This window comes from Triturus cristatus, chromosome 7, assembly GCF_964204655.1.
Source record: "Triturus cristatus chromosome 7, aTriCri1.1, whole genome shotgun sequence".
In the NCBI taxonomy this organism is placed as follows: domain Eukaryota; kingdom Metazoa; phylum Chordata; class Amphibia; order Caudata; family Salamandridae; genus Triturus; species Triturus cristatus.
The window spans coordinates 653370107-654523539 of record NC_140590.1 but is presented as its reverse complement, the minus strand read 5'-3'; the positions used below and the strand labels follow the sequence as shown (position 1 = coordinate 654523539).

The following is a 1153433-nucleotide window of genomic DNA, read 5'->3' as shown; positions in this document are numbered from 1 at the left end:
CTCATGCCTCGGCTCTGCCCCTCCCTACATCACTTGCTCAGAGCAGACAAATACAAAATGTAATGATGCAAGAACCTAATTTTATTGAACATTTTCTGCCTCTGAACCAGGCAGTGAGGCGACGCTCCTCCGCCATTGTGGAGGAGCCGCCCCTTATCATCTCCATTCTATGTAACATTGCCCTCTGGGCCCGAGAATCCAATCCTAAGAACATCACTCAACACACTTCAGTTATGATCTGGAAGTGACCCCAAATTTTCAAGAGTCAAAGTCTCCCCACTGGTGACGAGAAGTCTTTTTGCTCACGTGTTACACCATCTGCTTAGCTCTCCTGCATAGGTGTTCGCCACAGTTTCCTGCGCTATATTATGTCATCCTCTGAGGAAGAAAGGCCGGAAATCAAGAAGGAGACAAGTATCTCTACTTTCTCCATGGTGGAACCTGTTACCTATGATGCCCCAGCCGCCACAGACTCACAGTTTCTGAGTTCTCTGTCATGTACTAGGTTTAAAGGCACTCACAATCTGGGTCCCAGGTGGTGCAGCTGGATAAAATACTTTGACATTTATACAAGCATATTCCGCATTGAAAACTCAATGCACCAGATCTGTTGCCTCAAAGAGTCACTGATCGAACTGGGCAGATTCTCTTGGGATCGGTGTTCACATAGTTTTTTGATTTAGCATAATCCATCTCCATACTGTTTAAAAATCAAAAATTGTTCCAGGATACAGGATGGCATTGGCATTTCTATGGTTCAGATTGCTCCCTAAACAAAGGATTCCGCCATTAATATGATATCAATCTGGACATCTACAGCCCATTTCGCTTACCTGACGTTTGGCTGCAGCCCAGCTGGGATGTCATACGGGTGCGGGGGGGGGGGGGGGGGAGAGGGTTGTCAGGAAGCAGCTGCTATTAAATAGTCAGAATAGGACAGAGACAAACAAGAATCAACATACATACCCACATATACGAGTTTATACAAAGAGAAAAAAAGGATCAAGAAACGTAACAACAAAGAGATAAGGACATAAAAAGGCAGAGGCAGAGGCAGAGGCAGACAGGTCAAAGGTAGAACACACATAGATAGGATAGCAACTTTGGTCAGGAGGGCAACTAGAGCCAAATTTCGGGGGGTGCCTAAGTCTTCCAGCCATAGGCAGAGTGGCTGTAAGAAGGGATGAAAACACAACAATAGCCTCATTAACGAGTAAATGGTCTTTTAAAGACATGTGAAGTACTCGGGTCCGGCTGCAATTAGACGGACGCCAGCCCGCGAGGCTGTCTCAGCCGAGCTGAAACACATGATGGGAGGGGGTGGGGGGCTGAAGCCCGGAGAGCCCAATGGGTGTTGCGCGCCTGACTGTGGTGGCAGATATACATTGGACACATGCAGGAGGGCTGACGAGCAGCGACACCAGGAGAACCTGTGACGGAGAGGGCGGAGGACACGGAGCCGTCGAGCATCGTGGAGGAAACGGTGGAGGGCACGGAGTGGTCGACCGACGTGAAGGAGAAGGCGGAGGACGGACGAAAGACGGGGAAGCCGACATCGGACCAGCGGCCGTCGTTTCCCCTGAGGAAAGTGCTACGGGCGAGGCGGCCATGGCTCTGTCAGGGAGCCACGGCTTCAGGCTAGAGCTCATAGAAGTGGGTGACTGATGGGCGGTGCCGGGTGGACCTTTACCCACGCTTACTTCACGGGCCTATAGAGTGGTCCACGTTAAAGGCAGAACAGAGGCAGAACCAGACCCAGGTCCTGGGATAGAGAGGACCCCGGGGCGGGAATGGGAGCCTGGGGGGCAGCCGAGCACCGCGAGGTCTGCCGCCCGGGCAGGTTGGGAGGGGGGAGAGGGGGGCGTGGCCGAACGGCCATTTTGTAGTAATTGGGCTACATTTGGGGGATAGCCCAAATGTAGCCCAAATCCAGGCATAGTAGCCCAAGGGATATATATGCAAAACGCGCGCTTCCCCAGCCACCATTTTAGGCTTGGTGACCTGGTGGCTGGGTGCGCTAGCTTAAAGTTTTTTGTGGTTTTGTAGCAGAGAATAGGCAGTAAAAAGGTACCTGGAGGCATGTCTGGCGGCGACTACCGTGTCCTGGAGGCCATCCGTTTGTTGAGCGAGGCGGGGAGGATGGACTTGCTGGTCCAAGAGGCTAATTGGACGAGGCGCCCGGTGAGGCGCGCGTCCGCGGGGGTGGCGGCCGCCGTCGCGGCTTGTTCGCCACCCGGGAGTCCGTCGCGGGGAGCGGTGAGTGTCCGAGGCGGCGCGTATGCCAGGAGCGCCGCCTCTGGGTCTGCGGCGGTAGCGGAGGGGAGTGCGAAGGGCTTGGAGGCGGGGAGGGGGCGGGGACGAGGGGCGCGACGGGGGAAGGCTCCGGACGCCTCACGTGAGAGGCCCAGGTCGTACGCGGGCCGCTCCTCGAGCCGGGGAGCGGCCGTTGCCTTGGTAACGGCAGGGGCGCGGAGACGCTCAACTGAGGGCCGGGCAGGCCCGACGAAAGGATCGCGGAGCGCGCGGGGGCAGGCGGAGCGAGAGGAGGAGGATGAGAGGTTTGGGGAAGGGCCTGGGGAGAGTGCAGCAGGGGATGATATTTATGGGGCCGGCACAGCGTGGAGGCGCGAGGCCCCGCGGTTGGCAGCAACGGAGTGGGGGAGGGTGGGGGGGCGGGGGGGGCGGGCGGCCCGGAGCTGGATGTGAGAGGCGTAGATAGGCGGCAGGCGGGGGGTCAGGGGAGGGGGGGGAGCGCGGCCTTCAGTGGGGTGGCGATCGCGTTGGGACAGGAGGCGGACGAGGTGGAGCCGGGGAGGGGCGGGGGGGGCGTGAAGCGGGCGCATTGGGGGGGAGCGTAGGGGTCAGGGGTTTGGCGGAGCGTGACGACGGAGGGTGGGGTCAAGTAGGGGGGGACCTGGGGGGGGAGCAGCAGGGGGGAATCCCCAGTGCTATTCGAGTCAGAGGGCAGTGAGAGGGACTGGGAAGGCCTGGATATTTTTGAGTCATGGGCGGAGGGTTTAGTGGGGGCGTCGGGGGTCGGGGCCAGGGGCTCAGGTACAGGGGAGTCGGAAGGGGGGGGGAGAGGTGTGTGGGGGGTGGCGCGGACGGGGGGGGCCAAGCGGGCAGGGGGTAGGGTGGAGTGGGCAGGGGGTGTGGAGCGACGGGGACGACGGAGAGGGGGAGGACGACAAAGTGGCGGATTTGAGCGCGGTGGGTAAGGCGTGGGTCGCGGATTCGTCGGGGGCTGGCAAGCGGGGATGGGATGGCAGAAGGAAAGTAGGTAGGCCCAGCACACCAGACCCTTCCTTTTCCTTGCAGGTAGCGGAGCGACAGCGAGAACAGCGCGGGGTACCGGACTTGGCAGGGCTGGGAGCGGCCTGGCGACGCCAAGGAGAAGGGAGGGTGGAGCCTCGGGCGGCGTGCCCAGTACCTGCGAGGGATCCCGCCGCGGCTGGCACAAGTAGGCCCGTGACGGGCTCGCCAGCCCCAACACCCACGGGGTCACAGCGCCCCGGGGGACAGCGCCGGAGGAACGCCAAAGAGGAAGCTTTGTTTGTATCGCGGAGGCAGGTGGCACCACCAGCGGGCAGCGCTGAGGGTGCAGGGCAGGAGACTTTGGACTATGAGGAGGAGAGTATGGAGGAAGGAGAGTTGCGTGAGGTGGGAGACGGTAGGGACGGGGGGCCGAGTAATGTTGTGGCTAGTTTCTTACAGGTGTCACGACGCCAGGCGCAGCCCACGGGTCGGACATCGAGGTGGGAAAGCAGCTCGGCCCCCAGGAAAGGACGCCGGGAGGAGCGACGGAAGGAGACATTGGCGCCAGGTAATGCACATTTGCTCGGGCGGCCAAGGATGGTGTCGAGAGGGGTGGGGGGGGCGGGGGTGGAGGCGGGGGTGGGGGAAAGATTGCGAAAAGGTACTGTAATAATTGAAGTATGGAGATAAAACCGGTTAGATTTACATGTATGTTTATTGAAGAGTTGGTAAATCAGGAATCACAGGATAACAACAGATGTATGATAGATCTCCAATTCAGAGCCCCACCAGGAGCAGCTCCCTTGCTGCTCAGCCCATCCTCTCAACTGCCACTCCACACACAGTCATACCAGCATTCTATGATCTCACCACGCATACCAACATTCCAAGAACATCCACACTGGCTGAGCAGCAAGGTAGGGAATCAGGAAAGGTGCAATACACAATACCTGCATACTACACACCTTCCCCCTTTAATAAAGAAAAACAAAAGAATTATAAAAACAGTAAGCATAGTAAAAGCATATCCAAATATAGTAGTAAAACATTACATTAACGAACAAAACAAAACTAGAATATGCAATCCCTCCAAAAAGGAAAAATATGCGATCAATCCCAATAGTGAACGCATTAAATCAATTAACTACTCCACCTCTTCCTCCTTTACAAGCAAACTAAGAAAGGACGTAATGCCCATTCCGCATAACAAACCAAAAACATGGGAACACTGCCCATTATGGACTTAAAAAAAAAATAAAATAATGTATGGACACACTGCCCATTGCGCATTGAAATTAAATATGGGTCCAGTGCCCATTGCGCATAAACCAAATATGGGTCCACAGCCCACTGCGCATAAACCAAAAATGGATCAACTGCCCATTGCGCCTAAACCAAAGATGGGTCCACCGCCCATTGTGCATAAACCAAATATGGGTCCACTGCCCACTGCACATAAACCAAAGATGGGTCCACTGCCCATTGCACATAAACCAAAGATGGGTCCACTGCCCATTGCGCATAAACAAATATGGGTCAACTGCCCATTGCACATAAACTAAAGATGGGTCCACTGCCCATTGCGCATAAACTACATATGGGAATCACAGGATAGCATAACAAACCAAAAACATGGGAACACTGAGAACATCCACACTGGCTGAGCAGCAAGGTAGGGAATCAGGAAAGGTGCAATACACAATACCTGCATACTACAGGTACGTATGTGGTGGATGTGGCTGTGGGCACGGACGGCTTAGGACAGGGTGACAGTGGGCAGACCAAGAAGGAGGGGACAAGCGAGAAGGGGACAGGGGACGCAAAGGCGGAGGAGACAAAACTGGAAAGTAAGGAATTGAAGATAAAACGGTTACCATATATGGGAGTGACCAAGCCCTTGGGGGCGCACTTGATGTTGGCGACTAAGGAAAGGATCTGGAAAGGGGAGTATGCGGAGATGCTCAAACTCCTGCACAGAGAGGTCAGGGCAAAAGAGGGTTCTAAGGAGGAGGAATTTGAGCTCGCAAAGAGGCCTAAGGTGCCGCTGACAATTGAAAACTGGACAGCGGCTTTTCTAATATATGCCAGCGTGTATTGCGAGAAGTTTCCGGAGAGGTCAGTGGCCATGTTTAAGTACATGGACGTCATTCGCAAGGCTCAGATTACGGGGGTTGGATATGCCTGGGCTCAGTATGATGAGGAATTCCGGGCACGCATGGCGAGGGATGCGGAGGCGAAGTGGGGAGAGTTGGATACGGATCTGTGGCAGCACACCATGGGCCTGGCTGGGTCGGGGAAGACTATATTTACGGCCAGCGGGCTACCGCTGGTATACCAGCCCTTTCGAGGGGGGTCCCACCCATGGGGGGCTGGGGGGAGCCGGCAGAGGGACGACAGGAGACAAGGGAGCTTGCTGGGATTTTGATAAAGGCTTATGCACGAGAGAGTACTGTAAGTTTCGGCACGAATGCTCGGGCTGCGGCAAGCGACATCCGCTGGTCAAGTGTTGGGGGACGCAAGGTCCGGGCCAGAGCGGGCAGCAATGGCAGTCGGGAGCCCCTCAGGCTGGAGCCCAGCAGCAGTCACAGCAGGGAGGAGGAGGGAGGGGGGCGAGGGGGACTGGGGCAAAGGGCTCATACTCCGGTTAGGGTAGAGCAGTTGGTGGGGGCGCTGGGGTCCTATCCGGACAGGGCGGCGGCGGAAACACTGAGATTGGGGTTTCAAGAGGGGTTCAGGTTGGGGTACGAGGGGCTGAGGGTCCGGAGATGGGCAGACAATTTGCGATCAGCGAGGGAGCATTCACAGGTGGTACAGGCAAAACTAGACAAGGAGGTACAGGAGGGCCGCATGGCGGGACCCTTTCGCGAGTGGCCTTTGCCCAATCTGATTGTGTCACCCATTGGTGTGGTACCTAAAAAGGAGGTGGGCCAGTTTCGCCTTATTCAGCATTTGTCATGGCCAGAAGGTGGGTCGGTCAATGACTTTATTGCGGACAGCGCGGCCACTGTGTCCTATTCATCGGTTGACGTGGCCATGGCACTGGTGCTGTCCGCGGGCGCAACGGCACAGATGGCAAAGTGCGACATCAAGTCAGCTTTCCAGTTGCTGCCAGTGCATCCAGATGACTGGGATCTGTTAGGCATACAATTCGGCGGTCACTGGTACGTGGACAAGGCATTGCCGATGGGCTGCTCCATGTCCTGCGCACTTTTCGAATGTTTCAGCACGTTCCTACAATGGTTGTTTACGGAACGAACGGGTCACCAAGGTGTGACACATTACTTGGATGACTTCTTCTTTGTCGGCACCTCAGACTCCGCGGACTGCCAGCAGGGTCTGGACAGCTTCCATGAGATCATGGGGGACATGGGCGTGCCGCTGGCCCCGGAAAAAACGCAGGGCCCCAGTACGGCACTGGCCTTCCTTGGTATTGAATTGGATTCGGTCCGCATGGAGGCGCGCCTCCCGGAGGAAAAGAAGCAAAACATGTTGAGCTTGCTGACCAGTGTGTTGGCACGACAGAAGGTGACGGTCAGGGACATACAGGTGTTGCTGGGACATCTCAATTTTGCTTGTAGGGTGGTCAGAGTAGGGCGGACTTTCTGTAGGCGACTGGGGCGCGCACTGGAGGGGCAGAGGCCTCCACACCATCATGTGAGGTTGTCAGCAGGGGTGAGAGAGGACTTGCGCATGTGGCAGTTTTTCCTGCACCAGTTCAATGGGGTGCCTTTGATGAGGGAAGTGGACATGGTATGGGACGTACAGATTTTCTCGGATGCAGCGGGGAGCAAGGGATTTGGTCTGTATTGGCAGGGGAGATGGTGTGCGGAGCCCTGGCCCGAGGACTGGTTAGAGGGAGGCAGGAGCATCGCGTTTTTGGAATTCTTTCCCTTAGTGGTGGCAGTCACGCTGTGGGGGGTTTTGCTGGCCCACAAAAAAGTCACGTTCAGGATCGACAACATGGCAGTGGTCCAGGTGGTGAACAGGCAGTCGGCGGGGGATGCGCAGGTGCTTAAGCTGTTGCGGGTTTTTGTGCTGGGGTGTTTGAGGCATGATATTGCGTTTCGCGCGGTGCATGTGCCAGGAGTGGACAATGACATTGCGGATGCCTTGTCTCGTTCACAGTGGGGGAGATTCCGTGGGCTCGCCAAGGACGCGGACGTGAACCCAACCAGGATGCCGAACCAACTCTGGGAAGTAGGCAATACCGGATGCTACAATTGGTTCTAGGTTCATTGGCGCGGTCAACGAAACTAGCATACAGGGCGGCATGGGAAGAGTTTGTTCGCGCAGGGGCGAGATGGCGGGCTTCCGAGGCGGAGAGACGGGAGGACGTTGTGCAATTTATTCTGGATTTGGTGGAGAGGGGTTTGACGAGGGTGACTATAGTGGGCAAGTTGGCGGGGGTTGCGTTCATCGGCAAACTGTTGTGGGGTTATGCGCCATCCGCGGGGGAGCTGGGGGCGCGGATTTTGGAAGGCTGGGCGCGGGAATGTGGGAGAGTGGCCAGGGTGCGGAGGCCTCTGTCCTGGGAGCTCTTAGGTAGGGTGATGGGGGTTCTGCCAGCGGTGTGCTGGGACAGTGGGGAGGCCTTGCTGTTCGCCACGCTCATGTCTTGGATGTTTTTTGGGGCGTTTCGTGTGTCAGAGCTGCTGGGGTCGAAAGGGGAACGGGGTTTGACCTGGGATGAGGTATCATTTGGGGAACGGGTAGTGAGCATTTGGCTGCGAAAGGCAAAGACAGACCAGAAGAGTCGGGGGAAGTGGGTTACGTTGAGGAAAGGGCGATCCCCGAGAGTTTGTCCGTTCCGCTGGGGTATGCGGTGGAGGGCGTGCTCTGGGGGACTGGGGGGACTGGTCTTCTCCCATCAGCAGGGGCGAGGCGTTAAAGCTTCACAATTGCTGGCAGTACTGAGGAAAGCACTTAGGAATCTGGGGGTCGAAGAAAAGGGTTTTGGCACGCACTCTTTTCGCATTGGGGCAGCGTCGGAGGCGCATGCGAGGGGTTGGGACAGGGAAGAAATCATGAAGTTGGGAAGGTGGTCTTCGAATTGCTACCAGCGTTATGTGCGCAGCGAGCCGGGGGGTGGGGCGACACTATAAAAAAAAAAAAAACAACAGGCGAAAGGGGGACTTCACACAGTACAGCGGAGTTTTTCAGAGGGCGTGGATAGGTTTTCATTCTTGTTTTTCTTTTCAGGTTCGGTTATGGGACCCCTGGCTCGAGAAATGTCTATCTGGATTGTGGGGCACTCGTTCGTGAGGAGGGCCCAATTGCAGGCGCAGGAGAGCTATTTTGGGGAACAGTTGGGTTTCAATAAAGATGTGTTCTCTATGGGGTGGAGGGGTAGGGGGGGATGCGTTGGAAGGAACTGGTGCCGGTGTTGAACGGGATCTTAAGGGCAGGTCGGTGCCCAGATGTATTGGTTCTTCATTTGGGGGAGAACGACATGGTAAGGGAGACAGGTTTGGCCCTAATGCGGGCAATGAAGAAGGACCTGGCTTTGATTAAAGAGAGATGGGCGGGTTGTTCCATTGTGTGGACGGAATTTGTCCCCCGGAGGAGTTGGAGGGGGGCGGTGAACCCAGGTGCGGTGGATAAGGCGCGGCGAAAACTTAATACGGAGATGGTGAGGTTTTGTCGGCATTTGGGGATTGACCGCGTGGCACACGGGGACATTCGATACGATGCGCGGGAGATGTTCAGGGATGATGGGGTGCACTTGTCCAGGATGGGAATGGACCTGTACCTTTTGGAGTTGAGAGAAGTGTTGGCGCGTCTGTTGGGAGTTTATAGGCGTTAGGTCATGCGGGGTCGTGGCGCGTGGGGGGGGCAGAAAAAGGGGAGGAAGAGGCGCAGTCGCCGACACTTCCCCCCTTTTCCTGGGTGGCGGGGTGGTTGACAGTTGGCCGGGATTGGCTAGAGTTTGTTGTTAGAGGTTTGGTAATGTGGGTCCAGGGACAGGTAAAGGGTAGACAGGTTGGATAAGTTTAGATTAGAGGTTGGTTAGTTACAGTTGCACTAAAGGCAGGTAGGGGTTACGGTCAGGGGAGTTTGGGAGTTGGGAAAGGTTACATGGTGTAGGATTGGGTTATATGTTGGTTATGGAATGTTATGTTGTATTTTGGGGGGATGGGGGAAATGATGTGGGGATCGTAGGGGTGGGGGGAAAACACAAGGGGTCAGGAGGTTATTGTATAGCGAGGCGTTAGTTTTGTAAGGCAGTGGCCAAGGAGTTAAATTGTGATATGCACCTGTTTCAATAAAGCGGCCTTTTTCACACACAATAAAGTGGTTTGGTGTCGGCTTGCCCCCCTCTCCCCCCTTAATCTCCCAAGGGGTGCATGTGACGTTGAAAAATACCCACATTTTCCCACACCCCACTGTCCTGTAGTTTGCCTGTATTTCTGCCTTTTCTTTCACCCACATCCCCTGTGTTATCGTATGAAACAACACGTAGCGCCCCAACCGAGCACCCCCTGAGTCCTTATGGAATACTGTTAATGTGTTAGTGGCCAGCGGCGACCATAAGAGAACTAATAGCCTCTTCCTTTGTTTTCTTTTCTACTGAGGGGAAATCAACGCCAGGGAAAAGACCAGGCTGGAGCCATCCCAGGAAGGAACTCTGAGACCCTGGGACCAGGACTCGTACAGAGACCGACGTCGGGATCCCATTCAGCCTTGTGGATCGTTGTATCTAACAGTCTGCCAATAAAACACCCTTTGCGCATCTACCGCTGTCTCACATGGTTTGTTGCCCTGTGACAGATACATTGCATTCATTTATTCACACTCAATCAATCAATCCATCAGGGATTTGTAAAGCCAACTACTCACCCGTTAGGGTGTCAAGGCGCTGGGGGTGGGGAGGGGCATGGGGCGCAGCTCGTGGGCGTTCACGGTTATTCGCCAAAGAGCCAGGTCTTGAGGTCCTTCAGAAACTTAGAGAGTGTTGGTGTCTGGCGGAGGTGGAGAGGGAGAGGGAGGGTGTTCCATGCCTTGGCCACGAGGAAGGAGAAGGAGCGGTCTCCTGTTCTGGTCTTCTTGATGCGCAACATCGTCACAAGGAAGAGCTAGACTGAGCGGAGGGATCTTTGGGGCGGGTGGAACGAGAGGCAGTGGTTCATGTAGGCGGGGCCGGTGTTGTGGAGGGTTTTGTGTGTGTGGGTGAGAAGCTTGAAGTTGATTTTCTTCTCGACAGGGAGCCAGTGTAGTGCTCGCATGTTTTAGGTGATGTGGCAGTGGTGCAGTAAGTTGAGGACTAGTCTGGCGGTGGCGTTCAGGACGTTCTGGTGTTTGTGGGTGTGGTTCTTGTTGATACCGGCTTAGAGTGTGTTGCTGTAGTCCAGTCTGCTGCTGATGAGGGCATGGCTGACGGTTTTCCTGTGTTCAAGGGGAATCCAGTTGAAGGTCTTTCGTAGGAGAGGGAGGGTGTGGAAACAGGATGAGGTGACGGCGTTGATTTGGCGGTCAATTTTCAGTTCGGATTTTAGGATGAGTCCCAGGTTGAGTGCATGGTCCGTGGGTGGGTTCCCCAGGGCAGGGGGCTATCAGGTGTCGTTCCAGGCGTCAAGGTGTGGGCCTATGATGAGTACTTCGGTTTTGTCCGTGTTAAGTTGTAGGCAGCTTTTCTTCATCAACCTGGCGACTGCTTCCATTCCTTCTTGAAAGTTGTGATTGGAGATGTTGGGTTCGTTGGATAGGGACAGGATGAGTTGAGTGTCGTCTGCGTAGGATACGATGTTGAGTCTGTGTGATCTGACGATGGATGCAATATATTTGTATGGAGTTGCTTGATACAGTAATTCAGCCATTGTGGTACCCTACACAGCACATGCCCACCACATCTGCATGTCATTTCAAATGCTCCCTTTCATTTTATTCTGAAATGTTGCTGCACAATTTATACTAATTTAAAGTTGGTCATAAGGGTATTCTCAGAAGTGACCTTGGTATTTCCAGGAGGACCTTCTTAAGGTTGCTGTTCTCTTTCTCTCTCTTGATTAGCTGCTCCCTCTTCCTCACTTAGCTTGCTGCTCCCGTTTCCTCTTCTGACTGCTTTCTGAGATCTTAAACAGGAAAGCCTGCCAACCGAGCAGAAGGGCGAGGATATGGGTGACAAATGAGGGTAGGTGGTCATGATCCAGGGGAAGAAAGATAAGAATACATATGTGGAATGGGCAGAAGTGAGCGGAAAAGTAGAGCTAGAGAACCAGAGAGAGGATAAGAAGTATGAGGAGGAAGAGAAGACGGTAAGGCATAGGTTGGAGTGCACAACTAACAGCAGGTTAAGGTGAACCTCAGGTTGCACTGTATGGTGTGTTTGTGTCAAGTTGACAAGGCTGTTTGAAAGGCCAACCTCATACTATAAATGTGGATACTGTTCCCCTTATAACCACACCTTCTCGCCACTGACTCCGCACCACTGACCTACCCCCCCAGGTCTGCAACTTAGATCACAGTTCCCATAATTTTATTTTGACCACTGCATGTATTGTTTTGGCCCGGACCACTGAGATATTATTTTTTAATTTGAGAGGAGAGAGATGGACACTTAATCTTATCAGTGGACTGCACCCGTCCGGCACAGCTCCACCTGGTAGCTGCTGCCCCTGAGCTCCCTGCTGCTGACCATCTGATACTCAGGTCAGTGGTTCAAGGCCCTCCTCCACCCACAGGCACCCGCCTGCACCTCATCCCTGGTGCTCTAGTGGTAAAGGCCCACCCGCCCATCAGTCACCCACTTGTATGAGCTCTAGCCTGAAGCCGTGGCTCCCTTTTTTGTACTTTCACCTCTTCACCTTTTTTTGCACTTTTGTCCTTTTTGCACCTTTTGCCACTTTCCCGCTACCCGCGTTTCCCGCCTCCCAGCCGTCCAGCCACCGGCACTCTACTTAATGGCACCTGCTGGGAGGTGAAGGTGCAAACTACCGATCTTATCAGTGGACTGCACCATTCCCTGCACAGCTCTGCCTGGTAGCTGCTGCCCCCGAACTCCCTGCTGCTGACCATCTGTCTCTCTCTTCTGCCTTTCTTTGAATCTTTTCTGTCCTTTCACCTCATCACCTTTTTTTGCACTTTTTCCCTTTTTGCACCTTTTGCTACTTTGCCGCTTTGCCCTGCGATTCCCCACGGTCCTGCCCCCCTTCAGTGCCACTTTCCCACTACCTACATTTCCCAGCTGCCCAGCCCCCCTGCATGCTACTTAATTTGGGCTGCTGCACGGCCACGCCGCTGGTGTGCCAAAGGAGCGCCAAAGGCAAGCCTGTCTGTGCCTGGACCACACCCAGCGCCACGAACCCTGGCCACCGGTATGACGCCTGCACCCTCCACTCCCTCAATGCCGAACGACACCAATGGCCCCTTCTCTTGCTGCCACTACACCCTCACCCACCTCTGCACTCCAGCTCCACACACCGCTGGATCGACCCACAGCCTACATGATCGTCTCCGCTGCATCCTCCTCAACACACACTCCCTCCACAAACACACCGCAGAAATCTGGGGCCTCCTTGACTTCGTCTCTTCCGACATCACCTTCCTCGTGGAAACTTGGATTGACCCCAGCGCAGCCCAGTGCATCGCTGCCGCCATCCTCGACGGATACAAGATCACCCGCTAGGACTGCATCAACCAACCAGGAGGAGGCATCACCATAGTCTGCAAAAACACCCTCTATCTGACCACCCACTCAGACGACCCAACAATAAGCATGGAACACCTCCACTTTTAGGTCCAGACCGACCCCAACACCCTCCTCTGTGGTACCCTCAACTACAGTCCTTCTGGCCCCCACCCGCCTTTCACTGATGCCATCATCGACTTCATTGCACCCCAGGTTCTCGCATCCACCAACTACATTCTACTCGGCTACCTCAATTTTCACCTGGACATCCCCAAAGAACAGAACACTGCATCCCTTCTGGAAAACCTCACCAGCGCAGGACTCAAGAAGCTAGTCACCTCTCCAACCCCCTCAGCAGGACACACGGTCGACCCTGTCTTCTCTGCTAGTGAAAACATCGCCTTAAGCCACACCTCTGAACTCCTCTGGACCAATCACCACTGCGTCATTTTTTGCTTTCACCAAACCCACCGTACACCACCGCGCCCACCGCTACCCCGACAAAGCTGGAACAAGGTCACCGAGGAACATCTCACTGCCTCCCTCAGCACAACCCCACCTGCTGGCATCCACAGATGGCAACACCTCAACACGTAATCTCCACCAATGGATCTCCAACTGTACTGACACTCTGGCACCCCTCAAGAAAGCCCCCAGCAAGAAACACTCCAAGAAAGCCAGCTGGTTCACTCCTGCCCTTCAGGAGTCCAGACGAACCTGTAGATGGCGTGAGAAGAAATGGAGGAACACACAAACCCCAGAACCCCACACAGCCTTCAAAGCCGCCGTCATCGTACACCATCTCCTCCTCAAAACTGCAAAGAAAATGGCCCTCCATGACAGAATCAACGCCAACACACTCAGCACTTTTTTCCACCACAAGATCAGACAGATCTACGACAGCTTTGATAACCAAGACCCTCACACCATGGCTGCCACCACTTCACGCACCCAACAATGCTGCCTCCCAACAGATACTGCTTAGCTGGACCCTGCTCACCATGGACGACACGCTCAAGCCCATGAACAGCATCCACTCCGGGGCCCCGTCAAACTCCTGCCCACTTCACATCTTCCGCAGAGCCACCACCTACCTCCATTGCCCCCGAGCTACGCTGCACCATAACTGCTTCCCTGACAACTGAAAACACCCTGAGATCAACCTCCTGCTGAATCCACCGACCCGAAAGACCTCCAGAACTTCAGGCCCATCTACCTGCTCCCCTTTCAAGCCAAGGTAATCGAGAAGGCCATCAATGCCCAACTCTCCGAGTTCATTGAAGCCAACAACGTCCTGGACATCTCCCAATCCGACTTCCGAAGCAATCACAGCACCGAGACCACCCTCCTCACTGCCACCCATGACACCAGCTACCTTCTCGACTGGGGCGAAACAGCAGCCCTCATTCTCCTGAACCTCTCAACCACCAAAGATCTGCTGCAGAGTGCCCCAGGGCTCCTCCCCGAGCCCCACCCTCTTTAACATCTACATGGCCCCACTCGCAAACATCGTCAGGAATCACGGACTCAACATTGTCTCCTACGCCGATGACAACCAGCTGATCCTCTCCCTCACCATTGAACCCACAGCCACAAGAAATAGCTTCCACAACGAAATGAAGGCTGCCGCCACATGGATGAGAGACAGCTGCCTCAAACTGAACTTGGACAAGACCTGAAGTCCTCATCCTGGGACCCACCCCCTTAACTTGGGACGACTCCTGGTGGCCCTTACCCACAGACCACGCACAAAACTTCGGCCTCATACTGGACTCCTCGCTCACAATGACCTGCTAGATCAACAAAGTCTTCTCATCATGCTTCCACATGCTTGGCCTGCTTCAAAAGACCTTCAGATGGATTCCCACCGAATCCAGAAAGACGGTCACCCACGCATTCATCAGCAACAGACTCGACTATGGCAACATACTCTATGTATGGCTTAACCCAGAAACTCCTCAGGAAACTACAGAACGTTCAGAACACCACAGCCAGACTGGTCCTCAACATCCCCCATAACAGCCACATCACCAAACACCTGCGAAAACTCCACTGGCTCCCAGTCAACAAAAGAGTCACTTTCAAGCTCCTCACACACGCCTACAAAGCCCTCAATGATGAATGACCAGCATATCTGAACCACCGTTTCTCATTCCACATACCCATCAGACACCTCTGCTCCACCCAACTGGCCCTGGCCACCGTCCCACGGATCCGCAACACCATGACTGGAGGAAGATCCTTCTCCTACCTCACCGCCAAGATCTGGAACACCCTGCCTCTCCACCTCAGGCAAGCCTCCGTCACTGACCCAATTCAGGAAAGATCTCAAGACCTGTCTCTACGACTGAACCCAGCACCCAGACGGATCAGCAGCCCCCCATACCCACCTCAGCACCCTGAGCCCCTCACGGGTGAGTACTTACGCTATATAAACCTCAATTGATTGAACCTTGATTGGTTGATTGACACTTACGAAAACTTGAAGAAATGCCTGATGTCTTATTTCCTTCCAAAGAAAAATGTAGACTACAAATGCTATATTTTTAAGTCCATTGTATAGAACCTGGGAGAAACCACAGATTTATTTTGCACACAATTGAAGGAACAAATATAACAATGTGTTTTTGAAAAGTCAAATTCTGGGAAGCAGTGCAATTGCAAATCATTGCTAGTTGTGAATCTGCCACATTCCACCAAACGTTGGTTCTGAAACTGCACAAATTGTAAGATACCCTTCTTATGACCAGGGCATTTTGCATTTCTGAATATCAAGCTGAAATAATTAACAGACACAAGCTTCAAGCTAAACTTTATGAATCTGTCTGCAATGTCAAAGATGTCAGGTCTGTTGGGAGCGACTCAATGTGCAAGTACTACTGCTGTGGTTTCTGCCTCCCACGCTCTGGTGTGTGTTCTAGTGTTTAAAGTACATGTCATAGTTATGACAAAATGTGTCATTTTCAGAATGTCTGCAGAGCTGTGGGGAAGCACTCTTGAAAATCCCCTTCACCATGTAGATTGATCGAACATGCCATGCACATTTCCAAGTATGTGTCACGATCACAACACAAGGTCTGAGATGTTGGTGTCCTTCTTTCTCTGAATCAATATCATGAGAAAATTGATTATTTCGTAAACCAAAGTCTTTCCAGTCAATGGAATGCCCTCACCAATGATGATAATAAACTGTCTGAACTCATCCCTGACAATGATGTGAACAGTCTGAAAATCCCATTCATGGTAGATACCAGCACTATCAAAGTCATTAAATAAGGAGTTTGAGAAGCCACCTGACAAACCCGTCTTGATGCCTGCAAATGTGTCCATTTATTCTTATTCATGAAAAAGCCCCTCAAGCGCCGAGGACAGTTTAAACTTGGGCTCACTCACGCCTCTGCCTTAATTGCTTTAAATAGCTACATACTTGAGGCTTTTGCCTGTACCCAGGAGTGGTCCGGGCAGGCAAAAGTGGTGGGGCGGGGTAGGGTGTGGTGGCTCGACGGACGACAAGGGAAAATTAATTATTTATTTCATTTTCCCTCGTCATTTGTTGAGTTCCCCCCACCCCACCCCACTGCTCCTACCTGAACGGGCCGCTCCTGCCTGCACCGAATGTCTTCTATGTGAGAATGCTAAGATTCCTAAACCTTATATCTACCCTCTTTCCTCATAACTGGCCTGGAGAGCAACATGTTCAGTACACAAAAGTGTTTTTTTTTTAGTATAAGCAAACTTTCAACTTATACTGGAAGAACATATTCATGATATTAAACTTTATTTACGGGCTAATTCAATAAACCCATTTCTGAAAATTCCGAAATCCACTTATATGAGGTTGCCCCCTTGATATGAAGAGATTTGTTTCTGATTTTATAAATATGCCAACAACTTCAAACATCTTTGAAAGTTGTAGATTTCCATGTGTATGCCAAACCATAATGTGTCACAGAAAATCTTTTGTTTTTGAGTTAGTTTAGAGGTGCAAATTCTCCTTAAAAAAATCCTTTCTTTTATCCAGCAGGATTTTATTTCTTTACTTTCCTTACACATTACACCATGGAACAATTTTGCCGAATTATGGCAGGCTTTCTTCACACACTGCATTATTTAAGTTGTGTCATAAAGCTGGAGCAGAAGCCTCTGCCACAACCTGGTCTCCAGATTTAATAGGTGTCTGCTACGTACAAATGCAAGACCATATGTCTGTTAGGATAAAGTGTGTAGAAATTGTGGGTGTGCGAGTCACTTTGCAGTTTTTGTAGGTGTATACTCTACATGAAACTATGGAGGTGGAAGAGAATATGCTCAACATGTTTATTAACAGTTCATGATCACAATATAGATTTGTCCCAATAATGCTCTTGCACCCCTGGAGTGAGTCATTTCAAGACAGAGGGCGGGATGTAATGGCAGATACTCAAGGCCATTCATGTAGGGCAGATTTAGCTTCACTTACTTTAAGGACCCAGCCACCACCGCACCGGCAGTCTGATTGCCCGATTACGACTTGGGCAATTGGACTGCCCTAGGATCACCGGCTCTGCCAGGGAGCCGCTTTTCCCTGGCGTAAGAGTGGCAGTCGGAGGCCGAAATATGCTTGGCAGGACCACCACCATTAAAAGCCTGGCGGAGAGGAAACCCCCTGTGCCTCAAACATATGTGGATGCGCACAGGGTGGCATAACATTTGCCCCGTGTGTATGCACATAAGTTCCTGCACGTCGTGGACTTTCGAGTCCATGTTGTTCAGGGAACTTGTGAGGCTTTCACATTGCAGTGCCTTTTTTAAAAGCACAGCAACCTTTGAAAGGGCACCGCAGGGGGAACCGCCACGCTGCCCCCCCACCAGAACACTGAAAAGTACTTGTGGGTTGGTGGATATGCCCCGCCGTGCCACCTGGTCGTAGTTATTTAGTAACTTCATCCCTAGGTATAGGGCAGGTTCTGCTCCGTACTCATTTTGTATTTGTCTTAATACATCTGGTATTACTGCTAATGAAGGAATACCATGAGTCCTGTTATATATGGCAGCAAAGACTGTACCCCAAGAGGGACAATCCTCTACTTGTGGTGTTATTTCCATGGGGAAGCAGATTGTTAGCATTCTGTGTTTTTCATAGGGGTAGTATTCAGGAATACGGCCTCGAGCTGAGTGATTTTCTGAGCTACCCAGAATGGCATTTATTCACGTTTTTGTGGGCATCTTGCCCATTATCGCGTGTTATGTTTGTGGAGTAATTTTAGTTGCTTTACCCTGAGAGTGAGTACCATTTGGTGCAACTGTTGTCGGTTGGACTGTGAAAGACCTCATGACTAATTGCGTCAGGTTTCTGTAGATTTTAATTCAATTTTTGTGTTGTATGAGTAAGTCTGGCTGTGGCGTTGAATCAATGTCGGGATACAGTGTGCAAGCCACTAATATTGGTCATGTTGCCCCATCTCCTCCGAGCGGGCCTAATCTTACTCTCTTATGTGGGGAAGGGCACCTTTAAACGAGTAAAAATGTTCCTGGTACGTGAGTGGAATCTCTATATCATCGAACGGACCATATTCCACTGGTGCATCTCCCTCTGTGTAAGAGTGAAATGTGTGTGTTCTTGCATCTGCTGCTGGGAATGTAACCCACAAATAAAATACCTGTGTTTTGATTGATTTGTGTGCCTCAATCACAAAAGATAGTAAGCCACCCCTAGAAGTTAAAAAAATTTCTAACAGTTTCAGGGTGATAATATGTCTGAATTTTGGTGCAATTATAATTGCATTTAAATCTTCTCCAGCTGAGACGTGTAGATCTACTAAGTTATTCTCACCCTCAGTCATTTTTGTAAAGAAGAAGTTTGCTCAAGGGAACTAAGATTAGGTTTGTTATTTGCCCAATTATAGGAACACTGTGTCCTTCAAGCTTGAAATAATCAACAGCCAATAAATAGGATTTTTAGGATACTCAGCTGTGGCGGAGTTTGTGCCCACCCACTCCAGACGTCTCTGGTGTTTTGTGAGTAGGGGTATCTGAGAATAGCACGACTGAACTACTCAGATTCTACTGTTAAATAAGTACCCAACCAACGTTGGCGGCGCCATGTCGTGTAGTCCCTATATGCCCTATACAGAATCTGCACGTTTGGATAACATAAACTGTAGGGTTGGTGACAGACTGATTTTGAACACCCCCACCGAGAATACTAGCCTGTTTTGTATTAGCTAGCTCACAGTGTCACTAGAGTCTCCTCTTATTGGGGAGAGAATAGTTTCTGGCAACCTTAGAACATGACAACCCTGATCTCTCAGGATCGTGGGAACAATATACTACTTTTCGCTCAGTCTCTCGTGCTCACTTAGTTCATCTCAGAGATACACAGAATAAACAGTCTGGGAGTTTACAATAAGGATTTATTGAACAGTTGCTATTCTTGTGTAGACTATATGAGCTGCAAAACCATTAGACAGTAGCAGAGATATATGATTAGCAGTACTGTGAATATAAAAGGATGGTACAGTTCTACCATCTTGCATTACGTGAATATAAAATGAACCATAAAAGTGCGCATACTCCTACGATGCCTATCTAGATGTACCTAAGTGTACCTAGCATGTGAGTAGGTATTTAGCCAAGAATCCCTCTAGGTTTGGTCTAACCCCATTACCTGAAGTGAGAGAATGTAGGACCTCGTCCTGGTCTCAAGTTGGACACCCTGCAAGGGATGTGTCAGCTGGAGCGTCTGCATGCAGGAGCCTCAGCTCTCTGGTCAGTGTGTCGGCCTGGAAGTCTTGGCTTCCTCTGCCTTATCCAGGCAAGATGTGGTGTATTTATACCCAAAAGTATCTAGGGCTTCTTTGTCCCTTGTATGGTTGGTATGGGCCATTGTTGGACTGAGGAAAACGTAAGGGATGACCTTGTACATAGATATTATGCAGGTGATGTAGTTTCTGCTTCGTTTCCAAGAACCCTCATGAATGCTCATACATAATGTATGGGCCCATCGGAGATGTTATAGGAGGCCTTTGTTAGGGAAAAACCCTCCTTCTGCACCCAGAACTGAAACTAGATAAAGGTTCAATCCTTAGAGCCCGTTATTGTGTAGTGTAGGGAACTAATGTAGGTGAAGGATCATGCCTATATTAGGGCATCTAGAAGCATGCCTATATTAGGGCATCTATACGAAACATAACACTGCTGCAAGGTCATAATGAGACCCTAAGTAGTTCTCCTAAGTGCAGGGATTACTAAGGCAATGTGTGTTCTTTGAGCTCCAAAGCTACTTTTGTCTTTATCCAATGGTTTTTTATAAGCTAGATGAGGGCCTAGCAGTTTCCCCAACAATGAAGGTTTGCAAAAACTATGACAAAACAAGCACTGACACAGCCAAAAGGCTAGGGACCAACACCTAACCTATTGACTGTGCCAATGTTTTTTATGACCACAGACTGCCCCCTCAATTCCCCTCCCACCCCCCAAGGCACAGCTCTGTCTTTAGAAATAAATGGACAATTTCTCCTACAAAAAGAGATGAGTTCCTCTCCAGCGCATTGGGAGACATTTTAGGAAATTTTCTGCCCAGTACTGCTGTGAATGACATAGCTGTCCAAAACAAAATGGAAGCAAGCAGGAATGGATTTTAAGGGGCAGAAATTAATAAGGCAGTCCTTTCTGTACAATTCCTGTTGGCATCTGTTCTGCTGCAAAGGATTTTCTGACAGCAGAGCCAGCAACTAAACCCAACATTGGGAATACTGTATTCCACCAACCAATAAATGAGACAGGGAAACTCATAAGAGGCCAGAGAGGACATCTGTCAATTTTTGTCTGATGTCCTGCTACAGTCACTCTTCAAAATGATGTCTAAGTGTAGATGCACCAATTGTGTGTAGAAACACTTAGAAGCTTATTACAAATCTGGTGGTCCACAGACCGCCTGACCCGTGGGTGCGTGGCGGTGGCAGTCTTCTGACCGCCCTATTATTACCAGGGCAGTTGGGCTGCCCTGGGACTACTGCAACCACCAGGGATCCTTAGCAGTGGCGCAGCGGTCTTGAGGCCGCAATATGCTTGGCAGGCCGCTGCGGCCCTGCCAAGCACATTACCACTTCCCTCACTGCCACACTTTTCATAGCGGTGTGACTGCCATGAAAAGTGTGGCGCTCAGGAAACAAAGGGGGCCCTGTAGGGCCCCCCGGTGCCTCTGTGCCATGGGGTGCATGCAGGGGGGCACATGGTGTGCTCCCCTGTCTGCATGCACCCTCATGTTCTTGCACAAAACGAAATGCACAACATTGTGCATTTTGGTCCATGAAGGAACATGCTTTGACGTTCCCATTGCAGTGCCTATTTTAAAGGGACCGCCGTGGGAACACCAAAGAACTGCCTGCCAGTGACCTAAAAAGTCAAAATCTGGCGGGCGGTCTATTGTGGCTTTGGCGGTGTGGGAGCAAGGCAGCAGCGTGTTAGCCCCACTGCCACACCTCCAGAGTAATAATAAGGCCCTAAGTAAGTTTTAAGACTAACCTTGAAGTTATGCATTTGTAGTTTTTCCTACTTTCCCACTGCTCACACCTTACCTCACACCATATCTCAGTAGAAAAAGAACTGTAATGCAGATTTGCTTTTGTGTTAACTTCAATCAGGGAGTGAAAATGTCTTCAGCCCTGGATTATGAGAATCTGAACTTTTGAACCACTCCTCCAGATGGTATTTTTGCACCTATGTTGAACTTGGGCTTGCTAAGAACCTTGTGAACCGGGTGTCATTATCTCCCGACTCTGTCTCTCCTTGACATCATTAAGTCATCACTCTTTCCAATCCCCAATTTTGAGCAATATAGTATTTCATTTGGTTTGATTTGCCTGTACATTTCAGTTCAATCTTGAATATCATTCATGTTTAGGACACAAACTATATAACTGTTATTCAATTCTTCCCGATGGGATTATTTTAGTAGTTCATACGGTACCATGTGAAGAACTGAGTTGTTTTCTGACTTCTTAAGAAACTGCCCCGGCTGAGGTTGTGTCGGTTTTTCCTTGTTTATTGGATCCCTCTTGGAGCCTTGAGGTTGGGGAGTCCTTGGAGAGGGGCAATCGTTCAATAGGAAAATCTGGTTAAGCTCCAACCCCCAATATTTCTGAATAACGTCAGCTGGGGATCCATTTAGTAAGGTAATGGGGTGTTAATGAAACTGTTTTTGCTGCATACATGTGTTATAATTAGGGCTCCGGGTTTATGGTATTTATTTGTTGGACATTTCCGTCTGTATTTATCCATATTTATTTTTTGCTAATTTTATCTGTATTTATACATATTCATTTGGATGTTGTGAAAAAATTAGGCTGAAATTAGTATATTTTCACATTTATTTAACGAATAAATATGCACTCATGCTCGAATGCCTGCCAGGTTTCAGTGATATGAACACCCGCAAAGCACTTATATGAAAACATGCAAATTTCAGTATCAACCTTGTGTATATTTACTGTTGTTAAAACCTCTTTACTAAAATCATTTTCTTTTTTACCCCCTTTCCTATCAACCCACACAGCTATTGGCTTGGCAGTCATGGCAGACAGAATTTAGAATTACTAAAAAACACAACCCAGTTTCCGTTTTGATCCACATTTAAAAATAAATACAGACACGAAAAGAAATGTTTTCTGTCTGTATTTATCTGTAAAAATCAGTAAAAATGGAAAACAGGGAGCCCTAGTTATAATCTACCGGCTCTGCCTTCACCAGGGGGTCGAGCAAAGGGGGATTGATGGCCTGGTTTATGGTCGATATTGACAGTACAATCTCATCAGTTGCTTCTAATATGAATGTGGCCCAGGTGTTCCATCTGTGCTGGATGAGTAACTTTAGGGTGTTTATGGTGAATTTTTATAATGATGACTTGTCCACCAAAAACAACTTGAACTTTCATGGCCTGTTTTCCCTGATTCATCCTCGAGAGGAGGAATCAGTAGAGTCAGGTAACTCCTTCAGTCTCTTACTGGAGGGTGATTTTAATGCTAAATTAGGACACTTGCCCTCCTTGACTGAAGCTATTTTTGACCCACTTTCTAGGGAAGATGATTTGAATGCCAGGGATGCAAGGAGGAGTCAATTTTATACCATGCTGTTGGATTACGATCTTCAGAATGTGGTTTCCAAGTTTCTCCGTCAGTAAGTGGAAATCGTAGATAATCTGTAAGCATGAGCTGAAGCCATCTTGGTTGTGGCATTCATTTTTGTTAGCCATGTGATTCTGCCGTCTTCACTGTTGCTTGCTATTCTATTCTGCTTGAGTCATCAACTGTAGTTAACTCCTTCAGTACTGAGCCAGAGCACTGTGTAAGCTAAGAAAGGCCTGTAGCTGATAGAAAGCACATGTTTTAGAATGTAACTGTCAGGCTATCTCAACTGGTGTAAGCAGTTCTGTCTTCCCTCCCACTTTGCTGACTAAGTAATATTTGTCCGACCATGTTAGTCGATAGCTATTCCAGTGTATGCTTCTGCCTTCTATTTGAGTCTCCATGCTTACTCTGCAACAAAGTCTGTATGAAAGGCCCATGGCCTCTGTATTCTATGGAATGCCTCCTACAGTCCCTGAGGGTGCTGTATTGATTTAGTCCCACTCATGAGTAATTAATAAACATGGTTTTGTTTTTTGAATTTCAGCTTCAGTACCAATCTCTTCTTTGTTGGTTTGAGGACCTGTGGACAGATAAGGGTGAACCCCTGCACCGGTGAGCCGCTAAAAAGGCTCATTTCCACAAAATTGGCGCCCGACTCATGAGGCTCATCGGAGATGCAGCCGTCCGAAAGAGTGGTCTTGACGGAGGACAGGAATCTACTGAGGTACCCTGCACGAGGAGACCCTTTGTCTTTGCAGACCGACGTGTTTTTCAGTTTTTCCCGATCTGACCCTCCAGGTGATGGCCGGTCCCGACTGAGATCTCCTTTGGCTTAAGTTTTTCTTAGGCCAACCAAGAGATTGGTAGGTGGAGGTTGGAGACTTTTGTTTGGTAAGGTCGCTGAAGTGGCACTCTTGTTTTGGATTTGCTTGGCCAAGATTGTGGTTTTGTTTGTTTGTTTATTCATTGCAATAAATAAAGGCAGGTAATGTGGGGATTTTTCTCCTTGTTATATTTGTTTGAATGGGTATACTTGGAAGAACAAGCCTGCATTTAGTAAAATTCATAAGTGGTGATACGAAGCGCTCTTGACTGTTCCGCCAGGCCAATTGATAATTCGGTCTCTTCTTGCAAGGGCTTGGGGGTTTTACCCTATCTTGTTTTGGGTGGGTCTGAGGACCCCTGTAATAGGCATGCCTTCTGGAATAAGTATGATTTGGTAAAGACACAGAGTGTTTGCGAAAACTCTTCCAGACCAACTGGTAATTTGGCGTATTTTGGAAAAGGTCTGGGGCTAGAGCCTGTCTTCTTGAGCATGGAACCTTCTTTGGGCTGTTTACTTGTCTTGGTGCAGTATCTGGACTGCTTTTGAGAGCTCTTTTATTTGTAAATATGATTTACAATTGGTTTAGTTTGAGTACAGTCTGTGGGCTGCCTCTTGTTGTTGTCCTGGTGTTGATTTGTGGTTTGATTGTGTGTTTGAGTGTCTATGAGGTTTGTGGACTGACACCGGTGGTAATGCTTGTGAAGTACTTGTTTGAGTGAGTAGGGACTGTGCTCTTTGTGTAAGGATGGCTTGCCTCAGCAAGCTGTGTTGTGTGTTATGAGTGTGTGGCCCCTTCTTGAAAATGTGTGGAATGAGCTCAATTTGGTTTGTTGTCATCATTGTGTTCTGCAGATGCCATTGGAAGAATTACACTTTAAATTTCAAGGAATTAATTATATAAAATATGTTAAGTTGCTACACGCTACTATGGAAAGTAAAGCAGTAACAAAGTATAGATGTGTGAACATTCAATTATTGTATTGCCACAATGGTAAAAAAAAATAGAATTAAAATTGTTAGCAGAATTGCCTAGCATTCCATATAAAAGGAGAATGGACCTTGCATACATTGTTCTGTGCTTCATAGAAGATATTTTGTGTTTGTTTCTGTACATAATTGATGTATTAAGGATTGTTTATGTTTTATGTACCACTTGTAAATGTTATCTCACAACACATAATGCGCTCTGAGACCTTTGGGTATAGCTAGTGCTATATAATGTTAAAACTAACTTTACCTAGAAAAAGGCACTAAATAGGAAAGAGTAGGTCTCACAGAGAAAAAATAAATAATTGGTGTGTTTTACACAACTAGGACTTAACAAAATTAAAAATAGATGCCCAACATTTTGTTAGTACTACTATCAGCTGTGCAAAATGTTCCTGCACTATTCTTAGATACATCATCTTAAATATTAAAAGGCATTCACATTATATGAGTAATTGGTTGCTGCTAAAATAAAAGCCTCCTCCTTTTACCACTCTGCAAACAATAGATTTTGACTGGCTTGGAATGCCTGATTTTTAATAGAATGAACTGAGCCTCATTCCCAGCACTAGAAAGAGAGCTTTTAACAGTTGCTCAAGCTGTCTGTCCGAAGGAAGCTGTCTGTCAGAGCAGAGGGAGGTAATGAGTGGTTTATCAACTTTTTTGGATTTCTGTGAGGACATTAGAATACAGCACATTGCTGTCATATTGGAAACAGATAGCATCATAAGGGGCCCTGTGTCAATAATTGTCAGACAGGGTTTATCAGTCCTAGAATACAATGCCTTCTCTTCTGAAAAAAATGTAGAAGCTAACGCCTGCTAAATAAATAAGACAGGCCTTACCCAGGCACAAGCTATAAATAAACACTGTGGCAACTAGGTTTTAAGTTAGTACAAAATGGCGTAAAAGCACGTGCATTAAAGATTACTAATTTTGAAAGTTAGAAATACAGCTTCATTATTTTGGATAAAAGAGAAAGGATAAAAGTAAGGACTTTCTTTCCTGTTGCTTTCCTTAGAAGCACATCTGTGGATCTGATGGTAAATAATGACTACTTTCTAAAGAGTGAAACAAACTTTCTATGTTTCAGTAAAGCTCCTGTGATTAGTTTCCTTTGACTCTTAAGCCATTAACATTCCAGCTTAAAAGTTCAAGGTGTTGATTCCCTCCCTGAGTAGGCCTATCCCCCACCTTAATCCAGACTCCACCCTCTGCTGTAGCTACTGAAGGTTATTATGTCACTTGAGTTTAATAATACTTTTTAAAAATGTTCTCCCAATGCTCCCCACCAAAAAACGTGAAAACCCCTACTACCCCCACCTCTCCCCACCTCCCCCCCAACCTGCGGGAACCCTCCCAACCTACCCATCAGCAATAGGTATTGCCTTTTGAGCCCAAGTCCCCTAACATCCTATGTGAATAATGAAATCAAAATAACATTAGATGCTGAATACCCTTACATCATACACTACACACTAGAATTGCCTTGTGCCAGAAAACTGTCTACCTCCTCCGGAAACATAAAGTTGTACATTTTATTTGCCAGGACCACTTTCAAGAAGGCAGGAAATTGCAGCTGGACTTGGGCTCCTAGGTCTCTTAAAGCATCTATCCGCTTACCCAATTCCCATCTCCTGTCTTCCGTGACCCGAGAGATATCGGACCGGATTCTAAAGCTGGCATCTTGGTTTTAAGTTGGTTTTAAGTTTAAGGGCCGCCCCCAATAATTGCTCCTCAAGAGTATAAGAATGAATATAAACTAAGATCTTTCTAGGTTTTTTCCGGGCAGGATTCAACTTAAAAGGATAACTATGAATCCACTGAATTTCAGCTTCCCAGACCGGTACCAATGCGATCTGGGGAAAAGCTTTAGTCAGGATGTTGATAACATAGGATTTTAGGTTATCACCTTTCAACCCTTCTTTTGAATCCATTATCCTGATGTTATTCCTTCTTGAAGTATTTTCAAGCCTCTCCAATCTCTCTGCCAAGTCCCGCTCTATCTTTTAGTCTGATCACTTCTTGGGCGTTATCTTTGACCTCCAGCCCCAGTTCCCCCTCCTTATGTTCCAGAGCTTCCATCCTGTTTGTCAGTGCCATTAGGTTTTCCTCTAAACCATTACAGGTATCTTGTATTTTTTTTTGGTTTGCTTCAGAGGTAGAGAAACAAGCTCCAATTGCTATTGTCAACTGCTTTAGCATCCCATGTACTGTTTCCGGGCTCTGAGTAACAACCTCTGATAGCATTGCCTCCCCTCGTTCTCCTTGTCCGCCCCCCCCCTGTCGTAGAGGTCATTATGCTCAGGGGAGCGAAACGATTAAAGAGTGTAATCGAGGGAGCTACTTCCAGGCTTTCCTCTCCTACAACTACTGTCCCGCCCTGTTTTACAAGATCCATGTTGCCCTGTGAATTGCCCAAAAAATAGGACCTAAGGGAGGGGGTCACCTTTACCGGGACCAAGATCTTATTTCTCTTCCGGCTCTTTGCTGGAGTAAGCTTCGCCGGTTTATTAGAAGGATGCCTTTGCTTATGCTTCTGCCTACTTTCACTAGTCTCAACAGCTTGACATGGCTGCGTCACAGGAGATTCCCCCCCAAAAAGGTACGCAATCTTAATTTATATCTCTTGCCCAATAGTGTCTCAGTGATAGGGGCGATAGTAGCGGCCCCAACTCCAGAGTGTCTGGGTTTGACTGACCCTCCTTAATGGCCTCGGTATGTCCAGATTGCTGAATAGCTACCTCCATGGAGTAGAGGGCAGGCACATATCTCAGCTTCGTATCCTGATTTAACTGTGCACAAGGTGTGACAAGCCTAACCTCTAAAAGACTCTTTCTTACTGCCCCTTTTGACTCTATACCAAGCGTAAACTCAGTCTCAAGCTTAATCTCAGGATTAATCTCAGGGTTGATCTCAAAGTAGCCCTTGCCTAAGATGGGGGTAGCACTGGCTCTACACTGATTTGACCTATAGTCAAAATGACAATCATGTAAGGTGTACCGGGAGCGACGGCGCTCTGCTAGCACCCCGGCTGCCCTAAAAAGAGTAACACCAGCAAAGTCGCGCATCTAGTGCCAGAGAAGAGAAAAAACCCCACAAAAACTGTCTCCTCTTCCTTCTCAATCCGCTTTTTTTACAACCTTTTCTCCGGGCTCTCTGGGCTCTCCACGCCAAACACTCCTCTCCACTCTATACCTCGCCTACCCCGCCTCCTGCACCATGGGAAGCCAGAGGGATCAGACCACTATCCGATGCCAGCGCTTGATCAACAGTGGGGAGCGTGAATTTCCGCTCTCCGCCCTCAGCGCTCTCCAGAGCAGAGACGCCGCCCAGCACAGCCGCGGCCCTCAGCAATCCCGCTCAACCATCCAGTCAAGACAACCGCAGCTTCCAGCCGGGAGAAGCAAGGAAACAGAATCAGCAGTCCAGCACAAGGTACGAGGTATGATAAGCCCTAAGATCAGCCGAAACTCCACATATTCAACAGAAATTCAGCATCTAAGCCGGCAAAAACTGAGGTTATCCGGAGCGCTCGGCTCGTGACCGGCTTCCTAGCTGGCCGCCATGTTCCCGCCCCCCAGTGTACTCTTCTTGAGTCTCTCTTCCTCCTGTGTTTAGTTTCAAAAGAAGTTTTGTAAGTGTTATAAATAAATGCATTTAAAGACAAAAGGAAAGGAATGAGGCTTGCTTTTCATATGTAGAAACAGCAAAAGGGTTAGTGATCATTATTCAAAAAGGACTCATGTTAAATTTTATTAAAAGTCATTGCACTGAAATCGTTTTTGCATTATTATGTTCTTTAAAATGTCTAATAACACTATTGTGAAAATTCAATAATGTTTAGCAATGTAAAAAATTACCCTGTGCAAAGTGTGCGTTAAGATTTCAATGTCTAAATGGTTAAATATGTTATGCATCAAAATTAAAAAGGTGAATATTAGTTTCTCTAACAATGACAATACCACTGTACCTAAGTGACAAACTTAAAATATGATTTCTAGTATGGCCTAATGGCTGCAGTCTCAAATACAATTAAAAGGTATACAAAAAGAGTAGCTCTAGAGGTATACACGCCTTAATACACAATAGTTCTGGGCGCATTATGGCATTCTGAAACCTAACATTTTGAGCCAGTTCTTTAGGTGTTAGAAAGCACAGTGCGCAAGAATAAAAAATAAAGAACAAAAGTTACATCCTACCTTTAAAATGTCAGCACACAGGCACAGAGCAGGGATGCCCCTAGTCATGTTTCTCGAATAGTTACTTTGAATTGTGATGGCCACATGGGAATAACTCTGCTCAGACAAGGGACAGCAGGTTTAAGGGTCAGAGGCCAAGTTCTGTATTTAGCAAACTAGCACTGCTTAAAGCAAAATGCCCACGAAGGAGGGTTTATTTCTGGCAGGCTTGCTCTGGCACTTCGACCTTGGAAGACATTCCAAAGGAGGGTGCCAAGTGTAGAGCGAGAGCGGAGGCTCTGCTTATTATTTTTGGCAAAAGACCTGGCAGGTTCTATGAAGCCACAAGAGAAAAGGAGGGGCAGTAGCGTCAGCTTCTGACACAGAGAGTAGCTCTGCCATGCATATATAATAATGGTTTTAATTTAAGGTTGCTGTGCCAGGGCCAGATGAGGAGGCAATAATTTAAAGTTTGCATTAATGAGCCATCATGTTAAACAGCACAATAAGCTAAAGGAATTGGTAGTTGGTCATTGGATTAATGTTTTCTAGTTAGCTCAATGTGCTTGTACAGCAAAATTTACAAAGCGGCACAGTCCAATAGTATTGGACATGGCCGTCTTGGTGTGGTTTCCCCTAGTTATTTACCTCCTACAAGTCTGTCCGTGCCCAGCTGCCAAAAGGGGTAAGTATTGTCGACAGGAGGTCACCTGCTTAGGTTACCTATTGTCGAAGGGGGGTTGGAGACTAGCTCCTGGGCAAATTAAGGGTAAGCAAAATTAAGTAACACTGTTTTATTTGGGTTTTCGTGCGTGGTATATGTATTATTGTGTCCTTTTTTCTTGGTTTATGTGCCTATTATGTGTATTATTGTGAGTTATTCTGCGTGGAAAGTATGCAGGGCAGCTTGTTGTTGTGTTCTCTTTCTCTCTCTCTTTCTCTCTCTCTCTCTTTCGAGCCTGTCTAAGCTGTCTAGGAATGGCCATGAGACAATCGGTTGGGCTCGCTTTAGTCATTAATTTCACAGGATGCTGTGGATATGTTCTTGAATAAATAGAGACAAAGCACCTCACCAGTGCACGTCTAATTGAGTATTAAGTAATACTGTTTGAACAAATTGTTAGAATTAACAAAATGAATAAATAAATACGCCATGTTACTGCCCCTTTCTGTCTGTAAACTGATAACATTGGAATTTGATGAGGATGAAAGGATGGGCAGAATAGACTGATGTTCCCTTATTTGACCTTTAAGGAGAACTATATATTGGTGATTTTTGTTCCAAATTCCCAGGTGGCAATACCATTATTGTTTATGTTATTACAGAACTACATAAGTGGCAGAGGCATCACAAGTCTCTCATTAGTTAGTGTATGTAATTAAGCTGACAGCCCTTGCTAGAGTTGGTGAATAGGTTTCTCCCCTGAATATGATGTTACATGGCCTGGATCATGAAAAGTATGATGCATATGGTCCACAATGCTAGGAAAGATGCCCATATGCCCTTAGCACACATTTTTAAGAACAAAATGTTCTTTACTTGTTTTCTTGTCTGCCACAAACAAGTTCTACTGGAAAATTCATGTACCTATTAGGTTATATTTAATTTATCAATTATTCATGTAATATGGATCTCTGTTTCATTTACAGTTTTAGAGTTTCCCGCTACACCTATAATATGAGAGCATGGTCATAAGCGCAAAACATGGTTGTTCTTATGCAAGGACATTTTTTTAGAGGTGTCTGCAGTTTTGCACAATAGTGAAGGTTCACAAAGTAGAAGCTGTATTGTGATTTCTATGATTTATAAGTACAAGTTTGTTAAACGAATAGTTGTTTTGAAATTCCTTTTTTTTTAGGTTCGTCAGAAGAATACTATAGGGGCATTTCTGAAATTGAATATCCTCTTTTGATTGATTATTTGTATGATTTGTCTAAAGATTTCTGTTCTGTTCACTAACAGATATCTGCTGCCCTACAACCATTGCCAGAGGGGCCCGGACATCAGATCCAGCCTGGGTATTCAGCGCAAGTCTAATTTGGAGCCGAGGTGACCAGTCTAGGTGTTGCTGACCACTATAATAGCGGTGAAGGTGGAAGGCCAGAAGGATTGTGCACCCCTACCACTATCGGATAATTCTTGGGTGAAAGACGAGATCACAAATCGGGATGGAGAGCTGCTTCCTCGCTTTGTTCCTTTTTTCCTGATGCTCAGCTGAGAGAGGCACAAACCGACAAGGATGGCAAGGAGGCTTTGCTTGAGGTGACCCCCTCTGAAACAAGGGTTGCTTCAGATACTCCAGTTTCTGTGCATCAGGCCTCTGAGTCCCGGTCCCCAAGTGAATGCAAGTCTGAACCTTTGTTGCTGATAGAGAGGTGCCTGGGCACACTAGGTACAATCGGCGGCCTGACGAAAGGACAGTGCGCCAGCAGGGCAATACAGGAGTTAGAAAAGGACTTGAGTTCAGGGTACAGGTGCTGTGCCTCTGGTGCCTGTTAGATTAGAGTGTAGAATACTGGTGCACTGCCTGAGACACTGGACAGGATTGTTGAGGGTATTTTCACTGGAGGGTGATTGCCCTATCCTGAAAGAAAGGCTTTTTCCTTAGCCGGGGCCGTGATTGTTTTACTAGGTTGTAAGTTGTGCAACTCCACTGTGGGAGAAGTGAACACTTGATAAACAATAAGAGCCTGCCTGTGAGGCTCAGACGGACACAGGGAGAAGACTCCCCTCTGGCTGGTTGTACAGTGGATTCAATTCCCCAAGTACTGTTTTGTTAGCAATGTACCCCTTTGGTCGTCCCATTTTTGAGGAGGAGCAGCCATTTGCAGCTCATCGTCCTAATTCCCATGGCCCCGTTTGGTCCTCTTGGTCCCCCAAAACAAATATTGTTTTTGTGACAATTATTGTGCTTGTTTTAATATTCATATTTGGAATACTGTTTTTTCTGCAAGAAAAATATCTTGTGCACACTTTGATAAGTACTACTCTGCCCTCCCCCTGAACATATCATTGGTACACTAGCCATCATAAAGAAGAACACCGGAAGGTCTATCAAGATAATGTTTTTATTTAGACATCACATCAGACATGTGCTGTTGGCTATTTCCAAACGGCATAAGATAGCCACTGAAATACATTAGAGCCCTGGAACTTGGAATTGGACTGGGTGGTTTTGGGATTTACTTTCTGCTTGGGGTTGGAAAATATTGACAGTTCTGTTAGTGATAATAGCCATTATTTTCTTCCTGCTATCTGTGTGTTCATTATGGCCTGATGCTCTGTTCCCTTTGTGCTTCTACCTGTACCTCATGTATACCAGCCAAACAAAATGCCAAGAAAGTAAATGCCCGACTAGTAACTGACCAAGAAATAAGAAAACTGATGTTAATAGATATAGGTGATAACTTCCATGTTTCTTCTATTGCATAGCGAATGTCTTCAGCTAATGCTAAAAGGGGCGTCTGTGGAAATCGCAGATAATCGGTTAGCATGCATCCATTTTTGGTAGCCATGTGATTCTTCCGTCTTCACTGTTGCTTGCTTTTCTATTCTGCTTGAGTCATCAACTGTAGTTAAGTCCTTCAGTACCGAGCCAGAGCATATGCTCAGAAAGGCATGTAGCTGCTAGAATGCACCTGTTTTAGAATGTAACTGTCAGGCTATCTCAACTGATGTAAGCAGTTCTGTCTTCCTTCCCACTTTGCTGACTAAGTAATATTTGTCTGACCATGTTAGTCGATAGCTATTCCCGTGTATGCTTCTGCCTTCTATTTTAGTCTCCATGCTTACTCTGCAACAAAGTCTGTATACAAGGCCCATGGCCTCTGTATTCTATGGACTACCTCCTACAGTGCCTGAGGGTGCTGTATTGATGTAGTCCCACACATGAGTAATTAATAAACTTGTTATTTTGAATTCCAGCTTCAGTGCCAATCTCTTCTTTGTTGGTTTGAGGACCTGTGGACAGATAAGGGTGAACGCCTGCACCGGTGAGCCCCTAAAAAGGCTCATTTCCACAAGTAACTTTGACTTTTACTGGGAAGGGCAATGGTTCCATAATTTATTATATTTTTTGCTCTAGGAACTTTTTGATGACAGGGACAGAGGTCCTTGTGTCAGCCTTCAGTGATCACAATCCGTTAGTTGCCAGGATTGCGGTACCTTTAAAGCGTCATAGGGCTGTTGTTTAGGAGTAAGCAGGTTTTAGTTACCAGTGATGCTGGGTGCAGGCTTGTCTGGAGATCAGCTTACATGAATTTGTTTATGAACCAGGTGGTTAGTTCTAGTTCTAGTATGGACCTGGTGAACTCCTGTATCTTGAATTCCTCAAGCCCCCTAACTGTATTAGATTGTTTCACTGAGTTCTTATCACAATGTAAACGTACACTATCTAGACCAGCGGATAAGTTTAGTTTCTGAAGAAATCTTGGTTTGATAAAGATTGTAGGGTAGATAATGAAAGCTTGCGTAGCCCGTTAAAGCAAGTCCCTAGAGAAAAGAGTTCTATCCGAGCCTGTAGAAAGGCATATGCTTTGGTACTAAAAAAGAGAAAAGTACCTATTAGAGATGAGAAATGGGAAGCTATTGCTGTCGCTTGTCAAGAAAAAGATACACAGGCTTCCTGGAGGGCAGTGCGAGCCGGCTTATCCTCCCCATCATCCTCTTATAAAATTATTGTCCATATTACAGCTGAGGCATGGATAGACACACTTTTCCACAGTCTATTCAACTATTGACAATGTGTCACCGAAGAAAGTCAGAATGGCTACTCCTTATGTGGTAATCTTACATTGTATGCTGAAGAAATCGCTAAAGCTATTCAAAATGGCCCCTGGAAAAAGGCGACAGGTCCAGATGGTGTACCTCCTGACTTGTTTCAAGTGGATCCTGTACTGCATTCGCCATTTTACACGTGCTAAACTGCATGTTGACCTCGATTCCATGTGATGCTCTGATCTTCCATTTTGTTGCACTGCATTTCCATCTTGTACTGCTTTGCCCTGTAGTTACACTTCAGCAGTAACATAAACATGTTTTTCACGTAAACCAGTACAAGCTGGTGCGAGACATATCTCGTGAGGTTATTTTGTACCTTGAGCTTGTTTTTGTGCATTCTATGCTTATCTCTAGGACAGAGAGAGGATGCGCTGTGCAAGGCTCTCCAGAGATAGGGAAAGGAATGTCTTTTGCCTCGGCGCACCCAGACAGAATCTGGCCAGGTCTGTAAGGGTGGATCTGACGCAGAGATGCGGCCAGCACCTATGATGGATAGATGGGAAAGAACGCCTGCTAGAGGGTTCTCAAACGTGTTGATTTAACTATAAAAAGCGGTGTCTGTGGGGTGGAGCTCAGGAACTCAGTCTTGGAGTGGACGCACTCGCGGGACGACTTTGGTACCCGGAAAGAATACTTCCTGTGCCCCAGTCTCTACAGGGTTCCCGACTTGGTGTTTTCGGTGCTTGGCCAGGGATGTTGAAGACTCCGGTGCAGACGCATCTGATGAGGTGCTTTGTACATTAACTGTTTATATATCTATATTCAAGATCTCATATTTGTATGTATTATATAGTGTGGTTGTATGTATTACAATATCTATATATAATATATATATATATATATATATATAGATATATATGTATAGTATGGTGTATTAATTGTTTCACTTGATGCCTAAGAGCTTACTAGCTTCAGTAACTTATTGCCCTTGTCTACGATACTAGTAAAGCTCATTTTACCTCCAGAGGAGTGTCGAAGTTTCTGTGTAAGTAAGTGGTGTGCGTAAGTTTAGATTACGCAAGTGTGCAAGGCAATACATTTTGGCGTAGTCGGCAGGATACGTAAGTAACGCGGGTAGGAACATGTTTAAAAAGACGAAAGGTAGTTTTGGTTCTTTGGCACCAAGTGAAATCCCTTTCGCCCCCATGCAAATTCCCGGATGGCGCGTGAGTACTCTAAAAGCTCAGGATTAAGTGAGAGCTGGTTTGACTGTTTGCGCGAAGCAACGCCAGAAGATGTTTTAAATTGTTTACGGAAGGTTCCTGTGGAGAAAGGTAAAGAATTATGGACAGCGAACCCTCGAGGTTGGGCTCTGTTGCATCCCTACCGTCAAGTTTTTGACAAATGTTTATCTCTGCAGCAGGAACAGTTGAGTTTAGAAAAACAACTCATTGAAGCTAAGAATATGTCTACGATGCTTTCTTGTCAGAATAAGTTATTACAAGACAAATTAAAAACATATCAAACTATAGCAGAACGGGCTGCAGTCCGTGTCGCTGAATACAGATACAGGAAAAGGAGGGGTAGAGTGAGTAAGCGAAAAGTCCATTTAGCGATTGCCAAAGAAGGCTTAGATTTTGATCCGTCTACCTGGGACTCTAACATCTGGGAATCATCAGAGTTCTCCTCAGAAGGAGAGCAGCCTTTGTAGGAGGGAGAGAGACAGGAGGAGGAGGTAAAGAATAGTAAGAGAGTGGAAGCGCAGCCCATTCTAAGACGGAAACTTCAAACCAGTCCAGCGAACCCAGATGGAGTTATGTTAAATAGTCTGGAGGATTTTACTCAACAGGAGATCAGTGATATTTTAGAGAGATTTAGACAGAAGCCTGGCGAGGCACTATTAACTTGGATGGTGCGCCTCTATGATCAAGGCGCTTCTGGGGTCATGTTAGACGGTGGGGATGCTGCCAAATTTTGTACTCTCAGTACTGATCCCACTGTGCAGGGACACTTCCGGATATTCTGCGGTGATAACCAAACTACTCTGTTGCAGCTAGCCGCACAGGGATGTGGTCATAAGTACCCCACAGATTCAGATTGGCCTGGGAATGAAAAACCATGGTTTACCCTAAGAGATGCCTCGCAGAGAATTAAGGAGGAGGGGATGAAGCTGGCTATCCTTATAAGTGAGATGCATAATTTGATGGGTCAGATAATGACTGTGTCCATGCGGAAAAAAACTTATTTGTTTGGCACCCCCTGCATACAAAGTGGTGGTAATGACTCTGTTAATTAATCAAATTGGTAATACCATAGGAGAAGTAGTCGAGGCAGTCCGTGAGCTGGGAGAGCTTGGGGCATGGAACAAGCCAGACAGGGCTTTGTGCTCAGAGTCCCACACTGACAACAACCGAGTAACCCGACGCGATATGTTTTTGGCGCTGTTAAAGGATAGGGTGTTGAGGAGTGAGATTGATGGTATTGAGACCAAAAGCATGTGGGAAATGTACCGTAAGCGAGGACTGGATAGGAAGGAGGGGAGTAGGCATGTGAATAGAAAAGATAACAAGAAAGTAAGTCGCAGGGAAACGGAGCCTGAGGAGAAGCACGACAAAGCAGGTCAGGAGAGAGAGAGAGAGAGAGAGAGAGGGAATCTCATGTGAAAATGACAAAAGAGAAAGGTTGGGACCGAGATTGCACAGATTCAGATGGGGACCGTGAAGAGGAGGAGTTGTTCCCTAAGGATTACCCGACATTGTATTTAGATCTGCACCGGGACCTGCGCCGGGTAGATGCAGAGCTGCGCAGGCGAAAATTAGATTAGGAAATGGGCCAAGCTCCGGTGCAGGGATGGGCTCGCAAAGATAATAGACTGCATGTGAGGGTTGAGATCTACTGGAAAAATAGAAACGTTCAGGAGGTGCGGGCTTTAGTAGACACCGGAGCGGAGGCCACGTTGATACATGGCAATCCACGAAAATTTAAAGGACAGTATTTTACTATCACGGGTTTGGGTGGACAGGAGACACCAGCAGTGCAAACGGTAATTCATATGAAAATAGGCAGACTTCCCAAGAGAGCATACACTGTTTTGATTGTGCCCATTCCCGAGTACATCATTGGTATTGACATTCTGAAAGGTATGACCCTATATTTAGATGACGGATGCTATCAGTTTGGGTCAAAGCAGTACCTCTCGGTGGCTGCTGTGAGGGTGGGACGCTTGAAGATTCCCCCAGTGAAGGTGCCCGAGCCACAAAAGTGGTTCACATGAAGCAGAACAGGATCCCAGGGGGACATGATGATATTACCGCAACCATACAGGACTTGGTGGAGGCGGGGGTGGTGAGACCGGTTACCACGGCGTGGAATAACCCTGTGTGGCCCATGCGCAAACCAGATGGGAGCTGGCGCATGACTGTGGATTACCGTGAGCTGAATAAGCATACGTCCCAGTTGACAGCCGCAGTCCCCGACACCATCACTTCGATTGATAAAATTCAGAAACACAATGGGACATAGTATGCGGCACTTGATATTGCCAATGCTTTTTTCATGATTCCAATTGCCCCCGAGTCCCAGCAACAATTCTCCTTCTCATGGAGCGGTAGGCAGTTCACGTTTACATCTTTACCACAGGGGTATTTACATAGCCCTATGATCTGTCACCGGTTGGTGGCAGAGCATTTGGATGAGGTGTCAGTTATTTCTGGGGTACAACTTTGCCATTACATTGATGATGTGTTGATTCAAGGAGAGACCCAAGAACAGGTGCAGGCTCAGCTAGACGGAATTGTGGAGCACTTGCAAAGCAAAGGGTGGGTGATTAACCTAGAGAAGGTGCAGGGACCCTCCCAGAGTGTGACGTTTTTAGGTATTCAGTGGCATCAGGGGCATAGAGAGGTGCTGCCACAAGTAAGGCAAAAGATCAAGGAGTTGGCAGTGCCGCGAAACAGGAAGGAGGCGCAGCGTTTCATTGGATTGTTTGGTTTTTGGAGACAGCACATTCCCCATTTGAGTCAGATTTTGGCCCCTCTGTACAAGGTTACGCGGAAGAAGCATGAGTTTGAGTGGGGGGAGGCCCAGCAACAGGCATTTGAGTCAGCGAAGGAGGCTATACAGTGTGCCCTGGATCTATGGCCCATACGAGAGGGAAGCATTGATTTGAATGTAACGGTCCAGGATCAGTATGCAACCTGGAGCCTGTGGCAAAAACAGGGGAGACAGAAAGGGCCCCTAGGGTTTTGGACAAAGAAATTACCTGATGCTGGAGAGCGCTACACTCCTTTCGAAAAGCAGTTGTTGACATGTTATTGGGCTCTGGTGGATACCGAGCAATTGACCCTGGGGCACAATGTGTTTTTGAGACCTGAAATTCCTAAAATGCAATGGGTGATGAGCTCACCCAAGACACACAGGATTGGGCATGCACAGGAGGCTAGTGTCATAAAGTGGAAGTGGTACATACAAGACAGAGCACGATTGGGTCCTAAAGGTACCGCAGTGCTGCATGAGCAAGTGGCGCAGACTCCAGTAGCAGATGCAGAAATGTTGCAAGATGTACCCAAAGTACGAGAGTCCCCAGTGAAATGGGGCGGGCCATTCTTATAGTTGTCCGCGGAGGACAAAAAGCATGTGTGGTTTACAGATGGCTCAGCCAGATATGTGGGGACCAAGAGATATTGGAAGGCGGTATCATACAATCCTGTGACCAAAAAGTTGTTGTCGACTACTGGAGAGGGAAGAAGTAGTCAGTTCGCAGAATTGTACGCGGTTTACCAGGCTTTAAAGCAAGAGCTCCCTGGTACATGGCACATTTATACTGATTCATGGTCTACGCCCAATGGGTTAGCCACTTGGCTTCCCACATGGCATGCTCATAATTGGATGATTCACAATAGGGAGGTTTGGGGAAAGGAGTTGTGGCAGGAGATTTGTGAATTGTTGTCCCAGAGTACAGTCACAGTTTATCATGTTGATGCTCATTGCCCGACGGACTCACTAGAGCGTTGGAGCAATTCCTTTGCAGATCAAGAAGCGAAAATTCGTGAAGCTGAGGTGGCGACGCAGGATTCTGACTTGGTGGGCATGGCTAAATGGGCGCATCAAAAAAGCAGACATTTGATCGAGCGAGCCACTAGCAGGTGGGCAGAAAGTAGAGGGATGTATATTCCCCTAGATTTGATTAAAACTGCGATCATTCACTGTCCCGTTTGTCAGCATACCCAACACAGACCAGTTCCACAGGTAGTGAGAGGCCAGCTAGGCAGAGGGAAGTTGCCAGGGCAAATATGGCAAATTGATTTCATCAGGCCAATGCCAATGAGTCGAGAATGTCAGTATGCATGCACGGTGGTGGATACCTATTCTCGCTACCTCATCGCCTTTCCATGGACGAGAGCAACCCAGTCTAACACTCTGAAAACTTTGAATTTGTTGATTTTGTATTATGGAATTCCTTTGCAGGTTCAAGGTGACAATGGGTCACACTTTAAAGGAAAGGCAGTGCAAGATTTTTGTGTGCAGCATAACATTGAGTGGATCTATCACATACCCTATTACCCACAGCCAGCGGGTTTGATTGAGAGGATGAATGGTTTATTGAAAGAGCAGTTGAAAAAGTTGTCTGATGGGTCGTTGAAGGGGTGGAGGGATCATTTGCCTGATGCATTGCAAATTTTGAACAACCGACCCCTTGCCAATGCAGAGACTCCTTTGATGCGCATGTTGACCCCGGCTTTGCAGATCAAGCCCCATGTGGCCACAAACACGATTTTGTATTGGGAGACAGCTCCCGGAGCTTTAGCTCCATATCGTGCCACACCAGAGGCTGCTGGTCTTGATTTACATGCCTTGAAATTCTATCGATTGCAACCACGTGACATTACCTTGATTGAGACGGGAATTGGAGTTCAAATTCCCCCAGAGCATTTCGGACAGATCGCACCTCGATCTGGGCTTGCCCTTAAAGGCATCCAGGTTTTGGGAGGGGTGGTCGATGCCGATTACCAGGGGGAGATCAAAGTTATTCTATTGAACAGTGGAGACAATGATCTGATTGTGCAACCCGGTGACCGAGTTGCCCAAATGGTCATCATACCGGTTTATGGAGGAAATGTCATGAAGGGGACAGCCCCAGCCCTTCTAACTGTGGGAGGAAAGGGCGGGTTCAGATCTACTGACAAGAACCCAGGGGCGAAAGTATGGGTAGAGTCCCCAAACAAACCTCCTGAACCTGCAGAACTAATCGCTAAGGCAAAGGATAATATCCTAGTCATTATGAGACCCGGACAAGAAAAATTGGAAAATGTACCTGCTAAAAAAATGTTATTTACGAGAGTGATTATACCAGTTTGTTTTCTGTTTCTAGATCACAGTATGGCTTGCCGCTGCGATGCTTGCGCTGTGTGGTCTGTGTTTGGGCGTGTCCGGAGGGGTCCGGGAGGGCCCTGGGATGCAGAAGGGGATCAACCGCCCGAGTCGGATGACAGCATTGTTGCAGCAACCAGATAACATCTGGACCTACTTGGCCGGGAATGTGCTGAACACTTCCCACTTCTGTATGAGAAATCTTCAGAGTACAGCTGATATGATATCCACTTGTCTTGTTGCCGTACCTCCCCTGCACATGTGCTTCTGCACATCTTCAACCAAACCAACTTTGATGGGGTAGTGGAGGAAACTGATGTTCAACCAACACATCTGAGTCTTTATGAATACTGTTGTTTTTGCCTGGAGGTTACAGATAAGCTCTGGAGAAACATGACGAGTATTGTTACCTACAACATCACTACTGGAGACGTTTGCTGTCAGCTAACTTGTGAACCTGCCAAAATTGGCAAGTGTAGCCAATTGAAACTAGAGAAAAGCACACAATTGACCACTGATCAACAAACATTATGTCAGTCACGACGAATGACAGTTTTTGCAGTAATGTTACCAATTATATGATCTGTAATCATACAGTATTAATGGCTAGCCATGTTAACCATGTGAAATTATCTAAGGGATGGCTGTTCTTGTGTGGCAATATTTCATACACTTACATACCAGCTAATATAACTGGAGGACCTTGTGCCTTATCACGATTAAGTCTTATTCTTTTTCCCATGCATTCTGTCATACATATTCGCTCTTCTAGAGCCGCTGTTCAATTACCTGAGGATTATGACTCCAATATTGACTTGCTTTCTAGAGCAGAGTATACTAGTCTGGCTATTTCCATTGTAGGAGTGCAAGGACTGTCCATTTATAATGCAAGGACTATTGCTAAGCTTGCCTGTTTAATTGTGAAGAATCTCAATCATACTTCTGCTGCTTTAGCTGAATTGTTATTAGATGTTCAAGGAACGAGAAAAGCTGTTTTGCAGAATAGGGCAGCTGTGGACTATTTGTTGTTAAAACACAACCACGGTTGCGAGGACTATGATGGACTCTGTTGTTTCAATTTATCTGATCATTCTACATCCTTCCATGCGCATATTAATGCTTTAAAAGATTTCGTGAAAGGGGTTACCCAAAACGTTGATCAAGGATGGTGGGATTGGTTGTTTGGGTGGCTACCTAATTTTGGACAGCTTTGTTACACCTTGGGTGTTATTGTAGTGATTATTTGCGTTTCTTTCTCATTATGTTGTTGTATTCAATGCATTCCTAATCTTCTCTCCCTTCTTCGTCCCAGATTCATGGTATTTAGGCCAATGGGATATGATGGGTGAATCGAGGGTCAAAGGGTGGAATGTACTGCATTCGCCATTTCACACGTGCTAAACTGCATGTTGACCTCAATTCCATGTGATGCTCTGATCTTCCATTTTGTTGCACTGCATTTCCATGTTGTACTGCTTTGCCCTGTAGTTACACTTCAGCAGTAACATAAACATGTTTTTCACGTAAACCAGTACAAGCTGGTGCGAGACATATCTTGTGAGGTTATTTTGTACCTTGAGCTTGTTTTTGTGCATTCTATGCTTATCTCTAGGACAGAGGGAGGATGCGCTGTGCAAGGCTCTCCAAGGCCGGAGATAGGGAAAGGAATGTCTTTTGCCTCAGCGCACCCAGACAGAATCTGGCCAGGTCTGTATGGGTGGATCTGACGCAGAGATGCGGCCAGCACCTATGATGGATAGATGGGCAAGAACGCCTGCTAGAGGGATCTCGAACGTGTTGAATTAACTATAAAAAGCGGTGTCTGTGGGGTGGAGCTCAGGAACTCAGTCTTGGAGTGGACGCACTCGCGGGACGACTTTGGTGCCCGGAGAGATTACTTCCTGTGCCCCAGTCTCTACAGGGTTCCCGACTTGGTGTTTTCGGTGCTTGGCCAGGGATGTTGAAGACTCCGGTGCAGACGCATCTGGTGAGGTGCTTTGTACATTAACTGTTTATATATCTATATTCAAGATCTCATATTTGTATGTATTATATAGTGTGGTTGCATGTATTACAATATATATATATATATATATTAGGGGTGGGCGGAATTTGCGGAATTAACCTTCGCAAATTATCGCGAGAATGTTTAAAATTATCGCAAACAAGCAGAAATATCGCGAAGATGCGGAAGTTTTTTTCCGGCATGTTCGCGCGATTTTCTGCATGGTTGCGGGTCGCCAACTTACCCATGTGGCTGCTTGCGGGCGCGGCCATCTTGTTTTGAGTTGTTCTCGCGGTGCATGATCGCGAGAAGAAAGACGTGATCGCGCGACGCATGACGTCACTGCGGGCGCGAACTGTCGCGAGACAGCGCAAATGGCTAAAAACAATACAACATCTCATGGAGAACGCGACCGGATCAAGAAAACTTGTCGGCGAACGCAGGGATTCAGGTAAGGCGATCGCGCGCGCGCGAGAATGTATCATTTTACAGCGCGAGCAAGAAACAAATTATCGCCAAGCTGCGGAAACCGGAATTTTTGACATTTTCGCGCTCTCCGCGGAACGCAAAAATGTCAAATTATCGCAATTTCCGCGACCGGAACGAAATTTTTGCCCAGGCCTAATATATATATATATATATATATATATATATATATATATATATATATATATATATATATATATATATATATATATATATATATTCACTGAAAAAACCATAGGTTTCACACATGTTATAGTTAGCGGAAATTTTACTGATAAAAAACCAATGAAATTCCCCCGTTATAGTTAGTGCAGGCAACTATAACTCACGCGACCGCAATCCTCTGCTGATGCTAATACTGTATTTAGACACTTATTTGCCCATGTCTTCTTCCATACATTTTTAGCTATACATATATTACAAATATTTTTTTTTCATAAAGACACATATGTCATCAGCAGAAGATTGCGGTCGCGTGAGTTATAATTGCCTGCACTAACTATAACGGGGGAATTTCATTGGTTTTTTATCAGTAAAATTTCCGCTAACTATAACATGTGTGAAACCTATGGTTTTTTCAGTGAATTTGCAAGGTTTTTTAAATGCTAATTCCTAACTATAACGTATGTGAAACCTATGGTTTTTTCAGTGAATTTGTACGGTTTTTTAAATGCTAAGTTACTTTACGCCATTCGTGGCGTGCGCGCCCACTTAACGCAGTTCGTTCCGTGCGCGCACCGTGCGCGCACAGTGAGCACGCGGTGCGCTTCGCGCACCGCGCGCCCACTTTACGCAGTTAGTGCCGTGCACGCACGGTGGGCACGCGGTGCGCTATGCGCACCGCGTGCCCACGTTACGCTAGATGGGCCATGTACGCACGATGCGCTTCGCGCACCGTGCGCACATGGAGGACATATGATGCACTTCGTTTTGAAAGGTAATATTTTAATTTTTCGTATATGTTATAAGCCATGCACAAATGGTGCCCTTCGGGCACCATTTGCACACGGGGTGGAGAGAGTGTGGATAATTTTTTTTTTATTATTTTTTTTTTAAATATTTTAGTTTAACTCATCTATAATCAGCCATGCACAATTTGTGCCCTTCGGGCACCAATTTTACACGGGGTGGGGAGAGTGTGGATAATTTATTTATTTTTATAATTTTTTACCGTACGCGTACGGTAAGCGTAATCGGCGAAATTAGCGAAAAAATAAAAATTCCGTTTTTGGCCTTGGGGGATCTTTGGGGACTCCCTCAACATTGCTATGAGTGTGGGAGCTGTCTAAACAGCCACTTTACATGTTTTTGTGCTTTATATTTTAAACATCACTCTCAGTGCGAGAGAGAAAATGGCGGCCGCCGCTTCCTGGTTTCGGCCGATTCAAATGTTTACTTAAATCTAAGAGCCAATCAGAATCGCGCTCGCGCACGCCACCGTACGCGTACGGTAAGCGTACCGTAAGCGCACCGTAAGCTGGCTCAGATATATATATTGATTTAAAGGCTATTTTCTCAGAATCTACTGAACAGATTTACACCAAACCTACAAAAGGCACTTCCTTGACCTGAGGACTACCTCTCTGCCAAATTTCTAGTAATTCTGTTCAGCCGTTCGGGCTGTAGCCCTGTCTAAAGGTCCTATGGAAAAATGCATGGGAAAAACGCGTTTTGGGACCCCCCTTTTATCTCAGCCCCCGCTTGACGAATCCCCCCCGAGACTTTCAGGGTAGGAGCGGAGCGTAGCGCCCCACCTATTTTGAAAAATTCGCGAGGATTCGTCGACCGGCGCCAAAGTTATTCAAAATAGAATGTTGCGGATTTCCTATGGAAACGTGGTCCTAACTATAACTACCTACTGGCGACCGCCAGTAGGTAATATATATATATATATGTATGTATATATATATATATATATATCCAAAACGAGCCTCCGAGCAAGGGAGCCCCCGACCCTTCAGGGCGGCCTCTGATAATGGGCACGGAGCAGCCCATCAACAAACCTTCAGTTACACACCACAAAGAGGCCCAATACTGGAGTTTCAGGTATTTAATCTCAGGCTCAGCAGCGCAAAACATTCCCCATGTCCTTACGCGTTTCGGCGTCATTTGCCTTGATCACAGGTGGGGTCCATTAGGTGCACAGTGCATTCATGCGCGCCTTTTGAATCACGAGTCACATGACAGTCACTTAAAAAATACATTCCCCATGGTGCATTTCACTGGTAGTTAAAGCACATTGCATGGCTTCTTAATGAATTTTTGTTCGTTTTCAATATTTAAAGTTCATTTTTCAGTGCATGCATCCAATGTTACAGTGGGTTTGTTTGCTCACAAAGTCATGTGATAATATTCCCTGCATGGTGCTCACATATCATTTCAGCCTTGTGATAACGCCTTGGCCCCAGCACGATCAGAGTGAAAGTTCGTCCCACTCTGAATCCCTTCCTCAGCCAATTCCACTTTCGCTAAAATAGCATTTCCTTGTTAGGCTTGAAATGGCGAGTGGGTCATGCGCCCATCTAATAAATCCAAAACGAGCCTCCGAGCAAGGGAGCCCCGACCCTTCAGGGCGGACTCTGATAATGGGCACGGAGCAGCCCATCAACAAACCTTCAGTTACACACCACAAAGAGGCCCAATACTGGAGTTTCAGGTATTTAATCTCAGGCTCAGCAGCGCAAAACATTCCCCATGTCCTTACGCGTTTCGGCGTCATTTGCCTTGATCACAGGTGGGGTCCATTAGGTGCACAGTGCATTCATGCGCGCCTTTTGAATCACGAGTCACATGACAGTCACTTAAAAAATACATTCCCCATGGTGCATTTCACTGGTAGTTAAAGCACATTGCATGGCATCTTAATGAATTTTTGTTCGTTTTCAATATTTAAAGTTCATTTTTCAGTGCATGCATCCAATGTTACAGTGGGTTTGTTTGCTCACAAAGTCATGTGATAATATTCCCTGCATGGTGCTCACATATCATTTCAGCCTTGTGATAACGCCTTGGCCCCAGCACGATCAGAGTGAAAGTTCGTCCCACTCTGAATCCCTTCCTCAGCCAATTCCACTTTCGCTAAAATAGCATTTCCTTGTTAGGCTTGAAATGGCGAGTGGGTCATGCTCCCATCTAATAAATCCAAAACGAGCCTCCGAGCAAGGGAGCCCCCGACCCTTCAGGGCGGCCTCTGATAATGGGCACGGAGCAGCCCATCAACAAACCTTCAGTTACACACCACAAAGAGGCCCAATACTGGAGTTTCAGGTATTTAATCTCAGGCTCAGCAGCGCAAAACATTCCCCATGTCCTTACGCGTTTCGGCGTCATTTGCCTTGATCACAGGTGGGGTCCATTAGGTGCACAGTGCATTCATGCGCACCTTTTTTTTGTGCATTCTATGCTTATCTCTAGGACAGAGGGAGGATGCGCTGTGCAAGGCTCTCCAAGGCCGGAGATAGGGAAAGGAATGTCTTTTGCCTCAGCGCACCCAGACAGAATCTGGCCAGGTCTGTATGGGTGGATCTGACGCAGAGATGCGGCCAGCACCTATGATGGATAGATGGGCAAGAACGCCTGCTAGAGGGATCTCGAACGTGTTGATTTAACTATAAAAAGTGGTGTCTGTGGGGTGGAGCTCAGGAACTCAGTCTTGGAGTGGACGCACTCGCGGGACGACTTTGGTGCCCGGAGAGATTACTTCCTGTGCCCCAGTCTCTACAGGGTTCCCGACTTGGTGTTTTCGGTGCTTGGCCAGGGATGTTGAAGACTCCGGTGCAGACGCATCTGGTGAGGTGCTTTGTACATTAACTGTTTATATATCTATATTCAAGATCTCATATTTGTATGTATTATATAGTGTGGTTGTATGTATTACAATATATATATATATATATATATAGTATGGTGTATTAATTGTTTCACTTGATGCCCTACAGCTATCCAGATCATTTTATTATAATAAATCAGTCTTTTTAGGATGTTTAGAGCCTTAAGCATGATATTGGCATTTTTTTGCATATTATATTGCGGATTTGCACATTCTTTGCTGTATTTGCACAAATATTAACAATTTGCGTTTTTTGCACAAAATATGCGTTATTTGCACATACCCAGAGGGGAATGTTCCTATTAAAGGGGCCAATTTTGACCTACAGCAAGAGGCAATACGTTACAGTGCAGGCACGTTATTTCAGCTTGAGCTATGTCTATGGTCTAGCAATAATTAAACAGCATTATGCATATTAATGTGGAGTATTTATATTATGTGTCTGGATTTGCCCTGCAATTATGCATATTGGATTTGTCCGTGTAAAGTTTTGCAGGTTTGTAACAACAGTGGAATGAGTATGTTTTCTATGTCCATAGGAAATCATGTAATTGGGGATTCTGCACCTTTAAATAGTCACGTTCAGTGAAGGAAAGTCATGTGATCAAGACCGCTGTGACGGTCGAAACGCGTCTGGACTGAACCGTGTCTACGATACTAATAAAGCTCATTTTACCTCCAGAGGAGTGTCGGAGTTTCTGTGTAAATAAGTGGTGTGCGTAAGTTTAGATTTCGCTAGTGGGCAAGGCAATACAGATCCTTAGTTTTGGTCTCCTATACTTACTAAGGTTTTAAGTGGTTTGTCAGGAGGGGTTTTTGCCTTCATGGCGTACATCAACAGCGGTTCCAATTTTTAAAAAGGGCAATGTTAACAACCCTAGATGCTTCCGCCCTATATCTCTTCTAGATTCTACAACTAAGATAATAAGTAGAGTAATTTTAGAATAGCTTCTTTCATGGGTAAAGGAAAGAAATGCTTTATCTCAGTTCCAATATAGGTTTAGGTAAGGCCTCGGGACTATTGAGCAGTGTATTCATTTACATCTTATAGTGGCCAAATATAAATTTGCAAATGGTGCCCCTATTCATCTTGCATTTATGGACCTGTTGAGTTCATTCGAGTGTGGTCACAGGTCCAAATTATGAGCTATTTTGGTGGGTATGGGCCTCAAGGAGGGGCTTGTCTGCCTCCTTAGACTTCATCAGGATCTTTCGGCCTCTGTAAGGTTTGGGAATGTGGGGGAGTGCACTCCATCCTTTAAAGTTAGATGTGGCCAACAGTAGCGGTCCGTGGAGGGAGTTCCGTGGGGCAGTGAAGCGGGGCGGGGGAGGGCAGGGTGGGGAAATGTAAACACCGGAATATGGATGAACGGAGGTAAGTACACATTTAAATAAATAAAACTAATTTCGTTCGGCGCGCTGCATCGCATTTTGCGATGCAGCGCGCGCAAAGGAATTCGTTTTATTTATTTAAATGTGTACTTACCTCCGTTCATCCATATTCCGGTGTTTACATTTCCCCTCCCCTGCCCTGCCTTACCGCCCCACGGAACTCCCTCCACGGACCGCTACTGGTGGCCAAGAATATGTACTCGCCCCCATTCTCTTTCTGCTTTATACAAATGGTCTGAAAAATGTGTTGGTCAATGCTGGGGTTGATGTGCCATGTGTGGGGACAATGGCCGTGCCCACTTTATTATATACCCAGAAGACGCAGTTCTTCTTGCCAGGACGGCCAATGCCCTAAAGATTTTAATCTCTAGTTTTGTGACTTTTATGAAGGGACTTGATTTAGAGACCACTTTTAAACTTTTACAATGGCCTGTGGCCCTAGAAATACCAAAACTGGAAGTCTACATATAGGATGAAGAAAGCTGGATTGGGTGAGTTTCTTCCCATACCTCAGCTTGGATTTTGATGATGCCTGCATGTGGTCCTCTTACCTAAGGAGCAGGTTAGCACGCTTTACTTGTGCGGTTGGCATTACCTTTTCTCTTGCTGCCTGTATTGTATCTAAACTGGTTGCGCAAATATTGGAAATCTTTAAAAGGAAGGGTATACCAACCGTAACGTATGGTATGGGTATTTGGGGCTACAGAGATGTTGGGGCCATCCTGGTAGAGAACAGGTTTTGTCGATGCCTGTTGGGGGTCCCCCCTTTGACTTCACACAACTGCTTACACCTGGAATTCGGGCTGGATTATCTTGAAGACGCTATTAACGTTTCCCCCTTTGACCCTTTGGTGCTCTAAATGGGCAAATAGTAAAGCTGATCTCAAAAAGGCTATTATAAGAGATTGCCTTTCTTGTGACCATAGTCTTAAATTACCATAGTTGAAATATATTAGAGATTCTTTTCTGGCACTGGGTTGTGCCTATTTATTAGTAAACCCTGAGGCCATAACAAAAAAGATAAAGCCTGGGTTCAGAATTGTTTTTTAAATCATAGGCAGACCTTTAGGGAGGCAGTAGAGGTGCAAAAAACAATTGTGAGAGACTTTTGTGTAATTCAGATGTCTGAAGGGACTGCACCTTCTTCATATTTTGTAGAGAATGTTTACGAACGTACAATGTTTAGCAGATTTAGATTGGGCTCAATACGCTGGTTGCTTTGTTTCCCGCTAGGCCAACATTCCTATTCAGATATATATGTTCTTGCCCATGTGATGAAAAATCACCCCAGCCTTTCCTGCACTTTGTCTTTTTCTGCAGATGTTGCCTTCCATATGCCATAAAAATGTTACTGCCTTTATTACGTAGGTTTACATTTTCTAAATGTAAAGCTGCTCTCGTTTTTTTACAACAACTTAACGATTTGCATACTTGTTTTGGGTCGGGTGCTTCTTGAAAGGCAGCCTAGCTCTGAAGAAAAGAATGTTATTTTAGGGTGCTATGTTGTGCATGTAATGTGAACGATAGTAACTACCGGGCTGATTTTTATCTGATATGCACTTGTTTTGCACAACAGTAGTGCTTACCATTTTATTTCTTGTAATGCTGCTACATTTTGTACTCTTTGTCTTGGGTGACCAATACCTGCTGTATTGAGGTATAACAAAAAATCGTACACCTTTTTGATGATGAAATATCAAAAGTAAGGTTCTTATTATGAAATGTTTTTAGTATTGTATCCATTTTAACCATTCTGTTTGTATTTATGCTAATATTTATTATTCATGATGAGTTTTAGAATGATGATGTATCTTTTATGATCCAATATTGAGATCGAATAAAGATTGAATTGAAATGACTATTTTATCCTAAATATCTTAAGTACTTTGCTTCTGTTTGCTGAATAACCCATGCCTCCTTCATACCACCCACCAAATATCACCACTGAACATCCGTGAGAAAGAAGGAAGACAGTGCACAAGAATTCTTGTGAAAGTGTTGTGTTTCTGTTTGCTTCCATTTCCCAATGCGGGCATGCAGTGTACTTCATACACATTTGCAGCTCAGGTTGCTAGGGAACCTGCTCAGCCAGGTGCAGTTCTGTAATCTGAAGTCCCAATCTCTAGAATATCAAGTTACCTCTTATGTATTAAATACACACTCATCCCCCTCTAATCATACATTATTTGATGTGGAATCAGAGATGGACCAGGAAGCAGCTGAGAGCAGAAGCTACGACTACAGTGCCAGTGGCAGGGACAGCTGAGCATCTCAGGTCTTGCAGCCCAAAAGAAAGAAATGCAATGGTTGCGAAGGAGTGGGCCGGTTAGTGCTTGGCCGTGAAAACTGAACATGAGCTCCAATCTCAGAATGCAGATGCAATGCTTCCTAGCAGACGGACGTCCTTGGTACTGATCGGAAAATAAGTCATTTAAAGGATGAATGAAGACTAGAGTAGGTAAGCAATGCGTAAGAAATCAGCAGGAGGAGTTCGGACCCAAGAATATTCTCTTTGCTAGGAACAAACTATAGATACATAGGAGCCTGATTCTTAAAGGGATATCTTTAATTTGTGCCTGTCTAAGCTATTATATCAATCAATCAATCAGGGAATTGTAAGCGCATTACTCACCCGCGAGGGTCTCAAGGTGCTTAGGGAGGGTTCGCAGATCTGTTTAGCCGAAGAGCCGGGTCTTGAGGGTCTTCCTGAAGGTGTTCAGGGAGGAGGCGCGTCTGATGTATGCCGGTAGCTCGTTCCAGGTCTTGGCTGCAATGTGAGAGAAGAATCTTCCGCCTGCTCTGGCTCTCTGGATGCGCTCGGTTTTGGTCAGTTCGAGGTTGGAAGATCAGAGGTTTATTTGGGGTACGTGGAAGTTGATTCTGTCGTTGAGGTATTTGGGTCCGTTGTTGTGTAGGCATTTGTAGGCGTGAGTGAGGATTTTGAAAGTGACTCTTTTCTCCACGGGAAGCCAATGGAGACTTCGTAGGTGTTGGCTGATGTGTTCGTTTTGGGGGATTCCGAGGACAAGTCTGGTGTCGGTGTTCTGTATTGTCTGGAGTTTGCAGAGTAGGGACTTGTTGAAGCCGGCATAGACTGCGTTTCCATAGTCCAGTCTGCTGGTGATGAGTGCGTGGGTGACTGTCTTCCTTGCCTCAGGGGGGATTCCACTTGAAGGTCTTGCGGAGGATGCAGAGGGTGTTGAAGCAGCTGGAGGTGACAGCGTTGACCTATCGGTTCATGGTGAGTGATGAGTCGAGTACGATGCTGAGGTTCTTGGCGTGGTCTGAGGGGGTAGGTGGGCTTCCGAGGGCGGTCGGCCACCAGGTGCTGTCCCATGCAGAAGGGGAGGTACCGAGGACGAGGACTTCTGTCTTCTCGGCATTGAGCTTCAGGCAGCTGTTGGTCATCCAGACTGCGACGCCTTGCATTCCTTTCTGGAAGTTGAGTTTGGCAGTGGTGGAGTCTTTGGTGAGGGAGAGGATGGGCTGGGTGTCGTCGGCGTAGGGTACGATTTTGATGCCGTGTTGTCGGACGATGCCTGCGAGGGGGGCCATGTAGATGTTGAAGAGGGTGGGGCTCAGTGATGAACCCTGTGGGACTCCGCAAGTGATTTTCATGGGGTCGGAGAGGAAGGGTGGGAGTCTGATCCTTTGGCTTCTTCCGGTGAGGAATGGTCGGATCCAGTCCAGGGCTGTTCCTTGTATGCCTGTGTCGTGTAGTCTGGTGACAAGTGTGCGATGGGAGACGGTGTCGAAGGCCGCTGTTAGCTCGAGTAGGATGAGGGCTGCGGAGTGACTTTGGTCCAGGAGGGTGTGGGGGAAACAACCTTTACAACACAGTCATTACATCGCACTACTTTTACATAGCAGTCATTGCATTGAAATATCCTTTACACCGCATGTCATTACAACGCATGTCACTACAACGCAGGCATTACATCGCAAGTCATTACAATGCATACCATTACAACGCATAGTACCCTTACACTATTCAACACTTACCTTACTGTTGCACTCACTGTAGTTAGAATAGTAATTTTTACCCCTACACTATCCAACACTTACCCTACTGTTGCACTCACTAGAGTTAGAATAGTAGTTTTTACCCCTGCACTATCCAACACTTACCCTACTGTTTCACTCACTGGAGTTAGAATAGTAATTATTACCCCTTTACTATCCAACACTTACCTTAAATGTGATGTAATGGTATGCATTGTAATGGTATGCGTTGTAAAGGTATGATGCGATGTAATGGAATGCGTTGTAAAGGTAGTTTCTGAAAATGCGATGTAATGGCATGCGACGTAAAAGATTGCGTTGTAAAGGATGTTGCGATGTAAAAACTGCGTTGTAAAGGCATGGGTTGTAAATGTATGCGTTGTAACGTCATACATTCAGGGTGCGGATGTCATCTGTGGCAGCGAGTAGGGCAGTCTCTGTGCTGTGGTTGCTTCGGAATCCGGATTGGGACGAGTCGAGGACGGCGTTCTCTTCAATTAATCGTGTCAGTTTCCTGTTGACTGTTTTCTCTCCAACTTTGGCTGTGAAGGGGTTGGGCGAGATGGGCCGATAGTTCTTGAGGTCAGTGGGGTCAGCTGTGGGCTTCCTGAGTAGGGGTCTGACTTCTGCGAGCTTCCAGTCATCTGGGAAGGTGGCTGCTTTGAAGGTGGTGTTGATGGTGCGTTGTAGTTTGGGTGCGATGGCGGCCACAGCTCTGTGGTAGATGTGAGGGGGGCAGGGGTCGGTGGATGCTTTTCATGGTCGAGGCGGTGTCTTTGGCCGTGATCAGTGTCCAGTTTGAGATGGTGGGCTGGGTGGTGTGTTTCTGGGGGGCCGTCTGTGGCGCCTGGTGGATGGTCGATGAAGTTGTCGTAGAGATTTTTGATCTTGAGGTGGAAATAGGTTCCAAGCTTGTCACATAGGTCTTGGGATGGGGTGATGTCTGTGGCTTCGCTGCATGGGTTGGTGAATTCTTGAATGACACTGAAAAGTTCCTTGGAGTTGGTGGAGTTGGCCAGGATTTTGTTGTGGATGAAGTTCCTCTTGGTGGCTCTGATCTGGTTGTGGTAGTCCGTCATGGTGTCCTTGTAGGTGGTGTGGTTTTCTGTTGTCTTGGTGTTTCTCCAGTTCTTCTCCAGGCGTCTGCAGGTGCGTCTGGCTTCTTGGAGAGCGGTGGTGAACCAGGCGGCTTTCCTGGGGCGTTGTCTGTCGGGGTTGCGTAGCAGGGTGAGCTATTCTGCACAGTTGGAGATCCAGGTGTGGAGTTCTCTGGCTCCGTCGTTTGCGTTGGGTGCCCAGGTGTGGTTGTCTCGGGTGAGGGTGGAGTTAAGTTGCTCGTCGGTAACCTTGCTCCAGTTCCTTCGTGGTGAACATGGGGCTGGTTTGGGTGCCTTGGGTTTGTTGATGGCGAAGTGTAGGCAGTGGTGGTCGGTCCATGGCGGCTGCGTTGTGTGGCTGAATTGGACACTGTTTTCTGCCGCCAAGATGGGGTCGAGGGTGTGTCCTGCTCTGTGGGCCGGTGTGTTGACGAGTTGTTTAAGTCCGATGCTGACGAGGTTGTCATGAAGGATAGTGGAATTGGGGTCGCTGGGGTTGTCGAGGTGGAAGTTCAGGTCTCCAATGAGTATGTAGTTTGTTGAGGTGATGGCGTGGGGTGCGATGAAGTTGGTGATGGTGGTGGCGAAGGGTGTTCGGGGGCCAGGGTGTCTGTAGACGAGGGTTCCTTGGAGTGTGGCTTTGGGGGTGGTCTGGATCTGGAAGTGTAGGTGTTCGGCGGAGGGTAAGGTTTCGCTGGAGGTGGTGAGGCAGAGGGTGCTCTTGTGGGTGATGGCGAGGCCCCCTCCTGGGTGGTTGGGGCGATCTTTCCTCTGGATCTTGTATCCGTCTGGGATGGCGGTGCTGATGTCAGAGGTGGAGAATGCATTAGTCCAGGGTTCTGTGAAGAAGGTGATGTCGGGCGAGAGAGAGAGTCGAGTAGGCTCCAGATTTCCACGGCGTGTTTGTGTACGCAGCATAAATTGAGAAGGATGTATTTTAGGGTGCGCCGGTGCTGGCGTCAGCGGTGTTGGAGGCCGGGGTGGCGGTGAGGGTCTGGCGGCAGTGGAGGCAGGAGTACTGGCCGTGGGTCATGTTCGGCGAGGCCTGTTGGCAGTCTTTAAGTCTTCCAGGGTTGAGTGCAAGGAGGGTGGTGGTGTCATAGCAATGGGTAGTGGGAGGTCCAGGGTTCCTGGTGCTGGCAACGGTCGGGTCGCAGATGGGCGTAGAAGGGCTTGCCTTTGGCGAAACCGTGCAGCGGCCGCCATTAAGTAGCGGAGGTGGGAGGGAGGAGAGGCTGGGAGGCAGCAATGCAATAGGTCTCGCATTTTGAGGAGTTAGAACGATTGGCATTGTAAATGACAATGTCTTTTACCTATGTGTTTTGGTTTGGAGTGTAGTGGGTGTATGTTGTGTGGAGTGGAATTATATGGGTTGTGTTGGAATTGTTAGTTGTGGAATTGTGCTGTGTGAAGTTTGACTTCAACAGCCAGTAAAAAGTCAGCTAACAGGAGCTGTGCCAACATTCACCAAATGGCAAGCGGCAGGAGAAACTACCGGCTGCTTGCCAACACATACAGATTACTTGATGCCTGAGCTGACTGTGTCTCCAATGGAAAGGTGTGTTCTGGTCCTCTAAATGAGGCAGGGGGACTGACAAACTGGGGTTTGGGGCATCCATCCCTCTTCTGTCAAGTTGTAGGAGAGGTCTTGGCAGTGCTTAATTTGTAAACAAAGAAGTGCCAGGGCCCTTTTCAGGAGGCACCACACATTGCATCCGCCGGCGCTGCCAATAACCATAGCAGTACAGCTACTAACTATGACACTTCTACAAGTGTGACACTTCAGACTATCCCAGGCCACTGAAAGCTATACGAATGGCTTGTGGGGAAGGTGTTAGTCATTGTTAATGTATGTAGAATTTTTAACCAATTGCTGTTGCGCTCTTTCCAAAATTAGATAGACAGCGCCAACATGTGCTGGATTGTCATAAGTGCCGGTGCCAAGCACCGGAAACTACCGGATCAAATTAAGCACTGATGCTTCTCCATAGGTGTTAGGCACAGCTATTCACCTCCATGGCCAGTAGTAACTCATTTTGTTCCAATGCTGCACCCCTGGCGGGGCGTGCACCATCACTACTTGTGATAACTATTGTGTATATTGTGTAGCCACAAAAGCCTTTGCTAGCCATTTCAGTCAACAGTTATCACGTGTCAGTGAGAGTGACGAGAAGCGGCTGTAAAAGGACAGCACAAGACTCATTGAGGTTTTAAACACCCCTAATCCTCCCTGGGACCTAAAAACAGCGCGACACGGGGGCTCTCACACTTTCAGAAGGATTGATGCGAATTCTCAGTGGTGGAATACAAGTGCAAACACATACACCTACTGTCTGACACAGACTACCGCCTGCAGGCACTGACACAGCCAGCCTACTTTCTGACACTGATATACACACACAAACACATCTGCATACTGACACTGACACACAATCACATCTGCTTACTGACACTCACAAACACATCTGCATACTGACACAAGCACCCAAACACAGCTGTATACAGACACAGACACATGCACACACACACACCTGTATACACACGCACACAAACATCTGTATACAGACACACGAACACATCTGCATACTGAAACACGCACACAAACCCTTCTGTATACGGACACAGACAGGCTCACGCAAACACAGTATACAGGCACACCCACACAAACACATCTGTATACGGACACAGACACGCTCACACGGATTAACAGATGCACACATGCGTACATCAACACGTTCACTCTGACACTCAAGCACATCTGTACCACTTCCAAACCAGCATCCACGCACAATGAAACACTGTTCCAGACCTATTAGGCCAGTAACGTGAGCAAAAATGATCTGATAAGGAATACGGCACTTGGTGAAGTCAAGGTTACTTTTGTAAAGGACTGTTTTAGCTTTCTAAAACAATGCACGATCCCCAGCCCTCGATACCGGCTATTGGTGCGCGGTGAACTCTGCCCCCCAGGCATGAAGAAACCAAATGCCAACAACAGGACGGGCTTCTCCCTGGCGAATGCTGGCACGGTCTGCGGCGGGCCCGCAGTCAAAATAAGTGTCCACAAAAATCCCTGGTCATACGAGCCACCCTCGGCAGACCCGTTAACTTCCAACACACTAACGAAATGTAGAAGATTTTTACCTGGGGAGCTATTCTGGTACTGCGGCCCCCGCCGGGGCGATCAGCAGACGGGACTTCTCCTCCCTCGAAGGTGTCTCAGAGAGGGGTCGTGGCAGCCTTCCCAACTTCGAGTGCAGCTCCTCTTCCGGTTGTCAACGTCCTGCTGTGCGGGATGCAACGCTGTCAGCGCTTCCTCGCTGAGGCGTCCTTGGTTACCCAGCAACGGCACGGCTTCTCCAGTGATGCGGTCCTCCTCCTGGAACTCGGGACGGAGAGGTGATCGGCAACAGATGATCAGGGCGCGTCATCGCTTCTCGACACACACTCTCGGTCCCGCTTACGAGCCTGCGGCGGTGACACACACAGCGCTTTCTAGCTCACGGGCCGGCTGCAGTGAATCTCAGGCGCCTCCCAGTATCCTGCAATCAGCTGGCAATGTAGATCCCACAGCAGACAACAGCTGTGTCCCGACACGCGCACCGAGCCATAGAGGTGATCCGTGGGGTCAATTAGGTGCAGGCAAAGCAGCCTCCGTGACACCAGCTGGGCCCAGGTTCAAACATACAACGTCGCAGGGCTGCTTAGTACAGCACTGAATATGGTGTAGAACGCGCATGCGCCGCTGCCATGTTTACGTCAGGCAGAGAAGCGCGACAAAAAAAAAAGTTCGATCTGATGGACGAAAACTGTAGTTAGTGGCCGCTGCTTCCGGACTACACGGAAGTCAGTTTGACATCAACAGCCAGTAAAAAGCCAGCTAACAAGAGCTGTGCCTACATTCACCAAATGGCAAGCGGCAGGAGAAACTACTGGCTGCTTGCTAACATATACAGATTACTTGATGCCTCGTAGAGGCAGCGTATGCGCTGCCTATGCGAGACCTAAACAGTGGTGGAATTAGAGCAAGACACAGATGGGCACAATAACAGTGGTACAAGAAAAAAAACGGCTGAGAAAGGTTATGGTGGTTGCAGGCAGTCTGGTCCCAGTTGGAGCGGGCAGCAGGTGCAGGAACGGGCAGCAGCATTGAACCTTCCAAGGAGGAGGTAGGGGTCTGGAGGCAAGAGACGGCACAGCGGAGCTGCGGGGAGATAGTGGACCTAGACCGAGGGTCAGAGGTCTTACTCTAAATACACACGTTGTCCAGTCTGCATTGATCTTTTATATAGAAAAAGTAAATACACAAATAATGTTTGCTGAGGCACAAAAGGGGGGCAAAGGCTCTGTTCCGGGTTTTGCTCACAGCTAACTGTCCCGTTCTAAACAGGAGAAAAGCTGTAAATTTACTTGGGGGATTTCTTCAGAATGTCTTACACTGCCAAGAAGCAATATTGTTGAAAATACATTTAAACATGGCAATTACTTGGCAATAATTATAATAAGCAAAAGCACACGTCATAAATGTAGATGGTATTTAGAAAGTCAATGCCATTATATTTGAAAAGAATTAAGGCAATATTGATGTGAGTCTTTTTGTATCAATGAGCTAAACATTCAAGAAATGTTAAGTGAGCAGCACATTGATGCCATGCAAATTTACAGGTTTTACAAGTGAATGCTACCTTAAACAACATGGACACGATGCAATTGAGCAAGCTGACTTGATGCCATTGACACGTTGCTAAGGTAATTCTTCCTACGTGGATTTTTCACAAAACATTGCCATTTTGCACAAAACATGCATATTTTCAGTTAGGTAATGGGGTTGATACAAAGAGCATAATAAAGCGTCCTTGTCTGACTTCCCAATCGGCGTCAGTCACAATTTCAACATGGTGGGAGTGACCGTGTTTGTGGTAAATATATGATTAAAAACCTTGGCCAATGGCTCTGCCAGTAACCCTTAATATGTGTTGTAAAAAGACGCTGGAAAACCATCAGGTCCCAGTGCCTTCTGGCCAGGGACGCGTTTTTTGCGTACAAGACCACTTCATCTAAAATCTCGTTCTCCAGCCTGAGACAGTCCTATCTCAATAGTTGACAATGGAAGCTACCCAAGTAACTATACTGAGCATCTGGGTTAAAGCCCAGCCCAGTAAACTATAGTATTCGGTAAAGGCCGAAAGGATGCCCTCTGTATTTGGATAAGTCAGCCCCCCATCATCTTTTATTGCCCCAATATTGTTTCAAGAGTGGAGTTGCTTCCCTTTTTATGCCAAAAGCCTGTCGGTCTAATTGCCCTTTTCAAAGTGCTTCTGTTTATGTAGAAGAGCTTCTTTGCTACCTCCCTCATTACTAAATGCTTCGCCTCCCCTTGCCTTCCTATGAGTCCTCGGAGCGGTGTCTATTTTGTTTTGAGCCTCAAGATACTTTATTTCTGTCTCTAGATCCTGTTTTTTCTGCTTTCCCAACTGTTCAAATGTTGCTGTGTGAGATATTAACTCACCCCTTATTACTGCTTTAGCGGCATCCCAGATTGTATCCCAGCTGACCTCAGGTGTAGTATTCGTATGCAAATACTGTGTTAATGTTATGTGTTATGGCCTCCCACATTCTTTCCTGAACCACCTCGTCTTGAAGTGCCACTTTGCTAGACTGCTACTGTCCAGAGCAGGGTCTCCGACAAGTAACTGTATAGTGGCAGTTATGTCTGCTTCCACTTGGTGCAGCAGAGTCTCGACTTATTGTGTGCAAGAAGCAATATCTGCTACAGCACTACCAACGTCCCATTTCCAACAGGAGAACTCAGTGCAAAACACCTGTACCAGTTTAAGGATATTGGCTTTCGTGACTGGTGCATGCAAGGATGGGTCCTCCTCACATTGAGAGTCCACAGACAGGTGGTCTGAGTCCTCCCCTGCTGCACCCCTATCCATTCAGTGCCAATGAAGCATGTCCCGAATGTTGGTGGACTTTGCGGGTTTCCCTTTAACTTGTGCCTAAATTGGGCTCCATGAGTGCCAGTTCTTTGGAACCCTCCACCTGTGCCTAAGCTCTCCTCCACTCAGGAACACACAGATTGGCTCAAGGGAATACCTACTAGCATCCTACCAGCTCACTGTGCCACAAGCTGGTGTCACGTCGCTCCAATCCTGGGTCTGCACTCCTAGGCTCCAGCAGGAAAGGGGAAAATGGGGGCAAGGTGAGGCTCTTCACCCTTCTACTCCATAGCCATGTGGCAAAGCATACATGTCTTAAAGTCAGCGGGGTGTTGTTAGGCCCCAGGCTCTAACAGAGAGGGGGTGAGTGGGGGCAAGTCCAGGCTCCAATTGTAACATTGCTATCGATTTTGCACCAGCTGCAAAGGTAAATGGGATGGGAGAAGAGACTGACACCAAAGACCCTGTGATTGGGAATGAAACCGTTGCCGGGTGCCAACATTACCGGGTTTCAAGAAGTGGGACAATATTGGCTTTTACATGCTAGATGATGTGTGGAACGCAAATGACATTGTACTATTTGAGTATCTCAGGGCCAAATATGAAATGGCACCCACAAAAATATTTAAATATCTACAACTGATCCATGTATTGCAAACAAGATTCCCACCGGGAGAGAAGACCAAAGAGGACTCCCTCCCACTCCCCAGAAAGAAGGTTACTAGATGGCCACATGACCACAAAGGCAATCTCCCTCACATAGAATACAATGATGAGACACACAGGGTGAACTAGACCAATTACGGACACATTGGCACACCAACATAAGGTAACTAGACCATGCCGATTGGAGGGAGGCATTGCAACTCCAAAAAAAGGCATGTTTTCTCCTGATCCAACTGAAAATACTACGTAGAGTATATTACACTAGTGTCCTCCTACATAAAGTAGATAGGGCCAAGCATGATAAGTGCCTACATGCCTGTGGTCAGAAGGGTTCCTTTCTCCATACACAATGGGAATGTCCAAAACTCCAAGCTTTTTGGGAGGGAGTAAAAAACAGATTGGAAAATGCCATTGGACCACAGATTGATAGGCCGGCACCCTTAGTGATACTAGGAATATGTAGAGATTCAGACATAACTGCTGGTTAACCTAGGCTTTGCTACTGGCAAAAAGAAAAATTGTGCAGAGCACCAAAGATTGCAAGACTGGGGGCGAGAAATTAATATATGTTATACCAAGGAAAAAATGATACATAAGTGTGTCCTAAGAAGTCTGACAGAATATGGGAAAGATGGTCCCCGGAGAGGTAGATATACAGGGACCTTGGGAAAGGGGAGTTGGAATCAGAGAACGAGGGGAACCTGAACTATGTCATTGTTGACCAAGGAAAGACTCAAAGGCACTAAGCCATCTGCAATTGATAATCAGAAATGAAACAAACTCACCATACAAAACTGTATGTGTATGTAAAAATATCCACCAGAGGAACTTGCGGGAATGTGCAGGTATGGTTGCAATTGTTTACCTGTTTGATATGTTTATGTCTACTTACATTTCAAATAAAATGCTTTAAAAAAAACTTTCTTCAAAGGAGCGAGCCCCATGGGGGAAAGTTTTGTACTAATTTGTCAAATGGAACTCAAGTTATTAGTGAAACAAAATCACTGTTCTTATCAACATTTTAGTATTAATTACTATGGGCCTGGTTACAATCTTGGCAGACAGGGTTACTCTGTCACAAACCTGACAGATATCCCGTTTGCCAAATTACAATTCCACTATAGCTTGTGGAACTTGTAAAACGGTGGATGGGATATTGTGAAAAAACTGGTCGTCAAGGTGACACGCAATATCAAAATCCAAAAGTTTGAATTCCAATGCAAAAATAAGTCTTAAGCAAGTCAATAAGAACATTGTGGCACAACAACTTGTAGAACATTGGCAGGGTTGGACTGACCATACAGGTAGATTGATGGGAAGATGGCTGCTTTTGAGGGTACATGGGCTGGAAAAATCCTTGGAAGTAAGGCAATACCAAGATGAGCGATCGACGCATCACTACTATTGTGTTTCTTTCTGGAATTCAAAGTGTGTTATTTTGTGAGCAATGTGAAGAAGACCATGCACGACCCAAATACCATAGAGTAAGACCTCTGATTTTTCATTACCCCCTGTGACATTCATTTTCTGCCAATAGTACTGATATTTGAATTTGGGAGCATATTTGTACCACTACTGTCGTCTTGTAGCACGCTTTTGTGTGTGAGGGTCATAGGATTGCCCAGATGCATGTGTACCAGTGCCACACATACATACACCTGCATCAAGAAGAGTGAGTTTTATATACATGTCAGCTGAAGGCAGATAGTGCACTTAATACACAGTTGTTGATTGAAGCATTTATCCAAAGCTATATATGCTTCAAGAACCCTAGGTATATGAACTGATATGTTCTTTGGTTAGAAAGGGTGGTGTAGTTAGTAGATTTTATCAGATGTCAGGGGCCTTTACACTAACTTTGGGGTTGAGTTAGTCTCAAAATTGGAGGTTTCACATTGGGTTACATCGAGTGACAGGTCAATTTGGGATAGGAAGAGAAGGTCCTATTTCTCCAATGAATGTGAATGATGACACTCACATGAAATGCATGTGCCCACAATAGGAAAATGTTGATGTCTGCATAGGTAGTTTTGAATGGTATATTGGATGGCATAGGCCATATTTGGACTAATGAAGTCACCCAGATTAAACCCTTTGTGGGTTCAGTTTTCTAGTGAGCATTGTCTATTGTCTTAAGTGTAGGAGAAATGTTCATCTTTTCTTAATAATTAACCATTGCATGCCTGCTGAGAGGTGTACTGTTGAGCGTAGTAGGTTGTTGATGACAGAAGAAGTGAGGAATTAATGAGAAATGTAATCCAATGTGTGGCCTCCAAAGACTGGACAGAGGCCCAGTCCTAGACCAATGAGCTCCTATTGTATCAGAGAGGGTCAGCCGGCTGCATCTCTTTGCCTTTCTTAAGTAGGTATCAGCATGTCTGCACTCCAATTACCAGGCCCAGGCTTCTTTCGCTGCTTCTCCAGCACGTCCTACATCAAGCACTCACCTTCTTGAGTATGCCACTAGGCTGTCAAAGTTTCACCTGTAGCCACTCCACAGCAAACCACCAGATTTGGCTATTTTCAGATTTGTCCAGCTATCACTTCAGCAGCTGCCACCACACCAGCTGCCACTTCACCAGCTGCCACCAATATACTTCACATTACGTGGTTCACAGTTTCCATAAAGTGGCACCAGCAAGAGGGATCAGCAGTAGGACCTCATGCAGCAGTGATCATTATGCTTGCTGCTGGGCCTTGCCCCACTGCTCTCCATAACTCAATCAAGGAGGACTTGGTAACCCAACATGACTGACAATCATCTTGTTAGGCTAGCATTGATTTGTTGGTTAAATTGGGAAAGCCTTAGCCGGACTACTTTTTCATTCTGACTAATAACCTGCCATTCGCCATTTTCTTTAGCTTCTTGAAACATAGAGACTCGGTCTTAGTTTTGTGAGGCAACATTTTACGTAGGAAGTGATGGAGTTGTGTAAAAAAAAATATTTTCAAGTAACCTATTTTCCTGGCAACAATCATAACAAATGTGGATAAAAGAGGTTCCTGAAGGTCCCTGGCATCCAAGGGTCAAGGGGTGGTTCTGCATTGCTGAGGAGGCTTCAAAAAGTTCAGCTCGAAGAGTGAATATAGAGAAGCTACTATTATGGATAATGGGTTAACCGCTTCTCGCCCCAACAGAGGTCTGGCGCAGCGGCCAGGGTGCCTCAGTCCAGATCACAGGATTCACGGTTCGATCCCTAGCTCCGGCGGCAGGTGAGCCCAGCACCATGTGACTCTGGGCAATAGCTCGCTTAATTTTCCCGCGCCGGGACACCTCTCCGGAGGTAGCTGTGCGCTTCACAAATGCTGGCATTTACATTTATAACAGTACACTGAATAATTTCAGAGAGTTGTGTTAGTGCCTTTGATCCAAGCAGTTTATGTTTTTTCCTGTACTTCAAGAAATGGAAGGATGGCGAGTTATACAGCTTTTGAGCCTGTACGATCTTGGCTTAAGGGTTCCTGACTACAAAGATGATTTTGAGAAGCTTCTTAGATGTACTCATCATATATTGAATGTTACATAAATCATCTCCAACGTATGCCATTTTGGAGAAGGATAGATCGTTCCAGGCATTAGTGGTTTTTTTGTTTTTGGGGAAATAGCTAATATTGTTTTACAATGGGATCTCGAATGCAATAGCAACATTATCACTTCACATGAGTAGAAATACATCAGTAATAGATAGGGCACCTTGTGTTGTAAAGTCGGTGTCCTGGCTATGCTAAGCGGAATGTATGGGCCCCGATATGCATTGCAACTGGCGTTAAACCTCGAAAGTGCACGTCAATACCACATCAATGCCAAGTCTTGAAGTCTTGTAGGAGGCATAAGTTAGGATGATTGAGTAAAATGAAGGTGATGGAGTCAAGAAAGGTTCCATAAATGATGGGATTGGGAACCGCAGATTAGTCGGGGGCTGCATGAAACTTTAGGAGACAGTTTGCATCAGTGGTTACTTGTTGCCGGTGAGATCGTACATCACTTATTACAGGGGACCTGGACTCTTTTACTCTCTCCTGTGGATATTGGCTTTTTGATAGCCCACTACTGTTCTATAATGACGCAGTGAGAGCTACACTCTTTAGATACCATAAATTGACTGTCAGATATTCCCAGCTGTGGCCTGCCACTCCCCTCCGCCTGTGCAACGCTTCTCAGACAGGCCAAGTATCATGGGCAGACTGACGCCAAGACACACTTCTTCTCCTCCTTGTGTGCACCGCCCCATCAATAAATCGGCTTTGTGAGAGCACGCTTGGGAAAGGGAGGTAGCGCTGGTCTGGAGCTTCAGAGAGTGCTGTCTCTCTGGACCTGTCTCACTTCACAGCCCTCCAATTTGCATAAGGAAGGTGCTTTTTTCAAAGTAAGTCTGGCATAGTAGCGGCTGTTCGGGCACTAATGTAAGATTTTTGTTATTGTTTTGTGTACTGTGACCTCATTATGTGTGTTAGATAGATGAAATAATTAACCCCTTCGCTGCTAGGCCTTTTCCCCTCCTGTGCTAAGCCTTTTTTGGGCTATTTGAGGTAGTGCGCGCTTAGGCCCCTGTAACTTTTTGACCACATTAGGTATCCACGCCAAATTTGCGTCCTTTTCTTCCAACATCTTGGGGATTCTAAAGGTACCCAGGGTTTGTGGATTCTCCTAGAGGGTTCCCCGAAATTAGTCAAAATACAGCAATTTTTTCTTTTTTTTGTGAAAAATGTGAAAAACGGGCTGCAAATGAAAGCTTCTGGGTTTTTCTCTGCAAATGGTATCAAAAAAGGGTTTGTGGGGCTGAAATCACAATTTCTCCAGCTTTTAGGGAATGACAGAATTTTGTTAGAAAACCAACATTTTTTACACAGTTTTGGCATTTTTCTGGGACATACCCTATTTTTGCTATTTTTTGTGCTTTAAACCTCCTTCCAGTTAACGGTAGAAATGGGTACAAAAACAATAATGGATCCTGGAAAGCTATTTTGAAAAGTAGACAAAATTCTGAATTCAGCAAGGGGTCATTTGTGTAGATCCATCAAGGTTTCTTTATAGAAATTTACAGGCAAATATAGGAAAAATTAAAAATCTGTTGAAAAAAGCAGCCTTTTGAGTCAATGTTTTTACCTGTAACTTCTTCGAATTATGACATCTCTTTGAAAGCAATGTACCGTTACATCCGGTAGACCTTCCTGGTTGTGGGGACATATAGGACTTGTAGGTTCACCAAGAGCCCCAACGAACCCAGAGTAGAAAAATGAGCAGCATTTTGTTAAGGTTTTTTTTTTTGGTCCGGGTATATAGCAATTATTGTGGGAAAATGTATACATGGAAAAATCGGTATGAAAGTCACCTATGTATTTCGGAAATGGGAACAAATTACAGAGTTCAGAAACAGTGCATATTTGCACATTTTCGAAATTGGGAATACTCATATTTGCATGACAATTATTGGTCATTTTTCAAAATGACTTTTTTTTTACACAATGTCTTTCATTTGGAAGGGAGAAATGCATCAAAAATCAATAGGTAATAACAGTTGCTTTACAAATTTGAACTACCCTAAGTCTCCCGATAAAAATGGTACCTCACTTGTGTGGGTAGGCATAGTGCCCACGACAGGAAGTGGCTCAAAACCTAAGGTGAACACACCACATTTTCACACTGAAAATTTACACTTTTTTTGCAAAGAGTCTAGCTGTAGTTTTTGAACCCTAGCCCTGCCGGCACCTAGGGAAACCTAGCAAACCTATACATTTTTGAAAACTAGACACCCAGGGGAATCCAGGATGGGGTGACTTGACTGCCTCCCACCATGGTCTGTTACCCAGAATCCCTTGCAAACGTAAAAAATTGACAAAAAAAACACATTTTCCCCACATTTCTGTGATGGAAAGTTCTGGAATCTGCGTGGATCCACAAATTTCCACCCACCCCGCGTTCCCCAAAGTCCTACGAGAAAAATGGTACCTCACTTGCGCGGGTCGGCCTAGTGCCTGCGACAGGAAACGGCGCAAAACGCAACGTGGTTTTGCAGTGAAAAATGACCCTTTTTTTGGCAAAGTGACTAGCTGTAGATTTTGAACCCTAGCCCTGCAAGCACCTAGGGAAAACTAGCAAACCTATACATTTTTGAAAACTAGACACCCAGGGGAATCCAGGATGGGGTGACTTGACTGCCTCCCACCATGGTCTGTTACCCAGAATCCCTTGCAAACGTAAAAAATTGACAAAAAAAACACATTTTCCCCACATTTCTGTGATGGAAAGTTCTGGAATCTGCGTGGATCCACAAATTTCCACCCACCCCGCGTTCCCCAAAGTCCTACGAGAAAAATGGTACCTCACTTGTGCGGGTCGGCATAGTGCCCGCGACAGGAAACGGTGCAAAACGCAACGTGGTTTTGCAGTGCAAAATGACCCTTTTTTTGGCAAAGTGACTAGCTGTAGATTTTGAACCCTAGCCCTGCCGGCACCTAGGGAAACCTAGCAAACCTATACATTTTTGAAAACTAGACACCCAGGGGAATCCAGGATGGGGTGGCTTGACTGCCTCCCACCATGGTCTGTTACCCAGAAACCCACCGGCGTAGCTAGGGGGGGGCGGTGGGGGCGGTCCGCCCCAGGCGGCACTATTTTCAGGGCGGCAGCCATGTGGCACTGATGGCCCATGGCGGTGGCCTTTATAATTTATTTGGGGATACTGATACAGTGTGCCCAAATAAATTATAAAGGCCGCCATCCGTGCCGCGCGGCCGCCACCCCTACAGTGAGCGCTGTAGAGTGCACCCCCACACACACGCTTGCGGAAAAAACCGCGAGACGAGCGTAATGGAGGGTGCGGTTCAGGCGGGAAACAGTGGATTGGCTGGCGGGGCGGGGCTGGCTGGGATGACGGCGTGGCCCCTATGCATCTGCAGCCTGTGATCGGGATGCCGAGGCCGGGAGGCCTAACTGTTTGTTGATTGGCCCCATAATCGTAACGAGGTGGAAGCAGATGGCTGCAGACCCCGGTGAGGCATCCTGCTCTGCGGAGGAAGATTCGGGGCGGGTGCGGCGGCCCTGCCGCTGCCTAGCCAGTGTTGAGGTGAGTGAGGCTAGGGACACGCAGTAGTGGGGCCCAGGGATCTGGCAGTCAATGCCTGTGTGCGGCTGAGCGCCTGGAGGATCGTGGTGAATTGGCACTTAATTCCAGAATACTTAATTCCCAATAGAGCTGACTGGTGTGGTGCGGCGACTCTGGGGACTCCACTGTGCTGCCTGCCCGGGCCTGGATTGCCTTGGGGGCGGGGAGGGGGGCTGCTGTGCTGTGTGAGCACAAGTGTGCCGCAGCGGCGAGTATCACCTTGGGGTGAGAAGGTGCAGTGATTTGGGACTGATGCATAGAAGTGTGGGAGAGTGTCTCGGGCCTGCTACCCGAGGATAAATATGTTTTGCAGGGCCTCCCTCCTTTTCACTATAGTTTTTGTTGCTTCAACAGCCAAGGTAGGAATCGTTTGGCTTTTCTTTTTATATCTTAAGTCAGAGGCGCAACTAGAGCCAAATTTCGGGGGGGGGCTGACCAAAAATTTCGGGGGGGGTGGCTGAACTTTAAGAAATAGGCAGAGTGGAGCTGCAGGGGCTCTTAGAAGGGGTGAAACAACAGCGAGGCCTCATTAACATGCAAATGGTCTTTTAAAGACCTGTGAAGTGCTCGGGTGCGGCTGCTTTTTTGCCCGGGAAGGTGTCTCATCCCGGGCTGCCACACACGACGGGGGGGGGGGCTGAAGCCCTGTGAGTCCAATGGGTGTTGCGCGCCTGTCTTAAGTATTGTTTTTTCTGCTGTTGTGGTGCAGGTGCCTGGTGCACATTGCGAGCGCCAGGTTTCCCTCTCCTAACTGTATTTCAGTTTACTTTTACTTTAGACAGTGGAGAGGCCTGCGCTCTGTGTATTGTAAGCGATGCAGTGCTGGCCCACTTACTTTTCTTTTCTGGCTCCATCTGCGAGTCAGAAGCACGCTACCATGGTTCATGTTCTTCTTGCTTAGTCTCTGCACAGAAACAGCAGATAAGGGTGCCAAGGCCAATTTCTGTCTCTGTTGGCGGTCGGGCCGCTTGGGAATCGGCTCTTCAAACTACAATGGTGTGGGGACCCCTTCACCCCTGAGGTGATGTGTACTCTGGAATAAAACCACCTTCTGCTAAATTTCTTGTCAATCCAGGAGTCTCCAGGAAGCAATTTAAATGTCAAGACAACTCTCGTGAATAATGTTCCTGCTGGAGCCAGATAAGCGTTTTGTCTAGTGGCAGTTTCACCCATCATCAAGTAGCGCAGATGGTTGATGTGCCTGCTGCATAAAACGTGTGCCAGACATATCACTACACTGCATTTTATGTGGCAAGCTCAGGGGGTTACTGCTCTTGTCACAGAGATCCTTTTGTTATTTGAAGTTCATAAGCTACAATACTAATATACCACATATACATATGAAACGCAATCAATGGGCTGCATTTAAACTGCGTGGTATAGGTTAGAAATTTATTTTTTTGCCCAGGTTTTCATTATCCCAATGTTGCTAAAAGGGTTAGGTTGGGTAGAAATACATTCTTTTTAATAAAACCAACCACGGTGGTACGTTTATAATCCTGTGTTTGTGCCTCCCTGGACCACACACACGTAAAATATAATGCCTGCTAATAAGGATGATGTGTGATTCCTACAACTTGTAATCCTCACTGTCTTACGTAACATTTCCTATAAACTGATTTGCACATGTATGATTGGTTCTCTCTGTATAATGTGTGTATGATGTAAAGTGCTCTGACACCCTACACTGGTATGAGGAGCTCTATAAAGGAAATGAAACATGTGAAAGAGACAGATTAGTGCCCTTCCATTTCAGGTGCTTTGTAGGAGTTTGAAGGTCTTACAGTTTTTCATTTCTCATATGGGTGTTGCTTGTGGTATTTATCTGTTTCCATGGACTTCTTTGCTCGATTTTACTTGCCAGAAAGTGCCACTCTTAAGTGTCACACATTTGACCGTTAAATGTCACTCATAAGTATACTGAAACTATGAAAATGTCACACATAAGCAATCTTAAACCTTGGCAGTTATGAGTACCCGGAAGGTAAACATGCTGCTGCCACCACTGCTCCCTAAAACACAGTGATAGTCCTGAGGTTTATCTTCCGTAAGGGCCGCAATCCCCTCAAATAAAACAGGAATGCTTTGAATTCCCTTGCTAATACTTTGTGCATGTGTCTTTGTATGCTCCTCTTTTTCAGATGGTCTCTTCACAAGTGTGACCCATTCCTAAGCAGTGTTTAATTGTTATGGTGTTTAGTTTGCACGGTTGCTGTCGGAAGAAACATTAACTATCCTAAAAGTATAAAATCCAACTTGCCCTACAGTAGGGGCCTTGCCTGTGCCACCACTGTGGAGTCTACATAGGAGAACCTAAGGCAAGAGCTGAACGGACATTTTGCACCTCACTCAGACCTGTCCTGAACAGCCGGGCCACCCGCGCTGTGGGGCCGGCCCAGAATTTAAATTGTCATGCCGCCAGGCCTGTGAATTATCACCAAACATCAAGAGAGTCCGGGCCGGCCCGCCCGACACAATGCCACTGGATGAAGGAAAGTGCTGCGTCATGCACTCAAGAGACCGTGGTGAGAGACTGAGGGCCGATTGTCACTGGTAGTCACGCTACCTCAGCCTAGGCGAAGAACGAACACTGTAAGTTAACCAGCCACTTCCACTAGTTGTCAATCAGAATATCACAATAAAATTAATTTAATTTTCGGAGAGCGTACAATGTTTCTATTCTAGTACTGCTGCAGCAAGCGGTGCATTCATTAGTTCTCCCATGAGGCGGAACATTGAGGACAGCAGTAGTCGGGCTGCCCCGCACAGGCACCGGCTGCATTCACTGGTACACAGTCAGGAGTTGGAGGCAGCGTAGAGGTTGATTGTGGGGATTATTCCCAGCTAGGGATACAGACAGATGCAAAGAGGGAGTCTGGCAGGGGATGGATCCTACGTTTAGCTTTAGGATTATTATTGCTCAGTGTCTTTTTGAAAAAATACAGCATAGATATCTAGGCTATGTGTACCTCAGTCAGCCTCTTCTCCTGAGGCTTGCTCCCTCCATCATGCCTAATTGTATTGTAATGTTAATTACTTAGACTAGCCATGCAACTTACTTTTAGCCTCAGGTTAATAATAGCTGGTGGCGCTGTGCGCAGTGCTGTAATCAACAAATTGATTTTTATTAAACTGCTCAATATGTCTTTTTGAAATAAATAGCATCATTCTGCATAGCTGCCAAGGTTTCAGATTGCTATGCAACGTTTTTAGAATTTCAGTGTAATTTTGAGTGACATTTCAACAACTGTGACTGACACTTCCGCATGAGCAAAATCAAGCAATGAGATGATGGAAACATATAAATATTATAAATTACACCCATTTGAGAAACAGGAAACTATAAGAAGATCTTAAAACGTCTGGAAAGCACCAGAAATGGATGGGCACGCACATTGCTAGGGGTCACAACCCAGGCTGGAAGCTACTGAATGTTGTGATGAGGAATAAGGTTAAAAATGCATGATAACGGGATGGAATAATGGAGTATGTCTAACATTATGACGTAAAGCATGCCAAGAATGTCAGAACACAAAAGCAGCGTGGGATTTCTCTAAATCACTAGGCCTTGTGTGAAATGAACTTCTATATATCAATAACAAGCTGGAGGTTTTTGGTGCGATAGAGCCAAGCTACATGGTTGACTTCATTGGGGGCTCCGGAGCAAATGTCATTTTTTCCACAGCCGCCCCCCCCCCCCCCACCTCCCGCTATCGGCCATGGGCGGCAATCTGAGGGATAGCCCCGGGCGCCAGAAGCTCTAGCTACGCCACTGCAGAAACCCTTGCAAACGTAAAAAATTGACAAAAAAAACACATTTTCCCCACATTTCTGTGATGGAAAGTTCTGGAATCTGCGTGGATCCACAAATTTCCACCCACCCCGCGTTCCCCAAAGTCCTACGAGAAAAATGGTACCTCACTTGTGCGGGTCGGCCTAGTGCCCGCGACAGGAAACGGCGCAAAACGCAACGTGGTTTTGCAGTGAAAAATGACCCTTTTTTTGGCAAAGTGACTAGCTGTAGATTTTGAACCCTAGCCTTGCAAGCACCTAGGGAAAACTAGCAAACCTATACATTTTTGAAAACTAGACACCCAGGGGAATCCAGGATGGGGTGACTTGACTGCCTCCCACCATGGTCTGTTACCCAGAATCCCTTGCAAACGTAAAAAATTGACAAAAAAAACACATTTTCACCACATTTCTGTGATGGAAAGTTCTGGAATCTGCGTGGATCCACAAATTTCCACCCACCCTGTGTTCCCCAAAGTCCTACGAGAAAAATGGTACCTCACTTGTGCGGGTCGGCATAGTGCCCGCCACAGGAAACGGTGCAAAACGCAACGTGGTTTTGCAGTGCAAAATGACCCTTTTTTTGGCAAAGTGACTAGCTGTAGATTCTGAACCCTAGCCCTGCCGGCACCTAGGGAAACCTAGCAAACCTATACATTTTTGAAAACTAGACACCCAGGGGAATCCAGGATGGGGTGGCTTGACTGCCTCCCACCATGGTCTGTTACCCAGAATCCCTTGCAAACGTATAAAATTGACAAAAAAACACATTTTCCCCACATTTCTGTGATGGAAAGTTCTGGAATCTGCGTGGATCCACAAATTTCCACCCACCCCGCGTTCCCCAAAGTCCTACGAGAAAAATGGTACCTCACTTGTGCGGGTCGGCCTAGTGCCCGCGACAGGAAACGGCGCAAAACGCAACGTGGTTTTGCAGTGAAAAATGACCCTTTTTTTGGCAAAGTGACTAGCTGTAGATTTTGTACCCTAGCCCTGCCGGCACCTAGGGAAACCTAGCAAACCTATACATTTTTGAAAACTAGACACCCAGGGGAATCCAGGATGGGGTGACTTGACTGCCTCCCACCATGGTCTGTTACCCAGAATCCCTTGCAAACGTAAAAAATTGACAAAAAAAACACATTTTCCCCACATTTCTGTGATGGAAAGTTCTGGAATCTGCGTGGATCCACAAATTTCCACCCACCCCGCGTTCCCCAAAGTCCTACGAGAAAAATGGTACCTCACTTGTGCGGGTCGGCCTAGTGCCCGCGACAGGAAATGGCGCAAAACGCAACGTGGTTTTGCAGTGAAAATTGACCCTTTTTTTGGCAAAGTGACTAGTTGTAGATTTTGTACCCTAGCCCTGCAGGCACCTAGGGAAACCTAGCAAACCTATACATTTTTCAAAACTAGACACCCAGGGGAATCCAGGATGGGGTGGCTTGACTGCCTCCCACCATGGTCTGTTACCCAGAATCCCTTGCAAACGTAAAAAATTGACAAAAAAAACACATTTTCCCCACATTTTTGTGATGGAAAGTTCTGGAATCTGCGTGGATCCACAAATTTCCACCCACCCCGCGTTCCCCAAAGTCCTACGAGAAAAATGGTACCTCACTTGTGCGGGTTGGCCTAGTGCCCGCGACAGGAAACGGCGCAAAACGCAACGTGGTTTTGCAGTGAAAAATGACCCTTTTTTTGGCAAAGTGACTAGCTGTAAATTTTGTACCCTAGCCCTGCCGGCACCTAGGGAAACCTAGCAAACCTATACATTTTTGAAAACTAGACACCCAGGGGAATCCAGGATGGGGTGACTTGACTGCCTCCCACCATGGTCTGTTACCCAGAATCCCTTGCAAACGTAAAAATTGACAAAAAAAACACATTTTCCCCACATTTCTGTGATGGAAAGTTCTGGAATCTGCGTGGATCCACAAATTTCCACCCACCCCGCGTTCCCCAAAGTCCTACGAGAAAAATGGTACCTCACTTGTGCGGGTCGGCCTAGTGCCCGCGACAGGAAACGGCGCAAAACGCAACGTGGTTTTGTAGCGAAAAATGACCCTTTTTTTGGCAAAGTGACTAGCTGTAGATTTTGAACCCTAGCCCTGCCGGCACCTAACGAAACCTAGCAAACCCACACATTTCTGAAAACTAGACACCCGGCGGCTTCCAGGGAGGTATGGCTTACGTGGATCCCCCAACGTTTCCTTACCCAGAATCCCCTGCAAACCTCAATGTTTGCTCAAAAAATCACTTTTTTCACACATTTTGGGGTGGGAAAGTAGTGGCATCACCGGGCTCACACAAATTTACCACCACCCAGCGTTCCCCCAGGTCTCCCGGTAAAAATGGGGCCTCACTTGTGTGGGAGGCCCAAGTACCCGCGGCAGGCAAGGGCACCAAACGTAGTGAGGCGACATCAAAATGGCCTATCGCCAAACCACCTGGTTTTGCAAGGGGGGTCACTTTGGTTTTTGGCCCGGTGTGTGGTGGCCATCTAGGGAAACCTACCAAACCCAGGCATTTTTGAAAACTAGACACCCGGCGGCTTCCAGGGAGGTATGGCTTGCGTGGATCCCCCAACGTTTCCTTACCCAGAATCCCCTGCAAACCTCAATGTTTGCACAAAAAATCACTTTTTTCACACATTTTGGGGTGGGAAAGTAGTGGCATCACCGGGCTCACACAAATTTACCACCACCCAGCGTTCCCCCAGGTCTCCCGGTAAAAATGGTGCCTCACTTGTGTGGGAGGCCCAAGTACCCGCCGCAGGCAAGGGCCCCAAACGTAGTGAGGCGACATCAAAATGGCCTATCGCCAAACCACCTGGTTTTGCAAGGGGGGTCACTTTGGTTTTTGGCCCGGTGCGCGGCGGCCATCTAGGGAAACCTACCAAACCCAGGCATTTTTAAAAACTAGACACCCGGCGGCTTCCAGGGAGGTATGGCTTGCGTGGATCCCCCAACGTTTCCTTACCCAGAATCCCCTGCAAACCTCATTTTTTGCTCAAAAAATCACTTTTTTCACACATTTTGGGGTGGGAAAGTAGTGGCATCACCGGGCTCACACAAATTTACCACCACCCAGCGTTCCCCCAGGTCTCCCGGTAAAAATGGTGCCTCACTTGTGTGGGAGGCCCAAGTACCCGCGGCAGGCAAGGGCCCCAAACGTAGTGAGGCGACATCAAAATGGCCTATCGCCAAACCACCTGGTTTTGCAAGGGGGGTCACTTTGGTTTTTGGCCCGGTGCGCGGCGGCCATCTAGGGAAACCTACCAAACCCAGGCATTTTTGAAAACTAGACACCCGGCGGCTTCCAGGGAGGTATGGCTTGCGTGGATCCACCAACGTTTCCTTACCCAGAATCCCCTGCAAACCTCATTTTTTGCTCAAAAAATCACTTTTTTCACACATTTTGGGGTGGGAAAGTAGTGGCATCACCGGGCTCACACAAATTTACCACCACCCAGCGTTCCCCCAGGTCTCCCGGTAAAAATGGTGCCTCACTTGTGTGGGAGGCCCAAGTACCCGCGGCAGGCAAGGGCCCCAAACGTAGTGAGGCGACATCAAAATGGCCTATCGCCAAACCACCTGGTTTTGCAAGGGGGGTCACTTTGGTTTTTGGCCCGGTGCGCGGCGGCCATCTAGGGAAACCTACCAAACCCAGGCATTTTTGAAAACTAGACACCCGGCGGCTTCCAGGGAGGTATGGCTTGCATGGATCCCCCAACGTTTCCTTACCCAGAATCCCCTGCAAACCTCATTTTTTGCTCAAAAAATCACTTTTTTCACACATTTTGGGGTGGGAAAGTAGTGGCATCACCGGGCTCACACAAATTTACCACCACCCAGCGTTCCCCCAGGTCTCCCGGTAAAAATGGTGCCTCACTTGTGTGGGAGGCCCAAGTAGCCGCGGCAGGCAAGGGCCCCAAACGTAGTGAGGCGACATCAAAATGGCCTATCGCCAAACCACCTGGTTTTGCAAGGGGGGTCACTTTGGTTTTTGGCCCGGTGCGCGGCGGCCATCTAGGGAAACCTACCAAACCCAGGCATTTTTGAAAACTAGACACCCGGCGGCTTCCAGGGAGGTATGGCTTGCGTGGATCCCCCAACGTTTCCTTACCCAGAATCCCCTGCAAACCTCATTTTTTGCTCAAAAAATCACTTTTTTCACACATTTTGGGGTGGGAAAGTAGTGGCATCACCGGGCTCACACAAATTTACCACCACCCAGCGTTCCCCCAGGTCTCCCGGTAAAAATGGTGCCTCACTTGTGTGGGAGGCCCAAGTACCCGCGGCAGGCAAGGACAACAAACGTAGTGAGGCGACATTTGGGATAGGCAATGTTGATGTCGCCTCACTACATTTGTTGTCCTTGCCTGCCGCGGGTACTTGGGCCTCCCACACAAGTGAGGCACCATTTTTACCGGGAGACCTGGGGGAACGCTGGGTGGTGGTAAATTTGTGTGAGCCCGGTGATGCCACTACTTTCCCACCCCAAAATGTGTGAAAAAAGTGATTTTTTGAGGAAAAAATGAGGTTTGCAGGGGATTCTGGGTAAGGAAACGTTGGGGGATCCACGCAAGCCATACCTCCCTGGAAGCCGCCGGGTGTCTAGATTTCAAAAATGCCTGGGTTTGGTAGGTTTCCCTAGATGGCCGCCGCGCACCGGGCCAAAAACCAAAGTGACCCCCCTTGCAAAACCAGGTGGTTTGGCGATAGGCCATTTTGATGTCGCCTCACTACGTTTGGGGCCCTTGCCTGCCGCGGGTACTTGGGCCTCCCACACAAGTGAGGCACCATTTTTACCGGGAGACCTGGGGGAACGCTGGGTGGTGGTAAATTTGTGTGAGCCCGGTGATGCCACTACTTTCCCACCCCAAAATGTGTGAAAAAAGTGATTTTTTGAGCAAAAAATGAGGTTTGCAGGGGATTCTGGGTAAGGAAACGTTGGGGGATCCACGCAAGCCATACCTCCCTGGAAGCCGCCGGGTGTCTAGTTTTCAGAAATGCCTGAGTTTGGTAGGTTTCCCTAGATGGCCGCCGCGCACCGGGCCAAAAACCAAAGTGACCCCCCTTGCAAAACCAGGTGGTTTGGCGATAGGCCATTTTGATGTCGCCTCACTACGTTTGGGGCCCTTGCCTGCCGCGGGTACTTGGGCCTCCCACACAAGTGAGGCACCATTTTTACCGGGAGACCTGGGGGAACGCTGGGTGGTGGTAAATTTGTGTGAGCCCGGTGATGCCACTACTTTCCCACCCCAAAATGTGTGAAAAAAGTGATTTTTTGAGCAAACATTGAGGTTTGCAGGGGATTCTGGGTAAGGAAACGTTGGGGGATCCATGCAAGCCATACCTCCCTGGAAGCCGCCGGGTGTCTAGTTTTCAAAAATGCCTGGGTTTGGTAGGTTTCCCTAGATGGCCGCCGCGCACCGGGCCAAAAACCAAAGTGACCCCCCTTGCAAAACCAGGTGGTTTGGCGATAGGCCATTTTGATGTCGCCTCACTACGTTTGGGGCCCTTGCCTGCCGCGGGTACTTGGGCCTCCCACACAAGTGAGGCACCATTTTTACCGGGAGACCTGGGGGAACGCTGGGTGGTGGTAAATTTGTGTGAGCCCGGTGATGCCACTACTTTCCCACCCCAAAATGTGTGAAAAAAGTGATTTTTTGAGCAAAAAATGAGGTTTGCAGGGGATTCTGGGTAAGGAAACGTTGGGGGATCCACACAAGCCATACCTCCCTGGAAGCCGCCGGGTGTCTAGTTTTCAGAAATGCCTGGGTTTGGTAGGTTTCCCTAGATGGCCGCCGCGCACCAGGCCAAAAACCAAAGAGACCCCCCTTGAAAAACCAGGTGGTTTGGCGATAGGCCATCTTGATGTCGCCTCACTGCGTTTTAGGCCCTTGCCTGCCGCGGGTACTTGGGCCTCCCACACAAGTGAGGCACCATTTTTACCGGGAGACCTGGGGGAACGCTGGGTGGTGGTAAATTTGTGTGAGCCCGGTGATGCCACTACTTTCCCACCCCAAAATGTGTGAAAAAAGTGATTTTTTGGGCAAAAATTTAGGTTTGCAGGGGATTCTGGGTAAGGAAACGTTGGGGGATCCACGCAAGCCATACCTCCCTGGAAGCCGCCGGGTGTCTAGTTTTCAGAAATGCATGGGTTTGAAAGGTTTCCCTAGATGGCCGCCGAGCCCTGGGCAAAAAACCAAAGTAACCCCCCTTGCAAAACCAGATTAACTATTGTTACTACAGCGTGAGAATTTAGGAATAATACTGCAAAGAAAATGTGGCAGACAGTTTGAGGTTTACAGGACAATGGGGATAAAAAATATTTCTCAAATCACTAGAGAGACATCACCATGAACTCCCAAGGGTTTTCGACAATATCTACAGTTGGTGGGTTATTCTTACATGGAAAGTGTACCTTGGCAGAGAAACTAAAGACAAAGATTCCTGCACAACCATCTATTCCTCAAACACACACACATACTGGTTGGATTTGGCACGAGGGCGAGTCATGGTTCAGTGTATTAAATTTTATTAACCAGAGATTTCACAAAAATGAAATGCACTGTCAATAATTAAATTCACAAAAAACCAAACCAATGACTTGCAGCTCGTGAGCTGTAAAGCCACGTCAAGGCACCAACCACTTTACAGGCCATTCACACACCTTTCATACGTGATACAAACAAGACCATTCGCACTACCAGGTACAAAAGCAACACAGTACAAAAATCACAAAAAAGGGACAAGGTACACCCTGCTTCAGAAAGACAAATATTACTGCACAGCCATCTAACCCGCAAGCACACACACATACTGGTTGGATTTGGCACGAGGGTGAGTGATGGTTCAGTAGATAAAATTGTATTACCAAGTGATTTCACAAAACATGAAATGCACTGATAATAATTGAAAGGGCAAGAAACTGAACCATTGACTCACAGCTCGTGAGCTTTAAAGCCACGACAAGGCACCAACCTCTTTACAGGCCATTCATACACCTTTCATACGTGTGAGACATACAAAACCATTCACACCGCCAGCCGCGGGCCCATCACATAACAAAACTCACACCAGCACACAGCGCCATTCAAGGGCCCATCACTTTCACACGCCCACAATCCAGACACAGCAACTACACAGGCTGAAGGATTGCGTGGAGTGGCACTCAGCTAGCAGTGTGTGTAGTGACCAGCAGAAAGTCACTACTCACACACAGCCAGCCAAGCACCAGTCGACACACACCGCTAGCCAAACGCCAGTCCACGCACACCGCTAGCCAAGCGCCAGTCCAGGCACACCGCCATCCAATCGCCAGTCCAGGCACACCGGCAGCCAATCGCCAATCCACCTACACCGCCAGCCAAGCTCCAGTCCACGGACACCACCAGACAAGCACCACTCCGCACACACCACCAGTCCACGCACACCGCCAGCCAAGTACCAGTCCACGCACACCGCCAGCCAAGCACCATTCCACGCACACCGCCAGCCAAGCTCCAGTCCACACACACCACCAGACAAGCTCCAGTCCACGGACACCACCAGCCAAGCTCCAGTCCACGGACACCACCAGCCAAACACCAGTCCGCACACACCACCAGTCCACACACACCGCCAGCCAAGTACCAGTCCACGCACACCGCCAGCCAAGCACCATTCCACGCACACCGCCAGCCAAGCACCATTCCACGCACACCGCCAGCCAAGCACCATTCCACGCACACCACCAGCCACGCACCAGTCCACGCACACCGCCAGTCCATGCACACCGCCAGTCCACGCACACCGTCAGCCAAGCACCATTCCACGCACACCACCAACCAAGTGCCAGTCCACACACACCAACAGCCAAGCGCAAGCCTACACACACCGCCATCACATTTTGGATTTTTTTAGAAAAAAATAAAAACACAAACAAATTGCAAATAGATACAAATCTTCTAACAGAAAATCAGCAACTAAATACATTGCACTAACACCAACCTTGAAACAGAATCATATTTTCCAAAGAATACAGACCAGCCAGTTCACTTTACCACTCATGAATGTTCCCAAAAGTTTTTTCGCGTGTGGTACGCTCTGAAACAAGCAGGGAGACACAGTGCAGGATGAGAGGGACAATCGGGGCAGTACATACGACTCTCCTTCCGCAAACCTCTTCGCCAACAGACTCTACATCTCCTACTGGGAAAATCTTTTGCGGGTGTGGGAGGAATGTGATCTGGAAAGTGGCGTTCTTTCAATCTAGCAACATCCTCCACCAGTCCAACTCTAGGAACACTTGCCTGTTCCACTACAACAAGGCTGCCTATTACAGACTCCTGAAACTTAGCAAAAGTCATCTTTGACTCAGGGCAAGAATCCTGGAACACAACAAAAGCATTAAACATTGCCAAGTGGAAAAGATGGATAGCCAACTTCTTGTACCAAATGTAAGCCTTACGAAGAGCAGCGTAAGGTTCCAACCTCTGATCTACTCTGTCAACACCACCCATGTGCCTATTATAGTCTAAAACGCACACAGGTTTGCGCACTTCAGCGACCTGACCCCAAACAGTCACATGTGCAGTGCTTTCATCATGGATGGAAGTCAGCATGTAGACATCTCTCCTGTCTGTAAACTTCACAGCAAGAAGCTCCTGGCAACGCAACGCACTGCACTGTCCCCGCACAAGCTTTTGACAAACAAGTTCTTTTGGAAAACCTTTACGGTTACAGCGGATTGTGCCACAAGCAAAAGTGTCCACTTTGGCCAATTCCCTGAACAACCGCACACCAGTGTAGAAGTTATCTACATATAAATGGTGGCCTTTGTTAAAAAATCCTCTACCAAGTTCCCAAACAATTTTCTCAGTCACTCCAAACGTGGACGGACAACCAGGGGGGTTAATCCTGGATTCCTTACCGGTGTACACCCTGAAATTAGAGACATATCCAGTCCTACTGTCACACAGCATATACAGCTTTATTCCATAGCGTGCCCTCTTACTAGGAATGTATTGCCTAAACACCAAGCGGCCCTTGAACAACACCAAAGACTCATCCACAGCAATTTCTCTACCAGGGGCATAAATCTCAGCAAATCTATCAACAAAGTGATCAAGGACAGGCCTAATCTTAAAAAGACGGTCACAATCAGGGTGATCTCGTGGCAACGCTAAACCATTATCAACAAAGTGCATCATCCGAAGCAGAAGCAAATACCTGTCACGAGTCATGACTGCCGGAAAAAGAGACGTTGCCATCAAGGGACTGCTAGACCAATATGAAGCCAATGATGGCTTCCTTAGCAAGCCCATCAAAAAAGTTAAACCCAAGAACTTCTTCATCTCTTCAACATTTGTGGGAGTCCACCGGGTAGCTCTAGAGTGTGGCTTAAGACTGGCACTGTTGTCCCTCAAAAACTGTTCGGCATACAAACAACTGCTCAACAATCTCTGCCAAAAACACATCGTCCATAAACAACTGAAAAACATTTACAGGCAAAAAGTTCTCAGTATTCACTCTAGACCCTGGAACACCAGTAAACTCTGGAAATTCCGGCTGCACCATGCCAGGGGCAACCCAGAGGTCATCACTTTCAACGGGAAGACTTGCAGCCCCAGCCTGCAGCCCAGATGTCTCTTGCCGCACTACACCAACGGAAAGGCTTGCAGCCCCAGCCTGCAGCCCAGATGCCTCTTGCCGCACTACACCAACGGGAAGCCTTGCAGCCCCAGCCTGCAGCCCAGATGTCTCTTGCCGCACTACACCAACGGAAAGGCTTGCAGCCCCAGCCTGCAGCCCAGATGCCTCTTGCCGCACTACACCAACGGGAAGCCTTGCAGTCCCAGCCTGCAGCCCAGATGCCTCTTGCCGCACTATCGGCACATCAGTCTCCTCCTCTAACACAGGCACTTCATCCGCACTAAGAGTATCTTCATCATCCGATGACCCCATACGGAGAGAAAACTCACTGCCAGAATCGTCCCCTGCCTCCTCTCCCTCAGAAGCAGAGTCAGTCTCTGACCCAATATCAGAGGAAGACTCAAACAGCAAACCAACAACCTGCTGAGCAGTCATCCTGCGGCTAGCCATTATACTTACTAAGATAGAAGACTGCACAAACAAGTCAACAACAACCAACAATGTGCAAACCAAGTAAGTAAAAAAATGTGTACCTTTTATCACAAAGATCAATGTACTCAAAAACTATACAATCCAATTACAAGAGACAGCTGCACTCACCAGAAACAAACTCTGCAGTGACACAGCAAAGACCAACGATATCAAACTAGAAAGAAGAAAAAAAAAAAATTACTCACAAGACAACAAAATACACATCGAGCACCAATGCAAAAAGTTTTTGACACTCAAAAACCAAACATACTGCTATTATTACACCATTTGCAAAAAAAAACAGGCAGAGAAATCAAACACATTTGCATTGTACAAAAAAACAGTCTCTTACCAAACTACACAAACAGCAGAACCACCAGTACCACAACGTCAACGTGAACAGAAGAAAAGCCTTCACCTAGAACAAAAAAGTAAACAAAAAAAACATTACAATTGGAAATCACAAAAAATATAACAATAAACATTATAACATGCCATGTCACTACCCAAATGGTCAATCGGTTTGTGTGCCAGGTGGGGCAGAAAACAGCAGGAAAAAAAAGGCTACTCAGTCCCGGGGTGGGTGAGCCAAATACATATAACAAATTGCACCCTGGAAGCGAGGGGTCACTTCTATTTCTAATTGAACTAATTCCCTGGTGTCTAGTGGGCTTTTCTGCCCCCAATGGGAGCAGAAACGGCAAAAAAATAAAACCGATCTGCCCCCAGAGGGGGCAGAAAAGTCTTCAAAAAATTTAGGGGCCCAAGGAAGCGACCCTTGCCCAAGGGGTCGCTTCCTACAATAATATTTATATCCCTGGTGTCTAGTGGGCTTTTCTGCCCCCCCCCTAGGAGCAGAAACGGACGGAAAGACGACCAATCTGCCCCCAGGGGGGGCAGAAAAGTATTCTAAATAATTAGGCCGCAAAGGAAGCGACCCTTGCCCAAGGGGTCGCTTCCTACATAAAGAAAAAGACATCCCTGGTGTCTAGTGGGCTTTTCTGCCCCCCCCTGGGGGCAGAAACGGGCAGAAAGACGACCGATCTGCCCCCAGGGGGGGCAGAAAAGTCTTCTAAATATTTTACCACCCTAGGAAGTGACCCTTGCCCAAGGGGTCACTTCCTACATAACATAAAAGACATCCCTGGTGTCTAGTGGGCTTTTCTGCCCCCCCTGGGGGCAGAAACGGGCAGAAAGAAGACCGATCTGCCCCCAGGGGGGGCAGAAAAGTCTTCAAATTATTGGGCCCCCCAAGGAAGCGACCCTTGCCTAAGGGGTCGCTTCCTACATAGCATAAACGACATCCCTGGTGTCTAGTGGGCTTTTCTGCCCCCCCCGGGGGCAGAAACGCGCAGAAAGCGGACCGATCTGCCCCCAGGGGGGGCAGAAAAGACTTCGACAAATTTTTCCCCCAAGGAAGCGACCCTTGCCTAAGGGGTCGCTTCCCAAATTCGAAAAAACAAATCCCTGGTGTCTAGTGGGGCATCCCTACTCCACGATCGCGACGCTGTGCGCGATCGTGGAGCAGGAATGCCCTGTATTGAGACATCGGGGGAGAGGAAATACTCTTTCCTCTCCCCCGATGCCTCAATACTACAAATTTCACCGCCGCGGCCCCCACCGGACAAGAAAACCTACCTCTTCCCCCTTGGACGCGCTGGAAGAAATGGATTCCAGCGCGTCCAACGCTTCCTGATGACGCCGGCGCGCGCTGTGCGCGCTGACGTCATCAGAAAGCGTGGGGGGGCTCGGGGGGGCTCGGGGGTGGCAGCGGAAGTTCTTCCGCTGCCACCCCCGTAAAGGGGGGCAAGATCGCTGCACAAGGGGGGGAGCGCCAGCGCTTCCCCCGGGGGCTGTCCTCATGACGGAACGGTTCCGTCATGAGCACAGCCCAACCGATGCTCATGACGGAACCGTTCCGTCATGAGCATCGAAGGGGTTAAGAGGGTTGCATGCCATACCGATAGCCAGCCAGTATTATGTGCTTTGAAAGTAAAATTAAATTGGCCTGACAAAATCACCAGGCTGGGGGCATAGCCACGCCGCACAGGAAAATAGGTGCTCTTTAGATCACTCTGGCCACCTCTAACCCACTCATATTGAATCCTATTACTATTGGGACACATCTGGGGCCATTGAGTCCCAATATGCAGCCCTCGTAAGACTAGGGTCCAGCTAGATGCCTCTCCTGGCCTGAAGGGAGGAGAAGAACAGCGTGAGCTTTAGCAATCGTGCCGAGCCGTGGCCAATTCAAGATGGCGACCGAAGTGGAGACGCCTGTGCCACATGTGGCTGCCTGAAAAAGTGGGGAAGAGACCCCCTGGAGATGTTACGATCCCTGCAGTCCTGCGGGCCAGAGGACTTGCAGGCGACTGACAGCAGGCTGTGGCCAGCCGACCCTGAGGTACTGGCTAGGGATTAGCGGCATGGACGAGGGAGGACTGGCTGCTCCCTAGAGGTGCAACTAGAGCCTTTTTTTGGTGGGTGGCTACTAAATATTTTGGGGGGGCTGACTCTTCCAGCAATATGCAGAGTGGAGATGCAGGGGCTCTAAGTGTGACAGTCAGCGCACCAGTGTTTACCGCTGGCGTGCACCGGCAGATCACCGCCCCTGCGCTCACTGCGACTGGCGTGAGCGCGTGCATAAATAAAGATGGGTGGAGCTGCGCAGGCAGTCCGCAACTAACCAGCATACTGTGTGCCCGTGTGTTCTTTGCTGAGCGCAGCAAGGCCCCAGCGCACATCGTACAATGGGAGGGTGGCCCCCCCGCAATCATTACATTGGAGACGAGGAGTGGACAACGCACGCCTGCTCCTGCCCCGCTGGGCTGCATTTCGCTCAATTAAGGCCACGAGAACACCTCACGAGTGCAGCAGGCCCCCTCCGGGTGACACTGCAATAGACCCTGCCTCGCCTCATCTCCTGCAGAGGCAGCTGCCAGGACGCAGCAAAACTCTGCAGCTCTTACCCGCCTCAACATCCGTCGGTCAGGCGATCGGCGCCACACTACAGGTCTCACATGCCCCAGGGGAGGCCACAAGGACACAAAATTGACCCATGCCAGCCTGGCAAGTGCCATATGACTGAGCACACGTGGGCCCACACGACGCCCAGTGCCCTTGCACCATCACCTGCACACCTAGGCCCACCACGAGTAGACAGCGTCCTCGCTAGGATGCACATCAGCGCCCACGTCTAGCGCCATGGGGGATCAGGACATCGCCACCCAGGCCCCTGCACCAGCAACTCTGCACCACACCCTTCAGGTGTCCTGCCTCCGTTCAGTGAGTCGGCAGACCCCACCACGGCAGCACCAAGGTGGCAGACCTGGCTTGGCCGCCTGGAGAACTATTTCATTGCTCGAGGGAAAAGGATGGGGCAGTAAAATGTTCGCTGCTGCTCCATTATGCGGGGAAAGAGATCTACCTACTGTTTAAGCATCTACCAAACACAGGGCCCCCGAGGACTACGTTGCAGAGGTCACGGCCCTGAACGCTCACTTCGACCCTCAAATGAACCCAGACTTCGAACATTTCAAGCTGAGGCAAGCCAAGCAAAGCGAGGGTGAGTCAGTAGACGCTTTTCACGAGCAGGCTTAGAGAACTAGCTGACACTCACCTCGTGGGAGATCGAGCCGCAGAAGAAATCAGAGCCCAGCTGATTCTTGGGATATGCAGCAAAGTCCTGCGAGGCCTCATACTCAGGCAGCCGAACATACCGATGAATGACATCTTCGTACTAGCGCGGTCTCACGACCTGTCGACGGCGTGGGCGGAAGAAATGGACATGGCGTTAGTGCGTGGGGCGGAAAACAGCGTCGCTGTCAAAGCAGAAAGGACTGACGCATTCAGGGCAAGAGACAAGACCTACAGACCATGAGATCGCCAGGCGCAGACCCCAAGGAACCACTGCGGATACTGTGGGTAGGAGGAACACACCTCACAGTCATGCCCAGCGCAAGGGAAAGCTTGCACTAACTGTGGCATCGCAAACTACTTCGCGTCAGTATGCAGAAAGAAGGCACAGCACAAGGAAGGGAACCGACCCACGCATATGGGAAGGATGGTCCGACAACTATCACAGGTCTCGCTAGCATCACAACCCAGAGGGAAGAAGGGAGAACAGACAGTCTACCAAGAAAATGAGTCTACATTGGAAGACAAAGGGGAGACATACCTAGTCTCGTTCACCTGAGTCCTGAAGAGTAGGAGGCGACCCCAACCTCGCTGCACAATACAGATTGCAGGGTCAGACATCACTGCGGTAATCGACACCGGAGCCTCAGTGACAGTAATGGGGATCCAGCAATACAACAAGCTAAGGCCCAAAACAGAACTCAGACCGTCGAAGGCCTAGAGCTTCACGTATGGTAGCGACTCGCCACTGCCTCTCCTTGGCAAAATGACCATGCCAGTGCGGTCAGAAGGCATTGACATCACCATCGATATCCATGTCATTAACCAAGAGGCAGACACGGTGCTCAGCAGCCATGCGGCTGAAGACCTAGTATAGGTGATGTTCACCAGGAGAGTACAAGCAGACCAGACGGAAGAGTTGCTGAGCCAGTTTGAGGACCTGTTTAAGGTGCTAGGGAAGATAACGAGAGACTCCATCCGAATACACATAGACCCGACCGTCCCGCCAACGGCCCTAAGACTCCGGAGGATCCCTTTCCACATCCGACCACTGGTGGAGGAAGAATTACAGAAGCTCAAAGATAAAGGGGTCATAGAGAAAGTGTCCGGGCCCACGCCGTGGGTGACTATGGATGACATCATGGCCGATCCGAACAGGTCCAGATGGTTTTTGAAGCTGGATCTGAATGCAGGCTATCACCAACTAGCCCTTGCCAAAGACAGCCGATACATAACAACTTTCAGCATGCACCTAGGCCTCCGGAGGTATAAACGGCTGAATTTCGGCATATCCTCTGCCGCGGAAATATTCCAGAATGCCATCAAGGAGATACTGGTCGGGCTACCTGGCATCTTAAATGTGAGTGATGATATCCTCATTCACTCGAAGACAGTGGAAGAACATTACCGGCACGTTAGAGCCACACTGAAGAGACTCCTGGACCACGGGGTCACCCCTCACAAAGAGAAGTGCCTACTGTTCCAACAAAAGATAGAGTTCTTTGGCTACACGTTTACCCAAGAGGGCATACAGGTTGATCCACGGAAATCCCAAGCCATCAAGACCGCAGCTGCCCCACTCACCGTGGCGGAGTATGCAGTTTCCTGGGAATGGCCACGTACTGTGGCTGCTTCATTCCGGACCTAGCCACCCTTGCAGGGCCCCTCCGAAATCTAACTTGGGTAGATGCCGTGTGGCAGTGGGGTCCAGCCGAAGAGATGGTGTTTCAGGCCATCAAGAAGGCCCTCCTCGACCACACCACGCTGGTGTACTTTGTGTGGGAAGTTGACCTGATATATGCTGTCCACTAGTTATAGTGGGCACCTTGTATCAGTCCAAACAACCCCTTATTGGTTATAGGTTAAAGACAACCTTTATTGAAAGCTATCCTAGTGGTAGCTATGGAAAGCAGCCTTCAGGCTAAGTCTTGAAGGAATGTAAAGCAGTTTGTTTTACCAGTCTATAATCTCTTGAGTCACTAAATGAAAGATATCCACACTAGGTATATATATATATAATATATATATATTTATTACTAAACACACCCTCCTAGTCTTTTTATGAGACTAGAGGTCAAAACACATAAGTTACACTTCACTAATCACAGTAAAATAGCACAAATAGACGTCAGGCCCTAGGGGCGAGCCAAACCATATACTAAAATAGTGGTATAAGAACCACGACTTAACTAGACACAAGGCCTAGAGCCTGTAGAATTGCTGGGGCCCCAAGGAACCACCCAAGGTAGTGACACAGGGGACCCACGGCGGCCGTATGCAGTGTGTGAACACAGCCGCGAGCTCCCTTTAGCTTCTATGGGGAAAGTCGCGGTTAGATTTTTAAAGATTAGGGACACTTAGAAATGAGTCAGGACCAAACCCTTTTGGACTTAGGAAGTTCTAGGGCTAGAACCCACGGGAGCACCGGAGTACTTGTGTTACCTCACCCAGGGAAGCCGGGTGCATAGGTGTCTTTTGGTGTCGGGTCGCGTCGTCGATTTCAATGGGAGCTGGCGAAGAAGTGCTGCTTGCGTGAAGATGCGAAGTGTCCGAAGAGATCCAAGCCTGGATCGAAGATGAGAAGAACCTGAAAGCAGAGGAGACAGAGTCTGGGTCACTAGCCAGTGACCAGGAAGGCGATGAGCAGATGCCCACCGATGCCGGGTGATTTCAGGTGAAAGAGGTGAAGCTTGACTCTTCAGCCACGAGGACCAGGAAGCGTCGAGGACAACCAGGAGCTGGATTCGAGCTGTCCCACAAAGGATGTCAAGTGCTGCAGTGTTGGTGCCCGGATTGGATACAACAAGCCTTGTCAACAGCAACCCACACAGAAACGAGTAAGATGCTTCGGTGCAGACCAGCAAGGTCTGTGGGACTAACCACTTGGTTGGGAGTCAGGGCACATCTGGAGCAACCAGGGAAGCCTAAGGAAATGCAAAGTTACCCCCTCAGGGACCCACCAGTCGACGGACCAGGAATCGCGAAGGGACCTCAAGACAAAACACAAAATGGTGGCCCACGGGTCACTCGGAATGACCAGGCTGACAATCTTTTGTGGATTCAGTGCTCGAGGTAGGGGCTACAAGTCAGCCCAAGCACGACTTCAAAAGACGTCAGGAAGTCAATGCACTTGCAGAAATGCACGGTAACCAGGAGTTCCAGTTCCACGCTACTCACGAGGGCTGCGGGTCTCAGCTTTGCTTTGGACTCGGGTCGGCCTCTGAGATGTCTGGAAATCCTCTTCCTGGGCTGAAAATTCTTCGGAGTCTGGCAGGAGCTTCGGAGATGCAGACTGGCAAATTGCTTTGTTGGTGCCTGCCAAGCAGGGGAGTCACTCCTTGACCCCAAGGGAGATTTCTTCAGTCCTCTGGTCTTGGGCAGAGCGGCGAAGGTCCAGGATTTGGATTCAGAGTTTTGTCCAGGGTAATCTAAAGTCCTAAGGACTGGGGTCCCATACTTATACTAAGGTAGGGGGTTGGACATACTCTGGGGACCCACCTATGGGAGGGTTCGGAAAGAGGGGTGGCTACACCCATTTCCTTTGTCCAGTTTCACGCCAGAGCAGGGGCTGGAAGCCCCTGAACCGGTTTGAGCTGGACTATGCACAGGGACACCAAATGTGCCCCCAGTGCAGGACTTCAAAGCACTCAGAGAATGCTCCCACCCAGCCCCAATACACATAAGCCTGTCTGGGAGGTGGTTACACCTCCCTGTGACAGGAAACCTATTGTCCAGGCCTGCCCTGCCAGAGTTTCGGTCAGCAGCAGGAGGTCAGACCCGTGTCTGTGGCCGCAGCATCCATTTTGTGATGCCATGGCTCTATTAAGTTTCTACCGGGTATACCAGTGCTGTCATGTCTCTCCCTCTAGAAGGGTGGGATCATACTCCCACACCAGTTACTGGTGTGGGGGTATGATTCCAAGGAGTTTGACACCAAACACAACATGTTTCCTTGCAGCCAGTCCAAAGTTAGCATTTACCGTTTGGTTATAATGCACTTAAGAGTATATGGTCAGGCTGCACTACAAACAGCATCAGAGAAGGGTCTCCAAACGCTGCAGAGGGGCTCTGCTCATGCAGGGGCACCCTCTCACATAAGAACCAAGCACTCTGCCTTCATGATTGATAAGGCCTGCCATAGGAGTGACTTATAGGTTTATATGTGTGTATATGGTGAGATGTAGTAAACCTATATCTCAGTAAGGGATGCATGCACCACCTTACTCAGGCTGCAGTAGCAGACCTGTGGTGTCATTTTGGGTGACTTCCCAGGGGTGGCATAATACATGCTTCAGCCCCTGTTAGGCCACTGGGGTACCTATGCCCTGGGTACATAGTATACCATATACTAGGGACTTATAAGGGCACCTCAGAACCAATCTGAACTGTATCTGAAGTACATGGAATCAATTTATAGGAGAAGCAGATAGGCTGGGGACCTGAATAGCAGGTTCCCAGCCAAACTAAGTCAAAAACCATCAAAACACCAGGAAAAAGTGGGGGCAACCATGCAGTCAGATTCCACCTTCCTACACTTTGACCCTGTGAAGAGGACAGAAATACTTGTAGACGCTACCCCTGTAGGCCTAGGGGCCGTCCTCACACAAGAACAGGAGCCCGGGCGATGGGCCGCCCTAGCGTATGCCAGCAAAGCGCTATCCCCGACAGAGAAACGATACTCTCAAATTGAAAGAGAAGCCCTAGCAATCTGTTGGGTCTGCAGACACTTCCACTTGTACATATGCGGACACCTGTTCACTGTTGTCACGGATCACCAACCTCTGGTGCCGCTATTCAAAGGATCAGCACCTCATCCACCGCCACGCATTAAAAGGTGGGCTATCGGGCTCCAACACTACGACATGGACGTGATCTACCGGCCCGGCGCCAAGAACCCGGCATACTTCCTATCAAGACACCCAGACACAACCGGAGAAGGCAGTGAAGAACCCAGCAGTGATGACACTGAGGCACACCTGGACATGATCGCGGCACTGACTTGCCCTCGAGCACTGATGCTCGAAGAAGTAGCTACCGCAGCCGGGTAAGATCCAGTCATGATCAAGGTTCTGGACACTATCCAAAGAGGGCTGTGGCGTCAATTCCTACAGTCTGCAAACACATGGTCAAGCCCAGAAAAGGAAAGCCTGATGCACATGGGGAGGGTCGGGAACAAACTAAGTCTCACCCAGGGAGGCATTCTCCTCAGAGGACCGCGAATCGTCTTCCCGGCATCCCTGCAGCTATGGGCAACACAACTCACCCACGGAGGGCACCAATGAGTGGAAAAAATGAAGGCCCGCATGAGGGAAAAAGTCTGGTTCCCAGGTATGGATGCCCGGGTAGAAGAGACCATCCGGAAGTGCCCATCCTGCCAAATAACGAGCGGGCTCGAGAGACCAGCGCCCATCGACACAGAAGAACCCGGCCAAAGCCCATGGGAAAAGGTGAGCGTGGACTTTGGGACTTTCCCTGATGGGTGTGTCACAATAGCCTTCATCGATAGCTACTTAAAGTATCCAGTGGTAGAAGTCGTAAACTCAACGGCCTTCCTGCATGTTGGCCCTGCCCTAGAGAAGATATTCGGCATGTTCGGATGTCCAGATGAGCTCTGCAGCGACAATGGGCCCTGTTTCAAGGACACGAATTCTGCGAGTTCATGCACCACCATGGCATCCGGCACTGGCGTATCACCCCACAATAGCACCAAGCCAATGGGGAGATTGAACGTCTCATGAGTACGATAAACAAGACCCTTCGCATTGCCGTGGTGGAGCAAAGTGACCCAGAACAAGAACTGCAGAACTTCCTGCTGGAGTATCGGAGCACACCACACTGCTCAACACACCAAGCACCCTGGGCGCTAATGTTCCATGGCACCCGCCGGGATGGTCTTCCCACTGCTCGGGGGTGGCCTCCCCCTCCATTTGGCGAAGAGGGTGCCCTCAGGTGGAGAGAGAAGTGCAATAATATGGCTAGCCAGGCTCGGAGAGCGGTATCCCGCCAGCTACAGCAAGGAGACACCATCATCATGAAGGACCGGAGGCCCGGGGGGAAATTCCGGACTCGGTACGAGCAGGGGTACTGGACAGTGATTGATACATGAGGAACCATGGTGACTGTCGAGAAAGAAGGAGAAACAGTGACCCGCAACATCTTGTGGTTCAACAAGTGGACAGGCCCGCTTCTACTACTGCCATCGCGGACCACGCTGAGGAGACTGAGGCCAGCCAGAGGGAGCCCCAAGAAACTGATGACCACCATCCAGGAGCGACCCCACCGCCGGCAAGTCCGGAGGCCGCTTGTGAAACCCCCGATCTGCCTCCAGTACCCAGCACCCCGGTCCTTGCCACAACCACCAGCCGGGGCCCCTCCAGGTATGCCCTGAGAGAGAATCCTCCGCCGAGCACTCGCCTGAGGGACTTTGTCTGTCAAGTAAGTGAACTATGAGACTCTTGAGATCCAGTCAAGGACTGAGTTAAGATGGGATGTGACAGTCAGCGCACCAGTGTTTACCGCTGGCGCGCGCCGGTGCCTCACCGCCCTGCGCTCATACTGTGTGTGCGTGTGTTCTTTGCCACGTGCAGCAAGGCCCCAGCGCGCATCGCACAACGTGAGGGTGGCCCCCCGCAATCACTGCACTAAGAAGGGGTGAATCCTCGTTAACAAGTAAATGGTGTTTTAAAGACCTGTGAAGTACTCGGGTGCGGCTGTGTGTGCGCCCAGGAAGCGCTCTCAGCCTGGGCTGACACACACGACGGGGGGGGCTGAAGCTCTTTGAACCCAATGGGCGTTGCGCGCTTGCTGCTCCCTGAACTGTTGGTGGGCCTGCAAAGGAGGTCCGCGAAGCAAAAATAGTCCACGTAGCAATTGACCTGAACATTCTCTGCGATGACCACCGCATACTGTCAGACAAAATAAAATCTAATGAGACCACCCTGACCAGTGTGTGTCCGATGGTGAATGAGTTGAGAAGTCGGGTGGCTGCTTTTACGGAATAGATAGACCAAGTGGAAAAAAAGAGCAGAGGATGCAAAGGGCCAATGCAAATGCAATAATGTACGTGTGGTGGGGCTTCCTTAAGGAGTTGAAGGCAACGACATGGGGGCCTACAGAGAAAAGTGGATTCAAAATGCAGTGGTCCCCCAGGGACTCTCTCAGTTTTTTGTCCTTGAGAGGGCGCATAGGGTGCCAGTGAGGCCCACGTCACGGGGAGCTATGTTGTGCCCTATGGTGTCAAGACGACTCAGTTATAGAGATAGGGACACACTGCTGCAAAAGACACACTCTTCAGGACTCTTGTACGTTGAAAACAGTTCGGTGGCCATTTGTCCCCGATTATACTCTGGCTATTTAATACAGGAGAGCCTCATTTCCGGAAGTGAAGAGGGCACTCAGAGGCCTTGGCCTCCAATAGATGCTCTTATTCAAAGTGCAGTGCAAGCTCATTGTGGATGACCGCTTCCTCTCCTTTGAAAACCCCATGGATGTGTCGGACTGGGTGAAGAGACACCGAAATGGAATGGATGGAGGTGAAGGTCAGCGGCTTCCACGACCGCAGAGGCGCAGGTGGTGCCACAGAGACAGATTGCGGGGGTTGCCCATCTAAGCAGCAGGTGAATTTGGGCAGAGTGGCGGCTATCGCAGCGACGAGTCAAATGGGCAGCTCACAACAACTGGAACCAAGAGGACGCCTGTCAGACTCCCCTGGTGATGGCTCGAACTTTGCTTCAGAGGGCTCTACAGAGGGCCCACAACTGACTCCACGCGCAGCTGTTGATCGCTGGCTTATCCCTACTAATGTTATATGTAATTGCTGCCTAGGGTGAGGTGGTGTCAGTGTCAGTGACCCTGCTGTGTTAACGACCCTAGACTGGAGATGGACAGGTGAGGGCTATATGGCTGGATATCGAACTGGGATGTTGAATGTATGGAGTCTGCAGTATGTACTCTCTACATCATGGCGGCCCACCGCCTCCTACCAATGTTCCTCTGAGCAGTTTTGCTGTTGGAGCAGTAGAGTTGGGACCATGTTTGTGATTATGTGAATTCTGGGTACCTGACTGTTGTCAGAGCACCCTGGGAAGTGGATGTTGGGGATAGTTTGACAATGTTAACCAGGCACAGCACATTCAGGCCATGCATCGGGGTGGACACTCATACAAGCAGGGATGCCATGGGAGCTGGATGACAGACCTGGGAGAGCCACAATGCCTCACATATGAGGCTGTCACCTAGATTCTTTTCGAGACTTTATTCCCTATCACATGGCTCCTTTGTCATGTATTATAACAGTCTCACATGGAACGTTAGGGGCATGAATTCTGCCACCAAATGGCATCAGGTATATTTATAGTTGAAATGTGAGGGAGTGGACTTTGCCCTCCTTCCAGAAGCACACTTGGGGCCTCATGTAGGAAGCCAAATACCGGTCGGTAACGGCCGATTTTCGGTAATTATACCGTTACCGACCGGTATTTTGGCTTTTGGTATGTAGGGGGCTCATTTCTGTATTCGGTAATTTACCGAATCGGTAAAATTACCGAATCGGTAATTTTACCGATTCGGTAAATTCCAAATACAGAAATGAGATGTAGGGGGAGTGTGTGGGTGTTTTTAGGAGTCGGTATTTACCACCAACTAATAGTTGGTGGTAAATAATTAATGGATGTGTGTAAGCATTTTTAAGCGCTTAGCAGTGTGCAATGTGGCAGACATACATGCCCTTAGGGCATGTATGTGTGCCACATGTGCACACATGGCCGAATCAGGGGTGCAACAGGGTGTCAATGTGACACCCTGCCACCCTTGCATGTGTTCCCCCCATTACCGAATCAGTATTTACCGATTCGGTAATGAGTCATACCTTCCCATCAATGGGAAGGTATGCCTCATTACCGAATCGGTAAATACCGATTCGGTAATTACCGAATTTTAACGAATCGGTAAAAATTACCGACACTTTACCTACATACGAGTTACCACTTCTTAAATACCGATTCGGTAACGTTCAGTATTTAAGAAGTGGTAACTGGTATGCTACCTACATGAGGCCCTTGATGAGGAGCGAGACCTCAAGTCTACGGCAGTGACAGAGGGGGCAGTTCTTTGCTAAAATGTATTCCTCATTTGTCAGGGGAAGGCAGATTTGGATTCAAGTGGAGGTCCCTTTTGGGTACACTTCACAGGTGATAGGCAAAGAAGGCAGGTACACTATCATTCAGGGGTACTTGACGGGGCACCATTGGTGCTTGGAAGAATAGATGTCCTTAATGTGAACCAAATACTATTCCTAGACTCCTTAGTGCCACATGTAAGTGATTCCACCCTGATGGCCAGACTACTGGGTGTAGACTTTAATTATCCTTCCCCCCATTGCTGATTTTCTGACCACGTAGGGTAGCTCTTTTTTTCTGGGAATGTAGGAAGAATTGGGGCCTTCAAGATCTATAGAGAAACAGAAGTAGGATAGCGAGGGACCAAACATACTATCCTTGGTACACTACTTACACGCCTGACTGCACAACTGTTGGTATACCCACCGGGAGGGGGAATGACTACACAGGTAGAATACTTAGCCCCCACATTCGCAGACCACAACCCACTACTGATGCAATTGGGATGAGGTAAAACATTGTCTCCGATCCTCACCTGGAGACTATGCCCTGAATTACTACAAGATTCTCTATTCAAGGACTCTTTAGGGGTACTGTTAGGGAATATTTCCAACACAACAGTCATTCCACATATGCACACACAGTATGGGAGGAGTTCAAAGTGGTGGTCAGAGATTATTGCATGAGTAAACAAGTTGGAGTCCACAGGCTTTAGAAGCAGAGCTTACCCACCTGGAAAGCACACTTCGAGACTGCGTACTGGCTGACCTGTCTCGGTGTCCAGACCTAATAGATACGCAACGATGGCACGCAGAAGCAGTGAAGTGATTGGCATTATTCACTTAAAAGGAATATACGGCTCAGTCTCACTCTGAAGGAGGCTGAGTGGGAAGACTCTTGGCATGGCTGGTCAACCCAGAGCGCCGCAAAAAGAATATTGCAAGTGCACAGAGATGGCAGTGGTTTATTGAATCATTCACAGATAGATAGCCACAATATATGTACAATATTATAGCGAGATATGTAATAGATCTTACCTTGTCACGGTTGACTCTATAGACAGGTTCCTGGACAGGGCTACGTTGCCCACAGTCTCAAATGATGTTAGGCAGATGCTAGGGCGACAGATCACGGAACAAGAGATAAGAGGGCCATTGAATCACATGCTATGGAGATGGCTCCAGGTTTGAATGGTCTCCCAACAGAGTTCTAGCATATACATCTCTTATCACCCCCCTACTTGACAGAGTTGTACAAAGTGATGTAGAAGAAGGTGCACTGCCACCTAGCTGCAGAGAAGCTTTATTGATTTCCCTCCCGAAATCTCATAAGAATCCTATCAACCCTTATCCATGTTTAATCTTGACTAGACAATTCTTAGCAAAATATTAGCCAGCTGCTTGCAACCCCATCTGCAGCAGCTGATTGATGTAGACCAAAATTGGTTTATCCCACAGCGAAACACCTCCTTAAACATTAGGCGTCTTTTTCACATGCTGGATGAGACCCCACAGGAGAACTTTACAGAGGCTGTGGTTCTCTCTGTAGATATATGAAATGCCTCTGATACCATTCAGTGGTGATACAAGCATGAGGTGATGCATCGTATAAACATAGGACCAGAGAGGGACAGATGGATAGTGCTTTTTTATGCTGGGGCACGGGCCAGAGTTAAGATAGAAATGAATCATTCAGAATCCTTTGAGACAAAGACTGACATCAGACAGGGATGTTTGTTATCCCTCCTGTTCTTTGCACTGGCCAGTGAACATTTTGCTAGTATTATCAAGAAAGAAAGAGCATACCACTGCAGGGGATGTAATGGGACTAAGCACAAATTAGGAGAAGATGTGTGTTTTCCCAGTGGGCGGTGAAGACCAACAAATCCTGCAAGTGGTCCAGGGCATTAAATGGAACCCCAAGGGTTTCAATTCCTGGGGGTTAAAATTTATCATCATGACATAGATAGCAGCATAGGCAATTTCCATGTGGTACTGCGCTTCTTGAAGAGTGGTATTACATTCTGGGACACTAAAGCTCCTCAAAATGGTGAGAATAGCACATATGAAAATGATTATATTACCACGGTTCTTCTACTTATTTTTGAACCTCCTTATCTGGATCTCTCAATCATGATTTCAGACAATGGCACCACTACGCAATTTAATATGAGTTGGAGCTGGGGGCCTGGTCAAGATGGCGGCCACTCCTCGCTGAGCTCCCGGTTGCCGGAGCCCACTTGGTCAGCTTATCCTGTTGCTGGCTGGCACCGGGAGACCCGCAGCGGAGGAGGAGGTGAGGAGACATCAGCAGGCCCCACTGGGCCGAGTCTACGGCCCTGTGTACCAGGGTGGCGTGGTATCGCTCTTACTGGTACGGCATGGCCTGGGATGTGAAATCAGGCCGTGCGGTGGCAGAGATAGCCACGGATACCTAGTACAGAAGGAGGCAGCTGTGGTCAGCGCGACCCAACTGGAGGGCCATGTGGAGTGCCCTGGAGGTGAAATGTGTGATCAGAGCTCGCTATGGATGAGCGTGGCCTGGGCATCCACGGCAGCTACTGTGCAGAAAGGGCCCGGGTTGATGCCTGAGGGGGAATACTCCAAAACGGGATCTTCAGCAGGAGAGGGAGGAGCAAGGAGATTTTACCCCCTCCCCCCCTGCCGGGTGCTGACTTCAGGACAACTTTTCTGTGGACAGTTCAGGGGAGGGAACACCCACAGCAGTGAGGTGTAGCCCGACTACTCGTCTACTTGTGCTGCCCAGGGGGGTTATATCTCTGGGTAAGCGGGTCGTTGTGTGTGTCCCCTGCCACCAGGGTGAGTGCCGAACAGACCAGACACCCCAGATACATCCCAAAGTTATTAGTGGTGAAACAGAGGAGACTCCAGTTCATACCCTGACTGCATTTGCTGCCCTTTTGTTGGGGGATCCCCCCCTCACCCCTCGACATGTGGATCTGCATCATCCTCACCCCATATTCTGGGGCGCAAGACCTCTACGAAGCCTTGAAGGCCCTGGGGCTAGGCTACACAACATGGGCTAGACAGCTCCAGGCGACCATTGACCTGTACACAACTTCCCATTCAGAGGTCCCCTGACCGGATAGTGGTGGAAGCTGATACCCACCAAAACAGTTATCTCCAGACAACCTGACACTGCTGGAGGCCATTCAAGTATCAAGAACAGCGTTGAAGAATAGGATTGTAGAATTGGGGGGGGTGTGGCTCTCCTCTACCAGGACCTTGCAAGTTGGTGTACATGGTGATAGGAGCAGAGAACTGGATCTTGGACTTGTAAGACTCAGTTATTATGCTGAAGAGGGAGATATCTCGCCTGACCATGGCATCACATACTCTGGAACATTGTGCAGCAAACGCAGAGAATTGAGTACGAAGAAGTAACCTGTGCTTCATTGGATTCCCTGAGGGCTTAGAGGTGTTTGCGCCGGAGGCGTTCCTGGAGGGATGGCCTTCACCCTGGGTCCTGGTGGACCATCCGTCATCCCGTTTTGTGGTTGAATGGGCACAGCGAGCGGTCCCTGGTCGCGAAGCCCCTACCCCCAATGATTGCAAAAGTCCACAGTTTTAGGGCTAGATACATGATTCTACGAGTGGCGGGGGGAAGAGGAGACTTGACCTTCCTTTCCTCCAAAATCCTAATTTTAGCAGAATACATGCGTCAATTGCAACAACAACACAAATCGCTTGAAATTGTCAAGCAGAAGCTGAAAGCAATGCAACCATCCTTACATACTTCTGTTCCTGGCCCAACTTAGGCTGGTGCATGCCTCAAAGACTATCTTCTTTGATAACCCAACCTCGGCATGGGAATGGGCCACGGAACAACAGTCGCTGCTAAGGGCCCAACAGCGAGTGCATGAGGGGATGCCATGGAGTTAATGCAGACGCTGCCACAGGAGCGGAACTCCATGAGGAGGTAGTGTTCCCGGAAGGGGTCGCCTGGATCGCGGGTGCCCAAAAGTGAATGATCCAACTCGTTGCATGACCCAGGCGATCCCACTCCATCAGGCGCGCAGGCCGCAGACGAGCAGCATGAGGATGTTGATCCAGCTGGATCTTTTGGTCTGCAGAGATCTCCAGTATAAGGGTCCAATTGACAACAAGATTGCTCAGGATGCAACCAGTAACACATTATCCTTGTTCTTCTTTCATGTGGGCTCTGAGAGGGTAGACCAAGATAGGACTTTATTGTTTCATGTTTGCCAATTGTTAACTTTATTGGGGCAACAGATGCTTTTGGGGAGGAAGTCTGGGGCAGTGGGTAGTTGGGGGGGGGGGTGTTACCTAGGGATGTTTGGTCCTGTTGGTCCTTGGTTATTTTGGTTTTGTGCCGCAAGTGGGATTACATGATAATGGCTTGACATAAGATGGCTATGTACAGTCCGGACAGTTAGCTTATCCGGCTGGTACACTCAGGATGCTATGCAGGTAATCCGTGATCCTCGCCCTTATGTCTTTCGACTCCCCCCTCATTATGAGTTTATTCTCATGACATGAAATGTCAATGCCTTACCGGGTAAAATAAAGAGGGTGCAGTTCTGTGATTTGCCCAACGACAGATGCCAAAGGTCCTCCTGCTCTAAGAGATGCATCTGCTGGGAGCGAAATGTCAGTTCCTTGCTCGCCATGGTTATGATAGAGACTTTTCATGCAGGGCAGCCAGGGGGTTGCAATACATTTGCACTCACATTTTACTATGGTAGTGTCAGATACCTAGTAATTGAGGGGATGATATCAGGACAGGTTTACGGTTTCATGAGTGCCTATGTGTCCCCGGAGCTGGCAGGCCCGACTTTAGATAAAATAAAAATGGAGGTGTTCCGCATCCCTAATGGCTGCCCAATTCCACTGGGGGTGGCCTTACTGCAGTAATGGATGCACAAGAATGACTGGTCTGGGAAGAGAAATAGGAACACACAAAAAGCGTCAGGCCTGACTTCTTGTGCCACTGGGATTGGCCTCTGCAATGCCTAGCGAGTATACCAATACTGGGGGGGTGACTATAATGCAATAATGTTGCACAGAACAAACGGTTTGGGAGGAGAAACGGGAACATGCAAAAGGAGTCAAGACTGGCGACGTGGGCCACCAGACTTGGACTCTGCAACGCCTGGAGAGTATGACACCCATCGGAGCAGGAATACACACATATGCGGCACATGGTTGCGTATTGACCTCATCCTTCTGCCATCGATTGATTTACTAGCGACCACAAGCACAGTCATTTTACCAAAGGATATCTCGGATCACTCCCTGGCAGTATTAACAGTGGGGGACACGATGGGGCCCCACACCCCATATGGCTGCTAAACACTTGGCACCTCAGGGTCAGACAGACCTAACGTTACCTCTCTAATTGACTGAAGTTTTTCCAGGAGAACAACAAGGGATCAGTAGGCTCCCCTGGAACCCTGTGGGGTTTGGCGAAAGCCTTCATATGTGGTGTCACCCGGTCGCACCTCAAAGCCTATTAGAGGTGTAAGCAGCAACATATAGCAGACGTGGCGGCCCTTACTGCCTGTCTGAAGGGGGAGACTGAGCTAGATGAAACCAAGATCCACCAGGTACCATTCAAGAGAGCGAAGCTGCACCAACTGTACCTTGATGAAGCTAGTCAATGTTGTCTGGTGTCCTCCAATAGGGCCTCTGAATGGCATTAACTCTATCAAATTACTTTATAGCCTGGCAAATCAAGGAGAGACTGTCCTGATAAATCTGGGGATTACAGGACCCTCCGGTACAAGATTTACTGAGGCCAAGGCAATTGCCAATGCCTTTGCAGATTATTATCAGGCTCTGTATACCTTCTGGGAACGATTCCCCCTCCAAGAATCAGACAAGCCTGTGAAAGGCAACCTGCCACTGCCATCTATCTCGGCGCTGAAACGTGCCAAGATGGAATGCCCCATATCGTTTGAGGAGCTGGAAGAGGCCCTCACAGACATGAATGCAGGAAAAGCCCTGGGGCCGGATGTGTTCAAATTAGAATATTATCGTAGGTTCTGCTACAGGCTCCTCCCACCGTTACTTGCCGTGTACAACAAGGCCATAGATAAAGTCTGTTTCCGGGAAGAATTAGATGAAGCTATGATTGTGGTCCTCCACAAAGAGGGATGTCCACCAGAGGACTGCTCCTCCTACTGGCCTATATAGCTGATTAATAGCGAGCTTAAGTTCTATGCCAAGATACCCACCATTCGTCTTCTTAAGGTGCTGCAAGCTCTCATTCACACTTACTAGTGCAGCTTTGTACCACAATGCAGCATGAGACACTATATAAGGCGTATCCAGGCGCTGCAGGCATATCGTACTACTGGGAATGAGCCCTATGCATTTCTTCTCATTGACTTTGAGAAAGCATTTGATTCCCTCGATTGGGAATTTCTATGGATGTACTCCAACGAGTGGAGCTGCATGCACAATTCATCAAATACTTGGGGGCGCTAGATGGCGTACAAGCAAGATGGCCGCACAAGCGTGAGGCTCCTGCAGCTCGGTCCACTTATCCGCCCAAATATCCTACCTAGGAGGTCCTAGGATACCTCCTGGTATGCCCATCAGTTCCAGACGAACCAGAGCATGTGCCATCGGCGCTCTTTCTGGCTTAGGTGATGTGCCGGCCCGTCATCTCTGGAGCCTTTCCTGGCGGCGCCTGGTACGTGAGCGCCGCGGCGCCCACGTGGCGTGCAGGCCGCACTTCTGCAAATCGAAGCGCTGTACCATCCCTGTGGGGTGAGTTCCTGGCCTCGCTTATTAGCACTTGCGCTAGTCACCCCCAGCAACCTTGCTCCTTGAGACGTACCGCCTTTCACAGCAACGATTGCCTCAGGACGCTGCTTCCCGAAACTGACACAGCCAACATGGCGGCGTGACCCACGTTGCTGCGGCTCCTGCCACACCATACTTGCCCTCCTCCAAGGCATCTACGCTGGCCTGTGTGGTCCCGGGACACACCGTGTGGCTTGCCCCCACACTCCCTGCGCTGCCGGTCTGCGCCTACCTGACACGTGTACCTATGGCGAAAGGCACAGATCGGGCTACATGCTTTGGTCCAGTGTAGATCGACATCCATCCACGAAAGGCTGCCCAAGGCTTGTCCCTACATACGGGCTGAAAGCTGCTACACGCTCCTCGGGGCACACATGTGGAGCACAGCAAGTACATAGCTTCACCACCGTGCTGCGCCCACTGAGCTCACGTGCAGGAGGATAAGAGGCAGAGACGCATACCCGCACCCACCTAAGGTGCATTGATCGTGACCTTTCTCACTGCACTGGCCGCAGCATACTGTGCGGGCACTGCAAACGTACATGACAGGCCTGGGCTATCACCCCCCACAACCGCTTCCGGGGCGTCACTGTACTCATCGGAGAAGAGGTCCTGCACTGAACCCGCTCCCACTGTCCTGCCCTCCTTCCCCATTTCTGCGATCTGAAGGCGCCACTGGGCCCCGGACGGACTCGCCGTGCTCAGTCTGCCGAGTGCTATATGACGGACTGGCTCTGAAGTATATACATCCTGACACTGGATTGATAAATATTTGAGGGTGTCGAACTAACCATCTCCACCTTAGATGCCTCGCTGCCACTACCACAAAGTGTTACAACAACCAATTGATGGACGGAATGCTGACAATGCAGACATTCTCCCCCAGTCAAAAGATCTGGGTTAAATCCATCATTCTTTTGCCCACTACGCCACCCCAGTTTAGACAAGGCCATATGCAAATCAGTCTTGACCCTGTGCCTCATAGGAACAGTCCAGCCCGAACTGCCAAGCCATGTCTTCCCTGGACCGGAATCAAGCATCCTAGGACCGGTTTCTGGCTATCAGCCGTCATCAGCCAGGATAGCTTGACTCCAGTGGCGTAGTGAGCACGGGTCCCACGTCTGGGAATACCCATCCCACTTAGGGCGAAAAGCGTTACAACAACCAATTGATGGACGGAATGCTGACAATGCAGACATTCTCCCCCAGTCAAAAGATCTGGGTTAAATCCATCATTCTTTTGCCCACTACGCCACCCCAGTTTAGACAAGGCCATATGCAAATCAGTCTTGACCCTGTGCCTCATAGGAACAGTCCAGCCCGAACTGCCAAGCCATGTCTTCCCTGGACCGGAATCAAGCATCCTAGGACCGGTTTCTGGCTATCAGCCGTCATCAGCCAGGATAGCTTGACTCCAGTGGCGTAGTGAGCACGGGTCCCACGTCTGGGAATACCCATCCCACTTAGGGCGAAAAGCGTTACAACAACCAATTGATGGACGGAATGCTGACAATGCAGACATTCTCCCCCAGTCAAAAGATCTGGGTTAAATCCATCATTCTTTTGCCCACTACGCCACCCCAGTTTAGACAAGGCCATATGCAAATCAGTCTTGACCCTGTGCCTCATAGGAACAGTCCAGCCCGAACTGCCAAGCCATGTCTTCCCTGGACCGGAATCAAGCATCCTAGGACCGGTTTCTGGCTATCAGCCGTCATCAGCCAGGATAGCTTGACTCCAGTGGCGTAGTGAGCACGGGTCCCACGTCTGGGAATACCCATCCCACTTAGGGCGAAAAGCGTTACAACAACCAATTGATGGACGGAATGCTGACAATGCAGACATTCTCCCCCAGTCAAAAGATCTGGGTTAAATCCATCATTCTTTTGCCCACTACGCCACCCCAGTTTAGACAAGGCCATATGCAAATCAGTCTTGACCCTGTGCCTCATAGGAACAGTCCAGCCCGAACTGCCAAGCCATGTCTTCCCTGGACCGGAATCAAGCATCCTAGGACCGGTTTCTGGCTATCAGCCGTCATCAGCCAGGATAGCTATGTCTAAACTGGGGTGGCGTAGTGGGCAAAAGAACGATGGATTTAACCCAGATCTCTTGACTGGGGGAGAATGTCTGCATTGTCAGCATTCCATCCATCAATTGTTTGTTGTAACGCTTTTCGCCCTAAGTGGGATGGGTATTCCCAGACGTGGGACCCGTGCTCACTACGCCACTGGAGTCAAGCTATCCTGGCTGATGACGGCTGATAGCCAGAAACCGGTCCTAGGATGCTTGATTCCGGTCCAGGGAAGACATGGCTTGGTAGTTCGGGCTGGACTGTTCCCATGAGGCACAGGGTCAAGACTGATTTGCATATGGCCATGTCTAAACTGGGGTGGCGTAGTGGGCAAAAGAACAATGGATTTAACCCAGATCTCTTGACTGGGGGAGAATATCTGCATTGTCAGCATTCCATCCATCAATTGTTTGTTGTAACGCTTTTCGCCCTAAGTTGGATGGGTATTCCCAGACGTGGGACCCGTGCTCACTACGCCACTGGAGTCAAGCTATCCTGGCTGATGACGGCTGATAGCCAGAAACCGGTCCTAGGATGCTTGATTCCGGTCCAGGGAAGACATGGCTTGGTAGTTCGGGCTGGACTGTTCCCATGAGGCACAGGGTCAAGACTGATTTGCATATGGCCATGTCTAAACTGGGGTGGCGTAGTGGGCAAAAGAACGATGGATTTAACCCAGATCTCTTGACTGGGGGAGAATGTCTGCATTGTCAGCATTCCATCCATCAATTGTTTGTTGTAACGCTTTTCGCCCTAAGTGGGATGGGTATTCCCAGACGTGGGACCCGTGCTCACTACGCCACTGGAGTCAAGCTATCCTGGCTGATGACGGCTGATAGCCAGAAACCGGTCCTAGGATGCTTGATTCCGGTCCAGGGAAGACATGGCTTGGTAGTTCGGGCTGGACTGTTCCCATGAGGCACAGGGTCAAGACTGATTTGCATATGGCCATGTCTAAACTGGGGTGCCGTAGTGGGCAAAAGAACGATGGATTTAACCCAGATCTCTTGACTGGGGGAGAATGTCTGCATTGTCAGCATTCCATCCATCAATTGTTTGTTGTAACGCTTTTCGCCCTAAGTGGGATGGGTATTCCCAGACGTGGGACCCGTGCTCACTACGCCACTGGAGTCAAGCTATCCTGGCTGATGACGGCTGATAGCCAGAAACCGGTCCTAGGATGCTTGATTCCGGTCCAGGGAAGACATGGCTTGGTAGTTCGGGCTGGACTGTTCCCATGAGGCACAGGGTCAAGACTGATTTGCATATGGCCATGTCTAAACTGGGGTGGCGTAGTGGGCAAAAGAACGATGAATTTAACCCAGATCTCTTGACTGGGGGAGAATGTCTGCATTGTCAGCATTCCATCCATCAATTGTTTGTTGTAACGCTTTTCGCCCTAAGTGGGATGGGTATTCCCAGACGTGGGACCCGTGCTCACTACGCCACTGGAGTCAAGCTATCCTGGCTGATGACGGCTGATAGCCAGAAACCGGTCCTAGGATGCTTGATTCCGGTCCAGGGAAGACATGGCTTGGTAGTTCGGGCTGGACTGTTCCCATGAGGCACAGGGTCAAGACTGATTTGCATATGGCCATGTCTAAACTGGGGTGGCGTAGTGGGCAAAAGAACGATGGATTTAACCCAGATCTCTTGACTGGGGGAGAATGTCTGCATTGTCAGCATTCCATCCATCAATTGTTTGTTGTAACGCTTTTCGCCCTAAGTGGGATGGGTATTCCCAGACGTGGGACCCGTGCTCACTACGCCACTGGAGTCAAGCTATCCTGGCTGATGACGGCTGATAGCCAGAAACCGGTCCTAGGATGCTTGATTCCGGTCCAGGGAAGACATGGCTTGGTAGTTCGGGCTGGACTGTTCCCATGAGGCACAGGGTCAAGACTGATTTGCATATGGCCATGTCTAAACTGGGGTGGCGTAGTGGGCAAAAGAACGATGGATTTAACCCAGATCTCTTGACTGGGGGAGAATGTCTGCATTGTCAGCATTCCATCCATCAATTGTTTGTTGTAACGCTTTTCGCCCTAAGTGGGATGGGTATTCCCAGACGTGGGACCCGTGCTCACTACGCCACTGGAGTCAAGCTATCCTGGCTGATGACAGCTGATAGCCAGAAACCGGTCCTAGGATGCTTGATTCCGGTCCAGGGAAGACATGGCTTGGTAGTTCGGGCTGGACTGTTCCCATGAGGCACAGGGTCAAGACTGATTTGCATATGGCCATGTCTAAACTGGGGTGGCGTAGTGGGCAAAAGAACGATGGATTTAACCCAGATCTCTTGACTGGGGGAGAATGTCTGCATTGTCAGCATTCCATCCATCAATTGTTTGTTGTAACGCTTTTCGCCCTAAGTGGGATGGGTATTCCCACTGTGGGACCCGTGCTCACTACGCCACTGGAGTCAAGCTATCCTGGCTGATGACGGCTGATAGCCAGAAACCGGTCCTAGGATGCTTGATTCCGGTCCAGGGAAGACATGGCTTGGTAGTTCGGGCTGGACTGTTCCCATGAGGCACAGGGTCAAGACTGATTTGCATATGGCCATGTCTAAACTGGGGTGGCGTAGTGGGCAAAAGAACGATGGATTTAACCCAGATGTCTTGACTGGGGGAGAATGTCTGCATTGTCAGCATTCCATCCATCAATTGTTTGTTGTAATGCTTTTCGCCCTAAGTGGGATGGGTATTCCCAGACGTGGGACCCGTGCACACTACGCCACTGGAGTCAAGCTATCCTGGCTGATGACGGCTGATAGCCAGAAACCGGTCCTAGGATGCTTGATTCCGGTCCAGGGAAGACATGGCTTGGTAGTTCGGGCTGGACTGTTCCCATGAGGCACAGGGTCAAGACTGATTTGCATATGGCCATGTCTAAACTGGGGTGGCGTAGTGGGCAAAAGAACGATGGATTTAACCCAGATCTCTTGACTGGGGAAGAATGTCTGCATTGTCAGCATTCCATCCATCAATTGTTTGTTGTAACTACCACAAAGTGGCAGTTTGTTTTAGCTAACCTGTTGCAAGTCATCACTTACCAGAGTCACTGCAGCAGTGCTGTGCGCTCATTTCTGCCCTAACAACCAAGATATCAGTTCCACACAGACTGTTGAGAATAGAGCCTGCACGCACAGATTGGCCTCCCAGCCCCTCCCTCCACAGAGGTTCCTGAGCCACCTCCCCAAGGACACATCTCTTGCCTCCGCCCCAGGTTGGCAGCTCAGGGTGTGGGTCTTAACTGGTCTAAAAGGCCCTGTATCAGTTGGGCCGGTCTTATTGAAGTCTGCTCTCAGTGACCTAACTCTTGCTTTTCCAAACTGCCAAGAGCTCGCACAGGAGACTTTTTTCTTCACTTCTTGGCCACAACAGAACGGCGACAATCGTCACTGACCCCATACAACTGCCTTTATCGCAACAGCTGCATAACCACAAAATGGGGAAGGCAGATGTCAAGCAAACTCAGTTAACCTTTGAAGCTACAAAGGGAGGCTTTACGCAGCAAGAAGACCCTGGCCAGACACTCGAAGAGCTGGAACAAGGATCAGCACCGCCACATGACGATGACATGAAAAACCCCTCCTCCAAATGCGACAGAGCCTTACCTCAATCGCAGAGAAAATGGATGACATGAGCACGCGGATGGACGCTATTGTACATAAGTTGGATGGTCACGACAAACGCATCAAGGAAACAGAGCGTCACACCTCGGACGCGGAAGATCCCACGTCCCACATCAAGACACAGTTGTCGCAAATGGATAAACTCCTCAAATTGATTGCTGCCAAAAACGAAGACCTTGAAGCGCGCAGTAGGAGGAACAACATCCGAGTCATAGGAATTACAGAAAGCACCAACACAGGCCGGATGGAAAAGTTTATTGAGAGACTGTTACGTCAAACAATCGGCGCGGAATCATTCTCCTCTCAATTCATCGTTGAAAGAGTGCATCGCTCACTTGGTCCTCGGCCTCCTCCAGGTAGGACGCCGCGATCTATCATCCCGAGGTTGTTAAATTACCGCAACTGGGATGTGGCCCTCAAAGCAGCACGAGAAAAGCGGTGACTCACAAGTGAAGGGAACGCATTCACGCTCTACCCCGATTTCACTGTCACTGTTCACTGTTCAAGAGAAACTGCGCAAGTTTCTACCAGCCAAACAAAAACTTCGCCAGGCACAAATCGATTACGCTCTCATGTATCCTACCCGTCTTCGAGTAACCCATCAGGGCAAACAATACTTCTTCACTAACCCACAACAAGTTGAAGATTTCCTGAAGCGTATTAAACGTCACAACAGCTCTCGCTCATCACATGAATCATCATCAAGACCGCCCTCCCCAGATGGTACATAATTGGAACTTTATGAGCAACACTGACTTACTTCTGAATTGCTGGGTACCACTGCTCCTGCCACGATACATGTACAGTATGGACAGAACTGACGGAGAAAGAGATCTGCCACTGCATACAAGATAAGTGACTTCCTAGTGCTGTATTATATCTGGTATCGAGCATCCCCAACCTCGCAGAGTTTGACCGCTTTAACAACTCCCAACTCAGTGGGCAGGGTATAATCGTGCCTGCACCTCGGAGTTCCCCCCGAGGGGGCTCCCCCTACTTCTTTACGGCAGACCAGAATGCAGCTTGTTTTTGTTCTGTTGGGGACTTGGGTGGTGGGAGGGAATGTTCATTCTGGCATGTTTGGGATGCTACAGTGGGTGGGGGCGGGAAAGGGATTGTTCTTGAAATGTATCATGGCATCTACAGGAAAACACAGAAGGCAACGACATCACAGATCTTTTGCCCGTTTCGCATACACAGTGCACATATCTTAATTTCTACTTTGCTGCATTGCAGGTTCAACATCTAGGCATAGCTCACATATCCACACATGGAATGTCGGGGGATTAAATGATAATAAGGGTCAATAAGACCCGTCCTCTGCTACTTTAGCAACAGGTGAAAATACCTGAACAATTTAATACATTATTGACATCACAATATCAGAATAATCTTGTTCTTATGATGAACATAAATTATACAGCAAATTCGATTGATCCAGTATATTTGTACATTCAATCTTTATTCGTAGAATGTCCATTAATTCTTCATATTCATTCCAAGTCCATAAGTAAATAAATTCTAGACATTATCTTGCTGCCCAATGCATTTCGAGCCAAAGCTGGCTCTTCTTCAGGGGCTCAAAATCTACAATATAAACAAGAAAATAATACTATATAATTACAGGAATACTGACGTCAACTATTCCAAAGCAGCATTTACTTCGTTCAGTTAAACAATAATGGTTGTTCGTAGATCTAAACGACATTTAGGCTGACAGTAAGCCCTCCACCAGAAAGTGACATTATTCTAGGTGTGTGTTTATTCTAATTCGAAAAACTCCGGGCTCTATAGAGGTTGTGACCACTCCTCGAGTTGAAAAAACGCTGTTATAAGCATTACTGATGGTGACCACCACCGTGTGTGTTGAAGCTTAAATGAATGAATACCTTCTGTTAAATGCGGGTGTACATGAAGTAACCGACCAATATGATCATATATCTGAAAAGTAACAATTACAAAAAATGAATTGAGTTATTTAAAGCCGCTCATAGTGAAACTACTCGGTGGTAGCCTCGTTACATAAAAAACTGAGAAGTAACATATCATACCGTGTAAGGAAATTTCGAAGCTTAATCTCCTAGTCCCTCATTGTCTAGGTAGCGGTATCGGCGTGATTCTATCGTAAGTCCGCTTGATTAAGGAGCAACGTTTCGTGGCGCAAAAAATGCGATCGTTTCCACATTGAAAATACGAGCTGATCTCGCGATAAGAATAACTCCATTGGAAACTGAAGACAGACAATGAGGTTCTTGTTTAGAAATGTGAAAGAAAATGCAGTCGCCATCTTAGAATGCTTCCTGTTGTTATACTAGGATGCACTGTCGATTCAAAAATTAGATGCTAGCTAATCACATTTAATATACAAACTCGGAAATACTAGTCTTAGGTAATGAGAAAGCTACCTTTGTGGCGCTCCATAGTCTAAATGGCTGTAGTTCTTAACTATAAGATTAACAATGAAATCTCGTCTATTGTAATGTGAAAATATTGAGAATATTAAAAGAAGAACTGTGCAGAAGATATTTAGAAGATCCCAAGTGAAATGTCGTATCTTTTAAAAAAACATCAAAAATCAGCGCATAATAATCATGCTGAACAGGCCTGTGACAGTATTGATTACATTCTCATAGGTAACATACATAATCGATTTTGTCATTAATTCCCCTGTCAATCAGGGTGTCTAGTTGTTTTATCCAGTACGTTTCCCTTTGGTAAAAGACATCTGGTGAGATTCATGTCTGCACGGTGTAGTACCCTTTCTAACACTGAGAATTTTAATTGGGCTATACTGTGTCTCTCCTCGAGCCAGTGGGTAGCTAAGCTGCTGCTTCTGTTCTGAGTTCTTATGGTACTTTTGTGTTCAGATATTCGTACTTTAATTTTCCGTTCTGTCTTACCCACGCATAGTTTTCCACATGGGCCTTTGATGTAATAGATAAGTTTGGTCGAATTACAATCTGAATCGTGATAAAGTTTGATCTGTTCTCCAGAGGTGGGATGATATAATACATTCCCCACTATGACATTATTACATTGAACGCAATTCTGACATTTACTCATACCTTTATATTTGATGCTGAGTGATTTTTTTGAGTGTTAATGAGTTCTTTTAAATTTTTTGAGCGCGTGTATGCAAACATAGGCGGATCCTTAAAGATATCGTTGAATTCAGGTTCGTTCTGTAACATTTCCCATCTCTTGTTAATGATCTTTTTAAGATTTGCTGAACTTGTTGAGTATTTTGAAACAAACACTTGTCTAGATGTTTGTCTTCGGGGTTGAGATTGTAACAAACTCTTTCTTGTAAATTTAGAAGTGCGTTGTTTGGCTTGTTCAATTACTTCATGGGGATATCCTCTTTGAAGATACTGTTGTTGTTGATATAAAGAATGCTTTTCTGTGTCTTTGGGTACAGAACAAATTATTTTAATCCGCAGGAACTGTGAAAATGGTAAATTGTGCTTTAGACTGGTGGGATGGAAACTCTGAAAGTGCAAAGCACTGTTAACATCAGTCGTTTTCCTGTGTACTTCAGTCTGTATATTTCCTCCTCTGGTGGTGAGGATCACATCCAGATAAGAAATCTTGGTGTCACTGATAATTTGCGTGAATTGAATGTGATCATCTACTTGATTTAAATTATGAATTTTTTCTTCAAGTAGTTTCTGAGTGTTCGTCCATTGAATAAAAATATCATCTATGAACCTGCAATAAAGTAGGGAATTCCTTGTCCATTCAACATCATTGTATATGTGATCAGATTCAAATTTGGCCATAAAGGTATTGGCGTATGCAGGTGCCCCTGCAAAGCCCATCGAAGTGCCTTGTTGTTGAAGGAAAAAGTTGTAATTCCAAAAAAAAAAACTGTGGTATAGACAAAAATGTAGGAGTTCAAGTATGAACACTTTGTCTGCTCTCAATGAGGATTGACGCAACAGGGCCCACTTCACTGATTCCATACCACCAATGTGTGGTATGGAGGTGTACAACGATTTAACATCAATCGTACAAAATAAAATCTCTTCTGTGGAAACTACAGTCTCCTGTTTTTTTTAAAAGTCCTTGGTATCTTTTATATAGGATCTCCATTCTTGAACAAAAGGTTGCAAAAAGTAGTCAATATGTGGCCAAGGGGTCAAAGATGGTACCACATCCAGTGACTATCAGTCGCATGGGAGGGTTGTGCAGGTCTTTGTGGATTTTTGGTAACATATATAGTGATGGTTTACGAGGATAATCCACAGTAAGAAATTGTTTGGTAGCTGTAGTAATCCAACCCATTTCTATGGCATGTTCTAAGATGCTTCTAAGAGTGATTTTAAGATCATTGATTGGATCTTTGTCTAGCATCAGGTATGTCTGTGAGTCTGCTACATGATCTTGAAGAGCGTTATAATAAAATGAACTGTCCATTATGACAATGGCACCGCCTTTATCCGCTCTTAGCACTTGTATTTCAGCATTATTCTGAATTGAACGTAGCATGTAGGTTTCATGTCTGGTTGAATTCGTTTTCTTGGTTCTGTTGAAATGCATCTGTTTGAAGTCTTTTCTTACTAAATTCTCAAAAGAGTCCAATATTTTATGAGAAATAGGTGCCTGATATTTGGATTTTGGGCGAAATTCCAGAAAATCTGAAGCTTCTTCCTCTTTTTTCGGTGGGAGCACATTAGTAAAAAAATGTCTGAGACGCAAAATTCTTAAGAACTTGAAAAGAGCTATTTCACATTCGAGTAAATTGGTATCATATGTAGGGACAAAGCCCAGACCTTTATTAAGAATTTGGATCTGCGATGGAGTAAACTCTTTAGACGAGATGTTAACCACTAGGTTTGTTTCTGGCTCCGTGTTCGTCCTGGCTTTCCGGTTACTTCTCCTGGTTTTCCGGTTTTTAACGTTCCTGGTGGTTGACTGGGATCTGGATCCTTGGATAAAAAATGAGTGGAGCTTGAAGTAGTTGCACTTTCAATATTGTCTTTTGGAGTTACTGCACTTTTCATTTGGCTTTGCGCTGTTGGTCTAGTCGTAGTTGTATCAGACTCAGTCGCTACACTTTCTTAAAAGATACGACATTTCACTTGGGATCTTCTAACTATCTTCTGCACAGTTCTTCTTTTAATATTCTCAATATTTTCACATTACAATAAACAAGATTTCATTGTTAATCTGATAGTTAAGAACTACAGCCATTTAGACTATGGAGCGCCACGAAGGTAGCTTTCTCATTACCTAAGACTAGTATTTCCGAGTTTGTATATTAAATGTGATTAGCTAGAATCTAATTTTTGAATCGACAGTGCACCCTAGTATAACAACAGGAAGCATTCTAAGATGGCGACTGCATTTTCTTTCACAGAAACTTGAGAAGTAAATGCTGCTTTGGAATAGTTGACGTCAGTATTCCTGTAATTATATAGTATTATTTTCTTGTTTATATTGTAGATTTTGAGCCCCTGAAGAAATGCATTGGGCAGCAAGGTAATGTCTAGAATTTATTTACTTATGGACTTGGAATGAATATGAAGAATTATGGACATTCTACGAATAAAGATTGAATGTACAAATATACTGGATCAATCGAATTTGCTGTATAATTTATGTTCATCATAAGAACAAGATTATTCTGATATTGTAATGTCAATAATGTATTAAATTGTTCAGGTATTTTCACCTGTTGCTAAAGTGCGCAGAGGACGGGTCTTATTGACCCTTATTATTGTTGTGTATTGTAGGCACTCGTGACTGTTGCTTGCCCCCTCTGCAGCACGCCTTTTTACAACTAGTTGAAGATAGAGCTAATTAGAGTGTGCCTCTCCAAAAATATTGTTGGGGGATTAAATGATCCACGGAAACGACGGCAAATTCTGGCTTACCTCGACAGACACCAAGTCCACATTGCAATGCTCCAAGAGACACACTTAACTCCCAAACATGAGCGCACTTTTGCACATAAATGGGCGAGTCATAGAGTATTCTCATCCTACTCCTCCTATTCCAGAGGTACGGCCATAATTATTTAAAACCGCACTCCATTCGTTCTAGCTGGTTCAATACATGATCAATATGGGCGCTACTGCCTGGTATGGGGCAGGCTGGGAACAGATTCGGTCACCTTGGTGTGTAACTATGGCCCCAACACAGACACCCCAGAACTCTTCTCTATGATTTGGGGGAAAATTGTGGAGATAGGCTCTACTCACATTATGTGGGGCGGGGATTTCAATACCACTCTCAACCCTGCTATGGACAGAGCTAACCCCGCACCGCACTACTACTCTAGATCACACAAAATGCTTCGAGATATAGTATCCGCTAATGGTTTGTTAGATACATGGCTCCATGTACATCCACAGCTCACTGAAGGCACACATTACACAGCCTTACATGCATCTTGGGTCTGATTGGATTATTGTCCAGTATCGCGTGGCCTAGGCCTGTCAATTCTTGCTGTAACACAATTAGCAAGGACATATTCAAACCATTCTCTGGTAAGGCTGATGCTCACTCCTCCGGGGTATGGAGTCCCGCGTACTGCTTGGAGATTATCGCCCCTCGCATTACTTGACAAAGTATTCCACAATGAATTAGGACAGGAAATCACAGATTTCTTCCAAAGGAACAAGGGATCCGTAGAACGTGTTGAAACAGTTTGGGAAGCTTTTAAAGTTACGATCCGTGGGTTTGGCATCTCGAAAAGTTCTGGAGTCATGCGAGACATCCAGGGAAGGTTAATGAAATTGGAAAAGAAACTCAAGAGTCTGGAGACTCTGCTATCCGTAGGCGCAGATGGGAAAACTCAACGCGAATTCCGTGAAAAGCTTTCAGACTACACAGCAACTGCAGACTGTGAGATCACATTTAGAGGGAAATACTGGGTAGCCGGCAGATATGGTGAGTGTGAACGCCCTGGCAGAGACAATTTGGAAGCCCCGCTTCGTTAACTATGTCCTTGAAATTGAGGGTCCTGACGGGCAGGTACACAGGGACACTACTGGCATCCTAGGCACATTTGTTGCTCACTACTCTGCGTTATACACTTCCGGCAGGCGCAACTCTCTTAATCTCACTGCCTATTTGGAGGATGTGGTGTTGGGTTGGCTAGGGGACTCACAAAGAGAGTTCCTGTGTGCTCCCTTTGAGCTGGATTAGATACGGGAAGCGATCATGCACATGAAGTCCGGTAAGGCCCCCGGCCTAGATGGTCTCCCTTTCGACTTCTACAAAGTGTACATTGACCAACTGGTCCCCATCCTTAAAGAAGTGTTTGAGGATTCCCTAGAGACTGTAATACTCCCATCCTCAATGAGACAGGCACTCATTACCTCTCTCCTGAAGCCCGAAAACCAGCAAATCAGTGTGATTCTTATAGGCCATTATCTCATCAACACTGATGCTAAAATACTTGCCAAGAACCTACCCAATAGATTACATTTACTAATGGAAAAACTTGTTCTTCCGGATCAAGCTGATTTTATCCCAGGTCGCGCAACCACACATAACTTACGTACCTTTTTTCCATTTTACATAATGTGGATCCAGACCTAGCATTGGTGGCAGTTTTTTTAGACGCCACTAAGGCGTTTGACTCCCTCGAATGGGACTATCTCCTAGGGGTTCTACAACGAATGGGCTTTCATCTGCTGTTTCTTTCCTGGATAAATCTATTATATCGACTCCCCACGGCCAGGGTCCTGATTAATGGACAAATGTATTTGGCGTTCCCCATCACCAGGGGCACTAGGCTAGGATGCCCACTCTCACCCTTCCTTTCTGCCCTGGCGGTTGAGCCCTTGGCAGCTCGATTGCGACAACACCACCAGGACAAAGCGCTGCGTTGCAAAATGTGTCAGATACTTATATCCCTTTACGTGTATGACATTACTCTATATGATAGGGATCCACAGCACAACCTAAACTCCTTGCTGCGAGAATTCATTGTTTTTGAGAAACTCTCCGGGATTCAAATAAACTGGGGGAAATCGCAAATATTCCCACTCACACCTGCTGCCACACAATTCCCACTGGATTACCCCCCAGACTGGTGCCAGTCTGATATGAGATATCTGGGTATCCGCATCTCCAAAGACCGGGAGGAGCTATTGTGCCTTAATTATGGTAGGGCCCTAGATCACATCTCTGGATGCGTCACCCGCTGGATCTCATTGTCACTTTCCATGGCAGGACGTGCATCACTCATCAAAATGGTGATTCTCCCACAACTACTGTACTTATTCCTAAATATCCCGTACCACCCGGGTGGGCACTTTTTGTAAAGCACTGAGTTCAGAGATGATCCGGTTAATCTGGGGAGAACAGCAACCGCGTCTACAATTAAATATACTCACCAGACGGTATTCGCTGGGAGGGTTTGACGTACCTAACTTCGAACTATACTATACATGTGCCCAAGCACATTATGCTATTGGTTCCACCCGCCCACGTATATGCCGCAAATTGCGGTGGAACAGTGGCTGGCTGACCATGTCCCCCTCGCAGGCATAATTTATACTACTCCCCAACCCAGCGACAAAGATTCCACATCTACCGTGTGTACTGTCGCGGCATGGAGGCGCATTATGTCCCTGTTAAAAGCCCCGATGCTTTACTCCCCACTACTTCCGTTGCTCTATCATCCCCAAATGCAGCTACTTCAAGAGGCAGTGTTTCGTAGGGTAGCAGAGCGGACAAATATCTCAACTTGGGGCGACCTGTACCGTGACGGGACGTTCCTCTCACAGGGACAGATGTTCCATGAGGCTCCCTCCTCTCCACTTGGATGTATTCCTATTTGTTCGACTCCGTCAGGGTATACGACATAATACTCCTGCTTTCCTGCTAGAGCCTCCGACACTGGCCCCTTTGCACCTCCTGCTAGAGGCTACTTCGCCAGGACACATGGTCTCCCTACTCTATCACACAATACATACTCAACAGGAAGTTACCGCGTGCGCTGCTCGTGCACACTGGGAAGCAGAGTTAGGTTACGAACTCACGGATAAACAGTGGACATATTGTTGCATGCAAACGGAGCAAATTTCAGCAAGCAGTAGACGCTGCATCACGCATTTTAAATTTCTGCATCGCTTGTATTACACCCCGGTTAAAATGCACAAATATAAATTGAAAGACTCAGACAGGTGCGATAGATGTGGCATGAATGGGGCTGACTTCCTCCACCTAGCATGGGAATGTCCAGGGGTACACGATTACTGGGGTCAGGTTTTCGAAGCTCTGGTAGCGATGACAACAACTATTTTAGCTCCCACACCCCTACTGGCCCCACTGAGCTACACTGAATTAATAGACAAACCATACCGCCGTTACCTCACGACAGCTCTATTAATGGCCAAGAGTCATATAGTTTGCAGATGGGGTAGAGGGAGGGCACCCAAATTCAAAGATTGGCTCACTGATTTAATATACTGTCAAGAACAGCTACATAACTATGGTGAACTACTTCTCCCGAAGTCACGACCCAAAGACATTTGGGACCCCTTAAAAAACTATCTTTTGACGCTTCCCCTGGACTCCCCGGGGCCACAAATGCGGAAATACAGCCGATACAGGAACTTCACCCCAAAGTGCTACATAAGGCTCACATTATGTATATTAAATTTTTACTGTCATTGTATTCATTTCAGTGCACCGTGCTTATGTTCTGCTGATTGATTGTTGATATTTAATGTCGTAAGATATTGCACACACTCAAGCATATACTGAATGATACTGTCTTGCACTGCTTGTCCCCCAACACTTCTCGACTCGTGCACTGTTATAGCATGCTAGTGTTATTTCAACTGTCAATTCCACCCTATACCACTCAATGTTTATGCCTGAACCATGTCAATATATGGATATGTGTACCTGTGTATGTATGATTGCCGAAAAACCATCATTGATGTATTTAATCTTTGAAAATCAATAAACACATTTAAAAAAAAGAATTAAAAAAATTCATAAAATACTTGAAAGTGCTATTCACAGGCCCCACTACCTGACTCTGGGTAACTGGTACTTTATCGAGAACATTTCAGATCCAATGCGGTACCAGGCAGGGATGCCCTCTTTCACCTTTGCTCTTTGCGTTGTTGATAGAGCTATTTGCAACGTGGGTCAGCTGTGATGCTCAGGTACGGGGGATGGGTGAGGAGAATGGGCCAGAAGGCCGCATCACCTTATATGCAGATGATGTCCTACTTTTCCTGTCCTGACCTGTGATAACAGGACCCTGGCTCCTTAACATGCTCAACCCTTTCGGTCAAGAAGCTACTTCCTATAAGTGATATAGTGGTGATGGGGGACTGCCCCACCGGAATCCCTTCCCGTTAGCTCAATTTCCAATATCTAGGGACATTCTTCGCTCCTAACATGGCCGCGTCCATGAATCTAACCCCATTGGTGGCTGACATGAAAAGGGTCCAAGAATGATCTAACGAGCTGCCACTTAGTATTCTGGGGTGGTCAGCCCTTTTCAAGATGATACTCCTACAATGCTTCCCATATACTTTACAGAACTTCCCATACTTAATACAACGAAAACGGTTTACGAGCATCCAGGCAGCGATGCGGTCCTTTCTCTGGTCGGGCAAAACTCCACATATAGCCTTCAGTAAATGTACTCAGTCAAAGTATGATGGGGCATGGCCACTGCCGATGTACGGTTGTACTATTGGGCATTGCAACTGGTGGCTCTTATTTGCCGGCTACATAGAGGCGAGGCGAACCTGACAGGAGGGGAATGCAAGCAATGGGGTGGGACTCAATCACAGACGTGTTATATGGAGTCCAAGTCCCAGATCTTTCCTGGAACTGTCGAGGGTGGTCTTTTATATGGAGAGCAGTCTTACATTGGACTGGGTGGGATGGTAAGATATATTGAGACACCCCTATGGAGAACTTGGTGACTGCGACAAGTATCCAGCCTGCAGGGATTTAGCAAATTGGATTTAATAAAAATCTCAATGCTTGGTGCAAGGAGATGGACTGGTGTGTAAAATAATTTTAGAAACTGGTGTATATTGTCAGGGGGTGCCTGCACAAACACAAGAAGGTTTGGGGCCGATGGTGATTGCACTACGGTCTGAACTGATTGAGACTCTCTCTGGTATTGGAAAGCCTATGATGTTGTATGTAATGAGGGACTGCACAATTTAGTTTTGTTTCTCTTTCTGAATTGAGAAAAATGAAAACAATTGTTAGAAAAATAAAAAATATGGGATGGAAATAGGCATCAGGTTTCTTTTCACATTATGCAGCATACAACCAGAAAGGGTGGACTGGATGTCCCTGGTTTAGTTATACCATATCACGGCCCAAATACAGTGGTTGGCTTTCTGAGTGACTGGTTTCTAACTTGAAGAAATGGGGTGTTTCGGGATTGCGCAATGGATGGGGCCTTGATTTTCATTATGCTGGGAAAATGGCTCTCCTTGGGACCTCACCCAAGCTGCTGAGGATAGCCTTGCGTTGCTGCTGGAAATTTATTTAAAATACAAGAAAAAAAAACACCTAGTCTACAATTATATGCAGAAGTGATATCTTTGGCCAGCCTCACTGTGAGGAGAGTTATTTACTACACGTAGATTGACTAGATAGACAGACGCAGAACTACTGACGGTGGGAGACTGTTGCGAGGAGGGTAAACTGAGGACTCTGGAGGCACTCATCATGGACGCTGGCCTGCTGGCATCACAATTCCTGATGCATGCATCATTGACTCGAGCAATACAAACATTGTGGCAGACAATGTGGCTGCCCGCAGTCCACGCAGGGGCCTCCATAGGAGGGCGGCCGCCTTAGTGCCACATGATGGTACATGACTACCCCTAGTGTTTAGGACCCTCTCTGGGCGGCGTGCCCCGTGTCATTTCCGGTGCGCCAGTGGACAGAGAGCCAGGTATATTTACCTCTCCCGCCCAACCGGTGACCTCTTTGCGCCAAGCTCTTACGCCGTTTGGACATGTCGTCGTCTGGTCAGGAGCTGTGTCTCGCAGTAAGTCAACTAGCCCAACATCCCGCTACCCCTCAGTGTTCATGGCGACTAACGCCCGCCCATTGCCTGGGGTGCAGTCTGCCTAGGAGGTGGTGGTACAGCTCCCGGAATTAGCGTCCACCTCCCTGGTGCAAAGTAGACTGCAGCTGGGGAGACTCTGTGCCCTGCAAGTGATTGTTAGGGTGGGGTACGAAGCGGGGGTCGGTATTAGTATCCTTGGTCGGGAACGGAGGCGGGCCCAAGTATGTGCATTACAGTACCTGGCGTTTAAAAACACCTTATAGGGTTGTTGTTTATTCTGGTAATTAGCTGAGCTCTGGTGGCTGATGTTTGTACAAGGGTGGGTGTTGCTAATGCCATATAAAGGGCACTGCGGGCTAAAAGCTCCCCCTTCTTGCTGTGGAACCTGCCTCTGCCATGTTTTCATGGGTCTCTCAAAGTGCACTTTGTCAGGGTTGCGTCAGGGTTCGCGGGGCGGGGGGTCGTCAGGGGCCTGGTAGGTGGCAGCTCTCTCTCGAGCAGCGTAGGCGGGATTACGGGGTGGCCCAACACGGCAGTGCTGCCCGATTTCAGGCGGCGCACCAAGGAGCAACTTCAATTGAGTGCTTCCGAGGTGAGGTGACAAAACACTCCTAACTTCCCACACAGGTGCGCCCTGCCCATATTTGCTCTGAAGCCATTGAGGCCGGAGGTCCGGGCGCAGGCTGGACCGCTGCCGGCATCCCACCCTGCATCGCGGGCCCGGCCCATGTGGGTGGGAGGCTGGGGGGGGGAACCTTGTCCGGGCTGACGAACCTCCGTAGTTGGAGAATGGGGGGCAGAGTGCACAAGGATCCCTGGTACTGCTTTGTGTGCAGCCTAGCTTGGAAAACAACCATTACAACGCAGTCATTACAACGCACTACCTTTACAACTCAGTCATTACAGCGCAACATCCTTTACATTGCATGCCATTACAACACAGCCATTACAACGCATGTCACTACAATGCATGCCATTACAACGCATGCCACTACAATGCATGCCATTTCAACACATTGCGAGATAAGTAATGGGAAATAGTAATTTTTATCCCTACACTATCCAACATTTACCCTACTGTTGCACTCACTAGAGTGGGAATAGTAATTTTTACCCCTACACTATCCAGAACTTACACTACTGTTGCCCTAAAAGTATTATCCGTTGTAATGGTATGCGTTGTAATGGAATGCGTTGTAAGTAAATGTGTTGTAAAATCATGTGTTGTAATGGATGTTGCGATGTAAAAACCGTGTTGTAAAGGCATACGTTGTAAAAGTTTGTGTTGTAACGTGTCCTATTCCTTAGCTTTGCTTTGCTTAGGTTGCAGGGGGCAGGCAGAGACAGCAGGGAGGTCCCGCGGCTGCTGCCTCCGCTTTCTGGGAGACTGGTGGGGCGGGTGGGGGGCGCGAGCATCGCGGCGCTCCCTCTACGTCTTCGGCTATTGCCCTTTCTGATGGCCTGGACCGTGTAGGAAGCACTATATAAATGCAATTACAATACAATCAAATTAGGGAGAAAGTTGTATTGCCTCCAAATCAGTATTTACTAAACAATGAATAATAATAGTACGTGTCTACACATCAGAAAGGTTAATTTTAATTAATAGCTTTTCTAAACAAAAAAATTTACTCAACGCAGGCTGGAAACCTGAGAGACAAACAACTGCCCAACATTCCTGCAATGGTTACCTTAGTCCACTGAGCAAAAGACCTAAACATCATGCAATGTGGGCACATACCTCAAAGGCAGACAGCGTCGTATATAATAAATCATGTTCGCATTTATTATAAACCCTGTACAATGCTAGAGTCCATCCCAGAGTATTCGCATATAGCTGTCAAAACTACATACATATGCAAGAAGCTTTACTTTCAGGCTTGAATCAAAACTGGCGAAAATAAAAATCATTCGAGATGATTTTGAAATTGCATCGTTTGACCACAAGATGGCGCTACAATACTCCACATGGAGTTAAAATGCGATGAATAGAACCATTTCTTTGCCTTTGATTTCATTAGTTTTTTAGGCATATGTATCAAGCCCTTTTCCCGTTCACAAACGGGCTGATTCTCAGAATCGGCCCGTTTGCGAACGGGAAAAGGCCTTTTGAGATATATCATCCCAAAAGGGCATCACAAAATAGTGAATCGCAAAATTTGTGATTCCCTATTTTGCGATTGTATTTAAGGAGTCGCAAATCTTGATTCCTTAAATTGTATGCATGAAGGACCCAAGTTGTGCGATTTTGGCATAAGAAATCGCAAATTATCACCAACTTCAAGTTGGTGGTAATTTGCGATTTCTTTGAAAAATGCACTTTTTTGCATTTTTCAAAGTGCCATGTGGAGAAGGGCATGTATGTGCGCCACATGTGCACACATACGTATTTCAGGTGTGCAACAGGGTGTCCTTTTGACACCCTTGAAATTGCATTCACAATTTGCGAGTAACTAATGGGTACTCGCAGATTGCCAATGTCTTCCCATTCATTAATATGGGCCTCTAGGCCCATAGGAATGAATGGGAAACTATTCCTTATCTGCGAATCGCAATTTGCGATCTGCAATTAAGGAATATTAAGGAATCACACTTAATATTGCGATTCCTACATACATTCTATTTTGCGAGTCCTTAATAGCGATTAGCAAATAATCGGTATTAAGGACTCGCAAAACGGAATTTTGAGACATATGCCATAGTATCGGAAATTGTCCCTTCATAGCACCCTCTTTACAATCTTACAGATCAGGCAATATTTCCAAGTGGGAGAACTTTGAGCCAAAATGACCACAGTGGTATTTCCGGTAAAATGGGATCATTCACCAAGGTGCCCGAGAAAATCTTTGTGTTACTGGCTGGCTAGCCCATCACAATTACTTTGATCCTTCCTGCTATCTCGGCCTACCACTGGCATACATACCAACACATCCGATTAAGTAGGAAGACTACCGATTTTTGAAGCCAAAAATTGCATTGTTTTTTTAGCTTCCTCCCGCCGGAAATTGCATTCACTTCAATGGAAGTCAATGGGAAAACCCCAGTCCCCGATTTTTTGTTTCAAATCTTCCTCTTTGCACAGAATAATTTCTATAACGTGCAACGGGAGGGATGAAGCGGACGTGCACGTTTCCAGGATCCTCTTCGCTGCACGTAATTTATTGCACGCCTCCATTATTTAAGCTGACTAGTAGAACTGTGGTTTTCATTGTGCTCTCTCTTTAACATTCGCAAACATGAAGCACTTACCTACATTGGCACTTTCCCAGACGCTGCATTGCACCTATCCTGTCACCCACATTCAGGGCTTTAGGTGGGATGAATAAACTAGGGGGGTCTCTCAGAGGGTCATGGTCTATAGAATCAAGGCTGTGGCATAAACACGTAAGCTAAACATCTGTGTTTACCATAGTGTGCCGCACGACTGGTATTTTGCTGCCTCTTCCCATTATTGCATCCAAATACAAAACAACAACTGCCATTACACCTGACACAAGCCAGAACTATTGGCTTTGTCAATGGATGCTAGCTGCAGAAGATACACGAGTAACAACGACTGTGTTGTAAATAATACTGAAAATACTTCAATACCGAAATTATGAGGCTGGGAAATAACTATAGCGCTCAACTAAGAATGTTTAACTCAAACTCTGTAAAATATGTACTTTTATTTTATTGTGGGCTTGAAAAATGACCAGAAGCTGCTAATGCCGGGCGGGGAGCAGGAGCCCATGTAGCGGCTTTATCTCTGTGCGCCTGTTGCATTAAGAACCTGAGGTCTGCCCTTCACCCCTCCTGCCCCACTGCGGACTCCACTGCATGTGCTTTCAGATCTCTGCCAGTTGGTCATACCTTCCGAGTAGGTCTCCGGACTGTGGCAGCACGCTTAACAAAGCAGTCTATTCATACTTACATCAAAGGCCAGTGATGTGTGCTACTGCCTCAGAGTTAAAAAAAAAATCTAAGGTGAGGGTGAGGGTAAAAATGGAGAGCCCGATAGGGATCCCTCTCATCACCTGCGTTTTAGAACTGCCGGTGCTGAGCACTGGCTGGACCCGGCCCACTTAAAGCCCTGCCCACATTGGTTCTTGCGCTAGTGTCTGTATGTTGCATAATCAAAGTGACAGACTGCACGGATAAGGACACAGACACTGCAGCAGGGAGACCGAGACAATGTGAAATTGGACCAGCGACACAGGAACAGTGAGCCACAGAAACTGCAAACGTGAAACACGGACACTGGGACAGAGAGCCAGGGGCACTTGGGAAGATTGCCATGGGATCTGGGGCAGAAAAAAACAGTATTGGGACAGAGAGACACAGACATTGGGGCAGAGAGCCATGGGTATTGTAACAGATGGTTATGGACACTGTAGCAGAGAGCCAGGGGCATGGTTTAGAGAGTGACAGAGAGCCACAGGCACTGGCTCAGAGAGTGAGGGAGAGCCATGGGCACTGGCTCAGAGATTGACGGAGAGCCATGGGCACTGGCTCAGAGAGTGACGGAGAGCCACAGGCACTGGCTCAGAGAGTGACAGAGAGCCACGGGCACTGGCTCAGAGAGTGACAGAGAGCCAGGGGCATGGTTTAGAGAGTGACAGAGCCACAGGCACTATCTGCAAGAGTGACAAAGAGCCACGGGTACTGGCTCAGAGAGTGACGGAGAGCCACGTGCTCTGGCTCAGAGAGTGACAGAGAGCCACAGGCACTGTCTCAGAGAGTGACGGAGAGCCACAGGCACTGGCACCAACAGTGACAGAGAGCCACGGGCACTGGCTCCGAGAGTGACAGAGAGCCAGGGGCATGGTTTAGAGAGTGACAGAGCCACAGGCACTATCTGCAAGAGTGACAAAGAGCCATGGGTACTGGCTCAGAGAGTGACGGAGAGCCACGGGCTCTGGCTCAGAGAGTGACAGAGAGCCATAGGCACTGGTTAGGAGAGAGACCAGAGAGCCACGGGCACTAGCTCAGGGAGTGACGGAGAGCCACGGTCATGGCTCAGAGAGTGACAGAGAGCCACTGGCACTGGCTCAGAGAGTGACAGGGAGCTTGGGCACTGGCTTAGAGAGTGACAGAGAGCCACAGGCACTGGCTCAGGGAGTGACGGAGAGCCACAGGCAGTGGCTCAGAGAGTGACAGAGAGTCACTAGCACTGGCTCAGAGAGTGACAGAGAGCCACGTGCACTGGCTCAGAGAGTGATGGAGGGCCACGGGCACTGGCTCCGAGAGTGACAGAAAACCACAGGCCCTGGCTCCGAGAGTGACAGAGAGCCGTGGGCACTGGTTAAGAGAGAGACAGAGAGCCACAGGCACAAGCTTGGAGTGACTGAGAGCCACAGGCACTGGTTCAGAAAGCGACAGAAAGCCACGGTTGCTAGAGCAGGAAGAGAATGTTATTTGGACCAGAGAGACACAAGCATTGGTATATGGAGACGGTGGCTGAAAGACTGCCACCCTGGGACTGGTTACGGCAGGGGTAAGGGAAAGACGGACATTGGAACAGGCAGATATGGGCATCCAACAGTGAGAGACAGACACAGGAACAGGGAGACATGTACAGAAGGGGAGGGAGACATAACCACCAGGACAGGAAGACCATGTGGAAAGTTACACATTTTGGGGCAAGAGGCATTGGTGCTGGTAAAGGGAGACATGGACACTACTGTAGGTAGACACGGGTATTAGAAGAAGGGGGTACTGACAATGGTACAGGAAGACATGAGCATTTGTGCCAGAGAGACGTACACATGGAGTGAAAGGTATTTGCTTCTCAACTCACCACCTCTGCCATATCTCCATGGTTAACCAGAAATTCCACTTACACCCTCCTAGGCAGCGGATTTCGAAACCACAACCATCCAACCCAACCCTTCTACCAGAATCACCACATCTGCAATACTCCGGGCTCCTCAAGTTTATCCGCTCCTCTCACTTAATTAGGCTCTCAGTTATGAGAGTTATGGATTCCATGGTGGTCTCGTGAGTTATAAATTATGGAGCTCTCACACAGAAATGAAACTGGAGTATTCAAAGAGCAGGGGGGAATGAAGAAAATGGATCCTGTCCTGAGGAAAATGGTCCTTTCGTATACCCTATTCATTTAAGTAAGTTTACAGAAATATAAAATAGATTTGGTTAGAAGTCAGCATTAGAATAATACACAGTGTTCCATAAAGAAACCCTGTAAACTAACTAAAGGACCTATTCTAAATAGAACCCGTAAAGGGTTCATCTGGAGAAGAGAGAATAGGAGATGCACTTCTTATAAAGAGTAGTTCTGGAAACTCAGTTGAACTCCCTACATCTGCAGTACCAACTGTAAATAAAAGTTCAATCCTTGCAGCAGCATTGGTCACTAATAATCCAAAAGTCTTCACCTCAGGGAAATAGCAAAGGCAAATCAACTCTCCATAAAGAAGAATCTTAGGGCAGGAAAGATCCAGCAGCCGGATCACCGGGAAAGTAGAAGGAATGAGAAAGATGGGTAAGGGTAGTAAGAGCAAGAGTATCAGGTGATGAAAAAAGTGTGCTAACTAGCTAGGAACCCTCATTAATATAGGTTCATACTTTTGGGACAATTTTGTAGGCATCTTCTGTCGATATTCAATAAGAATAGTTCACGAGGTGGTGTTGTGAGTCATACAATGGTTCTTCATCCGATTTCCACTGTCTGTACTCTCATCACCATGATCAATACATATTATTACAGCTCTTGTTACAAGAAGGAAGGTTCTCATGAGAATCCTGTTACCTGAGCTAAAGGATGCATTATTAGCTAAATAGGTGAACAATGGCTAGTCAGTAATATCAAAGCAACTATCAGTGTTATTCGGAAACAGCATTCATAAATGTCTCTAAGTCATCATTTAATATAAGCAGTTCTAATAAACTCTTTGTATTCTAACATATGATCTAACTGTCATGAATACCGGTCCCGCCGCGATGAATCGCGGGTGCCGGCAGAGGAGTATAAAACTCCTCCGATCCTGCACTGAAACGCTTTGAATTCTAGTGTTTGGGATCGTGCCTCACTTCCGGGTCGCTCACCTGTTGTTCTTCCAGTTCACCGCCAGGGGTTGGCGTTTCTGGTCTTCATCTCGGCGAGTCCTTTCCTGGTGGCACCAGGCATTTCTCGAGTCCCACAGCGGTTCTTATTTGCTCCTTTCTGACCGCTCCCACAGCACTGAATGCCTACCTTCCCTGCAACAAAAAGAGACACAGCCTTCAATCAGCAAGACGGTAACAGCGATTTTGTGCTGCACATGAGTTTATCCTATTTAAAGTGCCAAATACTTATCTGTTGGGAACCTAGTCCCTGGAGATTCGCTTTTCATCCATTTTGTTTTTTTCCTTTATTGACTGAAACAGAGTATTCCTGAAAGACATAAGGAATTCTCTGTTATTACTTCCTGACTCTAAAGAGGGTTTATTTAATGCTCAAGAACTGAGCTTGTATTTTTATTATTATTATAACCAGATAGGAAGAAACCCAAGTCCTATCAAGATACCTGATTCTAATGGTCACTAGTAGTCTTAGGTGGGTGTTAGAGGGCTCCCCTTCCTGATTTATGTTCTCTACATGTTGGTGTACTTTATTGATATTCTTCCTTCCCTTTCTGCAAAAAAAGGCTATAACACCACATGAACCACTCTGTTATTATTTAGCGGAAGAAGGGAATATCTAGGTACTTGATAACTGCATATGTTCCTCTATATTAGTATTTATTTGTTATATATTTCTTTAGGCTTATGCACTCTATCTCTTTCTAGGCATGGTCTTCTCCTGGTTGCCTGGTCCTGTTCATGAGTGGGGTCCGACCTGGGACTTATTCTTTTTTCATCCCTGTTTTCCCTTCTTCCCCGAGTTCACTGTTGTTGCTTTGACTCTGTTGGGTATATCAGTGACCGGGGAAAGTTGGGACATCTCATCCTTTCATGGCATTCCTGCGGAAATGTGAGAAAGAATTCAACACTAACATGGGGTGAGGAGCTGGATGAACACGATGTTATATTCAGCATATTTCTAATAGCTGTCTCTAATGTTAAGCAGTTTTACTAAATGCCATATTCATGCAACGGTGAACTAGAGTCGAGTGAAAGGACTTTTGGGCCTTGTTAATATACATGTTAAGTAAAAGTTGCCTTGAGCATTCTTAATCCTACATGTGATTTAACTAATATATTTGTACAGTTTGCTACTAGAATTCTAAACATTATGGGCCCGATTCACAGAACTAACTTAAGATAAAATCCTAAACTTACTACCATTTTGGTATTCACAGAAGGCACTTACTCATTTTGGTATTCACAGAAGGCACTTACTCATTTCGGTATTCACAGAAGTTAGGAGTCCTAACTGTAGGACTCCTAAATGCCTTCTGTAAATACCGAAAGCCTTAAAATTAGGATTTTTCTCAATTTAGTAGTAGTAAAGTTAGAACTCCTAACTTTAGGACTCCTAAATTCCTTCTGTGAATACCGAAAGCCTTAAAATTAGGATTTTTCTCAGTTTAGTAGTAGTATAGTTAGGACTCCTAACTTTAGGACTCCTAAATGCCTTCTGTGAATACCGAAAGTCTTAAAATTAGGATTTTTCTCAATTTAGTAGTAGTAAAGTTAGGACTCCTAACTTTAAGACTCCTAAATGCCTTCTGTAAATACCGAAAGCCTTAAAATTAGGATTTTTCTCAGTTTAGTAATAGTAAAGTTAGGAGTCCTAACTTTAAGACTCCTAAACTGAGAAAAATCCTAATTTTAAGACTTTCGGTATTCACAGACGGCATTTAGGAGTCCTAAAGTTAGGACTCCTAACTTCTGTGAATACCGAAGTTAGTAAGTGTCTTCTGTGTATACCAAAATGAGTAAGTGCCTTCTGTGAATACGAAAATGGTAGTAAGTTTAGGATTTTGTCTTGTTAGTTCTGTGAATCGGGCCCAGAATGTTTACATTTTATATCCTACGAGTCATTTTCTAATGTAAATATTTCTGGAGCATTAAAGCATTCTAAAGTGCAATTCTGACATAGTGAGTAAGTCGGATTTCTAAATTTGTGCTCATTTTTCCCACTGACGAGGCCTAATAAGGTAAAATTCATTGTAGAGTTGCTTGTGGTCCCTTCTGCAAGGGACCCTGGCTGGCAGGTTGTTGAGGACTGTTCCCAAGAGGAGCAGGGTTAGTGTTGATTTGCAAAAGGCAGGGTCCTCTCTAGAGTTGCAGAGTTTGCAAAATCAGTGGTTTGGAATGCTACCAGAACACTTGCCACTGGCCCCACTATTTGCAAGCATTCCTCCCAAAACGTTTAGTGTATTTGATGTTACGCCCTAACTGGCCTAGGGTGTGACCAGACGTCCCTTGTATGCTGTGCCATAGGATCCAAGCTACACCTCACTGCTGAAGCCTACATAGTCGAAACCAGCCTGGAGTTGCAGCTGGTCCCTTTTGCTGAGGGCCTCACTTGGCAGTTCAGGGTGGACTGTTCCCATGAGGAACAGAGCTAGTGCTCATTTGCATAAGGTGGACATAGTTGGCGAAAAACAATGGGCCAAAATGCAGTACTGATCGATTACCAGTGGTTAGAATATTTGCAAGCATTCCTCCCATCATCTTTTGTGTTTTATTGTTGTTTAGTCTTCTATAAAATTATTTATATCATAGGGATTTCGGATACCCACCTCTGCTTCTCCCTCTCTGTTTACGTGGACAGGACTTAAGATTGACCCACACTTTCCTGCCTATTAGGCATTGCAGTAGCCGTAGCAGTTCTGTTCTATTTTCTTGACTTAGTTCTGGCGTTCTGTTTCCTCTGCTGAAGTGAAAATGTGATTCTCTTTAGAGCTCCTCTTCTTCAACTTCTATCAATCTATTCAATTCAGACTTTCATTGCACTCGTGCTGGACTGAGGCTACCATTCAACACCTGAAATCGCTTCACTGCTTTCCTGGGCTCGTTCCTATTCCATCTTCTCCAATTCCTATGGCTTCCCTCCTTGTTGCCTGGTCTACAGGAGTGTGGTAATAGGCATCATGGGATCATGTCTAGTTTTACACACACCAAATAGGATTCTCATGATCATATATCTAAGTTGGATTCCGATCTCCAAACCACTGCAGGCCTGCGCAAAGGTTGCAGGGTTTTCAAATACTAATCCTCATCCCTTTTCGATTCCACCACAAAAAGTGCCATGTAATCCCTGCATAGTCCAATTTGGGGGGAACCAGTCTGAAGAGTATAGTCTCTCATAGAAAACATACAAAGAAATCTTAACACCTCTGTAATTTAACATCGTTGTGTATGCTTCTTTTCTGCTCACCAGGGTGTGTTCAAGGCAAGAAAACCCAGATGCAGAATCTACCCAATGGATGGAGGTGCTCAAGAACCCCACTCCCCTGATTTGAGATGCTCATATCCTAGACAGTGTCTGTGAGTGTCCAAGACGTCTTCTGGACATCTGCATATGATCCTCCCATGCCTATGGTCTTGTATCGGATGCTGTCGTCATTTCACTAGGCGCCCTCCAAGGATGAGAACCATGGAATGTGTAGGAGGTCCGTGGAGTCGCATCCCATCAAAGCAAGCCCAGGAAATAAACTTAACTGCACTGTGGAGGAGACAATCTCAGAGTGAGAGGAACAAGTTCAAGGCGATGAATTCAGAGGTTACGACAAAGTGAAGGGAAGTGGCTGACCAAACTGACTTTTTCTTATAAAGTTATTGTATACAACAGAGCACACAAGTGAAGTGTAGTTTGGAAGGATCACAGACCAATAGAGGACAAGTGCGGTGTAGTGCGAAGTGAGAACCTCTTCAAGAAACTGAGCATAAATACAGAACATGAGGAAAGACACAGCAACAGATTCATAAAAGTAAAGTCTTAATTGGAATCAGGCAGATCCTTCTAAACATAAAGTAAATGCAGGCCATAATACAACATACCAGTAGTGAAAACCAATGTGATGCAGATGGGCAGAAGCAAGAGACTCCTCCAAACCAAGCAGAAAAGAATGACACAGTAAGAAACATCCAAAGAGCGTATTACAATATAAGCACTCCCCTAAACACTGACAGATAAAGCAGTTCACAGAGCAACATCCAAGGAGAGCACACTTCTCTGCCTGTTGAATGCCCTCTTTTTATTTTGATTATCTGATGATTCTATCTCACCTCTGCCCCAGTTCCTTCTGGTTGCTCTACTGGTTTTCCCTCCCCGTGGCTTCTTGGAGCCTGGCCACATGCGACAATAGTATGGTCTTTTACTGGATAGTCTGGACAGTACTGTTGTTTAGACTTGACAGCGGGATGGGCAAGTAGGAGCCCTGCCTTAGCCATGGGTGATGGCAACCATTTGGGGATTATGACACAGGGCTTCAACTTCCTTCCACCAATATTATTGCAGTTTTGAGTGACAGGATAACCATGGAAGCCGAATTAAAACACAGGCGTGGTCAATGGCTTTACAAGAAAGGTCAACTTTGACCTGCTTCCACCATTATTATAAAACGATTCTGGAGTATGTAGGAACTTCAGCATACGCAAAAACAACAGTTGATGTACAGAATGCATAACAATGTCATACATTCACCCCAGTACAGAGATCTGGGCCTAAATCCATTGTTTTTTTGCCCACCATGCATGTTCCAGTTTGAACCCAGCCATATGCAAATCAGTCTTGACCCTGTGCCTCATGGGAACAGTCCAGCCCGAACTGCAAAGCCAGGTCCTCCCTGGACTGGAAACAAGCATCCTAGGACCGGTTTCGGGGTTTCGCCCCTCTTCAGCCAGGATAGCTTGATTCCAGTGTGGTAAATAATTTAATTACCGGGACTTAATTTGATGCGGAAAATCTATAACAATAGCTCAGTAAAATAAGAGGCAGAATCCGTGGTATTAGAGGTTCGGAACGGGCTTTATTCCAGAATCAATTTAAATTGAGGAGCTCCATATTCCATCACCACGAAGGTTCAGGAAGTGAAGGACCAACTTTATTGACAGGTAATCATTTTTATACAATATGCATTACAGTGAAACAAATGCAGGAGGCGTAACAGTTGATAGTAAAGATAAGAACATACATGCGTCACTAAAGTAGGTGTAACTGGGCGTAGCTTAAAGAACGTCATTGGATATGACGTCATAAATGGGTGGTTCCATGAAAGAATTTCGCAATGTCAGCAGAAATACTTGGCAGAGATGCGCGCGCAGCAGTATGACGTGTGACTGACGTGTAACTAGGGGATGAAGGGGACTTGACATTTAGCTCTACATGTGGAGACAGAAGTCTGGGGTTATGTCAACCTAATCCCAAATCATATCTAACATCCTATGTTTAAAGAACTGTGTTATCCAAAAAGAAAGGTCTTCTTAGGATAGAATCTTATTCTATACTGACTATACTGACTGTTAGTGCGTGTACAAGCGTCTAAGTGTCTACACTAGATGCGAGGGCAAAAATCTTCCATAGTAATAGGGCTATGAATTACTTGCATAAAGACAGAGAAGCCGGGCCTTTTGCTCGGTAGCTGAAAGAATGTTTACTTAAACTACTAGACAGGAATGCATTGGATAGGGAGCGGAGCAAAGCAGATAATCTTGAAGGTGAAATACAGTTTTTGGCAGGCAACAGGCTGGAGTCAGGCACCGTTAGCCGCGCAGGGAGTAGGACAAAGTTCATGGGTACAGATGCGAGCTCAGACTGGAGCTTTCAGAGGCAGAAGGCAGAAAAGACTTGATGGCAGAATCAGGGCCTACTCGTCTGAACTGTAAAATGGCATAAGTGAACCATATAAAGGCGGTGGCCTTTCATACTTAGGAATGGAATATCCAGCCCATTCATGGCGGATCTGAAAGAGGACATGTTGGCGGTGGACGCACATGTGTTTGCGTCTTCATAACTGGAACTGGAGGGAACATACATGTACTTGTGATTTATACATGAAACCGTTGGGGTCCAAGATAGGGGACATAACTGACTATAAAAATCCATATTTCCACATTCCCTCCTTGTCCCCTACTTGCCCGTTAAGAGATATCAATCTTCATTAATCCATCGATCTGTTCATATAGCATCATTTGCTCTTCTTTTTTCTTCTGGAATGAATGAATGAAATCTTGGTGGTGGAATACACGATGTGGCACACAGACCACAGATCGCTGGTCCACATTGTAGGCATAAACAGCAACTGAATAGTATGAGAAAGCCAATACCTAGGAAGGATAGGACCCTCCATCCAAAGGTAGATAATACACTCCAAAACCAACCGGACCAAGTCCAGGTGCCTGGATTCTGGTGTATCTGGCTTACAATCTTATGAAGGCGAGTTATGGCTTTATATACAGATGGCGAATTTTCTGGTATGAAAATGCAACAGCTTGATCCGATGACCCTACAAGCTCCGCCCCTATCGGCCAGGATGACGTCAAGGACAAGACGATTTTGAAGCACAACAATCCGCATAGCAGACTGCTCTTCTGTTAAATTGCCTAAGGCGGAAATAGTTTCGTTCACTACTGCTTCAAGGGTTCTGGTTAATCTACGTATCAGCTTACTATTGGTAACTGTACCTATATAGGGAAAGAGACCTTTATTGAAATCTGTGTATTTTTCCCATGCTGTCTCAGTGTAATCGACTATTGGGAGATCTCTCCGTTCTCTATTGTGTACTAAATGAGTATTTATATGATAATCAGGAGGAGCTAGAAAAACAGGTGGCAGAAGGAATCCAATGTAGCAGGTACCATCCCAATCCAGAGGCAAACGTATATATGCAGTCTGACCACATACAAAGTAGGAATGGCGAGAAGCTCTAAATGTAGACTTGCCTTGATCACTGAATTCTATTACAGTGGTGCATTTACTGTGGCCCATGTGTATAGAGCCATTCTTTCTTATACATAATTCACCTTTAACCGGAAATACTGACATAGCGGGCAAAATTGGTGCGGGTTCGGATTCGACATTCAGGATCATGAGATTAAGCGTGAAATTACCTAATCCATATACTTCATTCTCTAGATCAGTTCCTGTTCTTTTGGGAAGTCCCTTCTTGTCAGGGTAGCAGACTTTAAGTAAAACTAAGTTCAGGTTTCCCCAAACCCAGTTGTCTTGATAAACTGCGGAATTCGAATTTTGGGAATTAATTAAACTAAACCATGCTCCACAGGAGCCATTGTGTGTGAACGGGTATGGGAAGAGAGGCAGAATTCCTTGATAGTTCTGATAGGGAGGGAGTCGGCCACATATCCAACAATTTGTAGCATTGCTAACCTGATGGGAATGATGTAACATACTAATAAAAGTGTTGTTGCGCAGCGCAAATCTATATGACAACTCATGCGGGGGAAATTCACTAAAAGAATGTTCAGTAGTAACATTATGAACATGTTTAAAAATAGGATAATATATGTGCAACAATATACTTGCAGCTATCATTAAAAGACATAAGAAAAACAAAATTAATAACGTCACTGTACAATGACTACGCAGTGATTTACAGTACGCATGTTTTTTTAACTGGGTTTGATTATCTCCTTCTCTATTCCGGTCCAGAGGATACATGTCAGAGACAAATTCAACCGATTCACCTTGGAGAGGACTTAAACAATCAAATTGTCTGACTTGTTGGACCGTAGTTTTAGTCTATATTGTTCTGAGTTATTTTGTTCAACCAAAGGAAGCTTTGAGTCTGTCTTTGAGGAAATACAGGGTTTAGTCTCTATATCGGATGGTAGTCCATGAAATTTCTTGATATGACTTGAATGTATCCAGCCTTTTCGACCTTCGATCTTCACGGCTGTCCTCGTTGTTAACAATACGAGCTGAGGCGATCTCCACCTAGGATCCAGCTGGGACTTCCGGTCAAAGTTCCTCACTAATACCAGATCCCCTGGAACTACGTCATGGGGTTTCACCTCGGTGTTGTCGGGAAAGGCTGCAGCTACCTGTGAACGACAAGATTGTAGTGCAGACATCAAGGAAGCCAAGTAATCTGTCAGCATGTTACAGTCAACATCAGTTATTTTTCGTGGTATAGGCGTCCCCCACATATTTGGTGGTCTACCGAAGATCACCTCATAAGGGGATAGCCCTGTTCGAGAGTGCGCTACCATTCTCATGTAAAAGAGTGCAACTGGTAGGGCTACTACCCAGTCGACACCTTTCTCTCTACATATTTTGGACAATCTAATTTTCAGAGTTTGATTATGTCGTTCCACGAGACCTGCTGCCTCGGGGTGTCGGACACAGTGGAATCTCCACTGATAGCCTAACAAAAGTGAAACGTGTTTCATTAGTTCGGAGGAGAACGGCTGGCCGTTATCTGAGTAGACAGCACGTGGTAAACCGTACCGTGGGAAGAATTCTCGAACTAACTGTTTGGCAGTAGTCGGGGCAGTGTAATCTGAAACCGGGTATGCCTCTGTCCAACGGGAAAGAGCACAAACAACTACAAGAACGTATTTGAATCCTCGACATCGTTCCATCTGGATATAATCCATCTGGAGGACTTCAAAAGGGTGATCAGGAGGCTGAAATCCACCCTGTTCTACGGGAATGCTTTTACCTGGGTTAAACTGACAACAGATCATACAGGTACGGACTTTTTGTTTAGCTGCTGCTCGTAAATGTTTGTTGAACCAAATGTGTTGAATGCTGTCTAGCATAGCTTTTTCTCCTAGGTGCGCTGGACTATGTACAGTGTTAATGATAACTTGGACCATTGAATCAGGAAGGAACCACACAGATTTTTCCTTCGTCATCCATCCTTGATCCGTTTGGGTCCCTCCTAATTCAGTCCATTTCTTTATTTCATCTGGTGTAGCATGTGTCTGTATGTCGATTACGTCAAGAGCGGGATCCTTAACCGTCATGCAATGTGTTGGTGTCGGAACTATTGTCTTTGTCATGTCAGAAGTGTGAGTTTGAGCAGTCTGTTTAGCTGTTCTGTCAGCTAAATCATTGCCTTGGGAAATGATATCAGTAACTTTCGTATGAGCTTTACATTTCATAATTGATATTGCAGTAGGTAGATGTATTGCATCTAGTAAGGCATGAATAAGGGGTCCGTGCTGGATGTGGGTACCGTGGGAAGTTAAATAACCTCTCTCTCGCCACAGCACGCCGAAGTCATGTACAACTCCGAATGCATAACGTGAATCAGTATATATGTTGACTTTTTTATTCGTAGCTTGAATACAGGCTTGTGTCAGAGCGATGAGCTCTGCTGCTTGAGCGGACAAGGTATTAATACGATTTGTTTCAATGACTTCAGTATCTGTTGTGACTGCATACGCGGCCACTAACTCTCCTGTACTTGTTCTCATACATGAACCATCTACATACAACGTCAGGTCTGGATCTGACAATGGGACGTCTGTCAAGTCTTGTCTAGGTTTCGTCGTGATAGTGATAACTTCAATACAATCATGTGCAAGTGGGTCTCTTCCGTTTACTGGTAACAGTGTGGCAGGATTCAATGTACTACAACGTCTGATTTCTATATGTGGCTGAAACAATGTTAATTCGTAACCAGTGAGTCGTGCTATAGTCAAGTGTTGTGTCTGTGTGCGGTTCAAGAGAACCTCTACTGCATGTGGTACTTGTACTGTCAATTGGTGTCCTAACACTATGGCATCGCTTTGTCTAATTGCTAAAGCTGTCGCTGCCACTGATTTCAGGCACGCAGGAAGAGCCTGAGCTACGGGATCTAATGTACTAGAAAAATAAGCACACGGTTTGTGTGATCCTGCTTGTTCCTGTGTGAGTACTGACAAAGCAGTACCTTCGCGTTCTGTAGCAAAGAGCGTAAACTGTTTATAGTAACATGGTGTTGCTAAAACGGGTGCTTGACATAAAGCTTTCTTTAGGCTTTCAAAAGTTTGTGTATGTTCCTGTGTCCAAGGGAGGACAGTCGATGTGGCTGCCTCCTGTGTTGTCAACTGAATGAGTGGTTTTGCTAGAAATGCATACTGAGGGATCCACTGCCTACAATATGAAATGAGACCTATAAAAGCCCGCACCTCTTTTTGTGTCTTGGGTATTGGCATGTTAGCAATTAACTGGATGCGATCTGGTGTAAGCTGCCTTCCCTCCTTGGACAGCGAGTGACCAAGGTAAACAACTCGCTGGACACAGAATTGCAGCTTAGAAGGGGACACCTTGTGCCCCTTTTCGGCCAAGAAATGTAAAACCGTCAGTGAGGCTTTTTCACATTCAGGTTCGCTTCTAGCGGTGATCAGTAGATCATCGACATATTGAAGCAGGGCAGTGTTGACTGGCATGTGTATACTGTCAAGTTCTCGTTTCAGTGCTTGGCTATAGATGCTGGGGCTTTCTGTGAATCCTTGAGGTGCGCGTGTGAATTTAAAGCTTCGTCCATTTAAACTAAATCCGAACAAGTATTGGCTTTCCGGATCTATTGGGACGCTGAAAAAGGCATTCTTGAGATCAATTACAGTAAAGAATGTTGCTTCAGAATCAATAGCTGTCAGTAATGAAGAAATGTCTGGAACTACGGGGTATTGTGGTACAATACATTTATTTAATTCGAGCAGATCAATAACCAATCGATATACTGGCGGAGCCTTTGGATCAGTTCGTTTAAGAATCGGAATTATCGGTGAATTACATACATTGGAGTCGGTCTCCACAACCACTCCTTGGCCAATAAGCTCGTCAATGATTTGTAGTAAAGCCACTACAGCATCTGGGGGTAACTTGTATTGTCGCATTCGTGGTAGTACCACTCCTGCCTTTAGTGTGACTCGATATGGTGTAATGTTCATGCAACCAACATCTGTAGGGCCTTGTGCCCATGAATGCGTGGGTAAAGTCTGCAGTCGGGAATCCATGTCTCGGGACACATAGTGCCCTTTGAAATCACGTAAAAACAATCTTACTCCTTCCGGAGAACAACATATTATAGCTCCTAGAGCTTTCAAAGTTTTTATACCTAACAAGTTTTCTGGGCATGATTTAGTAAGCAATAAATCTGTAGTTCGTGTCAAAGGACCAATCGTAAGGGGAAGAGGCTGTGATACTTCGTTAACGATAGGTTTTCCTGAAAACCCAAGGGAAATATTCTGTGAGCCTGAGAGGGGTGCCCCTGGAACTTCACTACGTTTTATTGTTGTTCGGCTTGCCCCTGTATCAAGTAAAAATTTTCTATCTTGGCCTAATAGTTCACTGTGTACATAAGGTCCTTCTTGATCTACAGGGACCTCAATAAGGGGTAAGCCCACTTCCCTCTCTAGGCTGTTTCATGAATATCGTTGATAATCAGGATAGTCATACTGTGCGGTCTGGTACATCTGTCGTGTCGTTGTTTGTGTGGCAGCAATAGGCTGCTGTGGTGGAGCTGGCATGGACTGTTGCGGAGCTGGCATGGACTGTGCATGCTGCGGGGCTCCTTGTTGGTTCTGATCCTGTCTAGGTGGCCGTGGTCTTTCTTTAGTATTACCTATGGCGATATTATGTTTTAAAACTGGACAATCGTGTACATAATGACCTGGCTGTTTACAATAGTTGCACGTCCCTTTTACAGGACCTGTTGAAACACTGGACTGTGTCATACCCTTTTTATGACCGTCAGCTGGAACTGTCTGGGAAACTAGCATTTTCATTTTCGTGTCTTTCATGCGTCTTTGTTCATGTTCTTGTTCCTCTCTAATTCTATTGTGATGGTACTGTAGCATTTGTAACATTTGTGACGGAGTGTTGCCTTGCCAGGTACTCTCGAATTTCAATACTCTATTCTTAACTTGGGGCAAGGAATTTTCAACTAACTTTGTCACAAACAGATGTGGATACGATTCGCTGCTTGCTTTTATTCCACTATTTATACCAAAACATTTTTCGAATCGGGCATAGAAATCACTAGTGTCCTCGTCTGGCTTTTGTTTACAGGCTGAGATTGCACCCCAGTCTTCCTTTTTCGTAGTTAATAAACGTGGCAGTACCTGTACTAGTAAACCTGGTAGTGTTTTTGTTTTCTCCCCAAGCCCTGCACCGGGACCTCGAGCTTTTTCTTCGTTTTCTAATGCTGTCCAATCTATCTTCTGGTCTCCCACCTCCCAGTCCTTTTCCTTGAGTTTTTCATAAATGCCCGCAGGCATTAATACCTTCAGTATTGTCATAATGTCTGGATAGGTATACTCTCCCATGAGCAACATGTCTTTAATTTCTCGGTGGAAACCCGCTGGGTCTTTGTCATGACTGGGTACCACCTTCTTCATTTCTAATAGTTCTATTTTAGATATGGGTGTGTATACAAACACACGTTTAAACTGATTGTCCTCACCCTTTATCGGGTGCACTTCGCGTAAGGGATTCTGTCTATCCATATAGTAAGTTGTTCTTTCCTTGATGGGCAGTGAAACATGTTCGGGACATACAAAAAGAATATACTGCTTTCTGGATTCTAGTATTTCTCTAATTAACTCAGTACCTGAACCTCTCCATTTATTTGTGAGTAATTCAGTCAATATATTAGGTAATGGACCAGGATCGGAGTGTTGGCTTTTATATAGTATAAGGAGTTGTTGAACCATATAGATACCAGCTAAACGTTGTTCATCTGGTATGAGGTTCAAAAACGTGTGTGCTAGTGTATCATCACTATATTTTCCGGGACTGTCAACCCACTGAACGGCTGACCTGGCTAATTCTTGTTCGTCCATAGAATCAAGTATATGATAACCCCTTCGTTCTCGGAGCAATTTGTCAGCGGCTTGGAACGAATGTTCGGGGGACCTCATATTTATTATTGGGTTTTGGAAGCTTCTGTTATTATCTGAACGTGTCGGACGTATCGGATCAGTAATGCATCTAGTATTATTACAATATTTCCCCCTACCTACATAGGCCATAGTTTCTAACTGTCCTGTGGGCAGTTCTAATTCTTCCTCGTCTTCTGCTTGTTCAGGTTCGTCTACTGCTAATCTTTCCTCGTGTATTCATTCTATTTCTTTGCGGATCTTTCGGCACATAGCTACTATGCATGATCGTTTATCATGCCTCCCCTCTGATATATTCTGACTCCATGTGGTAAGAATTTGCATTTCTTTCGGATTTACCCCTGGTCGGTCTTGATTTCTGATTACACAATTTATGAGGAAACGTAACAGTTCCCCCTGTATCTCCACTTTCTGGTACTCCAAGGCTCTATTAATACTTTCGGAATCTCGTCCTGACTGGACAAAGTGATATATATTTTCTAAGTGCGTAGTCATTCCTGGTAGCTTCCCTAAATATATAGCAGCTCGTCGGATACGTAATGATGCTAGCATCATTTCGTCTCCTTTTCCGGGCACCGGATCATATCTACAATCTATTAGAAGTTCCTTGAGCGTGTTGGGAGTTACTAGTTTGGGCGTACGTTGATGAGCTAATTCTTGAAAGGAAAGTTTATTTACTCTGGGTGGCGTGGAAAAAATGTTTGATGCACCTCCGGTAGCCCCACCTGGGGTGCTGGATGTGAAAGGATTCGTCGAACGTGATATAGCAACTATAGGTGTGGATACAGATGTCGAAGCAGATGTGCTTGCCTGAACTTGTGTCGGAGTTTGCTGTTGCGGAGGTACAGACGGAAGAGGGTCTTGGCGTTGAACCCCCTCTGCAGGCGGTCTATGTGGCGCAGCATTAGCATACTCGGGAGCTGCGTCGTCTAAATAAGAGGAAAGAAAAACATCTTCTGCGGTTCTGGGATGCCCTTTGGGATGTACCTTTATCGGAAATAATGGGGGTGGCAGGTCTTTTGGTATCTCCGGAGTAGCCTTAGGTAATCCTTCGGCCAGGAGAGGATACATACCATTCATAAGGGTATTTCGTTGTCTGTCTACTTGTTCTGATTTTACTCGAGTACCTTCTTCAATTAATATATTTTCTCGAACTCTATTTAAATTCTCCTTACTCTTCTCTTCCTGTCTACGTGCTTTTTCTGTACGTCTATACGATTCTTTACGCCATAATTCAATGGCGTCTTTCTGTGATTGTCTAGCTTTCTTTTTCCATAATTCTTCCTCTACTTTCACGATGCACTCTGCATCCCAGGTCCCAGCTGCGGGCCACCTCTGACTTTCTGGTAATTCCTTGGTGTAGTCTACCCATAAATCAAGAAATAATATGGCGTCTAGGCCATGTTTATGATACATAAAGTACCCTGGAGTGTCCCTAGGAGGAATGGGAACAGCTTCTTCGAGTAACCCTTTTCTAGTTTTGATCTGTCTTAATTTCGAAAAAAGCGGCATTTTGAGAACTGATCTGATCTGATACCTAATTTTGAACACGTTTAATACAACGAAACACAATAATGAACAGTCATTCACACCACAATATGCAGAACGTATTTAAAACATTTGACATTTAACATTTAATGAACAACAATGATGGCCGTTCACTAAGCATAATACTCGATATTTAACTAGATAATTCTGACTTCATATACTAGACATACTTGATATACTGCTAAACAGTACAAATACACTGCTGAAACAGTGCAGACCGGATTTGTGTACCCAAACCCGTCTTGACCGGCACAACCTATGTGCACGTCAGAACGCCTCCCCGACAATGGTACTCACCGGGTAGCTCGGAACGGAAGGCCTCGGAACTGAACTGAACTGGACTCGGACCGGACTGGACTCGACTCGATACTTCGGAACTTCGGAACTGGTGGGCCTCTGTATACCTCGGATCTTGCTCTCTCAGCTAGGCTCTGGTCGGGATACTTCGCACTTCTCACCGCCTCGTCTGGGTGTTGATCGCAGCCTCAGTTACCCCCGCTCGGCAGGAGGGAGATACAGGAAATCCTGTGGGTACGCGTTGTTGTCCGTCCAGCTGTGACAGGAGACCGGGCCTGCAACGCACCTCTGGCGCTTGAGATGAGAAAGTGTCCCTGTTCGGGCGCCATTTATGTGGTAAATAATTTAATTACCGGGACTTAATTTGATGCGGAAAATCTATAACAATAGCTCAGTAAAATAAGAGGCAGAATCCGTGGTATTAGAGGTTCGGAACGGGCTTTATTCCAGAATCAATTTAAATTGAGGAGCTCCATATTCCATCACCACGAAGGTTCAGGAAGTGAAGGACCAACTTTATTGACAGGTAATCATTTTTATACAATATGCATTACAGTGAAACAAATGCAGGAGGCGTAACAGTTGATAGTAAAGATAAGAACATACATGCGTCACTAAAGTAGGTGTAACTGGGCGTAGCTTAAAGAACGTCATTGGATATGACGTCATAAATGGGTGGTTCCATGAAAGAATTTCGCAATGTCAGCAGAAATACTTGGCAGAGATGCGCGCGCAGCAGTATGACGTGTGACTGACGTGTAACTAGGGGATGAAGGGGACTTGACATTTAGCTCTACATGTGGAGACAGAAGTCTGGGGTTATGTCAACCTAATCCCAAATCATATCTAACATCCTATGTTTAAAGAACTGTGTTATCCAAAAAGAAAGGTCTTCTTAGGATAGAATCTTATTCTATACTGACTATACTGACTGTTAGTGCGTGTACAAGCGTCTAAGTGTCTACACTAGATGCGAGGGCAAAAATCTTCCATAGTAATAGGGCTATGAATTACTTGCATAAAGACAGAGAAGCCGGGCCTTTTGCTCGGTAGCTGAAAGAATGTTTACTTAAACTACTAGACAGGAATGCATTGGATAGGGAGCGGAGCAAAGCAGATAATCTTGAAGGTGAAATACAGTTTTTGGCAGGCAACAGGCTGGAGTCAGGCACCGTTAGCCGCGCAGGGAGTAGGACAAAGTTCATGGGTACAGATGCGAGCTCAGACTGGAGCTTTCAGAGGCAGAAGGCAGAAAAGACTTGATGGCAGAATCAGGGCCTACTCGTCTGAACTGTAAAATGGCATAAGTGAACCATATAAAGGCGGTGGCCTTTCATACTTAGGAATGGAATATCCAGCCCATTCATGGCGGATCTGAAAGAGGACATGTTGGCGGTGGACGCACATGTGTTTGCGTCTTCATAACTGGAACTGGAGGGAACATACATGTACTTGTGATTTATACATGAAACCGTTGGGGTCCAAGATAGGGGACATAACTGACTATAAAAATCCATATTTCCACACCAGTGGCATGGACGGCACAGGACCCATGTCTGGGCATACCCTTCCCACTCGGGTGACAAATGCAAAAACAACAGTTGATGGACAGAATGCAAAACAATGTCATACATTCACCCCAGTACAGAGATCTGGGCCTAAATCCATCGTTTTTTTGCTCTGACACTTCAGTAAGCGGACATGTGGATGGAGTGGTAGCAGCAGCATCCATACGCACCAGGCCTTGTGGTGGCAATGCCATGAAGAGGATCTGCAGGGCATGGAAGATCCCAGCTACATCTCACTGGTGTGCAGCCGTGGCAAACATTGTTTCTGCCTGCATCCGCTCCAAGCTCTCCATCATTCTCCTTATGTGTTCCAACTCCCGGCTGACATCACTGGAGCCACTCTGACTAGACAGTTGTTCTTGTCTCAGAGTCATGACTCCAGCGATGTCAGCCATGGATTGTTGGAGAGCATGGAGCGGACAGTGGATGTCCATTAGGGACTGTAAGTGGTCCCTGATGGGACTTAGACACCCACGTATGGCATCTAGTTTGGCTGCCATGAGGTCAAACACCACCCGCACCTGATCAGCCATCTTCTCCTGGCACCCAAACACATGGCGTTGGAATGCCATGTGTTGGTCGTGGGGGTCCTGGGAGACAGCCGTGGTGGTGGGTGCTTCCTGCTGTGTGGTCTGTGCAGGGGGTGGGGGCTCCTGGATGCAGCTGGGCTGCCCTGCTCCTGGAGGTGGGGTGCCAGAGCTGTCAATGGGCTGTTGGAGGGCGTCTGTCTCGATGTTGGGGAGTTCCTCTTCATCATCAGTGCTGTGTTGTTGGGTCTGCTCTGCAGGAGGTGTTGATTGTCCCTCTGCAATGTGAAGGGGCGATGCATATTGACATTGTGTTCACATGTATGTTCACGCATTGTACAAGTTTACTAACAGACTGCATGACAATGTACATTGTGACTGTTTGTGAGGAGATGCCTATTTGATGCGGGACAGTTGACATTTCTACACCATCAGGGATGTGAGGTTGTACTTGTACATTGTCATCTCACAGTTTCCTGCTATGCCAAAGGCTAATGGCCATTTTCTGCACACAAGCGGCAGCAGTTGTGTCGTCTGTTCTGTTGTGAAAGTGTTGCTGTTTGTACCACATTGTTGACAATGTGAGGTGCTCGGATTCTTATGTGTGTGTGCTGCATTGTGGGTGGGTTGCCCCTTCAGCTCTGTCTTTCACTTCTGTGCTTATACACTGCTAAGATGTTGCAGACTTGGGTAAATTGGGCTTTTGGTCGGAGTTGTGACTCTTGGGCATGGTTTGTCCGTAGATGTGCTATACTTAATTGTGTATGTGTGACATTGTGCCCATCTCCCCTGTCCTCCTAGTCCCTGGTTGTTACTCACCCTGCTGCTGTTGGTTCAGTTCCTGTTGTTCAGTGTCCGGTGCCCCAACTCCTGCCACCGTCTCCCCAATGATGGTCCCAGGCTTGTCCTCCGTGGGGCTTGTGGGGTTCTGGATGTCCTCCATGGGGCGTCGCATATGTATTTTGTTTGTGTTTTTTGCAGTCGTTTTTATAGTGATTTTTGATGTGTGGTCGTGTGCCAACAGGGCGCACACACACATGTCAAAATCCAGTTAATCTACCATCCTGTTGGAAAGGCAGACATCCATGCACCACTCAAATATGCACTATCGACAATGCAACACAGGCTGAACGCAGGTGACGTTGACAAGGTGAAGCTTAGCCGGTAACTGATCCGCAGCACTGCCAATGGCAGTGCCACCAGTAAATGCAGCATTCGTGCACGGTACAGTTCGACGTGACAGGGGTTGTGCATGTGTCCGGGATGTTCGGCCATTGCGTTAGTGGCTCTTGTTGAAGAGGCACCGTTCTGACCTGCGCCAGTTCTGTGCATGAAATGCCACATCTCGGATCAATGAGTTGTTTTAGTGTGCACCGGTTGTACGCCTGGGATGTTGTGTGGGAGTAAGTGTGAAGGCCATTCCATTCAAGATAACTTCGAGCAAGGACTCCTGTGTGTGGGGTGTGTATACGTTGGTCTCTCGTCGGGCTGTGCCTAGTGTGGGAGCTGACTAATAGCTGTATTTTTATCGCTGTTGGGCCCATCGCAGCTTTTTTCACGTTCAGGTATAGATTTTTATCGCCATCCCGGTGATTCTATCGCGGACATTTGACGCGTTAGCTGGACTCTATCGCATGTTACCGCCGTGTTGTGAATAGGATGTTAACACAGAGTTATTGTCCCGCGATATGAAACATTGCGTTAACCTATTTTGGCGATGATTATCGGACGTTCTTGAGAATATCACCTCAGTGTTTTCTGCTGAAATTAGGAAAAACTGCCCAGTAAATCAACTGTTATCTCCAGGCTGAGCAGTTATTCCCTATTTTGGGGGAAAACTCTATTGGACAGGCTTTGATTTGCTAGATACCTTCCAGTATGTAGATTTAGCAATCCCTGTTCCCCTATATCTCCAAAACAAAGACCTTCCAACTCTTAATGAAGGGCCTACACTTTTTTAATCTTATATAAATAGGAATGGATACCTAACAAAGTGATTCTACTCCTTTATATATTACAGTTTCATGTTACCCATTTTCCAGTACTACAACATTGGTCAAAAGTGCTCTGAAAGAACCCACCATAACAGATGCTGGTGAAGGAACACTCCATTGATGAAGCATGCCACTTTGTGGATGAGGGATTTACGTCCTTCTTTTGTTTTTAAGAGCAAACATATTTGACAAGTCTTTAGACCCAGTAAGTAGGGCGAGGGGAGTTACTTTCCATACTTTCCATACATGAGCATCCTAGGTCGTTTTGTTAGACATTGATGTGATTGGGGAGGTAGCAATGGAATGACGTGTTAAATTCTCCTCTCATTCATCCAGTATTATTACAGGGCTTCGACTGCCGCTGTTGCAAGAGCAAACACTCACACAGACGAGTGTGGCCTTGGCAGGGTCACTGAAAACGGCAGTTGCAAATGTCTAGTCACCCACAGTTAGGTGCCTCTTGAGCTGGGTTGGACCAAAAAGATGCCTGTTGTGTGTGCCCCAGATTCCAAATAAGCAGATTTACTGGGCCCTGGGACACAGGTGCACAACAACCAGTCAGTCACATTCAGCAGCTCCCAGCAACGCAGCCTCTAGATCTACTAAGCAGCTTACAAGGATCTGATGGGCCCAGATCAAGGGTCCCATCTACCTTTCCAGAGCAGTATAGGCCTAGCCTCTTCTGTGATCCGGGCTCCATCAATACAGCATTGGGCAACACCACAATGTGAAAGACCAGCTTGGCAAATGGTGACACCGAGAACTGGAATCTAGCCATTAGGAGAGACCAGTGAGTAAAGAGGAGTGTATATGTTTATGACTAAAGTAAATATGCTGCAAGAGAAGAGAAAATCTAATCCAAATCCAGAATGCAAGAACAGGAATGGTCCATTGGCAGAACTGGAATGTTGCTGGAGACTCTCTGTGCCCTTCAACAATGAAACTCTCTGGAGGAGCCACAGGCCAAGTAAATGGTGGGCAAAGGTTGAACTGTGAGAAAAGGTTTGACTGACCCACTAAACCACACCCCAGCTTGAGTATTGCAAGCTTTGCATGCAATATCGTCTCTAACTGGTCACACAGTCTGGCTGCTGTTAATACTTTGGCTCCTATGCCACTTTATTATAGTGACACACACAGAGCAGTCACTCTCATAAACAACCACCAAACACAGAGATCACATGGTAAGGTACCCTCAGGGTATGTGCAGATATCAGAAAAGAACTAGGCTCTTCAATATAAATGACCATCGCCAGACTCTCAACTTTAGAGGATCAAGGGGACCTGGTGAAATACTTTCACCCATAGGTGCCCCATCATCCCTCTTATGGGGACAAAAGTGGAACCTCCAGGAGCCGTTCTTCCCTACTTAAGCTTACCTCCCAACCAATGTTCCATCTAATTATTTGTTTCTCTGTGGAGCACTGACCTATTTGTTTGTGCACATTTCATGATTGTATGTGCAACAGAGTGATAAGAGCAAACATGATATTCCTTTCTATTGGGGCTAAAATTGACACCTCTCCATACATGTAAACATGGTTAACAGGTTAATTGAAAGCACATTTCCTTACCATTTTTTTTAAAACAGGACCTTTAGAAATTGTTCTCAGAGGGAGCCATACATTGATCAAATTCTTTGGATTCTGTTACCTGTATCTGGGACCAGAGTGCCTACAGAGAAACAGAAACAGTGCAACCCATTAATAACCATAGACATGTTATGTGGGTCAATGGGTACCACTCGGAAGCAGAGATAGCTCCACCAAAGGAATTATAGACACCACAGTAGTGGCCCTATGGAATGCACACTTAAGCAGAGATGACACAATCCAAGGGAAACCATAGAGTCTACAACGTGGGTTTATGCTGGAAACAGAAGCGGCAAAGGCACTGCTCACTTGATTGGATGCAACGGGCTAACCTATGAAAGGAGGGGTTGTAATATAGTCTTGTAGAGGAAAATAGAAATTAGAATGAAGAGAAGAGGTGAGATAGAAGTGGGTGGAAAGAAGGGAAAGGGAACATAAATGGAGTGACACCTGGACAAGGGCCATACAAGGCCATGACAGGCCCAATTTGGGATGACGACATCAGAAACCATCCTCAAACTCATCACCCTTTACCAAGATACCACAGGATGAGAGGTTAAACAGTGGAGCGTAGGGGATTTACTGCTGAGTGAATCACTTGACTGAAATTTTTTAGCCTACGATGGCTTTGGAAAGGAGGCATGAGGAAAGTGGTTGAGGATAGGATTTTTTTAAAGGATTATGGGGGTCCGAACAAGACATGTTTTGGGGGCTCCTGTTTGCAACAACTCTCAGTTGTATTACTCTTGTTTTGCTACGTCGAGCTCAGATAGTGCCAAACAATACTGAATTATAGTTAAACTTTCAGAAACAGGGTCACACAAATATAGTTAATATACGACTTGCCCCGTGGTCACAAAATCCCTCAGATGACCCCAAGTAGAGAAAGACAGCGTAAGATGTAGAGCTAGTCTGGAAGAGGAAGAAAGGTTGAGATAAAGAAATAGACTGAGGTGAAATAGACTTGGAAGGTGGGGACCATTGGCAATTGGCCACTTTGCCCATGCCATAAAACATCTTTAGTTGACGAGAGGTATTGTGCCCAGATGAGATAAAACTGGGGCGAAGGGCAAGAGTTACTCACAAAAGGTCATGTTTATTGAAGAGCCCGACTATGAAGGCAGATATATCAAAGCATTAGCTAACTAAGGGTTCTGTTTCCCCCAAATTAGCCAGTACTCTCTGTAAAATTAGAATGTGACAACATAGTATCAGAAAGTACAACATGCAAATTAGGGTGCACCCCATATATTTTGCACCAGTTCAATATGTATCAAGAAGGGGCCTTGCATGCCAGCTGCTCCAAGGGTCGCCTCTGTAATCCGAACCCAGGTTCATTTGTCAATTTGAAGCAAAATAAGACTACAATTCCCAGAAGGCATTAAAGGAAAGCGCAGCGCAGGAACCATGGCATCCCACCAATAATGCTGACCTAAAAATGATACCTTCATTTGAATTCTGTTGCAAATACTCTTATGATCTGTAAAACAAAAAAGGACTCAGACATGCATGTTTTTGCAGACCATCGTATTTTTGCTTACATTTTATGTGACTCTCTCTTTTGTTTATAAAACAATCAAATTAGTTGAAACTTCAATATCGTTATAATGTTTAAAGTGTACTGAATTTAAATTAAAGTATTGCGCTCGCCTAGCAACAGAGACACTCTGAATGAAATACTGTTTGTATAATTAAAGAACATTTTTGACAGTTCCTTTAAAATTCATACATACACATGGCATATCATGTCTGACCTCCCCCACACCCACACACTAAAATAAATGTTTTATAAAGGATGTGCTTTGTATGTCTTACAATGGAAAATTAAAAAACTACACATGCCCTCCGTCCTAAGCACCATTCGCTCAAGAATCATGTCACGACTTCACCTCAGAGATCCTTGTTTCAAATGTATAATTCCCAGTGGCGGCTACTACGCTAAGGCGCAGGAGCGTCGCCCCACTGTTTTTTTCACCAGTATCAGAAAAAAATGAAATGATAATAAATCAGTTATTATCATTTTATTCTTCCTTTTTGGGGCACTTCAGCTTTGTGAGGTGATGCGGGGCGGGTCTGACAGAGCAGCCGAGGAGTGGTTTGCCCCCACTTCCAAGTGCGCAGTAACTGTTTGGCTGGCCCTCTCGGGCCACCGACCCAGTCAGGTGCACTATCCCTCTTCTCCACCTAGGCTGCATTACAGCCTGGCTGGAGAACATGCCTAGGCCCCCATGCCCTGTTTGAGAAACAAGTCATGGCGCTCTGACCAATCACAACTCTGCATTGCAGTGGTGTGATTGGCTCAGGGAAGGCTGGGTGCCTCCAGGCTGCTTCCTGTTCCTGCTGTTGGGAGGAGGAGAGACGCGACCAGGAGGAGCGATAAGGAGGACGCGGCAAGCAGGTAAGTACAATTTTTTTTTGTTTAACCGTCACCCACCGCCCCCTTGCACCTCTCCCACCCCGCCTGCTTCCCCTCCACCCCGATCGGTGCCAGCTGCTGATGACAATACCTGTCTGCCTCTTCCAGGAAAGTAGTTGAGGAGTTGCACTTTCTTATTTTACATTTATTGCTTTCCTATTAAACAAGCATTTGCAATGCAGTAGGTCTCACATTTATGCGAGATAAAGCTATCAGCATTGTAAATGACAATGCCTTTAATTTATGTTTTAAAAACAAACATAAATAAAAGGCATTTACAATGCCAATAGCTCAAAACCGCGTAAATGCGACCCCTATCGCATTGCAAATGCTTATCCTTGAGTGTAAAAACCCCACAGGAAAGGCCGATCTCGGAATTTATTATTTAGATTATTTTCTGAGATCCCTCCCAAGTGAAGCTTTTTGGCCATATTGTTTAAAATGTATGTTTTAATATGAACCCACTAATTCAAATTTGAATTTAAAAAAATGAATGGGGGAGAGAACCCCCCCTCAACCTTCAACAGGAAGTTCAGGCTTGCTTACTTGCTCGTTCAAACCCATTCGCGATGTGCTGTAAAGTAGGGAGTATATTATTTCCTTGGCTACGCCACTCCCTTGTGTATGGTGCTGTGCATTATGCAGTGAAAGGAATCGTGTTTCAACCATGCTTTAGCATAATCATGAATAGTTTGAACTATATGTGAGAGTAACATTTCGGGCATAACGGTTTGTACTATACGTGAGTGTAACACTTCCGCGGGTGCCTCAAAATAATTTGAAATGATAAGGAATGCTGTTTATTGGATATCTCATTGACCAATTGTACTAATTGAAATAAATTCCCCATTCTGTTCCGCTCGAGATATAGGCAGTACTTCCAGAATGCTCGAGCAAATCGGATGTTTGTAGTACAAGCAACCTGTGTTTGTACGGCTGACCGTGGTCAGCCCTCTAGTATCACCTGGGCACCACACACCTCCCCCCCACTTTTAGGGGCAGGGAGTCGGGCAGAGTCATCTCAGCATGGTCGCGGTGCGCTATGGAGCGTCACTTCCTGGGCGCCTGGTCTGGGGGAGGGTATATAGGCCTCCCCCACCATCTTAGCGACCTCTTTAGCGCGCCCAACACGCCGTCTTGAAAGGTTATACGATTGTCATGTCGAGATTAGCTGGTTGGGAGGTCGCGTTTTGTGAGGTGAGTCGTTGAGGCCTTGGGCCAGCGTAAGGGGGAGCCCACCGCAGAGGTTTCCCCTGTGGATGAGCTTGCCCAGTTCGGTGGGGTGCTCGGTGCAGGCAGCAGGCTGGGGCTGGTTGGCCTGATCATCGTCGCGGGGCCGATTATCTGGCGGGCTGAGGTGAATGCTAAATCAGGCTTCCTGCCTCCCGGCCGGCTGCTTCAGGCCCGCTTCACTCCCTAAGGTAGCGGGTGCTACCGCAGAGTCTCCGGTCCTGGTTGGGCCTAGTGGGCGTGGGGGGCTGAGTGGTGTCAGAGGTTGGCCCGACTGCTTGTTTGCACGTCTCGCCTCGTTTCCCCGCCAGCTTTCCCGTGGACCATATGTAAGCGGAAGGGGGGTAGTCGATAACCGCCCGCGGGGCAGAGTTTAATCACAAGCTCTGGGTGCTCGCTCCGGCGTGGGAGATGGGGGCGGGGGGTAACTGCAATCCGCTCCTTCAGTTCGCCCTCCCCCCACGACTTTGTATGGTAAATAATGTTTCTTCCGGGGCCCTTTGGCTGGGCAGGCAGATTTTCTAGTGTTTGGGGGCCGCAGCCTTATATCTCTGCATGCCACCTTATTCGAAAGCGGGCGGCATACATGTGCGGATCACAGAGCGAGGTCTGACTTTGTTGTTGGGGTGTCTCCCCATGTGGGGCCCGTGGGGTGTTCGCTGTGGTAATGCAAAGCGAGCCATGTGGTCCAATTCCTGTGCCCCACACCACCCCCCCTTCCTTGGATTGTCTCCTGTCTCGTTGCTGGGCGGGTCACAGGCGCCGCTGATGCAGCTGTAGCACAGGCTGCGTAACTGGGACAGAGAGTTAGTGGTTAGGGCGGTCGGCTTTTAGGCCGGGGACCCGGGTTCGAGCATGGCAAGAGGCTCCTACAGCCCCTGATGCTGCGATCACTTTATCTACCTGAGCGTAGGGTAACAGGGTTTGGGTGCGCAAGGCCCCTGCCCTGCACCCCGTGATGTCCACATGTTCAGGGTTTCGGGAAGGATTGGAAGCGTGCTTTGTTCATGGTGGCTCACCAGCAAGGTCAGGCGTCGAGGTCGGTAGACACGGTGCTTTGGAGCGTTTCTCCGGTTTTCAGCACAGTGGAAGTTGCCGCACGCTGTAGCGGGGTCAGGTCCGTGTCCCTTCGTTGGGTACATTGGGTAGGACGAGACGGTGTATGAATGTCTTCCGATGTAATTGTTAAGCCCTGTCATTATGTTACAGGGTGCAGGCTTTTGCTTTCAGAGGTATGAAGGAGGGATTGTCAGTGCATCCTTCCCAACCGCTCCTGCCTGCACAAAAGAGGTGTGTATGGTTCGCATCGGTGGGCCTGGCAGGGGGAGGAAAGGCCCTGATATTTGGTAGTCCCGGGCTATACTGCAGAAGGGCTTAAGGTCCTTCCACTGCCAGTGGTGAGTTGTGAGGCCCCTTGCCTTCGAGTTTTCGCATCGGGCCTCAGGACACATGGCCCACAGAATTCAGTGTTTACTTGACAGTTGGTGTGGTGCACGCAGGGACCGGGCGGGGCCCTTCTACTGTCCTTGTGTGTAATCCCACACACCTGACTGTTGGGCACCTCACAGCTGTCTATTCTGCTCATCTGCAGCGGGTCCAGAGCTGTGGGTTAGCTGTGGGTTATGTGCCCCTGCGGGCCGGTTTATGCTCCTCATTCAGCACGGATGCACTGTGAGGTGCTGATGGGCACAGCATGGAGGACCGGGTGGAGCTACCCCCTCACCCGGGTGTACTTGCTGCTTGGAAAAGGTGTGACACTTCCATGCCGAGATGGAGCGCAAGGGGTGGATTCACCGGGTTGAGCTCTCTGTACAGTGCGAGGGGGCGCGAGTTAGGCCGGGTGTTTTTGTTGTATAGGAATGCAGTAATACATAAGTTCAGAAGTTGATTTCAAAGAATCTAGCAGCCAGGGCGAACAGAGCGTTGTGAGGTGTCATGTGGTTGGCAGGCAGGACGCTGGGCGTTGGCAGGATGAGGCTTTCGGCCAGGGGGTAAACCAGGAAGCCTGTTGAAAACGCACCTCGGACAGGGCTGCCAGCTTGTTTGTAGGCTGTCTGCATTAATTTAGGCCTGGCGCCATGGGTATGAGTGGCACACTTTATGCATTGGAGCTGCTGCTTCAAGGCAGGGTTGTTATTCTTATCAAAAGATATCACGCCATGGAGTGCAGTGTTTTAGGTGTGGCATATCATGCTTACTCAGCGGAGGCGGATGGAAATGTCCTGTGTGCAAGTTAGCCTACATTTTCCACGGACAGCTCCAGCTGGTTATAATCACATGAACGCTGAGTGTCAAGGGAATATAGTCTATACCCCTTTCCCTAGGAAACCTGCAAACTTGATAGGCACTCTGAAACGATACTCTTTAAGTGCTTTAGGGAAACTTATTGTGAGAGGAGAGGAAGTGGCATAACGGCCAGAAGTGCTGACTTTTGAGCGGGAACTCCCGGTATACGTTGTGGTTTTGTTTACCATGCAACACCTATTAACTTAGCAGACAGTGGCTACAGGTCCCTGGCTATGCCAGTATCAGAACTCATTCCTGATGTCATTCCGGATATTTACATGTTCTTTGCTCCTCAGTAATTCAGCGAGTTTCAGGCGCACCGGATTGTGGTTTGGATGTGCCCATCTCCTGTACTTAACGGTGCCAGGCTGTTCAGACTGACTGTGTATATTTGTGATACTGTGCTCCATTGGAGCTACGTCAGTTTCATACCGTACCAGGCAGGGGCACCGACTGCCTTGTTAAGCTGTTGTTAATCCTTACGATGTGGCATACCAGCCAGAGCTGCAGTGTTTGGCGAGTTTTGGCACTGGCTAACAAACCGGTGATTCTGGGCAAATCCCTTAATCTCCCCGGGTCTACGTCAATTGACTCTGTCCTTGTGTAATGTTACTGGTCCTCATGTTAAAGCTCTCTATACCTGCTGGTCAGGTTCGCGCGATACGTAACTGCAACAACTTGCCTGGGGTCCTCCACAGGCCATAGGGTGGGTGAATTCCATTATTCCAGCCAGTCGGAATAGGAAAGAAGCAGTTAGTTGGTCCATAAGGCAGTATTTGGCCCAGCAGGACATCGCACACAGGTTGGACTGTGTTGCGTCCAGGAGAGAGTATAGAGCGGGAACATTGGCTGGCGTAACTTGTGGGCAAATGCACCGCAGCACTCTGCAATGCAGGAAGATCTAGGAGACAGCCGTGACCTGAAGAGCCTCACATCATTGACCTTGAATAAGTCGTATTAGATTGCTTTCATCGCTCGCAAGGCCACAAGGGCCATGTTTTGGGCCAACTCTGTCAGGCATTGGGGGTGCGGTCTGGAGAGATGTGCAGGGAGGGAAGGGCCCTGCAGTTCACTCAGTCACGCTGCACGTGACTCAATTGTCTCACTTGCGCTTGTGACAATCTGCCACGAGTTGGCGCTGTCTGTCTATTTTAGAGATGACCCGACAGGCATGGACTTATTCAATTGCAATTAAAATCACTATTGCCTGCTGTCCAAGCCCTTCGTATAGATTGGAGGGCTTAGAATAAGGGGAATTATCACGCTTGCACGAGTGTCAGGGTTAGTAGTTGTGGTGTAACTATGATCGGCAGTACGGCAGGAGCAAGGTGTGGTGCAAAAGGAAGTGGCCGCTTGGCGTGAGTCCTGGCATATAGTGGCACAATTGTCATGTGTTCCGTAGAACTGCCTTGCTGTATGTAGTGCGGGCATATGCTGATTCTAGTTTCGCGCAATATTAGGCGTCTCTATGTATGTGTCGCCGTGAACAGCTCTAGGTCAGAACTTGTGGTTTACTCAGTTGGCATTGCGGTGCGTCTGCCTTGGTGGTAACCGGACAGGGTGACCTGGGTGGGGCGAAACAGTATATCAGTTTGGGGTTGATTTTTGGTGCCTTAAACCAATTTTTACTGCAAGGGCGCCATAAAGTGGGAAGACCACTTGGGGGCAGTGTCTTCCACTTTGTCTGAACAGGAATGAATAATGTCTTCTTTCACTAATACTGATAATGGGCATTGCTCCATCCTTCTCAGCAAGGTAGACCAAAGCGGGTCGACATGCCCTTTGACGTTGATGAGCTTTCATTCAATGCTTCTTTCATAGAACTATTCTATCCAATTTTAATTCAGTAGTTTGGATGGTACCTTTGTCTCAAATCCATCAATATTTAATTGAAGATCTGGTGACTCGCTGTCCGCCGGTCCTTGTTGAAGACTGTCGCATGGCACCCGAGTTAAATCGTGGGCCATGTAGGTTTCAATTGTTTCAATATCAGTTCTGTCTGGGCAATCAACCCAATCGATGTCACGAGTGACCACTCAGGTGGTCATTGTTTCCCGGGCTCCCCCACTAGCACTCGTGCATGTCAGGGGGGCCAAGGTAGGGCGCTCCAGAGAGGTCCACCTTCTCTTTAGTTTTGTTGGTTTCGAAGTAGGCAGGAACTGTACTTCTCCCCTCAGGGGGCTTTAAACCGTAGCGGGTTCTTCTTGGATGTGGCACGGCTGTGTCCGGCTGTCCGTTGGTTTGCATTATATCGATGTGGGGTTCTAACTAGTGTATTATGCCCAGGTGGCAAGCATGGAATTTGAACGTTCTTTCACCTTTACCAGAGTCACCTGTTTGCCCCCCGGGTGTATGTTTGGATTGCGATATCATGAGGGTTACTGGTTTGTGGCCGATTTTGGGGGAAGTGGCCCCATTGGCTAGTTCCTGCATGATGCAGAGGTTTCCTGGTGGTTCTTAATTGGCACTAATGCTTTAGACATCTATTCCTTCCCACGTGTCCTCATAGTGCCCTCACTAATGGAACGATATTGATAAGTTGGATACTTGGCATCTAGTATTGGGACAATCGCCGAACCTCCCATGCGCCTTATAAATCCAGGTTCAGCATCATAGGGTTCGTGGAGAAATCCCGGCAGATGGTATTTTGTTGACCACAGAACAGGGTGATATGTCGCCTATGTCATTGAATTGGATGACATCTGCATAGCTACAGGTGGATAGCCCATTGGTTGCTTGAGGCACATTGGTGCAGGATAATTATTGTTTTACTCTAGGAAACGGGGATCTTATGCCCAGGTTCCATCTTTCTTTGCCTTCGGTTACCAGCCCAGTGGTGAGAAAGTACAATTTTACACTTACTCTGGGCAATTACAATGGAAGGAGAGGTGCTGCGAAGGCAAAGCCTTGGCCCCTGAGGGACTATATTTAATTGTAGTTGTGTGGGAGTGGGGCTCGCAAGCTTGTCTCGTCTTGCTATGTCTGGTCGATGCAGCTAAAATGTGCCCTCTGCAAACAAGGGCAGGTTACAGGTCACTTCAGTTAAGACCTATTCACGCGCGCTTTAGCAAAATGTTTGGTAAACACTGCATTAGAGCAAAATGGCGACAGGGTATTCAGACAATGTGGCATTCCCAATATTCAGGAAAGGGCAGGTATTTGCATATAATGTTCCCATCTGGTTCCCACAGACTTGTCTGCCCCCTGGGATATCCTTCTATGGGCTAGAACCAGAGACTGGAAGGGGCACCTGCTGTGACCTGTGTCCCAAATACGTTGTAAGCCAGTGCTGGGGTAGATGTCCTTGAAGAGCATGATTACTTCCTGGGTTGTTCCAGTGAAAATTGTGTATTTAAGGTTTGCATGACCAATACGGTTTGTGGTATCTCCTAGCGGACCCACTGAAGTTGTACTACAGCTAAGCAGGGAACTGGGAATCGGGGTTTCAGTCACTGTAGCAGGTTTAAGGCATCCAGGGTCGTAAATGGACAGTAGGTACTGTGCATCTGTGATCCGACAGTAGTTAGGCAAGCGGGTTGCGCTGCGTAAGTTGTAATTGCACAAAAGGGTGAGGTGTCTCCTACAGGGGGCACACAACATATAGTTTCAAACCAGCTTTGATACCATTAAGGTGTTCTCCAGGGTTTAGCAATCAAAGGGGTTTGTGCAATTGTCTGGTCAACGGGGGCAAAGTAAGGGCACCCCAGAACCAAGGGTAGGTGACATGTTCCTGCAGTTAAGCACAAATGCCCCGCCCAGTTAGCTATATTAGCCCCGCTGGGTTGGGATGCTGTCAGCCATCATGGTGTGCTGCGGTCCCAAGAAATGGGGGAACAAGGTGTCAACCACAAAAGGCTACTATGTAAATAGAACATTTGGCACGTCCAGTGTTCAACAAGAAATTAAAAATTTAACAGAACAGGTAATTTTCCACCGCCGGGGCTGCACAGTATGCGAGGTGTGAACCCCCCCACCCCGCCCGCCATCTGGGAGTATTCTAGGAGGGGGGTAAAGTAGGATTTAGTCTATCATTAATGTTAGACACCATATTATAGACAGTGGGCACTGTTGCCCATAACGAATAAGGGATACATGGCAAGGGCAGGAGGGCACCCTTGCTCATTGTCACATACTTCTAGTTATGAACTTCCTGGGCGTCATCATTCAGAGAGCAAAGGGACTGTTCAAAGGTTAAGTATAATTCTTCTCACCCTAATAGCCAAAGTAGGCAGACGGGTTGGGGGAGCGGTCACATAGCATGTGGGCTGCTGTCCCATAGATGGGGCACGCAGAGGTTCAGGCACACACGGTGCTAGAAGGACGGCAGCTAGGTGAGATCAGCAAATAGATGGGGCAATGTGAGCCATGGTGTCTGCAATTGTCCCGCCCAGAGTTGGCACGGGGCTAGGTCATGTGTTGCAGTGGAACTTTCCCGCATGAGGGTGAATAGTCCTTGGCACAAGTTCACAGGCCAAAAGGGCCTTTGGTTTCATCAGACACTAGCTGATCCAGGCTAATGTCAGGGGCTATTGTGATATAGATGGTGTCCATCTATCACCAGTAGGGATGGTTCACTTTCATCTAGAGTTGCAGGCGGCTCTAGACAGGAGAAGTTGAGGGTAAGACTATAGCTGTTGTGGTGGGGGGCTTTGGCGGCGACGGTGGCCGCCTCCAGAGCTGTGGCGGAGTTACAAGGCGATCTGGAAGCAGACGGGTACAGAAGGGTACCTCTGCGCGGCACCATAGGGGGTGCCAGAGCAAAATCCTAGGAGCCTCATGGGAGGTTCCTGGAAAACCATGTCTGTACCCCGTTAGTCCTTCAGGTGGTTGTGGGCCTGAACAACCGGGGGTTTGCATTGCTATGCTCTGCCTTGAAAGGGGCGTGAGTAATAAGGTCATGTAATCCGGGAAGAGGATCACCAGTAAGGGCAGCACAGGTGGGGTTCGCCCCAGTGCTGCCTGGCTCATCAGGCGGGCAAGCGGCCCAGTTGGTTGCCTGCCCTTGGGTCGCCCATAAGATAACCCACCTATTACATAATGGTGTATGTAATAAACCTGCATCAACTTTACCCAAACAAGAACTGTGTTGTGTGTTAATTTATTTGCATGCATGTTATGTTGCAGGGTGGGAAGGGATGCCAATGGTGATACTATGCGGCTAACCGCGGCCCCCGCAGGGGGCCACTAGAGTAGTCAGCCCTCTAGTATTACCTGGGCACCACACACCTCCCCCCCCTTTTAGGGGCAGGGACTCGGGCAGAGTCCACCCAGCCTGGTCGAAGCGCGCTATGGAGCGTCACTTTCTGGGCGCCTGGTCTGGGGGAGGGTATATAGGCCTCCCCCACCATCTTAGCAACCTCTTTTGCGCGCCCGACATGCCGTCTCCCACCCTACCGCTTACCCGGCATGGTTTGTGGTAGGCAGGAGGCAGAGAATGTTTTAATGTGCTCTTTATCGATACAGGCTGAGTTGCAGGGCGATCTGGAAGCAGACGGGTACAGAAGGGTACCTCTGCGCGGCACCATAGGGGGTGCCAGAGCCAAATCCTAGGAGCCTCATGGGAGGTTCCTGGAAAACCGTGTCTGCGCCCCGTTAGTCCTTCGGGCGGTTGTGGGCCTGAACAATCGGGGGTTTGCATTGCTACGCTCCGCCTTGAAAGGGGCATGAGTAATAAGGTCACGTGATCCGGGAAGAGGATCACCAGTAAGGGCAGCACAGTTGGGGTTCGCCCCAGTGCTGCCTGGCTCATCAGGTGGGCAGGCGGTCCAGTTGGTTGCCTGCCCTTGGATCACCTGTAAGATAACCCACCTATTATATAACGGTGTATGTAATAAACCTGCAGCAACTTTACCCAAACAAGAAATGTGTTGTGTGTTTATTTATTTGCATGCATGTTATGTTGGAGGGATGGGAAGGGATGCCAATGGTGATACTTTGATTGGTGGATAGGGCTATCCAGTAAAAAATATACAAGCATTTGTCCTTTAAAATGTGCTCTACTATATGTGATTGCAACAATTTGTCGGATGCTTGGGTGTGACTTTACATTGAGAGGCGTTACAACAAACAAATGATGGACGGAATGCATTCCGTCCATCATTTGTTTGTTGTAACGCTTTACATTGAGAGGAGCGCTGCTATTCGGCGCTTTACTTTTTATATACCTGCTGGATGAATATGCATGCTGTGCTCCTGGCCTAGATACAGACAGCATGTCCTATCATGCTCCCGGCAGAAGGCACCTGTCAAGCAGACTCCCAGCAAACAGGCTGCACTACCAGAGGACGTCACCTTTAAAACGCCTAGCCCTCCAAAAAAAGAAACCACAACGCTGTGGTTATTGATTAAGAACAAGCACAGGAGTAATACCCGTAGACCCAACTGAGATTTGGGTGAATACTGTATAAATGCGACAATATCTCAGCGGGAATTATTGGAATTATTTAGACTGGTATGTACAAGACATTACAGAACGCAAACAAAAAAGAGGAGGCTCAAAGTTGTTCTTTTCAAAGCGCCAATCGGCGTCATATATTTAGAAGATCAAGAAAATTTTTAAACAGTGATAGTCAGAGCACGATAGAGTATGAATACTCAGGCAACCATAGTGTAGAAGGTGTACAAAAGTGCTCGTGTTTGTGAAACAACGGCGCAAGTGACAACGTGAATAAACCACAGCAAACGGCGCAAAAGAATATGCAATATATACAATTAAAAGGTTCAAATAACAATTTACTCAATGATATAATTGGTATTTTTCATTATTTCAATGAACCAAGTTAACATGCACCAAAGAGGTTTGGGCTGGTGGATGATGGTCGACGGCGTTTCGATCCTGTCAATTTAGGATCATCTTCAGGACCTGGGTCGCCTAGTTAGGGAGTGCTCTGGCGCACGTGGAGTGAGCGCTGAAGTGCAAAGATATGTTCAACTGCAATTGAATTCCACAGTAGCGGGAAGGGTGCGAAAATTCACCCTAGAAGTCAAGGCTGGTGTTACGCAGGACGGGCAAAGCTTGCATGGGTACCAGGGGTCCAAAGCCTGAACAAAATCGACGGTAGCAAGGTAATAAGCCGAGACTTCCCAGGACGGGCAAAATTGCAAGGGTCCGGAGGGTACAGCGCCCGGTGAGTGATGGAACGGGAGTGAAGGCTAAAGTTGCGGTGGCTCACAGTGGACTGATCGTCCACTGTGAGCACACATCCGTGGCTCACCCCGTCTCCTGAGGATTCACTTCTGATCCGGATTCATTCCTGACTTGCTGCCTGGCATACTGACGCCACCGCAAATTTAGCCTTCACTCCCGTTCCATCACTCACCAGGCGCTGTACCCTCCGGACCCTTGCAATTTTGCCCGTCCTGCGAAGTCTCGGCTTATTACCTTGCTACCGTCGATTTCGTTCAGGCTTTGGACCCCTGGTACCCATGCAAGCTTTGCCCGTCCTGCGTACCACCAGCCTTGACTTCTAGGGTGAATTTTCGCACCCTTCCCGCTACTGTGGAATTCAATTGCAGTTGAACATACCTTTGCACTTCAGCGCTCACTCCACGTGCGCCAGAGCACTCCCTAACTAGGCGACCCAGGTCCTGAAGATGATCCTAAATTGACAGGATCGAAACGCCGTCGACCATCATCCACCAGCCCAAACCTCTTTGGCGCATGTTAACTTGGTTCATTGAAATAATGAAAAATACCAATTATATCATTGAGTAAATTGTTATATGAACCTTTTAATTGTATATATTGCATATTCTTTTGCGCCGTTTGCTGTGGTTTATTCACGTTGTCACTTGCGCCGTTGTTTCACAAACACGAGCACTTTTGTACACCTTCTACACTATGGTTGCCTGAGTATTCATACTCTATCGTGCTCTGACTATCACTGTTTTGATCTTCTAAATATATGACGCCGATTCGCGCTTTGAAAAGAACAACTTTGAGCCTCCTCTTTTTTGTTTGCGTTCTGTAATGTCTTGTACATACCAGTCTAAATTATTCCAATAATTCCCGCTGAGATATTGTCGCATTTATACAGTGGTTATTGATTAAGGCATGCCAGGGAATATCCATTAATACAACAAAATGTCACTGAAAAAACAAACAACTGAGCATATTTTGGATTGGCAACGCACACTATGCACCCTCTCTCATACGCCCCAAAAATATAGCAAAACACAGTTGCAACATGCAAAGAAACAGCACAGCAGCTTCTTACAACAGCTAACACTAGTTGCAGCCACCAACAAACACATGACTAGATGCAGCAATATCTTCAGAGCAAATGGTATACATGAAAGAAAGAAAAAACGTAAGGGGCAGCCCCCCTCCTCCCTCACAATCTTCTAAATAGGGGCAATACAGTGGTATCCTACACAGGGCGTTTTACAATGACCGGAGTTGGGGTTGCCAGGACCCCAGGAAAGATGCAAAAGCAACAAAGAGCAAAGACCGGGTGCCTACCTTTGACTTGGGCGTCATACTCTGCCAGGATTTCCTTGTCCTTCCTAAACCTGGCTGGAGACGTCATGTTTACAGCGTTGCCAGAAAAGCCAATCCGTTTTCTGACGATGCCCTCCATAAACAGGCAAAGGTGGTAGGTGGCAAAAAAACACTTCGGAGCGACGATCCTGGGTGTTTCCCTTGGTTTTATCTCCCCCAGATGGAGCCATCTGTGCAGGGGCTTGGAGAGAGCTGGAAGCAGTTGGCGCGTCCCTGCGCTAGACCTGGGGCTTCTCCTGCAGCACCCCTACCCCAATCACTGGTCTTGCCCTTCAGAGGGGGAACCTCACGCAGCCGCATGCATCGTCATGCCCGCTCCCTGGTGAGGTGCAGGGGCACAGTCCGGTGCAGAGGAATATTAAACATATATGTGCATGGCGGCCCATGAAGCGGGCGCCATGGCAATAAAAAAAAACAAAGTAGTCCCTACACAAATCAAACACAGCCCTAGAGCGCAAATAAACTGTAGTTGGTCGGTGCTGCCTGAAAAGGAAGTGACGTCTCGGACTGCCAGCCAATTAGGAGCCAGAAAAACAGGAACGCCGGACAGACCCAATCACAAGCAGCAGGCGGGATTACTCTCTGTATTTGGATTACTTCAGGTCTTGCAGACAGCGCATGTGCGCTACCTAGGCTCGACCTAAAAATTAAGAGATCCAGATTACAGTTTTTTCATCTCATTCAACTGGCAACAACATGATTACTGTATACATCGTTTAAATAGTACACATAGTTTATACATTTAGTTTTACGGACCCAATTTGTATATTTAGTATGCTTTTATTTTAAATATATTACTACCCGGACAAACAAATTCCTTGCATACAAACTGGCAATGTGCGTCAATCCTAGGCAATTGTGATGCAGTTTCAGAAACATTGTGTCCTTTTCTTTCCCTCTAGTATCTATGATCTATGCTGGGGAGGAGGAGCCACACCTTAAACAATGAGAGTAAGGCGGCCGTACCAAAAATAATAGACAACTTGCCTTGGGCAATGAACTGAGGGATGTTCTAGTTGTGTTTCTTTTGTCTGTCCCTTTACGCTTCAGCTATATTAACAGCTCTTCTCCTGTCAGCAGGATGTCCCTTTGTTTTGTGGGCTCCTTAAGTTCCCCTGCGTGGTGAAAATCACTCAGTACATGCAGCCAGCTTAGAGGGGACCTATCTTCTAGCCCAATCTTGTCCAGCAATTCCCTCATCCACAATCTATGTAATGTTGTGCTCTCCTACAATGAACCATCTTTTCCAGGCCCACACTCCAAACAAAACACTACAGTTCTTCATCAATGAGTGCTTGTGTAGTGATGTGTCATATACCTGAGCCTCATTCACATTATGTGGCAGGTGGTGTGACCATACATTGTAAACAATGAGGGAACTGATCCGCTAAGGCACACATCTAGAGAGAGCAGGGTCAACACAAAGAACAGGCACCAAGGATTCAATCAGCTTTGGCTGTGAAGTAATGACACCACCACAACACAGTATCAAGCTGTAGGCTTCGTTTATTAGAACACCAGCTAATGGGATCGATCTTCCCTTCGCCAGCCACAGAGCAACTGCCTCGGGAAGAATCACGCAACCACAATGTTCCTCCCCACAACCTCAGTATATTATACTGAGATTCTACATTACACCACATCCCCTTCTACACAAAAGTAGAAACAAAAACAAACAAGAAAATGAGTAAAGATAGAAACAAAACATATTAAAAGCATGATGCCAACTGTAAGAAAATTTCAACAAAGTTACACCATAGAACTGGCATACAAAAAAGAGGTCGGAGAGCAGAAGAAATGGGGAACAAATAAAGATCAGTAGAGTGTAACATAATCCTCCAAATAATGAGGAGGTCTATGAAGTCGAGGAGTTCAGCTTCCTCTACTCTCCACATGAGAAACGAGACGATCGTGCATGGGTCCTCCGGCATCACCACTTCCACACTCAACACTCCCACTCTCGTCTTCTACCCTGTTGCTGACCAACTTCTCATCACTCATAAGCATGAAACCATTTAAGCTCAAACGTAGGGGCTCAACAGTAACTTTACACTCTATCCTGTCCCAACCAGTCCTTTCTGGTACAATGCTACTTTTCGTTTATTCCACTTGTTACCATTGTCCAACACCACATACCTGTCACACACCTGCTTGACTCTGATTGGGCCCCAAAATTTACTTAGTCCCTTGCCTACCCTTCCTAGCCTTATCTTGACCCTGTCACCAGCAGACACCTTCTCTCTTCTTACGCCACTCAAAACCTTACACTCTTTCTGATCAGTATCAGTGAGCTAAGCCGGGTTCATTTTAGTTCCAGGCTTTCTTCCCCACATTTTCTCAAAGGGGAAAACATTGGTCACACCATAAACTGTGGTGTGATGAGCCCATATCATATCATCCACCATAGCCTTGACAACTTTTCCAATTTGGATATCCATAGAAATGGTACCTTTAACCAACCGAATAGTCCTTTCCACCGTGCCATTGGCCTGGGGGTTGTACAGAGCAGTGTGATGATGTTTAATTCCACGATTTTCCAGAAAGCTCTTCATCTCATGTGAAACTAGTTGAGTACCATTATCTGTGACAAGCACACATGGTAACCCTTCCTCCAAAATACACTCTTCAAGGTCTCCACAGTTGTTCTGGTGGTTACATCAGGAATAAACATTACCACTAACCATTCACCCCAACCATTGCATTTCTCATCTCTTCGTCCGGCAATTACATTGGCCCAATGAAATCTAAGCACACAGTACCCGAAGGATACCCCGGGTCCTCAATAGGCCCTTGGAAAAATTAAGGGCATATTATGCCTCTTCTCACTCTCTATGCACACTTTACAGTTCTCCATCAACAAAGTGATTTGTCCATCCATGGCCACCAAATATTCTTCCTCATGCATATTTTGGTCATAGTGTGTCCTAAGCGGCCTTTGTGAGCCAGTTTAAAGATCCTTTCCTTCAATCATTCTGGCCGCATTAATTTGTCATTTCTCATCAGCACATGCTTGTCATTCAGACTAAATTCATCCAGAATTTTTACAAAAAGTCTAATAGATGGAGGCATCATACTCCCTCTATGCACCCCACCATTTGCCCCACATTCTGGAGGACAGGATCACGATCCATACAATTATGACATTCTTCAGCCGAGAATGAATCTCCAACGCATTCTTCCACATCGCACAACAATGCCACGGCCCCTTCCTTTTCCCAAGCTGAAGAACCATGTCCATTCCCCTCTGACCATTTCAAAGATAAGCTTGAGAGGCAATCAGCTTGTGTGTTCTTCCACCCTGGTATGTGTTCAATTTGGTACTTGTACTCTTGAAGCCTTGAAGCTAGTCTAGCCAGCCTAGCAGACCCCTTGCCAGCCCCTCCAGGACTCAAAACTTTGACGAACGGTTTATGGTCTGTATGAATGCAAAAGGTAAGACCCCATAAAAAGGCCTTAAAATGCTCAATGACAGAATAGTTGCTCTCACAATCTGTTAGAGAACACCATGCAAAAGCAAGTCTTCTCCGTTCCAGCATGTCCTTGAGAAAGAACAGCCGCCATACCACACGCACTTGCATCCACAGTCAGATAAGTTTTGAGTTAGGTGTCAAATGGTGCAAGGATCCCCTCATTACAAATGTTTTCCTTCACCACATCAAAAGCTCTTTGTTGCCTTTTGCACCACAAAAACGTGTATCCCTTCCTTAGTAATATCCTAAGGTCTTCAGTTTTTCTAGCAAAGTTTTTCACAAATTTAGCATAATATTAGATCAAACCCATGAATTATCGCAACTGATCCTTATTCTGGGGAACTGGTGCAGACCAAATAGGTTTCAATAAGTCCACCTTGGAACTAACACCGTTCCCGGAAATAGTAGGGTGAAGGTATTCAATTTCCTCCACCAAGAACCTACATTTGTCCCTTCTCAAAGTGAGCCCCGCCTCCCGAAGCCTACCCAACACAGACCTCAAAGTGTTGTTATGCTCCTGGATGGACCCACCAAAATGACCAAGATGTCGTCTTGAAAGAATTTCACATTATCCAACCTCTTAAACAGTTCAGACATGTTCCGCTGGAACACGCTTGCCACTGAGGATAGCCCGAACGGCATCCTCGTAAACCTAAAAGTTCCCTCTGTGGTGACAAATGCCATCAGATTGCGTGAATCCTCATGCAATCTAATTTGGTGGTAAGCACTTTTCAAGTCAAGCTTAGAAAGTTCTTACCACCTTTGAGCAACAATACCAAACTCTTTTATATTTGGGAGAGAAAAAGTATCTGTCACTACATGTTGGTTCAAACTGCGTAGATCCACACAAAATCTAAATTTGCTATCACTCTTCTTGGCGATAACCACTGGAGAGACCAATTCTGAAGCCTCAAAAGGCTTTCTGATCCCCTCCTTGAGCATGTCATCTAAAGGTTTCTTGACCTCACCCCTCACTGCAACTGGCACCCTCATTAATTTATGTTTAACCGGAACAGTACCTTTCTCCAACACTATTTTGTGAACGTAACCCCTCACCTAATTCAACTTTTCATGAATACATCCTTCATTTCTGCTAACATTTCTTCAGTGGTACTCTCAGTGACTACCAACACATGGCATGGACCATGGGTGTCAATTACTATATACAAATCAATGGATGCACCCACCCCTAAATTGGTGGCCTCTCCTCTGCCACATAGATTTTCCCTTCAATCTGCCGTGATTTAAATACAATCAGAGAAGTAAAATACCCCAGAACATCAATACGTTCTCTCTGGCAGCCCCTGGGATTTATGTCTTTAGGCAGAAGAAACATTTGCAGCCACTCTTTCTTTCACATCACCTTCGGTATAATGGTGTACAATGAACTGGAGTCCACCATGAGTTCCACTTGTTTGTCTTGAATGCCAAACAAGGCTTTAGGTCTGATTTTCCTGTTTCCTTCCTCCATCTCAGGCTGAACCATCAACACTCAATCCTGGATATCATCTTCCCAGAATATGTCCTCGGTGACAGCCACATGGACCTTAGATGAATCTTTGCACACGTGAGCATAATGGCCAAGGCACCCACACTTCCTGCACTCCTTGTTAGACGCGAAACACCATTTCGTATCACTGGTGTGGTAATCACTCCCACACCATGAACATCCCTTCAATCTGCTCCCTCTCTGGGATCTAGTCGCAACTTGCTGGACGATGCTTGAGACACACCCTCTGTTTTTTGCCAGCGGCTGCAACCTGGCCATCCACCAGTTCCTTCTTGCCCCCCTCCTTCATGCATCTTTCAGACTCCTCAACAACCTTAGCAATTGCACTGGCATCATTCAGGGATGGATTTTTGCTGCCTACAAGTGCTCCTGCATTTTTCTATTGTTGCACTGAACAATCAGTTGATCCCTGATCATCTCATCGGTCATTTGTACAAATTTACATTTACTTGACAACTCATGCACAAAACAGAAACAAAATCATCCATCGACTCATTGTTTTTTACAGTCTAGTGTAGCGCCTGTGCCACACACAGAGCAGTTACCGGGGGCTCCCGTAACTGTCTGCAATCCTCATTCCACACGCTGGTACCAGTGTCAATACGGGTGGCTGGTGATCGTCGCCAAAAATTAAGTAATGACACCATCACGACAAGGTATCAAGCTGTAGGTTTTGTTTATTAGAACACCAGCTAATGGCGTGATTCTTCCCTTCACCAGTCACAGAGCAACTGCCTCAGGAACAATTACACAACCACAACATTCCTACCCAGAACCTCAGTATTTCATACTGAGGTTCTATATTACAACAGGCTGCCATTATGCCAGGCCCAGGCATCATGCTGTCATATCTGTGGCCCTTCAGTCAAGGCTAGTGCTGGGGGCAGGAGGGATGTTGAATGAAACTCAGATCCACTGGCATACAATCAGAGCAGTAAGTAGGCAACACAGTAAAGAACCAGGCTGAATTAGGCCTGGCGGCGCAGGGTACGCCTTAATCTCCTGAGTTCACCTGCTTTGTTGAACAGAGAAACAGGACACTCTGTTGAGCGTAGAAGATCAGGTTTATTAGCTGCAGCTAAGTACAGTTGTCCCATAAGTACACCCGGTATGTTCTTAGGAGACTGCCACTTTACTCCATGGCGCACAATCTTTTATAGCACATAGACTCACCAAGAACACACCCAATGCATACATGTTTAGCCAATGGGAAGAGTTTAAAAATAAGATATAACCAATGAGAAAAGTTTGAAAACAAGATATCAAGTAACCCAAATAAACCTCTCTTATAACTGTTTTTGTCACCCCTCCCCACATGTTAATCAGTGGTTGTGTCTACAACTCCACTTGCAGGTGGCAGGACACATTTATATGCTTTGGAGGACAGTTGTGAAACGAGAGAATACAAGTAGAGAATAGCGAAGGACAGAAGATAAGATAAAGTCAGGAAAGAATGGTGCAAACCAACAGATAGTTGAAACAGGGATCAGTCGGACCAGACGGGGATTAGTGGACTCAGCCAGTCCCTGACATCAGTCTTGTAAACAGAGGCAGGAGGTTATTTTGACACGTTGCAGTGAGATCAGCAGAAAAAACTTTGTTCATTGTGCTGCCTGAGTGAGGGCAACACAAAATGGCGGTGGAACACAAAATGGTGGCTGAATATAAGCGAGATCGAAAATCGAATTTCCTCAACAGCTCAATACTAGGGCTATCAACCCTTGGGTGACAGGACTATAATCGAACTAACTGTAGATTCTTAGACAGTGAAATGGCTTTGGGCTGGTTCAGAAGCAAGTTTTCGCTTAAGGGTGTTAGAGCTTTCCTGACCAAATGATTTCACCCATGAGGAAAAATGAATGTTAAACTTTCATTCTGGCTCATCAATTAGATTTTGCTCACTGCCTACTGTCTTCGAGACAAAACTAAATAGTGATATGAGACCAAGTAGGAACCCACTTAGGGCGGAAAATGACATCTTGGTGGGGCAGTATCTCCACTATGGAATATTAGGGCAAGAAGGACAAAGACAGAATCCAAGAAAATACTGCAATCTCCTGAGTGAATGTCTATTACATAATTCTATATTTGAGATACAGCTATGTTAGCAACACAGCTAGCTCCATGCCCTGTGTTCCTTCAAGCCATGCTGCTCCAACTCCTCCACATTCCTACCCCGCACTCAATTACATACCTACTATTCTACCTTTAGTCATTCTACTCTGAAGACCTCATTCCACGCAGTACAAGGCAGCGCTCACAACACCCTCCTCTTAACATGCAACCCCAACTAAACAAAACAGTCAACCAAGTAGACTAATTGAACACAATGCTTGTATCTAATCAGCATCCCAACTTTTCTTCTGATACCCTATCGCATCCCTCCTTCTGCACTTTTACGATGAACACTTCTACTTTCACTCTTATCAACATTGTTCTCACAACCATTTCCACTCTCCACAGTCACATTCAAATCCTGGTCTTCCATGTCCAAAAACACATTACCACTTCATTAACCCTGATTTTCATCCTCATCATCCATACAGCTTACCCCCTTACGCAAAGACACCTTTCCCAAATTCTACACCCAGCCATCTTGCACTCTTACTGCCATTCCCATTCCCTCATTCACTCTTTGAGGGGTCAGGCTACAGCTCATACCCTTTTTGTAGCAAATTTGGATTTTTAATCTTTACCCAATCCCCCATTGCAATGGCCGCACCTCTCCTACTCTTAAAACCTCTTTGTCTCCTTTGCATCGACTGCCCCATTTCTCCTGATGTTTCTTTACTCTTTCCCTCATTTTGGTATTGTCTTTAGATCTTGCTCTAGCTTCCTGTCTGTGCATCCTCTTAACATCTTTATAGGCGATTTGCCTGTTACCGAGTGACCTGCAGTGTTTTCCTCCAATATAGTCCTGACTTGATTACTAATTTTATGGATTTTTTTCCCACTGTATTGTAACATCCAACTGACACATTGGCTTTGTGAATATGTAAAGTCACCCCGGTGTGTTTTATTCCACTCAAAACTAGAAATTAGTGCCTTTTTTTCTGAAGTGAGCTGCATCTCATTATTTGATATCAGCTCCTCTGGGATTCCTTCACTGCAAAACACATCCTCCAAAACCCCAGTTCATATCTCAGCAGTCGCGTTTCCTACTATTCGCATCTCTAGTCACTTACAGTAATAATCAATTAATACCAGTGCATATAACTCCTTCTGGGACAACAGAGAAAATGGTCCTGTAATATCAATGCAATGGCTACTTTCCTCCGGGGCTGTCTGGCATCTCAGCTACACACACAGGAGCGTATTTGTTGCTAGAGCTGCACACTTTACAGTCTCTTACACACTTTTTGATTTTTTTAATCCATTCCAGGCCATAAAAATATTCTCTGACTTTCCTTTTCGTACCTGACAAGCCACAATGCCAACAGGGTGGCACAATCATATCTGCTCTGGTTAGTATATTATACTTCAATATCAACTCCTCCTTAACTTTATAATACACAATTTATTCACCAGTACTTTCTTTTCCAATGGCTCCCAGTCTTTAACTAAACACATATTTTGGTCTTCCTTCATGGCCTCTTCCTATTCTCACCATCCTTGTCCACTAGACTTTCTTCCACATCCTTGAAAGTAGCTGCTACCTCACATTTCTCATCATCCACACTTATGTCCTCCTTGCTCAAACTTAATGGTAATCTGGATAATCCATCAACCTGTCCATTTGACTTCTCCCGTACATACACTACTTAAGAAAATATACTCTTGTTAATTTGATGCCAATCTAGCTAACCGAGGTGTCAACGTTCTACCACCTCCTGAAGCCAACAAGCTAACTAATGGTTTGTGATTGGTTCTTAACAAACATTTGGTCCTAAAGGTATGTGCGGAAATGCTCCATTGCCCAGCAACACACCGACTCTCAAACTCAGTTATGGAGAAATAATTGTCTACATCATGCAACACATGAGAACCATACTCCACAGTTCATTCAGACCTCCCATCTTTTTGTACCAGTACAACATCCAAACCATATCCACTAATGTCCACAATCAGTGCAGAACCTCTCGCTACATATGAAAAGTTTTAAACATGAAGCTCTCACAATCTCTTACTATTTACTTGCCAAACATTTATCATGCTCACTCTTCCAGTCATATTTTATATTTTTGTTCAACAATCTACGCAGTATTTTAGCTTTGCTGGGGTAATTTTCAATAATTCTAAATAAAAATCTGTTAACGCCAAGAATTCGATTAGTTACTCCTTGTTTGAAGGAGATGGAGCATTAATAAGGGCCTTCACATGATAATAGAAAATCAATTTTGATGATTTTGTGACTCAAATATCCTAGTTCTTCTTGACCAAATGCACACTTCCCTTGTTTGACAGTTAAACCAGTGTTCTGTAAATACCTAACATTCTTCTTAAATTGTCATCATGTTCCTGAACATTCCTGCTGAAAATCAAAATATCGTCCTCAAATCTCCTGGCTCCCTCAATATCCTTCAGCAATGAGTTCCCCACTCTCTGGAAGACAGCTGAAGGACTTGCTAGCCCAAACAGCATCCGTTTATACTGAAGTTCTCCCGCCATTGTAATGAAAGCTGTGCAGTGTTTCAAGTCTTCATCTAATTCAATCTGGTGATGTTCACTAGTTAAATCAATGGTAGAAAATGTGGAATGTGGAAGACGTGCCAACATAGGTAATAATTTCTCAGGGTTCGGCACAGGAAAACTGTAAATCCATATGGCTTCATTCAGATAGTGTAAGTCCACACATAGCCTCAAATCCCCCAAAGTGTTTAAGAAGACCACCACGCACAAAATCCAATTTGACAACTCAATATGTTCTATAAGGTCTTTAGAGCATAAATTAGCAAACACCTCCCACACTCACTTTATGATAAAGGTGTGTTCCTCAATTTTTGCCTAACTTATATGGTACACTCCGATAATCATACTTAGAAACCTCACAAAATTATTTTTCAATGGTTTCATACTACGCAGTACTCTGTTCACACAAGCCAGTAGCATACACAGCTGAATCCGCCGTAGGATCTAACCTCATGCCTAATTTGTCTTGAAGATGCCTTCCTAAAATAGATTCACCCTTGACTGAAACAAAAACTTTACCAATGGTCCTCACTCATACTTATAATAGTATATCATGTGCTCAAGTCCACCATTACCATTAGTGAAATACTACACACTGAGACTTCACACTTGGTCATGGCCTTACGAGTTATCACTTGGTCACACACTATTCACACATAAGACAACACCATAACTCCCCTCATCATAATCCATCTGCTTGTCACTCATCTCCATCACACTATTTACACTATTACATTCCCGTGAAAAATACCCTTTCTTCTTACATTAACCGCATTATTTATCTACCACTGGAAAATGTTTGGCATCCTCTATATTCGCAAAGCTTCAGCAGTGATAACAACTATTACTTCTACTTATTACAACATTCTCATTCTTCCTGTCAATCTTTTTAGTTATAGTTTTTGTTACCACACTAAAATCAGCATTCACTTGCTCTTGTTACACTTGTTGCACACATTTCTCAGACAATTCGGTTGCTCTTGCTTCACTCTTCACTCCCTTTCCTGAACCTTCTTTAACTTAGTTTTCATTAAACGTCGCCCCCCCAAAACCTGTTTGCATATAATGTGCTCAGAATTCCAAGACACTGCCAGAGCCCTTAACGCAGACACATATTGATATAGATCCTCACCCTCTTACTAGTTCCTCGAATAAAAGTACAATCTTTGCTTTTTTCCTGATCTTTCTTTCATCTGCTTAGTGCATGCTTGATATACATTCACGTTTGCTACATTCGCCAACTGTGGAAAGTTATTTAATCCTTTCAACCCCACTGCCCTCAAAGACAACTTTAATGGAGACAAATTTCTTTGTGATGCACACGCTCCATCTTCAAGACCTGTAGAGATGCCTGGAATACATCTATGCACATGTGCCATTCAAGGTCCCCCTAGCACAGATGCAAATGGCGATGGAGCTGGTACAGCGACAGTAATAGTTTGTTAAAACTTTTGTATAATTGATGAACGAATGTGCACCAATACTGATGCAGTAATGTTCTAAAGCACTACGAGGGCTGAATTTCTCTCAAATAAAAACAATGTGCTATATTTTGAACTAAGGCTAATGTTGGACCTTGTTTACATCTTCTTCCATCTTATTTAAACACCATCCGGTGTCAAGCAATATTATTGTCGATTCCAGTTCTAAAATAAACATTAATAGTTTTACACAAGTCAGCTGAAAGTTTTCCTAGAGAAAGCTTTCTGAATGTATTAAGCCAACGAAAAATCTTGCTCACCCTAGTTCTGTTAACATTGTATCAGCTAAACTGTATAGCCAATACTGTGAGAATGAGTGAACCATAGTGTATTGGTGGTGGGAAAATCTCTGAATGTACTTTGTGTAGAATTGTTTCTTCTAAACTGTTTCTGATTTACTCAACCTTTATGAATCATATATTCCCACCGCATGTATGAATCCCATTGTCTAAAGTCCTATATAAGAGGGTGCATTTCTCTCATAAGAGAGAACTCCCCTCAAATATAGGGGCTGCGTAAATTCAAGAAGACTGCAGAGCGAGTCCCAGGTAGCGGAGCGGCACAAATATACTTCATGCGGGGATGTCACAAAATGGCGATCTAACATACAAGTAGAGATGGCAGTACGTAACTCCAGGAACAGGGGCGGTTATTGGAACAGCGGATCTGACACGAAGTGTCTGCTAGCACAGACAAATGTGGTCAGCCCTGGAGGCTCGCTAAGCAAAGAAGAGCGTAGAACTTGTTGGAGACCACAAAAGTAGCGACAATACACCATAGAGACTTGGTGAATGGTATAGAAGCCGGCATGGGGAGGACAAAAGGAAAGCAAGTGGACCAAGGCCCACCTGGTGAAACAAGCTCCAACCTACGACTCTCCAAATATGCAGGAGGTCATTCCAGACACCCTGTTGCAGGAAGAGCAGCCCGAAGACAAATTAGACATTATACTGCAGGAAATACGCGAAACAAGAACAGTGCTGGAGCAACAATTGGGCACCCTTACAACAGATGTGAGTCTACTTTGTGCAGACCACAAAAAACTTGCGGAAAGGGTACAGACCTACGCAACAGCCCTGTTGAATATTACGCCATGGCAGAAGGCGCAATTGGAAACGGTCTCACAGATGCAGAGGCAGATAAAGGAGCTTCAAGACGAAGTGGATGATGCAGAAGGGGGGGCACGCAGAAGTAACATCCGAATAGTGGGAATGCCCGAAAAAAGCAAAGGCCGAGATCCCACACGTTTCATCAAAAACTGCTTGCGCCCAGAGGTGTGTAAAGTGCACACAGAGTACCAAAGGGGGCGAGGGCCCCTGGATCGCCACTGCGACCGTTCGTAGCAAAAATCCTGAATTCCAGCGATAGAAATACACTACTGCGCTAAACACGAGAAAAAGCACCACTCCTTTATGAAAATTCCAGGGTTTCTCTATTCCGAGACTACACAATGCTGGAAGCTTTCTTCGCTGTTGAGCAACGCCTGGAACAGCTCAACCTGTGTTACACGCTGATATTTCCTACCAAACTGAAAATCATGCATGACAATGCAAGCCATTTTTTTGAATATGTAGAGGCAGCATGGCAATAGATTGAGATAAACTTTCCAAATCTAGCAATATTAGAGGGACACCAGCAGCCTCGGAGGTTGAGTCAACGGCGTAGGCGCATAGGTTCAAGAAATATAGGGCAGCAGAAGACTCGGGACAAGAGGGTGCCTACTCTGGAACAGAAGATCGAAAGCAAAAAGGTGGCGCTGAGAGCGGCAGAAGCATGGAGGTCGACTGGAGAACCTGACTGGCGGGAGTCATCATCAGAGGGGGCACCAGCAACAGACCCAGAAACTAGCCAAACTCTGTTTCCCTCATTGATGCCACAAACTGCCAGAGACACGGAGGACTGACCAAACTCGCAGGACAAATATGGGGGATGGCGGCTGAACACAGACGTAACTATTGGAGTGTCAACGCAGTTGTAGACCACAAACACTATGGACTGACACAGGCAGAAAGAATGCGTAAGGTGCCGGGGATAGTTGGTAACTGTATTGTCCAGATGCTCAGAAATGTACAATATATGTAATGTGGGGTGGGTGCCCCGGGCCCGGAAGGTGTTGGAGATGGCCCTTTTTGCAGGGTTATCTCTAAACAATTTGCTTCTTCCTCCTATTTTTTCCTGGCCTGTTTGTTTTTGGTTTTAGCGCTCTGGGCACTTTACCACTGCTGATCAGTGCTAAAGTGCATATGCTCTCTGTGTAAATTGTGTTATGAATTGGTGTTTCCATGATTAGCATATTTGATTTACTTGTCAGTCCCTAGTAAAGTGCACTGAGTGTGCCAGGGCCTGTACATCAAATGCTACTAGTGGGCCTCCAGCACTGATTGTGCCTCCCACATGAGTAGCCCTGAAAAGGTAACTCAGACCTGCCACTGCAGAGTCTGCACGCAGTTTGTATCTGCCATGTCGACTTGGCAAATGTACCCACTTGCCAGGCCCTAACCTTCCCTTTTCTTACCTGAAAGTCACCCCTAAGGTAGGCCCAAGGTACCCCTGTGGGCTCAGTGCAGTGTATGTGAAAGGTATGACATGCCCTGGTGTGTCTGGCACGACCTGATAGTGAACTACTGCCAATTTAGTTTTTCACTATTGAAAGACTGTCTGGCCTATAGGAAAGTATGGGAGTTAATTTATAACATCTTGTAAATATAACTTACCATTGGTACCAGATAGGAAAATAAAGTTTAGTCTGCGTGAACTCAGAATCTAAAGATGCATCTTTTAGTGAAGGGGATTTTTACATTCTGAGTTTGAAAATACCACTTTTAGAAAGTAGGTATTTTCTTGCTTGGCCATTCTGTGTACCTCTACTAGGATGTGTATTGAATGTCTGGCTTTGGAGTGACAGGAGTTGGGGAGGTGCATCCTCTCAGACGGCCACCGGGGGGTTGATGTGTGTCCTGCCTTTCCTGAATGAGTCAGGGCTGGGCTGAATAGACCTGGGCTGCATTTAGAGTGGTGGGAGGAGATTTCCCCTGCAACTGAATAGGCCCTGTCTGCCTCTGACAATGCTGTTTCTACCTCTTGCCAGGAAGCTGCACTAGAGAGGACCGAACTGGTTCTGGCTGGGCACAGACACTCTGCCTGAGAGTGCAAAGGATTTTGGGCTATAAAAAGTGGGTCTCAAGTCCCTAAACTTTACAACACTTTTAGACCAAGAAGACTGCCAAGAACAAGAGCTGGAGAAGCTGTGAGGAGGAACTACCACTTTGCTGAGTACTTTGCTTTGTTGGCCTGCAGTGGCTGCTTCTGTCTTGGGCAGTGAAAGGGCTGGACTGAACTTTATACAACTTCTTTCTTTGAGTATCTCCAAGGGCTTGAGGTGGAGCTTGCCCTCCGTTCAAAAAGTTTCAGGAACAGCAAAGACTTCAAGTTATTCTGCCATCAGCACTAGGGACTGTGTGTTTTGTGCTGCAACAGAACAAAAAGACACCCGATGCCGTCTACGACTCCGCTACTGACTCCGTGCCCTGAAGGCACCGCAGAGGGCACCGCCGCACCATGACCCTGGTCTCACTGATGCTGCCTGCTGATGCTGCCACAGAGCCGCTGCTCGCAGCACGACCTGTGGGTACCACACTGCGTATCGCCTCGCGGCGCTGCCTTGGTATCCCTGATGACGCCGCTCAATGCCAAAATGGACTTTGCTGCTTGCACCGTGGTTCGAGGGCAGCGCTTGTAAATTACACGATGCACCGTCCTCATCCCGCACCGCAGCGTTGGCCTGCCGGCGCCATCGACTCCAGTTCGTCAGCTGACGACAGCGCTTCAGCAATGATGACGATGCTGCCTGCACCATGACCTGCCAGCACCGAGACGAGCATCGCATCACTTCACACTGCGACCCTGGTCTCATAGATGACGCCATCTGACGCCGCCACCGAGCCGTTGCTCACACCGCAACCTGAGGGCATCGCACGCCGCACCGCTGCACTTTGCACTGCAGCACCCGATGTCTGCCGACACCAGCACTCCTGACTTCAACCGGGAGGAGTTCTATCAGCAACGCGAGTGACTTCAAGGGTCCGACAACTCCTGCACCGACCTCTGGAACCAACGCCTGAGAACCCCGTGCTTTCAGAGCTCAACGATAGGCCGCCAATGCCTTGCATTTCTAAAAGTGTTTTGCGGGTCTTCCTGACACCGTAGTTGGCCCCCGATGCCACGGTCAGCCAGAACTGTTTGGATTTGTTTGTTCACAACGCCGTGATAGCCCCAGAGGGAGCTATCAACTACAAGGAACTGTTTTTCCAGGTTATTTTGATAACTGAAGATTTCTAAGTACCGTATTGTGGATTTTTATTGTTTTTGGTCTTGTCTTAAGTATATTAAAATATTGGATATTTTTATAAACTGGTGTTGTGTCCTTTTGTAGTGCTTTACACACTGCTTCTAAGAAAAGCCTGACTGCTCGTGCCAAGCTACAAAGTGGGTGAGCAGGGGTTATTTTAGGAGTGTAACTCCCTAACCCCGACTAAAAGGAAGGGTCCCTACTTGTACAAAGGTGCAAACCCTTGCCAACTAGAGACCCCCATTTCTAACAAGAGGCGTTCCGAATTTGTTTCCCTTTGTCTTTTTTCTCTAAATTCAGAAGTATGTAAGGTATTTTTGCATAATCCTTGCAACGTGGCTGTCTAGTGCGGCGTGGAGATCTTGGCAGGGGGCGAGATGGTCCGCGGCTGGCGTATCCTCCCCCGAGTGAAAGCGAAATGTAAATGGAAGCTGCTGTCGTTTTTAGCAGCATTATGGTCGAGCACAGTTTTAGGGTTGGTACTTCGAATTGGGGTAGTTTTAGTTTTAGTAAATGCAGTTACAGGGGGATTCCGCTGGATGCAGGACAGATTGTACCAGAAACGCAGGCACAAGACGTACCTAAAAGTTATACCAAGCATAACTAGGATTAATGGCATCACAAGCATCATATCAATTTCTACCGTGGAATGTACGGGACATGGCCTCGCTACATAAGAGATATCCCATAAACGCACAGCTGAACAGGCGCAAGGCGCACATAGTACTTTTCCAAGAGACGCACTTGAATAATACAGAGGTATCCAAACTACAGAAAGGTCAGCTGTTTCGCACAACATACTCACCTTTTGCAAGTGGTGCCGCAGTATGGATACGTGCCGGGGTACCATTCAGAATGCAAGAGCAGAGAATAGATACTGAGGGTAGGTATGCGCTATTAAAATGGGAGTTGGATGATCAGACACAGGTAATAGGGAGCGTATGCGCACCAAACACGGAGCAAGAAGTGTTCCTGCAACGCCTAAGCACCACACTGGCAGACTGTGCGCACTGTCCCTAGATGTTGGGGGGGGATTACAGCGCGGTACTAGACCCGTGCCTCGACAGGTCGCACCCGCCCCTTCATGGAGCATTGGCAATAGGACAAGCTAAGGCACTCGGGGAGTGGGCAGACGGATGGGAACTCCTGGAAGTGTGTCAGAGTAAGAACGCGACAACACAGGAGTACTCTTTCCACTCTCTGGTTCATGCAGAGCACACCAGAATATGCCATATTCTCTGGTCCCACGCCATTCTCCTGCATGTTTCAGACATGACATATTTAGGTCAAACGCTCTCTGTTTACAGTCCACTGGAGATGGTACTGGACTGGGGCCATGCTCCCACTCCTGTGGCAACATGGAGAATGAATACACAATTATTAGAGGACGGGGCCTTTAAAGCGCAATTATCTGATACGATTACTGACTATTTTTCCAGAAATGCAGGTACCGCTTCATCAACGTTAGTTGAATGGGAAGCATTCAAGATGGTGATGAGGGGCACCACCATTGGAAATACGGTATGAGCTAGACAAGAAATAGTATGTAGTCTGGCGGATGTGGAAGGACAGTTTGGACCTCTAGAAAAAGCAGTGGCTGAGACCCCACCTAAGGCAGACAAATGACAACACGCGAGATTACTGAACTGTACTGAGTTCTTTTACTTATGATTTGTATGCTTTGCTGCTAATTTACTAATGGCATATTCAGTATTTTGTCTCAATACTTACATAAAGCATTAGAAAAAGATCTGTTATCTGTCATTCTTGTGAGAATGTTTCAGAAGTACTTTATGTGCCTTTTTGATTAAAGTGACAGTTTCAATCAGGGAGCACCAAAGTCGGAGTTACAGGGACTAAACCCCTCGGAGGATTGAAACATAGGTGCTTAATGGTAAGCGCAGACAGATCTTGGTAGCAGAGGATGGTTCTGATTGGAGCTGACCTTTACCTCAATATAAGTTGGATGTAGAGCTGGGTACAGTACCTTCATGGTCCAAACGGCTTGCCTCCAAGATCCAAATTGACCACTCCAAACCCGATCCTGGTTCCAGTAAGACAAGAGGTGGCTTTCAGAAGAACAATAACGTGAGTATCAATATGGCTTGCATGAAATAAGCAGCGTATTGCATGTAGGGAGTTTTAGTAAGCTATGGGAAATGATTGAGGATAAATATCAGATGGCTTTGTGTGTTAGTCTTATTGGAGTCATAGTTATTGTGGTTTATGATGATGCTGTTCCAATTTTAAATGAGAGAATACCAAAGTTAGATTTTGAATTCGTAATCTTGCCAGCTAGGAGAGGTTTATTGTGAAACACTATCAGTAACACCAAGTTAGAAGCATCATTTTCTTGGGTGAGTGTATTAATAGAACACGAAAGTGATTCACTCCTGAGTGGTGACTTTTGCAAGTCAAAAGCTCTCTTTAGTGCGAGAGCAAAAATAAATTCTTTCTTTGTAGAAAACTTTTGTGGAGTTGTAACAGGCAAATGGAGTAAAGTTGGGAGACATTGGAGCGATTGAGGTGTTGCTTCATTGCTGTGCTGTAATTGGAGGGATTATAGTGTTGTGTATTTGCTGTGCTGCGCTGTGTTTGGTTAGTGGGTAGTAAAGCTGCGCTGTGATAGAGTGACCTTTAACAGAGATGTACTGGGATTGGTGGACGAGTTACAGAGGCTGTCACCGCAGAAAGGTTGAAAGTTCAAACTAGAATTACTTGCGATGGTAATTATAATGGGGAATCCTTTATTAAAAAGAGAAAGAGATGTCAATAAAAAAAGGACATTTTCCTCAGATGGTACCCCAGCTGGGGAAATGGTAGCAAAGAACGGGTTACATTCGTGCATATGTCTTACCCAATGGTACAAATATACAACTAAAGATGAGGACATCCGTGCATATGTCTTACCCAATGGTACATATACAACTACATATGAGGAAGTAACATTTTCTCTAAGAGGAACCCTCCACATCCCATGAATAGAGAATTTGCTAAGAAAACTGAATGAGCTAAAACAGCAACCTAGATCTTTTCAATTTCAGGATTTAAATGTTTGGGAGCAGATGGCGAATGAGAAAGGGAAAAAGAAGTTTGAATTCTAAATTCGAAGTAGGGCTAATTCATGGAAAAAGCAGCCAGGTGAGGAAAGGTAGAGAAAATGGAGAGAGGAAGGTATTGAAACTGTAGGAGCATATCCTCCATTGGAAAAGAAATAGAAAGAAAAGGTTGAAGAAAATCCGGACAAGAAGCAGATATAAAAAGTGAGGAAGAAGATGCCCTTATAGAGGAATTGCTTAATGTGAGACCACCTCAAAATAATGCCACTACTTCGGAAGTACCGAACGCTACTGCACCAGTAATGCCGGAGAATACAATGTCCATGGGATCCTTGGTGGAGACTTGTGAGACCCCAACCTAAATGTAGACCTCTGTCTCGCCTCCGACTAAGACCCCCTGTAACTGTTGCGATTAGTACCTTACCTTTACATAGCATATTATCAACTTCAATAATTGAGACCTCTTCTAACTTGGCCCAAAGACAACCTGTTCCGGGTATACCGCAAGATGAAGCTCCAAGTGCAGGAAGTATGGAAGCTATAGTTCCTTACCAAGAGAAAAATATAATCAATAGAGAAATTTGGGACAATCAACTAGTTTAGATATATCTGTAACCTCTCCCAGTAAAGGGATGCCCACCCAGAGAATTAATCTATCACAATTAAAAACAGAATTCGAAGAGTTTGTAAAGGGAAATGTGGGAATGGATTACCTATGATATTCTGGGTAAAACGAGATGCTGTACATATGTAATGAAGCAGCGAGAGGGGCAATGTGCTATTTACACATTGCACATTGTTTGGAATTATTTTTTAAAGGAAAGGTTTTAACCTTGTTTTTAAAATACTGCTGCTCAAACTTGTACCTCCACTTGGTGATCCTCGCTCCCAGCGCGTACTCACTTCCTGCCCGAGCATTTCCGGTCAGTGCACGGTCTAGTGCCTAGTGAAAGCCAGCCGCTGCACAGCAGGGCTGAGTGGTGGGTGGGTGGAGTCGCAGGTTAATTAACCCAAGCTGGAGCAAGCTCGCGCATGCGTGCGCCGAAGTTGCGCCTAAGGCAAGCCTGTCTGCGCCCGTCCGCGCACTAACAGGACCAAGGGCCAGGACCTCTGGCCCCCACCATCTGTATTCCCCAGAGGAACTCCGTCTCATAAAACATAACTCAATGCCGCTTAACAACAAGGTAGCAGCTACACCTAAGTCTGAAGGGATGTTAAGGCTACACAGGCGAACAAGGAACCACAACTACCTAACTCTCCACCTGAGGCCGCCTGGACCCGCTAGCCCCCCAGGTCTTAGAGTAGCCACCCTGAACACCCGGTCATTGCAAAAACATAATCTAGAGGTCTTCTCATTACTTCAGGAAGACACTTAAGACATATTAGGAATTACCGAGAACTGGTTGGAGGAATCCTCAACCCCGGATCTGGTAGCAGCTTTGCCCCCTAACTATACGGCCCTCCACCATAACAGACCCGGTAGTTCTAGAGGGGGTGGGGTTGCTATCCTCTACAACCGCCTTCTTAAGGCTGAGATGCTCTGTGCAGAAATCATGGAAGGGGCTGACATATTAGGGGCGAAGTTCTGCTCGCAGACGACTTGTCTTGTCGTCCTGATTGTGTATCACCCCCTGCGAACCTCGCCCAGGTTCATCGAACTACTGACAGAACTTGTCCACGATATCCACTCACGTTACCAACATATTGTTGTGATGGGGGACTTCAATTTCCACTGGGAACAGACCCCTAAAAAGAGTCAAGCTAAACATCTGGAAGAGGCACTGACCGCGCTGGAACTCCGCCAAGTTGTGAATTGCCCCACCCATGAGAAGGGCCATACACTTGACCCAGTCTGGACTTCCCAGTCGCTTACCAATCCTCTAGACATTAGTCCTTGCCCCTGGTCTGACCATTATATAATCAGTGGCCGGTTCCCACTCCTAAAGCAGAAAACTCGTTCATCCCCGGAATGGAAAGTGCTGCGGAGTTGGAATAAAATCAGAGCCGATGACCTGGTCACGACCCTTAGCAAAACTACCCCCATGAGTATAACGCAGGGAGACCCTGACACACAAAGTGCCGCCCTTGTGTCTAAGCTGAATAACGCTATTGATGTGCTAGCACCAGTGCGAAGGGAAAAAGTAAGGGATAAAGGGAAAGGGGCGCCCTGGTTCAATGACACCCTACGGAGCATGAAACAAATGCTTCGTCAATATGAGAGAGCCTGGCGAAAAGTCTTTGACCCAGGTGCTCAAGTAGAATACCACACAAAGATCGCAGCCTACAAAAACGCAATCCTTACAAGAAAAGTGGAATTCTATGAAGCTAAAATTGCATCTGCCAAGAACACTCAGAAAGAGACCTTCAAGATCCTAAAAGAGTTAAGACAAGAGAAGGAACAAAAGCCTTCATTCTGTAGGGAAGATAGCAATAAATTCCAGGCCTTCTTTATATCAAAAGTGGAGGATCTTCTGACTGAGATCCAGCTTACCCCTACGCTCTCCTGCCCTTCAGAACACACACCCTCGCACCAAGCCTTTGATAAACCTGTCACCAGCTTCCCCATGCTCATGCATGATTCCCCGGCTACACTAATATGGCGAGTGAAATCAGAGTCGCCTGCTGATCCCTGCCCTCCCAGGATCTTTAAGATGGCTTTTCCCGGAATAAATGCCGAGATCCTTGCACTCCTCAACCAATCCCTGGAAGCAGGATATGTCCCTAAGGACTTCAAGGAGGCACGTGTCATTCCGCCCCTAAAACAATCTGGAGCTGACACAAACAATTTGAAAATTTTCCGGCCAATCTCCCAACTCTCATTCCTTGCAAAAGTACTGGAACAGCATGTACTTCTTTCTCTGTCACATCACCTTGAGGACAATCATCTCCTACAATTTAACCAGGCAGGATTCAGGGCCCACCTTAGCACGGAATTGGTTATGCTGTCAGTACTAGACGATCTAAGAAGGAGGGCAGATAAGAAAAAAACTATGTGCCCTGATCCTGCTGGACCTATCCGCTGCATTCGACACGGTCAATCATGAGCAACTCGTGTCGCGGATCTCAGATCTGCGTATCCAGGGCACGGCCCTAGCATGGCTTACTTCTTTTCTGAAGGTCCGCTCCCAGAGAGTACAGTTGTCTGACGTTGTGTCCAATCCAGGCACACTTCCCTGTGGGGTTCCTCAGGGTTCAGCACTGTCACCTCTCCTCTTCAACGCCTATCTCCAACCCTTGATAGCGGCGTTGAATCAGATGGAGTGTCAGATATACAAGTATGCCAACGACATCCAAATTATCATTCAGATTGATAACTCCCAAACTGCCCATTCACGAGTTCAAAATATCCTAAAATTCACCGTCAACTGGATGATGGCCAACTCTCTCAAAATTAACCCAGACAAGACAGAGGTTATGGTCGTCAATACTGATGCTAACCCCTGGAACGATATTTTCTGGCCACAAGAACTAGGCAAATATCCAGAGCCAGCCTTGGCCGTAAAATGCTTGGGTATCAAAATCGATCCCAAACTGTCCATGCCTACCAGGTATCAGCAATAGTGGGCACATGTGTCGGCATGCTGAGACAACTACGTAAACTCACCTCCCTTCTCACCTTTGACACACTCAGATTGGCGGTATCTGCCTTGATTATGTCGAGATTAGATTATGGCAACTCCTTGTACATTGGCCTCCTGGGAAAGCTATTGGCCAGATTACAAGTCATCATGAACTATGCCGCCAGACTAATCTTCAGAGCTCCCAGATAAACTCACGCCACCCCCCTTCTACGCCAGCTACATTGGCTCCCGATTAGGCAGAGAATAAAGTTTAAAGGCCTCTGTATTGCACATGAAGCCATCTACGGCCAAGCACCAAGATATATTAAAGACAGCCTAGTCTAATACAATCCAAGCAGAACGCTACGATCATCAGGGGCCAACTTGCTGTCTTGCCCTCGCTTCTGCTTATCCTCTATCGGAGGTAGAGCCTTTTCTACTTGCATACTGCAAATCTGGAACAAGCTGCCAGAGAATGTACCTAAAGAGCATTCTCTGCTCCCCTTTAGGAAAAAGTTCAAGACAGTACTCTTTTCAGAGGCATGGGGCATATTATAAGTCATACCATCTGCGGCTAAGACAGCACCCTCTCGCAGCGCTTAGAGACCTGACGGTGATAACACGCATTACAAATAACAATTACAATTACAATTACATATGTTAAGTTGGAAAAACTGGTTCGATAAATGTGGTGTTGATATAACATAGTGGAAGAAGTTGCTAAGAAATAATAGAATGGATGGAAGTGAAAAAAGCTGCAAATGTTGAAGATTAGAGGATTGAGAATGCATGTAAAGGAGTTTAGTGAAAATTTTAGAGAATGGAGTGATGCAGAGAAACTTAGAGATTTATGGTCAAAGAAAGAGAAGGTTAAGATGAAGCTTAAGGGGAAGGACGAAGAAGAAAATGCTATAGGTGAAAAGATAAGGAGTTTCCAATATGAGAGGTCCAGGAAGGATCATATGCTATGACCAACGTAGCCAAATGGATGAAGGGCAACTGTCTCCAACTCAACTTCGACAAAACTGAAGTACTGATCTACGGGAAAAACACCTCTGCATGGGACCATATCTGGCCTGCAGAACCAAGAGACACACCTACCATGCACGCAACCTCTGTATCATCCTTGACAGCCAACTGACCCTGCAACGAAAAGTCAATGCCGTCGCCTCCTCCTCCTCCCACACACTTTGCATGCTCTGCAGAATCTTCAGATGGTTTCCAACCAACACCAGAAAGACCATCACTCAGGGCCTCATTTCCCAACCACCCATATTCAGCAACGCCCTCTTTGCTGGTATCTCCACCCAGCTCCTCAGAAGACTTAGGACCATACAGAACGCTTCAGCCAGACTCATCCTGGACCTCCCTAAACTAGCCCACATAGCCCCCCACCTTAGAGACCTCCACTGGCTCCCCATCGATAAGTGATGCCAGTTCAAGATCCTCATGCACACTTACAAAGCCCTACATGATCTAGGACCAGCCTACATTAACCATTGACTGAACTTCTACCAACCTTCTAGACATCTGCGCTCTTCCTCACATGCTCTCGCACGCACCCCTCTCATCCGTCGCAGTCACTGCAGTGGCCTCTCCTTCTCCTACATAGCTGCCAGGACCTCGAATGACTTTCCCCTCCAGCTCCATGCAGCCCACTCACTGGCAGACTTCAGACACAAGACCTGGCTCTTTACAGATGCTGATTGATAGATCGATAAATGGTACAAGATTTGAATGTGTTACTTGAAGTAGCAGTCCCAAAAAACTTGTGGGGGGAATGTAAGAGAGCTGTTGATTGGCCCACGCAAAAACCACCGTGGGTGTAAGGGACTAACGCCCCTTCACCTACAGGTAAGACCAAATATGAGGAGGTAATTAGATATTTATAGACTAAAGTCCCACAAAAAGAAATTAATTGGCCAAGGATATTTCTAACATCACAGGAATCTAAGGAATCAGTGAATGCATACTTTGAGACATTAATGCAGGTATATAGGGAGCATAGTGGGATGAATGATCCTATTGGCGAAATATGGGAGGATGTCTTGCTAGGTTTGTATATGGGTTGAGTCCAGAAATTAGTAATCAAATTCCACAAGGTAATAACTGTTGACAAAGAAAATCAGTGGATGAGATTTACAATATGCCAAGCATCGCAGTGAGAATCTAGAGGCAAAATGAAAAGAATTAAAAGAAAGATTCATGTTTGACCAAACCCAGTTAGCTGAGAATTTAAGAATGAAGGGATTCAAGTCTACAATTCAGGTGTCCGAGTTAGACCTAAATGATATAATGCAAATGCAAATAGTTTCCTTGAGTTATGGTGGAAATATACCTAAAGCCTCCCCCATTCTGTCCTATGGGCAGGATGGCCTTTCACCAGTGAAAAACGAAATGGAGTGTTTTTCACTGTCAGGACATAGCACACACCTCAGTATATGTCATGCCTTTTACATACACTGCACCCTGCCCAGGGGTTACCCGGGACCTATCACAGGGGTGCCCACTGTGTACGCAAAAGGGAAAGTAAAGCCTGACAAGTGGTTGCACTTGTCAGGACAACGCGCTAACTTAGCAAACTGCGCGCAGGCCCTACACTGCAGGCCTGAGTTCCCTTCTTTGCGCACCTTTGCATTACTAGCCCTGGCACACACAGTGCACATCACTAGGACTTTACTAGTAAGGCAAACATACCAATAATGGCCAACCAATTACCATTACACTTTACACAGGGAACACTTGTACTTTGACACTGATCAGCAGTGGCAAAGTACCCAAAGCATCTAAATTGGCAACTCTATGTCAGGAAAACAGTCTAGGGGGAGGAAGCAAAAATTTTAGGGTACTTTAGCCAAAGAGGCCAAGTCCTACATCGATGTTTCACGGTTTAAGAATGTTTGAATAAATTATTAAAAAACATTTTCATCATTAAATCAGGTGCAGGGATTCTTCTCTGCTCCAGCACCACTGCAAAGCATTGCCTCGTCCAGTTTGCACTTAATGTCAGCAAATGTGAATTAAATAACGTTCTCAGTGACTTTTCAGTGCTTTTCCAGTGCATAGAATACCTCAAGAACAAGATAGTCTGTCTGGATTGCTCTTTTTGTTGTGGCCGTTTTACTTCATTTTTATAATGACGTCAGATGAGCATTGTGTGTCTGTCTTTGGTTTTACATACTCCTCAGATCTGGGATCGCCTCGACCCCTTCTCTCTGACCACTTGTCTGTAGAGTCCTGCAAGGAACTGGAAGGACTTGTATGAGATTACTGACACCTATCAGGAGTTTTAATTTTATCATAGTCACTTACATTATAACGTTTCTCTGAAGACTCCGGTTGTGAAAATCCAGTCCCTTTTTTAGTTTTAGTCTTTTCTTTATTTTTATCCCAGTTATTTTTAGAAGACTCAGATGTCTGCTTGGAATTATTGGCTTCTGACTTGCCTTTAGTTTGTGGCTCATTAGTCCTGGTTTCCAAACCATCTCGACCTATAGAAGTATACGTTTCAGAAATTACTTTAAGCAGCTTGTGTTCCTGATCCACAGCGGGAACTAAAGTGAGCAAAGTTTCCAATCAATTTCCTTCCCAAATACAGGGCAGGTGCTGCTCCAGGTTTAGTCTGAATCTGCTTAAGAGCTTCAGGTAAAACAGCAATTGAAAAAGTACCAGATGCAGGCAAATACAGTACCCCACGTATTGCACTCCTTAACTGGGGGAACCATACCGGGTGGATGACACATAATGAGAATTCTAAACTTATCTTGGGATCCCGGATGGGGAAAAACTGTCTCAAGCTGATTTTTTTGTGTGAAATCCACAATGAAACCCCATCACGTTTGGCTGGGACCTTACCCATATAATAGCATTAATGGGAACTGGACTAATTGCAGGCAAAGCTAGCTGCACTGGTCCAGCTTGAGGAACCCTTGCTGGGGCACTTTTTAATGTATGCATTATGAACTGCATCAGACGTTAATGCAGCCAAACTTACAGATTTAGGAAAGAAAGCATCTCTGGCTGTGTTAAATGATTTCCATTCGGGAATGATACATAGCCTGCTATGACTTGCCCCGTCATTTGTGATAGAACCAAGACTTACATTGTGATGGGTATGTGGGAGGACACCTAGGAACCAATTGTGATGCTCCTAGAAGGTTAATGGAATTTCTAAATATTTATAAGGTTTATATGCAGGTGGAACTGCAGCCTCAGTTTATGTGTGAAATGTCTGTGAATTTGCATCGACTGCAGGAAAATTAACCCAGAAATAAAGAATGTCACATTTGAACGCTTTGTGAACCTTTACCACAAAGGTAAAATCTCCACCGCCATTGGCGAGCCTATATCTGTTTAAATGATTAGTTACTGCTGGTCTACAATTAACAACAATCTTCACTGGTTGGGCTGCCATATTAATGAATACAATTCAAAGAAAGGAAGAACTATAGGAGGTTATCCTTTTAAGAGAGCAAGCTTGATCAACCTACAGAAATAAGTAGGTACTTCCTATTAAACCTGAGAAGGCTAGACCCTTATAACCACGGACATCTCCATGAAAAGGCAATAAAGGGCCCTTGGACACACTTAAGAAACTACTCAGGAGACCCATTTAAATAGGTACCATACCTAAAATGTTGGTGGTGCCATGTTACATGGTTCCTAACAATTTAATAGGAATGTGATTGGATCAACAAAATGTCATAATATAGGGAGTGTGTGGTCTTATATCATCAGTAAATGTTGATTTGGCTAGCTCACAGTACCGCATCTAAACTCCTAAACCTCCAGAGTTACAGATGCTGTCGGCAACCTTGAACATCATCACTCTTATTCCCAGGGGATTTGTTGAAACAGGCAGAAGATTTCACAAAGAGAAGAGAATATAATGCATTTCCAAACGTTTATTGAAAAGATCTAATCCTTGCAAGTAGAACATGAATTATGATTATTATTAGACAGATGAGACACATCATTGTTATAAGCATTACTAGAATGGTGAAAACACACAATTTAACCAGATGAATTGTTCCAAATAATAGTCCTATCTATCACTAATACCCCTGCGCTAGCGAGAGCATGGTGGGAGTCCACCCCTGCCAGACCCAGTTGGCATGATCTAGCCCCATACCTTGGTGTTATGACTCAGGAAGCCGACCTCAGTGCGTTATCGAGTGCACCCTGTCTGAGAGTGCAAGCCTACATACATCTGCCTGTGCAGCAATCTTCATTTTGAGGATGAATTTCAGGACCTGTGGAGGTGCCTCTCATTAAAAACGCTCCGCAGTTTCCATGATAACTTTGTTGTGAAGTTCCTCTTGCCTGAGTTCAAAACAGACACTGTTTAAATTATAAAACATCTGCTTTATCTAATTCTGCCAGAGAGACAAAAAAACACCTTTACTTAGCACAAAATAAAGCAAGTACATTGTGTTCTAGTATGCATCCATGAAACTAACAGTGCATACTACAGAACAATGTCTAACCATAATAAATATGTGTGTTGCAGTTTGCCGTGTTAGGGAAAAACATAATCAAACCACCATCTCAAAACAGATCATAAGTTTAGAAGGATAAACTGAAATGGAGACAAAATGTAATTCATATAACACTGCCATGCTTGTTTCATGTGAGACCAGATGGCCTCTCAGTTCTAATCACTAGATTCCTTCTAGCCTGGTTAGCGTTGCAGTGCTGATCACTAGGGGCAAGATATATCAAGATTACGTTTTGCGAGTCTATAATAGCTAATTTTACCGATTCGCTATTATAGACTAGCAAATTGCAATGTATGTAGGTTTCTGCAAATATTTTGCGATTCCTACATATTCCTTATTTGCGAGTTGCAAATTGTGATTCACTATTAAGGAATACCTTCACATTCATTCCTATGGGCCTAGAGGCCCATAGGAATGAATGGGAATTGCATGCACAATTTGCGAGTATCCAATAGGTACTCGCAAATTGCGCATGCAATTTCAAGGGTGCCAAAAGGACACCCTGTTGTACCCCTGATATATGCATGTGTGCACACGTGGCGCACATACATGCCCAAAGGGCATGTATGTGCACCACATGGCACTTAGATAAATGCAACATTGTGCATTTTTCTAAGAATTTGCAATTTACCACCAACTTGAAGTTGGTGGTAAATTGCGATTCCTTAAAGCAGGGTCACAATTTAAAAAGCGCTTCCTGCATTGCATTTAGAGAATCACAAATTGCGATTCACTAAAGGCACTCGCAAAATAGATAATCGCAAAAATTGAGATTCCCTATTTTGCAATTGTCTTTTGGGATGATACATCCCGAAAGGCTTTTTCCCGTTCGCAAAAGGGTCGATTCTGCGATTCGGCCCGTTTGCGAACAGGAAAACGCTGGATGCATCTGGCCCTTAGCTTCATAGGTCCTAAGCCTTTTACATGGCCACTTTAGAGAGTTAGTGCCCCTCTTGTTACACGCAATCATTCCTGGCTATGCATGCAGCATGTGTGTATTACCAGGAAGCCCTGCCACACATGACATGGCACTCTGCTGCCTTTTGGATAGATTTGCGCTATACAGCGCCATATACATGCAGGAGGCAAAATGAAGTATTTAAAAATAACGAGAAAAGGTTGGGAGGGTTTAACATTTTCTCTTGGTTGCCAAATGATTTTCGAATGGCCGTGCCCATTAACTATTGCTTTGTTTTCAACTTGAAATAGACACCTTAGGTCACTTAACATTAATGACTTTTCACCCAAAAACTGAAAAAATTGTATATAAAGACTACGGAGGTAAAAAGGTGTAAAATAAATACGACAACTCACAATATTGTCTGTAAATGCTACATTAAATATTTTGACAGACAAGAAAAATATTTTCAAGTGAAACCAGATCTGACTCTTTCGAAAAGAAACGCCCTTGGCTGGCAAGAGAACACGAGGCAACAACACTAGGGCCTAGGCTGATACATAAATAAAGAGGCGGCCGTCGTTATTTATTTCCTAGTCATTGAATTCATCATTAACTGTAGTCTGCCTGTCTGGGAAATTATGTCAGTAGCACCCTCTAGTGGCGAGATATGGTGCTGCGGTTCTCATACCATTGAATCGCGCCTTTGGGAGCACAGCTCTCTGATTGGCTGCCGTAAAGGCAGTCTGTTCTCACAGGGCTTCACTGGATGCTACCCTCAGTGCGAGAGAAGCCAGCTCTCGGCAGCAGAAGCCAGCACCCGCTTTCCTTTCCCCATCACTTTCCATCCTTTAAGTTCCTTCACCAGGGCTGCAAAGATGACTGTGAAAGACCTGGACCAGGGCCAGCATTACCGGCCGCGCATGGCGTTCCTCAAGAAGGTAAGGCGCCCACCCCCTTCCTGTGTGGCAGCAGGTCTTCTTAAAAGGCGCATCTGTTGGTGATTCTGCGTTAGAAGTACTTGTGTGAGTGCCCCTGGGATGTGATCCATGTGTAATGTGGCACGATGATGAATGGCGCTTAATAATACATAATGACAATCCTGGTAACAGTAACTCTGACAATGCTTTCACTAACTTGTGCTTTAAAATGCTCCCTAGCAGGAGTTTATTTACATTTTTTGTAATGCATCGCATTACTGCTTAGTGGTTCTCGTCTGCCCTGAATTGGTGAAAGGATGAGCGAGTCCTGCCTCATTTGCCCCTGCGTCGACTTAAAGAAACGCATGAATGGAGCGCGTATCGTAGCTTTGTATATTCTGAGTAGGCACAGGCGGGTCTCTGCAGCATGTGCCCTAGCCCCCCGATCTTTCTTATTGATGGTGAAATCCACATTTGCAATAACAGTAGCTGTAGTGATAACCACAATAAAACAACATTAAAAATTGAAACAACATTAAGGAAAGCAAGATGCGTGAATGTAAATCACAACAGAAGCGTAGCCGTCTCGTGGCGCTGAAATGACAGGTGCTGCTGAGTCTAATTGTGCGCACAGACACGGCACACCGGTCTAATCTCTAATGGGATTTCAGATTAGTGCACGGATTTAGCTGAACTCTCCGTGCTCTGGACCTGCCGCTTAGTGGCCCCGAGCAGCACACGTCTGGGGAGAAACCCTTCGCTGTGTGCCGTGATTGTGTTTTCATGAGGCGCTGGCGCCGTTCCTGTGCCCGTCGGGCTGCTGTGGCACGGGGGCAGGTCTCCGATGCAGTGCATAGCCGGGGTCTGGCGGAGACGTGCATGGGCTGTGATCAATTCTACGTCACTAGGCGCCTGGAATACACAAGTGATTCTCCGCAGAAATACAACGGCGCGTCTACTCAATGGGATTTCATTGCGTTCTGTTTGTGGAAATCACCACTTCGGCCTATGTGTTTTTCCCCCCATTACTGTGCTGACCTGTTACACCGACGTGCGCACTCAGAGTGCGCCCGCACTCCGCGCCCCCACATAGGCAAGCGTTTCTATGGGGGTTCCTTCAACTGCACAGATGGGAAGCCCCTCAGCGCGAATTCACAGACACGACACTGTCGCCGTCTTACAGCCGTGGCGTGGTGCAGGGAATTGTCAATAAAATAATGTTCTGTTACATTCCGCAGTCATAGCACCATCACTAATGTTCGTATTACAATTATCAATAATGATAATAGAGTGTGGTATCGACGACACGCGCACACACACGTGCATCTATCATCAATCACGCCACGCGCATTAAAGTGTGCGTCAGATATAGCCTCACTCTGGTGCTCTTATCGTTTGTCCTTTGTGAAATAAACAGAGGTGGGGACAGGCTATCACAGATCAGATTGTGTTTAGATAGTTCCCAAAGACTTTTTTTTATATAGTCAAGGTTTTAAGTGGGATGAAAAAGTAGGACGTGGCCTATACAATAAGGGCATGGCTTAAAGACATAAACTAACTTTCTGTGATTCCCACAGTGTGCCACCCGACCAGCATTCTGGTTTCTATCTGAGCTTTCTGTTTTCACATCCAGATATATAACAAAACTTGGATACTCCTGACACCAGCCAGGACTATTGGCGTTGTCAGTGATTGCTGTTCAAGATAAATGAGTAGCAACAATGATGTTGTTGTAAATAATTTATATTGTTTCGATTCTGAAATTGTGATCCTGTGAATGAAACATTACCAATGCCTGTGGAAAGGATAGCGCCTACAGAGCCTCTCAGTCACTCCTGTCAGGGTCCCTGTTAGGCATGCGCACCCTTTCCTCTCCACATCCCGTCAATCTACATATTTTACACCTCATCTCTTTCCTCTTCAGCAGCCTCTCTAAACTCTCCTGAATGCACTTCATGCATTACCCTCACTTCACCACCCCCATACACACGATGCACCCACTCACCTGTAAGCGCTGCATTTTCTTTCACTTTCACATTGCTAGTACTTTGACAGCTGTGTACCTCCTTCACACACTTTGCACAGAATCACAATTGCAACAAGAATATGTGTCCAGGGCTCTGTGCACTCTGCAGAGAGACCAGGGATTGGATGAACGTGCATTCTGAACACATTGTTGACCCACTTATAGGCACCCGTGCTGCCTTCAGCCCCACCTCCAGAGCTCTCCGCTGTGGTCCCATATAAATACCTGAAGGTGGCTCAGTTCAGTGTATGCAATATACAAGAGTAATATGCTACACGAAAAAAACAGAGAAAACCAACTTCCGGAAAATAGCTAACACTCTTAGGGAATGCAGGGTTAAGTAAAAATGTTAAAGTATAAACAGGAACTAAGGGCCAGTTGTACCAAAGGGTTTTACCCATTTGGTTTCCATGGCAAAACGTTTTAGTACATATGACCCTAAAACACTGACATGGATTACATTATCCATTGATGTTAAAAGCATGAATATAGGACCCGATAGGGACATGTTTAATGTCCATTTTAATTACTACCACTTCTGAGACTTGGAAAGACCTGCCCCACTTAAAGCTCAGTCAATATTGTTCATTCCGCTGACAGCCGGTACCACAGCTCCATGCATTACTACCCCGCTGGGCAAAGATCTATAAACAGCCTCACATCACAGGCTTGAACCCGCTGTGGCCAGCTCAGACTTCCATCATTCCATGGTGGATAAATGTGTAAATGAAACCGCAACAGTGGTCGCAAGTGCTAAACTCAATAACACTTTATACTTGGAACCAGTTGGGTTAAAGCGTTTGAAACTTTAAGGATCGAGTCTTGCACAGTACACACCACAAGCTTATTCATCTGTTTTTTAGATGGGGTGGATGGTCACTGGGGTAAGAAATGTTTTGAATATCATATTTTGGTGCATCACTATTTCCATTCGACGCCGATTGATGTGCCGGGAATCAGTTTTCGATTCCCAACCTCCACATTCCATATACCTATTAATTAAAAACAAAAATTCAAGTCCTCCAGGTTTCTGTTTTAAGTTTAATTGCAACTCCCCCGCCACCTCCCCAAGTTGTTACATTCAAAATGTGATGGCACCACACAGCTTTTTTTATTTTGCTGAAGTAAGTTGAACCTTGTGTATAGAAGACGAGTTTTTAAAGCTGCTTGTGGTCTCTCAGTGAGATGATTGACCAAATTATCAAAGATAAAACATCATGTGGTCATAGCATCGTGGTAAGAATATCGAGGACAAGAATACTGTGGAGGTAAGATTCTATGGTATGCAAAGTTTTACTATGCTTAGCTCAGCATACCCGTACCGTGGAGATATATATATTTATATATCTTGAAGGTGCGTAGATGTGGAGTTATGAATTATAAATCTACTCTTACATTTTCAATATTCCTGTCCTCGATATCTTCGCCACAATATTTTGGCAACACAATATTTTTGTCCTCGATATGCTGTCTGACAGCCCTCAGTGATAGTATAACTGACTGGTGTGCAGCTCCTAAGTGTGGGTGGGAGTGTTCAGGTCTGTGAAGAAGTGCCCTCACACACTCCAAAGGATGTCATGCTTTATCATTGGACCTGCTCCTCGTCGGGCCGGCACTGCAATGCCCTACGGGCACCTGCGAAGGGGCTCTTTAGCGGAGATCTTTTTGTGATGAAGCCGTTAGGTGCATGTGGGTGTGTGGACTAGGTAGTGCAGTGAGTGCGAGATGGTGTTTTTAAAATAGGTCCAGGGCAACCCTATTGCCTAAATTTTATTCTCAGGGTGCACTAATCTAACCAATTTCATCTAAACATCAAGACATAGTAGCGGGCCTAATGCGTTTACTCAAGTGCGTAGAAGAAGGCTTTAAAGGGGTGGGAGAACAGAGGCAGAAATTGTATTACCAGTATTTTTTCTTTATTTATAAACAAAGTGATAGTCCCAGCCTTTTGCGGGTAATATCTGGCACTGATTTCCTGTGCAGGGAGGTGGTATTCTTACTTTTGAAACACAATAATTCCACGTTAATCTAAAAAGGCAAATCGTGCTACTTGTGCGGTGATCAGTGTACTGCAGATTTACTGCACATTGTTTCACTTCCCAACTTACTCTGAAAGAGGGCTATGGTTTGTAGAGTAAACATGGCTCTCCTTCTGTGTCCCGCCAGTCCTTCGCAGTCGGTTTATTCCCTTCCTTGCATGACTTGAATGATGCCCACCTTGAAAGGTTCCCAGTACTCCACATGCATGTTGACCATGTCCAGTGGACTTTTCTGTACCCGTTTCAAGCACACAATCTGGACGTCTTGGTATTGTGTACCGATGATGTTGGCTCAAAGATAACCACAAATTTGAATCCCATATTTGTGTATTCATCGTATCAGAGACATACCGGGTGATTAATACATCACAAGTGTTGTATCTGGTCTTGGGTCTTCACAGGGTGATTCAGGTCAGCGCAGTGGAACAAAGTCCATTGGGTCAAACAGGCCCAGGTGTTGGGACTCCGCTCTCGAAGAGGGCTTGACTTGCAATGCATGCCGGTCATGGTCTGTGGTTACCAAGGCTTGTAAGAGGGTGTGTCCTACCTGCTTTGCTGGGGTGAACCTTGTTTTTGTGGACGCCTTTGACTGTTTCCATTGCCTCTCAGGAGAGGTGATGACGCCCCAGTTGTTGGTGAAGTGGCACTGGAAGGTCAACCACAGATTTGGGTTGTAACTTGGAGATGCTGATTTGGAATGCAACTTGGAGATGCTGATTTGGGATGTAACTTGGATATTCTGCTTTGGGTTGTAACTTGGATATGTTGATTTGAGTTGTAACTTGGAGTTGCTGATTTGGGTTGTAACTTGGAGATGTTGATTTGAGTTGTAACTTGGAGATGTTGATTTGAGTTGTAACTTGGATATGCTGATTTGAGTTGTAACTTGGAGATGTTGATTTGAGTTGTAACTTGGATATGTTGATTTGAGTTGTAACTTGGATATGTTGATTTGGGTTGCAAATTGGAGTTGCTGATTTTGGTTGTAACTTGAAGATGTTGTTTTGAGTTGTAACTTGGATATGTTGATTTGAGTTGTAACTTGGATATGTTGATTAGGGTTGTAACTTGGAGTTGCTGATTTGGGTTGTAACTTGGAGATGTTGATTTGAGTTGTAACTTGGAGATGTTGATTTAGGTTGTAATTTGGAGATGTTGATTTGAGTTGTAACTTGGAGTTGCTGATTTGGGTTGTAACTTGGATATGTTGATTTGAGTTGTAACTTGGAGATGTTGATTTGGGTTGTAACGCGGAGATGCTGATTTGGGTTGTAACTTGGATATGTTGATTTGAGTTGTAACTTGGATATGTTGATTTGAGTTGTAACTTGGAGATGCTGATTTGGGTTGTAACTTGGATATGTTGATTTGAGTTGTAACTTGGAGTTGCTGATTTGGGTTGTAACTTGGAGTTGCTGATTTGGGTTGTAACTTGGAGTTGCTGATTTGGGTTGTAACTTGGAGATGCTGATTTGGGTTCTAACTCGGAGATGCTGATTTGGGCTCTGATCCGACCTTCAGAGCTCACAGCAGTTGAATAAATGATGGCTGGTATTTTCAAGCCTTACATTTTAAAGCGCTTGAGCGCGCTAGATCGTCAGTGGTGCTTTGCTTTCAGGTCCAGATTGATTCTGAGAACATTGGGGAGCATGAGGAAGAAACACAGCTGGCTCGAAGTTTGACCCTGCCTGTCACTTCTCAGAAAGTACAGACCCAGTGGATGAGCTGTATTTATAACTGCCCCGCGTCACTGGTAAACTGTTGCTTTTCATTTTTGTTTTAAATAAGATATTGGCTTGGGAATTTGATCCATTTCCAAAATATTGGGCCATATAAGTAGCTAGTTTATTGTGTTACAAACTGAAATATGCAACATCTTTGACAATCAAATTATGTATTCACGTAAATAATTAGCAAACCGTAAATTCATGAGAATAAAGTGAAAATAAAATAAAATACCATGTAGTTTTCCAAACACAAGTATGAGAAGAAAGTGCCGCGTCCCTTTTGGAGCTCTGCATTGGTTGAATATTGCAGTCATGTACATACACAGCTGTGTGCAGTCACCTTATTCCCACAGCAACATACACTTTTGCTCTCACGCTCTTCTTCAAAACCATATCTGTCACTCACTTTCTTTCCTTTCAATTCCTTTTTCATGTTCTCATTTCTTCTTATTCAAAGGTAAATATGTTCCTGCTTCCGGTTTGTGTTAGATTCTCACTCACTTTTGGCAAATAAACAACTTTTATTGAAAATGGCTTTCAGTTTCTTATTACTGCTGACTTTTGGCTATAGAACTTTGTTAATACTTTCATTAGTTCAATGCTGGATGATATGTGATCACCATAAACAACATTTATTTCGGTTTCTGGTGGTGAGTGCATTTGTTGCAAACACAATACACAGAGTGTGCCAAGATGTTCGTCTCTGACAACCTCATTAGACCATCAGCAGTTCGACCTGATTCATGCCTGTCTGTGAATTATAGATTGTTAGCTGTAGCTTGGAAGTTGGCTGGCGCTGTGCAGGTTTGTTTGACAGTCCTTATGTTTCTTGATTATGCGGTTTCCATCAACTAATTCCACCCACAGCTGTGAAACTATATAAGAAACCTCTTGTACTTGTTAGTTTTTCTTGGTGATTTGATTCCAGTGATGGCAGCCCCTGGATGAATCCCCGCAGCTGCTCTCCAGTTCATAGCGCACAGAGGAGGAAGGGTGCTACTGTGAGTCGAGCATCAGTGTTCACGCACACGAGACACATGCATTGTCAAAACCAATAGGTGTGACTTCGTGTTTATAAGGAAATCTTTGTTGAGGACAAATATTAGTTTTGTTTGTGGTAACGGCTGACCAAGGTAATTTGCAAAATATAGTTTTGTTGCACGTGTAACACAGAAATAACACGAGCATGAGCCGCGTTAATAGCTGAGGCATGAATCTTTTTATATCTCAAATGCTGACAGGGGCTTTTAAAGCTGGTTACAGCACTTATAATGTCATCTCGCACCCCAGAAAGCAGCGGCGCGTTTTAAGTGCTCGTGCACTTTTGTGTTCTTTGCAGAATGGACTGCGCTGTGTGCTTGAAATCCACTTTTCATGGACGCCGTTTGTAGACGTCTCATCCGCCTTTTTTATGAACCCTAAAAATGTTACTGTGTTGCACCCTGTTTTATTTTCAATGTCGACCATGATCTTAAACCTGCGTCAGCCATTGTGTGAATTACTCTAAACCCACGCAGCAATTTCATCCAGGTGCGTGTAGGCCACGGTTGTGCAGCGAGTGGGATCTGACATCGTTCAGATTTAATGGTATATACGTGGGCATACCAATTTCATTAATGACATCTAATTTAAATTTTATAATTGCCGTATGCGCTTAAAATATCTGGTATCTCGGTGCCACTTTTAAATGAGAGGGAGGTGAAACTGTATTATCCTTCCAATCTTTATTTCATCCTGTTGGCTGAACTTTGCCTCAGGAATTGATACAGATTGGCCTAAAGCCCCTTGTAAAGCTCGTAGCATTGGTTAGGTAGTTGATCAACCATAAACTATTTGTCACCACTAAGATCAGGGCAACCATGTAAGCCCCCCTCAGTTTTGCACAACACATTTCCCTTCTGATTGTTCCTACCAAGTAAAGGCCTTTGCACAGCTGGTGCCCACGACTTTGAAGCACCATTGATCATGAAGACTTCTCTGGTTTCGAAAGGTAGAACAAGACAAGCCAAGCCTTCCCCAATGCCCGTGTCCCTTTTGAACGGAACCTGACAGCCAAGCTGGAAGATGCCCTGTAACAAACTTTCCTCTGGGACATCTGTCGCGCTCTGCATTTTGTTTCATCTGGTGCTGAAACGCCCTGAATGATGAGAAACCTGTGCAGCCAGATAGGTGTGGAAGCCCTTGCAAAACAGCAGGACCAAGGAATGCCACAGACAGGGCTGTATACTTGAGAGCCCATGTGCCCGCATTGATGGCTGTGCACAAGGGGGTTGAGAGACTTGTGTCTGCCTGCTTTATAGGGATCGAAGTTAACAAAACACCAACTGCAAGTTCCTCCATAGCTCCTGGAAGTGCATCTGACCCAGCCTCATCAGCAACCTCATCTGATGGAGCTTTTTGAATCTCTGCAATTCTCTCCCCCACAATATTCTCCCCGCCTTATCACTGACCCCAAACTCACGCTTGACTTCAGTCTGTTAGTTTTGCCTGCTGGAGAGAGGGGCTCCGCGACTACTGGTAAGTGAGAGAAGTTGCCTAGTGCAAAAGACATCTACGGCGGTTAAAAACATTTGGTCTTCATCTTTGTGGAAAGTTGACCACTTTTTTTTAGATCGAGTAGCCCTTTTGAACCCTTGCGACTCATGACATTAGTTATGTTTTACCCTGTAAAAGAGATTGCCTGATTTTGCTTAGCTAGACAGCGGTGGTGAGTTTGGCTTGCTAAACCCTGGTACCGTATTGAATTGACCAACCTAATTGATCATTGTATTCACAAGTCAACTTCATTTTGGCTCAGGTCTAAGTAAAAGGTTCTTTTGGAAACACATACATTTTAATTTTTTTACTTTTGCCTTTTGCTTGTAATGTATTCTATAGGCACCAGATATTAATTGTTGCTTCTGTTAACAGTGATTTAAATACTCAAACATATTTTCCCTAGTTTTCTCTAAGGGTTGCATGATTTTTGATAAATAATTATTTAATACATGTTCTTATTTATGTGTAACATTTCGACTGCACATTCGTAACTGGTAAAAGTGTATTTCTTATTTTAGCTGGTGATTCCTGCACCCCAGCAATTTCCTCAGAGCAATTTCGTTAGTATGTTCCACACTGCTAAATAGAGACGCAAATAACTTGAAGGAATCTAAGATTTTCCTCTGTGATCTGCTTCCAAGATTGTTGTAGATTATTAGCCATTGCACATGTAAATAAGTTTTGGAATTCCTCCTCCCAAGAATGCCAGGATAATTTCGTACACATTGGTTATGTCAAAATTGATTGGCAAGTGAGAGGCGGGATATCAGAAATGAGACATTAACAATCAGAAGCAAAATGGGTTTTGACAATGTGATTCAAGTGTCTATTAGTGTTAGAGCTTGTTAAAGAATTATTAGTAATGTGGTGTGTCTAATGTGGCTGTCAATCATTTTCATTATTGAATTTTATTTAACTGATACTACCTAACATTTTGAAGAAAATGTATCTTATGATAAACAGGTGGACAAATTAATCTTCATTGAGGAATAATGACATAGAACTACTTTGATTAACCTACCACAACTACTTTGGTTAACATATCACATGATATTTAGGACTAGCAGTAATAATTCAGATGAGACAAAAGTCATGATATAAAATAAAAATAATGATGTTGTCTTTGAATACATTGCATGGTCTTATTAAAACCTTAAACATATTCAGATAGTGCATAAATGCATTTTATGAAATTAATTAGTTCATTAAACAAGAGCGCAAACCATACTCTATTTTAAGGCTTGGAAAGCAGTGGTATGCAGGAGGTCTCTGAGGATGGGGAAATGAGCACGAAGACAGTGTACAGCATTCATAATTAACTCTACCGTGATGTATCACTTCGAGAATTCTTGAGGGTTTCTTGTATTGCCATTTGTTTTATATGATGCTATTGTTGTAAAGTGCTGTTATGGGTGAAGGTAAATTATGAGTGAAGTTAAAGTTAAATAAAAAAAAGTAATCTTCAGTATTGTTCACGTGTATATAAAGGTTATCGCTTCTCCAACCTCATCTTTTCCAACAGTTTATGCCACACAATGCTGCTAACCCCAACCCTGTCCGAGAAATGACACACATTGTCATGGTGGGCAGGAACTTTGAACATCTGTGCTCATTAGTGCTGGTTTTGCATTTGTCATTTTCACAGCCTGACTGGTTGATTATTTATGGCCTTTTAGGTTAGTACACACGGATTCTAACCCATTTGTGCTACTCATTGCTTTTACTGTTGACTGCCTATCGAAGTGCAGTATTTTGTATTTTACTGGAAGCAGATGGTTTGCAGTCTTTTTCTGAATTGTTGGCTATTGGGACAAGCTCTTTGCAAGTGAGGCAGGACATTCTAAAATAACTTGGCAGCTACCAAGTGCTTGGGGAAAGGCTAGAGCAAGGGAAGGCTGAAGCACATTGTAAGACATCTCACTTGTAATGGCAACGCACTCTGCTGCCTCCACGAACAGGGCAGAGGTATCTCACACAGACACAGGGATAGTGGCTCAGGATGTATAAATAAATAACATAATGCGTCTTACAGTTCTTGTGACCTGGGCTAATGCTCGGAGTCTGTAGAAGTTCTTTACTCTTTCCTATTAGATTCTCATGGATATTAATTATGTAGTAAGGAGCACCACCAGATGTTTGTGCATACAGATATTCTGCAACAAACCTCGTGGGAATCCTTATATACAGTAAAGTGTGCTGGTCCAATAAGCTATTGGTGCAAGAGCTATGAAGGGATGATGGTAAACTACTATATGTATGCTTTTGAATCCGTTTTAAGTCTGGTGCACAGAGTAGGTTCTGGACTAGGCCCCTTCAGCAATTGTTTGCCTTGGGATATTCCCTTCTGCCATTGCTTCAAGACAGGGCCATTCGCAGGTTGCATAGGGCCATGGGAGCATTTTTCTCTCATTGTCATACTTTTGGTTTGAGGTGTATTATTTCACCTCCTAAAGGAATGCATTGTTTTCAGGAGCTTCAGCAGGTGTCAAGGACTACGTAGTGAATGCCGGAGACATCTTGAAAAGAAAAAACAATACAGTGTGCAATTTAACTTAGTGTTCTATTAAAATGTGATCTGATTGCTGCATTTAGGTTGTATTTTGGTAAGTGATATGGGAGTGACATTTGATTGCTTTGAAGCACATCACTGAATTAACACTTCTGATTGGATTGATTCACTTGCACACGGATTGGTCACTAGAGGCTGCCACGACAGGTTGCCCAGCTCTTCCTTTTTCCTGATCCCCATGTGTGCTGCCTCTGAGCCCTCCTCTGCCACTAGTCGATGAGGCTGATGATGTGGCCGAGAACAGCTGCCTCCTGCTACCCTTCCCTGCCACCGATGTTAGCTGAGGCTGCGCTATACTGATGCAGTCCTGTGCAGGACCCTGCTAGGCAATGCAACAATTCCACACAATTTAACAATGCTATGCAATGCAGTACAATATAACAATATTATTTTGCACAAGGCAATGCTATTCAGTGCCTTGGTGCTATACAGTTCAATGCTATGCCATGCAGCAATACCAAACAATGCAATACTCTACGGTAATCCAAAACAAGCAAGGCCACGGTGGAGTGATCCACCATGTGGACCATCGTGGTGCAGGGACCCTCATAAGTGATAGGGAGAAACCCTTTACATCACATGCAATTCATCGCATGCCATTACAACGCGGTCATTACAACGACAGCGTTGTTACATCGCAAACCGTTACAGCGCAAGTCGTTACAATGACTTGCTGTAGGGGGCAGTAGGTGTTGGATGTAAAATCCCACACCTTCCCTACTGTTGCACAGACTGGAGTTGGAATAGTAAATTATACTATTTCAACATACAGCGCCCCCTACAGCAAGTCGTTGTAACGACTTGCGTTTTAATATTATGCGATGTAACAACGCGGTTGTTGTAACGACCGCGTTGTAATGGCATGCGATGTATCGCATATTCAAGTGATAACTACCCATATTGTCCCAGAGCAAGCAATAAGAGGCGTGTTAGAAAGCAGTGCAAGGACATAGACAGAGGTACCATTTCTCATCGTTTCACACTTGGTGACTGACATTAATTGAGGTAGAAAGTAAAAAACAAGCCTCCTCTTTTCACACGAGGAGAGAGACATTAATTGAAAAGCCCAGTACTTAAAAGTGCTTTCGAAACAAGGACTTGTTTTTGAAAACTGACTTTAATTACCATATCGAACATTGTGAATTTCAGATTTGCATTTTTCAGTCAAAATGTACCTGACACAGAGAAGCATTAAATATCGAACAGTTGAATGTGAATGAAATCAGCTGGCTGTTGAAGAAACATGTGTTTACGCCCTCCCAGCTCTCTGTGATTCCCTGTCTGCTCCTAACCACACCCTAACGTGACGTCCACATGTCCAGCTAAGCTCCTGTTGTTTACATCGTCTCGTGCACTGGTTGGGACAGCAGCTCCAAGCTTTGCACTTTTTTTTAATGTTCTTCTTTACAAACATCGGCCGCTGACGCTCTTGGGAAATCCTACACCAGCTCCCCAGTGGGACCGCAGAGAAATGAGTGGAAAGATTCTTGGATTTCACGTGGGGGAGGAGTGTGTGAAATGAAAGCATGTCCTGGTTCTGGACGCTTTATGCTCGTGACCTGTCTCTGTTCACCCTCTGGACACTAGATCGCTCCCTTAGTGAGAACTGATACCTCCATTGTAGGCCTATCGACATTTGAGTGCTCATAGTGACTAATGCACTGTTAGTCTTTCGTGCTAATAAAATAGGTCACAACTGCTACTAAGAGTGCGCTGGTCCTTTCAGAAGTAGCAGTCGCGTTAAATATATGGCAGTGCTTCTTCGCAGTCACAGTTTTGTGAACTTATGATTATTCCAGTTCCACTGAAATGTGCCATGATTGTCTTCTCAAAGTTAAAGAAGTGCCAGCACAAAGTGCTCAGCAACATATATCCCTTTAAAGCACTTCTGGTGGTGAAGGGAGAGGATCCCATATCCAAATCTCATCTCCTCCTTTCCATCCAAGGGCATCCAATATAGGCCAGAGAGGGCCATTTTCATGCCCGATGGTCAGACTATCCACATAAGACACATTTTCATACAATTAACATAACATAATCACTGGAATAGATCTATTCCTACTGGACCGATGTTATACACCCCACCGGTCACAAGATTCGCACAGAGTCCTGCATGACTATAACCTCAGTGCATCTGCAATTCAATAAAAGAATCCCAGAACATGTCACTCTTCCTAATTCTGCCTATTTTCAGTTGTCACCCCGATTAATCGGGTAAGAGAGCTAACATAATATTTTATAACTTTTATCCTCTCTGGCTCTCATTTTTTGTATAGATTCCCAATTGCCTATGACCTTTTCGTCAAGCCATATTTCACTTTAAATGTGAGCTCAGTGCTGGTAGAAATACACAAACAGCATCAAAAGTTGTGAATGGATGTGATTATATGGAAATGATAGTGTAGCCTGATCCAGCAATTCAGTGTCTGCAAACTGCTTGGATGACTCACACCAGCTGCACTAAATGAGAAACACAGTCCAACTGAATGCATCAGAGAACAGGAGGGGGAGGTGTTCATATCTTGGTATGAACTAAACATGGTTCACTTTAATTTAGCATTTCGGTCACAGTTTCATATTCCAGCTTCACCATACTTTATTCCTGACTTTAAAACATACATAGGAATCTTGTAGATGAGAGATTCGGTCATTCGTTCAGCCTTCTGTATTTGGTTAAAGATTTTAACCATAAAAGAGAACATACAATATAGTATTTTAAAAGCAAGGTTTAAAACCGTAAGAAATATGCAAGCACTATACAAAATGCATAGAAGTACAAGAATGCTAGAGTCCTGTAAACAAATGCAAGAACTGCACAAAGATGCACATTAAAGGACGGAGCGCTGAAAGTTTTCAGACACTCACCCCCAGTCACAGATCTGGGTTGAATCCATCATCGTTCTTTAGCTCACTTTGCCACCCCAGTTCAGACACAACTATATGCAAATCAGTCTTGACCCTGTGCCTCACAGTTTGAGCATATCACACCGGCCCTCAAGAGCCTCAATTGGCTCCCAATCGAACTAAGATGTTTCTACAAGACCGCCTGCATCACCCACAAAGCCCTTCACACACATAACCCCAACTATCTGGAGAACAAACTTTCGAAAGGTGGTAGCAGATCCCTAAGGAGCTCCAACGCACTTCTTCTCATACATCCCAAACTCAAAAAGAAATTCTCCCAGACACGCTCTTTCTCTGGAAATGCTCCCACGATAGGGAACTCACTCCCTAGTGAAATGCGCTGCAACCCCTCATTTTCCTGTTTCAAACGGGACCTTAAACACCTACTGCTCAACAAATACTTTAACACACACCCTAACTGAGCTATGTTCCCAAAGCTCACACCCACTCATCCTTGACCAGTTGTAGTGGTTAAATTAGTGTTTCAGCGGTCCACTATGTCTTGTGCATTTTTTAGCTCAAGCGGTTCCCATGCTTGCATACTGTAACTACCGCTGCGGCCGAACGGTTTTCTTTGTCTGTTTATTTTTGCATGTACCTCGATCTAATGATCTAATATTATATGTAAAGTGCTCTGATACCTTTGGGTCGAGCTAAAAAACGTATAAATAAATAAATAAATAAATAAGTACAGAAGTACTTAGGTCCTAAAACAACATCAATGTATGATTAAAATGCAAGTCACAATTAAAATATAATATAAGAATTTAGTCCTAATTAAAAGGCACAACTAAAAAAATTACACTTCATACCTAGTCTATGAATTACCAAAAAGTTAATCATTGTTATTAATTCTCTGGGCTTTCAAATATAAAAATATCCAGGGGTGCCATGTGTTTCCTTATTCGATATGCCTTTAAAAATATAGGCAAATACAGCGTTACAAACTGACACATTTTCCAATTTAAACAACTACAAAATCCCAATTTACAGTCAGTTATGTTTATATCTTTCAATAACGATATGAAATGGCATTTCCTTGGTCCCGTGTAAAACTTAGGAGCAAGAACAAAGCGCATTGTTGACTGGGATGACCAGCTATCACATGGGCATTTCAGATAGTGTACCAGCCAGCGACTTTTGTTTTGTAAAAGAGACCAGATGATGGATTATTTTACGTCTGAAGTGCAAGAGCATTAATCTATTATTCTGACTGTCAATCCAGACAAGATATGACTGAATGCTTGTGGATTCGTGTATCGTTAGATAATCTGTAACACTGGAGCTGACCATTTCTCCCAGAAATCTTTTCTGATCACTTGCTTCTTTCAAGGATATCTTTGAATCTAACTTGGAAATAAAACAGGACCCTGGGTCTGCATGGAGTGATGGATATTTGCGATCATCGAAGTACTCACCAATGTAATGGGTGGGCAGAATTTGCGTAGTTGCACTACGCAAAGCTCCGCGAAACGGTAAAAAATCTCCGCAAGCACGCAAAAGCTCCGCGAAATTGCTTTTTACGCCCATTTGCGATGTTTTTTTCTTGTTCGCGAACGCTGTTTGCGTGCTCGGGGGGAAATATCTCGCAAACACAAATTTTGAAAGAGCAAACAAGCAAAAAATTCCACGAAGCCGCGGATCGCAGAATTTTTGGCAATTCCGCGTTCTCCACGGAACGAAAAATTACCCAAATTCCTCAAATTCCGCGAACGGAACGGAATTTACTGCCCAGGCCTATTGCAAACATGGTATTTCCAGTGCATTATCTAGAAACAAACGATCCTTCAGGATTGCTCTAGAGAAAGACAAACATGCCACAAATGAACTGGCTTTAGTGTAATGTGTCTTCCATGAAAGGAATGCCCAGTTCCTTGTGGCAAATATAATATGATGTCGAACTTGGTAACACAAATAATTTAGAAAGGAATTTTTGCTCCTGGACTTGGATCACACAGTAGTTTCCTCCATCCATACTCCTGCTCCATAAAGAGCTGCAGTTAGATAATTTGCATAATACAGTGACATCATTTGCTTAATCGACTTTCTTCCCAATTTTGCTGGAAATCTAAAAACGCCCTTCACCATTCTAGTTATTTTGTTAGCCATGTATTGTCTGTATGAGGCACACAAATCATCACTGGCAATGAAGAGGATACCCAGATATCGGAATGTATCAACTCTAGACAGAAATGTTCTCCCAATGTGATGCCTGATTTTCATCACTCGGGCTTCCCGCTTATCATAGTCTAGGTCTCTCCACGATTCTCATTAAGGTCCTTTCCTCCATAAAAGTAACAAATAGATGAATCAGTTGTTGTAAGCCCTTCCCATAATGGGATATCAAGACAGCATAGTAGTTGTACATCAAAATGTGGACGGGGCATGAACCCAACCTAAGGTGTATCTATTGATAGGGCCTGTAGCGTAGTACTGTTTTGTTAATATATAGGGAAAAGGACTAGGGCAAACACGCAACCTTGTCTTAACCGCAATTTATACGAAAATAATCTGTACATTCCCCAGCAGGTCCAAATCTGACACTTGCAGATGCCCGGCTATTCCAAGTAGCTAGTAGGGAAATTATTTCCTTTGAGGTCCCCAGGTTTCTTAAAATAAGACAACGTTTTTGACGGTTCACTTAGTCAAAGGCACTGCTTATGTCTAGAAAACTGAGCGAACCCTCCTTTGCCCTAGTATTCTTCCCGATAATCAAGGTAAGGTGTCGACATTGTTGCACCATCCCAATTCCCCCCTCCCCCGCCCCCGAACCCATAATGGCACTCCGATAAGACAGAGCTCTTCTCCGCCCATCCTTCTAACATCTTCAGGAGAACCCTGCCCATCAGCATCACTGATGAGTCCTGAAGGTGTATTGTTCGGTAGCAGGAGGGATTTCTTATTATTTGAAAATTGGGATGATAACTGAGTCCGAGAAAAGGGAATTTACCTTGTACCAGCTGTATTAAAAACAACTGTAAACAGGGAGGCCCATAAATCCATCAGGTTTTAGTTACAGTCCATTAGCACCCTGTCAGGCACTGCAGCCTTCGTTTTTGGACTACTTTCCAATGCCCGAATGACTTAATCCAGCTCAAACCTAACCTAAGAGGATGTTAGTGAATCCCTATTTTCGTCTCCCACACTATCCTCTAATAGTGAGTAATTCAATATTCTTGATGCACCAGTGACTTAATTTTAGAGGCATAATTTTCCCTAAAATGAGCCATTTATAATTTTCCAAAATAAGACTGAGTTCCTGGAGAAATTTTCCCAGGACTCAGATTGGAGCTCTTTTTTTCGAGTGTTTAAAGTCTCCTTGTATAAGTCTCTCAAATGTTCTTTTACTACGGCGACCATTGGGCTGATGTTTAGTGCTAGTTTTAAGATACGGTGAGCTGTTGGACAGGCGTGATTAAACCAGTCAGAGTGGAATTTGCTGTTGGCCCTAATTGGTCTTGTTAGTTTTGAGGAAATTATTTTTCATATATATTCATGTGACAACTTAATGTGAACAAAGTGGGCAGGCTCATCCAACAGGTATTTAGGTCAGTGATACCCTCTTCAAGTATTTCAAAAGTGATTTTGTGTGGATCGATTCCTGACCATTTTATTCTTACGCCATTAGATCTTGTCGCAATTATGTGTCCTACTCTTGGTTCCCCAGTAGTTTCCATGTGCTGTGTCTTTAAAGTCAGAATTAGCAGATTATGATCGCTGGTACAGTTTGGCTCTACAGAGAATTTTGCAGGTAGAATGCACGAAGATGCTGATATTAATACATGGTCTATAGAGCTATTTTCACCTCTCTATGAAGGTCGGTAGTGGCCTCTGTCTTTAATCGCTGTAGTTACTGGTGAAAAGAAGATTATATTTTATAAACAAATGTAATGTATCGCCATATCTGTTGTGTTGGAAGTGATCCAGTAACTAGTTTTCGGGATCAACCTTAGCACAGCCACTTTTCGATAGAAACTTACATTCTGAAACATTAAAATCACTAGCCAGATTATATAGGTGCCTCTGGATTTTCCTTTATTTGTTATATCCAGGTCCCTTTCTAGGTCGTATACTACGTTGACACAGCTGCTATCAAACTTGCTGTTATAGAAATATATTAGTCTGGATTACCCAAAAGTTTTAGGAGAGCAATTTGGTAGAATGAGGAGGCAACATAGAGATTTTTCACTGAGAGTAAAAGAAGAGAGATTAACATGACAATGCGCCTCTTGGGCCGACCTCTAGGTGATGGGAATGCCATGATTGTAAGTGTGTAAAAGCCCTGTACCTGTAGAGGTAGAGGGAACTCCCCTGTAGAAATGTCTGAATAAGACTGCCAAGCTTTTACCCCTATCCAGTGCATTAGGAGATTCCAGCTCCGATAGCAGAAAACAGACCAGTCATGGATGGCGGGTATTTACTACTACGCAATCACCCACAAATGCTTTCCTTCCCATGGCCCACCAAAGGTACTCTTCTGGCTGTCAGAATTTCTTTAAACAGTGTTTGTGTTTTGTTCGCCCTTTTGGCAATCCAGTGAATGACTTTGTTTTTCAATTCCCACCAAGACTCATTTGTTCTCACAGAGAGTTGAGAGACATTCGTAAGAACTAAGACATAGGGGATGGCTTGAGGAGGCATATTTGGGTGTGATGATGGTTGTTGACTTGTTTATTAGGGTGGGCAGTAAACTCCGCTCCTCCAGCAGAGTTCATAGAGTTTTGCACACTCTGCGCTCCACTTAGAGTGTGGCTTTCTGGAAAATCTCTGACATCTGCCGCGTGGAGGAGTTTTTTCTTGTGCCAGGCTCATCAACGTTAAGTTAATCTCCAGCATTAAGTTGGCAAGCATGAGTGGGAAAATCGTTCGCTAGACTGCCTCCTGGCAACATTTCTCAACACGGGCGGTCGTGGCAGGTATTAATATTAGACCCTCACTTCCGAGAGTGCTCACAAATACCAGGCAAATCCGTTTGGACTAATATATTAACCCGGAGGGTTCGATTGTTAAAACATGGTCTTGTTTACAGTAATTAAATCAAGATAAAAAGATGCTGCTAGCCATCAATGAAGCTTAAAAAAAACATACCACAGTGCTAGAATGAGAGATTCCTTGGTGCCCATATAAAGTTTAAATAGAGGCAGAAACAGGTCTTCACAATCAGATAATCAAGTGGTGCCCCCATCCATCCCTATTTGACCGCCTTTTGTTGAAAATGTGTTGTCCGGCATGTGGTAGATTTCTCCAGCAAACTGAGACAGATAAAAGTGAGAACACGAAGAAGGGGGTCAACATTAGTGGGGTGGCCCAGTTCAGCCCTAATGGGGTTTGGATGAGTGCAGACTAGTACGCCCTTGGCCCGGGTGCATCCCACGCTGCGGGAGATGAAAAGCGCTTTCCAAGCTCATTGACTCACAGCGTGCCTGGCAACGTTTGGACCTCGCATCCTCCAAAGGCGTGGTGCTGAATGGGGCTTGTAGTCCCTGCTGCTCACTGTAAACTGCTGGCAGGTTTGAGGGTGAAAGGTACCCTCAACTCTCCTTTATAGACTTCCGTGCTGGAGATGAGAAGCAAATTTAAAGAGCGATGACTCACAGCGTATCTGGCAACGTTGGGGCCCCGCCTCCTCCTATGGCCCAGTGCTGCATAGGACTCAGTCCCTGCTGCTTGCTGTTGGCAGGTTTGAGGGTGAAAGGTTTCCCCAACTCTCATTTACTGTCAAAGGACTGCGGGACTGTATTGTACTTTAGCAGTTGTATAGAACCTGATATTCCTTATTGACGAGTATAAGGCTATTACATTCATTGTGCATTGCTCAGAGAGTCTGGTTTTATAGAGTGAGTGGCCTACGTGGAAAGAGTTTTAATGTAGTCTGAGAGGTAAGATTGCTTCAAATGTGTTGTGGCAAACTTGCGACTGCTTTTAAGCATGAACGGAAATGCAGAGATGAAAGACAGAGTTGCATGCAGCTGGGTAAGTAGGTATTGTGTGTAGGTCTTACGGGATTGCAAGAGTGGGACACTTGATCGCATCTTTGTTTGTGTGTGGCTGATATAATTATCAAGTGTAGACACATCAATTGTGTTTGGAAAGTATGACCTCCTGATTGAGAATGGACAAACCCTGGAATATCCTTAAAGAGAGGCCTGTTAGGGTGGTTGAGGAGGACATGAGCGAGGAACACGGGAGGTTCAAGGTATCCCTGCAATGCACGAGATAACCCATTGCAATTCATTCGGGCACTTGGAGCAGCACCTCAAGATCGAAGGCTGCTAAAAGATCTAGCATGACTAGGGCTGAAGAACAGCAGCTCTACACGGGTGCCTTAGCCATATAGACCAAATCAGTCATCTCTCCAACTACAGCACCATAAGTAGAAACTACTTCACACTCTTGATATTCATGGTTGTACATCAACTGGAAGCCAGGAGAAGCCATCAGTCATAAGATTAAATTCACCTGGAACATATTTAATCATTTAGTGGTGCATTTGTAATTTAGAAGCTAATAACAGTAAATGTGGAGTCAAATAACTTCCACGTCCAGAACTCAACATATTAGCCAGAGGTTTATGATCTTTCCAACTACTGAATCCTCTCCCCCGAACATGCATTCTGAATCTCTGAAGCAAGTAACACTTGTTCAATCAGAGAATAGTTCCTCTTAGAAGGTCTCAAAGTGCAGGAAGCAAATACAAAAATCCATTCATCCTTGACTTACATTTGGGATAATACCACACCGATACGATAACCTCATGCAGCCACTGCAATCACACATTAATCCCCCATAACAAAAGGTTTCAAACATGGAGCATGTGTAATTTATATTTTACCTAAGGTAAAGCAAGTACTTTGCTTCTGAGACCAAACAAAGTTTACATTTTGTTTTAACAATTGCCTTAACAGTTCTACTTTTACGGTGTAATTTGAACAAATCCTGAGGAAAATCTGTAAAACCTAAGTAAGACATACATTTTTGTTTCAGTACTGGGTCAGGTGCATTCAAAAGTGCATCAATGTGACTCACTTTTAGTTAAATTCTCTGACTCGATATCTTGTGGCCTAAATATTCCACTTCATGTTCAAATTTGCATTCATCATGTGTAACTGTAATACTTTTTCCAATGCCAATAAAATATGCTTCAAATTCCTATCATGCTAATTTTTGTCCTAGCCAAACACCAAAATATCATCTTGAAACACCTTCGCTCCAGGTATCCCATCCAGAATTTTAGTCATTACTCTTCGAAAATAGCAATAGTACTTACCGACCAAAATGGCCTTCTTTTGTATTGGAAGGCTTCTTCAGGCATTATCAATGGTGTGTAATGTTTAGACTCCCCCAATTCTATTTGATGATATGAGTTTGTGAGATCAATTAATTGTTGAAAATATAGCAGATGCAGAAGACAAACTATCTTGTAAGTTCAGCAGGGGAAAGTATCCACGCAAATGGAATTGTTCAAAATCTCAAGTCAATGCATAGTCTTCGGTCTCCACGGCTTTTTACAGAAATTACAACCAGGGACAACCAATCAGAACTCTCAATTGGCTCAATGATGTAGTTGTTGCATAAATCTGTTAAAAGCTCTTTCAAGTTGCTTCTGTAACTTATGGAAACATTTCTCATCATCTGCCTCACAAGTATAACATGCTCTTTTAATTTAATTTATGTTTGTATTCACTCAATTTCCCCAAGGCAACACTGAAAATCTAAACAATTAATCCTCCGCATATGCTCTCATAAATCTATATCTTTTCTGATCCAAGTTGAGCGTACAAATGGGAGAAGCCACAGGCAAAACTGTGGCGTTCTTGGTGTGAATATCCGTGTAAACGATGATGTGGTGGATGAGACTGAATCAGAAGTGCGGTTGCATCACAGCTAGCATAAGAGGAAATTCCCATGCAGCTAAATGAGTTTGTTGTAGTTTAGAATTCATATTTGTTAAAGCGACATTGTTTTAGTTACTGTACTGAGATTAAATTGTCTTTGTTTTCAATACAAATCTTCATACATAAGTATACAGATGTATAGCTTTTACATCATGGCGACATTCATACACTCGAGAGTCCTATCACAAAGATGTGTGTTACTGAAAATAACATTTCCATCAACCAGTTGGCTTGGTTACTTGCCAAACAATTGACTAGGAACTACTAGTATATCATAAGGCATATCTGTTGCTTGGGCAAATAGACACTGTTTGCTGCAGCCACCTCTCATCTCATCTACAAGAAGGTAATGGCTGACTCTTAAGCATCTCTCTGTTTTTATCTTACCCATTCTAAACAGATGTTTGTGAGTGTAGTAGTTTTGGTGCAGTATTTTAAGTTCTATCAGGCAAAAACCAGTTCTCACAGCCACCTCCCTTTGATATTTAGAGGCCTTCCTCCAATCATCATCTTCCAGGATTCTAAAATGTTGCTCCCATTTGTTGGAGACTGGCAGTTGTTGAGCAATATTTTGTAGATTTGTATTATCACAATATTATATAGGGGTGCAGCCATCAATCTATGCTCAAATAGTGATTCATCTGTTATAATTTGCAGTGAGACAGGGTATCTGGAAAGGACATGCTGGACTTGCAAATATTTGTAATATTGGGAAGCTGTTATGTTATACTGTTGTCTAAGTTCGTCAAACTTCAGCATTTGCTGGGATCATCATATGTCTTTTTCTTTCGATATGCTCAGTAGATCCCATTTACGGAATCATGAGGTCAGTCAGAATCCCAGAGTCCCATAGAGGTGTCTCCCAGGTAATTTTATTCCTCCACCCCATTGGTCAGTCTGCCCTCTTCCAAATCCCAATAACCGTTATGGTGAATGGCCCCAGTGACCCCTTGGCTGTACAATTCACTCTAGTGTTCACACAAGGTCAAAGCTTGTTCACACAAAGTCAAAGCCCTTCTATCAGAAAATAGAGAAGGTCCTCTTTGGTATGCATATTCCCACTCATTTATCACAAGCAGCCTGGACAATGTACCATTAAAGGTACCAAAGGTTGTGCCGAATAACTCTGTGTGGCATAAAACCTAATTGATCTGAAGCAAATACTTTTTCGCATACTTGTATTAGGCAATTAACCAATACCTTAGCCAGTAATTTGGTTTCAATATTAAATAGGAGAATCTTCCTGTATGAAGCATGATCCTCCACTGGTTTTTCACTTTTGTGTATGAGAACAATATTAGCTCTTCTAATAGCAGCAGTCTAGGCCTCCAGGAACGTCTGGATGAGGGGTTGACTAAGTAGCCCAATCAGGCCTATACAAAATTCAGTGGGGAATCCATTAGGCCATGGTGACTACCTGTTTTTAATTGCTTTTTGACCTCCTGCACCACCTGTCCTTTTCTATATTCTTGAGTGAGATGGGGGTGGGAATGTCTTGTACAAACCCCCAGGACAATATACCTGCTCCATATAGGCTGTTAAGGCCTGTGCAATGTCAGGTGCAGTTTCGGCCTTTTCCCCAGTGTGGGATATAACCTTGCGAACCCATCTTTGGCCTTCCTACCTACGAGATAGCCAGGTCAGTAGCTTACTTGCCATCTTTCCTCCAATCTTATCAGCTTCATTACCCACACATCTGATCACTCTTTTAGACTGACGTTTCCACACTCCTCAAGCTGGCCTATCTCCCACGGGTATTCATCAGTCCTGATTGCTCTGTTTCCTAATCAGTGCGTCAAATGCCTGTTTCCGGTGTCCGTGTGCCCCTATGTCTCTTACCGCCATCCCTGCAGCCACTCCCAGGACTCATCCGGTGAGGCAAAGAACCACATTTTCCCCTCCACCTGTACCCTCAACTTGGCCGGTAAAATGATGGCGTAATTCAAGTCTTGTTTGTGCAGCTTGACTTTCACTTTGTCAAAATTACTTTGCTGAGTTTGCTTTTCTTGTGTATAATCTGGAAAGACCGGAATCGTCAAGCGTGAGGGAGTGCTTCCCTCAGGATAGCATCTCAATTCCTATAATGTAATATATGTGCAATGATTGGCCGCATTCCAAGCGCTGGTTTCAATGGGAGACCAGGCCCCCTCTGTGCTCATCCTAAAAGAAAGTTGGTGGACAGATCCCAGAGTTTCACACTTGTAATCACAAAGTTCTCCATAAAGTGTGTGAATACCTTCCACTTTTTTAAGAGACTTACCATTCTTATGTTAATGCATTGGAATCTGCCCTCAGCATCTACGGTCCTGGCATATAGATGCTACATTGTGTCTCGAAGGTGTCTGATCTCTGATTGCAGTGGTTTAATTGCTTAAGTGTGTAATTTCCACCTTGGTTGTAAATGTCTTCATGTCAGTGCAAATTAAGTTGATATCCACTGCCACTGTGTTTATTTGGTGATCTAGAGCAGATCTTGTATCTTTAATTGCCAGTTCTTTCATCACAATGTTGGTGTTGCTCCCAGGCCCCTGACTTGGGCCTGAATGCTGGTCAGTACCATCTCCTATCGCTCTGTTCCTGTTTGTTGGTCTGCTGAACCTTGGAACCTTTATCTTGACCCATGCCTCATCTTTGCACTCACGGCATAGTGTCATGGGGTTGGGGGAGGGGCTTGAGAGGAGGCAGGGTTGTTCCAACTGCAGACAACCTTAACTGTCACACATGGGAATCAGCCTCTTTTGTGGGCAGTCTTCCCAGAATCAGCCTCTCTCTTTGACAATCTCATTTCCAATATCCGCACTATGGATATGGATTCACCTTACACCTCAATCTGCTTCCACTCATTTGGCACTTCCACATTTGGTCCTGCAACCCCAATTCTAAGCCCTCAGGTCACCGGGCTAGCTCTTGGCAATTGTGCACTTTTGCTTTTCATTAAAATCCACCTTCGTGCCATCTCTGCCTTGGCGTGTCGGATGTTGTGGTACTGGTCAATAGCTGTGCCAACCCCCCTATTGGTGTCACCTCATGCCCACCTATCTGTTATGCAACAACCGCAACAGACATTATTCCCAATATCTCAGGGCACCTCCTAATATTGCACATACATTGGAAGACGATAGAGCTTGCACCATGCAGCTTCCCAATTTAAATGGGCCTCCACATGGTTGCACTAACCGATTCCCCTCTGTGCCTGCCAGTCACTCACCCAGTTAGGGCCCGTATGGCTGGGGCAGTCTTCTGCACTGCTCGCTTGAATTCTGTCTTTGCTATCCCTCTGGGCAGGTTGGAGGGTCAAGTCTGTCCCTCAACCTCCACTGACAATTGCATGCCTCTCAGGAGAACATTTTGATTGCCGCTCCAACTTCGGTGGCTTGTGTGAGCCCACTCTTACCCGTCCAGGACTCTGCTTTCTTCATTGTCAATATGAATTAGTGCCACCCTTTGGCTACCAAGCTACGGGTGTGCATACCAACCTCATGGACACCACTACCTGGTACTGGCGTCCCCAGATAATCTATGGTTTTGATCTTCACCAGCAGAAGACTGCTACTCATGCGTCATCTTCTCTTGGCATCGTAGCTACGCTGCCCTAAATTGCCTTTGTTGTATTGTTGGAAGGGGGAGTATGTGTGGTATGCCATGTGTGATATTGCTGGGTATGATAGATCTGGAAGTGTTGGTGGAGCATAGATTGTGGAATAAGGATGTGGTTGCATGTGTGAAGGGATACGGGAAGGGAGGTAGAACAGGAGACCGACGGTTGATGGTGACTGGTATGGAAGATTCTATGTTGCTCTTGTTGCTGTATAATTTTGTACTCAGTAAATACACAAGAGTAAGATTACCTTGTCTCTCTTTAACAACAACTTAACAGTCACTAATGAAAAACAGCAGAGCCGGTCTGGAAATCGAAAGAAGCCCTGGCAACTATTGTCAGACCATCCCCAAACTGCATGTAGTGAACAAGTGCAGTAAGGAAGTTCCAAAAAATATTTGAAAAAAATTGCAAATCTGGCGTGTTTTAGAACAGATTTACATTATCGAACTTTGTCCAATCATTGAATCGATGGGTGGAGATTGGAGTCATGGCTAAATTAATGAATAGTTGGATGGTGACGATTGGGTGGATGAAGTAATTTAAGAATGGATGACAATGAATAAAGACTTTTAGTTCCTTGGAGCAAATGGTCTCAATGCACTGACCAAAGCTAGGTGCTCTAGTTATCATTTTTAGCTTCCGCATTAAAACATTACCATCCTCAATCATTACTACCTCCAATCAATATTAAACATGCATAGCCTGGATGTATTTAACTCAGTGCACCGATTTAGCACCTGAACGAATTAAAACAAAGCATTAAGCTTTGATCTAAAACAGGAGAAAGAGTGAAAAAACCATGTTGTGCCTGAATTGCTAAAAAATCTTATATAAATCCCAGCTTCTATTTGACCACATTGTATGATCCTAGGCAATTCTTTTTTTCACAATGCTGTTTTTTCCTTCATCATCACATGAGAGCACCTTAAAATACATCAGTTCATCAGTTCGGGGTGTACGATGCACAAAAGGAAAAGACTGTCATGTTACTCCATATATAGTAAAACCAAAGGCCATATATTGGTGGACAAAAGACAGCTTTCCTCCTGGTTCACCAATAGCATCGTTATCAGGGTGATAATAGGGGCATGAATATTTCTAAGTTGATGATCCTGATAAAATTTGTAGAAAAGGCTAAAATGTTGGGTAGACTGTGCAAATTTGCCATTACATGGGCAATTTAGTAGATTCTTAACCCATGCTCCCATTTGTGGAGATGCAAAAGTACAGTGCAGAGTGCATAGCTGAAGCCGAGTAAGATAAATCTAGTCCTGTGTACATGTTACAGTCGTTACGTAGCTCTGAATAATGTTAGGCACATGGCAGTAAGGTAGCTCTTTACGGATGGTTTGGTATGCTCTATGGTTTCTCTCCAAATGTCTCTCTGGCCCATAACAATCATTTTTTGTTCTTTTTTTACTATAATTTAATATACTGTACGGGTCATCAATAGTGAAATTAGTGTCTGATTTTGTATGAGATCTTTCACATGGGCAAACCAAGGGATTTTAGCCCTACCATCTAGGACTAAATATTCCTTAATAATATTTTTAGTATATGTTTTTCCTAATTTAGCCCAGATTCTATGCCAGGTCAAAAGAGCACTAGTGTAAATACTATCTTCTATAAAAGGGGTTGCAAGTTCTTTATGAACAATATATGTTGAAGTGGAATGGGTTGCAGTGAGGAGCCTGCATAAAAAGGTATTCTCCAAAAGTTTTAGTGTTTTTATTGATGACAACCCCACAAAGCAGCCCCATAATTAATGCTACAAATGCACTTACTTTTATGGTTCAAATCTCTTTATTCATTTACTCATTATCATCATACAAATCCACGAGTCTTGGCCTTAATCCGTGCATTTACTTTTAGACAGTTGTAAAGTTTCTGGTATCAGTTTATTTCCAATTTTTCTGCAAATCTAAAAACTGCTTCTGCATTTCCAGAGAATTTCATACTTGCAATTTTTAAGGGAGAATTTCACACATTCTTTTTTGAAAACTGTACACCCAGATATGTAAAATATTCGACCTCTGCTATTATCGGCCCTTTTAGCCGGTTAACCCTCTTCCTTACGTTGCCTGTGCCACATACCACCACAAACGCTTTAGATAATAATAATAATTATACTTTATGCCCACGTGGCAGGTATATATTTCTTTGTAGCTGTTGTATATACTTGGGTTAATATGGGTTCCCAAAGCATAGGATGTGACTTGAGTGCATCTACAGGAACCCGATCAGGTCCTGGTGCCTTCTTATTTGCACATTTCCCCAAGGCCACATTGACTTCACCCACCGTGCAAGTCAATACAGAGGTGAAATGCTGAAAAGAGACTGTTTTGAATTTTGTAGAGTATCATGTATGTACTAGACTCTCTGAGCCAAGCAGCAGCAGACCGCTTACCCCCAGCCCTCCAAAGCCCTGAAGTTCAGCGCTCATGGCGACCCTGCAGGAGACGGGGGCCATCGCTTTAAAAGCATTTGTGTTGCATTTTTCATTTATAAGGGCTGCAGGTAGGAAATGCAGCCAACCGGTCCCCATCAACAAAACCGGCCCCCACCTGCAGTGAAACCGGCCCCCGGCTGCCAGCCCACTCGGAAAACAACCAGAGTGTGGTAGCGCCAGTCCGGGCCTAAAAAATTGTAAATATAACATATTCCATTCATAATTTAGATTAATATTATACAATTATAGGTAAAAGGGCACACTTTTATTGTACTTGAACCATAAAACACACTAAATAAATCATTATAGTTTCAAAGGTTTTCTATGTTCATTTTCCTTTACTTTAACACATTCATCGAGCAGTAAGTGATATAATTGTTTTAATTTCAGTTGCAACGGTTTTCATATTTGATAAGAACGTATTAGGTTCACTACAGGGTATGAACGAAGATTACCCGGCTTTTCCGACATGCTCTCGCGCCAGACGCATGTACAGCTCTCGACCAATCAGGACTTTAAAAGAGACCCGCCACCGATCTCATTTGTATTAATTCACGCCTGTATCGAACAGATGGCGAGCATATTAAATATTGTGGGTGCCATCTAATGGAAATCAATCTGCATGGTTCAGCCGGACACCCGTGTTTCAGAGGAGTCCGGCTGAGCTAAGTGAAATCACTGGAGGCGGGACTCCCCGCCGGTGCAACCATGAAGCACGAGCTTCACTTACGCATTATAACATTACTAAGGATCAGGTGATATGGAATTATTACACACCTGTGCATGAATGCGCGATTGGTGCACGTTTTTTCAATATTTAGTTGTGTTTGGTTATACAACCTAAGGAGTGGAACTAGTCCTGGAGATAAATTACTTTAATAAACTTGGCCCTGAAGAATAGCCAATAGGGAGAGGCAAGAAACATGTCGACCAATAGGGTGTGTGAACATGAATTTCCTAAAACAACCTATTTCTTTTCCCTGTTTTTTAACCTTGCCGACTAGGGGTCAGAAGAAAGCACTTTTCCCACTAGCCAGGTAATTTAAAGTACACTCCCCCAAAAGGTTTTTCCCAAGAAAAGGTACATCTCTTCCCCTTTTCTTGCTTGACTAAAGACTGGGTCCTTTATTTCTACCTGTAACCATGCTGCACATCGTCGGCGATGCTGTACAGCACTGCCATAAACAATTGGCAACGCCAATAGGTCCCAAAGATGAGATCTGGCAGCTTTGCTTGTTTTTGTTGTCTCGGAATGTTCTGGTTATATTTTCTCTATGTTTTATTTTCCCTACATATGTTACATGATCTCTGTAACCCTACTCCCACTTTTTAATCTTCCCCTTCCTGTTCTAAAATCACATATTTTCTGTTTCATTGTTCTGACTGTCCCTTCATGCCTCTCAGGTTTTTAGCATTTCCTTTCCTCTCACTTATTATGTTCTTTATCTCCCATCTTATCACCCTGTACCTCCATTGAAAAGACTGAGGTCCTGGTACTGGGCAAGCATTTGAATATTTGGTCTAATGCCTGGTGGCCAGATAACCTCAGGCTTTTATCATCCCCCAAACCCAAGGTTAAGAACCTGGGCATCTTTCGATAAGCTGTTCTCGTTCGATGCCCAGATCAATGCTCTTGCTGGAAAGTGCTTTGGGATATTGAGATATCTAAAAAAAAATCCATCACCTTCTTCCTGAGTCTGCCCAAAAAGCCATCATCCAGGCACTGGTTATATGCAGAATGGATTACTGTAACATCCTGTACCTGGGTGTCTCCCAATCCTGACTGAAAAGGCTTCAACGTGTGCAGAATGCGGCAGCTCGAACACTGTTCGGACTCCCGAGATAAGCCTCTATCAGCATTGCACTGAAGAAGCTGAACTGGCAAACAGTAAAACAGAGATACACCTTGAAGGTTCTATGGTTCTGCCACAAAGCACTTGCTCATCAAGGTCCTGCTTATCTACAGGATATGGTTACTCCTTACCTTCCGAGCTGTGCTTTGAGATCGGATGCAGCTAACTTGACCGCTGTCCCTAGAATCAAGGCGGCGAGAGCAGGTGGCTGCGCCTTCAGTTACCTGCCTTCCAGGATTTGGAAGTCATTACTGCTCCACCTTCTGCTGGCACCCACTGAAGTGATATTCAGAAAGCAACTGAAAACGTGGCTTTTTGATTCCAGTTAGGCTTCCCTGTTGTGCTGTACTTTCCGTCCTAAGCGCCCTAGCGCTGGGCCACCTCATGTGAGGTGACCATGCACTCTGTAAGTGGCATTCTTATTAATTATTATTGTTATACATCACAGGCCCTCTGTTCCCTGTGTCTGTCTTCTACTTTAGCTACATTCATTTATCTCTCTCCCTCAACAGTCCTAATCCCAGGAGCTGTAGTATATTGTAATTTCCTCTATCATAACTTCGTGCCTGCAACAGTGTTTAACTTGTGAAAAAAATAAGTGGGGGGCCCCAACGTTTTTCTTAGGACGCTGCGTCTGGTGTTACCGAATGCCGGGGTTGACGAATACAATGGATGCCTATGCTTGATTTCACTTAATGCCTATTTCTTCCATCTCAATACACTTCCTTTCTCTTTATACTAATTTTGCAGGTTCCTTTTCATCCCTGATTTCTCCTTTTGTCACTGTTTTACTATGTTTCGCTTACTCCTTCTTCATCCATTTTTTCCTTGGCCTCTCTTGTTCTTGGTCAAAGTCTGATGATGACAAATGAATCCCAGTCCCTATAAATAAGTGGTGATGCCCACTATCTGCATAGTCTGCATCAGCATAACTTAATTGTTGATCGGCAGTCCAGCTGAAGACTGACAGTGACATTCTCCTGGTAGTGGCCAACCAACAGATGTTGTACAGAGTGAGGAAGAGTGTGTTCAGTGACGGTTGCCAGGAGGGAAAAGTGGTGGGGCAGTGAGGGGGACAATAATAACTAATTTGAAATGGAAACTTACCTGTCGCCTGTCGCCTGCTGCCTTGGTGCTCTTCTCCTGATCACAGGCACCCAGACTCCCCTGAACCAATCTAGATGCTGCTTTCATGCTGCAAATGCTACCACCCAGCATGGGAGCAGTGCTGGCATTGGGCGGAGTGGCTTGGTTTTAGGCTCCCAGAGAGACTGGGAACCTGTGCGAAGTGTTCTCTACAGGATAGCCTGGAGACATCTAAGCGCACATGACGGTATGAACGTCCTAAGACAGCTGGCCAAATCGCCATGCGCATTGCAGTACCCACCCTCCATGCTTGCCTTACAGAGGATGGCCCCGCCCCAACACTCGGCTCGGCTCCGGTCATGAAATATAAAATGATAATAAAACTGCTTCACTATCAATTTATTTTACATGTTCTTAACTGCTAGCTGAGTCAGTGGGGCAACGCTCCTCCACCATACTGGAGGAAACCGCCTCTGAATGTGTTCGAAAACAGACGAGAAAGTAACGACTTGTGCGCCTAGGAGTGATCTTGAGCAGCTTTCATGTTTTGTGTGGCATTTGTATAGCTTGAACCAGGCTGGTAGGCAGCAGAGTGCTCAGGCAAAGATAAAGTCAAAGTGTGATTGGAGGGGGTAGCTGTTTTTTTAGAGTGAAGATGGATTGTTACTGCATAGTGCTTTGGTGTTCTGTGAAAAGATGAGTCAGCTCTTTCCTAAATTGGAGCATGGATGTGTCAGTCCTGCAGGATACAGGGATGTCATTGCAGATAACGGGTGCATAGACGGAGAAGGCCTGTGGCCTTGTTTTCTTCTTTGCACTCCGTTTCCAGACTGATGGTATGTTGGCCATGGATGTGCTGAGAGCCACCAGAGTGGGTGAGGTTGTCAGTCAGGTAGACAAGGGTCCTTGATATGACGGCTTTGGAAGTAGCGCAGCTGGTGTTGAAGATGGTGTGGGGGCGTTTTGTATCTGAAATATGTGTTCCAATCACCCATTCCCAAAACCCAGGAGTGAAACCTTCCTGGAGAAAGACTGTGCATAGAGTAAAACAATAATCCAGCTTTTATTCCGTAATCATCTCTGCGCATGAGAGCTTATCCTGCCAAAGGAAATTAGCACAATCCAGTTGACAAGGGCAGCTGTCCACTCCCACAGAGGAGGCCTTTATACACTCAGAGAAGACAGTCTGAGCACATCTAAAGCAGTAATGAACATGTGTTAAACAAAGTGTAGTTGTTACTCAGTTGTTCATCCTTTTCATAACCTTATTCAAATCCACTTCTCCAGCGTAATTAAATTATGTTCCATGTTTGAAACAAACGCACCGTTGTCAATAAAGATTCACTTTTCTCCTATTTGTAGCCCAGGCATTTTATCAGGGATTGGAAACAAGCTGATTCTATCTAAAGTAGAATTCACTGTTGTTGCAGGTGATGATAACAGCAGCAATTTGCTTGATGAGGACAATGACATCCTTTAAGTCGCCCATGTATTTTTAAGAAAGAGCTGAACTTAAAATGACTACAGAAATGAACAGGTGAATACCACTGGCATGTTCCCGATCACATTGTGAGGACACACCAGCTGCCTTAGATAAAATGTGTGAATTAGGTTCCACACATTTAAAACACTTTGTTTTGGGAATGGGTGATTGGAACAGATACCAGCCATTCGACTCTCTCCCAGTCTATTCCATACTATTTTATTATATCAGTAATCTTGCTGGTCCCATGTATATTTCTGAAGTAATAGTAAATATACTGTATGGGCGTCCGGTTAATCATTATCACCTCTACCACTCTAATTGTTGGTAACATAAACTATTCTTCCTGGATAGCAATGAATTCTAAAAACAAACAGTACGCCTACTAAGAAAATTAAGTTCTGAACCTCAGTACAATTACTATCAATAAGAATCACAGAGCAGACCTTGAATAAGCTCAAACACACCGAAACACGTGCTGAGGAATACAGCATTAAATAAATAGGTGCAAAATTATACAAGAGACATGCATCAATCAGTGCGTATTGTTGTGAGAGGAAATACCTCTCACAAGGGAACGTTTATTGATCAAGTTTGTGCCACAAAGACTAATATATCGAATAGATGTAAGAAGGTTTCTGCTGTTTAAACTTCTTTATACCACACCACAGACTTCGAGTCGAATATGTTAGATTTCTTCTCCATTGGAAGTCTATTTTGATAATCCTGAAGAGGTGTTATGTTTTACCTTATTGCTTATGCTATCCATGCTGCAATGTTTTGAATTTTTGGCAAAAGGGAGTTAAAGCCTGATTTAGAGTTTAGGGGATGGATTATGTATGTCACCATGGTGGAGTACTTTACTCCCACAATGGCGAGTCCACTCTGTCCATCAACATGATGGAGCTATCCGTCAACATTTCAATATTTTCTATTTTCAAAAACAAAAGGCCAAAGTGAGATTTTGTTATTGAAAATAGAAAAGGCAATGACACCCTCTCCGTGGGAGCTTTATCCCATGGCATAGGGGTCATTTTGCAGTACCGGCCAGTGAAAACTTGCCATTTGGCTGCCTACTCTAAACAGGGCAAGCAGACATATGGCAAAACCTCCAATGACCATGTCTCTGTCAGGTCATCGAAAGTGTATGTTGCTGCCATAGACTGAGTAATCTCAACTGGCGAAATACTGAAGGACCGCCAAATCTAAATGAGGGAGGCAGACCTTCAGAGAGTGGACTCTGTTGCAATTGCGATGGAATAGCCTCTGCTAAATTCTAAATTAGGCCCCTGTTCTGTAAGTCAGCAGGTCAGCTCGAACAATATCCTTATCGTTGCAGTTTTGTCATGACCATTTTCATGTCTCTGGAACTTCTTGGTAACCAATTAATATGATGAGCAGTGCCACACCCAACTTAGTAGTGGGTGAATAATGAGATGAGAGATGCAACATCCAATTTAGTAGTGGCCAGCTTTTCTTTCGAGGCATTCAGTACCATGCCTTTTCTCCAGTTTTTGCAAAGACTGATACTGTTTACTTCTTTGTCACGGGAATATGATTGAGCCATATGAATTCAACTTGAGGCCATTGTTCCTTTTGAACATAGATATTCCCCAACTGAGAAAGAGATGCCAAAGCCTTATTTACAGAAGAATTTACAAAAGAGGTTAATTGTGCCTTCTTCGCCACCTGCTGGGACACCTTCGTTTTTGTTTCACATCTTATACGTCGTATTGATTATAGATGCTTGAATAAAATCTCAATCAGGGATAGATGTCCTTTGCGTTTGTTAGACTTGACTTTCAAGGGGATTATCTACTATATATGAAAGCAGACAGCAAGTGAAAGACAGCTCTTTGGCCTTTCAAATATTGTATAATGCCATTTGGATTGTGCAGTGCACCTGCCATCTTTCGGTGCTCCATGTATAAAGTATCCTCTGATGTCTGAATTCAGTGTGTGATGCTGTAACTGGATGATATTTTGGCATTTTCAAAGACTCTGCCATCAAGATTATGTAAGTCTAGTCCTCTCATGACTCCAAAAAAAGCATGATATGTCCCTGTATCTTGGATTTAGATTGCATGCCTCCGGTCCGTCTATGGACCTGAAGACTGTATTGCAGTAGCGGCTCCTCGAGGGAGTACTGTGGGGCGGTGGGGCGGGGGAGCGGGGGAGGAGCAGGGTGAGCTGTAGTAAACTCCGCAATGTGGCCCAACGGAGTTGTGTATATAAATAAATAAATAAAACAAATTTAATTGCGCACTGCTTCGCCGAATTTGGCAAGAAGAGCCAGCGCATTCCAGAAAAACCAGAACATTGTAGAAGGAACCAGACGGTTTTGGAAACTTTCAGTTAGTAAGAGCTGGGAAGATTTAAGCACCAGTCACAATATTACACTTTGCCTTGCAAAAGAAGTTAATGTGTTCTGTATTCCAGTAGCATAGTTCACTCCTTCTGTGTTTCCTACGCCATCTTGAAGTGGCACCGACCTGCTATAGCAGTCAATGAAAGTCTGGTGAACTTGAAAAAGCGCTGGGAATTTCTTCTTCTTACGACCTAGCCAATTTCTTATTTCCTATAAGGTTACTACCCTAATGATCACGGACATAAGGAAATTTGCTGCCTACTGACTCTTGTCTCTCCTATAGTGCCCAACCCCAGCCAATATGGTAGATCCTGGCCTGACCGCTATTGGAGTAAACTCATATACCCTGGTTTAACCCCTAACCTCTCCAAAACCGCTACAAAAAGTTTCAAGCACTCCACCCCGAAAAATCACCCTGAGACACTGCTCTCTGACATGCGTTTCAGTGCGGACAACGGCACAGTCATCAATGACCTTGTTTTCTACTCCAAAAGAACCCCCTCTTGGCGCAATACCTTTGCGCACCTCCTCAATGTACGCACAACCAGGAACATTCCTTACGGCATTAAGCTCACAATAGCGCCCACCGCAACCCTGCGAGCTGACCTCACCATCACCCTCTACAAATGCGGCATCGTACTGATCCAAGCCTCAACCAAAAACCTCAATAAATTTGCGGACCTTTTTACCCTCCTCAGAAACCATGTGCACAACACTAGCAGGGCGACCAACACCCGCCTCGACGATCCTCCGACCAGCCTGCCTTGTGGGACTAACCTCCCACAAACCACCTCCCTAAGGGTTTCCAACTCAGCTCCTCCTAACCCCGCTATGTCATCTCCCGGACCTGCCAACACAACCGCCCCAAGACCTTTGGTCTCCTCCCCTCTATCTCCCCATACTGTCCCTGAGGGTTCCAACACCGTTCATCCTAACCCCTCTAGCTTGTCTCTCTGCCTGGCTAACGCAATCGGCCCGAGACCCTTGGTCCCCTCCCCACTACCTCACCACTCTGACACTGGTACGCCTCCAATGATCTATGATACAGGTCAAGCAAGCCCTATTAGCCCACAAACCACCCCTCCTATTGCTCCTAACACAGTCCATCCAAACCCTCCAAGCACGTCTCCCGCCCTTGCCAACAGAACCGGCCCTGGACCTCTGGTCCCCTCCGCACTAGCTCCCCACTCCGACCGTGAGACTGAGGCGACCACAAAATCCTACGACAAAGGTCGAGCTAGCCCTTCATTCCTATCCTGTAGGCATGACGATAGAACTGCCACTAAACCTCTGCCCCCCTGTCCTTTAGCGCCTCCCTCTTATTTGGATATCAATACTCTGCACTTCAGAGCTGGCAAAATAATTCAGAGCATCAATTTCTCCATTCTGGATCTAACAAACCTGAAGCCTCAAGCCCCTCCTGAACCGCACACCCCTCTTATCACAGAGCTCCCCAAACACCCACTACCTCTATCCTTGAGGCACCTTCGCCCACGTAAGCATCCTTGCCACCTATCGGAGGAGGAAACCCTAGCTCTCGTCCTCTCCTACAAATTTGCTCTCGCCGCACCAAATCCGCTAGACCTCACTGAAAAGGAAATCCTTGCCATCCTACAGGACTACAACGCAGCCCCAGTTATCCCCTGCCCATCAGACGTGAGTGCCAAACATCCCATCTGCACGGTCTCTATCAACCCCTGCAGATCAGCTACCCTCCGTAACAGAAGGGTGATTAAAAGTAATCTAGCGCCTGTACACCTGTCCGCCCTGACTCCCGACACTCCCTCCGACCCATCTCTGACTGGTCTCTTAATTAAGTGCTGATCGGCAGTAAAGCACGCCGCAGATATTGCTGCTCTCATTCTGAACAAAAATCTCGACTTAGCAATTCTAACAGAATCATGGCTAAACAACTCCTCATCCCCATGCCTAGACCTCTTAGTCCCTCCCAACTATAACATTGCACGGCTGGGCAGGCAACACAGCAAGAAAGGAGGTGGCATCGCCTGCATCTATAGCTCTAACCTTCTTGTCAGGGAACTTCTGGCGGATACCACCGACTCCTGCGAATACCTCGTCCTCTCCATTTGCAGTAACTCCACCCAACTGTGCAACCTGCACATCTTTTACCACCCCCAGGCATGAATGACTCCTTCACTGACCACCTCATGGAAATTCTCACAGCAAAGAGTTCCTCCAACGCTAAAGACATTTTCCTTGGCGATTTCAACCTGCACTGGAACGATCCCAAGGATCCTCATGTCAACGCCATTAAAGACCTCCTGGCCAATCAAGCCCTGACCCAATCTTGCTCACTCCCAACTCACTCGAAAGGGGCCACTCTTGACTGGATAATCTCTAAGGAATCAACAGTCAAGCTCATCTCCATAGACCCCTGTGACTGGTTTGACCACCACGCCATTGCTTTCCTACTACCTGGCACCCACAAGACAAAGACACCGCAGCCGGTGATTCCTAAACGCTGGGTCAGAGACACTAAGAACCTGGACCACAAAGAATGGAGGCTCGGTATAAATCTGACCTTCCCCCTCTCACATATCACAACGGTCAATGACCTCAACGATCACTACTCTGCGACTATATCAAACATTTTGGATGACCTGGCCCCTCTAAAACTAAAAAGAACCCAAGTCAAAGATAGAAACCCCTGGTTCACTGGATCCCTCAACAATGAGAGGAGATCCCTTCGGCAATCTGAAAGAATCTGGAGACAGCACCCCTCTGCCGCTTACCTAAAACTTCTGGAGATAATAAACTTTCATGTATTATAGATTACTTTACTCACTCTTAGATTGTTGACAGTATTACCAATCTTTTGATCCAGAATAGTGCACAATGAAAACATGCTTATCAACTAAAATGGCACCCATGTCATGGAAATAGAACATGATCATTCCCTTTTTTTCCAAAAACGTGCCCTTAGATTGATTCGAATTCATATCATTTTATGTCCCTTGCTGCTAGTGAAGGGAAGATGTTTAAAATAGTATGATTAAAGAAATTAAAGGTTTTGTAAAAAACTTCATTCTGAATTGGCAAGATACATTTGTAAGAGAATGTTTATGCATAGAACATGGCTTAGTGTTATCAAACATAGCAAACAAGCATTTGCATAGCCAATACGTCTTGCCTTTTGGATGCCTTTGCAAACCAACCAGTTTTGCCTTTTTTTTGCCACACCAGATTAGTGTAGCAATGGCCGCCATGTAAGAAGTAACCTGGTTTTATATATAGGGTCTGAACACTATGAGAGTTTTTATCAGTTGTAAATTACACAAACAAATGTGAAAATGCACCACATCAGCTGAACATTCTGGGCAAATCATTTAATCTCCCTCTCAGCTCATGTAAAGCAATTGAATACCTTTGGGTCGAGAATGCGCTATATAATGATGTGGGTTTGAGTCTCGCATTGGCTCAACATTCTGGGCAAATCATTTAATCTCCCTGTGCGCTCTTGTAAAGCGCTTGAATACCTTCGGGTTGAGATCGCGCTAAATAATGATGTGGTCACGAAGGTGACAGACAGCGCACAGCAACGCAAACATCGAAATAAAAGAAAGGCATGACTGCCAATTACATCACCTGATGTGCATACTGAAACAGACAAAGGAGAAGTGATTAGCTTTCTGACTGCGTTACCGTCAGTGTCATTCACAGATATTTACATTCTTGCATGTTATCATAATTTAAACCTCACGTAATCTTTACAGCAGTATTATCTAATGAAATATGTTTAGGTTTTGATGTTCAGCTACTTAAATTAGCAAAATAGTATGTTGCCCATATAATCTGCCTGACCATAAAATGACTATCTCCCAAGGTAATAATTGAGAGAATGTGGCATAACAACCAGAGCTGCTGACTTTGGATTTGAAGGAACCATGTTCAAGTCTCATATTTGGCTTTAAGGAAAACTGGCTGCATTTTTTAAAAAAAGCTGCTTTGTTTAAAAGCAGTCCCAGACATGGTGGTCTATTGAGCCCAGCAGACCACCATCCCTGGGAGGGCCTGTTATTCCCAATGGGCTCGCAAATTGCGAGCGGCTCATTAATATTCATGAGCTTTGCAATTTGCGAACCCATTGGGAATCGCAAACAGTGTTAAACACACTGTTGTACATGCCAAATAGCGCCTCGCAAATTGTGAGTCGCAAATGCGCACAATTTGCGAGGTGCTATTTGGCAGGTCGTACATTTGGCCCTTGAGATAAAGAAAAGAAATACAGACGAATGCATAATATCCACACCCACAATGACACCATGTACGTCATAAGCCTATTCATGCACTCCGGTAACCAGCAGCGGACGTGAGAATCTTCAGTAATAATTGAAAGAAGAAAAAAACGGTTGTCAACATAAGTATGAAGTTCAATTTAATTGCCTGATGAGTAGTTATCCCATAGCTTCTAAGGGAGTGTTTTTAGGGTTGTAATATGATACGAAGTTATAGGGTCCGGATCTCCTCTGAGTTGTTCATTGCTAAATTCAAATAAAAAAAGTTTTTAAAATGTCAAAAATATATAGAGGGAACAAAATACACAGTAGAGGGACATGTTCTCATTAGCAGAAGATACAATTTAGTCTGATTCGAATGTCATAGATTTGCTTTCTATGGGGAGACCGGACAGAAAAATAATTATTTCGTTCGAGTAACTTTTCAATTAATGACGAACCTTATGTAATTGATTCTCAATGTTCTATTCAAGATCAAGAGAAAAAGAAAACATTCATCAGTGTCGGGCACAGGAATTTAAAGCTCCCCGAGACTACCAATGTTGCGTTTTTTGTCGTTGTTTTTTTCAAAGAAAGAAATGCAAATCCATTGAAACATCCGAAATGGGGCTCAGATAGGAAGCCGAGCGTTTCACTTTATTGGTAGATTCATGAAAATTAGTAGGCACGACTCGTGGAGCTTTTTCTGTGTTTTAGTTGTGTTCAGGGCTTAAAGTTTGTTGTGTTAGGTGTACGCAGGCTTCGGAGACAGTGTTTCTGTGTAGCTCAACTTCTGCATTTCATATGTTAAGGCTTTGCATCCTTCTTTCTTTCTGTGTTTTAGGGTGTGCTGGTTTCAAAGGTCTTAAATCTTTTTGTGCTGTAGTAGGGCCGCTGGAATTATGCGGCAGGAAAGGACCAAATTATGTGGCGGGGTTTATAAATTATGCCGCGAGAAAAGGCAAACCTGGCATAAAGCAGCACCTGCTGTGGTAGTATTACAGCGTAATGTTGTCATCATGTGAACACTGTCTGGGAAAAGGTTTCACCTGATTAGTGCCAGTTTAGAATCCAAGTAAAGTAATAAGGAATTGAAAGATGACCAGTGAACCTTTGCATAGGGCCTTTGACTGGGCGGCAACACAAGTTACTGTGAATTTTTTAACGTTTGATCCGTTTGAGCTAGAAACATTGTTTTTGAGATCTGCAACTTATTCAGCGAATGATACATAATGTGGCAAAGGCGGCAAATCCATAAAACACTCCATACCCAGAATCTCATAATTTCCTGCTTGTAGCCAGGAGCACTGGAGTTATGTGGCAGCAAAGGACTTAATTATGCAGCATGGTTGCAGTGCATGCGCTACTGTGCGAGTCATTCTGTGTCCAGACTATGGCTTTGAAGCACCTTGCATCTTTTGCATTGGTTCCTGTTCCTGTACTTCATAAATGCCTGGTTTTGTTTGGTCAGTGTCCTTTATTAGTCCAGCCTTTTAGTGTTTCTGACCCTCCCAGGAGACTGCCCCTTTTACACGTGGTCTTACTTCTTAGGTCGAGCCTCGGCAGCGCATGCGCCTCTTTGCGAGGCATGCTGTATTGGGGTAGGGACTGGAAGCTCTGCCCACTCTCCGCTCACATTTTTCATTTGCTTGTGTCATTATCCACTGTAAATAGTGGCTGTTAATTGGTCAAAAGCCTTAGTAGTTCCTCCTTAGTCCCGCCTTGTCTCGTTTTGTAACCTCCAATGGCGACACCCCCTCTTACGTGTGTTGTTGCACGGTAGGCTTTAATTACAGCCTCCGTGCACTAGTTTCTCAAATAGCGATGTCCTGCCTGCTGCTGCAGGCAGGACACGCTCTCTCCTAACAACTTTTAAAAAATGTTTATAGCACGCATTTGCAATGCAATATTTCTTGCAATTGCGAGAGTTTAAGCTATTGGCATTGTAAGTGACAATGCTTTTTATTTATCTGTTTTAAAAACAACACCTAAATAAAAGGCATTGTCATTTACAATGCCAATAGCTCAAACTCTCATGAATGCAAGATCAATAGCTGGTTTATTTTAATATCTGTTAACATGCTTTGATCTCGTAATATGATATATGATATAGTTTTAGCATATTGCTGTGCTGAACTTTGTTGAAGGTAAATAAATTAAATGAAATGCAGAAAACGTTGATGTGACCTACCATGGGGGGTGTTCACCCCAATATCAAGGCATTAGCAGAAGCCTATGTGTGGTACTTTTCAGTGACTTTCAGTCAGATTTTCGCTTGAACTCATTTAAAGCAAAGGTCATAATAGCTAGTGTTGGAAAAAATGTGACTTTATTCTCTACCCAATTCACATATTGGCTGTCACCCCTTGTCGGGTATATTTGTCTATTACCGGCTCTTTCTGGTGCTTTGCATTTTCATTTTTTGTTTTTCATTGAAGCACAAGTACCAGGATTCTAAGAAAAAAATACATGAGAAATTGATACCTGACATCAGAGAAACTGGGATCCATGGGAATAAAAGAGCTTTGCTTTTGTAAAACTAGAATTATGATGAGTAGCTTACATGGGCAGTATGGTGTTTGGATAGGCTCAAAGGATAAAAATAAATAAAACTTAATGCGCATTTCATATTGGTTTTACAAGCATCCTTTCATGACCCCTTGATTGTATCTGTTATGTCACCTCACAATGCATGTTATATGTGCCAATTCAGTTCACATTACACTGTCAGCAAAATGTGTGTTTGCTATTGGGCACAAATGCTGCATTTTGCGTTTAAATGAAATTACATCCTGAACCCTTTGCGTTGGCGGGCGCCAAAAGAAATGGAGATTATTGAGCTGTATTGAGCACTGATTGTGTTTTTTAAAGAATCAAGCAGGGCCTTTGTAAAGGGTGAAGGGCAAAGCGGAATCAATGCTGCCCTTGAAATCTGCCTCACAATTCTCGCCCATGCCGAGCTCATGTAACCTCCTCCTGGAAGGGACCCTTCGATAGAGGTGCTCTCAAGGGAACTTCAGGTAGAGATTTCCATCTCTCATTGGCAAGCACCCTCTTACCAGGGAGATGACTGCCAAAGATGTACCTGACATGACGTGCCTGGCGCGGAGAGCTTTGGTGCCTCTGCTTTTCCATGGTCCAAGGGTTCCTTCTCAGCGCCTCATTTTGTTGACATCGCGCGAGAGACTTCACTTGATTAGCCTTTCTTTCACCTGCACTATGCCCCCTTATTTCTCCACTTACATTTGCTCTCTCCATCTTTTTCCCAATCTGGTTCACGCCTTGCACCGTGCGTCATCTTCCATCGCCTCACACTCTCTGTGTCTAAGTTGCACGCTCTTTACTGCTCATTTCTTCTTTATGGCTACACTCACCTCTCACTTCGCAGCACGTTATGCCAACCACCCCCATTGGTGACTTCCTACTAACCTATGACCCAAGCTCAGGTGACTGTCAGAAGCTTCTGCTCTGTAGCATGACTATGACGTTTCCGATCGGCAGCGGATCGGAAACCTCTGATGTGACGGCATTAAAAAAGGCTTAGTGGGTACAGGCAAGCACCGCATACTTAAATATTCGGGTATTTTGAAAAAGAACGTGCAAAAGAGTGAGTGCACTACTGAATATCGACACCAACAATATCGTAATATACTAATATCAAGGGCAAGATATTGAGGAACAAAATATCGAAATGAAAGTGCATATAGGGAAGTTAGATTTACTATTACTATCTCCGCATCTACCTACCTTGAGGATATATGTATGGCATAGGTACACAGATCAGGAGTTAGGTATACAAAATCTAGACTTACCTCTTGATATTTTATTTTCAATATTCTGTCCTCGATATTCGGTCCCACAAATATTGCTGATTCATTTCAGGGGGCACACCAAACAAGCATTTGCAATGCAATCGGTCTCGCCTTTGGGACCTTATATGTATTTAGCTATGCAACACATTATCCTGGGTGCTGAAACATCTACTGTTCTTTAACATGGAGGGAAAATAAGCACCAAACTGCGTGACACGCCAGATATGAGAACACATGGAGAGAAAAATTACCTTTCAGCTGGAAATGGTAGAGTCCAAAGCTCTTTTTAATATAAAATCATGGCCTTCAGTGGTCATATTACTGAAAAGACAAGATTTGAAAAAAATATTATTGTCTACAGGTGCTTGTGGAAGACAATTTCTATGGACTGGAATCTAGAGAATGCTAAAGTGATTCTGGTATTTTACTGACCTCTGCTGGTTGTTTTTTGTCAAGAAAGTTAAATAGAGGCAGTTGCCAGAATTTTTAAAAAAAGAAAGTCCCTCAGCAGAAAGCAATTCTGGTATTTTGCTGACCTCTACTGGTCGTTTTCAAGACAGTTAAATAGAGGCAGATGAACTAGCAGAAAGCAAAACAGAAAAAAAGTCCCTAAGCGGAAGCAGACAAGTCCTAGGGCTGATTTCCAGAGCCCACAAAGTACATACACATATAAGTATATACTAAAGTATATACAAGAGGTCTCGAATGCTCAACCTAAAAACAGTAGGAAGAATCAGTAAACAGGCAGCTAAAATAAAAGCCTCCCTTTGACATGATTTTTTATTTAGTAATTTATTTAATCTTGACTACTCTTATTTTGTGTAAGAAGGACATTTGCTTATTAGTTTTAGTAGTTGATGGTTGCAGCTTGTTATCATCCACTGCTTATTAACATGGTTTATCACAATCTCTCATGATGCTGTTGAAGGATGTTCAAAATAAAGCTATTAGAACAATGTTCAGTCTAACAAAGTATGACCATGTTTCGAAGTTGTGAAATTGATGGCTGTTAGACCTGACACCCTTGGGTGGTTGTCCCCCAAACGTTTGCCTTCACCCTTCCTATTTTGCTAAATCCATTTTTTTTGGCTTAGGACTCTTTGCACTTTGCCTCGCCTATCTAGAGCTAAAGTGCTTATGCCCTTGTGCATTCATTGTGCCACTTACTGAAGTAGCTCTTCAAAACATGTCTCAGGCCTGCAACTGCAGTCTTTAGTGCAGTTGTTAAAATAAACCCTTTGCCAGGCCTACGTTTCTTTTTTTAATAGTTATAAGTTACCCTTAAGGGAGGCCCTGACAGCTCATAGGGTAGAGTGCCTGGTATTTCAAAAGAAGGAAATGTGTACTTAAGTTTTACATGTTCTGGCAATGACAAACTTCTAAAGTTGTTTGTCACTATGGTAAGGCCTATCTCTCACATTTAAGCTAACAATGGATTACCTTATTACATTTAATAAGTACTTATTTTGGTTTGGGAGCAGAAAACGATATGCTGTTTAGACTCAAATGAATCACAATTTAAAATACTCTATACTGGTAAAGTCGGACTTGAAGTCAAAATTCCAAAAATGCTACTTTTAGAAATGTGGCATTTTCTTTTCCCAACCATTTGTGCCTTCTGCCAGTGTCTTGGATCACGCAATGGTGAATGGCTTTGCTGTTCGGGTAGGTGTATTCCCCCCAGAGAGTGACACAAAGGGCGCTTGAAGTGGACAGGATTGCTCGGGGAGGAGATCTACAGTGCCCCACTTACACTTCAAAGGGCTTTGCCTCCTGCACACAAAAAGGAACCTGACACTAGCCTTTTGTCACCCCACAGTTTGAAGCCTTGACAGATTAAAGGAAGAACCTTCCAGAACCAGATGTGGGGTGGGACAGGCAGGCCCCCCCAAACACAAATGCTGGCACCAGTTATGAATATTGGACCATTAGAACAACTCTTCAGGTCACTTCTGGACCTGTGGAAGACTCAGAAGGAGAACTGCTTTGCTGCCCTGCTGCTGGAAGAACTGCCCTGCTGCCTTATAAAGGAAGACTGGGCCTGCTCCTTGAGCCCAGGACCACCAGGGTGACTCCAAGAGCTAGCTGGCTGGCCTTCTGTGTGAGGGACACAAGAAGCTCCAGAGACCTTGCAACATACCTGCTTGCTGCTGCTGGTCCTTGCCGCAGTGAGTCCTAGCCCTAAAGTGGTGCCCCAGAGGTCCTGGACCCTTGGTGTGGTGCTAAAGTGGCCTCCTTCTACCAAATTCCCAAACCTGTAACTTAGAAAGTTTTTCAGCAAAAACTGCTCTGAGAACCGACAGGGGACTGGGACCCACCTGCAAGCTGATCCAACAAAGGTGCATCGCTGATGAAATTGACTCCGCCGCTGCTCCCCAATGTTCTTCTCTACAACAATAAATTCTCTTCAGTGGAACCTCCAGGCAGCGGTTCCCTGGCTTGTGTAGCCCTCTTGGACTGCAGCCTGCCACCTCGTCCCAAGACCGAAGGTAAACATCTTCACCAGGCTCAACGGCGACCAGCACCCTATCGACGACAACAACCTCCTCGACCCGAGAATGCAGCTTCTCCCGTTCAAAGCTTTTCCTACCTTCGTCAACAGCTTCACTGAGACCAGACCTCATCCAGCAGCAACTCCCCTTCATCGACGACTTGTCTTCCGATACAGCCTGGTGCCTTGCCCCACTAAGACTCTACCTCCTCAAGAATTTGTAAAATATATTTTTCTGAGTCTGAAGGTAAGTCGAGACTGGGCTTAATCCACCCCTTGTACCTGACCTGCACTCCATTGTGTTCAGCCTTAACTTTAGACCCTGTATTATGCTACCAGATACCCTCAGTTGGCACAGTTTCAAAAATCATAACTCCAGTTCTGCTAATTTCATTGAATTAATTTTGGGGTCATTTTATTTATTCAAATGTACTCTATTTTTCTAAATTGGTGTGGGATTTGTTTTGTGTTGCATTTCCACTTTAATTACTGTTTGTGTGCTGCAGAAATACTTTACATATTGCCTCTAAGTTAAAACTGATCGCATTTGTGCCAAGCAACCAGAGGGTTAAGCACAGGTTAATGTAGTGACACTTTGCAACTCACCCTGGCAAGGATTGTGATTTTTATTTGAGTAGGGCTTTGATCCATCTCAAATAATAACCCATGTTCTTACAATGGCTATATAGATCAATTAACAGTTTATTGAATTGTCTGGAAAGCGATACGTGGATTCCCTTCAGATTACTTATCCTGGTGTTTTACCATTGGGGAACCACAGAGACATTATTGTTCTTCAGATGTTGCCAACTTTTTGTTCCTACGCGGTGCTTTACTAAGCTATGCGGAAAGCACATAGCAGGTACCATTCATTCCCAGGATGTGACACCAGCTACCTTTTTCTCGTTTCTCTTTGTTCTATAATGAGTTTTGACAGGTTTAATAAAGTGCTGAATGGATAAAATTGGATATTTGGAAAAATCTGTGTTTTGGCTCCACCTGGAATGTTTATTTTTGTTATGATGATTGGATGTGATTTTCCTGCGATTTATGTCTAATTATTTTATTTGTTTTATTACTGCATGTAAGTAGAAAGAAGGGAGACCTTTCATATACCCTGTAAGTGGCAGATGCATCATCCCGGAAGAAACTTCACTTCCGGTACAGGTGCAAAGGATGCCAAATGGTGAGTGAAACACTAATGTCAGAGACCACGACACAACCAATGAAAGTTGCAAGGCATCAATCTTTTTCCCACTGCCTCTATTTAATCTGCCCCAGAAGTGCTTGACTCTTTTCTGGGTGGGTGTACTCTGACCAATCACTGAAGCCTCTGTCTCTCTGTGCCTCGGAATGGCTTCCCATATCTATGGCACTCTATTCCAGACACTGGGTCTCTACATCTTCCATGAGACCTATGTTTGACTGACATTAGGTGATTGTATTTTATAGCACAGTCTCGCTGCCTTTCTCATTTGGCTACCCCCTCCCTCCCTTGTCCTTACATGGCTCCTGTCATGTGGATCAAAGACAAAATAGCTGACATACGACCTGCATATCTGAACTATTTGAAGGTATTTCACTAGACACACGTCATTTTAGTAGCCTGATGTGCATCACCAACTTGTGAGTCAACACATGGTTACAATGGATGAATGTTAGAACCGGGTCAAGTACAATACAAAGGGCTTAATTCTACCAATGACTGGCATGCAATACTCCTTAGAGGTTTAGTTGTAAATTATTTCAATAATTAAGTATGCATACTTTATGAAAGAGAAATAGATGAACTTTTGAATGTTACGGTTATCCTATCTCTAGAAAGTTACAGGGGGGATGAGATGGACAGCCTATTTAGCTCCATTGACTTTGTACCACATAAAATAGAGAACAATGCATCTATCATCAGCCAACTAATTAGGGTAGCAGATGTTGTACTATGTTTACAAAGTGAAAACCATTAAACAGCACAATCATCAACACGCCAGATTACAAGAACCGTGTAAATCACGTGTTTCTGATTATCCCTTTTCCTTTTAATTAAATGATCTTACACAAAGTATTTGCCTTTCATTTCATGGGCTGTAGGTCTGGATAACATGGCTGATGTTGAGCTAAAGAAGACAACCACTGGCACAGTTTGGACATGGCTCCTGTATAATAACACCTTCCACCTTCGATTTCAGCAATATCATTCTCAGATAGCATTTCATTACTGGAGGAATCTTTGCTGGTGGACCTCTTAATAGGAGATATCAGCTGTGGTAAATCATTACGGTTAATATTCAATTTCCTTTGGCAGAGGCCCTCAATAAAGCCTGCACCACTGTGGCCCTTATCTTTAGAAACATTCTGCTGTAAGGCCTCCCTCAATAGGGATGCCATGATCGATAATGTTCACAACACCTGTTGGTGGACCCCTTCATAGTTCATAGGTTCGCTTTCATGCAATAAGTCCTGGGTTCTGGCTATGACTGTGTGAGCAGCTCCTTATATCTTCCTAGCTGTTGAAAGTGAGGTACAATCACCTACAACATCACCTCCTGAGCCACACTATTTCAGGTCATGGGATTCCTATGCCTGGAATCCCTAGGCGGTGTTGAGTGGTTTTGGCAACTGCTTCAAGGCATGTGGAGAGCTGTTATTACCGATTAGAACATTGGAATGTTGGGAGCTCCATTGAAAACAATGGAGCGCTCCGGGCTTATAATGGCTGGTATAAGCCCGGAGCACCAACATTCCAATGTGTCTTTGTTCACAGCTCTGGCTGTGAACAAAGACTTCAGGGAGCCTGAGGGGATTTGAATCCCCTCGCGCTCCCTGAAGGCTTTGTTTTGTTAGAACATTCTGCCTTATAGTGGCAGAATGTTCTAATAGCCTTATAGCCCTTCGTAGCAGGGCTATACCGGCTATTAAAGTCCCTTGCTTTGTTAAAGTCCCTCGCCTTCGGCTCGGGCCTTTAACGCTGCAGCGGGCCTTTAACAGCCGGTATAGCCCGCTACGGCGGGTTATAAGGCTATAGTAGAAACTTCTGGATCACGCCTGGGGTTCTGTCATTTTCTAATTAGGTCACATGTGATGTCGCTTCTAGTCTCTGGGGCCCCTGGAGGCCCAGGGACGATTGAAGATCACATCTTCTTTCAGGGACAGATCATGGTTCATGGGTGACAACACTTCTGGGGAGTATGCGACATCATTTCTGGGGCTGGACTTCTCAGTCATAGTTCACGGGTGACATCACTCAGAAGCGAGGCCCCTGCTGAGGTGTGATTTCCAGGTCGTGTAGCTGTCTCTTTTAAGCTGGTGGAAGGTATCCTTTCTTTCTACTCATGTTTGCTGTCACCATAGAATCTAAGAGCTAGGTTAACTCCTGGCTTGTGTGGTGATGAAAGCAAGACATTAAAATACAATTAAGTACAGTACAGTACAAAGATGACTTTACTAATTATCATCTATTTTTGTAAGGGATTAAAGATCTTGTGTTTTCACTTCCTGTGATGCAAAAAGGGCTCATGTTTTGCCACATATACTACCTTTATGATTTTGTATGAATAGAAGAAATGATGGCCCTGGAAGACTTTCAGAAGAAAAAAAAATCATAAGAATGCTTTAAATCAGATCTTGATGAAATCTGAATATTGGAGTCCAAATCTGTTTCGGTTTTCCAAATTAATTATTATTCAGAATTTTAAATCTTTAGATAATTTGGATCTTTGTATTCACAGGAGAAAAGATTTTGTTTCAGAAAAGATTTTCTGCAGGTAAAAGCTTGTGCGATGCTTTATAGACTACCACTTTATTGCCTTGAAAATTCTCTGTTTGATGGTGGTCACATCTCATTGATACCTAGCACCCAACACTTTAATTTTAAAGTAAGTCAGAATGGGTGAGGTTAAACCTGGGCAGTGAAAGATCTGCAGAAGGACTGAGAAAATGTGAGACAAATACAATTGACTGTCCCAATAATTCCTATTTTAAATTCCATATTTTGCAATTTCAAATCTGAAAATCTAAATTTATTTTGTGTTTAAATATTTTATTGAAATTATAGTAGTCACATAAAGTATTAAATACTAATATAAGATAGGGAAGAAAAGGGAAAAGGGAATGGGGCAATGTGGAAAACTGCCCAAATAGACTGAAATTTACAACACAATGTTGTAAAACCATGCATTTCATAAGGTTAATACCAAAGGTAATAAAAAGGCCACACTAAAGCTAAGACACTGATACTGCATCTTTTTGCAGAAAAATATCAACAGAGGTAGACATTTCATTTTTCTGTCTATTTCTTTACTGGACTTCAAACTTTACAGTGCATAGTTCTCATTCGATAAAGCTTAGCCACATGGACCAAAAATGGTGGTTTATTTTAGAGGTGGATTTCTAAACAACAGTTAATGACTTCAGTGCATTTTAAATACAAATGGCATTTAGGGCTAGACGTACATACAACTGGTCGCAAAATACTGGTTGCAATTTGCAGCGTGTGGTAATTTGTGAAGCAACGTGTGTACAAATAGGTTGTTTTGCAAATTACGGATTTGTAGTAGGTCGCAATTCGACCTACCTCATGAATAATAATGAGGTAGGTTGCAAATTATGACCCACTGGTAATCATATCCATTATAGGGATGGTGGCCTTCTGAGGTCAGCAAATTGCCATGTCTCTGATTGCTTTTAAATAAGCATTTTTTTTTCACTAAATGCAACCCATTTTCCTTAAAGGAAAATGGGATGAGTTTAAACCTAAAAAAATTTAAAGTGTAATTTTTCTTAAGACTATGGCCACTGCCTCCTCATAAAAAATCTTTTTCTTAACATTCACAAAGTCCAAGTGGTCCCTTGGGATCCCTTCCTCTTTGTAAACGGATTACCACCTCCTTTGAGGTGTTGATAAAATATTTATGTTTTGCGAACTCATTTTGGTTGCAAAACATGAATACATACCTGTACAATATGGTATTTGGAAAAGAAGCCTTAAACACGCTTCTTCCAAGAACTGAATTGATAATTGGTCGCAAACCCAAATTTCGGGTCAGTAATGTGTTATCAAATAGCAAATTGGGTTTGAAACATTAGGAATAGTCTTCTTAACGGTCAAAAACAGCCCCTTTCTGCGAATCAGGCCATTTGTGACTGCAAAAAGGCTTAGTAAACCTAGCCCATAGCCACTTTTGTTCACAGGTAAGGGTAGATTTGATGGCTTGTGGTCAATTATTTAAAAAAAATATAGGAAGCAAATCTACAGTGTAAGCCCACAATTCATTCCAATTTTTGTTAAAAATATCTGTAAAAAAACATAGATGGTAAAGATCATTCACGTGCCTGCCAAACCCAATAGTTAAATTGTGTCATCATTTTTATTCATGCAATAGTAAGGATGATCAAAAGCAATAATGTAAAATGTGAAAAACTTTACTTAAAGACAGAAGCAATGCTTGGCTTTTTATAAGTGCTTTTCCACACTGTGGTTCATTTAGTCAAGCTATAATTCACATCTGTATCAGAATATTCAGTCACAGAAAACGTAATCAATTTACTATTTCTTAATTTATTATAAATCAAAAAATATTGTAGATTATTGATTCCCTTTAATCCTTAGTATGTACTATACATAATGTTTCAAATATACCTGAATTGCCTTTCAACTGCATGAATTCATACTATTTGGTTAGCATGATGTTATCATATCTCTGCATGTCCACTGACAAAAACATTTTACTGCTTATCCAATAAACTATGTGATCTACTTGACTTTAATCCAGTGTTAATCTTACAATGGCGATGCCATTAGATTCAAAAATATTCCAGGAATTAGTTTCTCACAACCTTTGCTGAGAAATGACTCCTCTGTGTAGAACCTTGGATTTTACTAGAAGATTGGTTGTATGGTGGCATGATCCCCAACCATTGCTTGTTTTACCTTCAAGAAGGACTTGACTAGACCATGGCAACATGTCACTCTCCTATTTGTGTGCTGCCTATTGTGAGGCACAGAGTTTCTTTTCCACCCAAATTAACACAGACAGGTCTCTACCTTCATGATTGTCAATGATTTGAGATGTAATGCTGTGTCAGCTGAATAAGCATTCAGGCAATGAGATAAAAGTCCCTTTTGATCTGAAAACGGAATAGTTCTTATTTCAAAACTAAATGAAAATGATTTTTAATTCAACTGTTTCCGTCTATTCCAAAATGATAGTAATTCTAGTTTTATGCCTGCACTGAAACCCTATGTTTGCATATAGTGGAAAGATTACAAAAGAAAGTGTAACACAAAGTCTATAAATATCTTAACACAATCCTTGCTCTGCAACTTCCATCATTAAAATAATTACAATTGACAAATGGCATGAACATTGATGTCCATCAGAGTTTTTCAAATTGCATTTCAATAATTTATATTTTCCAACAAAAAATATAAAATATATCATTTGTAACGCAATATGCTTTTGAAAAGAAACAACTCACTCTATAACACAATTATTTTAAAGCTTGAAGACATTTTCTTAAAGCTAAATTTTAAATACAAAAAATAAACCCCATTGAGGTATCCTGATAATCAATACCAAGGCCTGGAAATGGGGATGCACTCTCTCTGCAAGGGCCACAGGCTGAAAAAAGACGAGCAAACTGAGAGGAAATGGGGTGTAGTATATGGTGTAATTCGACACCTATTTATAAAAACTTTTTTTAGAGATAACTTAGGTAAGGATCAATGCGGTCAGTTAGAAGTATTTGTGGCAACCAACTCCATGCGGTCAGTTAGAAGTATTTGTGGCAACCAACTCCAGCAGGGAGGTAGTCAGGCGGTCCAGCAAGGTCCTCAATAACAGTTACCTTCACAGGAAGAGCTGTTCATAAACAGTTCTAGGCACTTTATCCTCATTGCAATGGATTCCATGATGCAAGGGATGAAGGGTGCTGTGGATGAGACACCATCAACGAGGCTATTTTTGCAGGAATTCCCAGTCCATGAAAGTGGTGAGGGGTTGCTGGTGTAAGGTCGACATCCCGCAAAGTTCTCTGGTCTGGGTGAAGTCCAGTTGCCCATTGTTACGGTCACAGGCCAATCCTTCCTGGGTCGGTAACTTTCCTTCTGAGAGTCCAAGCAACACTCTGACAGCACTCGCTGGCTCAGCAAACTTAGTTGCAACTGTGTGCATTGGATCTTGGTCCTCGGAGCTGCACAGCATGTTGGTAGCGGCTTGAAGACTTTGGGCTACCAACTTGCCCCAGCAGGCGTATTCAGCTATTGTGTCCCTGTGCTGCACACAGTAGGCCAGACAGCTGGCCTTTGGAGTTCTCGTGGCTTGACTGGGCTCTGGAGAAGGCTTCTCCTTGAGCAGGACACTGCAGGAACAGTCCGTCTCTTCACTAGTTACCAGGTGCAGCAGGTGCAGTCCTTGTCGGTGCAGCCTTTCTTTTCTCTGATCCGTCAGTGCAGAAGGGCAGTCCTCCTTTGTTCCTTTTTCCAAGTTGGTTGAGATCTAAGGTCTGGGTGCCAGGTTTGCCCGTTTATGTTTGGAAAGTCCCCTCAGTGCAGGATGCAGTTGGTAGCCAATGAGCTACCATGTTCCTTTCCACCTGGTGACCACTTCCTGTGGAGTATGGCATCTGGCTATCTCATGATGTACTACCCTGCTCACTCCCAAGATGCCTAGATCCCTCTCATGGTCTACAGACCTTACTAGTCCACCCTGTAGTGTGGCTAACTCATGGCTACATGCCCCTGGGGAAACAGGTTTGGCATCAGGTCTCCCCTCTCTGCCTCCCATGCCAGCCTGTCTACCTCAACAATAGGGCAGCCCTCCTCCTCAGGTGCTACACATCTGCCCTTCAAAAGTGGCTTCACCTTTGCAGCCAGCCTTTTGGAGCTAACACTCAAGTGACGTCCTGGAAGAGAGAGATGACACCTCCCTTGATGCAATCCCTCATTGTTTTCCTTCCTGAGATTCATTAGCACGTATCTACAGAAGGGCAGAAAGCTGTCTCTTGGAGCAGGCTCCATGTGTGCTCGGGAGGGCACAGAAGTTTTAAAGGCAACAAAGGTGCAGCTTTGCTAAAGCTGCACACTGCAACAAGTTAAATTAATTTCAACTTTAGATACAATTTGGGCTTAATGTAATGATCTATTTGATACCTTGGAATGCCCACTTTGGTCGCACCGTTCAAGAGTTAGCACAGCTGAGGGGTCAGTGAGTAACCCTGTACTCACCAATTGGGCAACCAAGTCTTTTCACAGGCATTACTGTTGTTTCAAGTGTTTTACTGTCAGGATATGTAAAGTACATGGCCTGCCTGTGTCATATGTTGCACCCTGCCTTCACGGCTCGGAAGGGCTGTCAGAGGGGTGACTTATACACGTGTCCAGGGGAAGTGGTGGATTTACCAATGTTTTCAATAGCAAAGTCAGGCTAGCAGGGCATGCAGGGCCGGACTAGCTACCGAGCGTTTTGGTGTGCTGCCAAGCTGGGGGCTGATTTAGTTGATGGGGACCTGCATGTGCTTAAAACAATTTGTTTTGCTTTGTTTATTTAAAAGCACACGCAGCCCCTCATCAACGAAATCAGCCCCCACCGCAGTGAAATCAGTCCCTGGCTTGGCAGAACACCAAAACGCCCGGTAGACAGTCCGGCCCTGAGTGCATGACTGCTCTACCAGTATTCCATGGCAGACTAAGGTACTGCTTTTACTTGAGGGACCTTCAGGGTGGTACAGTCAGTGCTGCAAACCCTGGGGTATCCCTCTAACTTACACCCCTTGGGTACCAGGGTAACATTTACTGGGGACTTACAGTTAAGTTAGCCATTTCCTATTTGGTATTGCCAATTCAACATAAACTTATGGGTCATGGCACTGGCACCGAGGTCTGGTTAGCAGGCCTAAATGCACTCTCAGAGTCATAACTCTAGTAGCATAAGTCGAAAAACTTGGAGGTGACCATACAAAAAGAGGCATTTCCTTACAAAAGCGAGTCAAGTATAGCTTTCACTTTGACACTACACACTGAACCCCTAGAAATAAATAATCTTTGAACGACCAGCAGCAGCCCAAGAATCTAAAGCTGTAGCTCAATTATGAATTCAGAGTGATAGCCCAGATTGTGATTCACAGTGCCTGAGATCTGTAAAAGCAAATATTCCCTTTGAAAAGATCCTGGAAGTCCAGAAAAAGCAAAAACATCCAAAATAAATGGTTATCTGACCCAAAATTAGTTTTAAAAAAAAGCCCTTAACATCAAAACCCAAACACAGCACTGAAATCTTCCCAGCACACTCCCCGCTCACACCCACTATCAACCCTATTTCCAGCAAGATCTCCCAAATACAGTCTCAAATCCCATTTACCAGAGCACAGTACATCATTATCGTGCATGGAATATCCATCTACACAGATATCACAACCATAATATTGACTCACAGGAGTTAATAGTACATCTACACTTACCATTGTTATGATGTATGTGTAGGTGTAAAATGTTTTTTTTAAATATTGCATACAGACTGCAACAGGGCCCCTGCAAGACACAGTCTCAAAATCCCTTCCTAGTAAACCGTCACAATATCTCCTACAGACCACTGAATGTCCCCTCAATAACTGGAAATAACATCCTAGAAGTGCAGTATTTAAGGAGATCTGAGTTTCTTGTGCTGACTACATTTATAGCCCCCCATTATCTTCCCATCATATCATTCATGTGAGTCCTGGCATCCTGGCTTTCTCCTCCTTTATGGGCACCTTGGGAATTTCAGCAAATTCAGGGGTGCCTGCCAACAATACTGTTGACCAATTCCCAACACACCACAAGACCAGTCCCACTGCTCCTGGAGGTAAGGCGTGCATACTCGGTGGAGCTGAACACTGTACAGGGTCTGCAGCAAAACAGGCTGTCCAGGTTGGGATCCTGACAACAGCAGTGAGCTGAGGTTTGATTATTTTAGTATTTAATCTAATATAATGCAGAGCAAGACTCATTGCTTTGTTGTCAGGGAGATGAAGGTGCTCCTTGGTATATACAGGTTAAAGGAGTAAATCCTCCCACAAACCTGGGCTATTTGTGTGTACATGAGAACTTGGAGGGTGAATTAAAGTGTAGTGAATGAGCCCACAAGCATCTGGGATGGAGGAAGCCCTGTCTTCACCTGACTTGTTGCTTCTTGCCCACCGTACTTACAGGTCTATCCTGTTCTGAGGGGGAATTTTTTTTCTGGCCCACCTGGCATGAGCTCTTTCATCAAAAATGTAATGCTGGGTGGTCCGTCAAGTTAAGGCAGCCTGCTCAGCATTTTTTATCATGCAGAAAGAAACCCCCAGAACAAGTGGGGACACACAGAGACTTTTCATCTTGTGTGATGTCGCCATTGAGGATTTTTCCTGAACAGGACTGCCCTGGTCTTCACAACAGTCGTTTGCATGAAACATCAACATTGGAAGAGGGCCAACCTTCTGATCTTCATAGACCAGAGGCCATGTGGTGGATGGGGTCTACTATCTGTGAGTTCCTCCATCAGAAACCTATTGACTTCACCATCTGTAATGAGGCGGGAGCCAGCTGTTTCGTGGGACTGGAGTTATGCTGATTTGTATTGTTATTCCCAATCCATCAAACTGTGTCTAAGTGAGGCCCCTTGATTTTATCAAGTGTGTCTTGCTTAGCATAGTTGCTATGTATATATACTGGATATTGATACTTATTCTTCCCTAGCTTCTATGTTCTCTCTTAATGAACTTATGTTTCAGCATGAGGATCCACAAAAAGCCAGTATCACAGCGTAATCACTCCTAGCAGTGAATAACTATATTAAAGTTGAAAAGTGTATACAACTTTTGGTGAACCAACAAACCAAATATTATTTTGCCAAGACAATGCTTCATAATCTTTAGAATTCACTGGTTCCTATATACAGTAGCCTCCTAGGACAGTACTTTCTTTCCTGAATGTGCTGAATATGAAATACTGATTACCTGCCTTAGTAAAGAACTACAAGAAATGTACCTTAATGTTAGCTCAAAGCATGGATGCATGCATTATGCAATAATTCCTTATTTTGTCTTTTATCTAACACTAATATTTAAGTTAACAATGTGATAGTTATAATGGCTTCACAATGGTTGCATTGGAATAAAAGTATTTGGATAACAAGCGATCTGGTATCTTTCTTGCTTCTCCGCCAGGAGATAAGTTCACTTTTAGAATCCTTGTGTTGTTTCTCCTTTAATCCTGCTCTACCTTTCTTTATAACTACCCTTATGCTACCTTGCCTCTCCCGCTCACTCAGGTGCACTGCATCTTTTCCCTATTACTATTTATAATTCACATTTTTACATACTTCTGTTTGCTACCTTTTTTTGTTGCCTCACTTACTTGTTTGCTCTCTGTCATTGCTCTGCATTCCTTGTCTTCTTGGACAAAAGCCTCATGTGATGCTGCCAGCCCAGCTCTGCCCATGTAGCCTAGGCTGCTCTCCTATGTTGGCACATATGCATGCCTAGACCATGGAGTCTTAGACAAGGTGGGGCTCATACTTCCTCTCTAACGCTTGGTGATGTTCATGTGGCCACATATACTATCTACGTCTCCCAGGCAGCACCTGCAATGTCACCAAAGCAGCTTCTGACCAAGTCTTACTACATATGAAATTCCATTTTAGATGGGGTGTCTCCCCTCTATTCAGCACAGTAGTGATTTAAATGTTCCACCAGTTTCTTTAGTAACAGTTTGATTATCTCTGTTAATGCACAATTATATTTCGCGCATTGACTGTGCTCCATGGTAGTTCTTCCATCTGTTTATGATCAAAAATATAAGACTGATGATACAAAAAGTTTGGTAAGATGACAAAGTGAGATCCTATGAACATTAAGTTAGAGAGTTAGAGAAAATCCTAATGCAGTCTTTCAGAACAAATAGAGCGTCACACTTTAAGCTCACTGTTTCCTGAAGAGGGAACAGTCCTACTGTTGGGTTTCCCCACTTTAAATGGGAGTGTCTCCACATCTGGCTCTTCCGCCAGTGGTGCTGGAATAATTTCCAGAGTAGGGGTGCTGGCCGGAGGCACTAGCTCACTACAACAGAAGCCTTTTGAAAGAAAAACATGGGGCCTGATTTAGATCTTGGCGGACGGGTTATTCCATTGATACAGTGACGGATATCCCATCCTCTGTAATATAAATCTCATAGGATATAATGGGATTTATATTTCGTCGGATGGGATATCCGTCATCGTTGTGGAATAACCCGTCCACCAAGATCTAAATCAGGCCCTTAATGTTACTGAATGAGCAAAAACACATTTATTTGGGAGGGGGTGTGCATATTTTTGTGTATGTCCAGGGAATGACGTGGGCTCCAAGGAAAGTTTTGCAAATGATAGGTTCAATAATGTATCCAAAAGCCCATATTCCTAAATATACAGCTGTTTTTCACAAAGCTGTGATATAGTGTATGTTCATTGATAGTAAACACATTCTCCATGACAACAATCCCTTCATGCTGGCAGTAATTAACCAGAAAACACTACTGAACAGTTATCAAATATGGTCAGTTAGGTCTTAATTGCTTTTCACAACTTACACATGATAGTCTATTTTAAAAGAAGATTTAATGGGCACCTGGGGAAATTCTGTCATAGCATAGCACTGCGGTAGTTCCTCTTAAGGGTCAGTTGGGGCCCTAATCAGAATGGAATCACCAGACCAAGGAGCTAACAGGGGATCCAGATGGTCATATCTTAACGCCCTTACACACCCGAAAATGTGTCATGCTTTTCCCAGGTCCACAGCAGAATGTTTCTTGCATCCTCCCACATGTTTCCTATCTTTCTCTGAACTGAAAGTAGAGTTGGCTGCCCCGCATGGCCTAGACAAGGCAGTGACGTAATGAAACTTGAGGGGGCCCCCCTGCAAAGTACATGGAGGGGCCCCCACTCCGGATTTAATCAAGAGCTTTCGGGCTAGAGTACTGTGCTGAGGTGGCCCCCTGAAGCTCAGGGCCCCCTCTCCCCCGCATGGCGGTGGCTGTGGGGTCTGTGTTACACCACTGAGACAGGGTTCGAATCACCGTTCTGCCATGAGGCACCCTCCTCTACCATGGTGGTAGATCTGTCCCTCTTTCTTCCCTTGCAATCTAGGGATGACGGAACCCCTTCTTCACACTACAACGTGCTGTGATGCAAAAGTGACATCCAAGATGTACCATTTGGAAACTGTGGAATGAGGCACTGTCCCGCTTTGACAGAGCCTTGAGCTCTGGACACTGACTTGTCCACCTACTAGGCTTCCTTTCTGGGGATCCCCTTCTCTGTGACGAGTCCCTCAGTATGTGTCTCAAATGTACTCCTTGAACTGAAGTCTTCCACAGAAGGTTGCATTGACTCTCCTCTCTGCGCACTTGTCTACATTACGGCTTGGTGAACCCTGTGTTCGGACCTCTCACTATCCACCATACACTACTGCCTCTCCTGAGTGGTTCCTATCTCTCCATGTAGAAAATGACATTGCCTACTGGATGTAGAGGGCAATCAATAGATATGTGCTGTCTCAGATTCAGTATGAATACCCTCACTCCACCCTATGCTTTAAAGTCATTGTGACCCCAAAGCTCGATTCCAAGATCATTTCCTTGCTAAGAAAATCCAGTCAAGAGGGCCTGAATACGGGGTCTAAGGTCCGTCAGCGTAAATTCCTCAGTGCCACTGGGCTACTCTTCAAGACCTTTATTTTTGCAAAGGTATCCTCCTTTAACAAGGCTCTTTGGACTTCTGAGGAATACGAACATTGCTTTCTCCACCAAAAGTAAGAAGAATGTCCTGAATAAAATCGAAACCAAACATGGAGATTTGGCCTCCGCTGAGAAAAATTCATATCCCAAAGGTTGAAATGAAAGGCAATGCGTGCAAACAACCCTTGAGCATCCTTCGGGGGCTCAAGCGAAGGGTTATTATTCTCACTTCAAGATGGATGATATTTGTTTTCTTCAGGATACTTTCTACAGAAGAAAAATGGACCTCTCAGGAGAAGTCTCTGCACATCAGTGGAGCTTTAGACCATCCCGTATCCCATAGCTTGGTCCCAGGCAAAGGGAGTTGTTGCACTTCCCTGCTTTCAACAATGTTTCAGACATTCCTTACATCAGCCATGTAATGGGATTCGCTCCAGTCTCCAAGCTGAGATAGTCAGGGGTTTCTGTAACAGGAAGATTATGAGCAGAGCACATCCATGGTCATGTTGGCCATCTAGTTTCCAACTTCCTGTACAATGGCATCAAATAGATTGTGGAAAGGAAGATTTTCCAGAGCCTGTCAGGAAACTTTTGTTGTCGACGTATCGGCTTACTAGTGAAACCATCATCAGCTCTATTTATTTCAGCTGAAATTCAGATCTGAAAGGTACTGAACTATTTCCCTTATGGCATGATTCAGTGCTCTCCAGCCCTGTATTTTCCCCTTTTCAGTAAGTGTTCCTCACAGGATCAGAACAATTCTTTCAGTTTTATTTTTGGTATCTCGGCTCTGGAAGTCTCAAGGCTAGTTTCCCTTTCTCTTGGAACTTATGGTTGTCCTATTCACCTCCCTTCCCCTTTCTCTTCGCCTGAGGGGTCTGGCTGGGGAATCCCATGACCTGGTCCAGTACCTTTGGGTTCACCTCCATAACTCATGTGCATGTCCTGGGCCCTGGGAACTCCACTGATTTTGATCTGCCTGAGAGACCGGTGTTTGATGACGCTTGCAAGGCATCTGGATCTCCAGCTATAGTGCTGGCTCCTAATATATTGGCCAGATCCTTTATCGCAGAGAGTGTTTGCTTTTTCTTGTTCTTATGAGTCTATTAGCAAAGGGCTCCCCCCCCCCTATCCAAACTGGGTGCTCTCCTTAGCTTCTTTGGCTAATGAATGCACTCAGTCCTTCAAAGGTAAATTCTCATTGTACTGCATAGTAATTGGATTTATATAGTGCTTACTATCCCTGATGAGGCATTGAAGAGCTTTGCTTCAAGCAGCTGCATTTCTGCCATCGCGTTAATAAAAGGAAGTGTTTTTAAAGATTGATCCAGCGAGCAATCAGCGTGCCCACAAGGAATAATGGTTTTCATGCCACGCGACGTTTCTCTAATGGATGTTTACCTTCTGTTCTAGTACATTTTGCACTGAAAGACATTAAGACAACAAAAAATATTATTAATGTTTTACCATACCTACAAATTCATAAGAGGCTCAGCTCTAGCAAAATCTCAGAGTAACAGAGCTCGCCCACAATATCTCAACCATGTACAATAGAAAATGTCTCCCTTTTGAATGAATATTTAACAATCTATGTTACGTATTCTAGCAGGACATAAACTTTCTTCAATCATGTATTATCAATGATCTAAAAAATCAGGACGCATAATAAATGACACACTGGTGGGTTGGCATCAGTTTCAGAGTGAACAATAGAGATATAGTCAGTCATCTAGGGACCATCCAAGCCTCAAATCAGTTCACTCGTATGTCCCAAGAGTGCTCATATTTGAACAGAAAACTCCTTATGCACAGCCAAGAGAATGCAGTTGAGTTTACGCCTCCAAGCTTTGCTAGGGTTGGTCCTCCTGAAATCAGATCATGCTCATATAGTGATCGGCAACTATTGGTATGTGTCCTCACAGTGCCGTATAGTAAATTTACCCAAATACCTGGTCTGCCACCCTGGTGGCAAAGAGGTAGAGCACGGTGTGAGCACAATGCTCCTACAGTGATATACACTGTACAGAAATGGGGAAAGCAACTGGTTTTATTTCACATGTGAATCTTATCACATGGGAGGACTCCAAGTTAAGCCAGTTCTGGGGGATAACGTCCAAGTATAGCAAAGGTTAGATGTTCAAACATGGAACAGCATATTAATAAACCGGTGACATTACGTACCAAGTCTTTTTATGTAGAGCTGAAACTGCTTTTGTTTTCTAACCTACCACACCTCCCTGCCCTTTCCCGCACATGGATCACTGCCCGGCCACCTCGGTGTGAGGTACGTGGAAGATATTTGTAAAGTCTTTCTGAGATTTCTTTCCCAAATACAAGAGAAAGTGCCTGGTAGACCTGGTGCTGGGACTGTTTTGAGATTAAAATATCTATCCAAGGGTAAACAAGCACTGACAAAGACAAAAGGTCTGGCTCTCTTTGTGATTTACAAGCAACACCCATTGGCTTTGCACAGCAGTGAGGAGAAGAGCTGCCTGGATGCTCATGGTTTGAGCAGCTTCCAATCAGCAGAGGAGAGCCACCGGGCATGCGCACTGCGAGAGCAGCGTTCTGCCGGTAGGGGAAAGTAGCTGCCAGGAGTGGAGTAAAGAATAGCTACCGGGCAAGAAGAAAAAGGCCAGCGTCCCTAGCAGTATCACAGCAGCATGGCAGATGAGTTGCCAGCAGGGGGCGGCTTCAGGGCGGTGCAACTGGTGCAGATCCACCTGGCGCTGTGTTGGGGGGAGTAACCTATGGGTTTAAAAGCACTTGCTGCACCTGTTTCTTGTGTGTCCAGCAGTTTTTAGGCATCAATAAAAATGTCAAAATAACTCTGGTACTAAAGGTTCCTGCTGGAGAGAGAGTGAAGTGTTGTCTAGTGGCGGTTTTGACTCTTCATAAAGCAGTGCAGAGAGTTAATATGCCTGCTGCAACGAACGTGTACCAAGCAAATCACTGAACTGTATTTTTTGTGGCTAGCTCATTGAGTTACTACTTTTGCCACAGAGATCTTTTTGTTACTTGCAATTCATAAATTACAATTCTAATATAGGAACTGTCATCAACGAGCTGCATGCAAACTGAATGGAATAGCTTAGAACTTTATATATTTTCCTAGTATTTCCTTATACTAATGTTGCTATAAAGGGTTAATTTGGCTACAAATACATACTTATTAGTAAAGCCAACTCTAGTTACTGTGGTAAATTTTAAATCCTGACCAACACTCCTAAAATATACTGCCTACTAGTATGGATGCCCTGTGATTTCGACTCCTTGTTAATCCTCGTTGACTTATATAGCATTTCCTGCAGACTGATTCATTCGCTCTGTACAATGTGCGAGTGTGGTGTAAAGTGCTCTGACACCCTACACTGTTATGAATAGCGCTATAAAATAAATGGAATGCGTGTGAGAGAGGGGCTATGGAGAGATGAGGGGCACTGTTAGACGGTGGTAGTGAGGGAATGGCTGGGGAAGGAGGTCATTGAGGGGGGTGCCCAAACAACATGGTTGTGTACCGGGTGCCACCAGCGCGAAAGCCGGCCCTGGTTGCCAGGCATGGGTGAGCAGTGACCCAGCAGCATGGTAGAAGGGAGATTAAAGCAGAGCTGCAGGTCAGGCAGAAAGGAAGAGATAGCCGGTGGCTTGGAAAAGAAGCGTTCAAGTTTGTAATGGGTGATGAGTGGCAGCACTGTTCAGAATTATTTTTATGTGTGATGAATGACCATACTTTTTAGGTCTTTCGCGTGCATTCGAACAGCACCAACAGAAAACGCTGAGACTAAATACTGTGGGTGGGCTGTGATGTGATTGACAATGTCTCAAGCTGATGATGAAGGGTCCTCGCCAACTAATGTAGTGGTTGAAGGGCCTGACCCAAAGCTCACAATCCGTGCATATTCTTTAAAAAAGTGTCTCCTCTTCTGTCAGACCTTTAAAGGGACTTGGAGAAAGGCACCTCCAGCCCCACGAAAATGCCTACATTTTACCCTTTAGTACTGAAGAGGCAGCGGCTGATTTTCACTAATGAAAGTAGTAAGTGGAAGGAGAGAGAGACAATAGGTTGCAGGTAAACACAAACAGTATAGAAAATTTCTCTACGCAGCTTTAATGTTAAGTATTTTGTGCTCTAATTCAGAAGGAAATGTTAGGTCTTTCTAGCCTAGATCCCGTGCGCCTCGTCTGGTGTATCACAGATGGTGTATCAGTCTGTCCCTCTGACAAATCATGAAAAACCAGCCTTATTGCGGGCTCCTTTTTTATCCACTTTATCAGTGTCCTCTTAGGATGCAAGAAGTTCTCATTTATCTGCTTAAGTCTTCCTTTGGAGTGTTTGTTGAAGTTGAGCGACATCTCGTTCATCTTTTCAAACCTACCCAGTATGTGCTTGTGGGCCAATATACTGACATTGCTAACTCCAGAATTTGCAGAGCTTGGTTTCCTGCAAAAACACTTGCTGAAATCCATCGGGCCCATGCTCCTTTGCCATGCAACCTATGATTCACCATCCCCTTCGCCCATCAAAGATATCCAAAATGAGAAAGATGGAAACAGCAAAATATAGAAATTATTATTGTTGAAAGCCACCATTACAATTTTCCTGTGGAAAGAAACTAGAAATATTAAATGGCTTAAAAGCGAACCCACGCAAGCTCCGAGATTCTGCTTCTGGTCTGCCCCACAGTGGCATCCTTTGACACATCATTTTGATGATCAAGACTGATTTGCATATAGCTGGGTCTGAACTGAGGTGGCGAAGTGAGCTAAAGAATGATGTTGGATTCAACCCAGATCTGTGACTGGGGGTGAGTGTCTGAAAAGTTTCAGTACTCCGCCCATCATCTCCTTTTGTTTGCTTTGTTCACCCTAAGTTGGCAGGGTACGCCCAGACGTGGGTCCCTTGCTCACTATGCCACTGGATTCAAGCTAGCCTGGCTGATGAGGGATGTTACCCCGAAACTGGTCCCAGAGTGCTTGTTTCCGGTTCAGGGAATACCTGGCTTGGCAGTTCGGGCTGGACTGTTCCCATGAGGCACAGAGTCAAGACTGATTTGCATATAGCTGGGTCTGAACTGAAGTGGCGAAGTGAGCTAAAGAATGATGATGGATTCAACTCAGATCTGTGACTGTGGGTGAGTGTCTGAAAAGTTTGCTTCTTATATGCCTTAATATTATGCAATGCCCCTTTTGACTCATTCATAGCTACTTTGGCCTAATTTCTTCTGGGCTAATCTTATGCCTTCTGTATTCCTGGCCCTCTTTTAAACCCTGTAGCCATCCTTTATGCTTCATCTATTGCAAAAAAAGAAGGAGTATCCCTAGTTACTATCTCCTTTTATTCATATGATAGCTTTTTGACGTCTTTATCTTTGTGGCATTGTATGAGCACTGCTGTTGGCTGAGTCAATAAAGAATATTTATTTATTATTCTTTCATAAAATCATGCCTCCTATGCAAGCACTAGGAAATCTACATTTAACACCTTTGACAAAACCATTAGCCTTAACCACCCATGGGGGTGGCTGTCTTCAGTGGGTCTAGGTACCCTAGTAGCTCAGCATCGAACCCTTTCTTCTGCTCTGGTTCACACATAAGTCCCATGTGAAAGGTCCAGAGGTGAGTGGAAATGACCAGGGCTGGACTGCAAATCAAAATCAGCCCTGGGAAAATTTCCAAACCTTCTCCAGACTGCACTAAGCAGAAACTAGAATGGGGCCATGGTGGTTTCATGGTTGGGACATGGTTGGAACATATATGCAAAATTGTGCTGCTCCCTGCTATTCTAATTTATACATGTAAATGTTTAAAGAAGAAAACATTGTACAAAATGTGAATTGGAATAGACATTCAGTAATGTATCCTAGATACACAGATGACATCTTTGTTATATGGAAGGGAGAAGAAACATTGCTTACAGAAGCCATAATGTAATTAAACTACGTAGATCAACGCATACTTTTCACACATGAAATCAGTTGTAATTTCATTTCATACTTGGATGTCAGAATCTGTTTGGAAAATGGTAAGATCGAGAATAATATTTTTTTTAAAAACTACTGACAGAAACAATATCCTACATTTCCAGAGTTTTCATCAACCTAAATTAAAAAAACATATTCCCTATGCCCACATTTTGAGGATTAAGGATATTATTTATAAACCTGAAGATTTCATCACAGCGAGGCAAAGAAAGTTTGAGAAGTCCAAACACAGGGAATTATATGAAAATGTCTTACTAAGTGCAGTGAATAGAGCATAACAAAAATGTAGAAATTATTTTTTGGACCCTAACGCTTTTACAAATAAAAAGAAAAGAATGGTATTTGTATCAAAAATTTCTACAGAAAGTGGTAAGATAAAAAAAAGCATATTACAGATTTGGACGTGGCTACAACTGGAACCGGATTTTAAAGGCCTATTTAATGATCCAGCTATATTTGCCTATCAATGATGATACAATTAAAAAGAATTATTGGATCAAAAGTGTGAGATTGAGATCAGTTAACACACAGGAACTAAACCTTGCCACATTTGTGAGAATTGTAATAACATCATACCAGCAGCAGCGGTCCATGGAGGGAGTTCCGTGGGGCGGAAAGGCGGGGCGGGGGAGGGGCAAGGTGTGGGGTACTAAACACCGGAACATGGATAATTGGAGGTACGTAAACAATTAAATAACATAAAACGAATTTCGTAGCGCGCCCTGCATCACAAAATGCGGTGCTGCGCGCGCTACGAAATTCGTTTTATTTATTTAATTGTTTACTTACCTCCAATTATCCATGTTCCGGTGTTTAGTACCCCCCACCCTGCCCCTCCCCCGCCCCGCCTTTCTGCCCCACGGAACTCCCTCCACAGACCGCTGCTGCATACCAGAATTAGAAATAACACCCCTGGAAAGGCACTAAAATCAAATAAAAAAACTTCAGCAACTTGTGATTCTTAAAGCTCAATATACATGTTGAAGTGCCCATGTGGCATGATATAAGTGGGTAAAACGGAAAGGAAAATTAAAGTTAGACTCACAGAACACAACAGCAATATCCATTTAAAATCCAGCAAATCATTAGTGGCATATAAATATAGCATCAACCAAATTAGATATTTGGTATTTAAAACAATTAAACAAAGGGATAATATTGATAACAATAACATTCTTTTGCTAAAAGAACTTATGTGGATCAAAACACTTGATGCCTTAACTCTTAAATGTTTGAATGACCGTATGGAATGTTCTTGTTTTTCATAAAAAGCCTTTTAAGGTGGAAATGAAAAAACATACGTATATGATTTATAGTTAAGCGAAATGATTTATAGTTATAAGAAATCATTTGATCATTTCATTCACATTGTTGGATTTTTCTATTTGACCATTTCATTTATATATTTCATATTTCTTGTTGATTTGTGGTGTAGCATTCAATGTGTAATCAGTATAGTTTGCAGTATGCAACCAAACCTTTCAAGATGGCAATGGCTTTAACCATACTAGTCCTCTTTTTCTCACTAATCACAGAGTTTTTTTAAAGATTAATCATGATGGTGCCTTAACAACAAGGGTTCTTGCACATAGGTGAAACAGACGTATCCCTGGTGGCGGGATCCACATAACCGCAGAGTATGGGGCTATAAAGCGTACGCAGTAAGATAATTTTTCCCACGATACACAGATGTGTTCTCTCACTGAATCTCGATTTGGGATGCTTTCATGTTTTTCATCGTGGTGAGATGGAACATCAGTAAGTATACCCCAGTATACCCTGTTAGAAGCTATTCTACCTATTAGTTGATCAGATCTTAAGGCTGTTGATTTTAGTCTTAAACTCCTGCCTCTAATTCTTGTCAGTAATAAAATTATGCAAGGCAAGAAGGTTCAAACTTGGAACAAAATCAATAAAGCTGAATTGACTAACCTTCTAGACATGTCCCAGCCCTTAGCCACGAATGATATTGACAGTGCAGTTGATAACTATTCTGAATGGATAAGAGCAGCAGTTGTCAAGCCATTAAAAGTCACAGAAGTAGGTCCTCAGCACCCTGGTTGTCTTCAGAACTCAAGAAATCAAAACAGAATTGCTGCAGACAGCAGAAAATATGTAAAAAGAACTATCTTACTGAAGAAAATATTAGATAAAATCAATACATCCAAGACTATAAAAAACTGATCATTATTGAAAAAGCTAAGCATTTTTCAGAAAGCATCCACACATCCACTCAGCTAGGAACTCCACTACAGAATTACTTAAAACCATTCAAATACTCTCCAATCCAACTAGCAGTTTAACATTGTGCTCTAGTCAACCACTGTGCGATTAAGGATCTGATTTTTTTTTAAAACAAAAAGGAGGAAATACATGGAAAATTTAACTCTAGTCATGTGGCCACAAGCCTGGTCTTGGAGACAAACTGGGTGATCCCTAATAATAACGACTTTGGTAATTTTCATCCTCTCACCTTGGAAGGAGTAGTAGAACTTACTCGAAATTAGGAGCCCTGTCCGATCCCTGCCCGCCAAAAGTTATACATGAGATAGCAGAGACGGTTGCACCTCCACTAACCATTATCTTGAATACCATCATTATTCGAAGGAGGTGAAGAACTTTTGTCCTATATCCTGCCTACCTTTCTCAGCACAAATTCTTGAGAAACACATGAATATCTCCCTCATAGAGTTTTTGGAGGTAAATAAAGTCCTGAGTTCCACACAATTCGGCTTTAGGCCAAACCTTAGTGCTGGCATGGCCACCAAGGAGCCAAGTAATATCTTGGATAACAGGGAAATGCTATGATGATCCTATTGGATCTATCTGCAGTACTTCAACTCCGTGAGCCACTCCTTCCTGCTGGATCTCCTTGCAGAGATTGGAATTGTTGACTCAGCTCTTCATCTTCTATGATTTTTCCTCTCTGACAGGGAACAATCAGCTGCCATGGGTAAGTTTGTGTCTAAACCTTTTTCATTGCTGTGGGGCGTTCCTCAGGGGTCTTTATTGAGACCTTCCCTCTTTAACATTTATGTGGTCCCCCTGACCAGGTTAATCCACACATTTGGCTTCTCATAAGTCGCATATGTGGATAACACACAAATTGTTGTGCCAATCTCTAGCAATGTACCTAAAACTGCACACTGTTTTACCATCTGTATGGGCGGAGTAGTCGAGTGGATGAATAATAACAGTCTCAAGCTAAACTCGGATAAAACTGAGGATCCTCTTTTTGGCAGGGACACTACCTTCTGGGACCAATCTTGATGGCCTCTGACTTTGGGCCTCCCCCCACTCCGATACTCTCAGTTAGGAATCTGAGAGTGATCTTTGATTCCAGCCTCTCGCTCAATGCCCAGATTAAAAAACTTAACTCATCCTGTTTCTTCTTACTGTTCACTTTAAGAAAAGTTCTCCCCTTCATACCATATGATCTACAGAAATCAGTGGTTACTGCGCTGGTCTTGTCCAGGCTGGATTATTGTAATGCCATAAATATAGGCATACATCAACGAGCAGTGAAGAAATTTTAGACTCTTCAGAATGCAGCAGACTGACTCCTTAGAGGGTCCCCAAGTTTGAGTTGGTTTCAAAGGTTCTGGTGGAGCTTCACTGGCTCCCTGTGAAGAATAGAATTACTTTTAGGGCACTTTGTTTGGTACACAAGGCTCTGCACCTTAAAGGTCCACACTACCAAAAAAGGATTTTCTCCTGGTATATTCCCAGAAGAGCTTTGGGCTTGGCTACCTCCATAACAGTCAATTTTCCAAAAATGGATAGAATGACATGGGATGGCAGAAGTTTTGACCACACCACATGCCGACTTTGGAACAATCTACTGGCACTTCTCAGAGGTCAATCCAACCTGTCCAGTTTTAGGAAACACCTTAAGACTTGGCTCTTTACACACCCCTGATGATATGCTCTGTTATATGCTCTTGTCTCAGAGTCTATTTGTTTGTGTGTTGTAATTCTTTATTAATTTATGCAACAAAAAAACAAATTAAATCCTGTAAGTATTGGCATCAGCCGCACATTTAGAATGACCAGATAAACATCATAACGAGAAATTTAAGTGACATGTGCCCTATAAAAGCTCAGAGATGTATACATTAATAGGAACTGGGGGGGAAGGAAAGAAAAGGAAAGAAAAGAAAATGGGGGAAGATGAAAAACCCATAGCCTTACACACGCCGCTGTAGTTGTGGAATTAGCATTGGCCAGATGTAAATATAAATGTGAGGTCTTATAATGTCTTATATATTGCAGCATTATACAATGAATTGGAATCTGTGTATGCTTTTAGTGCCGCCTATAAATCGGTTGTAGCAACTTGTGACTCTGGGTGAAGGCTCTCTATGCTCCTAAGTGTAGCTACTATGCCTAAAACGGAGGGGGGAAGGACCAAGTCTCGTAAGAAAGGGGAAATGCGATCAATTTCTTTTTGCGGGTTTACCCCTCAACATCTGTGCAGGGTGTGGAGTAGTGCATCCGTGTTGCTGCAATGTTGCTGATCCAGGGAGGGCAGGGTATGGGGGAGAGAGTGATGGGGGGTAATGTTGGATAGACAAAAGGCGTGCAGTGGGAGATGAAAAAGATTACCGGGCTACATATCTGAATGCGCAAATAGCCTTGGGTGTCAAGAATGTAAGATGGTTGGTGCAGAGCATTCATAGCATGACCATGTGGGTGAGAGAGAGGACGTGGAAGTTAAAGTATATGCAAGACTATATGAAGGGGATGAACTCTAAAGCGAGGGGCCACTACTCTTATTTTAGTTTAGAGAGCGTCAACTGATGTTGTCATTGCCGCTGCTTGATTTGGGTTAACTGCTGCGAGATTCTTGTCCTTATCTCTCTCTGTGTGTAGGAAGGGGGACCACACCTGAAGGAACAGATCTATCTGATCCTGAAGGTTGTAAATGACTCGTTCATAGGAGGCCGTGTGTATCATTGCTACCAACCATGCCTCCCGCCACGATGGGTTCGCTGATCTCCACTGTCGCAATATACATATTGTACATGCCTCAGTGTCTATTTTTTGCAGATACCAGTGCCAAGATGCCCTTGGGCATTCACTCGCTACATAAAACTCTTCAAAATCAATTTAACTTTACATTTCAAAATGGCGATGACTTTAAGTTCACCAGTCACTTGGTAACCGGAAGGATGTTTTCATTTATTAACCGTGAGAGTGTGTCTTCATTTGGATAACACTGAAGGGCACTGAGTTAGGGGGTCACTAGGAAAATGCGGTAGGAGACAGCTGACTCACCCTACTAATTTCTGAGCACATGCACAGACATGCTCTTAGTTAGATACCACCAGTTTCCTCATGCACACAGGCACCCGATTTTTGTAGCCTGCTAGTGACAAAATATTATATATTATTTGTTTATTTAAATGCCCAGTCATATTTTTCCTAAAAGACAATGTTGTTTGAATGTGCAGGTGACTTAATAAATTTATTTTGTCCTATAGGATTTACCACCCTCTTGTGAAGGGCCAAATAGGGCCCAAAATGCATTGGGGATAAATTCCATTATTTGTACTATTTGCATGAAAATAATGGTGCATAATATTTGCACTTCAATAAAAGGATGAACATTTTCAAAAAATGAAGAGTAACTGACACGTTTTATCTAGTTTGTGTTTCATGATCAATCAATGACTTACAAGTTTGGCACCAAGAAGAACCAGCGCAAAAGGAAAGTCATTTGTCTCCGATCCCATAGGCAGTGCTGTAGGAGGCAACGATCCCAAGGAAAAGGGAGAGGGTGGATATTTCATTGGTGTCATGGTTGGGCCATGGTACCTCAGCCGGCCCTGAAAGCAGCCCCCTAGCCTGCAGCCCAATGGGAAGATGCCAAAGTGGGAGAATGGCCAGCTCGGTCCTGCAAATGACCGAAAACACCAACTAACAACCTGAGCACTCTGTCTCTTTGGCAGTATGGCACGATTCCTGATCGACTTCCATGTCTGAGAAATAATGATGGCAGAATTGTTTGTGAAGTTATATTGTGGCAAAATCGCTAGATTAATTTAGGGCCAGGTTACCTTTGGCGCACTTTTGGTTACCCTCAAATAAAACACAGTGGGGCAGATTTATGAAGCCCTTGCGCCTCATTTACGCCGCTGTTGCGTCACTTTTGTGACGCAGCAGCAGCGCAAATCTTGCGCCATGGTGCGGGGTATTTATAACGTGACGCATCTGGGAGATGCGTCACGTTGTAAAGCCCTGCACCACATGTAGGCGTTCCAGGGCAGGTGGGGGCGTTCCGGCGCAGGAACGCCTCCTAAAAGTGGCTGAGTGAAATCTACAAGATTTCACTCAGTCACTTTTGAGCCCATGCTGCGTCAAAACCCTGCACCTGCTTGAAGCAGGCGTAAGGATTGACGCAGCATTGTGCAGATAGGGCACCCCCGAGCCTTGCTGGAGCTGCGTCGCGCTTGCGACGCAACTCCAGCAATGCGCCACTTTTACGGCACAGATGCGTGACGCATCTGTGCCGTTTTTGCCCCATGGTGCGCCGCATTATAAATGCGGCGCATTCATGATGGCGGAGCTGGGGCGCAAAATAACTGGCGCATCCCTGCTGATATGCAGGGATGCGTCAGTTATTATAAATATGCCCCAGTGTTTGCTTATTGAGTGCCAAGTAGAGACTAAGCAGCTTCAGGGCACTGTTAGATCTTCAGGAGTTTCCTGAAGCCAGTGATACAACCCCTCTTCCGGTTGTGCTGGAATCCCCCAGAGTTGTGCCAGTGACCTGCAGTGGGGGTGTGACAGCTCGCGTGCTCTGCCCGCTGCTTTGCCACGCTTGCCTGCTATGGGAGATCAAAATGCCAAGGTCTGTCTTCCTTTGCAGACACAACAGATCTGAGCAGCCCCGCCGGCTGCTATGGATGGCTTGCAGATGGAAGCGCTGCCAAGTGGCTGCAAGTCCACATACTAGTGCTCAACAAAACACCAAAAACGCATACCTAATTAGATTAGCATATATCAGCGTCATATCCCAGCAGTTCATTCAGATGGATGTAACTAGCAAAGTCTGCTGAGCACACATTGACGAATATAGTGTAATGAACACGTGCCTGCGGACTGGGGCCTGTGGACCCAGCTGCTCCATGGCATCTGGCTGCCCATGCGTGCATCCGCCGGCTTTGTTCCTCTCTTGCATTCGACTCAGGGCGGGGATCGCAGCCTTCGGCATCGCCCTCCTTCCTAGTAGAGTGGTCCCGCGGAGTCTGCAGGTCTGCACTCTGCTGCCATGAGATATTTGTGATAATTAAATCACTGCCTGGAGGCGTTTTATTTATTGATGGGATGCAAACGTAGAGCCGCCCTTGACAAATCAAACCAAAAAGCCATCCATAAACGTGTATTCGATACTATTAACAGCTGCTGCTAACTAGCCAGTGGTTAACATGTTTAACTAATGCTTTACTGTATGAGCTTATTGCTGGGACACGCGCAGCTTAATCCCTTACTATTTACTTTTGAAAGCCTCCGGGCCCCGCGGGCCGCGCGCGCCTCTCAGCCCTGTCAGCTCTCATTAGATACTGACGGGAAGATTTACCAGGCTGAGAACACCCCAGACAAGCAGCAGCAATGCACACTTAAAGGAAGCCGTGAGTGTGCAGCCATGCGGGCTGGTGGGCTCGTGTAGGAGGCAATCAAAAGATCAGGTGACGGAGCAGAATTAAATGATCGCCGGCTCGATGCGAGCTGGCAGCGGGGCCAACGCGCATGTGGCTGGCCCAGGCTGGAGGAGGCTGGCGCTCGGCTGCCTCTTCACCCTTGTATTTGTGGTGTTTATAGAGCCTTTTACTTGCATCCGGTCATTTAGATGATTTGCTGGAAAGAAAATAACGAAGGAGCTTCCCCGGGGACACCAAAGGCCATCACATGGATACAGCGCACTGTACCGCCACACTGCGCCGAGGCGCACGCATAAGCCTGTGCGCTGCGTACCGCGTGGGACAGTGTGGCACATGACAACACTTGTCCTGTTCCCAGTGTGGCTTCCTGCCTGACTGGGAACAGCACATTAAAGAAAGATGGACCAGCTGTTTGAAGCCACCTGTGCCGGCTGCAACCAGGCCTGTGTTTTAAAGGGGGCGGGGCATAGACCTCCGTTCAGGTGGGTGCAGGAAGTGACTGCCCCCACCTGCAGGGGGATATTTGTGGTTCCCTGAATGGATACAAACTTCAATGTGAGTTCCTTTATTGCACTGCAGGTAAAACAAGCAGAAGCTGACAGAGTAAACTGTTCAAACCTAAACCCATTACCAGCGCATTCTAGAACAGAGGAGGAGGCTTATAAACAGTACAGTACCTTCGGGGATGCACCGATTTTGTGCCGCCTCAATGTGGTACACTGTCAGGGCATCTCCTGAGAGATCCCTTGAGCCTGTGCCAGCATCTGTAAAATGGTATGGGTGCAGAGGCAAAGTGTTCCCTCGTTTGCATTGGTCCTGCCCCAATGTGAATGGAGGAACAACTCCTTGAGATGGCAGCGATGCACATGTAGTGCCAGAGCAATCTGTACTGCAGAAGGGGCCTTGCAAGTGTCTGCGGCCTCTTCTGTAATACCAAAGATCGCATCGCGCGGACAGTGGGTGCATAAGCCCATTGCACACGTGGGCCACTAAGTGTAATGCGGCCCCAGGATGTTCTGCAAGGCAACGTGTAATATGGCCTCAGGACGGTCTGCGAGGCAACATCTCACATAGCAAGAAGCAGGGTTCAACTTGGAACACAAACCCGTCCTGGCAAATGTTCAGTCCCAGTCTCAGTTCGCACCAAGTCAGAGAGTGGATCCGATCCTTTCCGAGTGGGTTCTATCCCAAGAGAATTTTGGAAACAAATATACCCAAAGGTGCGTTTTACAGATGAGTTACCAAACATGCTGACTGGAAAGCGGTAGGGTTTTCAGGCAATTTTAAAGGAGAACTAGTGGAATATTCAAATACACCGAGATCTTCTCAGCACCCAGAAGCTATTATTCTCTACTGCAAAAACGTCAGGTGCATATTAAAAAAAAACAGGATTCTGATACAAAATACTGGCTGCCTAGTGGGATCCACTGTAAAAATAAAACCCAGAATAGTGAAGTGGCACCTTTGTGTAGCATTGATGCTCACACATTCCTAGGTATGGACCGTTTTAATCGGGTGCGACTCGAGTACTGCAAAAATACACTCAACGTGCAAACCTTTCAGGTGAGAACCCTGATGCGCAAATACAGGGTAACTTTGAGGGAGTGCACAGACAGCTTGTACCTTTTCACACTTTGAGGGTTACTTCGATCCTGGTTTGCTAAGCCCTCTTGGGGCAGTGGAGACCTTGCCTTCGCTCACCCAAGTGCCCAGCACCCACCCTACTTTGAGTTAAATCATCAAGTTGCATTATTTGGCGATTCTTTTTTTAAATAAAAGTGCTTCCACCAGCAGAGTGAAATGGATGGAAGTGTGTTTAATAACATGAGATTCTGAAATTAAAAGTTGAAAAATGAATCAGTTTTTCGACAAGTGCAAGTCACTACTATAGAGTAAACGAAAAGGCCAACTGCAAACCGGAAGCTCATGATTTGACATCACGGCAAGAAGTGCCGTCTCGGGACAGCCAATAGGCTTTGCCTAAAATAAGACAGAAGCGGTCTGCTTTACACATAAAGGTCCATTGCTTCCCAGGTGGCTCAAAGATGACCATGCGGAAGTCGGCGGACATGCCTGACCCAATCAAATGAGAGACATGTTACCCCTGAATAGCCCTTTAACGCAGGTCCTGTTCCTCCTCCAAAGTGTTTAAAACTGTATGAAGGGCGGTATCCATGCTACCAACTTATTATTTCAATAAACAATGTAGGTAGGTATTTAAAACAGTTTCGGCCACTCGTCCCTTTTCACGTATCACAATTCTACACAGTATTAAAAACAGAGGAAACAATCAATGCTAATACATTTAAGAAAATGTAAGATTGAGAAAAACAGTAGTGCTAAAAGAAAATGAAAATTGTAACAATAGTATCAGCAATATTAATATTCGAGCGGTGAAAATAACAGTTCATCACATAGAAATGTGGTTAAGTAAGAACAGTTTGCTAGTTTGGGGCACGTTTTCGGATATGAGCATATTAACATAAGGGTGGGATCAGCTGGCTACCGTCAACCTGGGCAAAAAACAATATCTTAGCTCTTCATTAAACATTCAGCTGTTCAACAAATTCTTGTCTAGGCCAAACCCAAGACGTTTTTTCATAGGGGCTTCCTTGAGACCAGTTCAAAAGCGAAGGAGAAACTCAGATCGGGCAAAAACAGAGACATTTTTTTACTGACTCAATTTTTGGGTTTGATGGAAAATAACACAAATCTAATCGATGGTCATGAGGCCCAAACAAAACAATCCTAAATGGGATTGGCTACATTTTCATCCTCTACCCTATATCCAATCGGCTTTAAAATATTTTCACTGTGAAACTTGCTGTCTGTATGGATTAGGCCTGCGGACCTGTAGGATTAAGTCAATTTGTTGCAACTTTTTGAAAATTGAGACTATCATATTCATACCTCATGAATCTGGCATAGACAGTTTCGAACACTTTGTGCAAACAATGTGGCAAGAAGTGCTCATACATCCCTAGGGGAATCATGCTTGGATTGGTGGCCTTCCCCATCATTAACTCTCTCAGTGCTTTTTTGACAATTTATGTAAAGAATACAGTTCATAATTCAGGACTCCCGGTCCTCCATCTACTAAGTGGTGCTGTGTCACCTGCAGCTCTGCTCTCTTTCTTCCCGTTCCCCAAATGAGGTCTGAGAGCATCCCCTGAAGATGAGTGAAAAAGCACCGGCTAAGAAGTATCGACAGCACCATGAAAAGGTACAGCATTTGGACCAACACCAGAATCTTGCCCACTGCCACCTTGCCCACTGGGGACAGAGGCACAGAGAGCCAAAGAAAAGAGAACACTAGGCCTCTGCCAGGTTTCCGCCCAAGAGGTCAGCACCAGTAAGATATATGTTCACCTCTAAGTATTTGAAGTGCCAAAGTGCCATGTTATTCTAGTGGTCAATGCAAGAGCTCTCTGGTGTTCCTCGATTTGCATTACAGCTGGAACATTCATTTTTAGGTCTCGCCTTGCTTTCGCGTAAGCGATTGCAAGGCAAGACTATTGTAAAAGGGCTTTTCAAAGTGCTCCCAAAAAGCGGATTGCATTGCTAGCACGCGCACAATCACGCGCTTGGTGCCGCCATGCACTCTGCTTTTTGGGAGCACTTCAAAGGGTTCGCTCCCCCGCCTGGAATGCGCTCCCCCACCCCCAAGCGCGCACGCGCCACGCTCCGCCGGGCTTGTTTTGTTTCACTTCTTTTTTCAGTCCCGCTCGTCGTCACCGTGGAGGGCATGGCTGGTTTTTGTTTTACTATCGCATGTATCTTCTCCCTGCTGCTACTCTGCGCTCTCAAAACCAAAATTCTGTGGAGAGAGAAAAATGCAATTTTAGACGGTGCTGCAAGAAGGTGGCTTCGCAACACAATCAACGTCGGGGGATGGTAATGAAATCGAAGCCCAAATCAGTGACTTCGGTTATAGATAACACAGAGCGGGTTCTTCGTACATGTACGTGAAAGTAGCCAACAGCTGCGCTGAAAACACGAGACATTAAAGCAGCACTGCCCAGCAGCTGCGCTGAAAACACGAGACATTAAAGCAGCACTGCCCAAATATTAAGTGAATATTCGACTGCATCGGCGCTAGTGAGAACAAATCTGGAGCAAAGTGCTATAAACATATAACGAGGAAAACAATGCCTCACTGGCTGTTTTGCATACAAGTTTTATTTAAGCAGCCATCTTTGCTTTTAGAGTGCACGCTGCAGTTTCCACCTTCCTCACTCTCTGACAACAGGAAATGTCTCAAGTAAACAATGCGTGAGCTGGCTACTTAACACTGTAAGGTCACGAGGCAGAGTTATCCAGTTAGCAATCCCTTGCTCTGTAAAATGAGGCAGTACAGCATTCTCGGCTCAGCGAGTTAAGCGCCCGCATTGACATCGGTGCTGTCTGCTACAGTTCACAAGCTCCGGATCAGGCAAGGTGAACGCGAGGGTTTAGCCTTCTGCGGTCGATACATAGAGTGCTGCTAAAGTTGGTATTAGTAACGTCGGCTATTTACATTTACCATAAATGGCATATTAGGATAACTCTCATTCTGTCAGGTTAATGTACTATGGAAATACTGGTCCAACATAACTTTCCAGTGAAGGGTAGTAAACTAAATTACGATTTTGAACCTCTACTTCAGAGATCTGTGAGCATTCGCCATATTGCAACTTCAAAGGGCAGCAAGATAGCTCAGTGGCTTAAAGCACCAGAGGCATCAATGCAGCTTCCTGGGCTTCCTTACCAGGAATATTACAGCGTATCAAACTGACTACTGCAAAAGTGCTAGCGCGTAACAACCAACGGAAAGCTAGCCATGTTGACGATAAAAACACCATTACTGTTTAACACCAAGGAGGCTCTAACAGCCACCCCTCTATTACACCTCTTTCTCACCCCTACTTAGAAGCTCACTATGGTCTTCCTCCATGCCTGGAGGGGAAGCTGACACCAGCTGCTCAATTTTTAGCATGGAGCAGTAAGGGTCTCCTTCATGCATTGCAATGCAATAGGCCTTGCATTACGCGAGTTTAAACTATTAGCATTATAAATGACAATGCCTTTTATTTATGTTTCAAAAAGCAAAACATGAATAAAAGGCATTGTCATTTACAGTGCCAATCGCTCAAACTCGCGTAAATGTGAGACCTATTGCATTGCAAATGCTTGTTTTGTTAGGCACGGAGAGATTAACTGATTTGCTCAGAATCACAGGATGTTAAGAGTCCCTGCTGAGACTCGAACACAATTCCCTAGCTTTGAAGTCAACCGCCCTAGCTGTTAGGCCACATCCACTTTTCATACATCCGAAGTAGGTGCAGAGTAAGGAGTGTGCTACATACAGCGTAATATTTTATAGGGGAGCCATCCGAGCCCGGCATGTTGTTCTGGGCCATCTGTTGGATGGCCACATGTATTTCCTCCAAATGCATGGGTTCGTCCAGCTCCACATGCTGGAATGGATTGAGGCAAGTGAGTGGCATCTGGCTCAGGAAGGTATCAATTTGTTCTGCAGTTGCCTCCGCCTGCAGGAGGTATAAGGTGCATTAGTATTCTAAGAAGTTGGAGTTAATATCCGTTAGGGCATTGCAAAGTATCCCATCTGCAGTGCGGCGGGCACCAATCGGGGAAAGTTGCTGGTTACTAGCCACGCAAGCATCGCTGCGGCCTGCTCTTCTTCTCCATGCTGGTGCACTGGGTGTGCCTTATTATCAAGGTGTGATAAACGAGAATCTAGTTGTCCTCAAAGCACTTGCAGTTTGTCTGCGGCCTCGGGATGAAGCGGCGGCTCCAGCTCAACAGCTCGCAACTCACGCTCCGTCGCCATTAGTTCCCGGCCGACAGTCTGCCTCTCACCCCTTGCAGTTTTAATGCAGTGGCCCACATCACCACCTTGTGCGCCTCACATTCCGTGCATCTGGTGGAGGTGGAACTTATCTTAATGTCGAAGTATTATGTGAGATGGAAGGCTATGGCAGCCCAGTGAGGCACATCTTGGAGTGCCGCTGCATGCAGTCACCAGGTCAGGCTCTTGGCCCTTTCCTGTCCCCAATGCAGCATTAGTAGCAGTGGTCAGAAATGGTGCTTGCAAGGTAAGTCATGTGAGTTGCACGGCGACACAGGCCATCACCACAAAGGGGGGGGGGGTTACAAAACAATTGGGAAACCCGAACCTCCACTGGTTCCGGGTATGATACAGTACAAAATTAATGGTCACAGTGGAAATATATATTAACATAGGATTCAAACATCACCTTAGCAAATCAATGTATCCAATGTATTCATATTTATGACATATTAGTGTTCATATTCAATGACGGCACAAATATCTGCATAATTATAAAATGGTGCTCCAAAGAAAGAAAGGAGTGCTCAAAAGTGTGCGCTAAGTGTTGTAGAAAAAGGAAAGGCGATGTGCAATATATACATCAAAGACTGATAGTGACCTATCCATCACTCTGAAGGCTAAATATGCAAAGAACATAGTATCCTAATGACACAGTAAATCAATTGCTGTTGTCTGTACGTGAGAAACAAAACAAGATTGTCGTGGTTTCAACCTCCGTGAAGTGTGTAGGAAATTTTATCCTTAGAATGGGATCTTCATCAGGACATGTGGAGCCACCCTTCAAACCACCTAGATGAATCTGGTGGTGGTATTCGGAAGTGTGGGCCTGTAGGCTCCTGTGTCGCGGAGGCAAGCACAGAAAAGTCAGAGCGTGTTGATGTGATTCCTAGATGAAAATGGAACATCAGAGTTAATCAAATGTTGCCACACTGAATGAATCTCAGAAACGCTTTGTTTAAAATCATGAATTGGATACATTGATTTACCATCACCACAAAGCAACAGGTCTAGTCAGGTGTGTAGAACAAGTATTCGTGTGCCGTAGGGTGCCTAAAGCTCCATACATCATATCTTCTCATGTGTTTTGTCCATTGTCTGAAGTGCTGCACCAACCTATGGCTTGGCACATCCCCCAGAAGGGGAGTGGACTGGTCCGCCTCCACTGTCAACATGCAATAATAGTTGCAGGTGCTGTTTAGATGGCGCCTGTGGGGTGGAAAGTAGTGCAGGTGTTAAACAATCTTGGTAGTCGAATGATTCACGTTGGGCGCGTAAATCACAGCAAGTGTGAGTGGTTCCCCATCCAACAACCTTTTCAGGACCACGTATCTACCGTTGTGATCTATTTTATGCAACCCGGGGGAGTTCCAAATTAGTACCCCGCTGACAAAGGCGGAAAAGGCTATGCCGTACACTTGGCCCCTCTACCTAGTTCTCAGCCTTTGCAACTCTGTGGCAGCTAAGTGTGTCTCTTGTAAGATAGCAATGTGAACGTTGTGCCGTTTAAGGAATGCGGGGACCCTGGGTTGCTTCCTGGGCATCGCCATACCACGCACGTTCCATGGTAAAAGGTTGTAAGCCGGGGCCATCTCCCCAGGTCTAGCGGTCATGTATGCAATGTACATGTGTTGTTAGATGTGGTCCCCACACAGAGCACCATAGGGAAATCCCAGGGCATCCACCGGTCGGATTCAGAACCTGCAGTGCACAGTGTATCACGTGATGTGAATATATAAGGGGAAAACATGTGACAAAATCAAATCAAGTGTCCCAACTCCCACCCCGAGACTGGATGATCAAGTGACTGTCAGCCATCAATTCTCAACAAGTACCCTTAAAGGTAAACAGAAATGCATAGTATAAACATGTCTAATACAGAAGCAATGTGTGCATGGAAATTTACTGTCTGTGTAACTCAGGCAAGATCATCAGCCAGTCGGGGGGAGGGTCAGGCCCCCGTTCCCCTCTCATCCGACAAGCCCCAGCCATGTGGGTCAGTCTAAGTGTCCAAACCATGTCGGTGGAGAGCACATCAAATGACTTTTGGAGCAGCACATCTACTACCACCTGCTCTTTCTCTAGGGCCACTTGTTCAAGCGCTGGTCAAGATGGACACCTCTGGGCCTGCAGTCTATTCGGGCTCCGCGTTTCCCAGGTTTTGGCAGAGGGCCTCTCTCCAGTCCCAGCTGTTCCTCCCCTTGTGTGGATCCAGGCTCAGACCTTCTTTGGTGTCTAAAAGAAATGAGACTTGGCCCCATGCAGTTCTCGCAGAGAAGAGCTTATTTCATGGCCACCAGGTGCAGCTGTTGTTTGACAGCCACGTAGGAACTGCAGTGTCGATGCACCTCCGCTGTGTAGTCCAGTATACGCTAATCTCGAGGCTCCTTCATAGCACCAGGGCCCTTTGGCCCTAAAAGTCTCTAGGTCTCAGGTCCCTATCACTACAGTTCAGGAGACACGTGACCACAGGGTGCAGGCCGTTCTGGGTGGCAGGGGTCTGCCCAGCACTCTCTGTGCTCTCTCGAAAGTAAAGAACTTAGGAGTCTTTCCTGCCTGTAGAGTACCAATCAGCCACTGTGCCAAGAATAGCGCCATGTGCTGACCCTCAGCCCATGCAGGTAGGCCCAGAAACCGAACATTGTTGCGCTGTGAGTGTCCTTCAGCGTCTTCGACTCGCAACTGTAGCCGCGCTGTATAAAATTTCATAGACTGCATTTGGGAGTGTACCTTCTTAGGGGAGCGCACATCGTAGAAAGAGTAGATCTCGACCCTCTTGGTCAGTTTACGGTGATACCTTCAGCGTGACAGTGTCAATCTTGGTCTCAAAAGAAGTTTTGGTATCTTGGATCACCTAGCAGTATTTTATCAAATTGTTCTAAGTTTTTCCCCAGTATAATCTCCAAGTAGCCAACTGAGCCCCCCCTTGCATAGTCGGGCTCAAGTAGTCCGCAATGTTTTTAGATAGTAAGAGGAGGGGCGACCCCCTCTGTGCTTCACCCCACCCCCTTTGCGCGTCATCATCATGTGGGGCTCACCAGTAGCACCCCAGCACAGTGTCTCCAGCTGTGTATTTTGCCAGGGGTCACCTCGTTTCGACTCCATCTCAGGCCTACCACGTGCTCCCACACGGGGTGTACCCCAAGAAACAGGTTACAACATGGGAGGAGGAGAGATACTTTGAACTTGGACCCCATGTCAAAGATCCTCGGGGGAAAGACCCGCCCAATGGGCCCCAGGGTCAGCTCACCACGACTCTCTGAGGTCAACAAGGCAGGCACACCTCCAGTCCCCAACATTAGGGGAGTACTTGCTGGGCAGGCCACCTAGGTCCACTCCACAGGGGGGACTCGCAAGGCCAACCAAGAGAAGGGAGGATGATTGCAGGTTGCCGAGTCCCCATGGGCTCCCGACACTGCACGTACCGTGCCATATCGGCAGGTCCAGCATCCACATGTGCATCCACTGGTGGGGTTCAGCTCTCCTTGCTGCGTCCCACCACAGATTCCAGAGTGGGAGGAGGGGGAGAGTAGGGCAGGTGCAGCCTCCTTGACACCCTAGGCCCCAGCTGGCCACTCCTGTGCAGTCTCCGCCTTTCGCTGCAGGGTCCGTGCCTCTATTTAAGTTCAGCCTGGGTCAGCACCGCTCCCTCCAGGGGTTCCGACACACAGGTAGGGGCTCAGTGAGACCCTCAGCCGCCGTGCTCCGCGTCCCTCCGCAGCAGGCCCCAGCGGTCCGCACAGGCCTGATCCGGTGTTTTCTCACCAGCGCTGCATACCCTATGGAATCGCCACAGTGGGTCGCATGCCACGTGGGATGGCACGGTCCCAGATTGCCCCCACAGAGCCCAGTTCTAGTGTGCCCCGCAGGTAAACAAGGTCATGGAAGGACTGGGTGCGCAGGCCTACCGCAGCATCTCCGATGTTGCTCTCCGCATCGCTTCACTCCGGGTTCAGGAAATGGCATCTCTGCTTTGCCACTCTCTCCGGCTGAGTGGCTCCTTGGCAGCAAACGGCACCCCAAGTATGTCTAAGCAGCTTGTATTGCTGGCCAGTGGGGTGCAGGATGAAGGAAGATTAATGGGGGCACTGCGAGGAGCCCAACAGAAAGTGTCTACTGTCGCCACCAGCTTGGCTACGCCCCCCTGCCCCATTTATACTTAAATCAACACGCTGCAGGAGTGGCTCCTACCAGATGGGGTGGTAGGGCAGGGAAGGGGGAGAATGAAAAAGAAAAAAACCCACTTACATGGCTACGGCCAGCCGCCGCTTTTCCTCCGTCCTCTTCTTATCTTCTTGCTGTCTGGAGTCCAGCGGCAGGAAGCACCCGGGCTCCCAGGGTCCCAAAACCAATCAAAACGCTGCAATGCAGCTTTGTGACAGGGAATAGGAGCCTGAGCATGTTCTCCACCTAGGCTGTAATGCAGCCTGGGTGGAGAACATGCAAAGTGAGCATGAATGTTTGGCCGGCCTAAGATAGCCGACCAAACAGTCATGCGCACTTTGAGTGGGCAAACTGCACCTCCCCAGGTGCCTGCTCTGTCAGTAGAGCAGCCCCGCACCACACTGCACCAGGAAATGGAAAACTAAAATGTCGTTGGTTATTATCATTTTAGTTTTCCTTTAACTACTGCTTGCAGAGCAGTGGAGTGATGCTCCTCCGCCCTAGCGGAGGAGGCGCCGCTGACACATTGCACTGAGCATGCTTTGCTGAGCCCTTTCACTTATTGTTGGACATCTCGCATGCAAACTATTTTAAACCATATGATCTAATCAAGGCTTAGGTTTTTTTGCGGCTGTGTATCATGGCACCTAACTGGGTACCTTGTCGTCCAACATTCACACTTAAGTGACTTCACTGCTTGTTGACATGTGAACAAATTGTAGTCCTTAATAAGTGAAAACACTCAATTCAGTTTTAGCACACAGGTGTTCATGACGCTGTACAAGCCCTGATGAAGACCTGCAGTTAATTCGCTAATTTGGTGGAAACGTTGATTAATCCAAATGGACCAATGAGTCCATGGGCATTTTTGCCTAACATTTTTGGAAAAAGGCCTTTGTGTTTTTCTCTCAATTAGGGGTACCCCCACCACTTGAGTAGATGTATATTTTTCGGTGTGTTGACATTCATCTAGTCAGTATAGCACATACATTTTACAGTAAACACATCAACCCTTTGCTGTAACCTCTTGCAATTCCCAATAATATGATTAATTAACATATTTATTGAGTAAATCCAACCCTCTAAAAAAAACAATAGCCATGTCCTACACATCTTCATAATGTTATCTTTTAACTGCCACTGCTTTTCTGTTCTAAAAATTCGCCACCCATTAACAGCACTTAAAGCAATGGAAACATTCTGCCAGATGCTACATGCTGTTTGTGCTAAAAATAACAATCGCGTAGTAGCACTTATTGCAATTCAAGCATAATGCTGCACTCTACAGATTAATCCAGTATACAGTATATATTTAAGTGACACCAGACGAACCACTAATTTCACAAATAGTGCAAACCATCTGTAAAAATTACTCCCACCTCCCATTCTCTATAACTAAATGACTCACACACTTTCTATTAATAAACTGAATCCCAGCACAAGTCTGCTGAAGGAAATGTGACTTATTTTCACTGCACATGTCTTTAGCACTGAAGCACCTATTCATTTCTCACTTCCACAGCTCCGACCCTACTTCCCATTGGTGTAGTGGCCACCATACCTCGTGGTGTGTGCAAATCAGAAATGTAATCCTGAATTGATCCAATAATGCGTTCCATGGAGAGAGTTTAACAATATACCACTACGAGAGCCTCATTGAAAAGCCACCAACCCGACTAAAAAAATAATACACTTCATTAGACCAAATCAATTTCCGTTTTTAGCGTATGCTACAGAAAGTATAGCTGTCTGGCAAAACCCTGATGTTATCACAACACACAACACAATATACAACTTACTAAGAAAGGTACAATGTTTACTAAAAGGGCCTTTGAGGCACTCCAATTCTGCTACTGGGTGTTGAAACTTGAAGCAGTGGTAGTTCCTTTTTAAGTGTTTTTAGTTTGTAGCATTCTTTTTTTGTTTTGTTTGTGTGTATGGGGCTTTCAGCTTTGACGTCATAACACGTTTATGAAGACAATACCAATTTTGAATATTATCAAGGCTTCACATTGCGAGGCACAGGTCTGGATTTCAAAAGCTAACATTTCCAAACGCATGCATGCTCAAGTGCACATTTAGCATGAATTTGTTGCGTGAATTAGCACTTTAAAGCAACAACTTTTGGCATTGCCAGTGCTTTTTTGTTTATATGCTGGGGTTTCATTAGTTTTCTTGCCACAATTAAAAAATGAAAGATTTATACATTTTTTTTTTTAAAACAAACAAGATCTTTATTATTATCGTAGGCCATACAACTCATCCACTGCCTACATCCCGTCGGGCCGGCAGGGCTGAAGTGCCAGTGCTAGGTAGTATGTGGGCGGAGGTAGAATACACAGCAAGCCGCCTACAACCCCATGAGGGGCCGGCCGCGTCAGGGGGGCAGCGGTGACAACACAAGGTGACTTGGATCTCGTTTTTTGTTATTTTTCTTCCTTTTAAAACAATTATAGAACTGAGAAAGAACTAGGAAAGGGAAACCACTATCATCGAAGTGTGTGCTAGGGGATGTGCGTCGCGACAGACCGTGTTAGATTACGCAGCAGGGGTTGGGGCTGGGGGTGAACCGGGGACGTCGTTGCTCATGTGATCACATTGCGTCTACTATGATGGGCCTAGACTCCGCCCCAGTGCTAGGGGCAGACCTGGTCAGTGCGAAGGATAAGTGTAATCCATTAGGTATGGTGGGTAGAGTATCAGAGTCTGTGGGAGCTATTACCTTCTGAAACGGGATTTAAGGGGGGGGGCCGTGTGCGGTAATGGTGGCGTCAAGCGTGTCCCCGTGGGTGGCCAGGCTTGGGTGAATTGAAAGAGTAGTTGGGTCCATTCCATTGCAAGTGGGTACTTTCTGCGCCCCCGCGTTTCCTCCTCTCTAATTGCCTCCTCCTCCGCTGCTGCCCATTTCCTCACCGCCCCCGCCCATGCCTCTCTAGATGGCCCTTGGGGGTCTCGCCATTTCATGGCAATGGCCCGTTTAGCTAGCAACAATGTGAGGGAAGCAAAGCGGGTGTGGGCTTTGAGCGGCTTAGGTTTGCGGAACAGTCCCAGGGCTACCGCCTCCCAGGAGCGCAGGTCTGGGAGCTTAGTTATCACAGTGATAGATGTGAGGACGGCCGTCCAATACTGACCCAGTGACGGGCAGCTCCAGAACATATGCTGGAGCCGGGCATCCGGGGATCGGCATCAGGGGCACAAGATAGGTACATCCGGATAAAAACGTTGCAGGCGTGCAGGGGTTTGATACGCCCTATGTAAGATATTATATTGGACGTTTTTGAAGCGCGCGTTGCGGGACACCTTTTTGAGGAACTCGAGGGCTTTCTCCCATTCTGTATCATGCAATTGTCTCCCGATGTCCTCCTCCCATTGGGAGCGAAGGGCGACCAGTGGTTGATTAAAAAGTTGTCTAATAGCCTTGTACAACCAACGAACGAGGTGGCGACCGGAGCCTATGTGGAGGATCGTGTGAATGACCGGGTGCGTCTCTGGCTCCCCTTTGGAGAGGTCCGCATATGGCTGGAAGTGTGCTATCAACTGCCTGTGGAGTAGGAATTGGCCCGGCGGCAGACCATACAAGTCCGTGAGGTGAGTAAAGGGGGCACCGTGGTGGGTAACTGCAGTGTGCGTAAGGCGATCCAAGGCCTACCAGCTCCCCAGATAAGGGAACGCAGGAGTGTATCCAGGTCCCGAAAAAAGGCGTGTGGTGGGATCACCGGCAGGTTGGCAAAGTAATAGAGAAGGCGGGGCACCAGTATAATTTTTGCAAGCGCCACTCTACCTATGGGCGCTAGCGGGAGGGCTGTCCAGAATCGCACCGCCGATCTGATCCCAGCCAACATCGCGCGATGATTGCCATCAAACAGGTCGGCTGGAGAGTGATAGAGCCTTACCCCCAAGTACCGGGGGGCTGTGGCACCCACCGACAGCGTCTTCTCGCCGAGGCGGACATCTCGCAGCTGGGACCCCGGGTGAAGAGGGTACTCGATGGACTTGTCCCAGTTCACTCGCAGCCATGAAAGATTTATACATAACAATATGTACACCTCTGTTTCATGTATTACCAAGCCTTTTCAACAAGTGTTGGTTGGTCAGAACTCTGTCTGAAGTTACAAAAATTAAAATCTACTTTGATGACATCCTTTTTGGTTTATGGCACGGTTGTGAAACTGGCACTATGGAACATGGAGACACTCTAATTTACTATGGAACGGGGAGGCCCTGACACATTATCAGTGAGGTCCTATCACTGGCAGAGAAAGACACTGACACGGGGACATAGTGACAACCACTAGGAAAGGAAGACACTGACACTAATGCTAAACATCTGAAGGGGGAAACACCAAGGCGGGAAAAAAACGGGACAAGGAAACAGTAAAACTCACACTGAAAAACGCAAATACAGAAGAACCGAAAACAAGGAAACCAACCAACGAAAACAAAGATATGGAAAAGGGACCTCAGATCTATAAACTTAGGTGAACTAGCTGCCCAATGTAAATCTGCCCTCTCCTCCCAAGCTGACTTGGTCGAGGTTCAGTCACTCACCGACTCCTACAATTCGACTGTCTCCAACATCATGGATGACATTGCACCACTACAACAAACAAATGCCTCAACAAAAATATCCAAACCATGGTACAATGGCAATTTAAACTCGGAACGCCGCAACCTTAGGGCAGTTGAACGTTCCTGGAAATCCAATCCCTCCTCGGACCAACTAAAACTCCTTAGAGATGTTAGGAGCCACTACAACAAACAAATCAAGGGCGCTAAGGCAGATTATTTCAGACACCAACTTAATCAAGCTGCAAATCGCCCAAAGAAACTTTTCAAATTGGTCAAACAGCAATCAGTGGTAGGTCCAAACCCCCCTGACTCTAAAGGCTGCCCACCCTCATGTGACAAATTTGCTGCTTTCTTCACTGAGAAATCAAGACTCATCACCATTGACCTCGCCGCTAAGATGGCCCTATTGCCATCCTCCAGGGTGGCACCACCCCTTGACCTCCTTGAAAAACCCAAACCTATCGGTCTGAACACCAAGGAGAATGCCTCATGGGGCACTTTTACCCCTTTTAGTGAGAACGACATCAACAAGATTCTTGAGAATATTAACCCATCTAACTATTTCAGTGACCCCCTGCCCCCGGCCATCTTCAAAGAAATCAGGAATGTACTCATCCCCACCTGAACAAAGATTGTAAATGCTTCTCTATCACAAGGCAAGATACCTGATGGCCTAAAAGCAGCTCAAGTTTCACCTATACTAAAAAAATACAATGCAGACAAAGCTGATCTCAATAACTTCCGCCCTATCTCCAACATCCGCACCCTAGCCAAACTCCTAGAAAAATGCGTAAAATCCCAACTTTGTGCTCACATTGAGAATTTCCATCTCTTAGACAAGCATCAATCCGTTTTTTGGAAGGGGCACAGCACCGAATCTGCTCTCACTCACATTATGGATGACATTTAAAAAATGCTTGACCAAAACGAGTCTTGCCTCCTGATTCTCCTTGACCTTTCCTCTGCATTAAACACGGTCAATCACGACAACCTCCTATCCATTCTGAAGAACAGGATGGGTTTCTCGGGTCAGGTGCTACAATGGTTCTCGTCTTTCTTTCACCACAGATCACAAAGAGTCAAGGCTAACCACTCTCTCTCCCAGCCCTCTCCGGTACTCATTGGTGTCCCCCAAGGGTCCATTTTATCTCCTATCCTCTTCAACCTTTTCTTGGAGCCATTAGCTAACTCACTAAACTCCACAAACATTCTCTTCCATATGTACGCTGACAATACGCAACTTTATCTGAAAATCTCATCCCCGGAAAATATCAGCTCACTTAACACTACCCTAACGTCAACTCAACACTGGTTAACCGAGAACCATCTCCTACTCATCATCTCCAAAACAGAAATCCTACTCATCTCTCCTCCGAACCACATCCCCAAGATTGACCTTTGACTGAATCACCTTACTGCTTTCAACTTCACCCCTCTCATCATAGATTCAGCCAAATCTCTTGGAATCACTATGGACAAGCACCTGAATATGAAAAATCATATCAGCAATGTGTGTAAGGGAGCTAACAACTTGATGAGGACACTTAGAAACATCAAACCTTTCCTCCCACAAACTGATTTCAAGCAGGTGGTCAAAGCGCTTGTCTTGTCGAGGTTAGACTATGTCAGCGCTACGCTCTGTGGCCTTACCAAATACACCCTGGCTCCACTTAGGGCATCACTGAACACTGCGGCTACACTGGTTACAGGCACCAAACATAAGGAGCACATATCTCCAGACCTAAAATCTATTAAATGGTTGCCTTAAGAAGCACGAATCTAATTAAAGATTGCTGTTCTGGCTCACAAAGCCCTTCATCTCAAAACCCCTAGGTACCTAGCCCAAAAGCTTGAACTATCTTGTGGAGGTAGAGCCTCAAGAAACGCTAACACCTTCCTCTTGAAACCACTCATCCTTAACAAAAAGAGAACTCTTCACCGAGCCTTCTCCGGCGCTGCCCCAAAGATATGGAACTTTCTTCCACCGGAAGTATGCAGAATCTCCTCAATGACGGCTTTCAAAGTGTAAGCTAAAAGATTCTTCATGAATAAATTCCTACCTTAATTGGGCTAGGTTCACCTACTCAAAGTCACTGATCCTACAACCATTGTACCATTATTCGATACTGCTCTTCTTTACAGCATATTGTGATCTCCTGCGTAGCTTGCTATATACTTGATTATTGTATTATCATCATTTTAATTTAGTATTACTCCCCTGATGTATTTTGTCCTGTAATTGCGATCATTCCTGTTTCTTACTCTTACTCGATGTCGATATTGCATTTATGGCCTTCCTTCCATCCTAATGTAAAGCGCTCTGATATCCTTCAGGATCTTGTTCGCGCTATATAAAACCTTATAAATAAATAAATAAGGAAACACTAACTGTGTTCCAGGAAGACACTCACATGGCACTAGGGAGACCTGGACACCGACACCCAAACAGGCAGACTAGATTTATCCAAAACGATAGTGGCTATGCTATTTGCCTGCACATCAATCAAATAGTGTCAGGAGTCTGATGTAGAAGTAGTTAACGTTCTGCAAATTGAAAAATCTGGTAGTGGTAAAGCGTTTTGTTATGTATGGAAAACATTTAACATGATGTAACATATAGTGGTTGAAGAATGTTGTTCAAATGATGAACTCCACTTCCTACCCCTGACAACTGTCTAGTTATGAAGTGATCTTTGACAGGCGAAACGCAGACAAGAAGAGAGACGACTAATATGGTCTAACTGAGCTTCCACAGCAGACAACTCCACCTAGTCACAGACAGAGCCTGGCCAGAGGCTCTCTAATTTACTGTTGATAGGTCAGGCTGAGCAGAGAGTTGTCATCCAACCCATTCTGTGGGATAGAGTGAAGAACAAGCATCAGCACAAAGTCCAGACATAGGTAGATATGCAAATGTCAAAATGACAGGAGGTAATGATCGAGCGTGCAGTCCAGCACTAGGTGCGCTCTATAGCGATAGTTATGTTTCTATCACACGACATAAGGTAAAAAACGAGAATTAAATATGGAAGGGGTACCAATTTCAGACAATCCAGAGTGCAATTCTTTTTTAGAGTCACAAATGTATTAGTTCACTAGATCATATGTATCAATACAGGAGAGTGGATTCACATTTTCATCATTTCTTTATATTGAAGGAAATTTGTTAGAACAACACAATCTAGAATAGATGGAAAAGGCACAAATGTAGTGTAACCATACAGCCAACACGTGTTTCACGACTCATCGCTTTTTCAAGGCATAAATGCTATGAAGCAACCTAGATGTTGTGAAATCTAGGGTCTCATAGATAAGGTATAAGGATGTGAATAAGTATTCAATGTACATGGCCAGCAGGATTGGAAAGATGTGCTCCCTGTGGTCGGTCTTGGTGAAAAAGAGGATGACTACCTTGCGAAATTGCTGCAGGCATCCACCCTAACATTGGGCTGCCACCCATACACCAATGGAAGACAATGCATAATTCCAGGAAATATGTTAATATTTAATGATTGTTTCAATAACTAGTGACAGCAGAAATGGTAAGCAAAATATCTCTGATGTTCTCAGATACATTTCTTAGAGAATATTGGCTATATCCTTCAGCAAATTATAACAGACAGTTATTCTAAAAAGATTTGGCGTAATCTTATTAAGTACAGTAAATGGAAAATTGCTACATTGGTCACTGAATTTGAACCATTATTATTATTATTATTATATATGAATTTATTAAGCGCGCAGCTACCCATGGGTTTCCCGGCGCTAGAGACACAAAAATAAGGAGTAGGAGGTCAAACAGGAGTGCAATAAACCGATTTAAAAAGAGAACAGCCAGGTCTTTACTCCTTTGCGGAATTTAAGATAACACGTTTCAGACCGCAAGGGAATGGGAAGCGAGTTCCAGAGCGAGGGCGCCAAGTAGGAGAAAGAGCGACCACCAACTCAAGCGCGCTTAAAACGGGGAACAGAGAATCTGCATTGAGTGGAGGATCTGAGAGTGCGAGAGGGACAATATTGATGGACTAAAGTGGATAGATAGTGAGGGGCTTTACCCGCTTTAATATGGTGCATAAAGCATAAAGCTTTGAATTTAGACCTAGATTCTATGCGCAGCCAGTGCAGGTTGCGCAGGGAAGAGGAAACAGAAGAGGTTCTAGGCAAGTTGCAGAGTAAGCGGGCAGCCATGTTCTGGACCACTTGAAGCTTACGGGAGACCTCCTTGCAGGCACCCAGAAGTAGAACATTACCGTAGTCCAGACGCGATGTCACCAAGGCCTGGACCACTGACTTCTGGGTGTCAGGGGGAAGCATCCATATGATCTTCCTCAGCCACCTGATGATGGTGGTACAGGTGGCTGCTACTTTAACCACATGTTGCCTCATGGATAGCTGATTATCAAAGAGGACCCCGAGATTGCGTGCTGCTGTTGTTGGCACCGGCAGTGGTCCCATTTGCTGAGGCCAGTGTTGTGGGCCCCAGAGAGCGGAGTCCGGACCGAACAGAAGCAGCTCCGTTTTGTCGCCGTTCAATTTCAGTTTGTTAGTCAGCATCCAATTGGCGATATCGGCAAGCCCAGAGCAAAGAGAGGAGGAAGAAGAGTGCTGATTAGAAGAGAGAGAAAAAATAATCTGGGTGTCGTCTGCATATGAAAAGATAGATAGTCCCGACTGTTCAGCAAGAAAAGCAAGGGGTCTAACATAAAGGTTGAAAAACAAAGGACTGAGAATAGAACCTTGGGGGACACCATAAGGGGAGTTATGAACCGTGGACACCGCAGAGGAGGAGAAAACTTGAAAAGTGCGGTCAGAAAGAAAATTAGAAATCCAAGCAAGTGCGGGGCCACCAATCCCAACAGACCTCAAAGCAGAAAGAAGGATAGGATGGGAGACCGTGTCAAATGCGGCACTCAGATCCAAAAGGATGAGTGCCACCGTCTCCCCTCTGTCTACATGACGTCTGACTGTCTCGGAGACTCCTAGGAGGGTGGACTCCGTAGAAAAGCCCACCCGAAAACCAGACTGGGAGGGATGAAGAACATTCGCTGAGTCAATGTGAGTAGTTAAATAACGGTTAATATGCTTCTCCAATACCTTCGAGAGGCAGGGAAGCAAGGAGATGGGGCGAAAATTGGCTGGGTTGCTGGGGTCCGCGTTAGCTTTCTTTAGGAGAGGGACCACCATCGCATGCTTCCAGGCATTAGGAACAGTTGCCTCCATAAGAGAAGCATTCAAAAGAGCCAAGATACAGTCAAGTGAAGCATCGGCGAGGGTACAGAGGATCTGCGGGGGCATAGGATCAAGGGGAGAGCCAGATTTAATCTCTGCCAGCAGTTTCTGGAAAGCGGGCATAGAAATGAGTTCCCACTTGTCTAATAGAGGAAATGAAGACCGTACAGGGTCATCCTGATGGGGTGGAAGGTCATGGTTCAGTGTAGATGAACTGGAAGAAGCAGCTGGTAGAACTTCAAAACCCGCATAGATGTTGTCAATTTTCTTCGTGAAGAAGTCCGCCAAGGAATTGCATTGAATGCTATCCAGACAGGGGGCTTTGGGAGCACAAGACATACCAGATAGATCCTTAACTGCCTTAAAAAGGGCTTTAGGACGATTCTGAGCTTTCAGTATCATGTTGTTGACGTGATTAGCCCTGGCAGTATTACATAAGGCGTGGTAGTTATGTAATGCAAGTTTGTAATTATCTTTATCAACCGGAGAATAGTTTGACCTCCAAATACGCTCTAGTCTTTTGCAGCGGGACTTCTCCATTTTTAATTGTTCATTGAACCAGGGAGCATGAGGGTGCCGGAAGTTATGCTTGCATTTACGCGCCGGTAAGCAGAGATCAATTGCAGAGGTGAGCCAAGTACTAATCGTCCCTGCATCATCCGTAGAAATATTCAAGAGAGGAGGCAAGGTCTTTTCAAGAGAATTATTGAGATGCTCCAGGTTAAGTCTTTGCCAATTTCTGCTGATTCTAAAGGAATGTGAGTTAGCAGAAGGGCAAGTAGCACCCGGTATCTTGATGTTAAACTCTACAATAAAGTGGTCTGACCAAATAATAGGTCTGGAAGGAAGACAGGTCGCATTGGCCAAATTAGCAAAGATTGGGTCTAACAGATTGCCGCCTTTATGAGTTGGGCCGGAGTTAAGAAGACTTAAATTAAGGGCGGCAAAATCCTGTATAAGATGAGTGCTAATAGAGCATAGGGAGTCGTTAAAATGGATATTCAGATCACCCAATAACAGAAAGTTATTGGATTCCAACAAAAGGGGAGCAATAAACTCGGGAAGGGCAGCTGCCCATGCGCCAGCCGCACCTGGCGGGCGATATAGAAGGGCACCGGACAGTGTAAACTTCGAAGATAATAGCAATTTAAAACTACCTGCTTCACAATTAGGGATGTCAAGGTCTTCCCACTTGCAGGCATAGCACCTCTTATAAATGATGGCAATGCCGCCTCCATCCCTGAGAGTTCTGTTGCGTCCCACGAAGGTATATTCCTCAGGGAGGGCAGTGGCAATGTCTGGCCCAGAACAGTCATTAAGCCAGGTTTCAGTAAGAAACAAGGCCGACGGCCTAGACGAAGTAAGGAGGTCAAATATGTCCCTCTTGTGTTTAGGCAGAGATATGCAATTTAAACTAAGAAAACTAAGGTCAGAAGAAGAGTCAGAAGGGTGTACTGTCACTGGGAGAGGGGTGGCAGTCCAAAAGGAGGAGGAGGGAATACTTAGCTCCGAGGGGAGAGATGTAAGAGCCAGAGCACATATGGGGCATGACAAAGGGGCATCATTACAGTGCAGACGAAAACAGCGTGTACCTGGTGACGGTCGGAGGCTATACAAACAAGAACGAGAGTATGTAAGTCTGGGGATCATAGAGCCAGAAGCAGGGGGGGAGGCCCCAGGTCCCGTCTGGGCGCGGACGGGCGCAGACGGGCTTGCCTCTGGCGCGCCTCCGGCGCGCCATCGGCGCGCTTGCATTGGCCTGAAATAAATAGTCCCCGGCAGTCTGCCCAAACAAAAATGGCGCCCGATGATAGGCCCGGACAAAGGGGGAGGAGTCTCGCAAAGCGAGTAAGAGATTGAAGTTTTAGAATGCGGGTAAGTGGGCCGTGTGAGTCTTTGAAGATATGTGCAACAGATTCAGTTTAAAATTCAGCTACTAAAAAAAAAAAAAAAAAAAGTACTTTCAAATCACACACAACAACGTTAAAAAATAGCAGCAAATGGAAGAATAAAAGAACAACACAGCTCAAGGCTTCCAACCCTCAAATCGAGCGTGTTTGCAATCCAGTACAAGCGTTAGTATAATGTCTCTAAGCGCGCTTGCATTGGCCTGAAATAAATAGTCCCCGGCAGTCTGCCCAAACAAAAATGGCGCCCGATGATAGGCCCGGACAAAGGGGGAGGAGTCTCGCAAAGCGAGTGAGAGATTGAAGTTTTAGAATGCGGGTAAGTGGGCCGTGTGAGTCTTTGAAGATATGTGCAACAGATTCAGTTTAAAATTCAGCTACTAAAAACAAAAAAAACAAAAAACAAGTACTTTCAAATCACACACAACAACGTTAAAAAATAGCAGCAAATGGAAGAATAAAAGAACAACACAGCTCGAGGCTTCCAACCCTCAAATCGAGCGTGTTTGCAATCCAGTACAAGCGTTAGTATAATGTCTCTAAGCGCGCTTGCATTGGCCTGAAATAAATAGTCCCCGGCAGTCTGCCCAAACAAAAATGGCGCCCGATGATAGGCCCGGACAAAGGGGGAGGAGTCTCGCAAAGCGAGTGAGAGATTGAAGTTTTAGAATGCGGGTAAGTGGGCCGTGTGAGTCTTTGAAGATATGTGCAACAGATTCAGTTTAAAATTCAGCTACTAAAAAAAACCAAAAAACAAGTACTTTCAAATCACACACAACAACGTTAAAAAATTGCAGCAAATGGAAGAATAAAAGAACAACACAACTCGAGGCTTCCAACCCTCAAATCGAGCGTGTTTGCAATCCAGTACAAGCGTTAGTATAATGTCTCCATGACTCCCTCATTGATCTAACTCTTGCCTCGTTGACTCTGCGCCTGTTTAGGCTTTGACAAACGGATTGAACCGTCAGAAACGAGACGGATATTGTGTCTGCCTTACTGCAGTGCATTATAGGCTAGAGCGCTTGTAATAAGGTGGACAGGATATCTGTCATGTTTTGATGAAGTATCAATCAATCAATTAATCAATCAATCAATCAATCAATCAATCAATCCCTCTGTCTTCTCCTAGTAGCCACAGAAGATGATATAGAAGCTGAAAAAGGGTGCCCCGCATCACCCCAACTTTACAGGAGTAGAGGTCTTTGATCTTTTATTTACATTTTGAGGCTTGAAGCCGTGATTTGAGGTCCTCCCTCCTCTCTTGAATTTATTCCATCACCATTGAGGTAGATTAGAAAACCGCATCTTGTCTCTGCCGCCATTTCCTTGTGAAACAAAACAACTCATTTATGTATCTGAGCGCAGGAGCAGCGACTGACTGCCCGTTACCTTGGTTTCACCGCCGCTTTGTACTGCCTCTCACGACAGCCACTCATCAAGAAACCCTTGCTGACATTTCACCTTCGGAAATCCCCACAGCTCTGCAGCTCGCCGAAGAAATAATTAATTCTGAGCGAAAGGAAACCTTAGAAACCATCTTTTGTCTCATGGCCTGCCGCGCCACCCACACTCTGTATGATCACGTCTAATTATTGAAGGATGAAACCATTGCAGGTGGAAACAGAAGAAGTAACTCATGCTTGTTATCTCTGCATTAGTATCCGTGGGATAGCTCAGTGGGTTGCAATACCTCCAACAACCCTGCAAGCCAGAGAAAGCCCTACCCAGCATTCATAACCAATAAGCCTCTCAAAGGAGCCCCTGGGATTTGCATAATATTTAACCTGCTTTGAGGTGCCTAGAAAAATCTAGATTTGTGTCGTGTGCTATGCAAATATGGAACCATTGTTGTCGAGTATCGAGTATCGAGTAGCAGATAGATCTCTCAGATTCATCAGATAGAACAGGAACCTAATCAATCTGGCTATTGGAGTAATATGAAATTTCAATATCAATATGGTATTAGCGTCAGCAAGGCCTTTTGCTTTTCAAAAAAGAATATTAAAATATATATAATATATATATAATATATATATATATACGTGTGTGTGTGTATATATAAACATACATACATACACGGGCTTTCAGCCAGCCCTCTTCATCCATTGGCCTATTCAGCGGTCATTCACATTTTGCTTCCGCCCTCACTCGCATACAGCATAGGGAAAAATCACAGCCCACTCAAGCCACTGGATCTCTTCCACTCTGAGTGACGGCATTTTGCTTGTGCACATTGGACACATCTGCCAAAAAGCAGTCCTGTTTAGTGCTGCTTGCAGTAATGCAAGGAGATACATGGGAGGAGTGTTCCTGCATCTTCTGACTATGATAACATCAACAAATATGTGCACCCATACACAAGTGCCAACAGTGCCATTGCAGATCAGGGTCCTAGCTTTTCAGACCTAACCATCTTCTGCCAATTCGCTTCTTCCGCTAATATTGCCACCTGAGCCCATCTATTGGGTATCAGTTGCCTCCATTTATTTATCTCACAGTATTAATTACAGTGTTTTGTGCACAACACCACTGGAGGTGCAATCTTGTGCCTAGCACTCTTCTCGGGTGTACAGACACTTGCTGTACACGAGCAACACTATCTTCACTCTGTTTGTGCCTCAGGAAGAAAAAGGAAAACAGGAGCTGGGACTTTTCTATCTCGAGCAAGGAGCAGTGGGCCCTTGGCGACTAGCACAGGAAATGGGTATCTTCCACTGTATTAAAATACGAGGCTTTTGTTAGCCAATCCTAACCAGTACTTACCAAAGTTTTTAGAACCAATGGCCACTTTTTAGAACAATAATCTTTCAGGACCCATCTACCTTTGATGGACATGAGGTGGGGTAATTTTTTTAAGTAACAAAAGCATCATGTGTTAGCGCATTGTCATTTACAGGCAGCACATTTTTCATTGAAATGGCCACCATCTTTGCACAGACATATAGTTTTACTGATAACTCTATATATAGCACATAAACGATCATGTGCGAAAATTGGGTTTTTGTGAATCTTTATCATTTGCGAACCACCGAGTAAAGTGTCCTGATTTGTTTTGGTCCTATTAAAATCTCTGCTTCCAGCACACTTCAGAATTGCAAACAAATGTGCTTCATTTTTGCTTTCCTAACTGCTGAATGGACGCAGTTCATTTACAGATATTTGCATTTTCTTGTGTGTTGCAAAAAACACGGCATCCTACAGCCTTTCTTATCACATTCCCTGTACTCCCGCAAGATTGTCACATCATTCTCTTTAAAAACTCTTTTCACTTTGTGGTCAAATAAAGAAAAATAAACACGAATCCCCATGTTTAACGCATACGCAGCAATTTTTCAGAAGACATAGCCTAACATTTGACCTCTGCTTTTGAAGCACTGGCAAATGTGACAAGATCAAAACAGAATTTAAAAGCATCCTTAATTATTGCGTGAAATTTTCCGACCCACCAAAAATCAACTCATGACCTATCAATGGGTCGCAACCCTCAGTTTGGGAATCACGCATCCAAATAGGGAATAACTCTTATGCTGTTGGCATGCAACAGGGAGCTAAGCACTCAGTAGTGACACTGGGGCAGATGTCTACCAGAAAGAAGTTCTCTAAAGCCACTAATGCCAATGACAAACTGCAAAGTGAAGGAGAAGTGATGTCTGCTCTGTATTAGGATATGGAAATAAGTGTCCTCGAGGTCAATAGACACAAGGAAGTATCCCGAATGAATGAATGAAAGACAGGACACCTTGCAATCTTGTCACCTTGAAGGGCGAAAATGCGTTGTTAGAGAGTTCCAACATAGGACTTGTTGTCTCAGTTGAGTTTTCAAACTAGAAACAGCAATGCATGCAGACTCTGCCCTTCCTTCCCCTGGTGAACCATACTGGTGGTATACCATTAGAGCAAGAACTAGTTCCCCTCCAAAAGAGCAGTATATTTCACCAAGAAACTTGTCAGAGGAGGTAGATAAAAAGAGCACTGTGTTGGTAGAGATAGAACCAATGCATATCCCTGTCATAGCATCTGACTGACCCGCTAGTTAAACAATGAGACCCTCCACTGGTTGTGAAAGTTAACCAGACTTGCAGCAATCGGTTGCCTCTGGAGAGTGGATGGCAAACAGTCATGCTTTTGAAGTAGCAATGGGAGTGGAGGCAGAATCAGGAGTTTAAGGCCAGAATCTGTCTGCACAAGAAGCTTCCCTATCATGGGCATTGCCATGAATGCACTGCTAGTATTACAGCTGTTTGCTATACACTTCAACCCTGTTTTAAGACAATCACCAGCCCTGTTGCAGACTCTGCAAGAAGGAAAGGGTCTTGCAGTCCTCTGCAGACTACTTGATAAGTGCCTCAAAATGTGGGCCAACAGCAATGCCACAAGGATTAGTAGATGAAACAATAAACTCTACTGAACTCTGTCCAGGTGCCTTATTACAGACTGCACCCTGGGGGTACAACTAGTGTGTGTCCCTGCTTCTTGCGGTCCTGGTGAATTAGCTATTATAGAAGGTGTTGCAGATGCTTGTGCAGCCCTTTTATAATACGGGCACAATCCCAATGGAGAGTTTCCTCCTTTTCATGGTTCCCAGGCAAATGAGGAACAACGTTGCCTTTGCATGCCATATTACAGATGTGTGCGCAGAGGCAAAGAGGCAGTTGGGAGGCACACTGAGTGTGCGCCACACAGAGGTGGCACACACTTGGTATGCCGCCTATGCCACCTCTACGGAGGGGGGCAGTGGAGACAATGGGAACATCCCGACATCTTTAACAGTTCCCATGATCATTCTGTGAAGCCATGGGCCTGGTAGAGGCAGCATAGGCTTAAGCGCGAAGACCAAATATAGATGCTGATATGGCCAAAAATGGGCACTTGAACACTAGGGGCTTCTGAATGTAACTACCCTTGTTTGTGCCAGGGTGCACCTTTAATGTGATGCACTGGGCACAAAGAGAGACAGTGCACACTATTACACCTAATGCTTTGCTGCCAGCAAAGCCACAAACGTGCAGTTACTCTGGGGGCAGCACATTAGTTAAAGGCAGAGTAGCCGTTTGAAGCTCCTGCTTCGTCTTCCACAGTGCAGGTGGGGCCCAGCCTGATTTAAAAGAAGGTGCAGAGATCTCATGCAGAATGGTCCAGCAACCCTCTTTACCTCCTTTAGGAGGGCACCCCCTGACAGCATATTTGCCTCTATGCCCATGCCCATAATTTGGCGCGGATGCAGAGGAAAAGTGTTTCTCTCATTTGCATGTGGCCATGCCCCTTTAGTATCATGTCAGCTCTACCTGTGCGCTAGAGGCATATGTATTACAGAAAGGGCACACAAGCATCTGTGGTCCCTTCTGTAATACCAAAGTTCACCAGGGTGGTAAAAACCTGAGCATGAGCTTATCCACCCTCATAGCAGTCTAGGTAACAAGTCGCCAGGTTGGCTTTGTGGGTGTCTTGATCCTCAAACTCTAGAGCTGACTTAGATGATACCTTGGCTGAAACAGACAAAACTTCACCCTCAGTGTTCTTCAACAAGCACCTTTTGCCACAAAATGGGGGAAGGCAGCGTTTTCTATATCTTTCATTTCCTTTTTAAGGATTTTATGGACAGCATTGCATGCAGGTAGAGTGACCTTGGGATGTAAATGACTAAGGAGGACACTCTGAACTTCATCCATCACCACGGAAGGGAAACCACAGAACTCCAAGAGGTGCTTCAGAACCCCTAACAACTGGGTGCCTGTCACTTGTCAGCCATGAACTTTTCTATCATCCATCTCCTCATTCTCCGGATCAAGGTAAACCCTTTTAATACCAGTCTGAGCGATAGCATGTTTCTGCAAGATGGCAGCCACAGCACAGTCCACAATGTCCTAAACTTCTTCAGATGAGCTGCAGATGATTGGAGAAGATGGATAAACCTCAGAAACTAAGGGGGGCAGCACCCTGGCACCTTGGAAGAGAATGTACCTCCTGGATGCCCATGAGAAAACAGAAAGAATGGCAGAAAGAGAGGGCTGTGACACTCTCATAAACAAAGGACAGTTCCTGCATCCCTACATTGCAAAAGGAACGGCCAATCTGCACACTTCCTTTACTAGTGAGAGACTCCATTAAGGAGCCAGGCGGAAACAGGGAGTATCCCCCAGTGGTGGGGCAATGCACAACCCAGCCCTTAGAAGAGTCTCCAGACTGGAACATGCTACAGGAAGACTCCATCGGTGAAACCCTGCAATGATAACTGGCTTGAAGTGGTCTGCCTGTATCCATACTTCCCCACAGAGGCACATGGGGCAGGCAATGTGAAGTCAGGCATCAGATAGACCTCAAATCGTGTGAAGTAGGTGATTAGAAGATTACACCGGGGAGTATGACCGGGTTTAAGAGATGTTTTTAGGATTGGGTCAAGTGAATTCCTTGTCACTTGAGCGAAGACGCACGTTACCTGTTGTGATGAGGAAGTCTGATGAAGTGGTAATGTCAGAGCATGAACGTGTGACGTGTCTCAGCACTAGCATAGTCTGATCTGCCTGGGAACTACTTGTGGTCTAGTGGGCACATTGTCGGTTGTGGAATCAGGCAGAAACGACCCTGCATGGGTGGTGGGTCTTCTCTTCTTCTGCTGTCTTACTTTTTAGTGCAACAGCGCGCATCAGGAGGCAGACATCGTGAGGCACGAGCCCCACGGGAGGTCAGCCATGAGGATTTGTTGTGCAAGTGATGCTATATCTTTCTTGTCTTAGTCTTGTTTTCTCTCATGTTCCATTCTGTGCTCACAGGAGACCATACAGGGGCAGACGGTGCGAGTGTTTCCTTTCCTATCAGAGCCGATAATCAGAGATCGATAATCAGAGATCGCTCATGATGGAATGTAGGGATACAGCTTTGTCAAGTATTAATCAGCCTAGGTTATTTGAATACTTTGTCTGCTGCCTTTGAATTACAATCTTCATCGCGAGAGCAGAAGGAGGAGCTGTATAGGGAGCCTGAGAACAAGTATGCAAGAGATGTCAACTGATTCGCGGCGCCTGAGTGCTCAGATACATTCTGTCCAGTCTTCCACCAGGCTCAGGCCCAGTGCAGCCTCCCCATCACCAGTAGCATCGAAGTTATTCTGTGTGAGTGAAAAAATGTGAACTTGATATGTACACCTAGGTTCATGGCAGGCACATAGGCTATTGTGAGGGATATTTTACTCTCTTGGATTCTAAGGACCCCACGTCATAGATGATTCAAACTAAACCTCTTCTTTCCACTCTGCTGTTGCATCTTCTGTGGCAATGTAAGACCCTGGACCCACAGATCGGGTAGAAAAGACGGAAGGCTTGGCTGCACCTTAATCAGATGAAGCTGCATATTTGGTGTTGCAAGAAAAGAAGAGCCCTATTTAGAGACGGGTGGATGGTCACCAGTCCACCCTCCTGACATAGGCCATTGACTTAGCCCCAGGGGAGGATGGCTCTTCACAGTTAGAGATCCCCACCTGCATGGCTGGACCTCTTTATTCTAATGCTTGTGTAAGTGCGGTGGATTCACTTTGGGCAAAGTTGAAGGCTGAGAGACTCGCCATGTTGTAGCGCTTACTGGCCGTTCTTTTTTGGTTTTCAAAATCAACCCCGTAACACAGGGGATTGTTTCTGAAAAGCAAGAAAAAAAAGTTTATTGGACCACTTTAGGGAATACTGACAAAAATCCACTTCAAATCACAGTGTGTTGGAGGTGGTTTGAATAGGATGCCAATTTGAGTTTGCCTCCTCTACTTAAAATACTTGGGCTTTGGTTCAGCTTGGAAGTGCGCTTTGTCAAACAAAGAAGGTCTCCAAGTCGGAAATTTAAATCATGTGACTTACAGGAAGGCAGTATAGTTAAAGAGTACCTGGTCTCGACCAGCACAACTCTGAATCTAAATTGTAACACAATGGATTGGGGCTCTCTTTGCTAATTAGAACTGATTGAACCCAACTGAACCCTTTTTGCGGAATTAGAATAATGGAAGTCTGTGGAAAATACATCTGCTCTACTCCATACCTTGAAATCTGCACGCAGCTCTTTGACAGTTAAAAGCTCACAGTAAACAGCAACTAACAACAGGGAGTCTCTGAAAAAGGCGGTCCCCACTGGCATGTTTACATTACATTCCCTTTGTGATCTGCGTGTTACATGTTCTTTGCAGCAGGTATATTAATCCTTGGCGCTGCATATCATGAAGAACAACTAACCCCCGAGTCAAAACTCCTAGTAGACAAACTCTCATTTCGCCATGAAGAAACGTTACTCCCGGAGTTCTTTTGACATTTTTAATTGTTTCCTGACAAATAGCTGGAGGATGGGAATGGCAGCAGAGCCACTGGTCTTGCTTGGAACCCCCTACAAACCATGCGTACTGATTTTCTTTCCCTTCCTCAACCCTCGCGCCACCCAAGGATCACACTCTTTTTAGGTCTCGCAGACCTGCGTTGCAACGCGCATACGTTGCTCGCGTCTGCGAGACACATTGTGGGTGAGTATATTTCAGAAGGGGGCTTGAAGCCCCGCCCCTCATTTTCATTGGGTAGCGTCACCATTTATGGTAAACGGTGGCTTCCCATTGAAAATGAGGCTTCTGTGTTACCGCCCTTTGTCCTTTTGGAACGGCCCATCCGGACTGGCTCACCTGCTTCACAGCTGTTGTGAAGACTTTTCTTATCTGCTTGTTTATTTAATAAGCAGAAAAGAAAAGTCTTCATGATGGCTGTGAAGCAGACGAGCCACGGCACACAGGCATTCTGAGGGCGCCTGATCCCAGCACTTCCTCCTCATCACCCATTTGTTAATCTTTTGCACGCACTCATCTCTGGCCCCTACCTGTCCTTATACAGCATCTTATTTTTATTAGTCATCAGTTGTTCAGAACTCTAGCTTATGCTTAAATCTGCATTAAAGCTCTGAACCCTTTCATTTTTTTACCTTTTAACTCCAGACTGCAGTGCAGTGCCCTCCCCTGTCTGGCTCCCACACACCACCCCCCTTGCTCATCTCCCCGTGGTGACGGCTTAACAAAGGCAAACTCTGATTTCGGCATCACTGCGCGGTGCTTTAGGGCATCAGTCGCATTTGAACGGGTTGACTTGGAACTGGGCTGGACGGAGGTGGGCACATCTCTGCTCTTCAGGGTGCTGCCAGTGCCCAGGACTCGGCTCTGGAGGCCGATGTGCCGGGGTTTACAGCTCCTCTTCCGTGTTTGGCAGCTGCCTGGGACGTAAACGCCGCATTTGATCGCACATCGGGCAGGTTGTCAGCTCGATGGCTTGCAGGGCCGTGTCCTTACTTGCCAGGCCGCCCTGTTACTGCAGCCGGGGGGCTAAAGGAAGTCATAGAGCGGCAGGAGAAATAAGCGGTTATTCTGCCCCAGTATCCCCCTATTGTTAAAATGTTAAGAGCCGCGACGTGTCAATCTTAAATTCACCGACAGCGGTATGGCGGTCCTGTGAAACTAATAATGCTCAGAACATGCTTAATATAAACACAGAGCAGAAGCAAACCCTGCAAGCACAACACTGGCATGAGAGCCCCGGGGCGGCCTTTCAGCGCTTCAATAGATGAATGCGACTCGAACGTTAATTTTGGCAAACGACATCAGAGCTGCTCGGTATGCCATTACTCTTTTGGAAATGTCTGAGGCAGGAGCTTCTGTGCACATTAAACTGGCTGAAGTGCCGCCTTTGACCGGACGGTGCCAAGCAAATTGTTGATTTTTTTTTTAAGTTAAGAAACAATATTACTCTACTGCAAAATGTGGAAGGCCTAGTTCTTGAGAGTGCTTTCACCTGATATTGTCCGATTACATTACATTAGGCCACACCCGCTTGCCTGTCCCGCATAATTATAGCGCAAACTTGAACCAAGGGCATTATGGCGCTTCACACGGAAATCAGCTCCCCTTACACAACAGTTTATAAGCACAGTGTAACAAAGCGATTTGCACGGAATCACAAGATGCTGCGCCTGAGCCGAGATTCTAACCTAGTTACCCAGTTCTAACATCCACAGCCCTAGCCACAACGGGTGTGATATTAGGAGATTTGTCATAAGAAGAAGCACTCCCTGAGCTGTGAATACGTAGTGCTTTCACCTGATATTGTCCGATTACATTACATTAGGCCACACCCGCTTGCCTGTCCTGCATAATTATAGCGCAAACTTGAACCAAGGGCATTATAGTGCTTCACGCGGAAATCAGCTCCCCTTACACAACAGTTTTTAAGCACAGTGTAACGAACTCAGCCCCACCACAGCATCACTCAGCACCACCACAACCTCACTCAGCACCACCACAGCATCACTCAGCACCACCACAGCATCACTCAGTGCCACCACAGCATCACTCAGCACCACCACAGCATCGCTATGCACCACATCAGTATCACTCAGCATCGCCTTTGCACTAGTACACCACCACATCATCATCACTCAGCAAGACCTGAGTATCATTCAGCATCACCTCAGTATCGTCTCCGCACCACCACTACCACCTCAGCATCTCTCAGCACCACCTCAGCCTGCTCTCGGAATCTGGCATCTGTTGATTCTCCCCTAGCGTCTGGCCGCTGCTAGTGTTATAATACAGGTACTAGTTCCCAACCTTCACCCTCCGATTGTTTATGCCCCCTCAAAAAAAAGCTTTAACAAACAACCATTGGAATAGGCAGAAACAAGTTGCCAGCATTGCAAGAACAAAAGAAAACTGAGGACATTTTTTATTGTAAATACTTTTTTAATGTGGTCGTTGTACACAATGCCTTCTTGGTCATATATAAGGTAACAAAAATGCTTCTGACACTTTTTTATTAAAACTTTTCAGCAAGCTGCACAGCAGCCACACTTCTCTACAGCACAGCTTAAAGACATTGGCAAAGTCAATAGCTCTGGCTAAACACTTATAAGGCCCTAAAGGCGAGACCTATTGGCTATGCCAATGCTTGTTTTGTTAGAGCTTGAAAAGGCTAATACTGACCATTTATATCCCTCACACCTACACCCTATGGTCCTCTTCCGAGACCCGCATTAGGTCCCAGGGGCTCTAGCCGGGGGCTGTGTAGGAAGACATTGTGTTGTAATTGTCACCCGGCCGCGCTCAGCCCAGGGCTTAGGAAAAAGATATAAAGTGTGTTTATCTACGACTAATGAGGGGTGCACTATCGACAGGATTGTAAATAATCTCCTAACGTTTTACCCAAAACTTGACCTGTGACCATGAGCAAATAAAGTGAGTGCTGTAATCTGTCCCAAAGCTGCTGGGAGGGCACAGGCCGTTATTCCCAAGATCACACAATTGGGCGACTGCAGTGTGGAGTTGAGTCCTCATATATGAGCCCCTGCACTAGCCCCCACTTTGCTTTGCAGCAGGTACCCATGCAGTGACTACAGCTTGGTTTTAAGGGTGCCACGTGCTCACCAGGGCAGCGTTTTATTTTCAGGAAGTGGACCTTCTTGTGAGACTGCATTCAGTGGTTTGTTGATTTAAGCCTCCATTTGCCATTGGACCAGGCTTAGATGTGATTGTTTCATTGCATGTCCAGTGATGGCAGAAGGGAGTCGTCCACCATGTTAAAAAAACAAAGCATTTACCACATTAGAATCGCTACACGTCAAATCACAGTTTAAAAGTTGCGTGCTTCATATTCCCATAGTGAGCATGCATAAATATGTCCCCTCTACAGGTCGGTGAGAGTTCAAACATACACTCGATTATGAAGAGCCTCTGTTAATTTCAATTTCAGTCAGGCCAGCTGTAAGGAAATTGTGCAAAGCTGTTTACTTCACGGGTGCAGCATTATGCTGCAAGAAGGCAACAAAGTGTTCAGTCTTTCGCTTTCGTGAAGAGCTCGTATGGCTGTCAAAAAGAAAATGAATTATGCCTGTCACCTTCGCTATAATCTTGTCTTCCAGGACAAAATGCTGCCATTTGGTGTCAGAAAAACATGCCCAGTTGGTGGCTGAATTGCAGTGAAAATCGAAAACCTGGAATTACTGCCGGCTTCCCTGCGTAGCCGATTTGTTTGATCCTAGGCTGATATTTTCTTCCATTGACTCTCCCTTCCATTCATTGGTATAAACAAGGAGAGAGCTAAAGCTGAGGAAGTTTATTTTCCTGAGATAGTCTCGAATGTGGTTCCCATTCACTGGCACCGCGAACAAACACCGGACAGCTATGCAGCCCACAGGAACGCCATCCGCAGACACCACCACCTCATCCGATCCGCCAAAAGAGCCTCCTTCAAAGACCGCCTCGACAACAACGCACACAACATCATGAAAGAACGCTCCAACCCCAGCTCCTACACCAGCGACATCCCACCATTGCAAGACCTGTGCAACTCCCTAGCCACCTTCTTCCACCGCAAGATCGCAGACATCCACGACAGCTTTAACAACGAGACCGCCCTGACAGCCACCGACACCTCAGACCCTCTGGCCAACATCCACATCGACCCCCTGCTCGCCTGGACCAACGTGAAGGACGACGACACCATCAAAATCATGAGCACCATCCTCACCGGCTCCCCATCAGACCCATGCCCGCACCACATCTTCAACAAAGCCAGCGCCACCATCGCACCCCATCTCCGCAAGGTCAGCAACACCTCCTTCAAGACCGCAACCTTTCCAGAGAGCTGGAAGCACGCCGAGATCAACGCCCTACTCAAGAAACCCAAGGCGGATCCGAGAGACCTCAAGAACTTCCGGCCCATCTCCCTGCTTCCGTTCCCGGGGAACGTCATTGAGAAGATCATCAATGGACAACTAACCCGCCACCTCGAGGAGAACAACATCTTGGACCCATCCCAGTCCGGGTTCCGCAGCAACCACAGTACCGAAACCGCCCTCATCGCCGCCACTTACGACATCAGGGCCCTGCTAGACGACAGTGAAACCGCGGCCCTCATCCTCCCGGACCTCTCAGCCACCTTCGACACAGTTTGCCATCGCACCCTACGCACCTGCCTCCACAACGCAGGGATCCGAAACAAGGCTCTGGAATGGACCACCTCCTTCCTCTCCAACAGAACCAAGAGTGTTTGCCTCCTGCCTTTTCGATCCAAAGCCTCCGAGATCATCTGCAGCGTACCCCAAGGATCCTCCCTCAGCCCGACACTGTTCAACGTCTATATGGCACCTCTCGCCCATGTAGCCCGACTGCACAACCTCAACATCATCTCCTACGCTGACGACACCCAGCTGATCCTCTCCCTCACCAAGGACCCCGTCACAGCCAAAACCAACCTCCACGAAGGAATGAAGGCTGTCGTCGAATGGATGAAGAACAGCCATCTGAAGCTGAACTCTGACAAGACGGAGGACCTCATCCTTGGCTCCACCCCCTCAGCCTGGGACGACTCCTGGTGGCCGACCTCTCTGGGAGCAGCACCGACGCCCACCGACCACGTATGCAACCTGGGGTTCATCCTCAACTCCACACTCTCCATGACCAAGCAAGTCAACGCCGTCTCATCTTCTTGTTTCAACACCCTCTGCATGCTCCGCAAGATCTACAGATGGATCCCCATCGAAACAAGAAGAACGGTTACCCAAGCCCTCGTCAGCAGCAGACTGGACTACGGAAACACCCTCTAAGTAGAAACCTCAGCCAAACTCCTGAAGTGACTACAACGCATACAGAACGCCTCTGCACACCTGATCCTCGACATCCCTCGTCACAGCCACATCACACCCCACCTAAGAAACCTGCACTGGCTCCCCGTCAACAAGAGCATCACCTTCAAGTTCCTCACCCACGCACACAAGGCACTCCACAACACCGGACCGGCATACCTCAACAGACGACTCACCTTCTACACCCCAAACCGCCAACTCCACTCCGCCGACCTCGCACTCACAACCATCCCCCACATCCGAAGAGCGACCACTGGCAGCAGATCATTCTCCCACCTCGTAGCAAAGACCTGGAACACCCTCCCCATCCACCTGCGGCACACCCAGGACCTACTTACCTTCAGGAGGCTACTCAAGACCTGGCTGTTCGAGCAGTAGCAGCACCCAACCCCTCAACCCCCAGCGCCTTGAGACCCTCACGGGTGAGTAGTGCGCTTTATAAATGCTCTGATTGATTGATATAAAAGATGTTAATTAGTATAACTGTAAGCTTAAATAGACGTACCTGCCACCAGTGCTTTATTTGTAAAAAAGTAAGTGCCAGGACACTCATCACAAGGCCATGGCAGCTTGCAACACACATTGGCCCTGCCTTGCTGCCGCTGAAAGTAACAACATAGCTACTAACCATCACACTCCTACAAGTGTGACAATTCAGACTATTCATGGCCCCCAACGCTATAAGAATGGCTTGGGCAGACGGTAATAGTAATTTTTAATGTATATTGAATTAATAAATGACTGTTGTTGTGGTCATTTCTAAATTAGACAGACAGTGCCAGCTTGTGGCAGACTGTCAACAGCGCCGGTGTTGACAATTAAGTGCCAGTGCCGTACACCAAAAACCACCTGCTCAAATTAAGCACTGCCTGACTCTCTATTTCAGTCTCTCTAGTAACATGATCTTATTCACAATTCACTGATATAGACTGCCTCTCCCTCCTTATTCCTTTGTTATTATTAATAATATATATAGCTATATTAATAATAACATTCCTTTTTTGAGCTTTGACTAACTCATCGTCTCCTTTTCTATCAGTCCTACAACATATCTGAGGCAACTTTTCAATGTATGGCATACAAGTTCCAGATGTGTTCTTTTTGTACTCTGGTCTACATCTTTATATTACGTATTGGGTGTCAGGTCTTCCTGAAACTCTCAATAAATATCCTAATTTTATATGAATGTACTTATTGATCATACACAAACCTAAAGGTAAACAACTAGGACGGACCTGTCTAGCAGTATGTCCGACACTGCAGTGCCCGGCACCGCAAGGGTTTGATAGAAGAACCCTCACACACCAACCTAGTTGGTGTCATGCTTCATCATCGGGTTCCCAGCTGAGTGTTAATGCTACCCAGCTGTGCTGCGACACCTGATTACAGTGGAGCTGGGGTTTTTTGGGGTGAGGGTGTGATGAAGTGGTGTATTAAAAATGCCTCTGGGTCTCTACCTGATAATTACTTTATTCCCAGTGGTCCAGGGTATATTAAAAACGAGTGGATAACAAAAAGAGACAGTTAATTGCATCTCAGTTATCAGCTAGGTCTATGACTGATAACTGAGACACAATTAACTATCTCTTTTTGTTGTCCACTCGTTTTTGATATACCATGGACCCCTGGGAATAAAGTAATTATCAGGTAGAGACCCAGAGGTTTTTTTAATACACCACTTCATCACACGCTCACCCCGAAAAAAAACCAGCTCCACTGTAATCAGGTATCGCAACACAGCTGAGTAGCATTCGGCTACTCAGCTGGGAACCCGATGATGAAGCATGACACCGATTAGGTTGGTGTGTGAGGGTTCTCTATCAAACCCTTGCGGTGCCGGGCACTGCAGTGTCGGACATACTGCTAGACAGGTCCGTCCTAGTTGTTTACCAATATTTACCCAGGGACAAGGACAGCCCATAAATAGTCCTAGCTTTCCCATTTGTTTATCCTCATACACAAACCTACACATCTTAGGTAGTCTCGCAAATCCTTTGAAGGTCTAAACACATTAAAATGTCCTCTTTTCTCTTGGAAATGTGCTATGTGACACTACAGGGTATTTCATTGTTTCCACTGATGGGCTTCTGGGTCTGACGGCCATGCGCAAGATTTCAGTTGAGAGCTCGAGCTGTTCTTAGCAGCATGGATGTCATTTAGAGGTCGCCAGGGGTTGCACCTGCGACGCTCAGTCTGCAGCTTGCAACCCCTGGCAGGCTGCTTGCGACCCCTAGTGAGAGAGGGACCTTGTTTGGGTGCCGCGTTCAGCATGGTATAGCTGTCAAACTGTGAGCGTGTAAAAGAGCGTTTTTCTAATGTGTGCTGCGTTATTAATGAATGTGTGGTTGTGTGGTTGTACCTATGTATGTAGAATGTATGTATGTAGAATGTATTTGGTGTGTATGTGTTTTAGGAATGTGTGCCAGGTTGTATGCATTAAGAATATGTGAATGACTGTGGCTATGTTAGGACAGAGTGCCATATAAACAAAGCGCAGCACTGTCACAATCCTGACAAAACAGATATTACGAAAAGGTGTATCTCTGCGTGCTACAGAGGGCAGAGCACTGGCGACACTCAACACTACAGGAGAGTGGCTACCACTGCGATCAAGATCATACACTTGTGTTTCAAGTATTGAAAATACTACCAGTGGCTCATTATGATTCTTGACCAGAAAAATAAACAATATGTCTACAAAGAGTTGTCGCTGCTGGAGCCCTGGGTCACTGCCACATTTCTTGGGAGCTGCTGAGATAAGTTCCTAAATTCTTTTTGGTTATGGAAGCAATGTGGGGGTTATGTCATGATTTCATAAATACCTTCCTTAGAAGAATGATTGACAATGTTTTAGATAGAGCAGGGTGTGATTCGGCTGTTTTCGAGTTGACATTGACTTTCGAACTTCCTTTGCCTTGCCTGATGCCATGGCTGTTCTGACTGTGTGTCCTTGACTCTATTGGAGGCTGTGGTTGCCCAGAGAACTTTACACATGCTACAGTCGGTTTCCTTCCGCCACACACAACGATGCCTCACTGCTGTTCCAGCCTCTGGTTGTTGAATCTCCTGCTACCCTTAGCTCCCCCCCGGGTGCATATTACTCTTGCTTCCACCTCTTCCTAGCACACGTGGCTACTTTATTGGCCTTACTAAATAATGATAAAGTTGTGTACTTAAGCATGGAAGTTGCGTCAAATCCACACAACCACTTAGAGTGTTTCGTATATCTCACTATACTCGTGCTTGAAAGTAAGTGAGTGTGTCGGTAAGTGTATGAATGAGTCATTTGTGAGTGCTTACGTAGGTGGGTCGATGGAAAAAGAAAAGCTGTGAGTGAATGGTTGAACACATGGATTGGATAGTGACTAGGTGAACAGATGCATAAATGAGTTAGTGATTCAGTAAATGATTCGGTGATTCGGAAAGCATGTGGTTGAGTCAGTTGGATGAATAGCTGAGTTGACTGTGTTGATGAGTAGGAGGGCGAGTGACTGGATGCATGAAAAGATGGGTGAGCATGTGGGTGAACAAATGGGTTAGTGTATGGGTGTGTCCTTGGATGTGTGAGTGAATGAGTAGCTGGAAAAGTAAGTATATGTGAGTAAGTGATGACTAGATGTACGTGAATCGATCAAAGATGTGTGAGTGCATGTATCAGTGTGTGAATTAATAGATTATTTGTCAGTTGATGAGAGGGAAGGGAAAGGCGAATTACTTGAAATGGAATTGGAGTGAATAACTGGATGGATGAGTGAGGAGAGGAATGCCTGTGGGGATGCACAAGTGAATAATGGGACTCGTGGATGACTGTGGATGAGTAAATGGATACATTAGTGAATGGACGAAGGAGTGGGTGCATGAGTGATAGAATGGGCAAGCGCATGTATGGATAAGGAAATTTTGTCTTTGAATAACTGAGTAAATGGATGGGTGGAGTGGTTGAACAGACAGAAGAGTGAATGTATGCATTAGTAAAGGGATGAAGAGCTATTTCATTCAATTGATGGGTGGTTGAATGAGAGAGTATCAAGTTCAGAATATTCTTAAAGGCTCACCTGTATTCCCTGATACTTGGATAATCCAATACTCTTCAACATGGACGTCAATTAGCCCCTAGACTGCAAAAACCAGTCTAGGGGCTATACGGAGTAGGTGTCAAATATGATTGTGGGTGAGATCCCAAAGTTGTGGAAGGATTGCAGGTCAAGGATTAGAGGGTGCTTTGCACATACCTATTAATGAGAGCTAGGTGCATAATTGTGACTGGGGGCCTGTGTGCCTGCTTTGATGGAGGGCCTTATATGCAAATAGATGAGGGGGTATATGCTGGAGTGGTAGGTGCAAACTGGTCAGTATAAGATTGGTCTATACAAGTTACAGGGCTATATGCACACATGTAAGAATGGTTAAAAGACCATATATGAGAGGGGGTTATATGCACAGAGATAAAAGGGAACTACAGGCATACAGGTTTGCCCTGGAAATCTCAAGCTGTCCAGTTTAAGTCTGAGTAGCTGGGGTGGTTCTGTTGAAAGGCATGGTGCACACAGCTGAAAGCGATACCGGCGCACAAAAATGAGGGGCTCCTGACTGCACACAGATGATAGATACTATCTGGATGCAGGTGATGTGAATGTTTGCATACAGGTAAAAAGCGCAAGGTGTAAAAAGGGGAGATGTGTCTAGGTGCACAAAGGCAAGATGTGGCTAGGTGCACGCAGATGAGTGGGTCCAACGCCCACACACAAAAGAGATCCAGAACATGCACGCAGGTGGGATGTAGCTTAATGAAGAAAGGTGTTAAATCACTAGCTGCACTCCAGCGAGACATGTCCACATGCACACATGGTGGCTTAAAATAAAAATAAAAATAGTTTCTGTTGGGTACCACCTATTAAAACAGTTTCAAGAGACAATTCAGTTTGAGACATCAACTGTACATAAGACTAACATGATTCATGCATGTAATGAGGTGTCCAAAGCAGGTTCAGTAAGTCCCACCCTGTGCCGGGTTTTTAATATACACATAAAATTAAGTGATTATCCTGAAAATATAAACTTATTTAAAAAAAAAAACTTTGAGATTCAAAGGTAGGTTTATTCTACACATATAAGTGAGTAAGCTAATAAGCTTATCCCAAAATTGGCATACATGTTTCCTGTGCACGCAGTCAAATTTGACTGGAGAAAACTAAATGATTCAAAACTGTGTGTGAACAGAGTGACTGTGTGTTTTGGGGGACATATTCACTCTTTCGGATCAGAGAAGCATTCTGTATGCAGATTAGCTCCTAGAAGGAGAGCTTACACATATGTACCAACCAGGGTCAGTCTCTGAATAATGGTTATGTTGTTATGAGTAAGCAAAGGCATGTTGGTTTTGCCTGGCATCTATTGGTCTTGCCATGACATATGGAGATTCTTCCTAGGCTTTTGACATATGAAGGCAGAGGCCAAGGTATGAGCCTGTGTCTGAGCATGTGAATCAATTGTTAAGAGAATGATGACTGTACCTGTTGCTTCTTTTATTAACTGTGCGATTACTTAAAATCTTTACAGTATAAAACACATGAACAGCGCCCCCCTCCCAAGCACCCTTCCCAGGAACAACCCGGTATTCAGCTTTAAAATAGCACCGTGGCTACATGGGCTCTATTTACTACTTTATGTCCATTTAAAACTTCAATTAAAAATGAGTTAAAGTATTGGGTTACCACCCTTTCGCATTTTTACACCTGTAGGTATCAATGGTATATAAAAATCCAACAGGGTCATTCCCTCCGTGATGTTAATTGTCATTAATAAAAGTTCTTAGTTTGCCCCCTTGATGGACCCCAAGTTTAATTTATAATTCCAGTGACAGTTCGAAAAAACCCTGGGTTTGGTGACGACTGATAGGGTTAGGGCACCAGATGATTTTCATTACAGAATGACAGGAACCCTGAATTCTGCGGCCTTTTGATGGGAATCAAGTGCAATTCTAATTTGATGGATAAACTTGCCAACTCTGGCAAGTAAGCAAGTTGTGGTTTCTGAAAAGCACCAGTCCGAGGCTTCACTGCAAGTTCTGAGGCCCATGTCCCTTAGGGCCGGGCGCAGCAAACGACGACGATCGCCGGCCAGCTTTGGGCAGCAGCATAAGAGATGTAGCCAGGATTCTCTGTGGTAATTGCATAACCGGCAGGAGATGATGCTGTCAGTACGTGCCCATTTTGGGTTAAAATCCGAAATCTTGAGGGCCGTGAGGAGCAAGTACAGAATTTTCTTTCTTGCTTGGGCTGAGAGTGAGTCTCGCAAATATGGTTGAGGTTTCCCAGGAGTATATGACTTATCCAGGGCCAGTGTGAGGGAGTTGTACCAGAGTGATGAATGATCCAGTTCAGACGAGATGGTTTGGACTTGGCGCTTCACAGCCTTTGCCCGGGCAGAATAAGGAATTTTGTGAAGGGGCATGCTCTTTGCCTCAATTTACAGTTGGTCTATTGCTTGTTCCAACTTGGAGTGCCATGGGGAACCCGCTGCCCTGAAAATGAATTTTAGTAAATATTTAAGATTGTTTTCAGGGGCTTTCAGTACTCTGATGTAATATTTTATTAGGTCCCCGGTCTTATAAGCTTTTATATGGGCCGCATTGAGGACTTTCTCAAGTGCTCCTGGGAAGGCTAAGTGACCGTAAGTGATTGCGGGAATTTGTTTTGCCTTAAGTACAGTCAGCATGGGTTCTATAGATGGACTTACTAGAAGATGGCTTAGACGTCTGAGAGACAGAATTATTTTGTTAATTCTCGGTGTTAACTCCTTTATGTGTTTGGCTGCTGTGGACCTCTCCGTCACCCATACCCCCAAATAGTTGAAGGATGTAGCTGTCCTGATTCGGTGCTCACCCAAAGACCATGTTGCTTGTTTGTTGTGAGGGTTTTTACCAAAGATTATTATCTTGATCTTGCTCTCATTGATCTGTAGGCTATTTTCCTTGTTATATACTGCAAGGCTATTTAATGCTCTTTGGAGCCCCACCCTAGTGTGGTCATGACCACTGTATCGTCCGCATACTGGAGAGTTCCCATGGCCAACTTCCCCAATCTCGGTGGTACTAGGCTGGTGTCTTTCAAGGCTGACCCCAAGTCTGCTGTGTACAAGTTGAATAGTAGGGGGGCCAAAACACATGATGGCTGTACCTGGTCTATGAAGGCTGTTCTCTTGGTCTATGATGGTTGTTCTCCTGGTCTATCATAGCTGTTCTCCTAGTCTATGCTGCTGACATTTTATGGGAGTCCCTGGAACATCATCACAAAAGACTAGTGAATTTTGCTGATAACTAAAGCACACTTTTATATACTTGAATATAGTTTTGTTGTTTTTCAAGATCACATATTGTAGGTTTTATTTTTATCAATTTCTGTGATGCCACTTTTTTAATGAGGCCAGGGTCAATGATTGAGTAACATCACTCTCTGTGAAATCACCAGCGTCAAAGGTCAAGTGATGTCACTTTCTGCGAGGTCACTAGGGTCAAAGGGCATGTAATGTTACTTCTGCTACCCCTGGCATTTTGGTGAATCAGCGTCCATGCTCAGCTGGGCTAAGACGTTGACAATAGGAATTGGAATTTAGTTGCAGAGAGATATTCTGCAGTCACTGGGCTGGAAAAGAAAACATGACCTTCTAATACGAAGTACACTGAAGGTGCTGGCCTAGCCCGATGAATCTATCGCAGCCTCCAGTTGGACACAATGGGCAAGATTTTCTGGGACCCCATGGATCCCAATTCCAGTTTAAGAATAGTTGCCAGAACCAGAATCCAGTTTGTTACCTCTCCATTCCATCTCTGAACCCTCCAAAGTAATCATACCAAATACAGATCGCATGCAGTTTAATGTGCTCCAAACATTTCGCGGCAAAGGTAATTCTTTGGTACAAACACGTTTCCTTGTTCCTTTCACTCTATATTCCTATCTCCATCTCTCTTCCTCCGTTCCTCCTATCAAGTCTTTTTCACTGGCCCCACTCCCCATGTCAATATTTCCCTCCCTCCCAATCCATCTCCCTATTTACCTGGTCCCAGTGGCTCTGTTAGCATCTCCCAAGCAATGCTCCTAGCATGTATCTCACAGTGGGACCAGAACAGTGGGACGCACTCCACTTGGTCATAGATAGCACACCTCTTAAACACAGCGTGGGAAGCATCACGTTGACAAGAATAATTTACATGGTCTTGTCAATTGTATTCATGGCCAAGCATTATCATTAAAGGTTTTCTTAAGTTCTTTTAAGTCCATTTGGATCTTTTCCAAACCACACGTTACCCGCAGCCTTAATTAAAGTAAACAAAATAAAAAAAAAAACTTAAGAGACTCTTTGAATAAAGTTTTTTGCCGCAGAAGACCGGTTGTGTGACTGGATCGCAGGTACTCACTGACCTGTGTATGAGGTCGCTGTTTGCTACAACTCACCCAGACCATGAGCAGATCTTCGCCGCTGGTGATCAGCTCAGTGAACCTTCACGGAGGCGTCAATTGGGCTCGGCTAATTTAGATGTATGAGGCTCTGCGCCATTTGTACCCCGTGTGAGCTTTCTAAAATGCGTCCGTCTGGTGCTCCTGGGATCTTGTTAGGATGGACACTGCAACCGTAAGCTCGCTTGGAAGTAGGACACCAGCTAATGAATTAGTTCATCGCGCAGAAGCCATGTTCCAGCGATTCATAAGGAATAATGAGGCTGTCATGGGACCAGAATATTGTGGCTTCACTCTCATTGAACAAAAATATAGTTCCCTACATGTTCTTTACAAACATATCCCCCACTGGAGTTATTTATAGAAGATCCACACACAATTGGACAATATTTTGTATATATTTAGGCCGCCATATTTATGTCAGATGTATGATTAGTCTGACACACAACCATGGAGACGCAGAATTCCCGTATTAAGGGCATGAGTTTAATCAGCAGACAAGGAACCCTCGTGGAACATTTGGGAAGAGTCGACCTACTTGAGCAATATGATCGGAATGCATGCATGTACGTTTTGAATGTCAAAACAAAAACACATTTGTGATGTGTGTGACTTACGACGGTGTGAATGGAGTGTTGAAATCTAACTGGCTTTTAACATCTACGTGCACGTATGCATAGTGAAATATCATGGAAAAAGCTGTGCCAAATTGAATTATGGATAAAATATGCAGATCCTCTGTAACTACGCAGGAGAACGTCTACGCCAATTTGCAAATATATCCCCAACAAAAGCAAGGCTGCCGGATACCAGCTGTCGTTGCTGAAGACAGTGAAATCAATCCTCCCAGAACTGCAGTTGAAGCCTTTGCACTCTCCTACCGGAATGGTAGCATTGCCCTTCTCCAGAGTCTCCTAGAACCCATGCTCGCCCCCCTAAGGCATCTTACAAGCTGCAACACCCCTTATTGTGGGCTGAAGAAATATGGCCACATTACCCTCACCCTTATTGGACTCTAGGGGTTCCCGTTGTCAACCCGCACCATCTTCAGACACAGCACTCCCGCGTGCCCGGCTGACAAGCTCAACGTCTCCAGGGGCCCTTGGAGCACCGCAGCCAGGGCCTCACCAGAGTGGAGACAAACCAGCGCGAACAATTAAAACCAGGGCACGCGCCTAGAACAATAGTCCCGGCAGCTCCACCAAGGCTGTCCTAACTCTGTTTCAATTTAGGAAAGAGCTGAAAATGCACATGTTTAAAGAACACTGCATGGCTTTGCAGTAACATGCATTAAGAGTACACGGACCCTGCTCCAAGTTCGGAAAAAGCTGAAAACTCACATTTTTAAAGAGCAGTACATCATGATGTGGCGACAATGCCCAAGCCTGCTGTCCCTCCTACTACACGTTGGGTGTGATTTTACCTTTGACCCTGGTCAGTAAGTACCCGGCTCCATTTGCTATGTATGCAATAAATACATACATACAAACTAATTCATGATGAGTGACAGCCAAGAGTTTTTTTGTACATTTTCAGCACGGCCCATGATGGCAGTGCTAGAAGAGACATTTCATGGATGAGGAGATGGACATGTTTATTGCATACGTGTTGTAGCATCATATCAAGCACACAATGTGTCTCCCATGGCATGACTGCTGGTGGCAGCAGGTCATCTATGTCGTTCATGCTCAGGGGTGGACATGCGCAGAGCTGGAACTCAAGCAGAGGTAGCATGAAGTCAGAGAGGTGTGAAGGACAAGGTGGTCTGATGTCAGGTACAACTGAATACAATTGAATGGACACAGGCACACCTCTACAGCTCAAACCCCTCAAGCTAGCTCTGTGCTGCATCACTACCCCTGGATGCTGCACAGGTAAGGTGTTCCACAATCATTACTAGCTTGACCAGGTAGGTTAAACATCAACAAGTCCCTGCCCTTCACCTGCCCTGCCTCCATGCTCCACTAAGACTCACTGTCTCTGAGTCCCTATCTCCCCCATCTCTGTATCTGTAATTTCCTTTACTCCCCCTGTAAGTGTCGATGAATTCATGTCTCTGTGTCCCTTCTTGTTGCCCGGTCTCAATGTCCATGCCGCTTTTCAATCCATGCTTCCCTCTCCTTGTCTCTTCCTCTCATCTAGTCTCTGTCACTGGCCCCACTCCCCATGCCATTATTTTCATTCCTCCCATTCTTTCGCCTTATTTACCTGGCCCCAGAGGCTCTGTGAGCATCTCCCAAGCAAAGCTCCTAATATGTATCTCACTGTAGGACAAGGGCAGTGGGAGCCACAGAACTTGGCACACCTATTAAAGACTGTGCGCGAGGCATCATGAGGACAACAATAATTTGTATGGTCTTGCCATCCGTATTCATGGCCCAGCACCACGTCTGCATGTGGATATGAAATGTGCATTCTAATTAATATGTACAAATCAATGCATGTGTGTCCCTTTCACCCATTCACACGCTTTGCATACCACTGTGGCGATGGCTGCACAGAGCCCCAGTGCAGCCTCAACCACAACGGGTGTAAAGCAGGCCCCGGCAGATCCTGTGGTGCAGGTGGAAGCCCAACACTCCAGCAGGCCCCGCCCTTTAAGGGGGCCCCATTCACCCTGAGGCAAGTATATGTGAGATATGGTAGATTTGGAGACCCGCATCACATCCTGCAGGGGGGACACATCATTTGGTGCCACACCACTGTTGGCCAGTGGTGGCTGACCAGTCTAGCAAAGCGAGAATCCGTTTGTTTTGCAGACGTCCATGAGACCTGAGGTTGATTCAGAAGTGGCAGAGGAGAGTCACAAGTCTGTTTTTTATGAAAGAGCAGCCACAACCATTGGGCCAACTATGGAAAGATGTGAAAACCATCCGATTAGCCTGCCCTACCATCACATATTGCGGAAACATTAATCACAGCTCTCATCTAAGCAGGTTGTGCCTGAAACTCAGGAGTCCCTTGTGATACTACCTTTGTTCCATTTGCAGATGGCGTTCTTGCAGCTAACAACTCCACCCACTCACCACACCAACCAGCACTCCTGGGTAATAACAAATGCGAGCTCTTTTCAAAGCCCACAAACAGTTTCTTTTACAAGATATTTAGATTTCAATGTCACTTCTTGAAGGAAGAAAGGATCTACAGTGTCCAAGGAGCAAAATTGTCAGCAGGAAAAATGCATCAATGTCAGTTTGAGGAATTGTGTATATTCGAGGATCTTAAGAAAGCATTTTTGAACCAGATTTTGCCCCACAGTGACTAAAGTTCTCCACTGAATCCCTGCCTCCAAGAAAACATAATCCCTATTTTTGGTGTGGTTGTGGTGCTGTAAATACTGTAATTTGTATGGGATTGTGAATGGTGAACATCCTCTGACCCGGCTATTGAGTGAGTCATGCCGATAGAGGTCTGCTCCTAGTGACATGACATTACAGGACTTATCTCTAAGCGTCTTTCACTGCAATCAATAACTCACAACACCTTACAAACAATATCGCACCCCAAATGCAATGCTCTTGACCATACAAAGAATGTTACAGATCACATCGCAAATGATAAAAATGAAAAAATGATCTCACAGCAGACATGACGCGTGGTGCTAACATTATCAATGAGATAATTGTGTATTTATTTTGACATTTGTTATTTTTTAACAATGCTGTCATACTGGTATACATTTTATGGGGTAATGTGTATTACATTTGAGGTGTATTATGGTTTGCTTGGATCTTTTGCACTTTATGGAGTGTTTTCGGTTCCTAGTCCTGGCTATAATGACTTTAATTGTGGTTTGTGAAGTGAATGTAATTTGTATAATGTATATTTATATGTTAAGAGTAAAAAAAGACATAACTTCACCTTAATTGCGGGGCTTTCCATTAATTTTTGGGATTTTTTGACCATAGCAAACCCTCACATGTGCCCAAAACCTGTTGCGTACAGGATTTTGAAATAGCAGTTCCTATGCTGGGTTCACAAATCCTGAGATCTTCAGGAGGTCTGAGCAGGATCCATGATCTGCAAATTCACTAAGGGATTGATGAGTACTGCAACAAAATCCACTTTATTAAATTTGAATCTAATGTCAGAGGGGTCCCTTTTTTGCCCACCCATGTGGTTCTTGGGGCGCAGGCATGCTAACCCTTCCCCAACGCCTGAGTTTTCTTTTTATTTCATCCCAACTGTGCTCATTGCTACTTGTTGGGTCATAGCAGATCCAACAGAAGATTTTTATATGACAGCCAGCAAAGAAAAAAAGCACAAATTTCCAGATCTTACTCTGGACCTGAAACTTTGTATTGGACGATAAAACAAAAAAGCTCCAAAGGTCTTTCTTTTAATGGAGGATTTGTGGAGACTTCAGCGGATTAGTATATCCACTGGAGACTCATTAAGAATTATCCAAATATCTCTAAAATTAACCCTTTGAAGCTAGCATGACAGCCTTTTAAAATACAAGTAGCATAAAAACTGTGCTACGGATTTACACCAAACCAAGCAAAGACACATCTCCGAAGTTATAGTTTCATGTCAAGTTTGGTGTAACTCCGTTTAGTGTTTTGTGCCTGCAGTTAAGTGCACCAGTGGGAAAAATATAGGAGTTCCTGTGGTTGGCTACATTGTGAATTAATATTTGGTTGATTTGTTAGCTCACTTTGCCACTGGATTCAAGCTAGCCTGGCTGATGAAGGGTGTTACCCAGAAACTGGTCCCAGGATGCTTGTTTCCGGTTCAGGGAAGACCTGGCTTGGCAGTTCGGGCTGGACTGTTCCCATGAGGCACAGGGTCAAGACTGATTTGCATATAGCTGGGTCTGAACGGAGGTGGCGAAGTAAGCTAAAGAATGATGATGGATTCTACCCAGATCTGTGACTGGGGGTGAGTGTCTGAAAGGTTTCTGCGCTCCGTCCATCATCTCTTTGTGTTTGCTTTGTTTGCCCTAAGTTGGCAGGGTATGGCCAGACGTGGGTACCTTGCTCACTTTGCCACTGGTTTCAAGCTAGCCTGGCTGATGAAGGGTGTTACCCAGCAGCCGGTCCCAGGATGTTTGTTTCCGGTTCAGGAAAGACCTGGCTTGACAGTTCGGGCTGGACTGTTCCCATGAGGCACAGGGTCAAGACTGATTTGCATATAGCTGGGTCTGAACTGAGGTGGCAAAGTGAGCTAAAGAATGATGATGGATTCAACCCAGATCTGTGAATGGGGGTGAGTGTCTGAAAGGTTTCAGCGCTCCGTCCATCATCTCTTTGTGTTTGCTTTGTTCGCCTCAAGTTGGCAGGGTATGCTTAGACGTGGGTCCCTTGCTCACTTTGCCACTGGATTTAAGCTAGCCCGGCTGATGAAGGGTGTTACCCAGAAACCGGTCTCAGGATACTTGTTTCCGGTTCAGGGAAGACATGGCTTGGCAGTTCGGGCTGGACTGTTCCCATGAGGCACAGGGTCAAGACTGATTTGCATATAGCTGGGTCTGAACTGAGGTGGCGAAGTGAGCTAAAGAATGATGATGGATTCAACCCAGATCTGTGACTGGGGTTGAGTGTCTTAAAAATTTCAGCGCTCCGTCCATCATCTCTTTGTGTTTGCTTTGTTTGCCCTAAGTTGGCAGGGTATGCCCAGACGTGGATCCCTTGCTCACTTTGCCACTGGATTCAAGGTAGCCTGGCTGAAGAAGGGTGTTACCCAGAAACCGATCCCAGGATGCTTGTTCCCGGTTCAGGGAAGACCTGGCTTGGCAGTTCGGGCTGGACTGTTCCCATGAGGCACAGGGTCAAGACTGATTTGCATATAGCTGGGTCTGAACTGAGGTAGCGAAGTGATCTAAAGAATGATGATGGATTCAACCCAGATCTGTGACTGGGGGTGAGTGTCTGAAAAGTTTCAGCACTCCGTCCATCATCTCCTTGTGTTTGATTTGTTAGCATGCCAACTGGTAATGTGTCTATAACTGTTTTTTAGACTGATTAAGTAATACTACATCTGGTGGTTGGCGGTTCTGGGGTATGGTTGTTGAATGTCTTTCAGCCACTAAAGTAATGGCTAGAGGTTGGTGAGTCATGAAATTTTCAGTGAGAGCCAAGCCAGAGCTAAGGTGAGGGTCTATCTTCAAGGACATTTTATGGATTTGGGGGGCACTGGGCCAAACATATGTTGGGAGCCTCTGTTCAGAACAGGTTTGAATTTATAATCCAGTTTCAGTTCTTTCCAGCTCTCTTTGGCCAGGTCACTGACACACTCCAAATTCTAAATGTGTTTATATCGGTAAACAACGTTTACCGCAAATCTTTGTCCCCGCAGGGAATCACAACGCGGTCCTTATAACGACCGCTTTGTGATTCCGCATACCATTACTCCGCAAGTCGGAACAGCGACTTGCGGAGGGGGGGGGGGAAGGTGTTGGATTTAAAACCCAACACCTTCCCTAGTGTCTGCACAGACTGGAGTTGGAATAGTAAATTATACTATTCCAACATCCAGTGCCCCCCTCCGCAAGTCGTTGTTCCGACTTGCGGAGTAATGGTATGCGGAATCACAATGCGGTCGTTGTAACGACCGCGTTGTGATTGCCTGCGGGGTAAAACACTGCGGGATGAGGAGATTGATTCATTTATATCTAATATTCAGGGATAGTGGCGTGTGTTTTTAATATTGTAACACAGCAGCAGCTCACTAATATTACTGAAATAATCTCCGTGACACCCTTCCACCCCTCATTTGTGAGGTCCTGATTTAATCTAAAAGAAACTTTTTTTATGGATGTTGCATTTTACATAAACCCAACATTTCTCTTCAAAATGTCTGTAATAAAGTCACACACCACCCACATTAAAAATAAATGAAAGAAAAACAGTATTTAAAACAATCTGTTTAGAAATTACTCAAGGTCACAGGTCAAGACTCACTGCAGAGCAGAGCTGGCTCTTTTAGGGGGCCCCTGAAAGGCTGGAGCCTTGGGCTAGAGTCCACTTTGCCCATGCCTTAAAACACCGCTGTCTGCCTTAGCTTTGAGAGTCCGTGTTCTCAGAGTCTGTGCACTAGCCGAGATATGAAAATATTTGGCATGTTAATATCCTATTCTGCAAGGTTATCCTCAAACCTTTTGTTTTCACCCTCCTGTTTTCTGAACCCGTTTTTATTAGCTTTTAGGACTATGGACACTTTACAACTGCCAAGCAGTGGCAAATTATGACTTATGGTGAAGTTGGATTTTAAATTACCATTTTGAAAATGCCACTTTTAGAAAGTTGGCATTTTTCTGACTTTTAACCATTTGGTGCCTGCAGCCTGTCACTGGGTCACCTGACTGGGTGTAGTTGACAGTTGGTCCGTGTGCATTCCCCCTAAACAGCCACACACAATGAAGAGCTTAGGTGTGACTGCATGGGCCTTCCCTGGCAGGATGGGAGGGAGGAGTTGTGCCTATTGCCACTGACACATGAATAGACTGTATCATGCCTCCACACAAAGGGCTGCATACCCTGCGTAGTTAGTTTGGAGCCAGGACCAGGAAGGCAGGGCAAGTGTGCACTTCAAAGGGGCATGCCTCCAGAAGCTTCTTCCACCTTCAGTGGCATAACTGTGTATAAATACTGGACTTCAGACACCAACTCTTCTGTACACTTCTGGACCTGTGGATATTTTGCCAGGAAGAAGAACTCCAGTGCTGCTAAAAGGACTCCTACTCTTCTGGACTGCTGCTCTGAAGGACGGCTGCCCTGCCGTGCTAACCTGCTGCCTTCTTGCCTTCGTGAGAAGGACTGGACCTGCATCTCTTGAACCCAGAACCCAGAATGGTTCCAAGAGCTAGCTGTTTGGCTTCCTGATCTGAAGACTAAGGGACACTAAGGGAAGGGACTTTCAACAGCTTTGCACCTGAACTCTGCCATTTATGAGTCTACCCTGCCAAGTTGTGCCACCATAGTCCTGGATCCTCGGAAGTGGGTTTAAGGTGCTCTGTGAGCCTCTGTGGATCCGGCGGAATGTACACATCTCCTCTGCTATGCGGCGCAAACCCATGCAGAACTGGTGCATCGCCACTGTTGCATGGATTGGAACCATCATAAAGACCCGCATCGCAGTCCATTGGAAGCACTGCTGCATGACGCATCCTCAGCGTAGACTCTCGCATCCCTCATTGACGGCAGCCTCGATGACATCGCCAGACTCCGCATCACTGCCCCGCTCCTCTGAACTGACGCATCACCCCAACTGCGCACCGCATCCTCCCCACCAGACTTTGCATCGCAAGCCTGTCAATGGGATCCTTGACGACAACGCAGGCTCTCACATCACAGTCTCGCTGCATCTCGGAACCGATGCAGTACTTCGGCTGAATGACACATCTTTGACACGGGTCATCTGCAATCCAGGATTTAACTTATTCTGTTCAGCGGTCGTACCTGGGTCCATGTAGCTGGGTCGCCCTCCATCATGGTTGGCCTGAACTTGTAACTTTGTCCGGGTCCGGCGCAACCAGATATCCAAAGTTGGCTCTGTGCTTTTTGAAGCTATTTTCACTAAAATGTTTAAAATTGCATATCTTCGGTTCTACTGAGTCTATTTTTGCCGTTTGGGTCTTCTTTATATTTATTTAAGAAATTTCTATTTTTCTAACTTGTTGTGGGATCCTTTTTGTGTGGTGTTGACTCTTTATTATTGTTTAAAGTGTTGCATAAATACTTTACACATTGCCTCTAAATCAAGCCTGTCTGCAATGTGCCAAGCACGCGGGGGTTTTCACAGGTTAATATAGGGTTGCCTTTTGCCTCACCCTGGTTGCTGCTTGACCAGGGCTCACAAGCACAGCCAACCAACAATACAATTTTTTTACAGAAATCATGCAAAATCATCATTAAAAATATGATAAATTCCATTCAAAATTCAAAAAAGAGTATTTCTTTAAAATGTGAAAGTGTTTAACTTTAATACATCAAGTTATATTGCTGCATTGAGAGGTGTTTATTAAAAGTGATAGTTTTGAAACAATCATTTAAAAACATTCCTTCCCCCACTTGAACCCTGATGGCAATGCCATTAGTGAACTCAGAAGCTAAGAAACAAGTCATTGTCCTGGGTACCCTAATGCAGGTTTTATTCTTATTGTTCATGGTCAAATATTATAGTCGATTAAATCAAACACAACGTTTTTATACAGCACACATCCTGAATTCAAGTATTTGAAGGACCTCTCATATGTGATAATGAAGAAAAAGGATGCTCGATGAAATAAAATATTTTCCCAGTATCACACAATTTGGCCAAGCAGGGAAGCTAGCTTTGATTCCATGCTTTCTGTATTCACACTGTGCAATGCAGACACAAGATGAGTATCTCTTTCTCTCGCCCATTTTATATAAAAGGACCCTAATTTGTCTTTAATTCTTGGCTAGAGCCTGGTTGGCATGCAGAAGCTACTTGAGGATTGGGTCATTTTGGACTCAGGACCCAAGAGGCATCTGGCTCGAGTCTGACATGAGCGCTCAGTGGCTCGCTCACCGCTAGTAATAACACTGTCATCAACTTTCAAGTTGGCCAAGCCATTGGTAGGAGTGCGACATGGCTCTGTTGAACTTTAAAATTGCGAATAATTTAGTTTCCTTGTGATTTGTTTTATCTATTTTCCAGGTAGGAGGAGGACATGGCAACCAGTGGGTGTCACGGTGATTGTATTGGAGATGACATTGGGATTTGGTACTTGGAATGGACGCCTCAGCTGGCCTCAGGAATCTCATATCACATTCGCCGTTGTGCCATTTACTCTGGTAGCCCCACTGCATTAAATATATAGGTCTTGTCTAAACACTTATGCAGTGGTATCACCAGGGTGGGCCAATGCTGTCCTTGATGTAGCTACCTTTCTCCTGGCCACTCCCTTGAGTGCCATCAGACGTTTTAAGACATTGGTAAAGTGGACAATTGCCCAGGGCCCCCGCCTTTCTCTATCTAGATTCTGTCTATCTCTCTATCTCACCCTTTAAAATATAATTCAATACTGTTTGGCTTCACTGGAACAGAAAACAAGTAAAGAAATTCAAAATTGTTCTGAACAGCGGCCCCCAAAATATTAATGACCCAAGACCCCCATTATTTTTAAAATAACACTTTTATTCACCACAGCTATTAGCCAAAGCAAAGATTTTAAAACAAAGTAGAACAGGGGCTGTTTAGCTGAGGCTGAAGGAGGGAGTAGGGCTGTATGGGCCACCTTTAATTAGCACTTCTGGACATTTTCAAGAAGTTGTGAGCCCTCAAAGAAGTAAGAGCAGCCCCGGACTGGCATTCCCGGGCATCAGGTGTTTTCCCGGTGGGCTTGCAGAGTGGGGGCCGGTTTCGCTGCCAGTGGGGGCCTGTTTAGTTACTGGGGAATGGCCTTTCACATTCCCACCTGCAGCGCTTGTAAATAAACCACAGAAAACAAATGATTTCACCAGGGCACGAGTCGGGGGTACACGCGGGTGGATGGCGTACACCCACTATTTTCACAGGGTGGACGCCCTCCAGGGCCGGACAGGCCATAGCGGCACTGGGCATTTCCCCGGTAGGCCGCTAGGATGGGGACGGTTTTGGGCCTCTGCGGGGCCGTTTTTGTTACGGGGGTCGGCAATATCGGCCCCCTGTAACAAAATCGTCCGAAACCGGCCCTCGCAACCTGCTCGGCTGCACGCCCCCTCATCCCAGGGAGTGCCGGCTGAGCAGTTTGCCTGGGCCGGTGTCTGTTCCCAGTCCGGCCCTGACGCCCTCCACCCTGCCAAGAAATTGGGCCCCCCTGAAAAAGATGCTGAATTCGTCCCAGTGTAATTTCCCAACACCGGGACACTTTGGGACTGTTTCAGCAGCGCCTGCACGTTGTTGTCTGCTTTTTATCCGCAACATCGTGCAGGCGGGGACGGAATGGGGCTTCCTTTAGTTAAGAATCCTGCTGGGCCCATAACAAAGGCTGAATCTGTGGGGTCATCAGGCCTCCTTTTGTTGGAGTCTCCTGGCTGGGAGTGGTCAGGAGCCTCACACCTAAAAGCAAATGCAGCAGAGGGGAAACAAAGGCTCACACCTTGTGAGCACTTCACACATACTGAAGAGAGGCAGCTTATAACGTTGTTCAGTCCCTGTTTACAAGATATGCATTCACTGTAACAATGTCAGCTATGTTGGTCTTTTCCTGTATTTACACAAAATAAATGTAATTTATATAGTGCTTACTACTGCTGAGGAGGCGTTGAAATAATTTAACTCCCACTATTTTTTCTTGTAAAGCACTATGGGTAGAGGAAGTTTTCACTGACAAAAGGCAACACTGTTTATGTGTAGCTTACAAAAGTGTGACTTTTCTGTCTATCAGGAGGGTTGCCCTGTATACTCGAAATATGCGCCAATGTACTCATGATAGACATGTTAAACATGTATGTGAGGGCTTAAGATCTGATGTCACTTCGTATGATGCCACTTCCTGTGATGTCAAGCACCATGACTTCACGCGCCGTGATGCCACTTGCATTCTGATCAACTAGGTTAGTCCCCCCACTTCTTTTTATAGGACTTGTGCCCTGGTTTCAACCATGCTTTAAAACCATTTTGGTGGTTCTTGCCTCCTACGGATAGGAACGTGGCCGGCTGGTCTCCATCCAGCAAAAAAACCGGCAGTGAAACTGGCAACCATTCTGCCAGGCCACAAGAGAAACATGGCGGTGGTTCACATGTACATGCTGCTCTTGTAAAATTTGCCAGGACTGGTTTTGGAGTGTTTCTTGCTGGGCTTGAGCCGGTAGCAGTTTGCTTCACTGTTCCCGCTGCTGCTCCCGTCAGTCGCATGTGCCCTTCAGCGGCTCTGGCCAGAGGACTGGAAAACGCAGACATTCAGAAGCTGAAAGGAGGTTTCTTTGAGAACTGAGGGCTCCGGACCTGAGGGGGGGTATGGGGGGTGTGTGGGGGGGGGGGGGAGGGGGTAAAGGCCCTGTGTACAGCATGATGCTGCTGAGAGCACACGAACATTTGTTCCTAGACCGAGGGGCCTTCAGTAACTGTGGGTTTGATTTCTTTCACTGCACATATTTCAACCGTGGACATATATGAGAAGGTCACTCTTTAAATATATCAGAGCTCTCCAGCTGAACTCATAACCTTATTAAAACTAATATTGAAAATGTTACATTAATAATATTAAATTTCATATTTGAACGGCACTGGTGTATCATACCCACACGAGCACCACATCATTAGTTTCATCGAGTTCTGTCTATTTAACCAACTTTTCTTTCTGGGACCGGCAGTTAAATTTTTTAGTGATTAACTTCAGTTTAGAAGCCGACGGGCACCTGGATAAAAAGCTAGGGATGACACATGACGCACGCGGCTCGGAAACTGCCGCAGACCGCGGCCCCCGCAGGGGGCCAATCGGCGGTCGGCGCCTTAGTGCCCCTGGGGCACCGGTCACCCCTCCCCACCCCCTCCCACAGGGAGGGGGCGGGGACGACGACCGGAGCCCCCCTACTCGGGCTGGCCGGAAGTGACGCGTAAGGTGTGTCACTTCCTGGCCCTGGTGTGAGGGGGAGGCTATTTAGCCTTCCCCCACCCTCCTGGCGACCTCTTTGTCGCCCATTCAAGGCTTTTCTTCACAGAACTATTCTCAAACCCACCAATAGTTCGTTGTCAGGCCGATTACTTGCTGGCCGCCGGTCAGTGTTTCAGACCACCTCTTGGCGTCCGAGTTAAATCTTGGACCATGCAGGTTGCAATTATGCAATACAACTTCTGTCTGGGCAATCAGACCGATCGGGTTGCATGTGATCACTCAGTTGGTCATTGTTCCCAGGCCCCCCGCCCCAGCATCCGTGCAGGTCAGTGGGAATAAGAGGGGCCTCCAGAGAGGTTTATCTCTTCTTCAGCGGGTGGGACTTGCGGGGTTTGCCGTGCAGACGGTCCATGCGCGGGCGTAAGGGGCCGCCAGCCCCTCACTTGATAGTCAAGCAAAGCTTTATGAACACTAGATTATGCGGCCTAGAATTTTAGAAGGCACAACATTGCACAGGGCAGGCTGTAAGCACACTGCCCTGTGGGGTGCCAGGCAGAGAACATTAGCATGGGACTTCCCACAGGCCACGTTGCTTAGCATAACGTTGGCCGAATGGCGACACGGTGCCCGCTGCACATGCCAGGGGTGAGCTTGCTATTCACTGGAGGGAGACACCTAGGCTAGTCAACACAGAAAGGTGACAGTCCCACCATTTCAGAATGGAAGCAATTTTGATATGCTACGAAGCGAAGCCAGAACTGTGGCTTCGGTCATCTTCTCCAACTCACAAGCCGGGGTAGTGTGATCTTGAAATATACATTTGGAGCCCATGTGAGAAGCCGCAAGACACCAGCCTGCAGCACACTGAGCTGGGCACCAAAACCAAGGGTTAGGCATGCAGGAGGATCAGCTGAAGGCACCATATAGAAACTGGTCCAGTTACACACTTCAGGGGCATCCCTCTGCAACCAAAGGCAGTTTTCGGGTTACTTCAATGATGACCTATCCACCCGCGTTTTAGCCAGGGCGGCATGTGGGTGGTACAGTTATTATATAGCAAGTGTGCGGTCGTCCAAAAGTTGGGTAAACACCACGTAGAGCCTCATCGGCGTCAGGGCATTATTGACCATGCAGCATTCGCAACATTCAGGTAGGGCCGGTGCTGCACCAAAGTTTCCTGTTGGCTCCCACAGACTTGTCTGCCCCCAGGTTTATCCACTATGGGTTAGAACCTGAGGCGGAGGGGGCAATTCCTGCTCCGGCGTCCCAAATAAGTCGATAGCTTTGCGGGGGTGGGGGTACCATGCAGGTCCTGCCCATCAGGGGGTTTCCCCACAGGTGTTGGGATCAATCCAGGTGGGACCACGAAGTCAACGGGTGTTGGGTAGCTTCCAGTGGTATGGCATTTAGCCACAGATAAATTATCAGCGAGTGGGTAACAGACTCCGGCTCTCCAGCAGCACCATGCCCTGGGAGCACGCGTGCTGCCCATACACGGAGGCCTAACCATAAGGGGGCCAAGTAGCAACAGCAAGTAAATAGGTCTCATAGGCGGGCCTCGGGCCTTACAGCTGTGTGAAATCACCATCATTTAGAGTTAGGCCCAGGTAAGAATAGGGCATTTCTTAATGTCCGGAGGACCATTGCAGCTGGGGGTACCCCCCAGCGGAATCACTGGTCGCGTACTGCTTTTACCTGGCTTAGGGGACGCGGCCAGCCGACATGTGGTGCTGCCGTCCCAATAACTGGGGTGCCGGCGGGGCAAACATAAGGGGACATTATGTCGATAGAACATTTGTCACGCCCTGGGTGCCACTAAAACTCTACTTCAACGGTCCTGGAATTTGGCACCGCTGGGGATGCTCTGGGTTTGCGGGGGGGCACCCTCCTGCCACCCTCCACTGGGGAGCATGATGGGAGGGGCAAAGTAGGACTTAGTCAATCCTCAATGCTTGAACTTTACAGACAGCGTGCAAGGTTTACGCCAGACGATTCCCGAAGCTGGTATACCTAGGGGGTTTCATCACTGAGGGATCTGTGGGGGCACAATTCCCATAAGGAATAAGGGATGGTGGGCAGGGGCAGGAGTCGCCCCTTGCCCATGGTCATGCGCTGCCAGCTAGGAGCACTCCTGTGCTCCAGGTTTTAGCAATCAGAGGGGACTGTCCAAAGGTTAAGTAAACCCCTTTGGGGACATAGATGGGGCCATCTACAACACCAAGAGCTATAGCTCACTGGTAAGTCTTGTGCCTGTAGTTGTAAAGCATCTCACAGGACAAGGGTTTGAGTCCCGCTAGCGCGGTCATAAGGTGGCAGAATTTCAAACTCGCTTCCTGCAGGGATGGTTCTCGTCCAGCTAGTTACAGGAAGCCCTGGATAGGAGAGGTTGCAGGTAAGACTATAGCGGGTTGGTGGGGGGCCCTGGCTGCGACGGTGAGCCGCCTCCAGGGCTGTGGCGGAGTTACAGGGTGATCTGGAAGCAGGCCGGTACAAAGGGTACCTCTGCGCAGCACAATAGGGGGTACCTGAGCCAAAACCGAGGAGACTCATGGGAGGGTCCCGGAAGCTGTGTCGGCGCCCCACTAGTCCTGCGGGCGGTTGTGGGCCTGAACAATCGGGGGCTTGCCGTTGGTAACTTCTACTCACGCCCCCCAGAAGGGGGGCGTGAGTAGAAGTTACCAACGGCACGTGATCGTAGAAAGAATCACATGGATGGCAGCAACGGCGGGCATCGCTCCCGCGCTGCCCGGCTCATCAGGCGGGCAGGCGACCCAGTTGGTTGCCTGCCCTTGGATCGCCCGTCAGATAACCCACCCATTACATATTCTGGAATTATGTAATAAACCTGCAGCATTGTTACCCAACACCAACTGTCTTGTGTGTGTCATTTGGGTAACCTACCATGGGGGGGGGGCAGCGGGGTGCCCCTGGGGGTACTATGCGCACACTTACCCCTTCACTACTTCCCCTGGTGTACCTGTTCTGAGTGCGAGGGACTGTCGAGCCTTTCTTTAGCATTTTTCAGTGTCACTAAGTATGCTGCTTCCTGTGTTCCACCTGTTCCCGTATAGACAACATTTATTGAATTATTCTTCATGACCCGAAAAAAAACATTAACCCTCCTAAACTTTATAAAAAGCGAAGAAGACAAATCTGGCTGTTCAGGGCTGAAGGGCAAAGGTGGAAAGTGATCCAAGTAATAATGACAAGGAGAGGCCCATCATGGAAAACTATGGAGCAAACATGGAGGGTTGACATGAGCAGAACAAGGGAGATAAAATGTTGACTGTTAGAAGGGAGGGAAACAATGAAGGCAGAGTGAATGAGTGTTATACTTGCAAAATACAACATCACCAAAAGGCAGGCGTCTTGGTGCTATGAGCTGTGATGTACGGGAACTGGAGTTGTGTTCCATATTACAGGTAAGTCTTGAATGCTTTTCTCAAAGCGCAGTGGTTGGTAATCTGTCTGGGATGGGGAGAAAGACTGCTCAGTGAGCATCAATCACAGAGAAACACATCCACCAACTTTGACTTGCTGAAAGCACGGAACAGTAAAAGAAATTGCGAGGAGCGAGAGTGAATGGGCAATTGGAAAAGTCGTTTCTAAAAGGTTTCCAAAATTCTATCAAATCATATAGGATTGTGAACCAGGTGCACCGCCAAAGTTTGCACTATCTGTACCTTTCGAAGAGAGCACATGCGCAAGCCTAAATTGCACGCACTGGAATAGTCGAGCTTTGAGAAGTTTCGGACAAGTTCGTTGAGCTGTTTTTAATTTATCAACAAAGAGCCCTATGGGATTTAAAATGGGAAATGTCACCTTGGGACCCCTCCTCACTTTTTGCATCCTCCTTCACAGATCAAATCTTGGCACAAGGTATCCAGCCTGGATGTACTTTGTTTTTGAAAACTTTGTGCAGATTAAACAAATGGCCTAATATTTATGAAGAAAGCAAAACATGCCTATACAATGAAACCTTTCTCCTAACCATACCAACACAGGCACTATTATCACCACCTGAGCGTGTCTATACATGCATATCTATCTATCTATCTATCTATCTATCTATCTATCTATCTATCTATCTACCCATCTATCTATCTATCTATCTATCTATCTATCTATCTATCTATCTATCTATCTATCTATCTATCTATCTATCTATCTATCTATCTATCTATTTGTGTGTGTGTGTATTCACTGGAAAAAAGAAAGGTTAAAGTGACGGTAAAAAGCAAAGGTTGAAGTGACGCTATAGTTAAGTGAACATTTCAGTGCCATTGTAACATTTTAGACTAAAGAAAACACTGAAAGTCACCAGTTATAGTTAGCTCTAGCAACTATAACTTGTACCCTAAGGTAAATATAACGTGCGCCCCTTCCATTCACATTGTTGTCAATGAAGTCATTTGAGATTTTGCAGGTATCAAATATGTCATGGAAAATATCTTGAGTGATGAAATATGCCAAGTATTTAGCAGTGCATGGTGAGGATGCAAGTTATAGCCCCTGGGGGGTCCCTCTGGGATGTTGACCTAAATATAACTACCCAGTGGGGACCCGAATAGATAATTAGTGAAGATTTGCCAACCAGCGCCAAAGTTATAAGCAAGTTAAAAACGCTTTTCCTATGGAAAATTGGTACTATATAACCTACTGGTAATTATTGTAAGAATCTAGTTTCCATAGGAAAAGCGTTTAAACTAAAATTATAAGCAAGTAAAAAATGCTTTTCCCATGGAAACTAGGTCCTTACTATAACTACCAGTAGGTTTTATATATATAAATATATATATATATATATATTCACTGAAAAAACCATAGGTTTCACACAAGTTATAGTTAGCTGTACATTTCACTCGTAAAAAACCAATGAAATTCCCCCGTTATAGTTAGTGCAGGCAACTATAACTCACGCGACCGCAATCCTCTGCTGATGCTAATACTGTATTTAGAAACTTATTTGCCCATGTCTTCTTCCATTAAATTTTAGCTATACATATATTACAAATATTTTTTTTTCATAAAGACACATATGTCATCAGCAGAGGATTGCGGTCGCGTGAGTTATAGTTGCCTGCACTAACTATAACGGGGGAATTTCATTGGTTTTTTACGAGTGAAATATACAGCTAACTATTACTTGTGTGAAACCTATGGTTTTTTCAGTGAATTTGCAAGGTTTTTTAAATGCTAATTCCTAACTATAACGTGTGTGAAACCTATGGTTTTTTCAGTGAATTTGTACGGTTTTTTAAATGCTAAGTTACTTTACGCCATTCGCAGCGTGCGCGCCCAGTTAACGCAGTTCGTTCCGTGCGCGCACGGTGCGCTTCGCGCACCGTGCGCGCACAGTGAGCACGCGGTGCGCTTCGCGCAGCGCGCGCCCACTTTACGCAGTTAGTGCCGTGCACGCACGGTGGTCACGCGGTGCGCTGCGCGCACCGCGTGCCCACGTTACGCGGGATGGGCCATGTACGCACGATGCGCTTCGCGCACCGTGAGCACATGGGGGACATATTATGCGCTTCGTTGTGAACGTTATTCATTTGTACTTTCCATTGGCTAATATATGCCATGCACAAATGGTGCCCTACAGGCACCATTTGCACACGGGGTGGGGAAAGTGTGGATAATTTTTTTTTTTATTATAAATTTTTTACCGTACGCGTACGGTAAGCGTAATCGGCGATTTTTCGAAAAAAAAGAAATTTGTTTTTTTGGCCTTGGGGGTTGTTTGGGGACACATATATGGATGCTGGGTGTTTAAGAACTGAATATACTCCCCCTGTAGATGTTTTTTGTCTTGGTTTTTGCAGCCCCCCTCAGAGTGCGAGAGAGAAAATGGCGGCCGCCGCTTCCTGGTTTCGACCGATTCGAATGTTTACTTAGATCGAACAGCCAATCAGAATCGCGCTCGCGCACGTCACCGTACGCGTACGGTAAGCGCACCGTAAGCGCACTGTAAGCTGGCTCAGATATATATATTGATTTAAAGGCTATTTTCTCAGAATCTACTGAACAGATTTACACCAAACCTACAAAAGGCACTTCCTTGACCTGTAGACTACCTCTCTGCCAAATTTCAAGGAACTCTGTTCAGCCGTTCGGGCTGTGGCTGTGTCTAAAGGTCCTACGGAAAAATGCATGGGAAAAACGCGTTTTGGGACCCCCCTTTTATCTCAGCCCCCGCTTGACGAATCCCCCCGAGACTTTCAGGGTAGGAGCGGAGCCCAGCGCCCCACCTATTTTGAAAATTTGGCGAGGATTCGCCGACCGGCGCCAAAGTTATTCAAAATAGAATGTTGCGGTTTTCCTATGGAAACAGGGTCCTAACTATAACTACCTACTGGCGACCGCCAGTAGGTAATATATATATATATATATATATACATACATACATATTATCTACTGGCGGTCGCCAGTAGATAGTTATAGTTACAACCTAGTTTCCGTAGGAAATCTCAAAATTCTATTTTGAATAACTTTGGCGCCGGTTGACGAATCCTCGCGAAATTTTCAAAACTAATGGGGCGCTCCGTTCAGCTCCTACCCTGAAAGTCTTGGGGTGATTCATCAAGCAGGGGCCGAGAAAAAGGGGTCCCAAAACACGTTTTCCCCATGCATTTTTCCATAGGACCTTTAGACACAGCTACAGCCCGAACGGCTGAACAGAATTACTTGAAATTTGGCAGAGAGGTAGCCATAAGGTCAAGGAAGTGCCTTTTGCAGGTCTGGTGTAAATCTGTTCAGTATTTCCTGAGAAAATAGCATTTAAAAGCATATATATATGTGGGCGGAGCCTAGCCACACATCTCATCCTGAGATCTGATTGGCTGTCAGCACTTCATCCAAGAAGTGTTGGCAGCCATCTTGGGACCAATATACATGATAGCACCTCATTAAAAAGCATTGCAGTTAATAGAAGGTTTTAAGACTTTAGTTACATTATAAATCATTTGTTGATGGTACCATACTCCTTTTAGGAATTGTGGTATGTTCTAAGGTGATTTCACCATGTGAAAAAGCCTTCTGCTGGGATATCATGATTGAGAGAAAAATATTTTCTCATGCTTTTACCACAGAGGTTTGGAAGGTGATCTATAAGCTAAACTGAGAGCTTATTTTCTGTAAATTCACATTATCTTTCTCAGTCATGTGAGAATGAAGTCTGACATTCTCAGTAAAACATGTACATCCAACAAGGGCAGAGACTGTCAGTTGATTCCTTTGTGTTCTACTGCAGCTTCCCAGAGTGTTCCAAAGAACTACTAGAGCGCTAACAGTCCTACTTATGATAAACGTATGGCACACCTGAAGCCATCTTGCTTGGATTAAAGTGGTAACTCTTAAAACATTTAATTTAAAAAGGAACAAAATGAGGGGGTTCATTTTTCCATAAAAAGTATGATTAGTGCTGCAGAAAGAAAAATTAGGGCACATTTTGAGTGACTTCTCAAATCCTCTTCTATTTCATTAAAAAATTCTGACATGCAGACTGAAACATGCACTTTCAATACCAGCAGCAGTTTCCCCTGGTGAGCAGTAGCTTTACTACAGTGATCTAATGAGCAAAAAGAGTGCTAACATTCTGAATTTATGGCAAATGTGTGACACATCTGAATGCCTTCTTGATGGAATCAAAGTAAAAAACTGAAAGTATTTCCTACTGAGGAGACTGCAGTAAATGAGGAAATTAGGAAACTTCATAACAAATAAGTCTCCCAAGATGGCCACCAGAGACAAAAGAGCCCAAATGTAGCCCAAATATCACCCAGATGTAGCCCAAGTATAGCCCAATGACAGAATGTCCCAGAATGTTCTTAAAAACAACTAGAGCGCTTACTGTCTTCATTATGACAAAAGTATGGCACACCTGAAGCCATCTTGATTGGAATAAACTGGTAACACTTAAAACATTTAATTTAAAAAGGAACACAATGAGGGGGTTCATTTTGCCATAGAAATTATGATTAATGCTGAAGAAAGAAAATGAGGGCACATTTTGAGTGACTTCTCAGATCCTCTTCTATTTCATTAAAATATTCTGACATGCAGACTGAAACATGCACTTTTAATACCAGGAGCAGACTTCCATGGTGAACAGTAGTTTTACTACAGTGATCTAATGAGCAACTAGAGTGCTAACATTCAGAATTTATGGCAAATGTGTGACATATCTGAATACCTTCATGATGTAATCAAAGTAAAAAACTGAAAGCATTTCCTACTGAGGAGACTGCAGTACATGAGGAAATTAGGAAACTTCATAACAAATAAATCTCCCAAGATGGCCACCCGAGACAAAAGAGCCCAAATGTAGCCCAAAATCACCCAGATGTAGCCCAAATATAGCCCAATGACAGAAGTGTGCAAAACACTTATTATTTTGTGTTTTTGCAGTGTTATATAGTGCAGACTTGTCAGGTATTGGAGTGCTTTACATGAGCATTGGTTACATCACACAAGAACAAATTCATTTTGGTTGTAGACATGGGGAGACTAAGTGATTTGACCAGAATCACAGAATGTCGAGCTGAAGCAGAAACTTCAACCTGGTTCCCCAGTTGCAAAGTCTGCAGTTCTGGAAGTAACTCCACATCCTCTCCCCTAAGTGCAATATTTAATCAAGTGGTCAACTGGATAAAAAACATAAAGATAACAAATAATTTAAAAGTGCTTTGTCGCTATTTGAAAACTCAGAAAATATGTCCTTATTTTAGTCTTTTAGAGCACTAACCATAATTTTGATGCCAATAAGACCCTCTCATATCTGTAATTTCTAAAGGAAATGCTCTAGGTATTACAGTTTTGATTACATCAAGATGATGTCAGGCGTTCCACACTTTTGTAATAAATATAGAATGTTAGCAATCTAGTTGTTCATTAGGATACTGTTGAGAGGCAGAGGCCAGGGGCACGGACTCTGAAAATTGAAGGCAGGTAGGAGGGTGCAAAGGCAACAATTTAACCACACTGAGCAGGCAGGAAGGGCCGTGGAAGCACAACAGACTATGGAGGGCAGTGGAAAGGGGGGCAGGGGCAACAAACCAACAATACAGGACTTGCAAGAGAGGCTGTGGCAATGTAATAGACCATTGTGGGCAGAAGGAAGAGGCAATGGTAGTACAACCAACCATACATGCCAACAGACCCGATTCAGCCAGGAAACGTCCAATGTTTTTAAGCTCAAATGGGCTTTAGTTGATCTGTCTCCTGTCTACAATCTCCTCTTTTTCAATGTAACTCAAAGGGGAAAATCAATACCCCAGTTTTTTTTCAAAATCTCCCTCTTACCAAGTTCAAAATGTTCGCAAGTATGGTACATTGGATCATGGAAGGAAATGGGATAGGGACATGGACTCGGATAACAGAGGACAGGAAGGACATGGAGAGGTGCACCAAACTGACCCAACAGGGCAGGCATCAGGGTTTGCAGCAGCACAATACACCACACAGCGCATGCGGGACGGGAGTGCATCACAACAATCCATAGAAAGCAAGAGGGAGGGGACAGGACCATGCACATGGACAACAGAGAACAGATGGGAAAGAGGCAATGGTAGCTAGCTGACCATAATGGACAGACAGGAGAGAAAGCTGCAGCATAACAGACCATAAAGGACAGGAGGGACGGATCAGGGGCATTACAATGGAACAGACAAGCCAGGAGGGAGGGAGTAGGGCTCTGCACATATAAACAGAGGGCTGGGGGCAAGGGGGCAGGGCAGGAGCAGCAAGATAGCCATGGAGGTCAGGCAGGATGGGCACTAGAAGCAAAACACACCATGAAGAGCAACAGTGAGACTGTGATGGCATACACACAGACCATGGAGGGAAGGTGTGAGGGGGTCAGGGGCAGCTAACTGACCATACAGGGAAGGTGGGAGGGGCCATGGCAGCACAGAAGACCATGCATGGCAAGTGGGAGGGTTAGTGGCAGCACAATGGCTATGATGGGCAAGAAGGAGGGTACAGGGGCATGCACAAAGGACGATGGAGGATAGAAGGGAAGGTCAGGACCTGTGCACAGACAAGAAAGTTCAGGGGAAGGGGCCTCACAACGGACCACACAGGGCAGGCAGGAGGAGCAGTTGCAGCACAACAGACCAGGGAGGGCAGAAGGGTGTGGCAGTACAATGGACCATGTAGGACAGGAGGAAGAGGATAGGGGCATGGCATGTGGACAGGCAGGGTGGAGGTGGCAGGGACAGGTTACAGTCATCTGACAATGCTAGGCAGGTGGGAGGGGAGTGGCAGCTCAACAGAACACTCAGAGTAGATAGGAGTGGCAGGTCCATGGGACATGGTGGGCAAAAAGGATGGAGCAGGGGCATGCACAAAGACATCGGAGGGCAGGGGGAAGGAGAATAGGGGCAGCAAGCTAAGCACAGAGTTTAAGCAGGAGGTCAATGATGGGGCATAGAATTGGGCAATGGAGGGCAGGAGGAGTGGACTGGTACATCATACTAAATTGAGGGCAGTGGCAGCACATCAGACCATGCATGGCAGGAGGGAGGAGGCTAGTCCATGGATTCACACAACAGAGGATAGGGAGGAGGGGGATGGGGCAGCAAGCTAACTGTTTAGAGAAGGCGGGTATTAGGAACTTTATTGTTTTTAAAACTTTGTGTCTGTGCGAACTACTTAAAATATGAACAAGTATGCAGCATAATCTCACTTTTATTCAGGAAGAAGAGGACGTTTGTGACTGTGACTCCGGGCTCACTTGGCAGAAACACCCCCTGACCCTCCACCCCCTATCGCAAAATGTAATGCCCGTGAAAAGGGGAGGTGAACACAGTGTTATATAGAACATAGTCCTGAGAGCACGATTGAAAATGAAAACTAGATATAGTGTATGGTATAAACTATGCACCAAAAAGTGTGATATAAGATGAACCGGACGTGAAATATAATATGCAATACATTGTGCGCAATGACAGATTCATTGGAGAGCGCAAGATAGCACAGGCACTAGCGCGTGCTATGCGATATGCGCCTTGGAGTGTAATATGCACAGGGCAGTGTTGTGTAACCTAACTAGTCTCTAAAGTTGTAATATAAAATATGTGCTGGGGAGTGTAACGTTGCATATGCACTGTGACAAAGATATGGATCCCAGATTGTAATATGTATGGCATAGCACTGTGCGTTATAACATAGGCATCGAGGAAGGCACGTTAGATGGGGCAATATAACCCATGCGAAGACAAGTGTGGCATGACATATTAACGGGGTTGTGTTACAGTGCACATGGGCTAGAGAGTGTCATAGCATATGCACTAGCTAGTGGAATACAACACAGAGGTGTGTGGCACTCGGCAGGCAATGGTGGGTGTAACATAGCATTGGGCTCTGTCAGGAGCGCGCTGTGACTCTCAAGTGATGTTTGTCCCCTTTCCAGAGAGTAAAATAAAAAGTATTACACATCCGGCAGTGGATGTGTGTTTTATTAACCGTGAGGGGGGTTTCTTGCATAGTTTTGGTCGAATTTTTGTCGAATCCCCTTTGAATGGCTTGGTGTGCATGTGTATTAAATGTGCCCGTCAATAGCTACCCATGTTTGTATAAATAAACGACAAGGGTGTCTACCGGGATTAGGCACGGTAGGGCATCAGACATGTCTGAGCTTCACTAGTGGTGTAAATACATTCCACGTGGATTCATTGCATGCATAGTCGCCTTTTAATGAATATCACGCAAATCGTCATGGTGATAGGTACGTACGGTTTGACAGCATGTCCTAGGTGTGTCTATAAATATATATTTTTTAAAAATAATAAAAAACAGTGGCCGGCCCTGGGGATTGGGGTCAAAAAAATATAATTAGGAGACAGGCCCTGGGGGATGGGGTCATCAGGGCCAATATAGAATAAGAAGGGGAACCACACAGCCCCCCTTCTTAAAAAATTCAAATAAATAAAAGACTGGCATCGTGCCGGAGGCCATGCCCCCTCCGTGCATCACTCTGCAAACGCGCCCCCAACAGGCATCTCCAGTATGCGCCAGGGAGCTGCGCTGCAGACAGGTGTTCTGAGGCCAAGCCCCTTTTTACACCTCTCTGCAACGCAGCTCTGTGGCGCTTACTGGAGGTACCTAGTGGTCTAGTCTGACCCTAGGGACCCTTAGGATTCAAGGGGACTTAATCTCTCAACTTAGAACAGCCACAGAGCACGTTTACACAGTGGTGAAGGGAGGGGACGGGGCCTGAGGTGACGTGTGCAAACACGCACTATGGCACGTTTTAAATTGGGGATATAATTTCCCTTCAATACTGAGGGCCCCTGGGGGCTAACTAGCCCACCAAGTGCTTCCAGTAAGCGCCACTGAGCTGCATTGCAGAGAGGTGGTCCAGGCCGTGCCACTTTTTACACCTCTCTGCAACGCAGCTCTGTGGCACTTACTGGAGGCTAGTTGGACCCTAGGGACCCTCAGGATTCAAATGAACTTAATCTCCCAACTAAAAATGGACACAGGGCGTGTTTACACAGTGGTGAACGGAGGGGACGGGGCCTGAGTTAACGTGTGCAAAAACGCCCTGTGGCCTGTTTTAAGAGGTAGTTTTAATCCCCATGCCCTATTATATACTAGGGGCTTACAGAGGAGGTCATGCTAATCACAGGGGGACCCCAACGCATAATGTTCCCTAGTGTATGTAGGTGTTTTCACTGTATTCTAAGTGTCTTTTAACATAGCACTGGCTCTACGACTGGTTAGTCAGACCCAGTTACCACCAGTATCCGTCTGAAAAAGTTGAGGGTACAGGATGATTTTGCAACAAGGCTTCTTTCTGCTCTTCTTTTTGTTCTTTCTGCACGTTATCCTTCTTCCTGCACTTATCTTCGTATTTGAGGACTTCTGTTGCTTCTTTCTGCACTTCTTTTGTTTCTTTCTGTGCATTTTTTCTTCTTTCTTCACATGTCCTATCTCTGTAGGCATAGTTAGAAATTAGCATTTAAAAAACCTTTGAAATTCACAGAAAAAAACATAGGTTTCAGGCACGTTATAGTTAGGAATTAGCATTTAAAAAACCTCAGAAATTCACTGAAAAAACCATAGGTTTCAGGGGTGTTATAGTTAGCTGGACTTTTCACTTGTACAAAACCATTGAAATTCCCCCGTTATAGTTAGTTCAGCTAACTATAACTCGCGCGCCCGCAATGCACTGCTGATGACGTCACATATTACATCACTCATGACATGGTCAGTGACATCACTCATGACATCACTGATGACATCTCAAATGACATCACTGATGACATCACTGATGACATCATCCTTGTGATAGAATGGCAGACCTCCTCTCACCCTAATATAACCTTTGATACACACATTCAAAAATAGAGACTAAAATTTTCAAAACAATGGACATACCAATACCAGTTACAACAACCTCTTCAGTAATTCTAAGATCCACATACACATCCACTCATTCACCAACAGTCCTATACAGTCACTCATACATGTACTCACTCATCATATGTACTCATACACCTATACATCCTGTTACACAATGCCACTCATCCATAGAGTTACTCACACACATAGTCACTCATGCTAATAAAGAATCAAACATACATTTACTTGCATATACAGTTATACACACACCACCACACTTACTTCTACAGAAACTTACACATACTTAGTCTTTTAAACAATCACTTATAGAAACACATACTTATTCATACAGGAACTCTTTCAATCTCTCACTCTCACATATACTCACATATATACACACCAATAGTCACATATACTAGTTTAAAACATATGTAGTTACTCATAAAGACACTATTGAGACAGTAATTCACTCACTAACACACCCATACACACACTCATCCACCCATACAGTCCTGCACACATGCTGTGTTCAACACATACAAACAGTGAGTCACTCATTCATGCACCTATGCACTACGTAATACCCCCCCACCGAACCATGCAGACACTCAGACTGATACTCAAAAAACCAACTAATAACCTATATAGACACCCATGTAGCTACTCACCAACCCATGCAGCCACTTATACACAAAGTGAGAGACTGATACAGATATTTACATATTTAAACATTACTCACTAAGCCATGTATTCACTATGATACACTTAATCAGTCAGTTACACAATCAATTTTTCAAAAACAAATCATCCATTTAGACACTTATATACCCATTTATTCTTCCATCGACCTTGAGATATACATTTATAAAACATATTTAATTTTCAGAAAAACACACATTCCCTGGATGATGTCATCAGTGATGTCATCAGTGATGTCATTTGAGATGTCATCAGTGATGTCATGAGTGATGTCACTGACCATGTCATGAGTGATGTAATATGTGACGTCATCAGCAGTGCATTGTGGGCGCACGAGTTATAGTTAGCTGAACTAACTATAACGGGGGAATTTCAATGGTTTTGTACAAGTGAAAAGTCCAGCTAACTATAACACCCCTGAAACCTATGGTTTTTTCAGTGAATATATATATATATATAAAAAAAATAAGGACATTGTTTTCATAGGAAACCCATTTTTGACTTGCTTATACCTTTGGCATTATTTGACATATCTTCACAAACTTTTAACCAAAAAAGTGCCCTCCCGACTGTAGTTGTTGGAGTGATCTGTCAGGTAGGGGCCTAGAAAAAGTGGGTGGGGAAGGGGGTCAAGGGTTAAAAAAAAGTGCTTTTAACATGTTAATTCCAATAGAGATTTTAGACTCGACACAGCCCGATCCGCTGGACGATTGCAGAAAGCTAGCTTTTGGTCCAGTCCAGTGTAAAACTGTTCAATAGTTCTTGAAATTTTAAAGAAAAGCCAAATTTGTATATCTAGGGATGCAGAACCTCCTCGAATTTTGCTGATCTTGTGCAAAGATCTGATTGGCTGCCAACACTTTAACCAGGAAGTGTTGGCAGCCATCTTAGGACTCGGCCTCAGTCACCCACTCACTGACCTAAACAGCCACTCACACATCCACTTTCAAAGGTTACAGGTTATGGTTAGGAAATAAAATTGAAAAAACCTTAGAAATTCAGACAAAAATAAAAAGGGTACAGGGTTCATTATAGTGAGGAATGTAATTAAAAAAACATAGGAACTCACTGAAAAAACCAAAGGTTACAGGAACGATATAGTTAGGAAATAGAATAAAAAAGACTTTAAAATTCACTGAAAAAAAAAAGGTTACAGGGATGTTATAGTTAGGCTCAGATTTCACTCATACAAAAGCAGTGTAATTCAGCAGTTATAGTTCCCTGAGATAATTATAACTTAGGCCTCAACAATGCTTATACCCTCACATATCACATCACTCATGACATGGTCAGTGACATCACTGATGACATCACCGATGACATCATCCAGGAAAGTAAAGTTCAATGTACTACATAAAATACCATTTACAAGTAAGAAGACACAGGTAAGTGGATGTGTGAGTAGCTTCATGGGTGAGTGAGTGACTGTGTGAGTGGCTGTATGGGTGACTACATGACTGTGTGAGTGGCTGTATGGGTGGCTGAGTGGTTGTGTGAGTGGTTGAATGGGTGGGTGAGTGGGTGTATTAAGGCATGCACATATCCTTAAAATGCACCTTGTGCTGTGATGTCTGTTTTCATAATTTGCACAAACTGTATTGTATTGTATTGTAATTGCATTTGTATAGCGCTTACTACCCCTGACGAGGCATCAAAGCACTTTTTGGCAAGTAGCACGCTACTCCGTGTCCCATAGAGGATAAGTGTTGAATTAGTATAGTGAAACATGCAAGTAAATTTTAAGTGGTGTCTATGTTAGTCAGTTATTTGGATTCAGAAGGATAGCAGAAAGATAGAAGAGGAAGAAAGGTTCGGATTTATATAGCGATTCTTACCCCTGATGGGGTGTTGAACACTTTTTTTTGGAGAGTAGCACGCTACTCCGGAAGCCCATGAAGGATTAGTGGTGAATTAGTATGGTGAAATATGAAGTCATTTGAGTGGTGGTTATTAGTCAGTTATTTGGAGTGAGAAGGATAGCGGAGGGATAGAAGGAAAAGGAAGGTTTGCATTCATATAGCGCCTGTTACCCCTGATGGGGTATTGAAGCGCTTTTCTGGCGAGTAGCAGGATACTCCGGAACCCATAAAGGATTAGTACTGAAAATTAGTATAGTGAAATATCAAGTAATTTGAGTGGTAGATATGTTAGTCAGTTTTTTGGATTGAGGAGGGTTGGGGAGGGGTAAAAAAGGGAGAAAGGTTTGCATTTATATAGCGCTTGTAACCCTGATGAGGTGGTGAAACGCTTTGTTGGCGAGTTGCACCCTACTCTGGAACCCATAAAGGATTAGTGGTGAATTAGTATAGTGGAATATGGAATTAGAGAAGTGAACATGTTAGTTTGTTATTTTGATTGAAAAGGATAGTGGAGGGACAGAAAAGTGAAGGATTTCTTTTTTTAGGTCATAGCAGTAGGAGGAAGCTTTTGGATGAGTAAAAAGGGTTTTTGGAGGGGAGGAGTCAGAGGGAAGAGTTTAGAAAGGTTTGTTGTGGGGGATCGATATAGCAAAAGAAGTGTCAGATGATGCAAGGAGGGGTAGAGTAGGAGAGAGTCAAGAAAGGGTTATTTTGGGGAACATAGTAGTGGTATGGGGTTTAGGATAAATGAGAGAGTAGGTATAGAGGATGTAATGATAGATGTATAGGGTGAGAGATAGGGTAGTGCATTGGAAAGAGTAGTAGAAAGAAGTATGAGATGAGTCAGAAAGTTGGGCTAGAAGATATATTGAGAGAAGTATAGGCTGAGAAATAGGGTAGTGCATTGGAAATGCTAAATTAGAAGAAAGTGATAAATATATAGATCCACAAGTACATTGAGAGTATATAGATGCATAAAGGAGGTAAGTATATGCAGATTAAAGATATTGATAGAGGTACAGGATGAGAAATAGGGTAGTGCATTGGATATGCTTTTTCAGGAGAAAAGTAACAGACACACAGATCCAAGTACATGGAGGTACATACATGCACAATGGAAGCAGGTACATGTAGACCAAAGATGTTTTTTTCTTTTTGGTTTTCATAGCAACATAATTATCCTACATGTTTATACAAAGCAATACACAAAGATAGGTACATATCTTTAGTGAAATTAATGCTTATATACAGAGGGACACTTACATAGGGTGGGTGTTAATGAATAAGAAAATGGTCAGCATTTCTGGCCCAGGTCCCGACCAGTCTCGAACAGGCACTCACCCTTGTCCTCTCCACCCTTAGCCTCGACGCCCGGGCTGAGACGCCCTAAGCCGTGGCTGTTTATAGCCCTAGCAGTCAGGTGACCCCTTCAGCCAATGGGAACCCTAGCCTTAACACCATCCAATCACAACACTAGCCCTGAAATCTAGAACCAATAGGAGGACCTTACAGCCAATCTTAGCCCTAGTCCAAGCACCCAATCAGTTAAAAAAACCCTGATCTCTACGTCCAATAGAGGCCTTAGCCCTACCAGTTGTCCCAACACTAGTCCAAGCAACCAATGGCACAGGTTGCCCTAGTCCCTACTTCCAAAAGAAAGCCCAACCCTACTCTTAGTCCCACACCTAGTCCAGCAACCAATAACACCAGAAGCCCTAATCGCTACTTCCAATTAAAGACCTAACCCTAGCCCTAGTCCCACCCTAGTCCCAACAACCAATAACACAGGAAGCCCTAGTCCCTACTTCCAATAAAAATCCTAACCCTAGCCCTAGTCCCAACCTTACATTGATTGAATCACAGGCCCCAAAAACAATCAGAAGCCTCAAATACCCAACCAATGAGGACACTAACCCTAATCCAATAGAAACATCAGATACAACCACCAATCAGTGTACACATGTACCAAGCAATATCATCCTATATAAGGTCCGAGCTACCTCAGACAAGGTTTGCTAGACAGGGAGTTGGAAGCTGCTCTTCTATTCAGAAATCTCCTAGGAGACAGACAGGCTCAATCCACACTTTGGACTTCTGCAGGTAAGGCCCTGACAAACTTGTCCTCCAACAACACTATTTGTATAAAGCTTTACGCCATCTCCTGGCCAAAAAACGAAGTGCAAAGTCCCTATTAAACACAGTTTAAACAGTTTACAGCAGATTACTGCTGTCTCACGGGGGAAGGGAGGGGCTGGTTTTACTGTCTTGTTAACACAAAATGGTTGCTGGGGGTGCACTGCTTAACATACAGGTCTTAGCACAGAGCAAAGGAGACATTTGGAGGGAAAAACTGATAGTCACGGGGAATGAGAGCGAAAAACTACAGAGTTTGGACTCCCACAATTCAACAGGCTAAATGGAAGCAGTCACGGGCAGGAAAAACCACAAGTTTAAACACAAAAACATGGGATAAATTATGCAACCACTGGCAGGTTAAAACTACAATTTTAAACTGTAATAACCACAGGCAAAGACAGGTAAATAAATTTAAAAAGAAAAAATTAAGATGATGCAATCACAGGTAGGGAAAATTGTGCTTTTGTATTCACTACAATTGTTTTGATATTTGCAGTAATACTCTTGCATTTACTCTGCACTAACATTGGCTTAAAATAAAACACTAAAAATAACAGCGTTGATTTCGTTCATGTGTGCCCTTGGGATGGAAGGTTGCTAGAACTCAGTCTGTGGCAAGTTCTGTTATAAATCTATCATACACTTTCTCCAGGTAAAGTCAGAGAGATGTTTGGGCTATAACTACTCTCCGCTCAGGCTGGTAGGTTGGTACTTACAAGTGCTTGACTGAGGGCTATGCTCAAGGGAAGTCCCTTTTAAGGTAGGAACTGGTGCCCAGATTTATCATTCATATTTCACGATCCACAATATCAGACAGGATTTTTAAATCTTTTACTGACTACCGATATATATAGTGATCATCTTTTTAAAACTCTGTTTTGCTAGTCACATCCACCATGTAGCCCCTTGTCATGTGTGACACCTTCAGCAATTCTAGGTTTATGGCCTACAGTACTTTGCATGACTATAAGTATGAGTCAATACTTAAAATGTTTGAAACTAAACCACAACCCTAGAGGATAATCTGATGTAGGCTTAAAAAGAATGACTAAATCAGTCATTTGGCAGAGGGATGCTTGACAGCTACGTTCTGCTATTCAAAAATCTCCTTTGATGTGAACCCCTGGAGTATTCGGCTAATGTACATGATGTCACTGGTCCTTTAAGGGCAGTGGCAGAACCAGACAGGCTGCAGGCTTCTGCTTCAGAGTAATATGATCAGCTAAGCACATTCTCTTTTAAGTTCAAGAAAAGGTTTATTGAACAGAATCATAAAATCATACAAACAAGTACTTTGTAAATACAATTATTCATAAATATACATAGCCAAAAAGGGAGAAAAAATCTATAATGACAAATAATAGTACTATAAAATATTGCCAATAAAGGTTCATAAGGTTTTTATACAATGATAAAATAAACAGTAGCGTATGAAAACAAAAGGAAGTCAAGGAGGCTTGGGAACTTCTTGTAACGCAGTAGCAGGTGAAAAAGATTTCTGTGCTGACTCATTCAGAAACTGTGTGAGAGGACACCAAAGGCGTAATTATTTTGAAGCAAGGGAAATAGGGTGGACAAGGGCTGTATCTAGGAGGTGATTATAACATACTGTATACCACCATGCTAAATAAGATAAATTAGAGGAATCTTTTCAGTGTTTTGAAATCTGTTGAAAAGCTACTGTTATTAATAAATCAATAAGAAGTACCTGAGATTGATCTTTGTTCCAATCCTGTGATAGACTGCCTAAAAAAATATTTGTAAAAGAGAGAGGAGCTGACGTGTGAAAAATAGTGTTAATTTGGTTCCAAACTCGTTCCCAAAAGCAGAATACATATTTACAGGTAAAAAGCATATGTTTGAGATCCGCATCAATCTGGGAACAAGCACAGCAAATACTGGAAGTTGTGGTGTGAATTTTATGCAAGCGACTAGGAGTAAGAAATAAACGGTTATAGACAAAATAAAGTGTTTGTGTTGTGCTGGCTGCTCTAGAAGATTTCCTAAGTTTTGTCCAGATTTTATTCCACATGGAGATAGACCAATTTGTTGCAAGGTCTACTTCCCATAATGATTCCACTTTGGTTTTGTCTCTGGTTATTGGAGATAACATTAAACGATTGTATATAGTAGAACTCTTAGGATGTACAAATAAAAGGGTGTGCCAGGGGAAAAGGGATGTTTGGGATGGATCAACGGGTAGTGTTTTGAGTGTATTATATACGTCAATTATTACGTGTTGCAAGAGTAGAAATTTAGATTTGAAGGAGGTGGGTAGATTGTAACATGTTTGTAATTGTGTAAATGGAATGGGTAATTCTAGTTCAAAAAATTTATGTAACCAAAGTAGACCTTTGTTTCTCCAAGTCTTCCAATATATGGGTTTTCTGTTAATAAGGATGGTGGAATTAAGAAAGGAATCTGCGTTCTGCATAATGCAATGGGACGTACTGGATAATAATTTACAAGAATGTTTGATGATGGGAGTAGGGATTGTTTTTGGTTTGCGCGTAAAAGAAAGGTATTCCTGAAATGAAAAAGGAATTAAAAAGGAGGATTCACGATCTACCCAAAGGGGGCAACCTTCATTCTGGTTTGCAATCCAGTTCGATAATTGTCTTAATTGAAAAGCTTTATGATAATTAAGAAAATGGGGAAAATTGACACCACCCTCAGACTTTGGTCTTGTTAACTTATTTAACACCTTACGAGGTTTTTTAGCATCCCATAAAAAGGAAATGAGAATAGAATTTATTTTTTGAAGGGATTTAGAAGGAATGGACACTGGTATACTGGATAATATATAAAGAACTATGGGAGTTAGCATCATCTTTATTGTGTCAAGGCGACCCCACCAAGAAAGATAAAGAGGGTGCCAACGTGCAGTGAGTTCTTTAAGTTTAGCAGCACATTTGTCCATATTCATGGAGATGGAAGTTTTTATCGAGTGGGAAAACCAAATACCCAGGTATTTTATATGTTGAGAATTCCAATTAAGGTTAGAAGCTTTGAAATCGTCCTTAAAAGTGTATTTGGTTAGGGGAAGTATCTCACATTTTCCTTTATTTAGTTTGTATCCGGAAACTAGGCCATAGGCATCCACTTCTTCTAAAAAAGCTGGTAATGAATATTGTGGTTGAGAGAGAAAAACTTAAATGTCGTCAGCGTATGCAGCTAATTTAATTTGTTGGGGATCTGAGAGGAAACCTGTAATTAAGGGATTCTGACGAATACGTGACAGAAAGGGCTCCAACGCCAAATTAAATAAAAAGGGGGAAAGAGGACAGCCTTGACGTACATGCCGGAAATAAGGAGGAACAAGACCGTTTGTGGATATAGCAGCTTTGGGTTCTGAATAGAGTAGGGCAATCAAAGAAATTATTTTGGGGCCCAAGCCGAACCATTTGCGAGCATGAAAAATAAATGGCCAATACACTCTGCCGAAGGCTTTTTCCGCATCTAAGGCGATAGCAGCGAAGGAGTCCGGGTAATGAGAAGATTTGGATAAAATGTTTTTTAAAAGGCGTGTATTATCAGTAATGTTGCGTCCTTTTACAAAACCGGACCTGTTCTTTACCAAGCAACAGGGGAATATGAGATTTTAATCTAAGAGCTAGGGCTTTCGAAAAAAAATTGTAAGCTACATTAACTAAAGATATAGGCCTATAGTTTTTGCAATGACGTGGATCCTTATCTGCCTTTGGAATGAGGCAGATCAAGGCTTTGGAATAAGAACCCATGGACTGGAGGATGTAATAAAGGACGAAATGAGAGTGTGCAAATGTGGGATTAGAAATGTGGGCAAAATGCATATAGAATTCAACTGTGAATCAATCGGGGCCTGGAGCCTTATCTTTTTAAAGAAGTTTTAAAGCTTTCAGCAGTTCTGTTTGCAAGAGGTCTTCCTCCAGAGGTGCCAAATTAAGCTTTGGATGGATGTGTGGTTGAATTGTGGAAAAATAATGAGATAGATCTATATCTGAGGGTGTACTTTCCGGTGTGTAAAGAGATTTTCTAAAAAAGTACAAATTCCTGAAGAATTTCGGGGTCTTTGAGCTTCGGTATCTGGTTATCATGTAGAATGGAATCAATATTAAGTTTGTGTTGTTTAATTTTTAAATAATTGGCTAAGAGTTTGCCAGATTTATTTTTGACCTCCATAGTATTTCGCTTTTGATTTTAATAAATAAAGGGAAGCTTGTTGAGTAGTAGACTCATTAAAGGCAATTTTTGCAATGATTAGGTTTTTAAGGTCTTCCTTCGAATTGGACTCGTGAAAGGAATGTTCAAGCTGTTTAATTCTGGCTAAAAGAGTATTATGTGATGTGTAAGAGGCTTTACGTTTATTTGATACATATCTTATAATGAAATCTCGAGAAGTAGCCTTAAAAGCATCCCACACTGTGTGAAAAGGGACATCGTTTGTAAGGTTAGTCAAAAAAAAGTCTTGGGAAAAAGATGTAAAGGATGAGTTAAAGTTGGAATCAAGGAGTAAGGAGTTATCGAAACGCCATGTTTTGGACCTTGTAGATTTGTTTGGAGTATCCAATTGAATTAAAACAGGTGCATGATCTGAAATTAGAATGGGGCCTATGTCTGCAGCTCAAAGAGATTGAGATAGGTTGTGTGAAATAAAAATATGATCTATTCGAGATTGTGTATCGTGAGGAGGGGAAAAAAAGGAATATTCTCTAGTGGAAGGATTGCAAAGTCTCCAGGAGTCAAGTAGATTTCTATGTTGGACCGCTCGAGTGAAAGCTTTATGCCGCGCTTGAATGGAAGGGAGATGTAGAGTTCCTGTCTATGTACGGGTCCATCACCTGGTTACAATCGCCTGCCAGAATTACGTTTTCTGATGGATTATTAAGCAACAGCTGGGATATACGAGCTAAGCACATTCTCACTAGGCTGCAATTCGCCAATTTCAAGTTCTCTCTATAAGAACATAATTTTAACCAGTATTGGAATTTAGAATTTGCATTGAATGTCCTGCAGGCTGTGAATAGAAATACAAACAGTTGTTGTAAGAAGTGCAGTTTCATACTTCTCAAAAGGTACTTACTTCTAAATGCGATTCTTAAATTATAATACTGTGTGCTTGTTTTTGCCACCTCTCTTAAAGGGACAGTGGCATGAACTACAGTGCTTAAATTATCCACAGGTTTCACATCAAAGGAGAGCCCCAGGCGTATTCATGAAATGTAATGAGTATTGTTCCCTATTAGGCAGCAGCAGAACAGGCTGCGATAGGCTGGCAGCTCAGGGACAGGATGAGCGCGGTAACAGCTATACACTAGCTAGCTCTCGTGTGAAGCCTGGACCAGGAGATTATTAACTCATTTTCCAAAACCCGTTGCTGGGATCACACAATGCTCAGGTCAGTCAGCCATGTTGGAATGACTCCCGGAGCAGTGGAGTCTGGAAACAACAACTAGATGCTCTGCGAGGGCAGCAGTGGTGGTGATGATGGTATTATGAGCAGCAGAATGAAGGCGCGAATTAACGAGCAAGTGGAAGGCCCCAGCGGGCCCTAGTGTACTAAACTGGAAGCGGGAATTGGAGAAATGGGCGGGCTGCGAAAATAGAATACTGCTCAGGAACGCACAGCGCGGCATAGGCAGACCGGAGAGAGCGCAGGCTTGGGGAGCCCTAGTAGATGACCTGAAAAATGCAGACCGGGAGTCCACTCCCAGCACCCCACAGGCCAGGTCCGACCAGATAGCCCTAACAACCAGGAACAGGTGAGGGAGTAATGTCCATAACAAAACGAACACGGCCACACCGCGCCTACAGCCCTGAGGGTTTGGGTGAGACCTGCCTCGGTAGACAAATACGGAGTGACCCAGACCACACACAAGGCGGGAGCCAAAGTGACTGATTAGTAGACAGCAGCGAGGGGTGGAGGGAGGGACGGGGGGAAGGTTGGGGAGGAAACTTTAGACCACCTCACTGGAATTTATGCGCCTTACAACTGGAACAGCATAGTTAGGTGAAGCATGTCATGAAATAGGATGCATGGAGTGAACAACAGCTGACTAGACAGTGAATGTAAATCTGAAATGCTAACCAAGAACGTATGTGAACAAGAAAAGCCACGAGAAAGTATTACTGTTACCAAAATGCAAATAAAATGTGTTTAAAAAAAAAAATGAGAAGGAGAGAAAAGGGGCATACCCTGCAGAGGCAAGCCCGTGTTTTAAGAAGTGAAATACACTTTTAGTTAAACAGCGGCAGCTCCTCCGCTATGGTGGAGCGCTGCCTCCCCACCTGAAAAGCTGAGGGAAAGGAAAAATGAAATGATAATAAAACAGTATTATTATCATTTTATTTTTCTGCTGGACGGAGCCGAGCCTTTCGGGGCGGGACGGGGCAATGCCATGACAGGCATGGAAGGGGAGTGGTGGGCAGCACTGCTGTTAGAGCACATGACGGTTTGGCTGTCTGTCCTAGGGTGGCCAAACCATCTTATGCGTTGACATCTCCCCAACCCAAGCTGCATTGCCGGGTGGAAAGAACATCATGTGTAGGTTCCCAGCCCCCTTTGGAATGGAAAACAAGCCTGCTCAGCCCAATCCCAGTGCTTGCCTCGTGCTGGCCAGCATGAGAGAAGCACTGGGATTGGCCGTGGGGAGTCTGGGAGCCTCGGTACCTACACAGCAGGAAGGAGAAGAGAGGCAGAGTGGCAGAGCAGCGATCGATGAGGAGCAGGTAAGTCATTTTATTTTTTGTTTGTTTATTTTGTCACCCGCCCCTATCACGCAATACCCCTCCACCACCACGCCACGCTGCTGCGAGACCAGACGATATTTTATTTAAATTGTAACCTATTTAAAAAATCAATAATACTGTCCCAAAGAAAAAGAGTCCAAGTGCCAGGAAAGCCTGTGTGGGTAAGATGAATGGTTTGTGTTACATTGGATTGGGGGAATAGGCAATAAAAAAACAATGCATCTTTTTTAGGTGTTTGAAAAGTAATAATGAGCAGGCATCTAAAACTTTACATTACATTCACCAGTAAGTTACCAGCAACATAACTGAGATGGCATTAAAATAATTAGATTGTTCTAGTGAGAGCAGCTGTTGTAAGAGGGAATTGCAAGGCATAAGAAAGGTGGTTTATGTCACTTTAATAAAGCCGACAGTATAACCCTGCAAAAATGTCTCCTCCACTGCATCGCTTCCCACAATATCATCAAAGCAACTATAAGTTTACTATTATTAACTCCATTTCTGCTTACCTTGTGATGTAATGGTTAGGTCGGTGTAGTGCATGCAATATTTTGTTCAAGTGATTTCACATACTATAAAGGGAAGATTTACCAAAAACAGGCAATAGCACTCTTATCTATATGTGATTATGTGAAACCTGACAACATCTGTTGTTTTTTAAATGACAATGCATGAATCTTTATAATTGTTCATATTTGTCCAGCAAAAGTCATGTTAAAATTACATGCAGGAGTCATCTGGGACACACAAATGAATATGACTCATGTTATAGCTAATATCTATTCAGAATTCTAATTGCTTATTAACATGAAACCTTTTGCAATTGAATTATAATGCTGTGTTGTACAGAACTATGTTTTCCTGGCATAGTCCAAACTAGGTCTGTACTAGGCCTCAACTCCATTGAGTATATTGGAGCATGCATAATATTCATCATGTGTTTATTTTTTATTGACAAATTGAAAAATGTGCACCATTGTTTTGTGAGGGTATCTTGTTCTCGAAGAACTCTGAAGGAAGCCTTTAGTTACTTTTCAAGGCTCTTCCTGCTCGCTCACCTCAAACTATGCATTTAGGAGTCTTTTCATTGCTTATGTAACTATTTGTTCTGATATCTCTGATGACATTAGGTCAGATAAATAACATTATCATTAATTTAGGGGGACAGTTATAGTATGCTGAATTGTGATTTGACAATGTGTTCTTACATGTGCTCACCCCATTGACTGTGTGATTTGCATTGTTTTTAATTTTAAATGTATTCCAAAAAGCCTTGATTTTGGGAGTGAGCCAGGGATTCTTTTTAGTCTCTATTAGTGATGCTGCACGTTTCTCTATTGATTTGCTGCACATTCTGGACTCAGTCTATTTTTTAGATTTTGCTAAATGCTGCAGCTTTTTTAAATGCTAAGAACCTTTATGGAAATTAAATTCCGAGTCTTTTGACTGACTTATTGAGACTGACTATATCTTTGCTTTCTGTCTTGCACATTAATATTTTTAATAAACCTTCATGGTTTTCAAATTTACTGATACCAAACCTTTTTGAGTCAATCCTTAATCTTATCTTTAGGGGCCCATTTCCTAATCTACTCTTGAGGACAACACCGTCCCGACTTCGCATCGGCCCTTGGAGTATAATGTACATTATCTAAAGATAGCACTGACATCTGTAAAACAAAGCCTTTTTACATGTAAGAAAGACTTCGCCAATGTTTACCACTCATTACCACATATTTCAACTTGTATTTATTTCTGACTTCCACTTACACCACCTGCAAATTCTCACCTTTCTCCCATACCTAGCTACCTACTATCCACACCATCCCTAACCTTGAATATCTGTCTACCTACCATGCTTATCTAACACACCTAACCTACTATACCTAGCTACAATCCCTACTATACCTACATATCATACTTAGCCTACCTAACATACCAATCTTATTTACCACACCTACCATACCTAACACACCACCATTCCTAACCAAGGGGCGGCTGGTGACATTTGAAAATGGCGGGCGTAAAAGTGCTGGAGGAGTGCCCCGTAACATAACCTGGACGCTAGCTTACCACTTCGGCGCAAAGGTGGGAGATAAAGCTGCCAAACCTGGTGTGGTTCACACGCTTCCGTTTATCCTCGCCTCTACCTCTCCTCACCTCTCTCTCTCCAACCGCTATCTGTTTATTTCTATCGCTCTAGCTTATTCGTATCCCGCACACCTGCAATTACCCAGTACAGGCAATCTTCGCCAATGGCACAAAATACACCTAGAAAACAGGGCCAAATTCCCCTTTCCCCTTCAACTACAACCAAACTGCTCTTTTTCACACAAACTAGACCTCCCCACCATTGCTCCCACACCCCTAAACCCATTCCCAAAAACCTAGAACACCCTAAATTAACATCCCAAACATGTGCATTACCGCCAGCTCCCAAAGGCCTAAAGTCGCATCAAAACGCACTCTGAAACTAGGCCCAAAACACACCTTCCCCTCCATGGATTTTCTTCAAAACACTTGCAATCAAAATTAGACCTTCCCAACTCTGATCCCAGCTAAGAAAATCCACTCGGAACCACCTGCAACACCCTACAATCGAACCCCAAAAACATGCAAAACTCACGTTTAACATAGGCTCCTACGGCAGCTCTTTCCCTTCCTCGACTTTGCCAAAAACCACCTTTCCCATCGATCGATTCCTCCCAAACTTCCTGCACACCCATCAATTCCACCTCCCTGCCACTCACAGCAGCCCCGTTCCTGTCGATCCACTGGAACCCCCTAAAAAACACTTCTCCACGCACCCCAACACCGCCCATTGGATAACATTGCAATCCGGGCCTTCACAAAAAATGCTCTTTTTTCACACTTCCACTACTTCGATCATCTTCAAACTCACTGGGACACTATTTCCAGCCATTCCTAAGAATCTCAGCAAGAATTCCACAAATCCATCCACTGGAAGGGGTACGACTTTTCACCTAAACACAAGCCCCCCGCAATCCCACAAAAACACCCCAAAATCAGCCAAATCTGGATGGAATTTTGACAAACCACCCTAAAACCTTCCCAACACCAACCCAGCCAAATCTGCATCAAATCCAGCCAAACCTTCCCAACACCAACTCAGCCAAATCTGGATGAAATTTTGCAAAACCACCCTAAAACCTTCCCAACACCATTATGCACGAATCTGAATCGGGCCCTGAGCCCTAGACTACGGGAACCCTAGCAAATTTCAACCCTAAACACCACGCCAACCCTACCACCTAACCCTAAACACCACCCCAACCCTACCACCAGCAGCGGGAGAACTGAAGAAAATTAAAACAAAAACTTACCTGACCGCCTCTGCTCCTCCTCCGCGTTGGCGCCTCTGCCCCCTTCAAACCGGAACACCACGTCAGCACTGGAGTGGCAACCCCTCAGCCAATCCTGGCGCTGCTGCAGCGCCAGAATTGGCTGAGGGCACAGCTTACGCTACGCCCGCCGCCTGCCCATTAGGAGACCGAGGGGCTCCTAATGGGCATGCACAAGGCAGTAAAAAGAAAAACACAAGTACGCATGACTGGGCACGGGCTAAAAATTACTCTCCATGCCCACTCATGCGCACTTGTGCTGCAGTGCTGCCTTTCCCTGGCTTGTCTGACAGTGCATGTCAGTCAACATGACGCCGGACCGCCCACGGTCCGACGTCATGCTGACTGACATGCATTGTCAGTTCTCCCCACCCTCGGCGTCTCTGAACTTAACTAAACTAAGTTCAGATACACCGAGGAGGGAGCTGCGGACGCGGGCGGGTGCAGGGGCGGGGGGGCAACGCCCCAACGCCCCAATGGACGCACCGCGCCTGGCCTAACCCCTATAACTATATTTTTAACCAAATATATCCACCCATCCTACCTGTCATATCGACCAGTCTTCCATACATTACCTCCAATACCAATACCTAAACTATCTATCATACTTAACCACAGTGACCAGCTAGTACGTATATGTATGGATCACAGTTTAAATACAATGAACAATTAAGTAAAAAATATAAACAATCATTATCTTTCAACATGTTCAACAAAAGTAAGCATTACTACATACAACATAAATACAATTCGAGACCTATTGCATTGCCAGTGCGTGTTGCTTTCTGCTGTAACACTGCACTGCACTGCACCTTCTAACACCTCCGTGTTTCTCTGCCACAAACAGTACACCTTTCTGCCTGCCATCCGTGGGTGAGGATGAAGTGTAGATATTAAAATTGAAATTGCATTTATATGTCATTTGCTACCCTTGACAAGGCGTTGAAGAGCTTTACGGCGAGTAGCACACTACCTGGAAGCCCAAAGTTAGTGGTCTACCTTTTTGTTATTGGGATAAGTCTTGTACTCTCTAATAAACAATACCATGCATCTACTTCAGTTTCTTTGTGGTAAATTAGTGACTTAAGTGCAATCATTAGAGGAAGTGATGTGAAAACAAATGGTTGTGTGAATGAATAAAGTAATAGATGGTGTTAGGTTGCAGGGATATGGTTTCAAAGAAAGAGACATTAAGAGTAGTCATAGAAGGGAAGGTGAGAGGCATTTATAATAAATAAGAGAGGGAAAAATCGTAAGTCAAGGTAAATTTTTCGTGCAGGATTTTAGTAATGCAGCTGTTAGAGGTTTTTTGTATTGTGATAGAATGCAATCTGTGAATGTAAACCTGTAGAATCATTATTTAAATTATCCCATAAAGGAATATGGCTTACAATAGTCTTTCTAGAGACACTCTCCCTTTCGAGAGGTGGCAGATACTTGCCTCACCATAAAAAGCAACCCCATTGTTTGTTAAAACTACTTTATGAGTGACTGTTAATCAGTGACGTTTAAGCCTATCTCAGTACCCGTAGTTGCCTTTTCACTTTGACATACCATTGAGAGAGCTCTTATGCACATCATCTTAATGTAGGTGCAATTTAAATACTTGCAAACCAAAATAGGACACCTGTGCACAGCAGCAGCAGCGGCCCGTGCAGGTAAGAGCAGTGGAGCGGCTGGCCGTGGGGCCGGGTGGGGGGGGGGGATTTTGACAGACGACGATGACGAGGTAAAATTAATTATTTATTTAATTCTCCCTTGTGGTCGTCTATTAAATCCCCCCCCCCCTGCCTCCAACCCGGCCTCACTGCCTCACCGCTCTTACCTGCACGGGCCGCGACTGGTGTATACCTACTACAGCAGTACATAAAACACTATATAGCATTGCTACAGTTCATTCATGCAAATCATCTTTCCCTGCACAAACTGCATATGTTAATGTAAAAAGCTGATAAAAATGTGGTAGCCATGTTGCAGCAATGATCATCATTAGTACATTCAGTGCATTCTTTCTGTGACCCATTCATTACCTGGTTGGGAAGAGCGTGGGCAAGCACTGCACGCCCAACCCACATGGAAGAGCCCCACATACAAGACAGTTCATTGAAAGTAAACAATAACTCTGCCTTCTGACTTTCATAAATATTCTCAAATTAGGGAATATAGTGGAGATGGAACATGGAGCAAAAACTGCATGTGGGAGCCAACAGTATCTCACACTATAGTTATTCCAACCGCACATTCTTAAAATACGACAACTGTGGAACAATGGTCACAAATTGTCTGCCCCAGTTATCTAATCATTGGGATCAATGCAAACGCTATTTCTCATTAAATACGCTCAGAATAGATCATTGGTAGAAAGCAATTAGGAAAGGTTATGCAATTGGGAGAGCAATAAGTGAGTCTCTCCCAAATGGTCCAACCATAGGGAATTGGTTGGTGGCCTTCATGAGAGAGATTAACATTTAGTTTCATTGTTGAGTATCTGTAATTTCTTTTTTAGTGTATTCTTCACATTGTGTATTTGGGGTTCTCCACTCCTTTCCTTCTCAAAGTGGACACTCAGTCAAGAATCTCTAGAGAGGAGATTCACCTGCCTCTGGGTCAGCATATAAGTATGAGCATTGGCAAAGACAAAAGGTCTCACTTTAGTGTGCCAGGCATGTAAACATGAGCTTTTACAAATCCTGTTCATATTTGTACAAATGCTGTTTACACATTAAAGCAGACGTCTTCAAACTTGGGGGGGGGAGCTTAAGTGATCCATGGGGGAGGAGGGGTGCCAGGCACTGGCCAAGAGAATCACTATGATAAAAAAAACAGAGCTGCAATAAGCCACTCTGTAATGTGCCATCACTAACATCTTGTCTCACCCATAGCTTTGCTGGGAGTAGGTGTCAAAGAGGGAGGGTATCCAAATAATCTTTAACCCCCCCCCCCACACCCTCTCATTTCAGATAAAGAATCACACTGTGAATAGTTTTCCACTTTAGTAAGACCAGACTGCCCATAGCATGTTGGCAAATATGTACTTGATTGCATTTTTTAAAGGCATAATGGAACATAATTGCAATGTTCGAATATGGTTAGGTGTAAACATTGCCAGTTTTCTAGAACAATTGTACAAATATATTTTCACACTGAGGAATCCAATTACTTTTTTTGTACATGGGTGGCAAGGAATTCAAAGGTTTGAAGACCACTGCATTGAAGTGATTGCTGAACAGATGAAATGCATAAAGGAGATCAAGAACTGAGTGGCGGAAAGCTTGCTCCTCACCATAATCGACGCTCCCACCACGTTCTCGATGCTGGACAAGGGGTGGGGGTGATACATTAAGTAGAAGCCACTGAGGGGGCCCAGCATCAGAGCTGTGGAAACCTCATAACCATTCTCCAGAGAGGAGACTTACCTTTAGCGGGACATAAATAGAGCAGAGATGAGACTACTGAACCAGGTGTGGGTCTAGAAGGGGCACGACATGCACCTTTTAAAGAGGTGCTCAGGAGTAACAAGTTCACAGAAAAGATAACAAATGCACAAAATGCCTTCTTAGGGGAGGGATGCGGGAAGCGTCATGCTGGCGATCAAGCACCAACCGTTGGGTTGGATGGCCTTTAAATCCAGGGCACTGTTTTATGAAAGAACTGGGTACCAAGTTCCAGGGACGAACATGCACAGAGTGGGATCCCTCAACAGAAAGGGAACAAAATGGCAGGCGGGAGTCATGCCAACCACACCAGCACTCCTGTAGTTCTGGTTGATCCTCCTGCCATACTTCATGTGAAAGCCCTCCACAGCATCCACGTCCTTGAAGGCAACATTATGGGTTCCTTTCTGTACAGATTGTGGCTTCATTCACGGGTTGTTTACAATAAAGGTCCTTGGGTTGCTTCAACCCTAGTCTTTTTAAGCCATGATTTTACACGTAAAACTCACAATCTTTCCTGAAATATAACTTTATTTAAAAATGGGCATACTGGTTAGTTTACAATCAAAGTACCTTTTGATTCATGAAGACTGCATAAGTTTTTGAAAGGCAGCGCAAGTGAAGCACAATAAATTGTGTTTTCAGTGGTGGCAATTTGATTGACATTTAACTTCTTGAAGCCAGTTATGTCTATTCTTGTCTAACTATCTGTATTTTTCTTCTCGCATGTTTTTCACAGTAGAAAGCAGTGAGCGTTTTCACGACGGCTTTCTCGTGTTACAGTTGAGGGAAACGTTCTTCATTTATCAGCAATCACTTCACACTCAAATTACTCTTAATGAACCTTAATTAACGAATTCAATCCTAAGGATGATTTGTTATGTACTTAGTGGTTTTATTTAGCACGAAAAAGGCCCCAAAAGGAATAAGTAGTTAAAAGCAGAGGTCTGCTTAACAAAAGGTAAAAAATGGCAGACAATAAGCAGGATATATGGTCTTCATGTATAAAAAAAGCAAGGTGTGTGGGGCAAGAGTTTCAGAGCAGAGGCCTTCTGATATCCTTGACAGGAAGTGTCTTCTAAAAATTGCAACATCAGGTTCCAAAGATTCAGGTGATTCAGGTGACTGAATGACTGCGACTGAGATCTGGGGCTGAACTATTCTGTGAATGGACTCAGAGGGTGTGGAACTACTCAGGGAAGTGTTCCGCTACAGTTAGCTACCTCTTGGAACCCAGAGCCTTCAGATGCAGTACCTCAGCACTGTGGAGGGATCTTTGACCTTCTGAAAAGGTCACGTTCTCAGCTAGATGCAGAGGGGCTTTCAAGTGCAGGATTTTATGAAACAGTCATGCAGGTTTGAGATACATTTAGCTTCAACCGGATGCCACTGTTGGAGATCAGTGTCATGCTAATGTAGTTAAATCACTGTGCCAGAGCTAGGAAGTTTGCCTTATGGGGAGCCGCCTCGAGGCACAAACTGGACCTTAGAAATACCTGTTAGCATAGCGTTCCCTAGTCTGGACAGGACTATGGCCTGCAAAGTGGTCTTGAAAATAATTTCTCAAATTAAGTTTTTGTTATTCTTCAGCAAACTAAACTTGTATTGTACGTTTTCATCCTTTTTAGTAATAGGCGCCTCACAAACAAAGCATGACATTTTTGCATTTTTTAAAACAGCGGAGCAGCACTTTTTACCAAGTAAGCGTGCTGCTGGCAACTGGTGCTTTATGCAGACCATGCAATCAGCACCCAAAATGTGTTTATTTTAATCTTTTTTAATTGTATCTTTCCTCAAGTTTTGCAGCCCATTTAACCTGGCATCCTAGGCACACGGCTTTCTTACTCACATCTTGTACAGGGCGCTAGTAAACATCAAGTGCAGAGAGAGCAGATAGACTTGATCTAAAAACGAAGATTAAAAAAGGCTCAGAAAAAGAGAAGGAATTATGTTGCCAGTGAGTTCGTTTTAAGATGGATATACACCCTAGAGGTTATTTCTCTGATTAGCTAAAGTTGTAGAATATCAGATTTTGCCAAAATCTTAATGCACACCCACCTGCCATTTTGGTAATTAGATATGTTGAATTCAAGCATGAAGGTGCAAGGTTGTTTCATATATAGATTTTTTTTTAAAACACTGCAGAAAGAATGGAACCTTGAGAAAAGAGAAAGAAAAAGATTGAGAGAGAGAGAGAGTAAGAAAAAGAGAGGTTGAGCGAGACAGAGAATCCTTGAACTGCACTTGTTAAGAGTGATTATTCAGAAGAGAGTAATGTAATACTTGCTTTCAATGCTCATGTGGGGTTTGAGGCTGTCAACAAGTAGTCTACTTTACCAAACGCTGCAGACAAATTGAGAAGAATCAGCGTTCAATAGTCAGGCAGTGTACCTGCCTTAAATGTGGAGAGCATCATCTATAATGTGTAGCATGGTACTACAACCAGGCATGAAACCTGGTTAGAAGTCATTCAGCAGAACAGCATCTGATGTGAGGGCTTCCTGGCTAGTTTAAAATGGCTGGTATAAAGTCAGAGGAGCAGCTAAATTGATTCAGGCATGCATTTGTCTAGATCAGAACTGTGGGCCTATCCATTTGAGCTAGAGGACAATTTCATGGGAAGCGAGAGACTTAAGAGGGTCTGACATTGCTGATCTCATATTTCAAACTTTATTAGTAAAAACATCATGACAATTTGCGGTTGGGTCAGCAGGAAAGACTATGGAAGTGGAAATTGTTTAGGCTGATCATTAGCAATGACAATTTGTGTTTTAAAAATGAGACTTTAGAATCATAATGTTTTTATAAATCCTCCTGTTGACACACATGGTGACCTTAAAATTGGGAAGGCACTATGGCTACATTTCTATTAGGCTGCCTTTCCAACTTTCTTTTCTCCATTCAGTTCTGCTGAAAACGGTCGTACTCATTTCTGTGTATTTTATTTGTGAAAACTGCAAGTTAATATCAGATATGCCAGTAATACTGGTGGCGAGTTAATTAACATCCAAGGAAATATCACAGCAAGGATTACCCTGGAGAAACAATATGACACAATTCATGGAGAAATTGAATTCGAAGTGATAAGGACAATTAACTCTTATGGGTTAATCCAATTGAGGTTCTAAAATCAAGCTAACCAGATTCAGGATTAACACCTTAATATAAGTCTATTTGGAGGAGTATTGGATAAGAGGATTATCATTCAGGACAGAGGCCAGTTCAGAGACAACACCAACTGAGATTTCGTCACATGGCAATTAAGGTCACATAGAAATATGTAAGTTAATTAGATGAACTGTGTGGTCACGTGATCCATGCATTGCTCAATGTGAAGATGGCCATAGATAAAGCAGATCATCCTAACCCAGAGGTTGAACTCTTCGACTAAATGTGTGACATTGATTTTGTAACATCCACAGGTAAATGTGCAGTAACTTTGGCACCACCAACATGCTAAAACAACTGGAAAAGAGGGTGATGACTTACCCATCCGAAATTCTGCCTGAATTGGTGATTCATTTTTGCATTAATGGCTTTTTCACAAAACGTGCAGCCTTTTTGTGGTCTCTCCAAGTCCCATGGGATCCGGAGGTAATATATAATGTTTCTAAAGACATTTGAGTGCTCTTTCTGTCAATATTTGTAGTCATCCAGTGTTTCGCATTCCTGGACTGTGGCTTTGCACTACTGACCTTTTAGAGATCTTTCACTCTCTTGATGTATGAAAAAAACAGAAATAGTAGAGCCAACATTTCCGCAAATATTTAGTGTGCAAAGCTTTCTACTGAGTTGCTAGACGTATCCCAAAATTTGTAACTCTATTACACTTCTATTACTAATTGTATTTGGCCATGGGTATATGAAAGACCACCTAGGACTTGCATTTATGTCTTTTCACTTATACACAGATCTCTGCAGGTGGTTTATTGACCTTTCCTACAAGCTAAATGAATATTTACAGAGAGTGCTAACATTGGATCACATTTGGAAGACTGGACATGCCAACACGGAGCTTAAACTACATCATTTTGCTGCAAATAGTACAGTATCTGGATTTGTGAGAATTAGGGCGTCTTTATTGGCTGGTCTATTGCTATTGGCCCACTTCTGACGTCTATAGCTCACAGACAAAGGAAAATGAGAGGTTCAGCTTGCAACTCCAGTGGAACACAACAAAAAAGGCAGTGTTGTGAACCGTTATAGTGATGTCCTACTGTCTTTCAAAAAAATAATTTGTAAATGAAGGAAAATGGTGCATTGAGAAATCAGGAGCGGCCATGAAGCTCTAGTGTGTCTGGACATGTATTAGCATTTCTCTGTTATCATGGCAACTGGAGGACCATCCACTGCTTCCGGCTCTAGATGAAAGTATGTTTTAAATTGACGGAAGCCAAGGAAACGATTGCACCCTCAGAGCACATTGACAGTCGGATGAAAGAAGAATCCCTAGACCTCATTCAAATTCAGCCATGATTTTCAAGAGGTAAGTTTATTTACCTGAATATGTTGACACATTTCTTCAAAATATTGTCACTGCGGCTCACCTTTAGCTATGTTCCCTTTGCAATTATTCCACAGTAAAACACACCTCTAAGATTCTGAAGTAACATATATTTTGTACATAAAAAAATATAAATTGTTTTTCCAGCTGCACTGCAGAAAGAGGACTAAATCATTGTTGGCACGGCCGGTTCTATGAGGCCCCCGGCAGAGTAGGAACATGTGAGACTTCTAAGATGTAACATCAAAGGAAGTGACATCAATTGACAATTAATTTTCTGCCATTGTTGAAGGAGCTTTGCATCAAGCTACTTACCTAGCGTGGCTAATCCTAAAATGGCAAAAAATATAAATGAACCTAATAAAATAGATACATATGGTATAAAGCTGTATTGAGTGGAAATTTCACATTAATCAATGAACAAGCTAAGCCTAGGTTTCTCAAAATCTGATATGATTACTCCGATGTTCATTAAGTATTTTCAGATTAGTGGATGATTAAAATTCCAAGACCGATTGTGCCAGAGTTATATAGCGGGACGTCTAGTGACTCTCCAGCACTCCCCTCACACCAGTGAAGTTCAGTATAAGCCAATTAGTTTTCAGCAGGCATGGATCATCAACACAAAAGTGCTGCAGCAAGCAATAGAAAGCACAAATTAAAAAAGATAAGGAGACAGCACAAATGTCATGCCAGGTTTGGCAGCTGATATATTGGCAGTCAGAAGCAACAAAGTCTGTACCACACCTGCACACTAACCACTTAAACACAGCAATTACTCTCAAACTCTGCTTAAAACAGATGGAAAGAGCTGCACTAACTTATGGATAACTTGTAGATATACAGAAGAGATGGCTAAAAAGGGACAACAGTTTGTGGCCAGGGAAAAATACTACCAAAAGTTACACTGGGATCCAGTCACTAATGAGACAAGTAATTTATTAATACAATTAAAATAATAGGGGCTTACTACATTAGACTATGTGCAGTTTACACCTATAAGGAAAGGAAATGTAGCAGTGGAAAGTAGGTAGGTTGATGGAGGTGGTGCTTGAATTGCAAAATAAAGCTAACATAGTCCCAGAGATTTAAATTTTACAACAATTTGAGTCACATGTCCCTATTATCTCAGAAAACAAATTGCAAAGAGACCAGAACCATGCCGCTCGACTCATAATTAGCTTCAGAAGTAAAAACCAAATTGTGCCTGCCCTCAGGTGACTCCATTGGATCTTGGTTAAAGAGATAACTGAATGCAAGACCATGCCATCATCCACAGATTACTCCAATCACGTCCCAGGCAACCTAACCTAACCAAACAATTTTGGTCTTCCAACCTCCAATGCATGAACTTACTCCCTGAACCCACTTGCTACCTACTCACATAGGCTCAATGATTGCCAGATCACTCTATGCACGTTGATGCACTCTATAGAATGCCCCCTTACACCTCATCGGACCTTTTCCTGTAACCTCCTTTCGCCTGTTTACTTCCCCATCTTCTCCTCACCTCCCACAGGAGGCCAGTTCTAACTCTGCTCCTTAAAAACAGCAATTCCCGGGTCTCTATGTCACTCCCTGAGGTGGGAGATTATTTATTGTGGGAGGAGGCACACATCATTTGGTGTTTGCTCAGGCTGTCCCATTGTCATTCTGCACATGAGAATGAGCTAGCTGACTTTGTGATCACAGTCAGACTGACTGTGCAAACCAACCCTAAGGCTGCAGCATCCTTTCGGGATGTGCACATGCGACCAGGCCAGCCCAAGCCAGATGCTCAGTTTGTCCACAGTAATAAAAAAAACAACATCCCTCCAGCTGGCCCCCAGCTGTAGGTCCACCAATCAACTGTGTGTTCTCCACATTTCTCATCTGAGCCAAGCCACTTCCCTCTGCCCCGTAACACTTAAGTCTCGCAGGCAGGGCTACTGTCTGTTATCACTTTGCAGGACACTTTGCACACACAGAAACAACAGAAGATGTTTCTTGGCTATTGGGGGACTATTAGCCACAGAAAGCATTTTTGGTGTCTTATTCCATAACCACCTTCTCCAAATCAGTCCCTTTTAAAAGACACAGCTCTGCTGAGTGGATAAGGTACTTATTGGGTAAGATTAATATGACATACTGCACTTGAGTTCCAATACCTTTATCTCCTTCTGGAGTAAGGTCTGGTTGCTCGCTATAGCCACATTTGGAGAGACAAGTATCAAAAAGGAGTAACTCTTATCCAAATTAAATTAAATTTTCAGTTCTAAAAAAGCAATCGTAAACAATGGTATCCACCCCACATGCTGGCAATGAATCACCTATTGCCCCTGACCCAAAGTAAAAGTCTTTTTCCTGCTACATTAACATACTGTGGGACTTTCGAGAAACAAGGCAGCAGAGAGATGTCAGAAGATGCTGAGAAGATTTAGTCTGCTGAAGGTTTTTTTAAGCAGAGGAACAACCACAGCTTTTTTTGTTTTTTGAAATGGTAGGAATTTATGACGAGGCAAGTGAGATATTGCAAAGGGGAGTCAGGGCAGGAGCTATGAACCCTAGATCACCGGTCAAGACATGGGCAGAACGGGTCCCACTGGGAGTGAGATTTAATGGAAAAGTCAAGAGTACAGAAGAATAAGCTGACATTCAGCAGACACATCGAGGAGGATTCAAGATCACAATTCTTGGTGAAGGATGATATATGCATCTCAAAACCCAGACACTTTAAAACTTTTTTTGCATAAGAAACAAAAGGTAGGGGATTGCAGACTTCGGCAGAAGGCTCAACAGCACACACTGGTTTGAACCAGACATTGTTACCTCTTTTCCAGACTCTTTTTTGCTGATTCTGCCCACTTACATCTACCTTTCCCCTCCATGCCTTACTTTTCACCTTATCTCTATTCTAGTCTATTCATAAACATTTATAGCACGCGTTCCCTCCTCAACCGGGCTTTGCAGCACTAAGATAGCCTGCAGATAACATAGTTCAACCCGTTTTCAGCAGTTTTCTCAATTTTAGTTCTCTGTTTTCCTTAGTTGCTGTGGGATGTCATTCCAGAGCTTAGTGGCCAGGTATGCAAAGGAGTGTCATCCACTCCTTGTTTTTTTATCCTTGGTATAACGAAAAGTTGCTGGCTGGTGGAGCGCTCCATTCTTATTGGGTCGTAGGATGTTAGTAATCTTTGGATCAGCTTCGGTCCCTTTTTACACATTGCTCGATGAGTGATGCATAAAGTTTGAAAGCGAATTTGCTTAAGTACTGGATGTCAGTGCAGGTTTGCCAGAACTATGGTCATGGACTGGTGATTAGGGATCTTTAATAATAAGCAGGCTGCGGCATTCTGAGTGACTTGGAGCCTTTTTATGGCTGACTTGGGTCTTCCAGGTATAGGGAGGTCCCGTAGTTGAGTTGTCAGATGACTAGACCTTGCACCACCACTCTACATGATGGTTCAGGTAGCCATTTCAATAGCTTTCTTAGAAACCTTAGCAGGCCAAAACCTTTTGCAGCCAGTTTTCTTTGCCTGCGTTGCCATAGTGAGCTTGATCTTTAGCCAGAAGCCTAGACTCTTGACCTTCATTTTCGGTGTGAGTTGATTGCCCAAAAGATTTGACCAGTTGAGCTCCAGCCTCCTGGCGGGGTTGTTCCCGACTACCATGATCCCTGTTTTCTCCCCGTGTAGTTTGCAACTGCTTGCTGCCATCAGGTCTACAACATTTTTAAGGCATTTCTTGAACTGGATGGATGTTATATCTGCTTGCTGGGAGAGGGAGATGATGATGTGAGTGTATATGTATATATTCTGTATTGTTTGGTTAAAACCATTACAAATTAAAATTGATCGGTTCGTTGTAAAAAGGACCAGTGAGTAGAGACCCACCAGAGCATTCAGATAAATAATGGTTAATTAGAAACCATGATCGATTTAAAAAAAGAAGAAATCGCAGGTTTAAGAAAGAATACAGAACTTATAAATTATTTAAAACCTTCGAATGCATTGTGGGCAGATAATGTTCGCCTTGGCTGCCGGGAACAGTATGGCTGATATTAGCAGTCTAAGGTTCTGGTGTTAATCCAGCGGGCTGGCTGCCGCTCTGCTGAGATTGGGAAGATTTGGTGGGGCTAATTTCTTCCAGCATCTTTGACGCTTTGTTGACAAATTTATTGAACCGAATGTTCAACTTGGTGTTTTCGGGGTTTAGGGCTGCTATTATGGCCTGGCGGTAGGTTCGAACTCCTAGCCTGATCCATTCGTCCCGCAGTAGTAGCCGTCTGTCTTTAAGCATGGCGGGGCATGCACAAACTATGTGTCCCATTGCTTCTGAGTGATGGCCACACATCCTGCATTCGATGATATTACCTGGACGACGCCAGTCGGGCAGGTTCTTTAGAAGTGGCCAGTCACCCATCCTTAGAGCTAAGAACTTTCGTTTCAAGTAAAATGAAAAAGTGCTTGATAAGTGATGCAACTCAACTCCTGGTTTGAAATTGGAAATTACTGTCCAGGCATGTTTCCTTTTTGACAGAGTTGTCCTGTCTGAATGAAATGACCACAATCGGACGCTCTTCTTAATAATAGCCTTTAGCACCGGCTGGGTGGGGTTTGTTGCCCAGAGATCTTTGACTCCTAGTAGTTTTAAGCTGTGATCCATGTGTTGCTGATGATTCTGGCTGGTCTGGCATTTCTCTATTTCTCGCCAAAGTTTGGCCTCCAGGGAGCCCTCCCTTGAATGGCACAGTCTGTTGCAGAGCTCTATAAATGCGCCAGCCTCAACACTGTGGTTATCCAATAGGCCCAGTTCAAGACAAACCTGTGATGGTGAACTTGATTTTGGTAGACGAAAGGCACGTTTAAAGATTTTGGGCCCACATGCATCAAAGCAAAAAACGGCCGCAAACGGGCAGATTCTCATATGCAGATTTCAGGGTTGCAACAGGGTGTCCTTTTGACACCCTGACACCCTTGAAATTGCATGAGTAATTTGCGATTCTCTAATTGAGAATCGCAAATTGAGAAGGTCTTCCCATTCATTGCTATGGGCCTCTAGGCCCATAGGAATGAATGGGGAGGAATTCCTTAATTGCGAGTAAGGAATGTTTAGAAATCGCTTTTTTTTAAGCGATTTCTACATGCATAGCCTTTTGCTATTCCTTATTAGCGAATCCTTATTTTTCGCTAATAAGGAATCGCAAATGGCATTGTTGATGCATGTGCCAGTTGGTTGTTAATTTGTTTAATAAAGAGCTACTTGTGCCCTTCATGATCTCGTGCCCATACGACAGAGAGTTGTTTATCCTCGCCTTCATCACTTTCAGCATGGGAGTTAGACTTGGGCCAAGTAGCTGTTTTAATAATTTCGCTGCGGCGGCCTCTAGTGACAGGGCTTTGGTCCTTAGCGTTTCTTTTTGTTTGACGAAAGAACATCTGCGGTCCAAAAAGATGCCCATATATTTATAGTAAGATGTTGATTCGATTTTTGTTTTGTTAAAGAACCACCCGCCACGTGGCCTTTTTTGCTTCCAAGATATTGTTTTGGTTCTGGACAGGTTCAGTTCCAAAGAGTTTTTTATAGTGTAGGGAAGCAGTTCGTCAAGAAGCCTTTGTAGGCCCATTTTAGTATGATTTATAATACCAAGTCATCGGCATAGAGCAGGTTGCTGATGCGGGTTCCATCTAGTTGAGGGAGATGGCAATTGACAGTGTCTAGAGACGGAGAAATGTCTGATATAAACAAGTTAAAAAGAAGTGGAGCCAGCACGCAGCCTTGTTTTACGCCGAAATTGGTTTTGATTTTTTTGGACACGTGGGAGCCTTCCCCCAGCTTGATTCTGATCCATGTTTCCGAATGGAGTTGGACGATTGCGTGTAACAGGATCGGGGGTATGCCCCAGGATTCTAATTTTTGCCACAGTAGAGCCCAGGCTTTCCTTATGGAACATGAAATCCTGTTTTTTAACTCGTCCGATGACCCAATGGGCTCCGGCGAAAAGTCGCTGTTAATTGCCGGGCCCTTGATTGTTGATTGAGTCGCCGAGTAAGCTGAGCTTGCTAAGTTATGGACTTCAGAATGGTCATCCTTTGAGTTCTGGGCTTTTAAGTGCGTTGATAAGAATTGGCTCCATTCATCTGCGCTGATGTTTGCATTACCGACACCACTTCTGCCACATAGCCCCCGGTTAACAAGAGACCAGAATTGTTTTGAGTTGGGGTTCTTGCTTTCGTGGATGAGCTTCAGCCAAAATTGATCCGAGGCCGCTTGTTTTTCCCTGCGTATTCCGACCTTGAAGGCTGCCTGGGCTTGCTTGTAGGTTGAACATTTCGTTTTATCGCCTGAGCTCTTCCTCGATTGGCCTAGTGCTCGATTTCTTTGGACTTTTATTGCTTTGTTGCGGGGGTGATGCGGGATTGAAATGCTTGTTGCCTTATACTCCGCTTTGGTGGCAAGTCTTCAAATAGTTGGTTTACGAAGTTAGCCCAGTTGATAATGACCAAAGTGTCAGCCTCCTGTGATAGGTGTAATAAAGCTCTACATTTTTCCATCATGGGGAGAGTAGTGGCATCCATCCATTTTATTCGCTTTAAATTTTCTATTTGACAATCTGAGTGGGTGTGGGAGAGTTCATGGTGACATGGGGCAGTAGCTGATAGTGTAATGATTTGTGGTCGGTGATTGCTCTTGGCTTGTGGTGCAATGTGGTAACTCTTGATCAAGGGAAATACCTCTCTGCTCCCTAAAGTGAAGTCCAGAAAGGAATGTGTTCGACCGTCTGAATGGGTCCATGCAGGGGGAATGGCCGTATGAAGACGCCCATTCAACACAGGGAATCCTACACTACTCAGCTGTATAACCGCGTACTCCCCCAGTTTCGTTGGTCTGTTTCCAGTGGGAGTCGGCTGTGGAGCAAAATGTGTGGGAACCGTTGGGGGATCAATCCCTATGTCCGCTAGAGGGTTGCAATGGAGATTGGTGTTGAAGTCTCCTGATATTATAGTAGGTATGCTGTTGTACTTACTTAGAAGATTGCAGACTATGTTAGTTAGATTGTCCACTTTGGATTTTTTATCGACGATGGATGGGGAAATGTAAACATTAAGGAGAAGCAGCTGCCAATCGATGGGTGAGCTTCCTAACAATACGCCAGAGAGCCAGGTTTCCTCAAGTTTTATCTGTGTGATGCGTTGGGATAGTTTGGTCGATACATATATCGAAAGGCTGCCACTCGGCCTCCTGCTGAACTTCGATTGTCTTGAGGCGAATGACAGAAATTCCAGGTAGCCTTCTATGGGGATGCTCTCTACTGCCTAGGTTTCCTGTAAGAGGATGATATCGTATTCCTTTAGGAAACCGAGGGTGGTGTCAGGTTGATTTTTCTTCCCAAAACCGTTAATATTCCAGGAGCATATTGTTAGGCCATGGTGAGTAATGTTTCAATCGTTCCGTGCTCTTGATAGGGCCCCTGGCAGCCAGGACCGATCCACCTTCTCGGCGATTTGCTGGTTTAATGTTCACTCTGGAGTTGCTTTTGGCGGATGACTTCTTGCTGACTCTATAACTGAGAAGGTGGCCGAGGTTGTACTAAGGGGGTGAGCCTGGTTGTTTTCTAATATTGATGGATAACGGGAGACACTTGGCGTTGTAATTTTTATACCCCAGTTTTTAAATTGTTCGGTTTTTGACTGTACTAATTCTCGGATTGCTGGAGATGCTAATGTGAGTTAGGTTACTTCACCCATATTTGGTCCTGTGGTTGGTAAAAATTCAATCGCAACTATGTCTTTTGATTGAAGGGTACTTAAGTCCAGGGATGATTTAAAGAGCCTGAGGATGTTCCCTCGGTTGAGGATATCATGAGGGCCTCTTGAGACATATTCTGGGGGTAGCAGTAGTTTGGTATCTGAGCTGTTGATTGCATGGGTAAAGGGCTCGTCGGTCGTTGCCGGCCTTGTTTGTTTGAGATTTTCTTCGGTTGGCAGAGTTGTTGTAATTATGGCAGGCAGTTGAGGAGATGGTTCTCGGTAAAGGGTAATCAGAGGTAAAACGGGAGTTCTAATACTTGTGGCCACCGACTTGTAACGATTTGATAAATTTGAGGAATTCAGGCTTCGGCTGTGTGCTCCGGACCCTGAGTGTGATCCTCCGCTGTGGGAAGTGGCTTTGGATGGTGTGCGGGCCCTAGTTGCTCTGTGTTGCGTGCTGGCGCCTCTGTGAGGGATTGATTAAAACCGGGTTTTGCTTGAGTGGGTAACAGTGGGGGAGGCCATAGAACTTGCACTGGCCCTACCAATTGACTGTTCTGTCGTGAGAGTCCTTTCTGGATAACCGGTCCGGCGCTGTTAGATGGTGGCTAGGATTCGCTCCTGTCGTAGCTGGCTTGGCTTGCTCTACCCTTGATGTTTCAGAGTTGGTCTTTAGGAGGTAACCAACTTTAGAGCTTTTAGATTCCATTATATGTTTGTTCCGGCTCTTCCGCTGTCTTTTTTTTCCACGTTTTGACAGTTGGTGTGATTTATGAGGGTTAGGTGGTTCTGTGTCATTTACATTGCTGTCTCCTGGCTCCACGAGGTGCAGAGAGAAGGGTTGAGATTGAGCTTCAGTGGGAGTAGGGTCCTGGACAGAACACGGGGCCTGGGGCTGGGAATCATGGAACCCTGACTCTGGTCGCTTCTTGATTTCCGTTAATACTGAGGAGAGTCAATTATAGGAGAGCAGCAGCATACTGATTGGACCAGTTGGGCTTGGGATTGGGCTTTTATAATAAGTGAGTTGAGCGCCTCCAGTTTTTGATCAATCCCGACCTGCAGGTCCATCCTATCAGAGTGGTATGTCAGTGCCGTGGCTTGAAGAGTTTGCAGTAGTTGAAACCACAGGTCATTAAGATCGATTGATGGTGGCTTTTCATGCACGATGGACTTGTTAGGTTCATTGGTGAAAAAACATAAATCTAGAGAAGTGAGGATTACATTCTCATTGGGCCACTCTTGATTGACCATTTGATCTCCTTGGTCGGCATTGTTGTGGGAATATTCCGTGTATGACTGGTTGGGATTGCTGAGGAGGGCACTTGGGTAGGTCATGAAATGTGGTGATAGGACTCTAGTGCTCCTAATTTGATTGTCGGATAAGGTTAAGTTTGGGAATTTTAATGCTATTGGGGAGAACTGACTCGAGATCGAGACAGTCTGTAGAGTTGACTGAGGTGCATCTTGGGTGGTGATAACTTGAAGAGAAGCCCGTTCAATTTGAGCTGTCTGTGAGTCAGGTGCCAGATGTGGACGTCTGTCATCTGAGGCATCGGTTAGAAAAAACTCTGTTGTCGCTGGTGGGCTTGTTGGTGACGAGCTCCCGAGTCCTCCGGCTGCTGCATGAATCGTGGGCTGAACCAGAATTTGATGGGGTGCAGCTTCTATGTTCGTGAGAAGGGAGGCTTGAAGTTTATCAAAGGGACTGGATTTTCTCCTTGAGGCTGTGGCTGGTGCTGAATTCCTGATATAATTCTTAATGAGACTTTTTTAATTGTTGAGTTTGAGGGGTCTGTCTGGCCTAGTTCTGGCTTGTCAGTGGTCAGATGGTCATAGCCTGGGTCGAAAACTGGTTTTGAGTTAGCTGGTGAATGGGTTTGCGTGGCAGCCATTGAGGACGCTACCTTCGTCTTTGTTCTTTTTTGGGAGTCTTTGTTGCAATTTTCCTTACTCACCCGATCTCATTTTAGGGGTTTTTGTTACTGAAAACAGCCCTATGTCTTTCAATGCTTTCCTGGTGGTTAGTCGACTTTGGGCTTATGTATTTGAAAAAGGGTACTTACTTCTGTGATTGATTTACTGTTTTGCATTGTTGCTGTTTTGCTGTTAACTGTCCTGCTTGGGAGCTAATGAGTGATGAGTGATGGATGTTGGGTGATGAACGATGGATTGGCCGGGTGGCCGAGTGGCTTGGACTGCGAGGAGTGGCTGTGTCCGATCCTGTACCCTGGCTTCCCCTTTTTGCCTGTCTGTTTGTTGGTTGCTGGTGGAGGTAGATTGTCAGCTGAACACAGCAATTTGCACCTAAAGTGAGTCTGTAGCTAGTTTGGGTCAGGTCGGGGTGTTGTCATTGTGGTTGTGGTTGTTGGGATCGTTGTGGTTGTCAGACCAACTTTGGGACCAGCTTTGGAACTTCAACTGAGGTGGTGTAGGGATGTTTTTTGATGCTTTGATGTTTAGTTGTATATTGTGCAACAGTATGGCAGAGGCAAGTGATGACAAGCTGGAGCAAAAGCGGCGATGGACTGGAACAAGGGCGGGGGCAAGCAGGGCTCTCAAGACTGAGTTGCTGGCTGCACCCGAACTGTTCGGGCTGCCTCCGCAAGACGCCAGGGGCACACGCTTACTGCGGCTGCCTGCTAAAGGGCAGCCGCGCTTGCCGCCCACGAACACAGTCGTTGTCTGGTCTTTTCCCAATTTTCCAGTTCCCTTTCCGGCGGGGGATTTTTTCCCCAAAGTCCAAAGCCCAAGGTCTAGGGATCGGGTGTACACTGCCCACAGTTTCCAGATCTGTTGCCTCTCCAGAACCAATAGGTGTGGTGATGTTTTGAGCAGTGGCTGTGCAGTGGCTAGGTAGTGGCTGTGCAGTGGCTGGGGGTCTTCAAGAGAGTAGCGGGGGATTTGCAGAAGTTCTTTGAGTGAGGTGGAGCGAGCCAGAGGCCAGAGCTGATGTAAGGAGCCGGAGAAAAAAGGGGGGAGGGGATAGCGGTGATAGCGGTGAGCGGTAGGCAGTTTGCGTTTTTGCCGTGATGGCCGTAATGGCTACGGGCTTCGGGTTTTGCCGTTACCGTTATCGCTGTCCAATATCCACCGCACTCACCCAGGCTCCGCGACCCCCTCCTTCCACGTGATCTTGGCTCCCAAGCTGGTGTATCGGCAATTTTTTCTCCCACGGCGCACGGCTTTCCTGCGCCGCTCCTGCTCACATGGTCGCGATCACAAGGTCAAGAACGAGTGTCATCAGTGAGGATATTGATGATAGACCATGGGCCTTTATGTTCTCTGCCAATGGAAGGATGTGCAGGTGGAGCAGTTTAGGGCTCAGTAAGGACCCTTGTGGCACCCCACATTTCCTGGAGTAAACTTCCAAAAGTGTGTCTTCCTCACAAACTTGGAAGGTTCTATTTTGGAGGAAGGAGATGAGCCATTTTAGTGCTGTTCTGGCTATGCCTACCTCTTCCAAACATTTTACTAGTACTGGTGGTAGACGGTGTCAAAAACCTATTCAAATCCAGCAGGATCAGGGTCGCTGTCACATCCTTATCCAGGATAGCTGTGAGATCTTCTGTGGTTCAAGCAATGATGTTTCCATGCTGCTACCCAGTCCAAAGCCTGTCTGAGACAGATGTAAGACGCCATTTGTCTCTAGATGTTGCAAGAGTTTTCTAGTGACAAACCTTTCTAGCTTTTTACTAGGTCCTGGGAAGAGGAAGATCGGGTGGTAGTTTTCACACTTTAGGGGGTTGGCCGATGGCTTCTTCAGTAGTGGTTTGAAAATGGCATGTTTCCAGGCTGAAGGAACTTGTGATTTGAGGGAAAAGTTGAACATATTTGTTATAATAGTTCTTACTTCTTTCCCACCTTTGTGCATAATGTCCGGGACAGCATGGTCCAAAGGGGAGCCTACTTTTAGAAATGTAAGAATCTTCAGAGTCTCTTCCTAGGTGATTTCTGGAAAATTGTTCAATTGTTGGTAACGCAGTTGGGAAACCTTAAATGCTCCATCATCCCCTCCAAGTGTGAGGAGGATGTTAGTAACCTTCTCAAAGAAAAAGTTGCCTAGCATGTTGCATCTCGATTCTGAAGAGGGGGGTGCAGATTTGCTTTTTGCAGGTTTCATTAGATTGCTCACCAGGTGGAACAGTTCTTTGGAGGATTTTGCAACATTGCCAATCTTAAAGGCAAAGTAGTTGACACCTGCCTTTCTAATGGCATGATGATATGTTTTTGCTACTGTCTTGTAGTTATCTCTGCTAGATGCATCGTAGCTTTTCCTCCAAACCCTTTCTAGTGTTTTTTGACTCTTTTTCAATTTTATTAGTTCTGGTGTGAAACCATGGTGCCCTATCTCTATAGCGTGTGGCCTTCTGTTGTCTAAGAGGAGCGAGATTGTTTAAGGCATTAACCATCAGAGTTTCAAACTTTCAATATCTGCTTGCCATATCTCCAACCATTTTGGGGGAGTAAGTGGTGAGCATATTCTCCCGTGTCCCTATGTCAATTTATTACCAGTTATGTCTACATTTAGACTGGTGAGGTGCAGTGAATGCAGTACTTTTATTACACAGTTGGAAGGGGTTTAGATTATAGTCAGACCATAGGATCTCTATTGGGTTCCCTGTGGTCAGCTCAGGTATATTGGAGAATATTGGGTCTAGTAGATGGCCTTGATTATGGGTAGGGGCTTCGACCTGTAGTGTTAATTGGACTGCCACTAGGTCCATTATAAAGCTTTAGGATACTTCACAGTTGACTTTTTCTATATGCGAATTAATATCACCTAGAAGGGGGAAGTTAGCAGATAATAGACAGTCTTCTGCCACAATATCAGCAAGAGTCTGTATGAACTGTGTGGCAGGGCCCGGGGGATGGTAAATTAATAAACCAGAGAAGATAAAGATCGCGGACAGTTCTAATTCAAAGAACAAATGTTCACAACGTTCACACCCGGGTAGAGACATGTAGTCAAATTTAGACTTTAGCTCCTCTTTGTAGATAATAGCTACTCCCCTCCCCTTTTACTTCCTTCCTGATCACACCTGGCAATCGCCAAGCAAGGACCCTGCGGCAGGGTCATTGCAAATTGCATGGAGTCTTCTCGAAGCAAGGTTTCAGTGAAGAACATAGCTAAAGGTGTTAAGAAAGTTAATATTTCAAGGTACTGTTTGGGCATTGATCTGCAGTTGAGCATGTACAACTGCCACTGTAGGCTTTTGTCCCCTTCTTTCTCTGGCCTGGGGTTGTCTGCAATACAATTGAGGTTGGCTTTAATAATTTAACAGCTCTCAAAGGTCTTGTCCTCATTGCCGAGAATAATGGTGTGCCTACATGCCCTACCTTTGGTGAGGTTGAGTGAGTGCAGTTTCTCTGCTGTATAACTGACCCTTTCTTTACACAAATGAGCAGGGGTTCTGGCCCCTGATCCTGGCCGGGCATGGATGGGCACAGACGAGCTTGCCTCTGGCACACCAGCAGTGTGAGTCAGCTGCACATCCATGCCCCCGTGCAGCCGGGCATGCAGTTCAACAACTAGCACGCTGACCAAAAGACATTATCTGGTGTGGCACCAAACACGGCCAGCACCAATTAAATCCCTAAATGGAGGAGTACTTCCCTACACCTGTGTGTGCAGGGCTATGTAGAACCAACTCATAACATGAGCTGTGGGAAGTCGCCGCAGTTAGAGTACAGACGGTGCAGTGAGTTTTAGGAACGCCAAAGTGAATGTTAAAATGAGAACAAAACACAGCAGTTTTAGTTCTAGATAGGTTTCCCAGCATACAAGCAACAAATTGTATTTGATATTTTCAGCATACTTGTATTAAAGTTTTAATTCAGTGCGATGAACGCAGGCGAACAGCAGCGTGCACCTGCAACTAACTTATTACCCGCTCCTGTTGGATCATCCTCCCCTTAGATCCACTTCACCCCTGCATTATCTCCAATTCACCTTTCATCTTCCCCCAACATCTTAACTTCGCTTTCTGATTCTGCCACTCTTACATACATTTTCCCCACAATGCTATACTCTTTACTTCTGCTCTTTCCAGGCAGCCTCAGATTATTCCCTTCTGACATCCATCTCTCTTGTAGCTTCGTCATTTCTTTCTGGTTCTGTTCTTCTTATATCCTCCTCCAAGCTCTAAACTTCCCACCATCCCTCCCCTGTCTCTTACCTTTCTCATGGATTAGGTCCTTCTACACCCACCTCTCACTATTCCCTGTCTCTCCTCTCTGATTTCGTTCTTCTGCTGTTTCTGCCTCTCTTTTACAGGATCCATCCATCTATTGCTCTTTGCCTCTCATCTCTCTCTCCAGTCTCCTAACTTTCCTTTGCTGGCCTGTCCCCTTTACATCCACTTCTCCCTTTTTACGAACCTCCTCCAGTCTCTTATCTTGTTTCTGCTCCTCTTACATCCAGCACTCACAGACATCTCCTTGACTACATTCCTACCACCATAGTGCTGGCTTCACATGCGTTTCTGGCAGTTGTGTACCAAACTTCTCATTTTGGACTCCTTTTCTTTCATGTTCTCCTTTTTCCACTTAGTCCATGCTAAAGACTAGCGTGGCTGCAACTGTGTGATGGCTAATCTACCCCTAAGCAACTCAAAGGGAGTTCTACCTGTCATGTCTTTCTGTTATTTTAGACCACTGTCTTGAATCTTTCGTATAACTTCCATAAAATAGACGTGTTCTTCCTCTGTTTTGCTGTAATATTAGTATGCCATTTTTAAATGATCTTACACCTTCCATGCCTGAAAAAAGTTGGTTCATTACGAGTTGGAAGACAGCAGATGCTGAACACAACCCAAAATGCTGTCTGCAAAATTGGTAAGCTCCTTGGGGAGTGATGAGTGGTGTGTTATTTTTTTGGCCCTTATTCCAATTACATTTGATGTTAAGCTGCACTGATGTCTAGTTCTTTAAGGACCTTTCCTTGGTCCAATGTCATCATCATTTCATTTATTAGGGGCAAGGGCTGACAGTCAGCAGCTACTACATGGTGGTTAAGTTGCTGAAGGTCAATGCATAAACTGATTTATCCATTCTTCGTTTTTGCAATGCCAACAGGCGATAGCCATCCCGATATGTTGATTGGTTCTACTATTCCATTGCCACACAAATCCTTTAGAATAGCTTTGACTTCAGTGCAGGCTGACAAGGGTATGTTCCTTTACGCATAGCTTGGCAGGCTGCATGTTTGTTTTTAGAATGACCTCATGTTTGAAATTCTTTAAGTATCCAACTTTTTCACTGAATAACCCCTTGTATTCTTCAAGAATTGTTTCTAAATAGGCTTCTTGGATGCTAAACACATAAGGCATAGATTAATCAACATTCTCAGCTTTTGTTGTTCTAACTAGCCAAGTATGCTGACATTGTAATCTACTACGGAAACCTTGGCTGAAGTACTTTTCTCCTTGAATGTCAATTCTGCGTTAAATACTCCTTCCAGTTTTATTTTGCGTCCCTGTATAGGCTCCTGGGATGATCCTACTGGCTTGTAGTGGAGCTTTGCATCTTACATTTTTATAGGTGTCCTTTGACAGAATAGAGAATCTGGATCCAGTGGCTTCTAACATCTCTACAATTTCTCTAGTCACATGAACATTGCACATAGGTTGAGTCTGTATGTCTTCCTTGTTGATGATGGCCACAAGTAATGCTAAATTTTCCATCATTTTACTGTAATATGAGTCTTCCTCTGATTTTGATTCTTCCACTTTGAAGACTTTCTTTAAGCGAGAGGTTGTGCAAACCTTAAGGAAATGTTCTGTCTTTCCACATCCCTTGCAGATTTTGCCTAAAGCAGGTCATCATTTGTTAGCTGCCAAGTGGGTACTGGACCTGCAATGGTAGCATGCCAATTTGTTGCTGCATGAATTTGAATTACTCTTTTTGCTGTTCTTTGTTAACTGGTTTGTCGATGCTTCTCCTTCTTTGCGAACTAGATTGACATCCCCATGATGGATGTCAGGTTTGCGCAGCAACTTCACGCCCTTGGCAGACCTTTCCATACTCTTTGTAGTTGAGATCGCCTTTTTCAGGCAAGGGTTACGATGACACAATAATTGTTCTGTGCTATTCAAGCAAGTGGTGCGCATTACCACGTAATCGCGGATCATTTCATCCATGTCTCTGAAGAAGCATGTTATGGTCAACATCCTTAGAATCGCAACATAAGACTCATCTGATTTACCAGGTGCTTGATAGCAGTAGTAGATATTGTACCTTTTCATTATAACTCTTGTATCAAAATAATTCTTCATTCTAGTTTTGGCTTCAATGAATACATCCCATTCGTGATCCTCCTCTTTTTCAACTAGGGCTATGTAATCAAAACAACCTTCTTCCCTCTGCCCCCAGACAATCATACATCATGGCTTTTTTCCTGGCTGGAAAAATGCTTTACAAAACATCTGAACCATTGGGTCCAACTTTCTGCAGGTGGTCTTGGCACTTCCAAAAATTTGCTGGGCATTGCCACTGCATTCATTATGCCAGTCATGAGGGCACTATTCCACAGGGATTATACTATTATTATAAATTAAGGTGTAACAACTGTCCACGATTGTTTAAGCATGCAGTAATCTCTGTGTTAAATTCCTTGGCATTGCTATTGAGAATCTGGCGCCCTCCAGTGTTCACTTGAAGTATAACGTTTTTTAAAAAATTCAGTGGGTTTCTATTCACAGTACAGTTTTTGAACTCCTCCCAGCGGCCGGTCAAGGAGGAGCTAAGGTGTTGTCAGCTGAAGACAGGGAGAGCCATGGGCTGGCTTAGGCGTGTGACAGGAGGTACCAAAAGTTGTCAAACACTCCTCCCACCTCGTCACACCGGGGAAAAACTGAGCCAGAAAGGAGCCTGCAAAAGGCTATGGATGCTGCCTTGTTCCTCACAGAATACCGCTTCCTGGCTGAATGCTCTCACGCTTCCCTCAACATTCTACAGCAGCGCGTGACACACACACACACACGGAATATTCAATGCAAGGATTATATGACACAACAAAGTAATAGAACATAGTGAAGTATGTTTAACAGAAAATGACATCCTCTTATAGCCACGTCTCTCCGTTCCCTTTCCCTGCTTCCTCTTTTTTGTAATCAAAGTCTCACTTTTACCCAGCCTCTCATACATCCTCATCTCTCTTTCATGCTCTACTCTTCATGTTTCATCACTCTACCGCCTCTATTCTTCTTTTGCTGGCTCTGCCCGCGCTTTCACAGGAGGCGATGTGGCCTAGTGGCTACAGCAGTCCACCATGCATCATGCAGAGCCAGGCTCGAATCCTTGCTTCGGCTCAGCATCCTGTGAATCCAGATAAAGCTTGCTGTGCCAGAAAAAAAAATTCAACCTAGTCTGTGTCTATTGTGAAGCACTGCTATGTCCACAGGGAAAGTTTGTCCTATGTACAACTGACGTTTAGCCTGACCGTCATTCACACTAGTCTCTTCTTCCATGCATTAAAGACAAAGCATTAAGCTTTAATGTCATAAGATGATATACTTTAAGAGGCTCAATTGCACAGTGAGAAACTAACTAGAAATTCTAGGATCAATACTGGTTTACTGAATGACCAAATTGTGTGATCCAAGGCAAATGCTTTATTTCAGAAGTATCCATTTTGTTCATTATCACACATCACAGCACTTTGAAATATGTGCATTCAGGGTGTGCGCTAAACAGACACCTCTTGTATTTGATGTAATGGACTATAATTTTGCTCTATATTTAATAAGAATGTAGACCACACATAGGGTACACATGAACGCTGACGTGCTTCTTAGTTCACTAATACCATTATCATCAAAGCAGGGCCCAGAATATTTTTCAGTTGATGTTTAAAAACTCTCACTTTCATACCTATTGTGATGTTTGTGATTTATTTTCTTTTGTTGTCAGACTTTACATTCAGGCGTGGGGCGGGGCTTTCTTCACACCTACGGGCCCTTTAAGCACCCATTTAATTGCTGTTATAATGCACATGCAGCAATTCGATTTCTGATGCCCTTTCAGACGATGGCTGCATGGCCAGGGAAGGGGGGCCTTTCTTTGGATTTCGCCCAACTACTGCGCCACCTTGGTATTGTTTTTAGGTCTCGCCTAGCATTGCTGCGCACATGCGCAGCTTGCTTGGCGAGATTTATTGCTTACAAGGACTTTCAGAAGAGGGCTTTAAGCCACGCCCCTCATTTCCATTGGCTGGTGTCACCGTATATGCTAAACGGTGGCCTGCCATTGGAAATGAGGGCTTTCTGTAGACGCCCTTTCGCCTGCGAGCCGGACTGGCTCGCCTGCTTTGCTGCTGTCACAAAGCACTTTCTTATCTTTATGGGGCCATGTGTTTCTATTTAGAAACACATGGCCCCATAAAGACAAGACATCGATGACCTCTTGGTGTTCATTTACATTTCGTGCACATCACATGCCGTTTGCTTTTGTAATGTTTTAACATGGCTCTCGCGCTCGCAGTTACTACAGCAGTCTTGGTGTTCATTTACCTTTCGTGCACATCACATGCTGTTTGCTTTTGTAAAGGCCAGTAATGTTTTTAATGACTCTCGCGCCTGCAGTTGCTACAGCAGGCGTGGATTCTGAGCCAGTTGTGAGTTCCTGCGGTAATCCAAGCCGGCTGGTCCTTGCCTTTCCTGGATGTTTCATGTGGACTCAAAGTACTTAAACCATCGTTCTCGCTGCCAGTCCACTTACTTCAGTTTACCCTCTGTTTCACAAAACTGTGCATACAGCATAGCAGCAAAACCGAAAGGACATGCGCCAAGAAGCAGCACGTGTCAGCTCGAAGGTTAGAGGACTCGAGAAAGTTGCCAGACACGTCATGAGGCCATCCCACCAAGAATATGGGATTGCGTGAGTCTGCGGACAGACCCAACATTTAGATTGGCTTAATTTTAAACGTACATTATTGTGTAACTGTAATATCCATGTCAGCTTGAAACCATAGGCACTCCCTACAAGTATGTTAGTCCACTTGGAAACGCACTCCAGGAATGCACTGGTGTGTTAGATGAACGCCCAGGACTGGGAACATCTGTTTGTGCAACAAAGAGGGAAACAGAACGGGAGGGCTGCACTTTCACTGACGCACTACTTATCATAACGTGATGCTTCAGAGCCACAATATTCAAATGATTTAAATATTGTTGCAGTGATAAAATGTAAACACCATATGTGACTAACCCTCGGCCTCATACCGGATAGCACTCCTGAGGGGCGGTGCCGGGTGCAGCCAGATGCCCCGGAGTCCGCGCTGCCTGCGACCCAGACATGCTACACAGCTCCAGGTCGCTTCTTTCCTCTCTCCTTGCCTGCCAGCGCTCGTCCTGTCGTGCCCTCTCCCTGTCAAACCAGCTCTTATCACATACCCTCCTGTGGGGAGCTTCTTTCATGTTTTTCCTTGCTCTGTCTTCAGTAGAAACAACTCTTCACAGATATGAATAAATATCATTTATTGTTTTTTTACACCCTTGAATGCATTTTGTAAACTGCACTTCTAAAAACACAAAACAGGGTACACTATTTCCAACATTCATGAAACAAAATATAACAGTAGCATTTTCTTCAGATGCGTTTTTTTGACAAATTAAAACGCAAATATGAAGTAAGTAGCCACTCTGGAATTGATAACTGTCCTTAAAATGTCTTTCAACTGGAAGGTCACTTCGCTCTGCCAGCAAGCTGAAATTCACGCAGGGAAGGGTGCCACGCTGTCCCTGCCACAGCCGCAGTTTCCCTCGTCGCCAAGATGAAGTAAGTAGCCACTCTGGAATTGATCGAAGTACTTTATTAGGTTTCACACGTACTGACACCCTCAGCTGCTGGCAGTCATATCTCCAGGTGAAGGCAGCCTGTCAACATTCCAAAGCTGCCTTCACTGCAACATTCTAAACTGTACCAATGCGGAGGGTAGGGGAGGGGGGGTACGGAACATACCAAGTGGCACATTATAACACATCTTCCCCCTTTAATAATTGCAATAAAAAGAAACAGAACATTATGTTTAAACATTGGGCAGGGGCAAAACAGATAAGACCGGCAGGGTACCCACCCTGTTCATACCATTCTGAAATCCTTGTGCCAACTAGGGGGATTGCCTTGTCTGAGCCCCCTTCCCTCTGGGATCGCCCTTGCTCTGGGTCTTGTTTCCTGATTACCCCTACGCCCCTCTTGGTCTGTCTCTCTCGGACCTGTGGCCACCCGATCCATGCTCCACTTTCTCCCATCTTCCATGATGAAAACATTTCTCTTCACCTCCCTTATTTTTTCTGGGGCATAGAACTTGTCCTCTTTGCCTCCCAAACTCACAGGTTTCCGAATATACACTCTTTGCCCTCTGCTAAAGGGTATTTCCTTTGCACCCCATTTGCTGTCATATCTCTCTTTGTACATCTTTTGTCTTGAATCCACTTTCCTACTGTACTCTTCTGGATTGATCAACACAGGATCCTTGGGCTTCATCCAATTTGGTGACAATTTAGAACCCGCCTTTCTACCTCTCAACAGTTCAAAGGGTGTATGACCCGTGGACAGGCTGGGTGTAGTGTGGTAGGACCAGAGCATGTCTCTCAGCGCCGCTTCAATGTTCCCTCCAGACTTGACTGCTAGTTGGATACACTCCTTCAGCATCCGGTTAGCTCTCTCCACTTTGCCATTGGCTCTAGGGCAATACAATGGGGTACGTATGTGCTTTATGGACATATCCCTTAGGAACTCTCTCATCTCCTCCGACACCAATTGTACTCCGTTGTCCGTGATCAAAGTGGAAGGTATGCCCTCCTTTGAGAATACGTCACTCAGGAATTCTACTATAGCTTTGGTGTTGATATTGTTCACAAATTTGTGGGTGATCCAATTAGAGTAATAGTCAATGAGCACCAATATGTACCTTTGTTGTGGTCCCTTAGCCTTAATAGGGCTTGTGATGTCGAATCCTAACTTGTCCCACGGGGACCTTGGAATCTCCACAGGACTAAGTGGGGGTCGCCTTGTACATTTGGATTCATCGCTTACCCCACATGCGTAATATTCTTTCACTCTCTCTTCCATGCTCGAATCCATGCCTGGAAACCAATATTCAGATCTTAATCTTGCCTTGCATAGACTCCTTCCCAGGTGACCTTCATGGGTTAGGTCAATGATTTGTTTCCTTAACCCCTCCGGGGGAACTATTCTTCCAGCCTTGAGGAGATACTTTCCTTCTATTGACAGTTCGTTGCGTACGTTCCAAAATGGTTGTATGTGCTCCGGTAGGACTCCACATTTGTTTGGCCACCCTTTAACAACCCATGTTTTCACCTGCCGGAGGGTATTGTCCTGTTCCATGTGTTCATCCCACTGTTCTCTAGTCATGGCCGGGAGTTTAATTTCCAGGACCTTCTCCCTGCCACTGACTTCTTCCTCCTGTCTCTCCACTGGGGCTCTGGATAAAAAGTCTGCTACTTTATTCTGTTGGCCTGGTACATATGTAGTTCTGAAATTGTAGCCTTGCAAACCTAGCACCCATTTCGCTATGCGGGGAGTCATATTTTCTAAGACCTTGCTACCGAACAGGTTGACCAAAGGTTTATGGTCTGTGCATACTTCGAATGGCAAACCCCAAACATAGAAACTGAAATGTTTTATTGCCCAATACACCGCCAATGCCTCCTTCTCGATGGTGGAGTAGTTGGACTCCGCCCCAGACAAGGATCTTGATGCGAAGGCTACTACTTTCACCGTATCATCCACTCTTTGTGAAAGCATGGCTCCCACTCCTTTGCCGCTTGCATCTGTTGTGATTATGGTGTCCTTGTTTATATCAAAATTGCCAATAAATGGTGCTGACACTATTGACTCTTTTATGTTTTCGAAGGCCTGTTCTTGTTCCTTCTCCCACAAGAATGGCGTGTTTTTTCTCAAAATTTCCCTGAGGGGATGTGCTATCATTGCAAAGTTCTTAATGAACTTAGCCATGTATTCGGCTAAACCCAAAAACGAAAGTACTTCTTCCTTACAAGATGGAGTGGGTGCTTTCCTTACTGCCTCCACCAGATCTATTTTGGGCTTTATCCCCTCCTCCGAGATGGTGTGCCCTAAGTAATCCACAGAGGTTACTCCCACTTTGCATTTGCTCTCTTTTGTGGTGAAACCCACCTCCCTTAACCGTTTGAGTACTCTTTTGGCATTTTCATTGTGCTCCGTGTCGCTCGACCCATAAATCAATATATCGTCCTGAAAACACATTGACTTTGGACAATCTCTCAACACATGTTGCATTGCTCTTTGAAACGCTGATGCCGCCGACGCCAGCCCAAACGGCATTCTCAAAAATGTATAGTTGCCAAATGGCGTGGTGAAAGCAGTCAATGGTTGGGACTCGGGGTGCAGCATGATTTGGTGGTAGGCCGATGAGAGGTCGAGCACACTAAAAAACTTAGCTCCCTGCAGTGTACTCAACATTTCGTGTATCCTTGGTAGGGGATGCCTGTCCACCACAATGTTGGCATTCAACGCCCTCAAGTCCACACATAGCCTAATGCTTTTACCTCCATCCTTACTCGTTATTACGATGGGCGCCAACCATGCTGAGCATTCTATCTCTTGTATGACCCCTTGTTCAACCAATTTCTCCAATTCCATTCTTAAAGGTTCCCTCATCAATAGGGGAATGGAGCGTGTTTTGTGCACAGTAGGTGTTGCCCCTTCCTTGAGCTCTATTTTATGCATGTAGTTTTTGAGTACCCCCAGTTTTTCATTGAACACTTCTGGGAATTCTTTAACCAGATTGGACCCCCCGCCCGGGGGATCTATGAGAAGTACCTGCTCCTGGTTGTTTGGGTCGAGCCTTATTCCCAATTCTTTCTGGTGTTTCCACCCTAATAGACTTGAGCCCTCCCTGGTCACATATACCTTCCCCACAGTGTGCCTGTCTTTGAAGGATATTCTCATTCTCACCATCCCTTCCAACTGGATGGGCACTCTGTTATACCCTGAGGGAGCTATATCGGCTGTCTCTAATATGATATTGTGCTTTGCAAATTTTTCACTGAACACCTGCTTGTCTACTAGGGTAAACGGAGAACACGAGTCAGCATACACTTTGAACTTCTCTCCATCCAGTTTTATCTCACATGTGGGGTACTGTGTATTCTCCTTGCTCTCGTCCTCTATCTGACATATACAATTTTTCTCCTCCCCCACCACTTCTTCTTTGTTTTCAACCATATGCACCTTTGCACTACTAACGTTGCACACTTTAGCAAAATGACCCTTTCTGTTGCACCTCCTACAAGTGACATTCCTTGCTGGGCATCCCCAATTGTTGGCTAAGTGATTGTGGTTCCCACACCTAAAACATTTCAGACCTTCTGTCTTATTGCTCGCCCCCTCTCTGTACTTGTTCTCCACTTTACAAACTGCTTCCCCGTTCAATGCCTCTTTAGACGTGGATTTCTCTTTACTTTCCTCTGACACCTTCATCTCTCTCATACATAGTGCTGTGTGCTCAAGACCTTTCGCTATGCTTTTAGCTTCCTCTAGATCTGGATTCCTTGTGAGCAACTCCTCCTGCACCTTCTCCTCATTGGCGCACCTTACTAATTGGTCTCGGATAAGAGAATCAGTAAGCGCCCCAAACTCACATGTAGCCGCCATTCCTCTCAACACTGCAATATAAGAGGACACTTTCTCCTCTTTCCTTTGAACTCTTTTGAAAAATTTGTGCCTTTCTAGAACCACATTTATTTTTACTTTTAAATGTGCCTCTAACTTTCGTAATGTGTATTCATACACGTCAACTCCTTCATCTTCATCCTGAACCTCATCCTCCACCAATCTTCCAGTTATGTCCTCATAAATTTTCCTACCATGTATTCCTAAATTATGTAATAGTATATGCTGTTTCCTTATGTTAGAGAAGTTCCCACCTCCGATGGCTATCAGGTAGGACTTAAAAATACCTTCCCATCTTTTCCAGGGGATCTCTGGTTCTCCGAACTCATTCAAGAATGGTGGCGGTTGACTCATTCCTGCCCCTGCCATTATGCGGAGGATGCTCTCCTTACCACTGTGCAATGACCTCTTGAACCTCTGCTACTCTCCACAGGGGTGGTTCCCCTTTTTTTTTTTTCCCTTCGGATTGCGTGTAATGGGCAGGTGGGCTCCACCTTCCCAACCGACCCACCGTTAACCCTCTATAGTGTTGTGGCACAAATCACTTGTGGGCTGGATAGGGGTTGTCAGGCTACGTTGGCAAAAGAAAACTTGTTATTCTCTCTACACTCCTTAAATATGTCTGACCGAAATACACTTAACTCCTAAGATGGGAAACTTACACTTCCTCCTACTCTGTTTCACCCACAGTGTACAGTCCCCTTTCTATTTCCTTTGTGGTGAGCTCCCAGAGTCCCCTCAGTGAGTCTTTGACGCTCCTTCCTGTTGCTTGTCAGGCCGTGAGGGAAGATCGTGCCTCTGAGGAAAATTTTGTGTGGTACCTTGAGAGAAACCAGTCTGGGCCACGCGACAGTCTTCCTCACCGACCTTGCAGTCCTGGGGGCAGCGCACGAAATACGATGTTTCACAGGCGGCTTCCCCACTGCTCTGAACTCCCGCCGACGCTCCGCTGTAACTCGCTGCTCCTCCGTTATTCGCTGGAACTGCCTGGACTCCCCTGTCGCTGCTGTGCCTTCACCCAGTCGGAAGCAGCCGAAGGGATTCCTGGACACACCACAATCCCTGGACGAGGGTGGGACCTCACCCTCAGTGCCGCGAAGAAAGCGAATGGCAAGTCCCGCCTCCTGACAGCTGATCTCCTCACGGAACTCCCGCAGCAGCTTCACGGCTCCGGTGACACCTCACTCTGTCACCGTGTCAGGGGCGCGCGGGGGCCCCTCACCCCCCCAGAAGACAGATGTGCGCCTACGCCAACCCAACACTGCTTCTGTAGATTCGTGTGGCTTCCGTGGACACTCCGCCTTCATCGGCTTCAATACTTGGCATCTTGCCGTTTCCCTTGTCACGGTTGAAATTACGGTGATTCTCAAGTCAACCACCAACCACACCAGCTTTAATCCTCTCACCTTCGGAGATGTCAGCAGCGACCCGTGACAAAGATAACTGTCCTTAAAATGTCTTTCAACTGGAAGGTCACTTCGCTCCGCCAGCAAGCTGAAATTCACGCAGGGAAGGGTGCCACGCTGTCCCTGCCGCTGCCGCAGTTTCCCTCGTCGCCAAGATGAAGTAAGTAGCCACTCCGGAATTGATCAAAGTACTTTATTAGGTTTCACACGTACTGACACCCTCAGCTGCTGGCAGTCATATCTCCAGGTGAAGGCAGCCTGTCAACATTCCAAAGCTGCCTTCACTGCAACATTCTAAACTGTACCAATGCGGAGGGTAGGGGAGGGGGGGTACGGAACATACCAAGTGGCACATTATAACATGAGATGAAGGTGTCAGAGGAAAGTAAAGAGAAATCCACGTCTAAAGAGGCATTGAACGGGGAAGCAGTTTGTAAAGTGGAGAACAAGTACAGAGAGGGGGCGAGCAATTAAAACACAAATACACTTGGAAGCTGTTTTTTTCCAAAATCACTTCGAGGCATTCTATTTCATAAATAAAGGAACAAAGGGTTTGCGAACTTGCACGTTCATTTAAATCTGTGGTATACATTGTAGCATACTAGCTTAAGGGGTTTCGGGATTCTGCTACGTGAACGACTGATTTCCCACACTGGTTCTTTGTTAGTTTGCTGCAGTTCAGCCGTCTAGATTAACCTGATGCAATGCACTGCACAGACAGTACCGATGCAATAACTGGGTTGAAGCTCCTTTTTAGGTCTCGCCTGAGCCAGCTCATGCGCTGCTCGGAGAGACATTTAGTATACAGGTTTACAAAGTGCTGCCACAGCCGGCCTAGCGCTTGCGTTCACACGAGTGTGCACGCGTGCAGCCGGCAGCTTTCAGTGCCCTGGCTTTCCTTTATTGCTCCTGCTCCCCCTCCCACCACAGAGCGCGTCTCGCCACAACGCGTCTTGCCACGTTGCTGTGTAGACTGGATTTCCTCTCTTGTTTAACTTTCAGCGGGAGGCTACATCCGGGCGCTTTCACTTTCGCTCGCAGCCCTCACACTACCATGGCTGCCGCGCTTCAGTGAATGCTAGCTCCAGCCATTACAAAATGCAGAGCGCCTTTTTTGGGAACCCACACTGCTGTGTAGACTGGCTTTCTTCTCTTGTTAGTTTTTTAAGAGCATGCGCAAACAGATCCTGATGCGGAAGAAAACTCCAGCCCGAAAGTGACTTCTCTGTAATGACCTCTAGGGCGCTATATGGCACGCATTGCATGTTGTGGCCTGACTTCCGTTGCTCGCCGCAATCCAACTTTATGACCTGCACGGACCTACAAGAAATTTGCAGCGCTACCGTGCTGCACTGTATCTCCTTATTTGGTACGGTGCTGAGTATTACTTTTTTATAGTCATTGTTGATAATATGTGCTAATGTTTTTTTTTATTTGCAATTCATGGCCATTGTTACTTGTTGTATACCGAAAATGTAATTCGTTGTATTTTGTTAACACGCTAACTGGATTTTAGTATTTCTAGTTTTTTCACTGAATCAAATGAAAGAAAAAAATCAAAAACGAATAGAAATAATAATTTAAAAAATGTAACGATAACAATGATGTACTATTATACACATCAAATTAGTTTGAATATTATATAAATTATTAAACAAATCCTAGTGATGCAAAAGAAAGAAAACTTGCTAACGAGATTGTGTGCAGTTCTTCAAAGCATTATAATATTCTAAATCCAGGAAGCTCGCCGGTGTGTTGGCTTACAATGGCAGCTTAAACAGAGCCAAAGCAGCAGGCAGGTCGTTACTAGCAGGCCCGCGGTGCCCGGTTCCTCGGGTCCTCTCAGCTCCTGCTCTCGCGGCAGCAGTCGGGCACCTTTGGAGAGCCTCCCCTCCGGGCTGCAGCTGTGTGTGCGGTAGCACACAGACTCCCACTCCACAGCATGCGCGTACAGACCTAATCTGCTCATACAACAAACCCTGGAAGATGTTCCGAGCATAGGGACTCATTTTGTGTGGTCCTTTCTCCGGGAACTGATTACCACATTAGCCTGGTGCCCGCACTGCTATTACCAGATGTCCCGCCCAGTGCGCGTCAGAATGCGCCCTCCGCTGCCTCCTTTCTGCGCCGGCTTTCTCTGAGCCAGGGGTTAATGAGCTGTAGTAAATTCACACTGCGCCGCTGGAGGAGGGGCGAGGAAGTTCACCATCGGCTTGTTTTTACAGCCAAGCTTTATTTGTTGAGCCCTGCGCGCTCGGCTCCGGTGAGCGTCTTTACAAACATGCCTATGTGTTTGCCGGGAGAAAGGACAAGCGTGCTCCATTAGCATGCTAAAGGCACTCAAAGTGCAGAGCTGCTGCACTGTCAGAGTCCGGGCTTTGTTCCAGCACCTGCTCGTGCCAGGGGGCTGCATGATGCAGGGCCCGACTGGCCATGCTGCCACTCGGGCAATTCCTGCTTGGGCCCCGGGGCTAGTGGTGGGACTGACTGCCCTGGCCAAACTATGACCGTTTCATGGCTAACAAGTTTTGAGACATCGTAGGAGTGATGACTTATTACTATATTAAATGACAACACGGGATGTGACGACACACAAATTGACATCAATGTATAAGTCTAGAAGTGACGTGAAATCATACAAAATAATAATAAAAATATGTAAAATGAATAAAACGACAGCAAAACCTCCCTATAGGAGACTTTAAAGTGATCAAAGGGGCTTAATAAAAAAACAAGCATTGGCATAGCCAATAGGTCTCGCTTTTGGGACCTTATAAGTATTTAATTATACAGCACAATATCCTTGTTGCAACAACATTAACTGTTGCATGGTTAAACACTTATAAGGCCTCAAAGGCGAGACCTATTGGCTATACCAATGCTTGTTTTAGAATGTTCAGGGACTTGTTACTTTTCTGCAGTAACGCCTTTCCTAGAATATGTTGGGACATGTGGTGACACAGGGCTGTAAGTGGAATTACCCTTTTGCTTGCTGCAGCCCAGTTTCCCACCTCAGTGTCCTGGTCACCACCCTCCACGACTGCACATATACTCATGCTCCTTTTCCCGCCTTCAGCTCTGACTCATGGTCCCTGCCTCTCTGATGTTTCGGTCACTGTTCGTTTAGCATCCCTCAGTCACCTGGCCTTCTCAGCCTGGACTGTTTTACAGCCTCACACCAAGTGGTTCTGGGGGCAGGTAGCATGCCACCTGACAAAAGCAATTTCACACATGGATTCAAGGTAGAGTTCACCCCTCAGATGCTGGTCTGGCAAGAACAATCAGTGATGCAACCGCCCTTAACAATATACCTTTGATATTCATAGGGAGCCACTGGAAAGCTGTTTCGGACAGTAGAAACAACTGAGGTTCTGTCGCTGGTCACAAAGCAGCCCCCCTGCCTATAAATACTCTGTCAGGCAGATGGGAGACATCAACCAGTTTTGGCAGATGTTGTACATCTAACAACTTCTAAATGACTCCAAAGTGCCTAAAACAGAGTTAGAAAAGTTAAATGCCGGAAATATAGCCACTAGTTCACATTATGTCATAGGAGGAGATGTTGTATAATGGCAGTGCAGCTGACTTTGGAGCTGGGGAACAATGTTCAGGTCCAGGCGTTGGCTCAACCTCCTGTGTTTCTGGGCAAATTAGTTAAGCTCCCTATGCCTAACAAAATTTATTAAAAAAATAAATAACCATGTGTGATGTAATTTGTTATGCAAAACGCTCTAATGCCTTTGGGCCAAGTTCGTGCAATAGAAAAAAAAATACAATGCTATTCTGTTCTGTATAGTCAAAGCTTCTGAACAGGATTTGCTTTCAAACCGGTGAGTCTAAAAAGCAATAGAACTGGAGGTAAGTCAAACACGTCATGCTGAAGGGGATGGAGGACTAGAACAGAAGCAGTAACATATAGGGCTAGCCAGACATAGGGCCGACTCTTCCAGAATCCTACCTACGTTTCAGAGACCGGGGCTGTTTGATCAGTTCCCTAAAGCACATTCTCCCTGTAACACGGATTGGTACACCAAGTCTATTACATGTGCTGTACTCTTTACACAGCCTTAGTGTATCAACACCAAGCCATGTTTATTATTATTTTTTGAATCACACATTACAGGCAGTAGTAGTTACACTGATAATCTCTCACGATGTTTAACAATGAATAATAATTTATGTTTTTTTAGAATCACTAAAAGAACTGTCACTATTAGACATTTCAAGATACCTTTTTTTATCTACTGTGTAAGGATGAACGTGTTTCATAAACAATGGGGTGACCCTGTGTCCCTCAGAACCTGGGTATAAGTTATATAAAGTACAATGGTTCTGTCGAGTAAGACCACACAATTACTTTGCTTTACAAAAACTCTTAACAGAAAACTAAATATATCAATTGACAAAAAGTTAATTATATTAAGACAGAACACATGAAAAGCAAACAGAAACGCATAAACTAGCGTAGAGTCAGATATGTCGGGTGATAAGATATTCTTTATATATAAATTGCATCATTTATATTAACACCCATATACTTCTTTTTAGCAAAGGAAGGCTGCCAGGAGTGTAAGCATTAAAGTGAATTCGTGAAAGAGTGACATAGTGACATATGTGACACAATTAGTGCGTGATATATACACAGTGATTAGAAAAAATATATGTACATAGTAAAACAGGCCAGTATAAAGATAGACAATGACAACGTTTCCAAAGATGACTTAAATTCGTTATGAAACATGGTCTTGAACTGGGCCTCAGTAATGTCGACGTTTCAACCCTATAAAAGCGATCCTAGATCGTCATGCGGGTCTTCATCAGGACTAAAGCTACACAATGGCAACCTGAAAATGCAAATGAAGCACATATCAAAAGTATTCCTCTATAAAAATTCATGTGTTCCACAAGCCACCAAAATATGGAAGCAAGATTGGATAACCATGACTCACCTAACGGGCAGTCTAGGTCGGCCTTGAGTTGGCACAGTGTGGAAAGAATCGCTCATCCAATCGAGTTCTACAGACAAAGTTGGGATACAATAGATTGTCTGATCAATTGCCCTCTGTGCAAATACTCCATACTAGACAGTGGTTAATCATCCAGCCCCCACAGATTATGCGGTAGAGAATGACACATGCAGCATGTATTCAAGTAGGCATGTGCTAACCGGATGACGACATCTTTAGCAAGCTCGACAGTGTAAGCGCTACATGTATGCAGGCACTGATAAACCAGAAAGATTATTTCGCACTAAGTCAACGGGCACAGACCACCACTCTGGCTCTAACCCAAACGTGACGGTGCTAGTCAATCAACACAGCCAAAATGAAATGATCGAATTATGGAAGTGTTCAATTTAAAACTGCCACATTTTAAGGTTCATTGTTATATAGGACATAGTTAGTATATATGCGGAGCTCACCTTAAAGGTAAATATCAGGGACTGGCTATAAAGCTCAGCCGGGAGCGAAGTCAACGTCAATCTGGATTTAGAAAGGACTCCTCCTGTGGGCGTGTATAACAAAAAGACCCAGGACGCAAGCTTGAGAGGGCGTACTATGGAACAAAGTACCAGCAGGCAACAGATAAGGGAAGCTACTCAAAGGCTCACCTTAATTTATGACAGCCATAAATCAGCGTCAAACTTGATATAAAGGGATTTTGTTTAAGTCCTCTGGACAGCGTCTATAACAAAAAGCCAAGAAACAAGCTTAGCTACGCGTGTTAGAGGACAAAATTATGGGAAGCCAAGAGAAAAGCAGCTGAATTGCTCACCTTAATCGAATGACAACCGGAATGAATAACGGTGAACGCAAGAGAGCAGTAATGAATCCTGCCGTAGAACCACCTTTCATGAGTGTTTCGCCGCCGCGTTTGACAAGCGCTTAAACCCGTCGGTCAATTGTGATTGGTATCCGTAAGCACGTACATGAATGACGTGATACGTACGAGGCCCCGTACTGGTTGCCATGTAAACCAAGCAGCGGTAAACTGACGTATCAGCCCGCACATCGGAAGGCAACGTAGGACGTGTTACCCGGAAGAGTGCCGTGTCCGTTACATAGCAACAGAAACTGACACCCGACCGAAGCCTCCGATCAAATCGGCATAACAGTATGAATCAGCATGGGAGGCTTTAAGCGAACAAGGTCAAGTGTGTTATAAATCCTAATGGAGTCAGGCAAACGCTTAACGAGCTGAGGGGCACTACGAGCAAAATCGTTCAAATAAAGATTCCAAAATAACAATAACAATGTAAGTCATCATGGGAAACTTTAAACAGGCAAACTACAGTATGTTATGGATCTTATATAAGTTAGGCAAGCACTTAAACAATAAATGAGCCCAGCGAGTAAAAATCATTCCAATGAAGTTTCAACATCCAGGCAAAAACAAGTTATGCTGTCAAACATTGGTAAAAACAATTTGATTCGAACATTCAGGTGAAAGAGACAGTTCTAAGCATTGGAAACTAACCAAGTTAGGACACGCAAAGTTGTACAGTGTATATCCCTTAAAGGAAAGACACCTGAAATACAGTGCAAATACATTTACCACTCAGATAAGGTCTTAAGGGTACATAGCGTGTTACAATGCACAGATCCTATGTCCGTATACTCCATGTGAGCCTAACATGATCACAGTTCTAAGCATTGGAAACTAACAATGTTAGGACACGCAAAGTTATACAGTGTATATCTCTTAGAGGAAAGACACCTAAAATAATACAAATGCATTTACCACTCAGATGAGGTCTTAAGGGTACATAGCGTGTTCCAGTGCACAGATCCTATGTCCGTATAATCCATGAGAGCCTAACATAATCAGAGTATCAAAATAAAAGCTGTCCATATTTATGTGGTACCAATAGACTTGAGGGCCACTGAGAACGTTAGATTTAACAGTGATGAATCACAATTGGCCCATCTGTTTAGAAATCTCTTCAAACTCATTCAAACCATGTTGAACAGTATTCAAAGAATGTATCCACCTACACTCCTTTCTCTTCAAAATTGGTATAATGGACCCCCCTCTTGGAGCTGGACTTACTTTTTCTAACACCCACCATCTGATGTCTTGTGGCTGATGGTTCTTGGAGAGAAAGTGATCTACCAAAGGGGCTCCTTGTGTTTTGCATCTAATGCGGCTCATGTGTTGGAGTATCCTGGCTTTTACCTTTTGTGTGGTTTGACCCACGTATAATAAGTCACATGGACAACTTATTGCATAGATTAGATTGACACTGTTACAATTTGTAAAGCACAATGATTTGTATGTTCTGTTGTGATAAGTGAAGGAGGAACCCTCCACTGTCAACGGACAGGCTTTGCAGCAGCTGCATCTATGGTGGCCTATAATTGGAGCCAAACCCAGTTGATCTCTAAGTCCCAGAGATTTTGGTGGCTCGAGGTATGCTTTGACCACGTTGTCTTTTACGCTCCTGCCCCGTTTAAAGGCAAAAAGCGGTTCCTCAGTGGTTGGAAGTTCACTGGCCACGAGATTCCAGTATTTTTTCATAATCTTCTTCATCTCGTTACTTTTAGTATTGAACGTAGTTACACATACAATGTTCTCAATTCTTGGTGTTCTTTTCTTAACTTCTAAGAGTTGTTCCCTAGGACAATACCAAGCGCGTTTACGTGCACGTTTCAGTAAACCCACAGGGTATCCCCTCTCCTTTAGACGACTGGTAAGAATCTCAGTTTCCTTAAAGAAATCAGCCCGTCGTGTACAATTTCTTCTCAACCTGAGATATTGACCATACGGGAGATTATCTCTCAGGCTGCGTGGGTGGTGGGAATCATACTTGAGGAGGGTATTCCTCTCTGTGGGTTTACGATACAAGTCACAGAATAACAATCCATCTTCAACTTTAAATGTTAAATCCAGGAAGTCAATTGTTCTATTGTTATTCACCATAGTGAATTGAATATCGCCAGATCTTAGATTAAGCCATTCATGGAACCGCCCCAGTTCAACCTCAGTACCAGACCAAATCATTATAACGTCATCTATGTAACGTTTCCAAACGGTTATCTGGTTGATAAAGGGATTTTGATAGCTATAAAGGTGTTCTTCTTCATATGCATCCATATAGATATTGGCCAAGCTGGGCGCATAGGTGGCCCCCATCGCAACGCCTTTGCATTGATAGTAGAACTGTTTCATAAAAATGAAGTAGTTGTACTTCATCGCAATTTCCAAGAGACCAATTAGGAAATCAGTTGGTATCCAGTGCGGTCTTATCCTCCTGTCAAGAGTCGCTCTAACCACCTCAAGTGCCTCAGCCTGGGGAATAGAGGTGTAGAGCGAGGATACATCCAGAGTGACGAGTAATTGAGTTTCGATGTCGAATGGTTGTCCTTCCAGCAGTTGGATAATGTGCATTGTGTCTCGCACATATGATTTGGTCTCTGGTATCCATGGTTGTAAAAAGTAATCTATAAACTGATTAAGTGGTTCCAAAATCGAACCACACCCAGAGACGATTGGTCTACCTGGTGGTTTCTCTAAGCACTTGTGTATCTTGGGAAGGGTGTACATGGTTGGAATTCTAGCTTCCCTTTTGTTTAAAAAGTCACATTCCAGTTGGCTTAGGAAACCCATTGACACTCCATCCATAGTAATTTTCTCAATCAATGATTTGACCTCTGGCATAGGGTCCCTCGGTATAGGACAGTAACTGTCCCTGACTCCCAATTGCAGCTCAATTTCAGCAACATAATCTTGTGTGTTCTGCAGAACCACCGCCCCGCCCTTATCAGCGGCTTTGATGACAATTGCCTTGTTGGTTCCCAACGTAGATAAGGCCAATCTTTCTTGCTTACTGATATTGTGCCTTATGTATTTCTTCTCAAGCTTGCGTCCTGGGTCTTTTTGTCATAGACGCCCACAGGAGGAGTCCTTTCTAAATCCAGATTGACGTTGACTTCGCTCCCGGCTGAGCTTTATAGCCAGTCCCTGATATTTACCTTTAAGGTGAGCTCCGCATATATACTAACTATGTCCTATATAACAACGAACCTTAAAATGTGGCAGTTTTAAATTGAACACTTCCATAATTCGATCATTTCATTTTGGCTGTGTTGATTGACTAGCACCGTCACGTTTGGGTTAGAGCCAGAGTGGTGGTCTGTGCCCGTTGACTTAGTGCGAAACAATCTTTCTGGTTTATCAGTACCTGCATACATGTAGCGCTTACACTGTCGAGCTTGCTAAAGATGTCGTCATCCGGTTATCACATGCCTACTTGAATACATGCTGCATGTGTCATTCTCTACCGCATAATCTGTGGGGGCTGGATGATTAACCACTGTCTAGTATGGAGTATTTGCACAGAGGGCAATTGATCAGACAATCTATTGTATCCCAACTTTGTCTGTAGAACTCGATTGGATGAGCGATTCTTTCCACACTGTGCCAACTCAAGGCCGACCTAGACTGCCCGTTAGGTGAGTCATGGTTATCCAATCTTGCTTCCATATTTTGGTGGCTTGTGGAACACATGAATTTTTATAGAGGAATACTTTTGATATGTGCTTCATTTGCATTTTCAGGTTGCCATTGTGTAGCTTTAGTCCTGATGAAGACCCGCATGACGATCTAGGATCGCTTTTATAGGGTTGAAACGTCGACATTACTGAGGCCCAGTTCAAGACCTTGTTTCATAACGAATTTAAGTCATCTTTGGAAACGTTGTCATTGTCTATCTTTATACTGGCCTGTTTTACTATGTACATATATTTTTTCTAATCACTGTGTATATATCACGCACTAATTGTGTCACATATGTCACTATGTCACTCTTTCACGAATTCACTTTAATGCTTACACTCTTGGCAGACTTCCTTTGCTAAAAAGAAGTATATGGGTGTTAATATAAATGATGCAATTTATATATAAAGAATATCTTATCACCCGACATATCTGACTCTACGCTAGTTTATGCGTTTCTGTTTGCTTTTCATGTGTTCTGTCTTAATATAATTTACTTTTTGTCAATTGATATATTTAGTTTTCTGTTAAAAGTTTTTGTAAAGCAAAGTAATGGTGTAAGGATGAACAACTGCATTGGCCCATCTGGGTGTGTAACACTGTTCTCTGGAAGAGCTACATTAACCTATTGAGCTACCTTACTGACAGGAACTTTGCATTTTCTTACTAATTGCCAAGCACATCTGCAAGATGATCACATGCCATAAACTTCTAAAAAGTTCTTACTTCAAGCCAAATCTCATATAGAACGTAATTACATGCACCACTAGCCAGGTAGAAGATAGGACCAGCCGTCTGTAGTAAAATAAGTCAGGGCATTATCCATTATACCTTCTGCAGTCAGAGATCATCATTTGTCAGCTTCTTGCTTAACAAAAGTGATTCTCTTGACCAATCTTTAGTTTCTAGAAATACTTTCCTCACAATGTGCAGGGAAGTGATGTCATTTTTCGCTTCAGGATGCTCATCTATGAATGCTCCACCTGTCATTCAGCACTTTCAACCCAATTAGGTAATATTTTGCAAACTGTTCAACCCTTAATTGTTGTCATTGTAAATTCTGCTGGACACCCATGAGTTTCCCATTATATCCCTATGTCAGTAGGCCAAGAATTTGATGTTACTTTCTTATCTGGAAGGTATTTAACATTCATAAAATCACAAATGTATGCAATAGTTTATAGGTATGTTTAAGCTTAATCAATTTATTTAAACTGTTCCAATTTTTATAAGGAATAATCAAAAGAGAAACAAAGTAATACATTTCTATGCCAACCCATCTTTGTTTAAGGTTGCTATTAGGTTAGCCATAAGATTGTAATAACAAAGAACCGTGTCCGTTGCCAAAAGATCAGTGATACAGTTTAATATCAAGAAATTCCATTTTAGGATATTTGAGGTAAGAAAAAGCAATTCTAGATAGTTGTTGTTCCAAAAGACAATGGAATTTCATGTTTTATTTAGAGTCTGATGTGGGAAGATGTGGGAGATGTCCCGCTCCCTTGTATTACAAGTGCTTTATCTAATATGGCACTTGTAATACAGCAGACATAATTTTCGTCACATTTTGATGGAGTATCCGATCCACCAAATTCTAAATAAGGCCCTAAATGTTTGACAACATAAGCTGGGAATGATAATAAATGTAATGGATTAGAAACAAGCATTATTATAATTGAGGCAGGTCAACTCTACCACGTCAAATATAAAGGAAAGCATACATTAATTAAAGAATGTAGTTTATCTTTTGTATGAGGATCAGTCATGAGCAGGGCAGTGGGTACAACTGAAAAGCGTTGTCTTGGAATTATTGTGTGCCATTATTTGATGAAGAAATCAATGAACTTTCATGACTTTTGGAATGCCAGTCTGTTTGTTCTGTGGTGGGCAGAATATTGATACATAGATATAAATATTTTGTGTGTATTACGTTTTGCTCAATAGTGCGCCTGGGTACTTTTTTATTATCTCAAGCTTGTTTTTGCCACGTTGTCCAATTACTTTTTTACTTGTTTTTTTAATTATGAAATCTATTTGGACCTGAGTATCCTGATATGATTCAATGTCCATATATTCTTGAAGTATAAGTATAAGTCTATGTAAACTAGATGCTGTTAGTTTATTCTTGAGATATCCAGTCCAGCCTATCTGTATAGAAACATCTTGTGTTGTTCAATTTTCTTAGGGTACCATGTTTTCTAATTAAGAGATTCATCATGTAAATTAAGTAATGGGTAACTTCCTATAGTTGTGTCAAGAACTGTTAGTCAATCCAGGTTTCTGTTGGTACTCTACAAATAAGTTTTATAACAAATTTCTCATTGGAAAAAGAACTATTTCTACAATAATTATCAAGGTTATGTTGTAAGGATAGGTCTCCTGAGTTTATAAGTATTTATGATACTGCTCAAGTGCCTTCAAAATATCCCTGTTTGCTACTAAAACAATATTATTAAAATCCCTCATAATGATTTTAATTAATCTATTCTATTTTTAGATTTTAAATAAATAGCCAACATTTAATCAAATTTAGGGCCTTAATTAGATATCAGCGGATGGGTTACTCCATCACAACAGGGATGGATATCCTGTCTGCCGAAATATAAATGCCATAATATTCTATGTGATTTAGATTTTGACGGACAGGATATCCGTCACCGTTGTGACGGAGTAACCCATCACTAATATCTAAATCAGTCCCTTGATTTGTTCTACATAATATATAATATTCAACCTTACCTTTAAGGAGAATATTATTACCATTACATTTAAAAATTGTATTTAATCCCATTTAAGCATTAATGAAGGCGGGCAACATAGTGGGAGGATTAGAAGTGTAACGTAAGCGCTCTAAATACTACATCTGTGATAAAGATACACAGGAGGCATTAGGTGAGGTACTTTTCGTAGAAACATATGAAATAATATACACTATTACTGTAGTTTTGCAAGAGTCGCTATTGTTGAAATGGAGGAATCTTCAGGGTAATTAGAAACGAAAGCAATTAGTGAATGAAATCAAAGATTTAGGGAGTCATTACAATGGTGGTCGGACTTTCGACTGACCGCCATCGTTGCGGTAGTGGGACCGGCCGCCTACGAGACGGCCTACCTACCAACCGCATTATGATCGCAGGCCCTATTTTTTGCATTGCGGCGGGGATGCAGTCAGCAGCTCCCGCCGCTATGCAAAAAAAAAGGCACTTGCATATAACTACACTACGTGGCAGGCACCATGCGGTGCCTGCCACATGGGGCAGGGATATGTAGGGGGGCACAATAGGTACCCCCCAGTGTCCTTGCCCCCACCCCAGGGATTGCGGGCCCCCAAATCCGTTTCCGCCAGCCGTTTTGTGGCAGGTTGACCGACACAGAACGACCGGTGGAAAAGGGATATTATAATCGCTACTGCGGTGCCCTGCTGGCACCGCTGCAAAGCTGGCCTTCCGGGGAGGTCGACAGGCGGTCAGAAAAAGACCGCCTGTCGGGACCTTGGCGGTCGGTCTTTCCGACCGACACCTGTCCGCCCGCCATAGTTATCTGGCGGGCGGAAAACCTAATTCCGATGGCGGAGGGCCCGCCACCGACAGGCTGCCATTGGCGGGCCCTCCGCCATCGTAATGAGGCCCTAAGTGACAAAAGCATCTCGTGGGAGGAATCATCATCTACCATTGGGTTTCCCAGTAAAATGTAATCTGTAATTGGTGCATGATCAGAGATGAAATACATCCGGTCTCTGTCTTTACTAGAGCAGCATTAATCTAGTTACTAGTAAAGAGCTAATCAATTCATTGTAAAGAGCAGAAACAGATGTAAGTTCTTTTGAAATTGAATTGCAAATTCACCATGTGTCAGATAAAGCTATATAATTACTCTCATGTTTAAAAGCTTAACACGTTTTGTCAGGATGAAATATATATTTAAGTTTTCTGTTGAGAAAGGGATGAAACTGTTGATTGTAGTTCTATAGCTATAAATAAATTCTCATTTTTATTGATGGCCAACTTCAACTTAATTTTGTTCCAGAAAGTCTGATTACACTGCACTGTATGCATTCAGCATAGTTAAGACGATTTTGTAAAAGGGAACTAAAAGATTCAGTTGCTCTCCTTATCATGCTCCTTAGATATAATCTCAATATTTATGAATGTATGGCATAGCATTACAGCTCCATCCTTATGGGTGACAGCAGAAGAAATGAAGACTTTATCAAGTAGATGCCTCTTTTAACTCTTGAGTTGCAACTTTATTAGTGTGTGAAACTTGTAATGGGGATGGAAGTGTTAAGCTTAGATAAAAAGATCAAAGCCCTCTCTCTGCTTTTCATTGGGATTACCCAAATCGCTTATGATACAAGATACAATATTAAACATAACAACATGAAATATCTGTAAATAGCATGTCACTACCCACTGACAGAAACAAGATAGGGGAGGATAGAGAGCATAATAGAGTTTGAAAAGGTAGCAGAAAACTAACATATAGTAAACACAATATAATCAAAATGGACGATAAACAGATTAAATTGAGGATTTTGTATATTAAAATATCAAATTAAACTATAGGTCACTTTTGGGAATGACTGGAATAAAAAAGTTAATGCCGAGTGCCCATTTACTTAAAGATAATAACCTTGTTTCTTTTTCTTAATTATATTCTTTCTTTAAATTACATAACAGTGCCTTGTCAAGATGCCGACAACTTTCAAATTCTGTACCAAATTGTAATACCTAAACGTTTGACTCTGTGTTAGTCAAATTCTGATTTCATTCAATCTTTTAAAGCTTATACAAAATGTCAAGAATTGCATTAAAACTCTTTGTGAAGAGTGAGCTCCCAGAATCAACTACGATGGGAAAATGATTTGCCTGTGAACTGGTCTACTGAAATATGATATAAAACATGGTCTGATTGTAATGTTTTCCATAGTGAAGTCGATACAAGAGATTGATGAATGTTTTAATAGGTGTCTCTAACATGAATTAAATGTTGATAGGATTTAGCTATGCCACCCCCTTCATAAAAGATATGCTCTTTTGGTGTAATTTGAAGGGTAGCATGGGAAAAAACATCGATGGAACAGACATAGGATGCAGAAACATAAACTCTAAAACATTGATTACATAGCTATCATTCAAAAATGTACCCCATAACAATTTCGGCTTGCACGTTATCACACCTGCCCCCAAATATGCCAACACTGTTGATACAATAAATAGTAAATTCAGCTTTTCATACAGTATGTGGCATTTGGTTGTGTTTGAACCTTGGAATTTAAAACAGATTGGGAGTTTTGAAGGGAGATACTTAGACTTGAAAGATGGTTTGCAGTCTATGTTTCTGAGGCAATTTGTATCATGTATCCTTATGAAAGGAGTTTGGTCCTGACAGGGAGCTTGGTCAGGTTTTAGGTGCATATGTAGTCATCCTAAGGCCGTAACAGCTGAATTTCCAAGTGACATAAAGGCAATCAATATATCTTGTGTGAAGGAGGCTTGCCTATGAAACATTTTAACAGTTGACTGCTGCTCCAAAGATCAAACCCCCACTGGATTTTAATTAGCTAATGATCACCATCAAAACATACGCATTTCTTCCCCTCGTGGTACATTTTTTCGGAAATCCCCAGTCCGGCTTGCTTTTGCTCTACTGATTGTCGTTTTCTGTATTGCAGATTGAAGCCCTGATCATAGAGATGCAAGATGCAGACTCTGGAATAAAGACGCACACCCAACGCCTGATGATCACCACCATTCCTCACGCTATAACAGGTAACAAAGATTAACCTCTGGTTTGAAATTAAGAAAACCCAAATGCCACCCTGTCAGCCCATGCACTGCACCGAAGAACTGTCCTGTTGTTTCAGGGCATGAATATTCAATGAACGCGCTAAAGACTATTTAGGGCACAAGAGGTGAAAGTTTCATTAGTGTTTGAGGGTAAGAGACTCAGAGAGTAGACCACAGAAGGAGTTAGGCATGGCTGCACTTTGCCCTTCCTTGCACATGGAGGTAACATTAGAACCGGCCAAACTGTGTTCCTTGTGTAATTTTCCACACTGCATAGGCCTTAGCTGCTTATGCTTTAGTGCAGGTTGTTAACGGGGCGCCTGACAGGGCTAACGCTATCCGGCCTGCCCTCTGCACTTTCTGCTTAATTTGATCATTGTGTAGGCCCCAACAGATTCTGTACAAGTGGCCACTGTCCAAACGAGAAAGAAGATTTGTATGTTTGCAACTTATTTTCCTTTTTGCACATACTGGTAACATCAGAACCGGTCAAACTGCTTTCCAAAGCTATCCGTCCTGTCCTATGGCCACTGGCCAAATAAGAATAAAGATCCGTATGGGTGCACTTTCCGTATCCTCTTGCACACGCTGGCAATACTAGGTTTAGCTAAATTGCACTTGTGCATACTGATTGTATACGATTGACTATATCACTCTTGATTTTTGTCTATTCATCTGCACAGATCTGTATTTTTAAATGAGGTTTATTGTTTGCCTAATAAACTAATATTTACTAAAGAAAAGAAATTCGGAAGGAGTGAGGCATGTGTGTGAGTCTCAAGAGGAAATGCGGGTTTTCACTCAGCACTGCAGATAGCAAAACTAATGTAATCTACATATCTGATTAAATATTTGAAAATTAGCAACCACGCATTTTGTATGGTGATCATTTCAAAGTAAATCATTTCAAGGAATATGTGGTAATGTTCGTATGAAATTATGGTAAATTGTGTATTTTTACAATGTTTATCTCTGCTATTGATTTGACTTCTATAATTTAATAGGTGTGTATGACTCTTGGCAGTCATCTACATGGTGTTATTGTCCCTACAGTGGGAGTTACTTAGGCAGAGAGTTGGGCAGGGTTGTGTATAGGGTTGCAACCTGTCCGTTTTATTTACCAGCACCACCCGTATTTTGATGTCCAATCCACTGCAAAAATATGCCAAATCACATAAGGTCAGTATTTTTAGCCCTTATCTGTACATATTTCAAAGGCAGCTATAAATAGAAAGCACTTTTAAACAGTGGCGGCTGCCACCGAGTAGCATGGGTAGGGTGAGAGGGAAGAAAAGAGATATAGATTTAAAAAGTTAGTTACCTTGAGGCAGGACCTCCACCTCGATTTGCTTTGTGTCATCCTCTACTGTTCCTGCTTGAAGCACGAAGCACACCCAGGCTCCCCTAAGCCAATCACACCGCTGAAATGCAGCATTGTGATTGGTCTTAGCGCTGTGTTTCGGTGCTCAGACAAGCAGTGGGACCCTGTGCATGTTCCTCACCAGGCTGTGTATTGCAGCCTGGTGGGGAACATGCAAAGTGCGCATGACTGTTTGGCTGGCCCAAGACGGCAGGCCAAACCGTCATGCGCACTTAAAAGGCCCACCATTTCTCCCTTTGCTGGCAGTGATGACATCCAAGCCCGCCCCATTAACCTGCCCTGACAATAGAAAAATAAAATGATGATAATGTAGTGTTATTATCATTTTATTTTTCCTTTTTCTACTGCTCAAAATTCTCCGCCTTAGCGGAGGAGCCGCTGCTGCTTTTAAATGTGTTCAAGAGCTGCATTAACAATCCTTGATTAATAATTAAATCCCGGAACTGGTCCTGGGAAGCTTGTGTCTGGTCCAGGGAAGACTTGACCTGGCAGTTCGGGCTGGACTGTTCCCATGAGGAACAGGGTTAAGACTGATTTGCATATGGCTGGGTCCAAACTGGGGTGGCATAGTGAGCAAAAGGAAGATGGATTAAACCCAGATCTGTTGACTGGGAATGAGTGGTTGCAAAGTTTCAGCACTCCATCCATCATTTTGCTGTGTTTGTAATAATTAAAGTAAACAAAGGCAGAAAAGTCATGTTACAAATTAATGCATACACTTTTATTTAAAGCCCTTTTTAGTGTCACGTTGGGCCTTTGCAGACTCTTAAAACAGCATCAAATGGCTGGTATTTTTATCTTGGAAAGGTGGTAATAGTTAAGTACCTTGCCCGAACACCCATGTATGTGTCTAAATGGCGGTGGGCACTGTTGCTATGGATCTCCATATGGTAGAGTACCATTTCAGATATTGCAGCCTACCCCAATACCTGTTTAAGCTCTCAGCCATCACAGGCTGGCTTAGAGTAGCACCTCATCTGAGGATGGGGTGATTCAGGGTTTTGTGTCTTTCCCAGCACTCCTGTATCCATTCAGTGGCGTGTGTGAGTATTGCAAGTATTGCTTGCTTGTTGTGGATTTCCCTACTGTTGGAAATGGCCCTTTTTGAAGGGTCTCCCCCAAACATTTTGCATTCCTCCACCTACTTTTTGCTGAATTTTTTTTGTTGGCCTTAGGACTCTGTGCACTTTACAACTGTTAACCAGTGCTAAAGTGCTTGTGCTCTCTCCCTAAAGCATGGTAACACTGGCATATACCCAATTGGCATTTTTAGTTTCCTTTTAGTCCCTACTAAAGTGGTACTATAAGTGCCCAAGGCTTGTAAATTAAATGCTACTAGTCGACCTGCATTACTGATTGTGCCATCCACTTAAGTAGCCCTTTAAATATGTTGCAGGCCTGCCATTTCGACTTGCCAAAATAAACCTTTTGTCAGGCCCAAACCTTCCTTTTTAAACATATAAGTCACCCCTATTGTAGGCCTTGGAGAGCTCAGAGGGCAGTTTGCAATGTATTTAAAAAACAGGACATGCAGTTTTAAATTTTACATGTCCTGGTAGTGAAAAACTCTTATATTCGTTTTTCACTACTGCAAGGCCTATCTCTCCCATAGGATAACATTGGAGTTGCTTTATTGCATTTTATAAGTGTAATTCCCAAATGGAAAGACATAACTCCTTCAAGTTTGGTGTCTCTGGAATCACAATTTTAAATCCTAACTTATGGTGAAGTCAGATTTTGAATAACAATTCTGAATATGCCACTTTTAGAAAGTTGGCATTTTCTTGCCTTAGCCATTTGATTTCTGCAGCCTTTCTCTGGTCACCTGACTGGGTGTAGTTTGCAGTTGGGCTTTGTGTATTCTTCCTAGACAGCCACACACAATGGGAGCTTAGGTGTGACTGAGTGGGCCATCACTCGCAGGATGAGAAGGAGGATGTGGGCCCAGCGTCACTTACATCTGAAAAAATGCTGTGTCCTGTCTCCACACAAAGGGCTGCATATCCCCTGTAGTTAGTCTGGAACCAGAGCAGTGATGGCAGGGCATCTGTGGACTTCAAAGGTGTGCCTCTAGAAGCTTCTCCCCACTTTAAAGGTTCAAACATTCCAGACCTGTGGATACTCTGCAAGGGAAAAGGACTGCTGTGCTGCTGAAGGACTGCCACTCTGCTGGACTGCACTCTGCGGGACTCCTGCTTTGCTGTGCTGATCTGATGCCTGCTGCCCTGTTGCCTGAGTGAGAACGACTGGACCTGCATCTCTTGAACCTAGAACCCAGAGTGACCCCAAGGGCTAGTTGGCCGGCCTCCTGGTGTGAAGCCTCGGGGACATAACAGGCTTCCAACCATCTTGTGCCTGCACCTGGATTCTGCCATCTGTGAGTGCCCAGACAAGTGGTGCCACCCCAGTCCTGGAACCTTGGAAGTGAGCCTAAGCTGTTTGCCAGTGGAACTGACGCATCTTCTCTGCTCAGCAACACATCCTCAAGTAGAGTCAACACATATCCTCTACTGAGCGGTGCATCCCCGAGCATCATTTCTGCTGCTTGGATTGGGCTTGTTGCAAAGGCCCATTTTGGTCACCCCAGTTTTCAAGACCGATGCATCGCCCTGGCGACATGGCACATCTACAGCCCACATTCTCACGTCTCTTGTCGACGGCAGCCTCAATGATGACACCAAACACTGCCTCGCAGCCTTACAGCTCCTCGGAACCAATGAATCGCCATCTGTGTGCAGCATCGCTGACACCAAACTTTGCATTGCAAGCCCTGTTGATGGAGTGCTCGACAATGACGCATCACAACCTCGCACCGCAGCCTCACCGCATTATGGAACCGACACATCGCTCAGGCTGCGCAGTGCATCTTCAATCATGATCCACGCATCGCATTGCAACCAGGATTTAAGGTACTTTGTTCAGCAGGCCTAACTGGGTCCCTGTAGCCGGCCTGCGCTCCATCGCAGCTGGCCTGAACTTGTGACTTTGTCCCGGTCTGGTGCAACCGGATATCTCCAATTCTTGCTTTGTGCTTTTTGCTGCTATTTTCACTAGAAACTTTGAAATTCAATATCTGCGGTTCTACTAATTGGATTTTTGTTGTTTTGATTGTGTTATATTTATTAAAAAACGACTCTATTTTCCGGTTTGGGCTTCTTTTGTGGTGTGTTTTCACTGTTTTACTGTTTGAAGTGCTGCACAAATACTTTACAAATTGCCTCTGAGTTAAGCCTGACTGCTCTGTGTCAAGCTATCATGGGGGTGAGCACAGGCGTACTTGGGGTTTGCTTTTACCTTACCCTGACAAGTAGTGTGGTTGCTGCTTGACCAGGGTATACTCCCCAGTTAACAAACAACCCAATTTCTTACACCTACCATTGGTCATGTCTGACATTATCACGTCTGTGTACATACCCAGTCATTGTGGTTTCCTTCTGATGGAGCCCCCTAAGGTCTTTTGGTTTATTATCTCCCTATCTTCTGGGTGAGTGTGCACAGAAGTTTATGTTGTTAATCACTTTACGTGTCTCCCTGCCCCAATGTGAGATTCTGCTTGTGTTAGTCATTCCCTGTGTCAATGCCAGTATTTTCAAATACAGTCTCATCTCCCCTTTTCCAATACCTATATTTATGTGTCCCCTATTAAAGTGTTTCAGTGTCAGCGACTTCCTATCTCGATATGAGTGTGTCCTTGAGCCAGTAGCATGGTATCCCTGTGAAACTGTCCTTGTCTTTTTTGTTTGGTTTTAGGTTACCCTTGGATCTGTGATATCCTTCCTTCATATCACTGTGTGCTAGTGTTAGGATATTCCTGTAACACTGTTGATGACTCTATCTCATCTTCTGTATCACCTGATTCTTGTGTGTCTTGCCAGCATGTATCTCTCTTTAAACATGCCAGTGTATCTGTGACCCACTGCTGGTGTGTCCATATCCCCTTCTATGTCTCCATGCCCCAATTCAGATTTCCCCTTTGCCAGTAATCTTCTGCGGTGACTTTAGTCTTTCTGTTCCCATATTAACGTCAGCTAATACAAGTGTATTGTTATCAGTCAAAACAGTCTTTATTTCGAATATTTCATCTTAAAAGACATTTAAAATTCATCAAATACAATTAAAAAGTTAATGTATTATTTATAACAATTGAGACTAAAAGCTATTTAATAAATAACAGGTTAAGATCAATAAAAAAGTATTAAACATACATAGACTTTGACTTGAGATTCATTCTACAGTTGGGGGTAATGCTACGCTATAGTATGTATAACCAGTGGTAAAATTTCATCTTTTCCGTATAAGCCACGCCCAACTAATATATTTGGCTAGACCGATGACCATTGTTATCACAGTGATGTTCTCTGTGATTCCCATGTCCACAGTGTAAGAGTAGGCCTGTTGCAGTATTGGTGTGTCTCCGCTTATCCTGGTATCAATGGGTATCGCTTGCAATGTTGGTGTTCACATCCTCCCTGTTCCACTGAAAGTGGCTCTTGGTCCCTATGACAGTGCCCATCTTCCCATCACAGTGTACATGTCTGCCTGTCCAGGTGTCAGTGTTGGAGTCTGTAATGGGTCACTGAGCACTCCAGACTTACCTCCTCTCCATGCGCATGAACTTGCATAGTACCCCTCATCAAGTTTCGTTTAAGACATAGAGAGGGTTGTTTTGGTTCCATTTCTATGATGTTTTTAGCTGCTCTCTTGGCCATACCGAGAAGGGTGGCCTTGGCTACATCATTGTGATGGTGGTTTTTGTCAAATACTAAATGGCGTGAAGTTACTGACTGGTTCGCTGCCGATTGGGCGCAAGGTACACTAACATGTCTACTATTAGTCTGGGTCACATTTAGTGGTTTCTGGTGCAGTAACCCTGTATCGAACCGTTGTGTTCAGAATACACATACAATTGTTTACTTCTTGAACAAACTAATACACAAACATGGTAATGGACCTTAGTTAAATAAAAATGTGATTATTCTAAACAAAGTGCACGTCTGTATTGTTGTAAGGAGAAGCACATGCTTAGAAGTTCTACATTAGTATACGATCCAACATACTTAATTTGCAGTTAAGTAGATGTTCATATTCATGAGCTCTATTTTTGTGAGAATGGCCTCCAATGGGAAAGTATTCAGCTCCACTACAATCAAACTTAACAGGTTTAAGGAGGGATAACAACCTTTCATAAAACTGCAGTTTACAATAGTAGGTCAATCTTACATACCTTCAGGCTCCAGATAGTATCAAAAGTTGAAAAAGAACAGTTTATATTCATTTGTGAGGGCAGCTTGAAATATTATTCGCTCTTGCTACTGCTGCTGGTGGTCAAATATCACTGCTGGTCAAGTGTGACATAAATTCACCATTCTCTTCACCGAGACTACACCACCATGCTACCTCAGTCATGGGATTTATCAAAGACGCGTTCAGGATGCCATCTATTTCTGCTGGAACTCATTGTGACTGTCTGACTTACTGTTATTCCTGAGCCAATCCCCATTGCACATCACCTGCCTTCTACTGTCAGACCTGCAATCACACCACCATCGGAATTTTTGGGGCGCATGTACCCCAATGTAATTTTGTCCTACTTCCTGCGAACCCAGCCACCAGCTTTTCCAATATATAAATATATAAATTAACTTGCCAAATCAAATGCAAAGAGGAAAATGCTGAAGAAATCAATATCACGGTTCTCAGCACCCTAAAATATTGAAAGAGCAATGCACTACGATTACAGACATTGGCAGAAAAGAGCTTCTAAGTACCTGTGTAGCCTCCGCTGATCCCAATGATCTAAAAATGTATTGTCCAATCTCCCTGCTCCCCTTCCCAGCCAAAGTTCTCGAGAAAGCCATCAACCAGCAGCTCACCAAATTCCTGGAACAAAACCACCTACTGGACACCTCTCAATCAGGATTCCGGCCAACCACAGCTTTGAGACTGTGCTGATTGCCGCCACTGATGAAATCAGAACACTCCTCGACCATGGAGAAACCATGGCCCTGATCCTCCTTGACCTCTCTACGGCGTTCAACACAGTCTCCCACAATATCTGCATCAACAGACTTCACAACATAGGCATACAGCAAAACGCCCTCAAGTGGATCGCCTCTGTCCTCACAGGACGCACACAGAGCATCTGATTGCCTCCCTTCACCTCCGCACCCAAAGACATCATATGCGGCATACCACAAGGATAATTCCTCAGCCCCACCCTGTTCAACATCTACATAACCCCCCTTGATGACGTTGTCAGATCCCATGGTCTCAACATAATCTCCTATGCAGATGACAACCAATTGATCCTCTCGCTCACAGAGGACCCCTCCGATGCCAAATCCAACTTCTGCTCCGCCATGACCAATGTAGCTGAATGGATGAGAGACAATTGCCTCCAACTCAACTCCGACAAAACCAAATCTAAGTGCTGATGTTCAGGAAGAACACCTCCACATGGCACCACAGCAGGTGGCCTGCAGAACTCGGACCCACAATGACCGACCATGCACGCAATTTGGCTTCATCCTCGACAGCCAACTGACCCTGAAACGACAAGTTAACGCAGTCACGTCCTCCTGCTTCCACACACTGCATGCTCTGCAGGATCGTCCGATGGATTCCAACAAACACCAGAAAGTCTGTCACCCAGGCCCTCGTCACCAGCTGCCTCGACTATGACAACGACCTCTATGCGGGCATCTCCACCCAGCTCCTCAGAAGACTCCAGACCACAAAGAATGCTGCAGTCAGACTATCCTGGACCTCCCCAAACAAACCTACATCACCCCCCACCTGAGAGACCTTCACTGGCTCCCCATCCAGATTTTGCCAGTTCAAAATCCTCACACATGCCTACAAAGCCCTCCATGACCTAGGATCTGCCTACCTCAACCACCGACTGAACTTCCACCAACCGGCTAGACGCCTGCACTCCTCTTCACTCGCACAAACTCCACGCATCCATCAGAGCTGTAGCGGTGGCCGCTCCTTCTCCAACATCGCTTCCAAGACCTATAACGACCTTCCCTTCCAGCTCTGTACAGCTCCCTTGCTGGCAGACTTCAGGAAGAGATTCAAGAACTGGCTCTTTGATGGAGACACAGTGCCCAGATACCCCTAGGGGTGACAGTGTTGCTATTTACAAAAGCTGTTTGATTGATTGATTGTGTCAATACAGAAAAAGAACATAAGAATAATATTAGTCACGCCAAAGGTATGTACCTCAAGGTTCAAACAGAGTGGATAGTGTTTGCTCAAAGGAACTCCTTGAAAACCTATCAGGCACCCACTACTGCCTGTCCTCCCTTAAACCCACACTCCCACAGTGAGACTTTACACAGCTGGAAATTACTTTGAACAACCGTGTGACTGAACATCAATTGGATCAGTTAGTAGGCTTCTACAAGTTGTTGAAATCACTCTTCTACTTCATTGATTTCTCCTTATTTATTTGGTGTGTTCAATGGCGTTTGACCCAGTCAGCCACAAATCCCTATGCAATACAGGTTTACTAACCTGCCTCCTTTACTAGGGTAGTAAATTGCTACCGAGGCGATTCGATTTAACATCTTTATTTGGTTTGAAGTAAAATCATAAAAGTGCAAATAACAGTTAACACACCACAGAGGAACGGTCCTTTTCATATCAATGTTACATCTGACATAGAGAGTGCAAAATATGACTTAATGCATTGAGAATATTTTAAAACACTTAGGCAAAAGGTGTCAATATAAAATACAACATGTAAAGTGCAGAATGTAAGCTAAGGTAGCAAATTGCAAACATTAAAAAAAGAGAAAAAACAGGGTGTCACACGGGTCCTGACATGTTCCTATGCTCATCGGGCATAACAAGACAACAGCATAGGCTAGCATTTACAGAACGTGGAGCCAACCAATTTATTATAAAGTGCAAGTGCAATTTGGTGAGTTTAGTGTGGACCTCTAGAGGATTACAAAGTGTCTGAGCAGTTAGGTGTGTTGATGAAGGACGGATTTAAACCTGTCAGCAGGTAATATGTTGCCGCATTGAGGAGACACCTGGTTTGCCAGAGTGTATAAGAATAAAGATCTCCCTCTAGGGTCCGCTATGTTAATATAAAAGAAAGTTGCAAAACACATGAACATCACTCTCAGACCATCACTGTGGCACTAGAAGCCTTGAGTCCGACTAGATCATGTTGGTGCCTTCCCATGAATAAAACAATATGGATAGTTTCCCAGGTTTTTGCCCAACAATGGGGCACTAAACCCACAGTGGAAGTAGATAAAGGTTTGGACCATCAAGAAGTCACATAAGAATATCAGAGGAGGGGTTTATGCGAGTAGGTAAAAAGTTTCCTAAGGGATATGGCTTTCCATATAAAGGAGGCAACACTGAAACTAAAAAAGGGTCCTCCAAAGAACATAGGTATAGAACAGCATGTTTATAGTTCTTGATACTCTTAGTTAAAAACACAGGCTTTAGATGGAGCTTCCTGATGCTAGTATAAAAGTAACAATAAAGCATAAAATGCATTGTTGTTTGGGTGGATCTTCCATCACATGAACATTTAACTGCTGCCTTGGCCATTCTTTTTCCATTTGGGAAGGCTACAACAACATGAATTTTGCCCAGACTTAGTCTTGTTAGGACAAATCAATTATGAGTGTTATATATAAGTGTAAGGTACCTCTAGAAGCCCTCAGTGTGTGCCACAGCTAGATATTTGACTGCTGACTGTTTGATACTATAATTGGCACATCTGGCATCAGCCATTTTTTTGTGTAATGAAAGTTCTAATTCCCTTTAGCTATAGGATGTTAAGTCTTCAGGTTTGTTCAGTATTAGAGGTCTGTTCAATTGGGCTACCTGTCTGGAGATATACAATTCTCTGTGCATTATCTATGCTTAGACCATCCCTTCTAATGGCTTTGGTGAACTTGGTTTCTTCTTTACTCCAAATAGAATGGCACAGCTTGACAGGCCTGATTGCTAAGATATCTTCCAGATGGCACATGCCCAGGTCCATATGTGCTATATAGGCTGGGGTAGATTGTGGTATTGCAAGCAAACACTGAAGAAATATATTCTCTTGTATTTGTAGAATGATAGATTCTGAGAAGCCCTTTCGCCCACTCCCATGCAAAGCTGCAGATACACATTTTGCTCTATAAATTGAGACCATTTCCTGAACTGGTTTACAGCCTAACTTTGTAGAAAACCAACAAATACCCTCATGAGCACGTGTCATCTTTAGTTTGTTGTTTTCGATGTGCTTAGACTAGGAACTGTTAGAACAGAAGAGAATACTCAGGTAAGAGAATTAAGTGACTGTTTCAGTTGGTGTGTCATTGATTTGATGCGCACGTGACTTACAAGCTCCCTTTCCTGGTAGGTTTTCTTCAAATTAATTTGGAGGTCCCTGCCCTCCATAAAAGCCGTGAAGCAATCCATCAGTCTTTGCAGACCATTGGTGGTCCATGACAGGAGGATAGCATCATTAGCATAGAGGCGAACAGGGACTGCCCTTGCTTCCACTTGTGGAGAATCAGCAGTCACTTCCTGGAGTTAGTCATCCACACCGAGAACAGGAAGGGTGCCATTGATAGCAATGGCGCAATATCTGATGGAGTGCCCATCAAGGACAAGGTTTGCCACAGGAGTGAGTGATTTACTAAATCAAAAGCACTGGATAGGTCAACAAAGCATATGGCCGGTCATAGCCCTGTATATTTCCCTATGAGAAATCTAAATTAATACACTGCTCCGCCACAGCCAACCCCCTCCTGAACATGTATTGTGACTCTGTGAGGACTCGGTCACCCTCAGTCCATTGTTCCAATCTTTCTAGGATCACTCTAACCAGGATCCTGGTGGAAGTGTCTAGGCGGTAGATGGGGTAGCATTTTGGATCGCTCTTGGAGCCCTTTTAGAAAATCTGAATTACCAATGATTCCACCCAGGTTGTTGGGATATAGCTGTTAGCATCAGCATTCATTACTTGAGTCAAAATAGGAGCCCATAGGTCAGGTACACATTTGTACATGTCAACCGGGACTCCATCAGGGTCTGCTGCTTTCATACTGGCACTTTTCTCTATAGCCTTTGCAACTTCATCTAGGGAGATCCGTAGTGACCAGTTCCCACTGTGGGAAGCACATGTTGGGTTTAGGGCCTAGTCTAAGTGGGCTAGTTTAGATGATGGACTGAATATACTAGAAAAATTATCTACCCATGCTTGCATCAGTACATGTAAAGATAAATCAGCAACTGTGCTCTCTTTCAGGAAAGGAGAATTAATTGTCTCCCAGAAGAAGGCACAAATATTTGTAGCTGCAGTTTCTTCCAGCTTTGACCAGACATCTTCTAGTAACCCGTTTTTCCTGGTGAACAGTGTCTCCATTATTGCTTCCTACATAATGCAACAAGGAAACAATCTCTTGTAGATGCATGTAGGGCATGTCTTAGCATTTTTTATGTGAGTGAGCAAGAATGGTTAAACCAACCCAGCTGTACTGTCTTATGATTCCTACCATTCAGTTTAAGATGTTCATGGATAGAATATGTTAACCTCTCAAATGCCAATTGAATGTCCCTCTAGTTGGCTACTTCCGATAAACAGGGCTCAAGGTGCTGCTTATTGGAATACATAATGTTTTTGGTGAACTGGCTTGGCTCATTTCCATTCCATGTAAGGTGTGGCCCCTTTGGCTTTACTACCCCAATGCTGTTTATGGTGTTTTGGCCAACATGCTTACTATTACAAAAACCATATTGAGAGGACCATTGGGTTCTGATCCCTAACGGAATTAGGTTTGATTGCGAGATTAACCAGATTTGGGACTCCATTTGTGGACAGTATAGTATGATCTACAATGGTTTTTGCTCCACCGGAAAAAAACGTGTGATAATAACCAGACTTGGCATTATCTTTGTCTTCCAAAAGAGAGAAATTATATTTAAATAAAATCGTATTCGCAGTGTTCCCATATGTATTGTGAGGAAAATGTAAGTGACCCGTTCTGAAAGCATCTGTAACCCCACACTCTACCTTGGTCATCAGGGAATAATTAAATATATTAAAATCGCCATCCCATTGTGACACCTTAGAAGGAATAAATAGAATCAAGGCAACTTCCAGTTTAGTGATTACGGCACAATGTGCAGAGTCACCGATGTTGTTATAAAAGTTAACAGTAAGCAGAGGATAATAATTTTTAACAGAAATGAGCAGAAATTGATAATAGGGAGATCCTGTAAAGGTCTTGATAATTTACACTGAAAGCAACATAGAGAGAAAAGTACTTAAACCCCCTCTAGCCTCACCAGAACTAGAAGGTGCCACTACGGTGGCCAATGAAACAAACTCCTCTGTGTAAACTTCGTACAAAGCCCAAGTTTCTTGCGTGCAGATTATCTAGGTGAATGTCACTAAGGTTAGCCAGTCAAGGGAATATAACTTGTTCCTGAGTCCAGCCACATTCCAGGAAATAATTTGAATATCATTAGTCATATGAGGGAAATTCCCATGGACCAGGGCACCGATTTTGTCAACTTTGGGGCAATTGTGGCAAGAAGACGCTGAGAACATCTAGTGTTAACTGGTGGAATCAGGCAGAGGGGATCAAGCCAACCTGGAGATTCTCCAATACCAGGGAGGGTAGCAGCAGAGTCCAGTGGCAAATTTTGAGTCTGTGTTAGTGTATCTGCATCCTTTGTGGCGTTTGTGAGTTTTAGAACAAGCCTATGTCGACCTTGCCACAAATGGGGCTGCTCCTAGGTTTCTTGGTGAGATTGTTTGAGCAGGCTTACTTCTCCGAGCATCGCTAAACAAGTGAAGTGTTACAGGTAAAAGAGCTGGTCGTGTAGAGGAAGGGTTAGACAGAGGGTTGTCAGTCATTAGCATAGTGATTCCTTATTAGAGTTGGGGCAGGAATTGGGTTTGAAAAGTGATTTGCATGTGGGAATCGACTAACAGAGCTAGGGTTGCTTTGTAGATGACTGTAAAAAATTCCTAATGGAAGTAACTTGATGAAGCCCTGGTAAGCAGGTATCAGGTGATACTTGGATAGCAGATCGCTGACCAGGATTTCATATCTAAAGGTAATAACCACACAATCACCTTCAAAGTTCTTGTTAGACGGACCAATACATTTGACCCTGTGGACCATTCGATTTTCATCGGCCTCGAAAAGGGGAAAATTCGTTTTTGAGTTTAACCAGTGAATTAACTTGTTTTTTAATTAGCCATAGTATTCCCTGGTATTTGTAGAGAGAGATGGAACATTCCCCATGACCACCACATATGGGCTAGCAGCTGGGGGGAGGTTGTGTAAAGTGATGCGGGTCATAGTTCCAGACAATATCTTCATGCCCACCTCCCTAAGGGAAACTGGTATGCCAGGATAAGTGGTGGAAATTGTGGCACCGTGGTCAGCATCCCTCCTGCTGCCCATCCAGCCTACATGGACACTAGATGGTTTGTGGGTGACTTGATTTGACAGTGTAGGGCAACCTATGGTGCTCACGCCTAATGTTGACATGGCTGCAGGGTTAGAGGTTCTTGCACCACCTGGCTCTTCCGCCGGATTTCAGGCAGCTGATGAGTGACCTGAATGCGGGGCAGTTGGAGAATAAATAACTGCCTTGTCAGAGGACAACCTCTGCTCCTAAGCATTTGAGGATTGGCTACAAGAGCGACTTCCCTATCCCAGCGACCCTATCCACAATTTTATCTATATGCTTGTCGGAGAATGTATTGTTGCACTAAAGGCCTTGCAAGGTCATTGGAGGTTCAGCATTGTGTTGCATGCGAGGATGAGACACAGAAGCAGTGAGAATGGTAGATTTTACACTTGGAAGTAAAGCACAGCTTTTGAGATTCACTGGTGGGCCCCCATCAGGAATACTACCACTTGTCAAACCTCTAGGAACCTGGCCTCTGGAGGGGCAGGTTGAGTTATGCTGCTCCGGCCACCCCTGCTGAGTTGTCTCTTTAACCCCTTCTGTGCCACGCCCTTTCCCCCTCCTGTGCCGGGCGTTGTATTAGTGGGTGGGGTTCATGACGAGATAGTCTCGTCATGGGCACAGCGCGACCGTGCTCCATGACGAGACTATCTCGTCATGGGCACTGAAGAGGTTAACATGGAGTGATCCGACTGGTCCGGCTGATAAAGGCACCTCCATCAGGTGTTGTGGTTAAGATTGTGTGTAGTAGTGTTAAGGTAGTGTCAAGAAATCCTCCAACAGTCACACCAGCAAGAAAGCCAGCTGGTTCACGGTAGACCTCCAGGCCTCCAAGCAAACCTGTCGAAAGCTGGAGAAGAAGTGGCTCCGTGAACGAACACCAGACTGCTACGCAGCCCACAAGAACGCCACCCGCAGACACCATCACCTCATCAGATCAGCCAAAAGGGCCTCCTTCAAAGACCGCCTAGACAACAACGTACACAACAGCAAAGAGCTCTTCAACATCGTGAAGGAACTCTCCAACCCCAGCTCCAACACCAACGACATCCCACCTTCGCAAGACCTGTGCGACTCGCTCACCACCTTCTTCCATCGCAAGAACGCAGACATCCATGACAGCTTCAACACCATGTCCGCCCGACAACCACTCAGACCACCGCCCCCACGACCACAATTCGCACTAACCGCCTGCTCTCCTGGACCAACATAAACGACGACGACACCATCAAGATCATGAACACCATCCACTCCGGATCTCCGTCAGACCCATGCCCACACCACATCTTCAACAAAGCCAGCACCACCATCGCACCCCACCTCCGGAAAGCCATCAACATCTCCTTTGAAACAGCAACCTTCCAGGAGAGCTGGAAGCACCCCGAGATCAACGCCTTACTCAAAAACCCCAAGGCGGACCCCAAGGACCTCAAGAACTTCCGGCCAATCTCCCTGCTCCCGTTCCCGGCGAAGGTCATCGAAAAGACCGTCAACAAACAGCTAACCCGCTACCTCGAGGAGAACAACATCCTAGAGCCGTCCCAGTCATTGCCGCCACTGACGACATCAGGACCCTACTAGACAATGGAGAAACCGCGGCCCTCATCCTCCTGGACCTGTCAGCCACCTATGACACGGTCTGCCACCACACACTACGAACACGCCTCCATGACGCTGGGATCCAAGAGAAGGCCCTGGACTGGACCACCTCCTTCCTCTCCGGTAGAACACAGAGTGTCCGCCTCCCCCCATTCCGCTCCGAAGCCACCGAGACCATCTGCGGCGTACCCCAGGGCTCATCCCTACACTGTTCAACATATACATGGCACCGCTCGCCCACGTCGTCCGACATCATGACCTCAACATCATCTCCTACGCCGACGACACCCAGCTGATCCTCTCCTTCCCCAAGGACCCCCACACCGCCAAAACCAACCTCGTCGAAGGAATGAAGGCCGTCGCCGAATGGATGAAGAACAGCCAACTGAAGCTGAACCCGGACAAGACGGAGGTCCTCATCCTCGGACCCACCCCTTCAGCCTGGAACGACTCCTGGTGGCCGACCGCATTGGGAACATCTCCAACACCCACCGACCACGCACGCAACCTGGGGGTCATCCTTGACTCCACCCTCTCCATGAACAAGCAGGTCAACGCCGTCTCTTCCTCCTGCTTCAACACCCTCCGCATGCTCCACAAGATCTACAAGTGGATCCCCACCGAGACGAGAAGAACGGTCACCCAGGCCCTCGTCAGCAGCAAACTGGACTACGGAAACACCCTCTAGGCAGGAGCCTCGGCAAAACTCCTGAAACGGCTCCAACGCATCCAGAACGCCTCTGCACACCTGGTCCTCGAAATCCCTTGCCGCAGCCACATCACATCCCACCTGAGAGACCTGCACTGGCTCCCCGTCAACAAGAGGATAACCTTCAAGCGCATCACCCACGCACACAAGGCACTCCACAACACCGGATCAGCATACCTCAACAGCCGACTCAGCTTCTACACCCCCACCCGCCAGCTCCGCTCTGCCAACCTCGCCCTCGCCACAGTCCCCCGCATCCTAAGAGTGACCTCAGGTGGCAAGTCATTCTCCCACCTCGCCGCCAAGACCTGGAACACCCTCCCCACCCACCTACGGCAGACCCAAGACCTGCTGACCTTCAGAAGACTCCTCAAGACCTGGCTTTTTGAGCAGTAGCAGCACTCCCCTCCCCCAGCGCCTTGAGACCCTCACGCTTTAAAAATGCCATGATTGAATGATTGATTGATGGATGCACAATGTATGGCTGCTATTGGTACTATGGGATGGAGTGATCCAGTTGTATGGACCATTGTAGAAGTTCCACTGGGGTGAGATCTTCCACCATGTTCTACAGCTGGGCAGTTGACTAAGGGGAGACCAGGGCATTTCTGTTGAGAGATAGGTTATGATAAGCCGGTGGTACTTATATGCTGCCAGACTACTACACGCAACGCCACAAGCCCACATCTCCCCTGTCTTGAGGGCCCTACATTGGTTACCGGTTGTTAGAAGATGCACTTTCTAGCTGCTTTGTTTCACCCACAAAGCTATACATGGGACAGTACCGCTTTTCATCAGCAATAAAATCACCAAATGCATTCTGCTGAGGAACCTTCGCTCCTGATTTGCATCTCGCCTCAAAACCCACCATACAAGAAAAAATCATAGGTGGCACATCTTTCTCTGTTCAAACAGTCAAACTATAGAACCCATTACTCCCAAACATAAGATCCAAGGATAACTATCTTATCTTCAGAAGACTATTCAGGAGTGGGCTCTTTCCTACATAGCCACCATACAGAAACACAAATGGACAGCATATTCCTGTGTTTATAAACTTTTAATTTGATTATATTTATGAATCCAGATATGTATATGTCTTGATAATAATATGTATAATAATATGTACTTATGTATCTAAATATATATATTACTTTACTCCTACTGTAAAATAAAATGTTGACTCTCTCCAATGCACTACCCTATATTTCACCCTATACCTCTCACAATATATATCCTCTACCCCCACTCGCTGACTCATCCCAAACCTCATTCTACTACTATGAGCTCCAAAATAACAATTTCTTGACTCTTCCCTCCTCTATCCATCCTTTGACTCATCCAAAAACTCATTTAATTACTCTGATTTTCCTAATCCATTTCTAGCTACTCTTACCTCCTCCATCTCTCCTTATACTCATCCCAAACCTCCTCTTACTACTATGATCTCCCAATAAATACTTTCTAGACTCTTCCCACTTCTATCCCCCATTATCCTTTTCAATCCAGCAAACATACTCACATGTCCACTGCTCAAATTAACTCAAATTTCACTATACTAATCCGCCACTAATCCTTTTTGGGTTCCGAAGTAGCGCTTTGATGCCTCATCAGGGGCAGTAAGCAGTATATAAATACAATTTCAATATAGTACAACACAGCATGCAGAGCTCTCAAGTTTTGTAAGTCATAACATACATAGCCGATGCAGTCAAGGTTTTTTGCTTTGAATTCTGGAACTCGTTGTCCTATTTGCCCTATTAAAAAACAGCACTACATGTCAAAGAAAGCAAAACGAAAAAAAACCTGGGCAGAATGAGTTACTCACGGATAGAACTTGGAAACTTCAGAGCTTTGCAACAAGCCTTTACTTGAAAGATCACCATTTGCTGTCATTCAGTCAGTTCTTTTACCTGTAGTAGAAACATGCTCGATGCTGTCTGTCATTCTTTTGATTGACTGATGCAGGCGTGCTCATGTACTAATTGTCACAAACATGAAGGATGAGAGGCTCAGGAAACATCCACTTTCACTACATACATGTTTTTTGTTTTACACGTGTTTATATTTTTCAGATTTTCAATCATTTTTCAGTATATTTGAACTGCTCTTGCCCACGATGTACTGATTATATGTTCCTATTTACTGCTAATTTAATCAAGAAGATTAAACCAAAGTATGTCTTTTATTCCAGACCCTCAAATAGTGCTAAAGAAATACTCACAAATGAATGAGTTAATTCAACATCTGCTTTATGTAGACCATTGATAGTGGGACAGGCAGAAAGACGCACAAACACTGCAGCAGATCGAAAAGATACCTGTGTTTATTGTTGGATGGGGATACCGTATGACACTCTCCATCTTTCCTCCCTGCAGCCCTGTACCAACGAGTAGAATAAATGATCTAGGTTGCCCTGCTTGAAGGCCTGGGGTAAAAAGTGCTCGTTATAAACCGAGCTGTCATGGTATAACTGACAGAATGACAGGATAATCTTTTAATTTCATCTATTTAAGGAAGTCTTTCGTGGGATGAAAGCCCCGGCGTGTCTCACAAGGCTCTGTAATCACTGGTATGTCAGGAAAGGTCATGGCTGCTGTCCGCACACCCCTTGACATTTAAAGGGAACAAAGGACAGTAATTGCTCGAGAAACCTTATCTGGGGAAGGGTTTGGTTGACAATAATACAATAGAAAGATAATGATTCTGGTATTCTGGCACTAAACCCCTGCCCATTTTACCCCTCTGCTGATCACAGCGTTAAGAGGCTGTGAAAAGTTTTTTATTGTTATCCAGAGTTTTGTATGGCTAGGTATGATTCCAGTTCTGTTTCAATACGATGTGAGACATAATTAACTCTCTCAGATCCCATCTTAGTCATCCAATGGGTACATCCTAGCACAGAAGGCTAAATGATAACATGGGGCAGTAGGCAAAACTGCACTACGCCAAGCGACACAGAAAAACATATTATGTGCCATCATCATTTACTGAGGCGTCGTCCCTAGGGGTGGGCGGAGCACACCGCTCAGCAGCGGAGTTTGCAGAGTTTTTCCAACACCGCGCTCCACTGGGAGCGCAGAGTTTGGCAAAAAACTCTGATTCCGCCACATGGTGGAGTTTGCTCCTGCCGCCCACCTCTACCATTTTCATGTGTGTCAAACTTAGTTTTGGAAGGTAAAAAGAAGGTGGAGCATATTTAGTTTGTCCCAATTGGTGTCTGAGAGAATTTTGAAAAAGCCTCCTGTTGGTGGGTGTACTTGAGCACCTTTGACTTGTGAAGGCAGATCGGAGGGCTGCCGTTGGTCACCTTTTGTCTGTTGCGGATAAGGGGTAGACAAAACATTGGTGGGAGGGAAGAGAAGAAAGAAGATGACAGAATCAGCTACAAAAGATACACTCTGTAGAGTGGCTCAATCTCCGCACCGGCTTAACATTCTATGACTATGGGCAAATCACATAACCTTCCCGATCGTATATCAAATAAATGGGTAATTGTATTTGTATTTATGTTGTACCTACTACCTCTGACCAGGGCCAGAGTGGCCGTAGCGGGCACCGGGCGTTTCCCCGGTGGGCCACCAGGGTGAGGACTGGTTTTGTTACCAGGGGGCCGGGAATTTTGCCCCCCTATAACAAAATCGGCCGAAACCAGCCCTAGCAAACAGCTCGACCGTATCCCCCCTGGCTCCCAGGGGGGCCGGCCGAGCCGTTTGCCAGGGCCGGTTTCGGTTCCCAGTCCGGCCTTGCCTCTGGCGAGGAGTTTAAGTGCTTAATAACCAAATGAACAATACAAACCTTTAGCCGAGGTTAAATGTAAAAACACACTGTAGTTTAAATCCAAAAACAATGTGAATATTTTATTACATAACTTGCATGCCTACTGGCTGCCCCCATCCCAATCAGATTGTTCACCGCCATTTGAAGAATTACAGATCTAATGGGCACTCTTGCTTCAAGAACGTGCCTCTTGTGCTGCTAACACCCTGGAAAACGGAAAAAACCTCTTTGGAATGCGAGTTTTAAACTTTTGTAAATCCTCCCAAAAGTCCCAAAATCCTCACGCTACTATTTCTTATAACATGTGTTACAGTAGGTACAGCAACCAAGGTAATGCCTGGTTACTCACCGGTAATCTTCATTACTCCGAGTCCTAGTCTTTCCGTCCCATTCCTGGGCCCTTCCCTCCCTCCCTGGGGTTTCTTTGTGGGTATTGTTTTTGTTTCTGGGTTTCTTTGGTATTCTCAGGATGTTGTGTGACGCACTTCCCCCAATATTCTCACCTGATTGGTGGTGCCATATTGAGGGAAGTGCTAAAAACTCTGCTAGGTATAAGGTTTCTGGGGAGCAGACAAGCTGCTCACTGATAAGGAATGGGACGGGAAGACGGACAAGGAGGTAATATACTTTCTTATTCACAATGAGTTGTGTGCTCTTTCATCAAGAAAGCGACTAGCAGAGAACGATAGATGATAACGTATATGCATCTCTGTACTGGCCAAGAATGCCTTCTACCACACACACCTTGGCCACCCCAAGCACACACTTCTCTGAGCACAGAAATTCAATGTCCTGCAGATGATTGTAATCTGTGTATTTTTGCAGACTTCTACGGTTCCAAGCGGTGCTGTGAGGACAGTGAGGTTAGGACAAATTTTAAAGTGAAGATTGTGAAAGCAAGATTGTTAACTGCAATCTGGAAACCGACAGTCACCGCTGTCTAGCTCTTCGAGGAGTTTTGCAAGGCACCAATCAAAGCTTCAGGGTTCAGTGAAATGGACAACATACTGTCACTGTATCTCCTGCGTTATTCACATACTCCTGACTGTAAGCCTGCATCGCATGTTTTGCAGATAGTGCCCACTTTTAACTACATCACCTCTAGACACTTCAAGAGTTAACTTCATCTCTACCGGACAGGAGGGACTGTAAAACAAGGGAAGATTCAGGTATCTTCTGAAACTTCAAATGCCAGTCCTGCACCAAGAATAATGTCACTGCAGGACCCGAGGGGGCTGTGAGAAACTTCTGAGCACGAGGTGCTTATATCATCTACAGCGCTTTGTAGGTGCTGGTAGCAGCTCGTAGCACTAGCATCCACAAGACTCCCATGGGAGTCCAAGGCCCCCACACTACTTCCACTATTGATGTTGCACATGTCATTCTTTATAGTATAATTATTGTGGGATATAGAAGCTGCAACCTTGTGTTTTTGCTCACCAAAATATAAATGTGGATAATCAGCAATACAATGTTAAATATATAAATATAACTATCAATATAAACGTCTAAACATTAATCCCATCCCACTGGGAGCCATGCCATATACATGTAGGACGAAGACAGCCCTTCTCAGCTGCCCACGAGTCCACTCACAGCTAAGCCCAAGTACGTCTAAAAGCAGGATACAAGGGTATGAAGCCAGTGGCAGCTGCTACGTTTTAAAAGTGGTGAGGCACATAAAAAATTACATTCAACACTTTAAACATAAACATACCTTGATTGATGAGCTTCTGCAGCACACATTCGGCTGCAAACACATCCGAAGTTCATCCTGCCTCATGTTTTTTGCTGGACAGTAGCATCCGAGTCAATCCAAGCACTGGTTTCTTGCTGCTTGACACCTCCACACTACCTCTCTAAGAAGCCAGTAACTGCTCTCTGTTGCTACCACTAAGATGCAAGTGTGAAAAGGGTTGTAGTAACAGTGGGATGGACCCTGGGACACGAGAGCCACCCCCAATGGTTGAGGCTCTGCAGCTCCTGCTTGCCCCATGACACCCCTTCAAGTGGTCTGACAGGCCCAACCTTCGACATCAGTTATGAAGTTGCTCCTGTTTGGACAGACACAGGAATTCTATAGGCGCTCCATTACATTACCTTGCCGCAACCAATGCTGATTTCACACACCAGATTGTCATCTCTTTTAGTGTGGCTCAATGTCCGCACTATTGATGTGAGTTCTTTTTGTTTTGAAGCGCCTCTATTTTCTTTACTGTATTCTTAATTTATCTCTGATTTTGCTGAAACTGAGTTGATTGGGCTTTGTGCAGAATTGCAAAGCTGCATATCCTGGATTTCCAAAACATTGGTGTAGTTTGTTTCTTTCTTGTTTTAACGAAGACTAAGATGCACAAATAGAATATTCTTTTTTTATTTTAGCTTCCAAATCACTTGCGTGTTTTACCTCTATCTTTTTTGTATGCAAAGGTCAGATAGATGAATTCTTAACAAATACTTAATACTAATTCTTCAAACCAACTGACTCGTCTACGTATGTTAGAGAAAGTTCTGTCCCGTAGTACCTATGACGCAAAACCTGTTTTAGTAGTGGCAAGAAGCGCTGGGCTCATCTCATGCACTTCACTAACAGTGCATCTGAGGTGGAGGAGCCTGAAATCAGTGACTCTCTCCTCCATTTGTTACCAGTCATCTCTTTCAGGAACAGCTCCTCAACGTGACCATCAGGTTACATAAGCATTGCATATAATTTAACATAATACTTACTGGTAATCTTAAATACTGTGAATCAAGAGTTCCTTGTCCCAGCCATGACCACTGAGGCTCTGCCCCCCAGATGGCGCCCTCCCACTTCCATCTGGCAGTCTGAAAGTGGCCCTCCTTCTTTTTCCGACTCCCCTACACACTTAGGTGCCGATTCCGATCCTGGAAAAACCAGGTACGAACCGTCGGACGGAGCGTTTTCTCCGTCCGACTCGTACCCAGGAAAAATACCTTACAAACCCGCAAGTACGATTCGTACAGAAACACCATTTCCGTACGAATCGTAAAAAACACCGACCGGCAAAAAAACACATACAAATCGGATCCGGGACACCGCGTACGCGACATTCGCACGGAGTCAGGCAGCGTTTTACGGATCAGCAAGTACGATTCGTACCCACAGCACTTCGCACGGCCAAATTTTTACGGGACCCAAAAAGTGCCGGAAAAGCTAAGTACGCCGCGATGCACGACGAAAAGGGGGCCCGGTACGCACCGTACCCCCATCCCTACACGTCCGCACTGAACCCCAGCATCCCCCCATGTACGCACCGTACCCCCAGCCCCCCCATGTATGCGCCGTACCCCCAGCCCCCTCCCATGTACGTGCCGTACCCCCACCCCCGTAGGGTAGGTACGGAGTGTACCTCCACCCCTGTATGTACGGGGCGTACCACCTCCCCCCGTATGTACGGGGCGTACCACCACCCCCCGAATGTATGGGGTGTACCACCACCCCCCGTATGTACGGGGCGTACCACCACCCCCGTATGTACGGGTCGTACCACCACCCCCCGTATGTACGGGGCATACCACCCCCCCCGTATGTACGGTGCGTACCCCCCGTATGTACGGTGCGTACCCCCAGCGCGTACGTAAAACTGTCCGGGGACATGTCGGACACTTTTTCCGACCCGAGGACGTGTCGGGGAATTCTCCCAATGCGATTCGTATGGATTTTTTAACATACGGATCGTACTTGCCAGTTTGTACGGGACTTGTACGATTCGTACGTAAAAAAATCCGGATACGATTCGTACGGGAATATTTTTAACGGATCGGAATCGGCACCTTACTGTCTTTAAAAGGCAAATTTAGCAGTTTCTTGCTTGGAAGCAGGGTGGTGAAGCAGACTGGGACAGGGACCTCTTGATTCGTGGTAATGAAGATTACCGGTAAGTAATAGGTTTATTACCACCATCATCGCTTCACGCCCCATTCTTGACCATTGAGGATGTACACAAGCCTCTAAGGCAACAAATACTTTTCGCATAGTCTTTAATTAAAAAGTTCCTTTACGATCTTTTGCCATTTTACAAATGTGCATACAATTACATCATAGCAGCTTTTAACAGTCTCATAGCAAAGTTCAATTAATCATCCTTATTCACCTCTAACCTATAGCGTGGTATGAAAATGTAAGGAGTAGAATAAGTGGCTGTCCTACATATCTCCTGTAGGGAAATCCTAGCTGCCTCAGCCTAGGAGGTGGATACTTCTTTCCGACAGATACAATGTAAATTATCCGGGCTCACGCAGCTGGAGAAATATATGCTTGCGTAATAGCCTGTTCTACCCATCTGCTCAGAGTCACTGTTGTCACCTTCTTCCCTTTATTTACTGCACCATATGCCACAAAGCATTAGAAGAAAAAAACTTCTTAGTTCTCAAATAAATGAACAACGCCCTTTTAATGTGTAAGGATTCAGGAATATTTGCCTTTCAGTCAATCAGTCAGTATTTGTAGAGTGTGGCTAATTACCCCTGAGGGTATCCTGCCACTGAGGTCTCACTGGGCTCAATCGAACAGCTAGGTCTTGAGTCCATGTCTGAATTCCGTGAGAGATGGTGATGTTTGAAGGTGAAGGTCGTTCTAGGTTTTAGCTGTGAGGTAGGAGAAGGAACGGACTCCACTGTGCATTCGGCAGATATGGGGAGTATGCACAAGGATGAGGGAGGTAGAGCACAGGAGTCTTGAGGGTCGGTGGAAGTGCAGGCAGTGGTTGATGTATGCTGGTCCTTGTTCATGGATGACTTTGCAGGCATGTGTCAGTATCTTGAAACGGCTTATCTTCTCGCTAGGGATGCAGATAAAAGGTTCCTGAGGTGGGTTGGCGATGTGGGTCCACTTGGGGAGGTCAAGGATGTGCCTGGCAGCTGAGTTCTGTATCGTCAGGCATGTCTTCAGGAGTTAAGAGGTGATTCCAGCATAGAGTGTGTTTCTGTAGTCTAGACAGCTGGTGACGAGAGCTTGAGTCGTGGTTTTCCTGGTGCTGACGGGGATCCATCTGAAAATCTTTCAGAGCATGCCAAGGGTGTGAAAGCAGTCGCATTCGACAGTGTTGATCTAGAGATTCATGACGAGTTTGCTGTCCAGGAGGATGCCGAGGTTACTGCCGTGGTCTGTTGGTGAGAGTGTGGGTCTGAGTTCGGCGGGCCACCTGGTGTTGTCCCACGGAGAAGTGTTGCTTCCAAAAATCAGCAATTCCTGCTTGTCCATGTTGAGCTTCAGGCAATTGGTCTTCATCCAATCGGAGAAATTTGTCATGGCGTTGTCGAAGTTGGTTCTGGTGGTGGGGGTGTCTTCCGTGAGCGAGAGGATGAGCCGGGTGTCATCTGCGTAGGATATGGTGTTAAGCCATGGGTTCTTATGATTTCGGGTAGGGGTGTCATATAGGTGTTGAACAGGGTCGGGCTGAGGTATGAAGCCGCAGATAATGTTCTTGGGCTCTGAGGTGAAGGGAGGTAGCTGGGTTTTCTGGGTGCATCCTGTGAGAAAGGATGCAATCCCTTTCAGGGTGTCTCCCTGGATCCCAATGTGGTGGAGCCTTTTGATGAGAGTGTGGTGGGTTATGGTATTGACTGCCGCTGAGAGATCGAGGAGGATCAGGACTGCTGTTTCCCTCCAGTCAAGAAGGGTAATGATGTCATCGGTGGCGGCGATCAGTACTGTGGTTGGTGCCGAAGCTGGACTTGGAGGCATCCAGCAGGTTATTTCTCTCCAGGGATTTGTTAAGCTGGTGGTTTATGGCCTTCTTGTGGACCTTGGCAGAGAAAGTTAGATGGGATGGTAGTTCTTGAGGTCGCTAGGGTCAGTGGAGAATTTCTTGAGGAGGGGCCTGATTTGTTAGGGAAGGCGGCTGTGGTGATGGATGTGTTGAGGATGGAGGTGAGTGTCACACTGATTTCTTTGCTCCCGAGGTTGAAGAGGTGGTATGGGCAGGGGTCTGTGGGTGCACCTGAGTAGATGGAGTTCATGACTGCTGTAGTTTTCTGTGTGGTGAACTTTTCCCATTTAGTTCATCGGTGGGTGGTGTCCGAGGGTGTGACAAGGTTGTAGAGGTTGGTGGGTTGGGCTTCAAAGTTGTAGATGGTGGATATCTTGTTGTGGAAGTAGTTCGCCAGTGTGTCGGATAGTTCCTGGGAAGGGTGGATTCAGTTCTTAGTATGGGAGGCAGGAGAATTCTCTAATGATGATGAAGAGTTTCTTGCTGCTGTTGGTACTTGCTTCGATGCTGTCTGCTATGGTGTGTCTTTTCGTGTCCTTGAGGCATTGGTCATGTTTCTTGAGGACTGACATGAAGGTGGCCCATCCTGTGGGGTCTCCTCTGGTGCGCCATCTTCTTTCCAGTTATTTGCAGTTGTGTTTTAGGGTCCTGAGTTCTGGTGTGTAACAGCTGGCTTGCTTGGTGGTTCTGCCAGTCTTGGCTGGCTTGATGGAGGTGACATTGTCTGCACAGTTGGAGACCCAGGTGGAGAAGTACTGGACCTCTTGTTCAAGGTTGGTTGTGGTGTCCGGCTTGGTGGTGTTGAGGGCTTCTGCCCATTGGGTCTCTGTCAATTTGTTCCAGCTGCGGTGGGCAGAGCTGGGTGGCTTGGTGGTGGTGTCATGGGATCATGCAATGGTGAAGTGGACGATGGAGTGGTCGGTTCAGATGAGTTCGTTGACATAGCTGTACTTAACTCTGTCACTGGCGGTAAAGATCGGGTCCAGCGTGTGTCTGCCGCTGTTTGTAGGGTTGTTGACTAGCTAGGTGAGGCCAGTGTTGCCCATGTTTTCCAGTAGGTTGGTGGCGTTGCTGTCTTTGGGGTCATCGAGGTGGAAGTGAAGGTCACCAAGGAAGATGTGGTGTCTGGAGTCATGCCAGGAGGGCGATAAATTCGGTGGTGATGATACCCTAGATTTCGGTGACATGTCTGAAGAGGGATCGGGTGTTGAGCAGGATGCAGTGGAGCAGTTCTAGGATGTCCGGTTCAAATCACCTTCAAATACTGGTAGGTCATTTTCTTGTGAACAATTAAACTGGTTTTGGACTTTAAGCTCACATCAAAATACCAAAAGTGGACACGTAAGTAGAGGAACATGGAGGTAGGCAAGTCCTCTGCAGCAAGTCTTGCTCTCGCTTCAACCCATGATGATGAAACGCAGTGTGTAAGCCATGTCCCTGGCACCCTTGACACTTATTTGAGTGTCCTTGGAATAACAGCATCAAGGCTAATATCAACAATATTCTGCAAGTGTGGGAGATGCACAGATGCAGGGCTGGAAAGGAGGGACTGCTGAGGAGACTGTGAGAAATTGACTCTGTGTGGAGGAGAGCACAGTGGGTGTAAGAAAAGACAGGAGAGAAGTCTGGGGAATTCCCTACCAGGAGGGTTAGTGGCAGTATAAGCGCAAGCTTGCTGCACAGAACACATCAAATTGCTATGAAGAAGAAAGGGAAGGAGAATCCAAAGGAACCACAATCCTATTTGGATTGTCGGACTCAAGACAAAGGTAATCAAAATGCCCTAGAGTTAATAATCTGGTGACACGTCTAATGTTGTCTGGGAAAGAGTGCTGGAGCTGAGTAAGTAGCAATGTAATTTAGATTGGGTGTCCAGTATTCCACAAACAGATTGTTTAAGTAGCTTTACTTCTCTGGACAATATTGGTAGCAAAATCAAGATTAACAAAAATAGTGCCACAAATAATACAAATCTGCCAAGTTCCAAAGCCCTCATAATAGATATAAGTTAAGATCTAGCAGTCAAACCCTTGCCATATTGAGTCAAGGGCATACTAGAGGGGGCATGCTAAAAGTTCTGATATTTCAAGAGGGACATTCTCCTCAAGACCACAGATAGCCAAAGCTAGGAGCAATTTACATACAACTAGCAACACAATAATAAGTCTGAGCTGAAAGTAGCAAAAATATCCTATAGCCTTAAAGCTTCAAATCTCGCTACGCCCCTAAAACTATTCTTTCTTTAAGATCATATTTTAGATTATTCAGTGACTGCTCAAACATGACAAGAGAGCCTGATAACTCTTCAACTGCTGCAACTCATTCAGATGGCGCATCATTTATAGGTCCTGATTAGCAAGTTACAGGCTTCTCTGTTGCATTCTTCTTGTCGCATTCTTACTCCCTTCGTCCCCTGTCCCTTTGCCTTCCCTTGCTTGGAACATGGAACTCTGTACCTGCGTTGTCCAATTGCAGTTCCATATTTTGGAGCTCTCTATTTGTCAGTTACTGCCTTTGCCTTGGGTGGTTAAGTTTTACTGTGCCTCTCTTTGATTAAACTTTGGATTTTACCTACTATTTGGAGTCATCGTACCTCACAAATGGAGACGACCTGCTGAAGACTTCGCTAGCTACATTTCACTCCGAGGCACAGGTGCTGCGATGTCTTTCGGACCCGTTTCTCTTTTCCTCTCATCTTCGTCCATTGGAGCCTTTCTACGTGCTGCAAGTATCGTTTCCATGTTTATTGCTGGAAACCGCACACTCCTCACTATTTTGGTGTGCTTTCGGCAGATTTTCATCCTGTTTGGCAAACCAACGGCCATCTTCACTCCGTCAACAACAACGGTTACCTGGATACCGGCTGTGACGTATGTGCTATCTTCGAACCCCGTCAACAACAGCGGTTGCCTAGATACTGGTTGTGACGTGCGTTGCCTGGTTACTATTCCACGAGTTTCATGCCTATGCAATCTTCCGTTCCTCACGTTGGTCATGCTGTGCGTCGTTACGCCGGCAGCCATTTTGGAGCGAGTTTGGTGCAGATTCAGTGGGTTTAGCTTCATTGCCACAATGTCTATTTCCTGACTCGTCATTTCCATAACATCCGTTTACAGCTCAAAGGATCTAGTGTCTCTGCTCATCTGATCCTGTCAAGAGGATTAGACACTAGGATGTTTGGTTCCAACAATCTCCACGCACGGTGATGAGCACACCTTCTTGAATGCTCTCCCATATTTCTAATCACGGTGATGAGCACATCTTCGCTCCTCCTACAGGTAGGAAAGCCTGTATCCTTTCAGTGACTGGCACACCTTGACTTTCATATCTTACGATTTACAGTCTGTTACTTTTTCGGTGGCAGGCACACCTTGTACTTTATTTATGCATTGTCTTCATTGCAACAGTGACGGGCACACTCTTATTTTTACTCATTACATTTATTGCAATAGTGACTAGCACACGCTTAGGACCATGTAGCTTCCTTTTCCCGTTGTCCTGCTATTGGTACAGAATGTAGCAAATGTGGATGTTTGAGACATTTCTCAAAAATGTGCAAAATATGACAAAGGGTGCTTTGGACTCTAAGAAATCCTTACCATCTTCTTCCAACTTGGGAAAAGGAAAAGTTTCTTCTGTCTCTTATGACCTTCCTTCTGGTGATCATTCCCAGGGTGATTTAGAGTCTAGTATTGTTGTTTCGATTCAAGATTCCTTTGATGTTTCTGAGACTGATAACATTTGTTCTCCTAAATGTAATGTATCCATCATGGGAAGGGAGTTGGAACTAATGGCAGACTCGGGATCGCCTTGGACTATAATCACAAAAGATTATTGCTTAGAATCCCTGGGAGAATTAATTGATTTTAATTTGTTATGCAAACTTGATATTGTGGCGCAGAATTTTGATGGCTCCAACATTGATTTTATGGGTTTCAAGGAAGTGCTTATTGAATTCAAGGGTAATTCTGCCACTATCAAATTATATGTAGCGTTCAAAGGTGTCAATGTTTTAGGCTAACGTGACCAGGCCAAGCTGGGTATTGTTTTGAACCCCAGGAACAAAGAACCTGTTTCTGTCCTTGCTTTATCGCCAGCTAGTACTGATTTCACTAATTTGTTTCCTCATGTATTCTCTGATGAACTTGTCAAACTTATTGGTGTCAGTCACAGGATCAAAGTCAAGGAAGGTTCTGTCCATGTGAAACAAGAGTTAAGGGGAGTTCCCATCAGCATTAGGGCGGAATTAAAGAACATGTTGGACGAGATGGTTGAGAATGGCATTATTGAGGAAATTGAGTCCTCCGCGTGGGTTTCTCCCATCGTTTTAGCCCAAAAACCTAATAAAAGTATTAGGTTGTGTGTTGATTTGAGGACGTTGAATGCCAATTTGGTTGCTGATTGCCACCCTCTTCCAAATATTAACGAGATGGTATGCATGTTGGATGATGCCTGCATTTTTTCCACCCTTGATCTTCGGTTGGCCTACCACCAAATTGAATTCACTGGGGATTTCAAACACAATACTGTTTTTATCTCACCTCACGGCCTTTTTCAATCTAAGAGGATGCCTTTTGGCCTGGCTTCGGCCGCATCTGTGTTTCAGAGGGCCATGTACCACAGTTTTAAAGATGTGAGCAGTTTTGTTAAATGCTTCCAGGATGATATCCTTATTTTCGCATAAAATGAGGAAGATCACTCTCATCATGTAAAGGAAGTTTGCCTTAGGTTAGGAAAGTGTGGTTTGACACATTAAGCTGGCAAGTGTACATTTTTTTGCAGATCAGTGGAGTATCTTGCCCACACTCTCTCGGGTGATGGTGTAGTGCCCAAAAAGTCTTTGGTGGATGCCATCATCAATGCACCTGCTCCTGTCAATAAAGAGAAACTCCTCTCTTTTGCGGGCCTGTGTGAGTATTATAGTAAATTCATACAGAAATTTGCCATCAAGATGGAGCCCCTCAGAGAATTGACCAGAAAGTCTACTGAGTTCATATGGTCAGATAAACAAGAGACAGCTTTCAGACTGATGAAAAATTAGATTGTTAATGCTCCCACTCTTAAGTCCTTCTGCCTCAATAAGAGATGCATTGTCACTGTAGATGCCAGTCTTTATGGTCTTGGGGGAGTTTTTAGCCAGTGTTCGGGAAAGGAAGAGTGGTGTGTGGCTTTTGCTTCTAGGACCCTGTCTGTGACTGAGAGGAGATATGCAGTGATTGAGAGAGAGTTGTTGGCATGCATCTGGGCCATCAAACATTTTCGCAGCTATGTGTGGGGAAACAGATTTACGCTTAGAACTGATCATAAGCCCCTGGTTGGCATATTATCCCCAGGGGGAGGTTGGAACTCTACTGCCCGTATAGCCCGCCTCACATCTCGACTACAGGAGTACGATTTTGAGGTTGTGTATGTCCCTGGCAGGAGCAATGTCACAGCTTATTTCCTTTCTAGATTGCCTTGTTCTGATGAGTGTGTTTCTCCTGTTGAACAAGAAGTGGATATAGTTGCCACCATAAAGGACTTTGTCTCTCAGGAATTTGTGTGTTTGTCTGAAACTGAGTGGACAACAGAGATGAATAATGATGTTTTTGTTTCAACGGATTATTGAATGCGTGGAAAATGGCTGGCCTAATGAAGGGTCTGCTACTGCTGATTTTGCCCCTTTTTGTGGTGTATCTGGTGAGATTGAAGACCTTGGTGGTTAGCTTTTCAAAGGAGGAAAGATCATCCCTCCTGTCTCTATGCAGAACAAGATTTTGTTACTTGCTCACCAAGGACATATAGGTATGTCCTCTATGAAACGGCTTATCAGGGCCAATTTTTGGTGGCCTGGGCTCGACAAAATGGTCAATAGGGCTGTTAGAGAGTGTCCCAAATGCATCAGCAGTGATAAAATGCTTCAAGTTTCCTCTGCCCCTCTTAAACCGGTCTCTTGGCCTGAGTGTCCTTGGCAAAAGGTGGCTTTTGATATTTCAGGCCCCTTTAAACACTTACCTTCGAATGCCCGTGTTGCTCTTGTCATGGTGGACTATCACTCTAAGTGGCCGGAGGTTAAGTTTGTTGCAAATGCATCTACTCAAGTCATTATCACTTTTTTCAAAGAGGTTTTTGCACCTGAGGGGTCCCCCGAGATTATTGTAACGGACAATGGGTACAACTCACGTCACACGAGATGGAAAGTTTTTTCCATATGTGTAATATCAAACATGTGACCACATCGCTATATGAACCGAGGGAAAATGGCCAAGTGGAACGGTTTAACCGAGTTCTTAAGGATGGCATTCAATCAGCTGGCATGTCTAGTGAGCCTTGGAAGGATGTTGTAAGAAAGAAGTTGTGGATGCATCGCATCACTCCACACTCGGTAACCGGGGTAAGCCCTTTCAGGCTTTTGAAGGGCAGAGAACCAATTTTGGAAATTTGTCCATAGTGGATTAAAAAAGTTTATAAGGTGGATGACAGTGTTGATGTGAATCTTGTTGCCAAACGTGTGGAAAGCAAGCAAGACAAGATGAAAGTGTTATTTGACTCCAAAATGAATGTTAAAGTTCAAAACTTTGCTGTAGGAGACTGGGTTAGGATCCAAAATCCTGGTTTCTTGGTGAAAGGTACTTCCAAGTTCAGCCATCCAATTAAAATTGTTAAAGTTTGTAAGAACAGTGTCATTACTCAGGATGGTAGAGTATGGAATGTAAGGAGGGTTGCTAAATGCAAGACTTTATATAGTGATGAAGCTTCACTGTTACATGATTTCCCCAATTCCAGTTATAACTCTTCTCATTCTACCCAAACTGTGGCATGCAGAGTCAAGAGTAATGACCGACCCAGATTTTTACCTGCTAGGTAACTGTCTTGATTTTGTTTTTCTCTCCTCTTTCTTTTTTAGTGTCAAGGGTGAGATGTGTTGCATTCTTCTTGTCTCATTCTTATTCCCTTCGTCCCCTGTCCCGTTGCCCTCCCTTCCTTGGAACATGGAACTCTGCAGCTGCGTTGTACAATTGCAGTTCCATATTCCAGAGCTCTCTATTTGTCAGTTACTGCCTTTGCCTTGGGTGGTTAAGTTGTACTGTGCCTCTCTTTGATTAAACTTTGGATTTTACCTACTATTTGGAGTCATCGTACCTTACATTCTTCCTACAGTCTAATGTCCCTGAAGTGTTGATAGATAGCTCACTTCCTCTATCAAACAGATATGGCCTGCTATCTGAGCTGGAAGGGAGGGAAGTAGCTATTCCAGAAATCTCACAAGACGCACAACAAGACTTGACTACGCCAGATAGATTGTCACTTAGCTATGACAATGCTTTAAAAAATAGTGACCACATTGCCTCTGTTCATATCAACAGCATGCCCCCAACCTATGTTTTAACCTGTAGAAATGAGAAATGGGATAGAGTCAATGCTAAGAGAGTTAACTAGTAAGGCAAAATAGGTTCAGAATAGCTGAAGGGAACTAGAAAAATACGGGACACATGCCAAAAGCTATCAGACAAAATAGATGATTTAGCGCTTCAGATAACAGTGCTGGAAGAGACACTGCCTAAAACTGAGCTGGATATAGAAAAGAACACACAGCAACTACTCTCATTCAAGGTCCAGGATAAGATAACATAAGCAAGTCTTGAAAGGCTGCAAAACCAAGCACGGCACATTAATATAAAAATTACAAATGTGCCTGAAGGAGCAGAAGGGTTGGATTTCAAAATGATTGTCATAAAAGTAATTCAAGAGGGACTCTTTGGGGGCACATACCAGGTAGATCTTGAACTGGAAATTCAAAGGGCACTTAAAGACCCATATTGATAGAACGCAAACAGAGAAATAGCATGGAAAATCCTGGTAAACGGCCATCAGACACATGCCTTGCCACTGAAGAAAGGCAGTGGTTGCTACAGAATACGATGGCTAAATTGCAAGCTTAGGGGCAAAAGTACAAGAGAAATACCCAGTCAAATGAAGTTATGTGGAATAACAAAACGCACTTCGTGAAAACAGCAAACCCTTGCCAGGGTAAACCAACTTCATTATTTGGATAATTGGCCATATTAGTGGATTTTAGGTTTAAATTCAAGATCGGGCAGATATTTTAGAGAGGTGTAAGTGATCACCAAAGATCCTAGTTCACCCAATCAATCTTTTAGCCAAAGGTATCAATAAAGGCATTGTCACTGATGCCTATGACATGTCAGCAGTATTCAAAGGCTCAGAAGGTTTGTCTTTAAACCCTTAAGTACTAGAAACAAGTCTTGGGTAGCAGCTGGATTATGAGCTAACATCATTTTCTGTTTGAAGCTCTTCAACAATTTGAATGCCAATGGAATTGCTCCAGAAATATCCATAGATGGCTCCCTGAAACCTCTAACTGCTGCCCATTGTGACAAAAGTGTAGAGTGGGGTCATACTACTAAGAAGCCATCTCTTAGGAAATATAAAATAAGGAATGGGTCACAAGACTTTGCATGTATCCCTTTTCCTTGACATCAAATCTCAAAATGTTTCTAATGCCTTGAGTATACCATGTTGAAGGTTTCCTCAGACATGAATGTCAAATGCCACCACATTTGAACATCCAAATTCCTGGGCGGGCAAGCTATTCAATTTACACGAAGTGAGATGCAAAGTCCTCAGCTGACTTGGAGTCAGGCTTGTAAAAGGAAGATGCGGAGGGAGTAGAAGAAGCTTAAGAAACAGAGCCTTCAATAAGTGGTTCAACAGAGGAAACCATAGCTGACAGGCCAATATAGGGCCACCACAAGTACTTGGACCTGCTTGCTTCAAATCATTTGTAGAACCTTTGGAATGAGAGATATCAGAGAGGATGTAAAAAAAGGCCATCAACGGCGATGGGATTGACATTGCGTGCAATGCCCACATATCCTGATGCCAGGTCTAATAACAAAAGTGCGAGAAAACTTTGTTCAGGGACCCAAACAATTCCAGCCATGGACTCCTGAATGTCCACTATTAACTCAATAGTATGTATTCTTAGATGATAAGAGATTGATGTCAGAAGATTGCGTCAACAACTGTTCACCTGAATGTTTTCTGTCCCGGCATTATTTGTTGCCCTTAGAGCTAATAGATGATATTCTACCCATGAGATTACCTCCGTGGCAATATTGGCCAAGCTCCTGTTCCTACAGCCCCCTTGCCTGTTGAAGTAAGCCTTTGCTACTTGATTCTCGGTTCTGATCAACACCAAGGCATTCTGTAAGTATGGAGCAAACCCCTGAAGGCTCATTCCAATTTGAAGAGTGTAACATCTCAGTTACTTACTGACCACTTTGCCTTTTCTTCTAACCTCTCGAGAGTGGCACCAGAGCCCCATGTGCTTGCATCTGATGTAATTATACGAGGGCTTGGGTATTGGAAGTATATTCCCTTTCTTATATTCGGTTTGTTTCACCATCACTGCAGATAGGCTGTCATTTCCCCTGAAACCGGGATGTGTTTTTCAACCTCTTGTATCAATGACGACTAATGATTAACATAATACACCACTATGTGAGCATGTGTTTTAATTAAGGAAATGAAAGGAGGAGGGGGACAAATGTAATAATTAGATAAGTAACCTTCCCAATGTTATTTTTCACTAATCTGTCAATTTTTGACCTCTTTCAATAAGCCAACCTGCTAGAGCTTAGTTGACACCAGCTGGTGCAGAAGTGAATACATGGCTCTAGTTCTTGGTGATACTATGGAGCAGAGGTCTTCAAACTGGAGGGGCGTGCCCCCTCTGGGGGAGGCCTTAAGTGATCTCGGAGGGGTGGCAGTCTCTGGCCAAGAGAAGCATCATGCTTTATTTTAAGTTTTAAAAACACGAGCAGCAGTAAGCTTACTTGTAATGGGTCAACACCAACAACTTTTGTCATTTATTTCCTGACTTGGAGTATGTGTAAAAAGGGGCAACAGAGCTTACCTGCAATGTACAAGTATGTTGAGACATATTTAAACATTGCCAATTTAGCAGAATAATTGTGAAAAGATAGAAGGGGGCACGAGGATTTTTCTTTTTACAGGGGTGGTGGGGAGCACAGCATCAAGAAGTTTGAAGACCGTGCTATGGAGCTTAAGAAAAGCACACAAAAGAGGCACCACCAGGAGCCAGCCGCAGATAAAGAGCTGGAGATGGTCATTTGTATTTCAAGGCAGAGTTGGAATCTCTGTTCAAGAAGCAGCAAACAAAGCTTTGGTTGACCTGCATGAGAAAAGACAAAAGCTGGATTCTGAGGAAGACATGAGGGCCCAGAAGGGAAATATATCCAGGGGTTGCAAATTGATGGAAGCCAGATCGGTCTCCAGCCCCAAGCATGACAAGGGCGGGGAGAATAATGCAATCGCTTTGCCAGGGATACCGCCGGTCCCACTTGCCACATTACATTAATGTTGCAAAGTCATCATGTGCCCTGGGCACCCTCCAACTTTTTTGCTGACTGTTACTGGTGGTAACTGACTCTGACTGTCCCTGGGCTCTGCCTAACCAGGCCCAGGGTCAGTGCTATGCTGAAAGAGACACATTATAATACAGATAAAACACCTTCATATACTAGGGTACACCATGGTATGGTGGGGTACACCTGTGATTGGCATGACCTACCCTATAAGCCCCTAGTATATAATAGGGCAGTGGGATTGAAATTACCTAGAAGTCCCCAGTACCCTGGGGCATGGCATGCATGTGTGCACTGATGAAGCCTGGAGTCAGGTTAAAAGCAGCCCTGGGTGCCAGGACTGCTTTTAAAAAGTAAATTGTGCCAAAACTCGACCTTGGGGTTTGGGGCACTTAAAAGTGGGTAACCTATAATGTTTTGGCATATTAGGAACCCCCAGGGTCTCCCCTAGTTGTCCCAGGGGTGGGGGGTCAGACATGTATAAGGTACACACCCTGGGTTAAGTGAAATTTCACATTTCACTCCCCACATTGTGTTAAAGTGCTGCTCAAATTCGACTTTGAGACCTACGAGCACTGTGGATGGAGGATCTGCAATATTTCTACAGATTCAGAACCCCTAAAGTCTCCCCTAGTTGCACATGAGGTGGGGTTCCTGTAGATATTATAAAATATGTTTTTGTAAGTCCTGGTGCTGGAAAGATGGCCCTAGTATTTCTTTCCATTGCAAATCCCCTGTTACACAGGTTAACATGGTAGGACGTTATTGATTAATAACTCTTGATAGGAGAGAGGTAGAAATAACATTCAAAGACTTCCCAGGATGGTATTAGTAAATCCAACAATATCTTTTTTTTTTTTATTTCTCCTAAAGTGTACATACTAGACGTTATAAGACTTTCTTGGTTGTAAGTCCAAATTCAGCCTTCCAGTGGTCTTCCCTGATTGGTCAGAGTTAAGTGGATTAGCCAGGCTGCCTTGAAGAGGTGATAAAGAGCCCCTTGGGTTAACCATCTCTGCTGGCAGGGCAGTGTCCTGTTCCATGTTCCATAGGAATGCCAGGCAATGGGGAGGAGTTGTAAACTATGTTCTTCAAAGGGGAGAGCAGAGAACAGCGTCATTTACAACTCTGAACTTCCCACCTTAGGCAGATGGTAGGATTAAGGAAGATGTGAACAGATGCAGGGGGAGAGTCTAAGTAAATTAGCCATCCTAGGGGCGTGTTTAGCCAGCTGGAAAATCAGCCATTATGGATTTGGAAGATTTGATGCACTCTGGAACAAAATAATGCCACACTCTACAGGATGTGGTCATATATTGGAGGAGTTACCCTGCTCCCATTGGTCAGAAGTGACCTCCTGCTTGACCCAGAGAACTTGGAATAAGTATCTGAGAGGGGCAGAGCCCTACAGATCTGCTGCTTGAAACTTAGTGAAGCAAGAAATGCCCTGTTGAGAAGTTTTGCTGTGCGAAGATTTCTAAGGCCTGATCTCTGAAGACTGCACCATCTGAAACTACAGCCCTGTGGATTATCTTGCTGAAAAAGAACTAAAGAGTGGACTCTATGAAAGCTACAGGTTAAAAGAGCTCATCTGGAACATCACCAACTAAATCTACACCTTGGAGAACTACCAGTGGATTTGTAAGGGTTTTGTACTAGTGGATTGTGGGAACTGAAGTCCTCAACTTTCAAGGACCATCTTGGAGCTTCCAGACACTTGAAGTGAGTTTGAGACACTTTGGGACCCCTTGAGGAACTTCAGGAAGAAGTTCAAGAAGTTTGGAGAACTTTGGAGCAACTTTGGAAAAAAGCTCCATAGAGGGATCGACTCAACCTGGCCAGCCAGGCCGTCTGCCTTCAACCACGAGCCGGCCAAGCCATCCAGGTTCGTCCCATTAAAAGCTCCATCGGTCCAACTTCCAGTGTTTGACTGGGACTAGAAGAAAACTGAAGCCAGCGAACCCTCACCGGATCCGGCTACATGGAAAGCATCGAGAGACCCTGCGAGAAAAAGCTCCAGAAACGTTTCTAAGTCCGCTCGTAGAAAAGGTGACCGGGAGCAACCGCGAACGCCAAGCCGCCTGCCTATTATCGCGTGTCGGACTGGATTCCTGGGTTGCCCCGCTGAAGCGTTAAAGGAAAAGTTTCTAAGTCCGCTCCAGGGAAGTTGACCAGGATATCGTCGAAAGCAATCCTGCGAACCCTCACAGAATCCGGACTGGTTGGGAGCTTCAAGTGACCTCAGGAAGAAAAGCTCCAGAAAAGTTTTTAAGTGTGAAGGTACAAATTGAGACCGGGTCCTGCCGCGAGCTGTAGCCGCCCAAGGCTCCATCGCAGTCGGCCTGAAGCTTTGACTTTGACCCGGTCTATCGCGAGCAGGTGTCACAATATGGTGCTATAATCTTCTAAGTGCTATATTTTGCTAAATATTTCAAAATTCATATCTCCGGTTCCCTACATTGGATTTTTGTCGTTTTGGTGTCATTTTAAGGATAAAAATATTTCCTATTTTTATAAATTGGTATTGGATTTTTATTATGTGTTGTGTCTTAATTACTTCCTGAATTGATGTTTTTAAATGGTTTACATACCTGTCTTTGAAGTTAAGCCCGTCCAACAATTAACAAAACATTTCTCTGGTTTACTGAACATCTGCAGTCATTGACGCTGACACCAATACAGGGGGATGAATAGGAAGTGCCAGAGGATGGGAGGAGCCTTATGTGAAAGCCTAAAAGAGAAGTAGGACTACTTTCAGAACATCAAACAAATGTGAGTGAGAGCCTCACTAGTCATGACTGGGATGAGAAGTGACGATTGGCGGTATTAGCCATTTATATAAAACTGAGTTTCTGCTGCCAATCCACAATGTCCTGGGTGAACAATAACCCAAACAGGCAGTTAACATGAAGTTGAGAGACTTTTGCTATGTTCCTGTGGGTTTGAAACTAGGGTCCTGCCACTCCTTCCCATTACTTTTAATTAGAGGGCTCTGCATCCAAACTATGCCCGCACATACTCACTTTCCAATAAAATATAATGTATTTGAACAAATAAACATTTACAATTCCAACAGGAACTCCCTCAAAGGATAGGCCAGGACAATGAATATATCAAATTCATCGTTAACAATACGATTTCATATTCTAGATTATGGCATACCAAACAGACTGTATGATGAGAATTCTTCTTCTTCTTCTCTGGTGACAAAGTTAATGTTACCTAAAAAACCTGACCATAGATTCCAAAACATACAAATGGCCAGCCAACAAATGGGTGTGTGGGGGGATTCCTGGATGATTTTTTCACACAACAGCCATTATCAATGATATCGTCCTGCCCACTCCAATACCTCCTGTCCTTCGCCAAAGGAACATCAGTTGATTTTAATTTAAGAAATAAAATCACATATACTTCTCTTCTAAGTTGGCTTTCAGATCGATCTGTGGAAAGCCTATTGCAGCCGTCTAGCGAGTGGGTAATAATCTCTTAATCGTCCTACAGTGTCTCATATCGGACTGGAAGCTTGGCCCAATTGCTGGTGCTTTTGAACATTGTTTGAGACTACCTCGCAAACTACAACGCTGTACCTTCTGCCCTGGAACATTTTGTGTCCACAGTGCTGTAGAAATGAGAAGAATATTGTTTAAAAAATCTCCCTCTGGCCCCATTCCTGCTCTATGTATACCAGATTCTGGCAGGCCTTAGTCAGCTGGTAGAGGGACCTGAAGATCCGTCCATGGCCTTCATAAGGGAAAACCGACAAGCCTAGTTCAAGACAAATTGCTTCAAATGACATCCCCTGCCACACGGTTCAAAGGCTGTTCCTCAATATCTCCTCTAATTTATTTACATTCACATAGAGACAGACATTCCATACCGTTCTAGGCCACTGAGGGAATTTTTAATTCATATACATTCCTTATGGCTTGTATATCCCCGTTTCCCATTAAGTCGTGCAATGGCAGCATGTCTTTTTCACAAGTAGTAGTGTGGTGCTTCTGGATACGAGGAGCCTCAGCTACACTAACCGAAAACAAAATCCCTAGATATTGCTATTTCTTAACGTTCTCCAGCAGAGCTTTCCAGTTCCACCTATATTTTGGCTTTGCTTATCTTTTTGAGAATATCATGAGCTTGCTTTTGGCAGTGTTGATCATCAGGTGATTATCTCAGCCATTCGTGGCCTTTAGATCAAGTTTTTGCCAAGGGCAATAGAGGTCTGGTCTAACAAAAAGAGATCAACTGCATACTTAAGGACAGGTATATCACAATTTTCTATTTGGGGCCAGAAGGGTCATCACCAGTACTTAATTTGAGCCGGTGGTTTCTGGTGCTTGGCACTTCATTGGCAACACCGGCCCTTGTGACAGTCAACCACATGGTGGCACTGTCTGGCTAATATAGAGAGGACCACAACAACAGTTCATTATTAATTCAATATACATTAAAAATTACTATTACCTGCCGCCCAAGCCATTCTTATAGCTTTGGGGGCCTGAAATAGTCTGAATTGTCACACTTGTGGGAGTGTGATGGTTAGTGGTTGTGTTGGAACTGTCATTGGCAGTGCTGGCAGGAGCAATGTGTAGTGCAGGCTGCAGTTGCCTCCTGACGAGAGCCCTGGCACTTATTATTATTATTTTTTTTACAAATTATGCACTGGGCAGCACTGCTCTACTACCCTTGGCAAGTCTTCTATATGAAGGTTAAACTTTAAGGGGATGCTTGTTTTAGTCTGTTTGCCACTTGTAAGGCTGTGAAATGTTTCTTGTGACCTCTCAATTGAATGTGTACCCAGGTAGAGATATGCAGTTTGATCTAAATCTAGTAGCTGGCGAACAACGCCTAAGTGATGTAGGCTTCATAGAAAAAAAGACTTTGCATGTAATCACACTGGCTCCCTTCAAGGGAATTCAAGGCCGTTTCAAACTGTGGGCTGATTACTAATGCCCCAGGGAGATAGTCAGAATGGATTGTGGCCAATAAAATCAGACAACCTAGGATTTGGGATTTATATGGTGTGACTTTTTGGGGAATAACTTGCAGACTTTGGTGTTTAGCAAACAAACAATGTTGAATTCTCACTGGTTTAACCTTCTGGAATTTGATGGAGGGTGCAAACTGTACTGCAAGTGCTAATTACCAGGTGTGATAAACATCTTACCACATAATTGCAATACCAAATTTATGAGCCAGTTGCAAACATGACTTAAGATGATCAGGGAAATAAACATATCACTACTTAAATGTTTTTCTTCTGGCAATGTTATCTCCTGATTCTGAGTTCTGCAGGTCAAATGAGGGATAGGGCCGTTTTGGGTTTACTGTAATGCAAGATTATGTTTTCCCTCATCATGACCAATCACCCCACACAAACTTCACCAGGCATTACCTGGTGCAATTTGTGCAGAGGGAAATCACAGATTGCACAGGACTCGGAATGTCAAATTGGGTGCAAACACCCGTTTTCACCGAGGCGTGATAAATGCCCTCAGGACTCAGAATAAGACCCTTAAGTAATACTCCACTGAGCAGTCTGGGAAGTCTGAGAGGCTGATTTTGCCAGAATATACATGTGGGCCTACAATGCACAGACTGAAGTCTGTGTCAAAAGCTCAGCTATCTTGCAACTGAATTGTTACAAATTTATTTAAATAGTTCAGGGCAAGCAAAAACTTTGAGAGAAAGATTAATTAAATCTTAGAGAATTTTAAATAAACATTAACCATCCAAATGTCATAATTCGGATTTATCCTTCTTTTTCACAGCTATGACCGTCTCAACTGCTCGGCTCCGAAGACCAGCCCACTATAGAGCACACCGGAAGAGACCTCTTTCACTGCCAGCCAGTGACTCTTTTTGCGAATGAATGCTAATTCTTTCCAAAAAAACGAGTGTTTTGCTATTATGATATAATTATAAGCTATTCCCACAGAATAGGGCGGGGTTCACTGAAAGACCTCAGTTTTACTCGCAATACCTCACAAAATGGGCATTTTGTTTGTAGATTTCAGATTTTTGGACTGCAACTTTCACCGAGTAGGGTTTGGCGCGCGGACGTCAAATCAAATCTCCATTCTTAGGTAACAGCACTAGATGGTGCCAGGCAGGGGCGTCTTTACCCGGTCTCAGTGGGAGCCTTTCCAGGCCGGGAGCGCGCGGAAAGCTTTTTTCTAGGAGGGATATCACAGCGCTGCTGCTAGAACGGCTCTTGAAACTTTAATTGCATTATTTGAATTATAGATGTCTTCTTGATGTTTCTTGAGGGGAATCTCTAGTCTGTTTGAGTTTTAGTCACGACAGCTCCACTGTGCCTTACCGCGCAGTGCAAGGGGGTCGCGTCGGCGGCGCTCGTCCTCACTGGGAATAGAAGGATAGACAGGAGAAAGAAACGAGGCGGCATCAGAGCGATCGACGTCATGATTTACCCCTATTTTCATTCAGCAAAAAGCATACCAGTACACTGGAGGGGGTGAGAATGGGACATAAAAGGCACTACTCGAATCTTTAGTCGAAGTAAATATTCGGAAGCGTCATCCTTTCAGGTCTGTTAAAGCAACAGGGCGTGGTCACATCTGGAAGGGAAGCAGCCATTCGCACGCGGCTCAGCTGCGGCAGGGGGCTCCAAGCCAGGGCGGAAAGGGCTCAGCCGGTAACCGTTGCCTGAATGTTAGGACGTGGGTAGGAGACTGCTTCTGGCTGGTAGTTTATGTTTGAAATCAATCATACATTGAATTGCCAGCACCCTCGAGCCAGTCAGTCAGTCAAAATCCTTTATTCGATATTTAAAAAATATCATAAAAGTGCAATATACAGTTAAAAACATTTCAATACATTACATTTTGCATAAACATTTAGGGAACCAATTGCATCAAGGCAATCAAAATGACCCTCTAGTGTGTCTCAATCTTATTGCCACTCTAATGAAATTCATAATGCAAGCTAACGTCAGTGGATTCTCGACCTTTTGTAAGTATAAAAGAGCAATTTTGGCATGTCTAAACTTCATTTGTTTTAAAAACCTTACTAAAAAGCGGTGTCTGGGTACTGAATAAAAAGGGCAAAGTAATACAAAATGAAGGGTATCCTGCGGAGACCTATTGTCGCAGCCGCAGGTACCCTTCTGCTCAACCGTGGCCGTAAAGCCGGGCGGGTCAGCCAAGAGGTGATGTAAAAGGTTGAGCCTAAAACGAGTAATTAAAAATCTATCTTGTGCATTATATAGTAAGGCAAGGTATAGTTCTAGACCTTCAGCTGACTTAACTGAACTATAAATACGGACTGTGGACTTACTTTCTTCTGAGGCGGCTCTGCGTGCAATCTCCTTTGCCAGAAAGATTCTTTTGATGTTAGTTTTATCCTCGGGGGTGATTGTTGTGGGTTCAGTAAAGAGATGCTCACAGTCTAATCCTGTCAAAGCACCCTTTACATAACTCAACCATGGGATATCCATCCCCTTGTCTCTACCCATGCAATCTCTAATTATTTGCCTACTCAGGCCAGCCTCACTATTAGTCCAAATTCTTAACCAGGCCATGAGTGGTCTAACTTTAATCAGGTCCTCCATATATACCCTTCCCAATTCTGCATGTGTAATGTAAGCTGAAGTGCTTTGTGGGATTTGTAAGACCTTCCTCAGGAATTTGTTTTCCTCAGTTTGGATTTGTAGGGGGTTTGCAAAGCCCCAAACTTCGGCCCCATACATTATTTTGGGACAACAAACTGAGCCGTAGAGGTGCATGACCTGTTCAGGCGACCATCTGCCCAGCCTACGTCCATAGTTCATAATGGCCCCTGTTGATGCCACTACTTTTGCACTTCTCCCTTCCATTAAAAATTTAAAATTTAAAAGCCCATCAAATAAAACGCCCAGATAGGAAAAGGTTTTAACCTGTTCCACTATATGTGAGCCGATTTTATAACAAAACTTTTTGCATGGTTTAGAACCAGCCAACAGTACATATGACTTGGCTAAATTAGCCGATAAGTCTAAACTAGCCATAAAGCTAACAAACCCATCCAACAAAGTCTGGAGGCCTTTCGGCGTTCGAGCTAAAAGTACCGCATCGTCGGCGTATAGCAACACCGGTACTGCTCGTGCACCTACTCTGGGGGTATCTGCATTTAAGCAACATAGTGCCTGTTCTAGCCCATTTATATATAATGAGAACAAGAATGGGGCCAATATACAGCCCTGGCGCACCCCGCTGGTGCAAGGGAAGGGAGCTGTAGTGTCACCCTCCAGATTGTAACGCACTTTGGCGGAGGTGTTCCAGTGGAGCGCTTTTAAAATAACTACCAGGCCTTCTTCTACCCCTAGTTTGATCATCAGGTTCCAGAGCTTTTCTCTATTAACATGGTCAAAAGCCGATGAGAGGTCCATGAACCCCATGTAAACCGACTGGTTACTTGCAATAGTGTATTTAGCTGTTAATAAATAGAGGTTCAGACACTGGTCTGTGGTTGACCTTCCTGTTCTGAAACCATATTGCAAGTCTGTTATTATATCATGTTCATCAGCCCAGTCTAAAAGGCGGTTCAGGACAACTCTCCCCAATACTTTAGCCGTTACATCAATTAGAGAAATCGGTCGGTAACACCTGGGGTCATCCTTTTTTCCCTTTTTGAAAATTGGGACTATTGTGGCTGTCGACCAGGATCTTGGCATACCTGTGGAGACTTTGCTTAGGTAGAGATCCGGGGGGATACCATCCGGACCTGGTGCCTTGTTCTGCGTCAGCCCCTTAATCCCCACTACCAGTTCATCCACCGTGAATTCTACATATGTCATCCATGGGCAAATTGCCCCACCCCCCCCCGGTTGCTCATTAGCGTGGTTATACAGGACTTTGAAATGGTCAAACCATTGCTCCGGTAAAATGGTTGTACCAATTTCCGGTGCAACCACGTCCTGGAAGCAAGGGTTGTTTATTATTTCCCAAAATGCCCTATGGTCTTTTCTATCTGCAGCCTCCCGTAGGTTTTCCCATGTTTGTGATTGAAGAGCTAATTTCCTTGATTTGATGGCTTTTTTGTATGCTAACCTGCATTGTACAATACACCCCTTGTCTCTGGGGACCTTTTTTAAACTTTCTTTTAATTCGTTATGGGACCTAGAGCAATCTCTATTGAACCATCTAGGGGAGCATTTCATTGGCCCTGATACAGGAGATTTTAATAGGCCATCGATGACATGTGCCATTGCCTCAAAGGCTTTAACCACCATAGAACCCTTAAGTGAGGTATCTAAGCACACCCCAATCATTTCTTTACCCTCCTCCATTAGGGATCTGTAAAAGGCGTCCCCATCCACCCTGGCCCATCTGAGCCTTCTCCCCTGGTCCATAGCCCTCAGTGTACTATTTGCCTTATCACTTTTCTTGTTATTACAAGGGGCCCAGTTCTTAATCCTCAGGACTAGGGGATTGTGGTCACTGAATATGCTCCATTCAATGCCAGCCTTAATTAACCAATTCACAAAAGGGATCGACACTGCTATATAATCTATAATGGAGCAATACCCTCTTCCCTTAAATGTTGGGGCGATTTTATGGCCGTCTTTAGGCCCCATCAGGTCTATTGTATGCCTAAGTGCATGATTATTCAAGACCCTCTCTAACTCCAATCCATCAGGGGTGTGTTCGAGGTGTGGGCCTTTTCCCACTGTGCAACCAGTCCAAGCCCCATCCGTCCATCCCAAATTGGGACACAGGTGACAATTTAGGTCCCCTGCTAAAATCACATATGGGGCTACTACCCTCTTACTCGCCGCTAGCTCATCGGTCTATAAATCGTCTAGGTTTTGTATTATTGAGCTCTTCCCATTCCCTGAACCAGCATTATATACATTAATCAAAACAATGTTCATCCTCCTGACTTCGAACCCAATAGCTTGTATATTGGCTGAGTTCCACTGCAAGTCAACCCACACACCTTCAAGCTGTAAGTCCACATATGTAATTAGCCCTCCCATTGGTCTTAACGGAGCCAATTTCCTTGCGGGCACACAAAAACACTGATAGCCATCAAGGTGAAAAGGGTTATGGTCCACAACCCAGGTTTCCTGTAAACAGATTACACGGAATCTGCTGACATACTTTCTCCACTCCTGTTTGTGGAATTTGGCAGCTAGCCCCGCAATATTCCAGGAAACCATTTCAATCCCCTCTTTTCTTACCAATCCTGATGGAACTGTTTGGCTCTTGGGGGGGGAACCTTTGCTTCAGTAGTGGCTTTCTTTAATACACACTCAATTTGTACAACTTGTGCGTGATGTGATTGGGAGGGCCCCTGTGCTTCCAACTCGATAGTTTTATCCTCTTGCGTCCCTGCCTTATTCCCCACCACTTTGTCCAGTGTAAGTTTAGTTACATTAGTATTGTCCCGGGATCTCTCCCCGGCCAGGTAACTAGGTCCTGATTTACTCCCCGTAGAGTGGACTTGATCATTGACTATAGGGGGGATTGGTCAAAAGTCCTGTGTGGTTTGCTCAGCTTGATCTTCCACCATTTGCAGTCAATCCCACTCTTCCATGGACATAAGGGGATCAAACCTGTTTGACAGGGCTTTTCCACCATGATTTCTAACTAAAACGTGTGACTTTATGCCATGGGCATTCTTGCCAATCTGGTAACCCTCCTCGCTGCCTTGGATTGCTCAATTCCTAGACGGGGGACTTGAGTCATTGGCATAAAAGAACCATAAAGGTGTGGGACTAATGCTGCTATCCATAACTACCGGGCCCCAACTTAATATGTAGTCTACTGTTCTACTGGCCCTAAAGTTAATCACCACACAATCACCCACTGTGTTTTTTGCCTTATTTCCAATCCACCTAACCCTTCTTACGTGCAAAATTTCCCCCTGTTCATCCCTTGGCAATGGCCTATTTTTGTTCAGCCAGTGCATGACTTTGTTTTTAAGCTCGTCATGCATCTCTGTTTGGCCAAGTTTTAACTCTGGGACCCCTGTGAGGATGATAACATAAGGGGCCGCTTCTGGGGGTAAATTTAAACAGAACCCCTTGTTATCTGCTTTAATGTAAGGTACCTCGCTGATATTCTGACTGGGGTCATTGTTACGTCCACCAGTAGAAAGGGGAATATGAGTGGCCAATGGCCGAGGTCCTCTGCAACCACTTGAAGGCCCTACTACGGGGTTATCTAGTGGGGTGGTGGGCGAGGTCTTTTTTGTTAATAACTCAGTTTTGCTAAGATTCTCCCTCTGTACAGATGCTGACTTTGTAGTAGCAGTAGCAGTGTCGCTGATTGAAATATTGGGCAACAATGTTAAGGGCGTATTACTACCCCCTCCTTTTAGTTTTACAAGCGACACAACTTTATCCAGCCTACTCAAGATTTGTTTAGTCTGGGCATCAATTAGTTGCTCAAAGTGTAGCTTCAAGTCGCTAATGATATTTGTCACCCAACCCGGGGGAACCTGAATACCCATTGCTTGGTCCCTTGTTTCTTCCGCCATAATGGTTACTATATCATTACTATTAGTGGCCGGGTGACCTCTGCCCTTTTTAGGCCTAGGTTTCTTTTTACTAATCACTTTCCTTTTACCAGCTTGCATATTTGTCCCTTTACCCCTAGCATTTGCGCACTTATCCGGGGGTATCTGTACAGGGGGACTAACAATCTCAGGGGATTCCAAAACCGAGTCCTGAACTGTCAGTGGTAGGGTAAGGGGAGGCGAGATCAATTGACTCAATTGGGGTGTTAATGAAAGTCGCCTCTCCGTGCGTGCGATTTCGCAGGAGACTTCACCGATGGCTTTAAGCAACATTCTGTCAATTGCAGTCTGTGGCGCTGATACATGTGGCGGGGTCTTTAAGGCTTTGCTCATTTTTCTAGGGTGTAATTGGTCCGTAGTATTTGCTTTAGCCGATCGTGTTCTGGGTTTAGCGGACATGTCGCTGTTACTGTAATACCAATATTTATATAGGTCTTCACAATAGTCTGCCCCTGTCCTGATAATCCCAGATCAGCTCTTACATAGCTACCACCCTTGTTTATGATGAGCTCAACACACTACCTTGGTAGACCTTCAGCAGCCTCCTGTGGATGTTAGGGTACTGGCCCAGCCCAGCCTCTTTTGGCCACAGACGGCCCGCCCTTTGCCCGGCCTTTGCAACGCGGAGGAAGCCTCCTCGATTTAAGCGCCTCCGGGCGCGTAAGCGGGTGTTGTCAGGGGCGGTGACCTCGCCGGTGATTGTGGGGGATGAAGTCCACTTAGCAACCGCAATGACTCCTGTGGCGGCAGCGGTGGCAAGCAACAACGAGCCCGGACACAAGCGCCCAGTCTGCCCGCTCTGTCAGCGACCAGCGCGTCTCCACTGCTCCCCACGGTAAGCGCCAGGCACACGAGAAGAGTTTGTAGGTTGTCGTAAAACAAAGGAGCTATGAAAAGCTCTGAAAAGCGGAAGGCTGTAAGTGTAGCTGTGATCGTGGGCAGACGTGGGGTGCAGGGGTAAAAACAGAGACAAGCGGGGCTCACAAGGCGGAACCGCAAGCCGCACCCGACCCAGTCAGGCTGCCTCTGTGAATCCAGTCAAAAGGGCACTCACTTACCAGCCGCCCTCTAAAGGCGGCTGCGCTTGCCAGAGCCAGAACCCATCTTGCACAGCAGCCTACATGCAGGTTGAAAATCCTCCCAAAGCTCACCTTACGCTGTCTCCTTGCAGATGAATGGACTTAGCTGGATTGAGTTGAGCTGGGCGCTGGGCGCCTACTACCCGCTGCCTGGCTGTTCTCAAAATGCCAAGATCCGAGCCAAGATCCAAAGCCAAATCAGCTGCGTGGACGTGGAGTCGCGGCTCATGGCAACAGCGGCAGCAGTGGCGTCAGTAGCGTCAATCGCGGCAATCGGGGCTGTGTTTACCACTCGATACAACCTCGGTCCACCCTCGATGGCGGTGGGGACCAGGAACAGGAATCAGGAGTCAGCGGGCGGGTCGGCGGTCCAGACGCTGCCTCGCGCCATGCTGAACAGCCTTACTGAGCTGCGAGCCGAGCTGCGAGCTGAGCGGACGGATGGAAAACCTGGACAGGAGTCGCAGTTGGTCCCCGTGGGTCGTACCTTTGCAATTGGGCGTAGTGTTCTTTTCGGCGTACCAGGGTGTGCCCCGCGGCCGTATCTCGTCCCGGCAACTCTGCTCTCCCGGAGCCAGTCCCTAATGAACATGAAAGAAAACTCCCTTAATCGTGTGCCTTCTTCCTTCTATATCAGGCGCTCTCATATCTCGGCTGGAGGCTATGTTTGTAATGAAAGAGGTTGCGTTTCAATGGTCCATTCCATTCCTTTGCAAGTGTCCCCATCAGCTATGACTCTGTCCATCATTGTTAAAAACTAATAACGAAATCTCTGCAGTGCCAGACGGATCTTCACTCTGGACAGCCCCTGGCGAACCCCTACATGGACCCACATGCAGCAACCATCAGTAGCACGCCGGCTACCACTTGTATGCGGTCAATACTCTAATACAGATAATTATCCAGAAAGAACAAGAAAATAGCAGAGTACTGGACAATTTTCTCTCTTACATGCATATATGGATGCCAAACCATGGCTTCTGCCTGGACAGGCAAAAAACGAAGCTCCATTTAGGAGTTCTGGAAAAATCAGAGAATTTTGCTATGATCTGGTCTTACACTAGGCACACTTTATGCATCCCTTGTAATTTAGTTTGAAATGTCTGGGTCCTGTTCTATATCCCCCAAGGTGTTTTGTAGGGGTGGCGGACGAATTCCGCTCAGCCTGCAGAGTTCGCAGAGTTTTGCCGACACTGCGCGGAACAAGGAAGTAGGAAAGTGGATTATTTGGTAAATATGCCTCTACCACTGGCAACAATGCCACTAACACAATATAGGGCTCAGACTAGGTTTCAAAAAACTATTTCCACTCTCATCTTTTGGTAGCTTGGCTGCAAGCAGACAGGCCTAACTTCGAAGACAGGTGTGTAAAGCATTTAAAAACACAAATTCAGTAAATAATTAAGACACAACACACAATAAAAGTCCAACACCAAATTATGGAAATAGGAAATATTATGCACATTTAACACTACTAATAAACTCTGCGAAGTGAGGCGGAGCAGAGTTTTTTCTCTTGCACGGCTCGCCAACGGGCGGTCGCGGCAGGTCACGACTGCTCACATTGAGAAATCTGCTGCTCGTGTTGAGGAAGCTGCTGCTCGAGTACAATGCCTACTCAAGCGGCAGAAAGCAGCAGCACCCTCTGGCACGCTGCAGTTTGCACTGATTTTATAGTGCGGGACAAACTCCTGGTGCTTAAAATTAGTGCGAGCAGCGCTACTTAATAGACTGTGTCGCTGGCTGAACTCCGCAGAGCACAGCAGAGTTATTGTGGCGATTTGCGGAGTTTCGCGGAGTAAAAGTCAGTGAACTCCGCCCAGGCCTAGTGTTCATACTGCACACTTGATACCGACTTACCCTTATCCAAGCTGTTGCCCTTTAGTGCATCAACTACTGCAGTGGTGTTCAGGGCTGAGCTGGGAACAAAAAGCAGCCATGGCAAAGTGTGTCTGTTAGCCCCCATACTGTGTGTAGTGAGTTATCGCACCAAGCAGGCCCTCTCACTTCGAGCCAGTCCAATATAGTATTAAAGAATTGATTTAACAAATAGAAGTTGTATTGAAAAGCATTCTCTCTAGTGCCAGGCACACACTTTGGGCAGTAGCCTAGCAGTGCTGTGATATGCCATAGTGCAAGTAAGGGTATTAGGCCCTAAAGTTTAGCAGTAATCAGTGTTCAGTGGGCCCTTTGGGCACCGATACCACTGCACCTGATGCACCATTGATAGCTACGCCTCTGACTAAGGGTTCAGTGTGAGGGGAGTCATGAGGTAGCACGCTATCACAGGGCAGCCTCAATTTAGGGACTATAAGACCAACTGCAAAAACAAATATTTCTTAAAGTTCGTGTAGGCAGACATTAATTGTCTTGCACTGTTTAAAATCCTTTGTTTTTGCAATTGTTTCAAAGTGCATTCGGCAGCAGTCGACTCTAGCCCCAGCATCAAAGCTAGCTCCCAAATCCACCAAACCATCCCCCACCCTTCCAGCCTCCAGCGGGTAGTGACCGGTGCCGATAGGGCCAGTCTGATCTTGGTGATGTTAAAGGGGTTCCCCCGGCAAAAAACATGAACAAAGAGCAAAAAAAACATAACTGGCATTTTCTTCTATTGAAAGTCTCCAATCATATCACACCTACTTTAAAAATCAAGCTGGAATTTGAAATCTTATTTCAGGTATGCCTTGAATGGTACAACCCTGAATTACCTGTCACACCACCCCGCTGCCCCACCACTGTCTCACAATTGGACAACTGAGATGCAAAAGGTATGGAGCCAAGTCTCAGCACCAACAAGGTACCTTCATCCGAATCACTCTTCCACTGCCTCCTTGTCATGAATCTATCTAACATCAAGTAAGTTTGTATAGAACTGGAAACCTACCTCGTCTGCCAAGCATTTGTTGTTTTCTGACTTTTAACTTGCCTGTTGTCCCTCCTTCCCTTTCTCCTTTTGTGTTTTGTGCTCTGAAGCATAATTAGTCATATACACATAAAAAACTAAGCAAAATTAAAAACATGTAATAATAAATAAAATATCATTCAAACCATTTTTTCCGAGTGCTGGAACACCAAACCTGATTTTACCGGCCCATAATTCTGGATGGTAAAATTGCAGAAGACTTTGGGCTCGATGTAGGTAAAACCGAAATACCGAGTCCTTAATAGCAAATTTTACCGATTCGCTATTAAGGACTCGCTAAATTGAATGTAGGTAGGAATCACTAAAATACTAGCGATTCCTTAACATTCCTTAATAACGAATCCCAAATTGAGATTAGCTAATAAGGAATACCTACCCATTAATTCCTATGGGCTAGGAGGCCCATAGGAATGAATGGGAAGATATTCACTATTAGCGATTCGATATTAAAGAATGGCAAATAGCGGGCGCTATTTCAAGGGTGCCAGGGTGTCAAAAGGACACCCTGTTGCACCCCTGAAATGTGCATGTGTGCACATGTGGTGCACATACATGCCCTAAGGGCATGAATGTGTGCCACATGGCACTTTAAAAAAAGCAGAAAAGTGCTTTTGTAAAGGAAATCGCTAATTACCACCAACTTGAAGTTGGTGGTAATTAGCGATTCCTTAAGGCTAAAGTGCACTTACTTTTGTGCTACTTACATTGCATTTAAAGAATCGCAATTCCCGATTCCTTAAATGCAAGAGCAAAATAAGGAATCGCAATTTTGCGATTCCTTATTTTGCTAGTAGGTTTAAACTCACCTACATTGCTCGCAGCCAAATAGCGATCGGTAATGCTGGAATTCTGCTCATTTCAGCGTTACCGATCGCTATTTGGCCACCTACATCTGGCCCTTTGACTGCAAAAGCAGCCACAACTCTGTGCCCTCCTTGCCTGAGCATGTCTTTTTTCGGCAAGGGAGAGTATATATTGCTCCACAATACCAGGGCACCTTTTCCCCTTCCCTCCGCCAACAGACCCCTACACCAAGCACCCTAGCCTCTGCCCCCCAGCTCACGTTTACCACCTGTGCAGAGAAAAACTGGGTCAGCACAGTTATTCCCCATTCCGAGGGGATTGACTCATAAGCGAATGGTACTGGTGGGGGGTGTTACTGCACGGTAATGTTAATTTCGTGCCCAGAGTTTACACTCAGCCAGTAGTGTGCTACTTGTATTAAGTGCCTAAATGTTTTGAAGAGGGTGTCAGATTATGGATGTTGACGTTAATGACACAAAGTCTTGCACGATGTTGAAAATAAAGAATTTGTTTGTACTATCTTCCTTTACACTGTTTATACCTTTCGAATATATCGTTCATTCATTGCTCATGAGTGTAAGTGGCTTTTTTATTTTTTCCCACCACAAGCTAGATCATGCCATTACTACCTGTGTAGTCCACCCTATGCTCTCCATTCGCCCCATGTTTCCCAGTGCCTTCCCTGCTGGCCCGTGCTGCCTTTTCTTGAAGCTTACTGTTTTGTGGGCTCACAATGGATTCTGCCCTCTTAGGTCTGTCCTCCACCACTCTTCTGGTCTCACTTCCTTGCAAATGTTAGCCGAGAAGTGCACATGTATCACTGTGTGCCAGTTTTGAAATATGTAAGTGTGAACATACTCAATTCTCTGATAAACTTATGTACACAAGTGGCAATGTGGGCAGTATTGAGTCCATGGCTAGAGCTTGTTTAAAGTAGAGCATCTCTCAGTATCAGTGGAGTCATACAGAGGCTTTCTACCAAAGCCTATCAAGAGCAATTCTCAATTCTCTCTTCCTCAAGGTAAGGGGTATTTCATAAGCTGACAAAATCGCCATGGGAGTGAAGTGCTTTTTGCTGGCATCAAGTGTGACTAGGATGTGCTGTTACCTGACAGACGCCCTACACCAAAGTATGTTGAACAACTTATTTTCCATTGCGAGAGCTGGAGGGCGGTACTATGCATTTCTATGCACATCCTTGGGTCTTTGTTGGTTGTCAAATTCATTAGGAGGCCAGAAAGGACTTCACGTTGGACAGTTTCTGAATATCCAGCTGTATGGATTTAGTGCCTTTGAAAGGTGTTTGTTTTCGTCCCCCAGAGATTGCAGTGCACTGTGAGTGTGCCTGAGAGTGTCTGAGGAGGGTGAGAGGACACGTGTTGGTCTACGCCCATGCTGTTCTTGACCTCTCTTTAAAGTATGATAGAGTGAGATCCCTCCTATCATCAATCATATGTGAATGTTGGACCCAGCGCTGACAGCCCATGTATGGGGAGCAGATGCCCCTCAGCCCATGGAACTGCAGCTCTAGCCCTGTCGTGCACTTCACGGGTCTCCTTGAGGGTGGACGCAAAAGGGATTGTTGTTAGGATAAGGAATGCTTGGGGTTCACAGCTCTTAACATGCTCCAAGAAGCAGCATCTCCGAGAGACACAAACTGCATTAAAATGGAGAGATGGAGACCTGTGGGTCAGTGATCAAGGAATGTGAAACTGCCGCCTCTGGAGGGGAAGGAGAAACACAAGCCACCGATCATGTGTCCCCTTTCAGTAAGACTAGTGCTGGACTCATGGACGCACAGAAGGCTCAGATCCAGTCAGGGGGTTATAATGATCAATGCATCTGCAAATAATCTCCACTGAAATGCAATATTTGCAAAGTATTCTTTGACATTAGTGGGGTTCGGTTTTTAACACATTCACACAAACAGCTGTACGGAACTCATCTATGTAGTGAGTGGGAATCCTGTAAAGGCGGCATGGATCTGGCCATCCTGTCTCACCAAGGAGAAGCCAGAACTGAGCGGGGGTGATGTGCGAGCCCAGCCATTGCTTCCTCTGAGGAATTCTTTATATTCCATCCTTCCCTCCATCCTCCTTTCATTTGTTTCCATCTTTCATTCCTTACTCTTTTAATACCATCTTTGACTGGGGTCCAATTGCAGCCGATGCTTGTATTGGTCTTGCTTGTTTTCAGTTTTCTCTTCTAATCTAAAACCCTGCTCTTTCTTTCAGGTCATGACATATTCGAGTGGATTATTCAACGCCTACAAATAACAGATGAAGGTAAATTCTTGATACATGTTTTGAATTCGTTTTATTAACTTTGAGAAACTATTTAAAGTATATAAATGAAAAAAATATAAAGGGTCTTTGTGCACTCCCTCACCGTGCTAGGTGCAAACACACCACTCAACACTTAGGAGAAGGAGCGGGGTGTCCTCAGTCAGAGGCAGGGATTCTAGGGGACACTATTACCGATCTGGGTCCTGCCATAAGGGATCACTGATGCAGGACTGCGGTAAACAGAATAGTATGACACAAATATCGTCTCAAAAATATTGTTTACCAAAATATTGTGTCCCTTTACATATAATGGAAAGTACAAAAATATCAGAAATAAAATATCATTTAACACTAATATCGTCCAAAACACAACACAAATATAGTTTAAAAAAATACATTTTAAAATAGTAAATATTTTAGGACATATCCTTAATATGATGGGAATTACATACATTCCACTAATACTTAAATATTTATTTATATAAATACACACACACATAGATGTGTATGTGTGTTTACATATTTGTATATTATATATATGTATATTTATTTACTCCTCCAAACCAAGGGCAATGCAGGAAATCCACGCAAGGACCAGGCGGCACACCAGAGGACTGTACACAAATTTATTGTGCACACAGAACAACGCGTTTCGGCAATGCCTTTGTCAAATTAAAGAAAGTGCTCCGTCAACCATAGAAATACAATCACAAGTTGATAGACAGTGAAAACATACTATCGCTGTTCAATACATGAATCAACTTGGCTTCAAAAATTATAATGAAAAAATATGAAAGGCCGTGTTTAGCTGTTGCATCTAACAGCAAAACAGTGCCTTTCACATTTTTTCATTATAATTTTTGAAGCCAAGTTGATTCATGTTTTGAACATCGGTAGAATGTATATATATTTGTACATGTATTTATATATATATATATATATATATATATATATATAGCAACACAATTGTTAAAACTCCGTCTTTTATTAAATATGTTTAGTTAAATACTTCAAATTTACTACAATTAAAAGCATCTATCTATCTATCTTTAAATACAACTTAAAAATATGAAAAAATTCTGTTACAAAATATTAAATATTTTACCAAATAAATAAAATATCACAAAATAAAAAACACAATCACCAATAATATTATAAACATTTTTCAAAAATGAAAACTGTAAAAATATAATATAACATAAAAAAAAATCAATATATGTAACGAATAATAGGAAAGGTCTTGACGTCTGGGAATATTATTAATACAATTCCGCTCCACTTTATGCAACAGAAGGGAAAGTGTTGGACTTTGGAGGGGTTACATTTATTATTCCCACTCCAAACAGCACAACTGTAGAGAAAATGTTGAGTTAGTAGGAGATAGATTGATTGTTTCCACTCCAAACAGCGCAACAGTAGGGGAAAAATACTTCAAAAGGGTTAGATTTAATATTTCTACCCCAGTCAGTGCAACAGTAGGGAACGTGTTGGACTTCAGAGGGATTAGTCACACTTCAGTCTAAGAAACAATAGGGAAAGCGTTATTCTTGACAACAATATTTTTGCATTGCAATATTTTTTTATCACAGTATTTCGTTTTCGCTCCAGATATTTACAACTCAATATTTTGTCAAACATCAACATAAGTATGCTATTGCTCTTGAAGCAGGAGCTGTAATGGATTAATAGCTTTTTTATCAGTGCTTCATTTGACACTGACGCCCCTCCTTCCAGGTACACAAATGTGGTGTTGTACAGTGTTGTTTCGTTGTGCATGTGTGGGCGAAAGAGTGTTTGTGAGTGATTGAAAGAAATTAAATCATTGTGAGTGAGTTAGAATGAGCAAGTGAGGTTGTGGGGTGAGCAAGTGATTGTTAAATGGAGTGGGAGTGAGTCAGGGGTGCCGCTATTAATAGTGCATCAGATGCAGTTGCACCAGGGCCCAGAGGCCTAAGGCGCCAACTAAAAACCTATTTATTAAGCAGAGCACCTGATCCCCAGGAGTTCAAGTCAGAGTCCTCCTTCACCAGTGATTGTGAGTGAGGGTCAGTGATTGTGAAAGAGTGGGTGTGTGTAAGTGCATTTGTACGTGAGAGTGAAAGTGAGAAACAGTCAGTGTGAGTGTATGGGTACATCTGTGTGTGAGTGACAGGGAGTGGGAGTGACTATGAATCAGAATGAGTGAGAAAGTGACTTAGAGTGAGTAAGGGGGAGAGAGAGTGAATGAGAGAGAGTGAATGACAGAGTGAGTATAAGTGAGAGTAAGTGAGTGAGTGTGTTTGTTAGTATGTTTTATGCTTGTGAGTCTACTGCTGGTCATGACAGATTCAAAATATTTCTCAGCTTATGGGGACATCCAAGATAACTTGCCGTCACTGACATTTTTAAGGTCATTCTTGGCATAAGGGAGGACACCAATTAAAAATGTAGGCCCTGCCATAATGTTTGCAATTCGTGTTATGGGGGAACTCCTATGGCAAAATGATGGTGCTGGCTTTCTGTAGGTAATACTTGGCAACCATGGCACATTAGGGATGGGAGGTCTGATTGGGGGAAGCAAAACATGAGAAAATGCTAGCTCTGACCTACTGGGTGAAGTTCTTGACATTTGGGGCACCAATTGTATATGGACAGTATCAATGGCAAAGTTCTGGTACTAACATATTATATGTAATACTTGTCATAAAGGGGTACCCATGACAAACCTCTGGCATTGGCCCTCTGGAGGTAATTCTTAAAATATAGGGGGCACCCAGCACAAATTTTGAGAACAATGAGGTAAACCCATGGCAAATATTACACCCTTAATAAGAATCAAAAAGAGAGGGAGGAAAGATACTGGAGCCAGTTCACTTCCCCTGGTATATATGATTTATCAAAGAGAACTAGCTCTGGAGTGGGTGCTCCTAGCATATGTTTGTTTTGGAAAGGAAAGACATATGTTTATAGTAAGGCCCTCACTCACCAACCTACTTGGTGACATGCTTCATCACCGGGACCCACCCAAGGCACCGAGTGCACCTCTGGTGTGCTACGACACCTAGATACAGCAGAGCTGGTATTGTGCCATGAGAGTGCAGTGAAAGGAAGTAAGTGAATGTTAAAAAAGCTGTCTTAAGGGTCCCTGGGATAAAAAATGACTATTTTATTGAGTGGGCCCTTGGCATTTAATAAAAACGAGAGTCGGATATTTAAGGAGATCTTAAGGTAACTCCAATATCATAGTCGGTCAACATGTTTCAGCCATGCTCTCTTAGTGGTTTGGCTTTCTTCAGGACCTATATGTAGTGCAAAGTGAGTGGTCTAAAAACTTGTTATTAAAAGACCATATATGTGACACACGCACAAAGGTATGATATGTGGTAGAGGAGAATTTCCTCTAGTGGCACTTTCACAGGTTGGTGAGTGAGGGCTTTACTATAAACATAATGTGTTTCCTTTCCAAAAAAAACATACGCTTGGAGCACCCACTCCAGAGCTAGTTCACTTTGATAAAACAAATATTACACCCTACCACTTTCAGGGATAGCCAACCACTACTGATACCCGGGTAAATGTCACACCTGCGATTATGCTCATGTCATGTCAGAGGGAGCCAATCAGTCAGGTTTCAAAAGTTACCCAGGTACCCTTGATGAGTATAATGACTGGCTCCCAGGCCAGAACATCAGTCACTCTAGTTGTAAGTCTCTGGTAGACGGACCACATTACCAGGGTAATCCGCTCCTGTCTACACCTACCGTCAGGGTGGCTCATTCCTTTCCCCTCTCAAGCAAAACTACTCAGGTTTCTAGAACAGTACAGGTAGTTATTCCTCTAGATTAGATTCCTTTTGTTGCCGCCTCACTTTTGGGAAGCTAGCTGTCAGGCAGATTTCAGCTCTGAATGCACAGTAGTCCTCTAGGTTCACTTTGGAGTACCCCTTCTTTGGTTAGAGGGAACTTGGAACTGGAAAAGCAAGTTGGGCAGCAGTTCTCACTATCATACATGGATGGCAGGCAGGTGATGTGTTGGCCTAATGGCTAGGACGCTCGACCTCGGACCTGGGGAACTGCGTTCGAGTCTCGGTAATGACGCTGAACATCCTGTGATTCTGGGCAAATCACTTAATCTCCCCGTGCCTAACAAAAAATAAAATGAATGTGTGTCCTCATGTAACGTAACTGGTGCTATGTAAAGCGCTCTGATACCTGATTGGATTCGGGTCAATTTCACGATATATAAAACTCTGCAAAAGAAAAAAAGATGTGGTCCCTTTCAGAACCAGTTTGAGTCGGTTCTCTTTTCATGCGTTCTCCTCAGGCTGTCTTCCAGACTCTGACTTTATCTTGAGTGACGGTTTTCACAGCAGTGATGTTTCAATTCTGTGGTACCCACAACAGAGACACAAAGAGCTGTTAGCAGTCTGCACCCAACTACCAACAGCCGCACCAGATGGTAAAAAGGAAGAGAGACGAAGTGATGGCATCTTTTTAAGGGACCTTTTAAACCCTGACAACCGGAACTGAAGTACCATTTTTCACTTTACCATCCACCATATGGCAGTTTCAGGAACCTTAATCAGCAGCTCTTTATGCCAAAAGGACCTAATTGAATATCTAAGGGAAAGCCTGTCTTCTCTTTCTCGACTACAGTGTCTGGGTTCCCTCCCTCCAGAGTCAGAAATGTCAGTAATACAATTCCACCGGCTGGGAAAATAATCTCACCTTCATCTGGTGTTCTTGATTTGAGCAGGAGTTTCTAAAATGGAACCTGCAGGTCCGTGTCACTCTGAATCACTCACACACTTGTGCAGTATGTAACACACTTCATGAACACAATATTCATTCCTCCACGCACCAGGATTCCAGGTTCACCTTTGGCAGTGGAAATTTACTGTTAATGAGTAGGCTTCCACTGCTGTGACACAGCTAATAAGTCCTGGTCATGTTAAGATCCCTACAAAATACAATATGCTGCCACCACCACCGCTATACACATGAATCTGTGATGGGGGCAGTAGTTGTCTGTCACTACTGAGCACTCTCTTGGTGCACCCATCTAAGTCCAGGACAAGTCTAGAACCAGTCTCATGTCAAAGGCAGGCTTATGCCTTCGTGCATACTAAAGCGTAACGTGAGGCCGGGGCCAAAAATCCAAACATCAGGATACCAGAAACTCACAGTTAGGTATACATTGCAGGAGACATAAACCTACACTATGCAGGGACATTACATTTCCCAACACCAGTGTAACCAACATCCATCATCAGTGGCGGTGGCTCCCGGGAAGCAGTAGTGGGGCGAGGATGGGGTTTAAAAAAAAAAATCACTAACCTGCTGACCGGCTGGCCGGCCACTGCCTCTCCTCTGTCCTCTTTGTCCTCTTCCTTCCATGGAAGCATGAAGCACCCAGGCTTCCCTAAGCCAATAACAATGCTGCAATGCAGCATTGTAATATGGTCTGAGTGCCATTGTTCAGCGCTCATACAGGTACTGGGACTGGGAGCCTGGGCATGTTCTCCACCCAGGCTGTACAATACAGTGGAGAACAAGCAAAGTGCGCATGACTGTTTGGCCGGCCGAAGACGGCCGGCCAAACAGTCATGTGTACTTAGAAAGTGCCATCACTCTTCTCCCTGCTCTGCCCAGCCCCGTCCCTCCATGCAAAACTGCCTCAGCACTGAAAAATAAAATGATAATAACATTGCATTGTTATAATTTTATTTTTAATTTTTGGCAGTGCAGAAAGGTATTGGGGCGATGCTCCTCCGCCCCTGTCCATCATGACCGCAGTCCACTTCCACAACTGGTGCAGCAGCGCCTCTTTCACTCATCTCCAGCATCCTCTGATCCTCAAGAACACTTCATGCTAACTGAGGCCCTCTGAGCACATCATTCTGACAAACGGCATCACTCAGGAGGGGCTGGTTTTGGGAGTCTTCTCACAAGTATCTGAACCGCGGAGCACACACAGGAAAGGAGATGTGGGGGGGGGCAGATGCTTCCCTGCTGCAGGGCCGCTGTTGGCGACTCAGCACTGCTGAAAACTCCCCTGCTTTTGCTGCAGGGCAGCTGTTTACATCCTGTGAGATAGAATGCAATGGTGTAGAGTGCAGTGGCGTAGAGTAGAGTGGTGCAGAATATGGTGGCGTAGAGTGGAGTGGTGTAGAGTGCATTGGCGTAGAGTGGTGTGGTGCAGAGTGGAGTAGAGTGGCATAAAGTGCAGTTGCGTAGAGTGATTGGCACAGAGAAGTTTGGTGCAGAGCAGAGTGGAATAGAGGGCAGTGGCGTAGAGTAGAGTGGGGCAGAGTAGAGTGGCATAGGGTACAGTGGCAGAGGGTGCAGTGGCGTAGAGTAGAATGGTGCACTGTAGAGTACAGTGGCATAGAGGGCAGCGGTGTAGAGTGGAGTGGCCCCGAGCAGAGTAGAGTGCCATAGAGTGCAGTGGCATAGGATAAAGTGGTGCAGAGTAGAGTAGAGTGGCATAGAGTGTGGTGGTGCAGCATACAGTGGCATAGAGTAGAGTGGTGCCAATTAGAGAGGTGTAGTGTACAGTGGCATAAAGTGCTGTGGCATAGAGTGCTGAGGCACAGAGTGCTGTGGCATAGAGTAGAGTGCAGTGGCATAGTGTAGAGTGGTGCATAGTAGAGGGGCATAGAGTGCAGTGGTATAGGGTGCACTGACATAGTGTAGAGTGTTGCAGAGTAGAGTAGAGTGGCATAGAGTGCAGTGGCGTAGAGTGGAGTGGTGCAGAGTAGAGTTGAGTGGCGTAGAGTGCAGTTGCGTAGAGTAGAGTGGTGCAGAGTAGAGTACAGTGGCGTAAAGGGCAGTGGTGCAGAGTTTAGTACAGTAGCAGTGCCGTGGCAAGGAGTGCAGTGGCATAACATAACCTATCATAACGTGTATTTGTAAAGCGCAATCATCACCCAAGGGTCGCAAGGTGCTGAATAACAGATGTTTATTGTTACATAACCGTACTCATTTTATCGACCTCAGATGGATAAAAGGCTGAGTGGACCCGCTGGGATTTGAACCTCTGACCATGAGGTTAAACACAGGCCCCTGTGATGAACGCTTTAATCCACTGAGCCACCAGACCCAGCATAGAGTAGAGGGGCATAGAGTGCAGTGGTGTAGAGTGGCATAGAGTGGAGTGGTGTTGAGCAGGCTCAAGGGGGAAGGGAGCACACTGCCTCTCATCCCAGTGCAGTTCGCCCCATTGCATTCTGATAAATGAATGCAGTACGCTTACTTCAAAGTTGCTGTCATTTTTCCCCAAAGTTGGTGTCGGTAGTGCTGTTATCTCTGGACATGTGTTCTGGGTTTAGCCTCTCATCAGTAGAGAGCAGGGCAAAGTCACCTGGGGTTGCTGGAATGCTGCACAAGTCTTCACAGGTCACAATACTACTCCACAGGAACACAGGTGCATCCCAGGTGAGTGTGTAAGCTTGTTGGCTCAAAGGAGACTTTTAAACACAAGGGAGGGAGCACACTACCTCTCATCTGAGCACAGTTCATCTCAGTGCATTCTGATAAATGCAGTACACTTACTTCAAAGTTGGTGCAGTTTTTCATCAAAGTTGGTGCAGATAGTGCTGTTATCTCTAGACGTGTTTCTGGGTTTAGCCCTTCATCAGTAGAGATCCGAAATAGTAGAGAGCAAAGAAAATTAATCAGGGGTTGCTGTAGAATTGACTGGTGCAGAGTAGAGTAGAGTTTCATGGAGTAAAGGACAGTGGCTCAGAGTACAGTGTCATAGAAAGCAGTAACGAAGAGTGGAGTGGGGTAGAGTAGAGTGGTGTCGGGTACAGTGGCATAGAGTGCAGTGGCCTAGAGGAATGCGGTCAAATGCCTACATCATAGACCCAGCTCAAGTTCTATGGGGTCCTTAATCCTTGAAGAGAAGCCACTTTCAAGGGTTTTCTCAGGGTTTCACAGAGACAATGCGCTGATGAGCACTGTATTCTAGCAAAGAAGAAAAATGCCACAGAAACAATGTTTTACTCTGTAAATTATATTTCACACTTTACATTACAAGCATACGCATATTCTATGCCACAACGATGGACCTATTTGCTGCAATGAATGGGATGATTTGCTTACATTTTTGGGCAGAGGGGTGGGAGGCAAAAGAGGCAAAATGGAAGGGGAGCGGGTGAGAGGGAATAGAAGCAACATAGAAGGGGGTGGGTAGGAGGGAATAGAAGTTACATGGCAAAGGATGTGGAAGACGGACTGAAAACACAAGCACTCATATGCAGCGCTTGTACACGAAAAAAGAGTAGCTCCAAAATGGGGAGCAGTGGAAGCACACAAGTGCTTAGTCCATGCTCCAGGGGAGGGTTAAACACATGACGAGGACATGATGCACACATGCCTCGACAAATGGGAGCAAAGCAAATGAGAGTGATGCTTAAGCTAATGAATGGCAAGCGATGAGCTGGCTGTACGCCCACTGAATGTAAACAAAATGTCTCACATAGATAGTGCATGCATGCACTGTCTAGGTGAAACCTAAAAAGGGCTGCACAATGTGAAGGTTGTGTATGTCGATGTAAGAAATGCATGGACTTTGAAGAAAGTCTTTTTTTAAGGATGTGCGAAGTTGCAAAGCCTGATGACTTCCCCTTGTAGACTGCATTTTCTAAGCTCATCAGATTTGCTAATGTAGTTTTTAATAAGGATGAATAAGAAGGGACCTGTTCTTCAGCAAGAACGTGCATATTGCTGTACATTGCTGGGAGGGGCAACCCCTTACCCCGTCTTGAGCAGTGCCTCTCTGCTCCCTTCCCCAGCACTGGAAGTCACAGAATGGCACTTCTGGACCTGGGTAAAAAAGCTAATTTGGCCGTCTAGGTGCCATTGTTCTTCCCCTCTGCCATCTGAATGGCAGCAGTAAAACACAATGACAGCATAGTGCTATGTTATAGATGTTGTCAGGGACATATGTTTAGTGTTTAGTATGGGCTCTTTCAAGGGTACTATCCTAGAAAATTATAGTGTTCCTTAATATGGTGACAGTAACATTAGATTGCTACTTACTGGCTGCTGCCACTAACGTTGCGGGTGTGTTGCTGCCAGTGACCAGAGTGCTGATTACTGAGTTGTGCTTAATGTTGCTGGGAATGGACAATTCAGCGACACTGATGTTACTGGTAGCACCCACAAGGCAGCATCCAGTCGTGGCTGCCATGGCATGTGGGTATGGGGGCAGGGGGTCGCAAGGGGAGGTTAATTTAATAATAAAAACCAGAAATATTTAAACTTACCTTTCTGCCGGCCGGGCCCCACGTCTTCTCTGCTCCTGCTCTCCTGTCTCCGGCAGGAACAGGAAGCAGGAGCATGCAACAAGGCCCCCTCCCCTAAGCCAATCACAATGCTGCAAGCAGCTTTGTGATTGGTTGGGACACCGCCCAGCTAGGGGCTTTTGGGGAGGCCATTTTCTCCATGCAGCCTGATTTGCAGCCTGCATGGAAAAGGGCAGAGTGCGCATGACTGGTTTGGGCTGCCCCAAGGGCGAGACCAAACAGTCTTTGCGCACTTGGGAGTGGGCAGGCACACCACTCCTCCCCTGCTCTGCTCGCAGAGCCACCCCGCCCACCCGCAACCAAACATAAAATGGTGATAACTGAAAGTTATTACCATTTTATGTTTCTGTTTCTCGCACTGCGAGAAAGCAGTGGGGTGACGCTACTCCACCTTAGTGGAGGAGCCGCCCCTGATACCTTCCCGCCGGGTCCCGCATCTCTGCTCCTGCTCTTCTCCAGAAGCACAGCCAGGCCGCAATGACCAATCACAATGCTGCAATGCAGCATTGTGATTAGTAGGCACTAAGGCTCCTCTGACCAATCACAACGCTGCAATGCAGCGTTGTGATTGGTATTGAGCACTCTGGTTTAACGCTCAACCAGGGAATGGCAAACTGGGCTTGTTCTCCATGCGGGCTGTAATGCAGTCTGCATGGAGAAGGGGAAAGTGTGCATGACTGATTTGGACAGCCCCAGAGGGCCGACCAAACAGTAATTGTGCACTTGAGTGGGCAAACCACTACACCCCAGCCTTGCGCCGTGCGCAGAGCAGCCCCGCCCGCCTGCAAATGAAACATAACATGATACTCAGATGCGAAAATGATTGGCATTGCAATGCTTCATCGGGGTACTCTTTATATAAATTAACAAATGCTGAAGGGTACGTATTAAAGTAAGGACAGGTTCATTGCTTAGGGAAAGTATTGTTTCTGTTTGGTCCAAGACAAGCTATAAAAGACCCCCTCACTAGCCCAGGTTGCACCAGTTTTCCACTGAGTAGTAGTGGGAATGGGGTCTAAGGGCGTGTCAGGTTTGGAGTCTGCCAGGAGCCCTCAGTTCAAATTTCCACTCCCCCTAATTTGAGTTATGTAGGTCAACGTTCTCTCCCCCTCCCTATTTCCCAGTCCCATCACCTGTTACATTTTGCATTCATACTGCTTAGTAATATGACAACAAATACAAATGCCGTCATCGTCATGTTCCAGATTCTCTCCCCTTCATGACCTCTGAAAATAAACAACGAGTGGTGTAAAGGGACTGGCCATCCTCTTTCCACACCCAAGAAGGGCAGAGGGCATCATTCATCGATAGGTAGGCAGACAGCAGAGGCACCGCCTTCGCCACACCATCTGTGGCTGGTTTGCTGCCGCGCCTAGAGCGTTACGCCGGGCCTCCAGATTGGATGTACGCTAAAACAAAACAGCGACAGCAGGTTTGTTGAGCCGTAGTGCCGTACAGCAGCTGATAGCAATTATTTTTTATCACTGAAACAGACCCCCAAAATGTGCCTTTCTTTGTAAACTCTAAACTAGAGTCCCTCAGACACTGGGAGGTTTCTACCAGCACATGAGGACATTGAGGGCCTTTTGTGTCCAGAACCACCGTGGAGATGGAGGTCTTTGACATGGATCATGTCTATCAGAACGACGAAGGCTTTCCTTAAATATGTTTGCCCTTCTATTGCCATTTTCAGCAGCGTCTGGTGCGCGCAGTGGTTCCTGATGAAAGAGCTGGTAATGGCTCCATCACAGGGAAACGCATATATCCAAGAGCTCAGAGGATGGGACAGTTACACGTTTTAGCATAGACCCTGTTACCTCTAAACAATCCCATATGTCTGTTTCTTATGCTTCCTGTAGTACATAAGAGTCTCTTGTGAGGACTGGGCCATATATCTATGCAACGAGGCGCGGTCTTAGCTGGAGAGTTGGGTGATAGGGTGAAGGGCAGAGTGAAGATTGTCCTTCAAACTATACATACGTAGGTTCTCCATTTGGCGTGGTCTGGGAGTCCAATGATTGCATCTCACACACATGCGCACACACAAATACACACGCACACAAAAACACACACAGACATGCAATAGAATACACACACACTTTCTATCTCTCGTTTTCTCGTTCTCTCTCTTTCTGTTTAGAGAATTGTTTGTCATGAATCACAGTCTAGCACACTTCCTGGGGTTCTGGTCTACCAGCCTTTTGTTCTGTGACCAGCACTCACCCAGGGCAAGGTAGGGGACTGTTTGCTGGCCGGAAGCATATGCAGGGTCGGGTACCCTATTCTGATGACCTCACATGTCTGCCCTCCGTTGGGCATTGCTGTGGTCTGAATGTAGCTCGGGTCATCCACTGAAGCAGTAGGGTAACATGGCATCCCTGGGAATGCCCATCAATGGCTCAAGAAGGACCAGGTGACCACCTGTCCAGGTTTAGGGCTACCTATGTCCTGGCCCTGGGGTTGACCTTGGGTGGCACTGCCATCAACAGGAGCTTGCCCACAGATCCTTTACCCTTTAATAAAGGTAATCACTCTGGTTACCTGGTCACATGATTCAGTCGGCAGTGTCTTTGTTGGGAGGGACCTCTACATTCCTCTGCTGATCTAATATTTTGAGCGGTGCATTTATTTCAATATCCTCTTTTGAAAATGTAAACCTTTGTGCACAGGGGTCAGTCGCTCTACCAGGTGTATTGATGCTTCAAACTCAGGCGCCTATCTGCTCTTTTTTCTTTCAGAAGGGCAGCATCTGGGGAACTTGATGACCAAATATGGATACATTTACCCACTGCAGGAACCAAAGAACCTTATTCTCAAAGCAGACAACAGTCTGTACCGCTTTCAGGTGAGCAAACTAGTCTAAAGTTCTGGCCAGACATGTGAACAAACAGCAGCATTGTGAAGGCTGCTGAGAAGCAGGTTCTGCTGAACGATTGGCTGGCGTTGGGTTGTGGGAATGGAGTATGGGTGATGAAAATAGCAGAGTGCTGCATTATTGATGCAGGGTCTATAAATGTGCATGCACTGACTCAGCTGCCAATCCAGTCTAATGCTTTTTCACTTTCAGGGGCATTTTGGGAGTCCTGCGATCCCAAGACGAATGGAAGCCTTTGTGAGATTAATGAGACCTGCTGTCTGTTCACGAGGACGAGGGAGCCAAAATGGCGACTTATGTTGAACTGTCTCGCTTACAAGCCATTGTGCCATAATCCTTGGTCGGGAAATTCTCTACAATATCTATTCCATTCAACACCTTAAATCAAAAGGAAGTTAACCAGAGCCCCATGCCCCCACCCCTGCGCCAACACCCTTTAGACCTTTCTTAGCATGGTGTGCAATGGAGCAAGGAGGGGCCGGCTCGTGCTCAGCTCCTGTATCATTAGACAGGGGATTTGAACCATTCTTTTATTTAAAAGTACACTTTCCTTAACTCTTCCAGCATAATGGGACGCATACAAGGTCACCACCCTCACTGCTGTCTCCTCACCTGGACCATTTACCAACAATGCGTGCACCTGAGAGTGGACATTTTCTCGGTCATATTAACATGGCAATCCGTGCACACACATTGTTAGCTGCACAAAACAAAGTGACAGCTCAGCCTGGATATCTAGGCCTTTAATCTGCACACTCATGTACTTCACACACTAAATATATGTGCATCGAACTTGACAAAAATAACGTAGTGCACCACACGCAGCCAGGCCTGTACTAAATACATATAGAAGCCGTGTCACATACCTCCCCATGTCGCCCCCATTCCAGTGTCCGTGTGGCTCAGTGCCAGGTGTGCATGAGATCATTGTGCTGCTTGTGCGGGTAGGCAACTCCATTGTTTAGAGCCGAGGTTGGAAAGATGGCCTGGGAGAGAAGCGTGAATGTCATATCTCCAAATGGAGCACGTCTAAGAGTAGTTGCCCTATAAACTGCTGATTTAGAAGTAAAGCTCTCCGAAGAAGTACACCATATCTTGTGTAACATTCAATATCACTGCACGCTATTCTACTCTGCACCACTGTATTCTACTCCACGGCTCTCTACGCCACTCTACTAGTTACACAAGCGAAGAGGAGGTCTTACCCTGTTTTGCGAATTGAAGTTCACTGTTGCATCAAACATCAGCCAGTTTCAAGGTTAACACAACAAGGCAACCCCCTGTGTACAACTGTGGAGTGTTTGTGCCAAAAAAGGAGCAAGGTGCAGCAGGTTGATGTTCTAGAATATAGCTCTGTTTGCTGTCCCTTCATAAAAGAAACAACAAGAATGCCCAATCTAAGCTGAACAGGCAGCTAGATGAAGACAGCATTTCTGCAGGCAGAAGATTGCTAATAGGCATTCAGCCTTGTGCATACATTTTCCTGTGCTGGCTTTCCATTTTTGTGAATTGTACAGAATGGGTGTCATCACCAGAGATATAAACTGCCTGTCGTATGAGAGAGTGCAGAAGGTGGACAATAAAGCTGATGATTACAACGTGATGTGAGGTTCAGCTGCTGAGTAACATTAGGACTTTATTGAGGTGTGTTGTGTGTTTTGGGGATGTGCTTGTAAAGCTCTGTTTGCAGTATAAAGCACAACTGATTATGGTTCAGTTTTGGCTTATGTTTGGTCTTTTGTGATTCTTGTTCATTTGTTTATGTGTGAGATACCTCTGTTGCGTGCACATACTAGGTCTGCATATGCCTATAACGGGAATATCTGGGGCATGTGTCAAAAGGAGTTTGCTTGTCAGTGAATTAATGAGAGGACAAGCTGGAATACCTATATGCTTGGGCTAGAAACATCGTTTCTTATGTTGCAGTTCTCTATGAGTCAATGAGTGAGTGAGTAATATTTAGGTTCAAGCCTATCAGACAGCACAGCTGTCTCGTTTGCTAATGACATTTTGGGGACACTCGGAAAGCTTCCCTGGGAATGAATTCTGTCTATTACTACCATTGGCTTCGTGGTTTGTAACTCACATTTGCTTGCTTTCCATTTGCTGGCTCTATTTCTTTTAGTCTGTCCAGCTTGAGTTCATCCTTTCCCTTGCCCAAGCCCTATTTACTGTATTCTTGCACCAGTTCTGTAGACAGGCCTTTAAATCGTGTTCTTGTCTTGTCACATTTGCTCTGCATTTAAGAACAGAGGCCCTATGTGAGGCACTGTCTTTCAAGGAGCTTGGTGTTCACTTTTCTTTCTCTGACTTCAAAGTTAGAGGATTTATAGGACAATCATGCTGGCAGCTGGGGTTGTACTTGAGAAAGGCTGTATGATGCAATTTTTCTAGCACACAACAAAATGTAAATGTCTGTAAATGAACTGTGCAGACATTTCAGAATATTTCGGAATTAGAAAAACATAAATAAAGCACATTTGTTTGTAATTCTGAAGTGTGGTGGAAACAAATATTTTATTACGATTAACGCAAATCAATACACTAGGTGATAACATTTCCACATATTATTGTTTGTGTACCGTATACTTTTATCAGTAAAACTGTATGTCTGTGCAAGTGTAATGGTAATTTCTATTGAAGATGTATTGTCTGTAATGGCAGTACGCTACCACACCATGCATACTTCACTTTACTTCACTCAATGATGCACACCACCCCACCACTGCAGTCCACTCTGCAACACTCCGCACTGCATCACTGCCTTCTACTCTGCACCACTCTCCTCTATGCCACTTGACTCTATGTCTCTCTACTCTACATAACTCTCCTCTATGCCAGTGCACTCTACTCCACACTACTCTACTATGCACCATTGCACTCTTTGCCACTGCACTCTACTCCACTCTACTCCACTCCACTCAATGCCACTCTACTCTGCAACACTGCACTCTATGCCACTGCACTCTACGCCAATGCACTATACTCAGTACCTCTCCATTCTATGCCAGTGCACACTCTATGCCAATCCACTCTAATCTACTCTTCACTCGATGCCACTCTGGTCTATGCCACTGTACTCTACCATGCACCACTCCACTCTAATCTGAAACAATCTACTCTGCACCACTGCACTTGGCACCACTGCACTTGGTGCCACTCCACTCAATTCTACTCCACTCTGCTCTGCACCACTGCTCTCCACTCTGCGCCACTGCATTCTACACAATTGCAATCTTAAGTGCTTTACTCAAAACCAATGCACTCTAAGCCAAACTACTATGCACCATTGCACTCTATGACATTATGCTTTGCACTGCAACACTTAACGCCACTGTAGTATATGCAAGTGTACTGTACGCCATTGTGCTCTATCTCACTGCTTTCTATACTACTCTATTCTACTCTGCACCACTGTACTCTACTCCACTGCTCTCAACACTACTCTACCCTGCCCCACTGTACTCCACTGCACTCTACACTACTGCACTCAATGACAGTCTACTCTGCAACACTGCACTATATGCTACTGCAGTCTACTCTGCGCCACTCTATGCCACTCTATGGCAATGCACTCTATGCCACTACTCTCTACCCTCCACCACTGTCCTCTACTCTATTCCACTCTACACCAGTGCTTCTATGCTAATGTACTCTACACCACTTTAGTCACAACCAATGCTCTCTACGCCACTCTACTCTGCACCACAACTCTCTGTCACTGCACTCTACTCTGCACCACTCTAATCTCCACCACAGCACTCTACTCCAATCCACTCTAAGCCACTGCGCTCTATGCCACTGCACTCTTCTCTTAAACAATCTACTCTAAGTCACTGCACTCAACTCTACTCTGCACCATTTCACTCTACGCCCCTGCAATCTATCCTGTGCCTCTCCACTCTATTCTATGCTGCTGTATTCTACGCCACTGCACTCAATGCCAATGTACTCTACACCACTTTATTCAAAACCAATGCACTCTATGGCACTGTACTCTTTACCAATCTACTCTGTACCTCTGTACAGTACCCCACTATAACTCTACTCTGCAACACTTGACTCTATGCCACTGCACTGTAAGCCACTCTTCTTTGCACCACTACACTCTACAACACTCTACTCTGCAAAACTACACTCTCCGCCACTGAACTCTCAGCCCCTCTATTCTGCACCACTCTACTCTGCACCACTGAACTCTATGCCCCTGCACTCTACTCTGAACCACACTCTACTCTACACCACTCTACTGAACTCTATGCCAATGACCACTATGCCAATGCACTCTACGTCACTCCACTAGATTCTACTCCACTCTAATCTACTGTGCAACTCTGCACTTTGACAGTGCACTCTCCACCACTCTACTCTGCACTAAAGCACTCTATGCCACTGCACTCTACACTGCAGCACTGTACTCTGTCCCAGTGCCTCTACCCCACTCTACTATGCACCACAACTCTCTTTCCCACTGCACTCAATGCCAATACACTCTACGCAACTACTCTATGCCACTGCACGCTACCCTGCACCACTCCACTCTATGTCACTTCACTGTATTCTGAAACAATCTACTCTATGCCACTTGGCTGTACTCCACTCCGAGTCCCTCTCTTCTACGACAGTCCACTCTACAAAACTCCACTATACGTCACTGTACTTTAAGCCATTGCACTCTATGCTGCACCCCTCTACTCTGTATAACATGACTAAAACATATTGGCAAAGCCAATAGGTCTTGCATAGGCAAAACCTATAGGCTTTGCCATTTTTTCTGTGAGGGCCCAGCTGCTCCACAACACAAGGTTACCTGTGACTTCTTGCTTCCCCACTGGGAACGGAGTAGTGAATTTATTGGGGCATTTGCCTGAGTAATTATTCTGTACCTCCTGGTTTTGAAGAAAAGCCCCTTGAAAAAATCAACAGTGTCCTGTGCATCACACAGTACTTTGCTACCCCAGTTCAAGTTTTCCCTTTTACAAGGTGGTAGGCTACTTAAACAGGTATTTATTGGTTAACACTAGAGTTGTTATGTTATGTGATGTAATGTGATGTTATGCTATGCTACGTTACGTTATGTTGATTAGTTGAGAGGATTGTCACCTGGGGAGGGGCTAATTTGGCACTGAGCAGGTGAGAAGTCTACCCTCACCAAGGGCAGGTGGGAGGTTGTTTGTGTAGTGGGATGTCATTTTACGCTTTAGGAGTGAGGTGGGAGAATGCCCAACCTCTGGATCGGATTCTGCGTATGCTTGGGATGTGTGCAAGTAGGAGTCCAGCTGCGCGTATGTGTCTGGATTTTTTTTTAATGAGAATACAACTCTTAAGGTATGTATTGCCAGTGTTGTGTAGTGCTCTGAAGGTGTGAGTAAGGAATTTAAACTGTGTTCATAGAGCCAGTAGAGCTTCTTGAGTTGTGGCATCATGTGAGTACACGTGAGAAGGTGAGGGTGATTCAAGCTGCTGTGTTCTTAATGGTCTGCAGTCTTCTGATGCGTTGTTTGCTGATTGAAGCGTAGAGGTGTTCCCTTAGTCTGATTTGCTAGTGACAAGGGCATGTGTGACAGTTTTGTGAATGTTGTTCGGGAGCCATCTGAACATTTTTCTTCAGCATCTTCAGAGAGTGGAAGCAGAAAGCTATGACCGTTTCCGCATGTAACCTCATGTTCAGTTTGCTGTTGAGGTAGGATGACCCTGATGTTCTTGGCGTTGGTGCTGGTGGTGTGTGTGGATTTGAGTTCAGCCATCCAACAGGTGGAGTCTCATGGCAAGGTGTTCTTGCCGAACATTATGACTTTTGTCTTGCCGGTGTTGTGTTTGAGACTGTTGGTTTTCATCCAGTTGGTGATTTTGATCATGCAGGTGGTGAACTTATTCTGGGTGTTGGGCTTCTTGTCTAAGAGGGCGAGAATGAGTTGAGTGTCATTGGTATAGGACGTTAATGCCAATGGCATGGATCACGCTGTCCAGAGGGACCATAAATGTGTTGAAGAGGGCTGGGCTAAGAGACAAGCCTTGTGGTAGTCCACAGCGGCTGTCTGAAGAGCAAGGGGCCAGGTTGATTGCTTGTGTCTTGTCGGTAAGGAAAGAAGGAAAGAGCAGATCCAGTTGGGACCAGGTCCTTTGATTCCAATGAGATTCAGGTGCCAGATGAAGATAGGGTGGGGGATATTGTTGAATCCTGCGAAGAGTTGTCGTCTGTGGGCAGTATCTGTGCTTTAGCTGGTTCTGAAGCCAAACTGTGTGATGTTGATGAGCTGGTAATTGCTGAGGTGGTCAATGAGGCTTCTTTTGTTGAGTTTCAAGTAAGACGTTGGCCGAGTACACTAGCACAGAAATGGACCTGCAGAGGGTTTCTTGAATACAGGGAGGACTATGTCGTGCTCCAAGTGCCCAAGAAGGTAATGAAGGTATGGATGTGTTAAGAATTGGTATGAGTTCTTCGCTGATGGGTTGGAGTCCTTCGGTAAAGGCATGATGGGACCAGGGATCCAAAGGTGCCTGAAGTGGATAGACTTCATGTTGGCAGCAGACTCGTCCTTGATGATGGCGTGCGATGAGGTCAAGATTGCTTCTTTGGTCAAGACGGGGAGAAGAGTTGTGTGGTCTGTGGGGTCCAGTTGGGGGTCGAAATTGCTGTATGTAGAGGTTATCTTGCTGCATGAGAATTCTGAAAGCTTTTTGAAGAGATCCTGTGAGGATATGATGCTGTTGGAGGCAGCCGCTGGTGAGGGGAAATCTTTCATGGTGGTGAAGATCTCTTTCTTTGCTGGCATCCATGCATTCTGCAAGTGCAGTGCACTTGGTGTTCCAGATCTGTTGGTGTGGCGCCTCAGGGTGGATTTGAAGGTGTTTTTGTCTGCGTTGCCTTGGCTCATTCACCATCAGTGTGATAGTTTGTCATCCTGAGATCCTCTGTGTACCAGCCGGCTTATGGCCCTGATCTTGTGGCTTTGCTTTACCTAAGGGCTCCCATTGGGTCGGTGCAGGCAGTGAGCTAGCTGTTAAAGTTGTTGGTAGCTATTGGCAAGCAGTTCAGGCCGGGGTGTGGAGAGAGCAGTTGTCCAGTACTCTTCTGGGATGTTGTTCCTGTTCCAGTGGGCAGGTCAGCAGTGGATGATCTGTAGTGGTGCGGGGATGCTGAATCTGATGAGGGCATGATCTGTCTAGGTGATCGATATAGGATTGTCGACTGAGAATCCAGAGTCCCTCGACTGCAGTGATTATTTAAAATTATTAGTGATATTGGCGGATTAGTTATTTTGTGAATCTGCACACGACTGGGACTACTGGTGGCTTAACAGAGCTTCTGCTGCACATGGGTGGAGTTCTAGCACAGTCTACATTGGTGAGAGATAACAAATGAAAAGGAGAGTTAAATTCTATACAGGATCATCTGTTACAAAATCATCGGATGTTTAAACTGTTCTACAGCAATAGATCAAGTAGTCATGATGTGATGAATAAACGTTTTTCAGGAGTCTTGCGGGTTGCTTTGGTTCCAATTTTCTTCAAAAAATGCCAATTTGACAGAAGCAATCAATTTGGCTCAGCCAACGTGTTTCGTCCCTGTGGGACTTTATCAGGGCTTGATCAGGAAGAGCCACAATGGATAAGATACAATGTCATCATAAATGTAAGTTGTCCAATTTAATTCTCAAAGGAAGAGATGATTAATATGGAGGGCAACAATTAATCTTCAAGATACATGTATCGTAGGATTAAGATAATCTTAAATCGGAGGATGAATGTATGCAGTATCAAAGTTCGTAATCCCGGGGATATGGAATGCTCCGTTGGAGCCTGGGCAGTATCACTTGGATTCACCTCAGATCGAATGCAAGCTGTGTGCGCTGGGCCGACGTTGTCCGGCAATAAACTGGTACCCCTGCAACTTGTTGCATGTGGCTTGAGGCCCCACACTAACCTCATGAAGATTGGGAAACATCTAAAACCTTGGCTCCTCACATTTTGAATGTTTGTTAAATTCCATCTCAGCAGTGCAGTTGTGCAAATCCAATCCCACAGCGGCAAGAAGCTTTTGTGATTGTTGTGCTCAAAAAAAGTTTAACATAATGATATAACTACTGTGCATTAACATAATTTTTTGTATTCTTTATAGACACCCTATTTCTGGCCAACACAGCAGTGGCCTGCGGAGGACACAGACTATGGTGAGTAAGAAATGTGGCAGATCAGCTGTATGTAAAAAACGTTGATGAAGACATTTGGTCCTCATGTAGGTAGCTAAATACCGGTCGGTAACGGCCGAAATTCGGTAAATATCCCGTTACCGACCGGTATTTAGCTATTTGAGATGTAGGGGGCATATTTCAGGATTCGGTAATTTACCGAATCCTGAAATGATATGTAGGAAACACTCTAATGAGTGATGAGTAGGAATTAGAATTCGGTATTTACCACCAAATATAGGTTGGTGATAAATACCGAATTCCTTGCAAAACGTGATATTTTGCAGATGTAAAAGTGCCATGTGGCAGACATACATGCCCTTAGGGCATGTATGTGCGCCACATGTGCACACATGGACGAATCAGGGGTGCAACAGGGTGTCAATGTGACACCCTGCCACCCATGATACTGCCTCCCCCATTACCGATTCGGTATTTACCGAATCGGTAATGGAAACTGGCTTCCCATCCATTCCTTTGGGCCTCCTGGCCCATAGGAATCAATGGGAAGGTATGCCTCATTACCGAATCGGTAAATCCCGATTCAAAATTACCGACTTTTTCCGAATCGGTAAATTTTACCGAATTATTACCTACATCACATTTACCGATTCATAAATACCGAATCGGTAAAATTCGGTATTTATGAGTCGGTAAATGTGAAGCTACCTACATATGGCCCTTGGGATCATAGAAAGTATTGATAAAGAGCCCGGGGGAAAACAATGTGCCCATACCCATGCCTTCTCTTGAAACACAGACGCTACATAGTTTCTTACCCTGCCTTTACTGTAATTACTACTCAGAATCATTGTTTCTGCTCATGGCAAGACCTTAAAAGAGGTATATACACTCAGTGCTGGCGCTACCATAAAGCACCTTCTGGCAGCTGGCGAATTGGGTTACCCAGGAGAGGGAGCAGATTATACTGGACTGCCGCTGAGAGTTAAAAAAGCATGCCTTATTCTGGGTAAGAAAGCATGAAGACATCATATGCTGTCTTGCTCAGGGCACCTAAAATGCTTGTTTTTTTTCGCTATACTATAGCGAACCGATCACTTCTTTTTTCCTGGTTATGCATCTTCCCTTGCACACAAATGTTCCCATGCACTACCCTTATTGTTTAGTCAGAGATAATACTCCGAGATCTGTCTTCTGTATAATGACATTTATAACCTCACGACAACCCAGAGTAAGACCGCCCCCAATTTTTGCCTGATTTGAAGTGTAATGACACTTCCATCTTTTGTGGCAAACTTATTTCATTCAATAAATACAACCAATGGGCTTTCGTTTAGGCTTCTTCAGCCACTGGTGTATTTCGCACAAGATCTTTCAACCATTGGCTTGAGCCATTGTCAATCACATCTTGGATCAGCCACAAGACTATTTTAGTCTAATCTTCTTTCTGTTGACTGTTTGGTTGTATCCTGCCGTCTCCTATGGAATGCATGAGGGACTATTATACATATCAAAGTACACAAACATTTCATTCTATAGCTCATGTGCGTATCATGTGCACAAAGCAACCACTATTAGATTTTGCCTCATAAAAATTCTTTTTTCCCCCCAAAAATCATAATAATAATAAACAGAGACATATATCCATACATTTATCTTCATCAGCCATCTTCCTCTATTAGTCTGTTGAAGTGTCATACATACTTTACGTCCACCTTCCACAGCATACAGCTTGAGGCAGTGAGCCAGTCGCTGGAGTTGACTGACATTCTCACCGGGAGGGACGATGTTTTGTTGGTGCACATGTGCGCATCCGCCAAACATTAATCTACTTGAGTGCCAAGGATAGTGGGCCAGTCTCTAATTTAATTTTTGCTTTCAGTTCACAATTCCTTTTTTTTTTTGTGAGATGGGTCTTTTTTTCTTTTTCTCTTTTTGCAGTATTAGCCAGCCATCCTAAAAAGCACAATTTTCACTTACGCATTAGCTTCTTTTACATCTAGTGCCGATTGCAGGTGTTTGCATGAACAAATTTAAATAAAAGGCCACAGGATTGCCAGGGCAGACCCAATGGCTTTGCCAGTGCTTGGTTTGATTGTTTTGCACTGCACCATGTATTTTGCTTTTGTCTGTGCTCGAGCGCGGACGTCCAGCCCTTTGACTTAGCAAAGCTTCTTTTAGTTAAGAAAATATCTCTCAAGGAACCAGTCTGCTGCACAATGCGAATATAAGCCTTCTTTTCTCGGGTCTAGCCTGTGTCAGGACGCCTCGGTGGCAAGAACAGTATGAGGTGACAGGGATGCACGGGGAGGATGCGTGGGTTACTCTGAGATGCTGATGACGTCTCTCCAGTGATATTAATTGTTAAAGATACTCACTGGAATGCTTTCATCCTTCTGGCAGTCAGTGAACTCAGGTCTTGCAAATTTGTTTCCAGTATGGGAAAGCATTTTTTTTCAATATTGCAGTGTTTCTTCCAGTAAATTAAATAGAGGTCGGGACTGACGAGTTTACCACCCATGCACACAAAGACTACCCATGGAGCTGGGCAGGATTGGATATTTTGGGCCATGTGAGGTAATCAATGCTGGTGGAAAAGCTACATCATTTCTTACCTAAATGAAATGCTAGAGATAAAATAGTTGGCAGTGACAGTCTAAAACAACTGAAAGTGTCTATTATTTCTCGGTTTAGCCAATATTTTCACACACTGTTTTGTGGAGAAACCCTGGCAGGATATGGGAGAACAGGGCCACAGTCGTGTTCTGATCTGTGACCGAGCTCCCACACTACACCAACAGAGGAATGAGACAGAGGCAGACTAGTTTAAAAGACGGCAGTCAAGCAATCTGCAGACAGAAGGACAGCTAAAGTGACTACAACATTACATTTAACCCCACCCTTAAGAAAAAAGAGAAAAGGAAAAGATAAATGAGGAAAATTAGACAACGTGTTCAGAGCTTAGGTAAGTTCATGGTGGTCTGGCAGGATGGATACTTAAAAAAAATCTCAGACTGGTATGACGCCGTGGGGTCATCCAACGAAGATGCCCGTTTGTTGCTGAGATGTCCCAACGTCATCTTGGCCTTCTGGAACTTTCAGTTCTGGAATGTGTGTCCCACAGCTCATGCGCTGGTCATTACCTCTTTAGTCACTGATTCCTCTCAACCCTCCTTGACATTAAGCGGTCAAGAAGCAAGTTCCTCCAGTAGGCAGGACGCTGTCCTTAGCAGGGTTTAAGTTCTTGAAACAGGTCCTGAGGACAAAGATACAAGTAGAGGTAGAAGTAACTTTTCCAATGTTCCTCTTACGGCCAGCCATGGGTTTTCTGACATAGCAGGCAGGGAAAGTGTTTTCTTTCTTCTGTTCCACGCTGGTTCTCAAGTGCTAGTAGGCCAGATATAAGTTTCAAAGCAGCAAATTATATGCCATAGGTAGCTGATCCTAATCCACTCTCTACAAACCTCGCCACAGCCTAGATGTCCACCGTTACCACAGTGTGATATAATTTGTGATTTGGGAGACTATTGGTTGGCACTAAAATCCTCATAAAACGGAATATTCCAAATTATTGTAACAACTTCTGCAGGCACCTCTCTAGAATATTCCCCAGAGCACCAGAGACAGAGAGTCCAGAATGCCCCTCGTTTTGAGAAGAGCTCGATGATGGCACGGCTACTCTTTGGCAAGTATCAGGGCAGCACCCAAGGTCAGCCTGTGCCCTTTGGATATTGGGTCAAACTAACCATAGAATTCAAATTGAATGAAATGAAGATGATCACTACTACCAATCTTGTGATCAAAATTCAATATCCAGTATTGATTTATGTTTATCTGCATGAGACATGAGTCCTGGATAAAGGCTGTGAGGAGGCTGTGCATCTCTCTAAACTTCTTGTAATTCATTTTGAAGTGTGTGAAACATCTTGTAATATTTCCAAGGAAGGGGGGAGAGAAGGTTAAGCTTGCTTTCGCTACACTTCCTATCTATTTTATCTATAAATCCATGAGGGGGAACCCACTTACATTCTTTACAAAAGTCTCCCTTAGTGATCCAGTAGGGACATCCCCATTTTGTTAGAAGGACCCTCACCACTAGGGTTAGTCAGTTTCATGCGTCATCACTAGGTCCTCACCTAGGGTGGGCTCAATGTTAAACAAGCATTTACAATGCAATGGTCTCGGCATTGGTAAAGTTAGAGCTATTGGCATTGCTCATGACATTATTTTTGTTTATGTTTTTAAAACATTTAAAGAAACGGCATTGTCATGAGCAATGCCAATAGCTCTAACTTTAACAATGCCGAGACCGTTGCATTGTAAATGCTTTCTGGCCGGGCTGCTGCTGTTTTTGGAGCCGCGCTGGGAGCTCTGGCATGGGCAGGGTGCAGACAGGCTTCTGCCTGGGTAAAGGGCTGGCGTGCCAGGCGTCAGAGGGGCCCCTCCGAGTAGGGACTCTGCTCTTGCTGGACGCCGAGGCCCTGATATGTGGCTGGTCAGGCCTTGCCAAGCTCCGCACCAGTGCTTACAGTCTGCAAGAGAGCGATGCGAGTTAAACGCTCGCTGCTGACATCTTCAGTGAGCTTAACTTGTGATTTTGCGCCTCAAAAATGCCGACTCAACTTTTCTTCATCCCGATGTCCTGTAAAGTGAGGCTCATGATACTGGAAAATAGAAACCTCTTCTATTTAAATCACGAATGTCCTCGCTACGAGTGGTCCGGTGTTTGAGACATTAATAACTGTATCCATAAATTCCAATATCAAGTTTTTTTCGATTTATTGGATGCCAGGACTAACGCCCGTTACAAGTTTTGCCCCGAAATGTAACAGAATGTCGGTGACTCTTTCTGCAACAACATGTTAAGTGGATGAAACATTTATGGAAGCAGCGAGTATGTAACGGGTGCGAAAAGAGAGAGGAAAGTCATAACTCCGGCATGTGCGAGAAAAGGATTTACCACGTCTGTAGTAATTATCCACTCGTCTATGAAGCGCTATATGAAAACAGGGTGTCATGTAGGCGCACCAGCCTGGCAGGGCTTTCCCTGCAGGTCAAAGCGCGTGCGGATTTCTGATGCTTCCAAGCGCATGCCTGGCTCTCAGCTCTGCCTCTCGCAACCCATATTGTCCCAGAAAACAAACATTTCTCCTTGCAGATTATAATGTTTATTTTACACTTGGCCTTCTCTAACCCCCCTCCCCCCTCAGTCTGACTCGCTCCTTTACCACGCTCTGCGAAATGTTAACTTTAATTGCGCGCGCCCGGGATCGCAGCCCTTCATTTTAAATTTCTACGCTTCGAAAAACGTGGCTGCGTTTAAATAGGATTAAACATCTTTGCGAGAGCGTTGTGAATTGGATCAGAAACGGCTGAACGGGTGGGAGCCGGGGTGGGGAAGGTGCCTGCTGGAGCGGGGAGCGGACCATCTCTGAGGTGGGGGGCGCGGATCAAGGAAAGTGTCGAAGAGTGGGGGGTGGGTGTGTGGTGGCGCCAGGACTTTGCAAGGCACGAATGAATTGCTAACCCATCCGTGCAGTTGGAACCCCCACAATGAACGCCTGCTATTCATTTAAATCAATTATTTTCGAATTTGGCACCTCTTCCAGAAATGGTGTACATAAAAACATCAGTGTTAAAAGAGTTCACCCAGACTGTCCGTGTAAAAAGCAGATGTTTCCCACACCGCGTCGGCGTGATTTTTCCCATTTTAAAATTGGATTAAATCAATGCGTCGGTGTTTGCCATTAATCTAGTTACGGCTTGTTTGGCTGTTCTTCCGCGCATGTGATATAGACGTTTACACTGTGTTCCGAAGTGACATTAGCAGCAACAAAAACTCGCCAGAATGCAGCGCGTCCAGTAAATTAAACTGTTTAACACATGTGGTTAAAAATAGAGAGCGTTGCAATGTTTTTCCTTCTTCTAAGAGAACCATGTGTTTAACATTTTGCCGGGTTAAATATAACAAGGCAGAGCAAAAGGCACACCACCGCCTTTCTCCGAGGCAAAGCAGAAATGCCTCGGAGAAACGCAGCGTCGTTTTCGGATTCGGGGGCGTGTTTTGCTGTTATCTCCTCCTTGAGACTTCTTGCAAAAAACACGCCCCCCCGATCCGAAAAGGACGGGGCCTAATCTGAATGACTGACCTCTTCTCCAATGGCTGGCCAGCATTCAAGAGGCCAGCCAATGGAGAACAGGGGAGAAGAGGGGCGGGTTCAAGCCCCTCTTCTCCAAGTCATTAAATCTCAGAGCTAGACTGTGCAAGCGCAGCCTTCGCAGCCGAGACCTAAAAAACTAATGGAGCACTTTTTGTGTTTTCTTGGAGTGGAATCTGGGGCTAAACTAGACTTTAGGAATCCAGTATGTTCAATCCTTTCTTTCTTTCTGAATCCTCAGGTAAGATTAAAAACTGGCAGTTCGATGTATATGGAGTTACTATGGGCTCCTCATCAACCAAAGTCTACATGTTTCAGCTACTTATTTAATACCTTACGGTCAAATTGCTTTCTTCAGGACCAACAAAATTAATAGATCCCTTCTACTGCTGCCTATTAAGATTTGTATCTCTGTGTATCTTGCACTAGTTTTTGCTTGAAAATAAATAAATCTAATTCACACCTCATTCATGCTTGCATGCCATGCTTACTGACCATAATGCATATTCTTGTCAGGGGTAAGTTTCTCAGAGTTTATTTCCATGGCACTGGATTCATGCAACAGGAGAGGGCCAAATTATGCAGCAGGGTTGAGTATATTTTGTAGCAAGAAAAGGCAAATTATGCGGCATAACACGGCACATTTTGTAACAGTATCATTTCATCATTATTAAATGTGGTAACACTCTCTGTGCATTGGTTGCACCTCATAAATACCAGTTTAGCACCCAAATATAGCAACAGAAAGGTGTGCAGTCCAACTTTGCAAAGAGCCTTCCACTGTGTGGTAACACAGTTCATTACATTTCAAGTAACTTTTGAACCGTTGGAGCTAGAAGCAAAACATTTTTTTGTTAAATATGCAGATTATGCAGCAGATGTTGGATTATGTGGAAAATGCGGCAAATCTCTAATTTTGCAAAAATTGCCAAACGATCGTATAATTCCAGGGGCCCAGCTCATATCAGGGCTCTATAGAGCCATAGAGGTGGGCGGACTCTGTCGTCACACATTCGTCAAGGGACACGCCTGCCTAGAACCCACCCGCGTTCTACAGAATCAATATGAAAAGAACTCAATACCGGAACAGATGGAATAGATACAGTGGCCTGTACGTTTACTGTTGTCTTTCCGTGGGCTATTTTTATAAAAATGTTTGCATGCCCCGGGGTCAAGATCTTGCACTGCGACAGCAGTAAGAGTGCACTTGGAAAACAAAGACACACCATTTTGTCAAGGTTCATGAGACTTGAACTTGTTTAGCAGGACTCTGTCCACAGCAGTGGTCCAGTGTCCAAAATGAAAGTAACAGGGGGTAACATACTATGCAGCATGAATGCTTTATAACAATATTTCTCAGATGAGATTACTTAGCTTTATTGTTTTGTACCTTTGAAGAGCAGGAGTTGACATAATGTAACCAGTACTCAGATATGATATGCATTTTTGCAGAGGAGCAGGAAAGAAAGACAAGGAAAAAATACTCAAGGAAATATATCGTTATAACATTGCTCACTCAGCCATCACTAGATATAAATGTTTGCATTATGGTTATTTAAGATAAATGGTGTATCTTGCCTAATTCCCTTCCACTACCACCACTGCTCCTTCTGAGATATAGTTCTGTCCACTTATTTTTCTTTCGACGCCTGTAGGCTTTCCTTGACTGTCCTGAACACAAAAACTGTAGGGAAGAAGAAGCACTGGGGTACTTACACCGACGGCCACAAGTCTCTCAGGCCGTCCATGTAAGGTTTCTGTCGGCGGAGCCAAAAGAACACAGCCAACAGAAACATACCTGTCCACTCGACTATAATAGAGGGGGTCGACCGGCAGTTTGGCAGACAGGGTACTGCGGCACATTTATGGCAGAGTGCCCTACCCTCTCAACACTAAAGGAGGGCGTAAGATTGACATTACTACCAGGAGTCTATCATCACCTGGCTACCCATCCAGTCAGCGCGCTTGCACACTGTGTCATTGGCAGACAGAGTCACATGGACACGATTGACCAGTTAAACATGGATCATGCTTGGACCTCAATTGTCCATACGAATCCATTCCCTGGTGACAAGAAAAGTGGGAGCATCTCTGGAAGAATCTTCCATGGGCTAAGTTGCACTGATCATTTGTCATCATCCTCAAATTTACTTTATTTCGATCACTTTAGATGATAAAAGTGTGGACAAGACAAAAAAAACACACATATACATAAAAACAGAATTAGAAATAACAATAAATATGTTTTAAAGAAGTGGCAGAGGCACATTTAAAAATGCGATTAAAAAAACAATATAAAACCCCCAATATGGGTTGACATGACACAACTAACTGTAACACATTCTGATCATTTGTAAAGTGTTCTTCTGAAGGCACTATGCCGCGCAGGAGAGGTGGTGCAGGAGGTTCTTTGATAGTAAAAAAGGGGGAATAAGACAGAGGGGCTGCAGGTGGCTTCATGAAAAACACTATCATCTCATTGGCCTATTAACAGTGCATTTTTGGGTATCTGGCCTTAGGCGTCTGGCTGGCAGGTAATGAATGAGGAAGCAGGAGAGGTAAGGAGATACCAGGAGAACCAGGAAAAACGATGCTGCATCCCTTAAGGAAAACCCAGCAGAGCTGCTTAAAATGTTCTGCCTGGAAGCATAATGGACTTAATTCCATTCTAACGTAATCTGCGGAACACACGGAGTAATGTTCATCTTGTGGGCAGAATTCCATTCTTCCTTGCTTCTCCTCGTCTGCAGAATCATATTGCAGTGAATATGCCCATCTGATGCAATTATGGAGTCTGCAGAGCTTCGATGATTCACCATCAACCTAACATGAGCTACTCAATGAACTGCGAGTCCCTTTCAGAGAATTATCTGAAAATTGCACTTAGCGGTCTTGCACAAAATTAGTTACTCACAAAGTCTAGTATGTGATGAAATGAGAGCCAGCAACTTTTGTTCACTTTTACAAAATGTGACACTTGGTGTTTTTCCTTTTCTAGCAATTTACTTGGCGAAGAAAAATATTCGGAAAAAAGGATTCTTAGAAGAATATGAAAAGGTACAGTACAAGCATATTTAGTCCTTACAATGTAACATTTATCTTCATGCATCAGTTATTAGTTGTCAATTTCTTGTAGAGAAAATCAACCATGGAGGCTCCCATGGTTCCTGTGCAAACCCACTGTGAAATGATGCATGGGATGTCTGGCTCAATACAGCAGTGCCAACACTTCATTGGGAACCAGTTACTATTCGTTACTTGGGAGTCAACATTTATTGTACTGAAGAATTACTTTACGAGGGGTATTTTGCTAGGGCTGTCCTGCTCTGAGGTGGTCGGTAACCTATTGGAGTGCTTTGCCATTGTTGATCAGTGGGCGGATAACTGTCTCTAAGATGGTAGCTCTGCCACAGCTCCTATACTTGTTGGTGGCCCTCCCACAGGCATTTTTTTCGGGACTTTGATAGTATTCTTCTTACATTATATTGGGAATCCTCGAGGCATCGAGTGGTGCAGCGCAAATTGCATTTGCCAGTTGGTGATGGTAGATTGGCGACACCGGAATACGAGCTTTATTATCCAGCCATTCAGCTACAATGGGTGGCTCGGTGGCCGTCGGTATTCTGGGATTTGGCAGGACAATGAGAACATGGGCTACAGCCCAAAGCTCTTCTGACTAGAATTTTATTATAACCTGTACAATGGTGCGTAGTGGGAATGTGTTGGTTAGAACAGCGCGTTATGTGTGGGCGCAGGTGTTACAGAGAATGTGCACCAGGACTCCGTACACCTGCAAACTTCCTTTGACGATAATTCGGTACTGGTAACACATGGGAGGATGGGTTGGAATCCACCAGTGGAAGGAGAAGGGGGTGATCGCACTGGGTGATCTGTTTGCAGGGCGGTAAAGTTAGTTCTTTTCTATACCTGAGAGGGACATATGACATTCCGGTGGGTCACTTCGTGCTGCATGGGGACTTGATGGGAAGGGTGGGGGCGAGGTTCAGCAGAATGTAGTGATGTCATTGTTACCTTTTTGGACTTGGCTGCGTCCAGTCCCCTGATTCTGTCGGTTAGAATGTTTGTGCCGGGTCGTTCCAGTGATGTCAGTTGGTCCTTGGCTGGCGTTGGTGGAACATGCTCGCATGTCGCTCTGAGGAACTGTTTGTCGTGAATAAACTCCTGTTCCTGAAGGCTTCGGTGTCCGGTGTCATTACTACATTTCTTGGCGACGGAACGCCAGCCATATGTACCCCCAGAACATTAGGGCTTGTGTTACTTGTTCCTCATAATGGGAAGAACGAGGGCGATCATATTGCTCTATAGGTCTCTACTGAAGGGGGCTCAACCAGATTTGTCGCAGCTGCACCAGTGGTTAGTGGCGGATAGAAGGCCCTCGCTTGATAGATTGGCATGGAAGAATACACTTGAGCTAACCCCCAATGTGTCCAGCAATGCCCGCTTCAAACTCATCCAGTTTTATTATTTGCATAGGGCATACCTCACCCCCAGACTTTTATATGCCATGTTTCTCTGTGACATGGCCCAGAGGCCGCATGGGGGATGAAGGATTTTACCACATGATATGGTCTTGTCTGAATTTGGTGGTGTACTGGACTACTGTGGTGCAGGTTATTCGTCAGGCTACAGATAGGCGTTTTGACTGTACTCCGCAGCTGTGCCTGCTGGGTCTGAACAGTCGCAGGGCCATCCGAAAGGTAGCAGATAGATTTATGGATTAGATGCTTGTACTTGCCCGTAGACAGCTGACGATGAGTTGGAAATCTGTCGGTGGCCCCGACCTGTATAGATGGAGGAAGCAGCTGACGAAGTGGGCAGAGTCTGAGAGGGAAGCGATTCACAGGGAAGAATCAAGATGAGTGCTCAGGGTTTTCGTATTGCCTGCTTGTGATCTTATCTTAGTGGATTGTCCCATGCTGTGGGACTGATAATGGCTTGTATGGGATACTACTTACACTTACATTTTGCAGTCTGTGTGTGTACGTTAAGAGTCGCTATATCAGCATTTGATGGCTGCATGGCACTACCACTTACTGTATCATTGGATGAACTTGTCCTGTTTGACTGTTATTGGATACCTTTGTGCTCTCACATGCATGTCATGCCATTGTTACGATTGAAAATTGCAATAAAAAATATTTAAAAAATATATATTGAGAAGGCGAGTTTATATATATATGAAAAGAGTTCAAATACCTAACTACACATACAAGTACCTTGAAGTGCTGAAGATATATTCAAAGTACGTAGATGTGGAGTTATGAATTCTAACTTTATACTTACCTATCAATACTTACCATTAAAATATTTTTGATATTTAGATTCTTGCTATAGTATTCTTGTATCAAGATATTTTTGTTTTTGAAATCCTGATTTACACTCCCTGTTTTCCTCCTCGTTATCTGGATGCACTGGATTATTTGATCTCCTCCAGGACCGGTGGAATGGGAGTGAGAGTGAACTGTAGCAGCCTCTCTCTATAGAGTTAAACGATTGTAAGAAAAGGGATTTCTGGTTGGCTAAGGCTTGCAACAAAGCCAGGCAGAAACCACCACTCTAGTCAGGGCGTGTTACACGCCAAAGATAACCCCTGCTCACCCCCTTGGTAGCTTGGCACGAGCAGTCAGGATTATCCTGGAGGCAATGTGTAAACCGTTTGCGCAGCACACACACAGCAGCAACATACTAGGCACACCACAAAAGGAACTCCACACAAGCTTATATATAAAAATAGCCTTTGTATTATCATAAACACATGAGAATAGTAATCACACAATATACATCGTGCCAACTGGCACTAGGAACTATTTACAGGGGATTATATACACATGACAGGGTCAATTGGGCCACTGTCAGAACCATCACAAAGTGAAAATATTAGATGTAGAACATATAATAAACGTAGAACACAACCAGTAATTACTGGCAAACTCTGTCCTAGCATCATCCTGCAAAATAAACCATATTATGCACAGTATCACTTCAGGCGTAAAATACATTATGCGCCAACCTCATAAGCCTAAAAATATTAGACCATAACCTCCTAAGCATAACTCACATTAGGGGTATAAATCACAGAACAGGATAACCTCACAAGCATAAACCACAGTATGCAAATAACCTCATACATAAACCACATTAGAGGCATAAATCAGGGTGCATAAATCACAGTACATGAATCACATTTCCTGCGCACCACCTAAATCAGATTAGGGCCTGGCGCCCTATCAACCTAACAGTCCCCCTGGCCAATAGGCCTTATCAGAGGCCTCAAATGCCCTATGTCCATAATGTCAGGGCTGCCAATGCAGTAGAAACCACAAGTGCGCAGATGCGCTGGGGCAGAGGAGTGTCTCACTCCTGTCTCACTAAACAAATGCCCCCAAAGAAATGTTGGCCTAAACATTGCAGCTGTCTCTAATTGCTGTGCAGTTGTGATGCAGAACGTGGGCCTAGGCACTCACTGTGCCCTTTGAACAAATATGCCAAAACATTGCAGCTGCCCGCGCTGGTGCGGCGCAGCTGAGAACAAAGTAAATGGGCCCAGGCACGACTGTGCCCTCGGTGCCCCACTGGGGCTCTCTAAATAAAATTGCCCCCCATCGTTGCAGTTGCTCACTGTCAAGCGGGGCAACTGTGAAAACATAGCCAAACTGGGGAAAGCACAGGTTCCTCTGGGCCCTCTAACAACAAATATGCCCCCTCGTTGGAGCGGCCTTCTATCAGGCGGGGCCGCTCAGAAAATGGGCACTGACACTGTGCCTCGATTGGCACAACCAACATAGATCCCTCACTCACCGGCTCTTGTGGGGAGAAGTCTCCTCTCTCGCCAGCTCATCCCGCGGATCTTCTCCGGCCTCCCCTGGACTGGGGACAGGCGCCGGGGATCCTCTGCAGCGGGCATAGGGATCTCCCCTTACTTCAACGTGGAGCCTGCAAGGCTCCGGACGGATCTCCAGCGGCGGAACTTCCTCTCCGGCCGCAGCTTCCGCCTTATGCCCCGCCCACAGTCAGGCAAGGCTGCCTGGCTTCCTGGTCACGCCAGGCCACAGCGGTGATTCTCCTCTAGCGCCATAGTGCGGGGTCGGCACCCGCCTCAAAAATGAAACTCATAAGCGGGGTTGGCCCCCGCCAATACTCAGAACGTGGGGTGGGCACCCCGCCAACAATTCCCAATGCGGGGTGGGCACCCGCTCCTTAGCATCAGGGGGGAATGCCTTCGATGGGGATTCCCTCTCAAAGGGCTGCAGCTCAGCGCTGAGCAGCCCACGCTTTTCCTCTCTTTGGGAAATTGAAGAAATAAAGCACAGCGCTCACAATGCGCTAGAAGTTCAAAAAGTCCTGCATCTTAAAAGAATGAGTCCAAGCAAAAGTTCCTCCAGGTCCATGGGGCATAGCTGGGCTCAGGGAGGCCAGCACACAGGGCCCTCCAGCAGGGAGGTAAGCCCCCATGGCGGTTCCTCCTGGGCCCCAGCAGCAGCACGCCCCCTGGTCAGGAACAGCACACCAGCATAGAACAGAGAAGAACAAATTCATAGGGTCACAGCCCCTATATTTATACCACACAATCTCTTTGTCTGCAGTGCAGGGCTTGGGGGAACCAGATGCAACTGATTCAGGGGGGAATTGGAACACTTTGTTTTCCAAGCTCCTCTTCCCCTTTGTCAGGTGGGGGCTAGGTGATCAGACACACCACAGGGGGTGGAGCCAGCTTTGTACAGGCTAGGCACAGATCTATTCAGGGTCAGGGGATTACTCCTCCCACTACTCCCAATGCAGATGTCCTATTCAGCCTAGTGCTGACTCCCCCTGCCCCTCCTGGAGCCACACACACCTCCCAGCCCCTGTCACTCACAAGCCAGACATGCAATTCACATCAGGCAGGCAGGCACATAGTACACAGAAATGCCAACTTCTAAAAGTGGCATTTCTAAAATAATCATAATAAATCTGTGCACACCATTGCACAGCATTTATTGTTACAATTCCAAATATACTAAATTTGACCACACTGCCCCTCTCATATCAGGAAATACCACTGACACACTGATCAGGGAATCCCCAATGCATTCCTATGGGAGGGCAGGACAATCTTACCAAATGTAATACAGAGAGTGCACGCACTTTACACTGGACAGCAGTGCTAAAGTGCCCAGAGGCCTAAAACCATCAACACCAGGTCACAGAAAAGGCTAGGAGTAGGCAAAAAGTTTAGGGATGAACCTGCCAAAAAGGGCCACGTCCAACAACGATGCTTTACCTATATTATGATTTCCAGTTGAAAATAACAGACTGTGAGTAGTGCCAAACTTTGGACAGTGTGTTCAGCCTGATGTCCTAGATAGTGAGGTGTACCCTTCTTTAGAATTTCAAGTAAATGATTTACCCTCACATTGATTTCTGTGATTTAGCGATTTATAATCAGATCAAATCTCCCACACACCAACTTCCCAAAATATTTGTTGGTCTCTTGCGGAAATCCATAGCGTGCACTAGGTGGAAACAGATTAAAGATGAGTAAAGAGGACTGTTGCATCCTCCCTGTGGCATTAGCACTTTTTCTTTCATATTCAATGTTGCATTGTTCACTTATTACCGTACGTTCAACACCCATTGATGTGGTTACCCCTACAAGGAAAATAGAGAGATGTTACTTGGCGCTACTAACCCCTGTGTTACTTTCCCTAAGAAGTGGGATGCAAGGAAATTGCGTTTTCAGAATGTGGCAAGTTAGTGGCGGGGATTTTGTGACTCGGGGTGTCCCAATGGAGTGATCAAAACCAATCAAACTCAGATAATCAAGCAATCAGACCAATCCCATGCTATCCAGATACATCACCTGCCTAAATTGGGATTTCAACTTGTCTCCCACTATGTTTTTCAAACTAGCACTTACTTCTGAAATGTATGACTAGAATGCAGCAGCCCATAATAATGGACATGTACAGCCTGTCAGCTCTAATATAGAGAACATTGTTGGCTGTTGGTGATGGCAGAATCTCAATTGCACACACTTTCACACCACACATTTATTTCAGTTGTGTCAACATGAAACATGGTGTTATTATGTTGTCCTCACAACTGCAATTAGACTGCATTATTTGACACATAGGTCGCTGCAGTTTTACTGTATAATTAACTGCAACGTTAGGCTCCAGCTTTCTATACCTCTAAGGTGTGCACAGATTTTTGTAGTCGTATAACTAGTTGGCATATTTCAGCATATAACCCAGTGATTGAAGCCTTGTTTCTAAAATCTGCGGTGTCGTGTACCTTTAATGTGCAAACTAATGGCTCGTGTACACATTGAGATCCGCACTTGTCGTTAGCTTGAGTCAGAGATCGGATAGGCATCAGTTATAGCGATGAACCGAAAGAGCATGTCCACACGCAGCATTGTCTCAATGCTATTTGTCCATTTGCCTCCCCACAAATGTAGGCCTTTTTGTTCGTTGAAAGGTTTGCTGATTCTTAGGCCTAGTCGGAATTTCGATTGCACTATAGTAATCAGAGTAATTTCAGTAATTCCGAGTTATTCTTTGATGCAGAATTGCCAATAATTACGCGGTTACTTCTCTTGGAGTAATTAAGAGTTATTTGGGGCAGTCACAGCTGTTCTCACAAAGCAGTAGTGCGGCGGGGAGGAGGGGGAAGGGGTTAATGGGGGGAAAAAAAAGAATAAAAAAGATCACTTATATGCCGGTCGGCGGACTGGCCGACCGCCGCTTTTCTTCCGTCCTCTTCCTGTCTTCTGTTCGTACAGGCAGCAGGAAGCACTAGGGCTTCCAGGTTCCCCATAGCCAATCACAATGCTGCAATCCTGGGAGGGGAACATTCAAGCGCACTTAGGAGTGTGCCACCAGTCCTCCCCCTGCACTGCCCAGCCAGGCCTTGCCCCATAAAACTGCCTCAGCACGGAAAAATAAAATGATAATAGCATTGCTTTATTATCCTTTTATTTTTCCTTCTTTGCCGTGCTGAAAGGCAGTGGGGCGACGCTCCTCCGCCTTAGCGGAGGAGCCGCTTCTGAGTTGGGACGAAAAAATCCTACAGCGGGTGTACATTTAGTATTTGTGTTCTAGTGCATTTAGCACTATTTCATAGTGCAAAGTGCATCCTCATGCCGATTTTGGACCCGAGGGTGCATTTTGTGCTAAGAAAATAGTTTTAAATGCCGATAGGTTTGGACTCTGATTCTGGCTACTATCACAGACAAAGAACAACAATTAAATGTTTGTGTCCCTGGAATGGGGAATAACCAGTTGAACTCTGGACTACTGTGTTCTTTTCTGCTGAATTTTTCCTATTCTGGGCACAAATTCACTGACATTTTCTGCCTGCTCAGAGCAGGCGGAGTGGAAGATGGCAGCTGGAGTGGTGGTACTGGTCGGACACAGGGGAGTGCGGGGTGTCAGGGCAGGCCAGGACAAATGATTGGGGCAGTCTGGAGGAGTATTGTCTACTCTCCCCTTGGTGCAGCTGGTTCGGCCTGGGGCCATGGTAACTGTAGCGGTTTAATCAGATGCAGATCCGCACCCAGTGAACTGGGGCAGGTGTCTCTGGCCCTCAAATATTCTGGTCCGGAGACACCAGGCTACCAGTAATGGCCCGGAGCAGTATCCCACTTGGAATGAACTCCCTGGGGGAAACAGTCGGAACAATGTGGGCAGGGCCCCGCATGCCGTTTCCCCGCAAGCATAACCACCAGCTTTCCGAAGCCAATCATCTGCCTTAACCACGCATATGAGGCAGATAGTGGTCTAGTGTTTAGGATGGGCAGGGTTTTAGGGCTCAGTGCGGGGGGTGGAGTTAGGTAGTTTTAAGGGCTGTGTTTGGGGGCAGTTATTAGGAGTAGGGAGCGGTTTTAGCGCTCATGGCCGGGACAGTCTGGGTATTTTTTTTAATTGGGGGCAGGGTTTTAAGCCTCATTGCAGTGGAAGAGTTTGGGGTAGTTTTACGGACAGCACTGGTGAGGTTTAGGGCTCAGGGTGGGGGGGGGGTCTGGGTAGTTTATGGTGGGGGTCCGGGTTTTAGGCCTCAGGGGAAGGGGAAGGGGAAAGGGTAGTTTTAAGTGTAGGGCAGGTTTTAGGCCTCAGTTGGTGTGAGGTAGGGGGGACAGAATTTTAGGGCTTAGGGCAGGGAGAGGGGGTCAGGGTAACCACCACACCACCTTACCCCTCATGCCTTTACAAAGTAATTGTGTGATAAAGGCATTCATGGTAAAGGAATGCCTGTTTAAGACACATTTGTGGTTTGGGATGCGTGGTAGAGGCACGCGTGGTTTAGCTATGCGTGCCTCTGTCATACAACCCTTCTCTTGGAGTGTTCAGGCCCTTTATCTAAAACAGTCCTCCAGTGTGGCAATTATTTTCTGCTAAATTCAGTGGGTAAATAAACAATACTTTGGCAACATTTGCCAGTGCCCAACCATGTAAAAAAAGACCTGCATGAAGATAAAGTATGTGAATGTATCTTGAAATGGGATGTGCTGCCGGCCCACAGTCCTGTCGGTTCCATACACAAACCATACATCCTACTGTTACACTATTTTTACTTCCTCTGTATTGAGCTTAACCCCAGGGCTGGACTGGCCTGTACGGTAATCAGGCAGTGCCTAATGGGCTGGTCTGATAGGTTAATGTGTGAGCCTTTTTTTGGCTCTTTGTGGGCCTGCTTTATGGTTCACTGGGTCGGTTTTTACTGTTGATTCCCCTGATGATAAAACATTGCAAAACACCAATACATCTTATCTTTAGAAGTTGAACACTGCCCCAATTTGCAACCATGGGGCACTTTTTATTTTTGTAATTCACTAATGGAAGACACTATTATTTTGGTGCCTGGGTCTATTTTATGTCCCAGGCTGACCCTGCATACCCCTTCTACTCCATCTAAGCCCACAGTCAGTTCCTATGACATGTGAAAACCTTATGATTTTAATATTTCCCATTGACTTCCAGGTGGGTAGAGGAGTAGAGTTTGGTTGAAGATCGAAATGTCAAGAGTATTGAGGCGGGGGATGAAAGTGCTACTTGAGGGTCAAATAATAGGTACTGGTGGTTCCTCATACAGATTGTGAAAGGGAGGAAGCATGAGCCCATCATGAAAGGCTGTTCTGCCTTGTACCTTAGTGTCTTCTCGTCTATAATTTTTGAAACTTTTCAGTTTAACATACTTGACCTGCCTTCGAATACATGTGGACTAGTAGTTAAGTTCTGTTCCAGATTTGTTCTGGTCAAAGATTTTACCTTCTGACTTAGTACTTAAAGTCTCAAGCCACCACAGGTGTAAATTCCTACACACACCAGGACCTCCGGAGAAGGCACTTAGAGACTCACTGAGTGTCAGGCAAAGGCCAACAGCAGGGCCCAGACCAGGCTAGGTTTAGTTGTCATTGGTTATCTGGACAGTTGTAGGAAAGGCATCTTGCAGCTTGCTGTGTCCCTGTAGCTTTACCAGGAGGTCATTCTTATGACCCTTGGAGTTCACATCTTTGTCCTGGGTATAAGAGGGAGCAAATTTAGTCCTGCCGGGCTCTTCCTAGCTCATAGACAGCAGGTCCAATCCTCTGCTGCTCCTCCTCGGGTTCAGGAGTGTTCTAAAGTTGGTACCTGCAGATGCCACATTTATGCCTAGCACAAGATAATGGGTCGTTATGATTCCTGGGCACCACCAAACCAGTGCGGTAAAAGTTCCCAGCACCAACCCTACCCACTATGAGCATTTCCAAGATTCAAAAAGTCTTCGGCAACACTAAACTTGGGATCTGAGGGTTGGGTGTGTGTGTGTGTGGAGCATACTATGGTAATCCTAATGTCTTGCCCCATGTAACCCTAAAATCCAGTTTGGACCAGCCACTGTACCCACAATAAACTTAGCGACAGAAGTTTGGAAGAACAAAAGTAGGATTTTCTAGTCACCAGACAGTGGAGACACAATAATTGTCTTGACATCTTGTGCCCATCCTTGCCAGTGGGCCTCAAGTGTTAAAGGTAAACCCAGAAAACCTGCACCACACTAGCCCTATAGGATGATTACATCCAGCTGGGGCTCACTATTTTTAGTTAGGCTAGTGCTCCCTGGGAATACATTAGTTAGGGTTGCCCTAGACCTATTTTAACCTTCCCACTCATTGCACTACCTAGCCCACACACCCGCACTCACCCTACGGCTTCATCAACAAAATATCTCTGCCAAAGAGCCCCTTCGCGGATGCCCGTCGGGATGTGCAGCGCTGGCCCGACGAGGAGCAGGCCCAAAAATGAAGCAAGATATCCTTCAGGTTGTGTGAGGGCACTTTTTAGAAAGACCTGCCATTCCCCTGCACCCTTAGGAACCACACACCTTTGTGTCGCTCAATACTGCCTTGGAGCATCTGTGCAGGACCTGTTTAAAAATACCTCCTGGTTCCTTTTGTTTAAGATGATGAAGTTAGACAGTCATTACCAACCATTGGTTTGGGCTGCCATTGACAGGTACAATTTATTTCAAAGAAAACAAAGCAACACTGAATCTGTTGAAGACTATGTGGCTGCACTAAAGAAACTGGCAGTACATTGTAAATTTGGCTACCTTCATGATGACTTTATTCGTGATCAGATTATAATGCACACAGTCAATACTAATGTACAAGAGAAGTTATGGGTTTGTGGGGATCCACCCCTTAATGAGGTCATAGCGATTGCAAAGAAAGCGGAAATGTTAAAAAGCTGTGCAATTGCAGTTAAAAAGGATAACGATAATAGCCCCACTGTGTGCAAAGTATTAGACAAGAATGGTGCTAGTGGCAAAAATGCTCCCAGTGCAGGGAACAAAGGTAATAAGAAGCCCATGAAAAAGTATACTGGGCCTAGCAGAAATCTAAATGATAAATAGCCTTGTTGTTATAGATGTGGTAGCCAGATACACATGGCAAATGACATAAACTGTCCTGCGTTTCATAGAAAATGCTCTTTTTGTGGCATTATTGTACACTTTGGTAAAGTGTGCAGGAGGAAGCCAACTAATGCCACTGTAAAATGCGTATTGTATGAAACATACTCTGAAGAATACACACACACACATATATATATATAGTCATGTGATCAAGGCTCTTGGAGAGCCGAAACGTTATGGCCGACGCTCTGGGCAAATAAAGAAAATTGCACCTTATACTGGTTCGTGTACCAACTTCTTGAAGCGTCAACACGAGTTTCGAGTCTGGTGGAGCTGGTAGATCTGATATATATATATATATATATATAATCTACTGGCGGTAGCCAGTAGATAGTTATAGTTAGGACCGTGTTTCCATAGGAAATCCGCAACATTCTATTTGGAATAACTTTGGCACCGGTCGACGAATCCTCGCGAAATTTTCAAAACTAATGGGGCGCTACGCTCCGCTCCTACCCTGAAAGTCTCGGGGGGATTCGTCAAGCGGGGGCTGAGAAAAAAGGGGGTCCCAAAACGCGTTTTCCCCATGCATTTTTCCATAGGACCTTTAGACACAGCTACAGCCCGAACGGCTGAACAGAATTACTTGAAATTTGGCAGAGAGGTAGTCCTCAGGTCAAGGATGTGCCTTTTGTAGGTCTGGTGTAAATCTGTTCAGTAGGTCCTGAGAAAATAGCATTTAAATCAATATATATATCTGTAAGCGCGCTCCGTGCGCTTACCGTAAGCTTACCGTACGCGTATGCGTACGGTAAGCTTACCGTACGCGCACGGCAAAAAAAATAAAAATAAATAAATAAAGAAGTAGCAATCACATTTATTAAATAAATTAAAGGACCCACAAGGGAGAAAAAAACAAATGTTACTGCATAAAAAAAGGAGAGGTGCGCACGGCATGGACTGCGCAACGTGGGCGCTCGGTGCGCGAAGGGTGTGCGCATAGTGAAAACCCAGAAAATAAATAAATAAATAAATACATAACTTAGCATTTAAAAAACCGTACAAATTCACTGAAAAAACCATAGGTTTCACACACGTTATAGTTAGGAATTATCATTTACAAAACCTTGCAAATTCACTTAAAAAACCATAGGTTTCACACATGTTATAGTTAGCTGTACATTTCACTCGTAAAAAAACAATGAAATTCCACGTTATAGTTAGATCAGGTAACTATAACTTGCGCGACCGCAATCCACAATGTGTAATTTCAGATGTCATCATTGATGTCATAAGTGATGTCACTGACCATGTCATGAGTGATGTACTATGTGACGTCATCAGCAGTTTATTGTGGGCGCGCAAGTTATAGTTACCTGATCTAACTATAACGTGGAATTTCATTGGTTTTTTACGAGTGAAATGTACAGCTAACTATAACATGTGTGAAACCTATGGTTTTTTAAGTGAATTTGCAAGGTTTTGTAAATGATAATTCCTAACTATAACGTGTGTGAAACCTATGGTTTTTTCAGTGAATATATATATATATATATATATCTATCTCCAAGGTATGTATGCGTGGAGTTATGTATAGAAAATCTATTCAAACGTACCTTTCAAGATTTTATCCCTCAATATTCTTGTCATGATATTCTGTCCCATGGATACTCTATCTATCTGACCTACCGGGCCTCAATAAATGTTAAAAGATGTTCTAGGAAGGTATCATAGCATACAACAAAGTTAATTTCTACAACCAACACACATACACCGAGCCTTTTGCCTAAAACATTATTACATTATTCTCATCATTGTCCACAATCATCAGCGTTCATATATATTATGTCTTTTTTTCCTTAGGAAAATTACAGCTTTCTAAATACAAAGATCAACCACAAGTGGGATTTCGTTGTCATGCAGGCGAAAGAGCAATACAAGTAAGTTTATTCACATTGTAGGAGGCGCGTCCAGTTTGAGTTGGGGAAGGTGAGTGTGCTCTCTAATACGCATCAGCTGAAATGACCAGAGACACGCACCTTCTATGAAGATATGACACAGGCATTACACGTTCGATCATAGATCCAAATTACTGCATTGAATGTGGGGCCACTAAAACGACTCACTAGAAGGATATCCACCTGGATTTGATTTATTGTAAAACAGGAATAGTAAGAGAAGCCCAAATCAAGATATAATTACCGATTGTAAGAAACAAACATACATGGTATAAATAGTTTATTATATGACCAGTGAAACCTAGCACGTGAATTTAGTTGGCAAAATAAGAGGTTAGAATGGTCACAGTGTTCATATAATGTTCAAAAAGTACCATGTGACCCTTGGAAGGCAAAACAATGAGACAAAACGGTTACGTATGGATTCTGAACTTCTAAGAAAGGTGGAACATATATCATTCATCTTTATTTGCCGCAAATATATATACAGGCTCATTATACTACGAGAATAAATTGTCTCACAGAATGATTGACTTTGATGTTTCCATACTTCATCCCTTATTTCAAACCATGATGATTAGCGAGGTGCAACATGCAAAAGTCATCAATATTTAAGTGGAGATATTTAAAGTAACAACAACATTTTATACTATGGATAATAATAGAATAATATTACGTGAATTCATGAATGATTTTGTAAGAAAATGACCACGCACTTCTTTAATGAACTACAAACTGAACAAGTAGACTCATAAGTTTGATTAATATTTTTAGAGCATTGTGACACCTTATATTCAGTTTTCTATACCAAACTCAGGATGAACTCTTTCTTCTATAGTAGATTACTTTGGGACTTTCTCTATTTCTATTGCACAGAAATGTAATGGAATCTGGCTCGATAAAGATATTTTACAGACTGAAACGCAACAGTACTTTATCTGCATGGAACTGACTATTTTTAATCACTGGAATGAAATACAAATCTATTAATTTTCATTGATACCTATGTTCCTGAATGCTGATGTAACACATGTGAGTTTATGCTGCATCCTTTGCTTTAAAAATGTTAACCACTAGCCCTGTCGTCTTTACTAGCTCAGGTCTTACTGAGACACTGGACATTGATGGCCACCAGCATGAACAAATACATACATTTTTGCCATTATGCGGTTCAAATTGGATCTTCTCTTTCATTAAAATACTGATATTGGATTTCCTTGTCTCAGGGTTTTTGTGGATCAACCGTTTTGATGTAAAGTGCATTCCTGACAATTCATGTCTGAGCTACATGACTACTAGAGACTTCATTCTCCACCATTAGAAAGTTCAATAAGGAACTATTAGAAATTTTTGCTGTGACATGAAAAGGTTTGGCCCTGAAGAAGCAACTATGTTGTGAGCACATGTTGGCTGTTGTGTTTCATTCTGACATGTGTTACAAACATTGCAATGAGTATGTTTTGGATATGATGATGTCATCGGAATCAATAAATCAATCAATCAGGGATTTGTGGAGCGCGCTACTCACCTGTGAGGATCTCAAGGCACTGGGGGTGAGGGGGGAATCCTGAAGTACGTCTCACCCAAAGAGCCAGGTCTTGAGGTTCTTCCTGAAGGACTGCAGTGTCAGGGAACGTCTGATGCTGAGGGGGACTTCGTTCCAGGTCTTTGCCGCAATGGAGGAGTAAGTTCTTCCACCCATTCTGGCTCTGCGGATGCGAGGGATTTCGACGAGGGCAAGGTTGGCGGAGCGGAGACTTCTCTTGGGTGCGTAGAAGGAGACTCTTTCTTTGAGGTATTGGGGTCTGGTGTTGTGGACAGATTTGTAGGTGTGGGTGAGTAGCTTGAAAGTCACTCTCTTTTCGACGGGGAACCAGTGGAGGTCTTGTAGGTGCTGGGTGATGAGATCTTGTCGTGGGATGCCGAGGACGAGTCTGGAAGCGGTGTTCAGGGTGGTCTGGAGTTTTTGGAGCAGGGATTTGTTGATTCCGGCATAGAGGGCGTTTCCGTAGTCCAATCTGCTGGTTATGAGTGCGTGGGTGACAGTCTTTCTTGATTCGGGAGGGATCCATTTGAAGGACTTGCAGAGGATGTGGAGGAGGAGAAGCACGTGGAGGAGACGGTGTTTATCTGTCAGGTCATGGTGAGAGAGGAGTCGAGTGAGATGCCATGGTTGCGGGCATGGTCTGTGGGTGTGGGGGGGTTGCCGAAGGCGGTGGGCCACCAGGTGTTGTCCCATGAAGAGGGGTTGGGTCCGAGAACAAGGACTTCTGTCTTTTCTGAGTTGAGCTTCAGGCAGCTGCTTCTCATCCAGGATGCAACGTCTTTCCTTCCTTTCTGGAAGCTGAGTCTGGTGGTGTCTGGAGGGAGAGGATGAGCTGGGTGTCATCGGCTTAGGATACTATGCTGAGTCCATGCTGTCTGACGATGGTGGCGAGTGGGGCCATGAAGATGTTGAAGAGTGTAGGGCTGAGCGATGATCCTTGGGGTACTCCGCAGCTGATCTCTGTGGGTTCGGAGAAGAAGGGGGGAGTCTGATTCTTTGGGTTTGGCTGGTGAGGAAAGAGTGGATCCAGTCGAGTGCGGTTCCCTGTAAGCTGGCGTTGTGGAGTCTGGAGGGTGCGTGTGCGGTGGGAGTCGGTGTCGAAGGCTGCAGAGAGGTCTAGTAGGATGAGAGCCGCTGTGTGGCCCTGGTTGAATAGAGTATGGATGTCGTCTGTGGCGGCTAGGAGGGCTGTATCGGTGCTGTGGTTGCTGTGGAATACTGATTGGGAGGAGTCGAGGATGGGGTTAGCTTCGATGAAGTTGGTGAGAGGGATGTTGACGATCTTCTCAGTTACTTTAGCTGTGAAAGGGAGGAGAGCAATGAGGTCCGTCAGGTCAGCAGAGGGTTTCTTGAGGAGGAGCTTGACTTCTGCGCGTTTCCAAATCGGGGAAAGTGCCGGTTTCAAAGGTAGAGTAGATGGTTCGTCGTAGTTCGGGTGCTATGGCGGCGGTGGCTCTGTGGAAGATGTGTGGCGGGCTGGGGTACATGGGGGCTCCTAAGAGAATGCTCTTCATGGTTGTAATGGTGCCTTCTGTAGTGACTGGGGTCCAGGCGGAGATGGTAGGTTGGCTGGCGTTGTTGGAGGTCGGTGTGGTTTCGGTCTCTAGTATCTGTTCCTTAAAGTTGTCGTAGAGGGACTTGATCTTGAGATGGAAGTAGGAGCCGAGTTTGTTGCAGAGTTCTGGGGAACATGACATCTGAGGCTTTGCTGGGGGGGTTTGGTGAATTCCTGTATGATGCTGAAGAGCTCCTTCGGGTTGCTGGGGTTGACTAGGAGCTTTTCCTGGATGAAGTTCCTTTTGGTGGATCTGATGCGTTGGTGGTATTCTGTCATGGCATTCTTGTAGCTGGTCCGTGCTTCTGGGGTTTTGCTGTTTCTCCATACTTTCTCGAGACGTCTTCAGGTGCGTCTGGATTCTCAGAGGTCAGTGGTGAACCAGGAGGCTTTCATGGGCTCTGTCTGTTGGAGTTCCAGAGAGGGGCGAGCTTGTCTGCACAGTCAGTGATCTGTCTGTGGAGTTCGTTGGCTGCAGAGTTGATGTCGGTCGTGGCAGGAGGGGGAGCGTGGTTGAGGGTGGAGTTGAGGTGACCTTGCTCAAATTTCTGTGAGGGGGACATGGTGTAGGTTTGTGTGTGGTGGGTTTAGAGAAGGAGAAGTGTACACAGTGGTGGTCCGTCCAGAGGGAATGTGTAGTGTGGCTTCAGTGGATGTTGTTCCCTCCTGCGAAGATGGGGTTGAGGGTGTGTCTTGCCTTGTGGGTAGGGTTGGTGAGGAGCTGCTCCAATTCAGTGTTGGCGAGGTTGTCCAAGAGGGCAGTGGAGTTTGGGTCACTGAGGTTGTCGAGGTGAAAGTTCAGGTCCCCGAGCAGTATGTAGTCCATGGAGGTGATGGCGTAGGGGGCAATGAGGTCAGTGATGGTTGTGGCGAACGTGGCTCGTGGTCGGGGAGGTTTGTAGGCAAGGGTGCCGCGTAGGGTTGTTCTGGGGTTGGTCAGGATCTGGAAATGGAGATGTTCCGTGGGGGATGATGAGTCGTTCGTGCTGGATGTGATGAGTCGGAGGGAGTTCTTGTGAGTGATGGCGAGTCCTACTCCCGGGTGGTTGAGACGGTCCTTCCTCTGGATCTTATATCCGTCGGGGATGTCAGGGGCGGAGGTGGCATTGGTCTAATTTTCTGTGAGGAAGGCGACGTCTGGCGACAGGGTGTCGAGAAGGTCCCAGATTTCTACTGCATGTCGGTGCAGGGAGCTTACGTTGAGGATGATGCAGCTCATTGGTTTGGGTGTGTTGGCTTCCGGTGGGTGGGTGGTAGCCACGGGGGTCTGAAGGTGGGTGAAGGTGCGGCGGCAGAGTTGGCAGGAGAACTGCTCGTGAGTGGTGGTCGGCGTCGACAGCTGGCAGTTGTTGTTTCTTCTGGGGTTGAGTGAGTGGAGGGCAGCTGAGTTGTAGTGGTGGGAGGTCAGAGAATCAGGGTCCCTGGTTCTGGTCGCAGTCGGGTCAGAGACAGGCATAAATGGGCTTGCCTTTGGTGTGCCTTTAGCGCGCCAGCGGCATGGCCGAGCAGCAGCCACCAATATGTAGGGGATGAGGGAGGGAGTGCAGCTCCCTGCGGCAGGAGCGTGAACCAGCAGAGGGGGGAGGGGCCGCAGGGACAGCAGCAGCGACAAATAGACAAAAAAGCAAAGGCACGAAAAATAGGCAAAAGCACCAAGCACAAACAGATAAAAAGGCAGAAGAGCAGAAACAGGGCCAAAAAGCAGGGGACAGAGAGAGAGAGGCAGACAGACAAAAGGCAGACAAACAAGGCTGGCAGAGCAGACCAGCGGAAGAGCAAGTCTCTCCCACTGGACCACCAGGGATGAGGAGAAGGCAGGAACCTGCAAGTAGAGGAAGGCCTCGAACACCTACCTGAGACCATAGAGGTGCTGGGGGCAGCAGCACAATGACGGAGCTGCGTGTAAGGTTCACTAGAACCGTGTTGGTAGCTCCTCAGAGCTGGTGATGCACAAGGAGGTCCACCTCTTGACATCCCCAACTCTGATGGTAAACACACAGAGTATTGAAGCGATCAAGCAAGAGAAAGGGGATTAGGGTTGGAACAGCTGGGAATGGGATACCTGTAGAGAGAGAACACAATATTAATACAGTTCCTTAAACAAGGGCTACTCTCAGAGTCTCACTCATGTGATCTATACCTTTAACCAGGTTAACGTTGCCTCTGTTTCTCTCTCTTGAACCACAAGTGATACCTCTCTCTCACTGGAAGGGTATACACCTATTACAACAAAGCATAACCACATTACAAATCCATCCCCACTGATTCCTACTAATGTATAAACCAAACGTCACTCATTCATACCCTCTTCTTTCATTCCAAAAAATTATATGAAGAAGAAGGAAAGCAAAAAGAAACAAATGAAAGGGCTGGTTCCAATCCTTTGGACAGTGCACAAAACCCAGGCAAGAAAGTTACTTGATTCCCTGACCCAATAATTGATAAGACATGCCGGAGGGAAACGTTCCACAGAATCAGTGAATAGGAGAACAAAAATAGTGCACTTAATTAACAAGGCAGAATACTGGAAATTAGTCAAATAAGATGTGGCAAAAATAAACAAAACACTGGAGCAGAATAAACTTATCTCTTTTCTGGGCTCCGTAGATTAGGTAGCCCCCAAAAACGATTAACGACTAACTGCCACTCTAGCCAGAGTAGCAAAGACGAAAGTGATAGCTGGAAGAACTATCATCCACGCCGAAGAGTAACAGCCCTCGGGCACAGAATCCCCTTACGAAGACTGTGGACAAACAGCCGTCTGCCACGAGGGAAAGCCACTAGGATCCAGGAAGCCTAGACAGCAGTGGAGAATTTCCTGGCGCAACGAAGACTCCACAAGTCCATAATCTCCAGAGAAACGAAGTATCCGTGGTGAAATGAGACCAGTGCGGCCGCACAGTCTCACGTCCAAATCCAAACAAGAATTATGCACGCCGCTCGGCGTGCGTCATAGACTTAAATACACCAAGCCAATCCCCTGCCTGTATGAGCATTCTAGGATATGTAGTCCACACCTCATGCCACAGTTTAAATCAAACAATGAAGGCACAACTGACTCTAAAATGTGACATTGCGCGAGGGGGGAGCAGAGTTCCCTGACCGGGATGTCAGTGGTCTTGCTCAACCTGTCGCGCAGTGGCTGCTATTAAGTAGGGGAAGGGGGGAGCGCAGCTGGGCGGCGGAAGTGGGAACCGGCGGGGGAGGGGCAGCGGGGGCAGCAGTGGAGGGAAAACAGCAAAAAAGGGCTCAATCTGAGACAAAAATGGACACAACAGGCACAAATAGACAAAAAGGCAAAGGCACGAAAAATAGGCAAAAGCACAAACAGACAAAAAAGCAGACAGTCAAGGCTGGCAGAGCAGACCAGCAGAAGAGCAAGGCTCTCCCACTGGACCACCAGGGATGAGGCGCAGGCTGGAGCCTGCGGGTGGAGGAGGGCCTCGAACACCTACTTGAGACCAGAGAGGAGCTGGGGGCAGCGGCACAATGGCAGAGCTGCGCGAGGGGAGAGCAGGGTTCCCTGACCAGGAGGTCAGAGGTCTTGCTCAACTTATGGTGTAGCGGGCGCCATTAAGTAGGGGACAGGGGAGGGAGCGCAGTGGGTGGTGGCAGCGGGTAGTCCAGAAAGGGTATACCTTGAGGTTATTTTCCTTTTCGTTTACTTTCTACCCAATATACCTAGTTATCTTGATGTGTGTAGAGATTGTTATGTATTAACATTTCTCTCAGAACTTATATATAAATCTATATATGTATATTCTGGGACAGGTAGTTCTTCTGAACATTTGAGTACTACTTCAGGTGAGCGGTTAAAGACTCTGGGGCGGAGCGGATTATAATCCAATCCGGTGGTGGCAGGACTTAAATAGTCGTGGACGCGTTTGAATCCCCTGTTTATTTCCGGCGCTGACGAAGGCTACACAGCCGAAATGAATTCGCCGCACTGTTGCATATTGGAATAAAGATCCTCCTTGATGTCCCCTAACGTGGCCTCTGCCTTTTCTTTGAGGAGGGTTCCTGGTGATATATATATATATATATATATATATATATATATCGATATATATATATTACCTACTGGCGGTCGCCAGTAGGTAGTTATAGTTAGGACCACGTTTCCATAGGAAATCCGCAACATTCTATTTTGAATAACTTTGGCGCCGGTTGACGAATCCTCGCGAATTTTTCAAAATAGGTGGGGCGCTACGCTCCGCTCCTACCCTGAAAGTCTCGGGGGGATTCGTCAAGCGGGGGCTGAGATAAAAGGGGGGTCCCAAAATGCGTTTTTCCCATGCATTTTTCCATAGGACCTTTAGACACAGCTACAGCCCGAACGGCTGAACAGAATTACTTGAAATTTGGCAGAGAGGTAGTCCTCAGGTCAAGGAAGTGCCTTTTGTAGGTCTGGTGTAAATCTGTTCAGTAGATTCTGAGAAAATAGCCTTTAAATCAATATATATATCTGAGCCAGCTTACGGTGCGCTTACGGTGCGCTTACCGTACGCGTACGGTGGCGTGCGCGAGCGCGATTCTGATTGGCCCTTAGATCTTAGTAAACATTCGAATCGGTCGAAACCAGGAAGCGGCGGCCGCCATTTTCTCTCTCGCACTCTGAGGGGGGAGCTGATAAACAAATGCCAAAAACATATAAAGGGGCTGTTTAGACAGCGCCCATGCACATAACCATGTTAGTTGAGTCTTCAAAGATCCCCCAAGGCAAAAAACTGTAATTTTTTATTTTTCGAAAATTTTGCCGATTACGCTTACCGTACGCTTACTGTACGCGTACAAAATTATTAAAAAAAAAAAACCACTCTCTCCACCCCGTGTGCAATTGGTGGCCGAAGGCCACCATTTGTGCATGGCATATAAGAGCATAGCATTTCCCCAAAAAATTTCAACAGATTACCTATCACAAGGAAGCGCATAATATGTCCTCCATGTGCGCACGGTGCGCGAAGCGCATCGTGCGTACATGGCCCATCTAGCGTAACGTGGGCACGCGGTGCGCGTAGCGCACCGCGTGCCCACCGTGCGTGCATGGCACTAACTGCGTAAAGTGGGCGCGCGCACGGAACGAACTGCGTTAAGTGGGCGCGCACGCCACGAATGGCGTAAAGTAACTTAGCATTTAAAAAACCGTACAAATTCACTGAAAAAACCATAGGTTTCACACACGTTATAGTTAGGAATTAGCATTTAAAAAACCTTGCAAATTCACTGAAAAAACCATAGGTTTCACACATGTTATAGTTAGCGGAAATTTTACTGATAAAAAACCAATGAAATTCCCCCGTTATAGTTAGTGCAGGCAACTATAACTCACGCGACCGCAATCCTCTGCTGATGCTAATACTGTATTTAGACACTTATTTGCCCATGTCTTCTTCCATACATTTTTAGCTATACATATATTACAAATATTTTTTTTTCATAAAGACACATATGTCATCAGCAGAAGATTGCGGTCGCGTGAGTTATAGTTGCCTGCACTAACTATAACGGGGGAATTTCATTGGTTTTTTATCAGTAAAATTTCCGCTAACTATAACATGTGTGAAACCTATGGTTTTTTCAGTGAATTTGCAAGGTTTTTTAAATGCTAATTCCTAACTATAACGTGTGTGAAACCTATGGTTTTTTCAGTGAATTTGTACGGTTTTTTAAATGCTAAGTTACTTTACGCCATTCGTGGCGTGCGCGCCCACTTAACGCAGTTCGTTCCGTGCGCGCACGGTGCGCTTCGCGCACCGTGCGCGCACAGTGAGCACGCGGTGCGCTTCGCGCACCGCGCGCCCACTTTACGCAGTTAGTGCCGTGCACGCACGGTGGGCACGCGGTGCGATGACAAAGCAAGAAAGCACGTCAACAAATCTGTTTCTGCTTTCCTCCGTGACTATGGTATGGGTGCCATTTACCACAACAACTTGCGTTATGACATGCAAGACATTTATAGAGGAGATGGTGTGCACTTCAATGATGAAGGGAACAGAGTCTTCCTCTTGAACCTTAGACTCTGCATCGGTACTTACTTGTAGGTACCACTAAAAAATCATTTCATAAACACAACGGCTCTTTTTAGAGCCCCCTAATATCTAAACACTTAAATCTGATTTTCATTTTTTTTTTTTTTTTTTTTCTACCGTACGCTTACCGTAAGCTTACCGTACGCGTACCACGTGATTTTTTTTAAAATCAATAAATGTTTTCTTTGTACTTTACAGTCCTTCTTTGACCCCCTCACAAATGTAAGGGGGTCTGTAACTCTCCTCATTGCCCCCTTTTCTTGTTTTCACTCTTTTTTTTCTGAGTGAAATACACAAAATGGCGGCCGCCGCTTCCTGGTTTCGGCCGATTCGAATGTTTACTAAGATCTAAGAGCCAATCAGAATCGCGCTCGCGCACGCCACCGTACGCTTACGGTAAGCGTACGGTAAGCGTACCGTAAGCGGGCTCAGATATATATATTGATTTAAAGGCTATTTTCTCAGAATCTACAGAACAGATTTACACCAAACCTACAAAAGGCACTTCCTTGACCTAGGGACTACCTCTCTGCCAAATTTCGAGTAATTCTGTTCAGCCGTTCGGGCTGTAGCTCGTTCTAAAGGTCCTATGGAAAAATGCATGGGGAAAACGCGTTTTGGGACCCCCCTTTTATCTCAGCCCCCGCTTGACGGATCCCCCCGAGACTTTCAGGGTAGGAGCGGAGCGTAGCGCCCCACCTATTTTGAGAAATTCGCGAGGATTCATCGACCGGCGTCAAAGTTATTCAAAATAGAATGTTGAGGTTTTCCTATGGAAAAGGGGTCCTAACTATAACTACCTACTGGCGACCGCCAGTAGGTAATATATATATATATATATATATATATATATATATATATATATATATAATTTTATTGCAAAAACGGATTGCTTCTCACCCCCAATATTGCCCCCTGGCCTGACGCGTTTCAGGGAATCCTTCCCTTTCCTCAGAGGCCAAACACGGACATCCAGTGTGCTGCTACAAACTCCCCTGCTTGCTTCCTTTTAAATGGCCTCAGGTGTGCCACTTCAGAGATCCGATTTTTCAACATTGCCTGCTGGGATTTGTAGTCAATTGCACCAATCACGACCCTCCAGTGGGTTGGGTGCTCGTGTCATTTTTCAAGGGCCAATCATAGCTCTCCATTGAGCCTGGGTGGGACTCAGTCCGTTTTAAATCCCAATACCTGCCACGCCGATCACGGAGACATAATTCCTCCGCGCAGACCCTTCAACCAGTGCATGGGCGGTGCGTCGCCTCCACGGCCTGGAAGCGCCGCGTTTGAATTTTCTCCCAAAGTTCCCCAGATATGAGGCCGCACTCCTTGGCAGGTAGGTGTCACCACTTTTATTGCAAAAACGGATTGCTTATCACCCCCAATGTTGCCCCCTGGCCTGACGCGTTTCAGGGAATCCTTCCCTTTCCTCAGAGGCCAAACACGGACATCCAGTGTGCTGCTACAAACTCCCCTGCTTGCTTCCTTTTAAATGGCCTCAGGTGTGCCACTTCAGAGATCCGATTTTTCAACATTGCCTGCTGGGATTTGTAGTCAATTGCACCAATCACGACCCTCCAGTGGGTTGGGTGCTCGTGTCATTTTTCAAGGGCCAATCATAGCTCTCCATTGAGCCTGGGTGGGACTCAGTCCGTTTTAAATCCCAATACCTGCCACGCCGATCACGGAGACATAATTCCTCCGCGCAGACCCTTCAACCAGTGCATGGGCGGTGCGTCGCCTCCACGGCCTGGAAGCGCCGCGTGTGAATTTCTCCCAAAGTTCCCCAGATATGAGGCCGCACTCCTTGGCAGGTAGGTGTCACCACTTTTATTGCAAAAACTGATTGCTTCTCACCCCCAATGTTGCCCCCTGGCCTGACGCGTTTCAGGGAATCCTTCCCTTTCCTCAGAGGCCAAACACGGACATCCAGTGTGCTGCTACAAACTCCCCTGCTTGCTTCCTTTTAAATGGCCTCAGGTGTGCCACTTCAGAGATCCGAATTTTCAACATTGCCTGCTGGGATTTGTAGTCAATTGCACCAATCACGACCCTCCAGTGGGTTGGGTGCTCGTGTCATTTTTCAAGGGCCAATCATAGCTCTCCATTGAGCCTGGGTGGGACTCAGTCCGTTTTAAATCCCAATACCTGCCACGCCGATCACGGAGACATAATTCCTCCGCGCAGACCCTTCAACCAGTGCATGGGCGGTGCGTCGCCTCCACGGCCTGGAAGCGCCGCGTGTGAATTTCTCCCAAAGTTCCCCAGATATGAGGCCGCACTCCTTGGCAGGTAGGTGTCACCACTTTTATTGCAAAAACGGATTGCTTCTCACCCCCAATGTTGCCCCCTGGCCTGACGCGTTTCAGGGAATCCTTCCCTTTCCTCAGAGGCCAAACACGGACATCCAGTGTGCTGCTACAAACTCCCCTGCTTGCTTCCTTTTAAATGGCCTCAGGTGTGCCACTTCAGAGATCCGATTTTTCAACATTGCGTGGGATTTGTAGTCAATTGCACCAATCACGACCCTCCAGTGGGTTGGGTGCTCGTGTCATTTTTCAAGGGCCAATCATAGCTCTCCATTGAGCCTGGGTGGGACTCAGTCCGTTTTAAATCCCAATACCTGCCACGCCGATCACGGAGACATAATTCCTCCGCGCAGACCCTTCAACCAGTGCATGGGCGGTGCGTCGCCTCCACGGCCTGGAAGCGCCGCGTGTGAATTTCTCCCAAAGTTCCCCAAATATGAGGCCGCACTCCTTGGCAGGTAGGTGTCACCACTTTTATTGCAAAAACGGATTGCTTCTCACCCCCAATGTTGCCCCCTGGCCTGACGCGTTTCAGGGAATCCTTCCCTTTCCTCAGAGGCCAAACACGGACATCCAGTGTGCTGCTACAAACTCCCCTGCTTGCTTCCTTTTAAATGGCCTCAGGTGTGCCACTTCAGAGATCCGATTTTTCAACATTGCCTGCTGGGATTTGTAGTCAATTGCACCAATCACGACCCTCCAGTGGGTTGGGTGCTTGTGTCATTTTTCAAGGGCCAATCATAGCTCTCCATTGAGCCTGGGTGGGACTCAGTCCGTTTTAAATCCCAATACCTGCCACGCCGATCACGGAGACATAATTCCTCCGCGCAGACCCTTCAACCAGTGCATGGGCGGTGCGTCGCCTCCACGGCCTGGAAGCGCCGCGTGTGAATTTCTCCCAAAGTTCCCCAGATATGAGGCCGCACTCCTTGGCAGGTAGGTGTCACCACTTTTATTGCAAAAACGGATTGCTTCTCACCCCCAATGTTGCCCCCTGGCCTGACGCGTTTCAGGGAATCCTTCCCTTTCCTCAGAGGCCAAACACGGACATCCAGTGTGCTGCTACAAACTCCCCTGCTTGCTTCCTTTTAAATGGCCTCAGGTGTGCCACTTCAGAGATCCGATTTTTCAACATTGCCTGCTGGGATTTGTAGTCAATTGCACCAATCACGACCCTCCAGTGGGTTGGGTGCTCGTGTCATTTTTCAAGGGCCAATCATAGCTCTTCATTGAGCCTGGGTGGGACTCAGTCCGTTTTAAATCCCAATACCTGCCACGCCGATCACGGAGACATAATTCCTCCGCGCAGACCCTTCAACCAGTACATGGGCGGTGCGTCGCCTCCACGGCCTGGAAGCGCCGCGTGTGAATTTCTCCCAAAGTTCCCCAGATATGAGGCCGCACTCCTTGGCAGGTAGGTGTCACCACTTTTATTGCAAAAACGGATTGCTTCTCACCCCCAATGTTGCCCCCTGGCCTGACGCGTTTCAGGGAATCCTTCCCTTTCCTCAGAGGCCAAACACGGACATCCAGTGTGCTGCTACAAACTCCCCTGCTTGCTTCCTTTTAAATGGCCTCAGGTGTGCCACTTCAGAGATCCGATTTTTCAACATTGCCTGCTGGGATTTGTAGTCAATTGCACCAATCACGACCCTCCAGTGGGTTGGGTGCTCGTGTCATTTTTCAAGGGCCAATCATAGCTCTCCATTGAGCCTGGGTGGGACTCAGTCCGTTTTAAATCCCAATACCTGCCACGCCGATCACGGAGACATAATTCCTCCGCGCAGACCCTTCAACCAGTGCATGGGCGGTGCGTCGCCTCCACGGCCTGGAAGCGCCGCGTGTGAATTTCTCCCAAAGTTCCCCAGATATGAGGCCGCACTCCTTGGCAGGTAGGTGTCACCACTTTTATTGCAAAAACGGATTGCTTCTCACCCCCAATGTTGCCCCCTGGCCTGACGCGTTTCAGGGAATCCTTCCCTTTCCTCAGAGGCCAAACACGGACATCCAGTGTGCTGCTACAAACTCCCCTGCTTGCTTCCTTTTAAATGGCCTCAGGTGTGCAACTTCAGAGATCCGATTTTTCAACATTGCCTGCTGGGATTTGTAGTCAATTGCACCAATCACGACCCTCCAGTGGGTTGGGTGCTCGTGTCATTTTTCAAGGGCCAATCATAGCTCTCCATTGAGCCTGGGTGGGACTCAGTCCGTTTTAAATCCCAATACCTGCCACGCCGATCACGGAGACATAATTCCTCCGCGCAGACCCTTCAACCAGTGCATGGGCGGTGCGTCGCCTCCACGGCCTGGAAGCGCCGCGTGTGAATTTCTCCCAAAGTTCCCCAAATATGAGGCCGCACTCCTTGGCAGGTAGGTGTCACCACTTTTATTGCAAAAACGGATTGCTTCTCACCCCCAATATTGCCCCCTGGCCTGACGCGTTTCAGGGAATCCTTCCCTTTCCTCAGAGGCCAAACACGGACATCCAGTGTGCTGCTACAAACTCCCCTGCTTGCTTCCTTTTAAATGGCCTCAGGTGTGCCACTTCAGAGATCCGATTTTTCAACATTGCCTGCTGGGATTTGTAGTCAATTGCACCAATCACGACCCTCCAGTGGGTTGGGTGCTCATGTCATTTTTCAAGGGCCAATCATAGCTCTCCATTGAGCCTGGGTGGGACTCAGTCCGTTTTAAATCCCAATACCTGCCACGCCGATCACGGAGACATAATTCCTCCGCGCAGACCCTTCAACCAGTGCATGGGCGGTGCGTCGCCTCCACGGCCTGGAAGCGCCGCGTGTGAATTTCTCCCAAAGTTCCCCAAATATGAGGCCGCACTCCTTGGCAGGTAGGTGTCACCACTTTTATTGCAAAAACGGATTGCTTCTCACCCCCAATATTGCCCCCTGGCCTGACGCGTTTCAGGGAATCCTTCCCTTTCCTCAGAGGCCAAACACGGACATCCAGTGTGCTGCTACAAACTCCCCTGCTTGCTTCCTTTTAAATGGCCTCAGGTGTGCCACTTCAGAGATCCGATTTTTCAACATTGCCTGCTGGGATTTGTAGTCAATTGCACCAATCACGACCCTCCAGTGGGTTGGGTGCTCGTGTCATTTTTCAAGGGCCAATCATAGCTCTCCATTGAGCCTGGGTGGGACTCAGTCCGTTTTAAATCCCAATACCTGCCACGCCGATCACGGAGACATAATTCCTCCGCGCAGACCCTTCAACCAGTGCATGGGCGGTGCGTCGCCTCCACGGCCTGGAAGCGCCGCGTGTGAATTTCTCCCAAAGTTCCCCAGATATGAGGCCGCACTCCTTGGCAGGTAGGTGTCACCACTTTTATTGCAAAAACGGATTGCTTATCACCCCCAATGTTGCCCCCTGGCCTGACGCGTTTCAGGGAATCCTTCCCTTTCCTCAGAGGCCAAACACGGACATCCAGTGTGCTGCTACAAACTCCCCTGCTTGCTTCCTTTTAAATGGCCTCAGGTGTGCCACTTCAGAGATCCGATTTTTCAACATTGCCTGCTGGGATTTGTAGTCAATTGCACCAATCACGACCCTCCAGTGGGTTGGGTGCTCGTGTCATTTTTCAAGGGCCAATCATAGCTCTCCATTGAGCCTGGGTGGGACTCAGTCCGTTTTAAATCCCAATACCTGCCACGCCGATCACGGAGACATAATTCCTCCGCGCAGACCCTTCAACCAGTGCATGGGCGGTGCGTCGCCTCCACGGCCTGGAAGCGCCGCGTGTGAATTTCTCCCAAAGTTCCCCAGATATGAGGCCGCACTCCTTGGCAGGTAGGTGTCACCACTTTTATTGCAAAAACTGATTGCTTCTCACCCCCAATGTTGCCCCCTGGCCTGACGCGTTTCAGGGAATCCTTCCCTTTCCTCAGAGGCCAAACACGGACATCCAGTGTGCTGCTACAAACTCCCCTGCTTGCTTCCTTTTAAATGGCCTCAGGTGTGCCACTTCAGAGATCCGAATTTTCAACATTGCCTGCTGGGATTTGTAGTCAATTGCACCAATCACGACCCTCCAGTGGGTTGGGTGCTCGTGTCATTTTTCAAGGGCCAATCATAGCTCTCCATTGAGCCTGGGTGGGACTCAGTCCGTTTTAAATCCCAATACCTGCCACGCCGATCACGGAGACATAATTCCTCCGCGCAGACCCTTCAACCAGTGCATGGGCGGTGCGTCGCCTCCACGGCCTGGAAGCGCCGCGTGTGAATTTCTCCCAAAGTTCCCCAGATATGAGGCCGCACTCCTTGGCAGGTAGGTGTCACCACTTTTATTGCAAAAACGGATTGCTTCTCACCCCCAATGTTGCCCCCTGGCCTGACGCGTTTCAGGGAATCCTTCCCTTTCCTCAGAGGCCAAACACGGACATCCAGTGTGCTGCTACAAACTCCCCTGCTTGCTTCCTTTTAAATGGCCTCAGGTGTGCCACTTCAGAGATCCGATTTTTCAACATTGCGTGGGATTTGTAGTCAATTGCACCAATCACGACCCTCCAGTGGGTTGGGTGCTCGTGTCATTTTTCAAGGGCCAATCATAGCTCTCCATTGAGCCTGGGTGGGACTCAGTCCGTTTTAAATCCCAATACCTGCCACGCCGATCACGGAGACATAATTCCTCCGCGCAGACCCTTCAACCAGTGCATGGGCGGTGCGTCGCCTCCACGGCCTGGAAGCGCCGCGTGTGAATTTCTCCCAAAGTTCCCCAAATATGAGGCCGCACTCCTTGGCAGGTAGGTGTCACCACTTTTATTGCAAAAACGGATTGCTTCTCACCCCCAATGTTGCCCCCTGGCCTGACGCGTTTCAGGGAATCCTTCCCTTTCCTCAGAGGCCAAACACGGACATCCAGTGTGCTGCTACAAACTCCCCTGCTTGCTTCCTTTTAAATGGCCTCAGGTGTGCCACTTCAGAGATCCGATTTTTCAACATTGCCTGCTGGGATTTGTAGTCAATTGCACCAATCACGACCCTCCAGTGGGTTGGGTGCTCGTGTCATTTTTCAAGGGCCAATCATAGCTCTCCATTGAGCCTGGGTGGGACTCAGTCCGTTTTAAATCCCAATACCTGCCACGCCGATCACGGAGACATAATTCCTCCGCGCAGACCCTTCAACCAGTGCATGGGCGGTGCGTCGCCTCCACGGCCTGGAAGCGCCGCGTGTGAATTTCTCCCAAAGTTCCCCAGATATGAGGCCGCACTCCTTGGCAGGTAGGTGTCACCACTTTTATTGCAAAAACGGATTGCTTCTCACCCCCAATGTTGCCCCCTGGCCTGACGCGTTTCAGGGAATCCTTCCCTTTCCTCAGAGGCCAAACACGGACATCCAGTGTGCTGCTACAAACTCCCCTGCTTGCTTCCTTTTAAATGGCCTCAGGTGTGCCACTTCAGAGATCCGATTTTTCAACATTGCCTGCTGGGATTTGTAGTCAATTGCACCAATCACGACCCTCCAGTGGGTTGGGTGCTCGTGTCATTTTTCAAGGGCCAATCATAGCTCTTCATTGAGCCTGGGTGGGACTCAGTCCGTTTTAAATCCCAATACCTGCCACGCCGATCACGGAGACATAATTCCTCCGCGCAGACCCTTCAACCAGTGCATGGGCGGTGCGTCGCCTCCACGGCCTGGAAGCGCCGCGTGTGAATATCTCCCAAAGTTCCCCAGATATGAGGCCGCACTCCTTGGCAGGTAGGTGTCACCACTTTTATTGCAAAAACGGATTGCTTCTCACCCCCAATGTTGCCCCCTGGCCTGACGCGTTTCAGGGAATCCTTCCCTTTCCTCAGAGGCCAAACACGGACATCCAGTGTGCTGCTACAAACTCCCCTGCTTGCTTCCTTTTAAATGGCCTCAGGTGTGCCACTTCAGAGATCCGATTTTTCAACATTGCCTGCTGGGATTTGTAGTCAATTGCACCAATCACGACCCTCCAGTGGGTTGGGTGCTCGTGTCATTTTTCAAGGGCCAATCATAGCTCTCCATTGAGCCTGGGTGGGACTCAGTCCGTTTTAAATCCCAATACCTGCCACGCCGATCACGGAGACATAATTCCTCCGCGCAGACCCTTCAACCAGTGCATGGGCGGTGCGTCGCCTCCACGGCCTGGAAGCGCCGCGTGTGAATTTCTCCCAAAGTTCCCCAGATATGAGGCCGCACTCCTTGGCAGGTAGGTGTCACCACTTTTATTGCAAAAACGGATTGCTTCTCACCCCCAATGTTGCCCCCTGGCCTGACGCGTTTCAGGGAATCCTTCCCTTTCCTCAGAGGCCAAACACGGACATCCAGTGTGCTGCTACAAACTCCCCTGCTTGCTTCCTTTTAAATGGCCTCAGGTGTGCCACTTCAGAGATCCGATTTTTCAACATTGCGTGGGATTTGTAGTCAATTGCGCCAATCACGACCCTCCAGTGGGTTGGGTGCTCGTGTCATTTTTCAAGGGCCAATCATAGCTCTCCATTGAGCCTGGGTGGGACTCAGTCCGTTTTAAATCCCAATACCTGCCACGCCGATCACGGAGACATAATTCCTCCGCGCAGACCCTTCAACCAGTGCATGGGCGGTGCGTCGCCTCCACGGCCTGGAAGCGCCGCGTGTGAATTTCTCCCAAAGTTCCCCAAATATGAGGCCGCACTCCTTGGCAGGTAGGTGTCACCACTTTTATTGCAAAAACGGATTGCTTCTCACCCCCAATGTTGCCCCCTGGCCTGACGCGTTTCAGGGAATCCTTCCCTTTCCTCAGAGGCCAAACACGGACATCCAGTGTGCTGCTACAAACTCCCCTGCTTGCTTCCTTTTAAATGGCCTCAGGTGTGCCACTTCAGAGATCCGATTTTTCAACATTGCCTGCTGGGATTTGTAGTCAATTGCACCAATCACGACCCTCCAGTGGGTTGGGTGCTCGTGTCATTTTTCAAGGGCCAATCATAGCTCTCCATTGAGCCTGGGTGGGACTCAGTCCGTTTTAAATCCCAATACCTGCCACGCCGATCACGGAGACATAATTCCTCCGCGCAGACCCTTCAACCAGTGCATGGGCGGTGCGTCGCCTCCACGGCCTGGAAGCGCCGCGTGTGAATTTCTCCCAAAGTTCCCCAGATATGAGGCCGCACTCCTTGGCAGGTAGTTGTCACCACTTTTATTGCAAAAACTGATTGCTTCTCACCCCCAATGTTGCCCCCTGGCCTGACGCGTTTCAGGGAATCCTTCCCTTTCCTCAGAGGCCAAACACGGACATCCAGTGTGCTGCTACAAACTCCCCTGCTTGCTTCCTTTTAAATGGCCTCAGGTGTGCCACTTCAGAGATCCGAATTTTCAACATTGCCTGCTGGGATTTGTAGTCAATTGCACCAATCACGACCCTCCAGTGGGTTGGGTGCTCGTGTCATTTTTCAAGGGCCAATCATAGCTCTCCATTGAGCCTGGGTGGGACTCAGTCCGTTTTAAATCCCAATACCTGCCACGCCGATCACGGAGACATAATTCCTCCGCGCAGACCCTTCAACCAGTGCATGGGCGGTGCGTCGCCTCCACGGCCTGGAAGCGCCGCGTGTGAATTTCTCCCAAAGTTCCCCAGATATGAGGCCGCACTCCTTGGCAGGTAGGTGTCACCACTTTTATTGCAAAAACGGATTGCTTCTCACCCCCAATGTTGCCCCCTGGCCTGACGCGTTTCAGGGAATCCTTCCCTTTCCTCAGAGGCCAAACACGGACATCCAGTGTGCTGCTACAAACTCCCCTGCTTGCTTCCTTTTAAATGGCCTCAGGTGTGCCACTTCAGAGATCCGATTTTTCAACATTGCGTGGGATTTGTAGTCAATTGCACCAATCACGACCCTCCAGTGGGTTGGGTGCTCGTGTCATTTTTCAAGGGCCAATCATAGCTCTCCATTGAGCCTGGGTGGGACTCAGTCCGTTTTAAATCCCAATACCTGCCACGCCGATCACGGAGACATAATTCCTCCGCGCAGACCCTTCAACCAGTGCATGGGCGGTGCGTCGCCTCCACGGCCTGGAAGCGCCGCGTGTGAATTTCTCCCAAAGTTCCCCAAATATGAGGCCGCACTCCTTGGCAGGTAGGTGTCACCACTTTTATTGCAAAAATGGATTGCTTCTCACCCCCAATGTTGCCCCCTGGCCTGACGCGTTTCAGGGAATCCTTCCCTTTCCTCAGAGGCCAAACACGGACATCCAGTGTGCTGCTACAAACTCCCCTGCTTGCTTCCTTTTAAATGGCCTCAGGTGTGCCACTTCAGAGATCCGATTTTTCAACATTGCCTGCTGGGATTTGTAGTCAATTGCACCAATCACGACCCTCCAGTGGGTTGGGTGCTCGTGTCATTTTTCAAGGGCCAATCATAGCTCTCCATTGAGCCTGGGTGGGACTCAGTCCGTTTTAAATCCCAATACCTGCCACGCCGATCACGGAGACATAATTCCTCCGCGCAGACCCTTCAACCAGTGCATGGGCGGTGCGTCGCCTCCACGGCCTGGAAGCGCCGCGTGTGAATTTCTCCCAAAGTTCCCCAGATATGAGGCCGCACTCCTTGGCAGGTAGGTGTCACCACTTTTATTGCAAAAACGGATTGCTTCTCACCCCCAATGTTGCCCCCTGGCCTGACGCGTTTCAGGGAATCCTTCCCTTTCCTCAGAGGCCAAACACGGACATCCAGTGTGCTGCTACAAACTCCCCTGCTTGCTTCCTTTTAAATGGCCTCAGGTGTGCCACTTCAGAGATCCGATTTTTCAACATTGCCTGCTGGGATTTGTAGTCAATTGCACCAATCACGACCCTCCAGTGGGTTGGGTGCTCGTGTCATTTTTCAAGGGCCAATCATAGCTCTTCATTGAGCCTGGGTGGGACTCAGTCCGTTTTAAATCCCAATACCTGCCACGCCGATCACGGAGACATAATTCCTCCGCGCAGACCCTTCAACCAGTGCATGGGCGGTGCGTCGCCTCCACGGCCTGGAAGCGCCGCGTGTGAATTTCTCCCAAAGTTCCCCAGATATGAGGCCGCACTCCTTGGCAGGTAGGTGTCACCACTTTTATTGCAAAAACGGATTGCTTCTCACCCCCAATGTTGCCCCCTGGCCTGACGCGTTTCAGGGAATCCTTCCCTTTCCTCAGAGGCCAAACACGGACATCCAGTGTGCTGCTACAAACTCCCCTGCTTGCTTCCTTTTAAATGGCCTCAGGTGTGCCACTTCAGAGATCCGATTTTTCAACATTGCCTGCTGGGATTTGTAGTCAATTGCACCAATCACGACCCTCCAGTGGGTTGGGTGCTCGTGTCATTTTTCAAGGGCCAATCATAGCTCTCCATTGAGCCTGGGTGGGACTCAGTCCGTTTTAAATCCCAATACCTGCCACGCCGATCACGGAGACATAATTCCTCCGCGCAGACCCTTCAACCAGTGCATGGGCGGTGCGTCGCCTCCACGGCCTGGAAGCGCCGCGTGTGAATTTCTCCCAAAGTTCCCCAAATATGAGGCCGCACTCCTTGGCAGGTAGGTGTCACCACTTTTATTGCAAAAACGGATTGCTTCTCACCCCCAATGTTGCCCCCTGGCCTGACGCGTTTCAGGGAATCCTTCCCTTTCCTCAGAGGCCAAACACGGACATCCAGTGTGCTGCTACAAACTCCCCTGCTTGCTTCCTTTTAAATGGCCTCAGGTGTGCCACTTCAGAGATCCGATTTTTCAACATTGCCTGCTGGGATTTGTAGTCAATTGCACCAATCACGACCCTCCAGTGGGTTGGGTGCTCGTGTCATTTTTCAAGGGCCAATCATAGCTCTCCATTGAGCCTGGGTGGGACTCAGTCCGTTTTAAATCCCAATACCTGCCACGCCGATCACGGAGACATAATTCCTCCGCGCAGACCCTTCAACCAGTGCATGGGCGGTGCGTCGCCTCCACGGCCTGGAAGCGCCGCGTGTGAATTTCTCCCAAAGTTCCCCAGATATGAGGCCGCACTCCTTGGCAGGTAGTTGTCACCACTTTTATTGCAAAAACTGATTGCTTCTCACCCCCAATGTTGCCCCCTGGCCTGACGCGTTTCAGGGAATCCTTCCCTTTCCTCAGAGGCCAAACACGGACATCCAGTGTGCTGCTACAAACTCCCCTGCTTGCTTCCTTTTAAATGGCCTCAGGTGTGCCACTTCAGAGATCCGAATTTTCAACATTGCCTGCTGGGATTTGTAGTCAATTGCACCAATCACGACCCTCCAGTGGGTTGGGTGCTCGTGTCATTTTTCAAGGGCCAATCATAGCTCTCCATTGAGCCTGGGTGGGACTCAGTCCGTTTTAAATCCCAATACCTGCCACGCCGATCACGGAGACATAATTCCTCCGCGCAGACCCTTCAACCAGTGCATGGGCGGTGCGTCGCCTCCACGGCCTGGAAGCGCCGCGTGTGAATTTCTCCCAAAGTTCCCCAGATATGAGGCCGCACTCCTTGGCAGGTAGGTGTCACCACTTTTATTGCAAAAACGGATTGCTTCTCACCCCCAATGTTGCCCCCTGGCCTGACGCGTTTCAGGGAATCCTTCCCTTTCCTCAGAGGCCAAACACGGACATCCAGTGTGCTGCTACAAACTCCCCTGCTTGCTTCCTTTTAAATGGCCTCAGGTGTGCCACTTCAGAGATCCGATTTTTCAACATTGCGTGGGATTTGTAGTCAATTGCACCAATCACGACCCTCCAGTGGGTTGGGTGCTCGTGTCATTTTTCAAGGGCCAATCATAGCTCTCCATTGAGCCTGGGTGGGACTCAGTCCGTTTTAAATCCCAATACCTGCCACGCCGATCACGGAGACATAATTCCTCCGCGCAGACCCTTCAACCAGTGCATGGGCGGTGCGTCGCCTCCACGGCCTGGAAGCGCCGCGTGTGAATTTCTCCCAAAGTTCCCCAAATATGAGGCCGCACTCCTTGGCAGGTAGGTGTCACCACTTTTATTGCAAAAATGGATTGCTTCTCACCCCCAATGTTGCCCCCTGGCCTGACGCGTTTCAGGGAATCCTTCCCTTTCCTCAGAGGCCAAACACGGACATCCAGTGTGCTGCTACAAACTCCCCTGCTTGCTTCCTTTTAAATGGCCTCAGGTGTGCCACTTCAGAGATCCGATTTTTCAACATTGCCTGCTGGGATTTGTAGTCAATTGCACCAATCACGACCCTCCAGTGGGTTGGGTGCTCGTGTCATTTTTCAAGGGCCAATCATAGCTCTCCATTGAGCCTGGGTGGGACTCAGTCCGTTTTAAATCCCAATACCTGCCACGCCGATCACGGAGACATAATTCCTCCGCGCAGACCCTTCAACCAGTGCATGGGCGGTGCGTCGCCTCCACGGCCTGGAAGCGCCGCGTGTGAATTTCTCCCAAAGTTCCCCAGATATGAGGCCGCACTCCTTGGCAGGTAGGTGTCACCACTTTTATTGCAAAAACGGATTGCTTCTCACCCCCAATGTTGCCCCCTGGCCTGACGCGTTTCAGGGAATCCTTCCCTTTCCTCAGAGGCCAAACACGGACATCCAGTGTGCTGCTACAAACTCCCCTGCTTGCTTCCTTTTAAATGGCCTCAGGTGTGCCACTTCAGAGATCCGATTTTTCAACATTGCCTGCTGGGATTTGTAGTCAATTGCACCAATCACGACCCTCCAGTGGGTTGGGTGCTCGTGTCATTTTTCAAGGGCCAATCATAGCTCTTCATTGAGCCTGGGTGGGACTCAGTCCGTTTTAAATCCCAATACCTGCCACGCCGATCACGGAGACATAATTCCTCCGCGCAGACCCTTCAACCAGTGCATGGGCGGTGCGTCGCCTCCACGGCCTGGAAGCGCCGCGTGTGAATTTCTCCCAAAGTTCCCCAGATATGAGGCCGCACTCCTTGGCAGGTAGGTGTCACCACTTTTATTGCAAAAACGGATTGCTTCTCACCCCCAATGTTGCCCCCTGGCCTGACGCGTTTCAGGGAATCCTTCCCTTTCCTCAGAGGCCAAACACGGACATCCAGTGTGCTGCTACAAACTCCCCTGCTTGCTTCCTTTTAAATGGCCTCAGGTGTGCCACTTCAGAGATCCGATTTTTCAACATTGCCTGCTGGGATTTGTAGTCAATTGCACCAATCACGACCCTCCAGTGGGTTGGGTGCTCGTGTCATTTTTCAAGGGCCAATCATAGCTCTCCATTGAGCCTGGGTGGGACTCAGTCCGTTTTAAATCCCAATACCTGCCACGCCGATCACGGAGACATAATTCCTCCGCGCAGACCCTTCAACCAGTGCATGGGCGGTGCATCGCCTCCACGGCCTGGAAGCGCCGCGTGTGAATTTCTCCCAAAGTTCCCCAGATATGAGGCCGCACTCCTTGGCAGGTAGGTGTCACCACTTTTATTGCAAAAACGGATTGCTTCTCACCCCCAATGTTGCCCCCTGGCCTGACGCGTTTCAGGGAATCCTTCCCTTTCCTCAGAGGCCAAACACGGACATCCAGTGTGCTGCTACAAACTCCCCTGCTTGCTTCCTTTTAAATGGCCTCAGGTGTGCCACTTCAGAGATCCGATTTTTCAACATTGCCTGCTGGGATTTGTAGTCAATTGCACCAATCACGACCCTCCAGTGGGTTGGGTGCTCGTGTCATTTTTCAAGGGCCAATCATAGCTCTCCATTGAGCCTGGGTGGGACTCAGTCCGTTTTAAATCCCAATACCTGCCACGCCGATCACGGAGACATAATTCCTCCGCGCAGACCCTTCAACCAGTGCATGGGCGGTGCGTCGCCTCCACGGCCTGGAAGCGCCGCGTGTGAATTTCTCCCAAAGTTCCCCAAATATGAGGCCGCACTCCTTGGCAGGTAGGTGTCACCACTTTTATTGCAAAAACGGATTGCTTCTCACCCCCAATGTTGCCCCCTGGCCTGACGCGTTTCAGGGAATCCTTCCCTTTCCTCAGAGGCCAAACACGGACATCCAGTGTGCTGCTACAAACTCCCCTGCTTGCTTCCTTTTAAATGGCCTCAGGTGTGCCACTTCAGAGATCCGATTTTTCAACATTGCCTGCTGGGATTTGTAGTCAATTGCACCAATCACGACCCTCCAGTGGGTTGGGTGCTCGTGTCATTTTTCAAGGGCCAATCATAGCTCTCCATTGAGCCTGGGTGGGACTCAGTCCGTTTTAAATCCCAATACCTGCCACGCCGATCACGGAGACATAATTCCTCCGCGCAGACCCTTCAACCAGTGCATGGGCGGTGCGTCGCCTCCACGGCCTGGAAGCGACGCGTGTGAATTTCTCCCAAAGTTCCCCAGATATGAGGCCGCACTCCTTGGCAGGTAGGTGTCACCACTTTTATTGCAAAAACGGATTGCTTCTCACCCCCAATGTTGCCCCCTGGCCTGACGCGTTTCAGGGAATCCTTCCCTTTCCTCAGAGGCCAAACACGGACATCCAGTGTGCTGCTACAAACTCCCCTGCTTGCTTCCTTTTAAATGGCCTCAGGTGTGCCACTTCAGAGATCCGATTTTTCAACATTGCCTGCTGGGATTTGTAGTCAATTGCACCAATCACGACCCTCCAGTGGGTTGGGTGCTCGTGTCATTTTTCAAGGGCCAATCATAGCTCTTCATTGAGCCTGGGTGGGACTCAGTCCGTTTTAAATCCCAATACCTGCCACGCCGATCACGGAGACATAATTCCTCCGCGCAGACCCTTCAACCAGTGCATGGGCGGTGCGTCGCCTCCACGGCCTGGAAGCGCCGCGTGTGAATTTCTCCCAAAGTTCCCCAGATATGAGGCCGCACTCCTTGGCAGGTAGGTGTCACCACTTTTATTGCAAAAACGGATTGCTTCTCACCCCCAATGTTGCCCCCTGGCCTGACGCGTTTCAGGGAATCCTTCCCTTTCCTCAGAGGCCAAACACGGACATCCAGTGTGCTGCTACAAACTCCCCTGCTTGCTTCCTTTTAAATGGCCTCAGGTGTGCCACTTCAGAGATCCGATTTTTCAACATTGCCTGCTGGGATTTGTAGTCAATTGCACCAATCACGACCCTCCAGTGGGTTGGGTGCTCGTGTCATTTTTCAAGGGCCAATCATAGCTCTCCATTGAGCCTGGGTGGGACTCAGTCCGTTTTAAATCCCAATACCTGCCACGCCGATCACGGAGACATAATTCCTCCGCGCAGACCCTTCAACCAGTGCATGGGCGGTGCGTCGCCTCCACGGCATGGAAGCGCCGCGTGTGAATTTCTCCCAAAGTTCCCCAGATATGAGGCCGCACTCCTTGGCAGGTAGGTGTCACCACTTTTATTGCAAAAACGGATTGCTTCTCACCCCCAATGTTGCCCCCTGGCCTGACGCGTTTCAGGGAATCCTTCCCTTTCCTCAGAGGCCAAACACGGACATCCAGTGTGCTGCTACAAACTCCCCTGCTTGCTTCCTTTTAAATGGCCTCAGGTGTGCCACTTCAGAGATCCGATTTTTCAACATTGCCTGCTGGGATTTGTAGTCAATTGCACCAATCACGACCCTCCAGTGGGTTGGGTGCTCATGTCATTTTTCAAGGACCAATCATAGCTCTCCATTGAGCCTGGGTGGGACTCAGTCCCTTTTAAATCCCAATACCTGCCACGCCGATCACGGAGACATAATTCCTCCGCGCAGACCCTTCAACCAGTGCATGGGCGGTGCGTCGCCTCCACGGCCTGGAAGCGCCGCGTGTGAATTTCTCCCAAAGTTCCCCAGATATGAAGCCGCACTCCTTGGCAGGTAGGTGTCACCACTTTTATTGCAAAAACGGATTGCTTCTCACCCCCAATGTTGCCCCCTGGCCTGACGCGTTTCAGGGAATCCTTCCCTTTCCTCAGAGGCCAAACACGGACATCCAGTGTGCTGCTACAAACTCCCCTGCTTGCTTCCTTTTAAATGGCCTCAGGTGTGCCACTTCAGAGATCCGATTTTTCAACATTGCCTGCTGGGATTTGTAGTCAATTGCACCAATCACGACCCTCCAGTGGGTTGGGTGCTCGTGTCATTTTTCAAGGGCCAATCATAGCTCTTCATTGAGCCTGGGTGGGACTCAGTCCGTTTTACATCCCAATACCTGCCACGCCGATCACGGAGACATAATTCCTCCGCGCAGACCCTTCAACCAGTGCATGGGCGGTGCGTCGCCTCCACGGCCTGGAAGCGCCGCGTGTGAATTTCTCCCAAAGTTCCCCAGATATGAGGCCGCACTCCTTGGCAGGTAGGTGTCACCACTTTTATTGCAAAAACGGATTGCTTCTCACCCCCAATGTTGCCCCCTGGCCTGACGCGTTTCAGGGAATCCTTCCCTTTCCTCAGAGGCCAAACACGGACATCCAGTGTGCTGCTACAAACTCCCCTGCTTGCTTCCTTTTAAATGGCCTCAGGTGTGCCACTTCAGAGATCCGATTTTTCAACATTGCCTGCTGGGATTTGTAGTCAATTGCACCAATCACGACCCTCCAGTGGGTTGGGTGCTCGTGTCATTTTTCAAGGGCCAATCATAGCTCTCCATTGAGCCTGGGTGGGACTCAGTCCGTTTTAAATCCCAATACCTGCCACGTCGATCACGGAGACATAATTCCTCCGCGCAGAACCTTCAACCAGTGCATGGGCGGTGCGTCGCCTCCACGGCCTGGAAGCGCCGCGTGTGAATTTCTCCCAAAGTTCCCCAGATATGAGGCCGCACTCCTTGGCAGGTAGGTGTCACCACTTTTATTGCAAAAACGGATTGCTTCTCACCCCCAATGTTGCCCCCTGGCCTGACGCGTTTCAGGGAATCCTTCCCTTTCCTCAGAGGCCAAACACGGACATCCAGTGTGCTGCTACAAACTCCCCTGCTTGCTTCCTTTTAAATGGCCTCAGGTGTGCCACTTCAGAGATCCGATTTTTCAACATTGCCTGCTGGGATTTGTAGTCAATTGCACCAATCACGACCCTCCAGTGGGTTGGGTGCTCGTGTCATTTTTCAAGGGCCAATCATAGCTCTCCATTGAGCCTGGGTGGGACTCAGTCCGTTTTAAATCCCAATACCTGCCACGCCGATCACGGAGACATAATTCCTCCGCGCAGACCCTTCAACCAGTGCATGGGCGGTGCGTCGCCTCCACGGCCTGGAAGCGCCGCGTGTGAATTTCTCCCAAAGTTCCCCAGATATGAGGCCGCACTCCTTGGCAGGTAGGTGTCACCACTTTTATTGCAAAAACGGATTGCTTCTCACCCCCAATGTTGCCCCCTGGCCTGACGCGTTTCAGGGAATCCTTCCCTTTCCTCAGAGGCCAAACACGGACATCCAGTGTGCTGCTACAAACTCCCCTGCTTGCTTCCTTTTAAATGGCCTCAGGTGTGCCACTTCAGAGATCCGATTTTTCAACATTGCCTGCTGGGATTTGTAGTCAATTGCACCAATCACGACCCTCCAGTGGGTTGGGTGCTCGTGTCATTTTTCAAGGGCCAATCATAGCTCTCCATTGAGCCTGGGTGGGACTCAGTCCGTTTTAAATCCCAATACCTGCCACGCCAATCACGGAGACATAATTCCTCCGCGCAGACCCTTCAACCAGTGCATGGGCGGTGCGTCGCCTCCACGGCATGGAAGCGCCGCGTGTGAATTTCTCCCAAAGTTTCCCAGATATGAGGCCGCACTCCTTGGCAGGTAGGTGTCACCACTTTTATTGCAAAAACGGATTGCTTCTCACCCCCAATGTTGCCCCCTGGCCTGACGCGTTTCAGGGAATCCTTCCCTTTCCTCAGAGGCCAAACACGGACATCCAGTGTGCTGCTACAAACTCCCCTGCTTGCTTCCTTTTAAATGGCCTCAGGTGTGCCACTTCAGAGATCCGATTTTTCAACATTGCCTGCTGGGATTTGTAGTCAATTGCACCAATCACGACCCTCCAGTGGGTTGGGTGCTCATGTCATTTTTCAAGGACCAATCATAGCTCTCCATTGAGCCTGGGTGGGACTCAGTCCCTTTTAAATCCCAATACCTGCCACGCCGATCACGGAGACATAATTCCTCCGCGCAGACCCTTCAACCAGTGCATGGGCGGTGCGTTGCCTCCACGGCCTGGAAGCGCCGCGTGTGAATTTCTCCCAAAGTTCCCCAGATATGAGGCCGCACTCCTTGGCAGGTAGGTGTCACCACTTTTATTGCAAAAACGGATTGCTTCTCACCCCCAATGTTGCCCCCTGGCCTGACGCGTTTCAGGGAATCCTTCCCTTTCCTCAGAGGCCAAACACGGACATCCAGTGTGCTGCTACAAACTCCCCTGCTTGCTTCCTTTTAAATGGCCTCAGGTGTGCCACTTCAGAGATCCGATTTTTCAACATTGCCTGCTGGGATTTGTAGTCAATTGCACCAATCACGACCCTCCAGTGGGTTGGGTGCTCGTGTCATATTTCAAGGGCCAATCATAGCTCTCCATTGAGCCTGGGTGGGACTCAGTCTGTTTTAAATCCCAATACCTGCCACGCCGATCACGGAGACATAATTCCTCCGCGCAGACCCTTCAACCAGTGCATGGGCGGTGCGTCGCCTCCACGGCATGGAAGCGCCGCGTGTGAATTTCTCCCAAAGTTCCCCAGATATGAGGCCGCACTCCTTGGCAGGTAGGTGTCACCACTTTTATTGCAAAAACGGATTGCTTCTCACCCCCAATGTTGCCCCCTGGCCTGACGCGTTTCAGGGAATCCTTCCCTTTCCTCAGAGGCCAAACACGAACATCCAGTGTGCTGCTACAAACTCCCCTGCTTGCTTCCTTTTAAATGGCCTCAGGTGTGCCACTTCAGAGATCCGATTTTTCAACATTGCCTGCTGGGATTTGTAGTCAATTGCACCAATCACGACCCTCCAGTGGGTTGGGTGCTCGTGTCATTTTTCAAGGGCCAATCATAGCTCTCCATTGAGCCTGGGTGGGACTCAGTCCGTTTTAAATCCCAATACCTGCCACGCCGATCACGGAGACATAATTCCTCCGCGCAGACCCTTCAACCAGTGCATGGGCGGTGCGTCGCCTCCACGGCCTGGAAGCGCCGCGTGTGAATTTCTCCCAAAGTTCCCCAGATATGAGGCCGCACTCCTTGGCAGGTAGGTGTCACCACTTTTATTGCAAAAACGGATTGCTTCTCACCCCCAATGTTGCCCCCTGGCCTGACGCGTTTCAGGGAATCCTTCCCTTTCCTCAGAGGCCAAACACGGACATCCAGTGTGCTGCTACAAACTCCCCTGCTTGCTTCCTTTTAAATGGCCTCAGGTGTGCCACTTCAGAGATCCGATTTTTAAACATTGCCTGCTGGGATTTGTAGTCAATTGCACCAATCACGACCCTCCAGTGGGTTGGGTGCTCGTGTCATTTTTCAAGGGCCAATCATAGCTCTCCATTGAGCCTGGGTGGGACTCAGTCCGTTTTAAATCCCAATACCTGCCACGCCGATCACGGAGACATAATTCCTCCGCGCAGACCCTTCAACCAGTGCATGGGCGGTGCGTGCCTCCACGGCATGGAAGCGCCGCGTGTGAATTTCTCCCAAAGTTCCCCAGATATGAGGCCGCACTCCTTGGCAGGTAGGTGTCACCACTTTTATTGCAAAAACGGATTGCTTCTCACCCCCAATGTTGCCCCCTGGCCTGACGCGTTTCAGGGAATCCTTCCCTTTCCTCAGAGGCCAAACACGGACATCCAGTGTGCTGCTACAAACTCCCCTGCTTGCTTCCTTTTAAATGGCCTCAGGTGTGCCACTTCAGAGATCCGATTTTTCAACATTGCCTGCTGGGATTTGTAGTCAATTGCACCAATCACGACCCTCCAGTGGGTTGGGTGCTCGTGTCATTTTTCAAGGGCCAATCATAGCTCTCCATTGAGCCTGGGTGGGACTCAGTCTGTTTTAAATCCCAATACCTGCCACGCCGATCACGGAGACATAATTCCTCCGCGCAGACTCTTCAACCAGTGCATGGGCGGTGCGTCGCCTCCACGGCCTGGAAGCGCCGCGTGTGAATTTCTCCCAAAGTTCCCCAGATATGAGGCCGCACTCCTTGGCAGGTAGGTGTCACCACTTTTATTGCAAAAACGGATTGCTTCTCACCCCCAATGTTGCCCCCTGGCCTGACGCGTTTCAGCGAATCCTTCCTTTTCCTCAGAGGCCAAACACGGACATCCAGTGTGCTGCTACAAACTCCCCTGCTTGCTTCCTTTTAAATGGCCTCAGGTGTGCCACTTCAGAGATCCGATTTTTCAACATTGCCTGCTGGGATTTGTAGTCAATTGCACCAATCACGACCCTCCAGTGGGTTGGGTGCTCGTGTCATTTTTCAAGGGCCAATCATAGCTCTCCATTGAGCCTGGGTGGGACTCAGTCCGTTTTAAATCCCAATACCTGCCACGCCGATCACGGAGACATAATTCCTCCGCGCAGACCCTTCAACCAGTGCATGGGCGGTGCATCGCCTCCACGGCCTGGAAGCGCCGCGTGTGAATTTCTCCCAAAGTTCCCCAGATATGAGGCCGCACTCCTTGGCAGGTAGGTGTCACCACTTTTATTGCAAAAACGGATTGCTTCTCACCCCCAATGTTGCCCCCTGGCCTGACGCGTTTCAGGGAATCCTTCCCTTTCCTCAGAGGCCAAACACGGACATCCAGTGTGCTGCTACAAACTCCCCTGCTTGCTTCCTTTTAAATGGCCTCAGGTGTGCCACTTCAGAGATCCGATTTTTCAACATTGCCTGCTGGGATTTGTAGTCAATTGCACCAATCACGACCCTCCAGTGGGTTGGGTGCTCGTGTCATTTTTCAAGGGCCAATCATAGCTCTCCATTGAGCCTGGGTGGGACTCAGTCCGTTTTAAATCCCAATACCTGCCACGCCGATCACGGAGACATAATTCCTCCGCGCAGACCCTTCAACCAGTGCATGGGCGGTGCGTCGCCTCCACGGCCTGGAAGCGCCGCGTGTGAATTTCTCCCAAAGTTCCCCAAATATGAGGCCGCACTCCTTGGCAGGTAGGTGTCACCACTTTTATTGCAAAAACGGATTGCTTCTCACCCCCAATGTTGCCCCCTGGCCTGACGCGTTTCAGGGAATCCTTCCCTTTCCTCAGAGGCCAAACACGGACATCCAGTGTGCTGCTACAAACTCCCCTGCTTGCTTCCTTTTAAATGGCCTCAGGTGTGCCACTTCAGAGATCCGATTTTTCAACATTGCCTGCTGGGATTTGTAGTCAATTGCACCAATCACGACCCTCCAGTGGGTTGGGTGCTCGTGTCATTTTTCAAGGGCCAATCATAGCTCTCCATTGAGCCTGGGTGGGACTCAGTCCGTTTTAAATCCCAATACCTGCCACGCCGATCACGGAGACATAATTCCTCCGCGCAGACCCTTCAACCAGTGCATGGGCGGTGCGTCGCCTCCACGGCCTGGAAGCGACGCGTGTGAATTTCTCCCAAAGTTCCCCAGATATGAGGCCGCACTCCTTGGCAGGTAGGTGTCACCACTTTTATTGCAAAAACGGATTGCTTCTCACCCCCAATGTTGCCCCCTGGCCTGACGCGTTTCAGGGAATCCTTCCCTTTCCTCAGAGGCCAAACACGGACATCCAGTGTGCTGCTACAAACTCCCCTGCTTGCTTCCTTTTAAATGGCCTCAGGTGTGCCACTTCAGAGATCCGATTTTTCAACATTGCCTGCTGGGATTTGTAGTCAATTGCACCAATCACGACCCTCCAGTGGGTTGGGTGCTCGTGTCATTTTTCAAGGGCCAATCATAGCTCTTCATTGAGCCTGGGTGGGACTCAGTCCGTTTTAAATCCCAATACCTGCCACGCCGATCACGGAGACATAATTCCTCCGCGCAGACCCTTCAACCAGTGCATGGGCGGTGCGTCGCCTCCACGGCCTGGAAGCGCCGCGTGTGAATTTCTCCCAAAGTTCCCCAGATATGAGGCCGCACTCCTTGGCAGGTAGGTGTCACCACTTTTATTGCAAAAACGGATTGCTTCTCACCCCCAATGTTGCCCCCTGGCCTGACGCGTTTCAGGGAATCCTTCCCTTTCCTCAGAGGCCAAACACGGACATCCAGTGTGCTGCTACAAACTCCCCTGCTTGCTTCCTTTTAAATGGCCTCAGGTGTGCCACTTCAGAGATCCGATTTTTCAACATTGCCTGCTGGGATTTGTAGTCAATTGCACCAATCACGACCCTCCAGTGGGTTGGGTGCTCGTGTCATTTTTCAAGGGCCAATCATAGCTCTCCATTGAGCCTGGGTGGGACTCAGTCCGTTTTAAATCCCAATACCTGCCACGCCGATCACGGAGACATAATTCCTCCGCGCAGACCCTTCAACCAGTGCATGGGCGGTGCGTCGCCTCCACGGCATGGAAGCGCCGCGTGTGAATTTCTCCCAAAGTTCCCCAGATATGAGGCCGCACTCCTTGGCAGGTAGGTGTCACCACTTTTATTGCAAAAACGGATTGCTTCTCACCCCCAATGTTGCCCCCTGGCCTGACGCGTTTCAGGGAATCCTTCCCTTTCCTCAGAGGCCAAACACGGACATCCAGTGTGCTGCTACAAACTCCCCTGCTTGCTTCCTTTTAAATGGCCTCAGGTGTGCCACTTCAGAGATCCGATTTTTCAACATTGCCTGCTGGGATTTGTAGTCAATTGCACCAATCACGACCCTCCAGTGGGTTGGGTGCTCATGTCATTTTTCAAGGACCAATCATAGCTCTCCATTGAGCCTGGGTGGGACTCAGTCCCTTTTAAATCCCAATACCTGCCACGCCGATCACGGAGACATAATTCCTCCGCGCAGACCCTTCAACCAGTGCATGGGCGGTGCGTCGCCTCCACGGCCTGGAAGCGCCGCGTGTGAATTTCTCCCAAAGTTCCCCAGATATGAAGCCGCACTCCTTGGCAGGTAGGTGTCACCACTTTTATTGCAAAAACGGATTGCTTCTCACCCCCAATGTTGCCCCCTGGCCTGACGCGTTTCAGGGAATCCTTCCCTTTCCTCAGAGGCCAAACACGGACATCCAGTGTGCTGCTACAAACTCCCCTGCTTGCTTCCTTTTAAATGGCCTCAGGTGTGCCACTTCAGAGATCCGATTTTTCAACATTGCCTGCTGGGATTTGTAGTCAATTGCACCAATCACGACCCTCCAGTGGGTTGGGTGCTCGTGTCATTTTTCAAGGGCCAATCATAGCTCTTCATTGAGCCTGGGTGGGACTCAGTCCGTTTTACATCCCAATACCTGCCACGCCGATCACGGAGACATAATTCCTCCGCGCAGACCCTTCAACCAGTGCATGGGCGGTGCGTCGCCTCCACGGCCTGGAAGCGCCGCGTGTGAATTTCTCCCAAAGTTCCCCAGATATGAGGCCGCACTCCTTGGCAGGTAGGTGTCACCACTTTTATTGCAAAAACGGATTGCTTCTCACCCCCAATGTTGCCCCCTGGCCTGACGCGTTTCAGGGAATCCTTCCCTTTCCTCAGAGGCCAAACACGGACATCCAGTGTGCTGCTACAAACTCCCCTGCTTGCTTCCTTTTAAATGGCCTCAGGTGTGCCACTTCAGAGATCCGATTTTTCAACATTGCCTGCTGGGATTTGTAGTCAATTGCACCAATCACGACCCTCCAGTGGGTTGGGTGCTCGTGTCATTTTTCAAGGGCCAATCATAGCTCTCCATTGAGCCTGGGTGGGACTCAGTCCGTTTTAAATCCCAATACCTGCCACGTCGATCACGGAGACATAATTCCTCCGCGCAGAACCTTCAACCAGTGCATGGGCGGTGCGTCGCCTCCACGGCCTGGAAGCGCCGCGTGTGAATTTCTCCCAAAGTTCCCCAGATATGAGGCCGCACTCCTTGGCAGGTAGGTGTCACCACTTTTATTGCAAAAACGGATTGCTTCTCACCCCCAATGTTGCCCCCTGGCCTGACGCGTTTCAGGGAATCCTTCCCTTTCCTCAGAGGCCAAACACGGACATCCAGTGTGCTGCTACAAACTCCCCTGCTTGCTTCCTTTTAAATGGCCTCAGGTGTGCCACTTCAGAGATCCGATTTTTCAACATTGCCTGCTGGGATTTGTAGTCAATTGCACCAATCACGACCCTCCAGTGGGTTGGGTGCTCGTGTCATTTTTCAAGGGCCAATCATAGCTCTCCATTGAGCCTGGGTGGGACTCAGTCCGTTTTAAATCCCAATACCTGCCACGCCGATCACGGAGACATAATTCCTCCGCGCAGACCCTTCAACCAGTGCATGGGCGGTGCGTCGCCTCCACGGCCTGGAAGCGCCGCGTGTGAATTTCTCCCAAAGTTCCCCAGATATGAGGCCGCACTCCTTGGCAGGTAGGTGTCACCACTTTTATTGCAAAAACGGATTGCTTCTCACCCCCAATGTTGCCCCCTGGCCTGACGCGTTTCAGGGAATCCTTCCCTTTCCTCAGAGGCCAAACACGGACATCCAGTGTGCTGCTACAAACTCCCCTGCTTGCTTCCTTTTAAATGGCCTCAGGTGTGCCACTTCAGAGATCCGATTTTTCAACATTGCCTGCTGGGATTTGTAGTCAATTGCACCAATCACGACCCTCCAGTGGGTTGGGTGCTCGTGTCATTTTTCAAGGGCCAATCATAGCTCTCCATTGAGCCTGGGTGGGACTCAGTCCGTTTTAAATCCCAATACCTGCCACGCCAATCACGGAGACATAATTCCTCCGCGCAGACCCTTCAACCAGTGCATGGGCGGTGCGTCGCCTCCACGGCATGGAAGCGCCGCGTGTGAATTTCTCCCAAAGTTTCCCAGATATGAGGCCGCACTCCTTGGCAGGTAGGTGTCACCACTTTTATTGCAAAAACGGATTGCTTCTCACCCCCAATGTTGCCCCCTGGCCTGACGCGTTTCAGGGAATCCTTCCCTTTCCTCAGAGGCCAAACACGGACATCCAGTGTGCTGCTACAAACTCCCCTGCTTGCTTCCTTTTAAATGGCCTCAGGTGTGCCACTTCAGAGATCCGATTTTTCAACATTGCCTGCTGGGATTTGTAGTCAATTGCACCAATCACGACCCTCCAGTGGGTTGGGTGCTCATGTCATTTTTCAAGGACCAATCATAGCTCTCCATTGAGCCTGGGTGGGACTCAGTCCCTTTTAAATCCCAATACCTGCCACGCCGATCACGGAGACATAATTCCTCCGCGCAGACCCTTCAACCAGTGCATGGGCGGTGCGTTGCCTCCACGGCCTGGAAGCGCCGCGTGTGAATTTCTCCCAAAGTTCCCCAGATATGAGGCCGCACTCCTTGGCAGGTAGGTGTCACCACTTTTATTGCAAAAACGGATTGCTTCTCACCCCCAATGTTGCCCCCTGGCCTGACGCGTTTCAGGGAATCCTTCCCTTTCCTCAGAGGCCAAACACGGACATCCAGTGTGCTGCTACAAACTCCCCTGCTTGCTTCCTTTTAAATGGCCTCAGGTGTGCCACTTCAGAGATCCGATTTTTCAACATTGCCTGCTGGGATTTGTAGTCAATTGCACCAATCACGACCCTCCAGTGGGTTGGGTGCTCGTGTCATATTTCAAGGGCCAATCATAGCTCTCCATTGAGCCTGGGTGGGACTCAGTCTGTTTTAAATCCCAATACCTGCCACGCCGATCACGGAGACATAATTCCTCCGCGCAGACCCTTCAACCAGTGCATGGGCGGTGCGTCGCCTCCACGGCATGGAAGCGCCGCGTGTGAATTTCTCCCAAAGTTCCCCAGATATGAGGCCGCACTCCTTGGCAGGTAGGTGTCACCACTTTTATTGCAAAAACGGATTGCTTCTCACCCCCAATGTTGCCCCCTGGCCTGACGCGTTTCAGGGAATCCTTCCCTTTCCTCAGAGGCCAAACACGAACATCCAGTGTGCTGCTACAAACTCCCCTGCTTGCTTCCTTTTAAATGGCCTCAGGTGTGCCACTTCAGAGATCCGATTTTTCAACATTGCCTGCTGGGATTTGTAGTCAATTGCACCAATCACGACCCTCCAGTGGGTTGGGTGCTCGTGTCATTTTTCAAGGGCCAATCATAGCTCTCCATTGAGCCTGGGTGGGACTCAGTCCGTTTTAAATCCCAATACCTGCCACGCCGATCACGGAGACATAATTCCTCCGCGCAGACCCTTCAACCAGTGCATGGGCGGTGCGTCGCCTCCACGGCCTGGAAGCGCCGCGTGTGAATTTCTCCCAAAGTTCCCCAGATATGAGGCCGCACTCCTTGGCAGGTAGGTGTCACCACTTTTATTGCAAAAACGGATTGCTTCTCACCCCCAATGTTGCCCCCTGGCCTGACGCGTTTCAGGGAATCCTTCCCTTTCCTCAGAGGCCAAACACGGACATCCAGTGTGCTGCTACAAACTCCCCTGCTTGCTTCCTTTTAAATGGCCTCAGGTGTGCCACTTCAGAGATCCGATTTTTAAACATTGCCTGCTGGGATTTGTAGTCAATTGCACCAATCACGACCCTCCAGTGGGTTGGGTGCTCGTGTCATTTTTCAAGGGCCAATCATAGCTCTCCATTGAGCCTGGGTGGGACTCAGTCCGTTTTAAATCCCAATACCTGCCACGCCGATCACGGAGACATAATTCCTCCGCGCAGACCCTTCAACCAGTGCATGGGCGGTGCGTGCCTCCACGGCATGGAAGCGCCGCGTGTGAATTTCTCCCAAAGTTCCCCAGATATGAGGCCGCACTCCTTGGCAGGTAGGTGTCACCACTTTTATTGCAAAAACAGATTGCTTCTCACCCCCAATGTTGCCCCCTGGCCTGACGCGTTTCAGGGAATCCTTCCCTTTCCTCAGAGGCCAAACACGGACATCCAGTGTGCTGCTACAAACTCCCCTGCTTGCTTCCTTTTAAATGGCCTCAGGTGTGCCACTTCAGAGATCCGATTTTTCAACATTGCCTGCTGGGATTTGTAGTCAATTGCACCAATCACGACCCTCCAGTGGGTTGGGTGCTCGTGTCATTTTTCAAGGGCCAATCATAGCTCTCCATTGAGCCTGGGTGGGACTCAGTCCGTTTTAAATCCCAATACCTGCCACGCCGATCACGGAGACATAATTCCTCCGCGCAGACTCTTCAACCAGTGCATGGGCGGTGCGTCGCCTCCACGGCCTGGAAGCGCCGCGTGTGAATTTCTCCCAAAGTTCCCCAGATATGAGGCCGCACTCCTTGGCAGGTAGGTGTCACCACTTTTATTGCAAAAACGGATTGCTTCTCACCCCCAATGTTGCCCCCTGGCCTGACGCGTTTCAGCGAATCCTTCCTTTTCCTCAGAGGCCAAACACGGACATCCAGTGTGCTGCTACAAACTCCCCTGCTTGCTTCCTTTTAAATGGCCTCAGGTGTGCCACTTCAGAGATCCGATTTTTCAACATTGCCTGCTGGGATTTGTAGTCAATTGCACCAATCACGACCCTCCAGTGGGTTGGGTGCTCGTGTCATTTTTCAAGGGCCAATCATAGCTCTCCATTGAGCCTGGGTGGGACTCAGTCCGTTTTAAATCCCAATACCTGCCACGCCGATCACAGAGACATAATTCCTCCGCGCAGACCCTTCAACCAGTGCATGGGCGGTGCGTCGCCTCCACGGCCTGGAAGCGCCGCGTGTGAATTTCTCCCAAAGTTCCCCAGATATGAGGCCGCACTCCTTGGCAGGTAGGTGTCACCACTTTTATTGCAAAAACGGATTGCTTCTCACCCCCAATGTTGCCCCCTGGCCTGACGCGTTTCAGGGAATCCTTCCCTTTCCTCAGAGGCCAAACACGGACATCCAGTGTGCTGCTACAAACTCCCCTGCTTGCTTCCTTTTAAATGGCCTCAGGTGTGCCACTTCAGAGATCCGATTTTTCAACATTGCCTGCTGGGATTTGTAGTCAATTGCACCAATCATGACCCTCCAGTGGGTTGGGTGCTCGTGTCATTTTTCAAGGGCCAATCATAGCTCTCCATTGAGCCTGGGTGGGACTCAGTCCGTTTTAAATCCCAATACCTGCCACGCCGATCACGGAGACATAATTCCTCCGCGCAGACCCTTCAACCAGTGCATGGGCGGTGCGTCGCCTCCACGGCCTGGAAGCGCCGCGTGTGAATTTCTCCCAAAGTTCCCCAGATATGAGGCCGCACTCCTTGGCAGGTAGGTGTCACCACTTTTATTGCAAAAACGGATTGCTTCTCACCCCCAATGTTGCCCCCTGGCCTGACGCGTTTCAGGGAATCCTTCCCTTTCCTCAGAGGCCAAACACAGACATCCAGTGTGCTGCTACAAACTCCCCTGCTTGCTTCCTTTTAAATGGCCTCAGGTGTGCCACTTCAGAGATCCGATTTTTCAACATTGCCTGCTGGGATTTGTAGTCAATTGCACCAATCACGACCCTCCAGTGGGTTGGGTGCTCGTGTCATTTTTCAAGGGCCAATCATAGCTCTCCATTGAGCCTGGGTGGGACTCAGTCCGTTTTAATTCCCAATACCTGCCACGCCGATCACAGAGACATAATTCCTCCGCGCAGACCCTTCAACCAGTGCATGGGCGGTGTGTCGCCTCCACGGCCTGGAAGCGCCGCGTGTGAATTTCTCCCAAAGTTCCCCAGATATGAGGCCGCACTCCTTGGCAGGTAGGTGTCACCACTTTTATTGCAAAAACGGATTGCTTCTCACCCCCAATGTTGCCCCCTGGCCTGACGCGTTTCAGGGAATCCTTCCCTTTCCTCAGAGGCCAAACACGGACATCCAGTGTGCTGCTACAAACTCCCCTGCTTGCTTCCTTTTAAATGGCCTCAGGTGTGCCACTTCAGAGATCCGATTTTTCAACATTGCCTGCTGGGATTTGTAGTCAATTGCACCAATCACGACCCTCCAGTGGGTTGGGTGCTCGTGTCATATTTCAAGGGCCAATCATAGCTCTCCATTGAGCCTGGGTGGGACTCAGTCCGTTTTAAATCCCAATACCTGCCACGCCGATCACGGAGACATAATTCCTCCGCGCAGACCCTTCAACCAGTGCATGGGCGGTGCGTCGCCTCTACGGCCTGGAAGCGCCGCGTGTGAATTTCTCCCAAAGTTCCCCAGATATGAGGCCGCACTCCTTGGCAGGTAGGTGTCACCACTTTTATTGCAAAAACGGATTGCTTCTCACCCCCAATGTTGCCCCCTGGCCTGACGCGTTTCAGGGAATCCTTCCCTTTCCTCAGAGGCCAAACACGGACATCCAGTGTGCTGCTACAAACTCCCCTGCTTGCTTCCTTTTAAATGGCCTCAGGTGTGCCACTTCAGAGATCCGATTTTTCAACATTGCCTGCTGGGATTTGTAGTCAATTGCACCAATCACGACCCTCCAGTGGGTTGGGTGCTCGTGTCATTTTTCAAGGGCCAATCATAGCTCTCCATTGAGCCTGGGTGGGACTCAGTTTTGCAATAAAAGTGGTGACACCTACCTGCCAAGGAGTGCGGCCTCATATCTGGGGAACTTTGGGAGAAATTCACACGCGGCACTTCCAGGCCGTGGAGGCGACGCACCGCCCATGCACTGGTTGAAGGGTCTGCGCGGAGGAATTGTGTCTCCGTGATCGGCGTGGCAGGTATTGGGATTTAAAACGGAGTGAGTCCCACCCAGGCTCAATGGAGAGCTATGATTGGCCCTTGAAAAATGACACGAGCACCCAACCCACTGGAGGGTCGTGATTGGTGCAATTGACTACAAATCCCAGCAGGCAATGTTGAAAAATCGGATCTCTGAAGTGGCACACCTGAGGCCATTTAAAAGGAAGCAAGCAGGGGAGTTTGTAGCAGCACACTGGATGTCCGTGTTTGGCCTCTGAGGAAAGGGAAGGATTCCCTGAAACGCGTCAGGCCAGGGGGCAACATTGGGGGTGAGAAGCAATCCGTTTTTGCAATAAAAGTGGTGACACCTACCTGCCAAGGAGTGCGGCCTCATATCTGGGGAACTTTGGGAGAAATTCACACGCGGCGCTTCCAGGCCGTGGAGGCGACGCACCGCCCATGCACTGGTTGAAGGGTCTGCGCGGAGGAATTATGTCTCTGTGATCGGCGTGGCAGGTATTGGGATTTAAAACGGACTGAGTCCCACCCAGGCTCAATGGAGAGCTATGATTGGCCCTTGAAAAATGACACGAGCACCCAACCCACTGGAGGGTCGTGATTGGTGCAATTGACTACAAATCCCAGCAGGCAATGTTGAAAAATCGGATCTCTGAAGTGGCACACCTGAGGCCATTTAAAAGGAAGCAAGCAGGGGAGTTTGTAGCAGCACACTGGATGTCCGTGTTTGGCCTCTGAGGAAAGGGAAGGATTCCCTGAAACGCGTCAGGCCAGGGGGCAACATTGGGGGTGAGAAGCAATCCGTTTTTGCAATAAAAGTGGTGACACCTACCTGCCAAGGAGTGCGGCCTCATATCTGGGGAACTTTGGGAGAAATTCATACGCGGCGCTTCCAGGCCGTGGAGGCGACGCACCGCCCATGCACTGGTTGAAGGGTCTGCGCGGAGGAATTATGTCTCCGTGATCGGCGTGGCAGGTATTGGGATTTAAAACGGACTGAGTCCCACCCAGGCTCAATGGAGAGCTATGATTGGCCCTTGAAAAATGACACGAGCACCCAACCCACTGGAGGGTCGTGATTGGTGCAATTGACTACAAATCCCAGCAGGCAATGTTGAAAAATCGGATCTCTGAAGTGGCACACCTGAGGCCATTTAAAAGGAAGCAAGCAGGGGAGTTTGTAGCAGCACACTGGATGTCCGTGTTTGGCCTCTGAGGAAAGGGAAGGATTCCCTGAAACGCGTCAGGCCAGGGGGCAACATTGGGGGTGAGAAGCAATCCGGTTTTGCAATAAAAGTGGTGACACCTACCTGACAAGGAGTGCGGCCTCATATCTGGAGAACTTTGGGAGAAATTCACACGCGGCGCTTCCAGGCCGTGGAGGCGACGCACCGCCCATGCACTGGTTGAAGGGTCTGCGCGGAGGAATTATGTCTCCGTGATCGGCGTGGCAGGTATTGGGATTTAAAACGGACTGAGTCCCACCCAGGCTCAATAGAGAGCTATGATTGGCCCTTGAAAAATGACACGAGCACCCAACCCACTGGAGGGTCGTGATTGGTGCAATTGACTACAAATCCCAGCAGGCAATGTTGAAAAATCGGATCTCTGAAGTGGCACACCTGAGGCCATTTAAAAGGAAGCAAGCAGGGGAGTTTGTAGCAGCATACTGGATGTCCGTGTTTGGCCTCTGAGGAAAGGGAAGGATTCCCTGAAACGCGTCAGGCCAGGGGGCAACATTGGGGGTGAGAAGCAATCCGTTTTTGCAATAAAAGTGGTGACACCTACCTGCCAAGGAGTGCGGCCTCATATCTGGGGAACTTTGGGAGAAATTCACACGCGGCGCTTCCAGGCCATGGAGGCGACGCACCGCCCATGCACTGGTTGAAGGGTCTGCGCGGAGGAATTATGTCTCCGTGATCGGCGTGGCAGGTATTGGGATTTAAAACGGACTGAGTCCCACCCAGGCTCAATGGAGAGCTATGATTCGCCCTTGAAAAATGACACGAGCACCCAACCCACTGGAGGGTCGTGATTGGTGCAATTGACTACAAATCCCAGCAGGCAATGTTGAAAAATCGGATCTCTGAAGTGGCACACCTGAGGCCATTTAAAAGGAAGCAAGCAGGGGAGTTTGTAGCAGCACACTGGATGTCCGTGTTTGGCCTCTGAGGAAAGGGAAGGATTCCCTGAAACGCGTCAGGCCAGGGGGCAACATTGGGGGTGAGAAGCAATCCGTTTTTGCAATAAAAGTGGTGACACCTACCTGCCAAGGAGTGCGGCCTCATATCTGGGGAACTTTGGGAGAAATTCACACGCGGCGCTTCCAGGCCGTGGAGGCGACGCACCGCCCATGCACTGGTTGAAGGGTCTGCGCGGAGGAATTATGTCTCCGTGATCGGCGTGGCAGGTATTGGGATTTAAAACGGACTGAGTCCCACCCAGGCTCAATGGAGAGCTATGATTGGCCCTTGAAAAATGACACGAGCACCCAACCCACTGGAGGGTCGTGATTGGTGCAATTGACTACAAATCCCAGCAGGCAATGTTGAAAAATCGGATCTCTGAAGTGGCACACCTGAGGCCATTTAAAAGGAAGCAAGCAGGGGAGTTTGTAGCAGCACACTGGATGTCCTTGTTTGGCCTCTGAGGAAAGGGAAGGATTCCCTGAAACGCGTCAGGCCAGGGGGCAACATTGGGGGTGAGAAGCAATCCGTTTTTGCAATAAAAGTGGTGACACCTACCTGCCAAGGAGTGCGGCCTCATATCTGGGGAACTTTGGGAGAAATTCACACGCGGCGCTTCCAGGCCGTGGAGGCGACGCACCGCCCATGTACTGGTTGAAGGGTCTGTGCGGAGGAATTATGTCTCCGTGATCGGCGTGGCAGGTATTTGGATTTAAAACGGACTGAGTCCCACCCAGGCTCAATGGAGAGCTATGATTGGCCCTTGAAAAATGACACGAGCACCCAACCCACTGGAGGGTCGTGATTCGTGCAATTGACTACAAATCCCAGCAGGCAATGTTGAAAAATCGGATCTCTGAAGTGGCACACCTGAGGCCATTTAAAAGGAAGCAAGCAGGGGAGTTTGTAGCAGCACACTGGATGTCCGTGTTTGGCCTCTGAGGAAAGGGAAGGATTCCCTGAAACGCGTCAGGCCAGGGGGCAACATTGGGGGTGAGAAGCAATCCGTTTTTGCAATAAAAGTGGTGACACCTACCTGCCAAGGAGTGCGGCCTCATATCTGGGGAACTTTGGGAGAAATTCACACGCGGCGCTTCCATGCCGTGGAGGCGACGCATCGCCCATGCACTGGTTGAAGGGTCTGCGCGGTCGCGTGAGTTATAGTTGCCTGCACTAACTATAACGGGGGAATTTCATTGGTTTTTTATCAGTAAAATTTCCGCTAACTATAACATGTGTGAAACCTATGGTTTTTTTAGTGAATATACATATATTCACTGAAAAAACCATAGGTTTCAGGGGTGTTATAGTTAGCTGGACATTTCCCTCGTACAAAACCCTAGAAATTCCCCTGTTATAGTTAGTTCAGCTAACTATAACTCGCGCCCCCGCAATGCACTGCTGATGACGTCACATATTACATCACTCATGACATGGTCAGTGACATCACTGATGACATCAGTGATGACATCTCAAATGACATCACTGATGACATCACTGTTGACATCATCCAGTCACTGTGTGTTTCTGTAAAGTTTAAATATGTTTTATATATTTATAGTGAAAGGCCTGTGGAAGAATGAGTGGCTGTACAAGTGTGTGAATGGATGATTTTCTAGGTGTGTAACTGACTCTATAAGTGAGTCATTAAATGTATCTTACTGCAGACCAGTGACTAAACTGTGTGAATGTCTGTATGTTTCTGTCTGTTGGAGTATAAGTGGCTGCATGGTTTTGTGAATAGCTATACGAGTGTCTATATGGGTTATCGATTGGTTGTCTGAGTATCTGTATGGGTGTCTGAGTGTTTGTGCGGGTAGGCTGTGCATGACTCTGTGCATAGATGTGTGAGTGGATGATTCTATGGGTGCATGGTTTTAAGAGTGCATCTGTGATGAACTGTATGGTTGAGTGAGTGTATGTATGGGTTTGTTAGGGATTGAATGTATATCTCAGTGGTACATTTGTGACTGACTACATATGTGAAAGGCAGTATATATGCGTGTAAGAGTATATAAGTGGGTATATGTGAGAGTGTGTGATTGTGAGAGTGGCTGTATGGATGAGTGTGTGCTTGTATCAATGATTGTATAAGAGCATAAGAATGTGGTACTATTTTTATGAGTAAGTGAACTTGAGTGTGTATAACTGCATAGGTGAGTAAATGGGAGTGTGATTAATTATTTGCATGACAGACTAGGTGTGACAGTACCTCTATGGATGATTGGTGGTGTGTGAGTGTCTATGTAGGTGTATAGTCTTGTACGGAGTGACTGTAAGTATGAGTGACTGTACATGTGAATGAGTGGAGGTGTATGTAGACCTAAGAGTTAATAAGTGGGTATTTAGTTATTGGTATTGGAGTATCTATGGTTTTGAGAATGGACGTCTGAAATTTTGAGTTCGTGTATCTCGGTTAAATTAGGGTGTGAGAAGATGCAGTAATTTATCACATGGATGATGTCATCAGTGATGTCATCAGTGATGTCAGTTGAGATGTCATCAGTGATGTCATCAGTGATGTCACTGACCATGTCATGAGTGATGTAATATGTGACGTCATCAGCAGTGCATTGCGGGGGCACGAGTTATAGTTAGCTGAACTAACTATAACAGGGGAATTTCTAGGGTTTTGTACGAGGGAAATGTCCAGCTAACTATAACACCCCAGAAACCTATGGTTTTTTCAGTGACTATATATATATATATATATATATATATATATATATATATATATATATATATATATATATATATATATATATATATCAAAGTCCAAAGCAACGTGGCCTTATGGGTCATGTAGGCCACAAATGAAATCCCAAATGGCCACGTTGCTCAATGGAGCAGCCCATCAGAGGGCGGGAACTGTGTACTTAATGGCGGTGGTTCGGCTATGCCTGCAAGACTGTCGAGCCTCTGAGGAAAGTGCTAAAGGCACTGAAACGCGTCAGGCAATTCGACGACAAGAAGCTGGAATTACGAATTGGCATGCTGTTGCTGTTCTTTACCAATAAATGGATTACTGCTACCTGGTGTGGAGTGCATCTATGCCTAGGGGGCAATCTTGGAGCTTTGAAATTTACGCGGCAGCCCAGCCGCGATAGATGCACCACCCTGCTAAATTGGGGGCCACGAGCTTCGTATCACATGGAGCTGCTGCGTGGGACATCGGGCGTAGATCAATGAACAAAACGGCATGCTGAGGCTCATTTGAGGGCTTTAAACTTTTTTCACCAGTTAACAATCCAGGCGCCCATTTGGGATTTCGTTTGCGAACTACATGACCCATAAGGCCACGTTGCTCACAGGGAGCAACCCATCAGAGGGCGGGAACTGTGTACTTAATGGCGGTGGTTCTGCTATCCAAAGAACAAGGGGCACCCCCAAACGGCACAATATGGGTAGAGATATGGGGGAATAAACAGCCAAGCAAAACAACACAAGTAACTCTACCCCTATGCTTAAAATGTACTACGTATCATATTTTTTACCCCCAAAGGGTATGGCACTCAAGAAAAAGAAAAAGGGTATTGTGACGAAATGACAAAAGAAAGGTAAAGAAACAATACAAGTGCAGCACAATATAAAGATGATCACAATGAATAGAAAAAAGTTTCCTTTTTATTTAGAAACATATTATCATGAGCATTAGATTACTTGCTTATATATTTTTTATATCAAAATCAATAGTACATGAGACATACTAAAAGTTATTCACAAAACAGAAATATAATGCAAGAATAAGCCACAGAAATCAGGTTCCCAGGCAGGGGGGGAAAAAAAAGGAAATATGAAAAAGGGGAACGATTTTCAATCAAAGGACAAACACTCAACTTCAATCAGCTCGCATTCAAACATCATTCCAAAAAATCATTCAACATAGGCCAAACAGCCTTTTAAGGGCCCATTCCCAGAGAGGTGAGCTGCCCCCCGCGTTTTTCTTTGGGCCTGTAATTCCCGCCCCTGAGACTCTCCATACAGCTTGATTTCTAGCTCATTGTTACCATCTTGTTCTATTGCTAGATTTCCCTGTGATCACCTCTCTGGGAATGGGCCCTTAAAAGGCTGTTTGGCCTATGTTGAATGATTTTTTGGAATGATGTTTGAATGCGAGCTGATTGAAGTTGAGTGTTTGTCCTTTGATTGAAAATCGTTCCCCTTTTTCATATTTCCTTTTTTTTTCCCCCCCTGCCTGGGAACCTGATTTCTGTGGCTTATTCTTGCATTATATTTCTGTTTTGTGAATAACTTTTAGTATGTCTCATGTACTATTGATTTTGATATAAAAAATATATAAGCAAGTAATCTAATGCTCATGATAATATGTTTCTAAATAAAAAGGAAACTTTTTTCTATTCATTGTGATCATCTTTATATTGTGCTGCACTTGTATTGTTTCTTTACCTTTCTTTTGTCATTTCGTCACAATACCCTTTTTCTTTTTCTTGAGTGCCATACCCTTTGGGGGTAAAAAATATGATACGTAGTACATTTTAAGCATAGGGGTAGAGTTACTTGTGTTGTTTTGCTTGGTGGTTCTGCTATGCCTGCAAGACTGTCGAGCCTCTGAGGAAAGTGCTAAAGGCACTGAAACGCGTCAGGCAATTCGACGACAAGAAGCTGGAATTACGAATTGGCATGCTGTTGCTGTTCTTTACCAATAAATGGCTTACTGCTACCTGGTGTGGAGTGCATCTATGCCTAGGGGGGAAACTTGGAGCTTTGATATATATATATATATATATACATATACATATATATGTTTACTCATTAGGTAAGGGCAGTGACAGAAGCACACTGTTTTAGTGTTCTTCATTAGAGCTTCAGTTTTTCTTGTCACTGTCCCCGCTAACCATACTCCTCAACTGTGTTTTCTTCAATGTTTGATCAGGTGTGTATCATAGTGGTAGGCTCTGCCTGACATGCTGTAGAAGGTGCCCCTTTATAAGCCTTTCTTTGGATATGTAAAAGTAAAAAAATTGAAGTGAAGTTCAAGGTAAAGGCAATACGTTTCCTTTCTCTGGTTAAGAACCTGAGCATCACTTCTCATTTTTAGTTGCTACCTATTAAATATGATCAAGATGAAATGTTCCCTGCTTGTTTAGAATAGCTCGGAAAAAGCATTGTTCCTAAATGAGTCTTTAGACGTCTGTCACCCATGCCTGCCCCAGGTTACATGAAGAATTATCGTTTTAGCTAAGTATTATCTTCAAGAAAGGATGCTCAAGTTTAAATTACTGTCTGAGCAATTACAATTAGCCTGATCTGATGCCAGACTCGAGCGCTCTGTCTCGATGCCCTTGAGTGAACTATAAAAATTAACCTCCAGCGCCCAATGAGATTTCCTGCTGCTGAATAATGACGTCACCTGTGTAAAGGGCTGCAGCGCGGGAGGTCGCGTGCGCGCTGCTGAAATAATTACGCTAGAGATTCGTCTGGTAGCGTGGTCCCGACTCCCGGTGCGGGGCCACACCTCTTTATTTTATATCGGCGCGTGGCTTCATACGCCAGCACCAAGGGGTACTTACAGGTCGTGGGTAAGCTGCAACGCTACCCCGCCTGGGAACATTAAATACCTTCTAACCTTTAATAAAACAGAAATACAACATTAACATTCAATATGTTACCAGTTCCGGCCGTGGCATCTGCTCTCAGCTCACCAACCCAGGTACAGGCCCCAGTCCACTGCGGGTCCTTGGTTCTTTATACCATGAATCCCGCAAGACGGGAGGAGGGAGCTGGATTGCTCCACAGGCAGTATCTGGAGCGCTCTCCTCTGGCTGAGGACCTGGACGGGGCGACTTCCTGTGATGCCATGTCCACAGGGGACCTCAGTGGGGAGCTGGACTGCTTTTCTTGAGGAGTTCCAAGCGGTGATGGCGGTCCTCTGCCAGCCACATCCGAATCAACCGCAGGGTTGGTTCTCTGGCTTGCCTCCCCCTCTTCAGCCATTCTCTGACTTGGGCCAGCATCCATACTGTCGGGATGGGAATGTTAGGAGTTCCGGTGTGGTCCTTTTTGAAGAATGATACATTCTGTGTGAGTTCTTCCGTTCCTCTCCGGGCTGTTACCATCGTGCCTGTCGGACGGGTTACTGTCCATGGACGCCACTCCAACGGGAGGCAGAACTTACTTCCTGGATGTCTATCTTTGACGTAGACCATGTCCCTCTCCTGGATGGTCGACGCTCTCGCTCTTCGGTTGGCAATGGCTTTATTGTTGGTATTGGTCCTTTTGGATAGGACCCTTGCACTGTCAATCGGGGAAGGGGCCCAGTTCGGGTGATGGGGAATAGTATCTCGTACCACTCGACCCATACTTGCAGGTCCCGGTGCCCTCTCTGTCGTTAGATGGGGCGTCAACCTGTACTCCTGCAGGAAGCTGTAGATGGCTCTTTCCAGAGGTGCTTCTTTGGCATGTGCAATGCGAATGACCTTGTTGAGGGTGCGCATGCACCTCTCTACTTCCCCGTTTGCTTGGGGCCAGTGCGGTATCACTTTCCGGTGATGTATGCCCCAAGATTTGAGATAGGCAGCGAACTCTTGTCCCTGAAAGGGTGGGCCGTTGTCAGTCTTCACCACCTCAAAGATCCTGTGGGTGGCAATGATCTTTTCCACTTTGGTGATCACCTCCGTGGCTTTTTGGCCTCCGACAATTTCTATTTCGGGGTATTTCGTGTAGTCTGGTAGATGCCCAATGTCCATGCTGACACACTCCCATGGTTTTCGGGAGTTGTCTTCAGTGATGACGGGGTGAGGTCTGTCAGGTTGGCCTGACACCGGGCACCATTGGCATGTTCTGACTGTCTGCTCTACCATTGTGTCCATCTCTGGGAACCACACTTTCGCTCTCAGCTGACCTTTTGTCTTCACCATGCCATGGTGCCCTTGATGTGCGAGATCCACCGCCTGCTGGGCAAGTCTTGAAGGGATCACTAGCTGTGGACCTCACAGCAGGCACCCCCTACTGTCAACGGAGAGTTCTTCTTTGATTCTCATGATCGACTCCAGCGTGGTCTTTGCTTGTGGTGTTCGCCGGGCCAGCGTGGTTTGGACGGGGCGCCAGTCATGTGTTTGGACTGCAGTGACGGCTAGCTGCAGACACTCGTCATTCTGGGTGGCTTCCACTATCGCTTCGAGACTCATCGGAAGCGGTCGAGGACCGTTCTGCTATGAAACTGACATATTCTTCGGTGTCCTCGGCATCTTCTTCCTCTGCTTTAGTCGCAGCCCTCGGGTGCCTCGAGAGATAGTCTGCCGAGTTGGATGAACCAGGTTTGTACTCGACCTGATAATCATATCCTTGCAGCTGGAGGATCCATTTCTCTATCCTCGGGGGGATGGCTTTGGCGCTTATCCTTGAAAGAGAGGTATGAGGGGCTTGTGGTTGGTGGTAACTGTGAATGGGTGGCCATACACGTAAATGTGGAAATGCCGACATGCCCAGTGGATGGCGATCACCTCCCTCTCAATCTGACAGTAGCGCTGCTCGGTTTCCGTCAGGGAGCGGCTTGCGTAGGCAATCGCAGCCCAGTCTTCATTGCGTTGTTGTTGCGTGAGCACTGCCCCAAACCCGTAGGGGCTGGCGTCAACGACAATGTTGGTGGGCCGGGCCAGGTCAAAGTATGACAGCGTGGTATCTGCCAAGAGGGCTGCTTTGGTGTCCTTGAAGGCTTGTTCTTGGTCGGCGCCCCACTGCCACGTGGTAGCGGATTTCATCAGCTCCCTGAGGTGCTTCGTGATGTTGGTCAGATCTGGGATGAAACTTCCATAGAAATTTCCCATCCCTAGGAAACTCCGCACTTCCGAGATGTTGGAGGGTGCCGGGGCTTCATGGATGTCTTGCACCTTGTCAGGGTCTGTCCGAGAGCGTGTAGCCAAAGAAGCTGATTTTCTTCTTCATGAACTGACATTTTTCCTTGCTCAGTGTGAGGCCGGACTCTCGGATCCACCGGAGGACACTGCGAAGCCTTCTGTGGTGATCATCCAGGGACGTGGCGTATACCAGCAGGTCGTCACTCACATTCAGGACTCCAGGGAGCCCGCTGAGGACTTCTCTAATGGTGTTCTGAAACACCTCGGCGGCACTTGAAATCCCAAAGTTGAGACGCTTGTATCGGCTGAGGCCTATGTGTGTCGAGAATGTGGTGATGTATCGGGAATCTGGATGTAGGGGCAGTTGGTGATATCCGGAATGCAGGTCCATCTTCGAGAACCACACTGCACGGTTCAGCTCACCAGAATCTCATCGATGGTGGGGGTGATATGACGTTCCTTTTTCATGGCTACGTTCGGGAGGCGCATTTCAACACAGATGGGAACCTGCCCTGGCTGTTATGTTTTTCTCTCCACTACGATCGGGGAAACCCACGGAGTGGGCCCGCTGACCTTTTCTATGATTCCCTGCCGTTCCAGCACCTCCAGTTCATCTTCGACCTTCTGCCGTAGGTGGAACGCTATGCGTCTGTGCCTCAGCGCCACCGGTTGAACGGACTGGTCGATGTGGAGTGAGACTTCTTTCCCTTTGAGGCACCCGATTCCTTTGAAAATATCATCAAACTCCTCCATAATGATCACTAGTTCCTCTTCCTGGACAGCGAGAGCAAAGGAGATCAGTCTCAGTTCTTCTGCTGTCTGGTCGCTTACCAGCATTCCACTCCCTTCATCTGTGACGTACACAGTGGTGGGGACCCTGAGATCCTGATGCCGAACTTCGGTTTTGAAACATCCCAGGAGTGGGATGGGTGTCTTCTGCCCATAGGTGAAAACACGAATTCTCGCTTCGTGTAATGGTGGGCGTGGACTCAAATAGTTGTACACGTTGGCAGCCATCAGTTCGATTGAGGCCTGCCATGTCTATGGTGGCTTGCACGACTTGGTGGTGAACCTGGACCCGGAACTTTGGGAGCCTGTGTCTTTTCTGCGGCAGTTGGTTCACTGCAAATAGGTAATGGACGGGATAATCTCCCGTGTCGTCATCCATGTCTTCACTGTCTCGCGTTTCTTCCACGGTCTGGGCCGTCTCTCTCTGGGGCTTCGATGACCTATACACGGTTACGAAATGGTTCATCCTGCCGCAGGCCGAGCACTTCTTCTTTCTCGCCGGGCAGGTCTGCATGCGGTGGGGCGTGCCTCCACAATCGCTGCATTCTTTCTTCGTGTCTGGTGGATGTTTGCCCGGGTGTTGGCAGACGTTTGCCCGGGTGTTGGCGCGGCGTGGCCTTCACGACGTTCTCCTGCTCTGTCTTGATGGGACGGTGGAGAGCGGCCTCCATATAAGAAGCTCTGACCTTTGCTAGTTCTTTAGACCGTCTCATGGTGAGGATGTCTTCCAAGGGTTTACCGGATTCTTGGAGGATGTTCTCTCTGAGTTTCGAAGAGTAACAGCCTTGTATTATCTGGGCCCTGATTTCCTCTTGTTCATCTTGGAAGCCGCACGTGCTGGCCAGCTCTTTCAAACGCCCGTGGAACACGTCTAACGACTCCTCCGCTTCCTGCTTGGCCTGGCAAAAGATAAATCTCTCGTAGTCTCTGTTCGCCATAGGCTCGAAGTGTGCATTCAGAGTGCTGAGTAATGTTGCATACGTCTTGGAGTGGCTTCTACCAGCGTTTTGTAGATGCAATGTATGTCTCTGCCTCCTAGGTGGGCTAAAGAACGGTGATGGATTAAACCCAGATCTCTTGACTGGGTGTGAGTGTTTGATTGGTTCTGATGCTCCGTCCATCACCACCCCCTTTTGTACTGCTTTGTTCGCCATAAGTTGGCAGGGTATGCTCAGACGTTGAGTCCCTTGCTCACTTTGCCACTGGATTCAAGCAAGCCTGGCTGAAGACGGCTGAAATGCCAGAAACCGGTCCTAGGAAGCTTGTTTCCGGTCCAGGGAAGGCATGGCTTGGCAGTTCGGGCTGGACGGTTCCCATGAGGCACAGGGTCAGACTGATTTGCATATGGCCATGTCTGAACTGGGGTGGCAGAGTGGGCTAAAGAACGGTGATGGATTAAACCCAGATCTCTTGACTGGGTGTGAGTGTTTGATTGGTTCTGATGCTCCGTCCATCACCACCCCCTTTTGTACTGCTTTGTTCGCCATAAATTGGCAGGGTATGCTCAGACGTTGAGTCCCTTGCTCACTTTGCCACTGGATTCAAGCAAGCCTGGCTGAAGACGGCTGAAATGCCAGAAACCGGTCCTAGGAAGCTTGTTTCCGGTCCAGGGAAGGCATGGCTTGGCAGTTCGGGCTGGACTGTTCCCATGAGGCACAGGGTCAGACTGATTTGCATATGGCCATGTCTGAACTGGGGTGGCAGAGTGGGCTAAAGAACGGTGATGGATTAAACCCAGATCTCTTGACTGGGTGTGAGTGTTTGATTGGTTCTGATGCTCCGTCCATCACCACCCCCTTTTGTACTCCTAGGTGGAGAAGCAGTGCTCTGTGCTTGTCTCGGGCTATTCCTGCCCCTTCAAAATAGAATTGGAGACAGTCGGTCCAGTCCCTCCATTTTGGGGCGAGGGAGGAGGGGGCACCGTCCACCACGAAGGGCTCGATGGCTGGGATCGTTGTCATCCTGACGCAGCTGTGGGAGCACCTTGTGGCACGTGCACTGCCTTTCTACCGGACTGGAGTGGCAACCGCCTGGCCAAGGTTGGCTGTGATGCAGCTGGGCCTTGGCACGGTGTACCGTGGTTACTCTGCTCGCTCCCGACGTCGACGTCCACCATGGATCGCTGAGGGCCTTCAAGCGTGAGTACAGGCTAGGGTGCTGAGGGCTAATCACTGGCACGAGCACTGGCTCTGATTTGGGTTGCAGGGCCTCCACTTGTGGCAGCAGGCTGGCTCTTTATGTGGCTGCAGGGCCCCATTTGGTGGTAGCAGGCTGGCTGTATATATGGCTGCAGGGCCCTAATTAGTGGTAGCAGGCTGACTTTGCAAGTGGCTGCAGGGCCTTCAATAGTGGCAGCAAGCTGCCTGTTCAAGGGGCTGCAGGGTCTTCACTCGTGGCACAGGCTACTCACTGTTGTGGAGCGCCGGAGCTGGGCAATTATGCGGCGTGAGCTTGTTACAGCCGTCGTCGCCAGTGTAAAGGGCTGCAGCGCGGGAGGTTGAGTGTGCACTGCAGCTGCTGAAATAATTACGCTACACTAGAGATTAGTTTGGTAGCGTGGTCCCGACTCCCGATGCGGGGCCACGCCTCTTTATTTTATATCGGTGCGTGGTGTCATACGCCAGCACCAAGGCGTACTTCCAGGTCGTGGGTAAGCTGCAACACTACCCCGCCTGGGAACAGTACAACGTGCTGCTGGAACACTAGAGCAGGCTGCAGCAAGGAAGCCATTGACTGATGTTACAATGAAAACCAATAACTCCAGTGTTACCATAATCGGAGCCACTGGTTTTATAGCAATGCGATTTGGGATATTAAATATTCAATGAAATATTCAATATTTCACTCTTGGAGTTTTGGCTAAGACTGTTTAAATGGCGCACAATACTTCAAGCAGTCTCTAGGCACTATATCAGAAACAAGTACAGTAAAAGCAATGAAAATATTGCTATTGTTCGCGCCACTAATTTTTCAGCAGGGTGGTCGAATTTCAGTCATGTGCCTAAATGATACCGCTTGGAAGCCCACTCTTTCAAAATGGCTGCCCCGCCTAAAGAGATGCTACGCTTTTCAAAACCTAAAATCCACGCTTCTTAGGGCCTCAAGAGCAGAGGATGGCAGGGAGGTCACAGTGCAGTCCTCATTTGTGGAAAAGGGAAGTCGAGTTTGCTGCTACCACGTGATTTTTCGCATCTGCTAAATTGTCACTACAGACCAGTTACAGGATCTGTGTTTGGTTCTTTCTGAGGGTCAGGGGGAGCTTGAATCAAGCAACATCCTAATAGTGTTAGTTGAATGGAGGATCTTACAAAGAAATGCATCAGTTAATAAAGAGTTTTAGACTTATGCCGAGAGAAGATACACTAAATACGTGTCCACCTGTGCACAGAACTCATCGGCACAACACAAATGTATCTACATTCACAGGGCAAATTTATGCATGCACATGGGACCTCATAGCATCAACAAATGCACGGTGATAGCACACAGTGATCACCCCTGACCACCGTCCCGCCGCTATTCTTATTATTATTATCATCATCATCATTATTATTACATCATTATTATTATTGGACTGGCCTACCAGATCTCCATCACCTTTCTCAGGCAGGGTAGGGAAGGCATGATATAGGATAGAAGTTGCTGAGATCATCCATGTTAGTAGCAAGTAGTCTCTTGATCAGTAGCGGCTCCTGGAGGAAGTACTGCCGGGCGGTGACGCAGTGCGGGGGAGGGGCCGGGTGGTGGGTAGTAAACTCCGGATTATGGCCCAACGGAGGTAAGTATACAAATAAATAAAAATAATTTTGTTGCTCGTGCTGCATCGCCAATGGATGGTTTGGAGTTCACAAGGTTTGTCCAGTGAGGAGCAATATGGTGCTTTATGTCCTTCACATGCATTGCAGTGACAGGAATGGTTGAAACCACTAGTGGTCTGGGTGATCTTAGCCTAACAAACCTCCTCAAAGCAAGTCATTTGTAGGACAGTTTTGTATAGTAACCAGGCAAGGATTGGAGAGGAAGGAAAACAAGGTCAAGTTAATGTTTTTCTCCTTTTCTTTGAAAAAGTGTATGAATGCTTTGTTCTTTGTCACTGGGTGAGAAATAGTGATTGTGTCAGCGGAGTAGTCACCTGTTTAATGATGTGAATATGGACTTTGAGGAAGGAAGCCTTGAGTTCAAATATGTATTTTTGTAAGCTTGTCTTCTATTCTAGTAGGCCCTGTACTTATTAAGTTCATAGATTTTGTCCCCACATTTGCACAGTTTTTCTATCCTCACCTCAATGGAAAGCCATTACTAAGATTTCTTTAACTTGGCCCTTATTTGCTTTAATGGGGCAAGGTCATAGATATGTTAGTGATAGTCTCTTTGTGGAGGGAAGGAAGTCTGTGTCATGTAGTTCCTATAAAACCTATGCAGAATCTGCGCGTTCGGACAGCATACACTGTAGGATTGGTGTCGGACTGATTCTGAACACCCCCACCGGGTATGTTGGCCTTTTGTATCAGCTAGCTCACAGTGCCACTAGAATCTCCTCTTGCCAAAGAGAGAATATTTCTTGGCAACCATCGAACATAACAACCCTGATCCCTCAGGACCGTGGAAACAATATACAATTTTTCGCTCAGTCACTCGTGCTTACTTACTTAGTTAGTCTGTCTTAGAGAGATACACAGAATGAACAGGCTGGGCGTTTTAAATAAGGATTTATTGAACAGTTGTTATTCTGGTGTAAAATAGATGAGTTGCAACAACCATTAGACAGTAAAATTCTAAATGATTAGCAGTACTATGAAAGTAAACGAATGGTATAGCTCTACCATCTTACAGTAATCATGAATACATACAAGTATATAAAAGACATGACACTAAAAGATGCATACTCCTACGATGCCTTCCTAACTAGATGTACCTAAGTGTACCTAGCATGTGTGTAGGTATTAAGCCACGAATCCCTCTAGGATAAAGTCAACCTCATTACCTGAAGCGAGAGACTGTGGGACCCCGTCCTGGTCTCGAGTTGGACACCCCGCGAGGGATGTTAGACCACTGCGAGCTGGAGTGTCTGCATGAAGGAACCTCAGCATCTCTGGTCAGTGTGTCGGCTGGGAAGTCCTGGTCTCCTCTGTCTATCTTAGCAAGATGTGATGTATATATGCCCATCGGTCTCCCCAGTGGACCTACCTTGCTGTATTACTGTGTCGGCCTAAGGATGACGTCAGGCATTAACTTTATACATAGATATTATACAGGAGATGGTAGTCCTGCTGTGCTTCCAAGAATCCTCATGCATAATGTATGAAACTAGGGAAAACCCGCGTTCTGAATGCAGTGTCATATCTAGGTAAAAGGTCAGTCCCTGTAAACCGTTATAAGTGTAATGTAGGGAAAACTATAGGTGAAGGGTAATGAAGTAACCTGGGCCTATATTATGGTACCTATATGGAATATAACAGACAGCTGGTAACACTCTGATTTGAGATTGGTCATGGCAAAAGAGCAGTAATGTGACAGCTCAGATCGGTGAGTTTTCCAGTCTTTGGATTGTAGTAGATCTTCAGAAAAAGTGTTGCATTTCAAACTGCATCCTTCATATTACTTTTTCCCCCAATGGTGGGAGGCGTTCCTTCTTCTACTTAATTTTATTAAATAAATCAAGTGTTGATACAGACTTTACGTCATCCTCCTTCTTTCTGTGTCCACAGTAAATTAACATAGTTCGGGTCTTTTCCTCTAACAATGACTGAGAATTCTTGGGGTTCTGGCTTTCTCTATTGTCGATGTGTGGTGTTTTCCTCCTTCTGTGACACATAACTTAAAAGATGCCAGGGCACTGAGACCACCTTATTGGTGGTGGTGGAGGAAGCTAGAAAGATTGTTGATTCAGGAGGCACAGCTGCCATCATACTCCTCGACCTAAGTGCGGCCTTCGATACGGTGAACCATCAGATTCTGACTCACCGTCTAAAACTAGACGTGTCCGGCAAGGTTGTGGAAATGTGGATTTCCCTGATCAGTTATGTCCCCTATCTTGGACCCCAACGGTTCTATGTGCATGTTACAAATACATGTATGTTCCCTTCAGTTCCAGTTTCGAAGACGCAAACACATGTGCGTCCACCGTTAACATGTCCTCTGTCAGATCCGCCATGAATGGGCTGGATATTCGATTCCTAAGTATGAAAGGCCACCGACTTTATATGGCTAAGTTACTCCATTTTTACAGTTCAGGCAAGTAGGCCCGATTCTGTCCTCAAAGCCTTTCCCTGCTCTCTGCCTCTGACAGCTTCAGCTTGAGCCTGCATCTGTGACCATGAACTTTGTCTCATTCTCTGTGCGGCCCACGAAGCCTGACATCAGCCTATTCTCTGCCAAGAGCTGTATTTCACCTTCGAATTATCTGCTTCCCCCTCAGCCGATGCATTCCTGCCTAGTAGCTTAAGTAAACATTCCTCCAGTTACCAAGCAAAAGGCCCGGTTTCTCTGCCCTCATGCAAGTAATTCATAGCCCTGTCATCATGGAATATTCCCATCCCCTCGCATTCAGTGTAGACACTTAGACGCTTGTACACGCACACACAGTCAGTATAGAATAGATTCTGTCCGAGAGCCCTTCCCTTGTGGATAACACAGTTCTTTAAACATAGGATATTAGATATGATTTGGGATTAGGTTGACATAACCCCAGACTTTTGTCTCCACATGTAGAGCTAAATGTCAAGTCCCCTTCACCCCCTAGTTGCACGTCAATTACACGTCATGCTGCTGAGCGCGCATCTCTGCCAAGTATTTCTGCTGACATTGCGAAATCATCTCCAGGTATCCACCCACACATGACAATTTACCCCTTATCATCAAGTGGACGCCCACATGGACGCCCACCTTCACGCCTACTTACACGCCCACATGCTCTTATCTCATTCTCTCTTGCTCTTTTGCTTACGTACAATTGAGAAATGTATATATACTGTACTCTGTGAATAATGTTTTGAGAATATTGAGAATACTTTTCAGCCCCGTCCAGATCCTTTTTGGTGATGGAGATATTCTCCCTTTGACTCGAGTTATTGGAATAAAGCCCTTTATGTATCTGATACCACAGACTCAGCCTCTTGCTTTATGCATGATCCTATTGTTAATATTTAAAAGTCTGAGAGCGTGATATTTTATTTACCACAGAATGGCGCCCGAACAGTTTAATCTCTTTCCCCACACGCCGGAGATGAAGGTCCTGTTTTGCCCCCTTCCATAGCCGTGATGGACTTCAAGCGTGCACGTCGCGGGTTTTTCCCGCCAACTCCCTCAGGCCACCGAAGGGGACAGACTGCGACAAGGCATCCATACGAGGCGGTGAGGAACGCAGATTGTCTACCCAGAGCCCACCTGCGAGAGAGCTGCGTCTGAGGTATACAGAGGCCCACCAGGTTTTCAAAGTCCCGATGTCCAGAGGGTCCGATGTCCGCAGTCGTCGAGTCCAGTCCATTCTCTGAGGCCTTCCGTTTCAAGGAGCTACTCGGTGAGTACCATCGCCGGGGAGGCGTGTTGACACGCACATAGGTTGTGCCGGTCAAGACGGATTTGGGTACACAAATCCGGTCTGCACTGTTTAGCAGTGTATATGTACTGTTTAGCAGTATATCAAGTATTCCGAAGTATTCAGTTATTGTCAAGAATTCAGCGTGGTGATTAGTTAGGCAGACTGTCATCATTGTCGGTCGTTGTTAAAATGTTTAATGTTTAATGTTTAAAGTGTTCAAATATTGTGGTATGAATGATTGTTCATTGTTCACTGTTCATTATTGTGTTTTTTTCGTATTAAGTGAGTTCAAGAGTAAGTATCAGATCAGTTGTCAATATGCCGCTCTTCTCGAAGTTAAGACAGATTACTACCAGAAAAGGGGTGCTTGAAGAAGCAGTTCCTATTCCTCCTAGGGACACTACAGGACATTTTATTTTTCACAAGCATGGCTTAGACGCCATATTATTCCTTGATCTATGGGTGGACTACACCAAAGAGTTACCAGAAAGTCAGAGATGGCCCGTAGCTGGGACCTGGGATGCCGAATGTATCATGAAAGTCGAAGAAGAGTTGTGGAAGAGGAAAGCTAGACAGTCACAGAAAGACGCTGTTGAATTATGGCGTAAAGAATAGCATAGACGCACAGAGTAAGCGCTCAGAAAAGAAGAGAAAAGTATGGAGGATTCAGACAAAGCCCGAGAAAACGTGTTAGTTGAGGAAGGTATCTGAGTAAAAGCAGAACAAGTAGATGGACAACGAAACACTCTTATGAAAGAGAAAATGTAGACCAGCTTGGAAGGATGCCATTGAGTTTTTGGCGCAAGGCGTCACATAGAAGGTCAGAGTAAGTGTTTCACGAAGCAGAGAGGAGTGGACTGGAGTCTGGAAAAGCCAAGGATGAGATGTTACAGGAGGAATTTGAGCTGGTAAAATGAGCGCAGGCTGACAGAAAAAGAAATACTGACGTTGCTGGTATTTATCCCGTCCTTTCAGAGGACCTAGCAAGAGTGGCCCCAGTAAAAAGACCAGTTCTAATACATATATTAATTACATAGTAGCCCAAAGGTTCTTGAGCCCCCCACCAAATGAACAGCGCATAGCTGGTGTTTACATGGTCCAACATTTGACTACGTTGGCAATAGGAAATTGAGAGGGGTGCAGCTAGAGAAGGAGCAACTCCTGTGACACCCCTAATGTACAAAGTGTTAACGAAAAATAATTAGTGACAAGTTTAGCTTGGAAAAAGAATTGTTGGTATTTCGAATTTGCAAATTTTTCATGAATACAGGTTTGTGTTCTTGGTGGTCCAGTGAGCCAATGTGCAGGGTCAAGTCGGTAAGATTATGACCCCCTGAGTGCAAATTGTATGTAAAAATAATTTTTCAATTGAGCGAATTATTGCAGTTTTTATGGAATTGAGTAGTCTTTTTGTCTTTGACAGCTTCAGAGTGAGGAGAAGGTGGGGGCCGTGTAGAGCAGAATGTGATACAGAAATCGGAGACAGATTCTGACCTTGTAGCCAGTGTAGGTGGGGGCCGATGAGAGGAGCAGAACAGGGCACTGCTTAGAAGGCTTCTCTGACATCGCATCTGTGTAATGCCTGCAGCTGGAGAGCCTTGGGGCCAGGAGTAGGAAAAACAAAAAAAAAGATGGCTGGCAGCCCAGGCTCAGGCCGCGCTGAGGGGCTATTTTTAACTTCTCTGATAAGACAGGGCAGCTGAGAAATGTAAGTCGAGAAAGATTCCCTTGTTCTATTCTGTGCAAAACAAGTGCCCCGAGGAAATGTCTATGGAGAAGATTTGTTTTATTTTTTAGCAATTGTTATATTGCTTCTGGTCAGAAAGTAAAATGTTGCTCTTGCTTGGAATTTTAAGGGCTATGTGCCTATATAAAAACGATTTTCAAATTCAGACATTTTTGAATTGTGGCCACAAGCTGCCACCAGTTGCATTGGATAAATGATCCAGTGGTTACGGGTCTGTGAGGAAAGATGTGAGATGCATCTTCGACTAGGACATGAGGGTACATTGTGTACAAAGAAGCATAGCACATTTTTATAAAAAAAAAAAAAAAAAAAAAAAAAAAAAAAGAGACAGGTTCGTGTGTTCGTCATTTTTTGATTATTGTTGCTGATCCTGTGTGTCAGACTTGACGCGGTCATCATTGGGATGACCCACTGCCAGATGGGGTTGTATAGGGCAGGTAAATAAGTTATTGATTATAAGCCTGACAAATTAAGCAGGCCAGAATGTTCGCATCTGAGCTGTAGGTACTGTAATTGCGCATCGCTGCTCATTTATATATGTTAGTGTAATTATCCATGCTTTCTGTGCCCGGTATACTGATGGCTTGGCACAATTACTAAATTTCACAGACATGATATTACCTTTATCATGCTGTCAAAATAGCAGACAACACGTTATCAGTGTATGTCTAATTGGTGTTGGAGATGAATGAAACAAAAGAAAAAGGCTATGCAAGACTAAAATATTTTTCACATAACTGCCTTTCTCTTATAGACAGGCAGCCTCGGTCATATGTTTCCAGATTGGACATTAAGGAACAATTATGATCTGTGCATTCGCATTTTAACTCTTGAAAGGCCTGTTTTAAATAAGGACTGCCACCACAGAGGGACATATGAGGCCCGGTATTTAGGGTAATGAGAAAATATCTGACAGGATTTCCTTTTTAAAGTTTGCTTTAGTAAGCTCATTCTTGTGAGTGGTGGCCCCAAAAGTTGACTTGTTTTTGAATTAGGCTATTTATTGTATAGGTGGAAATTATTGCACATTGACTGATTTCTTTAGCAGATAAATTATTAATTATCAACATTAACAACTGTTCTTAAACTTGGTTTTCCGAATATTTAGGTAATTTAGCATTCCTATTAGGGCCTCCTAGCATTAATATTGACTTCAGGTTGGTGTAGGTTCATGTAATAGGGACATTTGCATATGAGATGTCATTTGGCTAGCTTATGAGCTAACACAATGAGGTTTGTACATTAATTTGAAGGATTTCTCGCCGTTTCACATACGCTGTGTATCTCCTATAATTTTGCTTACGCCCAGTAGCTACACACAGGGATTAATAGTATTGTCAAGACACAGGGTGGCCCCTGAGGAGGTTCGCTTCCCGCTAGCCCCTTAAGAAATTAAGCCCCTTAGAAATTAGCCCCCTTAGAAATTAAGCCAAGGAAATAGGTATGGTGTTTTCCCCTTTTTCTCATGTTTTATTGTGATCTTTCAGGGGAATTAGTCCAAGCCCCTAATACAGCTTCTACTAAAGTCCTCCCTTGGACACAAGAACACACTGTGGCATTTGAAGAATTAAAGAGAGCTTTATGTCAAGCACCAGTTTTAGCAAACCCTGATTACAACAAATCGTTTATGCTTTTTGTGACAGAGCGGGATGGAACAGCACTATCTGTCCTAACACAAGATCATGCAGGAAAACACGAGCCCTGTGCTTATCTTTCTAGTACATTAGACCCAGTAGCACAGGCTTTGCCTGCGTGCCTAAAATCAGTTGCAGCAACGGCCTTAGCCATAAGACAAAGTGACTCGATAGTGCTGGGCCACCCTCTGACAGTACAAGTACCACACGCAGTAGAGGTTCTCTTGAACCGGACACAAACACAACACCTGACTGTAGCTAGACTGACGGATTATGAGCTGACGTTATTTCAACCACACATAGAGATCAGACGATGCAACATACTGAATCCTGCTACCCTTTTGCCCTCCAGTACAGAAAGCGTTTTACCACACAACTGTGTTGAAGTAATACATACCGTGACTAAACCAAGACAAGACTTGACAGATGTTGCACTCCCAGACCCCGAGCTAACACTATATGTTGACGGCTCATGCATGAGGACAGGGGCGGGAGAATTAGTGGCAGCATATGCAGTGACTGCTGATACTGTAATAATAGAGACTAAAAGAATAGACATATTGTCAGCACAAGCAGCAGAGCTCATCGCCCTGACACAAGCGTGCATAAGAGCTAAGCACCTGAGAGTAAACATTTACACCGATTTTGTGGAGAGAAAGAGGTTTCTTGACCTCTCATGGGGCCAAGATACAGCATGGCCCCTTATTCAAGCCCTACTGGAAGCAATACATTTACCAACAGCCATAGCTATCCTAAAATGTAAAGCACATACTAGAGCCACAGATACCATTTCCCAAGGCAATGATCTGGCAGACCGAACTGCTAAACAGACAGCTCAGACCCCACTAGACATGACAAAATCACAGATACTATCACTGTCCAAAGCCATGACAGTTAGGGATCCTTCCAGGGATGTACAAGACATTCAGACACATGCTACTGTAGACGAATTAAAGAAATGATCGGAACAAGGAGGGGTACTGACTGATCAAGGTTGGATGACAAAGGGCAAATCCACATGGTTTCTTCCTGATACCATGGTACAAGTGATTATAAATACCGCACATAGTCCTGCACACTTAGGAGAGAAAGCAATGATAGATAGCTTACAGAATATATGGTTCAACAAGCACCTGCGTGCAGCAGCGAAACAAAAGGTCAGAACATGTATGATCTGTTGCCAATTCAATGCAGGTAAAGGCATTCCGATGGAACAAGGTGGATTCCATCCACCTGACCACCCTTTTGAAGTGCTCCAAATGGATTATATCCAAATAAACAGATGTAGAGGTTACAAATATGTCCTGGTACTAATGAAGCAGGTGTCCCTTCTGTTAGGGTATACCTGGAAATTCCATTGTGTGCGACATCCTGAAGCAGCAGGCCTTGTAGAAAGACATAATCAGACATTAAAAATTTGCGCAGACAAAGGTATAGACTGGATGGTAACCCTGCCGGTTGCCCTCTTTTACATGCGAATTGTAGCTCATTCTAGAACAGGCTTATCTCCCTATGAAGTGGTCTTTGGTAGACCACCAAAATATGTGGGCACTACAATGCCTAAAAGATTACTTATGTTGACAGTAACATGCTAACAGATTACCTGGCTTCCTTGATGTCTGCACTACTCTCTTGTTGTTCGCAGGTTGCTGCCGCCTTCCCTGACAACACCCAGGTCAAAGAATACTCCATCGCTCCTGGATGACAGGCGCCGAAGTCAGTGCTCTGGACCACGGGGACGGCCGTTAAAGTCAAAGTGCACCTTCACCACTCTTTTACAAAGGAAAAAACTTTGAACTTGGATTTTGAACAACATTTTCTAGAGGAGAATGCCCAGAAGTTTCCACAAAGCTAAACCTTGATTCAAAAAGTCAGAACCCGTTTGATCAATTAAGTCCACTAGGTGGTGAAGCGGTTGAACATGTATTCTGGCTCGCATAAGATCTTGGACAATAACATAAAGCAAAAATAAGAGAGTTAGATAAGAAGCAAATAGATGTATAGTGACTGTAATTTTTCAATATCTTAAGAGCATCACGATAATATGTATCAGCTTAATACTACATGCTATTTTTCCTCCTATTGCCTCACTTTTACACTCCTCCACTAATGATACCATAAAGCACACATTTAGTGATCTGCCATCCTATGAGCTATCATATCGACTTGCCTTACGCAACAATACCTTTATTCAGATGCTGCACCATTCACATCAGACTAGCAATGCTACAGACTGCTGGGTCTGTGGCCGACTCCCCCCTATCAGAACTATAAGGGAGTTTTGCCCCTTTTTCTCTATCCGTTCACACACAATGGCTCCTGTGGAGCATGGTTTAGTTTGATTAATTCCCTAGATTCGAATTCCGCAGTTTATCAAGACAACTGGGTATGGGGAAACCTGAATTTAGTTTTTGCTTAAAGTCTGCTACCCTAACAAGGAGGGACTTCCCAAAAGAACAGGAACTGATCTAAGAAATGAAGTATATGGATTAGGTAATTTTACACTTAACCTCATGATCCTGAACGTTGAATCTGAAGCTACACCAATCTTGCCCGCCATGTCCGTATTCCCAGTAAAAGAGGAATTATGTATAAGAAAGAATGGCTCCATACACATGGGCCATAGTAAATGCACCACTGTAATAAAATTCAGTGATCAAGGCAAGTCTACATTTAGAGCTTCTCGTCATTCCTACTTTATATGTGGCCAGACCGCATATATACGCTTACCTCTAGATTGGGACGGTACCTGTTACATAGCATTCCTCCTACCACCTGTTTTCCTAGCTCCTCCTGATTCTCATAGAAATACTCATTTAGTACACAATAGACAGCAGAGAGATCTCCCAATTGTCAATTACACTGAAACAGCATGGGAAAAATACACAGATTTCAATAAAGGTTTCTTTCCCTATATAGGTACAGTTACCAATAGTAAGCTGATACGTAGATTAACCAGAACCCTTGAAGCAGTAGTGAACGAAACTATTTCCGCTTTAGGCAATTTAACAGAAGAGCAGTCTGCTATGCGGATTGTTGTGCTTCAAAATAGTCTTGTCCTTGACGTTATCCTGGCTGATAGGGGCGGAGCTTGTAGGGTCATCGGATCAAGCTATTGCATTTTTCATACCAGAAAATTCGCCATCTGTATATAAAGCCATAACTCGCCTTCATAAGATTGTAAGCCAGATACACCAGAATCCAGGCACCTGGACTTGGTCCGGTTGGTTTTGGAGTGTATTATCCACCTTTGGATGGAGGGTCCTATCCTTCCTAGGTATTGGCCTTCTCATACTATTCAGTTGCTGTCTATGTCTGCAATGTGGACCAGCGATTTGTGGTCTGTGTGCCACATCGTGTATTCCACATCAAGGTTTTCGCTCAAGATCCCGGAAGAAGAAAGAAGAAGAAATGATGCTCCATGAGCAAATCGATGGATTAATGAAGATTGATGTTTCTTGACGGGCAAGTAGGGGACAAGGAGGGAATGTGGAAATGTGGATTTCCCTGATCAGTTATGTCCCCTATCTTGGACCCCAACGGTTCTATGTGCATGTTACAAATACATGTATGTTCCCTTCAGTTCCAGTTTCGAAGACGCAAACACATGTGCGTCCACCGTTAACATGTCCTCTGTCAGATCCGCCATGAATGGGCTGGATATTCGATTCCTAAGTATGAAAGGCCACCGACTTTATATGGCTAAGTTACTCCATTTTTACAGTTCAGGCAAGTAGGCCCGATTCTGTCCTCAAAGCCTTTCCCTGCTCTCTGCCTCTGACAGCTTCAGCTTGAGCCTGCATCTGTGACCATGAACTTTGTCTCATTCTCTGTGCGGCCCACGAAGCCTGACATCAGCCTATTCTCTGCCAAGAGCTGTATTTCACCTTCGAATTATCTGCTTCCCCCTCAGCCGATGCATTCCTGCCTAGTAGCTTAAGTAAACATTCCTCCAGTTACCAAGCAAAAGGCCCGGTTTCTCTGCCCTCATGCAAGTAATTCATAGCCCTGTCATCATGGAATATTCCCATCCCCTCGCATTCAGTGTAGACACTTAGACGCTTGTACACGCACACACAGTCAGTATAGAATAGATTCTGTCCGAGAGCCCTTCCCTTGTGGATAACACAGTTCTTTAAACATAGGATATTAGATATGATTTGGGATTAGGTTGACATAACCCCAGACTTTTGTCTCCACATGTAGAGCTAAATGTCAAGTCCCCTTCACCCCCTAGTTGCACGTCAATTACACGTCATGCTGCTGAGCGCGCATCTCTGCCAAGTATTTCTGCTGACATTGCGAAATCATCTCCAGGTATCCACCCACACATGACAATTTACCCCTTATCATCAAGTGGACGCCCACATGGACGCCCACCTTCACGCCTACTTACACGCCCACATGCTCTTATCTCATTCTCTCTTGCTCTTTTGCTTACGTACAATTGAGAAATGTATATATACTGTACTCTGTGAATAATGTTTTGAGAATATTGAGAATACTTTTCAGCCCCGTCCAGATCCTTTTTGGTGATGGAGATATTCTCCCTTTGACTCGAGTTATTGGAATAAAGCCCTTTATGTATCTGATACCACAGACTCAGCCTCTTGCTTTATGCATGATCCTATTGTTAATATTTAAAAGTCTGAGAGCGTGATATTTTATTTACCACAAGGTGCTGTCTTGGCTCAATTCCTTTCTGGAGGATAGGTGTTTTCAGGTGTTCTCAGGTGACACTTTGTCTCAATCAGTTCCCCTCAAATGTGGAGTCCCACAGGACTCGTCTTTGAGCCTTCCCCTTTTTAACGTTTATATGCACCCATTGGCGGAGACAGTCACCCCCTTTGGTATCCATATAGTTACATACGCCGACGACACCCAGTTGGTGGTAGCCCTGACTAAGACCAACGATACATCCCTGAATCTCCACCACTGCCTGGAGGAAGTTACTAATTGGAGGAGTCTTTCCCAATTAAAACTTAACGGCGATAAGTCTGAACTTATGCTACTTGGTAGCCAGCTTATTTTTAAAGATAACACCATGTGGCCAGCCTGCATGGGCCCAGCACCCACACCGAAAACAGAAAGAAAAAGTCTAGGTGTTTGGCTGGATCGAGATCTCTCCTCCAAAGTCCAAGCCAGAGAAACCACTGCACTCTGTTTTGGCTTACTAAGAATGATTTGTAAAGTTCTGCCTTTACTACCAGAGCAAGCCAAAAAAATATTGGTCCAAGCACTTATCCTATCAAGAATCGATTATAGTAATGCCCTCTACCTGGGCGCTCCCTTTTATGTAATTTCAAAACTACAGACTGGGCAGAACTCTGCGGCAAGGCTGCTTACGGGAACCCAGAAACGAAGCTCCGCAAAACCGGCACTACACACGCTCCATTGGTTACCAGTACCAGAAAGAATCCACTTCAAGGCCTTGTGTGGCGTCCATAAGTCCCTAGGGGGTAATGGGCATCCTATTATCAAATCCTTGATCCGCCCTTACAAGGCCCCTAGAAGCCTCCGCTCGGATGAGATGCACATCGCAGTGGTACCAAGGATAAGGAAGTCCAGAAGTGGAGGCCGTCGCTTCTCCTATAACGCCTCCAAGCTGTAGAACAGCCTTCCGTTGCAGCTGCGGAAACAACCAAATCATCTTGTTTTTCGTAAACAACTCAAAACCTGGCTCTTTCCTTAAAAGGAAGCTCTGACCCTAGTGATCATACAGCGCTGGGATGCTCCCAGGTAGCCATGCACTATATAAAAATCTCTTCTATTCTATTCTATGCTATTCTATGTCACAGAACTGGTTAACATCCAGACATTTGGTTAGTCCTATATTTCTTTTAACACTGCTGCTGTTCCTTTCTCTACAACCTTGCTTTCCTATTGGTTGCAAGTATTGACCCACCTCTGAGTCCTATTTATGTCCCTTAATTGGCTCCACACCAGAGGCCACAACTTTGGTCCACCCCACCAGTGCCCTGGCCCAGTAGTATCCTCTTTCTATTTTGGAATCCACATGTGACTGCCATGGCTGATTTTGGTTCTTGCTTCCTTTTCTGGTCTTCCCCAAACCAGACATCAGAGTATTTCCTCATTAACATGCCACTGCATTGTTGTTGCAGCTATCAGACACTGTGTTTTATCTGCATGCCATGTTGATCCTTTTGCACTGCTGCTGCTGTTACTCAATCCTGGTATAGCTATGACCGCTGGCAGCCCTGGATCCTCTGCACGCCATGCATGGAGTCATTTTGGGGTTGCCAGGGGTCACAGCTGCGACCCCTGGCTTCTTTTTTGCGACCCCTGTCACTATGGTTGTGAACCCTGGCTCAGATCTCATCTACACAGATTAAAAAAGGTTCTATATGAGCCTTGTTTTCTTTCCATTGTTCCAGCCCTTGCCTCTGTTAATTTGTCGCTTTCGTTTTGCGGGTGCATTTTATTTTTCATTTTTGAAAGCGTCCATGTGAGTTACTTTCAAAATGAAAAAAAGATAATAATAATAATCCATATTTGTAAAGCACGGACATTTCACCCCTTGAGGATTCAAGGCGCTGGGAGCCGTCAAGGAGAGTAAGTGAGTTATTGCCCAGAGTCACATGAGGCTGTTCTGAGCTGCCACCAGCGATCGAACCGCGAACCCCGTGCTCTGGAATCAGTCGCTCTGGCCGCTGCACCACACCTTCCAAAATAAATGTGAAATATGCAGTATAAATGTGAATACTGACCGAGATAAGAATGTCTTTAGAAATCACTTTAGATACTGCAGTAAGGCATTTAACTATTAATTTTTCAAAGGTCTAAGGTGAAAGCTGACATCATAGTAATTACAGTGTATTTAAGTATTAATGACCCAGCAACAAATCTCCTGTGCAGTTTCCGGCATTCATCCATGCAAAACAAAAAATGGTTGAATTCATATTTTTGGAGGATTTTGCAAATAGTATTTCTCTATCATTTACGTAAAGAAGCATACAGTGAACAGAAAAATCGCCTATCCCATACCCAGCCCTATATCAATTAAATTAATCAACTATAAGCCTTCTAGAATGTTGCCTTGTTTGATGACTTCTGGTGGGGTTTTAAGATCTGTCGTACACCATTCACTGAAGCCCCTTCAATGTTCATATGGGTCAGTGTGCTGATCACTACACAGTAGAAAGTGCACTGCAGAGGCGAAGAGCATGAGGTGTCATTTTCCAGAATGTCATCAAGGTGAAAGGTTGAATGTCACTGGCTGTGATGTCTTCGAGGCCTAAGGTAATGCAAGTTCACTTCATGTGAAGTAATTAGGGGTCATGTGACCCCTTATGTCACTTCCGCTACCCCGGGCATTTTGGTGAATTAACGTGCATGCTGACCCAGCTGAGTTTTAGCCAACATGTTGCTACTCCTTTGCTCTTTCATTGAGTCTGTAAGTGCTTTAAATGGGCCGGTACTGAGTACTGGCACTTCTTTGATTTATCACTCTGAGTACCGGCACTTCTTTGATTTATCACTCTGAGTACCGGCACTTCTTTACTGCCCAAGAGAGTACCGGTGCTCATGAAAAGGTAGGTTCATTGCCCGTGCTGGTGAGCAGGAGTGGAACGTGTCTCTGGCAGTCAAGGCACCGCTTCTGTAGCCCCGCTCTGAGCCCCAGCTGAGCTATTCATCAGGGCTCATTTGAATAATGTCCAGGTGCTCACCTTCATGCTGTTCTTGACAGAGCAGGTTCCATTCAGGCCCTGTGCTGTCAATCACATTCACACTATCCTGTGCGTTTGTTCAAGCACAGGACTCATGCCAGTCCCCTGGCAGTGGCAATCAGGCTACGGCCAGTCTGGCCCTGATGACAATTAAAAAAGCCATGGTAGGCGAAGAGAAAAGATGGCTTTTATCATACCTGAGTCTTCTGTGTGTCTGCTATGTTTGTGTGTATGTCTGTTTTTGTAAGACAAAAGTGAAAGAAAGAGAGCGATAACCAAGACACTCTCAGGAGGTATTTTAAAGAAAATGTGTGGCACTTTGCACGTCTGCTCTGCGACAAAGATTCATAAATAACGTAACAGTGAGGGTTGGTGGGTGGGTGAGTGGATGAGTGAGTGGATGGATGAGTGAGCAAGGGTGGATCTATAGATGGATGAATGGATGAATAGATGGATGGATGAGTGAAAGCATGCATGGGTGAAAGAGGGTGGATGATTGGATAAAAGGGAGGATGATGGGTGGATAAGTGAAAGATTGGATGGATGAATGAAAGGTAGGGAGGATGGATGAAAGGGTGGATGATGGATGAGTGAAAGGAGGGATTGAGTGAAAGGTTTAATGGAATAAAGGAGTGAAAGGGTTGATGGATGGATGAGCGAAAGGATTGATGGATGAGGGAAAGGTTGGATAAAGAGATGGATGAGTGAAAGGATGAATGGATAGGTTTGGAGATGGATTGATGGATGGATGGATAGGTTTAGGTATAAAGGGTGGATAGACGGTAATGGTAAACAAGCATTTGCAATGCAATAGGTCTCGCATTTACGCGAGTTTGAGCTACTGATATTGCAAATGACAATGCCTTTTATTTTTGTTTTCCTTTTTAAAACATAACTAAAAGGCATTGTCATTTACAATGCCAAAAGCTTAAACTTGTGTAAATGCGAGACCTATTGCATTGCAAATGCGTGTTAGAACTGCTGGTGCTAAGCACCGGCAACACCCGGGCCATGTAAAGCCCTCCCGGTATTCATATCTTACTACGGCGCACGCTCTTTATAGCAGATCTCGTCAGCAGGAAGGTGCGTTTACTGGAAAAAATGCTAAATTCCCTTTCTAATTAACGTGGCAGAATCAGTTAAATATTCAGCGGGGTCTTCGAAAGGTGGGTAGGGCCGATTCAGAGCCCGCCACCTAGCGAAATGTTGCCACTGAAAGGCCGGTAGTGAGGACAGTATGTCATATGCAAGGAGGGCAGGTCTGGGGCAATGTTAATTATGTTAAACCAGTGCCTCCGAACGGCGATGGAGGCTAGAGCAGACATCACAGGATAGAGAAGTGGCTTTAAAAGGCAGAATGGGCTGGGGCAGAGTCTGTCACGTGCCATGCTCGTGTCTGTAATGGAAGCCCGTTCCTTGTGACACATTTGCCTCTGAACAGTGGCGTCGTGAACCCCCTCGGGGTGTTGTTGACAGTTGTTTATGAGCCTTCCCTGTTTGCAGCTCTGTAAGCAAAGGGCTTCAAAGGAACAAAAGCAAGAGGAGAACAGTGACAGAGGTCAGGAATGCAAAGTTAACCACAGCAGAGAAATTAAAAGAAATCAAGAGAGAACAAGGCAAACGTGTCTGTGATTGATGAATACCTTTGAGAGATACCCATCTTTCTCATTCATAGAGGACTTGAAAGTACTACTTTAGGAGAAAACAATGTTCAGAGTATCTGCTTTAAAATATTTTTTAAAACCTGTGGGAGTAATTCATTGGACTACATTATTGATGCAAAGGAAGAAAAGGATTTAGCATTGTGCTGTAAATTCAACTTCACTCTCGCTTCATTCAGTAAAACAAGCCAAGCCACGAAAGTGAAAGTTAAAGTGATCGGGTGGAGGCAGAGGAGAATGCAACTTAATGACCCGTGACGGAGGAGACAGATGGTGGCTGTGTCTGCGAAACTGATCAGGCAGTGCTTTTCAGGCTGCCAAATGGTGCGCGCGCCCGGCGCACATGCACTGTATTTGGAGGCCTGAAAAGCACTAGTTTGCACTTCCAGATCCCCCTTTTACAAAAGCTCTCGCGAGAGCAGCGCTAAAGCGCTAGCTCAGACGAGACCTAAAAACTGAATGATTGATGAAAGACTGAAGGGACGATAGAATGTAAAGGTTAAATGGTGGACATCAGCAGGTAAATGGTAGGGGGAAAGGATGAATGGATAGATTGATGGAAGAGACAAGAGAAATCTTCTGGGGAGGGTCATGATGAGTTGCTTCATTTGCTTGGTGCCATCAGAGCTTTGGTGTGACGTGGGGGTATTTTCAGTTTCTTCCTACTCGCGTGCTCAAAAATATATAGTATTGTGCCAAACAGCAATTAACAGTATGACATTAACCCCTTCGCCGCGGCAGGAATTCCGCCGCGGCGCTGGGGGGGGTTTGGGGGCAGCGCGGTGGCACTGTGCTTGTGACGGAACCGCTCCGTCACGAGCCACGGTTGAGCTGTGCTCATGACGGAGTGGTTCCGTCACGTCTCCGCCCACTGCGCTAATCGTCCGCACAGGCGGGGAATTTGCGCCGCGTGGGCGGAGCGGCGGCCAACGGCCGCAGCATGACGGAGCCACTCCGTCATGAGCACAGCGCAACCGTGGCTCATGACGGAGTGGTTCCGTCATGAGCAGGGAAGGGGTTAAGAAGGTGCAACTATTGCAAAGAAAGAAAATGTTAACATATTATAGCATTTCTCTTTCATTTTGTGTAGTGAGGTTACCTGCTTTATTGATATAAACACATTTCTAATATGTTTTGGCATGTGCTGCAACTAGTATAGAAGTTGTTCAGTATCATCATGTCAATGCCCTTAGTCCCGCCCCTAGCCCCATCCCCTCACTACACCTCTAGCTCATTTTAATGAGTACCTGCACTTATTTTTTCCCATTTAAAGCACTGTCTGTGACCATCTCGGTTAGGTCCAATGGATATTGTGTGGTGATTCCTGTGTATTTTGTACTTAACCAAACGCCACTGAGCAGAATAAATCAGTGAAATCATTGAAAATTGCATAGCCTGTGAAATCCTGTTTCATCGCATTTAGACTTATCATTACCATTATGAAAAATGGCATAATCTAATTGGAGTACATTTCTGATTTCACAGGGCTGGAAAAGAGAGAAAGAAGGCTGACAAGTTTGTCCTAGAATGTCAAGAAAAAGCCTATTGGCTCGTCCACAGGCCACCTGTAAGTATTACTAAAGCCTTAACACCAAGGGGCCTTCTTACAGGTATGGCTGATATGGGAAATTCACAAATAAGTCCAAAATAATGACAGAGGAGTTGTTGGTCGAAGGGTAGAGAAGAAAGCTGTGTTTTTCTCATTACTGGATTCATCTGTTGCGGCTGACATTGTTCATGAAATGAGCTTCTTAAGACAATATTTGAGGCGGTTTTCTTGACACACCTACATACTTGTATGATTGTGAAAGTTCTGTCAATCTATCAACAATCCATGTTGTCTGTTAGAATATTTGGGGTGCTGCTTTTGATTTTGTACATGTTTGCGTATCTGCTTTGCATCGGAGCGGAGAAGCCTTGCTTCACCATTGCCAATACTGCTCACACAAAGGTCTGCTCGAGCTCTAGTAACAGCTATAACAGGAGGTCCATTACCCTTGATAGTTCGAGTGTTAGGGAAAACATAGCGCGCAGAGGAATTTCCTCAACGATACTCCTCCATTTCCCATACAGTTCCTTTAGCTTGTGGATTTCCTTCCTCATCTGGGTAACAGACTCTATTTAAGTGAGCGTTAAGTCTTCCTACATCAAAGTTGGTACTATTACCAATATGAGAAGCCCACAATAGTGCAAACCAGGCTCTGCAGGAGCCATTATGTGAAAACGGCAAAGGAATAAAAGGCGTTCCTCCCTTTTTCTGATGAGATGGCATCATTCCACATACCCAGCAGTTGGTAATGTTCGTAGCATTGTGTGTGTGATGCAACATTTGAATGTATGTATTGTTGAGATAGGACCTTCTGTGCTTCCGCTCATGATAAGGAAGAGAAGAATAGTGGTGTTCAATGGGGACAGGACTAGTAGCAGTCAGTAGATTTTGAGCAGGAGCTACTTCCTCTACTATCCATGTTATTGTAGCAATGATAACAACAATCGAAGTGAGTCCAATAATGAACATACTCTTTCGATCACAAACTCTTGCAGCAGCTTGCTTCTTTTCCTTAGGCATGTTCATCTCATTGTTGAAAAACAGATGGTGCCATAAGGTCCTGGGCAGACGGTGGTTTCTTTACTGAGGTTGAGACGAGTAGCCACTAAAAGATTACCCTCCTTTGTAACTCAGTCTTTCACTACCCAGAACAGTGGCTCAAACAGTCTTTTTCAGCAACAAAGTGTCTTTCTTCCGGGGTTGCAGCAGATATAGAGATGTACCAGGGATCATGTGGTCCGGGAAGACTTCCTCAGGTCCTTCAGGTGACGTGGCTTGTCCTTCCTCTGTGACCAAGATGTCGCAGTGATCTGCCAACGCTCACTAGGTCCTGCAACACTTTTTGGCAAGGAGTCGCATGAACCCAGTTCTTCCGGTTGGTCACTCGAACCGCAGTCCTGGTAGCCAGTAGCACCTGCTCAGGGCCACGCCATCTCGGTGCTAGGGAGCTGGTACTCTGGAAAGATTTAACTACAACTTAGTCTCCAGGGCGTAAGCAGTGGCCCTCACCTTGCGACCTGTCTGGAAGAGTCTCCCGAACCTGTTGATAAATAGAAGACAAACTGTCAGTCAACTGAGACAAATAGTCATTCATCAATACATAAGGTACATCATGTATATGGTGTGGCTTAGGAATCCCCCAAATATTCATTGGCCTTCCAAAAATCACCTCATACGGTGTGAGGCTAGATTGTGTATGTGGTATCGATCTAATGAATAGCAATGCTAAGGACAGTGCATTAGGCCATTTCAAAGATGTAGAAGCCTGTATTTTGGCCAACTTCAATTTGAGGGTAGAGTTGTAATGTTTCACTAGTCGTTCCTAATACTGGTGCAGAACAAAGAGCTTGACGTAACTGTTGAAAAGCATTCTGGCATTCAGTACTCCATGGGAGGGGCATCGGAGTGTCTTTAGTCAAAAGGGCCAACAGGGGTTTAACAATGTGAGAAATGCTAGGGATCCACTGCCTACAGAAAGAAGTAAGGCCAATCAGTGCACGAACATCCTTCTGAGTACAGGGCACAGGCGTGTCTAAAATAGCTTGAATGCGATCTGGTGTGAGTGCATGTCCCTCCTTAGACAGGAGGTCACCTAAATAGGTAACCTGCTGTCTACATTATTGCAATTTCTTCCGAGAGACTTTGTGATGATGAGAGGCAAGGAATGATAATAATAATAGTGTTCCTTCTTCACACTGTTCAGGGATATCAGCAGCCAACAAGATGTTACCAACATATTGAATAAGAACCACCCCTTTTGGTACAAGGAAAGAGTCAAGCTGCCTTTTCAATGCCTGGCTATAAATGCTAGGACTCTCTGTATATCCCTGTGGAGCTCTACAAAATCTGAATGATCGATTATTCAAAGTGAAGCCAAACAAATAACGGCTGTAAGGGTAAATAGGTATTGAGAAAAATGCATTCTTCAAATCGATCACACTAAATGTAGTGGCAGTAGGAGGAACCATAGTAAGAAGTGTTGTGATGTTAGAGACTACCGGGTATTGGGGCACCACTTTTTTGTTGACCTCTCATAAGTCAATGATGAATCTGTAAATTTTAGTGTCAGTATCTTTTTTCAAAATAGGAAGAATAGGACTATTACAGGTATTGTAAGGGACTTCTTCCCCAACCCCCACCTTGATTAAATCCTGAACAATGTGTATTAATGCTTCTTCTTCTTCCCGAGATATTTTATATTGGGGCAGTTGAGGCAACAAAGCACCTTCCTACACTTGAATATGTACTGGTGGAATAACCATGTGTCCCACATCGGTATCTGATGTAGCCCACAAATTACTAGGTAGCGATGCCAGAGCAACATTCTCTTTAATGAGACAAGACCTCTCAACCATTGGATTGTTATCATTTAAAATAACACACACACCTTCTGGGGAACAACGTATTATAGCACGGAAAGGTTTAAGCGTATTGGTACCCACAATGTTATCCGGCGTTTTAGGGGAAAGCAGAAATGGACATGCTGCAGTGAATTTATCAAGACTAAATGCAAGTGGCTGTGACAGTGAGCTAGATGTAGTTATCCCATCGAATCCTATCGATGTTATCATTGTGCCAGACAGGGGAGCCTTAGGAACCAATTGTTTTGACAGAGCACTACGAGTAGCTCCTGTATCAACCTGATTAGTAGAACCCAAGACATTTGTGTCAACATAGGGACCCCTCTGATCTACTCGGACCTCAACCAGTTCCTTATTCCATCCTAGGCATTCCTATGCATAATCAGAATGCTTGAGACCATCAACCGAATAATCAGACATTTGATATTGGTTTCATCTATCAAAGGTATTAGAAGAATTTGGGTTGTGCTCAACTGCCTCAAATCTGGTACGATTATCCATTCCTCCCCTATTTCCTGAGTTCCCTGGGCGGCCTCTCATACTTCCTCTACCCCTCTGATACTGCTGACCTCGCAAAGGGGGGCACTGAGAACTCCAATGTCCAATCTCTTTACAATAAGCACACTGATCAGAAGTCAAAGTTGCTCGATGGAAAGGGGGTACACCAGGGCGATACATCGCACTTCCACCTCATCCACCTCCTCTAAATGGTGGACCATAGACTTGAGCCAACATAACTTTCATTTTTAAATCTTTAACCTTTTTATCCTCCTTGCCTTTTGCTTCCAATTCCTGACGCTCATAATACTGGGCCATAGTCAAAAGGGAGACTGGGTAAGACGTAGACGTAGGCTGGACTGTTCCCATGAGGTACAGGGTCAAGACTGATTTGTATATGGCCAGGTCTGAACTGGGGTGGCATGGCAAGAAAAAGAATGATGGATTTAACCCAGATCTCTTGACTGGGGGTGAATGTTTTGATTTGTTCTGCATTTTGTTCATCAAATGTGTGTCTTTTGCTTTCTCGCCCTAAGTGCACCAGGTATGCCGAGACGTGGGTCCCGGGCTCACTGTGCCACTGGAATCAAGCTATCCTGGCTGAAGAGGGGTGAAAACCCGAAACCGGTCCTAGGATGCTTGTTTCCGGTCCAGAGAGGACCTGGCTTGGCAGTTCGAGCTGGACTGTTCCCATGAGGCACAGGGTCAAGACTGATTTGCAGATGGCCAGGTCTGATCTGGGGTGGCATGGTGAGCAAAAGAATGATGGATTTAACCCAGATTTCTTGACTGGGGTGAATGTTTTGATTTGTTCTGCATTCCATCTATCAATTGTGTGTCTTTTGCTTTCTCGCCCTAAGTGCGCCAGGTATGCCCAGACGTGGGTCCTGGGCTCACTGTGCCACTGGAATCAAGCTATCCTGGCTGAAGAGGGGTGAAACCCCGAAACCGGTCCTAGGAGGCTTGTTTCCGGTCCAGGGAGGACCTGGCTTGGCAGTTCAAGCTGGACTGTTCCCATGAGGCACAGGGTCAAGACTGATTTGCGTATGGCCAGGTCTGAACTGGGGTGGCATGGTGAGCAAATGAATGATGGATTTAACCCAGATCTCTTGACTGGGGGTGAATGTTTTAATTTGTTCTGCATTCCGTCTATCAATTGTGTGTCTTTTGCTTTCATATATATCAGTCACCCATAAGAAAGACATCCTAAAGCCCAAGAGGCAGGGTGCAGTATATTAGAGCTCTGGGCACATAAGTGCAAGCGTATATGTCCTCATCATGCCCTTTACCCTTAAAGAACACTATAAGTGATGGATGGTCCATAAGATAACATGGGCTGGCACCCGGGCAAACCCGAGGTTGGCATATACATTATGGTACCACCTAAATATTTTGCATTTGGTATCAAACAATATGCCTTCTCACCCCTGATTCAAATCTCCTGTCAAGGGCAATGTGGCATGCACCCACGTGGCTACGTTTGAGGTTGATCACCTGGTTGCCCCGGATTCTCTGTGGCTGGCAGTCCACACTTGCTGCCACCGAGACAGGATTATGACCTCCTGCCAGGCAGTGTGATCACTCCCAGGAGTCAATAACAAAAGCCTGGGCAGGAAGAGGGTCACTTCTCCTCCCTCCCAGGAAGGTTAGTGAAGTGGCACATCAAGGCGGCAAGCTTCAAAGGCTGCACCATCTCTGATATGCGTAAGGACTGACTCCCAGAGGAGGAACCAGCCTTGCCCCAGGCGCATTTGCACCCGGGTAGGTGGGAATTAAGATAGTTGAGGAGGTGTACACTCCTAGAAGGCTAGCCACACCTCCATGGTGGGCAGCCCGGTCTGTACACAAAAGAAGGGAGTAGCAGAATAGAGGGTTCTGGGTAGAAAAGGTAACCTACACCCCTGGATGGGGTCACCTAAGGGACGGATTAGCCACTGGGGCAAGCAGCTCATTGTCCACTTGCACCTATACCCTAGGATTCAAAGGCTACTCCTGACACCAGAACCTCAGTTCTGAATAACCTGCATCATAGAGGACAACAGAAGAGACCCGTGTCTGCGACAACAGGACTTGCACAAAGCGAATGAGGGATACTCTGTACCTGTGGCAACGCACCTGGAACTGCCCAATTGAGTCTCGTCCTAGGATAACTCTCAGTTCCCACAGACAGAGTGAAATATGTGAAAGCCTGAAGTGTCCTCAGACTCCCTTGAACTAGTGACACTGGTCCCCTGCAAACTGCATGTAAAACAATGCTCCGTATTTGAAGAGTCGCTGGCCATCGGGCCCTCGGTGGGATCACCCAAATCCAGATGGTCTAGTGCAATGTGGGATCTGTAGTCCTGCCTTCCATGAAGTTACAGGCAGCTACTGTGTTCCCCAGAACCACCAGAGGTCTAAGTACCTTTTTCCAAGGATTGCCGCTGCCAGCACTTGTTGGTCGCCAGTCCAGCAACTGACCCCTTCGCTCAACTTTGCACCTAGAGGGAACTCCATTCGATAATCGACCAACATGAGCAACCTCCCTATTGTTGTGTTTTTGCATCTTGTTCCCCCGCAGCACTGTGCAAGTGGTAAAAACAGCTATCTTACGGCTCCTGTTCAGTACCAGGGACAACCAGGACAACATTGCATCTGGGCTCCACAGGCCAGGTAAAATGTAACTGACTGTCATGACCTGGTCCTGGGACCTGTCTCACCTTTACCCTGCAAAGTTTCCATGCAACTTGACCTGCAAGTGCTAGTGGCTTTTTCCTAATAATCGCAGTGTTACATTTTTAATATATTATTTTGCATTGATTTTATAGTGCTTCTAAAATCTATAACTCTGGTTATATATATGCTATTCCATTCATTTTGGTGTCTATATTAAAAAACAAGTACACTCTATTTTTAATACTTGGTGTCAGATTTCTCTCGAGGCATGTCAATTACTTATCGCCCATGTTGGCACTCTGAATGCTTAACACATGTTCCTCTTATAAAGCCAAACTACCTGGAGTGAGCTAAGGATTTATTAGTGTGAATCCAAGGACCATCTTTGGGGTTTGTGACAGTATTGCATGGTGAAGCCTAACCAGCATCACCACATAATACTCCATCTTTCTGAACGAATCATCCATACTTCTGGTCTGGTCCGACTCACCCTCTCCGTCTCCTTTTTCTGCATCCTACCAACAAACCGAGTTGAACCCAAAAAAGTAAAACAAACCTACAAATCCTTCAAGGACCTCTCTTTTGTCTCACTAATGCATGTACTATTTACTTGCACTGCCAACCCCAGGTCCAATGCAAACACCCTTCTAAATGACTTCAACACTTTTTTTTATGGGAAAACTTTGTAACATCTGTGTACCAACAGAAACACACAAGTGCAAGTCAAGAACCATGGCACTCTAAAGACCTCGCTGACAATAAACACCACATCTGTAGACAGGTAAGAAAATGGAGGACAAACAGAAATTGATCTGACCTTATGATGCTGAAGTTCCTTTGCGCACTACAGCTCATCACATCAGCCAAAACAAAAAACTGTAACCAAGTACTCCACTAATCTTATACCTAGCCACCTGATCCCACACTCCACAGGCAAGTGTAATGTCATCAACCTCTTCTTCACTGAAAAAATTAAGAACACCTGACAACACACCAACAATTCCAATCCTGTTTCTCCTCTTATGCCCACCCCTTCTTGTAGAATCCTACATCAGTCATCCTTTAAAATCCTGTCTATCACAGATCTCACCAACAAATTCAATTCCCTCAAATCCACTTCCTATGAAGATGAGGCCTTACTTTTTTCCTTCACCAAAACTGTCTCTGGGAAATTCTCTTACCCCACTCACCATTGTCAATGCCTCCTTCACTCAAAGCATCTTACCAGAAGCTCTCATGACATTCCATATACTCTCACATCTAAAGAAACCTGCATTAGACTCTAATCACCTCACTAACTACTGGCTCATCACTCACCTACCCTTCATCAGCAAGATCATTGGAAAAGCAATCCATGCTTATCTTTAAAAACACATAAGTGCTAACTATCTCCTGCAGGACTACCAAGCTGGCTTCAGATCACACTGCAGCACAAAGACCATTAACTTACACATAGTAGACAATGTCCTACTGACAACAGATGAGAATGACCCCTACTCCTGATATTGCTGGACCTATCAGGGGCTTCGACAAAGTTGACCGTTCAACCCTCATTCACACCCTGGAGTTTTGAATGGGATTCACTAGAAATGTTTCTCCTTCAGTTTATCTATTAGATAGCAGGTTGTTCACATGGACACCTGCATGTCTCAAACAATCCCTATCACCTGCATATTGCCACCGGGGTTTCATACTGTCACCTGGCATTGTTAACCTCTAAATGGAGCCCCTTGGGGCTTTAGATACAGATAAAATCATCAACATTTACCAATTTGCCAATGATACCCAACTCTACCTGAAAATCTTCTCTCGTCAAGACATCCAATGCATCAAACACTGCCTGCACATCATGCAGACCTGAATGTCCTGCACCTATATGAAGCTCAACCTAGCCAAGACAGAATGCATATTATTTGCTAAGACTAGCAAGCAAGAAAAAGTACAAGCCGGGCTCAGTGATATGAACCTTGTTTGCTTTGAACCCCAACTTTCATTGAATGCCAACTGTCTTGGAATCACCTTGGACACCTACCTCCCCCTCAAGGAAGACATTGCCAAACAACACAAAGGCTTCCAAGTACAAGTTTTCTTTTCTGAAGAAAGTTACATTTCCAGAAAGAGATTTCAGAATTGCTGTAAAGCCCTCCTCCTCTCGCATCTGGGAAGTGGTAACACTCTACTCTGAGACTCCACACTGGCACCCATAAAGCCATCCTACTTGCTGCAGCAGGTTTCTTCCATTACTGGAAGAAATGTGATCACATCACTTCCATCCTGATGGAAATCCATTGTCTCTTTTTGCCTGCCCGTCTTCAAAACCATCCACATCATTAACAAAGCTATCATGACCAGCATCCTGCTTATCTTGTGGTCTAGCTCACCATCTTTGGTGACTCTCTGCAGACCTACAACTAGATCACTATCAGACTTGAGACTATGGGCCCCATTAGGATGGCGGGTGGACTTTAGTCCGCCCGCCACCCTAGCGGTGTTGGAACCGGCTGCCAGCGTTGGGGCGGTCCCGCACAGCAAATTAGGATGCGACCGCCAACGTGGCGGTCGCAGTCCGTATCTTTGACATTGCAGCGGGTGCTGCTATAAGCAGCACCCACCGCAATGCCAAAGAGGCACATCGTGCATTGCCATGCAGAACGTGGCAGGCACCGCGTGGTGCCTACCACCTTGAGCATGGCAATGTAGGGGGGTTCCATAGGTACCCCCCAAGTGCAGCCCCGAACCCCCCGAACCCCCCGCCCCCCGGGGGCCTGCAACGGGCCCCCTAAGCAATTCCCACCAGCGTTTCCATGGCTGCATCGCTGCCATGGAAAGGTCCTGAAAACCCAGCATCATAATATCATGCTCCAGTTCCGACCGACCGGCAATCGTGACAATTGCTGACTGACCGGAAAGCGGCGGATGGACTTTCCGTCCACCGCGATACCCCCGCCATGGTAATGTGGCGGGGGGTAAATGATGTTGTGATGGTGGGCGGACCGCCACCGCCGGCCGGGCAGTGGCGATCCGTCCGCCATCACAATGGCCCCCCAAGTGTGAAAAAATCTAAATCAAGGCAGCTGGCCTTTTCTGTCTACACATCCAGGACCTGGATCAGCATCCCCATATCCATTAGGACTAACCAAACTCTGTTCCAATTTAGGGAAGAGTTGAAGCTGCTCATCTTTAAACAACACTAAATCACAATGAAGTAATCATCGAATAACTAGCTACCTCACCTATCACTAGTTGACTGTATACTTGCCTTTGACCCTGTACAGAGCTCTACTACGTTTATGGCTAGCTTTGGGCTATCCAAATATCCTCTATGTTCACACATACCTACACAGTACTGCAAAATTGGAAGTGTTTTCAAATAGGCTGTCCAACCAACCCCAATAGAGCATCTTGTGATTCGCGGCAAATCACTTAATCACCCTGGGCCTAAACATTTTTTTTTTAAATGTGTCTGACTGTAATGCAACGGGTGCTCACGATAAGCGCTTGGATACCTTCGGGTTGAGTTTGCACAATATCAAACTGCAAAAAAACAAAAAAAAACACGTACAATGCTTTTTATGTTTAAATCTTTTATTGTTGCGGGATAGAGCCAAAGCAAAAGTTACAATACCAGAGAACATCTCTCTGATTGGACACTTATTAATGCAATGTTTGAAATTGAAACATTTAAAACAAAAACAGTCAAACAAACACTCTCCCGCCCACACCCTCCCACCCCTCCCTCCCGTCTATACAAGTACCATCAATCAAATCATCAGTCAAAACAGGGGCAGTGGTTAGATTGTGTGTGATCATTGCTACCAGCTAAGTAGTGTCCGGATCATTGTCCGGATCAGCCAGGCGGAGAAGCTGTAGAGAACGGGGGCAAGTTATTTCTCTAAATTCCTTGGTCAGCAGTTCTATAAAGGGCTGCCGTATTGTTCTGAAGGTTTCATCTTGCAATGTCAGAGAGAGGGTTAACTTCTCCATCCCCAGTGTGTCCCATAAGCGTCTAAGCCATGCCATGTGAGCCGGAGTAGTGGTGAAGCCCCAGAGCACTAGTATATTCTGATGGGCCGCCCCCAGCGCAATGCTAATCTGACGCCCCCTATGGGAGGCAAGAGGGAATGTGAGTGGGTTTGGTAACCCTAAGAGAATGTAAGATGGGAATCTGGGCAGCTGTGTGGAGAAATGGGTTTCAATGTCATCCAAGATTGAGGACCAGAATGTAGTGAGCCCCGTACAATCCCAAAGAAGGTGACAAAGTTTGACTTTGGCCCCGCACTGTCTCCAACATTCGTCACTACGGGCAGTGTTCTCTCTGTGCAGGCGTACCGGTGTTAGGTACCAATAAGAGGTCATTTTCATTGCTGTTTCGATACTCGCCATGTTGTATGTAGTGGGCCTCGCTCGGTGGTAAATGCCATGCCATTCCTTCTCAGTGAGTGATTGGCCTAGCTCAGACTCCCAACGCTTTTGCTAAGGTGATTTATCTTTGGTCTGAGGAGATTGAAGGAGAGCATACAGCTCCGAGATAATGCGCCTGTTCGTGTCTTTCCCCAACTACCACCTCTCATATGGAGTCAGAAGCCTCTCCGCCCCCGGTCAGACCAACCGGTGGGTCACCCAGTGCCTGATCTGAAGGTATCGAAACCGCTCGGCTTCAGGAATGGAGTAATCCCTTCTTAGGACCTCAAAGGGAACAAGTACCTCTAAGCCGAAGAAGTGGTCTATCGCCGTACAAGGCAAATCCCGCCAGAACTGGAAGGAAGCTCCCAACCCTGGGGTAAACTCTGGGTTATTAGCTATAGGTGTCAGGGGAGAGGGTAGTGAAGTGAGTCTGCCTCTGCTGGTGCACCCATCCCAGACCCGAAGTAGTGAGCTTGTTACCTGGGAAATGTAAAGGCTTGGAGCTCTGTGTGTGCGGGGGAGGAACAGTACCTTTGCCAACAAATTGCTGGCCAGAGCTCTGTCCATAAACATCCACCTCTTCTCGGACTCGAGTCTGGACCACTCCACCAGATACCGAAGTTGAGCAGCCTGATAGTATCTGGCGAGACAGGGGATCCCCAGTCCCCCTTTCACCGTGGGGAGCCAGCTGTGCTCTTTGCTCATTCTTGGCCATCTACCTGCCCACACAAAGTGGCTCAAAGCTGCCTGAAGGGTCGAGATTGTGCCCACTGGAGGTGTCAGCGGTAATGTCCGGAAGAAAAAGAGGACTCTAGGCAGGGTGGTCATCTTCGTGGCTGCGATGTGGCCCAGAAGGGAGAGCGGGTATTGCCGCCATCTATCCAGTTCGGTTTGGACACAAGTCACTAATGACGCACAATTTAGAGCGTTTGTCTTGTCCACAGTGCTACACAGCTGCACGCCCAGGTATGATATGGCATCCGTAGCCCAGCTAAGAGTATGTGTGCGTTTTAGAGCCGCTAATTCTAAGGGGGGGATAGTAAGGTTGAGGGCCTGTGACTTATGAAGGTTCATGCGAAAACCAGGCACCCTCCCAAACCCCTCTATCTTGGCAAGAAAAGGGGAAAGGCTCACAGCCGGGTTGTCCAGCATGACCATAACATCATCCGCATGCAGACTGATGGGATGTTCCTCCCCCCGAGGGAAATTCCAGTGGCGAGTCTATGATCTCGAATTCGCTGGGCGAAGGGCTCCATGTATAGGGCAAACAATAGGGGGGATAGGGGGCAGCCCTGTCTTCTGCCCCTATACATTGGGAAGTTCTCCGAGCTTGCCCCATTAACTCTCACTGAGGCCCGTGGAGCCTGGTAGACACTAAATACCCAGGACCAGAATCGCTGCATTATTGGATGTGTGCTGGCCCTCACAGTCGGCCATTCGGGCATTCACAACATTTTTGGCATGATTCAATGTGGTTATTTTGCACTGTGACAGATTGTACATCCACCAGAGCACAAGGTAGGGTCGAAACGTAGTCTGTCCAAAAACACCAACTACTTTTCGACCTGGTCTTTTGTACAATGTGCTACTCAAAGCTGAATGTACATTAGACATTTTCCAGCCGGCTGATGATCCTTAAAAATCAGTAGTACTGGGACACAGGCAGCCACCGGTCAAGCCACGCTGGTCCCAGCCCAACTGGTCTTCCAGGTGCACAAATCTGTTAATGTTTCCATATGCAGTATGCCAGCTCTCTATATCTATGTCCATTCGGCGCATGGCTCCTGGTACCATTTCGCACGCGCTAAGAATGTTCCAGTAGGTTGCATGTAGTGAGAGTTTCCAGCATGAAATCCTCTCTGCAGCTGATTGGCGCTGCCTGTCACATCACATTGCGCTCCGTCCTCCGTCAGCCCTGAACACTAGAGGCCTACAGATGGCTTCTTTTGATCTCTGGAGTACGCGTCTGGGCGCATCTCCAGACGTGCTCTTGTAGATTCCTGTCGGGAAAGCAGTCATTAAAACGGTAATTAAAAGTGTCTGAGATCATTCGGACAGTGTGCGCGGCAGCTAATAAAGACAAGCATCCAATCTCCAGACCCGGTGAGCGGAAACATTGACCTCGCGCGCGCTCTGGCTCATTACAGCTCTGTGTTCAGATCCCCGGCAGCCGAAAGGAGATTCAGAGGCACCGGAATCTGTTCGGAGAGATTTCCACTTTCAACAGAGTAACTAATTAATCGCGGGAAGCACTTGTGTCGAAGTTACAGGGGTAAGAGGGCTCATATTTTTTTTTCAAGCGTGATATTACAAATTATTTTTGTGACCTGTCATGTTATATCACGTCATTTTCATAATTTCAGACACCTCTAAATCATCACATCCGAACTGATCGATTATAGCCTGATCGAGCAGTGGCGACAACACGAATGCCACCCACAGCTCATGCAGGGGGCATTCCACCTCAAAACACCATTTTCAGAAACGAAACAGGCACCAGTTGTGTCTTTCCTGCACTCAATGTCACTGCATCACCACACTTTGTGCACTTTCCAATTGCTCAATAGGATTCCCTATTTCAATTCCGGGTGCTCCATAAATTACAATTCCCTGCCAGAATCTGCGATAAATGCGCATTGCAAATGCCATACCTGTGTTGTTTTAATATTACATTCCTTCTACGTACTGCTTAAGGATGAACCAGTTAACTCTGTGCTCTCTGGCTTCTTTGTGGATTAGAATGTCCATCTATTGTACAGGTGTGGGGTACATCTTTCCACGTCTATAGTATTTCCGTAAAATTATACACTTTCATCCTGCTGGTGGCTTGTGCTTTGTGTCTGTCTTTCTCCAAGATGTGTTGGATTTTTTTTTATAAGAGGAGGGCTTTGTGATTCATTTAATTGTTTTGGATTTGGTGATCACCTGCCTCTGAACAGAGCAGAGATTTTCTGAAGAGAAGAATTTTTAGGTTTATTGGACTAGTATTTTAGTGTCCTCGAAATCAGGAAGGAAGATAAAATAAACAAAGACAGAAACAGAAAAAAAACATTTAGTTAGAGAAGGAAATGCTTGTTTAAGATACTCTTTCAAGCTTTGGTAATAGCTAAAAGGTCTAAAAGACAAATCGAGGAGTGCCATGAAGTCCGTAAGTGATGAGCTATATCCCAAAAGACCTCACTGGAGACATTGGCTCAGCACCCTGGAGGGAAGGACAATTGTGAATACGTTTGAACTCTTTCAGCTTCTACAGCTCAGTCCGTACCTAAGAGGTAACCCTCTAGTTGCACAAACTTAACTGGCTGAAAAAGAAACAAAAAAAAATAACAAACCTCCATACCATTTTGAACTAATGAGTCTGTTTTAGTGCAAAGAAAGACAGATCAGTGGTTTAAAAAGTGAAAAACATCCCGCAAAATCAATTAAGCCAAGGAAGAAGATACTGTGGGATATGCAAGCACAAAGCACTGTGAGATTAAGTCACTCCTCATGACAGTGAGCGTCAGAAGCAAAGTGTGGATGAAGTTCAAGTACAGGTGGTGGGAAAAGGTAGCTGAGTATCAAAGAGGTGTCCTGAGCCCTAATGGGAACAAGGTGCATAGACCCTCCTCGCATCAAGTTTGGTTGTAAAAACTACTATAAGTGGGTACAGTTGGCGCCAATGCCAATTCACCTGTACAGTAGCTCTACCCTTGCTGGACATGGCCTTAAAGGCTCCACTGAGCATCAAAAAGGAAGGTCCACAGATGCTGGCTTGATAAGACAAGAAAAGACGGTATACAGGTATCTCCCCATTTAACTATGATCCCAAGCGCAAATATGGGCAATAGAAATTGAAAGAGGGTGAAGGGAATGCCACATGCTTCACATTTTATTCCAGAAGCAGATGAACCAGATAATTTATGATTTGGTACATTTGAGCAGTCACTTTTAAGACTACAGGCTTTTCTTGGTTCATCCTACCTGGACTCCAGCAATGCGTCTACTCTCTGGCATCTCCAACACCCACCATGCTCCAAGGAAGAGGGTCCTGGACAAACCACTGACTCATCAAAGGCCTAAAGAAATACACTCCTGTCATACCTGATGAACTTCATTTGCTTCTCCTTCAAGCCTAAATCAACTTCCTAACCTGCGACATCAGTTACAGGGCAGCAACAACAAACACTTCACGCTGACTAGCTGAAATATTCACCGACTGAGGCGACCAGCTCAACACATGAAGCAATGAAATTACCAAATTGGAAATTAAGATGTGCAAAAAAGAAAAGAAAGAAAAGACGGGGAAGAAAACCTTCTCTAGTTGTAAACAAAGGCAATGGAACCACATCCCACCATAAGGCAGGCTTGCCCCTTCACTTTTCTTTCACTTCATGAAGGCGCAAAAACATACCGTGTCAGGGAGCAACTACCATCAATAAATACTCTAAAGTTCTAAGTGACCTATGAGGATATCAACTGGTAGAGACCTCCCTCCACACTTGCACGTGATCTGGAATCACCCCTTCCACATTACTCATTCAACATTCTAATGTTTATCACGTAGACTTGCACTGTACAAATCATTACATAGACACACACATACATTGCAACCAGACAAATTTGAGTAGATGCTCTACATCCAACTTTGAGGTTTACATAATAATAATAATAATACTAATAATACTAATGTATAATAATATATATATGCTTTCATATGCAGATAAGGGGATACTGGCACTGACTGGCTATTGGTACCATGGCCTAATTTAAATATTTGATTAGCTGAACCAGATAGTTTTTCAACATTAATGATCTCTTTGATTTGTACGATGAGCTTGCGTTTGTATTTATATACCCTGTATCTATCTCTCTTTCTGGCTGTGGCCATGCCTTGTCTGGGGCATAAAACCTTCATTCAGGGGTGGAACTTTGCTTTGTGAAGGTTTCTTCCTGGCCTCTTTTACTCTTGCCTCTTGGGTTGGGTCTGTTACATGTCTTTTGGTGTTGATTACCTTCTGCTCAACAGGAGGCTAGTAATATGCTGGAAATTAGGATAATACAGCAAAGGCGATGTAGCTTTAACAGGAACTTCTCAAGGAGTAAGTCATGTCTGGCATTTCAAGACAGTATGCATGCTTGTCAGCTCACACAATGAACTCAGGAGCAGCAAGAGGTATACAGATATTCTGTGCCTGGGAGCCTTGGGAGCTAGCCAATAGCAGTACTCCATTCATCTGTGAAATTGTTTATGGTGCATGTGGAGCAATATTCCAAAGCAACAATAGAATTACTAAACAAAGCCCTTGAAAGGTCCACACCAAAGTAGTTGAAAAATTAGAAATGTTCAATGAGGAAAATGTCCCAAAAATAAAAATAATTGGCTCTGAAAATTAAAAGTTTGCGAGTTGCTGCAGCTGGGTCCAAGTTGTTTCTTCTTCATGTTCAACAGTTTAACGTTTGATTAAGAAACATTTCTGTGAGTCAAACTTCTTCAGTGGGCCAAGGCTCTAATCTGTAGCCACAAAAAGCTTCTCTGTAGGATGGTTGTGGTGTAGGCCCATACTTTGCATCAAGAAGCTTTCAATGGGAAAAACAACTAAGATGAAGCCATTGTGGATGCCTCTCTTCCGGATTTTAATTAGACTTTGTGTAGATCTTCCAGCAATGAAAAGTCCCAACTTTTTGAAAAATGTTCTGTAGCACTGCTACCTTGATGGGATGGTGTCTAACATTCTGACTAGCCCCAGTCTAACGTTTTCATTTATAGGAACGTTCACAGGACACATAGCAAAATGCTCAAGTCCAGCTGGTCCTCTGGATATCTCAGCAACAGCTTCCATTGGTATTAGACCTTCTACATCCTTCAGCTACAGAGTGGAAGTCCCACAGATCACTGGCAGGACCTAGACCATTTAGTATTATGGGTCAAGAGGAGGCCAGTGTCACTATGTCTGAAGACAGCTGCAAGAAAAGAAAAATTCATGATAGAGCTGGTGACAATTCTTTCTATAGTTCTTTGCCAGGCAGACAGGAACTCCTCAATGCAATAAGAAGGCTTGACTTCGAATATTCTGCTTTGCTAGTCTTTGCAGTGGATCAACCAGGATATCATAAAGGGCATAACTATTAACATATCCATCATGCCAGATGCGATACTGTTCCTTTTAAATGTTTTTGGTTACAAAAAACCCTCTTTTGTAGCTTCATGCATAACAGAATTCTAGATGGTGCATTGTTTGTTCAACTGTGCTACACTCTCTCTGCCTACTAACTCCTTCCTTGACCTACCCAGTACAGCCCACTAAACTTAAAGGAAATCACCGTCCCTCCCACAGCCCACGGCTCTGGTCTTCGTTTGAGTTTGGGTCTATTGTTCTGTTTTTGTCCTATAAACTACCAGGTGAGGGTGCTGGAAGTGCTGTCCAGACGCAAATGTAGCAAGCAAGACCTAGGATCAATCTCCCATTCTCATTCTGACCCTTAAATAACTTCCCTGTGGCCTGCTGATTGTTGGCTTTGGCTGAGAAATGGTTAATATTTGATGTGAAGTGACAGAGATCCATCCAAGGCTGTGAATATCTTTTATGAAGCACAAAGCTGAGCTTGGGTAGAATATATCCCATATCCCCATGCTGGCAAAGAATTTAAAGTTTATACAAATATGACTACCATCCACCTACTTAGGACAGCCGGTAGGCTGGGACGTGACTTCAGTATCACGTTCGCATCCAGAGATAAAGCATGCTAAATATTCTGAATATGTCTTGCTTCTAGATCAGTAATAAGGGTACATGACATTTTTGGTTGTAAGTGGGAAAATATTTTCTTCACAAAGCACCCTTTATCTTCACTCTTCAACTACACAGGAACTCTGTGCACAGTGAGGCCATTTACCAGTGTGATTGTTAAAGCAACACAGTTTAGTGTTTAAAGCGCATGTGGCTGAAGCCTAATTGACAGGCCGTCGACCACTACAGAGGTCAAAAACAGCAGATCTCCTGAGAAAAAAATTGAGAAGATGGCACAAAGATAGGTTTTCCAGATAGCTTCATAGGAGGGTGGTTCCACAATCATCCTCTCCTTCTTCCCTTGAACCATTACTTAAACATAGGATGGCTGCATTCTCAGCCTGACGATCAAAAAATCTCAGAGGAATCAGATTATATCACTTGTTAAATCCTGGTGAAGACACAGTCTGTCTCGCTGAGCCCAAAGGTAGCTGATGGGTGCCTTCATCTTCGTCCTGTTTATTCAAGTGCTACATTTGTTTTGTGCCACTTGTTGGGTTAAAGGTTGATAGGACACTGGACAATGGACCAGGGTAGATAGATGTTTCAAATCCAATCAAGCACTGTAGGAAATCATGGATTTTCTGCAGCAGCGGTCCTGTCTATTTCTCAAGATCCGCTCTTCTGTTGTGCACATGGACTGGACTGCATTTAACTAATTGACAGTTCCTAGTGGGTGTGTAACATGTAGGTAAATACATCGTACAGAGACAATGCTAGCTGAGACATTGCAGGGGTGTATTTTTGTTTTGGAGCCTGGTGGGTAAGTCATTAGTGGTTCCATGGGAAGCCTCAAATGCTAATCTAAACGAAAATAGGATAAATGCAATAGCTACAAGTCATCTTGAAGCTTACTGTGGTACTCTAAGCTCGTCCATAAGCCTAGAACACCTTGTCGTTTGTCCACGAAGACTTTAACTCTTTGGATCAAGCCATGCAGGAGGACAATGACTTCTTCATTTTGCCAGACTTCATGGAACTCTAATTACAGCTGCTTCCTGACATAGCCTATGACGGAAATGTGGGGATCAGCCTTAACAGCCATTTCTTCTTTCAGCATGTCAATTATGATGGACAATTAATTGCAATACTGAAACTGTTCAGAATTGTTTTTGTGCCAAGGATTTATAGGAGAGACACTAGATGAAGTCACACAGAAGACCTTTGATTTCCATACCCTCTAACTTAAATGGTTGGTCTGATCTCACAGAGTAGATGTCTTTCCTTGAAGTACATATCCAAACACTATCACATTTTCTGGAATTTAGGCTGGTATACGGCATTCGCCAGCTGCCCTGACTTGTCCTGCACTTCCTAACTCCTCAGCCCCCTCTGTAGACGCATGACTGGACAGGGCATGATCAGTTTTCTTCTCTAAAAAGGTATTCTACCCAGGTGATCTGTGGCTGATTTGCTCCCTCACTGTGGTGGTTTAGCTCATCTGGGCCATCAATTTCGGTAACAAGTTGCCAAAAAAGTGGAAGGTGATATTATTTTTATGGGTCAATATCCAGGCATGACTTGACGTAGCCTGGAGCAAGGGCTGTTATGGATCAGCATGATGTAGTGCAATGCCACAATTAATTAATGGCAGCCTTTGTCATGCCGAGCCCTACCACTTCTCATCTCACTCTAATAAACCCTCCTTTTTAGGTTGTAGGCCATGACCTGTCGGGAGTGGACAATGCTGGCTAAATGCATATAAAGTCCAGGTGGCAGACAGCATCTTTGTCATGCAGTGTAAGAGTGAGAATGGACAAAGGAAATAAATACTTTTTTAGGTTGGCAGCCAATTCTATAGTGTGGGCGAAGCTTATAAGTGTGGAAATTTAGCGTGCAAACTGAACATTATCTGCGCCATCTTGCCTCTCCCCAGCGCCACGCACAACGAATGCACGGCCGCCATTTTAGGCACCCCGCTCTCTCCCCGCTCACTCTCGACCGCCAGCGCTTTCCCCTGGCGCTGCAAGCATCCCCCGCGCGCCGGCCACCCCCGCTCTCTCATACAGGCCATAAACCCTCTCCTTCTGCGCGACCCTGCTACGGAACCACTTCCAACCGACAACCCATACATGGTCATGCCTCTCCTTTGATAACCCCCCCCTTCCTCTGCGCCCCATTGTCTGAACTGGTCCCAGGCCATCGCCTAGCCCTGCGGATGCAGTTTATTGCCCCTACTGTAAGGGAAACACCCCACATCAAAGGGATTACAGTAGAATCAAAGCCCCTACCCCCTGAGACCCGGCCGGTTGCACACACCCCCGGGAATTAGCGGAATTCCCTGCTGCGCGATAGCCATCTCCCACTGCGGGTAGGGTGGGAACCTCTACTGTAACCATGTGTGGGATCGGATCTGAGCCGGGGCTTCAGGGGATATTTCCCCGCACATCAAGGGAATCTCAAGAATGTACTATATGTAATAAAGCAATAAACCAGTGTATAAGAGACCAGGTCTCAGAGATGCAGTTAGAGCACCTCGTGACGATACCTTGCTGTCTGATCTGATGTGTTCTGCTCCGACGGAATAAAACTTTGTTTCCTGCCTTCCAGTCTCCGGCGCCTGCCTCTTTTATTGGTAAATCATCGAGTGGTATGAGAGGCGATTACCGCCGGGCAAATCCTTGAAAGATTATCGACTGAAACTGCCGCTACCATTTAACAATTGGCGTCCCAAACGTGGGGCCCATCAGCGACACGTGGATCCAGTGGGAGAGGTCCCGACGACAGAGTGAACGACTGCAACGATCGGGAGAGCTCCTGCCCAATAGACCCTCGTCTGGCAGCCGATCATCCGAACTTCACTGGTTCCGAGCAGACCTCTCTCGAGTGATCTACGGTCCTGACTGGGAACCATCAGGAGTGCCGCGGCAAATACGGAGAATAGAGGACGATCGGGCGCTGGAGGCGGAAGACGAGAAACTGTCCATGCGGTCCGGGTAAGGTCGTGAAATACGACAAAAGTGCGAAATAATTGATTGATTGTTTGAATACTAGTATTGCTCATTGATTGTTCTTTTTGAGATATTCGCTGTCTACAAACGGGGAGGAGTAGGAATACTCTCTCTCTCTCTCTCCCTTTGCAGATAGTGAAGGGTAGGTAACGCAGACTTTTGTCCCCGTTGAAACCCGTCGTGCCTATCTTTATCTCCCCATTGATTGATTGTCCGAACATTGATTGTTTTGAAGAATAGTGCTTTTGAGATATTCTCTGTTTGCAAATAACGTAGAATAGGAATATTCTGTCTAGTCTTTGCAAATAGTGAAGGGTAGGTAACGCAGACTTTTGTCCCCGTTGAAACCCGTCGTGCCTATCTTTATCTCCCCATTGATTGATTGATTGATTGTCCGAACACTAGTTGTTCGATATTGGTTCTTTGGAGGTATTCTCTGCTTACAAATAACGAAGAATAGAGATATTCTGTCTAGTCTTTGCAAGCAGTGAAAAGATAGGTAGTGCTGACTTTTGTCCCCGTTGAAACCCGTCATGCCTATCTTCTCCCCACTGATTGGTAGTTGGTTCTGCCCGGACCGCTTATTAGAGGTGAACCACCCGGCTCCACTGGAAGGCACCCCTAATAAGGACATGTTCACTAAATATGGACTAGTCGCCGTAGCTTATAGCAAGCTGTGGCATAAATATACCAAGAAGGACCCCGAAAGTCAGTGGCCACTGATGGGATCCTTCGACGACCATAAGATAGAAGCACTAGAAATAGCTCTGCGTAGCAATAAGACGACGCCTACTATGCTTGACAGTATCGGCATGTGGCGCAAAGAAGCAACGCAACGGAAAAAGAGGGAAGAAGTAAAAGCAGAAAAGGAATTACGAAAGGCAGCTCACCTTGCCGCTAAAAAGTTAGAAGAAGACATAAAAGAGAGAAGGGAAACTAAACTAAGACAGGAGCCCGAAACCTCAGGCCAGTACGCTGTTAGGACCCCTTCTCTGCTCTACCCTGTATTGTCCTCCAAGCAGCAAACGAATGACGAATTACTGTTAGGTCCCCCGACCATTTACATGCCCCCTCCGTATGCACCCTCCCAATCGGTAGTGCAACACCCACAACCCCCGAACACGAACGAAAGCAGTACAGGGGCCTCGGCCCTCACGGCCTCCGCGCCGGCTGAGCCTCTTGTACTGAACCTAACGTCGACTACAACGTTAGACGACCATGAGATAGGAAAGAAAGAGTCCACCAGAATGAATCGGTTAACTAAAGATGAACGAGCAGGAATTGACAAGATAGTAGGGACGCTGGTGGAGCGAAAAGAAAGTGAGGAGTATATAACGGACGTGTATAAATCGTATGCCGACAGCCGCAGACGACACTTCGTCGTACGGCTCTGTTATCGCACCCTGAATACATATGAGAATAGGTACCACGATAAAGGTCCCGAAGGCCTAGCGGCCCTATATAGGAAGGTAGACATTGGGGAAGAAAGAGAGGGCGATGTAACGAACCTCTTCACTCGTACACTCGAGGTCTACCGACACCTTAAAGAACATGGACAGACAACCACAACGGAAACCCCCATGGCAACTAAGCCCCAGGGAGGAAGGGCCGATGCCATGATGCCCATTAAAGAAGCTGCCCCCTACTGGGTCCCCCCACGGGGTCAGGGAACACACGACGACATCAACCACCAAGATGCGAAGGGAAGGGTTGTATATAACTGGGTCTACCAGCCGTGGGACCGGCAAGATATTTTGACCTTTAGAAAGACCCTACCCGACTTGAGAAAGAACCTGACTGCCTTCTACACTGAATTAGGCACAGCCTTAGGCTCAACGATAATGACGTTAGCAGATATCGACTTGTTCTTTGGGCTATGTTTGCCGGCTGATGTGTGGAAACAAATCCGGAAGGTTGACCACGCTGAGCCGTTCGGATATACCTGGGTACAACTCGATACCATAGATAAACAGCGAGAGCCAGGACAGAAACCCCCGAAAGCCATCTTAGAGCTCCCAGACAAGATTGTACAAAAACTGAAGACTCTAATCCCAGAAAGAAAGGTAGACTGGTCGATAGTGACAGCTTGCCGCCAGAAACCCCAGGAAGATGTGTCTGAATACTTCTCCCGATTCGAGACTGTGTTTTCCGATTACAGTGGCCAAGACATGACCACCGCAACCGGACACCACCTCTTTGTCCAGAATTATGTAAAGGGTCTGTCGCCAGAAGTTTCCCAGAAGTTACAGACCAGCGAGAGTAGTTGGGCAGCCTCCAAACCCGCAGCAATTCTCCAGATGGCCCAATACTACGAAAACCAGAAGAACGAGAACGATAGGGCGTCAGAGAAGAAGAAAAAGGAATTAAAGGAGAGGGTGATGATAGCACAGTTGCAGGGGGTGACCTTAGGAAGGGAACCCCCAAAAGAGAATTACCAACCAACCGCCCCTAGAAAGCTACCCCCTAGAGACCATACACCTACGCCCTACAACGGACGGAGAGACTTAGATGGGAACCAATGTGCGTTCTGTAGAGGGTTCGGACACTGGAAATCCCAGTGCCCGGTCCTTCTGGAAATGAATAAAAATAGGAACCCCAGAGACACAGCATATGACCACAGAAATAGAGGACGGGAACGAGGGCACACGAACGACGCCATCAACGACAGGCCAGGCAGATCAAACACCTTTGATCGCCCCCGACAAAACCAGTGTCAGCAGTCCGACTATGAAAGCACTCATGACTTCGCATAGGACCGCCAGGGGCAAGGGAGGGATCCAGTCGAACTCCGTGTTGACCAGCAAGGTCCTTACGTCACCGCTAAGGTCTTGGGCACAAAATCTCCATTCCTGGTAGATACTGGGGCGACACGTAGTGCGTTATCTAAACGACTGATTCCTAGGGCACCCTTGTCTGGCTCACACGTAACCTCAATAGACTTTGACGGAACGCCCTCCACTAACCCCTTATCAGCACCAATCCCCTTTGATTTAGAAGATAACACCACTGACACGACCTTTCTGCTCTCCTCCAACACCCCCGATGCTATTATGGGACTTGATTTGCTAAAACATTTTCGAGCCACTATCAGATGCTCCCCAGACGGAGTTCGAGTCATCCTACACGATAACCCAGATCTGTCCAGACCCTGTCACACTCGGCGTATGCTCTCTATAACCGATGCCGATATGTCCCTACTCGACACATTACCTTCACATCTATGGGCTAAAACCGACTCAGATGTAGGGCGCATGGTGATCGACCCGGTACACATAACCGTCCGACCGGACGCAGTGCTCCCAAAGCTTCCTCAGTATCGGATATCCCCCGAAGGCGAGAAGGCATTGGTGGAAATCATCGAGTCCCTGGTCGAGGCGGGAGTGGTAGAAGAAGTAGCGAGTAATGTTTGCAACAGCCCTATCCTACCCATTGTAAAGAAGCAAGGCGAGGGGGATGAGAAAGCCTACCGTTTCATTGTTGACTTGCGAGAGGTTAACAAAGTAGTCATACCCCAGTACCCCGTAGTCTCAGACATCACCACCATCCTCACCCTGATTCCATCCACCGCCACCATCTTTACTGTCATTGACCTCAAGAACGCATTCTTTTCCATCCCCATCCACCCAGACAGCCGCTACCTGTTCGGCTTCACTTTAAAAGCCCGTTCGTACAGATTCTGTAGGGCACCCCAAGGTTACACTGAGAGTCCCAGTATTTACAGCCAGGCCCTCAAGAGGCAACTAGATGCAGTCCAACTACCCGATGGAGTGGCGTTGATACAGTACGTCGATGACATTCTTTTAGCGGCCGACACCACTCCACTTGCCGTCACAGCCACCATTCACCTCCTCCGCTTCCTTGCGGAGAACGGTCACAAGGTCTCCAGAAAGAAATTGCAATTCTGCCAGCCCCAAGTAACGTATCTAGGCCACCTACTATCCAAAGACGGGAGGAAACTTACCCCTGACCGAATTCAAACCATCCTAGAAACCCCTGTTCCCAAAACTCAGAAGCAAGTGCGGTCCCTAGTGGGCCTCACCTCCTTCTGTCGTCAGTGGTTGCCAAATTTCAGTCTTATCGTAAAACCTCTGCTTTCCCTGCTGGCTAAAGATACCCCCTTCCCCCTCCCCTGGACACCCGAATGCCAATCCTCCTTCAAAGAATTACGGGATGCCCTCTGCTCAGCCCCAGTCCTAGGAACCCCAAACTACACTAAACCTTTCTCCCTCTACACCCACGAAAGGGAGGGATGCGCATTGTCTGTCCTAACCCAGTCCATAGGCCCTAAACAACGCCCTTGTGCCTACTTCTCTGCCACTCTCGACCCCGTAGCCAGAGCCTTGCCTGCCTGCCTTCGAGCAGTAGCCGCCGCTGCTGTCTCTATCCGACAAAGTGAGGGGATCGTGCTCTCGAACCCCCTCACTGTATTGGTGCCCCATGCTGTTGATACCCTCCTGAACCAAACCAAAACTCAACACCTGACTAGCGCACGACTGACTGGGTACGAACTGACTCTGCTTGCACCCCACATCACATTGAAACGATGCACCACTCTGAATCCAGCCACTCTACTACCTCTCCCTGACACTGACCCCAATGCGTCCCCTATACATGACTGCGTGACCCTCACCGACGAACAGACCAAGAGTAGGGTTGACCTCCGGGATACTGCCTTCCCGAACCCTGACGGAGAACTGTGGGTGGATGGCTCATGCATCAAGCTCCCTGATGGCACCACCTCGGCTGCCTATGCAGTCACCACAGCTCGAACAGTTGTTGAGACGGCCCGCATCACACAGCGATCCGCACAGGCGGCTGAACTAATTGCCCTCACACGAGCCTGCATCCTGGCAGCAGGGACAACCGCAAACATTTACACAGACAGTCAGTATGCCTTTGGGGTAGTTCACCACTTCGGGCTCTTATGGAAAGAGAGGGGATTCTTGACTTCTCATGGCACACCCATCCTGCATGGAGACCTAGTCTCTGCCCTGACCGAAGCAGTCCTCCTCCCCACACGGTTAGCTGTGATCAAATGCCAGGCACACAAGAAGGTGACAGACATTATAGGTCAGGAAAATGCACTAGCTGACATTACTGCCCGAACCACAGCCGAGAATAGGTCCACGACCCGTATGTACGTGACCAGGTCACAAACTGAGAAATGGAAGGATGCTAGGGAAACGATTAGGGATATCCAACTAGCCAGCACACCACACGAATTAACTGAATGGGCCCGGGTAGGATTGAAGGACGATGACGGTTGTTGGCGAACTAAAGACTCGAACAAATGGCTGCTACCCGACTCATACTTGACCCCCATGCTGACCATGGCACACTCCCCCGCACACATAGGGTCTGCCCCCATGATCGAACTCATCTCCAAAGTCTGGCACAACGACAGAATACCGGACTCAGCCAAACGTCTGGTCCAACAATGCCTAGTATGCCTCCAACACAACCCTGGGAAAGGAACTGCTGTACCCCGGGGAGGGTTTGGGGTCCCCAATCACCCCTTTGAAGTCCTACAAATGGACTACGTCCAGCTAGAAAGGTGCCAAGGTTTAAAGTATGTGCTTGTCGTTGTATGTGCCTTCAGCAAGTGGGTGGAAGCCTACCCGACCCATGATAACACCGCTATGACTACCGCAAAAGTACTACTGAAGGAATTCTTCCCCCGATACGGCCTTTGTCGAATTTTGTGGAGCGACAATGGCCCCCACTTCGTAGCCGAAGTTATCCAACTCATCTTAAAAGGGTTGGGTGTAAAACAGAAGTTCCATGCGGTCTTCCATCCCCAATCTGCAGGCCTGGTTGAGCGACACAATGCCACATTGAAGCTTAAGATAGCAAAAATAGTCGCCACCACAGGACTAAGATGGCCAGACGCTCTCCCACTAGCATTGCTATCAATGCGTTCCACCCCCACCAAACACCACTTAACCCCCTACGAGGTCGTCTTTGGGCGGCCCATGAACCTTTGGACTGCACCAAAACCATCATCCATCCACGATGTCCCGGACGTCCTCATGTCTGACTATTTGTATAACCTAACTAAGACATTGTCTGTTATCCACCAGCAGGTGCTGCACGCCATTCCCGATGTTTCCAGGGGCCCGGGACACGACATCCAACCCGGTGACTTCGTCTTAGTGCGTAACTTCCAGCGCACCAAGAGTCTGGAGCCCCGGTGGACGGGCCCCCTACAAGTCCTGATCACCACCCGAACAGCTCTTCGAGTGGAGGGGAAACGCAATTGGCTGCATGCACACCACTGCAAGAAGGTATCACCGACCCTGACAACCACGGACAACATCACCACCCAAGAGGAACTACTGGACAAAGACCGACCATCCCTGAACCGCGGCCCGGATACAGAGACACTTGAGTTGATTGAATATCCCGATCCCACTGTGCCATCCAAAGAAGGGTATAACTTGCGACGAAAGGAGAGAACTTCGGCTAAGCAGACCACAGGCTAAGTGGAAATCTCAGAACGGTAGCCTAGTCACCTAAAAGGCCACCAGGAGAGAAACTAAAACAAAGTCTGTGGTTCTGCCCGCTACCGAGTCTCTTGAAGGTGATGGAAGCGCCCGACATGAAGATGATGGAAGCAACCGGACGTCCGAAGATCCACTACAGAAACCCAAAGACTGACCGAATGCACAGCTTAAAGACTATTGCACTTTTCATTACCCTTCTCTTTTGCCTTCTCCTCATGGTCACCTTCTGGATCATGGAGGAGAGCACACCCGCTCATAAGACATTACTGACCACCGTTCAACCTACCACCACGAAAGAACATCATCTGATCTCGCTTTCACCCCAACTCCGAGAAAGGCGTAAGGAGTTCTGGAATAACTCTTTTGTGCAGTTGCTCCACCAACACAATCTTGCTACCAACGCCACTAATTGCTGGATCTGTGGACTGCTACCACACGCCACTGGACACTCTATCCCTTTCATCCCTTCACCTTTTTCTGTCCATGGTTCCTGCCTCGCCTGGCTAATCCTCCTGCAAGAAAGCTACAAGGACAATGCCACCTCCGGCAGAACCATGTCACACTTTTACCATGGGTTCTGGCTGAACAAAACTGGAAGAACTTCTGCCCTCTTCTGCCCTCTGAGATCGAACACTTCCTTTCACATGGACATCCCTGCCAAAGAACGAGTTGAAATGCAAGTGTTCAACAATCCAGCCAGACCCACCTTCTCTTACCTCCGGAAACGGACGGCCGCCACCCTAACAGTGGCCCTGTCCGTCATCAACATCACTGGGTCTGTATGCCTCGAAGGCCTGGGGGCACAGCTGGTGGGCCACAGCTCCTGCCTCATCACCCGAACATTGGACTCAGTTGACCCACCCTCCTTTGTTGCCTCCCCGAATATGTACTTCATCTGTGGTACTAAGGCCTACACCTGGCTTCCGAAAGGTTGGGGAGGCACCTGCTACATCGCCTTTGTCCTTCCTCCGACGTATGTGGCTCTAGCAAACCATCACCGACAGAAACGGGCCAAGGACATTGTGCAGGCCGACTCCACCGGAGCACAGTTCATGGACGCAGTCAAAGGCCTTGTTCCACTCTGGGGTCCGATGGCAAACAGCCGTGCCATCCGCCACTTAACCCAGGCAGTCGAAACGGCAATGAACATTACAGCTGGCGCCCTCGCCAACAACACCGCTGAGCTTCAGGCCGTCCGCCTGGTGGCTCTCCAGAACCGCCTTGTTCTAGACGTGGTTCTGGCAGATCGTGGAGGAGCATGCCGCATCATTGGGTCCAGCTGTTGTACCTACGTACCGGATAACTCACCCTCAGTCTACAAAGCAATTGAACATCTCCACAGACTGTCCGCAGAGGTTCATCAAGAACAAGAAGAATGGTCACTGGGGAGTTGGTTTTGGGACACTATTAAAGGTTGGGGATGGAGACTGTTTTCATTTATCCTGATACCGATTGTGTTACTATGTGGATGTTGCTTGGGAATTCAGTGTCTGCCACCTTTATGTTCACTTTTTATGAACTGCATCTGCCCTAAGACTTTGGACTTTGAAACTGAGCGGATGAAAGCTCTGAACGAGGTGGAGGTACGGGGTATTATGGGGATAGATCCAAACTAGGCAAGCTGGCGAGACATGTTAAAAGGGAGGACTGTGGAAATTTAGCGTGCAAACTGAACATTATCTGCGCCATCTTGCCTCTCCCCAGCGCCACGCACAACGAATGCACGGCCGCCATTTTAGGCACCCCGCTCTCTCCCCGCTCACTCTCGACCGCCAGCGCTTTCCCCTGGCGCTGCAAGCATCCCCCGCGCGCCGGCCACCCCCGCTCTCTCATACAGGCCATAAACCCTCTCCTTCTGCGCGACCCTGCTACGGAACCACTTCCAACCGACAACCCATACATGGTCATGCCTCTCCTTTGATAACCCCCCCCTTCCTCTGCGCCCCATTGTCTGAACTGGTCCCAGGCCATCGCCTAGCCCTGCGGATGCAGTTTATTGCCCCTACTGTAAGGGAAACACCCCACATCAAAGGGATTACAGTAGAATCAAAGCCCCTACCCCCTGAGACCCGGCCGGTTGCACACACCCCCGGGAATTAGCGGAATTCCCTGCTGCGCGATAGCCATCTCCCACTGCGGGTAGGGTGGGAACCTCTACTGTAACCATGTGTGGGATCGGATCTGAGCCGGGGCTTCAGGGGATATTTCCCCGCACATCAAGGGAATCTCAAGAATGTACTATATGTAATAAAGCAATAAACCAGTGTATAAGAGACCAGGTCTCAGAGATGCAGTTAGAGCACCTCGTGACGATACCTTGCTGTCTGATCTGATGTGTTCTGCTCCGACGGAATAAAACTTTGTTTCCTGCCTTCCAGTCTCCGGCGCCTGCCTCTTTTATTGGTAAATCATCGAGTGGTATGAGAGGCGATTACCGCCGGGCAAATCCTTGAAAGATTATCGACTGAAACTGCCGCTACCATTTAACAATAAGTACAGCCCAGGATAAGCAAAACGAGGGCAAAACAAAATAAAGATTACCTGAAAAAAACTGGGGCACTACATCTGCAGTTTTTCTTCTAGATGGAAATGTTGCTTCAGCTTCAGTGCTGAAAGTTTTATAGCACACATTACCTTAAGCAGCAGCAACCAATAACCATACATTAATATGCTCATGATTAGGTGTGATTGTGACACGTGATGCTGGCAAGGCCTACTGCAGAGCTCCACTTTCATTGGACGAAGAATTACAAATAAAAGACCAATCAGGATGATATATATACCTTCCAGTCTGAATAACCAGACACTAATTGCCTCGAAATTAGCAGAAAGAAAAACTGAAAAAGTGTAAGCAGAAACCAGAACATTTATGGTAGATCTATGAGAGGCTGAAAAGAAAGATTACTTAGTAAGTATAAGGCACATGCAGAGCAGAAAGATGACAAGTGAGGGCGCCCACTTAAAGAGGTACAAACAACCCTTCAGGCTTTGAAAGTCAGTCAGACAAAACCACACCTTAATATATTTGGTTGTAACCACTTTACTAGCACTTCAATATACTAGTGGCCACAATTGTGTCCCCTACCGTACCATATAAACGTTAAACAGCATGAGGGGACAGATTATTAGACCAGCAAAATTGTACACGATATGAAAGCAATACACCCTGTGTTTTATTTGCTTGATAGTTGAAAGACTCTAAATGAATATGTAATTAAAACATGCCTGCATTTTATACTATGGAGTCTTATGTGCTGTACATTAGTGTGAGTTACAAAACATTATGGAAGCCACAAAAAAGTACTCCTATGAATGGATGCACTACTTTTTGAAATTCACTAACATTCCTTTTAGCGCACATGGAAACCTGCACTATGGAGTGTGATCGGTTTATTTCCTGAGCTTCCATTTCTCCATTGCACATTATTTTCTTTTTTTTCCATGGGAAAGATTTTTGTTTTTTTCCCCTGAGGAAAATCCCCTTTCCCTGCATCTTCTCCAAGTTTAGAGGATCGGTATCCCTTTCCATCCTGAAAGGGGAGTTACTAGAGTAAATATCTGACCATTTATATAGTGTGAAAGAGTATGTCTGGAGTTTGGGAATGCCCAGAACCATACAAGTTTGTGTTCATTTTGTTACTAGACATTGCAAGTGCAAATTCCTCAAGCAGTGAGGTAGTATGTTATGGGACAGCATGCTTACTGTGTGGTTAGGCACCCTTGCCGCTTAGACTGCAGTGGCAGGTCTGCGCTCATGGTCAACGAGGGGTTTTCTGTGACCTATGTGGAGCATCAGCTGAGAGTTGCAGTGGTAGGACTACAGGGTTCAGCAAGCGGCAAATGGTGTTAAACTTGGGCTTTCTCTTTTTGTGCTGTAATGCCACTGTGAGTTTATGGATATGGCCATCTGTCAAGAGAATTCTAGCCGAGGTTCCCAATCCAAGATGAAGTAGAGTCTTTTCCTGTGATGTCACCTCCTGTTTGACTCATATACAAGTACGCATCTACCACTTGCTACTATTTTGTTGCTCATTTTTGCTTCTTGCAGATGAAAGTTCTACGGGATATACTTCTGCATGTCTCTGCTTCTTTGCTTGTCTCTTTTCTCTTCCATGATGTTAGGATAGGTTTGGTAACTTGCTATGGATTTCTGTAATAATATTCTTCTTTAACCTTTTTTTTTCTCCTCTAAACTGTGACCCTTGACATCTTCCATGAGTACTATTAAGTGCAGTCTAGCAACATGGTTATTGCAGGAGAGGGACACGATGTACTTTCCCCGGGTAATCAAGAAGGAAACTCAGCAGACCTTCCTAATGTACAGTCCTTGATACACTGCAACACCAATGACTCCTCAGGTTTGATCAGTCTATGAAGCTTGCCAGAACTTTGTACAAGAGTTACAATTATGGCTTAAAACATGTGGGATTAAACAGACCTTGGTATTACAGGTTTTACATCTCCCACGTTTTCCTGTGATGTAACGAGAATTTTAGAATTTTCTTAAATTGCATTTTATCCTTTCGACTTTCATGGTTTAATCAAATCGATTAATGGTGGATGACTGAATTGGTTGCCTTGCACTGGCTGTCTCATAAATGGGTTTTGCTGGCGCAAAGCAGTGCCGAGTGCTTTTTTTATGCACCACCCGTGCTTAAAGTGAATTCATTTAACCTGATATGTGTCTGAGTTAGTGTTTTATTTTCAGACAGAAACAGAAAGAGGCAAACCTTGCTCAATGTTTCTGAGCAATACAATTTGAAAATACAGCATTAACTCACATAAATATCGGATTGAAGGAATTCGTCTTATGCACTGCATGCATATAAAACAGGCACTTGGCCTCATCCCTGCACCAGCAAAGCCTGGTTCTGCATTGGCTTGAGCAACTCCACTAGTAACACATTCAGATGACTGTTTAGAGTCAAATGATACTTTCCTACCAGCATTTAAGAAGATGTGTGAACATCCTGACTGTATTTGACCGAGGAAGGATTGTGTGATGTTTAGTAAGTTGGAATGGATCTATTGATGTATATATGACTTGCTTTCATCAATACACAGCTGAAACTACCTCGGTTGAAAGACCTCATGGGCCTTTTCAATGTGGTTTGAAAGGAGAAATAGAGGGCAAATTTATCAGTTCATAACGTCCTACTTCATTTTCTGAACATATTCATTTAGTGCTGTTGATTGAGCACATATTGCAAGAGAGACGAAAGGAAGGAAAGGAGGTTTTAGTGGAATTCTTGCCTCAAAAAGAGCCTATGCATGTAGGGACTGCTAGGGGACCTTTAACAGTGAATGAGAAAGAGCATAGGTGGAAGGCTGGACTGCGTCTATAATGTGGTGATGCTGGACATATAATTCAGAGTTGTGCCGAACGACCACAGAAGATTGTCTGATGAAGCCAATCATCACCTGACAAAGAGAAGAAAACAGGAGTTCACTGGTATCCATATATGGGATCTTCTGTGACTATTACTGATGAATATTTTTTCCTACTACTGATTGCGATGAGAACAGAAGAAGGAAAAGTTGTTAATACCTCTGCATTATTGGATTGTGGTGTCTGTTGAATGTTCATAGATCTGGACTGGGATACTAAAATTATTATTTCAAAGAGAGTTAAGAAGACACCTGAAGTGATTCAAACTCCTAGTAACTTCCCCTTACTTTCAAATCTGATATGAAAGGGTTCTTTCCCGTTGCACATCCCATTTATAGACCATACTAAAGTATGTTTTTGCCATTCTTCCATTGATGCTTTAATATTATGTCATCACATTTGTGTCATGGTCACTGTTATACTTCATGAACCTAATGGTCACTCAGTGGCAAGAGAAAGGGTTCCATCAAATTTAGTTGTGACTAATCATTCTTTGACGCCACTACTACAGCTTTTTGCCCCTTTTTAGGTAGGCCTAAAATCTGTTGACTTCCCCCTCATAAGGATTTGATTACATCATACAAATCAAACCTGCTGCTGTTGTTACCTTTGGACATATTTGTTCCTTAACAGAGAAAGAGATACTGAAAGCTTATTTGCAGGAGAATTTTCAAAACAGTTTAATTGTAGTATTTTCTTCAACTGCTGTGGTAACTTCGATCTTTGTACCAAAGAAAGAGCAGCTTGTATTGATTATAGATTATTAAATCAAATTACCATCAAGCATAGATATATTTGCCCTCTATTAAAAGACATCTTGGCATCAATTGAGTCTTTACTAATCTTGATTTACAAAGTTCTTATCATCTGTTCCACATAAAGGAAGGTGACAAGTGGAAAATGATTTTCCTCAGCCCATTTGAGCATTTTCAATATTGTGTAATACCATTTGGGTTGTGCAATGCTCCTGCCTTTTTGTTTAAAAATGTATGGATTCAATATTTTCTGTTATCTTGAATCGGTTTACATCGCTGTATTGTGGTGTTTTAGCCTAAAGCATTCTGGGAGTTGTAATCTTGTGCTGCATCTATTGAACTCATTAGAGTAACACCTGAAACCAATGATTTTTAGGTGAAAAGGCCACAACTGGAGGCAGGCAGGTATTTGTTCAGGCACAGGAACTTTTCAGAAATGACAGCAATTTCTCTCCTGCCTTTTCCCTCGTGGTCGAAAATGGGGGCTCATTGGCTTGACCAGGAGTAAGGGTCTATGACAGTCTGTGGATGTTGCCTGCAACAACCTTCTATGATAAGTACTGAAATAATAGAGCCATCGCATTGGAGCTCTGCCATTGGGTGGTTCTTTTTGAAAGGACACCTTTATAAGTCAAAATTGCCAACTCAGTGTGTGTATAACGTCGCTGTGAATTTACAGTCACATTAAGTGCAAAGTGCTGTGGTTAGGCGGCCCATTGCATTTCAAGTACAAACAACTTGAAGGAAACATAAAGATTAGGGTTGGTGTTACCTGCATAATGTAGTGTATCGTAATCATGCGGAGTTACATAAGAATTCTACGAGATTACTCATAATAACACAAGAACAGTAATTCTGCGTTTAGACCTATTTTTCAGCGCAAAAAAGGCCCCTTGCATCTAAAATGGGTGTGAGAATCCATTTTGCAACAAAATCAAATAGAGAGAGCGAGCAGCCACTCATGCTCGCTCAATGTGCTCTTGGGGGTAGGGATTTCCCCCAACATGCTCCCGGCATTTAGAGGTATTTTCTCAGCGCAAAGTGCACCTTTACGTCCAAAATGAACGCGAGTATGCATTTTGCACTAAGAAATAGTGCTCAATGCAGCAGAATATGAATAGCCAGCCTGAGCGGCAGCTCGCCCTTCCTAAATGTGCTTTTGCGTTTGGATTTCCCCCATTTACTCTTAATTACGTGAGAGGGGGTAATCCAGGAATTACTGATATTACACAGATCATGTAATTGAATTTACACTTAATAAAAACAACATTCAAGAAGTATTTTGTTATTTTTTCATCTGCTATCATTGTTCAGGTGTGATGAATTATTTTTCTCAAAAAGCTTGCTTGGGTGCTGCCAGCAGTGGCGCGGGCTGCAATGCAAATGGCCCTGGTTTTACCAGGACAATCCAAGAGCAGAGCGACACTGGCAGAAGCCCTGTGCGTGCTAAGTGGCGCCATGAGATATGCATGAGGATCCTCGCGTGCTGCAAGAAGACGCAGATCTGGGCTCACCTGGGGACGGTTGCTCATCTGGCTCGCACAGCTCCACACAAAGCCTCCCTGATTCTAGGCACAAAGTCAGGCTTGCATGAATGACAGCAAATGATACTCGTTTATTCTGTTTGCAATTCGGATTGAGTATTTAGTTTGGAGTACGACAGTCAGATTAGCATTGACTGGTCATCCTTGACGGGCGACTGCCTATCTGACGGGGAGCCAGGAGACATGGCACCTAGTACAGGCTGTGCTGACTCTCCACACTGTGTGATCCTTGAAAAGTCAGTTTACCTATATATACACGTCGTTTTCCATAGCTTCCAAGGCGGGCAGGCTTAGAGGTTGATGAGCACCAATAACAGCCGATATAGTAATCAAAACTGGGCATGGCATTAGATTCCCATTTTGTTGAGCCCCGAAAAGACTAGAGACAATCAAGTATAGGTTGTCAAACTAAATGCTATGTTATTTCTCCTTAATTTTATGATCTCCTCCACCGCACCTCGCTATTCCATCGCAGGACATGGTCAATGACCAGTTGGTCACTTTGCAACTCACCACAAAGCAGCCTATACTACACGTGTGTTTGGATACCCTCCCTGAAAGTGTACCCTGGCACAGGACCCATATGTAGCCTCAGAGTGTCCTGCCAATGCCAGCCCATCTTTTATCCATTATATATTTTCCCTGTAGAGATCACACTGGTGTGGGTAGGTAGGCAGTGGAGCAAGCTGAGGTACCCAAGAGGAGGCTGCAGTTCAGAACAGCGCCTCATATCCGAAAGGCCAGTTCTTCTGAGTTTTTCAGGACTTTCAAATAGTCAGTCACATGCATCGGGTTGTCCTGTAGTTTCCCAGTCTGCCTCCCCTGATCAAAAACTCCTTAAATGTACCATTGTCACCGCAGGATTCAGGATAGAAGCGACCAATAAATTCTCTCAAACTTTACTGTGTGTTAGGAAAAGATGGAATATGCCACTAATCTGACTTTCTTTCAACAGCCAGGAGAATTCGATATTTTTGACTATGGAATGAACCGTGCAACAGATCCCAACGTGGTTAAGGTAAACAGGTAAGTCACAATGTTTTTCATGAGTTTAATCTGCAGTTTCACGCTTTGGGACCGATTTTTGCACGTTAGACTGCTTTATTGAATATTCTCAGTGTTCCTATAGGCGCACTATATGGTTCATTTCATAATGTGAGATTGGTAACTATGCATACACAAGATGATTGATGGAGTGCTGAAACATTTCAACCACTCAACCTCAGTCAAGAGTTCTGGGTTTAATCCATCGTTCTTTTACTCACCATACCACCCCCAGTTTGGACCTAGACATATACCAATCTGTCTTGACCCTGCCCCTCATGGGAACAGTTCAGCCCGAACTGCCTAGCCAGGTCCTCACTGGACTGGAAACAATCATCGTGGGACCGTTTTTGGCTAACACCCCTCATCAGCCAGGTGAGCTTGAATCCAGTGGCATTGTGAGCACGGTACCCACGCCTAGGTATACCCTTGGCCATTTAGGGCGAACATACCAAACACAACAAGATGATGGACGGAGCGCTGAAACTTTTCCTAGTCCCAGGATGCTTGTTCCCTGTCTAGGGAGTACTGCCCTGGCAGTTTGGGCTGGACTGTACCCATGGGGAGCAGGGTCAATACTGATTTGCATATGGCTGAGCCCAAACTGAGATGGTATGGTGAGAAAAATAATGGTGGATTTAACCTAGTTCTGTGAGTGGGGGTGAGTGTTTAAAAAGTTTTAGCACTCCATCCATCAACTTGTTGTGTTCCTAGATTAGTATCTATGCCACACAGAGTTATAAAGATAATACGCTGCCACAATTATTCACTAGATTGTGTTCCTTGAAGAGAGTGCTTTGCAGCCTTGAGGCCAGTGGCGTAGCTAGGCACTCTGCCTTTGCCGCCCGTGGCCGCACTGAAAGAGTGGGGAGGGGTTTGCTGGTGATAATTGTGCATTTGCCGCCCGTGCAGCAAACTCATGTAAGAGTGGGGGAGCCACCGCTACGCCTCTGCTTGAGGCGCTGCTCCCTATCCTCCCTAGTGACCCAGGATTCTATACATTAGGACTGCAGAGTTGATACAAGATTCTGAAATAACTTTGACTGGATTAGCTCTTATCAAGCAGTGAAGTCCTAGTTTGGGAGGCAGAGTTAACATTTGTTTCATTTGCAATTTGCAGCAATTGCAAGCGTAATCAATGACGGACAATGTCCAGTCACAGGTTCTGCTTTTTGAATGCTTTATGATTACACATTGATGGAGATAGAAGAATTAAGATCACAAACGACATTGAAAACTAGAAGCCTTAAGCCCAAATTGCTATGAAGAACTCGGCTGCTCCGCTAAAAAAACAGGCATGGGCAAGTGTTAAAAAAGGGGTATTCTGATCGCTCTAGTGTGGCTCCTTTATAGAAAAGAATGGCTTGTTGCTATTCTATAGGCCCGAGTTCATCGCTTGGCATCATTTGTAATTCTTGCAGACTGGCTAGTACAGAGGAAGGAGTGGTCCAATGTGATCCACTAGCGCCATGTTAGACTGGGATGTAGAGCACCATGGGTAGCTTCTGAGATGAGCGGTCAAGAAAATGTGCCTGTTGTGGGGTCAAGCAGATCGCTGCCATTGCAGAATATTTTTTCATGGTCTTCCCATGTTGTTTGCTGTCACAGTTGCTGCCACAACCTTGCTGTTGGTAAAATAACTCTATGGCCTTAATGGCAACCATGCAGGGAAATATGTCGGAATGGGCTAGTCTGGTATTAGCATTACTTGGAACTAGTACTCTCTGTAATTCATATTACACAGGTGTACACTCGCGTGGATTCCGATTATCAGGGTACCAGAAGAGTGTGTAATTTCTTGTTTTTATTATGCCTATCACATAGCTATCTAGCATGCAAGAAATGGGAGAACTATGGGAATTTGAGAACTTGAGGGAATTGTGAAAGACGTGTGCCACAGACACGTGTGCTGCACTAGCAACATTCACTGTATGACTTACAGCAATTGCATGAATACACCTTGCACCCGGTGGTGCAGAAGCCTTTTGTACCTGAGCAGATACTTCAGACCAGATGCACTGACATTTTGCACTGGGGTTGCATTGCATTTGTGGCGCACCCCGATGCAAAATCTATTTTGGTATTTACAAAGCCAGGCGAAGTCTGAGTTGTGTGACTTTTAATAGTAGCGGCTCCTGAAGGGAGTGCTGCGGGGCGGTGCGGGGGAGGTGCAGGGTGGGGGGTAGTAAACTCCTGTATGCGGCCAAACCGAGGTTAGTACAAAAATAAATAAATAAAATGAATTACATTGCATACGCTGCATCGCCAAATCGCCATTTGGCGATGCAGCGATCGCCATTTGGCGATGCAGCGTGCGCAATGTAATTTGTTTTTATTTATTTATGTACTTACCTCTGTTCGGTCGTATGCCGGAGTTTACTACCCCCCACCCTGCCCCTCCCCCGCCCCGCCCCCGCAGCACTCCCTCCAGGAGCCGCTATTGGTAATTTCTACTTGCGAATAGATTAAAACGAGGGTCCCACAATGGAAAGCGCTACAACAGTCCTCATGTTCACGCATATGTCCGACCTCAGGTAGCACATATACAATTAATAGTTCTCGTGCCAAAAAAGTGCTGTATGAGGACATTGTATGTCAATTCATCAACCCCTATTGGAAACCACTGTTCATCAAATTATACATTTTGCCAAAAGTTTTTATGTCAGTTATTAGTACAAATTCCCCGGGCAACCTTGCGAAAGGCTACTGGCGACGCAGGGTTATTTCTGGACATTATTCAAAGGTTTGCCAAGAGCCAGAGCACACCCTGCTGTAACCAGAAATACTTGGATTGGTGTGAAGGTGAAGGGTACAAATTGTCTCGTAACCAAATTAATCGAAATGTTTTCACTTGTGCACTACTACCAGCAAGTTTGCTCTAAGGGGAAAGTCTGTAATTTAAAGGGGTGCCTCGAGATCCAGACATCCCACGGTTGGAGTTAAGGATCGCGGAACTACAAAATGGGCCTATGTCTCTGAGTTATAAGGGCTGTGGAAGAGATTTTTCAAATCTCTGGGCCTGACTTTTTGAAAAAATGGGCACTTGGGAGACTATATATTGGATCTGTCCTTTTGAGATAGAGAATATTTTCTGTTTGGTGGAACGCTTCTGCAGTTTCAGGCTCCCACGTGAGGCAATGCTCTGCAGGGGAGGCGGGTGACTTCAATAGCTTTTCACAAAGGCAGTCAGATGTTCATAAATATGATTCCTGGTGCAAAGGGATGCTAGAGCTGCACCTCACTACATCTCGGAGGAGGTCAAGTGTGGATACAATGTAACCTGGAAGACGCTCGTGATTGATCGAAGGGGCTCACCTCGGGGCCTGGCTCCCGGTGGATTGGGGTGTCCTAGGAGGTGGACACATCACTGAGCAGCATCAGCAGAGGAGAAACGGCCTTTGCAACATGGGCTAAGCCACGTTCCGTTTCTGGGACCCGAAGAGGATGCAGTGAGGTGACGAGTTTTTTTTTGGGAGGGGTAGTTTTTAAGGGTTGGAGTTGTTTATAGGTCAGGGGGGTCGGGGTTGTTTTTAGGGCTCGGGGGGATGGCGGACGTTTTTAGGGTTCAGGGGGTGTTGGGTAGTTTTTAGGGCTTAGGAAGGGGTCGGGGTAGTTTTTATGGCTTTTGTACGTTGGGGAACTTGTTAGGGCTCAGGTCGTTTTTAGGGCTCGGAGGTTGTGTAGTTTTTAGGGCTTGGGGTAGTGTTTAGAGCTCAGGGAGGAGTTGGGTTAGTTTTTAGGCCTCGGAGGGCAGGACAGTTTTTAGTGGTTGGGGGGAGGGTAATTTTAGGGCTCAGGTGGGGGGCTCAAATGTGAACTTTACCACACATATGCCTTTACCAGTCATGCCTTTACCACAAAATTACGTGGTAAAGACATACATTGTAAAAGCATGGTAAAGGAATGTGTTGTTGAGACGCATTTGTGGCTAGGGCGGCATTGGAGAAGCACGCATGGTTTAACCATGCATGCCTCTATCATACAACCTCACCAGAGAGGTGGCTCATGATCAATTGTATCTTTTCAATGTGCTCAATGATCTAAATGGACAGTCTCCAGTTCGGTGCACCTGATCTGGTTCATTGGCAGCTCCACAGAATTATGGAAAGGGCAGACACAGCCTTCCTGGACTAAAGCTGTTGTCCCCTTTCGCTGGTCTGCGTCACAGGTCGATTTCAGGAAGGAGGGCAGGTCCAGTTCGAGGAGTAGACGTTCACCTAAGCTCGAAAGGGAAACATACAGTGTGTCGAGTCTACACTCGGGAAAGCCTTGTCTAGTTGACTCAAAAGTAAACTTGACATGAATTTGGAGTACTGGCTTGAGGGATTCACAACTAATACTGTCCTGGTGAACGGGACACTGGTCCACCACTGAGTCTCAAGTAGCGTTACAAGAATATCGAAAGTCTCTTGCAGATCAGGAAAGATAACCTTTGTTGGTTGCTTCCTGGGCTAACTAGAAGGGTGGATAGCAAAGATTGAGTATTCTGTCTTGTAAGCTTCTAGTGGTTCTGAGAGAGAAGGTGCACACACAGAGGACTTACCATCTATTGGTGAACGAGACTGTTCCGTTTGCAAACATTTTTCTTTGATAGTGGTATATTTAGTAGGATTGACTTTAATTTATAGCAAATTGCATTACACTGTTATTGTTACAAAAATCAATCAAACAACAATGCCATACAGATGTATAATTAATTCATGCAAAAACTAATCCTTGGTTCACATGTGCTCATTCAGTGACAGAATAATATAGAAATAAACCAGTCTATAGGCAGAGAAGAAAAGGGCAAACAGAAAGTATAAATCCTGTAATGTGGATACAAAGTTGCTAAAATTATTAGTCCAATTGGCTGTTTGATTCACCTTTTCACCCCTGAGCTGATTAAGGGGTCATCATCAGCACAAGAAGTTGAAGAGTGAAAACAAGCAACATGTAAAACCTGGAAATCACTTGTGCAAACGGGAAACAATGCTAGCAAGATCCCTACATCTGAGCAATGGGGTTTATTAACTGAAACGAAGTTCAATATTGAGCAATATGGAGTTGCACTGGAACTTAGGGAAAAGGCTTGGCTTAGACAAGAAGATTTAAGCAAGAGCGGACCCGCAGCCATTACTTTCCGCATCAGCAGTCAGGTGAACACTCTGACTGTTTAGCAGGGGAATCAGTGATTGCAGCGAGAACACTTGGGGGCATATAATCAAAAGGGGGCGATAAAATTATCTCCGCTCTAGCGTCCGTTTTCGGCCGAAAGCGGCGATAATTTTATCACATTATTATCAAGGACACGCTAGCGCGTGTTTCCATGTTTTAGCACCCGTTTTACTCATGCCTCGCATCGTTAATGAGATGCAAAGTAGGCGTGCCTCACAAAACTTCAAGGGGAAATATAACTAACGCAGCTTCGCGATATTTACAACGAGGCCCCGACCATCGTAGCGATCAAAATAATCGCGCTAACTCTCCATTAACGCAGGAATCTAGGGTCTGCTAAATTCCTGACTAAGGCATACTTATCATGGGAGGTGGATTATAGGGTTAAGGCCACATGGTCGTATCAGCAAGCTTTTCTCCGTTTTGCATTGATTTTACGCTGGTTTTTCAGCGATGTTGGGCCATTTCCCCGCTATTGTTGGATTCCATATCGCCAATGCACTAAGCGTTGTTAATACAGCGCTATCATGGCGATATAATTCAGCGATAGAAAAAAGCCCGCTAAGCGCGTTCAGCGATAATTATTGTTGCGTCTTGATAATATGCCCCAAAGTGACCTCCTATAGATTTGGTACTGATATGCTGATCATCTATAGACTCCTTTGAAATGGAGAATAATATGATTTCTGTATCAACATTAGTAATCTCATTACATTTACGAGGGACAAAGTTATGACCTTGAAGATGTGTCCCAAATAAAGAATGGAGTATTGTCACATCCGAGAATGGCAAATGTGGTAATGATGCACCACCGATGTTTCCTGTCAGGATATACAGGCACTTATAGCGAGTGCCAAAGTCTGTGGACACCCTCTCAAATATCGCACTGCATGTAATCATATAGGTAGTGTTTGATGGTCTTGTCCCTTCAAGGCCACCACTATTCATTTCTTGTGGTGGTTTTCAACGTTTAAGCTACTCAAGAGTTTGTTTGATAATAAGTTCCTTTCATAAAATGCTTCCTTATATTTGCTGATGGAACAAGGTAATATTCTCATTAATATTCTGTGCCAGTTAATCATTTCCATTACTACTCACACATGGGACTTTTCTTCCTGTAATTACTGTTTCAGCTGTCGACCTTCTGTGATTTAGTGTTCACATTTTATAATACCGTGTCTGCTGTACCCAGCACCGTAAATGCCAATTATTATGTGTGCTGCTACTCAGACTTGTGGCTCGTCTGCAAATTATGTTCTCTATATTTTCCTGAGGTAATACCATTGATGTTATAGTGTTAATTCGAAAAATATGTTTTCATGAGCTGCAGAGCTGCCCCTGGTTCTAAAATTATTTGTAAGGAGAATCTATGAGGAGACTAGAGGCCTGATGTGCGAAAGTGTTTTGTGGTTGGAAGTCCTGCGATTCTCATAATCACAGTAATTGGAACCACAAAATGACATTTATGGTGCATATTCTCAAGGACCTATCGCTGAGTTAGCGGCACTTTATCGCTGCCAAAGTGGCGATAAATTCATCGCACCATTCTCAAGCTGGTGCTAACAGTCAATAACACCAGTTTTCCTGCAATAGCAGCCACAAAAAACATCGCCACAGATGACTCCGGCAACTAACGCTAATGAGATGCAGAGTAGGCGTTCCCATACAAAAAGCCGCGACAACACCACTTCGCAACCCAATTAAGCAGGACTAACTTTATTTGTATAAACGCACACAATAACGTACATACACAGTCTGTTTTCTTCACACATGCCGTATGGAACCCGTAGTATTTTTTTGCTTTCGATTATCACCTGACTCGACAGTCAGCGTTTGAAGTTTGCTTTACGCAAACCAACAACTTAATATTTTTTATCTTCGCGAATCATGATGAAATACACAAATTAACCGCGTAAGATAACAATTTTTATTCGTACAATCGTATGCATAAACGCACAAACATAGTCTGTTTTCTTTATACATGCCGCATGGAACTCGTAGTATTTTTTTGTTATCGGCTAACACCTGACTAGATAGTCAGCCTCCATAGTTGTTTCACGTAAACCATGAACTAACACACGAATCCCCAGTTTTCGATACAAGCGCAGAATCGGCAATAAATGGTAAGCGAAAATGCATTTAACCGTATGTTACCGTTTTTAATCCCTGGATTTTCAGCGGGCACGAGACAGCAACTAATATTACGTTTCGTTTACAAGCAATTAATACATCGAATTTCAGTGAATTTTGAAAACAGTGATTTTCACGGAGTTTAAACTAAGGTCAGACATTTATATTTTCCGTGTAGCTTTTATTAAAGTATGATGTTAATCACATCACGCAACATTACAAGCGTTTTTTACTTGAATTACTTACATTCATAAATGAAAGGCACCACGCCGTAAATACACCATTCGGGTGGTCACCCGTCACAACACCATGATTGTAATTCTTAATAGAAGTCACACACACATAACACATTGCAGACTGGCATTTGTAATGGAAGCACGTTTTTACACGATAATCGCTTGGAGCACATCATTTATTTTCACGTGACAAAGCATAAGATAAGTTTGGTATTTACCATCAGGATTCCAATTTAAAACAGACATCTTTTCTAGCACTTTTATACCATTTTGACACCTTGTTTAATGACATCTGTTAATTATTTTTTCTCATCATTGGTTTTTCCAACATCATTATTATTGTACTTTCAGAATGTAAGACCCCTGAAGAAGGGCTCAGCCCGAAATGCATTGGGCGGAACAAACGAGACATTTATACTATGAATGTAATAGTATGAAATTATTCTAAATGAACTGAATCAAGAAAAGAGACTAACAAAACGAAATAAAGTAAAGAAATTATTGACAACATTTGTATGAAGCTTTATTGAAACACATTCAAAGTGTGCAAAGTTGGGGACGTTACTCCCAAGGAAAATTAACGCACATTTTACTATTATACTCATCCTTGTGCTCAGAAGGGTTACCAACTCTGCACCCATCACTCAGATGAACTTTGAATAAATTTGATCACAAATATACACTTACTGTGTGCGAAACTTCCACATTCCAATTGGATTTTTATATGCAGAGTAGGCGTTCCCATACAAAAAGCCGCAACAACACCACTTCGCAACATTCTCAACGACCAGCCAGATCGGCGATAAGTTCACAAAACATGCGATAAGGTGCGTTAGTAGCAGGGATTTAACACCTGCTCCGACCTGGTGTTAAGTCAGACGACAACCTGCACCATAAAAAGGGAGCCCAGCCCAGAGCCACACCCGCAGAAAGACAGATGCCATGGAGCCACTGATCATGCAGCTCGGAGCCCCAAGAGGGCCACAACACCCACCGCCACCACCCCCAGGCACGCCAACGCCCCCCGGAACCTCCTGCCCCCCCCCCCCCTCCGTACCACCACAGAGGCAGCTCAGACAAAGACAGCAGACCTACAGAAAACGCACCAGCCTCACAGACTGAACACCAGAGGATGTCATTGCCCACAACAGGCTCAAAAGGACAACCATCCTACGCATCCTGACCATCATTGCCCCCAGGCTGACGGTACCAACACGGTGGACAATCAACATCCCTTCGCAGACAAAGCTGCTGGCTGTGCTGCACATGTTGGCCTCTGGGACCTTCCAGCCAACAACTGCTAGAGTCTGAGGAGTCTCACAGCCAGCCTCATCAAAGTTCCCCACACCTGTCCTGGATGCCATCACCAGCTTGGTACCCCAGTACCTTCACATCCCACACACTGCACAGGAACAGCAGGGGACCAAGCAAGGCTTCTACGCCTTAGCTGGATTCTCGGCCATGTTAGGGGCAATAGACTGCACACATGTCCCACTTGTGCCCCCTGCGGATACTGCACACCACTACCGCAACAGAAAGCACACACATTCAATCAATGTGCAGGCAATAGTGGACCACTGGGGAATGTTCACCAATGTCGTTGCAAACTACCCCGGCAGTGTACACGATTCCTACATCTTCCGACAGTCATTCATCAACCAGCGCTTCCAGGATGGCAAATATGGAACTGGACTGCTCGTTGGTAAGTGTCAAATCAAAACACCACACACCTCAAAACCACCATCACACAATGCACAACTGTGGGAATGCACACGTGACCAAACAACATACAACATGTCAATCAACATGCCTACCTACCAGACACAACAACACTATTCCATGGTGATTCTGGGCTACCCCTGCACACAATACAGCTATATCATGGCACCACAGCCACACAACAGCTGAACGTGTGTAGATGCAGAATGCAGCCATGTGCGAAGGATGCAAGTGACTAGTGAATGGGAATGTAGACAACAAGTGAGGTGTGGATGTGCAGGACCGACATGGGTATGCAAACCACAGATATGTCCATGCAGACCACAACTGCTGGTGACTGGAGAGTAGTGAACAGTGGATGCAACCATTTCACCCCAGGCCGTGTGTCAGATAGCGGAAATGTCACTTGCTGCGTCCCTCCTGTGTGCGTGAGAGTAGTGGGTAATCCCTGAGTACGCCAGGGCTGCACAGGGGTGTGGACAAAAACCCCGTGGTGCAGAACGTCGTTCTCTTCTGGAAAGGCCAACGTCACTGACATGGCAGCGCCACGCAGTCCACCACGAGGCTGATGCCGTGAGCAGCGGTGCCTGAGACCCTGTGCGCCTGCTGCACCCCAGGATGCTGATACCCAGACCAGGCCTGCCTGCCCCAGCGCCCCAAAGCTGCACTGCTCACCTGCTGACAACGTTGTGTGTCAAAGAGGGCCCACCACGTGCCGGGGCAAGCTCCAAGCCCCAGTCCCGCGACCTCGGCACCCTCCACAGACCATCGCTGGCACCCACAACGCTGGCCCACATCACTCCTTTCTCATTGACATACTCCACCGGCGTCCTCTTCGTACCAGTAGGTCCTACATGTGGAACTGTGTCCTGAGTCCTGAATGGCAGTGACCCCAAGTCTGTGGCATCCGCCACAGAACCAGACTCCCTTTGAACAGTGAAGCATAATTCCATATCGCAGGCCTGCAACACATGGTGCCACTAACCCTGTTCAATGAAAGCCTGCGACACGTGGTGCCACTAACCTTGTTCAACACAAGCCTGCGACACGTGGTGCCACTAACCCTGTGTGCCGTGAGTGACCATCAGCCTCCGGTGTAACATCGTTGGTGTCTGAGCCTGTGGCCTGGGGGTTGTCATCAGCAACGGGCAGGTATGGACTTGGTGTCTGGCATGAGTCTGTGGCAGTCATATCCGCCATGTTGCCGGACACAGCTGGCATGTGCCCTCTGTATCACGCCCTGGGGTGGACCTCCCATTCTCCCCCTGACACTCCGCGGAAGGCACCTATGACACATACGAGACCCTGCTCTGCCCTCATGACCCTACCCCAGTCTCCCGCAGTTCAGCGTCCCATGGCGGTGGGCCCGCGTCGGCCGCTGTGCATCCGGGGCCACTAACCCTGTGCGACTCAAGTCAACCACCCTTGGTGTTCTGGCATTGCATTTCTGTGTGCCTGATGACTGTTGGAGGGGATGGCATCACCAGCTACTCCCTGAGGGCTGGCTTACACTCACCCCACACACAGCCATTACAGGCGTCACTAGATCAGTGGGCCTGCCATCACAACCTGCCGAACCAAGTATTGACTCTTTTCTCCCTTCATTGTCACAGGTGATCAAGCATATGCACTCTGCCCTTGGATGATGACACCCCTCCGAGACCCGAACACACCCGCCCAGAGGCAGTACAATGCGGCCCACATACGCACCAGGGGCATCGTTGAACGCACATTTGGCATGTTGAAGTCACGTTTCAGGTGCCTGGACGGCAGAGGTGGAAAGCTCCTGTACAGCCCAGACATCGTGTGCAAGATGATCGTTGCATGTTGTGTATTGCACAGCATCTGTGTAAGCAACAATGCCCCATTGATTCCAGTTCCAGAAGTATCGGACGATGATGGGGACGATGGGGCATGTGGCCCACATCCCGCTGCAGCTGCGGCAGGAATGGCCCGTATGAACACCATCATTGACAATTACTTCTCATGAGCACGTGACAATGTGGCCGTCCCTGGCAAGCATGGGACAGTACTAAATGTTCATAAGCACAGCATGTGTGAATAAAACCTATTTGCAGGTTACAGGTTGAACTTGTACATTGTCATGTCACAGTTTCCTGCTGTGCCAGATGTGATATGCCATGTTGTGCACATTTACGGCACCAGTTGTGTCCTGTGTTCCTTTGTGGAGGTGTTTCTGTTTGTACCGGGATGTTGTCAATGTCGAGGTGCACTTATACTTATGTGCATATTCTGCACGGTGGGTGTTTCGCTCATGCAGCTCTGATTTGTCTGTCACTGGTCCCGTTCATGCGGTGTGCCTGTCAGTTCTGTGCTTCCACGGTGCTGAGGTGTTGCAGACTTGGCTAACTTGTGCTGTTTGTCGAGTTGTGACCCTTGGGCATGGTTTGTCCACAGATGCGTCGTTGACGTCAGGGGTTGTTTGTGCAGGTGGTTGTGTCCGAGTGTGACCTGCTCCTTTCCAGTTGTGGTCCGCACTCAGCCACCTCAGTGTCGTGCCGGGTACATTGTCATGGTAATTGGACTGCAGCCATGCTATTCGTCATGTGGTGTCTCTTGTATTGTCAGTGTGGCTGACATATATGCATGTTTGCTGTGTTTCGCACGTGTGCATGTGTTGGTTGTGTGCTTGTTGATGTGTTGTGTGGGTGCCCCTTTGGGCACATGGTGTACGTGGGACTACTTGGTGTTTGTGTGTGTGCTGAAGTGTTCCCATGGGATCAGGGACATGATCCTGAGTCATTGTGGGTGTGCAGTGTGCTCTGCTTACTTGTGCATGTGTGCCATTGGGCCCATCTCCCCCGTCCACCCACTCCCTGGTCGGTGCGCACCCTGTTGATGTGGTGTTGGGTCATGTTGGACAGTGTCCGGATCCCCGACTCCTGTCACCGTCTCCCGACTTGTGACTGTGGCCACCATCTTCTCCATGTTATTCAGCTCCTGTTGTTCTGCTGGGCCCCCTCCTCCAGGATGCGTTGCTGCTTTCATGTTGGCAGAGAGCTTCTGCTTGGTTTTGCCATTCACATCAGTCCAGGGCCTCTTGTGCTCTTCCATTGTCCTCCTCTGCCATGCAACGGCATTCACATGGCCCGAGGTGGTGTGCCATCTTTGCCTCTTTGTTGCCAATGACACGTTGGAGGTGACGTACAGTTGGTGGTGGTGTTCTGGCTCATCCGTGGCGATAATCGTGTTTTCCTGGCGACTGTACCCCGTCTTCCTCTTCTCATTGGCCTTTCACGGGCCCTGTATTCCTAGGTGTTCCTCCGTGGGGATTGTGGGGTTCATGTTGTCCTCTGCAGTTGGTCAGGGTGCATCCGTGGTACTCCGCAGTTGATGTAGTTTTAGTGGCATTTTCCGTATGCTGTTCTTGTGCTTTTTCCCGCATTACGCGTGGGTATTGCAGGCCTGGTGCTGCTTATCGCTGATTTCCTCATCGCGTTTGGGCACATTGCATGTTTTTTCGTGTTGAGGTTTGTGTTTTTATCTCTGTCGAGGTGGTTATTTGCCACGTTTTCGGCGGACTATCGTATGGTACCGCCGTGTTGTGAATTCCACGTTGACACGGGGTTATTTTACCGCGATAGCCTGCGATGTGTCAATTTGCGTTGGCAATTTTTGGTGATGTTTAGCACACATTCTTGTGAATATACCCCTTAGTGTTTTCTAAACCCGTTTTGTGATTTAGAAAAGCCTTTCCTATTTGAACAAGGAGTGTTGCAACACATTCTGAATTGCAATTAGTAAGTGATGAGAAAGAGGTGCCCCTTCCTAATTGCAAATCGCAATGAGATATGTAAGGGAAAATAAGATACAATACCTTTATTATATATTCTCTGAATATTAGTTAGAATGCCTCAAAAAGTATTGAATTAGTGTTAAACTCACAGTTCTACTGCAGTAAGTATGAATTTCGATGCTGTTCCATCTCACCCATTTTGTACTCCAAGGAGGCTACATGCCACTCCAGAGAACATAGGGGAAAAGTGGTATTGGAAAAAACGCACGTCACTGCATAGCACCCTGACTGTTTCATGAGTTCAACTGCAGAAGAGAGAAAAGAATCAACATTAGTAGTTATTATTTCGAACTGAACTATCTGACACAGTGTGTATGATATACCTTTTAGAGCTTAGTGACCATCTGCAACTTTGTGTGCTTGTGAAGAGAAATGACTCCCCTTGATTAATACTGAATGCGTTTCACGAGAAGTTCATAGATCTAAACTAGATATGTTGTTTAAATTCTTTAGAAGCAATGAAAGATTACCACTCAAAGGTGGAATGTAATTTTATTTCCATAAAGTCTACCACAAACAATACTTCCTTTGAGGAAGATCTACAAATCCATACGAAAGCTTAAGGTAACTATAACTTGTGCCCTCACCATGCACAGTGTTGTCATCAATGATGTAATTTCTGGTGTTTCAGTGATGTTACCAATGATGACATAGAAGATGTCATGAGTGATGTAATATGTGGGGAAATTAGCAGAGCATGGTGATGGCCTGAGCTATTGTTACTTTAGGGTACAAGTTATAGTTTATTGAGATAACTATAACTGGTGAATTTCAGGGTATTCAGACAAAATATGAAGTTATAAATGCAGACTTACACAAATATCGAGTTGTAAATATTGTGACACAGAAATATTGACAGAAAGAATATTGTAGTCAATAATATCCATTTTAAGGTAAGAAAGATTGTTTTAAAAAATATAGAAGTCATTAATATTGTTTGCAAAAATATAGTTGTTTAAAATATCGACTTTTTAATAAGTGTTATTTATTTTAGTATATATTGTAAATGTATGTGATGCATTTTTTTGTATAAGTATTGTTTTTTAATATATGTGTTCCATTTTTAGTAGTTATCAATTTTATTTTAACTACATTTTGCGGTTTTTAGTTCCGTAGTGGATTGTGGGTTTATAGGGAAAAAGGGAGGAAAGTAATTTAATTATAATAAATTAATGACTATTTTTTATTTAATAATAATTTAATTGAGATTTCATAGTGTTAATTGTGGGAAGTAATTTATTTGTAATTAATTATTAATTGGTTGTTAATTAATATTAATTAATTGATAATTAATTATGGTAATTGTGTAATTTTGTTTAGGTGCAGGTTGTGAGGTTTATAGGGGTAGAGAATGGGAAGTAATTTATTTTTAATTTATGAATAATTAGTTGTTAATTATTATTAATTAATTGAAAATTAAATATGGAAATTGTGTAATTAATTTTAGGTGCGGGTTGTGGGCTTTATAGGGGTAGAGAATGGGCAGTAATTTATGCTTAATTAATTAATAACTAGTTGATTAAATAATTGATACTTAATTAGGGTAATTGTTTAATTTGTTTGTGTGTGGGATTTGGTTTTATATGGGTAAGGGTTGGGGAGTAAATTAAATTTACCTACTTTATAATTAGTTGTTAAGTATTATTAGTTTTTTAATTGAAAATACATTTTAATTGTGTAATTAATACATTTACAGTTTAATTTTAGCTGTGGGATGTTGGTATTATCAAGGGTGGGAAGTTAATTTATTTTTATGTGTTTTAATGTTTTTTAAATTAATAATATTTCTTTAATTGATCATTAATAGGTTAATATTTCTTTAATTGATCATTAATAGGTTAATTATGGAAATATATTTTATTTTTATTTTGATGTGGGTTGTAAATCGTGTGGTGTTATAGGGATGAAAGTAAATAAACAAAATTTATGTAATAATGTTTTTGTTTCTAAATAATTTCTAACTAAAAATATTTATTTGTTTGGAAACTATTTTTTAAATTTTATTTGATATAATGTTTATAGGTATTTGTCATATGTATTTACCATTATGTTATATTTTATGTTTTTATTTTTAATATTCAATATATTTGTATTTTATTGTTTAACATATTTATATATTTTTTTAATTTATTTAGTTTTTACATTTTTTTTGTTGCTGTTGATATTTTCTTTGTTTTAAATTTTGAACTGACTGGAGTGGGAATACTAATTGTTACCCATCTGCAATCCAACATTTTCCCTACTGTTGCACTGACTGGAGTGGGAATAGTAAGTGTTATCCCTCCCTTATCCAACACTTTCCTTGCTGTTGCACTCACTGGAGTGGGAAAAGTAATTTTTACCCTGCCGCTATCCAACACTTTCCCTACTGTTAAACTAATTGGGGTGGGAATAGTAATTTTTACCCCTACGCTATCCAACACTTTCCCTACTGTTACACTCATTGGGGAAACCGCCTTTACAACAAGGATTTTAGCTCGCTGTGCCTTTACCATGCATTTTTAGCACTCATATTTTTACTGCAAATATGTATTTACAACGCATGCCAATACCATGTATTTAAGGTTAGTTGGGAGGGTTGGGGGGTCTTCCCCCACAAATACATTGTTTTTAAATCTAAAAACAATGTGTGGTATTGGCATGCATTTCAAATGCATATTCGCGGTGAAAACATGTGCGCTAAAAAATGCATGTCAAAGGCATGCAAAGTAATTGTCTGCGTTGTAACGTTGTAGAACCCCGTCATTGGAGTGGGAATAGTAATTTTACCCCTCCGCTATCCAAAACTTTCCCTATTGTTGCACTCACTGGAGTGGTAATAGTAATGTTTACCCATCTGCTGCCCAACACTTTTCCTACTGTTGCACTGACTGGAATGGGAATACTACATTTTAACCCTCCGCTATCCAACACTTTCCCTACTGTTGCACTCACTGGAGTGGGAATAGTAATTTTTACCCCTCCGCTATCCAACACTTTTCCTACTGTTGCACTAATTTGAGTGGGAATAGTAATTTTTACCCCTCCGCTATCCAACACTTTCCCTACTGTTGCACTCATTGGAGTGGGAATAGTAATTTTTACCCCTCCGCTATCCAACACTTTCCCTACTGTTGCCCTGACTGGAGTGGGAAAAGTCAATTTTAACCCTCAACTATCCAAAACTTTCCCTACTGTTGCAAGAACTGGAGTGGGAATAGTAATTTTTACCCCTCCGCTATCCAAAAGTTTTCCTACTGTTGCATTAATTGGAGTGGGAATAGGTTTTAAAGTAAATATATTTATGTTTAACGTTTTTTAATTAATTTTATTTGTTAAAATGTATTTTAAATCAAAATATTGTTTTAAATTAATTTTATTATTTAATATATTTATTATTTATTTTTTATATATATAAAAAACAATATTTTGCACAACTATATTTTTGTACTTACCATTACAAATTTAGGATGGTGATATTGTGGTATGAGGATATTTTAGGTGTTGATATTCTGTCAGTGAACCGAATTTCAATGGTTCTGTTGGTTTAAAACGGGATGTTTAACTAACATTTTCAAATACCTATGACGTCGCTTTAACCTTTTTTTTTGTCATAAGGGAATTTAAGATATTATTACCATTTGTAACAATAATGTCACTATAACCTGCTTTGTTTTTCAGTGAATTTCTAGGGTTTTGCGAAACTTAGAGTAATATTTTATTGCCATAGGTAATGCCAACCCCATACCGTGCATGGAGTGGGGTTGGCAGCAGGGCCTAGGCTGTGGCCGGCCCTGTAATTTTCAGACTGTGAGGGATATCGCCTTGTGGAGCGGACCACGTGGGCCCCCTCACCTTTAAGAACTGGGTGATGGGCTCCACCACGTCTGAACAGGGTCTGGGGGAGGCTCCTGCCCCTTCTTCCTTGAGAAAAATACAGCCCCAGAGGAGGAGGTCCGCGGGCCTTTTAGGGCTCGTAGAGGGAGGCCGCACAGTCTCCTCCCCTGAAGAATGATAACAGTCCAGAAGATGCTGTTCTCTGGGACTAGGACAGGGGGACATCTATCCTCCTTCCATTCAAAATGACTTGCGCTCCTAGTCCACCAAGGGAGGGGTATTTTTTTAAATGCACAGGAACCACTGCATATTTTTTTTTTTAAAATGTGCAGCTTATGCACAAAATTTTAAAAAAATATATGTTTTGGCCCTCGGATGAGGGATCCCTCCACCAGATCTATGGGGGCGGGGTATCCCTTCCCTACCCTTAAATCTTTTTTTATACTTTTTTTCTAGGTCTCAGGATTAAGTCCAGAGTTTTCAGTTGCCTGCCGCCACATCATTGTTGATGTGGTGGCAGTCAATCAGGATTCCTTTGTCAGCTCCACTGATCCTCCGCAGCAAAACTACTGAACAGATTTACACCGCATCACAAAGAGCAGACTTTGTAGAACAAGATCTTACTTTGTACGTTGAGTAGTTTTTGCGATATCGCTGTTCTATGGAAAAATGAATGGGGAAAACACCTTTGGGTTCTCCCCCATTTTCTCGGCCCCGCATCACGGGTCACCACAAAACTTTCCAGGAAGGAGTTGAGGTGTAAGTATTTTTGGAAACATTTATGAACATTTGTCAAATGGGGCCAAATTTCTTAGCAAACCAAAAAATGCTTATTTTATGGAACCACGATCCTAACTGTAACTACCTAGTTGCGACTGCCACTGGGTACTATATAAATGCTAAGAAAATACTGAATACTTTTACACCAAATCACAAAAAGACCTCTTTCTGGACCACAGTCTAGCTTTGTGCCAAATTTGGTTCCTGCCAAACAAGGATGTGGTGGTGGCCATCTTGCTGCTCCGGAAAAAAAAGTTACAAAGAAAAACATAAAGAGGCAGGGTAGGGATAGGACCTCGCCTGGGGCCCAAAATTGTTTTTTTTATATTTTGTAACAAAATTGTGGAGGGACCTCAAATCCGCAGCAAAATGTAGAAAAGAAAAGAGTGGGCTCTTGTGTGACTCTAAGTGATACAAGGCCCGAGGGGCAGTGTGAAATATTTCTTTTGAGGATCAGGGTGCCTGCCCCCCCAAAACTCTGTGAGGCCCCGGGGACCCCATCTCCCAGGGCTAATGTGTAAAATGAGCCTGTTTAAAATGAGGCCCCCTCCCAGACCTTTAACAGACCCTCTGGACCCCATCCCCGTGCCTCAATTCCATAATAAAAGGGGAGATGGCTGCACGCCCTCCCACTCCGAGCCTTTAAAGGCTCGGACCCGATACCATGGGACTGACCTGAACTTAAAAGGGGGGCGGGGTGGCACTGCAGCCCTCCACTCTGACCTGTTAAGACCCTGGGGACCCTATCTCCTGGGGCTGGCTCAATTACCATGTCTCAGGGAGCCCACCCCCAGGACACAGTAGTTTCCCTGCCTGCATTAGCACGGGCAGGGAAACTTATGTCTGCTTCCACATTTCAGGAGCATTTTTAAAGAGCTCCTGCTGGGTGGGAACGGGTGGGAGCGGACATGCCGTCCCTGCCTGTAGGAGTGGGGACAGGAAAGGCACATCTACTCTCACTCTGTGGAAGCTTTAAAAATGCTCAAAAGGTTGGAAGCAGAGTTTTGTTCCTCTGCCCGTACTTCTACGGGCAGGGAATCACACATTGTTGCCAACTGGAGGTAGCAAACAAAATATACCAGGGAGCCAGCAAGGGCTGCGGGGGCCATGGAGATCCGCTTGCGGTCCCGACTTGCTGTTTGATGGATGCCCTCGGTGGCACAGAGGCACCCATCTAAAAGAAATACAGTCCCCAGGGTATGGGATCCCCGGAGCTACAATAGGCTTGGGGGGGGTGGGCTGCACAGTCCCCCTCCCTTTTATAATGCCAATCGAATGTATTAATACTTGGAAGGAGGGTGATGCACCTCATCTCCTTTTTTATGGAAATTGGCCCTGGGGGCTGGTCCTCGGAGACTATTAAGGCTTGAGGAGAGGGGCTGTGTGGCCCATGCCCCATTTCTAAGGAATTCAGCCCTGGGGATGTGTTCTCGGTGCTTGGGAAGGAGGCTGCATGCATGCTCCCCTATTTTAAATTAATGGCCCTGGAGATGGGGTCCCCAGTGCCACTATTGGCTTTGGGGACGGGGGCTGTTTTCCCCCTCCCCTTAAAAGCCCCAAGTGATGGGTTTCCGGTCCCGATTGTGGCTCAGGGAGGGGGGTGTTGTCACTTGGGTCAAGGAAGAGACACACGCAGAGGGGTTAGTATTGGTAGACATCTTTATTATTGGGGGAATGCCACTGTATTCACTATCTTTGTGGGGGTTTCCATCCTACAGCTGGCACAGTGAGTCAATAACAGAAACAAAATAGTTGGGGCAGGTAGCCAACAGAAAAAAAATATCCATGGACCCTATGGGGGATGTCTCTATCCAAGCTCCTCTCTTGGTGTATAGCACCGGGTCTCCTCTCTCATCCAGGTCCCGGCGGTTAGGTGGGCTCTCCCTAAAAGCAAAGAAAATATGTAATAACGTAAGAGTGGGGTTATGACCAGGCCTTAGGTTACTATCACTTATGCACCCCAATGATTGTGCTCTCTATAATGTATATGTGGATGCACAAATGAAAATGTACTGCCTTATCACGCAGAACACTTTATGGGCGGGAGATAATGTGAGCAACATGTTCCTAAAAGAGCCATTTTGATTATAGCATAGCTTTCTAGTGTTTTACGGTGTAATGAAAGGAGATAGGACTGTATAAAGGAACATTGTACGACATGGTGATTACATATGCCCAGTAGAAGCCACCACGCCAAAACGTGTCGGCCGTTAGAGTGTCTTTTTGTATAATTTTTGCACTTTCATATGCACTTGAATAGAGGAGCTTGAAGGAGTTTTTCTGCATATGAATAAACTTATCACCTGCATTAGGGGGACTACTATGGAGTTTTTGTAGTGCTTCTCGCCACTGTATCGCTTGTTTGTGGAGTAACAAGGTGAGGGAGCATATTATATGTATATAATATATATATATTTTACAGAGTGGCACAAGCCACTCTGTGATTAAAGTTAGGGTGACCATGACCAGAGACAGGAATGTTTTGTATTTTTGTCCCCTTATAACTTTGCACCCCTTTGACGAATGTGCATGAAACTTTGCAAATCTACTGCCCACCCACTCACTCAAGGCAAAAGTAAACCTGTCCAACGAGTGTCACATCTATGACTAATCTTCCAACTATCTCATAGCGCAAGCATCCCCTCCCAGCAACTGCCATCGATGACTGGGAGGGCTCCCACTAATCATGGATCCATCATCAAAATGCGCACTCAACAACGTCTTAATTTCTGATGGACGCAACGCTCCTAAAATCAACTACCCACCTAACCTAACAGAAAAAGCTGCCTAAGCCCTCAAACATAGACTCCTCAAACACCACCCAGAAACACTTATATGTGACCAATAATTTTGCACATCAAAAGGGGTTCTAACTAATGATCTCATATTTTACACACAAAAAAGAGCCCAATGGAGAAAAACCCTCTGCGCGATGCTCGCTATACCTACATCTAAGAAAACAGCGCACAACCTAAGGCTTTCAGTAGCCCCCTCTAATACACTCAATGCAAAATTATCCATCTCCATCTTCAACAATGGGATCATTCTCATACAGGCTTCTGACCACAACCTAGATCTCTTCAATGAATTTTTCCACTCCATCAAACAGGAGGTAAATAAAAATAAGAAAGCCTCCTTGCCAGACCACCCCAATTCATCTCTTGAACAACCCCAGATTTTATCCGCCTACAGCACAGCTACCACAGACTGCCCTCCCCCTCCCCACCTCCCTCAACCACACTGACCAGATCACACTATGCCATTGTAGCCAGAACACCAGACAATTTAGAGACATCACCCCTGCTACCCCCTCAACACATGCACTCCTCACAATTCCAGTAAGATCTTAAAGAGACACATGGACAATAATTGTACGCTACATCCGCCACCCAGGAAAGGCTGGAATTTAAACTCAAATCCAAAGACAAATCCCCTTCCATTCGTACCTCTGCCCCTCTTAGCCGTCACATCATCAAGACCCAAGAAAACACACTACACAGTACACCATGCCCCAAACCCCATCATCCGATTACTATGCCGTGATTGAGTCTAGACTGGGGGAAATTACGCAGGTACTACAACAGCTAAAATTTGACCTGCAGAAGTTAACAAGCATCACTACTAAACTAACACACAACATGGGCCCATCAGATACACTGGCGAGCAATAATCCGATCCTTCTTGACAAATGCTTTCACCATGTTGTCCATCCATTAAAATCGCTCACCTCACGAACATCCCAGCGCACTAGCTGGTGATCTGCTCCCTTACACCACGCAACCTCAAGACCGGCCAGGATTAAGACCTCTTTATCTGACAATGACATCCATGACATTCTCCATACATACAAGAGTTCACACCTTGACCTGTCACATAGCCTCAACCCCATCTCAACAACTATCTCAAACCCGTACAGAGAACAGAAACCAAACAACAGAGAGATAAACAAGGCCAACCTCAAACCAATACCCATCTCAGAAAAAACCACATCGAACACCAAACCCCACCTGAAGTGCATGCTCCTAAATTGCAGATCGGCCTGGAAACACGCAGCTGACATTGCAGACCTTATCCTCGCCCAGGACCTTGACCTACTCCTTCTAACGGAAACCTGGTTAAAGAACGACTCTGCACCAATCCTAGACATTCTAATGTTCCCAGGCTATGACATCGTAAGAACCAATAGACTGGAAAGAGTGGGGGGCGGCATAGCCTGCATACACCTCATCAACCTAGTGGTGACCCAAACACAATTTATCGACCTTGCCACGTGTGAATACCTAGGCATAAACATTGTGAGTAACAACAGTCCCCTATGTCAATTACACTTGGTCTACCACTCTCCGGGGAACAATCTTGCATTCACCAAACAAATCATGGAAATCATCTCTTCCAACCTGGGGCAACATTGCCCCCAACTCTTCCTCGGTGACTTCAATATGCACTGGAATGATCATAACGAACCCACAGTTAACAGCCTAAAAATCTTCCTAACTGATCTCAAACTTGTCCAATCCTGCGATAGCCCAACGCACATCCTGGGCGCAACACTGGATCTAATCATTGCCAGGCCAAACTCCATCAAACGTAACTCGATCATCCCTTGTGACTGGATGGACCACCACAGCATCTCCTTCTTCATCACTGAACCAACGAAGACACAGAAACTCCAACTTAAGAAACCCAAACAATGGAAAAGAAATACTTGTGACATCAACCGTGTTGAACTAACATCCCTCACCAACAATCTTCTATTGCCACCAGTGGTCCTGACAGATGTACATGAACTCACAACCCACCACAACAACTCGATGACTAACATTCTTGACACAGTGGCACCTTTTCAACTAAAAAGGCCATCCTCTAAAGACTCCAAACCCTGGTACAATGGGAGCCTAAATGATCAACGCCGCAACCTAAGACTAGCGGAAAGGACCTAGAGATCCGCACCATCCCTAGAGCACCTTAAACAACTAAGATCAAGGAGGAGTAATTACAACAAACACATCAGAATCTCTAAAGCTAACTTCTTCAGAGATCAACTAAACAATGCTAGAAATTGACCAAGAAAACTATTCGAAATTATTAAACAGCAGTCCGCTCAACATCACAATGACTCCTCTGTAGGCCCCAAACAGCAACCTAACTGCAACACTTTTGCTGCACACTTCTTGGAAAATCTCAATGGCGCCCCCACCTAACCCCAACTTGCCACAATCGGCACTAACACCTATCCTGCATGATGTTACCCTTAAAAACAATGCGTCCTGGAACACTTTAAAAATCTTTGACGAAAATGACATCTTCAAGTTAATAACAACACTTAAACTGTCAAACCACTTCCGTGATCCTCTTCCAGCCAACATCTTCAGCGAGATCAAAACTGTCCTTATACCCATCTGGACAAAGATAGTGAATGCATCTCTATCACAAGGAACTCTTCCAAGCTGCTTAAAAGAAGGGCAGGTAACGACCATTCCAAAAAAAAACACGGCCGACCACACAAATCCCGATAACTACCGCCCAATATCCACTATTCCTACTCTAGCAAAACTAATGGAAAAGTGTGTCCACTCCCAACTATACAACCATATAGCCCAATTCCAACTCATTAACCAGTTCCAATCAGGCTTCAGACAGAATCACAGCACGGAAACGGCCATGACCCACATCGTTGATGACGCACTCAGAATACTAGATCAAAACGAATCCTGCCTCCTAATCCTCCTAGACCTTTCATCAGCCTTCGATACGGTCAAACATATTAGTCTCCTCGACCTACTTGAACACAGAATGGGCCAATCAGGAGCTGTCCTAAGGTTGTTTGCCTCTTTCTTAGACAACCGAACTCAAAGAATCAAGATTAATCAATCGCTATCCTCGACCACACCGGTCAACCTGGGAGTCCCTCAAGGTTCTGTCTTATCTCCTACCCTCTTCAATCTATTCACATCTGGCTAAGAAAAAAACACCTCAAACTCACTGCGCTCAAAACTGACTTTCTCCTAATCTCCCCACCACAAGGACAAGGTGACATAGTAAACTGGATGAAACACCTAACAGCCCTCAATTGCAAGCCTCACATTATCGATTCCACAAAATCACTGGGAATAATACTAGACAAGAATCTCAATATGAGGGAACTAACGACCTAAAAACAGCTGTTCAATCTCTAGTTCTACCCAGAATAGGCTATGGGAATACAACCTTATGTGGCTTGCCGAGATCCAGTCTGGCTCCTTTAAGAGCCTCACTAAATGAGCTGCAAGACTCGTCATTGGCTCCAGAAAGAACAACCACATCAACCTGGATCTAAAGGAACTGAATTGGCTTCCTTATGAGGCAAGAGTACAGCTAAAGATTTCATGCATGACGCACAAAGCCCTGCACCTCAATACACCAAAGTATCTACCCAATAAACTCGAATTAGCGGGCAGCAAGCACCAACACCCTGCTATTGAAACCACAAACATTTCAGAAAAAGAAAACCTACACACGCACCTTCTCTGGCCTAGCCCCAAGGATACGGAACGCCCTGACCCAAGCAATCAAAATGAACCCCTCCACCACCTCATTCAAAAATGAAGTCAAACTACTTCTGATAAATAAAACTCTCTCCTGATCCCAGCCCTGATGCAAGTTGATACCAACCAGAAGCTACTCATCAACCAAGAGCCGTGCTGATCTCTAATAGAGAACGACTAACACAATCATGACCTTCAACAAGAACTATCAAACATATACGATCTCTTCTTAATACTCATTTATATGTGACTAGCGTGCGACTTTTCTTATGATGGAACTTTTGTAATGCGTTCTGAAACACTCATCAGGTCTAGTCCGCGCTATATAAAACTCTACAAATAAAATAAATAAATAAATACTGCCCCCTGTTTTATTTCGGGAGGAATGAAAGCTTTGTGGTTTTTGGTCAAGGGTGTGCAAAGTTAAAAGGTGGGGTCCCAAAACTGGCTTCAAATCCAATGCCTTTTTCATAGTCTTTTGTATTTCACATAGCGCAAAAAACATAAGCTGAATTTTAATAAAATTTGGCAGATGATTCTGTGGGGACTGCAGGCAAGAAGAGTAAGTAAATGTTAAATTATAAGGTTTTTCAACTTAGTGATCTTGTAGCACAATACCACTAGGGGCCCGATTCCGATCCGGGTCGGAAGGGCACCGAACACGATCCGGCCGGAAAAGCTACGAGCCGTACGTGTGTTTTCGGCCGACTCGTACAGTTGTACGAGCGAGCCAGTATGATGCAAGTTACATGAAATTCACCGACCGAGTCGTTTCCGGGTCCGAACCGCTCCATACGTCTCGGTCGTAAGCTAACTGTGGCGTGCAATGGATGTGATTCACGACCGAGCCAGTACGATGCACGCGTAGGACAGCCTGTGCGAGTGTCCGGCTCGCAAAAGCTCCCGGAGTCGGACTTCAGTGGTCCGCGTCGGACACCCCGACACCCGCAGCTGTACGACTCGCACACAGGGGGAGACACATGGGTCTCCCCCACACAGGCATGTATGGCACGGATGGCACCAATGCATACCCACTGTAGGGGGCGCACTTGTTCGAGACGTAACCATTCAGTCAATGGGAGCGCATGTACGCGTCGTACAACTGGCTCCCATTGACTTCTATGGGTGTCCGACCGAACTGAGTCCGACAGCATACGTGCGCATTGTACTCGCTCGGTCGGACTGTAGGAGTCCGGCTCGGTCGGAAAACACTCCGGATCCGACTCGGTCAGAGTGCTTTCCGACCCGGATTGGAATCAGCCCCTAAAAGTAGTTAGGAAGCCTAAAAAAATAACTAGACTGCACATGTAAAGTTTCAGATTTACTACATGAACAAGTGAATATCCCATGCTAATGGAAACCTATAAACAAATACATAATGAAGAAAATACATCCTAATCTACATACGTTTTCTTTGCATGCTCTCTGGCTCACAAAATAAAAGTGTCTTATCAGTCCAAACAAAAACATCTTTCTTACGCACCCGTGTAAAACAAAATTAAAAATTCCCTAACAGTGAGCACACAAACTACTATTTGGTGGACATGATAATTGGCCACTAGGGAAAAAACTATAATTTCAATTTTTATAACAATAACAATGATTGCCTTTCATTCACTTTGGTTTTCATGTTTAGCACAATCCTTCTAAAAGTAAAAAGGAAGACCAAAAAATAAACTAGACTGCATATATAAAGTTTCATATTTATTACATGGCAATTGAAAGACCCATTTGTGGTCACATACTAATTGGAACCGATAAGCAAATACATAACAAATAGAATACTTCTTAATCTACATACGTTTTCATTGTATGCTCTCTGGCTCACAAAATAAAAGCGTCTCGTCAAGCCAAACAAAAACCATCTTTCTTATGCACCACGGTCCAACAGAATGAAAAACTGCCCTAGCAGTGATCACACAGACTACTAGTTGTAGGACATTATAACTAGCCACTAGGAAAAAATATTAATCTAAATTTTTATAACAATAACGATGATTGCCTTTTATTCACTTTGGCCTTCATATGTAGCACAATTTTTCTAAAAGTAGCAAGGAAGCCCAAAGAATAAACTAGATTGCATATGTAAAGTTCCAGATTTACTACATGAACAACTGCGTATGGTCAAATGCTAATGGAAACCAATTAACAAATACATAACAAATTGAATGCATCTTAATCTACATAGGTTTTCTTTGCATAGTCTCTGGATCACAAACTAAAACTGTGCCCAAAAAGCCAAACAAAAACCATCTTCCTTATGTACTCCTGTGCAACAAAATGGAAAAGTGATCTAGCATTGAGCTACACAAACTACTATATGCTACTCCAGTACATGGTATTCCACTCCATGCTATTCCACTTTAAGACACTCCACTCTTTGCTATTCCACTGTGTGCAACACCAATGTATACTATTCGACTCTACGCCACTCCAGTGTATGGCACTCCACTCTACGCTACTTCATTCTATTCTATGTGGTAGGACCCCACTCCAGTTTGCATCACACCACTGTATGCTATTACACTCTACCCCATGCCGCAGCAAGCCAGTCCAGTCTAGCACCCAATATACACCACTGCACTTTATCCTTCTCCACTATACACTATTACACTCTATGCCACTCCACTGTACAACACTCCGCTCTACGCCACTCCACTATATGCTATTACAATGTACACAACCCCAATCTACACCAGTCCACTCTTTTTTACTGTATGCAACGCCACTCTATGCCTCCTAATTGTTTGCCACTACTCCGCTGTACGCTACTCCAGCACATGCTATTTCACTCTATGCAATACAGTATGCCTCTCCACTCTATACTTTTTCACTGCATGCCATTCTACTGTATGCTACCCAGACACTCCAGTGTATGCCACTCCACTCTACCCCACTCCATTTTAATCTATTCCATTGGACACCACTCCACTGTATGCTATTACACTTTCCCCCATTCCAGCGCATGCCACTCCAGTCAACACCCCTTCACTGTATATCACACCACTGTACACTACTCCACTATACGCTATTCCACAGTATGCCACTCCACTATACACTTCTCCACTTTACGCCACTCCAGTGTGCATCACTCCACTCTACACCACTCCACTCTATACCAGTCCATTGGACGCCACTCCGCTCTACGCCACTCCACAATCTGCTATTTGACTCTACCCCACTCCACTGTACACCACTCTTTTGTATGCCACTCCACTCTATTCTACTCCTTGCTTTTCCACTCAATGGTATTCTACTCCTCTAAACAACTCTATTGCATACCACTCTATGCCATTCCACTGTACGCCACTCCATTCTACACTATTACACTTCACACAACTTCAATATTTAGCCTTCTTCCATATGGTATTCCACTCTACCCCACTCCATTGTATGCCACTCCACAGTATGCTATTACATTCTACCCCACCCCCCAATATACCACTACACTCTAGACCTTGTCACTTTATGCCACTCCACTGTATGTCACTACATCATACAAATGGCAGCTGGTGGAACTTGAAAGGGGTGAGGCATCTCCAGTATGCTTTCATCATGTGGGAGTATTTCACTTTAGTACATCAGTTTATATCAATATAGTGATAGGCATTTATTAAAAATGTCAATAAATGCTTCTCAATATAGTGATGTTAACTGATGTACTAAAGGGAACTTCTCCTGCAGGTTAAAAGCATACAAGAGAGACTAGGGCACTTTTAAATATGTGAGTTCAGTACACATCCTGAACTCACATATTTAAAAGTGCCCTAGTCTCTCTTGTATGCTTTTAACCTGCAGGAGCATTTCACTTTAGTACTTTATACCACTATATTCAGAGGCATTTAATATAACTGTTAATAAATGGCTCTCAATATAGTGATATAAACTGATGTACATACGTGAAATGCTCCTGCACGTTAAAAGCATACAAAAGACTAGAGGACTTTTAAATATGTCAACTTCAGGATGCACACATCCTGAACTCACATATTTAAATGTGCCCTAGTTTCTTGTACACTTTTAACCTGCAGGAGATTGTTACTTTACTACTCACGCTATACCACTAAATTCAGAGGCATTTAATATAGATGTTAATAAATGATTCTCTATGTCGTGATATAAACTGATGTACTTAAGTGAAACGCTCCAGCACCTTAAGGGCATTCAAGAGACAATGGCACTTTCAAATATGTCACTTCAGGATGCACACATCCTGAACTCAAATATTTAAAAGTGCTCTTTTGTATGCTTTTAACATGCATGTGTGTTTCACTTTAGTACATCAGTTTATATCACTATATTGAGAGGCATTTATTAACAGTTTTAATAAATGCCTCTCAATGTAGTGATATAAAGTAATGTACTAAAGTGAATCGCCCTGCATGACTAAAAAGCACACAAAGGGAAAACTTTTAAATACATGAGTTCCTGATGTGTGCTCTAATGTGCGAACCTGCAGTGTGTTTTTATTGTTTAAAAAAGAGTAAAAATGAACATAAGGCTGGCAGGCATGATTGAAGGACTCCATCCTCCTGTCTCACTTACCTGGCAAAATCCTGCTCTGGGACACGCACTGCAGCCCGCCACAGGATGTGCTGCTGCTACTGCTCCAATCCAGGATGAGAGGCTTGAGATTGCCACGTGTGCCCTCTTGCCCTCGAGTCACATGCCTGCAATCCTTCCACAGTCTGCAGACAACACCCTTTCCTAACACGTCACATGTGACAAGTTGGGAAATGGTGTTGCTTGCAGCCCGTGAAAGTGATTGACAGTCAGTCCCGGTAATACAGGGCTTATGCCCCGGACTGCTTGTAATATGAGTGTGAAGAAGGACAGAAGTCAAGATAATAGCTAAGCAGTTCTTTATTTTAAGTACAAGGTACATCAACGTCCTAGCCACTGAGCAGCCAGCATCAAAGGTAGTGTGTTCCATTTTGGTGCACTTTGCTAACACTGAGTAATTCAAGGTAAATACCACACACCCTCCCCCCAATACAAACATTAAATTGAGGGAATAAAGGTACATTCAGACCAAAACATAGCTAGACAGTTTCTGCGGCGTTTTACACGTGCGAGTGCTCCTACGCAGAGGAAAAACAACCCTAGAAGAAACAAGTTTATTATTTCTGCCAACAAAAACACAAGAACATACAGGAGCAATTGTACTCAATTTCCAAATGCGCCCATCATCAAGTTTAACAGCATTAAGAAAGAGTTTGGTCACAGTGCGAGGAGGAGAGCATTTTGAACTACCACACTTCTGGGGAATGCGTACCCTCACACGGTCACCCACACTAACCAAGGTGCAAGAAACCGAATGTCTGGTATCAAAGTTGACCTTTCTCTTGGCTGACTTGAGATTCTGAAGAGCACGCCACTGAGCATCCTCACTGATGTCAATGTCAGCGCCCTTTCCTATCATCCAAGTTTGAATCATGTAAGTATTAGGAGTGCGCCCTCTAAATAACTCAAAAGGGACTTTCTCAGTGGTAGAATATGGAGTCAAGCGACATGCCATAACTCTCTCAACAATTGCAGCCTTCCAGTCACGATTTTGTTCTTTGGCCAATTGAATTAACTCTTTCAGAAAACGATTGAATCTCTCTACCATTCCATTACTTTCTGGATGGTAGAGAGAACATCGCTTGTGCTCAATTCCTTTCTTGGCCAAGAACTCCTTCATTTCTCTTGATACCAGTTGTACACCATTGTCTGTTAGGAGAGACCCTCCCTGCAGAAAACATTCTCTAAGAACTTTATGACATCTTTAATCTCTATACCTCGTGTGACTTTGATCTCCGGCCATCTGGAGAACATGTCAATTAACGCAAGAACATAAAATTGACCCGTCTTGCAGGAGACAGGGCCCAGCAGATCAAGTGCCACATGCTACCAACAACGTGTGGGAGCCTCTCGTATAACCATAGGCTGAACTCTTGTTTTACAAATTTTATCACAGGCATTGCACTCCAAGCAATCTCTCACCATTCACTCCACCTGCATGTCAATTTCCGGCCACCAGAAGTATAGTCGAACTCTTTCCTTAGTCATAGAGATGACCTGGTGGCCTACATGGGCTAAATGAACTATTTCCTGCCAGAAGGAAGTTGGAGGGACAAGGCGCGTTCCCCTCCAAAGTAAATCATCATTCAACGAAAGTTCATCCCTTACTTTCCAGACTCTTCTGACACCTTCAGTCAAACTCCTGATGCCTGTCCAGCCTCCCGACACTAATTTACACACATCAAGCAAGTCCTGATCATTTTTCATAAAATCTCCACTCTGACTCAGAAACAACACCTTCATCTACCTCACATACTTTGAAGTCATCAATTTCCCAAGTATCTTCAGAGTCAAGAGATGTTTCATTAGCTTGTTTAGAAATCAAACGAGAAAGACAGTCTGCCACTTTGTTATCCACACCCGGGATATATTTTCCAACAAAGTCAAAGTCTTGGAGCGCTATGACCCACTTGCATATCCGTGAGGAGACTACGTCTAATGACTTTTACAGACTAGATCTTTTAGGGGCTTGTGATCTGAATGGACAACAAAAGAGGTACCCCAGAGAATTTTCTTGAGCTTTTATATAGCCCAAAAAATACACAACGCCTCTTTTTCAATAACCGAATATTGAAGCTCTGGACCAACGAGAGCTCTTGATAGAAACAAGATAGTTTCTTCTTTGCCATCTCCAGTCTGCCTAAGAACGGCACCTAAGCCACGTGAGCTGGTATCAGTAACAAGAATGGAGCTCACAGAAGTGTCAAAGCGCTGTAGGGAAGGAGCGGAACAAAGAGCTTTTTTGACTCCCTCAAACTCCAACTGGCACTGGGTGGACCATGAGAATTTCACACCTTTCTTTAAGAGAGACCTGAGAACAAAGGTACGACAGGCAAACCGAGGAACACATTTATTGTAGTACTCGGCCATACCTAGAAAGGTTACTAGTTCATCTCTACACTGTCGGACGGGAAGCTCTTCAATGGTTTTCACCAGCCGATCTCTGGGTCTAACTCCCTCACTGGTCAAACAATGACCAAAATAATCAATCTCCGAGAGATTACATTTGCATTTACTTTCAAGCAGAGTCAGACCTCTCTCTTTGAATCGTTCAAGCACATTCCTTAGTCTTGCATCATGTTCACTCTGAGATGAGCCGTGGATTAAAACATCATCCTGGTATATCTTGACTCCCTCCACCCCACTCACCAAGTCTTCCATGACTCTCTGAAAAATGGAAGAAGCAGAGATTAAGCCAAATGGAAGACGCGTGAAATTTTATGTTCCAAAAGGGGTCATGAAGGCAGTCAAGTCCATGGACTTTTCATCAATTTTGACCTGATGATATGCCGCACGAAGATCCAAAGTGGAAAAGATGCGTGCATCCCTCAACTGGATTAACATTTCAGTTATGTTTGGGAGAGGGTACCTGTCAGCGACCACCGCACGGTTGAATGCGCGAAGGTCCACACATAAGTGCACCTCGCCGAATGCTTTACGCGCTAGAACTACTGGAGATAACCATTCACTAGCCTCCATTTCAACAATGATACCTTCTTTCTTTAATTTCTCAAGCTTAGATGGCATAGACTCCCTCATGGCCAAAGGCACACTGCGTACTTTACATGTGACAGGTTGAGAATCAGGCTTTAATATAATCTTGGGCGTGTAGCCTGAAAGACAACCCAACTACTCGCAGAACACTTCTTTAAACTCAGAACGCAGAACGCAGCTCGAATCATTCACACTAGAAACGATACCTGCACAGCTCTCACTTGGGACAAGCTTTAACGTAACAGATGGTGTGGAGATGTCTCTAAGAACTATGCAAGGATCTCCACCTGGAACTAAAGAAACACCTAGGTCAACCTGGTGAAACCAGCTGTAACCTCTGCATGAAATATATCTCTTCCCCGCAGTTAGCCTACCTTTGTATTCAATGTTGCCCATGAAGTAACCCAACAATATTATGGGTTGACCTCCACAGGCTAACGGTTTTATATCTGGCTTGTATATCTTCACTTTCCCACGCAGGTTTACGTCAAAGAACTCCTTAGGAATGCGAGAGATCTTTGCCCTAGAGTCAAAGAGTATATTAATGTTGCAATCATTCACCAAGACCACGTCAACAGGGCCCTTACTCTTATTATTACCTATTGAAGTAATAACTTCCCCACAATGTAATTCGTTGTCATCAGAGTCACTTCCACTCTCAATTAAAATCTCCTTCACACACCTGTTTGACTTATTATTTTTAGCTCTACAAGCCTTGGATATATGTCCGACTTTACCACAGTTATGACATTTAGACGTGAGAGCAGAACATGACTTGTCGTTGGCAAGATGACCCAGCATACCACAACTATAGCATATTACCTTAGTGTTACCTTTAACCCCTTCGCCGCGGCAGGAATTCCGCTGCGGCGCTGGGGGAGGTTTGGGGGCAGCGCGGTGGCGCTGTGCTCGTGACGGAACCGCTCCGTCACGAGCCACGGTTGAGCTGTGCTCATGACCGATTGGTTCCGTCACGTCTCCGCCCACTGCGCTAATCGCCCGCACAGGCGGGGAATTAGCGCTGCGTGGGCGGAGCGGCGGCCAACGGCCGCAGCATGACGGAACCACTCCGTCATGAGCACAGCGCAACCGTGGCTCATGACGGAGTGGTTCCGTCATGAGCGGGGAAGGGGTTAAATTGGGAGTTAGAGTGGGAGTTAGATTGGGAGTTAGATGAGTGAATAGGTTCACGTTGTTTCCAAACTGGCTTTGATTTTTTTTTGCAGCACTGTGAACCTTTTCTTCAGAAACACCATTATCCTTTTTTATAACCTCTACGCAAGCAAGGGAGTGTTCTATCCTCTTTGCTATAAGAACAACCTCGTCAAGTTTTGGATCATCTTTTTGCCAAAGTTCATCTTTATTTTTTTCAATAGAGCAACCTAGCATAAATTGATCACAGATGCGTTCTTCAAGAGAACCATCAAATTTACAGGTAGCCCCCAATTTGCGCAAAACGGTAATATATGCCTTAACAGACTCCTCTGGCTTTTGAACTCGCCTTCCAAAATGGTAGCGTTCAAGGATGGTACTGACCTTTGGGAGATAATGTTTATCGAGTTTTTTAAGGCAGATTTCAAATTCATTAAGGCTATCTGACTCATCATCAGTAAGGTGTGGAAGATGTTCAAACTTGCCCCTCAGAACCTAGACAGTGTAGTAGTAATGCAGATTTTCTTTCAGCACTCCGAGATACTCCGCAAACCCTTGCATAATTCAGAAAAACCTTTTTCCATTTTGACCAACGTAGAACTGGATCACCAGGGTTAGATAGAAAAAACGGAGGAGGGGTTACATTTTGCATAATGTATCAAAATGAATTGTACAATAAATGTGATAGTAATTTTTTTTTAAGCGAGGAGTTTACAAAAGTACAGTAGAGGTAAGATGTATAAGTAACTAAGTAATCAAGGTATTTTTTGCTCGTTTTTTAAAGAAAGCATAAAATCAAGTACAATGAAATTAAACTTTTAAATTTCAGTAAGAAGTAGATCTGTTAATGTTCACTATCGCAATAAGGAGGAAGTAAATATGTCTAGAAATAAAATGTAGTCAGCTTGTATTAGCGCAGAAAGTTATGCTGTGCGTGTCAGCTTGAGGTTGCAGTTGTTAATAAAGAAGCAATTAAATATGACACACAAATTGTACTTTGTAATGCTGTGTGTGTCAACGTGGGATACAAGAACAGGAATCACAGCTGGCACACTAACTCCATGAATTAATGCTGTGTGTGTCAGCTTGAAGATATTGTAGGAGTTGTTGTTCACTTATCTAGAGTACACAATAGGCATCAGCGCTGTATTTAACAATAAAATGAGGTGTGCGCATCAGCGCTACTTATGACCAGAGAAAATTCAAACCATACTGAAAATAATAATAAAAGGCACAAAATAAGCTGTGCGCATCAGCGCAGTATATAAGCCCAAAACAAGCTGTGCGCATCAGTGCTATATGTAGGTAGAGGAAATTCACTCTTTAAATGAGCTTGAAGTAAGCTGTGCGCATCAGCGGTGTATTTAAGCACAAAACAAGCTGTGCGCATCAGCGCTATATGTAGGTAGAAGAAATTCACCCTTAAATGAGAGTGAAATTGCTGTGTGCGTCAGCGCGTTGTTATGAAGTCGAGAGGCTCGTAATTCTGGTTGTCAAGTAACAACAACGCCGGGGAGACATGAAGCGTCACATAAGGAAAGCAGGTTGCTGAAGACACGAAGACGCGATGAAGCGTAACGTGAAGCGTCACGTTAACTAATGAGTCACCATGAGCCTTCATAGAGGAAGAATCCTAAGCGTACCACGAGGCGTTCCGCCCGAGCAGGTATGGCGCGAGCATACTTTCAAATAATGCTCGTTTCGGCGCTTGCCCAAAATCTCTTAAAATGTGAAGCACAATCCACAACCAAAGCGCAATGTAGAAATGAGTAAATAAGCTTATCCCACCCTCGTCGCCAGTGTGAAGAAGTACAGAAGTCAAGATAACAGCTAAGCAGTTCTTCTTTATTTTAAGAACAAGGTACATCAACGCCCTAGACACAGAGCAGCCAGCAGCAACTGACTCTCAGTCCTTGGCAACCAAGCCATCACACTATACATTCTAGGTTCCTAAAGGTAGTGTGTTCCATATTGGTGCACTTAGCTAACACTGAGTAATGCAAGGTAAATAGCACAATGACGCTGCTGGCGTTATGAATTGGACGTCTCTTCAGTCCCCAAATACTGCCGGCCCGGGCTGGCACTAGACCAGCACTTAGCCTGCAAAGGGATTTTTTTAAAAATGCTGAGGGACACATGCTAGCTGGAGCATGTGTCCCGCCTGAAAGTGCCTGGCTGCCTGACTCATCGAAAGGCAGCCAGGAGCTTAAAAGCCCTCTTTTAATTAAAAATAAAAATATGTGAATGGTAATTGCTCTTTGCAATTACCATCCACATAACGTGAACAACGATGTGGGCAGCGCCCTGGCGCCCTCTAGAGGCAGCCGCTGCTGCATTTTACGCTATTGCACTTTATAGCATTCTATCGGATGCTACTACACTATACTCTATTACACTCTACGCCACTCCACTATACTCCACCCCACTACTCCACTCTACAATATTCCACTTTATGCCTCTCCACTGTACGCTACTCCACTCTATGCCGCTCCAGTGTACTCTACTCCACTCTATATAACTTAACTCTACTACACTCGAAGACACTCTACTAGACTATACTTCACTCTATTCCCATACACTCCACTGTCAAAATTTGCACTCAACTCTATACCCATACACTCTATTGTACAACACTCTACTCCACTCTACAACAGTTTCCAACACTGCATGACACAGCACTCCACACTACTGTATGAGATGCCACTCAAATTTATAACAGTTTCCTCAACTCTATGCTACACAATTTCAATGTATGCCACTTCACTCTGCACTAATCCATTGTACCCTACTCCACTCTACGTCACTTCACTGTGCTCTATTGTCTGACACTCTCCCTCACTCTATAAAAGTCTTCCACTATTCATGGCGCTCTATGATATTCTACACCACTCTATTCCTCTACACTCGCTGTCCAACTCTATACTCCACTCTTTTTTTTTATTTTACAGAGTTTTATATAGCGCAAACTTGACCCGAATCGGGTATCAGAGCTCTTTACATAGCACCAGTTGCGTTATAGACGGACACGTTCACTTTCTTAGGCACGGGGAGATTAAGTGATTTGCCCAGAATCACAGGATGTTCTGCGTCATTGCCGAGACTCGCACACGGTTCACCAGATTCCATGTCGACCGTTGTAGCCGTTAGGCCAACTCCTCTCCCTCTATTCGTGCACACTCCAATGTACAACACTATATTCCACTATACAAAATGTTTCAATATTTCCTATATGACACATCACTCCACTCTACTGTACAACACTAGGGGTAGGCAATACTCGCAGAGTTTTACTCCTCTGACTTCTGCGGAGTTACATAAAAACTCTGCGAGATTCAGCGGAGTTGCATCCACCCTTTATGATCAGATCACACTTTAAAGAACTGTGAATAATTTTACTAAGATGTCTTCATAACCACAATATGAGTGCTAGAACGCGCTTAGCACGCAGTGCAGACAGTGATAAAAGCTGTGCAGCGCCCAATGGCGGACAGGCCATCTCCGCCAGATTGCTGGTGCCAGTTAGCACATTAACCTCCAGCCTCAAGTGACCTATGGAAAAGCAAAGAGAAGCTCAAGCAACCATTGAAAATATGCAACAACAACATAAGGGGCCCATGATGAGCACGTCTACATGCAATCACTCTGCGACGGCTGCTGCTCTGAGGAAGAATGTTTCGATGTCCGAGGCACTTACCAGTACATGAGAGGCTGTGTCCACTTTCTATACAGTACACCCTCAGACCACATGTGACATAACCAAGCAGTGGTACATAGGTGACCCACGCCTCTTAGAGAGGCTTCCTAGTTACACATCAATGGCCACGCCACTATTAGAGAACTCCCTGCTCCGTTTTTATCTCACTTAAAACATTGAATTTATTTTCAATTTAGTTAGAACCTCTAGCCAATGGATTAGCATTTGCAATAAAGGCAAAGTAGAGTTTTATTACTGTAAGTTACTCTCCTTGAAAGGGACACAAGGATGAAGACGTGTACGTAACACGTTTAAAATGGCCACCTAAGTGCCACTTGCACAGATAATTCAGAAATTCAGCCTACGGCCAGCTATTGATCTTTTAACGAATGATATTTGTCCTTAATCTCAGTACTTCTTGGTCGTACGTCACGACCAATACCATAGCTGAACATATTTGCATAGTCGTCTGAGATTGGGAGGGGCTTATAACATGTAAGGCGATCTGGGAGTGGAGTAAAGGTGTCCCCTCACACATAATTCTACAGTGCCCATTGGCTATTGAGCCCGCTCTTGCCCCTGTTGTAAACAAACACTGTCCGAGTAGTCCTCCGCTGGCTTGGGGGAAGCCTTTGAAATTTAGGACAGTTTCGAAATTGACCCAGTGGAAGGGGTACAAGCAGAAGCTGTGCAGGTAAGCACAGCAAGGAGGTGAGGGGCAGCGTGACAAGTGATAGAGCACTGGACAGTAGAAAGGACAGTTTTAGGATAAGATGACAGGTTAACATGGCGAAACCTCACTTTTGGGGTGAGCGCCGGTAACTACGCTAAGTGGCGGTTGGTGTAGTTTTTGCCGAACTCTGTGCTCTAAGCGGATCGCGGAGTGGCAAAACTCTGCGAACTCCACCGGCGGAGAGGAGTTTAACCCTCACCCCTATAAAAGACTTCACCCCGTGTTGTAACAGTTTACTACCTACGCTACACCAGTACACCCCACTCCATGTTGCTCTACTCTATAACACACCAATACACACTATTGTACTTTACTCCACACCTATGTTACACCTCTCCACTTGACTCTGCTCCACTGTATGAGACTTTACCTCACTCAATGCTACTATACAACAATCCACTCTACACAACTCCACTGTTTCACACACTACTGTACTGTATGCAACTCCACTCTACAACAGTGTACTACACTCTATGCCACTATATGACACTCTACTCCACTCTATGCCCATCCACTTTGCACCACTGTACTACACTGTATGACAATAGATGACACGCCACTAAACTTCTCTCTACAATACACCACTCCACTATTTGACATAGCACTCCAATATATGACACTCTTCTCCACTGTACTTTACGACACTCTACTTCACTCCACTCCACTCTAAAACACTGTACTCCGCTCTATGGCAATCTACTGTTCGACACTCCACTGTACAACCCACTGCTCCAGTCTATGATACTTGACTCCTCTATATGAGACACCAAGGAACTACACTATATAACACTTTACTAGACTGTATGTTACGCTACTACACTCCACTCTTCTTTACTCAATTCCAAAATAAAATACTCCAGCCTATGACAATAGACTTTACAACTCCCTCCTCCACTGTACTGTAGGATTTATTTATTTTATTTCGAAAGTTTTGTATAGCGCGAACTTGACCCTCGAGGGTATCAGAGAGCTTTACATGGAGATAACATGATTAGCACTTGGTCAAATCAACATGCAAACATATGCGTAAGAGACAAACAAATCAACAATTAAGAATAGGCTAACTGTGGTTGAAGTATCATACAGCCAGATCTGGGCAGGATAGTCTACAAAAAACAACTCTCCACTTGCGACACTTGACTTTACAATTTGAAGCACTTTTTATTAAAAATGTTTTAAAAACCATTGAAATTCAATACAAAAAACAAAGGTTAAAGCTTAGTTATAGTTAGAAAACATATTTTCCCTATACAAACCAAGTTTAAACTACACAAACTTTTAAAATTCTAAAGCTATAGTTAAAACTTTAATGAACAGTTTATCCACCACCTTAAAATTATTTACCAAGAAATCTTTATCCTTTTCCCAGACAGTCGCTCTCCAGTCATCCCAATAAAGAATTCTCATGCCCTCAGCCTCTAGTCCACTGGAACTCCCATTGGCAAATAGAAAATATTTCACCAGCTTAATGTCTGTCCTAGCAGAAGTTGTATGCTAACTGGAGATACTTGAAAGAAGAGGCATAGGAACTGAAGTTTAATTGGAAGGCAAATCAGCAACTGATGTCTCAACTGAAAGGACGTGCAGCTGCAGCTATCATACTAAGATGGAACCATCCTTACACAGACATTCTTTAGCATCGTAGAAGGGGTCTGAGTGAGTCCTTGCACATTCCTCCATAAAGCAACCACTCAATAAGCACAGGCAAAAGGATTCCTTAATATTGACTACCTTCCGCAGAGAGCCTGCTAGGTCCAAAGAGCCTATCTTTAAGGGTAAAGGAAATCTCCACTCAATGTACAGCATGTCTAAATCAAGGGTTCTGATACGCTGTCTTGCTTCCCTGCTAGGTTTGTGTCATACCAGTAAAATTAAATATACACAAACATGCATACATTTAGATGTTTGTCTCAGGATGTTGTCACTTATGCCACAATCAATGGCGACAGAGTGTCTCTTCAATTTCCTTAGCTGCTGCAGGTCAGGCTTTATGAAACAATGTTTGATCTTGAGCCAACATCTAATCTTCGTTTCGTCATCTCCCTGCCTAATGATAAGGTCCCATCATAAGAGGGCATCCATTACAAAAAGGTTTTAATGAAAAAGGTGCTACCCCTGTTTACATTCCAGGCAGTACTCCTGAGACATGAAGTTGCGATAGTGCTGATGCCAATAAAAGATGAGATCAGAAATAGAAACCAGTTGCAGAGTTCCGGGTCAGCTGGGAATGCCAGGGGGCAGATTTATGAGCCCCTTGCGCCTCATTTACGCCGCCGTTGTGTCACTTTTGTGTCGCAGCGGCGGCGCAAATCCTGCACCATGCTGCAGGGTATTTACAACGTGACGCATCTGGGAGATGCGTCACGTTGTAAAGCCCTGCGCCAGCAGTAGGCGTACCTGTGCAGGGGGGGGCGTTCCGTCACAGGAACGCCTCCTCAAAGTGGCTGAGTGAAATCTACAAGATTTAACCCTGCGCCTGCTTGAAGCAGGCGTAAGGATTGACGCAGCATTGTAATGATAGGGCACCCCCGAGCCTTGCTTGAGCTGCGTCGCCTTTCCGACAGGAGATGCGACACGCATCTGCCCATCCGAGTGCCACGGTGCGCCGCATTTACAATGCGGCGCATCAATGGTGGCGCACGGGTGGGCAGATGCGTCGCAACTCTTCTGGCGCATCTCTGCTGATTAGCAGAGATGCGCCAGACGTCATAAATCTGCCCCCTTGTCTCTCTGTACCCAGGTTCCCATGAAGGTGCTAGCGGGTGTAATCTGTGTGAGATGGAAATATCCATTACTGAAAATGTTTTCTGGAAATGCGGAATGGTCTTAGTTTTGATCCTGGTGGTTAGGGGAGCCATTGAATTTGTTTGAGTGCGGCTTAGATGGGCAGTGTCCCCTGGGGGAATTTTGCCAGGTGAGTGGACAAGATCATTCTGGATCAGAGTAATGTAGGCTCAAGTGGTCTTTAATTGACTCGAAAAATTGAGGAGCAGTAAGCTGACTTTTGTGAGGGCATTCGGGAGTGACCTTTTAGAAAGGACTGCCATAGGCTCGATACTTCCACCCTGAGAGTCGGCAGCTGCCAGCTGGTCATCATCAGTAAATGCCCTCCTGAATGAATACATGTACAAGCAAATTAATGCATGAATACGTGAATGACTGAATTAAGGATACATAATTCAGACACACATCCAAATAGTGCCTCTTTAAAGACAAATGAATGTTTGGGTGCTAAATTCTCATAGAGTAGGATTTGAGGTATGTAGACTTCTAGCAGGCATTGGAGACCGCCTAACCCTACTTAATTTTTGGAAAGCCTTACTAGCTCTCTGGCATCTGATGCAGGCTGCCCCTGAATTCCAATCTCCCGGGAGCAACACGTTAGCCCTAGGTGTTATCAGCAGAGATGTGACCCTCATATCGAATTCCTTCCAGGCCCCTCGATCTGTACACAACTGTCTTAGTTGATTCCAATTGGAAAGACGCGGTGTGGTTTCAGTACACAGTTCAATGCGATCTGCCAGAAAGGGTTGCAGGGTCATCTGCAGACCGAATGCAAATGTTGCGATCCTATTAATTCTCTGGGGCGGGGGGGGGGGGTCAATTTGACCGCCAATCAAGTAACTGGTCGCCTTAACAATCCATTTTCTGTTTTGTGGCAACAATAAAATTGCCACCAAATGTTAGCGCTCGGCTTCTTGCTTTCTTGAGCCCATTCCCGCCTTTCTCAGATGAGTCACGACACATTCATGACACACAACCTGCTTTCAGATAACAACAGGCAGCCCACAAGTAGAGCATTTCCTCTCCCTGCGCGAAGTCAAATCGCTGCTGAAAATGCCAGCGGCTGCAGTTATGGTACTTTGATAAGACCGTATCGCCAATAAACACTCCATTCTCATCAAGGTCCTCCAGCATGTCAGTTGTCAGACACAAGTGATTGCCCTGGTCTTGTGGGCCACGTTGCTGTGGAAACAGAAGGAGCGAAAACGCCAGGTGCCCAGAATTTCCTGTGCTAAGCGGCAGCTGCTGAAATAGCTGTAAATTGTGTTTGTTGGCCACAGGCTGTGGCGAAAACGACATAAAAGGGAAAGCAAAGCATGCAAAGTCTTTCTTTTAGGTACAACAAGTTCTCAAAAGTTTGGGGATACGTACCTGGCTTTAAAATTTACCCTGTAGACTGCATGGGAAAATAGCCATAACTAACTTTCCATATTTCCACATGGGAAAATAACCATAACTCACTTTCCATATTTCCACATGGGAAAATAGCCATAACTCACTTTCCATATTTCCACATGTAAGGGCCCAGTAGGCAGTGGCGGCTGGTGGACTTTAAACATGGTAAGGCAGAAAGTGTAGCCCTTAAGAAAATGTGTGAGCGCTGCGAGCGAGACAAATTCAAAAAGAGTTTTGCGGGGATATTACTATACACCCCTCCCATCTCCCATGGAAAATTTAAAAACAAAACCGATTCAAATGATAGATTTTACAGCGCACTGCCGGTCATCGAAAACTTTGCATTACATAGTAACGCATAGAGCAGCAACACAGTGCACATTATTTTCACCTAGACATAACTGCACACAAATACAAGTATGCACTTACTTAAGAACAGTTAAGATCACAGCAGAACACTTGAATATGTGTACAATACTTTCTGCCAGCAGTCCCTTTCTACAGTTCTATAGTCTATTTGGGCCTTTATGCAACATAAAAGCGACCAAGGCCAGATTCAGACAAGCAGGCTTCGCTCATACTAAGCTCACAGCCCAGTAATAGAGACCCCTTACTGTTGGCAATACATATGTATTGCACTCTCGATGTTTTGTACCATTCATACTAACCATTTCCCACAGAGCTCCTCAACACAATCTAACTTTGCCAATACAAGTGCCATGCGTCTCCCTGTCTGCAGAAGCCACCTGGGCATTGCTGCTGTTGTGACCAGTGTTCATTGAGGCGATGAGGCCTAATGGCAACAGATGCCACCCATGCAACTCTACTCTATCCTTGCTCCACTGGCCATCCTCACTCCTATGTAATCCTTCTATCCTTCCTATGTTCTACAGTGGTCTGTCATCTCTCTTCCACCATTTATAATTGGTTTTGTCCCTCATCTTCATTCTATTCACTTTGCGACCCTTCTATCCATCTCCCCTCTCACAAAGCACTCTACTGTCTATACAGTAGTCCTTAACAGCTCTCTCTCCACTTTACCTCTACTCTTCTCGATTTCCTCTCTACGCTTTCTCAGCTGTTTTGTTTTTCTCAGTTCCATTCCTGCTTTCATTCCCCTATTATCACATCTATCTCTCTCTCTCTCCATCACACCTGGTGTGCCTTCTTTCCCCGCTATATTTGGGTGGCCCTCCTCTCTCCCTTCTTACCTACTCTCTCTCATCTCACCTTGACCACTGCTCTCTCTCTTTTCTCAGGTCTCCGCATCTCATCTGGTCAATAGACTAAGACTCTGAGGGCTTGAATAGAAGAGGCCCACAGAAACCTTCAAGTCTTCCTTCAACATTTAAAATATTTTTAGGGTAGTTCATATGGGCCATCATTGTGCTGTTAGGAAGTGCCAAGTATGAGACCAAAGAAATAATGTACCAGAAAGTAAAAAGAACACACCAAGAATGATCCTCTTGTAGCCCCCAGTATTTAAAAATAGGAACAGCAGTTTAATCGTGATTTACCACAAGAACATTTTCACCTCTAGAAAGACCACATCATTTTAATAAAGAATTTCTGCATTAGATTTTGAAAACATTATTTTTTAAATGTAGAATTTAAAATGTGTCAAAATTGCAAAGATGTATTTAAAAATGCCCAGAAGTATTTTAGAACTTGCGCGCTCCATACTTTTCAAACACATGTTTTATAACACTATTCCAGATTTCACAGATCAGAGTACAGTAACTTACTGTCTCTGGTAATGCCTGGACAGAGAAGGTATCCCTGATATTTGATTTATGCGCTGAGGTACAGTCTCGGCCTGGACCCAGCAATGCCAGGCTCAGGGCTGGGCCGGAGGCCGGACTGCATTTCCTATTCATCACAGCAGGTTTTATTTGGCGATAGCAGAGCAGCAGTAGAGGCATGAGTTAGATAGACTAAGAGGATCCTGTGACTGCTCGGGGTGCAAACACCTCCGGAGTCCCTTCTGTGCACTCATCCGTGTTCTGTGCGCAACATACACTACAGCTGCAGCCTAATCCACATTGGTACTGCGCAGTCAGCAAAATTAAAATTAGTGCCGGTCCCAAAGAAACAGAGCCCCTGCCAGCAGCATAAGTTAAGCACTAGTGTCATTGTCATCAGGGCAGGGTTCTTGCATCAGTTGAGGTTTAAAAGCTCACACTTTTGATAAAGTTCACAAAATCGGATATAGTTATTAGGTAGAAAATCTTCCGTGTGTAAAAGAAATTGGGATTTTTGAACTTTGAAGACACCTTTTCATTTTCTCACCTGGTATTTGCTGGTAAATGTTCCCCCATCTAAAAAAAATCAGCAGTTAGAAAAAGTGTGATGAAGTGTCTGACCTGATTGCGTGCTGTCAGTTGAAAGGCTGTGTTCCGTGTCTGTCGCAGGCAGATTACACAGATTCAGTGACGGCCCGTGTAGGGGGCGTTTTACCGGGGCTGTGACGTGGCGCAGAGGAGGGGCAGGGTGGGGGGGTTGCAAAATGCGGCAAACGGCCGATTTCGTTTTATTAATTTTTTTCGTAACTTACCTGAAATCGGCCGTTTGCCGCATTTTGCAACCCCCCACCCTGCTCCTCCTCTGCGCCACGTCACCGCCCCGGTAAAACGCCCTACACAAGCCGTCACTGCACAGATCAGTGGGCCTCCATCAGTGGGCCTCGCGGTGATCTGTGTGTCAACATTTATTATATTGCCCACAGCTGGTTCCTTGTGTTCTCGGGCCTCTATTGCAAGAAACGAGACGAGGCACATTCCAGGCACATTCTGAAGAGACCAGCTTCCTCTCAGGTGGCATTTTCGAAAGTTGTTTTCAAAACCGAAGCCACGCAGTAGGAAATTTGTGTTCCAGCAAACTAATCAGAAGCGTGGCAGTCCTCCTACAGCCCTCCCCCTCTCCTGATGACCAACCCACTACCCCTTCGGCCTGCCACGCCCCCCCTCATTGAAATGAATGGAGTTTTGTTATCTCCTCCCAGGGCCACTGTCTGTACGCCCCAAATGCAACCTATAAGGTGGCACTGGAGTTCATCACGCCCTCTAATAAACCGTCACTGCTGTCGCTCGTGTCTGCAGGTCAAGCAATACCTCGCCCTTTTTTGACACATGCGCAGCAGGACATATCCAACATTTCATTTGACTTCCGTCTTCTTTAGGAGAAAGATAAAGATTCAGCTCACTTTATTACCGAACAGCAAGTGCTCATTTGTCTCTAGCTGCTCGTTTTTTTTTTCTCGTCTTGCCTCTCCCCTCAGGGTAGTAGGGCAGCGCCCCCTATGCTCATTAACACCAGCCGAAACTGGTCTCTAGACAGATGAGACGCAGTGGCCCTCATCCTCGTGGATCTCTCGGCAGCATTTGACATGGTCTCCCACCCCATCCTCATCCCACGCCTAAATTACATTGGAATCCAAGGACGTGAACTCAGATGCTTCTACTCCTTCTTGACTGGAAGGCCCTAGTCAGTCAGCCTTACACCATACACTTCAGATGCCTGAGACTTTATCTGCGAAGTTCTGTAAGGATCCTCCCTGATGCTGACGCTCTTCAATGCATACATGATCCCTCTAGCCAGCATCATCTGCTCTCAAAACATCAACGTCCTCACCTACACCGACGATGCACAAGTCATTCTCTCCCTCACGGACATGATGCCCAGTACACGGATCAAGTTCAATGCATGCATGACTGACTTTCTAAAGTTGAACAATAACAAAACCAAAATCATGATCTTCAGAAAGAGCACGTCACCCTGGGACTTCACCTGGTGGCCAACAGAGCTGGGACTGATACCCACCCATGCCAAGAACCTCAGGATAATCATTGACAGCAAACTCGACATGACTGTCCAAGTCAACGCCGTCACCGCCTCATGCTTCCATACCCTGAAGATGCTGATGATGAATATCAAATGGCTCTCAATCAGCACCTGAAAAACCAGCACGCAATCTATGGTCACAAGCAAGCTGGACTATGGGAACACCCTCTATATCGGGATCAACAAAAAACTCACCAGAAGGCAGCAGACCATGTAGAACTGGGTGTCCATAACATACAAAAGACTTCCAGTATGCCTGAGATACAGAGACACTGGGCTAGCCTCATGAAATAGTGAGTGACCCTAACATTTAAAACTGTTGTATCTGGATCTTCTGTCCACCACTGGAAAAATTAATTGGGTCATCCTGCAGAGAGCCTGGAAGTTTTCACCCAATAATAATAGCTCAATCGACTTTGGGAATGGATATCTCTGGCCCTGTAGTTATAGTTGCCTGCAGTCATGTGCTTGTGAAGTCACTTCCCCACCATGAGCGGGGTTTAGACAAGCTCTTTCTCCACACAAAACATATTTTGGCTCAAACTAAATTATTTCAAAGGATCCTGTGGTCCATGTCGATTAATTAGGGGTCTGGGAACAGGGGCGGTGAGTTGCTTGATCTCTCTGCAGCCTTTAAGTGTTAAAGGGATCTATGGTGTGGCGTCAGGACACTCTTTGGGTACCTAGATGGTTGGTGGGGACCGATGCTCACGTATAACAATGGAGAGCTCTATCAGCTGCAGAACGGACCCTCAGCAGGGCACAGAAGCATGCTCGCATGGCAATTCCTGCATTTATGTGTCAGCTCACCTTTGTTTCTTTTTTGGAGATGTTGCTCTCAGTGCTTAATTTGAGCCAGTGGTTTCTGTTGCTCCACATCAGCACTTATTTGTCAACACCAACGCTTTTGATGGTCTGCCATATGGTGGTGCTCTTTATTTAATTTAGAGGCACGCCCAACAACTGTTGTTTGTCAATTCAATATACCTTTAAAAGCACTAATACCTGCCCCCAAGCCATTCTTAGAACCTTGGGGGGCTCGAATAGTCTGAATCACCACACTTGAAGGTGTGTAATAGTTACTAGTTGTGTTGGTACTGCCACTGGCAGTGCTGACAAGAGCAATGGGTGGTGCAAGCTGCAGTGGCCTCCTGACAAGGGCCCTGGTGCTTATTTTTGACAAATTAAGCACTGGTTGCTCTACTCCTTCTCTGGTGCATCATATCTGGTGACCTACATGGCTCTCAAAGTAGCTCCGCCGGTCTCAAATTCATGCTTTTTCACCGCCATGAAGCGCAAGCAGGAGAGGAATCCATCCATCAGCAGCACACTCTTGCAAGTCTTGTTCAGATGCATCTTTTCAAATGTCTGGAGTGGAGCTCCAAGTTAAGATTTTCAGTTTGTGGTCATTGAAGCAACATTCAATCAGGCGCAGCTGGTACAGGTAAGAGCGATGGGGCGTGGTGGAGGGGAGTCGACATACAACAGGATAGGGAAAATAAAATAAAGAAATAAAATCACTTACCTTGCGCTTGATGCAGCGAGCACAAGGTAAGTGGTTTTATTTATTTTATTTTCCCTATCCCGTCGTATGTCGAGTTCCCCCGCCCTCCTCCCACCTCCCCCCAGCCCCTCCCCACCGCTCTGACCTGTACCAACCGCACCTGCCTCCCACTGCTATTCAGGTTTGTTGTATTACTCAAGGGATTCAGCTCCACCGAGAGGCTGGTTTGCATCTTCTCCTCTTGAAGGAACTGCTGTGCATTGTACAGTTGCAGGCTCCGCATCCTGAATCATGGTATTTTGTTGCCTGGAAGTAGAGTGTGTACTCTGGCACCAACATTACGTGCACAACGCTTAAGGTGTTGTTCCTCGTTGAATTCCTAGGATTTTTACGTGGCAGGGGCTTTTTGGGCGATTTGTGGGCAGGGGATAGTAAGAAGGAAAGAGGGGTGGGCAGAACAGTTTGCTGCTCTGACAGACACACAGCTACCATTTTGACACGCATCTATGCAGCCCAGCTCCACAGTGTGCACTCCGAAACACATTCCCTGGAATCTCATACACGTGGGTGGGGTGCAAAAGGGTCATATTTATAAGGGTCGCATGACTTTTCCAAGCTGGTCGGTAATCGGGCATCAGACCTTAAAACAACAGAAACAAGGCTTAAGATTTTTCTGCCCTCTTGAACTTTCTGCTGATTGGAGAGAATATGAAAATGATAAAACAAATAAACAGAATCGAACAGCAAAATCAACTGTAGACTTTCATCCTCACCGAAAACTTAAATGTAAATTAGGGAACATTGTACAAGGGATGCGTGTTGTAAAGAGGATGAGAGAACACGCGAGAGGGGCGTTTTGAATTTCTCTATGCTCATGTTATGGTTCTCCCCCAAAATGACTAGTCCTAAAGACCATTAAAAACACACAAAGAAACAACAGCTTCCTCCTTCCCACAACACAGTTCCCTCTGTTTATTCTGAAGAAATAAAAACCTTACTAGAGGCTTCTAAGACCCTTAGCACAGAGACAGATGTGGATGGACACAAGATTCCTGTCCCAATTGGCTCCTCACGGAGTTGTCTTTGGTGGGCAGGACTAAACAAACCTCATTGAAAATCCTTTAGATTCTCTCATACAAAGACCACCACACCCTATGTAAGCTGCCCATTTGCCAATTGTATGTCAGATGCTACACATTGGATCGAGATTACTATGAAGATCATCGACTAAGATGTGAACCTTTTGCTTTTGACTGAAATGTTGCTTAAGAAAACCTCACAACCCATAATGCAGGCCCGGACTGGCCGTAGCGAGCACCGGGCATTTCCCTGGTGGGCTGCCAGGGTGGGGTTTTGGGCCCCTGGGGGCCGTTTTTGTAGCATAGCTGCAATATCGTCCCCTGTAACAAAATCGTCCGCAACCGGCTCTAGCAAACAACTCGGCCCCACCCCCAACCCCCGGGGGGGCCAGCCGAGCACTTTGCCAGGGCCTATTTTGGTTTCCAGTCCGGCCCTGCCATAATGGATGTGCTTATTGCACCCAACGATTCTAGCTTCATCTGTGATAGAGAAATAGAGTTAAAGTCATGCAAATTTAGAATTAGCCCCACGTTCTGGTACTTAATCAAGGAATTTAAATTCACTACAATAAAGCCTACCACAATCAACATTACACATCGTTCTATATCATCTGCTGCTTTATTGTCATTGGAAGAACCCAATTGATCCATTGTCCTCCCTTTTCTAAACAATTCAACACTGCATAAAATCCATTTACATCAAAGGGACATATTTGATGTCATTATAAACGTATGTAGGTGGCATTTGTATAGAGCTAACTTAGCCAAAGAGCAGCAGAGTGCTCTACAGAGTGAAAGGCAAGCATACAGACAACGAGAAATTAGAGAGGTAGTTGTTCTGGGAGAAGACGTGTATGGATACTGTATTGCTATGTAGTGTTATTTGACAAGGTGCATCTTCATCTTTTTTTTCTAAATTGGGGCAGCATTATGGTCATCCTAATTGATACAGGGATGTTGTTCCAGATCCTGGAAACATAGATGGAAAAGGCATGTTGCCTTGTTTTTTCTGTATTACAATTCTTTGTGTCCACTCTGATGGTGTCTTGGGTTAGTATGTACCAGAGGTGGTGAGCTTGTCTTCAAGATAAACTGGAGTGCTGGTTGTGAGGGATTTTTAAATGATGCAGTGTTTGAAGATGGTGTGGGCCAACAAGGGGGGTCTTTGGAGTCCATCAGGATGGGGGTACTGTGATCATATTTCCTCAGGCCCTGGATGAGCAGTGGCATTTTGGATGCTCTTAAGTAAGGGGATAATGTGGAGTCTGAGACGCCGTAGAGCAGGGTTTTGCCACCATCAAATTGTGAGAGTATGAGGTCTTGAACAGCCTTGCGGCAGAAATAGCTTCCTTTATTTTAGAAGAGAGAGCTGGTACCAGTCTGTCTTTCTGTTTTTGGCAATGTTGATCTTGAGTCTGAGGTTAGTATCCAGGGTGAATTCAAATGACTTGGCATTCAGTAAAAGCTGGAGTTCAAAGCCATCAATGTTAATGTCAATGACCCAGGTTTGTTGGTTTCTTGCTTGTTGATCATGGCAAATAGCAGGAATTCTGTCTTGGTACGGTTGAGCATCAGGTAAGCCCTGGACATTAAGGTCTGGATGAGGTGCAGGCAGTGTTAGAGGCATTGGCTGTATGGAGCAGGGGAGATTTTTAGGTAGTTGTGTATTGTCGGTATATTGGTTAATCTTGATACTGTTATGTTTGAGTAGAGTTCTGTTATGTTGAAGACACCAGGCAACAAGAAACGATGTAAGGCACTTTAACTAGTGATGCCAGTTACAGCATGATCTGCCCATCACCAGCCACAGAGTAACTGCAAAAGATCAAATCAATCTACTTACAAGGATTCCAACAGAACTATGGAGATAATTCAAGGTATTACATTACAAAACATCCCCTCCCTTTCTACACAACACCCAACAAAATGAAGAAACAAAACACAACAACACAATGAATTAAAACCAAAAGAACATATGATTACATACGTTTGCACAAGAACCTCCAACAAAATGAGGAGGTAACCAATTTAAGAGTAAAAGTATAAATACATACAAAGTGAATGATTCAGAAAGTTTGCACATAATGCTCCAAATAGCGGGGAGGTCTGTGGATCCTAGGATTCCATCTTTCATCCTTACTGAAGGCAAATCAGTGTTACATTGCCGATCATTGCCATCCCTTCCACCACTCTCACAATGACCTTTCACCCCAACTTCCGTATCCCTGACCAACTCTTCATCATCCATCAACATAAAACTGTTGATTCCCCCTTTGGATTTTTCCTCAATTTTGTTAACAGTGCCTCCTCTTTGGTATAAGGCCACTTTACGCTTATTTCACCTGTTTCCATTCCCCAACTCCAGATAGCAGGCAAACACCTCCCTTACCCTGAACGGACCCCAACATTTGCCTAATCCTTGAATCCTCTTTCATTTTTTTTTTTTACCCAGTCACCAGCTTTAGCCACACTTTTGCCAACTCTTACCACACGTTTGCCTCCTCTTAACCCTTCACTTTATCTTGTATTGTGTCTACTAAAATTCATCAATGCCCAGGTATTTTTTCAAATGGAGAAACATTGGTCACACTATGTGCTGTGGTGCGATAGGTCAACATCATGTCATTCACCATCACCTTAACATCTTTTCCACTTTTACTGTCCATCAAAATGGCACCCATCGGTTGGACCGTTCAACAATACCATTAGCTTGGTGGTTGTAGAATGCAGTGTGATGGTGTTTTATTCCACAGTTATCTAGAAATTCCTTCATTTCATGTGACGTGAGTTGTCTCTTGTTATCTGTAATCAAGATACGAGGAAGACCCTTCCTCCAAGAACACCCCTTTCAAAGTCTCAATGGTACTTCTCATGGTCACTTGGAATGTACATCCACCATTGCCATGGCATTTTTCATGTTGTCTCTCATCCCATGCATGGGCCCAATTAAATCCAAGCACACTGTACTCAATGGTGTGCCAGGGTCTTCAATGTGACCCCCTACAGACTGAAGACCTATCTTTAGTCTTTTATCACTGTCTTTACATGCTCCACACTTATCTACCCAAGATGTAATCTGATGATTCATACACGGCCACCAAAAATGCTCCAGCTCTCTTCTTTTGTCATGGTTTGTCAGAAGTGGCCCCCATGAGCTAGATTTACAATCCTTTCAGTCTATTCAATGGCACAAAACTCATCATTCCTCATAATGACCCCATTGTCATCAAGGGTCAACTCATCTAAGATCTTTACAGACGGTCTTACAGAAGGAGCCACAGTGCTTTCTCTATGTCCCCCACTCAACACTATTTGTTCAACCCCTTTGAGAATGTTATCACACTCCATGCTCCTAATCCATTTTTCCACTGTAAATGTCCCTCCCATGCATTCTTCCACATCACACAACACCACAGCTCCTTCTTGCTCTTCTGCCAAAATACTATGTCCATCCACCTCTATCCAATCCAAAAACAAGCGTGAGAGGCAAATCACTTGCGCATTATTTCCAGCCTGGTATGTGTTCAACTCTGTTACAATATTCTTGCAATCTGAAAGCTAACTTCACCAGCATAGTGAACCCCTTGCCAGCCCCTCCCGGGCTCAGCACCTTGGTTCGTGCTCAGTTAAGGAGCGTGAGGCAAAGACAACAGTTTTTTCCTTAACCCCATACTTCACCCCAAGCTTCCACTCTACTAGTGCTTCCATCCACCGTTCAAACAGATATGAGCTTGGTGTCAAAAGGTGCCAGAATCCCTGCCTCACACACCTTGTTTCTCAAAGCATCATAAGCCTCCTGTTCAGCATCTCCCCACTTGAATGTGCATTCCTTTTGCAAAAACATTCTTAATCCTTCATTCTCCTCTGTGAATTGCTGATAAATTTAGAATAATATTCGATCAGACCCATAAATGACCTTAGTTGATCTTTATCATGAGGCACAGGTGCAGATCTGATAGCTTTCAACAAATCTTCCTTTGGTTTGACCCCTTCATCCGAGGGGGTTTGCCCAAGATAATCAATTCCCTCTACCAGAAACCTGCATTTATCCCTCCTGAACGTGAGACCGTTCTGCCCAAAACTGCCCTCAGTACATTGTCGTGTTCTTGCACGGTCCCTCCACAGACCAGGATGTCATCCTGAAAGTAATTCACGTTTTCTAACCGTTTGAAAATTTACGACATTATCCACTGAAAAACACTCACAGCTGAGGATAATCCAAGCGGCATCCTCATAAACTGGAATGTGCCCTCCATCATGACAAATGCTTTAAGACGTTTAGATTCCTCATGCAGCCCGATCTGGCGGTAAGCAGTTTTCAAATCAAGTTTAGAAAAGTACCTACCGCCCTTGAGTAGCAACAGCTACTCATTGAAGTTAGGGAGCAGAACGTGTCCATCACAACATGATGATTTAGGCTGCGTAAGTACACACAGAACCTAAACCTACCATCACTTTTCTTGGTTATGACTACCAGAGACAACCAAGCAGAGGCCTCAACTGGTTGTATGACTCCTTCTTGTCATCTATCATTTTTTTAACTTCACACCTTACCACCACTGGCACTCTCCCCAGCCTGTGTTTCACTGGGACCGTACCTCTCTCCAACACAATTCTGTGAACATAACCCTTCATTGCCCCCAACTGCTCATTAAAAACATATTTCATCTCATCTAATACTTCCTCTGTAGTTAAATCTCCCAGAGCCAACACTTGGCCTGGAGCATGAGGATCAAACACAATATTGATATTGATGCACCAATCCTAAAATCGGCGGTCCATCTTCAGCCACGTAGACCTTCCCTTCAATACATTGTGACTTGAATTTAATAGGCGAACTGAAGTACCCCAACACATCTATTCTCCCCCCTGCCCCCGGTAACCTCTTGGATTGATGTCTTTAGGCAACAAAGTAGCTTGTGGCCATTCCTTCCTCCACATCTTTTTCGGAACTATGGTGTACAATCAATCAATCAATCAGCCTCTATTTTCATAGCGCAACACTGTCATCCCTAAGGGTATCTGGGCGCTAATCGTGCAATGTTTCCATCGAAAAGCCAGGTCTTGAGTTTGTTTCTGAAGTCTGCCAGGGAGGGAGCTGTCTAGAGATGGAGTGGCAGGTCCTTCCAGGTCTAGGCTGTGATGAAGGAGAAGGAGTGTCCTCCGCTATGGCTGTGATTGATTTGGGGTGTGTGCGCGATGGCAAGGCAGGTGGAGGTGTCTTTTGGGCAGGTGGAAGTTCAGTCGATGGTTGAGGTACGATGGTCCTTGATCGTAGCGGGCTCTGTATGCATGCATGAGGATCCTGAACTGGCATCTTCTCTGGATGGGGAACCAGTGGAGGTTTCTAAGGTGAGGGGTAATACTGGTCTGTTTGGGGAGGTTCAGGATGAGTCTGGCTGTGGTGTTGTGAATGGTGTGGAGTGTTCTGAGGAGCTGGGTGGAGATTCTAACGTAGAGAGCGTTGCCATAGTCCAAGCGGCTTCTGACGAGGGCCAGCATGACAGTCTTTCTGGTGTTGATGGGGATCCATCAGAAGAGTTGGCAGAGCATGCGGAGGGTGTGGAAGCAGGAGGAGGTGACTGCATTGATTGTCATTTCTTGATTAGTTGGCTATCAAGGATGATGCAGACGTTGCTTTTATGGTCTGTTGGTGTGGGTGTTGGTCCAAGTTCTGCAGGCCACCAGCTGTAGTCCCATACAGAGGGGCCTTTCCCGAAGATCAGTACTTCTGTTTTGTCAGAGTTGAAATTGAGGCAGCTGTCTTTCATCCATTTTGCCATGTTGGTCATGGCATTGCAGAAGTTGGCTTCAGTGTTATAGAGGTCTTTAGTGAGAAAGAGACTTAGTTGGGTGTCGTCAGCATAGGAGATTATGGTTAGACCATGGGATCTGATGACGTCTGTCAGGGGGTCATGTAGATTTTGAATAGTGCGGGTGAGGGATGAACCTTAGGGTAAGTCGCAGATGATGTTCTTGGGTGTGGAGGTGACGGGAGGTAGACGTGTGCTCTGTGTGCATTCTGAGAGAAAGAAAGTTATCCATTTGGGGACGTTCTACTGTATGTCAATATAGCAGAGTCAATTGATGAGAGTGTGGTTGGAGACGGTGTTGAACACAGCGGAGGGGTCAAGGAGGATCAGAGCCACATTTTCTCTGATGGTTGAGGAGAGTTTGGATATCGTCTGTGGTGCCGAACTGTGCAGTCTCAGTGCTGTGGTTGGTGTGGAATCCGGATTGTGAGACGTTGGATAGATGATTTTGTTCCAGGTATTCGGTGAGCTGTTGGTTGATGGCTTACTTTAATACTTTGGCTGGGTAGGGGAGCAGGGAGATGGTCCGGTAGTTTTTGAGGTCAGCAGAGGGCTTCTTCAGGAGGGGTCTGTTCTCTGTGTGCTTCTAAATGTCTGGGAAGGTTGCTGTGGAGATGGAGGTGTTGAGAATGCTGGTGAGTGCTGAGCGGATTGGGTTGGCTCCGAGGATTAAGAGACGGTGGGGAAAGGGGTCGCTTGGTGCCCCGGAGTGGATGGACGACATGAATGCTGTGGTTGTCTGAGTGATGAGCGGGTACCAGGTTGTTATTGTTCAGCCTGTGTTTGCTGGTTAGTCTAGATTGTCGAGGCTGATTGAGGGGGGTTGGGTGTCTAAGTTGTTGTAGATGGTGGGAATCTTGCTGTGGAAGAAATCTGAGAGGGTGTCATATAGTTCTTGGGAGGGGCGAATAGTGTTCTCTGTGGCTGTTGGGTTGGAGTATTCCTTGATGATCTTGAAGAGTTCTCTCATATGGTTGGCTGCGGTGTTGATCTGGGTGGTGATGGCTGTTCTTTTGGCTTCTTTGATGCGCAGGTGGTAGTTGTTCAGGGTTGCTTTGTGGGTGGCTCTGTCCGGGGGGTCTTTGGTTGCGCGCCAGCACTTCTTGAGTCGGTAGCAGTTACGCATGGTGTATCTGAGCTCCGGGGTGTACCAGTTGGTTTGTTTCGAAGTTTTGTTGGTCTTCACTGGTTTTAGTGGGGCAGCTCTTTCGATTTGTAGAAGTTCTGGATGGCCTGGTCGAGGTCCGCTGCAGTTTCGGGTTTAGTGCTGCTTAGGGCATGTGTTCATAAGTCCCCGGTTACCTTGCCCCAGCTGCGGTGGGAGGTGCTGTGGAGCTTGGCGGTGGGATGTTGTACTTCGAAGATAGTAAAGTTGACGATAGTGTGGTCGGTCCAGGCGAGTTGTGTGACGTGGGTGAATTTGATTCTGTCGCTGGCGGTAAAGATGATATTGAATATGTGTTTGGCTTTGTGTGTGGGTGCAGTGGCCAATTGGGTGAGGCTGATATTGACGTTCTCCAGGAGGGCATTGGAGTTGGCGTTGTTCGGGTCATCAACGTGGAAATTGAGGTCGCCTAACAAGACGTAGTGGAGAGAATCACTGGCAAGAGGGGTGATGCGGTTGGAGATGGCATCGCAGAAGGGTGGTCCAGGTCCTGGGGGTCTGCAGGCAAGGGTGCTTCTTATCGTGTTGGTAGCATCGATTTATAGTTGGAAGTTTAGTTGTTCCATAAGAGGTGTTGGGTTATCGCTGTTGACAGTGCATCGGATGGTTTCGTTGAAGATGATGGTGATGCCCAAGCCATGTTTGCAGGGGATGTCGCGCTGTATCATCTTGTAGCTGTCAGGTTTTGCGGTGGCGATGTCAGGGTTCAAGGAGGGTCCGAGATATGTTTCAGTGATCAATGCAATGTTCGGAGAGAGGGTGTCCCAGTTCTATGTGGCGTGTTTGCAGAGGGAGTGGGCGTTGAGCAGGATGCATCATAGTGGTACTTGGTTGTTCCTAGTCTTATGAGGGGGAGCGGGATGGAGTCCGTTGTGGGTGATGAGTCCCATGTAGTGGGTGAGGCGGCAGTGGGGCAGGTGATGGGTCCTTGGGTTGATCTTGGGGAGGCCATGAAGCAGTTTTTGTTCCTGTGTCCTGGGTCCAGGGCTAGGAGCTCCTTGGCAGTGTATCAGTGGATGGTGGGAGGGCCATGGCTCTTGGCATGGTCCAGGCGCAGAAGGGCGCAGATGGGCTTGCCTTTGGCGCAATGAACCAGAGTCTACCATTAACTCCGCATCCATGCCCAATATCGCAAAAGATGCTTTTGGTCTGATTTTATTGCCATTTTCCTCAGTTTCAGGATGAACAATCAACACCACCGGTCCTTGTTGCTGTCCTCCCATTCCGTTCCTTTTGTAACAGCTACACAGGATTTATTATTGTCTTTGCACATGTGAGCATAATGACCTTTGTGCCTACACTTCCCGCAATCCTTGTTGGATGCAAAGCATCACTTGGAGTCACTGGAATGTACTACACTTCTACAGCTCGAGCACCTTTTTTACTTAGATCCTTTCTGAGACTTGCTGTTGTACTTGTTGTTTGCTCCCAAGGTTCTTTCATATTTATTCTCCAATGCGGCAACTTCTCCTTCTGAGCCCATTAAGTCTTTCTTACTCACTACTATTTTCGTGATGCTAATCGCATCTTTCATTGAGGTGGTCTTCGCAGCCCATATGTGATTCTGAGTTTTCCTGCTTTGACATTAAACAATAAATTGGTCTCTGATTAGCTCATATGTTATTTGACCAAACTCACATTTGACTGACAGTTCACGTAGACCCAAAACAAAGTCCTTCAAAGACTCGTCTGGTTTCTGTGGCCTAGTGTAAAACTTGTACTGAGACATCACAATGTTTGCTTCTTTAGCAAATCTTTTCTCTAGACGCAGCTTGGCCTCTTTATACACATCCCCTATTGGTTAATTGCCATTTCCAAACATTTGAGGTAAGTACTTAAATATGTGGTAAACATCTTTACCTATGGTGTATAGTAAAAATGCCTTCTACCTTTCATGGGCAAACTCCAGGCCATCTAGAGCTATTGTATAATTATCAAAAAGATCTACCCACTCTTCACATTGGTTAGATGGCTGGACATGATGAGCTAAGAATGGTGGTGGAATTACTATGGAAGAAGTAGCCATTATATTTCATCAACTTGCTGACTTTAACTCATTAATATTTGCTTGACAGCTTACAAAGGGTTAACTCTCTCCACCAAAGCTGAACTGTGCTGTTGCCAAGGGGAATCCCTCTAAAGGTCACGTGGGCTGTGATGCAGTTGTATCTTTGCCTGTGCAACGCGAAGGAAAGCAGTAGGGCAAAAGAGAAAGGAATTCACCATGCTAATTGGATCCTGCAGGTGAGGAGCAGCCCATTTGTAAAATCGGGGAAAACAATAGACAGCCCCCTGTAGAGCGAAATACTCAGCACGTTAGGAGTGCGTACAGGTGAATGGGCTAAAAAGTGCTGAGGCCACTTACAGGCTTGTCTCCCCGCCATGTATGCCCTTGCTTGGATGGATGTTGTTAAACGCCATTGGGCAATAGGTTTGTCTGTGGTTGACAGAAACCACTCCACACACGTAGTGGTGCCACTAGTAGCCCATCCTGGCTTCAGGCCTTCAACACCTGATCACATAATTATTTGGCTTGTGGTGTCTCCCTGTGTGACTGGCAATCATCGCCAATGATGTTATGATGAAGACACCAGGCCATAAGAAACGTTATAAGATACTTTAATTAGCGATGACAATTACAGTGTGATCCTCCTGTCGCCAGTCACAGAGTAACTGCCGAAGCTCGAATCAATCCACTTACAAGGATTCCAACAGAAATATAGAGATTAAACATTCTAATAGTTAAAGGCAAACAAAATGCAAGGTATTACATTATAACAAGTTCCAAGGAGCTCTATGCAGAGATTGTCTATTAGGTGATGTCCCTATCCAAGATGAGTAGTCAGACCACTATCAAATTCACTTCTCCATGTCCATCTTTAATTCTAACGGGTCTGTAGCTGCTCAGAGTGTTGGGGTCCTTTATTGGTTTCTTCAACATGGTATTGTCTTTTGCATTTTATTAGCAAGACGGGAAGGTGGCGGTGGGTGTGGAGCGTAATAAGCAAACAAATGGATATTGAATTAGGACCTTTACAGAGATCACTAAGATATTCAAACCAAACCTCTCCTGAAATTGTCGGCGTGAGACTGCGGCTAGAGAGATTAATATCCACTGCCATCAAGGACCATAATAGAAGAGATTCATTTGTTGCAATGGCTTTTTCCATTTTTAATCAGGCTCTTGGCATAGGCAATCTTTTATTGATCTTGCAAAGCTTATGTCTTTCTGACTCCAGACCATTGATTATTGGCCCTAAAGAAGTAACTGAACTCTGCAGAAATCTCCGCATTTGAATTGCCTTTCTTCATTATACTACAAATTGCTATGCTTCTTTGTTGTATTGACTGGGGCACTTTTATTGTACCTACTACAGTGTTCTTGTTTTTAAAACAAGAAGAGAAATAGCAAAGGCGAAGTGTGGCAGTTCGTACCAAGTTTCACCATCATTTACCCAGAATATAGTAACTACGTTTTTCTCTGCTTGAAGACGTTCCTCTTGTTAATGCCACCCCCATGAGAACCAGAACGCAAATGCAAGATGTAACCAGGTTCAAACACAGGCTGAATGGAAACTGCCAGTCCAGATAGATAATCAATGGATGTTTCCTGGTCGGTCCTTATGACATATCTGCTAACGTGATGACATATCAGCTGGAAAACACCATTTAAGTTTCACAAGCCACTTCTCAACATGATGGCCTCTGGCATCCAGAGCCGACTGCCCATGTCGCCGTGATCAAGAACAATCTCAGCATTACTATCTCAAGCGGATTTGCTTGATGTCGTAATCTGATATTTTTAACTCTGTAGTGAGGACAAAGACATCCCTTCCTGGCTTGAAATAAATGTTCCAAAAAAAGAAGTCATTCCTACAGCCTAGGCAACCTAATTCAATATAAATAGCAGAGGCAGCATGACCTTTATGCATGATATGTCTAATCTTAGTCTTTCTGGAGGAGTTAATCAGAGTTGCAACGCCTCCTCCTAAACGACCCACAATAGATTTCTCTGCCAGGGCTGCTTAGGAATGAAATACGTTTAGATGTGAGTATCAACCAGCCATGTATCCTGGAGCATCAGAACCACACAGAACTCAACAAACAATCCCCCTTGCATACCTCATGCTGAACCCAAAACCATGCCAGGAGATTGCAACGGTGGATTATAGTTCTCCATCATCTCTAAAACCAGTTTATCCACTCATGGGAATTCATGTGAACTTGATGTAGGAAGGGTGCAAATTTACTATGCATGGGATTCCCTTGTGATTTAGACCAATGTTGAATATTAAGATAAACTCAATTAGGTAGAGCAATTTTCAGAAAAGATTGAGGGCTTTCAGGAGTGTGTGAGCAACCACAATACTATTTTAACATGTTAAACACATACAAAACAGATGTAACATATACATTAACTTTAACCTCATGCAAATGGGAGTGCACTTGTACATATTATATATGAATTTGAAACACATAATTATTTTCACCACTTTCCCACATCTTGTACGCACAGAGTACGTTGTTCGAGATACATATTATGCAAATTGTGCATCTTTCAATCACACAGTCGGGTCTCACCCCTTCCCTCCCGTCATAATTGTTCCAGCTGTTGAGTTAAATTGACCACCTCTCTGAACCCTGTGCAACTTAGTGCACATTACACGGGTGCTGCATATTAAAGCACATTCATAGATCCATCCCTTCTCAAAGATATTGACTGTACAAAGTGCTTGGTTGCTTTGCCTTTCTAACAAATGTACATTGTGGGCTTTAGTCAAATCTTGTGCTTTCCTGATGTACACACACTGCGCATTACACATTACACACGATCATATAATGATATCATTGATGATGCTATTGAAGATGTCGTAGGTGATCTCATCTGAGATGTTATCAATTGCACCATTTGAGAAGTTATCAGTGATGTCACTGATAATATCAACAATTATACCATGTGTCAATCAATCAATCAGTCTATCAGGGGGTGGTAAAGCGCAACTATTCACCCGTAAGAGTCTCAAGTCACTGGGTGGGGGGGTGCCTCTGTTGAGAGCTGGGGTCATCGGAAGAACCAGGTCCTGAGGTCATTCCTGATCTGGGGCAGTGTAGGGGCTGCCGGAGGTGGAGTGGGAGGTCAGAGGTAGAGTGTGAGGTCAAAGCAGAGGTGCTAATTACAGGTTGCGTTACTCAGTGGCGGCTCGCCGATGGAGTTCTGCGGGGCGGTGAGGCGGGGCAGGGGAGGTGCAGGGTGGGGCGTAGTGGTTTCCGGCATACGACGGACAGGAGTAAGGCAAGTAATTAAATAAATAAAACAATTTACCTTGCGCGCACTACATCGCTAACTCAGCGATGATGTTGGTAAGCTAGACTAAATCAATTGCCCACATTGATGCCATCGACTCTACAGTGCATGCAGCCATGGGTAGTGTGTTTTGTGCACAGGATGTGGCCTGTAGCAAAAACCTGAACTGAAGCACTGTGCTAGCACCCACCCCACTGCTCAGGCTTCGGTAAACGCAGTGGGCTCTGGGTGCAGAACATGGCCCATGATCAGCCTTCACTCCACGGGGCCCCTTAACTTGCAGCAGAAGTTTAACAATGGGTGTACTACCTGCCTCCCTGCTGAGGCAACATTGTTTATATGAAACTAAAGTACGACACAGACATGGGCTGTTTAAAAACATAAAGCTCTTGTTGCAGTAGATTGTGCAGCGGCAGTGCATTCAAGGTTGTTTATTGCCAGAGGTAGTTTGAAAATATATTTACTCCTTTGGTGCAGGAGATAATATTACAATTAAGATAATGATCATTTTTACAATAGTTAGAGTCGTACCAGTAAGTGGTGAATAGTTATTTGAGGCTGGTTTTTGTTTGTACATCAGAAAAATAGGCAGTATGCAACAGATACATGCCAAAGGCCTGCTTCTGACGTGATGGACTTCCACATCTGCGCTGGGATTGAGTTTCAAATGTTTAGGGTGTTGCCCCTGACAGTGGACCTTTTCATGTCGTTCAAAATGTCAAGTCCTCTTGCTCCAATAACAGATGAGCGTGGGGCTGAATACAGCTTGCGATAGATGGTTAAGGTAGCCGATCAGCCATTTCTGTGCATGGGCAAAGATTCAGTGGAGTGTTTAGTGAATGCAAGAGTATCTGAGAGGAAAAAAGTTCTTAAAGAGCATTAAAAATAGGGATTCACAAGGTCAAAGAGTGCATAGTGTTAAAAAGGTGATTTCAGCCAATGAACCTGAGACGTTTGCATGTGTCCTTCAAATGAGTGTCTCCATTAAAACAAAGGAGTGGTCGAGCGTCCATGCATTGCAATAGAAGGAACAACTAGACCCTCTTGTGTATGAGATAACCTGGGCAGTGGTGATGGCACCTATGGGAGGACTTGGTACTCCACTTTCTACGTAGCCTGACAACAGTGCAGCCTCTGGCTGAATGCGGCTCTGATCCCGGCTCTGCATAATGGTGCAAGTAGAATAGGTAAAGGCTGATTTTAGATGGCCTCTATCTGTATCATTTAGACAGCAGCAGTGCCTATCTGGAAACTGTGCAAAACAGCTTTGTTCCGGTGTAAGTATTTTATGCTGTACATCACATAGGCATCAGCTTTGCCCCACACTGCCCCTAGTGGCCCCTGCAGGAGGAGAGCAATAACGCGTGAGTGCCTTTCTGTGTGAAGTGCACCCTTGGCTCTGGACAAGTTGCCTTGGGCATCAGAATCAAGTCAAATTTACCAGCCATGTCCCTTACTGTCCGGCTCATGTGTTCCTACACTGTCACAGCTTCAACCCATGCGTGGAAAACACAGTGTAGGCAGAACTGTTGAGTTCATTCAATCGTTTTCTTTATTTTATTGGAGATATTAATGAAGCATACATCTAGTTTCGAGAAGAAGCGCAGCAATGTACATAAAGATAACAACATACATCCAGACACTTAACCATTCATCCATCCGTAAACTCAGTCATCCACACATATAACATGCATAAAACCTCAAACATCTATGAGAAGCACTACTCTCAGAGAAAAACCAGGCCTATTGACTTTGTCAGTGTTTGTGATTTCACAAAATTACTTGGTTGCGTAATTGCACAGCATATTGCACAGTATATAATTAGCTCGGAGTGCTTAAGAAGTATGCACACATCATAAGGACTGCTTGCAGTTAGCCTATGTATTATGTGTGACTTCAAATCTAATATGTAATTGACTAATCTAATTAAACCTTGATAACGAGACCTGGGCTAACAAGAGTATGTATGGGCTACCAGGTCGACATATGATTTTGTAAAACAGCTTTTATCTCTATTTTAAGTAGGTTTATGTTTGACACACAAGGTTATCCTGTTTTGTCGCCTGCATCTCCACTCCTCTAATGTTCAGATCTGGCTCCTTCCGGACCGCGCGCTGCAGAACTTGCATCAAATATTTACAAATAGGAAATCTGTTGGAAGCCTTGGAGACCAGACAGCTCAAAATACATCTGTTACTGTTGTCTGTGAAAATAAATTCAAAGAAGCATTTGTTTGGAATTCTAGATCCTGTCACATTAGTGTTCCAAAATTCAAAAGGTTTATTTAAATAGGAATAAGAGGAACATTGCAGCCACAGAGCTGAATCTGCACATAGAGCGGTTTATATTCATAACTACTACGATTTTGTTTGTATTAATATATTATTATTACATTTTTCTCTACTTGTATATTTATCTATATCTCCGTTTATCCCTCTTTCTAACTTGGTGTATATATATCTATATCACTGGAAAAAAAAATAAGGTTACAGGGGCGTTTTTCTTGTCTCACATTTCACTTGTACAAAACCAAATAATTCACCAGTAATAGTTACATGAGCTAACAATAATTTACACCCCTGCACTGATTATGACATCACATATTAAATCACTCATGAGTCATGACATGGTCAGTGGCATTACTCATGACATCACTGATGCCATCTCAAATGACTTCACTGATGACATCACGGATGACATCATCCTGTGAGTGTGTTTGGTAACCGTTTCTGAGACTTAAAGATCTACACTAAGTTATAGCATAAGTTAAATTACTATTCTTTCTGTTCTAGGAATCCTGGGTAAAAAAACTGGTGACAGCCATGCACATCACCCCACCCCACCCGGAATTCCCCCAGGTGTCTAGTTAAGAATGTGCCAGTTTGCTAGTTGCCAGCTGAGCTGGGGCCCAAAATCCACACCTACCCACTTTGAAAAAATAGGGTCAGTTTTGATTGGAAAAAAGTGATGCCTCCATGTTGCATTTTGGGCCATTTCCTGTAGCCTGCACTAGGCCTACCCCCACAAGTGAAATACCCGTTGTGGCAGGAGACGTGGGGAAATGCTGGGTGGAAGGATGTTTGTGGGTCCTCACAGATTCCAGAACATTCCATTACAGAAATGTTAGGATAATGTGTTTCTTTTAGTCAAAGTCTGAGGTTTGCAAGGGTTTCTCTGTAAAAAAAACGTAGTGAGAGCCACATAAGTCACCCCACACTGGATTGCTCTAGGTGGTCTAGTTTTATAAAATGTGCAAGTTTGCTAGGTTTCCCTAGGTGCCGGCTAAATTAGGGGCAAAAATTCACAGCCACCCACTTTGGAAAAAAGTGGTCAGAGTCACAAATTGCGAGTCGCAAATGCGACAAAATCTGCGAGTCGCAAATTGGTGGGTCATACATCTCGCCCTAAGGGGCAGATGTACGACTCTTTTTTGCAGCCGCAAAAGGGTTTTAGGCCCATTTGCGACTGCAAAAAACGTGTGGCCCATGTACCAACCCTATTTTGCGAGTCGCTCATCAATGAGCGACTCGCAAAATAGGGTTAGCCACTCGCTATTAGGAAGGAGCGTTCCAAGGGTGTCCATTTCTAATCGCAACTCCAAAACCTATGTATGAATGTTTTGCAACCACAATTGTGGTCGCAAAACACTCGCAAACAGGAAGGGGTCCCCAGAGGACTCCTTCCCCTTTGGGAATGCATGTGCAATTATTTTTTAAGGGCAGGCAGTGGTACCAGGGACCACTACCTGCCCTTAAAAAATGAAAGTGAAATGTTTAATTATTATATTTTAAATGCATCCCGTTTTCCTTTAAGGAAAACGGGCTTAATTTAAAAAGAAAAAATACTGCTTTATTTAAAAGCAGTCCCTGACATGGTGGCCTGCTGACCCCAGAAGGCCACCATCCCTGGGAGTGTTAGCCATTCCCAATGGGGTCGCAAATTGCGACAGCCTCCTTAATATTCATGAGGCATGCAATTTGCGACCCCATTGGGAATCACAAACAGTGTCTCAGACACTGTTGTACATAGCTTTTTGCGACTTGCAAATTGCGACATGTAATTTGTCGCGATTTGTGAGTTGAAAAATGCTATGGTCGTACATCTGGCCCTTTGGGCAAGATGTACGACCCTTTTTCGCGCAAAAAAGGGTAATGGCATACACAAATGCTATTTTGCGAGTCACTGACTCCCAAAATAGCAATAGCATTTGCGACTCTCGCTATTAGGAAGCGGCGTCGCTTCCTAATAGCGAGTCACCATGCCATGTACAATTGTTTCACTGCCGCTTTTGCGGCAGCAAAACGCTCGCAGTTTACCACCTACTTTATGGCACCCCTTCCCGTTTGTGAGTATGAGAGAAAATATTTTTGAGTGCAGGCAGTGGTCCTAGGGACAACTGCCTGCCCTTAAAAAAATTTAACTAAAAATTGTAATTATTCTTTTTTAAATGCATCCCGTTTTCCTTTAAGGAAACAGGCTGCATTTTTTTTTAAAAAAGACGGCTTTATTTAAAAGTGGTCCCAGACATGGCGGTCTGTTGACCCCAGCAGTCCACCATCCCTGGGAGTGTTAGCCATTCCTAATCGGGTCGCAAATAGCGCCTGCCTCAGTAATATTCATGCCTCATTAATATTCATGAGGCCCGCAATTTGCGACCCCCATTAGGAATCACAAACAGTGTCTGAGACACTGTTATACATCCCAATCGGCAAATTGCGAGTAGCAAATTGCGAGTCTCAAATGCGACCCAATTAACCTTTTCTCCTGTCCTTCATGCGTGTAGTCAGGGAATTGTCAAATGATATTGTTTTGATAAGAGCTATATTAGTCCCTATGCTGGAGAGAAACTATCGATAATTTCAAGTTATTTTAATTTTACTATTTTCAGAAATGTATACCAATTGAAAATGAAAACATTCTGGAATAAGCTTTAATTTGTTTCGGCACGTTCTTACCCTCGCTTGTTAACGCTTGCATGGTCTTGTTTATTAAATACATTTGACCTGATTTACTTATTTCATTCATATTGGCACCATCAATAGCTTTTCTGTGTCTGCCAAGTTCACATTTTGTTGTAGTTGGTCCATTTAACTTCAAGGCAGCCCATTTTTGATTTTGATGCTGTACCCTGAGCCCACAGGGATTTATTTTCTTCTAAGACCAAAGTGACATTAGATTTCTCGTCATCTCCACTAAAAAGGGTTTTAAGGTTTTTTGCCACAGGTATGTTGAAGGCAGAGACCCTCAGTCAGTGGGATATTTGTAAAAAAGTGCCAGGGGTTGTCAGGAGGCAGCTTACAGCAGCCCGTTTCTCCTGTTAGCGCTGTCAAAAACTACTAGCTATGAAAGTGGCTAGAGGATGTGGCATAATGGCCAGAGCTGCCAACCTCGATGCTAGTGAACCAGGTTCGAGTCTTGGCATGGGCTCACCATCCTGTGATTCTGGGCAAATCACTTAATCTCCCCGTGCATACTATTAATGAATGTGCCCTTAACTGGTGCTCATGAAAAGCACAGGTGTTGCTGATTAAGTGCCGGTGCAGAGCACTGGAAACCATCCGCTCAAATTAAGCACTGCCTTCCGTGAAAAGCTGAGTAGCCAAAGTAGGGCCTAGATGTACTATTTGTAGTCTGTCTGAGTTTCCGGGGCATTTTTGACAGCATTACCATCAGAATGTGAACTTAGACCAATTTCTCATCATCGTTTAAGGACAGCATGTATATAACTTCCCAAGATTTGAAGAAATGTCCATTATCAATCTCTTAATCTTTATAACACTCCTCATCTGTTTCTGAGGGAAGCTGCAGAGTGGTTTGCAGAAAAGTATCTACATTCACAGAAAATGATTGATCTAATAGCACCATGTGCCATCATAATCTGCTCTGGAATCCAGAACAGTTCAGAGGTCTCTGCAGACGCCTATTAACTACTCTCAAATAAGAATGAATGAAACAGCAAGTTACACTTAAATGTGTCATATAGTTTCAGCTGTATAGAATATTACCTGCGGCTTCACCTCTATTGTATTCATATTAATAAGCAGCAGTTTAAATGCATAACTGAAAGTATGGCGGCTGTCATCCGAAGTGCAGTGGGGTTGGAGTGGGGTTAAAGGTGTGGCTAAGAGGGCAAAATATCCTGTAACTATTTTGTGGGTCTTTTTCCTACATGTAACTGCGGTTCTCTATTGTTTTGTCCAATTACACAATTAACATATTTTAAACATAGGTGTTTAATTTCTAGGGCATAGATTGGAAACATTTAAACATATATTCAAAATGTGAGAAGTTTGCAAAGTGAGAGAAAGCGTGATGTAAAAAATATGGAGTGCCATAGCAATTGGCACTTTATTCTTGCAGGGAGCTCACCACCATAAACCTCTTTAGTAGTAAGTAGCACAGTGCTGCAGAATGTTCCTACATTTTTAGTGTTACGATACAGAAATTTTGGCTAGTGGTGGTAGGAATCCACTGTGAATCATTTCTTGGACAAATTTATTATGAATTGTGTAAAGAAATATAAAAAAAATGTATCACAGAAGAGGAGAGATACAGGGCTTTAGTGGGCTTGTGCCTGCCCTTAGTCACTCAACAAAACACAAAGATTGGCGTGACACCCTAATGTTTAAACCCAGTCGCTATTTAGCGAAACCTGAGGACGGGATGTGTTGACATCCCTGCTCCTGCTACATACTTCGCTCCCAGTTTATTGGCAATTCCAAGAATTGGACGAGGATGGTTCACTCATGTAATGTGACATTCTTCATCATTTGCCACCTCGTCCCACCCTGGTGAGGTGGTACTACCAGGGCGGACTTGACCTCAGGCTGGGGCTAACCTGAGGGAGTTCTTAGATGCTACTTATCTTCTCTGGATAATACTGAGGTTCAGTTGACTGGTTAAAACACCTTAGGATAGACCACAAAAGCCATGGCATGACTATTTACTCAGATGCAGTGACGAATATTGGTCATTATACCCATATATGCCTCCTGAAGTTACACCCTTAGTAATTTTTAATATACCTAGGATACCCCCTGAATAAAAGGAGACTTTCGTGGTCTATTGTAAGGGTGGGACGAGGAGGCAAATGATGAAGCATGTCACATTACGTGAGTGAGCCATCGTCCAATTCTAAATAGCGAACTGGGTTTAAGAAATATAAGTTCCCATGAACATGCAAATACTTTAACAGAACTCAAAAAAGAATAAAACTGTGTGTTTAATATCATAATCTCAGAAATTGTGGTTCGCTATGCAGATTGTCACCCTGAATAGTGAATATTTAATTCATGGGGCCAATGCATCGGCCTAACCTTCACACGGGTGGGGGGATAAACAGACAATCACACACACACTATCGCAGCTCTGCCACTGCATCAATGGTTGCGATAGAAGCAAACGTTGAGAGGTGGAGGGGTGGCGAGTTTTAAAAAAGCACAAATGTTATTCTCATTTGCATACTTTAGGCGTGGAGGTTCCTGGCTCTTAGCTCTAGGTTCACACATGGCAGGCTTAAAAGAACTCCAAGGGTTATTTCTTTGCCACAAAATGCATGCATCCTTGTCGTTTTTCCTCCCTCTCCCTGCAAAGACCTCTCAGTCTCCCAGTATAACTTCACTGTCCAACTAGGCCAACTATCTGATTCAAAATATCTTCAGCGAAAGGAGGCTGTGCTGTAAAACGCTGCAATGAACTCTTGTAGACTCACCAGAGGCGGTGTCTTTTGCTTTTTATTTGTTTTGATATCACACTTGTATATTCTGATGTTTTCTTCTTTTCTTCCACAGCTTTTCTTTCTCTTGCCCATGACACATCTTCCCTGTCCTCACCTCACTGCAGAAGAACGATGGGGAATGGTTACTGAGAAATCGGAGGCTCTGGCATCAGTTCCCTGCCACAGGTCCCAATGCCCCGGTGGCATCACGGGGAAGGCCTTTTTGCCCAGGTTCAATGTGCACTGTCCTTTCCCTCCTTTCTCTGCTCTGCCATCTCTTTCCATGCTGCCCTTGCCAATGGGACTCTTGCTTCCTCCCTCTCATCTCTCCACCCTGCCTCACATCTCCATTCTCTCTCAACATTTCACCTTGAGATCTGTTGCAGGGTATGTATTCTGAGTAGGTTTAACATTTAACGCAAGAAGAGTGTGTGATAAGATGAGTTCATTTTGGCAGCATTTACACTAATCGCTTAATAGACAATTCAAGTTTCTGGTGTGTGCCTCTGTATGCAAATGGTCATTTCAATTCAGTTGAGATCAAACAGTTCAAATTATTATTATTATTTTGATCCTAAATACGATTGGTGAATAAAGATGAAAAGGTATATAAGGGAGCTAAAAAATATAAAAGGGCCCAGAAACCAATCCCTGTTCGCACACTAGTGTATCCAAATTGCACACTGACTGCTTTGCAAACATGGAGGCAATTTGCAATGCGATTTAGGTACAAAAAGGTTGCATCCAAACCGTCCATTCACAGAGCTGCAAAATGACCTGCCTGATGAGTTTTCATTAGACAGCCTCCTGTGATTGGCTGTGACCGGGGGTAGGAGGCCTGTCAGGAACAGTAGTCCTCCATTCCTGCTTTTTTTTTTTTTTAAAAAGCAGACCCTACCCAATAAAGCACATGTGCTTATTTGAGAAAAACTCGTATCATGAGACATCAGGGTGAGCGCTGTCTGCTCTACCCAGCCCACTCGACACAATTCTCATGGGGAAGCAGATGCACACATGCAGCTTCTCCTTTGCATCCACCCAACTAAGGTCTCAGTGTCCGTTCAATGGCTGCAACTGCAGTTCTAGTCACAAACACTGCATTGAAACTTGCAACTCGAAGAAAAGAGCGCCCTTTGTGCCTCACCCTCTCATTGCAATTTGAAACGAGTCGCAGAACCTCTTTTGTGAGCTAGAAAGACTTTTTCGAATCCGAAGTTATTTTTTTACATCACAGAACATTTTGTGGCCACAAACCGTGTGATTTTACGAATCGCAGTCACTATGACCGCAGAATTGTTTTGTGGATCACTTACTCTGACATTTAAAATGCAGGCCAAGGTGATCTTTCAAAGGTATTGCATTCAACTAGACACATACACAGAGAGGCCCCAGGAGCGTCACTTGAGAGCTATGAAGGTCCGTTCCAAAAGCAAGTGTGCTCGCTAATGCTTGCGGCTTTCTTTGTGAGAGGCAATATTATGCAAAATCAATGCCTAGGGAAGGGTTCTTCCGAACAGGGAGACGCACTTTAGATAATGCTTCCTCTGGTACTGGAAAGGAAATCTGGGTTTGCGCTGCCAGATTGAATTGCTGCAAATAAAGATCAATTAAGAGAATGAGTTAGGCTGCCAGGCGATGCCACTTTAGGGCAGCATTTCTCTGAAGGTCCTGTTCTTGTGACATCACCCATGGGGCTTCATCTGTTGATAGGAAACAGTGCAGAGCTTAGTCATGCACTTTCCTCAGATTTAAAGTTTTCGTATTTTTAATTCAAATTATATTATTAGTAACAATCATCAGGCCTGAAAGGGGATCTCCTGTTTCAATAGCGAATCTCTCATTCGAAAACTTTAACAAATATACTATCTATAAATATTTTTTTCTGAAAATACATTTTTGATCATACAGAAGTGCTCTCCATGCCACTGGAATCAAGCTATCATGGCTGAAGAGGGGTGAAACCCCGAAACCGGTCCTAGGATGCTTGTTTCCAGTCCAGGGAGGACCTGGCTTGGCAGTTCGGGCTGGACTGTACACATGAGGCACAGGGTCAAGACTGATTTGCTTATGGCTGGGTCCAAACTCGACCGGCATGGTGAGCAAAAAAACGATGGATTTAGGCCCAGATTTCTGTACTGGGGTGAATGTATGACATTGTTCTGCATTCTGTCCATCAACTGTTGTTTTTGCACTTCCTTCCCACAGCAGACATCTTTCTGATATCCAAAAGACCTCCCAGAATCCATTGCACACAGCTCCTGTCTTACTGCTGCTGGAGCGTTCTGGTCCTTCCAAACGCAATCTCTCAGTCAAGTCCTCGAAGATTTTACTCAATAGATTTGATGAACCTTTCTAGCTGACATGAAACATTTCTAGGGAGAAAACGTTAACAATACAATTTAATATGTGAAGTCTATGCAACTGCACAATGAACACTAGGAATCAATGAATATGAATAAAGGGTTTTATTTGTATTAACAATCAATCCAGTCAATATGCAAACCATATGCAGATTCAATAAGTACATTAGTATATTAGGCAAAGTAAAATATCTCACTTGCTTGAGATGCAATAAAATAGATACAGAATTGTGACTGCCACAAGCCTATAAAAGCAAATAAAAGTGAACAGACGTTCCATAAAGAAACTCAGAGGAATGCAGTTTACTTCTCTACTTTACTTCTCTACTACAGAAACAATAAAAGATCATCAGTCAAGGGTGTCTAGTTGGGGAGCATATAAGTAAAAGATAGGTGTTAGATTGATCAAACTTCAGTATAAGTCTAAAAGAAAAAGAAATAGGTGTTTAGCATAAGGCAAGCAGAGAGGTCAGTAACGCTCCAAGTCTAACAAGCATTGGCAAAGCCAATAGTTCTTGGCACTGAGAGCTATTGGCATTGTGAATGTGAATGTTTTTTAACCACATACATGAAAATCAGGCATAAAACATAGGCAATGGCAGTACAACATCGTGAACGCTGGACAAGTGAGAAAAATGAATTGTACATAGGCTGTTTAAGCGCCACGTGTTTGTGTGTTTTCACTTTCCCTTAAATAAATGAAAGGAGGCATTTGGGATTTAACAGGTGACAGATGCATGGAGAGACAGCTACCAAGACAGACAGAAATACATTGTTTATTTTCCAGATGGGTAACATTTTTAAGTTGTTCGCTGAGAAAGAATAAATGTTATTAGTCGCCAGAAATATGATGATAACTGAAGTTGCTGGACAAGTAGAAAACCAGCTGACACTAATTGTCTGAAACAGTTTTAGCTTGTGAAAGCCAGATTTATCCACTGTCTGGAATATAAAGGGGATTGTACGGCAATGCAAAGTTGTGAATTCCATCGTGTAATTGCTTTGAATAAGGGCTACTAAGGATAAACCCAATAAAAGAGCCTCACCTTCCGGGAGTTGCATGGGGAATACAGAGGTAAAACCTTACATAGAGTGACTAGAAGTCAGGGATTTGCCAGCATAGTGCATGCGTTCCAGGGCCATCAGGGCAATTTCTTGTAAATGTCACAGATGTTTTGGGTTTTAAGAGAACTGCCTAAACACAGAGGAAGGCAAGTATTTGTATGGATTCCTGCAGGAATAGAGAGCAATTTGTGTAATCCAGACGACACTGTGTGTCAAAACTGCAATTAATTTCTCATTAGTGCTTCACTGTCACGTTTTCTATGCTGGCGAGAACAGTTAAGTAGACAATGTGTGTCCCATTGTAGATACATTATAATTCTGACAATAAGATGTATAGAAGAACTACATATCCCAAGATTTTATGTGTGGAGATCAACCACGATTTCTGGTAAAAAGGTGCAGATGTACAAAGATCTCTGTGCACGGAACATCTCAGGCTGGAGGGAAATGCATGACAACCACGCTGGAAACTGTCATTCCCCATATTTAAGTGTTAGTGCACCTCTTCACCCCAAAACTTCGGGTACTGACTTGCATGATCTCCGGAACACCGCAAAATAAATGCAGTCCTTCCAATAAGATGTGCCGCAAGCTGATTGGTCGAAGTGGAGGTTTAGCAAGAGGACGTGTAGCATGCGACGTTTCACGTGATCAAACACACTATTTGGTCATCACCAGCTTCGTCCAATCACAAAATGCAAACTATTTCTAGCCAATAGCGTCATTTTATTCTCTGCCCAATCAGAACTTGCAATATCACCAAAAGTGGGAGTGGTAGACACAGCTTATGTCTCCGCGTCCCAACTTGTTGCTATCTCAAGTATGTAGTTTAAGTAATCGCTCATCCCCAATATCCAGAGACCGCCACACCACTGTAGTGCTATATACCCAGTATCTGCCCTTTTCTGTATCTCGCATTGGGAGTTTTAATTATATGAGACAAGATCTCCCAACTTTCATTTGGAAATGTTACAGCAGCACTGGGATGGCTCATCTACACAAGGTCCCCTGGTGAAGGTTTGTGGGATGAAAATCAAATAGCGAAGCTGCAGGGAGTTGGGGCAGGGCACAGGCGCCCTCTGAAAACAGCGTCTGACATTTGATCTCAGTCTTTGAATGCTCAGCACTGTGACGAGATAATATCATTTAGAGCCCTATTTACAACGGTGCTTGGAGCAAGTAAAACCAAGAACGCTCCTGACAAGGGCTGTGGAACAAGAAAAAAGAGAACCTAAAATGGGCATTAAATGTGAGACGTGGATGGATAGTTGGTCCCGTGGATGGATAGTTGGTCCCTGCTCTCGGGGAGGGCTAATCACAGGAAGAGGCATGACACATGCATGCCATGGAAGACAGAATAGTAGAGCGACCGTGAAGCCAGAAAATGGGAAGCCTACGGGCAGGCTGAAGCCCACAAATTAGACACAACTTGTCTCTTTTGAGACAGTGCAAGAGCTGCCTAGAGCCGAGACCTAAAAAAATCTCTCCTAAAGCCTAACTCCAACAGCACTAGCTCAAAGGTGTGAAAACACCAATATAAAGAAACATGAGATTAAAACATTTTATCTCTGTTCACACCTCCGACAACCAATCAGAACTCTTATTCATGTATTACTGCAAAATAGCTCTGAATTCCAAACGCATCAGACTAAGGCTCCCGTTCTCAGCCTTGAACATCTTGCCAATCTAGCACACGGTGAACAGAAAGCTTCTTTCGATCATTGTTCCTCCATGTTCACAACCAGGTCTCTCCCTGGCCTCCCTATCAGTCATCTAATACAGGCAATAAACCTTTCACTAGCTAACTTAACCATCATAATCAACGTGCAAGGAAGAAAGGGAAAACATTCTGGAGAAGCAAAAGGCATTTCAACTGAGGCCTGTAATCGGGCGAACTTAAATAAACATTTAAAGTGCACTTCAAATATATGGTTATTATTGCACATGTGTAACTCTGAACAGATTGCAAAACGTGAGTAAATGAATACGTTTACAGATGCAACATAATTTGAAGTGTAAGTGCAAAACTAAATAATCTAAATATCAGAGCACACATGTACATAAATCTCTAGTTTCTACAGTGAATACATTTCAGTAAAGTGTTTAAATGTTTCACTCATGTTAATAAAATGTAAGTCACACAGTGAAAATATCAGGTGCACATGTGTAATTGCATCTCTGTGACTTGTATGGGTGGAGTCTAAATTGGGCTTCTCCACTGTTGTAGGGGGCCTCATGTGACTTCATTTTTAGTGGTGAATAAGGCGCCTCCCCCACCTCAGCATTGCAGTGGTCTTGGGGCGCCCCTGTCTGTTAGTACCAGCCTGCTAGAATGTTAATCAGGAAGCAAGAGCCGCACGCGCCGCGAAGGATAATAGTTCATCCTGCACTTAACATGGGTGAAGATGTCAGCTTCTGTTCTTCCTTCAGTAGATAATGAGAGCTCATTATGCTGCAGACAGCCTCCGCCTGCCTGGGCTGGCTTCTTCTAAACGAGCTGTCACGCACGCGGGTCCAGGCGCAGCGTGTATTTTAACTAAACGTCAAGGATCATGGCGCGCAGATACATGATTATAGCTATAAGTGGCAGGCATGACTCAGACTTAAGGGCCAGGGCAAAACATTCATTAACAGGAATAGAATTGATGTAATAAAGCTTGATAGTACATTGCGCTGCCTGCTGTATGTTCCTTTATGGGATCTGAGCCCCAATAAAAAGATAGACCGTGCTAGTTGTGATCTGATGTTTGGGGGGGCACGCTTGAGGCTGAAGGGCCATGCAAAGCTATTGCTAGCATACATGTCAGTACCCATCTCTTAAAAATGTGTTCCCTTTTAGAACGTAAGAACTGTGACCCCCCACTTTTAAACCCCATTGAAGTTCAAGGCAGGCTGCCATACAGCTACCGAACGCGCCTCCAAAAATTGTAAAAGTGGTCTTATATTTCCATAAGCCTTTAAATGCTGCTCTAATTAAGGTTTCATAGTCTTTATGCCAAAAGTATGTTGTTTATACGATATGGCAGCTTTCTTCATCAAAAATGACTTCTATCTTTCTAATTTTTTCATTTTCGGAAGATTTTTTCTTGCTTTGCCTGGCCTACATTTCCTGCACTGCTTTGCACCCATAAAACAGAAAGTAGCATAAGAGGTGGGCAGGAAGTGGAACGCTCATCACAGCGCAAGAGGTGCCAAAAAAACAAACACATTTGCTCGTCATTGGAAACCAGAATAAAATAACCTGCAGTTAGAATTGCTCTGAGAACTGCACATCTCCCCCCCTCTGATGCCTTTTCCATTTTTAAAAGTCAAAGACAGTGTAGAAAATGGAGAACAACCTTTTTAAGAATAAATAGATTGAAAGTTAAACATTTGATTGATAATTAATACGTCGAGCAGAAGTTATGCAATTAATAGTAGGAAACAAAACATCTATTTTGTGAAGTGTAGTTCTCTCAGGAATGTGATCACCTTTTCTGCGGTAGATATGGTGGACCTTGTTCGTAAGGCGGCTTGTTAGAGGTGGATGGCCTCTCTGTCAATTGATCTTTAGCATTCTAGAATCCACTGAAAAAAAATTGAAAGAATAGAGAATTATTTTTTGTTCTGCAATTAAGTAAAATGATTTTCTGTGTACACTGGGCCTGGGCGTGAAATTTGCTCTGCTCACGGAGTTTGCTGGGTTTTGGTTAAAAGATTGTCCCAATTCATTTTCAAATGACTCTTCATTACTGAACTTGGTTTACAGAATTTTGTGTCATTTTGATCGTTACATTTTATTTTTATTTGCAACTACATTGGTTTGGAATGTTTTCCCGGTTTATTTCTTAACTGCAATGTTTTACTGTTGATGTTCCACATACCATTTTTCTTTGAGGAAAGCCCTGCTACTTCTGCCAATCTTCTCTTGGCTAAATTTGGTTGTCTTCACATGAAGTTATTTACTTGGTAGGAGGTAAATTGTTCAGACTTTTGGGGAACTCAGCTACATACCACAAACAATCTGTGATCTCTCTGTCCCATTGTCTAATAAAGAGATTTCCTATAATTTGTATGAGATCAGTGAGACAATCCCGTGATATCATGTGATGTCATAATTGTGACATAAAGACAGGGAGGTTGTTGATGCCTTTTGGTGGAAATGGGATTCTGTTCTGCCCTGGATGGGATATGAATGAGATCTTTTTGGTATGAATGGGATGGTTAAGGGGGGCTGTCAGGCGCCGCTAGACTAATCAACAGACACCCAGTGTGATCTCCACCTCAAAATGGTCACTATCAATTTTCTTTGAGAATATTTGTGTAATCTGCCGATAAGGGTCGGGTGATGTGTAGGACTTTTTGGAAATCCTTTGCAATTCTTTGCTGTTGACTTTTTGGTTTGGTCATTCCAACACGGATTAAGGATTTCACGGATAATTTGATGGAAGAAATTAATTGAACTCTACTTTTTTTAAAAACCACCATTCTGAGAGTGTATTGCTGCTCGGTTTTGGATTTCATTGTCTGACCATTGGGTTGAAACGCTCCTGCCTTATGCAGAAAGTGGATGGATCTGCAGCCTTTAGTGGCTGTTGTGGCCGCTGTCTTTATTTTCATATCTGAGCTCCGCGCCCCTTTCAGTGGCTTTCCCAATATTATTGCACCCCTCATAAAAGCATGGGTTATCTGCTCATGGAGTACATAGACAGACAAGCATACATAAAAGGGTAGTCGCCGAGAGATAGGAAGTAGGGGGCTGGCGATAGAGATTGCATGGATTGATGAAACAATGGGAAGAACTAGAGAGGGATTGAAATGGATCCACTGAGGGAGACAGAAGGGACTCGTATCCACTTCTATATGGACTAGAGTTAGCATTGCAATGTGAGCCTGTTAATAAGACCCTGGGGTAGCTCAGCGAGTGCATTGCCAGTCCTGCTGTGCGGTGGTGCTGGAGCAGCGAGTCCGCCGCGCAGCACATCAGAGGCTGCTGTAAGGACTGGCAGGAACCCATAGCCTGACCTATAGTGCCGGGGAGGGCCGCGCAGCTCTCCCCAACATTTTTCAGAACTGTAATTACTGTGTGAACAGCTCAGACTCGGACGTCAGGGACTCATCCGCCAGCCATGCTTCCCATGGTGCTAATTGTGATGTTTACATTCTGCAAGGTGCTGGCTCTAGTTCTTAGTCTTTTCTGGCAAGCGTCGCTAAGTGCAGCTATTTTTGGTCAATGCAGAGAGCATCACAATTAGCTGAACAACCGTGAGTGCGCAAAGCGAACTTACAGCTAAAAGGGTCAGTCCATTTGCATTTATTTATTTATTGAGAGTTTAATAAAGCGCGTTCATTACCCGGGGATACCAGAGCACTGTACAGAATAAACTCTACAACAGGTTGCAGGAAGAATGGTTTGAGGTTATATACAAGTAGAGAGAATGCATACATGGGTCATTATATGCAGGAGAGAGAAAGGGAGAAAAGCAGTTCATCTCCCTGGTGGGATTCAATGGACAACCTTCAGTACATAATGACAGGTCAGTTCATGAGATATCTATCAAGCAGAAGGCATTCAACACGCTCCTTAAGAGATGGCAGGGAGAGGTTTATTTGAATCTCCGGAGGTAGTGAGGTTCAAGTCCTTGGAGCATTTCCAGTGAAGGAGCCTGAGTGGAATCTCTCTTTCTTCAATCTACGCAGCTCAAGAAGTAGGGTGTCTGAGCTTCGCAGGGAGCGACTGCCTCCGGAATCGGTGAGTTTGCGGGAGCGGAATTTAGGGGGGTCCCAAGATGAAGGTTTTTGAGAGCAATGCAAGCCACTTGGAAAATACAGGGGGCTTTAATCAGGAGCCGCTTGAGAGTGATCAGTAAGACAGAAATGTGATCAAAGTTTCTGGCTCCCAAGACTGGCCTGGCAACTGCTCTGAGCGTGGCCTTCAAAGGTGCAAGGTGAGACTTTGTCTTGCCCGCTAGAATTGCCCTACCATAGTCTAGCCTAGAGATTGTAAGCGACTGCACGACATATTGGAAGCAACGTAGCCGGATGAAAGGTTTGACCTTCTTCAGAAGTATATGTTTGTAAAAGGCACTTTTAGCCATGGAGTTGATATGAGTAACCATTTTTAGATTTTTGTCCAGAGGTATTTCAAGGTATTTGGTGTAGTCAATGATTTTGGAAATGCAAAAAGTGTATCTACGCAGCCGAGCCAGTCTTCGATCTGGGGGGCATTGTGCTGGAGGGAAAGGAGGGGGGCATCCATTTTCAGGGTCTAGCTTTACGTGCTTGACCAGAGTTTTATTTAAGTTAAAAAATATCATCCAGAGATGAGATTATTAGGTGAAGCTGCGTGTCATCCATGAACAGATGATATGCAATATCGTCTTGTTGTAGGATTCATGTAAGGGGCTCCATATGGAGGTTGAACATTTAAACATTCAAGCACTGGGCAGGTTCCAGCAGTAATCACCACAGAAACTTTCCTCTAAAGTTTTTTTTTTTTTACAGAGTTTTATATAGCACAAACTTGACCCGAATGGAGTATCAGAGCGCTTTACATAGCACCAGTTGTATTACATGAGGACACATTCATTTTTGTCAGGCACGGGGAGATTAAGTGATTTGCCCAGAATCACAGGATGTTCAGCGTCATTGCCGAGACTCGAACTCAGTTCCCCAGATTCGAGGTCGACCTCCCTAGCCGTTAGGCCAACTCCTCTCCCCAAAGATACAGGCCAAGCTGCATTTTCAACGATTCAAAAATAATGAAGGGAAGAAGGCCACAATAAAGAATAATGAACTGAAATGAACTCTAGAAAATGCAGTTAAAATGTTTTCAATTTGCCCAATTTTCTGATTTCAAATTAATTGATGGATTGTGTACATAAAGTCTCTCCTGGCAGAAATGACGGCAAAGTCACATCTAGGGCCTGGCAATTATGTCCGACTGGCGGGGGCGCTGGCAGGAATGCTGCTGCGCTTTTGTTACAAGGGCCCAAATTTATAGCACTGCTGCAAATCGGCCCCAGTAACAAAAACTGCCCCCACTGGTCCAAAACCGCCCCCCACCCTTTCAGCCCACTGAGGAAACGCCCGCTGCCCGATCTCACAGTACTAATATAGTACATAAATCCAGGTCTTGTGTTCAAGTAGGCAAAACAAGCGTAGGGGAAACACTCGTCACAGGCTACATTTGGCTGAGTGTTTGTTATTTATTTTTTGCTTAGTACATTGTAAGAGAATATCTCTTATTTTTTTGTTTGGGTGTAATGTTCTGTTGTTTTATGCGGCTTCTTCAAGCTTTTGTCCCAGAACTCTTGGGTCTCATACACCTCATAAAAACAACTCGGGCACTCCTTGACAAAGGTCATATGGGTGGATGCAAGTTCCACCCACTTAACGAAACCTCAGCCAAGTCAACCACACACAACACAGCCCAGGGTTAAAAGGGTTAGGTGAAGGAGAACATTGCATGAACACTATCTGATGGAGTACCTCTTAAGAGATCCTTCAAAACTGACTAAGGCAGATCTCATTCACATGGTGTGGGTGTAGGTTCCAAGATTCATACTTTCTCACCTCCCCCAAACCACGTGTGCCACACTCACTCAAGACCTCTGCTCAGAAAACCCACAAACGACACACAAGTTTGTACTTCCAAATCTCTCAACAGTGCCAATCAACCAAAGAACTGGTGAGAGCTGCAGTATAAGACTATAGATTATTAACATGCAAATACCATTAACTTACCCTGTAGTCAACATGGAGCGATTTAGTGTTTTTCAAGTTTTTATCTCATTTCATTATATTTTGTGATAGTTCTGCTGCATTGTTCTTAAGACCCATCAACTGTACTGCACACAGGCTAGCTTGAGTCCAATGGCAAAGTGAGCAAGGGACCCACGTCTGGGCAAACCCTGCTAACTTGGGGAATATACAATAAGGTAAAGGACTGAGTGCTGATAACCTACCAACTTAGGGTCCTGTGCTCACTGCAGCACTGGAGTCAAGCTAGCTGTAGCGGCCTGTGGAGGGAGTTCCGAGGGGCAGGGTGGGGGGTAGTAAACTCCGGCCGACCGGAGTAATGTAAAGAAATAAATAAATAAAACGAATTTCCTTGCGTGCACTGAAACGCCAAATGTGTTTCAGCGCGCACAATGGAATTCGTTTTATTTATTTATTTCTTTACATTACTCCTGTCGGCCGTGAGCCGGAGTTTACAATCCCCACCCTAACCCTCCCCCGCCCCGCCTCACCGCCCCGTGGAACTCCCTCCATGGGCTGCTACTGCAAGCTAGCCTGGCTGATGAGGGGTGATGCCCCGAAACCGGTCCCAGGATGCTTGTTTATGTTCCAGGGAGGATTTGGTTTGGCAGTTCAGGCTGGGCTGTTCCCATGAGGAACAGGGTCAAGACTGATTTGCATATGGCTGGGTCCAAACTGGGGTGGCGTGGTGAGCAAAAGTAGAATGGATTAAACCCAGATGTTTGTGACTGGGGTGAATGTGTGCATTGTTCAGTGTTCTGTCTATCATTTGTTCCTAATGCATGCGCTGCAGACAGCAAAGCTCGGAAAGAGAGAGAGATGCAATCACAGCTCACTGAGTGTGGGTGAGCTATAATAAATTAAAGACTGAAAATGGTAAAAGTTTGTCAAACGTGGCACTGTCCCTCCAGTCTAGGGAGTAGCTCCCAATTTTATTTATTTAGTATACTCAAATTGTGCGTTGGCATCTGTGATTAATAAGAGTAATTACATTTAACGAGGAACCAATCAATGAGCATGGCAGCCCAATGACAAGAACTATAACCATGGAAGGAGATAAAATACTGATTAACAGCAAGTCAATGGAGGATCCAAAACAGTGATGGGAGACAGATAAAAAGTAAAGGGAGCCAGTCTGTAAAGTAATAACATAATGGAAGAGTTTTCGAGAGGCAGGATGGGGATTAGTTTGGTGTGCGAAGGAAGGTAGGAAATCCGTCTGTCATTTCTGCTCCTGAGTGGGAATTCATACCATCCTTTCAGCTCTGAATGGACAGATAGAAGGGTGTACGGATCTTACTCGAAAAAGGGTCATACTAGATGAGTTTTTGGATGTTTACTGAATGTAAGCAAGGTAGATTGGGTTCCTATGTTTGTAAGCAGTGAGTTGGAGGCAGATGTTGCCGCTCCAGAGGTGGATCTACTGCAGGGCTTCATTTATTAAATAATGTAGTGCCTGGGCCCTCTTCAGGAGGACATTGCAGCCTGCACCACCCATTGTCCCTTCTATCGCTATCAATAACAGCACCAAACCAGCTCCTAACCATCGGACTCCTACAAGTGTGACAAGTCAGACTATTTCAGGCCCCCAAAGCTATAAGATTTGCATGGGCAGCAATTATTAATCATTTTTCACGTAAATTGAATTAGTAAACAACTACTGTTATGCCCACTCTAAATCAGACAAACAGCCCATCACGTGGCAGACTGTCATAAGTACTGGTGCTGCCAATTAAGTGCTGGTGCTGAGCACCGGAAACCACCGGCTCAAATTAAGGACTGATCTACTGTGGGAAAGCGAGATCTTGAGTTTCGCAACATCACTTCTGAGGTTATTTTGAATTTGAAGATTTCTTTGACTCCCCAAGAAGTCAATAATGCAGCAGGGGCAAGGACACTGGGGCCACTGGGGTATAAGAGAGTTAAGGCAGAGGTCAGGGAGGGGTATCTTCCTTGCTTTCATTAGGGCTCATGGCAATGTTGCCAAGCGACTGCCTCCAACTTGAGGACCATACTAATAGTAAGGTGGGTTGAAGCCTGCTAGCAGTGTAGGGTCTTCATGCCCAGAATACGCATTAACTGGTTATGTTAGCTCAGCCTTACCTAGCAAATTAGCTGAAAGGATCTGTGGGAGATTTCCAGGTCAAAGCTTTGAGTCTTGGAGGGGCTGACACCCTCACGGGTTGATAACATAAAAGCACTATACGTATAAAGGTGCTCACCAAAAATAACACTTGTTGGTTGTGCACTAGCGGATGCTCTGTGCTGTATGATTAGTTTTGTTTTCTTCAAATTCTATCAGTGGTGCTGGAACATATTTCCGAGCGGGAGTGCTGCCATCCATGTGGCGTCACTGAATTTGTAGGACCTGTTAAAATCCAAGCATCACACTAAAGACAAGTGCAACAAATGAGCCCCGCCCATTCAGCAGCAAGGTGGTGAGGGGGTGATCGTAGCTGCTGGTGCATTTTGGATCCCAATGTCGCAAATATATTACTAAAGCATGGCGTGTTGCAGTTATTTAAAGACAGCACATTTTCTATTGAAATGACCACTAAATTTGCGCAAACATACAATTTTACTAATAAAAGTATACTATATAACACATAAATGATAATGTGTGGAAATCAAATCGATGGAGGACCGATGTGAGGACTATTAGTGCCGTGTGTCTTTGAAGTAAGTGTGACTATAGGACCACGGTCCCTCAACGGTCCCGGGTTTGGAGAATTTCCAATAAACCCTTAAATTTGTTCGCTCTCGAAAAATTATCCAGAGTACAGGACGAAAACAGTAGCGGCTGTTTGTTGATAGAAGGTAAAGAATCCCCAAATAGGGGGTAGACCAGAAAATAAAGGGACCAACACCCTGATGAATGCCAGTACGACTCATATGAGCGTTTGATGGTGGCAGAAACATGTTGGTCAAAGCAGTAGGGATTTAGGGGTCTTTACCTCCCCTAATTATCCCGATAGATTACTTTTAATCCTGCCAGGGGGTGACAGGAATAAAATTGAAGACAGTCCCCTCTTAGGCAGTTTTAGTGTATATGTCTGCACTTTTGTGGTCCCTTCTTTAGGGAATATTTTACTTGTTTTGTTTTTGTTGTCACTATTCGTGTTCTTTGTTGACACTTTCCGTTTTTCTGTAACCTCACCACTACATACTTCATTCTTTAAAATATTGCGCTCCGCCCTCTGTGTTGGTCTGCACGGGGGTGTTCGACGCGGCCCTATGATGAAGCATGACACTGCAAAGTGTGTGAGGGCAGTATTAAAAGAATAATGTTTTTTTCCTTCTGAGAAATACCCTTGGGTTTTAGATAGTGAGGGATATAACTGTTTCTTTGTCACTACTCTATTACCTTGCAACTAATAATTTTGTGTAGTTCTTCTCTGTGTAGTGAGTTGTAACGTATGTTAGGGGAGTCAGAGAAGGCTCTTGTTCTCCCTAGTCTCTCTTCTTTGTGATATTGGAAATCAAATTTCACAGATAAATATCTCTTGCAGATTTCCAAATGAACTGCCTTCATTTGTTTTGATCGTAAGGGGTTTAAAAGTGCTAATATATTTGAACCATTTGTACAGTTCATTTACAGGTATTTATATTTAAATGTGTTCAACCGACATCCTACAGCCTTTCCGTTCACACTCCCTGTACCTTTGCAGATTGTCACATAGTTAACTTCTTCAAATGCTGTCACTTTGTACCAATCTCATGTTAGAAAACATAAGCAGTAATTTGGCGGAAGACGCAGTCTGACATTCGACCTGTCTTTGAACATGCAGCAGATTGGACAAGATAAAAACAAAATGTAAAGAGATCTTTATTGCTCATTCACCTTCTGGACTGTAGCATGGTTATTTTGGAGGTGCTCCAGCACTCGCACCGTCTCCCCCATCTCCCCCGCTCCTACTTCCAGCGCCTATGAATTCTGTATTTCTGCGTTTGATAGTTGAACGGAGGAACAAAGAAATGTGGCAGATACGTTTTACCGCAGTGCCCTCTGCTGGCCATACGTATATTCTTTTTAATTTATATTGGAAACTTCATCCAACACTCATGAAAACACTGAAATTCTCCAAAGAGAAGAAATCAAAAAAGAAAAGTGCCACCCAATAATCTATATTTTGGTATCCACGGAAACTGCTCACAAGTGTGTAAATAGTACCTTAATGTTTCACTACTAGACCGGGTGAAAGTAAAGAGGGGCCCATGTATTGAGAAGCTGGGAAGTGTTCTCATAGTCCGGTGCCGTTGAAGGGTGGGCAGCGGCTCGCCTGTGTATGAATGCCCCGCGGGCAGGCGGGTGGCAGCCATACTCATGTTAGTTGAGGCTTCCAGCTTCCCCCGGTAAGTTCTCACACGTGACTCGCCGTTATGCAGGTTAAGGACACCTGACCACAGCGTGTGGCACAGCAAGGATACGCGAGTCCAGTGCTTTAAATGGGCCGGTACTCTCAGGTACTGAGTACCGGCACTTCTTGATTTTTAACCAGCTGAGTACCGGCACTTTTCCAGTGCCAAGGAGAGTACCGGTACTCTGATTCATAAGGTGGGCACAGGGCCGGTGCCGGAGGGCCAGTGTGGGCCCATTTATTTGGCAGCATGCTGGCTGTTTTGGCGTCTGTCTGTATCATTCAGCTGAACGGCCTGCTGGAGGCCTGCCGCAGGGGTAAGTGGGCCTCTGCTCCCGAAGCACTCATTGTCCTCAACTGCCCCCCTGCCGGGCCTCTATGCTGGGTCGTCTTGTTAGTGTATTGGACATCGGCTGCCAGGGGCACAGTGATGTGTGCAGCCTGAATGGGTGGGAGGGAACCGAGCCTGCATAAGTGACAGTGCCATTTAACCGCTTGGCCTCCCACTGAGGGCTGACTCACTTGCTTCTGCAAATCCACCCCCACCTGCTGGGACATTGGCAGGGATGAGGTGGTGAATATGGCCTACACGGCCTGCCTGGAGCCCAGGTGAGGTGGGAGAGGCAGTATTGTTCTTCCCCTGACCTCTACCATGCTGGACTCTTTGCATGCTCACGACCCTGCAGTGCTCACGACCCTGTAGTGCTCGCTGCCTGCCACTGCACGCTCTCCGGCCGTGTGGCCTTCTGCGGAGGGAAGAGGAAAGAGAATGGGGTGAAAGAAGTTGAAGAGTGAGGGGGCAGAAACAGAATGAGCAGAGGAGAGTTTAAATGGGGGAAAATATAGACAGAAGAGGTAAGTGCAGCAGACACAGATGGGGAAGACCTCGAGGCAGCTATGGACAGAGTAACAGAGGCACGGAGATGGCAAATTAGAAATAGAGAAATAGAAAGAGTGATAGAGGATTATAGGATATCTTTGGGGTAAATAGTGTGGCTGCGAGAGAAATGGATACAAATGGGAGAGAAGTGAGTGGGGAGGGATCGAGAGATTAGAGATGTGAAGATTGACAGAGTATTTGTCTGCTTGTTTGTGTGCGTTTGCCTGGTTGTGTGTATGCTTGTGTGTGAGACACAAACTAAATCAGAGAGGAAGAAAATCAGGACACCCAGGAGGTATTTGAAAAGAAATGCGTCTAATGCTTGTTATTAATGATGCTTTGTCAGTCTCTCTCGTCCTGGGGCACATTGATTCTTAGCCTGAAAGTGCCGATAGCACTGTTGATGGCTCGGCTGCATACAGGGTTTAGAGGCTCCTTGCATTGTCCCCAGAAGTACTTCACACCAGCCTTAGCATATGTACCATTTAATCTGCACATATGGAAAGTTTCAGACCGCTGTCCTGGGCAATGCAGGGGCAAAATTAATACTCCATAGAAGTGTTTTCTATCATGTCTCACCCCGCCCACTAGCCACGCCCCTAACTTAATCTAATGAGTGCCTGCACTCTTTTTTTCCATTTAAAGCACTGCGCGAGTCCGACTGCAGTACACGCGCTCTGAATGCCAGGCCTGTCCTGACCAATCAGTAGTGGTCAGCGCCACCCCCAGTGTAGGCTTCACGGTTAGTGTGGAGTGACGTGAGGGAGGGAGAGCTGGATCCGATGAGGAACCTCGCTAGGTGCTGGCATAGGACAGAGGAAGATGCTTTCAGTTTAGCAATTGCATCACAGGGTAACACGGTAATTTGCCCACACTCACACGTTTGGCTAAGTGGTGCAGCCAGGATTTGAAATCACAGCTTCATTCTTCTCAAGTTAACCGCATAACACAAATTCCATGTTGAACCTGGGTACACAGAAATGTATTACACATAGAAACACTGCACAATGCTGAAAAGAATAAAAAAAGATTATTTGATGGTGCAACTAAAGTCTAATTAAACTAACTCATCTGCTTCTCTGTCTTGCAGAAAAAAACAATCGACTTTTACAGACGAGAAGTAAGTACCGAAGAATGGTGATAAATGTGTGCCAGTTTATGTGACATGACGTGCAACATGCATCACACAGATTACATCTGCAACATGGGAAAAACACGTTTGCTCTTGTAAGGGTCCAAGAATAGTCGCCTAAAAAACAGTTTTGTAACAAGCAAGGCTCCCATTTTAATTCCTATTCAACCATTTTGTTCTGTCAAAACTGAACTGCAAAAACCTTGTCAGACTTGGGTACAATAAACCACCTCTACTGTCCTCGCAGGTATTGAAGGTATTCCTTCCCTTGCCCTTCGTCTGTACCACCCTAGTAATTCGGGGCACTCTCTTTTCAAGTTTTTGTCCATGGGAACATCAAGCAAGTACATGCGGCCGGTGCTTTTGTTGCCACACCTCTTGCCCATATTTGCACGAAATCCCATTTTAGTTGAGAAAGAGGCTCTTGGAGAGGTAAATCTTAACTTATAATATTGGGTACACGCGCGGGGAGAAAGGAACTCTATATGCGAAGAAGGCCTTCTCACTTATCCATCTAAATTAATATAACACCTATCATGTTTTTGAGAAATATATTACAAGTTGTAAATGATTTTATGTTAAACTCCAAATTGCTTCCAACCACAAAAAAAGCATATTAAGCAATTATTTTAAATCATGCATTTTGCTCAGTTATTATTTATCTTAAACAAGATTTGTTTTCGGTAACTTATGTCAGATTTTTTCCATCTAGTTTACTTGCAGCCAAACTAGGCTACTTTGGTGTGGAGTTCACGCTGTCTCCTCTAGTCCTTTTTAGGTCTTGACTATACAGAGCAGCTGTCTACACCGACCTTTTGTTTCCAAAATACTTACAGGGGTCTTTAGCGTCACCTATTCAATCACTGTGTTTTTTTAACCAGTTCCTGTCTGCCATTGGCTTGAGACTTTGTCAATCACAACTTGGCTCAGCCCAGAGCAGCATACCTCTCCCGCGTAACAGGCTTGACTGTTTCGGTGTCTCCTTCTGCCTCCATTGCAATGCATGAAAGGCTGCTTTACATCTTCTCCGCTCTGGCGACTCCTCATTATTAAGGCATGCATGAATGCACACGCCTGCATATCTGACTTTTCATGCATTGGCACTTTAGCCCTTGAATTATTGACTTTGCCCGTGCTGGCTAGCTATTATGCAGTGGCGTAACGATAATTGAGGGGGCCCCCTGCAAGGTACGTGGAAGGGTCCCCTCCAGACTCTATCAGGAGCTCCCCGGCCGAAGTGCAGTGTTGAGGGGCCCCCCTGGAGCTTGGGGGCCCCCCACACTGCGGGGGATGAGGGGGCCTGTGTTACGCCCCTGCTATTATGGTGAGGTGTGGGGTGGGCACCACTAGCATCTGGAATCTGCCCGATCCTTTTGGGGAGCGGTATGCTGTTGCGGCAGGGTGTCCTGTGTGATACCGACCATTACGTTAACTACTGGGGGCATCGCTGACCCTCTGCCCCCATGGCTCTGTTGGGCAGCATAGGAGGTCCACCCTCACACACTCCAGACAGCTTTGAGGGGCAGACTGTCCAGCGTGCCACTAGGGGCGTCACGCCTTGAAAATCAGAACCAGTGTGAGATTGAAGGACTCATTGTGCGTCTCTTTCTTTCCTAGATCATGTTCTGCCAGCACTCCCTCATGCGCTCCACCGTGAAGTCCTCCGTCTCGCTTGGAGGGTATTTATTTATTTAACTACTTATTTATCATTTATGATTTCATTTACAGAGTTTGCCTATCAAGTATGCATGCACTATGCAGTTCTTGAGGAAGTAGTTACACATGATTAAAGAGACATGATTTAGTAGATATGACACAGTCATACATCGAGTTTAGGCGATAAAGTGTTTACTGAGTACCTTTTTAGTATGGAAGTACTACATGTCACACTGGGATGAAGGTTTGTATTCATTTATTTATATGCTATGCGAAGTCTTTGGTATACCAAAGAGGGGTTACAAAATACAAATATATAGGTTCACTTAGAGCACTGGCCACTGTTTCAACTCCATAAGCATTGTGAGCAACTTGAAGGCGCATGCAAAGGTGGTACTTTGCATAAGAGCACTAGACATATAGATTGAAACAAGAACTAGAAACATTACACAATATTTTAGTATACCTGATAGGCAAATATTGACTTGGTTAAAGTGCTAGATATCATTTCTACACCGGAAAGAACCAGTTATGAATTATATCTTGCACTCTTGGCATGCAAAACTTGCATTGAAACCAGTTCTTAAATGCATATAATGAGATCGTAGTGCATAAGGGCACATAGCGTATATATGCTGTCGAAAGCTGGGGCGTGTGGATGGAACGTGATTTGTATCCGATAACATAAGCACCGATGTGCTTGCAAGGTCTATAAATCACATATAAGCACACAAGCATCGTAACACCTATATGAGACTTCGACCTCCTGGCTATGTTAGCCAGTGGCTTGGTTGTTTGGGTGAAGGCATAGACCCATACTGCTATGTTAGCCAGTGGCTTGGTTGTTTGGGTGAAGGCATAGACCTATACTGCTATGTTAGCCAGTGGCTCGGTTGTTTGGGTGAAGGCATAGACCTATACTGCTATGTTAGCCAGTGGTTTGGTTGTTTGGGTGAAGACATAGCCCCATACTGCTATGTTAGTCAGTGGCTCGGTTGTGTGGGTGAAGACATAGATCCATACTGCTATGTTAGCCAGTGGCTCGGTTGTGTGGGTTAAGACATAGACCCATACTGCTATGTTAGCCAGTGGCTCGGTTGTTTGGGTGAAGGCATAGACCCATACTGCTATGTTAGCCAGTGGTTCGGTTGTTTGGGTGAAGGCATAGACCCATACTGCTATGTTAGCCAGTGGCTCAGTTGTTTGAGTGAAGGCCTAGACCCATACTGCTATGTTAGCCAGTGGCTCGGTTGTTTGAGTGAAGGCATAGACCCATACTGCTATGTTAGCCAGTGGCTCGGTTGTGTGGGTGAAGGCATAGACCCATACTGCTATGTTAGCCAGTGGCTCGGTTGTGTGGGTGAAGGCATAGACCCATACTGCTATGTTAGCCAGTGGCTCGGTTGTGTAGGTGAAGGCATAGACCCATACTGCTATGTTAGCCAGTGGCTCGGTTGTGTGGGTGAAGGCATAGACCCATACTGCTATGTTAGCCAGTGGCTCGGTTGTTTGGGTGAAGGCATAGACCCATACTGCTATGTTAACCAGTGGCTCGGTTGTTTGGGTGAAGACATAGACCCATACTGCTATGTTAGCCAGTGGCTCGGTTGTGTGGGTGAAGGCATAGACCCATACTGCTATGTTAGCCAGTGGCTCGGTTGTTTGGGTGAAGGCATTGACCCATACTGCTATGTTAGCCAGTGGCTCTGTTGTGTGGGTGAAGGCATTGACCCATACTGCTATGTTAGCCAGTGGCTCGGTTGTTTGGGTGAAGGCATAGACCCATACTGCTATGTTAGCCAGTGGTTCGGTTGTTTGGGTGAAGGCATAGACCCATACTGCTATGTTAGCCAGTGGCTCGGTTGTTTGGGTGAAGACATAGACCCATACTGCTATGTTAGCCAGTGGCTCGGTTGTGTGGGTGAAGACATAGACCCATACTGCTATGTTAGCCAGTGGCTCGGTTGTGTGGGTGAAGACATAGACCCATACTGCTATGTTAGCCAGTGGCTCGGTTGTTTGGGTGAAGGCATAGACCCATACTGCTATGTTAGCCAGTGGTTCGGTTGTTTGGGTGAAGGCATAGACCCATACTGCTATGTTAGCCAGTGGCTCGGTTGTGTGGGTGAAGACATAGACCCATACGATGCTGTTGAAATCATTGACCTTCAGCCATGAACTGTTGGTCAAAGAGGAAGCTTTGAACTCTCTTCTGAAGTGCTCAAGACGGGAGGCTGCCCTCAGAGCAGATGGATGTGCGCTCCAGAATGTGGAAATGCTCGCAGATCTTTGATGTGTGGTTCACGACTGTCGTGTAAACATCCGACACAGTGCCTTCATTTGGCAGGTAATGTGGCGTGTTATGGCAGGCAACTTTGCAAATATTCTCAGGCTCTTTTGATAGGGGCGCTTCTTCAATGCGGGCCTGACGCAAAGAGATAAGGAAGGCACCATCCACTCATTGAGCGTACAGTAGGGGTCCAGCCAGCCTTTAGGGAGCCCTGGTCTGTGACCCTCTGTCGGGTCTTCCCACCACACTCCGGACCGATTACAAATCAGGTGGAGCGGTGTCCAGGGTGGGCTGATGTGCTGTACGATCACCACTAACATGTCATGCCTCGAGGCAGTGGCCGCAGCCCACCACTGCCCGACCCTCCTACAGGGTGGTGGAGCTCGGCTCACTCTGATCTCACTTCCTGCATTGGGTGTGGAACAAGCACGCGATCTGCACGTGTGGTATGTGTCTGATGTTGTTTTTTGTCTTTTCCCAGTATATTAAAGTACAGCGAGCAGTACTACGGCCACGACCCCATTATGTCGGGGTGCCTCCCCAGCAACCCCTGGATCACCGATGACTGCATGTTCTGGGAGCTCAACGCCAAGCTGTGAGTAACGTCACAGGAACAGATTCCTTTCCTTTATATGTGAATCTACTCTTTTCCTTGTGTTTCCTCATGTAATTTTAGCAGTTGCATAGGTTAATATAGGTCCTAGAGGGCCGGATCGATGCCATATTTTCTAGATATCAGCATACGATACATGTAGAGACACTGGGGCTTATTTACAAGCACCTTGCGCCACTTTTGCGTCACTTTTAACATGGGAAAAGTGTCGCAAAAGTGGCGCAAGGGGCTTGCAAATCTGCCCCACTGAATCTAAGTGACAACTATTTACATAGTTATCTTGAGATTCTGACTGGGTCTGGCTGTTCTGGCCCAGCTCTGGATAGCCCTAGTTTAAAGCACGAATTTTCATTATAAGTGGCCTTTTACAAATCGTTTTCACACATATGGCATTACCTCTGTTCTTACCAGTGATGTCACACTTGTAGCATAACCCCATGCTATGTGATAATTTGGAAGCAATGTTATACCAGGAAATGATGTAAACTATTATTTGGGAAAGGAGAATGCCTCAGTGCGCTAAATGTTAATGCTTTTAAAAATTCTGAGATAAAACAGAAAACTCTTAAACCCGAAGACCCATGTACAAATAGGGTAAAAAGATACGGTATAGTTAATCTAAACTACCCGTGCACTTTCTCACATTTGGTACTGGGGTACTCATCCCCTCTTTAACTACCACCCCCTCTTTAAATACATAAGTGTACAATCAGACATGAGGTACACACTGGTTTGTTTGTCCATTGCACTGCACACAATAGGGCCTTTAACATAAAAGTGTATAGTACTGAGGAATCTAATTTCATAGATGTATGTTCCACTGAAAGCAATTACAGAGGCAAAGTTTGATATCTCTTGTTAATCTCGTGAAATAAGCAAATGTGTACTATATTCACCCTGGCAATAAATCACATTGAATAAACTATAAAGACAGAAGGGCACATTAAAGCCTTTTCGCCTCTTATTGTGCATAATGTAATTTTCTGACAGCTCAAATGCTATCAAACGTTGGAAGTGGGACCCTAACATCCATGATCATTGCAAAAGAAATGCAACTCAATGGAACCACCGAAAAAACTTGCGTCACAAGAAAAACAGCCAGTGGTAAAGCCAATGGTTCTGGCTTTAATGTTCAATTGCATGAAAACATGCGGGTTCAGAAATGTGCAAAGATTATTTGGGACATATCTCTGTGCAACCTCCCTCTTTCTCTGCCTCCTGTGGCTGCGACATGTTTTTTGTACCTCAAGGATGCGGTGCTGCATGCCACCAACACCGCAAGCCAGGGGAACTGGAAAAAGCAGCAGCTCTAGAAGCTTGGGGGATTAAAAAATGGACATAGATTGAGGAGGCACAGAACTATACAGGTTGAATAGAGACAAAGACATATATTCTCTGCATAAGTGTGCATGCATGCATGTGTTGGCATTAAAGCCAGGCCATTTGACTTCGCCAGTGCTGATTGTCAATGTGTTTTCACGCTGTTCATTTGCATGTTCAGTTTAACATGGGAAGAGTGCATTAATGTCTGGATTTTAAAGGAGTAAAGAAGTGGTCTGACCAATGCAATCAGAAGGGGTTAGAGATTTGTCTGTGACGTTTCTCTATGAAAATCAGGTCCTTCGTGGGGCCCATATGGTGGCTGGGAAAGGTAAATGTTGTAGTAGGTTCCTCCTGCCTGGTAGGACAGATTAGAATACATATGTGTAAGTGTCTTTGTCTTTTTTTAGTGGAGTTTGAAAAATCTCAAGAACATTTGGTTGGAGGAGAAGGTGAGTTGATCAGTGCTATAATTAATAAAACCATCAATGAAGCACTTTTATTGTCAGGTGAGTTCAGTCTCAGTGGATTAGTATTTGAGTTTTTACTCTGCATTAAGACAGAATATCAGAAACAGAAATATTGTAGAACAAAATATCGTGTCAATAACATTGAGGACACAATTATTGTGAAGGTAAGTTTCTATAGGTAAGCAACGTTTTATTATGTATAACTCCACATATATGTACCTTCACCATAAATATATATCATCAAGGTACATAGATGTAGGGTTAAGAATAGCCTATTTTCACTTACCTTCTCAATAGCTTCTGCCTCGATTTTTATGGCTTGTTGCGCACCAGGGCCAGACTGGGAACACACATCAGCCCTGGAAGTTCAGCTGGACCGGCCTGGCGGGCTGCTAGGGAGAAGAAGTGCTGCCTTCTTAGCACTGCTCTTAGCCTCTTTAGCACTGCTGCTGCTTTTATTACAGGGAGTCAATATTGTAGCACTGCTGCAGACTGGCCCCCAGTAACAAAACCGACTGCCACTGCTCAAACACCGGATCCCACCCTTCCGGCCCACCGGGAAATCGCCTGGTGCCTGCTATGGCCTCTGTAGCGCACCACAGTGAAATTAAAGCTTGTTACTTTTGTACCTAGTGCTAAGTCTGCAGGAAGCTTTTTAATAAGTCACCACTATGCCAAAAGGGTGCCAAAACATGACATTTCCAAGGGTTGAATAAATGTTCAATGAAGAAGAAAGTTTTGACTTCTTGACGGTCGGCCACACCCTCATGAATGCTGTAGTTTAATATATGAGACCAGAATATAATGTCACAGCCAGAATTCGCTTTTTAAAGGGAATACAAGGTCTCTAGATTCATGGAACCTTTCTAACTCTATTATATCATTTTCTGTTTATCTGCTCCTTTGTGTACACATGCATGACTTTTTTGCAACCCTAGAATACAAATAGAGGTTTTTTTTTAAATCTCTCATCTCATGATGCAGTCAGCCATCTTGATACGGCAACCACACTGAGACTGTGTATCCCACTGCATCACAGTGGGAGCCAGAGACAGGGGATTGCACATTCTTTACACACTTTGGCTCTGACTGTAAATGTAGCACACATAGTGAAGAGTAGATGATTGTGGCAGTGAAATAATTGTCTTGCAATTCGTTTCAGTGTGGAAGTTCCAACAAAGCTGCGTGTGGAACGCTGGGCCTTCAACTTCAGCGAGCTGATCCGAGATCCGAAGGGACGGCAGAGTTTCCAACTCTTCCTCAAGAAAGAGTTCAGTGGTGGGTTGGCCTATTTCAGGATCACTGAGAAGCTCACTGTGAAAATATGTTTAGAGTGTGCATGGGCTGGAGAAAGAGGCTATTGAAAAGAGACTTCCCTAAGGCTACAGAACCATCGCCAGGCTCATTGTTTACATGGGATAACATCTCACCCCCCCCCCAACAAAAAGTATATTGCAAGTGCCAGAGGAGTCCCTGAGTACATTGACCATACAATGGCCCAAGTCCCCTAGCCAGCTGCCTTTAAAGTCCATACGCTTCGAGAAAGCTTGTAGCTACGCTTATCCACACATAGTCATAGCAGCCAGAGGGACCCATGCTGTGTGTAATACCCTTTGTCTGTCTTTGACATTAACACCTAGAGAACTAGATGTAAAGAGGTTTATACCCATACTAACTATGGGGAATTTGAAACCACAAGTCTGAGGATGCAGATTGGTGTTAAATTGAAAGCCAGGACTTGTTGCAGCTGCCACACCTGACACAAGACCTCTTGGTGTCGATGGGTAAAAGGAAAGGATTATTGACATGAAATGAAGGTACGAGAAATTTGACTAATGGAACACCCTCCTTTTTTGTATATATGTTCATCTCTCTGTACGCCATCGCTCCTCAGGTTGTACTGTGTATCATACCTTTACTGCAGCACATTGACATATACCTTTTGAACTACATGAAATACCTTTTTCAAGGTCCTCTCTTTACATCACAACATCCATTCAGTTAACATTACTGAAGTGACCTGGTTCCATAGGTTGATGTGACACAACAGACGTAGCCAGGATAGATCTTAAGCGGGTCTTAGTCCCACCTACGTTTTAGTGATGGGTGAGATCCACCCATTGTATATTTGTTCTGGGAGTGATTCTTCCTGTATGTTTCTTCAATTTCTAGAGTAATTGTAGTTGTTTTCTATTGTGATTCTCTGCGTTTTTATATAAGTATCTTTTGTGGTGTCTACTCAATTTCTGTTTGGGATTTTACCGTTCTTTTCGTGTTTTATTAAAAGAGGAGGTTGGTGTTAGTGAGTGAGTTTAATGTTTTCTTGTTGAATTGTAGATGTTTGAAGTAGCACTGAAACGTTTTTGTGGTACTGCAGACATTTGTTGTGGCATAGTTTCTTCTCCAAGGTGTAAACAGGATTGACAGTACCACACAGGGATCTGCGGTTAGTAGCACTCCTCACCAGAGACACCTCTTCCGGTGACAACTCCCCAAAAACCCACTTCACGATCGTCAATTGGCCCCCCACGCCAGAGAGACTGCAGGTACTACTCTTACACGACTGTCACAGGGACCAGCAGCCAGCAGCCTTCTAAAGACACCATACTTGGTCGCGAAGACATCCACAAGACGGTTCAGGGACACAACACCTCAAAGTAGAAACTGAACTGAGGCAAACCTCTGTGCTGCACTAGTGAACAACTTGCAGCTCCACTCCTCACTCCAACTGGCACACAGAGGTTTGGGCGACCGGTGTTTGGTCACTGGTGGGGCTCACGGTGCCAGGTAGTTTCGCCAAATGAGGAGTTTCTTTTCTTTAATTCAAATTTCTTCAAGTTACACAAATTTAGTTACACACCAGTCTGTTCAGGTTACACGCACAGTTTCTTTAGTCCAACTCGTCGCCAATTGAAGTGACCTGGTTCCATAGGTTGATGTGACACAGCAGACGTAGCCAGGATAGATCTTAAGCGTATTTATTAAGTTAGTAAAGTCCATAGAATAGCCCCACCAGGAGCAGCCTGCTAGCTGCTCAGCCCATCCTCTCAACTGTCTCACACCACAACATTCCAACATTCCAGTCACATCAACATTCCACATGGAACTCTCACACTGGCTGAGCAGCTAGTTAGAAGATACAGGAGAACAGTATTAACCTTACATGAAGATACTCCAATTACCTATAATCCCATTCAATTCCTCAGTCTTGAAAAAGTCCTCTGTGTTAAAAACATGTGTCATCTTTAGCAGCTTTTTTACTGTTATCTGGTTTCAATACTCTGACATATCTATCATACTTGTGTCACTGACTGGACTTCACCATCATATCAACGTAAATAGTCCTGCTACTTTCAGCTGTGAAGTTTTAATGTTTATATCCATTGGATTACCTCATATCTATTGGCCCTGTTCCCAATTATTATTGTACTGATATGCACTGTTCGGTGTGCTCTCAACAAACTTCAGTCATGTTATGGGAGGTGGTCCTTTTACTTCCCTTTATAAGCGCTCTCTGGTAGCAAAGCATAGTCTGGTGTAGCACCCAGTATAGTATAATTGTTCTTCTTCACATCTATAGAATGGACTTATATTTAGCCATGTTACCGTGAGCTGTGTGACTGATATATACCGCCACTACCTTTGTGAAATTGACCACCCCAGAACTCACTAGGATATGGGCTGGAAGTAAGTAAATATCAAGAGCTTTGCAACATTGTAGTGCTAATTTGAAATATTCATTGGCAAAGCCAATAAATCTGACATTGTCAGCCAGTATTTTGGTAATTCTTGTTTTGTTTTGTCATGGTTTTCACAAAACATTATTGTTCAGGATGACACAGGATGTAGGTTAATTTGAAGAAAAAAAAACATTGTCTAAAGAAAAAAAATATTTTGGTCTCAAAAAGGCACACATTACTATAGTAGTCCCTGGCACTGAAGGGAACTACTTTGTGTGTGGATGTGCTCATTGTGAAGGGCAGCATGCATAACTCATAGTGAAGTCAGCCGATGGCTGAAGTGGGCTGATGTTTTGCCTCTTGATTTATTCTTGATGGGATTGGAGAAAAAAATTTGAATGGCACAACCATAGACAAATTAATGAAGTCTGGGCCAGTACACATATACGTAACTATATCATACACATAATTTTAGTAAAATCAAAAGGTCTTGGTTAAATCAGAATTTAAAAAGCCAATTGCTCTGCCAGCAGCTTGCCTTTGAGAAAGAAAGAAAGAAGGCAAAATAGAAAGAATGCAGGAAAAGAAAGAAAGGAAGAAAGAATGAATGAAAGAAAGGCTAAAGAGAAAGAAAAAATAAAGAAAGCAGGATGGAATGAAGGAAATAAAAAGAGAAGGCCTGATGTGAAGGAAAAAGGTAGAAAAGATGGACGGAAAGAGGTAAAAAAGGAAAGAACGAAAGGAAGAAAAGTAAAGAGAGAAAGAAAGAAAAATGAAAGCAAGAAGGAATGAAAAAAGGAAAAATGAAAGCAGTAAAGAAACAAGGAAAGCAAGAAAGAATGAAAAAAGAGGGAAAGATAAAGAGAAATAAGGCAAGAAGGAAAGAAATGAAGAAAGATGGAATCAAAGGAAAGAAAGAAGGAAAGAAAGAAAGAAAGAAAGAAAGAAAGAAAGAAAGAAAGAAAGAAAGAAAGAAAGAAAGAAAGAAAGAAAGAAAAAAATGGAAAGAAGGAAAGAGTGAAGGCCAGAGAGAAAGAATCTCTGAGGTGGCAGAGATGGGGTAGGTTACTAACTGTACTTCACATCAGGGCATATTGTGTTTCCAGCCTTCTAAAATGTACTGTGGCCTCTGCATCCACCCGAGGGTGTTCACCCTCATTCCTTTTTGGGTCGTTGTTTTACCACCACCTGAAGGTATTAATATATGCGTCTTGCTTTAATTTCACTGTAGTGATTGGATAAATATTAAGCCTGGGCGGAGGTCTCGGAGTTTCTCACCGCAGAATTACGCGAGTTACCAAAAAACTCTGTGAGATTCTGCGGATTTCTGCAACCTGACGGAGTAACTTAAACTGAGAGCTTCAATTTAAGACCTTGATTTGAATGCAGTCCCTGCTCCTAAAATATTTCACATAGTCAATAAGAGCTGCTTTCTGGAACTAGAAACATTCCCACACAACCACCCCACACCATCCTTTCATTGCACCCGATGGAACTGACATTAAGATAAGCAGCTGCACAACAACACACATAGCCAATGTGACTCAGCAAATGAATTCCTTCCATTGCTGTGATCTTAGGTGCAAGTGTACCAGATTGCTGATTTTGTAGCCTCAACAAGTTTGCATTTACTAGTATACAACTGAAACATTTACTTGTACATGGAAGTGTTGGCTACTGAAAATTACAATGAGGGCAGGCCTTCACATTTGCTTTTGTATTTATGCTTCTGACCCGCTCTGCAGTCACGAACCCTGTTGTGCACCTAGTCATCCCTAAAATGGCACACATGCTGCTGTTCTGCCATCATTATGCCACCAATCCCGGCACTCCAACCCTTACACGAAGGACACGCTTGAACAATTCAATCGACCCTCAATGGGTCTCAAACGTGCTTCTGTCCTGAACCACTGGCATGGGAGCTCGCTGAAACCATACCACCACAACAGAGGACTCCAAAACCGGCTCCCCCTTCCACCTAATGCGATGCCATTTGTGTGGCAATCAAGCCACCTGAGTACACACTGGTAAACGCAAACCAGCACTGCACTGTAAACAAACGCGCCAGCCCTAGGCTATTTGCTGGGATGACGGGGCAGGATGCAGCAGCGTTCAGTCCCAAACAGCCTGGCTCACCTTGAAAAACGGACTAAACTATGACGACTGCAATGCACACAACCTGACTGCGTATCCAGCAGGACAACAAGAGTCACCGACTGTTGAGTGACTCACAGTAAAGAAAACAAAATACCAGTAGAATTTGAATGCTACATTTTTGAAACTCAACGCTGGTTTGCTTGGCTGTAGCGTAGGTCCCAGATGCCCCTGAGAACTTGAAGCGCATTACATTTGGGAAACCCTGGGTCCGGATACGAGTGCAGCTAGAATGAAGCAGTTGCTCGTATGCAAAAGTGCGTGCCGCTCAGAACAAGTGCAACCACCCCACTCCCGAATTAAAGCATTACAGTCCATCCCAATCCCAGCAGGACGGTCATCTTACCTTCACGTGGGGGTACGAAGGTGCAGCCTGCCAGACTCCAGCCTCCTCCATCATAATCCTGGCTGCATGCTGACACTGAGAGAAAGCCTCCGCTGTCCGCTCCCGCTCCACTGATTCAATCTGGAGGAAGTCAGCTAACGGCAAGAACTGTGAGGAGAACTATTGCACATGTCTAACTGTGCACAGAAAAAGCCTGTCCAGAGGAGCTCCCATATTAAGGTCAGGCAAATTGCATTTTATTGGGGACGACTGCAGTAAACTCCGCTCCCTGGCGGGTGTCGGAGTTTTTGCAAAACCTCGCACTTCAAGCAAAGTGCAGAGTGCTAAAAACTCCTCAAACTCCAATGGCGGAGCAGAGGTAACCACCCAGACTTAATAAATACTCACTTATATCATTAAAATATTCCCACTCACTGTGTAGATTGGGAGCTTGGTCCTAATGAATTGCCTTTGATCGGTTATGGCTATTGCGGAAAGAAACAAGTCGACCAACTTATGCACTATTTTATGAGCTGACACAGAGCATCATCTCTGGTTTCAGCCAACACTATTGATTTTAATCTAGATAAGAGGACCCACTTAATAAAAATACTATTTTAGCTCACTTACCTTCATACCAATAAACACGTTAAAGCACATACACTTAGAACCACACTTCAAATATGGCATAAAAGAAAAGATCTCCAGCAAAGAGCCCCCTTGTGGGTGTCCATCAGGCATTGCAGCACCAGCCCGATGAGAAGCACCCCCTTTGATGAAGCAGGACACCCATCTGGGAGTGTGAGGGCTCATGCGCCTGAGCAATCAAATGCCCCTCATCTGATTCCTCAGTTCTTAACACCGGGCTGCCTACTTTCAGTACTTTTCCTTAGGAAATGCATAACACCCTATTGCTACTATAAAATTGCCAGAGAAAAAGAAAGCAAAAAAGAAGGAAAGAGACAAAGCAAGAAGTATAGCAGGGATTCTGTTCTGGAACAGGACTATGCTTGGGTCCATAGAACATCAGCAAGTACGGACTGAGTCACCATACCACCTCAGTATTTATGAGCCTGAGTCCGACTAGTCATAGTGCCTCACTTGCCCTCCTAACCTTACCAGTGAGAGAAGTGAAATTGGCATCCCAGAACACAACGCTCTCGACCCTTTCAGGGTTCGTGGTAACAGGACACACCCTTTCACTCTCTCACTCGTACTTGTCCACAATAAGATAAACAAGAGACACAAAAGAAGTTTAGAATATTTATTTAAACTAACGTAATCTAAAATGCAGTATTTGTTCCAACAATTAGAAAACAAATACACATTAAAAACATTGCTAGCATGGGTAACAAACTCTGTACCATGAAAAGTCCAGTCATATTAAAAGACAGATTAGCCTAAACACCCCCCCCCCTCCTTCCTAATCAAGCTAATTGATTATATATCAAAGATCTCTGGGATTATTGATGGACCTCATACCTTAGCATACATAGATGGACGTTCTGCATCTCAGCTAATACAGCAGTCTTGTCTCAGGACCTTTGCTCAGTGTCTGTTTTTAGAACACCTGTCCTCAGGTATGTGGCAAGACATGTTTTCTCAGAAACAGCAGCTGTGCTCTAATATTACGTCTAGGTGCTAGTGCCTGACCATAGAAAATAACAAGGGGCTTGTTGTTTGATGTTGTCTGTGGTGTTCAGACTAAATCACAGAAAAAGAACAGAAAATGAAAACATATGCAGGTTCTGTATGAAAATACAGTGTGGCACAAAAGCAAATGTGTTCATATAGTAACATGTGCAAAGAAATGAGTCTTACAACGTGCAGCACTAGGATAGCACAGGCAAATCGACAATGAGCAATGCAGGAAACACACAACAGAAGGAAGAACGTAAGAAATGAAGAAAGAAGGAAATAAAAAAGTGTTACAAGTGCTGAAAACTAAGCATGATAAAGGCAGATTTTCTTCTTGGGCAAATTTTATTAAATAACCATTTGTGAAACTGAGTACAGAATAAATGTGTTCTGAAGAATTGTCCACTTGTGAAAACACATGTAAAATATTGAAGCTTTCGGTTTGTGTACTGCATGCATAGTAAAAAGAAGATACAGAACAGTTTCAAATGGATACAGTCTGTTATGCTGTGAAATACCAGGAGTCAGATAAACAAAGGACACCTCTAAAGGAATTTACAACTGCAATGGCAGGAGATATGAACTGATAAAGTGTGGAATTTGGCCTGGTCTTACATCTAGTAGAAAGGTCCTATTTTTGCCTCAGGCTCTAAACATAGAGGTAATACTAAAGTATTTATAAACATCATTGAAGAACTTTTCGGCAAGTAGTATGCTACTCCAGAACCCAAAGAGGATTAGTGGTGAATTAGTATAGGAAGCTATGAAATGAATTTGAGCTATGAGCATGTGAATTTGTTATGTGGATTGATAAAGGATAGTGGGGGGATAGAAGAGGGAAGGGGTTGCATTTATATAGTGCTTGCTACTACTGATGAGGCGTCGAAGCGCTTTTCAGCGGGTAGCACGCTACACCGGAACCCAAACAGGATTAATTGGAAATTAGTATTGGAAATATGAAATTAAGTTGAGCAGTGGATATTTGAGTCTGTTAGTTGGATTGAAAAGGATAGTGGAGGGATAGAAGAGGGAAGGGTCTAGAAAGTGTTTTTTGGAGATCATAGCAGTAGGGGGAGGTGGAGGAGGGAAGAGTTAGAGGGAACAATTTAGAAAGGCTTGTTTAAAAGATCTAAATAGTAAAGGAGGTTTTAGATGATGCAAGGAGGGTAGATGAAGGAAGTTATTTTGGGGATCACAGTAGTGGAATGAGGTTTGGGATGAGTTGGAGAGTGGCAGTGGAGGATATATTGAGAGAGGTATAGGGTGGGATATAGGGTAGTGCATTGGAAATGCTGAATTAGAAGTAAAGAAATAATTATAAAATTACATAAGCACATAGAAGGCATATATGTATAAGGAAGGTAATATATGTAGATTTAAGTTATATTTAATAAATGTAGACTTTTCAAGTGTTGCTTTACTTAACGGTGACTTATTTGTTTACCACTACCCACCTCTAAACTCTAAAATGCTTTTACCTCTCTTTACCTCTACCCACCACATAACCCTAAAATTACCCTTACCTCCCTTCACCTCCACTTACACTCTAAACACAGCCTTACTCCCCGTTACCTCCCCCACCCTTAAACCCTAAAACTACCCTTATTCTCTTTATCTCTACCCCATAGCCCTAAAATGCCACCCCCCCCCCATGTCCATTTACCTCTACCAACCCCTAAACCCTAAAAATATACGTTTCTTCCTGTACCTCTACCCACCTCTAAAATTAGCTATAGAAAGCACTTAAAATAATAACATATTGAACAGATCTCCCTTGGGGCATTACAAGAATGGCTTCTGTTCCCGGACTATTTTAACAATTTACAGCCAATGTTTTTCTCACCAGAAAACGAGGCTAGTCATGAGAGGTTACAAGCTGGATTTAGTTCTTGTCGCCAGAGCCGTGGTGTACACTACCATCTAGTGGCCACATTCAGAGACAGCATTCAATTTTTCTGTTTAAAAAAGAAAAATATAACCGCTGTAAAATGAATGGCACAAACACACACTGGCACCGACTCTTTCTCTCTTTGTCCTTCGCTTTCGCTGATTAGCCCAGAGTCATGTGGCTTTGGCCAGTGATATCATGTGTAAGCCTTTTAATTCCGTCGCTGTCAGTTGCCCTTATGTACGTCAAACAAGCATCTTTCATTGTACAGGAAAGAAGTTGATGCTTAGATACTGTGCCTTATCTATGATGGAGATGGGTGCTTCTAGTACATATCCACTAAGAAGACAGACCCGTGGTCGAACTCTGTGGTGGATAATTGTACCAAAGTATATGCCAGTACCTGGATACCCTCCCGGGTGATAGTGTGCTCTACAAGTCTCCGTAACATAACAAACCCGCAGAGGCTTTAAAAAAGAGGCAAGCCTGTGCCTTCATTGAATGCGTCGATTGTAAGTAATGCCAATTTATGTCCTAGGCTTTCAAAAACTGTACATACAACTAGATTGAATTATATAACGTCTAGATTATAGTTGTTCATATTATGCTATGCGTCCCTCTGTCCCAAAGAGGATTGTTATTTGTATCAAGTGATTTGAGGTCGCCTCATGTCCCATGGCTTAAGTGATGCCCTTCAGCTAATCTGACATCAGTCGTCCATGGGTGAACATGCAAGCAAAGCAAGAATACTGAGAAATAACAAGCTAGACAAACAAAGCAGGTGCCTTTGAGGTCTGGGGTGAGATGTCCACTTCCCCAAACAAAACAAGTAGTTTGGCTCCGAGGGAGCTAAGTGTGGTGGCCGCTGCACACTACTGGTGCCGTGGCTGTAGTGGCTCACTACCACCTCCTGTCGGTCAGTGTAATGAGATGGCTCCACCTGTCCTGTGCTGGAGCATTCGGGAAGAATAAAGCTCCACTCTCAAGCTTATCAGTGTCAGGGGGTTATGTGGGCAACACTTAGGGGTTGAGTCGGATTTCTATAGAGATTGAAGTGAGAAGAGTGCTTCTGGGGTAATGGCAAAGAGTGAAGGTAAATTGATGTTATGAAAACTGCCCAGGGTTGTTGCAGGTAGGTTAAAGGAGGCATTGGGCAAATTACTCGATGCCATTTCAGTGGATGGTACAATGAGTGCTGCAGTCCACTTGTGACACTTAACTTACAAACCCTAGGAACACTTTGGGCACCATATGCTAGAGTCTTATCGGTAGGTTGAATATGCCAGTTATGAGTTTGTCAATTTTGTCATGTTGAAAGGGGGGGGCAAGGCCACTTTACCTCTGTTTAGCAGTTGGAAAGTTCGCAGAGTACTATTGCCTGCTGAAACAGTCAAGACAAAATATCTAGGGTTACACCATGCAAAAGATGGACATTTCCAACAATACAGCTTTAGCAACTCTGTTTTTTTTTTTGTGAACTTGTGCAATCTGTACCTCACCTTTACAGTGGGGTTTTTGCTCTTCCTATTTTATTTACTTGTTTTCATCTTAGATGCAGTTTCTTCATTATAACTTGGCCTCATGTGAAGGGTGTCACCGCCTGGATCTAGTCTCCACTATAAAACTCTTAATCAATAAATAAGTACACAACATTGAAATGTACAATAAAAAGACACACCCCGACAAGCACAGCAAAATAAAATGATGGAATCGTGGTAGTTTTTCCAACAAAAGATTGAAGTATAACATACATTTTCTACTGGGACCTTATGTCTTTTGTTACAATTTAGTGTGCAAGTGGAACCATATTCTTAAGAAACTATAATATATGAAATTTGTTTGAAGAAAGCACTGTACTGTATGTTTTGATTTCATAAGTTACTAAGTAATTTAGATGCCTATACTATTTTGGCTTGTTTTAAGGTCTCTGTTGAAAATACTAAACCACTTTAATCTGGATGGTTGGATTAAGAATTTACTACAAGCAAAATAAGTGATGAGTAGAGTTGTCCTGAGACAGCCATAACTAACATTCAGAACCCCTTTCAGAGGGCCATGGGGCAAGCAGGAGCTACATAGCCCAAGTGTGGGAGTTTTACTTCTGATGTCCTGGAGCCCAACTTAGTATGGGGCCTGAGCAACAGGGCCAAGCATCCCTTCAGCTCTTGACTCTCAGTAGTAGGGAGGGTGGAAAAGTCTAAGGCTTCTTGAAGGGTGGGGGGTAAATGCAGGGGATGGACACATGCTCACAACTCAAAATACGTTCATTAGCACCAATAAATGAATGTCCTTTCAAATACTTGCTTTTATGAAAAAAGGAGCAATTACATACAAGCACAAAATATAAGATGGCATACACAAATAATACACCCAGTCCTCCTAAGTGCAGTACTCTAGTGAGATTCTTCTGAGTGTGTAATTTTCAATCCTTCTTGTATTCAAAATGTATCTAATCTCCTTCCACGCACCCTTTAACCTGCCTCTCCATTCTCCTGAACACTATGTGTTGCCAAACAGGATTATAATCAGTTGTATTGTCCAATAATGTGCCATAATACAATATGCTTTTTTGCGGAATGACTGCCTAACAGTGCTTTCTTTAGCACCAAGGGGCAAATTTGAACTCCCTTAGGGGTTTATTATGAGCACGGCAGTCCGACCACCACCACCCCGGTGGTCCGACTGCCATATTACGATGGTGGCGGTGTGGCCGCTAAAAGACTACCGTATTACGATGGTGGCTGTGGGGCTGCTACGAGACTGCCACCTCCAGCGGGAGGATTCCATGGCGGTGCAGAAAGGAGACTGAATATGCTGGCGGTGCCGATGCTGACACCACCAAGCATATTACTATTTGCATTTTCAACGCCCATTTCATGGCGGGGAACCTGCCATGAAAGGGGTGGCAGAAATGCAGGTAAGGGGGCCCGAACAGGGCCCCGGGTGAATCTGCTAATGGAGAGTGCATGCAGGGGGGCACATGTTGTGCCCCCCAACAATTGCACTTTTGTGCGTGCAGTGTGAGGCATGCACGACATGGTGGTTGACACTCAGTGCATATACTTGCAGCAGGCTCTCTCACAGCTGCCGTATTTTGAATAGGCTCTCCTATGAGCCTAACATACTTGCCGTCGTGACACCGCTGCAGCACCGCCTGCCTGCCCATGGGGTCCCAGATAAAGACTGTCAATCTCTTAATAAGGATAGTCTTTTCGTGCTGTAATACTGATACAGTGGGGTGCGACATGTAGCTGGTGCTGTATTACCGCATCATTCCGAATTTTACACTTTAGTAAGGAATATCCCATGGGAATAATGTATATTATTTCTATGTTTTGAGGTGGCATGCTTCAGCCCACATGAATCCTAAAAGGTTTTATATGGAAAAACGCTGGAAGGAAAAACACACTGCAGCTTTATTTAGCAGCAATCGCAGAGTTCCTCTTTCACCAAAATCAGGATTCTGGAAGGAGTTGTAATAATACCGTTCACGTCACTCTTGCTATTCATCTCATTGATGAGGTGTCACGTAGAGTGTTTGGTCCGGTTCAGAAGGGCACATATCCAGGGACCTAGAGTTCCCTTCTTGCTGCACTGAAGAACTCTTGACTGTGCCAGAGCCCTTGAAACCAGTGTTTTTCGTCTCTCTCTTGAGTGTATGCCTCCAGCACTCTGTGCCAGGCTCTGCCCCGGAGATCTGTAAGGACACTTAAAACCATCTACAGACCATAGCTTGTCCGTTAGAGGGTCTTTGTCTAAGAAGCCCAGGGGTTTTCAGGCTGAGAAGAGAGTTTCCGCTGGAAGATGATGTCTTCCCTGGATTAAACTTGCCATGCGGAGCCTGGGTGCTAAGCGAGCCAAGAAACACCTCTGCTCAGACAAACTGCTAAATGGAAAGTGCTTCTGATCAATATTCTATGATCAGAAAGAGGTAGCATTTTACGTGCTTATTTGCATGACCACATCACGGGAACTTATCGATCTCACAGTAAGAAAAAGAAAATGCGCGCAAATAAAGTTTCAGCAACAGGATTGCACGCATCAATCGCTAACTGGTGGTGCTACTTAAGCGCAAGTAGCTCACCACTGAAATCAGACGGGTTGTGAAGTATGGCGGCAGTGCAACCACGCATCACGCACCTGCAACTTATAAAGTGGATTTTGCACCCAGGGCCGGACTGGCCTTAGTGGACACCCGGCGTTTCCCCGGTGGGCCGCCAGGGTGGGGGCTGGTTTTGGGCCCCTGGGTGCCGTTTTTGTTACTGGGGACTGGCAATATCGTCCCCCGTAACAAAATCGGCGGCAACTGGCCCTGGCAAACCGCTCGCCGCACCCCCCTCCTTCTCCCAGGGGGGCCGGCCGAGCAGTTTGCCAGGGCTGGTTTCGGTTCCCAGTCCGGCCCTGTTTGCACCTTACCCTGAAGAATTTGAATTACTGTCATGCAGGGCTTTAAGTGGGCCAGGCCCTGCCGGTGCCCAGCCCCATTAGTTCTTAAAAGCAGGTGCTGAGACGGGTCTATATCGGACTCTCCATTTTTCCCTCACCATCAGGGTGAAAACAAATTCTCAACTCTCCAGCAGTACCACTGCTCAAAGCCTTTGATGTAACTCTGCTGTCCAACTCTTTTGAGCTGGAGCCCCAACGCTGCGACCCGCTCCATCAAGCCATCGAGCTAGCTTGATGTGAGCGCTACACTGCTGCAATGGGCAAGCCAGGCGGGTTTGAGCCTTTGATTTGAATTCGAGCTTTACATCAAATTAACGGAAACTTTTTTGGCCCTTTTCATTTGTGACTTTCTTGGTACTTCTACAGTATCCACACAGCATCATTTTGACCACTATTTCCCTAGCGTTTGACTTGATTTGTATAAATAATGTTCTATCTTTTAAACTAATTTCTTTTGACCTTTAATTTTTTTGTATCCTAACTGTACTATTGTTTGTTTTGCTGTTGGTCAAAAATCACACACTGTGTCACAGAGGAAAGCGTTGATCGATACATTCTCTCACGTTTGAGCGAAGGATTCGTTGCAGAAACAATATTAACAGACTGGGTCGATTGTTTGGGCCTTGTGGGAGATCAGTCTTGGCTCACACGAAGACTGACCTCTCTCTCCCATAGCCCAATATTCCAATTACTTATATTCATTCTGGGGTAAAATCTAAGTTAAACTAATTTGAAGGTAATATAAGTAACTCCTCAAATTAAGAATAGCGAGCTTAAAACCATATTTCCAACTCACATGAGCCTTGAGACTAACATCTCTGCTTTTCAGCTTTCCACCTGGTACAAACCGAGTAGAGAAAATGTTAATATTCAGCCACAGTTTGCTTCTGGAACACAAGATGACAAGTAAGACTTGTCTAGAGAGGCTCAGCAATAAAGTCATGGCTTTCGTCAAAGAAAAGATTAAATATAAAGAATTGACTGGCAGAAGTGATTGGTTCAAAATCAGAAAACAATTTAGTAAAGTTAGGGCTAGAAATGGACACATCATCATAGTCTGAGAGCTACGACAGTGCGGAGAATGACCACTGGTTACTGTCACATAATACTGTATTCCCTCGGGATTTGTAGAGTTTTCCTACTGCTTCCGAGGCTTAGCACTGTCTGCATGTAGGAGTAAGTAGTTGCTTAATTTATATTATTCATTTAGCAGTAACTCCCCAGATGAAGAGGGGAAGCCTTCAGAGTGCATGTTTGAAAGGATGCAGGCTGTAGTTCGGCTTATGTGGGATGTGTTGATTGAGGGGTCTGTGAAGGCATGGTTTAAGCACAGTGAGACAAACACCACTACACGTAAGCATGGGTTGTTGCAGAAAGTGTGAGAATAGACGCAATTGCACCTAGGCAACAAAATGTACAGAGTTGATAGTCCTGACATTCCTAAAATGTCCTCATTGTCTAAGTATTCAGGAGACATAAGGATAAGCACAAGGTTTGTCAAAAAAAGACCCAAACCAATTTGTCAAAATGCACAAGATTGGCCAAAACTACTCAGCATGACGTCTATTAAGTTAGTGACACAAGTGACAAGAATAATCTATGCATCACAATTTCAAAATAATACCCAGGACTGTAAATGTTGCAGGAAATTTCACACACACTACAAAAGTAATAATAATGTTTAAAGTAGAATAGCACTGATGTGGATACGGATCTGTTTTCTGCTCTTTCTGTACTGGCGTTATATATCATTTGCTGGCAAATACTCATATGACATTGCTTTGTATTGCTTAATTAGGTGAAAACATGGGCTTCTGGGAAGCATGCGAAGATCTCAAATATGGCGACCAGTCCAAGGTCAAGGAGAAAGCAGAAGAAATTTATAAGTGAGTCTCACACAGACTGTGTGTTTCATGCATGCCTTACAATGTCTTACCACTGGTAACTGCTTCCAACATCTCATTTCTGTAGAAAGATGTCAGATGGATTACTTCTTTGATGCTGGTCTGACCATTACCTCATCCTGTTCTCAATCGCCTCCACTGCTCCCCCCCCCCCACCAATAACATCAAATCCACAAAATGGACCAGAAATATTAATCGTATCCCCCATGGCGAACTTGAGTCTAAACTCCAAACACAATTTCTTCTCACCCCTCTCTCCCAAAATGGTAAAAAAACTCACTGAGCATTTCAACAAAACTGTCACTGATGTTTTAGACCAAATTGTCCCGTCCAAACTGAAAACTCTAAGAAACATTCCGTCCAAATTGTGGTTCAATTCCAATCTCAACAACGAAAGACGTGCACTTAGACTAACTGAAAGAACATGGAGACAACACCCTTCACCTGCCCATCTTGCCCTCCTCAGATCCACTAGAGCTACTTACAACACATTTTCATGGAAAAAGCTTCCTACTCCCGCACACAACTCGATCATGCCAAAAATAGACCCAGAGAGCTGTTCAACATAGTTAGAAACCAAACTTCCTCCGCCCCCCTAAATTGACGGCCACCACTGTTAGATGCGAAGAAATTGCTAACTTCTTCCCTGAAAAAATAGCCAAAATAGACCAATCCTTCTTTATATCTCAGATCCCTCCTTATCCCCTATTCTCCGCCGACTCCTCCTCTAAACCTGCCTCCCTATTAACTCTCCCCCCGACTCCTCCTCCCACCCTCTTACCACTACCTCTTCGGATAACAGCCTTTCTAATTCACAGCTTAAAAACAACGGCTCCTGGCACAATTTTCACCCTGTAACAGAGCTCGAACTCTAGAACATCATCTCTAAACTCAAACCGTCCTCACACACCAAAGACCCTCTCCCTTCCAACCTTGTCCAGGAGCTTAAGCACATTAATGCCCCTAATTGGACCACTATCATCAACTCCTCCCTTACCACTGGATGTGTCCCTGCCTCCCTACCAACTCTGACAAATCACTCCCATTCTTCAAATTCCCAACGCCGACCCCAACGACCTTAATAATCTCCGCCCGATCTCCAACCTCCCCCGCTTTCTAAAGCCCTTGAAAAATGTGCCCTGCTACAACTGGACAAACACATTGACACCTTTAACCTACCTGACTCCTTACAATCTGGCTTCCGAAAAGGATGCAGTACTAAAACTGCCATGCTAGCATTGCTGATGACATCCACCACTCCCTAGATAATGGTGAGACCTGCCTACTTATTCTCCTTGACCTCTCTGCAGCATTTAATACTGTTAACCACCCTGCATTACTTAACACGCTCAATGTTCGCTTTGGCCTCAACGGTCCTGTCCTCAAATGGTTCTCCTCCTACATCCAACACAGAACACAAAAAAATCAAAACCTACAACTGCCTCTCAAACCCCACACCTGTCTCCCTTGGTGTCACCCAGGGTTCTATTCTCTCTCCCTCTCTCTTTAACCTCTTTATGGAACCCCGTACCCTCATTCTAAAACAAGCTGGAATAAACTACCACCTCTATGCTAACGACACCCAACTTTACTTTACGATTAGATCCCACTCTGATGTTCTGCACCTTAACAACACCCTGGCAAAAATCCAATCCTGGTTCCACTCCAATCATCTTAAACTCCACCCTAAAAAAACAGGAATCATTCTCTTCTCTCCTTAAAAATAATCCTCTTCCTATCCAAACATGGATCTCTGACCTTAATGCCCTCTGCTCTCCCTTTCCAACTCAGTTAAATCTCTTGGTATCACCTTCGACACTAGCCTAGCCCTTCAGGACCACATAAAAAACTCGGCCAAAAGAGCACTCTTCTCTCTCCGTCATCTAAAGAAAATTAACCCCTTTATTCCAGCGGATGACTTTAAATCGGTTGTCCAATCTCTAGTCCTCTCGAGAATAGACTATGGTAACGCTATCCTCTCTGGTACTCCCAAAGTTCACCTTACCCCTCTCAAATCGGTGCTCAACCCAGCGGGCAGACTCATCACAGACTGCAAACGTTTTAACCACATCTTCCCAGCCCTCATAACCCTCAAATGGTTACCCATTAAAGGCAGATCCTCCTACAAGATTGCAAGCATTACGCACAAAGCCCTCCATCAAAATGCCCCTCTGTATCTCACTAACAAACTCATCAAAGCAGGCTGCTCCCGACCGTTGAGAAGTACCAACGCCCTCCTCCTTGTTCCACCTCTGTTAAAAAAGAGATCCACACAATCTCGCTCTTTCTCCGGAAACACCCCCAACATCTGGAATGCCCTCCCTAAAGACCTGCATTGTAACCTCTCTTACATCAGCTTTAAAAAAGACCTCAAACTGCACATGCTCGACAAATATTGGGGTCCTTAAGCCTCTCATTTTACTCCTTTTCTACTCTCTCCCTTCCACCTCCTTTCCCCTCCCCGCCCACGCCTTTTTCTTTCCCACCTGCTTCCATACTCCCTTCCTTTCAGTTACTTCCTCCCCTTCCTTAGTCCAAGCTTTCCTCCCCCTTTTCACTCCTATCCTCCCATCTCCCTCCTACCATCCAGCCTTCCTCCATCTCTTGTCACTGTTTAATAATATTGATTTCCCGTACCCTTTTTATTTATGTAGATAGTTCTTTCTTACCACTCTGACACATGTAAAATGTATTTTTTTTCATTTGTTTTCTGTATTTTATCCAGTTTTGAATCTTATGTTATGTAAATCCTGTATTATACCCACACTCCTGTAAAGCGCTCTGATACCCTCGGGTCGAGCAAGCGCTATATAAAACCTTTAAAATAAATAAATGCTCTTTGTGTGCAGGTTTGTTGCATTGTGAATGGGATGGTAACATGCACATGCTCACATATATCTATTTGCACACCTGCAAGTTTTTATCATTTGATTATTTTCATCTTTGAGCACAGAAGAAGATGATGGGAGGAATACTTGAAATTTATCTAACCACTGGTAACCTCTCGGGTTAGCATCCCAAATCATTATTTTGCTCACAAGACCACCTCAGTTTGGACCCAGCCATATGCAAGTCAGCCTTTACCCTGCTCCTCATGGGAACAGTCCAGTCCAAACTGCCGGGCCAGGCGCTCCTTGAACTGAAACAATCAAGAATGGTTTCACTCTGATAAGCACCCATCAGTTGAGTATAGCTTGATTCCTGTGGCATAGTGATCAAGGGACCCACATCCAGGCATGCCCTTTCCACTTACTGAGAAAATACACATTTCATAATGGTTCTGGGAGACGAAGGAGATTATGAAATTCATGATTCAGGATGACATTTGTTTCAGAAGTGAAAGTTGCCAAAGCTGGGAATGTGAATTCCGTGTGTGAATCAAAATATAATGTACACTCTACAATATAGGACTTCTGTAACAAAACATAAACATCTCACCCTCTGTCTTTTATGAAGTACCCTCTAACCTAGAGAGGTGCTCATGTGGAAGCGTACAATTATCTAGGGTTCCCAGGTCACTTTCTTGATACACTGTGAAGTTATGGATTGATCATAGCACTCTGTATGGAATGGTACTTTGTTCCATACGCAGGCCTACGTGTGATAAAAAATAGGGGATTCCATTTCAATTTGTCTGTGAGAGCTCAAGAAAAGCATGTCCATCCACATGCAGTAGTGGGTCCGATGACCCCATGTTGCTCCTATACAGGTCTTTGTGAACCTTTAGGTGGGTGATGGTGCTGTTAGTGGGCACACTCTGAAGAGCCTCTACTATTGACACAGGGACCAGTCTTTCCTTTCTAACATCAGGAGAAAGGCATGAGTGGTGAAAACCTTCAGGAAAGTTGGAGAGCAGATTGCAGGAGAGATAAGTTCCGGCAAACAGTCCTCGAATGAAGATTAGTGCTGAAATAATGTAAAATAAAGAATGGCAGACCTTCTATTGCCGGGAATTCAACTGAAGTTTCCCTGATAAAATCCTAGACCTTTTGAATGTACTGAAGTGTCTTCAGTGGAACACCCACACTCATGAGACTTAGGACCAGATTTTGTGTTTGGTGAAGGGATTACGGGGGTACTCCACCTACCAAAGGTACAGGTGTCCATCAGCCTAGCAGACATCTCCAGCATTTCAAGGAAACGTTATCACAGTTCTTCCTGTACATTTATTGAAAGTTTGACAGGTGGCATCATTATGCAGTCATAAGTAAAACTTTCAAATTGTATTTTTCAAAAACAAAATTAATGACCCGCTCATGGGAGTTTCCTCCCATGACGTGTCGTCATTTTGCAGTTTTCACTGCCCCTTACACAATGAAAACTTGCCTTTTGTCCGCCCACTCAAAATAGAGCAGGTAGACACAATTTCAAAACCTCCAATGGCCATTACTCTGTTGGGCCTTTGGAGGTGTACGTCGATGGCAGAGACACAGCAGTTTCTGCTGTAGACATACTGAAGCACAGCCTGACTCCAAATGAGGCTGATGACCCTTCAGTTTGACAGAGAGGGTAATCCATCTTCCATTTTATCCTTCTTCATATCCATTTCTATTTAATTATTCTTGGACCTGGATCTCCTTCTAATCTTTCGATTCTAAACCTCATACCACTATCTTTGAGTTGATATGTGCAATCAGCTTTTGGGTTTCTTCACATTCGCACTACCTCAATGCGTGAAATCCTGTTCTTTCATATGTCCTTACTACATGCATATGCTTTCTCTAATTTGTATTCTTTTCCCCCTGTGTCTTCCTGCCTTCTTCATGTCACTCAGGACCTGGAGCTATCCTTGATCCCTCACTCTTAGTCTATAATCACCCGCTTCTATTGCACTGAGCAGTGCAATGTCTGGAAGATCTGTCTAGTACCCCCTTTCTCACTATTCCAAGATTGTTGAACTCTCACATTTATCTTTTCTCCTGTGGACAATTGCTTGTATTATCTTCTTGTCCTCCCTTAGTATTTTCCTTCTGATGTTCAACCCATATTCATCTCCTTTATCTGCCTTATTCTCAGACCGTCACCAACTGTCCACATAGGTGCCTTTCTCATTTTGCTTCATTTACAACCATTACACTTACGATATTCATTTCAAATCCTCCATTAATTACAAATGCGTTCATGGCCCTGCGCCCCCCATCCCTGAACCCGTCTCACCATCTACTCTCAGCCCATCAAGGCATCTGTTTCCCATCACCCCTTCTTGTATTCCATCCCACTCCAGATCATTGTCGTCACTGGATTGGAACACTCTCGGTCTCTCTGCACTGCTTTGACTCTCTGGTCTGTATATCAATCTTCAGGAGCATCTTCTTTCTTCTATCCTTTGCTCCTGCTTGCCTGTGATGCTGCATTATACTTCACACCTACCTGTATCGCTGTTCCATTTTAATCTGCACAGTTGTTGAAAGTATGAGAAAAAGTTCCACTTGAGCTCCAGAGCTGCTGTCCAGTTGTCAAACTAAACCTCATACGTTTCTCTTTCAATCTCCAAAGACACCTCAGTTGTACAATATCAAACAAGGTTAAATTTTTATGGGATCAGTTCTTTTCTACTCGTAGATTTCATGTATTTTGTGTTGCACTAGCATTTGTATCAATTCAGTGCATTCTGCGCTGAAAAAACAGTGTAAGTGGTACCATGCTGCACACCAGAGAGCGCATTTCCTCGAGTTGATTTTGCTGGCGCTCAAGTAGTTTTCCTACTGGAGCGGCAGTCTTCTGACCGTGAACAGTCACGACTGCCGTCATCAGAAAAATCTTATTGGGTTTCCTCTTGGTGACTGGAAATCACACTAGGGGATGTCAAATCTGGCTTGCCAATTTATCTTCCTGGAGCTGCTTGCGAGAAAAAATCCACCACATGGTGATTGACAGACTTTGGTCGGACCTCCGTGTTACAAGAGTACCATAAAGTTGCTGAAATTCCACCAGTTCTGCCAGCGAAATGGAATATTTCGACCACCCCTACTTATCACCCATGAAAGTATCCAGGCACTGAGTAGGTGAATGTAGGCGTATGGTGAGGCTGGGCCTGAATACAGGCAGTCTCAGTGGTCCCGCAAAAAGACTTATTGAATACCAGATCTTCAGATTCTTGCAGAATTTAAGTGGTGAGGAGGAGGCCCTGGTGTGTTAGGGTAGGTCATTCCAGATTTGCCGGCTTGGTAGGAGAACAATCAACCTCCCGGTCTGATTCTGTGGATGCGGGGTGTGTGTGCAAGTGAGAGTGATACTGAGGAAAGTTGCCTGGTGGTTTGGTGGGAGTGAAGCTAGTGACTGAGGTATGCAGGTCCCGTGTTGTGTAGTGACTTGAATGCATGTGAGAAGTTGGAACGGGCAGCGCTTCTGGATGGGGGTCCAGTGGAGCTTTCTGAGAAGTGGTGATGTGTGGGTTCGATGCGTGAGGTCACGGACGAGTCTGGCAGTGGCAGTTTGTATGGTTTGAAGTCTATGAAGGAGATGGGTTCAGATGCCTGCGTAGAGTGCGTTGCCATAGTCCAATCTGTTTGTGATTAGGGTCTGCATGATGGTACGTCTGGTGTCCAGTGGGAGCCACTTGAAGATTTTGCATAACAGGTGGAGGATGTAGAAGCAAGAGGAGGCGACAGCATTGACTTGGTACTTAATGGTGAGGTTGGTGTTCAGGGTAAGGCCTAGGTTCCGAGCATGGTTGGTTGGAGTGGGCTTGGGTACAAGATTGTTGGGCCACTAGGTGGAGTCCCAATGTGAGCTCTTATTCCCAAAGATCAGCACTTTAGTTTTGTCAGTGTTGAGCTTCAGGTAGTTTCCTTTCATCCAATTGTCCACACTGGTCGTGCATTGTTTGAAGTTTGTCTTGGTGGTGACGGTGTCATCTGAGAGGGAAAGAATGAGCTGGGTTTCATTGGCACAGGAGATGATGTTGATTCCATGGTATCTGCTGATGTTTGCCAGAGGAATCATGTACATGTTGAAGAGTGTGGGGCTGAGTTATGATCCCTGTGAGAGTCTGCGGATGAGGTCTTTGGGTTCTGAAGTGAACTGCGACAGCCTGACTCTTTGTGTTCTTCTGGAAAGGAAGGAAGCCATCCATTTGAGTGCTGGTCCCTGTCTTCCAGCTGTGCGTAGTCTGATGATAAGTGTGTGGGAGATGGTGTTGAAAGTGGCGGAGAGTTTGTGGAGGATGAGGGCTGGCGGTCTTCCCATGGTCAAGGATGGTGCGTATGTCATCTGTGTCAGTGATGAGGGCTGTTTCGGTGCTGTGGTTGTTTCAGAAATCTGATTGTGAGTTGTCCAGGAGTTTGTGGTTGTCTAAGTGGTGGGAGAGTTGCTGTTGATCATCTTCTCAATGACTTTGGCTGGGAAGGGGAGCAAAGTTGCCGATATGTGTTGGTTGTTGCTGAGTACTTTGGGATCCGCTGAAGATTTTTTGAGGAGGGCGGTGACTTTGGCGTGTTTACAGCTGTCTGGGAAGGTGGCTATCTTCAGTTAGGTATTAATGATGGAAGAATTAGTGCAGTGCTGATTGTGGCTCTTCACAAGTTGTAGGTATGGTCTGTGGGCCCCCCTGAGTGGACTTTCTTCACTAATGCTGCACTGCCCTCAATGGATAGAGGGTTCCATGCTGTCATTTTGTAGTCTGTAGTTGAGGAGGTTAGCAGGCTAAAAAGATTGATGTTGGGGTGGCTAGGGTTTGAAGTTGCTGTATATCTTGGTGATTATTTTTGTGGAGAAAGTCTGAGAGGTTGTTGCAGAGGTCTTGTGTAGGGGTTATGGTTTGGATTGTGGCTGTTTGGTTGGTGAATTCCTTGACAATGGCGAAAAGTTCCTTGCGGTTGTTGGAACTAGATTTGATTCTTATGGTCAGGGCTTTTTTTTTGGTCTCTTTTACTTGATTGTGATAGTGTCTAAGAGAGGCCTCTTAGGTGTTTCTTGCAGTCGTTCCTCAGGTGGTTCTCTATTTCCTTACTAAATGTTTACAAACTCACTTGTATTCTCTGAGGTCAGTGTTGTACCAGCTAGATTGTTTGTTGGATCTTTTGGGTTTGGTGTTTTTCAGTGGCACCAGGGTATTGGTGCAGGTGATGATCTAGTTTTTGAAGTTGTTTGTGCCATTGATTAGTTTGTTGGTTGAGTCTGGATTGTTTAGTTGGAAGGCGTTGAGCCATTCTGTTTCTCTAACTTTCTTCCAGCAGCAGCTTGGGGTGTTGCTAGACGATGTAGGGGTGGTTGGTGGCCCTGTTATGTGGGAGTGTACAATGGAGTAGTCAGTCCTTGTGAGTGCAGTGATGTGGCTGACTTTAACCTCATCGCTGGAGGAGAAGATGTGGTTCAGGGTGTGTCCGGTGATGTGTGTCTTACTTACTGTTTTAATCATTGCACATCCACTTCTTTTCTCAAGCTCAACTCTAGGTGCCATCGCTTTCCGGTCCGCTGCAGCATCAGTAGCTGATTGCGCGGAGAAAGCCTTTGGACCCACTTCCGGCAGGGGGGCGGTTAGTGTACTAGTACACTCGGCCATAAAAGCCGATGACGGGCCGGGCGCGGAAACGTGACTGAATCCATCCAACCTTACAGCTGTTGCGCTAGCCATTCCTGATAACTTCAAACTGATTAAACTTCACAGAGGACCAAAACTAGGTGGTGGCATTTCCATAGCCTTCAAAAATACAATTAATGTAACATGGATTACGACCACTATCTCTGATTCCTTAGAGAGGGGTATTTTTAAATTAAATCTCTCCGCTACCAATACCTGGAACGGAGCGCTGATCTATTGCCCTCCAGGACCCAAGTCTAATTTCAGCCAACAGCTGGTGGAAGAATTAGCCACCCACGTCTTAGCCTCAAATACATTCTTACTCCTAGGTGACTTCAATTACCATGGAGAAGACCACACTAATTTCGAAGTCACTAAGCCATTAGCGGACCTGGAAACACTAGGACTCTCCCAACGAGTCAGAGGCCCCATGCACATAGCGGGCCACTCACTGGACCTGCTGTTCTCTAACACTGAACTTCTAGAATGTATGGTAACAACTCCCCTCACTTGGACAGATCATTTCTTAATTACTTTTCACATTCAGTCTCTGCATCCTTCCATCACAAACAGTGATAGTAGACCGGCTCCACATGCCTACAGACCATAGCATCGACTTACTCCTGAGGCTTTTAGGGAAGTTTTCCACCTCAGCCTGCCGCAAAACAATCCAGAGGTCACTAACCTACTGGAGTACTTCAACACCCCCCTAACCAAAGCCCTGGATGATACAGTCCCCTATAAAAACCACTGCCCCTCCAAACACCGACCTTTGGCCCCCTGGTTCTCCTCCGAGCTAAAACTAGAAAAACCAAGGTGTAAGAACCTAGAGAGGCACTGGCGTACAAGCAAAAAGCCTCAAGATAGGGACCTTTATAAACAAGCCCTGTCTTGCTATCATCCTAATAATAAACTTGCAAGGCGTAATTCTATCATTAATCAAATTGAACAGGCTTGCAACTCCCCTAAAGTTCTTTTTAATATAGTTCACGACTTTACTACCCCCCACCCTGAATCCCAGAAACTGTGTGACTCACTGGGCAATTTTTTTAGGGGAAAATCTCCCACATCTATGCAAAATGTTACCTCCCTTCTTTGTCTGGGGTAAGGACTACTACTCCTGATGGGGATCAGCTGAAGGAGTCACCCTACATCTTGGGCAGTTTTGCACCATTCACCCTGGAGGAAATGTGTTTCTCTCTAACAACAGCTAAGTCAGGCTTCCCTTTGGACATCTGCCTCCCCCCCCCAAAATAATGTCTCTGCTAGCCAACTACCTTGCCCCGATGATCCTAGAGATCTTTAACTGCTCGTTGAAAACAGGCTCCATTCCCTGTGAGTGGAAGATGGCATGTGTATGTCCTATCCTAAAAACACCCACCCTGGACCAAAAACCCCTTGCCAATTACTGGCCTATATCTTTGCTACCTCTTCCGGGCAAACAGTTTGAAAGTCTAATCAGTTTGAAAGTCTAATCAACTACCAACTAGTTACCTATCTAGAAACCACCCAAATCCTAGAGTCCTCCCAATCTGGCTTTCGACCAGGCCATAGCACGGAAACGGCGCTCCTGGCCGTGACTGAGTCCCTGCGCCGTAGCTGCACGCAGGTAACCCAGTAATGCTTGTGCTGTTAGATCTCTCAGCAGCCTTTGATACAGACTCTCACACGAGGCTGCTGGAAAGGCTGCGAGAGATCGGCATACAAGGCCGTGCACTAAAATGGCTCCATTATGTTATGAAAGATAGACACCAAACTGTCATCATGTGCCCATATTCTTCTAGTAAGACAATCCTGGACAAGGGTGTTCCCCAGGGCTCCTGCTTGAGCCCTACTCTATTTAACGTCTATATGGCTCCCCTTGCCAGGATCGCCAAGTGTTTTGGCCTTGAAATAATCTCATATACGGATGACACCCAGTTGACGTTTACATTTGACTCTGACCTGATAGCAGCAAAAAAACTTTTCACCCTGGGCATGCTAGCCATCTCTGATTGGATGAACAGGAATTATCTCCAATTAAATGCAAGACAGAGATCATGCTGTTTGGGAAAGCTTCCCCAATTTGGACAGATGATTGGTGACCTCATCAACTGGGCTCCATTCCTGTGATCAAACAAGTAGTAAAAAACCTTGGCCGGAAAATAGACCAAGCACTAACGATGAAAGAGCACATCTTGGCCACCTCCAGAGTATGCTATCATAACATGCGCCTTCTGCGCAGAATATTCCCCTACCTTCCAACCTCTGGCCGTAACACTCTAGTCCAAGCCTTAGTAATAAGCAGGTTGGACTACGGCAACGCCCTCCTAGTGGATGTTAATGAGATCCTAGTTGCCAAACTCCAGGTAGTTCAAAACACTGCAGCCAGACTTGTTCTGAATTGCCCTTACGGCACGACCTTGGCTCTGTTGCTGAGGGAACTGCACTGGCTGCCAGTGAAGAAAAGATCCTGTTTTAAGATCTGCTGCCTTACCTATAATGCCCTAAAAAGGAAAGGCCCCTTATATCTGCAACAAAAAATGAAAACATACACCCCAGGCCGTTGCCTAAGATCTTGTGATAAAGCCTTATTGTATGTTCCTCGCATTTGTCTGACTCTACTACTGGAACAAGCTCCCGCTCCATGTCCGCACATGTCCGAACTACTGCAAATTTAGGAAACTTCTCAAATCCCACCTATTCTGATCTCCTCTCCTCCTCTTCGATCCCTGTTTCCGCAACAGCGCCGAGATGCCCCTGGGTAAGTTGTGCGCTATATTAAATATAAATAACACAACAATGTGTTCAAGCTGCTGTAATCTGAATAAATACATAAAAATGTAAAGACAATATGCTATGAAATCTGTAACAACATACAATCTAAGAAATTCCTATCATCATAAAAATTGGCAAATATTCTAAATAAATGAGAATTTTTATTTATTACGAGAGAAAAGGAGAAATAGAACAAGTAAACTCTAAGGAGAAGGGGAAAGATGGATGCTGAATAAGAGGGGAAACGAGGAAAAAAGAAATAGAAGAGCAAATAAAGCCTCATTGAAAAGATTCAAAAATTAATATAACCTCAAACATGGGACAGTTATTGGAAAGGTATAAAGAATCGATCAGAATTATCCGACCCTGTTTAGTTTGCACCTTTCTCCTGGCTCGTCACAGACTTTAACTTCGCGGTCGGGATCACAGAGTTTCTATAATTCTCTCTCTTTCGCTCCTTGCCACTTTTATCTGCTTTATATTCAACTGCCAGTTTCTGATTTATAGAGACATAGACCCTCTGACAGCACCCGAGTTGTGTTAAACAGCATCCACTATAATCTCCACACATAAGCATATCTTTATGGATTTAACCTCATCACTGAAAGTTTTATTCAAAGCTTTTCATTGCAGGGTGCATCCGGATGAATTGTGTTTCCTTGCAGTAATGTCCATTTGTGAGACAGATTTTGCTAGACAAATGGAAACTGAAATAAGTTCCTTCCATGGCAAGGAATTGCGTCACACTGTCCTGTAGGAGCTGTTTTGTTGCAATAAAATTTGTGTCCAAACGGTTTTCTTTTAAGGCCTGAAAAAATGCTAACACTTCCTTTGGTAAAGATGTTGATGGAGCAGAGTAGAGAAGGTTTTGTGTGTACCACGTTCAGACCAATCACCCCCCCCATAACAAAGTAATATATTAATTTTGTTTGCTGTGTATTAACCAAACACACACATTAGATGAGGGAAATGCTCTGCATTAACAGGTTTGATTAACATATTAATTAACAATGTAAAACGCATGTTTAATCTATTTTGCGCATTTAAATCGTGTAATAGTGCATGTCTATGTTGTAGTGTACATTGTGCATTGCATGCTGCTTTTGCTTAATTTTAAATAGAGAATTGGATAAATAAAATAGAAAAATAAATAAATAACATAGCCTGGGTGAGAGAAGTCGTCGAGGAGGTCAAGGGTTAATTAAGTAGTTGGGGTTTTAGTGCTGGGTAGGAAGGTTTTAGTGTAGGAAATCTTTAGAATTAAATGCATGTTTTTAACTATGGTTCACTGATCCTTCATTTTGGAATCCTCTGTCAGTTACATGACCAAGGTTTGATTTTTAACCATTTTGAGAATAATGAAATGAATGCAAACCTACATTTTCTCTTCATGACTTTTATTAAACAGTTTCTTAATTTATGTCCTGAATAAATGGCAATGCTCAAGTGAAAATTAATAGTGAGAGAATAAATGATAATTTCCTTTATGCAAATGAAGTACATAAAATCTTTTAAATGATTTCAGGTGTTCGTAATTCTTTTAGAGTCAATTAATTATGCAATTCAATATATTGTTGTAGTGAGGTTAAGCTGATCTTGACAATCACCATCAACCAATTCAACTAATTTGGTCCATTGACTGAAGTGGGAGGAGTGCCTTGATGTTTAGGATTAAGGATCTGTAGGTGATAGGGTGTAAATGTATATTATGTAAATAACTTTTCCTTCCCTATAGGTTATAAGGTGTTCCCCTCACATGTCCGGCGCTTGAATTATTCATCCCTCCTGTGTGTGCAGACTGCTGTGGAAGTAACGTGTGAGTGTTGGTGTTATGGGCCCCACCAATGACTGCATGTGTGAATGAGCTAGTGTGACGTTGGGTCTGTGACGCAGGGAGGATACCAGTACAGGTTATTTTCCCCGTAGCCAGGGTTTTTTGCGCTGGATCAATGTCTTAAAAATGAATTGCTGTATACTTTCAATTTAAAGTAATGTGCCACATCCTCTCAAATACCTTTTTCTGTAAGCCGGTTGCACAGTTTCTAGGTGGATACATTTCCCCAAGGCCATTGTCACACAGAACCACCCTAACGCGCCGAGCTCAAGTGGGCTGGGTGTGGGCTCATGCACAGCAAAAGGTTTATCGATGATGTGGATTGTGCTGCGTCAAGCTTCCTGTGTCTCTCATTTCAGACTCTTCCTGGCTCCCGGGGCAAGGCGCTGGATCAACATTGACGGCAAAACCATGGACATCACAGTGAAGGGCCTAAAACACCCGCACCGCTACGTTCTTGACGCTGCTCAGACCCACATCTATATGCTGATGAAGAAGGTCTGTTGTACACTTACTCTTTATGCATAACAGACCAAGGGGCATATTTACTATTATTTCACACAATGTGACACAGCAGAGTAACTTGCTTAACTGCGTTGCATGAAAGGGAGACATCAGTAACATGCCTGCCAACTCACATGATGCGACCGTGTTTCACACGGTCCTCCGGTGAAGAGCTGATATCACACAGTGGAAGACAATGTCAGTTAGAAACCACTGCAGAGAGTGTTTCCAACTTACCTAGTCTGGAGGCTGAGCATAGCTAATGCCCATTGGGATTGCACAATCTCCCTGGGACATCAGCTGCATCCTTAGAAGCCTCTTTTGTGTTTTTAGGTTTCGGCTCTAGACAGCGCATGCACTGTCTAGAAAGAGACACACGTTGTATATAATTTCTGAACTTCAGCCCGCCTACAGTCTTCCCATTTGCTGGCTCCATTGTCACTCTCCTATACTTTCTCCCCATTTTACCATGGGTATCATTTAATGACTGTTTTAGGAACTTCTTTTTTCTTTGTTTTAAGAGCCCTCTTCAGTTCTTATCTCATCACATTTGCTCAGCATTCAAAGACTGAGATTAAATGTCAGATGCTGTTTTCACAGGGCGGCTGTTCCCTACCTCCGCCCCTTCCCTCATCTCTGCTTGCCCCCTTCGTCCATCATTGTGGTGACTCAGTACGTGGGGTGCCGCCATACTCAGAAGCGGCAATGTAAGCTTTAGAGTTGGACAGCTTGCCGTCCTCACATCCACTCACGCTGTGCTTCACAACTGGTGCAAACATGCAGTCCAGTCTTGTTTTTTTTTTTTGACAGGACGTTACAGCTCTTTACATGAGCACCTGATTACATTACACAAGTTCAGATTCAGGCACAGGGTGATTAACTGATTTGCCAATAATCACAGGATGTTGAGTTAATGCCAGGGCTCAAACTTGGTTCTGCAGTTCCAAAGTCAGCTGCTCTGGTGTTAAATCACAACTCCTTTGTGACTCGACCACTGTGAACTCCATGAATTGGGTCTCTGTTGGCATGTTGTATTTTCACGGGTGGGCTTAGTCTGACCAAACTCCTTCCTGCAGTAGGTTCCGTAGTGCAATTTACCAGCGCCAGTCACCCGGGCCGTACATTCTTGTGTGGCGGGTCACTTCCTGGGGTCCCTTGGCTTCCCTTCCTGTCCCTGTGCCCGAGGGCTTCAGTTCTTTGTACTGGCTAAGCCAGCAGTTGTTTCTTGCTGCCTTTACTGAGTGCACCTTGTGTGAACAGGGCTCAACCTCCTTAGCTGACAGTTAGACAATCTGGTCTCTACTATTCTAACCGCCAAATGCTGCTTTTCTGCCTCTACCTGGGGCTACGAATGCAATGAATGACTAACCTGAAGATGGAGACTGCCTTCAGGCTCTTCGCCACATCACCCTTCCTCCAAACAACATGAGATTTAGCATGGCTGGTATCACTACAGGCCTCTCGGAGGGCAGGGCAAAGCCTTCTAGTTACTAGGGATGAATAACACATATCTAAAATACAATAACATTGACAATGCCAATACATATTGGATTGCTGAGACCTATTGGCTTTGCTAATGCTTGTCTCGGTGGGGGGGGGGGGGCTTTAGAGTGGATCACAGACCTTGGGCAGCAGAAAGCTATGCCCCCTCTCAATGGCCATCCCCCCTTCAAAGCACTTTCATGGCAGCAGAGTCAACAGGCTGAGGTTCCTGCCCACTCCCCAGGCTCCACTACCTCCTGGTCCCGTCCCATCACACGATGAAATCTTGTTCGAGGTTGGCAGGTCCCCAGAAATTCTCCATATTCGCAAAGATATGGAGCATTTCTGCTCTCACCTTGAGCCGGTGCACTGTGTGCTGCATAGCACCAACGCAGGCACCCTTGCAACTGGTGCAAGGGTGCATGCGTTCTGGGTAGGATTGTTTTTGTGCGGGAACGGATCCTTTCCTCCACAAAAACAATCCTAAGGAGCGTATACCTCTTTCTCTTTCCATGTGAGCTACACACATAGAACGTGGAAGTGACGAGGGGAACTAAAGATATTTCTCCGTTTTGTCGAGTAGGTGAGCCATTTTGTCACAAATCCAGGTTTACAAGTCTTTGTAAATCTGGGTGCGCATCAAAATCCATGGGTCGATGTATGGGAACACCCATGCCCCATCCATGTAACGACTACTTGATGCAGAGTAACTTACTGCAGGGCTATGGACAGCGTTGCATTACTTTGTATTTACTAAACCATGCAAAATTACTTTGTACGGTTTAGTAAATGCCAAAAATGAGTTTGCATCGGACTGTCCCACAAAAGGTCACTATACATAAAATCATAGTAAATCTGGGCCCAAGGGGTTCAAAAGGTTCTGCTGTGATTTATCCTTTTAATACTTCTGTCTTACTCCTGTAGTAAGCCAGGAGTACCACAAGAGTTATAAAAATGAATATAGGAAAATAGAATATAACCTACTTATTTGAAAGTCTTTGTGAATCAGGCTCTCAGAGTTTATTCAGGAGTTAATTTATTGGCAGTGCACAAATTCCAACTGGGCTAGGAGTGAAACCTACTGACTACATACACAGTAAAGGAATGAAAAATGTAAAGAGAACGTAACAAAAAATTCAAGGATGCATATTCATTATACAGAGACGAGCTTGTATATAGACTGGTAAAATAAATAAGTTGGGTGGCTGTGTACTGGTTTTCACTTTAAAGGGGGCATGTGAGCACGCAGAAGATCCCTGGAGACTTTAATTTCAAAGTCAGGTTGCTGTACAAACATTTTGATTTGTTTTACATTTATATTTCCCTTGTTCTGAAATAGAGGCTCCTCAAATGTCCCTACCAAAGGACTGCAGGGGAGACAGACCAATCAGTAAACACAATAGTTCTCTTAGTCCCTGATTATATTACCAGTGTGGAGCAGAATTCCTGTGTGGAATTATATTTCACATATGTATAAGGTGTCCAATGTCCCCACACCCAGATTTACCATGTGTGGAAGCACTGAAGTCGAATTTACCGACTGGAAAATCTAACTGCAAACATCACTTGAGGCTTTGGCTGCAACAACGGCCAACATTCAGAACCCGGTCCTGCCTGACCTGTCTCTATGGCAAGGGAGGGAGCATTCTATGCTGTCTCTTCTTAGAAGTATTTTTCTCCTTTCCCCATCAATCCTGTCTACCACTCTCCTTCTAGCCCCACCCCCACACAGAAGCACCTACCCAGGGTCAGACTGGGACCGAAATAGGCCAGGGCACCAAAAGAAAAGTGGCCCCAGTAGTGAATGAGACAGAAAAAGAAATGGTCCAAAGTCTGCAGGTAGGGGCAGTTTTGAAAGTGTAAAGACACGCTGTGTAAGTGTTGTGCAAGGCATGGAAGGTTACGTGTATTTGTGCTTGCTGTAGGCAATGTTTTTTATACCAAGTAAACCTGCAGTAAAAATCGGACCAGCAGACCATAAAAAGGTGCACAAACAGCCAGAAAACTGCCCGGCATTCTGACCAATCCATCAGGCACTGTCTGATTGCCCTATACACTAGGGTTGGGCGATATCTTCCACTCTGCCTGCAAAATTGGTGGAATTTTGGCCACTCCGCATTACTCTTGTAATGCGGTGTTCTGGCCAAATGCTGCCAACTGCCGCATGGTGGCATTTTTTCTTGCACATGGCTCGCTCACGGTAAGTTGGTGAGCATGAGCAAGATTTGGTGTCCCCAGCACAATATTCAGTAGCTAGGATGGCACCCAGTGAGATTTCTCCAACAAGGGGGTCGCTGGCAGCTGCGACCGCTCGTGGTCAGAAAGCTGCCGCTTGAGTAGAAAATCTACCCGAGCTACAGCAATATCATCTCGAGAAGCTGTGCCCTCTGACACGGTTTGAGGTGCCGTTCGCACTGATTTGTCAGCACAGAACGAGCTCCTGGGTCTAAATCACAGTAGGAGCAGCGCAACGTGCCTGCAGTGTTTACACCCATTTGTGGAATTCCGCAGAATCTCACTGAGTTTGTTTGTAACTCTACGGAATTTAAAGCAGGAAGTAAATATGTACCTTAAACCCCTTGGAAAATGGAATATGCTGCACAATTCTGCACAGTAATTCCATATCCGCAGTTATTCACCATTCTAAGGGGTTCAACTTGTAATTGTACAGTACTGATGAGGTGTTACCACACAGTAATTGTAATGAAATGTGCTGAGTTTGTGCTCTGTCAGTCCATGCGACCATGATTGGGGCCACACTGGTGAAAATACTTCATTGTTACATGCCGTACCAGTGAGAAACCTGCAGAACCAGCTCCAATCACCCTCTCGGCCTTTTCTCTGTAAAATAAGTCCTACGAGTTGAACTAGAGTCACTAGACCAATAACTGCCACTAATTGCTTGCTACCAAACCACCAATGACTAATCATAAATCATTCTTATATCACACAAGTACTATAAAATCTACTCCAGTTTGGACAATGTTTCTGAACCGTTGGCTCCAAAAAATCAACCGTTTATTAAAGCCCATTATAAAGAATCTGCTTGTTTGAAGGGATTGGTAGTTATAGCAATCACAGAGAGTGCTGCAAAGCAAAGGGTGAGCTAATAGTGGCAGCGAAATCTAATGATGTTAAAGCACTAAGAGACAAAAGGGCCAAGTGTAAAAGACTATTAATACAAACAAAGAGAGACTGGGATGAGACTGGGATGATAGCTTCTAGGCCGAACTGATTATTGCAGCTAGAATTAAGGACCACATGGGTTTTTGTAACTAAGGGCAACAAAACAGGAAGTAGCAGCATGGATCTCTTTCTGGACTCAAGTACATGGGTCACCCATTTTTCAAAGTTATACTCTGAGATTACTACTGAACCAACAAGTAACCAGCAAAGAATTACAATCAACCCTGCAGCAATTTCCAAAAAGGCACAAACTTACTCCCCATATTTTAGTGCAGAAGAAACTTTGGCAGCTATTGATGCATTCAAGCCCGGGAAAGCACCAGGTCCCAATAAAATACCAGGCGACCTGCTGAAACACAATAAAGCTGAATGGGAACCGTACATAAATCTTCTCTGTAATGCTGTAGCGGCAGGAGCCCCATTACCAGAGTCTTGGAAAGGAGCCGAAATCATTCCAATTTTTAAAAAGGGAGACCGCCAAAATCTTGCCAATTATAGGCCAATAAGCTTAATCGATACCTTACAAAAGATTTATGCTAAGCAGATTTTATCAAAACTTAATGATTGGATAGAGGGAAACACAATTTTATCACAGTACCATGCTGGGAAAAGAGTCAGAACCAGTACAATCGATCAGGCCTTCAAGCTTCTTTGTATGGGCTGGAAATACACTCTTTTAAGGAAAGGCCACTTGTACATAGCTTTTATAGATCTGAAGGCCGTCTTTGACCTTATCCCCAGAGATCTGCTCTGTAGCTCCCTAAAAAAACAAGGTGTGCCCAAAGATCTTCTTGTACAGATAATCAGATTACATGAAGATAATAATATGAAAGTCAGAGAGGGACCCAGGGGAGAACTTACTGAGGCAATCCCTATAACGCCAGGTGTAAGGCAGAGCTGTGTGCTGGCACCCACTCTCTTCTCACTATACGTTAATGACGCTCCGAAACATCTTTTGGGGTGTAGATGCGATTCACCAAAGTTAGGAGGGGTGCCAGTACCGGCTCTTTTATTTGCTGATGATACTATCTCATTATCACAACCCTGAAGTGATTATTGCGACTCAAAGGGCCTTGAAATAAATTCTAGCAAAACAAAATACTTGGCAGTCAGACCACATAAATCCTTTAAGAAGAATATTGCTGTCCAGAAACAGAAGCTAGAATATGTGCCGAATTTTAATACTTAGGTATCACATTAGACACTAAATTGACCTGGTACCCGCACCTGCAAATAAACGTAAGACTATTCTGCTCCATTTATTTTTGCCAGTATTAAAAAGACACCAGAATAGCATAACCAAGGCAGTGTCTCCTGCACTTGAAGTTTACAAATACAGGGCACAATCCTCAACCATTTATTGGTGCAGAACTTTGGGGTGCTACTTGCAGGAATACGTCTGCGGGGGAAGAAAGCAACTTTTTTAGGATAGTGCTACGTCTTCCTGTACTCACACCCATGATGCCTATCACCATAGATTTGAATATAAAGTGCATAGACCACCAGGCTATTAGGAGACCATTGTTATTCTGGGGGCGTTTGTGGACCACAGTAGAACTTACAAGTTATAAAGAAGGGCTAGAAGAGATTTTAAGGCTTGAGCAGTGTGTAAGCCTTCAATGGGTTGAACACGTGCATACCTGGTTCTGCAAACTTGGGTTAAACCATTATTGGGAAGCGCCCATCTCATTGACACCATCCTCAAAAAAGATTTTGAAAACCACATTTTGGGCATACATGCAAAACAATATTTCCCATAGTTCAGATACTGGCAGACTGACATCCCAGTTCCTCCTTACAAAACCACTCCCTTTCTTTGAGAAATTTCTGGACGAAGTCCAACCTCAACTGGCAAACTCTTTGTAAATGAAGTTCCGCTACGGCGTACTACAAGTTCATTCTAACACAGCCAAATGGGTACGCAAAAATGGTGATGACAACGACTACTGCCCCTTATGTCAAATCAATGCAGTAGAAAATGATTCCCATATACTATTATTCTGTCCAGTATATGCCATCCCAAGGCGAAAATAGATTAAACCCATTTGCCGTAACTTGGGAAATAGGTCGTGCTCTGATGCAACAAGAATTCTAAAAACAGATACTTCACAGAAAAATGTGTTTAGTGTTAGCAGATATTTGTTTGCTGTCAATTTATTAAGGAAGGAAAAAAGCATGACATTTTAACGTCACAATTTCCATGTGCTATTTTAAGTACCTATATGCACTTCTTGCATTTGCACTTTTTTTTTGCCCAGATTCTATGCAGAAAGTTCAAGAAACCTATATGCTCTTGTGCAATTTCAGTGTGCTGCTCTGAGTACCTATATGCACTTTTCTAGCACTTGCACTTTATTCCTTGTCTAGAATCAATGTAGAAAGCTCTAAACACCTATTTGTACCTTCCCAGCATTTGCACCTTATCAACTTTTGCCTGGAACCTATATTTTCCTCTATGTTTTAAATTCATTGTATAGCAAGCCTAGCATTTTATCATATTTTTTGCTTGGAACCTATATTTGCCTCTATGTTTTAAATACATTTTATAGCAAGCTTAGCATTTTATCGCATTTTTATTGACATATCGAGTAAGTGGTTTTATATTGTAAAGGCAACATTTTATCAATTATAATTTCCCAAGAGTGTACTAAGGAAACGATTATTGTAAAAGTGTTTATCTACCATGTAAGAATTGTTTTATCTTGTATCTTTTATGGGTATTTTAAACCGAATAATGATTAATGAATGAATATAGCAATCACAGTTCTAACAAATAGGAAACGCTACATTTCTGCAGTGGTGGCCGCCACAAACAAAGGGATGGTGGGGTGGGTGGAGGGTGCATGGGGGGCTAGCATAGGGGGGTTAATAATATATATATTTTTTAAGGAACTTACCATAAGCTGCGGGCTGCCTCCCACGTTGAGCCTCCGTGTTCATCCTGGCCCCAGCAGACACTGGAGCAGACTCCCTGTTCAATCCCTGTGTTGCTCTCATGGTATGAGAGAAGCGCAGGGATTGGCCTGAGCGGGCTGAAAAGACGCTCTGCTCAGAACAGGGAGTCTGTGCTGTTTCTCCAACCAGGTTGTATGGAACGTAAGTGCGCATGTGTGTTTGGCCAGCCTGAGACGGCCGGCCAAACAAACATGCGCGCTTAGATGTGCACATAGCACTCCTCCTCCCCCCTCCCATGGCCCGGCCCACCCCTCCCTACTTGCGTTGGCTCAGAGCCGACAAATGAAAAATAAAACGATGATAGAGCATCGTTTCATTTTTCACCAGCTGGCCCTGAGCCAGTGGGGCAACGTTTCTCTGCCATTGTGGAGGAGCCACGCCTGCATTTGTGCATACTGTGACACTCAAAGTTCTTGGACTCTGTCCCGTCGCCAACTTCTAGGAACTGGTCTTGCTGTACAATGACACCAGGCTTCTGCAAGCAAGAACAGCATAGAATTGAATGTAAGAGCAACAATTAATAAATGGGTGAATACACGTGGAGTCAGAGAGTTTGCCTAAACTGCCTGGAATCTGGGTGGAGGACAGGGTGGATCTCAGATCTTCAGCATGGCTATTTCCAATCAATGCTCCGCTACTTCAGAAGTCCCCCTGTAGAGATAGGATGGAAATTAAAGACAGAGAACTTAAACCACACAGATAGAATGAAAGTCTATTCAATGGTGTCACAGTGATGCTGTACCCAAGTGGTCAGCCCACCCACCACTGGCATGTGTGACAAGAGATAAAAGGGCAAAGACAGTTGGTCTGAGACATAACAGGCCATGTCATACACATGACATGCCAATAACAGGGGAGTCGATATTCCCACTATGAATTATGAAATAAATAAATCCATTGCATGTACACTTATAATTTCTGCTTAGGTGATTGTGTATGTTTGTGTTGAAAGATATTTCCCCTAAAATAACTATGATAAGGGGCACAGAGGAACAACATCAAGCCGCCTTTAAACTTTCTCCATGGTATAAGTCACATTTTCTGTTTCCACCCAATAGGATTCTTACGCTCGCTACCTAAAGTCGCCGATATACAAAGAAATGCTAGCGAAGGCCATGGTACCACAAGAGACTAAGAAAGGGTAAGTCAGATCGAACAAAAGTAATAGCAGTTTGGGTGCATCACACACTTCAAGCCGTCACTTAGTTATTAAGGTGTTTATGTATATTTTGCTTTAAAAGCAGCATTTTGTTTTTAGCATGTCTTTTAGCATGTCTTACCGAGACTTATCTTCTTTAATGACTTAACAATGACAATAAAGTGATATGCAAATCATACTGACATCGCGAAAAAGGTGCATGGAAGTGCTAAGTGAGATATACAATTCCTGCCTATAAGTTGTACGTGTGCTTCGAATTGTTTTGCAGTAAAATCTATATGGTGTTTTTCTACCTCTGGCGAAGCACCACTATATTGCATTTGATGCACCGGTACCTACCTCTCTACTCCATCAGTTTTGAGTCACCAGTGAGAACTCACTTGGTTGGATAGAAAATTTGGGTCTCTCCCGCACTGACATCCAAAAATGCCACTTCAGTCCCCTCCATGCCCAGTGACGTGGGGATCATGGGATCGCTCGTGAATCCCTCAATGACCTTCTACCATTTATTTTTAGCAGCAGAACTTAGCTTTAGTTCAATTTTCTGTTCCCAGGTCTGGGGTGAGTCTGAATGTGGTGTCTTCTGCCGTTCTGTGACTGGGTGCAGATCACATTAGCGGTCCATCGATGGTTTACTTAACACTCTCTGATCAGGGACTCTTTCTAACATCTGGTCTATTCTGTGTCTTCTGGAAGGGCGCACTGATCCACACATTATGATCTTTTCCTGTTTACAATGACCATCACGGCCCGTAGTGCCTCTGAGTTTGTGTGCATTATTTGTATAGATTCTTTTTTATTGCTTTTTCCTCAAATATGTGTTACTTGCTTGTTGTGGGTTGTCTTTTCACAGTACCAAGTAAAATGCAATTGTCATACCTTATTAGCGGCTGTGAGATCTTAAGTTATAGCTTTAAATGTGCCCCACAAGCGAAGAGTTATCTTGGCCCAAACCATGCTTTTAAGTCAACTGCAATCTGAGTCCAATCTGAATCTTGGACAAGTGGACGCAAACAAAAATAAAAGTACCAGATGGCCATGTGCTGTTGGCTAAACAGTAGGGGCGGGGGGGGGGGGGGACGTAGCTGTAACGACACTGGGGCAAATAAATCGAGCTTTTGTCATCCTACATTAACCTTACTTCTGCACCTCATAGATTGCATGGCGCTGTGAATCTGTCCTAATTTCAGAAAAACTATTCTCTCTGGCAATTCTCACACCTGAAAATTCACTGGATTTGCCACCATGCTGCCATCTGGTATGCCAATAATGCGTGGTCTCTTGGTCTCGGTGGCTTACCCCTCAAGGCTTTGGAAGGCAAACAAGCATGAGCATCACACCAGGAATTAGGAGGAATGCCCAAGAATTGCAGGCCGGCAATTGGCGTCAAGTGGTTGCCACCGAGCCTCAACAAAACTATAATTTCAGTGCTGCTGTGTCTATGCAAGGCAAACCCAGTTTGCAGGCCCCACTACTACTACAGACCAATGTGCAAGTACTGGGAGGAGTGAGCTTGAAATAAGAAACTTAAAAGGGGAACTGGTGTTCTACTAATTATAGCGCAGGGCATTGTCTTAGCATTACCATTACCCAGGGGCAATGCTCAGTACATTCATGTCAATTGTGCAAAAACATATTATACCTGGAAACACGAGGCCCGAAAGACGACACCATTATGAGCACGCTATATTTCGATTCCATGGTTCAAGGATCTAAAGGGTCTTACGATTACTGGGGTCAATGTAGGTGAGTGCGATGGAGGTAGTCAAATTCCCTAAGTCCATAAATACTTGTCAGAGGCATCCCATTTTGAGAAGGATGGTAGTTCTTCAATAAGACAGAGGGACCATGAGGAGTGAGTAAGTGAGGGAATTTGTTACTTGATACGCACTTGAGCTTGACTCGATCCACCTCTTAACGTTGATTAACGCTCAGTATTTTTCCCGCAGGCTGCTATTTGATTTAAGGGATGTTTATGTAAGTAGGGAGTGAGGAGCTGACAGCTCTGAAGGGCATGTGGGTGAGCAATCAAAGTACATTTTATAGTGATAAGTAATGGACTCCACTGTCTACAGTGCTAATATGTTATTTAATTTCTAAAATGCGCTAATACCTGGGCAGGCGTCCTGATTCGAGGTAAGAGAGGGAAGAACAAGGCCCAGGTTAAGTGATAATTTAACAAAATAGCCAGGTTTTGAGGGTCTTGTAAAAATATAGGTGACCAGAACTTTTCTGCAAGGTCATGGAAAGTGTATTCCACATATTTGCTGCTACCACCGAGAAGGTCACAGCACCCATTCGAGCCTGTTTAAATTTAGGGACCGCCACCAGCGCAGTGTCCATGGATCTCAACTAGCGACTAGGAATATAGTTGACAAATTTGTTTTTAATGTGAAAAATGTGTTTCAATGAGTCTGACCCATATGGAGGTCTGTGGACAAGGCATATAGATTGAAGGTTAATTTGCTTGACCACCGGAAGTCATTGTAAGGTGTTAAGTGCGCCTGAAGTGAAAATTGTTTCTGGGCAATCCCAGCGCTAGCCATGCCACTGTGGTTTGAATCCTTTGAGGTCCTATAAGTGATCGGGTAGGCAGGGCATTGCAGTAGCTGAGGCGGCTAAGAACAGTTGCCTGAACCACCACAGGACGAGCCGTGCTTTGGTGCAACAAAAGAATCTTTTGCAGAATCATACCAAAGAAATACAGGTGACACAGGCTACCATGGGATTGATAGCGAAAACTTAGGAAATGTGTTCTGTTGGTAAGAACCGCTCATCCAAGTGTCCATAGCGTGTTGTTGTCAAGGAAAACAATGCACTTGAGCATTGTAGTCAATGTTTGAATATTCTAAGTGTAAAAGGTTAGGTGGTGTGCATTCTAATCAGACCAAGGACAATTGCTCCATTGATCAATTGATTTTTAAGCCTAAAAAGACATTGCAATCTTTTAAAAGGTCTGCGTCAGAGTGGTAAGTCAGCATCTATGATGCAACAGTCAGTGTTAGATGCCGTTGGCCCTTAAAGTAAGCAATAACAAATTCAATATATCTGGCTCTTTATATAAGGGAAATGCGTCTTTATTGATTAGTTAGTTTGTGTGGGTGTGTTAGTGGGTTATTGCAAGAATCATGTTGGTTGAGTGGACGGATGATTGAGTACATAGATGAATGAGTGAGTGTGTGCCAGGATGAGTGATTGTGTGTATGAAAGGATGGATGGACACTCTGTGAGTGTGTTTTCTCGGCATCATGCTGTCTTCCTTTCTCATAGCATGTTTGCTGTGTTCAAAATGGGCCAAATACTAACCAGAGCCTGAAACGAGTTCATCTTTAGTATTCTGGTCTGTCTCGGCTTGTACACCCAACTTCATACAAATAGTTGTAAACTCTTTGTTGCCGCCTTTACTCTCAATACACCAAAACTGTGCTGAGTAAACTAACTGATCTACTATGCTTCCAACCGCTTTTAAACATATCTAGGCACTATCCCTACACATTGCAATTTACAGCAAAAATGTTTAAGCATGTTAGTTATTTAGTTAAAATATATATATTTTTAGAATTATCCTGTTGAATGTGAGGTGTTTATGGTTTTTCTAACACAGTTTTTAAAAAAATCTGCCGTGTTTTTTTCATCTGCATGTTTTTAAAAGAAAGATAGATGGAGGCAAAGTTTCAAAACTCCTTGCACACTGCCACATAATTTAGAAAAGTGCCCAACAGGTGACATTTCTTTGTTCAGTTAGATTATTTTTTTTTGCATGCAAAAGCATTCCTAAGGCTGCACCTACATAGTGGCATATAGTTTACAGTGCTGTTCTACAGTGTTGTTTTTTTTACAGAGGATGTGTCTAGAAGCTCTATGGTGTGAACACAGAATGCACCTCAGCAAGAACCTATGACGATAACTTAAATAGTATTAGTACAAGGAGGGACAGTTCGTTCCATCCTTGCGTAGCATTGTATTTTACCTTGAATTTCAGGGGACTAGAGATGAATCCATGTGAACATGTTACTTGGAACGAAGATGTGAACCATGTGAGAACTGTATTGGATGTCCATATATGGGTGGAGATTATATTAAGTAGCTCTTGATGGACGAAGATGTCAGGGCCACAGAAATATCACTAATGATTTGAATGCAGGCATCTACTTTGTCCAGCGTGTTATGCTAACAATAGATTATTTTAGTTGCTGTATTCCAGAGGCTGAAGTACCACTGCTTTTTTCAAAAATCAAGACGATGTAGTGAGCAATAGGACAGTATTGTGTAAAGTCGTGGGGGTCCAGATTAGGATTTTAGAGTCGCAGGAGTACTTATCTGAAGTTTAGAGGTTATGGGATGGTCCCAGTGAACATGTCAGGAACTGATGGTGTATTGCTAGGGGAAGATGAAGGTGGGTTTGATGGGTTTGATGATGGAGGGGGTGCAAATTCCATCAATATTTGTGGCTTTTAGAGAGGTTCATGACGCGCCGCTGAGATATGTTTGATGGTCATATATTGTGGTCAACTGAATTGAAGGTGAAAGAAAAGTCAAGGAGGGTGAGTATGGAGTAGAAGTGACTGTGGTAGCCTTTGGCAAGGAAGGTTCTGACATTAGCATGGAAATGTCGAATTGACAGCAACGCTCAAAACTAGGCCTTCTATGGGTTACTTCTTATAGTTCCTCTAGTTTTTGCTATAATATTTTTATTTACACCTCCCCTCCAATTTTGTTGATGATTCCTACATCGTATCCTCCTGCTGCATCTTGACCAGTACTTAAGATAGTCATCTACCTCTGAAACTTCTTGGATGTCTCGGCTTGTCTAATTTCTCCATATAAAAGTGATACCGTTCCTGTTGTCCCACTGCACCAGGCTTAGCTCCATAGTCCATGCTTGCATCTCTAGAAAGAAAATCTTTTTTTTCTGTCTCTTTCCACCTTGGTGTCACATAACTCTGCCTCACTTAAGCCTAAAGCATAACTTGGAGTCATATTCAAGTTCATCCCATTACAAATAAACTCTATCTCTTCATCTAGCCAATCCATCACCTATGGAAACAAAGTTGAGGATGCTTGTTGCGTCACTCACTTGAAATGAAATCAGCTGGGTCATTCACTTCCTTTCATGCAGGTGAATGATCATATACATGCACAAGAGCTCATTCTTGAATGAACAGTAGTCATTGCTCTACTAATGAGATCAGAAACTGTACCGTTTACATTTAACCCAATATTATCATAGTCAAACTCAGACACATTGACTTCTAACTGTTCAGCTGTTCTACCCAGAAATCATTTGTCTTCCAAAGCCTTTGTTTCCGACCCCTGTGGGGGTTCAGTACTATTGCCAACATCTGGAATGTTTACAAATATAACCTTTTTTCCAAAAGCAGTTTCATTAGACCAGTCAGTAATTACTGGAGATGATTATACCTGCAGTTCTAATCTGCATCAATGCTCTTTGTGTTTGAAGGACATAGAAGGCGAATAACCTTCTACTGACCTTGAACGGAGGCAGATCCTATTTTTTTCTACTTTCTTCCCAGGCCCCAATGGCATGTGTAGCTCTGATTTCTTATCCTGTGTTTCCTAATATCTGGAGAAAAGTAAATCAGACGCCAGGGAAGTATCACTTTCACACATACTGGTTATGCAAAATGAATAGTTTTAAAAAAAAATGTGTTGAGTTTTTCAGAGGAACATTGGCTATGAGTTTTGCTGACAAATTGGAATGTGATTCACAGAAGTAGGACCCCCTCAAGGGAAGAACCTGCCACAATCAGCCACGAACATAAGCTCAATGATAGGAACTGAAAATATAAGAATAAACAACACAACTTCAGCGTCATCACGCGCCCTCAGTAGGCACGGGCGGAAAGTACAGCAATAATAATAATTGTTACATTTCCCATATGTGGGGTAGGAAGCTCGGGGTGGGGAGGCGGTAGGGGAAAAGCGGAGAGAAGTGCACGTACACAAAAGAAGGGGGGTGGACACCAAACCAATCACATACCGAACGCACAATTTTTGCAGAGGTGTCGTAGATCATGTGTCACGTACCTCAGCATCTCCTACTTGGTCCCTCCGGTCATGAACGACCACGGGGATGCAAAATAAATTGTTAAGCGTGTCACTACTTTGTAAAGATATTGGGCCTGGGTATGTTTAGCCTTCAAATGTGCGCCAGAGAATTGAGATGTTCCCGTGGTGTGACTAGGATGAAATGTGATCCGTGGCAAAGCTGACGACTGGAGAATCTAGATTCAGTCTTGGCCTGGCGACTGAACTGAAAATCATATAATGCTGGGATAAACCATTTCCTCTCTAGTCTAAATACGTGAAACACATTTGTCAAATGTAGGATTAGCACTACAGGTATGTGAAATTCATGTAAGTAGCTTTTGCGAAATTTCGCAAACATTATGAGACATTACATGAAATTACACAAAATGCAAAATCGACATTCACTGCTAAATTTTACCATGAAATGCATTATCATGTCCATCTTGGACGCAAAAATGTATTTCTTGCTAAAAAATATGCAAAAAAATAGTTCCTTGATCAAAAGTCTCTTGTGTTCTGGTCGTTTTTGTTGTTTTCATGCTCCCATGATAACATTTTGCCACGAACATAGTGTAATATTAGCACGTGGTGTAAGGTGTGCTTCCCGTCATCAAGTGAAATATATATTATTAACACTACACAATCTTAGCGGGGGCACCCACTGCGGAGGCGCAATGGCGGACAATGTGTGTGACGTCCAGATATGAATAGGGCGGCTCCTCTATCCAGGTCATTATGCACACTGTCTCCGGCCCTGAACTTGCCTCCTACAAATCATTGATTTCAGGTTTGGGTGTCCAATTGGGTCAATGGTAGCAAATCAAGTTTACAATGCCAGAATGCACTGGGCGAGCACACAAAAGTCCAGGACTAGAAACAATGGGGCAGATTTACAAGAAAGTGACGCATCTGTTAAGATGTGTCACTTTCCCTGCGCCACCTTGAGAAACCCTTGCGCCACTATTGATGCGCCGTATTTACAATACAGCGCACCATGGCGCAAGGATTGACAGATGTCAGGAATTCTGACACATCTGTTGACGCAAAAGTCACACATTGCTGGAGTCGTGTCGCAAGCACGACTCAACTCCAGCAATGCGGGGGAGGCCTATCCTCATTGTGCTGTGTCACTCCTTACGCCATTTGACGCAGTGGTGTCCTAGAAGTGGCGCAGGGAAATCTTATAGATTTCACTGCGTCACTTCTCTGAGGCTTTTTTGCGTTGGAACGCCCACCCTGCATACATTATACCTGACGCAGGTATAGTGTGATGCAGGGCTTTACAACGTGACGCATCTCACTAGATGCGTCACGTTGTAAATGGGATGCATTTTTATGCTGCCGCGGCGTCACAAAAAGTGACGCAACGGCGGCGCAAAAATGACGCAAGGGGCTTGTAAATCTGCCCCAATGTCTGTAGTGGCTTGCAGGAAGGTAGTAAGGTAGGCAGTGGCATAACAATAGGCCCCAGAGTCCCCACGGTGTGGGGGGTGGGGAGGGTCCGAGCTCCAGGGAGCCTCATCCAGCGATGTGTACGAGTGACGGCCCCTGTCCTGAGAGTTCCTGACTGGGTCCGGAGCATGTGTACTTTGCAAGGGGGACTCTTCAATTTTCGTTACACCACTGAAGCTACGCCTGGGTGAAATTTTTGTTATGCAAGCGTAACATTACATAATTTAGGAATTTCACGTTATGCTCGTTGCCGATATTATGTCAGTGGAGAGACATCGACCTCTGCTCACACCTTACCTGCGACGAGCTCCCCTCGCCACAACTTTCCATTCCTGTTTGAAGACGATTATTTTCAATCCTCGTGCCCCATTGGGATGGCGCAGAGTTTTGTTAAGACATGAATGGGCTGCTAACGAGAAAGACGTAACTACACAGTGAACGCGTGGCCGACAAAGACAAGTTAGTAGGAGATTGATGTAGAAGAAAAGACTTCTGGAATAGAAAGGCAAGACACGGCACCGCAGTCAACAGATGGTTCTGACCTCCACGGAGTCCAGCCAAAGGCGCGCGAGAGGCGCCGCTCCCTTTGTGCTCGGCGCGAGTCAGAGGCTCGGCGGGGCGTCTCAGAGGATGCGGGCGCCATGCTGGACCAAAACGTCTGGGCTAGAGAGAGACTCGGACATGAAGGACGGCTTTCCGGCAGAATCAGAGGAGCGGGCTAGTGCGCGCGTTCTCCATCACTTCAGAGAAACGCCTCCGAGTACATGCAGTCCTTCGAGAGCCGCCTTTGTCAAGGGGATAAAACAGGCACCTCGACTCTTAACGGGGCCCTCAGATCTCCGCGGTATCCCGCCAGAAAGGCGGTTACTCTATAGTGCAGTGAAAGCTGAAATACCTTTTTCAGACAAACCGGAAGCCCGGCCTGCGATCGACGAGAGCGGGTCAGCACTGAGTTAAGCAACACACAGAGCTTTTATTTGTTTGTCATATTCCGGTGACTAACCAGCCAGGCAACCAGTGTGTACTGCACCGAAGGACACAGATGTAAGAAACGGAGTAGTGTTTGCCTTCGCCCAAATGCTTCTATTTAAACGTTCTGTACATATGGTTTATTTAGTCATGCAGTTTCTTGTACACACCTAATACTTTCGTTTCTGCGTTTTACAGCATTAAATGGTACAGGTCACATGCAGTATGTAATCTTTTTTTTCATACACTGACTCGTTGGTGCTGAATCTAAACTGAGCGCTCGGGTCTTAGTAATTATGAAAGGTAATTGATGAGCAACATAGCCAGTGCTGTCATAAGGCGAGGAAAGGACTGATTGTTCTGCACATAAATTTAATAAAAATGAAGAAAAGGGGCAACATTCGAATTTGACTTTAATGCAGCTTGAAATCATTAGGTCTCGCTGAGCCCCAGCGCTTGCGCTGGCTCGGAGAGACATTTTATAGTTGGGATTTTCAAAGTGCTGCCGTGGCCTAAAGCTTCAGTGCACGTGAACGTGCACGCGCGCAGCGCCATGTGTCTTTCCTCTGCAGCACGCGATCGCAATCGCGATCACTTTCACTTTCGCGGCGATCGCAATCGCGATCACTTTCACTTTCGCGGCCGCGGCCGCGTGGCGAAAGCTTGTTATTCTACTGCTGCCCTTCCCTGCTCTACAAGAAGAGCTTGTGTCTTTGGTGCTTCTGCTCGTCGCTTGTTGAGCGGCCCTTTCTTTCTCCGTCGGTTACACTCGCCCCAGCCAGTTTACGCCTTCCTTTGTGCACTGCGCAACAGGCACCAAGTTTGTGAACCTGGGCAACCTGGGTCTGAAGCATTAGCCATGTAGCAGTGCTGGGTGGCCTTGCATGCTGCACCGCTGGGGACCGGTGGGCGGAGTATTGGTCGAATGCTAAATAAGAGCTGGTAGATCCTGAAAGGGTTAAATGCTGCCGGTGTGGTGTCCAAGCCGATTTCAACGCGCTCACCTTAAGTTTAGTACAACACAAACCAGAGGGACATTGGAATTAATCGAATTTGCACAATCTGATTATAATTATTTTTCTCGCTTGTAAGAAGCCGTCATTGGGTCGATACAGTCAAATGCTACTAATTCAAGTGAACTCGGAAATGCTCAAAAAGGCAGTCGGCGCGTAGCAGAAACCAGTCCCTAGTTTTATTTAGCTCCTGGTTGAATATCAAGTATACAACGGAGGTGTTAGAACATTGCTTTAGAATGCTTAGCAGTAATTCTAAGTACGAGCTTATTAACAGATGTGGGTACTGTTTATTGCCCCGTTTCTTCCCACATATCGACCTGCACCTCTTTTTATATGTTTTCTACAATTGCGTGTTTGTGTGACAACTTTATAGCACCTGCATTAAAAGGGCCGCGCCTTTTGCAAGCACGCGCGCCCAGCTAATTCTTCTGAGGGAAGACTTAATAGGTCCATGATGCGTTCGTTTCTTCAGAGACGTGTACAATCCCTGAACCAGTGCTCAGTTTGGAGAGACGTCTCTCACAGCAATGCCATATAACTCAGAACCTTCTATGTGTGAAGTAGTTTGTGATTGCTCGCACTTCAGCGGTAGCACAAGTCTGCACAACACGCATTTGCTTTCTTCAGGCACCATCCGGTGACACCACCTGCTTCAGTGCACCCACGCTGCTAGTTGTAAAGACAGACACGTCCGGAGACCCAACACACGGGCACCGGGATCGAGAGCGTTCCCTCTAATTCAGAACTCCTCTCACTGCCACTCCAGAGTTGGGGGTCAGTTCTAACTCGAGGAAACAAATGGATTGCTTTTCCTCCCCACATTCTTCTTTCTGCCTGTCCTGTCACCGGGTCATAATTTCTGCTCTTTAGATGGAGTTAATCGTATTATAAACTTCGTCTGCGCATTTTATTTGCCAGAGACAATGCTGCTGCTGGGGAAGACCGACATTTTGGAATATGGGCTGCGCATTTATCAATTATTGGCTTTCCACTGGAGTCTGGGAAAACCACAATGGACGGAATTAGAGCGCGGCCCAAAATCATGGGTACTTTGAAGTAATCTGTTTTCTTGTTTTCTTTTGAAAACAGATTTTGGTTGTGTGTGTTTTTAACAAAGACTGGGGCCTTTTATCTATCAGGCGTGAGTGGAGCTGTACCAGAGGAGATGACATCAAAACACTTTTTAATCGACTGGCCAGGTGTTTTGAAACTCCTGGCCCAGATGACAGCGTTAATGCAGTCGTATCCCGCACCCGGCACACTCGCATGGACCAGTTACAGCTCTCAGCCACCTCTGACAAACATGGACTGTGTGTGAATGAACAGCTAGAGCCAGCAGAGAAATGCCAGATTCCTTTCAGCTGAGCAGTTAATGTGGATCTGCTATATTTCTACAGATACTTCTCCTGGAATGGGATAAAACTAAACAAGCATTGAAAATGCAATAGGTCGCGCCTTTTATTAAGTTAAAGCCATTTGCTTTGCTATACAATACCATTAGCAAAGCAAATGGCTTTTACTTAATCAAAGGCGAGACCTATTGCATTTTCAATGCTTGTTTTTAGAAAGGGGGCAAGCATGAGGGCGTGGGTCGTGGGTCTGTTTGTCAGCAAACCTCCATCCATCATGAGGGTGCTCAGTTTTTTGATAGAACGCTTCCACTCAAAATTATAAACCCTATTCACAGCAAAGAAAGCAAAACGTTGGAAAAATCACCACTACAGAGGCTTCTGTTAAAAGCAAAAACCTCTTCCAAACCACAAAACAGCCCTATACTAGACTAGCACATTACACATTCAGTAGACATATGCAAGACTATCAATCAGTAAGTTCTTCAGATAAACGATTAACAACTCACCAACAGGACTATGCAAATCACTATCATACCATCAAGCCCCCTAGTGTACCCTGAGGCAGAGGCATGGGCAGATTGTCAATTATCCAGGGCCCACACCTTCCAAGGCCACCCTCCACCCTGGGGAGAGGAAACTCTCTATATTCAGCCCATCTCTGTTTATTGTTGTATCTCATCCTCTCTCATGTCTGCCTATCTCCACCTCTGAGTCTGTCTCTCTTTGCCCAGAAGCATCTTAAAGATTTTTTGGGTCCCTGATATATTACAACAGTTTTTGTGTGAACATTTTTTCTGAAAGTTTGCTTGGCATCATGAGGGCAGAAAATGGGTATAAAAAGTAAGAACAGGGGCCTCAAAATATGTCTTGCTTCCAAAATCACTAAGTCGCCTCTGCCCTGAGGGTGACCCTTACAGATAGCTTCAAATACAGAACTTGCAGACTTCCTCACAGCTCTCAAGGCAACCACATACAGTGATGACTTACTCATCTCAAACGTCCTGAATCTCCCGCAGGCAGTGTCATCTTACGGATTTTTGGAGCTTCAGGGATCCTGTTTTCAGGACAAATTTTCAGTTATTGCCCATTTTTAGCTAATTCAAGCCATCATGATGCCAAACAATATTGAATTATTGATTAAAATTACAGGAAAAGGGTCATGAAAAAAGGCTTGGAGGCTCAAGCTGCTGGCATTTGCCAGCCAAGTAGTACCACAATGAAAGCTTAAGCAAGCATCACTAAAGACCTGAAGTAATGTCCTGAGGAAGAAGGAGCCAGTGTTTAGTTGCAAGGCATGAGAAAGCATGTTAGAAATGGGGTTTCTGGTTGGCTAGGATATGCACCTAAGCCAGGCAGAACCCACTACTCTAGTCAGGATAAGGGAGTTACACACCCAAGATAACCCCTACTCACCCCCTTGGTAGCTTGGCAGAGTACTGAAAAACAAACTCAATTGTCCGTGGGTCTAAGGTGTTACTCGGTGCTCAACAGCATCCTGCACAAGTAAAATGTATCTAATCACACCTAAGGGAATCCCTAATGAGGGGACGGAATCCCATCACTCACCGAGGTGACATGCTTCATCGTCTGGCATCTCCTCCTGGCTGTAACTCCTAGTACAGCCGAGGTCTACAACCCCCTCACTATGAGGGAGGAGCTCAGGGATGTTTTAAGGGTTTCCTAGGATATACTAAAAGCCAGCAGGTGATGAGCTAAGGTGTATCGCTAAATTATGGGCGCAATGCTAGGAAAAAAGTGGGAAAAAAGTGTAGTAAAACTGGCTACCAGGGGAAAAAAAGGTTTAATATGTATCTCCTGGTGTCAGGATTAAAAACAGTGCTAAGGCAGTTTTTGAAAAAATAAACTGCAAATATTAATTTATTTATTTATTTTGAAGCTTATAAAGCGTGCAGCTATCCCCAACGGGGGTGTCCCGGCGCTACGGACAAGGTGCAGTATGAGTATCTAGCGAAGCTACAAGTTGGAGAACAACCAGGTTTTTAAGTTGCGCCTGAACAGGCATTCAGATTCCGTCATACGGCGAGATAGTGGCAGGCCATTCCAAGATTTAGCAGTAATAGCAGCAAAAGCTCTACCCTCCCATTCTGGAGCAGCGAAAACGGTGAGGGCGAAGGAGACAGAGAGGATTAGATCTAAGTGCTCGATTGGACTGGGCAAGCTTGAGCCTGGATCTGAAATATGCAGGCCCTTGACCTTTTAGCGCCCTGAAAGCCAGGACCAAGGATTTGAAGTGGATGCGGCTAGTCACAGGCAACCAGTGTAGCTTCTGCAGAGGAGGGGTTATTGAGTGACGGTAGGGGATATTACATATCAGCCTTGCTGCAGCATTCTTCACAATCTGCAGACGTTTAATCAGATAGGCTGGAGCTTCCACATACAGGCTATTTGCGTAGACCAAGTGTGCTGTTATGAGAGCATGGATGATGGTCCTACGTGTGTCCAAAGGCAGGAAAGGGAGAATTTTTCGAATCATACGAAGCTTGCCAAAGCACACAGAGGTGACCTTATTAATTTGTTGTCAAATTGAAAACCCAGATTCCTAGCTGAGTTTACCGGTACAGGGGAGGGTTCAGCTCAGACGGCCACCAGAGTAGAGGTGGGGGTGGGACTTTTTGATTAAAAAAACAACACCTTGGTTTTGTCCGCATTGCGCCTGAGAGTGTTGAGAGTCATCCACGATGAAATGTTGCCCAGGCAGCGTCTGAAATTGGAAAAGCTAGCGTCAGAGTGATCTCTAAAAGAAAACACAAGCTGTGTGTCATCAGCGTAAGAGATCACTCTGACCCCCCCCCCCCCCCCCCTGATTCAACCACCTCAGCCAGAGGTGATAGATAGGCATTAAAAAACAGTGGGATCAGGGCGGAACCCTGAGGGACACCGCAGCTAAGTGGTTTTTTTCTCAGAAACAAAAGCTTGGAGGAGGACCTGTTGAGTACGACCACTTAGAAAGGATCTAATCCAGGCAAGGGGGGTCCCCCGTATCCCGAGATTGTGTAGTCTATCAATCAATATGGCATGGGAGACCGTATCGAAAGCCGCGGACAGGTCGAGGAGCACAAACATGGCCGCCTCGCCTGCATCCACGCATTCGCGAATAGTCTTAGTCACCTCCAGGAGAGCAGTCTCGGTGCTATAACCGGACCTGAATCCGTATTGTGAATCATGAAGCAGTTGTCTAGACTCCAGGTAGCCAGCAAGTTGTTCTTGCACTACTTTCTCTAGTATTTTGGCTAGTTTAGGAAGGCGAGAGATAAGTCGGTAGTTACTGAACACCGTAGGATCGGCTTCAGGTTTTTTCACAATGGGGATCAACATGGCCTGTTTCCAAGACGTGGGGAACAGACCAGTTTGTAGGGAGGAGTTCCAGATTGAAGTCAGAGGAGAAATAATGAGGGGGGCGAGAGAGCTAAGCAATTGGGCTGGACACGGATCCAGCGGAGACCCGGATTTACACAACAGCATTTTTGTCAGGGATGTTTCGATAGCGATAGTGCTGAAAGACATAAAAGCCTCCTCCTGGGGAACCTTAGAATCAGGGGTAGGGATTGCCAGGGGCTGATTGAATGTGGCAAAGATATCGATGATCTTACCATGGAAAAAGTTAGAGAGACCATCGCAAAGGCTTTGGCTGGGGCACATCGGACAGGAAAGGGAAGCAGGTTTAGCAAATTCTTTCACTATTTTGAACAGAGTTTTTGAGGACTTTTCAGCAGAGCTGATTTTACCGATAAAATACTCCCTCATTAAAGTACGTTTAAGTTTGTGGAATTTTTTAATAGCGGCTCTGTAGGTGGCTTTAATGTCTGGGTCATAGGCTAGTAGCCATTGGCGCTCAAGCTTTTTACAGTTGCCCCTCTCGGTGCGTAAGGCAGAGGAAAACCATGGTGCTGAGGGTTTTAATCTAGAGGAGGATATAGGTCGCAAAGGAGCAGTAGCGCCAATAGCCGAGGATAGCCGGGCATTGAAATTAGAGACATCGGTGTCTAGATCACCTACTGACTGCCAGGTAGAACTGGCAAGAACAGGTGCTAGTGAGGCACAAGTAATCTTATACCATTTCCTGCCTAACTATCTAGTTAGAGGGTCGGTCTACATGTTTCAGCTATCATGACCTATGGAGTATTTAGCCTTCCTCAGGACCTAAAAGTGTAAACTACTGCGTAATGCGTGACAACAATAATACTAAAGATAATGAAAACGTGAGTGTAACTGAAAAAAGGAACAGATACAACCTATCGCACCACAACCCCGTCCAGGAGGCGAGTCGCCCCTCTCCCTCCCTTTCTCCAACCCTGCGTCCCTCATGCACACCATAGCAAACTACTGACACTGTGCTTTGGTGCCAAAAAAGGTTGCAGTTTATTCAACAACATAACATGAGTATACAATTGCAATCTTGATTACCCTATTGCTCTCTTAATATTCCTATGAATATACTTCCTTGTCCTTGCACTTCTTTTTCATTGCTGTGTGGACCCAGCCTCCTCAACTTAGGGGGGGAGGGAGGGGCCACCTTCTTGGGCCTCTGTGCATGGGTCAAGGCTTCAACTTGCTACCGATTTGGGACCTGCCTGGGCTGCAAGTGCCGTCCCGCTTGCCCCCCCCCTTTCGTGGGCCCTCCCTGCTCCCCGGGGTCCCTGCCGTGTGGCATCCCAAGGACCTAAGTTGAGCATCTACTCTTTCTATCCTGAGGCTAGTCCTTCCATTTTGCTCCCTCGGTACCCCCGACGTGAGGCATCCCGAGGGTCCTGTCCTGCTGGAGCATCACATCTACTCTTTCCCTGGCGGTAGGCCGCCCTTTGCTCCCTCAGTGCCCCTGCCGTGATGCATCCCAAGGACCTGTGTGAGCCTTCCCTCTACCTTTTACTAATTCTCTCATTTTTCCAGGGTTTTTGTGCTCCTTCCGCCATGCTACCTACGGTCTCCCGATCGGAGGGAGCTCCCCGCTTTGCCCTAGGTCCGCCCGCACCCACCCCCACTGCCCTCGTCTGGGGAGGCCTGTATCTCAAACCCTTGTGCCCCTTTTCTCCTCGGGGGCCCCTACCCTTGGGGGCCACTTACAATTGCTGGCGGGGTGGTTGCCCCCGCAAGCCCCACACGCGTGCTGGAACCTGCAGGACGCCCCCATGTACACTCGCCTTTTTCGAACTTCCATCAGATTTTCACTGCTTTGTCATTGCCTCGATTCTTTCCTTTGAAACCTTGTCCCCGTCCCTCATCTTCGCCCTTACTCTCGTATGGCCGAAAATCGCCCTCTTTGCTGCTGACGCCTTCCCTGGCTGCCACCATGTGCTTCGTGAACCCCTCCATGTCCTGGCAATCCCATCCCATTATCGGCCACACCTGCATCTTTTCTCTGAAACCCTCATCGTATCTCAGCCATGCCTCACCCTGATACTGCTGCTGTGCTTCATGCACTTTTTGCTGGTATAAAATTAGCGCTGCTGCGCTTTCTAGAAATTTCTCAATGAAAACGCATGCCAATGTTCTGAAGGCTTTTAGCCAGTTTTCTATCGATCTTTCTACTCTGGCCCTGTGTCGGTCCCTCCTGTCATCGTCCTTTTTGTCTTGCACCCCTAAGTCTAATCCTGCCTGGCGCATTCCAACAGTGAAAAAATGTCTATGAACTCTTTCCTTCATATTCTCTCCTTCACTTTTAGTGGGATGAGATTGGCCAGCCCTAACAGTTTTGTGGTTGTGGGAGGGTCACTCGGGGAAGGGCGCATATACCCACTGGCTGGCTTCCCACTCTGGTCCAGACCCTCCCCCACCCCGTTTGTACCCCTGACCCCGGGGGCCATTGTCCCCTACTTCGTGGTCCCTCCGGGTCCTTCCCCCCTATTGTGTGGAGTCTGGCTGGCACCCCCTTTTCCTTTGCCTGTTGCCCCTTTCCTGCTACCCCCTTGGTCAGACCTATGCTATGGCTTCTGGCTTCCCCCTTGCCCCTCTGTGCCCCACTGGAGGCTTCCCTGGAACAGGGCTCGTGCCCCTGTCCATTGCCACCAAGGCATCCAAGCCGTCGGGAGAGCGGACCTTGGTCCCCATGCTTCCCCTTGGAACTCCTGCCGCCCCGGGCTTAAACCTGTCTGCCATGGGGGTGGCGCGGCCCATCGACCCAGCATTGCCCCACTGCATGCTCCCATTAGTGTTCCCATGTTAAAGTTGCACCCTGGTCTCCCTTCTAGAGGACCCTCCTGCCGCACCCTTGCTCACCCTGTCTTGCCGCTCCATGCGTCATGCTTACCCTTTGCCTAGTTGATCGTGGTGGATCGCCGCCCACGTGTCTCCTTAGGGGCCGCTGTGCTGGCTACAGACCCCTCCTCATTGCTTGTCCCTTCAGTCTCTGAGCTGGACACCAGTTCTGGAGTTGCAGCCCTCCTGCTTCTGGCCTGCGGTTGGTTCCTCCCCCTTTGCTCCCTACCATTGGCCCTGGTGTTTTTTGTGCCAGCTTTGCTGGCTGTCATTTTGGCTGCATGCCCTCTGCCCCTGGCCTGCCGGCCGTCATTTTTCCTGGGGCCTGCATCCGCTCTGCGCCTCTTCACATTCCTCTCTTTGGCCTCTGGTTTGCCCCGGTCCTCCCTGAAGAATACTGGTACTTGCGTCTTCCTCCTGGCTTGTGTGCGCTTGCTTGCCATCCCTGCCAAATCCCTTGTGCCTTGGTGCCCTCCTGATGCCGATGGCACCTTCCTGGTGCCTGTCACTGTCTTCCCCCTTGCTGCAACCGGTGTGGCGTGTTTTGCTCCTGTGGCTTCTGGTTACTGATGTGTCTCTGATAAGGGGTAAGAGTTTCCTCAGCTACATTCCTGGTCCTAACTTTCAAGGGCGCTTTCGAGCTTTGGTACCTGCAAGTCTCAAGCTGTGCCTCTTTCCGCTTCTTCTTCCTGTGTGATACTTAAATCCCCAGTTTATGTGGCACAATGGAGAATTTATTGACAGGTCGCGAAAAGGACTGCCGCTCCCCTGGATGATCAGCTGCTGTTTGAGAAAGGCATGGGGTGGGGGCACTGCTCCCGCTGCTCCCGCCGGTTAGGAGCTAGTGAAAAAAGGGGGCACGGACAAGATCCAGCAGCAGTCCGCCACTCACCCTGGTCCCCACAGCTCCCCTGGACACTCTGTTGCTGCTTGGAAAGGCGTGGGTGGAGGCTCAGCTCACGCTGCTCACGCTGGGTAAAAGTGCTCCTGCCATGTAACGTTACTTGCCGGGGGAAGCGGAGGCTCCGTGATGGCTCCCGGGCACAATCCCTCCCAACGCTGGTTACCATGCTGCGCAGACGCTTTAGAAAAGGGCGTGAAAATGGCTCGAGTGCGCCACCGCACGCCACCGGTGATTCTTCTCCTCCCTTTTTGGAAACAAAGGATGGCTCCGATAGCAGACCGGGTCTCCCCCCGAGGCCGCTTTCAGATGCCGAGGGTGGGAGAAAACACTTCCGGAGCGCCGAGGGCAGCAGCAGTAGTGTTGATGCAGATGGACTGGCAGGGGGCCTGAGTGTGGAAAAACACACCGGAGCGCCGGGGGCTGAAGCCGGACGGGTGGTGATGTGGACAGCCGGCAACTTCTCAGTGAGGCCACTGGTATCTTTGCTCCTTTCTCTTCGATTGCCTGCCGCGATGCTGCCGCATTCGTCGTCCTTTGCTGGTGCTGCTCCGGTCCGGATTCTTCTTTCTCTCCTGTGATGTGGGGAGGTATGTGCCTATCTGGGCCTTTTGCCCCTTATTTAACCCCCCCCATGCCGCATTCGCTCGCCCCCGGATTGGGGGGTTCGCTCTTGCCCTGGGGTGATCAATCGTGGTCGCCCCTTCCCCAGTGGGCTATTCAAATTTGTGGGGGGGGGGAGGGGACAGGGCTGGCTGCTTCCGGCCGGCGTTTAGCCCAAGACCCTAATGGGTCCGGCTACGCCTTCCCCGGCCCGGGTGTCTTGTTTCAGTTCTGGGAGCGTGGTGTAATTGACCTGTGTAGAAAAAATACAAAAGGCGTAATCAGATACTGGTGTAACAACTAGTAACTGAGAGCGAGTAATAAATACTCTTTCACTCAACTACATATAGTGTAAAGAAACAACTGTATGAATATTGAACTTACCCGTACTGTGCAGGTAAAGAACCTCACCTCACCTTGCCACAGCTCAGGACTTGAGGCACCGCTCTAGGAAAAAACATAGTTGACAGAGAAACCAGACTCATAAGTATTTAGAAGTCTGTCTGTAACATTCGGATTTAAACAAAACTCATCTACACAAAAGACTATGGTCATTGATGCATATAAAAGTGGACATTCAGAGTAATGTTACAAATACTGGACACTCAAACATAGCCTATATGAATCGGTCAACCCAAAAGGGGACCAACTACCAACAGACTATAGATATGCAAGTGTCTAACTCGATGGTGAATAATGTGCATTGAAGCCAAACAAACCCTAAAGGCAAAATAAGTCTCTTTAAATGTATACAGCACCAGTTGCAGTAATCCTGGTTACACTTCCAACTGTGATGTGCCCAATCAAGATTATAACGACTGGCATAAAGTAAAATGAACTCCATCGAAAAACCGCTATTATTAGTCAAGACACTGCGTATGTTAAGCTAATAAAGCTTGCAATGGAGCTTAAAAGGAGTCATCAATTAGTAATACCTGACACAGACGAACTCACACAAGTAAAGAGAGTGTCTAGGTATGCACGTACAGCTCGACTCTAAACGGGCATTATGGAAATGACTACTGAGCCTGTAACTTCGCCAAAGCACAAACCAAATGTAGCAGGCAATACAATGAGTGGCCAGGCTTATCCCAGAGGAAAAGTGTAAAGCGTTTCTGAAACACACTCACACCAGTGCCACACTGAACACACCACAAAAGAGACTCTACACATGATTACATAAAAATATCTTTATAACACATAGACCACAATCACATACCATACATCACTTTGTCAACTAGGCAATTGTCATAACATCACAGTTAGTGCACTAAAGTAAATACTTATAGAATGCACGTCATAAAACCACCTTCACTGCACATATAAGGTGAATCCTTAAATGATGCTTGTTATCCTGACCATGCAAGGCAAAAACGACATACACTAGAACACATCAAGGCCTGTAATGCAGGTTAGTTCATACCTAAATCATGGCTGCTGGGCATACTATGCCAGTCATGGAAATGGAAGGAAAAGTAACATAATCACAATATCAGGGCATAAATATGAAGCCGTTAAGTAAGGGAAAACACATGGGTCACCAAACATCATGGTACATTAATCATCATACGCCACTGGAAACCCATCATCTGCTGTAAGCCCTTCAGCAACAAGCCACAGGAATCTCTGTGCTCCTCCTATAGGTAATGCGGTACCCAGAAGGACCCTGGCTGTAAGAGTACCATGTAGGCTGAAGGAGCATCTGCGTACCCACCAGTAGGTATATGGTAATCCCAGATTCATAACGGGGTGCAGGACCACCTACCCTCATATTAGGAACAATATGGTAATGCACAGAAAGTTCCCTAGTCCGCGAAGCAGGGACCTCCATCGAGGACTCACCCCTGGATGAACATCCAACCAATTCCTCAAGGTATGTGTTTGGACGGTGGCATACACACACTGCCACCTCACTGGGTCCCCGCCTACAAATCAATAGCCCACGGGCTCGTCTGCCCTCCTCTCATGAGAACAAAAATGCTGGCGGCCACCTGGAGGACTCTGATCAGGCCCCTCAGGGCTGGGAAGACACGGAGCAAAGCCTCCGTCTCTCCGCTCTCTCATTGGTGGAATCTCCGCCGGTGACTGGGTCCTGCCCACGAGGGAAGCCGGACTTCAGAAACGGGAGGTCCTTCGGTGTAGCTTCTGCCTATGCCCTCGCACCTGTAGATGCTCTCTCTACCACTGGAGACAGCAGGGAAAGATTTGAACTCTGGGGCCAGCAGAGAGGTGCTCTACACTCAAGGGGGATGGCTGAAAAATAAAATGCTCTCCCTGCACTAGAATTCCACAAGGAGTAGGAGCGCAGTGCTCACCACATGCTGTTTTGCTAATTTTAAAAGAACAGTCCCGTCCTTTCTCTCCACCATACGGAAGCAGCAACTGCAGGCCATCCCGTCCTACACACATCATTAGGGAGCACTCCTCTCACAGCTCTTCCTCCAGACAGGCTCCTGTTGATCCAGCAAGGATCTTTTGAAGTGTTTGGTTTCTCTGAGACTTCCAACCGTAGGCAGGCACACCCAAGCCCTTGGAGATCTTCTCAAGTAAGATACCACAGCAGGGCAAAACGAGTCAGTTCTTTTCCTCTGCCCACAGATAGAAGCAGCAACTGCTGGCCAACCCACCCCTCATACAACAGAAAGGGTAGCGCTCCTCACACAGCTCCTCAGCTCTTCTTTCTGGCAGGGTCCTCTTGTTTCCAGAAGTGATCTAAAGTTCTGGGGTTTTAGGTCCAATACTTATACTCAATTTTCTCATTGTAGTCTTTACTTTAGAGTCCCTGAGCTCAGTACAAACCAGTTCTGTCCTCCCTGGTCCAGCTTGATCACAGAGGGTGCAGAGGAGACACAGCCTATTCAGGTACTAGTGAAAACTCCACACACTACTCAAAATGCAGAAAGGTTTATTCAACCTGCTATGAGTCACCCAGAAAAGGCAGAACACACCTCAATGCCGCTGTGTCTATCTAGAGTGAATGCACATCCCTAGCCCTGTCACTCTAAAACCAGATGGTGAATATACAAACAGACGGAGGCACACAGAATGGTAAAGCAAGAAAATGCCCACTTTCTAAAAGTGGCATTTTTAAACACACAATTTAAAAACCACCTTTACTAAAAGGCGTGGTATGAAATTCTAGAGAGCCTAAACTCCATTTCTCTATCTTGTTCCGAATCGATGGAAAGTTACACTGGCAAGATGTTACAAGGCAGCTCCCATGTTAACCTACGGGGCAGACAGCTTTTCAATAGTGAAAAATGAAAGGCACAGTATTTCACTATCAGGACATGTAAAACACACCAGTACATATCCTACCTTTCACATACACTGTTCCCTGCACATGGGGTACCTTGGGCCTATCTGAGGGGGTGCCTTACATGCAGCTGCAGTCTGTTCAGGTAACATTGGTTGGGCGGTGGGGCCGTGTAAGGGAGAATTCCGAGGGACGATGCAGAGGGAAAATTCATTATTTATTTAATTTTCCCTCTGCATCGTCCCTCGGAATCCCCCTACACGGCCCCACCACCCCAATGCTGTTATCTCCATGGACCGCTGCTGCTTACATGTAAGGAAAGGGAAGGTTAAGTGGGTGAACTTGCCCGGTCGACATGGCAGGTAACAACTGTACGCACAAACATTGCAGTGGCAGGTCTGAGACACCTTTAAAAGGCTACTTGTGTGGGTAGCACAACCAGTGCTGCTGACCCACTAGTAGCATTTGATTTACAGGCCCTGGACACACACAGTGCACATTACTGGGGACTTACCAGTAAATCAAATATGCCAATCATGGATAACCAATCAGAATCACAATTTGCACAGAGATCATATGCACTTTCGCACTGATCAGCAGTGGGTAAGTGCCCAGAGTCCTATAACCAACAAAAACAGGTCAGAAAAATAGGAGGCAAAAGGCAAAAAGCTTGGGGATAAACCTGCAAAAAGGGCCAGGTCTAGCAAGGCATGACCACTTTTCTTTGTATGTTTGATCTTGGGAAGGATGGGCTTATTTATTGAATGGTGTTCACCCAAAGGTATAGGAAGAATGGTAGAGGGCCTTGACAGTTAATCACATTATAAGTAAGGCGCAAACATTTGAATAGGATGTTTAGGAATTTAAGCCAATGCAAGTTTTTGAGATGAATGAATGTTGGGGTGCAAGGTGGAAGATTAAATTGAAGCGTTGGTGTTGGGTTTTGGACCACTTGAGGATGTTGCTAAATATATAGTGGTACTCCCATATAGACTGAATAAAATAACTCAAGCTGAAATTACTAAAGCTTGGACTATTGATTCCTGACAATCCATTGGTAAAAGAGGTATAATCTTACACAGCATTTTGAGATAGTAGAAGCAAGTAGCTGCAATACGGTTAATATGCTTCTCGAAGGAGAGTTTTGCATCCATAATAATAATACCTCAATTACAGGTAGAATCGATAGGGTACAGACCTAATCTGGGAAGCCATCATTCAGAAGGCCAGATGGAAGACTTCGCACCAGACAAGAGCTCTTCCATCTTGTCTCCATTTAACTTTAGACAGTTGGAGCACATCCAGTTGGCCACCACTCCAACACAGGATTATAATAACAACATTTCTTGGGAATCTTTGAAATCAGATGATACAGTGAAGAGAATGTGTGTATCATCTGCGTACCTGACTGTAACACAACCAAAGCTTCTAATTAAGGTGGCAAGCGGGAAACTGTATATATTAAGTAAGGTGGGGCTCAGTGATGATCTCTCAGTAACCCTGAAATTAAGAGAAGTGGCTGAGGAAGAGGTCCTGCAGAAGTGTGATCAGTAAGGAATGAGTACAGACATTTTAATCCTTGTTTGCAGATTCCAGTGTCATGAAGCCTGACAATAAGAATGGCATAAGACACAGTGTCAAATGCAGCAGAAAGATCGAGTAGGACCAGGGTGGTTCATTTACTCTAGTCCAGAAATAGTCAGATGTCTTCAATAATGATCACCAAATAAGACTCTATGCTGTGCATTGGGCAAAAACCTGAGTGCAATGGTCTAAATTGGTGTTATTCTCATGGTATCAGGTAGTTGAAAATTAACTGCTGTTTTTCTCAATTCTCTAGCTGCATACGATGATAGAATCAGCAGAAGGTTTTTGTTTAATAGCGGGATGACCTGGGCCTTTTACTAGGGCTTTTGTATTTGAGTTTGAGTCAAGGGTAGATTCAGTAAATCAGTCATGATGTTGGCAGTTACATCAGATGCAAGATATAAAATAGAGGGAGACCATGGGTCCTTAGGTGAGCCTGAAGATCTAATAGTCATGATGGAAGTGACCTGTTTGAAATGGTCTAATGATGCTCCATTCAAGTTGTGAATAATGGTTGCATAAAAAATAAAGGTAATGTCAACGGGCAGTACCTCAGGGAAGGTAGTGTACATATTAAAGATGTTGTCATGGAAGAATTTGGATACGTTTTTGTAAAGCTGTTTTTGTGGTTAAGGGAGGTAAGGGCCTGATTTAAATCTTGGTGGAGAAGGCACTCAGTGACAACAGCAACAGAGATCCCTCCCTGCCGAGACCATGGTCTGATTAAAATGCGGGTAGACCGTAGTTTGACCACGGCGGAGATTAGTACACCTCCACCGTGGTCTAACTTCTCCGAAGGCTCGGCGGAGTAAGGGCAGTCGGAGAGTTAGCTATATGTCTGCCCACCTAATTTAGATGGGCGGACATATAGCATTTTCTCAATGGCCACCACCGTCAGATAAACCCTGGTGGAATGGCCCCCTCCACAGGGCGATGGAGTAAATTACTCTGTCGCTCTGGTGGAGGTTGGCCCAACTACCAATTAATAAATTGGGCCCTAAGTTTTTTACTATCGAAAAAGTTTTCTAAGGCAATTGTTTGGCTTTGTCAATTTCAGCGGGATAGTGAGTAATGCCAGTAGAGATTTTAAGATTTTTATATTTGTTGAATTCTTGTTTTTAGACAATTTTATCGGAGTCAGAATAGTTTTTGCTTCAAAATCATTCAAGGTGTTTACATGTGCGTTTAACTTATTTCAGTTCATTACTGTACCATGTGGTAGGAGGGTGCTTGCGGTTCAAAATGATGGTTTTGAAGGGAACTGTAGAGTCAAGTGTCTTGGTTTGCTCATTGGCCTTAGCAAAGAAAGCTTTAAATGATGATTTTGAAGCTATACTAAGGCATGAGAAAATGTGGGTTGAGTATGCAAAAACCAAAGGAAATGATGGACGGAGTGTTGAACATTGCAAGCACTCACCCCCAGTCAACTGATCTGGGTTTAATCCATCACCGTTCTTTAGCCCACTCTGCCACCCCAGTTCAGACATGGCCATATGCAAATCAGTCTGACCCTGTGCCTCATGGGAACAGTCCAGCCCGAACTGCCAAGCCATGCCTTCCCTGGACCGGAAACAAGCTTCCTAGGACCGGTTTCTGGCACTTCAGCCGTCTTCAGCCAGGTTTGCTTGAATCCAGTGGCAAAGTGAGCAAGGGACTCACGTCAGAGCATACCCTGCCAACTTATGGCAAACAAAGCAAAAACCAAAGGAAATGATGGACGGAGTGTTGAACATTGCAAGCACTCACCCCCAGTCAACTGATCTGGGTTTAATCCATCACCGTTCTTTAGCCCACTCTGCCACCCCAGTTCAGACATGGCCATATGCAAATCAGTCTGACCCTGTGCCTCATGGGAACAGTCCAGCACGAACTGCCAAGCCATGCCTTCCCTGGACCGGAAACAAGCTTCACCCATGGGCCCGTTATTAACTGCTTGAATGGTTAATAAGGCTAAGTTGTATTCTGTAGGGCCAGGAAGTAAAATGGGACAGTAAAACAATCAGACTGGGTTAATTTTATTAGCGATGCAACTTGAGTGTGAGAGTAATTGGCAAAAATAGGATCTAAAATATGTGCATCTCTATGATTGGGGGCAGATACTAACTGTTGGAACTCAGTTGATGTTCAGACATTCAACAAATGAGTGGTTTCCATAGAGGTGAGATTATGCAGATAGAAGTTAAGATAAGTTGCTGCTGGTAATTTTAGCAGGGAGGGTAGCGGATGGGACACAAATGCACACATACACACTCACTCACACCCATGCATTCAAACGTGCGCATACACACACACATCCATTCACAAAACTCACGCCCAAATATTCATGCACGTATGCATGCTCTCACACACGCACCAAACATAAAGAAATAAATCAAACTTACCTGCGAAGCTCTGCCTCAGAGGTCCCAGGAGGGCTGGGACTACTGCCTCCCCTTATTGACTGACCTAAGGTCATCCAATGAGGGAAGGCAGTAGTCCCTCACTTGTCACAGAGTGGGATGGGGTCAGTAGTAAGACTGCTGACCCCACCCCGCTCAGTGATTGACACTCGGCCCATGGCACTTCAGGGCTTGAAACTGAAGCACGCAGGTCCAAGGCAATTAGTGACGCTCCCCCTAATCACAAGTGGGGGGGCCTCTTGGTGCTTTGCCAGACTGAAGAGATCATGCTCACAGGAGCTGTGACATCTTCAGCTGCAAAAATGAGCTCCGGAAGCGTATGTCTAGATTCTTGCTACTTGACCTGAAAATAAAGAGTGTCTGGGGGTGCGGCCCATCCACCCATCAGGATTGACTGCGACTGTTTAAGATCTTCTAGCACATTGAAATTAGCTCTTTGTAAGAGAAAATGTCTTAAAAAATCAGAACTTGGCAGATAATATTTGGATCGAGGTCCAGGCAGACAGAAGATTAATGCTCCTGAAAAGGAGATTGGTGAACCGAGTTTTATTGAGAAGAGCAAAAATTCTGCTGCTGTGCACAGCTTTGTGTCTAGGATAGAGCCTACATGATGGAAAGATTTGTAAGATGGCCGTGGCCTCACTGCGGGTGCTTGAGCCAGGCGGGAGACCTGACTTTGTGGCACAGTTCCGCCTGCCCTTGAGCGCCCTCCTCTATCCACAAGATGGAGCCCAGCATGACTTCATGATCAGCCCGGGGATCCAGCATGCTGCTTCCCCCTCTATCATCCGGCCTTCTACCCCTATAGACATCTCCAACTCGGGGATCCCTCCAGACGCAAGACCACCAAGCTTGAGTGCAACACCACCTGAACACCTGGCTGAATGATGGCAAGAATTTCCTGCTCTGTAAATATGTAATATATAATTGTCCAATGTCCACGCTATATAAAATCGCATTAAATAAATAAATAAATAAATAAAGGTTACCCCTACCTCCTGTTTTGTATCTCTTATGTAACTCATGTAATCCAAAGTCCTTATGTAACGCAGCTGGTTCTTTTGTAAAGCGCTCTGAGACCTTCGGGTGTTGTTTGCGCTATATAAAATCGCATTAAATAAATAAAGGTTACCCCCACCTCCTGTTTTATCTAGGTGGTCTTGATGAACAAGAGTTGGTTCAAAGGGTGACTTAGTAGATGTTTTTTGGGCTAGTGCATACTGTTAAAATATATGCAAAAAGCATTTGTAATTGGAGAATTAATTGTTAATGTTTGTAATCACAAACTCTCCTTCACAACTGGTATACTCACTGTAACAATAAAAATTAAAGCACTGCTCTGAGGATTTTCAAATTCTTTCCAGTGAAATCTGATACTTTCCTTCATAATTATGTTCCCCTGTCTTGTCCCTCCCCCCTCATTCTATATGTACTACATTGGCTGGACAGAGACCCCTAGCGTTGCTGAGTAAGAGAAATGAGACAGGGTAGGAGACAACAAAAGGACTGAAAGTTTGTACAACTGACATAGCAAGAGATTTGAAGGAGAAGTGAAATACATTCAGAGAATAAGGTATAAAGGTCAATTAGGTATGTTGAGATGTAAGATAAAGAGAGAATTGTTAGGTAGCAGGAAAGAAAAATACAGAGTGGTTGAAAGAGCAAGTGGTAGGTACAGAAAGAGAGTACAGAGATAGGTAAGGCTTTAGTGCGAGGTAGGGAGAGCTGGGGATAGGGAGAGAAAATGTAGAGCGAGGGATAGAGGTGGGAATCACAGAGGGCAGAGGTAGAGAGAGATAAGATAATGATACGTGAGTTAGTTGTCCTGCCTACCCATTCAAGATCAACCCCTCCATATTGGTACCTCCATATCCCAGCTGCTACCAGTGACCTGTAGAATCTCACATAGATTCATCCTCTCACCTGTGATCTCTATAGTATACATGGAAACTCTCCTAGTCCCCACAGATTTAAATGTGTTTCCAAAAACGTGTAGTGCTTGACTATCATATTCAGAATATTGTCTTACATAAATATAACATATTACATAAGTGTCCTAAATATAATTTACAAAAAGATTTTCCCAAAGGAGCCATTAATAAAAATTCTGCACCCCATGGGACAATATGCTTGTAAACAATTTTTAAGACTCAATATTTGTGTATATGATACTGTGGCATAACTCCTTCCCCAGTTCAGAATACAGACTTCCTCAAATACTGACTTGCTTCATCCTGGCTTGGAATTCAATAGCCTTTCCAAAGTTTAGCGCACAGAAGATGGGATCCGACCTCTTTGCCTATTAGTATCATCTACGAGGCTAAATCCAGTACTGGCTCTTCAGTGTGAAACTGGATGTTTGCCACCACATATCACCAGGAACACAAAAATACGCCACAAATACAAAATCATTAGGACTGCTCCTCAATTCTGACATCCCTTTCAAAACACACATTTCCAAGAAAGGCTCACAGGTTGTTACCAGCTATTAATCTTGTACATAATCAAGGCATGTCTCCCAGAAGAGTTCTGCATATCTTCCCACTGGCCTTCTCTTTTGTTGTTGTTTGTTTTTCATTTTTTTTATTTTTTTTATTGTAATTATTTCTTCCAAAATGTAAATATTACTTCCAAAGCACTATCCCTGTTTCATTTGGATATAGGCAATTCCTCCTTCTGACAACATTTCCAAAACTATCCTGCCCTCTCTGAATACTGCTGCTGATTGCTCTGCATAGTTCATCAAAGGACTCAAGAAATGTAATAACATTTGTGTCACCTCAATTGTTATATACTGACTACACCCAGGCCAGCATCAATTCAAGAAGCATTGCATCACCTGCAAATCATTTATCATCAGTGGCTTTCTCTACCTCGTTCCAAAATGAGTATATCTGGTGGTCAATGCAACACGTGGTACAGGTACATTGACAGAATCAAGAAATGGAAAAAAGATAAAAACATTGGGGCATACCTTCTTAAGATATGCATTTAAAATCTGGAACATCATTCCTTCGCCCTCCAGAAGACAGATCCCTTTCAACATGAATGATAAAGAGGCTTCTTGGTCCCACAGACCACTGGGGCCCAACAAGGAAGAGCTTTCCCTACCCACTCCTCATCTTTCATTGATGTACAGGATCTCAAAGCCTTTACCAATAAACTCCATCTGTAGCAGTAAATGCTCTGCAGGTGATTTCCTGATTTACAAACACCGACACTTATATACCTGTGTACATACAGACGTGTTCATCCATCAGCGAGTGTAATGTTCCTGCCAAATTGCCCGTACTCTGGTAAATCCTGTTACCATTTCACTGTCTCACTACTGTTCATGCAAAGTCAAAGCATTGCACAAGCAGGCAGTTACAACGCTAGGGAGGTATTTGGATTTGTAAAGTACACTCTGACATGGAATAAAATAATAATCGCTTTCAACATTTACTGCAGCTCACCAGATGAGGACGATTCAATGCAGACTCTGGGTACAAGCCAGTCAAAGCTAGTCAGAAAGCAGATGTGTGGAGAGTGCCCATGGGTAGTAAGGGTAATATCCACACTTGTGAGCCAGAAAAGAAGAGTGCAGGACATGTACTCGTCACCATTGCATGGATTCCATTCCCAGTGTAAGGAAAGAATGTGGGCAGCATTGTGTAAAAGATCAACCGATGCCTCGTGCATCCTACACTACGCTGCAGACTCATACGTTAAGAGTTCCTCTGTTTTGTAAAACAGATCTTGTCTTTGATACCATTACTGATGTCCTAGATGACATCACTGGGTGATTCTAAATGTGTCACATTGACGTCATTGGTGATGTCATACGTGGTCGGAGATATTTGTGTTGTTTCTTCAGACTGTGAAGCGTGTGCTCCTGGGCAGAGCATAAGGGCTCATTAAAAGTTTGTTCGGAATCTCAGCTTCCTCATTTCCTTACTCTATTTACCCTTAAAGTTCAAAAATTAGTTTATTGAAGCAAAGGAGAATATCAATACAGAAAATACAATAACAATAAGAATGAAAAAGAAAACAAAAGAGAAATGTCATATAATAAAACCAATCAATTATTGATGAACACAGAGGGTAACAATGTAAGTCAACCAACTGTGATATATGAGAGAGGATTAACAATGATTCGTAAAGAATCGGTAAACAAAAAAAACCTGCAATTTGTGGTAGAATGTGCATTGCAAAGTAAAACACAAATAACTCGTATAAAATCAATAAGAGAGAATTCATGGAGGTTTAGTCACTTCTTGTTGAGAGGGGTTGAAGAACTGAGAGCGTCGAGCACTTGCATCAATAAACATTGTAACAGGCGACCATAGGTTCAAACGTTTGGATGCCATGTGTGATGGGTAAACAAAAGTAGTGTCCAGTCTATGATTATAACAGACAGCATACCACCATGCTTGATATGACAGTTTAGTAAAGTCTTTCCAATTCTTAGTTATTTGTTGAAAGGCAACTGCCAACAGTAAATCTATTATTTTTGCATTGGAACTACACTCTGCCCAAATAGAGTATACGCTGCCTAAAAAGATATGTGTGGCAGAAAGGGGATGAGAGGAACCAAAAATCAAATTAATTTGAGACCAGACCTTTTCCCAGAAACTGTGAACAAGTGTACATGTGAAAAGTAAATGATATAAGTCAGCATGTGGGGTTGAACAAGTCCAACATGCATCCGAGAGGTCGGAGTATCTTGCAGCAAGAATGAGAGGGGAAAGTAGGAGCCTATTATATACAAAAAAGAGTGTCTGTATAGTGTTCGCAGCTCTAGAGGATTTCCTGAGTTTAAGCCAAATTCTATCCCAAAACTCCACAGGCCAAGAGACTTCTAATTCTTTTTCCCAAGACAATTCTATTTTAGATTTTTCTCTCGGAGTGAATGAGCTATGTAAGAATGTATATATGGTCGAGGCCTTAGAGTGTTTAACTAAAAGAGTGCTTAGTTTCCATGCAAAGGACGGTTCACAAGGAGCAGAGTGAGAAGAGAATGTGTAATGTAGGGATGCATCTTGAAGCGCTTGTGTAAAAAGGGTATATTTAGAATGGAAAGATGCAGGCATATGAAAGGAGTCCCTGACCTGAGAAAAGGACATAATCTCATCCTGCACAATTAATTGGTGTACCCAAATCAAGGCACGTTGCCTCCAAGACTTCCAAAATATAGGTTTATTGTTTATTAAAATATAAAAGTTATGCCATATGGTAGAGTTAAGAAATGTGGTCCAATCATTAGAATTCGAGGAGGAAACAGACGACAAAATCTTAGAAGTATGTTTAATTACAGGAGTAGATATAGATTGTGGTTTGCGTGTAAAAGATAAATATTCTTGAAATGAGAATGGGGAAAGAACGGACTGTTCAAGCGTGGCCCAAAGAGGACAATTAAGAAGAGTTTCAGAGAGCCATCTCGAGGCCTGATGCAGTAAAAAGGACTTATGATAAGTAGGAAAATCAGGGAAATTTACCCCACCCTCTGATTTTGGGCGAATTAGTTTTGAGATAGACATACGTGATTTTTTCTTATGCCATAGAAAGGAGGACAAAATGGAATTGAATTTCTTAAAGTATTTTAAGGGGATAGACACAGGGATATTAGAAATTGTATATAAGATTAGAGGAGATAACATCATCTTAATAGTATCTAGGCGACCCCACCACGACAAGTACAAAGGATGCCATTTCGATGTCAGCGAGGACAACCTAAATGTGCAATTTTCCATACAACGTGATATTGTGCCTGAGATTGAGGGGGTAAAATGCATACCTAAATATTTAATAAATTGGGGACTCCATGTGAAACCTGAAGTGGTAAAGTCAGCTTTAAAAGTATATTCTGTTACAGGCAGAATTTCACATATATCTCTATTTAATTTATATCCAGAGACTGAAGCAAAAGAATCAACCTCTTCCAAAAAGGCAGGGAGGGAAATTTGGGGTTGTGAAAGAAATAATAGAACATCATCAGCATAAGCTGCCATCTTAATGTTAGTCTCTTTGAAAGTGAAACCATGGATATTATCATTTTGATGGATCCTTAACAAAAAAGGCTCTAGGGCAAGATTAAAAAGAAACGGAGAAAGTGGACAACCTTGTCTAACACCTCTACCAAGCGGAAAATAGGAAGATATACCACCATTTGCACAAACAGCCGCTCTCGGATTAGAATACAAAATAGAAATCAAAGCAATAATTCGTGGGCCAAGTCCAAACCATTTAAGTGCATGAAAAAGATAGGGCCATTCAACTCTGTCAAATGCTTTCTCTGCATCTAGAGCTATTGCAGCTAATGAATGTGAAATGTGTGAGGCTTTGGACAGGACATCAAAAAATAAACGGGTATTGTCTGTAATGAGTCGCCCCTTGACGAAACCAGATTGTTCTGTTCCTAAGAGGTCAGGTAGGTGAGATTCCAAACGTAAGGCTAGGGCTTTTGAAAGAATGTTATAATCAATATTAACCAAGATGATTGTAAAAAAGCATTTATGAGAGCATGTAGTTTGGGGATCAGCAAATGTGCAAAACGAGTAAAAAAACTTGACAGTAAAACTGTCTGGGCCAGGTGCTTTGTCCTTTTTAAGTGTGTGTAAAGCAGTAAGAAGTTCCTTTTGTGTAAGGTCTAATTCTAAAAGTGAAAGATCTGGGCGTGTAACAGAAGTGTGGTGAACGTTAGAAAAGAAGTGAGCAATAGAATGGTCAGAGGAAGGAGTTTCGGATGTATACAATGTTTTGTAAAATTGAAGAAATTCTTTTAGGATATCCTCATCTTTGAACTTCAAAGTATGGTTATTATCAAAAACAGATTCTATATTAAGTTTATTATGCTTAACCTTCAAATAATTAGCTAAAAGCTTACCAGCTTTATTCTGGCCACCGTAAAATTTTGCACTGGACTTCAGCAAGAAGTTACAGGCATTGTTAGTTGTATCTTTGTTAAATTGAAATTTAGCGTTTATAAGTTTAGACAAACTGAGTTTTGACTTAGAGGAGTAGTAAGAGTGCTCCAATCTCTTTATTTTGGCCAAAAGGGCGTTGGTGATTTCTTGTGACTTTTTCTGCTTTCTAGAGACATATCGAATAATAAAATCCCTAGCGGACGCTTTGAAAGCATCCCAAATTACATGAAAAGGCAAAGTATCCGATTGATTGAGGAGGAAATATTAATTAAAAAAGGAAACAAAAGATGATGTGAATGTCACATCCAGAAGTAGAGCATTGTTAAAACGCCATTTTCGAGAGAGATTAGGTTTCTGCAAAACATCCAGCTTAATAGTAACAGGAGCATGATCAGATATTAGAATAGATCCAATATCTGCCGCCACCAATGATTGAGATATGTTATGGGATATAAAAAAATATATATATTCTAGTCGTGATTGGGTGTGATGAGTCGGAGAGTAGTAAGAGTATTCTCTCAATGTAGGATTACAATGCCTCCAAGCATCTATAAGCTTGTGTTGCTTAATGGTATGTGTGAAGAATTTATGTGATTTACGAGGAACATAGGGGGTTGACGAATTTCGATCTAAAAAGGGGTCAAGGACTTCATTACAATCTCCTGCAAGAATAAAATTATCATCGAAACATTGTGTGAGCTGTTGAGCCAGGGAGGTCCAGAAGGAGGCATCTCCAGCTGTGTGTGCATAAATGTTCAACAAAGAGACTGGAGCACTACCCACCATTAATTTAACAAGTAGCTGTGAGAAGTTGGCCTGGCATATGCTGGTCACTAGTTATAGTGGCCACCTTGCACCAGTCCAATTCGACTCTTATGGTAGATAGGTTTAAGACAACCTCTTAAAGAAAGCTATCCTAGTGGTAGCTGTGGAGAGCAGCCTTTAGGCTAAGTCTCAGAGGAATGTAAAGCAGCTTGTTGTACCTTATAATCTCTTGAATTGCCAAATGAAAGGACACCACTCAGGTATATATATCAAATATATATGTATTTATTTCTAGACACACTCTACTAATCTCTTTATGAGATTAGAAGCCAGGAACATATTCAAATATCAACGTTTCACAATAAGTTAAGCACAAATATGGCTGGGGCCCTAGGGGCGTACCAGACCATATTCTAAAAAAGAGGTTTAGGAAAGTCGACTTGCAGAATGACAAGGCCTAGGGCCTGTAGAATCGCTGGGGCTTCACTACTGCAGTGAAAGCAGATAAGTAACAGACCCACGGGAGACGCATGCAGTGTGTGAACACAGCCGCAGGTTCCCTATTGATTACAATGGAGTAAGTCGCGGTTTGATTTTTTAAGTTTTAGGGTACTTTGAGGAAGTCTACAAGCAAGCCACTTACAAGGTAAGTAATTCGAGGGCCAACACACACTAGGGCACCGGAGTGCACGAGTTACCTCACCCAGGGAAGCCGGGTGCACAGGTATCTTTTGGTGTCGGGTCGCGTCGCTGTTTTCTATGGTGACCAAAGAAGACTTGCTGCTTGCGGCGACTGAAGAAGTGTCCGGTGGAATCCAAGGCTGGATTCAAGATGCAGATGACATGAAAATTGAAGGGACAGTGTTCACAGTCACTTGCCAGTGACCCGGGGCCAGGAAGAGGGATGCCCACGGATGTCGGGTGATTTCAGGTGCTCAAGGGTGTTTTGACTCTTCGCTCACGAGGTCCAGGAAAGATTGACGATGACCAGCAGCTGGATTAGAAGTATCCCACAATGTCTGCAGCTGATGGCAGTGTCGGCAACCGGATTGGAGCCAACAAGCCTTGGCAACAGCAAGTCTTGTGTAGAGTGAAGAAAGTCGATGGTGCAGACCAGCAAGGTCTGAGAGACTCACCCAGCAAAGGTAAGTGAGGGCAAGCCTGGAGCAACCAGAGGAGCCCTTTGAGTTGATAAGAAAGTCTTCGGGGGACCCACAAGCCAATGGGCAAGGGATCGCAAAGACGCCTCTTGAGGAAATGCTTCACAGGAGCCCACGGTCACTTGGGATGGGGAAGGCCTCTGATTTGCACTGTAAAATCTGCTGGAGGCATGGGTCACAAATGGTCCAATGCACAAGTTTGTAGAACGTCGTGAAGGGGTTGCACTTGACAATAGTGCATGGTACCCGGGTATTGCTGTTCTTCATCACTCATGGGGTCCACTCTCCTCAGCTCTGCTGGAGACTCACAATGCCCGTCGAGAAGTCAGGAAATCCACTTTTGGGGCTGCAGGAACTTCGGACTCCAGCGGGAGCGGGAAAGTTTGCGACCATTGGTTCAAGTTTTTTGTGCCTGCCAAGCAGGGGAGTCACTCCTTGACTCCAGGGGAGATTCTTTTGTCTTCCAAAGGTAGTGGAACGTCGAAGGGCCAGGATTCTTCTTTGTAGAGCGTTGTCCAGGGTTATCCACTTTGCAATGGCAAGGTTGGCTATCTTATACTGAAGATAGGGGAGGGACTAGCTCTATGGCCACTCCCCTGGGAGGGTCAGGGTAGGGGGTGGTTACACCCAGTTCCCTTTGTCCAGTTTCACGCCAGAGCAGGGACAGGTAGCCCCTGAACCGGTTTGAGCTGGCATATGCACAGAGGAGCCTACTGCTCCCCCAGTGCAGGACTTCAAAGCACTCTAGGAGTGCACCCACCCATCCCCAATACACTAAATCCTGTCTGGAAGCTGGTGACACCTCCCTGTGACAGGATGCCTATTGTTGGGCCTCCTCCACTGCGAGTTTCAGTCAGCAGCAGGAGGGCAGCCCAGTGTCTGTGCTGGTGGCATCCATTTTGTGATGCCAGGACTCTTTCAGATTTCTACCGTGCTACCACAGTAGGTAAATGTCATCCCCTATAGAAGGGTGGGATCATACTCCCACACCAGTTACTGGTGTGGGGGTATGATTCCAAGATGTTTGACACCAAACACAACATGTTTTGATGCAGTCATTCCAAAGTTAGCATTAACTGGGAGGTTATAATGCACTTAAGAGTATATGGTTTAACCGCATCCACAAACAGCCACAAGGAATAGACCCTGCCAGCTGCAGAGGGGTCCTGCTCATGCAGAGGCACCCCCTCACATTGTAAACCAAGCACCCTGCCCTCAGGATTGATAGGGCCTGCCTTAGGGGTGACTGATAGGTTTATATGTGTGTGTATTGTGAGATATAGAAACCTATACCTCAGTGAGGAGTGCTAACACTACCCCACCCAGGCTGCAGTAGCAGGCCTGTGGTGTCAGATTTAGTCTGCTTCCCAGGGGTGGCATAATACATGCTTCAGCCCCTGGTAGGCCTGTGAAGTACCTATGCCCTTGGTACCTAGGGTACCATATACTAGGGGCTCATAAGGTACCACAGTATCCAATCACTAGTGCATCTAGTATGCACTCAAAGTTGTTTAGAGAGAATAGAGAGACTGGGGCCCTGATTAGCAGGGACCCAGCCTGACTATAGCCAGAAACCAGTGTATAGATCAGAAATAAAGTGTGGGCAACATAAGTGAAGATACTACTCTCCTACACAACCCCCCCTCCCCCATACATAGGTACATTAAACTAACCTTGACCAGTTGAGTCTTCATGTTCTAAGTGGAAATACCTTGAGAGTCCATCTGCATTGGCACGTTGGAACCCAGGTCTATGTTCCACTGTATAGTCCATCCCCTGTAGGGAAATGGACCACCTGAGCAGTTTAGGATTTTTACCTTTCATATGTTTGAGCCATAGGAGGGGCTTGTGGTCAGTCTGAACTATGAAGTGCGTGCCAAACAAGTATGGCCTCAGCTTCTTCAGGGCCCACACCACAGCAAAGGCCTCCCTCTCTATAGCTGACCAACGTTTCTCTCTAGGGGTCAGCCTTCTGCTTATGGAAGATACTGGCTGGTCTTGACCTTCATCATTTAGTTGAGACAGTACAGCTCCTACACCCAGCTCTGAAGCATTTGTTTGAACAATGAACTTCTTTTTGTAGTCTGGACTCTGCAAGAAGGGGGCAGTGCACATTGCCTGTTTGAGGTCATCAAATGCCTTTTGACAGCTAGCTGTCCAATGAACCTTTTTTGGCATTTTCTTAGAGGTAAGATCATTTAAGGGGGTCCATATAGATCCATATAGATCTATAGTACCCATTCAGGCCTAAAAAGGCTCTAACCTGTGTCTGGGTTGTTGGAGCTACCCATTCCATTATGGTCTGGTTTTTGCTCTGCAATGGTTGAACCTGGCCTCCACCTACAAGGTGGCCCAGGTACACAACCTGACTCTGCCCTATCTGGCACTTAGTGGCCTTTATAGTGAGGCCTGCTTTTTGCAGGGCCTCCAAAACATTTCTGAGGTGTACCAGGTGATCCTGCCAGGTGGAACTAAAGACAGCAATATCATCAAGATAAGCTGAGCAATAGGTTTCCATACCAGTCAGAACTTTATTCACCAACCGCTGAAAAGTGGCAGGTGCATTTTTCAAACCAAAGGGCATTACCACAAAGTGATTGTGCCCACTAGGGGTTGAAAATTCTGTTTTGGCCTTGGCATCATCAGCTAACTTGATTTGCCAGTAGCCAGCTGTTAGGTCAAATGTACAGAGGTACTTGGCTGAGACCAAAGTATCTATTAGTTCATCTGCCCTGGGAGTTGGATAGGCATCAGTCCTGGTGACTGCATTGAGGCCTCTGTAGTCAACACAAAACCTAATTTCTTTCTTACCACCCTAGGTATGAGGTTTAGGTACAAGGACTACTGGACTAACCCAAGAGCTATCGGAAGGCTCAATAACACCTAGTTCCAACAATTTCTGGACTTCAGTCCTGATACAGTCCCTGACATGGTCAGGTTGCCTGTAGATTTTATTCTTGACAGGCAGACTGTCTCCAGTGTCCACCTCATGGGTGCACCAGGAAGTCTGACTTGGGGTCAGGCTAAACATGTCTAAACTGTTGCAGAACTTGTCTGCACTCAGTTTGCTGATGATCAGTGAGGCTGCTTGCCAAATCAACACCATCAACTGACCCATCATCAGGGTTCTGTGAGAGCAGGTCAGGGAGAGGGTCACTCTCCTCCTCCTGGTCCTCATTAGTTGCCATGAGCAAGCCCATGTCAGCCCTGTCCACATATGGCTTTAATCTGTTGACATGGAGCATCCTAAGGGGACTCCTGGGAGTTCCAAGATCCACCAAGTAGGTGACTTCTCCCTTTTTCTCAACAATTGTATGGGGGGCACTCCATTTGTCCTGGAGAGCTGCTGGGGCCACAGGCTCCAACACCCACACTTTCTGGCCTGGCTCATAAACAGTCAGGACAGTCTTTTGGTCATGCCAAGCTTTTTGTAATTCTTGGCTAGCCTCAAGGGTTTTAGTTGCCCTCTTCATGTACTCTGCCATCCGGGAGCGGAGACCAAGTACATAGTCCCTCACATCCTGTTTGGGAGGTTTGAGAGGTAACTCCCAGCCAGCCTCCTTCACCAAACATAATGGGCCTCTGACAGGGTGCCCAAACAGAAGTTCAAAAGGGCTGTAGCCAACCCCCTTCTGTGGGACCTCCCTGTAAGCAAACAGAAGGCAGGGAAGTAAAAGGTCCCATTTTCGCCTAAGCTTTTCTGGGAGGCCTTTAATTATTCCCTTTAGGGTTTTGTTGAACCTTTCAACTAACCCATTGCATTGTGGGTGATAGGGAGTAGTGAATTTGTAGTTGACACCACACTCCTTCCAAATTGCTTTTAGATACCCTGACATAAAGTTTGCATCGCTGTCAGATATAACCTCCTTAGGGAAACCCACTCTGGAGAAGACTCCAATGAGGGCTCTTGCCACTACAGGTGCTGTAGTGGTCCTGAGGGGAATTGCTTCTGGGTACCTGGTGGCATGATCCACTACCACCAGGATAAACCTGTGCCCAGATGCTGTTGGAGGGTCAAGAGGACCAACAATGTCAATCCCTACCCTTTCAAAGGGAACCCCCACCATAGGTAGTGGTATCAGGGGGCCTTTGTTGTGCCACTGGCTTGGCAAGTGACACAGGAGCGACAAAACTCATTGGTGTCCTCTGACATGTGAGGCCAATGAAGATTAGGGACACGCCTGTCCCAGGTTTTGTTTTGGCCCAAGTGTCCTGCTAATGGGATGCCATGTGCTAGGGTCAAGAGGAGCCCCCTAAACTTCTGAGGTATTACCAGCCTCCTGGTGGCTCCAGGGGTAGGATCTCTAGCCTCAGAATATAGGAGCCCCTCATCCCAATAAACTTTATGGGACCCACTAGCACTCCCAGCAGCCTCAGCAGCAGCTTGCTGTCTGAGGGGTTCAAGAGAGGGGCAGCACTGTTGCTCCTTACTCAGATCTTCCCTGGAAGGTCCCCCTGCCCCAAAGAACTCAGCCTGACCAGGCTCAAGTTCCTCTGGGGCAGTTCCTTCTTCAGGCTCTGCTTCTCCTCCCTCAGGAGGGGAATCTGAGATCTGAGACAGAGGGGAAGGCACTGCCTTAACCCTACTGCTCCTCCTCTTGGGTAGCATCTGGTCCATAGTTTCAGGATCCAGAGCTGGTTCAGTTTTATGCATTTTGGCCTGTGACCCGGTCACAGCAAATACCTCTGCAGGTATGCCCAACATCTCAGCATGAGTCCATAACTCCACTTCAGACCAGGCTGAAGTCTCCAGATCATTGCCCAACAAACATTCGACAGGGAGGTCTGCATTGACTACTACCTTTTTGAGGCCAGTTACCCCTCCCCAGGAGAAATTAACAACTGCCAGACTATGGTTGGTCCTGACATTGCTTGCATTGGTAACCTGGTACATTTCACCCAGGATGATCTGAGCAGGGTCCACTAGATCCTCTGCCACCATGGTGACACTAGCCCCTGTGTCTCTGAATGCCAAAGCCTGTTTGCCATTTATTATAGGCTGCTGTGTGTACTTGCCCAGATTACTGGGGCTCACTAGGAAGGACATATCAAGGTCTCCCTCACAAACTAGCAATGCCTGTGTTGGTACTCTGACTAGGCCAGAGTCCACATCAGAACCCAGGGTCAACCCTACTACACCCTTATTCTGGTTACCACCTCCACCAATAACTGCACTAGGGGGAACAGGTGCCTTAGAGGCTGGAGTGGTGGTGGTTTGGTCTTTGGACTTGGTACAATCAGAAGTCCAGGGCCCTTTCTGTTTACAGAATTTTCACCAGGGCTTCTTTTGGACTTTTCCCTTTGTAGACTGTGAATCCCCACCAGATGCAGATTTTGGGGCCCTTGTGAAGACTTCTGGTCTTTTGCCTTATCCCCACCTTTATCTGAGCCTTTAGGATCCGGCTTCTTAGCGTCACCCCCTTGGTTCTGGGTTTTCTGCCTCACCCTGGTTCTGACCCATTTGTCTGCCTTCTTTCCCAATTCTTGGGGAGAGGTGAGATCAGAGTCCACCAGGTACTGATGCAACAACTGGTTTTAGCAATTATTAAGGATCTGGTCTCTCATTATAAGATTATACAATCCTTTAAAATCAGTAACTCTACTACCAACCAGCCAACCTTCTAGAGCCTTGGTTGCACAATCAACAACGTCAGTCCAATCCTGAGTCTGTGCTTTCTGGGTTTCTCTGAACTTCAACCTGTACTGTTCAGTGGTTAAGCCAAACCCATCTATTAATGCACTCTTCAGGGCTTCATAATCATTAGCATCATCTTCTCTAACAGTGAGAAGCTTGTCTCTACCTTTATCAGAAAAGGAGAGCCACAAGATTGCTGCCCACCGTTTCTGGGGGACCTGTTGAACTTTACAGGCCCTCTCCATAGCAGTTATCTATTTGTGGATATCATCCCCACTCTGGTAGGGAGGAACAACCTTGGACAGGTTCCTATGGTCTGGAATGTAATCTCTGCCTCTAGGGACACTGTTGCTGCCACCAGGGGTATCTAACCCCTCTTTTCTAGAAGCTCTCTGGAACTCAAAGGCTTCTCTATCTAAGGCCAATTGCTTGGTTCTGAGGGCAAGCCTAGCTGCCTCCTACTGGAGCATCTTGTACCTTCTTTCAGAGGAGGTCTCTCTATGGAAGTAGGAGTTCCTCTGATGGACAGAATCCTTGTCAGAGTGATATGAGTGGTTAGATTCCCTTGAAGGGGACCTAGGCCTCTCTCCCACTCTGTCAACTCTCTTAGGGAGAATTCCTCTGTCCTGTTCAGACCTTTCAGGGCCTGGGCCTTCAATCACAGACTCCAGGTCATCTTGATTTTCATCATCAGACCCAGAGACTATGGCTGACCCACCCCCTGATCTAGATCCACCAGCTTCTAGAGCCAGTCTAAGATCATCTGCTACTAGCAGATTTATCAGGTGTTGTGTGGAGGGACTCTGTCCTAATCCCAGGTGTCTTGCAACACACATGGCCTTCAAGTCAAAGAAGGTCATGTCCTTATACTGGGGTTGGGTGGACCCACTGGCTCCATCCCTTGAGGACATTCTAGTGTTATGCAGTGTTGCACTACCTACACTAGTTTGTGGCCTACTGATCCTAGCTTGAGCTGTAGCAAGGGTGTGCTATCCCTTCACAAACAACTCTAAGTTCAGTAGAACTTATTGATACTAAGCTTGACTTTATATGTACCTTGAGTACCTTAAGTGGTTTTCAGTTAGTAATTCAAATAGAGATTTTCTGGTAAAACAATGGCAAGCTGGAATCCCACACGCTGCCCACCAATGTGAGAAGTTGGCCTGGCATATGCTGGTCACTAGTTATAGTGGCCACCTTGCACCAGTCCAATTCGACTCTTATGGTAGATAGGTTTAAGAAAACTTTTTAAAGAAAGCTATCCTAGTGGTAGGTGTGGAGAGCAGCCTTCAGGCTAAGTCTCAGAGGAATGTAAAGCAGCTTGTTTTACCCTATAATCTCTTGAATTACCAAACGAAAGGACACCACACAGGTATATATATCAAATACATATGTATTTATTTCTAGACACACTCTACTAATCTCTTTATGAGATTAGAAGCCAGGAACATATTCAAATATCAACGTTTCACAATAAGTTAAGCACAAATATGGCTGGGGCCCTAGGGGCGTACCAGACCAAATACTAAAAAAGAGGTTTAGGAAAGTCGACTTGCAGAATGACAAGGCCTAGGGCCTGTAGAATCGCTGGGGCATCACTACTGCAGTGAAAGCAGGTAAGTAACAGACCCACGGGAGACGCATGCAGTGTGTGAACACAGCCGCAGGTTCCCTATTGATTACAATGGAGTAAGTCGCGGTTTGATTTTTTAAGTTTTAGGGTACTTTGAGGAAGTCTACAAGCAAGCCACTTACAAGGTAAGTAATTCGAGGGCCAACACACACTAGGGCACCGGAGTGCACGAGTTACCTCACCCAGGGAAGCCGGGTGCATAGGTGTCTTTTGGTGTCGGGTCGCGTCGCTGTTTTCTATGGAGACCAAAGAAGACTTGCTGCTTGCGGCGACTGAAGAAGTGTCCGGTGGAATCCAAGGCTGGATGCAAGATGCAGATGACCTGAAAATTGAAGGGACAGTGTTCACAGTCACTTGCCAGTGACCTGGGGCCAGGAAGATGGATGCCCACGGATGTCAGGTGATTTCAGGTGATCAAGGGTGTTTTGACTCTTCACTCACGAGGTCCAGGAGAGATCGACGATGACCAGCAGCTGGATTCTGAGTGTCCTACGATGTCTGCAGCTGATGGCGGTGTCGGCAACTGGATTGGAGCCAACAAGCCTTAGCAACAGAAGGTCTTGTGTAGAGTGAAGAAAGTCGATGATACAGACCAGCAAGGTTTGAGGGACTCACCTAGCGAAGGTAAGTGAGGGCAGGCCTGGAGCAACCAGGGGAGCCCTTTGAGTTGATAAGAAAGTCTTCGGGGGACCCACAAGCCAACGGACAAGGGATCGCAAAGACGCCTCTTGAGGAATTGCTTCACAGGAGCCCACGGTCACTTGGGACGGGGTAGGCCTCTAAATTTCACTGCAAAACCTGCTGGAGGCTTGAGCCACAAATGGTCCAATGCACAAGTTCGTAGAACGTCGTGAAGGGGTTGCACTTGACAATAGTGCACGGTACCCGGGTATTGCTGTTCCTCGTCACTCGTGGGGTCCACTCGCCTCAGCTCTGCTGGAGACTCACAATGGCTGTCGAGAAGTCAGGAAATCTACTTCTGGGGCTGCAGGGACTTCGGACTCTGGCGGCAGCGGGAAAGTTTGCGACCGTTGGTTCACATTTTTGGTGCCTGCCAAGCAGGGGAGTAACTCCTTGACTCCAAGGTACATTCTTCTGTCTTCCAAAGGTAGTGGAACGTCGAAGGGCCAGGATTCTTCTTTGTAGAGTGTCGTCCAGGGTTATCTACTTTGCAATGGCAAGGTTGGCTATCTTATACTGAAGATAGGGGAGGGACTAGCTCTATGACCACTACTCTGGGAGGGTCAGGGTAGGGGGTGGTTACACCCACTTCCCTTCGTCCAGTTTCGTGCCAGAGCAGGGACAGGTAGCCCCTGAAACGCTTTGAGCTGGCATATGCACAGAGGAGCCTACTGCTCCCCCAGTGCAGGACTTCAAAGCACTCTAGGAGTGCACCCACCCAGCCCCAATACACTAAATCCTGTCTGGAAGGTGGTGACACCTCCTTGTGACAGGATGCCTATTGTTGGGCCTCCTCCACTGCAAGTTTCAGTCAGCAGCAGGAGGGCAGCCCAGTGTCTGTGCTGGTGGCATCCATTTTGTGATGCCAGGGCTCTTTCAGATTTCTACTGTGCTACCACAGTAGGTAAATGTCATCCCCTCTAGAAGGGTGGGATCATACTCCCACACCAGTTACTGGTGTGGGGGTATGATTCCAAGATGTTTGACACCAAACACAACATGTTTTGATGCAGTCATTACAAAGTTGGCATTAACCAGGAGGTTATAATGCACTTAAGAGTATATGGTTTAACCGCATCAACAAACAGCCACAAGGAATAGACCCTGCCAGCTGCAGAGGGGTCCTGCTCGTGCAGAGGCACCCCCTCACATTGTAAACCAAGCACACTGCCCTCAGGATTGATAGGGCCTGCCTTAGGGGTGACTGATAAGTTTATATGTGTGTGTATGGTGAGATATAGAAACCTATACCTCAGTGAGGAGTGCTAACCCTACCCCACCCAGGCTGCAGTAGCAGGCCTGTGGTGTCAGATTTAGTCTGCTTCCCAGGGGTGGCATAATACATGCTTCAGCCCCTGGTAGGACTGTGAAGTACCTATGCCCTTGGTACCTAGGGTACCATATACTAGAGGCTCATAAGGTACCACAGTATCCAATCACTAGTGCATCTAGTATGCACTCAAAGTTGTTTAGAGAGAACAGAGAGACTGGGGCCCTGATTAGCAGTGACCCAGCCTGACTATAGCCAGAAACCAGTGTATACAACATCAGAAAAAAAGTGGGGGCAACATAAGTGCAGATCCTACTCTCCTACAGTAGCCATCTACCATCCTTGTCTGCACATTGCGATAACACTTTGATAGGAAGGGATGTGCGGCATAGGGTAATAACTCCATTGCGTTTGCCATCACCCAGGGAAAAAAATACCACCCCACCCAAGCTCTCTTTAATTTAACAGATTCCTCAGCGGTCAAGTGAGATTCTTGTAAACATGCTATATATGCTGCCAATTTGGCCAAATGAGTTAAAACTCTCTGTCTTTTAATAGTGGAATGTAAACCTCTAACATTCCACGAAATAAGTTTCAATGACATAAAACAAAACTGTAGGTAAGTGATAAACAACAACTGCAGCAAATCTCTAAACAAGTCAAACTGCACCAAACTTTAAACCGATTACATAGGAAGTGAGTCAAATAAGAGGAAAAGTGAAGAAAAGAAGAAAAGAAATAAAAATGAGTAAGCATCATTTGAAATGAAGAAGAGAAGCATAAAAAGAAGAGCATTGTTAAGGTAGAAGGACAACGAAAGAGAACTCTCAAAGCAAAGATAAGGCAGAAGAGAAAAAATGCAATACAGAAGACATTAAAACTTAAGACAGCTAAAGACACATGTAATCCAAGACATACGAGAGGTGGAAGGGTGTGAGGCCACACAGAACAATGACATGTTCAGGACCCAAGCGAAAGGCGGGAGGGAGGGCAGAACCGACGTACAATGGAACATGAGGACAAGAGTGACGCGGAGACATAACCTGTAAGGAGAAAAAGGAGGTTAGTTATATAAATTAGACAATATTAATGGAAAATTGCGTAAGTACCAAATGACAATAAATCTAAAGCACGCAATAAGAACAAGGGCATTTCAAAATTCAAAATGTCAATTTAGTACGCGATGAGGAAGTGTCAATACAATCAGCGTGGTACGAGTATAGAAAGTTTTTAAATTTTACTAGATCATCATAGGAAGTGGTTTTGTTGTTGACAGTCACTTTAAATAGGCAAGGGGGAAAAAGGCCATATCGTGCGCCCATGGAACGGAGCTGTGGTCTCAGTGAAAGGAATTCTTTGCGACGATCTGAAGTTGATTTGGCATAGTCTTGAGAAAAGAATAAGGAGTTCCCTGACCAGGTAATGCGATTCATTGCCCTAGCCGCAAATAAAAGTTTGAGCAAGTCAGTGTACTCCAACAAATATAGGATCACTCCCCTCGGTTTCTTTGCTGTAGAGGAGACGAAAGAGTTGACAACGGACCCAACCGATGAGCTCTTTGAATATTGAGAGAAGTATCGTCCGGTAATTTGAGAACCTTTGGGATGAAGGATTTAAAGAAGGCAATTGGGTCCGATCCTTCCGTTCCTTCAGGCAAACCATAAACGCGAAGATTATTTCTCCTATTCCTATTTTCCAAATTTTCAATTTGCTTATGGAGCACCGAGACTTGAGAACATAAGGAGTCCACTTTGGAAGTAGAAGAATTTAAGGAGTCAACATTTTGTTCTAATGCTGTGACACCATCCTCCACATTTGACCATCTATCGGTGAGGGTCTGCAGCTTGGAATTAGTTTCTTCAACAAAAGGACGTAAGGCCCAGATTTCTTCGAGCAACAAGTCCATTGTGACTGAAGCAGATTGTTTAGGGGGAGAAGGAGGATCTTTCTTTAACCGCTCGCTCAGCGCTTTGGTGGTTCCAGAGGATAGCCATGAATTAGATGTCGACCCACCCTTAGGCGAAGTGCTCGATGAGTCCTCCATGGAGAGACAACTGTAGCGGGAACTAGTATGAATTAGAAATCTACGCGTTGAAGATTTGGGTTGAGAAAAGCCTTTAGTCAGTCTTCCCATAAGTGAAAACAAAGCCGTAGCTGGAAGAGCAGTGAAAATGAAGTGTCGAGTTGCAATAACTCAGTATTTAATTCCTCAGTAGGATGTAACAAAATATGTATACAAAAGGTGTAACCAGAAATAATTATCTCGACTTTGTGAGCATGCCTTAGTTGGTGTCAGAAAAACAGTAAGAGACCATAAGGTGTAGGCTACATTGGAGTATCCAGAATAGGGTAGCACGAGTTTTGCGAGGCCAGCTTTATGTCATGAAAAGAAGTAGGCAATTATGAACAACAGCACCATCTTCATTTGGTTCAAAAGCGCCATACATATCAGGTAAGTATTCACCGTAGAAAGTAGCAATTAGAATATAGACACTGTAAATATTGAAAGTTCCAGTAATGCAGGGCAGCTTTGTAGCATGAGTGAACGAAGCGTGTATTACATTATGACCAGCACTGAGGTAAACTTCTAGACAAGGCTTCACAGAATGACGATTATTCAAGCACCAAAATGCAGAAACAAAACAAAATATGAAAGTATAAGTCAAGTGATACCCTGACAATCCGCCTTTGCAGCGTTTTAGAAAATGCAGGAGTGACAGGCGATAAGCATCATAACCGGCAGATCAGGAGCGCTCCGTTAGCGAGCGCACACAAAATGGCGGCCGTAATGGAACCGCACTACAGCCCACAAGAAAAAAGAGAATAAGAGTTCCTACAAGCCTCCAATCAGCATGTAAAGGGACTTCCTCAACGCCGCATATCTTCCGATATCTGCTCCTCCGGTTCCGCGTCCAAAAGCACAGAAGGCATCGCGTACGGGCCGCCTCCACTTCCGCCGACACGGGAGAGCTACAGACCAGCCACCATCTTCTTTGGGCGCTCCTCTTTTTACCCTTAACATTGCTGACAAAAAGGAGCCACTGTAAACCGCAGTTTCCCGCCCTGCTAAACTCGCTGTTGCGTTTTCTCTGCTTAGAGTCAGGGGAAGCGTTGTGCCTCCGATGGCAGAGCCTCTGCTGGCTCCACTGCCTGTGCCCGCTTTCCAACGCATTGCAGACACAGACAGGAAGAATGGAGAATGCCCCCTAGACACGTGGTATAAACTCCCAGTATGTTGGAGACATTTATTTATTTATTGTGAAGAAAGCAAACTCTTGCTTTGGGAGTTTATTTTCTCGATGCAAAAAAGTTTGTAGAACAGGTACTTTCAATGTAGTGCCTGCTCGGGAAACTTCCATCGCTATGAAGTTAGCTACTGCGGCAGCAGCTCTCTTCACAGCCCAGAGATCCCTTTGAGGCTGGTGGGGACCTCTAAATAGGGCAGATGACCCTACATTAGGGTCGTGGATTTCATGGCCTCCAACAGCTTGGTGGTCAGTGGGCTTTTGGGTACCAGACCAGTCCTGGTCAAATCTGGTAGATTTCTCTGAGCCCTCAGGCAACAAAGATTCATCAACTTACATGATAGAGCAGGAAAGATAGAGTGGTGTCCAATGACCTTCTCCCAAACTTACCTGGAAGCTATCCAAGTTAGCACTGGCTTTTATTAAAAGACAAACCGCTGCAGAATATGCACAAAATTCTGGTAATGAATAGAACAATTTCTGTCTTTTTGTTTTAACAAAAATAGTGCATGCGTGCAACACCACGTGCTGGCACCCTTAAACCTTGGTGTGAAACTTCTGTCAGAGTTTACCAAGCACACAGAACATTCATGCATCCTGCATTCCAAAGCTGCACAACTAACCACATCATCGCCTACTCAGACAGCACATGAAATTATGACATATATAGGGAGACAGTATAATCCCAATATTTTTTCTACAGCAGACACATTTTCAGGAAAACAGCTTGATATGCCAAGCCGAGCATTTCATACACGAGGTGCCAATTGAAGCAGTTGACACAATATAATGTAAAATGTAGTAGAATAAAGATTAGATTTGCTGTCTGATTTTACAAGTGTCACCGCACTGGACTATCCACCTCACCAACAGTATACATATTTTACAACCCCAACCCCTTCTCATCTCAGCGCTTGGGTTATAAAACCAAGGCTGGCAATGTCCAACAAGGCAGTCATATCCACATGGGAAGTAGAGGTCAGGCATGGCATCAACTGAGAGGTACCTTCTCAAGGATGCAAACGTGGCCATCTTCCAACCAGGAGCGTCAGTTCGAATCAGCCTGTTTTCCAAGAGTGGGTTTTTACTTCAGCAATACTATACATGTGGATGTTTGCTTGTAATCTGTGCAGAGTGTCATAGTTCAATAATATGGCCCAGCGTTCTATTCTTATTGTAAGCACGTTCTCACAAGATAACACACCTTTTATAAGAAAATAATGTCACTACTCACTTAACTAATGACAAACGGGTAGTGATGTTCTAACAGAAACTGTTCCACTTTTGGCATGTATGTGGCTTTAGCTACCCACTTTTATCACATCAAGCCTTTTGCTTCTGCGGTCTGGTACAGGTAGGGTTGGATGCACATTGAAACTAAGGAAGAACATACTATGAGTACATTATTAGGCTATTGCATAGTATCTTGGTGTTTCTTGGCCTTATAAAGGGACTCAGGCACGATTTGGACTTTGGTGGGGAGCGCACTCTGTTGTAAAGACGATGGAGTACCCTCTCCGCCAAGCTGAAGGTCTGCCCAACTGATTTGGAGATGGTGGACCTTCAGTGTGTAGACGGAGGAGACTACTCCATCTCACCTGCCTACATACCCCTTCGATGGCTTGACAGAGTAAGATGGTTCATAACATTAAAAGCTTTTCAAAGACCCCCATGCCCTGGGAAGAAACCTCTCATGGCAAGGAGTTATTGTGTTTTTTCTTTTTTTAAACAAAATCCCGCTGTCATGTTGATCGAGCCGCATGAATAACTTTCAATGCATTTACAAGAAACACCGTGGTAGCAGTTTCTGTAAATGCAAAAGATTTCCATTGGGCTAGCGGGCATCTCTACATTTGGCTGGCGGAGTACCTTTGCCAAGGCAGAAGTAAAGTACTCTGCTACGGAAAGGGTGCTAACTCCATCGGCAAAACTATAAATCAGTCCCGCAGTCCTTGCCTCATGCCTCTATGTGCAATCTATTTGTCAATCTAGGATAGACCCACTTGAGCTGTCAGCTACCTTGAGTTTGTTCTGTCCTAAGGAAGGTTCTTCAAGAATGAGTCAGGAGAGTATCTTCTCTATTTACATGTTAGACCCTTAGGTACAGCATCAAGTACATAGCTGTAATCAGTGTGTCCCCTCATCAAATATAACTATCTAGAGACTTCCCCTCCAGGCACACAAATCAACATTCTGTTCTATCATTAGTCACTCTCAGCCTACAGGGAATGAGGACACACAGGGCACTACAGAGTTATGGCAGAGGAGTTTGATTATAACGTTGATACTCTTTGTTTCATATTATACGTATCATTCAAAGAAGAGTGATAAGTATTGTGCTCATGTACGGGGGAAGCAATGGAAGCAACCTATGGCGCAAGGAAGTCACGCTTAGATATGATAACTAAATTAGAGGAACAGGTCGCTGCCTTAAATAAGCCAACGGTAATGGAACCAGGGAATTGGGATTCCCAGAGCGTAATAATGGAAAATCTAGAGCAACAGCGGGAACTATTAGGCAAACATAACAACAGAATATACAATGAGCTACACAACGAACAAGGGGATAAAGCCGGTTGCCTACTGGCATAGCTGATGGTTAGAGGAAGGAGTGGTAGCAATCAAGAACAAGCAGGGGTACACTCTTACGAATCAGGATTCCACCCTTCAATGATTTAAGGAATTTTATGTGGCATTGTATGATAGACAGCAAGTGGAGAACAATGAAGCCATGCATGCCCTACTGGAAGAGGTCCAGTTACCCACAGTGGTGGAGAAGATGAGAGAGAATGTTAATATGGCAGTAGATGTGGTAGGTCTCAGGTGGGCGATCCAGCATATGAAGACAAGGAAAACACCCATAAATTATGACCTACTGGCCAAAATGTATCAGGTGTATAAAGAAGGTTCTAGATACTGCAACATATACCCATGTGCATAATGGAATCCTGTTTACTCAAGTTAGATGAGTTATTATACTGGGAAAGTGTCAGGGAAAAAGTTGGTCTGGACGTTCTAAAGCTTCCATGGGAAAGAGGTGGTGTGATGCTCCCCAATTTACTGACGTACCATCAGGCGACACAATTACAATATGTTCTTCCCTGGATGGAGTAACTAAATCAAGATCCGGAATGTAGTATACTACAACTGATTATACATCCTACAGTACTAATATCAGTTCCCCTGATGTCTCGGAGATGCTCACACACTTACCAATGCATGTATAGACCATTATGACAGTATGGACTGATGCGGTCAGACTAGAGAAACAGATGTGCATGCTGCAGCTGATACTGTAGCACATGGCGGCGTGTTTGCGTCTCCTAAGATTTATAAAAGATAATGACTATGGAGGGAAACCTTAATTCGCAGGAGATTGATAGGAGGAGGGTGGATTGAGGTTTGCGGCCTTTTGTGAAAAATGAGGGGTTGAGAACAAACATTTCTGTAATATGCTGGAGTGGTAGCAGCCTTTAAAAAACATATGGCCTGAATTCAACAAGAAGCCTGAAATTCATATTCTAAACCAAGCATTGATGGGAATGCAAGTGGGGGTTGGGGGGAGCCGATATTAAGGATTTAAGTGATGCTTCTGCCACAAAAAGACAATAATTGGACAAGATCAGGATGCAATGGGGCAGAGATATGGGAGAGGAGTTGGAGGGAGAAAGCTCTTAGCTTTTAAAGTTGCAAGAAGGTCAGCCGCAAGACAGGTTAAGGCTGATGAATTTAAAATGCATTTATAGGGTAAAAATGCCCACAGCTGTTACATAGGATTAATCCGAGTAAGACAGGTGTATGCCCTAAGTGTAATGTGGCAGTGGGTGAATGCAGACATATGTGGTGGGAATGCCCAGGGATATAGATTTTCTGGTTTGAAGCAGCCGACAAACTATGCCGAATATAAGGCCGCATCCAACAATACACATGAGTTTGCTCGGGCTGGTCCCGGAAAGTAGTGGAAGTCGGGCTTGTGGTAGCAAATACATGTATTGCACTCGGATGGATCAGGGGCTGGGCTCCAACAATACAGCAATGGGATAAAACGATAATTAAGGAGGGATTTGAAGTAACTGATGCAGAACGGACTCGCCTGATGCATATGGTGAAATAGGACAATGGTGACCAGGATCTAAATCCATAGAATCTGTTAAGGGATCTCTTTCTGTAAGGGCATGCGGGGTGGGTCTGTATCTGGGGGTTATATGTTGTTTGAAAACTAATAAAGAGTGTCAAAAATAGAAGTTGGTGGAAATATTTAGCATTTAAATTTCAGTTCTCAGTTGGGATTGAAAGTGCATATGCGGTACTGTAGAGAATAGGGAATATTAAGGTATGGTATTTACATGCACAGTATGCCATATAAAAGCGAGGATGTATAAATGCTGAGATAGTTTTACCGCCTAAGGAAGACAACTCACTTACTATAGATATAGAGAAGTACTTGGTACAGCAGGAAACACGCTCTAGCCGTGGCCTATTGTTGAATTAACCTGATATTTCAAAGTTGGTTACACATATATCGGTTTTCATCCAATGCATATGGCACAGACGGAATGGTAAAACGCATGCTTTATATTAAAATTAATTGTAAATATTAGGGATATGAAATATATTATTCATTCAATACCAGGCCACTTTTAGACCCAGTGGTCTCTCTATCTACGGTCAATGTGAGATCTTCAGTAAACTGCATAGATTCCTTGGGTCAGACCACCCCACTGCATCCTGAAACAGATCCAGCCCCTCTTTGTATATAACAAGATAATAATGCCAACGTGGACGAGTTTTGATGACTTTTTTTCCCTGTGGCGTGTCTACCAACTGAGAGCGAAAGGATAGCACCCGCTCTTTGCAATTCTGCTGCTGAACAAAGGCAGACCGTGGTGAGAGGTGACCCCGAGGGAAAAGGGCCACTTCTGAGTGGTGACCAAGAGGGGAAAAAGCTATCCAGACCCCCAGAAGCGAGCATAGGATTTCAAGCTTGTGACTAAAATTAGGAAAACTGTTTGCTACTCCATGAATATACTTTGAACTGCTGGTGGACATCTCCAGCCATTTGCTTTTGCCTATTGAACACCTTTATGTGTATAGGGACTCAGACCCAATTGAGGGCAGTGTGGGAGATGGCTTTTCTTAATATCAAACATATCCTGCTTGTTTCAGTTAATTCTTGGTTCTTTTTCTCTTGCAGTAATTTCCCCTTCATGCGCCGCCACCGCCGCTCCAGTCCCAGCCCAGTGATCCTGAGACAGCTGGAAGAAGAGGCCAGGGCCAAGGAGGCTGCCAACACAGTGGACATTACCCAGGTTATGAGCAAGCTAGACCGCAGGAGCGCCCTCAAGCAGGAGCCCCCCAAACAGGCAGCATAGCATCCCCTAGTGTAGAGGCAGTGAATGGCAACTCAAGAATTGTATGGGGGTCTGGGGTGGAAGGCAAAGGGAGGGCAGAGGAGAAGGGCAATTACCTGAGTGAGTTGAAGAAACCATGCCATTAGGCCTGTTTCGCTCTGTTCCACCTGTGCCACAGACGTCACGATCATCAGGTGACAAAGGGGGCCCGTCGGTAACCAGAGAGATGCCTTAGTATTGTATTAGGACAGTCACTAGAGTAGGTACTGCTCAGAGAGGCAGGAGGTGCAGTGTATGGCTTCTACATTGTGCAAATCAGTGGGCATATAAACAATAACTGAGGGTAACCTTACTGAGGAGAAAGGATGGGATAGAAGAGAAGGGGTCCAAAGAGAGGCCTGTTTGTTGGATTCTAGGAGACACTAGTCTGGACCATGAAGACGTGATATCAAGCACTTGAAGGGCAAAGTGAAGCTAAAAGGATTGAAGGGAAGGAGCCCCAAGCTGCTATAGATAATGCGATAAAAAGCTTATTTTAATCAATAACCTCTGTATATGGCTCAAGTTCAGCCACGGCCCATGCAGGTAAGAGTGTTGGGACTAGGTGGGGGGGGAGGGGGGAGATTTCGACAGATGACGATGAGGCAAAATTAAATAAATAATTAAATTTTGCCTCGTCGTAGTCTGTCGAAATCCCGCCCCCCCACTCAGCCCCACCGCACTTACCTGCATGGGCTGCGGCTGCTCAAGTCTGCTGTCCTCCATGACATACGTCTTTCTTGATAGCTGCAGTTACATGAACAAGTAAGTGGAGGAGTAGAGTCACCCTGGGCATGGTTCGATAGGTGAGGTCACTTGAGGGAGCTACTGCTCTGTCAGAGATCCAGCAGGAGGGGTTTACTTTGGCTGTAGGGTAGTCAAGTATCCCCCTTCAATACAGTTTGAAAGACAATACCTGCTGGAGGGAGACACCATGGGCCCGATTCACAGAACTAACTTAAGACAAAATCCTAAACTTACTACCATTTTGGTATGCACAGAATGCACTTACTGCTTTTGGTATTCACAGACTGCACTTACTACTTTTGGTATTCACAGAATGGATTTACGACTACTAACTTTACGTCCGCACTCGGTCCGGAAATTCCGGCCCGGAGGCGGGGCTTCCAGGCCGGAGGCGGAGCTTCCAGCCCAGAGGTGGAGATTTTGGCCATGGCTAAATCTCCGCCACTGGCCGGAATCCCCATCTCCGGGCCGGAAGCTCTGCCTCTGGCCCGGAAGCCCCGCCTCCGGGCCGGAAGCTCCACTTCCGGGCCGGAAGCTCCGCCTCCGGGCCGGAATTTCCGGCCCGAGTGCGGACGTAAAGTTAGTAGTCGTAAATCCATTCTGTGAATACCAAAAGTAGTAAGTGCATTCTGTGAATACCAAAAATAGTAAGTGCAGTCTGTGAATACCAAAAGTAGTAAGTTTAGGATTTTGTCTTAAGTTAATTCTGTGAATCGGGCCCCATATGATCATAAACAACCCCTTTTACTACAGCACAACTGCACTAATCTGAGAATTAATCAGAGAAGGGGCAACAAATCTTTGCAATGATTAGGGATCATGTGCGTACGGTCATTTAACAATAAAGTTCATGCACCATCCTGTTATCCAAGATTATACCTTTTAATATCTTGAGTTTCTGTGTAACACTTCTCACCATCTCTTGGATTGCTCCGTAAGATGAAAGGCCTTGTTCCATATTAATTCCGACCCTGTAAGAGGTCATTGTATGGCTGTCGCTTTTTCCATTGCCGCACTCCTTCATTTACTTGTCCCCTTCAGCACTAGGAATGCAGAGTAGAGTCCTTTTCTTCCACTACTCTAGTGAGAGGGAGTGAGTTACTGATCCTGATTAGTGCAGATAAGCAAATGGCCTTGCATGGATAAAGGTCCTGATTTACAGTTTGGCGAACGGGATACTCCGTCAAAACGTGATATTTATTTCACCTGCTGTATCACAAGGGCCATTGTATATAAGGCACTTCTAAAAGGATGGATGCGATATCCGTCAAGTTTGTGGTGGAGTAGCTATCTGTCAAACTCTAAATTAGACCATTGTTTTCCCTTCAATTACTTCCAGGTGAAAAAGGAAGTATTCTTGGTATGATAGTTGTTTCACCACGAGCAAACCAATTGGGCCAAAGTACTGCAAAGTACCATATGTGGTGAAAGGAAATCCCATTTGGTGGAAATATTTTGTCCAAGTGATACACAGTCAAATTGTCTCCTTATTTTTGCCCCTAGTGAAAAGGAGGAAGTGCACTGCAATCTTTGAACGAGGTTTACACAGGTACAGGGACAAAAGGAAAAATCTCATTCAGGCTCAGTCTCCCTATTGTTCAGAGTGGCCATGGAGTTGGAAGGGGATCCATGAAAGCAGATAGTTGTCCCAATGGTCCTCGGTAGGACCCCAATTAAAAACTAAAAGTAGACCTATTGTTAGTATTGAACATGTTGACTTTGATTTACCACTGATGCCCAGAGAGAGAAGAAAGGAACACCCTAAACACACAAACCCTTATTGATCCGCAAATGCCAGCCGCTCTCTTTCCACATGCCCTTTCCACTCACCTCTTCTTTCTGAGTTACGTATACCAGATTTGCCTGAAACTAGCGCCAGGCTTGATAAGAGTGGAGAATACAATCACTTAAAAAGAGGCATGCGTGGTCATCCCAAATGTTCCAACAGGAGAAATTAAGTGAGTGTTTGAGCTCACTTTACTGTTATATGTTGGAGAATTTTTGTTTTGACTTTAATTGGATTATAAATACAATTACCGCAATTGGTAGTCACGGGGACGAGTATGTTGCATTACAGAGTGATGCTGGAATAGTTTATTTTGCCAGATTGAGTCAGTGATGCTCATAAAGCAAAGATGTATTCAACATTGAGGTGTATTTTCAGGTTACTACAACTGGCTTTTGGGTGGGGAAGTCCGTATACTCTCAAACTGAAGTCTGGAGACTAAGGAGGTGCTGCAGGGAAGACTGATAGGCCCTGGTATTCTGTAAAACTTTCTATTTATCCTCATGAGTGTCTAATGTAGGACCATGAGTGCAGATCCAGCGTGAAGGTTTAGGATAACCACCAACTATTGTAAAGAAGTTTGAAATAGATTCACTGTATGTACGTGATTGAAATTTGGCTAGGATCCAGGCTTCCTGGTCCTGCGTTGGATGCCTCAGTCACATGATTTTGTGATCATATGCGGAGAATAGATAGTTTTGTTTCTATATCTTTTCTTGAGGGCTCTGAGTGGATTGTTTCTTCTTAGGACTTCTATCACTATTAACTGGGGCTCCAACCTATTTCTAACATTCATGCAATGTTGCCTCCTTATGCATCAGTTCACCAAGTCAAAACAGGACGAATGCAAAGCTGCAGGGAATGACTGCATTCGAGTTGAATGTCTTTTCAATGTGTCATTTCAATGTGAACACCACTGAAGTTACCTTTTGTCTGACTGTGTTCCTGGTATACATTTTGCACATATAGCAAAACGCTTTGAAAAACACCACTGAAAAAGTTTGTTACTGGGCAATGGGTATTTACATCTGATGTAAAGAGATGAGTTGCACATTCAGAAGGAAATCTAATTTCATGTCTCTTAGTCTGATTGGTCCCCAAGGCAGTCTGGGAAGATATCTAACTAGGCCAGATTGGTGTTCTGCACATTGCAGACATATGTCTGAGTGCACCAGGTTGGTCAGGGGCAGATTTAATGAGGATTACCCCCTGCACATTGTATGAGAAAGTCTAAATGCTTTGGAATTCCCTTGCATATTCCAAGAGGAGATATGGATGTACAGGATCACCCTTGCACATTGTAGGATTAGATATAAAGGCACTGGATTGCCCCAAGCATACTGGAGGAGAAGATATAAATGTACTGGTTTGCTCCTCCTGCACATTGTAGGAAGAGATATAAATGCACTGGATTGCACATCTGTGCATTGTGGAAGGAGGTTTAAATGCTCTAGATTGCTCTCTGACACATTTTAGGAGGAGAGATGAATCCATTAGGTTGCCCGCATCCTGCACATTGTAGGAGATCTAAATGCCCAACATTGCACTCTGGTACATTGTAGGAGGAGGTCTATATGCACTGGATTGGCACCAGCGTGTTGCAGGAGGAGGTCCAAATGCACTGGATTGATCCTCAGCACATTGTAAGAGGAGGTCTAAATGCACTGGATTGATCCTCAGCACATTGTAGGAGGAGGTCTAAATGCACTGGATTGATCCTCAGCACATTGCAGGAGGAGGTCTATCTGCACTGGATTGCCACCAGCGTGTTGCAGGAGGAGGTATAAATGAACTGGATTTCCTTCCGGCACATTGTAGTATGACCCCGGAGTGCAAGTCTTTTTGTGCTTGATAGTATCTCGAACGTGGTATAACATGAATGCCCCAATCTTTGACTAGAATAAGATCCTGCACACTGGGGAAAATATCTTGCTACATTCTTCTGTACTAAGCAGATTTCCTAGACATTGTAGGAGACATTTAAAATACCAACGTCTGGTAGATAGAGCATCTACCCCTGTGTGGTTCATTAGAGGCATGGACCTATGTTTCTCCTCTCCTCCAGGATAAGAACTGGAGGTGATACCCTTTTAAGGGGCTTTAATAACTTCTCACAACAAATCTCTACCTTCTCGCCAAAGTAGGATAGAATGTGAAAATAAACTCAATGAAGAAGACCGTAAAAATAACTGTCATGCAATAATATCTAGCTGTAGAAATGTTCTGTGCACCCTATCGCACCATGAAGTGCTTTCCCCAATCTCTGCTAGGGCTGGAGTCAGAATAGTACTTTAACACTGTAGAAAGAGTTAGAATGTAACTTTGGAGCCGATTTAGATCTTGGTGGTATAATACCCCGGCGCAATGGCAACAAAGTTTTTATAATGCTATGACAATGGTCTGCCTGCCAAATTTATCTACTGGCGAACCTTAGGTTTAATAACAGCATAGACTACTCAATCTCTGCTGTGATTAAACCCCTCTGACGGGCCTACGGCTGACCTCTAGTTTCTGCCACCTATTTTAGATGGGTGGAATTAGAGGTCAGTTTTTACTGCCCGTCACCGCCAGGAAAACACTGGCGGTAAGGGGAAGTGAAAACTGTTAAATGCACCCCTCATCTTGGGAGACGACTCCTTTGGTGAGGGGAGCCTTTTATTTTTTATATTCAAAAATAAAATCCCACTTCAGTATTTTGCTTTTCAAAAAAACAAAGAAAACAGTTTGGTGCTCTGCTCTGTCATGTTGATAAAGCCACGCACAAAACTGTAAACAGCATTGACTTCAGTGTCGGTGGTTCCTGCTAAGGCTTTAGAAATGGCCGCCAGCTTGGCCGTCATTTCTAAATTTGGCAGGTGTCACCTGTGTCAGGGCTACATAGTAATTTACTCCATCTCCCTGATGGAGTAACGAGATGCCTGCCAAAAAAACAGATCCTTTGTCTTGATATGGATGTTCTCAAATGGTAAAAATATTTGTATAAGTTCTTTTTAAGAACTTTATTGTTGCACTCTACAGCAAGCAGTCTTTATGTTTCCTGTTTACACCCCATGCAGTATTTATCTTTAATTTATTATTGGATTCCACAACATGCTGTTTTTATTGTTGCAGTCTACCACATACAGTCTTTGCTGTTCAGTCTGTATTTTCACGTGGAACCTGCATAGATGCCCAGAGCTCCCAGATGCACAGTATTTCTCAGGGAGTTTTGTTCCATTTGGAAGTCAGGAGGTTCATGTGCTTCCTATGTCTCCTCCTATCGCTAAACAACTAATTAAAATATATTGCAGTGAGAAATCTGAAGTGAGAGAGCACTTAGCCCATAAAAAATACACCTATAAGTGTTTAATGTCCAGAGCTGTGGGAATATAAATAGAGAGGTAAACGAGAGCCATGCTAATATTTAGGGCTCCTGGTCCCTATGATGTCTGCGCTCACGTCTTGCTTTTAGGGCAGACCAGATTCCGAAAACGTGACTAACGCTAGTAATAATACACTGTTTTGTCTTAGAAAAAGGATCTTCCTTTTATGTAAAATCTTCAGATGATTCTATAACACCAAGAATACTACTCCATTCTAATGCTTTTCTTTCACAAATTATTGTTTTCAAGTGTTAGTTTAATTGGATCAACTTAAGTAAGCCTCATTACATCTCCCATAATGGAGTAGTTGGTTAAATAAAAACTGAGAGCAGGAGCATTGCAATCTTGATGACTTTGCATTATTTGAGAACCCTATTTTGAAACGAAATGGGGTCTAATTGATCCCATTCACATATGGAAGTCCATTGTGGAAGCCAATTATGGTCTATAAAAGGTCTCAAGACTGATGAATACTTATCCATAGCCAAATCATGCACTATTCCCTCACACCCTGAGTACCAGTTTCAGTGAAAGGAGCATTAAGTTGTACCAGGTCAGTCATACCACTAAGGGCCAGATGTACAAAGCATTTTTCTGGTCGGAAAAGGTCCGATTTGTTGAATTGTGCCATTTGCGTCCTGAATAATACTTTTCTAAATGTACAAAATGCAAAATGTGATTCAGTAACTTGTTACCGAATCACATTTTGCTTTTGTAATTTTGTATTTGAAAGAGGTGTACGTAGGGTGTTCCCTCCAAGTTGCCTGTCGGTATGGTATGTGGTACTGATTTGCAACCAAATTTCAGTCACAAAACAGTAATACTTTACCACCAGTTTAAAACTGGTGGTAACCCATTCGCAAAGGGAAGGTGTTCCCAAGGTGCTCCTTCCCTTTTGAGAATGTACATTAAAATATTTTTTAAGAGCAGGCAGTGGTTCCATGGACCACTACCTACCCTTAAAAAATTAAACTTCAAGGTTTCAGAAAAAGATTGCTTTATTAAAAAGCATTCACAGACATGACCTCAGCAGACCACCATCCCTGTGATGGCTTTGATGCCTAATGAGTTGCAAACAGAGACCTACCTCATTAATATTCTTGAGGTAGGTCGAATTGCGACCCGCAAGAAATCCCTAAATGATACTCAATGAGTTTAATACATTTGGAATACTGATTTCCTATTTGCAAGTCGGAAAGAATTGCAATTAGGAAATCAGTATTACTAATGTTTGCACATCTGGCCCTATGTTGTCACATTGCACCCTGGTTCTTAACTGAGGGCCCTGGATTCATAAGGTGTAATCCCAAGGAACTAGAGTGCCAAGACACAAACAGGAATGACAACGACTCACATCTCACAACTCGATACCGTGGCACATTTTAGAGTAAATGAGGCATTGCATAGTCTTTTCATCTTCCTCGAGATGTGATATAAATTTCACGTGACACCTTTGTAGGAAAAGTTGGATACCTTTGGCGAGTAGGGGTAAGACTGACTCTGGCACAGCTCAGCTGGCATTTCAGAGGGACCAGATCAGCCTGGGGAAGTTTCTGGAGGCCAAATCAGCCTCTGAACATTCATCTACCACTGAGAACCACAAGCATCCTGCTTTGTTGAGTAGAAAGCATGGCATGGTACATTTTGTAAACACTTTAACCACAGTCCTGGCTGAAACAACACCAAGATTTCCTTTGTTTCACCCAAACACCTCCAAAATTGCTGGTGAGCACTCTTTGATTATCAGCAATGGCGCTAATGTGGTGTTTACTTAGTGTTTCTATGTGATTTGCAAAACGTATGCCTTCTTATGATTGAGATGCCATTACTATACTGTACCTCTTGTCGATACTGATGCCTCATCTTCCTGTAAAGTACTGATTTCTCACTTTTTCCCTGTTTTGTTTTATCTCATCTACTAAATAAAATCTATTTAGTACACCATCTCGCTTGTCTTTCATGTCATTTATCCATTTATTCATTTGCAGCATGTTTTATTCATTCACGTTCTTTCTTTTCCTCCATGTCCTTCCATTGCATTGTTTAATTGTGACTAAGGAAAGCAAGCATAGGTCCAAAGTGGCAGAGCTGGCCACTGGAGCCCTTCTAGGGAACGTCGACATGCCTTACTTATGCCCTCATTTGTGTCTTTAGCAATTATGACCCTTTTCAAATTCATTAAAATGCTTCCAGATTCATTACACTCATTTCAGTTTAATAGAAAGCCGACATAATACTCTCTTTCTACTCAGATATGATGTTAGATGTTTGACATGAAATGTGGTAGGCAAGGTATGCTGATGGTGCACTGCTATTGGGCACATTACACCCAGCAGCACTGTCCTCCTATCTCTGTGCTCGACCGCTTTTAAGTTCCAAGCGCACTAGTGTCCTAGTAGAGTCCGAAAATCATGCCCTTGGATTTTGAGCATCACATGTTTGTAGCATCCTTGCTCCTCGTCAGCCTCTTTGACTCCTGAGGGCCAGATCACATCAAGTGGGTAATGCATGGGCTAATTTAAGGCACCGCATCTGCCACAGTTTAGGGCTGAGGGGTTTCTTAACTAGTTAAAGAGCTGGAACAGCGCTATTTTACCACCTTAGATAGTAGATGGTGCCTGTTCCCTGAACTTTAAAGTAAAGTGCTGCTTTTGGAAAGAAATGTAGCAGAATTGTTGCCATGTCAAAAGGAAAACACAACACACTAACATGTACAAAGCAACGTAATTACACAATTAAAACATAACAGAGCACAACACAAAATAACTTTCAAAACAGAATGCGACACAACAAGTACAATGCATCATTACTTGGCAGCAATTTTGCACAAAAACAAAGCATGCAAAAAACAAAACACCACACCACCACAAAAAATTCCACACAGCATATGTGCACAAACATTCTCATCTCACATTTCTACCTCCAGAAACCTGCTTTCATAATACTTTGGCAAAAGATAATTGCACCAGGCACTACCTTAGCTAAACATTTTGTGATCCGACCTCTTATCTCTGCATCTGTTTTGGACTGACTGTTGTCTTGGAGCAGCGTTATTCTACCACCTTAGGAAGTTGTAGACGTTTGCATATCACAGGAACTTTGACGATGTGTTGCTTTTGTCAGGAAATATAATAACATTTGTTGACATTTCTAAGTTAAACATCTGAACATAACACAATTACATACACAAGCCAGTATAACAACACCATTAAAACATAACAACATTGTCAAAACAGAACGCAGCAAAATAACAACAGACCAATATCACATTGTGTAGCACAAAGAAGCAGCAATACTAAAACAATGGAACACATCACCATCACAAAACATTCCACACAACAAATATGTACATTCTTGTCGCACACTACCACCTCTAAAGCCTGCATTCATATTACAATGATAAAAAGTGTTTGCACCACACTCTGCCTTAACTTACCACCTAGAAAGTGAAATAGAGCTATTCAACAATGCTGTATGGTCTGACCACTATATAACCATACCGTACATTGACTGTGGAGATGACATATGTTTTGCAAAAAACCATCAACCTTCTGACAAATGTTTGACAGATTCCTGGTCCCTGAGTAATGAATAAATAAATATAACTGTTTTGTGCTTTAATATAACACAGGGGGGTAAACTTATGTCTCTCCTGAGTCATGGTTCCTTCCCTTTCCATGCTTAACAAATAATATTGCACTTTTTGCTTCCATATATCTGCTGGGCTCAGCAGGCACAAGGGGCATGAGTCCCATACATAGGGCATAATAAAAGGGCATACCTTATCTGCTGTGGTCAATGAACACTGTGCACAGGGGCATGTGTGATACTGGTGCCATTGTGCATTGTGTGTGAAGTTAGTGGTACACAGCAAAGGGTACAGGCAAGACCTACACCCTATGGCCAGAGGCACCATGGGCAACAGTTACTGGACAAAGGTCATTGCTATGTACTGCACCCAATGGGTACTGTGGGCAGGGATACTGGGCAAACAAAATGAATAATGTTCTAATGTGTTCTGTGTGCGGAGATCAACAGCAAATCCCCGGGCTTGCTGGGCATGGCCTCTGGCGAAGCTGAGTCGATACTGCTGGCAGGTGCCAAAGTGTATCAGTAGAAAACCTGAGGCATTCACTGAAGATAGCAAGGGATGCATGGTTAGGGATCTAGAACCTAAAAATGACACCTTCCTCAGTTATGATTAGCTCGGTAACAGTAATTCTCCCCAATGCACTGCTCATGAGCTCACTCATGTCATCACACTTCTCTCCACAAAGGCATCATCAGTGACATTACCGTGGTATCACCTAATATCACTAATAACCTCCTCAATAACAATAAGGATAGCCCCTCTCATATAGTATGCAATTGGGATGAAAACTAACAAATGTCAGCAAAAGAATTGCGTAGAAGCACACCCACAATGTCAGTGGCAGTTAACCAACATCCTTGCAAACACCATATGAAGAGGCAGGGCCGAAGTACCTATGAGGTTGAGGCCATAGATGTTGTCTCGCATATGGAATAAATTCTGCAATATTTCCTCCAGGTAATTAATGTCTTCTCAAACATGATAATAGAGAGATAATGCTGCAGTTTCATTGCTCTTCAATAGATATTGTTCAAAAGATATTTATGAGAAATTCTGCATTACATTTGAATGTTAATATATGTCACAGTTAATTCATGTTGGAAAAATACTGGAATATAGTAGTCAAGAATTCACCATACGATGATGATATCTGGGTCTGGTGGCTCATAGAACGAATGCCCCGACTGCAGGAAATCTGTGTTTGGCCTCATGGTTTGTTGGTCGAATCCTGTTGGGTCTACTTAACCTTTTATGCTTTGAGGTTGATAACTCAGGACCACTGAGTTGGGGAGCAATAAACATCTGTTATTTCAGCACCAAGATACGCTTAAGGGTGAAGGTGTGCTTTACAAATACAAGTTATGTTTTATCCAATTTACTGACTGCAGCTCAAATAATACCACAACTTAGATCAACAAGGACTTTATAAATCATAAAGTCTGATCAGTCATATAGTTGCATGTTTTCAAATATGGCATATTCTAAACCTACAGTGGTTTCAACTGGCATATTAATACACTTTTAAGCGGCATGATTCCACTTTAAGTAAATATGATGCAACATCTCCTGCCATCTTCTGCATTTAACATCTACAGGGGTATTTATTATCTTCTGGCCTTCAAGCTGGTGGCTGGCGTTTAAACTGTGAGGAAATTGGAAACTGTTAGTGTGTTACTTCCACTCCCCTGACCTATTTAACACCTGCCCTCCCAGTCAATTCCCAAAGTTATCTATATCCTACCAATGTCCTCTTCTCCCAAATCAACACATGTTTTAAAACTAATTCTCCAATTACTTCCCCATCTTCCAGCTCCCTTTTCTGAGAAAATTCTTGTCAGGGCAAAGTCATCAAATTGAAACATTTCAAGAGCACACTCACTGCCACCAACCTTTACAGGGCAGTTTCTCTGAGTTCCACCTTTACTGCTGTACTTGTCAAATCTCTCAGATAGAGAACTTCCGTCCACTGGCCTTGGATGGTGAGAAGATCTTAGAGGCCCTTTCTTTACAGTCCTGGTCTGCCAGAGGTATGGACGACCCTTTCAGCAGCCACAATGCCACCGACACTTTGAGCGCCTAAGCAGATAGTGCCTCCCAGAGGGAGCCTCAAAGCAGCAAAAACCATGAAGGGTAAAAATCTCCTATGAAAACTACTTGCTCAAAGAAGACAGGTTTGAGGAGTGAAACAGTTAACAGAAGCAGGATGCCAACTGGAGAAATGGCTAGAGATGGAACCATCAATAGAACAAGGTAACCCCAACTGGAGCAAGATAAACACCTACTGGAGCGATGAAAGCACTAAAAGGAGTGAGGAAGCATACCAACTTGAGTCAAGATGTGTTGCGACTCAATGACATGAGAATCCCAACCCTATTTATACTTCCAGGACATGAAGTTGTAGAAAATAGGCCTGACTCACCAATCTATGGAATGCAGCCTTGGTTTTAAAGAAAAATCTGCCGTATGCAGCACCTGGAAGAGGTGATAACAACGATTGGTCTGAGTCAGCACTTCCGTCGTTTCGTCCAGGTCCTGTACTCCAACCCTGGAGCTAGAGTACTCTGAGGCATTTCCGATTCAGAGAGGTACAAGCAGGGCTGTCCCCTCTCACCCGTCCTCTTTGTGCTAGCAATGGAACCATTGGCATGCCTTATTCGGACAGATGACCTAATCCAGGGCTGGTCCTGGGGGAGCCACCACATCAACAAACAACTGGCGGACCCGGCCTGCTTTGGCCCCAGGTGTCTTTTGGCCCTTCAGGCTTTTAAGAGCGTCTCAGGCCTCCGGCTCAACCCGGGAAAATCGACCACGGTAGCCCTTTACCTCTCCAGGGAATGTTTTGATTTGCAATCAACCATTCCCATCAGGCGTCAGTGGTTCAAATACCTGGGAATATGGATTATCTTACTTCCCGAACATGAAAGGGCACTAAATATTACCCCACTCGTCAAGAAGGCCAAAGAGGATCTTAGACCCTGGCAAACACTACCACTAAATCCACTCAGAAAAGTGACCCTGTTCAAGATGATTATCCTTCCCCGCTTCTTGTACATTATTCAGAACACCCCTTTCCACTTCCCACGAAGCTGGTTTAAAGAACTGGAGAGCATGGCTACTAAGTTTTTGTGGGGATTGGCGAGACCACGTATAGGCCTCAGACGATGCCGGATCCCGCCCTTCGATGGAGGCATGGGCATGACTGCTCTCTATCTGTATTACCTGGCCACCCGACTGATTATCCTTCATGACTGGTTCAACGGGGGCTGGTCCGACCCGGCCTACGAAACCGAGCTAAAAGACATGGACTTCTACCAAATCCAGGCAATCCTATATGGTAGTCCAGTACCCAAAGCACTACTGCCAGTGACCTGGGCAGTTCTATTGGCCTGGCATTCGGCCCTACGACATACACAATGGGATAACAAACTGAGTCAGCAAACACCTCTCTGGCAGGGCATGTGGCTGGGGGAGGTGGCAGCACTAGAGGGATTCAAAAGATGGGACGGCATCGGTATATCACAGCTGAGCGACATATGGGTGGGAGACCACATTAGAACGTTCCAAGACTTGAGGGGCGCTATACCCTTCATGCTACACAATTTTACAAATACCGGAAGCTATGACATGCCCTTAGTGCCCATCTATCAAATGGCACCAAACTTGCCGAATTTAGTCCACTGGATGAGCAGGTCATGATGGGGAACCTGGGGAAAGGAGGAGTATCGCAGATATACCACACCCTTACTAATAATGGACCAACAATGCTCGACCCACTCAGATGCCAGTGGGAGGGGTGGCTGGGCCCTCTGGATGATGAAGACGTGTGCCTACCTTACCCTGGAGCTAACTGCGCGCGCTGTGGACAAGAGACGCCAGACTTTTACCACATGGTCTGGTCCTGTCCCTACCTTACCCCATGTTGGGATACAATAGAATCCGAACTCATGAACATCCTGGACTGGCAGGAGCCCCACATCCCTCTACACCTCATCCTGGGAGTCATGGACGGTCTAGATGGGTCCCGAGCAGATAAATTATTCCCAGGGAAGGCTACCATGGTGGCCAAGCTCGACATGGCTGTGACATGGGCACAGTCTGAACCCCCAAGAATGACTAAATGGCACAGGGGAGTAGACTGGTGTGCCTCCCAAGAGAAACCCTTGTTTGAGGCCAGGGGGTCCCAGCTAAACACAAGAGGGTCTGGGGCAAATGGTTAAATCAATTGGGATGAATGGGTCATATGTCTTTCTACACGCATTGAATGTACTATTTATGCATTGTGGATCTGGACTGATATGCATGTCTGCGCACAACCAGTGCCGGTACGCACTAAAGTGCCAATGGCTAATGATTAATTGTGCTGTGACGATGTTTTTGTTCTTCCAAAAATCAATAAAGTTGATTAACAACAAAAAAAAATACTACTAAACAAGACATTCACAAGTGCAGTTACCTAGCAGGCAATAGGGTAATGATTTGAATGGTGCAGCAGGTGCAGTAGCACCAGGATCAAAAGCTCTAGGCATCCCACTAAACATCTAATATTGCTATATTTTACTACTAAACAGGCAGTCACAAGTGCAGTTACCTTGCAGACAATAGGGTCATGATTTGAATGGTGCAGCAGGTGCAGTGGCACTGGGCCCAAAAGTTGTCATAACTCCTCTAAACACCTGGGGGCAGATTTACAAGCCTCTTGCACCTCATTTGCACCGCCGTTGCGTCACTTCTGTGATGCAGCGGTGGCGTAAACCTTGCGTCACATTGCGCCCTATTTATAACGTGACGTATCTATGGAGATGCGTCACGTTGTAAAGCCCTGCGCCACATGAAATCTGCGTCAGGTTTCATGTGGGCGTTACGGCGCATGGTGGGCGTTCCCTCGCAGGTACGCCTCGTAAACTTGACGCAGTGACATTTTTCTCAGTTTAGGAGTCCTAAAGTTAGGACTCCTAACTTTACTACTACTAAACTGAGAAAAAACCTAATTTTAAGGCTTTCGGTATGCACAGAAGGCATTTAGGAGTCTTAAAGTTAGAAGTCCTAACTTCACTACTACTAAATTGAGAGAAATCCTAATTTTAAGACTTTCGGTATTCATAGAAGGCATTTAGGAGTCCTAAAGTTAGGAGTCCTAACTATACAACTACTAAACTGAGAAAAATCCTAATTTTAAGGCTTTCGGTATTCACAGAAGGCATTTAGGAGTCCTAAAGTTAGGAGTCCTAACTTTACTACTACTAAATTGAGAAAAATCCTAATTTTAAGACTTTCGGTATTCACAGAAGGCATTTAGAAGTCCTAAAGTTAGGAGTCCTAACTATACTACTACTAAACTGAGAAAAATCCAAATTTTAAGACTTTTGGTATTCACAGAAGGCATTTAGGAGTCCTAAAGTTAGGACTCCTAACTTCTGTGAATACCGAAATGAGTAAGTGCCTTCTGTGAATACCGAAATGAGTAAGTGCCTTCTGTGAATACCAAAATGAGTAAGTGCCTTCTGTGAATACCAAAATGGTAGTAAGTTTAGGATTTTGTCTTAAGTTAGTTCTGTGAATCGGGCCCAGAGTGTTACAACCTTCTGAAGGACGTCATGATTTCCCATCACAGCACCTAAGCTGAGCAAGGTTCACTAAACCCTGACAGATTCCCGTTTTCATTCAAATAGCCCTTCTCCTGAAACAAGACTAAAACTACACACATTTCCCCATAAACAAAGAAAATTAAAACATCGACAAAAAATGAAAACAAGATGCATCCTAGGTTGAAGCCATAAGGTGAATTGAATATTCAGATTATGTAAATGATGCTTCACAGTCAAAGTAACTATGAAGTAAAGGCACCAAAGTTGAGCTGCATAAAAACAAGCCACACGGAAGAGGAGTTCGACGATTACACGTGCAGAAGGTCATAAACAAACATGTACTTAGCTGTGCATTATTGCTTTGGTCACTAAGAATTTTGAGCCGAGCATCGAGAAGTTACGTACAAACTTTAAATAATAAAAACATTCATCGAATAGCTTAACACAGGACAAATCTATATACCAAGAGTTGCATATGTGCAAAAACATGCAGCTCTAACAGGCGTTCATTATTTAATTGAAGAATCTCTTTGTCTAAGCCGACTAAAAATGTGTTAACACTTGATGCATCATAGTGCTCTTTTTATTTTTATTTGCAGACATGCTGCATTACAGTCATGCTACTATAAAGCATGGCTACACATCATTGCCAGAGTCCACAATGCGCATGCTGTACAGCATGAACAAAAGACAATGGGAGAGTCAGTAGTCAAAGGCGATACCTATTAGCTTTGCCAATGTTTGTTTATGACTGTTTTGTTATTTAGAATGTATTGCATGTTTTATGGATCGATGTTATCCAAAAAGCACAATATAAATAATAATGTGTCCTTTATGAAGTAAATGCCGGTTTGTGGAACTTGACCTCTCTGTTGGCCCATACAGATTGCTTAACTATGCACATGTGTTCCTAGTAAAACAATGCCTGCCTGACTTCATCTTTGTGTTGTGCTTGTCTTGCTGTCTCATATTTGTTGCGGGGAGCCAGCAATTAGGCACAAGTTACTGATAATATATATCTTTAAACGCAATGCTTTATTGTTTCAGATTAACTATAATCCTTTCGCCGACTGAGTCAATTTTATGTCATCTTCGTATTTCAGCAATTTTATACAACTCCATTTCAATATGGCTGTCGTTTAAATACGTAGGCCGGAGATGACAAGTTAGTCATTATTGAATTGGAAAGTAAACATATTTACTTTCTTTTCTAGGCTCTGTGGGACTTTGGCATGAGGCATACTTTTAGGTGTGGCACCCCTCCTACATGTAACCTTCCTGGTAGAGCTGCAGAATGTGAAGAAGTGCTGCTCTGCAAAATCCCCTATTGAAAATAAGTGCCCTTCTTTCCTCACTTGAGTTGTTCTGAAAGTCTTTGAGGGCTAGGACTCTCTCATCCAACACAGGGATTTGTCAAGGGTTGTTTATGATGCAGCTGCCAGCCACTCCCCCAACCACCAGCAACATCTGCCATTGTGGGATTCTTGCTATTGGTGGAGTTTATCCCCCTTAGAGTTGGCTTACTTGGAGAAAGGACCTTAAATGTTATGATTCAGGCCTTGCAACTAAAGTATGAACTCAGAGTTGGGCATGTCACCGTTACCCAATCCAGGCTTTCCAAAATAACCTGTACCTGCATAGAGAAGACCATTCTGGTATTTGTTTTGTCATCTCCAAAGAGAAGACACACAGAACTGGTGGTAGAGGTTACACTTACACATTTCCTGCGGTTGTTTCTGTGCCTCCATTTCATTCTTCTGCATAGCCTTTAATATTGAAAGCATCTGCCACATTAAACCCCAAATATGGATCCTGATGACCTTCGAAATTACCAGCACATCTTCCAGCTCCATTTTTGGGCAAAGTTTTGGAAACAGTAGATTTCCAACAAGGGCCACTCTTCTGTGAGGAACCTTATCAAACAAAAATAGGGCATAAGCATACTGCCTTGACATCCCAGTTCACTCAGGTGCCTTCTGGTGAATACAGTGCATGGTAACACTTACTTCTATTAAGCACTTTCGTTTTCACCCACCATTGTTGGTGCAGCCAGCGCTGAGTACCTCTATAGCTCATGTTTCAGGATAGTTGTCCTTCATCAGTAGAGAGTAACAAATACAGTTAGAGGTGCCAGAAATGCTGCTCAACCATTTGTTCAGTTCACAGCGCCACTCCTTGAGTGCATGTGCATCACTAAGAGCTCATCAGCTCAATGAACTCAACCAGTTAAAGGGAGCCTTATAAAAAAGCTGGGTGGATGCACACTGCCTTCACATCACAGCACCTAGTTTACTCAGATGCATTCTGGTAAATGCTGTGCATGGTAACACTAACTTCCATTGAAGAATCTTTTGTTTTCACCATGGTTGGTGCAGCCAGCGCTTAGTATCTCTAGACATAAGCTCATGTTTCAGGATAGTTGTCCTTCATCAGTGGAGAGTAATACATACAGTTAGATTTGCTGGAAATGCTGCTCAACAGTCTTTTCAGGTAGCAGTACCACCCCTTGAGCACAGGTGCATCACCCAGCGCTCGCCAGCTTAACCAGCTCAAGGGAGTATAATATCATTTTCGACTTCTGTAAAAAACTACTTTTGGGCTGAGATACATTTAGAGCTGGTGGTGCGTCTGACCTTCGATGAACTGAGGAAGGAGGTATGTGATCGTGTTTCGGGGGCCTTATCTTGTTAGATTTGTCAGCTGCCTTTGACACCATCTGCTTTACCAGTTTGGAGCAAGCTTCATGGCTGGCTCTTCCCAAGAATAGTTTGTCTTTCCTGAATTATAGGCCCCAAACCATTGTATCCTTCTTTTCAATTGGCGTCTAAATAGATCAAATGGGCAGATCATCAGCCTCACCCTTCCTTTTTCACATATGCGTGATCCCGCTGGCAAAGAGTTACCCCAGCACCAAATATAGTTCTTCAAGTACGCTGACAGCACTCAGCCGATGAGTTGGCTGACTCCTAAGGAAGCCAAGGGACCCATCCTTTGAAACCTTTAGCCTAGTTCTTGTCCTTTATTAAGTTTTAGATGACTGGAAGCTATTTGAAGTAAATCCCTTAAAAAGCACTGTAGTACAAACCCTTTGGCCTGCTTCCTTGAGGAGCCTGCCCCACTCTGGTAGGCTCATGAAAAACCTTGAGATTATATTCGAAAAATATTACAAATGCTTGTCTCCTTCCCTGGACATGTTGCTCTTTATTTCGGCAGCAACTGCCTTCATCAAGACCCAACTGGACTATGGTACCAGTATTTACTTGGTATCTCACACACCACTTCATGACTCTTTCTTGGCATTCGAAAGTCTGACCATGCCACTCATGTGCCAAGCATCTCTTGCTGCCCATTGCAAAACAAGTGCCCTTCAAGTCGCAGTGCGTTCTGCACAAAAGAGTCCATCACCCTTCTCCATCTTGTTTAGCTTAGGCCTTTATGTATCTCACATCCTTGTTGTTCTCAATACTCCCACACTCAATGAATCCCAGATTTAACCAAGATCAGGTGAGAGACCCTTCGGGGTTTCAACATCATGACAATATGCCCTCTCAAGTAGGAAAGTACTAGAATCTGCCTCCTGTAAACAACATTCTGAAAACTTACTTATTCGTTCCTGACAACCACTAATGTACAGCCATCTTATGCAGACCTGGATATGTCCATCTTTGACTGTCATTCTATTCCAAAAAGCCTTTTTTGTTTCACAGCACCGACAAACCTGGTGTGTCAGTTAACTGTATAAATATCAGTTTGGAAAGTTTTTTAGGTTCATTTTCATTCACCAAATCTCAGCATAACAGGTCAGGTGTACAGTTTTGTGCTGATAATTCTGCACAATTTTGGGACACTCAGAACCATCGCATATTTGTTGTTTTTCTTACCTTTTACAGGAGAGTCAATGAAGTCCAATGATTTGCTGCTGACACTAGCTGCAATATTTTTCATGTGCAAACAATTATTTTGGGTTAAAAAATTGTTCTCATGTCACAGACACATATACCATAAGAATAACATTAGCATGAGCTTAAAGCCTTATAATAGCTACTGAGAAAAAGTACTGTGCTAAGTGGATGCAAGACATGCTTTGAATGTGTGCAGCAGATATTTTGAGCACTTTGTTACTTTAGGTCAGAGGGCCATTGCTACGCCTGTCCATCTGAAAACTTCCAGGAATTTGGCATGGTGGTATTTTTGCTGGATGAGGTTGATATTCTAAAGCATAAGAGTGATATATGATCCAATATGGATGATTACTACATGAGCCGCAGCTCATTATTTTTTATAAGTCTTTGCTGGACTCTGCAATAACATTGCCCAGACCTTCTCTTTCAAAACGATTGTAATGAATTGGCAGACTTTTTTCTTTTTAAAGGTGGCTAAAATATATACCACCTTTAGCACTACTGCCATGTCAGGGACCATACCAGCTCCCACTACGGTCCTTGAAGCTAGTTTGGCATCTTTTCAGTCTCTGGATGATACCGTTCTTTTGGCTCGTTGAGATGCCATTAAGTTTGGCTCTGTACCTGACCGCTTACCACTGGAAAAGCTGAAAGGGCAAGTGCAATGTGCTACTCAGTTTTTGGTAGATTTGCTGAACACTTCACTATCTCGGGGCCAGGTCCCAAGTGTATGGAAACATGAGGGGGTACTTACCTTCCTTCAGAAACCTAGTTTGGAGGTTTCTGACTAGGCCAATTTTGTTGCCTCCTCTTTGTGCAAAGAACCTTGAAAAGCACGTCATTATCCAACTTTCTGCATTTCTCGAGACTAATAACTTGCTTCACCCTCTCAATCTGGATTCTGGCCGGAATAAAGCACTGACACTGCTTTGTTAGGTGTGACTGAGCACCTCTGGCAGGAGCTGGATAGAGGAGGTACTGCCACTCTCAGCCCTCTGCAATTGAGCGCCGCGTTCAACACCATGCTCCATCAGGTTCTCCTCCAGAGGTTATCGCATTTTGGTATTCGAAGGCTTGCCTTCTCCTGGTTCCAATCTTTTCTGGAAGATCCTTCATTTTAAGTTTTCACCAAACCATATGAATCCTCAGTGTAAATGCTACTGCTTGGAGTTCTGCATGGGTCCTCTTTGAGCCCTATGTTCTTCAACATATATGTCCTCCCTTTGGAGGATATATTGGAAGTGCTTTGCTTGTCACTGTATTTTCATATGGATGATAAGCCAATTGTTGTATCCTTCTCTGTGAAGGATGGTCCTACCTCATCTCATCTCGCTCCCTGTATACCCGAGCTTGTGAACTAGATGAGGAATAATAGTTTGAAATGAAATGGAAGCCAGACTGAAGTTCTATTGCTGGGAAACCATCCTCACTTTTGGGGCTGTCACTGCTGGCCAGAGGAACTCAGCTTATGTCCAACTTCTAAGCAGCCGATGGAAGATCTGGGTTTCTGGTTGGACTACAGACTGACTAGGGATCAACAAATCATCAAGGTGGCAGCCTATTGCTGTGACCTGCTCAGATGTCTAAGGAAAATGTTATGGCTCTTACCATCCGCTACTCAAAGAACGATTGTACAGGCTTTGGATACATCCAGGTTAGGTTCTGGCAATATTTTATATTTGGGCCCTACTCATTTTTCAGCTAAAGCGGCTTCAGACCTTCCAGAATAAGGCGTCTCAACTATTATGCCAAATTACAAAATTTGCATTGGTCTCTCATCACCTCTCACTATTGCACTCGCTTCCAATAACCAAACATTCAATTCAAGACACTATGCTATATGAATAAACTTATGCATCATGCTGGTACACTCTTTGTGAAATCACTGGACCACCCTTACTCTCACAGGTGAGAGCTCCGCTCCAGCAATCAAAATCTTGCAACTATTCCCAGAATTAAACTGGCATGACAGGGAGGGCGCTTGTGTATGCCTTTCTTTAAGCAAATCTATGGAACTCCATTCTGCTAAAACTTCGCCTATACAACTCCCATGTAATGTTGAGAAAGCTGCTGGAGACCTGGCATTTCTAGTTTTCTACTCTGTTTGCCCTCTTTTTTCGCTAGCACTCGGAAACCCCATTTGGGGCAGCCGTACAAACTACAAATCAGAGTAGTACATCTGTGTAGATTGCGGAAACAGATGTGATGGCAAGTTTAGCAGGTCAAGCCTTCTGAATTTGTTCTTTTGATGCAGAGATAACAGAATGAAAAAGATGATGAAACAACATTCTTCTGCAGTGTTGTATTATGCCATGAACTGGATCGTCTCTGTTCATCCTCACTTAATCATCCCTTGTGCGTTTGTCGATCAGCTTTTACAAAATGTCGAGAACATAATAGGCTAGTCTTTTTAGAAACACTCCAGGTGCACAAGATCATCTTGCACATATTTCTAGCTGGAGATGGTGCTGGTAGACAAAGACTTTGGGTTCTCTCTTGAAGGAGCTAAAAGAGATGATCATCCTAATTGAAGGGGCAATGGAATTACATGCTTTCGGTTCACTCCCTCTATCGAAAGCTTAGTTGAGAGCTTTTGTGTTCTTAAAGGCTAAAGTTTCCAAGAGAGAGTCTATGCTCCACAGTGCACATGATGTCATATATACACTTTAGGCTGGCTCTCTCAACTCCATCGGAAGCCAACTGGGAGAATATCAAATTTAAGTGATAAGACCCGATCTTCAGGGACAGATATTAGTTGGTTCGCAGCATTGGCGGCTGGAATAATGGACTTCATTCCTTGTGCTAATCTGATTGGGTAGGGAGCACGTTTTGCTAGAATGTATATTGAGGTTTTTTGTCAAGAGTTAAGCCTAAGGATTTAGCCTCTGCAATTGTCTGCTTGCAGCACATTACATTTGTTGCATCTAGCTAGGTCTGCACAACTATGGACAACTATGGAACATTTTCAGGGAGAAATTAGAGGGTTCAGTTTGAAGTGGTAGAAAGACACCAAGGGTTGTAGGACTTATATTTCATTGGCCAACTTGACAACGTCCTCTGAAAAGGTGACTCTTAGGTGGAGCTCTGTGTTGTTGGTCTAGAGGTGAAAAGCAACAATTTTAATGGCTTAGGAGTAGGTGTTATAGAGAATCAAGGAAAGAACAGCCTTTGGGGGTAACCAATGCTTGAAAGGGGAATTTTCAATAGGATGTTTACTATCATTGTTTGTTGAAAGGGGTTGAGCAGGTAGGGTTCAACTCCAAAAAAAGATATACCTAATCTATCTAATGCCCCTGACAAGTTGGAAAGAATGAGAAGACATAAGCCACCTTTGAAACATCCTCCACTATTTGTAACATAGCAGTCCCTGTACTACAGCTGTCTGAGATAAACCCCAATAATCTTGTGTGAACCTGAATACCAAGTATTCCAAAATTTATCTTATACAGTTCAGCTACATAATTCATCTAATTGATTTAGCGGTAAGAGTTTACGCTCCCCATCAATTCCTCAAATTTTCATAATTATGAACTGGGACCATTCGAAAATTGAGTTCTAGATCAAAATTAAGTTTTAAAAGTTTTATTTCAGAATTGTTACTGAACCATTACATGCATAGTTTGTCATAAGGACTTAGAATACAGAAATACAGAATCAAAAATCACAGCAGAAACCTAGCTAGTTAATAGAAATCCCTCTAAATTCTAAGAGTCAAACTAATGAAGAATATTGACATCATCATAATGAGGATGAAAATCTCAAAATAATCAGACAGAGTGTCAGGAGTCTCAGAGGTTGTTTTTTTACAGATTTTATGCAGAATAATTAATAAAATTGCAAATTCAGCATGGTATGATCATAATTAGGTCACAATGGCAAATCAAAAACAAATTTGTATCCTGAAATGCTCCTTAACACTAACTTATTTCTTAAAGTAAGAGAAATCTTGCACTTGCTTACTCAGCAACTGAACTCCGGAGATGTACAACCCAATATGAAACATTTTTAGCAATAGCCAATATAAATCCCGTTCCTCTGCTTGCCTACATTGAAACTTCCAGAGGAAATCCTTCAAAATAATACATAGAGAACACGATGGAAAGTTTTAATCCCAATACAATGCTTTATATTCCTTTAACCTTTTAACGTGACTGCTCTCTGTGTTCCACAGAAACTGTGGGAGAGAAAACCTGCAGCGGGGGGCTGATTTGGAATCGGAATGAGCAGGAGCAAGATGTGAAGCACACCAGAATTTGCATCCATTTAAATTAAATGGCATCTTATATTAAAATGTGGCATAACTGTACTGCATAATAAGGCGCGGACGGCAAATAACCGAGCGGCTGGAACTGTGAGAGGGGACCATGGGAGAACCCCACCCCCGATGCCTATGAGCTGCTATCAGTGGTGATAGCGGCAAGGATGAGGCGGTGGGAGCCATCCCTCCCAACTTTGGATAAAAGGAAATATACGAAGTCCAACCTGTAAAGAAAACAGACACCCCAAAATAAATCACAAGTAGCCTTATCTTCAGGCCGCAGTCCGGCGGTGTTGGATTTCTTGGACCACCACTGTTCGTGATGTTTGGGTTCGTCTTGGCAAACTACCTGAGACCAATCTGGTCTATCAGTAACAATGTCTATGAACACGAGTCCTTCATCAGGATACTGGGAGCTGTGACGAGATCCACTCTGTGATGTTTCTTGTCACGAGGTTACTGCCTGGAGGTGACGTGTTAGCTGTTGTTCCAGTATCTTGATGGCCAAGATGCTTCCGACTTATCTCTCTCACTTGGGCACCTCTCTCACCGGCGCTTCCAGGTGGGCTTTCCTGCTGGGCGGTCATGGGACCGTGTGGACCGTGCGGGCTCCGCGTGGGCCGCGCTAAGGCGTCGATTCCGAACTGCCAACGGGACTCACAGCCTAGTCGCTCATGTGTCCACCAAGGGTGATGTTTCCATCTCGGTGTCTTCGCCATCAGGAATCCGGTTCTGTGTCTTCCTCTCAGGGCCGCAGGGCAACTAGTCTCTGGCCGTGGCCTCCGTGCATCCTGCGCATGTCGAGGAGCTGCTGCCGAACATCTCTCCCACTCGGACTCCATTTCACTGGAATTCAGCAGAGGCCCCTTGCCCCTGGATTTCCACTTGACCGCGTGGGCTGTGTGGGCCTTCGTGTAGGCTGCGCGTAATGGTCGCTGCAGAACTCCCAACAGGGCCACGGCCTAGTCTTGCTTTATCCCAAGGGGTGGATCTTCTAATGTCCGGTTGAGCTCTACTTCCGTATGCTGCAGGCTGACAGGGGTGCACGGACGGTTCCTGGGCGGCCTGCCTTCTTGGACTCCGGTTGCCTGGAGTGTGTGGATTCCCTTAGGTGTTGTGCTGCTCCTTGGTGGTGTTGATGACTTCACCATTATTCTTTGATGGGGCAGTAGGCGGCGGTCCGATGTCTCGGGGTGTTCTCTTCTGTGATGATGCGAGTACTCTGCCCGGTCACTTTGCCTCATTGTCCCTTGCACGCCTGTGTTGGTTGTCTGCCCGTGGCGTGGTGCCACTGTACCTTCCTCCTTTGTGGGCTGACATACTGTCATCCTCTTCTTTCTTCATGTTATCTTGCCACTCACTCTCCTTCTCTTCCCTTCCTTTGTGACGCGGTCTGGTCTTCTCGCATTATTTCTCATCCTAACCAGGCTTCTCCGTATAGCGTGCACTCTATACGTTTCCCTCTGGTCTTGTCCCAGCAATAGGACACTGTCTTCTTTTCGCTCCGTGACTGGACCGGTCGTCGTGACCTTCTTCCTTTGATTCCTTCCACATTCTAGTTACTAATGTTGAACTTCTCGTCCGTGTCTTTCTGGTCCTCTTCGCGGACCTTTCCTGGGGTCCTGTTCGCGGACATCCTCTTCGTCATACACATCACAGACTTCTTCTCCATTCTTCTGATCAGACCTCTTGTCAGGCCTCTCCTTTCTGACAACCATCTGGTTGGTCCGCTTCTTTTCTTTGGCGACCATCTGGCTGGTCGGCTTCTTCTTCTCGCTGGCGACCATCTGGCTGGTCGGCTTCTTCTTCTCGCTGGCGACCATCTGGCTGGTCGGCTTCTTCTTTTCACTGGCGACCATCTGGCTGGTCGGCTTCTTCTCTTCTCTGGCAACCATCTGGCTGGTTGGCTTCTTCTCTCTTCTGGCGACCACCTGGCTGGTGGGCTTCTTCTCTCCTCTGGCGACCATCTGGCTGGTCGGCTTCTTCTCTTCACTGGCGACCATCTGGCTGGTCGGCTTCTTCTTCTCCTCTCTGGCGACCATCTGGCTGGTCGGTTTATTCTTCTCTTCTCTGGCGACCATCTGGCTGGTCGGCTTCTTCTCCCTTTCCCGGGTCTTCGTGCTTCTGGTGGTTCGCGCAACCACCTCTTCTTCTCCGCAATCACATTGCTGTGGCATGCTTCTGATGGCGCTCTTCCAATACCTCACTTGGTGCACTCGCTGCGCGTTCCTATACTTCCTTCGTTCCTGGAGCAGTGTCTGTAGTTCTTGCACGTCTTTGCACTTGCCTGGTGGTGAGTTCCTGAACCACCGTTTGTTCGGGTGGTGGTGCTCCGGTCTCTTCCTTCTGCTGCAGCGACAACCTGTGGCCACTAGGTACCGCTGCGCTCTCTCTCAGCCTCAGCTCAGTTCCGTGCATCTGGTGGTCTGCGCCACAGCTCCGTCGACCTGCTCCTGGTCACTACTTGTGCGCGCTAGTCAACTGCGCCCTTCTTTTCTTCTTGGGGTCTCAGTTCGCTGTCCTCATCTGCTTTGGCTAGCCACAGTTGCCCCTGTGCTGTGGTCTTGTTCTCCTGGTGCGTCCCTGCGCTTTGTCACTTTCTCTTGCCAGCTGCGTGGTGGATTGGCACCACTCCAGTATGGCAGCTTTATGTGCACTCACTTTTGTACACCTGTCAGTTTTTCTCCCTTTTTTTTTTAAAACATAATTTTATTAGTTTACCAAGTTTGCACAGTTCGTACATTGGCGTGACATTACATAATTCGTTTTTCTTCCTTATGCTGCAATCAGCCGGTCCTATGTTGCTGCTGGGTTTCCTTGGCTTGCTGCAGGCTTGTTTATTTCTCCTTTGCTGCAGTACCAAAGGTGTCCACCAGATGGCAGGGGGGGCTTTTGCAGACACCGGCAGTCATTTCCTCACTCCGGGCCTTTTCTCATCACTGCTGGTGCTTGGCTTCGGTGCAGCTTTGAAGCTGTGTGCAGAGCCCCTCTCATGGGCTCAGGGCAATGCACTCCTTCAATTGTTCACTGGCCGTGCAGTGCACTGATCGGCCAGAGCAGCTTCCCCCACGCTGCTGGCCATGACTTGCTGCCTCCTTGGTTTCTGGGCAGGGCCGGGATTCCACACGCTGCTGCCTGCCCTACGTGCGAGGAAGCACACCGACTTGAGCGCAGTAAGTTTTACTATTTTTTTTCTTTACTTTTCTTTACTGTTCATACTGTTCACACTGCCGCCACTGCTTTCAGGGAGGGGCACTGCCTCCACCTCCCAACTTCTACTCCCGCAGCTCTCTACCTTTGTTACGGGCCACGCAGGCCTCGCGCTCCAAATCCTTCCTGCTGCAGGCGGGGGAGGGCGACACTTCCAGGCTATCTGTCCTGCTCTGCTTCGAGGCCGACCCACACGCCTCCGTGCGCTTCTTTCATCGCCTCTGAGCGGCTGCCGGCCACCCGCTGTCCTTCCCTTACTCTCCCTGCTCCCGCGGCAGCTTCTTAGCGTAAACGTTGTCCGGGGTGGGGGAGGGTTAGCGCTATTGCCGGAACCGGCTTCCTCCCATAGTGTTTTGTCCCGTCTTCACAAATGCGGGCGGGCACAGCGGTCACTCACTCGGGCTGCGCAGGAGGGGTGCTGGTGCCACTCCGCTCGGCCGCAGGCCGGATGCCCTCGTCACGTTCTTTCACCCCACCGCCGCAGCCTCACATTACACGCTGCGCTGCGGTGGGGAAGTGCTGGCTCTGTTCTCGGGCCACTGGCGAGTGCCTTTCAGTTATAAGCACAGTTCACTCCTCCTTCCCCCGCAGTTCCTCTCCTTTGACACACAGACACGGGGTGGGCTCCCGCTGCTACGGAGCTTCTTCTCGCTGCGGCTCCCTTCTCGGGCGGTGTAGGGGTGCTGGCGCTTCTTCCATTCGCCGCGGGCAGGACACACTCTTCTGGCTGCTCCCCCTCCTACCCGCAGCAGCATCATCCAGTCTCTACGCTGCGCGGGTGGGGGTGAGGGCCGCTGCTATACCTTCCGGGCCCCTCACAGGTCCGTGTTCACTTTTGGCCGTTGCGGCGGGGTGGGCTCCCGCTGGCCTCATAGCGCTTGGGGCATATAGTCAGTGGCAGATGCATGCCACGGCTCCCTGACTGACTGACTGAAATATTTATTAAGCACACTTATGCCGAGGCGTCTTGGTGTTGTAAGAGAAAGGAGGTATTGAGAGATCGTGTCTAGGATTTGGTAAATAGCCAGGTTTTTAAGGCTTTTCTGAACAGAGTCTTGTTTGTTCCTAATCGCAGTTCTGTAGGTAAGGAATTCCATAGTCTTGCCGCTTAGAATGAAAAAGCCTTACCACCCCACCGGGCCCTCTTGATCTTAGATAGATAAACTAGGCCTAGACTACCAGATCTTAATGTCCGTGTCGGTACATAGCGAGGGAAAAGAAGTTTCATATCATCTGCACCTCCTCCATGTATAACTTTATGTACTAGGCATCGAGCCTTAAACTGTATTCTCCTCCGCACAGGGAGCCAGTGAAGAAACCTTATGCCCGATGATGTAGGATGGTGTTTTGGAAGATCTAACAGTACTCTTACTGCAGCGTTCTGCAAAGACTGGAGTTTAGAAGAGCCGTCTTTCTCCAATTCCAGCATACAGCGCATTGTAGTAATCTATACGAGATAGAACTAAAGCCCCTACTACTGTTTTCCTTAAGGAAAAAGGAATAAACGGCAGTATCTTCCGAAAAACCTTTATCGTCATGAAGCAGGCCGAGGTGACCTGGTAGACTTGAGATGTTAGTGTTAAATCTTTGTCAACCAGGAAACCCAGGTTCTTCACTTTTTGTGCTGGGACTGGGCACACGCCTGCTTCTGGAGGGCACCATAAGTGGTTCCAGATAGAGGGTTTTTGGCCAAATTCAATCACCTCAGTTTTCTCTGGTCCCTGGCTTCACGTTCCACGCCCCGCAGCTCCGCACCTTCGGCCGGCGGGCCCCTTCATCCACGTGGGTGGGTTCAGCGTGGTTCTCTCACTTTTGCGTGGTCGCGGCCGGTGCGGGTGGGCTCCGCTCATCTCACATTTCCACACAGGGGGTCACAGCGCCAGGTTCCACGGGGTTGAGGGGGGGCACCCGACTTCCTCGCCTTCACCCTGGGGCACGTTGCACGCCCGCAGGTCTTCGCGGCGGTGCGGGGTTGGCTCCTGGTCACCGTCTTCATCGGCTCACACTTCCCCCACCAGGACCCGGGGAAGAGAAGCCTCTGCACACGTGGGATAAGACCCACTCGTTGCCATTGTAAAGTGTTGGGGGCGCTAGGCCCACATACTTTATGAAGGACTACACAGACACCAGATGGATAGTAGATAACTGGCCTCGAGCACGTGGCTCTGCCCATTTTATTATCAGGGTCACCTGACTGGTGACGCCTGTGGTGGGTGGGTGTTTAGTGTGTGTGACCAGCATCAGAAACACTAGACTGTATCCAGCAGGATACTACAGGAGCATGAATCATGATTGCAGCGCCGTGCAGGAGTATGCTGTGATGCTTCCTTAGGGGTGAGTCCTGGCTGCAAGAAGGGTAGCAGAGGTGAGCCAAGAGCAGGAGGAGTATCCTGTTGCTGAAGCCAGGGGATGGGCCTCACATGTGAGAAAGCATCTCCGTGCCTTGTGAGCATGTGTGGTCAGGCCGTACGGAGGAACGTAGCCAACGTGAGAGCTCAAGACGTTATTGTGGCTCTAGGGGACAGATGGCATGTCGAATCAAGCCCTCACTCCCTCCCATACTGATACACTGGTTGCATTTGGCCGGCCTGAACACTTGGGGGAGACCAGTAACTTAGCTGGAGGGGGTGAACACTCTGGCATTACGCCAGTTGCCTGACCATGACCCCCCTTGCCTGGAGGGTTCACGTGTGGGCTGGTGGCCAGAATGTATGTCCCTGCCTTGAGGGGTCCGGCCTACTGCTGTGCCCCCAGGATTAAGGACTCATCAGGGGTCGACATAGACTGCGTGGAGGACAGTGGGCCCCTCCTGGGAGAGATTGAGGCCAAAAGCAATATGGCCTAGAGGGCCATGCCACTGACGTGGGGCCACGGCGTTCGAGCCAGTGGGTGCGAAGGCCACCTGGATCAAGTTGAGCCCCTTGCAGACGTGCCTTGCCGTGGCCGATGGTGAAGGTTGGGAGACTGGCAACATCAAAGGGCTGACAAACTATTGGCTCGCTCCCCCTTGGAGTGTGTAGTGCTAGTGTGAGCAAGCAGATATGACAATGGGCTAGGATAGAGAGCTCCACGGGGTGCAACTGACGAACAGTGATCAATTCACAGGCCCCGGCCTTGGGGTGGCCTCACAGCAGAGGGTAGATGAGCGCTGCATGAACTGCAGGGCCATACGAGTGCACAGATCCTGGCAGCGATTGAGGCCTCAAGCGCTAATGTGCACGTGAAGATTGATTCGGTCTCCCTCGAAATAAACCTGCTAAGGGTGGGTTTACGCAAGGGAGCTGAGAGGTCTATAGTGATGGAACAGCAGATTAACAAATTGAAGGAGGAGGTATCTACCCTTAAGACCACAGTCACCTCCCTCACAGCACAGACGTTAGACGTGTGCTGAGGATGCAGACGGATGCCCTAGAAGATGTTATCTTCGCTTTGTGGGTTTGCCCGAGAATATGGAGGGTACTGACCTGGAACTCTTTCTGGAGAGATGGCTTAGGTCGAAGTTACTGTAGACCGGCATGTCGCCTGTCTTTGTGGTGGAGCACACAGGACCTTGGTGCCCTCTCCGCGAATCCTGTCGCCGTGCCACAGAAAGACAAGAGTTTGGTCCCAGCAGAATCAGCGGACTGGATCCGCGTGGAGAAGGAGCCGCAGGTGCAGGTGAAGATCGGCATTGAACACTTGAGTGGTGGTGAGACGGTATGGCACACTCGACGTGGAACGAAAGAGGCAGAAATGGGAAAGGCCAAACCCTGGTTGAGATGGTGACATCTGTGGCCTCCGGTGAGAGTGGCTCAGACATGGTGGAAGAAAAACTGGACTTTGCGACTGCATAGACCTTAAAGAGATGGAGTGCAGCAGATGGATACTGTGGACTGCCGATCGGACAGAGGATTGGGGGATCACTTGGAGAGAGTTGAGGTGGCTGCCAGGCAGAGGTGGCCTGAGGAGGTTGAATACTGTGGCCCAAGAGGCCAGAAGGCACGCTTAAGTAGACAAGTATAAATTGTCTGTTGGATTGATTACGCACCTGGCGGATGGGTTGGAAGCCACTTGGGCAGGCTATGGTGGGTGGGTGAGGTCAAGTGCCTTCTTCAATCCCCTTCTTTTCCCTACTTTTTACCACATACCACTGGTGCCCCTCTTTATCGCCTCCTCCCACCTCTCTTTTTAATTCTAACCTATGTGTTACCAGGTGGGTGAGTGTGGAGCGAGGTGATCCCCAGAGGTGGACTGTGTGATTCAAGCTGGGTGAAGTGATTTTTCACTGGGGGGCGAGGGGGGTGTATGTGGCGAATTCACAGTTAGCAATGGGGTGAGAATGTGTCTTGAGCCGACCACTATAGGCCGTCACTGTGGCCTAACTTGCCCCACGATACTCTTAAGTTTAGTTGATTTGTTAGCTCTTGGGTTCTACCACAATCCGGGAAAGGCCCGCTTCGCAAAGTTGGATGATTGGAATGGCTGGGGAGACGCAAGTTTGGTTTGTATGTGTTTACCTGGGGTGGGGGAGGGGTGTTGAATAAGTTTTGGTGTATGCAATGTGCAGCAATCGTGGTGGAGCAGTAGACAGAGATAACTGGGGGGAATGGAGGTGAAGGGCCGATGCGGATGGTCGGAATGACATCATGCAGCAAGACATGACATTAGGAACTATTCGCCTGATCACATGGAATGTAAGGAGTTTTAATTCCTTCATCAAGTGCTATAGAGTGAATACCTACTTACGACTGGTGGGGGCACATATTGCAGTGCTGCTGGAAACACACCTGATGGAGAGGAAGGTACAGAAGTTGCAAAAGAAGTGGAGAGGGCAGCTTTGCTTTTCTCCTCTTTTTATTCGAATTATGCCAGGGGATTCTCCATCTGGATGGCTTTTATCGCCCTGTTCCAAATGCGTGACTATACAACAGATATAAAGGGAAGATACGTGTTGGTGCACAGGGTTCTGGATGGGCTGGAACTGTGCTTCCTTGATGTTTATGCATCGAATGTGGATGACGGGGAGTTGTATGGTACACTGGAAACAGAGCTACTAACATATGTGGGGATGCCCCTCATTTGGGTGGGTGATTTTAATTTTGTACTTGATGGCCTCCTAGATAAGTACCTACCCAGGCTTGGGATGAAACACAATATGATGGCTAGATTTTGGGAAACAATGGCCTTACTACACTGCCTTGATATATAGAGGGAACTTCATCCTAACGTTGGGGAGTCCTCCTGTTTTACACCCTCCTATGTCACACAGAGTAGGTTGAGCCGGTTTCTAGTATCAGACGATGCTGTGCTTAGTGTCCAAGGAGCTAGGTATTTGGTGCACTTTCTTTCAGATCATGCTCCCCTATTATTGGAGTGTAAATTGGGAAGACAATTCCCTAGTGTCCCACTGAGGCACCTCTGGCCTAGGAGATCCCATTTTCAAAGAAGACATGAAGACAGTACTGCTGGGATACTTTCATGTTAACTGGAATACAACGGAGATGAGGGGACCCAAGTGGGCCACGATTAAAGTAGTGGTACTGGCAAGAGGGGAAAGCCTCAGCAAGGTCTACGGCACCAGGCAGAGACTAGAACAGGAATTGGTGGAATGGTGAGGAGGTACTGACCCGACTCCAGAGATGGGGGTGTGAGCAGGGGATGGATTAGAGAACGCTTCTTGAGGCACAACATATGGTAGTAACTTTGTGGGACAGACTGGAATGCCACGTGATTATGGGCCGTGACTGTATAGGGAAGGAGACAAATCAGGGTGATTATTAGCCTGGCTGCTTAAGCGGGAGAGACCCCCGACATTTGATTCTAGCACTGACCCATGCAGATGGGTCACCCGTGGTGGGCTAGCAAGCCATAAATAAGTTGCTGCGTGACCACCTCGTGGGGGTGTATAGAGCTCCTGTGGAGGACGTGGAGAATGGGGTGAAAGCCTTCCTGGAGAGAGGTGCTGTGGTCTGCAGTGCAGAAGCACAGCAGGAGGGATTACAAAAGTATATTCAAATGGAGGAACTGCAAGCAGCCCTTTGGGAAATGGTTGGAGGTGAATGCCTGGGGCCGCATGGGCTCCCGGTGGAGTATTATCAAATGTGCTCCACTGAACTGCTCCCCGTGCTATTGGAGACATTACAGGAAGCTAAATGTAGGGATGTGCTACTGTTGTCAATACGAGAGGCTTTTATCTCGATGCTACCAAAGGAAGACAAAGATCAGAGGGGCGTGGGATACTAGAGACCAATATCCATGCTGAATGTCGATGTGAAATTGCTTGCAAGAGTGCTCGAGATGAGATTGAGGTGCATAATTACACTCCTGGTGGGTGACGACCAGTGCGGCTCTATGCCGGGATGAGGTACCCACATGAACCTCCTCCTGCATCTTTCACGCATGATGAATGAGGCTCAGCGTGCGGACATGGAGACGGGTGGTAGCATTAGACATTGAGAAGGCTTTTGACACCCTGGTGAGGGGATACCTGTGGGAGATGCTACGACACATGGGGTTGGGAGCGGGTTTCATCTCCTGGGTACAATTGCTGTACTCAGAGCCAGTGGTGGGGATAAGGATGGGGAACAGAGTGTGGGATGTCCTTTTAATATGGGGGGGTATGAGTCATGGCTGTCCCCTGTCCCTGCTCCTATTTACTCTAGTCATGGAACCAATGGCACAGTGCCTGTGGAGGGAACTCAGAGGCTGGGGAGGTGACACTGTCCATATTGTTTCCATGTATTCTGATGACACCCATATATATCTAAGTGGACCGGAGGGTTCGCTGCCAGTACCCTCAAGAATAATGGAAAACTTTGAATGGATGTCTGGCCAGCAGGTCAATAAACATAAGACGGTCCTCTTTCCCCTGGCTGCCCTAGCGACCCGACACAGGGTGGACCTCCCAGTGGTGGGTTTACCTTGGGTAAAGGAGAAGTTCAGATACCTTGGAATTCAGGGGGCACATGAGCAGAGACAGCAAAAGGATCTCAATATGGGCCAGGTGGCGGACGGTCTGGCAGCTTCCATACAGTTTTGGAACACTCGTCCGTCATAGGCAGAGTTGCCCTGAGTAAAATGGTGTTGCTTGCTACCCCGGTGTATATATGTCATGCAGAACTCATTTTATGATCTGCTGAACTCCCTGTTAAGGATACTTAGCAGCCTGCTGGTGTCATTCGTCTGGGCGGGGCAGAGGAGCAGAGTCAGATTGGATATCATTAAGTTAGACCCTGTCCTGCAATTATACCATATGTCAGAGCTCTTACAGTATGCAGCATTGTTGTGCACAGATGGCTCCAACTGGGAAAAGAGGCTCTTGACAGCCCTGCTGGTGGAGGGTGACCTCCCTGGGTTGTTGATGAGTGGCCAACGGGTATCTGATGATAAACCGTACTTAGCCCGCCAAGTGGCACGGATCTGGGAATAGATGGTAATTAGAGTTTTGGGTAGAGCGTCATATGCCAGACTTCTTCCTATCTGGTGGTTGAAGTCCTTTCTCCAAATAGGAACTGTGACAGACATAATACAGTGGATGGTGGGTGGTTGCCAGAGGGCGGGAGACCTATACCGCAATGGAACTGTCATGACACTGGAAGAAGTGGGGCCCCTCTTTGGAGTGGGTCCGAGCCAGTTCCAACAGCATGCTAATATCTCCCATACAGCTTGGGAGGTATGGACGACATTGCCAGTAGAGCCTGATGAGACTCGTACCTAGACGGTTTTACTAGACCGGGGCTCGATTAGGGGTCTCATATCCCGACTCTATTCAGTCTTGAAAGATGACAGACACGAAGATATGACGCCGGATCGGGTTGAGTGGCTTGACGATCCGATCACAGATAGAGAATGGAAGCAGGCTAGAGCCCAAGTGAAGGAAACCACAAGCATTGTGCAATTAAAGCTTGTGTACCTTAAATATCTGTATAGGGCTTACCTAACACCATAGCGTCTCCTCAGAATGAACCTGGACCAGTCAGAGAAATGCACAAGGTATGCGGAGACCCCGGCAGACTTTTTTCAAGTAACATGTGGATGCTGATGAATTAAGGCTATTGTGGTGGAGTGGTGAATGCACTGTGCAGGGTCACCAGCATTTGGCTGAAACTATCCGCCCGCTATTGCCTCCTTGTCACTCCACAAGACGGGAAAGAATGTGGAGTATAAATCTGCTTTACTGGGACTGGTGTTAGCAAGGCGCCACACTGTGAAACACTGGATTAACCCGGTGGCCCCTCCCATGCAAAAGTGGTTGGTGAACAATCAGGGAATGGTCAGTAGCCGAAAAATGCAGCCTGAAAAATTTGCGCATGAAAATGCAGAGCATGACTGAGAATATGGTGGAACATCTGGGAAGTGTGGAAAGGGAAGAAGTGGAGCCTCACGAAGGTTCTTTAACTGGGGAGGTAGATACCACCTGGTGAGATGTGGGCACCTGGCTGTGGTGGGCGGTTGATGGGTCAGCTGGGAGCTGCGTCTCCCTCATCCCCCGACAAGCAGTGATATAAGTTGAGATAATTAGAGTTCATTACTGTACAGCCTTGTTTGACCTGGTTGGCGATTTTCAGCGTGAAGATATGAAGGAGTCCAATTCCCCCCTGGAATGTCTTGGGCTGGGCAGTGCCATCTCTGGACTCTGTGCACTGCCTATGAATGTTTGGGGGACAATGCTGCAGAGTTTTAAGTTGTCAGTTCATATGGCTCTGTTTTCATTGTCTTTTCATGCTCAAATGGTAATAAAGAAGTTAGAAAAAACTATACTATATTATTTATCACACTTCTAAATGAGATATTAATATAATTTCAAATGCAAAATCATTAATTCATCGATTATGGCTGCAAGCATCAATAAAATTACTAATTCACACAAAATAATTTGTCCCCCAAAATTGAGCATCTGCAAAATCTTAAACAACACCTTAATAGAAGACCAATTGTTGGCCATCAAGTAGGTTATTTTCGCTGATAAAAAGCTTTTTTGCAATGCAGCTTTCTAGAACATTAGCTAGGAAAAGGAGACTGTTTACTGGGTGACAATTATTCAGAGCTTCTGGATTCGTTCTGTACTTTTTGAGTTATTCAGTTTTTCAGCTATCAAGGAATATTGTTAGGAATGGATTGAGGAGTGGGTTTATATCCTTCACTCGCTTGACTGGGATTGAGTTTGAGAAATGAAAGGATCATCTTAGATCTGTGATGGCCAAATCGTTCTGTGTAATCGCCTGGAATGATGACAATATCTCTAAGGATTTATGGGTAAATGAGAAGCAGAGTTTCACAGTGAGAGAGTGCCATCTTTCTTATTTTGACCCTCATTACGGTAAATTATTTTTTATAGTTTTCCCTGGAATCTTTGATGTCAATTTAAAAAAACATGTATGGCCATGTTAATCTCAGGTGTTACAAATTATGCCTTAGCCTCAAATATGTGACATTTCTGGTCCTTCTATCTGGATCTTAGATTTGTGAGGTTGAATGGGATGAGATCTCAGTGTTGTCTGCATTTTGGAAATTTTGCCTTGATTCCCTGTATCACAATGAGAAATAATTCAATAACCTGAAGAGATGATAGGGTTCATGGACACAACATAACAGGTATGGCTAACTTCTCTTGTTACTATTGCCACTCATGGTATTGCATAATAACAATGCTGAATGACATGGTTTGATTAGGATGGTGGCAATATGGCTATTTATTGGAAATACTAAATTTAAGCACAGGGGACACATAGGGCTGGCCTGATTTAGAGTTTGGTGGTAAAGGTACTCTGTCACAAATGTGACGTAGTACCCTGTCCACCAAACTATTGATCCACCAGCCTCTCATAGAGACCGGTGGACAGGAAGCTTTCTGTTGACAGAATTCCCATTGGAAGAAGGGCATTACACTGCCCGCCTTTTTTAGGGTGGATGGTGTGATGTACTTTTTTCTATCTGTCACCGCTAGGAAAAACCTAGTGGTGAGGGATATAAAAAAATAATGACCCCTCAAAACTCACAGGGAATAGGGGTTGTTAGTTTTTTTAAAACAAACTCCCATTTTGGACCTTGGACACTCAGCCTCCATCAAGCCATTGGAGGACTAGCGACAGAGCTGAAGTAGGCCCCCTCACTGACATATTTAGGGTCTGCTAAACTGCAAATCTGGTAGGACGTAATGAGGGTTTCCCGGAGAGAGTACTCCATCACAGTTGCGACAGAGTACCCTCTCTACCAAACTCTAAATGAGGCCTTTGATTGGTGACACTAAGGCACTAAGGCAGAGCTGTTTCACATTGAATCCTTGTACTCTGAGGGGCTGGCAAAATGTCAGCTAAATGTGTAGATTCATGGACAACAGATAGAAAATTGATTTAGAACCTGATTTTATATATTAATACATTATTACCATTCGGTAGTTATAGTTAGGTCAGCGTTTCAATAGGAAATGCGTTTTTTTGCTTTGCTAATAACTTTGGCACCATTTGATAAATCTCCAATAAACCTTCTGAAAAAATGAAACTTTTTAGACTAGTTGGTGCATGGAAAGTTTTGAGGTGATCCGTCAAGTGAGGGCTGAGAAAAAAGGGGAGTCCTAAAATGCCAAATCCCCATGCATTTTCAATAGACTTCTTTAGGCAGGGCTACAGCAAAAACTCCGGAATAGAATTACACCAAATATATATTTTCAAGAGGAGGGGGTTCAAGTGGGCTCCTTCCTCAAGACTCATTAAGCCCTGGGGATCCCTTCCCCCAGGGATGGGTCACTTGTTGTGTCCCAGGAAGCCCAACCCCGGGGCACAGTAGTTATCCAGCCCACACCGGCGTGGGCAGGGAAACTTGTGCTTGCTCGCTCCAGGCGGGAGCATTTTTGGAACTCCTGTAAATGGGAGGAATCACAACGTTTGCTCCCTGCGAGTTGTAGCTTTAAAAATGCTACTACCAGCTGGGAGAAAACCTTTGATATGTTTCCCTAACCACACTGATACGGGTAGAGAAACAGATGAAGATATTGTTCCTACCCATAGGGAGCAGCATAAATAACTGCTCTCTGTGGGCGAGAGCAATGCCTGCTCCCGCAGCATGTGGGTAGTCAGCTGGGGCCCTGGAGCTCCCCCCGCAGCCCTCAACATGTGTATGGTGGGTGCCCTGAGTGGACACCATGGCACCCACTTTTTATAAGAAGAGGCCCCTGAGGATGGGATTCCAGGGCCAAAATAGGCTCAGTTCCCTTTAAAAACGGACCTGGTGAATGGAGTCCGCAGGGCCTTATTAAGGCTCAGAGAGGGGGCTGTGTGCCACCTTCCCTTAATTAACACATTGGGCCCAGGGTGTTGGGGTCCCCGGGCCAAGATAGGCTTGGGGAGGGAAGACGTGTGGCCCCCTCCCCTTTAAAAAAACCCTGGGGAATGAGGTCCCCAAAGCCTACTAAGTCTTGGCGAGTGGGGATACTTCGACCCCCCCATCCCCAGGGCCTAATGAAGCTCATGGAAGGGGGCCACATGCCTCCCCCACCCATTTAAAAAAAAAGACCCTCAGGGCATAGGGTCCCCAGTGACCTCTAGGACTCGGGTGGGGGCCATGTGGACCTCCTCCCTTTTAAAATACATAGAGACCTGGGGGATGGGCTCCCCAGGGCCTAATCATGCTCAGGAAGGGGGGCCACGTGGCCTTCCTCCCTTTTTATTAAATTTAGCCCAGAGGGATGGGATCTACTAAGGCCCTGGAGGATGGGATCCCTTGGGCCAAGAAGGCTTGGGGTGGGTGGTAGCTTAGCCCCCTCCAATGTTTTATGGTATTTGGCCCTGGGTATGTGGTCCCTGGGGCTCAGGGAGGGGGGCAACATGCCCTCCTCCCCTGTTTAATGTATTTGACCCCAGGTGATGGGGGTCCCTGGGGCCAATAAGGGTCTGGGAGGGGCCTGAATGCCAACCCCGTGCTGCGCACAGCAAAGGCTGTGCACAGTTTGGGGTTGGCAGCCTACTGGAGGTTGGGCCAGAAGACCTAGCAGCAAGCCAAACCCAGTGATCCACCTTCTGCTGTGCACGGTCAAAGGCTGTGCACAACGTGGGGTTGGCTGCCTGCAGCAACACAAGCCCTGCAGCTAACCCCACGCCACACACATTGAAAGGCTGTGCTCAGTGTGAGTTTGGCTGCCTACAGTGGTGCTGGCAGCTTCTGGGTGGGTTGGCCACAGGGCTGTGTGCAGTGTGAGGTTGGATGCTTGTGGGGGCTTTTCCGCAGGACCTGGCCAAAGAGAGATTGGGTTTATGTATGGTTATAAAATATTACTTTACATTAAAAAAAACCTTTGTTTTTTCTGTGAATATATATAAATCTACATATATGGTGGTAAGGGTATTTTTAGGGTTTAGGTGTTTGTAAGTTTATACAGTGCTAAGGGTATTTTTAGTGTTTGAGAGGTAAGAATATAGACTGCTAGGGGTATTTTTAGGGTAGGTGTGGGTAAGGGTAGAGCTTGGTAAAGACATTTTTAGGTTTAAAGGTGGCTTTGGGTATAATATGGTAAGAATATTTTTAAGGTTTAATGTTGGGTAAGAGTATAGGGTGATAAGGGTTGAGTGGTGGGCAGAGGTATGGGGTGGAAAGAGTATTTTAGGGTTTAGGGAAGGGTAAGGGCATAGGGAGTAAAAGTAATTAAAAGAGGGGGAGTTTGAGGGGTTTCCCCAAATAAAGTAAAACAGTAAATATATAATTATTTTTTTAAAGGTGGTGGATTTGGGGATGTTTCCCTCTCCAAAAAAGTTGAATTTACACACACACACATGCACGCACACACACACGCACGCACACACACACATACACATACACAGACACAAACACGCGCGCGCGCGCACACACACACACACACACACAAAGACATGCGTTTTAAAAACATATAACCCTCTAGAACCCATTATTTTTGATAATTTCTCAAAAAAAGACCTCTAAATGAAGCACAGGGTGCAGCAGGACTATGCTCAGTGAATAACAGATCCAAAATGATTGTCTAGAGCAGGGGTCCTCAACAGGTCAAACGTGAGCTACCAGTAGCTCTCAGGCTGCCTCTGAGTAGCGCACACATGATAATTAACTGTCAGCTGGTTTGACAATATGCAGCTGCCCACATGCAATGGTAGCACTTTAAAACATAGTGCAAAGCTTCTGTGATTCCTAGGAATCAGAAAATGCAAGAAAATGTGGACATCTGACTTCTGAAAAAAAATGGGGAGTTTCTTTAATTAAATTTTCTTTCTTTTGCAACTTGTTTCCTTTGTTCACTATTTATTTTTTCTTTTTCTCCATTTCTTCTTTCTGTTTTTCTTCTGGTTCCTTTTCCTCTTCATTCAATTTCTTTTTTTCTCCTTCCTCCTTCTTTTTTCTTTCATTCTCAACTTTTTCAGGTTTTCTTCTTTGTCTTTTTTAATTCTTTCAGTCTTCTTTTTCAATTTCTTGCTTTTTTTCTTTCATTCTCAACTTTTTTAAGGTTTTCTTCTTTGTCTTCTTTTTTAATTCTTTCAGTCTTCTTTTTCAATTTCTTGCTGTCTTTCATTTTTTTCTTCTTGGCTTTGCTTCCTTTTCTCTCCTTTCTGTTTCTTTGTAAATTTCTTTTTTCTTCCCCTCTTTCATTCCTCAGTCCTTTGTCGCCTTTCCTCTTTTTCTTTCACTCTTTGTTTTTTCTTTTCTTTTATATTTATTGTCTTCTTTCTTTCTTACTCTCGATTATTTGACTATTGCTTTCTTACTTTTTACTTCCTCTCTTTCCTTTTTAGCTTGTACTTTACTTGATCTTTACTTGTTCCTAACTTTTTCTTCCTCTACTTTCACTTAATCTGTTTCTTTCTATGCTCCCTTTTCTTTGCTCCTTCAATTTATTTTCTTTGTTTAGTTTATGTTTCTGTTTTCTTCCATCCTTTCTTTATTTTTCATTGTAATTATTTCCCTTTCTTATTCTACCTTATCTCATGTCTTTTTTCTCTGACTTTCTCTTTTTTCATTTCCGTTTCTATTGTCCTCATCTTTCTTTCTCTCCTTTTTCTTATTCTTTTGTTCTTGCTTCTTTTTTCTCCTTCCTTTTCTTAAGTTCTCTCCCCACCTTTCTCTCTCCCTGCCGCTCTGTCTCTCATTGACTCCTCTTTCTTTCTCTCAGCTTTACTCTTTTTGTATTTGTTCTCCTTCTCTATTTCTCTGACTTTCAAAATCTTGTCTTTCTTTTCATTGCTTTCTCATGTTTCTTCCTCTCCTTACGTTCTTTCTCTCATCGCTTTTTGCTTCCTTCTTCTCCTTAGTTTCTTCCTCACATTTCACTTTATTCCCCTCTTCTTCTTCCTTTTTGTTTCTCATTCTTTCTCTCCTTACTGGCTTCCTAAATAAAACTCTTCATGAATTCATTTGTGTCTCATCGTCTTGTTGATATTTTTGAAGTTTACATGGGGCTCACAAAATGTCTTATTGTTAGGGGTCCTACATGTTCTTGTTCTTAAAATGAGAGCAGTATCAACTTATCAATTGCATGACAATGAGAATATAAATCTAAACTAGATCTCACCTCTCAGTGTGATTCCTAGACGATGGACAAAACTGATTGTTGGGGTCTCCACTAGTTAACATTTGCTGTAAACCTAATGGTTCATTAATGGTACATTTTCACCTCAGCAGTACTGGGATACTCAACGGGCAGTGTTTAAGTTACTCAGACTTAATGTAAACGTATCAAACACCCTTATATTAGGTGGTAGCTCAGAATGGCTTTTAATTACCAGAAGTAGCTCTCACTACAGAAAAGGTTGAGACCCCTGATCTAGAGGAAATATTACTTCAAGGTGCAAGGCTTCACTTTCAACAATCAATAAAATATACCTAAAAATGCATACATTTTTGAAAAAGGTCCCGCAATAGCCAGGAAGCAAAATGAACACGTGATTCCTGCAGCACATTTTCGAAGTTCTATGAGTCCCTCTGGAGTACCGCACTACCCTATAGGAGTTCAATAAATAAATACAAATAAAAGCAGTCATTTGATTGGACACTCAGGAGACACTAATCAAAAAAGTAAACAAAGACCATTTAGAAACATCCTCAAATAATTTTGCTCACCACCATTGCAATATTAATATTTAACAAATAGAGACTGTTGTAAATGCAATCCAATTGCATCATGGCTTTAAGGAAAGTGAATACCACCAAACACAAACACCCAAGGGCACAGACCCAGACAATGGAGGGCACGATGGGGGCTAGCGAAGCAACCTGACCAGAGAGAGCATGAGTTGGGGGCAGGGGCATGTAGAAGGCCAGAGAAGAGAAAGTGAGACTGGAGCAGGGGCAGCAAGCTGACAGATACGGCAGGCTGCAGTGAGCTGGCCACCTGCAGGGTGCCACCCCCTGCCATCAATGGCTGGAGGATATGTACAGTTGGGGTGTTGGCTGAACATGTTCAATAACTCTACAAATTCACTTATAAAAGGTTAAATAGACATTATAGTCAGGTATGGTAATAGGATCTTCACTAACTTTAAAAAAAAGAGGAAATCCCCTGAAAAATACAGAGGTTAAAAGGATTTTATACCTAGGTATGGTAAGAAGATCTTACCCTGCCTTAGAAAAAATCCAATAAACTCACTGAATGTCTTCAGTGATGTCATCAATTATGTCATTGAATATGCCATGAGTGATGTAATATGTGAGGTCATAAGCTGGGCATGACAGAGTTGCACATTATAGTTAGCTGAACTATGATTGATGAATTTAAGTATTTTTTTTTTTGTTTAAAATGTTACGTTATATGTGACTTTGTCACCTAATCCTAACTTCACTTTAACCTTTGTTGTTTTCAGTGAATTTACAAAGTAACGCTATAGTTAGATGAATTTGTCAGTGACATCATTAATGTTTTGAACTAAAAAAACACAGAAATTCTCCAGTTATAGTTAGCAGTGCCAAATATAAGTTGTACCTCCACCATGCACTGCTTACATGCTACATACAGCTGTTCAGGGAAAACACAATTGCTCCAGATACACAAGGTCTGTTACATAGCTAATGCCCTAGTACGTACACTCTTTACCTGTATCAAACCTCTGACAGTCACTGAACCTACATTAAAAAATTAAGTAGATATGAGTAGAAAAGTTGATTGTTTTATAGGTGCTTGCTCTATGGAAAACGTTTACTATAGTGTTTGCAGACAGTGAAAATACACCACAGAGTATTAAAAAGTATCTACTAGGAACAGTGAACACTCTATGCAAAACTTGTTCACAGAGCGACTATACACTTAAAATAACCAATGTCTGAAGGTGCTCAATCATACTACCTGCAGCCTTACTACTCTGGTGAAAACATTATATAGACCATTTTCTGAAGCAAAACAAGCACATGTACATAGTTTAGTACCATGTGTACACAGTCTTCTATGTTAAGTAGAAGTTGTCATGCTGAGACGATTCTGTCCAATAACTCAAGGCTGCCTACAATACTTAGTTTGTAATATGTAGAATCTTTTCCCTGCTGGAAACTTTTTCTGCAATACAAAAAAACTTGTGTGGACCATAATGAACGCAACTCATCTGTCACCTGCACACAGAGTTACTCTTCAAAACCAAGATTTACAACATGTTCAATACTCCTACACACATATGGTGCATTAGGAGCATATGGGTTTAGTAAATACTTATACCCATTAGCTGGACAAAGGCTGTACAAAATTAGATAGAAAAGTCATATGGTAGTTACCCGCCACTATGTAAACTATAAAACAAACTTACTTACTCATGGGAGGATGTCTTGAGTCCTTTCCTGAATTGCTTGAGTGCTGGGGTGGGGCTGAGGTATAGGGTAAGGCTTTGACTGCCGATGTGAAAAAGAACCTCCTTCAGTGTTGTTTCGTCCATGAGTGTGTTGATGTATTCTGGTCCTTCGTTGTGCAAGGCTTTCTCTGCATGGGTCAGCATCTTGAACTGGCATCTCTTCTGGATTGGGAGTCAGTGTTGCTTCTTGAGGTGGGATGTGATGTCACTCCTTCTGCAGAGATCGAAGATGTGTCTTGCAGCTGAGTTTTGTATTGTCTGTAGTCTCTTCAGGAGGCATGCAGTCATTCCTATGTAGAGTGTGTTCCTGTAGAGCAGCCTGATGGTGCCAGAGGCCTGCGTGACGGTCCTTCTGATGTTGACTGGGAGCCACTGAAGATCTTGTGGTGCATGCATAGGGTGTGGAAGCAGGCGAATGAGACTGCGTTTATCTGTTTCTTCATAGATAGCTTGCTGTCCAGGATGATGCCGGAGTTGCTGGCACAGTCTTTCAGAGCGGGGGAGAGGCGGTCCACCATGTCAGGTTCCATGAAGAGGTGTTGTTCCCAAAGAGAAGGACTTGCGACTATTCCGTGTTGAGTAGGAGACCATGTCAGGTTCCATGAAGAGGTGTTGTTCCCAAAGAGAAGGACTTGCAACTATTCCGTGTTGAGTAGGAGACAGTTGTCCTTCATCCAGTTGGTGACGTCCATCATACATCTATAGAGGTTTGTGATAGTGGTGGAGGGGTCTTTCAACAGTGAGAGGATGAGCTGGGTGTTGTCGACATAGGAGATGATGTTAAGTCCATGTGATCTGACTGTGTTGGACTGGGAGGTCATGCAGGTGTTGAAGAGAGTGGGGCTGAGGGATGATCCTTGGGGGATGCCGCAGATGATCTTCTTTGGTTCTGAGGTGAATGGTGGGAGATGAATTCTTTGGGTTCTTCCGGTGAGGTAGAGGCGATGCATTTGAGGGCTTATCCCTGGATTGCAATGTGGTGGAGTCTGTTGATCAAGATGTGATGGGAGGCAGTGTAGAAGGCCCTTGACAGGTCCAGGAGGATGAAGCCTGCCATTTTACCTTGGTCGAGGAGGGTCCTGATGTCGTCTGTGGCTGCCACCAGGGCTGTCTCGGTGCTGTGGTTGGCTCAAAATCTGGATTGGGAAGGAGGATCCAGGAGGTTGTTGTGTTCCACGTGTTTGATGGTTGCTGGTTGATTGGTTTCTTGAGAGTTGGGTGAGTGGTTCTTTGGTTCTGCTGGGACGGCGTATGGCCTCTTCGGGAAGGGCCTTACTTCAGTGTGTTTCCAGTCCTCAGAGAAGGAGGCCGAGGTGTGCTGTTTCACTCTCATGTTTTTTATCTTTTGTATAATTGATAACTTTTGTATAATAGATGAAAAATAATTTTTTTTTTATGATATAATTGTTTTTTAAAGTTACTCATTACACACAGCTGAAAATGAATTGAATAATAAAAATGAATTAGAAAAATGAATGGATACTCAATTAATCTATATAGCAATAGGCAGCCCACAGAGCTATCAGTAGCCGTAAGTGAAAATATATAGGTCGGGAAGGGAGTTTCCTTTAACTGCAAGGTGATGGAGGTGTTCAGGACTTTCTTGAGCTCGTCGCCATTCATCTTGCTCACAAGGTTGACGACGTAGTGGGGGCAGGGGTGCTCCCAAGTGCACGCAGTTTATGATGGAGATTGTGGCTATCGAGTAAGCAGGTGTTCAGGGTTTGTGTTTGTGGGTGTGAGCAGGTTGATACTGTCGATAGATGGGCGTTGGGGTTTGAGGTTTTCGTAGATGGCTGAGATCTTGTCATGGAAGAAGTCTCCAGGGTGTCACACAATTATTGGGAGGGGTTAATGTTGTTCTCAGTGGCTGCGGGGTTGCAGAACTCCTTCACAATGGCAAACAGCTCCTTGCTGCGGTTTGTGTTGCTTCAATGCAGCCTGCTAGGGCGTTCTTCTTTGTTTCTTTCAGGAGGAGTGCTGCCTTGAAGGTAATGTATTCTCCTGTCTTTTTGCTGGTGCACCACTGCCTTTCATGTTGTCGGCAATGGCATTTGGTAGATTTCAGCTCCTCGGTGAACCAGCTGACTCGTCTGATTGGTCCTTTGAATTTAGTTGGCTTGGCGGGGGTGAGTGTGTCAGCACATTCTGTGATACACTGGAAGAAGTTCTTCTCTGCCTGTTGTTGGTTGGGTGTTGTGAATGGGAGGTGGGAATTGAGAGTGTTGTTCCACTGGTCTCCTGATATCTTTTTCCAGTCTCTGCGCGTGGAGCTGGGGTAAGGTGCTGGTGTTGGTGGGTCATGAGATGGTGAAGTGGATGCTGTAGTGGTCATTTCAGATGGGCTGTGTGATGTGGTTGTACTTGACTCTGTCGCTAGATGTGAAAATGGGGTTTAGCTTTTGTCCTATGATGTGGGTAGGGTCTGTCACAAGTTGCTTGAGGCTGATGTTGCTCTTGCTTTCCAGGAGGTCGGTTGTGTTGGCTTCGCTAGGGTCATCGAAGTGGAGGTTAAGGTTCCTCTAGGAAGATTTTGTGCTCAGCGTCAATGACGATTGGGCGATGAGGTCAGGGACAGTGTTGCAGAAGCTGGGGTGTAGGCCCGGTGGTCTGTAGGTGAGGTGAGCATGCCTCTTATTGTGCTTTTTCCATCAGTGTTGGCCTCTTAAGTAATCCTAGGAGGTGGGAGGGGCAGTCAGGGAGGCGGACGGCAGGCGGGTAGGGAGTGGGAAAATGGCGGGATCGACAGCAGCAGAAAAAGTAATGTAACAATTTGAATGGTTCGAGAAAACAACAGAAAAACAACAGAAACAAAAAATACAATTCGTGCAAATACAGAGTCCAATGCAGGAAAAACAATAAAATCACCAGTGACAGATTCACCTAACTGTAAGGTTACTTTGTTTTTTTCCATTGAATTTCTAAGATTGTTAAAAAAATAGAAGTAGATCAATTTATCTCACTTAACTGATATGTCATCAGTGATGTCACTGACTATGTAATAAATTAGCTCTTAAGCAGTGCATTGCGAGGGAAGTAAGCTACATTTACCCCATAACTGCTGAATTTCTATGGTTTTGTGTGTGTAAAGTCTGAACCTAACAACACCATCCCTGTAACCTTTGTTTTTTTCAGTATATATATATATATATATATATATATATATATATATATATATATATATTATCTACTGGCGGTCGCCAGTAGATAGTTATAGTTAGGACCCTGTTTCCATAGGAAATCTCAAAATTCTATTTTGAATAACTTTGGCGCCGGTTGACGAATCTTCGCGAAATTTTCAAAACTAATGGGGTGCTCCGCTCAGCTCCTACCCTGAAAGTCTCAGGGGGATTTGTCGAGCGGGGGCCGAGAAAAAAGGGGGTCCCAAAACGCATTTTCCCCATGCATTTTCCCATAGGACCTTTAGTCGAAGGTACAGCCCGAACGGCTGAACAGATTTACTTGAAATTTGGCAGAGAAGTAGTCCTCAGGTCAGGGATGTGCCTTTTGCATATATGGAGTCAATCTGTTCAGTAGTTCCTGAGAAAATTGCAGTTAAAAGCACATACATATCTATAGCCGCGCATCGTGCGCGCACCGTGCGCGCACCCTAACGTGCGCGAGCGTAATTCTGATTGGTTGTTACATGTCAGTCAACGTTCGAATCGGTCGAAATCAGGAAGTGTCGGCCGCCATTTTGTTTGTTTTCAGTGCGAGAGTGAAAAGGAAGGTGGCGAACGTGAAAAGGGGGCAGGGTAGAGAGTTCCTGACCCCCTAGCCTTTGTCAGGGGGTCCCTGAAGGACCCCGAAGGCAGAAAAAAACATTTACATTTTTCTTTTAAAAAAATCGCGGGGGTGCGCGCACCGCGCGCGCACGGTGAAAAACCATAATAAAAAAAAAAAATGTAACACGTAGTTTATTGAAAAATAAATATATAAAAAAAATAATAATACATACATAACTTAGCATTTAAAAAAACATACAAATTCACTGAAAAAACCATAGGTTTCACACACGTTATAGTTAGGAATTAGCATTTAAAAAACCTTGCAAATTCACTTAAAAAACCATAGGTTTCACACATGTTATAGTTAGGTGGATATTTCACTTGTAAAAAACCAATGAAATTCCACCGTTATAGTTAGTTCAGATAACTATAACTCGCGCGACCGCCACTCTATCACAAGGATGATGTCATCAGTGATGTCAAGAGTGATGCCACTGACCATGCCATGAGTGATGTAATATGTGACGTCATGAGCAGAGGATTGCAGGCGCGCGAGTTATAGTTATCTGAACTAACTATAATCGTGGAATTTCATTGGTTTTTTACGAGTGAAATATCCACCTAACTATAACATGTGTGAAACCTATGGTTTATATATATATATATATATATATATATATATATATATATATATTCCACAAGAAACTGCAAACAATGTTCGTATGCTCTCAGTAGTAAAGGCACAGCAACAACGTAGTTCAGGTCAGAGTGTTTATTACACAACGCGTTTCGGCAGAAGCCTTGATCACGTGTAACAAAAGATGCCACCACTTGGGATTAAATAAAATTTGCGAGTGAAAAGCGGTATCATGGAAATCAAGGAAAGACTGAACATTGACAAGTGCGGTCGCCATATTGGAGTGGTAAAGCGTACATCAGTAATATACACAAATTGTAACCCATTGTCATTAATTGCACAGTAAGGAGTTAAACAAATAGCAGACACACACTGAAAAAACGTAATAGTCACAAATATCTACATCAGTGAATGTCTCGACTCGCTCTCGAGTATGGTCACCATGATGTTCATTACATAACAGTTAGAATTGCTAAAATAGGCAAGATCAACAAAACTGCAAATAAGCTCATCTGCTATGTGGGCAGTTACCTCCAATATAGTATAATATATATATATACCACCTTTAAAGTGATCCGGCGGATATGGTGGTAAAAGTCGTGTGGAAAACTTTTTGAAAACACTGGATCCCCGCTCACCTGGAACAGTGAATCTTGCCATAACTGATGGAGATCAAAGGCAAGCCGGGGGAAAGGAGCAGACACCGTCCACTTGGGCCAGTACTGACGCCTGGTGTCTGCTCCGCACGGACTCACACAGTTGGGTCCGGGCCGTATTTTCCCTGCAGCAGTGCTCGCAGTGCATCCAACCAATTACAGAAGGACACTGTGGTTTTAAACTGAGGGCGGCAAACAGTTCACTTTATTACGGCATCTGAGGAAGTTCGCAAGAACAAAACGCGTCATGCCGAGTGTTCGAATAAAGCGCAGTTTCAACTGGGACCCCCGTGTGTGCTCAACTTCTTGCCGACAGCGAAGGAGTGTGGTGTGTATGTTTGGGGTGCAGCCACTAGCACCCAGTGAGCGCCCACCTTTAAAGTGATCCAGCGGATATGGTGGTAAAAGTCTTGTGGGTTCAAAAACTTTTTGAAAACGCTGGATCCCCGCTCATCTGGAACAGTGAATCTTGCCATAACTGATGGACTGCGACTTCGCGGGAGGTGGCAGCTTACCTAGGTGGTGCCTGCTGGTCCTGTTCTTGGAGATCAGCGGTGAGGTGAGGGGTCAGAGGGACTGCTGCCTGTGTGAGATCGCGCCCCAGAAGATCAAAGGCAAGCCGGGGGAAAGGAGCAGACACCGTCCACTTGGGCCAGTACTGACGCCTGGTGTCTGCTGCGCACGGACTCACACAGTTGGGTCCGGGCCGTATTTTCCCTGCAGCAGTGCTCGCAGTGCATCCAACCAATTACAGAAGGACACTGTGGTTTTAAACTGAGGGCGGCAAACAGTTCACTTTATTACGGCATCTGAGGAAGTTCGCAAGAATGAAACGCGTCATGCCGAGTGCTCAAATAATGCGCAGTTTCAACTGGGACCCCCGTGTGTGCTCAACTTCTTGCCGACAGCGAAGGAGTATGGTGTGTATGTTTGGGGTGCAGCCACTAGCACCCAGTGAGCACCCACCTTTAAAGTGATCCAGCGGATATGGTGGTAAAAGTCGTGTGGGTTCAAAAACTTTTTGAAAACGCTGGATCCCCACTCACCTGGAACAGTGAATCTTGCCATAACTGATGGACTGCGACTTCGCGGGAGGTGGCAGCTTACCTAGGTGGTGCCTGCTGGTCCTGTTCTTGGATGTCAGCGGTGAGGGGTCAGAGGGACTGCTGCCTGTGTGAGATCGCGCCCCAGAAGATCAAAGGCAAGCCGGGGGAAAGGAGCAGACACCGTCCACTTGGGCCAGTACTGACGCCTGGTGTCTGCTCCGCACGTACTCACACAGTTGGGTCTGGGCCGTATTTTCCCTGCAGCAGTGCTCGCAGTGCATCCAACCAATTACAGAAGGACACTGTGGTTATAAACTGAGTGCGGCAAACAGTTCACTTTATTACAGCATCTGAGGAAGTTCGCAAGAACGAAATGCGTCATGCCGAGTGTTCAAATAAAGCGCAGTTTCAACTGGGATCCCCGTGTGTGCTCAACTTCTTGCCGACAGCGAAGGAGTGTGGTGTGTATATATAGATATCTATATATATATATACATATATATATAGATATCTACATATCTATATATAGATATCTATATATATATATATAGGTTAAAGTAATATTATTGTTTGGTGAATATGTCAGTTATAACATTAACGTTTTGATCTCATAAAATCACAGAAACTCACCAGTTATAGTTGGCTCAGCTAACTATAACTTGCGCCCCTGCTATGCATTGCTTATGACATCACATATTACATCACTCGTGACATGTTCTATAACATCACGGATGACATTTCAAATGACATCATCGATTACATAATTAATGACATAATTGATGACATTCTCCAATGAGTATGTTAGTTTGTTTTCTAGTTTACATAGTGGCAGGTAACTAGCATATTACTTTTCTACCTAATTTTGTATAGGCTATTTACAGCTAATAAGTGTAAGTGTTTACAAAACGCATGCGCTTCTAATGGTGTGTAGTGGTATTGAACATGTTATAAAATATTTGTATTGAAGAGTAACTCTATGTACAGGTGACAGGTGACGACTTGTGTTCAGCATGTTCCACACAAGTTTACATACTACATGCTAAATATTGTAAGCAGGCTTGAGATATTTGACATAATCATAACAATATGACAATTTCTACATAACATAGAAGACTGTGTAGCTGTTTGTAAAGGGCATTAATTTTGGAACAGACATTGAGTAAGCCTGGGCAAAGCACTACTCTACGATCGCTTAGTTTGCGAAGTTTGCGCTACTTCGCACTGCGAGAATTGTACGTAGTACAGTGCAAACACGCGTAGCGTATTGCAGCGGTCATTTTTTGCTTGCTCGCGGTCCTCAACGTCAAGTTGGCAAAAGTGAGCAAGCAAAATGACATCCCGGCGAGACTTTTTCCTCGTTCGCGATCAGCAACAACAAGATGCTGATCGCGAGCGTGGAAAATAAACCTACCGGCGAGCTTCTCAACGCGGGGAGGTCAGGTTTCTCATTGCGAGAAACGTATGCTCGCGACCGCTCCCGATGAGAAACTAGCAGTCCGCGTTGAGAAAGCTGCCACTCAAGTAGAAATCTACTCGAGCGGCAGAAAACGACCGCTTGCACTGTACAAGATGCAGTTTGCACTGATTGCGTAGTGCGGACAAGCATCCGGCACTGTGCAATCAGTGCGAACAGCATCTTGCACAGTGCACTACGCAGTTTGCGAAGCTATGCGTAGCTCGCGTAGTGTGAAGTGCACTTTGCGTAGCTACGCGTAGCGCTACTTCGCAAACTACGCCCAGGGTTAACATTGAGTATTTTAAGTTAGTTGGCTTTCTCTGAACAGTTGTATGCATATTGAACGGAGCCAATGGCCATTAGTTAAACATGTCTTTGTTTGTAACAACAATCACCAAAACAAGATTTGGCAAAGCCAATAGGTTTTTGCCTATGCAAAATTTATTGGCTTTTTCAATGTTTTTTTACAATTTATTTTACATGTTGCACAGCAGCACTCATTTTAAAATTTGACTTGAAACCCATTGCGCAGCAGCCCGCGCTGCTGTGCAACATGTAAAAAAACAGCATGCGCAGAGAGGGTGAGGAGCAGGGTGCAGAGGGTAAGATAGCAGGAGACAGATGGGCAAGAGACAGGAGGTAGGGTAAGGAACAAGAGAGAGGTGATAGGGAGAAGGAACAGAAATATAGTAAGAGGGGAAAAGACAAAGGGGTAAGGTAGGGAGTAGGAGGCAGTGGGGCAATGAACTAGGGAACAGGAAATAATGGGAGGTGGAAAAGGCAGAAGGGTAGAACATAAAAGAAGAACGAGGGCTATGAAGGAGAAGATAGTGGGATTAGAGGCAGAGGGGTGGAGAGAGGGGGCAGAGGGATAAGAGACAAAGAGTTAGGTAACATGAGACAGAGAGGCATAGAGCAAGAGGCAGTGGAGCAGGGGGCTAGGCAACAGAAAATAAAGGTGTAATGGCACAAAGGGGCAAGGGACAGATGAGTAGGCAGTAAGAGACAGAGGGCAGGGGCAAGACATAGAAGGGATCAGCAAAGAAAGATGCATGGGAGCAAGAGGCAGAGGTTTGGGGACCAGGGGATGCAGCCAGAGAGTAGGAGGTAGAGGGTAAGAGACAGTGGGGTAGAGTAGGGAGCAAGAGATAGTGGTAGCAAGTAAGAGACAGGTGTACGGAGCAAGAGACAGAAAGGCAGGGTAAAAGGAGAGATGGTAGGTGCCAAGAGTTAGGGTGGCAGGGAGCAAAAGAGAGCAGGACCTGGAACAAGGACGAAAAGTGCAGGGAGCAAGAGAGCAAGGTGCAAGAGACAGAAGGGCACGGTAGAGTGTAAGAAACAGAGGGCTATGGAGCAGTAGTGGGAGGGACATGAATCAAGAGACAGCACTTAATGTAGACGCCCTGATTAAATACTACAGAAAACAGTGCCAAGTGTTATTAGGTTAACACAACCTCCAAAAGATGTGCATATTGCAAGCACAATTGGTCTCAAATTGTCTGCGCTTCCAAGAAGTCTACATGTAAGTAGTTAAGATTGGAACTTTCTATGGTGTAGGCCAAACGCTGCTTTGGAGGAGTCAACTGCTATAAAACACATACATGGGGTATGTTGCAATATCCACAATGGAATAGGTTTCACGAACCAGAGCGTGTAAGGAGCTCTCAAGTACAAGCTGTGATGCGGGAAAGTAATGCTGAGACTGGTTTATAAGCAGCAAGGCGGGGGACAGGCAAGCGATGAGGAGGGAAGAAGAAAGTAATAATGAAGACAAATAGCAAGTGGAGGAGGGTGCTAGGAATGATGTGGGTAGAGTGCCGGGGAGGACAGGAGACAGCCTGCAAATGAATGAATGACTAACTTGTTAAGTGCGAACAAATACCCGAGGGCGTCAAAGTGCTAAAGCGGTCCCACTGCCAGGAGGGCAGAAGCATCAACCCTGTACAAGAAACAATTACAGGGCAAAGAGCCAGGTCTTCTAGGACTTACGAAAGGAAGGTGTGCCTCAAGAAAAGAGATGAGTTTTGGTGGATTATTCCAGAGCTTGGTGGCCGCCACAGCAACGGCTCTTCCCTCCCTCTTGCCCTCCAAAAACCTGGGAATAACCAGACGAATTTTATCGGTAGAGCGCAGCTGCCTAGTGCGAACATTAATTTAATTCCCTCCTGGCCTCAGTTGTGACGCGCCTTATGAACAATGCATAGGGCCTTAAACAAGATAAGTTGCTCAGCTGGCAGCCAATGCAGTTTCGGAATAGCAGCAGAGATCGAGTGAAATTTCGGAAAATCCAAGACAAGTCTCGCCGCAGCATTCTGGACAAGCTGCAACTCATTGATGGATGCCTTATTGATGTCCAAGGAAATATCTTCTTAAGAGTCCTTATAACCCTGCAACAGGATGAGACAGTCTTATTCACCTGAAGATTAAAAGAAAGCTTGTTATCAACAAGGACACCAAGATTCTTTGCCGAAGCAACGAGACAAGGACATTGTCCAAGCATTCCTGACCACCATGAATGGGTCCAGATAGATTGTTGGCTACCAAAGACCAGAACCTCAGTTTTGTCCCCATTCAGTCGAAGGTAGTTATTTACCATCCAAGATGCCACAGCCTGCATGCAGTTATTGAAATTGGTGTCTATCACAAATAATTGTGATAGACACAATTATTTGTGTATCATCAGCATAGGATGATGCCTGCAGCCCAAAGGATCTAATCAGATTGGCCAATGGGGAAACATATATATTGAACAGGGTGGGGCTCAAAGATGAGCCTTGAGGAATTCCACAGAAGATAGGTCTGGGGTCAGAGTAGAATTGGTCCACCTCTACTGTCTGTGACCTATCTGTCAGGAATGAGGACAAGAGCTTTAAACCCTAATCTGTCACCCCAATTTCCTGAAGGCGGTCAATCAGCCTTGTCGGATAGATGGTATTAAAGGAATCGGATAGATCCAACAGAATCAGCACTGCAGTCTGCCCAGTATCAAGCATGATGCGGATATTGTTGACTGCTGATATTAATGCAGTCTCAGTCCTATGGCAACTCCTAAATCCATACTGAGGGCAGTCAAGCAAATGTTGTTGTTCCAAATAAGTAATCAGTTGGGCATTTAGGTGTTTCTCCAAGATCTTGGTGGGAACAGGTAATAGGGAAATGAGCCGATAGTTTTAAATTCAGGTGGATCAAGGTTGTTTTTCTTAAACAGAGGATTAACAACTGCTGTTTTCCAGCTAAGCAAAGAGGGTAGCATCCAAAGGAAATGGCCAGATATAGAGTTGATGTAAGGTGGGGAATAAAAGTGTCCCTTCCTAACTTCATCAGCTTCGGGGAGCAAGGTTCCAGTGGGGAGCCAGATTTGATCCCCCATTGAAACTGGTCGGTCTGTTCATATGATAGAGGGAGGAAGGCAGGCAAACAAACATACCTCTTCTTAGTGTGGGGAGGACTAGAGACTGTGGAATTAATCTTGTGGGCAGAAACTGAGAGCTCAGAATGAAGACTGTCCAGAGAAGAGTAGATCTTAAAATCTTTGGAATAAACATATTTAGCCATGCTGTCACAAAAGTCCTGCGAGCTCTCGTTATATGATGGAGCAGGCTGTATGGATGCTTTATATTCTGACAACTTGAACTTATGATTTATTCTTTCAATCGGGTCAAAGAGTTTACGCCAGAAACGTTCTTGATGGTGACAGGCTTGTCTGAGTGTTCTAAGCTTCTCTGAATACCAGGGAGCCATGGGCTATTTTCTACCTACATAGAATTCTTTGAGGGGAGCAAGAAAATCAATGGCAGCCATGAGCCAATTCGAGTACCCTGTGGCTGCCAGATTAGAATCATTATGTTCAGTCCACTGTTGGTTATTAAAGGCCCAAAGAATTTATTCCTTGCTTATGCGTTTGTAATTTCTTTTAAGCACCTTATTATTCCCCTTAATGGCGGCTTCATGTAATACTGGGAATGAAAGGGAAAAACGGACAGCATGATGGTCAGACCAAGAGAGGGGAAGAGGTTGATCCACCCTAAAACGATGATCATTAGAAAAAATGCCATCAAGAATGTGTCCTGCATCATGGGTGGCTGTCTTTACTAGTTGGGAAAAACCACAACATAACAACGTTATTTAAAAGTCTGCAAGACTTTACAGGAGGCACTGTTGAAATGAAAATTAAAACCTCCCAAAAGGGTAAGATTTTGTTTTCCAAGGTAGGGTTCTATAAGGTTGAAAAACTCCATGATGATAGAGGACTTTGGTCCCGGTGGCTGATAAGTCAGGACCCCAGCAAAGGTCTCAGTCGGAGACACTTTTAGCGAGGAGAATAATGGTTCATAAGAGTCTATAGGGGTAGTTAGTAGCTTGATAAAGCAAGTGTAGGAAACCTAATAGATGATGGCTAACCCACCCCTACATTTACGTGTTCTGTCAAGCCGGGAGAGGGTATATCCCTGCGTATGCACTCACTCATATGAATTGCTAAATAGCTAATTTTAAAAAGTACCTTCCAAAATGCAGAGCCAGTGGAAGGACGAAGGCCAGTAGCCACATTCCAGTGACCGAAAGCTGTACTTAGGCCATGCTCCACAGCATGAACAGTTCAAAGTGAAAGCAGATAATGTGCTGACCAATGAGAAGCATGGAAATTAGAGCGACGTTGATTCCAACAAATGGTAAGTAAAGGGAAGTAATGGGGGAGTTCTATGTCCCTTTAAAAAAAATATTTTTTTATTTTACAAGAGATTACGCAAGCACAGCGTAAGCTCTGCACAGATGAAACCTAAAAATGGGCCGAATGTCAGGCAAGTTCCAGTTATGGTATAAAGATGGGGATGGGTAGGTCTCAAGCACTTCGACACCACCCTGTTGGGATACTGAGCCCGCTGGTGTCCTAGCCCGCCGGATACCGTTGAGGGGTGGCTTTATAAATTGATTTGAACACACTTAAGGGTACTTAACCTGCAGCAATACATTAAGTGAACACACTTAAGGGTACTTCACCTGCAGCAATACATTAAGTGGTAGGTAGTTTTTTCACATATACCACGGTGTAGGTAGTTTCACATTATGTATTTTTTGGTCCTGACGAATTGCCATAGACACGGTAGGGCTGTCAAGGCAAGAAACATGTTGACCTATTGGAGTAGAGTGCCGCTTTGTTCTGATTCATTATCTCAGACAAAACCGCCTCTCCTTTGTCTTTTAATCAGGTAGGAACCAGAGTTAAATAAATTATATTGGTTACCTAACCTGTTTTAACTTTCACTCTTCACATACACCTACACTTTCTAGGCCCCTCACTCACACCTCACGAATTGGCAAGGAACAAAAGATCTCCGCCAAAGAGCCCCTCATTGGGAGCCCGTTGGGTATTGCAGCGCCAACCCAACGAGGAGCAGGCCCAATGATGAAGCATGACACCTAGCTGGCTGGGTGTGTGAGGGCCCTAGTTCCGAATAAGGGAATTTCACCTTAGGACCCACATTACTGGTTGAGGTGATGGGTATAACTATCCTCTCGGAATGCATTTCCACATAGATCTCTCCCTTTTATTAATCTAAACCCCTGAGGAACAGCATACCTTTTTGTGATTTGTAACTTGGGCACTGTATGCTGGACCTCTCTAAAAGCCCTTATTTTCCCCCCCTTTTTGTTAATGATAAAGAAATGCTCTCCAAGACCAAGAACATTTTTACATTCATTAATTTTTAAGATTTTAGTAATTCATGTTCCGAAAGAACATTGCAGGCCAGTTGTTGTGTGATCTAGTAATTAATTGGCAGATTTATCAATCTTTCACACAATGCAACGCAGCAAGACAACTTGCTGCTCTTTGCTGCCTGTAGGTGAGAAGGGAGGAATGCTCCATATTTAACAATATATGCGGTATTCCTGCTCTCTGCCTGTGTTGGGGCATTATCTGCTGCCTAGCGCCAATGCAGGCACTCTTGCATCATGGTGCAAGGGTGTTGCAGGCAGGATTTTTTTGTGCAGACAGGGACAACTTCCTGCACAAAAACAATCCTCTGGGGCATTTTCCTCTTTCTAAATGTGCTGTAGAAAGCAGCAAACCTAGAAAGAGCAAATAATTAGGAGAAATAAAGATAATTCTCCTCGTTGTGCTTCCCCTGGCAAGGCATAGCATTTTATGGATCACTGACATAATATCGACGACAACAATATCAACCTACCAGAATTAACCCTGGGCGTACTGGGCGTAGTGGGGCTACGTGGAGCATCGCGTAGTGTAGCCAAATCTACGCACACTTGCGCGCTCCGCGTAGCCCCAGTACGCGCCGCCCACCTCCCGTCCGCCCTCATTTTAAAATAAGTTAAACTATTTTAAAAATAAGAGAAAATGCCTTACCTGCGGTGCGGCGTCCCGGGGCTCCCTCTTCCTCGTTGACGGCAACTTCTTCTCACAAATGCACATGCTCGGACTCCCGCGCATGCGCATTTCTCGGAAATGCGCATGCGCGGGCGTCCGCGCATGCGCATTTGTGAGAAGAAGTTGCTGTCAACGAGGAAGAGGGAGCCCCGGGACGCCGCACTGCAGGTAAGGCATTTTCTCTTATTTTTAAAATAGTTTAATTTATATTAAAATGAGGGCGGGCGGGAGGCGGGCGGCGGGTGGCGGGCAGCTCTGCTTCACCCTGGCATGTGCGTAGCGCTGCCTGCTACACCTACTTCGTAACTGGCAGCGCTACGTACACTCCGTGAGCGGAGCGGAGCACTACGCCCGGGTTTAACCAGAATATCGTGTCAAGAATATCAATGGACGGCGGAGCTTGCCGCGCTAAGGAAATGGCCGCACACTAAGCGGGCTCTCCCGATCGCGCTGAAAATCCTGTAATTATCCTGCATACCGCACTGTGAAAATCCGACAAAAACGAGAGAAATTATGCCACCGACCTACCTACGATGCGACGTGGCAAGTCCGTTTCTTTTAAGTAGAACTGGGCCGAAGCGGAGAGGGCGGAAGATCCGGCGGGACGCTGGCGCTGATCCGGCTGCTACCTCCGATGGGGCGTGCTCGCTGCGCGAGCCCGAGGGGCCGCGGCCTGGTCTGGGCCTTGTGACGCAGTGAGAGCAGAGGGCGACAAGAGGCGTGCGGCAAGCGGCGGATAGCCCAATTATCCTACCGCATGGAATCTGCGAAGCTGGCAAGGACATGTGTGCCGAACCGCGTTGCCATACTGGGGCTCCGATGTGGCAGCGACGATAGGCGGACCCTGGCGGTGACCTGGTGCCGTGACACGGTAGGAGACCCTCCGCGGTGTTGCAGATCTGAGGCGCGTCTCCTGGCACCGAGCGGTCCTGCCTGGGACACGCAGAGAATGCGGGGCAATTATCCAGTGCAGGCTGTGGCGCGGGAGGCATATCACGGACCCCTACATCTTGGCGCGCCCTGACTGTGCTACCGAGGGGTAGCGGAGGCGCTTGTAGAATAAGCAGTGACCCAGGGGCACCTGTAAACAGCGACGACCTGGCGACTTCTTTCCTGTTGGGAGAGGTTGTTGCGGGAGGCACGGCGATATAGACACTGCACATGACAGGTGGCAATCAGCAGATCTACTGAAGAAATACTGCGTGCAGCAGATATGCAAGTCTGAGAACAAGTCTCCAATAGAACAAGGCTGGCTGCTACTGTCATAGGCGGAGAGGGCGCGCAGAGGTAAAGTAGGGAATCTATCTAGTGACCGCGACGCGGGACTGGTACAGTGCGCAAATCTCCGTGGTGAGCAGCATATACGTTGCGTGTTTTCACGGCAGTGTGTGCCACCATGAACTCTGCTTAGCGTCACAATCACGGGGACCACCCTACGCTAGTAATAACCTATTCTAGCGACAGCAGAGACACCCTAATTGACGCAACTGTATGTGAAGCGGTTCGGCAGCCTGTGTACCCAGAATACAATGGATTGAGCTCCATACCCATCTTGCATAGTCGCTCTCAAATCGTGGTGGTGCAGATTGCTGAACTGGGGACGCTCCACCCCTAGATTGTGCAGGTGTGAGAGGCCCCTGATATGTATGCAGCGACCTGACCTTTGGGGTCTACAGCTATCCCAGGCCCACAATACTCTAAATTAATCATTCCTTTACTGCGTTGCACCGACTGGGGAGCTGAGATGGGGAAACAGGATAGAAACCAACCCAAGCTGCAATTTGACCAATGCCGAAAGACTGGGGATGTGAGAAGTGAGCCACACGATTCAAACCCTGCTGGCACCAACACGGCGGGCTCCGACTCCACAGTGGATTTTCAAGCAATGTTCACCACCATACAAGCAACTCTGTCAAACATTGACGGGAAAATCGACTCCTTAACATATCGGGTTGACCGGATGTCAGAAAGACTGGACAAGCACACAGAGCGCTTAGATGAGGCGGAACGACGCATATCGGAGGTAGAGGATTCGCACAACCAAGTTGAGCAGAAACAAACTAAGGCTGACAAGATCATACAGTCACTCCTGATGAAGACCGAGGACTTGGAGGCTCGCTCAAGTCGAAGCAACCTATGTATATTGGGTGTGGTGGAATCGACACGAACGGGAAACATGGAGAGGTACATGGACACGCTCCTAACCACCCTACTGGGCAGAGAGATCTTCTCTGAGGTGTTTATTATAGAAAGAGCTCACAGATCCCTCGCACCTCCGCCGATACCTGGAGCTCGACCCCGCCCTATAATAGCAAAGATGCTCAATTATAGAGATAGAGACGCAGCCCTTCGTAAAGCACGAGAGATAGGCACATTAAAATATGAGGGAATGAATATCTCCATCTACCCGGACTTTACTCCGCAGGTACAAGAAGCTCGAAAGAAATTCCTGGCGGTAAAGAAACAGTTAAGAGACATGAACATTCCCTATGCCATGCTGTACCCGGCGCGTCGGAAAATCACAGAAGATGGCAAAAGCGTAATTTGCAATGACCCTAAGGAAGCATTAAGATACTTGCAGCTCAAGCACCCTCAGACCAAGCGTCGTAAATCCTTGAAAGGGGTCCACACGGAACAAGATCAAACGTCGGATGTAGAATGACAATGGTAGCTATATGAACATGGTGCTCCCTCTTTGGGGGTACATAGGAAGACCTCACAGAAAGCCCAGGCCACTCGCAAGTCAAAATGTGACCCTATGTATACTAAAGGATATGTAAGTGAGATGCTCGAAACTGTACAATTTTGGTTATAACTTTTGAGAAGTGTTTACTTAAACGGCAGAACTCAGTGCTTTTAAGGTATGCCATGATGTCTAACTGACTGGAGGGTTGTGGCGCGATCCCCCCATCCATTCATCGGATGGGGTAGCTAGCGGGCGGCGACCGTTCCCTCTGTGTATAACACAACTTTGATTGTTGAAAAGTGTTAATATTGGGAAACGAATTGTAGGGTGGGATTGTTGGTAAGAGTTATGGGAAAATGTCTTTGCCATGATTGGGATGGTGAAGTGGGTGGGGGGGCCTGGGAGGGAATTTGCTTTATTGTTGGTCGTACTCGTACTAGGGCACCACAGATAGATGCGCACATGTGCATCGCACCCCAAAAGGATACACACAGGCACATTTTGCTACAGAACAACGCACACGTTGGTAACTCACTGAAGACAAATGACAATGCCCAGCACAAACACGAAGGTTAAAGCAGCGCCTCTGCAAATAATAACATGGAATGTCAGGGGCCTAAACAACCCGAAGAAGATTAGGCAAGTGTTCGCCTATCTTGATAGACACCGTGTCGATATCGCGCTGCTTCAAGAAACGCATCTAATTAAAAATAAGGCGGATAACCTTGGTAAAAAATGGGCAGACGTAGTGATATCTGCGACATATTCTCCCTCTGCTAGGGGAGTAACTATAATTATACGTAAAGGGGCACATTTTCTTTTGCACCAATCAATAATTGACCCAAATGGAAGGTACGTCATAGTCACAGGAGTCCTGAGAGGAACTAAAGTTGGCATCATCAATGTATACGGGCCGAACATTGATGACCCTATATTTTATACACAACTTTGGGCGCAAATACGCGCGTTGCCAGACATGGAATTAATGTGGGGTGGGGATATAAATATTGCGCTGGATGCTAAGTTGGATAGATCCCAGAACACCACGGAGCGGCACATAAGGGCTGCTTCTACTATTCAGAAGGGCATGGAGGAGTTCGGCATGCTAGATATCTGGCGGGCCCGGGATCCGCTAACTCAAGATTGCACCCACTCTTCCACAGCAAACAATAGCTGGTCGAGATTGGATTACTGGCTGCTCACGAGACATGCGTCCACGTGGGCTGTAGATATAACACATCTCCCAAAAACACTCTCTGACCACAAGCCTGTCCTACTAATGTTAAAAATTCCGACTTACACACCCCCACCATTTATATGGCGATTTAATGCGAAGGCGCTCCTTAACCCCCTATACAAAGACACAATACAAAAAGCGATCAAAGACTATTTCGCTGAAAATGCAAAATCAGTAGACAGCGCGGGCACCCTGTGGGAGGCATTTAAGGCCACACTGAGAGGTATTTGTATAAGCACGAATGCTGGTATCCTGAAGGATATAAGAACACAGCTGAAAATTAGTGAGGATCGCATAAAGGGCCTAGAAACAGAATATGATGTGTCCCACAGCGCTAGCACCCTCAGTGACATCCGGGAGGAATTAAATAGATATCATGCATTGGCGGAGGACGAAATAAAATACATCTCCCGGCGCCAGGTAGCACGCAGGCTGGGGGAGGGAGGTAGACCAGGAAGGACACTAGCCCATAAAGTACGTGCGGAATGCAGGCAGCAAACGGTAACTCAGATAGAGGCTTCTTTGCCCTATTACATCAGCTAAATCCGGAGTTGCAGGCGGTGGCGGTGCTCCTTGATGCAGCTAAGGCCTTCGACTCAGTCGAGTGGTCGTATCTGTTTGCAATATTAAGAGCAATAGGACTGCCACCCAGACTCATAGACTGGATTGCTCTGCTCTATAATAAACCGACTGCCGGGGTCAAGGTTAATATGCATATATCAAACTCACTAGACATACAGCGTGGTACTAGACAGGGCTGCTCGCTGTCTCCCATACTATTTGCCATTGCGTTAGAGCCTCTAGCTTGTAAAATACGTCAGAAGTATGCACATGCTGCCTTGCGATTCAGTCAGAGACCCATTATCTTATCATTATACGCAGATGATATGGTGCTATACCTGCGTGACCCGGAAGAAACCCTCTCACCAATACTGCGGGAGTATACAAAATACGGTCGGATCTCAGGCTTACTAATTAATTGGAGCAAATCAGCAGTAATGCCACTAACAGCAAACACTAAAGAGCCACAAATGGAGTTTCCCCTGGTTTGGCATGACGACCCAATCAAATATCTAGGGATCTTGGTGCATCGTGACGCGGAATTAGTGCTGAGACACAATTATGGAGTCACAATAGACCGCATAGAAACGCAAATAACAAGATGGATCTCACTCCCTCTGTCCCTAGCGGATAGAATAGCATTAATAAAGATAATACTGCTACCCAAGCTATTATATCTCTTCATTAATATACTGATAAACCCCCCCCCCCATATTTCGACGGATACGATCTAATTTCAGCAGACTGATATGGGCCGGAAAGCGGGCCCGCATCGGACTTAATATCATGTCCCTACCATACGAATCAGGTGGCTTCGATGTCCCGGATATTTATCTATACTACTTATGCGCTCAAGCACAATACCCACATTATTGGTATCACCCGGTGAGATATTTGCCACATTTAGCGCTGGAGGAGGGCGATGCAGACCCAATACCGCTATCTAGCATAGTCACACACACTCGACAACACCTATCACCGCGGGAAATAGACACGGTGCGGACGACATCGGAAGCTTGGCACAGCATATGCCAAGCAGCAGGCAAAACCCCGATATATGCCCCAGGTCTGCCTCTAGCACATCACCCTGCACTGTCTGTAACACAGGAAAAGAATAGCATGAGGACCCTAAAAGAAATAGGGATTACACGGATGGGCGATCTGTATAAAGATGGCCGCTTCATCTCTTTAGAGGACTTATCCTATATTAGCAATCAAACATTACTATTCAGATTTACTTATCATAGATTGAGAGCAGCTATAAAAGAGCTATATCCTACATTTCCAGCAGAGCCCCCAGCGCTGAAGCCACTGCAAACATTAATCGCCACGCCCACGCATACTAACATAATATCAAGACTATATAACCTAGTTCAAGCCGAAATTGGAACGCAGACACATAAGGCCCGGGATAACTGGAACACACTATTAGACTCTCCATTGACAGATGCAGACTGGGCATCATGCTGTGCGCTAATCGCGCTCCTGACGCCTAACGGTAATCTCCGTATTATCCACTACAAATACATCCATCAAGCCTACTACACGCTGAACAAATTACACAAATATGGATTGCAAGATGATGCACGGTGTAGGAGGTGCGGGGTAGACCGGGCGGACTTCGTACACCTAGCATGGCATTGTGATAGGATAAGGAAGTATTGGGAGCTTGTGACTCTTCACTTGGGTATGTTATCCTCCTGCACACTGGAATGTACACCGCAGTTGTGTTTGCTGGGGCTGAATATACCGATGACCTCAAAGAAAAAGAAGCTGTCTGCTATATTGTTGCTCCTGGCAAAACGTAGGGTATCTATGTGCTGGGACAGTAAACTAGCCCCCACGCTGGCGAATTGGTTACAAGATGCCACATACTGTAGAGACAATTTTATATTATATGCTGAAGAACTGCTGGATATGTCAAAACCATTGGATATTTGGGAGCCATTTACGATATAACTGCGTGACCACGCTAATTTACTCCAAGAGACCTGCTGATTTGGCTATTGCACTGTACAAGTAATATTTATGTATGTCTGACCACTCCACTATGTAGGTTTGGGTAACATGATGTCTAGATCCTCACAATGTACTGTGTCTGTGGAATTGTCCTGTATGAGACGATCATAATGTATGTTTATGAAAAATTCAATAAAAAAAAAAAAAGAATATCAATGGACGAAATATTGACATCCTATCTTTACAAAGGTAAGTACCAAAATATCGTTGTTTAAAATATTGTTGTGCAAAATATCGTTTTTTAGGTCTCGCTGAGCCCAGCGCATGCGCTGGCTCGGAGAGACATTTTGTGTGTGAGTTTTTTAAGTGCTGCTGGCTGGCCTAGCGCTTGCGGGCATGTGAGCCTGCACGCGCGCAGCCGCCATGCGCTAGGCCAGCCAGCAGCACTCATGAACGCCTTTCTGCGTCATCGCGATCACTTTCGCTTTCACAGCGATCGTGATCGCGATGACTTGTTTAACTTGGAGCGCGAGGGGCGCGTGTGGCCAATGCTTGTTTTTTCCTTCTAGCGTGCATTTGCAGAACTTTTTGCTGCATTCAGTTTAACCTGTGGAGCTTCCTTTAGTTGTGTGAGTTTTACACCTATGGAATACTTTTGCAATACTTTTAATTTGTATGTGATTTCAGCACTATTTATGCTTCCAGTTTCCTGGACACTAGCAGCTACTTTTTTATGGCGCTTTTGCTCACTAAGCCGCGGCGTCCATTATTTGTTTGATATTTGTGATATTTGCATACTTCATCTCCCACAATAGCTTTTTCGTAACAGGCTGTTACGTCTTATGCTGCTTTTCCTTCGCCAATCCGCCGGGCTCTGGTTTTAGTTTGTGGATCTGAATGTTTAAAATGCTTTCGTTTTACCAGCAGCAGCTATTGTAGCAAGTTCACTCATGCTTCGGTCCTGGTTGGTGTTCTATGTGTGGCTCTTACCTACCTTACACCATATTTTGCAAAATATCAGTACAAGTAGCATTACCATAAGGCTTTTAGTTAATAAAAAGCCAAACACCAAAAGTGCAGATGGGAAGGAGCCTTAATGTTTTACTAACCTGACGCTATACACCACTGGATCATAGTACCACATTTCCCGACACGTAACACAATGCAATCTGTGGTTTTGTCCACAATTATATTGTTTGCAGCACCCACCAGAAGAGTGCTACGCTCTTGTTTTCAGTGTCATGTGACATTAACATGTTTGACAAACTCCACACATGAAAATGAGTGAATGACTTGTGTAGCCTCCGACTTCCGGCGCCCCAGACCGGCCCCCTCATCCCACACTCCCCACCATGTGCTCTCACCTGTCAGAGTGCGTGGCACCTCCTGCGCCCGTCCGCCGGGACCCGGGGCTGACACCCTCGCCACTGGCGCCTTGCTGCAGCTGGCTTTGTTGGCCTGGAAAACACCAAACTTCCGCGTTGCCTCCGTCCCCATCACCTCACGCACTTCGCCTTCCTCCAACTCCTCACTCTCCGACTCGAAATCCAGCTCTTCGACCACCACAGGCTCACTGGGCTCCACGCGCACCTCACGCACCACACGCTTCACGCCTTTTCCTTTCTCTCCTTGAACAAACTCATACTCCGGCGCCGAGGATGCGCGCTCCCTCGATGGAGGGCAGGCCGCCGCGGACCCCCCTACTGCTTCGCCCCGGCGTCTGGAGGCCGTCATGCGCCCCGCCGGCCCTCCCCGGCCTCTACCAGCAGTCTGCGCTGGCTTGGATCCCCCCCCCTCGTGACCGGCATAGTCCGAGGGGGCCCCAGCGCCACCAGGTCTCTGCGACGTCAAGTCCGTCCCTGCCTCATCCAGCCACACCCAGCGCCCGCGCCCCCGCTTCGGCCCTGAGCCCCCCCCGCGCGCCGCCGCCTGGTCCACTGCCCGCTCCCCCTCCCTGGCCGCGCACATCTCCTCCCATCGCCGCTCCGTCTCCTCAATCAGCTGGCGCTGCTCCCGGATACGCTCCTCCAGAGACATCTCCGCCCAACGGTCTTCCCACAGCCCCTCCCCCGCGCCCCACGGCCGCGCACTGCACCCCCCGAGGGGCCAGGCGTCCCATGCCCCGCCCCCCGCCCCCCCACTCCTTTAGCCGGTCCCTTACCTTTACCCCCCCGCCCTCCGCCCTTCCCCTTGCCCCCACCCGCTGTGTCCAGAGCCTGGTCCCCCCACCCACCACCCTCACCCCCGGCCGATTCGCTCCCCGAAAGATACAGGGCGAATTCATCCCCCACCTGCTCCTCCAACTCCCCCTCCAGATCGCTGTCCTCACTGTAGTCCACCAAACATGAGGCCCCCCCGCTGCCCCCGGCCCCCCCCGACCCAGCCGCACCCCCACAGCACCGCCCGCGTCGATACACACCCCCCCCCCTTCAGGCACCTCCACCGCCGACCCCAAGGCCGGGAGGCTCAGACGCCTATCCCCGGGTTTCACAACAGTCCCCCCCTTCTTGCCCCCCCCTCGCGCACCCGCCGCGTGCTTCTTAGGAGGCGGTTCCTCCATGCAGGCCGCAACGGCTGCCGCCACCCCCGCGGACGCCGAACGCGGTGTCCGAGACATCCCCACCCACGCCTGTTCCAACACGCCCGGCCGCAACAAATCAGCCCTCCCTGAGCGTCCTAACAACTGAAGCGCCGCCCGCACCGCCGCATCATCCGGCACCTGAGCCCCCCCCGCCTCCATAACCGCTCACGCTCCGCTGCAAAACACCGCCCCCGCCCTCGCCGACCCTACCCGCCACACACAGGCCGCCCACCGTCGTCTGACGAGGCCGCCACAAACCGCTCCACAAACTACAACCGCGCCCCCCGCTCACCGTTCCAAAGCTCCCGCCGATACCAAGACCTCCAAAAAATCCACGAATAGTGCTCCACAAACCCGACGATCCAACGATCCACTAGCTGACCCACCCTGAGGCGCTGGGGAAAGGAAGAGGAAGGACTTCCTCTTCCTCCCCCCTTTAACCCCTATCTGACGACCCCACCCCTTATCCCACCCCTTCCTCCCCATTGCGTGAAATCCCCGGGGGAAGACTAGACCGCTGGTCTTACTTCCCCCGGGGGCCGCATTATCCCTCAGACTCACCCTCAGCCGGCGGGTCGATTCCTCAGCGCGGGTGGGCTCCGCGTGGTTCACTCACTCCTCAGGGTCGCTCCTATCAGCGTGCCACCGCACTCCGCGGCTCATCTCATGTGGGGTGGGCTCCCGCTTGGCTCCTCACACCTCCAGGGCTCCTCTCACGCCCCGTGGGACTTCGCGTCGGTGCAGGGTGGGGTCCCAGTCACCGTCTTCACATGCCCCGCAGGCGATTAGCCATTTCACTCCCGGGGCTTGTCGCACGCCCCGCGGTGATCAGGTGCTGCTCACGCCTTCTCCAGGGGGTGCCCTGCACACGGGCAGCTCTCTCCCCTTTTCCCACAGCTTCTGGGCTGCTGCACGCATGGGCACAGCCCCCTCGTCGCCAATGTGGTATTCGGGCCTTAGGCCCACATGCTGATAAATGATGGACACGGACACAGATAGTATAAGGTAGATAACTGGCCCAGAGCACGTGCGCTTGGCCCCTTTTATTGCCAGGGTCACCTGACTGGTGACGCCTGTGGTGGGTGGGTGTCCAGTGTGTGTTACAACATGCTGAACACTAGAATGCTGATCGGACGATCACTACAGCCGGCACGCCTGTCACCGTGCACAGCTGCACCAACACAGCCGACACAGCCACAGTGGCCTTCGAGGCGAGAAAACGACTGGTGGGCTGCTCCAGCACACCCCGGCACTGCCTGTCATTCTCAGGGGACAGGCAGCTCCAGACGCATTTTAATGTGGTGGGCTGTATTACCACATCAAAATGCATTAAGCACGCACTTTGAGCACCCTGATCACCTGCGTGTTGTGAGGGGTGAAGCAGAGTGGCGCGACCGTCTGAGCTGCATTTGATTACAGCAGCGCGGCGTCCAAGTGTTCTGCTGAATGAGGGACAGCCCTCTCCGGGGCTGCAGCTCACAAGGGATGGCAGGAGCATTGTGAGCCCTGGAGTCGGCCCCCAGAGCCGGTCTGCGGCGCTTACAGCCTGTCACTCAGGCGCTGATGTGTGAGTCTTCTGGTGCGAAGCAGAGAGACTGTGCAGTCAGTGCTACTGGCCGCGAGTCAGTCTGCTCTGCACTGTGTTTAATAAAATATTGTCACTCAAATTGCCTGACACCCTAATTGTACCTAAACTCGTGTGCCTTCGGATTTGGCTGGTGGCAGAAGGTCAGGTTCCGGTCAACACAGGCTATGGCAAGATGTTTATTTTTAGTATCCTGCCTGCCCAGACGGGCCCCCAGAAATTCCTGCTGCCATAGTGCGCCGGAATGAATATGTTCGAACTCCTGCCTACACCAGAGGTGCAACTAGAGCCAAATTTCGGGGAGGAGAGGTGCTAATTCTTCCAACTATAGCCAGAGTGGCTCCAAGAAGGGATGGAATAACAACAAAGCCTCATTAACAAACAATTGTCTTTTAAAGACCTGTGAAGTACTCGGTTGTGCCTGGGAAGCTGTCTCAGCCTGGGCTGCCACACATGAAGGGGGGAGGGGGGGGGCTGAAGCCTTTTGAGCACAATGGGCGTTCCGCGCCAAGCCAACACATGCTGCTTTACAGCCGTTTGCCGTGGCCGTCCCCTATTGTTGTGTCCGATCTCAGGCGTTGTGACTCTGAGAGCAGGTACCACTCATTTCTGAATCAGTTTCGTCTATTTATTTGTTTAATGCAGTTTTATATAGAGCTGACTTTATCCAAAGGTGTCAGAGCGCTTTACAATAGAAGCAAGTAAATTACTTAAGGAGATTTACACTCTAACAAGTTGCATGTACAATCAGGATATAAAACATTTTTTTAAGTGGGCAAAATTAGGTTAATACAGGTACAGAATACATATTTTCAAAGTTGAGCTCAAGCGAATGCCAAGCTGCCGTGAGGGTCATGAACTGGGTTGAATTATTCCTGGATGTATGTAGAAGTCATCAGCTGAGGGTGGCCTTCATTACGAAGTCAGCGGCAAGTATTTTTAGCATGGTTGCTTGTGGTTAAGGCTGACGTTTTTTTACTGTCTTTTTTTTGCGTGCGCATAACGGCAGATGGGTAGGTAAATCTATGTATTTATTCTTAAGAACAGAAAATTTGGAAATGAAGTCTTATGAATGAGTCAACGGAGTGCCAGCTATGTTGATTCACCGCATTGCGAGTTCAAAATGTTTTTCCATAAGTAGCTGTAGGTTAAAACGTTTGCCGGTTATATACATTTATTATCATTTCCATCGCACAGTGATGTTCATTTCAACTTGGTTGTAAAGCGCATTTTGCTAGGCACACGGGCAAAACTTTGTTGGTTTTAATCTAGGAAATGTCACCATCACTTGTGTCTTCTTCCTAATTTCATTTACTTTTGCGTGTGCAGCCTCTCACACGCTCTCTGCAAATCAGCTGTCGAGACTGAGCAATTATGATAATTTATTAGCAGGCCGCTGAGATCATCCGTGTTGGGGTCTCTCACATCCTATTTCGTACAGTTGAGTCCCACAGTGCCCTTACGTGCTTCCCACGGAGCTCAGAGGATCGAAAGGTGTACAGGAAGGCCGGCACGCCTGTCACCGTGCACAGCGGCACCAACACAGCCGCAGTGGCCTTCGAGGGGTGAAATAGACTGGTGGACTTCTCCAGCACACCCCGGTACCGCCTCCCATTCTCAGGGGATAGGCAACTCCAGGTGGGGTTGCATACTACGGTGGCGAGCACGCAGGGAGACCAACTGGCGCAGCAGCCGGTGAAGATTAGAGGCGCATTACAAGCGTCCCTTCCTTGTTCCAAGGTGACTTGCCCTGGCAGCAGCTGATAGTCGCGCGACTAACGGCAGCCACATCAGTGCGAACAACCACAGGACAGCCAGGGGACCATGCTGCCTACACTGTGTCGTGCCCACCAGAAAGTGAAGCCAGCTCTTACTCGCTGGTGTGCTTCAGCTGCCTCCAGTCCAGTGACCACCGAGGGTACAGATGGGACAAGAAATGTAAAATGTTATGTGTCAATTTTTGCTACTGAATGTGGGTTTTAAAATACGAGCCTCTTTTCACTGGGAGCTTCTGAAACAAGCATGGTCCGCTTTCACTTTCATCCATCGCAAAATTATTTCTTGTCTTTATGGGGCCATGTGTTTAAACACATGGCCCCATAAAGATAAGAAACCTTTTGCGACGCACTGAAGGCAGACGAGCCTGTCCAAGTGGGATGGCTCAAAAAGCCAAAAGTGAACGTCACAAAGAGCTCTTTCCCAATGGCTGGCCACCATTTAGCATAAACGGTGACGCCGGCCAATGGGAAAGAGGGGTGGGGCTTTAAGCCGTTACTGAAAGCTCCTCAAAAACGTTAAATCTCGCCAGCGAGACTGCGCATGTGCGCAGCCCACGCCAGCCGAGACCTAAAAATGCCACAATTAAGAAATTTACCAATTAATTATTAATAATTAATATCCAATTAATAACTAATCAACAACAAAATATTTAATACATGTAACAACATAAAATATTTTTTTAAAAATTATTAATTAATTAACCTTGCTAATTAATTAATTAAATTAAATTACTTCCCTCCCTATTCCTCTATAAACCCACAACCCGCTCTTAAAAAAACTAACACAATCAAGATATGTACCAATTGATTATTAATAATTAATAACCAATTAATAACTAATTGATAACAAATTAATTAACACAATTAACAATATAAATTAATAAATACAAAAATATTACATTATTATCATAATTAATTAATTTTAATTAAATTACTCCCCACCCTATTCCCCTATAAACCCACAACCCACTATGGAACTAAAACGCAATATTTCATTTCTTAAACAATTAATAATTCTAAAAATGTATTAATAAATATATTATAATTAAATTACTTCCTACCCTATTCTCCTATACACCCACAACCCACTACGGAACTAAAATACGCAAAAATTAATTGACATAAAATTCATTACTTCTAAAAATTTCAAACATACATTAGAAAAATAAACTATACTTTTAGCACATATACTAAAATACAGAACACTAAAATAAATTTCGATATTGTTAACAACGATATTTTGACTAACGATATTACTAACTTCGATATGAACAAAAACAATATTTCTTACCTGCATGTGGATATTCTGGTCGACGATATTCTTGCAGGTCGATATTGTGTCACATCGATATTTAAACATCAATATTATGACTCTATACCCATTTTTACGCATTCCCAGGTTTACTAGTCTTGGTAAATCTGGGCCTGCTCCAAAATCCATGGGTGGATGCTTGAGAACACCCATGCTCCACTCATTGAAAACCTTACCAGGCAGAGCAACGCAAGACTTTGCAAATCTGACCTTGGTATTGCGTTGCCCTCAACAGTTGTGGCGAAATGCCCCATATTGATCCAAAGATGTCAAAAGCCAAGTTTTATTCCATAAAACAGGTAAACAAGCTACAGGTTTTGATATGAATGAAGTTGAATGCAAGCATTGCTAAAGTCGTTATATTGTTCAATCCAACCCTGTTGGGCCTAAATCCAGTTAGCTTATTGTGAATTAGATTGGTGTAGCCTGCCCAAGCCTCCAAATCCTTGGGTAGCAATCAGGCGCAGTATTTGTATTCCACTTCCACAAATCCCCTTGTTTTATAGTTGGAGGCGTAGCTGGATCACCTTTCTTGAAAACTGTTTGAATCGTCTCTCGCGATGACATGGAGACACCGTCCTGCAAATAAGCAATTATTAATGGCATTTTGCTTTTTCTATGTGTGCTGCATAATGCAGCACGCATAAAAAAAGAAAAAATGAGGAGAAATAAAAGAATTTCTCGTTTCACCATCCATGTAATTCTGGGGCAGCAGCAAAATCAATGGACGTTGCGGTGGAACGCCCACAGCAACACAGCAACCCCATCGCACACCCCTTTAATGCCAAGTAATGCGTGTAAAGGGGCCTTATTTACAAGGCGGTGTTAAGCCACAAAAGGTGTGTTAACTCCGTTTTGTATATATGGAGAAGGGCAAATCGCCACCAGAACGTCCATAAAAGTGATGTTCTGGTGGCACTATCCCCTTGTGAATATGCCCCAGAAAGTGAAGGCAAGGCAATCCCATAAGCGATATCTGCCCACGTCACTCCTTCGTCCTCTATGCAATTGTAATTGAGGTTTCAATTAAAATCACAAGTTAATATAATACGGTGTTAATTTAACCACTAGAAAGGTGGAGAAGTGCCTCTGTAATTCTTTTAAACTTTACTCTTTTTGGAACCAAAAGGAAACACGCAGACATTTAACAACAGCAGGGTGTTGATTATACCATTGTCCCGCTGTCCTAATTCAATGACTTAAATAGATGTATTGTGAGTATAAATAGACCACGCTTAACAATCTAGAGTTTAGCAAGATGCTTGAGTAGGCCCTAATTATCCCTACCTTTGAATTTCCAGTTTCAGGCAGTGGTAAAGAAAGCTCTAAAAATAGATCTAGAACGGGCTCACCAGTCAAATTTTCCTGTAAACATATTATTTCATGGTTCTTAGCAGAAGTGATCACCTCTTTGCATTTAAAAGGACATACTAAGACTGCTGCATTCCAGGACAGCAATTTAAAAGTCTGAAATCTATCCTCTATTTGTGGATTGAAGTTTAATTTATTGTTAGGTAGAATTTGAGGACTCGGCACACAGGGCTTTGGGCAGCTAGGGCCAGGCGTCAGGCTTAGCCACAGGTTGCCCTGCAGGATAAGATGACGTCTGCTCATAGGTTACAACATATTCCATGGGTTGTGGGCAGGACTACTATTCAACTTGGCAAGAAAATTAGTTTTTTTCCCCCAACACTTACATGTTGGTACCACACTCTACCTGGAGGTGAACATAGGGCAGCTTCATAATCCTTGCTCACTTCTTCCACCCCTGGCAAATACTCCTGGTCAATTGAACGGTGTTCGTGCCAGATGTTTGAAGTTACCTTTGGATTGTACTTCATCAGAAGTTGTTTTTTCCTACTTTTTGTTACCATAGTAGACCAAATTCAAATTGTGCAATCCACAATAAATTTCCCCAATGATTTACTCATATCCTATTTACAATTCCTATACAATGTTACTCAACACAGAAAATACATTTATTTAAAAAAAAAACAGGGGCGCAACTGGAACATAATTGAGGGAAATGTAAATGCAACCGGATAGATTGCAGGCAGAATACTGCTGCATTTTTAACAGCAAATTAAAACAAAAGGACAGCTGGAAATGTTGTTTTGCTTGTCTCGTTGCCAGTGTAACACTGACGTGAGCTCGGCAGGTGGGAGGGGGTATAAATGGTTCTCTTCACTGAGGATGTATTCCCACAGGCAACAGTTATGCCATTCAACACATGTATCTTTGCAAAGCCCCTGACATTTCCAAGCCAACATTGGGGGAGGGTAACAAGTGGCTTTCATTGCTTTTCTAAAGGAATCAGAATTTAATTGGTCCGGGTCATTTTGAGAGATTCCAAGTTTCGTTTACTGACATAGAGTGCTTGTTCATGCCTTAACTGGGGAAACAGTTGTCCACTTCTTTACCAAATATTGTTTTCTTGTAGTTCCTTGACCAGCGTGGTAGGCACTTGCTGTAAAGATATCTCCTTTCCTTTCCCTACAGTTGTGCCAGTACACAGCTCCAATGCCCCACCTGGCTGTGTACAGTGGTTCCTGTGCGCCTCCTTCTCCTTCAAGCCTGTTCCTAGCCTGCTATCTCTCGAGTGACCAACCTTCACCGTCGCCAGGACGCGCCACTTTGCCAAACAGCGCTGCCTGCCCATCGCCCATTAGCGTAGCCTTGGACAGCACCCCGGGAATGGAGCGGAGATGGGAAGGCAACGGCGATAGCTCCAGCCAGGTTCCATCCAATAGTGAGAGCACTGACATTTCCATGGGGTCGGAGTCAGGGCCATGCAACCATCTGACTGTGCCCACAGAAGCCAAGTTGACTCACAAATCCAAGGTATCGCTCTCTTTTAGCAAGTTCTTGAAACGAGGGTGCACCAATTCGCCGGTCTTCGCGACTCTCTCACCCAAGTGCCCAGCAGTGACTCATGGGAAGATTCAGCCTTTAAATGATCTGGAAGAGCAGCTGCAAAAGACCAAAAAAGTGACCAAGTAAGAATTCTATACTTTCTCTTAAGTGTTATGCCACTGGGATCTAGTAAGTGGATATGTATGAGTGAGCTATTCGGTGTTCTCGATTATATTTACCATTCTTCTCCTCTTTATTCACACATATTTTCTGTTTGATTAGATAATAAGAAAGGAATGCATAGACAGAAATCAACTTCAGCATATGTGGCGTGTTAACAGCAATACATAAAAAATGCATATAGATATTATGCATGCATGTAAAACAGTGTTTTATGAGTCTCTCTTATGGGGGATCATTTAAAGCCATGTGACATCTTTACTTATACATTTGCTATTTAAACCTATTTTGGGAACCGGGTCTATTTTGTTTGCAGAAAATCCAAATGATGACTTATAAAACAAGCATTTGCAATGCATCGGTCTCGCCTTTGGGACCTTATGTGTATTTAGCAATGCAGCATATTAGCCTGAGTGCTGAAACATCTACTGTTCTTTAATATGGAAGGAAAGTAAGCACCAAACTGTGTGACACACCATATATGGGAACAGATGGAGAGAAATATTGCCTTTTAGCGGGAAATGGTATAGTCCAAAGCTGTGTTTTTAATATAGAATCAGGGCCTTCGTGGTCATATCACTCAAATTACAAGATTTGAAAAAAATATTATTATTTACGGTTGTGCGTGGATGACAATTTCAATGGACCAATCTCTGTGTGGGCAGAAGGACATGGAGGAGGTAGGTAGGGGAACTTACACGGGTTAGCAACAAAAACACAAATGATGATGTACCAACGCAAAAAGTATTCAACAAATTTCTGTAAAACGTAACTGAAAATAAAACAATCATTTGGAAAACATACCTTAAACATGCAAATTAACACAATGATTTTAGCAAAGTGCTTCATAGTGTGCAAAAGTTAGAAGAGGTCAGGCAGGCACACCACTCCCCTCACCGTCCGCTACCTGTGTGGGACCCTGTGCCTCTCTTGCTCTGCCAGTAGACACGCCCTTAGCATACTAATTAACCTCAACGGCGCTCTAGCTTGTAGGCACTCTTACCTTTAGTGCTTTGGTCACGCTGTTCTCCTTGCAGATTCCGTTTCTTGGGCTGTGACGAAGCTTCCCGATAGGGCAGCAGAGCCCATTGCTGAGGGAGTGGTGGCGCTGGGAGTCAGCCATGGAGGTGCCAGGGACCCGCATTTTCCAGGTATAAAGGTATAGGGTATGGTGTACTGTGGTGTCCCGAGGGAGAGGGTGTGGAGCAGGCAGAGTTCAACGGCAGCCACAGACAGGGACGGGGCTGAGCTAGAAGGGACCCAACCAGCCAGCCATGTTTTCCAGCAGCAAAGGGCAGGGGCACAGACTTACCCTTCTCTAGTTCTGATAGGGACCATCACATTTGCACACCTCGTGGGCAGCATTAAGCTGGCATACCCGTGAGAGCAAACGTCTGAAGCGGGGCCTGTCGCTGAGCGGCAGAACACAGTCTATTATGCCAACCACAATTTTGTATTTGTATTTGTATTTGTATATGGATTTATTAAGCGCGATTGATGCCCGGGGGCGTCCAAGCGCTGAGGGACCGACAGAAGTATAGGCAGAGGCGGGGATAGTTACCAGAATTATTGTGGGGAGTTGAAAAGAAGAGTCTTGAGCTGTTTCCGGAATGAGGTAAGATTAGAATTGGCTCTCAGATGAAGAGGAAGGGCGTTCTATAGCTTGGAAGCGTTATGGGTGAAGGTCCTACCGCCTGCTCTGGCTCTTTTTATTCTGGGTGTGGTGGTCAGAAAAGTCTGGTTTGACCGTAGGTTTCTGCTTGGATGGTAGTGAGAGATTAGGTCGCGGGTGATGATTGGGCCTTTGTCCCAGAAAGCCAGGTGGGCAATACACAAGGCTTTGAAGTGGATTCTTTGGCGGACTGGCAGCCAGTGTAGACTGGTCAGACTAGCTCTGACGGATTGTCGGCGTGGGAGCTGGAGCAGTGTCCGAGCTGCACAGTTCTGTACTGTTTGAAGTCTCCGCAGTGTGTAGTCTGGTGCAGCGAGGTATAGGACGTTATTGAAGTCCAGGCGGGACTGGATCAGACCCTGGATGGCCACTTGTTTTGCCTCCATGGGTAAAAGATGAAGAATTTTTTGAGCATTTTAAGAAGGCCAAAACAGGTGGCGGAAAGTTTGGTAGCTTGTGTGTCGAATGACAGGGATTTATCGAGCCACACCCCAAGACTCCTTATGTTGTCCTTGGGTGTTGGGGGGGTGCCCAGACAGGGTGGCCACAGGGAATTGAAGGAGCTAGGATTCGCGGGACCTAGAAGCATCAGCTCCGTCTTGTCCCCGTTTAGCTTGAGTGATGAGGAAGACATCCAGCTCTTTACTTCCTCAAGGCATTTACAGAGTCCCCCGCTCATGGGAATGTTGGCCTCATGTGCCAGTGAGACCAACAGCTGGGTGTCGTCCGCATAGGAGATGATCTTAACTCCATACGGACGAACAACCTCAGCCAGTGGCCTCTTATAAATGTTAAATAGCGCCGGGCTTAAAGAGGAGCCTTGTGGGACCCCGCACCTTAAAGGTCTGCTGGTAGATACTGATTCACCGTCGAATACCTGAAAGGATCTGTCTTTCAGGAAGGACTCGAACCATAGCCAAGCCTGGTGCTTGACGCCAACATTAGACAGACGGTTCAGCAGGATGTCATGGCTGACCGTGTCAAAGGCCGCGCTGAGGTCAAGGAGGATCACTGCCACTGATCCTCCTTGGTCCAAGATTTTTCTGGATTCCTCGGTGACCTTGAGGAGGGCGGTCTCGGTTCCGTGCTTGGGTCGGAAGCCTGTCTGGGTGGGGTCTAGCAGTTGGTTGGTTTCTAGGAAGGTGACCAGAAGGCTGTTGATGTATTTCTCCAACACCTTGCTCAGCCAGGGAAGCAGGGAGATTGGCCGATAGTTGCTGAAGTCTAATGGGACCAAACTGGGTTTCTTCAGCAGTGCTTTAACCATGGCCCGTTTCCATCCAGGAGGGACCGTGCCGGAGGAGATAGAGGCATTCAGGAGGTCCATTATGATGGGTAGGGTGACCTGAGATGCCGACATTATAATGTCTGGTGGGGCTGGGTCGTTGGGGGAGCCAGATTTGACTTTCCGGGCTACAGTTTCCAGAGATGCCAGATCTAGGGGGGGGAAGTGAGCTAGTGTAGTGGGAGTCTGTAAGGTAGGGTGTGCCAAGACTGTGTTAGTCGAGGCTGGAACGGAGGTGGCCAGGGGGGGAAAGGAGGCGTAGATTTTGTCAATTTTTTGGTGGAAAAAGGCTGCCACATTGTTGCAATGCTCTGTGGATGTGGTTACAGGTAGGCTGGGTGGTAGCTTGGAGAGATTTTTTACTATTAGGAAAATCTCCCTAGGTTTTGATTTGGCTGACATGATTTTGTTAGAAAAATATGCCGCTTGAGTGGCTTTGATTTCTTCTTTGTACTCTTTAAGTAGCGTTCGGTATTGTGTTTTTCCTATTGGAGAGAAGTCCAGACGCCATTTCCTTTCAGCTTTCCTGCATAGGCGTTTCTTTGCCCTAAGGGCCTCTGAATACCATGGTGCCGATTTGTGGGAACGTTTTAGAGTGGTTTTTCTTTTGGGGAGAATGTTGTCAAGGGATTGGGTGATCCAGTCTTCATAGGTCTGGTCAGCTAGGCGTGGATCCTTATTATGGAGAGGAGGGTTGGTAGCGAGTTTGCTCATCCATTTGTCGACTGGAAGGCGGGACCAGGCTCTGGCTATTCGTACTGTGGGTTTAATGGTTGGGGGTTTGAGTGTGGTCCAGGTGAAGGGGACTAGTAAATGGTCAGTCCATGGAAGGGGGATTGGTAGGCTAGATGTAAGATCTGCGCAATTGCTGAACACAGGGTCCAGCAAATGGCCTTTGACGTGAGTGGAGGACCTAACGATTTGGGTGAGCTGCAGCGCTGCTAGGTCATTTATCATCATGGTGGCTATGTGATCGGTTGTGGAGTCAAAGTGGCAGTTAAGATCCCCTAACAGGGTGAAGTTCGAGGAAGTGCTGACGCGTTCCGCCACAATCGAGGTGAGAAGATTGTGGAGTTGTTTGGGAGGGCCTGGAGGGCGGTAAATTAGAGTACCTGTGAAGCAGGTGTTAGGGGAGAGTTCGAGGCAGAAGGCTAGGCTCTCGCAGTCAGGGATGGTCTCCGGAATTACTCGACAGAGGAATTGGTCTTTATAGATAATAGCTAGACCTCCTCCTCTGCCCTCAGGGCGGTCCTGCCGAGTGATTTGGAAGCCGGGAGGAAGGGCTGTGATTACCGCGGGGTCCGAATCTGTGGCCAGCCATGTTTCTGTTAGGAAGACAATGTCTGGCATACATTCTTCCAGCAATAATGCGAACTCTGCCCTGTGTTTGGGCAGGGATCTGCAGTTGAGCAGGAACATGCGGTACTCATGTGAATGGTCTGGAGCCGGCTTAGGTTTAAGGGTTGATTGGCAGGAGGGGCAGGAATGTGGGATGTTTTCTGCATGAAACTGGGACTGAAGGCAATCTCTGCCGGTGGGTCTTAATCCCATGAGAGTTTCCGAGTTGTAATGTCTGAGTTTTATAGTCGGGGATATAGGGGGGGTGGCCCTAGGCCCGGTCTCGGCACGGACGAGCACAGACGAGCTTGCCGCGCAATCGTCGCGCCCGCTGCGCTCGTCCGCTGCGCTCGTCCGCTGCGCTCGTCCGCTGCGCTTCCGGTACATGCACATGTTTTGAAGAGGGGGATAGGTGAAGGCGTGGCCTCTAGTGGGTGTGCCCAATCAGGGCGAGGGGAGATAATTAGGCGGGAAATACGGCGATTTCGCCCTTCCCAGCGCTCGTTTTCAGCGTGGAAGGGTGCCTGCACACAGAGGATGTGTCCCAGGAGGGGGGAGTGAGTTAAAATCCAAGTGACAAAAGTACAGTATTTTAAGTTTTAAAAACAGTGAATAGTTCTGTCTCCTTCTACTCCCGGCTGCGCCTCAGGAGGGTCCAAGTTACAATATTTGTAATAACCCATCCCCTTGGCAAAAAATAGTTGTCAGTCATCTAAAGGTCATTACATCTGGAGTTTGTTTCTTTTGCTGGTGCCACAGTCCGCAAGTATCAACGAAGTTGTGTCTTGCTGGACACAGTCTAGTGTTTCTGCCAGCCACTCCCTCGAGGGCTGGCCCACACACACACCCCCTCACCCATTCAACACGGACGTCACCAGTCAGGTGACCCCGCTAATAAAAGGGCCCGAGTGCACGTGCTCGTGGCTAGTTATCAGTTGTGAATACGAGTCTCCACACAAAGTAAGGCGCTTCTAACCTCCCATGTGTCCTCCTATTTCATTGCATTTCATTTTATTGTTCCAGAATTAAGTTCCGAATGTGCCGTTCGGTAACCCGAGGGAACTAATATCACGCATCTGCAAGGTAATGATGTATTTTATTTCTGTCGTGTATTTCTGTCAAAAACGACACAGACAGCAAACTACTTTCAAAGAACATAACCGCATGGGAATACCACTATGATATGACTCCTATCTAGCGACCATTAGAATTAGAATAGACGAGCGACCACTTAAGAACAGGACCCCCAATGTCTATCTTAAATTAGAATTTCGGGCCAACATCTTACGAGTTTTGGCACACATGATTCAAGACGCGGCTAACTCGTAATGTCCTTTATTTTTACCAACCGCGCCTTTGAGGCCCTTACGAACATGCCCTGAACATTCAGAGCGTATGAAATTAGAGCGCCACATTTAACAAGATAGAGCGCCCTAACTTCTTCGAATGGGTATTATTTTCAAATTAATTCAATTCCCGTTCTTTTCTGTAGCCAGACTCCCTTCATTTAGCGCCATTTCTCCACATTTAGACTACCTCACTGACCCAATAAGATCACGCAGTCATCAACCTAACTATATGTTGATCACAACAGTAGCCCCATAAGTGAGTCACTTAAGGCTTAGTGTATGATTTACACAGAAAGAATAGGATCATCCAAACCTGTTTGTTTTTTCCTTTCTTCACTAGGTACAGATACTACGGATCTGACTTCTTAAAAAACAAGTGGATAATATCCATGGAATTAGGAGCCACAACGCGTCTCCTTTATTAAATTCGGTCCTGACGAAAGCCTTTAGATTACAACAGGAGGCTGAAACATGTTGACCCATGACCCTTGATAGTACGGTAGATCAGTAACTCGATCTATATCCACACTCCAATTTTTAACTTCTCTTATCAACATTCTCCGAATAAAGGGGCCGATTCACAGAACTAACTTAAGACAATATCCTAAACTTACTACTTTTGGTATTCACAGAAGTTAGGATTTTGTCTTAAGTTTGTCTTAAGACAAACTTAAGACAGACTTAAGGCAGTCTTAAGACAGACTTAAGACAGTCTTAAGACAGACTTAAGACAAACTTAAGACAGACTTAAGACAGACTTAAGACAGACTTAAGAGAAACTTAAGACAAAATCCTAACTTAAGTCTGTCTTAAGTCTTTCTTAAGTCTGTCTTAAGTTTGTCTTAAGTCTGTCTTAAGACTGTCTTAAGACTGTCTTAAGTCTGTCTTAAGACTGTCTTAAGTCTGTCTTAAGTTTGTCTTAAGTCTGTCTTAAGTTTGTCTTAAGACAAACTTAAGACAAAATCCTAACTTCTGTGAATACCAAAAGTAGTAAGTTTAGGATTTTGTCTTAAGTTAGTTCTGTGAATCGGGCCCGTTGATTCCTTTGAAAAAATGAGATAGAGAATTTTAACCTCACTATACCTGAGCACAATCACACCCTCTTTTATTTTTACTTTTCATGCCTGGATGCTACTGTAAAACCAGTTGGTCTTCCTCCTGGTGGAGGACAGCATTCATACAAACAAAAGACCCTATGATGATGCTGTACTAGTACACTCAAGCGGTGATTCAGTATATACCGCCATTTCCACCTGTGTACAGTTATGAGGGTTTTTTAACCAATACTAAAAAGACCCTGGCTACACAGGACAAGTGGTCCATTCTTTATTGATTTTTGCATTAATAATTGGAAGCCGAATGGATCACAGCTTCTCCTTCCCCCCTCATTGATTATTATAGTTATCAGTTCCACATATCCATGTGTCCGTGTGGTCATTCATGCATTATGTGGGCCTAGGGCCCAGAACTTAACACTGGCGACGAAGGTGGGATGTGTGCGGCCCGTGTTAAGGGCACCCCCTGCTGATGGTGAAGATATCGTCGGAAGACCCGTGGGGCATGTGAAGAGCCCCGGGGTGAAGGAGATAAGCAGGAGCCCACCCCGCATCTGATGTGCCGGTATGTGCATGGCGGTACGTGCAAGCCGTACGAACTGCGTGGTACAGGAGATTGGTGAAGCGACGGGAGCCCACCCCGCATTTGAACTGCACGCAATTACCCGGCAGACGCAAGGTGAGCCTCCTGCTAAAGGAGGGAGAGGAGAGTAGCTGCCCACTCCCCCGCCCTTGCGAGGAAAATAAATTGTGCCCGCAATAGGGCCAGCCATCTGCGGTGCCCGCTCAAGCCCCCAGCACAGCGATTGAAGTGCAAGAGGCTGCGGTGCTGCCTTGTGTGCGCTCGTAAAAGGAAGTGAGCGGGAGGGCCGATGAGCAACGGGGGCCCTGCTCACAATTTACAACTCAAGAGAAAAGTACTCACGGGGGCGAAGACAAAGTCCACCAGTGGCGTCCGGTCGCCTATGTGCGAAGTGCGGCTGGTCGAGGAGAGGTGAGACTGCTGCAGGCACTCGCAGTGAAGCAGGCCCTCAACCGGACCAGGCGGAGTAAAAGTGCTGAGAGCACAGACAGCGCAGCAGGTATAAGCATAGGCGTGTAGCAGGAGTGTGCAGCGTTGGTGCCCCGGTCGTGGGGGAAGTGAACTCCAGAAGGTTTAGGTTGGCCAGAGTGAGGCTGGTGCTGCACGTGTGCCCCTGGTGACAGGCAGCTGATGGATGAGGTCTCGTGCAGGCAGAAGACCTCAGAGACAGAATGTCCAAAGCCCGCAGCGTGTGGGGAAGCTGCTGGAGCTAGTGGAAAGAAGAAACAACGCAGCACCACCACCTAGTGGCCTTCGAGTGGTAACGCACGCACCAAACAAACAAAGTGCAATAGCATCGAAACCACTGTATGCTGACATGTAGAAAGCTGATCTGGAGCCTTGAAGGGAGGAGGCTCTACACCATGTGTTTCACTGTTTTCTGCCATAGCCAGCATCATAAACGGCAAGAGAGAAGCCCTGCAGAACGGGCTGCACTCGATGCTGTAATGTAACTGAGTAACAAGCACCAAAAGAACGGCGGGTATGCAGAACTCCAAGTTCTAAGCAGATTTAACACAGGACTGTCCCGAGAGAGCGTTGCATGCCCCGGTGGTCTGCCAAGTGTTGTGCAAGGGAGAGAGTTGAACCCCTGTCAAGAAATCACCAAAAGAAGGCCAAAGCTGCCCCAGGCCGGTGGAGAAAAGAAGAGACCCCCCAGGCTGATGGAGAGAGAGAAAGAGACCCACAGGCCAGTGGAGAGAAGAAGACACCCCCCAGGCAGGTAGAGAGAGTGAGAGACCCCACCCCAGGCTGGTGGAGGGAGAAGAAGAGACCCCCCAGGCCGGTGGAAAGAGTGAGAGACCCCCCCCCCCAGGCCGGTGGAGAGGGTGAGAGACCCCCCAGGCTGGTGGAGAGAGAAGAAGAGAACCCAAGGCCGGTGGAGAGAAGAAGAGACCCCTCAGGCCGGTGGAGAGAGAAGAAGAGACCCCCAGGCCAGTGGAGAGAGAAGAAGACACCCCCAGGCCGGTGGAGAGAGAGAGACCCCCGACCAGGAGAGAGAGAGAGACACCCTGCTGCCATGCACACAGAGCCACTCTGATGCCACTACCAATGCCTTCAGTCAGAGAATTACCTACCCTGGAAAGCTGAAAGTGTAGTGAACCGAGAGAAGAAGCCACGCAACAGTGACAAGCTCTAATGAGAAATGCGAGCATTGCACGCCAACTTGCGGTGAATGGTCCCATCGCAGTAAAGAGAACCTGGCTGATATTTCTCAGAAAAGAGATAGACAAGTATACACACTATTTGTGGCAAGTGACCACCACAGCAAGAAAAGCAAGTATATAGCACCACTGCTGCCAGTGCAGAGGCAAGGAAAAGAGGAGAAGGAAGGGCGATTACCCGCCATCTATAAAACACTGAGGAGATTCCCAGAAGGGAGAGGGGCCCGTGTGGCCTGAAAGCAGGAGGAAGCGAGATCGTAATCACCCCACCTGCACCAACCTCGCCCAGCAGTGGGCCAGAGATTATTCATGGAGTGCCCCCAATACTGCCTTAAGACTGTGGTGTGCAACAGTCCATTGCAGGCAGAAGGAGAGTCCAGCACTCCGAGTGGCGCGTCACCACTACTGACGCAAGAAAAGGGAGATACTTACCTTCCACAGCAACCCTAAATTACAGCCGAAATATACGGATCCCTCAAAGCACGCCTACTTCCACCACCGTCCCTGAAATTGGCGGACGCACCTGAGAAGGTGCCCCGTCCTCTCTGACAGGACTGGACCGGTGAGAGGTTGGTGGCGGGAGCAAATGCAAAGCTCAGAGAACACGATGGAGTGAGTAGGAGATCCGTACAAGTTTGCGTGGCCTTCTCGCCACATTTTTCAGAAAAGATACGGAGTGGAGAAATATAGGACTGTAACGGTCCACGGACAAGAAAGCAGACGACAACTGGTCCGCAGTGAAAGTCAACAAAGGGATGCCGTTCACCAGAGTGCACCTTCTAACACATGCCAGCCACTGGGGTGCGGGGACGTCATTCTTTTCAGTGACCGTCAGCCACCTGTCACCGGCTGCGTAAAGAAAAAGGCATCCCTGTTCTGCTTACACAAATGCCAAATCGGAAGAGCTGCACCAAGTGTCCGATGGGTATCATGACTGCAAAGATTAGCCAGCCATCCCTACTCAGTGCCAGTCAATCAACACCTGTTGTACGAGTCGTCTCATGGCATCCACTCCATCATCTGTCATGTGCATCACTACCATCCTTGGAGCATAAAGTACAATAACTGGAGTCCTACACCACTTGCAAGAACAAGCGACGATCCGAAAATACAGTGACCATCTGTTTAACCGACGCATATCCTGATCCTGGTAGCGAGAGCATGTTTCTGACCAAGACACATCCACCCCTGAAGTTTGCACGAGTGACGAGGCGGTGGCTCCAGAGTCAGAGCCCATATGCAGTCCCGGGGCAACTCATCCAAGGGTCCTCCCAGAGCGTGAGAAATGAACATTACTTTGCCTCACCAATGGATTCCAAGAAGCAGCCAGGCCCTGCAACAGAGAATCAACAGATCACACAATGCCAAGACTGTTGTCAAAGGATCAAGCGACACAGTCGTCCGGTGTGTTACAGTGGACTCACCTATACGCTCCTGGTGCACCCATGTTGAACGATAAGACACTAATTGCCTCACAGCAAGAGTGCGCTGGACCGATGAACATCACGTAAGTGGACCATCCCTCAACTGAAGTGAAGCTGAAAGGTCCGGATATCATCAGCACCGTGTTCGTCCCCAGATATACCTGGTTAAAGTATGGACATGTGCCAATATGTCATGGTGCTCCCAGCTGCACCTGTCCATCGCTGTCCTGCGAGCTACATCTCTGAACTGTGAGACCTCAGTTATTTTAGTTGTTTTCTCATTCCTTCCCATAGGTTGGACTCTTGTTTGTTGTTTTTCGTTTCAATACAATTTGGGAGGAATGTTGTGTCTTGCTGGACACAGTCTAGTGTTTCTGCGAGCCACTCCCTCGAGGGCTGGCCCACACACACACACCCTCACCCATCCAACACGGACGTCACCGTCCGTGTTGGATGGGTGAGGGTGTGTGTGTGTGACCCCGCTAATAAAAGGGCCCGAGTGCACGTGCTCGTGGATAGTTATCAGTTCCACAAATCCATGTGTCTGTGTGGTCATTCATGCATTATGTGGGCCTAGGGCCGAGAACTTAACAAACGAAAGTCGTCCCGACTGAGCCAAGCAGGGACGAGCTGAGCTGGGAGCTGAGGTGAAGGTACCATTCTTTGAATAGCTTCGAACACTTCCTGGTACGTGTTCTCACTGCACCCTCCCAGCAGTTGTCAACTTGAACTCATTGATACTGAGGGAGGACGGAAGGGATCCGAACCCCATACAGAGGCCTCGGACAGCCCGCTCCGACCGAGTACAGCCCGGCTGGCACTGCTGCTTCTGCTGCTGTTCGGTGCCTGAGTCACCCCCTCCATTCCTCATGCTGCTGGCGTTGTGGTTCATGCTCTGAGGCTGCCCGTGCTCTGCCAGGGCTGGTAAGTGAGCTTCAAGTTCATATAGAACTGCTGGAACTAGAGCACAGCACAAGAGAGAGTACCTGCTCCTCCTACTCTGTCTCCGTGTGTACGGGTGAGAGGGGAGAACACTGACCCCAAGGCACTTTACTCCCACTTGCCCTTCCATCCCTTTCTCGTACTTGCCACTTTATACTTGTAGACACCAGTACAGTAGCCACTGTGGCCAGTGTAGTATGGACCCTAGTGCGCAGACGCCCTCCCTATCTGCTGTTTGAATGATAAAATACAGCAATAATCACAGTTCAGTGGGCCACTCTGGGTCCCAGTGCACTGCACCTGCTGCACCAACGGACGCCCCTCACACAACACCTCCAACACTGCTGATTTAGGAATTTTCTGTGACTTAAGGGCATCATACAAAAAAGCGCTACACATGTAAAGAAGCAAAATAACATGCCTACATTTTCCAACCTATAACCAATAGTGCGCCCAAGGATGAGAAGCTGAAACGTCTACGTGTTACGTACGTTGCATTTAGGAAACGATTAATCTGACTGCTCAGCGTATACATAAAAAGGATTTTGTTTTATGTGAACTCATAAGATGAGAGTTCTTCTGGCGTTTCGTGTCTTCAGATAAATGTTTTGAATGACATTTTTCAGGAGATTCTTTTTATCAAGGAGTCTATGCCAGAAGCATTCCTCTCGAAAGTTAACATCCTGCAGGCAGGTTTGCAGGTAAAACAGCACGGGCAGGTGGCCCAGGTAGACAGGATTGAACTCAGGGAAACCAGGACACGCCAGGGTTTTACGGCTTTGGGTCACTGTGTACTTTTGTGTTGGTAGTTTTAAACCAAAGCGAAAGTCGCAATCAACCTGGTAACAAAGTAAGGGAAACTCTACCACATACTGGGAGACACTAGTTGTCTGACTGCCAGCTGCGGGGCTTCACACTGCAGTCTAAACAAGTATAAACTCTGTACAAATGGGGGTCAGAGGGCGCGATTGCTGATGGCACCCAAGCCACCTACCTGCAGACCGAAGAAGAGTTGTCAGGCGGGTGATCTACGGGTGAGGAAGGAGTGGAACCCGCCACGCTTCACCTCGTCCTGCTTAGCTTCGCTGCTTGTGTTGTCTCTGCCTCCCGCCGTGAATTGGCAAATTGCCACTGTTTTGTCGCGCATGCGTATGATGTAAGGCATCGCGCGCATGCGAGACAAGGAGTGCAAATTCACCTACCAATCACATGACAAACAAGCACAGAAAATGCAATAGGACTCGTATTTACCCGAGACCTATTGCATTTTAAACGGAAGTGTGGGCATGAAAGAAGGCACGAATGGGAGGGGGTGAGGGGTGGTTGTGGTCCAAGAAGGGAGGCAGGGAAACAAAACTTTTTTTAAGTAAAGGGGCTGATAGCCTCGGAAGAACAAAAATGACGACATTGCCGTCAGGAGGTGGGATTAACAAGCCAAAAACCAATCAAAATGGAGAATTTATCATTGAAGCCAATCAAAATTATGGCCGGAAAGTGGGGGAGCTTCCCCCTGCTATATTGTATACTGCATGTCTCGCAAAGCGAGCAGTGCGTTGCGCTGCAACGCTACACGAGACCCAAAAATCCTAATGTCCTATTCTGCATGTCAATAAACCTTTTAGAAATATCAGTCTCCTCTACAATCCCAATTTTTACCAGTTATCAATGAGAAGCATGTAATATAAGTGTCAGATATCTCTGTAGAGTGTAACGTATACATTACCCTGCGGAGAAGCCGTTTGAAGAAATGGTTTAAGCATAATGTACACACCAATCGTTGCATTATTAGATCCAATTATTAACCAGTAACAGTCTCATATTTTACTAAATTATCCTCGGTCACTCGGTGTTATAATTTCAAATTTACCCAGAGATTAATAATACTAAAAATTAAGTCAGAAAATCATGTCCGCATAGTTGGAAAAACACTCATGTAATTCCAGTCAATCTTATGTTTGGAATTATGAAAACAATGTGTAAAACGCACACACCAGAGAAAATTCAGAAATTATAAAAACAACAGTTCGATTTAATGAAAGTGTATCTGGCGTTCTTTCATAGCCAACCACAAACCTGATCCCAATTACTAACCTTACGGCTGGATTTGGACACAGTCCCTCCCCCTGGCAAGTCCCCTGACCAATGCAGGGGCGAATCAGCAGTGTGCGGAGGTCAAGAACCACACCATCCTTACCCCTTCACATGAGGAAATTGTGTTCGCCCTGGAAACCACCAATTTTGTGTGCATTAGAAACTCCCAATGTACCCAAGGTGGGAACTGGCAATGGTTTGTACACTCATAAATAGCAGTTGTATGTGTGCATGCACGTGTATGTGTGCGTGCTTGTGTGTGTGTTTGAGTGTGAGAGAGAGAGAGAATCTGAAAGCAAGTCCAAAACAGGAGCTCGCTGAGTGAAACCTGGGCAATTGAAATTGTGTGGATACTACTAAATGACAATTGAGTGGGATTTGAAAATTAGAGGGCTGGTGAATGGGACGTGGCAAGCGTATGCTAGCTCGGGTTTAACATGAACCATCAATGAAGGTAATTGGTTGGAAGGAAGATATTATATTTCAGGATGACCAGTATGGATATTCCAAATCCATTTCAGGATTCCTCAATGTCAGACCAGTGTGTGATCATAGTCAGGTGAGTGCCCAAAACAGGCCCCATTGTTCCAGGGCCTTCCTCGATCAGCCCTACCAGCTGACTCTTGTGGTGTGGATGGCATGGAAAGCGGGTTTGGAGGGAAGGTGAGATTGGCTGCCAAGCCTCTCTTACTCATCCACTGACCATTGCTTGTCATCACAGTTGCAGACCCAGGGATTGGAACTAATAGTAAAATGACTGCGACAGTTCATAGTTCTTTCACTTCCTACCACCCGTCTCTTGGCTTTAAAAGATTTTAGTGGGGTGTGAGGGGACAGAGGAGGGAGTTTCGAAGAGACGGTCATTCCAACCTTCCTTTCCACATAAAAGAAAACAGAGCGGAGTGATGTAAAAAAAACTAGCTGGATTAGTGTTCAGTACTCCCAGCTCCTTTCTCTACTATCAATTGTTACTACAATCTCTAGAGAACCCGCCAGTATAAAAAGACCGCCTTCCATGACATACCATATGTGGCTACCAATAGCAGTGATGTCAACAGCATATAAATGAGACATGTCAGACATAAACATTCCAGCCTGACTTAGAATTTGTCAGGGTTCCTAATTGTGCACTTATGTCGGTGTGCAAACCTGTGTTTCATTTACTTGCCCAATGCATGCCAAAGGGTCGTACTGCGAGCCATCTCTACTTTGTTAAATGTCACACATTAGGATGAAGTTGTAAACATTCTTAGTAAGAATGACAGACAAGGGCTAAACTTTAAACGTTTACTCAAAGAATATAAGTACAGAAATACATAAGCTGGACAATCGATTAATAAAATAGTAGGTCCTTTTATGGGACTTTGTACTAAGAATTTCATACATTCACTTTACCAATATGAGTCTCAAGGTATGCACCATTCTGAAATGAGCAAGAAGAAACATTTTATTACAGAATATATTTGAAGATTCTCTGACAATTCTACTAATTCATTTACGATATCCCCAGAGATTGTTCAGGTGACGTGGCTTGTTACATAATATGTGATTCGGTCTGGGACAGTTAATTTGTCTTTGATTAGGTACATCCCATTCGATGTAACTGAGAAAGTCTCAGTCTTTCAGTGTAAGCCCGCAAGTCATATATTACAGCAGAAAAACAACAGAAACAGTGATCATGTGATATGTTATTATGTTTCATCCAAAATGGAAGAAAGCACAAATTTGTCTTAGGTTAGTGTGAGCCTGATTTCTCATGCATTAAACACTACAAATAAAACAGATCCCACAATCCCTCCTCTGACGGTTTCTTAGTGATCACATTCATGTATTTATTACGACATAGTAGTCATTATTTTAGGATTCTTGCAATTCCTTCATGGTATCATAAAGTTTATTGTACCATGAAGTTCATGGTATCAAGTTCAATCTGCATCTTCTTGATTTTTACATTAATTTGCTTTCTTTTTCTTTTATTGATTGCTGACAGTTTCTCCATCCTACATTTTAACCCACCACTTAATGATTTTTCTTTGCAAAATTGTAGGAAGAAAAGCACACATACAACGCAAATCAGTATGACCAAAAGAGAGGTCACAAGCAATTTTAATATTCCTCCACCTACACTTCCTAATCATTTACCTATCTTGGCAAATCCTTTTCCAATAGACCCAAATTTGGAACCTAGCCACCTGTTTTTTGTAACACAGTTAACTGATAGTTAAAGTTAGTGATATTAACAAAATAACTATTAGGCTGATTATTTATTTTAGGAATGCAAACACAACATTCTTTAGCAATAATTACCTTGCAGACTACGTCTTCCTTAGCGAGATACATGTCTAAAGCGAGCTTATTTTGTATTATCATGTCTCTCATAGCTTCTTTATTAATAACTGTTTAGGCACCTACTGTATTAGTAGCAAGCCTATCCACTAAGGTTGACAATTTTCTAATCTTATCATCATTTAACTCTACTCCCACTGAGGACATTAATGCCACAGAGTATCTGCTTTGTTCCACACAGCGATCGAGTAGCAGATCTGTGTCAGTAGCTTGAAAGATTCATAGAAAAGCTAAAGCTGCATAGCAACTACCTTTCCAATTGTGTGGCAGCTGGAAATAAGCTGATTTACCACACATATAATATATACCTTTAATACTTAATTCTAAGCAGCTGTTTAAAGACCGATGTAGGAAATTTCTTTGGGGTGAAACAATCAAGACTTGTAAATCAGGCAGCCTATCAGATCTATTTCTTGATTACAAGATTATTCCATTTTATGAACCCACGTTAGATGTATTCAGAGTTCTTTCCCTAGACAACTATACCTAAAGTTCAGATATGGGACCTTGACAATGTTTGAGTTCACAGCTGGTTTGGCAAAAACTAGAAAGTCTAGTATTATCTGCCCAGCTTGTGACAGTGCTCCCGAAACAATTGTTAATTTTGTATACTTTTGTGAGACATACAGGTTCCCAAGGAGAAAGTCAATGATTACAATGTGTCAACTTTTAGGCATAGGGTCTCTTAGAATAGCCCTCAGGATTCTAAAAACAGACACATAGGAAGTGATTGTTGTTAGTTATTCCAAATCAGCAGAAAGATTGTTTTGTGTGGACCCAGTTGCAGCCTACTAGAAGTTTTCTGGTATTCTTGGATGAATTATGCAAGAACTGTGTAGCTACCTTGACCACTTAATAATTCTATGGGATCTTTCCTCTGCTGATTCTCTAGTTTGTATTCAATTTGATAAGGTATTAGTAAGGATGCTGCCATTTTTTAATTCTATTTTAGCCTTATACAGTGTAGAGTGTAGTTCCTAAGGAATTCTGATACGGAATGTCATGTACAAAAAGGGCCATGGTATAATTGATTCTACTAGATCTTTTCTTATGTTGATTTTAAAAGAATCTGGATTTTACTCTATTAATGCATTTGTGACATTGAGTATTTTGATGTATGTTTTATGGATTCATAATCCGAAATAAACAAATTACTCATACTCACTTCTAATTCAACAAAAAATCTTCCTCTAACTAAATAGCTATGCTCACATTTACTCCAACCAGCAACCTGACCAGTCTCATTCCCTTCTTGTGTTCTTCTTATCCTTCACAAAGTTCCCCTCTGTGGACATCAACACTCAAACTTGGGGGAGGATCCCCTAGAATCCCTTTACTCTTTCCCATAGTGTGTTCTGCGTTCATGTTCTTACTCCTCTTTTCTTTATCTAGCCTTATTCTTTCATTTAGTTCATCAATGAAAATCCTCTCATCAGTGCTAATTTGCAAGTGAAGACATGCATGCTTTGGTTAGTAGTACTTGTGTTAGTCACAGCTGTAAAGAATTTGGTCACATACTCATGCAGATCCTTTTGTTTAAAAGACTTGGAATAATTATAAGCATTTGAGTAGACCACAAATACATATTCAAACCCTTCACAATCGGCACATTTTCTAAAGGCTTTTTATAATCAGTTTAAAACTATTTAATATAGTGCTGTTGATTGAACAGATTGAGAAAGATGCTGCTGGAAAAGTGATAGAATTAGGGCAAGTGGAAGTACGCAGCACCCTCAGCTGCAGAACTGGATGATACAAACATATGAACCAATCCTGGAGCTTCATGATTCTAATGTGGTTAATTAACATTTGAAAATAGACATTAATAACTATAAACACCTTCAGAGTAAGGTGCATGCTAAATTCTACTTTCATGCATTTCCTTGTGAGCGACAGGCTTTTTAGTTTGATTCCTTAATGCATGGGAAACATTTCTCTCCAGCAGATGTACATCTAACATCCACCCAACTGCAGAAACAGAAATGGCAGCTACCAAAACTACAAGCATAATTTTGCAGTGTTGCTGTGCTATGTTTGCTTAAATGAAATCAAGCGATAAATATATCCTTCTACAACGACTCTAAAGTCACTACACTATCTTGAAATCTATGGTGATTTTTATTCTGCATCGACTGGATGCCTAAGGCTCTGTGGTCCTCTTTCCATTACCCTAACTATCTTTTCCTCCTTTTAGACTTTGTCAACAGTTTACATAAACCAACACTTTAACTATCTCTGAGTCATAGAGGTTTGTCAATGTCAGTCAAAGATTTGTCAGATTCATTTTCAATCCTGGTGAAGCATGTCCAATTGGGGCCTGAAAATTTGTGATTGACCTTTCTCTCCCTTTTAGGTATTGCCAAGTCTGGTGTAGGCAACAAAGAAGCATACTTCAGTGTATTACAACTCCTTAAAGAAACATTGTATGAAGCCAAAATGGTTCTCTCATAGATGGATAGGAGGCTATTAGTCAAATGCAGAGTGCGAGTCATGAGAATCTCAGTGGAATGGGGCACCATAACAATGAGCGGGTGACCTATCATGATTCCTTCAATTTGCTGATTGCTTTGACTGACCGTTACGACCACTTTGAGACGACCTGGCAATGCTGTGGCTGCTGGATCAAGAGTGGCTGGGGAGTAAGCCACTGATCGTTTGGCCTCTCCATGGGTATGAGTCAACACAGGAAAAGCACACCCATCGCACTCATGGTAAAAGAATATGAACTCCTTGGTGTAGTCTGGCATTCCAAGAGTGGGTGCACTGCAAAGTAAGATTTTAAGCTCCGGAGAGGCTTTCATCCCTTGGTACTGGGTCATTGACATCAGTATTTGTCAACATCAGTAAAAGCTTTGCCACAAGTAAAAGGTTTGGGATCCATTGTCGACAATAGCCAACCATGCTCAAGAACATTCTTAATTCTCTCTAGGCAATAGTGTCCTACCTACCATCTTCTTTTATCATCGACGCAACAAGTTGCTCATCGATGTATTGAACTAGGATTCTTACATCTGGCTAATTACACTTCAACAAACCTATGTTTACTTTTAAGAAAGGGAAGTCATTGAAAAACCTTCTGGTACATACAAGACCAAAACGGCAAAACACCACACACCCCAGAATCCGCACAATGTGGCGGTTACCACCAGTCGTTGGCCATTTCCCATAAGGGCACTGCAAATCTGTCCCCTGTTGAAAGCAGCAAAGGAAATTGATCTTGGCCTTTAGACACCCTTGTCATTGAAGAAACACGCTAATTGTGACAGTACAAATGTGGTGTACTTTCTGATCGGCACATGTGGTTTAAAATATGTAGGCATGACGACATGAATGGCAAGAATCGGCATCAATCAACACCAAAGTACTTTCCAGTGTAAAAAGACGGTACCAAATTGATGGTCACTTCGAGTCTACTGGACATTCTGAAAATGCCTTTACCTGGTTCATCATTGAAAAATTTCTCTCATCTGTAATAGAACAACAACTACTCAGATATGCGCAAAGATGGATCTATAGACTTTCTTGTACACCCACAGTTCTTAATGATGAAATCCCATGGACGCGACTAACTTCTGGATAGAAACGAGATCTGAGAAGCATATTATTTTCCACACGTGTGTGCCATGCTTTAATCATGTGATGTGAAATGTTTTTCAGACACAAAAGCAGTTATGTTATTCCACATGTGAGTGAATGCCTGATACAGAGCCACTGCATCAAAGTATAAACACAATATCAGATATAACTGGGTGTAAGCAGCAGCACCCCATACAAAATATAAGACTTTGACCCTTCAAAGTCAGATATTGATGATTAGCAGGAACCTCAGACAGAACTATATCCTTGCTGTGATGCCCCCTAATATATATTCGACCAAAGATTAACAGAAGGCATTAACAAGACCAAGATTGAATGCTTAAGATGACCATGGGGCCTTCATGAACCCATTGGTTATTGAAGATATTCACAGTACCATCCTAATTAAGAAGCCAATCCATGTTTACTTACTTGCTTTTCAAAAGGAGTTTTTGCAAACGCTTGAACATCTATCCAGTTTGGGCATAAGAACTACCATAGCGGACCTTGAAAGGGTCTGAAACATCATAACACACCTTGGCCAACACAAAGCAATAGGGAGTGCGCTGAGCAAAGCGCCGCCCATACTACTACCCTTTGAAATATGGAGCCAAGCACTGCTTTGACTACAACTCCCAGAGGCAGTCTGGCACACTCAGAAAGACATCGTCTTAGGCATCCACTCCTAGATACACAGAGCCAAGCGCTGCTTGAACTACAATCCATGAAGACTGTGAGGCTGCTCTCAGGAAGACGCCACCCTTGGTGTCTATCTCCCACGGTCTTGTTTCCTTTGAAGATAGTCTAGCATGTACAGAAACTTGTTTGCCGGCGGTCTAAGCATCACATCCAGGTTTCAGAAGCGAAATCAAATCCTTGGAGTCGTGGATACTATTGCTGTTCCTCTGGAGAGCCCAACTGGGATAACAAAACAGCTCTTGGTAAATAATCAAAAAGATTGCCCCGAGCCTTCCTCGAACCTTATTTGACTTCCAAATTGAGAGGTCATTATACGCTTGGTGGGAGATTTAAGTTACACAAAGTTATAGTATTACAAGGCTCCTCTTGATTGTTGAACAGACCCTTCCAAGTCTTTAAAATGACTGGTCTGCTCTTCTTAACAGTTGCCTCAATAACCTTTGAAATGCGCCTTCTCCCGATATTTAGATACCAGGAAGACCATGAGCCTTGCATGTACTAAACCTTATTGGGAACTTTAATTTGCACAAAATTATAATATTATGAGGCTCCTCTGGATTGTTGTACAGACCCTTCGGAGTCTTTAGAATGACTTGGCTGATGTTTTTGACCATTTGCCATCAATACCCTTGGCAGGAACTTTGAAATGCGCTATCTCCCAATATCTAGATAACAGTGAGACCACAAGCATTGCATGTACTAACTATAAAATGGCCTGTACAACGTCAATTTGGGGGCCTGAATAGCATGAACCGGTAGACCCTTGCTACGTAAGCTACATATAAAATTTCCTGCAGGATCTGTGATCATGGCAATGAGTACCTGGCACATTTAGATCCACAAGGTCTTATGTCAGCTTAATTACCATTTGCTATTATGACCCTTGGTGGGAGCTTTGAACACGCTATCTCCCAATATCAACACATCAGATTTAATGCCGTTCACAACACCAGTGTAGGCAAACTGCCGGGGAAATCCATGATATACAACATTGAAAATATTTGATATTTTGCAGAACTTTTAGGATGAACATCATAATATGGTCCTCCCTGATTAATTACACTACCAATAGCAGTTCTAATTTAAACCTACTATTGTACATGTTTTGTCTACAAGTGTGTGACTGTAGTATGGTTCCCCCGCCAGACACGCATGAACCCTGAAACAATACAAAATAGGGTAAGAAGTATGAATTTCAGGGAAACACAAATGACAGTTGATGTGGTGCACACACATGCGTTGGGTTCAGACCGAGAATGACACTTTGCATGCCATTGAGGACCCCCTATTGTGTAAATAAAGTGGTGTAAGTTGGTGTCTTAGAATATTCTCTGCAAGATTTATTCAACAACGCTTCACGTCTTTCATCAGTTATGAATCTCTCTTTTTTAAGGAGTAAGATAAATATTGTTTTTAAGGACTGAGGTGCTGAGAATAAGGTGATGCTGTCCCTGCAGGGTAACACATAATATCACCAGCAGGTAGTTTAAAGTGGCCCTCGTGAATTATATGTTTTGGACTCCAAGGGAAGCCGCATTAGATACAAACCTACTGTACTTATTGGTTAGAAATATAATGTTTTTCTTTTCCCTATACATAGGTATCTCTGAAATTGGAGGGGCCCATTTCAGGTGAGAGCCTTACGTCTCATTAATGTGCATGGAGTGCATGTAAAGATAGGCAGGGTCACAGACACACAGCCCTGAAGAAGGCCTCAGACCCACATGGGCTCAGTGCAAGGGCCGAAACATGTTGGCATAATTCAGGGGTGATTGAGAAACTAATGCTCAATTCAAAACATGCACTTGTTTTTAAATATGCCCATGGTACCCTATTCATAAATAATAATTCTTCTTGGGTATACCTCGAGTCATTTTTAATACTCTTTTTTCAACTGGACCCTGCTTTATCCAGAAAGATACTTTATATAAGAACTCCCTATCATTGTGGACAGGCGCTGATGATGAAGCATGCCACTATCTAGTGTGTGAGACGTCTACTCCAAAATCTTTGGATTTCCCAGGATGACCTATAGGTGGTGTCCCTATTTTCCTTCTTTTCTTATTTTTTTGCCTGGTTGCCCTTTTGTGCATGGTTGAACCAGGATTGAACTGCACGGTAATTGTAAGGTCTCTAAATTCTTCTTGGGTATCTGATTGAAAAATAATGGGCTCTCTGTATGCCCCTGAGGAGCGCAAAACCACAGAGTTTTCTCTCGGAATCGAAACAAGAAGATCAACTGTCTCTTTTTGTGAAGGGGGACAGAAAAGAATGTCTGACATAGGTCTATCACCGTGAACCATTTTGCTTCTGGGAGACTTTGGAATAGGATTGTCACAGCATTCGGTATCCTGGGATAGCATGGAATGACTACTTAATTTATTATTCTTATATACTGAACTATCCTCCACTTCTTATTTGCAAGGCCATAATCAGAGTTACATGGACTCCCAATGACCTCCATCAAAATGCCCTATTCTATCATACTCTCAATGACAGGTGATATTCCAGCAAAGGCTTCTGGGGTCAATTTGTAAGGACATGTCTGAGGGAATACGCCATTGAACCGAAGGGTTATTTTTAAAGGTTTAGCATCCTTAATTAACCCAATCTCTTTTCCTGTAAAATCTCATACATTTCCTCTGACTGCTTCCTTTAGGTCGGAATGTAAGTCTTTAGTAAGGATCGGGTATAACCTGATTGCAGATTCAGGTGTCTGCAATTTGGACTCCGCGTCAGCTGCTTGAGTTTCCAACCTACTCTGTCTGGTGTACAATATACAACACAATTAAGCTTGCAAAGTAGGTCCCTCCCCAACAGATTTACAGGACTTAAATCACATATAACAAACCGGTGGACCACTTTGATAGCCCAGATTTTTACTGGGACCGGGGATGTGACCTGATTTGTACATTGTTTATTTGAAATGTCTAACACTAGGACTTCTTTTCTAGAGAGGGGCGTAGTTCCAGGACTTCAAGCATTCTAACAGTTGAATGAGTGGTTCCTGTGTCTATCAGAAAAAACACAGGATGTCCATTGACCTCTCCATCGACACATGAGCCACTATGATCCACATCTAAGACTGTGCCAAGAACGCAGTCTTCCTCTCACCTCAGACATCGTCATTGGGCCTGTTTGAATTCCGTGGCGCTCCCAAACAATATAGGAATTAGGGAAGCCTGGGGTGTGAATGAACTGTGCTGAGCCCAATTACTTGATGCAAAATGGGGATTTCCTCCTTGCGGCTGTAGGGGCACAAGGGGATTTTGTAGCAAAACTGTTTTTTGAATTATTGAGGTTGCCATAGGGGATTTTGGTACTGGGAGAAATTGAGGTTGGACATCAATCATAACTTGGTCAGGATTATGGTGGCATTCCTGCTTCCAGTGGCTGACCTTGTTGGTAATCTGACATGGGTTAACCTTCTTCAAAGCACTTATATTGATTCCAGGAATACTTACCCGTTCTCTTCCCATTCCTTTTGTTTTTCCAACATAAGACATGGAGACTCCCTGCATGTTTAATCATACAGTGGGATCAAGCTCTAGCCCTGGGCTAGTCATTTTTAACTCTTTTACACCTCCATTCTGCATTAACTCGGTTTGGGCTACCATGACATTTATTTTCACCCCTCTTCGTTTGGCTACTAGCATGTTGCTGCAATACTTTGCATACTGCAATATTTAGTCTACAGACTTGCTTTGCCAGCAGAGGACACCTTGCATGATTTGTTTGCTGATTTCAGGTTGTAGCCCTTGCACAAAGGAGGCAAGAAACCCCCCCATGTTGTCACCAAGTGTTATGTTAAAAATAATTTGTAGAGGACACGTACACCATAAGGTTCCTTGACGCTGAGGTACAAAAGAGGTAACATGAGCCAAAGTTCCAAAGGGAAATTACACTGACTGATATTTTTGCTGAAATAGCCAGGTCTTTAACACATGTCTAATCTCCAAGTAATCAGGAGACTGCCGAACAGTGAGAGACAGAGAGTTCCAAATCATAGGAGCCTGCACAGAAAATCTGATGCCACCCATAATTTTCTTGTTATATGTAGGGATAAACAAGAGTTTCAGGGAGGAAGAACAACGTCTCTAGTTTTGGATATATATCTTGGTCTAGATTACATAAATGAGGGACCATCATCAGAAAGTGCCTTAAAGCGATACAAGCTATTTTAAAGCTGATACTTTGCTCTTGAAGGAGCCAATACAGGTCTCTCAAAAAAGAAGCAATGTGGCAATTTCTAGGATGTTTGTGAATAAGGCGTGCTGCTTGGTTCTTAACTGTCTGAAGTCTGGTGAGTAAAAATATTGGTAAACTGATATAAAACGAGTTGGCATAATCAAATGGGGAGATGCCCAAGGCCATAACAACTTGTATCAGTGATTTGAAAGTGAGGAATCTGGCTATTTATTTAATCCTTCGAAGATTTAAAAAGCACTATGCAATTACTGACCCTAGCTGAGAATTTAAAGAAAGATTATTGTCGATAATGACTCCCAGACTTTTAGTCACTTTCTTTGCAGTTGGTGGGTTCCCCATTTCAGTGGGCCAAAAGGAATCACTCCACAAGCCAACTTTATTACTCAAGATGACAATCTCTGTTTTATCCACATTAAGTGTAAGGTAATTGTAGGGTAGAAACATGCAGATGCTGACCTGGACATTAGCAGATTATAGTTTAATGTCCTAATGGGGTGAATTGGACCTAAGGATTCCCTGGCGCTCCTAAAGTTACGTGTAATTGTATTCAAACACAGATTATAATCCGATGTGGTGCTTAAGGGGAAGGGAATCACCCTAACCCCTCAAATGTAAGACCAAAAGGTCGTTACTTGATTCTGACAACAGTCCTTGGCTCACACATGCATCCAATTCAACAGAAAATAACAAAAATGTGTACAAAACAAATGAACAAGTACGTAAATATGTTCCCCAGATCTTTGTCTTTCATTGTTTTTGCCCTGCCAACACATGTTTCATCATTAGGGGAATACTCAGCGACTTCTTTAGGGCTGTATGGCTTTTTAATCTCTTGGGGCCATATTATCAAGGAACGGCGATAACATTACCGCCGCTTTAGCGGCAGGAAACTGCCGCTAAAGCGGCGATAATGGTTTTGATAATATGCCCTTGTGAATTCCCATAGAAGCCCAGGTTCTGGTGTGAATCTGGGCTTCTATGGGAATTCACAAGGGCATATTATCAAGCCCATTATCACCGCTTTAGCTTTAGACATATAAATCATAAAGTACAAGAAGAGCTCACCAAAGTTCTACAGAAAATCCAGCAAGGGAAAAGGCGAGGGTTAACAAACAGAAAAAAAGCAGGCCCTTTAAACAAAGGTTTTTGTACATTCACTACATAACAAACATGATTCTCAGTGTATGCACCAATGGGAAATGAGCAAGAAGAAACATTTTACAACAAAATACATTTGAAGAGTCTCTCACATTCTACTACATTTAAGTAGCACAGAGGGTTAAGGGCCTTCTGCAAAGGGCAACACAAAGGACAAAGCAAAGCACAACGTGTAACATGCAGATCACATATTTATATTTTATATAGATAGCTCAGTGAGTTAATGCTTTTGTCACAGAGATTCTTTTGTTACTTGCAGTTCAGAAGTTTCTATCCTTCTAATGGAGGACAGTGAGCTATGAACTGGTATCAAAGAGTTACATGCAAACTGCAAGGCATTGTTTGAGAACCTTTTTGTTTTCTTTTCTCAATAGTTTGCTATGCTAAGGTTGCAAAAAAGCTTTACTTTAGGTAGGAATAAATGCTTAATAGTAAAGATAACTTGAACCACTGCTTTATGTTTTAAATCCGGAGATTGTGCTTCTCTAGGCAAAGCATTCTTAACACATAATGCCTTCCAGTATGTGTGACATGTGATCCCTACAGCTTGTGGCCCTCATTATCCTAATTAATATTTCCTGAACATTGATTTACACACGTGCATGACTCATTGTCCCTGTATAATATACATTGAGATGAGTAGCACTATAAGAGAAATTAAATGCAAGAGGGGTTTATGGAGAGATGAGGGACTTCGATGGATGGGGTTAGTGGAGGAATCTGTGGAGAAGGTGACAGCGGCATCTCTATATGTGATGAAAATCTTATTGAGAGATGCTGTTGCCGCATTCTCAACGGAGTTAAAAAGGGGGGCATACAAGGGGCTACAGATAAAATCGGAGGGGCCACCTTCAACAAGCGATCATAAAGATTGTGCACGTGTGATATATATATTATATATATGTATATATATATATATATATATCAACCCAAGGAAGACGACGCCGTGTGCGGTTTAAAGCTTTATTAAACTGCCGTTATCAAACGCGTTTCAACTGCCAAGCAGCCTTGTTCACTGATCAGTGAACAAGGCTGCTTGGCAGTTGAAACGCGTTTGATAACGGCAGTTTAATAAAGCTTTAAACCGCACACGGCGTCGTCTTCCTTGGGTTGAAGTATCAGGACCTGCTCCCGAGAGGTCCTTTGTGGCGACGCAGCTCTTGTTAAGGAGTGGCAAAGAAATACTCGAGAGAAGTGAGAGGATATATATATATATATATATATATATATATAAATTCACTTAAAAAACCATAGGTTTCACACATGTTATAGTTAGGTGGACATTTCACTCGTAAAAAAACAATGAAATTCCCCCGTTATAGTTAGTTGAGAACTATAACTCGCGCGCCCGCAATCCTCTGCTCATGACGTCACATATTACATCACTCATGACATGGTCAGTGGCATCACTAATGACATCACTGATGACATCATCCTTGTGATAGAGTGGCGGTCGCGCGAGTTATAATTATCTCAACGAACTATAACGGGGGATTTTCATTGGTTTTTTATGAGTGAAATGTCCACCTAACTATAACATGTGTGAAACCTATGGTTTTTTAAGTGAATTTGCAAGGTTTTTTAAATGCTAATTCCTAACTATAACGTGTGTGAAACCTATGGTTTTTTCAGTGAATTTGTACGGTTTTTTAAATGCTAATTTATGTATTTATTATTATATTTTTTATTTATTTATTTTACATTTTAAAAAAAAATTTTTTATGGGTTTTCACCGTGCGCGCACCGTGCGTGCACCGTACGCGCACCCCGTGATTTTTTGAAAAAAAAATAAAATGTTTTTTTCATCCTTCGGGGTCCTTCAGGGACCCCCTGACAAAGGCTAGGGAGTCAGGAACTCTCTACCCTGCCCCCTTTTCTCGTTCGCCACCTTCCTTTTTCACTCTCGCACTCAAAACAAACAAAATGGCGGCCAACACTTCCTGATTTCGACCGATTCGAACGTTGGCTGACATTTAACCACCAATCAGAATTAGGCTCGCGCACGTTAGGGTGCGCGCACTGTGTGCGCACGGTGCGCGGCTATAGATATTTATGTGCTTTTAACTCAATTTTCTCAGGAACTACTGAACAGATCGACTCCATATATGCAAAAGGCACTTCCCTGACCTGAGGACTACCTCTTTGCCAAATTTCAAGTAATTCTGTTCAGCTGTTCGGGCTGTACCTTCGACTAAAAGTCCTATGGAAAAATGCAAGGGGAAAACGTGTTTTGGGACCCCCCTTTTTTCTTGGCCCCCGCTTGACGAATCCCCCCGAGACTTTCAGGGTAGGAGCTGAGCGGAGCGCCCCATTAGTTTTGAAAATTTCGCGAAGATTCGTCAACCGGCGCCAAAGCAATTCAAAATAGAATTTTCAGATTTACTATGGAAACACGGTCCTAACTATAACTATCTACTGGCGACCGCCAGTAGATAATATATATATATATATATATATATATGTGTGTGTGTGTGTGTCAAAACCATACCCTTACAGGCATAGAGTGATGCATAAATCATGCAAAAAAAGAAGCAGAGAACTCTGGGTAGTTTTCAAGTTTAGGTGTAAATCAACTCCAGTATAGAGCACTCTCAACACCAGCAAGAACGTGTGATAAGCACCGCAAGAGTAGCGTAACGCAACTTTCAATATCGTAGCCTATCGCGGGAAAATAACCCTGTGTCAAGAGTGGAACTCACAACAAGGCAGTACCATGCGATAGGCACGAGATAATACGGATAATGGCCGCGATACGATCACCCCGACGGAGATAAAAACACAAACCACAACACCAGAAAACCTGCGATGAGCCCTTCCGCGATGAGGAAAGCAGGGATAAGCAGCGCAAGGGCAGCAATACACACGCGCAATGCATGAACAAGCACAAGAACATCATACTGAAAATGCCACTGAACAAAATACAGCAACAGTGCAGTACCACGGATGCACCCTGGCCAACTGCAGAGGACAACATGCACACCACAACATCCAAGCACCGTGGAAGGACAGAACCAACAGGCACCCTGCATGAAAGAGACCAGTGGCAGGCAAATCTGACCTGCTGGAGCGACACACCCACCGTGCAGCATACGCACATAAGCAGAAGTGCACCTCGACATTAACAACATCCCAGTACAAACAGCAACCCATCCACAACTGAACACAGGACACACATGGACCGCAAAATGTGCACAACCAGGCAAATCACATCTGTCACCCCAGGGATATGTAACATGACAATGCACAATTACAAACGTTAACCTGCAAAAATGTTTAATCCACACATGCAGTGTAATTGGACGGCTACTACAGTCCCATGATTGCCATGGCCCGACACAATGTGACGTGCTCATGAGAAGTAGGTGTCAATAATGGAGTTCCTACAGGCCATTGCAGCAGCAGCTGCAGTGGGATGTGGCCCACCTGCCCGCTCATCATCATCATCGTTCGGTACCTCTGGAATTGGGATCCATGGGGCCCTGGTGCGAACACAGATGTTGTGCAACACACAACATGCAACGATCCTCTTACACACGATGTCCGGGCTGTACAGGAGCTTGCCACCTGTGCCATCCTGGCACCTGAAATGTGACTTCGACACGCCAAATGTGTGCTCTACGATGCCCCTGGTGCGTTTGTGGGCCGCATTGTACTGCCTCTGGGCGGGTGTGTTCGGGTCTCGGAGGGGTGTCATCATCCAAGGGCAGAGTGCATATCCTTGATCACCTGTGACAGTGCAGGGAGAAAAGAGTCAGTACTTGGTTCGTCAGGATGTGATGGCAGGCCCACAAATTCAGTGACGCTTGTGCTGGCTGTGTGTGGGATGAGCGTAAGCCAGCCCTCAGGGTGTAGCCCCGGATTACCATGGAGTGGTGTAGTCGTGTCTTGTAGGTGGTCGTGTAGTCTGACATGTTGAATGTGGCTTGGACACGTGTGCATCCACACTGATGTGCTTTGTGCGTTGGTGGCTGTGGGATGAGTGGTGTGTTTATTTGGAACTTACGAGCAGTACCGTTCCATATGTGCCATCCTGGAAGCGCTGGTTGATGATGGACTGTCGGAAGATGAAGGAATTGTGCACACTGCCTGGGTAGTTGGCGACGACATTGGTGAACAGTCCCCGGTGGTCCTCTATTGCCTGCACATTGATGGAATTTGTGTGCTTTCTGTTGTGGAAGTGCTGTGCAGTATCCGCAGGGGGCACAAGTGGGACATGTTTGCAGTCAATTGCACCCAACACAGCCGATAATCCAGCTATGGCGTAGACGCCTTGCTTTGTCACTAGCTGTTCCTGCGCAGTGTTGGGGAAGTGAAGGTACTGAGGTATGAAGCTGAGGATGGCATCCAGGACAGGTGCGATGAACTTTGATAGGGCTGGCTGTGAGACCCCTCCGACTCTGGCAGTTGTTGGTTGGAATGTCCCAGACGCCAACAGGTGCAGCACAGCCAGCGGTTTTGTCTGAGGTGGGATGTTGGTTCTCTGCTGTGTTGGGACCGTCAGGCTGTGGGCGATGTGGGTTATGATGCGGAGGATGGTTGACCTTTTGAGCCTGTAGTGGGCAATGACTTCCGCAGGTGTTAGGTCTGTAAGAGTGTGGTGCGTTTTTAGTAGGTCTGCTGTCTCACTCTGTGCTGCCTCTGTTGTGGTCCGGGGGGGGGGCGGGTCTGGTCCTGGGGGTGGTGGCAGTCCAGGGGGTGGTGGTGGTGGGTGTTGTGGCCCTGTTGGGGCTCCGAGCTGCATGTAGAGTAGCTCCATGGCTTTGTTTGGTCTTTGGGTATGGCTGTGTGCGAGGCTCCGTTGCCTACTGCAGGTAGGCATCCGTCTTTACACCTGCTTGAGTCAGGTGTTAAAAACCTGCGGACAACGCGGCTTATCGCCAGTTTTTGGTTTTCTTCGCAGTTCTGTCAGGTCATTGTGAAAGTGGTGTTGCTGCTTTTTCGTGTGTTTGTGCAAGGGAACGTCTACTCTCCATCTCATTAGAGTTAGTTGGTGGTGTCCGCCGTGGGTGTAGATTTTGGATCAGTTATCGTGGGAATACTGGCGTTGTCTGTGGTTTGCACCTGCTTGTGAATGGGGTGTTAAATTTATCTCCACTTTTGTTGCGTTAAGGTGGTGATGAATCGGAGATAAGTCCTTGTGAATATGGCCCGAGTCTTTTGCCATTTCTACAGCAAAGTCTTTAAGCATAGAAGTAGCACAGTGCTATCCATGTCGAGCTGTAAAATGGCCAAAGCCTTTTACCACTCCAGCCTCTGTACTACAATCTTGGATTGGTAAAATATATCCAAGCCAACCTGAAATAAATAAAAGCATCCCCCCACACGTGCTTCGCACTCACTTGAGCTCTTCAGAGAGGTATAGCTTTGTCCAGACACAAGAAAGCACCCCCTATAAGTCAAAACAATGCCCTTTCAGACATAGAGTGGCACATAAATTATGTAAAACAAGAAACAGAGAACTCTGGGTAGTTCTCAAGTTTAGGTGGAAAGCAGCTTTAGTATAGAGCACTCTCAACACCAGCGACACTCTAAGTTTGATCACCTTAAACGTCTGCTTTTATATCAAAGTCTTTGGGCCATATTCTCAAGGAGCTATCTCCGAATTAACGGCACTTTAGCGCAGCCAAAGTTGTGATAAATTTACCGCCCCATTCACAAGCCGGTGCAAACAACCTACAGCACCACTTTTCCGGCGTTTGCATCCGCAACAAACGTCACCACGGATGACCCCGGCAACTATCGCTATTGAGATGCAGAGTAGGCGTTCCCGAGCAAAAAGCAGCGACAACATCACTCCGCAACATTCTCAACTACCAGCTAGATCTGCGATAAGAACATAAAACAGGCGCTAAGGCGCATTAACACCAGGAAATCAACACCTGCTCAGACCTCGGACCACAACCTGCACCAGACAAGGGAGCACAGCCCATAGCCACACATGAAGAACAACAGATGCCTCCGAGCAACTGAACATGCAGCATGGATACCCGAGAGGGCCACAACACCCACCGACACCACACCCAGGCCTGCAACACCCCCCCGGGCCCACCCCCAACCCCAGATAAAGAAACTGCACACCAGCACCACGAATCCCAAAACAAATATTTTGCCTGATGTCACACACCTACCGGGTCCTCACTGAACAATCTGTAGGACACAGCCTGGAAGACAAAATCCAAGAGAAGAAGGTGTGCCATGCATCCAACAAAGGAAAGAGAGGGAGAGAGCGAGGAAGAGAGTTAGATTGCACGGAGTGAGATTGCACAAGAAGCGCAAGGCCTCTCGGGCACCTGGCTCCACATGCCAACATGTGTGTGTGTATCGCAATCCGCACACCATGAGCCCAAGGCCTTGTCCCAATCTCAGCACCAAGGCCACATCACATTCCGAAAAGGTAAGTAGTAGTCAGACAAACATCAGGGATGAAAGCTCCATTGTTCCAATGCAGAAGGCGGGCGGATACGTGCACCTCTGACCTTGGTCCAGAACGCATCTGGAACACCCTGAGAGAGATACCATTTCAGATGGGGATGACTCCCACAAAACGCATTGCGCAAATGAACTATCTGACTTATCCACACCCCACACACAGAAGCCCCTGCCTGAGGTACCCCCTCATGGGATGCCCTTGACACTCACGGAAACAGCAACCCATTCTTCCCAACGTTGCACACACATTCAAATCATTGGTCAGAGCTGTGGCATATCCTCCACACAACTGCAGCAGTTCAGAAGAGTGCCGGTTCCACGAGACGCACCAACGCAATGGCAGGTCATCTCGGGCACATGCACAACCCCCGTCACGTGGAACAGTATGGTGCACGTATGCTGCATTTACTGGGCGCACTGCCACTGGCAGTGCTGCGGATCAGTTACCGGCTGACCTTCCGCCTTACCTACGTCACCTGCGTCCAGCCCTGGTTCCACTGCCGAACATGCACATTTGAGTGTCCCATGGATGTCTGCCTATCCAACACAACCGTAGATGAATTGGACTATGACTTGTGTCTGCGCCCCCTGTTGGATCACGAAAAGGAGTGTAACCGAGACAGTGGTGCATGAGATGCCTTGACATACTGCTTATGTATTGGCAGTTATGCATGGGAGATTGCACAATTCCTCGTGTGCAGTGACCACATCGAGGCGCTCCCCTATTGGGCTGTGTTGTGGATTGGTGAAACGGTATGGGCTGAGCACACCTGCCCGCACCAGTTAATGGATTTGCTCACCCTGGTGTTCCTTGAACACGACAACGACGTACTATTGGAACACATTGTACATGAAGCTGCACGGGCATTCATGGACGAGTAACTACGTTACTGCAGCAACATCAGATTGTCACCCACAGCACAGGTCCCAACAACTTGTTGCATCGTGGGGAATGCTCACATATCCCACCACACCAGAGGACATGTCTGCCTTCGTAAGGACTCTGGATGCATGTGTGTGGAACTACGCGTGTGTACACACACCTGTGCAAGGCGATGCAGGTCCATGGTCGGAGCAACACAGCGTCGTTTGGCAACGTTACCAATTCGGACACACTGCTGGGGGGAGAGAACTTACATGGCAATGTAGCATGACACGTGAACCTGTCGGACCCTTTCACCTGATCACTGTCAGCAGAGCAGACAATCGGCGCTCTCCGGTGGCAGAGCACTATACAGATTCCATGGGCAGTGAGTCGTGCCCCCACACACGGGGCAATGGGCAGACACCAAACAACACATGACTCATCCAGCAAGGCAAGGTGGGCTGAGAGCATTGCCATCCGTGATGATTGTTGTCCATTTTTGCCTAACCATTTTCCGAACCTCGACATGTTCCCATGCTGCGTGTAAATGTCTTAAGCATGTCCCTGCCTGTTGTGGCCGTTGCCTCGTCCGCACTGACACACACATGCTAATAAAGGCTATGCCTCTCCACTGGTGTCTTACTGTGATGTGTGTTGATTAGATTGTGCACTCGTGTGCCACAATGAGTATCGTCCCTACACAGGGAGGAACTGACTGATGCATGTGCAAGCGGGGTCGCTCCCTTTTGCAAGCTCCACCTCTGTGAGCCAGACATTGTTTTGGGATAGTTGCTGGCCGACCTGTGAACTTACCTGACTTCAGCAATGTGAGTATGGTGTCCAACCTCTGACCATGTGGAGCAATGTCATATATCATAACAGAATGTGTTCACTCAGATGTGTGTGAGTAGGTATGCGACGTGAAGTTCTGTTGTCACATGTGATGTAGGACACCACTCCTGGCCTGCTACCGATATGGTCATTCCTACACACAGCCCTTCAATACATGGACGTGTGCCTACGTTGGGGGGTTGTGAGATTGTTGTTGATGTGCAATGGGGACACAGCTAGTACTCACCTTGACAGTCATCCAATTGGCCATGTGTCTCAGGGATACATATGCGCATAGATGTCAAATACCAGGGTGTACCTTCATTTTCAATCTTTGTCCCTACATCCAGCCATACTTCCATTCGCAAGTGAACATAGTCATGACACATCTGTGTGATTTAGAATGTTTTATTCACATTCAGGTGATTGACGGAGCTGGAGCTGTACATGGCCATCCAAGCCCACATTACATGGAAGCCCAGTGGTGGGCCAACCAGAGTGCTTTGGGGATTGAAAAGTGATTAGGAAGAGGGGGAGTGCAGTCCGCAGCAGGATTGCTGTGTAATTGTCCAGCAGTGAAGATATGGCAGTCCGTGTCAGGGTCCGGGTGAATGTCGCGGAGTGTTCCGGGGGTCAGTGGGAGGTATTGTCCCAGGGCATGAACATAGGGCAGAACCAGGCAGGAACAGGGCATTTGGCGGTGATGGATGCTACTGCCTCCTTCCTCACACAGTAATTACAATCCACGGGAACACATATTTTTTGCAATTTCGTAAGGAAAGAAAAACAAAACAAAGGTCCTCTGGCAAATTTAGGATAAGGAATGTATTCCTCTCAGTAATAGCTAACTTTGAGGCACAAATGTCAAACATAGAATTTTCTTAACACTTGTAGTTTCAGAAATCTACACATATTCAGTATTGTCAGGTGCAGGACATTCAGGATAACGTTTCCGGGGTTGGACTTCCACAATTCATATTTTTTGAGAAATGTAAAAATATGGAACAGAAATGCTAAAAATAATCAATCTTCAAATTTTTCATTATATCTTACACATGAAAAATATACTCACTCAACACTGCAGTGATCAATAGTCCAGAAAGTGTTGAAAGACATACAGTTTGTCTGAATACCTAATATAAAAATGAGGCAAACATGTTTAAGCAACCAAACACCAAAGTATGGAAGAAGGTTTTTATGCAGGAGTGGTCATTCTCTCTTGCAGTGAAAGGTTTAATACATCTGCTGTTCTAACTCACTCAGGATCACTCTTCCACTAGGGTGAAGATATCTAAAAGAGAAAGCTTACACAATTATCAATGGGTAGGACCATTTGGAGGAGGACCTCCATTTAGATCTAGATTTCTGGCCAGATTGTATCACAGAATATCGAGGACGAAAATATCCACCTGTCAACTACTGGAGCCAAAATATCAACTACCATAATATTGTGAAAGTACCTACATATGGATAATGTAGATTTACTGTTCATAACTCCACATTTACATAACTTGAACATATACATGCATCAAGGTACTAATATGTGGGGTTACAAGATGACAGGTTAGCATAGGTGAGGACGTTTGTTGTGGTGAAAAGGTGGATTTTCAGCTCCCTCCTGAATTGCAGGAGTGTAGGAGCCCTTCTGAAGTTGATGGGTGTATTCTTCTAGAACAGGCGTTGAACTGCACTGGCTATCTCTATGTATTTAGTTGATGCCTGGGAAACCACTAATACTGCCATGTCTTTCACACATGCATGTACATTTCAGTAATGCTGTAGTATAGCATTTCTCTGAATCAGAATAAACAGTTAAGTGTCCATTAACTCGATTATTGAATATTTCTCCCGTGTTGTAGCACTGTAAATGAGAGCCTGAATGGTCGCATCTTTCAGATGATTAAAGAGTAAGCTAATCTTCAGCAGCTGTTAACCTGGCTCATTCTCCTTACGAGATCCTGCTGGTGGTTTTCAAGTAACTACCCCAGCTCTTGCTAGATGGCATTATGGATTACGTTTCGGTGCTTCTGAAGAATGGATTGGAATTCCCAAGGAAAGACATTTCTAGAGACATTTTGGGGCAGATGTAAGATTGTGGTTGCAAATTACTGGCTCACAATTTGCAAACAGTATTTGTGTGACCACTGTGGTATTTTACAAATTGACCTATGTACTAATTGGTAGGTTTGCAAAATACCAATTCCTAGTGGGTTGCAAATCGAGGAAACCTAGGAAATGCTGTGTATTATATGGTGTGGTTGTGAGAAATGACCATGTAATACACTTACCAACGCCTTTAGAACCCTTAGGTTTCATTTGCAAAACCTTCAGCTCAACCCTGGGTCAATGTGTCACTGACTGCAAGGCTTACACAAAGGAAGATGTATAAAGCATTAAAACAGCACCAAAACAACTGAAGAAGAAATCGACAAGGAACTAAAGAAATCCAACACCAATTTATAAACACAGACTGTATTTTCATGAATTTTACACCACAACTAAAAAGATCCACCAGAGGGCTCTGGAGAGATAGGATTTACAAAGTATAGTGAAATGAAATGAAATGAAACTTCGGTTATTTACAACCATAAAAGTATACACTTAGCAGCATAACATTCCATAGATAAGCAAGTCAGAATCATACAATATACAATACATTTCTTAAACCTATAATTCACAACCATAAAAATGCAAGATAAAAAAACATCTTAAAATTAAAAAAATCAACTATTCCATTATTGGGTCACACTGACCTTCTAGTATGTCTCACAAATTACTTCTATCCATTAATAACCCATTCTCCCTGAATCTAAAAAGATCTAAATTTCATCAGTGCTCTTTACATTTAAAAAACTCTTTCACTTTGTTTATATATTTCCCAATAGCACAGGCTATATCTAGGTTCTTCATTTCCACTAAAAGGTTTATCTTACACAGTCTAATAATAGTTGTAAAATATCACAGGTAGTGCCTAAGGTGCAGGTGCATTTTCCATTGCTATTTATCATTAAGATTTTTACCCAATTGTTCGCATAACAGGGATTTAGCCCAATTCTCAATCTTAACACTTCGCGCCTTAACAGGCAGCTAGGTAACCTGTCGATATAGGGGTAATGTAAATCATTTTTCCATGCTGAGGCCATAAAAGCAACTGAACTTTTCCGTAAGAGGTTTTCTTGATCATGGGTTCGGGACGCTTCTATTCCCAATGTCCTAAGTTCTTTCTTGTCTATCTTTAGGTCTAAGTACTGAGGGCACAACTTTAGCTTTAAAACACCATATGCTTGAATAATTGAAGCTCTGGTCTCTCTTGCCCAGGTCAACTCACTATTGGCAATTTCATTTTTACACCACTGTGAGATTTTTTGATCCTCACCTGTTCCTAACCGCTGCCAGAAACGCAATAAAGCCATGCAAGCTGTTATACCCCACGAGGTGATTCCCAATTCTAATCTTACTGCTTGTATCATGGACGATCTAGGCAGCGAAAGCAAACATTTAAGGATATTTCCCTCTTCTTTGTCCCATCCCTTTTTTCCACTTAAATAGAGTACCTCTGCACCATACAAAAATTGTGGGGGGACCATTGCTAAATAGGCTTTTAATACCGGTCTATCAGACATTTCTCCATATACACTATTAAATCTTTTTAGCCCCTTTACAGAGGCCGATGCCCTTATTTTTAATGCGTCAAGATGTGTATACCACTGCAGACTATTCGTGAACCACATTCCCAGATATCTATATTATGTTACTTTTTCCAGCATTTCCCTGCCCAGATACCAGGAAAACTTTGCTTTTCTTCTTCCAAAACATAGGATTTTGGTCTTCTCCATGTTTACCACCAATTTTTTAGTTTGGCAGTATTCTGTAAACATGTTTAATTTCCTTTGTAGCCCAATCTCCGTCTGGTCCATGATTACCAGATCATCTGCATATAATAAACAGGAGATGGCTAGCCCCTATGACCTCTCTGAGTTTTCGGGGCAGATCAGCTATAAACAGGGAAAAAAGCAAAGGGGCAAGTACGCACACCTGTCTCAACCCATTACCAATCTGGATCCTCCGGGACAATCCTCCGTTCTCATCCAAGATTATCTGGGCCCAGTTTTCTGTATGCAGGGCTTGTATCAAGGCCAATAACTCTCCTTGGATATTATACCCTAGCAAGGTTTCCCACAGCTGCTTCCTGTCCACCAGATCAAATGCTGCGCGGAAGTCCACAAAGCAGCAGAACAAATTGCCCCTTTGTTCGATCGACTTCCGCGCAATGGACCAGAGGGCAAAACAGTGATCAATCGTCGAATGTCCCTCTTTAAATCCACCCTGTTCTGGGGGCACTATCTGTTTTTCATCTGTCCATTCTTTAAGTAATCCCAGGATTACTTTAGCAAATACTTTTTCTCCTATGCCCAGGAGGTTTATTAAACGGTAGTTTTTAGGGGAATATACATCACCTTTTTTATGTATGGGTCTTACAATGGCCTCTTTCCAACTATCTGGCATAGCCCCTGTTTTAAGAATCCCCTGGTACATATTAAAAAAAAACTCGGACCACCACTCCAGATTCGTTTTTATAATAACAGCCGGCAAGTTATATGGGCCGGCGGCTCGAGTTAGGTTTAACCTTCCTAATATGGCTTGGGGAGAAATGCTCTTTTACTTCTTCCCTTACACCTGGCCATACAATGGTATTTATTTCCTCCACTTCCCGTAGATTTCTTCCAAATAATCCACCCACTTATCCTCCTGCACCGAGCACTGCAAGGTCCCTAAAACCTTACCAGTGATCTCTTGTACTAATTTCCAGAAACCTCTCACATTTTTTCTTCAATTACTTCTAATAGCCTCACCCACCATCTGTCCTTATAGGTTCTTTTTTATCTCTAATGGTTGTTTTAAAACTTGACCTTAATTTCTGAAGATTAAGTAGCAGTTCATCGTCATGTCTACCTCTTAGTTTTCTTTCCTTTTGCCTAATTCTGGCTTTTGCTTTACGACAATCCTCATCAAACCATGGCTTGTTATTAGTAAGTAGTTTTTCCTCACTTGCTAACCCAGTTTTAGCACCTTTAATTTTTATCCTAAGGCTTTCTACCAATTGTCTTATCATACCTTGGTACCAGGTAATATCCTCCTCAGGTGGTACATTTACAAATGTATGTGTCAACTGGACTGTGCTTAGTTTTAGAAATCAAAGCATTTCACTCAACCGTGAACAAGACCTGGTAAATTCAACTAATTTGACACTTGGGGCAGAATTCACAAAGCTGCGAGTGTAGCACCTCCGCATTCGAGGCAGAGTCTCGGCAATCCTGGCTGAATCTCTACAGTGCAGTGCTCAGTGCAGAGATTCTGCCGCAAGTGCAAAGATCTCGCCATGAGTGCAGAGACTTCACCCTAAATGCGGAGACTATTCACTTGTAATTTATGAGTCATAAGTCCCTTTGTGAATCAGGTCCTTAGAAATATTTTCACTAAAACTTTTGTGCTAGTGGTAATGCGGTCATTTGCAGCCACTTTAGTTGACCAACTCCAGCAAGGAGCCAGCAGGGAGCCAGTCAGGTGGACCAGCAAGGTCCTTAGAAACAGTTACCTCAGCAGCTGAACCAGTCTTCAGTGACTTCCAGGCACTTTTATTATTTGCAGGGCTTTCCAATTGAAGTGGTCCTGATGCAAGGGATGAAGGTTGCTGAAGATGCTCAAAGGATGCTGTGGATCCAATGTGGTTGATGGGGGTATTTCTGTGACTACTCCTCTGTCCATGAAGGGGGCGAGGTAATCCTGGTCAAAGGGCCGGCATTCCTTGAAGATCTCTTGGTGCTGGCAAAAGTCCAGTCACAACTAGACTACCAGTCACCCAGTATCACAGTCCAAGGGATCCTGGGTCAATAACTCATTCTCTGGAGGTCCCAACTGCACTTCAACAACACTCCCAGGCTCAACGAACTCGGTGCAAATTTATGCATTGGGTCCTGGTGCTTTACAGCAGCAGATGGTGGCTGGTTGAAGGCTTTGGGCTACCAACTTGCCCCAGCAGCCTTCTTCAGCTGCTGTGTCCCTGTGCTGTGAAGAGGAGGCCAGTCAGATGGCCCTTGGAGTTTCTTGGCTTTGGCTGGGCTCTGGAGAATGCATCTCCTTGATCAGGACATGGCAGGTACAGTCCCTCTCTTTTGCTAGCCACCAGATGCAGCAGGTGCAGTCCATGGCAGTGCAGCCTCTTTTTGCCAGTGTGCATCATGGCAGTTCATCCTCGGTCCTTCTTCCAGTCCAGTCAAGATCTGAGTTTGGGGTACCAGGCGTGCCGTACTTATGCATAGAAGAGGCTGCAGGGCATGATGCGATTGGTAGTCAATGGGCTACCTGGTTCCCTCCCACCTGATGACCATTAACTGCGAAGGCAGGCAGCTGGACATCCCAGGATGCACCATTCTGACCACTTCCAATATGGCAGAACCCCTCTCCTGGTGTGTGGAGCTCCCTAGCCCAACCCACAAGTGTGGCTTTTCTTTTTTTTTTTTTTTTTATTAAATATTTTTATTGACTGCAAAAGGCACGTCGACATACATAGCTCTGCGCCTACAACCCGGGGGCCGGCTACAGTGTTGCAAATATTAACCCAACAGCACCAGTTATCCCACATCCCGGAGGCCGGGCATCACCGTGTGCTGCCGGTACAGCTCCTGCAGTATTCTGACTCGCTTTCGCAATACGTCATTGTCTTTGGAGCCACCCCCTGACAGTTGCATAGTTAAAGCATGTTTTACCCGTCTCTTGTTGTCCTCTATTCCGTACCATTTGACAATAAGCTTTAAACCCCCATCCCCGCCCCGGAACCCCACCAAACCCCCCCCCACCCCACCCACCCAGTCTAAACAGTTGAGGTCACCTGTCAGCTGCCACCTTATAAATAGTTTGCGCTCAGTGCCCACCCACATCCCGACACCCTGAAGCGTCCCTAATAATCTTCCTCGCCTCTAATCTGGTCACTCCCGCGCGGATTTTATGCATCCACCCCACTAGCACTCTCCCCCGGAGCCTCTTTCTCAACGACCTCCCCGGTGCGCCGTCCGCCTCCCTACCAGCCTTGCCAATGTATTCTGCGTATAGTCCCCAGAAGTTTTTGGGCCGGCTGCGCGGCGGCAGTAGCTCACTGAGCCTTTCTGTCTGAGTACAACAGTAGAGTACATCACGTTTCCACTGCGCCACTGTGGGTAAGGGGCCCCGCATCCAGCTTATCGCCACTCGCCGTTTCGCAACGAGCATCCCCATATCTACCAAACGTCGCGCCGCCCTAGGTACTACCCTAGAGTGTCCCAAGCGGGCCACAGCCGGATCTGGAGCCAACTCCACTTCTGCCACTCTCGCTATCTGCCGGCAGACCGCCTCCCAGTAGCTGCGTATACCCGGGCAGTGCCACGCCAGGTGCATAAAGTCTGCCATTGGGTGCTTGCATCTTTCACATGCCGACTCATCTCGCAGGCCATAATGCTGCAGCTGCTCCGGGGTATAATAAATCCTGTTTATAAACTTGAAATGGACCAGCCTGTGTCTGCCGTGCAGGGAGATGCGTCGTATCCCCGAGCAGCAGTATGCCCACATGGCGTCGTCAATTGGAATTTCGAGATCTCTCTGCCATGCCAGTCGGGCCTTAGTGTACTCCTGCGACCTTTGCGACTGCGCAGTGCGATATAACTTAGAGATTAACTTATGGGGACTTTTGTTCTTAATAATAAAGGACAACTCCGGAACCTCCGGTGGTTCCGCCATGTCGTCCCCCAGTAGCTGTCTCCAAGCATGTCTAACTCTGTGGTATTGGAAACGTTGCAACTACGTGCCACCCCCCTCCAATTGGGCCACCTCCTCCCAGGTCTTAACTACGCTGTTCACGAACATGTCCCCCATTGTGTGTACACCTAGCGCTCTAAGTGACCGCACCACCCCCTCTTCCTTGCAGGGGGTCAGCCAAACCACCCAGTCAAGAGGCATCGCCGGCGAATAGAGCAGCGCCCCCGACGTGTGCTGTAAGATATTATTCCAAGCATGTCGAGTTGAGTTCAAAGAGTCTAAGAACCCCATTCGGCGGTCCGACGGCTCGAAAATGACAGCAGGAAGCGGGAGCGGTGCTGCGAACAAAGTCTCCAATTTGAGGTACGGGACGGCACCGTCCCCATGTATCCAACTGTGCGCCTGGGGCCCCTGCGCTACCCTCTAATACATTCAAGATCAGGCGCTCCCAGGCCGCCCAGATGGTAGGGCAACGTTACGACCCGCCAGCTAATTCGTGCCTGCCTGCCCGCCCACGCCAACCTCAACAAGGACCCCTTCAGCCTAGCAAAGAAGGCGCGCGATAGCACCATGGGGATGTTTACAAACAAGAACAGAAACCTAGGGAGCACCACCATTTTCATGATGGATATGCGTCCCAGCAGCGAGAGAGGCAGCTTGATCCACGTCTCTAAGTCATCCTCGAGTTTGCTGATAGCCCTGCCATAATTCTCAGACAGCACTACCTCCGAGTCCATATGCAGCTGGATCCCCAGGTAATGGATCGTGTCGTCCGACCACTGCAGCGGGTATTCCATCTCAAAGGGGGCCGTGACCGGCACCAACGGGAACACTATAGATTTGGTCCAGTTCACCTTCAGACCTGGGAGTGCTCCATAATGAACCACCTCTCTCTGCACAGGGGCCAGGTTATTTTCTGGGTCCCTGACGTATAGCAGAGTGTCATCCGCGTATGTGGAGACCACTATCTTATAAGTAGGAAAGTTAATTCCCCTCAGACTATGATATTCCCGCAGAGCACACGCCAATGGCTCCGCCACCAGGGCATACAAGATAGGCGACAGGGGGCAGCCCTGTCTAGTCCCCCTCGAAATAGGCATCGCTTCCGTAACTCGGTCTCCCAGCCGTATTCTCGCGGTGGGGCCATTATACAGCACCCCAATCAGCTGCAGGAAGACCGGGCCCAGCCCCACTCTTGTCAGGACCTGCCGCATGAACGGCCATTCTACCGAGTCAAAAGCTTTTTCCATATCGAGAAAGACTGCTAACGCACGGGTATCTGGGCGCACATGTTGCATGACTCCAAATACCGTCCTCAGATTATACGTGAGGTTCCTGCCGGGCACGAACCCCGCCTGTTCCGGGGCAACGAGTTCCAGGGTGAGCAGGGCCAAGCGAGTGGCCAAAACCTTCGCGTATAATTTAGTGTCAACATTAAGCAGCGATAACGGCCTATAATAACTGCATTCCTCCGGCGGCTTACCCGGTTTCGGAATCGCAACCAGAAGAGCTTCCCGCATGGATGGCGGCATGTGCCCTTTAACGCACATGTCATCGAACAATGTCGAGATGTGTGGGAGGAGCTGATCAATAAAGGCTCGGTAGAAAGCAGCAGTGAGGCCATCCGCTCCCGGGGCTCTATGCGCCTTCATGCCTGCCAGTGCCTCCAGAATTTCGTCCCTTTCAATTGGCAGGGCCAGAAATTCCCTGTGCTTGTTCGTGAGGAATGGCAGCTTAATATAATCCAGGTAGTCTCCTATGCTATCCTCCATACCAGTCTGTTGAGAAGCATACAACTTGGTATAGTACGACTGAAAGCACGCAACTATATCTTCCTCTTCAGTTAAGAGCAAACCTCCCTCCGACCGGATCTGGGTGATGGCGGATCTACGTCTACCTCTGCATCCGCAGTTTCGTGGAATTCCGCCAGGAGTGTCTTCATCTCCTCAGTTACGCACTCACCCTCTGTTACGCGCTGTTTAGCCTCCAGGGCCCCCAGTTTGCGCTCCAGCGTCGTAAGCCGCTGCCTGATGTCACGTAGCACCCCCGAGTGCTTTGCCATTGCCACTCCTCGGATATAGACCTTAAAGGTCTCCCAGATAGTCTGAAAGCTGTCCACAGAGCCTAGATTAGTATAAAAAAACTGCCCTATGGCCTCCGCTAGTTCCTCCTTAAAGAGGGGTTCCAGCAGCGAGTATGGGGGAAATCGCCACAGAAACGGTGGAACCGTCTTTCTGGGCACGACCAACGACATCAACACCGGAGAGTGGTCAGAAAGTGTGCGCGGCAGCACCGTACAAGCTCGCACCTGCGAAAGGAGAGAGGATGACACAAGCCAGTAATCTATTTGTGTGTGCAAGCTGTGGTATGCCGAGTAGTGTGTGAAGCCCCCGTGTTCAGGATTACGAGTTCTCCACACATCCTCCAGATCTAAGCAGAGCATTTATCGCAGGATCGCCTTCGCAGCCGCCGACTGCGCACGTACCGGACCAGCCGATCTGTCCATCCCGGGATTCAGAACTACATTAAAGTCTCCTCCCCACAGCACATTCCGCGCTGCCAGGTCCCTAACCCTGCCTGCCAATGCAGTGTAGAATTCTGGGCAATCAAAGTTCGGCCCGTAACATTTAACCAGCAGTAAATCCAAACCTCTGCCCTGAAAGCGCGTTAGCACAAATCTGCCTGTGCTGTCCGTAGCTAATAACTGCGTTCTATATTCCGCCCTCGGTTGACCCAAGTCAGTACCCCTCTAGAGTGTGTCGTGAACCCCGCCGCATGCGCAGCGTCGCAGAGCCCCCTGGAGCGCAGCCTAGGACTATTATTAGGTAGATGTGTTTCCTGATGGAAAGCTATGTCTATCTCATGCCTCTTAATGTAGTGCATAACTTTACGGACCTTACGGTGATCATTCAGGCCCCTAACATTCCAGGTCATAATTCTGAGGGTGCCAAGGTGTTCAGCCATACCTGTGCTTGTCTTGGACAGCATTTTTGCCGGGGCGCCAAGAGCCCGCAACTCTGTGTCGCCAGGAGTAGGCTCTCGCAAATATACAATTCAGTGCATACCGACAGTAAAACCTCAAAACCTTACAACTGGTACTCCCCCCACCCACAGCAGACCCACCCCAACTTGGCCTTGCAGATTCCCATAAATGGGCGCCCTAAACCTCCCGCCCCCCTACCCCCAACTTACTAACCCACTGAAAGTAGCAGAACGCACTCGCGGGCGGAGGTTGCTCAGCGCTCACACTCTAGTGTGGAAGCGCCTAGTCCCTAACGGCAACCACCTGGTCTGGCGAGCCTATATCTGCCCGTCCACCACACTTCGGCCACATTGGGCCGCGGCAGCGCGGCAGTACTCGGGTCCTAATAACCCGGAAGTTCCCACGCACTCCAACCAGCATATAGACAATATGTTTAAATCCCTCAGGCAGTGGGCGCCGTGCTCGGGCCCGGTTAGACAAACCCCTCCAGCGGACACTCGCCTGTGGCCGCTCCACCCGTGGGAGGATATGTTCGAGTCCCTCTCTGCCCGGTCATAGCTGCCCCCATCCCCACAGACCACCCCCAAACACCAACCCCAACTCAACTCCGCTCTGCAGTCAAGAAATTCTACACAGTCTTGCCTGCCCTCCGGGGTCAATCCTGCTCGTCCAGACCGCCATCCCTCGCAACCTCCTGAAGCTGCGTCACGGGGCTCCGTCTCTGCTCCTTAGTCCAGTCTTTCAGCGCCTTCTGCAATGCTTTAGGGTCCTGGAAAATATGTGATTTGCCCTGTCTGTTGACCCTCAGTTTGGCCGGGTACAGCATCGCATAATCCAAGCTCAACTCCCGGAGCTGTTTTTTGGCGGGGGCGAACTGACGTCTGGCTTCCTGCACTCTGGCTGTGACGTCCGGAAAGAGTGATATAGTCGACCCCTCGTATTTCGAGGTTTTCTTTTCGCGTGCCACCCTCAGGGCAGCATCCCTGTCCCTATAGTTCAACAGTTTCGCAATAATTGGTCGAGGTGGCGCTCCCGGTGGGGGCCTGGGCCCCAGGGATCTGTGCGCTCTCTCCACCACGAACACCTCCTTTCCCAGCAGCTCGATCAGCAGCGTTTCTACGAAGCACTCCATGCGACCCGTCGAAGTCGTCTCCGGAAGGCCTATAATGCGCAAATTGCACCGACGTGTACGCGCCTCTAGGTCCTCCGTTTTGTCTTGTAGCACCTGCATCTGGCGTTCGAGTTTCCTCTGGTCCACGTCCAGGGACGTTTGCGCCCCCTCCACCTCCGAGAGTCGTCTTTCAGACTGGTCCAGCCGTTCCGCATGCTTGTCTATCCGCTCGCCCATACGATCCATCCTGTACGATAGTGCGTATATCTTGGCTCCAAGGGAAGCTATTCCACTCTACAACCCTTTCTCCATCGCCAGCAATAGCCCCCGATTGTCCTCCTCTACTTCCGGGGGGGCGGACGTGCCCCCCGTCGCACCCTCCAGCGGCGCTTGGGCTCTGGGGCGCCGCTGCTCGAAGGTCAGCTTGGGCTAGGATTTATCAGTCTTTCCCATCTTGGGTCACAACGCCTCACGGTAGTGCGGTTCGGACCCCCAGGGCGCGCCAGGCGTGCACATCCGTGCGTTTCGCTGCCCAGCTGGGCTTCACTCCGCTGTCTCCGCTCGTGTGTGCTGCACAGCAGCCGCCTTCGCAACTTGCCCACCGTCTGCGGCCTCCTCCGATTGCATGGAAGCCCAGGCTTTTAACTTAACCGCGGCACGCCTCGCCGCGCTGCTCCATTTAGCGCCGTGCCATGCAGCAACCACACTCCGTTGTAGTCAAATGTTCCAACCCGGGGCCCGTGCCGGGAGACGTCACAACCCCTAGGCCCCTCTCGCTACGATGTTCTGCCACCTGCAGGGACCACCACCGGGCAACCGCCGCACCAGCTGCAGGCCCTCACCCCGTGCGACCTCTCACCTGCGCATCAGCACAGCTCCTCCGGCCACACCGTCAATGTGGCGTTCCAGTATGTCAGCACAGGCCGAGTCCGTGGCTGTCGATAAGAAACGGCCGTTCCGCGCCACCAATGTGCCGCAGGCAACACGCCCTCGGCAATCACCGCTCCTCTGTCTGACCGTGCTGCCGCCTCACTGCTGGAGCCGGGCGCCGGATCGCCGGGTCCTCCGCGGTAGAGACGCCATGTGGCAAGCCCAGGAAGCTCTCATGTGGGTCCCCGCGACACAACACGGCAGCGAGCCTCTCCTTCACCTCACTCTCGCTGGCGCTCCGGGGCCTCGGGGGTCTGTCTCTGGGTGCCGCGAGTGACGGCCTCCAGCCTCGGGGCGGCCCCTCCTTGCGCGGCCGGCAGCATGCACACGTACGCACAGCCGCCCGCGCCTGAACGCGAGGCCGGGGATCTCCGGCCTGGCCCGCTCCCGACGTCGCCAACTCCCGCAGCCGGTCTTCGGCCCGCCTCGGGCTCAGGATTCTGCCAGTCGGGTGCGCGTCCGGTGAGGCGCCACTTCTGCAGGTATGGAGTGTTCTTTAGGTGGTTGGGGCTGGATTATTGCAGGATCGGTAGGGTAGCTCGCCGGAGCTCCGAGCTCAAGCAGCCATCTTCACTGCGAGCTAAGCTCCGCCCACAAGTGTGGCTTTTCAAGGGGGGCTACACTCCCCTGGAAAACTGGTTTGGTAACTGGTTCCCTTTCAGTAGCGGCTGATACTGGACTCAGATGGTGTGGCGGGGTTTTGGGACACAAAAAGAAAAAAAAACACTTACCTGAAATGGCCGCCGCCACTCCTTCATCCTGTGTCCCTCTGACTCCTGGCCAGCAGCAGGAAGCACCCACCCTCCCAGCCTCCCCACATCCAATCACAATGCTGCAATTGGTCTGAGTGCCGTGGATCAGCGCTCAGATGGGGAATGGGAAGGTTTGCCTGTTCCTCACCAAGCTGTGTAATGCAGCCTGGTGGGGTAGATGCAAAGTGCACATGACTGCTTGGCCGGCCCAAGAGGACCGGTCAAGCAGTCTTGCGCACTTCAGGAGTGAAAACTACTCCTCTCCCTACTCCACCAGCCTTGCCCCGCCCCACCCCGCCCCGCCTAAGAGCCACTAAAGTATATAGGAAGAATAAAATGATGATACCAATAGTTATTATCACTTTATTTTTCATTTTGTTCAATCGGGCGACGCTGTTCCTCTTCCTTGTCCCTGGTGCCAGCATGTCTACCTAAACAATAGAGCAGCCTCTCTCCCAAGTGTTCCCCATTTGCCATTAGCACATCTCCGCAGGGGGGCAGAAAGCTGTCTGCAGGACAGACCCTGAGTACTACAGTAAACGGCAGTAGAAACCTTGGGCAACCAAATTCTGCATGACTTTCGAAGGAGGCTGCACATTCCCCTTACCAGATCATGCAATGTTGGCCACTTCACATGCTTGTCTTGGCCTACATAACACAAATCTGTACATTTAAAAGTCAGCATATGTTATGTATTTAGTGTTAAAGAGTCATTTTGCTGAAGCATGTACAATGGTTAACAATAACAACAAATACACAAGAAAGCACCTTGTAAAAATTATTTTCTTAATTTCCTGTTTCTTTTAATACAGTTTTTTCCAGATCAAAGTTGACATTCCGGTGGAGTGTCGAATCTACCCCATCGACTCAGAGGAGGAAGAGGACAGCTGCCATGTTGCCTGCAAGGACTCATTGAAAGAGGTTATTTGCCCATGGGAGAACCTGACGGCAGAAGGCAAAGCTGGATAACACGGAGCAGCTTGGGACTTGCTGACCACTGTGTGCAGGTCCATAAATTTCCAGTCTACACACAACCTGAGTGCAAGCTCAGAATCACTCCACGCAGGATCGAGCACTATTTGGTCTGGTAAGGACAATGAGAGGTTGCCCTTCGGTTCTAGAGAAGCTAGCTGTGAATTAAAGCACCGGTCAGTGTGACACGTTGTGAACGGATCTATCGCTTCTACTGCTGTATGGAAATTTAAGAACCCAGAAGGAAATTGACCTCCTATAGAAATTTGGAAAACACACTTTCATTGCCTTGGTGAATCAGTGACGTGGAAGAAAATACTCTTTTTATATATGTGCACATAACCATTCGTGCCAAACACTCTGTCTTCATCAATGCCTTTACCGCATTCTGGATTTGCACACAGAGCATCATTTTGGGTGCAAAGTCTAACGGGCGTACACCTACAATACCACCTCAGGAGGAGCACATTGAATACCCTGAAACTAGAGCCACCTTTTATTTATTTATTTATTTTTTAGGGAGGGGAGAGGATTGCACTATTGTTTTGACGTGTCATAGGTGCCAATAATTTGCTTTCTGGAGAGATAATAGTCAAATATTGCAAGATGGCACACTGAGCAGGAGAGGAGTTTCTGATTTACAGACCTAAACATGCTAGGCCTACAGGTTCTTCATTTGAGAACGTTTGTTACTTTTACCCCATACAATGCTACATTCACCAGAGTACCTTAGCTGGTGCGCGTGAGGGTGTATGCAGCACATAGGGTCAGCGCTCAATAGGCCCAAGAAGAGCATTACAAACATATCCACACATTATCAAAGACCAGCTCTGAATGCCCTGCGGTCTGCCAATGAACCTTGCAGAAAGTCCTACACAAATGGAGTTGCATTCATCTCATCATTGCAGAAAAGAGGCCAGATCGTTTCAGGAGACTGAGGCGGAACAAACTGGACTTTGAGGCATAATGGTTTTGGCGCATGAGTAATGAGGCGAATAAGAGCTATTTTAACCTCTCCGCATGTTTCTACCTTGAACTGAAGAGGTAATAGTAAGTAAACCAGTACCAGTGAGAATCAGAGTGGTTGCAATCAAATGACCTCATTTAGCAGTGACAATTAGCCTGTGTGCTTTTAAGTTTAGGAAGCAGCTTCCCCAGGAGAGCTCAGGAGTACTGGTAGTTGAAGAGGTTTGTGTATGGGCATGCTCTGGTGCAGCATCTTATATATAGTATGGTAGAGGAATCCATGTGATCTAAAGTGAACACTCAGTGACTTTATAAGAAGCAGCGTGTGGTGAATAGAGTAAGGATGCTGGGGCACATCAGAGATGGCCTTAAAGTGATCAGATGAAGTATGACCTATCAGCGCTCTCTGAATCTTGCCACATTGGAACGGTACTTAGACACAGTGCCATCCAGAGGTAACACACCACGTAGACGGCCCTACACCACTAGCTAGTCAATGGCGGCCAAAACAGATTCTAAGAACCACCATCGCATGGTCAGTAATGGGTCCAATTTTGTGCCTCAAAGCAGTAGCATAATGAAACTTGAGGGGGTCCCCCTGCAAAGGACAAGGCGGGCCCCCGACACATTCAGAAGCTCTCTGAATCATTTGCCTGCAGCCCATGCACAATGCTGGAGGGGTCTCCTCGAGCTCACCCCCCCCCGCACCGCTGGGTCTGTGGGGCTAATGTTATGCCACCGCCTCAAAGGTATGAATCCTGCCAGAGCCTTTTCATTTTTTACTAAAGTCCATTAAATGAGCACTATTGGGAAGAGTAATAAATTACAAGTTTGCTTATAAGTATAAAATTATAATTCAGTTTGTGATGCGATACAAACAAACACAATATTGATACTTCTTTTAAAGCTACTTCATTTAGGTATCTATAGTGAAGAACAATTAGCCTTGTTGTCAAATCCACCTTGTTCCTCCCAATTTAATACCACCATTGAGTTCTCAAAATATGAACGAAAGTCTAGATTTCAAATTGTGCCATGAAAGTCAAGAAAGAGTAAGACAAGAGAGTAAAAGATCAGAGATTCTGTCCACTGCATCTGCGCTCATTGGATAAAGACTTATTGTAATGTTGTTGGTCCCATGCCTAAATTCAACAAAACTCATGGGTCATTCGTTTCACTTTCAATTCATCCCTTCCCAGAACAAAAGTCAGCCCATTTCTAGAATGTAATATTCTGTATATGAACCAGCAGGGTGGATTTATTTGAAGAACCCTGTAACGTGCTTCATTTCCTTATTTTTCATTGGTATCTGCAAATGCGACAATGTCAAGAGATAGAGTTTATTATCAATACAACATTACAAAATATGATCACCTTAAATGCCGTAACATTTATGTAATGCTCGTAAACACGATATATTAATAACCATGCCAAGGTCCACTTCTTTGAAAGTATGACATTAGTAGCTTCAACGTATGGCAATGGGATTGTCTGTGCTTTGACGTTTTTCTTGTCTTTTATTCCAAGGGAAAGAAATGAGAGGTAAATATAATAACTCATAAAGGTCTTTCCACTCTACTCTTCCCAAATTTGCATTGTATACTTGTGAACAAAGACATCTGTGACAGCTTTCTCCTATCTGTGTGCCTTCACTCTTCCCATGTGTCACTTCTTTGCCTTATGCATCTGTTCATGTAATACTTAAAAGGTTAAACTAAACCACATTTCCATTGTTGCTGTAACATATGCCATAATGCCATTCCTTGCAAGTAGGGCCTGGTTCCAGACTCTACCGCCAAACTCTCTGATGGCCCTAGTTACATTTCCAACACTCTGCTCCTTAATTCAGTTGTCACATGTTGCTACCTTTCTTTTATTGTGTCTCTTTTCCCTTAACCATAAGATATCCTTTAACTATCGCTTAGCAGTCTCTCATAAACAGTAGAGCGGTCACTCGTTCCCATCAACAGATTAAAAATAGTATGGGAGTTTTTGTTAATTGTACTCAAATGTAAATGTCCTTCAGGTTTAGATCCATTCGGATCCATAACCATGTGCGTGGTAATTAGAATTGTGCCATCTGACAAGTGTGGGAGCCAATAGAATGCATGAAGGCATAAAGCCCCACTAATGCTCCATAGGTGGAGTAGTGTGACCTCATTGGTCCTAACAACTCACCTTCGTAAGGCTGTCCAAACCTGCACTCACACTTCAGTGTCTTTTTGAGTAACGCAAAAACTTCTAAAAAGATTCCCATTCTGGTAGGTTTCATTTATTCCACACTTCACATCGATATAGTAATTCCAATTTCCATTCAGAGGAGACATCCAGCTAACATGTGTTTCGTCTTGCACGTATAAAAACCTATGACTTTATCAGGTGTAGAAAAATATATATATATTCCTAATTAATTACAAGCCATGAGTGTAGCATGAAACATATTAGTGTAGACCTTGTACCAATGAGTCAACCACTGCACTAGGGGATGGCATATAGAAAAACCAACAGTGAATATGTCTTTAGAAAATGTGAAACATCTCAATATATGGAACTTTTCTAAATAGATAACTTTTGTAAGATATTTAAGATCACAGTGATCAATATGAATTCTTAAAGTCCTGATTATTCAAATGATAGAGATTAACTTCCGCGCTATAAAAGTATAGCAAGTTGCAACAGTGGTTAGTATTATAGAACATGTCAAACAAATATAATCAAAGAGACATGAGCATATGCACAGCAATGGGAAAATGTTTATTGTAAGATTAGTGTGGGTATCAGGACTTGACACTACGCGCTAAGGAGTAGACTGCCTCGGAGGCTTTTGCTGGCCTTCTGGGCTTGAAACTCGCTGATAATCAACTGTTGCTGCTAAAATACTATTGCTGCTATTTTTTGCTGCTAATTTTGTTGCTGCTGCTATCACCGACTGGATCTCGGTCTTTTAATGTTGGTTATATTTGAAAAAACTGCCGCTTTTATTCCGCATACCCTCACCATAAAACAAAAGCTCACTAACCTGCTGCTTAGAGCGGGGCCTCATCCTTCACCACATCACTGAGCACCATCTTGGATTGGTCTGGATCCAATTTGCTGGGCGCCATTTTGGGGTGCGCGCGCCAGTGCTCTCTGAAGGTGGGCATAAAAACAGGCCAATGCAAGCCCGTCTGCGCCCGTCCGCGTCCCGGACGAGTCCCGGATAACGGATGAACACCATGTCCCCAATAAGGTACGTCAGGTTTACTCTAGAAAACAGCTGCTACAGATTGGTGGGAAAGCAGACAGCGGGACCGTTGCTGACACCGCCCAGGACACTGCTACTGTCCCGGGGTGGAGAGCAGGGAGCCCGCACCCTAATATGTGTGGCCACCTTAATTGTGGGCTAATAAATAGTAGGTCGTTAGTAAAACACTACTCTGAAATAGCGCTCTTAATCGACGACATGAAGCTGGATGCCCTGTTTCTCACAGAGACCTGGATCAGAGCAGATTCAGCTGTGGAGATAGGTCTTGCCTGTCCAGATGGTTTTAAAATTATACATATACCTAGGGAGGAGGGCATAGGAGGAGGGGTAGGGATGACTTTTAGGGAGGACCTCAATTTCACTCTGTTGCATGTAGACAAACTAGAGGGAATTGAACTGATGGGCTTCGCGCTTCAGGAAGCTAGAGGTCATCTCCTCTCAGGCTTGCTGTGTTATCGTCCTCCGGGGAATAATACTGTACAACAGCCCCTTTTAAACACCATCACCAACTTATCCCTATCTCACTCCAACATGGTCATCTTGGGAGATTTTAATTGGTGGGAGAATGCTAGTTCAAAAAATCAGCTGAGAGATCTGATAGACACCTGCCAAACTCTCGGTCTACAACAACTAGTTACCTCCCCGACTCACCAGGGAGGACATATCCTCGACCTTTTATTTGCAAATGAATCAAGGGTGGAACTCCTAAATATCTCCCCTCAAATATGGACGGACCACTACTTACTGCATTTTACAGTACGGTCAGCTTTTCCCACCGCCCAACGTAACACCGTTGTGCAGTACCGGAAAGGGAGAAACTGGTCCAAATTAGCAAGGATAGGTGCTCTCCTGCCAATGCCCTCGGTGAGCTGCTTTCAGAGCTCTTGCACAGTGGAGGATAATTATAATACCTACCAGAAGTACGTCACAGTTGCATTAGACGAAGTGATCCCCATAAAAAAACTCCAAATCAGAAATAAAATATTAGCGCCTTGGTACACAGAAGATTTGAGGCAACTTAGACTACAATGTAAGAAGGCAGAAAGAACATGGAGGAAGAGCTATCTGGATAGGGATAGGGCCACCTTTAAGATAACATTGAGGAGGTACAAGTCGTGCATCTTGGAAAGCAAGGCTAATTTCTATGCTCAATCCATCTTGCAAGCCCCAAACAGAATTACGGAGCTTTTCAGAATCGCTAGAACCATCTTTGCTCCATCCTGCTTGGAGAAAAGAGTCGAAGCTTCACAAAAGTTGTGCGACGAGATCGCCACTCATTATAAGGACAAAGTGGCCAAGATTGTCGACCGCTTCAAGGACAATGACGTGACGACCCAGAATCCTGATAAAAAGACATCCAAGGGGACCCTGGACTACCAACACTCTTTGTTCTCTTTCCCCACTATGTCGGCCACTATTTTCGACTCCTTGGTCAGTGGCATCTCCTCCGGCTCACCCCTTGACCCTCTGCCCCAGAAAGTGTGGAAGACCTACGGTCATCTCACCTTTCCCTGGTTGCGTCAGATCTGCAACCAATCGCTGGAAGTAGGGTCGGTTCCAGAAAGCTGGAAGCAGGCTGTGGTGTCCCCTCTTATCAAGAAGCCCTCTCTAGACCCAACCAATCCGGCTAACTTTCGGCCCATCTCCCTCCTTCCCTTCCCAATCAAGATCTTGGAAAGGGTCGTGAGTAGATCTCTTTCAGAATTTCTGGAAGAGTATCACTTACTAGACAGGGACCAGTTCGGTTTTCGCCCTGGTCACGGGACGGAGTCGGCCCTGGTCACGATGCTGGATAACATGCGAATGCGGGCTGACACTGGGAGTACTGCGGTTTTAGTGCTCCTGGATATGTCAGCCGCATTCGACACGGTGAGTCACCCCATCTTGTTGGCAAGACTGGAGGATTTGGGTGTAAAGGGTCGAGCGCTACAGTTGCTTCGCTCTTATCTGACAGGGAGACAGCAGGTGGTGACATTGGGGTCGTTTACCTCTGAGAAATCCCACGTAGCCTATGGAGTACCACAGGGTTCCAGCATCAGCCCCATTCTCTTTAATATTTACCTGCAACCATTATTTGCAATTATCAGGGCGTTTGGGGTTGAGCTGGTAAACTATGCAGATGACACACAACTGGTATTTTCGATGGAAGGAAAACAGGAGGTGTCTCTGGAGCGATTTCAAAACTGCATGAGCCTGACAACAGATTGGCTGCGGCGCAACTCCCTGCAGTTTAATGGAGATAAGACCGAGGTGTTGTTTTACTCACCGCTAAATCAGACTCACCGTCTGCAGTTGGAGTTTAGGCTTGCTCCAGATGAGGATCCACTGGTCCCAGCAAATACCATTCGTAATCTTGGCGTCTTGTTCGACAATAATCTGCAATTGAACTCGCAGGCGAACAAGACAGCCAGTGTGTGTTTCGGACTATTACGAGTACTCCGCAGGATTCTTCCATTCTTGCCAGGGGATATGCATGCCCTGATTGTAAGGAGCACAGTACTCAGCAGAATGGATTACTGTAACTCTCTGTTTCTGAGTGCCCCCCAGTATATTCTGCTGGGATTACAGAGAGTACAGTCGGCTGCAGCAAAGCTGGCGCTAAACCGCGGACGCGACACCTCTTCCACTCAGGCGCTGCGTGAGCTCCACTGGCTGCCAGTCAGAGAAAGGATCCTTTTTAAATCTCTCTGCCTGATCCACAAAGCAGCACATGGGAGAGGCCCGATTCCCCTGCAGGAGAGATTCTCACGCTATCTCCCCCCGAGACAGCTGCGTTCTTCCAACGCCAATTTGCTGTCGCAACCCAGATTCAAACGTGTCAGGTTGGGGGGGAGGGCATTTAGTGTGGCAGGTGCTCGGCTGTGGAACGAGCTCCCTCAGAGGATCAGACAGCTTGACTCCTTAACGGAATTTAGAAAGAGTCTCAAGACCTGGCTCTTTCCAGTAGCCTGATTGCCTCCACCGTTGCCTATTCCTCTAAGCTTAATTTCATCAACTGTTTTGTCAAAGCGCCAGGATACCCGTAGGGTGATAGAGCGCTATATAAGACCTTATACAATACAATACAATACAATACAATCAGTGGTGTGGAGTATCCAGATGGAAAATCATTGGATGCACAGCCCCATGTGAAACTACATGAATAACCCTGGTTTGGAAACATGAGGTAAGTCAAGGTGTCGAGTAATGAAGCAAAGTGCCCAAGTAAAATAAGTTGAAAGCGAAATCTAGTGTGAGAATGACAGTAAGTAGGCAGATGGGACTAAGTGCACTGACATGACTCTCCAATAGCATAAAGGTTTTTTTTTAAACAAAATTCATAGTTTGAATAAATGTAAGTCCAATTCAGACTAAAGGTGAGCAGTACATACTAAAAACTACAGGGTGCAAAGGAAGGCTGTACTTACAGAGAGTCAGTGTAACATATGCACCTTAGGAGAAGGATATAATGAACAGTCGTATAACTGGTCCCACAGTAAAATTAACGAACTCAATGCACTTGATAAACCTTGATAAACCCAGTTTAGAGAAGGAATGAAGATTAAAAGTAAAGCCAAACTATATCAGAAAATAGAGGAGCTTACCCAAGAGTAGTGGTATCCCCCCAGAAAGCCAGAAGTCTTCTGGACCTCGTGGTCTCAACATGCTGAATGGCTGCCATTTTGGAAATAGTTTTATAGGTGAAACCGACAAGGGACAAAAGATGCTGGAATTGTGAAAGTGCCATGTTGGAAGTGTAACAGAAAAGGATCCGTCTAACACTATGCATGGGAATAGTGAAATTATTGGTCCTGTGTGGCAATTAAGAAGAAGTAAAAAGTCACCTCAGAGGAGTCATGATGGGGTGGCGAAGTGAGCTACAGAATGATGATGGATTAAACCCAGATCTGTGACTGGGGGTGAGTGTCTGAAAAGTTTCAGCGCTCCACTCATCATCTCCTTGTGATTGAGTCATGATGTCACCATGAGCCCGATGGCTAGTTTGAGTCAAGATTTCAGGGTAAGATTATAATGTTATTTTTACAGATATAATCTAGAGAATCCAATTTGGGACAAGCAAACGTTCTTGAGTAAATACATGCATTAGCCAGTGCCCTATCGATAAGTAAGTGACTAGCATATCAATGTGTTTCAATAGGGAAATATTGATAGTCTAGAGCAAGAAGGCTGTCATGCTGTATGCGCTAAGCGGCATCTGTTTCATTGTCAAAATTCACTGGAAAATTCTAGTATGCAGCTGCCACGAGAGACACCAATGTGCCATGTGAGTAGTGTACCGAGGGAATGATAATTTAATCGCAGACTCTATGGAGACAGAGCGCAAGCTGATCGTGAATAAGTCAGAGATAAGCTAGCTACTCCGCATCGTCCAATGTGCCATGGGATGCATTTAATTTTAAATAGTACCAATGTACTACTATGCACATGATTTTATTTTTAAATATTAAGGCAAGGAACGTCCAAGAAAATATGTGTGTTGCAAGATGAAGGCTCGCTTCATTGGTAATTAACCTAAGACATAGCTATATAACAGATAGTAAGTAGGAAGAAAATGAAAGAGACAGAAACTTAATATATATGGACATGTCTAAGAAGTTTGACATACTGCTAACATTTCCACATTCTGCATCATTTCTATGCCACAGCAGACATGATGTTAATGTTCATGTGCTTGAAGCAAGAGGATATCAGATATTATTCAAAATCAGTCACCCAGAAAACACTAGTATTTGTGATTAATGTTAATTCCATTCTGTACCACCCTAAGTCCTAAAGTCTATGTAGTTTCACTCCTGCAGAATCTTGATCCTCTGTCTCCACGTCTTGGATCAAGACTGATATGTTGCATGCCAGGAAACCTTACACTGATATCCAAAGTTTCATTTCGACACTCTTTAAAATATAAAGTGAGAGGATAATGGAAGTTACCTTATCTGACTGCCCTTATATGTTGCATGCATTGTTCTCTAAGTGGTCTAACAATACTCCCTATGCAAATCTTGGAACAGTTACAAGTCATCACATAAATCATGTATTTAGTGTGACATGGTATGTACATATTAATCCAATATTTCTTATATGCATTATACTGAAATTGTTGACACCATATACCATGTAGGTGAAAAGGAAAAGGAGGAATTAGGTATAGAAAGAAACATCATACAAACAAGATCTTTGACAGAAACAAATAAATAAAGTGCAAATGAGTTACGAGGAATATAAAATGTTGGTGTAATGTGTAAACATATGAACCATCAAGACATTAAAATTTTTAACTTTTCTGATAAGTCATTGAAATGTATGGTTTAGGATTCTTCCCTACAGTGATTTGTGATGTTAAAAAAATCAAAGTGGCTAAATATAAATGTATTTGGAAGCTCAGACTGAGCAAGTATTTCTCACAAAGACCAAATCGTACATCAGGATATTCTCGATGACTACACAATAGATTAGGACACTCTGAAACTACTTTCTATCACAGAAGAGAATAGGGACCCTCTTACTATGATCAAACTTCTCACAAATTTGGATATTGTCAGTGATATCAGTATAGACAGAAATTTAAGTTAAAACCCAAATTCACCACACAACTAACTGTAGGCAATACTTTGGATATGCTCCTGCAAGCTCTTACTACTGGCTCTGAGGAAATGGGAAGACCAAATGCACATGAAACCGGGTTATAAAAAGACAGGCAACTTTAACAAATCAGAGAGAATTGTACTTCATGATTCACAAAGCGACACTACTATAATTCTACAGGAGGCTGACAAAGAAGACAACATAGTGATAATGAATAAAGTTGACTTTGATAAAGAACTGTCTACCCAATCACAATATTCTACCTGCTACCATAGAGTTGACAACAACCCCACTTACAGAATCAGCAAAGAATCAATGGTAAATTGAAGGACCGGTTTGAGAAAGATCTACTTAACAAAGATGAATACATATATCTCAAGATTAACAAACTCATCTTTCCATGTATATGGACATTACCAAAGGTACATAGGGACGCCCCATTCCTTTTTGGGAGACTGATTTTATCAGGCATTTATTCAGCAACAGAGAAAACCAATTTGATGTCCTTCTCCAGGAATATCCAACATGTCTTTACCCAGACCTCGCTATTGTTTGGATTATAATATATTTGCAAATTTCAATGTAGTATTCCTCTGTAATAATATAACACATGAAAGTGGACTACGCTTCTCGCAACACTATTTAAATGGGCAGAAAACCAATTTTTACAAATATACACAAATGCTACTGAGCATGACTAAGATTCTCTTGGAGAATAAAAGTTTTTTATATGAAGAAACCAGATGACTGTGGTGGGCTCCCGATTTGCATTTTCTTATGCTAAAATCTTTATGGGGTGGGTGTGCATGTCTGGAGTCCATGGCTCCATTTGGAATGATAACATTTACTATTGTGGAGACTCATTGATGACATTTTGATGATATGGACAGGCACTTTCCCAGAACTGGAGCAATTTCACTTATTCTTCAACTAGAATAAACACATTTTACTTTTAGTTATGTTAGAGAAAGAATTACTTTTCTGGATGTAGAACTGTACTGTAAACTTCGTAAAATTAGCAGCAGAATGCATCTCAAAAATACAATTTGTAACACTCTTTTTGATGCTACCAGCTCGCATCTGCAATTAAAGATCAATGCCACTTCTTACATGGAAATGACGAGGGCTTGGAGGAGTTGTAGTGAGGTTGATGAGTTTGTCAGTAATATTTCTGATAAAAATTAAGCCTGGGTGGTGAATTCCGCTCTGCACTTGGAGCACGCTGAGATTTTTTCCTCACTCGTGCTCCCCAACATCAAGATGGCGAGCCCAAGTGAGGAAAGTCAGCCTCCGGGTAAGATTTTTGCTCACTCGCAATCCCCAACTCCAAGTTGGAGATTGCGAGCAAGAAAACTCCACCTCCCAGCAAGATTTCTCAACGCGGACAGTCGTATTTCTCAATGCGGGAAGTTGTGGGTGGTTGCGTCTGCTCGCGTTGAGAAACATTCTGTTTGCATTGAGAAAGTTGACGCTCGGGTAGAAAATCTACTCGAGCGGCAGAAAAGAAGTAGCACCCTCTTGTGCTGCACAAGATGCCGTTTACATTGATTTTCCAGCGCAGGACAAACACCCGGCGCTGAAAATCAATGCGAACAGTCATTACCAAATGGAATTCCACATAGCACAGCGAGTTTTTTGATCCCTTCACAAAGTTCCACTTAGTGGAACTCTGCGAACTCCAGCCAGGCTTAATAAAAATACAATTTGAATGTAGGGGTTATGACACAATATTGAGTTGGCTATTTCTAGAATTGTTAAGGTGGACAGAAGCACCACATGTAGTAGAAATACATCTAGCATTAAGAAACAAGTCACTAGACTAATAATATCTTAAAGGGCCAGAATGAAGATGTTCAATCATGTCTTAAACAGATATTGGATGTCACTGACACATGACACAATGATCTCTGAGTGGGTCATCCCACAACCAAATGTCACATATCACAGAGGTAAAACAATCTGAAACATTGTCAGTTCTAAGTACCTCATGAAATAATCTGATACAAATTGGCTGCAAATGCCAAAAAATGGTTTCTTCAAATGTGGCAACTGCTTGATGTGCAGATTTGCGCTGGATGGTTGCTAACAACTGCTTGGATTTATTGTACCGATGTGAGGTTTGGAAGAAATGAAGCCTAGCAGGAAGTGAATCTTTTCAGGACTTCTTGTTTTACTCAAAAGAGACTGGAGTGTGTGTGAAAGTTTCAACAGTTTTGAAAACTCCCAGTTCCATATTGGGTTGGCTTCTCTACCCTTCAGCACCCAGTTGCTACACTTTATTTAATAGAATTATAAATTATGTATTCCGTGTAACTGCCTACAGTTGTAGCCTACTCAAGTCTATTTTAATTCACCTTAAGGTGTCATTGACTTTCAGAAGCATACATATACAAGATAGAGGGGCAGGAATATCTATTGTTGACTATGGTTGTTTCACCACCATATATGATTGTCCACTTCTCCCAACAAAAGAGCTTGTCCTTCCATCAGACATGTTGAGAACTTTTGCTTGACTTGAAATTGAGAAGAAGGTTTGCTGCTTCATGTTCTTCAATGAATAGGCAGAACCTGCACCCAATTTGGAATATTTTATCACAAGTGTTGCCTCTGCTTCTTCCTTTGAAAGTTACAAATAGTTTTGAAGCTTCCTTCAATTACATAACATTTTACAGAAATGCTATGACTATGCATTCTGAATTAATAAATAACAAATATCCATTTCCCTGGAATCAGTGATAGAACATCCTCCCACAATGTGTTTTTTTTTACCTTCATGACAAAGATCATTTTACTTCTCCCAGTTACTTATGTTAAATGTCAGAATTAGAACCTGTGATTTACCTCCTAAACTACCTTGATACAAAGGCATTTAGGTGCCTTGTTGACTTGACATTAGTCTTACAGTACATATCACACCATAACTACATCACATACCAGTAAATTACCATTATTTCAGCAGCCTTGCATTGGAAGGTATTTCATTGCCGGTTTTACATTGGGAGTCATTACATTGCATAGCAACCTTTCCTTGAAGAACCTTCCTATACTTCAGGAGTGCTTTATCTTGAAGATAAGTCAATAAATGAATGCTTAAATGTATCTAAATATTTATATTATATAATATCATATCATATCCAATGATATTATATTATATTATATAATATATTATATTATATCATATCTTATGTTTAGCTACAATATATGTATATATTAAAGATTAATTAATAAAATGTAATTTTTAAAATAAAAAAATAGTCATTTAATAGTTGAAAAAAGTGATAATTAAAAAAATATACTTTTTTCTGTTTTTCACTGAAAAAAACAATGGTTAAAGTGATGTTATAGTTAGGTATTGAATAAGACACAGTCTAACCATTGCACACATTATGATCTCACATAGCAGATTGAAAGTACTGCTGGCGTTGTAGAGTGCTCTATATTAAGCAGCTGCTCTCCACCAAAAACATGGGAGCTACCCTGGGTTCTCTACTTCCTTTTTGTATAATTTATGCAACACTCAACGCCTGATTGGGCATTGTTTGTACTTATTCAGGGTGCTTCCTCGTGTCTAGACACAGTTACGCTTCTCCGTTACATTCTAATGAAAGCAAAACATGTGTCAAGAGCTGCTTGCTTTGATTCATTCCAGGTTGGCTTGGGTGGTATTTTAGTAATCCATAGATGTGGTGCTGTGTCTGGCATAATAAAAGTGTTTTGCCATTTTTCAGCTCGGTGTGGAATAGTAAATTCATCAACCGTTTTTCAGCTTGTACGCTGTATTGTGCTGAATTGTGCCTTCCGTCTCCTGTAACTGCTAAATTTTTCTTCCTTTCTCCTCTTTTTTCTGTGCGCAGAGATACTCTTGTTCAAAGAGTCGATTCTAGCGTGATATAAATTCATAAATAAAAATAAATAAATAAATAAAGAGAGAGAGGCAAGAGCACGAAACACATCACCAATAAAGAAACATTTTACAGAATTACCTCAGAGTACAGGTAAATCTCTTTGAAAAATAATAGATACATACCTGTAAAACCCAGCACCAGTTCACTGGGTGGTTAAACTGCCTTGCAGTGAGGAGTGAGTGTGTGTGTGTGCAAAAATGCTCCCCTGAATTGAAGCAGAAGGTACGCATGCTCCAGTAAATAATTATCAGAGCAAAAAGTAATTTTTATTTGACAAAAACCCCTCAACTCATTACGGCAATCAAATCGCCTTGATCACGAGATAGTTTCAAACAGTTAAAATGGACCTTATATGTGCTCAAAAATAACCAAACAAAGGAATGCGAAATGTGTGATCCCAATATGCACCGCTATCTTCTGCACGTGCAAATAAAAAAAACATTGATTTAGCTTTTCATCCCTGTAAGATATTAACATCAGATGGTACACACGCCTGTATTGCATACTTGCTGTAAATAGCCACTCTATTTATAAGAAGTGGTGTAAATCTTCCCCATTGTTCAAACCACCTGGAATACGTGTGTCCAACTCTACTATATATTTACATTCCAACTGTCTCAAAGCTTTTTCCCGGTTGCCCCCTCTTTTAGGTTTTGGTACTGAGTCAATGATAAAATATCTCAAACAGCTGAGATTATTATTATAACAAGCTTTAAAATGCCTCGCTACCGGGTAAGTTGGATCGGAATTAACTATAGCTCTTAAATGCTGTAAAATTCGAGTATATGCTTGCAGCTTGGTGCTCCCTACATATTTCAGTTTGCATGTGCATTGTAATACATATACCACATGATCAGTGCGACATGTATAGTGTCCTTTCAGGCCTCTAGGTATATCACTGAAAGGTGTGGTATATTGGTTGGTATTAACTCCAAACTTACATGCTCTGCAAGAAGAGCATTTAAAAAACCCTTTTGAAGGGTTTAACCAATTACTACTAGCTGAAATTTCCGGACTACTAGATACTAGTTCATCCCTCATTGAAAATGCTCTTCTATATGTAATAGTTGGATTCATGGGAAGCACTGCTTTAAGAGTCGGATCCGTTAAAACAATGGGCCACTCCCTACAAATAATGCTCTTGATTTTTTTGGCCTGTCTACTATAGGTAGTGATTAGTCTTATTTCATTCTTCGTTGTGTCATTACCATGGATACTATTGGTGGAGGTTAACATTTCTTGATTTATTGTGTTATTAGCTACCAATAAGTCATTTCTATTTTTGAGGTTCGCCTTTTTCATTGCGATATTCAATTTCTTTTCCTCATATCCTCGCGCCAATAGTCTATTTTTAGCATCCATCTGATGTTTATCACGCGCTGCTGTAGTGCTGCACGCTCTATGGATACGCAAAAATTCTCCATACGGTATGCTAATTATAGTGTGTTGCGGATGGAAGCTCTCTGCGTGCAACACTGTATTGCCTGAAGTACTTTTGCGAAATAGACTAGTCTCTAGATTCCCTTCTTTCAAATTTACCGTTACATCCAGGAAGTTTACACTACTAGCACTCACTTCGGCAGTAAACTCTAAATTCAAATCATTATCATTGATGTTGTTGACGAAACCTAATGCCTCTTGTTCTGTTCCTTTCCAAATGACGAAAATATCGTCAATATACCGCCACCATGATATAATATTGGTAGACCACTGTTCAGCATGGCGGGCCATGAGGACATGCCTCTCCCACCAGCCAACATGCAAACATGCATAGCTGGGAGAGAAGCATGCCCCCATAGCCACGCCCCTCAGCTGTTGGAACGTCTCATTATTAAATTTAAACATATTGTTACATAAGCAAATACGGATCATATTTAAAAGCATCACATTGTGTTTGTAAAATTCAATACTCCTTTCCCCCAAGAAATACTCCACAGCCCTAAGACCATCATTGTGGGCTATACTAGTCTATAGCGCTGTAATGTCCATAGTCAATAGAATAGCATCGGAAGGTAGAATAAGGTGGTTAAGTTTATGTAGAAAGTCCGTAGTATCTCTTATGTAGCTCGGTAGTTCAGCTACTAAACCCTGAAGAAAAAAGTCAAGATATTTGGAAGTATTTTCAAACATGCTGTTAATTGCTGACACTATGGGACGTCCTGGAATAGGCACAGTTCCCTTATGCACTTTAGGGATAAAGTAAATGCTTGGTAGTACCGGATATTCTTTATATAGGAATTTCAGTTCTTCATTGGTCAACATACCCTCTTTACACCATGCATATAACTCATCTTTATATTGCTTGTGTGTTGCAGAAATCAGAGCTTTGGGAATCCTACGATAACAATCAGTGTTATCAAAATGGCGATAGGCTTCCTCTTTATATTCTTTTTTACCCCACAAAACCACATTGCCACCTTTGTCCGATTTATTGATAATAATGTTGTTATTCTTCTTCAATTTGGACATCAGCTTAAAATAATCATTGGATTTCTATGCAGGTATCCTGTTTCTTACTTGGGTCTGACGCTGTAACTTTTTTAGTTCATCCGTAATGCGTTCATTGAATACATCTATTGCGTCACGCGGCATGGTCGGCATAAAGGTAGATACTGATTTAAAAGGGCTTTTGCATGGTTTGGAAATGTTAATCCCTTCGTTATCTGCCACATCTTGTGTAGTGACATCGGTTTCTTGACTCATGTTGAGTACGCTTAAGGTGTTGATCGTATGCATATCTGATACCACCAGTCCCTTAGTAATTATGTCGGCCATTGGCATGTTCCTTGTATTCGTATCAATTTTGTCCCCATTGCTGGCTTCGTCACTTAGTTTATTTTTGATGGTGAAGTATTTCTTGAGTTTAATCTTCCTGATGAATTTAAAAACATCAACTCTTGTGTGCACATAATTTTTTTTTTAATTTTTTTTTTTTTTGTTGAAACCGTTTATCACAGGTCTTAAAAGTATACAAGTATGGGCCCACAACCTTCCGGCTGGCCGCTAGCAATGGTAGGAACATACGACATACATTTATGGAACACGTGGTATTACAGGAGGAGCATTTCTCAGTAGGTAACAATGTCAAAAGCCACATCATCCAGGCCCCATTATGCGGTTTCATTTTAAATTAAGAACAACAAAAATTAAAACCACACCCACAAGGCAACCCACAATCAAAAATAGCAGCACGTGCTCCCCAAGAGGGGGGATCCCAACTATACACAGAAGTGTGAGGAGGGAGAAGAGAACAAAGCGAGGACTGGGGGAACCCAATGCCCGGCAGCGGGGGAATGAGTCGGCTAAGGGGATGGGGCTGGCGAGGCATCAGGCAGCAGCGGTGGTGCACAGATACCCCCTCGGTAGGCGTTCCAGGGGCCCCATACTTTCACCCATGTCCCAGGCTTACCCCTCGCCACATACACCACCTTTTCGCGAAACATGCACCAGTCCATGTGTTCTTTCCAGGCCGAGACCGTCGGGGGCCTCTGGGATCCCCACAGTTGCGCAATATCACGCTTGGCTATCATATATCCCAGAGTCACCCACCACGTCTGCGGCGCCGAGTAATCAGTCGGTTCCCACACATTCAACAGGCATCTCCTCGCTTCAGGCAACAGCGCCACATGCGTAACCAGTCGCAGCACCTCATGTACACCACGCCAGAACCCCTCTACCTCCGGGCACTCCCACAAAATATGCATAAAGGTCCCCAAAGCACCACACCCACGCTTACACAACCCATCTCCAGCATAGCCCATACGCAGAAGCTTTGGCCCCGTCATGTAGACCCGGTGGAGTATCTTGAGCTGGACGAAGCGAAGGCGAGCCGGTATGGCCACCTCCTTCGGGGAGGCCACCGCGGAGGTCCAGTCCTCGTCGTCCAACTCCAGCCCGTCGGCAACCCAAGCCGCGCGAAGGGCAGTCAACAGGCCCGAGCGGTCGTTTATGAGCTTTTTGTATATAAGTGAGATCGTGCTGTCCGGGACGTGCCCATCCAGCATTCTATCCTCCAGGGGGGAATATTCCGGGATGGAGGCAACGTCCGAGAAGACGGAGCCCAGCGCATGACGGACCTGCAAATACCGAAAGTATTCACTGCCCTGCAACTGAAATTCCGTCTGCAGCATATCGAACGTTTTAAATCCTCCCCTCGTCCAAAGATCCCCCACTTTACTGATACCTATTATGTCCCACTTCTCGAAGCCCTTAGAGGTCCACAAGGAACCTAACCGCTCAGACGCGTATAGTGGTGATGCCCGGGTCAAACGGTCCTTCCACCCCATAGCTGCATTGGCCGCGTGCCAGACTTGCACCATGACACGCGTGGGGCCCGTCAGACGAGCGTCGGGCGCGCTAGAGTAGAGCGCTCGATTGTAGTCGCCACCTGGCAGGAGCATCTTGTCCATTTCAAATGCCGGGTTTAAGGCGGGCCCGTAGAGGCCATGGTTAATGGCAGCGAGCTGGGAGGCCCAATAGTACCGTTTAATATCCGGGAGGGCAATCCCCCCGTCAAACCATGGGAGCGTCAGCTTAGCCAGAGCAATGCGCGGCCTCCGGTCCCAGAACAGGCGGCGTTGCAGACTCTCCACCTCACGGAAGTAGCGCGCCGGGACCAAGTCCATAGTGTTCTGCAAAGCGTACAGAAAACGCGGCAGAGACATCATCTTGAACAATGCCGCCCGGCCGAGCGGCGAAAGCGGCAGGCGCCGCCAGCGTGCGACATCTACCCGCAGACGCTGGAGGGGGGGAAGTAGATTCCGTTCATACCGGGCCTCCGGGTCCAGAGTAATGAAGACACCCAGGTACCGAAATCCCTGCGGGGCGATCTGGATCGGACAGCCCCGCGGGAGAATAGGAGCCTCCCCAGAGAGAACATACACACACGATTTAGCCCAGTTGATGACGAGACCGGAGTTACGACCAAACGAGTGTAAAACATCAACTAGCACTATAAGTGATTTACGTGGGGAGGCTAGGTACAGAAGGATGTCATCAGCGTATAGAGATACGCGGTCCTCATACTCGGGGGTCCAACGGAGACCACGGATGGAAGGCTCCCACCGCAGCCACTCCGCCAGGGGCTCCAAGGCAAGCGCAAAAAGAAGCGGCGACAAGGGACAGCCCTGTCGCGTGCCCCGGCCCAGCTCAAACGGGGCCGATACTCTTCCGTTCACGACCACCTGCGCCAATGGGCCCGCATACAACAATTTGACCCAACTGATGAATCCTGGGCCAAATCCGAACTTCGCAAGCATCGCCCAGATGTATGGCCACTCAAGCGTGTCAAACGCCATGGTGGCGTCTAAGGACGCCAAAATGGCCGGTTCCCGTATAAATGGGACGCGCGCAAGCACCCCATGCAAACACCGCAGATTAAGGGCTGTATTGCGATGGGGAATAAAGCCAGACTGGTCCTGATGAACCAGATCTCCCACCACACCGACCAGCCGATTGGCGAGTACCTTAGCGAGAATTTTGGGCTCCGCATTCAGTAGTGAGATAGGCCGATAAGAAGTAACCCGATCCCGAGGTCTCCCTTCCTTGTGGATCACCACGATTGTAGCCAGACGCTGGTCAAGCGGGAGGGAGCCCAGCGAGTGGGCCGCGAGGAACATTGCGCGGAGGTGAGGCGCCAATGTATCCGGTCGCAGCTTATACAGCTCAATAGGGATACCGTTCGGGCCCATGGCCTTGCCAGAAGCGACCGAGCGTATGGTGAGGGCGATTTCGTCGGAGGTGGGAGCGGCGTCCAGCGACACCCTGTCCTCCCCGGACAGGGAAGGCAGCGCGATATCCCTGAGCAGGGCACGGGAATCCTCTTCCGAGCAAGAAGAGACCGGGGAATACACCTCGCGGAAATACTCCGCGAAACAGGAGACAATTTCTTCTGGCTCAGTTACACACACACCATTCGTTTTTTCAATCAGCGGGACCACACGATTCGCTCTCTCCTTTTTATCCAACCACGCTATCAGTTTACCAGCCTTATCACCCACATCATACAGTCGCCCCTGTTGCTCTCTACTAAGGCCCCTGGCCGCCTCCGTAACGAGGGCCCTATAAGCCGCCTGTTTGAGCTGGAGGACATGTAGTGCAGCATCCGTCACCCCATCTTCTAGATTACCCTCCAGCTCAGCTATTTCAGCCTCCACCCGGGTCACCTCCTCCCGCTCGCGCCTCCGGGCGTGGGAAATAAGGGATAGGGCCTCCCCTCTAAGTACTGTTTTGAAGGCCTCCCACAGGGAGATAGCTGAAGGCACTGACCCCACATTCTCCTCAAAATAGCGCTGGAGGGATTTAATCAAGTCAGCGCGAATGGTGGGGTCGCGCAGGTACCAGGAATTGATTGGGACCACCCGGCTCTCAGCCCTCGGAAAGACATCAAAATGCAACAATAGCGGGGAGTGGTCCGAGATACCCCGTGCCAAATGGCGCACCTACCCCACCCTCCCGACATGGGCTGCCGGGACAAGGACATAATCAAGCCGTGAGAGACTACCATGGGCCCCCGAGTGGAAAGTGTATTGCAGCTGCGTGGGATGTTTTAAGCGCCAGCAGTCCACCAATCCCAGTGTATCCAAGAGGCCGGATAGCCACGCCTGTGCCCGGGGGAGGTCCCTAGGGGGGTGACGATCCACAGTCCCAGAAACCACCGCGTTGAAATCCCCCCCCACCACCAGAAGCCCCCCCGGAAGGCCAAGTAGGAGGCGCCCCAGATCTGCAAAGGTGGTCGACTGCAACCCCGGTGGGACGTACACTGACACAAAGACAACCACTTTGCCCTCCATTCTCCCCACCAAGACAGTGTAACGTCCCCTGTCATCGTGGAGCACCTCATCAATTTCTAACGGGAGCGAGTTCTTTACCATGATACCCACACCCCTCGAGCCTGACGTGAAGCCCGAGTGGGCCACGAGGCGGTAGCCACGCCGATTCATGGCGCAGAAGGAATTGCCAATAAGGTGTGTCTCCTGCAGGAAGACCACATCGGGCGAGAGTCGCTTCAGATACTGTAGGACCACACCTCGTTTGATCCTGTCCCCCAGTCCATTGACGTTCCAAGACAACAAAGTTAATTCCCTACCCCCCATCATACACAGAAACCATCATTCGTCCCCCCGAGAGCACAGTAGAACCAACACAAAAAAAGGGTTGCCTTGTGATAATAACGAACAACACCCCATCCCTGCCCACCCACCCCAACAAAACTCCCCCCTCCCTGCACCCCTGCATGAGCCCAGACAGCCCCCCCAACGTGCAGTGTGCCTGTCGCCCCATAGATAGTTAAACTAACTAGACCCCCAGAGGAGGAGGGAGAACCCCCAAGAGACCCCACACAACCTCCATAGGAGGGGAACTTAAGCAATCCGACGTATAGTCAAAAGTGGCATCATTTTTGTCCCGAGCGAGGCCTAATATTAGTCCCTCAGTCTTGATCCGGCGAGCCCTCTCCCCCGGCCGCTCCCCCCCCGCCACCCCAATCCCGATCCCCAGACAGAGTATCCAGCCAGTCCCCGGCCGCTTCGGGACGATCAAAAAAGTGTGTGCGACCTTCCACCTCCACTCGCAGCTTAGCTGGGAACAGCATGGCGTATTTGAGATTTAGGTCCCGAAGACGGCGCTTGACACCAAGGAAGCTCAGTCTCTGCTTCTGGACCGCAGGGGTGAAATCAGGATAGAAATTAATGTCCATATTGTCAAGTCTAATCGGTCCCTGTAGTCTGGAGGATTGCAGGATGGCGTCTCTGTCCCGAAAATTAAAAATCCGGGCAATGAGAGGTCTCGGAGCGGCTCCGACCTTAGGCCTTCCCCCGGGAACCCTGTGGGCCCTCTCCACAGCAAAGAATTTACTCAGCCCCCGTGGCTGGAGATGGGTAACAATCAGGTCTTCCACGAAAAGGTCCGCCGCCGCTTCCTCACGTCCCTCAGGTACCCCGATGATACGGATGTTGTTCCTCCGGGCCCGACTCTCGGAGTCCTCCAGGCGACGATCCATCAGCGCACTCGCCCGAGCAAGCCGGCGCACCTCCGTTTGAAGGGCCGCCACATCTGTCGTAAGGCCCGATGCGGTGTCGGCCAAAGAATCGACTCGGTCGTTGGTCTTGGAGAGATCGGCCCTTATCAGGCCAACATCTACGAGGACCGAGTCGATCTTCTGCGCCAGTGTGTCAAAACGCTGGCCCACAGAGGCCTTCATCTCGGCGATGGCGCCCATGACATCCCGCAGAGTCAGATCCGTGGGCAGATCGGGGGCATCAGTAGGGCCCTCAGGGGACCTGCGTGGCACCTCAGGAGATCCCTTCTGGAGGGTATAGCGATCCATGCTGTTGGACTGATGGGCTGCGCCACGCCGGGTCGATTTTACCTTTGCCCGATCGCCATCTTGTTTCGTGGCCATGGTCCCAGTCTCCCGATCGCACCAGCCACGTCGTGAAGGGCGGGCAAGCCGGTCCACGGGCTCCGGGGGGTGCCACCCCAGATCTGCGGGGCGGATCACAGCCGGCGGGCAGGCAGGGTCCCCCAGCGAGGCCACACCAACACACAAAGCCCCGCGACCCAACCTCGCATAGACAGCAAGGAGGGTGCGAAAGCGAAAGTGAAAGTGCGGGTTACGCGAGCCACCAAGCCCTGTCCGCCGCTGTTATTCACTTCGTCACTGGATCGCCCCACAACGCAAATCCGGGGTTCGGCTAGTAGAAGGCCGCAAACCTCATTCGGTGCTAAAGTCGGTGTCCGAGGTCCGATTTGGAAGCGTAAAACGGGCGCTACCTCAGCTCGGACTCACCAACACAGTCCCCTCATCCGGGACAGGATATGTTCAGGATAGTCATAGGAGGTCGCGGAGGTCCTCGGGAGCCTCGCCCCTACGCGGCCATCTTGGTTGCGCGCTAGGCTCCTCCCCCTGTGTGCACATAATTGAAGTTACTTTCTGGGCAAAACGACAGGCCTAGTGATAGTATTTGCTGTTCTGCTGCATTTAGTTCAACGTCTGTAAGGTTAACAATGGTTTTATCTGTTACTTTCTGTATTGTCTCCATTGTTGCCGCTGTTGATTTCGCCCTTTTACATTTCCTTCTTTGCCGCCTTCTAGCATTTCGTTTTTGGCGGGTTGTGTTTGTTGTTGTCGGGGTCGCAGCATTTGTTTGCGTTGCATGCGAACATAATCTAATTCTTCTGCCAAAGTTAAAAGCCCTAAATCCCCCGCTTCATTTCCTGAGCTTGGGTTGTCAGAATCCACTTCGCTGGTGGTTGCGCTAGTCATAGCACTCGTATCCGTCGATATATTGGAAACGCTATCTTCCTCAATTGCAGGCTCATTGCTACGAGAAACCATAGTTGCTGTTGTGCTTTTCTGCTGCTGAATCTGGTTTTTACGTAGTTTATCAAATTTGCGGGCAAACGTGAACACCTGCCCCTGTTCGTAATCGCCTTTATCTCGGGCAAATTTATATGCCTTCCTTGTCTTAATTACCAGTTCCTGTTTCTTAATGCGATCCTTCATTTCATTTATATTTTTGTCAATGAAATCTTTGCTCGCAAGGTATTCTGGTTTATTGAGTTCTGTTTGGATAAGTGCTATTTCTTCCATGTTTAGTGCTCTGTCCACTTTAGCATATTTTATCAGCAGACACACTAAACGCATGGATGCTTCAAAATTACTCTCTGCCCACTCTTTAAGAAGCATAGGGTTTGGGCTATCAAAACTTGGCGCCAGCAATATTCTTAGACCTCTTGGTATTCGACCTACTTCGTGATATTTCTCTAACGAAGTAATCTCCCACCATTTCGTCATTTCGCTGCAGCTATGCTTTTCCAAAGACTTTAACAAGCTTTTAACATCCACGTTTTCGGAAACTTCTTTAGTGTTTGTTTTACCACTCTGTTTCATTACGGGTAAGTTTAAAAACAACTCCTCTGCTGCCGTCTCATGTTCTCTGATGGTATCATTAGACATATTTACAGATGTTTGAATAATTATCAGAAAGTCTGTCACGAGCACTGCCTATTAATTGATGTAGGCAGTCAACCAGCACCTCACACCTGCTGTATGACACATTACTAAACTTACTGCGTGCCGGTCGGCGAAAAACCAGGTCCTCCGACTTGAGAATTTGCCACCTCCTTGCCTCGCTGTTAGTATCTCGATGTCATATGCAGGGGGCCAACATGTAAATTGCTCGTAGATGAGCACCACTCCAACTCGACTCCTTTCCGGTCAGCCTGCTTGAAGTGAAGGGTCCGTGTTATGGAGGAGACGTCGATTCCTCTTACACATCCAATCCACCTTCCGTAGTACCGGCCGGTACCACCAAAGACACGGACAAGTTTTCGCTGGTGCAAAATAGTGCTCAGTTTATTTCAAACAAACATAGTTTGGTTAAGTCCAGACGCGTTTCGACCGTCAAAGCGGTCTTGATCACATGACTACACTACACTGAACGTGACAATTTAAAGGTGCAGAGTACCCAGTTACGTAATTTCCTATGGACATAGAAAACACACTTGTTCCGGCTGTTGCTTCAAAACCTGCAAAGCTTTACACAGACAAATCCGATATGAATGATTGCAGGACATATCCAGAAAAATAATATAAATAATATAAATTCGTTCAAGGCATTCAGGTCATAATCATAAATTAGATGGACATTGACTTAATGCATATATATATTCACTTAAAAAACCATAGGTTTCACACATGTTATAGTTAGGTGGACATTTCACTCGTAAAAAAACAATGAAATTCCCCCGTTATAGTTAGTTCAGATAACTATAACTCGCACGCCCGCAATCCACTGCTTATGACGTCACATGTTACATCACCCATGACTTGGTCAGTGGCATCACTCATGACATCACTGATGACATCATCCTTGTGATAGAGTGGCGGTCGCGCAAGTTATAGTTATCTGAACTAACTATAACGGGGGAATTTCATTGGTTTTGTGAAATGTCCACCTAACTATAACATGTGTGAAACCTATGGTTTTTTAAGTGAATTTGCAAGGTTTTTTAAATGCTAATTCCTAACTATAACGTGTGTGAAACCTATGGTTTTTTAAGTGAATTTGTAAGGTTTTTTAAATGCTAATTTATGTATGTATTATTATATTTTTTATATATTTATTTTACAATAAACTACCTATGTATATAGTTATAGATTGACTGTATCCTGTAATATGGAATGGCTCAGCTCTTTTTTTTTTATTTGGATAAAGTTGAACAGCATAGTTAATATCTTCTATAAACTTATAAACAGTTTAAAATGTTTTTTTAAAAAGTTTTTTTCACGGTGCGCGCACACCCGCGATATTTTGAAAAAAAAAAGAAAATGTTTTTTTCACCCTTCGGGGTCCTTCAGGGACCCCCTGACAAAGGCTAGGGGGTCAGGAACTCTCTACCCTGCCCCCTTTTCATGTTCTCCACCTTTGTTTTTCACTACCACACACAAAATGGCGTCCGACACTTCCTGATTTCGACCGATTCGAATGATGACTGACATCTAACCAGCAATCAGAATTACGCTCGCGCACGGTGCGTGCCTATAGATATTTATGTACTTTTAACTGCAATTTTCTCATAAACTACTGAACAGATTGACACCATATATGCAAAAGGCACATCCCTGACCTGAGGACTACCTCTTTGCCAAATTTCAAGAAATTCTGTTCAGCCGTTCGGGCTGTACCTTCGACTAAAGGAAAGGTCCTTTGGGAAATTGCATGGGGAAAACGCGTTTTGGGACCCCCCTTTTTTCTCAGCCCCCGCTTTACGAATCACCCCGAGACTTTCAGGGTAGGAGCTGAGCGGGGCGCTCCATTAGTTTTGAAAATTTCGCGAGGATTCGTCAACCGGCGCCAAAGTTATTAAAAATAGAATTTTCAGATTTCCTATGGGCACTCGGTCCTAACTATAACTATCTACTGGCGACCGCCAGTAGATAATATATATATATATATATATATATATACATATATGTATATATATATATATGTATATATATATATATATATATATATATATATATATATATATATATATATATATAAAGCTCGGAGGTCTCAGTAGTTTCAAAGTTTTAGGTGGAAAGCAGCTTCAACCTATGGAGCAGCATACATCACACTGACTGAATATGCACAAATCATATGTCAGTTTTTTTTAGCACCGCAATGTAATGACTCCTGATGTAATTGTATATAAAGTAACAACTGACATTCTCACAACAACATAGTAACACATCAAAAACAATTAACATATTGTAACAACACTAAACAACACCACAAAAATATAACACACTCCATACATCACAACATACCACACCACAAATATTGTATTTTCTTTGTTTTTTTGGTCAACATGCAATGTGTTAGATGGCAGTGTGTGGTAAGTAGCTCTGTTTCTCTGTTACAACATCCCCCACAAATTAGCAATGGTAAAAGACTTTATGGAATGGGGACTTCAACACACATCCATTGGCGTGCCGCACAGTGTCTGCACACTGCTATTTTAAATCACTCTCTATTTTTATGAGCATATGTACATAAAGTAACTTAATATTTCAGACATTTGAATAATTATTTAAAATGTGTGAATATTGTAAAAAGCTGTTTGTGATTTTATATGAAAACGTGCACCCATATTTATAGTTCTTAAAAATCAGGGGGGGCGTGTCCTCTCCAAGCCTTTTCATGAAAAGCTTTTGTTTCCACATGTATGTTTCAAATAAAACAGGAAATGTGTCTGTTATGTGTCATGTTGTTTTTCTAAATGAAGATTCTGTATTACAAAAGTCCACACAGGTAAGTAATCTGGTGAGGTGACACATCCCTACCACTTGAGAAAGAAGCACAGAGGCAAATATATCAGCTAACAAAATGTAGAACCACTACCTGTTCATATGGGAGTATGCAAACACGTTCTCTGTAAAGTTTATACATTTGTTTCAGTGTTTTGTATCCGTCACAAAAGCTGAAAGGTTTACACATAAAAAAGTGCTGGAACATATTGGTTCATGTGAAACAAATCTCTGCAAAAACTTTTTTTATTCATGTTTTTCAGCAGACATAGTTGGCAGATTTTGAAAATGTTATATACTGTGATGTTTGCCAAATTCTCAAAACTTAGCAGGCAAAATTCTAATTTTTCACACCCTTTGCTAACACCCGTCAGTAGTTGTTATGATAACCCTGCTTTTCTGTTGCTGTTGACACGTACATAGACGGCTATTAGCCTAAAGAACAGTAGTGTATTGTGATTAATGTGCTATGTGCCACAAAGCGTGAAGACCTAACGAGGCTCAGGATGTTCAACTGGATCCCATGAGACCAGCAATTTGATTACTTGACTGGCTAGCCATTGAAAGGTATTTTTTACTTTTTGTGCACATTTCACAAGTCCTCCTGATACAGACCATCAAAATGCCTGCAAAAAGTAAGAGACCTGTTCATTCTCAAACAATCTACCAAGGAAAAAAAAACAAATGGACAGGCTACAGTGGCAGATTCACATCATAGGCATTGAATATAGGGGTGCGGGAGAGCAACAGCACACCCAAAATAACCGTGCTGAAGTTCAAAAGGTGAATATGCAATAAAGGTGACTTTTGACTCCATTTTTAGGTCGAGCCTAGCGTTGCAGCGCATGCGCTGCTCGCTTTGCGAGGCATGCAGCATTCAGTATAGTGTGGAAGCTTCATGGTGGCTCCACCCACTCTCCGCCTATCTTCCACCCATCTTTTTCATTGGCTTAGGTCCTAAATGCTGCCTTCCGATTGGTTTTAGGCTTGTGTGTCCATCATCATGACGACCATGTCGTCATTTGTATCCTTCCAAGGCTACTGGCCTCTTTATTTCGAGTGCTGCACGGTAATAATTCTCTTCCTGTGCCTTCTCCCCCATCGCCCCCTCCCGCAGTCTGTGTGTTCTCGACCCCCCCACACTTATTGTCTGTGCCTTCTCGCTCACTGCCCTCCACCCACACTCCCGTTTTCACTGCAATAGGTATCGCGTAAATGCGAGTCCTATTGCATTTCAAATGCTCATCTATGTTATGGGGGGATTCCCTACGAGTGAATTTCAGGTATCACTGCATTATTTCTTCACCTGCTAAGAGTGTAGCAAATTTGGCTTTCACTTCTCGTGAATGACGCACTGAAATGAAGGCCCTTTGACACCTTGTCACAAGCCGCTGCAGCTACGGCTCGCTCAGCAGTTGCCTCCCCCCCCTCCAGGGCTGCCCGAGCTGGTAGCTTTCATTGGCGCTTCCTTTTATAAAGATGCATTTTGTTAAATGTTTACACTTTTTAGTGGCAGAGATTAGCATGTTTAGATTTCCAGGTGACGCTTTGACACGGGCGAGCGCACAGAGGAAGAAGCTGGTAGTAGTGCCTCAGCTGAGACTCACATGCTGAGGAGTGAGTGTATTTATCGCCCTTGTCGCTTCCGGTCCTAAAACCCAATGGAGGCTGCAATGCTCGCTTCAAGATCCGCAGGCGAGCCCAATGCTAGTAAGACTGGGTGGGTCGTACAGCGTGTAATCACCAAAGCTAATGGCAGAGATCAAATGTTTTTAAAATAATACTCCTGGGTTTGCACCCATGAATCTACTGCCCCTAGTGGTCGGTATCTGAGACCCTTGGAAATGGATGAAAACAAAGAACATTGGTATGGCACGTGTCCATGCTCTTACCACACTGGCCCCCACATCACGCTACGTGCCGTGGCTCTCATTCACCTCTGATTTTTAAAATACAATTCCGAGCAGTGAAAAACAACTGCGACAAATGTGCTGATACCTGTGCATGGCCTCTTGGTGCTGTAAAGGTAGATTGTTGCTGAGTTTTAAAGTGTTCAAGAATATACAGATTCATTTCCATACCCATCTGTCTGTGGTTCCCTACACTTCTGAAACATGGGCTGGATTTACTCACATGCATGCAACACAGTGCTGTCGCATAGTACATTTGTAACCAGGCCTAGCTAGCCATCTATTTTTGTTTTTTTCAAGAGACTGGATTCCTGTGGACAGCATGGATCAGCAGGCAAACAAAGGCATATCCCCATGAGGCCTGTCTGAAAGAACAGTAACTCTGGGATTGTGTTAAGACCCCCAAGAGCCTCTGCCCTAGGCGGCATGGACAACAGTAACCGCTGTCACTACTGGCACTGAACTTTTCACCATTAAGTTGTTGTTTTCAAGTGTTGGTCTAATCCGTTCAATTAATTTATGGATTACAACACCCATAATGCACTGGGATATTGCAGGAAAGTCCGGGATCCGAAACAGTGTCCATTAACGACATGGAGCGAGATGGTACCCCTAACAGTGGCCTTTTTTTCTCCCTTGCTTGCATTGGAGCCCATGGCAGCGTTGCTACTTCACTGGGCACACAGGGACCAGAATGAATGACATTTATCTTGACGTCCATCCAGCATCACATTTTCCCCCCGTGCGAGACACGGGTCCACCCATTCACGTGCCTCCGAGAAGAGCTCTGGATTCCAAAAGGAAAACAAGCATTTGCCATGCAATAGGTCTTGCATTTACGCAAATTTAAGCTATTGGCATTGTAAATGACAATGCCTTTTATTTTTGTTTTAGTTTTTAAAACATAAATAAAAGGCATTGTCATTTACGATGCCAATAGCTTAAACTCGCGGAAATGCGAGACCTATTTATTGCATTGCAAATGCTTGTTATCTTATTGCGGTTGCTGTGATTTCAAGGGCAGAGGTCAGACGGCAGCCTCTGTCTTCTGACAAATTGCTGATTATTCTTTTAACTTGGCGATTATTGTTTACTTTTCTTTCTCTGACTAAAGTGAGAACTGAACAAACATTTCAAAATATATCACCATTTGGGAAAGCACAACTGAAGCAAATTTTTTTTATAATTCTGAAGTGTGATGGAAACAAAGGGTCTGACTACGACTTTGCCGCGTAAGCACCCCCAACCGTATTATAATCAAAAATGTGTAACTCGTACCACGGTGGGCAGTCCTTTGCCATTCCCATGGTGGTGCCTAGAAAACAGGCACCGCAATGGGAACAGCAAAAAAGTTCCAGCATAACATGTACGTGGAAGCCCATGCTGTGCTGGAACTTTGTGGGGGTACAGACAGGGGGGCACATGATGTGCCATCCTAAATGTATCTCCATGGTGAGGGGGCCATGAGGACCCTGTTCCTGCACCACCAGCCTTTTCATGGCAGGGCTCCACCATGAAGAGGTTGGCGGTCCAGGAACTCATAATATGCTGAGCGGGACTGCACAAGTCCCCGCTCAGCATATTGTGTTGTGGCGCTCCTGCGCCTCAATGACTTTTGGAGTCGTAAGACGGTGGGCGGTGGAACGCCACTGGTGCGCTACCACAAGTCTGGCGGTTGGAACACCGTCAGACTCGGAATCAGGCCCAAAGATTTTAATAGGTTTTAAACAAATCTAGACACTTTACTTGGTGATGTGCAAATGATCAATATTGGCTGAAACCAGATTTCCACACATCATAATTTGTGCGCTACCTAGTTTCATCACTAAAATGGAATGTCTGTGCAAATTTAGTGGTCATTTAAAGGGAAACTGTGCTGTCTGTAATTGAGTGTCTCAAGAGTCCAGCTTAGTAACATGATTGATCTAAGCTGAGATTGCTCATCTTGTAAAGAAAGAGCTACAACGGTTCTGTCAGGGAGAACCCAATTGCTTTGAGGAAAATAAAATGAATAAGAAATTTAAAAAATTGCTTAATACCTATTAAATAATTATGACAAGAATTACATTTACATTGGTTAAATCATGAAACGCATATTAAACAACGTGGGAACGCATATCAAATGACATTGGAACATAGACTAAAGCAAAACGCCTACTAGTATATGCTTGCGAAAGAATCTTCTTTTATATCAATTAAACTTTTAAATCAATATTCACAAGAAATTAGAGGGATGTCAATACAAAAAATACTGACACAAGTGACATGTGGTAAGGTGACATTAAGTGCTCAGTGATGGTGGTGCAGTGCATATATACAAGGTGATATTATATACAATTTATTTAGGCAGGGAACTAGAATGCTGTCAGAACGAAGGTAGGCAATAACTCTGGTGAACAACAGGTTTGCTTATTGATTTGACACACAGAGATTTGATTGATCTGAACCATGTATATTCGTCGATGTTTCGACCCTGACAGAGCGTCATTAGAAGTAGGATGACTCGCTGAGGCGTCCCTTGCTGGGTGCAGCTGAGCATTGTTAAACGAAGATCTTCACTTCAGGACTGGTGCCTGACCCTCTTGATGGACCTCATTTACCCTGTGTCCTCCACGCACTGAAATTAAATACCACATCTTGTTAAGGTTTTCACTTTATGAAGCAATCTTCACTCCCTGCGCTTATCTGACACCTGCAGATCCTCTGACGGCTTCCACCCAGCAAGGGACGTCTCAGTGAGTCATCCCACTTTTTGGGCTGTCAACACTCCCATTTGTCCTAAAGAAGACCCACCATGACATTCTAATAACGCTCTGTCAGGGTCGAAACGTCGACGAATATACATGGCATGCTGGCACTGTCAAGGTCAAGGTCAGGTACCCACACTTTAATACAAAACAGGATTTCACAGGAAGTCCGACCACCCAGGGATTTTCTGGACAGATTGATGAAGGCTCTCTGGACCCCATATAGGTGATGGACCCAATTGTGACTTGAGTCTAACACCCTTGCTGTTAAAGATTGATTTAATACCCAGGTTTTCCTCTCCACCACCAAATTTCCCTCAGGATGAAAGAGTGAAGAATACTGCACGATCACACCCAATTTCCCCATGGTGTCTTTGTAAGCCTTAGAGGCTGATCAAAATGGAATGTGGCAACTGCATCTGTCCCGATAATCACTTTCATTTCAGGTGTCAGACAATCTCTGTGGCCAAACCCATAGGAATCGAGAACTGGAATCCACTGCAACCAAGATGTATTTGTAAGTACCATCCAATTGTAAGGGGCTGTAGTAGTCCAGATAAATACAAGCGAGGGGCTTGTTTGATATTAATAGAGGTGTCTGTAGTGGACATGCTACGGTGGAGCCTTTCATGTGCTGTCAGATGTTGCATTTAAGAACAAAGTCCCCAGTCTGTTTAAATAGTCCTGGCTCCCAATATTGTTGATGCAATAGTGAATTTGTAGCTGCCACCCCTGCGTGTCCAGATGCTAGACCCTCATGTGCTGCTAGGATTAAACCTAATCTGTGGTCTGAGTTCGGTATTACTCTATCCACCCCCCCCCCCCCCGGAATATGAACGAAGGGCAGTGGCAGCTGGTGACATTTGAAAGTGGTGAGCCGTAAAACAATTTTTGTACTTCACTGCGGCGAGCGAGCATAGAGAGTGAGCCTGAACCACCCAAGGGGGGATTCAGGGGGGTTCTCCCCCAAGAAAACTTTGAAAAAAGAGTGGGCAAATGGTGTATTTTCAAGCAAACCAGAAGGTGTGAAGAACAGCTCAGTCAATACTACTGTTTAGAGTTGTGGGAGTTAAGAAACCTTATAGAAGTTTGACACATAATGAGAATGCTCTGGTAATATGGAACTAAAATGAACAACAATTTACTGAGTAGCACAACTATTCTTAATCATACTGGATAGAACCACGGCCACACTTTAAAACACATCCACCAGCTAAATGCATTACCCCACTCAGGGCCCCCACTTAGACACAATCCCCCCTCTCTCAATCAGTTCCATCATTTCTCCCCGACTTACTTCTCCACTTCCACAGACTCCAACAAGTTGCAGCGCAGTACATTGCATGTGTGATGAAAGCACTTTAACACACACACACACACACACACACACACACACACACACACACACACACACACACACACACACACCAAAAATGCACTGGGACTAAAAATGGTGGTGAAGTTTACAAACCATCGTGTCTAAGAACTCAATTAACAATTGGATTGAACTAAGACTACAACGTCCACAATGCACCAGTTTATTTATTTAAAGGCCATGGCTTAAATCATAGAGTCCTGGAGGCTTCAGATATCATACAAAACTGAAAGCAAGACCCATCCCAAAGACAGCCTGCACTGTAAAAAGTGGTGTACAGAAATACATAGAGTGCGTAAGGATGACGAAGGTAACTGCAAGGTTACAGAGAATGTGCTGCTCTGTAGCTTTGTAGCTAGGTTTGTCCTATATAAATCCACATAGGTGTATACACCAACATCCATACATTCAGAAACAGGCAGACCAGATGGCACAGGAGCTCTTCCCTGAAATTGGTCCTTATGTTTCCATTTAAAGAATTCAAGAAGAAAATTGTTGCAAATATAAAATTGTCCCCTTTCTCGGTCTCTTTAGAAATCTCCGAATCTGAGTTTGACACCAGTCCCAACCGAGCTTGACCTTTCAAGGGATATTTCAAGTCAGTGAATAAGATATCATGGCAAAAGTATGTCTCTTTTTTAATGTGATTTTATTATTTTCTAATATTACAATCCGCAAAAGAGCTGTAGTCAAAAACAAAAACAAACCAGACCATGAAGCACTTCAGCCTAAGATTTTTATGCATAATAAAGTACAGTTATTACTAAAATTTCTGAAATTGACTTATGCTATGTTGAGAAAACATACTAGTGACTTTGGGTCGGAAAGGACTGGACGGCAGGCGGTATGGTGGGGATTTAATTATGGCCAGCTCTGCTATTGTCCCCAAACAGAAGCTCATAGTCAGAGCGCTGGCACAGCCCTCATGGGGTGAAATGCTGAGCTGCTGGAGTGCCTCCAAATGGGTGAGATGTCCTCCGCTGTGGGCTGGTACAGACGGCTGACACTTTTGTGCATTTACTTACTTAGGAAGTCCTTTGAGGGTGGTATAATCAAGTTTTTTGGTCTTTTGCTTGTACTTTTACCCTATTCCAAGACAGTGGGTCTGTGGGGCGCTGACTGGGGTTTTGTTGCACACATTGGGAGGTGGCGCATGTCTACCTTGGGGTTAAACCTGTTCGAGAAGATCTGGTTTATTTGAGCTCTCTAGGGTTTGGTATCAGAGATGTCCGCTGCAGACGGGACTGCGGTTGCACTGGGGAAGAATTTTTGTGTCAAGTGGTGCCGCTCAGTGTGATGTTACATAAAGTTAAGTCGATTAGACTGACATATTACAGTTTTCAAGTGCAGCGCGGTGAGGGGTAGAAGGGTGGTGATTATCATGTGTCCACAGTGCTTATCAGACGAGCCTTATGAAAGTGATGAGACTATCATAGTCATATGAGTGACTGATTAGATATTGCGAGCAGCCGCAGCCGTTAAAACGGGCGGGTGGATTCGCGGAGGGTGGGCGGTTTAGGAAGTGGGACGGTAATCTGTCTTAAAATAAAATTAAAAAACTTGCCTTCCTCTAGTTCTGCGACCGCATCACGCACCACCGTCTCAGCTCCTGCTGCTCCTGGCAAATAGGCAGTCTCCCTCCTCCTGCTCCCCTAACACAATCACAACGCTGCAATGGCAGCGTTGTGATTGGTGAGGCGTGCGAGAAGCAGAAAAATAAAATGGCAGTTTTAACATTTTATGTTTCTGCCTTCTCCCACTGCGAGAAAGCAGTGAGGCGACGCCCCCACACCCCTATGAAGGAGCCGCCACTGATGGAGGGTATGTTTGTGCACTTAACTGGTAGGAGTACTTTGCTGAAAAGCCTTTCAACAGGTGGGTGTCATCGCACACAGCGTTAAAATCCCCCATGATATTTCTATCTACCCTCATACTGGAATGAGTAATCACAGCAACAGCAGCAGTTTGCACTGTTGCTTTTGCGGTTTCGTCAGCTATGGAATTTTCTGCAACATGTGTTCCTACACAATGATGACGCAAGGCATGAATCACATGAGTGTGTGGCAAGTTCTCTTTCAGCTTAGCTACTTGTCCCCAAAGCGCTCTGTCCCAAGGAATTCCTGAATCCATTCAGGGTCCAATAGTGTAAGTACTCATTGTAAGACTGGATACAATAATACGAATCAAGCACTATGAGTGTGGGGAATCTGGGATCCGTATTCTCAAGTGCCAGAATTAAAGCTCTCAGTTCAGCCAGCTATGCTGTGTCGTCACCAAGTGACTGCATGTACATTTTATCATGGTGGAATTCTCCATCCTTCGTATGACCCTTTACAGTGGTGCACGCTGCCGAGCATTGGTGCTTTGTCCCTACGGCAGGCTGGGCAGAATCATCAGTATAGATGATGTAATCAGACTGATCAAGAGGCAGAATATATTCATTTTCGTACTGCAGATATTCTTGTGTTTGTAGTGCATAGTCAAATCTGTAGTTTACATCTGTTGTGGTAAGAGAGTTGACCCACTGTATCCAACGTGGATGTAGTGCCTTTGCATTTGGAACGCTGCCTTTCATGACAGCCTTTAAGGCTGGCACTGGAGTTACAACAATTATTAGTTTCCGCAGAGCCAATGATCTCTTCCTTACCACAGCAGTCTGTACCACTGTTAGATTTATTTCTGTCATTGTAAAATGCATCTCAACACTGTTGTATAAATGTGATTTATATGCAATTGATTCAGTGTCACCTTCATTGAATGTTATGTATGTGTACCCTAATGCCCCTGCGATTATTCGGATCACCAGGTTTGTTGTTTTCACATGTGTGTGCAAATGTTTTGAAGCTAGCATGTCAGCATGTACTGAACATACAATTTGTGTGTGTTCAGTTGTACATGTGTGCTTGAAAAGTCTGGACATATCAAGTTATGGAATGGTGTAACCCATTCTGCGTAATCTGGAATGTAGTTTTCTGCCAAAATTTAGGAATCCCAATGTGGATTGAAGGTTTTTCAATGTGTTTGGTGGTTGTAAGAGTGCACACTTCTCCAAGGAGCGTGTTGCCAGGGTTTTGCTATCACTTGACAGCTCATATCGCAAACATAGGACATTTAGATGGGCTATTTTCAATTATTTTTTATTCAATTTGTAGCCCATAAGAGCAAATACCAAAATTATGCTATATACTCTTGTCAAGTGTGTAGACAGATCATCATCCATCAAATATATGTCATTGACATAGGACAATGCCCGGTTGTCAAATTCTTGCAGATGTTTTGTGACCCGGGCTGAAAGCAACCCTGGGCTGTTCTTATACCCCTGGGGCAAATGACAGAACTGGTTTTGAGAATGCATCATGCTAAATGCGGTCAAATACCTGCTGTCAGGTGCTATATTTTGGCAGTTAAATCTATTTAAGATGTCAAGTGCTGTTTTGTATTTTTTCCGCACTATATTTTTCGTTAGTGCCGCGATATCCACATTTTGTACAGAGGATGTATGTGTAGCTGTGTTCAGGTGTCTGTAATTTAATACTAGATGATATGAATGGTCTGGTTTCATTACTGGAACCAAAGTATTATTCATAGGAGAGGTGCAACCTTCTTTTACACCTTAATATTCAAGATGTGTGCGAATCTCTCTAACTTATTTCTTACCCTCATTTTTAATGGAGTAGTGTCTTTGATGTTGTGGGGTTGACCTCACTGGTATTACATGATAATGAGAACCATCATCCCATGCCACATGGTTAAGGTATCATGCAGGAGCTAGTTTTAATGCCGCCTCCTTGGCGTATGAATGTTTAACTGATTTTAGAATGACGTCGGAAAAGGCAGGCAAAATTACAGTTTCTCCCTCTGGGCAATCCATCACAAATTCAGGCAGCCAATCATTTTCAGCCAAGAGAATAATGCAGCTAAATGCCAAAATCTCCCAAAAGAGAAAATTAATGTATCTTGTTACATTCTCCTCCAATTGGAGTTCCACCCCATATAAACGATGCAGGACGCTCACCCTTGTATCAAGTGTTTCCACCTTGATAGTCACTAAACGCTACTACCACCAGACAATCCATCAGGTTCCAGTGAACAATGGTGACTTCTGCCACGCTGTCTAGCATGGTAAAAGCCCATTCCCCGTTCAGAAGCAGTGTCCTCAATATCCGTGGCATGCTTGACTTTTAGTCCAGCCACCTTCTTCTTTTTGATTTCAGGTTTTGACTGTCTAGGTTTATCTTCCTTTTTAGGTCTCGTGCCTATTGTTGCAGTGCATAGCACTGCTCGCGCAGCGCGAGACCTCTTGTACGGGGTCCTGAAATCTGCTCATACGCTCTTGCGTGTGATCAGGCTTTCGCCGGCTGCCATTGGGTTTCGCGTGTCCTTTTTACAAAAATAGGGCAGGCAATTGGGCACAGGCGGGCGCATGTCCCACCTTTGCTCTGCCCATTCCCACCGGTGTCTAGCACGCGCATCAGCTGACAGGCTCCCTCGCCCCTCTGTGGTGCGAGCGCACCACTGGTTTCATTTCAGCACAGAAGGGGCCAGGGAGGTGCTGTTGGAGCCGTCTCTGCACCTGTGGTGAAACGTAAAGATACACCAGGCAGCGCCTCGAGACGCTCATCAGTAAGGTTGCCGCCTTTTACAAATGTTCGATTTTTTTTAAAAACACGTTAACTCCCCTAACGGAGAGAGTGTAGTCTGAGGAACATTCTGCAGCATGTTCCTTTAGGCCAATAGAAAGCGTTGACGTCGAAAGCTGCGCGCTCACCCTACCTTTGTCAAAGTACAAGTCTCTCTCCGCCACCTCGCCCCATTTCGTTCCTCGCAGTCACCGAGTGAAAAGCAGCATGGACACCGCGGGCAAAGTAAGAGACACCGAAGGGAGCGGTGGATTCGGCTAGGGAGGCGCGGCGGGGAATACACGAGGCAGGCTCGTGTTACAAATACACACGAGGCTGGCTGCATGCTTGGCATGGACGCGACGTTCAAATACAACTTTATTGATTGCACAGGAACGGTGGAGGGGCTTTTTGTGGTGCCCACTGACATGTGCAACGCTGAAGCGGGGTCCCGTAGAGGTTCAGATTACGATTTGTTTTCCACAACCACTGCAGGGGATTGGGAGTCGGTGTATTGCACTGCAGGTCCCTAGTATGCCCAGATGGACTTTTTTTTCCTGATCAGTAAGTAATTAACCATAATCTGTTAGTTGAGTAACTTGTGACTGAGACCTAGAACTCCACCAAAACCTCTCCGTTGCACACACATTCAAATCACATATTCTCAGCTGAAGCATTGCTAGGGCTTGAGGTGCCATAGACTTTCTGAGCAACTTTGCTCCGATACAAGTTTATTTATTTGCATATGCATATTTATCACGGATATTACCCAAAGGGGCCAGAGCACTTTTCAGGGCATATATTTTGTTACATGGAAGTTATTGATGGGGTAACATCGACGATCCAACTATAAATAATTGCTAAGAATTGGTAATATAAGAAGGTAAATCATTACATATAACAGAATGTACAAAACCCTTTAAAAGTTTTAAGTAATATATGCAGAGTGTACAAAGGTACATATGGCTGTGAAAATTTTTCGGTAGTATGCAGCCGTAGAAAGGTTCATGTGGCATAGGGGTCTGTGCCAAGAGTTGATTACATTGTTTTAGCTAAAGTCCCCTTGGAGGAGAAGGGCTTTCAAGTCCGTTTGGTTGGGCGAGGCCCGTGCAGGTTAGAGGGGGGGGGGGTCGACAGATGATAGCGAGGTAAAATAAAATTAAAAAAAACGAAAACCACTTACCTTGGTGAGCGCAAGGTAAGTGTTTTTTTAATGTAAGTTTACCTCGTCATCTGTCTACTCCCCCGCCTCAGTGCTCTTACTCGCATGGGCCGCGCATGGTAGTGGTGTGCAGATTTGCAGGTAGTGTATTCCAGATTCTTGTTGCTATTCCTGAGGAGTATTGTGCCTTCAGATGTTTCGTTTTAAAAGACAGGTGTTCAAATTACATTGTATCAGCGTTTTGTTGTGGTCTGGAGCCACCTGATAGCTTAAGTTTGTCCGAGTTGATGTGTGCAAGGCTTTATGGATGATTCAGGTAAACTTGTGGATAGCTCTTGGGTCCAATTGGGAACCCTCAGAGGCTGGTCAGCATGGCGATAATGTGGTCGTGCAGAATAATTTTTGGGGGGGTTGGATGGCGGTGATATGGGTTTTGGGAAGACCCGTCAGAAGAAAGTTAAAATACTCTATTCTGGAGAGCACCAGTGTATGAGCAAGAGATTTAAGATCTTGTTCTTGGATGAAACGGTGGATTTCCCACAGCAGATGTACTTAGTAGCAAGTGTTTTTGGCCGTGTGCGTATTTGAAAATGTAGGTTGAGCCTTTTGCCTAGCATGACCCCTAGAGACTTGGCACTGTCCACAATGGTCGGTTTACCGTTGAAGATGTTGTATGTGTCCATACAGGATTGCAGTGGAGGTGTTAAATTCGATGGGGAGGAATTCAGTTTTAAAAGGGTTTAGCTGTAGGTTATGAGAGGTCATCCAGTTGTGAACAGAATTTAGGCTGGTAGCAAGCTCCAAGACATTGTTTTATGCGATGACCTCTAGATGCAGTTGTCTTCTGCGCATTGGTGATAGAAGATCCCTGACTTGTTAAGAAGGACTCAGAATGGCTCTGTCTAGGTTGAAAAGGGTTGAAGCAAGATTGAACTCATTGACCCCCTGCAGTCGGTGCAGAGGGATGGTCCTCAATTTGTACTCACTGTGATCAGCCCATGAGGAATGAAGAGAACCATTTCAAGCCCATACCATTAATCCCCATTCGATTTTTGATTGTCTAGTAGCGTGATGGTGGTTGGCGATGTCGAAGGCAGATGATGCGTCGAGAAGGATCAGAAGGCAAAGGTTGTCTGTATCTAGAATTCAAAGTGTGTTGTCGACCACCTTTAATAGAGTGGTTTCTGTGCTTAAGTCCTGATTGGAATTAGTCTAAGATGTTGTAGTTTTTGATGCATTTGGTGTCTTGCTCCGCTATACATCTTTAAATGATTTTCAAGAGGAAATGCAGGTTGGAGATCTGGCGGTAGTTGTTGAGTTCTTTTGTGTCTGCAGAGGTTTTTTATTTTTTAATGGAGGGTTGAGGTGTTCAGTTTTGAGGCAGCCAGGTAATGTTCCTTGGCAGAGAGAGAGATATTAACCAGTTTTTTTTACAACGGGGAAGCATGTGAGTGTGAAGGTACATTGCAGTGTCACCAAGTGGTTTGAGTTTTTAAAAAATTTTTTTTATTGAGATTCAAAGCAGTGACAAAAGCATCAAATCATCATACTCTCACACCAGCAGTTAAATGCATATACAAATCACATTTCATCGCTCTATAAATTGATCAGCCTTAAGATTACACATTTCATTAATACAAAGAACGAATTTAATCAGAACGCTATCATAAAAACACCTAACCTCTTTGTCCTACTCAAAGGTTTCTACCATAAACTGTCCCCACAATTTATCGAATGTATTATTCCCCCCGCCCCCACGGAAGAGCGTACCATCACTCTTTATTTCTTAATTGCTTCATTTTCACCACCAAATCTCCTATTGTGGGGATCAATTGCGTTCACCACCTTTTGAAGTAATAAGGATTAAGCCATTGCAACATATAACAATATTTTGAATCTGAGCGCTAATAGAGTAGTAGGATCATATCCCAGAGCTATCCACCATATACTGGGAGCTAACTTTGTCTGCCAAGCCCTCTCCAAGAACCCAAATATGTATTTCCAAAATTTTTGAATGGTAATGCACAGCCCAATTACATGAGGCCAATTTGTGACAGCCCCCGAATTACATCGAAAATAATGTCTTGACCTCCTGGGGTTAACCTGAGCTAAAAGTTGTGGGGTTCATTAGGGAAGCCACTTACTGTAAAGTAACATTCTACACCACTTGGCTAGTCTCAGGACCTTAAAATGTAATGTATTAATTTCATCACACATCTTTTTAGTTAATCCCATTCCTTCATACTTCTCCAATTTTATTATCTGCCTTTTGACTGAGATTGGGGTCCTTTGCAGAAGCAAGAAATCTTTTCCATTCTCCAGGCCTCTTACTGTCGGAAGCATTTGCAGTGCAATAGGTCTCGCATAACTGAAAGCTTGAGGTATTGGCGTTGTATTATAATGTGCAACGCCAATAGCTAAAACTTTTACTAATGTGAGACCTATTGCATTGCAAATGCTTGTTTATTATGTAGTCAGATGAGCATTGTGAATTCTTTTTTCGTTTCAAGTACTCCTGACTGTCCACCTCTCTCCGATTGTTTTTTTTATGACTCCTGAAAGGAATGAGATGAATGTGTGTCAGTATTCTGATACCTGTCAGGCATTCTAATATAATCACGGTTATGCAAATTATAGCGCTTTTAAATGGCCTCTTGTTGAGGAGATCCACCCCACGACTTAGAATTTTCCTATTGTTTTCATAATCCCACTGTTCTTAGTTGAAGATTCTGGTGCTTGCTTAGAGCTAACCATTTCAGAATTACCCGTAATTCGAGGTTTGCTAGGTCTGGCTCCCAAAATATCTTTACACACTGTTGCGCAAGTTTCTTGGATAATTTTAGGTAATCACGCTCTTGCTGTCCATAAACCAAATTCCATAGGCACTGGCGTATAGCCAATGCTTCCCCCATAATGTTACTCGACATAATAGCAGCTACTGTGGCAAAAATGCCCATCAAATTCATCCCCAAATCCAGGGCAGGGGCTGCCTCATACTCATTGTGAATCTGTTTAGGCACCTCTCGCAAAACAGCTAATGAGGAGGGTACCGTGACTCCTGATGTATGCTGCAGCAAAGACTGGTCCCCATGTGGTGCAGTCTTCTACTGGGAGAGCCATCCCCATTGTCAAGCATATTGTAAGAATTCTGTGTTTTTCCAGGGGTCCCGTATGGGGAAACACTGCTTCAAACTGGGTTGTTTTTTGTGCAATCCAGAACTGAATTTCTGACCGTCTGGTGGAAATGTTACCCATATTGTGCATCTTGAGTAGTCCTCACAGGTCTTACTGTCAATGATCACATGACAAACTGGGTCAGGCATCTATATATTTCAACTATAGTCTTCGTACCTGTGCTGCTGTCAGATTAGTTGCATTTGGGTATGGTGTGTAACTGGCTAGAACTGGCTATGTAGCCACCTCATTATTACTAAGGTGGCCTAGTTGGACTTCTGTAGTGTGTGGAAGGGTGCCTTCAAACCAATTTCTGTGTTCTTGGTAAGTGAATGGCATCTCTAGTGTTCCGTAAGCTGTATAGTGATTTGGAACATCAGCTGCAATGTAATCGTGAAGCAGTTTTGTTCAGTCGTCTGGATCTAGGAATGTAGCCCTTGAATAGAATACCTTTGTCCTAAAAGCTTCGTGAGCCTTGACCAAAAAGGTAACATCCCCATCCGAAAGTGTGAGATCACATTGTAACAGTTTCTGAGTAACATCATTTCTGCCGTTTTCATACATGTTACATGCCATATGAGAGAGGGTACCACTATGGGGTAATCCTTTGAAAGGTTCAAACTTGAACAACCTACATCCAATACATAGGGTTCACCTATTCAGCTGAGAATGATTCTTCCCTAACAACACGTACCTCCCGTGTTAATATGTCAGTAGGGGTCTTTGTGTATAATAAAGAAAGCGACTCAGGCAATCAATTAAAGAAGAGCCCAAGCTATAACGTTGGTGGCTCTATGTTTTAGGGTTTGTTCCTCACTGGTAAAACTGTGTGTTTCTTGGACAACATAAACGTCAGGATTGGGCCAGACTGATTCCGTGACACCCTTAGGATATGTTGACCGGTAGTCTTGCTAGCCAACGGTGCACCATATGCACGCCTAACCTTAGAAGGTGACAAATGTGTGTGCAACCTTAAATCATGACAACCCTGATCCCCCAAGGAAATTGTGGTAACAGATCTAGAACTTTTCATTTGGACTCTCATGCAGACTCAAAGAAATACACAAGGAATACCCAGCAAGTAGTTTCAATATTTAATGAAGCAAGGTGATTCTTGTGGAAAATACTTGTTCTGCAATAATTAGCAGAATGAAACAGATTAGCGTAATTAGCATTATGAGAACAGTGAAAAGGATGAACAATTCCACCATTGTGCGAAGACAGTGAATATATGCTGGCATGTAAGTGATGTGTATAGTGCACTCCTACCTAGCGCTTCCCTAACCTAGTCTTGACTAGCATGGGTGAGCTGCCAAATCCCTGCTGGGTGGACTAACTCCCCATTATCTATGGGTGAGTGTCATCAGGCTGTCTGTCTTGGTGTAGAGCTGGACATCCTTTGTGTCGGTAAACAGGAATCAGCTGAGCTGGAATTCCAGCATGCCGTGGCCTCGTAGTGTCGACTGAGTGCTCCTCTGCCTAAACTGGGAAGTGGTTCTGTTTATGTAATAAACAGCACCCATGTGGCCATGTTGCAACCCTTCTCAGGCCGCAATTGTTTATTCTAGTTGTATAGCATCATCGCCTACCGGTCAATAACAATAACGACATCTGCGCAGTGATCTTCATCCCTTGTACTGAATGTTCAAGGTGTCGTGATAGTGTGCCTATGAAGTGGTAATGTATGCAATACCGATTCAGAGAATTTTATCCTGCATTGTGATGCAGTGGAGTTTACCAGCTCTACACATTCATACACACAACATTCATTTGGGCCCATAAACATTCATACACACAATGAGCTGGCAAAAATCCACTGGTCATCAATTTTATTTTACCCTAGGAAACCTTTACACAAGTATTCTTACCATTCCTGTCTCCTGAGTAAATGAACATTCACTAAGATCTAGTAGTAGATTAGAATAGGGAGGAAGGACAATAATGCATTTAACTTTTATTTCAAAGAACCACAGACTCAGAAGGAGTTTTAAAAGTTTATCTGAATTAATGATTTTGTGAGTCAATTCAAATACACATGAATATACCAGAAATCTCCATCAGGCAAATAGTACAGTTAGCTTATAATCAGTTTGCATTAATAAATTCTTGCAATGACAGCACCTGTGGAGAGAATGGACAGAGAGCAAGCACGAAGCATTTACCCTACAGATATATTTACTTAGAATGGTGTGAGGACCCCGACATCAGAGAGTCAAGGATTCAGGACAGGTTCGAGACAGGGAAAGGTGACCTCTTCTAGTGCAACGCCAGCTTTACACCCCTCTCCGGTGCTACTCTCTCCGGCTCGGGTGCGTCCGGACCCTTCCCTAGATGTGCCTCCTCGGTTGTTCCGCGAATTTCCCTAGTGTAGGATTCTTCAGTCAGATTGCAGCAAAATCGGGCAGCATCTCAGCATAGAATCAGCATCTCAGCATCAAGTGTATCTAACTATCTATAACTTACCTCTGTTATACCAAATTCAAGTGTATGATCCACCCCCAAATGTTTCAATTCCATGTTCACCCGCAATTTGATTGGGCCAAGTAGTGGGGTGAGGACATCACACCCTACCAAGTGCAATATTTTTCTTTAGGCTTTTGTCTAATTCTCCTCCCCTTAATTTTAATACCCACAAGCTTTATTCCCACAATTATTTCATAAGTGGATCGGAATGTCTTTATACATTGTTTCCCCTTTTCTTCCTCTAGTAGGGTCAGAAGTTTGGGTTCTCATGTCCTTGTCGGCTTAGGGTTTGGCAGTCAGTCAACTTGCATCACTTGTTCCAGGACAAGCAGTCGTTTTGCGCATGTGTAGGAATCATAAGGGAACAGAGAAGCGGTTACCCTCCAAGGCCCAAATGGGAACTATTAATAAAGTAAAAAAAGATCACGTTAGAATACAAACTTAAATGAATTCACTGTATACCACTTACTTCTACTCTAACTCCATTTACTTAATAAATCTTTCGCACTAATAGCTTAGTAGTACGTGCATAGGTTAGTTTCAGCTCATCATGCGCACTGGTGCGTTACTTTAAAGCGGTCATATTAGAAGCTACTGCTCAGCTGCAAAGTTTCCCCCCAAGCGACAGAAGAACGTCACACCACGTGATGTGGTAAACACACGCGCAAAAGAATTCCCGCGTTTAAGCTGCCTTTTTTAATACACTCAAGTTGTTTATTAACACAGCACATAGAAAAGCTTCCCCTAGATATAATTATGTAAAATGTGGTGTGATTTTAGTACTCACGAACAGGTTGATTATAGTGTTACAGGTTATTCGAGAGGGTTGCATACGAGAAAGTTTCTTTTAATGTGAAACCTTGCTCCATCAATCTCCTCTCTGATGGCATTTTATGGCATCACAAAACTCTATTTAAATCAGATGCCAACTTTAGCATTCCACCATTTCAATGTCTTCAAATCTCTTATTCTTTCCCTTATCTTTCTTAAATTGTGATTTTTTCATTATTTTGCAGATATTTCCCTTAACTTCTTCAAGTTGTATTTCTTCTAACTTTCTGTTGCTACCTTTTTCATTCCCTTCGTACTTTCTTCTTTTCCCACTGCATTTACGACAACACATTATCATTAGAATTAGCAAAGTTATGCCCATGATTGGCAATAATATTTGACCTAAAATAACTTTACCTATGTTAGAAATCCAACCACTAATGGTGGAAAAACTACTAGTTATTTTATAGGTCACCCCTTCAGCTACTGAGCTTGGCAGTTTCATACACACGTAACAATCGCTAACTTCAATGGTTTCTACATAATGTACTAAGAGATTGGCAAATATATTTAAATCAGTTTCATTCTTTTCTACAGCGTGATGTAAATCTAGCTCATCTGGTGTTTCTAAGTCTACTCTATCTCCTTTAATATTTGCAACTTCTGTATGTGTGTTAGTACTATTTTGTTTGTCAGTAACCATTAGATAGGGAAAAGCTATTGCTAGTATCACCGTATTATTAGGAGAACTAATATTAAACTACATATACAGATCCTACAACACTTCTTTATACAACTTTGTTTTGGTTTTCCGGCAACATTATTATCAGACATCTTGGGCAAGAAGATGATATCTTCTTTAATTCAGAACCTGGTAAGAGATAACACCTTGAGCATCTTCTCCCTTTCAAGTCGGTCTCACTTCTTCAATTTGCTCAACATTCGGCTGTTTATCATTTCATTTAAATCGAGATTTTCAAAGTCTTCAAGAATGACATATGTCCATTCAGGACCCTTGAGCTTGTTATTCAATGTCTTTAATCTTTGACTCCTTCTCTTTGGTATTACCTTGGAAGGTCCAGATTGACTAATTACTTCATTTACTTGATCAGGTTCTTCATTGATTGTTTTAAGTCGATATCTCAGTCTCTTGATAATTCTTGGCCAATTATCAACTTTTCGACTTTTCTTAAATTTCACTGCACTGCCAGGTTCTTTAAGACTCCTTTTATTTTCTTTAGACTTTGACACAACTTGATCAGCTTCGTCTTCAGATTTCCTCACTATCTGACCTTGTCCAGGGCTTATTTCCGCCTGTTCTGCCTGGATGGTTTCATCTACCTCAATCTGACCCTGTTCAGGATTAGTGATGTCTGGCTTTTCTTCTGTATCCTGAACTTGCGTTTCTATGCCTATCTGGTCCTGTTCAGGTCTTTTTACTTCTTTACTGTCTTCTGCCGGAACGTTTTCTCTAATTCCTGACTGTCCCTCCTCAGACTCTGTAACAGTGCTTTGAGTTTCTTCTGTTTGAGTATATTGTTCTCTCCTTAGCTGTTCCTGCTCAGGCTCCCTAACAGTCGTGTCCCTAATTTCCTGAGCGACTTCTTCCAAACCTGTCTGGTCCTCACTCTTCTCCTGTCTATCTAACTGCGTTTGACTTCTAGTTCTTATAAGTACTTCAGGTATATCTACCCCTGGGATCCAGTCGTCCTGATAAGTGCTCGGTTGATCTTGGGCAGCTACTTCAGGATCATCTATAGGAACTTCTTCAGCTGCACAACCTTCAGCATCATCAATTTCTGGTTTCAACTGCAACTCTTCTTCTTCAGGAGCTGGTACCCTTTTGGTATGGCTTGCATGAATCCAATTAGGCAACCCTGCACATTTTACAGCTGTCGAGGTAGTCAGAATAACTTGATGGGGTTTATCCCACCTTGGTGCTAGTCACTATTCTCGAGTGTGATTCTTCACTCACAACTACCCAATCACTGGGATTCAAATCATGCGAGTGGCTCAGCTGTCTGTTGAAGGCGTCTTCCCCAACCTGATGGGCGATAGAATGCACTCTGTCAGTCAACTCTTTGCAATATTCCAAAACCAAGTCATCAGTTATATTCAACAGCTTGTGTCCTGGTACGCATGCTTGTCTCATTGCTCTTCCCATGAGTATTTCATGGGGACTCAACCCAGTATTTCTGTCTGGTATACTTCTGAGTCCCATCAGACCTAGGGGCAAAGCATCAGGCCATTCCAGTGGAGTGGATGCACACACCTTTCCGAGTCTTGACTTGATTGTGCCATTCAATTGTTCTACCACCCCAGAAGCCTCTGGACGGTAAGCACAGTGCAATTTTTGTTCGACTTTGAATGCTTCCCAGATTAGTCAAATTATTTCATTATTAAAATGAGACCCTCTATCTGATTCAATCATTACTGGAAAACCAAATCTAGGAATGAGTTTTCTTAATAAAAGTTTGGCCACTGTCAAGCTGTCATTTCTTCGGGTCGGGTATGCTTCCACCCACTTTGAAAATAAACAAACTATGACAAGTACATATTTCAACCCTCGACAAGCAGGCAGTTGAATTAAATCTAGCTGGAGTCTCACAAAAGGTCCCTCTGCCTTCCCAATCTTTCCCATGCAGACCACGGTTTTCCAGCCAGGGTTCATTTGTTGACATATTAAACATCTCTGGCAAAAGCTCTATGCTACATTCCTGAACTTCGCGTTAAACCAATCTTGTCTGAAGAGTCGAATCATTGCATCCCTGCCCACATGTGTGTCTCCATGGTACATTCTAGCCATTGGAGCAAGCATAATGTCTGGCATGACTGGTCTGCCATCATAACAAACCCACACACCATCTTCTGCCCTTCTTTGACATCCTATTTTCACCCACTCTTTCTTTTCTCTCATGTCTACTGCATCCTGCAGACCCGTCACCTCCTCCCAGGTTCCTATTCCTGCAAGTAGCATAAGTTGGCAGCTGATTCCACAAGTTTCGATTTCCTTATTCAAGGCAATCTTATGCCTTGCACAATGTTGTGCAACCTGGTCAGCATATCTGTTACCGACTGTCACATAGTCATTTCCTGATTGGTGAGCAGCACACTTGATCACGGCTACCTCTTTTGGTAATTGAATTGCCGCCAGTAATTCTTTCACAAAAATTAAATTTTTAATAGGAGTCCCTGAAGAAGTCAGGAAATCTCTCTGCAGCCACAATTGGCCACAATCATTCACAACCCCATAACCATATTGACTGTCAGTAAATATGGTTACTCTCCAATTTTTCCCAATTTTGCATGCCTTAATTAAGGCGATCAATTCAGCGACTTGTGCATATTTGACTTCTGGTAAATAGGATGCTTCGACTATTCCAGTTAAAGTACATACAGCATAAGCAGCGCTTAATCCTCCCTCTTCGTGTCTCATGCATGAGCAATCTACAAACTGCTCATGTTCTGCTTTTTTAAAGGTTTTTCTTGTATGTCAGGACGAGGTTTAGTGCTAAGTTCAGTCACGTCAAGACATTCATGTTCTACCTCATCTCTTACTTCCTCTTCATATGGATCAGGTAGGAAGGTAGCTGGGTTAAGAACAGTACACCTCACTATTGTCACATTCTCAGCTCCCAGTATTATTCTTTTATATTTTGTCAGCCTACTAGGAGTTAGGTACTGTGTTCGGGTCCTGGTCAGTAAAATCACCACTGCATAAGGAACATACACCTTGACATCACAATTGACTCACTCTGCTCTATGCTTACGCAGGTAGCAGCAACAGCTTTTAGGCAACCTGGTAATATGCAGGCCACAGGATCCAATGTAGCAGAAAAATATGCCACTGGCCTTCTCATTAATCCGTGTCTTTTTGTTAAGACTGAAAGTGCACAATTACCCCGCTCATAGCAGAATAATGCAAATTCTTTTGAATAGTCAGGCATTCCTAAAGCAGGAGCTTCACGCAAACATTCCCGCATTTTTCTAAAAGCTCCCATGCTTTCATTATCCCATTATATGGGATCCTTCATTCTTTTTCTGGTCAACTGTATCAGAGGTTTAGCTAGTAACGCAAACCCCACAATCCACTGCCTAAAGTACCCTACAACTCCAAGGAACATTCTTATTTCTTTTTGAGGTCGTGGCAACTGCATTTGACTTATTATTCTGATTCTTTCAGAAGTCACCCTTCTTACTCTTTCTATTTGATGTCCCAGGTATTTAACTGAATTTTTAAAAAACTGTAGTTTCTCAGGGGACACTTTATGCCCACCCTTCGCCAAATGCAATTGAATCAGTAACACAGTCTTCTTGAGTGTTTGATGCCACCAATAGGTCGCAATATATTGCACCAGGACTGACTCTCTGGGCAATACAAGTGATTCAAGGCTTCTTTTGAAAATCTGATTAAAGATTGAAGGGCTTTCTGTGTACCCTAGAGGCACGCGATTCCAAACATAAACATGCTTTTCAAATTTGAACAAAAATAAGAACTTGCTATCCGGATGCAGTGGAATGGAAAAGAATGCATGACATAAATCAATCACTGTGAACCATCCTGCTTTCCATGGTATCTGATAAAGAATCACAGCTGGATTAGGCACTACTGGGCAGCATGGTACAACGATCTTGTTAATTTTCCTGGGGTCTTGAACCACCCTGTATTTTCCATTAGGTTTCTTAATACCAAATATAGGTGAATTACACTACTACTCATTATTTCTTTCAGAATGCCTTGTTCGACCAATCGCTTTATTTCTGCTGCGACACCTGCCTTTACTTCTGGACTCATTTTGTATTGTCGGGTGTTCGGGTAAACAGCACCTTCTTTCACAGTCAATTTTACGGGACCTACATTTGCCATTAATCCTACCTCTTTTCCAGTAAAATCCCATACTTCTGCATTTACAGGTAGTTTGACTTCTGCAGGTAATTCATTTTGTGTCATCATTGAATATAATTCATTTACTTCTGTTTCCTGTTTAGCTAACATGAATTTGTAAACTCCATCTTCATCTGGGGTTTGTATTGCAACACCATCCGGTGTGCAAAATATAGTGCAGTTCATTTTGCACAACAGGTCTCTTCCAAGCAAGTTTACAGGGCTTGAATCGCAGAACACAAGCTTATTCATTTCTTTAAATTTTCCGATTCGCACCTCCAGGGGTTCTGTGATTGGAGTGCTAATCCTTTTGTTTGAAACTCCTGCAACTTGTATTTTTTCTCCCGAGAGGGACAGGTTAGGAATGTCTGCTGTTCTCACAGTAGACCTGGTAGCGCCAGTATCTAACAAGAAGGTACTATTATTTCCCTTTACTTTACCCTCTATGTAAGGCCCTGACTGATCTACCGGTAGGGATGCGCCAAGTACGCACTCCCCTTTCTACCCCCTTGGGCACCGTCATTCTTGATCATAATCAATCAGTGGGTTCTGCAAAAGAAACTGAGATGTTACATCATTTTTCTTGCCACTCACTTCTGGAAATCCGGCGTCCTCACTGTACTTGGCTTGACTCACAAAATTTGATTTAGGGGCAGGTGGCAATTGACTCTGGAGATCTATACCCTGTTGCTGATGACTCATTAACACCTCATTCTGCGTCTGTGGATTTAAATTTTGATTCAGGGCGTTATTAACTTGTATGGGTTTACACTCGTTCTTCCAATGTCCCAACTTCCCGCACCCGTGACAAGGGAATTTTTTCATTGCCTCTGCCCGATGTAATCTTCTCCGTGGCTTTCCCCCATTATTGTCACTCTGAACTTGTGCTCTTCCCTGATTTTCTGATTGTTTACTTAATTGGAGTTCTTGCTGTTCAGCTAATTTTACTTGAGCCCACATTACTTTTTCTTCTAAAGCTCTTCGTTTGCTATCAATTTTGTCCCCACAATGTTTTGCACATTTTAGAATCTCGTCGATGGGCTTTGACTGCCAGCTCAGCATGTGCTGCATAATCATTTAAGACATATCCAATCTCAGCCCCGACACAAATCGATACACAAAATAAGTCATGTCTTCATTTTCTAAACTTTCAAACCCACTATACTGTTTGAACACCTGTAAAAGACGTTCATAGTAGGCATGTACAGACTCATCCTTTTCTTGAGTTGTTCTGTCTATCTTTACCCAATCGGTTTCTTTCGGGGAAGTTTACTCTTCAGAAAGGTGATTACCTGATGATACTTTTTCATTACATATCTTCTGACGGAGCACCTGCAGGTACTACTATGTCAAACAAACCATCCAGATCATTCAATAACACTTTTGAAACTTTCACAAACCTCTCAACTTGTCTGTACCACTCTACTAGTTTTTCTCTCAATTTTGGGAAATCATTCATAAAAGACAAAATATCCTGTCTAGTCCATGGCACATGTACGTATCCCCTCCGGGTACTTCTCTCATCGGATACAATCTTTCAGCTTTTTCTGTTTCTCTCATGACATATTCAGATGTTGTTCGATTTGCTTGTGCTTCTTCCTTTTTCATTGCCCATCTGACTCTCCATCTTTCAAGATCCCCCCATTTTTGTAACAGAAATAACAACTCCCTGATCTGCAACTTTCTTCCCGCCACATTCATGTTTTCCAAATCCTTATCAGAGAATTCTGCTCTATATGGATTCTGCAACACCTTTGATTTTCCAATGTCAATTCCCATTTCTGATGCCAAATTAGTCAACTTTTTATGGAACATCTTAGTATTTAGTATAATACTTCTACAGATAAACAGTAATTTTTCTTCACTATATTTGTTTAGCCTGTCTAGACCCACATTTCCAGCAACCATTTCTTCCAATTCTACTCTCAATTTAAAAATGACTAATATTTTAGGCTGTGATTTTGGCTTCTCTATTTCTTGAGACCATCTCTCTATATCTTATGGGGTGACTATTGTGGCACTTCTACTTCCTGATGAAGTTTCTAGTCTAATTTCCTTTGAACAACTGAGCAAATTTTTCTTCGGGGTTTCCATTATTGGCTCTCTTATAGGTAAATCCATCAATGATATTACTGATTCACATTCACTGGCTTGATAATCTATTATTACTTTTTCTTTTCTTTTCTAGGTTCTATGCTTGGTGTAGGCATTACAGGAACTTTAGGACAATTTGATTTTTCTCCATATAATGGAACTACCGGACCTATAGTTACGGGTATAGTCAAAGCATCAGGGTGTATATTCATCAGAGTTATTTTCTGTATCAGTTCATCTTTATTATTATTTATTGCTTCCCTTTTCTTTTCTAGAAGCACCCTGTCTGTGGTGTCATGTACTATCCGTGGAACCAAAGGTGTTCCTATCATCAGGGCACTAGGGGTCATTCTATTAAATCCTTCATTGTAAGTTGGGGCACTTTTCATCAATACGTCCTCTAAATACCCTTCTTCTGTTTCTCCGCTATTTATCATGGTTAAGTGCTTGGTCTTCTCGGTCCATTTACTTCCCATCTGCTTTTCTGATGTTAACACAGGATATAAACCTTCTGCCACCATGGCCTGTCTCCATTGTTTCATTTGACTATCTCTAGTCTCTCGGGGAAATTTTTGGTAATATTTGCTTAAATGTCTGTTACTTCGGGGCCTGTCACGTTCAAATGCTTCCATTTCCCATTATTCTAAAGCCTCACATTGAGTCAATCTAGGTCTGGGTTCTAACTCATTCATTCGCGTTCTTAAATTGTACAGTATTCTTCCATTGTACAGTATTCTTCCATTAAAGCTTCCGTACTCAGGAAATGCTAGTATTCCATCATCTTTTGTGTATTCTATCCAATTTTCTAACCACACACAAGTATGATAACCTCTCTCCACCATCATGTATGATGCAGGCGTATTTGGAGGCGGAATGAGAATCCCCTCTCTACTCTTAATGGGTTTGTCCTTTTTGAAATAATTCTTAACTTTTTGCATGAAAGTCGTTTTTCTCTTTTCTCCGTACATTGCGTGCTTGTGCTGACTAAGGTACTGCTCGTAAGCAAACCCTACAAATCTTCTATCTGGTCGAGTCCCTGTTAAAGTTGGATCGTACATGCAATCTCCACTATCTATTATTATTCTCGGGATCTCTATTTTGATGACCAATCAAACGCTTGCTTTAATTCTAATAATTCTCCAATACCAGCGCGTTTTCTATTCTAAGGACCAATCAACTTTTACTCTGTTCTCTCGCTCAGCCAATGCTTGCGCGGCTTTTCTGTGATGTCAGTATTTCTCCTTACAACTGACCCCTCCTTTACAATTTCACATCAACTACATGCCCGCTGTTTCAACCAATCCCAGCGCGGTTCTGGGTGACGTCAGTGCAGCACCAGCAACTGACCCCACCTTCACAAGGTAATGCGACAAGTTATTTATTTCACAATTCTTCACACTATTTTCTTTTTTTTTTTTTTTTAATAATTTTTATTGAGGATTCATGTTACACTATAGCAATACAATATGAATACATTTTGACTAAATAAGAAAGCTGAATGAGGTATAAGCAAATTACAAAAATAGCCAAAAAAAAAATCAAAAAAAAGAAAAAAAAAAATGGATAAAGCAAGAACAAGGCATGTAGAAGTCGGTTGATGAATTACATTTCTAGTGTCTAATTGAGATTGGAGGTTGTAAATCATAGAATGATGTGGCATCGATGTTGATATTGAAGTTAAGATACATATAGTAAAACAAAGAGCCATCTGCCACAATCAGAGGAAGAAAGAGAGCGAGAAGGAACGTATAGCTAATGAAGATATAAATATTAGAAGACAGACGTAGCTATATTCTGAAAATCAGTAAGATTATGACAATCTACTAGTGCGCCAGGCAGCCACTGGTGCCCAAATCTTCAACCCCAATTCTCTTGATTTTTTCCCCTTAAGTTGATACAGAGCCGCCTCCACATTATGTATACCTAGAAATCTGGATAACCACATTTGAAATGTTGGGGCCTGTGTATCTTTCCAAGCTGCTGAGATTAAGATTCTGAGTACAGCAGTAGAGATGAAAATTAGGGCTTCAGTCTCAATATTTAATTTCAATTGACTTTGACATCCAATAATCATGAGTGTCGAAGACAAGGTTATCTGGGCATCCAGCAGTCCTAACCAGAATGATTCGATCTCTCTTTTAATTGATTCTAGTTTCTCACACTTATAGAACATATGAATGATGTCGGCTGGGCCTTTACAGCATCTGGGACAGTTGCTATTGTCCCTCTTGCCCCAATCATGAAGTTTAGAGGGGGTGTAATAGAGATTGAATAATGTTTTAAAATGTTGAGCTCTTAAATTGCAGGAGCGTAGGATTCTTCTATCCATTTCAAGGGCTCTATCCAGGTCAATATCCGGATCCTCCAACTTTGCAGCCCAGGCTGCCTCGGTTTTACCAATATCGTCCTGGGATTCCTGCAAAAACAGCCTGTATACACCGTTAATTCTAGGATCGCCAACCTTCAAATAATCCAATAACTTACACCTCTCCCTTAAGACGATTCGGGGCCTTATTGATCTGATAGTACTGACCACCTGAGCATATTTATAATCTTGTACACCCAGAAGGGAGTGCCTTAGTCTTAGTTCTTCCAGAGTTCTACACTCATCCCTAAGAATTACTTGCCCCAGTGTCAGGATACCTTTTCCAGCCCAGTATCTCCAGGGCCCATCATTGCTTAGATTGGGAAAAAGGCCAGAATTCCAGAGTGGTGTATGGTGGTTGTATTTGGAGATTGAAAATATTTTCTGAGTTGCTGCCCAGACCCCCCAAATTCCTTCGAGTGTCTTAAGTCTCTTCTTACTATAATATTTCCTGTCGGTTCTCCTTAGTAAAACACCAGTGGCCTCACTGCCAAGTAGTAATTCAAAAATAGATGGGATTGCGTCTTGACTTCTCTGGAAGTTTGAGCTTCTTCCCACTGGTTCAAATAAGATAGCCATCTGTGTAAGAAGACAAGACCAATGATAGTATCTAACGTTTGGCATTCCCAAACCACCCCTTTCCTGAGGTAATGACATGTATTTCAAAGATCTTCTGACCTTGCCGTATTGCCACAGGAAATTCATAAAGATGGATTCTATTTCCTTAATGATTTTCCCCTCTATTTTAAAGGGGATCGACCGGAATTTGTATAGCACCTTGGGGAGCATAGTCATTTTGATTACATTGGCACGGCCAATGATTGAGAGTTGTAGGGTATCCATTCTTTTCAGATTCTCCTTCATGGATTCCATGAGAGGGATGAAGTTGTCTCTAATTATTAACTCCGGCTGTGCATTGATCGTTATCCCCAAGTAAACCACAGAGTCGACAAATCTGGCGTCTAGTTTGTTTATATTCTTAGAGCAAAGTACCTGTGTCTTGCCCACATTTAGACGGTAGCCAGATTGTTCGCCAAACTTACTCGTGGTACCCACTACTTCTCGCATAGCTGTTTCGGGATCAGTAGTAATGACAGCAAGATCATCGGCATATGCCAAAATTTTTGTTTGAAATCCATTTGTAACTACTGGTTTAATTGCTGTGTTATTGATTATTTGGCGTATTAGGGGGTCAATGTATAGTGCGAATAATATGGGTGAGCATGGACAACCCTGCCTTGTCCCCCTCGTGATAAAGATCTTATCTGAACTCTCGCCCATCATTTGAATTTTCGCCACTGGAGAGGCATACATGGCTTGAATAGCCTTCATAAACCTTGGTCCAAACCCCAATTCGACAAGCACACTCCACAAGAATTCCCATCTGATGCGGTCGAAAGCTTTCTCCGCATCTAGGAGGATCATTGCGACCCCTCCTTCCCTGGCAGCATGAATATCAAACAGTGTAATAGCTCGTCTGATATGATCTGTGGTTCCCCTACCAGGGATGAAGCCGTGCTGCCAAGGGGAGACCAGGGACCCAACGATCCGTCCTAGGCGGGTTGCCAAGATCTTAGCATATAATTTATTATCGGCATTTATTAAGGATATGGGTCTGTATGAGCCCGGATTTTCCGTGGGCTTACCTTTTTTATGAAACACCACTATATTGGTGTTCATTCATGACTCGGGGATTAAACCTGTATTTATAACCCCATTAAAAAGGTCTAGCAAAAGTATTGATGTTTCTTCAAAAAAGCTTTTGTAAATCTCGATTGGTAGCCCATCGGGGCCTGCGGCCTTCCCTGCTGCTAGATCTTGTAAGGCATCTGAAAGTTCATCCATAGTGATAGGTTGTTCTAGCTTTTCTCTATCGTTATGGGCCAATTTAATCTCTGATCCTGTCCACTCACCCAATGGCTCCACTCTCACCATATCTTCCTGATACAGTATTTGATAATATCTTTTGAAGACTTCTATAATATCCTTTGGCTGCTCATAAATCCTGCCGTGCTCTGCTATGCGTGGGATAATATTTTTTGACGTTACTTGTCTAATACGTAGTGCCAAGGCTCTCCCAGCTTGCTCCCCCGTCTCATAAATTTTCCTTCTCTGTGCTTGGTATTCAGCAGCAGATTTTTCTGCTAATTGCTTTTGTATCCCAGCTTTGATAATACTCACTTTTTCTAAACTTGTAATGTCCGACCTTCTATCCAATATATCTTTCCTATGCTGTTCCTCCGCTGCTGTTAATTTATTCATTAATTGCTCTCTTTCTAGGTTAAGTCGTTTCCAGTTGCGAGAGGTGTAGCTACTGGTTTCTCCCCTTAAGGCAGCTTTATAACAGTCCCAAACAGAGTTTCGCGATGCACTATATCTATTAGCATCAAAAAACGCCTGTGACCAATTCTTCATATATGCTATATATGTACTATCAGTTAAAAGCTTCTTATCAAAGGTCCATGGCCTCAATGATTTAACTGGTCTATTAAAAGCTATTGTTAGTACCAGTGGATTGTGGTCTGAGATTATCTTGGGTAATTTGTAGATTTTTACTGAGCTAATCTCAGTGGCGGTAATCATAAAATAGTCTAGCTTGGAGTATTTCTTAAAGGGGTGGGAAAAATATGTGAAACCTGAATTCCCTGGTTCTATGCTGCCCCAAACATCCCTTAAACCATGTGAATCCATCATTGAACGTACTGCCCGATACACCCGGGGTTTACGCCCGGTGTAGCCTATTCCGCCTTCGAAATCTGCAGAGATATTAAAATCCCCGCAAACCACTATAGGTGCTGGCCAGGTTGCTAATTCTTTTTCAATATGAATAAAGATATCGGGGTCGTCGCTGTTGGCCCCATATATGCTACAGATAGTGATACCGAAATTCATTTCACATATTGCCCAGCGCCCCATGGTGTCAGCCTTGACTCGTTTAGCTCCCCACAAACCGATCCTACCAATGATAGCAACACCCCTAATGGTAGAAGTTTGGGAGGAGCAGGATAAGGTCTCAAATCCCTTGATATTTAACCAATGCCTTTTCCCCTATGGCAGATGGGTCTCCTGGATACATATAATATCTGCATGAGTAAATTTAACGAATTCCTCTAATCTTCCTCTTTTTTTCCAATCATTTAGGCCCCCTATATTCATAGAACAAATCTTAAGTTTTGCCATTCTTTTGTTTTAAATCCTTCGTTCGTCGATCTCCCAGTCGGTATAATAAAGAAAAAAAAAAAAAAAAAAAAAAAGAAAAAAAAACGTTTGACTACATACCTTCTTACATCTTTGAATCTTAATCTGATTATATTTACAATAGTAACATGACTTCTCTTTTTTTTGATTTACACCCCCCCAGCACCTACCCGTCCCTCCCTCTTCAGCCCCTTCTCCCACCCTGCCCCTCCCACCCCCCTGAACCACCCATTGAGGCATCCTAGGTCCAGCCGGATCTAGGTATGGACGTCTGTGTGGTCCGTGCACCACGATCGCCTCCAGAGCCACCGCGCCCGCCATTGGAGTATAGAGAGAAAAAAGAAAAGAGAGAGGAAAAAAAAAAAAAAAAAAAAAGGGGGAAAGAAAAGTAAAAATTTTAAGTCTATATCCAGATAGTGCTTAACCTTTAAGTCGCAGTCAATTGGCTAACCCCCTTAATGTTGTTGATTGACTTTCCTTTCAGAATCCAAAATTTCTTACAGATAAGCTTCCGCTTGAATTTCGCTGTTGAAAAAGCGCGTAGTACCTTTAAAAATTACTTTCAAACGAGAAGGGTTTTGTAGGAACACAGTAGCCCCAGCTTTTTCAAAAGGGGTGAAAAGCTGTCGCATTCTCCATCTTCGTTCAACTGTTAGATGTGCATAATCTGGTCTTACAAAGAAGGAGAATCCATTATATTCCCGTTTGCTGGTGGGCCGTGCTAAATCGTATATGGCTTCCCGTAGCAAAAAATTACCGAAATACACTAACATTGCCCTTGGGTATGTGGTGGGATTCTTGGCTTGTTTACGTTGTGTTAGGGGGAAGCGATGAACCCGTTCGATTTCTTTATCCAAATCCCAGGATTTTAATTCAGGGAAAGGTTTTTTCAAAAGAGAGCTAATATATCCCCTGGGATCATTTCTCTCGACGGCTTCCGGGATACCAAGGAACCGGAGGTTGTTTCTTCTTGAACGATTCTCCTGGTCTTCGAGCTTAAACATTAGGTCCCGAATAACCCCTTCTTGAGATTTTTCTTTTTTTTGAAGGCAAACAACATCGTTCTCTAAATACTCGGTACGGGTTTCTAGAGATCCCATCCTTTCCGATATTTCGGTGCAGGTACTGCCAATTTTATTGACCGCTCCTTCTAGCTTCTGAATGGCAGCGTGATTCCTCTCACTGTCTTTCTTTATATCCTTATGAAAGTCTCGAATAGTCGTCAAAATATCTTTTAAGGAAGGTTCAGCCAATTTCTCTTTCCTAGTAGCCGAGCCATGTTGTTGCTGATAGTTGGAGCTATTAGATTCTTCTCCACTGTGCTGAGCTGGTGTATCTTCATCATCATAGTTGGATTTATTCCTGTTTTTAGTACTTTGTCGAGTCAGACTTCCTTGCTCTGAACTTTTTTTTTTTTTTTTTTTTTTTTTTTATTGTAAGAGTTTTATTGCACATTGTTAACACACATCCAACATGTCGAGAATCATTTATACTGCACTTGCCTACATCCACCTCGGGCCGGCTACATGCAATTACAGTTTTGCGCCACAATGCTAGTTGTACACAGCCCATCAGCCGACATCCAGCGGACCGGCGGCGTGGTAACCTACATCATGCAGGTGTGTGTCAGTGCTCCGCACGCTGTCTGGTACATTTGTAGTCTTCCATTTTAACAGTTTTTGGTGTATTGTACGCGCATTTTCGTTTGTAACTGAAACTTATCTTAACATTACCTTCCCCAACTTATAGGTCCCCCCCTGCAACCTCCCCTCTGCGTCACGGCATCCTCCCTCCCAAGCGTCGGCACTGCATAATTGAGCACCCCGTATTGGCATTTGTAGTTTTTCAGCTCACACACTTGCCGTGTCTGTGTCTGTCTTGTCATGTTCAAGTAAATAGGCTCGCAAGTACCCCCAATAGTCTTTGGGCTTAGAGCCGCCCGGCAACTCCTCTTCATATGTTACTAGCGTATCTCGACAGTACACCATGTCTTCAAGCCAGTGTTTTACTTCTGGCGCTCTTTTACTCTGCCAGTGTAGTGACACCCTTCTTTTAGCCAGCAGCAGCGCCACTGCACAGAATCTACGCCTTAAAGCTTTCAGATGTGGAGTAATACCCAGCAGACAGACCTTCGCCTCGCACTTCACTGCAACCCCCAACATCTCACTCAGAACCTCTACGACCCGTTCCCAATATCCCGCCACTCTACGACAGTGCCAAGCTAGATGCATGAAATCTGCATCCTCCTGACCGCACCTACAACATTTAGAATCATCTCGTAAGCCATGTTTGTGAAGCCTCTGAGGTGTGTGGTACACTTGATGCAAATATTTGTAATGTATAATTTTCAGGTTCCCGTTGGGAGTAAGCATGCCCGTGAGCATGCAAGCGGAATCCCACTCCACATCCGTCAGGGGTTCTGTTAGTCCTGCGCTCCATCTGTCCCTGGCCTTGTGTGTGTTGGTCCCTACCGCCCCTTGTATACTCGCATAAAGTTTGGAGACCAGGTGTGATGCCCTTGGTGTAGTCAGGAGTAGTTGTAGAGGTTCCAGGGTAGGTGGTTCCTCTGGATGTGACGGGTAGTGTTCCCGTAACGCCCTCTGCAGTCTATAGAAGTTAAAACTGAATAGTGGGGTTGGATTGCTGATGTATCGCAGCTTATCAAGTGTCTGGAATTCGCCATTTGTGTACAGGTCACCCAACGTGTCTATTCCGGCCCGCCGGAACAGATCCATGCCAACCTTTTCTTGTGTGACCGATAGGGCTGGGTGATGCGCTAGCGGGAGCGTGGGTGCATATAGCGGTAAGCAGCCTGCTTCCCTGCCCAGGAGTCTCCATGCTTCTGCGGTCGTGTTAACTGGGTTGATATCGCGATCGTGTAGCCTGGCGCGCTTATGTGTGAGCATACTGGGTAAAGGGACCGGATCGGCGTTTCCTGCCTCCACGGCCACGTGTGTCAGGAAGGGCACTTCGTGGTACCAGAAGTGCGCGTATTGCGCCTGAGCGCATAGGTAGTATAGGTAGAAGTCTGGGACCTTGAACCCTCCCCTCGCGTATGGCAGTGTCATTGTGCGTAATTCCATCCTCGCCTGTTTGCCTGCCCATAGTAAACTAAGGACTAGCGCCTTGATGTTGCGGAAGACAGCAGCGGGAGGTTTTATAGGGATATTGTTAAACAAATAGAGGAATTTCGGCAGCAGTACCATTTTCACAATCGCTGCCCTGTCCGCCAAGGACAGCGGAAGCCTGTTCCATTTTTTGATTTTGTCTTCCAGTGCTGCAATCGCCCGCCCGTAGTTCGTTCTGATTACCAATTCTGGGTCTCTATGGAACCATATGCCCAGATATTTGGTGGGTTCCTCATGCCACTCCAGGGGATAATCTAATGTGGTCGGTTTCGTGCTGTCTGTTAGCGCCAATATAAGGGACTTAGCCCAGTTTATCTGCAAACCTGCCTGGTGACCAAACTTTATATATTCTCTCAGAAGCGGATTCAGGTGCTGATCAGGGTGTTTAACATATAACACCATGTCATCCGCGTAGAGTGAGATGTGGATTGGTCGAGAGGGCATTTGAATCGCCGAGTGATGATAATGCTGCCGGATTTTGCAGGCCAGGGGCTCCAGTACTAAAGCGAAAAGCATCGGCGAGAGCGGGCACCCCTGCCGAGTGCCTCTGCAAATTTGTATGGGGTCCGAAATGTATCTGTTTACTCTGATGCGTGCTGTCAAGTTTGTGTACAGCATAGTTATCCATCTTTGAAAGATCCACGGGAAGCCCATACGGACCAGCACTGCGTGGATAAAGGGCCAACCAATCGTGTCGAACGCTTTAGCGGCGTCAAGGAGCACCGCCACAGCCTTCGTCTCCGGATCCAAATAGTGTGCTAATGCGAACAGCGTGCGTGTGTTATGTGTGGTGGCCCTGTCCGGGATAAAACCCGACTGGTCAGGTCTGATTAATAGCGGCATGAGCGGTTTAAGCCTGTCTGCCAGTAGACTAGCTATGATTTTCGTGTCTACATTCAACAAAGACAGAGGGCGGTATGAGTCGCATTTATCTATTTCTTTGCCCGGTTTCAGCAATGCAATGAGCAAGGCTTCCCTCATTGATGCCGGTAGTGTTTGGGCTTCATGTGCCGCCCCGTACAGGTTCACCAAATGCGGGGCAAGTAGGTCAGCATATGCCTTATAGAATTCTGCTACAAAGCCATCCGGCCCTGGTGCTTTATTGTTAGGTAGGCGCCTAATGGTGTCTGTGACTTCTTCGACAGTAACCGGGCGTTCCAAGTACTTCCTATGTCCGTCCGCCAGCCATGCCAGTTCTATGTCTTCCATGTATTTCAGTAACTCAGCCTGTGACGGTGAGGGGTGCGCCTTGTATAGTGTGCCGTATGCGTTCATGAATTCCTGCAGTATACCCTTGGTGTCTGTGATCACCTCCCCGGTGTCAGTGGTTATGGACGTGATATTTTGTGGTGTTTTGCCTGCGCATATCTTTGAGGCTAGTTCCCTGCCAGGTCTACCTCCTTCCCCATATCTCCTCGCTGTAGCTCGCTTGGACACGTATTTCAGTTCTTCCGTCGCAAGTTTAGCATGTTCTGTCAGTAATACCTGGATTTCCCCCAAGATTTTGGTGTCTCCTGTCTGGGTATATGACTGTTCCAGTGTGCGAATGGCCTGTTCGCGTGTGTGCAGTTGTCGTCGCAGCACTCTGAGGATACCTGAGGCTGTACTGAGGCAGACTCCTCTGATTGTAGCCTTAAAGGCCTCCCATAACAAACCCGGGTCTTCCGCTGTCGGGCCGTTAAGGTCAAAGTAGTCTCCTATCGCCTCCTGTATGGTATGAGCGTAGACAGGGTCCCCTAGCGCCGCTGCGTTAAAACGCCAGGCGAACGGCGGTGGGTTATAGTGCGGGACCTCAACCTCCAAGAGCACCGGGTTGTGGTCCGATAGTGTGCGGGGTAAGTGAACAACGTCGAGCACCCATGCGAGTACATTCTGCGTGCCCAGCCAGTAGTCTATCCTGGACCAACTGTTATTAGCCGCGTTTACGTGTGTCGCTGTCGTTACTCCTGAGTTGCGCGCCCTCCACAGATCTACCATGTTTAGGTCTTCCATTGCATCCCGTAGCATTTTTCTGGCGTTCCCATGTTGTTCCGCAGTGTGTGCCGCTCTATCTATCGCATCCTGTAACGTGACATTGAAATCCCCTCCCCAAATAACATGAGGCGCCTGCATGTTCGCAATGGTTCCCCATACCTTTCTAAAAAACCCCGGATCATCCACATTGGGGCCATATGTGTTTACTAATAGAATCTGTTGCCTTCGAATCCTGCCAGCTATCGCCACGCACCTCCCCGCCGTGTCCCTATGAATGTCGGTAATGTCAAAGCCCGTACCTTTCCTAATCAATATGCTCACTCCCCTGGAGTAAGAGGAGTAGTTAGAGTGAGTGACCGATTCAGCCCACCTACCTCCCAGTGTGGTAGCACCGTTTTGACCCAAATGAGTCTCCTGCAAGAAAACAATGTTAATTCGCAGCCTGTCAAAGTAAGCAAACAGTTGCCTAATTTTCTTAGGGTTGCCCAGCCCTCTTACGTTCCAAGTGATTAATTTCAGCGAGTCCCTACGTGACATGTGTTTGTATGGGGTGATGAATGATCAACACTTGCCGTTCAGTCAGGGTTCCAGAATGCGAGTTCACTGGTATATACCCCATGGTAGGTGAATGTGACAGCGGCATACTTTGAGTGCAATCATTAAACATGTGATAGTACCTTGCCCAGGAGTTCGCCATGCCTCTCAGACACAGAGGTTGTAGTCGGTTGGAGTCCAAATCCCCCACCCTCCCCCCACCCACTTTAGCCCCCGAACTTTGCCAAAGCCATCCCAAGAATAACTGTAACTTGAACTGTAGTGTAATTAACTTCGAAATGGGGCGCACCCTCCGGGGGGTGTCGCCAGGTTCACACATCACCATCCACTTGGTGGATGTGGGCAGAAGTTTGAGGTATGAGTACTGATTCACTTACATGTATCCTTCTACCCCCTCCCCCACCCCACATACTTTCGCAATCATGATCTCCAGTCCGGCCGTCTACGCATAGGTACGCCTTATCTTAATTGTGCAACATCCCGGCGCACCCCTGCAAGTTCGCTTTACCTCCGGGTTTCGTCGTCTTGTTATCGGTGGGCCGCCACTGCCCAAGAGATTTGCGCCACCAGTGTCTCGCGCCATTGCGCCAGCAATCCGCTTGTGCGTGTGCGTCGTGGTCCCCATCTTACCCGTAAGTCTATGATCACCACTCTCCACATTCCCAATGCGCTTACTGTACTCACTGTGATAGGGAACTCCTACGGCCCAACCGATCAACTGTTCGAGGCAGGGAGTATGTCATCAGTTCTTACTTCCACACTCAGTGGGAGAGCCGGGTCTCCCGATTTCGCACTGAACCTCCAGCGCCATATCCATCGCAGCCTGTCCTGTGGAGCTCGACAGTCAGAGTACACCTAGATCCGGGTGTAGAGTAGATCTTGCATTCGTCATCGCACGTGGTCCAGCGTGTCCGGTGGTCATTCAATGTCACTGGTTCGATCGGCCCTTCCCTGCGATTCCATCCTTTTTCCCAGCTTCTTGATATATTCCTGCGCCGCCTGCACTGTTTGGAGTATTATCGGCTTACCCGCTGACATGATTTTCAGTTTTGCTGGGTACAGCATCGCATACTCTAGTCCCAAGTCTCGCAATTTCTTCTTTACAGGGGCAAATTCTTTGCGGGCCATCTGTACCGCCACAGTGTGGTCTGGGTAAAATTCCAGGTTATTTCCTTGATGCGTGATTTTGCCCATTTCCCTGGCCATCCTGAGTGCTGTGTCCCTATCCCTGTAATTCAGCATCCTCGCTATTATCATGCGCGGGGGAGCGCCCGGTTTAGGCGTCGGTGCCAGTGACCTATGGGCCCGCTCAACAAGGAAGACAGGCGAGAATTTATCGGCCCCGAAGAGTTCTTTTAGTAATGACTCCACGTAGGTCTCCATCTTCCCCGTGTTTGTGGACTCTGGAAGGCCAGAAATGCGTATGTTGTTCCTCCTGGATCTAGCTTCCTGGTCCTCCACCTTCGCTCGCAGGGTCTCAATCGCCTTATCGTGACCATTGCACATTTTCAACATAGCCACGGAGTCGTCTTCCGCCTTGGAGATCCTGTGCTCTGCCTCCGTCAGCCGCCCATCATGCTTCTCCAGCTTTGCCGCCATGGTGTCGACCCTCAGCACCACACTGTCCAGTTTGTTATTCATTTCTTGTAGGCTCTGCTGGATCGCCTTTAGTACAGCCTCCATTCCCGAGCCTTCAGACGCGTCACAATCCCCCTCAGTTTCTTGAGTGGTCGCGCTGTTTTTACCTTGTTTGCGGGTCTCGAACTGCAGTTTGGATTGGTGCTTGTCCGTTTTACCCATGGTGGTCTCCAGTGTCCTGGTGTAGCGGGTCTGTGGGTCCGTGTGGTACTTGGCTATCCCCACGACTGGGGCACGGCAGGTAGGCGGACGGGGCAGCCAGATCACCCAATATCTATCTCGCGGCTGTCTATAGGTGCGTCACCTCTTCCAACCTCGCTAACTTCGGCCACCGCCGCCAATGTGGCTCGATTACTGCGGCAAACGGAGGTGCACTGACCAGCGGTGAAACACCCCAGCCCGAGGTCGGGGCGGTAATAACCAGCTTTGCGGCGCTATGGGGTATCGCTCCAGGGGGGTCAGGCCGCACCTCTCATCAGCCAGCATCTGCCCTCCAGCCTCGTCGTTGTCGCTGCTGTGCCTCCCCCGCCGCTAATCCGCTGCCCAACCGCGCTGGTGTGCGCGTTCCCGGGTATTGTTCGTGTCATACCCCGCCATTTGCCATCCGTCGTGCGTCTGGTGGGCCCGATAGAGCGATGGTCATGCGGCTCTCGTCCTTGTCTCGGGCCCGCAAGTAAGCTCCGCCGCCATTTTGTGGTCGCCAACTCATGCGCTATTTGTCCTTACTTTTAATGCGCTTCAGGGCTCACCTTCAATGCTCACCAGCCCTTCGTTAGCGGCGGTCCGCTGTGCACACCATGACGGTTCTAGGCAGCCGTGGGCCGGGCGTCAGTCTTTCAGAGGCGGCGGCAGAGGCGGCGGTCGTCCCTGGCTGCGGGCGCGGCCATCTTGTATCGGCTCATCGGTTCCTTCAACTTTTTCGCTGGAAATACCTTGCTGCGTCGCCGGGGCAGCCCCGCAATCTCATTTCTTTAGGCACTGAGGCTTCCCACATCCATATCTGCCATTTTCGTTATCATAGGGGTGGGTTGTGGGGGCGAAAGTCCGCGAATTGTCTTCCGCCCGGCGGAGCTGCCTTTCTCAGCCAGCCATACCGCAGTGCGCCCTCTAGCGCCCCCCAACTTTCTTCAAGATTTGACTTATTGTGTCGTAGATTTCGTGTTCGCCTTTTCTCAAATTTTTTCCCGCGTGGGGTGTTAGATTGATCTGGAGCGGTAGATTTCTTGATGTCTACAGAATCTATGCCTTCAGGTGCTGGATCTCGAGCTGGAATGATATTATCATCGCTAGTCTCACTAGTCAGACCCTCCAGGATTTCGCGATTTCGCGATTTGCAAAATAATCGCGAAATCGGCACTTTTGTAAAAAGGCCGCGCTTTTTACAAAAGTGCCCGCGAAATCGGGGCTGGGCGGCAGAAAGATTTCAGAAGAGGAAATTCCTGCAATTAGTTAACAGCAACAATGTGCAGGCAGCAAGGGGGGCCTTTTTTTACTGTCACCTCCTGCTGCCTCCAAGATAAAGGTCAAGTTAAAGGGCCATCAGGCGGCTCCTTTTGATCAAAAGGAGTAATGTTGTTATTAGTTGAGCTCAAACAGCTGTTCTGTGGCATTTCGACATTTAGCCGCGGTCACCGTTTGCTCAATGAAAACTCTTCTGTAAATCGATTAAAGCATGATTTATTTACTAAAAACCACGAAAGTCTTCAGAATTATGCAGCAGTAAGCATAGCATTTCCCACTGTGTTTAGTATTCCTTTTGTATAGCATTCTTTCCTTTTGGAGAATTGCTGCTGTGAGTACTGCCTATCAAAGAGCAAGTGAACCAATGTCCACACTTAGCAGGCGTTGAGTAGTGTTATTTCACCGAAAATATGCTAATCATTAAAACGATTAAACCATAATTCAAAATATTTTAATTCCTTGATCTTCGTAGACAAAACGTTTTTTGATGGTGTGTGGTCAAGCAATGTGCAGTATGACGCACAATCTATTTCATTTAGAAGATGCCGCTTTCACCTTTACTGAGGAAAGTAGTTTATTATATAATGTGGTTGTGTGACATTACCATGTAATAAACACACAAACCAATAACAAGTCCAGTCAGACTCATAAAAACCTTTAGCTCAGTCCTGGCTAGCTGTGCACGTGGCCTGGAACCTCACTTAAATACAAATACAAGGAACGGAGGGGAAACAAAAGCACACAGCTTAGCAAACAAATACTCTCAGACACTTTACACATGCCTATTTGAAAGTGGAATGCTATGCTAAAACAGTTTTCTTTGATTTAAGACTGAAAAGGAATGATTTAGAGTAAAAATAAAAGTGCCGCACTAATGCCGCTAAATTTCAACTTTTGTGCCGCTAAATTTACATTTTTGTGCCGCTAAATTTGTGAATCTATGCCGCAATATCCTGGGGGGTCTGACTAGTAGTAGATAAACCAGTCTCATATATTTCTGCCTCCGAGCCCTCAGATTGATTTTCCGCTTCAGATTGTCTCAGTTTCTTGGTGAGCGGATTCTGTATGGGGCTGGGGGTATCGATATTACCAGGTTGCTTTATAAGAGACTTTGTAGATGTTTCCAAGTTTAGTTCCGGATATAACATTTTATACTCAACATTCTTAGATAGTTCAGCCGATATTGGATGATCTGAAGCTTTTTTCACCCCTTCCTTGACTATCGGACTAAAAATACTGAATATGTTAGACTGTGGTGTATTAGTTTGGTGAGTAGCGGTAGCTTTGGCATTAGCTTTGAGATTCTTGATAGTTTGTAGCCGCTTGGCTTTTTTTGCCATCAATTCTGCGTCATCTGTTGGTACGGTGGAATCATCCTCCTCTTTATCTCTACATTGGATTTTCTCTTTTCCAGCAGAGTAGTTTTTATTTTTTTCCATGGTTTTTTGATTTCCGATTTCGAATTCTTTACTTCTGCTTTTATTTTTATCGCTGTCTTTATCTGGATCTCTTTCTTTTTCTTCATCTGGGATTTTACGTTTGGGTTTATTTTTGTCTTTATCTTTCTCTCTCCCCTTCCCTTCGTCTCGTAATTTGATTTTAGTTTCCTTCGCCTTAGCCCCCCGAGTTTCTGGTCCCTTTGTCTCTAATCGTTTATCAAAGTTTTTTTCCTTCAAATTTAGAGCGTCAGCTGTATTATCGATTTCAGTTGGGGGTATGTCGGCATCTCCCTCTGTGCTTCTAGAAAATAACATTGGGTTGCTTGAGTCCGTTAACAGATCCTGCTTATTCTCTTTTTTTTTTTCCAGATTTCCCAGATTGATTTCACAGTGCTTTATTGGCTCCTGGAGTGCCGACGGCGGATCTAGCGCTCCATCCCCAGCAGAAGCCCCATGGACCCGCCCTTCCATAGCGGTCCTTTTACTGAATATATTGCTGGGACCTTGAGCTGGAATACAAAGCAATTGTAATTGCAATTGGGTGCCAAGTGAAAAGGCTATGGTGGACACTATTTTCATTAATTAACAACGTATAAACATTTGCTATTGTGTCTGACCCACTAATTCAAAGAATAGTAAGATTTTTTTCACTGCAAGTAAAACCCTTCCACTTACTCTTCACACACTACGAGTAAAACCTTCCCGCTTACTCTTCACTCAAGCATCAGAGAACCTGCTACTCCTTCAGTATCACCCTTTCTAGGTGATATAATACCAAACTTTCACCAGCGAAACACCTCGCTATCAATTATTCTCACTAACATACAAGAAATTTTCCCTAACTTAGTGCTTCTAGTCCTGCGTAACTTTCAGCACTTTCTCGATCCAGACCAATAACCTCTCTGCAGTGTGGTTTCCATTTACCACCCGCTATTCAATATTCCCAGGAATTTCCAGACAACGTAAAACAAAACATAACGGGTTTTGGTTAAAACATAAATTAATTATTCACAATTTCCAATACACTCCTCACCTACCTAACTATACTAACCATGCTTCTGCTATCAAGTAAAACTGATGCAGTGGAGTTTACCAGCTCTACACATTCATACTCACAACATTAATTTGGGCCCATAAACATTCATACACACAATGAACTGGCAAATATCCACTGGTCATCAATTTTATTTTACCCTAGGAAACCTTTACACCAGTATTCTTACCATTCCTGTCTCCTACGTAAATGAACGTTCACTAAGATCTAGTAGTAGATTAGAATAGGGAGGAAGGACAATAATGCATTTAACTTTTATTTCAAAGAACCACAGACTCAGAAGGAGTTTTAAAAGTTTATCTGAATTAATGATTTTGTGAGTCAATTCAAATACACATGAATATACCAGAAATCTCCATCAGGCAAATAGTACAGTTAGCTTATAATCAGTTTGCATTAATAAATTCTTGCAATGACAGCACCTGAGGAGAGAATGGACAGAGAGCAAGTACGAAGCATTTACCCTACAGATATATTTACCTAGAATGGTGTGAGGACCCTGACATCAGAGAGTCAAGGATTCAGGACAGGTTTGGGACAGGGAAAGGTGACCTCTTCTAGTGCAATGCCAGCGTTACACCCCTCTCTGGTGCTACTCTCTTTGGCTCGGGCGCGTCCGGACCCATCCCTAGATGTGCCTCCTCGGTTGTTCCGCGAATTTCCCTAGTGTAGGATTCTTCAGTCAGATTGCAGCAAAATCGGGCCGCATCTCAGCATAGCATCAGCATCTCAGCATCAAGTGTGTCTAACTATCTATAACTTACCTCTGTTATACGCAATTCAAGTGTATGATCCAACCCCAAATGTTTCAATTCCATGTTTACCCGCAATTTGATTGGGCCAAGTAGTGAGGTCACATCAGACCAAGTGCAATATTTTTCTTTAAGCTATTGTCTAATTCTCCTCTGCTTAATTTTAATACCTACAAGCTTTATTCCCACAAGCAATTCATATGTGGATCGGAAAGTCTTTATACATTGTTGCCCCTTTTCTTCCTCTAGTAGGGTCAGAAGTTTGGGTTCTCATGTCCTTATCGGCTTAGGGTTTGGCAGTCAGTCAACTTGCATCACTTGTTCCAGGGCAAGCAGTCGTTTTGCGCATGTGTAGAAATCACAAGGGAACAGAGAAGCAGTCAACCTCCAAGGCCCAAATGGGAACTATTAATAAAGTCAAAGAAGAACACGTTAGAATACAAACTTAAATGAATTCACTGTATACCACTTACTTCTACTCTAACCCCATTTACTTAATAAATCTTTCGCATTAATAGCTTAGTAGTACTTGCATAGGTTAGTTTCAGCTCATCATGCGCACTAGTGCGCTACCTTAAAGCGGCCATGTTAGAAGCTACTGCGCAGCTGCAAAGTTTCCCCCAAGCGACAGAAGAACGTCATACCACGTGATGTGGTAGACACATGTGCAAAAGAATTCCCGCGTTTAAGTGGCCATTTTTAACCCCTTCAGCGCGGCGCGGATTTCCGCGCCACGCTGAAGGTTCTGAGCGCGGGTGGGGCCATGACGGAACGGTTCCGTCATAAGCACAGCCCAACCGACGTGCATGACGGAACCGTTCCGTCATGCGCGTCGAAGGGGTTAATACACTCGAGTTATTTATTAACACAGCACATAGAAAGCTTCCCCTAGATATAATTAAGTAAAATGTGGTGCGATTTTAGTACTCACGAACAGGTTGATTATAGTGTTCCAGGTTATTCGAGAGGATTGCAGACAAGCAAGTTTCTTTTGATGTGAAACCTTGCTTCATCAATTGTCACCATGCAAATGTACGTCAAAAGTCATAATGTGTACAGAGAAGGCAACTCAAGAAACATTAGCATGTCCATGGTGGTGTTCCTTACCGGGCCTATCCTGACCATGTGACAACTAACTACGGTCAGAGGTGAAAAGGTGATCACATGACATTTAACAGATCAATGTTTTCAGACAGGCAATATCTTGGCTCTCTAGAAAGGAGACATTTGGCTTCAATCATCAAACATAACAAGTAAAAGTACAGCTTAGTGGAAAGACTAAGAAGAGGTATGCAGGTGACATAGATCACACTGGCCACATTACTCTGGAGTGGGTGTCCTCAAAGAGGAGTTGACAGAATAACTAGGCTCTTATGATAACCCATTCTTAGTACTCGATTGAGGGATTTCATGTTGTCTCATGTCAGGCTGGAATGGCTCATCCAATACTGTAATTTCCTTTCCATTTTTGTGATTTACAGTCATGCATGATGGGTAAACAAAACTGTAGTAATTAGTAGTGTTTCTGTGTTCTAGACTATTACTAATATGTACTCTTTTGACATGTCCTCTTTAAGTAGCCAATGTTCTGCTTAGTTACTGTAGAATGTTTGTATTCATTCTTGAGTTGGGAGTCTGTTGGAGCTGGCTGCTCTAGGGCTAGCTCCTCATCCATGTAACCTAATAAATCTTCATCTCAAGACAACTACTGTATCCTGGTTATTTACTACATTTTACTGGCGACGAGCTAGGTTACATGGACAACCCTGCGTGCAACATTCAAGATTTAATTCTTCAATCAACCTTACTGCTTCAAAGTGTGTTTATTCCAGTCTATGTTTTCTACAGAAACAGCAATATCCTTGGAGAAACATCTCTATGAACTCAGGATTAATCTTCAAGTCTGCTTTCCTGTTTTACATTCATACCAGACTTTCAACCTTCCAAAACGGTAGGGCGAAGCAAACGCTTAAAATCAGCCTGATTCATACAACTGTAACTTCCATCTGCATAATTGACAATTAGCGCAATCGTAAAACGTTATTTTCTGCTTTATTTCTCGACCGTTTCATACTGAATGTGCTTTGCGCTCAACAGGCATCTTTTGAACTTACAACAAAGCACCTTTTGTCATTCAGAATTCCCGTGCGGGCGCCATTCCCTGCTGTCTCGAGCTTATCTCATCTGCGCACACAACAATACTCCTGGGCACGTCGGTACGTCACCATGTTGGAGTCTCTGTTCTGCGCATGCGCTAGCTTGGTAACTACCAAAGAAACGTTGCCTAGCAATACCAAGAAGCGCATACAAATTGGGCTTTACGAGCGCGCTCCGCTGACGCGCACAGCTCCTAGCGTATTAAAAGGGAGCCAATACGTCCAGCATGCTTGTTCCTTGTGACTGTTTCCTCAAATACTTTTAACTCCTCGCTGATGTGCACAGCTCGTAGCGTGTCGTTCGTTGTTCGCTGATACGCACAGCTGATAGTGTATCATTCACGTTTAGCTGATGCACACAGCCATTAGCGTGTCAGTCACTCCTCGCTGATACCCACAGCTTATAGGGTGTCATTAAATTCTCGCTGTCGCGCACAGTTGTTAGCGTGTTATGGAATGCTCAATAACACACATACATTTTTTTAAAAATATTGGCAACGCTGATACACACAACTCATTGTGTGCATAAATAAACTATATTACAGAATAATCAGTTTCCTCTTCTGTCAAATAATTGACGTTAGGATTAATTCTGCTACATAACCTTATGTTTATAGTTATGAACTATATTGTATTTATGTTCAATTTCAAAGCATAATTACTCTCTTATAGGTACAAATGTGTGAATTAACATTTTTTCTTGCATAGTAAGTACACAACTTTATAACATCAAAGCAGCTAACTTTACTAGTACTACATCTAGAGTCACCTTTAGACTACTCTATATTTGTTCTATTGTAAACTCTCCCAATATTCCATTTTCTCTGAAATGTGTACCTTACAATCTGGAAATCCTCCTCCTGCTTTCCTTGAAACGCCAGGAGAACCAACAATTAGATGGGAGGTCTGGCACGATGCCTTTGAAACCTATCTAGGTGCAATAGGGGCATCCAGATTTAATGCTGAAAGGAAGAAATATCTACTTCTGCATTCCTTGGGTTTCGAAGGAAGATCAATCTTTAAACATCTCCCAGATTTACCTCAAGATGACCCCGTTCTTAATGATCTCTATCAAGAAAGTGTGCAAAAACTCAAGCTCCGTTTATATAAACAACCAAGCCTAATGGTTATCAGGCACACGTTTTTCAAAAGGAAACAATCAGAATCTGAAGACATTGATTCATACATTTCGGTTTTACATAGGTTAGCTGCGGATTGCAAATTCGAGAACTTCACTGAACAACTGATAAGGGATCAATTTGTGTGTCATTGTAAAGACAAAAATATCAGGCAAAAGTTCCTAACCATGAGTGACCCGTCTTTGGATGAGACTATAAAATAAGCCAAAAGCATTGCAATATCGATGGTATCATTAAAGGAGCTGGAAGAAAAAGTTGTAGAACCAATCAATGCCATCAATCTAAATACCAACAGTTCATCGTCAAAGACAGCAAAATCCTCTAAAAGCAGTAACATCAATACAGGAAAATCATCAAAGCACAATGTATCAACTAAATCTGAAGTTGCGTCATGTATGAGATGTGAATATTCTCTCCATCCAAAAGGTTCACGCTGCCCTGCATCTAATGTCACTTGTAATTATTTCAAGAAGATTGGTCATTTTGCAAACGTTTGTTTAAACTTGAAAAATCAGAAGAAATTTAAAAAACCAACGGTATGCATGGTCGATTCAGAATCTTCCTCAGATTCAGAAGTTGTTTCAGTTGTATCTGATTTAAAAAATAGTGATGTTGTGGAAGGTGATCCAAAAAATTGCCTTGATCCCATAGTTGACATTTATGTTGGTGGTAAATGCATTAAACTTTTAGTTGATTCTGGTGCCAAGATAACTATGATCACCCAAAAACTTTTCGAAGAAACCTGGGAAGGTAAGCTACCTCTTCTTCCTCCTGACCGGTCACCGGTATCCTATGAAGGACGGAAAATTGAGCTTTTAGGTTTCTTTGAGGAAGAAATGTAATTTAAAGGTAGAAGGATTAAGGGTAAAGTTTACGTTGCTGTTAAAGGACTTAATATACTGGGTTGGTTCCACCAAGGACTGTTTGGAATGATACTTAAACCTGGCACTAAAGAACAGGTTTTGGTTGTTGGTTGTCCTGATGAAGTGCAAATCCTGAAGTATAAATATCCCACTGTTTTCAGCTCTACTCTAGGAAAAATCAAGGGTTTCAAACACAGAATCATTGTAAAAGAAGGGTCCTCACCTGTTAAACACAAACTCAGGGGAGTACCCTATAGTGTTAGAGAAGATCTAGAAAAGGAAATCTTACAACTTTGTGAAAAGGGAGTCATTGAAACCAATAGAGTCCTCTCTTTGGCTTTCGCTATTCGTTGTAGCCAGGAAGAGGTGTGGTCAGCTCAGAGTCTGTGTGGACTTGAGATCCCTCAACAAAGAGATCTGGGTTAACTCAAACCCTCTTCCAAAAATACATGATTTATTTGCGTCAACCAAAGGTGCTAAATTCTTTACTAAACTTGATCTGGCGAGTGTGTATCATCAGATCGAGTTACATCCAGAATCACGCCATCTTACGGCGTTCATCTCTCCTCTAGGCACATTTCAGTATCGATGCATGCCTTTCGGCTTAGCTTCGGCTGCGTCGGTATTCCAATTTCCAACGCGTCATGGGCAACATCTTGAAAGGAGTAGATGGAGTGTTGGTTTTCCAGGATGATGTCCTCATTTTTGCCAAAGATTCGTCCTCACATGATCTCACATTAAATAAAGTTTTAGGTTTGTTTCAAGAACATGGGATTGTTCTAAAATCGGAAAAATGCAAGTTCTTTTGTACAGAGGTTGAATATCTAGGGCACGTTATTGACAAAGATGGTGTCAAACCAAGACCTGGGCTTTTGGAAGCTATTTCCAATGCTTCCGTTCCCACTGATAAAACAGGAGTTAAATCGTTGTTGGGGCTTTGTGAATATTGTACGAGGTTTATTCCTCATTACGCCACCATTGTCTGCCCCATTAGCAATCTGCTTAAAAAGGGAATCAAGTTTGTAAGGGATGATGAATGTGATTTAGCTTTTTGTGAAGTCAAAAACATCTTAGGGAAGAGTTGTGTGCTCAAACCTTTTGATCCAAGCCTTCCATGCTGTTTGACAGTTGATGCAAGTCAAGTAGGATTAGGTGCAACTTTAACACAAGTTGAGGATGGTGTCGAGAGGACCATTGGTTTTGCGTCTAGAGTGCTAAGATCTCCAGAATTGCAGTACTCTGTTATTGAAAGGGAGCTTCTAGCCTGTGCATGGGGTATTGAAAAGTTTAGATCTTATGTATGGGAAAAACATTTTGTAATTCAAACAGATCATAAGCCCCTTGTTAACATTCTGGGAGGTGGTCTCACTAAATGCTGCACTCCTAGAATAATGAGAATAGTTACTAGACTACTACAATACCATTTTGACATTAAACACATTGCAGGAGGGAAAAATGGGAGAGCTGATTTCTATCTCGTTTTCCTAGCTCTAATCCTTGTGATGATGATGACATTTCTTTTTCTGAACTTATTGATGAGGATTGCGAAGACTGCTTAGTAGCTAGTGTAGACATTCCAGAACTGAAATTTTGTTCGGAAGATGAATGTAGGGAATGTTTTGCAAATGATTGTGTTCTACAGCATGTATGTAGGTTTGTGAGGTGTAGGTGGCCTAGAGAAAAGGTTCTTTCTCCTGCTCTTCAACCTTTTGTTAAGGTTGAGGATGAGATTTCCCCTGAAGATGTAATTTTGTTGCGTAATGACAAAATTATTCCACCTCATTTGTTCAGGAAAGGAATCCTCATTAGAGCCCATGAAGGTCATTTGGGTGCATCTTTCACTAAGCGTCGCATTTGCGACACATTTTGGTGGCCGGGTATGGACTCTGAAATTGAAGAGTTTGTATTAGATTGTTGTATTTGTAAATCCTCCGATAAGTCTCTTAAGACTTATGTTCCTCCTCTCATGCCTGTCGACTGTCCTGATCGGCCCTGGTCAAAGATTGGTATTGATGTAATGGGGCCATATGTGACCCTCAGTGGTAACTTTAGATTTATCTTAGTGACAGTTGATTATGCATCAAAATGGCCTGAATATAAGTTAGTTAGAGCTGCTGACACCAAGTCTATCATAACCAAAAACAGGATGATGCGAAGGAACCGATCAAATGATATTTCTCTCAAATTATGAAGGATACCACAAATTACTCCTTCACAGTGAGTTATTTATATATTGAAATTAAACATCTGTTAATCGTATCATTGTCTGGACACAGTTCCATTTGATAAATCTCTTTTATCAACATATAAATAAAGTTTCAAATATTAATTTCACACATAATTAAATGACTAGTGACTACTGTTGAATATTAAGAGCCCCGGAAGAATTTAAATCATTGGTTGAATCGAGATATACATAGTACTAATAAATTGTGTAAGGGGTGTAATTGTTACTACCTCCTAGTACTATTCAATGGGGCGACTTCAAACAATGGAATGCTCACGATAATAGTGTTAGCATCCATTATTTTTTGTAGGGGAATAAGGAATGGATTAAATGTCCTTTGTTGTGTGTGTTTTTGTTTTTCCCTTTCTCTTTTTTTTTGAGTAATGGACCGATGTTCATTTAATTATGTGTGAAATGAATATTTGAAACTTTATTTATATGTTGATAAAAGAGATTTATCAAATGAAACTGTGTCCAGACAATGATATGATTAACAGATGATTAATTTCAATATATAAATAACTCACTGTGAAGGAGTAATTTGTGGTATCCTTCATAATCTGAGAGAAATATCATTTGATCGGTTCCTTCGCATCAACCTGTTTTTGTTATAATTGCTTTACCCAGATGCGGTTGGAATATTGGATGCCCCCTTATTATACATAATGACACCAAGTCTATCATCTCCTACCTAAGTGATGTTTGGGTAAGAGAAGGTTTCCCAGAGATTCTTGTTTCTGACAATGGTAAACAGTTTGTCAGCAAGGAGTTTGATTTTTTTTTATCTAAGTCTGGTGCGAAACACATTAAGAGTTCTCTATCTCATCCACAGGGAAATGGTCTGGTGGAGAGGATGAATCGGGTCATTGGAGACTGTGTGAAATGTGCTAAAGCAAACAACCAGGATGTGGTCAAATCCCTTGACAGCATGATTTGGTTTTATAGGACCACTCCACATTCGTCCACTAAAGTCTCTCCGTTTGAACTAATGAGGGGTAGGAAGCCAAAAACCTTGTTTCGTCCAGGGTGGATGTCTAAGTGGATTAATAGTATGTCTGATGTCACTGAATTGATGTCTCATGTGAAAGATAATGTTTCTCAAACACAGCTTAAACAGCAAGAACGTTTTGACTCAAAAAAGGGATCTAAAGTTTCTCTTTTGAAGGTTGGGGATACTGTTAAAATAAAGAAGTCAATACACACCAACAAAGGTGAAAGCAAATATGGTCCACCTGTTAAAGTGATCAAGATTGTCGGAAATGCTGTTCAGATTGAGGGTGGATTTTGGTGGAATTTGAGCAAAGTAGCTAAAGTTCTTTGTTCGTCTGATGTCTCCTTTTCAAATCTGGATAGTAATAAAGATAAAAGTGATACATTTTTCAATTGCAATATTAGAAAGTGTTCTCGTGTTATCACCAAACCTTCGAGATTTAAGGATTTAATTTTCTTCTGGTTATTTATTAATAATTTATTTTTGTATTATTATTTTTTTTTTTGCTTGTGTATTTTTTAGAGGAAGGGAAGGTAATGTAGTAATTAGTAGTGCTTCTGTGTTCTAGACTACTACTAATATGTACTCTTATTTGATATGTCCTCTTTAAGTAGCCAATGTTCTGCTTAGTTACTGTAGAATGTTTGTATTCATTTTTGAGTTGGGAGTCTGTTGGAGCTGGTTGCTCTAGGGCTAGCTCCTCATCCATGTAACCTAATAAATCTTCATCTCAAGACAACTACTGTATCCTGGTCATTTCCTACAAAAACTTTACCACTAGAAAGCACCAAATGATACCAAGTCTTTACATGCTGCTCAGATCAAAAATTGAAAAGCTTAGGAGCTCTGCTTTACCCTCCTCCCAGCAGATGTTTTTGGCTTTGCAGAGAAGGTGCCGTGAATGCTGGCATTCTCCTGATCTCTTGGTGTGGTGCCCGTGCAGCAGCTAAAGTTTGCCTATTCTAGGGAGCTCTTCTCTTCATTCATTCCTATGGAACTCTTCTCTTCATGCACTGCTTGCTGGTCCTTTTAGCCGACTGGTGCTGCCCCTCAAGGGCTGGTCCGTTACTACCGTGGTTTCTGAGACCTCTCTGCCACTTGTTCGTTAAGTGCAGGTTTTGAAAGACTTGTGGAAGGCAGCCTGATGTGCTCTTCCAGGGGCAATTGTTGTGCCCAGAACATAATACAGCTTCAGTTTTACTGGGGTATAAGGTTGGGACCATGTGATCTCTCCTCACTTTGCCATTGCCTAGTTAGTCAGTGACTAAGCACAGCTCCCGCACCAACTCAATAGCAGCAAAGCGAGCACCTACCCCTGATCCCACCCTCAGGCTTCTTCTACATCTAACATGAAATCGTATAACGTCATGAACTCATGTGTGCAAAACTAGAGGAAAGGTGGATGGCAGACAGTGTGCCTCCTTACTCCTGCACTCCTGTGTCTGTCGTCACAATGCCATCATGTCAGGTTGCTTCAAGATGGATGAATGGTCTGAACAGCCAGACACCTGTGCCTATTACATTGCATCCCTGGATCCATCCTCATGCCCAGGCCAATCCATTTCTGTGATTATGCTTATACCATGCTGAGAATCTCATGGGTGATGACACATCTTTTGTCTCCACTCTTCCTTAGTTGACACTTTTAAAAAATGTGTGACCAGAGGAAAATAAATGGTGTAGTCCAATGTTGTCTTCCATAAAGTTTTGGTGTTATGCAAGGCGTTTTTGTAATATTAGATGCAATGTTAGATGATGAAAGGGCTGCACATAATTTTATTAATTCCTGCCCTGATGAATGTCTGAATAACTGAGGAACCTTATGTGGTGTTTGGAGAATGGTCAAATACTTCATGTGTAGGCAAAAATAAAGCAAAGAAGATTTACTGCCCAATCCAGGGAATTTTGAAGTTTCGTCATGTTAAACTGTTCCATCATCAGCCATGTTATTGTATGAGTTCATTATTATGAGAAATCGGATTAGAATTGGTGTGGGTGACGCCCTCTTCAAGGAACAATCACAACGCTTGTCAGCGTGAACCATCCAAGTCACTAAATTACCTTGAGCTCAACCCCTTGGTTGCTAATGCACAGAGCAGACAGGCTTAAGCATTTATGCAGTAACAAAACAGTTATAAAGTGAAAATGCAAAACAATTAATGTTGGTCACTGTGAGGGATTAATCTAAACGTGACTCTAAAACCCCATTACATCCTTGTCAACATGCTCATACCACCCTTTGCGTCTCTATATGGTGAGCCCACCTTGTGAGACAGGAACCTTATTGGCTAAAATCCGAGAAATAACTAAGTGCCTGATTTAGAGTTTGACATACAGTTACCCCGTCACAAATGTGCCAGATATCCCGTCCGCCTTACAAGTGGTATAGAATGTAATGCACTTGTAATAAAGTGAATGGGATATCTATTATGTTTGTGTGATCAATAACCTGTTTGCCAAACTCTAAATTGGGCTCAAAACCATTTGCCACCTGATTAAACCTCCTGCCTCTACAATGCCTCATAAAAGCCCAGGATGACTCCGATTATGTCTGCTCATGACCAGCACTGCGACCACCCTTGCAATTTTGTCTACTAGAATGCTGCTTTTTGTTTTTTTTCTACTGTAATGCACATCATTTTAATTATACCTCTTCCATGGGGCATCTATCTGGGCTGGGGTGGTCCTCTTGGGTAAAACCAGGAGGAACCCCTAAACTCTGGCAGTGCTTGGCTACGAAGCATGCAAGAGTAGTGAAGGAAAATAATCACTCCTTTGGGCCACTGATGACAAGTAAGTGCTTCTGAACAGGTAAAACTTTTCTAGCATCTGTTGGGGTTGCCTTGGTGGTGAGCAGCCATCATCAGAGACTATGTTTTGTCTGGAGACTGTTCCTTGAAGTGATAGCTCCACTGGGTCATGCAACATGGCTGTTGTGTTGAGTAGTAGAGGTGGGTGCCATACAACAGTGTCTAGCCATGTCCTGGGCAACCTCACCCTGTTTCTTTTAGATAACATTATATTATATATAGGTCTCTCATTTGGGACCTTATAAGGGTTTAGCCAGAGCTATTGGCTTTGCCAATGTCTTTAACCCCTTGAGTGCCCCGCCCTTTCCACGCCCTGTGCCGGGCGTTTCATTAGCGGGCGGGGCTCATGACGAGATAGTCTCGTCATGGGCACAGCGCAACCGCGGCCCATGACGAGACCATCTCGTCATGGGCACTCAAGGGGTTAAGCTATGGTGTAGAGCAGTGTGGCTGCTGTGCTGCATGTTCAAAAGTTACAATAAAAAAGAATTGTAAGCATTGTGTGTTATTTTATACATAACCAAGAAGATAGTATGTAGTAGTGAATGACACTATATAAAAAATATCTTCTAGTTTTTTTCATTCTTGCAATGCCTGTTCTAATGCTTTTTTTTAATAGCTTTTTTGTTATGGGAGAAGGGGCGACCATAAACAGAGCTGGCAGTGAGGTGGTGCTGCACTGCTGCAAAGCTGGTGCTGCTTATGTGCGGAGGTGGTGCTCAGATGGAGCTGCGTAGGTGCTGCCCTCAGGCTGAGTGATGCTGTGGTGTTGTTATGGCGGTGCTCAGGTGCTGCTGAGTGATGTTCAGGTGATTCTGCAGTTGTGCTGCTGAGTGATGTAGAAGTGGACCTGAGTGACGCTGACTGGTGCTCCCTCACTGAACACCATACTGCCCCAATGAGAGAAACTCGCACTGCCTTCAGCTACAACCCAATTGTGCCCCGCAATAAACACCTGGATGCGACTAAATTCAAATTATGCACTAGACAAGAGTAATATGCTGCCTGGAAAAAAAAAGTAATAACCTGGAAAAAGCAAACACTCATAGGGAATGCAAGATTACTTAAAACATGTGGAATGTAAGCAGGAACAACATGGTTACTTTAACGCTTTTACACTCATCATTTAGAAATCAGTGAGTATTTTGGCCTAAAATATTATGGACATAACTACAGGGCCTGGAAGCGACCTGTTTCAATGTCCATTGCTTCCATCCTTACAAAACGTAAGCAGTATAGTTTTAAAAGACCACATCCCCGCAGTACACACTTTATAAGCTAAAATAAGGAAAACAGCTGAAAAGAATCACAATAAACGTTTTCTACTCCATATAGCAACCAGGAATTGCAGATCCGCCAGGAATGGGGCACTTTCCCACCCACAGAAAGATGAAAAAACGAAAGTAGTACCTCACTGGCAAACTCTGCAAAGTGGTGCTAATGTGTTTGGGTGTGAATAAAACCAATCTAGTCACTTTGAGACAACTCTTTCTTGCTTTATTTAGTTATTTTTCGTATTTTGAACCTTTTTTTCTCTCCGCCCAGACACTGCATTTATGAATAGAAAAATGATATAAAGACAACGTATCCAGCAACAAGTGTTTCTTTCTTTTTTTGGATCCATTGCACAGGGGAACAGATGAAGGAAAGGAGAAGAAAGAGAGGGTAAGAGTAGTTTCTTGAAGTCACGCTTTTCAGCAAGTGAGGAGGAGTGAGACAGAGACAGAAAGAAAGGGAATAAGATGAAGAGAAAGAAAAAGAAAGAGAGAGGAGGACAGCTGCCAGAAGCAGAGCAGGAGAAGTGGATAGTGGACAATGTCAAAACATAAGCAGTATAGTTTAAAAAGACAGCATCCCTGAACAAAGAGCCGCGGTACACACTATAGAAACTAACATAAGGAAAACAGCTGAAAAGGAGCACATTAAACGTTTTCTACTCCATACATCAACCAGGTATTGCAGGACCACCAGGAATGGGGCACTTTCCAGTGGGGAAAAGAATGTTGTTCACAGAAAGACAAGAAAACGAAAGTAGTGTTTCACTGGCAAACTCTGCAATGTGGCGCTAATGCGTTTGGGTGTGAATTAAACCAATCTGGTCACTTTGCTACCATTCTGTCTTGCTTTACTTAGTTATTTAGTTACTTTTCGTATTTTGAAACTTTTTTTCTCTTCGTCCTAAGGCTACACTTTGGAATAGAAAAATTTGAGAAAAAGAAGACATTTCCAGCAAAAGTGTTTCTTTCTTTTCTTGGATCAATTTCACAGGGGAAAAGCCTAAGATGGCCGACGGGTAAGGAGATAGGGATCACCTTTTTGGTGATACATCCCTGAAAATGGTCCATCTCAACTCCACCACCCATCGGGATCGGTTGGCAGCAACACCGCGATTCTCTAGTGCCGCTTAGTCTCATTTCCCGACTGTGACAAAGCTAAGAGACGAGTGGAGAGCCGCCGCTACCGTATTCCTGATAGGCGCCCTGCTGTGAGAGAGTGGCTTCGCCAAGGCGGCGCACCTAGGTCGAGTCCCGCTAGACCTAGGGGTATATTCACAAGAACATGTGATAACTACCGCAAGAGTAGCATAACGCAACTTTTAATATCGCAGCCATATCACGGGTAAATAACCCCGTGTCAACGTGGAATTCACAACACGGCGGTACCATGCGATAGTCTGCCAAAAACGCGGACAATGTCCGCGATACAACCACCCGGATGGAGATAAAAACACAAACCACAACACCAGAAAACCTGCGATGAGCCCTTCCGTGATGAGGAAAGCAGGGATAAGCAGCACGAGGGCAGCAATATTCACGCGCAATGCGTGAACAAGCACAAGAAAAGCCTACAGAAAATGCCACTGAACAAAATACAATTGCAATAGTAGAATGCCAACAAGGGATTTTGTTTTAGGAAGGTTCAATTTCTTTGTGCAAAGCAAAATATTTGGTTGTTTTTCTCCCTTCATGCCACATTACACATTCATTTGTTTTCTGTACTCCTTTTTATCAATTGTTTCTATATAAAAAGTCAGTGATTTTTCAACTTCAAAAAATACCCCGTGTGTGTTGTTATATATCTTTGACTAAATTCAATTGAATAACGTATGGTTGAGTATCAGTCTTGAGCTCATATAAAAAGTATTTTGCTTTGCACAAAGAAATTGAACCTTCCTAAAACAAAATCCCTTGTTGGCATTCTACTATTGCAATTACATTTGCCCAAGCCCTCAAGGGTATATTGGGTGTTACCCCTGGATTTAAGTACTGAACAAAATACAGCAACAGCTGAGTACCACGGATGCACCCTGGCCAACTGCAGAGGACAACATGCACACAAATAACATCCAAGCACCGTGGAAGGACAGAACCGACAGGCACACCGAATGAAAGAGACCAGTGGCAGACAACTCAGAGCCACAGGAGCGACACACCCACCGTGCAGCATACACACATAAGCAGAAGTGCACCTCGACAATGGCAACATCCCGGTACAAAGAGCAACCCCTCCACAACTGAACACAGGACACAACTGGATCGGAAAATGTGCACAACCAGGCAAATCACATCTGTAACCCCAGGGATATGTAACATGACAATACACAATTCCATCCTGTAACCTGCAAATATGTTTTATTCACACATGCAGTGCAATTGGACATCTACTACTGTCCCACGGACAGACACAATGTGACGTGCTCATGAGAAGTAGGTGTCAATGATGTAGTTCCTGCGGGCCATTCCTGCTGCAGCTGCAGTGGGATGTGGGCCACCAGCCCCATCACCATCATCATCGTCCCGTACCTCTGGAACTGGGATGCATGGGGCCCTGGTGTGAACACAGATATTGTGCAATACACAACATGCAAAGATCATCTTGCGCACAATGTCCGGGCTGTACAGGAGCTTTTCCACCTGTGCCGTCCAGTCGCCTGAAACATAACTTCAACACACCAAATGTGTGTTCAATGATGCCCCTGGTGCGCATGTGGGCAGCATTGTACTGCCTCTGGGCAGGTGTGTTCGGGTCCTGGAGGGGTGTCATCATCCAAGGGCAGAGTGCTTATCCTTGATCACCTGTGACAGTGTAGGGAGAAAAGAGTCAATAGGTTCAGCAGGATGTGATGGAAGGCCCTCCAATTCAGTGACACCTGTGCTGGCTGTGTGTGGGGTGAGTGTAAGCCAGCCCTCAGGAAGTAGCTGGTGCTGGCAACTACACCAACAGTCATGAGGCACTCAGACATGCAATGTCAGAACCACAAGGGGGGATGACTCAAGTCGCACAGGGCCAGTGGCCCCGGATGCACAGCGGCCGACACGGACCCATCGCCACGGGACGCTGACCTGCAGGAGAATGAAGCAGGGTCATGAGGGCAAAGCAGTGCCTCACATGTGTCATGGCTGCATTCCGCATCTCCACACGTGCCATGAAATGTCTGTATTGGGTGCAGGGGTAGCCCAGGATGACCATGGAGTGGTGTAGTCATGTCTGGTAGGTGGTCGTGAAGTCTGACTTGTCGAATGTGGCTTGGTCATGTGTGCATCCCCACAGATGTGCTTTGTGCATTGGTGGCTGTGGGATGTGTGGTGTGTTGATTTGGTACTTACCAACGAGCAGTCCCGTTCCATATGTGCCATCCTGGAAGCGCTGGTTGATGATGGACTGTCGAAAGATGAAGGAATTGTGTACACTGCCAGGGTAGTTGGCAACGGCATTGGTGAAGAGTCCCCGGTGGTCCACTGTTGCCTGCACATTGATGGAATGCGTGTGCTTTCTGTTGTGGTAGTGGTGTGCAGTATCCGCAGGGGGCACATGTGGATTATGTGTGCAGTCAATTGCCCTTAACACGGCCGTTTAAATCCGACTATGGCGTAGAAGCTTTGCTTTGTCTCCAGCTGTTCCTGCGCAGTGTTGGGGAAGTGAAGGTACTGAGGTATGAAGCTGAGGATGGCATCCAGGACAGGTGTGATGAACTTTGATAGGGCTGGTGGTGAGACTCCTCCGACTCTGGCAGTTGTTGGTTGGAATGTCCCAGAGGCCAACAGGTGTAGCACAGCCAGCAGCTTTGTCTGAGGTGGGATGTTGGTTCTCGGCTGTGTTGGGACCGTCAACCTGTGGGCGATGTGGGTCATGATGCGGAGAATGGTTTTCCTTTTGATCATGTAGTGGGCAATGACTTCCGCTGGCGTTAGGTCTGTGAGAGTGGTGCGTTTTTGGTAGGTCCTCTGTCTTACTCTATGCTGCCTTTGTGGTGGTCCGGGGGGGTGGGTCCGGGTCCTGGGGGTGGTGGCGGTCCTGGGGGTGGTGGCGTGGGTGTTGTGGCCCTGTTGGGGCTCTGAGCTGCATGATGAGTAGCTCCATGGCGTAGTTTGTTCTTTGGGTGTGGCTGTGTGCGGGGCTCCGTTGCCTACTGCAGGGAGTCATCCGTCTTTACACCTGCTTGAGGCAGGTGTTAAATACCTGCAGGCCACCGCGGTTTATTGCCTGTTTTTGGTTCACTTCGCAGTTCTGTCAGTTCATTGTGAAAGTGGTGGTGTTGTTTTTTTGTGTGTTTTTGCACGGGAACGCCTACTCTGCATCTCATTAGAGTTAGTTGGTGGTGTCCGCCATGGTGTTAGATTTTGGGGCAGTTATCGCGGGAATACTGGCGTTGTCTGCAGTTTGAATGGGGTGTTAAATCTATCTCCACTTTTATTGTGTTAAGGTGGAGATAAATCAGAGTTATCTCCTTGTGAATATGGCCCCTAGAGCGGTTTGAACCCTGCAGCCGGTTGGGGAGAGCGACGGATATCGGAAACTGGATATCCCCAGAAAAACATCCAGAACCGGTGGTTTTCGACCGCGCTGAACCAGCCCCAACCCTTATACAGAATGGCAGTTGGACCGCTGACGGCGTGCTTCCCCAAATGATCGCGGATACGAAGGCTGCTGCTGATGGAGGTGTGCCGCGCGGCTGCCCTGGTGAGGCTCCCCCATCACAGTGAAGCGATTAGCAAGGTTTTTGGAGAAGTGCGGCCGGCGGCGGTGAGAGACCGGGAGGAGCGGACAGCTTGTGAGGAGCCGCTCCAGTATGATGCATGGCTGGAAACCGGAGCCTGCAGTGAGTGCTGGCGGTCCCGCGATTTAGCCCTGGGCTGACCTCACTGCCCCCAAACAGTGGCCTGAGGAGAGAGGATACCCGGGGTGCGTGCCGGGGCTGATGGCTGGGTGCACCCAGGAAGGGGGTCGTTCGTAGCCAGGATGGCCGCCCAAGATTGGGACCCATTTCCTGCCGATGCGTTAAGTGGCTGGGGATTAGCGAGTGAGGAGGAAAAAGATGCACTAGGGAGCAGCTGCACTTCAGAGCTGGTAGCGTAAGAGGACGGGCCTGGGACTAGGATGTATTTTACTCGCCATTCACGGCGATCGGTCCCGAGATGCTGCCCGTTCCTGCCTGACTCCAAAATGGTGGCCACAATTTCCCCTGTCCGATTGATGTCTGCACTCATCTTGCAACAATACTTGTTTCAAGTGTACTATGGAGAACTAATCGCTAGTACTTTCTTCATTGGTGGGCCTTCGATCTATTGGAATTGCAAAACTACTCACTTTGGTCCTCTTTTATTGGAGACAGCCGAGTGCTCTGCTGACAAGATGGCGTCCAACACATGTTGAGGTCATTTTTTTCCTACGATAGGACTTCCAACTGCATTTGAGGCATTCCACTGCGTACTTGCCTGGTAGAGGTGGTGGCTAATCCGAGGCTAGAATCTGATCTGCTTCTTAGCCCCCTGTTTTTACTCCCCTCCCCCTCCCTATATCCGCTACTGGGGATTTGTTAATCTATGTTTACTATCCAACTGTAACTAATGTAACTATGCATAAACTGTCACTCTTGTTATGTCTGACCGTTGAGACCTGAGCAATGTGGCTGATGCCCGGTGGAGATGCTTGACAGCTTTAGAGGAGATCGACCCTGGTTCACCCCCTCGGCCGCCACCTACCCAGCCAGACTTTGGGCACAGTTCTTCCTTGTCTTCTCGCGGTGTCTCCTTCCCCCCTCCCTCGGACGAATCACGGTAACATTGTTTTTATTTCCATGTGTCTTACTATGATCTTGTAACGGATGTAACTTGGAACTCAATTATCCTCATGTAAAGCGCTCTGATACCTCTGGGTCTAGCCAGCGCTACATAAAACTCTTCAAACAAAATAAATCAAATAAAAATAAGGGGAACTAATGAAGGAAAGGAGAAGAAAGAAAGGGTAAGAGAAGTTTCTTGAAGTCATGGTTATTAGCAAGTGAGGAGGAGCAAGACAGGGAGAAAGGGAACAAAAGGAAGAGGAAGAAAAAGGAGACGGAGGGTACAGCTTCCAGAAGTAGAACAGACATGAACAGTGGACACTGTTGTTTTTATGCAGCATAATATAAAGTGGGAAGAGGCGGGTGCTGAAGCAAGGGTGTGCGAGGGTTAGCTGACACCTGTTACTCTGACGCCTGCTGCTGCTCCTGGGCCCCAGTGCCATACTCTGTGATCCTCAACAACAATGCCAGGGCTCATAAAAAATGCTGGTGTTTTGTTGAAGCGGTGACATAGTGGGCTAGGGAACAGCAAGGAGGTAGCAGCAAGGCATTCCATCAATGCTGATGCTAGGATTGGAGGTCGGGAGCCAGGCTCAGGTCACATTGAGTGGCCTGCGGGTGGATTGAGGCAGGAAGGGGGCCGCCTGGTACGCACCGGGACTCGGATGGGCACTGATGGTGCAGTAATGCCACGGACGCCTGCAGGTAAATGCACACCACTGCATCGGTGAAAGTTTGTTCCAGCAATGGAGACGACACTCACTTGACAAATTATGTATGCATGATGCATGCAAAGGCATATGGCCTGATTTCGAGTTTGGTGGATGAATTACTCTCTCACAAATCTGATGGATACCCCGTCTGCCATATTTCAAGTGCTATTCACAACTGGCAAAGCACTGAACATGCCGATTTGAGTAAAAGTTGCTCTTTACACAAGTATTTTTTCTAAAACTATAGTATGTTAAAGTATTATGGATAATTGGCACTGTAGCGGTAGTAGCATCTGTACAGTAGTAATTGGATAGGTAAGCAGGTTTATTCCCCACTGTGCGTTGCTGAAGTGCATTATTGAATGGATACCATGATACATTGTGGTAAGGGAGGGGTGCCTCGTGGAAAGGGTATTGCACTTACTATGCACCTATAAGAAGCATTTTGGTGCCATGTTAGGGCTTTACCCCTCTGACAATTTGATGGAGGAAAGATGAGTTAACTCTAGGGTGTGCTCAGATTATATTATTAGAGTGTGCCTTGGACCCAGCTCCCTCTTACCTTAACTGGTCCTGGACTGGCTCTCTGAGCAATTTAAGGACCTTTGGGACATGGCCTTGTGCCTCAAGGTTATTCCTTGTATTTTGCACCCCTTCTCGCTCTCACTCATTGTTGCTCCTTACTTCACTCATCCTTATTTTACTGTCTCTCTCACTCTTCACCTACTTGCTCACTTTTCCTTTTACTCTCTTGCAACCTTTGTTGCCTGTTTGCCCGTTTCTCCTTTTATTCTCTCTCTCTCTCTCTCTCTCTCTCTCTCTCTGTGTTGCCTGTTTCTCCTTTTACACTGTCTCTCACCCCTTGTTTCCTGTTTGCTCATCTCTCTGTACTCATTTATCCTTTGACTCTTTCCTTCATCGCCGTTCTCCCTCTGTTCCTCCTTGATCTCTGCCCTGGGACACTCCTGCCTCCCCCTCCCATGCTTTCCCACCTACCCCGCTCATTAAATGCCTTCTATCTCCCACTCCTCCCTAATCCTGCCCTCTGCCACCCACGCTTCTCCCCACCAGGACCCACTTAATTGCGGCTGCTGTGAGACTGAACAGCAGGTGCATGCAGCATTCTAACCACAATGGAGAAAGGAAGTGCTGGAACGACGAAGGACAGAGACGGAAAATACAGAGGAGAGGAAACAACCCTGACCGCCAAAGAGCCAAACCGATCAACAAAGAAGCCAGTAAACATTTAAAATACCCATTCAGTCCAACTCCAAAAGAAAGGAAAGGTTAAGGATAGCGCAAGCAACTCTTACCTGACAGCACAAAAAGATGTCCTATGGAATAATAACCAAGCCCTGATGAAGACCTTAGAAAGGCAATAAAAAGGTCCTTAGCAGGAAAGGTCGAAACGCGTCGGCTAACAGAACATGAAAATATATTGGGGATAAAACCACACAATAACGCCCCGTGAAGAGCCAAACTCAAATATCTAGTCAACGCTCTCTAGCTCCAATTTGGGATAATATATTTTTCTCTTATTACAGTTTAGGACCGAACCAATCATATAATGTGGAGGCAATAATGACTTTATATGCCACCCTATCTAACAAAGAGGATATCTGAGTACTGTTTTGATTTAGGTATCAATTTTGCACATTTATGTATGTCGTTACAATGTTTTGCTGGAAAAGTGAAATTTATTTCATTGTCACACTGAGAAATTTATATTTGTGATATATATGTGTTTTGTTGTCACACTGTATTGTCGAAAAAGTGATTATTTGGAGATTTATGTTTGTCACATTGAGAAAGTGTTCACCAAGTCAACTAAATATATGAAATCATATTCTACTCGCAGTCAATAAACAGATCTGCTGAGATCAAAGTGATAGTGTGATCCATGGTGTCAGAGGTATTTGCTGTTATATAAGCATTCTAACCACTGGCATGCCAAAAAGTGCCAAAGGCAAGCCCATCTACACCTGTCCACACTTGGACTGCACACAGCACCATGGACTCTGGTCTATCCAACCACCGCCCCTAATACACATCCTCCCATCTGCAAACACTCAACACCAGACCCCACCATAAGAGCTGCCTCCATGCCACACCTCACTCAATGGTAGAACCTTTCTCATGCGCTCACTGCCATTTTTCCTACATCAGCACTCCTACTCCACCCACCACAGATGCCACACTCTGCCTGACATGCATGCTCCTCAACACCAGGTCTCTCTGCAAACATACCAGCGAGGACTGCAACATAATCAACCCACACTCTCTTGCCATTCTGGTTCTCACCAAAACATAAAAACCCCTCATACACACCCGCCATCGCCACGGCCATCCCATCTGGATACAAGATCTCACACCAGGACAGGCCCAGCAAAACAAGATGAGTCCTTGCCATCATCCACAGGGACTCTCTCACCTGTACTGCCTCCACCGACGGGGACATGCCTTTCATGGAACACAAGCACTTCTCACAACAAGCCAGCAACCACATGACCATCAAACGGACCCTCGCATACCAACCCCATGGGCCACGTTCAGCAACCTCCTCATCAACTTAATCGCCCCATCACCATCATCTCAAATGACTCCATCCTACTTGGTGACCTCAACTTCCACTTGGACGACCCCAACTTGACTGCCCTACTCAAGAGGCTTGACAACTTCTGACTCACCCAAATTATCCACATTGCCCCCAAAACCTTCTTCATCACATCAGTACTTCCCTATCTCTACCCACAATTCAGGACACACCATCAACCCCATTTCTACAGTCAGCAACAAGGTTAAATTCAGCCATCCCACTCCGCTCACATGGACTGACCACTCCATTGTTAACTTCTACATTGACGCACCCCAACTCCCCACACCAAAGTCTACTAGCACACCCAAACACAGCTGGAACAAGATTGTGGAAGCAGACCGGACCAACACCCTCAGAGCCAACCAACCAGACCCCACCAGAGACCTGCAGACTGAAATAAGAACCTTCAATGACTGGATCACAGGCTGACTGTACATCATAGACTCCCCAAAGGACTAAGACAATCAAGAACCAACGCACTAGCCAGCTGGTACACTGAAGACTCAAGAGACTACAAACATTACTGCAAACAGCTGGAGAGATGATGGAGAACTAGCCGGGAAACCAACGTAAGAAACACATAGAAATCTGCGCTTAGAAAATATCACACCCAAATCAAAGCAGTCCTTGCACTGAGACGAGAAACCAGCTCCAGCAGCTGCAAAGACCTCTTCTACATTGTTAAAGAATTCTCCAACCCCTCAGCAGCCACCAACACCATCACCCCATAACAGGACTTTTGCAACAACCTCTCCAATTTCTTTCATAACAATATTTTCAGCATCTACCGCAAGTCCGACCCCTCAACACATGACACAAGACTTCATCAACCAGCTGCCCACCACCACCAAGTGTGACCACCAGCTAACAAACTGGATCCCCTCACCGAGGAAGACACCATCTAAATCATGAAAACAATGCACTCAGGAACCCCCACGAACCCCTCCCCCCACCCTATCTAAAACTGGAAACACGCAGAGGTGACAGCTCTCTTGAAGAAACAGACACAGAAGAGCTCATCAACTACAGACCCATCTCGCTCCTGCCCTTCCCATCCAAAGTCACAGAGAAAGCAAACAACAGGTAACTATCTTACCATCTAGAACAGCACAATCTCCTAGACATCATTCAGTTAGGTTTCTGCACCAGTCACAGCATGGAAACCACCCTAATTGCAGCAACATCTGGACCATCATGGACAAAGGGGAACCCACACCTCTCATCCTGCTTGACCTCTCCATGGCCTTTGACACTCCTACAGTACACTTGTCTCATGACTCTGTAATTCTGGAATACAAGGACCCACCGTGAGATGGCTTGCCTCCTTCCTCTCCGACAGAACGCGAATCAGATTCCCCCTGTACACCTCTGAACCCAAGAACTTCATCTGCCGAGTCCCTCAAGTATCATTGCTGAATCCTACCCTCTTCAACATCTATATGCCACCACTCCCCCACATCCTTTGGAATCAAAATTGTCTCCTACACAGACAACACTCAGCTCATCCTCTCCCTCACAGACAACAACCACACCAACTGGACCACCTTCACAACCTGTATGTAAAGTGTGGCAAACTGGATGTGTCTAAAACTCAAAAATGACAAAATGGAAGTATTGATTTTAGGGAACAAGAGCTCTCCGTGGGAGCCCTCTTGGTTGTCATCTGTACACCTCCACAGACCACACCAGAAATCTAAGAATCATCTTGGATGACAAACTCAAGATTAGTGGGGGATGGTGAAGTCTGCGCTGCAGACGGAGTTCACGGAGTTTCGGCAACTCCGCACTCTGCTTGCAGCACGGAGTTCTGCAAAAAAGTCTGCCTACGCAGCGTGGCAGATATCACTGGCGCCAGCCATGGTAGCTCACGTGAACATGCCAGCCAATATGGTAGTGGAGCACTGCTAAGAGTTCAGAAGTTGAGTTTTCCACTCTGCTTAGTTCAGGGACGCACATCAAACCAGTTGCCATTTGTTGACATCTCTGACGCCAGCTGGTCTGTGAATCAAATCATTTGTTTTAAATTTTCATGCAGTAGGCAGGGCTAAGAGCGACAGCGAGGTGTGGAACACTGAAATTAGCCTGCTTATGATGCAATATCATTATGGGTTCAGACAGAGTATATCGAGGAGCTGCGGAGGGTGGTGTGGGAGCTCCACATCAGTCTGAAGTTCTCATGGAACACTGAGGGACAGATTGCAGTGATCCTGGCTCAGTGTTGCAGTAGGTGCTGCTGCCGTTTATTACACTGAGCTACTGTACCAAAAATCTGTGCTTTTTGTTTTTGAAATGGGTGGATTGCAAGGTGAAAGCCTGGTATGTGACTTGTGGGGCAAGGGGTTTTTATGGAGAGCAGTGGTTGAAGAATGATGCTAGGAGCGAAATGGCTGTCTCGAGCCTTGGATATTCCTCAAGTGAAGCAAGGAACCTCTATTTTAAGAAGAACATGCTCAATTATTTGCAAAGGGTGCGCAGTTTACTTACCAGTTTCAGAGACTATGGGCCACATGCATCAAAGCTAGGAATTGCGATCCCTAAATTATGATTTTTAAGAAATCACAATTTAGGAATCACGATTCCTTATGCATGTAGGAATCGCAAATAAATTTGTGATTCCTACACATTCCTTATTTGTGACTCGCAAAGAGCAAATCGCAAATAAGGAATTGATTCTCATTCATTCCTATGAATCAATGGGAATTACATGTGCAATTTGTGAGTAACAAATAGGCACTCGCAAATTGCGCATGCAATTTCAAGGGTGCAAGGGTGCCAAAAGGACACCCTGATGCACCCCTGAAATTGCAATTTAAAAACATGTTGCACACACACATGACCCAAGGGCATGTGTGTGTGCAACAAAGAACTTTGGAAAATACACTTCTGTGCAGTTTTCAAAGTTCTCGCAAATTACCATCAACTTTGAGTTGATGGTAATTTGCGTTTCTTAAATGCGAAATCAAATTTTATTTTGTTGCATTGCATTTAGGGAGTCGCAATTTGCGACCGCAATTTCCAATCATGCATGTGCCCCTATGTTCTTCTGAACTATCTACAAGTGAAGTGTGGCACTGTAAGAGACTTAAAGTCATGTAAATAGATGTAGAAATATGTAATAATTAATGTATGACGTTACAACGCACACATTTACAACGCATGCCATTACAACGCAGTTTTTACATCGCAACACCCTTTATAACGCATTCTTTTACATCGCATGCCACTACATCGCATTTTTAGAAACAACCTTTACAACGCATTCCATTACATCGCATTATACCATTACAATGCTTACCATTACAACGCATACCATTACATCACATTTAAGGTAAGTGTTGGATAGTGTAGGGATAATAATTACTATTCTAACTCCAGTGAGTGCAACAGTAGCGTAAGTGTTGGATAGTGTAGGGGTAAAAATTACTATTCTAACTCCAGTGAGTGCAATAGTAGGGTAATTGTTGGATAGTGTAGGGGTAAACATTACTATTCTAACTCCAGTGAGTGCAACAGTCGGATAAGTGTTGGATAGTGTAAGGGTACTATGCGTTGTAATGGTATGCGTTGTAATGACTTGCGATGTAATGCATGCGTAGTAGTGACATGCGTTCGTAGTGACTGTAGGAGAGTAGGATCTGCTTCTTATGGTGATCCCCACTTTTTGCTGATGTTTCAATGTTTTTCGACTTTAGTCTTGCTGGAGCCTTGCTAACCAGGACCCAGCCTAGCTGCTTCCTCTCTAAATTGATTACCAGTACTTTAGGTACACTCCAGATTGGATTCTGGGGTACCCTTATACGTCCCCAGTATATGGTATACTATGTATCCAGGGCATAGGTACCCCAGAGGCCTGCAAGGGGCTGCAGTATGTATTATGCCACCCCTAGGAAGCCTTCCAAAATGACACCACAGGACTGCTACTGCAGCCTGGGTAAGGTGGTGCATGCACCCCTTACTGAGATATAGGTTCACTATATCTCTCCATATCACTGCACATATAAACCACCCAGCCACCCCTATGGCAGGCCATACTAATCCTGAAGGCACGGTGCTGGTTTTTATGTGAGAGGGTGCCCATGCATGAGCAGAGCCCCTCTGCAGCCTTCGGAACCTTTCTTCCAGGGTTGTTTGTGATGCAGCCAAACCATATACTCTTAAGTGCATTATAACCAAACGGTAAATGCTAACTTTGGGATGGCTGTACAGAAACATGTCGTATTTGGTGTCAACACCTTGGAATCATACCCCCACACCAGTAACTGGTGTGGGAGTATGATCCCACCCTTCTGGAGGAAGAGATATGACAGCACCGGTATGCCCGGTACCAGCTAACAGAGCCCTGGCATCACAAAATGGATGCTGCCAGCCACAGACACAAGTCTGCCCTCCTGCTGCTGGACAAAATTCCGGCAGGGGCGGCTTGGACAATAGGTTTCCTGTCAGAGGGAGCTGTCACCACCTCCCAGACAGGCTTTAGTGTATTGGGGCTGGGTGGGTGCACATTTGGAGTCCCTGTGTATAATCCAGCTCAAACCGGTTGCAGGGGCTACCAGCCCCTGCTCTAGCGCGAAACTGGACAAAGGAAATGAGTGTAGCCACCCCTCTTTCCTGACCCTCCCATAGGTGGGTCTCTAGAGTTTGTTCAACCCCTTTCTTGGGTATAAGATAGTAACCCCTGGCAGCAGGACTTTAGATTACACCTGGACGAAACTCTGATACTAAATACTGGAACTTCGACGATCTACATTGAACTAGATGACTCAAGAATCTCCCTTGGAGTAAAGGAGTTACTCCCCTGCAAGGCAGGCACCAAAGACGCATCTGACCGGTTTGCATCTCCGAAGCTCCCGCCGGATTCTGCAATGTAATGGCTGCGTTGTAATTACATGCGATGTAAAGGATGTTGCGACATAATGCCTGCGTTGTAAAGGTTGTCCGATGTAATGCCTGCATTGTAAAGGTTGTTTCCCATAATAAATAGATAAATAGATAACTAAGCAATAAACTCTGAAGCCATGTATCGTGCAAAATGTCCTTCGTTAGGCAAAAAGTGTGATATGCTGACTTTTTAAACACCTTTAATAATTGTGCCTAGCGTTATAGTGCATTGTACAAACTTAACAACTTTGTGGGGCTCATAAACCGACATCAAGTAACTCCATGATGCTGCTCGTGTCATCAACCACTGTTGACTGAGTAGGCCCGAGGGGTAACTCGTGGGCTGCCAGTCATCCACTCAGAGACCTCACTGGCACTGCCAATCAGAGCAGAAACCAGAGGCAAGTGACAGAGACAGCGTGCTTACAGCAGACTGCCATTGGTGCATGAGGGAGCCACATGCAGGACGACATGTGATGAGTTAATCATTTATGAGCAAGGAGGCCAGAGAGGTGAGTTTGGAGTCAGAGACCTGCATGGGCTCTTGCCCTTAGTGTCAGATCCAGCATTGAGTTGCTTCATGTTACTGGCCCAATCTTCTCTTGGAAAAAACACTCAGGACCTGGTTGCACCAGCATTCCGCCGCAAGCGGAACTCCGAGGATTTTCATGGAGTTTTTAGATAACGCTGCGGAATTCCGTGGAGTAGAACTCCAGAAGCTGCGCCCATCCCTACTTAAGATGACCAAACAGATGAATGTCATAAACTTTTCCTGCTTCTTCATCCTGCGTATGCTCCACAAGATATTCAAACGGCTTCCAACAAACACCAGACACATGCTCACCCCGGCCCTGATCACCAGAAGACTGGGCTGTGGCTTTACACTCTACACCGGTATCTCCAATCAACTCATATAAAGACTCCAGACTATGGAGAATGCTGCCACCAGACAAATGCTTGACATCCCCTGGAGCGCACACAACACGCCCTACCTCAGAGAGCTACACTGGCTACTCATCCAGAAGCGCTGACAATTCAAACTGCTCATCCATGCCTAAAAGCCCTCCACAATGCTGGACCTGCCCACCTCAACCACGACCTGAACTTTCATCATCCAATTAGGCAACGGTGCTCACCAACACTCTGCCTCGCACTGATACCACACATCTGCAGAAGCAAAACAGGAGGAATTTCTTTTTCCAACATCACCCCAAAACCTGGAACAACCTTCCCCATGACATCAGTACTTCCCTAGCTCTAATCATGTTCCAAAACTTAAGACCTGGCTGTTCAACTAGGAGGTCTGAATGGCCTACACATCTATTCTAGCACCTGGATAACACCTCGGTTTATAAGTGCTTTACAAAAATCCTCATAACATAACAGCATAACACAGCATAAGATAACACAACATAACTTTAGTTTGTGCTCAGATTCTATTATTGTTTGAGTTGTTGTGCAACATACGTTATTGTGCATATTAATAATGTGCAGAATGTGGATTTATTATTGAATTCATAAGTGCACACTGACCTGATGCTATTGCACTTGAAACTAATTTCCTATGGCACATGGAAGTGTGTTTTCCTGCCTTTTATTAAATGGGCTTCAGTTTAGGCCCAAATACCATTTTGCCTAAAATTCATGTCTCCTTCTGCATGTACACTTTTCCTTATTTCTGCAGCACACAGTCAATCATAGTCATACTTGTTCATTTCTATTGACGCTATTCTTGCTGTTATCAATGTAAAATTTCCAGTGTAGGTACAATAATGTTTCTTTTCAAGGATCTTCCGCTAGCTCACTGTACGTTTTTCTTCACAATGGTTTGCTGTTGTTCATGTACCTAGTTTGTTCTGCCATCTCCTGATGGCATTAGTATAACATGGGCAGAATCGATATTCGTGTAATGGGATATTGCGACGGTGCTAGAGCAATATGACATTTCATAAGAATATGCTCGGATGTGCTAAGAATGTAATAATTTTGCTCACACCACAATGATTCTGCTGAATAATATTATTCTATGTAAAGACTTCCTATATAAACTTTCTGATTTTGGGAGTAAGCCAGAAGACTTTCTAATACTACTGGGGATGCTTCCCATTTCTCTATTGATTTTGTCGCTCTGTGTGCACATTATTCTGTAAAGCCCTATTCTAAGAACCTTTTATGGCATTGACTTTATATTTATGCATGTATGATCTCTGTACCATACCATGTAAATTTTTGTAATAAGTCTTTTAAATTGTATTTGTGATCTAGAATTCGATTACTGAGCGGGTCGTGACTGATATGTTGTGGGAAGCCTTTTACCTTGGGGACATGATGTCCCAGTGACATTGATATTTAAGACCATCTCCGATTCTCCAACCTGGGGGCGAGTATTTGAGGTAATATATTTGTGGTGCTGAATTTAGAGTCTCCCCATACCCATGAAATCTTGTTGCTATAAATTATGGTCCACGCCCATGAAAACAGCATCCACTATGTAGATCTTGTGTGCTTCTGTAGTGTAGAGAAGTAGAGGGAAGAGATCCAACTTAATGGTCTGCAAATACAGTCATCCTTAAGGGTGAAGGTAGGATCTTCTGTATCTAGGAGGGCTGGCTGCCAGGACACCAATGACATGCGGAAGATATCCCTGTGCATTGGATGCAGGTCATCTTTGGTACTGAGTGACTTTGTTTTGGTGAATTCATGATTGCTCCCTGACAGCACAGATGCGTCCTGTGGTAGTGCCTGTCCATTTTGGTTATAGCCAGCCAGAGTGAAAGTGTTTCATCAGGAGCGCCACACTGATTATATTCAACATTGCTAGGATCTAGTTGTGAAGCTTTAGGACACTTCAGACCCATCTTTCCCCAGTCTGCACAGCAAACTGACGGCCTTCAGAGGGTTCAATTGTAGTGATCCCTGTGGCATTTCAACACATTTCTCATCCAGTCCATGCTGATTACAACCAGCAATGGTTGGGTTTCATCCTGGTGTTCCTGTGACTTTGTGCACTCTTGGCAAGTATATTCTATTATGAGCTTGAATGTTGTTCATTTTGATGCCACAACCTGATTGTTCTGCACCTTTCCATTGAGGAGGCCTTTCCTTAACTTTAGTCTGTCTTGTATGTTCTGTATCATGAATAGGAAGGAGTTCTAAAGTTTAGCTCCCTGTATTGAGAATACTGTTCCACCAATGGTCTTTTTCTTATAAGAAGGAGCAATGAATCACAGCACTGTGTAGTGCAGTTTCCTATTCTTGGATCATTGTTGGAATTTTGCTTATAAAGTACTGTAGGGCTTTCTCTTGGCTAAAACTGTGGACCAATGCCTTAAAGGCCAAACACCTGGCTATTGACATCCAGTGTAATGCGTGAAACACCGGTGTGATGTGTTCCTTTGGAAGAATGTGTTGTAGTAGACTTTCCACAGTGTTTTGATTCCAGGTACAAGCCATGTGTGCAGGGTACCTATGATACAAAGAGGAGGTGAATGGTTGGAAATGGCGGAATGTACACAAGACAGTGAAGATGGGTCTTAGTGTTCACATTGTGCCGAAACTGCTCTTAGTGATGTCATCAACATATGGCATCAAGAACAGTTGTATATGCTTTATGACTCCAAGGTTTCTTATTGTTAGTGTAGCCTCCAGGCCTTTGACCAAATCCATGTAGGATGGTAGTTGTTTAGTTCTGTGGAGTTGAGTTTGGGATACTTGTCCATCACTGGTTTATCAGTGGAATGGAGACATTCTTCAAGTCTAGTTGTGTCAGTCGCCCAAGAAGTTTTCCAATTTAATAGCGAGGAGCCAAGATGGCCGACAGAGAGGACGCACCTCTCTGTAGCTCCAACGTCTATCAGTGTTGGGACCCACCTAAGGCCCCACCGGTGTTTGGGAGAGGGCTGCACGGAGCCCGAGGGTGCGACCAGCCACTCAGGGGAAAACATTGAAAAGGCACTGTGACCTTGAAAGGCGTGGTACTAGGTGCAGCCGCAATGGCATGACTGGATGTCCGGAAAGTGGGACAGCTGCAGGAGAAGCCATGGAGACAACGAACCTGTGGCACGTTGGTGAGTGGAGAGCCTAGAGAGGTACTTGCTGGGGCTGACTGGGCCATCAAATCTCTTCTCTCCTAAAGGCACTTCCAGAACGGATGTATGACGTTACAACGCATGCTGTTACAACGCATGCTGTTACAACGAAAGTTTTACAACGCGAGTGCATTGACAACACAGGACATTACAACGCAAGTCTTTACATCGACTTGCACTAGATGGCGTGCTAACATTAAAAAAGTGTAATTTACTATTCCAACTCCAGTCCACGTAACAGTCGGGAAGGTGTTGGGATAGTAAACTACACTATTTTTAATGTTAGCACGCCATCTAGTGCAAGTCGATGTAATGACTTGCATTGTAATGTCCTGCGTTGTCAATGCGCGCGCGTTGTAACAGTTTCGTTGTAATGGTAGTGCGTTGTAAAAGTTGCGTTGTAAAGGTTGTTCCCCTTCCAGAACTAATACACCCCTTTTCATTTCCCTCAAGGAAGTTCAATCCCTTTCATATGATGTCACTGGTGTAGCTTGTGCTTGCAGGTCGAATAAAACCTTGCCCGGCAGGCACTTGCGCAGTGCGACATCTGCAAAATTTATTACAGTTCACCCAAGAGAGCAGTAATTTCTTTTCAGCTGCTCCATGTTTTTTTTTTAACCATTTTTGCCTCTCCCCCGAGGGTGGCAGGGCAACACCCCTTGCACCTATTAACACCATTCACCCCTGCGTTGAATAGGAATGGTAAAATGATTGAACTTTGTGGACTCCACTTTGCGGGTTGTGATGAGATGAGGTGATTGGCAGTATTGTTAGAAATTTTTGTCTATCTTTGAGGTCGGAGATCCATTTTATGAGGATGTCCGTGAAGGATATGTTGAATCTGATCCTGGATGAAGTGAGAGAGATTAAGAGGTCGCAAAATGTCGAACTAACCGCGATTCATCAGAGACTGGACAAAATGGACAAGATCGAGGAATTAGTTTCCACTTTTCCAGCTCGACTAGCTGAGGCGGAGGAGAGGATCTCTTCTTTAGAGGACCAAATGGTTGAAGTGAAGAAAGAGTCCAAAGATGTTTCTAAAATAACAAAGGCTCTTGAGATTAAATTGGACGATTTAGAGAACTACAACAGAAGGTCCAATCTACGTATAGTGGGAGTTCCTGAAGGAATTGAGGGGTCAGACATGCTCGCATGGGTGACCACGTTTCTTCAACAGGTGGTGATACCGGAGCATAAAGATGATCTTACTATCACCAGAGCTCATCGGGTTCCTGCTCACCCATTTTCGAACTCTACTGAAGAAATATAAACTCCTTCTCAGGGGTCTCACTGATACTTAGTCCATTCAAACCAATAATAAAGAATTTGGCACAGAAGCTGAAATATAAAAGAACATTTTTATTAAACTCAAATGAGTGCGACTACGTCACACAGAAGCCGTAGCAACTGAATGAGGTAGTCCATAGAATGGTCTTACTTCACGTCTTATATACTCTTTATCCTGCCCCAGGCATGTAAGGGAGTTGTACCAATTACATTCCTAAACAAATGGAAAATCTGGAGGGTCAGCAGGTGAGTAGCCTTTGGGGTTTTAGCAGGATATGGGCAAAACATTATAATTACATAGTTCACAAAGGTTAATCTGATTTAGATGGCACTGCAGGGCATGGCATGATTACATGTGCAGTATCTTGATTGGCAATCTCAGACAAAGATCGATCAGGGAAATTGGCTTTGCGAGGTCAGTTTCAGGTGAAGAGGTCAGTTTCTTACAGTTCATTCCAGAGTCAGAAAGAAACCTAGTTAATGTATACATGGACTAAGAAGGCCAGGCCACTTTGTTCACCAGGCTACCTTCACAGGCCTACGTGAGGGCAACACAAAATGGTGGCACAATACAATGGAGTCAGTCTCGAGAATTACAGAACCTCACTACTCTCCGAGAACTATTCTGTAATTTTGCAGATGTCAGGGTCAAGTAGCAAATTTTGTCCAGGGCGATCCAACAAAGGCAGTTCCCCGTGAATGCTACGGTGAAATGCCGAATTTTTTCTGATATGTCTGCAGCAGCGGCTAGACGTAGGAAAGAGTTTGTTAAAATTCTACACTTATTTAAAGCACATGGGGCCCAAGCAATGATTGTACAACAATCAAAACTTAGAGTATTGATTAAAGGGAAGTTCTATATGTTATCTGACGTGGAGGAAGCACAGGAGCTGCTTCATGGAATCCAAAATGGCTAGTTTGGACATAAGATTCACTACTTTAATATTTCTTGTGACAATCTGTATTATTCACAAATGTTTTTTTTATTTTTTTTATTTTACGTCTGACAATGTTTATTAGTTCGGGGGGGGGCACGGTCTTGGGGCAGTCTTGGGACTGAAGGGGTGTAAATCCACGACACCTCATGTTAAGGGAAAGGTTCCCGTGGCGAGCGTGGGTAAAGGGAGGTAGAGCTAGGAGGGTGCCACAGGTTGTAGAGGGGGGGTGGGTTTGGTAAAAAAGTTAAAATTGTAGTTCTTGGCAAATTTCTTTTTTTACTTTCTTATCTCTGTTGCTTTGTCAATTGTTGGAGATAAATATGGTTTTTGTGGTGGATTTTGTGATGGACATAGATCAGGGTATAGATTGCTTAAAGAGGGTCTGGAAAAAAAGGGAGAATAATGTGTTATTGGTTTTAAGTAATTACTTTAGTGACTATTAAATTAGGTTTGAAAATTATTTCTTTTAATGTGAACGGTCTAAATAATAATAAGAAAATGCGGGCAATAGAGACATGGATTTTGACTGAAAATCCTGCAGTTATACTTTTGCAAGAAACTCATATTCCTATCTTAAAAGCTGATAATTTCTCTATGTTCAAAGGGTGGGCCTCTTACCGGGGCTTTTCCTTTTTTTCTGAGTCACAAAGAGGAGCTGCACTTTTTCTTAATAGGAGAATGGAGGCAGAGATAATTCAAACTGATGCGGATAGCCAGGGTCGGTGGTGCTGGGCCACATGTAAATTAAAGAATAGGCCATCACATATCACCTTTGTAAGCTTTTATGCCCCCCTGAATGACAGTTCTGCAATTTATGATGAAATGTTTCAGTCCCTACTGATGGTTGGCGGGGATATTGTGATTGGAGGGGATTTTAATATTCTCATGAAACCGAATTTAGACTCCACCACTGGTGGGAAAAAGCAGTTGAAACCTAAATCATTCCAGACAATCATGAATAATCTAAGGATTTTCGATCTTGTCGATTCTTGGTGCTCTATAAATCCTTATAAAAGGGAATACACTTGCTGGTCGGGAAGGTATAAGTCATTTTCTCGCATTGATTTTTTTCTTGTTTCTTCAAAACTTAAAAGCCGGCATCATCAGATTTTACACAATAGCTTTTCCGACCATGCGATGTTAGTTGTTGAGTTTGTGTTGGATGAAAGCAGGAACGTTCTGAAATGATGGATCTTTAATAAATCTTATTTGTCTGATGAAATATGGGTTACTTTTCTTAAAAATGAGATCAGGGAGTATATCGAACGAAATCTGGGGACAGCCCCTATCCATGTTGTTTGGGACTCACTGAAGGCGTTTATTCGGGGGGTAGTCATAGGAAGGGACACAAGGGAATCCGTCATTTTTTGCGACACAAAGAATCAATTGCATCATAAAATACAGGTTTTAGTAGATCAAAAGTACCACAATCCCTCTGTTATGTTACAGAATCAATTAAATGCCGCAAAATGGGAGTTGAGTGCACATTACTTCATAAGAAGTGAGGAAATCTTTTGTAGAAAAGCTCAAAAAATATATGAACATAGTAATTTCACGGGTAAATTTTTGGCGTGGCAGGTTAAAGAACAAGCTGCAGCTAATGTAATTCGATCTCTTAAATCTCCAATTAGTGGTGTGGATACTTCAGATCCGGGAGAGATAGGGGCAATAATGTTGTCCCATTATGAGAATATTTATACGTCACATCACACCACGGATCAGCAGAGATTAAGCGATTTTCTAGATAAATATCGTCTCCCTTCCCTGTCTCATCTGGAACAAGAAGCAATGTCGTCATCATTTTCGAGTGATGAATTAGAGCTGGTAGTCAAAAGTCTCTCCTGTGGTAAGGCCTGTGGCCCAGATGGATTTCCGGCTGAATTTTTTGTTACGTTTTTTATCTCTCTCTCTGAGCTTCTCCTTTTATTAGCAAATTCTATGTTGGAGGGTGGCCCAATTCCCGCGTCTTTTTACGATGGAACAGTGGTCAGTTTTCTGAAAAAAGGAAAGGAAGCTAAAGACCCAAACTCTTATAGGCCCATAACATTATTGAATTTGGATTATAAAATTATCACAAAATTGCTTTCTGTTCGTTTTAATTATGTCTCTGCGCAATTGATTCAAGCAGATCAGAATGGCTTTATTGCGGGCCGTCAACTCCTCACCAATACACATTATCTGATTGAGGCATTAGATTATTTTGAAATACGGAAGGTTCCGGCTTTAGTTCTCCTTTTAGATGCAGAAAAGGCTTTTGATTTGGTGGTTTGGGATACACTTTTCTTTATTTTACAACGTTTTGGTATTCCCCTTCAAATTATTACCCTAATTAAAAATTTTGTATCAGGGGGCAAAAGCTCATATTCTTGTCAATGCATCTATGGTGGGTTCGATTTTAGTGCAAAGAGGGACGAGGCAAGGCTGTCGATTATCCCCCGTCCTTTTTGCTTTTTTTATTGAGCCTTTAGCAGTTGCAATTAGAAAAAGCAGGGATATATCCCTGCCTATTGCTGGTATGGATAAGATTAAATTATACGCGGATGATATAATGTTGCTGTTGAAACATGAGATGCGTTTGCAAATACAGTTTTTTTCTGTTTTTACAGAATCTGAAGCTCTGGGGGGGGTATCGAATAAACAAGAAGAAAACTGAGATTCTAATCTGTGGTAATATAAATCCTGAATTGCACCCAGATATTCAGAGTTGTATTAACAACAGACCCAAAAGGTATCTGGGTGTCTATTTCTCGTCTTCAGTTTGTGAATTATATACATTGAATTTTGAACCTTTAATTCAAAAAGTTTGTGATATGTTCTCATGATGGAATCCATTGCCTTTATCTATTCTAGGCCGGGTGGCATTAATCAAAATGTCAGTACTTCCCTTATTTAATTTTTTGTTCTCCACTATTTCTTGTTCCCTTCCAGGCTCTTTTTTTTCAAAAGTCCTTATTCTCAGCCTTTGTCTGGGCAAAAAAGACTCCTCGAATAGCTATCAAAACCATGTATGTAGATAAGGAACAAGGAGGTCTTGGCTTGCCAAGCCTGAAAGACTACTATTATGCATACTTCGCAAAGTATCTTTCAAGATTTAAACTTTCAATACCTAGAGAGGCATTATTTATAAATTGTTTTTTTTTTTTTACTTAATTTGTAAAGAGACTAAAATGTCTTCTCCACTCTCGATATTCAAATCCCCTAAATTAGTTAGATATAAGGTTCTGAGCTGGTTTTTTTTAAAACGCGATGTTATGCTGAAAAGGTACTCACTCTCCCTCCTGAATTTAATAACTCCACTGAGCGATGCTGTCTCTAGATTCGGGATTAACATGGGATCAGAAACTATACATGACTGGGCCAGATCTGGGTTCCTAACTTTATCGAACGTTGTGAAAGATGGGACATGGCTGACTCCTGATGAGATGGCTATCTTAATCTGTGGAAACTTTCTTCTTATGGGTTCATATGTTTTACTGTATAAGTCTCTGACTCAAATCGAATTAACGCAGAATAGTCAATTCTCACACTTAACAAATGATCTTTTCTGGTCCCCACTTTTCAAGAAACCCGGAAAATGGAGAAGAAGCTTAGCGCAAAGCAGGGAGGAGGATGTAAGCGCCAAAGCAATTAAAAAATGGCAGAAGTATGAAAGTAAATTTAACTTTACGATCCTGAGAGGTGCAAATTGGCGACAAATGCTTTTTTTCTAGTAAGTGGCTTTTATATTATACCCCTGCAACTATTGCTATAATGTATAGTAGTGCGTCGCCTACTTGTTTTAGATGTACTCAATCGGACCTGGCTAACTGGTCCCATATAATGACCTTTTGCCCTAAAATTAAGATATTCTGGAAAGGAATGTTCTCTTTGCTGTCTCTTCATTTACATTTTACGATCACTAGTTATGAAAATGTAATTATTTTTGGATTTGATCCAGAGCTTAATTTGGGTGATTCTCTGGCGAAACTTCTGTATATAATAGTAGCAGTTTCTAGATCACTGATTCTTAAGTATTGGAAGACAGAAACAGTTCCAACTGTAGATGAGTGGTATCAAAAAATTAGGAGAGTCAGGAAAAGTGAATTTATATTTGCTCAAAGGATTGGGGCATTGTGTAAATTTACTAAAATCTGGGAATCCTATTTTGATTGAAATTATTTGATTGATTATGGTAGTTGAAATTCGATGTTTGTTGTTAAGAATTTTGATCTCTATGCTTTTTTTGTATGCTCTCTGGGGATATACTGTATTGATTGTGTTGAATGGTTTGCCAAGTACTCAAAGAAAAAGAAAAAGAAAAAGAAAAAAAGAGATCCATTTTAGAGCATTGCCTCATGAGCCAAGATTTTCTAGACTCATTGATAGAGTCGGACGGTTCACACAGCCAAAGTCTGCTGATGAGTCCAAAAGTACTAATGCTGCCACTCCACTGGTGTTGAGTTGTATGCACTATATGCCCATTAGTAATTGAGAACTACAAATATCTCGCTTGGACTTTGGTGTTTTCTGAATCACTAGCTGAGAACTAATGTACACCACTGATGTGTTCTAACAGCTGGGAGACCAGTTTCACCAAGTGTGCATCTAACAGAGCACAAATACATGTGCTTTTACCTAGATTTCTGAATTGTTGAATGCTCACAGAAGACAAACAGTTAGGCCTTGATAACTACAATTTGCATACTTTCCAAACCTAAACCTGTTCCCATGCCGCCCTTTTCTGGTGGATTTTTTTCTAGGCAGTAAGTCTGCCAAGGTTAAGGAAAAAGTATGGTTGCGTTAAATTTCATTCACCATCTCTTTCCCCACGCCATACTCATACTTTCTGGAAAAGCCAGTCAGCATGGAAAGGTCCACTTGAATAAATGAATCTCTGAATAGCAATCCTGATACCGCACAAATTAACTTTTTATGCCTATGGGCTTCCACTGTGTGCTCAAAAATGTGCATTAGTTTCCCTATTTGTCAACTGGGAAAAGAGAAGCAACTCGTCAATTGAAGAACTTGCGTATTCAAAAGAACATCATCTGTTCTCTCTGTCCCACATCCCTCTATCTAAAATGCCAGCCCCAGTAATCACGCATTATATAAAACGGATGCATGCATTTCCATTTACAGAAATTATGCTGTCAACAGTTGACTGCCAGCTGTCAGTTTACAAACTGCTCAGATACGCCGCAGAAGACTAATTATTTCGACAGCCCAATGCTGAGTTATCATATAATTTGACAGTCATGTTGTGACTGGTTGCCTTCAGCCAGCAGCAACATCACATCTGGCTGTAATCAGGAGATTACAGAGTGAAACTGATCGTCAGGTGACAGCTCCACATCAAAACATGATAGAAAAGTCACAGGCTGTTCCTCGATGTGCCTGAAGATGGCGCGCCCAGCCCACAAGCAAGAGTGAGCAGTTAAATCATGTTCTTTCTACAGCACCAGTTTTAATTTTGCTAGGGAGGAAAAGAACGCTGTCAAGATGTTTTTCCAGTCCTAGGTCGGAAAAGGCAAATTAAAAGTTGCTATGCGGCCTCAGTCCAAGTCTACAAAGCCGTATCAGACCACCTTTTATTCGGAATATAATTAATGGCGGCTTCATTGACCCTTTCTCTCCTCTCAACGACATAGTTTTGGTTTGACCTCAAATGACAGAACTATGAATGCTTTTTTTACAATATATATTCAAATCGTTAAATATTGCGAAGAAATTTAACAAGCAGGCTTTAGCTTTCTTGTGTGAGAGAACATGACCCTCAGAAAACGTAGACAAAACAGGTTCAGGGAGCTTAAATTCTTCGCAATATATGTACATACAGCGGGGTATAACATCGAGCCACAGAGTTTTTTTTAGGTCTTCGGGGTTGGCAGTTGGGAATATACTTCGAAAATGTAATTACAACGTTGCTAATCAAAACTTATTGGGGCATATTCTCAAGGACTAATCTCCGAGTTATCAGCACTTTATCGCAGCCAAAGTGGTGATAAATTCATCGCACCATTCACAAGTTGGTGCCAACAGCCGATATCACCAGATTACCTGAGATAGCAGCCGCAAAAAACATCGCCACAGATGACACCGGCAACTAACGCTAATGATATGCAGAGTAGGAGTTCCCGTACAAAAAGCTGCGACAACACCACTTCACAACATTCTCAACGACCAGCTAGATCGGCAATAAGATCACAAACAATGCGATAAGGCACGTTAGCAGCAGGTTTTTAAAACCTGCTCCTACCTGGTGTTAAGTCGGACGGCAACCTGCACCAGAAAAGGGAGCCCAGCCCAGAGCCACACCTGAATAACAACAGATGCCATGGAGCCACTGATCATGCAGCTCGGACACCCAAGAGGGCCACAACACCCACCGCCACCACCCACAGCCCCCCCCCACCCGGCCCCTACCCCTTGCCCCCCAACCCCCCTGGACAAAGATACTGCACATCAATATTACGAAATCCTGAACAAAACAATTTGCATGATGTCGCACAATTACAACAATTAACATTCATGTGTGGTCAGAAAGTGGAGAATCATTCATTCATCACTGAAATTCCAAACAAAATATTTAATTCAAATGTAACCCAAAACAACTATTCGGAAGAGTCATAGCAGGTCTTCACTGGACAATCTGTAGGTCACAGCCTGGAAGACAAAATTCAAGATAAGAAGGTGTGTCATGCGCTCATCAAAGGACGGATAGAGAGAGAGGGAGAGAGAGAAAGGGAGAGAGGGAGAGAGAGAGGGAGAGAGAGAGCGAGAGAGAGAGAGAGAGAGAGGGAGCGAGAGAGGGAGAGAGAGGGAGAGAGAGGGAGAGAGAGAAAGGGATGGAGAGAGAGAAAGAGAGAGGAAGAGAGAGGAAGAGAGAGAAAGAGAGAGAGAACAAGAGAGAGGGAGAGGGATTGTACAAGGAGTGCAAGTCCGCTCGGGCTCTTGGCTCATACATGCCAACTGGTGTGTGTGTATCGCTATTGGTGCACCATAACTTTAAGCCTAAGGCCTGCCCTCACTTGCAGCGCTGAAGCCACATCACATTTCCAAAATGCAAGCAGTAGTCCGACAAATATTATGGATGAAAGCTCCTTTGTCTCAATACATAAGGCGGGAGGACATCTGCACCGCCGACCTTGGTCTTGAATGCGGCTGGCACCCCCTGAGAGAGATACCATGGCAGATGATGACGACTCCCACACGACGAACTGCGCTAATGAAAGACCAACGTATCCACACCCCACACACAGAAGTCCCTGCTTGAGGTACCCCTGCATGGCATGCCCTTGACACTTACGTACACAATAATCCTTTCTTCCAAACTTTGCACACACATACTACTCATTGCTCCGAGCTGTGGCATATCATCCACATAACTGCCGCAGGTCAGAAGACTGCTGGTTCTACGAGACCCACGAACGCAATGGCAGGCCATCCCGGGCACATGCACATGGAACAGTACCGTGCACGTATGCTGCATTTGTTGCGAGCACTGCCACTGGCAGTGTTACGCATCAGTTACCGTCTGAGCTTCCGTCTTGCGTACATCACCTGCGTCCAGCCCTGGTTCCACTGTTGATCATGCACTTTCGAGTGGCCCATGGATGTCTGCCTATCCAACACAACGGTAGCTGAACTGGATTATGACTTGTGTGTGCACCCCCTGTTGGTCCACGAACAGGAGTGTAACCGTGATACCCGTGCATGGGATGCCTTGGCATTTTGCGTATGTGCTGGCAGTTGTGCATGGGAGATTGCACAACTCCTTGTGTGCAGTGACCACATCGAGGCGCTCCCCTATTGGTCTGTGTTGTGGATTGGTGAAACGGCGTGGACGGAGCACAGCTGTCTGGACCACTTAATGGATTGGCTCTCCCTCGTGCTCGAACTCGACAACAACGTACTCTTGGAACTGATTGCCCAAGAAGCTGCGCTCACATTCATGGACGAGTAACTACGTTCATGCAGCCACAACTGATTGTAACCCAGGGCACAGGTCCCAACACCTTGTTGTATCTCGGATGAATGGTCATATATCCCACCACAACAGTGGACATGTCTGCATTCGCCTGGACTCAGAATGCATGTGCGTGCACCTATGCATGTTGACACACACCTGTGCAAGGTGAGGCAGTCCCATGGGAGGAGCTGCACAGCGTCGCTTGGCAACGTTCCTAAATCTGACATACTGCTGGAGGGAGAGTACACACATGGCAATGTAGTGCTACATGTGACCTTGTTGGACCCTATCACCTGCTCTCTGTCAGCAGAGCAGACAGTCGGCACAGTCCGGTGGCACAGCACTATGCAGATCCCATGGGCTGTGAGTCGTGACCCCTGACACAGGGCAATGAGCAGACGCCAAACATCACATGACTCGTCCAGCTAGGCAAGTTGGGCTGAGAACGTTGCCATCCTTAATGATTGGTGTTCCATTTGGCCTCCCCATTTCTTGCACCTCTACATGTTCCTATGCTGCCTGTTAGTGTCTGAAGCATTGGTCTGCATGTTGTGGCCTTTCTCTTGCCTGTACTGACAGGACACGCACATGCTAATAAAGTCTACGCAACTTCACTAGTGTTCAACTGTGATGAGTGTTGATTAAATGACATATTGTGCGCGTCACTGAGCAGTCTCCATACACAGGGAGGGACTAGCTGATGCATTTCACTTGGGGGTGAGTCCCCATTGACAGCTCCACCTCTGTGAGTCAGCCATTGTGGTTGGGATAGTTGCTGGTAGACATGTGCTCTTACGTGTCTTCAGCAATGTGAGTATGGTGTCCACACAGTTGAGTGTGAGTAGGTATGCAAAGAGATGTTCTGTTGTCACATGTGATGGGGGACACTACTTCAGGGCTGCTTCTGAATTTGACATTTTTACACACAGCCTTATTTAATACATGGACGTGGGCTACGTTGGGGGGTTGCGAGATTGTTGTTCATGAGCAATGAGGCCACAGCTAGTTCACACCATCACAGTCATCTAATTGGCCATGTGGGTCAGGGTCGAACATGCGCATTGATGTCATTTGCCAGGGTGTACCTTTTTGTGCAATCAATGTCCATACATTCATCCATACTGTTATCCCTGATTGAATATAGACATAACACATCTGTGTGATTTGGAATGTTTTATTCACATTCTGTGGAGTGTCGGAGATGGAGCAGTACATGACCATGCAAAGCCAACAATACATGGTTGCCCAGTGAATGGCCAACCAGAGTCATTTGGGGGATGACAAGTTACTTGGAAGAGGAAGAGTTCAGTCCGCAGCCTGATTGCTGTGTTATTGGTAACCAGAGCAGATATGGCAGTCCATGTTGGGGTCCAGGTGAATGTCGCAGAGTGTTTCGGGTGACAGTGGAAGGTGATGTTCCAGGGCATGATGCAGAGGGCTGAACCAGAAAGGAACAGGCCATATGGCAGGGATGACTGTTACAACCTCCTTTCTCACACAGTCATTACCTTCCACATCTTAGTCCTCTGATATGTCTTCTGTCTCAGGTGTGTCAGGTGTGTGTGGTGGTGTTATGGCTGCATCACTGTGTGCCACTGACACATCAGGGGGCGGAGGTGGTATGGCTGCATCTCTGTGTGCCAATGACACATCAGGGGGTGGAGGTGTAATGGCCTCACCACTGTGTGCCAATGACACATCAGGGAGCGGAGTTGTGTGTGTCGAAGTTCCTGCAGCAGTTATCTGGGACAGGCTCTGTGGCAGCAATGGCAAGATGAGGATCTGCAGGGTATAGAAGATCCCAGTTACATCTTGCTGGTGTTCAGCCGTGGCAGCCATCGTTCCAGCCTGAATCCTCTCCATTGTCCTCCGCAGCTGTGCCAACTCTGTGCTGTCCTTGCTAGGGCTTGTCTAACTAGACAGTTCTTGTATCCGATTAATGGCTTCAGCGAGGTCAGCCACGAATTGTTGTAGAGCATGGAACGGACTGTGGGTGTTGAAAAAAGGGAATGTAAGTGGTCCCTGCTGGGACTTAAACACCCATGTATGGCATCCAGTTTGGCTACCATGAGGTCGAAACCCACCTGCACCTGTTCAGCCAGCTCCTTCTGGCAGTCTAACACATGGCGTTGGAATGCCATGTGTCTTTCCGTGAGGTGGTGTGAGCCAGCTGTGGTGGTGGGGGCTTCCAGGTGTGTGGGCTGTGCAGGGGGTGGGCTCACCGCAACGCAGCTGGGCTTTCCTGCTCCTGGAGGTGGGGTGCGAAGGTTGTCCACGAGCCATTGGAGGGTGTCGGAGCAGATGGCCAGGGGTTCCTCTTCATCATCAGTGAAGGGATGTCTGGTTTGCTTGGCAGGAGGTGCTGATTGTCCCTCTGCAATGTAAAGGCGTGATGCAGGTTAACAGTGTGTTCCATGTATGTTGACGCATTGGACATGTTACCAGACAGACAGCATGACAATGTACATTGTGACTGTTTTGGGGGAGCTGGCTATTTGATGGGAGACAGTGGACATATCGACTACATGATGGATGTGAGGTTGTACTCATACATTGTCATTTCACAGTTTCCTCCTATGCTAGATGCGATTGGCCAGTTTCTGCACACAAGCGGCACCAGTTGTGTCCTCTGTCCTGTAGTGGAAGTGTTGCACTTTGTACCACATTGTCATCAATGTTGATGTGCTGTGATTGCTATGTGTGTGTGCGGCATTGTGGGGGAGTCACCCATGCAGCTCTGATTTAGTGGCCCCTTATCCCTTTGAGGTGGTGTGCATTTGACTTGTGTGCTTTTGCGGTGCAGAGATGTTGGTGACTTGGGTCATTTGTGCTCTTGGACGGTTTTTGTACTCTTGTGCATTGTTTGTCTGCAGATGTGTTGTTGGCGTCAGGGGGTGTATGTGCACGTGGATGTGTCAGAGTGTGACCTGCTACTTTGCGTATGTGATCCACACTGGGCCACCTCAGTGTTGTGTCGTGCACCATGTCATGTATTTTGACTGCAGCCATGCTATTGGTCATGCAGTGTAACTTGCATTGTCAGTGAGGATCACAGAGCCACTGCTTTGCTGGATTCAGCACATGTGCATGGGTAGGTTGTGAGATTGGTGATAGGGAGGGGGGCCCCTTTGTGCACATAGTGGACGGGGGCCTACTTGGTGTTTCTATGTGTGCTGCAATGTGCCAAGGGTATCAGGGACATGTTCCACAATCATCGTGGGTGTGCAGTGTGCTACACATACTTGTGCATGTGTGCCATTGTGCCCATCTCCCCCGTCCCCACAGTCCCTGCTCGTTACTCACCCTGTTGCTGTTGGGTCAGGTCATATTGAGCTGTGTCCGGACCCCCTACTCCTGCCACCGTCTCCACACTGATGACTGTGGCCACCAATTCCTCCAGCTCATCCAGCTCCTCCTGTGGCGCAGAACTCCCACCTCCAGTCGCCGTTGCTGCCTTCCGGTTGGCAGCAAGTTTCTGCTTGGTTTGGCTATTCACGTCATGCCAGCGCCTCTTGACCTCCTCCATTGACTTTCTCGACACTCCGACTGCATTCACGTTGTTCATGATGGACTGCCTTATTTCCGTTTGTGTTACCAATGACACAGTGGAGGTGCCAAACAGTTGTTGGTAGTGTTCTATCACCTCCGTGATGAGGATCCGGTTTTCCTGCGGACTGAACCGCGTCTTCCTCTTCTCCTTGGCCTTCCCCATCCCCGAGGTTCCTTGCTGGGGCATCCCTGGGGCTTGAGTCATCCTCTGCACTCGGTCCGGGTGCGTCCATGGTGCTATGCAGTTTATTTTGGTTTAGGTGTGTTTTTTTGCTTTTATAGTGCATTTTCCCACATGACGCGTGGGAATTGCAGGCCTGTTGCTGGTTGCTGCTGATTTTTGTATCGCAATTTGGGGCATCGCAACTTTTTTCATGTACAAGTTTCGCATTTTTTTTGCAGCGCGTTAATTTTTGCACCGACTTTTGGTGCGTTATCATGTGACTATCGCATGGTGCCGCCGGGTTGGGAATACAACAATAACACTGTGTTATTTTGTCGCGATGGACTGTGATGTGCAGAGTTTAATTAAGCTAATTTTGCGATGATTATAACACGTTCTTGAGAATATCCCCCAATATTTCTTTATAATAAATGAGATCCTGAAAATAGTATGAGTGAGCGAATGATACGAGAGGGTGGGACATTGTGGATTATTACCTGGGTATGTGAGAACTTACCCATTTAAAAATGCAAGCCCCTAGTGGGTCAATGCCATAGTTTCAATAAGAAAACCTGAACTTAAACCTTGGCTAAAAGCAGCTGGCTCTTACCCCGAGGGAAATGCTTCTTACATGTTTAAAACAGAAAAAAGATATATTAAAGTAAGAAAACCAAAGAATACAATTCCCAAAAAGGATTAAATACAAAGGGAACAATTGACTAAATAAATATACTCATAAATTGTGAAAATCAGATTATTGGAACCAGAAATATGACTTTCTTAAACATTTAAATTACCTCAAGCTAATTACCGGTTGCAAACGGGCCGATTCACAGAATCGGCCCCTTTGCGACCAGTAATTAGCCATTCGGGATGCATCAAGCCCAAAGCCATACACAACACAGGTAATCGCAAATTTGAGATTACCTATTTTTAGATGCAAGAAGCCATCTCAGATTGCGACTTTGCGTTAAGGAACCGCAAATTACCATCAACTTCAAGTTAATGGTAATTTGCAATTCCTTAGAAAAATGCACACAATTGCATTTTTCTAAGTGCCATGTGGAGCACACACATGCCCTTGGGGCATGTGTGTGCGCCACATGTGCACACACGGCAATTTTGGGGGTGCATCAGGGTGCCCTTTTGGCCCCCTAGCACCCTTGAAATTGCATGCGTAATTATCGATTACCTTTTTGATAATCGCAAATTGCAAATGTTTTCCCATTCATTCCTATGGGCCTTTAGACCCATAGGAATGAATGGGAAGGCATTCCCTATTATCGAATCGCAATTTGTGATTCGCTAATAGGGAATGTGAAGGAATCGCAATTTATTTAGCGATTCCTACATGCATAAGGAATTGCGATTCCTAAATAGCGATTCCTTAATAATCGCTATTAAGGAATCGCAATTCCTTATGTTGATGCATGCGTCCCAAAGCCTCTTTAAAGTCTATGGTTGTGGTTGGCCAGGACTTAGGTGCAATTTTTGACCGATTGTTATGTAGCACAAGACAGGTGCGCCTACTGGATCCTACTGACTGATAGTGTCAACATTTTGGCCATGGCAGGATGCTCGGGAACCAGCCAAATGCTTCAGCTTTGGAACCAAAAGCTCACAGCAATATAAAGGTGGTTTCTATAGCCGCGAAGGTCTTATCACCGCTGGGGTGACTTCACTACCTTGTCTTGGTTTCATGACCATCACTTTTGGGTTTTTTAAATCCTCCAGTGAGGCAAGGCAAGACTGTGTAGCTGGCAAGGGCTCAGTGAGGACCGATGCTTGTTTTGGGCTGTCGTGGAATAGCCTCGAAGTTTGCTTGAAAAAATTCCTAGGGGGACAAATTGTCACTTCATTGCCACCCAAGACACGTCTCTTTAGGTCATGTTGATATTTTGTCCAGGTCCTTCAGACATACAGAAAATGATCAAGTGCCACCCTCTGTAGATGCTGGAAAACCTACTCCTCGCCTTTCATACAGCTACCAGGTAGGGTATGTTCCAGGAGTCTAGGGTAGGGGTGGGCGGAATTTGCGAAATTCACTTTCGCAAATTATCGCGAAAATGTTAAAAATCTCCGCAAACACGCGGAAATATCGCGAAGATGCAGAAGTTATTTTCCCACCCGTTCGCAGTATTTTCTGCGTGGTTGCGGCTTGCCAACTTACCCATGTGGTTGCTCGCGGGCACGGCCATCTTGTTTTCACTTGTCTCGCGGTGCATGATCGCGAGAAGAAAGACGTGATCGCTTGACGAATGACGTTACTGCGGGCGCGAACTGTCGCGAGACAGCGCATATGGCTACCAACAATCCAACATCTCGTGGAGAATGCGACCGGATCGGGAAAACTTGTCGGCGAACCTGGGGATTCAGGTAAGGCGATCGCGCGCACGCAAAAATGTATTATTTTACAGCGCTAGCAAGCAAAAAGAATTCCGGTAATATGCGGATTGCTGAAATTTTGACATTTTCGCGCTCTTCGCAGAACGCGAAAATGTAAAATTATCGCAATTTCCGCGAGCGGAACGGAATTTTAGCCCAGGCCTAGTCTAGGGGCCATATTTATGACCCCAGTTGTGTCGCCCTTGCACCACACAATGTGGCACATGCATGTCACAACTGAAAAGTGAAATTTATCAAGCCACGCAAGGCCACTTTGCATGTCCCTGAGTGACATCATAAATCTAGAGTGAAGCAATTCAGTGCAAATCGTTGCCTTACTCTGCACTAGCGAGGCGTTCTCTGGGTGTGGTGTGGGTTTTCCCATGCAGTGGCCATATTTTTTTGACACATTCCCTGATTTACCAGAACTAGTAAAAGTGGGAGTGCACCATAAAGATACACCTTCCCATTAGAGGAATAATGAGGAGAAATATTTGTATTTCTCCTCCTTGCTTCCTCTTCTATGTGTGCTGCAATCTGCGTAGATGGAGTAATATGCCTCTCAGGATTCCTGCATGCAACACAGGCACCCTTACACCATGGCACGCGCCCCTACGTTGGCGCTAGGCAGCTCAAACAATGCCAGCACAGAGGAAAAGGCAGGAATGCATCGAATTTTTTGAATCTGGAACATTCCTGTCCTTTCCCGGTCATGCAGTGCAGCACAGCATGGTGACTACGCATATGCCCCTAGGTTCTTCTCCAGCCACAGCGCCGGGTGGATCTGTGTAAGGGCCCTCCCAACCAGGCAGCCTGCTCTTTCACACAGGGTGAAGCTCTTCTTCAGCCTCTTCTGTTCCTGTGGTTAGCAGAAGTCCAGTCAACCGGCCGTGGAGATCTCTTGCACTCCCTGACTCCAGTGGAGAGGAGGTCACACCTCGCTCCTCTTCACAGGCGGGTCCAGAGAGAACTATTTATCCGGAGTCTGCTGCAGGTCCAGTGTTCTGAGCGGCTGGCGGTGGGAAATAAGGTTTTTTTTGCACCCCATCTCTTTATTGTTGACAACCTCTCATACAATAAAAAATGATTCCCCACAGCGCTGTCGTCTTTTTGGGCTGTTGCTGGTTCCTTTCCCACTGTTTATTGACAAGTACCCTGCTCTGGGGTCTTTCAAGGTGACATGGCCCCTGTCCGTCTGTCCAGAGTTCCTACTCTCTACCCAAGAACAGCCCTTCTGAAATGAATCTCTGCCTCTGCCAGACTTCTCCTTACTCTTTCAGGAACCAGGTTCACCCAGACTCTGAGCACAGCACAGAGAGGATGCCAGGGGTGGCTCACAGCCCAGATGCTTTACACACACCCTTGGCCCTGCTGAGATGAACGAAATGAGAAGGGCCAGACCCAGGGTGGGCTGCAGCTCCCTGTTTCTTTCCCATGTCCAAGGGTAAGTGCAGTGGGTGCTCCTCCTGCAGCCTGAGCCCATTTACTGCCTATGGGTGGGGAGATATTCCACACCCCATCAAAAAGCCTACTCACTGTCAGAAGGGAGCACCCAGGAATACTGGAATTCATTTCAGCTCTCGCTGGCAGGCTGCACAAATTAGATTTCTATGATGTCACATTTACATTATATTTAGCAAAAACCTACTTCCCCTAAAGTACTAGATTTCTGATGAATGATAGCAAATAATGTTTCCAAATCGAATTCATGAAAAAGTGACATTTAAGTACAAGACGCCGCCATCAATGGAAAGCCACATTAGACAATGCTGTGAAGGACCAGTTTTTAGCTATTTTGGGACAGGATGCACTAATCCTAAGATTGAGCAGCCCCCGCGGTTATACATTAAGTGCACCCCTTGAGAAGAACAAGGCACACACAGGGCTACTTGTAAGTGTGCACTTTTTTCTACATGTTAAAACTGTTTCTTCTTTGATTTGAGCTACTGCAGTATTCGAGCTGCAACTAGCCAGCCATTGTGGCAATAGAAGTCCTGAAGCTACTCTTTTACAGTCATCCATGTCGGTGGTGTAAATGTACACTGCAGCCCATTTGTGAGAGTTAGCTTTTATGAAGTGCGGTTCCAGCACCTAATTTCTGTGGTCTTATTGAAAAGATACAGAAGCCAATTGAGTTTAGCCAATTTTACACCCAATTAAGGGTTCAGAGGACAGGCGCTGGAAGGCTGCCTGGCAGTCTCAGAATGCCCAGAGTCAAACAGCCAACAAAACCTAAGCAAAAACGAGCATTGGCATAGCCAAAAGTCTGCCTTTAACCCCTTCAGTGCCCCGCCCTTTCCCCGCCCTGTGCCGGGCGTTGCATTAGCGGGCGGGGTTCATGACGAGATAGTCTCGTCATGGGCACAGCGCAACCGCGCTCCATGACGAGACCATCTCGTCATGGGCACTGAAGGAGTTAATGTGCCAACGCTTGTGAACACAGATATTCACAAATGTGGTAGACATGCATTGCCTTGATGAATGCAGTTTATCACCTTACAGCCTGTTGGATTAGCCAATGATGGGGACAGAAATAAAAAAAAGTATGCTCTCTGCATCTAATGCATATATAGAGAGAAGTTAACCAGTTATGAGTTTTTGTTATGGTGGCAGGATGGCCCAATGAGTTAAATACTGTATCTTGAGTTTGAATCCCAGGAAGGGCAGCTCAGCCTTTCATTTTTCTGAGGTAGGTAAATTGAGTGCCATTAAAAGAGGGAATTGCAAAGAACACCTGTTATTTACAGTATATATAAATGACAGAAGTGTAATTTAAAGCTCTATATGAAAATCCATTTATCGCTATTACATTAGATTCCCTACACACCAGTTATCCATCTTAATTGAGGGCTTCACACCTCCATGGGATACAGTTTTGAATTGTCCTACAGGTGCCCTCCTCACAGTTTGAAAACCCTTAGGACATTTGGAGGATAATTCCAGGCAAGTTAAAACATTTTGATTTAATATGTGCTAGAATTACACATCCTTGTTTCCTAAAATGGGTTCTGGGGTAGGAAAGATGGATTACAATTTCCAGACATACACCAGCAAAGGAAAGCAGAACTACTGTAGATGACATAGAAGGCACGCTGAGATACCAGTCCACAAAAATAAATGAAAGACTATTATCATAGACATTAAGGAATTTTGAATACATTAATTTCATCGAAATATGGAGCGTGTTTCAGCTTCTTAAGGAACATTTTATATGAACTGTATACATTTCATAAACATTAAGGGGCATATTTATGACTTTTTTTTAAATTATTTTATTTTTTCTCCGATCAGCAGCAATTATATTACAGACAGTCAGCATTCTTCCGTGTTATATTTACAGTATCTCAGTAACAATTCTTATATTCTAATACATAAAGCATCTATAAAATATATTTACTTATAGTGAATATATTAGTTGTATAGCATCACTGGGTCCTTTTGTTTTATTCATAACCTGGTGTATTCCGCTGTTCAAATGTCTCTTCTGGGAGGTTCCGCTTATTGTAAGTCCTTAGTTCTCCTTATATTAGCTCAGGTTCCTCCCTGCGTTGTTGAAGGTGTTGCACTAGTGGTTCCCAGAAGTCGCTGGGCCTTGAAGCCAGTGGTATATCTTCTGCGTAATCCTCCAATGTCTCTCTGCAGTGGGTCATATCAGTAAGCCAGTCTTTGATTCTGGGAGGCCTCTTGCTGCCCCAATGCATAGCAATGCGACGCTTGGCAAGTAATAATGCTACAGCCAGAAATGTCTGTCTTCTAGCTAACCTGAGTTTGCGGACTCCCAGAATACAAACTAGTGGTATATTTGGTATCAGTTCAGATAGCATGTTCGTGAGCGTGTCAGTGATTTCTTGCCAGTATTTATGAAGTTGGGAACATGCCCAGGACATTTGTAAGAAGTCTGCGTTAGGTGCATTGCATCTTTGACAATTGTCATCCACTCTGAGTCCATATTTGTGTAGTTTGACCGGGGTATAATATGTTTGATGCATGAATTTAAAATGGATAATGCACAAATTGCAGTTTAACGTAAGTAATTGTAATTGCGTACAGCTGTATTCCCAGTCTCGTCTATAGTTTCCCCTATTATTGCTTCCCACTTTTGTATCGATGTATTTGGTCCCCGTCTCTGTTCGTCTTGTGACGCATTGTATAGTCGTGTTACCAGGTTTTAACGTGTAGGTGCGGTCAATAGGATTTGTAATGCATTCAATTGTATAGGTTCATCTGGAAATGATGTATATAATTCTTTAATTGCCATGCACAACCGTAAATACGCAAACAGCTTTAATGGTGTTTGGTGTGCGCAGAGTAATGGGTCCTCTCCTGATATGAACCTCTTGTGTGGGAACACAGTGCTCATATTCACTAGCCCCATTTCTCCTAGTAATGTTAAAAAAAAATCCTGTGTGATTGTGAGTCTAGGGTGATGAGCTATAGGCAGGGCCAGGGCATATAGTGGGAGCTTTTGTGCAAGGTATGCTAGTGCGTGCCATGCTCGTGAGGTGCAGTGTACTGTTTGGATCCTTTCCCTCGGTGTATAGTTCTTCCGGTCGGTTATGTAATTTGTCAGCGGGGATGGTTGCATGCTGTCATATTCCACTGGCATATGCGGGATGTGTGCATGTGGGTGTAACCAATAGTGTGCATGTTGTGCTTGCGCACAGTAAAAGTATAATCGAAGGTCCGGGTCCCAAAGCCCCCATGGTGATATGGTTTTGTCAGAATTTTCCAGCCTACTCTGGCTTGCTTCCCTGCCCACGTTAGGCGTTGTAAAGCTTATCATAATTTAGACAAAATCGTCTGTGTTAGCCAGATCGGGATATTCCAAAATAAGTATAAGAATCTAGGAAACACAACCAGGCTATTCTATCAGCAAGTAAGAGGGGCATCTTTATCCACCTGTCTACCTGATCTTCAAGTTTTGTCAGTGCTCTGCCATAGTTTTCTCTGATCACCATGTCTGGATTACGGTGTATCCATATGCCAAGATATTTTACCGGATCTGTTTGCCATTTCAGTGGGTAGTCCAGGTTTGGTTGTGTTGTGGCCATCGTGAGAGGTATTACTACTGATTTATCCCAGTGTATTCGGAGTCCTGAGTGGTATTCAAATCGAATATATTCTCTTATGAGTGGGTTTAAATTGATGTAAGGGTTGCGTGTGTAAAGGACCATATCATCTGCATATAATGATATGCCGATAGGTCGGAGATTAATTTGTAAAGCTGACTCAAAATGTTTTTGGCGAATTTTGCAGGCTAAGTGTTCTAAGGTCAATGCAAATAAAATTGGTGAGAGCGGGCAGCCCTGCCTCGTTCCTCGGCTTATGTCAATTGGGTTGGATGTATCCCATTTATTCTAACCCGTGCCTTAGGGTCGGTGTACAGTAGTGTTACCCAGTGCAGAAATGGCTCGGGGAAGCCCATCCTGCGCAAAACTGTGAGCATGAATACCCACTCCACCGAATCAAAAGCCTTCGATGCATCTGGTAAGGCAGCGGCTGCTGGTATGTCTGGGTTTAAGTGGTGATACATCACGAATATTGTGCGTAAATTATGTGTGGTAGACCTTGTCGGCATAAAACCTGCTTGATCTGGCAAGACTAGGTTGCATAGTAGTGGTTGTATTCTCATTGCTATAATTTTGGCTAAGATTTTAGCGTCAATATTTATTAAAGATAAGGGGAGGAAGGAGTCGCATTTGGTTAAATCTTTGTCAAGTTTGGGGAGAGCTATCAAAAGAGCCTCTCTTAATGATGCCAGAAGTCTGCCCTCTTCGTAAGCCTTGTCGTACATCTCTGATAAATGTGGAATCAGTAGGTTTCGGTATTCTTTGTAGGACTCTCCTGAGAGTCCGTCCAGGCCAGGGGCCTTATTATTGGGAAGGGAGTTAATCGCCTCTGGAATCTCGTCTTTCGTGATATGATGGCAAAAATATTCACGGTGTTCATCAGATAGCCATGCTACTGCGATGTTGTTTAGGTAACTACAGATTTTGGGTGGAGACACTGTCAACTGAGTAGTATGGAGTTGTGTGTAGTATTTTGTAAAGCAATCTAGTATGGATGGGGTGTCGTATAGTAATTGATTTTTTGCATTAGTGATCTGTGTTATGTACGTTGTTGTGTATGCAGGCTTAATTTTATGCGATAACGTGTGGCCTGGCCGCCCCCCTCTCCCGAACTCCGTGCTGTATATCTACGCGATATATGTATTTAACCTCATCATCTGCAAATGTATTGTATACATCTGTCTTTTGCCTAATGTCTGCCAGTAGTGTGTTTTTTTGCGTCACAGCGTATTCCGCCTCAAGTTGTTTAATGTCTCTTTCTGCCATTGCTAATTGCTGTTGGATGTCTTTTAGTATTCCCGCGTGTTTACTAATACAGTGACCCCTTATAGTGACTTTAAAGGCCTCCCACAGTGTCTTCGCGCTGCTGACTGATCCTGAATTATGAGTAAAATACTCCACGATTGCCTGATGTAGTTCGCTACGGAATACCCGGTCTAAAAGGGTGTCATGTTGCAGCCGCCACGTGAATTGTCGTGGGGTGTGTGTAGGGATGGCCAATGATCGACGTACTGGGGCATGGTCTGACAATGTTTTAGGTAGATGTTCCACCTTGGTTGTCCGTGTACTGTGTGGTTAACCAGTAGTCGAGTCTGGACCATGTGTGATGTGTTAATGACGTGCAAGTACCTTCTTTGCGGCCTGGATGTCTCAGTCGCCATATATCCACCATTGCCCATTCGTCCATACCCTCTCTTAGTACCTTAGCTGATTGCTTACCATATCTATCATTGCCTGTTGACCTATCTAAAGCTGGGTCTAGGCATGTGTTGAAATCGCCTCGCCATATGATGGCTGTAGGTTGCAAGTTGCGTAGTTTAGTCCAGATGTGTGCATACAAATTGAGATCATCATTGATTGGGCCATATGCTGTATCAATCATTATTGCAGTGCCCCCAAAGTTACCTTGTACTATAACGTACCGCCCCTGGTCGTCTTTAATAGATTTAATGAGTGTAAATGGGGTGTTTCATTTAACCAGTAGCATTACTCCTCTAGCATAGGGGGAATAGGAGTATGCCATGCGGAAGGTTGCCCATCTCGTGCCAATTTTTCCCTCCCTGAGGTCTGTTAGATGTGTTTCTTGAAGCAAGGCAACATCTATCTTATGTCTATCTAAGTAGGCTAGTTCTTTGCGTATTTTCTGTGGGTTTTGGAGTCCCCTAATATTCCAGGTCATGAACGTCAGTGTACGAAGATGTTTCGGGTCAGTAGCCATGTGTCTTTTTGCTTGTGATAAACATCTGCTGTTGTCTGAGTAATATTGTGTTATCCTGAATGTGTCTGTCTGCGTTGCTGCCGCTTCTCAGTTTTTCCTTGTTTGTACCCTTCCCACCCCCCACCCACTCCGCCGTTCCCTTTACAGCGGAGACAATCCCTAGTAAATATGACATACCCTTTTCCCTCCTCCCACCTCGTAATACAAATTAGCTAACAGGTGTGGTGCACACAAGTGGGCGGGAGCTGCCAACTCTAATTCCCCTTTGATGGTGTACAAGGGGGGACGCCGTAAATCTGTAAGTTTAGTGCACAGCCTAGTACCTAGGATTGTTTTCTAAAGGCAAAAAAGTAAAAAGAAAAACTTTATCACTTACTTCAGTGATTCTAACTAGTGTATGAAGTACAGAAGTACCACTAGGCACATAACCCAATTGTAGCTTAATAGTTATTGCTTGGTCCCTGCCTCTACTTATCCATATTCAGCTACTTTGTTGTTCCTTAAGTTGTTGCACAAGCAACCCCCAGCAGGTCAGGCCAGTTCGTAGTTATGAATCGGTTAGGTCTGTAGCACTCGACCGGGACGCATGCCCAAGTTCCGGATTATAGCATCTGTGAGTGTCTTTTATCTCCGTCGTAGTTCTTTGGTTCTTTGAGTTGCATCTGTTAGTCCACTATCATTATACTGCAAGATAATGATTATAGGTGAGTAGTATTCATTCCACATCAGATGTGGTGCCTGGTCCTCCTGCCTCTCTCTTGGTGATCTCCTGTGTGTACTCTGCGATCCTTTATGTTGTAGGTACTTCAGAATATCTTCAGGTTCATTGTATATTTTGGTTGTACCTTCATCTATCACTCGGAGTCTGTCGGGATAGAACATCGCATATATAATAATGAAGTCTCGAAGTTTTTGTTTTGCCGGTCCAAATTTCTTCCTCGCTTCTTGGACTGATGGCGTGAAGTTTGGGTATAGGGATATCTCCATGCCTTCATGTCTCAGGCTGCCCAGTTTGGGGGCCTTGCGGAGGGCTGCATCCCGGTCTCTGTAATTTAATAGTTTGGCTATTATTGGTCTCAGTCTGGTTCCCATTGGTGGTCGTGGAGTTAAGGATCTGTGCACTCTCTCAACTTTGAAGACCTCAGAGAAGGTGTCTCAGCCTAGCAGGGTAATTAGCAGTTGTTCCACATATCTTTCCATGGGTTCTGTATTTGTAGTTTCTGCTATGCCCATTAGGCGTATATTATTTCTGCGGGACCTCGCTTCTAAATCTTCTGCTTTTGCTTTTAATGCCGCCAGTTGTTTGTCCATCTTTCCCTGTTTGGTTTTCATTTGATTGTTAGCATCTTCAGCTTCTGATATGTGACGTTCAGCCATATCGATCCTTTCCGTGTGACGGTCCCTGCGTTCAGACATGCGGTCTACTCTATATGTGAGGGAGTCGATCTTGCCGTCAATATTGGTCAGGGCCGTTTGTATTGTAGTGAACATGGCTTGCACATCATCATTTGTAATACCACCAGTGGATGATGTCGTTTGTGTTGTTGCCTGGTGATCATCTGCATTGTGATATGTTCGTTTTTTGGACTGATCAAAATTTATTTTGGGCTGATTTCTATCCGGTTTACCCATAGTTCCGGCAGTAATGGTGTCCAGGTATAATTTACCAATGGGTGGCATGGGATATATGCGTAGCGTCAGGTGCAGGTGGTGTAGTCTTTATGCTTCCCCTACATTGTATTGGGATGCTTTTAGTGTGGAAACGTTTGACTGTTGGAGTGTTCTAAGTTCCAGCTGTAGTTCACCTCGGCTGCCTTGAGTCGTAAGTGAGAGCCGCTGTGGCCACAATCAGCCAGTTTGCATCAGTGTTCCTGGTATCAGATGTTTCCCATTCGCCCCAGTCTTATTCGGCAACGTTGATCTGACTTTCTCAAACTCCAAGCTTGTAGTGTATGTTTTGTGTAATAGTGTTAAGGGGCTGTTGAGTTACAAGAGCCACTTCTACCAAGGTGTATCCTTTGTGGTTAAGCCGTGTTGTATGAAGACTCTATTTTATACAATGGTAACAGTATCTGGTATTTAAGCAGGTATTGCACTGGCTATTATCACTATTATGAGTCACACAGTTCAACAGTTCACACTGCTTCAGGCGGTCTGTAGTGCTGCCTGGGCCGGCATTCCCACTTACTCAGGTGTGTGTTGTCGGCATTTTGTTGTCTCCTCCTGGATCTGCTGGTTCCTCCGTGGCGATTCCACCTCAGGGGGCATGTGTTTCATACAGTACCTCTCCGGGTGTTGTAATGGGGACCGTAAAGTTCCGGTCCTTGATCCCGGTGACGCAGTTTTGCGGACGGCAGCGGCCCACCTATTGTTCACCGCGACAGATTGGCCCCGGGGAGTGTTTGGTCCTTGCGACAAAGTTGGTTGCTGGCTTATATCGTCGCCTCGGGTCTCGCACAGCGCACTGCTTTTAGCTATTTATGGTGCTGTATAATCCTTTTTATTTCCTCTTTCAGTGTTGTAATTTCGGTGCACCACCGCTCCCCCTCGATTCCGCTGATATTTTCACTGTAGTTGTGCTTTGGGGTCTCCTGTTATTGCTAGCTAGTACCAACAGTAGATTAGTCAGTAGTTAGTGAGTAGATCTACTGGCACTTGGTTTGTGTGGTGCCGGTTACGCTCCCTACTGGGTGTCTCAGGGGGCCTTGCCGTTCAGCAGTCCCCAAGCGCTACGTTCTCACTACGCTGTGTGGCGTCCTACCGCTTCATGTTGCCCACGCCGCGTTCACACCGCTTGCGACTTCTCCAGGTGGCCTCCGGGGGATCAGCGGGTGTGCCTTTGTATCTTGTGAGGGTCCCGAGTCCCAGTTATAATCAATGTTCCGGCCGTAGGTATGTAAGCGCCGGCGTGCGTGCTCTGCGTCACGGCTTGGTGTTTCACTCCAGCCCGCTGTCTGGGTCACCTTGCTGCGCTGCCCTGCATCACAAGGAAAGGGTAGGAATGCGCCGTATTTATCCAATATTTCTCATTCCTGTATTTTTTCCTTGTGCTGCCCTCGTTTTGGCAGCATAGCGCCAATGCAGGCACCCTTGCCCCGTGGTGCAAGGGTGCCTGTGTTGTTGGCAGGATTGTTTTGTGCAGTACGGTGTACCTTCCTGCACAAAAACAATCGGTACACGCTTTTCCTTTTTCTATGTACGCTGCAGAATGTAGCACACATACAAAGAGGAAAAATTGAGGAGCAATACAGACATTTCCCCTAGTGACACCTTCCCTGGGGAGGCGTATCTTTTTGGTGCATTCCCAGGTTTAGAAGGTCTTGTAAACCTGGGAATGTGTCAAAAACCATGGGAGTTGCATGGGAACACCTGCGCAACACCCAGGGAACGCCTACCCTGGACAGAGTAACGCAATGCAGCAATTTTTGCTGCGTTGCAATACTTCATATTTGTGGAGGCATTCAAAGCCACACAAAGTGGCTGTGCATGTCTTAAAAATTATGACTTACGGTTTGCGTCACTCTCGGACCACGTTGCATGGTGCAAGAGTGACCAAAACCGGGTCATAAATATGGCCCAAAATGCACAAAAACATGTGCATGAAGTGTTGGTTGGGCTCAACACTGAAGTTGCAGGCTCTGACTACAGAGGTCGGAATTATGTTGGCAGCTATGCAAATCATACAGATTCAATTTTTAAGATAATTATACAGTTGTTAATTCATTCCCATGTTTCACAAGCTCGTGCACCAATCTCTCAGATGAGAGACAGCTGCATTTTCCCCATTGGTACAGAGATTGTACAGGGATATGAAACACATAAAAGATGAGGGGAGGGATGCTTTCAATTTATCTAACAACTGGCAATCACGTGGGGTAGCATCCCAACCCAATATTTTTTGCTCACAAGGCCGCCTCAGTTTGGCCTCAGCCATATGCAAATCAGTCTTTAGCCTACTCTTCATTTGAACAGTCCACCCTGAACTGCCAAGTCAGGTCTTTACCAAACCAGAACACAAGCAACCCATCACCGGTTTCACCCTAATAAGGGCTCATCAGTCAGGTATAGCTTGGATCCAATGGCACAGTGAGCAGGGGACCCTAATATGGGCATCCCTTGCCACTTAGGGCGGTACATGAAACACACAAAAGGTGCCCTAAGTGGAATTAAATCAGCACTACACTGGTTTTAAACAGGTCTGGAAGAGGAAGCAGTTCCTTACGTTTACTTATGTAAGGGCACCGAGGGGTATGCGCTGCACTGCACTGCACTAAGAGGGATGCACTGGAGTGGATACTGCAAATTGCGGTGCCCACTTTGCCCTTTCATGGATTTCCCTTGAATTTTAATGTAATTCCACAGAATGAAACTCTGCCAATTCCGCCCACCCCTAGTGATTCTACATCTTCATTCTGAGATATGTACGCCCAGAAGGTGGACTCACATGTGGTATTTGTTTTAGTGCAAGATAAATATTGCCTGTTTCTCTGTCACAGCAGCGAAACCCATAATGTTGCTCAATTCCATGGGCAAATTCCCTAAAGTAAAACCTTGTGGCATTTATACAGGGAAAACCAGAATCTGAAGTGAAATTAGTGTCCAACTCAGAATGCTGAACTAGGTGCACACTGTCAAGAGGGGGTGGGAACAGGGCCGGCTTTTGGATGAGCGAGCTGGCCCAGGGCACCAGTCCTCAGAGAGGAGGGCAGAGGTGTCTCCCTCTCACGTGGCTCTAATGATTTCAATTAAACTGCATGTAATCATTTTGTTGCTTGCCGAGATTGCCATTTGACACCCAGTGGTGTAATGAAACTTGAGGGGATCCCCCTGCAAAGGACATGGATGGGGCTCCCCTCTTTGGCCAACCACCTAGCACTTTTGCTGAGAGGGGCCTCTGGAGCTCGAGGGCCCCCCGCACTGCGGGGGCTTATGTTACGCCACTGTTGACACCCCTTTACCCCTTCCTCCTCCTCCCCTCTCACCCCCTGCTTCCCCGCAACAACAACCCCATCCACCACACTAACAACTTGGCACCAGCGGGATGGAGCCACATTGTGAATGAGTCAGGTTAGTTCAGGGTAGGTGGTTGTTCAGAGGCCAGTCACTGATTTGGTGTATTCACCCAGTGACTGACCTGCAGATGAGAGCACGTGTTTGCACACTGCTACTAGTTCTGTGCCCAAGGGGGCTCACTCGACTGATTCTCCTGCCAAGTTTGAATGTTAATGTCTTTCTTTTAGCTTTGTGTTGCTTGCGCTTCTCTGCTTCCGTTCTTGCCTCTTGTTGCTCTGGAAACGGCCCTTTGACTTGCAGCCTAACGTGGAAATGTTCGTGTGGTAAATGGTTATTCTGGACTTAACGATGATGGGGAAAGATTTAACTCATTTTACGGAGAATTGCTAATGTTTACGTTTGCAAAACTAAAAGAAATGACCATACCTTTATAACCATTCTGTGGCTGTTTATTTCCCGTCCACTAAACGTTTCTACAATAGTCAGATCTCAGTCAGGAACTCCATTTTATGTCACCAGAAATTCTCTGCGTGACATACCCATAGCTTTGGCGCAAGAGTCAGTTACTCGATTAATTCCCAAAGCATAAAATCTAGATCTGTAATACAAAATGCTTGAATACTCAATTAATTAATCTGACAGTGCCCGGAGGCAAAGTTTATTTAATTGCCAAAAAAAACTAGCACAGCAACAGTCGTGCGACTAAGGGGGGAGGGGTCTAGACTTAAAGGGTGGCAGCACATGGGCATTCACTGGCTGTCCCGTTCCACCCGGCGCAAGGTCCCCCATGGCCTTTATAGATGGCATAGCCAATAGGTCTCGCCTTTGGGACCTTATAAGTATTTAGTTAAGCAGTACAATATCCTTGGTGCAACAACATCAACTGTTGCATGGCTAAACACTAATAAGGTCCCAAAGGCGAGACCTATTGGCTATGCCTATGCTTGTTAGCTTTTATGTTGCACAACTATTAGGTGCTTAGGCATCTGAAAGTAAAGCTTTCCTTCAGGTAACTCAGATCTTATAAACACAGGACTATGACAGCAGACCTTTCTTACAGGTCGCAGACATGTTTCAGGCATGTGACGAAATGCTATCCCTCCGGTTACAAGAATCCTACAGGCTCGGGGCTCTGAATGCAGATGTGTCCTACTGGTCTCAGAACATATCTGTTTTCTTGGGGGTGGGTTACAGTGCGACTGATCTGCTTCCAAAAGTCCACAAAATAAATGTAAAGGTAAAATAATTCTACGTCTCACTTTCATCACACAGCTCGCACAGGAGATTAATACATCTTGATGTTAAAATTGGTATTCATTGGAATAAGACACCTATTTTGTTTTCTGTATTAGGAACACGGTCGTTCTCAGTACTATGTGGCTTTCTCTCGCGGCTCGGGCTGGTGCATCATCACTTTGTCATGTCACTGCCTTGTCCTGGCACCCAGGGTGGGACCAGCACTTTGCTGCACCTCGGACCACAAGGCCTGCACTGATAAAGATAAGACCAAGGGCAGCTTGAAGAGTTCAGCAATCTCAGGGTGAACATGCCTGCTGGGAGGAGACTGCACATGAACTCTTGCACAACGACTCCAGGAAACCTGCCTTGGGTGGACAAGTCGCCTTTCAGCATGCTTAGATGCTTTGTACTGGATATCTCCTGAGACCTTCTGTTATGGCAGAGGCCCATCCGGAACTGACCCCTGACAACACTGCTCTGCGTCAAGCATAAAAGGTGACATGTCAGTGAGCTTTTGGCGTAATTTAGAATTGCGCATTTATCAATTTCCGGAGGGATTCTGTGCCTCGGTACAGGAGTTGCTGCATTCCTTATGTATAATATCTGCTCTTAGTGGTTACCGCACGGCAGTGCCATGTCTCTCCCTTCCAGAGAAGTGAATAACAGCATGACGCTGTGAGCAGTCTCGACCCCTTGACCCTTGCGGCTTACTCAGCCCACTTCCCATCGCTGTGGAGGGTGTAACCTGAGTTAGGCTGCTCCGAAGGCGTTCCAGAATACTTGAACCAGAAGCCATCAGCCTCTCACAGACGTTGCTTTTTGTTAAAAATCAGGCAAACTAGGGCAGAAGTCACGTGTTTTAGTATTTGGTTGTATCTTGACTTGGCAAATTGCATATAACTATAAGGAAGGAAGCAGTTCAGACTTTCCTCACTGGACAGGCAGCAAACAAGGACCAGTTCTTAAAGCTATCATTACACAGGCATGATGCAGACAGCAGCAAAGCAAGCTTCATCCGAATATATGTCGTTACTACGCATTCCGTTGCAACGCATGCCTTACCACGCATGCGTTACAACGGAATGTGTTTTCCACGCTTTTCCGTTACCCCGATTTTACCTTTACTCCGCTTTTTCTTTTTTGGGGGGGAGACCCCCCCAAGCCCCCTTTCTTCTTTTTTTTCCCTTTTTCCGCAGGTCTCCGCCGACACTGAAAACGGACTGATGCTTTTTTTCGGATTAGGATGATGTTGTTCCGTGATGACGTTGCTTGCGTGGTGAAGATGGTCGTTGAAGCATTACGCGTTGTGAAGACTTTTACGAGGTAAGTGTATCGTTGTAAACGTATTGCGTAGAAAATGCTTCGTGGTAAAGGCTGTTTCCCGCTTCATCCGACACAGGACAGACTGCGGCAGTGAAAACGTCCATTTCACACAGCAGATGGCAGATGTGCATGCTTCCACAGGCACTGAAAAGACAGCAATATTGCACGTTTCCACTTATAGAACAAGCACAGGACAGAAGTCATCCGCTCAGCAAGTGCATGGAAAGACATGACAGGTAGCAAACTTCAATCACACAGCTGAAATAAGGAAGCGAAGTGGCAGCTTTCTAAAGGGAAACGACAGGAGGCAGAAGTGCACGCATTCTTCGTAAAGAGAAAAGGCAGCAGCAGTGCAACCTTTAACTGTACAGAAAACAGGGAGCAGTGTGACCTTAACTCACACAGAGATCAATATAGCAGGGGTAGCAATAGTGCAGTCTGCCCTCCCACACAGATCTCTGAGCAAACTGGGCACCACAGCATTTGCAGTTGGACTCGCCAGATGCTGTGCATGAGTTTCTGTCTCTTCTTACAAGAACTTGTTATTGAAAGCGTAAGATGTAAAGAAAAATCTGTGCTCCCTTCAGAGTGAGTAGTGTTCACTGGGTTATTTATGGGAGATGTTTACTTTGTTAATATTACCTCTTTCACTAATTGAGGGGCATATTACCAAGGACATGCGAAAATTATCACAAATCGCGGTTAGAGTGATTTACATTATCGCCGTCTATTGCTGGAGTACATCGCCATGTCAGTGGCGTATTAGCAACGCTTTGAGCAATAGCGATGTAAACTCCAGCGATAGACGGGGATAATTGGCATTAGCGTGAGAAAAGAAGCGAAAATGAAAGTGCGCTATTGCAAACCTTGATAATAGGGGATTGGGGATTTAACATTATAATCCACCTCCCATTGTGAATATAGTTTAGTCAAGTTTTGAACAGGGGTTAAAACCCAGCGATAACCGCGGTTAGCGCAGCTTTTATTATCGCTTCGTGGGTCCGGCCCGCATTGATAATAGGAAGATGTTGTGTTTGTGAGGGATTTAATGAGGATTAGGTGAGCAACGCCTACTTTGCATGTCATTAGCGATATTGATCGCTGACATGCAAAGTAGCAAGGAAACAGGCGCGCTTGTTAGCGTGTCCATGGTAATTAAGTGATAAAAAAATTGCCGCTTTTTCGGCGCTATGTGCCGAAAAAGCAGCGATATAAGCCTTGATAATATGCCCCTCAGTGTTTACACACCTCTGTGCTAAAGCGTTTTTTTAACAGTCACGTTTAGGCTGTTATACACATGAACCTCTTTTGCTAACTTTTTCAAGCATAATTAAACATTTTATTTGTTCCTATGTTTTACCAAGTGTCGTTCATAAAAATGTTTTTATATTTAATCATTATAAACTTATTTTAAACATTTATTTTTAATTCAGACCAAAAAAAGAAATGCTAAACTTAATTTGGAAATAAATATTTAATTAAATACATTAAATTAAAATTCTTTTTCAGAAGTGTAAATTAAAAAGTGCATTCTTAGCTAAACTAAAAAAACTGCTTTTTTAAATTATGCATTATTAATATGAAAGTGATGTATAGGATTATAGGCACTTTAATTTATATTGTATTACTACTTAAGCTTAAGTTAATATTTACATTTAAAATTTCTACAGAGTATTTTATAAATACATTTGTTTTATTTTTGAATATTTTTTTAATTATTAAATTATATTTATTTATATTTATAACTATTTTCAATAATGTAATTATATGTAACATTATTTCCTATGGGTTTTATTTAAAGTCCTTACTGCCATTCTGTTCTATGGAGGGTGTTGTAGTACCAGTGTTGGCCATATGTGGTGATGGACTTACTTAAGCTCAGAACTGGTGTAATTTACAACTCTTCTGTGTCCTTTTGTAGGTGTAATAACTTTAGAAGTGCAGTTTGTGTTGTGAGTATTTTGATGTTTTTCTGTAATGGACAAACATAAATCCTAGAACACTAACAAAGGAAATGTTGCCTTGAATGTCTGGAGTTCGGCAATACCAAAATATGTTTGAGCTTTCCTATGGAATGTAGTCTGCACAATCAATTATATCATATTAGCGGAGATCCCTAAATTGCGGCAGAAACACTTTTTAAAGTCCACAGTTCAATTGATGACGAGTTTGAAACTCAAGACCATACAGAAAGTATAACAATAATTGGCACAACCAATAGATCTCACTTTTAATATGCAGGTAAAGTACTAGCTGCTGTCTCTACCAATGAATGTTTGTTTGCAATACTTTACTTGAAAAATCATTTGAAGAATGCTGTCCAATGTTATACAGGCTTTAGTGTGTAATTGTATTAAGTTGATATTGACCACGGAGAAAGGAAATACATTATTATGGATGTGTAACATACACAAATAAATACTGCAATTCTGCATTAGTATGGTATTAAGAGTAGAAAAAATGTTGTTTAATATAATACCTTGATTTCATAGTCTTAGAAACCTATTTTTTTCTGAACCATATTGTTAACAGCATGTACCTTTGTAGTTTGAATTCATATTAAAGTTTTATACTTTTTTTATCATGTGGGAGGAGATGTGGCCTAAGGCAGGGCTGTTGAGTTTGGAACATGGGTAACCAAGTTCGAATCCCTCAGCTCAACATCCTGCGATTCTGTGCACATCACAATCACATTACATAACATAGTCAGGTTTGCACTATTAAAAAACTGCACAAAAGTGGTTTTGACAGTGTTGAAGCGAATGTTAGTTAAATTTGACCAGTTAGGTATTAACAAATGTAACACACATTCATGGGGCTGGCACCCAAGTAACAATTTGCATTACTATCTGATAAAGTTTTGATAAGCAACATCTTAGATTCCTTAGAAAGCAAGTGATGACTCAAAAACAAAATGTCCCTCCGCTCGAGTGATGTTTCTCAACAAATGAGGTTACTTTATGGCCTGAAGGGTCTGGATTTCAGGCTAATGGCACCACTCATTGCTCTAACGACATGTGCATCTCGCAGTGCTGAAGCTTCGGACACAAAGGTGCCCGCCAATAACACAAGCACTGCAGTCATTTGAGAACATGTGTGCGTCCCTGAAACTTCAGCTTACACACTGTGCTGGATTCGTTCGTGAAATATCAGTGCTATACTACTACCATTAACAAATGAATTGATGAACAACCTCCGTTGCCACCTGGAATTACATTGAGGAGCGCTGTACAATATTTAATGGAACTCAATTTAAAACCAAAATTGTACGCTGTTAGGTAGTAGTGTTTTGCTAAGTATAAATCAATACAAAATAAATACATCCCTAATACAGAACATTGTTTAACTGAAATCTGTTCCTGGCGCCTTCCTTTGTTACACACAGGTGTTTTTTCTCTATCTATTATGGGCAAATGCTGTAAAAGCAACCTCAGAGACTGGCTAGAATGACATTAAGAAGAATAAATTAATCAGATGATGAATGTAAGCGATTTTCCCAGGACCACGCTTTCTTATCTAACGGGGAAAGCCATAAAAAGAACCATGACACCCCTACTCCCGGAGGAGAGCAATCTGCATTCCTCTTTTCTATAAACGCTGTCACTTTGAAGTCAGCTGAAAGTAAAGTAAACACCAGGCTCCTTCAGAGACACAGCTTGACATTTGACCTCTGTATTTGAATGCACAGCAAATGTGAGGAGATAAGAACAAAATTGACATGCCTGGTTACAGAAAGAGCGCTCACAAAAGGATGCTGGTAAATAAGGTCTTGGCATCGGGAGGGATAAAGCGAATCAGAAGAGTCTAACCCAGCAAATGGAAAGCAAGAAAATATGAGTTACAAGCTACAAAGCCAATGGCAAGCAACAGGTAGAATGTATTATCAGGTCAACTTTCGGAAACTCCCCAAGATGTCTTTCACATACTAGACAGCTGTGCTGTCTGGTAGACTGTGATCTAAAAGTTACGTACTTTTTAATTCTGTACAATTTACGCAATCTATTGGTGTAATCCAGATCTACTTTCTCCTAACTGGCTTGTCAATAGAACGTACTATGGATACCTTTTGACTAATCAATCAATCAGGAGTTTGTAAAGCGCAGCTACCCACCTGTTAGGGTCTCAATGCCCTAATAGAGTTTAAGTATTTTTTTTTTTTTTAAACATGGTAATTTCATCAGGCTCCCTTTCTCAGGTACATATCCTTGCCATGGTTTGACTGCCATCTGTGTCTTTCTGTGACTTCTAGGCATAAAGATAGAGGCAGATGAGAAGTAAGCGCCCAGTCCCCTCTTTCAGGAGTTTTCTGGTGCGTAAAAGAGATCGGGCACTGGTGAATTCCTTACCACCACCTTCAGCATGAGGAGGAGTTTGCTTTCCACAAAGGGGACAGTAAAAAAATTAAGAAATGAAGGCCAATTTGGGGGTACCTTGAACTTCTGATGTATATTTACATCACAAAGGTGTCCTGGAGATCGCCTTTCACGACATATAAATACATCAATAGGGTAGCCAAAGGGTTAAAAATAGCTAAAACAGATGTAGTTGACTAATAGTAAATAAAACCACATATGGATATATGCACCCATAAAAAGGAAATAACTCATTTGAGGGCATTTCATTTGGTACACTGATATTTTCACTTAAAATTATTGTGACTTGGGGAGTTTAGTGTCCAAGTCTCTCCTAAATGAATTTGTGGGTGGTGTTTTAGTGTGCTGGGGGTCTTGGCCGAGATTATTCTGGATTTTCATGAAGAATGGTTCAGTTCACTCTCAGTTCACTCTCAGTTCACTCTCAGTGTTGCACTTGCATAGTATCTTTCTGTTCTTCTTGGCTGTTGATGCGGTAAGGCTATGGCTGCAGTAGCAGGCAGGCAGCAGAGGCAGCACTGCTAATTTTAGAGTGTATCCTTGCACATTCCTCCAATTGTGGCTTGCCTAGACTATGCTTTAGCCCTGCCTTCTTCATCATGGTCACCATTGAGTGTGAATGTGCCCTCTTGGACAGGTAAGCGTCAGCAGCATCAGTAGCAGTTGTCCCTGATCATGGTCCTGTGCATCTTTTCTCGGTCGAATCCTGTTTGGGCCGAGGAACATGCCAACCACCCAAACAAAGCTAGGAATTCATTCTGGGTCACCTCGGTGATATCCATGCATCAATCAATGTCTTCTGCGATGGGTAGCACTGTATTTTCTCTGGCACTTAGGTTCGTTATTTGAGACTGCTAAATTCTTTCAGTGCCTACAACTTTTAGGCTTGGTTTCTTTTGCAGAAAAGTCCACGAAACATACAGTTAAATCTCATGATCACCCCACAGGCAAAGATGCCTTAACTTCAGTACCACTGCAAAGATACTAAGGTCTCTTAGACCTCACCCGCTGATTGAGTTATGTGGGACTCCTCCAGGTAAAAGAGTCAGCTTTATATGTTGTCTCACCTCAGCAGTTTCATTCTCCCCCTCTTCTAGGCAGACTGTTCTTCATGCAAAGAAACCTTCAATGCCCCTCCTAATCAGCCAGTCAGCAATTTAACTCAAAGCACTGCCCAGGGGAACTTCATCTGGTAGACTTGTAGTACTCCCCCGGCTTCTGGTCCCAAAGCTACCAAAGGGGAGTTGGTGATCAATATCACAATCATGTAGCACAACAGAGTTTCTCAGTTGATAACAGCGTGGGACACAATTATGACAGTGATATCTTGGCACATTGGTTGGAAGCTTCTGTCCCATAATTATAATTGGATGGCAGACAGAGTTTGTGTATTCCAAGAGTCCAGCTCTGATATCAGTTTCAGGCAGCCCCTGCCTTTTGCTTATTACTCTCAGGTTGGTCCAGCCACAGAGTTTCTGTTGAGGTGTCAGCAGAAAAGGGGGTTGTACTTGGGAGTCGGTTGTGAAGAGAGACCCCAAAACAAGAGCAAAAAAGAGGGGCAGGCTACCCCACCTAATTACGTGTTATGTTGTGGGGGTAGCCCATCTAGGGAACAATGGAGTAGGAAAGGGCCGAGAAATTTCCCTAAACCTCAAAAGGAGCATCTATGTCCTCTCCTCCACACCCGAGAGTCATAGATTACCTCCTGCAATTCATGTGCTATTTTGGGCCTCTCCTGCTTTCATCTAAGGTACCACTTGGGCTTTTAGGAAATCAAAATGGATTCCTTTATAGCCACAGTCATGGCGGCCACTCCTCCTGCCACTGCAAGTAAATAAACGATCATAAAACGGGTTTTAAACCCGTTTTTATTATCGTTTTATTTGAATCCCCTGGACCCGCCCCCAGGACAATTATGAGTCTTGGGGGAGGGTCATGGGGATGACACTGCTGGTGGGGGAGTGGTGGGCACTCCCTTCACTGTGCATGAGGGTTTGGCATCCGTCTTAGGCCGGTCAAAACCTCATGCGCAGTGACGCTCTCTCCAGCCCCAGCTGGGGCTGGAGAGAACAGGCACATGCTCCTAGTCTGCTTGGGAGCGCAAGTTGATGGCGTTCAGAGTAGACCCATCCCAATGCTGCTTTCATGCACCGTCAGGTTTGGCCACAGTGCATTCTGGGAGCCTGTTCCCAGAAGACGGGAAAAGGCGATGCAGGAGACGGCAGCGATCAGGTACGTTTATTTATTTATTTTACCTGAACCCTGCCCACCTCCCTCATCCGGCCGGCCCACCTCGCCACTTTGGCAGGGGATGGGCCGCTACTGCATGTAACAAACACACTCTATGTACAACATCAACACACAGAAGATACAGAGGCACACGTGGAATCCACATGGATGAAGCAAAAGAATCGGTTGAAGGGGAATGACAGACGATTAAAAATACTGGAGAGGTAGTAGGTGACTCTTTCTTCCAGGTTTAAAGGAAAGCCTATCCAGCCACTATAATGCTTCTTTTTTTACCACTGTCTGTCCTCGACAGCCTGATGAGCTGATGGTAGTCACATGCAACAAAAGGAGGGTGTGCATAGTATGTCCCTCCAGCACACAGAGCCCCATTCTGGTCTGCATACCATATAACAGAAGGGCATACACATAAATGTCATGTGTACTGAGGTAAAATAGTAAAAATAATTTAGAACTTGTGATAGTGAAGTGGAGGCAGTGGTGCACACTCTCCCGAGCCATTCACGAGTTCTTTTCATTTCCAACATAACAACTGGGATCTCTGCTGTTTTGTGCTTTAAAATTGCACTATTTGACATGGCTCCAATGTCATCTCATAAAGATACTTCCTGGAGCATTGTGCTGCCATTCTTCGCAAAGGAAGAGGCTAAGCCTCTAGAGCTGCCTCAGTCTCTCCTGCTCTGACTGCATGACTTGAGATTGTCTGTGAGATGACCATCTCTCAGACAAAATAGCCTGTGAGGATACCACACACATCTACCTGACCTAAGACACAGGAGAACTGCCCAGCAATAAACAACAGCAGCATCTAATGGAGCCCCTCCCATCTCTTCTAGTATCAGCTAGCCTCCATCTTGTGACATGCTGACCTTGGACCCTTGTTAAGCATGGGCCTGTGTACCAAATCAGTTTTCAACATTTTGGGTCCCCAGGCCCTGCTACCCTGTCAATACATCCAGGAAAAGATGGTTCTTGGCCGCAGAGTGAGAGTTTGCTCAAAAGGACTGTAAGGCCCGTAATGGACTTTTCTTGTGTGGGTTTGACTGTGATCTAATCACTTACGCCCTTAAGGCAGAGCACCACAATCCCCGGGACTGGAATATAATGAACAATAATGATACTGGTAACAATCTGCCATATAATCCAATATGCACAAGATGCTGGACCAGGTCCAAGTGTGCATTAATTTGAATGGCACTAACATCACGAACCTAGGTATAAAAGTCCCACCACAGAGACCCCAGACTAGCCCGGTAGACCTGTTTCAAAACTGGAATCAATAGAACTGCTTTTGTTAACGTTGACTCAGTGTGTTCTCAGTTACTGATGCCCATTCTTTCTTAAGGTCTGCCAAACTCTGTCAAACGTAAGTGGCTGCTAATGTTCTGAGCATCCTTGACATGATCAAGGTGTGTCTTATCAAGGTACTGAAGAGAAAACTCGAGTTGAGATTTCAGAACTGCCCACAAATATACAAACATCCTTCACTGAATTTCATAAAATGTAAATTTCCTCAAACATATGGATTGTTGGTGCCCTTAAAACTGACTGAAATGTACTATTTGGTGGTTGGGGAAGCTTAGACACACTGCATTCTAAAAACTGAGAAGGCCTGATAATGTCCTGGGTCATGCGGAACACGCATACCAGTTTACAGAGGTTAGAATGATTTTGCAGACACCACAAAGAGTTTAGCTCATCTTTAGGAGAGCCATGTACCAGATTTGGCCACGCTCAGTGGTTTAACTTGGATATCAGTTGGTTGATGAAAAAGTACAACTTCCTAGAACAAAATAGAAGTGTCCATTGATTAATGGATCCCCCAAACCAGGAACATTAGTTGGCATGCTGGGCTCTTACTGGTTACGCCTGGAACTTGATGAAGTACTAGCGTTTCATGTGCCCTCATGATGCTGACCCCTCAAATGCAATCTAAAAGCAAACTAGATTGCAATCCTTTGATGGACTGTCGGATGCTCGGCACGGGTCTTGAAAGCAGCGGACTTCAAGGACTGGTTTATTGCATGGAGCATTGCCTCTGACTACTGGGAATGTTTCGTACTAGCAGAACTCAAGAAGAAGGGCTGATCTCACCCACTGGATTTAATCAGGTACTGTCGAAGAAGAAGAACAGGGCAGCATCTGTAAAAGACTGGTTTGCAATGACAGTGAAGCCGGCCCGTCCCTATTTGTTGGGGTGATCTTTACTATCCATCACAATTCCAAGCCCTTGAAATGGTTGTTGGAAATGATAGGAGATAAATCATAGATTACCTTCCTTCAGGGACTAGACTTCCTCACTGAGCTGAAATCCAGAACTTCCCACAGAATTGAGAGTGGAATATCAACTGATAAATGTAAAAAGTGTCAGTTCCCTAAGAAGTTGACCAATACACCATTTATTGGACAGGTAGAGCACAACTGACAAGTTTCCCAGTTTACCATACAAAGGGGCATATTTACAAGGGGACATCCCCACCAGAAAGTCACTTTTAGAGACGTTTTGGTGTAGATAGTCCCTTTTCCCTATCTACAAAGCGGGGTAAGGCACATAACGTAGCTTAACTCCGCCTTGTAAATAAGGCTCCTTTTAACGCCTCACTTAGCGTGAAAGGGGCGTGCAATGGGTGTTGCAGTGGTCGTTCTGCCACAACACCCATTGCTTTCGACACTGTCCCATGTTTACAAGGATGGGGCAGTGCCAAAAACTAAGGCCAGGCAACAGCTGGTCTTAGGATGGTGATATGAGGAGAAATGTTTTATTTCTCCTCGTATTTTACACTTTCTATGTGTTCAGCACACATAGAAACAGCAAATTGCCTCAGCAACTGCAGCGCAGGCACCCTTGCAACATGGGGCTGGCGCTAGGCAGTATTTTTAGTGCTGGCGCTAGGGGAAACACAGGGGTGCAACTTATTTTTGTATATAAGGCGCATCCCTGCATTTAAAAAATGTTGAAGCACAGCGTTACAAATTTGGAGTAACACCGTGCTCCAACATTTTAATGTTAATATCTCCCAAATAATTTTAAAACTTGTCTACATAAACATAAACCTTTGCTTCATGAAGATATCTAGTTCTATATTCTAATATCCAGTGATTAAGATAACATCATCGATGATCTCCTGCTGGAAAGCATCCGCTGGTTCATGTCTAATCTAAGAGACATGTAAGGACAAAAGTCCCTAACTATTCCTCCCAGCTGTAACACTATGCAATTTTTTATTTTTTCTTGCAATGTTTACCTATTTACAATATCTTTGGACCCTCGTCCCAGCAACTACTTGTCAAGGACTGGACGCCGAGAAGGTCTGTTAAGTTTTCTTCTTGATTGCTCAAGGAGAGGGCGACTTCCCCTAGTAGCCAGGGTGTCACTCTGCACAGAATAGTTCACAAGAGAGGTGTCAAGTGTTTTTTCTAGAGGGTCCCGGTTAGACAGAAAAGAACAAAAGGCATGTGAGGAGACTGAAGACACTGTTACATTTTGTGTGGTTTGGTTAATTCAGTTAAACTCGGTTTTATGGTTTTCTTTTTCAATTACAGTAAAAACTAGGTTTCCCTAGTATGCCCTCAGTTTGCAAACTCTCCCTTCTTTTCTTCTTCCATAGATCTTCTGGTAAGCAAGACTGGATGGTGTTCTAAGTTTTTCCCAAGGTATCAGGAATATCTAGGGGCAGATTTATGTTTCCTGGCGCATCCCTGCAAATCAGCAGGGATGCGCCAGGAAAGATGCGTCACGCAAGTTTACCCTTGCGCCACCACAGATGCGCCGCATTTACAATGCAGCGCATCGTGGCGCAAGGATAAACAGATGCGTGACGCATCTGATGGCGTAAGGGCGGCGCATTGCTGGAGTCGCGTCGCAAGCACGACGCAACTCCAGCAATGTTTAGGGGCTGCCCATACCTAACATGCTGCGTCATGCCTTACGCCTGCTTCAAGCAGGCACAAGGTTTTGACGCAGCAGCGTCGGAAAAGTGACTGAGTGAAATCTTGTAGATTTCACTGCGTCACTTTTCCGAGGCTTTTTCCGATGGAACGCCCACCCTGCATACATTAAACCTGACGCAGGTTTAATGTGGCGCAGGGCTTTACAACGTGACGCATCTCCCTAGATGCGTCACGTTGTAAATAAGGCGCAACATGGCGCAGGGTTTAAGCCGCCGCTGCGTCACAAAAGTGACGCAACGGCGGCGTAAAAGTGGCGCAAGTCTAACATAAATCTGCCCCCTTGTACCTTGGGATGACATTCAAAAGAAATATTTACATTAAGTTAATGGCTTATTCCTCACCTCTTTATTTCCTGTTCTTTTCTTTCTTTCTTCTTGTTCCTGATCTTCTTTATAGTAAATATGGTTCTGTAGCTTCCTTTCTAACTTTTCGAAGTTCTGTTTTCACTGTCAGATTTCTGTACAGATATGTGTATTCTCATCGAAGCTTACAGTGGCTTCAAATTTCTCGTTGTTTTGGGCCCCAAACAATTTGATCCAAACAATCCCCTCCGTCACTCCTCCTCTACTCCCCATTGGACTCGCTTCTGCTACTTGACTTGCGCAGTTTATTTTCAGACAGTGTAGAGCCAACAGACATCCTGACTCCCGGGGAACCCAGGGAACCACAAATCACAAATGCAGGTCAGGTGTCTGCTCTCCATTTCCAAGTCTTCTGTCTTCTCAGCTGTCCCATGTGTGGCTCATTTCTTTGGTTCCATTCCTGCAGAATATTTCCCTCTCTGTGGCATGTTGATGGTCTCATGTCCTCCAATCATTATTCCCTCTGTTTCTTCTCTCGGCATGTATCTGGTGTATTCCTTTTTCCCTGCCCCTTCTTCTGTGATATGCACCTCATTCCTGCTTCGGCTACAAATGCCTTTCTTCGCTTATTCTTTTACAGGCTGACCTCGCCCTTTCAGACTTTGTGCTATCCTGCGCGATCAGCACCGGCAGTGGGGTCCGCGTTTACCTTTTAAGGTAAGTATTCCCCTCATAGGGTGAAAATTAATGCAGAAATAAAAAACAAGGCACTAATCTTTCCCTGGCAAGAGGAAAGTGTCAAGCAAGGATATCCAGCAGGGATCTAAAGAAAGATTCTTACTAAAATGTGCAAAAATCTGGGACAAAAATAGTATCAAAAGAATGATGAATGTGATAAAAAAATAAGGGATCAATTGTAAACACCTCCCTCTATCTGATTCAAACAGGAAAAGACTCAAATTCATCTGAGTTTGGGAACCTCAGCCAGAAATCTCTGAACAAACCGTCTTCTTGGAAAGGGAAGTTCATAAGGCTTGTCCACACCCCCTTTCTTCGGTGGCGGTTCCTCCGCTAAGTTGGAGGAGTGTTACCTCACTGCCTTAGTGTAGGAGAGTAGGATCTGCTTCACATGGGTACCCGCACTTTCTGCTGGGGTTTTACTGTTTTTCGACCTTAGTCTTGCTGTGGCCCTACTAATCAGGACCCCAGCCTAGCTGCTTCCTCTTTAAAATGGTTTCCATGAACATTAGGTACATTTCCAATTGGACTCTGGAGTGCCTTATAAGCCCCTAGTATATGGTATACCATGTACCTAGGGCATAGGTACCTCAAAGGCCTACCAGGGGCTGAAGCATGTATTATGCCACCCCTGGGAAGCACTCCAAAATGACACCACAGGTCTGCTACTGCAGCCTGGGTAAGGTACCCCTTACTGTGGTATAGGCTACTTATATCACTACCATTGCACACACATATAAAACTTATAAGTCACTCCAATGGCAGGCCTTAACAATCCTGAAGGCAGAGTGCTTGTTTTTTATGTGAGAGGGTGCCCCTGCATGAGCAGAGCCCCTCTGCAGTGTTCGGAGTACCTCCTCTGATGCTGTTTGTGGTGCAGCCTGACCATATACTCTTAAGTGCATTATAACCTTGCGGTAAATGCTAACTTTGGGATGGCTGCACAGAAACATGTCGTGTTTGGTGTCAAATGCTTTGGAATACTACCCCCTCGCAAGTTCTGGTGGCAAGGGTAGCATTCTATCCTTCTAGAGGGAGAGACATGTTCACACTGGTCTAACCCGGTAAAGACTTTCTACAGCCCTGGCATCACAAAATGGATGCCACTGCCACAGACACGGGTCTGGCCTCCTGCTGCTGACCGAAACTCTGGCAGGGGAGGCCTGGACAATAGGTTTCCTGTCCCAGGGAGATGTAACCACCTCCCCAGACAGGCAGATGTGTATTGGGGCTGGGTGGGAGCACTCTCTAGTGCTTTGAAGTCCTGCACTGGGGGCACACTTGGTGTCCCTGTTCACAGTCCAGTTCAAACCGGTTGCAGGGGCTACCTGCCCCTGCTCTGGCATGAAACTGGACAAAGGAAATGGGTGTAACTACCCCTCTTTCCAAACCCTCCCATAGGCGGGTCCCTAGAGTATGTCCAACCCCCAAACTTTGTATAAATATGTGAACCCAGTCCTTGCGACTTTAGATTACCCTGGACAAAACTCTGCAACATATATCCTGGACCTTCGACGTTCTACTTTGCCTAGAAGGCTGAAGAAATCTTCCTTGGGGTCAAGAAGTGACTCCCCTGCTTGGCAGGCACCAAAGAAGCAACTGACCGGTCTGCATAACTGAAGCTCCCGCCGGACGCCGAAATCTTTGCATCACCAGATGGGGATTTCCAGACTTCCCCAGGGCTACCCTGAGCCCACAGCAAAGCTGAGGTCCATGGCTATCGTGGGTGATGTGGAACCATGACCCCTGGATACTGTGATCTTTTGCTGATCCATCATCTTCCTGGTTTTCCTTGAAGTTGTGCTTTGAGTTCTGAGTAGCCCCAGCCTTGAGCACCTCCTGCACCAAAGATTTTTGGCCTCCACTCCACGAGTGACCCGTGGGCCAGTTTCCAGTGCAACCACTTGAGGCTCCTTTGCGATCGCTAGCCCGTTGGCTAGTAGGTCCCCACGAAGGCAACTCCTCTTCTGATTGAGCTTTCCTGATTGCTCCAGAAGTGCCCCAACTTACCTTTGCTGGGTGAGTCCCTCAGACCTTGCTGGTCTGCACCGACGTCCTTTCTCTGATTCCAAGTGACTTGCCGTTGCCAAGGCTTGTTGGGTCCAATCTGGTCGCCAACACCGCAGCACTCGACAGACTTCGTGGGTCAGCTTAAATCCAGCTCCTGGTTGTCATTGGCACCCCCTGGACCTCGTGGCTGAAGAGTCAAGACACCCATCAACTCACCTGAAGCACCCCACATCTGTGGGCATTGGTCTATCGTGCCCTTGGTCACTGGTAAGTGACCCAGACTCTGTCCCCTCTGCTTTCTGGTTTCTTCCATCCTAGATCCGGGATGGGATCTCTCCGGACACTTCTCCTCTTCACGGTAGCAGCACTTCCTGAGCAGCTTCCATTGAAAACAGCGACGCGACCCGACACCATTTGACACCTATGCAATCGGCTTCCCTGGGTGAGGTAACTCGAGTACTCCGGTGCTCCCGTGGGTGTTGGCCCTAGACACCTCTAAGTACAAAAGGGTTCACTCGTAGATATCTTCTAAGTGTCCTTAAACTCTAAATTTCCAACCGCGACATTCCCCATAGAAGTAAACGGTGATTCGCGGCTGTGTTCTCACACTGTACGCGTCCTACGTGGGTCCCCTGTGTCACTACCTTGGGTGGTTCCTTGTGGTCCAAGCACTTCTACATGCTCTAGGCCTTGTGTCTAGCTCAGTCGTGGTTCTTATACCACTTTATTGGTATATGGTTTGGTACGCCCCTATGGCCCAAACGTGTATTTGTGCTATTACTGTTGATTGCTGACTTGTAACTTAAGTACTTCGAACTCCAGTCTCATAAAGAGACTAGAGGGGTATGTTTTATCTTAAATACATATATTTTAAATATATACCTGGTGTGGTTGTCCTTTCATTTGGTCATTCATGAGATTATAGGCTGGTAAAACAAGCTGCCTTACATTCCTTCAAGACTTAGCCTGAAGGCTGCTCTCCATAGCTACCACTAGGATAGCTTTCAATAAAGGTTGTCTTAAACCTATTCACCATAAAGGGTTGTTTTGACTGATACAGGGTGCCCACTATAACTAGTGGACAGCATATATCATGCCAACTTCTCACACTTAGGAGCAGTGCAGCGGAAAAATAAAAGGATAATAACTTTGTTATTGCCATTTTATTTTTCACTACGGGGTGGGTTAGGGCGAGGCGGGCTGGGATTACGGGGGAGGAGTGGTTTGCCCATTCCAAGTGTGCATGACTGCTTTGCAGGCCCTCTCGGGCTGGGCAAACAGTCCTGCGTAATTTGCATCTTCCCCACCAGGCTTGCTTAACACAGCCTGGTGAGGAACATGCAAAGCCTCCCAGTCCACGTCTGAGCTCTGAACCACGGCGCTCCGACCAATCACAACGCTGCACTGCAGCGTTGTGATTGGCTTACTGGAGGGAGCCTGTGTGCTTCCTGCTTCCTTCTGCTACAGAAGCAGTGAAGAAGATGGCTGAAGAGATTGAAGGGGAGAGACGGCCAGCAGCAAAAGGTAAGTGGATTAAAAAAAAACATTGTCTCCCAGCTCGTCCCCCGCCTCTCCACCCCATCCCCTGCCAGCCGCCACTGCCTTTCCTGTAATTTATGGTGACAGCCTAACAGAGGAAGAAGAAGCACAAATTTTACTTTGTTTACCCAGGTGCTTGGCTCGGCCCCATCCCCAACCCCCAGGGGGGCCAGCCAAGCACTTTGCCAGGGCCGGTTTTGTCTCCCAGTCCGGCCCTGATCACTGCCCTTCCTATATGACGCTCTGCACTAATCACGAAACAACCTTCCGTGAAACGGTGATGGCGGAAGCACCAGTGTCAACCAGATGGTGAAAATGGCTAGCCTTAATCTCCGCCCAGCGTCCAGCAACTTGTTACCTTACTGACTATTTACATGTTATAGTAAACTGTTGACATAGATGTACCGGTAGATCTTATGGAATAATGATAAACCGTGACAATACCGAACATCAACTACAGTGCTCTCCAGTGGAGCCTTTGGCCGTAGCTGAAAAAAGAGCCCACAAAATGACCCTTGACCTTTATGGAGATAGCCATACAACAACCAGGGAATGACAGATTTTGTAAATGCAGGATCAAGGTACACCAAATCCTGTGGCACGCGGCTTACATAGGTGTGTCTTTTGGGCAAGGGCTGCATAGCTGCAAGGTGGTTGCTAGAATTAGGAACACATTTATCCTCGTTCTAGGTTACGCCCTTCTCTTTTTGGGTAGCTGGTATTACAATAATGCATTGGTCAGTTTTTGCTACCACATCTAATTCTTTGACTTTGTTATTCTACTTTCAGCACTTTACAATGTCTTGTAGTGAGGTGCTTGAGTTAATAATAACAATAATAATAATACTATATGGGATAAACTACCTCCCACCATACATTATAAGGACATAGGAAGTCACTAAGAAGTTCCTCTTATAGCATATAGAGAAAGGAGGCGGACAAACAAGATTTATTGCATCCTTTTAATGTACGGCAGAGGGTGTTCTATTCCTTTTAATACAAGTCCACACCAAGATCCTCCCCATAAATGCCTCGATACTTGGTGTCTTGCTCATTCATGTTCATTGCAGATGAAGAATACAAGTAGAATCTGTACTGAGAAATTAAACACACCAAATAGCAGGTAGTCATTTTCACAAAAAGAGGTTAGGATCAGTTCAATGTAAGTCAGGTTAAATAAATGCTGTGGCACATAGTGTGTAGAAACATACAGATCTTCCATCTTTTTTTAATGGTAGTGTGGAAAAAAAATGAATGCGTTGTCATAAATATTTCCTTTCTGCTGATCACATCTTCTTTTTAGACAAATACATCAGCAGAAGAAAAGCCAATTCCTTTTTTCCTTGTGAAAATGATGATGTCATTATGCTCCGTGTCCTGTTTTCAGCATGGCTTCTGGCTAGCAGAATGCATTGTGATGTTGTAACTCACTGTAATAAGTTACTACTGTTGAGCAACTATGTCATTTCTTTCTTACACACCACTAGAGACGTCACAAGTTGCCTGTCATAAGGAATTTACAGATGGACTTTTATATATACGGATTGCACCCTTCCATTAATAATAATAATAATAATAATAATAATAATAACTGTGTAGCTCTTCTGTGTTTTATCAATTAAGTCTCTAAGGGCTGTAAATACATCCCTCTTTCCAGATCTGGACACTGGCACGGTTCAAATGATTATCAAAGAGGTTAGATCAGGCTCCCCTTTAGAGCCGGCACCTCCGCACATCCTTGCAAAGGCCATGGAGGTCCTTCTGCCTTCAATAGTTGATATGCTAAATCTTTCCTTTCAGGCAGGTAAAGTCCCTGCGGCTTGGAAGCAAGCAATAGTTAAACCGCTGCTAAAGAAATCGAATTTGGATGTAGCTTTACCAGAGAATTTTCCGTCCAATGTCATTGCGCCCATTTCACAGTAAAATCTTGGAGAAGCATGTCAATAAAACTTTGTCACAATTCCTGGAAGATCATCTCCGGTTACACCCCACACAGATGGGATTCTGCCCACAGCACATCACGGAATCAGTTCTACTAGCGGTAACTGAAGAATTAAAGATAACTTTTGATCAGGGGGGATCCGTTGCAATACTTCTGTTAGATTTAAGTGCAGCATTCGATACGGTGGATTATGAATTGCTGGCACATAGACTAAGTGAAACAGGTATCCAGGGCAAAGTATTGGAATGGCTAAAATCCTTCCTGGAGGATAGGTCCTTTCAAGTTAAGGAGGCTAACCTCTTGTCTGACAGAAAGCGTCTGACATACGCTGTACCTCAGGGCTCGTCACTAAGCCCCACATTGTTTAATGTTTATATGCAGCCATTAGCTGATATAGTACAGGAGGTAACTAGACATAATATCGAAAAAATAATATCGAATGGACATAATATCGAAGTAAAAATATAGAATAGACAAAATATCAAATGGACATAATATAGTGGTTAAAAATATCGAATTGAAGGCAAGTAATATCGATTGTCAAAATATTGAAGTATAAAATATAGGCATTAAAATATATCGAATTTTTAATAATATCGAATTTTTTTAAGTGTTTAGTATGTTAGTGTATGTGTTAAAAGTGTATATTATTTTTGTAATGTATGTTTAATTTTTTTAAAGTAATGAATTTTATGCTATTTAATTTTTGCGTAATTTAATTCCGTAGCGGGTTGTGGGTTTATAGGGGAAGCCTTTGGGTAGCCATGCTTTCTATAAATCTTATTAACATTAACATGGCGTGGCTGTATTGTTAACCAACTCAATGGAAACAAAAAAAGTCTGGGCCCGATTTATATGTTGGCAGAAAGGTACTTTATTGCAACGTTGAAGGAGTACCATTCAGCCAATACAAATGGCACACTCGCCAGATTTAAAAGCAGGTGGACCTCTGGTGTAACCACGGCAGAGACTACTCTGTCTCTGATGGGGTTAGAACCCTCTGATGCCCTGACAGAGTAAGGACGCATCTGAGGTTGAACTATATGTCTGCACACTTAATTTAGAAGAGCGGACATGCAGGTCAGTTTTCACTGCCAGGAAAACCTTGGCTGTAAGAGGCAGTATAAGCTGCAAAATCACCCCCCCTCTCCATGGGGGACAACTCCCATGTTGAGTGGGGGATTGTTTTTTATATTTTCAAAAACAAGATCCCACTTTAGGGTTTTCTTTTTGAAAATAAAGAAAAATCTACTTTGCTGTATGGCTCCATCATGTTTGACGGAACCGTACGGCAAAGTTACAATGCACAGATAGGAACCACATTGACAGTGGCTCCAGTCAATGTAGTAAATGTCTGCAGGTCCGACATACATTTATAAATTTAACAGTCGGAACCTCTGCCAGGGAGATGGAGTAAAATACCCTGTCAACTTGGTGGAGAATGGACTGATCACCAAAATAAATCAGGCCCCCTATGCAACAAGCTCTAGATGGGGCTGAATGATAAGAGAGATGTACATGCTAGAGAAGACCAGACCAAACAATCTGGCAACAATCAGAGCGAAAAACCATGAGATCATATTATGGGGATTGGTTGGTAGAGGAATCAAGGGCCAGAGGGAGTGCAGGAGGTTGCACAGAGGGAAAGGTCTGAGAGACCTTGAGAAAATAACACAAGATTAGGTAGGAAAAGTGGGCAGAATCAAGGACAAGTGAAGTCTAGGAAGTGGGAGGGTTGAAAAAAATGATTTTTAAAGTGGGTTTAATCCATAGAAGAGGCGATGCGCACACTAGTAACCATGAGTGGGCTTGCGGAACAAAGAGCAGATGAGAATTAAGCTAGGGAAGAGACAGTAGGTGAGAGTAAGCTGCTGACAACGGGGCATGGTAGAAAGAAAGCATAGAGAGAAGCTAGAAGGGGTGAGTTGAGTAGAATAAAGGGATACAGCTAGCACATCGATCCAGTGAAGAAAAAGGGTGAGACCAAAAGAACAATATAGTTAATAGCTGGGGAACCAGAAGGAGAGAGCACAATAGTCAAAGAGACAGTTAGGGCTTTTGGGTAGAATGCAGTCTGTATAGATTTATTTTTGGATGATGGCATAATGGTAAGAGGGTGGATGTTGTAAATAAATAGGTCCATTCCATGTAGTTTCTTTATGTAGATTAATTTCAAGTCAAGATCTTAAGTAGAACCCCACCAGGAGCAGCCTCCCTGCTGCTCAGCCCTTCCTCCAACTGACACTCTCTCTCATCCAACATTCCATAACCAGCTCTCACACCAACATTCCACTCCACAGACACACAGGCTGAGCAGCAGGTATAACACATCTCCCTTTCTTATTATCAATAAAAATCAACAGCAAAAGAATTACAATAAAATAGATGCATGTACAAGATGGCAATAATAATTACATGCAAGAGAGGGGCAACATGCAATACATGTAGATGGCGAAATACATGTATAAAAAATAGCAAAAAGATAATTATTTGAAGAAGAAAAAGATTACGCAATCCAGCAATTTTAACACTCACCACTTCTCCCTTTCTCATACAAAGAAACAATATCTACGCTCCCTTAAACCAAGCCAAAGCAACACATACACTACCACGCCAGCAAAACACAAACTGAACCCAAAAAACCAAGCAAGAAGGCTGGCCAGGCCAACAAGAGGTAGGAAGGGTCCCAACTAAAAGGTGCGACAGGAAACTAAACTTGCAAGAAGTTCAATAAAATTCAATGCTTCCCCCAGCAAAAGACAGGGTGTGACGTCTAGGAAAAACTATACACGGAACAATGCAATCGCACACACTTCACTCAACATGTGAGCACTTCCCCCAAGAATAGATGGGGTGTGACGTGTAAAAGACAGCGCTCCATACAGAACCAGAAGAAAACCATGCAAAAACTCCACCCAAACCAAAATCTGGGTTGTGACGTGTGGAAAAGTACACTCCACACGGAACCTGTACAAAAACCAAGCAGAAACTCCACCCAAACCAAAATCTGGGTTGTGACGTGTGGAAAAGTACGCTCCACACGGAACCTGTACGAAAACCAAGCAGAAACTCCACCCAAACCAAAATCAGGGTTGTGACGTGTGGAAAAGTACACTCCACACAGAACGTGTACGAAAACAAAGCAAAAACTCCACCCAAACAAAAATCTGGGTTGTGACGTGTGGAAAAGTATGCTCCACACGAAACCTCTAGGAAAACCAGACACCAAGAAAAAACTCCACCCAAACCGAAATTTGAATTGTGACGTGTAGAGGGAAACTCCACACGGAACCTTAAGAAAAACAACCATAAACTCCATCCAATCCGAGATTTGGGCTGTGACGTGTGGAAAAAAACGCTCCACACGGAACACCGGTAAAATGCACATTTCAACATCAAATGACATACTAAGGAAACACACTGAATAAACAAAACGTTAAGTGTGGAACAGACAACACCACAATGGGTGGTAGAACATCACCAACCCAAAACCACATAAAAGTGGGAAGCAACAATACAATCAAAAAGTAGTCTTCACCTATATGATATGCCTGACAATTTTCACATGCTAGGGAACATAACTCCAATTATACACTATTAAGCAATCACGTTAAAGTTAAAAGAAATGAAAATATGAGTACTCAACACAAGCAGACAATAGAATCAGCACAAACAAAACACACATAAAGAAGCGTTGAACTTTTAGAAAGATGAATCAATAATAAGGCATTAGGACATTCAACGCCACTTGGAAAAAACACTGGGAAATATGCAAACTGAGTAAAGTAAAACTCCGATGAGCGATCTCTCACCCGAGTACAGTATAGTCTTATACACAACAGATGAAGGAAAGAAGTGAAACACTACTCACAAGAAGACTTGCTGACATGGGAACACTCGAAGTAAAGAACTATCCCCATTCTGCTGTTACTGAAATTTGTTGCAAGGCTTGTGTGGGGATATGATTGTCATAGCGAGTCTCTAAAATCATTGTGAATACAGCAGTGAACAGTACCAAATAGGAAACAAAAATTGGGGATTTCATACTGTCCTTACCCCTGTAAACACCTTGCCATAAAGAGAGAGAAAAAAAAAACAAAATACGTTGCCTCACAAATTGCCTCCTCTGTAACCATCGTTCTCCCACGAAGAGGTAGGTCCCGTCGCTCCAGTTGAACTGCCATTACCACAGTGTTTCAACTTGAAATAACTTTTTCCAAACACAAGATGGCGGCACATTTTAAATGTCCCGCCAGATGGCTCCCTGCACGTCTGTGCATGTGGCATCTGGAGGCAGCATCACGAGGATCCATGGAGACAGAAGGTGCAGGTAAGGCTGCGTGCGAGGTGGGAATGGCACGCGCCTTCATCTTCAAACCATCGAGAGGCAGTTGAACTGGCAAAGATAAAGCGCAGACAGAGAAGAGCAAAAACAACAAAATGGCTGTTGGACTTGGCCCTTCTGGCAGGTTCACCCCTGAACTTTTTGCTTTTTGTTGGTGACTTGGTGTGGTGATTTTTGGTTTCTGCGCACTTTCCCTGTGTCCCAGGGTAAAGTGCGTGCGTACTCTGAGTGCATGTGGTGAGATAGGCCTGCCCTCCCATAGGAATGCATGGGGAATGTATGTGTCCCTAGTAGTTCCTGATGCGTGGGGTGTGCAGGCCCGAGTTTGGTATGTGCGGACTCGTGTGATTGAATGCTGCGCGATGATGTGTGCGGCGTGCATGTACCTAGTGTGGAAGTGCCACTTCTAGAAGTGGGCACTTCTGTGTGCAGTGTGTCTGGCGTGTGATTGGCTGGAGCTGGCTGGTGAGCCTGGCTCCAGGAGTCTGGTTGGGTCTGCCCCAGTGGTGAGTGTGAGATTAGCATGCTGATGGCTGGGGAGGAGTGCACCTTGGACCTGAATAGGGCAGGGCTTTCCCCACACAATGCTGGCTCCACCCCCTGTGGTGCGACTGACGACCCTAGCCCTGCCAGTGAATAGAGTGAGGGGCTGAGCACATCAAGGGTGCTCCCCAACCAGCTGCGACTGGTTTTCCCCCTCACCCTGAACCAAGAACAAAGGGTTTTACTGTATAAAAATGGGGCTGTGTCCCCACAGAAACTGTTCTCTTCCAGGATCCTGAGGGGGGCTGCTGCTGCTGGAGGCCAGGAGGAACCGCCACTTTGGACTGCCTTCCTGCCTGGAGGGCCCAGTGAGCTGGCCCCTGGCCCAGCCTTGCCCCCTGCCCACCTTCCTAAGGACTTTGCTGGACTTTTTGTGTTTACTGGCACCCCTAAGCGCCTGGAAGCGCTTTCCATTTACTTATAGCGCTAGGAGCGCTTTATGCGTGGCCAGCAGCACAGAGCTGCAATTGTTAGCGAGGGAACCCCGACGTAGGGATTCCCTGCTAGTCCGCCTGGTAGCGAAGCGGGTGCCCACCCCGCATTGTGGTGCCCGAGCGGGAGCCTACCCCGCTTTATTGAAGAATCAATATCCCTAGCGGGTGCCCACCCCGCCAGGAACTTGCCGCTTGTTTCTGCCATTTGATACTTGAAATCCGAAGGCGGGAGGCCACCCCGCGCTTCGGAGAAAGCCGTTTTGAATTCACCGCCGGCAGCCCAAGGGTTCGCTGACGTCACCTCCCTGCCGCGCTGGGATTGGTCCAGCGGCAGGGAGCGTCACCCACGTGACCGGGGCCTTAACGAGGAAGTAAGCGACGCTCGGATTCACGGACCCAGGCGGGAGCCTACCCCGCGCTGGGACGAGCGGCGGAACAAGTCCCTCGGTCCCCAGGAGAGTGGTGCCGGCATCCGGATGCTTCCTGAGTCCCTGAGCGGGACTCCACCCCCAGCACTGCCGGTGGCTGAGACCAGCGCCTTCATCCCGGTGAGTGGGGCTCTGGCCAGGAGGGTGCACAAAGCAGCCGAGGTGGTTGCTGAGCGCTGGTGCGCTCCCACGCGCCCCACAGCCAATTCAGAGCCTGCTAGGCTCAGGGGGGCATCTGTGCCGTTAGAGAGTCCCCCGAGTGAGGACTCCACCGAGGGGAGTGTTCCCGAGCCCCGAGAAGGCTCCAACGACTGAGGCAGCGATTGTCTTTTGAGCGCGAGGCGCTCCAACTTGGGGATTGATTTATCCAAGAGTCCGGAGGGACTCAGATTGCGGGGGCATTTCCTGACCAGCGGAGCGGCCCCGTAAGGCAGTGGGCCGCTCCCACGTACACGGAGGCATTGCTTGGTTCAGAGCCTGCGAGGCTCAGGGCATTTCGTGTTGTAGAGCCCAGGGAGGCTCCAGAGGCACGCCGGTGCCCTCGCTCAGTTTCTCCAGTTGCCCAGCACTTAGTGGGCAACTGCACCGTTTAGGTTGTGCCCTCCACGGTTGAGCTTGCGCAGCCTTGCCATAACATTTGACAATAGGGCGTCCTTGCCTCCCCTCCCATGAGAGGCCAGTTGGCCTAGGGACTGCCACAGGTGGTGGCTTATGTGAGTTTTTGCGCTGTTGTTCCTAACCTGCACCTCTGAATGTGTTTTTATGCGTCATGTGCCTTGTTCTTACACCGCTGAATGTAGTTTATGCATCATGTGTTTTCCTTCCCTACACCTCTGAATGTGATGCATCATGTGTAATGTGCGTTTACCCCTACAGGTATTGTGATACTTAGGTGGTTGTTTGTTTTCTCCTACTACAGGTGGTGCTAGTGAGGTCCTGGTTCCCTACGCGATATTTTCCTAAGGTGGTTAGGATTGCGTAGGTGGTACTTACATGTTACCAGTGGTTACTGGTTGTGTGCTACATATGTTATTTTGTGCTATAGTAATTTTATGTTCTAAGAGTGCTAATTCCTGACAGTGGTCCATGTGACCCTGTCCCCTGTACATATAATCCCTTGTAAACTCTGCCCGTGCCTGTTGGCACATTGTAAAGTGTGTGTTCTTATCTAATGTGTTTTGGTAATACAAAGGTTATTTTTATATAATACCTTGTGTGGAGTTTCTTTTGTGGTGGGCCTTGGGTGTTGTTGCTGGGTGCACGCGCAAACGCTTTACACATCGCCTCCGGGATAAGCATGACTGCTCGTGCCAAGCTACCAAGGGGGTGAGCAGGGGTTATCTTTGGCGTGTAACTTCCTTGCCCTGACTAGAGTGGTGGTTTCTGCCTGGCTTTGGCGCAAGCCCTAGCCAACCAGAAATCCCATTTCTAACATTGGTGATCAGCGGTGGGATTTGGACTTGCGTTTGCGCTGTACCGCAGCAGCAACTGGCTGCACTACAAAACTCTGCATTTAGATAGTCACATGGTATAGGGATTATTGTGCAAAATTGTTCTTAAGTGTCATTTCTGTGGAAATGTGTTTCTTGTGCACTATGAGTTAGGTGTCCCTAGCTCGGGAGGGTAGATCATCCCCTAAGTGCATTGTGTTTTCTGGATTCACCAGAGGGTGGGATCCAGTGGTGGCAGCATAATAGTGTCCAATACATTTGTTCCCCGCCCTGCGCCCAGAGTTGGTACCTGTGTCACTTGTGGTCAGGTTGAGGAATCAGGGGTGGTAGAAACTGCCTTACCAGTCCGAGGGGAGGGTTGTGTGTGGATGAAGGGTGTGTGGCACTAGGCAAGTGAGTGTGAGTTCTCTGGGACAGAGAGCTTGTTGAACCCTTTTTTGTGAATTGTGTGCTCCTGTTAAGCTCAGACCCCTAGGCTCCCTGTGTAATCTTTTCTCAAGAACGTCCGCCAAAATGGAGCCAGCTTTTGATTTCTGTGATCTGTTTGGGTACAGTATGTTGGAGTTGGTAAGGTTCTGTGAAGAGAGAGACATAGGGGTGGATGAGTCAGACTCTCAGTCCGAACTTAGAAGCAGTCTGATCCTATGGCAAAAGGGTCAATGGGTTCTTGAGCGCAGTGAGGAAGAAAGGGCCCGGGCCTCACACCTGGAGGGTGGTGGGTCTGTGGGGAGCCCTGAAGATTCTGAAGAGGAGGAAGAAAGTCACCTGACGGGGACGCCAGTAGATAGTGGAGACCCCATAGATAGGGAGTCCCTTGCTGGGTCCAGTGTCAGGAGCAGCACCCCATCCCTTTCCCTGTCCCCAGAGGAGTGGATAGATAGGAGGGAAGAAAGGGAGCATCAGCTGGCCATGGAGAAGCTCAGGTTAGAGCATGCCAAGGAGATGCCGCAGCTGAATGTGGAGGAGAAAGAGTTTGAGACCGAGAGGGTCTTAACAGAGGAGAGGATAGCGGAGGCTGAGAGGGCCTTCGCCAGGGAGAAATTAGCTCTGGAGGGTAAGTTGTCCCCTGAGCGCAGTTCTGGTTTGCTGGATTCCCCAGGGAGGGTAGAGTCCAGTGGTGGCAGCGAAATAGAGTCCAGTGCAGGGCGTCCCATTCCCAGTTCACCCAGTCTGGTACCTGTTTCCAAAGAAGAGGAGAATAGGTTGAAATTAGGCCTGGGCCAAAATTCCGTTCCGTTCGCGGAAGTTGCGATATTTTGGCATTCTCGCGTTCCGCAGAAAGCGCGAAAATGTCAAAATTTCCGCATTCCGCAGCTTAGCGATAATTTTTTTCTTGCTCGCGCTGTAAAACAATACATTCTCGCGCGCGCGCGATCGCCTTACCTGAATCCCTGCGTTCTCCGACAAGTTTTCTTGACCCGGTCGCGTTCTCCACGAGATGTTGGATTTTGGTAGCCATTTTGCGCTGTCTCGCGAGAGTTCGCGGCCGCATTCAAGTCATTTTTCACGCGATCACGTCATTTGTCGCGCGATCAGGTCTTTCTTCTCGCGATCATGCACCGCGCGAGTATGAGAAGATTGAGATCTCGAACATGTCATTCTACATCGCGAGCCAGAGAATGAGGACGCGGGCACATGAAATCGAACGCGAACAGGAGAAAGAGACCGTGAACACGTCATATCCAACGCGACAGGGACAAAGAAGAGAACGCGATCATATCGTTTTCGACACGCCGGCGGAAGTAATGTGAAGCTGGAGAACTCAACAACGTAAAATTTACAATTTGGAGAGGAATATCGGCTCTAGCAGCATGAAACCATCTGCAAATACTGATTTTGGATGAAAAGAACTCCTTACATTCACATTTGGCTTTCCTTTTTTGTGCAAGGACTCCAGGAGTCATTTTTTTTTTACAAAGTGGAGAGAGGGAGGAAGTGACACAGATTCTCCAACTTCCTGTTCCTGTCCAGCAGGCTCCTCCCAGTGCTTTGTCCATCTCCTGCTCATTCTGCCTTTGGATTTGGAGCTGGAAAGATCTCTCTTTTTGTCTGCTGCATCATTGCAATTGGATTTCAGGATTTTTGGAATAGGATATTTTACAAGTAAATGGTTGTTGTGTTTGATTGTGGGCATTGCAGTTGTTGTGTAACTACAATTTATTTTTGATAATTAATTATCATCATTCCTTTTTTTTTTTTTTAATTTATTTTAATTTTGTGGGTTGTAGTAGTAGGCCCGAGCTAGCCATGGGCATGGCCTCATGGGTGTGTGTGTGCATGATGAAGCAACTGTTCCTTTTGTTTTTTGAATATATTTCATTTTCAATCACATTTAGGGCATGGATGGCATTGGATTGAGTTGGGGAAGTGTGTTTTTTGGGGTGGCCTTGCTGATGTTGTTGGGCCTGGACATGTGGCTGGTGGCCATTTTGAGGCCTAGGCCTGCAAGCTTGCCTGGCCTTGTCTGCCAGCAGGCCTGCTTTCATCCACTGCTACCAGAGCAGGTAGCCACAGCTTTAGTAATCTACTGTTTTCTGTGTGCTCTGTTGAATTTAGACATCATTTTGGGCATGGATGCCATTGGATTGAGTTGGGGAAGTGTGTATTTTGGGGTGGCCTTGCTGATGTTGTTGGGGCTCTCCATGTGGCTGGTGGCCATTTTGAGGCCTAGGCCTGCAAGCTTGCCTGGCCTTGTCTGCCAACAGGCCTGCTTTCATCCACTGCTACCAGAGCAGGTAGCCACAGCTTTAGTAATCTACTGTTTTCTGTGTGTTCTGTTGATTTTAGACATCATTTTGGGCATGGATGGCATTGGATTGAGTTGGGGAAGTGTGTATTTTGGGGTGGCCTTGCTGATGTTGTTGGGGCTCGCCATGTGGCTGGTGGCCATTTTGAGGCCTAGGCCTGCAAGCTTGCCTGGCCTTGTCTGCCAGCAGGCCTGCTTTCATCCACTGCTACCAGAGCAGGTAGCCACAGCTTTAGTAATCTACTGTTTTCTGTGTGTTCTGTTGATTTTAGACATCATTTTGGGCATGGATGGCATTGGATTGAGTTGGGGAAGTGTGTATTTTGGGGTGGCCTTGCTGATGTTGTTGGGGCTCGCCATGTGGCTGGTGGCCATTTTGAGGCCTAGGCCTGCAAGCTTGCCTGGCCTTGTCTGCCAGCAGGCCTGCTTTCATCCACTGCTACCAGAGCAGGTAGCCACAGCTTTAGTAATCTACTGTTTTCTGTGTGTTCTGTTGATTTTAGACATCATTTTGGGCATGGATGGCATTGGATTGAGTTGGGGAAGTGTGTATTTTGGGGTGGCCTTGCTGATGTTGTTGGGGCTCGCCATGTGGCTGGTGGCCATTTTGAGGCCTAGGCCTGCAAGCTTGCCTGGCCTTGTCTGCCAGCAGGCCTGCTTTCATCCACTGCTACCAGAGCAGGTAGCCACAGCTTTAGTAATCTACTGTTTTCTGTGTGTTCTGTTGATTTTAGACATCATTTTGGGCATGGATGGCATTGGATTGAGTTGGGGAAGTGTGTATTTTGGGGTGGCCTTGCTGATGTTGTTGGGGCTCGCCATGTGGCTGGTGGCCATTTTGAGGCCTAGGCCTGCAAGCTTGCCTGGCCTTGTCTGCCAGCAGGCCTGCTTTCATCCACTGCTACCAGAGCAGGTAGCCACAGCTTTAGTAATCTACTGTTTTCTGTGTGTTCTGTTGATTTTAGACATCATTTTGGGCATGGATGGCATTGGATTGAGTTGGGGAAGTGTGTATTTTGGGGTGGCCTTGCTGATGTTGTTGGGGCTCGCCATGTGGCTGGTGGCCATTTTGAGGCCTAGGCCTGCAAGCTTGCCTGGCCTTGTCTGCCAGCAGGCCTGCTTTCATCCACTGCTACCAGAGCAGGTAGCCACAGCTTTAGTAATCTACTGTTTTCTGTGTGTTCTGTTGATTTTAGACATCATTTTGGGCATGGATGGCATTGGATTGAGTTGGGGAAGTGTGTATTTTGGGGTGGCCTTGCTGATGTTGTTGGGGCTCGCCATGTGGCTGGTGGCCATTTTGAGGCCTAGGCCTGCAAGCTTGCCTGGCCTTGTCTGCCAACAGGCCTGCTTTCATCCACTGCTACCAGAGCAGGTAGCCACAGCTTTAGTAATCTACTGTTTTCTGTGTGTTCTGTTGATTTTAGACATCATTTTGGGCATGGATGGCATTGGATTGAGTTGGGGAAGTGTGTATTTTGGGGTGGCCTTGCTGATGTTGTTGGGGCTCGCCATGTGGCTGGTGGCCATTTTGAGGCCTAGGCCTGCAAGCTTGCCTGGCCTTGTCTGCCAGCAGGCCTGCTTTCATCCACTGCTACCAGAGCAGGTAGCCACAGCTTTATTGATCAAGTGTTTTCTATGTGATCTGTTGAATTTTTAGACATCACCTTCCTGAGAGTGTAGTGTGGCTGTACACAGTACTAGTAGTATAACATAGCTCTAGTTAAAAAAAATTCATAAATGGCTAGACTATCTTTTGTTTGCACTAGTACAGTACTAAGTAACTGAACCACAAAAACAAATGCAACATTTCACTGATGTTCTTCTCCTGTCTTCTTTGCTTTTAGGTGCACAAAAGACAGAGTAGGAGGTGTCATCGGCATCACCTGGCTACCCGTTGTACTGCCAGCCAGACAGAAGTCCTGCTGCGCATCACGCCCACGTGTGACCAGAACTTGTTGTGCATCTGCCTCCTGCCTGACGTCGGAATAAGATGGCCCCAAAGAAAGGTACCAGGTCCAGTACCAAGAAAGTTGCTGGTGAGAAGAAGGAACAGAAAAAGGAAGTGCCATTAACCACGACTGGTGGTGTGCCGGCCAAGGTTTTTTTTGGCACCAAAGCGTTGTCCGGGAACCAAGCTGGGAGCAGCACAGCGGTCCAGCAACCCCACCAACCTAGGCCCAAGGGCTTTACTGTCGCAGAGGTAGCCAGTCTACTAACGGGCAGCGATGTTGAAGAAATGTCATTACCGCAAAGTAGTACACAATCAAGTTCAACGCAGGCGCAAACTCAGCAGATCAGTGTGCAGCCGCCGCAACAAGAACAGCAGCAGCAGCCGGCGCAACCAGAACAGCAGCAGCAGCCGGCGCAACCAGAACAGCAGCAGCAGCCGGCGCAACCAGAACAGCAGCAGCAGCCGGCGCAACCAGAACAGCAGCAGCAGCCGGCGCAACCAGAACAGCAGCAGCAGCCGGCGCAACCAGAACAGCAGCAGCAGCCGGCGCAACCAGAACAGCAGCAGCAGCCGCCGCAACCAGAACAGCAGCAGCCGCCGCAACCAGACCAGCAGCAGCAGCCGCCGTAACCAGAACAGCAGCAGCAGCCGCCGCAACCAGAACAGCAGCAGCCGCCACAACAGCCCACCATAGTAGTTGTTGCTCCTGACGTAGGGGCATTTCAGGAAATCGAGCTTCCTGCAGACAAAGCGGAGCGAAGTCAAACCACTGTTTCAGAACATCTATTGTCTTCCAGACCACCAGCAAGGAAAAGGAGGCTTAGTCCATCATCTTCTTCTTCAAGCCCCGCTTCTGATGATCGTGATGACACTTGGGTCCCACCAGCTCGGTCTGAGAGTGAAGTACGCCACAAGACATTGCTTCTGAAAAGGAAGGTCCCAGAAAAACTTAGAGTTATGGAGGTAGATGTAGAAGAGGGGGGTGATGATGTTGATGAAGACGAGCCAGTCATCACGCACATTACTCCCGCCCCAAAGGGATTGGAGACCGACATTCTAACCCTATCCAGAAAGGCTGCTACTGAGTGGGATGCAGCACGGATCTCACCAACACAGGTTACACCACCACTACCTCCAGCTGCCATATTTTCCAAGGCCCGGCAGGGACCTACATCCAGCTCAACCACCTCAGTAGGAAGTGGTAGTAAAAGTCACAGTGTAGGTGGACAGGGTCACATATTTTCAAGGACCCCCTCAAGTTCATCTGGTGTTGAAAGTGGCACATCCAGCAGTGCCAGAAAGTTCTCCTCCCCAGTTTGGGACTTCTTTTCTGTTAGCGCCAAGGAGGAGAACATTGCTATATGCGCAATTTGTCGGCAAGGTGTTCGGCGTGGTAAGCTTGGTACAAACTATGGTACCGGAGGACAAGCAAGTCATCTCAGAATACACCACACTATTGTGTGGGAGGATCACCTACTTAAGTTAAAAGAAAGTAGGAAAACTAAACCCTTTGAAGTTGGTCAGGAATCAGGGAGCGATATTATTGTGGTGGCAGGTGAAGAACAGGGAGGCATTTCTAGCCCTGTCTCCAGTAGTGCAGTCACTGCAGTGGTAACGCCCACATCCTCCTCAGTAACATCAGAGTGGCACCGCAGTAAGAGCCATACTCAGAGTGTGGGTGAGACACCAAGGCGACCGGCGGCGAGTACCTCAATGAGACAATCTGTGTCGTTGAGCCTTAGTGGGTTAATGGCACCACTAAGGAAAGTAAGCCAGCCTACCATTGACAGCATGTTTAGGTTGGAGGGGCAGTTCCAACGCAACCACCCAACGGCACGATTGTACAATGCGAAGCTGGCTAAAATGTTAGCGCTGGACCTTATTCCTTTTTCATTTGTGGAAGGGGTGGGTTTCCTTGAATTTGTGTCTGCCATCTGCCCGAAATGGAAAGTTCCAAGCCGGTCCTATTTCGCAAGAATTGCTGTTCCGGCACTACATCATGATGTGCTGGAATTGGTTGGACAAGCTTTGCAGAAGAGTGCTGTGCACAATATCCACCTGACAACAGACATGTGGACCAGTTGCCAAGCCACAGATTACATGTGTATCACTGCACACTGGATCTCTTTTGTGGGGGTTAAAGATCAACTATCTGCACGAGGTGTTGTTGACACAGCTGCGATTTTTGAAGGTACTCGGAAACATGCAACTGTAGCCATGTTCGCCATGGAGAAATCTCATATGGCTGAAAACATTTTAGAAGAGTTTCGCACCAAGGTTTTGGAATGGCTGCAGCCCAGAGGGCTTGGTATTGGTTTTGTTGCCACAGACAATGGCAGTAATGTACTTAAGGCCATGGAACTTGGTTCCTATTTCAGGGTTCCGTGTTTGGCACACTGCATAAACATTATAGTGCAAGACTTTCTGAAAAAAGAACCCATAGTAAGCAATTTACTGTCCATCTGCCGAAGAATATGCACTCATTTCAGCCATTCTTTTAAAGCTCGGAAGCAGCTGAGGATCCTCCAACGTGAGCGTAGGGTGCCAGTCAAGGCACTCATCCAGGAGGTGGCAACACGTTGGAACTCAACGTATTACATGCTTGATCGTCTGTACGAACAGCACAGGTCACTCAATGATTATGTCTGGTACAGAGGCAGTGATGCTAGTGTTAAAGGCATGACCCTTCAGAGGGAGCAATGGACCCTAATTCAATGCCTGACTGAGATGCTGTCTCCTTTTGAGGTCTTCACACGTGAAGTCAGCAAGGAGGACTGTACAATGGGCCAAGCGATCCCATTGTTGCAAATGCTAGAGCATGAGCTGAATAATGTGTCTGAATCCTACAAAGGTGTAGAGGACAGAAGGCAAGCCCATGACTTGGTGGAGAGCTTATCCAGGCGCTTATCAGAAAATGTAAGGATACAAAATAAAATTTTGTCACAAGACCATTACATTTGTGCCACAATTCTGGATCCACGTGCAAAATTAGGACTATTCCGTTCTTTTTCCGACACTGATGTTGCCCGCTACAAAAGTTGTATAGCTGAAGCAGCCATCAAGTTTGAAAACGAAGGGCTGCTAATTAAAAGCCCGCCACATCAACCCACAACAAGTACTGATACTGAAGCAGGCCATGCAGAATCAAGTGCAACTTTGTCGGCTGAGGGCAGTGCGGTTGGCTCACAATCGCAACACTCACCATCACCATCGACTACAAAAACAATAACTGGATCATTCTGCCGAGTACAATCATTATCAGATTGGTATGTAAAGATGGGCTTTAAGCACAGTGCTGATGCACAGAAAAAACAGCACAAAAGCTTACCAGCAGCAACCCTGAACATTGAGCGGATGGTCCAGGCCTATCTGGACGACCAAACAGAGGTGTACGTTGATCAAAACCCAGTGCAGTATTGGTATAGGAAAAGGTCTGAATGGCCACAGCTCAGCAGGCTGGCGATAAGCTATCTGGCTTGCCCTGTCGCAAGTGTCTCTTCCGAACGTGTTTTCAGTGCTGCTGGTTCCATTGTAACCTTGAGAAGGACCAGTCTATCTCCCAAAAACGTGGAGAGGTTAACAATGATCAAAATGAATCAGCACTTCATACCACCGAATTACACAATGCATGAATCAACAGAGGAAGATGAGGACAGCGGCTCAGGTGACGGAAGTATTGTGTCAGATGATTACCTACTACTGGACGATCCCCCAGAGTTTGAGGACGAGCTATACTTCCCTGACAATTAGGCTCGCACTTACTGTCTTCCTCCCTTTTTTCCCCCTTTGTTTGTGTCTGTTGTTCCGGTTATAAACTTGTGAATCGCAACCAATGCATTATCACCGTCTTCTAATCTTCTAATTTAAGATACAAGTTTCAGGTGTCTGCCATTTGACACTACAGTCCTCAGAATCCAGCTCCTCCGCTCGATCATACTGCATCTCCTGGTCAATTCCATTTCCCTCATGAATGATGATTGGATGATGGTAACAACAAATTCAAACTTTCCTCGTCCTTCCAAAACAAGTGGACCATGAATCTGATGACTTCTATAGCTATCCTCCTTCAGAGCCGAGAGAGACTGGCCATTAACTGAAAATAAGATGCAACAGGTAATGATTGATGCCATGCATTGTCCGCAGAAAAGCAGACTGAGTGATGTAGATTTTGTTGTGTGTGTTGCGCATGAATGAATTGATGTAATTGTGCACTGCCACTAATCAACTTTCTACAGAACACACTAGTAATTACTAATTTTCCTCTTCTGGCAAACAAGAAATGTGTACTTCTCTCCTGCATCTTGGTGATACATTGCTTTTAATTCAATACAGGAAGGGCACTCACTCAATCTGCGCAATGCAAATGACTGTGACTTAACAGCACCGTCCATCATGATGATGGCGAAAGAGACGGCCTGCAGCGTTAACGAGATGAGATGCAACAGGTAATGATTGATGCCATGCATTGGCCGCAGAATAGCAGACTGAATGATGTAGATTTTGTGGTGTGTTTCGCATGAATTGATGTAATTGTGCGCTGCCACTAATCAACTTTCTACAGGACACACTAGTAATTACTAATTTTCCTCTTCTGGCAAACAAGAAATGTGTACTTCTCCTGCATCTTGGTGATACATTGCTTTTAATTCAATACAGGAAGGGGACTCACTCAATCTGCTGCGCAATGCAAATGACTGTGACTTAAACAGCACCGTCCGTCATGATGATGGCGAAAGAGACGGCCCGTTAACTTAAGATGAGAAGTAACAGGTAATAAATGATGATAATTAATGGCATGCATTGGACACCTGACTCTGAGCTATTGATCTTTGTGTTTGCGTTGTTTGTTGTGCACAAAGTGAATGATGTCAAAGTGTACTAGTGTTAATCTATCTTTCTGTACACAATAAAGAATGACTCAAGTCAGTAATATTTATATTTCTACTCTTGTTGTGTTCTAAAAATTACACTTGTACTGCAGGCCGATCTTCAGTCAGTAGAAGTATCAGAGCTGATGATGAAGTCAGGAGGATGTTTCATGAGTGGCATAAAACGGAAAAGCCTAAAGGTAAACACGTGAACCACAACCACAGCACACCCAAATGTCTGTGTAGAAGTTGAATAGAGTGTAGCGGTGGGATGACTGCAGTGCATTGATTTTACTAATTTTAACTGTAAAATGCTATGTCTGGAATGGATAATGTGCTTTGCGTTTGTCCAACTCTTTGAGAGAAAAAAAAAAAGGACTCTAAAGTGTTAACGTAGGATGTGCTAATGGTAAGCACTGTGGGCCTGATCTCTCCTGTTACTGTTGAAGGTCTATGCTGGAAACAGACTACAGTAGAGATGATGCATATGCATACATGCCACCTCGGAAAGTGTTCTTGTTGCACTACACCATCACTTGTGCATTTGTTTTCACTTTCTTTCTGAATATCCCCTTTGGTTTTCAATCTAAAATTACAGGCCGGGCCTTGTCCAAAACTTTGTAAAACATTACAATGCATATTAATTACCTTACCAATCAATCACCTTTTTATTCCAGCCGGGCAGTGGCGAGTGGTGAGGCGACACACCCAAGATTGATGGACGAGAGGAGCAAGAGGAATGCCGAGATGCAAAAAACCAGTCCACATTTTTGACCAGGATAAGACAGTAACAGTATCCACTTTTCACTTCTTTTAAATAATTTGATTAATATCTTGTATACATTCTTTACAACAGTGTGTTCTTGGAGTTGTTATTATCAATCATCATTACGTTTGCTCTGTGTTTACGATTCTTCACTACCAATATTTAAAATTTCTATTTGCTATCTGTTAAAGTTTTAAGGCCGGAACAGAACAAGAAATAGAAGTGTATGTAATCCGGGTCTCATCATGCATGCATTTCCTTTTTTATACCTTAACATATGGAATGGATATGGTATGGTAGTCTTCAATGATTGTCGTTTGTTTGTCTATGTATGCATACTGTTTTTCTATGTCAAACCTTTCCCAAAATCCCCCTTCCCATCCAATCAACGGACCCTAACCCTCTTCCCCCGGGCTGTGTGACTTATTGTCGAGGTGTAACTAAATTAAATGTACACCAATACTTAATCACACACTTGCTGGGGCGGATGTGGTGAAAGCAACACTACTTCAATTTCAATGCAGAGCGATGATCTTCTTCTGCTTGCCCACCCATGAGTAGGATATTTCACAGGTTATTTTATTTAACAAAGGAACATATACCTCAGCATGAATTGCCGGCATTGATTTGATTTGTTTGTTGTCATTCCTCATATACAGCACTAACTGTTAGACTGTAGGCATAGCCAAGTCGACAAAACTATAGTTTGTAACTCTGTCTAGTAGGCTATCCTCATAATATCCAGCATTCATTTTTTTTGTCAAATATTTGAGCATATAATTGTTGCTCGGTAAATTCTGTGATGTACTTCATTCAACTACTCCTCTAACAGTCTCTCAAAGGCGATTGACTATCTCCTTTTCTTTTTTTGGAAATGCTGCTACCCTGCCAGTGTATACTACTACTATACTACCACCACCACCCCAATCATGGCATATATGAAAAAGGAAACCATCTTCACCATGCAGCCAGTGCTGTGCCACAGTTGGACATAAACATCAAGCACCGGTAAGAGAGAAGTTTGGGGGAGGCAGAATCAATAATGGACATGTTGTCAATGATGTCAGTTTCAAACACCACTCCAAAGAATGCATAGTAGGACCAGTCAATGAGTGAGGTGTGTCGCATCTATCTGTTTGTGTCTTATACAGTCAGCAAATTATTGAAATCAAACACACGCTATGGGCGGCCATGCACCAGCAAAGAAACAGTGTGATGTAAAACAGTTACCCCACCTACAAAACATTAACAACATTGCATGTAACATAGAAAAATATATTTAATTGACCCTAACAAATAAACTAAACCCACAAAAGCTGACCCACCCCCCTCCCTAACCCCAACGACTGTCCATAGAAATAGAGAACGCCCAAACGAGTGAGGAAACAAACAGGAATTAAAAAAGGGGCAGTGACAGGGACTAACTGGTGGGGCGGGACTGGAGGAGGACACGAATCTGGTCCTCTAAATGGGCGACGCGGCGTCTAAGGCCGCGGCAGTTGCAACCACAGTGGGGGGGGGCACCGGAGATGGCACGGTGGCGGCGGGCAGCCGCCAGACGGTGGCGCCGTACCGCTGGAGGGCGGTGGCTGGGGCCCGGGGCACTGGAGGAGGCTTCAATTGCTGCTGCACTCTCCTCCTCCTCCTCGGCTAGGACCACCAGCCGCCGGTATTCCTGCTGGATTGCCTCCAGCTTCCGGCGCCGTGCCTTGGCGGCCAACTCCTTCCGGTTGATTTTCGGAGTAGCTGTGTATCAAAAAGAAAAAAACAAGACAATTGTAAAATATAGTCTTAATAAAACAGTAGGACAAGGTAATTATTTATACACATAGTGGCATGGTAGAGTAGCACTATAAAATAAAGCACAGTAGTACATAACATTTTAAATGTCGCCCGTCCTTCTTCCTTCCACCTGTCTTACACTTTTTAGTTGAACAGTGCACCAGGTGCTCTTCTCCATAAAACTTTCAAAGCGGAGTTGAAATCAGATAGATGAGGCCATTGGTTACTCAATACTCTGGCTCCTAGTCCTATACCAATTAAAGGGAATTCTAGTCTTCTAGTTCACTCTTCAAACGTCCCCAAGAACTCATACTTACTTACGACATCGGATAGCGGGCGGACTTTGTCCGCCCGCCATCCGACTGCTAAAAAGGGTGGGGGTCCCGTGGGGACAATTAATTAGGATGATGCGCCCGGCACAGTGGCGGGCGCACCCTGTTATTTTAAATTTAAATTCTGGTTGGCTTTGCTGAAAGCAATGCTAAAATGTTGTGCTGCTTTTCCAAGCACAACATGACGGGCCTCGCACGGAGCCTGTCACGTTTTGCTTTGAAAGTCGGGGGGTACCATAGCATCGGTAGGTACCCTCCATGGGGGCCCCCAAGCATACTCTGCAATGTGTGTATGCCTTTCCGTGGCGGACGGTAATGCCGCCACGCAAAGGCATTCCAAAATGCAGATTATATGGCTGCCGGTGTGGTGAGAGAGACACCACCGCCATATTGAACCCTTTTCCGCCTAGACATGTCTGAATATTTTCTACAGGGATGGCGGGAGGTTTGCCCCTGCTGTGACGGCAGTGAATTCCAGCCAGCCCGGCGGGGGCAATACGCCCACCATCCTAATGGGGCCCTAATTCACAACTTTACAGTATACATATACATACAGTACACCTTTGCAGTGAGTGTGCTGTCAAGTTCAACAATAGTTAAAGATTATGAATCTAACTTACCACCGCCTGCCACTGGTGCTGCCACTCCCCCTCCGTTGCTATCTGCAACTGCCGCATCCTCGCCCTCTGCGTCGCCTTCGCTGGCCCCAGCAATGGTGGTCGGTAGTGCGCCTAGAAAACATTACACATTTATTAGGCAACATATACACCTCCCCCCTATTGATCAGTAGCAAGGTTGAAAAATGAGTTAATACTAACATAAATCACTAGTACAAATCAGGTAGTAGTAGAGTAGACACTAAGTTATATGATCATTGTAGCATTTGCTTGATTAGCCCTAGCCATGCACATGTGACGTTACCTTTACCTTGCAGCTTCTTAAGACACCTTTGAGCCCACATGACCTGCCTCACACTGCTACTGTCTAGTCTACGCGCTGCGTACAGGCGGTCAACAAACATTAACAAGCCACTTTTTTAGGAAGAACTGGTGTACTACTGTTACTGTTAGTCCATATTGCTTATCCATAGATGCTACACTTTTTGGCACGGCTGAGAAATGCTTGCAAGTTGCAATATACTAACGCACACCATTTCCTTTTTTCGCATTACAGACGCAAGATTCGCTTCTACGAACCAGAGCTTCTGAACGATGCACCAACTACCAGTACTAGGTTCTTCTGAGGTGAGGGGTCCCTTCACTCACATCTTCATTTATAAATGTATATAAACTAAATTGCTATGGGATGGTGGTGCTGCCTTCCACCACTTCAGTTATCATGATTTAATTCCCAACTGTATTAGTGTAACAATGTATTTTGTTTTAATGTTATTGATTTGCCGGTTGGTGCTGCTAAGATAACAGTGTACAGACCTTCTCAAATTGAAATAAAAATTTTAAACTTACATAGACTTTGTGGTATTTGGTGTGGAGTGGACTAACTTACACGATTGAGCAAATTAAAGTAAGGGTGTGCATGTGAATTGCTTCCACGACAGAGGTTGGGTGTGTTAATGTTCTGGGTTGTCTACTTGTTGGTTGTCTTGGGGGGAGGGTTCCGAGACCTAATAGGTATGACAAGACAGTACTATAGTCAAGCAGTGGAATTGTGGTGGGTGCGGAATTTCTGATTGAGGTGTGCAAGGAAGGTCCAACCTACCATCACCAACATCCTATTTTCTGGTGCAAATGTATGTGCAAGATCCCTACAACAGTTGTATGTCCTATAGGGTATCATATCAAAATATTAAGAAATCTGGTAGGGCTGTTGCTGTGAATTTTCAAAGCCTAAACATCAACAAGAGTAAAAAGTAGTACAAGACAACGACCCAACGGATTGTACGAGCTACTGGTGAATATGAGTTTTATATTACAACCTTTCACAAAGAGTGGCACTGGGCAAGACTAGCTACTACAGTACAGACAGACAGACTGATAGTATGTAGTAGTACTCAGTCATCATAGCGGAGGCAGGGATAAGCTTTTTGAAACCGTACAGATCGAAGGATAATTGGTGGTAAAAAAATAGCATTTGGAAACACACTATAGTTCGGGAGAAATGGGGCAGTAAAAGTTATGGAATAAGAAATATTATTAAAAACAAGAAGACTTACTGGGGCCAGCAGAGGAGCCCTCAGCGGTGTCCTCCTCGTGGTGTTCCTGTCCCGCCGACTGCCCAGTCCCTGCCCGTCTGCCCCTGGGTGCTGATGAACAGGAAAGATATAAGAAAGACAAACATTGATGGATGGTGTCAACTTAAGCAAATACAATTTTTTTCAACAACGGTCAAAAAACACTTATGTAAACAATTGCAATAACTACATTGACCGATCTCATCTGGTCAACATGTAATATCGGGGGATTCGCAGTTCGACTACTTAAGTTACTATTTATCAACAGTAATCCATTCTTCCATTCTGATTCCAGAAAACTAAGTTACAAGTAAGCCTAAGTATTAGTACAACCTACCACCCAACCTAGCCCACCTATTCCAGGCATGCCAATTGTACATTAAGTATGCATTTCGACTGTATTCCTCAACAATGTGTATGATCCAATCATGGAGGACACATTAACATGACTACATTTTTTGTATATACACAATTTTGGTTTGATTGATGCTCATCTGCTACTGCTAAGTAACTGCAAAGCCTACCTCCACTCATTGAACAAACTAGAAAGGTTCTAAAGACTGGCGTACTAGCAGCACGTCACGTAACTGAGTGAGGGGGCATCACGCATACCACTAACCAATTAGAAGCTCATACAAAGTACCTAAACCTATGTATCAATCCGCCCCTATCTATTAGTGACAGGACAAAGTAAGGAGTGGACATGAGTCACTGTAGCATTACGTAACTTAATTTCTCTAAAATAAACTCGTAAAGAATCACGCTAAGCAAGCGCAAACGCAAAGCTGCAAACAAGTAAGATTAGTAGTAGCGCAGAAGAGCACCTGTGTCATAATCACAGAAGACTTTTAAACATTATTAACCTGGAATGTATTGCAAGCAGCAACATTCTATCTGGTTGGAAGGAAAAAAAGATATTCGCAATATATAACATAGAGCAGAAGAACAGACACAAAGTTGTAATAATTAAATAGGTACTCACCAAGCCCCGGGACCTCCACTCCTAGCAGGTCCAGCAGGTCCTGCTCACGGTCCAGGATGTCGGACCACCGGTGCGTCAGCTGTGCCTGGGTGCGCCGGACCCCAGAGATGCGAGACACTGCCCGGCGCACCTTCCCCCACCGCTGCCGACGCTCCCGGAGGCCGTACCCGGACCCAGGCCTGCCACCTGCTGCCAGGGTTGAGGGGAGGTGGCGCTGCACAAAGAAAATTAGTGCAGCCAACTCCGCCTCCCCAAATAAGGCCCGTGCATGCACCCCTTGTGGGCGCCGCCTTCCGCAAGGAAGGCGGTCGCGGCTCTGGCTGCGCCGGCGAACAGCCCTGCCCTTGGACATGGTTCTGGGGACGGGGCGGGAAAGAAAAGGTAAAATAAATAAAGGAGTAAAGGAAATAAATAGCAGGCAATACAAAGAGAAAAAGTAGCTAAAAAACAAAAAAAAAGGTACACAAAAACCAAAAATATAGAGGCAGGAAAATAGTTAGAGAAATAATAAGTAATAAAGATCCGAAAAAAGTGGCTATAAACAAAGGATTGAAAAGATTTAGGGAGGATTGAAAATCAGGCCCCAGAACCATGCAATAGAGTGGAAAACAAGATGGCCGCGCCCGTTGCGACCACGTGCGCAAGTTCGCGCGATATTTTCTCCCTGAGCAAGCAAAAAGCAACGCGATCAAGTAAAAGCGATCGCGAACAGGAAATATCGACCGCGAACATGCATTGCGCGACCCGGAACAGGAAGTAAACAACGCCAGAGGGCGGGACAAGTGAAAACAAGATGGCCGCGCCCGTGAGCGACCGCATGGGTAAGTTGGCGACCCGCGAACACGCAAAAAATACCGCGAACAGGCGGCAAAAAACTTCCGCATCTTCGCGATATTTCCGGCGTGTTTGCGGAGATTTTCTGCATTCTCGCGATAATTTGCGGAGGTTAATTCCGCAAATTCCGCCCACCCCTAGTTGAAATTCAGGGGCAGTAGGAAGCTGTCTCACCAGTCTTGGGACACGTTTGTGGGTGAATGTGAGGATGCACTGTTATGTTACCTGTTTTGTAGAGCGCAACAGCTGCCCCAGCGACGGGGCGTCCCGGCGCTAGAACCGTAACACAATCTACTGGATGCGAAAGAGGGACCTATGGGGCGGGAAATAGATGGGTTTTAATCGCTCTTCGGAAGGCTAGCAAATCATCCATGCAGCGGATGTGGAGAGGGAGGGAGTTCCACAGTTTGGCCCCCAGTAGCTTGAAAGAGCGACCTCCGATGCGACAGAATTTCGTCTGGGGTATCAGAGCTAGATGTTGCCCCATAGACCGGAGGTTCCGTTTGGGTTTATAGGGGGTCAGCAGAGGACGGAGAAGCTCTGGGCCTTCATTTTTCAAGATCTTAAAGGAAAATATGAGGGCCTTGAACTGGATACGGGCTTCTATGGGCAGCCAGTGAAGTCTGTACATAGTTGCTCTCACTGAGCACCTTCTTGGAAGGCCTACTATCGCTCTAGCCGCCGAGTTCTGGATTCGTTGGAATCTTTTTATCTCAGCTTTATTAGCTCCCAGCAACAGGACGCTCGCATAGTCCAGTCTTGACAAGATAGTAGACTGCACTATGAGTTGTCGTGTCTTGGGGTCGAAATAGCCTAGGATGGGGTATAGGTTTCTCAGAAGTCCAATGCAGGTTGCGGCAACTTTTTTAGTGTGCGATTGGAAGCTCAGGGTCGAGTCCAGCCATACCCCTAGATTTTTTACTAAGTTTTTTGGAGGGGGTGCTGGGCCCAGGGACTGAGGCCACCATGAATCGTTCCAGTTATTGCTGTTTTTTCCCATTATCAGTACCTCGGTTTTGCCACCGTTCAGTTGGAGGCAATTTGCTGTCATCCACTTGGCGACAGCAGACAGTCCATCCCTGAAGTTGGTGGCTTCCGGGGAGGGGGCCTCACTAAGGCTGATGACTAACTGAGTGTCGTCAGCGTACGACACCATTGTGAGGCCCCATATCTTAGCAACCTCCGCCAAAGGTTGCATATATAGATTAAACAGGGAGGGACTGAGAGCCGAGCCCTGTGGGACACCTTGTCCTATGTCTTGGGGTTTGGAGATAAACGGGGGGGCAGAAACCCTGAATGATCTGCTGGTTAGGAATGACCGAAACCATTGGAGCGCTGAGTCCACGATTCCTATATTTTCCAGGCGTTTTAGCAGAATGGCATGGGACACCGTGTCAAAGGCCGCGCTGAGATCGAGCAGTATCAGCGCGGCACTTTTACCGGTGTCCATGATTTCCCGCAGGCTCTCAGTGGAGGTGAGGAGCGCGGATTCCGTACTATGGCCCGGCCTGAAGCCATGTTGGGAGGGGTCCAGGATATTATTTTTCGCCATATACTCACTGAGTATTTTATTTGCGTGGGCTTCCGCTAATTTAGCGACCCAAGGTAACAGTGAGACAGGCCGGTAATTCTCTGGTTTAGCGGGGTCTAGGGAGGGTTTTTTTATAATCGGAGTTACCCAGGCCTGTTTCCAACAGATGGGTACCGTGGCCGTAGCAAATGATAGATTCAGAATCATGGTTAGGGGTGGGAGGAAGAATTCCAAGGCTCCTAGAAAGTGACTAGGTCTCATTGGGTCTGTGGGTGCACCCGACTTCACCTTCCTACAGAGTTTGGTAAGTTCTTCACTGGAGATGGCGGGTAGGCACGTGAGCCTTGCGTCTCCGAAGGTGGCGTTAGGAGAGTCGACGTCTCCTGGGATGTCCTGGGTGAAGGTGTTGTAAATTTTCTTCACCTTGTCTGTGAAGAAGGTAGCTAGGTCTTCACATTGTTGCGTGGAGGTGATATGATTGACCGGTTTGGCTCCGTTTTGTATTTTTTGCACAATTTGAAAGATAGTTTTCGTGGGGTTTAAGCTGGATTCTATTTCAGAAGCGTAGAAGGCAGCACGGGCTGTCCGAATTGCCTTGTGGTATGATTTCAGCGAAGCCAAGTATAAGATTTTATCATCCTGCTTATATTCCTTCCTCCATTGCCGTTCCATTTTCTTGCAGGCTTTCCTAATTTTTTTCAGGCTATCGTCAAACCAAGGGTTGGAAGGAGTACTACGTCCTTTAGTCCACTTGGCTGGTATGATATTATCCAGCCCTTTGGTGATCCAATCCTGGAAAGACGCGTAAGCTTTTTCTATGTCGTCTGTGCTCTCCAGGATAGGTTGCCCCAGGCTGGCCGCAAGGTCCCCTTGACGGAGTTTATGCCAGGGTCTTTTTAAACAGGAGGTGGGTAATTTTTTCTTAGGAGGGGAGTTATTCAGAATGGAGAGGGTTACTAATGAATGATCAGTCCATGCCATAGGTTTAGGGTCATCCGTTCTGGCCTCGGGAATGTTAGTAAATACTGGATCAAGTAAGTGTCCTGCTACATGCGTGGGAGATTTGACCAGCTGGGTTAGTTGCAAGGCGGCTAAGTCCGCGACAAAGTTGCTAATTTTAGCGTCCGTTCCGTTGTCTAAGTGGAGATTGAGATCTCCTAAAATCGTGAAATTAGCCGAGCCAGTGATCAAGGTATGTGTAACATCGATGACCTCTTCCGTGAATTTAGTAGAAGGCCCCGGGGGTCTATAGATAAAAAGGCCCGAGAGAGTGCAGTGGGGGCTCGTGGAGATTTTAAAGCGGGCACATTCGCAGTCTGCAATACTTTCCTTTTGGAAGGAGCAGGTAAAGGGAGGGAGCACTGGATGATTGGTTAAGGGTAAACACGAAACGGGATTTTGACGGACTGTATGCTCTGGTTATCAAAGAGCAGCTATTCAGTAGTTTTTATCCCGAGTTGCGCCAACACCTGTTAGCGTGGGGGTGCACTGATCCATGGAAACTTGCAACGGAAGCAGACCGATGGGAAGGGGCCCCAAGTTATGATGAGGAATGGGAGAGTACTTCTAACAGTAGTGACTCAAGTAGCTTCCAGTCCAGTATTGAGGAAGAGGCTCAGAGTAGCCCAGCTAGGTCCCAGAGTAGTGAGAGGGGTGTAGGGGCTCACGTCCTGTCTCCGTGGAGTAGGAGTGAGTGGGTGACTTCGAGTCCCCAGAGGCCCGAAACCCAGTCTCAGAACCTGGATGGTTTCTTCAGGGAACACCAGGTTGGGGGCCTAGGCTGTCCTGTGAGTCCATTTGAGGAGGATCACCTACTGTATGGAGGACCTGGAGCGTCTGTAAATAGAGCACCAGTGGTTCTGATGACTGGCAGTACCGCTCCAGTAGGGAGGGTACAGAAGTCCAGCGAGAGGAGTGGCATGGGGCGGTGTTCCCCGGTGGAGGAACCAGTGGGTCAGGCACCAGCCGGGAGGGCTGAGTCTCCTGGAGGTGACCATGGTGACCACACGTCTGTCCTGGGGGATCTTCGCGCACTGTCAGGTGGACAGGGGACGGGAGATCTGCGCCAGGCAGATTGTCACGTAACATATGAGGAATATGTTACTCTCGGGGGGATGGTGTGTAAGTCCCCAGAAGTCCTGGAGTGCCAGGCAATTATTCCACCAAAGGTTCTAGACCCGAGGTTGGGAGGCCAGGTTCAGGATCAGCCTGACCTGAAGGGTAGGACTACTGTAACAAGTGTCCTGACCAGTTCTTCTTCCAGAGCTACCGCCCCAGTTGGTAGGGAGCAGGACTCTGGAAGGGGGTGCAGAGGGTGGGAGAGCCCACCTCTGACCCCGGTGCAACCTGAGGGGTTAAACCCTAGGTTGGGAGACCAGTTCTCAGGGAGGGGTCCTGAGCTGGTAGGTGAGTTGCGTTACGGGGTCGCCTCTCAGAGGAAGAGAGGGCGGAACCCTAGAAGAAGAGGTAGGGGGAGGAGAGCCTCTCCCGTGACTTTTGGTCAGCTTGAGGGTACAGACCCTAGGCTGGAGGATCAGTGGCAGTTTAGAACTGCCCTGATGAGGGGTAGAGTGGAGAATGGCTGCTATGTGCCAGGGGTTACTACCCCCCACTCTGTGATTAGGCAAAGACCGGTGGCACCTGGGTGGCCTAGGGCCTGGTCTTGGCCGCGGACAGCTTGGAAGTACCAGTGGGGTAGCCCAGTTGGTCCAGACAGTGGTGTTAGAAAGAATTCCATGGGTTCACCGTGGCGTAGAACCGGAGGGTGTCCCTGCAGTTGCGGGCCCGCGTCCGTGTTCTATCGCCCCAAGCAGGGAAGTCCATCACGGTGGTGATTGGTCTGCCCTGCGTTTTGGCTGGAAGGGGGTTGTGTTGGACTTGGCCCTTCTGGCAGGTTCACCCCTGAACTTTTTGCTTTTTATTGGTGACTTGGTGTGGTGATTTTTGGTTTCTGCGCACTTTCCCTGTGTCCCAGGGTAAAGTGCGTGCGCACTCTGAGTGCATGTGGTGAGATAGGCCTGCCCTCCCATAGGAATGCATGGGGAATGTATGTGTCCCTAGTAGTTCCTGATGCGTGGGGTGTGCAGGCCCGAGTTTGGTATGTGCGAACTCGTGTGATTGAATGCTGCGCGATGATGTGTGCGGCGTGCATGTACCTAGTGTGGAAGTGCCACTTCTAGAAGTGGGCACTTCTGTGTGCAGTGTGTCTGGCGTGTGATTGGCTGGAGCTGGCTGGTGAGCCTGGCTCCAGGAGTCTGGTTGGGTCTGCCCCAGTGGTGAGTGTGAGATTAGCATGCTGATGGCTGGGGAGGAGTGCACCTTGGACCTGAATAGGGCAGGGCTTTCCCCACACAATGCTGGCTCCGCCCCCTGTGGTGCGACTGACGACCCTAGCCCTGCCAGTGAATAGAGTGAGGGGCTGAGCACATCAAGGGTGCACCCCAACCAGCTGCGACTGGTTTTCCCCCTCACCCTGAACCAAGAACAAAGGGTTTTACTGTATACAAATGGGGCTGTGTCCCCACAGAAACTGTTCTCTTCCAGGATCCTGAGGGGGGCTGCTGCTGCTGGAGGCCAGGAGGAACTGCCACTTTGGACTGCCTTCCTGCCTGGAGGGCCCAGTGAGCTGGCCCCTGGCCCAGCCTTGCCCCCTGCCCACCTTCCTAAGGACTTTGCTGGACTTTTTGTGTTTACTGGCACCCCTAAGCGCCTGGAAGCGCTTTCCATTTACTTATAGCGCTAGGAGCGCTTTATGCGTGGCCAGCAGCACAGAGCTGCAATTGTTAGCGAGGGAACCCCGACGTAGGGATTCCCTGCCAGTCCGCCTGGTAGCGAAGCGGGTGCCCACCCCGCATTGTGGTGCCCGAGCGGGAGCCTACCCCGCTTTATTGAAGAATCAATATCCCTAGCGGGTGCCCACCCCGCCAGGAACTTGCCGCTTGTTTCTGCCATTTGATACTTGAAATCCGAAGGCGGGAGGCCACCCCGTGCTTCGGAGAAAGCTGTTTTGAATTCACCGCCGGCAGCCCGAGGGTTCGCTGACGTCACCTCCCTGCCGCGCTGTGATTGGTCCAGCGGCAGGGAGCGTCACCCACGTGACCGGGGCCTTAACGAGGAAGGAAGCGACGCTCGGATTCACGGACCCAGGCGGGAGCCTACCCCGCGCTGGGACGAGCGGCGGAACAAGTCCCTCGGTCCCCAGGAGAGTGGTGCCGGCGTCCGGAGGCTTCCTGAGTCCCTGAGCAGGACTCCACCCCCAGCACTGCCGGTGGCCGAGACCAGCGCCTTCATCCCGGTGAGTGGGGCTCTGGCCGGGAGGGTGCACAAAGCAGCCGAGGTGGTTGCTGAGAGCTGGTGCGCTCCCACGCGCCCCACAGCCAATTCAGAGCCTGCAAGGCTCAGGGGGGCATCTGTGCCGTTAGAGAGTCCCCCGAGTGAGGACTCCACCGAGGGGAGTGGTCCCGAGCCCCGAGAAGGCTCCAACGACTGAGGCAGCGATTGTCTTTTGAGCGCGAGGCGCTCCAACTTGGGGATTGATTTATCCAAGAGTCCGGAGGGACTCAGATTGCGGGGGCATTTCCTGACCAGCGGAGCGGCCCTGGAAGGCAGTGGGCCGCTCCTACGTACACGGAGGCATTGCTTGGTTCAGAGCCTGCGAGGCTCAGGGCATTTCGTGTTGTAGAGCCCAGGGAGGCTCCAGAGGCTCGCCGGTGCCCTCGCTCAGTTTCTCCAGTTGCCCAGCACTTAGTGGGCAACTGCACCGTTTAGGTTGTCCCCTCCACAGTTGAGCTTGCGCAGCCTTGCCATGACATTTGACAATAGGGCGTCCTAGCCCCCCCCCCCCCCCCCCCCCCATGAGAGGCCAGTTGGCCAAGGGACTGCCACAGGTGGTGGCTTATGTGAGTTTTTGCGCTGTTGTTCCTAACCTGCACCTCTGAATGTGTTTTTATGCGTCATGTGCCTTGTTCTTACACCGCTGAATGTAGTTTATGCATCATGTGTTTTCCTTCCCTACACCTCTGAATGTGATGCATCATGTGTAATGTGCGTTTACCCCTACAGGTATTGTGATACTTAGGTGGTTGTTTGTTTTCTTCTAGTACAGGTGGTGCTAGTGAGGTCCTGGTTCCCTACGCAATATTTTCCTAAGGTGGTTAGGGTTGCGTAGGTGGTACTTAAATGTTACCAGTGGTTACTGGTTGTGTGCTACATATGTTATTTTGTGCTATAGTAATTTTATGTTCTAAGAGTGCTAATTCCTGACAGTGGTCCATGTGGCCCTGTCCCCTGTACATATAATCCCTTGTAAACTCTGCCCGTGCCTGTTGGCACATTGTAAAGTGTGTGTTCTTATCTAATGTGTTCTGGTAACACAAAGGTTATTTTTATATAATACCTTGTGTGGAGTTTCTTTTGTGGTGGGCCTTGGGTGTTGTTGCTGGGTGCGCGCGCAAACGCTTTACACATCGCCTCCGGGATAAGCCTGACTGCTCGTGCCAAGCTACCAAGGGGGTGAGCAGGGGTTATCTTTGGCATGTAACTTCCTTGCCCTGACTAGAGTGGTGGTTTCTGCCTGGCTTTGGCGCAAGCCCTAGCCAACCAGAAATCCCATTTCTAACAATGGCTCACTTCACAAGTTCACAATCAGCAATTGGGCATTTGCTTGGGTATCCAGCAGCACAGCACGTAGACAAGACACATCACATGTGCAGAGACTGCCACCAGCATCGAGCAAACAGCGTGCTCGATCGTGCATCCGGGAACACTACTTGGTTAAATCAGGGCCACTCGAGTAGAGTGGCCCTGTTCCCTCAGGTATGTGGGAATGACGACACGCAGGATTAAAGTGCGCATTAGTGAGCATAAAAGTACCATCAGGCGAAATAGACAAGCCACCAAACTGACTAATCATTTTCTTACATTAAAACACAAACCAGAAGATTTGAGGTGGCTTATACTTGAACAACCTTTTATTCCACCTCATGTCACAGACATCACAAAATTTTTGTTCGTGAAGGAACAAAAATGGGTATTTAAACTTGGGAGTGATTGTCGTGGATTAAACGACGAAATACCATGGACATCATTATAATACTGTCCTTAGGTCTCTTTTTCGTCCTTGGTTCAATCTATGAATTTACAATTTACCATCAAGTCTAGGATTCCTTGACCATCACCTAATTTTTAACGTTAATTTTTTACGTTAATCTGGTTTTGGTGGAACGAGCATACCTGCTGATATTAAGCACCTGACCTTGGTGAACTGGTCTCTTCAGCTAATAGCTAAATACTATGCTAGAGCCACTGTTGTAATCTCAACGAGAAATGGTATGTAAACTCAATACATTGAGAACCTTTTAGTTTTGAGTCTACCCCTTATACATCGGGCCATATACTATGTTTCTACTATACTTGCCATACTTAGTCATACTACAATTCCCAGCATGACTGGGTTTGGCACGCTGTATGTGATGTTGTCTTTTCCATGCGCCATGCGCCATGCGCCATGCTTTTTTTGTTGCACTCTAGCTACGCCAGCAGCGTTCTGTGTGAAACGATGTGGCCGTTTATTTCTATTTACAGTTACTTTGCCGTACTTAGCTTATTCACACTACAATTCCCAGCAAGACTAGGTTTGGCACGTTAAGCGTGATGAGGTCATTCTTATGCGCCATGCGCCCTTTTGCTTCACGCTAACTACGCTAGCAGCGTTCCTCACGAGATGATGAGGCTATCTATTTATAGACCCCCTTTTCCTTCATGTTGGTACCTCCCCTTCAAGCTCAGGAACAGCGAGGGGTACCGACGGATAGGTGAGTGAGGCAGGCAGTCTTTTGTTTATTATCTTTTGGGTCTGTCTTGCCTACTGCTAAACTCGATATCTTTGCACTCTAATTCGGACTAATATTAAATACAAGATGCGCACGTGGGCTGTTTCTTGCTTAGTCCTTGTATGAATAATCTGGTTAGGTAAACTGATCTCTAGAATGACCTTCTGATACTAATCACATCCGCTCTTTTGAGCATTAGGTCCAAGTCTAAAAGCTTCGATGTCGCTAAGTCACGCATAGTGCCTAGCGAGAAAAAACACAATTTTATTTTATTTTGATTCTTACTATTCCAACATCTTTTCAGGGGCTCCTGTTACAGTTCCGCTTTGGTTTTAATAGAAGTAATGTTATCAAATCTGTATTACTGGTACATGTGTTCTGACTGTTGACACAATTGTATTTTAGAGCCTGAGTAGATGCCAGGTGAGGCGAGGTGCATACCCGCAATATATCGGGTAAGTACCTTTATAATTATAGAACACAACTTTTGGTGTTAAGATACATCACGAGTATTGTGCATAAATGGTAAAAAATTTCCATATGTTTATATGATCCTTGAGTGACGTCTCAGTAATCATGAATTGGATTTTCTGTGAGTGCCTTTTTGTTTGATTGATTGCTTCTAGGTTTCTTTCCGGAATCACTATCTGCCCATTACCTTCGGGACTTACAGAAGTGGTCAGGTTGTACCGTTACAAACTTATCTTTTGTTTGTTCATTAACACCCTTTTGCAGTAGCTTATCCCATGGTCCTGACGAAAGCCCGGATTCGAATGTCCATGGGCTGAAACATGTAGACCTGTTTTCTTTGCAGCTATTTTTTCAAGCTGTATAAGCACTGTTTTTACCTTGGCATCAGGGCAGCGCCTTATTAAAACATTTTTGGGCCTTGATAGCCAATCTTAATAGCACTTTTCTTTTTCACATTATCACTAGCACTGCAAGCATCACCCCATCGAAATAATACATGCTTCTCTCATACAAATGATATGGTTATCTACTCTGGGACTTATCTGTAACCACGATCTACGTTCCTCAGTAGTAAGTGGTTTACCGACAGTTCCCGGTTCCCAGATGATGAAGCAAGCCACATTTCTGTGGGTGATGGGAATCATTGTCTAACAATCTAACACTGTTATGTATAACTTAGAAACTTTACCAGCTAGTCCATTTCGTTTATTCAGTCACAGGAGGATCATATTTATTGTGAGACTTACAGTTTATTTGGTGTATTACATGCAGGAACAGCAGGTCAAAGGACAAAGAAGGCCTCTGGGGCACTAAACAGCAGAGTCACTCCTGCGGCAAACTCCACACACAGATGGGAAACTGCACTTTGAGAAAACACTGTCCCAAAGGAGCTGACAAGGGAGGGAAGTAAAGCAAGAACTGGCACTTACGTGTTAGGGCGACCGATGGAGTGGTCACTGGTGGGGCTCTGGGTGCCACATTCTTCAAGTTCAGTTCAATTGCTTCAGTTACTTCTAACTAGACAGTTTCACTTTAATCAGGTGACACACGCAGCTTCTTTCTTCACAAATCGTCGCCAAAATATGTTGCAAACAAAGTAGAGTCCATTCCATGTAGGTATCTTCATGTATTTTTATTCAAGTAGATGTTATAGGGAAGAGAGCCCCACCAGGAGCAGCCTCACTGCTGCTCAGCCCTTCCTCCAACTGACACTCTCTCTCATCCAACATTCCATAACCAGCTCTCACACCAACATTCCACTCCACAGACACACAGGCTGAGCAGCAGGTATAAGAGTGGATTTAGTCAAGAGGTCAGCAAGGTGAAAGGTCCATAGAAAATTAGCAGCTCCTGAGAAGGACTGATGTTAGGTGTGACTGATTTTCAATCTTTTGGTTTCCAGCACAGGTTGTTTTTGTTGCAGGGATTCTGTCCAAAAACAGAACGATGCGCATGATTATAGGACCTTGGTGTGTAGGGAGTGAGTCATGCTACCACCTTACTACCCATGAGCTCAGGACCGACTAGCTATATGTCTCACTTGCTCTGCAACTCACTCACAGAGAAACAAATGATTAGACATCCCAGAACACAACACTCTCATACCTCTCAGGAATCACGGTAGCAAGAAACACCCTTTCGCTCGCACTCTTGTACTTGTCCACAATAAAATCTGACAGAGACACGAAACAATTTAAAATATTTATTTCAACTAACGTGCCCTAACATGCAGTGTACGTGCCACAACAAGCAGGAAAATGCTTAGTACAAATACAGTCAGCATAGCAGCTAGTCCATAAATCATGAATGGATATGTCATCATGAAAAGACAATGGAGCCTAACTTCACTCCTCTTGCTACGAAGCAGTATTATTATATATTAGAAGATCTCTGGGCTTTATCAGAAGACCCCATATCTTAGCCTATAGATGGTAGATCTACATCATAGGTGCTGTCTCGCTCTTCTTCTTGGAAAGGTCCCTCTCCAAGTGTGTGCTACCTATTTGTGTATTCCAATAACACCAAAGTACGTTGTCCAAACAACAGCTGCATTGGTATGTTTTGACTAAGGGCTAAGTCCTGAACAGAACAAAATAACAAGGGGCATTTTGTTCGATCTTGCTCACAATGTTCAGTCAAAATCCCAGGAACCTGTAGAGTGTGAGCACAGCAATAAGTTTCATGTGAAAACAGCCATAGAAATTATTGCAAAAATAAAGTCGTGTAGTAACGTGCGCAAAGCCGCGGGCAAGCTGCATCGTGCTCATGCTACCTTAAAGAAGTCGACAATGTCCTCATGGGCCATGTGACATTTTCAATTCTTAGACCTCTCAGACCACCTGATAATATGAGAAGGTTAAAAAAGTAGGATAGAGAGTTGGAGTGGACTGCTTTGAATGCAAGGCACCACAGTTTAACCTCCAGTGTAACTTTAAGAGTAGTGGAGTTATGTGGTCAAATGTCCTATCTGACGAGATAAATCTAGCAGTGGAGTGCAGAACAGTTTTGAGTGGCAAAAACGACTATGGTGAGCTTGCGAGGATGGCGTTACCAAACTCCACTTGTGACAGGATTATGTTGTGAGCTGCTCGTTGTACATAGGATGTGGAAAGAAATGGCTTGATTTTTTTTAAGCCCATGGGTGAAAGTTGTTTGCAGGCAGGAGTCTAGCGTGATCAGGAGAGAAGTTAATATAAGTGAACCTAAGCTTGAGAAGTTTGCAATATTCCATTGTTTTAGCAGGTCTGAGTTGAATTTCTTTTTGTGCTTTGGATAATAAAATGAATTTAGTGTTTTTGGGGATTTGAGCGAGTGAGGAAGATCCTTTTACATTTAGGTTTGGATGTTTGCAAGTACAGATTGATGTGTGAAAATAATCAAGTAGTGAGGTGGTTTTGAGGTCGATTTGGGTGTTGTTGACATCTTGATCACACTTCACACAGTGGCTCAATGTGTAGATTGAAAAGTGTTGGGATCCAAATAAAACAATAGAGGGTCGCCGCAAGTAATAGGTGCAGTGCCGGCTCAGAGGTTTTTCCTTCAGTCTAGTGGTTTGAGAACGGTTGGATGGGAATGAGGCGTGCCAATTTAGTGATGAGCCATTCATCCCTAAATGCTGCTCAAGTAGGAGTAGAAGCTGTCCGTGATTAATTGCATTGAACACTGCTGTTAAGTTGAGCAGACCTCGGAGGTAGAAGTCGCCTCCGTTCAGCATCGGATGAATATCATAGAGAACTTTTAATGTGGCAGTGCCAATGCCATGCCCTACTCTGAAACTAAATTGATCTCCCACATTGCCCCTGTTCAGGAAGGACCTCAAGAACTGGCTCTTAGGATGACCCCAGCACTCTGCGGAGCCTCCTCCTCCCCCCCCCCCTCCCCCCAGCGCCTTGAAACCCTCATGGTGAGTAGCACTTCACCAACCCTGATTGGTGAGAAGGTTTTCAACAATAATGTTGGCAATTATCTGTAAAGAGACACATTTTCAACTGTCTTGTCTAGTCACAGAAAGTTTGAAATTGGGATGTAGTCAGACAGATTCTCCTGGCCAAGATTAGATGATTTGACTGGATCTTAGTGATTCTGGAAAAATCCCTTGCTTAAGGGATGAGTTGACGATTTTGTATCAGGCACAAGCTAAGTAGGAGCATTTTGCCTTGATAACATTTGTGGATATAGTGTATTTATAGTAAGCAGTGGGTTTGAATGAACTTGGAGAGTTCTTCTGAATTGATGGGTTTAAAGGTACTTCTTGTGTATGTCGTCTTCAGTGTTAGCTGATAGAGTTTGCTACTGAGGAGACTTGGATGTGGGGGGTTTATTGTTGAAGTATTCCAGAAATTGCTTGCATTTGCTAATTATATGATCACAGAAAGCTTTGATGGTTTCATTTGAAACTTATATAAAATCAGACGATGTGATAGCAATATAGGAAACGGAGTGCTGTTATAGTGATGTAAAAATAAAGCAATGTGATAGTTATATAAAGGCATGAAATACAGGGCTGTGATGGTAATGTGCATCGTGTGTAGTATGTAACAGTGACAGAAGAAAAGGTGGTGTCAAACTAAAATAGGAAATATAGTGATGTGGGATAGGAAATACTAGGTTGTGATAAAGAAAATAAAGTACTGACAAAATGAGGTACTGACAGAAATGGATTGTGATGTTGGCAGTAGCGATGACCACTGAAGCCTGCCATTTTAGCTCAAAGAGTTGAGGACAAGTACCCCAAGCCTCCTCATCCACCTAAAGTGACAGGATTAAAATATCTGTGGATGAAACTTGATTCTGACATTAACAAAGGATCATAGATCATCGTTTTCCCACATTTAAGTCTTGAGAAGAGTGCTGCCATCAGTTACGCCCTCTGGGGAAGCCTCAGCAGACATCACATTAGTTGGCTCCAGACTTGGCTACTGTAATTTTCTTCAGTTTGCTAGTCCACAATATCTTATCCCACATCTTAGCATCTTATGTGAGCTTCAATGCAGCCGTTTGTTCATTTCTGGAGTTATGTTATGTACATTTCAATAGCACACTTTCACCCTCAAGGATATCCCGCAAGTTCGTAATTTCAGCTCAGCCAATCCTCTCGTGAGAGTGCTGTCTGCTCCTGCCTGAGTGGCCCTGGATGTCTGGGGCATTGACCATCTGCTCCTTTATGCCTGGGTTTATTAAGAACAGTCTCCAGCTGCATTCCCAGGTTGTTCCTGTGCTCTGCTGATTCAGAGCTTCCTTCTGGTCCCATGTTCAGGGAGCTGTGGAATGGGAACGGTCAATGTTTGTGTTGGGTCCCAGCCTTGGAAGGGCCTCCTTTGTCATATGTGTTAAGTTTCCAAACATTATGAGGATTAATAAAAACACCTCAATACAGATCCTTTTAGACCGTACGACTCCTGGCTGGTCTGCTTATCTCCTTTATTTTCTGCTAGAGCCAAGAAACCGATGGAAGTATTAGTGCTCTACAAGAGCCCCGCCTCACTCATCCTCACCGAGCCTATCCCCAGAAGAAAGAATGCAATACATGGAAGAATGTAGAGAAATTTACGACTTGTGTAGATACTTCATGAGATCCTTGAAAAGTCAAAAATCTACCCAAAACATAGGCAGAATTATAGAATAAGTAGATTTCTAACCTTTCTTTAAAACGTTTATACATCAGACCAACACGTCAAAGAGTCTTCAAGCCTTGACGTAGGGCGGGGGGCATAGGCTCAGTGGATCACACTGTTGTCAATGGGAATCCTTCAAGTCAGACAGGTCGTTATAAATGCTTCTTCTGTGGGTTTTATTTCCAGGGAATGAGGTTCTACTTGTGGCGGCCATTACAGAGGACTGGGATGGGGATGTGTTAAAGATGTTTACACATGCGTTGGCATTGCAAAGGAATTGCAAATTGCAAAGACATTGGCTCAAATGCAAGGAGAAGTTTGAGACTACAATGCTAAAACCAATAAGCGCTGAATTAACCACTAACACTGGGGTCTGGAGTAGCATGCTACTCTCCACAAAGCACTTCCTACTCAGGGGTAAGAAGTGCTATATAAATGCCAATACAATACAACACAATTGCAGCAATTTTTGAAATCGAAGCGGGGAGCAGAGGGGAGGGAAAGTAGACAGTGAGAAGCGAGGCAATGTTTGGGGAGACATAGAGAGACCTGTGTGAGGCCAGTGACAGTCCTATGTTATCATTCAAAATGTTACTCAACGGGGACCCTGAACAGCAGTCCTTTTGCTCACACTCACAAAAGTTCAATTCAACCTCCACAAAGTCAGTTAACCCTAGACTGCAGATTTTAGCGCTCGGTAATGTGCCCTGAAGTGAGGCTCCCTCCAACATGAAGGCAGCACCCACGTGCCATAAAGCTTTCAGTCGCATCCTGGAGAAACAACAGAGTAGCAAGGGTGCCCTGGTACAAATAAGGGAAAAAGCCCCTTTGACTGCTGTTTGGGTAGCAAAATATAGCGATTACAAGAAGGGCCCAGTGCCCACCTAAGGGCTCTGGGCCAGTGCCACTGCCCCTGCTGCACCAATGGTAGCTCGGTCCCAGTCTAGAGTCTAGAGAAAGGGCTCGCTAAACGCTGCAGCCGCCACGCCGACGGTAGCGTCACCTGCTGCAGCTGTCCGCAGACGGTCAGCCAATGAGTGACATCAAAGTGAGGCACGCGCGCGCCCTTGCCCCGCCCCCGCCTCTGAGCTAAGAGGCCAAAGCTGCAGCGGCCCCGCCCGTACCATCACAATGAGGTCTTTATGGAGTTAATAAACTGCACACTTCAGTCAAGCTACATCATTAGACAAGACTTAGGGAGCCAATAATTGGAAAGTAAAAAAATCAACCTTGTTCTCCCTTTGAACTAAACAGCATTCTGTTGAGTGAGGAGGGGGGCGAGGCGGAACATCAAAGGTTTGTCACTATTGCCAGTGTTTCTGGAGCGCGAGGCCTCGTGGAGTGTGCGCCTCATTCAGCGAGAAACAAAAGATAAAAGATATTGGCTTATCAACCCACAGGCAGTAGCAGGTGTTTTTACGGGTTTTTTTCGGCTTCGGTAGCGTCAGGTGGTTTGCTCACCAGTGCCTTGCCTTGTTAAACAGCATGGACATGAAAGGGAGCCTTTCCCTTTCCCCCCAGATCTCGCGTCTGGTAATATCCTATAGTCCTGGCGGCTCTTCTGATGCACCTGTGTGAGCATCTCTTTACAGAAAGGAACTGGGACAGAACACACAATAGGGCTCCGTTTACTACAGAACAAACAGAGCCCCATATTCGGACAGTATATAGGCCTGCAAAATTCTGTTGGAGAGTTTAGTCACAGGGCACATTATATAAGCATGCAGGCTGACGGGACTTCCAGCAACCCGGGGATCGCCCTAAAGGCCAGTACCAGTGAAGGCCTAGGGCACTGAGGCAGAAGCAGTTGAATTCACCAAACCACGGGCAGCTCTTCTCCTTGGATCCCTCGCTCCAATTTTATTGTTACGTATAGTTTTATTCAATAAATAGATTTCCAGACTTAACCCAAACATGAAGCCTCAGAGTTCTTCCACTCCTGCCTGACTTGTGAGGGCTGCAGGTATTAGTAGTTACAAGCTCCCCCCTATTTACGGGTGATAATAGCGCACAGGGAAGCATGCCATTCAACATACAATTCAATATGGAATAGCTGAGCAGGTAGCACCCCTAGTGACCACACCTATACTCGACCACCATGGACACACACAATTTAAGGTACCTGCAAAAACATCAGAATGAAAGTTACAAGCACTTTTTCGCATTCTCCACAGATACAAATTTTGTGGCATCCAGGCCCACATGTATCATTTTTCGATTCAGCGCAACGCAGCAAGACAACTTGCTGCGGTGTGTAAAATGGAGAGGGAAGCAATGCGCCATATCTCTCAAGAAATGGTGCCTTCCTGCTCCCTCTCTGCTGCACTTATGGTGCCTACCGTCAATGCAGGCAGCCTTGCGCCATGGTGGAAGGGAGCCTGCGTTGCAGGCAGGACTGCTTTTGTGCAGGAAGGAACACCTTCCTGCACAAAAACAATCCTTATAGGCTTTTTCCTCTTTTTAAGTGTGGTGCAGCATGCAACACACTTAGAAAGAGGAAACAACGAGGAGAAATAAAGATTTTAGGAAGGTGTGCGATTTGGACGCATTCCCAAGTTTACCAGTCATGCTAAATCTGGGAATGCTCCAAAATCCATGGGCGGATGCTTGGGAACACCCACACTCCCCCCATGAAACGCATGCCCAGGGCAGAGTAATGCAAGGCAGCAACGTGCGCTGCCTTGCGTTATTCCAGATTTACCAGGCAAAGCGGGGGCACGCAAGGCCAAAGCAGGGCCACGCAAGGGCAAAGCAGGGGCACGCAAGGGCAAAACAGGGCCATGCAAGGGCAAAGCAGGACCACACAAGGGCAAAGCAGGGCCACGCAAGGGCAAAGCAGGACCACGCAAGGGCAAAGCAGGGCCACGCAAGGGCAAAGCAGGACCACGCAAGGGCAAAGCAGGGCCACGTAAGGGTAAAGCAGGGGCAAAGCAGGGCCACACAAGGGCAAAGCAGGGCCACGCAAGGGCAAAGCAGGGGCACGCAAAGGCACGCAAGGGCAAAACAGGGCCACGCAAGGGCAAAGCAGGACCACACAAGGGCAAAGCAGGGCCACGCAAGGGCAAAGCAGGACCACGCAAGGGCAAAGCAGGGCCACGCAAGGGCAAAGCAGGACCACGCAAGGGCAAAGCAGGGCCACACAAGGGCAGAGCAGGGGCAAAACAGGGGCAAAGCAGGGCCACACAAGGGCAAAGCAGGGCCACGCAAGGGCAAAGCAGGGGCACGCAAAGGCACGCAAGGGCAAAACAGGGCCACGCAAGGGCAAAGCAGGGCCACGCAAGAGCAAAGCAGGGACACGCAAGGGCACGCAAGGGCAAAACAGGGCCACGCAAGGGCAAAGCAGGACCACACAAGGGCAAAGCAGGGCCACGCAAGGGCAAAGCAGGACCACACTAGGGCAAAGCAGGGCCACGCAAGGGCAAAGCAGGACCACACAAGGGCAAAGCAGGACCACGCAAGGGCAAAGCAGGACCACACTAGGGCAAAGCAGGGCCACGCAAGGGCAAAGCAGGGCCACGCAAGGGCAAAGCAGGACCACACTAGGACAAAGCAGGGCCACGCAAGGGCAAAGCAGGGCCACACAAGGGCAAAGCAGGGCCACGCAAGGGCAAAGCAGGGCCACGCAAGGGCAAAGCAGGACCACGCAAGGGCAAAGCAGGGCCACATAAGGGCAAAGCAGGGCCACGCAAGGGCAAAGCAGGACCACGCAAGGTGGCGATGCGTTGCTTGGTAAATCTGACTTTAGTGTTGTGTTGCCCTTGCAACTCAATGTGAAACTCAAGGGCAACGCAATATTTTGGTGATAAATCTGGCCCCATCGCATGTCACTTGCGATACTATAAGAGATTGTCTATACTGGTCTTTACTCTTTTCTTGTATAGGATCGACTGCAGTTTGTTCAGATTGTTAGGCCAGTATAGTGCTCAAGAGTTATTCTCGAAAAGGCGTGCTATGCTTCTCCCAGACTTTCAAACTATGCTAATAATGCTAGTAATGAGTGCATATCCCTTGAATAGTTAGTAGAAAAGTTTATAAGCACTCCCCCCAAAACAATGGGTTGTCTGTCGGACTATGATGGGAACAGATGCATTGCTATATATTCGTAGCCCAGATGGGATTCCAGAAAGATTTATCCACTATGCACAGTGTCTTGACATTGTCAGTGCTGACAAGATGTCATCTAATGCAAGATGAAACGGTGCAATGCTGTGTGTTGATGATGAATTCGATGGCAGGATTAATTCAGACACTTCCATCCTTCACTTTTGGGCTGTTTATGTGATTCTTCTGGCATGCTCGAATTAATATGAGCCATCTGCGCATTTCAATCCGTGACTATTTAGCTCCTCTGTGCCTTTATAGGGCTGGAGCAATACAACTGCAAACTGATCTTGGTTCATCCCGAAAAGGACAGTCTAGCTCGAACTGCTGGGCCATGCCCTTCTATGCGAAGCACAAGCAATCCCAGAGTAATTTCAGTTGCTTCAGATTAATTCACTAATTTCCTACCGTCACTTATTTGCTGTTTATTTCAAGTGCCACGGGCTTCAATTGTGAGTGGAAGCTGGAGTTCATTGGAGGAAGAAGCCGCTGTCACAGAGCTTGGAAAATTCACCATATGTGATTTTCCTTCTACACTGGGATTGGGTTGATTATCAGCCCGTCCCCAGAAGAAGTTTCACATAATAACAAAGGTTAAGTATAGACTTTGGGAATATTTAAAGGATCAGGTTACGTCACCGACCCATGATATTCAGGAGAACACGTTGAAAGCCTTGCCTAGCCTTTTAGTTCTCCAGTACCAACTGGAACTGGAAAGAGCAGGAAGGCGTCCCTTCTGGGTGTAAGAAAGAGTGACGTAGCAGCTTAGTGGGGGTAGCCATTGCACTCGATGGCCTTGTAATGTGGGTCCCACTAAATATTGATTAACTTTATATTTGTACTCATGTCTGCAGGCCTGCAGACACAAGCTCATGAAAGGATCTGAGGGAAGAAGAGGGCAGGGCAGGTCTGAGAGGTGGTGGTCAAGAGCTGCTAAGTGCAGCAAGTTCAGGAAAGGAGAGAGAACATTATGAACATCGAAATGTAGAAGGATCACCGTGACCAGCAAACAGATTGAGTGGGGTGGGGGGGGGGGGGCAGTGGGGAAGATAAACTCAAAGAAATAATTTGGGATAATAAATAAATATGGTTGCTAGAAGCTAGAAAGGAGGAAGGATTGAAGGGTGAAACGAACGGTGAAAGAAGGAAGTGAGGAAGGAAATATGAAAGAAAGAAAGGAAACGTGAAAGAGGAAGTGAAAAGAACGAAGGGTGAAAGCAACAAAAAAAGGGTGCAAGGATGAATGGTTGGAAGTATGAAAGGATAGATTGAGGGGGTGAAAGGATCAATTAATGAAAGAATGGAAGGAAGGGTAAAAGGCAGTGCTTAATTTGTGTCGGTGGTTTCCGGTGCTCAGCACCAGCACTTAATTGTCAACACTGGGCCTTGTGTTTGCCACAAGGTGGCGCTGTCCACCTACTTTAGAGATAACCATAACAATAGTCAATGTTGAACAACACAATTGCTCACCATCACACTCTTACAAGTGTGACAATTTGGACTGTTCCAAGCCCCTAAGCTATAAGAATGTCTTGGGCAGCAGAAACAGTCATTTTTACTGTATATTGAATTAATAATATGCACTAAAAATTACTGTTATCTGCTGCCCTAGCCATTCTTATATCTTTGGGAGCCTGGAATAGTCCGAATTGTCACACTTGTAGGAGAGACATGGTTAGTAATTGTGTTCTTGCCGTCATTGGCAGCATGGCAGAGGCAATGTATGGTGCTAACTGCAGTATCATCCTGACGAGAGCCCTGGCACATATTTTTTTTTACAAATTAAGAACTGGTAAAAGGATGGGGGGCTGGATGGAGGGGTGGATGGAAATTTGGATGAAGGCCATTATTACAAATAGATGGATGTGTGTGCCCAGTATATGTGTTCTCAAATGCAATTAGCGGGACTGCTTCAAAGACAGCGGTCCTAATATGATCCTTTTGTTGCCAGATGGGACAAAGCCAGCATGTCGCAGGATGATTTCAACCACATCTGATCATAAGAACTTCCAACTGCCTCCACATATAAATGAACATGTAAAACTCGATATCCAGGATACCATCCATGAAAAAAAAAGAAAAGACAACAAACCAGAGGATCATATTAGGACCACTGTGTTCGAAGCAATCCCGTTAATTGCATTTGAGGACACATATACTGTGCACATACAGTCAACTAATTATTCATTTGGATAGGTACACTTACCTCATCGTGCATTTGGCATAACCATTGGATACCTATTCTCTCTTTATTTTGGTTATACCCATGGCATTCCTGATGAAGACGATGTGGTCACCGAAACGCCCGTTGATACGATCCTACAAAGAATTAGCCATGACCTAAGCCAAATATATTGTACTTGTGAAGAAAGACTATTTCTCTGACCTGTATATTTGTATGTCCTATTGCGATAGGATGATTAGACAACTTTATCTAGTTTACTCACAGAACAGGATTCACTCAATGGAGTCACAAGTATTCTGTACTGATTTTAAAATGTATACTTTTGATAATAAAAAAGAATGGTGAATATAATATGCTTTGCTTGGCTCTCCTTAAATTACTGAATTTCATAATTAAAGAGTAGGCTGCCTAAGGTCTTTACGTACAATATATTTGTTTGTTTATGCCAATCTTCTTATCTTCATTGTGTCCTGCCTTTCTTCTTGTTGAAAGCCTTTATAATATTATCTGTTCTTGGTATGAAACGCTACCAGAAAATGGTATCCTAAATAACCTCCTACAGAAATATTGTATCCCAAATATCATTTACAAAAATATCGCCCTATTGGAGTTAATAATAGAAAGCCAACACCTAATGGAGTGATACAATTTGCTAGTACTATTCTGACATAAAACTCTTGTCATTTATAAATTCAGCACAAACTTGCTGGACTAGAAGACAACACAGAGATTGATATGAAGCATTTTCTGCAACTTGACTAGTGATACAGATGCTGAGATGACAGGATTTGTTAAATTAGGTTTCCAAGACAATGCCTTTGGAAGTATCAGGGCATTACACGGTTGGCTACCAGCTGAATTATGGATATTAGCAGCCATTTTAAAATGCACCCACGTGATAAATAAAGATACAAGGGTGGTTGTTCATATCTCTGGGACTCTTGACTTGCTCATGTTGCTCTCACCATTGCTACTGACTTGGCAACAAGCAAGCATTGTCAAATATGATTACATCTAGACATATGACGGCAAGAAAGAAATGACATAATCCCTTTTTAAATATTGAAAGGGCTATCAGTCAGAACCAAACACCAGTCCGTTTGAATGAATACATCTGATTTAAGATACAGCAACACAATGCAACAGGATCTGGGTCATGTAGGAGCATCACATGTGCACAGGATAGGGGAGAGAATGTATTCACTTTAACACAAATGCATCAATGCACCGGTTACTTACTGGTAATCTTCGTTACTATACAGTCCCAACCATTGAGATATCTTCTCCACCTTGCACAATATGTCCTTAGCTGATGCAAAACAGTTCCCCCAATGTGGCCGCCATTACCCAGCAACCATCTTAACAAGCATTGGCATAGCCAATAGGTCTCGCCTTTGGGACCTATAAGTGTTTAGCCATGCAACAGTTGCATAACTAAATACTTATAAGGTCCCAAAAGCGAGACCTATTGGCTATGCCAATGCTTGTTTTGTTTTACTAATGAGGTCATTTATTCCTGCTTATTGATTTAATATCTTTGCCAAAGCCTCCGGACGAATCTGCCTGCAACAACGCTTTTGTTTGCCAATCATTGACGAGCTAATTGTGTTCCTGACCCCAGCACGGGTTCTAGGTGATGATGACGAGGCCGAAGCCGATGGCAATGATGCTGGCGCTGATGGGGGACACGGCGGCTGACGGCAGCAGATGGGAATGGAGTTGGACAGCTTCATCTACTGCTCAGTGATGGACAGTAAACTGTTGGAAAGGCAAACAGTCTATAATGGGATGTAAATTAAGTAGCCCAAGCCAACAAGTGACTACTTGTTCTCCATCGTGAATAAATAGAGCAGCTTAGTGCCAAGAGTCTATAAAAAAAATCCAGTTTTTTTTCTCCCCAGTCTCAGTTGCATGCTTGATGCGTGAGTTGTTTTGTGGCACTTCCTGTACAATGCGCTGTTACATCGCTTGCCATAGCTGAGAATAAGAATTGGATTCAAAGCGCGCGCTAATGTTTTGTCCAAACAGCGAGCATGCCCGGCATCTGCGAGTTGTTTCCTTAACGCATAATTTACATGCAGTTGATGGAGATCGCGAGATGTAATTAGTGTGGTCTTGTGTCTTCATGTGTGGGCCAGTGATGCACTCGGTGTGAGGGGCAATTAACCCCTACTTCATTACAGTGCCGAAGGTGTCAAACAACAAGCACCTTTCGGATCGATATTTGTAACACAAACTTGAGGTACTGGTGGGCCTGTACATTAGTGCCCGCTTTTAAAACTACAGACCCCGCCATGAACTTTGACTGCCATAAATCAGGAACTCCTGCTTGCTATGTGCCTCCTTCTGTTTCTTTACTTTTGCTATCATCGCGGCACCGTCACTTTGCTTTTAATGTTAAAAGTAAAGCACCGGTGCCGCGATTAGCAAGCTAAAAATGCTACCGCCGGCCACAGCTTGCAGTGCATGTGCGCGAGTGGTGCGCGCGCTGCAGTAATCACGCCATATGGCGCCTCTGCTGAAGCGCACGCCCGCGCACATGCACTGCACGCTGTAGCCGGTGGTAGCATTTTCTAAAGCCCTTACTAAAGTCTCTCCGAGCAGCGCATGCACGCTAACTCAGCGAGACCTAAAAAGGAGGAACTACTATTACCACTTCCTTTTTTTAATGTTTTAAAAAAACAATCATATACACAATTGTTAGACCTGGCATATTTTGGCCTGATTTCTCCTGTCTTTTTGCTTCTAACCCCCTACCTCCTGTTTTTGACTGTGCTGAATGTAATTTTTGGATTCAGAAGGATAGCGGAGGGATAGAAGAGGGAAAAGGTTGGCATTTATATAGCGCTTGTTACCCCTAATGGGGTGTTGAAGCACTTTCTTGGCGAGTAGCACGCTACTCCGAAACCTGTAAGGATTAGTGGTGAATTAGCATAGTGAAAAATGAAAATAATTTGAATGGTGGATATTAGTCAATTATTTGGATTGAGAAGGATAGCGGAGGCATAGAAGAGGGAAAAGGTTTGCATTTATACAGCGCTTGTTACCCCTGATGGGGTGTTGAAGCGCTTCTCTTTTTGGGTGAGTAGCACACTACTCCGGAACCCATTAAAGGATTAGTGTTGAATTAGTATAGTGAAATATGTGTTTGGTGCGGCCCTTTAGGGTGGCACAATACATGCAGCAACCCTAAGGGACCCTCTCTTGTACAAGTCCCTTGGTACCACTGGTACCTTTTACAAGGGACTTGTATATGGGCCAGAAGTGTGCCAATTGTGGGAGCAATGGTACAGGGTTGGGAAAGAACACAGGTGCTGGGGCCTGGTTAGCAGGGTATCAGCACACACTCAGTCAAGTTAGCATTAGATATCAGGCAAAACGTTAGGGGGTAGCCTGTAAATCAATTGCTACTTGTGGGCCTGCAGCACTGATTGTGCTACCCACATTAGTAGTCCTGCAAACATGTCTCAGACCTGCCGCTGCAGTGTCTGTTTGTGCAGTTTTAAACTGCCATTTTGCAGTGTATTTAAAAGGCAGGACATGTGCTGTTGTGTTTTACATGTTCTAATATTGAAATACTGATAATTTCGTTTTTCACTATTACAAAGACCATCTCTCCCATAGGGTAACATAGGGATGGCCTTGAAATATCTTTTAAGTGTAATTTACCATTGGGAGCTGATAGAGATTTGGAGGGTTGTGTCTCTGACCTCACAATTTAAAAGTACCTCTTTTGGTGAAGCTGGTGTTTCAATTATGTGTTTGAAAATGCCACTTTTAGAAAGTGGAAACTCTCTTGCTTAACCATTCTGTGCCTCTGCCTACTTGTAGAATCCACATCTGCATTAGGATGACAGTTGGGCTCCTCTGCATTCACTCTAGACAGTCACACAAAGGGAGCTGAGGTGTGCCTTGCATACCCTGATGGGCCATCACCAGGCTGATGTGCCTTCTGAGCTAGAGTGGTGAAAGGAGTAGTCACTGACATCTGAGTAGGGCCGTGCTTGTCCTCACACAAAGCAGTCTCCACCCCGCTGTTGTGTCTGGAGGCAGGTCAAGGAAAGGAAGGCCTTGTGCACTACAAAGACTTTACTTTGAAGTTTTGTCTACTACGAAGACAGAAAGGGGTGTAAGTATTGGACCTCTGACACTCTCAAATCAGGACACATCTGGGCTCAAGGACATTCTGCCAGGAAGAAGAGTTGGATGCTGTATGAGGAACTGACACTCTGCCTGCTGCTTTGTTGTGCTGGCCTGCTGCTTGCTGCTTCTGTCCTGGGAGTGAAAGGACTGGACTTTGCTTTCTGAATCCTGCTTCCAAGGTTCTCCGAGGGCTTGTGCGTGCTTGCCTCCTGTTAAGATTTCTCGGGCCATTGAAGAATTCACCTACCAGTGTCTGGGCTCTTTTGCTGAGAGCCCTGACTTGCCAAGTGGTGCCAAATCTAGTGCATGGGTCCTTTGAAGTGGAAAATGGTGAGAAAATCCATGCATCGACTCTCAGCGCTTGTTTTTTTGATGCAGCACCTCCTTGCAGCTGAAAAACCTATGTATCACCGCTGTGTAGCCGAAGAATCAATGCAGTGTCTGCTGTGTGTCTAAAAAATCACGCAGCCAGAGTCATGAGCACCATGTCACCGACGTCCATGGTACTCGCTCTAACCCTGATGCAGCTCCTGCTTTGTGGCTGAAGAATCGACCCATCGCCTGCTTCGAGGCTGTGAAATTGACGCAGCGCCTGCTTCGCCACCACCGCATCGACAAGGCACATCTGGATTTTTGACGCATCGTACTTCACCGCTGTCTCTTCATTGACGTTGCCCAGCAGTAAGGAACCAAAGACATGTGTCCGGAGATCGACTCATCACCTCCCCTTCTAGTACTGAAATCGATGCATCGCCTCCGCTGGGTAGCAATAAGGAACCAATGCATCACCTCCCCTGGCAATAAGGAACTGATACATTGCTTTGTTTTTCCGGTACTTCACCACCCCTGTGCCTGTTTTCGTCTTTGAATTTTAGTCATCCCAGGTACTTTGTGCTAAAAGTGACACATTCATAAATTTCTGTAGACTACATTTACTTAACCTTTGGAAGGTGATATCTTTACTTGTGTACGTTGGATTTTTGTCATTTTGGTCTTGTTTTATTCAGATAAATATTGTCTATTTTTCTAAACTGGCATGGGCTCATTTTGTAGTGTTTTCATAATGTTACTGTGTGCGTATGTACAAATGCTTTACACATTGCCTCTGTGATGAGAACTGACTGCTCGTGCCAAGCTACCAACGGGGTGGGCAGCGGTTATCTTAGCTGCGTGACTCCCTTATCCTGACTAGAGTGAGGGTCCCTACTTGGACAGGGTTCAAACCGCTGCCAACTAGAGACCCCATTTCTAATAATAATAACTGATCACAATTGATACAATGTTCATATATATGTCCTTGGAGCTGCTACTGCTTGTGGGGGAGCAAGAGCCGTATAATAGGTGTGCCAGTATGCAGCCAGTGATAATGTGAGTGTTGTTTGATTATGTGAGCACCTCAATGGTGATGCGATTAGGTCATGTGTCTCGGGGGTAACATGGCGGGGGAATAATTTATGGGGAAGGTGGAGACCAATGCACTGCTCGGAGTAGGTTAACCATTTGATCTAGGGTGCGTGCAGGACATGTCTAACGCATCATTAGCTGGCTTGGGGGAGGCAAGTCTACTGTGGCATGCATCAAGAGGAGGCTAGGGGGGTTGCTTGGCTGCTGAGAGGGTTCTGGCTCTTGGATCATGGGGTAGGTCATCACCGCAGATGTGCTGAAGGAAGTTGTCGAGGAGGTTGTCCCATGCAGGGGAGAAATGGGGCATCTACACATGTACGGACCTCTACAAAATGCGGGCCCTCTCCCGCTGCCCTTCCCCAGTGCTGCAATGCATTGTGCCAGACCTCTAATCTGTGTAGCCTGGGGTGGTCGCCAGTGGAGGGTGATAGCGCATTTAGGGAGAAGTAGTGCGAGGTTCGCGAAGTGTGCCTGGACTGCTATTTGCTTCCTGTGTTTGAATATTTCGAGGGCACAAGCTTCCCAGGTGCTTCTGTCTGGGAGCTCCGTCCCTACATGAAGCATGTCGTGAATGCCCTGCCAGTACATGGAGAAGGAGGGACAGGACCATAGCAAGTGCTGGAGGTCGGCGTAGACCTCTTGGCATCGCGGATAGGGGAGGCGGGCCATGGGGAAAGAGCGATTAAGCTGGTGTGGCATGTGATAGACCCTGTGAAGCATAGTGTAGTGAATACTCCTAAATTGGGCTTTGCGTGAGACCTTGTGAGGGAACTGGAGAGCTCTTTCCCACTCAGAGTCATGCAGTAATTGTCCAACATCCATTTCCCACTATTCTCTGAGTGATGTGATGTGAGCGATGCCCCTGTATGCTCCTTTAGGGCCATGTAAAGCCATGTTTTGAGGCTGCTGCCTGTGCCCATTGTTAGTAGGGCCTGGATGACGGCATGAGTAGGAGATTTGGTATCGATAATGGACCATTGGGTGCGAAGTGAATAACGCAGCTGATGGAACCCCTGGGGAAAGTGAAATCGTTAATGAGTTTGTCAATGGTGAGAAGTTGACCATCTTGAAACTGGTCACCAATTGTGGTAAGAGAGCAGTCGTGCCAGGGTGTCAGATCACTGGATGAGCAGGGATCAGGGGTATGGAGGAGTCCCTGCAGGGGGAACGCGGGTGTGCACAGGGTTATGTGCAATGTCAGAGTTAGCATCTGCTGAATGCATTTATATACAATCATCACCAGGAGAGGGGGCTGGGTGGTAGCAGGGAGGGGCTTTGGGCAGCAGAAGGCTCAGGGGGTCCACACACCAAGGAGGGCCGGCAGCAGCACTCATCTCTGCCAGGCTACAGCACGCCAGACAACTGGAGATCCTTGTAGCCGTGCAGCTAAAAAGCCGGCCTCGAATGACAGTGTTCTGATGCCGCCTTTCACCACAGGTAGTTGTAATTTCATTGTGCTATGCAGTGGCGCTTATTGCCCCAAATGAGCTCTCTGAACAGGATGTCGGGTCCTGGAACAATCTGTGGGGAGGGATGATGGGGAGGTATGTGAAGTAGTAAAGAAGGCGTAGGAGTATTATAACTTTTGAGAGGGCTATTTTGATTGTCGTGGCCAATGGAAGAGTTTTCCAGAATTGAACCTGGGATTTCAGTGTTGTAAAGGCTCTTTTGAGATTACCCTTGAAGAGGTCAGTGAGGGACTGATAGTGCTACACCTAGGTATCGTAAGGTGTCACTTTTCAATTCAAGCACCGTCCGCCCAGTTTGACCTTGGTGGGGGTAAGGATCCCCACAATGGGAACACACTGGATTTCGCCCAGTTGACCCATAGTCAGGCTATGTGCAAGAATAATTCTAAGGTGACATAGATAGGGGAGAGGTCCTGGTGGGTATTTGGAATTTAGAGGATTAAATAATCCGCATTGATGGAGACTGCATGAGTTGTGGTTCCTAACGGTATTCCCCAAGCTTTACCCTCCTGAACAGAATTCATTTGTGTTCCAATTCTGCACCCTGAAGTACTCCTTGGTGCCCAGCTGCACTAGCCCAGGCCTTGATAATACATTCTGGTGATTTTCTCATGTGCCTTCAATTCCTTTCAGGCAGCAATCACCGTTCTTGTATTCCCTTGTCCTTATGAAGACCTTAAATCATTAAGGTCGAAACGCTGTCGGCTTGTATAAGCCTAATTGGGATTCCAAATTATGCCACGGATTCTTTTTACTGCTTGTCTTATAAAGTAAATGTTCATGCATAATATTCTTTTCTAATTTTTCTCAAAGAAAACGCTGATTTATATTCTTCATGTGTTTCATTTGAGCCCTTTAAACACCTTTTCACAAGCACACTGTGTTCACCTTACACCTAATACACAACTAAATAAGCATGGATGATGCTGTCTCTTATCTCTTGCAAAGTATAAATCCATGCTTTTTTCTTGTGCTAATATGATTGCATTGAATCAAACAATTGGGACTACGTGCTTTTTGTGTAATTAATTTACTTTCTAAATTGTACGTCCTCATTGATTCCCATTGAGATATTATTGTATGATACTGTACCTTCCCATGTTTCAACTGGGGTTATGGGTTTCTCCTGTGGTTTTTTTTTATACTGCAAACTGTCCCGAAGCAGAATTTTCTTTATGAAAAGAAAATAGAAGAAGATTCTCTCACCTGGCCCATACCTTGTGGTAAGGGGTAGGAAAAACGTCTATATGTCCACCCATTCTAATTGATGGGATGGACATATAGCCAGTTCTCTGGCGGCCCTTAATCATCAGGCTGTTGGAGCAGTTTGGACACGTGAGAGACGGAAGAGTCTCCGCTGTGGTCAAACTATGGTCCATCCTCTTTTAAATTCACACAGCGGACCATAATGTTGGCAGTAAGGACACTGCATCGCCGTTGTGATGGACTATGCAAATCTCCAAAAATTTATATCGGGTTCTAAGAAGGGACAACTCCGACTGAGTTGTTTTCCCTGGAAAATAGACTCATGTCAGTGAGAGAAGATCCTTCTTCACCCACAGACCAAATTCCGGGGAAAGGAGAAAGAGATAATGGTATATCCCTCCATGATGGTTTAAATATACTTTTGCCACCTAGTTGTCTGTTTGAATGCAGACTGATTGGACTCAGATCAGAGGATGAAAATGGAGGAGCACTGACCTCACTGCCGCTAATTCCTTCCAATTGGAAACGTTGACAGACTGCTGTCTGTTGCAATGGCCCTGAGCTTTGGTCCCTCCCAGAGCTGCCACTTAAGCTGATTTGCTGGCATCTATGGAGACGGTAAGAGGTGAGAGTTGAAACAAACGGTGGCTCCTGTTCAGATTGTCTGGGATTAGTCACCCAATCTGGGGACACTGGATTCCAATAGTGTAGGATGTGATGAACCATGGGGTACAGGTGAAACCAGCTCCAAGGATGATTGCCAACACAGAAGCCATCTCCCCCTGACTTTTAAGCCATAGCCTCACTGAAACCCGGGAACTTCTCATAAGTGAGTCATCAGTCTGTCCCTTCTTTCAGAAAATCGAAATATCTCTGCCATGTCCATCAGAAAGAGGATTCTGATGCATTATAATAACAGCAATGGAGGAAAATTTGAAAGCTTTTGGAACAGAAGACAGGCCAAATAACAGGGCTTGGAACTGTTAATGTAGATTGCTGACTGCAGACTGTATGGTGGGCAGGAAAGACTGCCACATGCAAATGTGCGTCCAGAAACTCTAGTCTAAACATTCCCCATTCATTAACAGAGGAAAGATGCTCTGCAGAGTCACCATCTTGAAGGTTTGATGAATAATGAACAGATTCCCTGCCTTAAAGTCCAGTACTTGTCGATAATCTCCTGATGTATTCTGGATTAGGAAATTAATCTAATAAAATCCCTGGCTCTGTTACTGCGGAGGGACAAGAGTAATGGTGTTCTTCTGAAGCAGCAATTGGATGCCATTGACATAGTGGATCCATTGGAAAAGTGCCTGCTTGAAGATGGACTTGGAGCTTCTGAACATCCTAGGTGAGAAAGATTTGATAGGAGCCATACATTTTTTTATTTTCAACTGACCTTTTAATCATATCTTCCAGCTACTGGAAATATAATCTGGAATCCTCAAATGGTAACTTCCTCACAATTGCCTTTTGCACCGTATCCACCTTACAGGATCACATCCACAAGTGGTGGCATGCGGCAAAGGCAGCCTCTGAAGCAGCAGCAGGGGAACACAGGTCATTAAATGACAGATCAGAAAAAAATCTAACCTTTTGTTCCATCAGACCCAGAAGCACTGAACAATCTCTATCTTCATTCATTAAATCCGCCCTGGACTGAAACTCTCCAAGGAGAGACTGGACAGTATTATACATTGGATAAGTGTTTGCCCTCACTGAAAAATTTGAGGCTGAAAAACATAATTTTACAGCCTGTTCCATTTTTATACTGACCGAATCGAAAGGAGAGCCGTCCTCTGAAATAGTTACCTTGCGTGGACCTGCTCATCATAAGGTTATCCACCTTAACTACTGCAGAAAATAAATCAGCAAATGTATCCATTGGATAACGTATAGGCAGGAACCTTGGGAAGGATGTTTCATCAACCTGTTTCCACTCATGTGCTGGCAATCTCCTCATAGCACCATGCAGAGAGCCTGTCTCTGGTTTCAATCGTTGACAAAGGGAAAGAAAATAATCTTCCTCTGTCGTACCATCAGGAGAAAGTAGGCTTAAATTGTCTCTTGGATGTTGCAAAATTTCAGTGAGATTTTGTCCCAGAATAAAAGATCTCCTCTGCCCTTCTTTCTCTGTATCCTCATTTGGATCATCAGGGTCCAGTATCCTGGGAATTTTAGGAGGTAGAGGTCCTTCTCTAGCTTTAAAGGCTGCTTCTACTGCAGCCTTAGTCATTCTTTGTAGTGATGGCATTGATGGCAGCTCAGTAGATGAGCCAGCTGTCTCACCTGTTTGCTCCATAGTGCCAGCAGGGAAGAGTAGGAGGAGAACATTCTGTAAATACCAGGGAGCACCCCTTTAGCGAGATAGGCAAAGTGAGACCAACATTGACCACAAGCTTCCTGTTTCACCTGTTTCTAGGGAACCAAATCTCGCAAGAGCCATCATCTTGAAAGGGGCAGAGCATCTCAAAGGCATAAACACGACCTCCTGGATTGCTTAGCACGGAGGCATGTGAAAGAAAGCAGACAGAATGTATCTATATGCATTTATTGATATGCATGACTCAAGAACATCAACTGCTGAAGCACATTACTTGAATCTGAGTACCTGGTAACATTCGCCCTGTCTAGAATTATGAACGGCAACTTTCCCTAGGCAGCACTCTAAAAACCTACAGAGGCCCGTACTGATGTAGTTCAATCATAATTTCCAAAATCACCCCACATACACACAGAAACACATTCATAATACCTTACATATTTGCAAGGAAGAGCCTTTAAGCACTCTTAGGGTGCAGGTGAATACCCCACAAATACCAAATAGCTGCCATCAAACATTAGTTAAATTATGGTTTCAATATGCAGATGGTAGTCAGCTAATTTAAAAATATTCCTACTTGGGGGGGGGGGTGGGCTTCAGTTCAGTATACTGTAGGTCCCTGGCTAGGAGTAACACAAATCATGTAGAAAACCTGTCAATGAACTCAGGACATGGGTCACCTGTGCAGGATAAAAACAAACTCGATCTGCAAAAATTTTGAAATTGGGCAATTGTGTGAGGGACCTTTGACCCTACACACAGAATTGATAAAACTAGAAGATCATTCGGATTAATTCATTTTATCTACTAGCATAAAGGATTGCTAATCCTGTATCGTTGAATCTGGATCTCAGAATTTCCTTTTTTAACTTTTTGATTTGTTTCTTACTATACCCAAGTTGTGATGATACTGTAATCCACCACTAATGTGACAATAACATACAGCAATCACTTGTTGGTGGTTCAAAGTGGCACGGTAGCTGCATCACATCAATGAGCAGACATACGTTTGCCCAGGCTGCCCCCCTCTGTCATAAAAAAATCGACATATACAATACTAAGCTTTATAGGATGTGACAAACAGGCTATGAAAGGTTGCAGTTTGAGTTACAAAAAAGAAAGGAAAGGAAAACTGAAAAATCCACATGATAATATTGAAACTAAAAGGACGTTTCAAAATATCAACACAATTTTCCATGTTGTGTTATGATAAATGTACTATTTGTAAGTTTAAGCCATTGAGCGTCCTGAGGCTATTAAAGGTCAAAAGGTAAACCAGAGTGGCAGTTTTTGAATCATAGGCCAAGTGTGAGGTTTTTTGGGTGGTAATATGCAGAATGTATATATTATTGGTTGCGGTATGAGCAAGGATAACATCATCAATTAATTTGGAAGGTAGCTGGTTTGTGGACCTTCATTGCACCCTGATGAAGTGTTCTTTCAATTTAATGTAATGTAATTTAATATAACTTATAAAGCACAGCCTGATGCCCTGAGGCGTCTTGGCGCTATCAAACATCTGATTAGGCTAAGAAGGTAATTTGGTTGGAATAAGGCAGAAATGCAGAGAAAAAGACTTCTACTCCTGATTGAAAAGCCAGGTTTTTAAGGCTTTTCTAAAGGGGAGCAAGGAGGGAGCAGTTTTTAATGCTAATGGGAGATTGTTACAAAGTATAGCAGTGGCCCTAAAAAAGCTTTTTCCACCCCAGGTAGCTTTTCTAAAAGCTCCCCTTGCTGACTCTTACTTCGGAATCTTGCAGAGGAAGCGAGCTGCCGTGTTTTGCAACACCTGAAGCCTCTTAACAAGTCCTAATGCAAGCGTGAGGTACATACTATTGCAGTAATCAATCCTCGTAGAATTAGTGCCATAGTTGCCGTTTTGAGTAGTTTAAGGGGCAAAAATTTTTCTATTTTTCTTATTAACCTTAGGGAGCAAAAGGCCGCCGAGGTTATTTTTATTACTTGGTCCCTAAACTTTAGTTCCTTATCTACCATGAATCCTAAATTTCTGAGTTTATTTGAATGTTCGGGTAGAGAGCCCATCTCAGGAGGCCACCAGCCTGGTGTCCAGGGGGAAGGGTTCTTACCAAAAATGATGATCTCCGTTTTATTGACATTCAGTTTGAGACAGTTACAATCCATCCACAGGCTCACCTGACTCATACAAGTGCTGAAGTCCGCTCCCAGATTGGTTTCTGCATTGGTCAATGATGCCACAATTTGGGTGTCATCGGCGTATGAGACCAGGGAGAAGCCCGCTTTTTTTATGATGGCAGCTAATGGAGTAACAAAAAAGATTGAATAAAGTTGGGCTCAGTGCTGAGCCCTGGGGGACTCCACAGGGCAAAGAAAAAGCTTTGGAGGTAAACTGTCCCAATTTCACAATATTTTGTCTATTTGCCAGAAAAGTTCGCAGGAGGTCGAAGGCAGTAGCTTCTATCCCAAGCCTTCGCATATGGTCAGCCAAGATCTCATGGCTGACCGTATCAAACGCTGCAGAAAGATCTAAAAGGATCAATGCAGCTGTCCCCCCCCCCTATCCAGAACTTCTCGTATTTCTTCTGTAGCAATCACCAGATTCTGTGCTGCGATGCTTTCTAAAACCATGTTGGGTATCATCCAGCCAGATATGTTCCTCTAAGTATTCCGATAGTTGTTGGTTCATAATTTTTTCTACCAACTTGGCTGAGAAAGGGAGTCCGGATATTGGCCAATAGTTATTTGAGGTGCATCTTCCTGAATTGGAGCAGGATGGTGGCAGTCCTGATGGATACAGGGATGTTGTTCTAGATCCTGAGTGCACAGCTGGAAAGGTATGTTGCCAGACCTTGTTGAGCAGGATCCGTTTTCTCTTTGGTGCTTTCAGTTTGAATCTGGAATGCTCCAGGTCACAATCTGTAGTCAACATCAGGATACGGACAGTGGGAATTGCTAGAGCTATTTTTTAATACAGGTGAGTTCCCAAAATTGGAGGTTCAGTGGGCCACACAGATTTAAGCTGTGTTTGAAAATGAACAAAGACGGAGTAAATCTACTTTGTGGTACAAACGGGGCTCTCGAAACATGACACATAATTTTCTTCGAGCATTTGCAATGGGCATGAATTTTGTGCAAGTTTGCTATACGATTTGGATTCGATAACTTGCTCGAATGTGGTATGGTTCTTTCATTAGTAAATGGTTTCTGGTGCTCGCTTCCTCTGGTATATTATTTATGGCTACAGACAATTGCCGCACTCTCAGAGCCGAGAGTGTGGTGACACTGGCAGCCTCTTGAATTGCTTGAGAATGTCTGGCTCGTCAAGTGTGGTCTTGAGGCGATGGCCCACTAGAACCATTTTGAAACCTTCCTATTTTTGATGACGTCTCCGATAATATCCAGGTAGTCACGGTGAGGGGTACTGGTGATCTTTAATAGAAACTGGTGCCATGCAGTGCCCTCAAAATGGACTCCCCAAGGCGTCCAGGTATGCTGCATACATTAGAACGTGAAGCTCCTCCTTAACTTTGCTGACGAATATGTCACCATTAGATTCGGAGAATCATTGCTAATGCATTATCTCTGATAACAATGAACAATAACCCGTTCTTTCCCTGCCTCTCCATCGGAGGACATGTTTCATCAGCATAACATATTCCCCCGCCACCCGCCTGCGTCCTCGCTCAGTCTGGTTTTAGCCCTCTGTAAAGCACTAGCTTTTAAAAGACAAAAATGCTAATAGCATATTTCAAAGCAGCAATTCAGACACCCTTTAAAATGCCTTTATCCGAAGCCACTTACACATGCCTGGATTCCTCTCAGCCCTTATTATTCATTGTCAGAGGCTGAAGTGATTTGCATGCCGCGCGGCTCTGATTGTCGCGCGCTTCTGCTCGATTTCAGGACTAGAAAGGATGGGATTCGAGTGGACATTACAGAAGAATTTCAATTTAGCGAATGCTCCTCTTCAGCGAGGTGACAAATAGTACTTTGGGATTAATTCCACGCCCTTATCAAGCACCTGTGAGATTCTGCTCACCGCGCAGGAAGGATAGAACATTGCTTTTGACACAAGGAGATCACGTGTGCCATTAGTTTCCCGCCAAATGGCCGAGCTAACAATGGTAGCCCTTGCAGCAACCAAGATCGAAAGTGCAGGTTGCCTGCTGTGAAGGCTCAGTGCTACCCCCTTGTCCCCTTCTCTGCCAGGGCTGCACTGGCCCTTGTCTAGGGGACAACCAAACATTACTGCAATGAGTGACGAAAGTAAGGAAACAGCATGAGCTCTTTGAGGATTTATGTCTCAATAATAGGAAGAAATCTGCACATTGTAACCTATGCTTACTTGATTGGACAAAACCTATATCACACATATCTTATTTTACCTTATTGTTTGAGACCACATATGCATTTGCAATTAAGGAGGCATGTGTTAAAGAAAGCTACTATGGGTGGACGGATCACATCACCCGACAGTGAATCCAGGGTGAGCGGGACATATCACCCTGCAGTGAATCCAGGGAGTATGTCACTTCAATGAGCATTCTACCTCTTCTGTTAGGCAGCTTCTGTGGGGCAAGGGTTGGCGACTTCAGCGTCCCAAATTAACCCAAAATGGGCGGTTAGTCGATGGGGAAGGTGTGTATTGCCTCAGACAGGGGCGGTCTGTTCAAGGAACGCAGCTTTGTGCTCGAAAGGTACTCAAGAGGTAGAACACCCCCTGCCTGTAGTGTTTCTTGATGAGAAGCAATACATTGCTGATCCGCTCACCCACTGCCAATGTACAAAGTGGAAAGGAGATGCGGGTATCAAGCAGGGAAAAGAGACAGGGTGAGAAAAATGAGCACAAAAAGATTGAGAAGGTAAATCAAAATGTGGTCAAAAGAATAAAACATTCCAGCATCTGAGTGAATGCATGTCCATTCATCTCAAACATTATACAATGATATTGACATTAAAATAGTTCATTATTAATCTTAAGCCACATGTCATAATTTAGCCTCATGTCCTTTGAGTACCACTAAACGCCAAAGTGGCACATTTTCAAAGGTATCTTTCAATGTCAGCACAGAACAGTACTGCAGGGAGAGCCCTTTTTGATAAGAGGGGTTAAGCGAAATATTTTTAGATAGAATGTTTACATTCTTTGAATTTAAGTTTATACACACCCTTGAAAATATAAGATTCTGTTCAGAGGACAGACTGACAAAGCAGGAAGGAGGAGCGTGGCCGCTGGTGAAACTTCACTCCTGGCAGAATATATCTAAAATATTTTAGAGGTCTATTGAAGATTCTTTGGGGTCTCTGGCTAGTCATCTTTGGCCTAGTCACTGACAATCCTTGTCAACCGTGATCCATGGGAGAGAGGCTTGACCCCAAATGCAGCCCCACCAGTCAGAGAGGAGTGTCGAGGAGGAAACTGACGGACTGGCCCGGTGCACTCCTGCTGTCGAGCCTGGCAGTAGCAGCGCATCAGACCGGCCTACAGAGACACACTGGGCATGGGGTGATGGGTGCCTTCATTTGTCACCCCAACCTCGCATGCCTAGTGTGTGTCTCCGGGGCAGGTACTGCCGCACAGCAGTTTTTCTTGGTCTCAGGGTGAGTTTTCAGCTCACGTTTAGTCCTGATGCCAGCTGGGGCCAGCCTTCAGGTCCTCGAGGGACAGGGCACTGTGTGTGCGCTCCTGTTTCCTGCTGCCCCTGACTGTCCCTAGCGCCTACATTACACTCTGCCAGCACCCGGCCTCTTCCCAGAAGGCCCCAGCCCGTTGTGTGTGGTCTCCACCGTGCTCAGGGGGCAGCGAGCTGCAGTGGGCATTTCTTCATCTTCTGGGCAATGGGAGATCTAGCACCATGTGGCCACATGCCAGGCACAGCAGCTGGCTCCTCCCACCGGCTGCCATCTGAGAGATCACAGACACTTGGAGGAGCTAGAGACCCTGAACCGAGACAATACCACCAAAAAGAGATTAGTAGTAGCAAGGGGGAGGAGCAAACGGGACCAAGAGCCGAATATCTGTGGTTTTGTGTTTATTGGAATGTGTGAGTGATGTGTGTGAGTGAATGTAATTTGTGCTTGTAAATGGGTGCAGGTGTTTGAAGAAAGTGTTCGTGCCAAAGAGGCCTCACTCATGTCTAAGATGTGCAATGCATGGCATCTTGTGGGCATTCTTGGTGGGATGCTGGCTATCCATGCCTAATAGTAGCCCATCCATGTCATATTGTGGGCATTCCAGGCATAATTCTATCGATGCTTGGCATAACAGCCGCTCGTCCTGACTGAATGCGGCAACTCTATCTGATTCTGGCAATCCCTGCCCTAATGGTGGTAAAATGCCTCCCCATGTGATGGGCAGCCCAGATAAATGATGATGATGATACATGTACATAAAAGGCAGATTATGTCCATGATTCACAATAGCGTATGTGAGCATTTAGTGAAAATAACACATCGATGTTTGGTGACAAAAAAGTGTATCTAATCAAAATGAAAATCTGTTTCTTTTTTGGGGAAAGTATATTGTTTTTCATGTAAATAACACACTTATGGGTTGCGAAATGAGTTTGTTTGATACAGTTGTGCATGCTTTTTAAACTGCCAGCATAGCCAGCCCTAACCGGAAGTTTCAGATTGTTGGTGGTGGTTTACTAATCTATACAAGGTGCATTTAGCCCACCTCTTCATGATCATTTCAATGAATGAGTAAAATCACTTATAACACCCATAGTACTAACACATGGGGTCTAAGTGCAGGTGCCTAGAAGTAGCAGGTTGTGAAGGCAGTATAACATCCCCATATTTTAGGGAGAACAAATATACGGAAAGAGCAAAGAAATAAGCAATAATAAAATAACGTGAGCACAACTAATAGAATCGGCATAATGACCCTGTGCGATCTGGAAAATAGTACAAGCCCTGGAAAGTGAGAGTGAGCATTAAGGGAATTACAGGCAACAATCTGTTGAACAGTCCATGCATTACAACAATCACATCATTTCTACAGGTGAGTTGGCAATACTGATGAGCATAATCCTGAGGAAGGACACCCCTTCATCGATTACCCTTTCAGGAGCACCTGGAACCCCAGAAGCCAGTATCTTCTGCGGCAGGACCATCCTAACCACCCCACTGACAGGTGGTAGCTGAGTAATGAGCCATTGCCCAGCCATTCCCCCAATCTCCCATATGTCCACTCACACTCACACGAGCACTTAACACTAAAGCATAAAATCAGGGAGGGCGATCATCGTTTGTTGCATTGATCTTCCCAACATATTTGTCCCTGCAGGTAGCCATGCCTATAAGTTGCATTCGCATGAAGAGGTCTGTTTCAGCACGAGCCCATGCCAAGAGTGCCCCCATCCACCCCTTAATGTCTGGTGCTACTGGCGAATTCCATTGTGAAGTTTGAACAGGATAAACACTAGGTTGCTAAATTTATTCATGTGCCTGTCCGCTTTCACCCTGTACGCCCTGCTATTCCAGCCATTATCTCAGGTACTTCTCCGCAGGCGTGTTGGATCATGGCACATTCCCACTTCCTATGGTAAAAGTCAGCATCCATTATCCTGCATATGGGACATTCATAGGAAGCCCCCGGGTACATGCATGGTATGCGGTGAGGAGTGAGGTAGGTTTGGTGTATGTAATTAAATTGAGTGAACTGGAATCGTGGGATGAGGGACACCTCCTTGACATGCCAGAGAGCCTGGTCCCATTGTTTGGCTGTCAGCGCAGTGGGTAGAACCAAGTCCCATCGACTCAGCCGCGGCCGCTGCAGGTAAGAGCGGTGGGGCCAGGTGAGGGGGTATTTCGAAAGACGACTACGAGAGAACAAGAACTAAATAATTAATTTTCCCTCGTGGTCATCTCTCGAAATCCCCCCTCACCTGGTCCCACCGCTCTTACCTGCAGTGGCCGCAGCTGCATCGACCACATCTCGAACCTAACTCCCCACAGGCCGTAGATTGCAGGGCAGAATACACATTTGTGATGGTGTGGCGTGCCTTATCTATAGCGATAAGGCTTTTTCTTATTACTACTGCCTGAACCATGAGCATGTACCACTGGTTTAACCTGTCTGCTGTTTGATCCTACAATGTCTATGTAAATGAGCAATAACATTGATGTAAGAGCTTGAAAATATGTGTCTAGTTCTCTTGTCTAATTCCTGGATCTGTGAAATTCGTCTAAATGTAATTTTTCGATACTACCTCTTCCAATTATATTCTCACCCAAAAAACGAATCGGATGGCGTTAAATATAAGCAAGTATTGGCAAATACAATAGGTCTCACCTTTGGGACCTATTGTCTTTGCCTATAATATTTTGCCATATTATATGCAGTATGCAAAATAAGAAAAAAAAGCCTATTACATAATTCAATCTGTAGATGTGTGCACCACACATGCTTGCCTACAAAATGACGCTACTGGTTTCTTTGTTTTTATTTTCCAGTCCAACTCAGATCTGAAAATAAAAAGAGACCCAAAACGCAATAAGAGTGGGGGCGTGGAGGCACCATAGGGGAAAAGTGGGTGGGGGTAAGCAGCTCATGTGAGAGGGCACAGAAACAGCACAGTGGGCCAGTAAGGGTTGAAGCAACACAGGGGGTGGAAGCAACACAGAGGCTGTGAGTGAGGGGATGCAACACTAAGGCAGTGAGGTGAGCAAACAGGCAAGAGGGAGAGCAACGTGGATTGCAGAGGGTGAGGTAAATAGGCGAGAAAGAGAATGCAACATGGAGTTAGGAGTGGGTAAAGCACATGGGAGAGAACGAAATTGGAACAGGAGAGCACATGAGGGTAAGGGCACCATAGAGGTCATGGGGAAGAATCACAATGGCGAGTATGAATAGACCTGAGAGGGGAAGAGAAGCACACTAGAGACACAGCTGGGAACGGTGTGCATTCTTGTAGAGTTCTCAAACAAAAAGGAAAAAGTAGTGCCTGTAAATGTGACTGGAATAAGGACACAGTAATGTACCCATACTCCAGGAGGGCGACAAACACATTGTCGTATGGCTTCCACTTTCTCAGTGGTAATTGTGCGTTTGTGGGATGACATGAACATTGGGACGGTGCCAGACTGATTCCATGCACCCCCTCAGGATATGTTGATCTATAGTCCTGCTAGCTCACATTACCTCCATAAGTAACTCTAAACGTAAAAGGGTAATAAATGGATGTGGCAACCTTAAAACATGACAACCCCGACTCTCCAAGGAAGTGTGGTAACAGATCTAGGACCTTTTCACTCAGTCACTCATACACACCCAGAGAAACACACAAGAAATACACAAACGGGCATTTCAATATTTATTGAACCATTGTAATTTTTTTATAAAATATATGCTCTGCAATGATTAATAGACAGAAGCAGATGAAAGTAATAAGCAATATGAGAATAATAAAAAAGGATAAACAATTGCACCATTCTGCTAAAACAGCATATATATGCTGGCATATAGATACAGCTACTATGCGTTCCCTATCCTGGTTGCCTAGGGCTGGTGATCTGCCAAAAGCCCCTCCTCGATGATCTAACTCCCGATACCTGATGGTGAGTATGTGCGGGTCCCCGTCTTGGTCACAAGTTGGACATTCCTCCTCACAAGGGGTAAACAGGAATCCGCTGGGCTGAGACTCCAACAGCGAACTCACAGTGACAGCAGAGTGCTCCTCTGATCTGAACATGGAGGTGCTCTTGTCTATATAATAAAACATATCCATTCTACCGTGCGAAGACCTCAACTAGTCTTTCATTGTTTATCCTCTTATGATAGCTATGTCGCCTAATGGATGATAAACAACAACAATTGCGGCGTGAACTTTATCACTTGTACTGAATGTTCAAGGTGTCGTGATAATGTTTCGATGAAGTGGAAATGTAAGCAACTGTGGTTTCTATTAACCATATCCTGCACAGTCACGCAAGAAAATGTGTGTCAAAGGTCAGCGTGTAGAAAAGAAGGCAGCTTAAGAAGCGTGTGCATGTGAAATGGTAGTGTTTCTTCCCGGGCCTAATCCAGCCATGTGACAACATGAAGAGGCAGGAAAGCCCACATACCCTAATGAATAGGAAGCAAGCAAATGAGAGCGGCAATGAAGACAGCCAATGATGAGCAATGGGCTGGTTCTAAGCCCACTGAAAATTAACAATATGTTTTGCAGCAGACAGAGCATGCTCTGTCTAGTAGTCAAGACCTAAACATAAAGTAAAGAAGGATGTTAAAAACATTTTGAAAAATTATAGGCAATGTAAACATGGATAACCAGATTTAATTAACTTCCTGTATTAAAAATAACAAAAACCTAGCCAATTTTTGGGGGACATTATGTTAAAACAAATTATTTGTGATTTTTCAACATTTTCTCAGGGAGAGTGAGGCTCACTATCCCTGGGATAGGGGGATAGGTCAGGATTGCCTGGCACATTATAAAATGAATCCAGTGTTTTATTAATGCCTCTTAGCAACCTCTGGATTTCTAACCATATGATGGGCAGATTTTTGGGGCGGAGAAAAGCCCCCCCACCAATATTCCTAAAGAAAGTCACGCTTCTCTCTCTCTCTCTCTCTCTCTCTCTCTCTCTCTTGACTTTATGAGGAAGATTTACAGAAGTATGACAAGGGCATGAGGAGATGAGTCACCTCCCTAGACACATTAGGGTCCATTAGAGAGAAGAGTAAAGAGAGAGTAAGTAGTTCCTTCAGACACTTTAATAATTACGTGTACAGCCTTAATGGGCGGTAGGATTCTTTTAATTGTATTTAATAAGACTGTAAGATGTGACCTGCATTTCAACGGCAGAGAAAATCAAAACATCACCAGCATTTTTAATGCTGAATTTTGGAATTGGAAAAGAATCTGTGGGTAATTGACACTCCAAAGTAGCAACCTGAAAGAGGAAGAGGTTTGCACCAGGTGAATTAGGTGACTCTCCGGATATTATCTATATAAAAAGATAAAGCTTGCTGGATGCCTAGGTATCATGATTGCACGTATAAGCATGATGACAGAAAGTTTTAAATGGTTTGTGACCTAGCATTTGGAACACATTAGAAATATATGTTAGGCAAACTTTTGGAATTACCATTAGACATACTCATATGATTTCCAAAGAAGAGGAGGTTATAGCAGGCTTGAACCTCACAACTGTTTCAATTTTTTATTTAAAAGTGTGCCAGGATTGCAGACTGTGCTGTGCTTCTTGTTCAAGCCATCTTGCCAGTCGCCTCAGCGTGGAACTTCTCATAATGAGAATGGGAGATGACATGACCAACTAAAGGCCATTGTCTTTCCATCCTGCCACTCAGGTGACAGTGAGATACACAAATCCCTGCAGCCTGAAATCTCGTCTAATCTGCAATGGGCGTTGGGCTCCAGCAATGGGTGAAGTGAAGCTTTACTGGTTTTTGGACACATTTGGGGAACTTTTTGCTTCTTTGCAGAGTGTCAAAGTTACAGAAATTACACGACTCCCATGTGGCTAATTAAGTCTTTGCCAACCCCTAACATTAATATTTCAATGAAACCTGATAAGGTTCTTGTGGGCAAATGTACATACATTTTGCAATTCGCAAATCAGAGGCAAACTGGTTTGTGAATCTCGAAACAGCAGATTATAGTGTACAGTGGCCCTAAATTGAGTCAGTTGTAAACATTGCATAGCAACCTGACCAAATATTGAGTCATTCATTTTGCAATATTTCCCATTTGTGATTCTGAAATAACTATTCACAAACGGAATGTGCAAACCATTAATAATTTATGAATGGTCTAAATATAAATATGCCACTTTTGCCGCATGCTTTTTCCCTGCGTGCATTTACAATGCGGTCATTGCAACGACCGCGTTGTAACAACGCATACCATTACCCCACAAGTCATAACAATGACTTGCTCTATGGGGGGTGCTGAATGTTGGAATAGTATAATTTACTATTCCAACTCCAGTATACCTTTTGCCCCCTCCGCAAGTCATTGTTCTGACTTGCGGAGCAATGGTATGTGCTGTTACAACGCGGTCATTGTAACAACCTTGTTGTAATTCCCTGCGAGGAAAAGGATTCGTGGTAAACGATGTTTACCTCTAAATACTGCATTTTGCACTGGCAAATTAGCATCAAGTGTAAGCATGTGGTAACCAGGTGCAGAGTATTGAAAGGGCCCCAGAAAGCATTTTTCAACTCATGCAATGGTAAGGAAAATGTGGATTCTAGCAGTTAATCAAAGGAAAAAAGCGAGACAGGAGATGATATTTAAGGTCAGTGTTACATTTTTGGCCAGACAGAAAGGACATTTATGGAAGTACTGAGTAAGCAGATGGGTAATATTTTGAGCTTATACAAGAACTTGCTCCAGCAGTAGGGACACATACAGATAGAAGCCAGGCTATACTATCTCCTTGCCCCAAAGACTTATCAAGGTGAAGTAGCTGCCGCTGGTGAAGCATCTCAGGGTGCCTTATCTACTGTATTCAGTATTTTCCCTAATGTTATGATAAACACTCAATATTTTTCCAAACACACCCCATAGTTGCAGGATACAAAGCTACATTGTTACACTATTACAAAGTTTCCACAAGTCATTAGTTGTGTCGTTAGGAAACATATACAGATGTGTCCACCCTCTACAGGTGAATTTCTCTATAGGAATCTCAAAAATCATCACAACCTCAATATATAGATGAATTCCAATGCACAATGTGTCATAACAGACTTTCTTGCATGTTATCCAGGCAGTCCTCACAACTCATATGTGTTCAGGTACTTAGGACAGAACAACAGCCTTGCCAGAGGAGTGCTTGGTGATGGCTGTCTAATGCATAAATCCAACCCAATCCAATAATCTTTATTTCAGCAATATGCCATAAAAGAGATACACATTAAAGATACAAATACAAGAGCCACAGAACGTTTCAATCAGCATCAACCAGTTAAAAAAGATAAAACAAACCACCAAGTCAGAAAAATACAATTAGAATTTATGCATGGGCCCTGCAAGTACATAAATCATAGAGCTAAGATAAGAATACATATTAGTATAAATAATACATTCTGGAGTTGTACAAAACCATAAAAGTGGTAATCCAGATACGTCTCCAGTAAATAAGCAGGTGGAGTTCTGTCTTGTCAGTAATCGGCCTGAGTCCCATGTCAAGCCTCAAAGGTAATAGGGGAGTGCTGACTGGTAGTCACAAAAGCTGCCTTAGAAATCAATTTGCAGCCTTTATCAAAGATTTTTGTTTTTTGTGACTCTAAATCCAAGCCCCGTAAAGGGTACCCGCAATGGCCTGGTGCATGTATAGTTGAATAACAGGCTAAACAAACTTACAATGGGAACCCTTTATATTGGTTCAGCAACCGCCCCCCCCCCCCCTTTGCGGCTCCAGTTTCAATCTTCTTTTAGCAACTAGCAATGTCCAGTCTAGCTTCTCATCTACTGTGATCCCCAGATAGTCAAAGCGGTTTACCTGAAAGTTTTTGCATGGTGTCTAGAAGCCTAATTGGCCTATAGTTGGTAGGATCCATAAGGCAACCTTTCTTGTATATGGAGAAAATCTCTGCCCCCGCCCACATTTTGGGAATGTTGGCCCCATTTAGAATAGCATTAAAAACCACAGTAAAATAGTGTACCCAAATGTATTTTTCTGATAAAAATGAGTCACCGGGGATCTTGGCAATGCAGGCGCTTTACATCGTTCTATCATTCTGATGGGCTTTTCTACCTCCATACACTCTATCAGTGGAAAGTCGTCTTTAAGCCCCCCAGTCCCTGGATGCAGAGGGATAATTGAATGTTCAGGAACTGGAACCTCAACAGATTTAGCTGCGTATAGATTGGTAAAATGGGCTACCCATGCCTCTGCTGCCATATTATTATCAATGATGGATCCTCCTGCCCTGTTCTCCATGGCAATTTAATTCCAAAATAAGGTTTGGTTGTTATCCCTTTCTGCTTCTAAGAGGAGTCCCCAGTTTTGACTATCCCATTCCCTCTCCGCCCTTACAAGGGCGGTTTTGTACACAGCTCTCTTTCCCTGGATGCCTTCCCTGCCACAGGACTTATTTGCAATGATCAGAGCACTTTTGGCCATAGCACAATCTTTGTTGAACCAGGATGGTACGCTACTCCTTGGCCAATGGCTTTTGGCTTCTCTGAAAAAGTGCAACTTTAAACTAATGAAGAGGGAATTATGTACGGCTTCAACCTCTGTTATGGCTGATTTCTCAAAAGGTCCAGGCTTCAGAGTGCTAAAAATCTCTCGAGCTTGGCCCACCTAGTTATTTATTGATCTCACAGCCCACTCAGACCTAGCGAAGGCTGACCACTGGATTCTTTGTTTATTATTCATTAGTTTACACCTCTCGTCAAGTGGTTGTGAGTGAGATAGCTGGGTTTATAGTGATGGAAGTTCCAGCTCCACCTCAAGGGCATTATGGTCACTATCATGTCTCTGCACCATCACCATGTCCTCTAAGAACGGCCAGAGTTTGACATCTAAGAGGACATAGTCAATGAGGTTGGTGCTACCAATTATGTTAAAGGTGTGGCTGCCTCTTCTGTCAGATTTGGTCCTTTTGTTGCATGCTCGAATCATGCAATTAAAGGTTAGGGCATTAAGGTTGTATCGCCGAGGGGGATGACTTTTTAATAGGGGGAATGATAAATGCAGTAATTAAACACGTTCTGTTCTCTTCCGGCAGGGAGTAAAGATTAACCAAATAAAGGGGTTCAAACTGACAATTAAAATCCCCCCCACTACTTTTTGCACATCGGGGTGAAGGCCAATTATGTGTGAGATTAACACTTCCATGGCGGGGAATTTCTGACGCTTGGCGGAAGGTCTTAAATAAATGTTTTAGATATTCACAAAACATCCATTAGGTAGTTTAATAGATAGACAAAGAATGTCCTCTGCACCTATTTCTGACCTCAGCCCCTTACATACTGCATGCACCCCAATCCAGGTTGAGAGTCCCTCAGAAGGTATTCTCTTGCCAAGCGATCTGGTATTAGCACAGTATATAGCAAAGTTCGAATGGCTTATTTACTGTGTCAATCAAGTTTTTTTGAAAAGACAAATGTCAAAAGTGTTAATAAAGTTAGTTCAGTCGGGATCATCCAGTTTGGCGCCCAGACTAGCAACATTCCAGGAAAGTATCCTTTGTTTGTTATGCATCCCTAGAGGGTGCCTAGTCTGCTTGGGGCCCCCAGTGTACACCATATGACTACCACCCACTGTGCCTGATGGCTTGTCGACTAATAGGGGGGCTTAACCCTTTAAGATCAGGCAGAATGCAAGTGGGGAGGGGGTTCAGTACTCCCGCAGGGGTCAGACTCACAAGCTATTTCTTGAGAAGCTCCTTTTACTGTGGGCTACTCTCAGTGCTATAAGGGTAATAAAGGACCCAAGCTTGAATTACCACCCTGACTATGACCGTAAGAACAAGCATACATAAGTCAGTTGTTTGTCAAGGAAAATGTCTATCTGCCATTCCTCGCACATATAATCATAGAATTATCTGTTTTACTACTGTCGGTGACAGTCTGTATGCCATTCAGCCCTGGCTACTCACACCATAATGCAATGTCCATACTCCAAGGCAGAAGGGACATAATATTGCACGTAGACAAATGCTGTCAGTCATGGCGTGCACATTTGGACTCTTCCAAGGATAATTTAGATCAGCTGTCTACACAAGAGTGGTTGGACATTGCAGTATATATAGACCAGAGACCTCATGTAAACTCATAGCTTTTTTGTGCAATGTTGCACAATATTACAACTAGAAAAATATTATCCCCTATTTCAGTTGATAATGACTTATATGGTAATGAATGACTTATGCCCATCTCCTTAAACCCAGGTTGGGATGTGATCAAGTTTCCAGAGTGAAGGGCACATCTGAAGGAGGGTAGATGTTATCATGAATCCATCTTCACCAATTGCTACCTGTGAAATAGATTTACGATACCCTTCAAAATGGATGAGACAAAACAATGATATGTTTGTTCACTGAGAGAAATTTAATCTGCACACTCATGTTTAGATACTGCATCATAAAAGCATGCAGAATGTTAGAATATATGATATATGTAGTAATGAGAAACTTTGCTAAGAAACGATAAAGTTATGATAAAGCATTTACTTGTTTTAGTAGAAAAGCTGAAAACCAAACTACAACTTTTAGAAACTTACATTGATGAATAATAATGTGTATTGAATAATGTATTACCTTTAACTGCACAAGAAACTCGTGTATTTACACTATTTGAATGTAAAGAATGCACTTAACAAAGAAAATGGACATAGAATGTTATAGGGCTTCTGTAACGTAACATATATTTACACACATCGAAAAGTGAAATGTTGAAAATTTAAACATGCATGGTATTGTACACGTAATGACTTGAAAGACACTTTTTTTTAGCAGTGCTTAATACTGACGTGTTTTATGAGAGAATCGTATTTGAATTAATAAGAAAAGCTAAATGCATTTAAAAATGTAAGCTCTAATAATATTAGTTTTTCTTGATTTAACTGTTCTCCTCTTAGTACTCTAAGGATTTTCTTTCCATAGCTAATGTTAAGTCATGTGAAACTGACACCCAAGCACTATGAGAATTTTCTGTAAGGTTTCCATTTGTATTCTCGTATACAATGGACTCACTTCTAGCACACTCTATTCAATTTGTAACAATGTTGTTGCATCACAGCGCCTGGGAACGGACTGATGACAGATGATAAAATGTACTGCCTACTTCTGCGGATGTTACTGGACATTAAATAGATGAAGCATAATGATCCTAAAGAAAACGTGAGAAAAGGATTACTTAATTCTCCCAGATCTGTATATTTTACCGATCACCATATAACAGCCCATCGTGAGCGATCAATGAAACCCCATTGACTGATGGAATCGCTACTTTAAGGGGTGTAAACTTGGATGTCTTGGAGTATAATTGCCCAAATTAAGGAGGAGTGAGGGCTGGCTGTCGGACCTTTCTTGCATTCCCTACTTGACATGCTGTCAGTTTTTTCCTTGATCCTCGCATGTTTACTTGTCTTGAACTTTCTTCCCTTGCCCCTAATCACTTGTTCTGACTGGTATAGACTTTAACAAACTAACTTTTGAGCTAACTGAGACCCTATCCAGCGCTATTGCCGGCTGACAAGCGGGTGCAGGGAGATAACCATTCTTGGCTGAGGGGTTTTCCTGACTCCTGATGTGGCAATCCGAGCCACATAACGGACACAAACTGATTTCTTGAGGACAGAACCTGAAACAACATCGATTGGTTTGTATGAGTGTCGTTGAACCTGTAATTTCATGTATTGTGTGGTTTTCTTTGCAAACACAACTTATTAAATCTGATCTTTAAATGTATTTCTGTTCTTACCAAATTCTTGAGGCATTAAATAAATGTTTTTACTAAATTACCTTTATCAATTCTGTCTCTTTCTTTGGTGATATTCATTGTCTCTAGAAATGTATATTCATGGCTGATAATGGTGCTCAGTTCTGTTGAAACATTAGTTTGAGATAAAAAGTATCCATTCCAGGTCCTCATAGGATAATTGTTCATCCCCCGAATATTCTAGTCCCTTATAGCTCAACGTAAGATCCACCGGAGGACCTATGTGGTGATGGGAGCAGTTGGTAGTAGGTTCTAACTGTCAAGAGTTAAATGTTAGAGAAAATGGGCAGGATGAATTGAGTTTAAGCTATACAGGAAAGGGCTAAGTAGTAAGTCTGTTTTCCAGACCCACTTTTGCTGGATCACATCCTACAGACACTACAAACAACTATTTTTAAGGTAAGTAGGGTGCATGTATCGCATGATATTTTCGATGGCACAGAGACACAGAATCTAGCTGTAATATGTTTTTCCTGTTTATTCACATATATTTTATCCATCAAGAAAATAACAACAGTTTGTCCTGGCAAGTCACCAATGAAGACAACTTAACAGAAAGCACCAAAAGTAACACGTTAGCAAATTTAAAAATACAGAATAATAATTAGTTATTGCCTTCTCTTTCCTCCTGAAGCACTGCCACTCTCTGCAGGTCTCGATCTTCTAGCACCATTACCCTTTTCACACTGGCTCCTGGTGCTTCCTTCTCGATGAACCTCCTAGACCAAGGCCCTAAGGATGCTGGACGCCTCTTCACTTTCAGCAACTAGCATTTGCTCTCCTGTTGAACCGTGGGAAGTGTGAGGTTCCTCCAACCTGGGGTGACCTCTACTAACCCTTGTGCCACATCATGGCTGTAATGTCCCATCTCCACCTGTAGGTTCACTGTTCCTCTGGCTAGGAGAGCAGTGAAACTAACCAGTCAATTTATTGGCCTGCCAAACCCATCAGTCTTATGAAGTGGCTGGCAATTCTTTTGTCAAGGTGCACTAGTTTAATCGAGTAAAGCTTAACATAGTGAAGCAAGTGCCTCTGTTCATGCTCAAGTATCATTTCTCTTTTGATGGTGTTCTTCCTTAACGACTTACACGCATGTGGTACCCTTGTTAAATGGTAGCGGCAGTTTCAGTCGATAACCCTTCAAGTATTGCCCGGCGGTAATCGCCTCTCATACCATTCGATAATTTACCAATGAAAGAGGCAGGCGCCAGAGACTGGAAGGCAGGAAACAAAGTTTTTATTCCGTCGGAGCAGAACACATCAGATCAGACAGCAAGGTATCGTCACGAGGTGCTCTAACTGCATCTCTGAGGCCTGGCCTCTTATACACAGGTTTATGACTTTATTGCAGAGTTATCATACATGGCACATTCTTGAGATTGTCTTGGAACATGAAAGAACATCCTCGGAATCCCAACTTCGAGCTCGTTCCCACACATATCTACAGTGGAAGTCCCCACCGCATCCACAGTAGGAGATGGCTATCACACAGCTGGACATTCCGCCAATTCCCGGTGGTGTGTGCGACCGGCCGGCCGGGTCTCAGGGGGTAGGGGCTTTGATCTACTGTAATCCCTTTGATGTGGGGTGTTTCCCTTACAGTAGGGGCAATAAACTGCATCCGCAGGGCTAGGTGATGGCCTGGGATCGGTTCGGACAATGGGGCGCAGAGGAAAGGGGTTATCAAAGAGATGCATGACCATGTATGGGATGTCGGTCAGGCGTGGGATGTGGTTCCATGGCAGGGTCGCGTAGAAGGAGAGGGTTTATGGCCCGTGTATGAGAGAGCGGGGGTGGCCGGCGCGCGGGGGATGCTCGCAGCGCCAGGGGGACGCGCTGGCGAGTGGCATTAAGCAGGGAGAGACCAGGGTGCCTAAAATGGCTGCCGTGCGCTTTCCTGTGTGTCACGCTGGGGAGAGACAAGATGGCGCAGATAATGTTCAGTTTGCAAGCTAAATTTCCACAGTCCTCCCTTTTAACATGTCTCGCCAGCTTGTCTAGTTCGGATCTATCCCCATAATACTATGAACTTCCATCTCATACAGAGCTTTCATTCGTTCCGTTTCAAAGTTCAAAGTCTTAGGGCAGATGCAGTTCATAAAAAGCGAACATAAAGGTGGCAGACACTGAATCCCCAAGCAGCATCCACATAGTATCACAATTGGTATTAGGATAAATGAAAACAGCCTCCATCCCCAACTTCTAATAGTGTCCCAAAACCAACTCCCCAGTGACCATTCTTCTTGCTCCTGATGAACCTCTGCGGAAAGTCTGTGGAGGTGTTCAATTGCTTTGTAGACTGACGGTGAGTAATCCGGTACGTAGGTACAACAGCTGGACCCAATGATGCGGCATGCTCCTCCACGATCAGCCAGAACCACATCTAGAACGAGGCGGTTCTGAAGAGCCACTAGGCGGACGGCCTGGAGCTCGGCGGTGTTGTTGGCGAGGATGCCAGCCGTAATGTTCATCGCCGTTTCGACTGCCTGGGTTAAGTGGCGGATGGCACGGCTGTTGGCCATTGGACCCCAGAGTGGAACAAGACCTTTTACTGCGTCCATGAACTGTGCTCCGGTGGAGTCGGCTTGCACAATGTCTTTGGCACGTTTCTGTCGGTGATGGTTTGCTGGAGCCACATATGTCGGAGGAAGGACAAAGGCGATGTAGCAGGTGCCTCCCCAACCTTTCGGAAGCCAGGTGTAGGCCTTAGTACCACAGACGAAGTACATATTCGGGGAGGCAACAAAGGAGGGTGGATCAACTGAGTCCAATGTTCGGGTGATGAGGCAGGAGCTGTGGCCCACCGGCTGCGCCCCCAGGCCTTCGAGGTACACAAATCCAGTGATGTTGATGACGGATAGGGCCACTGTTAGGGTGGCGGCCGTCCGTTTCCGGAGGTAAGAGAAGGTGGGTCTGGCTGGGTTGTTGAACACTTGCATTTCAACTCGTTCTTTGGCAGGGATGTCCATGTGAAAGGAAGTGTTTGATCTCAGAGGGCAGAAGGGGGCAGAAGTTCTTCCAGTTTTGTTCAGCCAGAACCCATGGTAGAAGTGCGACACAGTTTTGCCGGAAGTGGCATTGTCCCTGTAGCTTTCCTACAGGAGGATTAGCCAGGCGAGGCAGGAACCATGGACAGAAAAAGGTGAAGGGATGAAAGGGATAGAGTGTCCAGTGGCATGTGGTAGCAATCCACAGATCCAGCAATTAGTGGCGTTGGCGGCAAGATTGTGTTGGTGGAGCAACTGCACAAAAGAGTTATTCCAGAACTCCTTACGCCTTTCTCGGAGTTGGGGTGAAAGTGAGATCAGATGGTGTTCTTTCATGGTGGTAGGTTGAACGGTGGTCAGCAATGTCTTGTGAGCGGGTGTGCTCTCCTCCATGATCCAGAAGGTGACCATGAGGAGAAGGCAAAAGAGAAGGGTAATGAAAAGTGTAATAGTCTTTGAGCTGTGCATTCTGTCAGTCTTTGGGTTTTTGTAGTGGATCTTCGGACGTCCGGTTGCTTCCATCATCTTCATGTCGGGCGCTTCCATCACCTTCAAGAGACTCGGTAGCGGGCAGAACCACAGACTTTGTTTAGTTTCTCTCCTGGTGGCCTTTGAGGTGACTAGGCTACCGTTCTGAGATTTCCACTTAGTTTGTGGTCTGCTTAGCCGAAGTTCTCTCCTTTCGTCGCAAGTTATACCCTTCCTTGGATGGCACGGTGGGATCGGGATATTTCACTAGCTCAAGTGTCTCCGTATCTGGGCGGCGGTTCAGGGATGGTCGGTCTTTGTCCAGAAGTTCTTCTTGGGCGGTGATGTTGTCCGTAGTCGTCAGGGTCGGTGATACCTTCTTGCAGTGGTGTGCATGCAGCCAATTGCGTTTCCCCTCCACTCGAAGAGCTGTTCGGGTGGTGATCAGGACTTGCAGGGGGCCCGTCCACCGGGGCTACAGACTCTTGGTGCGCTGGAAGTTACGCACTAAGACAAAGTCGCCGGGTTGGATGTCGTGCCCGGGGCCCCTGGAAACATCGGGAATGGCTTGCAGCACCTGCTGATGGATAACAGACAACGTTTTAGTTAGGTTATACAAATAGTCAGACATGAGGACGTCCGGGACGTCGTGGATGGATGTTGGTTTTGGTGCAGTCCAAAGGTTCATGGGCCGCCCGAAAACGACCTCGTAGGGGGTTAAGTGGTGTTTAGTGGGGGTGGAACGCATTGATAGCAATGCTAGCGGGAGAGCGTCTGGCCATTTCAGTCCTGTGGTGGCAACTATTTTTGCTATCTTAAGCTTCAATGTGGCATTATGTCGCTCAACCAAGCCTGCAGATTGGGGATGGAAGACAGCGTGGAATTTCTGTTTCACACCCAGCCCCTTTAAGATGAGTTGGATAACCTCGGCTACAAAGTGGGGGCCATTATCGCTCCACAAAATTCGACAAAGGCCGTATCGGGGGAAGAATTCTTTCAGTAGTACTTTTGCGGTAGTCATAGCGGTGTTGTCGTGGGTTGGGTAGGCTTCCACCCACTTGCTGAAGGCACACACAATGACAAGTACGTACTTGAAACCTTGGCACCTTTCTAACTGGACATAGTCCATTTGTAGGACTTCAAAGGGGTGATTGGGAACCCCAAACCCTCCCCGGGGTACAGCAGTTCCTTTCCCAGGGTTGTGTTGGAGGCATACCAGGCATTGTTGGACCAGACGTTTGGCTGAGTCTGGGATTTTGTTGTTGTGCCAGACTTTGGAGATGAGTTCGATCATGGGGGCAGACCCTATGTGTGCGGGGGAGTGTGCCATGGTCAGCATGGGGATCAAGTATGAGTCGGGTAGCAACCATTTGTTCGAGTCTTTAGTTCGCCAGCAACCGTAATCGTCCTTCAATCCCACCCGGGCCCATTCAGTTAATTCGTGTGGTGTGCTGGCTAGTTGGATATCCCTAATTGTTTCCCTAGCATCCTTCCATTTCTCAGTTTGTGACCTGGTCACGTACATACGGGTCGTGGACCTATTCTCGGCTGTGGTTCGGGCAGTAATGTCAGCTAGTGCATTTCCCTGTCCTATAATGTCTGTCACTTTCTTGTGTGCCTGGCATTTGATCACAGCCAGTCGTGTGGGGAGGAGGACTGCTTCAGTCAGGGCAGAGACTAGATCTCCATGCAGGATGGGTGTGCCATGGGAAGTCAAGAATCCCCTCTCTTTCCATAAGAGCCCAAAGTGGTGAACTACCCCGAAGGCGTACTGACTGTCTGTGTAAATGTTTGCGGTTGTCCCTGCTGCCAGGATGCATGCTCGTGTGAGAGCAATTAGTTCCGCCGCCTGTGCGGATCGCTGTGTGATGCGGGCTGTCTCAACAACTGTTCGGGCTGGGGTGACTGCATAGGCAGCTGAGGTGGTGCCATCGGGGAGCTTGATACATGAGCCATCCACCCACAGTTCTCCGTCAGGGTCCGGGAAGGCAGTATCCCGGAGGTCAACCCTACTCTTGGTCTGTTCGTCGGTGAGGGTCACGCAGTCATGTATAGGGGACGCATTGGGGTCAGCGTCAGGGAGAGGTAGTACAGTAGCTGGATTCAGAGTGGTGCATCGTTTCAATGTGATGTGGGGTGCAAGCAGAGTTAGTTCGTAACCAGTCAGTCGTGCGCTAGTCAGGTGTTGGGTCTTGGTTTGGTTTAGGAGGGTGTCAACCGCATGGGGTACCAATACTGTGAGGGGGTTCGAGAGCATGATCCCCTCACTTTGCCGGATAGAGACAGCAGCGGCGGCTACTGCTCGAAGGCAGGCGGGCAAAGCTCTGGATTTCCACCAATGCCTTCTCGCCTTCGGGCGATATCCGATACTGTGGAAGCTTTGGGAGCACTGCGTCCGGTCGGACGGTTATGTGTACTGGGTCGATCACCATGCGCCCTACATCTGAGTCGGTTTTAGCCCATAGATGTGAAGGTAACGTGTCGAGTAGGGACAGGTCAGCGTCGGTTATAGAGAGCATACGCCGTGTGTGACAAGGTCTGAACAGATCTGGGTTATCGTGCAGGATGACTCGAACTCCGTCTGGGGAGCATCTGATGGTAGCTCGAAAATGTTTTAGCAAATCAAGTCCCATAATAGCATCGGGGGTGTTGGAGGAGAGTAGAAAGGTCGTGTCAGTGGCGTTATCTTCTAAGTCAAAGGAGATTGGTGCTGATAAGGGGTTAGTGGAGGGCGTTCCATCGAAGCCTATTGAGGTTACGTGTGAGCCAGACAAGGGTGCCCTAGGAATCAGTCGTTTAGATAACGCACTACGTGTCGCCCCAGTATCTACCAGGAATGGAGACTTGGTGCCCAAGACCTTAGCAGTGACGTAAGGACCTTGCTGGTCAACACGGAGTTCGACTGGATCCCTCCCTTGCCCCTGGCGGTCCTATGCGAAGTCATGGGTGCTTTCGTAGTCGGACTGCTGACACTGGTTTTGTCGGGGGCGATCAAAGGTGTTTGGTCTGCCTGGCCTGTCGTTGATGGCGTCGTTCGTGTACCCTCGTCCCTGTCCTCTATTTCTGGGGTCATATGCTGTGTCTCTGGGGTCCCTATTTTTGTTCAATTCCAGAAGGACCGGGCACTGGGATTTCCAGTGTCCGAACCCTCTACAGAACGCACATTGGTTCCCATCTAAGTCTCTCCGTCCGTTGTAGGGTTCAGGTGTATGATCTCTAGGGGGTAGCTTTCTAGGGGCGGTTGGTTGGTAATTCCCTTTCGGGGGCTCCCTTCCTATGGTCACCCCTTGCAACTATGCTATCATTACCCTCTCCTTCAGTTCCTTTTTCTTCCTCTCTGACGCCCTATCATTCTCATTCTTTTGGTTTTCGTAGTATTGGGCCATCTGGAGGATTGCTGCGGGTTTGGAGGCTGCCCAACTACTCTCGCTGGTCTGTAGCTTCTGGGAGACGTCTTGTGACAGACCCTTCACATAATTCTGGACAAAGAGGTGATGTCCGGTTGCAGTGGTCATGTCCTGGCCACTATAATCGGAAAACACAGTCTTGAATCGAGAGAAGTATTCAGACACATCCTCCTGGGGTTTCTGGTGACAAGCCGTCACTATCGACCAGTCTACCTTTCTTTCTGGGATTAGAGTCTTCAATTTCTGTACAATCTTGTCTGGGAGCTCCAATATGGCTTTCGGGGGTTTCTGTCCCAGTTCTCGCTGTTTATCTATGGTATCGAGTTGTACCCAGGTATATCCGAACGGCTCAGCGTGGTCAACTTTCCGGATTTGCTTCCACACATCAGCCGGCAGACATAATCCGAAGAACAAGTCGATATCTGCTAAAGTCATTATTGTTGAGCCTAAGGCTGTACCTAGTTCGGTGTAGAAGGCAGTCGGGTTCTTTCTTAAGTCGGGTAGAGTTTTTCTAAAGGTCAAAATATCTTGTCGGTCCCATGGCTGGTAGACCCAATTATATACAACCCTTCCCTTTGCATCTTGGTGGTTGATGTCGTCATGTGTTCCCTGACCTCGTGGGGGGACCCAGTAGGGGGCGGCCTCTTTGATGGGCATCATGGTATCAGTCCTTCCTTCCTGGGGCTTAGTCGCTATGGGGGTTTCTGCTTTGGTGGCCTGTCTGTGTTCTTTAAGGTGTCGATAGACCTCGAGTGTACGAGTGAAGAGGTTCGTCACATCGCCCTCTCCTTCTTCCCCAATGTCTACCTTCCTATATAGGGCCGCTAAGCCTTCAGGACCTTTATCGTGGTACCTATCCTCATATGTATTCAGGGCGTGATAACAAAGTCGTACGACAAAGTGTCGTCTGCGGCTGTCGGCATATGAGTTATACACGTCTGGTATATACTCCTCACTTTCCTTTCGCTCCACCAGTGTCCCTACTATCTTGTCGATTCCTGCTTGTTCCTCCCTTGTTAGTCGATTCATTCTGGTGGAATCTTTCTTTCTCATCTCAGGGTCATCCAACGTTATTGCCGACGTTGTGTTCAGTACAAGAGGCTCGGCCGGCGCGGAGGCCGTGAGGACCGAGGCCCCTGTACTGCTTTCGCTTGTGTTTGGGGGTTGTGGGTGTTGCACTACCGATTGGGAGGGTGCGTATGGAGGGGGCATGTAAATGATCGGGGGACATAATAGTAATTCATCATTCGTCCGTTGCTTAGAGGACAACTCAGGGTAGAGCATAGAGGGGGTCCTAACAGCGTACTGGCCTGATGTTTCGGGCTCCTGTCTTAGTTTAGTTTCCTTTCTCTCCTTTATTTCTTCTTCTAACTTTCTAGCGGCAAGGTGAGCTGCCTTTCGTAATTCCTTTTCTGCTTTTACCTCTTCCCTCTTCTTCCGTTGCGTTGCTTCTTTGCGCCACATGCCGATACTGTCAAGCATAGTAGGCGTCGTCTTATTGCTACGCAGAGCTATTTCTAGCATTTCTATCTTATGGTCGTCGAAGGATCCCATCAGTGGCCACTGACTCTCGGGGTCCTTCCTTGTATATTTATGCCATAGCTTGCTATAAGCTACGGCGACTAGTTCATATTTAGTGAACATGTCCTTATTAGGGGTGCCTTCCAGTGGAGCCGGATGGTCCACCTCTAATAAGCGGTCCGGGCAGAACCAACTACCAATCACTGGGGAGAAGATAGGCATGACGGGTTTCAACGGGGACAAAAGTCAGCACTACCTATCTTTTCACTGCTTGCAAAGACTAGACAGAATATCTCTATTCCTCGTTATTTGTAAGCAGAGAATACCTCCAAAGAACCAATATCGAACAACTAGTGTTCGGACAATCAATCAATCAATCAATCAATGGGGAGATAAAGATAGGCACGACGGGTTACAACGGGGACAAAAGTCTGCGTTACCTACCCTTCACTATTTGCAAAGACTAGACAGAATATTTCTATTCTACGTTATTTGCAAACAGAGAATATCTCAAAGAGCACTATTCTTCAAAACAATCAATGTTCGGACAATCAATCAGTGGGGAGATAAAGATAGGCACGACGGGTTACAACGGGGACAAAAGTCTGCGTTACCTACCCTTCACTATTTGCAAAGACTAGACAGAATATTTCTATTCTACGTTATTTGCAAACAGAGAATATCTCAAAGAGCACTATTCTTCAAAACAATCAATGTTCGGACAATCAATCAGTGGGGAGATAAAGATAGGCACGACGGGTTACAACGGGGACAAAAGTCTGCGTTACCTACCCTTCACTATCTGCAAAGGGAGAGAGAGAGAGTACTTCTACTCCTCCCCGTTTGTAGACAGCGAATATCTCAAAGAGAACAATCGATGAGCAATACTAGTATTTCAAAATTTCAATCAATCAATTATTTCGCAATTTGTCGTGTTTCACGACCTTACGTGGACAGTTTCTCGTCTTCCGCCTCCAGCGCCCGATCGTCCTCTACTCTCCGTATTTGCCGCGGCACTCCTGATGGTTCCCAGTCAGGACCGTAGATCACTCGAGAGAGGTCTGCTCGGAACCAGTGAAGTTCGGATGATCGGCTGCCAGACGAGGGTCTATCGGGCAGGAGCTCTCCCGATCGTTCACTCTGTCGTCAGGACCTCTCCCACTGGATCCACGTGTCGCTGATGGGCCCCACATTGGGCGCCAATTGTTAAATGGTAGCGGCAGTTTCAGTCGATAACCCTTCAAGTATTGCCCGGCGGTAATCGCCTCTCATACCATTCGATAATTTACCACTGAAAGAGGCAGGCGCCGGAGACTGGAAGGCAGGAAACAAAGTTTTTATTCCGTCGGAGCAGAACACATCAGATCAGACAGCAAGGTATCGTCACGAGGTGCTCTAACTGCATCTCTGAGGCCTGGCCTCTTATACACAGGTTTATGACTTTATTGCAGAGTTATCATACATGGCACATTCTTGAGATTGTCTTGGAACATGAAAGAACATCCTCCGAATCCCAACTTCGAGCTCGTTCCCACACATATCTACAGTGGAAGTCCCCACCCCATCCACAGTAGGAGATGGCTATCACACAGCTGGACATTCCGCCAATTCCCGGGGGTGTGTGCGACCGGCCGGGTCTCAGGGGGTAGGGGCTTTGATCTACTGTAATCCCTTTGATGTGGGGTGTTTCCCTTACAGTAGGGGCAATAAACTGCATCCGCAGGGCTAGGTGATGGCCTGGGATCGGTTCGGACAATGGGGTGCAGAGGAAAGGGGTTATCAAAGAGATGCATGACCATGTATGGGATGTCGGTCAGGCGTGGGATGTGGTTCCATGGGAGGGTCGCGTAGAAGGAGAGGGTTTATGGCCCGTGTATGAGAGAGCTGGGGTGGCCGGCGTGTGGGGGATGCTCGCAGCGCCAGGGGGACGCGCTGGCGATCGGCATTAAGCAGGGAGAGACCAGGGTGCCTAAAATGGCTGCCGTGCGCTTTCCTGTGTGTCACGCTGGGGAGAGACAAGATGGCGCAGATAATGTTCAGTTTACAAGCTAAATTTCCACAGTCTTGCTTTATATGCGTGCCAGGGCCACCAACATTCCTACTAATTAAACATACGGTCTTTATTTGTTGTTGTTGCAAATAATGGGCAATGGATTCAAGCAGAAAAAATTGTGCGGATTTTCAAACAGCCCATTTTCTTGCTGATCACTAGTGCTAGGTCGCCTCGAAGCAATGTGACACCCGTCTAGGAATCCTGTTCTCCAGTGCCTAGCTCTCACTAATGGCTGATGTTGCTGCTGTCTTTTCGACTCTCTAACACCTTGAGCGAGTGGAGGTCTCAGATGTACAACTCATGGGCCTGAGCCTGCTGGTTGGAACCGCACTGTGGAGGCCTAATTCACTGTTGTTCTTCTTCCCTGACTTTGAATTCAGCATCTAGGAGTCTTGGGTTTTCTGTAAGAAAATTATTTAATATTTCACTGCACTGTCATTGCAAGTGCAGTATTATATACTGTTATATTATACATATAATGGATAAAGTTGGATGGACAACGTCCAAAACAACGGTTCACTTGAGTTTGAAAGAAATATATTTCCTGGCAACATTTTGTAAATCTGTATATTTATTGTGAATACAAATATATGCAGAAATTGACTCATTGATTAATTTAGGTGTATTAATCTTTAAAATAACAATCCTCATAAATACAATAATAGTTTATTTTGGGACTCTTTCAGGGGTGGCTCCTCAGATACGGCGGAGAAGCGCCGCCCCACTGCTATCTAGCAGTGCGAGAAGCCAAAACATTAAATGATAATAACTTTTAGTTATTACCATTTCATTTTTGTTTTGTGGGCAGGTGGGTGGTCGGGGCTGCTCTGCCCTCTGGCCGCCAAAACCAGTCATGCGCGCTTTGCCCTTCTCTATGCAGGCTGCATTGCAGCGGGAAACAGCGTTTACAACACTGTAAACACAACGCGGTAGTTTACAACGTGGTCATTACAATGACCACTTTATTATCACGCGTGCCATTACATCGCAAGTCATATCAATGACTTGCTGTAGGGGGTGTGCAACACCAGGGAATGTGTTCGATTTTAAATCCAACACCTTCCCTGCTGTTGCACAAACTGGAGTAGGAATAGTAATAATACTATTCCTAAGTCCAGCGCACCACCTACAGCAAGTCGTTGATACGACTTGCGATTTAATGGCATGCGTGGTAAACGCGTTTGTTGTAACAACCGCGTTGTAACCTTTCGCTTTGTGAATGCACGCGTTGTAATGTGCTATAGTCCATTGCAGCCTCCATGGAGAATATGCCCACCCCTCTGGCACCTGGCTGAGCGCCGTGTCACGGCGCTCCAGACCAATCACAACACTGCATTGCAGCTTCCTATTCCTGCCGGTGGCAGGAGAGCAGGAGCAGAAAAGACGCGGGGCCCAGAGGAAAGGTAGGTTTTAAATTTTTCTTATGACCCATCCCCCGTGCTACCACCCCTTTCGCGCCTGTCTCCCCACCCACGAGCCATGCCGGCCACCATTGGACTCTTTTTTGTGTTAATGGAGATAACCACTCACTTGTGCCCTTTGGCGGGGGTGCAGCTGTATCAATACGGCTCACACCTACACAAAATGAGGGGCAGCAACGCTCAGGGGCTGCCCATACCTAACATGCTGCGTCATGCCTTACGCCTGCTTCAAGCAGGCGCAGGGTTTTGACGCAGCAGTGTAGGAAAAGTGACTCAGTGAAATCTTGTAGATTTCACTGCGTCACTTTTCCGAGGCTTTTCCCGACGGAACGCCCACCCTGCATACATTAAACCTGACGCAGGTTTAATGTAGCGCAGGGCTTTACAAGGTGACGCATCGCCCTAGATGCGTCACGTTGTAAATAAGGCGCAACATGGCGCATGGTTTACGCCGCCGCTGCGTCACAGAATTGACGCAACGGCGGCGTAAATGTCTCGCAAGGGGCTTGTAAATCTGCCCCTCAGTTTGTGTAGTTGTGAGCCGCATTGATACAGCTGCATCCCCGCCAAAGGGCACAAGTGAGTGGTTATCTCCATTAACACAAAAAAGAGTCCAAAAAAAACTACATGCGGAATTTTACACTCAGCAGTCCCTAGACTTATGTTTGCGGACTTCACCGCACCCAGACACTTCACAGTCGGGGTGGAGAACTCTGCGCACATTAGTATAGGGAGTGCGGAGTCATAAAACTCCACATATAGTTTGTGAATTGCGTTCTGTAGTACATTTTGTAGTACTGCAAAATTACTTCAAAGTGCAGTTTGTGAATCAGGATGCAAAGGGGAGGAAGTTGCAACAAAAATAGAAAGCAGACGTTTAGTGAAAAAGAACTGGAAATACTAGTGGAAGAATGTTTCGCACATAATGATTTATTCGGCAAAACATGCGGCAAAACCTGATTTAGTGTACTGTAAACAGTAGTACAAACAGCGCTATTGAACAAAAGTACAACTGGCAAAAAACAAGAGTGAAGTAGGAGATCAGGATGTGAGTCTTCATCACAACCACTAACTACAGCCATGGAGGGATTAGTAGAATCCAATGTACAATCTCAGGGGCAGATTTATGTTTCCTGGCACATCCCTGCAAATCAGCTTGGATGCGCCAGGAAAGATGCGTCACGCAAGTTTACCCTTGGTGGCGCAAGGGTAAACTTGCGTGACGCATCTTTCCTGACGCATCTGTTTATCCTTGCGCCACGATGCGCATCTGATGGCATAAGGGCGGCGCATTGCTGGAGTCGTGTCCGCATGTAGTTCTGGGAAAGTGATATACTTACTACCAAGAGTAAGTTTACGTTTGTGAAATGGGCCATAGTGTGTCCTCGCTTGGTATGATGGACTTGGATTGTGTGACTGCTCAGTTCCATTCCTGTTTTCTAACATTTGCTGTTGTGACATGTTGTGTTATTACTTCCTGGTTGTGATATGAATTAGTTGCTGCCATTCACAATTTGTGACTCAGTACGATTCGCAAATAACAATTTGTATTTTGCAAACGTGACTGATAACAAATCACTATTTGATGCTGGCTTGTTTTAATACATCAGGGTTAGAATTAGGTGAATTAGTGATTCGGTAATTTACACTAATTTCGAATCACAAAAATACGACTTTCTACATCTGGTCCTTTGAGCTTTCTTTGTCATTGGAATTATGCCTTCTTACTACAATGATTCTTATGATTGATTTGATGGCCTCAACAAATGCTTTATGTGCACCTTTGCTCCTTCATAAAAATTTTGAACCGGTGGTTGCACAATAGCCATATTCACCAAAATATTGAGCCAACCTCACTCTGGGCCCGATTCACAGAACTAACTTAAGACAAAATCCTAAACTTACTACCATTTTGGTATTCACAGAAGGCACTTACTCATTTTGGTATTCACAGAAGGCACTTACTCATTTCGGTATTCACAGAAGTTAGGAGTCCTAACTTTAGGACTCCTAAATGCTTTCTGTGAATACCGAAAGTCTTAAAATTAGGATTTTTCTCAGTTTAGTAGTAGTATAGTTAGGACTCCTAACTTTAGGACTCCTAAATGCCTTCTGTGAATACCGAAAGTCTTAAAATTAGGATTTTTCTCAATTTAGTAGTCCTAAATTTAGGACTCCTAACTTTAGGACTCCTAAATGCCTTCTGTGACTACCGAAAGCCTTAAAATTAGGATTTTTCTCAGTTTAGTAGTAGTATAGTTAGGACTCCTAACTTTAGGACTCCTAAATGCCTTCTGTGAATACCGAAAGTCTTAAAATTAGGATTTTTCTCAATTTAGTAGTCCTAAATTTAGGACTCCTAACTTTAGGACTCCTAAATGCTTTCTGTGAATACCGAAAGTCTTAAAATTAGGATTTTTCTCAGTTTAGTAGTAGTATAGTTAGGACTCCTAACTTTAGGACTCCTAAATGCCTTCTGTGAATACCGAAAGTCTTAAAATTAGGATTTTTCTCAATTAAGTAGTCCTAAGTTTAGGACTCTTAACTTTAGGACTCCTAACTGCCTTCTATGAATACCGAAAGCCTTAAAATTAGGTTTTTTCTCAGTTTAGTAGTTGTAAAGTTAGGAGTCCTAACATTAGGACTCCTAAACTGAGAAAAATCCTAATTTTAAGACTTTCGGTATTCACAGAAGACATTTAGGAGTCCTAAAGTTAGGACTCCTAACTTCTGTGAATACCGAAGTGAGTAAGTGTCTTCTGTGAATACCAAAATAAGTAAGTGCCTTCTGTGAATACCAAAATGGTAGTAAGTTTAGGATTTTGTCTTAAGTTAGTTCTGTGAATCGGGCCCTCTCTGTTTAATTAATTTATTTATTTATAGATTTTATAAAGAGCTCTGTCACCAAACTGCGCTGGTCAAACGCGATAATGAGAGACGCCGAAAAAAAAAGAAAAGCAACCTAAAACAACAGAGTTAGAGCACCTAATGATGAAAGCCAACTATGACTCAAAATTACTTAGGAAAGAGCCAAGTCTTAAGCGCCCTTCTGAACTACAACAAATCGGTCACGGATCTTAATGTGGGAGGAATGGAATTCCAGAGCTTGGCTGCACTGGCCATAAAGGCCTGGACAGCTGGCCTGGATTTCCGGAACTCAGGCACACATAACGGACTGGCTGAAGCAGATCGAAGAGGTCTGCTGGGAGTGCACCTTCTCAGCCTCTTCTGCAGTGGAACAGGGCCAATCCCCTGAAAGGCTTTGAACGCAACCAGATTCCTTGCTTAAGCAGTAGCCAATGTAGCTGCTTATATGCCAAGGAGGCAGAGGCTCTCCAAGGTCTGTTCAGGGCACGTTTAGCTGCTGCAACCTGAACCCTCGACAGACGATGTAATAAATAATCTGGTGCAACCAGCAGAAGAGCATTACAGTAGCCAGGCAACTGAGAATAACACTATGGACTACCAAGGCTCAAGAGGAATGGGGAAGCACCAGCAGGATCAAGACAATGCAAGCCAACGCCCTCTCAACAACACAAATTAGAACTAACAACAGGAAGAAATAGCAAAAAAGTGATGACTTAGGGCAATATATTGAGGAAGGGGTTTGAATGCAACTCTAAACGAGGAAGAAAGTAATGGAAGTTGATTGGAGGGGAGTGAAAGGAAGCAGGAGGTCGAGCAGGATGAAGGAGCGAGTATATTCTGTTGCTTGATAACTCAGTTTAGTGCAAATTATGAATCAAGAATTTCACTTTTGACACTTCTACAGCACATTTAATGTTATAAGAAAGAAGCAATCATTCATGGCATGGTTTATGTACTCAGTTCAATGAAAATTATTTCAGGAAACTTACTTTGCCTTCAGTTGAGAGGTTAATAATTAACCCTGGGTGGACAACTATGCTACGCTCGTGAAGTTTGCGTAGTTTGTGCTACTTCGCGCTATACGGATTGCACGTAGCACAGTGCAAAATCTCATAGCGTAGCGTAGCATAGTTGGCATTTTTTGCTCGTTCGCGGTCCTCAATGTCAAGTTGGCGACCGCGAGCGGGCAAAATGACATCCCGGTGAGACTTTTTCCTTTTTCGCGATCAGCAACATCAAGTTGCAGATCGCGAGCGTGGAAAATAAACCTCCCGGCGAGATTCTCAACGAGGGGAGGTCAGGTTTCTCATTTAGAGTGGTCGCGTATACTCGCAACCGCTCGCGATGAGAAACTACGAGTCCGCGTTGAGAAAGCTGCCGCTCGAGGGAAAATCTACTCGAGCGGCAGAAAACAACAGCTCGCACTGTGCAAGATGCTGTTTTCAATGATTGCACAGTGCGGACAAGCAGAAGTAAAGAACTCTAGTCTGACCTATTTAAAACATTTCATGATTTCCATGTATATTTATTCTATACAGAAGGTCTTTTGGTAATTCTGAACCCTGTGGGGTCTAGTTAAAAATTAAATAGGCCAGACTAGAGGTCTTTACTTCTGTTTATTTCTCTTTACTCCCTCCTCTAGGACCTCAAAATATCTTAGGGAGTGCCTTCTCCTTTCCCTTACAGTGCGGACAAGCATCCAGCACTGCGAACAGTGCACTACGCAGTTCGCGTAGTGCTACACGTATCTCGCGTAGTGCAAAGTGCACTTCGCGTAGCTACGCATAGCGCTACTACGCGAACTACGCCCAGGGTTATTAATAATCCGGTATCTGGACTTGTTTACTGAAGAATGGGACCCCGTTCAGAAAGTGGCGGGTGCTCCTCCGTTTGCACCGTTGCACTCACATTTCAGTGAGTTATTCACGCGATTATCAGTTTGTTAGCACACATGGTTTTACTGCATTTTTCATCCATTGGGGCATATTTTATAAAGTTGCTTTATGCGGAAAATATAGCAAAAGTGCCTTGGTTCTATTACGTACAACCCTAATAAAATTTGCAATATCTGATAAAAAAAATGTAATCTGCATGTGAATGCTAGTCTCAACAGATGACCAGTGTTTAGGCACATGAATCACAGAAACAAAGCAGTGTCTATGCAAATGGACGTGTGGAGACCAAGCACACGTGCTTCATCATATGGTCCAAGTTATAAGTGCACATTGACAATAAAGTAATGGCTCATAATAATTTGCAACAATTTCACTGGTGTTGATCAAATATACAAAAGAGCAATTTTGCAGGTCAATTTGCACACTGTAATTTATATTACCCCCTCGACCCTCCTGCTATCTTAAACTACATCATTAGGTCCTTGTGCCTCCCAGACACACCCGTTCATTTAAAATTCCCTACCTTCCCCCTCCAAGGAGCCTGTTTCTTTTTATCTCTTCAGACCCTCTCCTAGGGTCGCCTCTTTGCGTTGGCTCCAGCGTTGCAGACTGCACTTTCCTAATTTGGGAGCAGTACTATTCCAGTGTTTAGCAGCATTTTGACAAAGTTATGGCAGGTCTGGAGCGGCTTACCAGAGGCTGGAGATGGGCATTTGTGGCAGGAGGCCAGCGTGGGCCGCTCCATTAGAGCTGAGGAGCGCCGCCCCCCTGCACCAACAAATAAAATGATAATAAAACGGGTTTTAAACCCGTTTTATTATCATTTTATTTTAATCCCCTGAACCTGCCCCCAGGACTTTGACGAGTCTTGGCGGCTGGTCCTGGAGATGACACTGCTGGTGGGGGAGTGGTGGGCACTCCCTTCACTGTGCGTGAGGGTTTGCCCTGATGTCTCCTGGGGCTAGAGAGATCAGGCACAGGCTCCCAGCCTGTATGGAAGTGCAAGTTGCCGGCGCTCAGGCCAATCCTGATGCTACTTTCATGTAGTGTCAGGATTGGCCGCAGTGCAGTCTGGGAGCCTGTGCCCAGAGGAAGAGCGTGATGCGGCAGGTGGCGGCGTTGTTCAGGTTAGTTTTTATTCAAATTTAATTTGTATTTTTTCTGTCACCCACTCCCCCCTCTCCACCTCCCTCCTCCGGCCCCGTCCGCCCCCCCCCCACTCTGGCAGGGAACGGGCCACTTCTGCAGGTGGCAGTGGCAGGTGCTAGAGCTGAGCAATGTTCAGTCGGCCGAGTCAGTGCTAGTCCCGCATGCACACTGATTCGCTTCAGGGTGGAGAGTGCAATCCTCCCCAGGAAGCAAAGGGTAACCCTTTGGACATGGAGATTTGGCACCTCCTTGTTCTCAGATCTGGCTCAGGACTACGGAAACAGGTAGGACTGTTGCAACAGGCGCATTTATCAATTTTAAGTCTTTGGGAAAGTAATGAGATTGGTCACTAACTTTCCTACTTCCTACCTGAGCATCCATTGGTTGTTCAATTTATGTAAGGTATGGAGATGTTGGGTAGTATGGTGATGCTTTCTAAGGGCTGTCATGTACTTCCTCAGTGCCATTCTGATATTAACATGGAGACCAAAAGGAGGGAGAAGAGAAGGGTTCATTCTCCATCTTCTGATGTTCGACCTGTGCCTCACTGGTTCGTCCACATCCTGTGCCCCACTGGTTCCTCCCCATCTTAACTAAGTGCTCTAGGTGTTCTTCTCATGCTAGCCCAGGCATGATGTGGACAGCACAGTTGCAGGCTATAAATTACGAGACGGCGGCCAAAGAATTGGCAACTGAACACCAGAAGGAGAAAACTTTTGCGAAACACAAGGCCAAGCCAGAGAGAACCTTCCTCAACTTCTCCTTCTCTTCAGAGAGAACTCTGGATTTGAACTACCTTCCCCGGGGGAAGATGCTGAGGGGTTATTTCTGCAATACTCTAAATCTCCAACCATGGTATTTTCAATTCATTCTAAGATAAATGATCAGATGTTCTGGAATTAGAAGGAACCAGACCAGGTTCTAGCCCTTAGGTTTCTGCGGAAATCAACGTTTTGTAAAAGGGTTAGAAGTTTCTTCCTTTGCCCAGTAAGGTGGATTCCATCTTAGCTCCATTAATTGGTAGATCTTCCCTGAATCCAGATGACTGTTCTCCCACTGATCTGGCAGATCATAAAGTAGACAGGGAGTAGCCAGAAAATTAAAATACTCCCTCACTTTGAACCAAACCTCTAATAATAGTGAGTGAGCAAAGAGATAAAGTCTGGCACTTCGTTAGATAGTTTCCTTCACCCTTACATTCACTCATCTGTCCATCCATCCTCCCACCCATCCGTTACCCTTCTAGCTCTCTCCTTCCCCCTGTCCAGTTTCTAACTACCACAATTCTTTTTTTTCAGACATTTGTTTCTACTTGCCTCTCTCTCTCCAACACTATTTACTGCTCCCTCTGTATTTTTTCTTTGTTTGCATCATTTTTTCTCTCTCCTTTAGAGACCTTTGTTAACATAGCAGCGTGGATTCTCACCTCTCAGCCCTGCACTGGTATTGCTTTAGAGTGTTTTATGGGGTTTTGTCTGGAGCAATGCAGAGGCTAATATAATACCAATCAACGTTTCATGCCCACCCCTTCTTAAACTGCTAAAGCGAGAGGGGGAGGGGTGTTTATGACGCCCTTGCAATTGGCTAAGGAAATTATTCAGTGCATTCAATTTGCCTTGAGAGCAGGCAGGTACCTAGGCAGCATGCTCCTTCAAGTATCTGGTTAAACACTTTATTGCTTTGACAGAAGCTATTAATGATTCTACAGAAGTTTCTGAGATACTGGTGAAGGTGGAATACCAAGCCAAGTAACTTGCGACCTAATCAAGGCAGGTGCAGGGTCTTTGGGTGCTGCCATTCTCACCAGAAGGAGTTTGTAGCTTTATGACTGGAGGACTGACTTCTCATAGAAGACTTTGAAAAAAAATTCCTTTGAGGGAAGGAAGCTAATCAGAGGTCAACTCGGCAAGACAATAAAGAAGTCCTTTATGGACAAAAAGCATAACTGGTCTTACAAGGTTTCGTCTAATAAGCCGTCCAAGCCTTGGAAAAGAGGTTCTTGTGAGGCTTCTAAGAAGGAAACCAGGCCCTTTTCTTCGAGGTGAAAGAAGTTTCCACTGAAAAAGTCAAGCATGGCCCAGGATTCAGCAGGCCAGGCATTCATCTCTCCTGAATATCTCCCTTCTCTGGCCACGCAGATCCGGTAGGGGAGAATCATTAATTTTCCCAACACATTGCTTTTGCTCAAGTCTCAGGCCACTGGGTACTGAATCTAGGCAAGAATGCTTATATTATAGAATTCGACTCAGTGGCTCCATGTTTGGGGTGCATCCCTATTCCCATCCCCAGAGATCCACTCAAGAGGGAGGCTTTGTTGTCAGGGATTTCAGCTTTAATATTAAAGAGGGCAGTCATCTTAAGCCCCCAAGAGGAGAAGGGCCAGGAAGTGCACTCTATCCTCTTTCTGACACAGAAGGTTTCGGGGAGTTCAGTTACATCTAAAGAAGGTCAACTACTGTAGAAGGACTATACATTTTTCAATGGTCACTTTACAGCAGATCGTTTCTTTGGTGCCAAGCAAAGACTTCTGACAACAATAGATGTACAGGACACATATTTGCATGTGCTATCCACCCAGCTCATCAAACATTTCTACAATATGTTATAGAAGATCACACGTCCATTTCAGAGTTCTCCCATTCGGGCTGAAGTCCTCCCCTTGTGTGTTCACAAACGTGTTGGCGTCATTGAAAGCTGTATTCCACCAGCAGGAAATATGCATCCAACCAAATTTGGACAATTGTTTGGTCCTCTCATCACCTCTAAAGCTGGAATCCAAGCATTTGCACAAGCTTCTGGATATGCTCAGAAGTCAAGAATTTCTCAGAAATCATAATTCAGTCTTACTTGGTCCTGAATCAGGATCAGTCCTTTTTAGGAATCAGGTTCGGCACAGACGAATGAGCGGTTGTACAACCAGAGAGGAGGGGTGTCAAAATTCAGCCGTATGTCACAGAGCTGATGGGGTCTCCTCGTCTGACTGTGGCAGGGTAAATGAAATTTTAAGGGGACTTTGGCAGCAACATTGTTTCTAGTACCCTGGTCCAGGTTCAATTTGAACATTCTAATGACCTACATCTCAGGACATGTCTCTTAGAATTCTGATGTCAGAGGAGATGAAGTCAGAACTAGCATGGTGGCTAGATCCAGCACACCACTTGAAAGGAGTCTCCTTGTATCCTAAAAATCCAATCATTCTTACTACGGATTTAAGTGAAAGGTTAAGTGTAAAAGAGCAGATTTCTCTGGGTGACCTTTTCGAACACTGCTTGGCGTCAGTCGCCTCTAAACCATTCTATGATTATCAAATAAAGAGGCAGGCGCTGGAAACTGGAAAGCAGGAAACAGGTTTTAATTCGCTCCGGAGCAGAACACGTCAGATCGGACAAACAGGATATCGTCTCGAGGTGCTCTTTCGCATCTCTGTGGCCTGGCCTCTTATACACAGGTTTATTGCTTTATTGCACACAACACATTCTTGACGACACGTTGAAATATGGAAAGACATCCTTGGAATCCCCCACTTCAGGCCCGTTCCCACTTGTATCTACAGTAGAAGTTCCCACCCCAATCTCAGCAGGTGATGGCTATCGCACAGCTGGACATTCCGCTGGGAACAGGAATGTGTGCGATCGGTCGGCTCGTGGTGTGATCAGCTCCTTTGAAGGGGGGCGAGTTTCTACTGTAGGGGGCAATAAACTGCCTCCGCAGGGCTAGGGGATGGCCTGGGATCGGCTCGGACAATAGGTTATCAAAAAGGGCCCGTTCACATGAAAGGGATGAAAGGGTATGTGGCTTCGGCACGGGATGTGGCTCCGAGGCAGGGTCGCGCTGAAGATGTGTTTATGGCTCAAGCAGGAGAGTTCAGGGGCTGCCTGGGCGCGGGGGGATGTTAGCGAGGTCAGAGAGACGTGCAGGCGGCTGGAAATGTGAGGAGAGGCCATGGTGTCTAAAAATGGCTGCCGCTTACACGCTCATACAGGCCTAGGAAGGGACAAAATGGCGCTGGTAATGTTCACGTCGCAAACTGAACTTTAACAGTCCGCCCTATAAACATTATTTAGCCAGTTTGTCACTCTATATCTATCCCCATCATGTTACGTATCTCTGATTCATACAAAGCTCTCATATGTTCAGTTTTATAGTCCAGAGTCTTAGGGCAAATACAGTTCGCGAAAAGAGAGCATAGAGGAGGCAGGCATTGTATACCCAGGCAGCAACCACATATGATCAGAATCGGTACTAGTGCAATCATTAGCAACTTCCAACCCCAGTCCTTTAAAGTACTCCAGAACCAGCCCCCAAGCGACCATCCTTCTTGCTCTTGATGCACCTCTGAGGAAAGTCTGTGGAGGTGTTCGATCGCCTTGTAGACTGAGGGCGAGTTGTCAGGAATAAACGTGCATCAGCTAGATCCGATGATGCGGCATGCTCCTCCACGGTCCGCCAGAACCACGTCCAGAACAAGGCGGTTTTGAAGAGCCACCAAGCGGACCGCCTGAAGCCCGGCCGTGTTGTTCGTGAGGATGCCGGCTGTGATGTTCATAGTTGTCTCGACTGCCTGGGCCAGATGTCGGATGGCACGGCTGTTCGCCATCAGGCCCCAAAGTGGAACGAGTCCCTTCGCTGCATCAAGGAACTGTGACGCAGTGGAGTCTGCTCGCTCAACATCTTTTGCTCGTCTTTGCCGGTGATGGTTTGCTGGTGCCACATATGTAGGAGGAAGGATAAAAGAGATATAGCAGGTGCCTTCTCAGCCCTTTGGGAGCCAGGTGTAGGCTTTGGTTCCGCAGATGAAGTACATATTCGGGGAGGCAACAAAGGAGGGTGGATCAGCCGTATCCAAAGTCTTTGTGATGAGGCAGGAGCTTTGACCCACTGATTTTTTTCCACGGCCTTCAATGCAGACAAGGCCTGAGACATTCACCACAGAGAGGGCCACAGTCAGAGTGGCAGCAGTTCGTTTCCGGAGGTAGGAGAAGGTGGGTCTGGCTGGATTGTTAAACACCTGCATTTCAATTCGTTCTTGTGTAGGAATGTCCATTTGAAAGGTGGTGTTGGATGTCAAGGGGCAAAAGGGAGTTTTGCTCAGCCAGAACCCATTGTAGAAGTGTGAAATGGTTTCGCCAGAAGTCACATTGTCCTTGTAACTCTCTTGCAAGAGTATCAGCCAGGCAAGGCAGGACCCATGAACGGAAAAAGGCGAAGGGATGAAGGGATAGAATGTTCAGTTGCATGTGGTAGCAGCCCACAGATCCAGCAGTTCGTGGCATTGGCAGCAAGGTTGTGCTGGTGCAGCAACTGTACAAATGAGTTGTTCCAGAACTCCTTGCGTCTTTCCCGGAGCTGGGGCGAAAGTGAAATGAGATAGTGTTCTCTCTTGGTGGTGGGCTGCACGGTGGGTATCAAAGTCTTATGGGCAGGTAAACTTTCTTCCACGACCCAGAAGGTGGCCAAGAGAAGGAGGCAGAAGAGAAAAGCAATGAAGAGGGCAATTGTCTTTGTGCTAGGCAGCGTTTCAGTCTTGGGGTCTTTACGGTGGATCTTCGGGTGTCCGGTTGCTTCCATCACCTTCAAGAGGCTCGATGGCTGGCTGGGCCACACGCCTCGTCTAGTTTCTCTCCTGGTAACCTTTGTAGTGTTGGTTACCGCTCTGAGATTTGTCGATTTAGCTAGTGGCCTGCTAGGTCGAGACGCTCTCCTTTCGTCGCAAGTTGTACCCTTTTCTGGATGGCACAGTGGAATCTGGAAATTCAGCCAATTCGAGTGTCTCCGTGTCAGGGTAGTAACTCAGGGTTGGTCTGTCTTTGTTCAGGAGCTCTTCTTGGGTGGCCACGTCTTCATTCGTCGTCAGAGTCAGTGACATTTTTTTTTTTTTTACAGTGATGTGCATGCAGCCAATTTCGTTTACCTTCCACTCGGAGTGCAGTTCGGGTGGTGATCAAGACTTGCCGGGGGCCCCTCCACCTAGGTTCCAGACTTTTCGTCCTTTGAAAATTTTGAATCAGGACGAACTCTCCAGGCTGGATGTCGTGCCCGGGTCCCCTGGATGCGTCTGGTATGGCTTGCTGCACCTGTTGGTGGATAACAGTTAGTGTTTTTGTTAAGTTATGAAGGTAATCAGACATTAAGATGTCCGGGACATCATGGATGGACGCCGGTTTCGGCGCGGCCCAGATATTCATGGGTCAGCCAAAAACGACTTCATAAGGGGTTAGGCGGTGCTTGGTAGGAGTGGAGCGCATTGATAGTAATGCCAGTGGGAGGGCGTCTGGCCACTTCAGTCCTGTAGTGGCAACTATCTTCGCTAGTTTGAGTTTCAGTGTGGCGTTATGTCGCTCTACTAGACCTGCAGATTGGGGGTGGAAGACTGCGTGAAATTTTTGTTTTACACCCAACCCTTTCAGTATGAGTTGGATAACTTCGGCTACGAAGTGGGGGCCGTTGTCGCTCCACAAAATTCGACAAAGGCCGTAGCGCGGGAAGAATTCCTTCAACAACACCTTAGCAGTAGTGATGGCGGTGTTGTCTCGAGTGGGGTAGGCTTCCACCCACTTGCTGAACGCACACACAATGACGAGCACGTATTTCAGACCATGGCACCTTTCTAGCTGAATTTAGTCCATTTGAAGGACTTCGAAGGGATGGTCAGGGACCCCAAACCCTCCCCGGGGTACTGCAGTCCCTTTCCCTGGGTTGTGTTGCAGGCATATCAGGCATTGTTGGACCAGGCGTTTCGCTGCGTCTGCTATTCTGTCATTGTGCCAAACTCTAGAAATGAGCTCAGTCATGGGGGCAGATCCTATGTGCGCAGGGGAGTGTGTCATGGTCAGTATGGGGATCAGATAGGAATTGGGTAATAGCCATTTGTTTGCGTCTTTCGTCCGCCAGCATCCTTCATCGTCTTTTAGTCCCACCGTGCCCATTCAGTCAGTTCCTGTGGTGTGCTAGTCATTTGAATGTCCCTTATAGTCTCCCTAACGTCCTTCCATTTTTCTGCTTGTGACCTGGTCACGTACATGCGGGTTGTCGTCCTATTTTCAGCTGTGGTTCGGGCAGTGATGTCAGCTAGTGCATTTCCTTGTCCTACAATGTCTGTGACTTTCTTGTGTGCTTGGCACTTGATTACAGCTAGTTGTTTGGGGAGGAGAACTGCTTCGGTCAGGGCAGAGACTAGGTCTCCGTGCAGGATCGGTGTGCCATGCGAGGTCAGGAATCCCCTCTCCCTCCAAAGGAGCCCAAAGTGATGAACTACCCCGAAGGCATACTGGCTGTCCGTGTATATGTTAGCGGTCGTCCCTGCTGCTAGGATGCACGCTCGTGTGAGGGCAATCAGTTTTGCTGCTTGTGCGGATCGCTGTGTGATACGAGCTGTCTCGACGACAGTTCGGGCTGTGGTAACGGCATATGCGGCGGAAGTGGTGCCGTCGGGGGGGGTTTAATGCATGAACCATCCACCCAAAGTTCTCCGTCAGGTTCTGGGAAGGCAGTATCTCGGAGGTCTACTCTGCTCCTAGTCTGTTCATCAGTGAGGGTCACACAGTCATGTAGGGGAGCAACATTAGTGTCATTCTCGGGTAAGGGCAGCAAGGTTGCTGGATTCAGAGTGGCGCATCTTTTCAAAGATATGTGGGGTGCCAGTAAAGTCAGTTCGTACCCAGTCAGTCGTGCGCTAGTCAGATGTTGGGTTTTGGTTTGGTTCAAAAGGGTATCAATGGAATGGGGTACTAGTACTGTGAGGGAATTAGAAAGTACAATTCCTTCACTCTGTCGTATGGAGACAGCAGCGGCAGCTACGGCTCGAAGGCAGGCAGGCAAGGCTCTGGCTACAGGGTCAAGGGTGGCAGAGAAGTAGGCACAAGGGCGTTGCTTGAAGCTAATGGATTGTGTTATGACAGATAAAGCACATCCCTCTCTTTCGTGAGTATGAAGGGAAAAAGGCTTGGAATAGTCTGGGGTTCCTAGAACGGGAGCTGAACAAAGGGCATCTCGTAATTCTTTGAAGGAGGATTGGCATTCGGGGGTCCAAGGGAGTGGGAAGGGGACATCTTTGGCCAGAAGGGAAAGCAAGGGTTTAACAATGAGGCTGAAGTTTGGCAACCACTGTCGACAGAATGAGGTGAGGCCTACCAGAGAGCGGACTTGCTTCTGGGTTTTAGGGACGGGAGTTTCCAAAATGGTCTGAATTCTATCGGGCGTAAGTTTCCTCCCTTCTTTGGATAAGAGGTGGCCTAGGTATGTTACCTGGGGTTGACAGAACTGTAATTTCTTCTTGGAGACCTTGTGACCATTCTCTGCAAGGAAATGTAGGAGCTGGATGGTGGCTGTGACTGCAAGTGGGGTGGTGTCAGCTGCTAGGAGGATGTCATCTACATATTGGATCAGCACCACTCCATCCGGCAACTGAACTGCGTCTAACTGTCTCTTAAGGGCCTGGCTATAGATGCTGGGACTTTCAGTGTAGCCTTGGGGTGCTCGACAAAATCTGTACGAGCGGGATGTTAAGGTAAATCCGAAAAGGTAGCGGCTGTCTGGGTGGATAGGGATAGAGAAGAAGGGGTTTTTGAGATCAATGACAGTGAAAGTGGTGGCAGTGGACGGGATCAGGGTCAGAATGGTGGTGATGTCGGAGACCACGGGGTATTGCGGCACAACTATTTTATTAACCTCCCTCAGGTCGATGATGAAGCGGTATGCTTTCTCATCTCCCTCTCCTTGCTTCTTGATAATCGGTAAGATAGGGCTGTTACAAACATTGCTGACCACCTCCTCTACCACTCCTGCATCCATTAAGGATTAAATAATCTCTACCAATGCCTTCTCGCCTTCGGGTGATATCCTATATTGTGGGAGTTTTGGGAGTGTCGCGTCCTGTCGTACAGTTATGTGCACAGGATCAATCATCATCCGTCCTACGTCCGAGTCGGTCTTTGCCCATAATAGCATCGGGGGTGTTGGAGGAGAGCAGAAATGTCGTGTCAATGGTGTTGTTTTCCAAGTCGAAGGGGATCGGAGTGGACAAGGGATTGGTGGAGGGCGTTCCATCAAAACCTATCGATGTTATATGCGAGCCAGACAAGGGTGCCCTAGGAATCAGTCGTTTAGATAAAGCACTACGTGTTGCTCCTGTGTCTATCAAAAATGGAGACTTCGTGCCCAGGACCTTAGCGGTGACATAAGGGCCTTGCTGGTCAACATAGAGCTCGACTGGATCCCTCCCTTGCCTTCGGCAGTCCTATGCAAAGTCGTATGTGTTGTCGTAGTCAGTCTGTTGGCACTGGTTCTGTCGGGGACGGTCAAAAGTGTTCATTTTACCGGACCTTTCATTGCTAGTGTCGTTTGTGTACCCTCGTCCACGTCCTCTATTTCTCGGTCCGTTCACTGAGTCCCTTGTCTCCTTATTTTTGATCATTTCTAGCAGGATCGGGCACTGGAATTTCCAATGTCCGAGTCCTTTACAGAACGCACATTGATTCTCACTCAAATCCCTACGTCCAGCGTAGGATGTGGGTGCATTATCTTTAGGAGGCGGGTTTCTAGGGGCATTCGGTTGGTAATTTCCTTTATAGGGTTCCTTTCCTATAGTCACTCCCTGCAATTGTGCAATCATAACCCTTTCCTTGAGGTCCTTCTTCTTTTTCTCCGATGCCCTATCGTTTTCGTTTTTTTGAAGCTCATAGTACTGGGCCATCTGAAGGATAGCTGCGGGTTTGGAGGCCGCCCAACTACTCTCGCTGGTCTGCAGTTTCTGTGAGACTTCCTGCAACAGACCTTTAACATAATTTTGGACAAACAGGTGATGTCCGGTTGCAGTGGTCATGTCCTGACCACTACAGTCAGAAAACACTGCCTCGAATCGAGAAAAGTATTCGGAGACATCTTCTTGGGGTCTCTGACGGCAAGCCGTTACAATCGACCAATCTACCGTTTTCTCAGGGATTAGCGTCTTCAATTTCTGAACAATTTTGTCTGGAAGTTCTAAGATAGCTTTTAAGGGTTTCTGTCCGGGATCTCGTTGTTTATCTATGCCATCGAGTTGTACCCAGGTATGCCCAAACAGCTCAAGGTGGTCGACTTTCCGGATTTGCTTCCACACATCAGCTGGTAGACATAACCCGAAAAACAAGTCGATGTCTGCTAAGGTCATGATTGTTGATCCTAAGGCCGTGCCTAGCTCCGTATAAAAGGCTGTAGGGTTCTTCCGTAGATCCGGTAAGGATTTTCGGAAGGTCGAGATGTCTTGTCGATCCCAGGGTTGTTATACCCAGTTATAAACCACCCTACCCCTCGCGTCCTGATGGTTAATGTCATCATTAGTTCCCTGACCTCGTGGGGGGACCCAGTAGGGAGCAGCTTCCTTTATTGGCATCATGGTATCCACTTTCTCCATTGGGGGTTCGGTCGTTACAGGAGTTGGGTTTCTAGTTACCGGCTCTTGTTCAGTGAGGTGGCGAAAGACTTCCAGCGTATGCGAGAAGAGTTCCGTCACATCACACTCGCTCTCATCTCCTATGTCTACCTTCCTGTACAATTCTGCAAGGCGTTCAGGTCTTTTGCCTTGGTATCTCTCCTCATAGGCTGTGAGGGTGTGGTAGCAAGAGCGTACAACAAAGTGTCGTCTATGGCTGTTGGTATATGAGTTGCACATGTCCGAAATGTATTCCTCTGTTTCTTTTCGTTCTATTAACGTTTTTACGATCTTGTCGATACCCGCTCGTTCATGGCTGTTCAAGCGGCTCGCTCTCGTAATTTCTTTTTCTAGGGTATCAGGTTTGTTTGAAGCTTCCGTTGATGCGGTATTTAGTACGAGAGGCTCGGTCGGCGCGGAAGCCGTGGGTACGGTGGCCCTGGCACTACCGTCGTTTAGGTTCGGGGGTTGTTGGTGCTGTGCTACAGGATAGGAGGGGGCATATAGATGATTGGGGGACCTAAGAGTAAATCATCGTTTGCCTTTTGCTTTGGGGGTAGCTCGGGGTAGAGCACGGAGGGTGTTCTAACAGGGCTTAGGCCCGATGTTTCGGACTCTCGTTCTTTCTTCATTCTCTCTCTTTCTTTGATCTCTTCTTCTAGCTTTTTCCCAGCTAGGTGAGCTGCCTTCCGTAGCTCTTTATCTGTCTTTGCTTCGTCTCTCTTTTTACGTTGCGTTGCTTCTTTGCGCCACATGCCGAGACTATCAAGCATGGTTGGCGTGGTTTTATGTTTACGAAGGGCTATTTCTAGTGCTTCTATTTTATTTATATCAAAAGATCCTATCGGTGGCCACTGACTTTCTCGATCTTTCTTGGTATTTTTATGCCATAGCTTACTATAGGCTACAGCGACTAATCCATATTTCGTGAACATGTCCTTATTAGGGGTGCCTTCCAGTGGAGCTGGATGATCTACCTCTAATAAACGGTCCGGGCTAAACCAACTACCAATCAGTGGGGAGAAGATAGGCATGACGTATAGCGGTCAAAAAAGATTTCAAACACTAGTGGACAAAGGTCCGCACTACCTATCCTTCGCTACTTGCAAAGACTAGACAAAATATTTCTATTTTACGTTATTTGCAAATAGGGAATACCTCAAGAGAACCAATAGAGCCAAACAATCAGTGGAGAGAAGATAGGCACGACGTATTATCAGCCCTTATTGATATGGACAAAAAGTCCGCGTTACCTATCCTTCACTACCTGCAAAGGGAGAGAGAATATTCCTATTCTTCACCGTTTGTAGGCAGAGAATATCTCAAAAAGAACCAATCTCGTTTAACAACCGAGGTTAAGCGATCCAATCAATTAACTAGTATTTTTCAAACAATCAATCAAAACAAAAAGAGTCGTGCTGTACGACCTTACCCGGACCGTATGGACAGTTTCTCGTCTTCCACTTCCATCGCCCGATCGTCCTCTATTCTCTGTTATCGCCGCGGCACTCCTGAGGGTTCCCAGTCAGGACCGTAGATCGCTCGAGAGAGGTCTGTTCGGGATAGGTGAAGTTCAGATGATCGGCCGCCAGACGAGGGTCTATCGGGCGTGAGCTCTTCCCGATCATTGCAGTCATTCACTTTGTCGTCAGGACCTCTCCCACTGGATCCACGCGTCGCTGATGGGCCCCACGTTTGGGACGCCAATTGTAAAAGAGCAGATTTCTCTGGGTGACCTTTTCGAACACTGCTTGGCGTCAGTCGCCTCTAAACCATTCTATGATTATCAAATGAAGAGGCAGGCGCTGGAAACTGGAAAGCAGGAAACAGGTTTTAATTCGCTCCGGAGCAGAACACGTCAGATCGGACAAACAGGGTATCGTCTCGAGGTGCTCTGTCGCATCTCTGTGGCCTGGCCTCTTATACACAGGTTTATTGCTTTATTGCACACAACACATTTGTGACGACACGTTGAAATATGGAAAGACATCCTTGGAATCCCCCACTTCAGGCCCGTTCCCACTTGTATCTACAGTAGAAGTTCCCACCCCAATCTCAGCAGGTGATGGCTATCGCGCAGCTGGACATTCCGCTGGGAACAGGAATGTGTGCGATCAGTTGGCTCGTGGTGTGATCAGCTCCTTTGAAGGGGGGCGAGTTTCTACTGTAGGGGGCAATAAACTGCATCCGCAGGGCTAGGTGATGGCCTGGGATCGGCTCGGACAATAGGTTATCAAAAAGGGCCTGTTCGCATGAAAGGGATGAAAGGGTATGTGGCTTCGGCACGGGATGTGGCTCCGAGGCAGGGTCGCGCTGAAGATGTGTTTATGGCTCAAGCAGGAGAGTTCGGGGGCTGCCTGGGCGCGGGGGGATGTTAGCGAGGTCAAAGAGATGTGCAGGCGGCTGGAAATGTGAGGAGAGGCCATGGTGTCTAAAAATGGCTGCCGCTTACGCGCTCATACAGGCCTAGGAAGGGACAAAATGGCGCTGGTAATGTTCACGTCGCAACTGAACTTTAACATTAAGGGGGTACGGACAGGAGAAGGTCCTCCAGTTGGAGGGAACAGGAGGCTATCAAGCTGGCACTTATACCGTTCTCCTACCTGTTGGAGAAAGCTGTTGCAATCAGAATGGGCAATATGACATCAAAATCTGATGTCAACCATCTGGGATGGAGGAGGGGCGAAGGTTCCCTCACTCTCAGCAATTTCAGATCAGACCCTTTGGAGTCAACCCAAGATCACTTCTCTGAAAGCGATAAGACATTCATGGGGATCTGAAGATACAGGCAAACAGATTGATCAGGCAGACTCCCTCCTCCCACATATTCTGTGTCTCTCCTCCCATTTTTTTTCAGATTCTTCAGAGGTGAGGGTGTTCAAGGGTGGATTTGTTCATGACTCATCTCACTTTTCTCCTTCCCTGCTTTTGCTCAAGGACAAGGAGGCCACTTCCTGGGGAGTGGATCTTTCTTGTTTA

At 45.5% G+C, this 1153433-nt stretch overlaps 1 protein-coding gene across 1 annotated transcript; it reads left to right on the top strand.

Moving 5' to 3' along the window:
* The first annotated feature begins 188693 nt into the window (after positions 1-188693).
* Positions 188694-903417, top strand: RGS9 (regulator of G protein signaling 9). The gene is made up of 19 exons (XM_085617281.1): positions 188694-188848; positions 393650-393746; positions 448367-448417; positions 460445-460551; positions 468704-468755; positions 477891-477949; positions 490652-490728; positions 563366-563447; positions 598715-598777; positions 684214-684243; positions 685873-685934; positions 688683-688796; positions 691767-691882; positions 706534-706621; positions 720111-720249; positions 728937-729019; positions 781325-781439; positions 854835-855331; positions 903261-903417. The coding sequence occupies exons 1-19, from the start codon at positions 188786-188788 to the stop codon at positions 903415-903417; spliced, it is 2052 nt and encodes a 683-aa protein (XP_085473407.1). The 5' UTR covers positions 188694-188785.
* The last annotated feature ends 250016 nt before the right edge of the window (positions 903418-1153433 follow it).

Bases quoted from the DNA above. Each gene is read 5' to 3' on its own strand.
- RGS9 (XM_085617281.1), top strand. From the start codon at position 188,786: ATGACTGTGAAAGACCTGGACCAGGGCCAGCATTACCGGCCGCGCATG. The intron at 685,935-688,682 runs GTATTTATTTAT...GTCTTTTCCCAG, and splicing joins TCCTCCGTCTCGCTTGGAGG to TATATTAAAGTACAGCGAGC. The intron at 781,440-854,834 runs GTTATGAGCAAG...CTTTCCCTACAG, and splicing joins ACACAGTGGACATTACCCAG to TTGTGCCAGTACACAGCTCC.